The sequence below is a fragment of the Balaenoptera musculus genome, chromosome 10 (genome assembly GCF_009873245.2).
Source record: "Balaenoptera musculus isolate JJ_BM4_2016_0621 chromosome 10, mBalMus1.pri.v3, whole genome shotgun sequence".
In the NCBI taxonomy this organism is placed as follows: Eukaryota; Metazoa; Chordata; class Mammalia; order Artiodactyla; family Balaenopteridae; genus Balaenoptera; species Balaenoptera musculus.
In genome coordinates, this window is record NC_045794.1 from 89,560,404 (window position 1) to 90,713,836 (window position 1,153,433).

At 43.6% G+C, this 1,153,433-nt stretch overlaps 14 protein-coding genes, 1 long non-coding RNA gene and 1 pseudogene across 32 annotated transcripts in view; 7 read left to right on the top strand and 9 right to left on the bottom strand.

The window, feature by feature from the left end:
* The first annotated feature begins 22,270 nt into the window (after positions 1-22,270).
* On the top strand, positions 22,271-43,456 carry PWP1 (PWP1 homolog, endonuclein). Its single transcript, XM_036865464.1, has 15 exons — positions 22,271-22,486; positions 24,547-24,605; positions 24,742-24,926; positions 26,267-26,352; positions 26,453-26,549; positions 29,021-29,131; positions 29,980-30,110; positions 30,744-30,805; positions 36,533-36,629; positions 37,296-37,357; positions 38,573-38,684; positions 40,417-40,507; positions 40,600-40,721; positions 42,168-42,273; positions 43,104-43,456. The coding sequence occupies exons 1-15, from the start codon at positions 22,415-22,417 to the stop codon at positions 43,211-43,213; spliced, it is 1,503 nt and encodes a 500-aa protein (XP_036721359.1). The 5' UTR covers positions 22,271-22,414; the 3' UTR covers positions 43,214-43,456.
* An 18,742-nt stretch (positions 43,457-62,198) lies between these two features.
* Positions 62,199-86,627, bottom strand: PRDM4 (PR/SET domain 4). 9 transcript variants are annotated; one of them, XM_036865827.1, is made up of 12 exons: positions 86,567-86,627; positions 85,974-86,240; positions 82,680-82,813; positions 79,523-79,708; positions 77,325-78,119; positions 74,908-75,057; positions 73,781-73,920; positions 72,734-72,819; positions 71,493-71,620; positions 70,550-70,864; positions 68,823-68,991; positions 63,576-63,917 (listed from the first exon to the last, which is right to left on the bottom strand). In XM_036865827.1, the coding sequence occupies exons 2-12, from the start codon at positions 85,982-85,984 to the stop codon at positions 63,605-63,607; spliced, it is 2,427 nt and encodes an 808-aa protein (XP_036721722.1). In that variant the 5' UTR covers positions 85,985-86,240; positions 86,567-86,627; the 3' UTR covers positions 63,576-63,604. The 9 variants fall into 9 exon arrangements, 8 of the variants coding, with proteins under 8 accessions (XP_036721728.1, XP_036721722.1, XP_036721723.1 ...); XM_036865828.1 differs by having other exon boundaries at positions 73,781-73,899; positions 86,488-86,574; XM_036865826.1 differs by lacking the exon at positions 86,567-86,627 and adding an exon at positions 86,488-86,549.
* Positions 86,628-97,920: 11,293 nt separating this feature from the next.
* Positions 97,921-99,515, top strand: ASCL4 (achaete-scute family bHLH transcription factor 4). Its single transcript, XM_036866468.1, has one exon. The coding sequence runs from the start codon at positions 98,131-98,133 to the stop codon at positions 98,650-98,652; it is 522 nt and encodes a 173-aa protein (XP_036722363.1). The 5' UTR covers positions 97,921-98,130; the 3' UTR covers positions 98,653-99,515.
* Positions 99,516-118,060: 18,545 nt separating this feature from the next.
* Positions 118,061-139,347, bottom strand: RTCB (RNA 2',3'-cyclic phosphate and 5'-OH ligase). The gene is made up of 12 exons (XM_036866129.1): positions 139,153-139,347; positions 135,918-135,996; positions 134,682-134,749; positions 133,458-133,557; positions 131,202-131,358; positions 129,431-129,587; positions 128,255-128,414; positions 126,799-126,974; positions 126,114-126,302; positions 125,314-125,424; positions 123,793-123,912; positions 118,061-120,099 (listed from the first exon to the last, which is right to left on the bottom strand). Exons 1-12 carry the CDS (start codon positions 139,243-139,245, stop codon positions 119,992-119,994), a joined length of 1,518 nt encoding a protein of 505 aa, XP_036722024.1. The 5' UTR covers positions 139,246-139,347; the 3' UTR covers positions 118,061-119,991.
* A 1,324-nt stretch (positions 139,348-140,671) lies between these two features.
* On the bottom strand, positions 140,672-190,575 carry BPIFC (BPI fold containing family C). Of its 6 annotated transcripts, XM_036866511.1 has the most exons (18): positions 190,501-190,575; positions 188,577-188,671; positions 187,765-187,798; positions 181,737-181,860; positions 180,164-180,284; positions 169,758-169,886; positions 168,472-168,627; positions 168,282-168,345; positions 166,032-166,092; positions 163,576-163,667; positions 162,048-162,224; positions 160,796-160,849; positions 159,825-159,995; positions 159,111-159,178; positions 144,796-144,838; positions 142,956-143,019; positions 142,116-142,192; positions 140,672-141,267 (listed from the first exon to the last, which is right to left on the bottom strand). In XM_036866511.1, exons 3-18 carry the CDS (start codon positions 187,765-187,767, stop codon positions 141,145-141,147), a joined length of 1,527 nt encoding a protein of 508 aa, XP_036722406.1. In that variant the 5' UTR covers positions 187,768-187,798; positions 188,577-188,671; positions 190,501-190,575; the 3' UTR covers positions 140,672-141,144. The 6 variants fall into 6 exon arrangements, 5 of the variants coding, with proteins under 5 accessions (XP_036722406.1, XP_036722407.1, XP_036722405.1 ...); XM_036866512.1 differs by lacking the exon at positions 190,501-190,575 and having other exon boundaries at positions 188,577-188,679; XM_036866510.1 differs by lacking the exons at positions 187,765-187,798; positions 188,577-188,671; positions 190,501-190,575 and adding an exon at positions 181,960-181,981.
* Positions 147,811-150,195, bottom strand: LOC118902326 (annotated as a pseudogene).
* A 7,468-nt stretch (positions 190,576-198,043) lies between the features above and the next one.
* LOC118902311 lies at positions 198,044-200,665 on the bottom strand. Of its 2 annotated transcripts, XR_005021546.1 has the most exons (4): positions 200,295-200,665; positions 200,085-200,206; positions 198,366-198,464; positions 198,044-198,259 (listed from the first exon to the last, which is right to left on the bottom strand). It is a non-coding gene; the product is annotated as an uncharacterized LOC118902311 (long non-coding RNA). The 2 variants fall into 2 exon arrangements; XR_005021545.1 differs by having other exon boundaries at positions 200,085-200,665.
* A 211-nt stretch (positions 200,666-200,876) lies between these two features.
* Positions 200,877-220,986, top strand: FBXO7 (F-box protein 7). Its single transcript, XM_036866489.1, is given in 10 exon segments — positions 200,877-201,535; positions 204,930-205,224; positions 210,654-210,881; positions 212,218-212,259; positions 212,261-212,360; positions 214,557-214,640; positions 216,833-216,928; positions 218,743-218,919; positions 219,251-219,288; positions 220,296-220,986. Coding segments are annotated over 10 exon segments (1,572 nt in total). The 5' UTR covers positions 200,877-201,413; the 3' UTR covers positions 220,686-220,986.
* A 2,149-nt stretch (positions 220,987-223,135) lies between these two features.
* Positions 223,136-674,910, bottom strand: SYN3 (synapsin III). The gene is made up of 14 exons (XM_036864745.1): positions 674,785-674,910; positions 638,571-639,028; positions 620,047-620,104; positions 584,900-584,991; positions 529,269-529,425; positions 526,130-526,219; positions 295,773-295,835; positions 249,794-249,936; positions 245,129-245,203; positions 242,158-242,260; positions 237,593-237,727; positions 236,625-236,712; positions 231,340-231,629; positions 223,136-228,141 (listed from the first exon to the last, which is right to left on the bottom strand). Exons 2-13 carry the CDS (start codon positions 638,879-638,881, stop codon positions 231,379-231,381), a joined length of 1,566 nt encoding a protein of 521 aa, XP_036720640.1. The 5' UTR covers positions 638,882-639,028; positions 674,785-674,910; the 3' UTR covers positions 223,136-228,141; positions 231,340-231,378.
* TIMP3 (TIMP metallopeptidase inhibitor 3) lies at positions 467,801-524,248 on the top strand. Its single transcript, XM_036864746.1, has 5 exons — positions 467,801-468,250; positions 511,436-511,518; positions 518,308-518,419; positions 519,112-519,233; positions 520,341-524,248. Exons 1-5 carry the CDS (start codon positions 468,130-468,132, stop codon positions 520,536-520,538), a joined length of 636 nt encoding a protein of 211 aa, XP_036720641.1. The 5' UTR covers positions 467,801-468,129; the 3' UTR covers positions 520,539-524,248.
* Positions 674,911-738,843: 63,933 nt separating the features above from the next.
* On the bottom strand, positions 738,844-741,457 carry LOC118902809 (hibernation-associated plasma protein HP-25-like). Its single transcript, XM_036867469.1, has 2 exons — positions 741,259-741,457; positions 738,844-739,301 (listed from the first exon to the last, which is right to left on the bottom strand). Exons 1-2 carry the CDS (start codon positions 741,455-741,457, stop codon positions 738,844-738,846), a joined length of 657 nt encoding a protein of 218 aa, XP_036723364.1.
* A 7,284-nt stretch (positions 741,458-748,741) lies between these two features.
* Positions 748,742-751,429, top strand: LOC118902810 (hibernation-associated plasma protein HP-20-like). Its single transcript, XM_036867470.1, is given in 2 exon segments — positions 748,742-748,835; positions 750,957-751,429. Coding segments are annotated over 2 exon segments (567 nt in total).
* A 14,049-nt stretch (positions 751,430-765,478) lies between these two features.
* LOC118902811 (protein HP-25 homolog 1-like) lies at positions 765,479-771,073 on the top strand. Its single transcript, XM_036867471.1, is given in 4 exon segments — positions 765,479-765,608; positions 768,900-768,930; positions 768,932-769,029; positions 770,305-771,073. Coding segments are annotated over 4 exon segments (717 nt in total). The 3' UTR covers positions 770,763-771,073.
* A 3,450-nt stretch (positions 771,074-774,523) lies between these two features.
* Positions 774,524-775,858, top strand: LOC118902812 (protein HP-25 homolog 2-like). Its single transcript, XM_036867472.1, has 2 exons — positions 774,524-774,566; positions 774,779-775,858. The coding sequence occupies exons 1-2, from the start codon at positions 774,524-774,526 to the stop codon at positions 775,216-775,218; spliced, it is 483 nt and encodes a 160-aa protein (XP_036723367.1). The 3' UTR covers positions 775,219-775,858.
* A 12,648-nt stretch (positions 775,859-788,506) lies between these two features.
* Positions 788,507-792,933, bottom strand: LOC118902242 (protein HP-20 homolog). Of its 2 annotated transcripts, XM_036866357.1 has the most exons (4): positions 792,806-792,931; positions 791,718-791,983; positions 790,827-790,887; positions 788,507-789,021 (listed from the first exon to the last, which is right to left on the bottom strand). In XM_036866357.1, the coding sequence occupies exons 1-4, from the start codon at positions 792,810-792,812 to the stop codon at positions 788,543-788,545; spliced, it is 813 nt and encodes a 270-aa protein (XP_036722252.1). In that variant the 5' UTR covers positions 792,813-792,931; the 3' UTR covers positions 788,507-788,542. The 2 variants fall into 2 exon arrangements, with proteins under 2 accessions (XP_036722252.1, XP_036722253.1); XM_036866358.1 differs by lacking the exon at positions 791,718-791,983 and having other exon boundaries at positions 790,827-790,937; positions 792,806-792,933.
* An 80,299-nt stretch (positions 792,934-873,232) lies between these two features.
* The window catches only part of LARGE1 (LARGE xylosyl- and glucuronyltransferase 1), a 598,897-nt gene continuing 318,696 nt past the window's right edge, over positions 873,233-1,153,433 (bottom strand). Inside the window, exons 6-15 of one of the 3 annotated variants that reach the window (XM_036864770.1) lie at positions 1,118,065-1,118,236; positions 994,949-995,053; positions 962,660-962,772; positions 960,677-960,802; positions 929,682-929,837; positions 913,052-913,215; positions 903,745-904,023; positions 881,246-881,392; positions 877,229-877,424; positions 873,233-874,828 (exon numbers count right to left, since the gene is read on the bottom strand). In XM_036864770.1, coding sequence (XP_036720665.1) covers positions 874,631-874,828; positions 877,229-877,424; positions 881,246-881,392; positions 903,745-904,023; positions 913,052-913,215; positions 929,682-929,837; positions 960,677-960,802; positions 962,660-962,772; positions 994,949-995,053; positions 1,118,065-1,118,236 — 1,656 coding nt within the window. In that variant the 3' untranslated portion in view covers positions 873,233-874,630. The remainder of the gene's footprint in view (positions 874,829-877,228; positions 877,425-881,245; positions 881,393-903,744; positions 904,024-913,051; positions 913,216-929,681; positions 929,838-960,676; positions 960,803-962,659; positions 962,773-994,948; positions 995,054-1,118,064; positions 1,118,237-1,153,433) is intronic. The other 2 variants (XM_036864769.1, XM_036864771.1) reach the window with 2 other exon arrangements.

Genomic DNA, 1,153,433 nt, shown 5'->3' on the forward strand with positions numbered 1-1,153,433 from the left:
CTCTGAATATGAAAAGTCAATCTGTCCGCGTGAATAGGCAACTAAAAGAGATGCCCTGATGTCACTGATACATTCTTTGGATGTTGCTTTTCAGAGTTAACCTTTGGATGAGTTCTGCATTTTTTTTTTTTTCCATACATATTTCCATACAAATACAAATATAAGATTTTTAGAAATTTCATGTAATGTCTGAAACATTTATATTAACATATTTCCATACAAATAACCCAATGAAAGTTTAGTATTAGTTGTTTTGTTTGTTTTTTTATACTGCAGGTTCTTATTAGGCATCAGTTTCATACACATCAGTGTATACATGTCAATCCCAATTGCCCAATCCAGCACACCACCATCCCCACCTCACCGCAGTTTTCCCCCCTTGGTGTCCATATGACCATTCTCTACATTTGTGTCTCAACTTCTGCCCTGCAAACTGGCTCATCTGTACCATTTTTCTAGGTTCCGCATACATGCATTAATATACGATATTTGTTTTTCTCTTTCTGACTTACTTCACTCTGTATGACAGTCTCTAGATCCATCCATGTCTCAACAAATGACTCAATTTCGTTCCTTTTTATGGCTGAGTAATATTCCATTGTATATATGTACCACAACTTCTTTATCCATTCGTCTGTTGATGGGCATTTAGGTTGCTTCCATGACCTGGCTATTGTAAATAGTGCTGCAATGAACATTCGGGTGCATGTGTCTTTTTGAATTACGGTTTTCTCTGGGTATATGCCCAGTAGTGGGATTGCTGGGTCATATGGTAATTCTATTTTTAGTTTTTTAAGGAACCTCCATACTGTTCTCCATAGTGGCTGTATCAATTTACATTCCCACCAACAGTGCAAGAGGGTTCCCTTTTCTCCACACCCTCTCCAGCATTTGTTGTTTGTAGATTTTCTGATGATGCCCATTCTAACAGGAGTGAGGTGATACCTCATTGTAGTTTTGATTTGCATTTCTCTAATAATTAGTGATGTTGAGCATCTTTTCATGTGCTTCGTGGCCATCTGTATGTCTTCTTTGGAGAAATGTCTATTTAGGTCTTCTGCCCATTTTTGGATTGGGGTGTTTGTTTCTTTGATATTGAGCTGAATGAGCTGTTTATATATTTTGGAGATTAATCCTTTGTCCGTTGATTCATTTGCAAATATTTTCTCCCATTCTGAGGGTTGTCTTTTCGTCTTGTTTATGGTTTCCTTTGCTGTGCAAAAGCTTTGAAGTTTCATTAGGTCCCATTTGTTTATTTTTGTTTTTATTTCCATTACTCTAGGAGGTGGATCAAAAAAGATCTTGCTGTGATTTATGTCAAAGAGTGTTCTTCCTATGTTTTCCTCTAAGAGTTTTATAGTGTCCAGTCTTATATTTAGGTCTCTAATCCATTTTGAGTTTATTTTTGTGTATGGTGTTAGGGAGTATTCTAGTTTCATTCTTTTACATGTAGCTGTCCAGTTTTCCCAGCACCACTTATTGAAGAGACTGTCTTTTCTCCATTGTATATCTTTGCCTCCTTTGTCATAGATTAGTTGACCATAGGTGCGTGGGTTAATCTCTGGGCTTTCTATCTTGTTCCATTGATCTATATTTCTGTTTTTGTGCCAGTACCATACTGTCTTGATTACTGTAGCTTTGTAGTATAGTCTGAAGTCTGGGAGTCTGATTCCTCCAGCTCCATTTTTTTCCCTCAAGACTGCTTTGGCTATTCGGGGTCTTTTGTGTCTCCATACAAATTTTAAGATGATTTGTTCTAGCTCCGTAAAAAATGCCATTGGTAATTTGATAGGGATTGCATTGAATCTGTAGATTGCTTTGGGTAGTATACTCATTTTCACAATGTTGATTCTTCCAATCCAAGAACATGGTATATCTCTCCATCTGTTGGTATCATCTTTAATTTCTTTCATCAGTGTCTTATAGTTTTCTGCATACAGGTCTTTCGTCTCCCTAGGTAGGTTTATTCCTAGGTATTTTATTCTTTTTGTTGCAATGGTAAATGGGAGTGTTTCCATAATTTCTCTTTCAGATTTTTCATCATTAGTGTATAGGAATGCAAGAGATTTCTGTGCATTAATTTTGTATCCTGCAACGTTACCATATTCATTAATCAGCTCTAGCAGTTTTCTGGTGGCAGTTTTAGGATTCTCTATGTATAGTATCATGTCATCCGCAAACAGTGACAGTTTTACTTCTTCTTTTCCAATTTGTATTCCTTTTATTTCTTTTTCTTCTCTGATTGCCATGGCTAGGACTTCCAGAACTATGTTGAATAATAGTGGTGAGAGTGGACATCCTTGTCTCGTTCCTGATCTTAGAGGAAATGCTTTCAGTTTTTCACCATTGAGAATGATGTTTGCTGTGGGTTTGTCATATATGGCCTTTATTATGTTGAGGTAGGTTCCCTCTATGCCCACTTTCTGGAGAGTTTTTATCAGAAATGGGTGTTGAATTTTGTCAAAAGCTTTTTCTGCATCTATTGAGATGATCATATGGTTTTTATTCTTCAATTTGTTAATATGGTGTATCACATTGATTGATTTGCGTATATTGAAGAATCCTTGCATCCCTGGGATAAATCCCACTTGATCGTGGTGTATGATCCTTTTAATGTGTTGCTGGATTCTGTTTGCTAGTATTTTGTTGAGGATTTTTGCATCTATATTCATCAGTGATATTGGTCTGTAATTTTCTTTTTTGTAGTGTCTTTGTCTGGTTTTGGTATCAGGGTGATGGTGGCCTCATAGAATGAGTTTGGGAGTGTTCCTTCCTCTGCAATTTTTTGGAAGAGTTTGAGAAGGATGGGTGTTAGCTCTTCTCTAAATGTTTGATAGAATTCACCTGTGAAGCCATCTGGTCCTGGACTTTTGTTTGTTGGAAGATTTTTAATCACAGTTTCAATTTCATTACTTGTGATTGGTCTGTTCATATTTTCTGTTTCTTCCTGATTCAGTCTGGGAAGGTTATACCTTTCTAAGAATTTGTCCATTTCTTCCAGGTTGTCCATTTTATTGGCATAAAGTTGCTTGTAGTAGTCTCTTAGGATGCTTTGTATTTCTGTGGTGTCTGTTGTAACTTCTCCTTTTTCATTTCTGATTTTATTGATTTGAGTCCTCTCCCTCTTTTTCTTGATGAGTCTGGCTAATGGCTTATCAATTTTGTTTATCTTCTCAAAGAACCAACTTTTAGTTTTATTGATCTTTGCTATTGTTTTCTTTGTTTCTATTTCATTTATTTCTGCTCTGATCTTTATGATTTCTTTCCTTCTGCTAACTTTGGGTTTTGTTTGTTCTTCTTTCTCTAGTTTCTTTAGGTGTAAGGTTAGATTGTTTACTTGAGATTTTTCTTGTTTCTTTAGGTAGGCTTGTATAGCTATAAACTTCCCTCTTAGAACCGCTTTTGCTGCATCCCATAGGTTTTGGGTCGTCGTGTTTTCATTGTCATTTGTCTCTAGGTATTTTTTGATTTCCTCTTTGATTTCTTCAGTGATCTCTTGGTTATTTAGTAACGTATTGTTTAGCCTCCATGTGTTTGTCCTTTTTACGTTTTTTTCCCTGTAATTCATTTCTAATCTCATAGCGTTGTGGTCAGAAAAGATGCTTGATATGATTTCAATTTTCTTAAATTTACTGAGGCTTGATTTGTGACCCAAGATGTGATCTATCCTGGAGAATGTTCCGTGCGCACTTGAGAAGAACGTGTAATCTGCTGTTTTTGGATGGAATGTCCTATATATATCAATTAAATCTATCTGGTCTATTGTGTCATTTAAAGCTTCTGTTTCCTTATTTATTTTCATTTTGGATGATCTGTCCATTGGTGTAAGTGAGGTGTTAAAGTCCCCCACTATTATTGTGTTACTGTCGATTTCCTCTTTTATAGCTGTTAGCAGTTGCCTTATGTATTGAGGTGCTCCTATGTTGGGTGCATATATATTTATAATTGTTATATCTTCTTCTTGGATTGATCCCTGGATCATTATGTAGTGTCCTTCCTTGTCTCTTGTAACATTCTTTATTTTAAAGTCTATTTTATCTGATATGAGTATAGCTACTCCAGCTTTCTTTTGATTTCCATTTGCATGGAATATCTTTTTCCATCCCCTCACTTTCAGTCTGTATGTGTCCCTAGGTCTAAAGTGGGTCTCTTGTAGACAGCATATATATGGGTCTTGTTTTTGTATCCATTCAGCCAGTCTATGTCTTTTGGTTGGGGCATTTAATCCATTCACGTTTAAGGTAATTATCGATATGTATGTTCCTATGACCATTTTCTTAATTGTTTTGGGTTTGTCTTTGTAGGTCCTTTTCTTCTCTTGTGTTTCCCACTTAGAGAAGTTCCTTTAGCATTTGTTGTAGAGCTGGTTTGGTGGTGCTGAATTCTCTTAGCTTTTGCTTGTCTGCAAAGCTTTTGATTTCTCCATCAAATCTAAATGAGATCCTTGCCGGGTAGAGTAATCTTGGTTGTAGGTTCTTCCCTTTCATCACTTTAAGTATATCATGCCACTCCCTTCTGGCTTGCAGAGTTTCTGCTGAGAAATCAGCTGTTAACCTTATGGGAGTTCCCTTGTATGTTATTTGTCGTTTTTCCCTTGCTGCTTTCAATAATTTTTCTTTGTCTTTAATTTTTGCCACTTTGATTACTATGTGTCTCGGCGTGTTTCTCCTTGGGTTTATTCTGTATGGGACTCTCTGCGCTTCCTGGACTTGGGTGGCTATTTCCTTTCCCATGTTAGGGAAGTTTTCGACTATAATCTCTTCAAATATTTTCTCTGGTCCTTTCTCTCTCTCTTCTCCTTCTGGGACCCCTATAATGCGAATGTTGTTGCGTTTAATGTTGTCCCAGAGGTCTCTTAGGCTGTCTTCATTTCTTTTCATTCTTTTTTCTTTAGTCTGTTCTGCAGCAGTGAATTCCACCATTCTGTCTTCCAGGTCACTTATCCGTTCTTCTGCCTCAGTTATTCTGCTATTGATTCCTTCTAGTGTAGTTTTCATTTCAGTTATTGTATTGGTGATCTCTGTTTGTTTGTTCTTTAATTCTTCTAGGTCTTTGTTAATCATTTCTTGCATCTTCTCAATCTTTGCCTCCATTCTTATTCCGAGGTCCTGGATCATCTTCACTATCATTATTCTGAATTCTTTTTCTGGAAGGTTGCCTATCCCCACTTCATTTAGTTGTTTTTCTGGGGTTTTTTCTTGTTCCTTCATCTGGTGCATAGCCTTCTGCCTTTTCATCTTCTCTATCTTTCTGTAACTGTCGAGTTCTGCATTTTAATGCCATCTCAAACCTCTGGGACTAAGCTGCAGGTGGTATAACAGAGGGGCTCTGGGCTGGGTACCACACCTCACCTGTGGGCTCACTGCTGCCATCAGCTACTTGGGTAACCTTGACTGGGCCTCTTCTCCACTCTGGACCCGTTTCCTCAACTCTAAATGGGAGTCCTTGTGAGCTGATATTCTGTCACCTAGACTGGGACATGTCACACACACTCCTGTTACTACATATATATATTATATATTACATATATTAGAATGGTGGTGACGCTGTTTAGTGTGATGGAACATTCTGGATTGCATCCAGGATGACTTCGGAAAAGGGACCTCAGTGTATGATGATGTCTTCGGTAAAACAGGTGGGAAACCAAGTAAAAGCCCTACAACCAGGCTCCAAGGACATTTTACTCTGAGGATGCATCTCACCAGATCATGGCCTCATGACTACCACCTCCTTTTGTTTTGTTTTTCTCACTTTTTGTTTTTAAATAATTATAGATTCACAGGAAGTCACAAAGAGAGTACAGAGAGGTCCTGTGTACCCTTCACCCAGTTTCCCCCAATGGTAACATCTCAAGTATCTCTAGTATAACATCAAGCCAGGAAGTGGACATTGGCACAATGCGAGTTCATAGCTCTATGCCATTTTATGACATGCATAGATCTGTTTAACCACCACCACAATCACTATTCCATGACAACAAAGATCTCCTTCGTGCTACCCCTTTATAGTCACTCCTACCCCCTTCCTCCACACATAACATCCATAAGCCCTAGCAACCACTAATCTGTTTTCCATCTCTATAGTGTTGTCATTTTGAGAATGTTATATAAATGGAACCATACAGTAAGTGGCTTTCTTCACTCAGCACAGTGCCCTTGAGATCCATCCAAGGATGTCACATGTATCAAGAGTCTGTTCCTTTTTTATTGCTGAGTGGTATTCCCCGGTGTCTCATCTCCTTTTTACCTAATGCTCCAGCATGTCAGGAAGTATGGCAGTGAGACAGCTTGGCCCTGGCAGCTGCCTCTCTGGTCAGAGATCCCAGAAAACAATTATGTTTCCTGAGAGCTGGACATGACTACCTCACCCTGCAGCATCGAGGAGAGACTGTCCCATGATGTTAGTCCTACAATTCAGTGTTGGTGATGGATCACGGAGGTCCACTGCTCTCACTTGGACTCACCTGGGTCTTTCAGCTCTGCGGTAAGGTCCTTCTATGATTGAGTGACTTTTCCGAACATCTCACTGATGGTATTGGGAAAGGCTTCTCACACTCACTCTGTATACATATCACTGGGGATCTCGTTGATATGCAGGTTCTGACTCAGTGGGGCTGGGTCGGGCTTGAGAGTCGGCATTTTGAACAAGCATCCAGGTGATGCTGATGCCTCTGGTCCAGGGACCACACTTTGAGTAGCAAAGGTGTAGAGCGTGGAGATTCATCTCAAAGACCTTCTCCTGCCAGACCAATCTGTGGCTTTTGTCCTATCACCTGGCCTTTCTGGAATTTCAATCTTGTGGATTATTATGAGCCTTTCTTTCTGACCCAGACCATGAAGACATTTTAGCACTATATCCGGGGGAATCATTTCAAATTATGTTTTTCTAAGTGGTTCTGAATTATGCCTAAGGAATTATTCGCACAGAACTCCATACTACCCTCACTTTTTCCTGGTCTGCTTTGGGTCTAAATCAAATGTATTTATCGCACAGGTGTTTACTGATGTCGTAAGATGCATAAGGGACCCTCCTCTCTGCCATCAAGTACGCAAACTCTGCCCCTTTTCTTTTCCCTTTTTCCTTCAGGGATGGCAGTAGAAGGAAAGGAGAAAATTCTTGTTTATTTTAAGGCTGTTTTATGAGGCTTCTTTCTGCACTCAAGAGACACCCTGGGAGCATTAGGGACCCAGGAGGATCAAGAAGGGAACAATCAAAGACAGCTGTCCCTTCTATGGTTGCTTGAAAACTCTTTGATAGTGGAGAGGGATGAGTGACGCATCTGGTTCAAATGGCTGCTGGGTGACCTTGAGACTTGACAGCATGTGCTGCAGGGGAAGGAGGGGGTAGGATTTCATCCTTAATTACTCCTCTTTCCTTTCCTTGTCAAGGGAATGAGTGCATGTTTTCAACACTTCAAAGGAATCACTCTTATACACTAAATATTGTGATTGGAGGTGGGGGGAAAGCTCAGACACCGTTTTCTGTTGAACAAGTAGTAAGAAAGTACATAAGCTTCTGTTTTCCTAGAAATTCCTTGGACCAGGGAGTGACTCCCTGCCCTAGAAGTGTGAGGGCTTCAGTTAACCGTTAAATTGAATGTAAGTCAGGTGTGTGATGTGGTCACTTAGAAGAGTTAATTTGGCTATAGGCTACATCAGTCGAAGCAGGATCACTGGAATGATGGTTCTCTCTGATCCAGAGAGATCCCCACTGGAGCTGTGCGTCCAGTTCAGGGCCTGGATGCATCAGGGTTCCCAGCAGCAAGCAACTCTCTGACTAATTTGAGACAAAAGGGGATTTATTCAAAGATATTAGATGATTCATACAATTGTTGAGAGGGCTAGAGAAACCATTTTAAAGGCGGGGTTTTTAGGAATAACATAAACTGTGACACAGAAAAGCCCCGATGAGATCATTGCTGTCACTGCCACCACCAGATACAATGAAGGCAGAAATTAATAATGGCAGGTCTGCAGTTACCAGGAGCTTGATTTCCATGACTGCTACGGCCGTGAGCACCAATACCGTTCCTGCATCAGGAACTCAGCCTGCTCGAGAAGCTCAATGCTTTTACCTCCACCTGTAAGAACAGAGTTTCACCTCAGTGCATCCCACTGGCAGAACCTGGGTCATGTGACTGTGTCAGACACAGAGGAGGCTGGGAATTTCAGTTCTTACTGCTGCATTAGGGAGACAGGACCTACACCATGGGATTTCTACAAATATAGAAAGATGATGGGTAGCCATGAACATGACACATGTCCCCTTCATTTAATGAAGGTCGCAGAGAAACTGCAGCCTCATCAGAAAGTGAAAGAACAGCTGAAGAAAATGGGATGTTTGGCCCGTAGAAGAGAAGACTTGGGTGACCATGATGGTTGCCTTTAAATAGAGGGAGAGATTTCACAGATAAGAGGAATTAGCCTCATTCAGTATGGCCACAGGGATTAGAGCTGTCCCAATGATGGACTCTTCAAGGATTCAGACTTCATCTAAGCATAAACAAGAACTTTTAAAAGTCAGATCAAAGCCTTCCCAAGACTGAATGACTTCTCTCAGGGGATAGTGAGTTCCCCATCACAGGAAGCATTCAAGAAAATGCTGGTCAACCGCAAGCAATAAAGCAGGGTAGAATTTAAAGGTCTGTTACAAGTCAGGGATTTTGTCATTATTAGTTCTCTCCTTCTGATAGTAATCATCCACTTGGCCTCAGAAAAGAAATCAGTGTTGATAGATCTTATGTAGAATTTGTAATGACCTCCCAGCCTTCGCTTTTTGCCAGGGCTGCATTGTATTAAAATCTGCCACCCTATTTATCCTCATCCAGTTAGTGAGGCAGCAGATCTATTCATTATTATTACTTATCTTATACAGAAGGAAGAGAAATGTTCTATAAAACCTCACCAGCTGGCAAGAAAAAAGGTAGCTAGAAGTGATTCAGTCACTGAAAAATGGGACTTCTTTTTATAAAGGGGGAAAAAGTGGATTTCAGTAAAGCAGTCAAGTTAGGGAGGGCCATTTCTGAGAGTAGAAAGAAATCCAAGTATGTGAAATTGCATGTGTCAACACCACCCCCTGTTAATGCGTTTTTAAAGCCAGACTCAACAGAGAAAAACCATGAGTGGTGCATTAGTTTGGCCACAAGTGCCTGGTGAGTGAGTTCCCCTGCCAGCCTCAGTCTTCCCACCTGCAGAATGGGAATGCCACTGCATTGACAAAGCCAGAGGTGGAGAGGCACTCTTGCAGTAGTGGGGGGGAGAGGGGGAGGGGGGTTCTGTCAAAATTGCAGAACGCGGTGTTCACCAAGGGCTGGACAAGCAGAGAGCAGCAAGAGGGAAACTAGGGTTTGTCCCTACCCTGGAGCTGGTTACCTCCAGTCTTATCGCTGATTGGTTAAGTCCACCTCCCCCGCAGCCTCGGGTCCCCAAAGGCCAGCAGTTGCTCTGTCAGCCATCCAGCCCGGGACAGCCTGACAGCCCCCTCTTACTACACTATTGAGTTTGAGGAGTCACCCGCTAGATTCCAGTTTGATTCATGACACCCTCTTGACAGCCTCATTCCCCGGAGTCCCCAGGGACTTCTGCTCTGAGCTCTCAGGTAGGGAATCTTACTCTGAGACTGTGAGCCGCTGTCACATTTCATCCCAGAGGCGATGGAAGCAATACCTGAATATGGTGCCCCTGTGTGCTGCTTCCACGTGACTGAAATATCATTTTCAATGCACAAGAGAGTGGTGTGTTTCCCATTCCTTTATATTTCGCGTTCCTCTTTTATACCTTTGCAGAAATTGGCATGACAGGACAGGGCTGGTTTTAGAGAATGACTTCTTGACAGGTAAAGGACCACCACAGGGCAATCGTATACATTCCTACCATGGAAATATACTCTGCAATGTATATATATATATGAGAACAAGTAAAACCCAGCATTGTTCTGACTTGGACAGAATAGTGAGATCTAACATTTATGGAGCTCTTATCATGTGGCAGATCCTGTACCAAGTACTTTACATGCACTATCTTAGTCCTCACTGTGAATCCTACCTGATAAGGATCTGTATTTCCATTTTACAGATAGGGAAACTGAGGTGCAGAGAGCAAGGCTAAAAGGTAAGTGCAGAGCTGGGCTGTGGATCTGGGCTGGTCTGACTTCTAAGCAAGCCCAGTCCTCTTGGTTTATTGCGCCCTGTAAAGAGAGGTGGGGAAAATATGATGCTTCTCTCTTGTCCACTGCTTGAAAAATGGCCATTCAGATAACTATTCAGAAGAGGAAGATAAAGCCTTATGGGCTAAGACAAAGGTTAATTGTGTGACCTATGGTGAGCTATTAGGCCGAGGTCAGCTGCCTCTGGATGTAGTTTTGTTGTGAGTTTTGTTTGGGGCAGAAAGGATTGTTGAGTGCTGTAAGGGTTCCATTCAGATCAGCCAATATTTAACAGGTATTGATTTCACTGGGGACAGAGATGAGGACGATGCATCCCTCAAAGGTGCTCCCTGACACACAGACACAGCCTAGGTACTGAGTTGCTGCCAGGCTGACTCGGTGCAAAGTGAGGTGGTGGGGGGTTGTCAGACAGCCTCCGAAGACCCACCACCCTGTCCAAGGACCCACCACCCTCCACGCCTCGTTGACAGATGGGTCACCAATTATCATCATTCTCAGCCAGGCCATGGGTCAAACAGGAGACGTGATTGGTCCCCTATGCCTCTGAGCCCGCCCCTTTCCCAACTCAGATTTTTGGCTTTTGTTGGGCCAGGGTCCCACTGACCTGAGTTCTCAGCCTTGTTGACAAATAGAGAAAGCAGTGGGGGAATTTCCCTAAAGGCTGACTTCACCCCCAAACAGTGACTCAGTGATGGGCATCACTTGCCCAGGGGCATACCCCTAAGGGGCATCTCCTGGCCTCCAAGACTCTGCTACCTCGGGGTGCGGGGAGCAGAGTATGGTTGTGTTAACTTAAAGCAGGACGTAGTCCCCTTTCCAGGCACGGGGAACAACCTGAATTTGGGAGGTTTGGGTTTTGACTAAAACCAAACTGTTGTTAGAGCAGAGAAAGACTTCAAAGGCTCAGCTGCTTCTTAGAGTTTTATAAACGAGGAAAGGCGCACAGAGCCAGCACACGAAGGCCCCTTTATTGCCTCTGAGGCTGCAGAAGAAGGCACTCCCTGTGGCCGGTTCCTGCAGCGCAGCAGCCGGGCTGCTTATTTAGACTTCCACGTGGAGGACAAGAGACTTGTTTGCTTTCTGTTGCTGAGACGGCCCTAACCACAAATTTTGCTTTCAGTTGCAGCCTTTCAGAAGCACCTCAAGAATAAGCCACCAGAAACTCCTCACGCTTACACAGGCATTCTAATTTTTTCCTGGTTTTTGTTTGTTTTGTTGGGTTTTTTTTTTTAGTAGATCAGCTTGAGCTGAAACACAGTTCTGTTTCTGCCATTTTCTACTGTACATACAGCATCTTCATCTTCAATACATTCTGTATTCAGGGGAACAAGAGTGGATTGAGAAAGCCCAGGAGGTACTTTTTTCTTTTCTTTTTTTTTTTTTTTTTAAGCAAAATCGGGAAATAAGTAAATAGCTGTGACGTCCAGGCAGTGGAAAATCAGGACATTGAACAGCTTTGGTTCAGCGGTTCAGGGCTGAGCTGTAGGCAGGTGTCCTCAGTGCCAGCCTGGGGTTAGACGGACCGGCCTTTGTTGCTGACTTAGTGTGTAGGGGTCACTTCACCGCTCAGCGCTCGATTGTGTTAAAGGAGGGTAGTGGACGGCAGGCAGGCTACAGCGTGAGCTGAGGATGCGCATCACTGGGTAAAACCCACTAACTGTCCAACGAGGAAACAATCCAGCTGCTGTGCCTTCTGCTGCCGCTTCCGCTTGGAATGAGAAAGACAGCACAGGAGAGACGTGGACACCGCCAGCTCAGGAGCCGACAGCGCCAGCCCCACACTTCACTCACTCTGTTTTTGGCAACTTTGGGCAAGTCATAGACTCTGCTTTACCCCTGCTTCTCCACCTGTGCACGTGTACACAGCTCTCTCTAAAAGAAGTGCTCTACTCCCCTGCTTCTCTGAGTGGGCTCCACAGACAGTAGCATTAGCCTCATTGGAAGTTTGTGGGAAATGTAGAATCCCACCCCCCGACCCCAGACCTACGGCCCTGGACTCTGCATTTTAACTGGAGGCCCAGGTGACTGCTGAGCACACTGGGGTCTGAGATGCCGCTCGGCATCTCCCAAGCTGCTGTGACTGCATCAGGCACCTCGCAAAGGATACCCCAAAACACGCCCGAAAAGACCATCTACAAATGGTCAGAACTTGGGGAGCCGACCAGGGTGGGATGTGGGAGAAGACCTTTAAAATGTTTCATTTGTTCATGGGACTTCCCTGGTTGTCCAGTGGGGAAGACTCTGCGCTCCCAATGCAGGGGGCCCAGGTTCGATCCCTGGTTGGGGAACTAGATCCCACATGCATGCTGCAACTAAAGATTCCACATGCCACAACTAAAGATCCCACATGCCACAACAAAGATCCCGAATGCGGCAATTAAGACCTAGAGCAGGCCTTCCCTGGTGGTGCAGTGGTTAAGAATCCACCTGCCAATGCAGGGGACACGGGTTCGAGCCCTGGTCCGGGAAGGTCCCACATGCTGCAGAGCAACTAAGCCCATGCGCCACAACTACTGAGCCTGCACTCTACAGCCCATGTACCACAACTACTGAGCCCACGTACCACAACTACTGAAGCCCATGCACCTAGAGCCCATACTCCGCAACAAGAGAAGCCACCGCGATGAGAAGCCCACGCACCGCAACGAAGAGTAGCCCCTGCTCGCCACAACTAGAGAAAGCCCGCGTGCAGCAACGAAGACCCAACGCAGGTAAAAATGAAAAAAAAAAATTAAAACAAACAAACACCCCCCCAAAAAAAGACCCAGAGCAGCCAAATAACTAAATAAATATTTTGAAAATTTTTTAATGTTTTATTTGTTCAGCTGTAATAAGTTTTTTTTTAATAAATTTATTCATTTATTTATTTTTGGCTGCATTGGGTCTTTGTTGCTGAGCGCAGGCTTTTCTCTAATTGCGGCGAGCGGGGGTTACTCTTCGTTGCGGAGCACAGGCTCTAGGCACACGGGCTTCAGTAGTTGCGGCGTGTGGGCTCAGTAGTTGTGGCTTGCAGGCTATAGAGCGCAAGCTCAGTAGTTGTTGTGCACGGGCTTAGTTGCTCCGCAGCATGTGGGATCTTACTGGACCAGGGCTTGAGCCCGTGTCCCCTGCATTGGCAAGCGGATTCTTAACCACTGTGCCACCAGGGAAGTCCTGTAATAAGTCATTTTAAGACCTCTGTGTTCTCAGAGACGTTTTCTTTCTTTTTTTGTTTATTGATTTTGGCTGCATTGAGTCTTTGTTGCTGCACACTGGCTTTCTCTAGTTGCAGCGAGCGGGGGCTACTCTTCGTTGCGGTGTGCAGGCTTCTCATTGCGGTGGCTTCTCTTGTTGCGGAGCACGGGCTCTGGGCACGTGGGCTTCAGTAGTTCCGGCATGTGGGCTCAGTAGTTGTGGCTCGCGGGTTCTAGAGTGCAGGTTCAGTAGTTGTGGCACATGGGCTTAGTTGCTCCGCCGCTTGTGGGATCTTCCCTGGCCGGGAATCGAACCCGTGTCCCCTGCATTGGCAGGTGGATTCTTAACCACTGCGCCACCAGGGAAGTCCCTCAGAGATGTTTTCTGATAGTCATTTGTGCATCCTTTTACTGCCAATCACTTCTCCCCTGACTAGAGGTGTGAGATGTTTTTCAAGTCCGCTGCGGAATGTCTGGTAAATTACCTTCCCTGCTGTGTGACTTCTTTCCTGCTGTCTCTCACCAGGGGCACATTGTGAAGAAAGCTTTGGAACACCATATATATAAGCAATCATCCTTTCCAGCCACCTGTTTCTGCTGACAACTTTAGGAATTACCAAGCATTAGGTATAAATCACTCCATTCTGGGGAGCGATGACACAGAAAGCTAAGGGGGTTTTATAAAACCACATATGCATGCTTGAGATTTGCCAAAAGCAGCTTGTGTTCCAGGTGGGACAGACAAGCCACTCAAGGGGCAGGAGCAGAGAAGGGAATTGAAGGGAGGGAAGTGTGATGGCTTGAAAGAAGATGTTTCAGTGGTACATGGGCAGGAGGAGGGGGTGCTGACAATCTGAAACATCTTCCTTAGAAATGTCCTTTGAGAGCATAAAAGTTAAAACAAGAAACTATGATGTTTACAGAATGCCCTAAACTCCTAGAATTTCAGCCTTTAGATTATGTCTCTACATACCTATTAATGAAACATGATCTTTTTGCTTTTTGAAAAATTGTTTTGTAAAACCAATTCTTTTCATCCAGAGGAGATCAAGGCCCTGCCTACAATGCAGCGTAGAGAAGGAGTACTGATTAATTATCCAGATAAGCCACAGCCAACCTCCCCCAGCCCAACTACCTCTGTACACAAACCATCATCATGGACTTTTCCAAAACTATCTGACCAGAGGCACTAACCACGTGATTGGGACTTGGTTTAGCACAGGGGTCCCCAACTCCCGGGGCCGAGGTCCGGTATCAGCCCTCAGTCTGTTAGGAACCGGGCCGCACAGCAGGAGGTGAGCGGGCGGGCGAGCGAGCAAAGCTTCATCTGCCGCTGCCCATCGCTCCCCATCGCTCACATTACCGCCTGAACCATCGCCGCCCGCCCCCGCCCCGTCCGTGGAAAAATTGTCTTCCATGAAACCGGTCCCTGGTGCCAGAAAGGTTGGGGAGCGCTGGTTTAGCAAACTGCCTGCCTTGTGACTCCCTCCATTTACTCTATGCTGGTGGTTCTCAACAAGGGGAGGGGGCTGTGAGGTTACCCCCGGGGCATTTGCCAAGGTCTGGAGACATTTTTGGTGTCACGAGAGAGAGGGTGCTGCTGACATCTAGTGGCAGAGCTGGGAGGCTGCTAAACATTCTGCAATGCACAAGACAGGCTCCACTGCGGAATTATCCGGCCCTGTGGGTCAGTAGCGATGAGGCTGAGAAGCTTTGTTCTGGGGAGGCGGGTTTGAGTCTCCATTCACCGCTCAGCACGGTGGTATTGAAGGAATGTGGGTCAGAACTTCCTCCCCGTAGTTTCTTGGATCACAGGCAAGTCAGCATGAACAGACTCAAGGGATGAGCACAGGTTGCTTCGCACCCCAGGGCCAGGTCCTGGCCACTCAGCTGTGTCACCACACGGCCTCCTTGGAGGGCAGAGCCCCCTCATTTATATTTTAGTCTCCAAAGGGATTTCTGGGGTTTAGCTTCTTCCAACGCTGGTACCTTGGCATAGATCGGGGCCTCTGGGAGGTCAAGAGAAACCCAGGTCATGTCCATTTTAGAAGCTCCAGGTATAAAAATGAAGAAAGGCAAAAACAAGATGACAAAAATATCAATTAATTTTAAATATTTGCATATAAGGAATTAATATTTCTACCCTGGAATAATAGAATGCAATATACTTGTGCTATTAAAACATCTATAAAATTCATATATTATTTCATAGTACCCTACAGACAAGGTTGTCCCGTAATGGGATACGACCTTATAGGTGCACAGTGAAAGTTTTCTTCTCTTCAGTCTTAGTGTGTCTCTGTAGCTATAAATATACTTTACTTGGAAAAATATTAAAGATCTAAATTTACAGCTCTCTGAAGCTATGTCATTAGGAGCAGCAAAAGTTCAAAGGCCGAAAATAATAGTTAAAACATATAAAGACTTACATATGTATATATGCATATGGCTAACTATATATTTATAGTTAAAACATATAAATACTGGGTATCCTGGGTAGTATTCTGAGTTAACTAAGTAATAAATAAATATCCTTCGTTGTTGTCAATCCCATTTTACAGATGGGAAAACTGAAATGGAGTGAAATCAAGTGGTTTGCCAAAGGTCACATACTTTACAAGTAGGTATGTTCATAGAATCAGGTATGTAAGTAAAGTTAGGATTCAAACTGAGGGAGGTTGGCTCCAGGGGCCACACCCATAACTCTTTTGATATACAGCCTCTGAAAAGGAGAGACACAGGTTGAAGAAGATGTGCAGAACCATGGAATGGCTTTAGAAAGCATCAGTGCAATGCCAGCAGTATAGGCACTGGAGTCAGACAGATCTGAATTCAAATCCTGATTCTCACCCTTGTTAGCTGTGAGGCTTTGGGCTCCTCACTTAATCTAAAGCAGATTTCCTCTGCTGTAACATGGGCAAGGTGGTCCCCACATGTCCAGTGAGGCTGTGCCAGGATCTGAAGATTAGCGCAGGGGTACAAGGGGTACACAGCTGTGTGATGATAAAACTGAAGCTCAGAGAGAGCAAGTCAGTTGCCCAAGGCCACACAGCAAACTAGTGACAGTCCTCTGGACACCTGGTCCAGGGTTCTGGGCACAACTTCAGCCCCTCTAAACCATTTCATATAGCTGGTCCCCTCCATCCCCTAACAGCATCTTTCTCAAATTGCTCATTTCAGGGCTGCATATAGGCTCTGCTCACCTGCAGGGCTAGACTGCCATACATGGTGGTCCGTGCCAAACTGGGTGAAGTGGGGACAAGTAATTAGAGAACCTACAGTTCAGGAACAAGTGGGGTCAAAATGTTCAAGCTCCAGGCACAATCCTCAAGTATCCACTAGGTGGAGCCACACTTCTACTGATACATTCAGGGGGTTCTCAAACTGTTTCCAGAGGACAGCATGAATTTGGCCCGTAAGTGAGGGATTGAGGAGGCTCCCTCATTCACTCACTCATCCATTCATTCAATAAATATTTACCGAGCACCTACTCTGTGCTAAGCATGGTGATACAGCAATGAACACTGTACTTACAAACCCTGTAAGGATCTGACGACTCTGCTTCTGGAAGGTCTCATAGCCAGGCAACAACTACATCATTCTACTCACTCCATCCTTAACAGAGGTCCAGAGATATCATTCTTCCATTTCTTATTCAAATATTCATTTGGCATGTATTCTCCACCAAGCTCTGGGAATCCTAAGAGGGAACAGGCACAGTCTGGTGGACAAGAAAAACACGTGCGTTCAGCTTGACCAGTGTGATGACTGATGCTTGCCAAAAGCTGGCCAGAGGAGCCCGGAACTTGACTTGACTTTAAAGGTCTACTGGAGTCTTTAAAGTCAAGTCATTTCTCTGTTGGCACCCTGAAGTGGGGAGAGCAAAACCTTTGCCCCGCCCATCCTTTCTTTGCTTCTTGTGAACAACTGGATCCATTTCCCAATCCCTGTTCTCATGAAAGTGGAAATAAAGTTCTGTCTCCTCAGAAATCTCTGTTAATGCCACTAGGTGGGGCTTGAGATGGCAGGGATGTGACTGATTTCTTTCATCTGGGGCTTTGGTGAAGCTTCGCTCTTCCCCGGGCACACATTTCTGCCTTCTCTTCCAGAAGGGGCTGTGTGGGTGTGGAGGGAGCCACATAAGACTGAAGTTGGAAGACTTAGGCTCTGACCCCCATCTTGACCCATATGTGGTGTGTGGTCTTGGATCAGTCTTATCCTTTTTCTGGGCCTCAGTCTTCTCATCTGTGGTAAATTAAATACAGCCACCAATTCTTTACAGACCCTCCCATCAGGAGATGGGGACTTGCCCCACTTCCCTCCATCCCACAGTCAGCCATGCTCTAGTCCGTGTGGCATCACCTCCCCCTAGATTAGCCATACAGTAATGGTCCTAATGGTTCTCCCCACATTCACTCGGCTTCCCCCCATCACACATTCTACACACAGGAGATCGAATGGCATGAAAACATAAGTTAGATGTGCCCTTTGTCTGTCCTATGCCCCCTACCACAGCCCCCAGCGTCCCTCACCATGAACTGCAAGATTGTCACCATCTGGCTGCCCACCACCTCTCCACCTGTCTCCTCCTTGTTCATTCTGCTCCAGCCTCATGTCTGGGATTGGGACCCCGATACCACACAGCTGGTCACCTGGAGAGAAATTGGAGCAGAAAACCAAGGTAGAACTGGAGTTAGAAACCTTATGGTATTGAAGTTTCAATTTAAGACAAATACTGAAGTGTTACCCAGAACTACTCCTTGAACCTGGGGAAAGGTTTTTTTTCTAAGAGGTGGAGATGGTGGTGGCATAAAGGAGGAAGGGTTTGGGGAAATGCAGAGTTTCTGGTGGAAGCTAAGGGGTCAGAAACCTCAGCTGTCACTTAGCATCTGGACGGGGAACAGGGTGAGTGAGTCAGCCATCAGGTTGCTGCAACCACATGTGCTTGCACATCTTAGTTTTCCCTTGACTTTACACCTCTGGTCCTCTGTTAGAGTATAAACTCCTCTCAGGAGAAGGACTATGGCATATTCATCTGTGTAGCTCCCTGTCTCTCAAACAGAGCTCTGCACAAAGATGGCAGAGAAAACGTTTGATGAATGTCCTGAGCATCGGTTCTTCCTGCCAGCCCACTGATGAGAGCAGCGTCCCAATTCTCTTCTAAAGAACTCTCCTTTCCCCACTCCCTCTCACGTGCGCCATGTGACAGCTGACTGCTTCCCTGGCTCCAGAGCTGGACACATGCTCAGCCCCAGCCAAGCAAAACATCACCTTCTCCTGACCACAGTGACTGCTTCAAGAATGGGCAAGTGACCATTCCAGAACCAAAGAGACAAATAAGGCAGAGAGAGGCAGGGATAAAGGCAAGTGCTTTTCTGCTAGGACTGCAAGTAGTAAGGATACTGCCAGCTGGAAGCTGCTGAAGGCCTGAAATTAGCCAAGGCATTGGAAGATGGAGACAGAAGATGGGAGAGAGGTCAAATCCTGATGCCATGGGTTAAGCCCCTGGATCCAGCTGAGTCTGAAGCCATTTATGTCATTGCATTCTTGAGTCACCCGAGCACATAAATTCCATTTCTTGCCTAAGGCAATTAGAATTGGGTTATCTGTCACTTGCATCCAAAAGAGTCCTGATAGGCAAATGAATGAATGAATGAAAGAATGAATGCATCTACCGGAAAACTTGAGGCATAGAGGAAAGGATTCTGTGCTAAAAGTCAGCACGGTATGTTGCCATTTACTGTGTGACACTAGGCAAGTTGCCCGATGTCTCTGGACTTCAGTTTAGAACTCTGATATCATTAATTTATTCAACAAATATTTACAGTATTTATTGTGCCAGGCACCATGCTAGGTGTTGGCTCTGCTGTACTAACAAAACCCTCATGGTTCCTATTTTCATGAAAATGGAAAAAAAGTTCAGTTCTAGAAAAATAAATGTGATTGTGTCACTGTAAAATCTGTTTGTGGTAGAAGTCTCTAGCACTTAGTAACTGGTAGCTGTCATTATTCCTTCCACTCCTTATCAGCTAATGTTGCAGGATTAGCTATAGGAGGGGCAAGAAATAGAGCCTAGTGTAATGGGGGAGGGAGTACCACACACTTCACTCCCTTCCCTGGCTCAGGGCCAATCTGAAATCATGTTTAGGAGCCTAATTATACCCAGCACTGAGCTAGAGGGTGTAGTGAGAGCCTTGCATGGGCCTGGGTCCAATCCTCTGGGACCTTAAGCTATAAGAATAGCCAACATGCTACCAAGTACATTTTTTCTGGCCTCTGGCAAAGAGACTTTTCTGAGTTAAATATGCTCATCAGTGTGCCTAAGAATCAGGTTTAGAAATGGAACTACTTAAGCTCAATCTCTTTCTATTCTTGTTATAAGGAACTAATGATGCCAACTGCAGTTGGATTTTCAATTCTAAAGGAAATTCACAGCTTGGGTTGAAGTGGCAGAATGTCAGATCTAAGCCCAGTAAAAGAGTGTAAGTTTAGTAGCCCAAAGTAGCCAGAGCCCCGCTGCACCTTCTATTATTTAATTTATTCATCCATTTTAACAAATATTTATCAAGTACCCACTCTGCACCAGGCACCATCATGCGGCAGCAGCTGGCTCTTAAGAAGGCAGCCCCCACAGAAAACAGATCTAGAGGCAAATACTCAAATATGATCCCACTCCTGCGTACCAGGTGTGCACACCTGACTAAGCCCAGCCAGGTGTTAATAAATCAGCCTTTACTAATATATCAGCTCATGTGCTCTGTTCTAAATATAGCCCAGGTTCTTGCCTGTTCCAGGTATTATTGCTGCATTTTAAAATGACCTCAAAATAAAACAAAATTACCTCAAAACTTAGTGGTTTGGTACTTAATGCCACTGACTTATACACTTTAAAATGATTAAAATGGTAAATCTAATCATTAGATTATATTATGTATATTTTACCACAATAAAGAATTATGGAAGGATAAAAAAAACGTAATGGTTTGAAACAACCATTTAACTATGCTCACAGATTTGGGGGGGTCAAAATTGGGGGCAGGGCACAGTGGGGAGGATTCATCTCTGCCCCACAGTGTCTGGGCCTCAGGTGGAAAAACTCAAAGGCTGGGGGTGAGAGATTTAGTGTCTGGTTGCTGGAATCATCTGAAGGCTCTTTCGTTAACGTGTCTGGGTTGACTCAAAAACTAGGACTGTCTACTGGAGCACCCACATGTGGCCTCTCCACGTGGTTTGGCTTCCTCACAATATAGTGGCCTCAGGGTAGTCAAACTTTTTATATGGCAGCTCAGAGTACCAAACATGAGTATTTCAGGGAGGAAAAAAAAGGCAAAACCTGCATCCCATTTATGACCTAACCTTGGAATGTCTGTCATATTCTATATTGGTCAAAACAGTCATAAGCCTATCCAAACTCGAGGTTGGGGGGTGGTTAGAATTACACTCCATGTTTTGATGGGACAGCATCAAGAGCACATTGTGGAAGAACATGTCTGAAGGAAAGATGTTGTTGCAGCCGCTTCTGAAAAATAGAACCCGTCATACCACCTTTCAAAATGGGCCGAAAGCAAAGAAGCTACAGAGGAATCAGTTTAGAGGAACAGAGCCCTGGAAGAGCTGAACACAGTCCGCAACCCTAAGGATTAGCAGTTCACACCTGAGAGGATCCCTTCTCAGGCTGGGCAAGTGCCAAGGGCATCCGTCTGAGTGTACAGAGTTGCCGGTGTCTAGTTGTAGTTCTGGCAGTCCCTAACTGTGTGTGATCTCACAGTAGTAAGGCTTTTCATCCCTGAACTTCCTCACCTTTAAAATGGAGGTAAGGCTTGATCATGTTTCACCAGTATTGTTGCAAGAACCAAGCAAAATATTGTATGTAAGATAAATGTGTTGCGAAAGTGCCCACAAATTGACCCCACAGGTGGGCAGCCCACTTGGACAATGCATCTGGGGCAAACCACATGCTGTGGGTTCACCTTTGCCACCACTCTCTCTCCATAGCAGCCACCCTCCTGTTCTTGCTTGCCTGTCTCAGAGGTAGGAGAGAGAGATGGAAGCTCAGAGAGGGCAAATGACCTGGAAGGGTCACACAGCCAAGAAAAAGATCTAAACCTAGACCTTTATGCAATGCTAAGGCTTTCCATTCTAAAGTCTCCAGCCACTGACATTTTCTAGTAGGTGACTCTGACCTTAGCTGAGAAGCCTGACACAGATTATAGCCAGCATGTAGAGTCACACTGCCTGGGTTCATATCCTAGCTACTTAATAGCTGTGTGACCTTGGGAAAGATAATGTTTCCCCATATGTAAAATGGGAGTAAGACCTCCCACACAGGGTTAAGAAGTAACCAAGGTAATATAAGGCACTTAAAACGCTATCAAGCACTTTGTGTTTGCTACTGCTACAACCACTACTGTATACTCAGTATATAAGTAACATCCAAGAACGTAATGAAACATAAAGGGCGGAAGTATCTCCTTGAAATGATAAATTCATTTCGGGGGAATTCCCTAGTGGTCCTATGGTTAGGACTCAGCGCTTTCACTGCCAGAGCGGGTTCGATCCTCGGTTGGGGAACTAAGATCCCGCAAACCGCGCGGCTCGGCCAGAAAAGAAAAAAAGATAAATTCATTTTGGAGAAAGCTTAAAAAATAAACCTAAAACCTCTACCATTTGTCAGCTTTTAGTCTATGGAGGCAAAATAAAGGTCGGTGGAAATTTGCCTCTGACCCCTACAGTTCCATTTTCACTTATTTAGTCATTGCTTCCACGAAGCCTGCAGACACCGTCACAGGTGTCCTGTAGAGTCCATTCACATCATCCCACACAGCACAGTCTAGCCCACGTGGATTCCTCGCCCAGCTGCTTCACCTTCCAACCCTTTCTCCACCCCTTTCCCGTTTAGGCGCCTTCGAATGACGTCAGAAGCGGGCGCCGACGCCACAGGAACCAGCGCCCCACGCCTGCGCTCTGCCGAGGCGCCTCCTGGAACCGGTCGGGGAGCGTGGGGACCGGAGCGCGGCGGGGCTTCGAGACCCGCTGGGGCCAAGTCTTTAGCTTGAGGCGTTGCTGCGCCGAGGACGATGAACCGCAGCCGCCAGGTGACGTGCGTGGCCTGGGTCCGCTGCGGCGTGGCCAAAGAGACGCCAGACAAGGTGAGGCCTGGTCGCTCCGAGGTAGGGGGAGCGGCCTCTTTGCAGCATCCTGAGTCAGCCCCACCTGGGGACCTGGACCCGGAACGCGCGGCCCTGGCGCGGCTGGTGGGACTGACGGGGTGAGGCCGGCTGTGGCCTGTTTGTCGTGACTACGGCCGCGGCTCCGAGGGTCTGGGACTCCTGGGCCTGGCATCGGGGGCCCCGCCTCCTCACGGTCCTTCCCCCAAGCCCAGCCCCACCCCCAATTCGCACACACGTGGACCTCACGGGCTGGAGGGGGGCGGGCTGTTGCTCGGAAGGGGGGCTCCCCCAGAGCCTTCCTGACGACACCACGTCGTCTCCCACCGCCCCAGTGCGTTTCCAGGCATAACGGGAAGAGGGGGCACATATGTGAAACTCCACTTTCCACTCCTCCGCTCGGCGTTTAGAGGAATAAACTGGATGAAAGCTGTGGTGTAGAAAAGCTGGTGTGGAGACTACGGTGTCGTGAGACTGGGAGTTGAATTAGGAATTTCTCGCAGTAGTCCAAGTGAGATGTTGATGTGGCAGTGGGGATGCGAGGTAAATGCGACACGTCATGAAAGGAAAGCCTACAGGAGTGAGAGACTGAGCCTGTAGTAGAGGAGAAGATTACTTAAGTTATTCAACGGATACTTACGAAGCGCTTTCTCTGTACTAGGCATTGTTCAGGGTCCTGGGATAGGCATGAACAAAACAGGAAAAGTCCCTGCCTTTATGGAGTTGATACGTGCATATATAATACTATGTCAGTGGGAATAAATGCTATGAAAGAAGCAGGGGCGGGGGAGCGTTTGTTTCAATGTTATTGAGCCAATTTCACCAGGGCACAGACTGTTTTATTCACCAGTTTCTCCAGTGTTTGGCTCACAGTAGGCATTCAGTGCAGCATATGTAGAATAGGAACAGGAAACCATCTCATATTAAAAATTATTGAAGGAGGTAAGAGTTGTTGTTTAAAAGGAACATACAGCCTTTCAAATACTTGAAGACTGTGATTTCCAAACGTGTCTACACATTGGAACCACTTGGGGAGCTTAAAAAAATACCATCTCCCAAGTGTTGTGATTTAATTAGCCTGGAGTAGAGCCTGAAATTGTTAAAAGATTCCCCCATGTGATTCTAATGTGCAGACAAATTTGGAACCATTGCTTGAAGAGTTTATAGGAAGAAGAGATTGAATTTATTCTACAAAGTCCCAGAAAGGAAAACTCAAATCAATAAGAGAAATTAGAAAAATAAGTATCTTTTGATTAAACTTAAGAACCTTTGGTTTCTGGAGCTAACAGTAGAATGTCATCACCCAAGAGGATTTCCATATTATTAAAGGCCTTTTAGTACGAACTGCGTGGTTGTTTGATTCATCATCTATCATCAGGTATCTCTACCATGGGCAGAACGCACAGTGACAAGGAGCTTACAGTTTAGCAGTGATAGGGGCGTTTTTAAAAGGTACTGAAGCATTGATTAGGTGAGGGAATGCCAGTTTTTAAGTAAAGAGAATGACTTCAGTTTTGAACAGTATGTCCAAGTGGAGAGTCTTATAGGCAATTGGAAAAATGGAACTACAGTATACAGGGCTAGAGAAGGGAAAGTTTGGAGTAATCTGTTCAGAGATGGTGGTTTTAGTCTTGAGAATGAATGAGATTTGCAAGGAAGTGACAGCGTAATGAGTGAATACTTGGCAGGGATACCAGGGGAAAGAGCAGAGGACCAAGGCAAGGGTGGTTTGTTTTTCCACAGGAAAAATGGGGAGAAGCGGCCAAGGAGTTCGGGTAATTGGAAATGAGATGGGGTTTCATAGAAGCCAGTTTATACAAGTCCGTCTTTTTTGAAAAAGACTGGAGAGGTAGACCGAACATGATTTTTTTAATAGTTTTAGGTGAGAAGGATCTTAATTTGTAAGGACCTGTGAAAACTCCATTTGACTTTTGATGTCTTTTGAAGCTATGTTTTATATTAGTTTGTAAACTTCTTTTTAATTCAAAGGCTTATAATGATTTCCTTAAATATATCATAATGAAATGTTTGGTCTTTTATAGGTAGAGCTTAGTAAAGAAGAAGTGAAACGTCTCATTGCTGAAGCAAAGGAAAAATTACAGTAAGTTTTGGGATGTTGACGCCTGTAGTAAAGTCCAGATGAAATGTAAATCTTAAACGATGGCGACAAGGTGGTCTTGTTATTGAACGGTGCCTTTTCGGTGATCTTTTTACTTTTTATTTTTTCATTGGCATAGAGAAGAAGGTGGCAGTGATGAAGAGGAGACAGGCGATCCTTCAGAAGATGGCATGCAGAGTGCCCGTACCCAGGCCCGACCTCGGGAGCCCCTGGAGGATGGCGACCCAGAGGATGACAGGACGCTGGATGATGATGAGCTGGCCGAGTACGCCTTAGATAAATATGATGAGGAAGGTGACCCAGGTTAGAATTCACCCGCTTCTACTGGTTTTTAATCACAAACTCAATGCGTTAGCTCATGCTTCTAGTGTTCCACCAAAGCTTTACTCTGAGAATCTGTTGTCCTTTATGTCAGTCAAATAATCGGGCTCAAGGAAGACAGCATGTTTCCTAAACTGATTTAAAAAATCAGTTCAACCCTCTAAGATCTAAAAAACAAAAAAAATGTTAGTATTGTATGTTTTATTGCAAGTAGTGGTTATGATAATCTGTAATTCATTTTTCTTTACCTGCAATGAGAGAGGAATGATTACCTCCATTTTACAGAAGAGAAAACAGGCTTACAGAGATGAAATAACTTTGCCAGTATCATGCAGCTGGTGATTAATGGAGCTGAGGTTTGAACATTCTCAGGCTCTAAAGCCTTCATGCTTTTCAGTGTACTTCACTAGATGCAGGGGATAGTTTTTTCCATTGGACTTGGTTGTGGGCCCCTCTGGGTTGGCTTCCATCCTACTAGGACAGAGTGCCATGGGAATACAGAGAAAGAAGAGCTAACCAGCCTGGAAAAAAGCCATTCAGACACTGCTCCCTAATACTCTCTATACCCTGCAGAGTATTGAGTCTGTCTTTCTCATCCAGTAGAAATTCCCATCTCTGTTGCCTGTCAGATGTTTAAGACGTATTAGCCCTGCCTCCTTAAAGTAGCTTCCCCTGAAAATTAAGAGTATCTTCCTTCTCCTGAGTTTTATGTTACTCGGGGTCTACTCTATGTCACCTTTGCGGACATGCCATAAAAGAATGCCATTTTGAGGTAAGTTTGGTGAAAAGGGCGTGTAGTATCCCCCCTTTCAGATTCATTAGGCAAGTTAGCATATCAGTGGTTATGAGACATCTTGCAATAAAGAAACCCATTTAACTTTATGAGACTCATCATTTTTCAATTTTATTTGACCAGGCAACCCTAATTTATTGTGTTGATACCAGTGTTTTAGGGACCTATTTATTTCCAGGTCTGTGAGGCCACCTCTCTGTAGCACTTTTGAATAATGATTACAAGGAGCAAACTAGAGGATCTGAGTAGAGTTCTAATATTTTCTAAAAGGGAGTTTCTTGGTTTGATTTGATTCTTTTAATGGAAGATTGTGTATTCCAAGACTATCAGATGTGCATTCCAGCGCCAAATATAAATGGCTTTTAAACTCCTATTTATTATCATCCACTATTTCCTTTCCCAATTGTGGATGATCCAGTGTTAGTTATGAAATAGATGGTTGGATCTAAGTCTAAAGATGGGGTGCCTTAGGAAAAATGCTTTTGTCCAAATGACTGTTTTATTCATTTTGTTTTATGAATTTTTACAGATACTGAAACTCTTGGTGAATCTCTTTTGGGTCTTACAGTCTATGGGAGTAATGATCAAGATCCTTATGTTACTCTGAAAGATACGGTAAATATCTATATGGCTTTTCTAACTATGCTCCTTAAGTGTTTGAAAAACCTTCCCAAATATGTGATTCTAGTCAATGACTTTTTCTCTCTCCACTTAGGAGCAGTACGAACGTGAAGATTTCTTGATTAAGCCCAATGACAATCTCATAGTTTGTGGCAGAGCTGAACAGGACCAGTGCAATTTAGAGGTACATGGTAAGTGGGATACATCCCTTACTAAAAAGTTTTCTACCTAAGTGATACTAAAATAACCATCATAGTAACTATTATGGATTTCTAAGCACCAGATCCTTCTGTATTTCATTTAAGTTGGTTACCTAGTTAAATCAGACTTCCTGGTTATTGTGCCTGGGCATGTGTAGTCCGATGTGTTAGTTTGGTACTTGACTTTACTTATGGAAATAGGTCACCTGGAAGGTTCTAACTGGGTTTTTTTAATCTTTTGTTAAAACATTTTTGCCAGTTTTTAACTTTTTCCCCTCAATGGAGAAAACCTGGAAGTAAAACTATTTTAAAATGCAAGAAAAAATAATAATCTCATTACCCTGAGGTAACTTTTTACCCTGGCTCTTTACTCCAGTTTGCTTTCTGGCTGCTTTTTCTTTATGTGGCAAAGGTTACTCAATATAATTTATCCTGCTTTTTTTCAGAGTCATTTCAAATAGATCCCCTTTTGCAAAACATTTTATTCTTTTCATAAAAATTCAGCGTAAAGGCCCACATTTTTCTTCAGAGACCAAAACATTTTGGTCACCTTTCTCAGTGCAGAGAATGTTTGCACTAAAGCCAGAGGTGAATACAGTTGAACCTTGAACAACACGGGGTTGAACTGCATAGATCCACTTATATGCAGACTTTTGTTAATAGTAAATACTACAGTACTACACGATGCGAGTTTGGTTGGGATACAGAGGGTGAACTGTAAGTTATACAGGGCTTTTCTACTGTGCAGAGGGTCAGCGTCCCTAACTTCTGCATTGTTCAAGGGTCAGCTGTACTTTGAATCGCAAGTAGGCAATGATTTGAGTTTTTCTTTTTTATTGGAATTCTTAAATCAGATATTTCTTAATGTTGATATTTATTAATTCAACAAACATTAATGACTATTTTCTTAAAATAGACCTTTAAGATGTCTGGAATATTCTGCCTCCATATTTTCCCTTTTTTTTGCCCCTTCCTCTGTGCACACGTCCTCGGACAGGTGCATTTGTGCCCAGATACTCTCCTTCCCCAACACTCTGCTATTCATCTGTCTTAAAATTTTGAAGCTTTAAAGAGATTAATAGGCTAATGCCTTTTCTTATAGGAAACACAGTTACACAGTTTGAAAATTAAAACCCTTGGGTTTAATGTTTTACTCTTACTCCATTTTTTAGCTTGGATTTCTTCACAGTCTTTAAGACTGCCTGCAGGAAGCCTGTCAGTCAGGCCATTTTTATTCCATGGCCCATTGTGATCTATTTATAAAGTCAAAAAAGCTTTAAATAGCAAATACGTCAATATGAAGTTATTCTCCTAATTATCTTTGAACTATTTACATATTTCAAATGTAAACCATGTTGATGGAATTTTTAAAAGACCAATTCTAATTTCAAAAAATTGCAACTATTACGGTTTGTCATCGTTGATTTTTATGCATTCTTATTTGAGAATTTACTGTAGTCATTCCTTTGAATCTCGTGAGCATTAGACAGGAGCTGAGAAGTTGAAGTAAAGCAGTTGTATTCCTGCGTTGTTCTAGGTTAGGTCATTAACGATATATTTTATTTGGATTTGGTGTGAATCTCCAGATTACCTAGTGTATCTCTGTTCAAGAATAATTTCAAAATTGCACTCTAAATCAAATCTGAATAATAATCTGACATGGTTAAAAGAAGATTATTTTAAGGCGTCATCATCATTTTTATTTAAAATGTAAGCTGAGTACATTGACCATAGTTGAGGTTCTTGCAGGGCCACAGCCTAATCATTTTGAACACATTCTTATCATAAAGTGATGTGATAGAGCATTACATGGAATCTGCTGATCCCAAGATCTGTCCCAGATGCAGTGGTCTGAAGAATTTTTTAAAAATCCTTAGCTTATCTTAACATTGCTTCTTTCTAGTAAAAAACATATTGGGGGAAATTTTTGACTACTTGGGTTCTATTTTTGTCAGTGTTTCATTATATAAGTTTTAAAAGACTTCTTATTGATTTTAACAATAAATATTAAAGAAGCAATTTTTGACAGGCATTTAGACTTCTAAATATGAGTTATTTCTCTCCAGTGCTGATTTGTTCTTCTTTACTTATGGCCAGATAGACCTTTAAAAGATAAAATAATAATGAAGTATTTCTTATGGAGACCTCGTTTGTTTTCTGTAATTGGTGAACCAGAAGGTAGGACCATTTTAGCTGGGGAACATGCAGATGGAGTATTCAGGCAGAATCAATTCTCTGTCAGTGTTCTTGCTCCCCTTTGGGGCACACCAGGTGCTGGGAATATATTAGACATGAAAAATTTTTGCCTAGCAGTAAATACTTTGGAATGTCTTTAATGTCATAAAATATGTCTCACTTTAAGCAGGTGTCTCCCATAGGTTTAAAAGGGAGAATCTTTTCTTTTGAGTGGGATATGATTTCTTATTCTGATGTAATAAAGTCTCTTTTCCCAATCTTCTCAGTTTATAATCAAGAAGAAGATTCTTTTTATGTCCACCATGATATCCTGTTGTCTGCATACCCTTTGAGTGTGGAATGGCTGAATTTTGATCCTAGCCCAGATGATTCAACTGGTAATTAGAAAACTTGAGATTGCTCAATGGTTCTACTCCTATGTGTTTTTCCTAGCCACATAAGTTATCTATTTTGTATGAATGTTTTCATAATTATTGATGTTTTATGAAGTTATATAGTTCTCCAAACACAATCACTTGATTGTTTTGGGTCTGTGTGTCTCCAGACTTTGGACAGGCTAAGGAGGTTGCTGCTCCACTGTAGGCAGAAGGACAGGGCCTGGAAGCTTTGGGTCTGCAGAACTGTGTGAAGGTCTCCTGCGAACCCAAACCTGTAAACTGGCACGGTGTGTCTGATGTTACCAGCTAGAGTTTAGTGCATGACCCTTTTCAGAAAACATCAAGGTAAACCAAAATGAAGAAAGAATTGGGCTCTCGTGTTAGTCCCTTTGGCCATAGCTGCACAGTACTAGTTGCCCCTGCATACTTCTTAACAAGGATAAAAACTGTTAATACTCATACCTTACATCTTGTTTGCAAAGCTTGTTCACATTCATGATCTAATCAAATCCTCATCGTCACAACAGTCTACAAAGGTAGGAAGGGTTTTCTCATTACATAAGTGAGGACCCTGGGACGGGGAGACTGAGCCCTTGTTACTCAAATTGTGGTCTGAGGACCGGCAGCACAGCATTGCCATCACCTGGGAGCCAGTTAGAAATGCAGTTGTGGGGCCCCACCCAAGACCTCCTGAAACTGAATCTGCATTTTAACAGCATTCAGGTGGTGTACACACATATGAAAGTTTGAGAGAAACTGCTCTAAGCCACAACTCAGTTAATCGGAAGTGTAATGTATTTCATTAGGAGTTGTATTTTAAATCATAAGTATATCGTTTCCTCCTGTAGGAAATTATATTGCTGTGGGAAACATGACCCCCGTTATTGAAGTGTGGGACCTTGATATAGTGGACTCTTTGGAGCCAGTCTTTACACTTGGAAGTAAGCTATCAAAAAAGAAGAAAAAGAAAGGAAAGAAGGTAAACAAGCTAATAGATATTTAAACTCTGATGGCAAACAGAGAGAGGTTTGTGGGGATGGGGGATGGGAACATGCACTTTTTCAATTAGACACTTTTGGTGAAATAGGACAGGTAATTATGAAGTTACTCTAGTTTCTAGTTTTGAAAAGCCCATCCAAAGAAAAATTGACTTCTGATTATATAAAACCTCCACTGGCACGTTATTCATCCTTACACAAAACAAATTACTCTTAAGGTTATGATCTTCCTTCCTATAGAGTAGCTCTTCACACTAATATGCTATTTTTGAACTTTTAAAATATTTATATTTAGCCTTGAGTTTGTTGAATTCTAAATATCCATGTATTAATTCCTGTAGCTTTTAAAACTGTCAGGTTTTTGGTGGGGGAGAGATGGGTGGGGTGGGGATTGATTTGTAGAATTATAGCACCTAGATTAAGAACTACTATAGTTTCTTCCCTGTAAAGAACATTTATCACGTCTCTCAAGTAAGAGGAGGAAAAGGTGTTTCTTTCCCTAGATATTTGGGCAAGTTTACTTAAAATAAGGTTTAAAGAATCTTTCAAATTAATATACCAATTTTATTTGGGGGTGTACTTTAATACCAAAAGTAATTAAACAATTATTACAGAATTCCTCAGCAGATGGGCATACCGATGCTGTCCTTGACCTTTCTTGGAATAAGCTGATCAGGTAAAAAGAAATACCATTTGCAGGATAGTTAAAGACGGTAACCCTCGTGATTTTACCTCTTGTCTACACTTATCTCTCTACATTGTGAGTTTTGCATCTTTGTGTCCATGTTTTATTTTCTTTTCCTGCAGTACAAGCTGCTGGAAGGCAGGAGCTCTGCTGTCTGTATCCTTGCTCCCCCCCAGCATCACCTGCCAGCTCTTCACTTAGTAGACGCTCATTACATATTTGGGGACCAAGTGCCCTCCTCTCCAACACCACTGGGAAAAAACAGTATGTACTGCAGTGCCAGTGGTGCAGTAGAATTGTTTCTTCCGGGAAGACGTTTTTCTCACTTCATTTAGTTTTCACAACATCTCATCCATGTGTTCTTTATATATATATTTTTTTTTAACTGTGGTAAAATATATGTAACATTACCATTTTAACCACGTTTAGGTGTACAGTTCATTGGACATTTTTGCACGTTGTTGTGCAAAACAGTTACCACCATTCAACTCCAGAACCTTTTCATCTTCCAGAACTGAAACTATATGCCCATTAAACAATAACTCCCCATTTCCTGCTCCCCCCAGGCCCTAGTAACTACCATTCTACTTTCTGTCTCTATGAGTTGACTCCTCCAGGTACCTCTTTTTTTTTTTTTTTAACATCTTTATTGGAGTATAATTGCTTTACAATGGTGTGTTAGTTTCTCTGTATAACAAAGTGAATCAGCTATACATATATCCCCGTATCTCCTCCCTCTTGCGTCTCCCTCTTATAAGTGGAATCATAACAGTATTTGTCCTCTTGTGACTGGCTTACTTCACTTAGCAAAAGTTGTAGTATGTGGCAGTATTTCCTTTCTTTTTAAGGCTGAATAATATTCCATTGTACATATGTGCCATATTTTGTTTATCCATCTGTTGATGGACACCTGGGTTGCTTCCACCTCTTGGCTGTTGTGAATAATGCTGCTGTTATTGACACATATAAATAACATGGGTTTACGTGTATCCGTTAGAGTCCCTGCTTTCAGTTCTTTTGAATATATAGCCAAAAGTGGAATTGCTGGATCTAATGGTAGTTCTATGTTTACCTTTTTGAGGAACCACCATACTGTTTTCTATAGCAATTGCACCATTTACCTCCCCTCCAGCAGTGCACAAGGGTTCCAGTTTTTCCACATCCTCTCCATCACTTGATACCTTCTGTTTTTGTTATTGTTGTTTTCATAATAGCCATCCAAACAGGTGTGATGCGGTATCTCATTGCAGTTTTGATTTGCATTTCCCTAATGATTAGTGCTGTTGATCATCTTTTCCAATATTTATTGGCCATTTTTATATATTCTTTGGAGAAATGTCTATCCAAGTCTTTTTGTCCATTTTTTAATTGGGTTGTTTGGTTTTTTGTTGTTGTGTGAGTTCTTTATATATTCTGAATGTTAATCTCTTATGAGATTTATGATTTGCCAATATTTTCCCATCATTTGATTGGTTGCCTTTAACTCTATTGAAGTGTCCTTTGATGCACAGAAGTTTTTCATTTTGATGTAGTACAGTTCATTTTTACTTTAGTTGCCTGTGCTTTTAGTATTATAGCCAAGAAATCATTGCCAAATCCATTGTCATGAAGATTTTCCCCTAAAAGTTTTATAGTTTTAGCTCTTAAGTTTAACTCTTTGATCCATTTTGAGTTAATTTTTCTATACTGTGTAAGGTAAGGGTTCACCTTAATTCTTTTGCATGTCATCCACATATTTTTCATACTTATCCTTAAACAACAATTACTGCAAAGGGGCCATTTTCCTAATAGTGTAGTTGGTTTGAGGGGCTGCTAAGGCAAGGGAGGTAAGCATTAGGTTGGGTACAGCTTACTTAAGGGGGGTAAGAACAAACTGGATTACCCAGGGCACTTTTTTTTAAAGCATTTCTATTACACTGGACACTTTATAATTGTGAGCATTCTAAGGAAGATCCCAGAGTGCTGGCTTACTGAAGGATATCCTATCTTCTTGTTTGTGTTCAGACCTCTTCAGAGTTACAACTATTTGGGGAAATGGACCTGAGAAAGTTGTTTAGGTTAGTATTTCCCAAACATAGCTGCAAATCAGAAACTTCTGGGTAGCCCTTTAAAGTACAAGTTCCTAGTCTCTAATCCCCCAAGATTGAGTCAGTCGTTCTGGAGCAGGCGCCCAAGAATCTGTTGGTGTTTTTGTTTTTATTTTCAAAGCTTCCCCAGATGAATCTCTTGCTGCCGGGCTACAGGCAGTTGTTCGGGTTTTGCTTGAATTGGCCCTGATCCTGACGAATGGGCAGATAAATAAGAGATCTAATCATGAGTGTACCATGCTTTTAGAAACCCAATTTTATTTATAAATTCTTATATAGCAACTGTTACTTTGAGCAACTGAAAGTTCTTTCTAATGGAACAACCTCTCATCAGTATTCCAACTGACTCATCAATTCCTTTCCCCAGCCACAATTCCCTAGTTCCATTTAGATCCTTATCAGCACCTGTACTCCCCTCCTTCCCCATCTGCACTCACATCTCTTTGACTTCAGTGCCACACGTTTCTTTGCTCCTTCGCTCTCCTTTCTCAATCTTATTTTAGATCTTGGTTCTCCTTTCCCCTTTCTTTACTGAAAAGATACAGCACGCTTTAAAATATGTCCCATACTCTGGTGCACAGAGTTTAGGATTATGGTGAGGAATAACATGTTGACCTTGTTACTGGTGGGGCCCTTGATTTCCAGTAAAATCCTCCCAGGAAAAAAAATGCATGTTCTCTGGTAATTCATACTCTTGTTGGAGTGCTCTTCTTGCGGTTGTAGTGTTCAGAAGTTTTGTTTTTGTTTTTTTAGCCTCATACAATAAGAACTTTAATGAGGGAGGAATCTCAGATATTTTTGGAATGACTGGGATGAAAAATGTACTGTGGAATTTTAACTTTTTGCTATTGGGAGACATAGTATATAAATAAACTAGTTACTGGGAATTTAATATTTAATTTATAAAATGCTAAGGACTTAAAACATTGTGACCTGTATGTGGGACTTAATGGTAGAAAAAAGCTAGCATGACCTGAATATACATGATCCTCCTAAGAGACCTTGCATATATCACTGAAATGTGAGTTACAAAACTGAAAGTAGTTTGTATAATGGAAGTAATTTCCTGAGGAAATAATACCTGAAAACGAGTCCATCAGCATTTTATTTCAACAGTATATTGGTTTTCTGAACAAAAACATTACTATCACTAATGGCCTAATTTTGTGTTGAGCCATGTTAAAGCTGAAACTAAAGTTGAAGAATGAGCTTTCAATTTCAGGAGTATCTGTATTTTTAGGAGGCAGCTAACATTTATCAAGGCCCTGCTATGTCCCAGTTACTCAGCCAGGTTCTTGCATAGCAGCTCTTTGAGGCTGGTTGTTTCATTCTCACTGGCAGGCAAATGGCAGCACCAAGACTCCATTTCAGGTTTTCTGGGCCCTAAAGCCTGTGTTCCGCTGTAGAACTACATTATTAGCGCTTGATCCCTAAGAGGTAGACATATTGGGTTTTTTCTGTTAATAGCATTTAATGCTGTTTTTTAAGGAAGAAAAAAAAAACAGTTGAGATGTAATTCATACTATATGACCTAGCAAGTACACATGTCATAAAATCCACTCTTTTAAAGTATATAATTCAGTAGTTTTCAGTATGTTCACAAAGTTATGCCGCCACTGCCACTGTCTAATTCCATAACATTTTCATCAATCCAAAAACCATGCCATTAGCAGTCACTCCTCGTTCTCCTGTGCCTCCAGCCCCTGGTAGCTACTCATATGCTTTCTGTCTCTGTGGATTTGCCTTTTCTGGACATTTCCTAGAAATGGAATCATATAATACGTGGCCATATGTATCTGGCTTCTGTCACTTAGCATAATGTTTTCAAGGTCCATCCATGTTGCAGCATATATCAGTACATCATTTTCTATTGCTGAATAATATTCTCTTGTATGGATATACCACATTTTGCGTATCCATTCACCAGTTAATGGACATTTAGTTTGTTTTTGCCTATTATGAATAATGCTGCTGTGAACATTCATGAACAAGTTTTTGCATGGACATATGTTTTCATTTTCTTGGATACATACCTAAGAGTTTAATTGCTAGGTCATATGGTAGTGTCTCTACCATTTACATTCCCACCAGCAATGTAGGGGGGTTCCAGTTTCTCTACATCTTGCTAGCCCTTGTCTATCTTTGTCATTATAGCCATCCTGTGAGTATGAGGTGGTATCCCATTTTTTTGATTTTCACTTCCCTAATGACTAATGGTGTTGAGCATCTTTTCAGTGCTCATTGGCCATTTGTATATCTTCTTTGGAGAAATGTCTGTTCAGATCCTTTGCCCATCTTCTGATTGGGTTTGTCTTTTTATTATTTGGTTGAGAGTTTTTTATGTATTCCAGATACAAGCCCTTTATCACATATATGATTTACAAATATTTTCTCCTGTTCTGTGGGTTGTTTTTTCACTTTCTTGGTAGTCTTATTTGCAACACAAAAGTTTTTCATGCTGATGATATCCAGTTTATTTCTTTTGTTGTTTTTGCCTTTGGTGTCATATCTAAGAAACCATTGCCTAACCCATTGTCATGAAGATTTATACCTGGGGTTTTTTGTTGGTTTTTTTTTTGAGCACTTTATAGTTTTAGCTGTTATGTTTAGTAGACCTGTGATCTATTTTGAATCACTTTTTGTGTATAGTGTGAGGTAGGGCTCTATCTTCATTTTTTTGCTGTAGAATATCCGGTTGACCCTGAGTCATTTGTTGAAGATACTGGTTTTTTCCCCATTGAACAAAGAATGAATACTCTTGGCACCCTTGTCAAAAACCAGTGAACATAAGAACATAAATTTGAGGGTTTAATTCTGGACTCTTCTATTCTGTATGTCTGTCCTATGCCAGTACCACATTGTTACGATTACTGTTGTTTTTCAGTCAGTATTGAAATCAGGAACTGTGAACTTTTCAACTTGCTCTCCTTTTTTCAAGATTATTTTGACTAGTCTGGGTCCCTTGCATTTCCATATCAATTTTAAAACCAGCTTTCAGTTTTCTGCAAAAGGGTCAGCTGGGATTGTGGTTGAATCTATAAATCAATCTGTAGTTGGCAATATTTCTTTTTTTTTTTTTTTTTTAAAGGAGTTCCTTTTATTTATTTTTATTTATTTATTTATTTATTTTTGGCTGTGTTGGGTCTTCATTTCTGTGCAAGGGCTTTCTCTAGTTGCGGCAAGCGGGGGCCACTCTTCATCGCGGTGCGTGGGCCTCTCACTGTCGCGGCCTCTCTTGTGGAGCACAAGCTCCAGACGCGCAGGCTCAGTAGTTGTGGCTCACAGGCCCAGTTGCTGTGCAGCATGTGGGATCTTCCCAGACCAGGGCTCGAACCCGTGTCCCCTGCATCGGCAGGCAGATTCTCAACCACTGCGCCACCAGGGAAGCCCAGTATTTCTGTCTTAATGTTAAGCCTTCCAGTCCGTGAACATGAGATGACTTTCCATTAATTTAGATACTCTTTAATTTCTTTCAACAATCTTTTATTGTTTTCAGTATATTAAAAATCTTGCTTTTCTTTTGTTAAATTTATTCCTAAGTATTCTTTTTGATGGTATTGTAAATGGAATTCTTACATGTAATCCTCTTGATTTTTAAAAGATTACCCGATTTGTTTCCTCCCTTTCTCAGAAATGTGCTGGCCAGTGCATCAGCTGATAACACTGTTATTCTGTGGGATATGTCTTTGGGGAAACCAGCAGCCAGCCTTGCCGTACATACAGACAAGGTATGGTGATTTAAGGATAAAAGGGATTCTAAAAAATCTGAGACATATATTGACTACAAATAATCCCAAACATTTATATATGGTTTTTTGTGAATTACAAAGTGCTTAGACATGCTATCTCACTGGCTCCTCACAGAGCCCTTTGTGATAGTTATAATTACCCACCTGAGAGATGCAAAAATGGGTGCAGAAAGGTGAAGTGACTAGGAACATTAGTGCTTTGCAGCATTTTTACAGAGGCTCCTAAAAAGGGATGAAGGGGTATCAGTCACCAAATGGGGTTAAAGAATTTAACAGATGTTACTACAGAACCCAGGGATCTAATGTGCTAATGTACATTGTGAAACTTCCGGAACGTGTGGAGTTGCCCAGTAAGTTTGACAGCTCCCCTTTTTTCTTCTGATTATACTTTAGCATTTGAGGGACATATGTATACTGCCAAGCACAATTTGGGAAATGCTGCATTGTGTCTTTTAAGTGTTAGCCTTTATTCGGAAGTACGTTTTGTCCTTTTGATTATGCAGTACATTTACATTTCTTTAAATAGTACTACATTTCAAAGGGAAAAATCTGTAGAAACTGCCAAATTGAGTCTCACCAAGTATAAGACAGTTTTACCAAAGCAAAACAAACATTGATCTATTCATTTATGTTTCTTCCTTTTAGGTCCAGACTCTCCAGTTTCATCCATTTGAAGCACAGACTCTGATTTCTGGATCATATGATAAGTAAGAAAGCATTTCAGGAATTATTGCTGTCGTTTTTATCCTCTTGAACTAATTCAGAAAGTGTCACTTGATGCTCAGGTAGAATTTATCACTGAGGCTTCTATGTGTTTAAATTTGTAGGAGTACTTATGTCCTTTCAATTTGATCCTTTCAATCTGCAAGGGAATATGGTTCTGTTATAATGTAGTTGCTAACTAGCAACTACTTTGATTTTCTTAGAGGGTGTATGAGTTAGACATTGCTGTGAAATAAGCCATCCCAAAATTCAGTGACTTAAAGCAGTGAACATTTATTTCTTACCCCCTGCAGGGTTGAGCTAATCAAGGCTAGATTCAACTGGTAGCTCTGCTAATCTTGGCTTGTTTAGGCTGGGCCCAGAGACCTGGCTCTCCTCCTCGTGTTTCACATCTTCCTGGGACCAGCGGGCTGGCCCACACGTGTTGCCATAGCAAGGTCAGGAGTACAAGCAGAGACACCAAGGCCTCTTAAGACCTGGGCTCAGACCTAATACATGTCTGTCTTACTCTTGGCCAAAATAGACATCACATGGAGTGGGAAATGAACTCTGCCTTTAGGGGAGGAACTGTCAGATCACTGACAGAGGGCATGGATGTAGGGAGAGGTGAAGAATTGGGACCACTATGGTCAACCACAGGGGGGTTTCCAGTCATGTGTGCTTTTTACAGATTGGGTCTGAAGGTAGGAGAGGTAGCTAGTAGAAACAGAAACCAACTTGCAGTCTTTATTTTGATTCCTTACCCTTTTGAAGAGTCCTATATTTACATTTTTTAGTTGGGATTCATGCAAAAATTACAAAAGTCTATCAGTTCCCCCAACACAGTAGCCTGCTTGTAAAGAGTAAATGTGGCTGAGATGTGAGTTATCTGGCTCTGAGCACTACTGGGGAAGGGGAAATTGTCCCGTTCTTTTGGAAATAGGATTCATCTTGGAAGTAGAGGATTCAGTCTGGGGGAGGTCAAGGCCACTGTGACATCCAGAGCTACCAGTGTCTTCAAGTGACAGGACCAGAGTCCACCAATTAGTAAAAATCAACTCTTCTACTTTTAGATGAGTTGATTTTTCTACTTAAAATAGGCTTTAAATAATTGGATCTTGATTTCATGGTGTTGTTTTATTACCATTTCGTTAAAAATAAACTAAAACACGTAGGAAAATTGAACTCTTAAAACCCTAACTTTGCCTGAACACGTCCAGGTCGGTGGCTTTGTATGACTGCCGAAGTCCAGAGGCAAGCCATCGAATGTGGCGATTCAGTGGGCAGATCGAGGGAGTGACTTGGGATCACTTTTCACCTTGTCATTTTTTGGTAAGAGTGTGCATATTACTGTTCGTTTATCAGGTTATTAATGACTTCTTTTCTTCCATTGTAGAGAGAATCTCTGAAAAGCTTTTTCTGTATTAACAGCGTGAAGTATTTGGGTTTGGGTTTTCTTTAAAAAAAAAAAAAGATATTTTTAATAAGAGAACAATGGATTTGCCACAAAAAAACAGTAAACATGTAAATGATTTTGCTAATTTCCAGTCATTCCAAAGTGTGTCACATTTTATTAGTTGTAATTAGTTGATCATTTTAAAATTACTTTGAAATACTAAGCATGACTAATATTCTTTTTATGTTTTTTAATGGTTAAAGCAGTCCAAAAAAATATTCCTTTATTTATATATTAGTACTTAAATGGAGCTCCAGTGATGCAAATGCTACCCTATTTAATTAATATAGCACTTAATATACCACCATCTCCCAGATAGAAAGTTTTACGATCATTTTGTAAATACCCTTAATATCTGTAGGATAACAGTTTTCCATGTAGGATCCAAAGATGCCACTGACATTTCAATCCATGGAAAAATAAAATCCCAGCTTTTATCCAGAAGGGAAGATTAATTAGAGAAATTGTGATACGTCCATATATTGCCTAATTTTCCTAAAGCAAATATGTAGTGCTTTGTAAAGGAGGAAAAGAATTCTTTAAAAAACAGCTTTCTTAAAATATGTGAACGATTTTAATAAGTTTCCTGCACTTGTGGGAACATTTAATCTCCTCTGCGCGGAGTTGCATGCAGTTCCCAGCTGAGCTCCCTTAAGCCAGATTTCATCTTACAGTTACCAGGAGTGAAGTCCCAGTTATATTTGAATGTTGTACTGTACTTTGGATCTCGGCAGGCAGGCACACATATTTCCTGAGGTTATTTGCTTACAAATGGTTATCAGTACTAAAATCACAAATATTTAGGAAAATGGAAAGTAATCAAAATAAAATGGTTTACCTCTTTCCCTCCAGTCTCAAAGGGATGGGCTCTCCCTCTTCTTCTGTTTTTATGCCCATCCGCAGCTCCACCTTCAAGACTGCATCAGTTGTCCTTTTTTCCCCTCCCTTTTTCCTGTCCTGGCTGTTGCCTTTGGCCTGTATATAGGCTCAAGTTTCTGTCTCCCGTCCTTGACTAGGTCTCTTAATTCCTTCAAAATTTTTTCTTCCTTTCTTGAAAGTGGAACTGTAATCTGCCTTTCAGTCCTTATCTGATTAAATCTCTTTGCCAAAATATTGACAGCATTGTCACTCCTTTCTTTAGAACCCCTCTTTCCTTGGCTTCTTTAACATTCTTTGTTACTCCCTCCTCCCTCTTTGATTCTTAACTTGAGTGAGCTCCTCGACAGCCTCTACCTTAAGTGGCTGTGCTCTCCAGGTCTCTGTCCTCAACACAGTGCTCTTAATTATACACTCCTGGGGTGTATCCCCTCTCTTCTCAACGGATGTAACTTCTACCTCTGTGCTTCCATATCTCTGCAGCCTGTATCACTATCACAGCTTCACACTCATATCCAGCTGCCTAATAGACGTGTCAGCTAAACTAGCCCTTGTAAGAACCAACTCGACTTACCCACAAGTAAATTCTTTATGTCCATGTTAATTTGTAATAAGCTCTTCAGGTAAGTCAGGTAGGTACATAGCTGATTTTCACAATGATATATACGATTTACCCATTGCTAAATTTTATTGTCATGTAACATTACCTTGCCCATCTTTTACTCTTTCCAGGCCAGTACAGATGACGGCTTCGTATATAATTTGGATGCACGTTCAGATAAGCCAATTTTTACACTTAATGCACACAATGATGAAATTTCTGGTGAGCAAGAATACTGTTTCTTTCATCTCTATTAACCTATGATGAAGTAAATTTATTTCAAAGTGAGAGTCTCTGAACTAATCTTCCTCTAGGTCTTGATCTAAGCAGTCAAATCAAGGGCTGTCTTGTGACTGCATCAGCGGACAAGTATGTGAAGATCTGGGACATATTAGGAGATAGGCCAAGCCTAGTTCACTCTAGGGACATGAAAATGGTAAGAATATCCCTGAGCATCTTGGTTTTTTTCTGTTTCTGATCTGTTGTTTGTCTTTCTCTAGGAATCATTGCACTAAAGAATATGGATTTGTTGGGAGGTTAATTTGGGGCTTAGTCAAATTTGTGGAAGTTTTATAACTTAGGACAGTTTGGGGAGAAATCAATGACTAGCTGGTTCCTTTTCCAGCTCACGTGATTAACAGTTGCTGGGGAAGACAAGGATGATGAGGGGGTGGTGTTCAAGGACACAAGTGGAATGGCCACATTTTTTTTTTTAACTTTTTATTTTATATTGGAGTACATTTGAGTAACTGTTAGTTTGAGGTATACAGTAAAGTGATTCAGTTATACATACACATGTATCTGTTCTTTTTCAAATTCTTTTCCCATTTAGGTTGTTACATAATACTGAGCAGAGTTCCCTGTGCTATACAGTAGGTTCTTGTTGGTTATCCATATTAAATATTAGCACTGTGTACATGTCAACCCAAATTCCCTAACTATCCCTCCCCTACCTTCCCCCCAGGTAACCATAAGTTCCACAATTTTTTAACCTTAAAATCAGGACCATCCCAGGAAATCTTGAACCTTTATAGGGCACCATAGTTGTTGAGGTCAGTTTATCACCTACTTCTTTGTATAACTAGTTCTTACTACACTGAAATTGATTACTACATAGTAGCAAGAGTTTTAGAAATAACTGGAATTCAATAATTCATTCATCAAATATTTATTGAGCATATACTGTATGCTAGGCACTAAATTATAAAAATTAAATTGCAGACATAGAACACTGCACACAGCTGTTTAAAATTGTATATATGTATGTATGTATATAAATATTTGTGGAAAGGCAGGTTACAGAGCAGTTTTTATAGCATCATTCCATGCATATATTTAAATACTTAAGTCTTTGAATGCTTATATTTAAATCTAGAAGACCCTGTCCCAAAACATGAACAGCTGGTTATCTCAGAGTGATTTTTATACTTTTTTACATTTTCTATGATGTATGTGTGTTATCTAGTAATAAAGTAAAAAACAAAAAACACAAAAAATTTTAAATGATTGAATAATGACATCTGGTATCAGCATCATTACTTAAAAAGGAGAATTAAAGTTTCTGGGAATATTTAGCAGATTAGCTTAATTAGGAAATCCCTATTAGAATGATAATGGGGATGAGAGACCTGAGTGGTCAGAGCATACACCTGTCCTCACAGAATGTCCATCGTGCTGAATTTGTCCAGCTTTGTATTGTAGAGATAGTCCTTCCAACTTGACTGTGAACTATCTTTGCAAGCACCTTGAAAGAGATTCTGGTGAGTTGGTTTTGAGTAACCATTCCAATCAATCATAGGTTCTTGTAGACAGGAGTAGGGATCGAGATTAGAGCTTTCTGGAAAGACTGAAATCACTGACTGACTTTGTATTCTCTTCTCAGGGAGTTCTCTTCTGTTCTTCCTGTTGCCCTGATTTGCCATTTATTTATGCTTTTGGAGGTCAGAAAGAAGGGCTTCGGGTCTGGGATATAAGCACAATCTCTTCAGGTAAGAATCTTAATTTCCTGCTTTTTCTGGATGAGTTCTCTAAGAGCTAAAGTAGAATGTGTGGCTTGAATACATTAAGGAGATAACGAAGGTGGATCCAGTGTTCATCCTCTAGTACAATCTGCTTAGGAAACAGACAAGATCAAATTGTAATTTGGAAATGTTCATGTTTGCAAATAAGTTTGTCTTCACACTTTAAATGTGGATCATTTTTAAATATCTTTATGACAAAATTTGAATTTTAAAAACGAAAGATTTTATTGGGAAACTGGAAGGATATATAGTGTGGTCTCAAAGAATGGCCCTCGTCTTCCCACTGTGAATAAATTTGCCTTTTTTCAACTACTTCCTAGAAAATCCAGCTTTCCTGAAGGGGCCACTCTGTTCCCTTCTATTAGTTCCTGAATCTTCCCTCCACTGGGGTCCTAAATCCAAAAAAGTTCTATTCTGATCATGATACAGAGAAAGATGAAGGTAGGAAACAATCAGAAGTACAATAAGGGAAGGATAGAGTCACTGTTATGAGGGCTTGGACATTTGTTATCAAGGTGGATTTGATAAATCCAGGACAAGGCAAAGAAAGTAAAGTATTAAAAAAAGGAGGACCAATTTAAAACATAGTTAAAACCTCATTCAGAACATTATCTTGGACTTTTGAGTTGGTTACTTTCCCATTTATAAAGTGCTAAATACATATTTTTCAAAACAAAATCTCCACCACAGGGTAGAGAACCTCATTGCTCATGTCTACATTTTAGTCTCTTTTTATATTATAGGTTCTTAGTTTTCTGATCTGGTAGCTTCTTAACAACCATTTATTTATGTTTTAGTAAATGAAGCATTTGGAAGACGAGAGAGGCTTGTTCTCGGCAATACAAGAAATTCATCTATTAGTGGCCCTTTTGGGAGCAGGAGCTCAGAAACACCAATGGAGTCTTAATGAAGATCATACAATTTCCTGTTTTATTTACCCTAACTCAGTTTTTAAAAGCTGGCCTAAAGATGTTCCCTGCTGCAGCCATCAAAATGACGGAAACAAAATTGCCTGACAGACATTCCTCTCTGCAGCTATGGTGGCAACACAAACAGGGCGGGTCTTTGTGCTAACCTTTCAAGCATGCAGTATATAGGGCTCCACCTGCATTTCTTGAAAGGGATAATAAAAAAGGTTTTTTAAAAATAATTCCTTAAGTATGCCATCTGTCACAGGTAGTCTAGGTTTATAAAATAAGTAGTACTTACCTCATAGAATTTTAAAAGAGGAAAATCCTCTAATCTTAAAAGATGGGTAAACCCAGGCCTGGAAAAGTGGTAATTAGGCCAAGATTGGACAGTAGACCATGAGCAGAGGCAGGTCCCTCTGGGACTACACTTTCCTGACCAGCTGTTCTCCAATTAATGCTCATGACTTAGAAGTGTTCTTAGTGCTACTCTTTCAAAAGTGGCATGCCTTTTTTGTCCATAGCATAGTATTCAGTGTTACCAAACAAAAGAGGCATTACATAATGATAGTCCAACAAGAGGATATAACATTTGTAAATAAATATTTAGGTAACCTTATGTTGCGTGAATAAATAAAGCAAATGGTAAAAGAGCTAAAAGGAGAAGTAGTAATACAATTACTAGTAGGAGACTTTAGTACCCTACTTTCACCAATGGGTAGCTCATTCAGACAGAAAATAAGGAAACATCGGCCTTAAATGACACATTAGACCAGATGGACTCAGCAGACAACATATATAGACTGTTCCACCCAAAGCAAGAGAATGAATACACATTCTTCTCAAGCACACATGGAATATTCTCCAGGATAGATCATACGTTACACCACAAATATGAGTCTGAATAAATTTAAGAAGACTAAAATCATATAAAGCATCTTTCCTGACTACAATGTTATGAAACTAGACATGTTACAAGAAGAAAATTGGAAAATTTCACAAATATGTGAAGATTAAACAACATGCTATTGAACAACTAATGTGTCAAAGAAGAAATCAAAAGAACAATGAAAATGGAAATACAACATACCATAATTTATGGGATGCAGCAAGGGTAGTTCTAAGAGGAAAGTCCTTAGCAATAAATGCCTACCATCAAGAAACAAAGGTTTCAAACAAGCGACCTCACTTTACACCTCAAGGAACTAGAAAAAGAACAAAGCCCAAAATTAGTAGACAAGGAAAAAGATCAGCGTGGAAATAAATGGAATAGAGGCTAAAAAGACAATAGAAAAGATCAATGAAACCAAGAGCTACTTTTTGAAAAGATAAAACTGACAAACCTTTTGCTTGACTCAGTAAGGGAAAAAAGAGAGATGAGGACTTAAAATCAGAACTGAAAGGTGAAATGTTATAATACCTCAATACCCCAAAAATACAAAGGATCATAAGAGACTACTATGAGCACTGTACATCAACAAATTGGACAACTACCAAGACTGAATCATGAAGAAACAGAAAATCTGAACACACTGATTACTAGTTAGAATGTTGAGTCAGTAATCAAAAACCTCCCACTAAAGTCCAGGACCAGATGGCTTCACTGGTGAATTATACCAAAATTAATACCAATCCTCAAACTCTTACAAAAAATATAAGTGGAGGGAATACTTCCAAACTCGTTTTAAAAGGCCAGCATTACCCTGACACCAAAACCAGATAAGGATGCCACAAGAAAATTAAAGGCCAATATCCCTGATTAATATAGATGTGAAAATCCACAAAATATCAATATTAGCAAACTGGATTCAACAGTACCTTAAAAGGATCATACACCATGATCGAGTCAGATTTACCCCAAGGATGCAAGAATGGTTCAACATCTGCAAATCAATATGATACACCACATTAACAAAAAAGATAAAACTCATAGGATCATCTCAGATGCAAAAAAGCACACTTGACATATTCAACATCAATTTATGGTAAAAACAAAGTGGGTATAGAGGGAATGTACCTCAACATAATAAAGGACATATGACAAGCCCACAGCTAACATATTCAGTGGTGAAAAGCTGGAAGCTTTTCCTCTAAGATCAGGAACAAGAAGACAAGGATGCCACCACTCACCACTTTTATTCAACATAGTATTGGAAGCCCTAGCCAGGGCAATTAGGAAAAATAAAAATCCAAATCAGAAAGCAGTAAAATTGTCACTGTTTGTGGATGACATAATATGTATAGAAAACTCTAAAGACTCAAAAAATTTAGAACTAATAGAGTAAAGTCACAGGATACAAAATCAATACATAGAAATCTGTTGCATTTCTATACACCAATAACCAACTATCAGAAAAAGAAGAAAGCAATGCCATTTACAATTGCATCAAAAAGAATAAACTACCTAGGAATAAATTTAACCAAGGAGGTGAAAGACCTATACATTGCAAAGTAAGACATTGATGAGAGAAACTGAAGACACAAATACGTGGAAAGACATTCAGTGCTTGTGGAGTAGATGAATACTATTAAAATGCAGGAACTAACCAAAGCAATCTACATCTTCAGTGCAACCTCTATTAAAATTCAAATGGCATTTTTCACAAAAATTGAATAAATAATCCTGTAATCTGTGGGGAACCACAAGAGATCCTGAATAGCCAAAGAAATCTTGAGAAAGAACAAAGCTAAAAGCACATGCTTCTTGATTTCAAACTATATTACAAAGCTATAGTAATCAAAACAGTATGATACTGGCATAAAAACAGATGCACAGATCAGTGGAATAAAGAGCCCGGAAATAAACCCACACATATGGTTAATTTACAACGCAGGACCAAGAACATACAATGGGAAAAGGGCAGTCTCTCTTCAATAAATGGTGTTGGGAAACTGGACCACTATCTCAGACCATACACAAAAATTAGATTAAAGACTTGACAAATAGACCTGAGACCATAAAACTCTTAGAAGAAAACATACACAGTAATTTCCTTGACTTTGGTCTTAGCAATAATTTTTTTGGATCTGACAGAAAAAGCAAAGGAAACAAAAGTAAAAATAAACAAGTGGGGCTACATCAAACGAAAAAGCACCTACACAGCAAAAGAAACCAACAAAATGAAATGAAGAGGTAATCTACAGAATGGGAGTAAATATTTGCAGATTATGTATCTGATAAGGGGTTAAGATCCAAAATGTATAAAGAACTCATATAACTCAACAGCAAAAACAACCCAGTTTAAATACAGATAGAGGATATGAAAAGACATTTTTCCAAAGAAGACATACAGAAGCCACAGGTACATGAAAAGGTACTCAACATTACTAATCATCAGGCAAATGCAAGTCAAAACTACATCAGATGTCACCTCACACCTGCTGGAATGGCTATTAATCAGAAACACAAGAAATAATGTGTTGGCAAAGATCTGGAAAGAAGGGAACCCTTGTGCACTGTTAGTGGGAGTGTAAATTGGTCCAGCTACTATGGAAAATGGATGGAGGTTCCTCAGAAAATTAAAAACAGCACTAACATATGATCCAGCAGTTCTACTTCTAGGTATTCATTTGAAGGAAATGAAAACACTAACTCAAACAGATACATGAACCACCAGTGTTCATTGCAGCATTACTTAAACAGCCAAGACATGGAAACAACCTAAGTGTCTGTCAATGGATGAATAAAGAAAATGTAGGGACTTCGCTGGTGGCGCAGTGGTTAAGAATCCGCCTGCCAATGCAGGGGACACGGATTCGAGCTCTGGTCTGGGAAGATCCCACATGCCACGGAGCAACTAAGCCCGTGCGCCACAACTACTCAGCCCGTAAGCCACAACTACTGAGCCTGCATGCCACAACTACTGAAGCCCACGTGCCTAGAGCCCATGCTCCGCAACAAGAGAAGCCACCGCAGTGAGAAGCCCACGCACCAAAACGAAGAGTAGCCCCCGCTCACCGCAACTAGAGAAAGACCACGCACAGCAACGAGGACCCAACGCAGCCAAAAATAAAAACAAATAAAAAAAGAAAACGTGGTACACACACACACACACAGACACACGAGTCATAATAAAGAAGGAACTCTTGCCATTTGTGACAGCATGGATATACCTTGAGGGCATTATGCTAAGTAAGTCAGAGAAAGACAAATACTGAACTGTATGATCTCACTTCTGTGTGGAATCCAAAAAAAAAACCCCCTACCACCCAAGCTCATAGCTATAGAGAACAGACTGGTGGTTGCCAGAGGTGGGGAGAGTGGGTGAAATGGGTAAAGGGGGTCAAAAGGTATAAACTTCCAACTATAAAATTAAGTCCTGGGGATGTAATGTATAGCATGGTGACTATAGTTAATAATACTGTATTATGTATTTGAAAGTTGCAAAGAGTAAATTTTTAAAGTTCTCATCACAAAAATTTGTGTGGAGTGATGTTAACTAGACTTATTGTAATCATTTCACAATATATACAAAATCTAGTCATTATGTTGAACACCTGAAACTAATGTTATATGTCAATTATATCTCAATTTTCTAAAAAAAGGAGAGAATGTAAAACAAAAAGTAAAGATGTGCCCCCTCAGGCAAAAGACAAAGACAAAATATATCTTAATTGCCTCTGTCATAGCCAAAGTATATCACATCTGCCAAATGTTCTATTTCTCCTAACACAACTTCCTCTCCTCCAGAATGAGTTAAATATAACAAAAAGAACTATTATGACTATATTAAAAGCAAAGTAGTGACTCATAAATATGGTTTCCTAGAACTCTGTGGTAGGTTAATTGGGAGTACTCTCTGAAACAAGACCTGTAAGGAAAGAGGGATGCAGAATTATGTGGAGGGATAAGTTGAACTGATAGGAACTTTCCACAGATGTCCCATTCAGATCTCTAGCCCTAAAGCTGAAATGACCCTCCACAGAAGTCCTAAACTGAGGCACTGTCACTGAGCCTTTACCTGTACACCAACCAGTCATTTGGTTTAGACTGCCTGCAGGAATGAGCAGGCATTGTCTCCCTGGGCGAGGCAACTGCCATTAAGCTGAGAGCCATCTCCAGAGAAAAATTCAGCTGTGAGCAGTCATAGGCTACCACCTCTGGAAAGAGCTTGTTATTTTTGAAAGGGATTCTAGGTGGTACATCCCAGCATCCACTACACAGTTCAACATCTATTTCCACAAATGCCAGACTAAGAAATACAGATCACAGAAAATCCCAAGGAACTAAGTCACTGAGGAAATATTGCAGCAATAGCCAAGAGAAAACAAAGTTGTACCCGATTTTGGGACTATTTTTTTTCTCGAGGAACATGTGTGGATTACAGAAAGGTAGCTAAAGGCCTGAAAAGCCAAGCATAGATTTTTTTTTTTTCCTTTTTTAACAGTGAAGTGCTAGTGGGAAACAACTGGTATTGAGAGGCATCAAGTAGGTAGGTGGTGCTTGAATAACCTCCCAAGGCTTTGAGTTGACCTAGAAGTAATGACTAACCAGAAACTGTTCCTCCCACAAACAGATTGAAAGCCAGTTTTGAATCATCTGAATTATAATTCATTAATGTAATCCAGGATTGCTAATACCCTTACCTGCCTACCAAAATGACAAATCATTTGGAAGACAGAGGAAGATAGCATCATATTGGGCCACACATTTTCATTATAGTTTGATATGTAATAATCAGGGCATAAAAATAACCAGGTACAGAAGGAAACAAAACATAACTGAAAACTGGAAAAAAAAAACAAACCAGACAATAAAACACACAAGAGATCCAAATAAAGGAGTTATTGGAAACAGATTTTGCAATAACTATCTTTAACATGGTCAAGGAAACTTAAAAATGGAGAATTTTGGCCAAGAACTAGAAATTATATTTAAAATATAGAACCTAGAACTGAAAGACATAATAATAGAAATGACAAACTCCATAAATGACCTTAACAACAGACTAGATGTAACTGAAAAGAGATTCTCTAGAAGTAGAGGAGAAAAAGAAGAGAAAAATGGGACAGAAGCAATATATGCAAAATTATTGGCTAAAAGTTTTCCAAGAATAATTAATGACACCAAATTAATGACTTATCAAATGACAGATTTGAAGGCACCAGTAACCCCATGCAGAATATACCCAAAAAAACTGTATCTAAGCACATTACGGTAAAGTGCTGAAAACTATAGCAAAGGCTAAGGCACAACCATAGTGAGGCAGGGAGGAGAATTTATCTTTAAAGGAGCAACAGCTCACCTTACAGATGAATTCGTAACAAAAATAATGGAAGCTGGAGGATAATAGAAGTAAATAGTCCAGGTACTGAAAGAAAATAGCAGCCAAATCTGAATTCTACACCTAGCAGAATGATTCTTCAAGAACAAAAGTGAAAGTTATTTTCAAATAAAAAACCCAGAGAACTTCCTGTCAGGAGGCCCACACTAGAATAAATGGAAGAGGCAAATATTAAAATACACAAAAGATAAATAATTCTGTGACAAAAAGAAATTGAATCTAAAGAATGAAAGTGCCTGGAAAGTATTGGTCAACATGTTTTTATTATAATTTTTGATATGAATAATCAGGGCATAAAAATAATCAGATAAAGAAACAAAAAAACATAATTGAAAACTGAAAAAAAAATAGGAAGTGCTAAAAGAAGATAGTAGCCAAACTTGAATTCTATACCTAGCAAAAATGTCCTTCAAGAACCGTAAGGTGTTTCCTGATCACTATAACCTAAAATGGGGGTTGGTGAGTTCTCCAAAAAATAGCCAGATAGTAAACATTCTGGATAGTTAGCTAGCTGCGTCTGTCACAACACTCAACTCAGTTGTAGCACAAAAGTAGCCATAGACAATACATAAATGGACATTAAAAAGTGAGAGAGAGAAAAGGGAGACTGTTCCTTCATTTTCAAATACTGAATGCCTATTCTGTATCTAGTGCCATTCAGGCATGGGGAGATTCAGTGTGAATAAGAAGTCTTTGCTCTCCACCTAATGGGACAATTCTAATTACAGATTTTCTTCCTATTAAAAGTGAATTTTAGCAAGCAGTAAAAATTAGTTTGATTTATGAGACCCAATCCTAACTTGATAGAATAAAAGAGCTATCAGTTCATGAACCATTAATATTTCCTGTTTAATTCATGAATATGACTTCAATCATTTTAGTGTGAATCCTGCAGAATATCACTCCAAGTCAGACACTGGTATAAAGGTACAGCAACTTGGGTTCACCAAAATCTCTCTAGAAAGGACAACAGGCTGAAGGATGGAGTAACTATTTTGGTTTTCTTTGTTTTGATTTGGCTTTATTTTTTTTTTTTAAAGGTTGGGGATCCTTTTGCTTTTTTTTAAATTAATTAATTTATTTATTTTTGGCTGTGTTGGGTCTTCGTTTCTGTGCAAGGGCTTTCTCTAGTTGCGGCAAGCGGGGGCCACTCTTCATCGCGGTGCGCGGGCCTCTCACTATCATGGCCTCTCTTGTTGCGGAGCACAGGCTCCAGACGCACAGGCTCAGTAGTTGTGGCTCACGGGCCTAGTTGCTCCGTGGCATGTGGTATCTTCCCAGACCAGGGCTCGAACCCATGTCCCCTACATTGGCAGGCAGATTCTCAGCCACTGCGCCACCAGGGAAGCCCCCAGATCTGCATTTCTAACAAGCTCCCAGGTGATGCTGATGCTGCTGGTCCAGGGACCACACTTTGAGAACCACTGCTGCAGCCATGAGACAGTCACTCTGTGAGTGTTAAGTGAGAGGAGCAGGTAACACCTTTTGCTCATAAGGCATCATCTTTGAAAGCAGAATCCCTTTTTCTGTCCAATATGACACAGCTAGAGAAAGCCCACACGCAGCAATGAAGACCCAACGCAGCCAAAAAAAAAAAAAAGTAAAGAAATTTCACTGTTTTATATAGACATATGGCTCTGCTTAAATATACATATCTCATATTATTATACATATTAATATGTATAAGAATTAATATTTAACACATTTTTGACTGGAGATGTATTACAGCCACAGGCATTAGCTTCTGCAAAAATCCACCAGTCAATAATTTGTTAATACATATAAAAATTTTAAATGGTAAAATAAGGGTGACATTCCTATTTCCAACTTGGAAAGTACTAGGTCTGATGAATGCTAAAGCAAGGAGGTGCATTCAGAGCCAAGAGAATGTGCCTCTGAAGCTATTCCTTAGAGTAGATCTGGACACCTGGGGTCAAAGAACTGGCCTAGGCTTCCAGTTGCTGCCAAAAGCCAGCACAGGCAGTGGGTGAGACATCTGAGCAGACAGGCAACAGAGGCAGTCAAACCCAGGAGACTGGGGAACATGGGGATTCAAAGACAAGTCAGGATTGTAGATTTAAAAGGAAGCTCAACTGTGCCATGTGGACTGAGAAAAGAGTTCCAATTGTTTCCTACCATAGGGATATACCACTCTTAAGTGTGGATAGATCTGAGCCCAAAGATTAGTGGCCTAGAGAGAGTGCCTATCTGGAATGGAAAGTGGGAAAACAAGATGTAGCATTATTTTCATCATTGGTGGTTTGTTGGTGATTGGTGTTTTCATTAGGTAGTATGTGGAAATGCTATGGGGTTGATCCTGTCTGTCAAAGTGAAAAATCAATACTAACTTTAAAAAAAAAAAACCAACCTAGATATAGGTAGGCTCCAGCTAATTATATATCAGAATTCAAATTCACTGAGACCAATTATTTTAAAAGCAGAATCAACTAATTTTGCTGGGGGGACACATTACACAGGAGTAATGATCAGGCCTTAACTGTTCAGGACAACCCCAACAGTACGTTATAAAGTTCATTACATCTTAAAGCTCATGTCATAAACATGACATCTTAAAGGTAGTACACACTTTTTTTTTCTGGTCTTTTCAAGACAAGTAAATTAACAAAACAGAAAAAAATATAATGTCAGAGCAAACATCCAGAATGTGGGTTCAAAAATAACTTTCTATGTTTCCATTTCTAGCTACGACAAATTAGCTTGTTATGCTCTTCCACTGAAAACAAGAAAGGCTGAACAGAATGCATGCAACATCTATTTGAAGTCATTGGAGAGTTTATAAGGCACCCGAGACTTGAGGGGCAAAGATCCTGGGAAAAGAGACCTGTAGAGAAGCAACCTAGGCTGGTTTTCTTCTCACGCATTTACTAATTTTTATGTTGTGTGAGGTGAGAAACTAAAAGGGAAAAAATTGTAGGTGAAAAGTACAGCAGAGCATTCAGCAGTCTCACAATGCTAAAAAAAACAAAAATTGAACTTAAGGACCTCAAGGAGGGAGGTTTCCAAACACTTCATTCAGGCTCTTATTGTGACCCCTAGACTAGAAGTTGAGGTGAACCAGACGCAGAGCCAGCTTTATAAAATCAGAAGCCCAGCCTTGAATAAGATCAGTTTTGACTGGATTGAGATGTTCCTGCTCTAGTTGTTTGATAGAGAATATGGTGAATCCTCTCTGGAAGAGGATAATTTCATCCACAGCTTCCAGTTTTTCATACACAATCTCCAGCATCCCATCAAAAATTACCAAGCATAGGGACTTCCCTGGTAGTCCAGTGGTTAAGTCTCCATGCTTCCACTGCAGGGGGCACAAGTTTGATCCCTGGTCGGGGAACTAACATCCCGCATGCCGCTCAGTGTGGCCAAAAAAATAATAATAACAAGCATACTAGGAAATAGGACCAAAAGAGAAATGGACCTGAAAGGAATTCACACAATTGACTTCTACTGGACATAGACTTTGAAACAGCCAAGATTGATACATCCAAGAAAAGAGAAAACAAGACTATGTCACCAGAAAACTGAAATCTGTAAAGAATTAAATGAGAATTCTAGAACTGATATATTAAATAGGGAATTTTATGTATGGGATTAATGAAAAATTAGACACAGGTGAGGAACGATTAGTGAACTTGAGGGTAGGTCAACAGTAAATATCCAGGCTAAGTACAAAGAGAAAAAAGTATTTTAAAAAAATCATAAGATACATATTGGACATGGTACAAAAGTCTAAACTACATGTAATTGGAATCTGAGAATGAAATGAGAGAGAGTGATATTCAAAGAGATTATAGCTGAGAATTTTTCCCAAACTGATGAAAAGGCATCAAGCCAATAAGCACTTGCGGAAAAATGCTCAACATCACTGGCCATGAGGGAAATACAAAATAAAAACACAGTAAGATACCTCTTCATGCCCACTAGAAAGGCTATAATTAAAAATACAAGTGTTGGGCTTCCCTGGTGGTGCAGTGGTTGAGAATCTGCCTGCCAATGCAGGGGACACGGGTTCGAGCCCTGGTCTGGGAAGATCCCACATGCTGCGGAGCAACTAGGCCCGTGAGCCACAATTACTGAGCCTGCGCGTCTGGAGCCTGTGCTCCGCAACAGGAGAGGCCGCAATAGAGGCCCGAGCACCACGATGAAGAGTGGCCCCCACTTGCCGCAATTAGAGAAAGCCCTCGCACAGAAACGAAGACCCAACACGGCCATAAATAAATAAGTAAATAAAATAAAATAAATAAAAATTTTTTAAAAAAATACAAGCGTTGGTGAGGATATGGAGAAGCTGAAACCTTTATATATAACTAGTAGGAATGTAAAGTGATGCAGCCACTTTGGGAAACAGTTTGGCAGTTTCTTAAAAAGTTAAACATAAATTTACCATGCAAACCTCCTAGGTATATAAAAATATATCTACACAAAGACTTGTATGCAAATGTTCAGCAGCATTATTCATAATAGCCAAAAAGTGGAAATAATCCAAATGTCTATCAACTGGTGAATGAATAGACAAGATGTGGTATATCCGTACAATAGAATTCTATTCTGTGATAAACAAGAATGAACTACTGACACATGCTGCAGCACGAGTGGGCCTTTAAAACACACTAAATGAAAGAAGCCAGACACAAGGGACCACATATTGTATGAATTCCATTTACATTATCAGAAAAGGCAAAGCTACAGAGACAGTGGAATAATGATTTCCTGGGACTAGGGGGTGAGAATGGGAATGACTGCAAATGGACACAATGGATCTTTCTGGGGTGATGGAAATATTTTAAAATGGGATTGTGGCAATGGTTGCACACCTCTGAACATACTAGAAACCATTAAATTGTACATTTTAAATGGATGTATTTTATGGTAAGTAAATTACCCTCAATAAAGCTGTTTTTTAAAAAGATGAAATAAAGACATTTTAAGACAGAATGTCTTAAAACTGGGAAAATTCATTATCTTTAGACCTACATTAAACTTAAAAATGAAAAATGATCTCAGATGGGAACATGGAAATGCAAGAAAGAATAATGATCAATACAGGTAAATTTAAATAAATATTATTTTATAAAACAACAATAATAATCTTGTGTAGAATGTAAGATGTCTGTAAAATTAAAATGCCTGACAAAAACATAAAAGGCTGGAAAGAGACAGAGTAAGGTATTCTACAATACCAACATTCTTTTAAAAGCGATAAAAGTACTCATTGATATTACACTCTAATAAGTTAAAGATGCATGTTGTAATTTCCAGGCTAACTACTAAAAGAATAAAGAACATACAGAGCCAAAAGGGGGGAGGAGGAATGAATAATAAATACTTGGTTAATCCAAAAGAAGGAGAGAAAAAGGAATACAGAATGGAATAAATAGAAAACAAATGGTAAGATGGAAGATTTAAACCCAAATATATCCAGAAGTATAATATATATAAATGGTCTAAGTAATTAAAGACAGATTATCCGAATATGTAAAAAACAAAACATAACTGTATGCCACTTACAAGAGCCACACTTAAACATAAGGATACAGAAAGTCAGGGGCTTCCCTGGTGGTGCAGTGGTTGAGAATCTGCCTGCCAATGCAGGGGACGTGAGTTCGAGCCCTGGTCTGGGAAGATCCCACATGCCACAGAGCAACTAGGCCCGTGAGCCACAACTACTGAGCCTGCGGGTCTGGAGCCTGTGCTCCACAACAAGAGGCCGCGATAGTGAGAGGCCCACGCACCGCAATGAAGAGTGGCCCCCGCTTGCTGCAACTGGAGAAAGCCCTCGCACAGAAACTAAGACCCAACACAGCCATAAATAAATAAATAAATTAATTAATTAATTAATTTTAAAAAAGAAAGTCAAAAGTCCTCAAAGAGTGGAAAAATATACACTATGCAAATATCAAGATTAATGTGATGCAGCTATTTTAATATCAAAATAGACTTTAAGGAAAGCCATTATAAAGACAGTGTCCTTTTTACAATGATAGAAGGATCAATCCAACACAAAAATACATTTCTAAATTTTTAAACATCCAGAAACATAGCTCCAAAATACATAAAGCAAAAATGATGACTAAAAAGAGAAACAGACAAATCTACAATCAAAGTGAAAATGTTTAATATACCTTTCTCAGTAACTGATACAACAAGCAGACAAAAAATTCAGTATGAGGCCTAGTTAACATGATTATCGAGTTGACTTGTTATTCATAGAACACTGTACCCAAGAAAAGCAGAACATACATTCTTTTCATATGGAACATTTTCCAAAATTGACCACATGCAGGGCCCTGAAGCAAGTTTCAACAAATTTTAAAGAACTGAAATTATTCAGTGTGTTCTCTGATCATCATGGAATTAAGCTAGAAATCAATTAGAAAAGATCAACAAAATTCCTGAAAATTTGGAAATTAAGCCATTCAATTATAAATGATCCATGGGTCAAAGGAGAAAGCACAACAGAAATTAGAAAGTATTTTTAACAATGAAAAACAATGAGAGTCTAACATAAATTTTATAGGATGTAACTAAAGCTATATTGAGAAGATGATTTATAGCCTTAAAAGCATATTAGAAAAGAAATAAAATCAGTTATTCAAGCAGCCATCTTAAGAAGAAAAAGAATAGCAATTTAAACCTGAAAATGTGGACAGAAGGAAGTAAGAGTAGGAAGTAATGTCACAGAGACAGACATACAATACAGAAAATCATCAAAGCAAAAAACTGGTTCTTTAGAATACTAGGAAAGCTGATATACCCAGGAGCAATACTGATAACAAAAGACACACACAAGTTATCAACAAAAAAGGGGACATTGTTACAGATCCTAGAGACAAATAGTTAATAAGATGTGAACTTCATGTGACTAAATTTACACATGTATTTAAGATGGAAAACTTCCTAGAAAAACATAACTTACCAGAACTGATACAAGAAAAAAGAGAAAATATGAATACTGAAACACACTTAATATTCATATCCAACTGCCTGATAGACACATAAGCCAAGTCAGAGAACCACGGAGTTATCCCTGACTGCCCTGAAAGAATTCCTTCCCTCTTGTAGCCGTAAGGCTGATACAGTGATAGACCAGAAGCAGTCTGATCCTGCAGGTTACCGACTTAACAACACAGGTTGAATTCATAGCTCCAGCAGATTTCTTAAGTGAAAATTACAGTATTTGGGGGTAAAAGTGCAAAACTGAAAAGCAGAAGGGTAATATTTGAGAGGATTCTAAGAACTCCAATCACCCCCAAACCCCAAAGATTTCCCTGGCCAACAGCAGCAGCTCCTCCTCCACTACCTAATGAGAATGGTTTGGACTTTCTTGAATACCCTGCAATGACCACACCAAAATAAAATTCCAATTCCCCTCATTTACCAGTCCTACTACCTCCTACTGCCTCTAACCTATGACTAAGACAAACCCTCAACTTCTATATAATTCCAAAGACAAACCTTGGAAGAGAAAGCTTATATATTAACAGAATTACAAGAATTTCCTAACTCCTGAGGAAAATGTGTCCAAAGGACTCTGAGGATGCTGGACTGGGAAGGAGAAACATAATTTAGATGAAACTGAATTTACTGCTTCGGGCACATTTCAATGCAAGTGGTCACAGGTGATGATCGAACTCATGTTCCAACCATGGGGGCCAGGTACAATTTTGTACCCATCCTCTAACAGTGGCTGGATCCTCAGTGCCTTGAAACCCAGCTAGGTCAGACAACTAATGCAAGATCCCATTTCCTTGTGGATCTATTTCCTGTAATATTTCTGGATACCAATTACTTGATCAGCATTCTTATTTTCAGAACACAGAATCCCCTCAAGCTAGTTTAAGCAAAAAGAATTTATTATGCAGTATACATAGCTCATAGAATCACTGAAAAGGTTTCAGATGGAGTCCAGGCTGAATTCTAGGAATGACTCCCAATCCCATACCACGGAAGTGAGCTTGCAAGGTACAGTGCTGCTTCTACAATCAAGAAGCTACCTGCCACACCAGAAAGCCTCCATCCACATAGCCACCAGCTCCAAAACCGCATCACCCTTGGTAAGACCCATGCCTGCATAATAAATAGACGCCTCAGGCCCTGCTTCTGTCCCCACATAACTCACTTCTGAATCAAAGTCTCACACAAGTGCATCTGATCAGAGAAACTTTGGTTTTGTTTGGAATCTTAGCTCTAAAGGAGTCTGGGAAGCAGGCATCCTTTTTCATAACATTGTATTGCTTAGTATGAATGTGTCATAATTTATTCAACATTTCCTTTCTGGAAGACACTTAGGTTTCTTCTGTCTTTGCTGTTAAAAACACTGATGTCTACCTTTATCCTAACTACACACCTGTAAGAAAGGACTGTGATCCTGAATATATCTTCTTTCTTTGCATGTGTGTATGCTTCTGGGCTTGAAACTGAATTTCCTGGTCATGAGCCACTGTTTTTCCATCTCCCTCCCCTACACTTTATCTCCCTCCTCGACCCCCCTTAAAGTCTAACATGTTCCTTTCCCAAAGAGAACAAATATATACTGAACGAATGGATCATCCTGCTTTTCTTTTGCCTCAAAATACTACTTGCATTTGGGAATTTCAGATGCAAAATAGCCTGGCTCACTTTCTTTTTGCTACAGCATATCTGGGTCAGGCATCTTGAAAAAGTCCCTAACAGAATATTATGTCATCTCCCACGCTTTTGACTAATTCATTTTTCATAGCTGAGTGCCAGTTGTCTCTAACCAATTAAGAGCAATGGCCCATAATGGTGCTCTCTGCTTATAAAAATGCATTTCACAATCCCAGCACAAATATGCAACTAGTAGAGCTAGCAGTGTCATGCAGCCTGAATGAGGTGTCAGAACAGCAGCATGTGGATTCACATGCAAGAGAACCCTGGAGGGGAAATATTTACATACATTTTAAAATGTGCTTTTTAAAAAGTGCTCCCAGGCAGCAAAGTACTGAATATGGAATGTGCAACATCTTTATTTTTCTGAACTTCATTTTCAATAACCATAAAATGGGGATAAAATCTACTTTTATAATGCTCTACGAGGATTAAACAAATGTTAAACTAAAATATACTACTGCTGTTACAAACGATATCTGCAAATAAATGTGTCACACATGTCCTAGAACATGTTAGCTAAGAAGGGCTGGAAGTTGTCTACTGACCAGTGATAGATCAGTCAAGAAGTAAATTTTCCCAAAGTTAGTACCCTTCTCCCTAAGTGATTTTCTCTCCTCATTCTGGCCATTAACAGATCTCGATGTCTGTCCTACCCCAAAGCCCAGCTCCAGCCTGTGCCTCAGCAAGTAGGCAGCAGCATGACGGGGGTGGAGGGCGGAGAGGGCTGCTGTAGCAGAGGAGAAAACAAAAACCAAAGCGTGCTTTCCACGAGCTCCCTAATTCGCGTATATAAACATGTTTTGTCTAAACGGAATAATTTAAATGTTCTGGGTGACTGCCTTCAAAGACTTGTAGCCTGCCTATATGCCATGGTGAGATCCCAATTTTAGCCAGGCCACTATTGAAGAATCGATAAAGCTCGGCAGGCTAGGCGCAGACTGCCACTTACCAGCCATGTAACTGTGTGCCAATTACTTAACCTCTCTTGCACCTCTGTTTCTTCTTTATACTAGGGATCATCACAAGTCTACTGTGCAGGTTAAATGTGTTATTTAGAAAACATTTAGAACAATGCCTGCCACAAGTAAACACTACCAATGCAATTAAAAATAATCAAAAAGCAGCTGTTGATTTGGTAAACTAGTCACTCTAAAATTTTTAGCCCTGGGACTTCCCTGGTGGTCCAGTGGTTAAGAATTCGCCTTCCTTGGGGACTTCCCTGGCGGTCCAGTGATTAAGACTGTGCTTTCCAATGCAGGGGACGTGGGTTTGATCCCTGGTCGGGGAACTAAAATCCCACATGCTCCGGGTAAACTAAGCCCACGTGCTCTAGAGCCCGCGCGTCACAACTAGAAAGAAGCCTGCATGCCACAACGAAGATCCTGCACGCCCGCAACTAAGACCCAATGCAGCCAAATATTTTTAAAAATAAATAAATAAAAATAAAATTTTTAGCCCTGTTATCTCAAATGTATTGCCCCAGCCTTATTTTACTACACCACAGATCCAGGATTGTTTTATCCACTTTTCTTTACTATCCTTCTCTTAGTATGACATTTTCACTCCTGCTGCTAGATTTTACTACTTCTTGTACCTGTAACACTTGCCATGGTCTGGCTTGCCTTGGGTATAGGTGTCTGCATCTGCATCTCGTGGGGTCTCCAACGTTTAAGACTCCTGTGGACTGCTTCAGGATCACCTGGGGAGCCCAGGAGGCTCATCAGTAGGCCTGAGGCTGACCTGGACACCTGACTTTTCTCATTTCCTCAGGTAATCCAGCTGTGCATTCAGATCTCTGCAAAATTTTGAGTTTCCAGAGGACAAGAGCATAAGTTCTAACATTTTCTGTTCCTTTACAATGCCTTAATCTGTGCCAGCACTCAAATGTTTTGGGGGGTTTTTTGGTTTTGTTTTTTGTTTTTGCCAATAAATGGTTTTTGAAAGAAAGTTGTCCTTGTCTGAGGATGACATAGGCCTGTGGGCTTCATGACTGTCAAGTGTGTATATGCAAGAAACGCAAAGGAACAAAAACATAGCTGAGGAGCAATTCTATCCTTTCAGCAGTCCAGAAATCTGCCAGTGGCAAAACACACCACTACAGATTGTTACTGCCATTATGTTGCTCACGATTTGTAAAACTGAGGTTAAACTGTAATCACTACTCTGGAAGCTGCTCCTCTATGAAGCAATCATCATAAAGATGGTCTATTCGGTTGGACAGTATTTAGTTTGCCAGGGCTGTCACAACAAAGTACCACAGACGGGCGGGGGCGGGGGGCTTAAACAAGAGAAATTAATTTTCTCACAGTTCTGGAGGCCAGAAGTCCGAGCTCAAGGGGTCAGCAGAGTTGTTTCTTCCAAGGCCTCTCTCCTTGGCTTGCAGATAGCAATCTTCTCCCTGGGTCTTCACATGATCTTCCCCCTGGGTCTCTCTGTTCAAATTTCCTGTTCTATAAGGAGACCAGTCACACAGGATTAAGGTATGCCCTCAGGACCTCATTTTAGCTTAATCACTCCTTTGAAGACCTTATCTCCAAACATACTCACATTCTGAGGTACTGGGGTTAGAATTTCAATATATGAATTTTGAAGGAACACAATTCTGCCCATAACAGATGATATCATTTATATACCTGAAGTTATGTTTTTGACTCTAAGATGCAGCTTGGTGATCAGGTAATACAAGTTTACATACTTAATAAAGGGCTGATAGCTCTGGCAATGTTCCTCAAGACACACTAGGAAGTGTGAATATAGGTCAATAGGCTGAAAAGGCTGAAGCAGACTAGATCCTGTCACCTCTTTGCCCTCTGATGTACGGAGGAACTCAGCACACATGCAAGATTGCAACTCGCCTTTTAAGGAAGGAAACAGCAAACATACATATACTGATCTACAAGAAGACTGCAAACTAAATAGTTTCTAGGCTTTGGCCTTGAAAACTCAAGTCGTGCCAGTTTGACTTGTCTTACTAAAATCTAGGACTTCTTGGGTCATGAACAGCCATATTTTAAGGATAGAAATCTGTGCTAGGATAATCTAAAACTAAAGAATATTAGCCAGTGCTCACTGTATGTTGAGCACTGTGCCAGCCCTTTACATGAATTAACATCAAACAATACTATGAAATGGGAACTCTTATTAGTAGTCTCTGCTTACAGTTAAGTAAAAAGAGGCACAGAGAGGTTACATAACTTGACTAAGCTTTCCAAACCATCGTGCAGCAAAGCCCAGATTGGAGAACATTCAGCAGGGCTACAGAGCCCACATTCATAATATCCTGCCTCTGAATGTGACCGTTTACCCAACAGCAGACTGATCCCAGCAGCAGCAACAGATGAGGCCACCTGCAACGGGCAAGGCAGGCTCAGAGTAAAATCTTGTCAAAGGGGCAGCTACTAATTTACTCATCTTGTGAGAATGACTTATAATGTGTCACTTAAGTCTAAGAGGTAAAAAAAAAAAATGGAAGACACAGTTGTAAGCAACAACAGCTACATTTTCACTTTAACTATTTCCCAGAATTCCTCTTCTATTGTTTTACATAAGGTTTAACTATCTTGGGCAGCACTTCAACTAGCACCTGGAAAAGAAGAAATTTAACCCAGCGTGAGCCAGAGTTAAAGGGAGAAAGGGTGCTTGTAGTTCTAGCACCGGTGGTTTCCTGGGGACAGGACGCCTTTACCAGCTCAAAAGGCTGAGCTCAGAGTTGCCTCAGTGCCACCAGAGCTCCCTGATGACGCCTTCACGACCCAGTGTTGACAGCCACCGCTAACCACCATACCTCACCAACTCCCTCAACTGCAGACCTGTAGTTCTCCAAGGAGACAGCAAAGTAAAGGCACTACCTTAGGAAGGAAGAGGGCAGGGATGAGAGCTGGAAACGCAGGGAGCATAGTTTATTTAAGCACTGTTATGCAGAAGCACGCAAAAATATAACTCCAAAGCTACAGTACTTAGGAAATACTTTCTCCACTTCTGACCTTAAGAAAAACTCAAGTTGTACCTCATCTTCCCCTAAAAAGACTCATTCCTCTCCCTCCACAAAATGAGATTACAAGAGGAATCGTATTTTTTAAAAAGTTTTTATTTTAATCCTTCCCAGAGGAATACAGATTTGAATGAAATACATTCATTCCATAAATACATTAGCAGCAAAACCTTCCCACCAAGGTTCTCTCTACTCCAGCCCAGAGGTCGTGCCTTAGAGCAGGAGAGCATGTTCCATCAACCGTCAACTTCAAGATGTGTTTGCTTCTTGCTGAAAGCAGGAGATGCATGAGAGACAAGGTGAAAGATCAGATGGGTAGATGAATTAAGCTGGGACCCTGAAGACACACCCTTGTGGTGACCATTTAACCTTCTGCACTTCCCAAATCCTTTGGCATCCACCGTGCTTAACTGATGAGGTCCTTCATTGCAGACAAGTGGGAAGGCCTAACCTTGCAAATGCACCAACGTGTCATCTGTCATTCTGAGTTGGCAACATTTTAATGGTGTCTTGATCCTTTTCATAGGGTAAGCCAGATAGGATCATTCCCTCCTTCCTTCCATGGGCCAAGGTACCACTTTGCCAGCTGAGTCCACATGTCCTTGTTATCAGGAGACAACGCAGCACGCATTACTTGGCTTGCTACACCCCCAGATCCCCTTTGTCTGGGTGCTGGAGGCTTCACTGGAGACAGAGACATGTCTAAACCTACAAAGACCTCTAAGAAACCACCACCAGATCTCTTACCCCAGCTTCCATCAAAGCTAGTTTCTTGGACAGCGGCCCAGGCATCTCTCCTTTTCTTCTCGCCATCAGTGCCTACTGCCTGGTTGCTCCCTCTTTTATCTGCCCTCTAGGTACCTGCTGGAATCCTGGGAAGCAAGAGCTACCCTAAATTCCCAAGCAGCCAGGAGAGATTAAGGCAGGTGGTGCTTTAAACTTGTTAGCTGCAGTCAAGAGTAACAAGCTTAACGTTGTTATATTCCAATCCATTCTGGGATGAGCTTAAGTCACAAGTCTGCATAAAACAAAACACCAGAACCATAATCAGGACGACTGTAAGGCAGGGACCAAGTTTAGAGTGCTACCAAATCAGTGGGTTGGGAGAAAAATGGAATAATGAAAGAATTTAAAATAAATCTGATTTGTTTGGGCAGAGAGCAGCTCTGACTAAGGCATAAATGTATCACCCAATTATGTAAATAAAGAATAGATCTCAAAAGTTGACACTTTCCTCCCCATATGCCACTTAAAAACAGGATACATGCTCTTTTCTCAATCTTTCTTAAAGTGTTTTCATTAGGATACTCTTCTATAAGTGCTTTATCCGTTCCCATTTAGTCTGTTTTGACTGTTGGCTGGAAGGAAATCAGAAATTATTTTACATAAAAACCACTGTAGTGGATAACTGGTTATGTGTGTTTTTCCCTTTTGTATTTTCCATCCAAAGTAGCTGGCTTCTTTTTCTTTCATTTATGTGTAGACAGAGATTCCTCTGCTGGATACACAGTACTGTTAATCCGACAGTCTTCTGCCCCCACAGAGTCTGCTAGCTCCTCCTCCTCCGAGTCATCTTCCTCCTCCTCCTCCTGTGCTGATGAACTGGAGGTGGGCCCTTTGCAGGTTTTCAGGTGTCGGGTGAGATGATATTTGGTTAGATAAGCCTTTGTACATTTTTCACAGACATAATCCCGTTTTCCTTCATGTGAATTGAGATGCTTCTTTAAGTGATTTGTTCTCAAGAACAGCTTATCACACTTGGGGCACTTGATCTGGCGTTCTCTAAGAGGAACACAAGAAAAAAAACATTTGATTTGGGGTTACAAATGACAACTGAGGCACACACTTATTCTGCACAACCTCAGACCTTTGTCAGAGAAGCTCTACCCAAGTAGAATCAAATTTTTTTTTTACAGGAGATATATCATATAGAAGAGTCATAAAACATTTGTAGTTTAAACACCACAGACTGATTTTGTTTTAGAATTCTATGTAAATGGAATTGTACTGTATGTATCTCTCCTTTGTTTTGCTTCTTTCACTCAATATGATGTTTCTGAATTTCAAGCAAGTTGCTGTATCAGTAGTTCGCTCCCTTCCATGGCTGTAAGCTACTTACAAATATACCACAACTTATCTGTGGCACTGGCTCTGTCTGTTGTTAATGGGTATTCTAGTGGTTTCCAGTTTTTTATCACCACAGGCAAGACTGCTATGAACATTTCTACAGTGGTGTGTGGATTTGCATACGCATCAGTTCCTCTAGGGCAGGGGTCTGCGGCCTGTTAGGAACCGGGCCGCACAGCAGAGGTGAGCAAGAGAAGCTTCATCGGCCGCTCCCCATCGCTTGCATTACCGCCTGAACCATCCCCGTCCCCCATCCGTGGAAAAACCGTCTTCCATGAAACCGGTCCCTGGTGCCAAAAAGGTTGGGGACCGCTGCTCTAGGGCATATACTCAGGAGAGGCATAGCTGGATCAAAGGATATGTACATCTTCAATTTTACTAGATAATGCTAAGCTGTTTTCCAACATGGCTGTATCGATATACACATCCATCAACAGCCATTTGAGAGTTCCCGTTGCCCCACATTCTTACCAATTGGAAAACTCAAATTTGAAAACATTTGCCAATTGACCAATACACAATGGTATCTAACTATGGTGTTACGGTAGCCCCTACAACAAAAAATTATCCGGCTCAAGATGTCACTAGTGTCAAGGGTGGAGTAAACCTGGCCTAGACATTTAGAGCTGAAAAGAAACTTAGGGATCACACAGAGCAGGAATTTTTAAACTTTTTTTTTGAGCAGCTGAAGCCTATGTCTTAATGAAAGTCCAATATGTGAAACAAATAAAAGGGGGTTAAAATCCTTGATGGAGTGTGAGGGTGCAGTGGAAAGTTCTGAAGCCTGGTCTCCTTAGCATTTCTACCACCTTCTCCCAGCAGGACATGGCAGAGAAGAAGTCTGTGGAGCTACACGACAGGGAAAGCTCAGTCCCTGCCTTCATGGAGCTTACATTCTAGTGGAGGACTCACACCATAAACAAATTAAAAATATATAATGTGGTATCAGATAGTAATAAATACTATTAAAAAAAAAAATGAAGCCAGGTAAGAGTGACAGAGTCCTGTTTTAGATAAGATAATCAAGGAAGGCCATTCTGAGGAAATGATGAACTTAAGCAGAAACCTGAATGAAGTGAGGGAGGAAGACAGGGAGATATCCAGAGGGAGAAGTTTCTAGGCAGAGGCAGTACAGTGCGAAGGCCCTGAGACTGTGTTCAGTATGCTGAAGTAGTAGCAAGGGGAGGGCCAATGTGGGTAAAATAGAACAGTATGAGAAAAGCAATAAAAAATGGAGTGGGACACGTAGCCAAGTACCACTACCACATCATGAAGGGACTTCTAGTCAATGAAGAATCACGACTGGAGATGTGCACAATCTGACTTATGTTTTAAATGTATCACTCTGGCCACTATGGACGAATACAGTATGTGTGTGTGACACCTGTGTGTATATCTGTGTTGGGGAATGGATGAGGAGAGAGAAGAGCAGCAGGGAAGTCAGCTGGGACACTACTGAAGTTGTCCATAAAAAAGATGCTGGTGGTTTCAACCAGGCAAGAGCTGAATGAAGGAAAGAATGGAAGACTGAGTTGAGGATGACTCCAAGGTGTTTGGCTTGAGCCACTGGGATGAATGGTGGTATCATTTTCTGAGCCGGTGAACACTGGGGAAAATCAAGTTTGTTGGGTTAATACGAAGAGTTGAGGTTTGGACTTATCAGGTTTGAGCTGCCTAGCGGACATCCAGAACTCAGAGATGCTGAGTGAATGGTTAGTTATATAGGGCTGGAGATATAAATCACAAAGCCACGGGACTAAGATGACGGCCTAGGGAACAAGCACCCCACTCTTGCTCTCAAGTTCCTTTCTTAGAGGAAGGGCAAAGTCCCATGCCTTAAACTCCCAAGGGAACACTGGGAGAGGAACTCCTCCTACATTTGGCTTTAGCGGCTATAGTTCTTCTCTAAGCAGATAAATAGAATGAATTCCAATACTAACATATGCATTTTGAAATGCCTAAAAGTAAAGATACAAACATCTGAAAATTTTACCAATGATCTCTATAGGAAGTCTCATTCAAAAATACTGGTTGGGGAATTCTCCGGCAGTCCAGTGGTTAGGACATTCACTGCCGAGGGCCTGGGTTCAATCCCTGAAAATTTTTATACCATGGGAGTTTGGCAGAGGCTTATTATATTTTGTCATCATGAGAAAGTGTCCAGATTCACATTTAAGAAAATTGCTTTCATTGGTCAATATCTGATAAAGCCAATTTCCAACCCAAAAGGAGATAAACAGTTATGACTAATCTCAAAATAATTTCTATTTCATTATGCTGTGAAATGGCTACCATAAAAGCAAGTACAAATTTAAGTATCACTTGAAAGAATAGAAAGTCAAGGTCAAGGAAGAGAATAACTCCTCTTTATGTATGGTTTTCAAGAAGTAACAATATAGCCACTTGCCCGAGATACTGTGAAACAAGTCTTTCATTTGGATCAACTCAGTAGCACTCAACACTGACTGGACATTAGACTCACTTGGGGAGCTTTTTAAAAATACCAAGGCCAGGGCTCTACCCCTGACCAACTAAATTAGGATCCCTGGAGCTGGGGCCCTGGCACCAATCACTGTTTTTCACATTTCCCAGCTGATTATCACAAGCAGTGTTATCGGTTGGATATTTGTCATCCCCCCACCCCGACTCCTAAATTGGTATGTTGAAGCTCTAACTCATAACGTGATGGTATTTGGAGGTGGGGGCCTGTGGGAGGTAATCAGGTTTAGATGATGTCATAAGGATGGGACCCCCATGATGGGATTAGTGTCCTTATAAGAAGAGGAAGAGAGACCAGAGCTTGCTCGCTCTCTCCACCATGTGAGGACACAAGAAGGCAGCCATGTGCAAGCCAGGAAGAAGGCCCTCATCAAAACCCAACCATGCTGGCAGCCTGATCTCGACTTCCAGCCTCCAGAAGTTTAAGAATATAAATTTCTTTTGTTTAAGCCACCACCCAGTCTATGGTATTTTGTTATGGCAGCTCAAGCTGACTAACATAAGCAGCTAGACAAAATGATCCCAGAGATCTCTTTCAGCTCTAATTATGTACAATCATATCTAATATTTGATAATTAGTGTGTCTAATTTCTAAAATTTCACACTAAAAATGAAACCACTAATGAAGACTTTGTTTTAAAAGGTCATTTTGAGAGTTAGGAATGTAGATCCAGATTCCTTGGATGTTTTAGTGTTTCAGGTTGCACTGTGGCTATGAATCAGATAAAAGAGCTGATATGAAAGCAAAATATTTATCTAAAACCCATAATAAGAATATAAAGTTTCCATTTTTTATGGATTTCTGAATAATAATTCAAGCTAATGTTTTCTCCTTCTTCTAACATTTGCTAAAAGCTCAGAACCACAAAATCTGTTCTCTTCTCTCTACTACTACTGTAACCAACACAGGCTGGGCAATTAATTACACTTGGATCCATGCAATAAAATCCTAATAGGTCTCCCAAAACTTGGCCTTCAACTCCTTCAATCACCCTTTCCTGGCTGCCAGAGTAATCTTTATAAAATGGACATCTCACCATGACATTCTTTCCCTTAAAATCCTTCAATGCCTGTGCAAGAAGGTGAATACACTTAACATTACTGAACTATATACTTAAAAATGGTTAAGACAGTAAAATTTGTGTTTTATGCCATAATTAAAATACACACATGCACGCACACACACAAAGCACGGAATAGTTCCTGGTACATAGGTAGGAAAAATGCTTCGGTGACTCTCCATTATTTCCAGAATGAAATTTAATTTTCTTAGTTGGATAAAAGGCTCTTCATGATTTGGCTGCTGCCTCTCTCTCCCTCGCTCTCACATACACCCAGTGCTCTAACTATAAAGAACCACTAGCAGGACCTCCTTGGTGGTCCAGTGATTACGACTCTGTGCTTCCACTGCAGGAGCACAGGTTCGATCCCTGGTCAAGGAACTAAGATCCTGCATGCCGCACAGCGCAGCCAAAAAAAAAAAAAGAAAAGAACCACTCGCATTTCACAGTCCTTTTCGCATACTCTGTTTCATCTGTCTAGAACACTATTCTCATCCCTTACCCTTCACTGTCTCCCTGAATAACCCTAATTTATCTCCTTTAATACTTGTTCAAACTACCAGGACACTTTCCCAGGACACTGCAGGCTGGGCTGGGGCCTCCTCTCTGGTCTCTCAGGACCCAGCGCTTACCCTGACATCTGCAACACAGTACAGCAATTATTCTTCTGTCTCTTAATGCTCTCCGAGCTCTTTAAATCAAAGGAACATCTCATCTGTGTATTTTCACCACTTAGCACAGTGCTGGGCATCAAGGAGATACTTAGAAATTTGTTAAATTAATGATGTTTTGAAAATATGAAAAAAAAGGAAATACAGAGAGTAGAGGTAAAAAATAAAAAAAACAAACAAGTGAAATCTTCCAGGATAAACCAAAACGTTAGTTTTCCAACCTCTGCTTGGCTACGCGGAACACAGGAGGCACAGACGGGTGCCAAGGCAGGAGACAGATGACAAGCCTCGTCCCCCGCCCGAGGGGCGTCGGGCTGCAGGCGACTCACTGTGTGTGGATGAGCACGTGCTGCTTGAGGTCCTGCCTCCGCATGAACAGCTTGTCACAGTAATCACACTTGAGGTTCTTCTCGCCCGTGTGGATAACCATGTGGGACTCCAGGTGAGCCTTCTGGGTGAAAGACTTGTCACACAAAGTGCACCTGTAGTTCTTCTGACCTGCACATCAACCCGAATTACCACACCGTGAATAAAACTGCCACGAGCATTCTCAGGATGAAGAGGCACATTGTATGGGTATGTGGCAGAGGCAGGAATAAAACAGAATTGACTGTGAACTGGAACTTCACTTTCTGGGACTGTCTACCCAGAGCCACTCAGAGCCACTGAATTTATATTCTGCAACTAAAGCTAGTGAAGCTAACAAATCTGACCTCCTAGGACTGCTTACCTATACACACAGCACACACACACACACACACACACACACACACACACACACACACACACACTTTTCAATGTTTAGAGCTAACACATGATATAAACTCTGGAAAAAAAATCACTTATAACCCCAGTGCCCAACTTAATTCAATTATTTTTTTTAAAAAAACTCATGAAATCTAGTACTTGCCTATAAGCAAACATATTTTTACAACCTACATTTCAGTTTTCTTTTTTAAAACATATAATATGACCTCATAAACCAGGGATGAAATAAAATCCTTTTAAGAATGCAGAAATAGGGACTTCCCTGGTGGCTCAGTGGTTAAGAATCCGCCTGCCAATGCAGGGGACACAGGTTCAAGCCCTGGCCCAGGAAGATCCCACATGCTGCGGAGCAATGAAGTCCGTGCACCACAACTACTGAGCCTGCACTCTAGAGCCCGCGAGCCACAACGACTGAGCCCACGCACCGCAACTACTGAAGCCTGTGCACCTAGAGCCCATGCTCCGCAACAAGAGAAGCCACCGCACCACAACCAAGAGTAGCCCCCGCTCGCCGCAACTAGAGAAAAGCCCACACGCAGCAACGAAGACCCAATGCAGCCAAAAATAAATAAATAAATTTATATTAAAAAAAAAAAGAAATAAAGTTACTCTAAGTCAGGGGTTAGCAAACCTTTCCTTACAGGCCGGTCAGAATCTTAAGCCCTGTGGGCCATATGGTCTCTGCTGCGACTACTCAGTCTTAATGGAAAAGAATGAGGAAGAGTTTTCCTTTCAAAGATTTGGAGAATGAATGACCCAGCCAAGAAAACGAAACTAAAAGTTACTTTATAGTAAAGTAAAAAAGTAAGTGAAAAAAATGAAAAAAATAAGTGCTAAGAGAAAGGGGTTGGTTTGTATGGAGTTTAGAAAATAGAAACTCAACAAATTTTGGCAGTGTTTACTGAGCAATATTCAAAGGAAAGAAACTGGCTGTGGCTGGTGACCAGGGGTGAGCTCTAATGGGAGGCTCAGGCTGTTTCTGTAGAATTCCCTTTAGGTCCAAACACATACATCAACTTCCTGATTATTAACTGCATTTTCCCAGTCACCTTCAAACTATGGTGGGGGCACCTGGAAAGTGAAGCATCTTAATAACTAGAAGTAATACTCTCTGAGGAGGCACAGTTATCCCACCAAGATTTATGACCCAACGAAGTCCTACTGACAGCCAGCTGGATTCATTCTCTAACATCTGATCTCAACTCTACCTGCAAGACTATCTTGCTGCCAAGGCCTTACTAATTTCTAATTTTGCAAAATTCCACTCTGATGGTCCAACACAACTTACCCGTATGTATCTTGAGGTGGGTCCGCAGGTTGCTGGGATCACTAAAAGCCTTGCTACAGAAATCACACTTGTGGGGCTTCATACCCATGTGACCCATAAAGTGAACATGAAGTTTGGAAGGAGAGATAAAAGCTTGGGGGCACATGGAGCACTTCCACTTCCTTTCTTTGCTGTGGCTTGGCCCATGGCTGCTGCTGTGGCCCTGGCTAGGAAGATGGTTATGGATGTGGCTGGTCAGGTGGGCTTTGAACTCTGTATAGGAACTGCACTCCTTGCCACAGTTACAGAGGTGCACATCTGGGTGTTCAGGAACACCTTAAGAGAAAGATTATTCAATGTCTCCTGATACTTAAATTTTAAAACTTGTTGATATTAGTAATTGTTGCTTATAATTCTCCCTTCTACCAAACTTTCCAGCTTGCACACTACCTGTAAAATTAAAACATCTTGTTCAATGCTCTAGTCCCAGCATCTCAAATAGCGTGTCAGGCACATACATAGGGAACACCTGGTAAAAACTGGATTATAAGGCACCTTTCCTAGGCAAAAAACTTAAGATTTTGTAGTATACACAAACTCCTAAACATCACTTGTCATCAGGACACAGTGCAAGAAAAAGCCTATGAAGGTTAAACCAACTCAAGAAGCTTTGCTGTCCCTTATGAAATTAAATTGTAATGGTCCAAAAGGAACTTAGGAACTTCAAATTCCCCAAATGAAAGTCCTAACACAAAAGTTCATACTGCCTGGTCAGTAACAATTAGCTTATGAAGAATCTCACGGATTTTAACACTTTTAACATGGGGTAATATCCTGCTTTTACATACACAAAGGTATGTGATTTGTTTCAGCTTACATGTGAATCATTACCAAAACTTTACTACTGGTCCTTGGTGCTTTTACTATGCTAGATTCATAGCAAACAAGTCTTACATAAACTTACCAATCTGCTGAGCATAATCCCGGCTGTAATAAAAAAGCAGTTCATTTTCAGGAGGGATATCTTGTGAGGTGCAGAAATAGATTTTTCCATCATGGGGGTAAGCCACCAAATTCTGCTCTTCCCGATTCCTAAGTTATCACATTTAACAGATCAAGCATATTAAATTTATTTTATTAATTTAAAAAAATTTGGGCTTCCCTGGTGGCACAGTGGTTGAGAATCTACCTGCTAATGCAGGGGACACGGGTTCGAGCCCTGGTCTGGGAAGATCCCACATGCCGCGGAGCAACTAGGCCCATGAGCCACAACTACTGAGCCTGCGCGTCTGGAGCCTGTGCTCCGCAACGAGAGGCTGCGACAGTGAGAGGCCCGCGCACCGCGATGAAGAGTGGCCCCCGCTTGCCACAACTAGAGAAAGCCCTCGCACAGAAACGAAGACCCAACACAGCCATAAATAAATAAATAAATAAATAAAGTAACAAATATTCAAGTACAATTGGTATCTTTAAAAAAAAAAAAAAAAAAAAAAAATTTTTTTTGGCTGCGCCACACGGCTTGCAGGGTCTCAGTTTCCCGACCAAGGATTAAACCCAGGCCACAGCAATGAAAGCCCAGAATGCTAACCACTAGGTCACCAGGGAACTCCCATCAAGCATATTAATTTTGAAATATATACTAAACACATCATATCCCTACAGCAAAATCCTATATGAAAACTTAGATGTACTATTTCTCTGGGTCATTTCTCTAATTCCCTATACTACCTATCAGGAGTAACTTGCACAGAAACAGAATTCTTACTTCAATATTGCCCTTTGTAGTCAGAAATACTACAGTCCGTTACTGGAAGAAAAATAAATAAAGTCTTAAAACAATATGACAAAGACAAAGAAATAGATACCTGAACAAGAATTAACCACAAAAGCAGCCTAAGGAGTTGACTAATAGCTAATATAAAGAAAAGGTGCCCACTTGCAAGGTCAATGGTAATTGTACCATTCCTTACTGCATTAGTAAGTTGAATAAACTGTTCATAAAAAAAGGATAGTTTCTTATATTTTGATTTATAATAACCCTTAGTCAACAACTACTGGGGTGAAGAAGGTGAAAAGCCTTAGCTTTAAGGTATGTTCAGATATCACTGTCATTTGGATTCTTCGATTCTTCCCTATTTTATTCAAAGCTTCCTACTGAAAAACAGCCGAATCTTAACTATTCCTTTCATCCAAGTCTACTCTTACCTGGCTTTGCGCACAAACATCATCCAATTACATTCATTTTCGTCTGTTGTAATGATGCAGAATTCTAGGACACCACTGTGGTATATCTGCCAACAAAAGGCAAACATACACATCAGATGAACTGACAAGTGATACACAATGCTACTAAGTTTAGTCTAGCAATAATCTCATTTACTTTGCAGTAGGTACCAGCTTTCCTAGTCAGTGTGAAAATATATGGTTGTCTTCTCACATGTTTGTCATTTCACCAGTCTCCCTATTTCCAGCAATACAATAAAGACCACTAGAGACCTACAGTTAGTGCTCAGCATATAGAATCATGTTGCTCTTGATTATTCACATTTTGGCTTGACTGGAAAAGACATAAAAAACACTCTACTTGTCTTCATCACCTACCACATGAATGGACATTAAGGTCAGAGAACCACCTCTTCTCATTATTTCTCCAATGCACATAGCATTCCTCTATGTTTACTTCTGGATACCACAATTAAAGTCCCCAATGCCAGTGGCACTCTACCTTTCCAACTATCACAAGACCCATTTCCCCCTTACGTCAATTTTTGCAGGTATCATTCTCAACCTATGGACTAAGATTCTATATAAACATGTTATAGGAAAAGCTGTTTATATCAAAAACTTAACTTTCTAGCCCCTTCCATTAGAAAACTAGAGAAATAATCTTAGCTTCCAATTCTAGAATTGTTTCCCAAGCTAAATATTTGAGGAATGTTTTAGTTGATTACAAAATAAGACTTTCAACATATAAACAAAGTCCATGGCCTCAGCTGCCACAATAAAAATGAATAATCATTGGGTTATCTAACAAAATGGAGACTAAAACAGTTTATCTTCCATATTCAATACCTGATGTTTTGCTATGTGTAATAAGTTGGCTACCAAGAACAGAAAGAATGTACTGTTAAATGACTGATAAGTGAAAGGCACTGTATGAATCTTGGCTAAGTCTGACTTTTACATTGCTTTTAACTACCTCATTACAGTAAAAGCATCCAAAAGTCACAGAAAAGTTTCATAAACACTGACCTTCCAGATATGATTAACCGCCTTGTCTGTCCATTCTGCTACTTCCATGGAGTGACTTTGCTGGCCAATAAGAGGCCCAAAGCAAGTCCGCACAGGAATGGTTTCTCCAGTCCATACACCTATCAGTGGAAGGACATGAACTACACAATCAATGATTTAAACATCTAATCAGAGAAGAGAGTAGCTTAACTCATGCAAAGAATCTTATTTTCAATGAACCTAAGTACTACTGATATTCTAGCACTCCTGAGAGGTAGATAAGTCTTATGGGTTCTATCCTGTAAATAAGGAAAAAGTAATAAACAGATTAGATAGAGGCTCAGAAGAAATAAGCAGAGTAAGAAGCAGTATCAGAAATTCCTGAACCCATTTTTATACACAAGGAACCAAACCATGTCCCTCCAAATACATTATTTTGGAGTTGATACATAAAAAAGACTAGAGAACATTATTCTATCATAAAAATGTAAAGCAATTACTACAAAATAAATCAAACTTCTAAGATCACTTGTGCTTAAAGCACTGCTCTTTATTATCTAAGCTGTTTAATGTTTTCAATTGACCCATGCCTAAGTTACACCTGAAAGAATAACAAACCTAGTATTGTATTTTCAAAGAAGGGCACAGTGATTCAGATACCATGTGAAATTCCAATATGAATAAGCATACTTTGGCAGTCTACATTTCTTATTACCTTTACCTAAGGAGTATTAGGCAATTTACAAACATCTAATGTAAATATCTTTAGTGATAAAAAAGTTATCAATGGTGAATTTTCAATGTTTTATAAAAGAAACCAAGTTTCAAGGAGTGCTTTGTCATGATTATTGATAGTGGATGATACAGCTGAAAATAAAAGTCAAGTCTTCAAAGACTCAGGCTAGGATTCTCTCCTCTATTCAATTCTGATTCTAAGAAAGGGGAACTTTCCCAATAAAGTTTTCAACTTGATGTACTGCTGTCACCACTGGACAAGACAAATATTCCGTAAAAGGATAAATCTTCAGCTACAAATTGACTTCTGGATCAACCAAATAATCACTAAATTATAACCATCCACTTTTACAACTCTACCCTACAAAGGAAGAAGAACCTCTGATGGGGTTTTATGGTTCCAAGGGTCTTACCAACATCTGCTCCCACAATTGACTGGCGGAGAACAAGCTGTTTTGGGAGAGAAAGCCTCGCTCTGCTCTCTATTGGAGTGTCAGGAACAAAAGTCACTGGTCCGTGATCTGGGCAGTCTGAGGGATAGGCTCGGTCACAGAGAGTGCACCCTGCAGATGGGAAATTTGAGACATAAATGGGGTCAGTTCTAGCAGGCAAATGAATGACCACCTGCTTTTTTATTTAAATACAAATTATTAAAATGTAACCAGTACGAAGCAAGGTTCTAGTAGAAATTCTCTGATCAAAGAACCACTTTCTTACACTAAAATATATATCCACTGTTATCTCTCTCTTCAGCAAGATTTGATATTTTTCTTTTGATCCAACTGGACAAGTTTTCTATTCAGTGCGTAAGAGAAAGACTGATCAAAAAATAACACTACATTACTTCAAGAATCAAGTATATTATTCCTTACATTAAGTAGATAAGTAATACCTTCAGATATGATGTTCTGAAGTCCAAAAGATTCCAATTCTACCAAACTATAAGAGGAAACTGAGTTGAAATGCTGTAGCGATGCAAAGCCAAAACAGAGATGACAACACAGCACAACAGAGTCAGAGCCAGCTGCACCACTGCTCTCTTCTGCTTCACTATTAACAAACTGGCTGATCAGGCTTTGATGACAAGCTCTTAAGACAAAAAAAATATGCAACCTGCTCTTTGGGACAGCAGGTGAATCATATTCTTCCAGACATATTTGCTTAACATTCTTAATTCTTAATTGTTCATGCAGTCTTTTTGCACTGTCAGAAAAAATGCTGAATTCATATACTGTTTTCTGTGCTTACTGTAACTTTACTTTTACAAGCTCAGGAGCGTCCTCCTCTATAAATCTTTTGTTCTATTCTTTTACTTTCCTTTCTCACTGTTACCTTAACAGTAGTATTCATGACCCTATTTAGTCAATGACTGTGTTCAAACTTTCCAAATTCATTCACAAAATAGTTGTAAATACATAAACCTTAGAATCACAACCTTCTAGGTGCCTTTTTCTCCTAAGCAATCCATTAGAAATTACCACTTAAATGGCATAAAATATCAGTAAGTTTTCATATTTAGCCAAAGCAGTAATAATGTATTACTTCTTCGAGTACTACTTGATTAAAAATTCTTTGAATATCAGACTAGAGATCCCCTACACTCTATGAGAACTTATTCTCCAATGCTCTTAATAAGAAACCATGTTAACTCTTCAAACAAAGGAGATTCAGACTTCATACTGCAAAAAATGCTTACAGGTTTCCTTCAAAGATATACAAATGGCCAATAAGTACACGTAAGATGTTCAACATCATTAGTCATTAAGGAAATGCAAATTAAAACCACAATGAGATGCCACTTCACACCCACTACAATGGCCATTTAAAAAAAAAAAAAGTCTTGGCAAACATGTAGAGAAAATGGAACCCTCATACACAGATGCTGGGAATGTAAAATGGTGCAGCCACTTTGGAAAACAGTCTGGCAATTCCTCAAAAAGAGGAATTCCACTCCTAATACATATCCAAGAAAATTAAAAACATATGTTCATACAAAAACTTGTACATGAATGTTCCTACCAGCATTGAATACAATGGTCAAAAAGGAGAAACAACAAAATATTCATAAAAGATAAATGGATAAACAAAATGCGGTATATGCATACAATGGAATATTATTCTTCTAAAAAAGGAATAAAGTACTAATACATGCTATAACATGGATGAGCCATCACAACATTATACTAAGGGAAAGAAGCCAGACACAGCCACATAATGTATGATTCCATTTATATGAAATGTCTAATAGTTGAATCCAGAGAAAGTAGATTAGTGGTTGCCTGAGAATGGGGGGCAGGGGTGAGAGTGACTGCTAATGGGGTTTCTTTATGGGGCGATAAAAATTTTGGAATTACACAGTGGTGATGGTTGTACAACCTTGTCAATATACTAAAAACCACTAAATTGTACACTTTAAAATGCATATGTGAATTATATTACACATGATCTAATAAATTTGTCTTATGTTGAAAAAGCAAATGGCATGTCACACAGAATACCTTACTGAAATTTACTTCTATAATTAACTGTCTGTGAAATCTTGGGAAATACCTTAAGTATTATTAGGCTAAGCTTACCTGTAAAATACAGAAATGACTGTTTCCTTACTTCAGGAAGATGCTATAAGAACCAACAAAATGTCTATATACTGTTTGGCTTACCTGAGGAAAAGGCACCACATTAATACAAAGGACAATACAAAGGCAAATAAAAGTTCCAAAGTCTAGTTATTTTCTATACTCCCTTAACACCTGACTTTGTGACTAAACCTGTTAAGGATGATGGCCCTTTCTATCAATATCTCCAAAAGAAAAAGGCTAAGCACACTCACAAATTGTAAACAAGGTTGCCATATTTTCCTTGTTTGAATTGGAGTCTTCCATTTGCAGTGAAGGTGGTACAAAAGAAAGACTGTCTGAAGACACATCTACATGACCTGTCCCCATAGCAACCTCCTGGGTGATGGAGGAGACAGCCACAGGTTCTAGGCTTAGGCCAACTTCATGGAGGGAAACAGATTCTAGGGAGGCGAGGTTGTGTGAGGTAGAGAGTGCCACGCTTACAGAGTTGGTGCTCATGGCCACGGTGTGGATGGAGTCACTGAGGGCACTGTCAGACATCCCGTTGACCCGACTTGCAATGTGGTCTGTCTCCATGACCACAGGGAGCTCCAGGCCATTCCCATGAATGGGTATCACACCACCATGTCCTACAGTTTCTGCTGCAAGGCTGTTGCTCACAGGATCCACAGACAGAGGTTCATGACTTCTGGAGCCATTTGGGATTTGGGTATGCTCGCCTGCAACACCATCCATGGTAAGCTCTTCTGCCATTCCATCTGTAGAGATCGGGCTGGTGACCCTAGAGACGTTCTCCATAGTGATTGTTGTGTCCAAGGCCACCTCATGGCCATCAGTGGGATGAAGGCTTTGGGCACCATGTGGGTTCACAGAGCGAGAGTCTATTGAAACAATACCTGGTTCTAATCCAACATTTCCATTGGACTGATAGGGATCTAGCGCTGAAGGGTTATTGGTGATAGATAATGCTGTATTACCATCAACATTTATAGAGTTAGGGTGGATATACTGAGGAGGTGGTCTGTCAGCTAAATAAGATAAAATGCCTGAGAAAAGGAAAAGATGAGATATCAGGAATTTTTCAGTATATTGTTAAATATAAAGAATTCCAAATTCCTTACAAATGTAACTAAATTAAAATAATCTCCTACCTATTTCTTTGGTTTGATATCTATATACTTTATAAATAGCAACATACATATACCACAATTCAGTATTTCCTGTGAAACTCAGAAATCATAAAAAATTAACTATGTTCCTTTGAAGTCACTAGAAATTAATCACTTATAAATGCTGCCTTTAATATATACATGGCTGTAGTTCCTGAGTCTTAAGATGCTGAAATCTGCTCTATAAGAGTTAAAAGGTAAAATCATTTAAAAGCAGATTTTCCATGTGAAAAATAAAAATTAAATATAATTTTTAACTTATTAAACTATCATAAAACATTAGGCTCTATTCAAAACAAGTCACAATTATACCTGCTTTATTAAAACAGAAAAAAATATTTGAACACTCGTGCTTATGAGGATGTGGTGAAATGGTACTTGCTGCATTGCCACTAGGAGCCTAAATTTCTAAATCCTCTTTGGAAAGTATCTATAATAATAACCTCAAAAATGTTCATACCCTCTTGCACAAGAAATTCCACTTACGGTAATCTCCCCTAAATACATTTTGTAAATATTATACACAAAGACATTCATGTACGGTAATTAAAAAAACTGGAAAAAACTGTCCAACAATAAAGATTGATATAATAAACCATGGACTATCCACTCAGTAGAATATAATGCGTCATTAAAAAGGATAATTATGAAAACCACATAGCAGTTGGGAAAAATAACTATGTAAAAATAGAGAAAAATATTAAGTAAAAAAAGGGTACACAGTTGTATAGAAAGTACTATATAGTCTTAATTACGAAAAACAGTAAAAACCTATACATAAAAATAAAAGACAGGAAAGAAGTACACCAAAAAGATGGATGATGGGACTATGAATGATTCCTCTTCCTCCTTATTTGCTAAATTTTTTGAAATGAGTATATAATACTTTTAGAATAAAAATTCAATAAACTTTAATTTATAATAAGCAATGACACTGTAAGCAGGACATGTGGTTGATAGGAATTACAACTGCAGAATTATAAAAACTGAACCAAGGAGATGCTAGAGACGAGAAAAACTGTTTATGTGTCATTAAGAAGTTAAGCTTAGTCAAATTGCTATGTTAATATGTTATCTATATGTTCTAAGAGGAAAAGTAAAACATACGTTCATACAAAAACTTGTACATGAATGTTCCTACCAAAGGAACAATTTTTTCCCACATAGATTAATATCTAATAGTGACAAACAGAAAAAAGTGTTATTCAAGTCTTCAAGAACTGAAGTTAAGAGTTGGCTGAATTCTTTCTTCTAAATTCCTGAATAACTATAACACTTACCAGGTAGAATGGTTCTGAAGTAACTGCTCTCAAGGTGGGGGTAAGGTGGTGGAGGTAGGGTGTAGTTTCTTTCAGGTAACCCACACATCACCCCTCGATCCCCAATACCCATTGGGAGCATGAGAGACAAAGCAGAAGGCAGAGAGCTCAGGGAGGGACCCAGGTTTGGAATCGCCACTGGCAGCCCTACAAAAAAAAATTTTTTTTTCTCCATTAAAAGTAAGTATCTTAGGGCTTCCCTAGTGGCGCAGTGGTTAAGAACCCACCTGCCAGTGCAGGGGATATGGGTTCGATCCCTGGTCAGGGAAGATCCCACATGCCACGGGAGCAACTAAGCCCGTGCGCCACAACTACTGAGCCAGCGCTCTAGAGCCCGCGAGCCACAACTACTGAAGCCCGCATGCCTAGAGCCCGTGCTCCGCAACAAAAGAAGCCACTGCAATGAGAAGCCCGCGCACTGCAACGGAGAGTAGCCCCCGCTCTCCGCAACTAGAGAAAGCCCACTCGCAGCAACGAAGACCCAACACAGCCATAAATTAATTAATTAATTAATTCAAAAAAAAAAAGTAAGTACTTTAAAATTCTGTAATCACTAGCTAAACTCTTAGGAAGGTTTTTGCAATGCGCAAAAATCTCACCTAGCAGCCCTTTACATCCCCAGATAGGTAGTGTTGTGCAGACATCCACAAACAAGTCCTAAATTTAGTCAAGTTAGTTTTAAAATGCCAACTTGATCATCCAGTTGTCTATTGCTCTTAAGTATCAAAATATTTAATTACAATTAAAAACCTAGTTTAAATACAATTTAAGAAAACAAATTATTTAGAGATAAAAAGAATGGGAAGAAACATACCGAAGTTCAAAGTTCAGAGTGGTCTCTGAGTAGTGATAGAACAGTTGTTTGTTTGGTTTTTTTAGAATTTTATTTATTTATTTATTTATTTATTTGGGTCTTTGTTGCTGCAGGCAGGGCTTTCTCTAGTTGTGGCGAGCGGGGGTCACGCTTCGTTGCGGTGCGGGGCTTCTCATTGCGGTGGCTTCTCATTGCGGAGCACAGGCTTCAGTAGTTGTAGAATGCAGGCTCAGCAGTTGTGGCGTGCGGGCTCAGTAGTTGTGGCGCAGCACAGGCTTAGCTGCTCCACGGCACGTGGGATCTTCCCGGACCAGGGCTCGAACCCATATCCCCTGCACTGGCAGGCGGATTCTTAACCACTGTGCCACCAGGGAAGTCCCCAGAGTTCTTTATTTTTTCACTTTATTATATTTTCCATTTTATATGGTGAGAACGTTTCACTTAAAAAAAGATATGCTTCTGGGCTTCCCTGGTGATGCAGTGGTTAAGAATCCGCCTGCCAATACAGGGGACACGGGTTAGAACCCCAGTCCGGGAAGATCCCACATGCCACGGAGCAACAAAGCTCATGCGCCACAACTACTGAGCCTGCGCTCTAGAGCCCGCAAGCCACAACTACTGAGCCCACGTGCCACAAGTACTGAAGCCCTTGTGCCTAGAGCCCGTGCTCTGCAATAAGAGAAGCCACTGCAATGAGAAGCCCGTGCACCACAACAAAGAGTAGCCCCCGCTCGCCGCAACTGAAGAAGGCCTAGGCGCAGCAACAAAGACCCAATGCAGCCAAGAAAATAAACTAATTAATTAATTAATTTTTAAAAAATGCTTCTACTTGGAAATTAATGTAAAGCTAAATGTAAAACTGTACATACATATTTTCATATAATCTTTTGTATATATGCTGTACTTCATGATTTTTAAAAATTTACACTTTATATTTACCTTGGACTATATCTATCTGCAAGTGCTAAAGTGACCCTGTGCCTACGTATCATAATGAACAATCACCAACTTGGGCAGTGCTGATTCGCATTATTTTTGCCAGTGGCAGTATTTTTTAATAGGTTTTTCCTCCTCAATAAGAGTGTCCACTAAATTGAATGCCTAAGAGATACTCAAATGAGTTAAGAAGTAATAAATATCTGGGGCTTCCCTGGTGGCACAGTGGCTGAGAATCTGCCTGCCAATGCAGGGGACACGGGTTCGAGCCCTGGTCTGGGAAGACCCCACATGCCGCGGAGCAACTGGGCCCGTGAGCCACAACTACTGAGCCTGCGCGTCTGGAGCCTGTGCTCCGCAAAAAGAGAGGCCACAACAGAGAGAGGCCCGCGCACCGCGATGAAGAGTGGCCCCCCACTCGCCGCAACTAGAGAAAGCCCTCGCACAGAAACGAAGACCCAACACAGCCAAAAATAAAAAATAAATTAATTAATTAATTAAAAAAAAAAAAGAAGTAATAAATTTTTTTAAAACTTTCTTTCGTGGACACTAAAAGAAATGTGAAGAGACACTAGTTTAGACAAACCTTATTTAATGGCTGCATATTAGTAATTAAGCAGGTAATTCTCTATAGAGAACTAAACAACTTATAGATTTAAAATACTCTTAAACATTAAGTCTTACTTTGATAAAATCCAATACATTACAATGTCAAAGACCGAAGAATCACTATCTTGCCAGTGTAAGACTCAATGGCTTACTTGTTTCGTTTCCATTTCAACAGAAAGAAAAAATTGAACTAGCCAGATAAAAAGGTTTTAAAAGTACAGTGATGGGGAAAAATGAGCTTTTCCTATACTATTATTCTGTCCCAGTACTGAGGCTCAGGGGGAGTTCTATGTAGGAGCTCCATCTCTGAAACCTCCTCTTTGACCATAATTCTAGGTCTGGCGTGTTTGCAGTTGTTGCCAGTTTCAGGTATCATAGAAAATAAAGCTGAATTTCCCATGTGTTCTAGGAATAGTTATTACAGTAACTTTGATTCTCTCCTAATAACCCAGGGACAGAATGCCAAGGTGGAAAACAGATGAATGGGTAACGCTAGATAAAATGCCAAATCAACTACAGCTCTAGACAAAAGGCCACTAAACCAAGAAGAGAACAACCAGGAAAAAACCGCTGCTCCTATTCTGTTCACTAGGACTTCAGTACTCTAGAAAAACTGCTGCCACATGTGGAACCACCAATTTAGACCTGCTGGGCTTCTCCCTTCCACTCTTAAAGGGGCTTTGACCCCCCTATAGGCTCCATTTAGAACTGATAATGCAATTAAGTGCTGAAATTCAGTCACTCTCCCTTACCACTCACCTGGGGCCGGGATGGCATTGTGAGTGGGTGAGGCAGCCAACCCCAGGTGACTCCCTGAGACTGGCAAGGCATTGCTCACAGAGGATGAAGTCAGCTGCTCCATCCCCACTGGGCTCAGGTTCATTTCATTCATCCTAAGAAAGAGCAGACACAACCAGTTATGCAAAAAATTACCTCAGTGACTCTGTTTAAGGTACTGAAGAACCTGAAACAATGGAGGTGGGGAAATGGGACTTAACCAACTATGACTTCATTTTTATGTTCACAGCTCCCTGATAACTAGTGTTGTTGGGATTCAGAGATGTTAACTCAGCCGTCATATAGCAGAAACAGGATTAACAGGATTTAACTCAGGTGTGCCTTGCTCCAAACCCTAAGCACACTATCTAAAGCAAAGTTTGCAATCCTTAGAGCACACTGGCAACGAGGGTTTGTTTTTTTTAAATTCATCTAAGTTTTTTCCTTCACAGTATTTAGTTTCTCCGACTGGCTTATTACTTCAAACCAGGAGTTTTATAGACAGTTTGCTTTAACTTACTCAAAGAATTTTTACTAATTCCTTTTACCAGGAGTTAAAGTGATACTGGGTCTGAATTAGATTACCAATCGTGTAAAGAAGCACCATAGCTTCTCCATGGGTCAGCATTTTATTAAAATTCTGTATAGATATCCTAATAATTAATCAATAATTTTAGTAATATCCTCCACATATCAAGGTTCATTAGGTAAGCTTTGCTAGATACTTTATAAAAAATTACTTCATATTTGCTCACCAATTCTTCAAAATAAGGTAACCAAGGAATTAGGCTCAAAGAGGGCTTGTCATATGCCCCAAATCACACAGCAATGAAATGAAAGAACACAGATCATGCTGCAAAATACTGTCAAAAAGTTTTTCAATACACCAAACCTTTTTTATCTAGAGACCATTTTTGGCTGAAGAATCTGAGAATTGCTTTTTCCATAAAATCCATCTTGTAGTGCCATTAACAAAGTCATTAGAATAAGAGTATACTGATTTGAATAAGACACTACTATAGATTGTTATCAGTAAGTATTAGTTCCTGTGTCAGAAATTAGAGACTGCCATATTATAAACAACTTCAAGAGGCCAGCCAACAGGTTATCCAAAGGAGGTCACCAGTGACCTCCAATGCTTATACTGAGTTATCACAGTGATGCAAGTTCGTGTGTGTGCACCTATGTACATGGGAGGGGTGAAGAACAGGAAGGGGAATCAAATCGGTCTACACACTCCTTAGCAGTGAAGGCAAAACTTAATAGGTTTTTAATCTGAAAAATGGCAATGTCAGCTACCAATCAACATGAAAATAATAATAACTAACACTTATTACTCCCTTACTTTAGGTGTTAGGCACTGGGCTACGTGATAACATGTAATTACCTCACCTAATCCTTATAACTACTGTGATGTAGGTATTATTCTTAATCCCATTTTAGAGATGACGAAATTGAGACTCAGGCTAAGAAACTTAACCCAAAATTACATTAACTAGTAAGTGGCAGAGTCGGGATTTAAATCCAGGTCTGCCTAATTTAAGAAACTAGTAAGTCACAGAATTGGCATTTAAGTCCAGGTCTGCCTAATTTAAGAAATCTGAACTCTTAACTATGACTAGAAAAAGACAATTACAATAAAAAAACTTTTTGCCTTTTACAGTTCCAACACTTATGATCTGTGTATTTATATTGTGGAGTACGTTTAAAGTCCCACATAGACCTATTCCTGAATTATTCTCTATCCATAAGCTTCAACCTTACCCCGGGCTAGGTATCTCATAAAACTAGGCTCCCAGACGTTAATAAAGTGTACAAAGCTGAGGGCGATACCCTATATAGAGTAGGCACTCTGAAATATGTATTTGATTTGGATGAAGCAATGCAAACTCATCTTTACTAGAAAGACAACTAGCAACACATGGCAAATGAGGTACACCTTATGAAAGACAGCACATTAATAACAGTAATTATGCGATAAAAGAATGCAAAAATCCTTATAGCCTAAAGTAAAGAAACGATAGCTAACAATTTTGAAGGTTTCTGGGTTTGGGGTGGTTTAAAACAGACTTTTCCTGTGACTTTTTATAGCTACAAACATTAACTAAAACTTCACAACCACTGGAGCAGTAATGACCTACAAAAAACTGGTTACGATAATTTTTTTAAGTACAATTAAAAGTCTGTAGCTTCAAATTCCATGCTGAAAATTTCTGAGTATTAATCTGTGCACCTAATCTCAAGATAAAAATCAAAACGGTGTTTCTAGGTTGACTCTTAGGCCTTCTCAAACCAGTTCAAACCGGAGTTTAATGTGAGAGGCTCAGCAGATTTCTGCTTTGTTGTGAGTCACTAAAATGTGATGATCTCAGCAGCCATAAACCAAAGGTAACTAGTATCCCACAGAGAGAAAGCAGATGAAGGGAATTTACAGTATGAGCCTCAAAAGACTCCCTCATTCCAAAGTGCAATTCTATTCTAGCTCCTTTTCTCATATGGGATGCCAGGAAGCAATCTTGGGGGAAGGGCCAGAATCAAGATACTAACTAAGCTCGCTCTTCTTCCCTATGCATTCATTGTAGAATCATATCCTTCACCTTCTCTAGTTTATGTGACCTATGTATGAACCATTTGTTGATCTTACGACTTTTCCTTAAAATGACATATAAGAAGCTAACTGAAATGCAGCCACTTTGCAAATGCAATGGACAGTTTCAGTAATTTGAATTTTTTTTTATCTTCCTTATCCTCAACATACAGCCTATGAAAGGGCTCATAAAGAATGGCCAAACGTAACTATTTCTCTGGCACACTTCTGTGCTGTAGTGGCATGGTACCACGAAGTACTTTCAACATTAACATGAAGCCTGCAGAATTAATAACTTAATTTCTCTACATTACCAGCCAAGCCAGACGGTAACCACCAAAATTCAAGGTGAAACATGGTGATGAACTAGAAACACACTTCGAAATCCAGATAAAAATATTCTTAAACGCGCAAATAACTCAAAGGCAAGGATAAAGATGTCCAACGAGCCAACAATCGACTTAATGGCTATTCGGAACAACTACTCACATTTGGAGTAAATCAAGTTTAATGAGAGTATATTCAACCCAATACTGGTTTCTGGATGATTTGTTCCCTTTGGGACAAACCCACTTGCCAATCGCACCTGTAACCTGACCAATGGCACCAAAAACAAAGGCACTCTTAAGTCGTATTTGCCAAATGTTTTCCAAAGATGTCACCAACGCTGAGCCCACCAAGCTACTCACCTGTGATGCATCTGCTGGGGGCCAAGTGTCAGAGAAAAGCGCACACGGGTGGCGGAGAACCGGCATCAGGGTTTGCGTTCCAGGGTCACGTGCTACCGCATCTTGCTTACAACCGCTGCACAAACGCGGCCATTCGTCCCCGGGGCCGCCCGGGGCAGCCCAACTTCTCCCGAGGGCCGGCGGCCGCGCACCCCGCCGCGAGATAAGGCATGCCGGGGGACACCCGGGGCCTTTCCTCCAGAAGCTTCGGGAGGGGGGCTACCTAACCTGAGGGGGAGGACAAGGTCGGTCACCAAAACACGGGAAGGATGCAGCCCCCGTCCCCTCGCCGCCAGAGAGCCCGGGCCTGCTGACACTGCCTCCCAAGGGGGGCCAAGTCGCCCGCTCGCCGGCATGGGGCCCGCAGGCCGCCCTCGCCCCGCCCCGGCCGCGCGGGGGGCGCGCAGGTCTGCCCCACCGCTTTGTTCCTCATCCGGGCAAAGCTCGCCTCAGGGCCCTCCCCGCCAGCACGAACCTCCACCCCGGGGGCCGCTCGCCTAATGTTTCCCGCCCGGCCCGGCCCGGCCCAACCCGCAGTGTCCTCAGGGCCGCACCCTCCAAGGCGCGTTTCCGGCTCCTCAGCCACTCTCGGCGCCCGCCGCCCCGCCCCTTGTGCGTGCGCCCCTCCCCGCCGCGGCCCGCAAGCGGCGACCGCGCACCTACTCCCCCTCCCCCAACCCACCCCGTTCCGCGCTTGCGCGGCGCGGGGACCCGGGCCGGAGTGGGCGGGCCGTGAGAGAATCGGCCCGGAACGCCTTGTCTCAGTCCGGCCGGGTCGAGTCGAGCGCCGAGCGATCGATCCCGTTGCTAAGTAACCAGGGCTGACGTGCGCGCAGGGAGTGAGTTCTGAGTCTTATAAATCCACCAGACTTAGGATTTCGGTCTTCCTGGCATTCTCCTAGTAGGAAAGCGTGGGTCCACGCAAGCCCACAAGATTTGAAATAAGGGACTTAACCCAGAGGTGTTGGCGGTGTTGCCCAGAAGGAGTTGAATATCCCGAATATTTGTCGTCATACGTTACATCTGAAGGTTGCTCAGTTTCCTTGCTTGAAGTCATAAAGGGTGGAGTTTGGGATTTTGTACAAATTTCCTTCCCCTTCTCTCTTTGCCGTTCGTCCCCTACTGCATGTCAGGCACCGTGCTAAGCCCTAGGGATACTGAGATGGCTTTAAAGGAAAGTGGTCCAAGTTCATGAGGATTGGACATTGAAACTACAACACACACTACCTAGTAGCTTCCATTCACCAGCAGAACAGCAGAGACCCAGGAATTCCTCCTTTCATTCAGAAGACACTTACTGAATTACATCTCAAACATAGGATACAAAATAACACGCAAGTCTTGACTTTCAACAGCTTGCAGTGTAGTAGGGACCGGTGAGTTTTGAAAGTTCAGTCTCATGTGAAAGAGGCACATACAATGTTTTGGACGAGAGCCTGGAGTGGTGTCAACTCACGTAATGTCTCCCTTCCTTTACTTCTCAGAAGGAGAAAGAACATTCCAAGTTGAGGGAACTATTCACTGAACACTGGCAGGTCACGTTGGTTTTGCTCTCTTGTTGACAACAGATATCAATAGAAACCTAAATCAAGAAAGTCATCATATCACAACTAAGTGAGAAACAATATTGCCTAAAATGTCACATCAAACCTGGGGCCTAGGGAACGATGATGTCTTACAAAGGCTAAATAATTTCATTCTGATTTTCCATGCCTATTCTTTTTGAACAATTTTATTAATTTCAGAAGTGTATGTAAAAATCAGGTCAGATAAATGTAAGAGCTAAAACTATAATACAGAAGAAAATATAGGAGAAAATCTTTGTAATCTTGATAGTATACAAAAATCAGGAACCACTAAAAATTTGACAAATTGAACTTCATCAAAATTAAAACTTTCTGTCTTGAAAAGACACTGTTGACAAAATGAAACGTCAAGCCAGAGATGGGGAGAAAATATTTGCAAAACAAATATCCGACAAAGGACTTTTATTGGAATGTATATAAACCCCTTTAAACTAAATAATAAGAAGGCAAACAACCCAACTTTTTTAAATGGGCAAAATGTTTCAACAGCCACTTCACCAAAGAAGATATATGGATGGCAATTAAGCACACAAATAGATGAGCAATTATTATTGATTAGGGAAATGCAAATCACAACACAATGAGGTAACATTACACACATCCTAGAGTGGCCAAAATTTAAAAGACCAACTACAACAAGTGTTGGTGCAGATACAAAACAACTGGAACCCTCACACTTTGCTGGTGGGAATGCAAAATGCTGTAGCCATTTTAGAAAACAACTTAGCAATTTTTATACCATATGATTCAGTAATTAACACTTCTAGGTGTTTACCCAAGAGAAAATGCAAACATATGTACAAAGACGTGTACACAAATGTGCATAGAAGCTTTATTTATAATAACCTCAAACTGGAAATAACCCAAATGTCAATCCACTGGTGAATGAATAAACAAATTAGAGTATATCTACGTAGCAGAATACTATTCAACAATAAAAAGGAAAAAGCTATTCATAGGTGAATCTCAACAGCATTAAGCTAAGTAAAAGAAATCATACACAAAAGACTACATAATATGTGTATCCATTTATATGAGATTTTTTTTTTTTTTTAAAAGATCAACTTTTTTTTTTTTTTAATTTTATTTATTTATTTATTTGTTTATTTTTGGCTGCGTTGGGTCTTCGTTTCTGTGCGAGGGCTTTCTCTATTTGCGGCAAGTGGGGGCCACTCCTCATCGCGGTGCGCGGGCCTCTCATTATCGCTGCCTCTCTTGTTGCGGAGCACAGGCTCCAGACGCGCAGGCTCAGTAATTGTGGCTCACGGGCCTAGTTGCTCCGTGGCATGTGGGATCTTCCCAGACCAGGGCTCGAACCCGTGTCTCCTGCATTGGCAGGCAGATTCTCAACCACTGCGCCACCAGGGAAGCCCTATATGAGATTTTAAAAAGCAAAACTGTAGTAATAAAAAGCAGGTAAGTGTCGGGAGTTGAGGATGAATGGGAGGAATGAGACTGCCTGCAAAGGGGCATGAGGGGACTTCTAAGGGTGATGTAATTATGTTGATTGTGGGAGTGGGTATATGACTGCATACATTTGTCAAAATTCATCAAATAGTACACTTGAGATTGGTGAGTTTTATTGTATGTAAAAATACCTCGAGGAAACAGTTCTCAGAGCTTTCTGAGATAGATGCTCTTCCTGGGTTATAATCCTCAAATTTGGCTTGAATAAAAGTTTCCATTTCTTTCTTTTAAGAAAAAAACACTCAAAAAGTTGCTTTAAAAAGAAAATGATGTCAGGGTCATCAAAAATTGAAGCATCCTAACCCCATTCCCCAGACCAGATTAGGTCCACCGTATGTTCTCTCACCATCCTTATCTTCATTGTAATTAATTGTTTAATTTTCTGTCTTGCCAAGTAGATTTTAAGTTTTGGGGACAAGACCCATGTCTATCTTACTTAATGCTATATGACATAGCACAATTTTCAGCATATATTAGGTTCTCAATAAATATTTGTTGAATGAATGGAAGTCAAACCAGCATAAATCAAAGCTATGCTTATTGACTCAAATATCTACTTACTTGGAGACCTACAGTAAAATGGATGCCCACAGTTTGTCTAAGGAGCTGATTTAGGGTGACTTACCACTTAGGAGACACTAAGGTGCCACTGAGACAATAAAAACAATAGGAGAATTACTGACCAATTAGACAAGTAGAAATGAAGAGCATAGCTGCTCTTTTGGAACCCAAGTATTAGAAAGACTGTGGAACAAAGATGTAGGGTTGCAATCAAAGGTAAACCTTAGAGATAATTGTGTATAAGACAAACCAGATAGCAAGCATTAATATTTTGCTGGATGGCAAAGACAGAAACAGAGAGCAAATTACTTTTTTTTTTTTTTTTTTGTCTGCGTTGGGTTTTCGTTGCTGTGCGCGGGCTTTTCTCTGGTTGAGGTGAGCAGGGGCTACTGTTCGTTGTGGTGCGCGGGCTTCTCATTGCGGTGGCTTCTCTTGTAGCAGAGCACAGGCTCTGGGCGCGCGGGATTCAGTAGTTGTGCTGCACCGGCTTAGTTGCTCCGCGGCATGTGGGATCTTCCCGGACCAGGGCTCGAACCCGTGTCCCCTGCATTGGCAGGCAGATTCCCAACCACTGCGCCACCAGGGAAGCCGTGCAAATTACCTTTAAACGTTATCTTCTAGCCCTAAAGACAAGGACAGTAATGGATAAATTTGGGCCTGGACTGGGCTTCTTAGGATATCTTTCTTTCAATTAACTCTAATTAAGGTTTCAAATCCTGCTTCTATCGCTCATGTAAGGGAGGGTCTGGAAATACGACTTTTTACGTGGGTAAACCTGTTCTTTGGAATTCTTGGGATTCTCATGCATAAGCCTGATTTATTGTAAATCAATAAACCTGATTTATTGTAAATCAGACTTATGATTTACAATCTGATATAATAAATTATAATTATCAAATATAACTCTAACTGACTTATTTCTTTATTTAGTATTTGCAGAAAGGCATGGAAAGGCTAGAGTTTGTTCAACAAATATGTGTTGAGTGCCCACTATTGCTCTAGGCACTGGGGAGACAACAGTGAACTAAACGGGCAAGAGATACCAGCTTTTATGGAGCTTATATTATAGTGGAGAAAGATAATAAACAAATAATTAAAATATAAAATGCACGAGATAGCAATAAATACCATTAAAAATATGGCAAGGAATATAGATAGTGCTCAGGGATAGGAGCTGCAATTTTAAACAGGGTAGACAGGGAAGTCATCATTGAAAATGTGACATTTGAAACAAATGAGATGAGGGAGTGACCCATGTGCACATCTGGAAGAGTGTTTCACTCAGAGGGAATGGCAAGTGCAAAGGCCTTGAGGCAGGAGAATCCCTGACAGGTTTGAGGAATTGCAAGGAGGCCAGTGACACTAGCAGTGGATGGTCTAATATGGGAGCCACTAGGCACGTGTGGTTATTGAGTCCCTGAAATGTCCCTAGTTCAAATTGTGTAATTATTTTAGAGTGATTGTGTTACTGGCCCCAGTTCTTCACTCCTCTTGTAACCATGCCCTTTACAAGGGGACTTCATAGCTCATCCTAGGAAAAGAAAAAAAAAAGTTTTTTATGCCCCTTGATTCTGAGTTTGCCATGTTAGACATATACTAGAATTCAGCCTAAATCATTGCCCCTCAGGCTCAAGAACTAAATAAATGCTTATTTTCTTAAGCTACTGAGTCTTGGGGTGGTTTATTTGATGGCCATTCTGAGAGGCTGCCTTCCTTTTCTTGGATACCACTGATTTTCTGCTTTGACCTTTGGGAACTGTTACATGGGTATAAAAGATTAACCACTGGTATTTGGAACATTATTTCTCTTGGGTTAAGTTCCAAGTATTTGGTTTAACTTCTCTAAGGGCTGCAGAATGGCTTGTTTTCTAAATGGAGTGTGTATGGGACTAGAACTGGGATAATCTTGTGTGTTCTATGGACTTAAAAAGCAGAAAACATGTGGTGATAAACTAATTCAATTCCTCAGATTTGAAGAGACTACACGAATTTCAGTAGACGATCACCTAGGCTAGAACTGCTGAAGGAACCCTGACTTTGCTCAGACTGGGCAGTATGACCCCTCTATTTGAGACTGAGCAGAATCAGAGACTGGGGGCGAATGATCTGTGGAGTTTAACCAAAGAAATTTTGATGTTGATATCTTTGAATTTAAACCTATAAGGTAAGGTTATTTAAACTTTGGGTTTTAATTTATCCTTAGCAATTTGATAATGGGTGCTTTTTAAAATCTGAAGTACTGGGGACTTCCCTGGTGGTCCAGTGGTTGAGAATCTGCCTTCCAATGCAGGGGATGTGGGTTCGATCTCTGGTCGGGGAACTAAGATCCCACATGCCACAGGGCAACTAAGCTTACATGCCCTGGAGCCCACGTGTGCGCGCCAGAACTAGAGAGAAGCCCGCGCTGCAAAGAAGAGCCCTCACGCCGCAACGAAAGATCCCGCATGCCACAACAAAGATCCCGTGTGCCGCAACTAAGACCGGATGCAGCCAAATAAATAAATAAATATTTTTTAAAAATCTGAAGTATTACTCTACTGATAATTTGATTGCATAATCTCTGGCCAGCTATATTGAAATGGTTTTCATTAGAGAAAGGAAAAGAATGAGTTTTTGGCCAAGGGACCACCAGGCTTTGAGGTTAATTTAACAAATGTATTGTTCTGATCTACTTTAGAGATTTTAATGGGGCAAAAGCTAAACTGGTGCAACATTAGATGCTTTCCCATAAAAAAGTACAAGGATGCTAGTATTGGACTAGAGATCTTAGGCAATGAAATTCAATAAGAAAAAATAAATGAGTTATACTAGAAAAGAAGAAACAAAACTATCATTACTTGTAGACGATCTGATTACAGTTTAAGAAATTGTAGAAAACTATCTTTTAAAAATAACTATTGGGGGACTTCCCTGGTGGTCCAGTGGATAAGACTCTGCACTTCCAAGGCAGGGGGCACAGGTTCGATCCCTGGGGAACTGGGATTCCACATGCTTTGCGGCGCGGCCAAAAAAACAAAAAACAAACAAAAACTATTGGCAATTCCCTGGTGGTCCAGCGGTTAGGGCTCCAAGCTCTCACTGCCGAGGACCCAGGTTCGAACCCTGGTCCGGGAACTAGAATTCCACAAGCTGCACGGTGTGGCCCCGGAAAAACCTATTAGAACTATCTTGAGTGGGGTGTTGTTTCACAAGTGTATACATATATCAAAACTCATTGAATGATGTATTTAATATATGAATGTTTAACTATATGTAGATTTTCTCTCATTTAAAAATCATTAGAACTAGTAAGAGAGATCATGAGATGACTGGATTAAAAATTAACATGAAATAAGTCAATAGCTTTGAAAAAATTCTCTTCACAGCAGCAATCACACCTGTAAAACATCCTGAGATAACCATAACAAGAAGCATGTAAGATCTACATGAAGAAACATATGAAACTTTATTAAAGGGCAAAAAGAAGGCCTGAATAAATGAGTTCTACTATGTTCATATAGGAGAGATTCAATGTTAAAAAAAAAAAAGTAAATTCTCTCCAAATTAATCTGTATATTTAACACAATCCCAATTAGAATCCCAAAGTTTTCCTCTCTCACAGATATTAAAAGTGCATGTTGGGTTTTCCTAGTGGCACAGTGGTTAAGAATCCTCCTGCCAATGCAGGAGACACGGGTTTGAGACACGGGTTTCCTGGTCCGGGAAGATCCCACATGCCGCGAAGCAACTAAGCCCGTGAGCCACAACTACTGAGCCTGTGCTCTAGAGCCCGCGAGCCACAACTACTGAGCCTGCGAGCCACAACTACTGAAGCCCGCGTGCCTAGAGCCCACGCTTTGCAACAAGAGAAGCCACCGCACTGAGAAGCCCGTGCACCGCAACGAAGAGTAGCCCCCGCTTGCCACAACTAGAGAAAAGCCTGCGCCCAGCAACGAAGACCCAATGCAGCCAAAAATGAATGAATAAATAAATAAATTTTTTTAAACGTGCATGTTACTTTCCTCTTCTTTTCCAAATTTGGGCATCCTTGCTCAATAGTTCTTTCAGAGAAGTTGCAAAGTCAGCCATCCATTCTCCAAGCCTTGAATGTGGTACATTTTTCTGATTCACACCAAGATGCCACATAGACAAGGAAAGGCCTTGTAAATGTGTGGTAGGAGAAGGTAGCCTTAAGCAAGAGAGAAAAGACAAAAACCACAAGGGAAGGATTAATGGATGTGACTACATCAAAGTTTTAGATTTCTATTCAATAAAAGACTGCATAGACAAGGTTAAAATGCAAATAGTGTTTGAGAAGTTCAGAAAAAAAAAACAGTAATAAATTGTACCTAAATATTTGTGGTTCTTTAAATCTTGCTGTAAATTATATTATCTTTAAAATAGAATGTAACGGTGTGGGTAAAGGATTAATAAAACTTTTCCTCTTCTTGCACAACAATTTGACCTTCAGTTAACTTGCTGTTATCTGTTTCTCTGAAACCTAACAAAGATCGAATGTCAGCTATGTTGTTAGGCAGCCTGACATATTAAAGCCATTACCTAATTGTTAGATTGCATCTGGGTTGCCACAACTATAGCTGGTGGGGGAGCATAGCTTTGGGCTTTCCTGAGTGTGAAGACTCTAATTGGGCCCGTGGTGAGGTCCCTGGAAGCTATGCCTATGGGGTCTTTACAAGACATACTGGCTCCTGAGGGGTACCAGACTTCTAAGGGCAGCTGCCACACTGGTCTGATGTGAGTGGTCTTGCCTTGCACCTGAGCTGTCACTTGGCCGCAGGTGGGTTAAGGGGGAGCAGCTATGTAGATTTCTGCATAGATTACTGCAAGGACTCCCAGGGAGGTGGAACACCTAATTCTGCCCTGCTCAGAGCTATTGCTCCTGACCTAAATCCTTCCAAATGAATCTGATGCTAAATGTGGCCCATGGTAGTCTTAGTGAATCTTGAAGTTTAGTTGTGCCTGAGAAGACTCCTGGTGAATGCTGCACATGGTAATACAAACAGTTTATACTTGGGCTATATAGAAAAGAACTAATTGGATAGAATTGTGTTAGATCATCAATTTGAGATTTATGTAACTACACCTGTGATAAATCTTACTTGGATCACGAGGTAATATATATGTTTCCCTGGTCCCCCATCAGTGGCAGCTGATACAAATTGCAGGTACGGGGCCAGCGGGTATGCAGCCCTCTGTGCCATGGGCTTAGAATACCAAAATCTACAATGTGATATCAAATACTTCACAAGAAGAGCCAATCTAAGTCTCTTTATCTCACATGTTTCAAGAAAGTGATGAGGGACCTGTCTGAGTTTTAGGGGTGGAAGTTTTCCTTGGCCTTAGAGATACCTTTAAATCTCCTGAGCCTGACCTTTGGTGAATCCCATTCCCCCTTTTATAAGCAGATCTAAGTAAGACTACACAAACCTAGTCCCACACGCTCTTGGCTCTTGGCGGTTTTGCCTATCTGTAACTTGATCTAGCCAGTCTTAAGAAAGACGTCTTTAAAGTTGGCGAGAACATTTGTCTGGATGAAAACTGACTGGGGAGTGATGGGGAGTCAGAATCTCCTCTTTTGATCTCTTATATAAGAAAGAAGGCAGCCCCTCCCCCCATGCCCCCCCCCCCCCCCCCACATACACACTCACGCACATCGTGCAAGTAAAATGATGCTTCTCTCACTGGAAAAACCACTTATTTCCAACGCACATGCACCTTCAAAAAGTGTAAGAAAGAGTATCAGCATTCTTTGTGACCGTATAGATCATGTAGTAATCATAACGTTACTTGGACCCTCTAAAAAGACCACTATAGGATCAGGGTCTGGCCATTGTTGATTGTGGTATTAGTAGTGGGAAAAAAAATCCTGTAGATATTTATTCCTCAGAGACAGAATTTATAAGAAGCCAGAAAACTTGGCCCAAGAACTTTAAATTATAATGATAAATCTGTTTGTTTAGGTCAGACCAGGGTATCATTTGAGTTTTCTATATACTTTTTCTTAGTATTTTAAAGTTCACTAGATCAGAGAAAAGCAAAAGTAATATTTGTTCTTTGTAATACTTTCAATAGTAGAAATATCCATAAAGAAAAGTGAACCACTCCCCCATCCCCAATGCCACCTTTTTTAGGCAACCAATGACAAAAGTTTAGAATGTGTCTTTCTACTTTTTTCTCTGTGCTCATGTAAAGACATCGTGCAGAATAGTTTGTTTTAAGTTCATGCTGCATATGTTACCCCACCATTTGCTTTTTTCCCTTAACGTGTTATGGGCATCTCTGCAAGTTCTTACATATAGATCTAACTCATTATTTTTAATAACACAATATGCTAAAAGGATTAGCCCTTTCCCTATTGATGGACATTCGAGCTATTTCCATTTATTCTATTGTTTTAATCACTACAAACAATGCTGCAATAAATATTATTGTACATATAAATCCATACTGGTGCATTTATTTTTGCAGGATAAAATTGTAGAGAACTCTGGGTCAAAGGATATGTGATGTACACTATTAATTTTAATATTTTCCCAAAAGCTTGTAGCAATTTATGCTTCTGCCCTTCCCCCCAATCCTTGTTAGCAATCTTTTAAATTTTTGCCAGTCTGAGGATGAAAAATGGTATCTTAACTATTCTCTTTTTTGTTCCCCTCCAATCTATTCTGCATTCTGCAGTGATCTTTTAGAAAAACAAATCTTACCACGTCACCTCTCTGCTCAAAACACCTCATTTATTTCCCATCACTCTTAGAGTAATGGCCAACATCTTTGACATGGCCAAAAAGCTCCTTGTGGTCTAATTGTCTGCCTCTCTGGTGGGCTTTTCGCCCAATATGGCTTCCTCCTGATAGGTCTCAACTCTACTGAGAAATCAAGATGACATATGTTTGTTTGCTGGTACAAGCCTCAGAGGGATCTACGCCTTTTAAAATGTGACTAACTTATGCCTGAAAGGAATAATTGTTTCTATTTTATTTGCCTTGATGGAAGTGTTTTTCCAATTGCTTCAGGCAGATCATTAGAGTAAACAGGGAAGCTTAGGACTTGTCAAAAAAAACATGTTAGGGCGACATCTTGGCTCCCGAGGAATAGGCAGAAAGTCTGATTGAAAACATAAGGGGTTTTTGCTTCTCTTGTTTTTAAGTCAGACTTTTAAAGTAGAAGCTGCCTTTAATGTGCTGGTTTGCAGAACAGGAAATCTGATTTTCAGTGTGATAACACATTCTTTGACATTAACCAGTACAGTTGGATTTTTAATGACACTTTCATCTTCAAAGTCCTTCACCAACAAGGTGGATTAATTATTCATTTTTTGGTTGTGTGTTAAAAAGACAAATCTTCAAAGCCATCATCCTTTCTCCTTGGAACTGGGGCTCTCCACCTTTCAAATGTTGCTTTCTTACCCCCAAGGGAGAAAATAAATTACATCTTTTTTTTTAAGACAAAAAGAATACAATAGAAATATACTCTTTACACTATGGAAAGCTGATGTCCTTATATCCTGGGTGGGATCAGAAGAGGTCGGGAAGCAGTGTTTAAGCTGTGTTTACAGCAAGCACTGTGAGAAATAACTCTGGCTAAAAGCGTTTGTTACTGCTCAGTCTTTTGATGTGCTCTTAAAAAGTAGCACAAATACACCACGGCCCCGTGTTCAACATAATAATATGCAGACCCCTATATTTGTTGCTAAAGTATATTTCTTTTCTGTTCCCTTCAAAAAATGTCTACTTGGGTTTTTAAAAGTTTTGGTTTTGGAGAAGAAAACCCTCAAGCCTTCCCTGGGGTCCTCCTTAACTTGACACATTTTATAACCACAAGGGAGCAGTCTTCCCCTTGATGAGGTCTTCTCTCCACCTCTCCAGAAATGAAAGAGCAAGTGTAAGTTTGCAAACAGCCTAAAAGCTCTTTCCATTAGCCCTGGACGCCGGAAACCACAAAGGGCAGTAAAGTCTTGATTTTCAAGGAGAAAGCCTCTGGTAAACTTTCGCTCAGCCGCCAGGAGATCTGTTGGTTCCTGGGAGGAGCTCTTCTGAAACCTTGAGGATTCCTATGTTCATGAAGACACAGAGCGGTGGATTACAGTAACTGAAAAGCTTTGGTGGCTTTGGAAGATTACTATATGTTTGGTGTGCGCTCACATTTCCAGGCTAGGGGACCGAGTAGAGGAACCCCTTTTGTTATCTTTTGAAATAAGATCAGAAGGGAAGACGGGGTTTGAAGTGTGGATTGGGGGGGGCGGGGGAGGTCCTAAATCTTTGCCTATCACCTCCGCCTGGATCATTATAAAAAGATCGAGGAGTACAATGAACTTACGGAATCATGCAACGTTTCCGTGAAGCCTGTTCTGGAACCTAGCTTCCGGATCCAGAAACTTCTCCAGAAGCAGACCAGCTGTGCTAGGCAGTCTGAATGGACCAGCAACTCCGCTTTGAAGATTTATTTTCAGTCTTATCTTCTGCTGAGAGATTCACCTCTGGGGTGATTGGTTAGCTTTTCGGCGGATGATGGAGAAACGTAAACAGGCCGGACTGCTGACCCTGCCGTACCACCTGCTCCCGGGGCCCATGGGCGTGCCTGCGTCCCTGCCCCGCCTTCCCCTGCGGGACCCCTTCAGGGTCTCCTTGCGCCTGGACGCCGCGTGCTGGGAGCGGGAGCGGGGCGGCTGCGCCCCGCGCCGGCCGTACTTGCCCCTGCCGCTGGACGGCGCCTTCGAGCCCGCCTTCCTCCGCAAGCGCAACGAACGCGAGCGGCAGCGGGTGCGCTGCGTGAACGAGGGCTACGCGCGCCTCCGAGCTCACCTGCCCCGCGAGCCGGCGGACAGGCGCCTCAGCAAAGTGGAGACGCTCCGCGCCGCCATCCGTTACATCAAGCACCTCCAGGAGCTGCTGGAGCGCCACGCGCGGGGGCAGGAGGGCGCGGCCGGCGCCGGCCCCTCGCTCAGGGCCGAATGCAACAGCGATGGCGAGTCCAAGTCCTCGTCGGCGCATTCGCCCAGCAGCGAGCCCGAGGAGGGGGCCTGTTAGCGAGCGCTGGGCCGGCCCGGACCCCTCCCGCTGCGCCGCGCGCTTTTGGAGTCTGCTCTAAGGTTCCCTCCGGAGGTGGTTTGCATTTGCAATCTGTTTTTTTTTTTCCTCCAGAACTAAATCTTAGGAAAAAGAAATGAGTGCTTTAGGGGGAAAAAAAGATTTTGACATTCTAGTTGTTTCCACCCCTTCCACCCCCCCTACTGGTTATGTGCCTGCAACTGAAAGATGCTTATGAAACTCTTCCTGTACTTCTCAAAGACAAACTGTACCAGACTCTGAACTCCTCAAAGGGCGAAAACAAGGAGGATCTGCCACAGTCAGCGGGGTGGGTAAATTAGGGACGTAAATACTGAAACAAATCCAACCTTAACCGAAGAAGAACTTTCCAAAACTAGCTAACTAACTAAATAACAGCCCTTAAGATGAGCGGAAGGTTTTTCCTGCATTCCTTCATTTGGGAATCGATGAGAAATGTAATTGACACCGTGCTTTGGAGGAAGGTGGCCCTAAGCTGACACCTGGGAACACGTTTGCCAGAGCGCGCGGCCAGGTCAGCCTGTGCTGTTGACTAAGCGTATGAATGGCGGTGCTAGAAAGGACATTCCATATTGGAAACATCCTGTTTTATCAAAAAAGTGGTCGTGTGGGAACTTCATAGCATCTAGCAGATAGTAACGTGTCAGTGGCAATGATCTTTTTGGAAGAGAACTCAGATTTGTATGAAAACTTACTTTTCCTCTCAGGTGTCTTGTGCGTCGTGTTTTCATTTTCCTTCTCTTTGCACCCCTCACCTCTACCCCCTTGTTCTCACTCCATCTAACTTTCGGTTAAAGTGACACTGTGGCCTTAAAAAAAAAAAAGGAAAGCTTAGATGGTTGAATGGGAGGGATTGAGGTTGGGACATTCTCATACTTTTATCACCTTGAGGGCTTCCAGGTATCCTGAAATTGTCTAGTGACTCTGGAAGTCTTTTTAAAATATTTAATTCTGGTCTTTTTTTTTTTTTTTTCTGAGAAACAATTGTAAATTCAATAGGTAAGTCAAATACTTGCTGACATATGAAGGTAAGCTTCCTATCTCTAAAGTTTTCTAATATGCTGACTTTCCCTTTCCCTGGAGACAGCTTTTCTCTGGGGGTGAGGGGGCTTGGTGGGGGGGCCGGGAAGAGGACAAAGAGAGAAAACTAACAGTGCTGAGCCCTTTCCAGGTATTATTTCATTAAGTCCCACACTGAGGTAGGTTTTATTACCCCCTTTCTGCAGATGTGTGAACAGAGGGAAGCAAATAAACAATAAACATCTTTTATGTGCCAGCAGTTTTGTTGTGTGGTTTTCACATTTTGTCCTATTTATTCTTATAAATCTGTGAAGTGGGTATTACACATATTTGTAGTTAAAAAGAAAAAAAAAAAAAAGAGGCTGGGAGAGGTTACATGCCTTGCCCAGGTTAGTGTTGCTAGAATTAGTTGAGCTGAGATCCAGTCCTAAGTCTGCCTGACCCTGAAGCCCAGGCTTGCTTTCTGCCTGACCGTGCTCTCCCTTGCCCTGTCATTTGCTAGCTAGGTGACCAGCAAATGCTTCTTAACCTCTCTGCAACTCAGTTTCCTCCTCCTCGTCCTACTACTTCACAGAAGCATAGATTACAGACCTTGGTAATCTGCAAACTACAATCAGATGATTAAATTAGTAGTGTTAGTGTTATTGTTTGGAGAAAGTACTATTTATTAGCTCTACGGAGAGTAAGCCTGGTTAAAAATGATGTCTAGATGGACTGAGTGTGATTTCTTCAGTGTTCAAAAGCAGGATGGAGTAAACCACACTTTATTAGGATTCTATCTTCTATTGTAAGGTTCTAGGGGACATGACTGGTGGAATGCTGAATCCATGTTGAAATGTATTACTACTAATATTTATGACAATGAATTATTATGGGGTTCTATTGTTTCTGACTGCTCAGATAAATGCTGTGCAATGATTTACTACCAAACTACTTTTTCTTTAGAAGCAGAGCTTTGTGGTTTGAATGAGCAAGATGGAACAGCTATTTTCTCTTACCCATTACTTAGTTACATTCTGACAAACTCCCATAATGTATCCATTTTTTCTCCAGGCTGGTTCTTATTCCAGTGCCAGTTTCAGTGAAGCAAGTATAAGTAAGATATATTTGCTAATTAGGGGGAAAAAGAAAAGAAAAAAAAAAGGGAAAGCACTCATGTTACCTTCCTGGCTGTGTTGGAGAAGAGGCTAATTAATCAAGTTGTTAACTGGAGAACCTTGAGAGACTTTTTTAGGGGTATTCGTTGGACGGTAATAACACTCCTTATTCCTTTTTTCTGCTCCAGCTAATGGGTGAGAACCTTGACATTCTCTTTTCTAAAGTAGGAATAATAATAAAAGAGTATATTTTGTTTAATCTATACAGGTTATGTGGTTGCTTTTAATGCAGGAAAAAAGAAATAAAGATTTCTTCATTTACTTCTTCAAAATATGTGTATAAAATGTGCGAATAAATATAATATACTTGGCTGACATGAGTGGTTTATAAAGAGAAGGACAAGGGCAGTTTTAAAAGAGAACTTTTTTTCTGGATAAAATTTCTTGAGAGACTTCTAATGAGACTTTTGTTTAAAGTCCTATTGAAAAAAAATTTTTTTAATTAAAAAAAATTAAGTCCTATTGAGAATAAAGCAATGATTTTGAGAAACCTTTTGGAAAAAAAATAATAAAATCCTATCTCAATCATGTAACTTTTTTTAGAGAAAAAAAAAAAATCAGGCAGTTTCTCTGGAACTTTCCTAATGGCTTACAGGAGGAGCACCAATCCAGGAATGAGACCTTTTAAAATGTTCAGTCTTCCCTTTTTCTGTGACTGAACACTTAATTAACCATAGAACAATTTGACTCTCGGGAACTCCTTGGCAGTCCAGTGGTTAGGACTCCATGCTTTCACTGCCGGGGGCTCGGGTTTATTCAGGGAACTAGGATCCCGCAGGCCTCATAGAATCAATGGAGTGGAGAGGAGTTTTATGGAAATGATGCATTCATGAAAGGAGAAACATTGCAAGTCCTTCAAGATCTTCCCTATTTCTTTGGACACTCAGCCCAGACATATCCATTGATTACATTGTATTGCTTTTAGAATATTCATAACACTGATGAATAACTGTGACACCTCACCCCCATCCCTCGGGTGCAAAGAAGGAGGGGCTGTAGAGGGGTGTGGGAGAGTGTGCCCTCGGGCTTGGCTTTTCACTGATCTGGTGACCTTGGGCGAGTCCCTAACTTTAGTGATCTCAGTTCCCTATGCTAGGGCACGTGAAGATTGGACTGCATGATCTTTTAGGCCTTCCAGCTAGAAAATGCCATTCTTCTGACATGTGCGAAGTCCTAGACTAGGGGAAACAAATGGCGGTAAGACATGCCCGCTTCCTGCCACACAGTGTAGTGGCTCTATGCTTCTGTATCATCTCCTCCCTCTAGAAAGATCCAGTCCCAGAGCTGCAGTTTACACTTTGAGTCTAGTTGCTGTTACAATGCTTAATTTTAAAAAAGACAAACTTCATAATCTTTTGTGGAGTGGACTTTGAAGAATCTTACAATCTGGAGGAAAAATGAGCCCATTTCACCTCAATGTGAGGTAAAAAGGTGTAAGTGTTACAACTGGGGTCCAAAATGAAAAATGCTATGAGGATACAGAGAAAGGAGGGATTTGTTCTAACTTCAAGTGAGCAGAGGACTAGGAGGGAAGGCTTTGGGGGATACAGCATTGGGCAGGTGAAAATGGAATGAGAATTACAGGCACAGAATCCAAGGGGAACAATTACAAGCAGAGCATCTAGGGGGGGAATCGACTGGATTCCTACCTAGAAGCAAGGAACTGTTTGGAGAATAGAAGCTGAGTAATAGGAGATTAGAAATGATGGCTGAGACTAGGTTCTAGGAGGCATTGAAAGCCCGGCTAAAATAACTTGAACTTTATTTTTAAGACAATGGGGAACTATTGAATACAAACTTTTTTTTTGGCTTGCAGAGAGGGTGAACTGTTCAGCGCTGTGGCTGAGGATCACTCTGGTGGCAGGAAGCAGCAGACTGATGGGGTATTGCAATAATGAAGGAAGAGGAAGTGAGGGCTTAAATGAAGGCAGTGGCGGTGGGGATGGGAAGGAAGGGATGGATTAGGAGGTGACGTGGGTGTAGCACTAATAGGTCTTGGCTACTCAGAGGATGGGGCTGGGGATGAAGAAGAGGAAGAAGTTAGAGACAACTCTAGTGAGTTCCCACTAACTGAAGTTGGGAATGCAGAAAGAGAAGCAGATTGAAAAGGTACCTGTCTTGATTTGGAGATGCTGGGTTTAAAATATTAATAGGTTACTCCTGTCCACAAGCAGTTGGAAATGCCGACAATGTGGTCAGGAGGGAAGTCAAGGACAGCTGTAGATTGAGAGGCATAAACATATAGGCAGCAGCAGGAGTAGATGAGATCTCCCAGGGAGCGAAGAAAGCCGGGCAGGCCTACACTGAAGGAGTGGCAGAAGAAAAAATGTCTTTGAAGAGGACTGAGGAGTTGGAAGGAGAACCAGGCTGGTGGGAGATCATGACAATTAAATGAAGATGTCATTTTGTAAGAAGGAGGCAGTGGACAGCATCAAGTGAGTCAGAGGTGTCAGGGAGTTTAAGTGTGAGAGGGATGCACTGGATTTAGCCATTGAAAGATCACTAGAGGGACTTCCCTGGTGGCTCAGTGGTTAAGAATTCGCCTGCCAACGCAGGAGACACAGGTTCGAGCCCTGGTCCGGGAAGATCCCACATGCCGTGGAGCAACTAAGCCCGTGCACCACGACTACTGAGCCTGCACTCTAGAGCCTGCGAGCCACAACTACTGAGCCCACATGCCGAAGAGCCCATGCTCCACAACAAGAGAAGCCACCGCAATGAGAAGCCCGCGCACTGCAATGAAGAGTAGCCCCCGCTTACCGCAACTAGAGAAAGCCTGCACGCAGCAACGAAGACCCAACACAGCCAAAAATAAATAAATAAATAAATAAATAAACTAATTAATTAAAAAAAATTCTTCTCACATAGAATAGCATTTACAGAACAACCGGTATAAAGTAACTGCAGTCGGTCAAGGGCTGATGGGAAAGAAGAAAACAGTATCTTATTTTCTTCCCTTTGTGGAATTATTTCTGGAGACAAGAAGAAGAATAAAATAACCTAGGAAAAAGGAACAGGGTTTGGAGGCGAGTAGAATTGAGATGCCCTTCAGTTATCTAGATCTGAAGAGATGGGGTCTGCTCCTTTGGCCTACCCGTTTGTGATTTTTGGGTAACATAACTTCAACTCAGGACACTTGAATTTAACTCTCATCCTCCTGACTCCAGGTGCTATAAGCCTTAATTGACTTTGAGAGCAAAGTCCCATCAGACTGGGGAAGGCGTTTCATAGGATGAGTCAGCGTTACCCGGCTATAGCCAACCACGGTTTCAGATGGTGCATTTCAAAAGCCTTCTGAGCTGTTTCTGCTCAGAAACCTCTGAAGGTTTTTTTCAACGCTCCCAAAGTTATCATTGTCTTCTCCCCAGATGGATAACAATCCCACTTGTCGCCCTGGGAATGAGACTTTTGATGGAAATGTGGCTCAGAGGACTCCTTCTCTGCAGAACGATCACTTCTCCACCCTTCTCTTTCAGCCATCACCGGCCCTTTTATCTCCATGTGAGGCGGACAGGCTGCTGGAAGAGGGCAGAGGGCCTGAAATTGCTTTATATTTTCTTTATTGGTCCATGAAACCATAGAACCATTCCCAGCTCTTTGATTATCATCGCTGAGTTGTGTATGCGTTTTACACGCAGGCTCTCTGGGTGGTGAGATTGGTCTTTAATCCTTTCATAGCTATTTAGCTGCGTCCTTTGCTGAAAACCTGTCAGCGGCCTTTTCATGTTGGGTTACTCACTGTCGTTAACCAAAATGAAACTGCAGTTGCGGCAGAAGGAAGTGCGTCCAGACGATGAAACTCTCCAAACTGGTTTTTGCCTGCAGAGCAAGCCTTGAGGGGGCCACTGCAGAAGACATTTCTCATTTCCCTGACAGTGGAAACATCTCTGAAGAAGGAATCCTATCTCAGAGTCACAGGACTAGAAAGGGCCTTGGGAAATGACCTGATTCAACCCCAGGGGTTTTAGTGAAATGAAGGATTAAACCATGCAGGGCAGAAGCATATCTGCTCTCTCTTAAAAGACCTCTAATGACAGAAATTCTCCACCAGTTGACATTTCCTGAGGGCCTACCAGACAGGAGGCTAGCCCTTCTATGTATTATTCTCATCTGATCTTCACAACCATCCTACAAGGTATGTATATCACTTCCATTTTAAAGATGAGGAAGTGAAGCTGAGAGGGGTTAAGTAGCATATCATACAGATCAGTGGTAGTAAACTGTCTCTGGTTGGTCTTCATCCATCCATCTGTTCATCCATCCATTCATCAATCAGTAAGTATTTACTGGTTGCCTACATGGAGCTTAATTTTAGGAGAGGAAGAAAGTCAGTAAACAAGCATAAATATGCTTCAGGTGGTGATAATGGCCAAGAAAAATAAAGCAAGGATTTTTATAATTCAATTACTTTCACTCTAATTTTCAACCAACATCTCTTCTCCTTCTACTGTTCTAAAGCAGCCCTGTGCAGATTCAAATGACTAGACAACTTTCAATCAGACCAGCGTATCTGAAGACTGACATTAAGTTCCCCTGTAAGCTCTTCTTGTTTGAGAGCCATGGTTACCACACTCAGCTCAATATCCATGTAAAAAAACGAGGGACAAATGGAATAAAGTGGGGTCCTACTTGATAAGGGGATCCCCATCAATCCCCTTTCACATTCACTGCAACCAAAGTTGATTCAGAACATTAGAACATTTCCTGATGTAATTTCAGTTTGACATCTGCAGGTAATCCAAGCGTTCCCCACAGAGGCCCATGACACTAGCTGCACCTTGACGGAGTAGAAAGGACCTGTATTCCAGTCCTGACTTCAGCACTTATTGGTTATGTTTCCTTGGGCAAGTGACATGACTGCTCTGAACCTATTTTTCTCATCTGTAAAATTAAGGATAGTAACTCCTATTCCATCTCACAGGGTTGTGGTAAAGGTGAAATGAGGCTACATAAGTAAAATATCTCTCTAAAAAGTGCTATTATCACTATTAACCCATACGCAAATCAATTCTCCAATGGAAGTTAGGGATCGCTTTGCAGAGAAATACAACTACTCTATCCAATTTGAGGAAAATTCTATTCAGCATAAAGTCAGTTGATATTGATTAAATTCTCAAGTATGAGGATGGAAATAGAAACATACTAGGTTTTCTAATGTGTAAGAAGTCACTCTAAAATTTACAACAGCAATTTATTGTTTCTCACAATTGAGACTGTGCGGGTGGTTCATCTGCTGGTCTCCCTTGAGGAGAAGAGAGGAGAGGAAGATTCTTTTATAAAGGCGAGGGGAAAGTTGGGAGGGGCTGTTATAAACAAAGAATCCTCTGGAGGAAACTGGGAGTTCCAAGTAAAGTAGCTTTTCATTAGCTGTGCCGTGACTGTCTCTCATTGGCTGGACTGTCACCGGGTCGGGAGAAATTCTTCCTTCCTCCTGCTGGGTAGTAAAGTAGTAACCTTCTTGCTGTTGGGTCTGCAATTGATGGCAAGTGGTGGGCGTGAGAGCTCCCTCTTCTGGCCTCCTGACTCCATTTTAAATGAGGTTTCTGTTTTCTTATTTTTTTTTTAACATCTTTATTGGAGTATAATTGCTTTCCAATGTAGTTTCTGCTGTATAACAAAGTGAATTAGCTATATGTATACATATATCCCCTCCCTCTTGCGTCTCCCTCCCACCCCTCTAGGTGGTCACAAAGCACCGAGCTGATCTCCCTGTGCTATGCGGCTGCTTCCCACCAGCTATCTATTTTACATTTGGTAGTGTATATATGTCCATGCCACTCTCTCACTTCGTCCCAGCTTACCCTTCCCCCTCCCCGTGTCCTCAAGCCCATTCTCTACGTCTGTCTGCGTCTTTATTCCTCTCCTGCCCCTAGGTTCTTCAGAACCTTTTTTTTTTTTAGATTCTATATATATGTGTTAGCATAAGGCATTTTTTTTTCCTCTTTCTGACTTACTTCACTCCGTATGACAGAGTCTAGGTCCATCCACCTCACTACAAATAACTCAATTTCGTTTCTTTTTATGGCTGAGTAATATTCCATTGTATATATGTGCCACATCTTCTTTATCCGTTCATCTGTCAGTGGACACTTAGGTTGCTTCCATGTCCTGGCTATTGTAAATAGTGCTGCAGTGAACACTGTGGTACATGCTTCTTTTTGAATTATGGTTTTCTCTGGGCTTTTGCCCAGTAATGGGATTGCTGGGTCATATGGTAGTTCTATTTTTAGTTTTTTAAGGAACCTGCATACTGTTCTCTATAGTGGCTGTATCAATTTACATTCCCACCAACAGTGCGAGAGGGTTCCCTTTTCTCCACACCGTCTCCAGCATTTATTGTTTGTAGATTTTTTGATGATGGCCATTCTGAACGGTGTGAGGTGATACTTCATTGTAGTTTTTTGTTGTTGTTGTTGTTTAATTTTATTTTTATTTATTGGTTGTGCTGGGTCTTCATTGACCCACATGGGCTTTCTCTAGTTGGATTGAGTGGGGGCTACTCTTCGTTGCGGCGTGTGGGCTTCTAATTGCAGTGGTTTCTCTTGTTGCAGAGCTCAGGCTTTAGGCGTGTGGGCTTCAGTAGTTGTGGCACATGGGCTCAGTAGTTGCGGCTCGCAGGCTCTAGAACGCAGGCTCAGTAGTGTGGCGCATGGGCTTAGTTGCTCCGTGGCATGTGGGATCTTCCCGGACCAGGGCTCGACCCCTGTCCCCTGCATTAGCAGGTGGATTCTTAACCACTGCACCACCAGGGAAGTCCCTCTGGAGGGTTTTTATCATAAATGGGTGTTGAATTTTGTTGAAAGCTTTTTCTGCATCTATTGAGATTATCATATGGTTTTTATCCTTCAATTTGTTAATATGTTGTTTCACATTGATTGATTTGTGTATATTGAAGAATCCTTGCATTCCTGGGATAAACCCCACTTGATCATGGTGTATGATCCTTTCAATGTGCTGCTGGATTGTTTGCTAGTATTTTGTTGAGGACTTTTGCATCTATGTTCATCAGTGATATTGGCCTATAGTTTTCTTTTTTTGTGACATCTTCATCTGCTTTTGGTATCAGGATGATGGTGGCCTCATAGAATGAGTTTGGGAGTGTTCCTCCCTATGCTATATTTTGGAAGAGTTTGAGAAGGATAGGTGTTAGCTTTTCTCTAAATGTTTGATAGAATTCACCTGTGAAGCCATCTGGTCCTGGGCTTTTGTTTGTTGGAAGATTTTTAATCACACTTTCAATTTCAGTACTTGTGACTGGTCTGTTTATATTTTCTATTCCTTCATGGTTCAGCCTTGGAATGTTGTGCTTTTCTAAGAATTTGTCCATTTCTTCCAGGTTGTCCATTTTATTGGCATATAGTTGCTTGTAATAATCTCTCCTGATCCTTTGTATTTCTGCAGTGTCAGTTGTTACTTCTCCTTTTTCATTTCTAATTCCGTTGATTTGAGTCTTCTCCCTTTTTTCTTGATGAGTCTGGCTAATGGTTTATCAATTTTGTTTATCTTCTCAAAGAACCAGCTTTTAGTTTTATTGATCTTTGTTATCGTCTCCTTCATTTCTTTTTCATTTATTTCTGATCTGATCTTTACAATTTCTTTCCTTCTGCTAACTTTGGGGTTTTTTTTGTCTTTCTCTAATTGCTGTAGGTGTAAGGTTAGGTTGTTTATTTGAGATTTTTCTTGTTTCTTTTTTTTTTAAATTAATTAATTAATTTATTTTTGGCTGTGTTGGATCTTCGTTTCTGTGTGAGGGCTTTCTCTAGTTGTGGTGAGCGGGGGCCACTCTTCATCGCGGTGCACGAGCCTCTCACTGTTGCGGCCTCTCTTGTTGCGGAGCACAGGCTCCAGACACGCAGGCTCAGTAGTTGTGGCTCACGGGCCCAGTTGCTCCGCGGCATGTGGGAACTTCCCAGACCAGGGCTCGAACCCGTGTCCCCTGCATTGGCAGGCAGATTCTCAACCACTGCGCCACCAGGGAAGCCCCTTTTCTTGTTTCTTGAGGTAGGATTGTATTGCTATAAACTTCCCTCTTAGAACTGCTTTTGCTGCATCCCATAGGTTTTGGGTCGTGTTTTCATTGTCATTTGCTTCTAGGTATTTTTTGATTTCCTCTTTGATTTCTTCAGTAATCAAATTATTTAGTAGTGCATTGTTTAGCTTCCATGTGTTTGTATGCTTTAGTTTTTTTTCCTGTAATTGGTACCTAGTCTCATAGTGCTGTGGTTGGAAAAGATGCTTGATACGATTTCAATTTTCTTAAATTTACCAAGGCTTGATTTGTGACCCAAGATGTGATCTATCCTGGAGAATGTTCCATGAGCACTTGAGAAGAAAGTGTATTCTGTTGTTTTTGGATGGAGTGTCATATAAATATCAATTAAGTCCATCTTGTTTAATGTGTCACTTAAAGCTTGTGTTTCCTTATTTATTTTCATTTTGGATGATCTGTCCATTGGTGAAAGTGGGGTGTTAAAGTCCCCTACTCTGATTGTGTTACTGTCGATTTCCCCTTTTATGGCTGTTAGCATTTGCCTTATGTATTGAGGTGCTCCTATGTTGGGTGCATAAATATTTACAATTGTTATATCTTCTTCTTGGATCGATCCCTTGATCATTATGTAGTGTCTTTCTTTGTCTCTTGTAATAGTCTTTATTTTAAAGTCTATTTTGTCTGATATGAGAATTGCTACTCCAGCTTTCTTTTGATTTCCATTTGCATGGAATATCTTTTTCCATCCCCTCACTTTCAGTCTGTATGTGTCCCTAGGTCTGAAGTGGGTCTCTTGTAGACAGCATATATACAGGTCTTGTTTTTGTATCCATTCAGTCAGTCTATGTCTTTTGGTTGGAGCATTTAATCCACTTACATTTAAGGTAATTATCGAAATGTATGTTCCTCTTACCATTTTCTTAATTGTTTTGGGTTTGTTGTTGTAGGTCTTTTCCTTCTCTTGTGTTTCCTGCCTAGAGAAGTTCCTTTAGCATTTGTTGTAAAGCTGGTTTGGTGGTGCTGAATTCTCTTAGCTTTTGCTTGTCTGTAAAGCTTTTGATTTCTCCATCGAATCTAAATGAGATCCTTGCCGGGTAGAGTAATCTTGGTTGTAGGTTTTTCCCTTTCCTCACTTAAAATATGTCCTGCCACTCCCTTCTGGCTTGCAGAGTTTCTGCTGAAGGATCAGCTGTTAACCTTATGGGGATTCCCTTGTATGTTATTTGTTGCTTTTCCCTTGCTGCTTTTAATATTTTTTCTTTGTATTTAATTTTTGATGGTTTAATTAATATGTGTCTTGGCGTGTTTCTCTTTGGATTTATCCTGTGTGGGACCCTCTGTGCTTCCTGGACTTGATTGACTATTTCCTTTCCCATATTAAGGAAGTTTTTAACTATAATCTCTTCAAATATTTTCTCAAACCCTTTCTTTTTCTCTTCTTCTTCTGGGACCCCTATAATTCGAATGTTGGTGCATTCAATGTTGTCCCAGAGGTTTCTGAGACTGTCCTCAGTTCTTTTCATTCTTTTTTCTTCTGCTCTGCAGTAGTTATTTCCACTATTTTATCTTCCAGGTCACTTATCTGTTCTTCTGCCTCAGTTATTCTGCTATTGATCCCTTCTAGAGAATTTTTAATTTCATTTATTGTGTTGCTCGTCATTGTTTGTTTGCTCTTTAGTTCTTCTAAGTCCTTGTTAAACGTTTCTTATATTTTCTCCATTCTATTTCTAAGATTTTGGATCATCTTTACTATCATTACTCTGAATTCTTTTTCGGGTACACTGCCTATTTTCTCTTCATTTGTTTGGTCTGGTGGGTTTTTACCTTGCTCCTTCACCTGCTGTGTGTTTCTCTGTCTTCTCATTTTGCTTAACTTACTGTGTTTGGGGTCTCCTTTTTGCAGACTGCAGGTTCGTAGTTCCCATTGTTTTTGGTGTCTGCCCCCAGTGGGTAAGGTTGGTTCAGTGGGTTGGGTAGGCTTCCTGGTGGAGGGCACTGGTGCCTGTGTTCTGGTGGATGAGGCTGGATCTTGTCTTTTTGGTGGCAGGACTGCATCCGGTGGTGTGTTTTGGGGTGTCCGTGAACTTATTATGATTTTAGGCAGCCTCTCTGCTAATGGGTGGGGCTTTGTTCCTGTCCTGCTAGCTGTTTGGCGTGGGGTGTCCAGCACTGGGGCTTGCTGGTTGTTGAGTGGAGTTGGGTCTTAGCGTTGAGATGGAGATCTCTGGGAGAGCTCTCGCCGATTGATGTTACGTGGGGCCGGGAGGTCTGTGGTGGTTCAATATCCTGAACTCGGCTCTCCCACCTCAGAGGGTCACGCCTGACACCCAGCCGGAGCACCAAGACCCTGTCAGCCACATGGCTCGGGCAGCCATCCTGTCATGGAGTCACCTGAGGGTCGGACATCCTGTCGGGGGCTCCTCTTCTCGGGCCCCGGAGACTCCTGAGGGGCAGCCTCCTGTCAGGAGCTTCCTGGTCAGGTGCAGTTGCCTGAGGGATGGGCGTTGGGTCTGAGTCATGTGGGGTGTTGGGCACTTGCCTTCTCTGCTCCAGAGTGTAGCGTCGGGGGGTTTGGCCAGCTTCTGAGCGCTGTTAATTTTCATTCACACTCCCAAACAAGGTCGAGGTCTGTGTTTTCCAACACCACCAAGCAATTCTCTAATTCTCAGTGGACACTGGTTGTCCTACAAATATAACTCAATCCTGACACTATGTACCTGGAGACAGCATCAGATCCCACAGGTTAGGGGCTCTGTCCACAGGCCTTCCTCCGCTTCAAATGCCAGTCACAAGTCCGGGTTGTCACCTGTGCTTCTGACCCACTGGCTATAAATCAGATGTTCCCATGACCCCCTTCCTTGGGTTTGATTAATTTACTAGGGTGGTTCACATAACCCAGGAAACCAGTTTACTTACTAGATTACTGGTTTGTTACAAAGAATATTAAAGGGTCCAAATGAACAGCCAGATGAGGAGATACAAAGGGAGAGGTCCAGAAAGGTCCTGAACACAGGAGCTTCTGTCCTCGTGGAGTTTTGGGTGTGCTACCCTATTGGCACATGGATGTGTTCTGTTTCACCAACGTGGAAGCTCTCTGAACCCCTTTTGGGTCTTTATGGAGGCTTCATTACATAGGTATGATTGATTAAACTACTGGCCATTGGTGATTGAAGTCCATCTCCAGCCCCTCACGTTTCCCTGGAGGTCCAGGGTTGGGGCTGAAAGTTCCAACCCTCTAATCACGTGGTTGGCTCCCCTGGCAACCAGCCCCCCTCCTTAGGGGTTTTCCAAAAGTTATCTCATTGATATAAACTCTGATGTGGTTGAAAGGGGCTTGTTATGAATAACAAGGCACCTTTATCACTCATCACTTAGGAAATTCCAAGGGTTTAGGAGCTCTGTGCCAAAAGCCAGGGGTGAAGACCAAATTTATATTAGTTATTATAGATCACAATATCACACAAAGACACCACCCTGCATAACCACTGAATCAAGAAATCAACGTTGGTATATCCCTACTGGCCAGTTTACAGATTTTATTCAAATTTCACCAACTGTCCCAACAATGTCAGTGTTTCCTTTTTGGTCTAGGATCCTATCCAGGAATATACATTGCCCTTAGTTGTTATGTCTTTTCAGACTCCTTCCGTCTGGAACAGTTTGTCAGCCTCTCCCTGTCTTTCATTTCCTTGACAGTTTTGAGTGCATAGGCCTTCGTTCTGTAGGATGACCTTCAACCTGGGTCCTTTCAATGTTTGCTCATGACCAGATTCAGGCCATGCGTTCTCGACAGGAACATCTCAGAGATGGTGCTGTGTTCCTCTCTGCCTCACACCAGATGTGAGTCAGCCCACCATTGGCCATGTTAACCTTGATCAATCTGCCAGGTTTCTCTACCTTAAATTCACCTTTGTAATTCATTAGTCTTTGAGGGAGGGAGAGGTATTCTGATATTATGCCAATATCCTGTTCATCAAACTTCCACCAACTCACCTTCATGTTTATTGACAACTCCTATCTGCATCAGTCACCTCCATAGTGGTTGCCAAATGTTGATTCTCTATCTCCATTAGTCCTTCCATATTTATTAGTTGGCCTTCTCCTATAAGGAAGAGCTTTCCCTACTTTCTCAATTAATTTATTCATTTATTTTAATCAGTATCGACTCATTCAGTAGGTTGTCACCTATTAATATTATTTTTGATAAATACTGTTCCTGAGTGTTCAGTTTGTTTCTAACTTGACTGGGGGTGGAGAAACCCCTTCAAGCTGGTTCCTTTTACATGTCCCCATTATTCATTGAGCTTTTCCTTATTTTCTGGCACAAGGAGATGTTCCAGTCTTTATCCCTCTCTCTCTCGCACACACATCCATGTGATTTAACAAAGATAACCTCGGTAAACCCTGAGTTATATGCAAACTTTTGTGTGATTGATTGTACATTTTTCTGGGGAGAGGTCTAGCTTAGCTTTTATTGGATTCTCAAAGAACGTCCCTGACCTCCACAAGTTTAAGGACCACAACTAACATCTCAAGAAATGCCTATTGAGTCTTTCAGATCTACCATTTTTCAGGTTCCTTATTATTGGACAGCTTGGAGGGGTGTTATTTCCTCTTGCTATCTCAATTACGTCCGTCCTAAAACCATCTCCAGCTTATAGGAAATGCTCAATAAATCTTAGCTATTAAGATTATTAGGGAGGATTCTCATGCTCTGGTGCTAGATTTCCTCAGAGTCTGAGTCCTGAAAAATCTCATTTTCTCTGAAATCTAACAATCCGTTTAGAGTCTCTCGTCTCAGCCCCTGTAATACATCTTCAGTTGCCTCCTCCATGGTCTGAAGCACCTTAAATTCAACGTGTCTAATGCCAAACTCACGACCCTCTTGAAATCAGTTTTCCTCAGCAATCTCTGTTTCTGAGAGGGGAGCCATCCTTCTTTCAGTACCTCAGGTATGAAACTGTGGATTCAGCTGACTCTTCTCTTCCTGCCTACTTCCATCATCACATCACTGTGCCAGCCAGGAATCTTATGGTTGTAAGAAAATTCAACTCAAACTGACCTAAGCAGAAAGGTATACTTTTTTCCTCTCACATAACTGAGAAGTCCAAGGGTATCCTGCTTTTGGGCACAGATAAGTCCAGTTCAAATCTTCTGCTTTTTCAGCTCTGCTTTCCTTTATGTGGGTCCCATTTCTCAGGCAAGTTTGCTCAAATGGCAAGATGACCAGCAAGAGGCCCAGGCCTACATCATATCCTCTTAGCAACACCAGGGGAGAAAGGGCACCTTGCTCTTGGGTAACAGAAAAAACTCCCTGGGCTAGCTTTTATTCTAACTGGATCATGTGCCAATTCCTCAACCAGTTCCTGGGGCTGGGGGCTTGGGGCGGAGGAAGTGATGCAGGTACCCAGGTGTGAGTCTAGGGGTGAAGTCAGTCCACCCAACAAACCACATGAACTCAGAATGGAGGCGGAATGGTTCGCTAAGAAACATATGGGTTCTATTACCGGAAGAAAAGAGGACTTATGCGGGGCAGGCTACCAGCTAATGCATAGTCTCAGAGATGGCAGGTAAGGATCTGAACAGGTAAGTGATGTAGGCACTGAAAATGAAGAGAGGCAAGCATTTTAGAGATAGCCAAGCGTTAGAATTGACAAGACTTGAAAGAAGGTAAGAGAGGTGAGAATCAAAGAAGACACTTATTTCTGTCTTAAGTGATCGGCCGGTGGTAGTGTCTTCCCTGAGACTGGGAACAGATCTTGAAAGAAGGAAAAATGATGAGTTGAATTTACGTGTTGATTTTGAGATGTCTATGGGATCTTTAGGTGGAGCTGTCCAGCAGGTGTGGGTTGGAGAGGTGAACGTGGGGTCACCAGCCATGGGAGTGGGTGACAATGAGCCATGAAGTATATGCACAGTGGGAAAAGGGCCAGGATGTAGCCCAGTGAGAACACTTTTTGTTTTTTTAAAAAATTTAAAAAATTTTTGGCTGTACTGTGGCTTGTGGGATCTTAGTTCCCTAACCAGGGATCAAACCCGTGCCTCCTGCAATGGAAGTGCAGAGTCCTAACCACTGGACTGCCAGGGAATTCACCCAGTGAAAACGTTTTAAGGGAGTGTTCCAAGAGTGATTAATAGTACCAAATACTACACAAGGCAAATACAAACAAAAATTGGTCCATCTAACTAGCAACCACAAGGTAACTGGTGACGTTGGTGAGTAGTTTCCTTGGGGTGGTAAGGGCACAGCCAGGATTAAGAAGAATCAAGGACAGCATGGGAAGTGAGGAAGTGGAGGCTTAGAGCACACACACCCCTCTGAAGTAGCGTGGCTGTGCACAACGATGGGCTGGAATTGTGTCTTTTCCCTACAACACGTATTCTTCACACTTATCAGTCAATGCTTAAATTGCTTTGAGTTGCTTTTGTTTGAAAAGTATGCACACCTGTTCCACATTCTCAACTAGACTCTAAGTTCTTGAAGGTAGAATATGACAATCTTTGCGAACTTCCCTAGGATCTAGCACAGTGCTCTGCTCACAGTTAAGGATAAAACTATTGTTGATTAATAAAATACTGATTTAGAATCTAGAGCAAAGGGGTCTCCTTCCCCCAGTAACTTGGGCAAGTGTCTTGGTGCCTGATTATACACAATTTTTCTCCCATTCTGGGAAAGAAAACATGTAGCAACAGAGGTGAGGCAAACTCCAGAAGTCTTTCTCAAGCTAACACTCTGAAGTGGGGCAAACGTTTACAGGGTCCTGGGGTCCCTGGAGATGCTGTGTTTTGAGGGCTACCTGACATTCACTGATTTATGGGCTAGGACACAAAGCAAAAGGAGAGGCCTGTTTTATACACATTCATCAAGCAGAATAAAACCTTTATAGTTCACACAGAATCCTTAACGGTGGTCAAGATCTCTGACCTGCCTCAACAAGGCCAAGCAAGAAGACTAATCCCATTTAAAAGAAATTTCTGTGAGTGCTCCATGTTAAAAGTTCCAGACTGCTCTTGGCTGGTTCTTGTACTGATTAGAAAAAGCAGCACAAAGTGGTTAAATGAGGCAGTGTGACATCAAGAAAACAGGGGCAATTCCCTCACAGTCCAGTGGTTAAGACTCCGCATTTCCACCGCAGGGGGCACGGGTTTGATCCCTGGTTGGGGAACTAAGATCTCACATGCTGCGTGGTGTGGCCAGAAATTAAAAAAAAAAAAAAAAAAAAAAAAAATTAAACATGGGAGTCAAAACACCTGGCTCTCTATGCCTGGCTTTGTCATTAGTTGGTGCCCTTGGGCAAGCTGTTTGATTTTAAGTTTTATTTATTTTTGGCTGGGTTGGGTCCTCTCTAGTTGCGGCGAGCGGGGGCTACTCTTTGTTGCAGTGTGTGGGCTTCTCATTGTGGTGGCTTCTCCTGTTGCGGAGCACTGGCTCTAGTCATGCAGGCTTCAGTAGTTGTGGCACACGGGCTCAGTAGCTGTGGCGCATGGACTTAGTTGCTCCGTGGCATGTGGGCTCTTCCTGGACCAGGGATCAAACCCGTGTCCCCTGCACTGGCAGGCGGATTCTTAACCACTGCACCACCAGGGAAGTCCCCAAGCTGCTTGATCTTTGAGGCTACATTCTAATTTGTAATGATGCGATAATACCTATCTTGCCAACTTCATTAAATTCCAGTGAATGGCTCACACAATCCTCCCTCCCTCCTTTTAGATAAGAAGTGAACTTTAGATACACATTCCACATACAGAATGCAGTTCGTCTCAAAAGGCGAGAGGCCCTGGAATATGGGGTTGTTAGTTTTTATGGGTTGGGTAATTTCATAGGCTAATGAGTGGGAGGATTATTCCAACTATTTTGGAGAAGGGGCAGAGATTTCCAGAAATTGGGGCACCACTCACTTTTTGACTTTGATGGTCAGCCTAGGAACTGTCATGGCACCTGTGGGTGTCATGTCATTTAGCATATGCTAATGTATTACAATGAGCATATAATGAGGCTCAAGGTCCACTGGAAGTTGAATCTTCCGCCATCTTGGATCTAGTTGGTTCTAACCAGTTTTTGTCATGTCCTATGGCTATGTCATTCTTTTAAAGGTTGTGCCCTGACCCCTCCCCTCCTGTTTCATCCCCCCCTCAGAGATTTTACTCCCACATTCTTATGGGAAGCAGAGGGGCAATGGTCAGTCTTCTGTAACTGCTTCAAGGCTGAGTAGGGGCGTCGACCCTGCCTGTCAGTCCTCCCTCATTTATTAAGGACTAAAACCATATGTAAAAATGTTGGGTAAACTGCAAAGCAGGAATGGTGATTTTTAATGTGTTAAGCACCTACTATATGCTTGGCACTTTGTTCATTTACAACATGTCTGGTCTGCAAGGTACAACTTCAATCACCACTCAGTTCTCTATGACATGTTCCCCTTATAACATTATCTTCTCTTCGGATCACTGGTGTTTCAGATATTAGTTTTAAAGCAAGATCTTTTAAAGATCAGAATCTATCATAACAACTTCGCATACTCCAAGGTGCTTGATTAATAATTAACAGCATCTTCGAACTCAACTGGTCCAGATGGACCCAAATCATGCTCTCTGGACAACATGAAAATCCCACATAGTCAAGCAATGGAGCAGATGTAACAATAAGGACACAGGTGAAAAGTACGGACAGAGAGGCTATGTGAGTTGTGTATTGGAATAGCAGGCACAGAGAGATGCAAACACTTCAGCAATATAGGTGATGCTTAAAAGCAATTTTCAGAAATAGGAGAAAGAAACTTTAAAATGAACATAAGGGGAAAAAAGCAGTCTTATGCAGAACAAAATAGGAAAACCTAAAAAAAACTTCAGTTCCTGAATCTTCAGTTCGTTGTTGCTCCACAAAATATTCACAAAATTAGAAAATTAGTAAATGTTCATATTTTGTTTATATCTCATGAACTGGTTTTCCCAACCATATGCTGATGATAGGAACGATACAGCCCATCATCAATGTGTGAATGGCAGTGCTTTTGAAAATATTAATGATAAACCTACTGACTTTAGAGGCCTGAAAAAGGGACCAATATGTGCATAGTAAGAAGACTCATCTTCATGCCTGAGAAAACCAGACAGTGCCTTATCAAAGAGCTTTCCCAGCTGCGTCCATGTGCCCAGGCATGGGGTTCTTTTACTCAGGGCAATAAAAACAGTCCGTTACATCAGCTTCATTTGAACATTCACTTTTAAGTGGCTTTTTGCCTCAAATGGGAAAATAACATCTTTAGAACAAGGAAAACAATGTTTGTAGTTTTCTTTTTGAACTCAAAATATTAACCATTGCTTTCTAAGGTCATTAATAGGGTCAAGTTTGGCAGAAATGCTACATATAAGAAAAGCTTATAATACAGAAATGCCATGGCACAAACCATCCTTCTCTATCTCTCCTCCTCACCTGCTCCCCTCTTCCCTTCTTCTCCTCCTCACCTGCTCCCCTCTTCCCTTCCCAAAGAGTGACTTTCAAAGCATCCAATAAAACGTAACATATATATTTAAGATGATCTGCAGTATTTCTTGCACTGCCATCAGTTAGTTTTGGGAGAGGACTTTGCTATGAATCAGTTTCAAACAACGTCACTGGGAAAGCCCAGTTAGAGGGCGTCCACTCAGACACTCAGTGTTGCCTCATCTCTAGAGAATCTAGCACTTGCCAGAAGCCTGTTTCTCATCTTTAAATGCCCTCCAGCATTCACAGGTAACCTGCATCCTTAAGTCATCTGTGTACACCAGTTGCTGGTCCAATCTGGAGGCATAACTAATGCATAATTATTGCATTATGATTACTAACTTACTGATCTTTCAAACTCTACCATCAAAACCATTAAAGTTACCGAGTGCTCAAGAGTCAAGACATGCTATTTCATATCATACATTTTTCAGAGGAAGTCTGCTTTTCTCTAGCCTTCCAAACAGCATTTGGAAGACACTCCAATGGGGGGGTTTTATTATAAGTTGAGAGATAACTGTTAGAAAATAATATCTTTTAGGGCGCATCGCTGAAAGCAACCAGGGAGAAAATCAGAAAACAGAAACACTGTCCAAAGTGAATCAAGAAAAAATACTAATTATCCTAAGCCATAAAACATTAAGCACAAAATATAAACAACATATTACAACTTTATTAGATTCTTCTATTTTACTGGCTGTTTAGACTCAACTATGGCCTTAGTAACCTATAACGTTAACATCTTTGGGTGTCACAGTATATAATACCTAATCTGATTAGGTGGCACAAGGACTAGCCAACCTGTCAACACAGAGTAACCATTAACATCAGAGCTGCGGCCATTTGATGCTTTTATAATAATTTGATCATAAATGTAAAGATATCTGTATTATGTGAGGGTTCTCTGCTGCTGCTGTGCAAGTTATTATTCAAGAAAAGTCTGCCAGACTAGGCCTAATTAAAGATACCAGCTGATGCCATTTTTATAGGGAAGTCAAAAGTCTGCCTTATAGTTAGAATGACAAAGGTAGCAAGTCTACGCTGAATTACTTTCTCTTTTGGGTCCCTATCCCTACACCTCCACACATAACCCCTCCATAACGTGTCTCATTATCCATCTAACATCTTGCTATGACCCTTTTATATGCTCCAAGTAAGAATGGTATTTAGGGTTTTGCTCAGTGCAGGGGAAGGGGGTATATGAGTGGCTAAATGGACAAACTGACAGAGGGCAAAAAGAAACATTCCAAAACCTTCCTATTTAATACAATGTTCTTCATGACACCTCTCAGGCTGGAAACAGACGTTGGTGTAAAGAACTTCATTCTGATGATTAAAGACTTGTATGACTAAGTAAGGCAGTTTCTTGACTTATCCCCACCCCCTAACAGATTTTCCTAAAAACCTGTGGGATAATCAGGGAGGAAGCATATACATCCCTTTCCAAATGGAGGCATTGTGACTCCTCCCAGAAGGAAAGTTTACAACATGGGCTCCTGAATCAGGAGCCTCCCCGCCAGCCATTCTGGAACGGGCAGCTACACCTACACACCCTGGAACCTGTCAGGTCTCGAGTCTGACGTCTGAAAAGCGTTTCAGTCTACGTCCACTTCAGTGAGGGTCAGCGGTGTCCGGTGGCTGCGGTCAGGGTTCTATCCTTTGATAACAGCAATCGGTCTCAGTTTAATGGCCTTCTTGCTGATTCCGGCATCATGGCAGGTGTTCACCACATCAGTTACATTCTTATAGGACTCAGGTGCCTGCAGGGGAGGAAAAGTCGACTTAAAATGGAATCTTGAAAAGCATTAATCTTCACTTGTAATTTAAAAAATGCACATTCAAACAGTACTGAGTTGGTTTTGTTTTTTCTTTTTTCTGCCTATCAAATAGGCAAAAGTTTAAAAGATGCTTAAGCTCAGTGTTGGGAAGGCAGTAGTATGATGACACTCTCATCTCGTTTTATATTTTTTCTGTATTTCTCTAAATTTCCCCAAAGAACATATATCACTTGTATAAGTAGGAAAAGCAGTAAATGTAATTGAATAAAGCATATACACTAACACCCAACTGGAAGGAAATGTACCAAATCATCCTGTTAGTGGTAACTGTCTTTGGATGGTGGAGTTACTGGCAATTTTGATTTTCTTTTCTTTTCTTTTTTTTAAACTTTTCTTTCTTTCTTTCTTTCTTTATGGCTGTGTTGGGTCTTCGTTTCTGTGCGAGGGCTTTCTCTAGTTGCGGCAAGTGGGGGCCGCTCTTCATCGCGGTGCGCGGGCCTCTCATTATCGCGGCCTCTCCTGTTGCGGAGCACAGGCTCCAGACGCGCAGGCTCAGTAATTGTGGCTCACGGGCCCAGTTGCTCCGCGGCATGTGGGATCTTCCCAGACCAGGGCTCGAACCCGTGTCCCTTGCATTGGCAGGCAGATTCTCAACCACTGCGCCACCAGGGAAGCCCCCTTGATTTTCTTTTATTATATATTTCTACAGTTGTCAAAATTCCTGGAATGACCATGTATTACCTTCACAATAAGGAAAGGTTACTACATTCATGTATATAACACTATATATGTGTATGCATACATGGGTATACATACACACACATACAATTTATTTCTGTGAGTTTCTAGTAAGACCTCCCCCCTTCCTTCTGTCTTGCCACCATTAGAACAAATCTCACCACACACACCCTTTATCTCCATTCATGTCAACACAGCAAGCTTAGGTCTCTCAGACTGATTCCCGTGGGGCTCTGTACACACCCCTTTCTAGCCCATCTCCTATTCCCTTCCAGTTTCTGAAACATTTCCACTGTGGCCTCTGAACTCCTTCCACTGAGTCAAAGGCAAAGAACTTCTTCCTTTCTTCTTTAAACATTCCCTTCACTTTCTTGTTCTTGCTGAAACATGGACCTCCGCTGAGGATACTACTTCTGCTTCCAACTTTCTGAAGTCGTAGCTGTTTTCTCTCCCAAACTGGGTCATGCCATTAGGTTGAGAGGTGAGACAGGTGTCCTTGCTCTTCATGGTTCCTTCCAGACCATTCTCCCTCCTTTCTCCCAGTTTTGAATGTTGCAGTCACCATTTATACCACCCACTACTCTTCTTGCTGCAAACATCTGCTAGAGTCTGATCCCCATTGTTACTTGAAGTTTTCTAGCTCCTGGGTCACCCTCACCCTCTCCTGCTATAATTCAGAACGATTTCAATATCCAGGAAGAGGATTCTTTCAGTAACTTGGCTTCCTAGTTTCTTGATTCCCACTCCTTCAATGCTTACCTCAGCCATTCACTCCCAGAGTCATCCCCCAGAACTCTTCATTACCAATGATTACAACTCCTCCACAGTCTCAGCTCCCAGCATCCCAGACAGCCTAGGTTTCCACCTCCAACAATCCTTTAACCCCACAAGACCCACAATCCCTTTGCAACACCCTTCAACAACCTTGCTTCTCCTTTACTGTGCTGTACTTGCAACCCTGGTTAAAGGAAACTCAACATCTATTTCATGCCTGCACCTATACAGTTGGATGTAGCTGAAAAACACCCAACCACTGAATTTAAGCTCAAGTGGGCCCTTGACGCTGCTGGCAATCACCCAAAATTTCACTAGGCCAATCACTTTCTTAGATGATGATTTTATACCTTCTCCTGCATCCTCACTCTGTTGCTGGCCCTACTTCCTATTACACTGAAAAAACAGAAACAACCAGAACAGCATCTCCATAAACTCTCTTACCATATCTTCCCTGACTACCAGCATCTGTACCTTCTCTCCTTTTATTAAGGATGAATTACCTAAGCTCCTAGCAAAGACCAACCCCACCAGATCCCACCTCCTTTCATCTACTCAAGGACAGTTCTCTAGTAATTCCCCACTCTTTCCTGCATCATCGATTTCTCTTCTAGATTCTTCTCAACCGCATGCAAACACATCAGTTAGATCATGTTATTCTTCTGCTCAAAATTCTCCCAAGTCTTCCCCTCATCTCACTCAGAGGAAGAGCAAAACTCCATTTGTAAAGGAAAAAACAAGGACCCACACGATCTGGCACCCCTACCTCTCTAACCTCCTCTCCCTCTTGCTCGCTCCAGTCACACTGGCCTCCACACCGTTTCTTGAACCTCCAAGTATGATCTGGCCTCAGAGTTTCTGCACTTGCCATCCTCCCTGCCTGGAAAGCTTACCCCTAGATACCCACATAGCCTATTCCCTTACCCCTCTCAGGTCTTCACTCAAATACCACCTCACTACACCCTATCTAAAACTGCACCCACTCCCAGTCTGTCCCTATCCCCCTTCCCATTTTTACTTTGTAGCACTTACCATCATTCTACACACTATACATTTTACTATTTGGTAAGTTTCACAGGAAAGGATTTATGTTTGTTTTGTTCACTGCAATATCCCTAGCACCTAGAACAGTTCCTAACTATAGCAGATGTTTAATAAGTATTAGCTGGATGAGTGAAAAAAATCATATGTAAAATGTGCAAGTAAAAAGTATACCAAATGTTAATAGTGGTTATCTCTGGTTGGTGGAGTTCTAGATGTTTCCTTCTTTGTATTTTCTAAAACCTCTTAATTAAAATCAGGTGAAAAATTAAGCTGTAAAAAAATAAAGCTTTGTCATACTCTTTAACTCAGTAATTCCGCTTTTGAGATTTCACTCTAATTATTAAAACATCTGGAGGAAAGCTTCATGCATGAAGACTCACAGTACAACTTAATTTAGAGTAGCAAAGATGTGGAAACTACTTGAATATCCACTATGGGCAGAAACTTACGGTACTTAGCTAGTAGAATATTTCTCAATAGTTAAAAAATGACGTAAACAATATTATAATAATGTGTTAAATTTAAAAAAGGACTATAAAATGTTTGTAAACTATGATTATAACCAGTTTAAAAAAGCATTTAGGGAAAAAATGGCAATAAGCATCTTAAAAAAGGAGGTAATAGTTATGTCAAGGCACAGAATTTTTGGATGACAATTTTTCTTTTCTCTTAAACTTTTAAAAGGAAGTTATGTTGCTTCTAATTTAAATATGTACATATGTGTACATATACATACATGTAATTTAAACAAAATCTTTGCTCCCTTATGAATCAAAAAAACCCGTTTTCTCAAACATTTCCCCCCTACCTTTTCAAATTTGCTTTCAAATTTAACTGTTAAGTATACAGTTGTGCAAAAGAAAGGTTAAGATGAGTCAGCTCAAACTAAATTTAAAGCTTTTAATATGTAGACAAAGACTATACATGAATGGTAAAAATCATTCTTATGGACCCAGCTCATAATTAACCTCCAAACAAAAGAGAAGACAATGATAGACTGTAACTGAGGTTATTTTTTAAAAAAACATTTCTATTAGCAATACTAAAAATTGCTGTCTCCGTGTACTGGCATAAATTATAAACAGTTTTATGCTGAATACTTATCAAAATTTCACTTACCTCTTCCATAACCAGCTTGGGTGAAGCAACACGGATTGCAATTCCCATGTCTGCCAATTTGTCTAGGACATCCTGGAAATCTAAATTACGCCTTGACTTTGCTCGGGACAGTGCACGGCCCTAGATTGGGAAAGGAATGAACTTCATTTATAAATTCTGAGCTCCAATTTATGTTCAACCCCAGCAATTATTTAAACCCTTAGGATCATATATGCCTTTTCCTTGACTTCTTTTTAAACTAAAAAAAGAAATAAGAGAGTCTTTTTCTATTTAATCAACCCCGTAATGTGCTTTTTGTTGTAAGACTCATCCTTTTGGAAGACAAATTTACATCTACAAAGCATTTAGCATTTAAAGACTTAGTTTTGTGTATCTAATCACTATTAATTATCAATTACATATAAATATGTTAATTTAAAATTGTAATCAGTATGTCTATCATCACAAAAACTTTGTGCTTTTTGTGGTTTAAAACAGTTTCTCCACCTTAGCACTTACTGACATCTTGGATGAGGGAACTGTTGTGGGGACTGTCCATACGTTATAAGATGCTGAGCGGCATCCTTGCCCTCTACCCACTAGATGCCAACAGCACAATTCCCCTCCCCCACTGCGACAACAGAAAATGCCCTGAGACACTGCTAATGTGTGTGGGGAGATGGTTTTGATCACTGGGTTAAAGTTAGGAGTTGGGAGGCAACTGGAAATGAGAAAGGATCAGAGGAAAAAACGTAGGGTTAATATATATGTGAGGGTCTGTCCTACTGAGAAGATATCATAGACAGTTTCTATTTTCCACTCCATCACCAGCTAAGAACTCTGATGGCTTAGAAGAACAGTTGGAAAACTGGTTTGTGGGCCAAATCTGGCCTACTACCTGTTTTTGTAAATACAGTTTTATTAGCACACAGCAATACCTATTTGTTTATGTATTGTCTACGGCTGCTTTTCTACTAAAATGGCACAATAGAATAGCTGCTACAGAGATCTTACAGCCCCAAAAGCCTAAAATATTTACTGTCTGGTGCTTTATAGAAAGTTTACCAACCCCTGGCTTAGAAGAGGCAATATATTGAAATAGGCGTGCAGTCTACACATGGGTCCTGATTTGCAAAATGGGGCATATCCTCCAAATCTCGAGTGGACCCACCCAGTAAGGAACAAATTATGCTAATGGCTAGGTCTGTGAATCGTTGAGATACATTGTGATGTAAATTTGCATCAGGTAAAGTTTTATCAGTTATGCTAGTGTGACAATTTCTCAATCTGGATTTTGTGGACTCACAGAGTTGAGGAACAGTCCCTGGCCGTACAATGACCCCACTAAGGTCGAGATACTTGGTGACCTCAGTTAGTTCACTAGACAGTATATATTACGGGGATAAATTCAGGTAGAAGACAAGACAAACCCAAACCTCAACTTTGTTAATGCTCAACCAAGTACATTTACCTGTCAAAATGCAAAACAATGACTACATTGAAGAGAACATTTCTAAGTAAGTTTCTGTTTTCATAACTCACCGCTCCATGACAAGTTGTTCCAAAGGTCTCGGTCATGCCCTGCTCAGTGCCAGTGAGAACATAGCTACAGGTTCCCATGGTGCCGCCAATGAGCACTGGTTGTCCAGTGAGCTGAGGAAGCACACAAATCAAACATGTTACAATTTAGAAAAGCAAGAGCTTTCTACGTCTGAGATTTAAATTTCCTCTTGCACTGGAGGACTGTGGAGAAACCAGGGCCTTTAAATGCACTGCTCTCACAACTATATTAAGATATTATTTTGATTCTTTGATAGCTGAGAGGGAAGGGAAGAGGATGGGAGGAAAAATGTGAGGACCAGGAAGGCAGCAGAAGACAGGCTTAAGGTAAGAGCAAAGCAAAACTCAAATGTGTAGTGAAGTGTTTTTAGGAAGAACCATCCTGAGCAAGGCATCTGCCCTCTCAGGCTTGTTTCCTCATCTGTGAAATGGTAGGTTAAGGGTCTTTCTAACTCTATCACAGCCAGACACCAAAAGGATAAGAGGAATGAAACAGACTGAGTTTAATCTTAATCCTGTCTTCTAATCATTCAAAGGCCTTAAAAAGATAATCTTAGTGCATCTTAATGGAGTAGAATATTCTCCATGCAGCACTACAGCACACTGCAAGCACAGATGATGGGGGGGAGTCATGCTTCAGAGAAGACTGGAAATCACTGTTCTCATGGATGACAGACTGTTCTCTTTTCACAATTGCTGCTTTCCTGTTTAAATTCTTACGTATTTAGAACTGTCTAAATCATGCCCCCACTGCTTAAAACCACAAATGGCTCAGTACGTACTTGGTAATCAACCGCAATGAGGGGATGGTGAGGAGGGAAAGCGCGGGTGGATCCCTTCCTGTGTACTAACAGAGTCCGTTCCTTTCCATCCACCACATGCTGTTCTACTTTGGCAATATTGTGAGAAACATCATAGATCACATGTAGGTCCAAGTCATCAGGGGTTGTGTTGAAGACCTTGGCAAAAGCCTAAGAGAAAAAGCTTACGTTAAAAGTGGCAGAACCAGCTCTTCAGAACTTATTGATTTTGGAAGGTCTGTTGGAAGGGAGTGAGGGATTTAAGAGTTCAAAAATAGCAGAATTATTAATCTTCATGTAAAGGACAAAAACTGTCTTTAGACCACAGAGCAAACTCCACTCCATAAATTCCAACTAATCTTGATGGAACCTGTCAGAGGTGCTTCCTCTTCAGCCTTCTGAATCTCAGTGAACGGCACTTCTACCCTCTCCGCTGCTCAAGGCAAATTCCAGGAATAATTCTGGCTTCTCTTCTCCCCTCTCCTGATACCCTGCTGAGTTAGCTGAAGGACACACCAAAAGCTTGGACACTTTGCCAATATTTTGAATATCTATTACATACATTTCCAAAACCAAATTCTACAGGCTTTGATTTGAATACACTATGTTTTAAATTACTTAACTTCATCGTGTATAACTGGGAACAGACAAGCAACCTCAACTGTACCTGACGGGTTAAGAAGGTCATGGAAGAGCGGTTGACCCAGGCATAGTTCCCAGCCGCTGCCATTCCCTTCAGGTAGTCCTGACCCTCTGGGGAAGCGATTCGAGCACAAGCCAACTGACGGTCATTGACTATAATCTTGTCTCTCTTCATGGCTTTTTCCATAGCTACCAGCGCATCTGAAAGGAGAGAGAGCAACAAGTCCAAACCAGCCAGCTTTCCCTTTATAATTCAGATTTACTGCAGAAAGGTGGGCTACATTCAAAACCATTCTACAAAGAAACAAGTAAAATACAATTTTCCCTTTAAAGTGTTTCTGAGCTCATCCATTTATTGGTCAAGATATATTTACCGAGAATCTTCTGTCAGAGCTATGTGACACAATATATGCGGGCTCCAAAGAGAACACCTGCCCTCCAGGACTTGCAAGGGGAATGGAAGGTGGTCTGAGTTACTCCCTTCCTGGCATGCGCATGAATGAGAAGTAATAAAATACATTTTATTGCCATCATGGTTTTTAAAAATAATTTTTAGTGACTTAACCTAAAAGAACTGGAGACAAGTTGCTAGACCTTCTGCATGCAAATCAAATCCATGATAAAGTGTAGAGCAGAACTCAGTAAAAGTTCAGAAATACTAGTCAATGCTCCATATATTTGCTAGACAAAATATTCTAACAGGCCAGGCTGGCACAAATTATTAGATTCCCATAGAACGAAATGTACATACAAGGATGAACCATAATTGCAATTTAGAGTTTACAGTAATTTCCATGTGTCTATATAACTTTTTCTATATTCATAAATCCTTTCACTCATCGTACAAACGGTCCAAAGTGACCTTTCTACTATTTCCCTGCCTCCTGCTTTTGTTCACACTGTCTTCCGGTCATGAATGTTCTGCGTGTGTGATTGTTCAAACTGCATATGTTATATGTCCATGAAGTCATCTCTAAAATCTTTTCCCTAAACACTTTATTTTGTCTCTTCCATAGTATTTTATCAATTACTATACCTTCTGTCTTTACTTTTTCTTCTTAATGAACATGACATTTCTCTCATGAGACAATCTGAGGGTGAAGCCCTTGTTATTTCATCTCTGAATCCACTGTAACACCTAATCTTGCAGTACAGGTAGGTGTCTAAGACATATTCCAGCATATATCATAAACTCTACAATTTAAAGTCTTTATTGCTCTTTCTTGGCCAGACAGTAATAGTAACCTGTAAGAGTAAATATGGTAACTGGAGCCTCTGACAACACCATATGAAATAATTATTATTCCCATTTTTTTCAGACAAGTAAGTTAAGGCCCAGTGAAGTTAATTTCTGCTAGTTAGGAAAACCAGGGTAAAAACCTGCACAGTACAGTTCCAGCACTTTCTCCCTTTAATCTCTATATGGTTCCCCACAAAATGTACGTTTTAGCACCAAGCCAAAAATTAGGTCCAGAATATACCTGTGGCTACTTGGTGGCCCAAGCCTCTGCTTCCACTGTGGATCATCACACACACCTGTCCCTTATGGTCGATACCCATTTTCTTAGCAGCATACTCATTGAAAATCTCATCCACAACCTGGATTTCTGCATAGTGGTTGCCTGCTCCCAGAGTCCCCAACTGCAAATGTGAGAATGTATGATAAAATAGCTGCTATTCAGGTTTGAAAAAATTCATTTGCAAAGCAAATAGGTAAAAAAAACCCAATAAAAACAAAAAGATAACCACACAAATAGTGTAACAAAAAAACTTCTAAGCTTAGAAATGCTTCATTCATTTAAAGTAATATCCCACACAACTAAAATAATGTAGACCAGTTCCTGCAGTTTATTATATAATTATTTGCTTGAGGTACAGCACATTAAAAGCATCATAAACGAAAACTCGAACCACCAAATGGCTCACAGGACAATTTAAACATCATGGAGAGAAGGGTCAAATTTTGGGGTGAACTCTGGTGAATGTTGACTCTTACACAAAGTCCAAGTTCAAATGATTTTTGAAATATCTGTGAGTTCACTGACACCTACCACTATCCATCACTGGAAGAATATATCCCATAACTGGAGCTAACAGATGCTTTACGGACCCAAAGAATGGCAGTGTTGGAACAGTCTTAGAGACTGCCTAGTTTTAACTATCTCAATTTTCGGATGAGAAAATGAGACCCAGACAGGCAAAAGAGACTTGCCCAAGGTCACAGTGAATTTAGTGGCAAAGCCATCACAATTTGCTGTAAATTTCAAACATCTGGTATATTTTTATCTCATGGACACCATGAACCGACAAGGTGTCTGTTGTCATCTTGGATGCTAGAAAACTTTCAGCCAAATCTGTAGATTGTCAAAGTTTGTACATATGCAATTTTGGTATACATTTTAAGCCTTATAATCATATCCCATTTTCCTCCCATCCACTTCTAATTCATGATATCTTGTTTTATTTTATGAACATCTGCAAGCTCCTGATAGCTTTTTAAAAGATTAAGAATGAAGCATAAACAAACAAATTTGTGTTCCTTTTGATGTGAAAAAAGCTGGGGTACATTTACTACATGGAAGTCAGATTTCTTTTTTCCTCCCAACCAAAACAAAATATGAAAAAACTGAACACTTCCCCTCCAAAGCGAGTGTTACCTGGGGCAGGCCTCTCTTCTTAGCCCTGGCAGAGACCTTGTTGGGGTCGGCCTGCAGCATCCTCCCGTACTCCTCACAGTGCTCCTTGTCTTCCGCCCAGGCGTAGCCTTCTCTCAGGGACCAGTCCACGCCCATCTCCAAGGCCTCCTCCAAGTCTCTGAGTGAGTAACAAGGTGCAGATCATTTCACAGCCAAGGCAGATCAAAATCTAAAGATGACCACATCTCAAAGGGCAAAAGAAAGTCCTATACTGACTATTGCCTGTGTATCAGGCATCGTGCTAGATGTAGTTCATGCTCTCAGCAACTCTAGTTTTTTGAGGAAAAGCAGTTACATAAGTAATTGAATATTAAAATTATAAATGCCACATTACAGCTGATTATCGTTCTTGACGTTTACACAGCCCCTACTTTTCAAATCCTATTTCTCTCTCTGATCCTGAGTTCTATGAGGTGGTGATTAAGCAGCCACAGAAAATTTATAACCATCATCAAACATCATTATCTACCACCGACTTTACTACAGCTACACTAACTTTTCATAGTAACTTATGAAAAATTACAACTAACAAACAAAGCTATCTCAATGTCCTCAGGCCACACCGGTTAAATTTTAAGGTCTATTCCCACCTTCACAGAAGTACTACGTCACTTTACTGCACCTGCACTTTGAAGCTGAGGTGCACACACGTTAAACCCTTAGAAGGAAAAAGCTCTGATCTTCACCTAAGGTCTAGCCCTCTTCCAAAACACCACCCGGAGAGATTACAATGATCAATGGGCCCTCACCACAACAGCCCATTTCAAACATTACTTATTAGGACAAAATTCCTATCTAAAATGTTTGTAAAGATGCTTGGAATTTATTTAGATGTTCCAGGTATGCTTTTCAAAGTGGGACTGCATGTCAGGGACCACATAAAAATCACAGAATAAGCATCTTCCAAATGTATCAATTTTACTCCAAGTTTTTTTGTTTTATTTTTTGGCAAAGGGGAGTTGTATAACAGGTAATAGCTAAAAACATTTTAATATTAACGTCTGTACATATATTTGAATAGAATGCAAAATTCACATGAACTTTAAGATAAAACAGAAGATATTAATGATACATACTTATTAAGCACACCCTTCTGCAAAGTGTAAGGTGCACAGCTTTACATGAGCTATGACAGTACATCAACGGCCATGTAAAAGGTCACCGTGCTGTAGCTTTATGCTGAATTTTCTACTTTGGAAATACACAACATCTTAGGTGAAGAACACACTCAGTGCTATCATCCAAAAAGGAAGGTTGTCAATAAATACAGGTTCACTGACAAAGGACAGTGGGGTTCAGAATACAGCCTCTGAAGCCAAAGGATCCTTGGTTTGAATCCTGACTTTACTTACTAGCTTATTTACTATTATCTCTTTAAACTTCAGTCTCCCTTCTTGTGAACTAGGAATAATATTAGGGTTATTATCTACACAAAATGATATACACCTACACTACAGCACAGTGCTCTGCATATAGGAAGTGCTCAGTAAACATCAGTGGATATTATTCTATTATGAATTCTACCATATGTCAAAGGCTGTCATGATGAACATGAATTGACTAATGTCTCTAATGAACGTTATAGACCTCATGCTTAAAAAAACAATTTGTTATCACTTCCTCAACAGTGACTGAACAATCCCCATCTCCGAAGTGTCCTACATTGGAAATGAACGTGAGGGTCATGTGATTATTATCTCTCACTCCCTTTACTGGCAACTTTTGTTCTTACTTGGCATTCATTGGGATGACGCCTTTTGACCCCACCCCAACAGGAATGTGGTCAAACATAGCTTGGGCAAGTTGCTCCTTCACAGGCTGGACATCACTTTCGTCTAAACTGGTTCTTAGCAAGCGGACACCACAGTTGATGTCAAATCCGACACCACCTACAAAATAGGAAAAGTTAGTCAAATATTAGCGAAACCAGGTAGTTAGGCTTTGTTACTTGTGGTTTCCCACTATTAATAAAGGGTTTAAAAGACAGCCACTCTTTTAAAAATAGCTATGTTTTAAAGGAGCCAACAAAGTGGTTCTCTGTGGGTAAAGTCTGATGACAACAAAATTTTAAGTAAATACATACTAAAGGTACTTTGTGGGTCAAGGAGGCAGTAATGAACAACAAGTAACATCTAGACTAGAGATTAAAATTTGAATTACGTGCTTCTCTTTTTTTCTTGATCACTCTTGTCAGGGGTTTATGAATTCTATTAGTCTTTTCAAAGAACCAACTTTTGGCTTTGTTGATTCTTACCACTGTATATTGTTTCATTAATCTTGCTCAATTATTTCCACCTTTCTACATTTTCTGGGTTTAATTAGTTGTTCTTTTTCTAACTTTTGACATGGATGCTTAGATCATTGACACTGCAGCCTTTCTTCTTTTCTAATTTGTGCACTGAAGACTATATACTTCTATCCAAGTATGGCGTTAACAGTAACCCACAATTTTTAAACAGGTATTTTTTAAATTAACGTCAGTTAAAATTATTCTGTAGTTTCCATTACAATTTTTTGTTTTTGACCCATGGGTTATTTAAATGCATATTGCTTAACTCATAAACATGTTTTATTTTTCCCCAAGTTTTTATTGTTATTAGTGATTTCTAACTTAATTCCGCTGTGGTAGGATAGTATCTTCTATATCAGTGGTTCTTAGGTGTGACCCAGGGATTCTTTCAGGCCTTTAGGATTAATTGTATAACAATGCTAAGACATTATTAGCCTTTTAAATGTATTCTCTCTACTGTCTACTGAAACTCAAGTTTTCCAAAGGCTACATGACGTGATAACATGCTTGCTCTGAGGGGTAATGAGACATATCCTTGTGTATTACTGTTTCTAAACTTTCTCAGTTTTAATTTCCAGTAAGGTAAACATTGATAAAAAGCCTTTGAGATCAACCCTCAATAATTTTAAGAATGTAAAGGGGTCTTGAGCCCAAAGTTTGAGAACTGCTGCTGTATGATTTCCATGCTTTGAAATTTGAGACATGCTTTACGGCTCAGTATATGGTCAATTTTGGTAAACATTCTGTGTGCACTTGAAAAGAATGTGTACTCTACAGTTCTTGGATGCACTGTAATGTGGATGCATGCACAACCACACATGTATATGAGAGATCAAGGTGTCAAGTTTGTAACAGGATTGTTCAAATCATCTGTGTTCTTACTGATTGAAATCTGCCTTTTCCTCAAGAGAAAAATAGTGCTAAATGTTGGGCTCACGTATCTGCACTTTTCGTCTAGATCTTAGTCTCACAAATTCTTACTGCCTCTGTAGTTTTTATATGGTTTCAACAGATGTGTTTTTGGCTCTGTTTTAAAAATTTCACGCAGCTTTTCTCATTGTTCTCGGCAAAGGACTGTCTGAAGTGACCTTGTCCACTGCTGCTGGAGGCAGAGCTCTCAAGACACAACTCAAACTTTCATCTTTTTTTCAGCCTCTGAACGCAAAGATATTACTTCTGGTGTGAAACATTTTCAGTGAAAGCACACCACAGCAGAAAAGAAGTATACAACTACAAGTGACTAATAATGATGCTAATGAGAGTAAACACTTATCAAGTACTTCCTATGTGTCCAGCATTGTTGTAAGTATTTTAACACAGCTTAATGAATTTAATCCTCACAATAATGCTATGTAGTAAGTAACATTATTAACTCCAACTTGCCTAAGAGATAACTGGGACACAAAGAAGATGCAAAATTTGCCAGGGAAGTGTTTCAGTTTCTTTTGTAGCCAACGTCTGAATAGTGCCTGGCACACAGTAGGAGCCCAAATAATTTTAAATAAATATATGCTTTACTTGATATTTTAATAGCCTCTGAGTGTCCACAATTAATTCTCTCGGTAAGTGGGGAAAAGATATGATAGAATACGATGAGGCTGACATTCACACACAAAATGCAGCCGTGCTCTATTTTAGAAAGGCTACGATTCTGAGAGAAGCTACACACCTGACAGCAGACATGCACAGTGACCTTACCTGGGGATACCACTGCTTCAGGGTCATTCATATCAAAAGCTGCCATATTCCCAATAGCAAACCCATAACCTGAATGGACATCAGGAAGCCCAATGGATCGCTGAAAGAGAATTAGAAAATAAAATACAGCTATCTCACTGGCACTCTGGCTGCCTGAGAGACCTAACACTAACTCTCAAATAGGCTGGGGGGCTGAAGCCTTCCCTAAATCAAGATTCTGTTTTCATGAAATCTTCTCTATTGGTGGAAATTAGGTGTAAAAATTCCTAATCATAAAGCCAAATATAGCAGGAAAAACTTTTTTACAAAGTCTGACATTAACTAAGAAAACTGAAAAGAGAAAAGCCTTAGTACCACATGATATAGGAGGACCACATACTAACTTTAACGCATTATTACATTTTAAAGATGATTCTTAGACATTGACAGACTGTGGTCATGTCAGGCTGACAGGAGGAAAATACCTGATTTACACAGGTCTTTAGTGTTTAAGCAATCAGAGACAAATGTAATCCATTTGATGGTATGAAAACTGTACAATTTCTACATCTGGGGCCTAGAAAAGGATACTGACCCAGGAAGAATGGAGGTCAAAACATGGTAGGAATACATGCAGACACCTGGACACTTACGAGTTCCTTAAATGCACAAGCCATGTCTTTTCATTTCTCCTCCCAAGTGCCCAGCAGAGAAACCGGCATAAAGACCTCAAAAAATGTCTGTCGAATGGATTTAACATCTACCTCTAATGGGGGAATCTGAATGTAGACTCGGGTGAGGGTCCCACTTGTACCATCCAGTTCTATCCCCACCATCGCCACCACCCTCCTTTTCCAATCATATCCACGACAGCTATATTGCCCTTTGTCCCTCCCCTCAGTCCTAACCCTTACACTTCTTGCCAATCTTTCTCCAATCAACCTCTTGAATGAGGCCACAGTGAAACTTTCACTGGTGGTAAACTGATATAAGAATAATGTGTACAACAAGAAAACAAAATCTACTTCAAAGGTTCTCAAACACTTATAGATTCTGGCTAAAGGCAACCAGAAACAGATGTTACCCAAACTCAGTTATTTCTTTAAATTCCATGGTTATTTCTAGATGTTTGAAGGTCACTGTCTAAATGACACCACTATCAGTTAGGCATGGCCATTCATCCATTCAACAAACTTTCAGACTAAAAAAAAATATGAGTGATTAAAACTGTGAACATAGACTCACATGAACAATCCCAGGCAGGGCGGCCACATTGCCAATTTGTTTCATGGCTGGCAGGAAGCCACCAACACCTGAAAACAAAATTTTAATATTAGAAAAGAGAACATATTTGATTTTTAGCTGAAGTGTATTCATACTTTTCTAGATTGCGTTAATGAAGGGATAGTGGTTAGGACTGCTAAAACAACAAAGCATAAAAGGGTGTTTGAGATGAAGTGGAGAAGAAGGCAGCACATGCACAGGAAGGTAGTGAGGGCAACCAGACTAATTACAAACATGCTGTCAGTATTCTGTGCATACCACGGAGGATTGCTTGCAAATACTGTACAGGGAGATGTGAAACATAATCATTATACCTTATGTTGTCAATATAAAAAAAGGGTTCTTTTTAACTGTTCATAATATATATATAAAAAAAAAGTACTGGTTTTATTCTAAGTGACAAAGAAGGGCAATCTGGAAGAGTTGGGAAAACACTGGATGGAGAGTCAGGGGATCTGGGGTTCTAATCTCAGCTCTGTCACTGGCTGTGTGTCATTTCAGACAAGTCAGCACACCCTGGTTGGGGGGGGGGGCGGTGAGACTTATTTATTTTAGGTTCGTTGACTAAAAAAATAAAAGGGTTAAAACTAGATTTCTATTCCACCATCACCACTAGAATGTTATATTACAGTTTTATATATTTATCTCTAAACCTCCCTGTAGTCTTGCAAGATAGGTGTTATAAACTCTCTTTTACAGATGAGATAACTGAAGTTCAATGAGGCTAATCAGTACACTGACTTTGTAATCAGACACTCCTGGATCTGAATTCTGGTTCTGTCACTGAGAGACTGTGCAACCTTGGACAAATTAAAATGACTTAACTTCACTCAGCCTTGACTTAAACATCTGTAAAATGGAGATATCCTCTTAGAGCTACTTTAAGAATTACATGAGATAATCTATGTAAAGTGCCTGGCACATAGTAAGTGCACAATAAATGGTAGCTCTTGTTATTACTGTCCGAGGTTAGGTGCAAAACCAACCAGGTCCATCCAGCTCCAAGTGCTTTCTACAAGGCCAGGTGGCTAACGATGTGATCACGAATAAGTAACGGGTTTTCGTCTCATTTGAAGTCTTGATCATTCCTTGACAACATTTTTGTATTTTTAAATTATAATTATTTGAGTTACCATTTTTCAGGCCACAAGGTAGACACTACTTGTACTGCCACCTGTCAAACTCTGATTTACTTACCACCACCTCGACAGGCATTCCTTAATTCTTCAAACATTAATTTTTCCAGAGCATCATTCACATAGAAAACTCCTTCAACCTGGTACCAAAGAAAAGGAAGAATTATGTCTGAGCACATGGACCTGATGTATATAAGTACAGGATAGAATACAAACACTGTAGGCAATATTTATTTTGCTTTACTCTTTATAAAACACTTTCACGCTACCTTAAACAAGCAGAAAACTTCCTACAAGATGTTCCCATCTTTAAATATATCTTAAAAGTGTATTTTACAATGTTCACAAATCATTTTGTTTATTCTCCTACTCTCATAGGCCATATTTAAAAGTTCAACAGGTAAAATATTTTGTGTGTATGTGTGAGATAAAGAAACGTCTTCCAACAATGCTCTCACTAAGGCCAAAGGTCTCAGTATTCTTGTGCTTCTAAAATATCAGTAGGTTTTGAAAAAAATAAATGAATCAAAAACTCAGACCTAAACATAAAAATGCAGTCATCTGAGTGAACTGATGAGGATTATAATTTTTGTGACTTTCTGTTTGAATTAAAAAAAAAAAAAATCCCACAGGGACTCAGAGGCAAAGAATATAGAAATCAATTTTCACTGCAAACTAAAGGAGCTGTTACAGTGGAGGATTACTGGACTGAATGTCAATATTATGACATAATATGAGTGTGTTTCGTGTTTGGTAATTGCAATCATTGTTGCTTTTGTTGTGGTCATCCATGTACAATGCTTGGTGTCAGTCTATCTCTTGTAAAAATAAAATACAGTGTGTGTGTATGAAAAAAAAAAAAGACAAAAAAACACATACGCTTAAAAATATAACAGTTTCAGTGTTGACAAGCTTAGAATAAAAGTAAAATGCTGTTATGCCATCTAATTATAGATAAAAAGACAATCCTAAAAAAAAAAAAAAAAAATGCAGTCATCTGACCTAAGTGTACTTTTTCTAGGTCTAAGACAACAGCACACTACACTACACTTTACTGTGTCCTATTCTGATTTACAAATCTGTACTTAGGTAAACAGTGAGTAAAAAAAATGTTAACAGGTAGCTATATAGCTGTGTGCTTAGTTTTACCATCTATGTAATTTTAAGAGAATAAAAAAGCTTGACAATAGAGGCACACAAAGGGCAATGGAAGACATGATTATGTAACACCAATATTAATATTAATCAGAGATCAAATATTATGAAGGATCTGCCTAGCATTGAAGAACCAAAGATTTAACAATCATCTGGACAAGGAAATTTATTTACAGAAAGATGACTTCTGCATCTTACCACTGCATGAATAACAATACCAGTTACGGAAAATGTCTCAATTTTCCAAAGGGCCGCATTTATTAATTCACCAAACATTTGCTGAGGACTCATTATGTGTCAGGCACTGTACTGGGAAGTAGGGGAGACACAGAGAATATGCAAGATCATGATTTTGTGGAACTTCTAGTCTAGCATGAAGCCCAGACTAGAAAATGTAGAGTGCAATGAGGCAAGTGCTGTAATAGAAGCACAGAGTACTACGGAAGAATCTGATGAAGAAGGGGCTCAACAGTCTAGGGAGGCGGTAGCCGGGGCGGGGGTGCGCTTCACAGTTTGTTCATTTTTTGTGAACACTGAGCTGGCTCTTTAAAGACAAGAGAGATTACTGGAGCAGCAGCAACACATTTAGGAGCTGAATGGAAAGATGACATAAAGATGGGAGAGAAGTATTTTTAAGGAACAAAGAGGAATTTTTAGTGCAGCACACGGTTCTTACAGGAGGAATGGAGATTAACCAAGAGAGACAGGGAATTGTAAGTGTGAAGTTCACTACTCTCGTGAGAATGGGAATACAACACAAGCCTAGCATAAAGGTCAGTAACTTTTTAAGAGCAATATATCAAGATTTCAACTCTCCATTCCCAAGGGAGGCGGGGTAGTAAAGTGTTGTCCAAATAGTTAAACCGGAACTGCCTAGCAAAAATCAGACTTGCCCCCAGGCGGAATTAGCAGGAGTGTGTACATCAAAAGTTAAGCCAGAACTGCGGACAGAACATAACAGTGTGTGTTACAATCCTTTTAGGATGATATGTTTTTTATTTTCTACTCCCTGCAGGGAACCGGATTCCATAAAAAGAAACTAGCCAAAGGAAAAAACAGAGCAAAAGGGAGGTTTGGGACTATGGGCTTTTTCTCCGCTCAGCGTCTAGCTAAGTGCTTTGCTCATAGGGGGCGCTCAATAAGTTTTAATATTGAGTAAAAGGGTGGAGTGGCTATCAGGAACTTTTACCAAGACGCAGGATCACAAACCTTCAATACACTTGCAGGGCACCTAAAGGGATTTCAAAAGCCGTCTAACAGCATATGCACCAAAACCTCACAAATGCCTTCTTCTTCACTTTAATGGAAGACCATGAGCACAAATGACAAGGAAGCCCAAGAGATACAGAAACCTGGCTTTCAAACTCTCTGGTATCGGGCTCCCAAGTCTCCATCGGGAATACGTCACCCTGTCAGAGGAAAAAGAAGGGAACTGGACATCACGTCTTAGCTGAGCTTCTACTGGGTGAGCAAAGGAAGCCGTGTAACCGACTCACGCTCAAAGCCCTACTGCGAAGAGCATATTAAAAAAAAAACCAAAAAACTGCCCTGTGAACTTTCTAGGTTGCCACGAGAAGCAAGATCGTTGTATTAAAACCCCGCGCATGTCAATTTAAAAAAAAAAACAACCCAACACGGAGCAGTGAATGCTAGAAACTTGGTTCAGCGAACACAGGTCAGTAAACGTTATATAAATGACCGGCATGACTCAGAAGAGCGGAGTTCAGTCCCAGCAACTGCACCCGGACTGGCTGTGCCACCTAGTAAAAGCCCAATAATGTCTCTAAGGCTCAGGGACGTAACACCTCTCATGGTTCATGAGACTTCTGTGTGAAGACGCTTTGCAAAGGCCAATTTCGTATTTACTGGGATTCCCTGGACACACTCCGCTTTGCTCGTCCTCACGTTCGGGGACCTCTCCATCTGGGAGGTGGGGCCGGCATAGGTTGGGCAGCCCCGGAGGCGGAAGGGGTGGGTGGGGTGGGAGTTGGGGGATGGGAGGAACTCTGCTGGGGGCGGGGGTCTCCCCGGCGCGCGAGGAGTCGGGAGGTCTCGGAGGAAACCGGGCCGGGTGGGTAAAGACACGCCGCGGGCCCCCAGCCGGGAAGGCCCCGGCACCGGGTCCTGCTTCCCCGCCTCACCTGCATGTTGGGCACGAAGCCCTTCTTGATTCTCCAGCAGCTTTTATTGACCTTTTCCAAGAACTGCAGTTCATCGTTATAACTGCGGCTCATGGCGGCGACAAGAGTGGCGAAAACTCCCGGCTTCGCTTTGAAGACCCGCTGCCGCGTTGTCCCGCTAACCGAAACACCACCTTCCGGAACCCAACGCGCAGGCGCGGCCAGCTCCGCGGCAGGATGGGCGACGGCTAGCTCCGAGGCTCAAAACTCGTCGCACCAATCGCTCTTTTTTTTTTTTTTTTCAGTTAGACTGTCCTCTAGCGTTTACCTTTTTGGATGTTAACTAGTCATTTTTTTCTAGGCTAAAGCTAAGCTAAATGCAGTACAGTAGTTTTTAGTATGATCTAGTTATCCTTCGTTTTGGAAGTGTTTTCCAGCACTGAAAAACACACTGAATCCGGATCAGGTCCAGTTGTTCTAAATAATCCGTCTGCTTGGAGTTTACATCCCTAGTAGTGAGGGGGAAGAAATGTCTGCAGCCGAGAAAGAGAAACATGTTTGAATATATACCACAACGGAAATTTTGTAATGTTTCAGAATGAATTTGTGAACACGTTAAATAACTTTTCTTTCAAAAAAGGTCATTCCAAAGAATGAAACGTGACAGTTTATCATTTATTCCAACAACACTGACAGGGCCATCTATTACGGGGGCATCTATTGCTATATTACGAGCAATACGAAGATGAGTAAATGGCAGTCCCTATGGATAGCCAGAGCTTCCCAGTCCAGCCTTCTGTGATGACTAAGTACTCTGTGATTGTGCTTTTATCCAGTGTCGCTTCTTCACAGTAATAAGTGAGCTTTAAGCGCCTTCGGTTTCTAATCCTACTTCATGTAAAGAACAGCGACTCTGAAATCAGAAAGGCTTGGACTGAATTTTTACCTCTGCTGTTTACTGGCTTTGTGTGATTCATCTCTTTTAACCTTTGTTTCCTTATCTATAAAATGGGATCATAATTCTTCACAGAGTGGCTGTGAGGATTAAATGAAATGACACTTGGTAAGCCCTCCAGTAAACAGCTCTCTTCCAGTCCCCCACTGGATTGTCAGCACCACAAATGCAAAGTGTGGTTTCTATTAATTTCCTACATTATCCATACGGGTTCCCCTTTCCTCCTCTTCTGCCCCAATTTCGCCCCATTGATTGGTTGCTTTAACTTAACCTACTGTGATTTATCTAGGTTTAGTACTCTTCAATGCCATTTCATTTAATTTGAAAGGGAAAACAGCCTAAAACTTAAACAAGTGATACAACTTCTAGAGTTTCCTGTGTTCACTCTGTTTCTCTCTGGAAACATCTAAAGAGACAACATATTCCCTTTTTAAATCAAGGATTTAAAATTCTTGAAATTCTTGAATTCTGTACAAGCTCAGTTTGTGTTAACGTTAAGGACACTAAATTTTCTTTTTACCAGTCTTATTTTATTAAAAAAAAAGTCTGGGGCAAGAAAATTTGCAAATAAAAAGGCAAAATTGACATTGATAGAAAACAATTTTAATTAAATACAGGGGACAGTAACGGTAAATATAAAACATAAAATCCAATATGCAGGGAGGGGGGAACCCTAGAGAGCTGAAGGGGCTGAAGGGATCTCCGCTGATAACCACTGATGCAAATCTGTATTTGAGAGTTTCTCATGCACCTCCTTAGAAGTACATGCCTCACTCTTGGCCCCAGAATCTCATAGACACAGGAACACACAACATGCACTCAAACGTGAACACACATTCAAACATATACCCCTCCACACACATGGGAACACACACATCCCGACTGAGCTCTTTCACCCTGTTTGCCTCCCTCTACATCCATGAGGGCTTGAAAAAGAAAACTTCCGGCAATTCGCAAGGGCTTTACAATTCCTGTGTGTACCATCTTCCTGCTCTGGGTTTACATGAGCTGTGGGATTAAGGGCCATTTACTTCCTGGAGTGGACTCCAAACAGGCAATCAAGGGGCTGGCTTCCCCCTCCACTGTCCACTTATCAGGTTCAGAGCTTCCCAACCATGGAAACTTGGCTGCTGCTTTAAGGACGTTTTATACTTCAGGTCGGTGGAAATCAAAACGAAACCCTGAAAAGGATGCAACAATGAAGACGATATCAAACTTGGGGCACCTGGAGCCATAGGATGTCTGGGTTTGCCTGAGGGGTTGGGGAGGCGTGGTTTCTTTACCAGGTCCTACTGTGCAATACCCTTCCTTACCCCTGTCCCCCTTGTGAGTGCCTCAGACACAGGAACAGGCCATTTTGGATTCTTGTCACCTTACATGACTTAAGCAGTTATAGAAAGGGACAGGGGGAGGGAAGAGGGAGTGCAGGGTAGTATATAGGATTGGAGAATTCTGTCAGAATCTTATGATTCCCAGAAAGGAAGAAACAAGGTATTCTGAAGTTTGTTAATAATCATTAATCAGGAAACAGCTCACAACAGATCCCTGAACCCAGAGGAGGGTCTTTGGTTCAGGCAAAAGTTTACTGACTGAGAGAATCAGAAGAGTCAGTCTAGTCTCAAATATGCCCTTTTCCAGCTACACAAGCCACTTCACCTCTCTGAGTCTTACTTTCCTCATCTATAAAATGGGATTAATAATCCCAGCCTTACAAGTTGTCTTGTGGAACAAATGAAATGCAGTGCACTAGTGCATCTTCTTGTAGTGTGGTGTGAATAAACTTGGCTTCAAAGGGAAATCAGACTTGGTCTGATGGGTTTTTTTTTCCACTTTGATCTGATTTTTAAACTCAAGTTTAAGTGCTTTTCATTGTTAATTATGGGCTTTAAGAGCTAAACATCTTATTTATAAAATTCCTCGGGCTGGGAAACAACAAAGCAAAACAAAATAAAACAAAAAGTAAGCAAAATAAGGAGAGGTATATTCTACTATGAAAAGAAATGGGGCAATTAATATTGATAATTCTTACCTCAAGAACTTCAATATCTGAATTGACGAGTGAGATATTTTGTGGGTTGGGCAGAGGAAATCCTTGCTGCAATTTTGCTAAAATATAGAACAAGATGTAAAATAATTGGGCATGGGCATGGAAGATTTAGTAAACTTTTTAGTAAGAGACTAACAAGAAACTTTTTGATAATTTATCTTTCCATTCTTCCTGGGTCTGTGTCTTCATTCTCTCTGATATGTCCCTAGCATTTCCCTGAAAGAATGGTTAATTAATCTGTGCTTAATAAAAATGCACCTGCAACTATGGGCATTTGGATGGCAGAAAAATGCTGGCAACTTGTCCAATTTGTATTTTGAAAATAACTTAACTAGTGGGTCCTGAGGATATTTTGATCTCCAGTACAAAGCATATTTTAACCAAGCCAAACTCAAGATGCTACAGTTTGTGAACAACTGCAGTGTAGGGAGAAGGCCTAGGATTGTCATTCATTAAAACTGTGTCTGTCCGGATGGTGGTCTTTGCATAAGAACCACAGAGACACCTTCTGGGGATCATCATCTCATTTCTGGTTGACCTGAAGGAGACTCTTGACTGCCTAAGGAGAGTGGTTTTAATCTCCTTAACTCAACCAGAGTTAGTCGTTCTTGCTGAGTCTGCAAGTAGAGTTGCTAACAAGGCCTGGACCTGGAATATCTAACTTCAAAACTGTATCGTTGATGGTACAAACTCTGTCAATTCTGGTGCTGGCCTCGATTCATAATAACACATTAGAAGTACAAGCTTCAGGATGGAAAGTCCCAGACAATCCCCAACACTTAGCAAATGTCAGTGTCACATTGTTTCCCAAGAATCCCTTACCGTTGGCCAGTGGGAGGACTCCGAAGTGGAGAATGGAGGACAGAATATTCTCAAACCTCAAGACCTAAAATGAAAGGGGAAACTGAATCAGTTGCCAAATCAGGGCATTTTGAAAGCACCATACCTGGTTTGGACATGTACTCTCCCAGACTTTATCAGGACTGAAAGCAATAATTAGCATCTCCCCATAGAGATATTCTAGCTTTCCAGACACTGAAAGCTATTTTGTGGGAAGCCATTTTACAGGGTTTCCTAATCTTTTTTTTTTTTTTTTTTTTTTATATATATATTTTTTAAACTTTGGGTTTGTTTTATTTATTTATTTATTTATTTATGGCTGTGTTGGGTCTTCGTTTCTGTGCGAGGGCTTTCTCCAGTTGCGGCAAGTGGGGGCCGCTCTTCATCGCGGTGCACAGGCCTCTCATTATCGCGGCCTCTCCCGTTGCGGAGCACAGGCTTCAGACGCGCAGGCGCAGCAATTGTGGCTCACGGGCCTAGCTGCTCCGCGGCATGTGGGATCTTCCCAGACCAGGGCTCGAACCCGTGTCCCCTGCATTGGCAGGCAGATTCTCAACCACTGCGCCACCAGGGAAGCCCGGGTTTCCTAATCTTTTTTCCTCTTTGAGGATGGACTTTTCGGTTCCTCTCTACAGTGGATCATGGTGGCAACAAATGCAGAGGGACCACATGGTGGCAGCAAACATAACAGCTTAGATACTTATCAAGTAAGATAATCTCAAATGACTAATAGATATTCCAATTAGTAGTCTTCCATTAATTTATTGGGAACCCTGGCCACAGAAGCTTCCTTGTATTATGTTATGCTCTATAGTTAATAGTACCACCAGAACATGCAATTTATCTTTAATAAACTATGGTAGTTGTATAATCTTAGCAAACTGCTGGTTCCTGGGAAGATTTAGGTATTAAAAACAAATGCACTATGATGAACACCAGTTCATTCAGTGAATATTTTTTAAGCATCCTATATGCTTAGCAATAATAAGAACCTCTTTGAAGCTTAGCAAAGGTGGCTCTGAAGCAGATATCCTAGGTTTATCTCTTGTTTTTACCACTTTACTGTGTGATGTTGGGAAACATCTCTCTGTGCCTCAATTTCCTCAACTGTAAAATGAAGATAATAGTACTAATCTCAGAGGGTTGTTATCAGGATTAAACAAGTTAATATTATGTAAAATGCCTGGTATATACCATTGTCATTTTTCAGAAATGTCTACAAACATTGCCAAACACCCCTGGAGGGGAAGATTGACCCTAGTTGAGAACCAGTGCTCTAGAACATAAGCGACATGAGGGTAGGGGCACCAATTAGTGACTTGGCTGATCTTCCTGAAGCTTGGGGAGGGGGGTTTCCAAGTCACATGTTGGGATGACCTCTTCCAGTCAGGAGTTCACCAGGCTAGACCCTCCTAAGAGGCATCTACACAACCAGCCTTGACCTAATTTTAGGAGATGGGTAGATATCCTTTGAAGAGCAAACCTAATCATAGCCTAATAATTTATATAGAGCATCATCCTTTGGTAGTCTGAATCTTAAAGTTAACTCTAGAGGATTATTTTATCCAAAAAATGAAATGTCTGTTTTTTCCCCCCAACATTACACAGTCTTAACTGTCTTTTGAGTTCTTTTGAAAGTCTTTTTGAATAGATAAAAGTAAATTGGAGAGTTTAATAGTTAACAGGCTTGGTGGATGAGTAGCTACATAAAGAATTTTAAAGTTAAAACCTACAATCAGAGGCAAAGAAAACAATCATACAGCTACTATATAGGAAAATTCTCATTTTTCCCTGTACGGGGACTCAGAGCTCTGATTCCTACCTCAGTATTGCTGCGACTGGACTCTGGCAAAGAGAGGTAGAAGCTGAAAACAAAACAAAGCAACAAAAACCAATGGGAAAAAGTTAAAGGAGGGAAGACTTAAAAACAACCGTATCGGAAGAAAGAAACAAAAAGGAAAGGGAACTTTTTTTTTCTTTAGTTCAATAAGCCGTTATTTAAAAAACCACACAAACTTGTAAGAACATAGTGTTCTAGTACATCTTTACCCCTATATTTGCTGCTTAAGAAGAAGAGCAGGGGTAACAGAAAGCTTGGATTTGTAACCAGGATGGGTTGCCCAAGTGCATTTGCTATATGCGACTTACTGTTGGCCACTTGGAATGCAGAACATTCTTAAGAAACAGTTTTTAGGTCTTCTTGCTCTGAACTCAACCTTATAACTTCCCTGAGTCAGGCCGGTCCCTTATTAATAAATATGACAATGATGATGATGATGGTGGTAGTGCCACTGTAGGACGTGGACTATTCTAGGAGCTTTGTAAACATTCAAAAATTTAATCTTCATAATGACCCTGTAAGAAATGCTACTATTACTGTCCCTTTGGCAGACAAGAAAACTGATGATCAGAGAGGCAAAGTAAATTTCCCAAGTCACAGAGTCAGCAATTGATAGGTGCAGGTGACAAATCTCACTCTATTTGACTCTAAGTTCTATGCTCAGTCTAGGCCACACCACTCTGAAGGAGGTATTACATGTATAATTTTTTTAGCAGCTCAGTCAGAACACATAAGGGAAACGTTAGCTGTGATGGCTATCTGATGTGAAAGGCAGTATAGTATAATTGTTAAAGAATAGGGACTCTGTAGAACGCCTGAGTTTGAATCCCATTTCTGCCTCTTACTACATAGAATTACTTACTCTCTCTGGGTCTTAGTTTTCTCATCTACAAAATATGAATAAGAATGGTACCTACCTTATAGGACTATAGTGAAGATTGAAGGAAATAATGCACATAAAATGCCTAGAACCGTGCCTAGCATATCCTTAGCACTCTATCAATGCTGTTATTATAACTAGGAGAAATGGTAACAGTTAGGCCAGCACATAATGCCCTTGATATTCTTTGTCAAATACCAACAGAACCTTTGCTATAGGTCCCATTAGCAGGGAGTCCCTCACCTCCCCAACACAGCCTGTCCTGATGCTTGATATTTTGTGATTTTCATGATAAAGCTAAAGGCCAGCATTGCCTCTTTCCCCATTTTTCCAAGGACTGATCCACAGGTGGTCCTCCCAACATACACACTTGATGTTCAATGCCATAGTAATAGTAATATGAAGCAACAGTAATCAATAGTAATAGTAATATGAAGAAATAGTAATCAATAGTAATAGTAAAATGAAGCAATAGTAATCAATAGTAATAGTAATATGAAACAATAGTAATCAACAGAATTGTACTAGGGAGCAATAGTAATCAACAGGGAGGATTCCTTCATTTTACACATGGGAAAACTGAGGTCCAAAGAGGGGAATATTAATGGCAGATTTGGGACTGGAACACAGATCTCTTGATGCCATCCCAAATCTCCCTTCCATTATACGATGTTGACTCATCTTGTTTTCCCCATTTAGCTTCCTAGGGCTCACTTTTGCCCAGGTCTAGAGTCTTACTTCTGCATCATCCCTCCAGTGGAACTCCCTGTCTTCAGTCTTGATTCTCTCCAATCCACCTTCCACACCATCCCCAGAGTGAGCTACATTACACGCATGTCTGACGAGGACATTTTCCTGCTCAACATTCTTTAATGGCTATGATAAAGTCCGAGTGATTCATACAGCACAGGAGGCTTTCTGTACCCTGACTCCCAGCTGCCTCTCTGTTCTCATCTTTCATTCTCTACCTTGAATTTTTTTTAAGGTTAGCAATCATTTAATGTATTAACATTTTCACTTATAAACATACAATTTGCATATACAGGGAAAAATAGGTTCTGAGGACACAACAGAATACTAGAGACAGGCAAGCAATCAGAAAAAAAGATCAACCTAGGGGAAAAAAATGGAACTGCATCCCATGCTGGTGTCTACATAAACTTGGGAAGGAGAAAGATAGATCACACAGTATCACAATTAATGCAGAAAATAAATGTGGGTCATTTTGTCTCAATGGCAGGAACTTCTCCCATGATCCAGATCTTGGGTCCCGGTCTGGCCCGTTCCATGTATGATGATCTGAAACACAACCACGGGTCTCTCCCTTCTCTTTACATCTAAGACCCTGAAGTTAACTCAAGGAATTAAAAGAACAGAGCTAAGAAACAAGTAGACTGGCATGTGTGCAATGTCAAAGGCCAACTAGTTAAAAGTACACATGGAAGTAAAATACTGACTAAACCTGAACAAGTTCCTTCCAATTCACCTAACTTCTTGATTTAGGATTACCTCAGTGTTGGCATCTTTGAGACTTGGGGCCAGGGAGATGAAGTGTCTCAGCCCATCTTTATACCGAGTATGCATTTCCTCTCAGGATCAAGTCACTAGTGACAGTGAACTTCCAGACTCAACTATAGTTGCCCAGTGGGGCTGGCCCCGCTGGGGACAGGGACTGGAGATGTGGGGGCACAGGTGTGCCCAAGCTTCAGTCCACAGCTCTCCCCCTTCTGTCAGAGGGAAGCCAAGGCAACACAGGGAGACCATCTGCTTCAAGGGCATTTCACTGACTTATGTCACACTGAATTATTTCATTATCTGTGGTTCCAGTAACTCCAAGTTCAAAATTAATACCCTGATGTAACATTAAAAACTGAGTTTAGGGGCTTCCCTGGTGGCGCAGTGGTTGGGAATCTGCCTGCCAATGCAGGGGACACGGGTTCGAGCCCTGGTCTGGGAAGATCCCACATGCGGCGGAGCAACTGGGCCTGTGAGCCACAATTACGGAGCCTGCGCGTCTGGAGCTTGTGCTCCGCAACAAGAGAGGCCGCGATAGTGAGAGGCCTGCGCACCGCGATGAAGAGTGGCCCCCACTTGCCACAACTAGAGAAAGCCCTCGCAGAGAAACGAAGATCCAACACAGCCATAAATAAAAATAAATAAATAAATAAATAAATAAAAACCATCTGAACAAAACCATTCTTATTACATATGATGTAAAATAACTAAAGCAACATTTTTAACCATCAAAACCGGTGTTGTCACACATCACATCTGGCAACTTTCCACCATGTCAAACATCCAAAGAGATGACAGCCAAGTATACTTCTTTTCAGCTGGAAACAGACTCTCCAGTGTCAACAAGTGCGACAGAATTGACTGGGAAAACAGACCTGTGGTCACCACAAAGTTCATTTGGCATCTGGTTTCATACGGAGATAGATCTATTTGAGTCTGCCTTAGAGGTGGAGTGCGTTGATCAGTGGAACGAAAGACTATGTATGTAAGTGGCCACATAGAATACAAACAGAATTTGTGCTACTAGGAGCGTATTTTATGGAAAATAGGGCCACATGGAATATAGGGGCAGAGACCTTCAATGTAGCTAAACTGCCTTTGTAAAAGTACATTTTTTTAAAGCATGCAGGACAGAAAACTGGAATAATTGAAGTTTTAAAATTTACATAAATAAAGAAATAAGAAATAACAGAAATGCACAACTCTCAGTTTGCCAGAGCTTCACACATAGTTGGGGCTCAAATTAAATGGTTTAAGCTTCTCTGTAACGTTTGAGTCAAGAATAAAAACAAGGCCGGTGTCCTGATCAGGTGGAGTAATATCTTGAGCAGGTCATTCATGTCCTTAGGCCGCAACTCCCATCTGTAACCTGAGTCTCCCCCACCATGCCACCACCGGGGCTCCACGCACCCCAGTGCTCGGGGACAGCCACAGCGCCCCAGTCCTGCACAGGACAGGAAACGGGCTCTTTAACAGCCTTCAGAAGGGTGGAAAAGAGGATCCTCAGTGCAGCGCCATCTCCCGAAACAGTAACACTGTAACTATGGCTCTCATTCCACTCTCCTCACCATTCTCTTAATATTACTTTCTCAACAAGTAGAAAAATAAGCTATAAGTAGGCTGAAGTGGCAATAAAAACAGTCAAAGTGAACACTAAAAACATGATGCCTCTGAATAAAGCAAATCTACCTCCACGCACTTGTTTGTAATTGTTTTGCTTTGTTCAAGTTTTAAATGATAAAGCCCTAAAACGCTGAGACTCAAGTCTACTCCTAATTTGAGATGTTTTCCAAGGATCACTACCAAAAACAAACTAGTAAAAATAAAATGAAAGAGCATCATTTTAAAGGGGGGGGACCTGCCACCCCGCCCATCATCCTGAGCAGTCAGCTTTGCTGGGAGCCTGCAGAGCCCCAGAGGCTGTGAGCATATCACACCGCCGCCTCAGGAAGGTTCCAGCCTACAACTCTTGAAGTAACGTGCAGCCAGTTCTGGTCTGAGGTTTCAAAGTCTGGCATTAAAACAAAACAGCTGCAGTTCTTCTTGCCCCAATCACTCACTTACTCATACATCACCACGTTACTAGTGTAACACTAAAATAAACTATCCCTTAAGCATTAAGGCCTAACTCTAAAAGGAAAATGGCCTTTCCAAACAGGTGTGTTCAAATAAGGTATTCTGAGAGTGCCATAAAAAACTCCTAGCATGAGCCAGTGCCCCCAGATAGTCCACGTTTTAGCTAAACAGCAGTCCAAAGCCTTCTCTGTGGTACTTATATGGATTAGTTATAAGTATGATGTCACTACTTTCAAAAGAACTACTAAAACTATTATTAAAAACATTTATAACAAACAGAAATGCCCTGCAAAGTATATTATTGCACACAGGGTATCAGAAGCTATGCACCTCCAGGTTCCAAGGACTCTAGAAGACCCAGAACAGAGACCCTAAGGCCATGCCTGTAGCTGCTGCAGCCAGCATGCCCAGCGCCAGGTCACTGTCATTGTCTCGATACCGCTCACGAATGATGACTAGGTTGGCAGGCTGCTGTCCGTAAAGTCCGGCATACGGGTACTGATAGGGTACGGCATAAGCCTGTCCGTTTGCAGCATAGACAACTTGAGTTCCTGGCGGGTGTGCACCACTGTATGGACCATAGCCACATGCTTGCTCAGGGGCTGGTGCAGCATAGGCTGCGTAAGGAGGTGGGGAGGAAGCCACGGCAGTCTCATCATACAGGACTTCTGAGCCAACATAAGCTGTGTCTGTCCTGGCATCCTGAAGTGTAAATTTCCAGGCCAAACAATCATCTGTGCGTTCTGCACAAAGACTGATGGTTTTTCCCATCTCGGCAAACAATCTGCAGCAGTCTTTTGCCTTCCCATCTGGAGGCTGAATATCCTGACATTCATGTCCCATGCGGATGTTGATGCAGTCCACTGGCGTGTGGACCTTATCCTCTACACTCTGCCGAGTTTGGTCATCATAATAGGTCAGGTGACCATCTGACCACTGGTCAAACCAATTCTTCCAGCGCTTCAAAATAGTACTCTGTCTCAGCAACCATCCACTCTTCACAAACGCCGTCTTTTCACCTGCAAAGCCTCTGGCCACAGCGGTGCACCGAAGCAGGGCGGGAGCACAAGGTCACTGCCGGGCTCCGTGGCTCCGACTGCCTCACGCCCTCTACCTTGAATTTTATACTCAGTAACTCCGAACTGCTTAGCGCTATGCTGTCTTTTTCATCAGGTACTATATACCTGAGTTTAAAGTGTACTGGTTTCAAAACGCATACCAAAAAATCCTGAAAAATTAAAATTAATAAATGTCTACAACAAGTAACATTATGGCCACTAGTCACGTTAACTCAACCTGACTCATAGTTAAATATAAATTATATTTGCTGTGGAATGGATTTGAATATGTGCAATATATTTTGAGATGGAGTCTCCAAAAATTAGAGTGGGTTAAGGCCATAAAGATCCTGAAACGACCTTGAGGTGTATGCTTGCATATTCCATGATATTTCTGGCCTCCATGCTTTTTGCTCATGTGGCTCCCTCTTTCTAGAATTGCCCTTCTCCTTTCTCTTTGGCTGGTTAACTCCTTTTACTTGCTTAAGATTTAACTCAGGTGTGGCCTCTTCCGGGAATCTTTCTGTTATTTCATTTAAGGAGCAGATATTCACAGAAGAGGTAAGTTTGCTTATTATCAGCCAATATCATGTTAGCATGAATTAGGTTTTGAGATTTATTCAAAGTGACAGCTAAGAGTAAAAACCAGAAAGACTGTTAATTCTGACAAGGATCAGAAATGGTATCGGAGGCACTGTGGCTCAAATTGATCTTAGTGGAAAGTGAGGACCAGAGTCACTGGGGCATCTTTGAAGGAAGTAAGCTGAGCAGTGGAACAAACATTTGCAGGCACTGCTGGGGAAATGTGGGTGCCTCCCCCTGGTCACCCTGCCTCTTACAATGGGCAAGCTAGAGCAATTTAGAAATTAGGTCTACATAACATGGAACACACTTGTGAGTTTCCTTTCTTTTCTTTCATCACAACCCTAAGCCATGATTGGTTACCTCAGGACCACCTGAGCTTCCCGCAAACCAACTATCGTTTCCTACTAGGGCCATGTGACTTTTATCTATTTACTAGTCTCTAGGCGTATTTACCAGGTTAGTTTACTAGGAGACAAGTCTCACTAACTGCAGAGAAACAGGTGGAGCAAAGAGCAAACTCTTCCTGTCCAGGTTCTGAAAAACACGCAAGCTCAACTCAGACCACTAGGTGGCGAACAACTTCACTCCTTTGACATTTTATCCTTCACCTGGCACCTAACCTGTTACTTAAAGCCCTGCTACTAGCAGCTAATTTTTATTACAGAACCACAGAGTAGCTGGGGAGAAAGGGAGCTCAAAGAGGTCTACCTTGTAGGCATATAGAAGTATAGCTTATTTTTAAAGTTTTGGAGAAGGTTTACTGCTCTGATTGAAAACCAGAGCTAAAGTGCAAACTTTTAAGCATGGCAAAAAGCCCTTCATAATCTGAGTCAATATAGCAACTATGACATAATGAAGGCCAAGTGGACCAAAGCACAGGCATTCACAAGGCCATTCTTCCAACTCTGTGGCCATGGCAGACATTGAAAATCAATCCTTGCACTCAATCCCCTATAATGATTGCTTATCTTTTGCCCTATGACTATAAACTCCTTGTGGGTTGAGATACAGTCTTAATTCCCTCTGTATTCGTGGGACTGAGTACAGAGCATGGCACACTTAGCACTTAGTGTTCATTCGTTCACTCATTGATTCTTCCAGCAGATATCTATTGAATACCCAGTATATATCAGCTCTGGGACAGGTACCAGAGATACAAGTGTGAGAAAAACCAAATACACTCACTGCTCCATGTAGCTTACAGCTTAGTGGGGAGGCAGACGTTAACCAAATAACTGCACTGATGAACAAGGTTAGATCAGTAGTCTGAAGGAAAGAAATACGTTCATTTGTTCATTGAGGCAAATGACAAAGGAATCTGATCTAACTTGGTGGACGCAGGAAGGTTTCCAAGAAAGGGCTGTGTCCTTGAACTGACATATGAAGGATGAGCAGGATTAAAAAGGCAAAATGGGGAAGGAAGAGTGGAGAGGTCTGGGCAGAGGCCAAAGGCCCAGTGGAGGGAACAGAGAGCTAGGGAGAGAGCACAGTGAGACGATGCTAGACAGACAGACAGCGGCTGACCAGGCTGGGTTTCTCAGGTCGTGTTGGGATTTTGATGTTTACCTGAAAAGGAATCTGTGGCAGGTTTCTAAGAAGGGGGGGGATGTCAGTGTTTTGTCAAGATCACTCTGGCTGCAGTATGGAGAAAAGATTGGCAGGCTGAGAGGTTCCCAGGTGCTTCTTCTGTGCTTGGTAATGTGCTAGGCAATGTGAAGAATTTTATTTATATCTATATTTATGAGGGATGGGGAGAAACTTTATGTACAGGAAGCAATTAGAGAACAATACAAAGCAGCCTGTATTCAGGTGCTCTTTTGTGGGTTTACACACTACTTGTTGCAGGAATTCTGAGAAGGTGTGAAAAGGTGATGAGACCAGCGAGGGTTGTGTGTGTGTGTGTGTGTGTGTGTGTGTAATACGGGGGGGAGCAGAAATAAATTGCCCTTTGAGAGAAGCATTCTGTATACTACCATGTACAGGCACCCTACCCCGTCCATTAGCATGTGGTACATATATACAATGGAATATTACTCAGCCACAAAAAGGAATGAAATTGGGTCATTTGTACAGACGTGGATGCACCTAGAGACTGTCATACAGAGTGAAGTAAGTCAGAAAGAGAAAAACAAATATCGTATATTAACACATATATGTGAAATCTAGAAAAATGGCATAGATGATATTATTTGCAAAGCAGAAATAGAGACAAAGACATAGAGAACAAAGTATGGATACCAAGGGGGAAGGGGGGGGTGGAATGAATTGGGAGATTGGGATTGACATATATACACTACTGATACTATGTATAAAATAGATAACTAATGAGAACCTATTGTATAGCACAGGAAACTCTACACAATGCTCTGTGGTGACCTAAATGGGAAGGAAATCCAAAAAAGAGGGGATATATGTATACGTATAGCTGATTCACTTTGCTGTACAGTAGAAACTAACACAACATTGTAAAGCAACTATACTCCAATAAAAATTAATTTAAAAAAGTCTGAGTGTTACCCTCACCAGGCTGTGGACCTGGAAGGTAGAAACCATTGTTCTTCTCTCAACTCTTGGTATCAGGAACAGTGCAGAGCACGTAATAGGTGCTCGATAAATTCTCACTGAATGGATGTATGGATAAACAAGCAGATAAAGGATGGGTGGGAAAGTATCTATTAGAATTGAGTTCACCTTGAGGGTGAAGCACCTAAAGCAAAATGTTCATTTAGGGAGCTATGGGAGGTAAGACTGGCTGGCTGGAAAGGTAGGACCAGACATTGAAGAGCTTGAAAACCCTAGGCTGTAGATTTAATCCAATGATGAAAAGTTTTGAGGGGAGGAATGTGTTGAGCCCACTCCAGAATTAAAGGACCCTCTTGATGAGGCAGAGTTCCCCAGTATTTTAACTCCATTGCCTTCTGCAGTCTAGAAATTCCCCAAGTGAGTCTGGAAGAAAGGTAAGAAGTCATTCGGGGTTCCACCTCCGCTAGGGGCTCCCCACTGTGGCCTTCCTCTACCCTGGCCTCAACAGTAGTTCAGAGGGAGGATGGAGATGGAGATCAGCCCCAGTTGCCAAGCCTGAGCTCTGCTGGCCTGTCCAAGCACCGTTCCAACAGAAACTGAATCCATTCTTCCCAGACTTGTTTTCCTTTCTATTTCTCAACATGGCTCACGCTGGGAAATGTTTATTTGCCCAACTGTGAGAAGTGGAGTTGGGTGGTGATACTATCTGCTTGTAGTCAGCTATATTTTCATTCTCTGACGGTGTTGCATGGGAGGGGTTGCAGGGCAGGTAGATAGGGGTGTGTGTGTGTGTGTGTGTGTGTGTGGTAGTGGGGTGGGGTGCAGTTTGGGGGTATCCAAATCCACAGTCATGGGAATGTAAAAAAAATGTTCCAAGCTCTAAATGGTTGAACAATAATGTGCATTTGATTGCCTTGAGCTTTGCATGCGATTAAGAAAAAGGGTTAGAATTAAGTCATGTGTATGAAGACCATCAAAAGGAAAGTGTTGTTTAATTTGGTCCCTGAATTAGTCTCAAAAATGTCTACACGGACATTTGGATTGAAGTTACCTCCAAATAGACCAACCTGGATTGGAGTTACCTCCAAACAGAACTGTTTGGAACAAAAGCCTCAAATATAGAAAGAGCTGTAAGAATCTGGTTTATGGGCCAACTCCACAGCTTTTAAGACCCTCCTGACTTGTCATGTGTCTTGGGACCAATTTCTCCCTCTTACTTGGCCAAACTTTGATCCTAGAATAAGGAGAGAGAATAAAGTACTACTAGTAGCAGTAACGGATGTTTCTTGAGCACTGATTATGTGCTGGTCACTGTGATTTTCATACATTCTCATCTCTACCAATACAACATTCTACACACGGGCTCTGTTTTGCTGAGGAGGAAACGGATACTTAGAGAGGTTAGTTAACTTGTGCAAGGTCACACAGCTAGCAAATGGCTGAGGTAGAATTCAAAATGAGACATGCTTGACTCCAGAGCCTGTGCTTTTAATTGGACATACACAAAAAGGTCAAGCTTATTACTAGTACTCCCAGCTTTCACTTTCTTTATTCTTTCCTTCACTCAGTTCCTTAATGCAATGAGAAAAGGGCTGTGTGTTTTTTCCATTTCAGGACACACAATGCCAGTGTCTTCTCTTTTTTCTATTAATACTTAACATTGAGAAAGGACATCCTGTTTCACTTTAACCTGACTCCGTGCTTCTGGTTTTCTCCTCTAGGCAAAGGTATTTATTTTATAAGTTGTAGGTCTAAGTCTCATTTTCTAAGACTTAGCTATTCACCACATCAAAGGCAGTACAATGTAGTAAGTAAACAACCACTCATGGCGTTGAAGACTCACTCAGGTTCAAGTTCTAGCTCTGCCATTCAATAGCTCTGTGACTTGCATAAAAAATTACTAATAAATAGAAAGCTCAGTTCAATAGAGTCTGGAGACCAGCAGGGGGAGTTCTCACACCCTGTGACGACAGCAGAGCCCAACAGGAAGAAGGAAGCCTCCTCTTGTTTCCTGGCAAGGACTTAGCTAAAGAAAAGCCATGGACTCTTTGTTTACTACAGCCCTCCCAACTTCCTTTTCCCTCTATAAAAGGGTTCTCCTTCCCTTGCCATGTGGGGACTTGCACAGGGCTCACCATGGTTATAGACCCCAAACTGCAGTTCTCTGCTCATCCTGAATACACACATCTTTGCTGGGGAGAAATATCTGGCAGTCCATTTATTTTGGTCAACACTTTAGTAAGTTATTTGACCTCTACAAGCTGGAAAATGGGGATGATAAGCTATCTCCAGGATTATTCATTCAATCTACATTTATGGAGCGCTGTGCCGGATCCTGGAGATACAGGGCTGTGAGGTTTAAATAAAGTAATATATGTGTGGTGCTTGGTACAGGACCAGCAGATAGTAAAGGCTCGATGATAAAGTGTAGTTATAAATGGTAGAACAAAAGGCAATTTCTCTAATAGCCATCACTGGACAGGAGACAGGGGAGTGAGGTGTTTTCTGAATAGAGCTCTTGGCATGATCTTGTATAATTGAGCCCCTCCTTCCCCTGGCTGAGGCCAGTCCCCATAATTTTAGATAATAGCCATAGCCATCATTTTTTTTCAACACTTAACATGCACTTTACATGTATTAACTCATGTACTCCTCACAACAACTCCCTGAAGTAGGTTTTATTATATCATTTTATAGAGGAGAAAATGTAGGCCCAGAGAGATTAAGAAACTTGCCTGAGATCCCACAGCTAATGATCCGGGCTGGGACCTGCACCAGCTAGTCTGATTCCAAAGCCCATGATCTCCCCACCTCTCTAAACTCACCACCCTGGATTCGCCTCTGATTTCTGCATCTCATGTCTAGGTAACCAGCCCTGAGCAGCTCCAGAGAGAGACGCCCTCAGGCAGGGGACGGTTAGGAAGGCCGCGGTGTTCTGGGGAGATGTATTCGGAGACCCTGTGTTCCCTGGCTCTCCTCAGGGGTGTTTCACCCATCCCCATCCACTTTACACCTCTTCCTGCTGTGTCTCTATGACGCCACTTAAGACCAAACCAGCTCACCCTGAAAAGCAGCTCTGTGGAGCCCAGAAGTGGAGGCATTGGCTGCTGTGGCCCGTGTGGGAGGTGGGGCTACTGCTCTTGCTGCCAAAGGCTAAGGCTGCTCTTTCAGCACAGCCTCTGCTCCTTTGTGGTCTTGCTTCTGGGTTTGACTGCCTGAGGCCTGAGTGATGCCAGGCCCACCTGCTTTGCCCCTAGTCTGCTCGCTGCCTGAGGTTTGCTATAGTACCCGCTGCAGGAGCTCCACTCAGACTCAGTGCAGGTGACCTGCACGTGCTCAGAAGAGCTCTGTGCTCGGTTTAACGCCCTGCTATCTCCATCTTGAAATTCTTCATTATTTTTGAACAGGGGGTCTGCACTTTCATTTTGCACCAAGCCTCACAAATTATGTAGGTGGTCTTGTTCAGACCCTACTAAGGCCTCAGGGCGCAGGAAGCCTACCCAGCACGTGAATCTAAAGGAGATCACAGGGGTGTTTGGAAGAGACTTCAAGCAGGCAGGAGTCCTCCTTTCAGGTTTGTGTTCACAAGGTCAAAGAAGGCTTGTGGACCGCCGGAAGCTGGAGAATGAATTCAAACATTCCTTTGGATGATGTGAATTTAGCAGGTTACCATCAGTTTTCCCAATTACTCCCATAAATAAACGTAATTCCCACTGTACATGCAGTTTCTTACTGGTAGGAATGTTGGAGGTGAGGGTCAACCCCAATTAAGCAGAGAAGCAAACTTGGTCTCTCTGCAACTTAAGATCTTTCCTACCTGCCTGCCACAGCCTGAAGTCCCTTTCTTATTAAATCCTTCCTTCAGATCCTGCCAGTAAACCAGAACCCCACTCAAGTGCAAATGCTTCTACCTTCTCAGAGCTTTCTGCCTCAATTAGCAGCCCTGCCCGCATACTCCCCCATCACTCCAGATTTCCAGCTCCCCTTTCCTAGAGCCCTTTGCTCTCAGTCTTCAGACAGAGGCCTCACAGTCCTGCGGCTCAGGCAAACCACCTTCCAAATTCTCTCCTTTCTCTCGGCCTAGCTCAGATACTGCCAGCTCTTCACCTTTGGTCTTTTCCCTCCTCATCTCCTGCTCTCCGGCTTCCATCCTCTCAACCATTAAAACTGCCATCTCAAGCATCACCCATCAAGGTTCAGAGTTTCATCAGCTTTGATCCTCTAGAAACAGGGCCACATTATGAATTCTGGTAGCCTGAAGCCTTCAGGAGCCCCTCCTCCATAAAAAAACATTAAAAATTATCTTTGAAGACTGTGTTGTTATAAAGATAAGTATAATCCAGTCTGGATTGTATTCATTTTAAAATTCTTATTTTAAAATATATTAAAACATTTTCATGGGTCCCTGAAGTCTCATAGGCTCTGGGCACTGTGCCTTTAGAATTTAATGGAGAAATTAGTCCTTCTTTGAAGGCCTGGGTAAAGTTGAGGAGAAAGCCTTCATGAAGTCTTTTATTTCTGGGAAGCCATATTACTTTTTGCTTTTATTGTTCCTTTTATCAGGAAAACAACATAGTTATAAAGAAAATTTTGAGGAAACAATCGACTCATAATCTCATAGTCTAACACAACCCTTCATTTGTAATTCACTTCCTTATCCAGATGGAAAGCTATTTTATACGGCTGACTGTTGTGTTTATGCAGTTCTGTATTCTGCTTATTCCGTTTCATATTATTTTATTGAAAACATTTTCCATGTTTCTACAATAGTCTTCCTAACCATCAATTTGACTTATGGTGATTGACTTACTTTTTCCCTCTGTTGGTTTCCCAACCTTTTCAGACTAGGATTTCTTTGTCTGTTTTATTGCTTCCTTTTTGTCCTTTTATGGATTTAGTCTGGGCCATCTGATTATTCTGTATATCCTCCCCTGCCTCCCTCCGCCCCAGGTAGTCTGATTCATGGCTTCAACTATGGGCTTTATTGGGCTGAGGAGGACGGGCTTTGCAGGTGGTTCTTCCCAGTGGCAATTAGTGTTCAATGATCTGTGTACATGACCTGCTCAAGCCCTTTCACACTGCATAGTTTGCGTTTGAGAGCCAGCCAGGCCATGGGGCATGGTCTTGTTAAATTCTACACTTTAGTAAAGGGATCAGAGTGTCAGAGCCTGAAGGTAACTCAGAGATGATTCTGTCCAACTTCATTATTTTACAGATAAGGAAACTGAGGTTCAAAGAGGTCAACAGACTTGATCACGGTTCTGGAACCAGGGAGCAGGGATTTGAAACTTCATTCCTTGACCTCAAAGTTTCATGCTCTTTCTTCAATAGCATCCATTCTAAATTTGTTGAAGAGGAACTTTATTTTACACTGCTGTACCATTAGAATGGGAATTTACACTGTGGAATTAAATTTACAATAATTTTGTTGCCAAATTTATCTGAATATTGTCTAATGGGAAGAAAAAAGAAAAACTTCATAACACAATTTTCAGTTAGGTCCATATTTTGAAATTACCTGGACTATTATAGGAGAAATGTTTAAGTGATTCATGTTCCATTGAATGGTAACTTCACCTGTTTTGTTTCTGTTCCCTTGTCTCTAAGGTCTGTTGATTCACTTATTACTACCATCCAACAGTCACATCAACTGAGCTTACCTTTTCAGAGATAAAGAGCAGATCAGTCTTTGTCCCAAAATAGCCAGGGCAACATTGGTACTAGCAACCTGCAGAGAACAAAAGCATACATTAGTAAGATGAGTGAATTTATCCATTTTGGCCATGAATATCATTACCTATAGTAGAAAGATAAACTTCACTTTTACTCTCATCTCAAAAAATATTGGAAAGAAATAGCTCTAAAAATATTGTCTTGCAGGTAGGGAAACTAACTATAAAGACTTTTTGTTTGAAGATCTCCTTTAAATTATTTTTCCTTTTCTTCTAATCTCTCTTTTGCATGTGTGGGGGGCAGGGGGGGGGAGAGAGAGGGAGAGAGAGACATCTCACTAAGGTTCATTGTTCAGTCATTTTCTCTCAGATTGCATTTGGCCTTCATCTACTCAAATAAACTTGAATTCCACCTTGACTGACTTATTTCAAGAAAAAAAGAAATTTGGTTATAAATGTAACTGAAGCAGAGGGAAGGGCACACATCACGTGGAGAAGCGGGGAGAGCTATTTTACAACGTTGGGGGGTATGAGCACTGGCCTCCCATACCTACCCCCACCCCAGCCTCAACTCTGTCCTCTCTCCTAATCGATGGATCACATCCCATCCCTCCAAACATTTAGTAGACTCTGCTGGTCAGTGGTCTACTGCAGGAACAGGACTGGTATCCGTAGGCTGCCCTCCTGTCCCCGCAGACTTACAAAGTCCATGGAAACGATGGTTTTCGCAGTCGAGTTCTTGGACTGGGTGAATATCACAAAGGAGGCAGGGATGTCTAGGGTGAAGTTGCCCGGTAATAAATTGACCACGGGAGGCTCTGTTGCCAAGACCTTTACCATGAAGGGCTGGGACAAGATGTACAGCTCTGCAATCTGCCCACATTCAGGGAAAGAAACAGAGATTGGGAGTCGTGAGTTGAAGAGGGGAAATCACAAATTTGGGGTGGCCTGTGGTGATTAAAACTTACATAATACAGTTAGAACAGAAAAATCTCTTTAATAATTATACCAATAATAACAAGATAATAATAATAACAGCTGGCATTTATTGAACACATACTGTGTGTCAGGCACCATGTCAGGACTTTCAGTATTATCGCATTTAATCTCCACAAACTCCCTCTGAGGCAGGTTCTATTGGAATTCCCATTTCACAACTAAAGAAAGTGAGTCTCAGAGAGGTTAAGTAATTTTCTCAAGGTTCCAGATGAGTAAGTTATAGAACTGGGATTCAAATCTAGGTCTGTCTGACTCAAGATCCTTGCTCTAAACCCAGGATGCTACACGAGCATCTCTCTGTCCTCCAGGGCAAACCTGAGCCTTTCAGTATACTATGTCCAATACTCAGATCCCATGACAGCATGATATTAATAGTTGTTTTACTAAAGTCACAATGTGGCACTACTCCGTCCTTTCCCATTTAAGCTAATTATTTAAAGTGTGGTGGAACCTTATGGAAGGAACAAATGATTTATTCTGTGTACAATGTCTTTCCTAGTAACTTGTACTGTTCAGTTAATATTTGTAGATATCTGATTAAAAGAAAAACTCTAAAGAATGGAAATATGGTGCAAGCTTGGACCAGAAAGGAACATAAAGAACCAAAAAGTCTTCCAGAAGTAATTGCAGTGAAACCAAATACACCATTAAGGAGTCAAACCCTGAGCACTCACCTGGGAGAGCATGCTGCCAAGGCCTTGAGAGTTGCGAATCAAATGGTTGAAAATCTGGAAAATGAAGACCATCATGTCACTGTAAGGTTTTTACCTGCATTGTATTTTCAGGGAAAATGCAGCATTCCCTATAATTTTTATGAATCATGAAGCTGTTGCACCAAAAATGCCTAGTGTTTGAAGGTGACTGATTGTTTTATAGCCCAACCACAGGAAATCTGAGGCCCAGAGAAGTAAAGTGACTTGTCCTAGGTCACACAGGACGTTACACTGCTTTTGAGTAAGGGCCTTTTAACCTTAGGAACACAGTGTATATCATACGGGTATGATCCACGTGTAAACATTTTACAGTGGCTAACAATGTCTTGTGTTATTGTCCTCTTTTTCAGAGGTTACTGAGACATACGATGCATAAGTAATTTACCTTCATAGATGAATGGTTTTCAAGTCTGAAGCTAGAAGTGTCTAAATCTCAGTACTGTATGGCAGCTGGTGTTGCCACCAGCATTTTGAACACAAGATTTATAATTATTTGTATAATTAAGGCCTAGAGAATGAAAAGATACATAAGGGATGCTCAATAAAAGTTGTTAGTTGACTGGTTGGAGAGAGAGTTCTCATTATAAAAGGGAGGGGCGTGACAAAGAGGATCAATGAATATCTGTGCTATTTACTGGTCATTGTAGATGTCAACTGTAATTACTAACAGGAGAAATCTTTATGTTGGCATAACACAAATAATAAAATAATAATAATGATGATGATGATGATGATAATCAACACTTATAGAGCACGTAGTCTGTGCTAGGCATTGGTCTGAATGCTTTACGTATATTTAAACCTCTTTAATGCCCATAACAACCCTATGAGTATGGAACATTATTATTCCCATTTTCCAAATGATGAAAATCTGGCACAGAGAAGATAAGTACATTGAAATTACCAAATTTTCATAGATATTTGTCACAGGTAATAAGTAGTGGAGGGGCTTCTTGGTATTATTGAAGATCAGTCTAGAAGAACAGTGGCCCAGTATCATAAAAAGCTGAAATTAGCAGAACTGGAAACCCAACAACTCCCCAACTAGTATCAACATTCATTCTACAATTCCTTCATTCATTGTCCTGCTAGGAGTGATAGTGTCTACAAAGGCCCAGGAATAGAAACTATGACATAAAAACCCCCATAATGGGATACTTATAACAAGATTAAATGTTGGTGTCGATTGTCATCATCCGTTAACTCTCCTCACCTCTTTTGTGGTGAGAGTGACATTGAAAGCCCCAGCTGTAAAATAAGCATAGGACGCAGATTTAAAGAAATACTCGGAGATTCCAATGTAGATCATAGAGTCACTGTGTTCCGGGAGCACAAAAGGAACTGATGAGAAGGGGGTATCTGTGAGGTTTTCCAGGGGGTAGAATACGCCCTGTGGGGAAACAGAGAGAAAGACCAGTGTTATCAGGGGAAGACTCGAACGTGCAGGACTAAAGAAGGTGGACCCACTCAAGTCAGAATAAGGAATATTCCAGAAACTCAGTAGGGATGAAAAAACCATGAGTCCTCTGACTCCTTGACTGGGGACTATGTTTCAGAGCTCTGATGACTTCTTGAGCATATCTGAGTGTGTCTGTCCACCCTGGGGTGTAATCCAGTGAGAAGTTCCTTGTTAGTCCTCTTCTCAGAGAAGGGAAGGCAGGTGAATGTAGCTGGAGGGGACAGCTCTGAATAGTTCCTGAAGTGTCATGTAGAGATGTCAAACTTTTGACCTTCAAAATCCGTGACTTCTGAGCATCTGGGGCATCACAGAAAGACTCAGAAGGACCCAGGATTCTAAATGGCTCAAAGCATTTTTGTGGCATTTTTACTGCTGCCTTCATAAGCTATAGGCTGTTATTACAAAATGGTGTCTTGTGTAATATTTAACTGATTTGAATGACTCTGATTGAAACATAAGCCAACATACATTTAAAAAAAAAGAACCAATGGGGGCTTCACTGGTGGCGCAGTGGTTAAGAATTTGCCTGCCAATGCAGGAGACACGGGTTTGAGCCCTGGTATGGGAAGATCCCACATGCCGTGGAGCAACTAAGCCTGTGCGCCACAACTACGGAGCCTGTGCTCTAGAGCCTTCGAGCCACAACTACTGAGCCCACGTGCCACAGCTACTGAAGCCCGCGTGCCTAGAGCCCATGCTCCACAACAAGAGAAGCCACCACAACGAGAAGCCCACGCACTCCAACGAAGAGTAGCCCCCCACCAAAAAATAAATAAATAAATAAATAAATTTTTAAAAATTAAAAATAAATTATATTAACTTTGGGACAAAAGCACAGTTAATCACTTTTCCAGGATCAGCAAACACCATTATGATGTGTTAATGGCCCTGACAGAGTTCAGCAGCCCTCAGTTAGATCGACTAACCTGAGAGCTAGGAATAGAACTATCAATATTTACAGTCTACTGATCTGTTGAGCTCTAATAAATGCAGACTATTCTACTTGCTGCCCCTTAGTCTCAAGCCTTACTCCCAGAGGCAGAGACATTACGATACTTTTCTTGAAGAAGGCAGACATATGCTGTGCAATCCAAACAATCATTTACCAGTCAAGAAGAAGTTCAAGAGTCTTTTAAAAGAGCATAAACATGAGAGAACTGCTTGAAAGAAAATTAAACTATTGGAAGAGAATGTAGTTATATTTCCCTCTGAGCATAATATTTGTTCCTTGAATAGTGGTTATTGATAGCCAAGCTTAGGACTCTGATGATGATAAAATTACCTTCAAGTTCAGATCAACGTAATTCTCAGTAATTTCTGGAGAACTGATTAGGGAATAATCCAGCAGAGTATAGTTGTCAATCTTTCTTAAAGCTAAATAACAAAGAAAAAAGAAAATTTACATTTATTAAAGGTATAGTATAACACATGGTTAATATTTATCCAGAACAAATTTTTAATCCTCTGTTATTTAAAACAAAAATTAACCATTACCCTATTTCATAAATAATACTTGCTCACTTTTCAAAACCCAGGAAAAGTCGATAAATCAAAAGAAGAAAGTAAAAACTCTTCTTTATCACATTGCCCTGAGAGAAACATCAGTAAAATTTTGGTCCATAGCCTTTTTTTTTTTTTTTTTTTTTTGGTCCATAGCCTTTTATGCATGCTCCCAGAAGTAGAGAGCTTTGCCCACAGCAATCTAGGACATGGCAATCCTCCACTGGTTCTTTCCTCATCTTTTCTACATCTTCTTTCTCTTCCCCTGCCTCTCCAATCTGTTCTTTTTTATTCATCTATCTGCATCCACTCCTCAATCCATCTGTCCAGCCACCGTCTCCTTGCACCCCTTTATCAAGCTAATATTTATGAACCTAGTGTGAGTTAGGCACCGTGCTCAGCATTGGGGACACAGAGGAGAGTCAACGTCCCTGCCCTCAGTGAACTCACAGTCTGGAGGAGGAGACAGACATATAAACAGGAAATGATAATACAGCGTAATAAGAGCAGATCTGTAACTGAGCTCCAGAGGGCCTACTACAAACGTAGTCTTATAGTCTTCCCCATCTTGGTATCGGTAATTCCACTCTTCCAATTTTCTAGTTGCTCAGAGTAAACTCTGGGCTCATGCCTGACTCCCCTCATGACCCTCATTCAATGTGTCAGCAAATACCACTGTCCCTACCCTCCAGGTACATCCGAAACCTGAACATATCTCACCACCTTCGTCACTCCATCCAGGTCACTGCCTTCCTTGCTCGTATGGGTCACTGCACTAGACTCTTAAGTGCTCTCCCTGCTTCCACCCCTGAATCCTGTCCTATTATTAATAGACAGAAACCAGAGTGATCTCCTTAAAATATAAGTCAGTTCTTGAAAGCTGTGCTCAGAACTCTCCCAAGACTTCCCATCTCAGGCTAAGAGCCAGGCTTTGTAATGACCTACAGAGCCCTGAAGATCTAGCCATCTGCTTTCCGCCTCTCTGACCTCATCTCCTGCTGCTTTCCCCTCGTTCCCTCTGCTCTCGGTATGGACTCCTCATAGTTCCTCCAGCGCACTGGGCACGCTCCCGCATGGGCCTTGGAGCTTGCAGTTCCCTCTGCCTGGAATGTTCTTCATCCAGGTCTAGGAGCGGCTCACTCCCTACTTCATTCAGGTCTTTACTCTAATGCCAGCTGCTCAGTGGTGCCTTTCCTGGCCATGCTATTTTAAACAAAAACCCCTCGTCAGCTCCTTCCCTGCTTTGTTTTTCTTCTTACCACTTATCGCGACAATACCATAGATTTTACTTATTATCTTGCTGGCTGGCTGTCTCCTCTCACTGGCCCCATGAGGGCAGGGATTTCTGTCTCACAGGCTTACTGCTGCATCCCCAGCGCCAAGAACAGCACCCAGCCTATTACAGGGGCTCAGCATACCATGGCGGGGGGCGGTAAGTGGATGGAGTGCAAAGAGAGATCCGTCCAAAGTGTCACGTGAGCATTGAGGAGGCGGGACTTTGGGGTGTGGGCTGTCAGGTAGGATTTCTTGGGAGAAACTATGCCTGAGCTGAGGCTTCAGAGATAAAGAGGAGTGAACAGGACAAGGGATGGCTGCGGGGTAGGGAACAGAAGGGGCTGTATCCCTCGGGGCTTAGCACAGTGCTGGCAAAGAAATAGGTGCTCTGTAAATATCTCTTAAGTGAATAGATGGATGGAGGGGAGGAAGAGAAAGCTCTTCTAGGCAGAGAGGACAGCATGACTGGAGGCAAGGTGCGAGGCGGTAGAAGCAGTTTGATTGCTGGAGCAGATAAAGGTGCAAGATGAAGCCCAGAGAGGTGAGAGGGAGCCAGAGCACGGCAGGTGGGTCTTGTGGTCCATGTTAAGGTATTTGGACTTGATCCTGAAGGCAGCTACAGGAGCCACTGAAGGGGTTAGAACCAGGGGATAACTGGTCAGGATGAGCATTCATCATTCTGAAGAGGACGGATTTAGCGCCAGAGCTGGGATTCAGGCTCACGAGAGTTTAATTCTTTGCCTTGAATCTAGTTTCCTGAAGTCACCCCCACCTGCAGTGAAGCTGGTTAGCAGCAGAAAAGAACGGGCCCTGCACACGGGCAGGTCCTCCCATGCACCTTCCTGCGGTGCTAGTTTGCAGAGGGGAAAGCAGATGGGAGAGCTGGAGCAAAGCACACCTGGAGAGCACCTGCGTGTGAAGGTGGGAGGAGAAACACCCAGAAGAGACGGTTCTGGGACTCACCCTTCAGCATGCTGAGGTTGGCATTCAGTGCCTCCACCTCACTTGTGATAATGGGACAGAGCTGGCCATAAAAGGAATAAAAAAAAAATGCAGGTTATCACATTGTACTGGAAACCACTGTTTAGGGGCCTAGACCCCAACAAAGGCCTTCCAGCGAGGAGACATTCTCCCTTTGGACTTTCCCTTAAATTAGTTGATGCCTATGGGCCTCAAGGTCCGTATGTATGGGTGGCATGCCATTGAATGCTGGCTCAACTTCACAGCAACCGGGACCGCACCCACTCAACCCCATAAAAGAACAAGCCCTTGGCTTTCATCTCTGCAGTGTGACAGGGCATGCGCCCCAGTCCATGTTAGTGCTACGACACCTGGGGAACCTGCTGCCTGCACGGCTGAGCCTCTCCTGACTGCAGGGATACCCCTGCCTGCCACCTCTGCCGTCAGCGTGCCAGGCCCTGCCAGGGAGAGTTAGAGCAGGGCCTTTATTTCCTTGCTGGGCTGCTTGGAGAGCCCATTAGATCAGACATCTATTTAGATCAGAACCCCTTTTGGAATTAGAAAATCAATTTTGAATCAGACCCAAGCACATCTGTAGGAAGCAGGAAGAGTATCAAGATTGATGCCGTGTGCCAGGTGTGTGCTAAGCACTCAGTGTGGTGGTTACTAGCAGAGGCTCAGGAGCCTGGCTGCCTGGGGTTGAACGCCTTGGCAAGTTACTTGTACTCTCTGGCCTCAGTTTCCTCATCTGCAACATGGGGATGATAGCTGTATCTACTGCGTCAGGCTACTGTGAGTAGAAATTGAGGCAATCCACGTAAGATTGCCCAGCTCATAGTAAGTGTTCAGTAAATGTTAGCTGTTGCCAACCTCATTTCATCCTCACTAAAATCCTGAGAGGCAGGCACTACTGGCCCCTATTTACAGATGGAAAACAGAAGCTTGGAGAGGGTAAGCGAGTTGCCAGGAGTTAGATCAGTAGGATTGGAAATCTGGCCTGACATGGCTAGACAGCTGTGGTCTGAGCACCGTTGGCCTTTTCTAGTGGCACAGAGGGAACCCTAGAAGCAAAGTATCTATGATCTCTAAGTCATATACAAGCTCCAGGCAAACTTAACTATTGGCTTCTTGTCGGAGGCCAAAGGACCATGCCTTGTTTTGAACAAAGGAATGATCAAGTGTGGGGTCCCTGAAGGCAACAGCACTATTTCCCAGGCACTCTTTAATATGCACATTCACTGGCACTCAGCACCTTTCAGGTAAGGACGGGGAAAGGCTGCGAAGCTTCAGTGTCCCCTGACCAGCCGGACAACCTTGTTAGACAAGCTGCTTAATGTCTCTGTGTGTTGATTTCCTCACTGACATTCATTATGCACCTACTGCCTTCCAAGTGCTGAACTGAACACAAGGGGGTTGGAGACAGCCAGACACCATCCTTGCCCCGCTTTTCCAGAAAGGAGTCTCCCTTCTTTTCCCGTCCTCCTCACCTCTCTCCTTGTCTCCCCAGAAATGTGGGTAAAGCATTCAGGGAAGATATTGTCAGGAATGGAAACAGGGCACATTGCCAATTCCATCTTTCCCTTCCTCGGACACTGACTTCTGGCATCAAGATACTTGGATGCCATCTTAACTTATACTGTTTCACTTGGCTGGGAATATTCTTCATTCTTCTTTCTCGTTCCTTACTTATTCAATTCCTACCTATATTTGAAGGCTCAGTTCAAGTCCTGCACTCTCCAAAAATATCTCCCAGAATACTCCTAGGCTCTATTTACTTAATTTTTCCAGTTCTCTGAACCCCCTCAGTCCAACCTAATGACCACATAAGTATGTACGAAATTCAAATACTTATTCAGTTGCCGTTTCACAAGTCTGAGTTGGTTTTTCCTAAACAGATAAGTTTATTCCTTTTCCATATCCTCAACAGACTCTAGCCTAGAGTGCTGGGCATGTAGTAGGTACACAATAAACGAACTCTTTTTGATTGTTTGCCCACCCTGGGGCGAGGACTTGAGGGAGGGAATGTTGTATTATTATCTCTGCATCCTAGCATCTACCATTATGTTGGCACATAGTAGGCACTTGAGAAACTATTATTAAGTTGCAAAGGATAATGTGTGTGAAAGTGCCTTGGATGGTGCTTAGCACACTGTAGGTGCTCAGGAAAGTTTTATTGACTAAAAGTTAATCAAAGCATGGCAGAACTGCTGCTGATGGCATGTTACTATGGCTGTATAACGTCTGAAGACTTACCATTTTATTTAAGTTCTTTAAAATGGGTTTCTCCATGGGCTCAGAAAAGGAGTTATATAGGACACTAGGAAAAAAAACATTAAAAAAGGGCTTACACAGGATCATATCTGCCAGTTCATAACTGCCCCTAGGTGCCACGTGAGAATCCAGTTCCAGACTGTCCACTGCCCACCAGAGTGCTCTTGCTCACCTGAGCTCTCCAGAAAATGAGACGTCACTGTGGCTCACTCGGGCACAGCAGTTTTGGAGCTTCAGGATTGGGTGACCAAAGTCATTCCAGGCCAGGACAACTATACCGGTGAAGTAGACCCCAGAGAGAAACAAGTCAGCTCCTCCTGTGTCTTGGCTGTTGAGACAAAAAGAGCAAGGTCACCCAAGCCTGGGCAGGGGTGGAGATGGATCTTGTTTCTCTGATTAACCATAGAATCTAAGCCCCAGGGGGGCAGGAACTTCATCACCTCTGGATTCCTGGCACCTACAACAGGTAGGGGTGAATATTTACTGAACAAATGAAGTAACAAATATGTGAATGGTGACAGCTCTAGGAACCTTGCATTTACTTCATCTTGAGTGCGCTGGCCCCCATAGTGGTTGAGCATATATTAGGCACCATTCATATACGATGCTTGTTTGGAGGAAGAACATAGGGGTCAAGGTGGCCACACCTTATTCAGGGGGGGCATAGATGGGGAGGTGACACTTAGATGTCATCTGTGAGCTCCTTGAGGGAGTGGTGCTATTCATCTCCATGCCCCAGGATTTAGCTCGTGGCCTGACACAGAATAAGCACTCAATCTATGGTTGATGAGTCAGCAAAGAAATGAATAATACATGAATCTATGTTTCTTACAGGGGAACATATTATATCCCTACCGTCTACGAGACTGGAGTTCTTGAGACAGGGATGAATAGTACTCAGTACCATTTATAAATGGATACAGTCAGTAGGTACTCAATAAATGGATATTGAATGACCAAATGGATGAATGAATGTGTCATCCTGGGGCATCAACCAAGGCATCAACCAACTAAACACTGCACCCACACAGTGACTTATACATAGTAGGTGGTTTGTAACCGTACCATGAATTTGATCCTTTCTTTTTATCTTTTTTTCTGGCCGCAGCCCACGGCATGTGGGATCTTAGTTCTCTGACCAGGGATCAAACCCGTGCCCCCTGCAGTGGAAGCGGGGAGTCTTAACCGCTGGACTGCCAGGGAAGTCCCAGGAAATCTTAAATGACATGTTGATCAGTGGCTCTGCCTTTAAGGGAAGGATGCTTTTCCGCCCCCTCCTCCCTGCCCTCAGGAGAGATACTCTGATTTAAATCTCTCCTGGAAAAATGCTCTTGAGAAAGATGGTTAATGGCTGAGGGAAAGAAGCCTAATGTCAAACACATTGGCAACTTTATCTACTTTTGATTTTTTGCTCCGTTTCCCCCAGAACAGCAGTAGACTTTTCAGTGGAATACTCACAAAAGTGGAGACTTGATTTCCCAGTCTGTGCTGATGTTGGCAGTGCCGTGGTTGATCAGGGCCCTGATTCCCACCCCAGGCACAAAGGCTAGTGAAGTATTTGGAAGTGAAAAGGCATTGATTTTTATGCTGTAAAACAGGAAACAGAGGAGTTAGTGCAACTCAGCCAGCACATCTCTAAGTAAGGCAAAATCGGAAATGCAGCTGTAGAACTCCCAAGATGGGCAATTGTGAATTCCTATAGAGCAGGGGTCCCCAACCCCCGGGCCACGGACCGGTACCGGTACACAGCATGTTAGGAACCGGGCCGCACAGCAGCAGGCGAGCGAGCGAAGCTTCATCTGCGGCTCCGCATTGCTCCCCAGGAAACGGGTCCCTTGTGACAAAAAGGTTGCGGACTGCTGCTATAGAGGACGGACCCTTAGGTATGCAGTGCAGCCTCGGGGCACTGCCTTCTAATTCCCCTCACACCCTTGGCAGGAAGACCCTTGTATCTAGCTGAGGGGAGAAACGAGCAAGTTTAGGAAAAGATTTGCAAACAATCAATCGACCTCTTTAGTTTCTTTAAAGACAAAACATCGTCATCATTATTTTTCCCTTCAGCTGTTCCAGTGTTTCTCAATGCGGGAAACATTAACATTTTGGATGGGACAACTATTTTTTTGGAGAGGACTGTTGTACAAATTGCAGGATATTTGGCATATGTACCAACTAAATGCCAATCGTGTCCCTCCCCCCATCCCGAAATCATCAGGACAATAAACAGCATGCCTTCCTCCCAAATGTCCTCTATGTGGACAGTATCTTCCCTAGTTGAGAAACTTATTTTAGAGCATTAACTCCCCCTAGGATTCTCTGAGCTGTCACACAGGTAACTAGAGGCAGTAGGTGGCATGCAACATAAATAGGTAGATGGCCACGTGCATTATGTTAAGTTATTATTATGACCATCTATTGAGCAATTACTACCCGCTAGACACTGGGGTAAGCACTTCACATGTGTTACCTCATTTTAACCCTCACCATAATCCTATGAGGCTGCTGCTGATTTTGCAATCTGCAGTTCAGAGATGAGAAGATTAGAAACTTGGCTGAAGTCATAGATAAGTGGTAGAACCAGACCTGGAAGCCTCCTCAATCTGTCTTCAGGCTTCTTAACCAGGAGGCTATGGTGCGTCATGCATCGTGCAAAGGGCACTCAGCTTGGAGCCAAGTTTTGCGCTAGCTGTACAACCTTGGGCAAGGCACTTAACCTCTTTCAGTCAGTCACTCAAAAGAAGTGTGACTCATGGGAAGGTTGAGAAGACAAAATGAAGCCATCTGTGTATAACTGTTGCATGGGAGAAAGCATTGTTATGAACTAAGATTAGGGAAAATTTTAAAATGTGACAGCCAATAAGAAACGATTATTTGTTATTTCCTCTTTTCTGCATCCTTTCCTACCTATTCTCTGTCAAATATCCTGAGTATCACTGTGAAAAGAGGATGGTAGAGATTAATGTATCTTGGAAATATTTTCATTTTGATACGTATAGGTCTAACTCATTCTTTGTAATTGCTGCAGAGTAATCTAAGCTATGGATTTAAAAAAATCATTGCTTTGTGGGTAGACATCTAGGTTGTTTCCAGTATTTCTGCATTATAAACAGTGCCACAGTGAACACCCTCATATATGCTGTTTGTGTAGCTGTTTCTCTAGAGAGGGTGCTGAGAAATGGAATTGCTGGGTCAAAAAGCATGCCTAAAAAAATCCTTAAAAATCACCTCCAACAGTCCTGGAGGAGGAACCAAGATGGCGGAGTAGAAGGACGTGCTCTCACTCCCTCTTGCGAGAACACCAGAATCACAACTAGTTGCTGGACAATCATTGACAGGAAGATACTGGAACTCACCAAAAAAGATACCCCACATCGAAAGACAAAGGAGAAGCCACAATGAGACGGTAGGAGGGGCGCAATCAGAGTAAAATCAAATCCCATAACTGGTGGGTGGGTGACTCACAGACTGGCAAACACTTATACCACAGAAGTCCGCCCACTAGAGTGAAGGTTCTGAGCCCCACGTCAGGCTTCCCAACCTGGGGGTCCGGCAACGGGAGGAGGAATTCATAGAGAATCAGACTTTGAAGCCCAGTGGGAATTGATTGCAGGACTTCGACAGGACTGGGGGAAACAGAGACCCCACTCTTGGAGGGTGCACACAAAATAGTGTGCGCATCGGGACCCAGGGGAAGGAGCAGTGACCCTGGGGGAGACTGAACCAGACTTACCTGTTAGTGTTGGAAGATCTCCGGCAGAGGCGGGGTGTGGCTCTGTTTCACCGTGGGGACAAGGACATTGGCAGCAGAAGTTCTGGGAAGTACTCCTTGGCGTGAGCCCTCCCAGAGTCTGTCATTAGCCCCACCAAAGAGCCCAGGTAGGCTCCAGTGTTGGGTTGCCTCAGGCCAAACAACCAACAGGGAGGGAACCCAGCCCCACCCATCAACAGTCAAGTGGATTAAAGTTTTACTGAGTTCTGACCACCACAACAACAGTCAGCTCTACCCACCACCAGAGCCTCCCATCAAGCCTCTTAGATAGCCTCAACCACCAGAGGGCAGACAGCAGAAGCAAGAAAAACTATAACCCTGCAGCCTGTGGAACAAAAACCACATTCACAGAAAGAGAGACAAGATGAAAAGGCAGAGGGCTACATACCAGATGAAGGAACAAGATAAAACCCCAGAAAAACAACTAAATGAAGTGGAGATAGGCAACCTTCCAGAGAAAGAATTCAGAATAATGATAGTGAAGCTGATCCAGGACCTCAGAATAAGAATGGAGGCAAAGGTCGAGAAGATGCAAGAAATGTTTAACAAAGACCTAGAAGAATTTAAGAACAAACAAACAGAGATGAACAATACAATAACTGAAATGAAAAGTACACTAGAAGGAATCAATAGCAGAATAACTGAGGCAGAAGAACGGATAAGTGACCTGGAAGACAGAATGGTGGAATTCACTGCTGCGGAACAGACTAAAGAAAAAAGAATGAAAAGAAATGAAGACAGCCTAAGAGACCTCTGGGACAACATTAAACACAACAACATTCACATTATAGGGTCCCAGAAGGAGAAGAGAGAGACAAAGGACCAGAGAAAATATTTGAAGAGATTATAGTCGAAAACTTCCCTAACATGGGAAAGGAAATAGCCACCCAAGTCCAGGAAGCACAGCGAGTCCCATACAGGATAAACCCAAGGAGAAACACACTGAGACACATAGTAATCAAATTGGCAAAAATTAAAGACAAAGACAAATTATTGAAAGCAGCAAGGGAAAAATGATGAATAACATACAAGGGAACTCCCATAAGGTTAACAGCTGATTTCTCAGCAGAAACTCTACAAGCCAGAAGGGAGTGGCATGATATACTTAAAGTGATGAAAGGGAAGAAACTACAACCAAGACTACTCTACCCAGCAAGGATCTCATTCAGATTTGATGGAGAAATCAAAAGCTTTACAGACAAGCAAAAACTAAGAGAATTCAGCACCACCAAACCAGCTCTACAACAAATGCTAAAGGAACTTCTCTAAGTGGGAAACACAAGAGAAGAAAAGGACCTACAAAAACAAACCCAAAACAATTAAGAAAATGGTCATAGGAACACACATATTGATAATTACCTTAAACGTGAATGGATTAAATGCTCCAACCAAAAGACACAGGCTTGCTGAATGGATACAAAGACAAGACCCATATATATGCTGTTTACAAGAGACCCACTTCAGACCTAGGGACACATACAGACTGAAAGTGAGGGGATGGAAAAAGATATTCCATGCAAATGGAAATCAAAAGAAAGCTGGAGTAGCTATACTCATATCAGATAAAATAGACTTTAAAATAAAGAATTTTACAAGAGACAAGGAAGGACACTACATAATGATCAAGGGATCAATCCAAGAAGAAGATATAACAATTATAAATATATATGCACCCAACATAGGAGCACCAGCTATAAAAGAGGAAATTGACAGTAACACAATAATAGTGGGGGACTTTAACACCTCACTTACACCAATGGACAGATCATCCAAAATGAAAATAAATAAGGAAACAGAAGCTTTAAATGACACAGTAGACCAGATAGATTTAATTGATATTTATAGGACATTCCATCCAAAAACAGCAGATTACACTTTCTTCTCAAGTGCGCACGGAACATTCTCCAGGATAGATCACATCTTGGGTCACAAATCAAGCCTCAGTAAATTTAAGAAAATTGAAATCATATCAAGCACCACAACGCTGACCACAACGCTATGAGATCAGAAATCAATTACAGGGAAAAAAACGTAAAAAACACAAACACATGGAGGCTAAACAATACGGTACTAAATAACCAAGAGATCACTGAAGAAATCAAAGAGGAAATCAAAAAATATCTAGAGACAAATGACAATGAAAACACGATGATCCAAAACCTATGGGATGCAGCAAAAGCAGTTCTAAGAGGGAAGTTTATAGCTATACAAGCCTACCTAAAGAAACAAGAAAAATCTCAAGTAAACAATCTAACCTTACACCTAAAGAAACTAGAGCGAGAAGAACAAACAAAACCCAAAGTTAGCAGAAGGAAAGAAATCATAAAGATCAGAGAGGAAATAAATGAAATAGAAACAAAGAAAACAATAGCAAAGATCAATAAAACTAAAAGCTGGTTCTTTGAGAAGATAAACAAAATTGATAAGCCATTAGCCAGACTCATCAAGAAAAAGAGGGAGAGGACTCAAATCAATAAAATTAGAAATGGAAAAGGAGAAGTTACAACAGACACTGCAGAAATACAAGGCATCCTAAGAGACTACTACAAGCAACTCTATGCCAATAAAATGGACATCCTGGAAGAAATGGACAAATTCTTAGAAAGGCATAACCTTCCAAGACTGAACCAGGAAGAAACAGAAAATATGAACAGACCAATCACAAGTAATGAAATTGAAACTGTGATTAAAAATCTTCCAACAAACAAAAGTCCAGGACCAGATGGCTTCACAGGTGAATTCTATCAAACATTTAGAGAAGAGCTAACACCCATCCTTCCCAAACTCTTCCAAAAAATTGCAGAGGAAGGAATACTCCCAAACTCATCCTATGAGGCCACCATCACCCTGACACCAAAACCAGACAAAGATACTACAAAAAAAGAAAATTACAGACCAATATCACTGATGAATATAGATGCAAAAATCCTCAACAAAATACTGGCAAACAGAATCCAACAACACATTAAAAGGATCATACACCACGATCAAGTGGGATTTATCCCAGGGATGCAAGGATTCTTCAATATACGCAAATCAATCACTGTGATACACCATATTAACAAATGGAAGAATAAAAACCATATGATCATCTCAATAGATGCAGACAAAGCTTTTGATAAAATTCAACACCGATTTATGATAAAAACTCTCCAGAAAGTGGGCATAGAGGGAACCTACCTCAACATAATAAAGGCCATATACGACAAACCCACAGCAAACATCATTCTCAATGGTGAAAACCTGGAAGCATTTCCTCTAAGATCAGGAACGAGACAAGGATGTCCACTCTCACCACTATTATTCAACATAGTTCTGGAAGTCCTAGCCACGGCAATCAGAGAAGAAAAAGAAATAAAAGGAATACAAATTGGAAAAGAAGAAGTAAAACTGTCATTGTTTGCAGATGACATGATACTATACATAGAGAATCCTAAAAATGCCACCAGAAAACTACTAGAGCTAATCAATGAATTTGGTAAAGTTGCAGGATACGAAATTAATGCACAGAAATCTCTTGCATTCCTATACACCAATGATGAAAAATCTGAAAGAGAAATTATGGAAACACTCCCATTTACCATTGCAACAAAAAGAATAAAATATCTAGGAATAAACCTACCTAGGGAGACAAAAGACCTGTATGCAGAAAACTATAAGACACTGATGAAAGAAATTAAAGATGATACCAACAAGTGGAGAGATATACCATGTTCTTGGATTGGAAGAATCAATATTGTGAAAATGACTATACTACCCAAAGCAATCTACAGATTCAATGCAATCTCTATCAAATTACCAATGGCATTTTTTACAGAACTAGAACAAATCATCTTAAAATCTGTATGGAGACACAAAAGACCCCGAATAGCCAAAGCAGTCTTGAGGGAAAAAAACGGAGCTGGAGGAATCAGACTCCCTGACTTCAGACTATACTACAAAGCTACAGTAATCAAGACAATATGGTACTGGCACAAAAACAGAAACATAGATCAATGGAACAAGATAGAAAGCCCAGAGATAAACCCACGCACCTGTGGTCAACTAATCTATGACAAAGGAGGCAAAGATATACAATGGAGAAAAGACAGTCTCTTCAATAAGTGGTGCTGGGAAAACTGGACAGCTACATGTAAAAGAATGAAATTAGAACACTCCCTAACACCATACACAAAAATAAACTCAAAATGGATTAGAGACCTAAATGTAAGACCGGACACTATAAAACTCTTAGAGGAAAACATAGGAAGAACACTCTTTGACATCAATCACTGCAAGATCTTTTTTGATCCACCTCCTAGAGTAATGGAAATAAAAACAAAAATAAACAAATGGGACCTAATGAAACTTCAAAGCTTTTGCACAGCAAAGGATACCATAAACAAGATGAAAAGATACCCTCAGAATGGGAGAAAATATTTGCAAACGAATCAACAGACAAAGGATTAATCTCCAAAATATATAAACAGCTCATGCAGCTCAATATTAAAGAAAAAAACAACCCAATCCAAAAATGGGCAGAAGACCTAAATAGACATTTCTCCAAAGAAGACATACAGATGGCCAAGAAGCACATGAAAAGATGCTCAACATCACTAATTATTAGAGAAATGCAAATCAAAACTACGATGAGGTATCACCTCACACCAGTTAGAATGGGCATCATCAGAAAATCTACAAACAACAAATGCTGGAGAGGGTGTGGAGAAAAGGGAACCCTCTTGCACTGTTGGTGGGAATGTAAATTGATACAGCCACTATGGAGAACAGTATGGAGGTTCCTTCAAAAACTGAAAATAGATTTACCATATGATCCAGCAATCCCACTACTGGGCGTATACCCAGGGAAAACCATAATTCAAAAAGACACATGAACTCCAATGTTCATTGCAGCACTACTTACAATAGCCAAGTCATGGAAGCAACCTAAATGCCCATCGACAGATGAATGGTTAAAGAAGATGTGGTACATATATACAATGGAATATTACTCAGCCATAAAAAGGAATGAAATTGAGTCATTTGCTGAGACGTGGATAGATCTAGAGACTGTCATACAGAGTGAAGTAAGTCAGAAAGAGAAAAACAAATATCGTATACTAACACATGTATGTGGAACCTAGAAAAATGGTACAGATGAGCCGGTTTCCAGGGCAGAAGTTGAGACACAGATGTAGAGAACAGACATATGGACACCAAGGGGGGAAAACTGCGGTGGGGTGGGGATGGTGGTGTGCTGAATTGGGTGAGTGGGATTGACATGTATACACTGATGTGTATGAAATTGATGACTAATATGAACCTGCAGTATAAAAGAAACAAACAAACAACCAAAAAAAAAAATCACCTCCTAAAATAGCACTAATAGAAATATAAGGTGATCCATATATGTAATTTAACTATCTAATCACATTAAAAATGGGAAATATTATAATTTGAACATGTAATCAATATAAAAATTATTAATGAGATATTTTATTTTCCTTTTTCAAAAATAAACCTTCAAAATACAGTATGTGTTTTATATTCATGATGTACCTCAATCTAGATATTGCATTTTCATCAGAAATTCTTGACCTGTATTTAGAGTTGATAAAATTTTCAATTGAAAGAGTAAACTTACATACTCAAATTGCTCCAGACTTAAAAGTTCTCCAGTAACTGAATCATGTGAGTTTTTAAATTAAAATTGAAATTAAAAAAATTAAAAATCCAGTACTCAGTTGCACTAATCATACCTCAAGTGCTCAATTGTGACATGAGGCTAGCAGCTCCTGTTTGAACAGCACAGGTCTGAAATTATTGTACCAGTTTATCTGCTCACTAGCAATGCATAGGAATACCTGTTTCTCCTCATCTTTACCTTCACTTTATATTACAGGAATCACCCTGGATTTTTCTGCTGTGGCATTATCAACAGTGTAATTAAATCATTAGATTTGTAAATATATAATGTTTGTCTCTCTCACTGGACACTAAAGGCATATCTGTGTCATTCACTACACTATATCCTATGCCTAGAACAAAGCCTTAGTACACAGTAGGTGTTCAACAAATCCTTGTTGAATGGCTGACTGTATTATAATTAGAGCATCTGTCATATTAGACCATGAGGCAACCGAAGCCAGAGGCCAGAGTTAAGGATGGGGGAACCGAAAAATACAAGACAGTTGTATTCTGATGAAATTGTGGGGCTTCAATAGGATTCTTCAACTGTTTTTTTGGGGGGGGGTATAGTTGCTTTACAATGTAGTGTTAGTTTCTGTTGTACAATGAAGTGACTCAGCTATATGTATACATATACCCCCCGGCTTGAACCTCCCTCCCACTACCCACCCCATCTGTCTCCGCAGAGCACCGAGCTGAGCTCCCTGCGCTATACTGCAGGTTCCCACTAGCGATCTGTTTTACACATGGCAGTGCACATATATCAACCCCAATCTCCCAATTCATCCTCCCCACTGTGTCCACACATCCATTCCCTATGTCTGTGTCTCTATTCCTGTCCTGCAAATAGGTTCATCTGTACGATTTTTCTTCAGAGCTTATTATTCGTGAGACAAAAATGAACCCCTATTTCATCTAAGTCACTCTAATTTTCTGTTATATTCAGCTGAACATTTTTCCTAGTTCGTACCATCACCCCTACATACCCCAGGGAGCTGAAAGATCTCTGCTTTAACCTATTTCTATTCTTGTTCCAAAACACCTGATGTTTGTCAAAGATGTTTATCAGTTACACCTCAAAGGAAACTCTACAGTCGTCCGCCCTGAATCAGTTCCAGCCTAAGTGCAAGAGCAGTGTCTGTGCCAAGGAAACCTAGAAGTGCCCAAAAGTTGCCTTTGCCTCATCACCGTGCTAAGATCTCCGCCCAAAGAGGGGACTTGTACTTTGCTAGGCACAGTGAGTGCCGGGCACAAGGGACTGTGCCTGCAGCACTGTTCCTGGAAATCTCTGCCCTTTTCCCCAGTTTCTGATGATGTACTGGCCTCTTACCCCTTAAACATCTCCCACTTTCCTCCCATGGGGAGAAGGTGTCTTTAGAGCACGAGCTCTCCCTTCTCCATTCCTTGATCAACGAATAAAGTTTCTGCTCTGCTTTGCCGAACCTTGTCTCATTCATCTGGCGTGAGAAGGACCCAGTTGGGGTCCACCCAATCTGAGAGGGTGGGTAACAATATAAATATAATCTCAAAACTCTTGGCTGGGTGAAACAAGGATCTGGATCAATGTGGCAATTCCATTGTTCTTACACTGATGGTCTTATGCTATCACTAAGTATATCAACTAATCCGTGTTCAGCAGCTTCAGTTTTATCAAGTATCTTCACATTTGTTACATGATCTGCTTTTTATTGTTTACAGATTCTGACATTTGATTTTATTGCTGTAACATGGTAGAAAATATTATAGCTGCCACCAGAATTCTTCTTAGGAAGAGAAGTTTATTGGTGGGAAAATTACTTGGAAAAGTATTTAGGATGATCCTTTGGTACCCAGGAGTGGGTGGAACTGCTATGCATGAGACCAGGGGAAGAAACTGACGTTGCTCCAGAGAAGAAGAGGAGGTCTAGATAGCAAGAGGGCAGAAAGCCCTGTGCCTTGTAATCCACTCCTATGACCTCTGAAGTCTTGACTAAACTTTACAAAATAAGACAAGATGTAGTGAGAGCAGATTTGTTTGTGAGACTGGTATTGAACTCTGCATCTAAGTTTATGGGGGCAGAGGTAGCAATGGAATGAACAAGAATTTCATTTAGAATTCTGGGGGCAAGGTGCCCACGGCCGACATCTGCACTGAATTAGAGCTCTCATTTTAGGAGTGAGGAGAGGACACTGAGTCCCTGAGCAGATTCGCCAGGTGCACAACGAGTGTGCAGCAGGGATGTGACTTGGACCCATGCGTTCTGACCCAAACACCACGTGCCAGCTCCATGACCCCTCTTTCCTGGGTGATTTACTTGATAAGCCTTTCACCAAAGGTTGGTTAACTTCTACTCCATCCTGGTGTTACACCAGGACTCACGGTGGCATATCCACAACCCTGAGATTTTAAAGATTAATTTCACTCCTAAAAATGCTCTTCTCTTTTACTTACTTTTTAAAATTGTAGTTCACATAATCAATTTTCAGAAATTCAAGAGATTCAGAACCTTTTAAATCTGGGATGTTTCTTTTCTTGACCATTTGCTCAATCATCTCCATCCCAGCTTGAATGCCTGGGAAGCAACCAAAGAAAATGTTTACTGATAACAAAGATGATGATGGCATAATATCATTAAACACACAAGTTAAATTTATTAAGTAAGCCATGCTCTTAGATTCTGAGAAAACAGGATTCTAACCAGGTGGTTATTATTGTCCCTACTTTGCAGAAGAAAACACTGGTCCTCAGAGAGGCTAGTGAAATTGTCCAAGAACCCAGAGCTAACAGCATGAGAGAATGTTAACACAGGACAGTGTTATAGGAAAAGTACAAAGTATCATCGTTATCCAATTTTACAGATGAAGAAACTGAGCCTCAAAGAGGTTAATTCTTGCCTAAGTCACACAGCTAAGAACTGGGGGAGCCAGTAGTCAAATCTGGGCAGTTTGGCTCCAGAATCTATGCCTGATGGCCAGTTCCAGAAAGTTATTCTACATTGCCCTTTTTCCCACCTAGATTCTTTAAATTCAGGAATTTTGGACTGGAGGTCCATGGACTGTTGGGAACACTTGAACCCCCTGAAATTCTAATAAAAGATTGTGAGTGGGTCACGTGTGTGAGTATCTATCTCATTTTTTAGGGGAAAAATTTTCAGGGTTCACATTTTAATCAGATTCTCAAAGGATCCCAGCACTCCAAAAAGGTTAGCAACCACTGCTTTTGTTTAATCCTGGAATAAACCCATCTTTATATAATAGCACCACAGAACACATTTCTCTGAGCTCGTGGAGAAATAGAGCCCTCTTCCACATTAAAGAGCTTGAGAAAAGTAACTCACACAGTAACGAAGAATGATCTTTTCATTTTTACCTTCTCAAGGAGGAAGTTTTGCTTTTACCCCTTCCTTTACAGCTTAAGCTCACTTCCACTTATCCTATCCTTTTTGGAGATTAAGAAGAGCAGATTTTATCCTCTATAATACTGTGAATACTACTGTAATATGGAGATGTAAAGATAGAATGTAAAGGATGGAACGATGGAACCGAAGGCACTATCAGACAGCTTAGGTTTGAATCCCAACACTCACTTACTAGCTTGTGTGACTCTGCAAGTTACAAAATCTCTCTGTCCTTCACTTTCCTCATCTGTAACATGGGGACATTAGCACCTGTGGAGGTGTCTGTTCACATATGTGAAAATAACAGTAGGTAATATTTGCTGGGCATTTGCTATTGTGAGATTCTGTTCCAAGTACTTTATATGCTCTAAGATGTTCATTGTATATGCATGTGCGGGGGAGAGAGAGAGGGAAAATATGAATCTGTGCCTATGTTTGGATATGCCTATTGTTAAGGTGATTATTTTTTAGACAACACTTTTCCCCCAGCCATCTTAGTAGCTCTGGATCACCCCACTGTAGAGCTTGTCTCAGTCATGAGACAGACCAATCCGAGCTTCTGGATTTGGGTCACAGACTACACCTGAGGGATGAGTACAGCCTGGCTTCTGAAAGCATCCAACTCACCATAGTCCAGAGCCCTCTGAGTAGCCCTCGCCTTGATTCCAGGGTAAATGGTCTGAGCGGATGAGATGTAGAGATTCCACAGGAGGAAACATCCCCAGAGGACTTGGACCATCTTTGTACACATCTGCAATTAGTCAACATTTATAGTCCCTTTATTATTCTTAACTTTTTCATTGGCCAATTCCATCTAGCATGTCTAGGCTTTCTTATTTTCATTGCTTACTTCCAGAACTTGCTCCATCCATCCATCCATCCATCCAGTAATCATTTATTGAACACACCGGCACGTATTCTAGGTGCTGAGGATGTAGAGATGACCTATGTGTGGCCCCTGACCTTTGCTTCCCACAGAATAGTGGGTGAATCAGACATACACACACAGATGATTGTAACACAGTAAGATATAATGCAATGCAATACAAGAGCCTTACAAAAAATATAGCAATTTGGGTATGCCTTGGGAAGGATAATGGGGGTGGGATGGGGGGAATTCTTGAGTTTTAGAACAAATGAGTCAGTAGTTTGGAAAGGTGGCCTCAGTGGATGTGAGGCAACCACTTACCTGCTTAAAGATCCTTGATGACTCTCCTTGGCCCAAAGGACAGACAGGTCTAAGCTCTTAGAATGGCAATCAAGGCCGTTCACAACTGGCTCCAAACTTCTTCCAAGCTCCTATCTCTCCTCCTGTCTAAGTGGTAGTGTTCTGAGCTGGCCACACTGAGCTATTTGCTATTCTTCAATTTGTCAGTTCTCGCATGATTGAGGGCTTTTTCTATAACCCTCCCAATGTAAACACACATGCACATACATCTCTTTCTCTGTCTCTCTGCCTCTGGGTCACATACCCACATCTGTCTGGTGAATGCATCCTCCAGGGCCAGCTCCAATGTTCCCTCTGTGAAAGCTCCCCTTACCAGGCCATTTTGACACACGATGGACTTGGAGGCACGCTCACCTCTTCCACCACTATCCCTCCAACCACTACACCAGCCAGTATCATTTCATGTGGATGTTTACAACTGCCTCCTTACTGGTCTCTCAGGTTCCCCTGCCCCCTTCTGGCTATTCTCCACACCAGAGTGGGCCTTTGAAAATGAAAGTCAGACCTCATCACCCCTACCCCCTTTTCCGTTAAAACCCTCCAGTGGTTCCCCATCTTATGCAGCATAAAAGCCAAAGCCCTTCCACCAACTGCAAGGCCCTGCCCTGCCCACACCTCTACCTCCTCGTTGACCTTCCTTAGCACACACGCCTGGCTCACCTGGCCCCAGCCTCACCGGCTGACTTGATCTTTCCTGTCACTCTAAGCAGCCTGTACCCCAGGTCTTTGCACTTATTGTTCCCTCTGCCTGGCAGAGTCACCCTCCAGATAACCACATGGCTGGGCCTTTCGCTTTCTTCAGGTATCTTGAGTGTTGTCTCAGTGAAGCCTCTCCTAACCACTCTATACGAAACACCCTTCCCCATGACCTCGATATTCCCCATGCTTCCTTTGCTTTACTTTTCTCCAAAGCACTTGTCATCACCTAGTATAGTCTACAGTTCTTATTTATTCTCTGTCTCTCCTACTGGAATTTTTAGGCTTCATGGTGAAGGACTTCATCACTTCAGCACCTTGAACAGCGACTGGCACACAGTAGGCAATGGGTAAATATTTTTTTTAACATCTTTATGTTAGTATAATTTACTAACATAAATTACTTAATTACTATAAGATATAGTATATACTACATCTTTTATGTAGTATAATTAATGGGTAAATATTGATTGATTGATTGAATGAATGAATTAATGTCTCTTCCTTGAAACCATGAAGTGGGCCAGGTATGCCTTCTGAGGTTCCACAGTACTCAGTGCAGTCCTTGATCTTAATATGTACCATCCTGCAATGTGATTGTCTTTACTTGTCTATCTTACTTCTATAACTCCAGAGTCTAGTACAATGCCTGGCACATAGTAGACACATGGAAAAACTTAATAAACATCTTCTCCAAGGAGAAAGACCACATCTTATTCACTGTTATATTCCTAGAACTTGACACAGAGTAAGTGTTCAATGTATACTTATTGAATTAATGGACTTGATGAATTAATGTCACTCCACTTTCTTGATGAATGAAGCAGAGGTACCAACAGCAACAGTGACATAGGTTTCTTTTAACGAGACTCACAGCTGAGTGAGTAATACATTTACAGGCTTTGTTTCTAGTTCTGGAAGTTTACAAGCTGGGTGAGCTATCCTTACTGCATTCACACAGATACCCACGGAGTTAACACACAAACATGAAAGAAATCAGGGAAGCATTTGTGGGTGTGGTCAGGGAAGAGGAAGCTGTAGGAGCTGTGCATTTAGACAGAGCGAGGAGTCAGGCCAGCTGGGCAGGGAAGGATGCATAGAGGGGCTGGGACCCAGGAGCAGTCTAGATGAAGGCAAAGGTCATTGTAAGAGGGGTGTGTGTGTGAGAGAGACACACACACAGAGAGAGAGAGAGAGTGAGGGTCTATGCTTGGCCAAGATAAGCAAGAAGTTCGATAAAGGGGTTTGTGTGTGCTCTCGGGTAAGGCCAGAGAGGTAGGAAAGGGATAATGCAGACGAAGGGGTGTTGCAGAGAATTTATTTGAAAGGAGCAGAGCAGTCTGATCAGGGGAGGGATGTCCGAGTAGGGCTATTGCTAGTCTATCTTGCCCTTTTGTGTGAAATGAGAAAAGGTGCCCTCTGGAGATATACCAGCCTCTGGCACAAAGTGGGGCCAGAAGAAAGTGTTCTAGGAAAATCCCACACTAGTGTATCCAGCTTGGTGGGGAGAGAAAAGGAGGCTCCATTCATCCCTTGTGTTGGCATTTTGCCTAGTGCACAAGCTGCCCCACTCATACAGTGGGCCTATGCTCAGACTGGTGAATGCTCATGAGGGCATTTTGCAAGAGGGCCATGAGGTTGAGAATTAGGGTCTTGACTTGTCTGTTCTGTAGTACATAAATCCATCTTCAGGTGTGAGAAGAGGCTGGCTCAGTTATCCTGTTTACATTTCTCACCTGTTCTCCCAGGAGCCTCCTCCGCATAATTCTGCCCCCCGCCCACCCCTGTCCAGACAAGTCCCCAAACTCACCCCATGTTTCCTGACTAATATCCATGCTTATGCTGTTCCCTTTTACTCAGGCCTGCAGAAACCCTTAAGGTCCATTGTAACCATAGCCTTCTTTCTGAAGCCATTTCTGACTTCCCTAAGCTAATCTCATTTCCTTCTGAGCCCTCGGTCAAAATATATATTTATTCACACATCTATGTTTATTTTTTACTTATTGTCTGTCTCCCCTACCAGAAAGTAAGTGCCATGAGGGCAAAGGCCTCGTCAGGTTTGGAGGTTTTAGAGCCTGGCTTGCTTGGTGTCTTGGACACAGTGAGTGATTGATAAGTACTGGTAGAAGGAATCAATGAATCATAAGTAAAGGAATAGCCCTCATTTCACTCTACATTATATTATGGTTCTTTGCAGAGGTGGTTAGCAAAGCATTTATACACTAGCGGAGCACATTCACCCATCAGAACAGATGTTGGCCACAGTTCTGGAGCAGGATCGGAGAGGTTAGGTACCGGATCACGGGCAGCACAGAGGAAGTCTTGGAGGAGTGGCCAGTGTGGTTGGCGTATGCGGGGGCTTGGGGTGGGGGATTCTGAGTAGTGACTATTTACTATTAGATACTGAGGTATTTCAGTATTTTAAAACTGCTACGGCCTTATGCATTCAGTGTGATGTCTCAGCTCTATGGAGTTGGTTTGGGTAATAAAGGACAATCTACAGGAAGAAGCTGGGCAGCATCAGGGCGAAGACAACACTGAGGAAAGCACGGAGGAATGAGAGTGAGAGCTGAGGGGAAGGAATTCCAGTAGGAGAGGAGGGTCTCTGATCAAGCAACGAGTAATCTGAGGGCTGGAGGAAGTGGGATAAACAAGCGTGAAGTCCTCCACATTCTGGGAGGCAGGGTGGTATCAACAACATCTTATACTCAGAATGGATGCAGAAGTTAGGTCCAGTTGCCATCTGTTCTAGGCCTTCCTTGATCCTTTTTTTTTTTTTTTTTTAGTTTTATTTATTTATTTATTTATTTTTGGCTGTGTTGGGTCTTCGTTTCTGTGCGAGGGCTTTCTCTAGTTGCGGCAAGCGGGGGCCACTCTTCATCGCGGTGCACGGGCCCTTCACTATCGCGGCCTCTCTTGTTGCAGAGCACAGGCTCCAGACGCGCAGGCTCAGTAATTGTGGCTCACGGGCCCAGCCGCTCTGTGGCATGTGGGATCTTCCCAGACCAGGGCTCGAACCCGTGTCCCCTGCATTGGCAGGCAGATTCTCAACCACTGCGCCACCAGGGAAGCCCCCCTTGATCCTTTAGTTGTCCTGGGAGTGGTCCAGGGTCCTTGAGAGGGGGATAGGTAGAGATAGATGGGATTATGGGAGTGAGAGGAACACTCCTGGGGCTTAGATTAGTGGCTATTTACCAACTGGTATAGCAGTATTTCCACGTTTTAACAAATGGTGAGCCATACTGATGTGTAGTCATGCTAATATCACTGTAGGCAAAGAATTGTAAATGGATGTGTCCTGCCTAGGCAGGCATAAGAGAGAAATTTTTTATTGAAGTATAGTTGATTTACCATATTGTGTTAGTTTCAGGTGTACAGCAAAGCGATTCAGTTTATATATATATATATACATATATATATATGTATATGTATATATATATATATATATATATATATATACACACACATATACATATATGATTATTTTCCATTATAGGTTATCACAAGAGGGGGATTTTTTAAAAGAGGAAAACATTTTCAGAGTAGTGGAAAGCAATGGGAAAGAATATTAGACCAAAAAGTCTATATCCATTAGACTGTATGCAAAGTAAGGTAGAAATTATGTCTCTGCCTGGCATATATCAATAAATATTTGCTAACTGACCAACCGACTGGCTTACAAGATTCTGGTGAACTAAGGAAGGTTCTAGAAAATGTTGAAAGAAATGAGAAAACCAAACCATCATATAAATAGCTCTCCATTTCTACAGTGAAAAAGCACAATAAACCAAAGCAGAGGTATTACTTGTGAATGGAAGAACAATTAAAATAATAAGTTTGTATTTCTTCACCATTCACAAAACTCATGACAATACTATCATCCTCCCCCCATTTTAGACATGTGGACACAGAAGCTTAGAGAGTCCAAATGACCTGTCCAAGATCACATAGTAAGTCAGACTCTTGGGAATCAAACCTGTTCTTCTGGCTCCTAATTCTAGTGTTTATGGTTTTCTTTCATTTAATGACTTGATAGTGCTAGATTTTTCATTTTAATCCGGGAATTTTAAATAGGAGTTGCTTGATGCCATCGTATATGTGGAAAAATTCATTAAGCAACTGGAAAATTTCAAGCATCAAAGTGCAAATCCCTTTGTATTTTCTTGGGTACGAATGGAGTTTTAAATTCCCTTCCAGCAGTGAAAAACCTGTTTTCACTTCTTGGTTAAAGGAAGTTTCTGAAGTGGTCTGCTTTGATGGAGATCCAGGAACTCAAAACTGCACATAGAAAACACATATTTTTCCTCTAGAAATTTTATGAGTGAATAAAATTACTGGGCTCTAAAGGGACGGATTGTATGTAACTTTCAGTTGAATTGTTTGGGTAGGATGATAATTTATGGGCAGGGGAGGAATAGAAACTTGTCAAGCCAGGAGATGACTCCTAAAAGGTTAGGTAATTTGGCAGACAAGTAAGGGCAGGGTAAGCTGCCTGTTAAAAGAAGGAATCCAAGATGATTTAAAAACCTGCCAGCAAGTTACCTATTTCGTTGCTTCTGAGGAATTGCTTCTTTCCAATATCCGAAACCTCAGAAGTCACTGCATTGCCATACCAATGTCCAGACAGAATAACACTTCTAAATTAGTTGGCTCTTACTTGAGCCATTCTGATGACCGGAAATAAGAACACTCAAGTACAACTTAGAAAATTCCTGAGACAGATCAACTTACCATTACCACTCATGAAGGACAGCTTTGACAGACTCTGGAAAAATTAAAAAGGAGTGATGAATGAATGCAATGTAGCCTTTAAAATAGAGGCAAAGTTTGAGAAATTAAATTCAATTGGTTTAAAGAAGCCTAGTCTGTAAGAATATTCCAACCTAACAGTTAAGACAAATAATAGCATTGGTGAAAAGTCTATATCAACAGGTATGGAATATGGGCAGAACTGGAGAATATTTCAAGGAATTCAGCACACACATCTGATGTTATACCAAGATCTCTAATGACAAGGGCCTTGAAAATTTACACCAAGTCTTCCCTCACCCCCCAAACTCTATACTTAACACAAACAAGTTAAACAATTCAGGCAGATGGGAAGGTCCTTTGCTTGGCAGGATCTAGGTCACTGATATGGTTTAAGACCTGGTCCCAAAGCACAGAGATCACAGCAGTTCCTTAATCTGAACCACACCAGTTGAGAGACAAGTGCGAATTTTCTGTGCTGGGTGCCCCACTGGAATGGAGGCAAAAATAAGTCCAGACTATTGAGCAACACTTTTAACACTGCTGAAGGATGCAAAACCAAACATGTAGTCCAAACCAACTCTTGTTTCTTTCTTAGAGCTGTTAGTCTTCTGTGTGAGTGACATAAAAAAGAAATAAAACAGAAAAACCTAGGCAGACACAAATAATTCAGGATACGTGACAGGGCACTGTTCAAGGTGTCCTACCAGATCTGGGTCATCTCCAGCAACAGGGTAATTCCTGTTGGGAGACTGTGCACTGGCAGAGACCTGAAGTTTGTTCATGATTCTTACCTCAAGCAGAGGAAGTATCCAAAGCCGGGGAGCACCTTTGATTCCCTCTGCCTTTGAAGTCGATGTGCTTTCCACTTGAGGCTTGAACTCAGCTGCTGCAAAGACAAGGTAATTACGTCTAAATCATCTAGGGGTGGATTTTTTAAAAAGCCTCTTGCAAAATATGATACATAATTGCTTCACTTCAATTACTCAATAACTTGAATGAACACTTCAGTCTCTACCTAGATGAGAAAACAATGCCACCTATGCAATAATTATCTCCCTAACACACACACACACACACACACACACACACACACAACTTGTGAAATTTTTATGGCTACTTCACCAGAATGCTTAAGAATTCCAACGTATTGAAAAAGGTGTTAAATTGTATTGAATTGGAAAAGAAGAACTTTCCTTTCTGGGATAGGAAGCTGGTTTCCCTCGGTCAGGGTGCCTGCAGTTGGTGGTGCCACTACCGCCCAAAATACCTTTTGGACTTTTGGTGGATCAGATTCATTCTGAAAGCATGAGGCTTGATAGCCACGCCGACCTAGTTACCATCTTTATCTTTCAGGGTAGGGCCACAGACGACATCTCTAAGTGTCTGCTCCTTTTCAGGTTATTAATGACTTCCTCTCCCAGAATTCCTTTGAAATCAGTTTAGGTGGGTTCATCAACTATTATGGAACTTGATGTCTTTAGTCTCTAAGCGTCATCCCCACTCCCATCCCCCATGTTTTAGTCATTGAACTTTATTTTTTTTTTTTTTTTTTTTTTTTTTTATATAAATTTATTTATTTATTTATTTATGGCTGTGTTGGGTCTTCGTTTCTGTGCGAGGGCTTTCTCTTGTTGCGGCGAGCGGGGGCCACTCTTCATCGCGGTGCGCGGGCCTCTCACTATCGTGGCCTCTCTTGTTGCGGAGCACAGGCTCCAGATGCGCAGGCTCGGTAGTTTTGGCTCACGGGCCCAGTTGCTCTGCGGCATGTGGGATCTTCCCAGACCAGGGCTCGAACCCGTGTCCCCTGCATTGGCAGGCAGATTCTCAACCACTGCGCCACCAGGGAAGCCCAGTCATTGAACTTTAGATGGCCAGGGATCTGATTACATGAAGTATCTAAGGTCTTAAATCTACAATTTAAGATAGAGTGATCAACTTCCTGGTTTTCCCAGGATGTAGGATTTTCGGTACTAAAACCAGGAGAGTTCGGGGAAACGAGGAAGAACAACAGGCATGTTTGCTTGGCATTGTCCATACTTCAGACAGCTTTTCAGGTTTCTCATCTAGCGTACCTCCAGTTATATGTACCTGTTTAACCTCAGTTTTCTTAAGGGTAAAGTGGGGATAAAATTAGTATCTACCTTGATAGGTGCTGGTGGAAAAAAGATACAGATAACTGTCTTAGTCTGTTTGGGCTGCTATCAAACTATCACAGGCCAGTCTAAACTAAGCTAAATGTATAAGCTAAGACGACATAGCTTATAAACAACAGATTTATTGCTCACTGTTCTGGAAGCTGGGAAGTCCAAGATCAAGGAGCCAGCATGGTCACATCTTGGTTAGGACCCTCGTTCTGATTCATAGCCTGATCCACTGGCTGTGTCCTCACATAGTGGAAGGAGCTAGGGATCTCTCTGGGGCCTCTTTTACAAGGCATTAATCCCCCAAACCCTACCTACTAATACCGTCACCTTTTGGGGTTAAGATTTCAGCATATGAATTTTGAAGGGACACAAACATTCAGACCATAGCAATAACCTAGGAGAATGTGCTTTTAAACTGTAAAGTGCTATAAAATCTTTATTCATTAGTATGTGGCCATATCAATGGTGATAGGAGCCTGAAGACACTCTCCTCATAGAATCATTTATTGTCAGTCATCTCAGTCATCATAGATTAATTCATTCATTAAATCCACAAATATTGGGCACCTACTAAGTACACGTTCCTCTTCGGTAAAAAAGACAGAATTCATATCCACATGGAGTTTATCTTCTAGCAGATAGAGATATAAAATAAACAAACAACAAGACAAACCAAAATGTGTAGATTGTCATGTGCTATGAAGGAAATAAGGGAATGTAGTTGATGGGGTGGTCTTGTAATTGGTAGGGTGATGTAACTGGGGGAGAAGTGCTTCTTCTGTTAGGATGGTCCAGGAAGGCTTCTCTGAGGAGGTATACCTGAGCTGAGATCTGAGCATTAGAAGCCAGGCAGGCAAAGCCCTGAAGGGAATAGGGTGGAGGGAACAGCAAAGGTGGGCCAGTGTGTCTGGAATGTAGCAAGAGCAGAAATAACGATATTAGACATCTAAATGGCTACGTCAGGTGGGTAGTTGGAGTTCCCGGGAGAGATCGTCTGGAAATGTGAATTTCCAAGTCATCACACTAGAGGTAGAATTAAAGCCACAGAAGTGGTGAGATCATCTGAGGCAGTTTCCCATGGTGCTTGTGCTACAGGAGGGGTGCGGGATAATTTCAGGTGCTACACAGATAAACACTTGATGTTGTATTGTGATTATTTTTAATGTATTAGAAAAAAACACCCCAGAACCAGACATGGAAGAAGATGAATGACATGACACAGCACACGGAAAAAGATTCATAAAGTACCTCTAAATATTTCTGTCCTTTCCTCTGAGTCTTCCCTGGGTGGCAGCATCACCTTCTCCCCTCTTCTCTCCCTCTTCTCTCTCTCTGTCTCTGTCTCATCTCTCCTCCCCAGAGCAGCTTCTTACCTCTACCTTCCTCCCCTGCTCCCCCACTTCTCTCCCACCCCCTTTTCTTTTCTCTGTCAGAAATAGCTCTTGCCCAGCCTCCTGTTTGCATCTCATACTCATTAACCAGCTGCATAAGAATCTGCTCGACTTAAAAGGAAGCTGAAAATTGTAAAATAACAGTATTTTTTTCTGATGTAAATATTAATTTTTCTTTTTGGCACAAAAGGTCTGAAAGTCCAACCACATCTTGGTGAAAACCCGTCATTGTTGTGTATCTTGGGACTTTTGGCACAGGATTTCAGGAGAGATCTTGGGAAGGGTGGCCTGGATTAAGGAGAGGGGAGAGGATTTAAAATGGCGGGGGGAACCCCATCCTGCAGTCCTTGAGAGTTCTGGCCTCACATGGACCTGCCCTGTCCACCCCAACTCTGGGATCTTGGGCAATTTACTTCTTTCCTTTGGGTTTCAGAGAATCTTCTGTAAAAGTGGGGATCACATTTACTTTGAAGAGTCATTATAAAAATTAAACTATGTGAACTAGCACATACTAAATTTTTCCTACAGTGTCAATAAATTAGATGCATTATTACTTGTATTTCCCCATTATTATTTTCAATTAATAATTTAAAAGATATTTTAAACAACTTTTATTTTAAAGAAATGTACAAAGTTTAATTTTCATGATATTTACTTTTTACATTTACCCTCTATTTGAAAATTAACAAAAGTTTTCCCTTTATATAGCTTTTCCTTTCAAACAAATTTACATACACTTTAAGATTTGGGTTGACTTATGGCAAAAAATAAATAATTAGTACAGCTCATGTGGGACACGGGATAATTTTGGGAAAAGGTGCTCAGATAATTGAAGTTTAAGAAACAAAGATAGAAGAAGAGATTACAGCTGGTCTGTTTTATTTTATTTGAAAGGGGCCTTAGAAATCAACTCAAGCCTTACTTTCTGTTCAAGGAATTGTTTTCGGGTAAATTTGCCAAATTTGTCATTAAAAACAACAAAAGCCAGCAGCACTATATCCAGTTGCGTTATTTATTTTAGTTTTTCAGATTTAACTAAACATTTGCTGGGAACTCCTACTTATCCAGCCTACCCACGATGACAATCTAGAATGCAAGATTAATTATTTCACTTATTAACGGCTGACAGTACATTAGTCTCTGCAGATCAAGGGGCACCTTTAATTAATACTCCAAAAGAAAAATTATAATCAACTAGCTAAAATCTTCATTAAAGAAAGATGTCAAGATACAGGAACGGAGCATCCTAGTTCTTAGTTTCTAGAATGTCTGGGCTATTCCTGTATAGAAAGAAGCTATCTGAATATAAGACTTTTTCTGAGCTTGGAAACAAATTGTTATTCTTTGTGGGAGACAAAAGTGGGAGGGAACAGGGATTCTGTGTATACGGGGGGATGAGCCAGATAAAGCATTTTAGGGCAAAAGATACTGTGAGTTCCCATCCCTCACCATCCCCCAACATTTTGTGTTGATGAAATCTGGTTAAAAGGAAACCCTAGGGCTTCCCTGGTGGCGCAGTGGTTGAGAGTCTGCCTGCCAATGCAGGGGACACGGGTTCGAGCCCTGGCCTGGGAGGATCCCACATGCCGCGGAGCAACTAGGCCCGTGAGCCACAACTACTGAGCCTGTGCGTCTGGAGCCTGTGCTCCGCAACAAGAGAGGCCACGATAGTGAGAGGCCCGTGCACCGCGATGAAGAGTGGCCCCCGCTTGCCGCAACTAGAGAAAGCCCTCACAGAAACGAAGACCCAACACAGCCAAAAATAAAATAAATAAATTAATTAATTAATTAAAAAAAAAAAAAAAAAAAGGAAACCCTGAAGAGGGATATAAGAGGTAGAGAAAAATAAGAGCTCACATTTATTGAGTGTTGTTATGCTCTGGGCATCATCTGTATTTGAACTCATTAAATCCCCACCAAGACTGTTCGAGGTAATAATATTATCTCCATTTTATAGATAAGGAAACCGAGAGGTTAAGTAATTTTGCCTAAGTTTAGGCATCACAGCTAGTTTGTGGAGCCAGGATTCAGAACCCAGGTGTTCCATTTCTGGGAGTCTAGGAACCACTATGGTTAAGATTACTTTTATGGTTAAATTACTTCTGGGAGGCTCTTAACCACTATGCTAAACTGCCTTTTTTAGGAAGGTCACAAAAGGGCAACCCACAGTCTAGGGGATGTGGAAGGTGAGGAGAGAGAAGGATGCTGTTGCTAGGCAACACATCTGGTTTTCTGAGCTGCTAATTGAATCTGAGTAACATAGATATATGTGTTTGTTTGAAATTGCTAGTTTATTACTGACCAGAGGAAACTGCCTGGAATTAGTGTGGCTCTTGAGAGAGAGGAGTGATTCTACAGTTCACTCTGGAAGCGCTAGGGAGACATCTGGCAGAATCACCCTACTGCCTGGCAGCATATCTCCCTCTCTTCCCTGCTCGGTCCCAGGCCATACTCCCCTGATGTCTGTGTGATGACGTTTCTGGGTGGACACTGATGACTGACTCAGACCATGGCCTCTCCCACCAATCACACTCTGGAATGGTTTATGGCAGTGACTCCCTCCTGGTTTTGAAAAATAAACAACCCCACTTACCCACTGAACCTTCACTTACTGTTGGTTATTTAAAAGGGAGTTACTTTTTATTTTTTGCAGTTCAAAGTGAATTTAAATTCATGCCAAAATTTAAATGTACTTTCATATAAGTTTTATGAGACATAAGAAATATTGTGGAACCAAGCAAACAAGATAGTGTGATACATCTCTGAAATGTCTGAGAATCACTGGTGTGAGCCCAATTCCACTAGACAAGGATTTCCCTACCTTGGCGCTATTGACATTTTGGTCGTATCATTCTTTGATTTAGGGGGCTGTCCTCTGTATTGTAGGATGTTTAGCAGCAGCCCTGGTCTATACCCTGATGTTAGCACCACTCTCTCTTACCCGAATGGTAACAAAAATGTCTCCAGACTATGCCAAATGTCCCTTGATAGGCCTTTATTGAGAACCGAGAAAATAAAGTATATTAAAGTATTGTATCTAGCTCTTGCAGTAGAAAATGTCACTCCTCCTAAGGATCAGATTCTAGTATTCCTAATAATACTACTTTTGTTAATTACCCAATAAATATGTGAATAACATTCTCTTGGTAAAAGATTCAAACAATACTGAAGTTTACAGATCAAACTGTGAAAATCCTTAATGTCCCCCACCCACTTTGTCCCTATCTCCTGTGTGCCTCCTCTTAGTTTGCTTTCCAAGGATATTTTTATTTCTTTCTTTCAATACATTCCAGACATCTTCATTTGGTCCATGGATAGAGTCTTAATCATTTCAACAACTACTGAAGATCTTTTTTTCTAACTTGTATGGTTCTAATTTCAACTCACAACATTTTTAAAAGCCCATTTCAATTTCTCACCAAGCACAGCTACTTCAAAAGTCTTTTCTAAGTGTTAGAAAAACCTAGAACAACCACAGCAAGAACACATGGTATAAACCAGTGGTTCCCAAAGTGTGGTTTCATAGTAGCATCACCTGGAAATCATTAGAAAGGCAAATTCTCAAGCTCCTGTCCAGACTTGCTAAATTAGAAACTCTGGAGGTGGGATTCAGCAATCCGTGTTTTAAAAAGCCCTCCAGGTAATTCTGAGACACCCTAAAGGGCGAGAACTATTGGTATGTAGATTAAAGCTCAAGATTCAAGAAAATGGATTGGATTTGTAAGAAAACACCGAAACTAAGGCCAACCTGACTTTCTCTGGTAGAGACAGAATGAGGATCTTACTTTTCCAAACAGATACATGAAGAACTCAGAGATAAGCATGGGTATCTTTATGTCATTCTGAATCTTGCTTAACCAGCCCTCACATTGGAGCTGGGGGTTGAGTGTTGTTGAAGATGGATAAGACCTGCCTTTTCCCCTTGAGAAACTCGTAACCTAGGATTGGAGAAAGCCTGGTGCACAAATAATTGCACTATGATGGGATGGTTAACATTGAAAAGGATGTTTCAAGTGCTCTCAGAGCAAAAGGAAGGAGCAACACACTCTGCTTAAAGAAGGGTAGGAAAGGTTTCCAGGTAGAAGGATAAGCATGTGTAAAAGCACAGAGGCAAACTGACTTGGTGCAAGAGGATATAAAGGGGAGGGGGAGGGGCTTTTTGGAGTAGTGCAGTGTGAGTAGTCTTCAGGGATCATTGGGCAGATTGAAGAAAGAGATTTCTAGCGAGATTATAAAGGGTTTTTGTCATGCACCGAAATTTGATTTACATTCGGAAAACTAACGGAAACTCAACAATAAGAAAACAAACAGCCTAATTAAAAGTGGGCAGAAGATCTGAACAGATACCTCACCAGAGAAGATATAAAGATGGCATATAAGCATATGAAAAGATGCTTGGCATTGCCATTAGAAATTGCAAATTAAAACAATGACATACAACTATACACCTCTTAGAATGGCTAAATTTTTTTTTAAAAAACTGACAATACAAACTGATGGTGAGGATACAAAGCAGTAGGAGCTCTCATTCATTGCTGATGGGAATGAAAAATGTTTTCCACTTTGGAAAAGTTTGGTACTTTCTTACAAAACTAAACCTAGTCTTACCATATGACATAGCAGTAGTATTCCTAGGTGTTTATTATGAAAACTTAGGTCCACATAAAAATCTGCACAAACACAAATGTTTCTAGCAGCTTTATACATAATTGCCCCCAAATGGAAGCAACCAAGATGTCCTTCAATAGGTGAATGAATAAACTGTGGTACATCCATACAGTGGAATGCTATCTGGCATTAAAAAGAAATGAGCTATGAAGCCACAAAAAGACATGGATTAATTTTACATGCATGTTGCTAAGTGAAAGAAGCATGTCATGAAGCCATAAAATACTACATACATAACTGATTCCAATTATATGATATTCTGGAAAAAGCAAAACTCAAGAGATGGTAAAGAGGTCAGTGATTTCCAGGGGTTGGTGGTGGTCGAGGAGGTTGAAGCACAAAGGGTTTTTTAGGTTGCTGAAAGTATTCTGTCTGATATCATAATGGTGAAACAAGACATTAAGCATTTGTTGAAACCCATAGAACTTTACAGATCAAAGAGTAAACCTTAATATATGTAAAAAATGTATGTGTTGAAAAAATCACTTAGGAGATTGAGGGATCCAGGATGGTATGCAGAATGTGACAATAGAATCTAAATGTAGTACAAATGTGCAAAACAACCTTGCTGAAGGGGGTGGGGGAATAAGGTACTGACCTATGTAACTTCAGGAGTGAATGGAGTCTGTAAGACTAAAGGCAACAGGAACTGTTGTTTAAGCACTGTACCCTAGTTAATAATGTCGTTTCCCACAGGGGTATGGGTTCACAATTCTGAAACCACTATACCGGTCCACTGGAATTGAACAATTAAGTAAATAGGTGGTAGATGGTGGAGGCCAGAGGTTACAGATGAGCAAGGGAGGAGGCCAGAACTGATCCATGTGGTAATGGATTAGAGTTGAAAACATCAGAATGAACTCACGCTTAGCTTAATACAGACATGGACAGTTACGTATAGAAACAGTATACACCGGTATGTATCTCCTTGCTCTGTCAGCTGAGAAGGGCTAGAAGCAACACCACCCCAATAGCAATGGACACACCTGGCCCCAGATCTTGGCTTCTAATACCATTTTCCAATAAAAAGGAACTAGGGTTCCTTGGGAAAATGGCTGGTTCTGGGTTTGGCACAGGATATACACAAAATGATCCTGGAGCATCTTACAGTGCCAGGAAGAAAATGCTCAAAAACGGAACAAAACAAATGAAAAAAAAATCCTCAATGATGTCAAATAGCCAACTGAAAGATCTCCCAATGGCCAAAGCTAGAACAATCTGGCAACAAAATAAATGGAGTAGTGTTGGACTATAAGACAAAGTATAAAATAAATTAAGTCTAAATTGATATAAATAAATGACTGTATAAATAGAGAATAGACAAATCTGTGTAGAAATTAAAGTAATTTATATAGATACTCAGCCCCTAAAGAGGTAGGGTATAACTCCTACTCTTTAAGTGTGGGCTGCACAGAGTGATTTTAATCTAAAGGGTACAACATAAAAAGGAGAAAAAAGGAGAAACTTTACAGGGGAGATGCCAAGTGATCTGGGTTAACATCAAATCTGAGGAGTCACCTTGAGAGCATGCACTATCAGTATGATGTGATGACAACGGCGCTTTACTCAGTGGTCTTCTTCCCAGAAGCACACTACCTCAGTCGTGATATTTTCATGAGAAAACATCAGACAAATCGCAATTGAGGAACACTATATAAAATACCTGACCAGTACTCCTCAAAACTGTCAAGGTCATAAAAAACAAGGAAAGTCTAAGAAACTGTCACAACCAAGAGGAGCCTAGGAGACATGACTACTAAATGTAATGTGACATCCTGGATGGGATCCTGGAACAGAAAGAGGACGCTAGGGAAAACCCGAGAAAATCTCAATAAAGTATGAATTTCAGTTAATAAAGATATCTATATTAATCCATTGATAGTGACAAATGTGTTATACTAATCTAAGATGTTAATAATAGGGAAAATTGGGTATGTGGTATATAAGTCTTCACAATAATTCTGTAAGTCTAAAACTGTTCTAAAATAAAACATTTATTTAAAAAAACCCTAGAATATAAAAAAAGAATGTATATATGTGTATAACTCAGTCGCTTTGCTGTGCAGCAGAGATGGCACAACATTGTAAATCAATTATACTTCAATTAAAAAAAAAAGCCTACAGAGAACCAATGAATGGATTCCCAAGGAAGAGTGACATCACCCCTTTGTAATATTCTATGAAATGGTCCATTAAAAAAAAAAGAAATATAAATTTCTGAACTCTCTGAAAGTTGCAGTGCCTGTTGCTTGCAGACATTAAGGTGACATCCTGCAAAAGAGAAAAACAAATTCTCATGGAGGGAGACAGCTGAGAGAAGGGGTATATAACATTCTCATGGACCTCTGAGGTTTTGAAGGATTGTCCTCCAGAGTACCTTAAATCTTGGCTGTGCCTTGGAGATGCTCTGGTTCTCTTCCAGGACCCTCCTTCACTCCTGTGGTTGGATTACTTCCTCCATCCCAGTGGTTACACTCTATTGGGCAAAGGATTGAGATAAAGATCCCAGGTGGATTAGTTTTCTATTGTTGTCCTAACAAATTACCACAGGCTTAGTAATTTAGAACAAAAACCAAAAGGTATTATCTCACTGAATCTTTACAGAATACTTGCCTGATAATATTAGTTTTTACTATTTCATTTTTACAGGTTTATGTAGTAGTAAGAGGTAGACTGTGGTAGATGGTCTCTAAAGATGGACACCATATTAGCCTTGCACTACTTCCTCCAAGAATATTATTTCAGAGAGAAATAAACTTATATCTTGCTTAGGTCACTGTTATTTCAGATCTCTGTTCAAGTAGCTAAAGCTATATGCTGACACAGCCTCCAAATATAGCCATTTTCCAGGTTCTGTGATTTCTGTCTCTGAAATATCTTCCCTGCCCATCCCATTGTCTCCATTCCCACTGTCATGCCACCAGTGCCTTCTTCTCTCAGTTACCAAAAGAGCCTCCTAACTGGGCTGGTCTCTAATCTAATGGTTTTCAAGGCAATTCTCCTCCTAGGGGATACTTGGCAAAGTCTGGAGACATCTTTGGTTCTCACAACTGAGGGGGTGTGGCTATACTGGCATTTTGCTGATAGACATCGGGGATGGCGCTAAATATCCTACAAGGCACAGAACAGTTCTCCACAGCAAAGACTTGTGAGGCCCAAACGTCAACAGTGCTGAGGTTGAGAAATCCTGACCTAATACATCTCCCATATTCTACCAGTGATAGATTCACACTTCAGATCTGACCCATGCCCCTTGTGGTATACACCTGTCAGACTCATGGCCTCCTATCATCTTTTGAACAGCCTTCCTACATTTGGGGAAATCCGACTATTATAAGTCTCACTTCCTCCAGGAAAGAGTTCAGACCCTAAATTCCAGCCTCCTTTGCAGCCAGGTCTCAGTTTCTTCCCTCAATCAGATGCAGCCCATAAGCCTTTGATTTAGAAGTGAGCAAGGTAAGGAAACAGGCTCTTTTGGAAGCTTGGCATTTTGCTGGTATAAAAACATGTGGCATTTGAAGGTGGCAGCCATTGCTCAGCGGTTCCTGGCAGCGGTGACAGCAGCTTCCTCCAGGGTTGGGTAGGGCGGCAGCAGCAATCCCAGTCATGATCGTTTCCTCATCAGGCCAGTTCTTCAGCGTGCTTCTGAGCGGCACTCCTGGAAGCTTAACTTGGAGTCACTTCCCCAGAATCCCCGAGCTATCCAGTATCCTTTTAATATGCTCTCTTTCTGCTTAGTCAGAGTCAGCCTCTATTGCTCAGAACTAAGACCCCTGATAGATAAAGCCTCCCCTGCTTAAAACTCATCAGTGGCTTCCCATACATTCTAGAATGTGTCCCAAATCCTTTGCTTAGCTCGAGGCTCTTCTTTATCTGGGATCTACCCACTCTGTCCATGTTGAGCCACCGTGTCCACTCTGGCCACATCGAGCCACCCTGGTCCTGTCACCCTTCCTCAATTCCGTATTGCTTTGCCACTCAAGAACCCTCCTGGCACAGCAACCCTTCTCTATGTACCCCAGTCCCCAGGGCTGTTCTTATCTCTATCATAAACAAGATACTTTTTATGCTCTAACACAAGAGTTGATTCACTTACCTGTAAGCTCTGCACGGGTAGGCACCTGTCTTCTCAGCACCTAGGACAATATCTGGCACAACGCAGGTGATCAATACATACTTATTTAATGAATGAAGGTCAATGTGGACACGCACTGCCACCTATTGGGAGAAACTTTATTCAACTCTTTTATGATTTGGAAAATGGTCATCATACAAGGATGAAACTTGATGATACTTTCTTCCTCACCTAAGTAATCATCCTCATCATTATTGCCAGGCCCTCTGTGGTAGCCAGACTCCCAGATGGCCCCCAATGATCCCTGTCTCTTGGTACTCAGCCCTTTGTGTTGATTCTCCCACACTGAAGGCTTGGATTGTGATCAATAGAATGTGAGTGAAGTGATGGTGTGTGACTACTGAGATGAGATCATTAAAGACATTGTGGCTTCTGCCTTGGTCTCCCTGGGATCACTGGCTTTGCGGGAAGTGAGGATGTCACTGGGACACCCAAGTGGCCCGATGGGGAGGTCCATGCAGTGAAAAACCGAGGCTTCCGCCAACAGTCATGTGATTGAGATACTCCAGCCCTGACCTACACCTTGACTGTAATCTCATGAGAGACCACGACAGAACCAAACAGCCAAGCCACGCCCAAACTCCTGCACTGTAGAATCTGTGGGACAATAGATGTTTGTTGTCTTAAGCTGTTAAGCTTTGGGTTGATTGTTATGCAGAGACAGATTACTAATATACTCTTCGACACAGATCACTCACTACAAGCTGTTTTAATTTTGCTGTAACGGGAGAAACTACCAGAGCCTGGTCTCAACCTAAGGTTTCTCAGAGCGTATGGTGCTGGAGCCGGGCGCCAAGGAGGAAATGGGTAAGAACCAGGTACACCTGAGCCTTGCGGAGTGGCGAGTAGTTTTGCCTGTAGCATCCCTTTCAGCGTTAACGTTCTCCAGGCGCAACTGGAAAGAGGTGGTACAGCAACAAGCAGAAGAGCCGCGATCCCCGCGCCTTGCTGCAGTCTGGGCGCCTGCGCAGTGTGCTCCTCGGGCTCCCAGGGGGCGCTGTCGCGCGCCGAGTCACCGATCGCGAGTTCCCGAGCGGCCTGGCTCCACGCAGGCCACCAGCAGCCTGCTCGCGGGGTGGGCTCCAGGGGGCGCCCTCAAGAGAGGGGGTGGGGCGCTCAGTTCCAGAGACCGGCCTGGTGGGGCCTTCACGCCGTTACACCTCAGCATCCCCATAGCTCCGGCAGTCGCCGCTCCGGGGCCGCCGCCGCTTGAGGCGGGAGTTGACCGGCCGCGCCGTCGTCACCCTCGCCGCCTCGGGGTCCCAGCCCCTGGGCCCTCCTGCGGCTGCCATGAAGCTGCGGGTCCGGCTTCAGAAGCGGACCTGGCCGGTGGAGATGCCCCAAGCGGAGCCGACGCTGGGGCAGCTACGCGCGCACCTGAGAGAGGCCCTGCTGCCCACCTGGGGGTACAGGTACGCGAGAGGCGGGGGCGCGCGCGGCGGGTCGGGGAGGAGCGCCGGCTGGCGCGGGCACGCCCCAGGCTGTCACGTGAGGCCGGGCGGCGAGCTGGGCGTCGCGGGGCCCGCGGCCCTGGACTGTGACGCGCCGGCCGGGCGGTGAGCGGGCGCTGGGGCTGCAGCGTGCGGGGTCCCGGCTCCCAGAGGTCATGGCCCGCCGTCTCGGGGGCTCCGATCCCCTCCACGGTGAGCCTTCGCTTCCGTGTTTGCAGTAAAAGAACCTAGGGATAGGCTAGGATGCAAAATTCTCACGTCCTTTGAAATGTAAGGTTGGAAATTATGGGTTTGGCTTGGGTTAAACCTTTCCAGGCTCTCAGGGGTTTAAGTTCACCATCTCCAGCTGTCAGAGTATTTCAGTGAAAAAGTTTGGAAAGTACTAGAAGGAGTTAGAAACCTGCCCTCCATCCGAGGCCACCTGTAACCTGGTACCGCTGCTTTCAGGCTGCAGTCACCTTAAGACTCCGTTAAGTGTTTACGTGCCAGGAGCCGCTGTGGGCACTTTGACTTCCCAGCTGCAGTTTTACAAAGTGCAGTGTGTCGGTCTGTTTTAAATAATAATATTTAACTGGGCAAGATGTTGCTTTTTTTTTTTTTTTTGGATAAAAACTATGGTAAACGTTGGCCTTATGATGACCCTGGAGAGCTTGCAGTTTGGGGGCAGTGACATTGAGAAGTAATGGATCAAATTCTGTTATTTATGGGGCTGCAGATGAGGCTGCTTTGTTTCCAAAAGGGTATCCTGGGGACAGTAATCTGGGAGTAGAGGGACAGACGTAAGGGTGGTCCTCTTCAAATACTGAGCTACCGAATTTGGAATTTGAGTGTGCTGAGAAAAAATAAAAAAGATGTTCTCTGGGGCTTTTTAGATGAATTCTTCAAAAGAAAACCTTTCTATTAATTAAGTGGTTCCTTTCATAAGACTTTTATCAACTTACATTTTATTTTTAGGGAATTCAGTAAAATGAGGCCGTATTATGAATGTCTCACCCTTTCATTTTTCAGGTTAAGACAATACTACATTCAAAGTAAGCCTTTTTTTCTCCAAATTAAAAACATAAATACAGAAAACGAGGTATTGACATAACTCCTTTTAGGCATTATATTAACTGACATGCCTGTTGTTTTTTTCTTGGTGTTAAACCTAAGTGTTTTGTATGCTGGCATCATTACCCCACCACAAATTGTCAAAATTAACTTCTCTTTTTAAAGTATTTTCATATATATGTATATATATTTTATTATTTTTTAATTAGGTGGGACACTCTAGAAAGGATGCGAAACCTAATACTACGCTTTGTTTACCCAAGAGCCCAAGTTAGTTTCTCTTTCAGCTTTGTTTTTACAGTGGAGGCTGGTTAACTGGAAGGAATGTTAAGCTTCAGCTTGTGAAAGTAAATTCATTCTTCTGAAAGTATGTTCATTTTATAATAAATGGGCAGTTTAAAAACAGGATCAATTTTTAACCACTCTCCTGGAAAACCATATATTACTTTAGAAATAGCTCTTCCCTTTTTCTAAAGGGGAGGCCGACATTTTATTAAGCAGACAATTCTTTACCTTTTTTACAAATCGATATTTGAACGAACATTGTGCTAGATACCATTAAAAAAAACAACCTTGTGCTGTGACAAATGATCCATAAAAACATAGTTCATTTGAGGTGTTATTCTTTTTTTCTGCTAAAAATGGGATGTTGTTTTTCTGGGTAGTTGGCAGATTTTCAACATTTATCAAAACATTTGAAAACAGAGGCATAGCTACTTAGTTTCTAATAAGCAGGAGTAGTTCTTAAAGCTTCAGTAATTTCTCTACCAAAGACACTAATTGGTAAGAAAAAATGTATATGTGCAAGAAAAAACATTAATGAATTATGGGGAGCACTTTTGAAAATGTAGCATTTTAAGAACAAATAAACAGAACATGATTTTCGAAAGACTTCATCCTTTGTTAACCTCTCAAAAAGTTAATGAAGTTAGCATTGCTGAGTGTAAATGTCTTATAAAATGTTCTGCAGTGGTTTGTTAATTATTCTTCACCACTATGTAATGAAATGATGATTGTTCTCTCAAGGTCAGATAATCTGCGATGCAGAAAGGATGGGAGTTCCTTGCTTCAGACTAATTTGAGCTCTTAGCTTGTTTAGCACTGGGTTTTTGGATTTGTGTTGTCTTCCATATAAAAGACATTATAACTGGTGCTCAGTAAGAAGGTTGAACTTATCAGTAGGAGGGATGAATTTATACTCAGTCTACATGCACTCATCTGACTTTTTGTGATTATGAATATTCGTTTAGGACATGGGTCTAGTATTTTGGAACCATAAGCTAACTGTCCTGGAAGGATATTGTTAATTAGCCCTGATTTCAGCCTCATCTTGATCTCTCCATCTAATGTTTATTGGTTGCATCCATTCCACAAATACTTCTATTTGCCAAGTGCTGGAGATACAGTTTTGAACTAGACAGACAAGGTACCCATCTCATGAAACTTAAATCCTAGTCGTAGGGGTGGGGAAGAGAGCGGATAAGCAAATAAATATATTTTCAAATAGCAATGTTGTAATAAAAATAAAACAGAAGAATGAAATAGAGTAATGGAGGCAAGTGGAAGGCATCTCTGAAGAGGTGACATTTGGGTTGAGACCTGGATGATGAGAAAGACTCAAGTCATTTGAATAACTGGAAGAGCAGATGCAGAGGCCCAAAGGCTGCAGTGAGGTTGATCTGTTTTTAGGAATGAGTCGAGTGGAGAACAGCTAGTAAGAGGATGGGTGAAAAAAAAAAAAAAAAAAAGAGGATGGGTGAGGTAGGAGAAGTGGGTCAGATGTTGGGCTTTGGAGGGCATGTTAAGGATTCTATTCCAAGGTCAAATAGAAGCCATTGGAGAATTCTCAGCAGAGGAATGATGTAATATAATTTATATTTTAAAGAGGCTATATTTCATTGAATCTCAGTTGCTGTCAATCCTGAGATGCACATTCTTATGTCACACTAAATGAAAAAATGCTGTCCATTAAGCTGTGATATGTCATCGATTGTAAGAAGCATCCTGTTTCAAAGATGACAAAGTATAAAAAGTATATATCTTAGAATTGATGAAAACATGGATTAATGATAGAGAATTACTGATCCTATCCCCCAGGCTAGAATCTATAACCTAAGCATTTGGTGATAAGAATAAATAATTTTGATAGTTTTTCCAAGCTTTGGCTTTCCTCTTATCTTCGTTTTGTTTTGTTTTCATTAGTTCTGCTGGGGTCATACCATGTACCTTATATATGTTTCAAATGTATTATTGTGGGTAATGGTAATAGGTAGCTCTTACTATCCTTATCCATCTTTCTTGGCAGTTCTGATACCCGGTTTGCAATTACATTGAACAACAAGGATGCCCTCACTGGAGATGAAGAGACCTTGGCTTCATATGGGATTGTTTCTGGGGACTTGATATGTTTGATTCTTGAAGATGCCATTGCAGCACCTAACTTACCTTCATCCACAGATTCAGAGCATTCCTCACTCCAGAATAACGACCAACCCTCTTTGGCCGCCAGCTCCAGTCAGTCCAGCATACAGGATGAACAACTGCGTGATTCATTCCAAGGACAGGCAGCCCAATCTGATGTCTGGAATGACGGAAGTATGGTGGGTATTAAAATCAAGACAAGAAATAGAATAGTTGATAAATCATACTGAATAGCTCGATTGAATTCTGTACCAGTCAGGATAATTGTCATCAGTAGACTGCAGATTATAATCTTATAGAAAATTTATTTTTATTTTAATTTATTTATTTTTATTGAAGTATAGTTGGTTTACAATAGTATATTAGTTTCAGGTGTACAACGTAGTGATTCAATTTTTTAATAGATTATACTCCATTTAAAGTTATTACAAAACAATGGCTATATTTCCCTGTGCTCTACAATATATCCTTGTTGCTTATTTATTTTATGCACAGTAGTTCGTATCTAATAATTCCATATCCCTATCTTGCCCCTTCCCCACTGATAACCACTAGTTTGTTGCCTGTATCTGTGAGTCTGTTTCTGTTTTGTTATACGCATTCGTTTGTTTTATTTTTTAGATTCTACCTGTAAGTGATAACATAGAGTATTTGTGTTTCTCTCTCTGACTTATTTCACTAAGCATCCTACCTTCTAGGTCCATCTATGTTGTTGCAAATGGCAGAATTTAATTCTTTTTTATGGCTGAGTAATATTCCTGTGTGTGTGTATTTTAAGTTTTTAAAATTAAAAAAATTGTCACCTCAGACTCTAGATGCTGATGTAAATTTGAAAATATGTGCACTGATGTTTTCTTCCCAAACCAGCTCCTCCTCTGTCAATGGCAGTACTGTTTTCCTGCGCTTAAAACTGTGGAATGATTTTTGACTCCTTATATCCAGCCCCTTAACAAGCCCTGCCTGTTTTTCCTTTCCATTCCAGGCTTCCAGTGTGTGTTCTTCAGTCTGCTTTCTGGGTTCATCTTCTTCTTGCACATTTTTTTTTTTTAATAAATTTATTTTATTTATTTATTTTTGGCTGCATTGGGTCTCGGTTGCTGCGTGCAGGTTTTCTCTAGTTGCGGCAAGCGGGGGCTGCTCTTCGTTGCGGTGCACGTGCTTCTCATTGCGGTGGCTTCTCTTGTTGCGGAGCACGGGCTTTAGGCACGTGGGCTTCAGTAGTTGTGGCTCGCAGGCTCTAGAGCGCAGGCTCAGTAGTTGCGGCGCACGGGCTTAGTTGCTCCGCGGCATGTGGGATCTTCCGGGACCAGGGCTTGAACCCGTGTCCTCTGCATTGGCAGGTGGATTCTTAACCACTGCACCACCAGGGAAGCCCCTTCCTGCACATTTTTGATTATGTTGTTCCCCTGCTCTTAGGTAACTCTGTGTCATAGGTACACCTGGGCTCATAATTTTTGAGCTGAAAAAGTCCAGATGTCTCTAGTTCAACCCTCTCATGTCTCAGATGAGGAAAATGTTGTCTGTCCTCCTGTACCTGGTTTTTAAGGCTTTCTGAGCAGTTGCCCCACAACCTTTGGGGGCTAGTTTCTGTTCCTCCCTCCTGTAAACTGTCATCTGCAGTCAGACTGGACTCCTCCTCCTCACTGTCCCTCTCACAGCCAGCACCTGCACACGCTCACACCTGCGCATGCACGGGCACACACACACACACACACACACACACACACAGCCTAGTGACTGCTTCGCTCTTTGCTCTCGCTGCTCACCCAGCTTGGAACCCCCTCCCTGTCCTCTCTCTCCTGTCCACATCTCTACCCACCTTCCAAGGCCCTGCCAACGGCAGCCCAGTAGTTTTCTTCAGTTTCTTTGTATTGATCATCTTTATTGCCTTGTAAACACCTCATTATTTATTATTCTGCCTTTTGATTTCTTGTATGGCACAAATGATCACTTTATTACTTAATATTTTAATACCAGTACATATGCCATCTTGTTAATTGTTTTGTGTGTGTACATTCATCATGTGAACTTAATTTTTTTTTTGCAGGCTTTAAATATTTGTAAGTATTCATTGTGCCTATCATGTCATCAAGTATAGACAGATATTAAAAAATACTTTTTAGCTGATTGGTAAATTATAAAAATCATCTATGTCTAGATTTTTAGTAATAGTATCCAGAGAGATTAAGTAAGTTTAAAAAGCTTTTATAAAGCTCAAAGTATTTTTATGAATTTTCTTTTCAGAAATTATTGTGTATCTCTGAGATTCTGTCTCATAGAAGTAATCTAGGGAATGAGTAAGAATATTTAGTCAGATATTTAAATTACATTTCTGAATCTTTTTTGATGATAGACTCATTCAGAGATTCTGTAGAAGGATCCATTCCCTTTACTTTTCATAGTGTATATGATAGTTACTTTACTAGTTTCCTTTTGGAAAATTTGGAGACATTAATATTGCCTCATGTTAGTAATTTCAGTTCTAAAAGCATGCTGTTTTGTATTCTACGACTTGTATAGGGTGACTGTAAAATCTTAGTGGGGACTAAGTGGGGACTTAGTGGATGATTTTTATAATTTACCAATCAGCTAAAAAGTATCAGACCCTAATATTAGGGTCTTGTTCCATACTTGTTCCACTCATTTGTGAATGACATATGACAGATGATCTGTTTAGAGAGGTGGTGCTAAACATTTTTTCTCATCTCCACATGCATGAAGAATATGATAAGTACTTATATCATATCAGGATGGCTCAGAGAACGTCAGTGGTTCTCATGGAGTGAGAGTAGAGTTTGATAAGCTCACCAGGGGATTCTGATATCTTCCTCCCATGTCATTATCAGTCTAGGGTAACCTTTTAAAATATTTTTCCCACATATATTCTCTCCCATACGACTGTCAGTAAGTACTAAATGGCCAAAAGTTAGGTATAAGAAGCAAAGAGCATATATACAGGCATACCTCATTTTATTGCACTTAGTTTTAATGTGCTTTGCAGATACTGTGTTTTTTACAAATTGAAGGTTTGCGGCAACCCGGCGTTGAGCAAGTCTATTGGCGCCATTTTTCCAATAGCATTTGCTCACTTCTGCCTCTGTGTCACATTTTGGTAATTCTCACAATAGTTCAAAATTTTTTGTTATTATTATATTTGTTATGATCTGTGATCAGTGATCTTTGATGTTACTATTGCAAAAAGGTTACGACTCACTGAAGGCTCACGTGATGGTTAGCATTTTTTAGCAAAAAAGTATTTTTAAATTAAAGTATGTGCATTGTTTAGACATAATGCTATTGCATACTTAATAACTACGGTACAGTGTAAACATAACTTTTATATGCATTGGGAAACCAAAAAAGTTGTGTGACCTGCTTTATTGTGATATATTCACTTTATTGCAGTGGTCTGGAACCCAACCTGCAATATCTCCAGGTATGCCTGTAATTCATAATTTAGTTAGGTGTTAAGTGGTTTTAATAAGTAGTTTCTCCTTTCTCAAAAATACGATGGAGCCTCGTTTTTAGGTAATATGGATTGTCGTCAACCGCTAGGTTTTTTTTTTTTTTTTTTTTTTTTTTAAAGGCTAAGAGACAGTAACTCTGGGGGGCCTACATAGGAAGCCTTTTTTTTTTTTAATTTTTTATAGCTACTTTATTTATTTATTTTTATTATTTATTTTTGGCTGTGTTGGGTCTTCGGTTCGTGCAAGGGCTTTCTCCAGTTGCGGCAAGCGGGGGCCACTCTTCATGGCGGTGCGCGGGCCTTTCACTATCACGGCCCCTCCCGTTGCGGGGCACAGGCTCTAGACGCGCAGGCTCAGTAGTTGTGGCTCACGGGCCCAGCTGCTCCGTGGCATGTGGGATCTTCCCAGACCAGGGCTCGAACCCGTGTCCCCTGCATTAGCAGGCAGACTCTCAACCACTGCGCCACCAGGGAAGCCCAACCTCTAGGTTTTAACAAATGAATTTGGATCTTTTCCATAAGCCATCAGGGCTCAGGTCCTCAGGGATTTTGAAAGAAACAACCTCTTGTTCCCTTACACTCTTCCACCGTTTCACTCATATTATGTAATTTTAATTTCCTCTGTTCCTTTCCTAATGGAAATACGAACTTAAAAGAAACATGTGCTTTGCATTAAGAGTTGAGCACATACCTAGGAAATAGTCTTTCTGAGCGAAATTAATATAGGTAACTCAGTCTTACGGAAGCAGTGTATTGCGTCTAAAAGCCCTGAACTGTGAGTCTGGAGATCTTTGTTTATTTCAAATTTTTATTAGCTGGTAACCTTGATTATGTTATTTAATCTGAATCAAAATTACAGTACGTATAAAAAGGTGACGTCATCTGTCTTACCTATTTTACAGAATTTTTGTGTGGTGTAAATTAGAAAACAATGAAATCAAAAACATGAAATTGTAAGAATTGTAAGATATTATCCTTCAGCATTTGTTCAACAAGCATTTATTGAGTACCTACTGTGTGCCAGGTACTGTACGGGTGTTAAAAAAATGGGTGACATGTAGTCTGTTCCTTTCTAAGCTTGTGGTTGTGGTAGGATATAGACATGTAATCAGAAAGTTGCAATACAGTGTGATAAAGTGCAATAATTAAGGCCTTTGCAAGGCAGAGAGGTAGTCTATAACCTGAAGAGGTGGGGAATACCAGAATGGGGAGGAAGGAACTGTGGAATGTGAACTTGATACAGAGTCAGGGATCAGGTGATGAAGGGCCCTGTATGCTAAGGAGTTTAGGAGTTTGGACTTTATTTTGTAAGCCTGCATTTCTCAGCATGGCCTCTATGAAAAACTTGTCTTGTGAGATTATAAGTAAGTGTTATGGGGATGCTGAGTGTTAAGGAAGGAGGATAGTGTTTCTTAGTTAAATGTTATGCACACTTTCTGTTAGTATTGGACTTCTCAGAGCTTTATAATGCCAAAGTGTATTTTATGAATATGGAGGGTAAGGTTAGGTGGCTATGACATGCAGATGTCCATACTTATTTGATTGTAGACCTCTTTTTTCCTAAGAACACTTAGGGTCACATTCCAAGGCACAATTTAGGGCAGTGCTGCTGTCTGCGTAGGGGAAGTACTGGCAAGTTTAAGCTGGGACTTGGGACATAATTGGATTCTCAGTTGTCAAAAAACTCTGGCAGCAGTGGGTGGAATGTATTGGAAGACAAGAAAGAGGAGTGAAGGTATACTTGGGGAGGCCGTTGCTGGAGGTTAGGAGATAAATGAGTCTGAAGTACCACTGGAGTAGGAAGGGGCAGATTTTTGGAGATATTTAGGAGATAAGAGTCAGTGGACCTTTGACAGCTAATCATATTGGGGGTGGCACTTAATAAGGTCGAGGGGGAAGTCTAGGATGATTTCCAGGTTTTTGGCATATCAGCCAGAATTAATGGAGATAAGGAATTCAGGATGGAGGAGCAGATTGCAGGCTCATTTGTTTAGGAGGGCTTGCTGAAAATGTGTACCATTTCTGAACCCAGTAATGTGCTTTGGCTCTGAGCGCTAATCTCAGTCCACTTTGAATACAAAATTTACTGTGAAAAAATGAAAGTCTGTTTAATGAATTCATTGTTTTTGTTATCCCTTTCAGTCAGGGCCTAGTCAAAATTTTGAAGCTGAGTCAATTCCAGATGTCGTGGATGTGGAAGAGGGCACAGGTTTCTACCCCTCAGAACCAATGCTCTGCAGCGAATCGGTGGAAGGGCAAGTGCCACATTCATTAGAGACCCTGTATCAGTCAGCTGACTGTTCTAACCCCAGTGATGCCCTGATAGTATCCATACATCTTCTCATGTTGGAGTCGGGTTACATACCTCAGGTAAGCCTACAGAGAGCGAAAGTTTCCCATTAGAAAAGGGGTGGTGTTCTAGATTTCTTTATTAAATGTGTTTGGGTATTAATGTAAAGTGTCGAACACAGTGTTGAGCATACAGTAGGCAGTCAGTAAATGTTGCCTTCCCTCTTTTCCTTCTTTTTTTCTCCTTTATTTCCTCGTCAGCTTTTAGTTAATATTATAGAATTGATGGCAACTATGGTTTAAAAAAACCCAAAAGTTTATATGTGATCGTATGTAGGTAAAATGTGGTCAGTGCGTGTGGATTGGGCATGACTAGATAGATGGCTCACCAGGTTATTTTTTAATGTTAGTGGTTCTATGAATTGCCACTAACTTAGTAAGATTCAGTTAGGAAGAGGGGCGTTTTTCTTGTGCTGTAGTTGCTTACCTTCATTCATTCATTCCTTATCCATTTGATAAATGTCTGCCAGTGTCAGGTGCAGTGCCTTGTCTCTGCTTTCAGGTTGCTTACAGTCCAAGAGTAGGAGAGAGAGACAAGTATACAGACCGTTATACTGTATTGGCTAAATTGTAGGAGAAACGCATACATATATAGGATGCCAGAGATTCACAGAGGAGAACATTTAGAAGTTTTTCAAACTTTAATGTGCTTAAGAATACCTAGGGATCTTGTTAAATGCAGATTGTGATTTAATAAATCTGGGGTGGAGCCTGAGATATTATGTGAGCATACTCTACACGATAGCAATGCTGCTGGTCTGTGGGCCATGTTATGAGTAACAAGTATATAGACTAATTCAGTGATCATTGAACACGTGCACCATGTCATGCCAGGAATTAGAATATAAAGATACTGGGACAGTCCTCATCCTCAAGGAGTCTGTAAGTGGAGGAGAGAAACAAAAAGGAAATTATAACGTATTATAATACAATTAATAACATAATAGAAGTATGTAACAATAGAAATATGAACAGAATGTTAGAGGGTGAGAGAATGGGAATGACAAAAAGGATTTGTTTTGAAAAAGGCTTCACAAAGGAAGTGGTATTTGAACTGGGATCGTGCATAATGATACGGCTTTGCTAGGCAGAGAAGTGAGACTTTGAAGTGAGAAATCAGTCTCTATCTCTGATGTTATTTTATCTATTTGAACAAAAGTTTTGGTGGCAGATAATGTAACTTTTTTTCTATCGAAGTTTTAAATATTAATAGAAATATTAATGAATTGATAAATTTTATTAAAGGGACTGTATGGAATGCTTATTTGTAGACAAGTTAGGGGCCTCTTGGGTTTTTAATCTTTTTGAGAGTAATACGGTTCTTCATTATTTGTTTCCCTTTCATTTCACTCCCCAGGGGACTGAAGCCAAAGCTGTGTCCATGCCGGAGAACTGGAGGTCGGGGGGGCGTGTATAAGCTGCAGTACACGCATCCTCTCTGCGAGGGTGGCTCTGCTGCTCTCACCTGTGTGCCTTTGGGAAACCTCATCGTCATAAATGGTAATTGGATGGCATAGTCATGTTCGTTAGTTTGTGAATCTTTACATGTTTCTCTCCAAAAATTTTATAGCCACTTCAGCGATGGGCTATCATGATGCAGTTAGGAGTCTTTCTCAACTTTGTTTAATCCCGAGCCCACTGATAACATGGGTCTGAAAGGTTATAGAATACAGGGCTGATGTTTATGCTAGCAGCCTTCACTCTAGAGGCAGCTGTACTCTTTTGCTGTCTTAACTGTGTAATTTTTTTGCTCCAGGGGGAGTTGTGATACTAGGAGTAAAATGAGTCTATTACATATGAACTCTTTAAAGAATACTTTTTCTTTATGCCTGTGGATGGCTTTTTAATTTTTGTTTTACTAACCAAGGTCTTGAACTGAGAGATGGTGAAAGGTGAGGTTGAGCTGGGGTCATTTTTTATCTAGTTTGGCATCTCTGAATGCATAGAAGTACCGCTAAGGGTTCTGAGGCCTCAGTATGTGTGTGTTTTATCCCCCTACTACCCACCCTCAAGTAAGTCACTCTGAATAGAGTTTCTTTTTCTAGTTCTCCTCTTTCATACTAAGAAATTTCACTGGATGGCAATACATTCTATTTTTGTATTTCATTTTAGCTCAGATGCCATCCAGAGATCTATACCAGCTACCAGGGGTCTATGGAGTAGTCTCATAATCACACATCCTGGAGATTCATTTGAGTGACTAGACTCTTTTGTTTTTGTCCTGCTTTGATTTTGAGGTTTACCCTTTTAGCTGAGTAAGAGTCTGGTAAGGTTGGAATGACTGCATTTTTTATTTTTCATTACAGCTCATCTTTTGTACAGCAGAGACAGTTGCCTTGATATGTCTTAGCTCAGTGGTTTTCAACATGCTCTGCAGCTGCTAGTTTCTGCTGAGATGGGAGCAAGGAGGTGGCTTGGTAGAGCCACTGTCGCTACTTAAACCTTGAGCAGCAACATGTGTGCCTGTTTAATTTAGTGAGGTCCCTTGTAAGATTTTGTTGGGAAAAGCTTTTTCTGCTAAAATCTATTTGAAAGCCACTGACTTACACTGTGATCTTTGAAATAAAAGATAGTTTTAGGTTCCCTTTATGTAATTTCTTCTATTTCTTTTTAATCACTAGATTCTTTGAAATGTTATTTAAAAGTCTCAAATTTTCAGCTTTAGCAGCTCTAGTGGTATTTCACGTTTGTAGGATGTGACTGATGGCACTAGGACCTAGCAGTGTCTCTTCAACAATTCATCACAGTTAGCAAATGTAACTTTTGGCTGGGCATTCTTATACAAAGAGGGCCAACAGTATCCAGTCATACTGCTATATCACATCATAACTTGCAAGGTTGCAGCTATCAAAGAGTAAATGTGAGGTTGTAATTTTTGCCTCAATTTCTTATAAATCACTTTAATGACACGTGTATATTAACCTTTATTTACTAGTCTTAAGATACTTAACATAGAGAATAGCTGCTAAATGTCTTAGTTTCTGATGCTTTGTTCCTTTAATAATTCTTGGCAAATCATCTACTTGTGGACTTACATGGCAGACAGCCATTCCAGAACCATTCCAGGCCTGGTTCTTTGAAAAGGAGCAGTGTGTCCTTAAATCTTTGCTTCACCCGAGACATCCTGCTCAGTGCACACGTGCACGAGCACGTCACTGGCTCTTTCATGGAATGAGGTGAAGTGCGCCTTTGCATATAGGATTAAAAATGAACCCTCTGGTGATGTCAAGAATATTGATCCTCTGAGTTTAGAGAGAGACGATACTATGAAAACTAGCAGGATTCTTTTAATAAACAAGAGAAGACTCACTGCCAAGGGTTAAATAAAAAATAAATGGAGTTTTTAGTCACCTCATTAGAAATAATGATTGTATTGTGTTTAACTGTCTCCTATTAACCTTGTTGCATATCTTTCAATTATTAATAAGCTGCTGTTGGTAATACTTAGTGGGTTTCATATAAAGGTGCTTAACTGTAGTTTTTAAAAGTGGTGTTTTAGAGTGATTTTACTTAATGTGATGCAGGTTTGCACTTTGGACTTTGCTGTGAGGGAAGGAAATAAGCATAGGGCAGTTTGTTTTTATAATGTGTTTTTCCTATATATGGGGGCAAGGGAATGCAAGTCCATACTAAAAAGTGAAGGCAGTTGATGAAATGGCAAAACTTTTTCATCATCTTTCTTTTGCCTATTTACAGCTACACTAAAAATCAACAATGAGATTAGAAGTGTGAAAAGACTGCAGCTGCTGCCAGAATCTTTTATTTGCAAAGAGGAATCAGGTAATATAACCATGATTGAACTTCTGGTATGAAGCTTTGAGAGGTTCACTTTAAAAAAACAGAAAGGTAATGTTCAAAAGACTTACAGTTTCTAGATGAGATTAAAGCAGATTTAAGACAATGTTGCAGAGTTTTGGTTTCTTTCCTGTTTCTCTTAGGGTCTTGGATACTGAATTATATTTATACATCAAGCACTGTTGATGCTTCATAATTTCTTTCCTTTTTTTTTTTAAAATAAATTTATTTATTTTATTTTTGGCTGCATTGGGTCTTTGTTGCTGCGCAGGGGCTTTCTCTAGTTGTGGTGAGCGGGGGCTACTCTTCATTGTGGTGCCCAGGCTTCTCATTGCGGTGGCTTCTCTTGTTGCAGAGCACGGGCCTAGGCGCGCAGGCTTCAGTAGTTGTGGCACGCGGGCTCAGTAGTTGTGGTGCATGGGCTTAGTTGCTCCGTGGCATGTGGGATCTTCCCGGACCAGGGCTCGAACCCGGGTCCCCTGCATTGGCAGGCGGATTCTTAACCATTGTGCCACCAGGGAAGTCCCGATGCTTCATAATTTCTGAATTACTCTTTGTGGATTTTTCTAGCATTGTATTTAACCAGTATGGAGAGGATCTGTGTTTTGTGGAAACCATACAATGCAACTTCATTATCGACGATTATCGAAGGAAAAACTGCACTAAAAATGTTTGCTTAAACTTATATAAATTTGGTTGCTATTTGATACAGATTGGAACTTTACCAAAAGTTTGCATTCTAGGCATGGTTTTGCTTATGTTCTATAAAATTAATAGATGCAAAGAAGACGAGTTTCCTTTTTTCTTTCAGTTAAACCCAAAGTGTGAGAGGCAGGTAAGTAGTTGAAGGAGAAGAGATGAGGTGGAAGGGGAATTAACATCTTTTAGTACTTGTCTTTTGCTGGACATGGGCCTTTACAGATGTATTTTTCATTTTATCCTCATAGTAAATTTAGGCGGGTTTTAAAATCCACATGGGGAATGGTGTGGTATAGCAGGGAGATGGGACTTACAGCAGGGTCTTTTAAGGGAAGCTACCTAGATCTAGATCTTTGCTTTGAAGGTCTTGAGACTTATTCTTGTTAGTTCCTAGGGGAGATCAGGCCCTGAGAGACTAACTTATATAAACTAAAGCTGATAAGAAAAGGAGACATCAGAATACGTATTTATAATGGTCTCTGAACATTTAATGTCATACTAGGCCAGTGTTTCTCAACCATTTTTTCATTATCAATCCCCTGAGGAGAGTTTGTACACATTTTCCCCCCCAAATCATTCTCCCTCATGAAATTTTAATTTCATAGATATACTGTATACTTATTTGTATACTGTGGCCCTTTGGAGGGTCACAGACCAATGTAATAGCTGGGATTTTTGCCTGGTTGGGGGCAATATTGTTTCTGTTGAGAACACATGAACTAGACTGATAAATCTGTAAAGATGGTCTTACCATTAAGACCAAAAAAACTTGAAATTCCTTGGCTATAACACTTTATATTCATCTCTATACTATGGAGGACCTTGCTGTGGGGAGTAGAAATACTCTACATTCTACAGCAGTAGAGGTTGTTATGCCCATTTTCTAGATCAGGAAACAGGTCTAGAGGAGGTTAAATTACTTCAAGGTCACAGAGCTAATAAATGGTAGAATTTAGGATTGGAATAGATTTGACTCCTGAGACCTATTTTTTAAGAACAATTTTTATAGGAATATAGCTCAGATGATCTTATTTCTGTTAAATAAGGAAAAAGGAAACGAAAAAGGAGGAAGAAGGTTAATACTGTTAGATTACAAGTTTTCGGATTATATTAATTGAATATTTTCAATATGTAATTTTTATGTTGGGTAGGAATATGCTACTCATTTGACAAGTCATTTTAATCAATTTTTACCGTGGCTTATAGTATAGTACCTAGGTACTGTTATTTATCCTTTTATTTATAAGTTCCTAATTACTTTTATAGTAGGGAAAAATTTGTTTAAAGATGATTCAGCTTTCAGAGTTACACATTGTATTACTTCCTCTTCGACCAGAGACTTTGGTTCATTTCTGTTTATGTAGGAATTGTGAAAACTAACTTACCACTTTGATTTGGTTTGGCAGAAGTAGAGAACACCATTTCAAGTTTTTCCACTTGATTGTGTGTTTTGATTTTTCATTTAAAAAATATTCTAGGGGAAAATGTAGCCAAGATATACAAAGATCTTCAGAAGCTCTCTCGCCTCTTCAAGGACCAGCTGGTGTATCCTCTTCTGGCTTTTACCCGACAAGGTGAGAAATGATAAATCATCACAGGTTGAATGGCTAGAAAGAATAGTAAGTTCACATATGTTTAAGGGTGACGTAAACCTTCCCTCTTTTCTTCCCTCTTTTCTCGTCCTAGTGGAAATTCTGCTCTTTTAAGACTAAGCTTAAATGTTAATTCCTTAATTGCTCTTCACATCCTCTTTGTATCTCCACTGCATTTTATATGTATCTTTATTATAGCCCTTTATTCAGTGTATCATAATTTTTGACATGATTTCTCTCCACCTAAGGTTATGAATACCTTGAAAGCAGGGAATATGTCTTTTTCACTTTTGTATTCTCATGGCCTAGCACACGGTCAGGCCTATAATAAGTGTTCAATAAATACATATATAAATAACGTATAGCCTGTAAATTTGGTCTACTTTTTTTTTTTTAAACTATTTACTGGGACTCTGTGCTAGGTACTTTGGATATTTCACATGCATTCTTATTTAATGCTAACAACTTTGAGGTAGATTTTACTCTCATTTTATAGATGGTGAAGCTAATTCAGTGAGGTTTATAATTCACTCAAAATCCTTGTGTTAATCAGCTTTCTCTTTGTGTTGTAGTAAAAAATATTTTAAAATCTTAAGTGAACATTTATGTCTCGCTTGCGTACATGCTGTGTGGGGCTTAGCTTTAGCCGAGGAGTGGTGAGTAGTCCTCATCCAGGACTTGCTCTTCTTGTGGCACAGGGAAGAGAGGACCAGTGGCCTGACCATGTGTTGGTTTTTAAAGCTTTTGTTCAGAAATGATATGCCACTTGCACTCACATTTCACTGGACAAAACAAGTAAAAATGGCCAAACCTGGTGACTGTGGGACGGGGAAGTATAACTATAGGGTAGAAAATGACAGGGTAGAATCGTAATCTACCACATTCTTTTGGCTGGTAAATAATTTCAGGTTTATACAGATAGGTATGTGGCTTTTATCTGCTATTTGTATGTAGAAAAATAATATTTTAGGTCTCAAGTTGCATGGTGCCAAGGCTATTATAATCATAGTTTTCTTCTTTGGCTGGTGGTGAGGGAAAAGAATAATGTGAATTTTAAAACCCCTTACTGGATTTTGATTATCTTTGCTAGTGGAGAATGGTATCCCATATATTCAAAGGAGCTAATAATCAAAAAATAATTTTCATTTGACTTCGGAATATACTATTCTTTTCCTTTCTTGGTTTTGCTTTTGAATTTGTCTACCTCTCTTCTTTTTCAGCTAGATATCGAATAATAGTAATCTAATACTCGAGTGCTAATTATGTGCCAAACATTGTTCTGAGCACTCTGTATGTATTTACACATTTAATTCTCAACTCAATGAGGTAGGTAATATTAGTAACCCATTTTACAGATGAGAAAATTGAGTTAGAGTTTAAATAACTTGTCCAAAGGCACACAGCTAATAAGTAGCAGCATTGGAAACCAATTGTACAAGCCAATTAATTATCCATTTTCTATAGTTGAATAGAGAATTTTTTGTTGTACTGAATATCGCTTGAAACAAAGGGGAGGCCATTGGCTAGTATTTAGAAATTGTCATAGTTATTTATTTGATCTGTATTAAAAAGTAATTTGTTTCTCTACTAAAACATAAAGAGAATAAGGGGCTTGGAGTTAGTAGTAGTTATAGAGTTAACCTGGGGACAAAAGTTTGTTACAGATAACTTATGCTTGGATAATTGAGGATACCATCTAATTTATCATCTCTTTAGAAAGTTGGCAACTTTGGTTGAATATATGGGGAAACTGGATGTTCTTTACTCAGTGATACCTATTCTCTTTTTCCTTTTAGCACTGAACCTACCAGATGTATTTGGGTTGGTAGTCCTCCCATTGGAGCTGAAACTGCGGATCTTCCGACTTTTGGATATTCGTTCTGTCCTGTCTTTGTCTGCAGTTTGTCGTGACCTCTATATTGCTTCGAATGACCAACTTCTGTGGAGGTGTTTATATCTGCGGGATTTTCGAGGTGATTTCCATGATAACATGTTAACAAGAAAAGGGTTCTTTGTTACTGAGGTCTTAATTACTCAGCTTGCCAGAAGTTTTAAGTTGTGGGCTTTTTTTTTTTTAAGAGTAAGAAATAATCATAACATAGCCTTACTGTAAAGAGATTCTAAGCTTCATATACCTTTGCCTATGTCCTGAAAACTCTCCCCATTCATTTTTGTGTTCTCTGCAATACAAACAGTCCATTAGATCAAGTAGACTATTTCAGGATAGAAAATTGAAGTAAGACAGGTTTAATGTTGGATGAATGAAACGGTTTTAAATCTTTGTTTTTTGCTTTTTCTTTGTAGATGGTACTGTCAGAGGTCGAGACACAGATTGGAAAGAAGTAGGTAGTTTTAAATACCAAGGCTAACGTTCATAGCACAGAAATAACTCGTGAATTAATACATTAAGGGCATATTTTCCACTTTTTTATGATATAATGCAATGTTTTAATTAAATTTATTGCTAATTTTTAGTAAATGAAAATGTTTTCAACTTTTACCTTAGACTCAGTCCTTAGTGTCTTGTAATTACACAGGAAAAAGAATCTTTAACACAATGATTGTTTTCACCTTTACTTAATATATTCTTCCTTCTTCTGTTGTTAAAAAAATTGAGTTGTTTTTGTGCTGGAGTAATCTTCAGCTGTTCAGCTAGTTAGAATAGTAAATTATGAAGAGAATAAATTATATTGTTTTATTTGCAGATACCACTGTAAAAAGACATTGATAGGACTCAGAAACTTGGGATGAAGGACTAGAGAATAAAATTCAATGAAAGTCCTCAAATATGTACAAAATACATAGTACTGTTCTTTAGGAATATGTTCCATCCTCTAAAAGAGCATCTTTTTTGTTATTTAAATTGAGGTCCATTAGGGATATAAGTTAGGTGAGAAATTGAACATAAGTGCTGGCCCCCCACCCCCTTCCCTGCCAGTACCTTTTTATATTTTGTGGCATGACATTTTCAACAAATATTTAAATTTTCCACTTTCAAAAAAGGCTGACTTAAAATTGCATATCAGCTTGAGAGCTCTAGATTGCAGTCTTGAGAGTACATGTCACTCAGTTATCCCTCCTTTGGATGTATTGTTACTCCAAATTGGCACAATTGCTCAGTTGCAGTGTGGTTAAAGAATAGAGTTCATTTGGCATTGTGTTCATAGCTACTACCTTATTCATGCAGATAGAAACTGGTAAAAGTTCTCTTCTGTGCACTGTTTTTTTTTTTGCCTGCCTTGATAGTATGGGAAAAGAAAAGTATATATAGATCTATACAATGAAAGCAAACGAACTTTGGGGAAACATCCAACTCACTTACCATATCTTGTCCTTGTTTTTTCTATAGCTGTACAAGAAGAGGCACAAACAAAGAAAAGAAGCTCAGAGAGGGCGGCATGTGATGTTCCTGCCATCGTCACCCCACCCCATTCCATTCTATCCCAACCCCTTGCACCCCAGACCTTTTCCTCCCAGTTCTCTCCTTCCTCCAGGAATTATTGGTGGTGAATACGATGAAAGACTAACCCTTCCTTATGTTGGGGATCCAATCAATTCACTCATCCCTGGGCCTGGGGAGACACCCAGACAGTTCCCTCCACTCAGACCACGTTTTGACCCAATCGGCCCCCTTCCAGGACCTAACCCCATCTTGCCAGGGCGAGGTGGCCCCAATGACAGATTTCCCTTAAGACCTAGCAGGGGTCGGCCAACTGACAACCGGCTACCGTTCATGTGACTGATTTATAATCTCATGCTGGAGCTTGTTTTGGTTTTGTTTTTTTAAAACTACAGACGTCATCTTGTTGGGGTGCTATCTCTAGTGTTTTTTGATTGTGGTGGTGAGAAATGCACTCACAGAAGCCTTTTGGTAGATATATTTAAAGCTCCAGGGGTGGTATAGCCCAAAGGTTACTGCATGACAGGGTTGGCCTTGGGAATAGTTGGTTCCTGACATCCCCTCTTGACTTACCCTCTAGAATGAAGGTTAGACATTGATAATGTTCTACACCAGAATAAAAAAAAAAATTAAGTGTGAATTACATGGCAGTCTTGACTTTTATTACCGAAAGATATGTAATAAATATTCAGAACAGCTTTACAGCATTACTTGGACATTTCAAAATGATCAGAGAACTTATTCAGTGTCATCAGATTGTTGCAGGAGATTATTATTATTTTTTTTGTAGTGGCACTCTTTCTTCACCTGAAATCGTTCACAGAAGCCTGATTTGTGGAATGAATACAAGCAGAGCTGGTTTGGTTGAACTGGACATGGAGTGAGTGCTTTGGACACCTAGCTCAGCCCACCTCCTCCTGCTCTCTGCAGTTGTTCCTCAGGCTCTGTGCTGAAACATCTGGGCTCTGCAGCAGCACTGTTTGGCCACCATTGGGTTGTTAGGGACTCTTGTTTCTGGCTGCTTCTGGAGTGGAGTTATGGTTTCTTTTCCCTTGTGTTTTGAGTACTTGGAGCCTAATCTGTAATCTAAGTAGATGACATTTTAACAACAAAGTTACACTGCTTTGAGTGCTGCTCAGGTACTTGTTCTGCAAAGAAATCCTCTTATTATTTGAAGAACATTTTGCTTTTAAGACTTAAAATACACAGAATTTAAGTTTTATTTTTCCAACAATAAGAAGGCCAAACACAAATGTCTTAGCACATAAACAACTATTGAAACATGCTATAGTGACAGATTAAAATCTGAATCACAACACAGGAATAAAACACTGTTAGTATCTGCAGAAAATAGCAATATTGCCAATGTCTTCCTGCTTTTTAAAAAATCTGTTTTGCATATAAGGAAATGGCTTGGAATGCTATGTGCTGCAAGAATGTTGAGAGTCCTACACATGAATTCGTACACATGAATTTTTTTTCTTTGCTATACATATATGTATTGTCTTTTTTTTCCATCACAGTGAAGAAAATTCAGTCAATACGATTTTCCAGAGGCCATGTCACCTTTAGTAGCTTAATGTATAGGTAAAGGATTAGGGCTGTTGACATTTTTTTTTCCTGTGGTATTTTGTAATATCTGAGCTATAGGACAGCTTTTAAAAAAGTGTCCACCAGAGGCCATATGGCTTTAATTGGGTCTGGGTTGAAAGAGTCACCCTGAAACTTCGATGGGTAAAAACATCCTGGTTCTCTAGTACACCTTTCTGTGGCCTTATAATGTTAGGTTGCGCTGTACGTGGGGTGTGTGTGTGTAGTGGGGATGGAAGGACATAGTGATGACCAGAAGCACCATATACTATAAAACAAACAGTAGTTTTCAAAATGCATTCATTTTCAAGTGGTCCTTGAGAGTTTTGTGAATGGTGTTGGTGTCCTGCACATACAGGTGCTACTTTCCGACCTCACCTCGGACTTACTATCCTACATGACAAATCTTAGTTTAGGATACCAGTGGTGTGTCACACACCTAAATTTGTGGTCCTCTCAATAGTTTATTCTGAATTCTTTAAACCACCATCGAAGCTTTTCTTCTTGACTAGCTTTATAGTCAGAAGCTTGTAAAATCTACATTCTTTTCATTAGACTGAGACTGTTGAGCTTTATGTGTTGCTGGTGTATGATGAGAATGAAGTCATGGTTTGGTCATAGCCTGTTCACTGACACCACTTTGATGTACTGTGATAGAAGATAGTGTAGAGCAGGAGTCCCCAACCCCTGGGCCATGGACCGGTACCAGTCCGTGGCCTGTTAGGAACCAGGCTGCACAGCAGGAGGTGAGCGGCGGGCGAGCAAGCGAAGCTTCATCTGTATTTACAGCCGCTCCCCGTCGCTCGCATTACCACCTGAGCTCCACCTTGTCAGACCAGCGGTGGCATTAGATTCTCATAGGAGCACAAACCCTACTGTGAACAGTGCATGTGAGGGATCTAGGTTGCCCACTCCTTATGAGAATCTAATGCCTGATGATCTGAGGTGGAGATGAGGCAGTGATGCTACAGCTGGGGAGCGGCTGCAAATACAGATTATCATTAGCAGAGAGGTTTGCCTGCACAGAGACCATAATAAGTCAATTGCTTGCAGACTCATATCAAAACCCTATCAGTGAGTGGCAAGTGAAAACAAGCTCAGGGCTCCCACTGAGTCTGCATTATGGTGAGTTGTATAATTATTTCATTATACATTACAATGTAATAATAATAAAGTGCACAATAAATGTAATGGCTTGAATCATCCTGAAACCATCCCCCCTCTCCCCTGGTCTGTGGAAAAATTGTCTTCCATGAAACCGGTCCCTGGCGCTAAAATGGTTGGGGACTGCTGGTGTAGAATGCTGTGTAAGATGCACTCCACATCACTGGCTTGTAGCCTTAGTGATTTTCTCCCCGCCACCCCCTCAATCCCGGCCATTTATAAATGAGAGCTCTGGTTTGGCATAGCTGGAAATCAAATCATGGGAGGTATCCTCTCTTAACAATGTAAGATTTTGTGATTCCCTATGTACAAACAGTTGAAGTCTGTCCTCTCTCACTCTTGCTTGCCTCTCTCCAATTCCTGAGATCACTGTTTAGCTTAGTATCTCTGTAATTCCTACACTCTCCCTCTGCTCCCTATACTTGGGGCCCTGAGCCAAGGCTTGTCTTTCTCCTACCCTGGGCAGTAGCTGCCAAATTACAAAGCCTCAGGGAGGACCCAGGCAGGTCCCAGTTCTCCACTGTGCTGTGAGTGTGGTTAATACTCCTTTGGATAGCCTCCAGTTGACTGTAGAAGATGTGGAGAAGATCAGACACGGGAAGTACTAGTTAGGTCATGTGACATAAGGTTTCCTCTTAACCAACTTAATGGCTCTCTTGGGATTCCCCAATAGGTTATAGCACTTAAGTTTCTGCTATCCCATAGCAAAACAGGTAAAATGTTAATTGAGAGGCAAGGAAATGTTAACTTGCTTCTGCTCTAAACTCAACAAAAGACCATAGAGCAGATACTTAAAATATGGAGAGTTTGGAAATTGGAATTAAAGCGGGAGGACCAAGCAGAATAGAGATAATGAAACGTATTTAGGATTTTAAAGAATTCTCTCTCTTTCATACACACACACACACACACACACACACACACAATTGTAAGAGGAATGTTTAGTTTTACATTGGTTTTATCTTAAAGAAATAATACACTAAAATTTCAAAAAATTTTCCATCTTTTCCTCTTGGCCTCCCAGTTGAGAGGGTTATAAACACAATCTAAAAGTCTCATCTCTTGGGGCTGCATATTTTGTCTGTGGAAACACAAGGGAGCCTCTGTGCCCTTTATGCATTGTGTTTGGTTAATGGACTGGTTTGACTTGTTTGTCACCCAACCTTGCAATTTGTCTCCAACCAAACCAAAAGTGCCACCTTCTATTAGAGTCTAAATATTAGACTGAAATGGAATTTAATCCATGACTGCTCTGGAATCAAGGACAGCTTTTGACACTTAGCGGGGAGAGTAAGCAACCAGCCTGCTTGTTCTCTTGGGTAAAGAAAACCATGCGATGCATGTGCAAGTGCTCTTAGGCTCTGAGCTATTCCTCCAGCATAATTAAGTTACTGCTTGTATCTGCGAGGCTGACTTAACTCGCTTACACTGGGACTCTAACTCGCATCCTTTCACAGATTCTAAACACATAAAACCAAATGAGCCACCGACTTGTTCTATGAAGTTGAACGAGGCACTGGGAGGGGCAGGGTTCTGAAAGAACACTGTGTGCCTGCAGGATGGCTCGAGCTGGGCTCTGCTGTGGTCCGCTGTGTGGTGTGTCGTGTGGATGGGACCCCTGGGTCTTTGCTGGACAAGCTTTCGTATTGTCCTGGTCCGCTCGCTGCACCTCCTGACTGATGCTGACAATGGCACCTGGTCCCTTCAGCGCCCAGCCTCGGTGGCCCTGCAGTCAACTCACCTGTATGGGCCACACTCACCACGGGGGAGGTCTCAGCCCTCTGCTCTGCTTGCTCCTGTAGGTTAAAAAACGGCCACAGATTCTCTTCAGCTTCTTATTAATCTCTCTGTCGGTTTGATTCTCTTCCTGGGCAAGTGACTTCCTTACATTGATAATCTTAGAAAAACAGCCTTTTTCTTCTCTCTTAACGTTTTGTTTACATTTTGTTAATTTCATAGTTTTCTAGGAGGGCCAACCTAACACACATCCTGCACACCATCTGTGTGCCGAACAAGGCGTGCGCTGTGCTGTGCCCACGTAGCTCGTTCACGAGATGCCGGCACCAGCTTGCTTTCCCCTCGAGCTCCTTCCACTGCAAATTCAGATGAGAACTTCCAGAAGGTAGTTGAAGTTCAGGCTCATGGGATTTGCTACTGTATTTGTTACCATGGGAATGAAGGCCTATAACCCCTGAAATTCTGGAATGGTAGAACTGCCCCATCAGCAGGGACTGAACGAGGGGGCAGTGTGCTAATGATGAAGAGGACACAGAGGATTCATGCAAGAGAAAGGATACGTAGATTCCAGTATCCCTCGAAAGCTGATTTGACAATTAGATGACAGTACCCTTTTATCATGCTGTTAGGAGGAAGATCTGGAAGAAGATATTTTCTCCGGCTGGTGGAGGTGTCCACTGAGGCTGCATTTGAAATTCTCTATTCATTGTGCTACATGTCAGCACAAACCAAATGGATCTTTGTCATTTTCACAGCCTCACCAAGTCAGCTTGGAGGGAAAACGCTAGTCTTTCTTTGGGCCGAGGTTGTGAAACAAAGCAAAAAATAACAAACACAACCTTTCAGACTCTCTACAGAGTGACTCCCCTCCCCCTTTCATTTTGTTCTTTCCCATTAAAAAATATCACAATTATTAAAGGTTAAATGTTTGGAGGGAATATGTGCTAGCCTATGTGAGAAAACAGTCCATTTTGGGGATCAACGGTCTCCAAAGGACCATTCTTGGTCTCTATACTCATACACAGACTGATGGGAAAATTTATTTCAATGTGTTGGTTATAAACTTGTCTCATGTCAGGGAATCTTCTGTGCATGGCTATAAAAACAAGGATGCCTGGCCTGAGAAATGAGTTTGATATTCTACTGGAATATCTGGGAAATATGGTTTGAATGTTGGGATGTTTTTAGGGACAAGGGACAGAATATGGGAGAGTGGGAAAATTTAAGCCATGTAATCATTGTTTACGGAGCCACTAGTTTTGCTCACCAAAGGAGTGGGCCCTGGCTGTGATGCTTCCACACCAGTACTGTTTCTCACACAGCAGCTTTCCCACACAGCTCAGGGCAGGGCTGCTGGTCTAACTTCAATGTGCATTCAAAATACTTAGGGAGATTGACAAAGATACAGGTTCTGGGCCTTATGACCAGAAATTCTGAATCCTTTGGTCTGAAATGAAGCTAGCTATGCACATGGCCATGTCCCACGCTTTGAGAAACTTTGTCTAGCCTATCACCACTTTGTTGTGTATTTTGGGCTGTGTTTTATTACTAAGTGAGAATTGGGTGAGATAGTTTGATTTCTTCTTCCAATCTTAATTTCCAGTGTAGAAGAGTGACGATTGCCTCACGTATTTCCTGTGTTCTCAATCTTCTAAAAAACTTGGCTTTGTGGTGTTACATCCTGCCCGACAGTTTTCTGCACTCTTTTATTCAGAATGCAGCTCCAGGCCAAGGACACTTTCATTTTTGCCTCCCTCTCCCCCTTCCCTATGAACAGTGAGGGGAAGACGTGTCTCAAGTTGCAAAGTGGGCTGTAAGGGGATAGCATGGCTATGTTGGATTATCCTCGGCTCTTTGGAACCAGGAGGCTGGTCCGGCACCTACCATGTTTCTAGCACCAGGTGCTTGGAGATTTGGGACACCCCTGCACCCCATCTAATCATGAGAGGAGTCTGATGTAGGAGAAAGCATTGGGAAGGGAGTCAGGGTTACATTTTCCAGCTCTGCAGTTAACTTGTTTAGTCAAATAATTGTGGGTTAAACAAAGTTAAAGCTAATTTCTTTACTGCAGGAATTCCAAGAGCCTTTGATATGTACTATCAATCTCAGAAAACAAACAAACAAAAAACAGTGTTTCCTAAACACGTTTGACCAGTGAACCCTTTTATAACTGAGTAACCTACCAGTGCCTTGCTGTACACTGTCTGCAAAACGCCAAGCTAGAAGTTACCATCATCGCACTTTCTGATCCTGTGTCATCCATCCGCTCGTTGTCTCTGGTTCCTTGTATATCCTTGAGGAGAAAACAACATTCCTGGTGGGAATTCAGAGACCAAATGGTGGTGTAACACAGAATGGGTGGAGAGGCCCTAACCTAACTCCTTCCTTGGGAAGTGGAGGGCATGTTCCCCCTCTGGGAACTAGTGATGATTCCTAAAAGAACCCGTGGTCTGCTCTTGGCTGTCCAATTTAGGATAGCACTCTGGGCACGAGCGGCACTGTAAAGTCTCCCCTCTGTTTCTGTTGTGTTCTGAAAGGCCCCACATGTCACACAGGCCTGATTCTTTCCATGGTCTCAAGATCCACTGGTGGCCGGTGTAATGGGGCCTTTGCCTGTCTGGTGTGCAGGGCCATCTCTTGAGCTTGGATGGGACTTGCAAGGGTAGGTGGGTAGGTTCCCCTGGCTGTGCTTTTCTCCTTTTTGTTTGCAAAACACTGTCAAAAGGTTATTGTCCTCCTACATTGCTGAGGTCTGACTTCAGCGTCTGCATTTGATGGAGGTGGGGCAAGGCTCAGAGGGGGGCCCTTCCCAAAGGCAAGCAAAACACTAACAAGAAATGTCAAAACTAGCCACACACAGACATCTCACTTGGGTTATCTGAGGCAGGGAAGCAGCATCTGGGTAGGAAGGTTGATGTGGATACCTGTCTTTAAGGGCCCGTTTTGAGGAACCTGGAGGCTCTCAAAGGCCCACCCCTCAGTCGGGCAATGCTGGAACGTCATGGCAAAGGAAAGTGGGAACACATGTAGATACTCAGTTCCTGGATCAAAGGCATTTGGAAAGTATATTCTCAGGCCCTCCATTCTATTCCGTCAGGAACCAAGGCTGAGATGGAGGATGGGGCAGGAGAGGAGGGGAGTGTACGGGGCACCTCCCTCCCGGCCTGGACAGGGTTAGTCAGAGAACAGGCTGGCGAAAGACTTCCTCAGTTGCGGATGGTCTCGGCCTTGGCCTCGTCTTCACTGGGGGTCCCACGCTGGGAGGCGTCAGACGTGCTGAGGCTGTTAGTCAGGGACTGGATTGCTGAAACAGAAAGGCAAGGGGTTGGGGGCGACCAGGCTGGACTCCCCAGGGAGTGAGTCCTGGGGCTTGCCTGGAAGCCAGCTGGGTGAGCCCCATCACCACAAGGACAGTGAGACCAGAAGCAAGGCATCCCCGCCCTTACACGACGCTGAGTACACCACACACGCAGTTAACCTGCAAGGCGGCTCCTGGTATCCTTCTTTTTTAGGTACAGAAATTGGGGCTTGCAGCAAGTAACAGGGGAGCATCCAAGGCTCATACTCTTTTCAAAAAACCAGGCTGCTCAGACGGCAGGCGTGACTAAGCGCAGCTTGACCACTCCTCCTGCCTCTGTGTACAACCCACCTGGTAAACCGTAAAGGGCTGTATCAACGGGTTATGGTTGCTCCTCCTATACTTTCTAGTGCTAGTTTGGGAATCAGGAGGTCTGTATTCCAGACCCTCTCTGCCATTTGGCCCCTCCAGCTGTGGGCAAGTAACTCACTGCTCGGGACCTCCGTTCCCTCATCGGCGAAATGGAGGGTCGGTCTAGCCCACCCTCAGGTCTCTTCTAGCTCTGAGACTCCGGGCTTCAATTCCAACTCTTCTTGGAAGCCCTTATTGCCGATTCCAGCCCATTTTGGAATTCTCACGGTGCCTACTGTTTGAACAACAGTGTTTGACCCTGTGTGCCAGCCTAATGCTAGGTGACAGGTTGGAGAGATGAATGAGATTCAGGCCCTGCCCTCAAGGGGCTCACAGTCTAGTGGGGGTGAAAGACATAGGAAGAGATCCCCACTTGGTCTTGTCATCCCATTAAACAAAATCTTCTTCAAAGCAGAGACTATCTTTTACCCCTTGCTTATTCCCCCCGGGGTGTTATCCAGGACTAAGTTCAGAGTAGGCATTTGATAAATACCTGCTGAGTTGAATTGACCCAAATAATACTTTAGAGCAACAACCCAGAGATTTAATGTTTTTAGCCAGATGACTATTGAGGTTAGTGTCCAAACCTGGCTTAAGTCCCAAAGCCCTCGTCTGTCCTGTGATTAGCTGGGCTGTATCTTTTCACGTGTGAGAGGCTGTCACAGATACACCCATATGGAGCCAGCTGCATTCTGGCTGGCTAGAAGCACTAACTGTGCAAAAACTCATTTTAATCCTTACAATAACCCTGTGGTGTGAGTACTATTGTCCCCATTTTGCATGAGAGGAAGTTTAAGCACAGAGAGATTAGGTAACTTTTCTGAGGTCATGCAGCTTTCAAGTGGCAGAGCTGACATTGAACCCAGGTGGTCTGACTCTAAAGTCTGTGCCGTCAACCTCTATGCCTATTGCTGGAGGACCACTTGCTAATTTTATCAAACTAAAAATGCATTTGTCCTTTGATCCAATAATACCATTTCAGGTATTTTCTATACAGCTGATCCTGCATGTAAAAGAAACAGCATGTTTTCAAGGCTATTCACTGCAACCTTCTTTGTAAGAGCATACCACATTTCCATTTAGGGTGGATTAGTTGGATAAATTGTAGTATAACTATATAGTGGAATACTATATAGCTGTGAAAAGGAGAACATGTCAATGAACTGAGTGGAAGAGCTCCAGGATTTACTGTTAAATGTAAAAGCAAGGAGCAAAATTGTGTGGACAGTGAATAATGCTGGTTGTGTAAATAAGTGGGAGGAGGGAATCAGAACATGTATTTCTGTATTTGCATAAGGAAACACTGGAGGAACTAACAAAAATGGTTACCTCTGGGGAGCAGGGGGCAGGAAAGCATTGGAATAGGATGAGATGGGAGTAAGATTTTTTTCAGTAAAAACTATATCTTTGAGATCTTGAACCATGTGAATGTATTACCTATTCAGAAAAATTATGGTTAGCATGACTCATGGGCTGGATGTCCTGTGTTCAATCCTAGCTCTTCTACTTCCTCACAGTGGAAACTTTGGCAATTATTAATCTCTTTCTCTGTTACTCATCTGTAAAATGGGGATAATATTGTTATTACTCCTAAGCTTGTGGGACTCAAAAAACAAACCAACTAGGTAAAGTGCTTGGTACATAGTAAGTAGATAATAGACGCTAGCAGTGAAACGATGATTATTAATATTAGTATTTGGAGTTGAAGGAAGGGAGACGCTTTCCAAAGAAAACACATTTAGGGTCTCTCTTTCTGACCTCAAACCAAGAGACGGGCTTGAGTGGAAACAGGAACGAGGATGTATGTGTGCACTGGGATGGATCTTTACAAAGTGGTGGCAACCCTCCTTCCCGTCCCCATCACCTAGTCTTTCACAATGCGACTCTGCAGGTCCTCCTATCAAGAGTCTACTTCCCCGCCTCTTTAATCTGGGCTTGACCATGTGACTTGTTTTTACCAAAAGCGTGTGATGTGATGAAATGACATTATGCGGCGTCTTCTAAGCCTGGACCTCGAGAGGCCTTGAAGCTCCTACTTTTGCCCTTTTGGAATGTAATCCTACCATGTGAGGAAGCTGGGTCCAGCCTGCTGGAGGATGAGGCCCAAGGGGAGAGAGAGGCTCAGCTGACAGGCAACACCAACAACCAGATGTGTGCAGGAGGCCCTCTTGGACCATCCAGCCCCAGGTAAGCTGCCAGATAACTACAGTCATATGAGTGACCCCAGGAGAGTAGGGTTGCTAGATTTAGTAAGTAAAAATACAGGACACCCAGTTAAATTTGAAATTCAGATTAAAAACAATTACTTTTTGAGTATAAGTATATCCCATGTAACATTTGAGGACATACTTACGCTCAAAATTATTCACTGTTTATCTGAAATTCAAATCTAACTGGGCATCCTATATTTTTTCTGTCAACTCTACAGGAGAGACCAGCAGAAGATCCTCCCAGCTGAGCCAAACTCAGAACAAATTGCTAAACCAAAAAATTATGAACAAAGAAAATGGTTGTTTTCTTAAGCCACTAAGTTTCAGGGTGATTTGTTATGCAGCAGAGATACTGATGCATGTATACATGGAATATCACAGTGGGACCTAATCTATCCTCTCACCTTTCTGGGCCCTGCCTGCCATCCCGGTTCCATCCTCTGGGCTTCCTTCTACCCATTTAAAGTCTGGGTGAGGCCTTGGTGGGTCTTCCTCTGTCTCCGAGTCCCTGACCCTGAGCCAGCCCAGCTCTGTCCACACCCCAAGTCCACCCTATGCCCTTCCCAGTTCCCAAAGCACTTACTTGAGATGGGGGTGGGGTGTTGCTGGTTTCTTGGACTCTTCACCCTGTTGGGAGGTGCTGCGGCCCTGCAGGGGGGGGCCGGGGTTGTGAGGTAAGGGTGGTGCCTGGCTTGACCTGGTTTGGAGAGCTGCCTCCAGATGTGCGGGATAGCTGTGGAGAGCCTGGTGACCTCTGCTGCTGTGGAGATCCAGATGAGGGGCTCAGGGGTTGCTGGCCTTGCGGGGAGAGCCTCTGTTGCGAGGGGCTTCCAGATCTCGGGGGCTGAGGAGACTGAGCTTGGCGAGGGCCCCCTACAGGGAGAAAAAAAATTATTACATTCAATTTTTTTGGGGATAAATATGGCTGTGCACAAGTGTCGCTTCAGGGATGTTCATTACAGTGTTTTTCATTTTTTTTTTAAAGATTTTTTTGATGTGGCCCATTTTTTAAAAGTCTTTATTGAATTTGTGACAATAATTGCTTCTGCTTTATGTTTTGGTTTTTTGGCCACGAGGCATGTGGGATCTTAGTTCCCCGACCAGGGATTGAACCCGCACCCCCTACTTTGAAAGGCGAAGTCTTAACCGCTGGACCACCAGGGAAGTCCCTACAGTGTTTTTCGTAACAGTGAAAAACTGAAAACAATACAAATGCCTAACTGTAGGGGAACTGACTAGGAACATTAAGATAAATTCATATAACGGAATATGCTATGGTCATCACGTATGACGTGGCAGAATAATATTAAATGACATGGGATGTTGTTGATAAGCAGCTTATAAAACAGTATTTGCAGTTTAATTCCATTTTGGCATGTATATATATAAAGTTATGTAAAAAAGAAAGACTGTAAGGTTATACATTAAAACCAGTGTGTCTCAAACTTTAATGGCATATGAATCACCATGCATCTTGTCAAAATAAAGATTCCGATATAGTAGGTCTTGAGCGGTGTTATGAACCGGATTGTGTCCCTTCACAAAATTCATATGGTGGAGTCCTAACCCCTGGTGTGACTGTATTTGGAAATAGGGCCTCAAAGGAGGCAACTATTGTTAAATGATGTCATAAAGGTGGGCCCTAATCCAATAGGACTGGTGTCCTTATGAGAAGAGAGAGAGAGAGAGACCAGGGACCTGCACACACAGAGGAAAGGCCACGTGAAGACACAGTGAGAAGGTGTTGTCTGCAAGCCCTGGGGAGAAGTTTCAACCCTGCTGGCACCTTGATCTTGGACTTCCAGCCTCCAGAACCATGAGAAAATAAAGGTCTGTTGATGAAGCCACTCAGTCTGTGGTATTTTGTTACGGCAACATGAATGGGGTCTACGTTACTAACAAGCTCTCAGGTGATGCTTCTGCTTCCCATGCTTCGAGTAATGAGGCACTGAGCAATGATTTTAAAAGTGGTGGGATGATGAGGGACTTAAATTCTCTTCCTTTTGCTCACTGATGTTTTCCACACTGAAGATGTATTACTTTTGAAACAATGAAAATAATTATCCCTTACTTTTGGATAGCTCTCTAATCTTTTCTAAGAACTTTCAAAAGCAATATATTATTTGATCTAGAGAGAGGCCGGTAGGGAAGATACCATTCTTCTCATCAGGTTGAAGTGGAAACAGCCTCATTAAGGTTTCATAACTAGAAGGGGTAACCACGGAAAGCCCACAGAGGAGCTTGGTTTCACCCTGTTGCTGCACAGAGCATATAGGCTTTCACTTACAAGCGAAAGGACATTTTAGCCTCCCAGAAATGACTTTGAGTGGAATTCCAAGGCTCCAAGCAAGCAAGGTGCACTCTCCTCACCCTTGAACCCAGGTGTCAGGACTGCTGATTGTGAAATGCATCTTGGCAAAGCAGACTAGCTGCCTGCTGCTCTCCATCCCAGGATACAGCGGCTCCTGGGAAGGTGGGATGCACCGCGGTGATTCTCGCCATGCTTTGTTGAGAGGATGGGAGACTGAGAGTTTAAAAAGGGCTGGAGCTCAACTCTGAGCCCTTTCATAATGTGGCTTCCACTTGTGTGAGCTCCCCAGGTCTCTACTGTGTCCTCTCTATCATGTCCCGGTCTTGGGCTAGGCACCCTCGCAGCTTGTGGGTTAGGCATTATTATCACCCCCATGTTACAAAGAAACTCAGTCCCAGATATACTGCGACTTGCTTAAAAAGTGTCACTTCTAGTAAGGGGAAGAGCCTAGACTCAAACCTAGATCTCTCTGACTCAAAGCTCTGTCTTCTTTTGTTTCCCTTTTTTCCTTTCTTTACTGTACCACACAGGGCAGCACCTTTGTGCAAATTAAGAAAAAGGTGCTTTCCCCCAGTGGTGGCCGCTCTGAGCCCGGTGCAAAGGGGGCAAGGACTAGATTTCAGCTGGCCTCCCCCCTCAGACTGTCTCAGCTGGGCCCTGTGTGGAGGGCATGACCTGCATGTCTGGTGGCCCTGACACCATACAGGTACCAGAGCCCCAGGTCCTTGCCATTAACCTGCCATGTGACTGTGGGTGCGTCACTTCTCCTCTCCGGGCCCTTGTTTGGAAATGAGGTCGTTGGACTAGACGTCAAACAACCCTCCACATTTGAACATCTTTGTGAGCTTGTGCAACACTTGTGCAACACTTTCCAGGTTGGACTGAACTGCAGCTCCAGTCTAGCAACTGACTGCACACGGCTTGATTCATGACTATATGTCCCAGTAAATTGGAGCACCCAGTGATCGCAAAACTCAAACACCTATAGGGCCAGGCAGATACATAAATAAATAAAGCAGGAGAGTGTCAGAAAAATCACGTGGCTTTAAAAAGTTTTCCCACTTGAGATACACGGTTCAGAGACTTATCTCTTTAAAAAGGTGCAAGCATAAAGAAAATGGCAATTGACACTGTGTCACTGTGGAAGTGACACTAGCGAGGAAGGAGTAGGGCCTGAGGCAAACGGAGGAGTCCTTGCCCTGTCAGTGGACATTTGCTACGTAGCAAGCAGGCCCACTGTTTCTAGAGCTCCTGCTCTATGAAGAGAAGCTGGAAATCTAGATGTTTATGTAAAAGCTTCTGATTTTTAAATGTTGGTTTACTTTTTTGTTTTTTAAACCCATTGTAGGTCCAAAAAAACATGTTTTCTAGTTTTATCTTAAATCCCCCCCGCCGCCCCACCTTTCCACACTCTGCTCCTCGAGACTGATAATATCTTGGAAAATCTGGATACTCATTCATTCATTTATTAACTATTCGTTCAGTCCCTATTATACAGGTGGGATTCATCAAGAGACACTAATTTCTTTCAGCTTCTCGGCAAAGCAACAAATTTAGTATTTTTTGTTTGAGCACATACAGAAAAAAAATTAAATGTAGAAAGTATTTGCCTTAGCCCAGGATTGGTGCTAAAAGATGATGAGCTTCCTTAAAAGAGACCTTCACTTTTACTGAGTTGAAAGTGAGTAGTGAGTTCAAAAAACAAGTTAATAATGTGATCTTGTTATTTTGGGAACTCAATGAAAGCACTGTTTTAATTAGCCTTGTTATTTTTAATCTGAATGTTAATTCAATGAGCATTTTCTTTAATTATCCTAATTGGTTTTAAATTGATTGTTTTTCAACTCACTAAACGTGTGTTTAGCCTCATGTCGCTTAAAATATCTCTTTATCGAGTGTGTCTCTACTCTGGGCCGGAGAGGAAACCAGAATACAGTAGCTCTCTGTTTTAAAAGTACTCGGTTCAGATGTGGTTGAAAAAGTAAGTCCTGGGGCAGAGTGAGAAAGGCCAGGGTAGGGCAGAGGCACAGTCAGAGCCTGGCAGGGTGATGAATAAGTTGTTTTTGAACATTTATAATTATAGAATTATCACCAGGCAGGAGGGCAGTGGGGCTGCTTTAGTTATAAGGATTGTTATGATAACAACCATTAAGGACAACATGTATATTATAATTGTTAGTAAGACACAAAATATTAATAGTGAGTTTTTAATAGTAAAGGTCATATAAACAGTTATTAACAGTATATTAGTAGTAGTAAGAGCTAGAACCTACTAAGCACTACCTCCACGCCGGGACACCTTGCTAACTGCTTCACCTGCATTATCTCACGGGAAGCTTCCCATTACTAACGGGGCAGCTGTCATTTCCTCCTTTATCACTGGGGAAACTGAGGCTCCGAGAAGTGATGTAACTTGCCTAAGTCTGCCAGGGTACTGAGACATGGAAGTGGATTCAAATAGGTGTTTATCTGCCTGAAGAAGAAGCCAGTGTCCTTTGGCACACAGTTAATGTAAGTCATGCAATTTCCCTTTTCTTAAATGCTTTCTGCTTTTCCAAGAAGAGAAGCACAGACAAGAAAGATGAATGGGGTGTTTTATCTAAGACCTTTTGAAGAAGAAGCCATTTAGTGCCCAAGGCCGATCTTCCCAAGAAGCAATGTATCCGTTACTTTGATAAAAGCGACTGGGAAGGCCACAGTGTGATAGTAATGTTTCTTTCTGATGAGTCTTAAAGCAGATCCTTAAAAGATCGACGTGAAAATGCCTGGCCTGGCTTCTTGGTGCGAAGCGGTCCTGAGGCTCCAAGCTGGCACTAGAGCAGTGAGTGTGCCCGGAAAGCTCTGACTGCGGGAGAGGACATGGGCTGACTTTCTCCCCAGGCCTAAGCGTGAGAACACCAGAGCAGCTGGCAGCCTGAGAGAAGGGTAGTTATTGCCACGATTTCTTTTCATCTTGTCATCAATAGTTCATCCATTCTCTAATAAATGGTGGCATTTACATAGTAATGCTGGGATATTTTTTGAGGAACAATTCCAATCGACAAGGCTCTGTATAACGTTCCGTTTTTCTTTCTTTCTCACTCTAGCTGGTTGGCTCATAAATCTATAATCAGGCACTGCTAGCGGCTAGGAAACAGACAATTTCTAGAAGATCTGAAAGGCCAGACTTGTAAACCTGCCATTTTCTCGTGCTTCCTTGGACGAAGCCTCAACACCCATCTCTGTAAAAAGGAAATACTGTTGTTTTCACTGTTGACAAGTTGGGAGGCTGAAAATGAGAAAACAAATGGGAAAGTCCCTAGCACAGTGCCTGGCACATATTAGGTACTTAATACATTTACTGTCTGTCTTCCTTTCCTCCTTTTCTGACTTTAAGGGGGTGACAAACCTCATGGTCTCTTTCATTCTGCATACAGAGCGAGGGCACATATCTGGGGATAAAGTATTAAGATGGAGTGTTCCAGAGCGCCTCTGGAAGTCACGCGTGGACCCCTCAGTGCATTCCAGCCTGCTTGCTGGACGGTTTCTCTCAGTGCGTGGCTCATCGTGGGCCCTACCTTGTGTGGGGGGCCGTGGCTGAGGCTGTCCGAGCGGAGGCCCAAGCTGGGCTTGCCCGGGGGATTTTGCTGGTTTAGTCTGAGGAGCCTAGAGCAGAAGAGAAAAGAAGCCTGTTGTGACCACCACAGCCATTTACTTCCTGGGTAGGAGGGCAGGGTTTACAAACATCTGTTCACTGCTGAGGTAAAACTTACATAATGTGCACAGTTCTTAAGTGTACAGCACAACGAGTTTTCACAGGTGGATACACCTGTGTAACCACCAAGCAGGTCAAGACAGAACATTTCCAGCAGAGAAGCCTGCTCCGTGCCACCTCCCAGCCAGCAGCCCCCTCGAGTATGACCGTCATTCTGACATCTGTTACCACAGGTTTGTTTTTGTGGGGAAAGGGGGAGCAGGTTTTGAGACTTGCTCTTCTAGAAAGCTGGGGGGCTAGCAAGTTCTTTGGACAATAATCTGGTAGTCCACGGTGAGGACTGCGGAAGGGAGGAGCTCTGAGGGAGCATGTCGAGGCTGGAGGATGAGGAAACGGAAGACACAATAGTCTCTATTGACTGGTGCCCTGGGAGTATACAAAGGGCATGTGTGTACACGGGCACGTGCGTGCACACACACACACACACACACACACACCGCTCCCTGCTCAGGCCCGGGATGGGGGGCACAGAGGGGACAACTGGTTTCTTATGCTAATAATCTCTGCCTACAGACACCCAAAGCCCAGTTGAGACAAGGTTTTTCTCCCCAGGATGGTGAAGGGAGGAAGGGCCTCTCAGAGCCTCCCCAATTCCCCCATCAGGAGCAGGGGTACAAGCTCTGCCCCAATCCCAGCCTCACCCACACCCCATTCCTTTCTCCCCAAGTTGGTTCCTCCCTGGGAGCATCTCCTCTGGATCAGGGCACCCAATCCCAGACAGCCAGGCATTTCTCATGGCTACACAGTCTCCCTTACTTCCGAGGACCTTACCCAAGGCCTCAGGGGCGAGGGCACTGTGCCCCCTGGCATCGGGAGTTGGCTCATTCTGGAGACAACGAGATCGGCCATCAGCTGTTTGTCCTCTTCCACGTGCTCTCCAATCAGGGGCATGGAGCTGTCCATCACCTGCAGGTGATGAGAGAAAGGAGTCCTGAAGGACCCTCAGGCCAGGGTAGCCGGGCAGCGCATCCCGGGAGGCAGGCTCAGAGCTCATGGCAGAAGTGAACACTAGATGGCAATGCTCTCCATGCAAACACCCAGCCCAGCGCCTCCAGCTGGGAACAACCCCCGTGGAGACATCCAGTTTCCTGCAGTTCAGTCTAAATCAACTCCCTGGACTCAGTTCAATTCAGTCGACATTTGCTGGACCTCAGACATGCGACTGAGAGCTGGGAGCCTTTGCTGACCGTTTCTGCTCTTTTCTTTGGGGAGCTGGTCTTTGCCCCTCCTTTCCCACCTTGGCCCCCACCCAGGATTGGGGCTGGCCTCCTGAACTCTGGCCCAAGGTCAAGGTTTTCCACAAAGCCGGAAGCAGTGAAGGTGGGGGGCTCGATTATGACCAAAAAAATAACAAGGGTTAGAGTCGACTCAGGGCTCGGAGAGAAGAGGGAAGAGGCAAGGCCTGTTCTCCAGGGCTCTGGCAGAATAAACTCCTGGAGAGGAACTTCTACGGGGAGCAGGCTGCTTCTCAAAGGAGGCACAGTGCTTACACTGGGAGGGGGCCTGAGAGATCATATTCGTACATCCGCTTTTCTTGCAGATGGGGAAACTGAGGCCCAGAGATGGGAAGGGACTTGCCCGAAGTCATGTAGGCCAACGATCCAGGTGATTCCCCGGGCACGGGCAGCTGTAGATGGTCTCGAAGGGGAGCGAGGCCTTGGTGGGCCCTCTGTCTCCTCCCCAGCTGTAGGGAAATCCAGCCTGTTCACCAACCCCCCCTCCCCCCGCCCCCATCAAACGCACTGTCTCGTTCTCCCTTTTCCCAAGCTGGGGACTCACCAGGTTCTCTCTCTTGTCCAGGTCCTTGTGCATGTCATTCTCTCTGCCCACTCTCTACCTGCCTAACCCCTTCTCATCCGTCAGGGAACATCTAGCTGGCCCTTCCTCTGGCAATCACTTTGGTCGTCCCATTGGAGAGCTTATCCCACAGGGCCATTGTCTCCTGTTGATGTGTGTCTCCCCAACCAGATGGTGAGCCCCTGGGCTGGGGATGGGCCCTGTGTCCTGTTAGACAGGTGTGCCCTCACTAAGTACCTCCTGAATGGAGGAATGAAAGGTCCCTGCAGTAAGTCCCGCTGATAACAATAAGGATACTAATAAGTGCTGTATTTCACTACTACGTGCCAGGCGCTGTTCTAAGCACTGGGTGTGGATGATCTCACACAAATCTCAGCATAGCTCTTCGAGATAGGTACCATTACTATCCTTATCATGATGGGAAAACTGAAGCCAAAGAAGTAGCAAATTCAAGGACAGATGGCTAGCAATCCTTCCGTGTCTCACCGATCCCCGAACAGCTCTCTTGTGGTAAGAACTGGGAACAGGTGACCTGGGTTCCAGGCTTCGGTTCTGCTAGGGACTTGCTGTGTGATCTTGGCATGTCACTTTTCCTCTGTGGGCCTGTTGTTTCCCTCAACTATAAACTGAGGGGTTTGGGCAGCTGCAAAGACCCTTCCAGCTGGGACTTTTAGGAGCCTGTGAGTCTAAAGCACCTACTATGGTGGGGAAGCTGAAAAGCAAACTCAAGGATATGAATGCAGATTCTATTATGGATGGTCCTGAAAACTGTCCTCAAATTGAGCTCTCTGTTAGTTATGCCTGGGTTCTTGGTATCCTGGATCCCAGTGCCCGGCACATGGACAGTCTCTCGTTCAATGTGGGCTGAGTTGAGTTATAACTGTGGAGTCTACGTGCACACAGGCCTGCCCTTTCTCTTCCTGACCCCGCCCACCCCTTTTTGTTCTGGTTTCTGTTTCCTACATTCCCTGCAGTAGAAAACAGCCACCACAAGGAACCTGAGGTCAGAGCATTCTGGAGTCCCCAGGGTGGACACAGCCAGCGGAAGTGGACACTCTGCTCTCCCCAGGGAAACGCTTTTCCAATGAGCAATGTCATTCCCTGTACAGGTCATGGAGGACAAGTTCAAGGGTCTTTCCCCTGAGTATTTCACTGTGAGGATCTTCACAAAACATGTCCCACAAATTTTTTGTTCTCACCACAGAGGTGGCTGAAGAAATCAGTATTTTTGGATCCCTTCTGTCTGTTTTCTTTCCTGACTGGGGAAAAATACCTTTTATCTTTCTGGTAAAAAGCTCCCCATCTCCCTTGACCTCACTCTAAACTGAAAAGCAACGGAAACAACTCTGCAATGTTTCTGAGAGAAAAAAAAATCTGAAAAGCCATTTCCCCCGCCCCCCTGGAATATTTTTGAGAAGTTGTCTTATTGTGTTGTGAAGTCCAAACCCACAAATTTTTTTTTTTTTTCCCAATGTGTAAGGTCTTTCATCCCTGACCCGCTGAATGTCTGGAGGCAGGGAGTCTGGGCCCACGGGTACAAATTTTTGTTTCCTAGGAGTGAAAGCTGGGGAAACTCAGATAGGCAGGAGCTCGGGGAAGGGAGCCAGGAGTCCTTCTTCTGCTGATTGCTGGTCCCCTCTCTGAAAGGAAGCTCTAGGGGCAGGGTCCCTGCTACTGTGTTCACTGCTGCATCTCCATCACTTGGCTGGGGGTCTGGTGCCCGGAATAGGAGCTCAACAGTGAATGAACGAATGGGTGAATGAATCAATGACCACATGTGTGCCAAAGCTGAGTTCATGTGTGGTGGTCCCATGAAGAGATGCAGAGGCAGGAAGGCCAGGAAGGGTCTCAGGAGATGCAGTGCCCTAGGCGTTGGTCTGAAGGTCCCAGGCATCCTCGTTCCTCCAGGGAGCAGCCTGGGTCTGGCTTGGAAGCAAGTGTACAGGGCAGTAGTTTTGCTCCCGGCCCCTTCAATGTCCTCTGAGAAGGGGCTGCTGAGGAGGTTTCAGGAATGGTGGCTGCTGGACTTGAGGAAAGAGCTGTTTTCTAGAGCAGGATTGAACCTGCAAATACAGATGCAACTCATCCTTGGAAGCTACCTGGCCTTCTGGGGGGTGAGTGTGGGCAGAGGGACTGTGTCCACCCTGGACTCCCTCCCCTTCACCTCCAAGCTGGCTACTCCCTGGGCTTGGGTGTGGATGCCCTCCTGGCAATGCTGGAGGAGAAGAGCAGGGCTCCCACGCCTCCAGTCACCGGGCCCTGCCGTGCTGTGGGTCCCGGGAGTGGTGCAGACACTCGGGGCTGGAGGACTGGCTGGCTCTTGCGGTCACCGCAGCCATGTGCTTCCCATTAGCCGCCCACACCCCGGGGAGGGGGCGGCCACACGGCTCTCCCTCACGTGTCTTGGCCTTGTGTCAGCACCGCGCCTCTGCAGTGGCTGGAGAAGGCCACAGAAGGGAAGCACTGGAAGGGGCTCTGGCGGGTGTGAGAGCTAGGATGTGAGGTTGGGGAGAGAAGGGAGAATTCTGAGCCAGAGCAGCATTTTCAGGGGAAGCAATGGAGAACCATGAGCTGTGGCGGGGAGGGAAAGGGAGTTAGGAGGGGAGAGGGGGCTGTGAGGCCAAGAGACTTGGGGAGCCATGGAGGGGGTGAGGGGGACTGTGGGATTGGGGGAGATGGGGGGGAGCCATGGAGAGGGGAGGGGGACCGTGGGATTGGGGTGGACACAGGGAGCCTTGAAGGTGGGAGGGGGACTGTGGGACTGGGAGAAGCATGGAGAGGAAGTCGTGGGGGTAGGGGAGGAGGGTGATGGAAGGACCACGGCGACCTGTAGGCGACAGCTCTGGAGGGCAGCAGGGGTGGTTGGCCTCTGAGAGGCATGGGCTGCAGGAAGGTTGAGGGAGAGATTCTGGGACTCAGAGCCCCTCTGACCTCTCTTACAATTACGTTTCCCTCCATTCACACCCCTTTCCTAACCTTCGGTGCCCTGAAGTTAGTGTACCACCCTTCCCTGCCAGCCTGCACACCCCACGTCTGTCTTGCTCAGAGCTCTGTCCCCAGAGCTACCCCCATGCCAAGCCCATGGGAGCCACTGGGTACATGTTTGCTGATTGAACAGACAATGGAATCTCTGCCTAGTGACCAGGGAAGTGTGTCCTCTTTACACACTGGGACATTGAGAAAATTGAAGAGGCCTGAGGGGACAGAATCTTGCCAACTCTTGGCCCGATGCTTTTCCCCTACTGTTAGGGCCACGGGTTGGGGATATTTGTTTAACCTCATGCCCAGAACTCTTGAGGGCCAGCTCAGAGCCCCTGGGCACAAAGGCTTTAGAGGCAGCCAAGGGTGGGGATGGGGTATGTGAGGGTGGTAGGTGAGAAGCCTCTGGGAGCTGCTTGCTGTGGCTTGGGCTGCATGTGCCCCAGCCATGGGCTAAGACACAGCTGACCACGCTGGAGGCCACACTTGGACTCCTTCCCTCTGGCATGCCTGCTCAGGGGCCTGGACAGCCCAGGAGGATCTCCTGCTCCACCTCTCACCTCAATGATGTAGTCTCTGCCATCCTTGCTGTGGACAGCCTTGACAGCGCAGACGTCCAGGCCACCAAACATCTCCGAGCAGCTGTCCACCCACAGCCTGTACCTGCAGGGAAGGATAGACAGGCAGTGGGCATGAGGGACAGGGAGCAGGGACGGGAGGCAGAGGGAGACAGAGAGACACAGACGGACACATACAGAAAAACAGGCTACGGGACAGACAGTGACACACAGGCAACCATTCAGAGATGGAGAAAGACAGGAGATGCGGCAAGAGAGACAGAAAGGCAGGGAGACAGAGACACAGAGAGAGACAGAGGCAGTGGGAGAGACAGAATGGGTAAAAAGGGAGGCAGAGACATAGATGGACCGTGAGAGAGAGACAGCTGGAGAGCAACTAAAAGGGAGCAAGGGAGGCAGGAGAGAAGCAGGATTGGGGGAGAAGGAATGGGAGCTGGGAGAGATCTCAGAGACCTGACCCCACCCAACCTAGAACTTGACTGGCTCCCTAGTGGTGGGAAGCTTGCCTTGCCCCCATCTGGAGCCATCCTGGACACCCAGCTCCCCCTGAAGTCCTTTTCCCTTGGGAAAGCTGCTCGAAGGTCCCCAGAAATCCCTCCCAGGCCGCTCTCCCAGGCACAGCCTGTGGGGACAATGGGCATATTCTCCTCCTGCCTGGGGAATGCAGGCAGAGGAGCCTGGCAAGCTGCTCTTGCCTGGCCTGGGGGCTTGGCCCTCTGGACCTGCTGCTTTTTTTCCCTTGCCAGCCACTTGATGGCTGCAAGGCCCGTTTGCTTTGCAGGGGAAGATCTCAGTGCTGGACTTTGACCCTGCAACAAGAGCATGGTTGTATCTGGAGAAGTCTTCCTGGCCTTGCACTTGGCTTCCCTCATGGTGGCTGGATTTGGAGTCACAGGGGACTTTGTGTCAAACGTTCTTGCTTCTCTCACCACTCTCCAGGGTCACATGGGGGCACGCCTGCTCTGAGATCTATTTGTGTCTCTGAGCCATAAGGCCTGGAATGAGCTGAAGTGCTCTCAGAACCAGATCTCTCATCTCATCCGCTAATGCCCCTTGAGGCACTGAGGGTACTGCCCATGAATTTGCAGAATGGAAAGTGAATTCCAGGCCTGAGCAGACCCACTCCCATGGTAGGCTCCTGCAGAGATGGCCCATGTGGCCTGGGACTGAGCAGAGCCAGGGAGATAGTGCCCTGCTGGAGACATCTGTGAGTAGCTTGTGAGGCATTGGGGAAGGCTGGCCTCTCATTCTGGAAAGGCCATGAAGAAAAGGGCCAAGACTGTCCTATGAATGCCCACTGGGGGAAGGATGTGACTCCCCAAGACCAGGTGATTCAGTTGTGCCAGGTAATGAGCACAACTCCCTTGAGACTAGTTAGCATAGGTGGGTACCCACCTGGAAGGTAGCAGCTGCCACCTGGGATTGACTGGAAGGGAAGGAAGCCAACATTTACAGTGCCCCTCCCTGCCACGGCAGCACTGGGTTAGGTACTGAACATCCCTCTCTCATTCAGCCCTCTGGCTTGGGTATGTTAACTCCAATTTACAACTGAAGAAGTTCAGGAAGGGTAGTTAACTTACCCTACATAATACAGCTTGGAAGGGGCAGGACCACTGACTTTCATTCATGCCGCTTCCTCAGCTTAGAGCCCTGAACCAGCAGTCCCATGAGGACAGTGACAGTGCTACATCCCTGCCCTAAGTCTCACTCAGTCATCGCTGCGGCAGCAGGTGGACCCACTCCAATCGCTAGGGGCAGAGATGTGACCTAGGCCTATATAATCACAGCATTGCTGCTTTCTGGACCATAGTGATTGGTTCAGGGATGGTCATATGATCTAAGTCAGGCCAATCTGTGAATAAGGCTCTATTCCAGGCTTTGACTGCAATGCTTGGGAAAGACTTCTTCTTTCTGCTGGACTTGACACTGTCAAGATATAAGCCTGGAGTCATTATGGGCCACCATATGAATGAGCTGACCAGAATGAAACCAACATAGAAGCCAACATATTCTATCCAACTTAAGGGGGTAGAATAAGTTCTAAAGTCCTACCTGGAGCTGTACCTCTGGAGTTTTCATTGCCACAAGCCAGTAAATCCCCCCTTTGGCTCAAACCAATCTAATTTGTGTTCTGACACTTGCAACTGATACAGAGTTCTTAAAGGGAAGGAGTGGGTCTTTTCATCTTGGCCTCTTTAGTGCTCAACATACATGGCATGCAGTAGGCACCAATACATGTTCACTGAACAGAGCTTTCTGACCCCAAAGCCCATGCTTTGCCCACTGTCATTGAATGCTTGCAAGCAGAAGTCACTGGGCAATCAAAAAAGGATGCGTGTGTGCTGCTGGCCCCAAGAGCAGGTGACAGGTCCTTCTTCAGGTGAGGATGGCTTACAGGTGTTGTTTAAATAAGGGAGAAAGACCTGAGCGACTTTCAGCCAGAGTGCATCCCTGCCACATTCATGATTCATGGGAAAGCAACCTCTCCCTCTCATATTGAGATAGGAATAAGTCTGAGAGAGGAGTGGACAGTCCAGTAACCCTGGTGCCCTAATAGGGATGCTTCCATGCAGCTGTCAGAGCAGGGAGAGACTGGTGAGGACTTCCTGCTCTCTTCCTATAGCAGCTGGGTAGGGCCGGAAAGACCCCTGGACTTGGAGTCAAGATATTAGGGTTCTACTTTCAGCTCTGTCACTGATTAGCTCTGTGGCCCTGGACAAGTCACTTTCCCCCTCTGAACTTCCTGCCCTATCTGTAAAATGGGGTTATTTATAAAACCTGCCCTGCAGGCTATTATGGGCAGTAAAGGGGATCATGCCTAGGAAAGTACTCTGTGGGTGGAGAGACACTGGCCAAAGTGTGAGATGGCATTCATTACAGGATCCTTATTGTATCCCTATCTATCTCCCACTACGGCTGGTGCCTCTCCCTAAACACCTCCTTTGCCTCTTACCTCTCTGTCATGGCCACCTGCTCCAGCATAGCAGAGCCTGTGTTGGCCTTCCAGTTTCCAGAGATGGAGGTTCTCCTGTATCAGAACAAATAACACAGTGAGGGCATTAGGGACGCTTGTCATTGATCTGCTTTCCTTTTTTGCTTTGACTGTTTGGCGGCTCTGATTCAAATATCTGGCTTACATTCTGACATGTATTCTTAGGTATGCATCCGGTCTTCAGATTTATTTTTCTGTTTTTATTTCCCTTTATGTTGACTGTCTTATTTGTTGGGTCTTATGTATCTTTTCCCAAGCCACCTTTGAAATATAAAAGTTAAATTTAACAAATGCCTACACTATCAGATTAAATCCTGCAAACTTTGGCCTCCTGTTTTTCAGAAGAAGAACTAGGGCAGTATAGCCCCCGGTGACTCTGGAATCTTTTTTGAGAGCCCCAAAATGTAGGAAAAATGATCCATGGAGAGAAGTGATTACTTTTGCATGGTGAAGAGCAGGAAGGCCTTCTGGCTCTGCCTGCCTCACCCTCTTAGTTCCCTTGCCCTTTCTCCAAAGCCCATGGATTTTTCCTGTGTGTAGGCCTCCACACACTTTTTTCCCTTTGCCTGATCCAGTCTTCATCTCCATCTTTGCCTCCCTAAGTCCTACTCATCCTTCAAGTTTCATCTGAAAATGTGACTTCCTGAGAGTACATCTTCCACAGTAAGAACCCCCTATACTACGCCCTATACCAATGTTTTAGTAATGCTCATCTCACTTGCAATGACTACTTTAGTGTGCTGTCTTTCCTGAGGGCAGGGAACATGTTTGACTCATCCCTCTGTACCTCTAGTGTCCAGTGGTCCCTGGCATGTAGTAGGTGCCCAGTAACTACCTACTAGGTAAGGGACTGTGTATGTTGAAGAGCAATCCAGATAAACTATCTCTAATGGCATATCTGGATTCAGCAAAGACTGAATGGCTTTAAGCAAAGTGGCAGAGGTAAAGCAATTTGTTTCATGACCAAGGGAAGGCATGTGATTGAGGTTTAAGGGTGAACCAGGAGAGGAATTGCTATAAAATGTCTTTCTAAAAGAGAAAATAAAACGTATCTGAGCACAGCAGATGCTGAGAATAGATGGTGGCCAATAGGAGACATAATGACTAAGCGTAGCAGTGACATTGATAAGCTTCATGTCAATTAAGGTTAGTTCAGCTCAATGCAATTCAATTCAATTTGGCAAACAATCACCAGGCCTCCCTATGTCCTGGGTACAGGACTAATCTGAGTGTGCAGAGATGACCCCTTCCTCGAGTTGCTCACTACCTTAAAGGGTAGACCAGCCTAAAACCAGAACATAGGCATGGTAGGGTTAGCAGTACACATGAGGCATGAAGCACTCCGGGGAAGCAAAGGAGAAACCAGTCACTTAATATGAACCCCAGAAGGTAGCGATTGAGATGTGCCTGGGAGGATGAGTAGGATTCAATAGAGTGGGATCTGCACAGTAACAAGGGAAGGTAAGAACTGACTTGAGTCAGATGGATGCGAGTTTGAATCTTGGTTCTAGCATTTTCTAGCTGTATAACCATGGACAACATCTCTGAGTCTATTTTCTCATTGGTAAATGGGAATAATTTTAGTACCATGCTTATAGGGCATTGTGTGGATTAAAGGAAAGATTCCCATAAATCTCTTAGTACAATGGGTGCTACTATTACTTTTCAGTGAGCGTAGACAAGAAAAAAAAAGCATTCTAATGCCAGAAGCAGCAGGAACACAAGCCAGATTGGTCTCCTTCCAAGAAGATAATGATAGTGAGAGCTGATATTTAGTGAGTGCTTTCTATGTCTGGACATGGGTTTAGACATGGGTCTAAAAGCTTTATAAGCACTGGCTTATTTCAGTCTCACACAACCTAACGAGATGGACTTATTATTATCAGCATTCCCACTGAATGGCAGAAGCCACCAAACCATATCTGAGAAACTCCGTGCTCTTAACCATGACTCTTCATGGCAGAGCCCATCAAGGTTTGGGGGAGAGAGGTGACCGGCCCTAATGTGATGCAGCTGCTGGAACGTAGGATGGGATGTAGACTGTGACAACAGAATCTATGTTTATGACACACGTATGAAGCTGACCCCCTTGATCAAGGGGCGGGGGTGAGTGGAAAGGTGCTGCCTAAGTCACTTTGGAAATTAGTGGAGACTGTATGACTAAGTACAAAAGAAACTGTATGTAAGTCCTGTACCATAGTTGGTAAAGTTGTTTCTCATGGGACTACGGCTTGACAGTTCTGCAACTGTACACATATTCTGTGGATGAACAAAGAAGTACATGGGTGGGGGATGGTGGGAGTCAGGTTTTCTTCCCTGTTGGAGTGGGAAGTTACAGATAAGCAATCTGGGAAGGCTAAAATGAATCATGTGGTACTGGATGAAAGTCTGACACATCAGTATGAACTCTGTTTAGCTTTAGCTATAGATGGATATGTGTGTGTGTGTGTGTGTGTGTGTGTGTATGTGTATATATATATATATATATATATATATATAATTACAGACGTGTGTATACACAGGTTAAGATACACATATTTATTTCCCAGCTCTGTCTGCTGAGAGGACTTAGAAACAATGACACCCAGTGGCAACAAGCACAAAGGCCCAAGTGCAGGGCAGAAAGTGGGCCAGAAAGGACGCTGAACGGTCATGGGCAGAGAGGGCGTTCTACACCGAGGTGTGACATCAACACTCTCCCTCGGATGTGGGCCAACCCAGGGTCCAGGAAACACCATAACTAATGACAAATTGGAGCTGTCGGGGCAGAAAGGCTCAGCATAAAGAATGCAGCAATGAGGTAATCCTCAAGAAGAGAAATTGGGACAAGGTGTTGTCAATGTCCAGTGGAAACGCTAACAATGAGGAGAGGAGGGAAATGATATCATGAGGGATGGTGGAGGCCTCAGGAATGCACTGGACCATGCCCTGGAATATTCTCCAACTCAGAGAGGTTGGGGGTGGCAGGGGGAGGTGATCTTATCACCCTGAGGGCCTCTGAGAGCAGTGACAGGTCTGGCCTGGCTCATGGGTGGAAGAGAGCGATTGGCAAGACTGGCCAGAAGTATTTCTTGGCTCCATCCCTTTCCTGGGCATATTTCCTTATAGGTCAACTGACTGCATTTTCTCCAGTTTCCCAGGCAATGGCAGAGTGGAGTGGTTGCAACAGAGACTGCGTGACTTGCAAAGCCTAAAATTACCATCTGGCCATTTACAGAAAAAGTTTGCAGACTCCCGGTCTAGGCAATCCAGGTAGTGCAAAAGCAACCCTAGATAATACAGAAGTGGATATGTATGGCTGTGATCAATAAAACCTTATTTACTGAGACAGGTGGAAGCTGGATTTGGCCTGTGGGCTGTGGTTTGCTGACCCTGATCTAGAGCACAGCTCCACCACACAGAAGCAAAGGACTTTCTAACCGTCCAGAGTCAGCTGTTGCAGTCCTCAAAGATGGCACCATGCAATCAGTGTGCCGTATGTGCTTGGAAACCAGGCACCTGTTGCCTCTCTGGGGTCTCATCATTCCAAGTGGAAACAACAATATTCCAAAGTGAGACAGAGAGCACCTGGGGCAGATAAGACCTCTCTAAACACCAAGCCCTCCACCTGGTCAAGAACTCCCACTCATCCTTGTAACCGCAGCTCCAGCGTGAGTCATCCTTTGCCTGAACCACCCCTGGGATGAATGTGTGTTGGATTTTCTGGCATTCATCCCTTTTCTTTTAGTCACACAGTCTCTATTTCCACTGGATAATGACCCTGCCCATATTGCATGCTATCTTGGTGGGACTCTTCATACTGCTCATCTACCTTCCTCTAACTAATAAGCACGTGACCACAGTTGGATTAATCAGCACTGTTTCCACGGAATCATGATCTTGAGTTAAGCCCTGAAAATGATTAGGGCAGATTCACTTTCTAATGGGGTGCCGCAAAGACTGTATATTACTTCTGGCTACCCAGATTCTTGGGGCTGCCCTGGACCCTAATATTTCTGAAATTGATAATTTCCGGTTTTGTTAGTTAGTTCTGATCATTCATCTAATAAATTCCCTTAAAAAAAACTCCACCAAATTAGTCAGGTATGGTTTTTACTAATTGCAGCTGAAGAAACCTGATGTAATCTCCTACCTGAACTTATTTATCTCAGAGAAACCCTTTTGCAGCCCATAGCCCCAGAGCCATCTTTCTACAAATACAGGTCAGATCATGACACTTTTCTGCTCAGAAGGCAAGAGAAGAAAATTCACAACCCTCAGCAAGGCATTCAAGGCCTTCCTTGATTTGTCCCTAAGTCTCTCTTCCACGTATGTCTCCTATGACATACATCAGGTATATACTTGGAAACATGCCAACAGTCTTTCTTTCTCTGGGGGAAACAGGCTACATTTGGGTAGACAGATTTCTACCCTGGGATAAGCCATGATGGAACATCAGCCTTCCGCTGTACTAACCAGAGAAGGAGGGCTGTAAAGGAGACAGAAAGGGAGAATAATGATGTCCCTATGTGGTCTCTGCTCTGGGGCAGAGAAGACAGGGCGTGACATGTATCTTTAATCTCCATTCTTCTCACACTCTGCTCCTACCCTTCCTCCCAGCTCCCCAGCCCCTGCCCAGGGACTCACATGTAAGCTTTGTAGTTGGATCCAATTTTCTGGATGCGGATGTCGTACTTGGAGTCGATGAAGGCCTCGGTGGTGGCATAGGTTTTGGCCATAGCCACCATGCTGGTGATGTCCTGGTAGTCATGCTGGTTTTCTACTTTGATCTGTGTGGGAGGATGAGGGGTTGAGTACCACACACCCAGTGTTCACTGGGCACCTACCCAGTGCTGGGACCCAGGGCTGCACTGTATATAGTAACCTTGAGAAGGTCGCCTGCCTGGCAGGGGAGGCAGACCTAAGGAAACAAGTCACCCCACCACTTCCTGTGGAAGAGAAAGGCAGCATTCCACTTGGGGAGTCAAGGGAATCTTTATAGAAGGGGTGGGCTCTGAACAGGGTTTGGAAGAATGAACGCGATTCTCACATGGACTACGGAGCAGGTGCATTCTCTGGAGAGGATGGAGGATGGACAAGGTAGAGGCAGGAGGAGCCAGTAGGGAGGGGGGATGGGCCAGTAGTTTGGACTGGCCAAGGGGGCAGGAGGGTGGGGGGGAGGCCTGAAGAGGGTCTTCAGGGAATAGACCATGGAGGGCCTCAACAGCTCTGGTAGGGGCTAGGATGCTAGCCTGAAGACTCTGGAAAGCCACTTGACGGAGAAGAGTTTAAACAAGAAAGTAGCCTAATTTGTGTTTTAGAAAAATCACTCAAGCAGCTGTGTAGAGGGTTGGATGGAGGGGTGTGATGTGGGATAGAGAGAGACCAGTTAGAAAGAAGAGAGTATGTATTTGTGTATGTGCATGTGGTGTGCCTGGGCAGGGTGTGTGCATATGGGTTGTGTGTGTGAAGTTTGTGGAGGACGTGTGTGTGGGGTGTGTGGGGTGTGTGTGGTATGTGGGTGGAATGTATATTTTGTGATGTATATGTGTGGTGTTTGCATGTGTGTTGTGCGGGGTGTGTGGTGTTTTTGTGTGTGCAGTCCGTGTGTGCATGTGTGTGTGTGTGGGAGTGTGCACGCACTGGACATGGCTAGCTCTGCTAGTCCAAAGGCCTTGGGGAGAAACTCGCTCACACTGTTTACTGCGCTGAGGCCAGGAACATGCGGTGGTGTCCTGGGGTCAAGGAGAGGTCTTAGGAGAGCTTCCAAGGCCAAGTGCAGGGGCTGAGGCCAAGGCTCTGTGATAGCGATCTCAAGAGATAACAGAGGCTGACTCCCAGCACCTGTGGACAGCTGGATGGGTGTTCCCTCCCCTGTCATCCTCACTCGGACAGCAGAGGGGTTCTGAAGCTGGGCCAGCAGTGGGCAGAGGCCAGATCCACTGGGGGGCTGGGTGGGTGCTGAGCAGCCTGTGTGGGAGGTGGTCCTGTCCTTACAGCCTCTCCTAGTCCTTTTCTGCCCACCCTTCAGGCTCAGCAGTGCCCTGACCACTCCCTCCCTCCATGATGATGCCCACCCACGTCTGCCCCAACTTCACAACTTACATGGCATCTTCACAGCTCTCCTTTGGGACCCGAAACAGGATTGTGAGGCAGGCAGGGTGGCCATTATTATGGCCACTTAACAGATGTGGAAACGGAGATTTTTCTCCTTGGCCAAGGCCATATAGCAGCTAAGCACAGAGCTGGGAATGAAACTCAGGACTCCAAAAGCACAGCTGTTCTTTGAACAATCTCAGGGTATCTACAAGTGCATGCCTGCGGTCCCACCCAACAGATCGTAAACAGCGATGGGGAGGGAGGCTTGGCAAACTTTCTCTCTTCTTGGCTCTTTGTGCAACCCAGCCTCAGTGGCAGGCTGCCTCCTCCCACCGGAGGCCGAAACTACCCTTTGTTCTAGGTCCTCTAAGGCTCTGACTCCCTGCAGTTCCCTCCTCCCTCAGTAATAGGACCCTTAAGTTTTACCTGGGCATCTGGTCTCTCAGCTAAAGATTATTTTGTTCCAGTCTCCTTACAGGTAGATGTGGTCAAGTCTCTAATTCTGGCCACTGAAACTGTGAGTAGATGTGATGCGAGCAACCTCTGGGTGGTGCCTTTAAGACGAAGGGAACCCTCCCTTTCCTTCTCCCTTCTTCTACCTGACTGGGATGTTTACATGATGGTGGGAGCTGGAGCAGCCTTCTTGGACCACAAGATGGAAGCTGCATGTTGAAGATGGCTGACTAATGAGGTGGAAGAAACCTGGATTTCCAACACCGTGGAGTCCCCAGTCAGCCCTTGACTGTGTATGCTCAGACTCTTACATGAGAGCGAAGTAAACCTTAATCTTGTTTACGCTACGGTTATTTTGGTCTTTGTTAAAGCAGCCAAACTATATTTCTGCCATGTAGTTTTCATCTCTTGCTCTTTATTGATTCTTTATCCTTTGGATTAGCATGATCATGGATCCACTAATCTCAAATTGTTCCTGCTTTTCAATACCTCAGTTACCACTGCTCTCTCTGTCTCTACATCCTCATTTCCCACTCACTCCTAAACCAGCTCTCTCTGGATGTCATTCCCCACCTCTCCACCGAAACTGATTTGTCAAAGGTCACCTTTGACCTCCTCATTGGCAAAAACAATAGAGCTCCCTTTGCTCCCTATCCTACTTTGGCACTCTATGGTATCTGAAGCCACTGAACTTTTCAGAATTTGGTTTTCATGCCACTATTTTCTTCCCTTTTTTTCCTGGCAACTTCTTCAAAGTCTATATTGCTTCCTCTTCCTTCAACTGCCCCTTGGGTGGTCATAATGTTTCATTCTCAGCCAACATTTGGGATCCGGTAAACAGAGAGTTACCGAAATGAAAGAATGGGGGTGACAGCTTGCAGGGACAGCTTGTCTAATTCATTTTTTGTCACTGGGTGGATCTGGAAAGGACCAGAGCTCCTTCTGGTTTCCTAGTCAGAACAGCATACACTGCAGGCTGTCTCAGAGATTTCTGGTTGTCCACAACATCCATTCTCTTCTTCTATAGCAGTGAAGCACCGTGGTCTGGGGGCGCATGGCCATCCAGAAGAAATATTACACGTCCGCGTCTCCCTGGCACCTGTGTGGAGTCATGTGATCATGTTTTGGTCAATGAGATGTGAGCAGAAGTGGGGCCTGAACTTCCAGGTCTGCCTTACAAGGGAAGTTTGTGTGGGGGGATGCTTTTCACTTCGCCCTTCGCTTGTCCTGCTGGCTGCAGCGGGCTCCGCTGAAGGCCTTGTGTCTGAAGGGCAGCACCCCAGGAAGGGACGGTCAACAGGAGGCAAGGAGCCTGTTAGGTGAGAGAGAAGGCCCTAGCTTGTTTAAGCCACTTAGGTCTTTGTCACAGCAGCCGAACTTTATCCTTAAGTAAGTATTTGTTGAATGCATCATGCATGCATTCACTTATTCACAGGATAGACAAAAGAGAGCAAAGAGAGAAAGTATAGATGTAGGGGTTTAATTATTAATTCGTTAGTGGTCATCCCAACCTCCTTTTGTGAGCCCTTCCTCTCCTAGAGTAGTCGGGTTGTTTGGGGTGGGGAGCTCATCCTGCCCTCTTCAGGACTGAGCAGGTAACCCAGGTTTCTCATACATGGGCTAGTTATTTTGTTCTCAAATTGTGTGATGTCTGAGCCCCATAAACCCCGGCTCGCCCACTGGCTCCACACGTCTGTCTCCCCATTAGACTGTGAGCTTCCTAAGGACAGACAACATGTCTCGGCCCCAGTTGTAACACCAGTGCCTGGCGTGTTGCAGATCCTCCAGACGTGTTTGCTGGATTGATTTTAAGAAGCCTGGATAAAGATCTGCTTGTAAATTGGGAGGAGGCAAGAGGATGGAAGGAAAAATAAGAGTGCTTGGAAAAAGGCAAAGAAAATGTGTTTCAGGGAAACATGTTTTATAAGGTGAATTTTTCTGTAAATGCTCAGGCTGGATTCCACACTCAGAGGTTTACAGCTTCCTAGTGTAGCGCCAGTGGTGCAATCGGTTAGTGTGAGCCCAGTACTTGTAAGAGGTTTACAGCTTCCATTGTGAGGCTTGAGAACCTGGTGAAGTCAGGGGCCCTGGAGAATGGAGCCGGTGGCCTGCTGGGTGGTGCTGGAGGGGACTCTGGGCTGGTGCTCAGGCCATAAAGGGAGGTGGGGTGAGAAGGTATTGAGGATGGCTAGCCATGGGGATGGTGGAACGGCTGCTGGCCCGGGGAGGGAGTTACTAGCTGGAAACCCCTCCAACTGTTCACAGAGACAAGCTGAAAACAGGAAGCTTGAAATGAGCTGTGATTCAAGATTACCCATTTCCTGCTCTGGGGACCCGTGCCAGGGTGCCACACGAGCTCCTTGACTCTGAAGTCTCACACCCTCACGCTACCTCCCTGTCCCCTCTACGCCCCCTGTCTCTTCTCTCCTCCTTCCTCAGCCTTCCTCGCCTTCCCTCCCTCTCCTCCTCCTGGGCCCCATCCTTCCTCTCTCCCACATCCACTGCCTTCTCCCATCCTTTTCCTCTTACTTTTAGTATCATCTTCCTCCTCTTTGTCCCGTACCCTCTGTGTTTTCCTTTGTCACCTCTTACTTCTCCCGTCTTTCTCCATCTCTCCTTTTCCCCTACTTCTCTACCTCCCTCCGCTTTCCCTGACCCCTTCTCAGTGCCTGTCTCCTTCTTCCTGCTTCCCTTCCATGCCGTCCTCACCCTGCCCCCCATCTCTCCTACCTCCTTTCCCTCACTGTTTCCCTGTTCAGTTTCTCACACTTTCCTCCTCTCCAGCTTTTTGAACTGCTTTACCTCCCCGGTGTGAGTGAGTGGGTGAGTGTGTGTGTGCACACCTGTGCTCCATCAGCAGGGTGAGTGAGGAGGGAGAGTGAAAACAGAGGGAGAGGAACTGGAGAGAGGAGTCAGGGGACAATTCCGAATCTCCTCAGTGGGATTCATCTCAGACGTCTCCTACTCCAAATCCCAGCTGGGAAGGGCAAGTCATCTTCCACAGCCTTGGAAGACTGTGCACTATTTGCTTGAACACCTCTAACAACAGGGAGCTCACTACTGGGCAAGGCAGCTCATACCATCTTAGGGAACTTGTTCTACTGTATATTAGACCAAGAGTGAACGAATGGTTCCAATGGTTGATCATGCAGGGTACATCTCGGCCCTCTGCCTTGTGTCTGCTTTTCATCCATTGGATGAGAGCCACCCAGCTGTGCCTAAGTCACTCTTTTCTTTAACCCATCCCAGTATGAGCTGGTTCCAGACTCTTTACTACCTTAAAATGCTCCCCTTTGATACTCTCTTAAACTATGTGGTGTCCAAAATTACACACATACTCCAGATGTGGTTCTACCAGCTGAGATTGGATAAGACTGTCACCTCACTCTATCTGGAACACATCTGGCCTAATCCTGCCTCAGGGCCTTTGCACTTGCTGTTCCTTGCTTGCATGGCTCACAGCCTCACTTCATTCAGGTCTCTCCTCCAGCCTCACCTTCTCAGAGCTGCCTTCTCTGACCACCATGTGTGAGGTTACTCCTCCCACCCAGCACTCCTCATTCACATTACCCTGCTTAATTTTTCTCCATAGCATTTCCACCACCGCTTCCTTATCTATTTATTTGTTTGTTGTCTTTCTTCCCTACCATTCCACTGGAATATAAGCTCTGCAAGAGCACTGTTGTATTTCAAGCACCTATAACAGCAGGGAAAAATAGGCGCTCAGTAAATTTGTTTTATGATTGAATAAATATATGTAAGTATTTACAAATATGTATTGAGTGCCCATTATATTCAGAGACTAACTGATCATTTTTCCAGATACTATGCTGGGGGCTGGGGATGCAATAGAGAACAAGATTTATGATTCTTATCCAAATGGAGCTTTGTGCCTATTAATTATCTTGCTCCTATTAACGTAGCTAAATAAAATATTAGCATTTCTAAGATCCATGTGGAGCTTGTCCTAAGCTAATGTCTCTAGATCATTTTTAAACACAAGATCCTGAGAATCCACATCTCTCCAAGCTTGGACTTGAGTGGTTTTAATCCCCAGGTAGGAATTTATGTCTACCTTTTCCAGTCTTGGTTGGAATTCAATATTGATTCTGTCGTCTGACCTGTTAACTCTCCCTCTCAGCTCTATGTCATTCAAGATTTTGGTGCACTCTTCCTATACATGTAATCCAGCTCTTTGATCTTACCTAAGTTACTTCTCTGAGCTTTAGTTTCCTTACCTATTAAAGGTGATTATAACAATTACCTTACAGGATTATTATGATTTTTAAATGGAATTATAATGAATGTCAAAGGACCTACCTAGCATAGCGCCTGGCACCTAGTGGGTGCTCAACCAAAGTTGTTTATCTTTAATTAGATAGTTGTTGAGATTCTTTGCTGACCTTGAACCATCAATCAATGCTTTCTTTTTTACAGTTACTTATGCAATTATTCATCCAGTGCCAAAGCTATCTCCTGTATAGTCATCCAAATTGATGAGGAAAAGTTCTTCTTTTTAGATGAGTGCCAGCTAATAAATGCAGAAGAAGTAAGAGAATGAGAATTTCAGCCTTCTGCAACAATTATGTTACTGCAACAACAGATCTAGGCAACAATGCTCAATGCCAAAGACCATTGGGAAAGACTGATGGAGAACTCCCTAATGCGTATATCAGGCAGACAACACCTGAACTCACACATCAGTCTTAAATCCTAAAAGAGAGATAGTCAGACATGATTACATCTACAGATATGCAAGAGAAACACTCACTACCACCTATGAAATATTCTTGCCAAAACCTAGAACTTGAATCAGACCAAGTCTCTATATTCATCCACCAGGTTATAAGAAATGCAGATATTGGAAGAATGCCACAGAGCTGTAATCAGCTGAATTCAGAAGGTAGGAAATTCTGCAGGAAAATGACCTTTTTTTCCCTTCCAACAAATAAATGACAAGAAAAACAAAACAGAAGGAAGGGAACTGTTACAGATCAAAAGAGACTTCCGTCATACCAACTGTGTGAAATACGAAGGCTTTATTTGGATACAATGAAAGAAAATCAATTAACATAGGACTATTGAATACTGACTATTTATTAGATATTAAAGAATTATCACCAAACTTTTAGGTGTAATAATAGTATTTGGCTATGTTAAAAAAGAAGTCCTTATGTATTAGAAATTCATAGTGAAATATTTTTTTAAAAATATTTGTTTATTTATTTATTTGGCTGCATCAGGTCTTAGTTGTGGCATGTGGGCTCCTCGTGGTGTGTGGGCCTCTCTCTAGTTGTGGTGCACAGGCTCTAGAGTGCAGGCTCAGTAGTTGTGGCGCACGGGCTTAGTTGCCCCACAGTATGTGGGATCTTAGTTCCCTGACTAGGGATCGAACCCGCGTCCCCTGCATTGGAAGGCGGATTCTTAACCACTGGACCACCAGGGAAGTCCCCATACTGAAATATTTACAGAGGAAATGATGTGGTATCTGGGATTTGCTTTAGTATAAGCTGGTGATCCACAGAGACAGAAAGTAGATGCGTAGTTGCCAGGAGCTGAGGTAAAAGGTAAAAGGGGAATGGGGAGTGACTGCTAAAGGATATGGGGTGAGGAAAATGCTTTGGAATTATACAGTGGTGATGGTTCCTCCTTGAGGAAGCCACTGAGTTGTACTTTAGAAGACAAATTAGTCACATGAGCCAATTCCTTAAAATAAATCTATCTATCTATGTATACACTTCTTATTGCTTCTGTTTTTTTGGACAACCCTGATGAATGCATTGTCTCAACTAGAGCTGCAGCAAGAAGACAAAGATGTCACCTCCCAAAGTGATCTGTGACAGAGACCACTATGGCCAAGAACTGGTAGATTCACCCATGTTGATATTACAAGGTTGGGTTGCTGGAGATTAGAGATTCTGAGACGGTGATTTCTTAGGAAAAGTTTATGCCAGCCTACCACTCCTCCCTTGTGCTACGTCTGGTAGGAGCTTCAGTGGGACACCCAGCAAGACTGATATGTGTCTGGTGCTGAAGCCTTCCCAGGCCATCTGCAGGTAAGCATCCTGCCTTTGGTTTGTCCAGGCTAAGGATGTACGTGCTTCCTGTGGCCACAGGTGGGTTGTGTGGAGAGAGCAGCGGCTAGAAGGAGAGCGGCATCTCCACTGCCATCATCTTGGTCCAGGCCACATCATCCTTCTTTGGACTGCTGCAATCATCTCTTTTAAAATTCCTCTTGCCTAAGCCAAACCTCAGACTGATTTCCTCAGACTCTCTGGGCGTGGGCCAAGTCATCAGTATTTTTGGAAGCTTCCCAGGCAAATGCGTGCAGCCCAGGTTGAAAAGCTTATATGATCTGGTTCCTGGTCATCTCTCTTTTGCACTCAGCCAAACTTGTCCCTGACTTACTGCTTTTGTACTTGCTATTCCCGCTGGTGGAATAATTTTCCTGAATACCTTCCCATGGCTGGTTTCTTCAGGTCTCAGCCCAGATGACCCCTCAGAGGCTTTTCCAACTACCTGATATCAAGTAGCTACTCCTTCCTGGGAAGTCTGTACTGAATTATCACTATTTTTTCTCACCATCTTTGACTATCTGAAATTACTTATTTGCTAATGTGCTATTGTCTCTCTCCTCCATTAAAATGTAAGCCAAATAAAACCAGAGCCTCCTGTGTCTTGCTAGGAGACAATATAACAGAGTGTTGAAGAATGCAAGCTCAAATCCCAGCTCCATCACTTATTAGCTGCTTGACCTTGGGGAATTTACTTAGCTTCTCTGTGTCTCACTTTCCTTATCAGCAAAATGTGGGTAACTTGTTAATATAAAGAAACTACTCCTGATCAAATGTGGATGACTTGGATTGTTGTTGAGCATTAAATGAGATACATGTAAATAGTTTAGAAGAACTCTTTGTTCATTACAGGTATTCAATAAATGTTAACTATTATTATCGTTCCTTTTTATACCCTTGACACCCAGCATAGTGTTTGGCACACAGCAGATGCTCAATAAATATTTGCTGAAAGAATAAATGAAGGGGCCAGTCATGGGAATAGCTGGGTAAAGAGAATCTAGGCAAAGGGAAAAGGAGGTGCAGTAGCCCTTGGGCTGAGGCTGCTGGTGGAAAAGAGACTCACTCACAAGCATTAGCAGAAAACTGAGCCTTGACATCTTTTTGCGGCAGCTGAGGGCTAATAGGGATTCATGCTTGAGGAAGGGCAATCCCACTTCCTCTTAAAGGTGAACACTGGGAATGGGGTCAAGATCCTTCCTAGAAGAAGGTTTGGAATTAAACTTGATAGACTTGAGCCGTTGAAGTCCATCGCCCTATTTCAATGGCCTAGAAAACATTCCGGGCAAGTGTGACCGGCGGCTCACCCCAGCCACGTCCATCTCCCTCAAGTTCCCACAGAAGGCCCACTCTGGAGCACGCTCCATCTGGTGTGATGGCTGGGACAAGCTTGTTTTTTTCAAAGATAACTATTTGAGGCAATTTACTGAACCAGGTTATCTACGAATAAGCTAAAAGCTACGAGGGGGTCTACCAAAAATAATAACTGTAGCTTCAGAACACTTGCTCTGTGGTCTCTTTCTGGCAATAATTAGCTGGTTGAGCCAGCTGGATATTCAGGCCACTCCTAGTTCGAGATAATGAAACCGGTAACTCTGGCACACAAATGGATGCCTGTTTTTCTGTTTTTATAACAGGAAGGCGTGCTTCCAGCTCATTACAAAGTGGTCTATGCTCATTAAGAAGCTAATTAGATGGAGTGAAGGGGAAGAGTTAAATCTCTGTTTTCCCTCCCAGTAAATGTTTTCCAGTCTTGCCGCACCTAGACTCTCAAGGCAGGACTAAGTGTAGGTTCTGTGCTTACATCATTAACATCAGGCCATGCTTACAGAGTTTAGCTCAGAATCTTTCCTGAGCTCCGCATCAAAAGCTTAAAAGAGAGGGCTTCCCTGGTGGCGCAGTGGTTGAGAGTCTGCCTGCCAATGCAGGGGACACGGGTTCGAGCCCTGGTCTGGGAAGATCCCACATGCCGCAGAGCGGTTGGGCCCGTGAGCCACAACTACTGAGCCTGCGCGTCTGGAGCCTGTGCTCCGCAACAAGAGAGGCCGCGATAGTGAGAGGCCCGCGCACCGTGATGAAGAGTGGCCCCCGCTCACCGCAACTATAGAAAGCCCTCGCACAGAAACGAAGACCCAACACAGCCAAAAATAAATAAGTTAAAAAAAAAAAAAAAAGAGGATTGCCATTTCATTAAAAAAAAAAAAAAAAAAAGCTTAAAAGAGGTAAATGTGAGTTTCAAAGAAGCCAATGCAGAAATTCTGAAACTTTCTGGATTTACGATGCCCATCTCAGGAATGATTTCACGGCATTCCAAGGCCAAAAGAAGTACTAAGCAGCTTCATTTGTTAAGTAGTTAGAGCTAAACAGCTTAATAAATATTTATGTTCTAACAACTTAGTAACTGAAATAAACAATGCACATAATATTTTTATTTCATTCTTAAATAACTACAATTACTTACAAATGGGATGTGTGTGCTTGCTGGGCACTGCACAAATTCCCGAACCTTAGCATCAGAGAGGGTGCTTCACCCGCATTTCCTGTTCCACACTGATTTTCACAGAGCACTTGCCTTTTAGCACAACTACCGCCCAAAACCCAGTTTTGCAAAGATGTGATGTCATCGAAAGGAACATGTTGTGATCTAATGTTGAAACTGTGAACCACCTCGACTAGTAATTTGCATGGTGTCTGACCGTTGCCCAGAACTGCTGTGTTTCCCTTGAAAATTAAAATATACTCTGCTGCCCTAGGGTGCTGGGTGCAGGGTTTGGGAACTGTAGGCCTAATGTTACTACTTTTGGCGCCCTCCCCCCAGCAGTGAATGACACAAGCCTCTGATGCAACACCCCTGGCGAACAGCCTGTCTGCTCTTTATGTGAAACGTAGGTCTGAGAAACCCATGGGGGCGGGATATCCAATAAACCCGTCAGTGCTTTAAACCAGTCCCTATTTTAGGAAAATTACAAGGATATTGCGCTTTTTAAAATGATGTAAATTCTGTTCTAGATTGATTCATCAGGACCAGGCTCTTAGCTCAAATGTGGGTTAGTTAACGAGTGTAAGGAGACTATTTGGACTAGTCCTTGAACGTATCTGAAATAAAATAAAAGGTTGTCTAAGTGCTGTATTAAACAGATAATCAAGGCACAGGCCCTGCCATTGAGGAGTTCATGGTCCATGGGAGAGACAGGTACACGGACAGGCAATTCAACAGAGGGTGATGGATGCTGCGACAGAGGCCAGGTGTGAAGCACAGGGACCCTGATGCACCCTGGGGTGGGTGCCAGTGCCAGGGAAGGTTTCCCAGATGAGGTGATGGATTCTACTCCAACTTTCTTTGTCATGATTATGAAGAAGAGGATGAATTTAAATCCAAAGCTTCTCTTCTCTTTTAAATCACAAAGAAACAGTTTGAAGTGGGTGTTGGCGCGGGGCTTTATATGTATCTCATTATTTTCACATGTATTCTTTTAAGATATCTATTTCTTATTGAGCACTAACTATGTGCCAGGAACTGTACTACACAGTTCACCTATAGTATCTCATTTAATCTTCACAAACAACCCTAAGTGCTTCCAGTCATGATGTACCCACCCGAGCCCTGTCTCTGTAAACAAGTATAAAGCTGGAAAAAATTAACGAGGCAACTGTTTTGAGGCAGCGGGAACAGGCCGTGCAAGGCTGATCCCTGAGACAAAGGACATCAGGAGGTGGGACCCATGTGGGCCCGGCCCCTTTCCCAGCCTCCCCTCAGGCTCCCTGCATGCGGTTGTGACACTGGCACTTCCTCAACTACCCCAGCTCTTTCCTGCCTCTGGGCTTTTGCATGTGCTGTTCTCTTTCTGCAGGGTTCTTCACTCTTGTCCTTGCATGGCCAACTCATTCTCATTCCTCAAGGCTTTGCTCATGTGCCACCACCTCAGAAGTTCCTCCAACAGCTCTGCCATGTTTTTGTCTTTTAACAACCTGTTCTTCTCTGGCCTAGTACTGAGTAAAGTTTACAACTGTATTTCTTTGCTCATTTATACCCTATCTGCTTCTCCCACTAGCCCATGATTTCCAGCGCTAGCACAGCACCTGGCACGCAGTAGGTGCTCAATAAAGAGATGTTGAATGGGGACTTCCCTGGTGGCGCAGTGGTTAAGAATCCTCCTGCCAATGCAGGGGACACGGGTTTGAGCCCTGGTCCGGGAAGATCCCACATGCTACGGAGCAACTAAGCCCGTGCGCCGCAACTACTGAGCCTGTGCTCCAGAGCCCACGAGCCACAACTACTGAGTCCACGTGCCACAACTACTGAAGCCCGCGCGCCTAGAGCCTGTGCTCCGCAACAAGAGAAGCCACCGGCAATGAGAAGCCCCCGCTCACTGCAACTAGAGAAAGCCTGCACGCAGCAATGAAGAACCAACACGGCCAAAAATAAATAAATGAATAAATAAAATAATAAATTCATTAAAAAAAAGAGCTGTTGAATGAATAAAGGAAGGATGTATTAGATTGGTCCCTCCCTTTCCTGTGGGAGGTAGGGGAAATGGGGAGATAGGGAATTCCTCCTCCACTTTTACAAAAGTCACGGAAACTCAGAGACCATATAGGGCAGATCTGAGAAGGCTTTGTGAAAGAGTTGGGACTTGAAGACAACATGACCACTCAGTCAATCCTCCTGGTATCCTTGAGAGGGAGATGTTATCCTCCCCATTTCACAGATGAGCCTCAGAGAAGCGAAGGACATGTCCAAGGTCTCCCAGCTAGTAAGTGGAGGGATAGAGACTCAGATCTGGTCTGGTGAGTTCAGAACCCCATGATCTGTTCATGACATTGCCCTGCTTTGAAAGCAAAGGATCGAGGCAACTCTTCTCCTTCCTATCTTTTTCCTCCCCCCCCGCACCCCATATCCTCACCTGGCTTTTTGCAAACTCTACTGACAGAAGGACTTGAGTTGGCAAAGGGTAGTTCCTGAGAGCACAATGGGGCAGGTGCCCAGTCTCTTCCTGGAAGGACCTGGGGAGGACAAACTCTGCCAGCCAAACTCCACAGCTGAGGTGTCCCCCAGCTGGAATCGTGGCCCTGATGACTCAACCCAAGGGCCCCTTGGCCAAGGCAGCCTATGCCAGGGACCCCGGCATGGCTGAGGCTCAGAGCCGACTCACAGGGCAGGCTGCCACCACCTGAATCACCCACTCCACCTCCGGGTGGAGAGAAGAGGTTGGGGGCTGGGGTGGGGCACCAGGCTGAGACCGCGTGACTCATGCGGTGAATAAATAATAACAATGACTGTAATAACAATAATGATGGACCATGACAGCTACTCTTAATGAGTACTTTTCACGAGTCAGGTGCCATTCTAACAGCTGTATATTAATTCACATAGCCTTCGTAACAATCCTATGTAGTAAGAACTATTATTTCCCTATTTCACACATGAAAAGACTGTGGCCCAGCAAGGTTATGTAATTGGCTGCAGGACCCAGAGCTGGCACGTGGAAGTGCTAAGATTCCAACCAAAGTCTGTCTGACTCCAAAGCCCAGCCATTCATTCAATAAATATTGAGCCCCTGCTATAAGCCAGGCACTGTTGTGGGCACCAGGGATACACTGATGGAGTTGAGAAGTTAGTAAACAAATAAATATATGACATATTAGGTAGAGATGAACATTATGGGGGAGATAAATTAGGCTAAGGGGGTGGGGCTTACAGGGGTTAAGGTGGGGATGTGATTTCATATCGAGGTTGTTGGAGTTCTCCCTAATAAGATGGCATTGAGCAGAGACTTGGAGGAAGTGAAGGAACGAGTGATGGGCCCACCTTAGGAGGGGAAGGATGAATGCCAAGGCCTGAGGTTGACCTTGGATTGCTGAGTGTGTTTGACGAGCAGCAGGGAGGCTGGTGTGGATGCAGATCAGAGCAGTGGGGCAGGGGCACAAGTTATGCGGGGTCCAGAGCCATTGGGAGGATTTCAGCTTTTACTCTGATGCTGGGGCGAGCCAGGGAGGGTTGGGGCAGGGAAATGACACAATCTGACTTAAAATTGAAAAGGATTCCTTTGCTGTGAGAAGACTAAAGCAAGGGCTAAAAAGCAGGGAGACCAGTTGGAAGGCTACTTTAACAACACGGGTAGGAGACATCAGTGGCTTGAACCAGGGCGGCAGATTCTAGAAATATTTTGAAGGTAGAGCTGAAAGGATTTGCTGATGGGTAGGACGTGGGATGTGAGAGAAATGCAGGAGTGAAACATGAGCTCAGGGCTTTTGGTTGGAGCAACTGGCAGGATGGGTCCCCTCTCCCCCCTGCCTCCTTCCCTAACGGGAAAGGCTGTGGAAAGAGCAGGTCTGGGGGGAAAACTAAGTGCTCAGTTGTGTCCATTCTCCGAGGTCCTGGTGGACATTTGGTCATACAAGTCTGGGGTTCAGAAGGGAGGGCTCCCCTGGAGATTTAAATTCATGAGTCAGGGATGTATAGATGGTTCAGAAAGCCATGGAATTGAATGAAATAGCCTATGGACGGGGAGGAGCTAGAGGAGGGGTCAGAAGACTGAGCCTCACGTGCTAGAGTGTAGAGGTTGGGGAGATTAGAGGGAAGCAGCAGAGAGGACAAAGGCACAGCCACGGAGGCAGGAGGAGAACCACAGCTCTCTCTGTGACACCATCCTGTTAAGGAACCAGGTGGGCTGAGGCTTCCCAGAACTCTGGACTTTTCTGTGCAGGAGAATGGATCTGGGTGGTCATTCAGGGGCCACTCGATTGCTCTTCAGCCCTCTTCTCTTCCGCAAGGTGAGTCTAGGTCCTTCCCTCCTATTCTCTCCCCCTCTCTCCTCCCTTCCTTTCTTCTTGCCTGGTTTACAAAGTGCCTTCATGTTCAGTTCCCTCCTGTGGCTGCTCAGGGGAAGCTGGGGGTGTTCAGAGCAGGGCATCATGGGAAGGACTGCCATGTCACCCCAGAGTCCACCTTGGGTTCTCAGCAGAGACAGATACTCTAAGACGGTTCCTGCCTTCTGCAGTGAATCCTGTGGTGTGCCACCCGGATCCCCCCTTAAGGACAGAGGCACCTGTTCCCCGAGCTGCCTGGGGTGGTGGCTGCTGAGGGCTCATGGCTGAGTTTCTCCCCAGGAACCGCCCTCAGCTAAGGCGAGATGCCTTGCCCAAGTTTACACCACATTCCTAGGACAGCCCACATCCAATGACTGACTGCGGCAGGAGTTCAACGGCCCAGTCCCTTGCCATGATTTGGGACAATTCTGAAGGGCCATCTCAGCTCTGGAACTCCTTATGGAGTCAGCTGAGGTCCCTATTGTAACTGCACTGCAGTTCAACTTCTCCTTCTGCCTAATCCTGCCTCCCTCACTTCCCAAGGCAGTGTTCCCAAGTGCAGACCCCAATGCGCATCGTGTAGCAAGTCCCCATCTCAGAGTCTACTCAATATCGATTCCCCGCTTCCTCCATCCTAATAGAACCCCAATTTTGTTTAGGTACCTACCCATCTCCACCCAACCATGGGTTTCAGGGGGAACTGAAGCTACTCCCCATACAAGAGGTGAATCCTGATTATATTCAGTCAATCAGAACACAGCACGCTTCTCTCAATGGCCCAGGGCTGGACTCATGCATGAATAAACTGTCTCAATGAGGCAGAAGAGAACATCTCACTCCATGATGGATGTGAACAGGGAGGCACGAAGCATATAACCCAGAATGCCACTAGCAGCCAGGGTAGGACAGAGGAAGCTGCCCAAGAATGAAGCTGGGCCTGAGGCCAGCCAGCAGAGACGGAATGAGCCTAGGACCTCGGTGACACTGAGACACTAATCCCCAGGCTTTCAGAGTGTTTAAGCCAGTTTGAGGTGGAATTTTCTGTTACTTTCTGGGTCGATTCATTTACTTGCTACTGGCTGTCTAAACCTGCTTTGCTGGCCCATGGGTGTGTCTGCAGGAAGGTGTTCTTGTTGAGGCTCTTGTCTGAGGCACAATTTTTCCCTCCGAAGGGACTTGGGGGCACGGGGTCCTTTTCTTCAGCAGCAGCAGAGTACCTTTAGGTTGGGGGAAAGCTATCAGGGAACTCTCTTATTTCCAAACTCCTGCAGTTTCCTTCCATGTGGCGGGAGTGACACTGCTGGCCCATCTGCCCCTGTCATTCACTCCTCCTCAAAGGGAGTGACAGATTCAGATCAGAGGGTCTGAAGGAGAAATGGGGCACACGTAGGAGCCCAGCCCATTCTCCTCTCCTTTCTCTTTGGGAGCTGTCTTTCCCACAAACAGCATGTAATCTGCTCTGCTTCCCAGATTGTAAGTGTTTTGAGTCAGGCCCAACATGGGGAAGCCTGAGGCAGCCCAGCAATGTCTGAGTTTGATGGGCAAATCTGCTAATTCTAGGGTTTGGTTTTGAGAAGCCATTTGCCTGCACACTTAAGCCACAGTCTTTAATACCTTTATTTGTACTAACGCACTTGATTTTTCAAATTCCTTACTATTACTACACCCCGGCAACTCCCGCAGAGCCTGCAACATGGCTGAGTGGTTGGAAAAGGGTATTGTAGGAGCAAAGTCAAGCATGAGGCTGGTCGATGACCTTTAATGCTTCTTCCAATCCCAGACCCAGTGATTCTATTATCTGACAAAGAGAAGTACCCCAGTTGTGTTGAAGAGACAACCCCCTAACATTTAATTTCAAAAGGCATTCATTCAGTGGTTCCTCATAAGAGACCTTCCACAATGAATAGCAAATAGCACCATTGCTAGTGGTTTTATAAAAGTTGCCGGAATCTTCCCTTGACCCAACTGGAACCTCTCTCCTGCCCTTTCCCACCTTCCTTGCATGACCTCCTGGCTTTGTGGGCTGAACAGAGGGCAGCAGGCTCCTTGCAGAGCTCATTAAGGTCTGCTTTTTACTTGCCTGAAAGCCATGCTTAGTAAATCTCCTCTCTGGGGTCTGAGAACTCGACCTTCAGGCAAGGCACCATCTTGGTCGACTTGGAGGGTTTTGACTCACCGTGAAATGATCGCCCTCTATGTGACAGGCCCTGACTGTGAGCCCGCCTCCCCCATGTCCCTGCCTAGCACCCCCTTTGTCTGGGCTTTCACAGGGAGTGTCTCGACCCTGGACTTGACCGGCTCTGCCTCCCTGTCAGCACTTCTTGGCTAAGCTGCTCCACCCCACTCTCTTTTCTGCCCAACAGGAGAATAAAGGGAGCCTCAGAGCCTCCTAGCCGGATCAGATTCCAGATCGCTGTAACGAAAACACACTAAGCCAAGCAAACAAAGCAGATGCTCCCTCAGCCAGGCTTATTACTTCCACCTCTCTGTGAACATTTCACTGCTTCGGGCCACGTCTGCCTGTGAGCTGCCCAGGGTTCCTCCTTCCCATCGGGGCCATCGGCCTGGGCTTTCATGGCAGGGGCACATGACTAACCAAAACCAAGAAAAAGAACACTGAGAGCCAGGAGGCTGGGAAGGGACCTCACTGGGTGACCTCGGGCAAGTAACCTCCCCTCTCTGAACTCCTGGCTTCAAAATTAACCATGCCAGCTTAGGTTATACAAGTAAATCAAGGGCAGCATTGTCCACAATAGCTAAGATATGGAAACAGCCTGTGTCTGTCAGTGTATGAATGGATAAAAAAATTTACGGGGTGTGTGTGTGTGTGTGTGTATGTGTGTGTGTGTGTAATTGAGCCACGAGAAAGAAGGACATCCTGCCATTTGCAACAACATGGATGGACACTGAGGGCATTATGCTAAGAGAGACAAATCAGGCAGAGAAAGACAAATACTGTGTGATCTCATTTATATGTGGGATCTAAAAAAAGCCAATCTGATAGAAACAGATTGTAGAATGGTGGTTACAGGGGCTGGGGGAGTGGGGGGAATCGGGGAGATATTGTTAAAGGGTGTAAATATGCAACTAGAAGATGAATAAGTTCTGGGTATCTGATGCACAGTGAAGTGACTATAGTCAACAATACTGTATTATATATTTCGAAGTTGCTAAGAGAGTAGACTGTAAACGTTCTTACCACAAAAAAGAAATGATAATTATGTGATGGGATGGAGGTTTTAGTTACGCTAAGGTGGTAATCATATTGCAATACATAAATGTATCAAATCAACATGTTGTACACCTTAAACTTACACAATGTTATGTGTCAATTATATGTTAATTTTAAAATGTAAATTGAGGTTAAGAGTGTGGTCTCTGAAGCCAGACAGCCTGGCTTTGAACTCTGGATCACCAAATGCCAAAAGGGGGTTACTTGACCTCTATCTCCCAGCTCCCTCAACTGTAAAGTGGTAATTAGTACCCAACTCAGGCGCTCTAGGTAAGAGGGGTAAGTTAACTTGTGTCCAGTCCTCAGGCAGTGCTGGCACATAGCACGCTCTCAATAAATCATCACCACCATCATTGTTCCTAAGATGCTCACGGTCTGTAAGGGGAGTCAGGCATGTAGCTGAAAGTGCACCTAGGGTTCCGATGGGGTGGCAGAATTCTGCACAGGCACAGTGCAGGCACAAAGTCGGGGTCACATCCACTGAGGGCTTGGGGAGAAGTTCAGGGAACTCTTGAACTTAAGCTGAGTCTAGTGTTGAAGAGGCTCACACGGTGTGGGATGATCATGGAAGATAAAAGAGGGAGGGAAAGGCAGAGGAGCGTGAAACCATCTGGCATGTTTGGGGACTGGAGAGGGAGTGGGTGTGAGGAGCCCTGGGTGTGCGGAGGCCAGTGCTGAGAGAGGACCCCAGAGGGTTTGGTGGATGCTGGGGGATCTTGCAGGCTTTATTCATGGATAATGTGGAGCTACTGCTGGGTTTTAAGCAGAGGAGGGATGTAGCAGTTCTGGGTTTTAGGACCCCAGTTCAGCAGACACTGTGGAAAATGGATGGGAGGGGCCAGCCAGGAGCCCTGGCGAACATTTAGGCAGTGATTGCTGTAGTTTAGACCAAAAGTGATGCAGAACTGACCTGAGGCAGAGGGAAGAGAAAGGCAGGGAAATGCAGGGAATGCTTGTGGTGGACGTGGGGTCCAGGGAGCCAAGCCGGAGAACCATGTGCCGAGTGCTGACCACACGGTGGCCACTGCCGGGAGCCCTCTACACTGGGACTCTGGCCATGCTGCAGTGAGGCCCAGGGAGGGCGGAGTAGCTCCAAGGTCACACAGCTGGTGAGCAAAGGAGAAGGGTGCCTATCCACAGTCTGGTTTCAGAGCTCCCAGCTGTGACTACCGTGCATGGCTGCCTGTCTACAAGAATGGCTTCTATCCAGTGCCTTGCATGCGCCGGGCATTGCTCTAAGCCCAAGATCACCCAGCTAGTAAGTGGCAGAACTGTGGTTCAAACCCAGACAGCGGAGCTCACGCCTTATCACTATGCTGAATTAGTTTGGGTGTCACCCTGATTCAGGTGAGACCACAGGAGTGGACGCGATTGTCTAAGGCATTGCTGTCCCTAGAGCCACATGTGTAATTCTAAATTTTCTAGTAACCACATTAAAAAAGGTAAAAATAAAAAAAGATGAAATTAAGAACATGTTTTATTTAACTCAATGTCTAAAAATATTTATCATTTCCATGTGTAATCTTTATAAAAATTATGAATGAGATAGGTTCTCTTCTTTGTACCCTAAGTCTTTGAAATTGATGTATACTTACACTCACAGCCCAGCTCAATGGAGCCACATGTCAAGGACTCAGCAGGCATGTGTGGCTGGTGGCCACCAAATAGGACAGCGCAGGCCTGAGGAGTCACCTACAGTGAGAAAGGGTGGGACAAGGATGGGACCTCAGGGCACCTGGACAGAAGGGTGGAAGAGGGGAATGCAAAGGAGGTGAAGAAAGTCTGGCTGGAGAGGAAGGAGGAAAGGTGGGTGAGAGTGGTGTTCCAGAAGACGAGGTAGAACTGCATTCCAGGAGACAGGGCAACCATGACAAATGGCCAAGGAGCAAAACAAGGGGCTTAGGACTTTATCAGGTTTGTCTATCTGGAAGGCATGAACGATCTTTGCCAGAGGAAGTTTCGGGGAGTGATGGGAGCTGATTTAGGAAGCTGGAGAGTGAGTGGAGACAGCAACTGCAGGCTCTTCTTTGAAGAACCTTGGCTGGAAATGCAGGGTAGGAGAGGCACACAGGCTTCACAAAGACATATTTATTCTTTGCAAATCGGAGTGAGATTTGAACATGCTGCAGTGTTGGAAAGATGCCAGTGGAGAAGCAGCACTGAGGACCAGGGGTGAGAAGGAATGGACAGGTAGCCAAGTCTCAGAGGATATGAGTGGAAATGAGAGCCAGAGCTCAGAGGGAACACGAACTCGGAACAGGAGACGCGACAGCACTGAGACAGGGAAGATGGGTGTGGGGGAGGGCAAAGGTGTGGCAAGGTGCACACATGTGAGGGCAGAGGTGATGAGGTGACTCTGCCAGCATCAGTGAGCTCTGTGACAGGGGCGTGGTCCTCTTTTGGGGGGAAGGATGTGGGACTTGCAGAGTGCAGTGAGGTTCTGAAAACACCACCATGGGGATGGGAAAGGCAGCTGACTAGGGAGATGTAAAAGCTTTGCCAAGACAACTGAGGCTCCTAAGGCTAGAGGCCATACATTTGTACTTGCAGCATCAGATCAGTGGTCTTGGTTTAGAAGAGATGAAGGTTCATGGCTGGACTGATCCAAGGTTGGGAGTTCCAGGGCAGGTGTGACAGGAGGACTAGAGAGATTGCTCATTCATTCAGCAAACACGTATTACATGGCTACTCAGTGCCAGGTACTGTTCTAGGTGCTACAGATCATACGCAGTGTCAAACGAGACAAGATTCCTCCCTCCACGGAGCTTATGGGAATGGTTTTCTCTAAACACATAGTAGCCTCCTAACATAGAAGGAAAGAGAAGTGTTCTGTGGTGGGACTCAGTCTGTTTGGCAAACAACTGAGATGGACTGAAGTTTAACATTCCACATGTGGAGTTGACGTGCTCCACTGTCAACTCAGGGGACAGGGGAGAAGGTGGCTGCTCAGGACAGTGGGTACTGATCCTGAAGCCATGGAGACAGGGATTACCACCTCCATGTGCCTGGAGGGGACTGACGAGGCTCAGAGAGGGCCCGAGGCCACACAGCCAGTGAGTGGGAAGATTGTCTGGGCCCAGAGCCTGCTGCTTTTACTTCTCCATAGTCTCAAGTTGATGAAGCCCCAGAAAGAACAGGTTTGTTGAGCCCCTTGTGGACATGGGTTCTCTACCTCTCTCCTTCTTCTCTTGCCAACCCTGGTTTGGGCCAGAGCCATGGCCATTTTATACACAGATGGAGGTGTCAGGGGAAGCTTGCTAATGAGGATGGTCCCCAGCTCCAGAGGGGACTAGACAAAGGTGAGTAAACTCCTCTGGGTGATTCAAGCTCCTAAGGGGAAGGGGAAGGTTGTTAGGGGCTTCCTGGGGTGGCCAGGACAGAAGCACAGTCAGACTTTGCTTCCAGCTGTTCTGAGGCAGCTCTGCCTCAAAGTCCTGGATGATGCCAGCCTGCGCTCTCTGTGCCTTGGCTCTGGTCTCTTTTCTTCCTGGAATGCTCTCCTTGCTCCTCTACCTAACACCTACCATCCATCAAAGCCCTAAAACTCGTTGCCTTCTCCAGGAAGCCTTTCTGGTCCACTCCAGCTCATTAGAGTTCCTCCTCCTCCTCTGAACTCCTGCAGGGCTCTATACTACTTTATTTCACTTTAAGCAAAGTCTTTACTTTCAAGGAAAAAGTGCATTTTCTCATTTTCTGTTCTAGGCATAAACTTTAATTATTTCCAGTGGAAGCAAAACCTCCTGAACCCCTTTCAGTGTCATCTAAAACTTGAACTTCCTCTATCTCTGGGTAAAATATCTGTTCACAAATGAGATGTGCAATTCGATCACACTTTTTGACTTCAAACTTTTCTTTGCCAGAATTAAACAGTACAATACCAACGTTTCCTCTGTAATCTTCATCTATGACACCAGCTCCTACATCTATGAAGTGTTTTGCAGCCAAACCAGAACGCGCAGCTACTCTCCCATAGCACCCAGAAGGAAGAGCTATCTGGATGTCAGTTTTCAGATGCCAAGTAGTACAGTTCAGAGGAGGAGGAGGAACAGGTGTTTACTGTTCACTTAATTATGAGCATGTGTTCATTCACTTAGTCCACAAATATTTATTGAGGGCACTGTGCTAGGCACTGAGAATATGGTAACAAACAAGACAGATGCAAGGGAACGTTCTGGTGGGGGGGAGGTGGAGAATAAATAAGCAGATAGATAAAGAAGTGGTTAGGTAGATGGAAAGATAGGTATAAACAGGTAGGAAACAACTAGTTTGCAAGTGCATTGAAAGACACAAGCAGGAGAGTGAGAGAGAGGATGTACTACTGTGTACTGATAGAATTTTCAGGGACTTCCACAAGCTGATTAATCAGGCCAGGTTTGTAGAATCCCATTTAATAGGATATAGGCTCTACTACATCACACTTTTTTTTTTTCCTCACACAAGTCACAAAGTTGTTAGATAAATCAGATCAAATTCTACAGGCAGCACAGTGAAAGCACAGACTATGGGGTCAGGCTGATCTAGGTTCAAATCCTGACTTAGGCACTTGTAGATGCCATGACCTGGAATGAGTTCTTAAATCTTTCTGGGGCTCAATTTCCTCATGTGTAAAATGGGGATGATAATATTTATACCCATCCTCACAGAACTGGGAGATTAGAAATGATATCTCTGTCTATGTCTGTCTAGCCATCTATCTATCACCTATCTATCTAAACATCTATTTCTCTAAGTGATAGTTATTATTAAATGCATAAGAGGGCTTCCCTGGTGGCGCAGTGGTTGAGAATCTGCCTGCCAATGCAGGGGACACAGGTTCGAGCCCTGGTCTGGGAAGATCCCACATGCCGCGGTGCAACTAGGCCCGTGAGCCACAATTACTGAGCCTGCGCGTCTGGAGCCTGTGCTCCGCAACAAGAGAGGCCGCGATAGTGAGAGGCCCGCGCACCGCGATGAAGAGTGGCCCCCGCTTGCCACAACTAGAGAAAGCCCTCGCACAGAAACGAAGACCCAACACAGCCATAAATTAAAAAAATAAAATGAAACTTTAAAAAAAAAAAAAATGCATAAGAGTTCTAAAAAATACAAAATGACCCACACACATGGAAGGTATTGCTTTGAGCATGGGTTTGGGAATCAGACTTTACTGCTTACTAGCTGTGTGACCTTGGGAAATTTCTCAACTTCTCTAAACCTTGATATTCTCAACTGTAAAATGGGGTTTATAATAGTACACACCTCATAGAGTTACTACAAAGATTTAGTGAGATAAACCATGTAAGCAACTGAATGGTGTCTGGCACAAAACAACGAATGTAAGCTGCTCGTGATTAACTAAAAGAACCTTTACGGATAAGGTATCTAGAGATTTTGTAAAGTCACTATACACAAAGTATAGAGATACACAAGTATCTCTTCTTTTACTTTCCTGGCCCTGGTGGCTTATATTTTCTGGGTGTGGAGGCCTCTCTCCCAGTTGTCTGTAGAGTGGTTTTAATAGGGGCAATGCTGAAGGCATGTTAGGTATAGCAATGCCATACCTAATCTTGCTCGTGGGCAGATTCTGCGGTCGATTAAACGTGGTATTTAACTCCCCTCCCTCCACACACTGCTCTTTTAGGGAGGGTTTGAAAACCTGCTGACTTTCCTGAAGGACTTAGATGTTGTCTGTCTCGGCCAGACAGCGGAGGAGGAGGCTAAGCGTGGCGGTCCTACCAGGGGATGGTTAGACTCCTTGTCTGTCTGGCTCCCTTGTGAAACACTGAGATATTAAAGGCCATTGTAAACATTTTTCAAAAAACAATAGAGAGATTTCCTTTGTGTGGGTTGGGATGTGACTCCCTGGCAAGGGGTATTATTCACTTTACCAAAGTTACGGAAGTTAAGAGAGCTGTGCTGAGCCTGAGGTTTGGAAAAATTGAGGTGTTTTTCTTCTAATTAAAAAACGTAATTTTCATTTTGGGGTTGGATCTGTGCAGGTTTCTCTCCCAGGAGGATATGCCTTGTAGTAAGGAAAGGGGGTGTAACAGGGAGGTGTGGGCAAGCTTTGGTGGGAGGAGAGAGGGCAGGGTGCTGAAAGCTCTGGCCTGGGTATGCGGCCTTCAATAACTACGTTTATTCACTGAACAGCTCAGAACCTCAGAGTGTGGAGGGACCTGAGAGGGCATCTGGTCAACCCTCTCATTTTGCAGATGAGGCAACTGACATATAGGGAGGGGCAGAATCAAGGACTGAGACTGTCTCCAAGTCTGCCAACTTCTCTCTACCAGTGCACCACAATGTGGTGTGCATGGCACTGGCGGTCCAAGGGATGACTTAGAGGGCACGCAAATGAACATTTAACTTTTAACAGTTAGATATTTATTTCAATGTGTATTAGGAAAAACTATCTGGGCCATAAAACTCATAATCTATGATCATGATATAAAATGTCATTGAAAAATACATTTATTTAAGCAAAGACAGAGGGAGCGTGTATGTGTGTGTGTATTGTATGTGTGTATGTGTGTTGTTTTAAAAATGCTGGATAAATAACAGAATAGGTGATCTGTAGGTTTGTTATAAATCATGACTACAGTCCACTCCATCTTTAGGGCTATGGTGCTGCACAGTGAAGACTGGGGAGGCCCTTCTAGGTTCTCCTAGAATTTGGCATTTTCACTCTGAGGAGCAGCAAACCTCTGACTCCTCAACCCCCAGCATCCCCTTTCCTTCACCTCATCCTCTCATTCAACTTTCTTCGCAATTTCTCCCTTCCCTTCCCTTTGTCTTCCTTCTGATCTCCAGTGCCCAAAATAACCAGCAGGCAGTGGGAATAGCTGCTAATTCTGCGATCTCTGGGCTAATCTGTGATCTCTCCTCATCCCAGGATCTGGGATTCACACAGAGCCCTGGCTGCTGGGAGCCAGAGTCGGGGGCCTTTTTCTCATCCTGTCTCCACGAAATTTCAAGCTTACACCATCTATTTGCCTTCTTCCCAGATCTGCCTAAACTGTAAAAAACAAAACAAAACAAAAAACAAACAAACAAAAAACAATAAAACCCCCAAAACCCCAAACAACTCCACCTAAAATATTAATGGTTGACAGTGGATAAATATGTCACCAGCAGCCTCCTCCTACAACCCCTAGTCTATGACAATGGTACATTAATAGGCCTTGGGATATTCCCAAATCATAACTAAAAAACAGAATCAAAAGACTATGACACTACAATGAAACATCATTGTCACCCAAAGTGTACACCATCACAGTATCATAAAGAATACTTCCGCTGCCCTAAAACTCCTCTGTGCTCTGCCTACTAGGCTCCCCTTTTAGCCCCTGGCAAACACTGATCTTTTTTTTTTTAACATCTTTATTGGAGTATAATTGCTTTACAGTGTTGTGTTAGTTTCTGCTGTATAACAAAGTGAATCAGCTATATGTATACATATATCCCCATATCTCTTCCCTCTTGCGTCTCCCTCCCTCCCACCCTCCCTATCCCACCCCTCTAGGTGGTCACAAAGCACCGAGCTGATTTATCTGTGCTATGCGGCTGCTTCCCACTAGCTATCTATTTTACATTTGGTAGTGTATATATGTCCATGCCACTCTCTCACTTCGTCCCAGCTTCCCCTTCCCCCTCCCCGTGTCCTCAAGTCCATTCTCTACATCTGCGTCTTTCTTCCTGTCCTGTCCCTAGGTTCTTCAGAACCATTTTGGTGTCTGCACCCAGTGGGTGGCTGGCATAGGCTTCCTGGTGGAGGGGACTGGTACCTGTGTTCTGGTGGGGGGGCTGGATCTTGTCTTTCTGGTGGGCAGGGCCGTGTCCGGTGGTGTGTTTTGCGGTGTCTGTGAACTTAGTATGATTTTAGGCAGCCTCTCTGCTAATGGGTGGGGTTGTGTTCTTGTCTTGCTAGTTGTTTGGCGTGGGGTGTCCAGCACTGGAGTTTGCTGGCCATTGGGTGGAGCTGGGTCTTAGCGTTGAGATGGAGATCTCTGGGAGAGCTTTTGCTGTTTAATGTTACGTGGGGCCGGGAGGTCTCTGTTGGACCAATGCCCTGAACTTGGCTCTCCCACCTCAGAGGCTCAGGCCTGACACCCGGCTGGAGCACCAAGACCCTGTCAGCCACATGGCTCCAAACTCCGGAACTCCACACTCCGGACGCAGCCCTTTGGACGTGCCAAAACCTACAAATTTTATAAGTTGTGCTTTTAACTTTTTCCTTGCTAAGAGTCTATATGGGGAAATGGCAGGGGGTAGACTGGGGAGAAATATGAAGGGTTAAGTGTCCAAGTTTGAGCAAATTATGTTCCAATTGGTAGGCTGACCTCTTTGCTTATTGTCTTTTCCGCTGGTGGCTTTCAAACTTTATTGACCCAGAAGTGATGAAGCAGGTTCTCTTTGTATTATGTGGTGTCAGCATGACAGTTTCTTCCTCTCAGCTCATTAAATTCTGGATTCCCTCTTTCCTGATCTTTATCTTCAGGAGGGCCATCTCCGTGTAGTCAAATACCGATCTGAGTATCTAGAGAACTGAGCTCTTGTGGAGGCCGTACACTGGGTGTGAATATGGGTGATTTCTCTTTTCTGGGCTTTAGTTTCCGTATCTCTGTAAAACTAGGGCTCAGGTGTTTGGGTCTACTGTCCAGGCCAAGGGAAAAGTTTTTCTACCAGTCTCCAAAACATCACTAAGGGGGAACAGAAAACTGCCAGAGGAATGTGTATTGTTCAGATCAACCCCAAAGAAAGTCTCCTCGAGCCAGGGATCGTCTCAACAGAGGATATCCCTTTGCGGCCTCCTCCTCCAATTCAAGCCTCAAAGGGGCTGACAGTGCTGGCTGTGGCTAGGCAGCCGTTTGAGCCTCACCACTGATCTTTTTATTGTCTTCATAGTTTTCCCTTTAACATATATTTGAAATCACATAATATGAAGCCTTTGCAGAGTGGCTTCTTTCACTCGGTAACATGCATTTACGTTTCCTCCATGTCTTTTCATGGCTTGACAGCTCGCTTCTTCTTAGCACGGAATAAAACTCACCAGTTGCAACAAACGTACCACTCCAGCGGGGGATGTTGATAATGGGGAGGTTGTGCACGTGTGGGGGAAGTGGGCATATGGGAAACCTCTGTACGTTCTGCTCAATTTGGCTGTGAATCTAAAAATGCTCTAAAAAATAACTTCTATTTAGAAAAAAAAAAAAAAGACTATGAAGTGTGGCCATGTTTATGAGTGGGTTCTATGCTAGGGTTAAAATAAAATAAATGAAAGCTCTCATCTCCTAGTCTTCTTAAGAGTAGTGATCATAGGGGACTACGAGACAATAATTTAATATGCATTGAGTGCCTTCTAGAATCAAAATCCTCATGAAGGCAGGGATTTTGATTTGATCTCTACTGTATTATCAGTGGCCAGAACACTGCCTGGCACTTAGTAGGAGCTCAATTAATATTTGTTGAGAAATTAACAAAAATATAAGGCCCTATGCTAGGCGCTAGGGCTCCAACCATAGTTTCTGCTCTTGAGGTCCGGCCCAGAACACTGACAAGCAGATGTAGAACAATAGGACAGTAAGATGGTGCAGTAAGAGGGAGTTGGACTAGGTCCAGAGCTGGCTCAAACGAGGGCAAGAGGATAGAAGGCTTTAAAGGGGAGAAGTTGCTTCAGCTGGGTCTAGAAGGATGAGTCCCAAGGGGGAGACATCCCGGGGTATGATCTGAGGTGTGTAAAGTACAGGTAGGTTTGGGAGGACTTCAGCTTAACGTGGAGTCACCACACCTGTCCCTGGGGTCACACTCTGACCATTTCTGACAACAAACCAGGCCCTGAACTTAAGGACGCCAGCTCCTCTGCTCCCCACTCCATTCTAACTGCCCCTCCCTGGCTCCAGCCCAGAGTCTCAGGGCCTTGTGTGCCACTGCAGGTATCAGTTTTCGGGTGATGGCCTTCAAGGGGGCTCTACCCAGAAACACCAACTATGCATGAGGGCTGGAAGCAGTGGTATCCTGGAGCTGGCTCATATTGACTTATAAGAGGCAACTGTTAAATATTTAGAAAATTTGTGAGCCAGTTATTAAACCATTGTTAGCTTCATGCTGTCCACAGTGGAAGGATTTACACCCTAGAAACTGGCAAACACTACAAATTTGGGCACTTTTTCCCTCCCAGAGAGCCAGTTTGCCAGAACACTATTTGCTGGAAGATAGCTGATGCTGACTGTTTTTCAGTGTTCCATGGAAGGATTTGAAGTATTGCAACAAAAATTTGATTATTGTTTTCTTAAAACAAAATATTTAAGAGCTTGATTTTCGAGCATCCAAAAAGCAGACTCAAATGTTTACTATATATTAACTTGGGCTTCCTGGGCAATCCTTATTTGTTCAGCCCCCAGAGTAAGGTTTCTCCTTCCATTTTGGTTTATTTAGAGAATAACCTCAGATTGCAGAGCAAGTCGGTAAAACACTAGTGATTTTCTCAAAACCATGCTGTGCAAGGACACAAAATATAAAGGGAGGCTGGGTGCTGAGGCTGATACAAGACCAAGTTCATCAGAGGAGTCTCAGTGTTCTCTTGGTGGACTTGACAATAGATGTTGTGAATTAAAAGTTACAGAATGAAATGACGGCTAATACAATACTACATTTACGTCTGTTATAATTTCAAGTTCTGTGTAGTATTTCGTTGGAAAAGAGAGTTTTGATGTCACCCAGTCAACTTATGTTGCAGAAAAGGAATCTAAAGCCCCCTGGAGAGCGACATGGCTACTTTGCTTCTGGTGGTGCAGCTTCTGGAAAGGAAAGGGAAGGGAGGAAACCTGGAAGGAAGGAAAAGGACTTTCTGAAAGTTAGAACTCCTGGCCTCCCCATCCAATGCCATTTCCTGTATGTAGGAGGAATGTGTCCAAATTTCATTACAGATCCTCCTTGACTTAAAATGGGGTCGTGTCCTGATAAACCCATCCTAAGTTGAAAATGTCATTAAGTCGAAAATGCATTTAATGCACCTCACCTACTGAACATCACAGCTTAGCCCAGCCCACCTTACACATGCTCGGAACACTTACACTAGCCTACAGTTGGGCAGAATCATCTGACTACAAAGCCTATTTTATAATCAAGTGTTGACTATCTCATGTAACTTATCGAATACTATACTGAAAGTGGAAGACAGAACGGGCATCTGGGTACAGGACGGTTCTAAGTGTGTCTGTCGTTCACCCTCGTGATCACGTGGTGACTCGGAGCACTGTGGCTCGACGCTGCTTCCCAGCATCATGAAAGAGTATCACACCGCATATCACTAGCCTGGGAAAAGGTCAAAATTAAACATTCTAAGTACGGTTTCTACTGAATGCGTATCACTTTCGCACCATCATAAAGTCAAATAATTGTAAGTCGAGCCATCCTAAGTCAGAGACCATCTGTATTTCAGCAGGGAACAAAATTACCATAGTGGTGGGTGCCCAAAATATCTGAACTTGACCCATGCACACTAGTGTTCCGTAAACATGCACGTACAAGGGCCCACATATCTTGGCCCTCCCTGCTGATCTCTCTGATCTCATTTCCTTCCATCTACCCCCTCATTCTCTCTTTCAGTTCCTAGAATTTGCCAAGCTCAGTGCTGCCTCAGGGCCTTTGCACTCATTCCTTCTGCCAGCAAAGCTCTTGCTGCAGACAGTCTCACAGCTGGTTCCTTATTGTCTTTGTTCCATTGTTCTCTGTCCTCCTCAGAGAGGCCTCTCCTGATCTAATCTAAAGCAGCTCTTTCACTCCCCTATGGCATTCTATGACATCACCCAGTCTCGTGTTCTTTCTTGCACTTATCGTGGTCTCACGTTATCTTATACTTGTCCATACCCCCCACAAGGATATAAGCTCCGTGAGAGCAGGGACTTGTCTGTTAGATTCACTACTATATCCTTTGCTCCTTGTACCTAGTAGGTGTTTGGGATCTATTTTTTTGAATGAATAAATGAACAACAACTGCTGACCATGACCTCTGGGCACTCTTTTGACCTAAGGGAGTGGTTTTCGACCTGGACTCCATGGAGTCTTGAGGTACCTTAGAGAAGCTTGGGGGTTCCTTCTTTGTGGGCATGGACCCATGCAAGGAGACCAGTTGAGTGGAACTCTAGATCTCCTCCCTTCATCTGGAGCTGCTCCACACAGATCTGGTTATATACATTGAGTGTTTTTATTGTTCATTGGGCAGAGGGCTCAGAGACCAAAGAGCAAAGCCAGGTCATTGCTGAGGAAGTGTTGTGGATACCTAGGAGTCCATGAATGGGACACACGTGGAGTAAACATTGATACTGAAGGGTGGTAGCAAGAAGAGCAGGGCCATGGCAGACGTATCATGGGGGCGGGGGGGGGTGTTCTCCAGGTGTGAGGAGAGGGTCTTTGGGGGTGGTGACCTGATTCTAAGTCTTCCTTCCAGCTGCCTCAGCTCTTTGCCCCTGAGTCACTAACTAGTGATGGGCTCGCTGATGCTTTTTGCTGAGGCCACGTGTGAGAAGCTGGCATTTTCTGACCACGACTTTAAACATAATGTTTGCTTCTGCACTCACCAAGTGAGCCACAGCCTTGCTCTCGGTGGCCTCATTAAATGGGATTCTATTTTCATAGCACTCACTTTTAGAACATTCCTATTTGCTGTTCCAAGCTCTTGGAGAGACAGCCCAAGAGGCTCTGCTGATAAAATGACTCTGGGCACGATAGAGATGGGGAGATGCCGAAATGAATAGCAGCTTTGTTTACTTGGCATTGGAACAGTCGAGAGGAGTCATATTTTAAAAAAATAAATAAAGTTTCCCTTCTCTCCACAAGAAAAAAACCTACTCTGGCTGCATGGCCAGCAACACAATTTCCCTCATAGAACAGAACAAATGTGAGTAGACTGAGATTAACTTTGGGAGAAAAATTAAAGAAATAAAATAATTATGGGGTGGGCATGGGGTAGGACTGGAGAATGGGTAAGATCAAGAGGCATTTGAGATGTCTAATTAAAAAGCCAAAAAGAAAAAGCAGCAACAGATGGAGTATGAGTCTAGCGACATATACACACACTAAGGCATTTAAATATACATCTCTATATACTATATACATACATATATACTAAGTATATATACATCTATATAGAAACAGGGCTTCTAAATATGATTGGTTCCCTTCCCTGCAGACTTGGCCTGGGTTTCCTTCCGACGGTGGAGAGAAGATAGTAATAATTAATATTACTGCCATTTTCTGAGCCCTCACCATGTGCCCAGCTCTGCAAAGTGGCATGTGCATACAATAAGTATCATTCTTCTCACTTACCGAGCTTCAGTTTTCCCCTCTGTAAAATGGGGACAGTCAGATTATCTACCTCATAGAGCTGTTGTGACAATTAAGTTATACAATGAATATAAAGCATGGAGTACAGGGCCCAGCACCTAGTAAGTGCTCAATAAATGGCTTGTGATTATTATTATTGTTGTTATTTTCCACTGGTACCTCCAACTCAAAATGTTAAAAACTGAACTCATTATCTTCCCCCTCAAGCCTAGCCTTCTTGATCTCATATTTCAGTGAATGGAATCATTATATTCTCAGTTTTCTTCTCCTGCCCTGAATCCGGGCAGTCCCTAAGTTCTTTCAATTCTGCTTTCCCCATATCTCTTGACTGCATCCTTATCTCATTCCTCACTGCCTTGGTCCTGCCTGGGTGCAAACCTTTATTTCTTCTCTGAACTGATGCAGTGTCTCCCTAATAACTCCCAGGGTTTCTAATCTTCCCCTCCTGGCTCCCACTCCTCTCCTCTCCTCTCACACTGCTGCCAGAGTGCTTTTTCTACCTTATAAATCCAACCATGCCCATTCTTTGCTTAAACCCCACCAGTGGGTCTCTCTCTTACCTAGAAGATAAAGTCCACATTGTAGAGGGCAGCATAAAATGCATCTATGATCTGGCCATGACTCCTGCCCAGTCTCACCTACTCTTCCATGTCTCCCTCCAGCCCAGAGCTCTGAACTACTGGTGTCACATTAGCATCTCCTGGAGATAAAAAAAATCCCAGTGCCTGGGTCCTCCTCCAGCCAATCACTGCAAAGTCTGGGGGTGGGCCCCGGGTAGAAGTATAATTTCAAAGCTTCCTGGGTGCTTCTAACACCCTGCCAGGCTTGAGAGTCACTGTTCCCACTGTACCAACAGCTTGCGATGCTCTCTTGGGCCTTTATGCCTTCGTGTGTGCAGGTCTCATTGCTTGGAATGCTTTTCTCGGCTTTATCAACCTGCATTATATCTCCTCATCCTTTGAGATGCAGCTGAGGTTTCCCATCGTGTGGAATTCTTCTCTGGTCCCCCCAAAGGTGCTCCTGCTTTTCCCTCCGTCATGATGTATTTGCTTGCATGGCCTCTGTCACTATGAGAAAGGGAGCTCCTTGAAGGAGCTTATTTGTTGCCTCAGCACAGTCCCTACACACACTTACAAGACGTGATTTTTGGACAAATTAATAAATCAGTGGAGGTTCCCCCTCCATCATGGTTTAGTTTTATCTGGACCTCCTTCTCAGCGCTTGGCTTGTATCTCTGCTATAGGGTTTATTCATTCTTCTCTGACTGTAGTCAGTTGTCTACCACCTCTCCCCAAATCACCAGCCTTACTTCCATCACTTTTCACCTCAAGCACTCACTCCTGCCCCAGGGCTTTTGTGCATGCTCTCCCCTTTGCTGTCGTGCTCTTCCTCTACGTGTCCACGTGGCTCACTCTCTCCTTCCTTCACATGCCACTTCACAGGAAGGCTTCCCTGATAACCGCCCCACGCCCCTGCCCCCATCATGCTCTCTCCCTCTTATCCTGTTTCTGCCTTCAGAGCCCTTCTCGTCACCTGACATATTGCAGTTTAATTTGTTTATTTTATCGTCTGCCTCCTCCTACAGGATGTATTACTTACTGGGGTTTGCTATACAAATATTTGGAAAAGCATGGCACTAGACCATGGATTGGTGAACTTTTACTGTGAAGAATACAGTGGTAAATATTTTAGGCTTTGCAGGTCATGAAAATGATTCAACTCTGATGCTATAGTGTGGAAGCAGCCATAGACAATATGTACACAAATGGGCAGGGCTGTGTTACAATAAAACTTTATTAACAAAACCAGGTCCGGGACTGGGTTTGGCCTGTGGGAGGTAGTCTGGCAAGCACTGCCCTAGACTGTGGTCTAGTGTGAGCCTGTGTCTTTTGTGGGTAAATTTCCTGCATTCAGGAGCCATGTCTTTTTCATGTCTGGATCTTAACCAAGAGTCCTCCATCCCAGGGTCTAGCCCATTCCTTGCACATAACAAATGTTCATAAACATTTGCCGAGATATTCAATAAACATTTACTGAATCCCTAACTCAGAACAGCTGGGCACCAAATCCATTAATGTTGGTTGAATGAACACAAGAGCCCTGGTCTCAAATTCTCAAAAGCCTTTGCCCCTCCCCCAATCCTTCCAAAGGCTGAGACCCAGAGTCCAACGGATGTCCTCGCCCTGGCTGCCTGGGTCACGTGCTGCCAGGGGTCGGAAGGGGTGGTGGGAAGTGATGGGAACAACGGAGGGTTTGATGGACTGTTTAGGGAACTGCCTAATTATCCTGCTTATCAGTTTGCTGGTTCCTTTCCTTTGCTCTTCCCCTTAATAAATCAAAACTCCTTCTGTTGTTATTGAGCTCTGGGTCACTGATTCTTTTGCCCGTGTGTTTATAGAGTTAAAGTGTGACCGTGAGATTGAATGGAAGGGAAGGGAGGCACCTGACAAGTGTCAGCTCTGAAAGGCAACACCTCAGCTTCCCAGGGCCCTGTACACTGTGCAGGGTGAAGGAGGGGGCTTCCCGCTGTCCAGGGCACTGGCCGGGTCAGGAGGAAAGGTGGACTTAGTGGGTGCAGCTTGTGCACCCAGCGAGTTTATAATCCAGCGGGGGAGGCTGACTGTAGGTTTTTGTGAGGTCCACGGGTTAAGAATAGTTTTTAAATGGCTGGGGAAAAAAAATTGAAAGAAGAACGATAATCCCATGACACGTGAAAATTATATGAAACTCAAATTTCAGCGTCCATAAAGTTATAGTGGAACACGGCCACATGCATTCATTTACCTCTTGTCTAGGGATGTTTTTATACCACAATGGTGGAGTCCAGCAGTTGCAACAGACCATTTGGCCAGAGAGGTTAAGATGTTTACCATCTGGCCCTGTACTGAGAAAGTCTGCTGACCCCTGACTGGCATGACTACCTGACTGGGGCTAGCATCACTGACACTGCCTGGGAGCTTGTGAGAAATGGAGACTTTCAGGCAGGCCCCACCCAGGCCTAGTGAATCAGAATCTGCATTTTAACGAGGTCTCCAGTGATCTGTAAGCACTGGAAAGTAGAGGGAGCATTTAGGCCCTAGAGGAAGTGAATCAACATCTCTAAGTATCCACAGATTTTTAAAGTGCTTTATCTCAGTCAGGCTGCAGGGCAACTCTTCACCCATTAGGGAGACTTATTAGGGCCACTTTACAGATGAGAAAACAAAGACTCCAAGTCAAGTGCTCACCCAAGGCTACAGAATAGACCTGGGAAGTGGCCGAGCTGGGATTTGAACTCCTGGGGCTGTTGCAGAGTCTGTGGCATTAACCATTAGGCTGCATGGCTCCCTGTAAAGAGAGGGTAAGACCACACTGAGTCTAAAGTTGGAGGCACCCAACTGGTGCCCCAGGGCGTTCAGTGGACTACAGATGTGTTTTACTTGGCCTGTACAGCGTTTCAAAAGATTTTAAAATTAGTTTTCAATATGTTAAAATCAGGAGAATTCATATCAGAGACTCAGAGAATCGGCTTATGAAAGACTCCGATGATCAGGTCCACACAGTCTCTCAGGGCTCTGTCCGGCTGGGACTGAGTTGTGTGTGGCTGCCCATGCAGGCTGGCCTGGGCTCTCTGGGTCATCACAGTCCCCACCTGGACTCTTGACTCATTCGGGTAACTATCCTGACCCGGTGAGCATCTGAGTTCACGTCCTCTGGGCGTGTAGAGCAGCACGCGGGTCACTGGGCATCTTGTTAAAATGCAGCATCTGATTCAGCAGGTCGGAGGATATGTCTGTGCTCTGCATTTTTAAGGGGCTCCCAGGTGACGCTGAGACTGCTGGTTCTTCTACAAAGTTCCCACTTTGAAGAGAAGGTTGTCAAGGAGCTCAGGCCTGTCTGACTCAGGGGCTACACTCAACTCGGTTCATCACCCAACGCATCCCAATAGGTGCTCTTGCGGCTGCTCCCTTATCCCTCAGAGTGGGTGGAAGTCCCAGGGTCTTCTCTTCAGCTGCTGGTAGCCCCCTCCATTGACCCACTCAATCCTCAATACAACCATTTTCCACGAGCGTCATGACATGGGAAAGCCTGAACAGCATTCACTGTCCCACGTGGCCTCCCTTGCATCTTATGGCCTCACTACTGGAGGATGGAGTGTTGGTGTGAAGGTTTCTTGGGGCTGGGGGCCAGTAGTCAAGGTGAGAGGACAGGTTCTGTCAATAGTGTTCATCTGTCTGGAGGCTAAGTAGAGGATGCTGGTAACTGTGTGTAAGACGTCTGCTCGCCCTGCCCCCAAACACACACACTCTCTTCTCTCTCCAAAACGCAGTAAGCCCACTGTTTACATCCTTCTCTGGCTTCCTCCCACAAACAACCCTGCTGCTGCCACCTGTTGGCAACAATGCCAGCTGCCTCCAAGTGGATTTATTTCCAAGAAGCCAGAGGTGTGGCTGGTCTCATCTGCAGGAAGCAGGGTGGGAGGCTGGCCTGGGCCGCGGCTGCAGGGAACAGGTGGCACCTGCTTGTTTCAGGACATCACTTCTACTGCCTGCTGATAGTAACAATGGGCTGCGCCTGCACATTTTGGCTGAGGAAGACCTCAGTGGACACACAGGCTGTGTTCCAGGTGGGCTGGCAGAACTCTCTGGAGGCTTCCTTCCTTGGCATGGGTGCCAGGACCAGGGGAAAGAATGTGCAGCCTTCCCAGCACACAATGTGCAACCTTGTGCCAAATCATTTCGCCTCCTCGATCTCTGCTGGTCTCATCTGTTAAATGGGTATCATGATAACCATACCCTCATCAAAAGACTGCTGGAAACTGAGCAGGCTCCCAGTGTGGATGAATTTTGTAAATTGCACGTGACTGTTGAATGTTGGGGGAAAAGTATGGAGCTGGTCATCAAGTTGTGGGAAATTATACAGAGTACCCCCCGACAGGCGATGTGTGCCCCCTCCTCTTTTGGGGAGACTCCTAGGGAATGACTTCTCTGGCCTTTCTTGCATACTATGCCAGGATGGGTCAACAGACGTTGCCAGGAAAAGAGAGAAAAGAAGAAGGAAGTCCTACTGTTTTTCAATGTTTGTCAGCTCAAAAATATTCTGTTTTCCATGGAGGAGTGGTGTGGTCAGTGCACACAAGAGCAGATAATTTATTCTTTCCAGGTGAGTCTCTTCCTGCGTCTCTGTCCCTCTTGACAAAACGGGGCCTGTAAGGGATTGGGGGGTACGCTGTTTTTAAGACATAGTGCCAGGGGGTGATATTCTTCCTTGTCTTCTTCCCATTCTCTTGCACAAGGGTTCTTATTCTTGGCTTCAGGCCTGGGGTGAGATCAGTCCAGCAGACAACAAGAGCAGTTCATACGCAAAGGTCAGTGCTCGTCTCCAAGGTACGGACATGTTTCTTGGGTGGAACCCTGTGAAATTCTTTATAAATCAACTCTCCAATTAAGTTGGCTGGTCGCCTTATGATGGGAAGAGATGATTCCACCAGGGTGTTCCTGAGGGTCCCAGGCAGCAGGAAGAAAAGAGCTGAAGGACCTGACAACCTCAGTTCGAATCCCGCTTCCGTCATTTACCTGTGACTGTAAGCAAAACAACTCTTGGAACCTCTGGAAAGCTGGGATCAGAAATAGCTCTCAGGGGCTTCCCTGGTGGCGCAGTGGTTAAGAATCTACCTGCCGACACAGGGGACACAGGTTCAAGCCCTGGTCTGGGAAGATCCCACATGCCACGGAGCAACTAAGCCCGTGTGCCACAACTACTGAGCCTGCGCTCTAGAGCCCGCGAGCCACAACTACTGAGCCCACGTGCTGCAACTACTGAAGCCCGTGCGCCTAGAGCCCATGTTCCACAACAAGAGAAGCCACTGCAACAAGAAGCCTGCGCACCGCAACGAAGAGTAGCCCCCGCTCGCCACAACCAGAGAAAGCCCATGCGCAGCAACAAAGACCCAACGCAGCCAAAATAAATAAATAAATAAATTTATAAAAAAAAAAAAAAAAAAAAAAAAAAAGAAATAGCTCTCAGGGCACCTCTGAGGGTTAGAGGAGATGTTGAAGGCACTTATCCTGTTGTACCAGGTGGTGTACCTTTGTTCATCCCATCTGATCTGCTTTGAGTTATCCCAGAGAAGGCAAGGAATTTGTACCAGGTCACAATGCTAGCCGATGGCAGAGCCCAGATCAGAACCCAGTGAGGTCTAAGTCCAAAGCCCACACTCTTCTTCGTTTACCTCTCCACCTCACATTCACGTGGCGCTTCATACTTTTTAATGCACTTCTACTCACTAGCTCTTCCAAGTGATTGGTGAGGAGAATCGTGTATATTTGACATATTTGGCACCCTGCACTTATGTGTTTAAATGACTTGCCCAGGTGGATACTGTGGGCCCCAGGGAGTGCAAGGCTGGCGGGAGGACCCAGGTTTCCTGAACCCAGGCCAACCAAGGATGGTGCAAATATGCGGGGATTGGCCGAGTAAGCGTCACCAGTAGAGATCTCGGCCTTAAACCCTCGTAAGGAAAACGAGTTGATGATCCAGGTGATGTCATCTTCAACATGACAGATGTCAGGCTGGACAGAGTCATGAAATAACTGTTTTAGTTTGCTTCTGTTTGTGCTTAGAACTGTGGCATTTTGGCATCCAAAGGAAGAAAGAGGCCCTTAGGACTCTTTACAGAATATGTGTGTTTGTGTGTGTGATATATACATATATGTACACACACACACACAGAGTCCATTCTCATTATTCACAGTAGTTATGTTCTGTAACTTTGCAGCAAACACTGAATTAGCGAATCCTGAACCACTGCTCCTAGGGTTCATTTCCTGCAAGCCTATGGTCACATTTTCATCAACTCATCAATATATAATCTTGTTATGTGTGCTTCCTTTTAAAGACAACTTATTTAATATATATGGTTGATTCATTAACATTGAACTCATAGCATAGCACTCATAGCACAACACCATAACTCATACCTGAATGAAGCTTATCTAACACATACATTTTTTATCATAAGAAACATCACAGCCTGCTTGGGGTTAGCAACATCAGACAGCGCTTCAGCCCTACGCTTGGGAGTCATTTTAAACAATGAAATCACCAACACAAGGGACAAAAATGCAAAAGTGTGGCACTAAATACACCAAGAAGAGGACACTTGTTTACAAGCTGAAACAAGAAGAGTGTTTCCTGGTCGACATCAGTTGGGAAAAGAACACGCAAATTATTCACCGCTCTGCACATGTCTGTGAATGACCACGAAAACCTACGAGAATTGATTCTGGGGTGACGAATATATTCCTAGTGAGTAGGTGAATTCAGAAATACAGAATCCATGAATAATGAGGATCCAGAGTATTTATTGTGCTTACAGAGAGGGCAACTCATGCCAGAGTCTCTGAGAAGCAGGACACAGTGTTTACAATTTTCACTAAGGTGTAAAGGACAGATGGATGTCCCTTAAGGGCCCATTTTGTTCAAGAGAAGCAGAGAGTAAAGGAGGCAGTGGTCATCTGCGGGGGGACTTGGTGGGTGGTGGAGTTGAGAGGGAGGCTGCTGGAGGGAGTGTGTGTCCCTCTCTCCTCTCCTCCTACACAACTTGGCAGCGGCCCGTGAACACTGCTTCCCCGGCACGCCTTGCAGGCTGGAGCCTCTCCCCTGCTCTCACTTGACTCAGCTTCTGCTGAGCATGAAGCACAGAGTGACTTTCCTCCCTGGTGATCTCCCAGGTGCTGGGGAGCACTTGATTTCTTAACTGTTCCCCTGGGTTCCATTCCCCCATTTGCTCATTTTCTAGCCCTTTCTCTCCATTACCGTGTTATCTGGCCACCTACTCCCCCTTTAAAAAGTGGCCAGTGCTGGGAAGTCTTGTTAAGTGAGTCAGCCCGAGGGAAGACAGCAGAGTCCAGGTCGCTGGGAGCTGATGACAGCAGCGGCCCTGGCCAAGCAGGGGTGTGCAAGACGCCGGGGCGGCTGGAAAACAGTGCATTTAGGAGCTGCCACCTCGTCCCCCCAGAACAGACAGGCTGTCTGCCAGGGCGCCTCATCCCTGTCCCTCATTACTCCAGGCTCCTCTTAGTAGAACGACAAACCCTGGCCAAGCCCGCATCTGGGCTTATTAACCTGTGACCATGGCAGTGCCCTTTACCTCTCACTGAACTTAGGAGCCAGAGCCAGACTGCCCAGGGTTGAACCCCATTCCACCCCTTACTCCCTGTGCCTCAGTTTCCTCATCTGAAAAGTGGGGATACCCACAGTATCTTCCTCATAGGGTGGTTATGAGGATAGTAGTCAATGAGTAATTTATAAAGCACTTAGAACAGTGCCTGCACAGAGTAAACTCCATAGAGCATAAGCTTTTATTATTATTCTGGCTATTATTACTACTACTGTTCTTATCTGTAAAGTATGCAATGGGGTTGAATAATCTCAAAGGATTTTCTTTCCCTTCCTGTTCTGTTACTGTGGATGCTTCCTCACTATGCGGCTTTGGGCAAGACCCTTCTCCTCTCTGGGGCCTCAGGTTCTTATCTTTTAAGTGGGGTGCTGGGACTTAAGTCCTGAAAGTCTGTGAATTTATGAAACAAGGATAAGGTGACTCCCAGGGTGGGGTTTGCGTGTTATCTTGGCCTCTCCTGGGAATGCTGGAATCCCGTTTTCCTTACTTTAAGAATTTACCCAGAATTTAATTCTCCTCCCCTTTTTGTCTATTATGAGCCACCGCTTATCTCATCTTAGTTGAGATAAGCAGTTAAGTAATCAGAGTAATAGTTTATGTTTGTAGTGAGTTTTTAAAGCTCTCATTCACTGAGTGTTGACCAGGCACCTTCCTAAGCCTGGGCTGATTGATGCTATCATCATTACAACTCCAGGAGGGAGATTATTGTCCCCATATTAGAGATGAAGAAATTGAGGCACGGAGAGGTTAGGCAACTTGCCCAAGGACACACAACTAGTAAATGGTTAATCCAGATTCAAACCAGAAACACGCTTTCAGATTCTACAAACGCTACCTCCACACTATACTGGCAGTTGGCCTTGAACTTGACTTCTATGATAATAACAGATATGCCACTCCTTTCAATAGACAGCTCATAGTATTGATCAAAACCACAGATTCTTTTCATTGGAAGATACTGTAGCAGTCACCTTCAGGGTATGTTAAACTTTTGGGAGGTGAAAGAAGCTATGGACTCTTTCCCCCCCACCAAAACATTCATATCTCATCCACACATAAACATACGCAGATGCGTCTCAGTTTTACGGGGTTCAAACATCTCAGGCTAAGAATCTCACGTAATGCTTAAATTCCCTTGAAACTCTCCAGTAAGTATTCATCTTTGCTCCAATTCTGCATTGATGAGAACTTCCTACCCAAAGGGGCTCTTCATTCCATTAATATTCACCTCTGATTGTTAGAAAGTTGCTCTTTCAACACAACTCTCATGCATTTCCCCCTGACCTTGGTCCCTTGGTGACCTGCTACATGTTATATAGCAGCAGCCCAGCTTACCTTCCCAGGACAATTCTCCAAGTTTCTGGGGATGGTGGCTACACTGTCTCTAGCCCTCCTAGCCTGGATGTCTCTGCCCTCCATTGCTCAGTTCATCTTCCCCTGGACATACTCATGTGTCAATGGCTCTTTCAAACATCCAGAACTGGTTTACAGCCCAGAACCCAAAACAATGTTCTAGCCATGGAGGAATCAGTGCAGTGCAGGACTCTCACTTTATTTTGGAAATCGTATCTCCATTAATATGTCCTAAACGAGGTTTAAAAAAACTTATTTTATTTTGAAATATAACACACATGGAGAATTGCCCAGTATAAAAATGACAGTTCAATGAGCTGTCAATCACAAAGCAAACATCCACATAACTACTACCCAAGTCAAGAACTAGAACTTGGACCACTCCTGCTGCATCCCAATGGCCACACCTCCCTGCTCCACAAAGGTAACTTCTATTTTTTTATGGCAGTAATTTTCTTGCTTTTCTTAAAAGTTTTATCACCTTAATATGTATTCCACTTAACACTATAGTTTAGTTTCCCTGGTTTTGAATTTTATATAAATGAAATCATATAAATAGGCATCCTTTTGTAGCTGACTTATTTCATTCAATGGTGTATTTGTGAAATTCATGCACGTTGTTGTATATAGTTTTAGTTCATTCATTTTCACTGCTGGAAATTTTCCATTTGTCTGAATATACTGCGATTTATTTATCTATTCTATTTCTAATGGACACATGGACTGTGTCCAGATTTCGGCAGCTATGAACAAGCTGCTATAAACACTGGAGCACACACGCATGCATTTAGGTTGGGTATACCTATAAAAAGAACTTCTGTGTAACTTCAGCTTAGTAGATGATAACAATCTGTATTCCAAAGCAGTTGTATCAATTGACACTTTCACTAGCTCTGTGTTTGTGTTCCAAATGTTCCATGTCCTTGCCAACACTTAGTATTATTAATCTTTTTAGTTTGAGCTAGTCTAGTGGTTATATAGTGGCATCTCATCATAGTTTTCATTTGCATTTCCCTAGTGATGAATGAGGTTGAGCCCATTTTCACCTATTTATTAGGTGTTTATGGATTAGAGCTTTTGGCAACTCCTTACTCATCTGATTCACATTGAACTTGCAGCCAAATGAAATAAAGTCTCTGACAGAGGATGCTGTTTGGTCACATCTCCCCTGTTGACTTCAATTGGATTTTGGGTTCCCAGAGCAGGTCCAAACATTCTTAATAATAATGACAGCTAATATTTATTGAGTGCCTATTGTGTTCCAGGCACTGAACTATGTGTTTGACATGAATAATGTCTCTTAATCTTCACAACCAGCATATTAGGTTGATACTATTAATACCCTCCTTTTACATAAGATGAAACTAGGGCGGGGCAGGGTAAGTAACTTAACCTAAGGTCTCACAACTAACAAGTAGATTCAAATCAACACCCTTAGCCACTATGACAAACTGCCTCCCAAAGATGGAAACATGTGACTACAATTGAAAAACAACCTTTAAAAATGGTTAAATACTGAATAATAAAATGGACATGTAACTGTCAAATGGAGAAAAATCATTGCAAAGTATGACAAAGGATGAATGTTCTTAATGTGCGAAGAGTTTTTACAAATTAAGGAAAGGACATGCATCTCAATTAAAAAATGGTGAAAAGTTTCTTGAGTCAGGTAAACCTGGAAAATTCTGCACAAGTTTTTATGTTCTTGTACCCCTAGGAGGTATATGAGCAAACTTACGACTCTGAGAAGTTCTGCACTAAAAACCTACTTTAACATGGAATTTTCGTATTTGACTAAAATAGTCTTTAGCATAGTCCTTTGGAACAGACTTTGAAACATGTTGAACTCCATAATAACCACTGCTTCCTCTGGTTTCTAATCTGGTAAAACTTTCAACAAAGGAAATGAAATTAGTTTTGTCCAGGGTTTCTTAACCTTGACGCTCTTCACATTTTGGGCTGGATAATTCTTTGTTGTAGGGGGCATTTTAGGGTGTTCAGCAGCATCCTTGGCTCCCACCGGGTAGACGCCAGATGTCCCTAGCACTTCCCTCACCCCCAGTTGTGACAACCAAAACTGCCTCCAGACATGACCAAATGCCCCTGGGGGAAGAACACCACCCTCTTAAATTGGTCTAGCCTTACTGGTTTCTTAGAACTCCTGGTGTGCCCCATGATTACCTCCTTACTATCTAAGTGCTCCCCAAACTGCACAGCGTTTCACTATATTTTGATTTCTGTGCCTTGTGACATCCACTATTCTTTGTTTTAATAAAGAGGGTATTGGTCCATCTCTTGTCTTCGAGTCTTTCTTGTTTGTTAGAATTCCTTAAATCTCCAGGCACACCAAACCACGTAGTTACCCTGACAGGGAACTTCTTTCCATCCCTTAGGTGGAATTAAGCTCCATCCTTCAATCTCCACACTCCCTGCACAGCCTTCTATCAGATCCTCAGTACATCTTATACTTATTTACTTATGTGGTTGTCTCCTCAGTTTCTTGAGAGCAAGGACTGGGTCCTATTCATCCTCCGATTCTTAGCACAGAGTAGGTACGAATTAATATGTGTGAACAGAGAAGCAAAATATAATTGAGGAGGGTCAGGAATTTCAATCATGGGATCCTGGGTGGATTTCCAGTAAGACTGAGTTAATTGACAGCCTCTTCACCAGTTTCCTCCTAGAAATGTTCTCCTTGCTTCTCTCCAGGCAGACAATCTTCCTTCTGGAGAGAAGGTGGAAGTACTGTAGAAGATACCGTTCTGTTTTTCTCCCCCTCAGCCATGAATATGACATCATTTGCTCAGTCGGCATGTCCAGGCCGTTCCTGATGCTTTTCTCATTCCAGACAGAAGGAGAAAAGTCCTTTCCCCTTGATCTCAGCATTTTTGCAAACCTCAGTTTATTCCAGCGGTGACACTTCTTATCCTCGGAGATGTGGCCTCCTTTCCATGTTCGGGGAGTTCCTTTGGGGCTTGAGTTTCTCAGAGGCATCCCCTCCCCCGACATTGCGTCAGTCTCTTTAAGTATTTCTTTCTTTTTATTTCCTGTCTGGGATTATTTTAAGCTTTAGAAACGGAATTTAATTCTTGGGAACCCTCTAACTTTACCAAAGCTGTCCAAGATGGTGACAGTAGGCGGAAAGAAAGGGACAGGTTTGAGAAACATTAACAAAAGGGCAAGTGACAAGACTTGATGACCATCTGGACACAGGGGAGGGGAGATGACTCCCAGATTTCTGTTTCAAGACAATGGAGGGACTGGTGGTTCCTGTTGTAGAGATGGTCCCAGGAAGAGGAGGAGGATAAAGATGCGGAAGGAGGGCGGGCTGTCTGAAAACAAAATGGGCACGGTCTGGGAAGTTTAGCGTCTGAGGTTTCCACGGGGCATGCAGTGGAGGTGTACAGGAGGTAACTGGGTATAAGAGCCTGATGCTCTGCACAGGAAATGTGACTGAGGGGCTGCTGGTGTGTAGATGGGAGCTGAAGCTGAAAGAGCAGACGAGAGCTCAGACAGCGTGTGCTGATGGAACAGATGCGGCTAAAGATGGAGCAGGAAGGAGAGCGCTTGAAGGAGACTGTGACGGAGGGGTCAGAGAGAGAGCAGAGAGACAGGAGAGGGGCATGAGTTTCAGGGCAGAAAGGACGGCCAGCAGGTTTAAATGGTATAGAAAGGTAAATTCAGCTATGGACAGAAGAGTGACAGCTGAATTAGCAGCAGAGGGTCATTGAGGACCACATGTTCTCACACGGTTCTGTTTGAGCCAGGAGCTTGAGAGGTGGTCTGCGGTAGCCCCCGACACTTCCCCATCCCCACTCCCCTTATTTAGGAGTAAATCTCCAGAAGCCCAAGCACTGATCAGTATCCCTCCATGAGATTTTTTCAGAGATGCTGGAAAGAGACAGGGTCTTTCTTCCTCTGGGACGGTGAGCTTAGGGACCAGAATGGGCCACCCACAGCCATCTATCTCGACTATCTGAAGAAACATCAAGTAGAGATAAACAGAGCCAAGAGCTCTGATATCATTTGAGCTACTGGATCCAGCTCTGCCTGAATCTGTCAAGAACTATCCCAGACTTCCTGATCCTTGAACCAATGAATTATCTTTTGCCCCCTAATTTGATTTGCATTTCTACACTTGCAACTGTAAAAATCTGACCAGTATAATTTGTCATAATATGTTGTAACCGAGCAGGACCCTATAAGGTTTTCCCGGGACAGACCCCTCCCCCATATCTTCTGCTGTAGCTCCTCTCTGAAGGACCTAGATGATAGTATCTGATGCACACTTCTTGAGTTGTTTTACAGATGCTAAAACCACCACCAAATGGAAGAAATGAACTATTTGATGATCAGGAGTCCCCAGACCTACTGGTGCCTAAGGATTGATCATGTTAACCACTCTGTTACCTCACCATCAACCAATCAGAGAATTGTGCATGAGCCGATCACATTCCCTGCGACCCCCGCCCTCACCTGGCCTTTAAAAATGCTCTGCTGAAGCCCTTCAGGGGGAGTTCGGGGTTTTAGAGCAGGAGCCACCCGTCCTCCTTGTATTGGCACCTTTACAATAAAATCTGCATTTTCCTTCACCACAACCCAGTGTCAGTAGCTTGGCTTTACTGCACGCGGGTGAGCGGACCCAAGTTTGGTTTGGTAACAGCGTCAACTGTGACTATGTAAAATATGTTATTTACTTTTGTAGAAACTGACTCCAGGGGCTTCCTCCTGGGAGCCATATGCATTTGCTACCTTCTGGGTGCTAACGTTGCAGGTGATAAAGAGATGAGTAAGACATGAGCTTACAAGTAGCTGTGGAGATGATGACAGGAACAGAAGAATCACCATCTGCAAAATGCTTTACATCTATTTCTCTGAATTCACAATGACAGGAAACAATTAGCCAGGTAGGGTTTGGCTAGTATGGCCTGAGCTGGAGAGATGCTCCGTGGGAGCTCAGAGAAAGGTGGGTTGGGGAGGACAGGGAGTGAATTTTGGTCTCCTCTAACACTCTGATCTGGGTGGCTGGGCTCAGGTGGGGGTGATGGGGGATTCAGGGAGAGGAGAACAGGTAGTCTGGGGAAGCCGTGTGAGTATTAACATAAGCGGAAGAGCTGCTTCTCATACCTTTCCCATTCCGGCGTGGGCGTGTCCCAGCTTGACCACCACAGGGAAGTGTGGGGCTGTGAGCTGAAAGAGACAAGAAGAAATTACTCATTAGCATCCCAGAGCATCACCACCAAGACATTGCTCACTGCCTGTCCTGTACAAAGATATGGTCATCCGATATCACCAGCAATCCCCAAAAGAATGCTTGGACAGATGGTCATCCCTCTGTGGCTTAAACACCCTAAATGCCATTGCTTTCAGCTTCCAAAGGAAACCCCGAGCTCCTAAAACCAGCCTGCCCGGGGCATCCACCAACCTGGGGAGAAAGCAGAGCAGAGCAAACTGACTGGCTTCAAATCCTGGCTTTACCACTTGTGCAACCTCAGATAAGCTACCACATGGATCTGTGCGTCAGGGTCCTCATCTGTAAAATGGGGATGATGAGTACCCATCCCACAGGGTTGCTATGAGGACTAAATGAGTTATTACATGTGAAGGCTTCACATTGTAAACACTCAGTGAATGGCGGCTTAAATATTCCTGTCTTGGCTCTGCCTTGCGTGATTCCCGACAACAACCTTCATGTATCTGGAAACTCTCATTCCCTCCCCCAAGCTCTCTCCAGGCCACGCTGTGAGTTTTCTTAATGACAGTGGTCATGCTACAGCACAAGCATTTATGGGCTGCGCTGTGTGGGTGCTGTGCTGAGCAACTGCCCCGGATCATCTCCTTCAGAGAGCAACAGGGCAGCAGCCTGTCCTGGTTGGTTCCCTGTTGCATCCCCAGCAATTAGAACACTGCCTGACCCAGGGAAGGTGCTCGATACGGAATCTGTGCCTTAATCAGTCCTCTGAGCAAGACCTACGAGGCATGCATGCCTCTCCCTATGATACAGAGGAGGAGAGGGGCTCAAATGGTTAGGTGCTCCCCCATGCCCACGCTTACTCAGCTGGCAAGTGAGGGGACCAGGTTTGAACCTAGGCTATGTATTTCCTCCTTATTCTGTTCATATGTTGTTTGAGATGGGTTTGCTTGGTGTCTAGAAGTATATTTGGAGTTGCTTGAGGGCAAGGGTTATCCCTTCTCGCTATTTAGCAATAATACCACTCCTCCGACTTGAGTCAGCCCTAGCCAGAGGTAATCACGTCCCACTCTCTGTGCTGTGCAGTTGTCTCTTCTGGTGCCTGTCACTCTGTCCTGGATTGCCCCCCGACACTCTGGACGCTTTGAGAGGAGGAACCCAGCTCTTCCCTCCTGGTGCCCAGCACCTAGTCTGACACTTAGGAGTGGCTGCAGCTGCGGCAGAAGGGTCTGCTGTGGGTCACAATCCCACTGGATGGACCTCATCTCATTTTACCGCCACAATGGTCCCATGAGGCGAGCAGGGAAGGTATTCTTGTTACCATTTCACAAGCAGAAAATTGAGACTCAAGGAAGTTGCTGGGAAGGGGTGGAGCTGGCTCTTGAACTTAGGTCTGTCAGACTTCAAGCCTGATGTGAATGGTTTCCTCTAAGATCTAGTACAAGGGCTTCCTGCAGTAGATGCTGAATAAAAAATTTCCTCCCTGATTTCAGGCTAAAATTTATCATATCCTGGTGTCTAGAGTTAACAAATGCATCTCTTAAAAAAAAGGCAGTATTTATTTTTGATTCCAAAAGCAATATGTACTCATTATAAAAAGTTTGTAAAATATAATAAAGTTCTATGCTGTTATGTACAAAGAAGACAATAAAAATCACCCTCAAAATTTGAGCAGTTTTGGTGTATTATCTGATAGTCGTTTTTTTATTTTAATCTAAATTTTTTCTTTTGATTTGTTCTGTTCTCACAAAATTGGGAGTACAGTGCATACCCAATTTTGCTCGTTGCTCTTTCCACTTAATGTTATAAGTGGTAAGCAATTCCTGGCAGTAATTACTTGTCAGTTTAAGAGTTATTATGGAATATTTCACATATGAAAGAAGACTCACAAGAGCAATATTGTGGACATTATCTAGCTTAAGAAATAAGCCATTGTCCAAACAGCTGAAGCCCCTGATGTACTTCTTTCTTACCAAATTTCCTTGTATTTATTCATATTTTAACTATTACATATGATTCCCAGTCAATATACATTACACATGTTAAACTTTATGTAAGTGGCATCAAAAGAACCTATTCTTTTTTTTTTTTTAATTTATTTATTTATTTTTGCTGTGTTGGGTCTTCGTTTCTGTGCGAGGGCTTTCTCTAGTTGCGGCAAGTGGGGGCCACTCTTCATCGCGGTGCGCGGGCCTCTCACTATCGTGGCCTCTCTTGTTGCGGAGCACAGGCTCCAGATGTGCAGGCTCAGTAGTTGTGGCTCACGGGCCTAGTTGCTCCGTGGCATGTGGGATCTTCCCAGACCAGGGCTCGAACCCGTGTCCCCTGCATTGGCAGGCAGATTATCAACCACTGCGCCACCAGGGAAGCCCCAAAGAACCTATTCTTATCGGGAGATTGGGATTGACATATATACGCTATTGATACCATGTATAAAATAGATAACTAATGAGAACCTACTATATAGCACAGGGAACTCTACTCAGTACTCTATGGTGACCTAAATGGGAAGGAAATCTAAAAAAGAGGGGATATATGTATACATATAGCTGATTTACTTTGCTGTACAGTAGAAACTAACACAACATTGTAAAGCAACTATACTCCCCTAAAAATTAAAAAAAAAGAATCTGTTCTTTTTTTAAATAACTTAAATTTGACCCTCTACTTTTTAAAAAATCTAAATACATAAGCTTTTTTAAAATATGTATTTTATTTATTTATTTTTGGCTGTGTTGGGTCTTCGTTGCTGCGTGTGGGCTTTCTCTAGTTGCAGCGAGCGGGGGCTACTCTTTTTTGTGGTGCATGGGCTTCTCATTGTGGTGGCTTCTCTTGTTGCGGAGCACGGGCTCTAGGCGCGCGGGCTTCAGCAGTTGTGGCTTGCGGGCTCTAGAGCACAGGCTCAGTAGTGGTGGCACACGGGCTTAGTTGCTCCTCGGCATGTGGGATCTTCCCGGACCAGGGATCGAACCTGTGTCCCCTGCATTGGCAGGCGGATTCTTAACCACTGCGCCACCAGGGAACCCCCCAGCCCCCCCGCCAAAAGAATCTATTCTTTTACAATTTTGGGGTACATTATGTTTGTGAGGCTCATGTAAGTTGATGTATATAGCTCAGATTCATGTTTAACTACTGCAAAGTATTCCACTTTATGAACACTTTGCCATTTGTTCATTTCCTGCTGATGAACATTTAGGTGATTTCTGTTTTTTCCGATTATAAACAATACTAGTAGGGGAATTTCTCCAGGGCACACGCACTGGAGCAGGATTGCTAGGGTTGAGCAATGCTCGTCTCAGCTTTGCTAGATATTGCCAAATTGCTCTCCTAAGTGGTTGTACCCACTTATGCTCTCACGGACAGGAAAAGAGATCCCAACACTTGAGGTTGAAAGACTTAAATTTTACCAACCCAAGGGATATGAAGTGGAATGAATGGGCGCATTTTCACCAAGTGGCTGTTGTTCCCCGGCAGCATCGTCACACCCAGCCATTCACCCACAGACCCTAGATATCGACACCCCCGCCCCCAGCAGTCCATGTACTGCCCAGGTCACTACTGGGGCTTCATCTCCATCCCATTTTAAGGTGAAGCCTGAGCTGAGGGGAAACGTTGTGCGTTCTCTTCCTCTCCATCCCTCCCAGCCTGATCATTTCGCCACACGCTGACAGGTACTGGAAAGAATTGAATGTTGGAGTTAAACTTACTCTCTGTTTGACCTTGACTAGATATTTAACCTCTCTGAGCCTTAGTGCTCTAATCTGCAAAACGGGGACAATAATGACCAACTCACAGGATAACTGGGGGAAGAAGAAATGACAAAGAATGTAAAGCTGCTTAGCACCAAGTGGAGGTTCAAAATCAAAGTGTTAAGTAGAACTGAGAGGAGGAAGGAGATGATTCTGGCTTTGTGGGGCGAAGAGAGAGATAAAGGAAGGCTGGATGATGGAGGAAGGAGAGCAGAGGCTCTAGCTTGGCAGTATTTGATTAATAGCCCGGGAGGGAGTGAAATGAAGTCCAATGAGGGAAAATCAGGGAGCTACACCAGAGCGAGTCATCAGAGGTGATTAAAGCTTGGCAATTTTAATCTGTAAGAACCTTAGTAATCTACTTGCCTATCCCCCATGTTACCATGATGTGGCAGGTAGAATTTCTAGGATTGCTCCCCAAGATGTCCTACCCTAATCTCTGGAGCCTGTGAATGTGATGAGATCATCATACAACGATTGTTCTATTATATGCACAGGTGACCTTAAAATAGGGAGATTATCTTAATCAAATTACAATGAGCCCTTAAAAGCAGAGAACTTTCTCAGGCTGGCAGCGGAAGAAGAAGGCAGAGAGATTCAAAGCATGAGAAAGACTCAACATACCATTCCTGCTCCAGGAGCTGAAGGCAGCCCCTGGCTGACAGCCAGCAAGGAACTGGGGGCCTCAGATCTACAGCTGCAAAGAACTGAATTATGCCAATACCAAGAATGAACTTGGGAGAGCACCTTGAGCTCCCAAGGAAAATACAGCATGCCAGCACCTTGATTTCAGCTGGCTGAGGCCCTAAGCAGAGAACCTTGTCATGCCATCCCAGATGTCTGATATACATAACTGTGAGATAATAAAGAGGTGTTCTTTTAAGCTGCTAAATTTGTTAGAGCAGCAATAGGAAACTAATACATGTGTCCTCTTAGATGCTGAAGCCCAAAGAGTGAAGTGATTGTTTTCATGCCACACAACTGGAGAACTGGTCAAGCTCATGTGTTTTGACTCTTAATCAAGCCCTCTCTCTACCCAGGCACACTTCCCTAGGGATATGCATCTCTGGGATACAATAAATGTTTCTGCCTAATCATAAGAATCAATAAAATAATATTAAATCTAACCAATTCAGTGGGCACTAACTGAATGAGAACTCTGTGGCTGGCTCTGTATTTCATGCTGTGCAGGACACACAGAAGATTGAGACAAGATTTCCTATCTTAGAGAGATGAGCTATGCAATGAAAGAGCAGAACAAGCAGCATGGTGGGTAAGTCTGGGTAGGTGGAGTCATGAACTAGTCTCCATAGGAAAGGAAGACTCAGTGAAGGATTCTGAAGGATGAGTAGTTTGTGGCTGGGTGGAGGGAAGGCTCAGCATTCCTCAAGGGCTGAATCGTGTAGAGTCTTGTGGTCTTCTCATGAAAGGTGTATAGATTCTTCATGAGCTCTAATGAACAAAGACTCATAGGAAGGGAGGATTTATTTTATGATACTTAATATGAGTTTATCATCAGTAAAGTTATTTTGGACATAATTGCTAAGTGGAATGATATATTTGAACTGAGTGCCCTTCTCCAACACTCTTACATGAAATTGGAGGAACATATTAATTGTCAAAAATAGTGGGAGTAGAAATTGCATCTGGATTTACAGGACACAGAAAGTCAATCCAGAAAAATCTGAGAATTTACAGTAAGATATTTCAAAGAAAGCATTTTGAGAATATGTTTAAGGCAATGAATTTTCCTGGTACCAGGGGCGAGTTTTCTTTGCCATGTTTTGCTTTGGTTGAGAAGAGCATTGTCTTTAGAACCAACTGGCAAGGCTCTGGGCTGGTGTTGGGCTGAGGCAGAGGCAATGTGAGGCCACATTACTGGGGGCCTTCTGAAGGGAAGAATTTAGGTTGCTTGAATGGGCTGGGGAAATAGCTCAGTTCTGGGACGCGAGCGTGACCTGTAAGCTGAGGGCAGGTTAAATTGCATCAGGAGAGGCTGAAGGGCCAGAGACCAATTTGGAATTGATTACAACCAACACAAAGTGCCACTGGTTGGGCCTGGACTGGGGTGGGGATGGTGGAGAGAGTGGGGGCACTCCCAAGAGTTTTTCTTTTTTTCAAGTGACACTTTTGAAAAATAGAAATATTTTCTTCAAATGACCTTAGAAATTCAAGACTAGTTTTGTCTACGACTTCATCATCTAGTCAAATCAGTGTTTGCTTTGGCCCACTTTACTTTATAATCCTCATTTAAATGTCCAATTAAAAAAAGGGATATTCTGCAATATTAGAGATAGAATTTGAAGTTTATTCACTTAACATTACACCATAAGTTTTCTCCTATTTTTCCACAATCTTTTTTTTTTTTTTTCTTCTATCCCTCCCCCACTTCCCAGCCCAGGTAACTGATCGCACCTTCTTGGTGATTTCTGCCCAACACTCGTTATGCTCCATCTTTGCAAACGTGTACGCACATATACGGTTGAGGTTGAGGTTTTTTTAGAAATGGCTCTTTTCACTTCACATCACACCATGTGCACCCCCTTCCCCATGTCAGTAGCTACACTCCTGACCCAATAGTTTTAATAACTTCACAATATTCCGCAGGGTACATGGGCTGCAATTCTTTGGCCATTTTCCTATAATAGACATTTGTGTCATTTTCTTTCTCTCTCTCTGCTACTACAAGGAAGACCACTAAATATTTTGTACACATGAGCTTGTAAACTAACATCTTAATATCTAGTGGCCAGGCCAAAAGCTTTTCAAGGGTAGAATCAGCAGAATTTGGAGACATTCTGACAGGTCTCTAAAGTCATTTGTTAGAGCTCAAGAAATGTCCATAGTACTGCACACTGGGTGAGTCTACCCACCACATGCTCTCCCAGGCTAATGACAACTACACTTATTGAGTGTCTCATAAGGGCCAGGGATGGTTCTAGGCACTTTATATATGTGAGCATTCTTCCCTTTCCCCATGTGATAGATAAGGAATCAGAGGCAAGACATCTGTCAAGGTCAGGCAGTTAAGAAATGGTAGAACTTCTCCACTGCCACCCAGGTCTTCTCCCCACTTTTCCCCTTTCCTTCCCCAAGCTGTTCAAATGGGTTTCAAAGGCCACTCTCATTTCCACTCATCTGCAACATGCCAGCCCCTCCCCGAACACAGACAGGTCACGGAGAACAAAAAACATCTTGTCGGCTATTTTCTCTCTTCCCTTCCCAACAATAGCTTTATTTAGTTCCCCTGGGGATGGCGAGGCCTGCACCAGTCTCTCACAGGCTCCCTGTCCCCGCTCACATGCCCCCGGGTGCTCCAGAGTTCAGCACTGCCCAATGGCGTGAGAGACCTGACATCCTGTTAGAAGGGGCAGATCAATTTTTGAAACCAGAGATCCCCACCCTGATAAGGGCCCTATTCAAAAAGTCTCCCAAGAAACCAAAATAAGTGGGGGTGGCCCAGTGCTCATGCTGGGCGTTCTCTTGGGGGGTTGGAGTCGGGGCAGTATGAGCCCGGGAAGTGGAGAGCTGGGACCTGAGTGGCCCGGTGCAGTTTCCCAGTGAAGGAGGCACTTCCCTCTACATTCATGACTCTGGAGATTTAAATACGTAGTGTCTGGTCCTGGCTAAGTGATGGAGAAAGCAAGGCCTGGAAGAGTCTAGAGAAGGAAATCAAGGACCAAAATCAACTGGGGAGATTTCAAGGAGGAGCTGGGCCTCCATTCCATGCATTTAGGCTCTGCCTGATCTAGTTCTTGCCTGCCTCCTCTGCTTCAATCTGTGTTTCTCACTCCTCCCCACCCCAACTTCTGTCTACAAGCTATGTTGCAACCCATAGGCCTTTCAGTTCTTTACCGAACGGGCCACATTCCCTCCAGCCACACGGTCTTTGCACATGCTGCCCCTTTTCTCTGAAAGATTCTACCTAGCACTCTTCTAGGCCACCCCTTTTCATACTTGAGGTCTCAGCTGAAATGCTCTATCCCGAGAGAGTGCTTCCCTGGCCACTGGTCTCAAGTAGGTGCTTCCTGTAGTCTTCTTTATCACACCGTGAACTCTCCCTTCATAGAGATAGCCACTATTTGTAATTGCACGTTTATTTCTTTTGTGTCCATCTCTCAACTCCCCTGTAGGTGCTCTGACAAAACAAGGTGCTTTGCATGTTTTGTTTACCACTGTATCTCCAGGCTCCATCCAAGGCCTGGCATACAGTAGACTGTGTATGCAGTGTATTTGTTGGATGGGTGTTACACAAAGCCTTCCATGACAGGGAGAGATGTCACACACATACAGGCAGAGTCAGACAGAATTTGGGGAAAAGCTGTTGATAAAGTTGCTTTGCGTAGAGGCTTGCTGGGGAAGCAGTGGGAATTAGGGTGAAAATATGGGCAGTGGCAAGCTTGGGGGGCCCTTACACCAGAGGAAGGGATTTAGGATGTATTCTGTGGGCACTGGGCAGCCATTGAGGGTTTGGGTGCAGAGGGTAGACACAGACAAAGCAGGTTCAGGAAGCCTCTTCTGGAGGCTGTGTTAACAACAGTTCCCATTTTTGGAGCACTTACAGTATACCACGCATGGTGCTAAGCACTTTACATATATCGCCTCATTTAAATCTCTTGACACTTCTATGAGGTAGCTCCTATTTTTAGCCCCATTTTATATGCAAGGAAGTGAAGGCTGAGAGAGGTGAGGTTTCTTGCCTAGGATCACTTAGCAAGAAAGGGGAAGAAATAGGATTTGGCCAGAGCCCACTGTCCTGCTGCTGCTTCTGGAAAATCATGTTATCCATCATCGAGGGCTTCCATGTGCCTAGAACTGTGTCTGCTCACTGACTTTGTTGGAGAGGGTAGGTGGAGGCCAGCAGACTCACTAGGACATGACTGGCTACTGTAATAACCAGGCCTCTTGGGACATGGTGAGCAGCACGAGCTGTGGAGCCAGAAAGTCCCCAGATTTCACGTCTAGCTCCGACACCTATGCTTATGAGCCCTTGGGCAGCTCACTGGCCCCTCTGTGACCCAGTTTCCTCATACCCCAAGTAAGATCACTTGATGAATTGACACTATAATAGGTGTCTGTCACTAAATGGTCACTGCCAGTGAAGAGGCTTAAATCAAGTTCGGGGATGTCCAAGGCCTGGCACATAGTAGGACAGCAGTCCATACTAGTTCCCATTCCCTTCATATCTGTGATCTCAGGGGCACAGTGACCAGTGTGGGTAGGGGGATATCAAAGGCTGATGGACAGAACTCAGTCGTTCCTGGGACCCGGGAATGGGAGAGAAGGGGGCTGATGCCATACTGTCAGCAGGGAACACGATGAAGCTTTGACAGAAATGGAGCAGCCCAGAAACAGGGCTTGTTACAGGCATTTAAAAAGATTCATTTAAGAGAGAGAACAGAAACATCCCGACAGCTGCTTGAAAAACCTTAACCTTGATATGTAGTATCTGACAGAATCTCCTTGTTTAAGAGTTTAAGCACTGCACACCAAGAAATTTCTGGCTGGAGGGAAGAGAATGGACAAGATGACCTTTGACAATCCTTTCCAATCCTTTAATATTGTGACATCTATAAAATACCACCTAGGTGACTGAAACATGTCACAACAAAACTCCTGATCACAGCTTACAGGGCTCTGTGATCTGGCTCCAGCCTTTTCCCCCAACCCCGTCTTACCCATGCTCCCCCATCAACCTCTCTATCCCAGCCTTACTGGCTTTCTTTCTGACCCTGATACTAGCTTTGTTCCTTCCAGCCACAGGGTCTTTGCACATGCTGTTCTCATTGCCTGGACCACTCTCTCCGCTCCTCCTTTCCATGCATCAGATCACAGCTCCAATGTCACTTCCCTGAGAAGCTGGCACTCACTTTCCTGCCTAGGTCATGGCCCGCTCACCTCTGTGTCTTTCTTAGCATTTTGCCATTTTAAAGTTATCTGTATGATTGCTGGACAAAAGTCTGACTCTCTCACTAGCCTGTAAGCTCCGTGAGAAGCTGTGGGTCTGTGTCTGCGGTTGCTCATCACTGAACCCTCAGGCCTATCCTGAGTTACAGACCTGCCTCCCGAACCCAGACCCAGATGGTCCCACAGGCACCTCCAACCCAACATTTCCAAGCAACCTCATGAACGTCCCATCAGAAAGGCTCTCTCCTCTTCCTGTATCCCGACCTCAGTCAACGGTCCCACCACCCACCCAGGTGCCTGAGGTGGAGGTCCCGCCTGCCTTCTCCCTTTTTGTATCTGCCCTAGACCCAGGTCTGGCATATAGGAGGGGCCCAGGAAATGTTTGCTGAATGAGGTCTGTGGCCTCACCGCCCAGCTTAATGCTCTCTGCCCTTAGAACCCCACCTCTGAACTCTCTGCATCACCTCCTCCTATTTTAGTGTCTCTTGGAAAAACACTGGTAGCATATTTAGAAAAATTAAACTAAACCTGCCCTACCAAAATACAAACATTCCTTTCTCTTACATTTCCTGTTTCCCTGAGAAATGGAATAGTCAAAAATAAACACACCGATAGGATGGCAATATTTGTCTGAAAATGCACTTTTCTTGTTCTCACCCCTGTGATGTCGATGGCATCGAACACGCTTGGGCTGCCAGCTCTCCCCCCGTGAGGATTCTCCTGGGTGCTGCTCACAGTTCGGACAACATCCCAGCAAAACTGTGGCTCTGGGAAGGGTCTGAATGATCCAAGGTGCTGAAGACCACCCTGCACTCACGGATATACGCAGCCATGTGATTTTAGGTCCCCTAGGTTTTCCATCATAATTTACTTTTATTCGCAATCTTGTTCCAGCTCCATCTCTAGGTGCGGAAAAGCCCCCTTTACAATCAGATGAGCCCTAACATGGGAAATTAATTACTTCAGAAAATAGCTAAATAATAATTGTGCTCCTTCAGTATCTGCATTTCTTTGCTTCAGTTTATGTTCACAGTGTAATGTCTTAAGATTAAAGATAAATGTAACATTTTGGTTAAATCTACCTTTGTTGACGTTGCATAGAACTTGCTTACTGGGGGCTACAAGCAAAGGGACATATCATTTCCTCTGGTTCAGGGAAGGGCTATTCGTGGAATGCCACAGCAGGAGGAGGAAGAGCGAATGTAGGCTTTGAAGCCAGACAGAGGAGTTTAAATACTGCTGTATCACTTCCTATTGGAGCACCTTCGGACAACTCAGTTCTCGGGTGGTTCTTTTGTAAGTGGGAATAGGCATACCAGAAATTAAGGTTATTGTGAAGATTTGAGTTTGTATGTAAAATACATGCTACATATAGCTGGATCTTGGCCAGAAATTCTCTGGGGATAATTTGAACTAACATTCATTTAAAATCAATCTAAAACCCCCAAATTACCACCTGACGTAGTTATGGATTTTTTTTTCTTTTCAAAAATTTTCTTTTTTGTACTATGTATTATAAAAATCTGCTTTGAAGTTATTTTAAAAATTATCATTAAATTGATATAATGGATTGACCTGATATTCCTTATCTATAGAATGACTCTGTACTTATTTTCCTGTGCAGAAATATACTCAAACTCTGATGACTGCATGTTGCCTGGTTTTTTATCCTGTAAACCCTGCATAACATTTTATTTAATACTGTGAGATCTGACCTACCACAGTTGCAGTGATGGTGCCTGACTTGTTTTTTTAAAAAAAAAACAGTTTAATTGAGATAAAATTCATATACCATAAAATTCACCCATTTTAAAGTGTACAATTCAGTGATTGTAGCATATTCACAGAATTGTGCAACCACTATCACTATCTAGTTTCTGAACATTTTCATCGCTCAAAAGAAACCCCATACCCATTACCAGTCACTCCCGCATTTGTCCCTCCTCCCAACCCTTGGCAACCAACGGTCTACTTTCTGTCTCTATCGATTTGCGTATTCTGGAAATTTCATCTGAATGGAGTCATACAATATGTGATCTTTTGTGACTGGCTTCTTTCATTTAGCCTATGTTTTCAAAGTTCCTCCGTGTTGTAGCCTGTATCAGTACTTCATTCTTTTTTATTGCCTAATAATATCCCATTGTATGAATGGTGCCTGACTTTTAAGTACATCTTGGAATGGGCTAGATGTGTATCTCCAGTGACTGCAAACCATGAAGGCAAATGAATGTCTTAGCAAATTTCAATGAACAAGGATAATACTTCGGCAACACCATGGATCTGAAATAAATATAATATCCAGTTGGGCATCTTATGAATTTATAATACTTGGGAAGGAGGAGGATTTTTTACTGGTAAAGTGACACTGGCTTGCAGGGACTTGCATCCTGTGTGTGCCAAACCTTGTCTGCCTCATTCCCCACTGTTTCTTCAGCCCTTACAAGCAGAGGGCCTGAGCCAGATTGTTACTGAATTTGTCATCCTGTGAACAAGTTGATAAAGACAAGGGCTAAGAGACAAAAATGTCTAGGGGCCAAAGAAGGAAGTATCAAGAAATACTGGTATTGGGGACCCATGAGCAGAGTAAGAGAGAGAAAATTATATCTGGTGCTCCCTCCCCCTTACAAGACCACTGCCCCTTCTTGTCTGTACACCACCTTAATTTTCCAAACTGTCATGGCTGACTTTGAAGCCATTCAGAGAGGAAGCTTTGAGGTGTGCATTTTACAATCCTACCAACAAAGCTCAAATTGTGATTGCTCATATACGTTGATTTTCACATTTATTCATTTGAGCTCCATGAGGGCAAGGCTAGTATTTATTTTGTTCATTGTTTGCCGAGTACATAGCAAGTGTTCTGTATTTGTTGACTGAACTTACTGAGCGAATGGAGAAACGCAGTGATAAGAGCTGTATAAATCTTGGGTGCTGTTATTATTACCAACACCATCATTGTTATGTATCTACTGAGCTGCTTTTAGAGGTGCCCTCTCTCCTGTATTGCCATTCTAGGTGACTGGTTTTCTCTTGGTGTCTCTGTCCTTATTTGGGCCCCACTAGAGCACTGCCCTTTCTTTAGCCCCTCCTTCTCATTTCCTTCTATCTATGGAAGAGGCTGCAGAGAATAGTGAGCACTTAAAGGTACAGGTGGCCTGGGCTGAGCACTGGGCTCTACCACTGCTGAGCTGTGTGTCCTTAGGGAAGTTACTTCACTTCTCTGTGCCTCAATTTCTGCATTTATAAACAGGGCTAAAAGTAGTATGTTCCACATAGGTTGTCTCGGGGTTTAAATGACTTAATATACATGAAGCACTTAGCTGGGTACACAGGGAGTGCTAGAATCATGCTGGTTATTGGTATTAGTCATGTTAACACAACGCTATTCTTGCAACTACTGCTTTGTTTCCCTCCCTCGCTGCTCTTGACTTTCCAAGAGGGCACCTGCCGGGAGGAATCTGGGCTTCCATGTTAGAGGCTGGTAGGGGTTTAATGGGTTACCCACGTGGCCATAAATCTGCAGCAGGGGAATGTGTGTTGGCAACAGGGAAGGACATCATGAGGTGAGGACTCTGAGCCCAAAAAGAAAGACGGATGAGGGTCGTTCCAGCTCTTTCCTGGGCTGGGGTCAGGCAGCACTGCTTGGACACAGGGAAGGGATATGATGACCCTCAAGGGTTATCCCGGCCACCAAGACCCTCGTTCTTCTTCATTACCCGATATCAGGGTCTCCTGCCTGACCTGACAGAGAGATGAGCCCTGTCCCATCCAAGGGGGTCTCATGTGGGAAGGGACCCCCAGACCAATCAGCACAGCAGAGCCCCTTCATTGCCTACAGGGGGGAAACCGAGGCTGAGAGGCAGAGACCCTGTGCAGGTCCCGTCTCCAGCTACCATCCTTTATAGATAAGGAAGCCGAGGTGCAGAGAGAAGGCACTTGCCTGAGGCTACAGAACGAAGCTGTGAAACCAAGCCTTCAACTCCGGGGTGAGGGTCCCCTTCTGAATCAGAATTATTTCTGCCCCAGCCCCTGTCTTCTCCACTTAAAAAAATTTCTTTTATGGAACACATGCTGTGCCTGACCCATGGAAGTGGCCCCTGACTCCAAGGAGCCTTTTATTCTGCGAGTTCCAGACAAATGTTGAAAAAAAATTGTTCAGTGAGGAAGAAAGGTTGGAAGCTTAAAAGACACCCCACCCTTTGTCAAGAGCTGATGCTAAGTGCTGATGAGCATTTCTCCTTGGAGCCACGCAACAGCCCTGTGAGATGGACGGATGGGGTCCACACACACACAGTCACGGTGAGAGTCCCTGGCGGAGCCTCGGTTCCATCCCAGCCCTCCTTCCTTCTAGAGGAAGTGAGAACAACCACCAGTGGAAATGCTGCTCTCGTCTGGGGTCCATGCTACAGGGGCGAGTATGCTGTCATAAAGGAAGAATGCTGGTCTTAAAGGCTGCCTGTTACTCAGTTTTAAAGCCAGCTAACGTCGCCTCAGTGTTCACAGAAGACATCAGGCAGTCTTCTTTTTCCCACTTGCCTGCAGGCAGTGGAGAATGGGAAGAGGAGGGCTAATCTGGGCTCACTCTTACCCTCCTTTCTACGCTGCACAGCTGGGCCAGGCCGCAGCACCCCTGGTACTCAGGAGTCGGGGGTGGGGGGAGAAGGGGTGGGTGCCCAGACTGGCCTGGGACAGCATCTCAATGACAAAGCGGGGGGAGCCAACGGGGCTTGGAGTCTCCCTAAGTTGTGGGAGAAGGTGGGGAATGGAGACAGCTGGAAGCAAAGCCACGAGACACACCTGACACCTGGGTCATAACTGACCTTCAAGATAAGACTTTCCGGAAGGGAGGCTTCTGGGGAATGCTGGGTGACAAGAGTTCTGAGCAGTCAGGGGAAGAGGGGAGCACTCTTTGCACCCAGCTGGGAGGGGGAGGGAGGAGTATCTGTGGATGGGACCCTGTGGGAAGGGTGCAGGGTCCCCAGGCTGCTCTCTGGCTTGGGGGAGGCAGAGAGTGAGGGGTGAGCAGGCCCCTGAGGCAGCACTGCAGCAAGCTGGCCCCTAGCTCTCCACTGCAGGGGCTGCAGCCCAGGAGGAGCGGGGGAATTTCCATCATCTCTCACAGAGGGGAAAACTACCAGGACCCGAACAGACCCTGGGGCCTTGTGCCAGAGGGCGAGACATGTCTCCGGATGTAAGGGCCCCTTTAAGGAAGGAATCACACTGAGAGATGATAGAGGCCAGCAGTTATGCAGTGTCTACGTGTGGTGGACTCCACAGCGGCTGAATGGACACATCTCATTTAATCCTCATGTTGTAGTGCTACCATTATGCCTAATTTACAAATGAGAAAACTGAGATTGAATTAAATATCCTGCCCAGGTTGGCCAAGGCCAGAGTACAGGCTCTGGAACCAGACTACCTTTCCCACCAGCCCCAGAGACAAAGAGAAGACCCAGGCCATCCTCAAGGGACTCACAGGCTATTGGGGATGGCAGATCTATAAATGAATGATTTCAACTCAACAATGTAAACATCCAAGAGAATTAAGAAGAAAATGCTGTGGAAGCAAAAAAGAGTCAGTGTCACCTGTGGGAGAGGGGGCGTTTGTTGGAAGAGGCATCATGGACAAGGTGGCATTTGCATTGGGCTTTGACGGTCAAGCAGGAGTTTGCCAAGCAGAGGAAAGGGCCTTCCATGCGCAAGTATCCACAAGGGAAAGGGCACAAAGGAGTGAAATTTCCTGGAGGACTCAGGAAACATCAGAGCCAACCACAGGGGTAGAAGGTCAGTAGAGGGTGATCCTGGGAGAGCAGGGCTGTCAGGGTTTCACATTCAAGGACCTCAAATTTGGGCTCTTTAATGCTCCCTCCAAAGTAAGGATATACACACAGTCATTGTTGTGTGTGTGTGTGTGTGTAAAAAACTATGGTTTGTTAAATGTATAAATTAAAACTGTACCACAAATTTGGTTATCCTGTTTTGGAATTTTAAAAAACAAACCTGGAGTCTCAAAAAAAAGGAACCACTGTCCTCATCTTTCAGAAATACATACTGAAGTATTTTCAGATAAAAAGACATACTGTCTTAGATTTGCTTTAAAATAATCCAATGTGGGGTGGGCATGTAGGGGACAAGATTGCACATGTATTGAAGCTTGGTGGTGGGTACATGGAGGTTCAACATTTTACTCTCTCTGCTTCTATGTATGTTTGAACATTTCTGTAATAAAATAATTTTTTAGAGAGGGCCCCCCTCACTCTGAGTGGTCCTGGGGAGCCCCAGGATGTTCCTTCTGGTGAGAGAGAAGGATGAATGATGGAGAAGGAGGGGACACGGGCTGAAAAGTGAATTGGAGCCAAATTGTAAAAACCCTTGTAAACTCTTCTGAGAGGTTTGGACTTGATCCTGCAAATGATGGGAAGGCCAGGAAAGAATTCTTAGTAGGGGAATGACACCATTAGGTTTGCAACTGGGAAAGAATGCTTCTAGTTGGCGTCTAGAAGACAGTAGGGCTATGTGTGAGTGTTTGAGGAGGAGGGTTGGGGTAAGGTGGAGGGCCCAGCCCAAGGCCTGTAAGTGGTAAACCTGCCTTCCCCTCTACACTGTCCCTAGGCTGTGCCTCCGGGGAGGACCCGACCTAACACAAGGACCCGGGAGCAGAAAGGAAGGATGGATCTGAGCAAGACCTCTTTTATCTTTGTCTTCCCGGCATCACACTCTCTTGTGGTTCTTTGTCACAACAAGTGATTACTTAGCGCAAAATGTCAATAAGGATTACTTACCGACTGTGTCTCTGGCTAGACTAGGTGTAGCCAAACCATGGCTATCTCCCTCCCTCCTTATCCCCTGAGCTGGCCTGATGCCTGGCAATAGTCAGCTGTTGAGTGAATGGATGAATGTATAGCAGGGATTTCCACAATCACTAAATCTTTGCTTCATGAATGAATAAATCCAGCATAGCACCTGACACATAGTAGCCCCTCAATAGATGTCTGTGGGTGGGACTGAACTGATGTGAAATTGCAGGACACTGATACCCAAGGTTCCGATCTCCCTTTAGGAAAAAGCAATTTCCTCTCAGCAAAAGAACTTCCAACAAGGCAGTGGTTTCTAAGCCCAAAGGGGATGGGAAAAAACAAACTGGGTTCAAGGTTTGTCCATTAATATGTCAGCCCTCGAAACTTATGTCTCCATTTCTCTCTTGGCCCCTTGATGAGGTGCTTCCTCCATTTCAGATGGATGGTGTTTTTTTCCCCCTTCTAAAAAAAGCTTCTAGATGCTTTTAAATTAGGCAAATGAGCAAGGGCAATGTTCATTCTTTTCCCCCTTTCATTTTGAAAACGTGTGGCGTGCCAAAAGGCAGTTGGACAGAATGTTCAGAAGCCACATAATAGAACAACAGAGGCTGCCAAGCTCCTAAATCACTAACCAGACGGGACAATCTCAGCCCTCGGGACTTAGGGACCCCCCGGGCCAGCACCACAAGTCCCCAGCAAGTGAAAAGATGACCCACAGCCTGTGGTCCCAGCAGGAAGGGACACCCCTACCTTGAGGAACCGGGAATTCAGAGTGACGCATAGCTCCTTGAGCTCACCTCTCTACGAGCTGCCTAGTGATGAGGAAAGTGGGCCCCTTCTGTAAAATTTCAGGAAGTTGGTCCAATGCCAATGCCTCCTTTCTGAACTTCAGTTTACTCATTGATAAAATGGGTCTCGGTGAAGGACTGCAAAAATAGAGAGACGATCTAAACGCAGGTGTCCACCTACCATCTCCTCTCTAGAATCTGCGAGGTCTAGAGCCGTGATGTTCAGAGCGTGGTTCTAGGATCAGCAGCATCAGTGTCACCTGGGCTCTTGTTAGAAATGCTAAATCTCAAGCCCCACCCAGACCTACTGCTCAGATTCTGCATTTTAACAAGATGCTCGGGGATTTGCGTGTCAGTTACAGTTTGAGAAACACGGGTCTCCCTAACCATATTATCTTGGCTGAGTCACTTTACCTCTCGACTTTAATTTATTCATTTATAAAGTGAAAGGTATTACTTTAAATGGCTTCTAGGTCTGAAGTTCTATAAAATTCAAGGCCTGCTAGTAAATGCCAAACTTTGATCCCAAAATGTACACAGGAGTTCCATCCCTGTTCTGAAATATCAGGTTTTGAACTGGCCAGATAATCACTGAGCATGTCTTCAGGGGAGGTCACTGGGCTGGGCTGTGTTAGGGTGATGTGGAGGTGTAGATATGACCATGCATCCTGGAGTTTCTAACACAGCCCTGTTTGAAAACATTGTGTCATATTATCAACACTTTAGTCCTAAATTTTGTTTTAGACACAGTCCCAATTCCTGGTAGACTGACTGTATTGATGGTCCTTATAAATGGCTTCCCTGCCTCCATGGCCTTTACCATGTGATTTTACAGGTCCTTCCAACAAGAGATGAAGTCCATTCCCCACCCCTTGAATCTGGGATGGCTTTGTGACTTTCTCTGGTCAAGACAGTGCAGCAGAAGCGATGACAGGGTTCTAAGCCTGGAGCCCGTGGGCACAGCAGGAGAGCAGCAGGGACGGCTCCCTTTGCGCAGCCACCTGTGTTAAAGGGTGGGAGCTGCTACTTTAGGAAGGAGAGGCAGCATAGGACCGTCCTGAGGGCCAGGTAAGGCTGGGTTCTCATTACTTTGGTCTTTTTCTGCCTCTTTCTTAGGGCAGGAATGAACCAGAAACTCATTCACACTAAGGTGAAAATGACTTTCTCCAATTTTAACCCTTGTTAGGCATTTAAAAGGGGATCAGAGACTTTGCTAAAAGACTGGAGCTCCAAGAGAAAAAAATCTCAGCCCGAAGGTAGGCAGGATAGTCTGGGTTTTGTGGTGGCTGTTTGCACATAGCTGCATGGGTGGTGGTCTGTAAAAGGGTGCCCGGCTGAGGGGGTGAGAATGGGGACTCAGTCCAGTCCATGCTTCATTTGCTGAGCCATGCATCTGGGGTGGGGACTGCTTTTAGCTTGAAGGGAGTGCTGCCTTTTCCAAATCACACGCCTTGTTGTGGGTCCCTCTTTCCTAATTTGTATATGTTAATCTCTACTCCAGAGAGAAGGACAAAGGGGCTATGGGGTGGCTAAGAGGGGCTTGCCTGCAGCACCTCTTGGGGACCAACTGTGTTGAGCACTGCCTGCAACACTTTTACTTCCATTTCCTCATTATTCTGCCCAGTAAATCTTCAAGTTAGGCCTTATTATGGCCATTTTGTGGATGGAGAAAACTGAGGCTCAGAGAGATTAAGAAGCACACGCAAGATTACCCAGCTCAGAAGTAGGGGAACAGGCATCCTGCCTCAGCTCTCTGTGGTCATCTGATGCCCAGGTGAGACTTGCTAGGGATGAGAGTGATGACAGATAGGAATGAGTCCTGGACTCAGATTCAGCTTCACCTGCCTCACCTTGACATCTCACTGCGTCCCCTACAGACAGGATAAGGTGAGCTCTGGAAGTACAGGCGATGGAGGGTGGGAGGGATGGTGTTTCTGACTCTCCACTAAAGGCCCTCCTGTTTACTTATAGTCTCACAGCTGAGCTGAATTAGTCCAGCTTCGTAAATAGCTTTCAAAAACCAGAAGGCTGGAAAAGTCCAATTTGTCCTGGAGAGGGCACAGAGGCCCCACCCACACTCATCAGGGTTCCCTGCCCGGCATGCTGTGCCTGACCTCTCTATTTTGTGGCCCATCTCCATCTCCTTCTCTGGGCCTCAATGAAAAAAATCTTTTCGCATTTTTCCCACCCCAACCCCTACCTTTGTCAAACTCTTGAAAGACCAAATTGGAAGGAGAAGCAGAGAAGAGGAAATTCCTTTTGGGCTGAGTGGCCTGGATTTCCTTTTGCTTCCCACCTCATTTCCGGGAGGGCTACCTTTATTGACTTGAGGTCTGGGTCTGGAGGAAACTAGGGGCTGTATGTGGGGCCATTAGTGAGGTCCAAACTCCTTCTTTCCTGAGGGGCAGTTGTGGAGGAAGCGGCTCAGAGGAGCGCAGCTGGAATGTGTTTTCTCACAGTCACACTTTGGTTAACATTCCAGAAAGTCAGAGCTGCAGGGAACTTACAGATCGGCAAGTCTAAAAGGCTCTGACTCCGGGCTCCCTCACCGGGCTGCAAAGGGGCTGTGGACCTCCAGACACCGGATGCAAAAGTGTTCCTCTGTGCGTGCAAGGAATTGCATTTTTTTAGGGGAGGTTCCATGGGCTTCTTCTGTTTCTAAAAGGAAGCTGAGACACTTCCCCCTAAAAGTTAAGAACACTGGATACTTCTAGTTTATCTTGCCTTTTTTGTAGGAGGGGAAACGGAGGCCCATAGAGGGGAAGCGTCATGCTCGAGGTTATTGATGTGCTCAAGCTCAGGTTAGAGACCAGAAGAAGTGGTGGTGGGGGAGACTTGTTCCTCCTGAACACATGTTCCCAGAGTGGGGCCTTTTCAACAGGATTTAACCACCAGAGGTTGACCAGATAGCCATTATGAGTAAGATTAAAGACTTTCCCAGTAGCATGAAGGTGAGATTGTGAACCATGGGGAGAAGGCATTTGAAGGTTTTAAATGTATAATACACACCTGCACCAACCAATGGCAGTCCCCTCACCACCCCAACCTGCCCGCCCAGGCCCAGCTGGCAGACCTGGATATGCCCCCGGATCCCTGGAATCCGGGAGACTACTTCCCAATCCATGCTCTTTCCGCCTAGCCATTCATTCAGCCAATATTTATTGATTTCTCAAGTCTGTACCAGATACCTAGACACAGTAATGAACAAAGTCCCTGCCTTCATGGAACTTATTCAAATTGAGGAAACTGGTGACATCTTTATAGTAATAAGAGGAGACTTGGGTCCAGGGTGGAGTGGCACAACTTTGCTGGAAAGGGGCTCCTCCTTGAGCTTTGAGGTGCCCCCTCCTTCCCCAAGAGACGGGGGTTCGGCCAGGAATAGATGATACTAACACTCATTTGTTTCGAATTCGACACCCTCCACCTCAGCAGGGTCCCTGAGGCCTTCCTGGGCCCAAGGGCACTGCAGATCCCAGCTCACAACAAGTGACGTTCGTGAGCACGCCAGCCCTTTCCTTCTATGAGGCAACCCTCAGAGGCCTTTGCCAAGATAAACTGTTTGGCCTTCTGCCTTGAAAGTTGATCCTCTTCTGAGTCTGATTATTGCTTTTCTGAAACACAGGGACAATGACATCATTGCTCCCTCCCTGGCTTGGGGATTTGATGGTCAGCATGAAGTCAGGGTTTGGAATGGTGCCTGCTCTTTGCCAATGCCCAGGGAGGCCTGGGGTGGGGTCCCTGTCGTGAGGCAAGCTTGTGAGGGAGGGGTGGATGCTGTGAGGTCCCCAGGGGCTGGGAGGGGGGATTCGCTTTCCATTCTGTTGCCGGCATCTGGGTCTGCCTTGCTGTACACAGGACAGGCAGCATTATGATGAGGGCTGAGCTGACATTCAGTGGATACACACCTGCCTGGCTATACGAGTTGTTAAAACATTTAAATAACTTCATTCTCATTGGTAATCATTTGCTGGGGTGCCTTCCTGACACCTCAGCTGCCCTGGCCTCTCCCTGGGCCAACATCCCATAATTCCTACCATCCAGCACCTCCAGGGACCAGTCTAGTAGCCCCCTGATAGTCGATGCCTGTGCCATACTGTGGATAAAGTGCGGTTACTACTCCTCACAGAGGGATGTGAGAACTTTGGCTGGCCTGTTGGCCAGACACCTGCAGGAAGGCACTGCCATGTGGGTTAGGGTCAAAGTGTGCTTCTTGGGCTCCCAGGCTTGGGACCTGCCAACAAGAATTCTCTCTTGCCACTGTGGTGCACAGCCCTTGCATAATCAAGGTTTAACACATCCTTTGCCAGAAGCTGGAAGGCACCTCAGAGGTGTTCTAGTCCAGCCCACTCTTTGCACAGAGGAGAACCTGCAGCGCAGAAGAGAAGTCATTTGTTCAAGTCATAGCAAGTTGGTGACCCATCCCCAGCCAAGCCTTCTGACTGTCCTTTAGGTCCTGATATCCAAGGGAACATCTCCCATACTCAAAAGGGCCTGAGCCTAGGGGAAAGATCAGGAATATTGAAGTGATCTCTTTAGTCCATCTAGAGGACAAATTTCCCCCAAAAGTAAAGCAAGGCAGTGTCAGGCTGCACTGAGAAAACTCTGGGCCAGGGTGGCAAACTTGAATGCTCAGAGTCACCAATGAGTGACTGATGCCGGGGCGGGGGGAGGAGGTGAGCAAAGACCATGAAGACATTTGAGACGCTTCTCTTACTCTTGTCGGCTCCCTTTCTGCACCAGGTCAGTTTAGCAGAACAGCCGTCATTTTCTCTAGTTTGAGTGGATTTCAAACTTAGCCCTAGTCAGTCACAGTCACATTACCCAGTAACCTGGTAGGTACCTAAGCAGAGGTCTCGATTTGGCAGTGCGTGGGCTGGATGTGGCCCGCAGAGCTACCTCATTAGGACTGCCCAGCGCTGCTGATCTTTGTAAAATTGAAGAAGTCGCCAACACTTATGAAGTGGGAGATTTCATACAAAAACTTGGACACCGGGATTTTCTTGAATAATTCTTAGGATCTGGCCACCTGTGTACCCGTGTTTCCGTAGGCAGGGCCAGCTCCTGTTAGATGGGGAATGTATTCCTGTTTGCCCCGCCCCCCACCATCTCCCCACTGGCTTCAGTCATTTGCTAGTCCAGGGGCACTTGTTTGTCATCCCTGGCCAGAGTCTTCTTGCTGCATGACCCTGCCTTGCTTTGTGCTTCTGGGAAAAGCTGTGCTCTGGATGCAGTAAGTAGACCACTTCAGCATTCAGGATCTTTCTCCCCAGGTTCAGACCCTTTTGGGTACAGGGGATTTCAGGGTCTCAGGGTTGTCTCAGCCGACCAATGCTGTGATTTCTGAGGCTCCTCCCTTCCTCTCTGCCCACCTCCCTCCCCAGCAGTGTCATTCTTTCCACCCAGGCTACCCAACTCCTGCCATCCTAATGACTGAGAGCTGCACCTGGACCACGACATCGTACAGACATTTGCAGAACACCCACGACGAGATGTTGTGCATGAGGATTCAAGCATGAGAGACACATTTCTGACTTTAAGTTTTAAGGATCTCAGTCATGTTGTGGGGAACAGACGAAGACAGGAATGACTAAAAGCAAAGACCAAATATGCTGCCTCATATGAAAGGTTTCAAAAAAGACGGCTCCCATCCACTGGGGAAGGGATGGGAGGAATCAGGGAGGTTTGATGAAGGAGGAAGTGTTGAGATGGGCCTTGAAGGATGACTAGGAGCTCAAGGGATGGGAACTGGGTGGGGGTGAGGGGAGGAAAGAGTGTTGCAGGCAGGCAGAGGGAAGGGCTTGAGAAGAGGCTGGCGTGGGGAGGGTGTGGGTGCAGCAGGTGTGGCTGGCAAGCAGAAGGTGGTGTAGGACCTCAGGCTGGAGAGGCGGGTGGCGCCATGCTTGGGAGGGCTTTGATTGCCTGGGTAGAGGCTGGAAACCCCATTAAAGTGCAGACAAGGGAGAGGAGTTAGTAATTTATACCTTCAAGTCAAGGAGGACCAACAGCTTATTTTGCAGTTGGAAGAAAGAAAGGGGAGAAAGCAGATGAGCATTTGGGCAGAAGTGGGAGGGGAGTGAACACTGCTGACACGCTCCAACCAGGGAAGGCGGAGAGGGAGGGAAGTATGGGGGCCTGGAGTTACGAAGTTGCCATGCTAAGAATCATGGAATTTCCAATCTGCAAGTGGCTTTGGAAATATCCAGCCCAACCTCCTCCTGTTGCTTTGGAGGACACTGAGAGACCCTGAGTGGGGGGCGGGAGACATAGATCCTGGAGGTGGTAAAGCTGAGTTGTTTTATCTTTCACAGTGTCTAACACATAGTCATTATTCAGAAAATTGTGTTGAAATGGTTAAAATGTTGATTTCTGCCTAGAACAGACCTGGTAAAATGGAAAGTAAGGTTGGTTGGTTGGTAATAATTTCCACGTGAAGGTTTCCTCTCTTGCCTCCCCTCCCATCACGCCCAGGGAGCCCTCCTCTTCGGGGGAAGCCCCCAAATGATACACTTACACCCCCACAAGGGCTCCCAGTTCCCATGTAGGGCCCCAAGTTAGCTCAGGAGTTGGGGTGCAGTGAGCTGGGTGGCTCCCCCTTCCTGCCCACCCTCCTCCCACGCATGTTATGTAAGTGGGTGGTGGTGGCCCGGCAGGCTGGTGGCTTCCTGCAGCAGCGGCAGGGCTGGGCATCCGAGCTGGCACCGTTCAAGTTCAACGCAGCATTCTGAACATTTGGGAACACAGGAAGGGCTGCGTTTTTTAAGCTCCCTTTGTTTTTAAGGAGGGTCTGGAGCCCACAGGCAGGAGGAAAACAAAACCAGGAAAACAGATGACTTCCTTTGCAAGGACAGTGTGTACATTTGCTGCTGCTTCTGTTGAGTCCTAATGTGCCCCTGTCCCTGTACACATATGCACACCTACACATCCAGATACACACATCCTTTGCATGCACCTTCCTCAGGCATGCAGAGATGCACAAGCTGACATTTCTGTGCATACAGATACCACACTGCTAACAACAGAGGGACATCCACACACGCAGATGGCAAACAAAAACATACAACTGGAAACATGGAGATCCCTATGCAGAGACACACACCAGCACTCAGATGCACATCACTACCCCAAAGACATCCAGACACATGGACACACGGAGACACACTCGGAAACTCTGAGACAGCCATTTTCATAAAGATATTCACAGACTGAACCACCCCACTCCGACACACACACACTCACTCATTCCTTTTTCTTACCCCCGGCTTCATTTGTACAAACCCAGGGGAGTATTCCTCCAAGGGGCCAAGGAGCCAGCTGACCCTGGGGTCCCTGCATCTTTAAAAGAGACCTGCAGCTCTCATCCCCATACATCCCTCAGCCTGCTGCCCACTAGGCTCAGGCCCTCAGCCCTTTGGAGAGGGTGGGCAGTCAAGACAAAGGTTCAAAAGGCTCCATGGTGCAGAGGGCAAGTCCTTTTGCCTTTCCACTTTTCCCTGTTTCTAGAATGTTCCACTAAGTGTCGTTTACTTTACAAGTTTGAATTCTTCTTTCACAAAGTAAACTCTTTACAATTAAGGAGAAGTGAGGGGAGAGCGGCAGGGAGAGGCCGAGGAAGAGGCATCTGGGGCTGGTTGGAGCAGTCGTGTCATCTACAGAAATCTGGGGATTTCTGTACGTTTCCAAGTTGGCGCCCAAAAGGGGTTGGAGAAAAGAAGTTGGAAGAGAAGTTCTGGAGGGAGGGGGGGCTCCACAATTCCTCTGACAACAAAACAAGTAAAGAAGATGAGAAGTCACTGGAATCTTTAGCTACCATCTGGGAGAGACCTGATTCTCCCTCCTGTAACCTGTGCTGTCAGTGGGAATGTTTCCTTTGGTGTGTGTTCAACTTCTCTAACTGCAGTGGGAAAGCGGGGGGCCTTTCTCTGGAGGAGAAGCTCATTTCTCTTGAGGAGAGGCCCGGGTAAGCTGTGGGCCCTCTAGGGAGGGACTCAAACCCAGCTGGATCTGGCACCTGGGGTCTGTGGCATTGCTCTGCCTGTTAGACAATCTATAGCTCTCTAAGAAATCTGGGGAGGTTAAGGAGCTTAGAGCCTGAGAGGTGGAAGAGGAAGTCCCCCAGGTGCAACCCTTCCAGTGTGTTCCCCAAATCTTTGGTGAATTCCAGTATAGTCAGTGATTGCTTGGGGTTCGAGTGTGAGGCCTGTGTCAGTGATAGCGGAATAGCAGCCCTGGAAGTAGAAGTGGAGGTTTCCTGGTCTTGCACAGATCTCCCGGGAGATTGTGAAATGGGTGAAGAGCCAAGAAAACTACATCTAGATCTTAGAGAGGCAAGGAGAGAGGCCCCGCTGACATCTGGGCAACATATGTAAAAGTATTTGCAACTCTAAAAGCACTGTTGCAATGCATAGAATCATTTGCTGTACTTGTTATAATATATACAAACCATCATCAAAACATTTGTGTTGAGTGGTTGATAATTACAAACGTAGCTTAAAAAAAAGGCTGACTCCCTGGGTCAGATCCCTTCGACAGCTAGCTTGGGCTTTGTCTAGCAGGCAGCACCAGGTTGGGGGAGGTTGGCCAGCGGGAGTTTCTTCCCCCAAGAGCAGCTAACCTCTCCCTGTTGACCAGGTCCCAACAGCTCCCCCTTCTCTCACTATCTTTTGCGTCGTGCACAGATTTCTTTAAACCCTTTCTAAATGATTTTCTTTATATTTTGCCAGAGCCGACCCCTGGGAGTCTCTGTTGCAATCCTGTCTAGCTCCTCAGTCTAAGTATCTCTTTTGCACATTTGTTCCTCTTCAAAGCTCCTGAAACCACAATGGTGCTGCTGACCAGGAGAGGGAAGCCACATGTGCAGTGGTTAAGAGCATGCACCCTGGAGAGGGTCAGGGCTGGATCATTAGGGCCGGGACTAGGGTAAGGAGAGTGAGGCACTTGCCTCAGATACAAAATTTAAGGGGGTGCCTCAAACTCAGCAATCAAAATACATATTGTAGTGTAATATTTTTTACAATAAAGATCAATGCAAATAAGTTCATGATGAACAACATACCGACATTTAAAATAAAGGCAGATCTGACCCTTCACTTGCATGATCATGCCTGACTTGCCTCACCCTAATCCTGGCCCTTTGTGGATTTGAGTCTTGGCTTTGCCTCTTATTAGCCAGGGCACACTTTTCCCTTTTAAAAAATTGATGTATAGTTTACACACAGTAAAATGAATACCTCTAAAGAGTATGGCTCCATAATTGTTTACAAACGTGTACAGCTGCCAAGTCACCACTTGATTAAAATAGAAGATGTTTCCATCACCCCAGAAAATTCCCTCTTAGGCACCGTTTCTTGCTTAAAATCCTTCGATGGGTTTTTCCTGCTGCCAGAAGAAAGATCAGACCCCTTTGTCCTGGCTCCTTTCTGGGCTGCAGGTGCACCCCCTAATTTTCTATGGGAAGCCAGATACAGGTGTGTTTCACCTGAAAACTCCGGTATGTCTAGCATACCACACTGTCAAGCCTCTTCAGGCCAAACTTGACCCTGAATTAGACAGCAACACTGACCCCAACACTAACACTAACCCTAGACCAAGAGGCATTTTAAGATGCCTTCAAAGGCCAGATGATGTTTGAGGTGTCATTTTTTGCACCTATTGAAATCTTCAGCTCTTCAGGTCCTTAAGTCATCTGAGCACATCTGCACTGCTCTGCTCAAAGCTTATGACTGGGGACCCTGAAGTTCCTTCAGGGGCAAAGAGAAGAGAATCAAAATTCACCTGGAGTCAAATAATTCACAGATCCTTAGAGCAGGAAGGACCTTTGGAAACTACCTGATACAACTCTGGGCTTTCAAAGATGGGCAATAGAGGTGCTGTGTCTTTCCTAAGGTCTCACCAGTAATTACACTTTTTATTGAACAGCTACTATTTGCTAGGCATCAAAGTGCTCTTCATTCATTACCCCATTTAGTCTTCCTACCACCCTATGAGGTGGGCACTGTTAAGATTTTTGCTTAATGGATGAAGACACTGAGGCCCAGAAAGGGTAAGTCACTTGCCCAAGGTTACATAGCAACAAGTGGGGATGTAGTATCTGAACCTGGAGTAATCAGACCCTAGCACCTCTACCCTGAAGTCTGCTTTGCCCAAGCCAGAGCCCTTTTTATGCCACTGAAGGCAGGGAATGAATAGTCTAAGAGGTGAGGAACTTGCTTTTGGCTCTTAATTTTACTTCCTACAAAAACAAGTCAGATAGTGAAGGGCCAGGATCTTGTCACCCCTTCTGTTGGTTTACCAGGCGTCAGAGTGTCGCTGCAGATTGGCAGATGGAGGCTGCCTGGGGCAGATAAAGGTGTTACAGCAACTCTTGGACCAGTGGCTTTGTTGCACAATGCAGGGGTATTGGGGTATATGAATGGGTGTGCTCCCATGTCACCAGGCACATCACAGAACCTTGGGTGTTCCAGCTCTGGCAGCCAGGATGTGGTAGGAGGAGGAGGTGGTGAATTTCCCAGGACACGGGAGGCGGCAGCTTGGTGTTAAGAAAAGAGACTTGAACTGGCAACTTGTACATGGGGTTAATTCTCTCTACTGGGCAATGTGCTATGGCAGTTGGAGCCCTTGCCTGGACGTATGGAATCCCAGATCTGATATCTGATAGCTCTGTGACCTCAGGCAAATTACTTTTCAGGGTCTTGGGGTTTCATCCATAAATGAGACTGTGTTTGTGAGTGTGCAGTATCTGGTAAGTCTTAAATTAATGGGAAATAGCAGTATGACCTTGGGCAAGACATCTTTCCTTTGGGGCCTTAGCCTTCTTATGTGTCAGCTATTAAGAATGGGCCAGATGATCTCCAAAGTTCCTTCCTGCCCTCAGATTTTGTGATTGTGGATCTGTAGCTCTGTGCTCAAGGGTTTGGGGCATGACACTCAGGGCTGGGGTAGAAGCCCTCTAGGCATCTGTTTGGCAAACCCTACTTAACATTCTCCTTCCTATGTATTTTTCAGCTCGGCTCAAGTGTTGATATATTACTGGTACAGAAATAAACCAAAAAGCAGGGGCAATCACTGCTTTCCTGTATTTTCTTAACCTCATTTTCTATTTATGTAATGCACACAAGGTTTGTAAGACCCAGGACTGCCGTGGGTGTCTTTGGCACTCACTTCCATTTGTTCACTGGGTAGTTATGGATAATAATATAATACACGTCATTTGACCAGCACTTGACAGTTTATTCAGTGGTCAACAGTGTTGGCTGTGAAGCTCCAACCCTCAGGTTCTATCCCAGCTCATTCACATAAAGGGGTGTGACTTTAGGCAAATGACTTCTTCCACTCTGTACCTTGGTTTCCTCATCTATAAAATGGAGAAATAACAGCACTTTGCCCCATAGGGCCGTTACAAGGATTAATAGATTTGACATCATGTGCAGCACTTAGTATTAGGCTCAGAGTAATAATTAATGCATCGGCTATTATTTCTGTGGAGCACTTTGTATTCATTTTCTGACTTGACGTACCTATTGGCTCTGTCAGGCTGATATGATTTTGTTACCCCTATTTCTAGCTGAGGAAACAGGCTCAGAGGGGCAAGACACACAGTTAGTAAGTGGCAGTGCCCCTGTTTTCTACCCCAGGATTTCTGAAACCAAGGTGAGGCCATCTTCCACTGTCACCCAAGGACTTGACTTCTCTGTGGAATCATAAGGCAGTATGATGAAGTAACCCCCAAAGCAAGGCGGGTCCCAAGTGCTTAGGCATTAGGAAAAGAGGGGGAATCCTGGTGGCTGGGGAAGGCCTTTAGGCCTTGGGTAGGACCGTGAGGACAATAGGTTTGGACATCTGTGGTGGAAGGAAAAGGAAAGGCATTGCAGTCCTGGAAAAGGACCTTCAGCTAAGATCTAAAATGCATTTCCGACCACTTCTCTGCCTTGTTAAATTCACTAGGTAGCCTCCAGCAATACAAGTGTTTGTGGTTCCCTTTTTACCCCAAGAGATTTTACGGCTTCCTGGGCTTTTGCTTACCTGTTCTCCTTTTACCCTCCTCCTCATCTGACTCCTATTTATCCTTCAAGACTGCCCCCAGGCATTGCCTTCTCCCCAGGAAGCATTCCTTGGTTTCCCAGGTTGGGTCCCTTGGCCCCCTCTGTGCTGTCAGTGAACCCTCTGCCAACCTCTACCTTTTTACCACCCAGGACAGAGATGATGTCCAGCAGGGGCACTCACTCTGTGCTGCTTACTTATCAGTCAGTTATCTGTCTATATCTATCTCCTATCTATCTATCTATCTATCTATCTATCTATCTATCTATCTATCTATCTATCTATCTATCTATCATCTATTAGCTATCTACCTATCTACCTATCTCCTATCTACCTATCTATCATCTATCTATCGCCTATCTATCACCTATCTATCTATATCATATTCACTATCTTCCATCTTTTTTTTTTTCATCTTTTTAATTTTCTTTTTTTAATAGACAATTAAATTATAGAATGTGAAAACTGGAAAGGCTTTTAAATTCTATTTTTATTCTTTTGGCCGCTCTGCGTGGCTTGTGAGATCTTAGTTCCCCGACCAGGGATTGAACCCAGGCCCTCAGCAGTGAAAGCACAGAGTCCTAACCCCTGGACCGCCAGGGAATTTCCCCTATCTTTTTAATTTTCATCTTCAGAATCTGGTACTGTATTTGGCATATATTTGGGGGCTCAGTTGATATTGGTTGAAATAAATGGCTGAGGATTTCCAGTGACTATGATAGAGGGAGACGTTTGTTCATAGCTGATATGGCATCAAGCCACTGACTTCATTTTCTCAACCAAATCAGGGCATATCCATAGACAGTGGGGCCAAATATTTGAAGGAAGGACATTCAGGGAAATCAGAGCAAATGTTTGCCAGAAGCTTTAAAGGCCCCTGGTATAATCCTGGGTTTCAGCTGATAGTGAATTTCCTGGCATCTGGCTCAGTGCCCGGCTCAGAGCAAGTGCTCAGCAGGTATGTGCTGAATGAAGGAACAAGTCACCTTACACAGAAACCCACCGCTTGAGGGCTGTCTTCTAGGAATCTGCTCTCTAAACCAGAGGGAGGCGATGGACTTAAACAGACGCCCAAACAAGTCCAGGAAATTTCCTGAATCTCCCGAACTGAACCCAAAGGTTACTTTTGCTCTAGTTAAGTTAATTTTTTTTTTTTAATTTAAGAAATGAAAATGAAAAAGCCCTACTGACTAGTCGCCTGCTTAAAACCATTAGGCAGCTCCCCATCGCCTCCAGCAATACAAGTGTTTTTGAACTTGAAACTCTACACACGTATTTTTTTCCATAAAAGTCCTATATAGGAGGAAGATATTTCTGAATATCTTCCTAACTAAAATGAGCCATCTTTTCATTCTGAGGGAGCCTGCTGAGACCCCTGGCAAGACCTGTTAGAAAGTTAACATTATTTTGCTGGACCTGGTGTTACAACCTTCCCTAGCCACTGGTGAGAGAGAAGATCCAATATAAAAGTGGCTGTCCCTGTGACAGGCCGTTGCTAAATGATCTTGACACCTTGACCTCCCTTCCTTTGCAGTGAGGTTCAGTAATGGTGAACTTGATCTTGGGCAGGCAACTATGCCCAAATACTCAATATATTTGGAATGGGACAAAAAACTTGGATGAGGATCTTTGATTTCTTTCATCTTTCTTTTCCCTTGGATATCTGGAAGCCCTAAAAAGAGAAATGGGCTCGTTCAATGGGTGTTAGGAAACCTGGATCACAGGCTCAATTCTATCGTTGATTTGCTGTGTGACTCTGGACTAGTTGCTCAATTTTTCTGGGCCTCAACTTCTTTATCTAAAAAATGAGATGGTTTGATCGGACAGGTAGCTTTCCATTTTTTTTAAAGCAGTGGTTCCCTTTTTGAAAAAAATCAAATTGTACCCAGTGTCCCAGTACATAAAACAGATAAAAATGGAGCTGCTCTTCCCTGTCCAGCCTCCAGCATGAGCCTGAGTCACCCCTGCAGAGGTTGAAGTGTGCAGTCAGAGAACACTGAACTAGAAACAACAACAATTACGTTTACTGAACACTGTTTTGTTCTTCCCCAGGGAGTCTGAGGGGCTTTGAGGTTCTAAATCATATCAGAGGTAAAGAGGTTAAAGCACAACCTCTAGAGCCAGACTGCTTGGTTTATGTCCTGATGCTCTTGCTTGCTTTGTCATGTGGCCTGGCACAAGTTTCCTAACCTCTCTGTGCCTCAGGTTCCTCATCTGCAAAGTGAGGATAATGACAGCTCCATTTTCACAGGGATGCTGTGAGAATGTGACCAGCTCTTATATACTGTGTATTTATAAGCAAGCCAAGTACACAGTCTGTGCTGTGGACATGTCAGGCATTATCATTTATCTCCACATTCTCCCTGGCATTTCCTTGGCTTCTTTAATGTCCATGGATCAAGTTCTTTTTATTGGAGAAGGACTGTTACCAGAACTCGTGGTGGTTCTCAGGTGGTATTAGGTCCCACCGCCTTCCCACTCTATCTTGACCCGCCTTTTCAGTCTATGCTCTTTCTGCCTTTCCTCTCTACAAACCATGAGTTCTAGAACCAAAAAACCACTTGCAGAGGTTGAAGTGCACAGCCTGAGAACACTGAACTAGAAACAACAACAACAATTAACATCTATTGAACACTGTTTTGTTCTGACGTTGTGAATCATACCAGAGGTAACACGCAGGCTTCTTCTTGCCTCCTTATCTTCACACCTCCTGGGATCCTGTGCCTGAAATGCCCTCTCCCTCTTCCCTCTTCGTGGTGAAGGACCATTCGGTCTTCAAGTTTCAGCTCAGGCCTCAGCTCTTCCAGGAAGCCTTCCTTGGCACCCGCAGGCCACAGTAGCTGCCTCCTTTGCCCACACTCCCAGCTCTGAACCTCTGGTATCATGCATTTATCATGTGCATTGTCACCTGCCTCCCTGCTAGACTACAGGCCTCTTGGAAGCAGGGACTCTGTTTTGTTGTTGTGTGCCCAGAATCTACCACAGTGCCTGGTACAAGGCAGCTATTTAGAAATATTTGATGAATTAATAAAATGATACTAATCCCACCTAGATTAAAATCTCCTTGAGGGATGACTTACGAGTTCCTAGACCAGTGGTTTTCAAACTGTGTTCCTCAGGCACTAAGGATTCCATTAAGGGGCCACAAGGGCCAATGTGGGAGTGGGGAAGGGGCTGAGCAGGTAGGACTCCAGCCCCCAGCCCCTCACAGTCTCCATAACATGGATTCCTCTTTGATTTAGAAAACAGAGTCAGAAGAGGTATTATGGATAAGCACTGGGCTTCAAGTCAGGAGGCCCTGGTTTGCCCTGAAGCTTACAGCTGGGTGTGCCTGGGCATTGGCTCACCTCTGTCTCTTTGCAGTTACATGGGGAAATCATACTGACCTCTAAGACTGGTTGTGAGGACTAAATGTGGTTCCACGGCACCATATCACACATGAGAAAAGCCTAAATAAATGACGCACAAATGTCAACCAATGGTGATTAAATTATAGGCAGTCGTGCAGGGCTGGCCTCCCTCTAACTGGTGATCTGATATGTGATTAGAATAAGCAGGGGCCCCCTTGAGTCCAGCGGTTCTAATGCTCAAGTGTACTTCAGAATCCCTGGGGAGGGTGTTAAAATGCCTATTCCAGGCCTCCTCCCAGAGGATCTGTAGGCCCAGGAATTTGCATTTTAAACAAGTACCCTTGACCCAGCAATTCCACCCCTAGATGTCTATGTCCACCCCAAAAGCTGTGAAAGTGTTCATAGCAGCCTTATTCATATTAGCCAAAGGTGGAAATAACCCAAATGTCCATTAATGGACAAGTGGATAAACAAAAATATGGTATATCTACATATTATTCAACCATAAAAAGGAATGAAATACTGATACATGTTACAACATCAATGAACCTTGAAAAGATTATGGTAAATGAAAAAAAAAAGCCAGACACACAAGGCCATATATTGTGTGATTCCATTCTTATGAACTGTCCAGAATAGGCACATCTACAGGGACAGAAAACAAATCAATGGTTGCTTAGCGCTGGGGGAGGGGGAGAAGGAAGAAATGAGGAGTGACTTCTTAAAAGGTATGGGGTTTCTTTTTGGGGTAAGGAAAATGTTCTAAAATTGAAGGTGGTAATGGTTGCACAGATCTGTGACTATACTAAAAACCACTGAATTGTACACTTTCAGTGGGTGAAATGTATGATATGTGAATTAAATCTCAATAAAGCTGTTATTAAAAAATCCTAAACAATTCCTCCGAGGGAGGTAGGGGACCCCACTATTTGAGAAAGCCTTTTCTGATTTTCCAAGTTAAACCATGCAGGATTCACGGGACTGCAGCCTGCCCCTCCCAGGCCTCCAAAGATGAGAACCCCCCACTCCCAGAGCACTTCTTCTGGACAGCCTCCCACCGTAAGGATTCGCCTCATATTCCAGAGGTGTCATCTGAGGCACAAAACTGCGAAGGGGGCTTCCCTGGTGGCGCAGTGGTTGAGAATCTGCCTGCCAATGCAGGGGACATGGGTTCGAGCCCTGGTCTGGAAAGATCCCACATGCCGCGGAGCAACTAGGCCCGTGAGCCACAACTACTGAGCCTGCGCGTCTGGAGCCTGTGCTCCGCAACAAGAGAGGCCACGATAGTGAGAGGCCCGCGCACCGCGATGAAGAGTGGCCCCCACTTGCCGCAACTAGAGAAAGCCCTCGCACAGAAACGAAGACCCAACACAGCCAATAAATAAATAAATAAATAAATAAATAAATAAATAATAAAAGCTTAAAAAACAAACAAACAAACAAAAAAACTGCGAAGAGACTTGAACCATGGTCAGTGTCCTATCAAAACATTTGAGGATGCATCTCAATATATGACTAGTTATTTGTGCTTCTTATCTATTTAAAAAATTTACTTGTATGACTATGGATTCACTATGAACAGGATAAAGTACGCACATAATTCGCATTTTAAAAGATTAGCTTTAAAAACAGGAACAGGAAAACCCTCTTTGACGGGTTGAGAGTTGAGCAGAGATCAGCATGAAGTTTATTCTCACACTTTCTTCCTGCCACCGTATCTTATCCCTCAAGGGTCTCCTTACATCCTCTGTTGGAGACCCAGAGAGTTCTTGAAACCACTGAGCTAGGTCTCTCGGAACATGTAGGAGGGGAATTAGAAATGTGTGTGTGGGCAGGCAGAGCGGGCTCATAAAGGGAGGACAAATGAAGAACAGAGGAGGGGTTGGGGGGAGAGAACTGTAGTGGAAAGAGATCAGAAGGACCCATGTTCAAATCCCAATATTTCAAAGCTCCAGTATTTTACTAGCTGGATGAAATTGACCTTGAGCTTCAGCTTCTTATTTGCAAAATGGGGATAACAATGCTTATTTGTTCAGAGCATTAACTAAGAGAATGTGCTTAAAGAAAGAGGTAAGACAGATGGTGGGAGGAAAGAAATATTAAAGGAGGGAGACAGGAGGCAGAGTTCAGGCCCACAGACATATTGAGTACCTACTGTGTGCCCAAACTGTGCTAGGCAGGGGAAACAAAGAGAAATTTGCCTGAGTTGCTACCCTTCAGAGAGCCCACGGTTTACTGGGGAGACAAGAGACATAAAGGGAGGGTCCTACAAACCACACATCCAAAAGGCTAGATACTGACAGTGGAGAGGGCTTGGCAGAGAGAGTGGAGGAGCAGGAGGAGGGGGGAGGTGCTCTCCATCACTCCCAGAAGCTACAACTGAGAATAAAGTTGCTTCTTCTGGGTGCCGGATGGCAGCTGTCTTGCCAGGTGAGTGTCAGGGGCCCTCGGGGTGCCTTTTCAGCAGCTCTGGCTCCATTTAACTCTTCCAAAGGAATCCTTTCCAGCCCAAACAAGCAGGGAGCTCGCTAGGCCTGCAGACAGACACTCACACACACAGACATATGCACAGGAAACAGAGTGAACCGCTGGGCAGATTATTTTTGTTTTCCTCTCCCCACCACCACCGGGGCAATCAATGACATTCCTTCCCCTCCTAAACAAACACGCTTATGTACTGGAGGCTGCCAGGAAGTTGAGAGATCCCCCTTGGAACAGTACAGGCAGCCTCTCTCCACCTCCGGCCTGCTCCCTCCTTCCACTCCCGGGGAGGCTGCATGGGGGCCTCTCAGTGTCAAAGCCTTGATGACTTTCTCCTCTTCCTCTGGCTGTTCCCGGAAAGTGGAGGGAGTGGGGGGAAAACTTGGGTCAGGTCTCTTTTTGGAATCACCGAGCCTCTGTGCCTCCCAAGCCCCTCTCACCTCCCTCCCGTCTCAATTCTTGAGAATGATTTTAAACGGGTTGGTGGGGGCGGGGAGGAGGATGGCGGGAGGTGACGGTGTCGGGGGAGAGGAGCGGTTTCCACAGGTCTGAGAAAATACAGAAGGAGCACAGTCAGGAGAGGGCTCAGAGGTAAGAAGGGGGGTTTTGACAGTGACATTCCTTCCTTCAGAACACTCTTCTTAAAAATTCAGAAGGTATCCAGTATCCTTCCTAAAGCCAAAGAACAGTTAAAAGAGAGCGAAGGGCCTAGGAATGGCAGAAAAATACTTCCTTGTGTCTTAAACTTGGCTGCATTAACTTATTGCTCTAAAAGTAACATGTGCTTTCATGTTTGTTTAATGTTTGTGAGGCTGGATGCTATTTCTGAAAAGTTAACTGGTCATTTTTTTTCACTCTGGCCTGTCCTTTGTCTCTTGAGACCCTCCCCAATTTGAGCCACTTGTCTGTGCTGCGGTCACTGCCTCAGGAAAGGGATGTGATGCTAGAGAGCAGAGAGGAGAGGAAGCACCTCCTGGCTTTTGAGGGTCAAAAACCTAAGTCCTTAGGAAAACCGAAACGACTCTTGGCCTAGTAGGCCACAGATTTGGGAGAAATATGGTGAGTGAGAGCAAGGCTTCTCACCTCAGATGAGAAAAAGGATTTCCCAGTTCGTAGGGAGAGGGGAGACAAGGAGGTAAAACTGTAAAGGCGGATATTTTCACGGGGAGGAGACAGGGAGCTGTACCTTCTTCCAGAGAATGAGCCCTGGGGCAGGTGGCAAACCCCAAGGAGGTTCTCTGGGATGCAGGTGCAGAGGGGACCAGTGCACTCTTTTCTGGCAGAACTATATCACTGGGGAGGGAGCAAGACCCTAGAGAAGAAATGCTACATGAAACGCCAAGATGGGCAGAACCTCCAACAGGATTTCCTGTGCCAAATGAGGTCTGAGAAGAGCAGAAAGATTCCTGTGCATCTGGGAGGGGCACAGATGCAACACAGAGACCTGAAAGGAACCCAGGGACGGAATGGATTGGATTCAACCTGTGTGGACCATCAACTGAAGACCACAGGGCAATGCATATCTCTTGGACCAATGACACTGACGTTGACTCTTGTCTCTCAAACCCTTAGAGCCAACTAAAGCTCCAAAACTTCATTACAACTCTGGGAGAAGGGGAGGGATACACACATTGCTGAGTTTTGTGCATGCTGGTGCTTGAAACAGGAAATAAGTTGAACCATAGAAAAATCTAGCTCCATTTCTTACATCTGAGTCCTCCTGAGATGGTGGTGGACTGAGAGTCCTACTCACCTGCTTGCTTAGTGCTGGCAATTTTAATAGAGATTTACGTCTGAGTTCTAAACATTGCTTGAGTACTTCTCTGCACTAGACCTTTTTGGGATAATAGACGAATAAAGATGGAACAGAATGTACTATAAGAGGTGCTCCAGGAGGGCTGCAAATGCACTGTTACAGAAGCAGGAAGGCCTTGAGAAGGTCTCCCAGGCACTACAGACTCTGGGCAAGGTTTTTTGAGGTATGAGTGAGGGATTGAGGCACTTCTGATGGGACTGCCTTTGTAAGCAGAGTCTGAGAAACAAAGAATTGGTGGGAAGAATGGAGGCAGATATTGTAGGAATACAGGGACAGCACATAACCACGTCCCCTCTCTGGCTCTGTGTTGGAGGAGATATGCTAATGGTGGATATTTCAGGTGGAGCCGTGGGCGTGAGTGGAGACCTGTTGGGTTTGTGGGAGGGATTTCTGGTGGCAATTCTGCACAGACAGTAAGAAGTCATCAGGAAGAAAGATGAGGGCTGACTCCCCTGAAGCTCCCTGTCCTACTTGGCTGGGGAACCAAGTGAACCTCCTTTGGATTGGAATCAGCCCAGGTCTGTATATCTCTATCACTGCCAAAGGCTTGGGGCTGATCTGGTCACCTGTTTGGCGTGTCTGGGTTTTCTCTCTTCTACTTATTCTCTGTGTCACTAGAAAACTGGCCTTTGCCCTTGGAAGACACCATCAAGAATATTCCCCTTCAGGTCTATGAAGACCAAATCCAAGTGGTCAGCAGGGGAGGGATTAAAGGACCTCCAGAAAGGTGCCTTGGTGTTCTTTTCTCAGAACCTACTGAGGGCTCTTCCTCTAAGGCTGCAGACATACGAGGCTGGGCTGAAGTTCCTGTGGCCCCTGAAATGACTTTTGGTGATGCTTGGATTAGCATCAAATAGACAGAAGCACATAGTGAGAAGGTTATTCCCTTTTCAAGTAATTTTCCAGCCTTCAGATTCCATCAAGGGGAGTCTCAGTTTGGTGCTCTTTAAGTGTCCTCCACACCTGCAAACTTGTAACTTTTTCTTGGAGCTCACAGCAGGCAAGAGTATCTGGCATGAATTTCAAGATTTTGCTTTGTTTTTGTAAACCTTTTTGTGGTTACCTTCCTTTGTTTATGGCAGGAGACACTGGTTTTCTGTTTATGGTACTCATACGGAGTTTCTTTCAAAATACATTTATTTAAGTTAAAATGTATCAAATTTAAAGAATAGCCAATAATTAGATGAATTACATAAATTATAGTATAGATAATACATAAATATGGTAAAAATTATAAAGTTGGTGACAGATGAATGAAGTTTGAGGAAACTCAGACTTAAAGTTTTGGTCCCAGTGAGAACCCTGCCCTCAGGGGTTTAATGGAAAGGTGCAATATATCTGCATTTGAGACTTGACTTTGTAAGGCCTCTTTGGGACTTATTAGCTAAATGACCTTGGGCTGATTTCAAAGCTTTGGTTTCTTTAGCCGTAAAATGAGAACGTACTGCTACCTGCCACCTGCCCTGCGGGGCTTCAGTAAGGATTAAATGATATAATACACACAGAGTAGAGGTTGAACACAGAACCTGCTGCACAGTAAACACTAAGGTAGGCAATGATATTTTTTGTTGCTGTTAGAAAAGCACTCTCTAAATGCTGAGATGCTATCTGACAGTCATTGGTCACTTACACAATGTGCGTGAATTTTACACTCTTTCCTCACCGTGAGTTTTAAGAGCATGAAGAGAAACTAAGAGGCCCAGGGTGTGGAGGAAAGTTGGAAATAAGGAAACAAATATTTCCTGACCATCTACTGTACTACTTTGCATCACTGCTCCTAATTCTCCATGCTTCTCTGTACCAGTACCTTTTGGCAGGTAACTTTGTAATTTCTTCCATTAGAGGAGGAGTATACATACCCTGTCCTTAATTTGGGGCTTGGCCATTTGACTTGCTTTGGCCAACAGGATACCGGTAGACATGATGCAAATAGAGGCTTAACGTGAGCTTGTGTGCTTGGGTGTGTCCTCTTGCACCTCTGCGCTTGCCATGCTGAGAATGTGCCCCAGCTAGCTTGCTGGTCCACGTGGAGCCAAGTCCAACCAGGCCCAGTCTAGGTCAGCCGATTCCCACCCAAACAGCGAGAGCAAGATTAATGGTTATTTTTTTAAGCCACTGAGTTTTGGGGTGTTTTGTTAGGCATCATAGTTGTGGCACTAAGATGCTGATGACCTGCTATGTACCAGCTTAGGTGCTTTGACTTAGGTAGGCTGTTTCATTTGATCCTCCAACATCCCCATTTACTAATGAGGAAACTGAGACTTCATAAGCCCTCCAGGTCCAAGATCACAAAGAAAGGAAAGAGTAGAGCTTGGAGGCAGCCCTGTTCTGTCTGACTCCCAGAATGTCCCTTTCCATTACTTCATAAAAGAAAGGGGTGAGGGGGTGTGGAATGCAACATGACTGGTTTCACAGCTGGGCTTCAGGCAGGGCCCGTCTATAGTCATCCCTGAGACCACGCTGGCCAGTATCATAAACTTAGGGTTGTGACATCACGGGATGACTCAGGCAGGAGGTGGCAGGACAGGGAAGCCCTGGTGAAGGGCTGGTCAGTTATAAACCTCAGTCTAAATAGGGACAGGGCGGGAACATTAGTAGACAGGGCTGGGCCACAGAATTGGGTGGTTTGGGTCAAATAATGACTTGAAATTTATTTTGGAAAATATTTTCCAAAGTGTCTCACTGAGCCTTGTGGGAATGAAAAAATCAATTGGGGAAAGCCAAGAGGGAACGATGACAAGGTTGGGAAGGCATGGTCAGCAGGGCTTGATGGCATAAAATTCAGGGCATCAGATGTTCCTGGGGGCAAACTCTGGCTATAGATCTCTTCCTCCAGTTCCCCTGCCCTGTGAGTTGTCCTTGTTATACAGCAGACTCAATCCCACATCTCTCTATTCTTCAGTGATTACAGTAACAGCCAACATGTACTGAGCTTGTAGTAAGTGCCAGACACTGTTCTGAGCACTTTACACCTTTATTTACCCTCTCAATCCTCAGGACATCCTGAAGTGGAAGATATTCCCATTATCCCCATTTTACAAATGAAGGAGAAAACAGAGGCTCCGAGGAGTGAAGTGAAAAATACCCAGACTCACAAAGCTATTAAGAGACAGCACTGGGATTCGAACTCCAGAGAGTACAGTCTGAATCACTTTGCTGTGTGCTTTTTGCACAGCATTGTAAAGATCTGATCCTATCACTAAATGAGATAATTCATGTTAAGCACTTAGCTCATTGCCTAACATTAGAGGACAAACATATTATAATACCAAGTATTACTGCACTGATATGAATCTATTTTATTACTTTATAATGGCTTCTTCCATAGTTCTCCTTAGGGAGGGAGTTTTTGTGGGGAAAATACTTTGGTAACTGATTGGGATAGAAAAGAGCCTCCTAAGGACATGGGTCCAGCTGGAGCCAGGGCCTTATGGGTGGCAGGGAATGCCCGGCAAAGGAAGATGAGAAGAAATGGGAGATTTTGGTGAACTGGGAGGGGGCTGAGGCACGGAGATGGGAGAGCAAGGAAGGCCAACAAGATGGAGGAAGGCTGTGTTTTGTGAGATGAGACTCCTCCCTGGGACCTGACTAAGGAGGTCAGCAAGTCCACTAAGCATACCGTCCTTGGTGGGAGATTATTGTTTGCGATGGGAGCAGGAGAAGCAGCTGAACTTATGCTAGAGTCAATGTGTTGGAAGACGATAGCCATGGGGGAGCCAGTGCTTCAAAGGCTGTGGGTTCTGGAGAAGATGAGGCCGAGGAATTTTCCGTGGCTTCTAAAGGGTCAGGAGGTCTCCAGCTGACAGCTTCTGGGTGAAGTTGTTGCTAGCTGTGCCACTGTTGACATGCCCTTCTCTCTCCATAGAATGCACGCTCTGGGAAGGCAGGGCTGGCTCTGCTCGTTCATCTCGGCTTCCCAGGGCCAGCTCGGTCCTTGGAACTCAGCAGGCTTTTGACACATGGCTCTTGAGCGAATGAATGAAAGTCTCTGAACTAAGGATCACTGGTGCCTGCTCGCATGAATGCCAACTCAGTCATTCTTGATACCTCATCACAAGAAGGTGCTTTGGATGGTTCAGTTTGTTCATATCTGAAGTCATGGAACTGCTTGCCCTGACCTGCTCCGTGCTTCCCTAACTGCCACTGATGCCAACCCAACTCCATCTCTGGGCTCATTTTTTAGGCTTGAATTTGAGCATCATGTTGTATAGGTCTTGTTGCTGCCATTTTCTCCTCCTTCCTTGGACTGACATTAGAGCAGTGGTTCTCACCCGGGGAAAATTTTCCCCTCTAGTAAACATTTGGCGATATCCAGACATATTTGTCACAACTAGGGAGATTGCTACTGGCACCTAGTGGGTAGAGGCCAGGGATGCTTCCAAGCATCCTACAATGCATAGCACAGCCCCCCTTCTTGGTCTGCTTGAGCTGCTCTATAACAAGCTACCATAGACTGGGTGGCTTAAGCAGCAGACATTTATTTCTCACAGTTCTGAAAGCTGGGAAGTCCAAGATCAAATCTGCTGGCAGATTTGATTCCTGAGAGTCTTTTTCCTGGCTTGTAGACAGCCGCCTTCTCACTGGCTGTCTCACTGGTGCTCACGTGGCTATTCCTAGGTGAGTGAGTGCGGAAAGATAGAGAAATCTCTCTCTCTCTCTCTCTCTCTCTCTCTCTCTCTCTCTCTCTCTCTCTCTCTCTCTCTCTCTCTCTCTCTCTCTCTCTCTCTCTCTCTCTCTCTCTCTCTCTCCTCTCTCTCTCTCTCTCTCTCTCTCTCTCTCTCTCTCTCTCTCTCCTCTCTCTCTCTCTCTCTCTCTCTCTCTCTCTCTCTCTCTCTCTCTCTCTCTCTCTCTCTCTCTCGTGCTTCCTCTTCTTATAAGGGCACTAATCCCATCATGAGGGTCCCACCCTCTTGACCTCATCTAAACCTAATTATCTCACAAAGCCCCTACTTTCAAATACCATCATCTTGGAGGTTAGGGCTTCAACATATGAATTTTGGGGAGACACAAACATTCAGCCCATAACACACCCCAAACAAAGAGTTAACCAGTCTAAAGGTTAACGTTGAGGTTGAGAGATTCTGCATTAGAGTATAGTGGTTAAGAGCATACTTATTGGAATGTAAAAGAACTGGTTTGGCTCCTGACTCTGCCACTTACTTTAAGACAGAGATGAAAATTCTACCTTTAGGGTCATCAAGAGGATCAAATTGAGTCTGAGCAACAACTGGCTCCTGCCTTCTCCTTCCCCGAGTCCCCAACCCAACACATACACTCAATGTAGAACAGATAGCCAGATTCTCCATGGCCCAGGGACAGCTCGAATTCAGGTGTTTCAAGGTCCACGTGTTATTAGTTCAGAGGCCAAGCCTAGGGAAGCTAGTTCTCTGTCCTGTGAGCCATGGCATGCTTCAGCCCTTCCATGCACCCAAGTCTGGGATGTGAGCACTTTTGCTGGAAGTGACTTTAACTTAAAAAAGTTATTTTTTCTTTAATTGTCTTACACTCTGGGGGGTTAGTTTACGGAGCATAACAAAAGTGTGAATGCAAATGATTATACGCAACGAGGCAAATGGATATTTATATAAAAAGTTTGGTTTTACTAAAGGAAACACTTTTGGGGTGGGGGTCGTGGGAACAGGCAGCTCTATTCTAAGAAGCAGAAGTTCAGTCTCATAGAATTTATGCTACAAAAATTTATTGCACATTGACAGAATGTCAGAGCAGGAAGTGCCATCAGAGACCATCTTGCCAAACCCCCTCATTTTACATTTGAGAAACTGAGTCCCGAAAGGGAGGAGAAACTTCCTCAGGGTCACACCCAGGTTACCGACAGAGAAGAATTAGAAACGAGGGTTCCTGACACCCTGTCCAGACTGATTCCACCCCACTGTGCTGCCTCTTTCCAAAGGGAGTCCCTATCAGGTTAGATGCCAAGGAATAGATGATTACCCCCTAAGTTTTCAGTTCAAGCTTCACATTAACCAAGAATTTGATTTTCAGAATCTTCTCCTGCAATGGCGCTTTTTTCCCCTCTTGGTCTGGAGGCAATACTGAAGCAATTCCCTCTGTGGGTGCCTTGCTCCACACGTAAACACATGTCTACCATACACACACAGGCACACACATTTGTCATTCCTTCCCAGAATGACTTAATGATTTCCATGTAACCAATATGTTGCAGCTGTTGGTTTCCTTCAGGCTGAAGCACTCAGAAAATCATCAGTTATCAAGTTGCCTTCCCGCCACTGATTTTCCCAGCCCGGATACATTTCCCCCTCTTTCCTTTAAAAAAAAAAAAAAATGTAAGAAAGCAAGTTAAGAAAAAAAATATTGGGACCCTCCTTCCAAACAAACCCAGAGTTAGCATCCCTGGAGGGTCTGCAGGGACCAGGCTGATACTATATTTCGGGGGGAGGCTTCCAATGGGAACAATTTTAGTTTGCCCATAGATGGAAGACGGAAGACAGCTTCCGTATTCATATGTTGAAGCCCTAACCTCCAATATGATGGTATCAAAAAATGATACTGGTTTCATGAACAAGGACACTGAACCATCAGTAGGTTTTTTGAAAGATAATAATGCAGAATGTCCTCTCGTTTGCGTTTCCTTGTGTGGAATCTCCCTGTGACTTGCCCAGCATGTGCTCATCCTGGGGAGGATGAGGAATGTGACAGCAGCAGAATATTTATTGAGCATTTACCATGGGCTGAGCATTAAATCTACATCATCTCATTTAATCCTCTCAAGAGCCTGTGAGGTGGGTTCTATTATGTCCCCATTTTACAGATGAGCAAGCCAGACTTCCTTAGTCTAGAGTCAAAAAACAAGCACATGGAAGTGATAGGGGATCAATATTCAGCTTTTAACATTCAGAGGAATTTCTGAGTCTGTTATAGGATCATAGTATCAAGTAAAAACAGACTTTTCTAAATTCTTTTTGATGTTATTGACAGATGGGGAGTGGGAAGTAGACTTTCTTTTAAGGGATAGAGCGGGTTATGTCTTCTGCTCTTTAGGCTGAACCACGAGGCGAATGCCCATGGGAGGAAGACACGATATTGGGATGTCCATGCCGGAGAGAATGAAGAACCAAGTCACCTTCCCCACCTCAGGGGACTGGGGGAGGAAGACAGGGAGAGAGAGATGCGGAGGGAGGGGCCAGGGAGAAGTGGGGTTTGCCAACACCGCCTCTGAGCTGAAGTGTCGGGACAGGGGACCTTGCTGGGTTGAGGAGAAAGCTGATGAAGAGGGGGGGCTTCTGTCCCATTCTCAGGTGGGATTCTGGGCACAGACCCCCTTGCAGGTGCCCTCCCCCACACTCTGTCAGTCTCAGCCTGAGAGAGCCTGAGTTTGCTCTCTCGAGCCATCCTCAAGTCTCGAGTGACATGGAAAGGAACCAGAGGCTTCTGTGAGTACCAAGCGGGATTTACAAGTTAGTGGAGACTCAGGGCAGGGCTGTTGCTGAGGAAGGTTGCCGCCATCAGGCCAAGTGAGCCTTCGGCCAGCGATCACTCACATGCAGGCTGCCCAGACTGGAAACCACACAAGAGCCCAGGCAGACCTCAGGGGGCTGGAAGCACCAGCGAGAGGGAGGTTGAGCTTGGTCAGCAAGGGTGGCGGGCCATGCTCCCAGGGGCCTTGCCTCTGTTCAGAGGACAGATGGCTGGAGTAATGCTCCAGTGTCACTCATCAGCCGAACACCCAGGACAAGATCAGGCTGACCACTCCTCAGCAGCTGCCAGCCAAACACAGCCAAAGTCAGACCCATAGGCCCCTGGTGGAGACCAGCCAAGAACCACTAGGAGATCAGGAGACCTCCACCCTTCTCTCCTTGCCACCCCCAGTGCCCCAAAGACACAGCTGGCCGCTATAAACCCAGACACCACCTTGGGGAGGAGAAGGGGGGAAGAGTGAAAATTGGAAAGACTGAGTATTTCTCTAAACGGATCAAGTCATCCCAAAGAGACAACTTCACCCAGCTCTGCTAGAGAGTTAGAACTGGGATAGACTGAATTTCTAAACTGAAAAGAGACTGTTCAAACCACAAGAGGCCGAGATATCATTAATTGGTATGTCCAAGTTTCTCCACCAACTGTGGGGTGAGGATGCTTATGAAATTCTAGAAAATAAAAGCAATGACATTTTCTTTGCACATCTGAGTGTAGGTGTAAGCCTGACTCCCTGATACATAATTGTTATAACACGTGCATAATAAATCCCTGTGAACAAATGGATACAAGCATGAATACATGAGAGAATGTAGGATTGATTGAAAGACTGTTTCTTAGTTCCTGCTAAATACCTGTATTATACTATCTTCAGGGTCTTAGAAGCAAAAAACAAAACATACCCAACCAGAATACAAATGATTTGTATTAGGAAACAGAATGCACTAGAACATTAGCCAACATGTAACATGAGATAGTAGACTAATAGTGATATTAAATATGGATTAAGTGCACATTCAGTAATAGATAGGTACTACACTTTGTGGCAGTTTCTGACAACTTCCTCCTTAAGTTCATACTAATTTCAGAGTCCACTCACAGTCCTCTGTGATCCCAAGCAACACAGTTCAACGGGGAAGTAGGAAAAAAGTGTCAGGGTCTCCTTAGAACTTAGTCCTATGTCTGTGTCAGGGACAAGGGTGGGTGTTAGAAACCAGGGTTATGTACAAAGATGAGAGCATCGTTTCCCCTGCAGGAGCCATAAGAGGCAACACAGGGGACATTGAGCTGGACCTTGAAGAATGAGCTGTTGTCCATCTGAGGGAGAAGGTGGAGAAGGTACAGGGAACAGCATGTGCAAAGAGGAGTATGAGGAAGCACAGTGCATTCAGTGATAGTAACACTTGGCGATACCCAGGAGGACAGACCCAACTAATAATGCCAGTTATTACACAAAGAGTGTTCACAAATCATGCGCTTTACCCATTCTATTTTGATTATGACTCTGCAAGGTAGATACTATTATTCCCAGTCTATAGATGAGGAAACTGGGACATGGGAAGTAACCTGTTCAAGGCCACACAGCTAGGCTGTGATGGAACCAGGAATCAAACCTAAGCAGTATGTCACACTATGGTGTCCATCACTCCAAATTACCTTACTTAATCCTTACAGTGATGCTCTCAACTGTAGGTAGTGGTATCATAGAGGCACAGAAAGGTAAGTTAACATGCTGAAGATCACACAGCTTGGAAGTGGAGGAACAGTGATTCTAACTCAGGCAGATTCCAGAGCTCACTCCTAACCCTGTACCCTGCAGCCTCCAGGGCCCTGACGGTACTGTACTGAAATTGCCCGTTTATAGCTGATTCCCCCTTTAGGCCTTGGGCTACTTCAGGGCAGGGATCATGCATAATTGTTTAACCATTGAATCTCCAGCATCAGCACAGTGTCCGGCATAGAGCAAGCGTCCCACCCATAAAGTATTTGCTGTTTTAAGCATTAAGAGACAGTACAGTAAAGTTACCAGGAGCCCAAACTCCAGAGTCAGCCTATCCAGGGTCAAACCCCAGCCCAGCCACTTCCAGCTCTGTAATCTTGGGCAAGTTCCTTCATCTTGGTGTGTCTCGGTTTCTTTATCACTAAAATGGTGATAACAGTACCAACTTCATTGGCTTGCTGTATTAACTGAATTAGTACATGCAAAGCATTTAGATGAAACTTTCATATATAATTCATTATTTTTTTAATTAATTAATTAATTTATTTATTTTTGGCTGGGTTGGGTCTTCATTGCTGCACGCGGGCTTTCTCTAGTTGCGGCGAGCGGGGGCTACCCTTCATTGCGGTGCGCGTGCGTCTCATTGCGGTGGCTTCTTTTGTTGCGGCACATGGGCTCCAAGCACATGGGCTTCAGTAGTTGTGGCTCACAAACTCAGTAGTTGTGGCGCACGGGCTTAGTTGCTCTGTGGCATGTGGGATCTTCCTGGACCAGGGCTCGAACCCGTGTCCCCTGCATTGGCAGGCGGATTCTTAACCACTGCGCCACCAGGGAAGTCCTATAATTCATTTTTTTTAAACATCTTTATTGGAGTATAATTCATTTTTAATAAGTTTTTGTTAGCATTCTTGCCACCACCCAGTCCCTTGAGTCTAACTAAAATGACACACAGATCTGTAGTTCCAACAAGTTTCAGGCTGAAGAATACAGGAGAAATTCAGCAATCTTGGACATATGTGATGGCAGTCAACACAGACAACATCTGGCTTGAAATTGCCTTTAGAATGCTCATTACTGGGTTCTGGATCCCACTTATCTCTGTATTACATGCATCTGTCTTACTGTGACATATGCTGCTTGAGGGTATGGCTTAGGGAAATGATGCAGGTTTAAAATTTTATCTCTGCCATGTAGTAGTGGAGTAACTTCAGGTGAGTTTCCTAATCTCAGCTGTGTCTGCAGTGAAGTAGGGATTACATAACAGAGCCTACGCCAGAGGTGCAAATTCAGGGGAATAACCTAAGTATTTGGCATTGTGCAGGCACAGAGCAGACCCTCAACAAATGTTTGCCCTCCCCTCCCCTCACCAGCTCGGTGTTTGCATCTTATTCATTGCTGAATCTCCCACAATGCCTTGCAGAGAGTAAGTGCTTCACACAGTGCTTGATGAGTGCTTGAAGGAAGGCTTGTTAAATGCCCCGGGATGGATTGAGGACAGTAAAGAGGGCTGCGGGGTCCAGAGGAACAAGGGAGAGTGGGTGGGGAGCCAGGAGGGGACCCTTCCATTTTTACTGTAAACATAGTCCAAGCCAAGGCAGAGGAGGCAGAGAGGAAGGCAGGCTGGGAGGCCCCGAGAGTGCGGGAGAAACCAGAGGAAGGTGGTGGGTGAGGAGTGAGTGGGGGTCCCTGGGCTGGCTGTGCTAAGAGCCAGCTTGTGACTCCCCTGGGCCCTGGCAGGTGGGCAAGGAGCTGAGCTACCAGCGCCTTGGAAGCAAGTGTGGGAGAGCAGGGCTGCAGAGCAAGCTTGCGTGTATGAGCGGGAGGGGGCCCTGGCCTGCTGTAGGCTAGGGCTCCGGGGACAGTTTGGCCCTGCTCTGGCAGGTCAGAAGCCAGGCAGCTGACATCCCTTCTGTAATTACAAAAATACACATGTCTCATGCTTGTCAAGGGCTTTGTAATTCACACAGCCTGCGGGATGACTATGGAGTTGCACGTCTGATCCACGTGGTATCATGATCAACAGATGCCACTACCCCCATGCGAGGAGGTTCAGGGTGACAATGGGACTTCTGATGAACATGCAGGAAGGGTGTGTACAGAGATGAGGGCACAATGAACTTCCCCTGTGGCTACAGGGGACGTTGAGCTGCATCTTGAAGAAAGATGTGCTTATCTGAGGCAGAAGGCAGAGAAGGACATTTCAGGCACAGGGAATAGAATATGCAAAGGGATGGGAGCATGAGGAAGCACGGGGGATTCGGTGATAGTCACAGTAACTATTGCTAACATACTGAGAGCATACACGTGCCAGGCACTGTTCAGAGGGTATCACACGCTGAACTCAACAACACATTCCAGGAAATGCTATTGGGATCTCCATTTTACAGGTAAGAAAACAGGCACAGAAAGTTTAAGTGATTCCCTTAAGGTCACAATGATTATAAGTGGTGGAGCCAGGACTGGAAGACACTCAAGACTGGCAGATAGTGTGATCAAGGTGTGAAGGGCTAGGCAGTTAGGGATGAACCGTATGGCTAGAGAGGTGGAGTGCGGCCAGATGGTAAGGAGGTGAAGGTACTTGGGATTCCATCCTGTGGGCAATGGGGACCCACTGATGGTCTAAGCTGGGGAGTGTGGCACAGGGCAGAGGGTGAACCGGAGAGAATGAGGTCTTTGATAGTGTGCTGTGGAGATGGCCACTTTGTTCTTACATGTGGGCCAGACTGCTCTCCATCTGCATAATCATCACCCATCCTGGAGCTCAAGTTCATCATCAGGACATGGGCTGTACTATTTCACAAGCTTTTCCTGGGAGACAAAAGCTCCACAGGGCCCTATAGCATGCCTGTGGCACCTGCTGCATCACATTCTGTGTGCCCAGTGCCTGCGTTTCAACTCTTTCTATATTCTTTGGATTTCTAGACATTCTTTACTTTTTTATTCAACACGCTAGCTAGGATTCCTTATTTCCCTAGGAGCACAGGCCAGTCTTAGAGGCCTTGAAAAGGTATTTCAGAAATCCTCGGTGGAAAGCTCTTCCACTAGGTATAACTCTAGACAAATGTCCTGCCTTGCTTTGTTCCTCATGTAAGTGTGGGCTGACCCTGCCAGGCAAGCACAGTGGTAAATCAATCGACATGCCCTCGGGTCCCCAGCTGTGTGACCTTAGCCAATTATTGTACCTTTCTGGGATGTACCCAAGAAATAGGAGGCTCTACTAGACAATACAGAAAATATCTATATACTCCTCTCCAGCAAACAATGTTTGCTGTTTCTAGAACTTTAAAGTGTTTGATTTCATTCACTTGTTCAGCATATATTTGTATGGCCAGGCACTGTGCTAGGTGCTAGGGACATATTGGTACAAGACAGAGAGAGCCCTTGCTGTCATTCTGGCTGATTATTTACAGTAACTGATTCCATCTAACATCCATGTGCTGAGCACCTATTACCTGCCTGACCTCCTGGTAGAGCCTATGAGAGACACTGAGAAGGTTAAGATATGGTGCTTGCTCTAAAGGAGCTTTTTATTCAAATCTACCCCCTTAAGGGGAGACTTCAGCCAGCTGATGTGGACAGGAGTTCTTAAAATGTGCTCCTTTTACCCTTCGCCTGTAACTACAATCAGATAAGTAGCCATGCCAGACCCTGTTTCTTTGTAGGATTGCTTCCAGGTCAATCCATCTCTGAGAAATGCCCCAGAGGCACTAGTTGTGAAACGGGCAAGGCTCAGTGCGCCCACAAGGTGGCGGCATTCTAGCACATTCCCAACTGCTGGGGTTATTGGGAAACAGTGCCTTCTGTTGGCAAGGAGGGGAGAGACCACTTCGTCTCTTATAGGGGCTGACAGTGGGTCTCATCTCCAGTGTTCTGTCAAGGTACTGATCTGGAAAGTCTTGAGGCCAGGGATGAGGGGAGAGGGCGATGATGCTGGACAAAGGAAAATGGTGCTAAATGTTGCCTTATCCAATCCAACAAACCTTTCTGGATGCCCTCCCTGAGTTCCCCTGACCCCAAGTCTGTGTCTGAAGATCTTCTTTGGGTCCTTCTACCTGAGCACCTGTCACATTGAATCTGCATCACTGATTTACCATTTCGTACAGCTCGGACCATATCCATTTCCTCTTGGAACCCCTGGTGCCTACACAAAATGTGGCCCAGAGTGAGGATTAAAGTTCTTTGTTGAATGAATGAAGCTTATTCTAAGCAAGAACTTAAAACAGACTCTCACTTGAGTACCGTAAGCCTGGTGAGGGCATCTCAGGCCACTAACAGCCTTGTCTTCAAAGATGGAAATTGCAAGATGGGAGACCAAGAGATGCAGTCCAAGATAACCTAATGGGAGTCGTTGGAGGAATGACCAGGATCCACTTTACATCTACTTCTGCCCAAAAGATGTCAGCATCTCTTGTCCACATCAGCCAGAGAATCAAGGTGGAGAAGATGGAAAATCCAGATCTGGCTGAGTCTGGTGCCCACTGGAGAAAACTTTGGCCTTTAATCTGGGTTTTCACCTCACATCCGTCTCTGACCAGGGAGGGGGCATGAATTTTGGTTCTGTAAGGGCGGGTCCACCAGTTGGAACAAGCAGCTTCAACCTGCTTCCCTGTCTCCTTCCAACCAGGCCTTTCCACCTCTGCGGCTGGAGCTCCAGCAAAGAGGAAAGCAGTCAGAGGCACTCTGAAGGGCCCAACCTCCTTGCATTCCAGCCCTGGCCAAAGCCAGCCCAGGAACAAGTGGAGAGCCTTTCTTGGAGGAAGTGATTCAGAAACCGCGATGGCCTGGCGGCCCGCCGTGACTCACAGCACATCAATGGGGGAATTGTCTGTGGAGGCTGAGAATACCAAAGCTCTTTTCTTTCCTTCCTTTCTCCTTTTTTTTTTTTCTTTTCTTCCCTCCCCTTGGCGGCATTGCGCAACACCAGAGCTGCCCAGAAACATGTGTTTCTCATCACTGGCTCCAATAGCACTGGGGAGAAAACAAGACTGAGAGGGAAGAGACCACAGAGGAACTGCAGCGGTTAAAGTGGGGTGGGGGGCTTCTCTTTCAACGCACCCGAGTCCTATTTCACCTTCCCCATCAACACCAGCATGCTCAAAGAGCATCTGGAATGGCAGAGAATAGAATTTTGGATCTGGGAGAAAACTTAGAGTCTGTCTCTTCTAATATCATTGTCTACAGATGAGGAAACTGAGGCCCCAAGAAGAAAAGTAAGTGGCTTGCCAAATACCCTACAGCCACATTACATCTTGCATTTTGCTGCAGCAACTGCATTTTCCTGTACCCCAAATCAGGAAATGTAGTTTGACAAGGATGATTTTCTTTTTTTTTCATGAATAGTGAAAAATGAGAAGTCGTATAAAGTTTCATTATAAATCTATCAATTGTCCCTTTCCCCTTATATACCAGTCTTGGGAAACTGGTCTGCACAAGGTCACTTGTGAGGTCATCTGCAAGTTCTACAGGCCTTTTTGCAGTCCTCATCTGATTGGCCAACTCTGTAGCATGTGACACTGGTGCCCACTGGCTTCTAGGTAGCAGCCCTTTGTTTTCCCTTCGTACCTCTGCAGCTTCCTCTTTTCAGCATCCTTTGCTTGTCCCCCCCTCAACTGGTTATCAAATGTCCAAGTTGCACAGAGCTCTGTCCTAGGCCCTCTTCTCTTTTTATTCATATCCATGTTCATGGTTTTAGCAACTACCAATTAGCTGATGACTTCCAGATCTTATCTACAGCCTGCTCATATTTTCTTAGCTACAGAGGTGTATATGTAGCTGCGTTCTCAGCACCTTCTTGGTATGCCCCAAACTTATCTCACCATTTTCCCCCAAAGTTCTTTGACTACTTTGATTTTATTGCCAAGCAACTATGGGACCAGTACAGTTAGTGTTTTGAGGCATGAGCTTTGGAATCTGATAGGTCTGGGCTTGACTCGCAGATATGCCACTTAACTAGCTAAGGGGCCTTGGCCGAGTTGCTTAACCTTCCAATTTCCTCATCTGTAAAATGGGCATAATAAAAATACCTACTTCTTAAGGCCGTCATTAAAAGGAAATGAGTTAATAGCGTTAGCACAATGCCTGGCACGTAGTAAATGCTGTTAAGTGTTGAGCTGTTATTTTCATAATGCATCTCAGCATCCTTCCATTGAACCACACTGAATTCTTACCATTTCTGAAAGACAACTGGGCCTTTTATGATTCCAGGCCATTCTCCTGGTTTAGGATGCTCTTTATACTACTCTGCTCTGAGGCAAACTCTGACTCACCCTTCAGACGGAGTCCAACTGTCATTGCCTCTATAGGAAGTTAGCAGCTCCTTCCTTTGTTCTTACAGAGTACTTCGTTTCTACCACTGCCATAGCAATTATTACACAGAGTCCTAATTACCTACGTCTTGCCCCATCTCTCACTGCTTCTCCCATAACACTCTACTCCAATGGCAAACAACTGCCCCAGATAGTCCTGTTCTTGCACATCGTGATGCCTTTCCATATGCTGCTCACTCTGCTTGGAAAGCCTTTCTTTTCAGGGTATGTCATCCTCTAAGAAGATACTTCCGCTGGAAAACTTTCCTGGAAGCCTGAGGCTGGGTTAGCTGTGCTTTCTTTGTGCCTCCATAGTGCCTTCAATGAATTTCCATGACACAACTCACTGTATTCCATTTTTAAGGCCAAATTATCTGTCATCTTCATTACACTTTACTGTGCCTTAGCCGTAACAAATATTCATTGATTATGTGCTATGTACCAGGCACTGTGCTTGGTACTAAATTGCATGAGTGGATGAATGAATTTTCTGTTTCAATGTCTATTCTCCCCCTAGACTGTGAGCTTCTTGGGGGTACACTGAGGATGCTGAATGAATGAATAAAATGAGAGGAGATGGGAACTGTTGAGGGAAAGATCCACCAATGGTCATGGGTTAGGCATTAGAGAATGGCTTGATCTTATAGTAAGTTCATCCCACCTACATTTAATGAGTGCCTACTATATACCACGCACTGTGCTAGGTAATGGAGCTATAACTGAACAAGATTCCTCACAGTCTAATGGGGAAGACAGACAAAGAAAACCAAACCTTATGGGGGAGGTTGGTCACTGCCATGACGGTGTCTGCAGAGGGAGACTGACAGTAGGGCCAGCTTCCTGGGTGTTGGGCCTTGGCAGTGACATAGAGCCTCACACTCAGAATGGTCTCACTTGGTTTAATTCTCTTCTTGTTGCCATCTTGAAATTCTTAACAAGTTGAACTTTTGAACTTGTGTTTTGTAAGTGATGACTGATGGGACAGTGGAGCATGTGTGTGAGGAAAGGAGATATGTGCAATATGCACACCCACTGCTGTCCCTTGCTGTCCCAAATGCAAACAGCCTCCCTGATGCCCCATGAGCACAGAATCCCAGTGGACCTGTGATGTGTGGGAATTCAGTGGGACTCAAAGTGAGCACAGGTAAGTGTGTTACATCTACAGCTAAGTAAGCAGTGAGTGCTGACAGCCCCGAGAGGCCATGCTTTCTGTTTGAACAAGAACTTGACCTGCTTCAAAGGCAGAAAGAAGGCAATGATGTTCTAAGAAAAACAAACAACCAAGAAACCCTCTTATATTCTTTCTCACTAGTCAACAACTTATGCTGAAAATGATGACACAGAGGAAAGGGAAAGATAAGGTAACCCGTAGTTCCTTCTTCTAGTCCTTTCTTACTCACCAGTAAGCCAAAAGTAGAGAATGCATGCATATCAAGAAGTGAAATAAAACAGCTGAGTTAGTTTTCAGCTGCATTTCCACTACTCTTGTAACAAGGAAATACATATGCATGTATGAGCTATGAAATAAGAATTGTGTAATTTCATTGATTCTGCATATGAGTCAAAGTTGCATTTAAAGTTGGCATTATACAGGACTTTCCTGGTGGCACAGTGGTTAAGAATACGCCTGCCAACGCAGGGGACATGGGTTCGAGCCCTAGTCTGCAAAGATCCCACATGCCGCGGAGCAACTAAACCCGTGCACCACAACTACTGAGCCTGCGCTCTAGAGCCCGTGAGCCACAACTACTGAGCCCACGTGCCACAACTACTGAAGCCCGTGCGCCTACAGCCCGTGCTCCGCAACTAGAGAAGCCACCAAGATGAGAAGCCCGTGCACTGCAATGAAGAGTAGCCCAGGCTCGCTGCAACTAGAGAAAGCCCGTGCGCAGCAACAAAGACCCAATACAGCCAAAAATAAAATAAATAAAATAAATACATTTATTAAAAAAAATAAAGTTCTTTAAAAAAAAATAAAGTTGGCATTATACAATATGAAAGTAAATGGTAAGATTCATTCTAATAAAATTGTATTTATTTAATTTTTGTACTTAGAATGATATTAAGTAGCAAATAAAAAACACCGTGACAAGTTGAGGAACAGATGGTAGAAGAAAGGAAAATGCATTCTATTTTAGTACCTATAAGAGCACTCACTTTTTCCCTGCATTTTGTACAAGGGACCCTGCAAATTACGTAGCCGGCCCTCAATGTGAGAGAGCGAAGTGTTTGAATTTTAGACTTGAGTAGCAGAGATGAAAAGTATCTCAGTGGTCCCTTGGCCAAGCCTTCCCTGTTTACCACCTGCCATATTGCATGTGAAGAAGCTGAGAACTAGAGGGGGTCTCAAGGTCACCCAAGACACAAGTGGATAAGCCAGGACTGGAACCCAGGTTGCCTGACCCCATTCCTTCTTAGTCCAGACACATAATACGTGCTCTCCCTTCTGTTAAAAATCCCACTTTAGGATTTGGAAATAAGCTACTCCTTTGCAAGTTAAACCATCCAATCGGTGCATGAGGGATGATATGCAAAGTGATACGGTTTCCATCCAAGGCCAGGGAGGCATGACCAGCACTAGGTTAAAAGTAATACTTTGTATTCAGGGGAAAATCAAGTAGTCAGCTTTTTGGTCCTTATCTTTCTTGACTTAGCAGCAGTATTTAATCTCTTCCTCTTCCTTCAAACACTCGCTTCGCTCGGCCTCCTATGTTCCACCTCCCTTTGTCTCCATTGCAGGTTCCTCCCCACCTTCCTGACTTTGTAACATTCAAGGGCCCCGGGAGTCAGTTCTCCAATCTTTTCTCTTTTTCTGTCCATGCTCATTCCTGTAGTGATCTCATCTAGTCTAATGACCCTTAACAACCATCTACATGCTGATGACTCACCTATTTATATTTCTAGCCCTGACCTCTCCCTGAATTCCTTCCAACATATCCAACTCTCTACTCGACATCTCCACTCTGATGTCTGATAGGAATCACATGTTTAAAATCCAAACCTGAGCCCTTGAATATCCTCCCGACCCCAGCTGCTTCCTGCCTTGATTAATGGCAGCTCAGTCCCTCCAGTTTCTCAGGTCAAAATCTTAGAGTTGTCCTGATTCCTTTTTCTCTTTCACACCGCACATCCAATCCATGGGCAAATCCTAAAAGCTCTGCCTTCAGAATATATCAGAATCTGGTCATTTCCCACCCCATCACTGCCTTGCCTTTGTCCACATCACTGTCATCACTCACCTGGATCATTCTCATAACCTCTAAACTGGTCTCCCCAGTTTGGCTCACATCTCTCTTTGAGCCAGAATGACTTCCTTAAACCGTAAGTCAGACTGTGTCGCCCCTTTGCTCAGAACCTCTCAATGGTTTCTCATCTTCCTCTGCAAAGCAGCGCGCAAACCTTACAAGGACCACACAGCCTTATAGCGTCCAGTCCCGGGCCTCTTGGACCTCAGCTCCCCCTCGTGCCCCTTGCTTGCTTGCTCTGTTCCATCCATGTGGCCTCCCTGCTCTTCCTCCAAGTCTCCAGACACTCTCCTGCCCACCTTAGGGCCTGCTGTCCCCTTCCCAGAACGCTCTTTCCACAGACATCTGCAAGGCTCACTCCCTACAGGCTGTTATTAAATGTCAGCTTCTCATGAGGCCTGCCTTGATCACCTTCTGGAAAACTTCCACCTGCTCCCATTCCCAAGCACATTCTCTGTCCCCTTTCTCTGATTTTTATTCCCTATAACACTTATCACCATCTAACATGCCATATAGTTGATTTTACATTCTGTTGATTGTACATTTTTCCCTATTAGAACGTAATTGCTTGCTTGTCTGTTTTTTGTGCATTTTATTTAAGTGTCTGAACTTGCCATGTTAAGGGTTGGGGCCTACACCACCTTAGGGCCAACAATTTGCCAAGGTATACTGGACCACCTTCCACGCTCAGCCCAAGGAGCCTCTGTGACTTCATATTCCAGCCTCTCTCTGGCAGGTCTTTGCCTGTTACTCTGCCTTGAAAATCATGCCATCCCTCAAGGTCTAGTTTAACAGTGACTTCCTCTTGGATGCCTTCCCTGACTCTCACCTTCCATGACCTTGATTGACCTTCACTCTATCAGAAAATTAAGCAAATACAAGACAGGTAAGACCTTTTCTGTGACTGCTCATGGAAATGAAAATGAATCCACACCAAAGTATACACTGGTATATATTTGGAAGGCAATTTAGCAAATTAAAATGTGCATACCCTTTGACTCAGTAATCCACTACAAGGAACTTGTCCTACCAGAAAACCCAAGCAAGTGTACAAAGGTATGTGTGCCAAGACTTTGTAGTACTTTTGTACTATCAGCAGGAGCTGGTTTAATAAACTTTTAATTCTACAGACTACTCCATGCTGATGGAAAAATGTGTCAAGATGTTAAGCAAAAACTAACTGTCAAATAGTTTGCAAAATATTATCCCACTGGTATTAAAGAAAAAAGTGATAGAAGGATGGTAAGAAGAAAGGAAGGACAAAAGGAGAGAGGGAGGGAGGGAGGAAGGAAGGAAGGAAGGAAGGAAAGAGTTGTATGTTATACTGGAATTTTGGTTCTAAAGTATGAGAATAAGACAAAAAAGAATGCATATGGTAAAAATTACTCTTGAAAACCCCTAATACCACCCATAAAAGACAGTACAAAATTCCACCATTTCTCAATGTTTTCCTCCCATATTGGAACAGATTTCTGGTTTTTCCATGTAGCACTAGATAAAGTAATTACTATGCTTTCCTTCGGGGCCCTACTGCATGAAAAATACCCTCTGTGTCGTACAACACTAGCCTGCCCCTCAGCTGGTTATCAGTTCCTGCGGAAGCGGCAGGTCCACATCTCTCTTCTGGAGCCTCCTCTGGAGAATATGTTCATTGAGGAGAAAGGAGGAAGGAATTTCCTGCACTGTTCAAATTGATTATCTCTATCCCTCCATTATGTCTGTCTTTTCTCCGGGCATATTAAATATGTGTTTGATGTGACTCTACTATGTATATGCACGTGCCACTTGCTTTTTACTTTATACTCCTTTCCAGTGCTTGAATTTTATACGAGTGTGTATTACTTTTATAATGAGTAATGAGATAAATGTTTGAAAAAAATCACCGCAAAAATGTAGAAGTATAAAGTATACATCAAGATTCTTATGTTAATTTTTTTAAGTAACCAATTGTTTAGAAGTGTTAAAAAGAGACTGTGAAGGGGATTGAGGGGTACAAACTACTATGTATAAAATAAATAAGCTATAAGGATATATCGTACAGCACAGGGAATACAGTCCAATACTTTATAATACCTATAAATGAAGAATAATCTATAAAAATTTTGAATCACTATGCTGCACACCTGAAACTAATATGGTAAATCAACTCTACCTCAATAACAGAAAAAGACACTGTGGAAGTTAAATTGTATTGTCTTTTCAACGAAAATGACAATAGGTGTTTTCTCTTCTCCCTCCCTACCGCCCTCCTTCCCTTCCTCCCTCCTTCTTCCATTTCTGTGTGGTTTGTTGTTGTCGTTGGAAGTTGTTAGTTTCAAGAAGGCAAAAAATGATGTGAAGGCACTGACCGGGAACATGGACCATCCACACATAAGGCCCAGTACACAAAATGCTTTAGGTGAGTCTCTGTGGGGATGAGGGTAGGGAAGAGGAAGGGAAGCACGGTTTTTCACTTCCCATGTCCCTCTGCCCTCCAGGATCTCGCTGTCTGCTCCATGAAAGGCCTCAGTGTTCAGATGCTGCTGCTGATCACCCCCACTGCATCTACAGTGGGGCCCAGCTCATGGTTCCCTATGTTTCTAGAAACCACATAATTGCAAGGACTCACTTTTGTACTTCCTACAATCCTGGAACACAGCAGGCCTTAAATTAAAATAGTTGGCATTTATTGACCTCTTACTATTATATGTCAGACCTGGATTACCTGATATAACCTTGCAATAATCCTATGAGGCAGGTAGGTAAATCTATATTTTACAGATAAGGAAACAGAGTCATAGACAGGCGAAGTGATTTCCCCAGGCTTGTAGGTCTGGGATTTGTAATGAGGTTCTTAGAATCTAGGGGCAGTCCTTTTAACCTGCCTCTAAAAACTATGTGTCAAATAAATAAATGAATGATGAGTACATCAGACTTGCCCTTATGAAGGTCCCACCAGAAGATATTTCTGTAATAAAATGGAGGTGGGAGTAGCTGTGTGTAAGAACTGAGTCATTCACACTTTCCAGCTTGTCATCCCTCATGAACTGGTAGGCCAGCTAAGGTTAGGGCCAAAAATCTTTGGGGAACACACAGACTGAATCATGGGTCTGTTCCAGAATTCTCTAACAGATTCACTTGGCCCCAACCTCCAAGTAAGTTTCATTCTACCCTCCCTGGTTCTGCAAACCATTAGTTTGGAGTCATAAATGCAAGGTATGTACAAAGAAGGCAGTGGGAAAAGAGGGTCTGTGAGAAAACCACTTTTTCCACCTGCAAAAGTTGGAGTAATCACTAGAAAGATGGCAGAACTGTTAAAAGAATGATAATGATGGCGGGCACCTTGCTTTCTTGTATCCATTCTCCTCTTCTCCCATGGTTAAAGAACCACTACTTTGTAGTTGTACATATGGCTGCCCAGAGTCAAGGCTATACCTCCCAGGTTCCTTTCAAATTAGATGTGGCCATATGACTATGTTCTGGCAAGTGAGATTTAAGTGGAAGTTTCATATGATAGCTTCTGAGAAACTTCCTTAAGGGGGAGGTGACACATATCTTTCCCCCCTCTTCTTCATCTTTCCTCCTTCCTGCTGGCTGAAATACAGATGTGACGGCAGGGACTAAAGTAGCTATCTTGGGCCATGAGGCATGTATATCAATATCTACCTTTTGCAGATAAGGAAACTAAGAATGGAATGAGGGCAATAAGCTAGAAGGAGCTTGAGTCCTTGAGGTTTTCATGGAGCAGAGCCATCATACTAGTCCTGCACTGCCTTCTTCAGGGCCTCAATGCAAAAGAAAATTAAACTTTCATTATATATAAGGCATATTATTTTGAGTCTCTGTTATACCAATTAGTATACATCATCATGGTTTCTTTGAAGGAGTCTAGAATTGGTAGTAAGAAGACTTGTTTTATTTCTGCTTTTGCCTCTAACTTATTATATGATTCTAAGTTCTCTTACTCCTAATCTAGAAGTTAGAACAAAATATAGTTCCTTCACATACATTGGTTTTTATAGTAAACTATATTTAATAAAAAAGAGAACAGAAATTTGGGAAGTAGATGCCAAAAAAGTTGAGGGGATATGCTTACACTGTTGTTCTTTGGCTTTGGATTACCAAAGGGAAGAGACTCCACTTTAATCAATTAATTTAAGTGCAAAGGAGAGTGTACAAAATCCAAGGGATAAACATTCAAGCTACAGGAAGTCCAGAGATGAAGGTGGGCCCCAGAAAAGGTGGAAACAGGGATTCTCTATGTCTCTTAACTCTACTACTCTGTATTTCATATTCCGTTTTTGTTGCTGTAGACTTTTTTCTAACACAAGGCAAGTTTCACAACTTAACAGCTTTAGCCATTTTAAAGGGATGACTCTCTTTCTTCATTCTATTGTCAATACTCTCAGGGAAGAACTCTGATTGGTCCATCTTGGTTCAACTTCTCTCTCTGCAGACTAGTTAGTCTTTGCCATGAAGCACACTGTGCAAGAGAACGGGTATGTGTGAATTTCATACCATGTGGAGATTGAATGTTATACAATGAGTATGTGTTATTTTCATAATGAATGATGAGATAAATGTTTGAAGTAATGAGATAAGTGTAGGGAGTGGGGAGTAGGAGGGCATAAGGGTGTGGACACACTTTCGAAAATGGTGAGGCTGGACAGCACACCCCTTAGGTGACCCCTGCAGATGTTCAAGAATGGTGAGAACGATTCTATTGGCAATGGAACAAAGTGTGGTGGACAGGGTGGAAGTCAGGAAACCTGCTTTCTAGCCCTGGCAACATAAAGCTATTTGGTACATCTCTTTCTCCAGTGAGTTATAGTTTCCACATCTGTAAAGTAATGAGTTTAAATTAATTTCAATTTGCTCTGTTGTTGTCAAAGTGTTTTTAGTTTACATTAGTGTTTTAGTTTCTTGGGGTATTGGTTAGGGTGTTGGGGATCCCCACTAGATCTTCTTTTCATTCCCTACAAAACACACATACCCGCACCCATACACACACTGACACACTGACACACACACACACATACACACGGTGGATCCTGAATCATGTTTGTCCTTCAGAGTTCTCTGGGTTGGACGATCTCAAGTGTCCCTTACAAATTCCAAATGTCCATGGGTCTATACAAATTGGGAACTGTCTGGGGCTTTGAGCCTTAAATTCGAGAGAACAGAAGCTGATACATAGAAAGGTAATAATTATGAAGGTCCAAACAAATGTCTAGGAATATCTATTCTCCTTTGCTCTTACTCTCCCACCTGCCATAGCCAGTGGTAGGATCTGTTCTTTCACTAGTGGTAGAAGACAAAGTACAATCAGTAGCCCCCTGAGGAGGTGTACTTATGAAAAAAGATGTATACTAGCCCTATTTATACACAACATCTTGCCCATTTATGTGCACATATATCTCTATCTTTAAACATGTGTACATTAAGACGTATGGTATCTTTCGGTTTGGGGCTAATTTCTTCATCAACAGTTACTAAAGTAGAGAAACTCTGATGTGTGGGATTGGAGAGAAATTTTGATTATCTAGAGAAGGCTGGGAATGGCTGTTCCCTGGGTTCAGCTTTTGGCCAGGAGTCCTCTCCCAGAGGGCAGGTGTGTGTCTCCTGTCTGTCTGCTGCTTGGGGCAGGGGCGGCCCTGCCATGCTTGCTGCTCCCTCTGACCCCTCTACAGGACAGAGTCCCCTCTCCCTTGTGAGAAGACACATTCTCCCAAGCACGAAGCTGCACTGTCCGGAGCTGGCACCTTCCCTGTGGGAAATCAAAGTCACTCTCAACAGCCCTTTCTTTCTCTCTGCAGCCTGAGAACTGGGGAGGCGGCCAGCTGGGTGGTTCTCACGTTGAGAAACCGGGTGGGGCCTGGGGAACCCTTCGGCCTTGGTCAAGGAGCCAGACAGGTCCCTCGCTGGGAATTCTATATAATGCAGAGATGGCCAGAGAAAGAGAGCTTTGTGGATATAGTCCCCTCCCATCAGGCCGTAGATGGGTTGGCCTCTGACACTGATGTGGGCTGAGAAACGTGGCTGGCTGTGGTGTGTCAGCGGGGGAAAATGGATCTCCATGAGGAGTCTGATGTGGGTCCCCTTCTGGGTAATGCACTAAAACAAAACAAAAGCCCTAGTTTTTGTTTGTAGAGTAGGTTTAGCAAAACAAACAAAGCTTCTTGGGATTGAGGGTGGGTGGGATGTTCTTTGGCAAAGGCGGGGGGGGGGTCATGCCTTGGAAAGAGGGCTTCTCGGCGGATAGTTAGCTGGGGAGAGAGGAGAGGGGAGAGAGAAGAGGGGAGAGGAGAGGGGAGAGAGAAGAGGGGAGAGAGGAGAGGGGAGAGAGAAGAGGGGAGACAGCCATTCCAAGGGCGCTGTTTCAGAAATGGAGAGGGAGGAGCCAGGTGGCTTCTCCTCCAAAACTGTCCCTTCCTCTTGAATGGGACCCAGCAGCAGAATCAAGAATTGCCCACCCAGGCTTCCCTGGTGGCGCAGTGGTTGAGAATCTGCCTGCCAATGCAGGGGACACGGGTTCGAGCCCTGGTCTGGAAAGACCCCACATGCCGCGGAGCAACTGGGCCCGTGAGCCACAACTACTGAGCCTGCGCGTCTGGAGCCTGTGCTCCGCAACAAGAGAGGCCGCGATAGTGAGAGGCACGCGCACCGCGATGAAGAGTGGCCCCCACTTGCCGCAACTGGAGAAAGCCCTCGCACAGAAACGAAGACCCAACACAGCCATAAATAAACAAATAAATAAATAAATAAATAAATAAAAAGTAACTATTCCATAGAGTTTAAAAAAAAAAAAAAAAAAGAATTGCCCACCCAACATGGCTGAACAGGACCGTCATCACCACAGACCTTGATGCAAAGCACTGGCTTCACATGGATGAAATGACCAAGTCTGTCCTCCATGTTCCAGGCACAATACACGAGAGATTTCCCCTGACCTCAGGGAGCGCTCTGTGTTTTAGGGAAGGCAGATCAGCCAGCAGGTGAACAGGATCCAGTGCCATGACAGAGGCGTGCTGGGTGCTATGGAGCACCCAGCAGGGGAACCTCACCAGGACCTGAGGAGCCAGAGAGGCTTCCTGGAGGAAGTGATGTTCAAGCTGAGAATTCAAGGATGAGTTGGTGCATGTGTGTGGGACGTGTTCAAGACAGAAGGTATTGCACACGCAAAAGACTAGGGGCGAGAGAAAGATGGTGAGCTGCCGGAATTCAATATGGCTGAAGATTTTACTGCATGTAGGTTGAGGAGAGATGAAATGATGCCAGAGAAGTGAGCCTGGGCCTGATCATGCAGGACGGTGCTGAGGAGTCTGAACTTTATCCTGGGCACAAAGGGGTCCCCTGATAAGTACTGAGCTCAAGAGCAGCATGATTAGAAGTGAGCTTTGGAAGCCTTGTTGTGGCTCCTCTATGGACACTGAATCTGGAGGGGATAAGACTAAAGGCTGGAAGCCCACTGCTGAAACCCAGGCAAGAGTTGGTGAAAACGGGAGCTTAGGCAGCGGCAGTGGGAGATGGTCACCGGATGAGGGCAAGCTGGATGTGGGCGGTGAGGGGGAAGGAGAAGGGAGAGGCAAAGGTGATGCCAGGTTTACAGCTTAGCAGAGATTGAGGTTTTCCAAGCTGAGAACTCTTAGAGCTCTACGAAGCCAATTCTGCAGCCCACCTACCTGTCCCTGAGGGAAGTTCTGGAGTTGGGGTCAGGGGTGGGGGGACAGGGTGTTCCAATAAAGAGAGTGGCCCTGATGGAAAGACTAGACCATGGTTTGCATATTTATTGTCTGTCTTTCCCACTAGAATGTTCATGCTATGAGGGTAGAGACTTTTGGTGTTATTTTCTATTGTGCCCCAGTTGCTAGAATAATGCCTGGCACACAGGAGACTCGCAAAAAATATTTGTTGAGTGGAAAAATGATGGAGGATACAGACATAGGATCAGGGGATTTGCCACTCTAATCAGTGGGATGGAATGACTGGACCTTTTTGAGATGTCACAGAAGTGTCTCTGGTTTCATCATTTTCTTTTATCACAGGGTGACCAGGATGGCAGAAATGACCAGGATGGGGAGAAGAAGGATGATGGCATACGTAGGCACATGTGAATATACGAAGTACACACCTAGATAATAGATAAGCAAATACATACCCAGTGATAACTTCATTACAATGGTTTCATTGTCATCCTCAGCATCATTATCATTACAAGTCGGAGACCTTAACATGCACCAGGAACCAAACTCACAGGGGCTTTATATACGTTATCCCACTGAATTGTCACCACGACCTTATGGAGCAGATCCTGCTGTGAACACAGGGCTCTCTGACTCTGAGGCCACCTTCCCCCTCTTCCAGGATCTCATCTCAGGTAAGGAACAAAAGTAGGGTTGAAACACAGACTACGGGCTGAGAGAAAGCTCTGTGATGTCTCAGGAGGCCTCTTGGTTTGTCAGAGTCCGAATGGGCTGAGAACTCCCCCGATCCTGATCTGGCTGGGCCCTCAGAGGGAAGTCGTGTCGTGTTGGTTTGTTTCTTTGTCACCCACCCCCAGGCCTTGTCAAAGAGTTCCCAGACCTGACACAACACCTAACAGAACACTGTCTCCTGCAGAGTCTCTTTCCAAAACCATCCCCAACTCAGTGCTCTGCTGGGGAGAGCCGGGAGCAGGTGCCTGTGATGTCCCCCGCAGGGATCACAGGGTGGACACTTGGAGCTGTTGTCCGGCTGCCTCAGATATGGCAGCTTAGGCTGGGGTGATTTGGGGACCAGGCAATGGCTGGTGTCCTGTGTACTGGGTTGACACTGAAGGTGCTATGAACAGCGTGTTCCATGCAATTCTGTACCCCGACCCCAGCCCCACAGCACTGAATCTCTTCTCTTGCACCCGAGGGCAACCTCTGCAGAGATGAGTCACTGCTTTGGGGGAAGGAGGTTACTATGGAACCTTAAATTGAAGGCACCACATTTATGAGTATTAAGCTAAAAGTCAGCTAAGCTAAGTGCAGGCTGACAGATTTAATTGCCTGCTTGTGTTCTGTTTGTTCTTACTGCAGACTTGGTGAAAACCTCCCTGAGCTAGTGGTGAGGGGGGAGGTGAGGCCATAGATGGACCAACTGAGGGGGCCAGACTGCTACCTCTGTCCTGCGAGGCCCATCAGCCGTGAAGCTGAATCAGTGCTCAGGTGTTGCTGTTCCACGAGGACCACGGGTGGCTTGTCCAGCAAGAACTAATATTTGTCCCCAAGACAAACTGTTCAGCTCTTATTCAGACCGCTATTGTATTAACAATCCCTAACGAGTGGTCCAGGACACTGAGGAAGGGACAGTGGAGTAAAAGGCAAAGAAAAAGGGAAAGTCCCACTGGGATCAACACCGAGCAGGTATCTTAGATGATACCAGCCCAAGATCTCCCCTGAGGACCCTCTCCAACCACTGCCCCAGTTGCACATGTATCAAAAGCAATGTTGAATGCCCTTCATTAAGTCTTCCACCTTCACAGCACAGTGTATTGGCTTGGAGAGAAGTTTTGGGTGATGTCCACAAGGCTTGCCCATCAAGGTATGTCACAGGGAATGGAAGCCAGTCATTTCTACCTGGGAAGGGCTTGGGTATTTAGAAGGATCTGGGTAGAGGCAATAGGTCCCAGACAGCTTGGCACTGGCAAGATTTATCTGGGCATTTGTCAGGGAAATGCCTGCTGGTTCCAGGGAGTTTCCCTATCTGTGAAGCCCAGAGATGCATGGAAGGGGCCCAGGGCCAACGCAAAGTCTCAGTCTAGCCTCCTTGTTCAAGCACATGCCAATCACAATAGCGTCCATCCTTGAACACCACCCTCGTGCCAGGCCTAGCGCTACACGATCTCATTCCATCCTTCCAACAGCATACACAGTTGGGGATTTTTCTCCCCCTTTACACAGATGAGAAAATTAATTTCAGAGGCTAAGTGACACAGTGCATGACAGAACCACGATGATTCAAACTCCAGCCAGTCTGGTTTCAAAGCCCCAGTTCTCTTCAATTCAGTTGAACAAATACCTATTGGACACACACCTTGTGGCAAAGGGGATTCAGAGAGGAAGAGCACAGTCCCAGTCCTCAAAGAGCTTACTGTCTAACAGGCTTCTACTAGAAATTTCGACACATCCCGGAAAATGCTATAGCAGAGATGCAAGCACACAGGACTTGGGGATGTCGGGAGGGATTCACTCCTTCTGGGTAATCAGGGATGCTTTCTTCAGAAGCAGAGATCCTTGAACTGACTTTTAAACTTTTAAGTAGGAGTGTTCCAGGGGAAGAAGAACTTTCCATGCATTGGTATGTAAAACTACATTCTAGAATGTTTCCTGCACGATTGTTCACAGAAGACTTCGGGGCTCATTGGTAGGAGAATGGCTGAATAAACTGTGGTCCATCCACACCAAGAAATATCTTGAAATGATTAAAAGGTATGAATTAGAGTCGTATAAAAATGACACAAGGTTTGTTGAGTGAAAAGCAAGTTGCAGAAAAGTGTTTTGCATGTATGTATGTATGCACACACATACACACACACACACACACACACACACACACACATCCATACATGCTGTGAACTCAGAGAAAGGGATTCCTTGTGAAAGATGCAGCATGGACAAAGTCAAGGAGATGGAAACCACTGTTTGGGGAGCTACCAAGAGCTCAGTTCTGCTGGAGTGTCACAAGGAAGGTGAACCCTCAGAGGGAAGCAGGAGATTCCCAGGGGTTGAAAAGCAGGTTTGGTTGGAGTTTGGAGTGAGGGTTTGGTTTGGCGATTGGATAAGCATCTCTGGGCAGGGGCCTGAGCTGGGGAGACTCAAGCCTGGGTTCCAACAGGGATTTGGTGTTGCAACGGTCACAGCCACACAGAAGGTGTTGGGACTGAATTTGGATCTAGAATGGAGACAGAGGTGGTGAAGGAGGAGAAATGCTGGGAGAGTCCGGACATCTGTGGCCTAGGTCAGTCAAGCACGAGCTCACCGGGGGCTCTTAGAGTCCCTTCCCCTCTCTAGACCTTTCCCATCTACTCCCAACTCTCTCCAAGTGTGGGGTGTCAGATCGCACATGATGTCCTAGTCACACCCCGGCAAGATCCTTTAGCAATCAGCCCAGGCAAGACAATGAGCTCCAACCACCTCTCCTTCCCCACCGCTCCACTGAAAATGCTCTTACTGAGAGTATCAGTGTCACCAAGAGACCTTCTCCTTCTTCTTACTTCTTCCCTCAGAAGTGTTTGATTCAGGGCATCCCTTCCTTCACAAAAATGCTCTTCACTCCTGACTTGTGTGACATGACACTCTCCTGGTTCTTCTTCTCACTTGCAGGGTGCTCTTCTTTGCTGACTTCCCTTTCTTTAGCTGAAATCTTAAAGCTGCCTACTCTAGATGTGATTCTGAGCCCTCTGCCTAGAGGATCTCACCTAGTCTTTTGGGAGGAGGCCCTAATAATATTTCTTCTTTATTCCTCTGTTTCGATGAGGAGAATAACTTCCAGAATATCCTGAGCCTTCTGACATACTCCTTACTTTCTCTGTCCTGCTGAGATGGAGTGGGCTACTTACTTGATGAGTTTGGGAGGGGAACTAAGCCTCCACTGTAGTTTTCTTGGTGCTTACTGCTCTCCAAAATTATCTTGTTTATTTGTCTACATCTTTCCTTTCTGTTTCACCCACTAGAATATAAGCTACATGAGGGCAGGGGCCTAGTCTGTCATGTTTATCACTATATCCCCAGCACCTCAATACCTACACATAATAGGGGTTCAGTAAATATTTTGTTATTGAATGAATGAATTCATGATCCTTGATCCCTATGTCTAAAAGGTCCTTCTTTCCCCAAGGAGATGTTAGGATTACTTACTTTTAAACTACGGTTCCCTGTGGTTCCTCATGTAAATCTCTCTTCTTAGTCAAGTCCTCATGTATTTTTCCTGATTGTCTGTGGCTTAAGCTCAAAAGTAACCTTCTCTGTGCATTCTTCTTTAATTTTTTGTGGAAAAATTATTCACTCCCTTCTGACCACTTTGCCTCTGCATTAATTCTTACAATTATTTAATTCTACATGATAGTAGAGTTTGTTGCTTCTTTGTCTCCGCCATCAGATTGTAATCTCCCTGAGGACAGAGGTCATGCTCTACTTTTCTCTGTATCCCCCCAGCACCTAGCTCAGCATGCCTTACACTTCAGTGTACTTTGTTGAACAGGATGGAATCTAGCTGATGGCACTCTTATAGCATTGCTTGCACAGACTGGCCAGCTGGTTTACCTGCTTTGCCCAACAAAGCCTTCTTAGGTCTAGGTTCACTCCTTGTTCCAGAAAGCAATCCTCTCTACCCAACTTGCCAGATGGGTTTCATCCTTTTGGATTCAGGTTTTCCTACCTGTTCAGAGTTGTAAATTTCAATGGCCAAGCTACAAGTCTAATGCCATTCATTACTTTCTCTCTCATGCTCATGGCATATTTCAAAATTAACATCTCAAGTCAAGAATAAAAGGATTACCAAACTTATTTTTTTCTTCTCTCTTGCAGTTTCTTCCATATGGCTAGGCTATCGCTAATATCAAATATCCCAGTTCTGGAAATGTAGACTGGGCAAAGTTACTCCTTCCATTTACAGAAGAAAGTTGTGAAGTTCAGCAAAATATTGTTCCTTCTCTTCTCCACACATCTTCACTTGTTAAATTCCATGTATCCTTTAGGGCTCAGCACAGTGTAATCCTCTCCATGCTTCACTTATCACTTTTGTCATAATAATCTTAGTTACTGAGCACCTACTATGTGCCTGGCTGTGCCCTAAATGATTTTACCCACACAACCTCTAATATTCTCAACAACCATGGACATACATATTACCCCATTTACCATATGAGAAAACCAACATTCAGAGAGGTAGAGGTACTCGACCACGGATACCCAGCTAGTATGTGACCAGGCAAGACTGGAATCCAGCTCTACCTGACTGGAAAGACTGTATTTTCTCCACTGTATTAAGGTGTCACAGCTGCTGACTCAATCCACCATTCTCAGTGGCACAAGACTTTATTCAACAAATATTTATTAAATACCCCCTAAGTGCCAGGAACTATTCTAAGCACTCAGGATACATTCGTGGGTATAGCAAACAAAAGCTCCTGCCTTCATGGAGGCTATATTCTAGTGGAGGGAGATACACAAAAATGATAAAAAGAATAAAAAACCTATGAAGTACTAGAAAGTAGTAAGTGGTATGGAAAAAACCAGCAGGGTGAGGGGGTAGAGAGTCCTGAGGGCATGAGTGGTAAACGCAGTTCCAAATACGGTTGTTGAGAGCCACATTTAGACAGTGATGTTTGAGCTAAGACTTGAAAGAGGTAGGAGAGTCACATAGCATTGGGGAGACAGTCTGGGGAATATTTTAGGGAAAGAACATCTCGAGTAGGCAGATGGTGGAAAGGCTCTGAGGTGGGAGCTCGCCTGGCAGGATCAAGGAATGGCCAAAAGGCTAATGTAGCTTGGTGGAGTAAGGGGTGAGACGGTATAGGAGTTGATATCACAGAGGTGACAGGGGTTGAGATGGTGTATGGCAGTGGTTCTCAACAAGGGATGATTTTACCCCAGGGGATATCTGTAAATGTCTGGAGACATTTTTGTTTGTCACAACTTTGGGAGGCGGTGCTACTGGCATCTAGTGAATAAAGGCCAAGGATGCTGCTAAACATCCTACAATGCATAGGACAGCCCACGGAAAAAAAAGAATTATCTGGCTCCAAATACCAATAATGTTGAGAGTGAGAAATTCTGTTGTGATTTTGACTTTTGCTTTTGCAAAAGGACTTTGGCTTTTGCTGTGAATAATATGGTACACCTTTGGGGATCCTGAACAGCGGAGTGACATGGCCTGATTTATATTTTGAAAGGAGCCTCTGGCTGCTGTTTTGAGAATAAATAGAATGTGGGGAAGGGGCAAGGGAGGAAGCAGAGAGGCCAGTCTAAAGGTTACTGCCGGAACCCAGGAGTGAGATATAGGGTAACTCATCCATCTGTAGGATGGAAGGTCCTGGAAGCCAGGTAGGGAGGAAAGTAGCACTGCCGAGCACCTAGAGGGTGCCAGACTTCCACACTCATTTTCTTTTTAGACTGTATCTAATCTTTATTAGCCCCAGCACTTAGATTGGAGTTTAGTTACTTAAGTAGTTTGATAACCCTGAATGCAAACAAGGCTTTGAATAGAAAGAAGAGTGTTTTTATTTCATACTTTCTGGTCATTCAGTGTTTTTCTGGGTGATGCTATTTCTACACCAATAGAGCAGATGCCTGGGCATATGTCCTTCTAGAGGCACATGAAGAAACCTCTTAGGGGTGCCCAGGTGGAGTTCTGCTATAGTCTTCTTATGTCATCATTCAGTAAATATGCCCTTGAGAAGCACCTTGATGAGGATGTCTGTTACATATTCTGTTAAGAATAGACTCTTGCACTGGGCACCTGAAACCAGGGTGTTGTCATTTTTACTGGCAGAGCCAAGCCCTTGAAAATGTCTATATTAGGGTCTTTCCTCCAAAGACTGGAAGGTCATCTATTCAAGAGCCAACGAGTAGATGTGAGGGGGGATTGTAGGAGAGCAAGAAGCTGAGCCAATAAAATCCCAGAATGGTGACTTATAGCAAGTAGTGATGAAAAGTGAACCTGTTTCGGTCGTGCCAATGGAGTAATTCATGGCCACATCAATACTGTGGTCCTACTCTGTCTCTGTTGGGGAGAGGATGAGTGTAGTAGATGCTGTTGTTGTACCTTTCCTCCATTTCTACTGCCATCCACATTCCAGGGTAGGTGACCGGGCTGACCAAGCCCTTCCTTCTTGGAAACCTCTCCTCTCAAGGCTTCCATGGCCATACACTTTATCCCATCAACCCTTACTTATACCATTTCTTCTGCCTAGAATGCCTGTATTAATTTCCTAGGGTCACCATGACAGATTGGATGACTTAAAAGAGCAGAAATTTATTGTCTCACAGTTCTGGAGGCTAGAATTCTGAAATCAAAGATTGTCAGGGTCACACTCCCTCTGAAACTTGTAGGGGAATCCTTCTTGGCTTCTTCCTAGCTTCTGATGGTTTGTCAGCAATCTTGGGTGTTCCTTGGCTTGCAGCTGCATCACTCCAATCTCTGCCTTGGTCATCATACGGCAATCTTCCCATGTCTCTGTTTTCACAGGGCCATCTTCTTATAATGATACCAGTCATATTGGATGTGGAGTCCACCCTACTCCAGTAGGACCTCATCCTAACTTAAGTAACTAATCTGCAACAAAATTATTTCCAAATAAGTTCACATTCTAAAGTACTGGGAGTTAGGACTTCAACATATCTTTTTTAGGGGGAACAATTCAACCCCTAATAATGCCCTTCTCCACTTTTTCCTCATGGCTGGAAGTACATGAGCAAGACAAGATAGCATTGCAGACTGGGGAAATTCTTAGGCTCTCTGAATAGATGGGCCTTCACTGAATAGATGGATGCAGATCTCTTACAATTGTTATTTTGTTGCATTAGTGGTCTTGGAAGCTATTACTAACTCCTAAGGGGGAACAACCCCTACCCCACCCCATGTGATCCTAATGCCACATCGAGCGTGATATGAGGGTAGATTCCTTGACAACGGTGGTCAGATTGCTACATGTCCCTGGGCACAATAATTGATCCAGTGGTGGGCACATGACCCAAGAAGGGACAATCAGAGTCCTTCTGTGAAATTTTGAAATATGGTGTCAAGGGGAAGAGTCTCCCTTTCTTTTGAACACAATTAGACCTGGCAGAGGATGTCTTGTCTTCCACATAAAGACTGATGCAAGGACAAGCAGGGAAGAGAGAGGACAGAGTAACAGCACCCTGATGACATAATTTCAGACCCTGAATCCAGCTGTGACCGAAGCCATTGCCCTTGGGTCTCTGAGATACAGGACCCAATGAATTTCCTTTTTCTCTTAACCACTTCTGTTACTTTCAATGGGAAGAGTTTAGTAATTCAGCTGCCTTTCACTATCATCAACTCTTTTCAGAAAGAGCAACCACATCAGCATCAAACATTGCCATTAAGACTAACTCATGCCCTTGACATCTTTTTTTTTTTGGCAAAGGTTATTTATTTAACACACATTGCTATGCATTCATGAAAAAGGGTTCATTATGCAGTAGGGAAAGCTCTAAATTAGGAGTCAGGAAATCCGGGTTCAAATTTCCAGCTTTTCTAATTACTAGCTGCTGGGCTATGAACAAGTTACTTGGTTTCTCTGAGCTTTAATTTCTCTGTGTAAAAGGCACACTCATTCCTGCCCTACCTGCTTCTGAAGATGATAAGGAGGATGGAATGAGATAAAGCAGGGGTTGGCAGACTATGGCCTGAAGGCTAACTCCAGCCCACTGAAGGTTTCTGTAAATACAGTTTCACTGGGACACAGTCATGCCCTTCATTTACATATTGTCCACAGCTGCTTTCTCACCAAAGTTGAGTAGTTGTTACAGAGACTTTATGGTTCAAAAGCAGAAAACTAACATTTTCAGGGGCATTTTCCTATTCTACCTGGTCCTTTCCAGAAGAAATTTGCCAATCCCTGTTCTCAACAAGGCATGGTTTGTATTGACAGAAGGGTTTTCTCATGTACCTCCTATTTCCCACCTGGAAAGTTCCTTGATGGGGTGTTTCTAAAGTGATAACATTCAGTATGGGCAAGATGTGATGGATGATGAAAATGGGAACAAAGTTTCTGGAGGGCAACTTGACAACTCTTTTAAAGCCTTAAAAATACAGTACTCCCTCATTATCCACGGGTTTGCAGCCCTTGTGTTCAAGTAACCCTTATTTTACTTAATAATGGTCCCAAAGCACAAGAGTAGTGATGCTGGCAATTTGGATATGCCAAAGAGAATCTGTAGGACTTCCCTGGTGGCTCAGTGGTTGAGAATCTGCCTGCCAATGCAGGGGACATGGGTTCGATCCCTGGTCCAGGAAGAACCCACATGCCACGGAGCAACTAAGCCCATGCACCACAAGTACTGAGCCTGCACTGCAGAGCCCACGCACCACAACTACTGAAGCCCATGTGCCTAGAGCCCATGCTCTGCAACAAGAGAAGTCACCACGATAAGAAGCATGTGCACCGAACAAAGAGTAGCCCCCGCTCGCCGCAACTAGAGAAAGTCTGCACCCAGCAATGAAGGCTCAACGCAGCCAAAATAAATAAACTTATATATTTATATATATATATATATATATATATATATATATATATATATAAAGAGAATCTGTAAAGTGCTTCCTTTCAGAGAAAAGGTGAAAGTTCTTGATGTAATAAGGAAAGAAAAAAATTGTATGCTGAGATGCTGAGGTTGCTAAGATCCATGGTAAGAAAGAATCTTCTATTCATAAAATTGTGAAGAGGGAAAAAGAAATTTGTGCTAGTTTTGCTGTTGCATCCCAAACTGCAGAAGTTACAGCCACAGTGTGTGATAACTGCTTAGTTAAGATGGAAAAGGCATTAAATTTGTACAATAAGATGTTTTGAGGAAACAAGAGAGACCACATTCATATAACTTTTACTACAGTATATTGTTATAACTGTTCTATTTTATTATCGGTTATTGTTGTTAATCTCTCACTGTGCCTACTTTATAAATTAAACATTATCATAGGTATGTATCATAGTGTGTATATATATATATATATATATATATATGTGTGTGTGTGTGTGTGTGTGTGGTTTGGTACTATCTGCCATTTCAGGCATTTACTAGGGGTCCTGGGACGTATCCCCCATGGATAACGGGGGACTACCATCCCCCTTGACTTTTTTTTTTAAGAAGTTGTCTTAAGAAATACCAGAGTTGAGATACATCTACAAAGTTAAGAAATGATGGTGGAATAATTACCTAAATTATCCATTATATTTTCCATTCAAAATCTTGCTTTCAAAGAATCGTTAATACTATGGCAAAATGCTCCTGTTATGATATAGTAAAAAATAGCATCATAAAGAAATGTTATGTATAGTATGATTCCAATTTTATAAAGCAAGGCTAGCAGGAAGCACACTCAAATTTAATGGTGATTTTTTTTCTGGGTAGTGGAGTCACAAGAGGCTTTTATATTTTTGGTTTCATTTTTCTGTTTCAAAAATTATTTCTTTAATCCGAAAAAATAATTTAGTGTATGGTTACTGGTTATTAATTCAAGTTGGATAAGCTACAGAGATAGCTGATGATTAGAGCTATTCCCTTATCATTGCCTAGAAAAAGGGTGATCCCCTGAACAGGGCCAGGCAGGCAATGCACTTGGGTGGGTGGGGTTCGGTGGGCACTAGGGTGAGAGGCAGAGCTCTCCAAAGCAGCAGCTGCTACTCAGCTCCTGCTAGCCATTGCCATGTGGGGATGTGATTCAGACCCAGTGTTGTGGATCTCCTTTTTTTCAAGAAAAGCCAGAAATCTGGATTGTGATGGGAATTTACCAAAGATTAAACTCTGTGTGGGTCAAATAGAACACTCATGTGTCCTGAATCCAGCCCCCGAGTCACCTGCTTTGAAACGCCTGCTCTAGAACCATGTGACTTTAGGGCTGGAAGGCCAGTTGCAGGTAATCGAGTCTAATCACTACATCTGACTTTGACGTGGTGAAATGACTCGTCTGGGGTCATGCAACTAAATATCAGCAGGGCCAGAACTAGAGCAAAGGGATTCCGACTCTCAAACCGGAACCGTTTTCTGCCATGCCATTGCTGAACTGGGATTTCCCCCACTATCCCTGCCCTCCTCCAGCTTTCCCTATCTTAGGGAACTGGCACCGGCATCCCATCAGGTGCCCAGGCCAGAAGGCTGGGTGTTATCCTTGGCACTGATCAAGCATGAAGACCCATTAAGTCTACCTCCTAAATATATTTTGCATCCCTCCTGTTTCTCCCCCTTTCCATTGCTACCACCTAAGTCCCGCTGCAGTGGCTTCCTAACTACTCTCTGATCTCATCACGGCCCCACCTCCCGCTTTGACCCTGTCTTGTACCTCTCCCCTCCTCACTCTAGCCTTTCAGCTCCTTCAACCTGTCATTTTCCTCTCCTCTAAAGGACTTTGTCCATGCCATTCCACTTGTTTGGAGTTCTCTCTCCACGTCTCTTCTTAGTGTTTATCCTAACTAATCATTGAGGTCTCAGAACAGTGCTGGTCCATCGTAAGTGCTATATAAGTGTTAGCTATTGTGATTTTTATTCTTATCATCTCAGCCCAAATGTCACCTTTTTGAGGAATCCTTCTCAGGTCAGGTCATCCTGTAATTCACCTTCATAGCACCTAGCACAATCCTAGTTCAATAACCAACTGCTTTTATCTGTTTTCTATCTACTGCCTCTGTGAGACTGGAGGGCACTTCCAGAATAAAGACTGTGTCTGTCTTGTTCAACTCTTTATATCCCCAGTGACTGTCAGAGTGCATATTATAGCACTCAATACATATTTGACTGATGCTGAGTAAATGCTTGCTTAGATTTGTATACCTCTATCTATCAGAACATCCAATGAAGCCTTCAACACAACTTCCATGTTGGCCATTTTACAGATGAGGAAACTGAGGGTTAAGTGGGGCAATAAGTGACTCCATAGGTCTGGGGCACATGAGAACATAAGCCCCTATCCTTGAGTCCTTAGCCTGGGGTCCTGTCCTGTGCTTCGGGCTCTGACGGCTGGGTGGATATTTGACTTCTGTTGCTTCCCGATTCAGAACTGGTATTCATATATATTTTTCAGTGGTAGGAAGTCTTGCCTGGGGGAATGCTACTTGGTTAGCATCTGGGGAAAGAGAAATATTTTTCCCTTTGTTAGCCGGCGCTGGGCAGCCTGAAAACTCTTTATCCCCACTGTCTGCTGCTTGGGATGTAATGACCTGCTTTCAATCCTTTTTAATTATGGGATTTCTGACAGGAATTTGGAAAACAACTCCTAAATCCAGAGGCTTGGATGGTAGCCCATGTTTCACCTCCAAGTCTCTGTACCCAGTTTTTCAGAAAGACTTTTTATACCTGGCCCTCAGGCAAAGTCCCATCCTCCATTGCTCCCATTCCTCCCAAATTCCCCACCTGGGGGCTGTCTAGCCATGTTTGTTTCCCGATTTACTCCCTGGATGGAAGCATCCCTTTGCCTCCAGTGCTGGGCTGTGTTTTCAGTCCTGGGGCTGTCCTGAGGCAGCCCTTGGCAGGTAAAATACCTGGGCTGGTGTCCTGTGAGAGGCCGTCTTGGACAACAGCCAGGGAGTGAGCAAAGTCAGCTTTGAATCCTTACTCTTCCAAGTGTTAGCACGGGCCTTGGGCAGCTGACCTAAGCGCCCAAGCCTCAGTCCCCTTAACTGTAAAATGGTAATAATAACATATCTTTTAGGATTAGTGGTGGGAACACCCAGCAAATAATGGGCACTAAGAAAATTATTTTCTTTCCTCCTCTAGCTTTTGGTAGGGCTAGGGGTAGTGGGGATGGGGGTGGAGTACAAGATCATAGAGATGGGTTAGGGAAGGGAGGGTCTCTGCTTAGATTGGCAGCTGAAAAGTCCAGTCTAGGGAAGTGGCCAAAGCACCCTCGTTGGGTGTTAGTATGAGTGTTAGTGGGGGGTTGGGGTGAGGTTGGAAAGTGAACGGCCTCTGGGCGTTGGAGCCAGACAGACCTGGTTCAGATCCCAGTTTTACCACCTAATAGTTGGGTGACTGGGTGACTGAACTACTTGGAGTCTCAGTTGCTGCAGCTGTAAAACAGGAATACTGATTCCCATTTCACAGGACATCATGAGCACCACTGCTAATATATAGGAAGCCATTCATTCTGACTATAACCTTTGCTCTGAGATCTACTCCCACCCCAAAGGCCCAGAGGCCACCTGGTTCTGAGTTTGTTCTGGGGCATCCCCTGGCACAAATAGGAATTGGAATTCATACCTGCTTTCTCTGTTTTCTAAATAACAAAAATTACAGCAGCTACTTTTTATTGAGTACCAACCGTTCTTAGCTCTTTTTTATAGATGAGGGAACTATAGCTCAGAGAACGTCGCTTGCCCAAGGTCACCAAGCAGGTTGATGAGACAGCTGGGCTGTCTGGTCCAGCCTCCTTCCTGACCGCCTTCTCACTGCTCTGGGCTTCCTGGATTCCTGAGGCTCAGACGGACTGGAGACAGCTGTTATGACCTTATTTGGATTCGGGCCACTTACATAGAGTACAGCAGTGTCACCCATTTTCCTGCACTCACGAGCCCCCTTCCAACTCCCAACGCCCTTGATTCACTTTCTGCACTGTCCCCAGCATGTCCAGCAGGAGATACGGCGTGCTGGGAGGGTAATTCTCCACCTGCCCTGCATCCCTCTACCAGGTGAGAGCTCTAGCAGCCAGAAGGCAGATCAGGTACTCCTAGGAAGGCAGGGAGTGAGAAGTTAAAGACTATCAGGGAAGGGCACCAGAGAGAGTTCTGATTTCAGAGTGGAGGCCACTGTGCCTTCGTTTCCTCTGTCCACGTGGGGTGTCGAGGGCTCATGTATTTGCTCCCTCCGAAGAAGACAGAGAGGCCCACAGGTACCACACTCCAGACACAGAAGCTGGACTAGCAGGAAAGAGGTGGTGGCACTGAATGTGAGCCTCCCAGGATGAAGAGGATGTGGGCTCAGGCTGCAGGGGAAGCCAAAATGGTGCTGAAGAGGGAGTGATGCCTTGGTGGAGTAACCCCCTCCTTAAAGCTTTGTTTCTCAGTCATGGCTGCTCACCTCTTGTTTCTCTTCCAGAACTTCCCTTTCCCCTCCTGCAGTCTCACAGAGATGGACCAGTGGGACCTTGCTGGTGGGGGGCCGGGGGGAAGCTCCCACGTCTATGCCCTGGACCCTGTGAAACATCAACATGGCTTGATTCAAAATCAAGATGAAAATGCTTGCCAGGACTGCTGTGCTTATCAGACTGTCCAGGTGGATGCCACCCATGAAAGCTGAGCTGAAGGCAGCTAGTGACCCTCTTGAGCTACCGGTTAACTGTGTGTAAGATCTTCCCTTTGGGGTGAATCCAGGAATGACTGGCCACTGGCACTTGTAATCTCTTCCGGGAGGCTTTAAAAGGAAACCAGGTGCTCGTGTGTCTGGAAAGGTTTAGGCAAGGTCACACTTAACAGAAAATAGATTTTTGTATTCTGGGAAAGTGCGGGCATTTTTACATCTACCCTGACGCAATCCGGGGCATCTCAGTGAAACCAGTGATGGTGGAGGTGGGGATAGGAAGACTTTGCAGGCGCGCTTTCGGCCTGAGGGAAAAGAGGAAAGAAGGTAGTTATGGGGAAGAACGCTTGGCTTAAGCTGCCCCCAGAATGCTGCGAGCCAGCCTCAGGTCTGAGAGGGGAAAGCGGGTGCTAAGTACAAGTGGAGCCTGGGTCAGAGAGAGAGGGACAAAGGGAAGGGACACAGCCACCTGTTACCATGCCCACCAATAGGGGCAGAGTCTACCAGACATCTTTACACCCTTACTACATTCTCCAAAAATTGCCCATCACCTATGTGCATAAAGTGGGCTCCTGGGGCCATATTTCTATTCCCTAGACTTCAGACCCTTGACTAGAGCCAATTGGACCATATTGGACCCTTGACTCATGCTAGCCAATCAGATGGTCTCGCTTGAGAATTTGGAACAAAAACAGCAAAACTAGTGGGATGATTGGCAGCCCTGCAGCAGGGACGTGATGTTACCCTAGAGCTGGAGTGGTCATTTTTTTGCCATTTGGTACAGAAAAGCAAATGAATAAATAAATAAAAATAATAAAAAGCTGGTCTGCAGGGAGAAAAGAACGAAATAGACATGTAACCAAAAAAGTACCAGCCAAACACACAAGCTGGTAGGTCCTTCCATTCAGAAACTGCTGCCAACACCCCCTGCCTGCTCCTGAGGGTGGGGATTGGGGGTGGGCATGGGGGCAGGGAAACCAGGCTGAGCTGAGTGGGAGTGCAGGGGGCCCTGAGAATCCACCTCTGCTTGCCTGCTCTCCTGCTGATGCTCAGGGGATGGCCAGCCTTGGTCCTTCCCCTAGAAACATCCTATCCTTTCTGTTGCATTCTTCTCAGACTTCTGCACGGCTTGTCAATTAGCCTGCATTCAGTCCCAGGGAGGAGTGAACCCAAGCTTCCAGCACGCACATACGCCATGTGCTCCCATCACCCCAGGAATGCTCATCATTTGTGAAAAATACATGTAATTTTCTGCCTCTGTTGCTTCTGCCTTGTCTGCTTGATCTGTACTTCAAAAAACTTCAAAAAATGACAGTCATTCTTTAAGGCTCAGGTCGCATGTCATCTACTTTCTGAAGCCTTTTCTAACTCCTTCAGGCATAATTAGCTCTTCCCTCCTGTGACCTTCCAAAGCCCTTTGTACGTTCTGCCACTATGGCATTTTTCATATTGTATTATACTTCCTTGATATTTAAGTTACATATTAAAATATAGATGTAACACGTTTTCTGTATAACGTGAAGAATAAAATCTCTCTCCTCCTCTAATCTTTCCAGCACCATCCCCCAAAGCTAATCATTATTAGCAATTTCTTTGGAAGGTTTCCAGAAATTTTTATGTATAAGTAAGCATATATGAGGATGTGGGTATGTAGAGTTAGTTCTTTAATCCAAAATGGATTATATAAAGCTATTGTTATGTAATTTGTACTTTTCCCTTGTTGGACATATTTATATCTGTAGAAAAGCACATTGTTTATATTAATGCTCTATCAATGTTTGGCCTAAAATCAGTCATTTTATTTTATTAAAAAAATGTTTACTTCATTTTCTATATTTTGCTATATGGTTCCTTCCTTCCTTCTTCCCTTCCTTCCTCTTCCCTCCCTCCCTCCCTCCCTCTTCCCTTCCCTTGCCTTCCTTTCCCTTCCCTTCCCTTCCTTCTTTCCTCCCTTCCTCCCTCCCTCTCCCTCTTCCTCCCTACCTCCTTCTCTCTCTCTCTCATTTCATTTATGAGGTTTCTTTTCCCCCCACTATATCTTCTTCTAATGGTTTGGAAGGTTTATAGTTTGTTTTTAGTCCTTGAAGTGGTTATTCTTACAGCTTTAAACAGTATACCTAAACATTTATCTCTTGATTTATCAATTTTATTCCATATCCAATTCACAGATTCTCCACCATGTAAGATGTAAAAGTCAAGGCATATATACATCTCCCCACATCCCTTCCTCTGCCATTGTTGTTGGTTAAGTGATTTCTTTTTATACGCGGCTGTGGTTTAGGACATTTACATTCTGTTCTGTAACCATAATCCCCACAGCTGTTTAGTCTTAGTTCTATATTTAAATGAGTATAATGTTTACCACCAACTTATGAATTTCATAGCTTCTCCTTCCCTAAATTGGTAATTTTGATATATCTTTTGGGAGACTAACTTTCATTATCAAGTCCCCTATTCCTCCCACATCCACCATGAACTTATGAGGGCGGTGTCCTATTTTTTCTGAGTCTGTGTGTTGTGAATGTCTTCCCACTACTTTTATACATGAAAGACAACCAGGCTGGCTATCAAATTTGAGAACACACTCATTACCTTCAGAATTTTGTACCCATTGCTACCATGTCTTTTGGCATTAAAGGATAAAGTCGTAGGTCAGCCTGATGTTTTCTTTAGAATATTTCCTGATTTTACTATCTGAATATTGTCCATCAAAGTTCCATAATATATGGAGGCTATTTTTTTTTAAATTCTGTAGATTCAGGCATTTCGTTAATTCAGAAGAAGTTTTCTTCTATATTATTTTTGAATATATTTGCCCCCTTGTTCTGTTCTTTTCTTCAGGAATGCCCAGCATGCATATTTGAATACCCTTTGTATTTCGTAAGTATTGCCTTCTATCTTATTTCATTGTTTTTATTATTTTCCCTTTTCTTCTATTTTTAAGAAAATCTCTACTCTCTATATTACTGGCTCTGCTCTCAACCGAATAAATTTCCACATCTTGCTGATGCTGTTTTTTCACTCTATTAGAGTTTTATTATTATTTTCAATTTTTGTTACTCCATATTAGATCCTGTCTGCATATATGAAGTTTTACTTTGGAAATATTTTACTCTGGTCTGTTATTTTCTGAGGGATGTAATGGGGTGGGATAAGGCAGTAAGCTAGGGCTGCCAGCAGATTCCCCGTGAGTTTCTTGTCTCAGAATCTGTTACCAAATATGCTCTGCCTGGGTTTCCAAGCATTCCCCCAGGGGCGAATTCAGTGTGGGTCACAAGGAAGACCCATAGCTCATTGGCCCTCTGACTGGTCATTTAACATTTATGTGTATCTCTTCTGGTGATTAGCTTCAAGTCTGATTGTTGCTTCCCTCTCTCTTCTACCTCACCTCAAAGACATTTAAGGAATGGGAGTCAAGGCTGAAAAAATAATGCTAGCTACCTACACAGTGCCTCCTTTGGCCCTGTCTCTCTTGCCCTCCCACCTTGTGGAACTGAGTCACTACAAAGAACCTTACTTTTCATTGGCCCACCCACACCTCTACTCCTTTGCTCTCTAGCAAGTTGGAGGAGGAAGAAGAAGAAGAAGAAGAGGAGGAGGGGAAAGGTACACCCATCTCTTAACCACCTTGGCCCAGAAGTGGCCCAGATCACTTCTGTGCATGTTCCAACTATGAGAACTAGTCACATGACTCAGTGATATGCAATGGGGAGGCTGAGAAATGTGGCCCCTGCCTGGGCAGCTGTTCCCTACCTACTCCTCTCTATTGTAGAAAGACAAGAATGAACTCTGGTAAGGAGTTAAATCATCTCAGCCCCATAGTGATTTCCTAGTTTCACTGAAGATGGAATTGTCTTTATTATTTTTATTCTTTGTGTTGTTTTCAGTGGATTTCAGAGAAGGGAGTACAATAAACATCTTTTAACTTGTTTACCTATCTGTCTCTCCTACCAATCTGTGATCTCCTCTAAATGGGGACCATGATTTAACTGTCTGATATTTTCCAGTCCCCAGCATCATGACTGACACAGAGTAGATGCTGAATAAATGCCTCGTGGATGAAAGGATGAATGAATTCCTGTCCTGAGTGGGTGAAAACTGCTCTTCCCACCTTCCTCACTCTCGACTTAATCTTTCTATCTCCTCTCTTTTCTCTCTTAAGGGGAAAGGTAAGGAGAGGGATTGTCAGGCCTGCTCCATTCTCTCTTCTCTACTTCCCCTTCCCATCACGGTTTGGCTTAAGGCTTGTGCCTTCTCTCTCTGCACTGATTCAACCCTCCCCTGGATGAGGTGTGGTTAGAGCCTGGACCATGGCTCAGCAGGCTTCCGGCTGCCAAGCCAACATTTAACGACGTGTCTCCTTGCAGCTTGGCTGTAAGATGTGACACTGGGGAAAGAAAATCTCTGTCTGGGGAAACAAAACTCACTGGTGGGGATGCCAGGTGCACTGCCACTCAAGCTGGTGTTAAAAGCCATGGACATTAAGTGGGACTAGGGTGTGGATCAAACATGTGTGAGGGAGCCTGACCAAGTAGACGACTCTTTCCTGCTTTAAATGCCCTGAACTAAGTGGTCCACTATATTCAAATCCACTTCTAATGGCAAGTTACTTTTCCTGTGACAGTCCCCAGGAAGGGGCATTGATAGAAAAATAGTAGGATAGAGTAGCTAAGAGCTTGATCCTTGGAATTCATCAGACCTGTGTTTAAATCCTGCTCTGCCATTTACTAGCTGTATGACTTTGGACAAATTATTTAAGCAATTTGAGCTTCAGTTTCTTTACCTATAACATTGAGGTAGTAGTATCTACCTTGCTGGATTGTTATGAGGATGAATTGAGTTCAGTCTTAGACATGAAAGAGACAGTCAATATTTGTGGAATGAATAAATACCAAATGTACATAAAGTTCTTACCATGGTACCTGGCACGTTATAAGCAATCAATATAAGATGGTTATACCAGTAATGAAAGGCTAGGATTGCTAGGTTTACTGCAGTAACAAAACCCCCAAATCTCATATCTTAAAACAAAGAAAGCTTATTTCTTGCTTATGCCACATGTCCACAGAGGGTCAGGTGGGGACACTGCTTCTCAGGTAGTCCTCAGGCTGAAAGAACAGCCACCACCTCGAATGCTGTCCATCCCTGTCCATTAACAGGCAAAGTATATTTTCCACTCCTTGATTCTGAGTTTGGTCATCTCATCTGACTTACTCTGGCCAGTGGGATGTTCAGAAAGTTGAAGCAAGTAGAGGCTTGAAGAAGCACTTGCACTTGAGCTCTTATAACTCTGCCATCAACATGAGAACATGCCTGAGCTAGCCTGCTGGAGCAAGAGAGACATGTGGAGCAGAGCCAAGGTGCCCTAGTCACTCAGTCAAGGCCATCCTTAACACCTAGCTGACCCCAGACATGTGAGCAAGAGTAATCAAGATCAGAAGAGCCTCTTCGCTAACCCCAGCTGACCCCAGATTCATAAGCAATAAAGAATTACTATTATATATTGAAGTTTGGGGGTTGTTTGTTACACACCATTATTGTAGCAATGGATATCCTGTCCTGGCCTCATGCTCTCTAGAACATGGGACTTGGCACCTCTTTATATTACTCAGGAAAAAAAAAAAACTGACATGGAAGATTTTACTGAAGACTTCTGGGCGGTAGGAGTCTAAAGGGAATTTGACATCATGTAACCTCATAAATTTCCACTTAACATGGTTTTTCTCCCTGTTTCTTTGGCTGAGTTGCTAACTAGGGCTTCTCACTTACTCTTACTACACAGGACACTATTTTGCCAGCGTGTATGTACTTGTTCCCCATCTCTTCATCCCTTCCCTAATATCTCTCACTCTTTCTTCCATAGAGCAAATCGGTCTTATCCCAGATATTCCAGACGTAAGTACTCAGCAAAGTCCTTCTATCTCTCCTTAGAAGCCAGTGGTTTATAAATAATAGTAATCCTTGTTTGTTTTTCTTCATCATTAAAAGTCCCTTGAAGGCAATGATGGTGCATTGTTAGCTCTGTTATCTTTAGTACTTAGCAAAGCTTCTGGATCATTTTAGGTCATTAGTGAATGGGTTTGGAAATACTCATTGTTATTGGAAGAATTTTAGTGCATCCACACCCTTAATACCACTCTTTAATGGGTGATTGAGAGCCAACTAGAGAGTACATATTATTTATCCTCTCTGTATGTAAGGTAGATATGGGACCTCAGACTTCTGCAAGTACCCAGTACATAAGATGGGAGAAAGTGGATAAGGTGCTCCAAGATGGGGAGGTGACACTGTCTCCATTTTATACACACAGGTCATGAGGCTCCAACAGGTCATCTAGGTCCAAGGTCAGAAAGCCAAAAAGAAGTTGACTGGAGACAAGCATCTGGACCTCATACTTTCTCCACTGAACCAGACGTTGAGCCTTGGCGCTGGACACTCTGAAACTTGGCCTGGCTTCACACAAAGCTTGGCCCAGGGTCTCCCATGGCTCCATTGAGCTTGGCAAGGTACATGGACAGAGTTGGCCCAGAAAGGCTCCAGACAACACCCAAACTCAGCAGTGACCCCACCTAAGAGCACTTGTTTTGGGGGCTTTACTTGACAGAAAACAGTGTGTGGACAGCTCATGGCACGTGGATTGACGTTGGTTCTGACAACCCAGGGCTGCTGGCTTCCCCTGAGCCAAGGCCTGCTGGGCTCAGTTCAGGAGAGAGGCTATTGCCAATGGGCAGGGAGATTTAGCATTCCACCCCTGCTCTTTTAATCCCCTCTGTGCAGGAATGTTCCACTGCAGAGGCAGCAGAGCTTGCAGAGACAGGAGGTGGTGCCAAAGGGGAGAGGGGGTGGTGAAGAAACAGCCTTGTGGGATTCAGGGTGTATGCTGTGGGCAAGGCAGGGTTAGGTTCAACCATGGACTCACTGTATCACCTCGGACAAATCACCTCCCCTCTTGGGACCCCGTTTCCTCAATTTTCAAACGATGACGAAAGACTGAAAATATATATAAGATTCACTTCAGGATAAAGTTCTAAGATTCTAAGAGCTGCTTCAGTTGTGAAGTCCAAGGTGGGATTTTTGTTTTTAATCTACAAGGCCTCTTTAGATTTCTATATAAGCACATTTGCAAGAAATAGAATATCTTAGTGGGATATCAGAAGGACAGTCCACCCTTCACTTCAATTCTAGGATTTTAAGCACCTTGAGATAGGGCCCAGCACATAGAATTCTTTGGGATGTCGTAAATGGAAAGGCACTTACAGGTTATCTAGCCCAATCTGTTTTAGACAGAGAAACTGGAGACCACAGATGGGAAGTTATTTTCTCAACACTGTGCAATGAATCTCAGGCCCAGAACTCAGGTTCTCTGATCCCTAGAATAAGTGATCTTTCTGGCAATTAAAAATTTCTGCCTGAAATGTCATATAAGACCTCTGAATTCCAAGGCTCTCAGATGCTTCACCTTTTAAAAACAGGCTTGGCTCGTCCCTCCTTTGGGCAACTTTCAGGGTTAACTTGGGGACTGACCATGGAGATTATGAGAGTCTTAGGCTTACGTAAAATTTGTGAAATCCAAAGGCATACATGTTCTTTGGGGATCCTGCAGATTTTCCCCAAGCAGCCCAAGCCTTGGACAGCAGCCACCCTGGAAGGGATGTGGTCTAATGCTTAGCTGATCCCAACTCCAGCTTCAGGATAGGACATGAGACTCAAGTTGACATGACACAAGCCCTTTTGTAAATCAACTATACTTCAATTAAAAAAAAATTAAAAATAAATAAATAAAAGCAGCCCGAGAAAAAAGACACCTTAAGTACAGAGGAACAAAGACAAGAATGATAGTGGACTTCTCAAGAGAAACCATATGGGCCAGAAGAAAAATGGAACAATGTTTTTAAAGTGCTGAAACAGAAAAGAGTCAAATTTGGATTCTGTGTTCCCCAAAATATCTTTAAAAAATTAAGGCAAAATTAAGACTTGTACACATCAACAAAAGCTGAGATGATTCACTGCCAGCAGATCTGCATGAAAAGAAATGTTAAAGGGAATTCTTCTGGCAGAAGGGGAAGACCGAGGGGCAGAAAAAAGAGACTAAGGGGAAGAGAGAGGGCAACTGAGGGGCAGATGGAGGATCTGAGGAGGGAGACAAAGAAGGAATTCATCTGCAGCAAATTGATGTTCACTTCATTGATGTAGAGCCCTCTGGTGCTGAGGCCCCCTTTGGCCTCTGACCAGTCTTTCTCATCGGCACCCTGTGTTCTGCTCTTGCCCTTTCTCCAGGAGAGTCCTGCATCTTGTTCCAGACCTGCTCCCTCTTCTCCTCTTTGCTCCAAAATCACTCACCTCCACTCTAATGGCCCCTCACCTTCCTCCCTGGCCCTTGTCATTCCCTGGAGGGCTGGACACTCCTGGCCTCCCTGACTCACTTCTAAGAGACCAGCTTCCTCCTGTTGCCTCCTGTGTCATCCCACCCATATTTGAATGTCACTCTTCCTTTAAGATGATCTCTTTCTGTGACTTTTGATTTTTTCTGTCTTCCCTTCAGCATCTTCTGAATTTTTAACGTGAGCATATATTACTATAATAATACAAATAAAAATATTGATAAAAACTCATGATGGGTAACAAATGAACCAATGAATGACGATTCCCAGCCCCAGCCCCTCTCCAGTGATGCAAGCTTAGAATCAGTGAGCGGACGCGGACACGTTCCTTCGCCTCCCCAGGAGCCATGGGCACTTGCCACACAACTGATCAGGGACTCGTGTTAGCGTAAGTCAGGAAAAACCCAGGCCATATAGAGAATACTTGAGTCATCTCTTCCACCCCTCGACCTCAACTTGGAACCACCAGTGATTCTAAGAAGCATGGGACTCAGCATTCCTTTTCCCAAGCACCCCTTATTCAGAAGCTCAAATCTTCACTCCCTTCCCAGTCAGCTGTGCTGTCAAGCCATTCTTCTGCTCAGGGCCACTTCGAAAAGAGGGAGGTGAGGGGCGTTAGTCTCAAAGTGACCAGCGTTCGCTTTTAGGCTCTGGCTCTTATTTGTCCTTGTGCCTTCAGGTAAGTAAACTTTATCTTCCTGAGATGTGGTGTCCTTTCCTGTGAACTGAGGATAGTACCTGCCTCTAGAGGCTTCTAGGAGGCCTAAATATGATAAGAAGTGGGAGTGCCTAGTATGAATTAGGAGTGTTTCCCTGTCTCCTCTCTCTACCAATGAGCTCCAAGCACTAATGGCTTGGTCTGTTCTCTCCCTCCTGAGAACCTCTGGAGGTAATGCTTTAAGCCTTGGACTGGTGGGGAAGGGGCTTGGAGGCACTGTATCTAACTTTCATAAATGCCCCTGGACACTTTACCTGCCCAAGCCTCTGTCTCCTCATCTGTAAAATGGGCACAATTGTACCTATATTGTAGGGTCAGTGTGAGAATTAGGAGGGAATATGCCTGTCAAAACATTCTGTAAATTGCCAGTACCTGCACACAGATGAGAAACCACATTGTTTCTCATCTGTGTGCAGAGCATCAGATTACGTGTTATCATCACATAACATTTAATAATACAAGAGCAGAATCTATCACTGATGAGTGTACAGTCAGTGGCAGGCAATGGTGTGTCCAGCTCAGGGATGGTTAGAGGGGTCAACATAAATGATGAAGGGTATTTATTACTGACGTTATTTAGAAAAGTTGATGTGTGCAGATCATAAACAATGGATTTTAGTGAACTTTATAATGTTCTTAAAATTATCTACATGTGATGCAGCCCCTTTTAACCTGCACCCCAGGCATATCATTCCTACTGCCCTTAGGACACCTCTGGTGGCAGGCTGTACAGCAGGCAATTTCAGAAAGATTATTTCATTTAATATTCATGACAACCCTGGGAGAGAGGCATGCTTTTCCTCTTCTTGTTCACAAACGAGGAAACTGAGGTACCCACCTAGCGATTTCAGAACACAGCTGTAAAACCATCCCGGCCGAGGCTTAGATGGTCTCTAGGAAAGCATCAGGGAGTAGGGTCCTCCAGGGCTCTTTGGGGACTGTGTCTGGTGGCTGGGGTGAGTGTACTGCCCCAGCTCACTTCACAGAAGCACTTGTCTAAGGCAGGAACTGACCTTCATCATGCTTGCCTCCCTTTCATCTTTACATCTCCTTCACCTTCTCCTTACCAAGTCCTCCACACAGCCAGGGGGCACACCTTTAAAGACATTAAAAAGGAGCAAAATGCATGTTTTGTTGGTGATGAGCTCCGGTCACCACTCACACTGTCCTTAAGCAAGCCATTTTTTGGCATGGCAGCTTTGGCTGAACGATTACCTCATGCTGCAGGAATTCTACCAAGGATTGCACAGACCAAATGAAGCTGCTTTGGGTGACCAGGCCTAGGCCTGGCATGGAAGAGGGAAGCCCCGAAGCCCTGCTGGGCCATGGGGCTGGCCCCTGTCTCATGAGAGCAAGCAGAGGTTAAGAGCTGCAGTGGAGCCAAGGTCCCAGGGCAGTGCTGCTCTGGCCACACCATGGTCAGGGTCAACAGGCCTTCTGGAAATGTCCCAGCTGTGGCTTTGTTCTGTGCCCTGGGGGAATGGATGTTTGCAGGCCCTTCCAGGCTGAGAGACACAGCAATTTTCTGGATAATTCAGGTTCCAAACCTCTCTGCCTTCATTCCAACTATTCAGAGTTATTGTGGGAATTCTGAGGAATGACTTGAACTGCATCAAACCATGAACCAAGAATAGGAACCAACTGCTTAACTGGCCGAATCCTAAACCAAACCCCAATATTAATTTTCTATAAATGTAATTCAGATGGAGTCAACGTTGTTTTTGTTTTTAAACAAAACCAAACCCGAGTGGATCAGCTGGAACCTGAGTCAAACCCTTATGTGTTCTAAAATTAATGGACCAGAACAAAATTGGAAAATAAAAACATCTTTTGAATGAAAACACTATTTCATCAGGTTTGTTGGACCAGGATTTTTTTATGTCTTTAAAAAATGGGAAAAAATCCAAATATGGAAAGACTACTCATTGCAAAACATTGAGAAAAATCAAAACAGTTTAAAGATGAATGTCATCTGCAATCTCACCCTGGGATATTTCCACAACTTTTTTAGATGCACCCCCCCCCCCATTTTACATAAATGCGATTATTCATGTAATAATAAATATTTAGTCACCTCCTTTTCTTGTTAAGAATATCTCATGGCAAAGTTCCACATCAGTATTTACAAGCTACATCATCATTTTTAATGGTGCGAAGTACTCATTGGATACATTCTGGTTTAATTTCACTTATTCTCTACTGGTAGTTATTTAAGTTACTTCCATTATTTCACTTTTACAAATAATGCTTCAATGAATGGCTCTGCCCATGAATCTTTGCACCCTGGGCTGATTATTTTGGTTAAATTATGCAAGTGTTTCTAAGTCAAAGATACACATTTTTTTTTTTTTTTTTACTTTTTATACATATTTCCAGATTTTCCCCCCAGAAAGGTCGTAACAATCTTCTCTCCCACTGTCAGTGGATACAAATGCTGATTTCCCCAAACCCTGACTGCCACTGAGATGCCAAAGGTGTCCGTCACTCCATCAGTCCTTCCAGAACTCCACAGCGAACTGCCCCACCCACAACTATAGGGTGACTAACTTTCCCAGTTTGTCCAGAACTAAGGAGGATCCAGGGACACGAGACTTTCAGTTTTAAAACCTGGAAAGTCCCAGGCACGTGGAATGAGCAGGTCACCCTACACACCCGTGATAGTTGTGCAGCCAGCCAGGATTTTTAAGAAAACCGCACATGCTCCAGTGCTGAGTTTTGCTACAGCTGATTGGCCCAGGAGTGAACACCTGGGCCAAGGATGGCTAATCACTTGGTATGAAGAGATGGTCTGAGCCAATCAGATTTCTTCTTTTGGGAATTTATTTTGGGAACAAGGAAAGAATTTATCAGTGAGCAATGGGAAATAGGTCTAAAGTTCATTAGCTAAAGAGTAGACAAGAGGGGGCAGTTAGCTATGCACCAGCCAGAGTATTATGGGAGAAAAAACCAGGCGTAAGGCAGAGGAGCTGGTTGTAAGAGACAGAGAGAGGAGCAGAGTAACTGTGTTAACAGAGAAGCAAGATTCTTTAGCATCCCTGTACTTCCCAAGGGCTTTCTTGTTCTCCTCTGGATTATTGTGCAAGTGTCCTCAAAACAAATGCTTATGCCCCCTCGCTCTCATTAACTTGCTATCACTTGAATGAATCTCAGTTCCTTGTAAGCCAAGAGGCTTATTCAACACTCCTGGGTATTACCCATAATTTCCCTCTTGCCAGTAAATCTGAATGGCCAAAATGGATGTCTCATGTAATTTTGTTAAAACCTGCATATCTTGAATAAGTATGAACATCTTTTTGGAAATTCAGGCTTCCAGGATTTAGTCTATGGGCAGGGGCAGATGAGTGAGGTACAGGATAAGACTTGCTGGATCCTCTGATGGGGTATCTGATGCCTGCTCTTCAGCATGGCAACCCTTCCAGCATTGACTCTGGCCTGCTAACCTGACTATGGTCATGTGGGCTCCTGCCCTACTTCATGGTCCTTCTGGCTTTTTAACCCCAGTCTGATAATCTTGCCCAGATTAAGCCCATCTCTGTAGCTGAGCAGGAAGGACTTCACCCTGAGCCTCCAGTCAAGGCTGCCTTTGTACTTGCTCTTTCCTCGACCAGGAGCACTCTCTAGTTACCCCATGGTCAGGGGCTTCTTTTCATACAGGCTTCAGATTGAACATCAGCTCCTCAGAGAAGCCTACCCAGACTGTCTCATTTGATGTGGCTTCCTCCTCTCCCCATCTCCCCGCACACTCTTCATAACTTTTATCTTCCATATAGAGCTTATCACAATTTCATATTAAATGATTAATTTTATCGCTTGCTTCCTCCACTAGATGTAAATTCCTTGGGATTTATCTAGCACACATTGCTCACTATTCCCAGAGTTTGGGAATAGAATGCCTTGCATATAAGCAGGTACTGATGGACTGAGTTGATTAATTTATGACAGAGGAAGAAAATTTGTGCAGCAAAGGTACACTGGCCCCCTTATCATGCTCAGCCTGAGGGGGATAGCTGATGAGCTCCCTAGCTTACAAGACTGTGTGATTTGGGGGTCCCAATGTATTTCCCAGGACATCTGGCATGTCAGTCAGCTTGAAAGCCTCCAGCAGCTTCACACTGCGCTTGGAATAATGAGGCCTTCAGGGCCTCGCCTTTGCTGATTGACCCAACATCATCTCCTTCCCTTTGCCCCTTTCTCACTCTGCTTCAGCCCCACTGGCCTTCTTTGAGTTATTTGAGTCAAGCTCTGTTCTGCCTCTGGGCCTTCACATATACTGTTCCCTCTACCTGGAATGTCCTTCCCCTTGTTTTATCTGCAGTCCAGAGAAGCTTTCTGTGATCCTCTCACCAAAATATTCCCCCAGGCTTGGCCTCCATCACTTCCACCTGGGATATTCTGTGCATGGCCGATAATAAGTAGGAAGAAGACAACATGTGGGCCAGTTGAGATTTTGAGTAACTTTTCTTTTCTAGAAGTATCTCTGGCAACTCTAGATGACTAGATTCTAAATACAGCTCATAACCTGTCTACCCATCATTTAACAAACGTGTCTAAAACTATTACCTAAACCTTGTTGCAAATACTGCCCATTAGACATTATAAGCCCTGACTGAGATAGGCTTTGTGCTGCCACTTCCTGGCCATGTGAAATTGGGAAAATTCTTTGATCTTTTGTTTCTTCATTTGTAAAATGTGGGTACTATCTACATCTCTTTCCAGTGTCATTGTGAAAATAAAAATGAAATAATGTACATAAAGCACAAACATCTTGCTGGGCACACGGTAGATGCTCAGTTAATCTAAGTTCCTCTCACTCTTTCCCCTTGGTATTTAGTTAAAGTATCTTTGCATAGGACAACTTTCCCCAAAGGATGTCCTGTGGAATACTACTTCCTTCAAAATACTTCCCAAAAGGTGAGAAAGGAATGTTATGGCCAAATACATTAAGAAAACCTGCATGCCATAGTCTCTTCTTGAAGTGATATTCAGCATGTGCAGGTAAACCAGTTCTTTGAAAAAAGAAAAAAAGAAATCCCAGATTTGTAGTGTTTGCTGATACTACAATACTCTCACTATGTAAATACTCCAACTATGGCCAATTTCAAGTTACCTATGTTGCATGAATGAATGTGAGTTGGGAAGAGATGTGCAGAATCAGCTCTCTTGAGCTGGTCAGAGCTGGCGCCAGCACACTACTAAAGTAATTGTTTGCATGTCATAGTCTCTGATATGTCCTGTAATAAATAAGCCTGTTTGGCTTTACTTAGCTTAGTGCTTCTCAAATACATTAACACTATGGAACCCTCTTTTCTCATAATAACTCTCATAATATTCTATGGAACTGGTGCTCCTGGAAACATACTTTAGGAAGTACTGATGAGAAATATCTCATATATTTATTTTTCTAAAAATTCATCAACATGCCATCATTTAAAAAAGTGGAAGTGTGGTCTGCACAATTAGGGGCAGTGTACAAGGTGAGGCGTGCAGAGAAGAAAAGCCACAACTCCCGTTTTTAAGGAGGAGATGCAAAGCGATTGGTGAACAACAGCTGAGCTAGAACTAAGTAATACACTGAGGCTTTGACGCTCAGTGCAGAGACTGGGGAGGGCTGGAGAAGCAGGGAGAGCCCTCTGCAGGAGGTGGCTGTCAGCCCAGCCTGAGAGCATGGGAGGGTTCATAAGGTTTTGGAAAGGACCAGAGGAGAGAAAGGCTACTGCAAGTGGGCAGAGCCTGAGCCAAGACCTGGACGATATAATGAGCATGCGGTTGGTCACTCCCCCCTCCATCCAGTTTTCTTCAAGGTCTTATCTGGAGCGCCTGGAGCACCCATCTCCAGAGACCAAGGTTCTCTCCTAGATCACCCCTTCTGTAGCCCTTCCTTTCTGCCTCCTTGGGAGTGTTTCTGTGTGTCCTTCTCTTTGATATGTCTGTGTGTCTGTCTATGATTTGGAGGACTCCCCAGGTAACCAGCATCCTTGGTGGAACTCCTGGAGGACTTGAGAATTTAATGCTCTTCAGAGGGAGAAGGTGCTGGAGTCCAGCGTGGAATCTAAACTCCATACTGGAGGAGAAGGCCTTTCCTCCTTCCAGCTGGCCAGGATGCCACGTTTACCCTAGAGCTCTATGAGGAGCTGAAGGTGGCCCCATGAAGTAATAGTAATAGCTGTTACTTTTTAAAAAATTATGGCAGCGTATACATAAAATTTACCATTTTAACCATTTTAAGTGTACAGTTCAGTGGCACTAAGCTGTGTAACCATCACCACCATCTATCTTCAGAGCTTTTCATCTCCCCAGACTGAAGCTCTGGACTCATTAAGTACGAACTCCCCATTCGCCTCTCCTGCTATTACTCACTGACCACTCCTCAGGTCCTAGGCACTGTTCTAAGAAATTTACATGTACCAATTCATTTAATCCTGATATAACCCTAGGATGTAACTATCTCCACTTTACATAATGAGTGACGAGATGAAGAAATGGAGGTTAAGCAACTTGCCCAAGGACGTAGAGCTAAGAGCAGCAGAGCTGGTATGTGAACTCAGCCAGATCTGACCCCTGAGCCCATGATTCCATATCTGCTGTCTACCTCAGGGCCAAAGCTGGACCCATCCCAGACTCAACACGGGGAAAGACACCCTGTGAGGCTGCTTGAGGCTCCCAGGTGCATGAGGGATGGAACCCCTCGGCCTTTGGGGGACCAGGACCCGACCCCATCCATCCCTCCCACACCAGATGATCAGGCCCCCAGCAGAGGAGATCTGGGGTCGCTAGATCACCCTAAGCAGCGAGGGCTACGCATGTGGCTGGGAAGGATTCTGCCTCGCTGAGAATTGTCAGCTAGAAACACCCGAGACAGAGTGTGACCAGGTCTGGCAGTCACAGCCTCAGAAGCGGCTCTTTACTATGGAGGTGTCGATGGGGGGTGAAGGCTGATGTCAGACTTGGGCAAGCTGAGGGCTGGGGCCAAGGAAGTGATTGGCAGAGATGGCTCACTCAGCATTTGAAAACGGCCACCTCTGAGCCTCTGGAAACACACAAGAATAGTCAAGATGGAGAGTGGGGACAGATATGAAGGATTCTTGGCTGTGGAGACAGACTTTTGGAAGATGAGTGACAAGGCCTGTCAAATATTCTCCAGACCTGGGAATCTGACTTGAAATTGAAGCCTTGGTCTCAGTTCATGTGGAGGCGCCTGTATGGTGGCCTCGTCTTAAACCTTCCTGTTTGTGCATGCAAATGTGTGTATGTATTTCTGTGGGTTTAAAACGTCTAATAATGAGGCTCTCTACAGCTATTTCAGACCCAATCACGTCAAGCCCAGACAAAGATCTAACGCAACTAGCTTGTGTTGTTTCCTGTCAAATTCCTTGGCCTTCTTGGAATTAGACTCACAAGGTTACTTTACACAGCCAGGATGTCTTTCCCAGCTGGAGCAGGGTGGAGTGGAAAGTGATTGATGCTGTACTGTTCCCACTCTGGCTAGTAGGCAACTACTACAGAGGGGGCCCAGGCTGGAAAGCCCACACCCGTCACCCACATTCTCCCACCTCCCCTTTCTGAAACCCTCCTTGCTATCCTGCCGTTTCCACCAGAATCTCTCTAGATTCGGCCCCACCAAACAAGCCAATGATGGTGTCTGCTATGTTTCCCATGCTCTCTGGAGGAACACCACCCTGCCCTCAATGCTTTGCCAAGGAAAAGACTCTAGGCTGTTGCTTTGAGCAAGAGATGGTCACTGGTGGACACCTGACCCAAAGGCATCCAAGCATACTAGGAGACAAGACCAAAGGACTGAAAAAACAAAAGAAAATATAGACGATATAAACAGATTCACAGGTGAACCATACAGTGTTGTTATCAGCCACAGACTGAAAAAACTAATATATTCAAGAAAATAGAAGAAAAGCTGGAAAATTTCTACAGAGAAATGAAACTGACAAAAAATCAACTGGAAATTCCAGAACTATAAGAGGAAATAACTCATTTTAAGTACCCATAAGATAGGTCTAACATAGTTTAAGACACAGCTGAAGAAAGGATTAGTGAAGAGGAAGATAGGTGAGTAAGGTACATGTGTGGTTGTGTCATACTCTTACTTAGAGATCTCCTTTGACTCTTCATTACTTACCTGATAGCACCCAGAGTTCCTATTATACTCTCCAGTCTCATCTCTCCCCTACACTCACCCTGTTCTTCACTTACATCGTAATGAGTACTCTGTGTTCCCAAACATGCTGGGCATATTTTTGTTTATTATTTCCAGGAAATCTTTCTCTACATTTCTGTCTGGTGCAAGCTAAGATGTTACCTTCTCTATGAAGCCTTCCTCAGGCTTCTTCTGGTTCTTCCCTCATCTCCTCTTTGAGATACTGGGGGAAATTCCTCCCAAACAGTTCTTAGTACCATATATGAAAGTCACTTTATATGTCCATTTCTCTTTCTAGAATAGGACTTCACCAAAGGCAAAGCACGTGTGTTATTCATCTTTATAATCTCAGTTCCTAGCATAATGCCTGGTACATAATTGGTGTTAAACATTATAATGAATAATGCAAGAACCAAATTATTTTAAGTATCTTACTAATCTTTAATAAACTAATCCCACTGAAACTATGACTTGATGTTCAATATTTTTCCTTGTCCATTCATTCATTCATTCATTCATTTTAATATCTTTATTGGAGTACGATTGCTTTACAATGGTGTGTTAAGTTTCTGCTTTATAACAAAGTGAATCAGTTATACATTTACATATATCCCCATATCTCTTCCCTCTTGTGTCTCCCTCCCTCCCACCCTCCCTATCCCACCCCTCTTGGTGGTCACAAAGCATCGAGCTGATCTCCCTGTGCTATGCACCCGCTTCCCACTAGCTATCTATTCTACATTTGGTAGTGTATATATGTCCATGCCACTCTCTCACTTTGTCCCAGCTTACCCTTCCCCCTCCCCGTGTCCTCAAGTCCATTCTCTAGTAGGTCTGCGTCTTTATTCCTGTCTTGCCCCTAAGTTCTTCATGACCTTTTTTTTTTTTTTTTAGATTCCATATATATGTGTTAGCATACTGTATTTGTTTTTCTCTTTCTGACTTACTTCACTCTGTATAACAGACTCTAGGTCTATCCACCTCACTACAAATAACTCAATTTCATTTCTTTTTATGGCTGAGTAATATCCCATTGTATATATGTGCCACATTTTCTTTATCCATTCATCTGTCGATGGACACGTAGGTTGCTTCCATGTCCTGGCTATTGTAAATAGAGCTGCAATGAACATTGTGGTACATGACTCTTTTTGAATTATGGTTTTCTCAGGGTATATGCCAGGTAATGGGATTGCTGGGTCATATGGTAGTTCTACTTTTAGTTTTTTAAGGAACCTCCATACTATTTTCCATAGTGGCTGTATCAATTTACATTCCCACCAACAGTGCAAGAGGGTTCCCTTTTCTCCACACCCTCTCCAGCATTTTCTGTTTGTAGATTTTTTGATGATGGCCATTCTGACTGGTGTGAGGTGATACCTCATTGTAGCTTTGATTTGCATTTCTCTAATGATTAGTGATGTTGAGCATCCTTTCATGTGTTTGTTGGTAATCTGTATGTCTTCTTTGGAGAAATGTCTATTTAGGTCTTTTGCCCATTTTTGGATTGGGTTGTTTGGTTTTTTGATACTGAGCTGCATGAGCTGCTTGTAAATTTCAGAGATTAATCCTTTATCAGTTACTTCATTTGCAAATATTTTCTCCCATTCTGAGGGTTGTCTTTTCGTCTTGTTTATGGTTTCCTTTGCTGTGCAAAAGCTTTTAAGTTTCATTAGGTCCCATTTGTTTATTTTTGTTTTTATTTCCATTTCTCTAGGAGGTGGGTCAAAGAGGATCTTGCTGTGATTTATGTCATAGAGTGTTCTGCCTATGTTTTCCTCTAAGAGTTTGATAGTGTCTGGCCTTACATTTAGATCTTTAATCCATTTTGAGTTTATTTTTGTGTATGGTTTAGGGAGTGTTCTAATTTCATTCTTCTACATGTAGCTGTCCAGTTTTCCCAGCACCACTTATTGAAGAGGCTGTCTTTTCTCCATTGTAGATTCTTGCCTCCTTTACCAAAGATAAGGTGACCATACATGCATGGGTTTATCTCTGGGCTTTCTATCCTGTTCCATAGATCTATATTTCTGTTTTTGTGCCAGTACCGTACTGTCTTGATTACTGTAGCTTTGTAGTATAGTCTGAAATCAGGGAGCCTGATTCCTCCAGCTCTGTTTTTCTTTCTCAAGATTGCTTTGGCTATTCGGGGTCTTTTGTGTTTCCATACAAATTGTGAAATTTTTTGTTCTAGTTCTGTGAAAAATGCCAGTGGTAGTTTGATAGGGATTGCATTGAATCTGTAGATTGCTGTGGGTAGTAGAGTCATTTTCACAATGTTGATTCTTCCAATCCAAGAACATGGTATATCTCTCCATCTATTTGTATCATCTTTAATTTCTTTCATCAGTGTCGTATAATTTTCTGCGTACAGGTCTTTTGCCTCCTTAGGTAGGTTTATTCCTAGGTATTTTATCCTTTTTGTTGCAATGGTAAATGGGAGTGTTTTCTTAATTTCACTTTCAGATTTTTCATCATTAGTGTATAGGAATGCAAGAGATTTCTGTGTATTAATTTTGTATCCTGCTACTTTACCAAATTCATTGATTATCTCTAGTAGTTTTCTGGTGGAATCTTTAGGATTCTCTATGTATAGTATCATGTCATCTGCAAACAGTGACAGCTTTACTTCTTTTCCAATTTGGATTCCTTTTATTTCTTTTTCTTCTCTGATTGCAGTGGCTAAAACTTCCAAAACTATGTTGAACAATAGTGGTGAGAGTGGGCAACCTTGTCTTGTTCCTGATCTTAGTGGAAATGGTTTCAGTTTTTCACCATTGAGGACGATGTTGGCTGTGGGTTTGTCATATTTGGCCTTTATTATGTTGAGGTAAGTTCCCTCTATGCCTACTTTCTGGAGGGTTTTTATCATAAATGGGTGTTGAATTTTGTCGAAAGCTTTCTCTGCATCTATTGAGATGATCATATGGCTTTTCTCCTTCAATTTGTTAATATGGTGTATCACATTGATTGATTTGCATATATTGAAGAATCCTTGCATTCCTGGGATAAACCCCACTTGATCATGGTGTGTGATCCTTTTAATGTGCTGTTGGATTCTGTTTGCTAGTGTTTTGTTGAGGATTTTTGCATCTATGTTCATCAGTGATATTGGCCTGTAGTTTTCTTTCTTTGTGACATCTTTGTCTGGTTTTGGTATCAGGGTGATGGTGGCCTCGTTGAATGAGTTTGGGAGTGTTCCTCCCTCTGCTATATTTTGGAAGAGTTTGAGAAGGATAGGTGTTAGCTCTTCATTTATTTATTTTATCCTCTACTCCCCCCTCCAGAATATAAGCTCCATGAGGACAGGGATTTTTCTTTTTCTGTTCTGTTCACTGTTGTATAAATGCCCAGCATGTAGTAGGTGTTCAGGAAATGTTTGATGAATGAGGGAAATACTCCTTCTAACACTGTGGAGAGGAAGGACAAAGGGGATCAGCTAGCCATCCAGCTTGGGCACTTTGAGTGCACTGAAGACTGGACACAGGTTGGCCTCCAGCAGGCAGGCAGGCACTCAGAGGAGAGGGGAGGAGGCTACAAGGAGAAGTTTTGAAGAATGGATGAGTGACTTAGCACATCTTCTGGAGTCCAACCTTCTCTGTTTAAGCCCTGGTTCTAACTATTTAAGGAAATCAGTAGTGCTTGCCCCACATGCTTTTTGTGAAGCACAGAACATGGGATACTGCAACCACTCTGCTATTGTTACCTTTACTGTATTGTTTGACCATGGATCCAGCCTGGATTTGTCTTCTGGTTTGGTCACAAACCTTTGGGCAAATCAGGCTCCATCTTTGTCCTCAATACGTACTAAGTGCTAGTAGTTTATGTGTCTCTTTTCATTTAATCCTCTCCCCATGTCCATGAGGTTGATTGTACTGGTGCTGGTTACAGATGAGGAAACAGGTTCTGAGATGACAAGTGACAAACCCAAGTACTACCCACAAAGTGAGAAGAAGAGCCAGGACTTGAAGTTAAGTCTTTTTTGTTATCCAAGGCTCATTGCCCCAGCCTGCACTGCCCAGGGTCACATACCCAGGAGAACCAAAACTAGAACCCAGGTCCTTTGGGCCTCAACTTGGTGTTAGTTTCAGTGCATGATGCACAGCAGTGTTGGGATTCTCAGTGATCACCACCAGTGTGCTCACTGGACAGCTGAGAAGACTGAGGCCCAGAGTCCACAAACCAGGTCTGGTGGCCTCCAAGCCAGTGGCCTTCCCACTGTGCCACCCCACAGCTGGTACTTTGCAGCTCCCAGAACAAGGAAGTTATTGTTCTTATTATTAGGTGTGGCCCGACTTAGCTTCCAGGCCTAAAAAGAAAAGACTCAGCATGATTGCAAGGCCCACAGCTCAGAAGCCCCCCTCCCCAGGGCTCCTCTCAACCACTTATGTGGACTCCGCTCTTGCGTCGCCCCCACCTCTCAACAACCCCTTTTCTCTACGGTCGAGACAGCTCTGTGGCCCCAGAGAGGTTGGGGTGGGGTGCGTGGCAAGGGCCCTGCAGTGCAGATGTTCACATCCAGGTTTCTGGGGGCTTTCCTTTGCCTCTTGGGCTCTCAGAGCTGTGGCCAAAGCCAGAGAATCTGTTTCTCATTAGCTGTACTTTTGCTGTGAAATGAAGTGCTTTTTGAACCTGTGGGAGCAGGAAAGCCATTTACACCCCTGAGAGGACAGGGACGCCAGCCTTGCCAGCACATTCCTTTGGTTCTTTTTATCTCCTGGGTGGAGCTCTTGGTAGGCGGCTGCTGCTGCCATCTCCCTGCTGCGGCCATGAGGAAAGGTGGTCTGTGGGGTGAGCAGGAGACGAAGGAGGGGATCATGCCCATCTCTCAACTGGGGTAGGAGAAGCAAACTCCAACTGGAGTTATCTGCCCTCTTTCCCCATCCCCATCTTCTTCCTGATATTCCTTTATCCTGGATGACTACGATGAAACCTCCAGAAATCATTCGTCTCTCTGTATCTGTTCGTCGGCCCATCCATCCATCCATCTACCCATCCATCATCCATCCATCCATATATCATCCATTCATCCCAGTGACAACTTGTGAGTCCAGAGTCAGAACCAGGAGAGTCCTATGACATTTCTCCATCCCCTTCATTTTACTGATGGAGAAACTGAAGTGAGAGAGTTAACTTATTCCCGGATTCATTTGACAAATATTTATTGAATGCTTTTCATGTGCCAGATCCCCACTCCTACTCCCACTTGAGGTATACTGTGGATTGAGCTGCAAAAACATGCACATGTCTCAGCCTTCATGATCATTCTAGCGATGGGGGAAGATGGTAAACAAGTGAACAAATAAATGAACATGATAATGTCAGATGATGGTAAATGCTCTAACAAAACCAACAGAGGTATCTCTCTAAGAGGAGTGGCTGGGGAGCAGGGAATACATTTAAACAAGGTGGTTGGGGAAGTCTCTCTGAGAAGGTAACATCTGAACTAAAACCTGAGTGATGACAAAGGGCCAGTCAAAGGAACTTGTGAGGTTAGAGCATTTATAGGCAAGGGGACTGCCAGTGCAAAGGTCCTGAGGTGAGAATGAGCTAGGCTTGTCTGAGGAACAGAAAGAAGGCCAGTGTGGCAGGAGCAAAGGAACAAGAAGGGGGAGACTGGTGTGAGATGAGGCCAGATAGTTACGTACCTCTCACAGGGCCTAGAAATCATGTGCGGAGTTTAGTCTTTGTCCACAGGGAAGCCATGGGGGCTTCGAAGCAGGGGGCTGACATGAAGTATTTTGTGTTCTCAAAAGGACTCCTCTGCCTGTGTCAAGAACAGACTTAAGGGATGCAGGGAGTAAGGTGCACACAGAGGGGCTGGCTGGAGGCTACTGGGGTAGACCAAGGATAAGACGATGGTGGTCCTGCCCCCCCCCCCACCTCCCACTGGCCCACGGTGCAGTAGCAAGGGGACAGAAGAGGGAGAATCAGGAAACATTTGGGGAATAGAGTCGATGAGTCAACATAATTTGCTCATGGATTGGATATGGGCTGTGAAGAAAAAAGAGGGATGGAAGGTTTTAGCCTGAGCAACCTGGGTGGCTGGTCATGGCACCTAATGAGATGGGGAAGCCTGAGAGGAGCAGGCTTCAAGAGGGAAATCAAGAGTTCTGTTTGGGTAGATTAAACTGGAGATGGCTCTTAGATACTCAGGCGGTGCCAGGAAGGCAGACGGATACAAGTCTGGAGGCAGCGGGCAAGGCTGGCCAAAGGCGCCCATGCACCCGTGTCTGCACACAAGCTCAGAGGAGTGGCGGAGGCACCCAGCCCTCACAGGGCCATCTGCTCAGACTCAGGGCTGCCAAGAAGGCCCTGCCCCCGCTCCCCACTCCAGGTCAGGGAGGGGCTTTGAAACTGTCAGGATTCCAGCCAGGCCTTCCTCCTGGAGTCCTTCTCTCATAGAAGCAGACCTAGGTGATGGTGGGAGTGGAGGTGGGCGTGGCTAGAAGGTATGGAGATCAGACTTCTGTGGGGATAATAATAATGATAACAACAACAATAATGGTAAAAGCCTCTGTTACGAGACTGTTAATTTTGTTCCTGAGCTTCTTCATGAATAATCATCACCTCAAATTCCCTACAGGCTCTGGGAGATTAGCAGCCTGCGTCCAACAGCCCCATTTTGTAGATGAGAAAACTGAGGCTCCAAGGAATTTAGTTAATGACATCTCCAAGGTCACCAAGATGATGGGGCCAGGACTCCAACCTGGGTTCTCTGAGACCAATTTGACTGTACTCTGCTCAGTATTAAATTGTCTGCCCCCAGGGAGGTCTTATTTTGAGAGAGCTAGCAGGGTGGGTTCTGGAGGCAAACTGTCAGGGTTCGGATGGTGACTTGGCCACTTACAGGTCATGTGACCATGGGCAAAGCAAATGAGTCAGTCTCACTTCTGTTTCCCATCTATAAAATGGGGATATTTCCAGTGTTAAGAGAATTGATATTTATGAAGAGTTTAGAACAGCACAGAAAGTGCTATACATGTGTTAGCTACTACTGTTGAAATTGTCTTAATATGCACTGAGCAGTCTCACCCAGAGACCTGGGAGTGCCTGGAACCTAGAGGGAGGACGCCCTCTTGCAACAGCTGGGGAAACTGAGGCCCTGAGAAGGGAAGCGAGGCAGCCTCTTAGGCAGTTGGGCCCCTGAATCTGGCTGGTGGAGAAACTCTCTACTCCCTGAAAGTCACCACCTGCCAGACTATTATTTCTCCAGGAGACAGACTTCCAAGCTCTCTATACCCTTAATTCATATGGAATTTCTGCTCTGAGCTTGGCTCCCAGGAGGAGCCCCTCCACCCCTTTATGAAAATAGAGTGGAGTCATTCGGCGAAACCTCAACCTAATGCTTTTAAGGAACTGGCAGGTTGAAATAGGAAACTGTTCTAAGTAGAAACCACGGAAACAGCATATGCTTGTGGCTGCCGGCTGCTGCCTGTATCCCTACCGGAGGCCCCGGGGATGGGGAGCTGTTGGTCGCAGCACGTGAAGGGGCCTCAGGAGCCTGGCCCTGGTGCTGCTGACCACCCACAGCCATGTGATGGCAAATGCCACGTCACGTGGGCATGATGTTTTCAGGTCAAAGCAAGGTGAGGTGGCCAGATAGGCTACCAGTGTTAGAAACACAGAAGGCTAGTGTCAGAGCAAACCTGCTCTTTTCTGTGCGAGCCCCTCATATTGTGATTGGTTGAAATGGAAGCCCAGAGAGGGGAACCAACTTTCCTAAGTTACCCAGCACAGAGTGGTGAAGCGGGGAGAAAACCTACATCTTCTAGTACCTAATCCAATGCTCTTTAACAATACTCTCTCACCCCTTCCAGAATAGAAACTGTCCCCGAGCAAGAACTCTAGGTCAGAAGACCAGAGTTCATCCTAGGCTCTGCCTTTTCCTAGCTGGATGATCTTAGGCAAGTTACTCAACCTCCCTGTGTCTCAGTGGGTTTTTTGTTTGTTTGTTTGTTTTTGCTTTTAATAAAATGGAGGATAATAAGACTACTTACCTAATAGGATTGCTATTAGGATTCAAAGTGATAATCCATGTAAAGCTCTTCGTATGGTGCTTGACAAATAGTAAGAGCTCAATAATGTTTTTATTTTTTAATGTATTAAATGCCCAGTAAATGCCAGTCACTTTGCCCCCAAAGAGCTCAGTCAAGTGGGGGAGACAAAAAAGTGAAATTTGATATATTGCTAAAAAATGCTCTGACAGTGGGAAGCAAAGATGCCCTAACCCAGGTGAAGGGCTTGACCCTGGTGAGGAGACAGACACTGAGAGGACTGGGTACGTCAAACACCTATTACGTGTGGAGGTTAGAACCCAGGTCCAAGGGGTTCCTTCCACTGCTTCAGGGTTTTTGTTGCTTTTGAGGACTGACACCAGTAGAACATTCCTTGGTTTCCTAGGAGGGGGGACACACTGCACAGAGCCATCCCCACTCTTTTGCCTGCCACCTGGACTGTCTGGCTAGTGCTGAGATGCCATTTGAGGCCATAAAAGAGAATCTAACTATTTATTATAAAGCTCAACATACAATTTAGCTTCTAATCTCTGTACCTGAAAATCCACTTACTTAGTGTGGTAGACAGAACAATGGCTCCCTCCAAAGATGTCCACATCCTAATCCCTAACACATTCTTACATGCCAACAGGGATTGTGCAGATGTGCTTAAGTTAAAGTTCTTGAGATGGGGAGATTATCTCGGATTATGTTGGTGAGCCCAATGTAATAAGAGTCCTCGTAAGAGGGATGCAGGGACAGAGAAGGAGATGTGATGATGGAAGCTGAGGTTGGAATAATTGGAAGAAGCCAAGGAATGCAGGTGGCCTCCAGAAGCTGGAAAAGACAAGGAAAGGGATTCTCCCCTGGAGCTTTCAGAAGGAACCACCCTGCTGACCCATTTTAGACTTCTCACCTCCAAAACTGCAAGAGTGGCTTAAACTGTGTTAAGCCACCAAGTTTGCTATCATTTGTTACAGCAGCCATGGGAAACTCATACATGTAGTCAATGTTTGGCCCAACTCTGCTTTAATCTGACCATGACCACCTCAGCCCTGTCCTTGGCTATGGGTAGTTTGGGTCTTATTAGCACAACTCGCAAACAGGAACAAGTGCTCCTGAGTGTGACATAAAAGGCTCTGCTTCATCTGGCTCCTTCCTGGCACTAGCCTCCTTTTCACCTCTCTCTCGTCCTAGGACAGGATCTTGGTGAAAATATGAGATCTACAATAAAGTCTGGATTTCCCACAAAAAAACCCAGTGTGGATTCTTTTGGGGGTATTTGGAGGGGTTCTGAATTCTCTATCTATGTCATGCCTACGAGATGTGGCCTTTGCTGTCACATGGCCACGTATGGGCAGCCGTGAAAGCAGAGTGTGTGTGACGCAGGACTTGGAGGAGAGGTAGGTGACACCCCGGTTGACAACATGACACGGCATTGTGGTTTGACTGTTGTTGAACAGCTCACATTTCCCTCCCGCACCATATACGCCTGTATCAGTCTGCATTTCCACATATGGGAGCTTGTGTTTTTCAGGGTGGAGGGTGTTGGGGGGGAGGGCATGGTTAGGAGAACAGAAGATGGCGAGACTACAGAATGGCATCTGGAGTTGTCTGGTCTCTCTCTGGACGAGATCCTCAAAGGAGAGGGGGCGTTAGAGGCAAAACTTGATGTAACTGTTTAAGGGCAACTCTGAGACTTGGGTCACAGCAGAACTAGTGTCTTAAGTGGTTCCCCAGCATCCCACAGCCTCGTCTCAACAAAGCACTCAGAGGGATCTTCTAAAAATGTAAATCAGATGAGGTCCCTCCCCTATTTACCTCCCTCCAATGCTTCTATTAAACTTGGAATGAAATCCAAGCTCCCTCTCCTGGCCTGCCCTTACCTACCTCTCTGACTTCACCCCACTAACTCCTCTCTGTCCCCCTGCTCTGGCCACACCAGCCCTCTCTGTTCCCTGAGCACGCCAGCTCCTTCATGCTTTAGGGCTTTGGCTCCTGCTCCTCCCTTTACCTGGGAAGTCCTCCCCTCCAAATGTTTGCGTCTTGGTTGCTTCACATAATTTGGGTCTCAGCTCAAGCATCACTTTCTCAGCGAGGCCGTCCTTGACCATATACCTCAGTTTGGGTTTCCTCCAGCCAGACACTGAAAGATACTTGGTGTACGTGGCTTATTTGCAAGGTGATCCCCCAGGAAGCACAAGCGAGGGAGTTGGGAAAGTGTTAAAAGAGGTGGGTGTGTTAACAGGGTATGTGACTGAGTTGGTTACATCTGCGGGAAACTGTTCAGTCCTGCTAGGGACCTCTGAGGTATCATGTAGAACATGCCTCAGAACTGTCCCGCCAGAGATGGAGAAGTTGTAGTATTTATCCACTGACTCTTGCCCTCCTAAGTGGACGGTTGGCCTGGGGGTGGTCAATCTCAGAGTGTGGCCAGAGCACACTCCTGTGGCACCAGAGAAAGCCCTCGGAAAGAAAGGTGGAGAGAGGCAGGTGGGATGATGTCTATGTGCCTGGGAACTGACCACTGCAGGTACCAGGGAACTCTAAGGTGGGCCAAGGAGATGTGGGATCGGGCAGCAACTGTGTCTACTGTACCATCCCGTCTAGAGCTTCTTCAGCCAGGCAGTCTTATTTCTTTTCTTTATATTTCTCATCTCCATCTGAAATCTTCTTATTTATTTATTCAGAGACCAACTGTTAATTTTCGAGTCTTCACATCCCACTAGAACATCAGCTATAAGACCAAGGACCTATCAGTCTTGTTCACCATTCTCTCCCCAGGCCTGAGAACGGTGTCTGGCACAAAGTAGACCATCAGTAAATATTAGTTGAATGAATGAATGAATGTTCTGCTTCATGACCCAGGTACAAAAAGCCTGGCCCCAATTTTGTGGGGCATAGACTCCAGGCAGCATGTGGATAATGCGCATAAACAAGTGGAAGACAGAGACAGTGAGAGAGGAAAAGATGACTGATACCCACAAATGATTACAGCTGATAGGCTGTCTCATGGGCAGATGTGAGGCACCTTTGTGGGACCCTCCAAAATAGTGGTGGACTACACCGATGGGTGCTGAGGTCCTAAGACCACATGTTTGGAAACTTTCAAGCCAGCAGTCATTCTATTAGTAAGAACAAAAGTTAGTAAGTGTAAAAACACTTCCTCTTTCAATAAATTAAAGTAGGTTCAAGGTTACCCCTATAATGACATCATTCTCACTGACTCGCAGTCCAACCTACTTTCTTGAGTGGGAGAGAAGGGGTTGAATTTACAGCGTGCACTTCCTCAGTAGGCATGCAAAGCATGATCCACCTTATCTGCGCTGCAGAGGGCCAGGGTGTTGAATGCAATTGGAATCCCTTCTTTTCCACTCACTTGGTGAGTGACCTTGGGCAATTTACACTACCTCTTTGAGTCTCAGTTTCTCCTTCATTCATCTGCAAGTTGAGAGTGAGAACAACTATCCAATAGGGTTATTGTGAGGATGTAATAAGATAATGTCAGCAGTGCCTAACAGCGTGTCCTAAATGTAGGCAGCAGTCCATAGAAAATCACTGCTTTCCATCATACTGCTACTAATGATGCGGATGCTGATGCTGTGGGCAGTGCGCCCAGGCTCTGGTGTATACTCCAGGATGAGCAACAGTTGCCCTGGGAATCGCAGCACATCAGCACCATGAGAGAACTTGGAAGTTATCTAGTCGAGTACCCTTAGAGAGTGACAGTGTCTAAAACAAAGAAGTCATTCTAATAGTGGCTATCATTTACTGAGTGCATATGTCAATTCTTTTCCATCCCAGTAGCCCAGCGGTACCTATTGCAAGGTGGCTGCATCAGGATGTCTTAGTCTGGTACTACTGTTAAACATTCCAGTCAATGGATTTCCTTCGCCCTGATACTTGTAAGACACTTGCTAAACAGCCACCTGAGTATGCTGTGCTTTCTGTGTGTTTCCGCTTTCAGAGAGAGAATGGGATGGACATGCAGATCCCAGGATTTTTGCATTTCAGCTCATTTTCTTGTCATGAATTAATAGTTGGGCATTCTGATCTCAATTCGGTTTCCTACAGATCTTGATGGGAGAAGATGAACTGGCAGTGTCTTCAAGAGAGTTCTGGTCCAAGTATTAATTAACTATAGTTCTCATTTCACTTTTATATTGTACAATAATCTTGTGAGTCTGGTTTACATGTATCCACCACTGAATGATGTATTTGCTCAGGATTTGCTGATAAATTTGGGTTTTGGCGCCTCCTGACCCACAGAAACTGTGATGTAATAAATGGGTGTTGTCTTAAGCTGATAAATTTGTGGTAATTTGTTATGCAGCACAGAAAATGAATATAGAACTCAAAGCCTTCCTCACCCTTGCCTTTGCTTACCCACCAGCCACATCTTTTCCACTCTCCCTTCCATTCTCCCTTTCACTCTTGAACAAGCCCCTCTCCTGCTGCACATGCAGCACCTCTGCCTGGAGCACCCCTTTCTCCCCTTCACCTGAAAAACTCTCCCTCATTTTTGTGTCACTATTACCATTACTTTCTAGGATGGCCTTTTCTGGTCTCCTAGACAAGGTATGTCATGGTCCCAGAGCCCCCTGTGCTTTTCCCTGTATAACATTCATCACAGTTGTGATGACTTGTTAACCAGCTATCTTCCCTGCTGACCTGGGAGCTGTGTAATGGCAGGAACCACACCTGTCTCATCCACTTTGGTATCCCTACTGCCTACTGAGGCACACAGTAGGTGATCAATCAATATCTGTTCAGTGGAAGAATGAATGCAGTGCCGTGCAGTGGAAAGGGTCTTAGAACAAGAATCAAAAACACAGACTTTCTCTCTGACCTTCGCAACCCCTAGCTGTTGACTTGAGGTCTCTGGCCTTTAGTACGTCAGATGACATCTTGGAAGTGGGATTCAGGAAACTGGGTGTTGGAGGCATCTCTGCACCCAACTATCCTGGGCAACCTTGAAAAGGTCACTTCCTCTTTCTGGAGCCTCCCGCTCCACAATCTATAAATCTGGGATGAGGCTGCCAGCCATGGTTTCTGGGGAAGTTGATAGAGGACAAGTGAGGTAATGCCCAGGAAGTTCTCAGAAAGATATAGCTTCATAAAAGCCTATGGTCAGGCTTTTAGATTCGGGACACAACCCAGGCTCTTGGCTTGGCCAGCAGTGATGTAAAGGCTAGTGGTGAGGTAACTGCCAAGGCTGGGAGGCCTCGCTAGTCAATGCCATGGTGCTCTGCTCTCCAGGCCTGCAGCGAGCGCCTGTCTTTACATCTAAAGTAGGTGCAGAATCAAGACCAGGCTTGACTAGATGACGGAGGCTTTTGGGCTAAATTCCCCACACTTAACGATAAAGCCTTTACAAGACTTCCAGATGTTTCTAAATATGTTCCTGAGATACAAGTAACCAGAGGCAGTAGTAAGATGCAGTAGAAGCCATATGGTATGATATTTAGGACTAGAGGCTCTGAAGGCAGACTGCCTAGGTTTGAAAACCAGCTCCACCGTTCAACTGGCTGTTAATTAACATCCAGTTTTCTCCAGGCTTCAGTTCTCTCATGTGTAAAATGGAGATGAATTATGATGCCTACCTGCAATGTTTTGAGGGGATTACAAGAAAATTCATGCAAAGAGCTTAACATAGTTCCTGGCACAGAGAAAATGCGTAACACATGTTAACTGTTATTGTTATTATTATTGTTGTTTTGCTGTTTTTATCAAGTCCCTGTAGAGCAGCAAGCACTTTCACTTGCTTGATACTAATGACAAACCTCTGGGAAGTACTTCTAAGTACATGATCTTATTCTCTCATTAGACAGTAAGGCAGGGACCCACTCCAAGAGCAGCTGATGTCTCTTGCTCAGGGCTCCATCCCCAGTACCTAGGACAGTGCCTGGCACACTGCAGGCTTCCAACAACCATTTGCTGAACCAATGGATCTAAAGGGATCTAAAAAGAACTCTTGAGGCAGAGGTTACTGATTGGTATCATTTTGCAAATGAGGAAACAGAGTGATCTGCCCACAGTCACCATCATTGTGAAGTCAGATTCCAACATACCTGACTCCAAATCTGACCCTCTTTCCACCACCTTCTGCTTCCTAGTGTCTCCTTACACTCAGCTCGGGAAGACGGTGCAGGCAGCAGAGTGAAGTGGCCAGAGCATAGGCTCCGGAGCAAAAAGGGCAGGTTCAAATCCCAGCTGTAGTACTTCCCAGCTCTGTGGCCATGGATGAATCACTCAGTCTCTCTGTGTTTCTTTTTTTTATCAGTGAAGTGGGGATTAACAGTGCCTACACATCCTATGGGGTAGATCTTATTGCTCCATTTAAAGATGGGGCTGTTTTGTACATGTGGGTCTAATCACTCACCTTTATAATAAAGAAGTCCCTATATTTATGATAAAGTTCATAAATTTCTTGCAGGTGGGGACCATGTCCATTTACTTCACCAAATTTGCTTAGAACCTACAGATGGGAACCATATTTATCGAGCATCTATCTAGTAGGTGTCGGGCAAAGTGCTAGGGGCTTTACACATGTTGTTTCATTTAATCCTGACATCAACTCTACAACTTTCTGTAAGTCTTTGTTTACACATTGGACAAAAACAAAACAAAACAAAAACCTGAGGTTCAGAGAGCTTAAGAAAATTGTCCAAGCCTTCACAGCTGGTAAGTGATTCAAACTCAGGGCAGTTAAACTTCAGAGGCTATGCCTCCTCCTCACACCACAATGCCTTTTGACAGAGTCTGTACCAATTCACTTGGTGAACTGGTTGATCCTCTTACACACACGGCGGCAGAAAACGGGGTGAGACTGATGGAAAGGAGCGGCCCCCAGATCTCTGCCCCTTGGGGGGCCAAATCAAGACCCCCGAAGGAAGCTTGACTGACGGCAGCCGCGGCAGCTAAGGCACCAACAGAACTTTATCTTGCCTGGCCAGGATATGTCAAGGGGTGGGGCAGAATGAGGGTAGCCACATTACACAATTATGATGACGCACAGACCTTTCTTGGGCCTAAAATGCTTCCCGAGTCCCGAGGGGAACAGCATGAATACCTCATTGTACCCATGGAGGAGGAACTAACAAAGACTTCTTATCTTCCAGCTTCCTATGTCAGGATCAGAATTATCTCTGACATTCTAGGCTGTCGTGAGTTCCCCTTTGGGTGTCTGGGCCCAGGAGAGCCATTCCTTGTAGCTGGCTCTTGGTTGCGACCCAATATTTAATGTGGCCAGTGCCTGCCTGAGCTCCACCTTGGCCTTATCTATGGTCCCCTTGAAGGCAACGGCCTTATTTTCTTCGCCTCTTTATCCCATTGTCTGGCATAGGACTCAGTGTAGAGTCCAAACTCACAGAATGCTGAACCAAACCCAAGGGTTTGGCCAAGGACAAATGACTAAAGCCCATGTGATGTTCTTGAAGTCTTCAACATGAGCATCTCAGATTGGCCCAGCCAGGCTGCTGGCCAACAAGAGCTGGAGGTTGAGTTTTAAGGCAGGGGGCAATGGCCTTCCTGATGATACTCTGGATAAGGAGGGATACTAGAGGATCACAGGGCCACACTTAGTCAAAGCCTGGTTGAGAGAACAGAGATTTACAGTGTGGAAACCAAGAACTGACAATTAATCTAAAGGGCCAGCAGACAGGACTTCACCAAGCCAAGAGCCAGGACTCTAGAGGAGATGGCATCTGAGTGAGAAAAGGTCCAGAAATAAATGAAGGCTGTCTAGGGCTGGTGGTCCATGGGTGTATAGAGAGTGGCTGAAGCTGCTGCCTTAGGGGGCTGGGCTGGGTGAACAGATGCAATCCCTCATCTGGTGTCTACGTGTCAACAGCTTGTAGGTATCTCTGCACGTGGGGGGAATCTGAAAAATCCCTGAGCCCTGATTAGGCCAGTGATGGTGTGTAGTAGACAGACGTATATAGGATATATCTTGGGAAGTGTTCTTAGTCTATGGACCAACTCCCCACTCCCCACCATCTTAGCTGCCCACCGTTATCTCCAGTGGTGGGGATGAGTGGGGAAAGAGGATGGGCAGCTGCTGTTTTGCACAACATATCCCAGGCTGTCCAGGCCTTCACGCATGTGACCAGGGGTGGGCACCTGACCAAGCTTAACCAGGTCTCTACCTGGGCACTTGCAAGTGGTGGAGGAAAAGAGAAAGAGATTGAAAGGCAGACAGACAGACAGAAAATTACTCTAGGAGGCTGGCCCTGGAAGGGCAGCCATACTTCCTGCTGTGTGGATCTGAGAAGCAGAGGGACCCCAACTTCCAGGGAGGAGAGGGATAACGCAAATGCACAGAGTGAGGTTGAGACCAGTGATGAAGAGGAAGCCTGACGGTATGTCCTGGCTCCAGACCATTCCTAACGCATTGTTGCCTTTGGAGTCCATGAGACAGTTCCCATATGTCTAGGCTAAATCCCTGATTAAGCATGTTACTTGCATTAACTGCTGCTACTGCTTATCCAAGAGTCCCGCCTAATGACCCGAGCACCCACTCCGTGGCCTTTGACTCCTCCAGCTCACAGCTGCTTCTCAGCATAGACACGGTCCTCAGCATACACTCCCCTTTCCTTCTAATGTGCCTACCTGGCTCTGAAAGAATCAGGAAAAGCTAAAATGACTTCATTCCTAGATGTCCCTGGAGCTAGGGCTCCAGGTGCAGTATAGGTTTCCCTGACCAGGTACACCTGTGCAGGATCTGGGAGGGTGAGCAGGGGAAGGGCACACTCCTGCTGCCTCTGCTCCGCTTCTGCCACTGAGTTCTTACACAGAAGTGTTTACAGAGGCCTCGGCTTCTGGCCATTTGCTTTGTGTGTGTTGAGGGTCAGGACGTGAGGCATCTAATCTCTGCAGGCGCTGGCATCAGATGCACCGGGTTCTAGCCCCAGCTCTGCCACTGCAAGCTGTAAGACCTTGGGCAAGTTACTTAACCTCTCTGCACCTTAATCTCCTAATCAACAAAATGAAGATAATGATGGTATCTTGTCACAGAGTACTTATAAGGGCTAGCAGAGGTAATGAATGTAAAGTACTTAGGGATAGTACCCACAGTAAATTCTCAATTAATTCTAGCGGTTATTATCACTATTACTATTATTAGCAGTTCAAACCCATAATGTTGCAGTGGGAAGTAAATGAATCTGTGTAAATCACTTAGCACAAGCTAAAACATCATCTGTCCCCTTTCCAGCCTCCCTCCATAACTAACCCTGGAATTTGGTGGCTCTGGGAGTTCTGATTACCTAAAAGGGGCGGGGGGCATGTCTGAGTTATCCCTGACATAGTTGCTAATAACTAGAAAAAGAAGGCCAGACCCTGAAGCATCACCATCAGCTGACTCCCCTGTTGCCCTCATGCTGGCTTGTGAATCATGGTCAGCAGACTCTAGCGGTCCAGGGGTCACTGTATCCCCCAGCCCAGCGGGGGGCAGGGGGCTGCCAACATTTTCATCCCATCATGAGCTATTAACTGGGGCTCCCCCTCGTGTCTGGGACCTCATACCACTCCAGCCTGCACCCTTATCTTGGTTTACTGACAAAGAAGAGAGCTATAGTTGGCTGGCCTGAGGGCAGAGAATGGGACTAGGATAAGCACAGATGATAAGGCAAAGGCCCAGAGGGAGGGCTGGAGAATAAGGACTCCTGGCCACCAAGTCCTATTTGGTGGACAGAGCAGGCGGCCATACCTGCTAAGGTCTCCTAGAATCAGAGTTAGAACTCATCTAGTCTATCCCTCTAATTTTTTTGTTGTTTTGGTAATTTTTTAAATCTACTTTACTGTAGTATAATTTACATGTGATAAAAGCACTGAATTTAAGTGTTCAGGCCCATGAATATTGACAAATGGATACACTCGTGACCATTCTCATGATCAAGATACAGAACATTTCCATCACCGCCAAATTTCCACTGTGCCCTTTTTACAGTAAGACCCTGTATTAGTCAGGGTTCTCCAGAGAAACAGAACCAAAAGGATATATATGAGGAGATTCATTATCGGAATTGACTCACATACTTAGGGAGACAAGAACTCCCACATTCTTCCATCTGTAAGCCGGAGACTCAGGAAAGCCAGTGATGTAATTCATTCTGAGTCCAAAGGCCTGAGAACCAGGGGAGTTAATGGTGTGAGTCCCAATCTGAGTCCAAAAGTCCAAGAACCAGGAGCACTGATGTCCCAGGGCAGGAGAAGAGAGTAAATTTGTCCTTCCTCTGCCTTTTTGTGCTCTTCAGGCCCTCAGTGGATTGGATGATGACGCCCACTGCATCGGTGAGGGCGATCTTCTCTCCTCTGTCTACAGATTCAAATGCTCATCTCTTTTGGAAACACCCTCACAGACACATGCAGAAAGAATGTTTTACCAGCTACCTGGGCATCTCCAGTCCAGTCAAGTTGACACGTAAAATTAACCACCACATTTACCTGAAACAGTGTAAATCAACTATACTTCAATAAAAAAAAAAAAAAATTAATCATCACAGACCCTTTCACACCAGGCCACAGGCAACCACTTATCTGTTGATCACTGTATTTTAGTTTTTTCTAGAGTTTCATTATATAGTTCCATTATATAGTTTCAATTATATAGAATGTACTTTTGCATCTCGCTTCTTTTGCTCAGCATAGTTTTTGAGATTCATTTCTATTGTTGCTTGTATCAATAGTTTATTCTCTTTTGTTACTGAATAGTATTCCATAGTATAGAATACCCACTTTTATTTTAATAATATTACCCAAAATTATTGGATTCATGTCAGACAAACACAATGCTAATGTTTTGTACAGATTTTCTCCCTGAGTTCCCACAACAATCTCATTAGGTAGGTACTATAAGTGTACCCTTTTCATGGAAAGGGGAAGGCTCAAGAGAGATAATGTAATTGTCCCAAAATACACGATGGGTAAAAATTAGAACCAGTATTTGAACCAAGGCAGTCTGACTCGAGAATCTATATCCTTAAGAATCATGCTCTACTGTTTCCCACTTTACAGAGGGAGAAACAGAGGCACGAACGGACGCAATCTGATTAGCATTATACTGTTAAGTCAGAAGCAGAATATTTAGTATGTTGAGAATCCAGGAGCCCAGATTCCCAAAGTATCATGCAGCCTTCTTTAAAGGGGTCTCAAATACCCTGCCGGCCCCTTCTTTACTTGTTTGAAGCCTATGTATCCCTCCATATCAAACTCAAATCCTACCCCATTGTTTATTCACCAAACATGTACTGACATGACAGGTCCAGGCAATGTGCAAGGCCCTGGTCACACCAGTAAACAAGCAGACACAGCTCTCTGAAAGACAAAAAAAAAAAAAAAAAAAAAAAAGTCCAAAAAACCAGCTATAGAAGCATAAAAAGGGAAGAACTGCAAACAACAGTTCAGGGTTTTGAGCATGTTAAATTCAGTATGTTCAATGATGTTATAAGACCCAATGAGCCAATTTGACTTGAGCTCCTGACCCAAATAATATTTTTATAGAATGGTCCAAATAGGTAAGCCTGTCCTGTGTACTGTCATATTCATCACCCAAAGCTCAAAACAACGCTGTGAGGTAGGTACTCTCAGTATCTCCATTTTGCCAAAGAGAAAACTTAGGATTAGCGGGGCTAAGTAATGTCACTGAATCATTCTTATGAATCTTTTCTATACACGGTCTCATTGTTCCCAAATCTTTTCTGAACTGAAGTGAGGGAGCAAATCTATTCCTACTCACCTAGTATTTGTGGCAGAGATGGTATTAATGACCAAGTACCCCAGTGCTCCCCTACTTCCCTGTCCTCCCCTGGAGTCAGGCTTGGGCTTGTGGGCCAGCTCTGGCCAGTAGACTGTGAGTGCAGGGGTTGGGGCGTCACTTCCAGGAGGCGGCAGTTAAGAGCTGATCTTCCTCTTTCATCTTTCCTGTGGTGACCCTGGAGGCTACGTGACTTAGATGGTGTAGTTACCAGAAGGGGGAGGACTGCCTGACCCACATCAGATGTCACATGAGTAAGAAATTAGTCTTTACTGTGGTAAGCCACCGGGATTTCAAGGGTTTGTGTGTGATAGCAGCTGAGCATTAATTATCCTGAGTAATACACTAATAATAACCACAGTTACTACCTCTTATCAAATGTTTACCCTGTACCAGCCATTGTGTGCTAAGCACTCTACATCTGTCAATTCCTTGAATTTCTGCTTACCTTTCCAGCTTACCTACAGACTTAAGAGATATGTGGCCTCCAATGGGCTCTGGATTTGTCAACGATCTATGAAGGAAAGACCTTCCCTGGGAGGCAGAATTCTCTGGCCTAAGCAACTCCATTACCAGCGATAGTGCAAACAGTTGCACAAGCCTGAAAAATGCCTGCTCCCACGACTGTGGACGCTATGTCGCTAAATAGAATTCACACTTATTTCATCAAGGGGAAGAAACACAGGGCTTAAACGGGAAACAGAAATTGAACAGCTTTTGAATATACTGGATGGGAAAGAAAAGCACATCATAGGTGGACTCCTTCTCCCCCTGCACTCTGGTAGACGCAGAGTGCCAAAATGAAGCTCTCCGTGCATGACGCTGAATAAAATAAACTTCTTCCTGATGTCTGATTTCCTGTAAAAATGAATCCTATCAGGTTATTCTGAATAGCTGACTCCCTCTTGCCTTCAGGATTAAGCGTGACATCCAGAGCCCCCAATTAAGTTCACAGATGGGGTTAGGCTTTGGAGGAGGGGACATGTGAGCCAGTATTAGTAAATGAGAAGGAGTTTGTTAGCCAGAGAAGGAAAGACAGAGTATTCCAGGGAAAAAGAACAGCAGGCGAGGCAGGGGTTATCTGAGAGCTTGGTGTTTAGAAGCTGCCAGAAAGCTCAGTGTGGCTGGAACACAAGGTGTGACAGAGGCGAGCCTGGACACTTAGGTGGTGACTGCACTGTAGGGGAGGCCAATCCTGGCCGGGTACAGCCTTGACTTTGAAGGTGAGTGGAATCCTGGGTTCAATTAGGAGCCCACTCACCTGCAGATACAAGCCAAACCTTCCAACCTAACCTTTCTCAGGTAGTACAGGTGATATTTTCATTCCAATCTGCTCTTTCTTTTTCCTTATTCCTTCATTAGTTCGGAATTTTGTCAGGGAAGAGGGGTGCTCCTTTTGGCGTCCCTTCAAAGGCTCTCACAGTTACTTTCAACGCCATATCAGAAGCTTAGAGCACTGAAATCACTTGAATCTGGTTATATGCAGTGCTCATAGCCACCTGGTACACACAGGTATGGCTGTGCCAGCTGTTAAAATAATCAGACATTTCTGTACTGGTTGCTAATTAGCGACTGTCCTGACTACCTCCTCGCCACTCCCATTCCAGTGACCCTGAAACTAAAGGGATAACCCTAGGCAGAGCAGGAGCTTTCTGAACCTGCTGTAAAGCTATAGTTGACCGGTCAACTCCTGGGCCAGGCCAGTTGTAAAATATTTTTGAGTATCACCCCTGGTTACATGGCTGATGGATACGACTTAGAGTTTGAACCCATGTCCAGCTGGTCTTAATGCCAGTGTTCTGTCCATGTTATGAGCCACTTCATGCCCAGAACAAGTGGGCATGATCTTGTTGCCCCCTGCACATGCCAGGCCACCACAGGGGCTCAAGCTGCAGCTTTGGAAGACATACATTGAGAAGGACAAAAGACCTGGAATTTGTCCAGAGGAGAATGACGGGGCTGAAGGGGCACTTGAAACCACACCGTGTAAGGAAAGGTTGGCAGAACTGGGGATGTTAACTTGGAGAAGAGAGATTTTCAGGAAACATGAAGACTGTCTTCACATATTTGAGGGGCAGTTGTGTGAAGAGGGATGGAATTTGTATCAACGGGTGGAATTACTAGCCACTTTAGTCCTCATGTGTTCACTGGGTAGATACTTCCTGGACACCTACTCTTTGCAGGTGCTAAACTAGGCCTGGGGTGGGGGCACAATGTGGACATTAAGGGTCCACCACCAGTGGAGGAGAGAGACACATAAACACATGATTACAGTGCAAAATGAGAAGTGCTGGAGAAGTTTGGAAAATAGAACACTGAAACCCTGAAACCCTTTGGGGAGGCTCCTGGAGGAGATGGTTTTGATCAGAGTCTTAAAGAATGGGTAGAAGATTGTCAGTCAGAGAAGGGAAGAGAGTGGGAACAGAATATGCAAAATAATGGAGTTGTAAAAGGGTGTACAACATCTAAAAACAGGTACCTGGAGTGTGGCTGGAAGAGAAGGCTTGTGGGGTAGAGGTGCAGCTGGAGGTGACGTGAGGGCTCTTGGGTGTAAGGGGGTCTTAAGAGTCTGCACATAAGCCTAGGGCCAATGAGGAAAGAGCAAGATGTGATGAGCACTTATCACGGGAGGCACTCGAGGGCAGGTGGGAGGGCAGTTTGAAGGGACGTTAGCAAACAGACCTCAGTATTCAAAGTGTGGTCAGATGAGATGACCTTGATGGTCCATTGCAGCCTTGGGCTTTTCTGAGAGCTAAAGATAACAGTCCCATGTCAGAGGTGGGAAGAGGGAGGCAGGCAAAGGGATGGAAGGAGGTTTGGGACCGTTAAAGTGTTCCCATTTGGGCTTCAGATAATTTTATTTCCAGGTGTCTGAGAGCAAGGGAGACCCTGGCTCTCTATCCTGGGCATCAAGAATAGGTTCTAAATATCTTCCACCTAAGCACTGGGGTGGAGAGGAGCGATGCAGAGGTGATGCTCACAGGCTGGTACTTACACAGGAACTGCTCTGAGCATTTTTGCACTGGTTACTCATTCAGTCCCCACACAACCCCATGCAGTGATATCACTGTCCCTATTTTCCAGATGAGAAAACTGAGGAACAGAGAGGTTATGCAATTTGCCGAAAGTGCTGGAGCTGGGATTCAAACCTGAGGATTCTGACTCTTGAGCCCGGTTCTTGACCAATATACTGTATAAATGTGTGCCATTCCTTGTGGTACAGGCTTTAAAAAAATTATTCAACAGAACTCTGAGCATTAGTACAAACCTTTATTTGCCAACAGATAAATTAGCAGAGACAGAATTCACTTTATGGGTAGATTTCTCACAGGGTGTCCCGAAGGTCTGTTACTGACCAGATTATAGCAAGTGTCCTAAGCCAAAGTGCTCCAGACTTGTACTGATAAATGAGATAAAGCACTTAGGAAACTAGTTTTTTAAACCCAGATATTTACCCTTCTAATTCAGAACTTTCCATTTTGCCAGACAGGAAGTTAAAGAACCAGGCACTTGGCCACACAGCTCAGAATGGTTCCTGGCCTTGGCTTGGGCTTTCATGGGGTCTTGCAGAAACTTCTGGAAAAGCAGAGGACAGAAGGGCAGAAGACCTGGCTCAGATCAAAGGTTTGATACTTGCTGACTCGGTAGCCGAGGGAAGAGGAGAAAGGTCTGGAGGGACAGGAAGTAACGTGATAATCACCACCGTGGAAGCTCTTGTCTGAATGCCTACGCTGGGCCAAGAGAGACATGTTCTGTCAGTTTAGAGATGAGGAAACAGAGGCTCAGAGGAGAAAAGCAATTTACCCAAAGCCACCCAGTGTGGAAGCAGGTGAGCTGGGATTTGAATGCAGCTCTGCCTGAGTGCAAAGCCCATTTCCCCTCCTTGGGCTGATTTTCTCATCTGCAAAATGAGCAGTCTTACTTATTGCCAGCTCTCCTACAATGCAACGTGTGCTTTAAGATAGTACATCTACTCATGAGATTAACAGAAACAGTAACAGCAGAAACAGCTAACAGTGACAAATTACCAGGTCCCTGGAACTCTTCTAAGCATTTTATACGTATTAGCTCACTTAATCCTCACCAGGACCCTGTGAAGTGTGAGAACGTCCATTTATAGAGGAGGAAACAGAGACGCTAAGAAACTCACACAAAATAGCACAACGAATTGTCTATTAAATAATAATGAATAATTATAAATAAGTCAAACCCTTTGGACTAATCAAAGACTTCCACAGTTATCAATCAGTTGATCAATATAAGATAACCAGAATTTCTAATGCTGGCTATTTCAGTAACCCCTTACATGAGTATAAAGGTATGATTCACAAGTCGCTTTGGGAAACATAGGAAATTACTAATGGATTCCTAAGGGCTGGTGGAGGGGGTGGGCCCCAGGTGGAAGTCACAGTGGTCTAAGGCCAAATACTCCAGCTCTGATTCTGAACATACAGTGCCTCACCAGGCGAACAGGACTTAAGGAATAATCCTCGGTTGGCCTCCGCAGACTACTCTGAGCCATCCTGGTGCCCTGAGCCCGCGAGCAACCTGCATCTCCTCCTAAGCAGACGTGCAGTGCACAGGGGCAGACTGAAGGCAGAGGAGAGGGAGGGAGCATCAGGGGAAGAGAGGGACAGGGGAGGGAGGTGGATGGCTGAGCCAGCTTTCACGGCTGGCTGTGCCAGCCTGCTTGGGAAGATGTAAGTCTCATGGTTTCCATGAATTTCACCGAAGTGGCTGCATGTTTGAAAATGAAAGCAGCAGAGATAAGCCACTTTCCCACCCCAGGCAGACAGAGTATGCTGTCGGTATCCCTGGGGCTAAGGTGATAAAAGTCTTCAGCTCTTCCTCACTATGGGCTCTCATTAGCACAGGTGAGCCCAGGTCCACCTGGGCTATCAACCTCCGCTGCCGGTGCCATCCCTTCCCTCTTGGAGGCTGGACACCCTGGGGAGGCAGGGAGGTGGCTTTCCTGGGTCCAAGCCTCCTCCTTGGGGCACCTTTTCTACTTGGCGTCATTCAGAGGCAGCCCGGCTCTGGGGTCGGACAGACCTAGGTTGGAATCCCAACTCTGAGCACCTCTAATTGTGTAATCTGGAACACGTGAACTTCTTGGAGAACACAGGATGTACTTTGCCAGCTTGGTGAAGGGATTATTAACGAGGCAACCCATTTCATGCTCTCCCAGGCCACTCCTTGCTCTCACTCGCTCTCCACGGTACAGACCTGCTGTCTGAGAGCGACTGGTACATCACTACCCTACCCTCAGGAGTTAGGGATCAATAAAACCCAGATGGTATCTCCTCTTTGTCTAACTAGAGAAAAAACAATTCCGAACATGTTTATCAGAAGTTTAAGCAGATCTCTTTCCTTCTTTGGGGATTCATCTTTTCCTTCTAAATGTGGAAATGGGTGGCAGACCTATGATTCCTGAAATCCTTCCGAGTCTGAGAGGCTTGACATCCCCAGGAGTCCCTGCCCAAGCGGAACTGTAACAGAAAGTCACCACTGGAAACAACTGATCTGTGACAGTTGTTCCATTCTATAACATCTCGACTTATTGAATGCCTAGCACCTTACCCCCAGTCCTGTGCTAGGTGCTGAGGGCACTAAGATGCCATGTCGTAACGGCTAGAAGTCAGACCTCTGATTCACGGAGGGCTTCACAGTGTGCAAAGCTCATCATATTTAATCTTCAGAATCCAGTCCTGCTCTTATTATCCCCATTTTATAGGTTAAGTCATTGCCGAGGAACACACCTACTAAGTAGAAAAGGTCAAATCCCAGCCTGAGTCAAGCAGACCCTGAAGTCCACGCTTTCACCCGATATTCAATGGTGAACGCCTCCCTTTTATTAGTTTGAGACACTGTCAGCAAGAACCAGTGGCTTGACGTGTCAGCTGGGAGACAGGGGTCAGCAGAAAACAGTCTGAGAACTAACAACAACAGCAATGGCAATAGCAGTAACAATAATGGTGCAGCTATCACCCATGCAGTAAGGTAGCCTGGAGGGAGGACCGATGGGTGGGTAAAGACCAATAAAGGGCTGTAAGGAGCAGAGGGTGGGAAAGCCATGGGAGTTGGGCTTGTCCAGGAAGACTTTCTGGAAGGTGGAGGAAGGGATCAATGTGCATTGCTAACCTCTGTGCCAGGCACTTGAGAGGAGTAACTATTACAGTCACTCTGTGAGGGAAGAATCATGGTTCCCATCTGACAGGTAAGGAATTAGGGGCCAGGGAAGGAAATCCAGTGGTCCAGAGGCACGCTGCTACGAACAGTTGGAGCCAGGACTGGAACCCAGCCAGTGGGGACGAGGGGCACGGTGCGTTTCTACTCCTCTCCCTCTAAAGCCCGAGCTCGCAGCGACCAGCTCCCCGTCCAGAGCAGGTGCAGAGCGTGGACTTGCTTTTCACTAAAGCTGACTCCTGTTTCCCCATCCATGCCCTCTGCTCCCCCTGCTTAGGCCGGCTGTGAAGTCACGCCTGTCTCTCCCACAAGTGCTCCAGCTTCAGGCCACACATCTGGAGGGCGGGACTCCACCCTTCTTCAGACCAGATGTTCAGGGGTGGAGTGTTGGGAGGGGGACTGTCACTGACCAATGTCTCCTGTTTGTCTCTTCAACTCCTCTTTCCTTTCTTGCCAAGGGAATGTGCAGCTTTGGGCAGGGGCCTGGTCAGAGATCTTGGCAGCTCCCCCCTCCCACTGCCCAGGAACTGGAGGCTGGGAACCCAGAGAGTGTGCAGAAGGCAGCCACTGAGCAACCCTGAGCTGGTCACAGCAAAGCTATGTAGCACCTCTGAGCACCTGCACAGCCTTCCTGGGAGGGGGACGGACAGAGAGCAGACAGAAGACAGACAGACACAGACAGATACACACAGGGCAGAGAAAGACAGAGAGAGACAGAGAAGGAGAGAGACAGGCAGGGAGGGAGGAAGAGGGAGAGAGAGAGAAGAGACAGAGAGAAAGGGACAGAGAGACAGAGACAGAAAGAGCCAGAGCGACAGAGAATGGACGGAGGAGAGAAAAGCGCAGGGAGACAGAGAGACAGAGAGGCAGACAGAGACAGAAACACAGAGAGAAAGAGGGACAGCGAGCTGTGAAAAGAGGGGCAAGAAGGATGACAGGCAGAACCAAAAGGCAGAAAAGATAGAGCCAGTCCAAGAGGCCACACTCCAGCCACATGCCAACCAGTAATTCCTGCTTCTTAGAAGGCAATTTTATAAAAGAATAAGAAAGAAGGAGAAAAGAGGAGAGGGCTAGGAAACAGTTACATATTCCCAAGTAATAAAATTGACTTTCCAGTTTGAAGTTGAATCATGATGTTGACTCAGGGCTCCCTAACTTCTGAAATCAATTTCTCAATTTCATAATCACATCTTAAAGATTTTGTCCAGGTTCAGTTTCCTTACCTGTAAGATATGTTAAATGATAGTGACTTCACACGTTGCTGGGAGGACTGAGAGGGATGTGATAGCCTGTGTAAACTATAAAGGGCTGTGCAAGAACAGTGGGCATAAGAAAAGGGAGCTTTAAGAATCCCCCTCGAGCTTTAAGACCAGTTGGTGTCCTTTCCCAAGGAGTTGCTCGGATTGGAAATGGATGCCCAAGAAGAAACACTGATCTTCACATAAAAGTTGCCCGATGTTTCCAGCAGACCTAGCTGGATGACCTGAGAAAGTCACTTCAGCTCTCTGAGCCTTTTTGAAATGACGGCTGGTTGAAATAATAGTTTAAAGCCTCCGCTAGCTTGGAGTGTGGACAAATCTATGACCACTGGCATAAAGAGGTGCTAGCGTGATGAAGACTTCACCATGGGGTTGAAGGCTTTCATATTTGCATGTGACTGGGTAAGGGTTGGCTCCTTTCACACATGCCCTCCTCCAGGCAGCCTCCTCTGATTCTCCCATGCTGTGTACAGTGCCTTCCTCTGGGCTCCCAGTCACAGTACTACCCTATCGTATTGTATTACACTGTCTTTGTCGATGATGTGACTGTTTCCTCACTAGACTATGAGCTTCTGAGGGCAGAGACCATCTAGCTCATCCCCACATTCTCAGTGCCCAGGGCATGGCACAGAGCAGAGGCTCAACTGATGCTGGTGCACTTGAACGGGACTAAAACTGCCAGCCCGCATTCTTTCCCGTTAGGCCAGACATTTTCAGGGAAGAAGGGCTGGGGCCAGGCTGAGATGCCGGAGGCTTTGGAAGCAACCTTTGGACAATTTGTGCTGTGCTCTGAATCCTTTCTGGGAGCTGATTCCAGGGCAGCTGAGAGCCAAAAAAGGTGGGAGGTAGACTTGCTGGCTAGGGAGAGCCTGGGTTGGGTGGGGGACAAGAAAGGGAAACCATCTTAACATGATAGCTAACATTTCTCCAGCATTTTATGCTTTACAAAATATTTCTACATCTACAATTTTGTCCAAGCCTCATGGGAATCCTGGGGGCTAACTAGGGCAGGTTCCAATATCACCACTTTTCTTTTTTAGATGAGTAGGACACAGCCACACTGAACTTGGATCTTTGGACTCCAGGTCCAGTGCTTTTCTTCCAAGAATAGAAAAAGGTCGGTGGTGTCCACGAGGTCTGAATTATTTTCCCCATTCATTGGTGGCTTAATGAATTGATCAATCTTTTTTTTTTTTTTTTTAAACTAAGGAACTACCTTTTTTTTTTTTTATAGTAATCTTTTATTTATTTTTATATTTATTTTTGGCTGTGTTGGGTCTTTGTTTCTGTGCGAGGGCTTTCTCTAGTTGCAGCAAGCGGGGGCCACTCTTCATCGCGGTGCGCGGGCCTCTTCACTATCGCGGCCTCTCTTGTTGCGGAGCACAGGCTCCAGACGCGCAGACTCAGTAGTCAGGCCTAGTTGCTCCGCGGCATGTGGGATCCTCCCAGACCAGGGCTCGAACCCGTGTACCCTGCATTAGCAGGCAGATTCTCAACCACTGCGCCACCAGGGAAGCCCCGATCAATCTTTCTTAACCCACGTGTATTATAAAATGATTACAATTAGGGCTGCCATTGATTGAACACTGGTAAGTGTGTTATTCCAAGCACATGATCAATATTATCTCATTTAATTTGATCTGTGACTTTATGAGATCATATTACTCTATCATTAACCCCAGATGAGGAAAGTGAGGCTCAGAAGAAATGAGGAAATAACTAATCATACAGGCAGTGAGGAGCCTCGATTTGAACCAAGAGCTCAGATTCTAGAGTCTGAGCTCTTGATCAGCCACCACACTGCTAAGATTTACTCCTTGGCACCAAAGCAGGAATCATGCAGTGAGTAGCCTCCAGTGACCAGAGACGAGCCCGTGAGCCACCGTCAGAGGAGAGGCATGTTGTTGGCCTTGTTTCTCGAGACATGGAGATTGACCTGTACTGGCCTGTACTGGCCGCTGATTCCTGTGATTCTTCCCCGGGCCTGGCCTGGGTGAGGGTGCGCTGGCCTCAGTTTGCAGAGCTGGGATAGCAAAAAGCTAATAGGTGCAAGGGAGACGCAAACTGAGGCCTTGCTCTAACAGCCTGTGCCCATCCCCGGAGTCAACCAGCCTGGACACTGCCTCGGATCCTGGGCACTGTAGCACAGTGGAAAGAGCTTTAGGTTGGGGTAAAACTAAGCCTGGTTTCAATCCAGTTCTGAAATTAACAGCTGGCTGACCTTGAGCAAGGTAGGTAACCTTACTGACCCTTGGTTCCCCATTTGTAGAAAAGGATAATATGGGTCTCATAATATGGGGATTAAATAGAACAACCCACCTGAGATGTCTTAGCGCAGTAGTCTGCACTTAATAGATACCCAATCATTTTTCACTCAAGAGAGCATGGCCCAGGAGGAAGAGCATGGGATGTGGGGTTAGGAAGATCTGGTTTCAAATGCTGGTTCTGCCAGCTATAAACTGTATAACTTTGGGCAGATGACATCCCTTCTGAGCTTCAGTTTTCTCATCAATAAAATAAGGCTGACAACAATTACCTGAGGGAGGATTGTAAAAACAAGAACAAATGGGGGTATGATCAGGGTTCAGTGAAGAGTATCTGCACCAACAGTAATAAAGTTGATTTCCCCTCTTTCCTTGGAGGGGGGAATGGGAGTATTCATTCATTCATTCACCCAACATTTAGGAATGCTGTCTAAATTACAGGCCCTGGGCTTTTTCCTGAGAGTACCAAGATGAGTGCCTGGGGCTCACTGCCTTTGGGGAGGAGACTGACTGCCATGCAGATAATCATGATACAAATTGGAAAGTGCTAAGATTGACCTGTATGCAAAGTGCCCTTGCCAAGCTGGGAACAGCAGTCATGGGCAAGCACATCCATCAACTCAGAGGGAACATTAGAATTTGGAAGAGAGTGTGAGAACTTTCCCGAGCGCAGTGAGAATCAATACTCACACGTGGAGTTCAAGGCAATGAGCCAGGCTTGGAAGGGGCGGGGGTGGTGTCAATATCCCAGGTGTATCTTTCACAAATTCATTTTTTAAACACCTACTGTGTGCTGGCCCTGTTCTAGGTGCTGGAGGTACAGTGTTGAATAAGGTAGATGACGTAGGAGACAGACAATTGACATACAAATATGTCATTATACAGTGTCTTAACTGGGATGTGAGCTACAGGGAAAAAAAGGCAGAAGGGGACAGGGAATGCCATGGATTGGGATGGGTTCAAGTTTAAATAGTGTGGCCGGGAAGGCCTTGAGCAAGTGCCGTTTGAGTAAAAAATCTGCACTAGGTAAGAGACAGAGCCATGTGGATACCGGGGAGGAGATCATTCCAGGCAGGGGAGAGTGAAGGCAATGGCTCTGAAGTTACAGCACATCTGCTGTGTTAAACTGCAGCCAGTATCTGGACTTCTTTGCTCTAAATACCTTTCATGTAGTGGTAGGACCTGGCAGTGACTTTGACTCTGAGATGGGAGGCACTGGACAGTTTAGAGCAGTGGAAGGGTGGACGCATATTTTTCAGTCTCATTCTGCTCTGTGAGAATATACTGAGAGTGGGCAGGGGCAGAAGCTGGAAAACCATTTAAAAGGTGACTGCCATAGCCAGGCGAGAGCTAGTCAGATTCTAGATAGATTTTGACAGTAAGGATTATAGATTTGCTGGTGGATGAGATTGGGGGTGAGGAGGGAGAGTTCGAGAAGGAGCTCTCTAGGGAGACTCTAAGGTTTGGGGTGGAAGACAGAGTTGCTTAAGTTAACTTAGGTGGGAAGGCTGAGAGAGAAGCGAGTTTGGGGGGGAAAGATGGGGAGTTCCGATGTTTTGGACATGTGAACTTGAACGTCTATTAGACGTCCTCAGGAGACACTGCCTAGCCATCTTGGATACATGAGTCTGGTGTTCTGGCTTTTAAAACCATGACACTGGGTGAGATCAACACAGGAACAAAGGTGTGGGTATAGGTAGGGAAGAGAAAAGGACAGCACTGAGCCTGACCCCAGACCCCAGCCAGTGTGAAGAGGTAGAGAGATGATCAGGGACAAGAAGAGGAGATGGAGAAAGAACAGCCAGGGAGGCAAGGGGAGGACACGGCGAGTATGGTATCCCAGGAGCCCAGTGAAGAAAGGGTTTCAAGGAGGAGAATGGACCAACTGCAGGTCAAATGAGATAAGCCTGAGCAGCAACCACTGGAGGCCACTGTGACCTTGAGAGAAGCATCTGCAGTGGAGTGGTGAATGACCAGAACCCGGTGGGGGCCATTCAGAATACCCTCTGTCCTGGTGCTGAGAATTTAACTCAGAGTTTCACAGAGAAGGTATATTTTTTAATAAAGGAGGATAAAAAGAAGAAAAAAACCCAAGATATGCTTCTCCAATGTGCCTCTGGGATTGGGGGAGTCCAGACGCTGGTAATTGTGGGAGGGGGGACAGCACTCTGTCAGGTTCTGCCCCCTTGACTTAGCCATTGTCAGCCAGCACATGGGCCTCAAGTGGGCACCCAGCAGAAATGGCCTGGGGGCAGTTTCTGGTGGTGACCTTGACAGAGGGTATTAACAGCAGTGGGATGTCACCACAATGAATCAGAGCTGAAGAGTCAGAACAGGAGGAATAACAGCACTTGTTTGCCAAGAGAACAAATTCTGGAAGCCCATGTGACAGGTCCTCCCAGACAGGGGCCAAAATGCTTAAATAGTGAAAGCCAAGCCAGGGAAATCCTGCTCTGACATCCACAGTGATTATTTAGTCCCAGACTGGTATGGCTAGAGCAAGCTAAAATAATAGGAAACATTTATCGAGCACTTACCATGTTCTAGACAGGCACTGTCTAAGTGCTTTATGTATGTTCTGATTTTTTTAAAGTATAAATAGTCCTTCCCCAAGGAAAAACAATGCATTCTACATATTCTTTAGCTTGTTTCTTTATCAGCTCTCTCTTCCAACAGATGGTAAGCTCCTTGAGGACAAAATGTGTTTACAGTTGTATCCCCTACTCTAGAACAGTGTTTGAAATTTAGTAGGTGCTATAAAGAATTGAGTAAATGGAGAGCTATCCCATTCATGGATAGGAAGACTCAATGCTGTCAAGATGCCAGTTCTTCCCAACTTGACTTATAGATTCAATGCAATCCCAATCAAAATCCCAGCAAGTTATTTTTTGGATATCGACAAACTGATTCTAAAGTTTATACGGAGAGGAAAAAGACCCAAAATAGCCAACACAATATTGAAGGAGAACAATGTTGGAGGACTGATGCTACTTGAGTTCAAGACTTACTACAAAGCTATAGTAATCAAGGCAGTGTGATATTGGTGAAAGAATAGACAAACAGATCACTGGAACAGAATAGAGAGCCCAGAAATAGCTTCCCCACAACATACATAGTCAACTGATCTTTGACAAAGGAGCAAAGTAAATACAGTGGAGCAAAGTTAGTCTCTTCAACAAATGGTGCTAGAAAAACTGGACACCCACATGGAAAAAAACGAATTTAGACACAGACCTTACACCCTTCTCAAAAATGAACACAAAATGGATCACAGACCTAGATGTAAAATGCAGAACTATAAAATCCTAGAAGATACCATAGGAGAAAACCTAGATGACCTTAAGTATAGTGATGACTTTCTAGATATACCACCAAAGGCACAATCCATAAAAGAAATAATCAATAAGCTGGCCTTCATTAAAATTAAAAACTTCTCTTTTGTGAAAGACTCTGTCAAAAGAATAAGACAAGCCACAGACTGGGCGAAAATATTTGCAAAAGATACATCTGATAAAGGACTATCCAAAACATACAAAGAACCCTTAGAACTCAACAATAAGAAAACAAGCAACCTGATTAAAAGATGGGCCAAAGACCTTTACAGACAACTCATCAGAAAAGATAAACAGATGGCAAATAGACATATGAAAAGATGCTCCACATCATCTGTCATCAGGAAAATGCAAATTAAAATGACAATGAGTTACAACTACATACCTATTAGAATGGTCAAATTTGGAACAATGACACCACCAAATGCTGGCGAGGATGTGGCACAACGAGAACTCTCATTCACTGCTGCTGGGAATGCAAAATGGTGCAGCCACTTTGGAAGACAGTTTGGCAGTATTTTACAAAATTAAACATACTCTTACCATACAGTCCAGCAACTGTGCTCCTTGGTTTCTACCCAAAGCTGAAAATGTATGTACACCCAAAAACCTACACAGCAATGTTTATTTATAATTGCCAAAACTTGGAAGCAACTAAGATGTCTGTCAGTAGGCGAATGGATAAGCAAATTGTGGTACATTCAGACAATGGAATATTATTCATTGCTAGAAAGAGATGAGCTAACAGCTCATGAAAAGAAGTGGAGGAACTTTATTTTTTTCCAATTTTTATTAGAGTATAGTTGCTTTGCAATATTGTGTTAGTTTCTACTGTACAGCAAAGTGATTTAGCTATACATATACATATAGCCCCAAAGTGGAGGAACTTTAAATGTATGTTAGTAAGTGAAAGAAGTCAGTCTAAAAAGGCTACATACTGTATGATTCCAACTATGTGACATTCTGGAAAAAGCAAAACTATGGAGACAATAGATAGATCAGTGGTTGCGGGGTGAGGGTGGGATGTGGTGGGGGGGGAGATGAATAGGCAAAGCATAGAGGATTTGTAAAGCGATGAAAGTACTCTGTATGATATTATAATGATGGATATATGCCACTATACATTTGTCCTAACGCACAGAATGTACACCACCAAGAGTGAACCCTAATGTAAGGTATGGACTTTGGGTGGGTGATTATGATGTGTCAATGTAGATTCATCCTTGGTAATACATGTCCCACTCTAGCGGGGGATGTTGATAATGGGGGCAGCTGTCATGTGGGGGCAGGAGTTATATGGAAAATCTCTGTACCTTCCTCCCAACTCTGTTGTGAACCTAAAATGGCTCTAAAAAAATAATAAAGTCTTTAATTTAGAAAGATTAGTAGGTGTTCAATAAATACTTGTTGAATGAGTACATGAATGCAGGTCCCCAGGTATTGGACTTGATGAATCTTTACTGAGGGGAACTCCAGGAGCATCAGTAAGCTTTTATTATGCACTGCCTGTATACCAAGTACCACGCCTATGCTCTCTAAATTCGGGTCCATGTCCCCCAGGCACCCTGGAGCTGCTCTTTTAACATCCTTTTCCCTCCTCCTCACGCGCAGTTGTCCTCCTCACCACCAAAGCCTCGCTCACCTACGAGCTCACCTCCTCCTTGGAGCAGCTTTTGATTGAGCTTGCTGTCTCTAGCCCCAGCCTCCCTCTGGTCCCTTCAGGACAAGGGTGCAGGTCTGAATTGCCGGACTGCAGTTCCTTAGGTTTTTTGTGTGTGTTCCAATATTTTTCTTCCTCTAGTGTCTCTACCTCAGTAAGTTACAAAAAATTCTACTACTAATATTGCTGCTGTTATTGCCAGTACTACTACTACTACTATTAACTACCACCACTGCTACTACTACTACTACTGCTACCACCACTACCGCTACTACTACTACTATTACTACCACCTGCCTTTTTTCTGAGCACTGGCCACGTGCCGGGACACTGCTCTCCCTTTACAAGTCTCATCTCACTGACTCCTCACGGCAATCTTAAGAAGTGCCCTAATATTTGTCTGACGGACAACCAACTTGTCCACGCTGTTGCCCACTAATTTATACCCCTCTGGAGTCCGGATTCCTTTGTCAGTCTCTCCTGCATCCAGGAGAGGCTCTGACATAGAGATGGCCGTGCGGGGCGAGGCTGAAGTGCAGGGAGTGGTGAATGCCCCAGGGATTTGCTGTGGGAGCCACAAGCAGCTTCTCTGACAGAAGGGGTGTGGGAGCAGAGAGATGGAAGGAGGCAAGCCGGAGTCCTAGGACCTTTCAGGGAAGCCTAGGATTCTGGGGAAAGCCCTGGCCTCCTCCAGAGCTAGAACCATGTAAGGCATGAGAAGGGTCAGGGTTTGGCCTGAACAACATGGATTTCCTCCTGGCAGTGAGCCCATCCCAAGAATCTCCAGCCGAGGCCACACTGAGCCTCAGGGCCCCTGAGTAAGACCCAGGTGATGGAGCACTGCCCCACCCCATCTCAGCCTGAGTGCTCCTCTCCTCACAGTGAACCAAATACTAGAGGCTGGCTGGGTCAAGAGGCCTGACTGCATGGAAGAGTCAAAGGTCATGGGTCCTGCGGTACTGTGGATGCTGACCCTGTGACTTCAAGTCAGGCAGGGGCTATTTCCCAGTCCCAGGACCAACCTAAGGGGTTGACATCTAGTCATCTCCAGAAATTCCCAATTTCTGACTCAGGCTGTCTCCAGAGGGGCCTCTGGAAGACCTCTGACTGCCTTGTGACAACAACACGCAGGGAGCTTCCCGGGGAAAGGGTCTCAGAGATGGCTGGCTCCACCACAGGAGGGGCCCAGGCACAATCTGACTCACCAGCAGGGGTTTACACATAGTGACCCAGGGGCTCATCAGAGACCTTCACTGCCCTGCACTGCTTACAGAAAAAGTCTGAATTTCTGGCATCCAAGTCTCCACCACCTTACCATTCTCATCTATAGAACCCCCTGTTCTATGAACCCCATGCTTCTAAAGCATCTTTATTCATGAGCATCTGCTTTGTGCCAGACACTTCACATGCACTGTCCTTCATCCAATCATCCAATCAGCAAACCCAGACCGAGGGATCACCTGGGCCTGGCATTGTTCCAGCCTTGGGCTTACAGAAGCAAACAAGAGACATAGGGTGCCTGCCCTCACAGAGCTTATGTTCTTGTGAGGAATTACCCCCATTTTACAGACGAGAAACTGAGGCTCAGAGAGGGTGATGGGCTGCAGGTGGCAGAGCAGTGATTTGAACATAGGCATGTCTGACTCCAAAGCAGTTCTTTTCATCCCTCTACTTTCCCACAACCACCTGAAGCTCCCAGACAATGGTGGTGGTCCACACCTCTGGGGCTTTGCATGAGCTGCTCCCTCAGCCTGGAATGCCCTCTCACCTCTTCTCCAATTAGCTGATCCCTTTTCTATCTTCAAGATTCTTCTCAAGCCTCACCTCCTCTAGGAAGACTTTCCTGCTCCCCCCCTTCACTCCCAGACACCTCAGGTTCATGTCTCTGGGTGGAGTGGCTCATGCCCCTCTATGACTATCGGTTTTCACGGGGAGGTGGGTCCTTGTGAGAAGGACTGCATCTCCTCAGGTCTGAGTCGCCAGTGTCCAGCACAGTACTGCTCAGGGTGGCCCACAGCCTGTCTGCTCAACCTCCCCTTGTCCTAAGATGCTCAGTGGGCATGGTTGGCAAACCACTCCTCTGCAAGAAAGTTTTGATGCCTGTTGAAACAAGATGACTTCTGGAAGAGCCTGAATCACTCGCACCTCGGTGGGAACAAGGCTTCCAGAGCTGGCTTGGATACCGAGGAGCTTGGGTCCCATAGCCTTGCAGCCGAAGGCTCCCTGTACGGGGTGCTGCGGGAGAAGCTGTCCTGTGGAAGGTGCCTGTGCTTCCTCCTCATTCCCCATACCGTGGTCGTCTACCTGGTCCTCGACTACTGAACATTCCCAAGGCCACTCAGGCCACCCTATGCTGCTGTGGGCCTCCTGCTACCTGAAGATTTGGGCCAAGCAAGGCAAACAGGCTTTTCCATTGGCTCCCCCTGCCCCTCACTGGGATCCTCGTTATGAATTCCAGCGAGTTCTCAAATGCTCCTGAACATACCGTACAGTTTTATACCTTAATGCTGAAAGGGAAGATGAGTCTCCATCTGCCATGGGTCAAGCCCTTGTGCAGAATCTCCAGGCTGAGAAACTGCTTTCCTCTGCTTTTCCCAGTGGGTGAGGCCTGAGGCCAGGGCCAGAGAGGACTCCAGAAATTCTCCCTATCTTAGTCACTTTGCTCCTCATGGACCCCACAGCTGGCCAGAGAAGGAGGTGGAAACTCCCCAGCGTAGGTGGACGTCTAACCTCTGCTCTCTGTCCCAGGACAAGTTGGAGCACGACTCCACTTCCTTCCCTCCCCAGCCTGGCTCTGGGATCAAGGGACAGAGGTCGGGAACTGGTGTGGGGAGTTTGGGGGAGGCAGGGGAGGCTGGAGGAAGAAGAACTTACCTCTGATGTTTATGGAGAATTACTGAGTTCCAGCACTTTTTGCAGATGCTGCCTTGTTAAACCCCAAACGCTACCCTAACCCTATCAAGGTAGGACTGTTCTAATTCCCATTTTGCTGAGGCTAAAACTAAGGCTCAGAGGAAGAAAATGACCTGTCCAAGGTGGCACACCCAGGTTCAAGCCGGACGGATGCTCTTATGGCTTCCACCCTCTTGCCTCCAGACTCACCGCACTGGCTGGTCTAGAAGCACAAGGAATCTTGAGAACACTTGAAGACTGTTCCTAGAACCATGGGATATCACACCTCAAGATCACCTCGTTCTGAGTCAAGGTGCTCTGTTTACCATGTAGCAACAAAGGCCAGGGAAGTTTTGCCTGGTTTCAGTGTCAGGAAGTGGCAGAAACAAGATTCGAATTCACATCTTTTGATGCCAACCTCAGAGCTTTTTCCAATCAGTTATCTACGCTGACAAACCGCTCTTTTGGCCAGGAAATCACACCCCAAGTCTACTCCAAGTCCCATAAGCACAGCTTCCATTCTGTTCTCAGCAGCTCACTGCCCTTCTGCTGCTGGTGACCTTTCCCCTATGGCAGTGACCCCACCCCCACCTTCTCACACCCAGTGCTCCCTTTCGTAACACATATCCTGTAGTGCCCCTTTTACTATGTTGAAATAAAATTCATAATTAACCTACATACACAATTCTAAAAAATTAACAGTGTCCTACATATAATATAAAGAAGAAATCAAATCATTTATAATAAAAAGTAAATAAAAATAATTTATAATAAAATAACATTTTTTCATTTATAAGTACTCGCTCATGACTACACTGGAAGATGTAGTGAAATAGTCTGACGCTTGCACTTATGCACAGAATCGCCATGAACTTAAGTCACAAATGTGGACTAATTCAGATGTTTCATTAGCAACTCAAAGGTCAGGAGTGGGGTTGCCATGCGTGACATGATTTCCTGAAACTACTCTTGGTAAGGTTCAAACAAAATAAAGCGCAGCCTTCCCTTAATTTATATGGTGATTCCCTTTTGGAAGGGAGGTGTGTATTAAAACTGCTCTCCATTCAAATGCTTTGTGTGTGAATTGAATGTGGCATTAGGTTCTTGGTTTGGATAATTATAAACGGGTTTTCACCTCTCTAGTGTCTGGTGGTGGGGGACAGCTCTCAGCCGTGCAGAGTTCTCCCGTGCACAGCCCTGGGTCCCCCGCTAAGCGCTTACAGCACCCAGTGCGTGCGATAACAACCAAAAGTCTTCCCACCAGTTTCCAAACTGCATCCCAAGGGACAGTACTGCTCCCGTGAAGAGCCAGTGGTTGGAATTTTAAGCTTTACTCAAAAAGAATTTTAAGCTTTACTCAAAATTACAGTATTTCAACTTCTCAATATCTAAATTATTCAAGCCCTATATTTATTTGTGGCATCTAGATGGAAGAGGCAGCAATAAGAGGAGGCAGAGAGCTCCAGAATCAGTTGGGAATCCAGGCTACCTTGCTTACTGCTGTATTTCCAGGCCTACCTGGCATATACTAGGTGCTCAACAAATAGCTGTGAAATGAAATTATTAGTGTGGCCTTGGGAAAATGATTTAACCTTCTCAACCCTCAATTCCCTCTCAGCAAAATGATGGTCATATCATGGGGCTCTCGAGAGGATTAAATGAGACTAAATATGGAAAAGCCTGGAACACATAGAATGGACTCAACCAACAGAGTTGACAATGGAAATTGCGATCCCGGGTGATCTGGCTGGGATGAAATTCTGTATCGTGGAAAAGCTAACAGAAGAATGTTTTGAAATCAGCCTCTGACTAGACTACTTGACCTTTCAGAAAGGTGGTTCCTTCCAACCTTGAGACTCGGCAAGTCTGAGGCCCTTGTCTAGACAGAGCTGGTGGTGAGGAGCGATGCTCCCGCCCATGCTTGCCTGCTCACCCGCCCACCACTTGCCAGCGCCTTGCACAGCCCTGACTGAGTCTTACACTAGAGTCTCCACATCCCAGGAGAGAGCTCTCCCGCATGCTGCTCCTCTGCCCTGCTGTTCAGGTGAAGGAGAAGTGTGTGAATGTTTGCTGAACACCTCCTATGTGCCAGGAGCTTTACTTTTCCCTCAACTATGCCAGGTGAGGTGAGGAAATGGGGCTCAGAGACGGCGAGCGCCTTGCCCAGGATCTCAGAGGAAGTGTGGGACTGTGCCTCCCCCAGCTGGCCTTCCTTCCACCACAGCAGGGGAGGCTGACACAGGCACGGGCTGGGCACCCGTGGGCGTGTCCACCCCAGCCCACGGCCCCACAACCAGGCTCCTGGGATTCACCAGGCACAGAGTGTGGTTCCTCTGCTCCCCAACACAGGTTCAGAGGCGTAGGGCTAAGACGGACTGGCAGAGAAGATCGGGAAAACGTCGGAGGCCTCGAATGCCTGGGATACTGGGCGTGGACTGGGCCTGAGGTGACGGAAGGATTTGAGACAGGACAGAGGAGATGCCCTGTGAGATGCTTTTAGAAGACTCTACCCACAGTGATGGACCTGACTTCAAACTGGTCAGGGGGCTGCAAGGGGTCTCCCTGAATGTCTCTCCCAGCCTCCCACTTCCCTGCCCTTTCCCTCTAGTGGGGGAGCTCCCGGGGCGCACGGAGGCTGAGGCACGTGAGGCTCAGCCAGCTCTCCCCTCCACAGGATGGTGGCTGCTGCCAGCCTTTGGAATTCGGGGTCCACAGAATCTCTGTCTTCAATGCTAGCCTTGAAGGCGCCACGTGACCCAGGAGCAGTTGCTGCTGCTATCCTGGCCTCAGCCTCCGTCTCGGCAAGATGAGAGGTTGGACTAGTTGATTGTCTAGAGCTCCGGGTCTTTTTATTTTTATGGAGGGCAGGAGCCCAGAAGAGTAATGGGACATGAATGAGAGGCAAGGGGTAGCTGGTAGAAGCCATGTGCACACGTCACTGAAGTGGGTGGTGACCCCCAAAGGAAGCCCAGTACCTTCACAAGATGTCAGGCCCCAGGGGCAGGTCATTCCTGGTTCTTCTCCTACCTTGGGGGAGGGGAGAACAACAGCAAGGTTGGGCCACCCAGAGCCCGGAGTACACAGTTAACTTGCCCATGAGGGTGGGCAGCCCAGTTTTGAGCACCTTGCAGAGGGCTGGATGGGTTCTTCTCTGGTGGGGTGCCTCAGGATGAACTGAAACAGAGTCCCAGGGAGGTCAGGTCCCGCAGGTTCCTCTGGTGATGACAGCTGCTTTGTTTTACGGGGAGGCAACAGAATTCCTTTTAAGCAAAATTTCCTTCCTCCATTTATTTATTTACTTTTTGCCAAGTGATTCAGCAAAACAACCTCAAAACCAGTCTCCAAAAGGGGAGGCAGGAAGAACCAAACCCTCAAACATCAGCGTCCCTGTGAGGTTTTGCCTTGTGGAACTTTCCTTAAAATAACTGTATCAGGAGATTGTCAGGATGGGGGTGGGGGGAGAGGACCTGGAAGCAGAGTCCTGTGGGGCTTCTGAAGGACACACATAACTGAAGTGAGGACTCAGCAGCTGCCCCAGTGCCTTTTCTCCACAGCGAGGGCCTGAATGGGTGTCTTAGCATCTGTTCCCCCCATGTCAGCATGGGGTGCCACCTTCCTGAGGAAGGAATGAGCCAGGGGTTTGAACTCCATGGTGCGAGAGAAGTGACTGGAGTGACAGGTTCTCTGACTGTAGCTGTGGAATACAGATTGAACCTTCATGCCCCGTGTCCACATGTTCTTCACTCAGGCTGTGATGTATTCCAATTCCTGATGCAATGGCTTTGGTTCCTTTAATTCAGTGGGAAAGACAAACAACAAAGTCTTTCCCTTTGTAATAATGCATCTAAATTGGAAACAGGCCAACAAGATAAAAGGTTGCGGAGGAAACAGTGCCAGACTGGAAATTCAGGAGTCGTGGGTTCTATTTCAGCTTTGGCGTGTTAAGCCGTGGGACCTTGCATAGGTCACTTCCCTAAGGACAGAGAGAGCACCAGGGTCAGGGACCCCGTGTCTAACCAGGAAGTCGGGTAGGATCTGAGAACAGAGTTGGTGATGGGCAGAGCAAGGTAAGGTAGAAGCCCTTGCCTGAGAGTCACATGGGGCATGTCCCAGTTCTACACTTACTGGCTGACCTAGGGCAGGTCAACTCCACCTCTGGAGCCTCAGCTTCCCCATCTGTAAAGTGGAGGAGAATAACAGCCGTCTTAAAGAGCTGTTGTGATAACCGAAATGGAGAGAATGCATGGGAAAGTGCCTGGTAAAATGGAAAGCATGAGTTAAATAGGAGAGATTATCATTATAGGCACACCTTGTTTATTGTGCTTCGAGATATTGTGTCTTTTACAAATTGAAGGTTTGTGGCAACCCTGGGTTGAGCAAGTCTATCAGCCCCATTTTTCCATTTGCTCACTTTGTATTTGTGTCACATTTTGGTAATTCTCACAATATTCATACTTTTTCATTATTATTATATTTGTAATAGTGATCTGTGATCAGTGAGCTTTGATGTTATTATTATAAGTGTTTTGGAATGCTGCAAACTGCAACTATATAAGACGGTGAACTTAATCAATAAATGTTGTGTGTGCTCTGACTGCTCCACTGACTGGTCATTCCCCCATCTCTATCCCTTCCCTTGAACCTCCTTATTCCCTGAGACACAACAATATTGAAATTAGGCCAATTAATAACCCTACAATGGCCTCTTAAGTGTTCAAGTGAAAGAAGAGTCAATTGACGGGGCAGACATCGTTGTGGTCTTATTTTACGAAGCTGCTGCAGCCACTCCGACCTTCAGCATCCACCACCCTGACTGTCAGCAGCATCAACATGGAGGCAAGACCCTCCACCAGCAAAAAGATTATGACTTGCTGAAGGTTGAGATAACGGTTAGCACTTTTCAGTAATAAAGTATTTTTTAAATTAAGTACAGTGTTTTTTAGACATAATGCTATTATTGCACAGCTAATAGTCTACAGTATACTATAAACATAACTTTTATATGTACTGGAAAACCAAAAAATTCATGTGACTTGCTTTATTGCAATAGTCACTTTACTGCCTTGGTCTGGAACAGAACCTGAGCAGGGTTAGTCCTCAGAGGGACCAAAGTTAAATAACAATAGCTACAATAACAACCATAAGTGTCATTACTGAGCACCTACCATGTGCTAGACACTGAGAGTTTTAAATGTATGTACTAATTTAAATGTATGAATTCATTTAATCTTTTTTATGTATAACAGACATACAGTAAATAAATAAAGTGCTCTAACCTTATGAGTACTGTTTGATTAATTTTTACATTGTATAGATCATGTGAACTCATTTGATTTTCAAAAGAGCCCTATACTCTTTACTCCCACTTTACAGACATGGAAACTGTTTTAACTGTTGCAACTCTAATAGATTTTCAAAATGATATGAAACCGCTACATACGTGGTGAAATGTGGCTCCTAGTTCTATTTGTATTGCCGCAGTGTAAAAAGCGTGCTCCTCCCGCTCCATCAAAACAGCAAAGCAGAGAAGAAAACGAAAGCTTTTGTTTGGACATTGGAAAGGATCTTTCACTGGCTGACTCTATCCAACAGTCACATTTTCTTTTACTCTCTCTCTCCCCTCCCCACCCCCATCCTTCTCCCTACATAACCCCCTCCCCCAACCTCCCTCTTCACTCCTTCTGCCACGTGAGTTAACATTTCTGGAAGATTCTGGAATAATTAGGTGGAGTCATAAGACAGAGAAATAGCTGTGTTATGGTGCAAAGTGAGAAATCACGGTAAAAAAAAAAACAAAACAAAACAGGTAGAGCAGGGACTCAGATCCAGACAGTCTGTCCGAATGCTTTTAGCCACGCGGTACTACCTTGGGGATCCAGCACATCAGGAGAAGTGACTGGGGTCACCAGTGGCTGGGAGACCGGGAGGTCCCCATGAAGCCAACGGAAGGCTCTGCCTCAGCGGGAACCTTTTAGAAGACCAGCTCTTAATCAACTTTCCTGATGAACTGGCAGAGACAAGGATTGAGCGGAGAAACAGAATTTCCCCTTTCCCTGTAAGGGCTCACTGCGTCCCGTCTGGCCCACGGCAGGCGGCCGGATCGCTTCCCCACGGACCTCACTTCCTCTCAGGGTTTCTACTTCACCTCCATAAAGAGCAGGCAAAGGCTGCGCTGAGGAAGCAAGTTTGGGAGGGAGGCACCCGATGGCCCCACTGCTGATGGTGACAGAGGACTCAGCAACCTGCTCTCACATGACAAGAAACGGACCAGAACCACAGCTGAAGGCAGCTTGATGTCCGAAGGAACTCTGAGCCGTAGGCCAGGAGGCCCAGGTTCTAGTCTAGGCTCGGTCCAGCTCTGGCTTCACATAACTTCACACTCAGACCAGACCTTGGGGGAGTCATTTCTGTCTCTGGGCCCTGGTTCTCGCCGCTGTGGAGTTACAGGCACGAAGAAGATGACATCTGTCTCTTCCACTTTAAAGCTCTACTTCGTGATTGGAGAACCTAATGAGACTCTGAACTCGGCCGCTCCTGTAGGTATGCTCAGGTTCAGGTGCTGTACAAATATTGGGGGTGCGGGGTGGGAGGGACGGCAGGCACCCACCAATCTGCCTTCATTCACATCCCTGCTCCTTCATCCTCCCTCAGAGGCTCTGAGAAGGCTGGGAGCTCACGACTGATGCCATAAACACCATCTCCTTACTTGGGAGGCAGGAAGTCGCTCCCCACCCCACCCTCTTTTGTCCTTCCAGGATTCCCATCCCACGCCCCCTCTATTCAGTTTCCTGCTTCCTGAGGGTCTCTGAGCTGGTGGGGGGACCTGGGTTACAACTACTCCTCTCTGATTTGAGCGAGAGCCAGAGAGCGCGCGCGCGTGTGGACTGTGTGAGCCAGAGGCTGGAATGAATACGCTGGGCGGAGGGAAAAGGTGGGGGTCGAGGTCACTTAGAACAAGCCAGTCCCAAGAACCTAAAATTAGCTCTGGAATGTTAGGGCTCCAAGGAACCGCAGCTGTGAAAGGAAAGCACAAGACAAGGAAGGAGAATGCACCCGCCACAAACTTTGCCCGCCCACACCATCTGCCCCAGGGTCTCCACAGCTTTTAACCCACCCCCAGAATATCTCTGGCCAAGTCCACAAGGCTGGTCAGTGGGAATCCCCCCTCCCCCGCAATGCTGTCATTTTCCTCTCTGGCAACCGCAGAACAGTGTTACCTAGGATTCCTGATAGTACGCGGTTTAATTGGAAACAGCAAAGCAGAGGACAAATTTGGGTCTGGGGTGGTGACGATAATGAGAAATGACAGGCCTATCCAGGCGAAAGGGTGACAGTGGAGGAGGGTCACGTGGTGAGGAGGGAGGCGGGGAAGGCCCCCTGGGAGTGCCGACACGTGGGAGGGAGCACAGACTTGCTGATGAAGGGAAACAGCTGGGAAAGGGTTTGGGGAATGGGAGCGGGTAACCTGGGGGTTGTGCACCCCTTTGCACAGATACAAAGATCGGGTATAAAAAAAAAAAAATCACACACTACTGAGTGTATGACCTTGTATTTCGAAGCGACTGGAGCTCAACGCACCAAACACAGGCCCGGGAAGAATGTCTTGGAGGGGCGAGGAGCCAAGCCTGAGGCAGGGGACCTGTAGGAAGTGATGATCCCTTACGAGCTGGGCCTGATTCAGGTCCTGGAACCCCGGGGGCTCCAAGCACTAGGCTTCCTCCTTCAGCTTCGTATCCAGATGGGAGAGCTTGGTTTTCAAGGATTTTTGCTGACAACTGAGGAAGGCTGTGCCTTTGTGGTATGGAGGCTACTGGGGGTGTGCGGGGAGCTGCCCAGAGCCACACAGTTCTGCCAGCCACGGGGAGGAAGGCTGGGAAAGCGGGCTAGGTGAGGAGCCTTTGTGGAAGCCGCTTAGGGAAAGGATAGGGTGGAAGTGACATCTATTGAGCACTTCTTGTGCTTTTCATGCCCCAGGCTCTGTGCTTGCAGCTTTTCTTGCTCAACTTCTCACAGTCATCTAGAATGGAAGCTCCAGGAGGGAGAAACACGAATATTTTCTTTACCAAGGAACCCCCAGCCCTGGGAACAAAGCCTGGTACCCAGTGGACCCTCCACAACAACCTGCCGAATGCATGGGATACTCACAGAAGCTCTGCAAGGGCTGTGTTATCATTCTCACTTACAGATGAGGAAGCTGATGCTTAGAGGAGTGGAATCACTTTCTCAGGTCTCACAGTGAACGAGAACCAAGATTTGAGCAGAGATCTCTGCAGCTCAGAAGGCCATGCCCATTGTGCCATGCAGCCGGTCCCACCCTTACGTAATGCTGTTTTGTAAAGTTACCTGATTTTGTCCTGGGTTTCTATCCCTGCCTCCACGGGGCTTTCCCACTTTTGTCATGATGCTTTCCTCCAGGTGCCCGTCTAGGACTTCCAGATATGCTTTAATTCATTCTTCCTCAAAAAAATTATCAGTCTTATCAGACTCCTTCCTTCAGAGGTCTGCTCTAGTTATGTGACAATGGGGAAAAATAGACAGCTCCCAGCCAAATGATGTGCTGACTGCACTATGTTCCCAGATCACAGAATTAAATATACTTACACTAAAGCACATGCTTTAGGTATGTGATTCTGATAGATTTTTGGGTATCTTTAGCAACTATTTTCTTCACCTCCCCCACCCTTTCTTCCTTCTCTCCTTCTAACCAATCCAATATGTTTCCCTTCCTCCTAAATCCAAGCTAGTCAAAGGTCCATGCCTTCTGGAATAGAAGACATCCCTACTGTATGTGGGCTGTCACACATATTTGTACACCTTCCACATTTACAACTCCTTTTCCTTGGTTTACAAACATGCTTGGGTTTTGCTTTTTATAAGTAAAAGTCAGCTCTTCTTTTGATCCCTTAAGTGATCTTCCCTTCCTGTTTTACCTCCATATTTCTTGTTGAGGATTTTTGCATCTATATTCATCAGTGATATTGGTCTGTAATTTTCTTTTTTTGTAGTGTTTTTGTCTGGTTTTGGTATCAGGGTGATGGTGGCCTCATAGAATGAGTTTGGGAGTGTTCCTTCCTCTGCAATTTTTTGGAAGAGTTTGAGAAGGATGGGTGTTAGCTCTTCTCTAAATGTTTGATAGAATTCACCTGTGAAGCCATCTGGTCCTGGACTTTTGTTTGTTGGAAGATTTTTAATCACAGTTTCAATTTCATTACTTGTGAATGGGCTGTTCATATTTTCTGTTTCTTCCTGATTCAGTCTTGGAAGGTTATACCTTTCTAAGAATTTGTCCATTTCTTCCAGGTTGTCCATTTTACTGGCATAGAGTTGCTTGTAGTAATCTCTGAGGATGCTTTGTATTTCTGCAGTGTCTGTTGTAACTTCTCCTTTTTCATTTCTAATTTTATTGATTTGAGTCCTCTCCCTCTTTTTCTTGATGAGTCTGGCTAATGGCTTATTAATTTTGTTTATCTTCTCAAAGAACCAACTTTTAGTTTTATTGATCTTTGCTATTGTTTTCTTTGTTTCTATTTCATTTATTTCTGCTCTAATCTTTATGATTTCTTTCCTTCTGCTAACCTTGGGTTTTGTTTGTTCTTCTTTCTCTAGTTTCTTCAGGTGTAAGGTTAAATTGTTTACTTGAGCTTTTTCTTGTTTCTTTAGGTAGGCTTGTATAGCTATAAACTTCCCTCTTAGAACCGCTTTTGCTGCATCCCATAGGTTTTGGGTCGTCGTGTTTTCATTGTCATTTGTCTCTAGGTATTTTTTTATTTCCTGTTTGATTTCTTCAGTGATCTCTTGGTTATTTAGTAACGTATTGTTTAGCCTCCATGTGTTTGTCTTTTTTATGTTTTTTTCCCTGTAATTCATTTCTAATCTCATAGCGTTGTGGTCAGAAAAGATGCTTGATATGATTTCAATTTTCTTAAATTTACTGAGGCTTGATTTGTGACCCAAGATGTGATCTATCCTGGAGAATGTTCCGTGCGCACTTGAGAAGAACGTGTAATCTGCTGTTTTTGGATGGAATGTCCTATAAATATCAATTAAATCTATCTGGTCTATTGTGTCATTTAAAGCTTCTGTTTCCTTATTTATTTTCATTTTGGATGATCTGTCCATTGGTGTAAGTGAAGTGTTAAAGTCCCCCACTATTATTGTGTTACTGCCGATTTCCTCATTTATAGCTGTTAGCAGTTGCCTTATGTATTGAGGTGCTCCTATGTTGGGTGCATATATATTTATAATTGTTATATCTTCTTCTTGGATTGATCCCTGGATCATTATGTAGTGTCCTTCCTTGTCTCTTGTAACATTCTTTATTTTAAAGTCTATTTTATCTGATATGAGTATAGCTACTCCAGCTTTCTTTTGATTTCCATTTGCATGGAATATCTTTTTCCATCCCCTCACTTTCAGTCTGTATGTGTCCCTAGGTCTAAAGTGGGTCTCTTGTAGACAGCATATATATGGGTCTTGTTTTTGTATCCATTCAGCCAGTCTATGTCTTTTGGTTGGGGCATTTAATCCATTCACGTTTAAGGTAATTATCAATATGTATGTTCCTGTGACCATTTTCTTAATTGTTTTGGGTTTGTTTTTGTAGGTCCTTTTCTTCTCTTGTGTTTCCCACTTAGAGAAGTTCCTTTAGCATTTGTTGTAGAGCTGGTTTGGTGGTGCTGAATTCTCTTAGCTTTTGCTTGTCTGCAAAGCTTTTGATTTCTCCATCAAATCTAAATGAGATCCTTGCCAGGTAGAGTAATCTTGGTTGTAGGTTCTTCCCTTTCATCACTTTAAGTATATCATGCCACTCCCTTCTGGCTTGCAGAGTTTCTGCTGAGAAATCAGCTGTTAACCTTATGGAAGTTCCCTTGTATGTTATTTGTCGTTTTTCCCTTGCTGCTTTCAATACTTTTTCTTTGTCTTTAATTTTTGCCACTTTGATTACTATGTGTCTCGGCGTGTTTCTCCTTGGGTTTATTCTGTATGGGACTCTCTGCGCTTCCTGGACTTGGGTGGCTATTTCCTTTCCCATGTTAGGGAAGTTTTCGACTATAATCTCTTCAAATATTTTCTCTGGTCCTTTCTCTCTCTCTTCTCCTTCTGGGACCCCTATAATGCGAATGTTGTTGCGTTTAATGTTGTCCCAGAGGTCTCTTAGGCTGTCTTCATTTCTTTTCATTCTTTTTTCTTTAGTCTGTTCCACAGCAGTGAATTCCACCATTCTGTCTTCCAGGTCACTTATCCGTTCTTCTGCCTCAGTTATTCTGCTATTGATTCCTTCTAGTGTAGTTTTCATTTCAGTTATTGTATTGTTCATCTCTGTTTGTTTGTTCTTTAATTCTTCTAGGTCTTTGTTAATCATTTCTTGCATCTTCTCAATCTTTGCCTCCATTCTTATTCCGAGGTCCTGGATCATCTTCACTATCATTATTCTGAATTCTTTTTCTGGAAGGTTGCCTATCTCCACTTCATTTAGTTGTTTTTCTGGGGTTTTTTCTTGTTCCTTCATCTGGTACATAGCCCTCTGCCTTTTCATCTTGTCTATCTTTCTGTAACTGTGGTTTTTGGTCCACAGGCTGCAGGATTGTAGTTTTTCTTGCTTCTGTTGTCTGCCCTCTGGTGGTTGAGGCTATCTAAGAGGCTTGATGGGAGGCTCTGGTGGTGGGTAGAGCTGACTGTTGCTGTGGCGGTCAGAGCTCAGTAAAACCTTAATCCACTTGACTGTTGATGGGTGGGGCTGGGTTCCCTCCCTGTTGGTTGCTTTGCCTGAGGCAACCCAACACTGGAGCCTACCCGTGCTCTTTGGTGGGGTTAATGGCAGACTCTGGGAGGGCTCACGCCAAGGTGAACTTCCCAGAACCTCTGCTGCCAGTGTCCTTATCCCCACGGTGAAACAGAGCCACCACTCGCCTCTGCAGGGGACCCCCCAGCACCAGCAGGTAGGTCTGGTTCAGTCTCCCCCAGGGTCACTGCTCCTTCCCCTGGGTCCCGATGCACACATTACTTTGTGTGTGCCCTCCAAGAGTGGAGTCTCTGTTTCCCCCAGTCCTGTCAAAGTCCTGCAATCAATTCCCACTAGGCTTCAAAGTCTGATTCTCTAGGAATTCCTCCTCCCGTAGCCGGACCCCCAGGTTGGGAAGCCTGACATGGGGCTCAGAACCTTCACTCCAGTGGGTGGACTTCTGTGGTATAAGTGTTCGCCAGTCTGTGAGCCACCCACCCAGCAGTTATGGGATTTGATTTTACTCTGATTGCGCCCCTCCTACCGTCTCACTGTGGCTTCTCCTCTGTCCTTGGACGTGGGGTATCCTCCTTGGTGATGTCCAGGGTCTTCCTGTCAATGATTGTCCAGCAGCCAGTTGTGATTCTGGTGCTCTCGCAAGAGGGAGTGAGAGCACGTCCTTCTACTCCGCCATCTTGGTTAATCCCCCCCCTCCATATTTCTTGAAGGAGTATTCTCTGGTTGCTGCTTTCATTTCCCCTGCAATACACTTTCTGCTCCCATTACTTCCCTAGGATAGTTCCCCCAAAGGATTGCTGGTGACTTTCAACACACACACACACACACACACACACACACACACACAAATTTACTTGTATGTTTTGTCTTCCCTCATTTTGAGATCTTTGTTCTGATCAATTTTTCATTTGACTGAAGTAGATCCTTAAGTAATCCCCACAGAAAGAGTATATGGATGGTTTACTTTGAGTCCTTTTATATTAGAGCCCCTCTAATATGCACGGCTGGGTAAGGGAATCCTGGATTACATACATTTCTCTCATTAGTCTGAGAAAATTGTTCCACTGTCTTCGAACTTCCAGTGCTTCAGATGAGTGGTCTGTTGCCAGTCTCTTTCTCTTTTCTTTTCTTCATAAGTAGCCTGTAATCTCTTTCTCTGAAAACTTTTCAGGTTTTTCTTTTTACTCTAGAGCTCAGAATTGTGATCAGATATATATATATATATATATATATATATATATATATATATATATATATGTAATCAACTGCCTCTTGGCCATCTACTGTGTGTATATATATACACATATATACATAGATATATGTGTGTGTGTGTGTGTATATGTATATATATATATGTAATCAACTGCCTCCTGGCCATCTAATCCCACAGGCACTCAAACACACGTTCAGAACTGATCGTGCCTTCCCACTACAAATATCATATTGTTTCACCTTTTTTTGCCCTCAGCTGCAAAGGTGATCAAAACATACCGCATCTGAATACGGCTGGAGAAAAATATGACCATTATTTTCAGGACTCATCTGAAGCTCTGTTATCCTATTACACTTCCTTAATCCATTCACTCTCCCATTCTTTTAGGCAAATATTTAACATTTTATCCTTTATTCTAACACTTTTGATATGTCCTCCTCCTCTAGATTCTCAGTGATAATGACCTTGCTTCATATTTTATTGAAAACATCAGAAGCAATCAAAAGAGATGTGCCCAAGCTCCCACCACCATATTTACCCACCTTCCAGTAACTATTGCCATACACTGTGCCTTCCCTCTCGTTCCTTTGGATGAACTCTGCTCCTAACCATGAGAACCCCTCCACTGTGCTGTAGATATCACTGTTTTTCACCAATTTTAGGATACTGCTCTACCAAATTTTCCTCTCTCTCCTGTATCAACTTCTCTTTTACTATTGGATCATTCCCGTCATCATTCAAACATGTTATTGCAATACCTCCCTTAAAAAAAACACTTTCTTGACTCTATATTATCCTCCAATTACCACTCAATTTTTCTAATCATCTTTATACCAAAAAGTCTACACTTCTGAGCTCTGCTTCTCTTCCATTCTCTCTTGGACTCACTCCCACCCCTCCACTTGTCAAGGTCTTGCATGACCTCCATGTTGCTAAATATAATGATCGGATTTCAGCTCTCACTTCACTTTACCAAACAGCTGCATTTGACATAGTTGATCATGCCACCTCCTTGAAAAGCTTTCCTCATTTGGCATCTGGGACACTACTCTTGATTCTCACCAACGGCTTGATCTCAGTCACCTTTACTGATTCCTCTTCAATGTCCTGACCTTTAAACTTTGAAGCACTCTGGTCTCTGCTCTTCTCTGTCACACTCCCTCCCATGATGATCTCAGTCTCATGACTTTAAACGTCATCTATGTATTGATGACTCTCAAATTTATATCCCCGGACAATCCTCTCCCTCTACCCCAGATTCAATGGCCTCTTCAACATCTCCACTTGGATGCCTAATAGCACTGCTAGTTAAATGGGCTGACAGCCAAACTCTCACTGCTTGATCTGCCGACTTCCCCATCTTAGTTAATGGCAACTCCTTTTATCTGATCAACCCCAAAGTCTTGGTGTCACCCTTGACTTTCCTCTTTCTCTTATACTCCACATCCAGTCCATTGCCAAATTCTGTCACCCACACCTTCATAATAAAATCAGAACTGACCACATTTTACCATGTCTGTTGCTACCCACCTTGGTCCAAGTTACCATCATTTCTCTTCTGGATCACTGCAATCTCCTCCATCTGCTCGTTGTTTCTGCCCTTGCCCCCTTCAGCCTCCTTTCCTTCTTTTCCTCATGGCAGACAAAGTAATTCTTTCAAATGTTAAGTCAAGTTGCACTCTTCTGCTCAGAGTACTGCAATGACTTCCCATGTCACTCTGAACAAAAGCCAAATTCCACGAGCCACAAGGTCCTACACAGTCTGCCCCTCCCCGCCTATCCCATCTCTGACCTCATCTCCTGCCTCCCCCACTGCTCACTGGCTGCTCCCATCCTGGATACATCAAGGATGCTCCCATCTCAGGGCCTTTCCACTCGATATTCCCTTGGTCTAAAAACCCTTCTCCTAGATATCCACATGGCTCTCTCTCTCTTTGCCTTTAATCATGTGTCCACCTCATCGGAGAAACCTTCCCTCATCCATCTGTATACTATAGGAACTTCCTTATTCCTGGCACTCCATTTTCCCCAACTAATAGGTGTGTGGCCCTGAATCAAGGTCCTTAACTGTTCTGTGTCTCAGTTTTCCCTCTGTAAAGTGGCTATAATAAGAAGACTCATAAGGATGCTGTGAGGATTAAATTAATCATTCCGTGTAAAGTACATCAAATAGTGCCTGGCTCATAGTAAGTGCTCAATTAAATGGTAGCCATTAGTATTATTTTTTAAAAATTATTTTATGTAACCAGCCTGGCCCGCTGAAGTTGCCCATGACACAGATGATAAGATAAAATTCTGAAAACTGATTACCAGAGAGAAAAAGTTCACCAACATATTTAGTGACAAAGAGACCAGAACAGTTTCCTAACTCCCAGGCCAGGCTCTTGCTCCCTCCGCTCTGCCTCTGTTACATAGTGGACCTCGCCCAGGCCAGTGGAAACACTAGGTGGGGAATGGGTTCCAGGACCAAGTCTGCCACCTACTATCTTTCTAACAATAGGCCAGTTACCTACCTGACCTTTCTGAACCCCAGTTTCCCTTCTTTATTTTATTTTATTTTATTTGGCCACCCTACGCATCTTATGGAATCTTAGTTCCCTGACCAGGGATTGAACCCAGGCCCTCGGCAATGAGAGCACGGAGTCCTAACCACTGGACTGCCAGGGAATTCCAGTTTCCCGTCTTTAAAATGGAGATAGTAACACTTGTCTGCCTCCCTCACAGGGGAGGATCACATGACATAATGATCCCCAGAACTTTGACGTCCATACTTAGTGCACACGATTGGCCATTTTGAATACCCCACCAAAATATGAACAATATCCCTTGTTCATTTTCAAGCTGTGGACTGTGCAAAAAGATGCACACTCTACATGGAGCGGATTACCTGTGAGTTTGTGTGGTTTCATTCATTCCCACGGCAAATGTTCATTTATCATCATGTTTGTGCTAGTTTTGCCAACGTGGAAACTAACATAGCTCCATTTCTATAATCAAACTTGGAAAGGGGAGGAAGAGTACGTCTCTTAGTGAGCTGCTTGGGGCCAGGTTTGTACAAGGCTTGGGGAGCAGAACAGTTCACCCTGGGAAGGACGGTCCCTGCATGAGACTGGAATAGGATGTCAGGAGAGCAGTTTTAGCCCAGAGAGGATGGGGTAAAACCCTCTTAGGACATCAGGAAAAGCCATCCACCATGCAAAATAAGGTGAAGAAAGGGTCCTACTCTGGAAAACAGAATTTGTCTGCTAAAAATCTCTCATTCTTTTTGTCCCTGAGGACAGTGCTGGGCCATGGGGGAGATAAAAGTGGGACCAGAAGGTCAAGAAATGTTGCAGATGTTGGTGTTATTTCACTATTTTCTTTTTGCAGGGGGAAGGTGGGCAGGGGTGAGGAAAACTATACGCAGTCCTAGGAAGTGTTTAACAAAATGGAGAACCCTGATATGGGCTAGATGTGGATGTAGAGTGAGACGAGGGGCCTCCAGAAGGCAGATTCAGAGGGTGGGGGCTGGCCAGCCTGGGAGTGGCTTCTCTATCCTTCTAGAACAGGGGTCAGAAAACTTTGTAAAAGGCCATTCATGTGATAGGCTTAAAAAATGGCTCCCAAAAGATATCCACATCCTAATTCCTGAAACCTATAAATGTTATCTTAATTGGAAAAAGGATCTTTGCAGATGTGATTAAGCTAAGGATTTTGAGATGGGAAAATTAATCTGGATTATTTAGGTGGGCCCTAAATGTCATCACATGTATCCTTATAGGCAGAGGGAGATTTCACACACACACACACACTCTCACACACACACAGGAGAAGGCCATGTGAAGATGAAAGAAAAGGTCAGAAAGATGTAGCCACAAGCTGAGGAATGCTGGCTGCCACCAGAAACTGGAAGAGGAAAGGAAGGGATTCTCCACTAGAGTCTCCAGAAAATGCACAGCCCTGCTGACACCTTGATTTCGGCCCAGTGACACTGATTTTGGACTTCTGGCCTCCAGAAATGTGAGAGAATAAATTTCTGTTGTTTAAAGCCACCCAAATTGTGATACTTTGTTAAGGCAGCCCTGGGAAACGAATATATCTGCTATCCCACTAAATCCTCAAAATAACCTATGAGATAATAAAATATGATCACTTACTCTGTGCCAGATAATGTTCATTCAATATTCATAACAACAGTATGAGATAGATACTCTTATTGTCCCATTTTACAGATGAGAAAACTGCTGCCCAGAGAAGAGATCTGGCTTTCCTGAGGTTACATAGCTGGCACCTGGTTGAGCTGGACTTTGAACACAGGGGTCTGGATCCAAGTCCCAGGCCCTGGGCCACCCTGAGGTGAGCTCTGCTCCACAGCAGGTATTCTTTCTTCTGAACACATGGCCTGGAGCACTTAGTTACCACCTCCCTCTGCACTACCCTAAGTGGCCCCCTCTGGAATCCCTTGGGGATCAGATGGGACAGAGGACATGAACAGTGTTCAGTAAACTGTAAAGTGCAGTCCTAGGGGGACACGTAAGAATTCCAAGTGGAAGCAAACCTGCTTGCCTTTCCATGGCAGGCATGGAGAGGCTGCCCTCATTGCTCTCACGTAGTGGGGGCCCCAGCAGCAGAAGCCACCCTCTCCCCCGCCAGGCACACACAGGAAAGTTCCTAAAGCTGGAAGTGGCCCCAGGTGACCTCAGAGATGTCACTACCCAGAATGACCCACGATGCTCACCGCACAGATGGTCACCGAACGCCAAGGCGTCAGTTCTTCCAGCCTGAATCCGGCCTTGCACCAGCTCATCAGCACCTCCTCCCCTCTGCCTTTCCTGTGTAGGTTTCAAATTCAGAACCAACCCCTCCCAGAATCACAGAATTTCTTTCACTGTAATGACTTCTTCACCCCTCAGAGAAGGAGACATTAAATGACATATCCGAGGCTACATAGCTAGTGTGTCCTGTCTGAAGTGCCCTAGCTGTGGATTTCAGTATTCTCGGCTCCTCCTTTATTCCAGGCAGCTGGAAATTCCGTCTGGTGGGAAGAATCTGAGAAGGGGGAAGCTAGCTTTTAGGCGCGTTAGCCAGCCCGACCCTCCTTTTACCAATTATTATCATACAGAAACCTGTTTAGGAAGGAAAGTCCTCCCTCAGTACACTGTTGTTCCCAAGACACTTCTGGGAAGACCTCAACCTCAGTGGATTTGTCACAGCGCAAGATGCCAAGCCTGTCTCTCCATTCACTCATCCATTCATCATTTTTGTATCCCACATTCACTGAATATTGAGCTCCTATGTGTGGAGCTCCTTTGTGTCCGGTACTGTGCTAATGCTTGGGATATAAAGAATAAAAAGGCAGTCTCTGTCCTACAGGAACTCACAAATTAATGGGAAGAGAGAGAAGAAAATAAATAATTGCAGCATACCTAAAGCTCACACATTAGCTTTCCACATTCATTTTTGCCATTTTCTCCTAACAGTTTACTATTAATACTTACTAAGTATTTTCTTTGGATTGACTCTTTTTTTTCCTCTTACTGAAGTGTCAGCTTTGGGTTTATCTAAGCTATAATATCCATGAATTCATGGATTTGATTTGCTAGTTATATTTAAAAAATTTTTTTAAATAAAATTTTTATTGTACTAAAAAGTTAACTATTAGATAAAACGTTGATGGGGTTACCACCTAAAACCTGTGAAAAACACCAAATTATTGCTGTAATAGCAGTGTGATGGCTGCCACACCAAGAAGAAAATGCTTTTCTCCTATCACGTCCTGGCTGGTCAAGACACATTAGGGTTAAAGGATTGATAAACAGTGTCTCAAGGCAGGAAGTTTTATGGCAGGAAGCAGATAATTCTGTGCTTAGAAGCATTAACTTTTCAGTGTTCATGTCATCTGAGAGAAAGACAAGGACATTCTCATTTCCAATTTTCTAGACCAGATGCTACAGGCAAAAAGGATCTATGATGTTTAAGACCACATTTTTCAACCTTCTGTTTCCATCAAGACCCAATCACTGAATGACATTCCCGCGGGAGACATTCTCATGGGATTATGATGGGCGGAGGGTAAACCCCAGGGCTTGCATTGAGCTGTAGCCTCACCCAAGAAAGCATATTGAAAAGCAGGCAAAAGAGGATGACATAATTTCGTTTCATTTTTATTTTTTTCAGGGTTTCTTCTTTTTTTAAAACATTAAAGTTTCCTACAGTTTTAAGAATTATTCTGCCATACAATGTTGGACCTTAGATCATTCTGTTTTCCCTTGGTCAGGACCTGGGCTTTCAGGAGGGGAGTCAACTCTTGCTAGAGTGCAGTTGGGCCCCTCTGGGCCCTCCCCAACCAAAATAAAACTCGGAAAGGGAAATAAATCCTTTCATTTGTCCGGCTGTGCCCCGCTCCTGCAAACTACTTCTGTCTCCACTGTCTCAGGAAAGAGACCACAGCCAAGAGGCAGAGAAAACAGGAAAGGCTAAACGTTGACCTTGGCACTTAGCAGGGCCCAGATGATTCGTGAAAGGTTTAGGGGATGTTTCTGACAGTGAGTAGGGTTCAGTTCTGGCTGGGGTAAACTCCAGCCTCCAGGCAGGTGTACCTCACTGGACCGTTTGGTCCTGCCTGGCCCACTTGGGTGGGATTCCAGGCCTTTCTGCTCACTTAGGAAGACGAGGCTCCAACCCTCTTCCCAGGGGCAGCTCTTGAGGCTGGGCTTTGGGGCAAAAGCATGGGGACGAGGTAGGGGCAGACAGCAGGGGGGGACCAGAGCAAAGAGCTGGCCTTTGGAGTGTGCGTTGGCTGGGAAGGGACACCAGGAAGGACACCTGAGCCACCTGACAATGCCAGGGCATCTTCACATGCCTGGAAGTTCCGTTCTTGGCGGCCTGGACCCCGGCTGACCCAATACCTCCCTCTCCTTATCCTTCCCCAGGTGTGGTGTCAGCTATGGGGCTCAAAGCAGGTGTCTGCCTGCCTGGCTCTGTTCGTCAGGTGAATCTGACTAATACAGCAAGGCCCCTGTCACCTGCATCACTGCTTCCGGCAAACCTTCTGTGAATGACGATGACACTATTTTAAAGATAATCTTGAACATGCTTTAATTGTTTCTTAAAAACAAAATAAACTCCAGGACTTTCACTACCAATAACAAAAACCTATTGTAACGCTATCTTTCAAATAAGTGGAATACATCAGCATACTGAGATACTACTCATTTCCTTCATTAATTTACTCCACACATATTCACTGAGCACCTATTGTGGGCCAGGTTTGTCTTAGGCAGTGGGGTTCCAGTGATGGCCCAAGACAGACATAGTTCCTGTCTCCAGAGATGGCTAGTGAGGGAGGCTGATAGTAATCAAATTATCATCCAAATAAATGTAAAATGTGACGTATGCTACAAAGAATTGCTGCATGTGCCGGCTTGCAACAACGGATTCTTATCTGGTCCCAGAGGTCAGAGAAGGCTGCCCTGAGGGAATGACAATGGTGGAGAACTGTGGCTGTAAGAGACTGAATTACTTGTCCCTCCTCATTAAGTTTCTTCCATGAGTCAGGTGCTGTCTCATTTCATCTTCACCGAGACTCTCTCCGTCTCGAAGTGGCATCATTACTCCTACTTCACAGGAGAGGAAACGCTACTGCAGAGAAGTGTAATGACTTACCCAAGCGCACACAGCTGGCTAGTGGCAGAGCTGGGAATCAAACCCAGGTCTGTGTGATTCTCACGCTGTGCTTTTCCCCTCAAGACATACTGTCTCCCCAGGAAATGCATTAATAGGAAAAATGTGATTAGCAGCTGTATGCACTTTGCAGATTACAACTGTGATGCAATCTCTATCAACTCCTTTAATCCTCAGTACCAGCTACGATATAGGTTGGGCAGGTACTGGTGGCTGCATTCTGCAATGGGATAACCAGGGCAGAAAAGCAAAACGTGGCAGAGGGAGCTAGAACCAACAGCTCGCTCTTTGGGTAAGGCTGAGCTGCTGTGTCCTGCCTCCAAGCCCATGAAGGAACCCTGTGCCCTGACTGAGCCCCCTGATGCACACTGCCTTGATTTCTGTGTTCCTTTGCCTACCGGCCTGGACACAAATTAAACAGCTGCCAGCTCATGGGTGTGGGACACTGCATCTGGTTTGTGTTTTGCTGAACTGGGTTGGGATTTCATGCCTGCAGCTGGCCCTGGGGGGACGAGGAAGTAAATGAGATGGGGCTCTCAGGAGTGCGTCCTGGGGAGTAAAATTACAGATGACCAGGGTATAGCTGCTCAAGACTGAGCCGCGCCTGAGTGGACCAGGCCACCACAGGGCCTCTGAGCAGTGCGCCATCGGCTGCCCTCGTTTCTGTTTCACATCTCCGCTTGCCTTGGCATTTTTCACCTCAGTGTTAGCTGAGAATCACTGGCTGAGAACCCTGGAAATTTCTGTCCCCATCTCCACCCTTGGAAACCTTACCACAAAGAGTTTTGTAATCTGCCAAGTACTCTGCATGTGGGAGGGATTACACCTTGACCTCAAACATTTACTGTTTTTGTTACCGACTAAGGGTTTGGGCACTAAAATGACACTGCCTGGTCGGAATCCTGGCTCCCCAACTCACCAGCTACGTGACCTTGAACAAGCTAATGACCTTCCCATGCCTCAGTTTCTTTACCCTTCAAATGGAAGTAGTAATATTAACCATGTCATCGGGTCGTTACTATGAGGATTAAATAATATAATGTGGGTAAAGCACTTAGCAGTACCTGGCAAGATAAACACTTGTTAAGAGCTAGCTGCTATTAAAATTAGTTATTATTGCTTCTATTTCTTTTCTTCCTTCCTCACTGTCTCCCTCTATCTGTCCCTCTGTCTCTCCTTTTCTCCCTCTTTCCATCAACTGTTTTGTAATTGTATAAGGCACTGGAACTACCAAGACCTGAAAGACCCAGTTGCTCACAATCCTGCCCGAGGTCCCGCAGCCAGAAAGTGGACTTAGCCTGGGGAGATTCAACTTTTAGGGTCTTGCTCTTTCCTTATGCCTCCCTCCTTCTCCCTCTCACCCCCCTGGTACCCAGAATGGTGTCTTATCCATGTACCTGCTCAATCAATCCTTGAGGGTCTGAGTAGGTAGTGGTTAAGGGTACTAGAGCAAGACTAGAAGGGTTTGAATCCTGGCTCTGCCTCTGATGGGCTGTGTGACCTTGGCTAAGTTACTTAACCTCTCTGGGGTTCAGTTCCCACCTATTAAATGGGATTATGATAATGTGTTCACCCCACAGGGCTGAGCTGAGGTTTAAAGGAATTAATAATAAAGTACTTATACCAGTGCCTGGTGCATAGTAAATGCTACTTAAGTGTTAACTATTATTATTGTTGTTGATGACTGGCTGAGGCAGGGCCAAGGCACAATTGCTGTTTAAGGGTTTCCCAGATCATTTTTTGATGCATTTTCCTTTCTCCAGGGGCTGCTTTGGGATTCTTAGGCAAAGCACATCCACAGACGAATATGCTTTTCTCCTTACTTTTTCTTTTCATTCTCTTGAAGAATAGCTTTCTTTTAAAAATAGAACAAAAAAGTATCCACAAAGAACTCCTTACCTCACAATGAAGCTTTCCCTCCATGAGTCCTCCCCATCCTATTTTCTCAAAGGGCTGGGATTTTTTTTCCCCCTTCAAAACTATTTCTGAACAAAAATTCCACAGTAAGAAGGAAAACAAATGGGTTTTCATGTCTTGTAGTTCTAATACAAGGAATCTGGCTTTGCTTAGACTATGGATCTGGGCCTCAAAGTAGTTAGTTCATTCTCCAGGATCTCACTGGATCCTCCCAAGGACCAGGGGAACCAGAAACTGCCATTGCCATTATACAGCCAAGGGAGCTAAAGACCCAGGAAGGCGAGGGCCTTGGTCTCAATTCATAGTGGAGGCTGACCTACTTGATACTTGCATCCTTGTCTGTAACTCCCTTGCTACAATTGCTGAGCCTCTCACATGGTCACTAAGGCCCAGCTCCTCCTCTGCTTCCTCCCCTGACCACAGGTTTATACTGCCTGAATGCCTGGCCTAGGAGTTCATGGTGCAGTCTGGGGCCTTGAAAGAGCAGTGTGAGAAACAACCAACCTATGGCCTCAGCTGAAGAGACAATAGGGAGTTGTGGAGACTGTGGTATGCAGGAGCACACTTTCTAGTCCAACCTGGACAGCTGCTCCTCAGCACTTGCTAATTATGCCCTGGCAATGTAGACTCAGAGCTTCTGGTAAGCCTCACATCTACCACCTGGTAGCTTTTACCCTTTGGTCCTTGTATCTTTTAGGGGAAACTCAACCTTGTCTTCTAATGACTGATGGTCCTTGCCAGACATGAACCCTGGAGGCAGACTGCCTGGGTTCAACTCCCAGCGGTACTGCTCAATAGCTGTGTCACCTTGGCATATTACTTGAGCTATCTGTGATCCAGTTTCCTTATCTGTAAAACGAGAATGATAATAGTATCTACCTTATAGGGCTGTATGACAGTTAAGTGAGCTAAGATATGAAAAGTCCTCAGTTAAAGCAATATAGGTGTTTATTATTATCATTTTCCTCTTACCCAGGTTAAATTTTTCAAGTGCTTTCAACTGTTCTCCATACTCCATGCTTTCTGGGGCTTTCAACATTCTGATCACTCTGTTCACTCTGTTTAGAAGGTAAGCCAATGTGGTCCCTTTTATCTGCTCCTCTTGGTATTTACATCCTTGTATAATTCCTTTTCTGAGTGTGGGCAGGACCTATGACATACTTTTCACCAGTAGAATACAGCAAAAGCAGTGGGATGTATATGATTATGTGTATATGATCACTTTACATAGGACTACGGTGCCCATCTGGGGAGAAGACGCTCTTCCCTGCTGACTTTGGAGAAGCAAGTTGCCATATAGTGAGCTGCCTATGGAGAGAGTCACGTGGCAAGGAGCTGAGGGTGAACTCCAGCCCATAGCCAGTGAGAAACTGAGTCCACAGGAAACAGAACATTGCCACAATCACGTGAGCAAGGAAGATGAAGCCGCAGCCCTACTCAACATCTTGACTGTGGCCTTGCAGAGGACCCAGCTAAGCCAGGCCTGGACTCCTGACCCATAGAAACCATGAGATAATAAATGTGTGTTGTTTTAAGCCACTAAGTGTATGGTAATATTGTAATGTAGGAATAGATAACTAATATAGTCAATTAACCACAATGGTAACTCTCCCCCATCCACCCTACTTTGAAAACTCTCTAATGTCAGTGGCCTGCTTTAAACAGGAGTCCTGGAATAGAACAGCATATCACAGCTGGCAATATTGGCACACTGCATGTGGTGTGGCCATAAGCAATGTCATTGCTTTTCTAATAGGCGTAAGAGAATAGCTGCACTTGTCCATATGAGAGCAGGCTTGAGCTCCTACTGTGCACAGGGCACTAGGCTGGATGCTGTGAGGCAGGGGAGTCATTTCTCCCCTTCATGCCCCTCCCAGGCAGACCCACTCTTTGGCTCGTGGTGTGATCCCTTGGTGCAGGTGATACCCACAGCTCATCTGTTTTCCTAATTCTCTTCCCGCTTTGCATTACTTTTCTCCATCAAAGAGGAGGCAGAGGAAGTTAAAAAAATACAGGTGAACTCACCTGTTTCAGCTGGAGGGGATGCGAGGGACCATCCGGTGTCAAGGAGGGTTATACTGAGACTCACGGCTCATAAGCAGCAGAGCCGGGGTTAGAAAAGCACCTCTGACATCTAGCACAACACTCTTTCTTCAAATGAAAACCTGCCGTTTTGTCCTTGAGTAGTAAGAGGCGGACATTGTGATTCCAGATGGATTTTTGGTGCCAGATGCATGCAGAGAATCTTTGACTTTCTCTTTGTTCTTTTGGGCAAATGAACCCGCTTCTCTGAACCTCAGTCTCCCTATCTATAAAATGAGGAGAATGATATCTACTTCACAGGGAGTCCAGGAAGGCTGACAGGATAATATATGTAAAGTGCATGGCTCCAAGCAAGTGGCAGAGAAGTGCTTGCTCCCGTGATTACGTTCTTTTGGGAGGATTTAAACTCTCATGCATCCCACTGTGCACACAATCATGAGAAAAACATTTATTGAGCAATCAAATTGTGCCTGACATGTTCCCAGAAGGCATTTTCTAAGACTGAAAGAATCCAGTAGAACTTTGATCTCATCTGAGAAGTCTTCTCTGGTTACCCTAATCAAAGGAGCCCCCCGCATGCTCCCTGGCTCCAGAGTCCCTTGGTTTTCTCTTCTTCATTGCACTTATGACCCACTGAAATGGCCCATCTATTTGCTTCCATGTCGACTGTCTGTCTCCACCATGCAAACGTAAACTCTAAGGACAGGCACTATGTCTGTCTTGTTTGCTGCTCCATCTCAGTACTCAGAAAAGGGTCAGACCTGGCATCAGTGCTCAATAAATAAGGAGGGAATGAATGAAAGAACCTGTCTAGTTTTTTTCCTATGAGAATTGGCCTAAAGAAGAATAAGGGGAAATCCAAGAAATCAAACCATTTCAAAGAAGAAAAAACCACGGCATTCTAGCAAAACACTCCCATTTACTTATTACGCGCTTTTCATATCCCAGGCACAGTGCCGAGCCCTCAGCATGGGGTATCTCATTTAATTCTCACGCTGGCCCTATGAGGTAGGTGTTCTTAGTGCCCCCAATTTATAGATGAGGAAGCTGAGGTCCAGAGGAGTGAAACCTTCTGCATAAAAGCACACGGTTAGTAAGAGGTAGAGTTGGGGTTTGGAATGCAAACCCCAGGGCCTGAGCTGCTTCACACTGCAGAAGCTGATGGTGGCCTGTATTTGGGAAATGAATACGGAAATATTTAGGGGTAAAGAGGCATCATGTCTGCAGCTGACTCCTAAACAGCTGTGTGTGTGTGTGTGTGTGTGTGTGTGTGTGTGTGTGTGTGTGAGAGAGAGAGAGAGAGAGAGAGAGAGAAAAGGAGGGAAGAGAGAAAATGTAGTAATATGTTAACCTTTTTAACCTTTAGGGCAAAAAGTATCTGGTAATTCTCTGAACTATTCTTTCAACTTTTCTGTAAATAGGAATTACATCAAAATAAAACACTTTTTAAAAAGCCAGTGGTGGGGAGAAGATACAGCTCGCATCATGGTGAGGAAGGGCACAGATCCTGCTTGGCTAGGATGAAGCCTAGAGATGGGGGTGAGGCTGGGACAGACTCTGGGGCCAGAAGGTCAGGCTGAGCAGCCAGGATCTATCAGGGAGGCAATGCACAGGCACAGAAAGGAGCAGTGATGATGTTCATTTAACTAAGTCTGCCCTTCCTCGAGCACCCCAAAAGGCTTTAAAAGCCAACTTGTAAATCTAGCTGCTTATTGCCGAAGATACCCACACAGTCAGGAGAGCACTGCTTCCCTGTGGTGTGGTTCCCACCTAGTGATCCATGCAACATTCCAGCCTCTCCATCTTGGGACAGGAGAGGGTCATGAGAATGCTGGCGCTTCACACACTGTTATATAATTGTCCCTGGGGAGGTGGAAGCAGACAGCCTCTGCACATTTTAAAAAAAATGCCCAGAGAGGGTAATTAACTCATCCAAGGTAGCACAGGTGGCAGAACTTGGATTAGACCACCAGGGTGGTGGGTTCCCATCATGTGTTTACATTCTTCTTTCTTGGTACCACCACCATTACATTACTAAAGCGCTCATAGTTAGCCTTGAGTCCTGATTCCTTCCCTTGAAGTGCAGACACCATCTTTCCATTATTTTCTAAAGTAGCTGTGCATGGGGGAAGGTTATGCATACTCATCCCAAAGCATGGCCTTCAGAGTCAGACAGACCTGGGGACATCGCTTCCTATGGGGTGACCTTGGGCAAGCTATTTAACCTCCCTTCCTCACCTGGAAGATCAGGACAAGGATGTTCAGATTGTTGGGTTGTTGTGAAGATTCATTATCTGGACATATTTATTGACTACTGATCTAGGTGCTGTGGATACACCAGAGAAAAGATAGACAAGGGCCCTGACCTCAAGGAGCTTCTATTTTAGATAGAAAAGACAATGAATAAAAAATAAACAAATAAGTTTTTTTTTCCAGACAGCAATAAGTACTGAAAAGGAAATAAACCTGAAACACAGGGCAATGGGAGGCACAAGTGACTGGGGATGGTTGTCTTACTTCAGCCAGGGCAGATGTCTCTGAGAATGAGAAGGTGACATCTGAGCTGGAAGCTGAATAACAAGAAGGAACTGGCCATGGCAGGACCTGGGAAGGTCAAGGGAGGAGATGGGGCAGTCCTGGAGCAGGAACCGAACTGGGCTTGGTGAAACATGGAAAGGAGGCCAGCATGGTGAGCTCAAGGGAGAGTGGGAGAAGGACAGTGATGGCGGGGACTACGTCATGCTGGGGACGGAAGCGGGAGGCATTTAGAATTCATTTTAAACGCACGAGGGAGCCAGAGAGAGTTTTGAGCAGAAGAGTGATACGGTCTGAGTTTTTTCCTTGAAAAAAGATAACATACATAACGTTATTAGTACAGGACCTGGCACAGGGTAGATAGTTAGTAAGGGAGAGCTATATCATTGTTTACCATTCCTAGGCAGCACCACTGATCACTACAGACTTCCAGAAGGTGGGTGGCCCATGTGGGCCTTCCATCTAGAGGTGGTGCACCTGGATGCACCTGACTAAGGAAGGAGAAGGGCAGTGGGAACTATTCCTGACCTTTGACTTCCTCCCTCCCTCCTGCCGCCGACCCACCCCCACACCAAGGCAGATGCCAGCTGTCTCTGCCAGGCCAAGGGGCAGGATCCCTGGGCCTCCAGCTGGCTCCAGCTCCAGGCCTCTGAGCCGCCTTCACGGCGCTGTAAAAATGCAAAGCATTCCAGCCATTTTAATTACTGGGTGCTGCAGAAGCCAGCAAGCAGCCCATACAAAGGAGCAACAGACAGGAAATGGTTTTTCAACGTGCCTTTGGCCTCTCCCCTCCTTTCTGCCTGAAGTCAGCCTCCAATCACCGGCTCCTAGGCCTTGAAAAGCACTCCAGGTATGTGCAGTCTCTTTAAGAGTTTGTTGACGTGACATCAAGATCTTTTTTCTCTAAATACTTGAGGCAGAGGCAGTTCCAGCTACCTTCAAGCGGTTTGGAAAGTTACTGGTCATATTCTTGACATGCTAAGACTATCACAGGGGCTCCATACTATACACACTGAGAACTCTGTTATAAAAGAGTTCAGTGTGTGGTGGGTCTGTCTGGGCACCAAGTCAGGGGGCTTTTAGTTCCTGAAATTCCAAAATGACCACATTATAAGGTACTCCCAAGGCATGAACCCCAAACACAGTATTCCAGCAGTGCTTGGATGTGGAGAAGAATTTCTTAAAAGTTTGTAATGTGACTAGAGAAACCTCCAAGTTCCCTAATTCTGGTTTTTCAGTAGCTTCGAAACATTTTCCTCACTAACAATCTAATCTAACAGTTTTTTGGGGACCTACTGTGTGTCAGGCATTGGGCTAAGTGCTCAGAAAACTCAATCAGACTTTGTCAACTAGCTCGCCTCCTAAAGAGGGAAAATGACACAGAAAATGACAATCCCAGTGTACTGTCATGAATATCAAGTCACAGACAATCTCTGATGGTGGAACCCAGCTTGGGTGGAAGGAAAGGCTGCTTGTATGAGATGATGACTAATGATAATAATAAGATTGCCTTAATAATAATATTGACAGGGGCCACTCATTGATGGCTGACTCTGTACCAGGAGTTCTGCTAAATCCTTCCCGTGTATCATGTTTATTCCTCACAACTCTGTGAAGTAGGCACTAATGCTGTCCCTATTTTACAGATGAGAAAACTGAGGTACAGAAAGGTTACTTGTCCAAGATCACACAGTTTATAAATGGCAGTGGTGTGCTGGTAAATACTTAACAACTAGCTCTCCAGGACAAAAAGCTTGGTTTGTAGCATCTGCCAATTACTATGGTATAAATACTCCCATCATGGCCAATTTTAAGTTACCAGTGTGATGTCACAGAATGCAGAGTTGGGAAGACTATTTCTGCCATACAGATTCAATAGCTGGAAATAACCTCAAGAGCATAGATTAGAGTATAATGTAATAAAACAATGAAGTGATGAGTTTTAAGTATTCATTACCTGTGTTTTTAATATAATTTGTTTGATTGTAAGTTTATATAATTACATTTTTAATAATAGCTGTGTTTAACAACTGACTGGGAAAATTCCAGAAAATTTAACCATCAGCTCTCATAAGCCAGGGTGAGGCAGCTCCAACACACCACTGGGGGCTCCAGAACCTCACTTTTCACCCCTCTAGACAAGTAAGAGGTAGTCAGGTAAGAGGAGGAAAGGCACTACAGGCCAAGGGAACAGCATGAACAAAGACTTAAGACATGGAAGTAAGAGAATAGACAACAATGACATTTAGTGTTTGCAAAATGTTTTCAACCCATCACTGGAGTGCGGAGAGGTGGTAAGGAGCACAGAACTGGACGCTGAACTTCCAATTCTGGTTCCACGACTTATTAACTGTGTGATCTCGACCAAGTTACTGAACCTCTCTATGCCTCAACTTTCTTTTCTGTAAAGTGGGTATGATAATAACAGCCCCTACATCTTAGAGTTTTGAGAATTAAATACATTTGTACCTGTAAAGTACAAAAACAGGACCTGGTACATAATAAATCCTCAATCAATGTTAGTTATTTATTATTTGATCCTTAAAACTACCTCTGTTAATTAAATGTTTGTCCTCACTTTATGGAGAGTAAATATAAGTTTAGAGAGAAACTCAGTAGATGGAGGAGATGGGACTAGAATAAGTAAGTGTTCTGTTTCTAGCTTCTGTGCTCATCCCAAGGCAGAAATCACCTTGACCCCATGAATATTATTCTTCAGTAGGGCCTGCTGATGTACTCTCTGCCCTACTAAGTGTCCTTCTGATAGGGACCATAGCTGATTCATGTTCCTACACACCTTGATTGATGGGTGCAAGGCATTCTGGGAAGGAAGACCCACCCAGTGACAGACATTGGGCATTGGCCCCTTGTATCCTTGCTATTTTCTGCGTGTTCACCTTCATCCTGAAGAGGCAGGCTGGAAGGGTGGTTAAGAGCATGGACTCTTGGGCCAGACTGCTCTGGATTCAAATCCCAGCACTGCAGCATCCTGCCCATGTAATCCTGAGCAAGTTACATAATCTCTCTGTACCTTTGTTTCTATACCTGAAGAAAAAAGGGATGGTGAGGATAATCTCGTCTACCTCACAGCTTTCATTATAAAGATTAGTATGAATTAATATACACAAAGTGCCTAGAAGAACACCCTGCACTCAGTAGGCACTCTGTAAGAATTAGCTATTACTATCAAGTTTTGGTTTCCTTTGCTGCCTCCTTCCCCCCATCCCTTCTTTGGGTATTATGTACATGGTCAAAGGGAATAGGATATGGGAATATGCTCTTCCTTCATAAACACAGATTGAGAGACAATAGGCTACTTGATGGCGGGGGTCTCATTCTTCTCTATAGCTGTAGGGCCACACCCTGGTCCATACAGGTTCTCAGTGAGAAATTACTATGTGTCAGGACTGTGCCAGTGCCTTATTCACTGTACCTTGTTTGATCCTCATGAAGATCCTATGAATTTCTCTTCCATTTTACCATTAGATATCTGAGGCTCAGAGAGGTTAAGGAACTTGTTCAATGTCACAGTGAAAAAGTGAAGAAGGATCAAAACCCAGGTTTATTAACATCACAAGCCTTGGTCCCTAACCCCCTTGTCAGTCTGCCTTCCAGAATCTTCCATTGGGAAGTTTTGAGAGATCATAAAATCTAAACCCTTGGTTTTACATTTAAAGAAAGGGGGTTTATTGATTTACTCATGGTCACTCAGCTATTGTGTGTGGCAGAACTGAGACAAAAACCTGGTATATTTCCTCAATCGTATGCTTAAAATTTCAGGAGGAAATTAAGCCATCTTCAAAAGCTGTTAAAAAATACTGATCACTATTCTGTCAGCTTGCCTCTAGATTCTGGGCCCTTTTTTGGTAATACAAATGTAATTTTCTGGTGGCACCTGTGCAAATTCAGAGTAATGAAGGACCTAATCTTACCCCCAGATATTGCCTGCCCTATGATTTCTCCTGCCTTTTCTCCACTGCAAACCAGGTCAAACAAGAGATGATGCATTTCACTTGCCTGCTAATAAAAGCTCCCTCACTGGCCCTCCTTGTGGAGGTACCATGTCTCCTTCTGCTTGGTTGCATCATGCAATGATCAAGAGCTCTGACTCCTCAATGGGAACCCAAAAGATGAAGAGGAAGTCACCAGTACTTCATGAACCTATGGGTACAGTGACTTTGTGGTCTCCAGAAAGACTGCTGGTTTGGAAAGAGACCTCTAGGTCTGAATCACAGCTCTGCCACTCCCTTCCTTGTAAGAAATTTAATTTTTGAGCCTCCGTTTTCTTGGCTGTAAAATGGACATAAAATAGTATCTACTTTTTAGGGTTGTGAGGATTGGAGCAAACACTGTATTGAAAGTGCCTGTACATAGCAGGTACTCCACTAATGCAAGTTCCCTTTCCTTTCTCTTGTCTTAGGAATCTTTTCAGTTTATCATCCCAAGGTTGATGAATGTTACAGGACAGGAAAATAATTATTTACTGTATTTCTCTCATGGGCCCAGCACTGAATTAGAGGAGTCTGGAGTGACGGGAAGATGATGAGATACTAAGGGGTCTAATTTCTTGTCTCGCCTTTGCCAGTAATCCTGTGTGACCATATAGAAGCCCACATCTCTGGACCTTCTCCTATATCGGTAAAATGAGGGGGTTGGAGTTGATGACCCACAGTTCTCTCCCACCTCTGGCTCTCTGTCTCACCATAATATGGGTTTCCAAATACCTCCCCATTTCCTGGTAGGGTGGCCCAACATCTCATGGCACACTTGACCCTCCTGTTATAGTTCACACCACCCACTATTGTTTTCATGTCTTTCTCTCCCACTAGACAGGGAACTCCTTGAGGGTAGGTCTGTGCCTTGTTCACTGTTAGATCCTCAGTGCTTATTGTGTATTAGTGGACAACCAGTCAATGTCTAAGGAAATTGGAAGGAAGGAGGGCAGGAAGGAGGGAACCCTGTACTTTCTCTCCAGAGCTGATGAACACACTGTGACATGCAAGCTGTGATGCAAATAGAGACTGTCAGTGGAGCAATGGAAAGAAGGTTTTCTGTCTTCTGAGCACTGAAGCTATAAATTCACACACCATGCATGCGCTTAGCCATCTGTGGCAGTAAATCAAGACACGGTAAGGCGAGAGTTCAAAACCCAAAACCCAAACTTGTTGACCTGAGGGTCATTATTGGAAGGTGACTGTAATCTAAAATATAGAAACCAAATGGATCATGATATTCCTGGTGCAGAAAAAGTCTGGGCAAAAGAAGGGAGGAGCGGCAAGTCTGGAGCAGAAAAACAGAAAGACCAAAGGGGTTAAAGTGGGCAATATGTGTCCGGTCTTGTCACTGACCAGGGAGAGGGACTCTTGCGAGCAGGTGTGGGCATTGTCGTGCCCTTGGCCAAGGATTCCCCTCAGCAAGAAGGAGAATTCCACAGTATCTCAGCTGAAATAACCTTCTGACCTCATTCCCTGTGTTCAGACTCCATACACACCAAAGCAACTTTCTGATGAGAAACTAGCTTCATACGAAGCTCTCTATGATTATCAGGAAAAAATATGAGGGTCATGTTGACATGACATGACATGACAATTAAATCTCTCACTGGAAACAAAGACAATGGAATTTGCTGGTCTCTTTTGAATCCTAGTGTCCCTGGGACTGATTAACTCTGGGAGCTGAATCTAGTTGACTTTCTGGACCCAAGAAGCTGGATTCCAGAAACTCTATTATGGTGAATTTGTGAAGCTTATACACTGACTGTCCCTCTCCCTATTTTCTTTGCCATTCATTGGTTAGTTTATTCTCTCAGTATTTGGTTAAGTGCCTACGATGTACAGATGCTGAGGTAGAGACTGAAAACGCCCCTGTATTTGCTTGCTGTCTAAGGGAGAGAAAGACGTATTAACCACTAGGGGCAACAGAGTGTGGGAGGCACTGTGGAAATCTGGGGGATACTGTGTGGGTGGGAGGGGAGAGAGGAAGGAGAGACCTCGGGGGAGCGGTCAGCTCCGCTGAGGCAGAGAGAGGGTCAGGAAAACATCCATGAGCTGATTCAAGTTGAATCCGGAAAGATAAAGATCCTGACAGATGAGACAGAGGAGGGTCAGGGACATAAAGATGGAAGGTGGATTCCAGGCAAAAAGTGCAGTGTGAACAAGCCTCAGAGGCAGGAAACTGATAGCCAGAACCTAAAAGGTTGGAAGATGGGAACGAGGGCATAGGTTGGAAGAGATAAGCAAGGACAGGACATGCTGTTGTGTAACTGCAGCGGTAGCAATCCCACTGTATTCTACTCGAATGGCCCCCCTCTGTGGGGCCCTGGGAAGAGCCAGATCACAGAGGGCCTTGTATGCTTTTCTTTGGAGTTTAAGACTGTTTAGAAAGCCATGGAGAACAAATGAATCAGTTTTAAGCAAAGGACAGCATGATTTCAGACTTACATTTGAAAAACTTTACACCAGCAGCAGTGCAAAAGTTGAATTTGATAGAGAAAGACTCTGGACAGAGGGAGCAATTATGTGCCTATTGAAATTGTCAGGAAAGACTATCTGGGCCTGACCCAAGGCAGACATGGTGGGAACAGGGAGAAAGGGATGGTTAGAAGAGGTGTGTGGAGTGAGATTCTACTGGGCTTGGTGAATGATGGCGCCACTGGCGGGGATGGGTAACACCAGAGAGGACTGAGAGGAAAAGACAATGAGTTTGGACCCTGAGGGACTGAGGAGGCCATAGGCCCTCCAGGTGAAACTGTCCAGGGGGAAGTTGGATCTAGACAAGAGCTCAGAGGGATACTGCTGCTTACAGTGTCCATTCTAGTGCACAGAGCAGAGTGGTAGGCAGATCCAGGAGAGACGGTGGGATTAGCCAGGGAGAGTGTGGAGGCTAGGAGGGAAGGGAAGGGGAAGGAAGGAAAAGGAAGGGAAGGGAAGGGATGAGAAGGGAGCCAAGGACAGAAAATTTGGAAACACCTACATTTTAGTGGCAGGAAGAGCCGAAAGAGCCTTCTAAGAAGACTGAGAAGGTGCAGTTGGAGAGGCAGAAAGCAAAAACCCAGAGAGAGTAGAGTCTCAGCAGCTGAGTTTAGAGAAGGATGTGATCAACAGCATCAGATGCTCTTTGGGTATCCCCATTGCACAGGATAAGTCAATTTCAATTCCAGCAGGTTCAACCGAAGAGAGCTCAAGCACCTTGACAGAAACAGGATTTGGAGCCCAGTCTGACAGCAGAGCAACCCTATGTCTGTCTGTCCATCCCATTCCCTCCAAAGCCACACAGCACCAGGCAGAGACGCTCATGTGCGTCTTCTGTGCAAAGCTGAGCATGCAACCTTCAAAGCAACCACAAAGGAGCTACTCATTTTTAAAGGAAAAACACACGAACTCCATGGGCATAAGGAAGACATTAAGACAGGGTCGAGGAGGAGAAGTTCTGCCTCTACTGCATATTACCCTTCACAGAAATAATCGACCAACTGAGCACACAGTCACTTAAAAAAAAAAAAAAAAGAGCAAGTGCTGGAATATTAGCTCTGTTTCCCATCTCCCACCACCCCAGAAAGCGGGGCACAAAATGTCTCCACCGTGCACATGTGTTTTCTGGCTTAAAATCTCTGGGAGTAGTTCTCTGTGGAAAGAAATGCGAAAACCCCAGGATTCAGGTGAATTTCAGCCAGAGACTCACACTAAGGGGTCTTCACTTTCCTGGCAGGGCTGGGGGAGAGCCTGGGGCAAGAGACGCCCTGCAATTTTACTGCCATGAAATTGGCTCCAGATGGAAGTGAGGAAAGGTGTTTACTCCCTGCTGGTGCCAGACACAGAGAGAACCTGAAGTACCTACCACCTTAGGTCCATAATTCCCCAGTGCTGGGCAGCAACCCTGCTGAGGATCTGGCCAGGCTCATGGTGATGGGCGGACCAGGGCTGTTCTGTTGCTTGGAAAAGGCTATTTGAATGTAATGACTTTCAGATGGACTGTGGGTATGGGGGAAAGCCACTGAGGCTGGGGTCTGGAAGAGAAGGGGCGGGAAAGAAAAGAGGTGTTTCCCTACACAGCAGCAGGAATGTCTCACATCTTGTCAGTACCTTCACCAGGTTTAATTTCCAGAGGCCAGCTCTGCCCTGGAAGGGTAGGACCGTGGCATCCTCTGTTGTGTTCCCAGATCTCCCCAATCCCCACAAACCCATGATTCACAAGTATGTAGCTTCCTGAGAGCACGGCTCCCCTTGGGTTGACATGTGGCCAGCCTGGGGGTGGAGAAGCTGGGCAGCTGAGGACCCAGACGGGATGCTGACTGAGAGCTTTGTGGCCACTGCAGATGGGAGGGGTTAGCTTCACCCACTCAAAGGCACCCACACCCCACTGACTAGCATGGAACTGTGCCTCTCCCACCTTCTCAGTGAGATTGGCTGAGGATGCAGGCTGAGGGAATGGGTGTTCTCTGGCTTACAGTGCCCCCTAGCACTGGCCAGAGGGATAGGGCTCTGTGAGCTCTCCAAGGAGCTACCACCTGCCTATCTGAATACTGGAAAGGGGCCAGTGGGGCCAAATCAATTCCATTCATTCAACCGATACTTACTGACTTCTTTGTTACCAACACTGGATCTTTATTACCAACACTGTCTTCAAAGGGCTTACAATCCAGGAAGGTAAACAATCACTTTACAGTCAGACAAGTGGTGTGAAAGAAAGAAGCACAGGATAACATGGAAGGGGGTTGATAAAGACTGGGGATGGGAATCATAGAAGGCTTTCTGGAGGAGGTGACATTTAAGCTGTGATCTTAAGGCAGTATAGGAGTTCAATGAATTTTGGAAATAAGGTATGGAGATAACAAAAGGCATATTTCCTGACCTTTTAGTGCTTATGACCCAAGAGGCAAAAAGACAGATAAACAAGTAATTACAGAGGGGCTCTATCAGGAACAAGACCCTCAATCTCTCCTATGCCTTTGCCATCACGATCTTTGTTTTCAGCCTGAGTCTTGGAGGAGAGAGCAGAAAGCAGAATAGAAACTCACTGTTGATTGAGAGACTGATGGACATGCTGCAGTCTCGGTCACGTTTGATTTGTCTCAAATCTGTTTAAATGGCAAGATCTATCTTCCCTTCAGAGACATTCACCTTGCGCTTGAGACTTTTCCATGGATTCTGAGACTTTCCAGCCAGGGGGGATCTTGGAGATCACTGAGTTACATCTTTCATCCAACAAACAGGAAAACTGAGTCTAGACAGGTGAGGTGACTTGCCCACACACACAACTGCTCTGCAGCAACCTTTGGAACAAATCTCAGGTCTTCCGCTTTTTGTTTTTCACCCCAGCCTCTTTTTGTCCCCCAGAAAGAAAATTTTCATGTGTCTCTTTGCAGCAGTAATGTTTGAAATGTTTTCACAAGGTATTAGATAATTTAGAAAGGGAAAAATAAACACAAAAGAGATAAACCGCTGAGGAGTACAGAGTTGTATTCATTATGATTGGCTCAGAGGTGATTATTATCATAACAGAGAACGATTTAGTCAGTGCAGGCAGAATTCTCTACTTCTTGGGCACTGTGCAAAGGGACTCTGAAACTCATCTATAGATCTGAAATGCAGATTCAGGACTGCAAGTGGCTGCAGAAGAGTATAAACATTAGGTCACGTGCTGCAGCTGCGGGGGCTGAGGCCCATGAGTGGGTGGGAGAGAGCCCAGGTAAGGAATCAGGCAGCTGCAGCAAAATCTTGGCTCTGCCACGAGCTAACCGTGAGACTTCGGGCAAATCCCTTCACCTGTCTGAACCTGATTTTCCCCAACTATAAAATGAGGATGGGCAGTCTCTGAGGTCATTTTTCAGGACCTCTAAATGTCTATAAGAGACTTCCATAGGTTCTAGCATCCTGGAACTCGAAATGAAGGGGGGTGGACAAGACAGATTTAGAAATTTCGTCAGTTCTTCTGGGGTTTATAAATCTATCATTGTCCTTAGCTGTCAAAAGAAAGTGGGGAGCCGGTATCTTCATTCTTACCATTAGCCCCAGGCCCACTCCATCCAGCTTCTGAAGTGGCCTTGCAAAAGCAATTCTTACATATTATAGGTCCATGGACACCATGACGTCCGGATTGATGGCTGTGAGGTCTGCTTGCTGGAGGGCCTGACCCCAGCAGTAAGGCTCCCCTCTACAGGGATTCATGAAGCTGGCTTTCTCTTTTCCTCAACGTGAGGACGGAGCCGGCCTCACATGGATGGGCAAAGGGAGTCCCCTCAGGTTAGACATTAGGGAGAACTTCCCAACTAACAGGGAAGCTGAACTCCAAAGACACTGGCCCAGCTTAGGACAGGGAGCGAGAGGAAATAAACCAAAAGGCAATTTTATTACCTTTCAGCTCGGAAAACAATGTTTGCTCTCACACTTACATAATTAAGAAGCTGCCATAATCAAATGCTTCAGATGTTTTCTATACAGAACCTGCTGCTTGAAGTTCAGCGAAAGTTATTTCTGATACTCATATTCTCGGCAAGCCTTCCCTTGGAGAAACTACTGGTAATTTGGACAAAACATTAAAGTGAGAAGAAAAGAGAGAAGAGAGAGCCTCTACACGTAAGATGCTTATCCAAAGTGGATTTGGTCTGGAAAGGCTTATAAAACCTTCCACATGACTGGCACCGTGCAGGGATAAACGAAACTCTAAAATCCGAACAAGTATGCCCTCATTCACCCTGGATCCTTGGAGTGGCATATAGAGCGTCCACTGCTCAAGATTCAATGGGTTGCTGGCCACACCCATATCCATGTCTCCAGGGACCCAACTTTGCACTCTGAGGGCTAAAAAGCAGTGTGGCCAAATATCTCAGGCCTCAAAGTCTTACTAGTGTGGTTGGGGAAATAGTACAACTATATCCCATGAAACAAGGAGCAAAGTTCTAAAGTAAACACCAAGAGAAGGAAAGCCCTCTCTAGGTCGGGCTATAGTTAGAGTTAAGGTGGGAAGGGTCTTAAAAGTTGGGAAGGGGACAAGACAGAAAAATGTGGAAACTAGATTCCCTTCCTCATAGCTAAAATTTTTAAGAGGAAAAAAGGAGCATAAAAAATGTTCTTGGAAATACCATTTCCAGTGAAATTTTCTGATTCTCCCATTCCAATGTCACTTCTCTGAGGTGTAAACAGAGGAGTTTCTGAGAAAGAGGTTGAACTTGTATTTCTGAGCAGTACTTCCTAGTCCTTATTTGTTCCAACTTTTAGCATTTCTATTGCCAAATGATTTAAGTCTCTTTCCAAATGGGATGAGTTGGGAGAGAAAGTGAGAGGGACCCAAGAATAGAACGATAGAAGGCTCCAGCTGCAAAAGGGCATTTGCACAGTTAAAGCTAACTGCTGCTCAAGTCCAAGAAAATAAAAGCCTCTCTTAAGGTGGGAGTGAGGTGAATGAGTTCCTGGCTGGTGCCAAGTAATGTCACTTTTCTGTGCCCAGTTTCCTCATCTGGAAAGTGTGACTAATACCTGGTGTTTTTCCTATCTAAAAGGATACTGTGAGATGTAAGAATGAGGTGAGGTATGGAAAATATAGGGCAGAATCAAGATGTTACTGAATAATAAAAACAGTCATAGTATTAGTTATTAGCAGTTATCCATTTATAGCTCATAGTCTCGGATCCTGGATAGTTCTCCAGGATCTGGTTTTATCCCAGTTTTGGATCAGTTCACCCTCAAGTTCCTTGCTGAAGGATGGAGACCTGTCTGCCCTAGGTGGAGTTACCATTTCCTCCCGCCCTTTCTACTTATTGTTTTTCAAATAGGCTCAGGGACTTCGCACTTGCTGTTCTCTCCTTCCAGACTGCCACATGCTGAGGCTTCTTGTTCACATCTCAGCCAGGATGTCACCTCCTCAGACAGACTTTTCCTTACTATCCCATAGACAGGAGCACCCTCCCCAGTCATTTCTAACCCATTATTCTGTTTTGTTTTCTTCACGGCACTATTACCTTAGAAAATCACCCTATGTACTCATGTATTTACTGATGTATTGCCTTCAAGTTCCAAGGGAGCAAAGAGTTTGTTTTGCTCATCCCAGCATCCAGAACAGTGTTGAATGACTTCACAATTTACTCTGCCTGAGCCCAGGAAACAATCTTTTATTACAGCCAGCTCCAAAAGGCAGATAGCTTCCTCCTGTACAGGAAAGTCAGGGGCGGCGATAAGGGGTGGGAGTGTGTGGGGGATGGTCATCAACCTGCTTCTTTCCCTTCTGACCCTGCTCTCTCCAGAGAAGGTAGAGAGTTAGCCTTCACCTATCCTTTCCACCAGGCGCAGTCAAGGTCTCCAGGGCAGGGCAACCTCTGACCTGCCAAGGGGTTGGTGGTAGTTGATTCCGGTTTGGGTCAGAGGCGTCCAGAGGGCGGGGTGGGCGTGTGGCGAGGGTGCAGGCGGGAAGGGCACGGGGGCGCCGCTCGGAGGGCCCCTCTGCCAGTGCGTCTCGGAGGCACGTCCAGCCCACCCACTCGCGTGCCCACAGCTGCATTATTCCCTATAAGGATCTGAACGGTACGGGCGGCCCCGCCCCGTCGCCCCGCGCCCCCGGCCCCGCCCCTTTTTTGGAGGGCCGATGAGGTAATGCGGCTCTGCCATTGGTCCGAGACGGCGGGCCTCGCGCGCCCGAGAGGGGGTGCCCGGGGGACCCGCGCTATATCACTCGGCCGCCGGGCTACCGCGTAGAGCAGGCAGCGGGCGGACGCTCGGACAGCTTCTCCTCCTCCTGCTCCTCCGGCTCCTGCTGCAGCTCCCGCTGCTTCGCCCGGAGAGATTGCCCACCCGCCCAGTCGTGCACCAGTGCCGAGGCAGCCTCGCCGCACCCCATCCCGTCCCGCTGGGCACTCGGAGGGCGGCGCGCCCGAAGCCAAAGTTGCCCCGCAAGGGAGGGCGGGCGAGCTCAGGCTGCGGCGACCCCGCCGGCGGCGCGCAAGGCAACTTTGGAGAGGCGAGCAGCGGCAGCGGCAGCGGCAATGACTCCCTGGTTCGGGCTCGTCGTGCTCCTGGGCAGCTGGAGTCTGGGGGACTGGGGCGCCGAGGCGTGCACATGCTCGCCCAGCCACCCCCAGGACGCCTTCTGCAACTCTGACATCGGTAAGCGCTCCCGGTGTCCCCGCCGGAGCCCCCGCGGTGCCAACTCGCGCGCTGCAGCCCGGACTTGGGCGCTGCTCCGGGTGGCATGGCGAGCCCCGCTCCTTTTCTCTGCCTGGGCTTGGGACGAGGTGGGGATACTCAGGTTCCTGGGGCAGGGGTTCCGGCATGACCGAGGGGGGAGATGCCCTGCAGAGAAACCCACAGAGGCTGAGTGAACCCCTTGCAGCCATGCTCTTTTAGGGCGTGAGGTCCTTACCGGTCCTTTTGACATCTGGAAAATTTCCCTTTTCACTATCACGGGAGGACGGGCTGAGGGAGAAAGGTGGGGAGAGTGTTTCTAAAACTTGGAATGCCAACTAAAGTGCTGGGATGATGAATAGTTAAAAAAAGAAAGAAAGAAAGAAAGAAAGAAAGTTGCCAGCCATGTGCAGGGAAAGTTGCAGGAGAGAGAAACTTGAAGTTTTCTGAGTTTTCACCATCTCCCCAGTAAGTTCATTCTTTTCACTGAGACCTAACCCCGCCTCACACTCCCTAGGCAAGTGCTAATGGAGCTTCTTGGACTGCCAAGTCTGGGTGGATTTAAGGGGAAAAATGAGAAGAAAGCGGTGGGGTTGACCCTCCCCGGAGGAACTGTATTTGAGAGTGTTGATAGCAAGCAGGAGGTGGCGTGTGTGAGGGATCACTTATCACATAGCTGTGAGAATTCACAGGAAGGCTATTTTTTTTCCTTGAATGTGTGTGGGGAGGGGGAGACTGAGCAGTGGAAAACAGATTTGTCACCAAAAGAAAAAAGATGCCAAGGGTCACATCATGGTGACTATTCCAAATCAGACTTAGTGTCTTGATTAGAGACTCAGTAAGAAGTAGAACCATATCAACAGCCTTGAGAGTGTGCCCTGGGAGAACTTGTTTGGGAGTGTTCGGGACACTTGTGCATGGTTGGCCAGAGGTGGAGTAGCAGCTGGAAAACATCTCTCCTCTCCTTTCCAGCTCATAAGGCATGCAAGTCCAGTGGCCCTTGCTCTGTCTGTGTGTGTGTGTGTGCGTGTGTGTGTGTGTGTACACGGGCTGGGAGGTGTGGTAGGACACAGTCTAGCCACCCTCTGCCTGTGCAGATTCAGAGGTGAAGAATGGAGCGTGTGTGTTTTAAGGACAGTCATAAAGGGGAAAGAAATTTTCCACTGGGTCCTGGTGAGGGCCTCCACAAATGTGCTGCAGGGGAGGAGGGCGGGGAGGCAGGGACCTGGCGGGGAGGGGCGCCGCTGGTGGCCCTGGCGGGCCTAGGAGAAGCAAGGGAGGTAGCTGTGCTGAGCAGGTCAGTCCAGTCGGCAGGCACGGGCGTTTGTGTGGCCTGGGGTCACTCGTGTTAGCGGTTTCCTGGGGCCTGTGTTGTGCACCTTTCCCTCCCCCCCGGGGGAACCTGACTGGCCCCTGGGTTTGTGGATTGCCTGGAAGGACTCTTTGGGGCTGCCTGAGGCCTGGAAGCTTTTCTTTCTCCTCCTCTGACAGCCCTCACCCAAAAACCCCTTGGCCCGTCCCCCCTCACCCCGTGGGTGTCACTCCCGCCGGAGTAACGCTGGGAGCTGCTGGCGGTGGCAGCGGGTTCTGGTCTTGCTCAGGGAAGAGCACATACTCGGGGCCTGGAGCCAGCTGGAGTCAGGGCGTCGTCCCCTGCTTGACAATGGCTTGGGTGTGTTCCCCTGGGTTTTGGTGTGTGGGGAGAGGGAGACCTCATGCCTCCCCCTTGCTCTTGGCTTTTGGGTTTCCACCCTGGAAGTTCACCAGGGAACAGTGGAAACAGGAGCAAGGGGACCGCTTCCAGGGGGGGCACTGCCTGACTCTGTTCACTGCTTAGGTTTCCTGCTGTGTGTCTGGGCTGATACAGAAAGTTTCTTGTAATTTCTCTGGATTTATTTAAGAAATCCTCCCACATCCCCCTCCTCAGTAGACTACCCAGAGAAAAGCAAAGTTACCAGGAAGTACCCAAAGACAAGAACATTATGGTAGCAAAAATAAAAAAGAAACAAAAAAACTTCGATACTGCTGGCACCGATCCAAAACTGTTCTGCCTCGGTTTGGTGCGCTGCACTAGTGGCAGGGATGAGATAATGCTTTTAAAAATGGGAGGTGTGGATGTCGGCTGCCGGCTTGTTGACCTCTGCTGCCTTACAGTACCCTGCTGGTGTCCAGTAGGTGGCTCCCAGTATTCCTAGCTCATAGCCCTTCTGGTTTCCACTCAGTCTGGGTTGATGCCTGCCTGTTCTCTCCCTGAAGAAAATGTGTAGACGTTTCCATTCCCCTTGACCCCTACGACCCCACCAATCCATACTGTAGTCCATGAAAAATGCTTATGCCAGCCCACCAGCTTCCTCTTCCAGGACCTTCCTGGCTCTTTTCTCTTCGTGGCCAGGTGCCATGTTGCTAGGTGAAGGCCCTCTCTAAGGAATCCCCCATGGCCTTCCCTCTCCTTTCTCCTCATCCACAGGTGTCTCTTTTTGCCTTTCTCCCCCAAAGCCCTGGGGATTGGCATTGCCTTCTGGGTGAGGAGGAGTTAAAAGGTGTTGCTATGGCAACTCCAGGCCCTGCACCCTAGCGAAGCGTTTAGAAGAATAAACTACATGCTGGCTTATAAAACATACTGTGGCAGAAAGAAAAGGACTTGGCAGCAGCTACGATGTCTGCGGCCCCCTCCCCACCAGTCGTTGCCCCTGAAACTCTTGACAAAACCTTGACTCTGGAGGAGGGAAGGGAGGGGACTAGGAATGAAGAAGGCAGCCTTGGCCTGCTTTCTGCTCCACAGCTCTGTCCAGCTAAGGAAGGGGTGGGCAGTGCCAAGAGCCTTCTGAAAATTGGGGTATGTGTGCCCGTGCTTGCGTGCGTGCGTGTTTGCATGTGTGTGTGTGTGTCTGTGTGGTTTCTGCAGGGGGCGGGAGCAGTAGAGAGAGAGAATTTTGCTTCAGAATGCCAAGCTCTCCTTTGCACAGAAGCATCGGGCTGTGCGATAGAGTGCTGGGGGCCTGCCCCCTGAGCCTGTTGGGAATTCGAGAGTGAGGCTCAGCTTGGGGGCCCACTGCCAGCTCTGGAGGATGGTCTCTGGATGTCTCCGAATTGTTTTGACAGGGACCAGTGCCAGCAGATTCTTTTGGTATCAGATCTGAGGTTGTGGTTTTAGCAAAGAAGCCATTTTCAAAGAAGCCTGATCTATTCTCTCTCACTCACAAACACGCAATTTCACTTTACACTGGGCTTTGTGACTTAAGGAAAATAAAAAGGATCAGACTTCAGAGAGGAGCCAGTCACTTGGGGAGCGGACCCAGGCTGTCGACATCTTAGTAACTCTGGAAAGAGGAGAGCTGCTGTTTGTAGAAGGACATCTCGCAGACTCCCACTAGGTTCAAGCACCTCTCACATCCCATGTCTTTCATCCACCCAGCATCTTCAAGAGTAGGTATTACACCTATTTTTTTCAAAGGAAAACACTGAGTCTGAGAGAGACTGTGCTTGCTCAAGGTCACCCAGTTACTATATGGTAAGGCTAAAGCCATTCTTAGTTATGCCATTCTTCCAAAACTTTTCAACTTTCAATTACCCTTGATATTCTAAGGCAGACGACGCTTCCTAGGACCAGGATGAAATGGACAGTTAACATTTGAAGAATGCCTTACTTATCTATTTGGGGAGTTTTCCTTAGAAATATGAAGACAGCCAAAATGGCCAGAGGTTTTAATTAAACATCATCTTATGGGACTGAGAACTAATTACCATCATCCTCATCATATTAGGCTATAAATAGAGAAAATTAAAGGAAAATGTCTAATGTTCTTTGGCTATTAGAACTGGAAGAGACCCTCAAAACCACCAAGACAAAGTAAAAAAAAGACTCAATTTGTCTCACTGAGGCCCAGGGAAAAGCAAAGCTAATGGGGACAAGAAATCTTGGCCTTCAATACTCTTACCCTTCTGGGTGGGGACGAATGGGGGCCTCCCAGGGTGAGGTGCCCAGTCTATGCAGACTCCCAGTATGATGGGAGGAAAACCAGAGAGAGTCAGGAGACTGGGTGCTGGGCTGGCTGGAGAAGGTGCCCCTCCCACAGTTCTGTGTCCCTTTCACAATCCCTGGATAGATAAGGCTAGAAAAGTGGCCACAGAAGTGGCTTGGGTGGAGGGACTTTTGTTTGTTTTGCAGGAACAGCAGGAACCATTCAGCTCCGCTGCTGAATGGCACATTCCAAAAGGTTCATTAATTAAAAACAAAAACAACAACACAATTCTCTATTGCATTTAGCTTTTACCATTCCAGCCAGTATGGACAAGGAGGCCCCTTCTTCTAGCCTTTGTCATAGTCAACTCCTGGGTGGCCTGGAGAGGCAGTGTGCGGTGGTAGAAAGGCTGTGGCATGGGCAGAGCTGGGCTTAAATCCTTCCTCTGGGGCTTGTTGGCTGTATGCACTTAAGCATGTTATTGGGCATCTTTAAGCTTTAGTCTCCTCATTTATAAAAGGGGAATAATAATCTGTACGTCCTTGGACCTTTAATTTTTAACCACATTTTAAAAATTACAAGGATAGTATGGATACATTCTATGACTACGTGTGCATGTATCTGTGTGTACATCGATACCCATCCATCTATCCATCCACCCATCATCCATCCATATCCATCTATCTATCTATCTATCATCTATCTATCTAAAATCAGATAAGGGTGAAGTCCTTTTTGATCACTTCCTCTAATTCTAGTCCCTTCCCTATGCATTTACATACATAGGTACTCATAGAAAATTAATAGTAGTTTTTTCCCTTGGAAACATGAGTGGTAGAACACTATAAATAGTGGAATACCAATATAGCATTCTATTGTTTTTCAATGAACAATGTGTTAGGTTGTTCTCAGTTAATATACATATAGATCTACTACATTTTTTTAATGTATAGAATTCCATAGGGTTATACATTTTAAAAACTAATTACGGAGTGATTACTATGTGCCAGGCACCATTCTAAATAATTAACATGAATTAACTCATTTAATTCTCTCAAAAGTCGTATGAGGCAGGTATGCTACTGTTGTCTCCATTTTACAGATGAGGAAATTGAGGCTTAGACAAATTAGGTAACTTGTTCAAGGTTGCTGCAGAGCCTGTATTTAAACCCCTGCAGCCTGGCTCTAAAATATAATCAACTACTATACTATATATTACATTACATTATATATCATATTATATAATATATTGTTATATACCATTTTTTTACTATAATAATATAATAGCCCTATAGGTATAGGTGTATATTTACTTAGCCATTCCCCTACTGATAGATATTTAGGTTTCTAACAGCTTTTCATCCTCACAAAGAGCACTACAACAAGTAGTCATCGTACAATCCTCTTGTTCATATGCATGGGTATTTCTCTATGGCAAATATACAATTTGGAATTATTGGACATAAAGTATGTGTGAACAGTTCCTGACAATTTGCCATCCAGAATGGCTGTGTAACACAGTTCTTTTCAGATACGCAACATGCATAGATGGAGGAACTATTACAGCCCTGTGCTGGAGATACTTTCATGCTTCTTTCAAATGGGAAAACAATTTATGAATTTTATTGACTTCCTGAGTTTTTTTCCCTTTTTGCTTGTCCCTTTATCCCTTTGACAGGGAGCAATATTAAGGCTACTTAGACCAAGTTGATGGGAGCTTTTTTGTAGGGAGAATGGGGCTTACGTGCCAGGAAAGCCATGGCCTTTGACTTGTTGCAGTTTTGGATTAATTCAGTTGCAGATGGTTTTATTTTTATTTTGCTTTAATACGAAGCAATGGGCCTTTCATTATACTAAGCTGCTTGACTTCAGGATTTGACACGAACCCAGGTTCGTGTTTTGAAGACATCTGTGCCGCGCGCAGGGTCTTATTTGCTGGCTCAAAGATGTCCCCTAGTTGAATAGGCCTGGCCAGGCTCATGGTGGCAGCAAGGGGACTCATCCCTTTGTCCCCCTTCTCCCCTTGTCATTCAATATGGATGGCGCTTGGATGAGAGTGGTGGGATGGCCATAGGATGGAGATGGACAGTGGAGAGGGGGCAGGGTGGGTCCTGGCCAAGAAAAGATGCTGGAGTCTCATCTTGATGGGAGCTAGAAGGGCTAGTGTAAGAGAGAATTTCACTGTTGTGATTAAAACCTTTCAGTAGACTCTTGGGATAAAGTGTCATAAAATGGCTCCAACAATGGCCATCTGGCCCCTGCCTACCTTGTCATCATCACTGGCCCTTCCAGCTCCAGCTGTTCCCATTCTCTCTCTGGGTCTTGGCCCATGCCCTCCCCTCGATTCTGAATACCCCTTGTTAACTTCTTATTCTCTGGATCTCACTTGATCCCTTTTCCCTGCCCACTTCCTGGCATTGGTGCAGAATAATCACACCTTGACCAAATTTTAAACATGTCGAAAAACACCACCTTTAGGAAAGAGCAATTCTTCAGAGCTGCTTGGGAAATTCCCAGAGGGGGTTATTCTTGGGTTGACCTAAGGGCTGTGTACTACCCAGAGGGATGCATCTAACCCTCCTAAGAGAGGAGGCATCTGCTGTGTTCTCTGCGTTACTTGATAAGTCCAGCCCCACCTTCTGGACATAATACGCCACCACCCTCCCAAAGAAAAATCTCCTTTTTGGCATATCAGTAACCCTACCAGGTAGAGACTGGCCATCCCAGCTGCCTGGTGAGGCCAGAGAGGTGAAATCACTCGCCCAAGATCACATCACTAAGAAACAGATGAACCAGAACCTACATTTGCTTAGTCTACCTCCAAATCTGTGTCCAAATCAGTATAGACTAACGGCTAGGACTCTTTGGATTTGAGAAGATGCTACTCCTTTTGTAACTTCCCCACATTGGTTTTTTGATTCCCTGCTGTTGGAGTTCTCCTCCACATGCTTCCCTTTGATTTTCTTCCACAGCCAGCCTCTGCAGCCCCTGCCTCCCCTGCCACCCCCAGGTTTATTACAGTACAGCCCTAACAAAACCAAGTCTCGCACCCTATGTCGAATTCCTAACCAAGAACTCTTTCCACTTAATCAGCAGTTCACAGCCTTTTCAACACCACGGACTATTTTTATTAATTTTCCTTCAATGGATTTCATGTTTGGAAAATCACAACTTCATGTCTTGGGTGTTGATTATTTTTCCACTACAAAAACCAGTTAAACTATATCTGTCACTGCTGACCCTAGCCAGTCATTATTCTGATATAATCAGCTAATACAATTAACTGCAGCCCAAAACAAAGAAACTTGGTGTTTGCCTAAGCCTGGGAAGCATTCTCATGGGTTATTGGATGATGGCAGTGTATGATTTGGGCTGGTTCACTGAGGTGCTGAAAAGAGCTCACGGACCCCTTGTAGACTGCTGTTCTTCACCCTCTGGGAATGGCTCTTTTCTTTCACACCAGTTTGCCACCTCCTCCTGTGGGCAGGTCCACACATCTCCCACCCTTGCCAATTTCTAGGTTGCCCACAGCACTGAGAACAGGGCTGGCGGAGGTGGTGGGTAACCAATGTGTCCTGGTTGAGTTGCCTAGCCATTCAGAGGGGGTGACATGGGCTCCTCCTATTTATCTGTTTTCCTGTGTTAATCTCTGACAGGCTGGAGCTGATGAGTACTGACTCTAGCTAAAGGAACTCACTAAACAGCGTTTGACAGGAGGTCACAAGGTGTCTATCCCAGCCGCGGTGGAACTAAGAGGCCTTGTTACTTGGTTGCTAAAAAACTAGTGTCTAGAGGAGGGGAGGGGGCCAGGACAACTTTTCCTGATGCCTTTAGAAGCCATCTGCGAGGCTGGGGTGGTCTGGCTGCCACAGAAGTGACGGTCCATGCTGCCCAGCACTCAGTTATGATTTATGTTCACGTAAAGCCTGTCACCTCATGGTGGCATCCACGGTGCAGGGAGTAGAGACCTGAAGTATTCCCAGGCCTGCAGCCACCTGCTTTTTGTGGGGGTGGGGAAGGGAAGGAAAACTGAAAGGTTGGCTTCAGAGAGCCCAAGGGAAAGTTTAGCGGGTGGAAAAATAGAGTCCTTGGATGACAGAGGGTGGGGAGGGCGGGGAGAGGGGAAATCCAGAAGAGCAGACCAGAGCCATTCCGGAACCAGAGACTTTGAATATTAGTTGGCAGTTATTTATCCCTCCCCCCCACCCCCAGGCCATCTTTGATCCCTCTCAGAATGAGGGTGCCGGGCACCAGGTAGCTCAGTTGCCTGCAGAGAAGCACTGTTCATTCAGAAATCTCAGAGCTCTTGCAATCCCCAGGTTAGAGCATGGGGAAGGTGAGCCTTGTAACCTGGGTCAGGCTTCATGAGGATGTGGTTTCGTGACGTGAAGGCTCATGGTGTTTGGCTAAGGTGCTTGCAGTTCATGAATTAGGATGGATCTCCTTTTGACTTAGACTTGATCATCATGAATAGACTCATAGCCTTTGAGATCTGGAAACACAGTACCTCTTGTGAGCTCTGCTGCTCACCTAGTGTGGTTAAGTTCTCTGGCCTCAGTTTCCTCATCGGCAAAATAGGGGGAATAATAGTATGTACCACTTTGGGTTGGTGATTAAGTGAAGAAATTCAGGGAAAATGTTTAGTACAGAATCTGCCACATACCAAAAGCTCAACAGATGTTAGCTTTTAGTAGTAGTGTTGTTATATTATGTGGCAGAGCGGGTATTCTCACTTTAATACTGGTGAGGAAAATGGGGCTCTGAGAGGAGACAGGATGTTTTCCAGGGTCACATACAGAGAGGTGTGTTTCAAAATCACAGCTTGAGACCCCCTCCCACCCAAGTCTAATGCTTTTCCACTTTGTCCCACTGCCTCCCACAGGACAGAAAAATGAAGTTCCCGCTCTATATTTTCACGACTCTCCACATTTTAGAGTCTTAAGTCTACTTGATCTTATTTGATTATCACAGCATTCCCACTGAGGAAAGCAGGACAGTGAGGGGTCATCGTTCCCATTTAATAGATGTGGACAGTGAGAACTAGTGTGGTTCAGGAGCTTGGCCACACAGCTGATACATGGAATTGGGATTGGAACCACCTTCTTTCAAGGCCAAGTCCTTCCCTCTTTTCCAGGGTCAGGTGCCTCCCATCCCTCTTCAGACTGCTTCAGCACGTTTGCCTCTGGTAGTCAGAGGGGATAGATGCTGGGGTAGTCAATGGGAGGGCCTGGGAAATGGTGATATTGAACTTGAATATCAAGTCCATAGCCCCGTCCCCATCTACCCCAGGGTTGAGAGATGTGCAGTGTCCAGGAGTGAGCACTGGCTGGGAGTCAGGACACCTGGGGTCTAGTTCTAGGTCTCCTGATTCTAGGATCACCTTGGTGATGTCAACCTCCCTGGATTTCAGGCTCTCATCTGTGAAATAGCAGGACTGGCTCTATGTGGCGTGTATGCACTTTTTCCCCACATATATTTATGGTAACTGATATTTTCCTGAATGCCTACTATGTGTCAAGTATTTCTGGCTTTAAGTTCCTTTGGAAGGGGCTCTCTATCTGAATAATTGAGCACCTAAATCCATCAACAACACCTTTTAGGAGGTAAGTTCTTTAGAAATGTGGTCTATAAAGACAAGAGCTAGGATCTCTGTGGTTATGAAAGCAGATGAGGGCTTCGTCTGAACAAAACCGCTAATGAGCCGATGTACTTTATCAGATGACATACTTGACCACCAGACTTCCTGTTGAAGCAGAGCTGATGTGCCAAACAGATAGCAAACTTGCAGACCTAGCTGATGGCTAGAATTAAAAATCAAGGTCACTTCAGTGTCTGTCATTGATCACTGGAGGGCTTGGTAAAAATTCTTTTGAACCCCATTAACACCACTACTGAAGCTGACAGAGAAGAGGTGGGATTGAGACTCAGTGCTCATGGGAACAAGGCCTTCCTGATCCATGGTCTACCGGAGCAGCCCCTTGCTCCAGAAAATTTGATTCAAGGCTTGGCTCAAACATCCCTATCTGAGAAAACTCCCCTCATGGAAGACTGGCTCGTATAAAAACCTGTGATTAAGATGTGTGTCATCTGATGGAACCTGTGTTTAAGTGGATGAGGAGGGGGTTTGGAAGACCCAGATCAAACATGTGCCCTATTGAGCAACTGCAGTGCACTCCCTTCTCCAACAATAGGACAGGGACCCCCAAAGATGTTGCGACTGTGCCTTCCCGATAGAAATACCCAGCAGAAGGACTGAGAGTTGTGAGAGAACCCTAACAACATCCAGGTTGTTAACTGGGATGCAGTTCTGAACAAATGGGTGTGGGTGCAGATTCCAGTTCCTTCCTGATTGCTTCTCTCTTGGCCTGGGTTTCCTCAGCTCTCATCTAGGTCAGATTATAAACCCAAATGCCTACAGACGCCAGTCATTGGAAGCTGCATGTTTGCATGTTAAACATATTGAATTATTACTCACGTCTACCAAAAAACATATATGTGTTTCCCCACTCTCTTGTTTTCCCACTTCAGAGTAATGAATGGGTACTAAATATTATTTCTTTATTATAAGACAAACAACAAAACAGTGGGCAAATAGGATGAAATTAGTGAATTATCTTTGGCTTTGGAGTTGGGGGGAGCGATAGAGAATGGTGACGACTATGGAGAACTGAATAGTTCATGTCCCTTCAGAAGGGCACAGCTGCTGTCCAGCTCCAATCTATCAGAATGTGAGTCCAGTGCTGCCAGATTTCCAGTCTCTTAGGACAAGCTAGAAATCCAAGATTTTAACGTGAAATCTGATTTTTAAATGCTGGCACAATTAAAAAGAAACACACACACGTACACACGCGTGAGCCAAACAAAACATGTCCCTGGGCCAGCTTCAGCCCTATGGATCACCAACTTTGTGACCTTGAGTCCAGATAATCTCCTGAATTTCCTTTGGGTTGTAGGATCTCTGAGTGAATAAGAGCAACTGCTTTCTCAGGCAAAATGATGTACCTGTCCTCTGTGTCCCCAGAGGGTACAAGTGCTCATGCACTTGTTGTCACACTTTCTGTGCTTTCTGAGGTGGTTAAGAGCACAGGTCCTAGAGTTAGACTGCCTGGTTCAAACCTTGGCTCCATTAATTGATAGCTTTACGATCCTGGACAAGTCAATCCTTCTCAGCCTCCTTTTTCTTATCTGTAAAATGGAGGATGCCATAATAGGACTCTTAGGCTCCTAGGGTGGTGGGAGAGTTCATTGAGATGATGGGAGTCACCGGCTTGGCCCATTGCCTGGCATGTAGTGAGAGCTTGATAAACATCAGCCGTCATATTATTACCACTCGGTGCCTCCCCCTAGATGGTGAGCCAGCTGGAGTACAGGGAGTCACACACTACTCTCCATCCATTGCCCAGTGCATAGTAGGCATGCAATAAAAGTATGCTGAATGATGGGCTTCCCTGGTGGCCCAGTGGTTAAGAATCCACCTGCCAATGCAGGGGACACGGGTTCGAGCCCTGATCCGGAAAGATCCCACATGCCACGGAGCAACTAAGCCCGTGCACCACAACTACTGAGCCTGCGCTCTAGAGCCCACGAGCCACAACTACTGAGCCCGTGCACCACAACTACTGAGCCCGCGTGCCTAGAGCCCGTGCTCCGCAACAAGAGAAGCCACTGCAATGAGAAGCCCACGCACCACAACGAAAAGCAGCCCCCTCTCGCCGCAACTAGAGAAAGCCCGTGCACAGCAATGAAGACCCAAAGCAGTCAAAAAAATAAATTAAAAAAAAAAAAAGTATCTTGAATGAATGAGGGCATTCGAGGAAGAGAGCCTTCCAGCCTCTCCAGGCAATGGTGCACTTAGCTTGCGTGTGTGTCAAAGAGAGAGAGAGAGAGACAAAAGGAAAACCAGTTTTGACATGCTGGGCACGACCAGCTTAATGAAAAAATGCTGTTCTAAGCTGCTAAGATAGCAGATAGTGTGCTAAACAGTGGCGGTTGTCTTGGGAAATACGACCGAAGCTATTGCCCATCCTTTTCCAAACAGAGAAGGGACGAGACGTCTGGGAAACCAAAGTGCAGATGTCGAACCTTGGGTGCTTACATCATGGGAGCTTTGGCAGCTTGACAGATTTTATTTATTCAGGGCCTCTTTAAGCCAGAGGAGATTCCTAGAGGCTCTTAAAATTTAATGCCCCACCTGGATAGTTAACATCTGTGTTTTATTTTGTTTAAAAAAGTTAACTCCAAATAGTTCAAATTCCTTTGGTATTCCTGAGAGAAGAGTTTCTTACTGGGCAACGCACAAGCAGGGATGTGGAAAGGGTAAGGCTAGACCTGCACCTTCTGGGAGAAATAATACTGCGAGCCACAAACGTGGGCCATGTATGTAATTTTAAATTTTCTTGTAGCCGCTTTTGAAAAAAGGAAAAAAAAAACCCATGATGTTAATTTTAATACTATTCTTAATCCGATATTCCAAAATATTATCTTTCCAACGTGTCATCGATTTAAAACATTATTAATGGGGTTTCAATTTTTTAAGTTTTTGAAATCCAATATGTATTTTACACTCATAGCACATCTCAGATTGGACTAGTCACATTTCAAGTGCTTAATATCCACCTGTGGTTAATGGCCACCTCATTAAGAGGACAGTGCAAGTCAAGACAGGATATGTGAATGCAAGCCATCTTTTTTCTCTCCTTCTCGTTGTTTTATGAGCTGTGCACAGAGATGTGGGGAAACTGGAGGTACACTGGGGCTACTGACTCAGCTTTGCTACAAGTGACTTTCAGGCCACAGGTCCCTGTGTTGTGATACTGTAGAAGCCATCTGACTCCTGCTCTCACTTGACAGATGGGGAACTGAGATCCAGAAAGGTAGAGGAGGTCGGCGTAAGAGATAGAGCTGGAAATAGAAAAACAGTACTCTTTGATGATATCTAACATTTATTAAATCATTTTTATATTCTAAGACCTTTTCACACATTATCTCCTTAAACTCTCATAACCACCCAATGAGAAGGCAGTGTTATTTCTGTTTTGCAGATGAAACGATCTCGGTTTAGAGGAATTAAATATTAAAGTGGCTAATATTTATTGACAGCTGTTCTAAGAACTTTATATACATATTAATTCTACTATTTAATATAAACTTTCGTATTAGGAATTATTATTATTATGATCACCATCATTCCACTTTACAGATGGGAAAACTGAGGCCGAGAGAGGCTAAGTAACTTGCCTAAGATGCCGCTAGTATGGTGGGGTCAAGATTTGAGCCCAGCCTGCCTGACTCCAGAGTCTGAGCTCTTAATCACAACTTATGCCCAAGGTCACCCAGCCACACAATGGCACAGCTAGTATTTGAGTTGGGATGTCTGTTCCCTGGTTCATGGTCTTTCTTTACCATCCCACTGTACTGACTGGATCACAACCCTGTTGATTCCTAGCACTTTCTGCCTCGCTCTGCTGCCAGTAATGACCAGAACAGGAAGGCTCTGGACTCCAGCACTGATTGAAGGGTCCAGGCAAAACATGCACATCTCCTCTGGCTTGGCTGATCCCAGGCTGCTCTAGCCCACGAAGGCCAAATTCCTGGCCCAGTGGAGAAGGGTGGGAAGAACACTTGTCCTTTCTGCCTTCCCAGTTGGGCGAGGTCAGTGTACCAGGTTGGAAAGTGGTATGTGCCTAATTGCAGGGGGGAGGCTGAGAGGATTAACACTCTTTAAATAGACATCAGGAAACTAAGAATAGCTTTGCTGCCTGGAAATTGATGGGTATTCCTGACCACAGGCCATCCCACTTAGTAGGTGCTCAATAAATGCGGTGAACTACAGGAATAAACAAATACTGAAAATGGGTCATTGGGAGAGCCCTTAGCCAGTAAGACTCTGTGCTCTGTATAAAAAGAAATTTAGACTGAGGTTATTTGAGTCTTCCTGCAGTCTGGAGACCTCTGTTGCCTTTACTTGTCTACTTTTGTAGTCTTGAGGCCAATGTCTTTTTGGCCAGGAGAACAGCAGGTGGTTAGAATGCCAGGGAAAGACAAGTTTTTCCTCTTATTTCTGGCTTGTTGCCTGCTATCCCACCAGGCTGGAAAGATGGGCATTACTTCCTTTTGTCCTATTATCAAGATTTTGGTGTTCCCTAGAGTACTTTGCAGATTCCAGTCCCTTGGAGCCTTAAGGTGGGAACCTCCAAATTTGCCATCAGACCTGGATCTATGCTTTAACACGTAACTCCTGGGTCCTTACTGAAGGTTCTGGCTCCAAAGAATTGAGGTTGCCTTCTTGGCAGAAATTCAGCACTACCACCTCTTGTAATTTATCAGGTGAGCTGTGAGGATAGGGGCAGGGAAGATTTCCTTGGACTGTGGGAAAGCCTAAAGCAGTGTTTCCCAGGGCGTGATTCTCCACGCACCGTCGTTAAGAAATGTTCTTTCAGCCAACACATTTAGGAAAGCTGTTTACTGTATTCTCCCCTGGAGATGCACAATGACCATCAGCAGAGTAAAGGCTCTGAGAAGTCCTGCTGCATGGTAACCTGTTTAGCTCTGCTTAATCCAGTGTTTCCTAAACATATCTAATCCAGGAACCAATTTTTCCCAAGAAGCACCTATGAACCCTGTTGGTGAGACACTGCCCAGCTGAGGATTCTGAAAACCACTTTCGCCCACTTGCCTGCCCTGTGATTGCGGAGTAGGGAAGGAGATAGTAAGAAATATCATCTACGTTGCATAGGGAAGTTGCTCATCTAGGCTTGCCAAACAGAAATGGCTGCATCAGTGTGAGTGGGCACCTTATAGGGGCTGGAAGAGAAAGGAGGAAAGGAGGAGTGACCCTCAAGGCCACACACTGGCCAGATTTAATGTTCATCCTCTGCCCCTGACTTGTTTTATAACCTTAGTTGGCCCAGTTCTGGGCATGCATCAGATTTGTAAACCCTAGTATCTTGCTTATACCATTAGGGGCTTGATGGAAGGAAAACGTGGCCACGTGAGGTATTTATGACTTGAAGGTCTGGGGCACAAGTACTGTGGAGAGAAGGTCATGAGCAGCAGGGGAGACGTACCTGTGTGTCCCCACTCCTGGTCCCCAGGTGGTCTTAGCCTGAGCTCTCACCTCTCTGATCTATACTTCTCTTAGATGAGCATCTTACCATTTTACAGACAGCAGCCTCTTTGAGATTCTGATTAAAGCTATACATACACATTTCTAGAGGTTCAGAAGAGACCTTGCTGAAGACCATCTATAATCATCCCTCCATCCGCCCAATTCAGAACACTTGTCTAGAGAATCACTGAGTTGGTGATGGTGTGTTAAAACAACAAAAAGAATAACCTAACAATGTGAAATTGTCTGAAAGTTAGTGGCTCTGTACATTCAGTGGTTGCTTAGAATGTTTTGGTGAATGAATGGATTGGATATTTTGCCTCAGTCCACACAGGATTTGAGGTGGTCAACTAGGGATCCCATTTCATGGTTTGTGGCTCTGGGCAAAGCAAGGATGGACACTTCCAGCCTTTACAGTGAATCCAGTATGTTCACACTGGTACCCAAAGAGTCTTGACTAGCCAAGGTCCTGGGGGGCAGCATGGGGTGTAGAAAAATGGGCCAGTGCCCCCAAAGGATAGGGCCCCAGGCCTGACTCTGTTCCCTCTGGCTGTGTGATTCTAGGTGAGTCACCTCCCCTTTGGGCGCCCTTGATAAAGTTAATGAGAGGAAGTCTTGGGCCCTAAGCATTGAGCATTCCGACCCCGGCTTTCAAAGTATTTAAATGGGAGAGGAAAGAGCAGGCTGAGGCTAGCAGAGGTAAAAAGCTGGGTGTTTGCTCACCCCGTCCCCAGGGCTGGGCCCCCAGCTCTTGCACCATTAACTCCTGTCACAAAGCCCACGTGACTGTGGCCAGACTGAGGAAAAGCCTGAGGATGACTCAGTTTCCACCTGGGCCTGGGGAAGGGGACAGGGTTGGCAAGAGAGCAGCAGATAGGGCTCTGGGGCCAGGAGGAATGTGGGCTGGGGAGGAATTCCCTGTCCTGGGGCTCTAATGCCACAGGCCAGGCAGGCGGTGGATTCCCAGCCAGTGGGGTCACTTGGCCCCTGCCACTCCTCCTTGCCCCCTCCTTCCTAATTTCCTATTTCCTGCCCCCTTCTCCTCTGACATGTTATAAATAACCTCTGAGGCTGGCCTCTGGGCTTAAGCATAGGTGAGCTGGAGGAAAAGTGGAGGGCACAAAGGTGGAGCTGCATCCTGCACTTGTCCAGGGGGCCATAGGGTTTCAGGTTGCTCAGGAGAATTTGTTTCCTTGTTTTTTCCACTAGGGAGTGAGGTAGTGAAAGAGGAAATAATCTGTGTTGGCTTGAGGTGGCTTGGCCTCCCTTGGGACAGTGCTGGGTTTTATGCCTGCAAGGAGCTGCCGCTCTGCTGGCTGCAGATCCCAGGGCCACGGGGCTGAGAAGCCCAGAGAGAAGGCATCTCAGAATACTCAGAGGGTGGGCACCATGTCGGCAGGACCTGTGGCTTCCTTCCCAAGCCCCGCCTGGTTCCGTGTGGGAGGCTGCACAGGCAAAAGGCTGTGTGTCAATCTCCTTCTTCTTTAACTGCCAGCATGTCATTCATTGAGACCATCAGACATGGGCCTCAATCACCATGACCTCCCAGTCTGGCTGCCTCGGCCCAGCTGAGTACATGGCTTCCACGACTGTGTAAAGGTCCCGCAAATATGTCTGCTATGGACACATTCATTCCTTGAACAAAGATTTATTGAGCATCTGTGTTCCAGGCACTGGACAAGGTGCTGAGGCCACTGGCCATGGCCCCTACCCTCAAGGCCATGGCTCAGCCTGGCCCTCTTTTGGCTGTGGCTCTGCCCTCCCTCCTCCATAATTCCAGCTTGGACAGGTGAATACCTACAGGAAGCACACACAAGGGCCCCCTTTCACACCTCATCTTTTGTTTTCAAAGGTTCAGAAAACCGAAAAGGGGGATTCTGAAGTGGCCAGTGTATTAAATTCCTTGTAGCCCATTCATTGCCTGACTTCCTCTTCTGCCCATGGGCCCACAGAAGTTCTTACAATCATGATGTGATGGTTTTCTGTGGTACCCATCCTACCACATGGCTTCCTTGGAAACCCATTTTTCATTTTTTTCTGGAGCCCAAGAGCATTGGGACCTTTTTCTGTGTGATGTGTGGCTCAGGCTGCCAACATCCAGAGGGGGTGCCTTTTTCTGATTCACATGAAGGCCAATATAGGTATCACTGTATCACTCCTGGTTTGGCAAGGGCAGTGAGTCAGACCTCTTGCCTGGCCAGGCCCTCTCTGAGGCTAGCTCTGCAACCAAGACCACCATCCTCATTCCTTCTGGACATGACCATGGGTCGTTCCCAGCATTCCCTTCTTTTTCTACCATAGGGTGTGTGTGTGTGTCTGTGTCTGTGTGTGTGTTGTCCCTGCTCTGCCTTCTACCCATTCTACTGCAGCTCCTGGCACCACTTGGGGACCTGGAAAAGCTAAGCCTGGGGACAAGGCCTGGAATCAGGAACCAATAGGCACCCATCTCATTGGCATTTTTTTAAACCTCATTTAGGGTGAGGGGCAGTTTTCAGAGTCAGACTGAGATTTTTCCTGACTCATGTTTCAATGGAACATCTTGATTCTGCAACATGCTTGCAGAGATGGGCACAGACCCTGCAGAATTGAAGTCCTGGCATCACCAGGACCTGTTTACTTCCAGATGCCAGGAAGCACCAGAGGGAGGCGGGGAGGGGTTGGGGATCTGGGATACATTCTGGGGTAGAGAATCACAGAAGCTCACTCATATCTATTTGTAATCCAAGTCTATAGATGTTGGTTCTTGGAAGGAGGAAAGGAGACTTACTGGACAAGAAGTACTGCGTGAATGATAAAGAGGCTGAGCAGGTTTTGCCAGACATTGCTAACTAATTCTCTCACTGCTTATTCTATAGATGAGAAAAGTTAGGGAGAGATGTGTTAATCGGCTTCGAGGCCCCTGAGCCAAACATGACCAATCTGAGAAATCCAGGTGACTTCATGCTTTTCCATCTCTCAGACCTGCACTAGAGAATATTTCTGGGCCTGAAGAATCCTTCTGTAGGTCTGATTGGAGAGACAGTGGAGGGTGTTAGAAAGAGATGGAGCTCAGAGTCAAACAGACTTGAGGTTGAATCTCAGCTCTGTCTTTTACTCATGGGGTAAGTCTGACTAAAATGTTGTAAATTCTGAGCCTGTTTCCCCACCGGCAGATGGGAAAGATCTCATTTGTAATGCAGGGCTGATGGGAAGATGGGTGAGATATGCTTGGGGCTCTCAGCGAATGTTGAACTGAAGCTGGATTGAAAAACATGTCTTTTACTTTCCAATGAAGATCTGCTCTCTTCTCTGTCTCTTGCTAACTAACAACTAAGATGTCATCAGTGCTATGATAATAAAAACAGAAGCCAAGAAAACGTTGGTATGGCTCTTCATGGAAGTAGAGTTTATAAAAATGAATATATTGGAGAGACCAAAGAAAGGTAAATGACTTTGAATGGAGGAAGGGTGCCTGGAGATCTGTCTACTCTGGTCTTAAGGCTGGTTCTGGGATCAAAGAATGAAGAATGTCAGATCAGATGGAAAAACAGAGGTCCAGAGAGGGGAAGCCCTTTCCCAGGGTCACACAGCTGGTTGGGGAATAGGAGAGGCAGTGTCCAGTGACTGCACTCCTGGGCCAGGTATTTATCATTGCCCTGTGTTTTGTCACCCTATGACCCCTCAGTGGTGGGAGACACTTTGGAAAGACAAAAGTCACCCTGGCACTCACTACCCCATGCTGCCTGCTTCCGATTTCTCTGAGAGAAGCTGGAGCCCTCCCATCTGTCCTTTCCCCACTGCCAGCAACTAGTTTGTTTCCTGTGCTGATGCCTTTGGGGATTTCCAGATAATGTCCCTGGTCTGGGCGGAGCCGTGCAGAGAATCCTTGCACTTGCATTCCCATCCTCATGGAGTTTGGTCTCTCACCTTCATGGGCTGCTGATGGGAAAGGTGACTGGTGTGGCCTCTCTGGAGCACAGTCTGGCACCAAGAACCAAGAGCCTCAACATACACTTTAACCAGCAATCTCACTTCTAGAAATCTAGTCCAAAGAAATACTTAAGCAATGGGGTCCATGGCTGCATTGTTTATAATTACACACGCAAAGAGGATTAATCTAAATGTCTATCGTGAATAGATTGCTTAAATTTATGGTGTATTCATACAGTGGACTACTGAGTGGCCATATAATGGCTTGAGGTAGCCTCTATTTAATGATATGGAGAGGTTCCCATGATGCACTTCTGAGTAACAGAAACCAGTTTGTTTTAAAAAAATGATATGAATATTTATATGGATGCTTAGAGGACAGTTTTAATACCTATATACCAAAACATCGCTGGTTTGTGAGATTTTAGGTGATTTTAATTTTGACCAGTATATTCTGGAAAATGAAATTTCACAATGGTGACACATTATTTTTACAATCAGATAACAGAACAATGGTGGGAAAGTAAGGACTCAGCAGATCCCCTGGATTTGGGTGTACAGCATTGTGGGAAGGCAGCAGTAGACTGCCTTCTTTGGCTCATCTTTGGCTCCTGGTCAAGCGGCGGAACTCTTGTGTCTTGTGGTGGGTACCCTGGGAGCCCCTATTGCCCATCTATCCTGCTCCTGAGGACCTGAGCTGGATTTTCTCTGTCTCTGAGGGACCCACTCTGGGTGGGACCTGCTGACTTGCCACAGGGGATGTAGGAGGGGGTGTTCTCCTTATGGGCTGTGGGTAGGGTGGGTTTCCTCTGCTTCTCTTCTAAATAGATGAGACAGATTTGCGCCTGGGGGGTTGCCAAAAAGAGTAACCTCTGAGAAACCAGGATGCAGTGGACCCTGTCCCAGCCCAGAAATAACTAGGGTGCTGTGGATCGGCATAGAGCTGGCCAGGCTTGGAGGGATACGGTCTGGAACTGGGTTAGCCAACACCAGTGGGAATAGCAATTGGAGGGAAGGAAAAGTGTTGCCAAGAGAAACTTGGGCACTGAATGCTGGGCTCTGGACACAGCCCAGTGATTGGCTGAGGCCAGAAGAGACTTGGTGGGCTCTCATGGGGGTGGGGAAGAACCTCTGCACCAAGAGTGAAAAGACCTGAGTGGAATCCTCAGTCACCCATGCTGTCTTACGACCTCTTACGACCAAGTCAGACGACCTCAGAGCCCACATCTTCAAACCTATGAAACAGGGTATTCCTACAATCCCTTGCCACGTGGTGATTGTAGGGTAAGAGCGTGTGACAACTATGGATGTAAAGGTAATGGAGTGGCATCTTAGGAAGTCAGCATACAGAAAAGCAAAAAGTCACATTTAGAAAGTCAGAGAGCCCTTAAATGCCATCTCTCAATAACTCCATCTCAGCCAGGTCTTCCTTTAGCATTGGGACAGATCACCATTTCTTCATTGGGCAGCCCCAGGTGGAGCAGCTGGGTTGTTTTTGGAGAGGAGGGGAGGGCACAACCTAAGACAGTCACATGCCGTATCTTTGAACCCCATAGTCATACAGGGACTGAGACAGCAGATCCCTGGCTGAAGCTTACTTGGGAATCAGAGGTGGGAGAAACTGGCCAGACCTTTTAAAATTGAGGAAAAAAAAATATATTTGTAGTAAAATATACATCGGTTTATGCCAAACAGAATCATCACCAAGTTCAGATTGGTTAGAGGTGTATGTGTATGGTGCAAGTTCCCTGTACACATATTATAGAAGGAGGTTACTTTTAGTAGTTGAATAGGTTATTATTATGGGTCTCTTCACAAGAAACCTTCTGGTCTGTTTCCTCTCCTTTCGATGTCATTCTTTTGCTTCAAGACCAGTGTTTGAGGCAAATGCCTTTGACACTGAGCAAAGAGATGGGGAAGGCAGTTTGCGTTCACTCTGACCCAAAGGGATGCTGCCAGCCTGTGCAGCATACTAAAACTGCCCATAGCAAGCGGAGAGCTTTTATAAGTAGAAAGGGGAAGGCAGGGGCAGGAAGGAACCTTGTTTGGGGTGGTGGCCTTAACCACTGACTTTGTAACAGAAAAGACTGGGTTCCTCTTGGCCTTGCCTGTCCTGGGACGTTTACTCAAACCTTGTAAAAACTTTGAAATAGCAGGCTGGGTCCAACAAGGCAGAAGAGGCACGGGACTCAGGCGGTACGGTATCTTTCTGACTTGATTACTGGCTGGCTCAGGTCGGGTAGGGACAGGGGCTGTGGGTGGGAGGATGGGGGGAGGCAGGACTGAGTTGTAGGACCTGAGAAACGGTGCCCGATGCTCCTTAGTTGTGCTCAGTGTGAGGCTTAAGTGTCTGCAGAGCAGCCAGCTTATGAGTAGAAACGGTCTGCTGACTTGGATTCAATTAATATTAAAATGATGGGTTTAAAAAGTGGTGAGAACATCTAGATCCAGAGGAAGTAATCAGGTAAGTATGCTAAGATGTGTGTATGTATATGAATATGTGTTTATATATGTGTATAAACATTTATATGTATATATGTGTATATATATACAAATGTAAACACACAAGGATGTTTATCACAGAATTGTTTATAAAAGTGCTGTATCTACAAAACTGAAAACAATACAGCTCTTCAAAGGGATGAGGCAGAGCCAGATGGACTGATATATCAGGACTGAAAAAAAACCCAGATCACCAGCAAGTGTGTTCTATATGATTCTATTATTGGGGGGGAGGAAACCTCTATCCACAGGCTTATATGAGGAAAAAGACTGAAGGTAACGTCTAAGTAGGAAGCATAGTTATAACTGGGTAGTGGGAGTTCAGGTTATTTTAAAAATTATCTTACAGTTTTCTTTCTGTTTACCTCTTTTTTTCCCCAAATTTTCTTCAGTAAAGTTGTATTACTTATGTAAGAAAGAAAGAATACAAGAAAATAAAAAGCATGGAGAAAGCCCCAGAAAACTTGCAGGTAGTGTGTAGACCAGGAGCTACAGAGGAGAAACAGATACCTTGATCTCATTTTGTCAAATTCCAGCTATGAGGTCTTGGGAAATTTCAGTGTCCCTACTGTACAGATGACAGGCAATTGAGGTCCTGAGATGTTAACATGTAATTTTTTTTAAACTGTATACTCAGTACACGTCATCTTATTAATTACTCTCTTCTCTGAACTCCCTGGCATTTTAGATAGTACATTTTAGCTGGAATACAATTTACTGTGCATCTTCAGATTCCCCAAACATGTACTAAGCACCAGGGTGTCCACCATTCAGCCCCAAGCTTGTCACCCAGAAGGCCCGTGAATGAGTTAGTGAATGAAGGCAGGCACGGAGCCTGGTCTCTTCACGTCTGCTCTCCAACTCGTCCCCATGAAGGCCCCTCTTACTCCACTTGAGGAAACCTAGAGGTGGCGATGGGATTTGAATGCAGAGCTCTGGCTCCCAAGGCAGTGTGCCCAACCCCAGCAGAAGGTAGAGGGCTGGAACCCAGGATGCGTCCAAGCTCTCCTCCTCTAAGCACTGGGACATTCTCTCGGGATGCAGGGGCTTTGCTGATCAGGATCCTTGCAAGGATCCTTACAAGGGCCCACTCTGAAATTAAAAATCCCTAAGTGAATAAACCTCCAGATTTCCTGCTCTTTCCTTCCCAGTCCTGAAAGTGAGGCCAGGAGAGATGAGCTTTTGCCAGGAATTCAGCAAGTGAGTTTGCATGGAGTGTCAGCTTCTCCACATTGCTAGGTGTTAGCTTACCCCTGTCCGGCACCAGCAGCGAAAGCAGAGTCAGGCATGGCTGAGAGCAAAGCTACGGGTTTAAACATGTGAATTCATCTGGGGCTGGACAGCTGCATCGCTCAGGCAGGGCAGAATCTACCGCCCTGGCCTATTTCCTTGAAATCCATACAGGGACACAGTTCCAAGTAGCTGGTGCCAGGCCCTGCAAGCTCCTACTTATAAAAAATGGACTTTAAAACATGTGCAGATACATGCCTCCTCTCATGCCTCTGGACTTCTCTAGGTGTCAGCATGAATCTCATGGGAGCCTAAAGTGACCCTGAGAGGTGGGCAGGGAAGGGGCAGTGACGACTACAATCAATTCCCTTGCTTTCACTCCAGCCCTCTCTCCACTCCACTGTCCATAAAGCAGCCAGAGTGACCTTTTTAAAATGTCATTCAGATCTTGTTAATGCCCTGCTTAAGGGCTTCCATTGGCTTCCCAACTCCTTAATGAGTTCTAGAAGGCTCTATGGGATCTGGCCTCTATCTCCCCTTGCCTTGCTGTGGCTACGTTGGCCTTCTGGCTGTTCCTTGAATGCTCTGGGCTCCAAGTTTGTCCCTGTCTCATGGCCTTTGAACTTGCTGTCCCCTCTTCCTGGAATACAGTGTCCACAGATTTTCAATGGCTGGCTTCTTCTCATCATGAAGGTGTCAACTTGGACGTCACCTTCCCAGAGAGGCCTTGCCTGCCCGCCCTATCTTATAATAGCCACCATCCCTATTCTCTGTCTCCTTTTCTCCTAGCGCCTGACATCTTACTGGGTATTTGTTTATTGTTCTGTCTCCTCCACTGTTATTTAAGCACCAAGACAGCAGAGACCTCATTTTTCTGGTTCACTGCTGAGAACATACTTGCAACCCTGATATTTGTTAAATGCAGGAATGAATGGCCTTTTGATAGACAAGGAAATTGAGGCTCAGACAAGTGAAGAGTCTTGCCCCAGTTTACACAGCTAGCAAGGGGCAAGGCCGGACTCCAATTTAACTCCTGTGCTCCAGCCTAGAGTGGGTGAAACAAAAAGGAGAGTTCTTACAGGGCCACTTAGGCACAGACAGCCTCTCAGGACAACATTCTTTTATGTTGATGTGAGGCAGCAGATCTTTCAGAGTCATAAGCCTCTGGGAGATTCTGCCATCTGTTGGCTGCTGCGTTAGAGCCTCAGAAGAAGGTCAGCAATCCAGCCACTTGCTGACTGGTGTGCGCCCAGGAAGGAAGGACCAGAATTTAAAGAAGCCTTTCCTGCCTGTTTAGATGAACTTTCCAGACCACAGGCAGGGCTGTATGGACTCATAGATTTTTAAGGGCCATTATGCAATATCTTTGCTTCCCAGTTGGGGAAACAGGCGCAGGGATGGGATGGACTTGCCCGTGGCTACCCTGTGGTTAGTGGTCCAGGTGGCTGGCACCGTGGTTTCGCCACTCAGCTGGGACTTCTTGTCTACCCACCACAGACTCGCCAGCCTGGTCCTGGGAGACAGACTGCATCACCCTCCCACACGCATTGCTTCCATGTGTTTGGCTCACTAGCATGCTGCATTGAGCCTTTCCAGATTCACTTCTGGGGCCAGCAGAGGGGAGTGGTATGAGGGCCGAAGAGTCCACTGGCCAAGCTGTGGGAGACAGTCACATGAGGAAATGCACACTCTTCCTATCTTATTAGGATTCCCATGAAGGGGGAGAACAGGACAAAAACAAGGGTCTTGGGGGACCAATCATTCCTTACCTCCCCACTACCCCAGAGGTAGCCTTGGTGGGGTAAGCAGAGACCACTGGCTTGCTCTCTATAGTGGAGTTGAACTTGGCACAAGGGACCAGCCGAAACTGGCAACATTTCCACATGCTAGAGCGTACTGCTGAGTAGGGGCAGGGATAAAAAAGGAACCGCGAAATTCAGCTCAGCGTTCCTCAGCAGGCCCCATGCCCACCACTGCTAACTCCAGTCCCAAGCCAGAGATGCAGGACTTGTGCTGAACATTAAAACTGGTGCCCTCTTCGATCTGGACCTTCCTTTCTTGATCATGCCTGGTGGTTCAAAGAATTGCCCCCAGCATACTATTCCTGGTGGTGCTGAAAGAATACCAGTAATTGTTACCAAACAGCGGATGGAGCGTGGAGACATGTTCCCTTTGCCCAGCTGGCTCCCAACTGGCACTTCATTACAGCAGAGACAGGGGTCAGGGGCACCCTTGGCATTTCTTGTACCCACATCCAGGCATGCCGCTTGACCTGGGGATTGATGGGTGCTAGATGCTCCATCTAGCCAGTGTCCCCTCCACAGCAGGGCCACCCACCTCCTGTTTCATGAAAAATGGGCCTGGTTTCCATCAGACCCTAACTGGACTGCATCTGGCCTTTCCTCTACCATGGCCTCCCCACAGAATGCTGGCTGCTGGCCGGTCCCTCGTCCGGCCAGAACAATGCTGGGCTCTGGCCGCTGACCTTGGCCTGAGCAGGCCTGCCAACTTCATGGCTCTCAGTCCTCACTTTGCACAGCAAGGCTGGCTTCCCACACGCACAGTTTCTGTGCAAGGAAGGTTTGGGGGCTACCCACACACTCTGACAGACCACTTTGGGCCCAGCCAAACTCCTCCAGCCCCCGGGTAGAAAGGGACCCAGATGTGACCCTGAAGGACTTAATTACTCATTAGCATTTCTAGCAATGCTTCCTCTCCCTGCCCCCTGCTGGGCCTCTCTGCACTGCTCTGGGCTGTTCATTCCACTTGGACTGATACCAGTCAATGTGCCTTGCTTCAACCTGACCTGAAATCACAATGCCCCAAACAAGAGTAAGTGGGGCAGCCGACGTTTCACAAGGGGAAGGTTGGCAGCTAGGCTGTAGGCTTACAACGCCCCATGTGGGTCCCAGCTAGTATTCTGCATATTTTTCTCTCTTCTTGCAACTGCTTCATTCTTTCTCCTACCGTCCTCCAGCCTCTTCACCACCTTGGGTCATGAAATAATAATCACCACCACTGTTTATTGAGGTTGCTGCTTGCCAGGCACTGTGCAAAGTTCCTTACGTTCAGTGTCTCACTTCATCCTGACAACCTGACAAGGCTGAGAGGGGTTAAATGACTTGCCCAAGAGTCTGCAGCTTGTAGAAGCTGGAGCTGAGATTCAACCTTAGGTTCTTTGGTGCCCGAGTCCTCACATTCTTGACCACTGCATGACGTGTCCTTCTTTCACAGAAAATGTAGCTTCTGTGAAACCCTGGAACAGACCCTTGGGAAGAAGCTGCCTTTGACTTTTCTTACTGGGTCCCCTCTGCAGCGATCACGCACAGGCAGTTCGGAACAGATATGCAAATTAAAGAAATTCCCAATGGAAAATACCAGAGGGATCTGCAAGCACCCCCCCCAGCTGTGTGTTTGCCCTCCCGAGGGCCTGGAATCCCACAGCCACTTCCTGTACCCCAGCTTCGAGAGCCAGTCGCGTGGAGTGGAGCGTACCTGCCTTGCACTTCTTGGTGGCCTCTGCTCCTCCGAGCGGGTTCTGCAAGGTCTTTCCCGTAGATCTTGCTGACGGTCTTTGCTGGCACGTAAAATCCGCCCAGAACATCACGATCTGTTGGCCTCAGCCTGGGCCGGGCTTTGTTTTTGTTTGGTCTTAAAAAAAAAAAAAAAAACTTCCCTCGTCCCCCACCTCAACCAGGGGCATGAGAGCAGAAGGGAGGAGGACGGAGATGAAGGTAAAAATATTGACAGAGTGAAAAATATTGAATATTCCTTCTGTTTCAAAAGTAGAAACTTCTGGGACTGGGATGCAGCTTGGCTGGGTTCAGGTTGGACCGAGGTTGAAGTTGAGAGCAAGGTGGCAGTTTGGCCTTTATGCCTCAAAGTACGCCCTTCAGGGAGGGGTGGGGGTCCCAGGTTGGGTAGAAGAGAGGCTCCCTCTTATTTTAAGAACAGCTTTTCTGAACAGCTCAAGGAGCATCTGGAATAAGCTATCCAGGGAGGATGGGGGTGGACAGTGCCCCATCCTACTCTATAGGAGAGTTGAAGGGACCCAGAGGAGAGGGGAGTTAAAGTTACTTAGAACATTGGAGTGGGCTGGAGAATCTGCATGTCTATTAGGTCACTGTCTTAGCTATTGTCAAACTAAATCAGCAGGGCAAGGGTGGCTGAATTTTTTATCTTCATGGATGTGGCATATCCCCAGTTAGTACACGTGAGGTCATTAGAGCATAGTCCCCGTGGAGATGCCATCCTGGAGACATTTTCATTACCTCGTATGTTAATATACAATTGGGAGATTAAAGGCAGAAGACTTCTTCTCAGCATTTTTTAGAATTCCTCTGCAGGAAAGATATGGGCACATTCAGAGCAGGAGGCCCTACCTGGCATTAATGTACAGTGCTCCCATAATGACTTTAACCACTGAAATTATCCCAGGTTTGTTTACATTCTTGGAAATAAACTCTTTGCTGGACTGTCAGCCTGGAAAATAGTATGTTACTACAAAAAATAAGACAATGGCTCATAAAGAAAACAGATTGGTGAGGGTGACTCAAATTGTGCAGTTGACGGACCAAGTGGGTGACTTAGGAGCCAATTCTGTCCATGCTGCTATCCCCAGTTTTGGCAACTTCAGATCATCCAGACAGATAACAGGCCAAGAAGGACTTTTCAGACAAGGCCAGAAGAGTCACCTGAAGCATCCTAATTACTTACTCAAGTTTGATCAACTCTTCAGAAATGTGATTCTAGACCCAGTCAATAGGGAGAACATGATGTCCTGGCTCATTACCAATGGAGAGAGTAGGACCCGGGGGAAATGTATAAATTAGAGATATAAGGTGATGGTAAAATAACCTTAGCCCCTTAGGCTGTGAGGAACCCTAGAATACATCCAGTCCAACCCCTTTATTTTGCAGAATAGAAAACTAGTAGGGCTCTGAGAAGAAAGTGAGTTGTCAAACTCGCATAGCAAATGAGTGGAAGAACCAGAAAGAGAATCTGGCTCCCAACTCCTGGCCCAGCGCTCTTTCTACTACTCAATACTTTCTATGTAATAAGACTCCCCCCACCCCAAATTTCTTTACTTCCACACCCAAAAAAGTACAGTTATTTAGTGGAATAGGTAGAGTTACTTATTAAATCATGTCAAAGTTCGGAGACAGAATCTGTTCTGAAAACACTAGGGGTTTTTAATGGATGGTGGTGAAGTTTTAGACTTCATTACCAGCAGTAAAAGCACCCAGAGTGGGGAGGGTGAAGTCTCTCTCAACTTTGTACACTGATCAGCAGCCCTTGGGAAATCTGCATCCACCCTCCACCAACACAAGTAGGGAGCTAAAGGCCCTAAGTGAGACAGAGAAGGAGACTTGGAATCATGTGGAGAAAGGCCATCAAAATCTATGAAAATCCTTATCTTGGAGACGATGTAGGGCACATGACCATGTTCTTCAGATATCTTGTTTTTTTTAAGCCTAAGATGTCAGCTAGTTGGAGGAAGCCACAGGGAGGCAGTATAAAGAAGAATTTTAGAACAGTCAAGAAATGGCTCAACATGGAACAGGCTGGCCTAGGTCAGAGATGTTGCACAGTTGCCAGACTAACCCTGGGATGATAGGACTGTAGAAGAAATTCGAAGGAGGTTCCGTTGAGTGACTGTGAAGGTCCCACCCAACCTAGAATTTGTGGCCTGAGAAGTGCGCCTGTCCCCCTACACTGTGGTCACACGTGTGCTTTTGGAAGGGAGGTATGACCCAGTGGTGGAAGGCAGCGGCTCCAGAGTCAGGCTGCCTGGGCTAGCACGCTGGGTCCACTGCTTCCTACTTAGATGACCTTGGGAAAGTCACTTACTCGCTACGAGCCTCACTTTCTACAAGATGGGGCTAACGACAGCACTTACTTTACAGGGTCTTAAGGAAGCTCAAGTGGGATAATCCAAGCATTGAGCACGGAATGTGTACAGTAAGTGCTTGATGGATGATGGCACCTATTATAATTAATGATGGTACTATAATTAGTGTTATAATGGATGACAGCAGTATTCTTATCAATAGGGAAAGTTGACCATTCTTCTGCTTTTTATGGCAGTGTCTGGCCAAACGTCTTCATCTCTGATACTCCCATTACTTATTCTCCAAAAGCGCTGGCATATCAAGGAAAACGTGTCCCTATTTGCTCTGTGTCATTCTAGTCAGCAACATCTATGGGCATTGGTTGGAGATGTGCTTTAGAGACTATCTCAGCCAACCTTTTGGTATGAGCCGCCCACGGACAGACAGAGTAAGCAGCTCTGGGCGTCATGTTGTGACTGCAAAGCCCTGCCAGACGTGCAGTAGAGGTGGTGGGAGGTCACTGGTACCGGGGGTGCTCCGTGGCCACCCAGCATCCAGCAACAGTGCTAGCTGTGACCTAGCACACGCACTGTTTATCGGGCTAGCCCTCCTTCAGAGAATGCAGCCAGACAGATGATCTGTCAGGAGAGGTGCACTCTGGGTGGTCCACAGAACCAGAAAACATGACTGGGTCTTGGTCCGGTGCAGGGTGCCATTCTGGCGGCTGGATAGGGACCTGCACAAGATCTGGAAAGTGCCTGTGGAGTTATCCATGTTCCTAACACTCATTGGTACCATTTGGTCCATAGGCAACTCTGCTGGGAAGGAATGAGCCTGCATGTTGGGAAGTGATGGGGGTGGGGGGAGGGTAGGAAGAGGGGGATTTGGGTTTGTTCTGGAAAACGTTTGCCAGGTGGCTTCTGTCTTTATTATTTTCCACCCTCACAAATATGCTATTCACCTTTCTTCAGAATGAGGAAACCAAGGCTTGAAGAGTTACATATCTTGCCCAGCTGGGAAGAGTCAGTGGGCAGGGTTCAGAAGTCCCTTCTCCAGGACACCCATAAGCCTGCGTACGGCAAGTGTAAGGGTATCAAGACAGGACTGGGGGGCGGGGGTGGTCAGGGAGCTAAGAACCTGGGCACAGAGAAGCAACATCATTGTCTATAGACCCAGTTTGTGGGCAGTCCTGAGAAGGCCCGCATTCAAGCTCCTGTCACCCAGAGAACCTGACATTTGCTTGGGTTGGAATGAGCTAACGGGCCTCTTCTGCTTCTCCTCAGCCTTCTCTCCAGGCTTCTCTGAAGCCTTTCCAGGGTCTTCATGGTCCCTGAGCCATGTGACTCTGACACTGCAGGCTCAGTTTCACCTCTGTGCCCTTGCTCATGCTGTTCCCCCTGCCTGGAACACCCTCCTTCTTCTTTTTCCATGATCAAAACCAACGTATTCTTGGTCAGCTCCTGGCAGAGGAATTGGCTTTGGAAAGTTACAGCTAGTTACACAGGTGGAATGGCTGCACAGTAGAGGAAGGTTAATGGGAGACTCTCAGGGAGCCAGGAATAGATGCAAGTGCCTATTCACCCAGCAACTATTTACTGAGCACCTACTAGGTTCCAGGCACTGTGTGAGATGTTGGGGATAGAATGGTGAGCAAAACAAGGCATGATCCCAGCACAGTTTAGTGTGTGTGTGTGTGTGGGAGGAGGGGAATGAGACACTATTCAAATGAAGGCACAAACATATACTCACAAACCGGGGACTATGATAAGGGATAACAGGAGTCCTGTTCTAGTCTGATGTCGGGGGAGGGGTCAAGGAAAGCTTCCTCCAAGGAAGTGTCCTTTGAGTTGAAATATAAAAGATGGATAGGAGTTCTAGATAAAGGGAAGCAGAAGGTCTTATGCGGAGGGAATGACATGTACAAAGGCCCCCGAGGACTTGCAGCTGAGCAGGGTTAGACCAGGGCTGCAGATAAGTTGTCCAGAAAAGGTTGCTTGTTCCTCCCCCCCGCCACACACCCCGTCTCCGTGGTCCTCAGGGTGGTGATCCCCTCCCCCAAACCACGAAGCTTTAGGCTGATTACTGGACTTCTCTGTTTTGGGAAGTTAACCCCACCTCGAAGTTCTCAGCATCTTGGTTTATATGAGTCCTTCTCTGATAATTCAGCCTTAAGAATTTTCCTTTTCTCTGAATTTCTGATGCATTCGACTTCCTGGCTGAATGTTCAGGTTTGTGCAATGTCAAGTTGTAGGAAGATGAGTGAGCTTTGCTGTCAGGTGTATGTGGATTTAATTCCTAGCCGTGTAACCTCTGACATGTTTCTCATCTCTCCTGAGTCATGTTTTCTTTATTGACCCAATGGAAATCATGCTACCTATCTTGCAAGTTAGTTTTAAGGATTAGATATAACATTTGTAAGGTTTTGTTTCCTACGTGTTTCTGCCACCTGACACAGTGCCTGGCACATGGTAGTCACTCAAGAGTTACTTACTGAATGAACAAGAGGCTCAGGCACTATGGATTGTATTCAGAAGGTGTTCAAGGGGTAGGTGGTCTTCTTCTTCACTACTGACACCATCACCCAATCACACTGTTAGGCCAGGGCAGGTTGTTCAAAAATACCAAGGATTGACTTTATAAAATTCTGCCATTACTCACTTTGATCAAAGAGGGCAGCAGTTAGCATTCTTTACTTACTTATTTTCTTTAAAACGGAGATTGGCCTCCTTAAAAGGCACTTAGATCTTATCTCCAGCCATCCCTCCACACCCTCAGGGTTAGCTATCCCTGATGACTGGCTTGGAGCTTGAAAACCTGTAGTCTGGCCTTGTTTTTTTTCGTACCTGTTTTGGTCTGAGTGCCCACTACCTGGGTACCGTGGTTGTGAGCTGGCGGGGAGGTTCCGAGTGAGCTGTGACGGGAAAGCACCTGCTTTCAATGGGACCCTCCAAGCTATGTCCATTTGGTGTCCACAGTCTTTCTGGCTGAAGTTAGGGAAGTTGAAGAGAGGAGGGAGAAGCCTTAACTGTTTTACAAGCTACCCAAAGGGTAAGTTATAAACGTACCAGGGTCTTCTTGGTATCTGTACTGTATAATCCCCAGAGACGGAGCAGAGAGCAGACACTGCTGCTTGTTCAAAACACAACAAAGTCTCCCACCCGTCCTTGACGCATTTTGGGAACAGATTCACTGTCTGTCTGCAAAGACCCATCTGCAGGTCTCGTGTGCAAACAAGGGAAGTCCCTTGGCTTAATGGTCCCTTGGCTTTGTGTTCCTGGACCTATCCTGGAGGCCCTCAGCTCTCCTAGCAAACAAATCACAATTAGCAGAAAAGTAAAATAAATGCTATAGACGACTCCTGAGATGTTGCCAGCTGTTCTGGTCTCACAAAATGACCTGACCTGAAAGCTCCAAGTTCTGAGAACCATTCGTCGGCGTGGTATTTTTCTGGGCACTGCTTCAAAGGGGCCGTGGTTGAAGACCAGGATGCTATTCTGGTGGCCTCTTGTGTGGGATAAAGTTTCCCATGGGCCCCCGGGGAGGGCTGGAACTCTCGGACGGGGGGTGTTCTGAGCACCCCTCACCCACATGCCTGCATGACAGTGAGCAGGTCGGCACCTCTGAACTGAGTGGGGTGGAACCTTCCAGAGGCTGGCATGCACTCTGGATTCTGGGACACACTGGAGCTGAGCCAGACAAAACACCCAAGGAACACGGCTGGAAGAGGTTAATGGGCTTGAGAGGAGGGTGTGGGGGAGACTGATTCATTAAATCCTAACTTTGAAGATCATAAATAGGATGTGAACTGGAATGGGATCCCTGGTGAGTCTGATGTCAAGTGGGGCAAACAAGGCCTGGTCTTGTTTCTAAGGGTTTCTTGAGGCCCTGGGCACCTACCCATTTGGGCACATGTTATCCTCAGGGCTGCTGGCAGGGACAAAGAGATAAGTCTTCATCACTGCCCTCAAAGAGTGGCAACCCCCCTGAGAAATAACACTGTCACACGTTGGAGCAAGACCCCCCCCCCCACAAGCCAAGCATCCCTGCCTACCTCTTGGCTTCCACCGTCCCCTGCCCCCTGTCGCACACTCTGCTTTCTGTCACTGTAACGAAGGGTTAGGCTCTCCCACCTCCAGGCCTTTGCCTCTGGTCCCTCCTCTACCTGAAGGCCTTTTGCTTCTCTTTTTCTTGGCTAACTTATAGTGATTTCTCAGATCCCAGCTCAGGCAGGACGTCTCCCCCAGACATGTCCACAGTACCACCAGGGCTGGATTCAAGGCTGACTCACCTGGGGAGTGAGCACCATCTTTGAAGGGGGATGGTGTTTGTGTGATCTGGGTTTCTAGGAGGCCAGTACGGTGACGGCCCCACAGTGTCCACCGAGCATAATCACAATCGCTTTTGCTCTGCAGAGCGTGGTCAGGAGGGGAGTGTCAGCGCCCCAAGCACAGAGTGTGCCTAGCTTGGCAGGGTGTGTCTGCTGCATGCCCCTGTAGCTCTCTGACTAGGACCATCTGGCTTCTCATCTCACAAGACAGAAATAAGCTTCCTTGAGGTAGGGACTCTACCTGCTGACTGCTGAACCCCAAGGCATAGCACAGGACCTGAGGCATGTAGTCCCTCAAACACTTCTGAATGAATAGCACGAGTGAATGAATTAATTCCAAGTACTCATGATAGAGGAGGAGGAGGAGGAGGAGAAAGAGGAGGGAGAGGGAGAAAGAGGAGGGAGAGGGAGAGAAGGAGGAGGAAGGAGAAGGGGTGGGTACCACTGACCTCCTTTAGGATGCTGAGCCTTGGGTTTCTCATCTGTGGGCGGAGTTTGGGTACTGACCCTCTGCAGAGACATGTTAACTGGGGTCTCCTGTAATAGGACCCCGTGACTCACCTCTTTGGATATGAATCTTCAGTATTTGGGGATCAGGGTCCCATTTTGGCTTCTCATGCTTTTCCCTGCCTCCCTCTTCTTTCCTGGGTGACCCTTAGGAGCTAGGGCTCCTGACCTCCACTCCAAGAGCCTAAACATGAAACCATCCCTGTCTCCCTTTATTGTATTACTTTGATTCTCTCCTGCAGCATCATTAATTCCTTTAATCATCCCTTCATTCAACAAGCATTCCTGGGGGACCCCTGCCACATTCTAGGCACTGCACTAGGTGCTGGAGTCCCACATGCAGCCCCTACTGTCTAGTGTCTCAGGCTAGTGAGCACCAAGGAACTGATCATTAAGAAATTAGTATGGCCTGGCAAGGACAGAAAGCTTCCAGGAGGAGGTGGCATTTCAGCTGGGTGGGTCTTACAGGAAGACAGATGCGTGAACAGAGGCACGAGGAGAAAGTCATCCTCACGGAGACGAAGGGCATCACAGGAAAGGTCAGTGTAGTGGGGGGATGCAGTGGGGGTGATGGAGGCTGTGGAGGGTAGGACTTGAGGTGGGGTCCCAGCTCAGGACAGCAGGATATATGTCGCTGAGCTCTTCAGAATAATCCTGTTGATGTTGGGAAAGCAGGGAGGCTTAGGTGGGGATGTGTGTGGATTGTTGCTCCTGTTTGTTCTTGGGAGAATGTGGGGGGTTATGGGAGAAGGACCACCTTTCCCACTTTCTGTGCTCTGGGGTATTGACACTCCCCTGCTGACCATAGTTTGCAGAGCAAAAGCCTCTGTGACTCTAACCATGCTTGGTGAACACTTTGGGGCAGTTGCCTTACTGGCCTCCTAGAAACCCAGATCACACAAACACCGTATCTCTTCAGAGTTGGTCACTGGCCCCAGGTGAGTCAGACCTGAATCCAAGAACCAGCCAGCCCTGGGACTTTGCCCTGTCCTAGGCCAAATGATCCTTATCTTTCCCCCAAATTGGCTGTGGCCACTGGAAGAAATTGAGAGTAGCTGACTTTACAAGTAGTTGGGTTAGAAATGAAATGCATTAATCCCAAGTCTAGGCATGTGCCCAGGTAGTGACTCTTAAATTTTGTCTTTTAAAAGTTTAAAATTGAGGTCACCACTTAAAACATGAAAGCAGGAGTGAGATGTAGATTTTGTTTGTGTTCCCTTTTAAATCATTTCCAAGTTCCAGGCAACTTGACCTTTCTGGGCCTGTGTTCCCTTTCCTCCCTTCTCTGGCCCCTTCATTTCACATACAACAGATGTCAGAGGGGGCCCTTGTGTGTTTCCTGGCCTGCTCAAGCAGAAACCCAGTGCCTACAAGGTGAGGAGAGCTAGGACGCTGCCAGGCCCCTCCTCCCCTTTGCCAGGAGTCCCAGGACAGGGCATTCCTACGACAGTCTTGCCTGGGGGACCCCAGCACACAGGCAGGGACTGAGAAACAAGAGTCTCTGTGCAGAAAGAGGTTTTAATATCCTCTGGGTTTTAATAGCTTTCTCTGAGATGGAAACTTGGGTTGAAATGATTTACAGCTCTCCAGATTTTTCTGACTGTGTGTGTGTATATTTGGGTTTATTTTTAGCTGCAGGGGTTCATTTCTTGCCAAAAAACCTGCTTAAATAAAACCAAAATTAATATTTTTACTTAATGGAAAGAGTTAGTCAGGACAGGCTTTGAACTGGAGACTCCTTATCTTGATTGGGAGTGCATCTTAAGGGTCTGGCTGTGGCTTTGACATCAACAAAAAGGGCCTTTGAAACTGACAGAGAGAAGGGCCCTCAGGGGACCAGAGGAGGATGCAGGAAGAGCCTACTTGCGAGACTTCTCTGAGGAGCATTCTTCCTCACACAGGCTGCCCGCCCGCCCGCACCCCTCAAGTGTTCCAGGGCCATCTTCCCGGAAAGGCGGGATTCTGCTCACTCCCAGCTGTTTTCCTTAGGCTCTCCCCACCAAGTCTGCTCCAGGTTTCTGCTTCCTCTGGATTCAGATAAAGCACACTGAGTCTCTTCTCCAGGATGGGCTAAGACCCAAATCAGCTGCCATCTCCAGGGAGCCCCTGACACCCTTCCCTGGGACAGGCTTCACCCCTCTTTGTGGCATACCAGCCGTGTTTGCCAGACTCGAATGCCATTCACCTGTTTCCTTTCCTGTCTTTTGTAACTCTGGCCCAAGTTCCTTCAGGGCCTCATTTATCTCCAGGTTCCTGTGAGCCTAGTACAATACTCAATGAACGATCATTGGACAGATGCTTATCTGACCCTAAGAACTGGGACCTGCCATTATCCCCTTTCTGATGGAATAAGGCTCAGAAAGACATGGTCATTTGCCAGAACTTGCTCAGAGGAGTTATTTATCTATTTTTTTTAAATTGCCCTCCATGTGGGTGGCAATTTTAGCTTCACGTATTCATCAAATACATATTGGGAGCCTGTCTCTTCTGGTTGCTCGGGCTACAGCAGTTATGGAACAAAGACCCTGCCCGCTCATGAGGCTTACATTCTAGTGGGGAGAGATAATCAATGAACAAACAAGGTCTGTATAATATGGCAGATGGTGGCTGGTGCTTTGAGCACAGTAAGGCTGGCCAGCGGATATAGGGAGTGCTTGGGGGAGGGATGTTGGGGGATCAGGGGAAGCACCCTGACCAGGTGATATTTGAAACCAGGTGAGGGAGGGAGCCCTGTGGCTACTGAAGAAAGAGTGTTCCAGCAGGGGCAGCTGCAAAGGCAAAGGCCCAGAGAGGGTGGGTTGTGTGGGGTGAAGAAAAAGTAGGAAGGAGATGGGGTGCTGGTGTGGAACGAGCTGCCATTTCCTGAGATGGGGCCGATGGGAGGCCTAGGTGTGGATGAGGGCCGTTATTAGGAGCTTGGTTTTAGATGGGTTGAATCTGAGATCTCTTATTAGACTTCCAGGTATAGATGTAGACTAAATGTAGACTGTTGGATATATGAGTCAAAGGTCATGGGAGTTCTGGGTTGGAGGTTGCAAAAATGTGGGAGCTGTCAGTTGTACAGATGGTATGAATGTCACATGCTGGATATGAATAAGAGGAGGACGAAGAACCCACTGCTGACTGGACTGAGCACCATGGAGGTCATGGGTGACCTTGACGAGAGCTGCTTTGGTAGAGTGGAGGAGGGGCATTAGGTCATCATAAGAACCTTTTGAGCTTGGTAATCATCACACCAATTTATAGGCTGGGATGGGAAGTGACTTGCCCAAGGTCACATAGTGACAGGGTAGTGACTTTATCCAGGTCCCATGTGCTGCATGCATGTTCATTTCAGTGTATCATGGCCACTTCCATAGGGGTTTTCTTGATCTGACCTTTGAGCTTCTGAGTTTTTCTAGAGGGGCTTTTGGGGTTTGGGGTGGTGTTAACAAATGGGCTGGCAACCAGAAAGACTCAGTTAGGGCAGGCCCCTCAGGCCTCTGCCCCCCACCCTTAATTCCTAAGGCCCTTTCCTCAAACATGGACATCATCAAAGTGTCATCAAAGTGCCCAGAGAGGCAGCAGATAACTGAGGAAGAGCTCGAAAAGGCCCCTGGAGGTGGATACTAAAGATCTCAGGAAATGCGGAATCGCAAGAACCTTTTGGGTCCCCGGTTGTCCTCCTCTGATTAGTGCATTTGAGAATCTACAAGTACTCACCATCAGCAACACGGTAGGATATTATCTGTTTAGCTTAGGGTTACAAAGTGCCTTTTTACATGTGCACTGTCTCATCTAATTAATCATTCCGATTAACCTCAGACTCATAGTGTTGTGAGAAACCTCATGGATCATCAGGTTTTGTGGTTTCTAAGTTCTTTTTCTTCCACAAAAACCTTACTGGGGAGCACAGGATGCTAAACAGATGATACTCTGTTATACTGCTGATAGTGATTACTTGTGGATTCTTACTACTAATCAGAGAACGTGTGTGAGTGACTGGAAAGGAAAGTGGGTAGTCAAGGAGATATGCGAGTCAGAGGGGGATTATAAGGGGGCCCTCCCTCCTAGGGACAGTCCTCCTCTCTGATGCTTAGTAGCGCTGACAGTGGGGGTGGGGAGGTGCAGAAAGATTATGAACTCTTTTGCAATCAGTACAAATCTCATGGAAAGGTTTTGAGGCAGTCTGCTTTCTTGGGGGGGGGCACCAATTTTCTTTTTCCCTCTGGGATGCAAAACTGCCCTCAGGGTATCTGATCTTCTGTTCCACAGGCGGAAAATGGGGACAATAACAGCCACCTCATAGGGTTGCCACGAGGACAGAGTGAGATAACGTGTACACATTGCTTGGCACATCGGAGGCGTTCAGTGCATGGTAGTTGTTACCAATGCGTTCTAGCTCCTCCCCTCGTCCCTAGACTTACTGATGTGATGCAATGAAAGGCAAGGAGCTGAGGGTGAATTAGTGGGTAAGCAGCTGCAGAAGCAAGAGAGCCTGGCTCTGCCCTCCTTGCAGAGGCTAAAATGCAGGCTGTCCACGGTGCACAGGAAGTGAGAACTGCTTAGTGGCTGAGCCAGGTGGGCTGGGTGATCTCCTTTATTGTGAGTATGCTGGCCTCAGAAAGGAACTTTCCTTTGCCATCCTGTGAGGACGACAACTGGGAAATAAACATCAGGTGACCAGCTTGTCATCAGGTGACAAGCTGGATTGCAGACATCCCTCCTTCCTGATTTCTCGAGTGCTTCCATGGGAGTGGGCATCATTTTAACACTCCCAGACCCCTCCCTTCCTTAACTCCAGGCCTGAAAGACAGGTGAGCTCCGGGTCTAGGCTTTTGTGCCTACCTAGGTCCTGCCTGCTGCTGTCAGAACAGCACCTTCTCTGGGGTTGACACTAACACTGATTTCTGCTTTTGGAGAAATTCATTCTGTCTACTGGCCAGGTGTACCTTAGCTATCCTCACTGTTCTCCTAAAGACCATACCTTAAGCCGGCAAAACCATTCTACAGGGCCTTCGAGAGACAGGTATGGTGCAATGTGTGTGTGTGGTGGGGGGAGAGGTAGTATCTCACCCACTAGATGGCTGAATCAACTCCTACATCATGCAGAGGATCTGTACTGCTCTCGACAGGATGCTAAGATGGGCAGAATCTGGGGTCTTCAGTTGGTATACATTAATTCAGTTAAGGGATCCTTGCTCCCAAACCTAGCCAAACTCAGCCTTCCAGCCCACTGGTAGGAAAGTCCAACAATCAGTTTGGAGTAGAAAGGTCTGGATTTGATTGAAGATAGTTGGACGGGAGGTGGAAGGAGAGGGTGAGCGGCAGGGACCAGCTCATGGGTGTTTCATCCCTCTTTGAATATTCCGATAAACAGCAGAAGTGCAATTTCTGGACACACCAGTAAGCTGCACTGGAAGCAGAATCCTGTTGGCATCAAAATTGGTTTTTGTTCAAAACTTATGCTGCTTGTGGTCTGCATTACCATGGATGGGTGGGGGCAGGCAGCACACAATTATTTCTGGAAGGGATGTGCCTTGTTTTTGCAAGCTCTTATTATTCCTCCCCCAATAAATAAAAAAATTATTGAAAGGAAGGAAAGATAATTCTATAGATCTATACATTTGTACCTGGATCCTAAGGTGTATGATGTATTTAAAAGGGCCCCACATACATTTATATGTCTATGTGCCAATTATATAAGTATACATAGCCTGGTCAGTTTCTTCTTACATGCTTTTAAATTAAAATGTTTCTTTTGACCTCCACACTCAGAAGCCCAGGAGCATAAAAGGCTCCAAGACTGCGATTCAGGCTACACGTCACCCCCACTTCTCTGACCGGCGCTAGCCATGAACTTTTAAACTTTGCCTTCCCGCTAGACTGTACAAGGTGGGAAAGGGGACTTCTGTGTCTTGTCGTCACCTCCAGCAGCACCCGACCATTTTCCCGGACGCCAACCCAGTTCACGCCCACGTAGGTTTACCTGCTGGAGGACACTAGGGAGACAGTGTGGGCGCCGCTCCCCAGCATGGAGGAGAATAAAGAAAACCTGCGTCCAGCTAAGCCCGTCTGTAAAGTGGGCTTCCAGCCACATCAAGGTGGTGGGAACGGCCAGACGTGCTGCCAGCTCCAAGTTTGGAACCGTTTTCTGTTGTTGCTGAACCGTGACCTCCCCGCACCTCCCCTGTTCACTCTGGTCCCTGGGCCAGCGAACGCCTTGGGGGCACCCTGAATGCCAAACAGGAAAGTACAAAATAGCACACATTTGAATTGCAGAGGAAAAACTGAAGCAAATAAAGACATATTAATTCACAGACCAAATAGGCGGATTTGGGGTTGGCCAGCGATTTCACTTGGGAAGGACTTTGCGAATCTCTGTGGGAGAGCAGAATGTTATTTAATTTTAGTTCAGTTTAATGCAGTTTTGTTTTTGTAAGGAAAACACTGGTGTGGCCTCTGCACTGGGTCATCTCTGCTTCAGTCTTTCTGGACCATGACCATGGGATCTTGTTTGGTACTGGCAGGTCACTCTTGGGCTACGTATGGATGATGAGATGGGACAGGTACCTATGATGGAGTGGGTGCTCCAGGCCTAAATAACACCTTGTAAGTTTGTTCTGACAAGTTAATGTGTGCTCCCCCACCTCTCCCTGAAATTTTACAAGACCAGAGTATTTTGATCAGCTTACCTTTCTCCTCATCCTAAGCAGAACCCCCAGGTTTTAGCTTATAGTGCACGTTAGAAGCTTAAAGATACTCAGGATGGACACATAACAGAAGTCATGGTAGTGGTGGTAACATTAATAACAGTGACAGCAAACACATAGGGTTTGGGATGGGCCACACACTGTCCTCAGTGTTTGTGCTACTTAACCCTCACAGCAACTTTATGAGATATTGTCATAGGTTAGGAAACAAAGGCACAAAGAGGCTTAGTAACTTTCCTAAGGTCACACAGCACCAGTGCTGGGATTCAAACCCAGGCAGTCAGGCTCCAGAGACCTGGCTCTTCAATGCTATGTCATGTTGCTGCTCTACTAGTAATAAGTATATCACTTATAAGCCACGTGATGGGCACTGGGCCAAGACAATCAGAGATATTTAGGAGGAAGGCGCTCTGGGGACACAGGGGTTTGCCTGAGGCTGCATGGTAATGGTGGAACTCAAACTCAAATGTGGCTTCCTGATTACAAAAACTTACTCTCTTTTCCCTGAACTATTCTCAGATGAAAAGGTTCCAAGCTCAGACCATTTCAGGGTAAGGAAGGAATTGACTCACTGTGCATGCAGAAGCTTCCAGAAGTACCCAGCTTTATAGGACAGGTCTGCTCATGACATGTTATGTCTAAATGAAGTCAAGCCATTTTTGAGCCAGGAAAGGGTAGACGTTGCTATTTAAAGGAATCCCTTTTGCTTTTTTTCCTCCCAAGGCAAAGACTCACTCCTTCTTTCACCTTCTGTATTAATGAAGAAGCAGAAGATGGAGCCAAATCAATTCAGAAAGAATCAATAGGAAAGTCCTGGCAGACATGCCTTCTGCCCAACAGTTAAGCTGTTACAACCTGCCTGTGGGAGTTAATGTAGAGGAAATAGTCCCTGGGGCCTCTGGGAGGATGGCTCCCTGCCAAGGATGCTGTTTCAAAGTCAGACACAGAGGTGGGGGCAGAATCTTTAGGGAACTTGGCCTGGGATCTTGCCAAGCTCTCGTTTTTACAGCAGACTTGGAAACAGCAACTTGCCTCTTCCCAAATTGAGCTGCCTCTGCTGAATTGCTAACTTTGCCACTGGGCTCCGTGTTTTGCCATCCCTGGCAAGTAAGGTTTGGAGGGGCCATTGATTCATCTGGATCCTGACTTCATGTCTGACTGGGAGAATAGGCTCCAATAGGCTCTGGGGAGAAACAGGATAGGATTCAGCTGGGGTAGGGGAGTTGGTTCCTAGTAAGGAAATTTTTAAGAGATTAGAGACAAGGAATTGAGAAACATGGTGGGACAACCAAAATGGGGAAGGATAATGGAGCTACCAGAATAGGCAGGTAGGTGTGTGTGTGTGTGTGTGTGTAGGGGTGTGTGTGTGTGTGTGTGTGTGTGTAAAGGGTAATCTGTTTGACAAACATTTATTGAGCACCTGCTCTTTTTTGGGCTAAGTGCAACGTGAGGTAAGAAAGAGTGATAAGATCCTAGAGCTGGAAGAGTTCAATTTGTGATTCAAACACGGCTGCTATAAATGCAAAATCCATTCCATTCTGGTCAAGGTCCTAGCATGAGAGCATCCAGCCCCCTTTGATGGAGACACTCACTCTCTGCCCCCATGACAGCACCGCCTCAATCCCCCTGACTCTGTTGCTAGTTCTTGTTATTAGATGACTTGTTCTTTGGCTGAGCCAATGAACGCAACTTCTTTGCAGTTTCTGAGTTCTGTCTTCAAGATCTGTCCATTTGCTGGTTTGACAAATATTTGAAGACAGCTTCTTCACATACAATAGAAAAAGAAGCCTCTTATAATCTCCAAGTCAATCCCTCTCTTCTCTGTGTTCTTACTGCATGTAGTAAATGCCTTTCTTCCAGCCTTTGTCACACTGGGTCTGTCTAATTATTTTTGTATACATAGTCGACTAATATTTACTGAGCAACTCCCTTCTACCAGATGTTGTAGTAAGAAATTTCATAAGGTTTTTTGCTTAATCCTCATTCCAATTCCCTGACATAGGTAGTACATCCTCTTTACAGATAAGAAAATTGAGGCTCAAAATGAGGAAATGGTTTCACTTCTCTGTCAGTTTCCTCATCTGTGTAACGTGGATGCTAATACTGACCTTGTAAGACAGTTGTGAGGAGTAAATAAGTAAAATGTACTCTTGCATATAGTAGGTGTGCAATAAATGGGAGCTATTTTTTCCAGTAACAATCCTTCCATGGGTCAGCCCGTCCCATTTTTGTCAATGATGATGATAATAATGATGATATTAATAACATTAATATACACTCTGTCCAAGACATAGTGCTGAGAGTTTTTCACACGCATTATCTTGCCCAATCCCTTCAATTCAGGTAACTGGTAACGTTATTATCCTGTTCTGTAGAAGAGGAAATTGGAGGCCAGAAACAGTTACTTGCCCACAGTCATAATAGCCATAAAGAACAGGGCTGGGATTGGAAGAATTCAGTTGGCTCCTAAGCCTCTGCTCCCAACTGCTTCTTCCTCTACCACATCCTTACTGAGCTGCTCTCTACTGCATCCCTTGCCATCTAAGTGCTGGGGACCAAGGGCCCCATCAGAGTGCCAACTGGGGCATGGAGGTCAAACTGGGGTACATCACAACCCTGTGGGTGTATTAGGATGCATGCAAAGGCAGAGTCCCAAATGACATAGATCTCAGAAAGCGGTCCTGGTAGAAAGAGAATAGGTCTGGGAGGCCATGGGATTGTCAGAGGTGCAATGGAGTGAGGGCAGGAGGCTCTAACAGGAGTAGATTTTGGATTATGGTGAAACCAGAGAGTCACTCCTCCAGGGGTGAGTACAGCCTTAGAAATTTCCAGACTGCAACTGTGAGCGTTTAGGGAAATTAACTCCAAAGATGTCTGCCTTCTTCCCTTTCTCTTCCACTCCTCCCTGCCCACCCCCATCCCAGTGTCTCTTACCTGAATTCTTGCTCTTATAAACACAATCATCTATTCTAGTTGCTTCAGAGTTACAAAGAAAACAATTCCAGACATACTGGGAGCTGGATGCCCACCCTGAGATGTGGTCCCTAAAGTGGTTCAGGCCTCCCTAACTTCCCTGTCTCTGTCTTGCCTTCTTCTACAGTGATCCGGGCCAAGGTGGTGGGGAAGAAGCTGGTGAAGGAGGGGCCCTTTGGCACACTGGTCTACACCATCAAGCAGATGAAGGTGAGTGACAGCAGCTTGATCCCAGGATTCAGGAGGGTTTGGGGGTTTTTTGTCAGAGTCTTGGCCAATGGAGGCAAGTGGGGTTGGACTTAGGGTGTGTGTTTGCTCAGTGTCTGAGCCCCAGCCCTAGCCCCTCCACCTGGCTGGAGAGGGCATAGATGAGGCAGCAGAAAGCGACAGGTGGTGGTGGTGGTGCTGGCTGCTTCATCCCAGAGCCAGGGCCGGTGGAGTCCCTCAAAGGCAGCTGTTAAGAATCTGTGCTCTGGAACCAGACAGCAGACAGCCCTGTTACCTAGTAACTATGAGACACTGGCCAAGTCACTGCCCCTCTCTGGACCTCAGTCTTCCCGTCTGTAAAATGGGGGGAGGGATGTTGACTAGATCGTCTCTACAGGCTCTTCCGAGGTCTGACGTTTTAGGATTCAACAATGCCTACTGGTTTTATGCAGTCACTGAGGTTACAACTTAGGTTTAACCTCACAAAACTTTACATTAAACTTGTGCTGATCACAGGAACCTCAAGCCAAAGTAGGAACTTCACCCTCTCTCTCTATTTTCCCGGCTTTGTCTTCTTGCATCCCAGTAGTTAGCATCGTTTACTAAGCATGTTCATATAACTGAGCATATTTGTGAGCATGTTAACATTATGAAGCACATTCAGGAAGTATGCCCTAAGAAAAAGCACATCAGATTCAAAAACTAGGGAGCCCGCCTTCTAGTCTCAGCTCCATTCCTTCACTTAGCTCACTTGCCTTAGAATTGTCCCTTTTCCTGGGCTCAGTTTTGCCATATGTCAACAGTGTGAGGTTGGGCTGGGTACCCCTAAGAGCCCTCCTGTCTCAGGCATTTCAGGATTCTAAGTGCCCTGGGACACGGGCTGTGTTACTTCTAAGCAGGAGCTGGTTTGGGTGCCTCAGCACAGAGGACTGGGGCTCGACCCTGAACAACCTGGCAGCTGGTCCATCACTCCACCTTTGTGAGCACCTCCCTACATGCAGCACTCTGTGCCAGGAGCTGTGGAGGCCACGAGGAAGATGAGGCTCCTATGTTTAGGAACTATAGTCAGGCGGGAGAGAAGACACATGTGCATGACTCATCAGGAGTTCGAGATGGGGTGTGCCCAGGTCCCAGTGGACTCAGTGCTCATATCTGCATTCCCGGCAATTAGGGTGGGACCGGCAGGCAACAGGGCCTTGGTAAATGCTTGTCCATCTAATGAGGGAATGAGTGTGAGACGCACTGGCCTGAAACTCCCCAGAGGAGACAATTTATGGGTAGAACTGAGAGGGGGAGTGACACAGCCCATGGGTGGTAACCAGCCATCTCAGAGGCAGACCTCCAGGCCTCGTAATTCCTGCATCCTGAGGCCTGAGGTTAGATGTACCGAGTTTGTGGAACCTGCTGCTTTGGACTCAATTTTGGAAACATCCACAGCATTCTGGTTATGTAATGTCCAGAGTCAGCCCTGGCCAGCTGCCCTTGGCTGCCCAAGCTTGGTCATGGGACCAGCTTATGTCTTCAGATGGCCATGGGGAGAGAAGAGTGGGTGGAGAGGGGACCAACAAGAGCAATAACAACCCAAAAACCCCACTGTGCAACCCCTGGCAGCTGGCAAGCAAATGCAAAAGCAGATTAGACAAAAGCAGAGGTTCAGGAGATGCATTCCCTGCCTGCTCTGGAATAATCCTTCACGTTGTGAGACGCACTATGGTCAGCAGAGAGCTGGGAGGGGAAGAGGCTGGGGGCAGTGGTTCCTAAGTTTGCCTAGCTTCTCTCCTTCCTTCAAGGCCTGGATGCCAGGGTGACCAGAGGCCCTTGCTGTGGGCAGAATGTCCCATTCCCCCCTCACTGGGAACAGCCTCTGAGCAGTGTTTAGAGGCCAAGTAACATTAGCTCACCCATCCACTTCAGAGCACACACACCCACTCCCAAGATGCTGGTCTTTTGTTGTCCACTCACCATCTTTCACCCAGGTCCATGGATCAGAGTGCTGGGCATTAGAGAATAAAATCCCTTGTTTTACTTGTGACAGAGGCTCAAAGGGAAATGAGTTGTCCAGAATCACACATTTAATTAAAGCTAGATCTGGTTCCCAAGCTGAGGTGTCAGGGTTCCTTCCCAATCCTGTGTGCTCTTTACGGTGACTCCCAGAATCTCCCTGCCATCTTACTTTGATTATCAACCACTATCTAGTACATTTTATTAACTCTGCCCTGCTACCAGCCCAATATTAGATAACCCATAGAACTGGTCATTGCCCTTCTATCCAGAGAGGCCACTGGATTCTGCTGGTCTCCAGGTACCAGTCTGCTAATCCAAGAAGGTGCGAGACATAGGAGTAGGAGTAGGACATTCAGTCATCCTCCCTCCCTCCCTCATGTCTTTTCTTCTCTCCCTCCTCCCCACGCTCTCTGTGCTTCTGTGCTTCGCACTGTGCTTTTCTGAGCTGAGGATACGAGGATAATTGTTATAATGAATATAAGACTCCATACAAGTAACAACAAATGAGCATTTACTATGTACCACGCGTTCTGATAAGCCTCTGTGGGGATCAATTCTCACAACAACCCTGTGAAATAGATACACATTATCCTTTATTTTACAGGTGAGATTTGAAAGGGTTAAACAACCGTCAAGATTGTATAGTTAGAAAGTGGCAAACTAGAGCGAAATTAGTTTTTGCCTACAGGGAGATTACAGAGCAGTGGAGCTGCAGGCTGATTTATCATTCCCACCCACTTTGGGGGCTCCCCCCACCCCATTTGTATCTAGTTCCCCTAGGGAACAAAAGGAGGTTAACTTGGGTTTGTGGATTTGTCATCCAGCAGTGTAGCTCTTGACTTGCAAAGGGTGTATGGAAAAATATCTTTGTAGGAGGGAAGGGGGAAGAGGCCAGAGAGGGGAGCCTGCAGGAGTTTTGGCACTGGTCCCTGGGCGCTTTGTTCTAGAGGATTAGAGTCTACCCCAGGGAGTCAGGCGGGGAAAGCAAGGACTCCCTTAGAGGAGGACTAAAGGAACGGGAAAAACGTGAGAATTTGAGCTGCTCTGTCTGACCTCTCTTCTCTCTCAGAGTTCCCACCCCCTCCCCCCAAAACTTCTCACCAGATGAAAGGCAGGCAGACCCTCTCCCATACGCTGATTCCAGAGCCTGTGGTCCTCCTCTCAGGCATCTCTTGAGTGTGCAGTGACCCACAGGTGTGTTTGGGGGCGGGGGAAGGGTGTTAGAATGTTGAGGGAGCTTATTGCAAACCCAAACTTGGAGATTCGCTGGGGCTGAGGTGCTGGGCTGTGGTACAAAGGTGGAAGTTTCCAGAATTGGATGTTCTTATCTTTGGGGATCTTATCTCTTATCAGGACCATGAGAAAGTATCTGCTTTGCCTGTAGCTATAGTTTATGCCATGGAGACATGCTCTCAGGCTGGCTGCAGGGGACAGCATGTGGGGGACATTATGTCCCAGCTGGCCTTGGGAAAGGCCCATGGGGAGGCCCGCTGGTCATGTGCTGTGCATGTCCTGACTCTGGGCAGGACAGATCTGCTGGACAATCGGAATGCTTGGCCCCCGGTGACTTCCTTCCTTCAAGGCTTTGTCTAATCAAATGATTAATAGCAGGGTCTCACCTTTGAAGCTCCAGCTGGAAGCCTCTCTGACTGCCCCAGCCTATGGGGAACTGTTCTCCTCCTCCAGATGCCTGTGACTCTGTTCTCGTGTGCTCTGCCACCCCAGCTAGACAGCCCATTCTGTGAGAGAAAATCCATGTACTTGGTACCTCAGTCAGGTATCTAATGTCTCTGAAACTCGGTTGCTTATAAGAATCAGTTGTGAGTTTAAATGAGTTTATGATATAAAGCAGTATCCAGCACAGTGCTGATCTTCTGTAGGCATGCCAGAAATATCTGACATAGTGGTGACAGTTCATGCTGCAAGTATAAAGACCAGACATTCCATAAGAAATAGGTAAAATTCCCCAAACTCAGAAATTTCTTTCCCACGTTATTTGTCCCTTCACCCCAAGGGAAGTTAACTTCTTAGAACTTGGTGTAGATACTATCACAAAGCGAAGCCAAGCCCAGAGGCTTGTAGAGTCCAATGTGGTGTATATACAATATTGCAATTAAATATTATAATGGAATATTGTTCAGCCTTAAAAAAGGAAATCTTGTCATTTATGACAACAAAGATGAACCTGGAGGACATTATGCTAAGTATAATAAGCCAGACACAGAAAGAAAAATAATGCATGATCTCACATATTTGTAGAATCTAAAAAAGTCGAATTCTTAGAAGCAGAGAGTAGAATGGTGGTTACCAGGGTCTAGGAGGTGGGGGAAATGCGGAGATGTTGGTGAAAGGGTACAAATTTTTAGTACTGCAGGATGCGTAAGTTCTGGGGAGCTAGTGGACAGCATGGGGACTATGGTTACCAACACTGTACTACATAGTAGAAAGTTGCTAAGAGAGTAGATGTTGTGTTCTCACACATAAAAAGGCAACTATATGAGGTGATGGATGTGTTAACTAGCTTCATTGTGGTAATCACAATGTATACATATATCAAAACCTCCCCTTACATTGATACACTTTTTAATCTGTCAATCATACCTCAGTAAAGCTGGGGGAAAAAAGAGCAACCTGTCTACGTCTGAAACTGGCTTTAACTACTTGCACTAAGTGATGAGGCTGGGCAAGACATGTAGGAAGCAGAGGACCAAATCCTTCCCTCTGCTCATTACGAACTTTAGTATAACTGGCTTTAAACTAATTTTTACTAAATGTATGCCAAGTGCTATTCTAAGGCATTTAATTCTCAAAAACACCATATGAAGTAATTGCTTTGCCCCAATTTACAGATGAAGAAACTGAGGCCCAAAGATGGTACGTAACTTTCCAAGAGGCTAATAAGTGGCAGAGACAAGATGCAGACTCTGGCTGTCTGTCCACAGAACCCGAGTTTACCATTAATCTTCCATTGCATCGGCTGGATTAGATTAACACCTTTTCCAATTCTGAGATTCTCAGATTCTCTGATTTCAGGACATTATAAGCCTGTTATAACCCTCCTAAGTTTGTCAAACCAGTTCTAGGTCTCTATGACTACAGACCTAATAATACTTTAGGATCAATATTTAGATCAAGCTGGATTATTATAAAGAAAAGACAACAAAATGAGTAAAACCTGCCTTAACCATACATTTACCATATTGTTATTTTCAGAATTGACCCTGAAAGGCAGCTCTGTATTTGTCAGACTCAGTCATTTATAATGTGTTAAGATTTTGGCTCCACATGCAAGTGCTAGAAACCATGTTAAAATAAAGGGTTCTTCAATTCAAAAGTAGCAGAGATGCCAAGCTGATTTCAACAAGTTGAGTTCTTATTGGGCAGGGGCTTGATTCTTACCCATAAAGCAGAAAAGAGATACAGGGGAACAGACCAACATGGAATAAACTGAGGCTTCAATAGGCTGGCCTGAAAGACCTAGAGAGAGTACTGAGTTGAAACACTTGCCAAAAAGTCACGGGTCATCCACACCAAAATGAGAAGTTGTCGGGCCTGGGAGTGAGTGCAGGGGATGTTCTCCCGAGGCCACACTTGATGGCATGCACGCAGCAGCACCCTTAAGCATGGTTCCTGTTAAAGCCAGAGAGGCACCATCCGTCACTGAGGAAGTGGGGGGTAGGATGTGACACGCCCGTGCTCCCCGACAGCACAGCTGAAAACTGAGAGGACAGCACTTCTCGCTGCTCTTGGCTGCATTTCCTCGTTCATCTGGAGAGCCTCCCGGGAAAAGAGGGTTAAGAAGGGAGGCCAGGTAAATTAAAAGCACCTGCACCGATGGTTGCACACAATTAGAACAGCACTCCCCTTAAAAAGGCAGAGGCTCCCAAACGCTGTCGGTCCAAGAGACCCTTTGTGATGGCAGAGGGCCTCATGGACCACCTACCCTCACCAGCCAGTCGCCACTTAAAAGAAAATGGGGAGAAAGAAAAACAGCCCATTAGACTGAATGGGAGGCACTTAGATGAGACACCAATGAGGTGATGTCTGGCTTTTTATTACCATTAGTAAATTACTTATGCATGCCAGGAACTAAAATAGAGACGTTGTCTTATTGGAAACCCTTGGGATAAGCCTAGAGACCACCAGACATCCAGGGCCTGCGTACTCTGAGAACTGGGGGATAATGGGATTGGGCAACACCTCGGTGCCCCCTCCCACCTCCACCAGCTCACACGGTTAGCAGTTGTCTCAACAGATCCGGGCCTGCATAATGCTCGTGGACTTGACCTGGAATCACCAAGTGGGTTCAGACTTTGTTACGTTCACACCAGTGGCTCTGAGCGCATGCTGACAAAGGAGGCACGATAGCTATAAATGGCATCTGCCTGCATCAGAGGCCCTTAGCCATGAACTTGTGAGGCTGCATTGGGAGACAGCATAGGATAATGGTTAAGAGCAGATTCCCCTGCTTGGATGCCTACCTCTGCTATTCGCCAACCGTGTGGCCTTAGACAAGCCACTTAATCTGCCTGGGCCTCAGGCTCCTCATCTGTAAAATGGAATGGGAGGTGTGACTGGCTGGATGGGAAGGTTTCTCGGGGAAGGCACCACCCATGGCTCAGACAAGAGAGGAGCAGGTGGCCTCGTCTCTAAAGTGAAGACCCTGGGGTAGGTAGGTCGGTGACCGGCCACACAGTGGCCTATTAGGGGAATCCGATCCCACAGCCCAAATGACAGCATGCGTTCTGAGCCCTGGTCCCCCTCTCATGATATTCCTTCTGCCCACAGATGTACCGAGGCTTCACCAAGATGCCCCACGTGCAGTACATCCACACAGAAGCTTCCGAAAGTCTCTGTGGCCTTAAGCTAGAGGTCAACAAGTACCAGTACCTGCTGACAGGTAACGGCCAACTCCAGCATCTAGGCCAGGGTTTGGCCAAGGTCCACTGTTCCTTCACTTTAGAGGATGGAGAAGGAGTGGTAGACCCAGCACTGTTCTCAGGGCTTTGGCGATGAGCCCACTGAATTGTAAGGAGTATCCAGTGTTGAGTCCATCTTGCTTGACCAGTGGTGGGAGCTTGAAGCTCCTACAGTGAGGCTAGATTTTAGTCTAGTGACTCTGGGGAGGAAACCTAGTTTTGCCTGGTTTTGCAATTTCTCAGCTTTACTGTAAATGAAAAGAAATTGCTAGTACCTACTGCTCTCCACATCTTAGGACAACCTATTAGGTCTGTCTTTGAAAGTTATCCACCTTTAGGCAGTCAACGTAGAAAGGAAAAAACAAAAGCAAGATCAAAAAGCCCTTGACACGGGAAGAGAATAGTTGGTCTCTGGCCCCAGCTCCAGTGCTTACTGGGTTTGGGACCTTCTGCAAATCGCTTAACCTCTCTGAACTTAATTTTCTGCATTTGGAAAATGGGAATACAACTCATCCTAAAAGGTGTTGGGGAGGATGAAATAAAACCATGGGACTCAAGAGTACGTGGCACAGTTCCTGGCCTAAGGGGGTTACTCAGTAGATATGAATTCTTTCTCTTCTGGCTGGGTTCTGGACAAAACAACTCCCCCCCTGTTGTCCCTTTCCTCCTCTAGGCCGTGTCTATGATGGCAAGATGTACACAGGACTGTGTAACTTCGTGGAGAGGTGGGACCAGCTCACCCTCTCTCAGCGCAAGGGGTTGAACTATCGATATCATCTGGGTTGTAACTGCAAGGTAAGCCCCAGGGAGAGCAGGCAGGGGAGGTGCTGGCTCGCAGCCCCAGAAACATCAGCTCCTACAGTACAGGGCACTGGGCCGTGAGGCTGGGAAGGGTATGCATGTCAGGCCTGAGCAGAGGGGCAGGTCCGAGAAGGAGTGGTGAGGAATGTTGCACCAGGCTGAGCAGTGAAGAAGGCGAGGGAAGAATGCCTTTCTGCTGTAATCTGTGCTGCCCACTTGGCAGCTGCTGGGGCATGAGGGCTCTTCAGCATCCTTGGCCCCTCCCGTGGCTCAAGGTTGTGGCAGGTACAGGATCCTTACGTTGGCAGGTCCTGCCCAGCAGCCCCAAGTGGGCTCACCTAGGCAGCTGACTCACTGGCGGCCCCCGCCCCAGGTGGGCAAGCTGGCGCAGGACTGCTGATACCACTTGCTGCAGAGGGTCACTCTTCAACCTGGCCCAACTCCTTGACCCAAGCACAGGGTCAGGGCACACAGCCCTGCTGCTGTGGGAGGCAGTTAGGCCATTCTCTCAGTTAATTCTCACAACAACTCGGCAAAATGGGACAATAGTGATTATGACTAGTACAATTTTAATTGTTCCCATTTTGCAGAGGAGGAAACAGAGGCCCAGAGAGCTTAAGTAGCTAGCCCTAAGTCACACAGCTCATTAAGTCTGATTTCTAGCCTAGGGCAGCTGGACTCTACAGTGTATGCTTTAATCTTTCTAATTTCTCAATTCCCTACGACAGCTGAGAGCTCCCGCCTTTGCCTGTTACGATTTGAGAGGGAAAGCACTCCCAAATGTCTAATTCTACCACTTACTGGCTGTGTGACCTGGGGCAAGTTACTTAACCTCTCTGAGGCTCTATTATTTGTAAAAGGGAGATAAATCTGTTATGAGAATTAAAGAGAATAATATAGAAGCACTTAGCAGAATGTCTGGTACACAGTAGGTGCTCAATAAGTACTGGCGAGTGTTATTTACATTATTTTCACTAAGGGAGTGATGTGGCTGGGCTCCACCTGCAGTGGTCCCAAGTTCTGAATCCAGACTCGGGCAAGCATCAGGCCTAGGTCCACCACAGCAGACTCCACCAACCTTCGGTTGTTATCTCACTGCAGATCAAATCCTGCTACTACCTGCCTTGCTTTGTGACCTCCAAGAACGAGTGTCTCTGGACCGACATGCTCTCCAATTTTGGCTACCCTGGCTACCAGTCCAAACACTATGCCTGCATCCGGCAGAAGGGTGGCTACTGCAGCTGGTACCGAGGATGGGCCCCCCCGGACAAAAGCATCATCAATGCCACAGACCCCTGAGTGCCAGACCCTGCCCCACCTCACTTCCCTCCCTTCCCACTGAGCTTCCCTTGGACACTAACTCTTCCCAGATGATGACAATGAAATTAGTGCCTGTTTTCTTGCAAATTTAGCACTTCGAACACTTAAAGGAAAATCTACGCTGTCATATGGAGTTTATTTGGAACCATCCTCCTGGCCCCACCCTTCCCTTTCTTTTTGGTTTTGACATCACCCATTTCCACCTGGAAATTTTTGGTGCCATGCCAGAAAGAATGAGGAATGTATATTCTTCTTTGTGATGATATAATCTATATTTTTTTAGGAAAACAAAAATTGAAAAACTACCCAATTTGGGCATTGTAATACCTACCCCTCTTTCTTCTTCCCCATTTCACCATCTCCCAGACCCTCCTCCCTTTGCCCTTCTCTTCCCCCTTCCCCAGTACATAAAGGACACAGACAAGGAAGCTGCTGAAAAGCCAACTGTTTCAAATCAGCCAAGGGCAGCAAGCAGATAGACTCAAGGTACGCAGAAGATCTTATACACCAAGGAGATGCTACTGCATGTCCCCACCAGACTATGTCTGTCTGTGTCTGCACGTGAGAGGGAGGGAGGGGAGGAAGAAACTGCAAGAGGGTCTGGATGATGCAGTACACACACAATTCCCCAGCCCAACGATGCTTGGGTTGACCAGATGTTTCTGAATCTGGAGCAAGCAGCCAGGCCAGAATAACAGAACTTTCTTAGTTGGTGAAGACTTAAACATCTGCCTGAGGTCAGGAGGCAATTTGCCTGCCTTGGACAAAAGCTCAGGTGAAAGACTGAGATGAATGTCTTTCCTCTCCCAGCCTCCCACAAGATTTCCTCCTGGAAAACTCTTTAGTAGATTTGGCCAGGAGTTGCCTTTATGTAAATTGGAGAGATACAAACACCGTACACTATCCACAGATATAGGACAAGTAGATTTGGGTAGAGAATACTATTTCCAAAGTAGCATTTATCTCACCTAGGGGGATGTGTTTGCATACACATTTGCATATACCCACATGGGGACATAAGCTAATTTTTTACAGGACACAGAATTCTGTTCAATGCTGTTAAATACGCCAATAGTTTAATCTCTTCTATTTTGTTGTTGTTGCTTGTTTAAAGAAAATCATGACATTCCAAGTTGACCTTTTTTTTTTTCATTTTAATTAAAATTTGAAATTCTGAGCACCCTCAGCATCCCTCTAATTGGGGTCATCTGACCTCTGTCCCTCTCCTTTTCTCCTGCTTCATGTTTGGGGCCTTCGTTTAACTGCCTTACTGGCTTGGCTCAGATGGGAGATGAGAGTTAATGTGGGTCAGGGGCCTGGGCACAGGAAGGAAAGCTGCAGTGTCCTGCCTTGGCTAGATAGCCACCTTTCCTGGGTTTGGGGACAACTTGCTCCTCTTCCTCCAGCTTACTGGTGGGTGTATGCCACCTCCTGAGGTCCTCACCTCATAAAGTTAAAATTGGTGGTCATTGGGAAAGCCTTACTCTGCAATCAGCTGTAGGGTTTTTGTTGTGTTTTTTGAAATAAAACTATAATATAAATTCTCTGATTAAATAAAATTATTTTAAGTTTTAGTGTTGAAAGTGAGATGCCAAGAGTAGGTGATAATGTATATTTTACAGAATTGGGGATGGTAGGATGGTTACATTTAACATGATTGCTCTGTTTCTTTTTTCAGATTATGGGTATTTATCCTGTATTAGTATTTGTATCTTCAGTTCATTCCACTTTAGGAAACAGAGCTGCCAACTGAAACAGGAGAAAAAAAAAAAGAAGCAGACAATACATTGTAATGTCTTGCACACAAATGCAAATGCCCAGGCAAGGTGTTTGGCAGGACCCCAGTGCGGGAAGGCAGTACAGGCATCCGGTTTCCTTGGGATTGATTTCATTACCTACCTTTCACCTTGTGGTTGTGACATCTGGCATACAGGAAATGGGGGTGGGGGGGGGCCTTTGCTCTCTCAATGGGGCAGCGTGAGCAGGAGGAGCTGAGGTCAGCAGGCCAGTGGTTTTTAAGGGGTGAGCCCCAGACTTGGTGTTTTAAGATTTTCTTTATTTGAACCTCAAAGTCCTACAAGGTGGATCCCCTAACCCAACCTGCACAAGTGCCCTCCCACAACTGGGCATCAGTGTGACCTCCATGAGGCATCTGGCTATTCTTGGTCCCTGGTGGGGTCATCTCCACTCACACAAGGAGGGGCTTGAGGTGAGGCCTGAGCATGAGTCACCTGAAGTTTCCCTCTGAAAAGTTGGTGGAACCACAGTCCTATCTGCCAGGCCCTGGCAAGGAAAACAGCAGGTCCTGAGCAAAGAAGGGTCCTTTGCAGAGTGATGTCAGAGGGCGGTTTTTGAGCTTTCTATAAGCTATAGCTTTGTTTATTTCACCTGTTCACTTACTGTATAATTTAAAGTCATTTATGTAGCTGAGACACTTCTGTATTTCATTCATATCGTGAACGTTTTATTTTGCTAAATCTTATGTCATGTGTAGGTTGTAATATGTGTACATTGTGTTTAAGAGGAAAAAGAAAAAAAAAAACAAAACCCACACGCCGCCATTTTCCTGAATCAAATTCTACAGTGGAACGGAGGGTAAATACTTCTACTGTGCAGGCAGCTAGACTGGCGAATTGGGGAAACTAGAAGGAATTAGCACTAGAGACTCCTCCAGACTCCTCCCTATCGGCATCCTAGTGGCTTTCTGGACTAGGAGGGAGGAGAGAAAAAATAGCAAGTACATTCACATCCTTGCTCTGAGGCACCTGGCCCTGGGCAATCTGCTGGTCATTCCCGTTCCTTTCTCCCTCTAGTCCGTTTGTCCACCCCATTGGGAAGCCACAATTTCTCCTAAAAATCCAGGGCCGCGGGACCTGTGATTCCAAGCTCTCTTGGCCTCCCCTGGCCATCTCTTCTGTCTCCCTATCCAGAAGCACCACACCCAGGCTCTCACCTTTCAGGCCAGTGCTCCATCTGGCCAGGGTAGATAATACGGGGAGACTCTTGTGCTTTAGCCTTACCCAGCCCCAGACCCTGCATCATGGCAATCAAGCTACAGCCCATGAGCACCATTTTTCATACCATGGTTCTTAAGCAATTAAAGAAACAAATGACTTATTGGAACAGCTGTCTCATAGGAACTGTGGTCCCCAGGAGACAATACCCTCCCCTGCCTCTGCCCTTCATCATATGCTCAATGATCAACAATATGGATTAACCAAAAATGACACCCAAGTGTTTGGCTCCTGGCTGCTAAAGTAAAAATATCACTGAAATAGTTTTACACAAGAAAAACACTTAAATTCTGACAGCAAAAGCAAAACAAAATGGGGGAGTGTTGGGGAGACAGATATCAACAGCTTCCAAATTGGCTCTTGGGAGACACGAGGAGGGCTCATGCTCCAAGGGGAGGGGCTTCGTAAATTCTCCCATGACCCCCACCTTCCTCCTTAGCCGGTCTGCTGTCCTGAAACCCAGAAGTGATGGAGAGAAACCAACCAGAGAAAACCCTGTCTGGAAGGAATGTATTTGTTGCTAAATTTTGTAGCACTGTTTACAGTTTTCCTCCATGTTATTTATGAATTTTATATGCCGTGAATGTATATTGTCTTGTAATGTTGCATAATGTTCACTTTTTATAGTGTGTCCTTTATTCTAAACAGTAAAGTGGTTTTATTTCTATCACACACCTGATAGAGTCTCTTGTCTCCTTGTGTCCTGACTGCCATTGTGGGTTATAGGGATCACAGAGGGCCTTGGAAGCCAGGTCCTGCCTGCTTTGGCTCCTGGCCTGTGCACACTCCCCTCCCTCCACTCACTTCTACAGCGTGGACCCACCCTGCCCCAGCCCTTGCCCCAGTCAGGTGCATTTTCAGGAGCAGCATCCTAGATTTCCTCCTGGCTGCTAATCCATCCCTGACCTTGCTCCCTGATTCTATGGCCAGGGTTCTCCCTAGTTCTATGGAATCTGGATCAATATCTAATTGCCTATTAGTGGTACAGGTATTCCCAGACTGGGGCCCTGACTTGGCCTTCCCTGGTGGGAGGAATCTTCCTAAGAATCTCAACCTGGTGGAAGTCGGCGGGGGAGGCTCAAACAGCAGTCCTTGATGCCAAATGCCTGCCTGAAATTCCGAGTAGGGCTTGGCCTAGTTGGGGATGCCAGGAACTCACTACAGCCAGCCAACACCTCCCAGAACTTACAGCTGGGCCTGTCACCCTCAATGGGCTGGGTTGGTTGCAGACCCCTCACCCAACTTTCATCCCATTGTTGACAGTGTTCCAGGGTATGGCTTTGCCCCTATTTTAAAGCTACTCTATTTTGAGCACCTATCGTATGCCAAGCACAGCACCCTATACACATGATCACATTAAATCTCAACAACCCAATGAGGTAGTTCTACTGTCATCCATGGTTTTTGGCTGAGGAAGCTGAGGCTCACAGAGACCCAAGACCTAGTAAGTAGGCAGAACTGGGATTCAAACTCAGGCTGGTTTGAGGATACACCCTGAATTTTCTCCACGGTGTTCTCACTTAGTTGGAATATGCTGGGTTGCACATGCCCTTCTTATTCCAACCAGCACATCCTGGATTCTATGACTCCTCTCACTGCATCAGATATAAGGGAAAGATAATCAATGAGAAATGTTTCTGCCTGGTTAGACTGTCCCCCACCTGGAGACACCTATCAGTGTCTCCAAACAGGACTGTCAAGCTCAGCAGCCTAAGCTTGGGATTCTACAAGCAGGGCATCATCCTCAGCTGAGATTACTGAATACCCTATTAACTATCTTGTTCCCCAAGACTCACATTCCTTGCAAGGCATGCATGGGGCCATGGCCCCGCATTCCTTTGACCAGTTTAACAAGATCACCGACCATGAAAGCAGGCATGTCACGGGCTATTTCCAGCTGCCCAGAACTCTTGATCCAACTTCTTCTGGCCGCAGGATGGAGAACTCTCCACCTCATCCAAAAAGATGTTCACCTTTCCCACCATCCAAATGGGAGGCTATCCCACATATTCCAAATGGAAGGCTATCCCACATATTCCAAGTTCTCTGGGAAGCTCCAACCACTTCCCAGAGACAACCTTGAGTATATTCAACAGTTGGAATGCGAAGAGGATGCACAAGGAAACTGCCCTTTGACGATCAATGCAAACAAAATATTACTGCTTTTATTAAAATAAGAGTTGAAACCAGGTCCTGCACAGGGCTCAAGGGTTCAAGGTAACATCCTACCTTTGAAACATCTTTCACCTTTATTATCAACCTTTGGTTCCAATATGCCAGCTCAAGTTGTCCCCTGATTTGCTGAAAATTCCCAATGTCCCAAGGAATGCTGTCCATCTTTGTCATTTGCTCTACCGCCTGAAATTTTACCTGGAGACCTGACCCTTCTCCTAGGAAAGCCAGGTATTCCTATAGGATGTCACAGCTCTTCCTTAGAGCCTGGGTGGTCAGGGAGCAGCCCCTGAGCCCACCTCCTCCACTCAAATGGACTGAGTACATGGACAACTGTGTTTATGCCATATCACAAAAATAAGCAGAGTAAAAAAGGGCACTCACCATTGGCTTATGGTTGGGGAAAAACGTTTGCTCCACAAGCGGGAACTTCTCAGGACCCAGGGAATGGAAGATCTTAATGAGTTGAGAGAACTAGGGCAGAATACGAGAGAACATTGGTCAACTGTTGTTACCCAGTATGTACCAATCCCTTCATTCCCGCCAGGTCCACTAAGTTCTGCTCAATCACATTTCATAAGCATTTACTACGCTCTTAGCATTTCACACAAGCACAAGCTGCTGACCTTCATGTCAAGTCCCCTGCCTGCAATGCCCTTCTTTTTTGAGAGGCATTTGTGTAGTAGTTTATGGTGTGGACTCTGGGTTCAGATCCTCTACCACTTACTAGCTGTGTAACCTTGAAAGTCATTTCAGATTTCTGAGCTTCAGTTTCCTCATTTGTAAATGGAGGAAACAAGAGATCCAACCTGACAGGATTGTTGTAAGGATTAAATATACAGTGTATTAAAAGCAAGTCCTGCTCCATAGGTACACCTGAATGTTGGCTATGTTCGTAGTAAGTATTTTCTCTGCTTTTAGAAACCCCACTCATTTCCAACAGCACAAGCTGCATCCCTTCCACACTGTGCTCCCCCTGCTTCAGCACTTCCTTGTTTTGCCATGGAGATAGTTACTGTCTCCAGAGCTAGTGGGTAAGCTCCTGAAAAGCAGACCTCAGACTTATAGTCTCCTCTATCACCCACCCTACTCAGCACCCCTGGGAGCTCATTCTGTGCCCAGCACTGCGCCTTAATATTGGGGCAACACACTGAACACGTAGACCAGGCCTGGAGGAAAGACCGCCTGTGGGCAGATGGTTGGGATAATAATGTCTTGCTGGAGGGAAGCGAGGGGGTTATGGGACCTGGAAGAGGGACAGAGTGGGGGTGAGGACGACTCCCTGGAGCAGATGACATAAGAGAAGGAAGAGGGCACTCCAGATGTGCAGTGAAACAAGTGTGTGCTGGAGACACTCAGTGGCTGCCGTGGCTGTGGCCTTGGGTGCAAGGGACAGTGAGAGAGGAGGCTGGAGAGTGATCCATCACAGACCACCAGGAGCCTTAGAGGCCAGACAAAGAGCTGGGAATTCACCCAGAAGGCAAAGGGGAGCTGCTGGTGAACAAAAGCAGGGAAGAGAAAGGTAGATGCTGATCGTGAAGAAGAAATATGCTGCAATGTGTGGCCTAACGTGGATGCCCAATGGCCAGAAGAGGAGCTAAGTCTTGTGCCAAACTTACTTTGGGGTAACTCAATACTAAGAGCTCACAAAGAAAGAACAGATAACTTAGGAACTTTCTGCATCAGGCCAGGATTGGTCTGTAGATTCTTGAGCTGTAACCTGCAGCTGTGGTGCAACACAGTGTCAGTTTAGTGGGCTCGAGGGACCTCAGAAATACGGGAAATGATGGGAGGGTCTCTCATTCTACAGATAAGGAAACTGAAGTCCAGAGAAGGAGAGTAATTCCATAATCAAGCAGGAGTTTTGGAGATGCCCAGTTTCACTACCTACTACTGGTTGCATGAGCCTCAGTTTCCTCATCTGTACAATGGAGATATTAGAAATACCTACTATCAGGTTGGTTCGAGGATTAAATACAATATGCATGTGAAGGGCTCAGAGTGCAGTTAGTGCTAATAAATGGTAGTTGCTACCATCACCATGACTATGTGGGAAAACAAGGAGGGTGAACTAATACTACCTAAGGACCTTTCTGGGATGTTGCAGGCCTAAAAGCTTGGTTAGGGAAGAATGAGGAGGAGACCAAAGCCATGGTAACAGTGGTTAAAGACTATCTATATCTACTAAATTAATGCATGTATGCATTCAATAAATACTGAGTGCCAGCTCTGCAGAGACCTCGTTCCTAATACTAGGGACAATAATAGTTGTTATCATTTATTGAGTATGTACTTAATGCCACCCACCATTCTAAGTACTTTACATGTATTAACTCATAACCCTACCAGGAGGGCCCTATTTTTATCATCCTTTTACAAACATGGAAAATAAACTCAGAGAGATCAAGCAAGTTGCACAAGGCTAATCAGCTCATAAATGGAGGAGCCTGGACCTAGGCAGTCTGGCTCCAGAGCCCATGTTCTCAACCACTGCCTTACCACCAGGAGACCATGCAGAGAGGCAAGAAAAGAAGAGATGAGATGGCTAAGAGCTTCACAGAGCACATCCTACATACCCCCCAACCTCTACATTTCCTCTTCCCCTTCTCTGCTTTGTTTTCCCCTTGACACTTATCATGTCATATTAAATATTTGGCATGTGTATTAACATACTGCATGTGCCCCTGCTCACTACAATGTAAGATCCGGGGATTTTGGTCTGATTTGCTCACTGCCATGTTCCTAGAACTTAGAACAGTCCCTGGAACATAGTAGGTGCTCTGTTTGTTGCATGAATACATTATTTCAAGTAGGGGAGCTGGATAATACAGATGAATGAATAAATATATCATTCTAGGTGGAGATAAGTATTTGGGGAAAAAATAAAGCAGGGTAAGAAATTTGAGAGTATTTGGGGAGTGATGGGGTGATATTTTAGGAAAAGTCTCTCTTACAGGTAACATTTGGATGGAAAGGCATATCAAATGAATGAATATGAAACTAATGAATAAAAGTGGGAGAGGAATCGAGCATTAGGGATTGGAGAGAGATGAGTCCAAGTTTGGGTTTCACCCCTTCCTGGCTCCATGACCCTGAGGAGTTCTTTAACGGCCCTAAAGCTGATCTTCCTTCTCTGTAAAATAGAGTAATGATGCTCACTTCACATGATAGCAATAGCGTAAGCACCAGGCAGCACAGTTTTCTAGTACATAGTAAGTGGCTCAATAAACAGTGCTGACCTTTAAACAAAAATGATGACATGCTCAAATATTAATAAGAGCAGTAGGGTACCCCCTCTTACCACTAACATTATTATAACATAACACTGTATCATAATATGCTATATAATATCATTGGGTAATAATTACAAGAAGGAGTTTGGGATCTAAGTTGTTTATTCAGTTGCTTTAAAAAGACTCCTTTTATTACTGGGCCTCCATGCTGGGGAATGGGTCCACTTCAGGGCTGGGAGGTCAGCCACTGCCTCCCCATTCCTTCCGGGTCAGCCTGGCCCAGCACCTACCACCCAGGGCTTGCTGCAGAAGTTGTAGACGGAGTAGAGGGAGTTGACGGCAGGCAGCCCTCCATACTGGAGGCCGATGACCAGGCTGCGGTAGTCTTCGCCCAGGGCCATGCTGTAGGCATGCTGGCGGACAAGGATGAAGTCCGGCTTGAAGGATCTGCCAAGAGAGGGGCCGGCAGCAGTGTTACATACCTTGCATTGATGGAACAATCAGGGCAACATGCCACAGCCTGCTGGGGATAGCGCCTCAGTTCAGAATGCAGATGGGGTGTGGGAGTGTGGATGAGGAAGCTCAGATGCAAACACACAGCAACTGCAAAGCAAAAGGACTGAAAACAATTCATACTTCCTTCTATTTCTTTTTAAGGTCGTTTTCTAAATTTTCTATATTGAACAACTATTTCATTTGCAATTGGAAAAAAATGTATCAAACAGTTCAGTGAATATACTGCGATTTTACTAGGCACTACGGTGGATGCACATGTTACTGAGTCGTCACAAGTGCCCTGGGATGTGGGTACTGCTGCCATCAACTCCATCTTACAGATGAGCACCCTGAGGCTCAGGAAGATCAGGTCACTTCCTCAAAAAGACACACTGCAGGTAAGTGGCAGGGCCAGGTCTGTGTAGCCTCACAACCCTGGATCTCAACGATGGTGCAACATGGCTTTCTTCTCGTATATCTCCAACGTGTCTTGCCCCTTTCAAGTAGCAACCTCTGGAAAGCAGCTAGAGTACTGATGTGATGGCCAAGAACATGCCAGGCTCTTTGCCAGGTCCCTCTGGAAATAAGATCCTGATTAATGCTCACAAGCAAACCTGGGTAAGGTTGGGACTATTTCTCCACCTTACAGATGAGAACCTGCAGGTCAGAGAAGTTGTGAACTTCCCCAAGTCACAAAGCTGGGAAGCAGGAGAGCCACGTTTGACCTCAGGTCATCTGGCTCCAAGTCCACATGCTCTTCCCTCCATCACATGGCTCCAGGTGGATTCACACATTGTTTTATTCACACTGCCAAGGATCCACCTGTTTCTGGATTCCTCATTTCTAAGTCACACGAGAAAATCAGACTCATGGTAGGTAGGTGGTTTACACTTAAAATGGTGTGATCCATCTGGCTCATCCAGAGTCAGACACTTAGCTTCAAATAAACTTTAGTTCTTTAAAATAATTCAAATATAAATTAAAATAACTCTCAAAGGGAAAAGACTTGCCCCCAGGGAAGACACTTTTTGAATCACTCTGAGCTTGGGCCTTATGGTGCTTGCCCCCAGGGGCTGGCACCCAGGAGCAGGCGCGTAACAAGGACGTGTTGAAGGAATGAATGATGTACATGAACATCACCTCCTGCTCCCAAAGGAAAGGGCAAGGGTCTCCCCCGTCCTGAGGGCGACCGCGTGGACGGTGACATCTGGGTGTGGGTGGCATCTGCTGATGGAAGCGGTCAGTGATGTCACTGTGGTTAGGGTTGGCGTTGGGCTAGAAGCTTGGAACCTGCTATGCCTACAGTCCTGTTACATTCTTAGAGGTGAACCAGCTCCACCAGTGCATTTTACAGATGCGGAAACTGAGCCCTGTCGCCGGGCAGTGACATGTCCCGGGTCACTCAGCAAAACCGTGGCACAGCAGGAGGTCGCACCCACTTCCCTGCTTTCCGTCTGCTCTCTGCCCTCCACCTTGCAGTGTCTTACAGCAACAGAGATGGAAGGCAGGATGAAGGGGTGTGTGTGTCTCTCACAGGGATCTGAGGACCAAAGGGAGCACTGACTTATAAGACAACCATTTTCTACGTTTATCTGATTTTTAAAATAATATATGTTCATTGTGGAAAAAAAGAAAAAACACCCTTGGAAAACACATAGAAGTAAACAAAATTACCTGTAATTCTCAACTCAGAGAAAATTCTAATAACCTTTCTATGTGTTTCCTTACATGTACATTATGATCCACTAACCTATTTTCATATATATAATATGCATTCATACTCATAATTGACTTCCTGCTTTCTGTTAATTATGATCTTGCTATTTTCCACATATTGCAGTGTATTTTCCCTACCAAAATATCTTCAAAAATATCATTTCTAATGGCTACCTAGTAATAGTGCACCGAATGGATATACCATATTAAGCCAACCAATCATCTATTATTATCAAGTAGCCTCTTTCCAATATTTCACACATGCACATCTTTGCACACAAATCAACCTCTGCATTTAAAACTATTTCCTTAAGATAGAGTCTGTGAAGCGGGATCGTTGGGTTAAAGGGTGTGAACTTTTTTAAAGGCACTCGAAAGAGTATCCCTTTTTAAAGGTGCACAGCACCACTGCACCTGACAGCGAGCTCCTCACCGCAGGCTCACCAGCACAGCAGTCTTTAAAAAATACATTTTTCAATTTATAAACCATTTCCCCCAAAAGATACTCTGCACCCCACTGCTGTTTTAGTTCTCATTTTTCTGATTTTAGTGAGATCGAGTACTTTTATTAACCATATGCATTTTCTTTTCTGTAAAAGTTTGCTCACATTTTTCCCCATTAAAAAAAAAAATGGGGCCTGTTTCCTCATTGACGTGAGCTCTGTTAGGATGCTGCCCTTTATCTGTCACACGCAGTAATGTTTTTACTAGTTGCTTGCCTTTTTTTTTTTATGGCTGTGAATCTTAAGAAAATATGGAAACACATTTTCCATTCCCCCTGAGTCTTTTCCTTTTGATTTCTCTCTCTGCTTTGATGCTCCGAGGGTCCTCCGGGGCCCCACTTCCGACAGCACGATGCCCCCTCTTCCTGGCAGTGTAGTTTCCCTCACAGACAATGGTGCTAGCACACTTGGTGCCTCACTAGGGCAACTGCACTCTGCTCCAGGAGGAAATAAAGTCTTGTGCTGGGCAGCCTCCTAGTTTTTCACTGTTTGTGGAGAACTCATAAGAAGAACACAGCCTGGGGGTGGGGGGGAAATCTGGCTATCTAGAAAAAGGAGGTGCCCTTCCCAGAACACCTTCCAAGAAGAGTATCCGATGGCCTGTCTTGGGATACTCTGACCCCAGCCCCAGGTATTATGGTGCTGTCTTTCCAGGCTGTCTAGAGCTCACCTCTAAATCAGATCTTTCTTACTCTTTGAAATAAAGTAGTGGCCACCTCCTATTTGTCTTCCGGGATTTGGGAATCTATCTCAAGCTTCCACATTCCAAGTGTTCTTTTAAAATTATACATCAACTCCATGCTCAAAACCCTCAGAAGTCTTCCCTCTTTCCGATGACAGATCCTCACCTCCTTACCATGGCTACAAGGTCCCTGCCCACCTCTCCATCCTCATTTCTACTTTATCCCCTCCCTCACCTCCACCGAAACCACACTGACAACTGCTCCTCCCTCTAATTCTCAACCTGGATGCTCTTTTCCCAAATTGTTCGCGGGTGCCTCATTCTTACCACTCACTGGCTCAAATTCATTTCCTGAAAGACAACTGTCCTGTTCGCTCTATTGAAATTTTCCCCAACCCTCATATTGCCCTATTTTCTTTTCTTCACAGCTCTTATGACAATTGTATTTCTCCTGTTTATATGTTAAGTTGTTTATTGTCTGTCTCTCCCCTCTAAAGATGTCAGCTCAATGAGAACAGGGGACCTGCCCATCTTGGACAAAATAGGCCTTATCAATATTTTTAAATGAATGATGAAGTTAATGAATTCATGTACACATGAAAGAATGAATGAACACGAAGTGGAAAAAAGAGTGACCTCTTTCCTTGTGGCCCTAGAGAAAAGAATTAGGACTGATGGCCAAAGTAGCCAGGAGATAACCTGTGGCCCCTCATAACCAGGGGGCTGCCTTACAAGGTAATGACTCCTGTGTTCCTGGAGGTATGTTAGCATCACCAAGAAGGTTTTAACCCCCGAGAATGAAAGTCAGACCCCATGACTGCTTAAGATTCTCAGATACAATATGTGAGAAATAAACACTCTCCATGTGTAATGTATCACAGCAAACCAGGCATGTGTCACAGTTCCAATTCTGCCATTGGTTGCTGCCCAGAATGCACAGTGTCCTTCCAGACAGCCTGGGATACAAGGGATTTGCATGGAAAGCAGAAAAGTTAGTGACTCCAGCACTTAGTTCCTCCCTCCATACCCAGCACCCAAGGTTCTCTATCCAGTCAGGGAACAGCCACAGCCTGCATGTCACCCCAACATCCAAGGATGTGGTCAGTAGCTTCTGGGCCTGACAGTGGACCAAGCATCCCTGTAGAGGCTGGAGATCCTGAGATGACTGGGACACAATCCCTGCTTTCATGAAACTCACAGTCTTAGAGGAGGTGGGTGCAAAGCTAAAGGATAAGGATTTGCTAAAAGAACAAAAGAAAAAGTGAGTGAGTGAAATAACAGAGGCATGTATGAAACACTAAGGTGGCCCTCTGTCTGGGGAGGGTGTGGACGAGTGTGCGCTGGCTGGGTCATGGAAGAAAAGTAGGGCTTTGTCAGGTGGACAGGGTTTTAAAGGTTTCCAGGTAGAGGGAACGGCACCTGCAACTGCATGAACGAACCGCTGAAGTGGCGGGTGTAATGGACTGTGCTGGTTTTGTTTTCTCTTCTCAGTAGCCTTCTTTCTGGGGGGAAACAGACTCCGTGATGAAATCCTCTCCAACCAGAGAACCACATTTCCCTGGGCATTAACTGGTCTAAGGATTGCGTTGCTGACGTCAAATGGGCCCGTCGCAATCCTCTTCTGAGGGGCCAGCTAAGCTGGAGTGATGTCACGTGGGGCTGATGAACACCCTTTTCCTGCTCCATGGAGGGATCCCACCTGTACCAGAAGTGCCACTAGGAACAACACAAGGAGGGAGACAAAAGCCTGTCTGCGTCACTGAGCCCCTGGATCCTGACACCAGAGCCATCTTTATCTTCTGAGTTATGTGAGCTATTAAGTTTTCTCTTTTGCCTACACTAGTTTGAATTGGTTCTGGCGCTTCCCATCACTACTGCTCTGGCTGATACTGGGAAGAAGTGGCAATGTTTGCAATTGGTTGCACGGCTGGAGTATGAGGTCTGATGAGGTGGTGGCAAGAGATGAGGCTAGGTAGAAATTCCCAACAACTCTCATGACCCCCTCCTGCTCTTCTGTCTCCACAGACCCACTGGGCCCACACCCTGTGTCTGTCATGCCTGAGCAAGAAGACCTCCTTCAGTTCCAAACAAGCTGGCACATCCTGGCTGGAGGCTGTACTTGGGTTTTCCTGTTATTTAGACTTAATATGAGCTATATTATTTGGGTTTCTGATCCCAGGTCTTTCTCAAAAGTGGCAGTCGACACTGGAGAGGAAATCAAAGACAACATATAATTAAATGGTAGAGTTGGGACAGGTGATGCATTGCTCGGAGATTATTAGGTGCTCCAGGCAGCGTCAAGAGGTAGGGGGCCAAAGGCTGAGTGACTTTTAACCACTGGAGAAGTGTAATAATTCCCTCAATATGCAGAAGCCTGCGGTGGCAAGAAAAGATTTTTGGCTGGGCTTTGCCTGGGACCTAAGTTAATAAGTAGAAGCCTCATTATTCTCAGCCACTTGACTGCTATTTTTTAATAGTCCCCTGTTCCCGGAGAGCCAGGCTGACTAAGGGTGACAATGTTGCTAATTTTGGTCACATGTTTACCCATCACACTCAGACCTAACCCCAGCCACACCTGGGAAGGCTCTGGACTTCCTGACATCTGCGTCCACCGGCAAAGACTTCGGCTGTCCTTGTAACTTCTCCACATTTCTCACAATCCTTCCCCATTCCCCTCCGCCTCTGAAAATTCAACCTCAGGTACCAAATCTGTGGGAAGGAGACCAAGAGAACTGAGCAACCCAGCAAAAACAGGTGTCCTGAGGACAAGGGGAGGGGGAATGGCCACACTCCCGAAGGCTGAGGGACCATAACCTCCAGCAAGGACAGAACAGAGGAGATGTGCACACTTGGCAGACGGAGGGCTCTGAGTGGGCCATGTGGAAGGACTTTGGGAATTAGCGATGCTCCCCTCCAGCCTGAGGACTGCAACAAATTAGTCCAGGCCGAGAAGAAAGTAGGTGGCAGCCAACCAGGAATCTGGCGAGAAGCAGACAACAGGATGCCGCAGTGAGGTCTGTGGGGCCCGCACAGCGGCTGCCAGCTGCACGGCGTGATGACGGTGGGGAAGGGGCCCGGCAGGGTTTATGAACAGCCAGGCTCTCTGACGGATCCTGGGGCTCTCTATAAACTACTAGGAGGTTAATAAAACACAGACACGAGTTGCTGGAGGAAGTAGGCTTCCTCGTCTCCCTTCTCAGCCTCAGAATCTCTGTCTCTTTACCCTAGTCTCTTCCTTCCCTTTCATTTCAGAGGAGTCCTTGCTCCTCCATCCTCCTCCTCCATCACCCTGGGGATCCCACATGTTATGGGTTGAATTGTGTCCCCCCCAGAAGATACAATGAAGTCCTGAGCCCCATTACGTGTGTGTGTGTGTGTGTGTGTGTGTGTGTGTGTGTGTGAGACCTTAATTGGAAATAGGTGTTTGCAGATTTAATCAAGTTAAGGTGAGTCATACTGGAGTAGGGCAGGCCCTAATCCAATGACTGGAATCTTTATAAGAAGAGGTAAATCTGGACACAGACACAGAGAGGAAGAGGAAAATGCCATGTGACGAAGGAGCCAAAGGTTGGAGTGATGTGTCTACACGTCAAGGAACATCAGATATTGCTGGCAACCAAGAGAAGCCAGGAAGAGACAGGGATGGATCCTCACCTAGATCCTTGAGAGGGAGCATGGCCCTGCTGACACCTTGATCTCAGACTTCCAGCCTCCAGAACCGTGAGAGAATATATTTCTGTTGTGTAAGTCGCCCAGCCTCTGGTACTTAGCTACTACAGCAGCCTCAGGAAACGAATACTCTGCACACCCGCAATACTTCCTCTTTCTAGCAGCTTCCTGGCTTTCTTTGTTCTTGTGTGTATCCATCCACAGTCCCCTCCCCACTTCCCAAAACAACAACCCCGACTCCAACAATAAGAAAACCTGCGCTTCAAGGTTGAAAATGAATGACAGTAATGTTCATATTTACGTAAAAGAGTTAACAAATCAACAAAAAGAATAATGCATGGAGATTTGTTTGGAAGGATGTTCACCACAAATGCTAAGCTGGCTATCTCTGTAGGGTGGGATGGAAAATGGGGGTTTTTACATTCTTCTTCAGACTTTTTGGTACCATCTGCATTTAAAAAAAAGAGCACAAAGCATTTTTACAACTAGGAAAAAACAATGAGGTTTATCTTCATTTTGGAAAAAAGCGATAAATCTAACAATGATGTAACATCATGGAAAATGCTTATGGGACAATTTCATGTGACATAAAACAATAGAAAAGAAAATCTGTGTAATGACTAAAGCACTGTAAAAATGATAGGCCTGGAAGGGGAGCGGGAACATCATTAATTTGTTAAGGTGGCGAGGCTGCAGGTGATTTCTTTCGTTTTGAAAATTTCCTTTTTTGTTATCATGTGGTTTGGGCAATAACCAGAACTTTTGATTGGCATAAATAAATAACTGAATGTAAAACAACCCCTTCACTTGGCCTGGCAACCATAACTAGCTATTCCCCCACTTCCTCCAGTTGCTACTGTCTGTGCCTGCTAGCCCCAATTCCCACATACCCATCTCCATCACCCTCTGCATCTGGCTGCCATTCTCCTTTCCACCCTAGTGAAATCACACTGAGATCATTCCTAAAAGCCAAACTCCAGGATCAAATGGACTCTGCTATGCCCTCCATTTCCTTGATTTCTAATAACAGCTAACGTACAATGAGCCTCTATTCTAAGCCCTCCGCATATCTTCAATCATTTAAGCCCGACTCATTTAAGCAGCTGTTATTTTCATCCCCATTTTCCAGATAAGGAAACTGAGGCACAGAGTGGTTAAGGAACTTGCCGAGGTTACACAGCTGTTGTTGGTGGAACCACGAGTCAAACCTGGAAGCTGTTGGCTCTAGAGAAGGGTTTCTCGCTCTCTGCACTCCTGACCTTTGGACCTGCAGAATTATTCCTTGTGGGGGCTGCCCTGTGCATTGTAGGGTGAGGCACATCCCTGGCCTCCACCCAACAGATGCAGTAGCACCTCCATGCCCAGCTGTGACAAGTAAAAATGTCTCTAGACATTGCCAAGAGTCCTCTGGGGGGCGAATTCACCCTGGTCCTCGTGGCCTCTGTTGCATGATCTTCATTGTCCCCGCCCTGAAGACGCTCTCCCCTTGCTTCCCAGCTGCCTCCTCCCGGCTCCTCACTGTGTCTTCTCCCCTCCTATGGCTCTTCTCCAAGGCCCAGTGTTGGTTCCCTGCCCCGTGAAATCGCCTCCATTCAGTGGGTTCACCCACCTTGTCCTCACAGGCAATAGTGGAACAGAGCACTTCCTCTGCATCAGGAGGCATTTTTAGGCTTTTAATTATGTTATCTTTAATCCTCACAATGACCCTATAGGAGGGAGATTATCAATAGCCTTATTTTTCAAGAAACTAAGGCACCAATAATCCATAAAAATATCGAATCGCTATGTTGTATACCTAAAACTAATATAATATTGTAAGTCAACTATACTTCAATTAAAAATAAATAAATAAAAATAAAAGTAAAGTAAATAAATAAATAATAATTTTTTAAAAAGAAACTAAGGCACCGAGAGATTAAGCACAACAAGAACAAGGTCCACATGAGACCTGAGTGCTTCAAAGCTGATGTACACAGCCAGTGTGCTACCAGCACCATCCTTATCACCTCAGACTCACTGTGCCTGGACCCTAAGTCATCAGCCTCCCCCAGTGTGGATCTCCTGACTTCTGTTAAGGCACCTCCCATGCCCCCAGGAACCCAGGATCTGTTACCCTGAAGTCATCTGCGATTCTTCTGACCCCCTATGTAGGGAGCCGACTCCCCACTCCAGAAGTGTCTAGGGTTTCCCCCTACACTCCCACTCCCCACTCTCACTCTGGTTTTCCCTCCCATTGCCTCATGCCCAGGACATCTCAACACACCCTTAGCTCCTAACCCCTGGTCACAAATCCCTCCTCTTGCTCCTCTGAAGCGCAGAATCCAGACTGCTGAGTGCTGAGTGTGACGTGACCCCCCTGCCTCTGCCCCGGGATTCCCAAGCTACATGCCAACAGGGCCCAAGCAGGTAACATCAGGCTAGGGGAGCGGGCCAGTCTTTTCTAGCAGTGTCCTTGGTGGTCTTTTCTAACACATACTCTCTTTGTTTCCAAATTAAACACGGGAATATTCTTCATTTCCACAATGTTCTCTCCAACCTTTTTTAGGAGCAGGCACGTCCCCTACTCTATCTTTCATTTTCCCACTTTTGATAACGACTTGAGCGCTAGAAACATTTTGTCTTCCTGTAGGAGCACAGCCTCTATGACAGATGGCAGCTAACGCAGGCCTCTGTGGAGAGCTGGGAGAAGCAGGGACTAGTGAAATGGAAAACAGCCTAAGCTCTAGACATTATGGCCTCCTAGGAACGAGGTCCCAGGTGGCCCTAATGCCTTTCTAAAGAAGCCCAAATCTGGATATTTATAAGAAGTTCTCAGTTACTTAAATGCTGATGGCTCATTCAAAAATTTCTAAAAATCACCATGCACCAAAAATAAATAAAGCAGGACTGCTATGGGAAAAACTCTAATGAAACTCAAGTCTACACCTATAGGGGGCAATTGTGACCAACTCCAGCATATGGTGGCCACATGGAAATACTTGGTCCAGTCTTACCAAATCCTCTGATTTTCAAATGAAGCCAGAAACCTGCCTTTTATATGAAATCTTTTTGTGTGAAATCTCTCCTTTTAAAAAAATATGGGACCACATTGTGTGTGCAAACCAAACTTATTTGGACGGGGGGATGTGGCCTGAAAGCGGGCAGTGCGTGTTCTCCAACTTGCGGGGGGAGGTCCCTCTCCCACCGCCACCCTCATCTACATCCCACTCCTGCGCTAATCTTGAAATCCTGCTTCCCTCCTGCCACTCTGCTGTTCAAAATCCTCCAGCAGCCTCACTGCCCACAGGCGGGAGTTCATACTTCTTCCCCTGGGGCTCAGCGCTCCCCAGAAAGTGGCCTGGGGCTCCTCTTAGCTCCAACACCTCTGTGCTCCTAGGACGACCTTCTGCCCAGGTCCATGGTCCTGCTGACCCCACGCTCATTTTCCATCCATTCATACTGCACTCTGTCCACACCACTCCCCATGCTTAGGAAACTGCCCTTCAAAAATTCCAACTCAAATCCCACTTCCTCACAATTTCTTCCCATCCTCCATTCCTGTCACCTTCAGGGTGTCTGGCTCACGTGGAAATTCCTCACACAGCATCTCCTGACAGCTCACGAGTTGTGGTCTCCTACTTAACTTTTCACCTATCCAAGGTTGCCTCCATCTGGGGGCAGGGTTCTTGCCTTGCCTCTCAAGTCTCCTCTCCACGCTGCCCAGAGACATTTTCGTAGGACACACATCTGAGCGTGTTGCTCTCCTGGTTTTGGAGGCTGCCCACTGTGTACAGATTGAAGCCCAACTGCTATAGCATGACACAGAGAATTCTGAGTTTGGTTTGATTTTAAAAGGTCTAATTCTCCAGTTCCACTGTGGTCATCTATGGTCAAAGAGATGATATGCATCCTATACTTCAGCCACACAGGACTCCAGCTATACCCGGAAGCCACGATCTGTCTCACCTTTGTAACTCTATACATACTTGGGGAAAATGGAAAGGACAGCAGACTATTCAGAGAAAGCATTGTGGAAATTAAGAATATTCCTATGTATTTAATATGGTAAAAAGTGAGCCCAGGAATGCTCTTGCTTATCTATCTGCTCTTACTGGTCTTTCAAAGCTCACTCTGAATCAGTCATTCCCTGTAGAATGGGCTGGTATTATTTACTTCCTGGGATAAAACTTAACCAACACACACACACACACACACACACACACACACACACACACACACACACACACACACACACACACACACACACACACACACTCTGAAAACAGTGAAGGTCTCTGAACAACCAGGGGCTGTTGCATATCTGTGTATACCGCGCCCCTGACTGCCTGGCAGGTGTCCGGTCCTAGTAGGTGCTCAGGACGTGCATGTGGAAATGGAGTGTGCTCTGACTTCCCTTCCCAGGGTCCTGGCCCATCTAAAGTCAGCAGCACTTCAACAACTAGCAGGGACGAAGGATCCCAAGACAGCAAAAGAGCATGAGGAACGGTGGGCAAAGCATGGCATAGTCTAGTCCCAGTTCTGCCCCTGACTTGCCGTGGGTCTCTGACACTGCAGCTTCTCCTCTCTGGGCCTCAGTTTTCTCAATGGTAAAAGGACAGTTGGGCTAAGTGACCTCCAAGGGCCCTTCCTAGGATAACTGCTTCCAGTTGCAGACTTGGAACCAAGGCTTTCATCACCAACCTCTCTGTCGTACCTGTCCAAGTTCCCCTGTGACATTCTGTCACGTAGCAGTAGTTTATAAGAATCACGATCACTGACTATTGGGTACTTGCTGAGTGCCAGGCACCCACAAGGGGCTTTTCAAGCCTTATCTTATCGAATCCTCACATAAAGCCCCTGTGAAGTGGGTCCTTGTCTTGGGTTGAGTCCCCTAAACGAGGTGCCCGAAACAGGCTTCCAAAGCCTACGATTCATGGAGGGAGGGTGTGCTCTTGAGGAAAAGCTACAAGAGAAGCAGGACAGGCAGGTGAAGGGGCTGAGGATGGATGTAGCTGTGGGTAAGCTCTAGCCTTGGCTTGATCTACAGAAATTTCTGGAGCATAAATAGCCCCATGGAGTTGTCCCATCTTGAGGAAAGAGAACTGGGCTTTTGTGTCCCCAATATCAGTCAGTTACCAGCTCCCCTGATGGGAGGGGGAATGGTGGCCGAAGGAGATAGCCTTTCGGCTGTCTCAGGGATGCTGTTACCATAAGCCAAAGGCTCTGGAGAAGGCCAGAGGTATAGCCATTACCACAGCACTCACAGTGCGGGGGATGGGTGCACTGGCTGGCAAGGGGGGTCTGAGCAGAGAACCACAGCATCTATACAACACTATCATCAGCCCATTTGGCAAGTGGGAAAAACCAAGACCAGGAGTGGTTAAACATGCTCTCTGGGTCGCAGAACTGTGAAATACAGAGCTCTGTACCATAAGTACAAATCACATCTCCCATAAGCAGTCCCCACCCCTGTGGAGCAGGACTCACGGGCCTCTGTTTTCCCGGCACCCAGGACGGTTACCGCATCCAAAGGGTGCGGAGGTGTACTTGGAATGGCTGGCTTTGCGAGGTGCAGCTCGCCGTGGCTGTGGGGTCTCCGGGCGCCCTGTGTCTGTGAGGCAGGGAGCTCAGCCCTCACCGCGCGCGGGGCCCAGGGGAGCGTCGTGCTCTCGGACAGCTGCCTGGGCTCCAAGCCCTGTCAGCAGCCTGCTCCACGCTGGGGCGGGCCTCCTGCCAGGCTGCCGCTGCGGGGAAGGGGAGCGTTATTCGTCAGGGAGATAAGGCGGCTGATGAGAGATGGGCCTCGGAGCAGCTGTTCCTCAGCAGTGGCTGGAGCGGATGCTGGGGAAGCGGAGGGGAGGGGAAGATGGGGGAAGGCCCATTTTGAGATAAAAAATGATGGTACTGCCGGGGGGTGACGGGAGAGCACATTTCCAGCTGAGACTGGGTGCTAGTATACACTTATACCCAAGGCCTTCCCCACAAATATCTGTGCCTGACGAACCACACGTGTGCCTCTGTCAGATTAACTTGAACAAATCAGGGGTTCTCTCCTCAGCTCACTCAGCAAGAAGTATCCACCTGGAGGGGTGCAGAGTTCCCAGAAAGACGTCTTCCCCAAGCTTACTGTTCACTGAAAGAGACTTGGGGCTAAGGGAGGCTGAGTGCTCCTGGCTGGGCTACAGCCCTAAATCCTCATTTCCTGCCTCCAGGGCACTCGGGCAGCAATGACTTCAGGGGTCCTAAGCCCCCTTCCTGCAGCTCCCCTGGGACTCTCCTCTCAAAGCCAGCCCCTACAGGGTGGAATTTTCCCGACTGAGGAGCAAGTGTGGGTGAGGTTTTTATCTTTTTTTGTTTGTTGGTTTATTTTTTGAAAGGAGCCATCAAAAGGGACCCCAAGGGTTTCCTGGGAGAGAGGAGAGAGTTGGGTGGATCCTCTGTGGTGGGAAACGGGCTCCTGAGGGTCTTCGCTGACGCACCAGGCCCTGTCCTTTTCCTTAGCAGTCAGGACAGGGAGGTGTGCATACAGGGGTCTTTAAGAGCATCTGTGATATTATACTTTTCTTTATAAACTAATCTAAAGCAAATGCTGCAGAATGTTGATTCGACAAGCAGGGTCATGAGCACGTGGATAACCACAGGTAATGTTTATTAAGCACATGGTGCGTGCGAGGAAATTTTGCCTTTTAAAGAGCTTTACCTTAATGAATCCCGGCAATTACCTTTAGAGGCAGGTGGTTTTTTAAAAAAACTTTTAATTTTATATTGGAGTATAGCCGATTAACAATGTTGTGATAGTTTCAGGTGCACAGCAAAGGGACTCAGCCATACGTATGCATGTACCCATTCTCCCCGAAACTTCCCTCCCATCCAGGCTGCCACATAACACTGAGCAGAGTTCCCTGCGCTGTACAGTACATCCTTGTTGCTTACCCATTTTAAATACAGCAGTGTGCAAGTTGTTTTTTTTTTTTAAAATAAGACAGAGGCACAGAGAGGTTAAGGCACCTCTCCAGTGTCCCACTGCAGAGCCAGGTGGCCTGGCCCCTCACCACCTCAATGTATGGGTGTTTGTTATACTATTCTCTGAAAGGCTCCTGTGCTTGAAACAGTTTAGAACTGTTTTCTTTAAAGATCTGAAGTAAGTATGGCAAAATGTTAATATTTGTTAAATTGGTGTGTTCAACTCTGCTTAAAATTATTCCAAACTTTAAAAAATATATATGACTATTTCAAAAGAAAAAGAAAAAAAGCCTCAGTGTTGTTCCTTCTGGAGCCCCCTCCTCACCCCCTCCTCAAAGCTCTCACCTTTCTGTGCTACTCTCCATTCTGACTCTTATCACATCACATTCTAGCTGTTAATTTACTTCTCATTTCTCCTTCTAGGCTGTGAACTACACCAGGGATGATGCTGGATTTATATCTGCATTTCCAGGGCCTGGCCTATTGCAAGGAATCTAGATGCTCAATAAAATCATTAAACTAATGAAGCTACTCCGGGGGCTCCCATGGGTGAGGACTGAAGTGCTGATGGAAGAGAGGCTGCAGGGGGTGAAGGGACAACTGTGGGCCCTGCCGTCCCTGCTGGAGACATATGGCAACAATTTTAGGATGATCACCCAGTCAGGGTTTCCAGCATAAATGCTTCCAGCTGCACCTTCCACTGTGCACAGGAACTTCTTAAGACAGGATTTTGGCTGCTTCCAGCTTGGCTCACAGGCCTAATCTGAGAAGTGGAGGGCAGCTTTCACAGAAGTCATCTGGGTTTTACCCATTGTGTCTCCATCTGTGACCCTTTGCTGGTTTGATGGTTGTCAGGTGAACCCTCTGCAATGTGGCTTTTTTACTCTAGCTTAGGGGTTCTCAATCTTGACTGCACCATGAATCACCTGGGGAGCCCTCAAAACTATTCACACCTACTCCTTCCCCTCTTCTATCACCCCCAGATATTTTGATACGATTGGCCCCAGGCTGGGGATTTTTAGAAGCTCTCCAGGTAACTGTAACAGGACAGCCAAGGCTGAGAATTGCTGTTAGGTGCTCTTTGCTAAAAAGACAGCTGCCACCAGGTGAACTGTGATGACTTCTTCATCAAGAAACATTACTGAGCATCTATTATGTGAAAGGCATTGAGGAAGGAAGGAGTTTGAGATCTCTGGCCCATGGAGCAGCTGTGTCGAGGGGAGGAATTACTTAGCCGGTTTCAGCATGCACAGATCGCACAGCCAGCCTGGGAATGGTAGGGTGCTGGTACCCCCTAAGCCCATGTAGGACATCACTGATTGATCACAGGATAATTTCCTGCTGAGTCCATAGTGGTGGTCAATAAATACCTGTTGGACAAGAAAGCAAGGTGGGAACTACATATACAATACTTAGGTAGCTTTCCTCAAGGTTCAGCTGGCATGGAATTACTATTTCCCTTGCTGGGTGGGACCTCACATATACTCACAACAGCTAAGGAACACATCAACATGTAAAACTAGGTCTGGCTGAAACTGGGCAACATTTCTAAGAATTTAAGTATACTTCTAACAAATGTCTAACATTGCTGATGCATGGACTACTCTTTGGGGACCACTGGTTAAGGCCCACACCGGCTAAGCACACATAACTCATTTAATCCTTTCAATAACCCCAGAAGTCAATTAGTAGATTGTTTAGGACATGGACTTTGGCCCAAGCCCTGGTTCTACCATTTAACAGCTGTATGATCCTGGAATACTAGTTAAAACTCCTGTGCCTCAGTTTGCCCATCTATAAAAAAAGAGGATAACAATGACATGCACCTCATAGTGCTATGAGGACTGAATCTCTGCCAATCCAGATAAAGAGTTGAGGCCAGTGTGTGGCACACAGCAAGCCCGGATAAATGTTAGTTACGCTAGCTAAATATCGATGCTGGTAGAGTTTATTTGTGAGACATGCCAGAGTTTCCATGTATATATATATATTTTAATTTCTTTAGGGACTTCCCTGGTGGTGCAGTGGTTAAGAATCCGCCTGCCAATGCAGGGGATGCAGGTTCGAGCCCTGGTCCGGGAAGATCCCACATGCCACGAAGCAACTAAGCCTGTGCGCAACAACTACTGAGCCTGCGCTCTAGAGCCCACGAGCCGCAACTACTGAAGCCCACGCCTCTATAGCCCATGCTCTGCAACAAGAGAAGCCACCGCAATGGGAAGCCCAAGTGCCGCAATGAAGAGTAGCCCTCACTCGTCACAACTAGAGAAAGCCCGCACGCCGTAACAAAGACCCAACGCAGCCAAAAATAAATTAATTAATTAACTAAAAAAAATTTCTTTAATATCTTGAAAATAGATCATCTCATGTATATGAGACTATACACAGCAGCCCTGCTGCAAACCCACCCAATCCTTGATGCTTCTGCCCCAGTACACTGATCTTGTGAGCCATTTTCATGTTGCTGGTCCACCACCACACCACATAGCTTCTTATAGCCCCACCATCCCTTACTGTCCTCAGTGGGGCTATCTATGGTGAAAGTTCTGTTTAGGGTCTTGCATCCACCTACAAGTTCCTTTCCTGTACCACAACAGTCCTGGCAATGAACTTCAGATGTTTTTCCATGACCATATACTTCAAAGTCTTCTGTATACTGTTCTGACTCATGTTCTTCTACTTAGCATATCTTGAAAATCACTTCATATCAGTACAAATGGAGATGCTTCTTTATTTTTAATTGTGTCTCATTATATGGCTCTACCCTAATTTACCCAACCAATTCCCTACAGATCGACAGTTTTTTCTAATCTTCAGCTATTCACAAGCATTTCTAAGAATGAAACTAATCTCAGCATTCACACAACGCATAACATCAATTGCCTGCCAATTGATGAATGGCAATTTTGAATGTATTGTAGTGCATACAATTGCTTATGAGAATTTTTTGCACCATGGAATTGGGTGCAAAAAATGTATTTGACAGTATCTGCTTATACCTTCTGTATGCAAGATGGTTTTGGCTGCAAATAACAGTGATGACTAAAGCAATAAAGAAAATGTATTACATTACTGAGCTGGGCGGTCACAGGGGTGAGTGAATCAGAGGCTTAGCATCACCCTTAAGGACTTAAATGCTTTGTGTCCTTCTCACTCCTATTCTCAGGGATAGACTTTTGTCCTCACACTGTCCCTCATATCATCAGTGACCCATCCCAACTCCCAAGTTCCCACTCTCATACCTTTCAGAAAAAGTCCCTTCCTTCTTAAAAAAGAAGCTTCGTAGATTTTCCAGAATCCCCTGGCACGTACCTCTCAGGCCTCACTGGTCAGAACTGCATCTCAGGCTCTTTCCTAAACACACCTCTCTCAGTGGAAACAGAGTGATCACAACTAGCTGAAACAAACCAAGATTCATCCCCTGGCACTAGAAGGGGTCTATGTTTCCTTGAAGTATATGGCCAACATCTGGATAAACTCAGGATTTAGGAGGCAAGAAAGAAGGCAAGCAACCAACAGTATATGGCACACCTTCTGAAGGCTTCATCTTCAGACCATACATTGTTCTTTTAAAGAACTGGTTCATAGAATTATGTGTTTTAAGAGAAGAACATTGTTAAGCGTATTTACAATGACACATATGGATAAATTTTAAAATGCAATTATAACTCTTAAAATCTGCTACAAGGCTTTAACAAGGTCTGGCAGACCTAGTGGTACAAAGAACTCTTGACTTGAAATCAAAAAACACAAGATTGAGACTCTCTGCCACTTCTGCGAGGCCTGGGGAATATTTCCTCAGCTTGCCAGGCCGCTGTTTTCTTCTTTGTGAAAGTGGCAGCAGAGGAAGACAGAATGCACTTGCAGTTAGACCTGGCTTAGAATCCTAGCTCCACCAGCTGTGTGGCTATGGGCAAGTTTTGGACCCCAGTTTTCCTCATAGGTAAAATGGCGATAAAAATGTGAAATTCAGAGTATATTTTTTAAAATACTTCAAAAAATATTTAAAGATATACTTCCTAGAAGTATGATTTGCACAAAATAAAATGTACCTATTTAAAATGTACAGTTTGATGAGCTCTGACAAATGTATAAACCCATATAACCATCACACAGATCAAAATATATACCTCTATCACCCCCGAAGTTGCCTTGTGCCCCTCTTACAGTCAACTCCCTGACCCATTCCCTTGGCCCTAGGCAACCACTGATCTTTCAGTGACTATACATTACTTTGCCTGTCCTAGAATTTCATATAAATGGAATTATAATGTATGTAGTCTTTTGTACCTAGCTTCTTTTGCTCAACACAATGTCTTTGAGATTCATCTGTGTTGTGGAGGATGGACTAGGAAGTAACCCACCTGACCCCGACCGACCTCCCGGTGTTCATGCCCTGATATAATCCCCTCCCGAGTGTGGGCAGGACCCGGAACTTGTTTCTACAATATGGCAAAGGTAATGTGACGTCACTCTCATGATCATGTTACAAGTCTCTATCTTGCCAGCAGACGCGCTCTCTTTCTCCCTTGTTTGTTTTGAAGAAGCAAGCTGCCATGCAGTGAGAAGAACTATGGAAAGGTCCAGGTGACAAGAAACTTTGGGAAACCTCCAGGAGCTGAGGGTGGCCTCTGACTGATAACTAGTAAGAAACCAGGGCCCTCAGTCTTACAGACACAAGGAAATGAATTCTGCCTACAACTTGCATGAACTTGGAAGTGGTCCCATTGCCAGTCAAGCCTCCAGATAAGAACCAAGCCCTGGCTGACATCTTGATTGCAGTCTTGCAGAAGATCTGGCTAAGCTGTGCCCAGACTTCTGACTGACAGAAACTGTGAGATAACAAATATGTGTTATGTTATGTCAATAAGTTTGTGGTGGTTTGTTACTCAGCATAGATAAATAATGCATATCTCTCAGTAGTTTATTCCTTTTTATCACTGAGAAGCATTCCATTATGTGGATATACCACATTTTGTTTATCCACTCAATAGCTGATGGACATTTGGGTTGTCTCCAGTTTGGGGCTATTATGAATACAACTGCTATGAAAATTTGTACAAGTCATTCAGTAGACATGTTGTATTTCTCTTGAGAAAAAATGTAGTAGGAGAATAGTTGGATTAAGTGGTACATATATATTAATATTTAACTTTATAAGAATCAGCCAAACTATTTCCCAAAGAGGTAGTACCATTTCACCCTCCCACTGGCAGTGTTTGAGAGTTCCTGTTGCTCCATATCCTTGCCAACAGTTTGCATTGTCAGTCTTTTTAATTTGACATCTCATATGGTTTTTATCTGCATTTTCCTAATGATTAATGATGTGTGGCATTATTTCATGTGCTTATTGGCCATTTTTTGTATCCTTCTTTTGTCAAGTGCCTGTTTAAATCTTAAGATATTGCCATCTCATAGGGTTGTTTTAAGAAAACAATACATATATAACATGACTGGTATTTAATAGACACCAAATAAAAGAGAGTTATTATTATTTATATTATTTTTAAGAGAGAGAGAGTTCTATGATTCTATAAAGAGCCCACAGAATATACTTTAAATAATATACCCTGAATCCTTCTCCTGAAGAAGGGGAGGAGGAGAAAAGAGAGAGAGGTTAAATAACAGAGAAGATGGAGCAGGAATGCAAGAGCCCTCAGGATTTGAGCTGGAAGACTTCAGGGGCAGGAGGTATTGCCTGGTTTAGGGATGATCAGGAGTTTTTCCTTAGAGATACTGAGGTTGAAAGGAAAGCTGGCATCCAAGTGACTTCATTGCAGAGCTTTAAACTAGGGAAAGTGCTAAGGGCCTCGCTCTCCCAGACCTGCCATCCAAAAGGGTGCCAAATACCTCTATTTAAAGCAGCAGAGATTTCAAGCATTTTGTTGCAATCTGAAGTCTATTAGTGCCTGTGTTAGCCCTGCAGTCACTGGGCGGGGGCTGGAGGACAGAGCTAAGCTTGTGCAAGGGGACACTGTAGGAAACCTGGAACAACTCTCTCTCAGAGATGCTAAAATTAGCACATCTCCCTCCTCACGGCTCCTCCTGCCTCACCTCTACTTACTCACCTTTGCCCCAAGATCCATTCCCTGGATCTAAACACCCTTGCTTCAGGGGGCCTTGAAAGCTTGGTTTTCTAAAGCCCCTGAAGAAGGGTAAGGGCAGCAACTGTGTCCAACAAGCTTCTCAGGGCCAAATCCCTCCCCCCGCCAAAGGAAAAAAAAAGTTTTATAGGGATTTTTCTGTTAATTAATGTGACATGTGCTTACTTAGGTAAAGAAAATATCAAACAGCATAGCAACATATAAAGAACATGGTAAAAGAACGCAGTAGTCCCAAAGTTCAGAGACAATGTTTATATTCCAACAATTTCCTCCCATATTTTCAATATGTAAATACACATATACATACATTTCTAAATAAAATGGAAATTATACATCTATGCCATCCCATAATCTTTTTTCAATTACTATTTCAAGGGATCTTTGCATGCCTAAATGTAAACATATAGATCTTTTTATTGATTGTATATTATCTTGGTGCCTATTTAGATTTTTAAAAATTATTACATTCAGTCCTGGGAAGAATGGCTCTATAACTATATCTTTTTGGACTTTTAAACTTTTTCCTTACCGAAAACCTTTAGTAGAGAATGTACAGGGTCAAAGGCTATAAACATTTAAAATTATACTGTCCTCTAGAAAACTCGTATTAACTTCCACTTTTATCAATAGCTTATTGGAAGGCCAGTTTCCTCTACCCTTCACAAACGTGAAGTCAATCTTTTTAACCTTTTTGATTCTGAAAAAAATATCTCCTGGTTTCCTTCATGTTTTCTTTGATAATTATTGAAATTTAGCATCTTTTCACTTAATGTTCACAGGGTATTTCTTCTTTTTAGTGAATTATATTTCTATCTATGCTTATTTTTATATTGGGGTATTCATCTTTATTGATTTATAAGAACTATTTACATATGGGGGGAGTAATCCTTTGCCATAGTTTCAGTATTTTCTCCAAATTTTTCATGTCTCTGAGTAGGCTTTTGTCTACCAAGGGAGCTGTGGTGGCAGCCAGGAAGTGTTCTAACTCTCTTGGCTCTTACTGTCCCACTGGTGTGAGATGTATCAAAGCTTCTTTGTGCTTCCTGGGGTGGAAGGAAGCTAACACAACTTGAAATCCACCCTCTTGCTAGTGTGTGTGTCTTCTTGTCCTGTGGAGGGTGTCTTCTCCTGCTTTTGGACCTGAATTCGAGCTGGAATTTACACCATCAGCTCTCCTGCTTCTCAAGCCTTTGGATCGGGTTGGAACTATACTGTCAGCTTTCCTGGGTCTCCAGCTTGATGACTGCAGATCTTGGACTTCCCAGACTCCATAATCATGTGAGGCAATTCCTTGTTTATATATATATGTATTTATATACGATATATAATATATTTATATATAACAATATTTATAATATATTGTATGTATTAAAAAATAAAATATATTGTATTTAAATATACAATATATTTACAGATTGCTCCTATTGGTTCCGTTTCTCTGGAGATCCCAGACACTGAGGTGTTGAGCCTGAGAACAAAATGCCAATATGCTAAGGATGGGGGACAGAAAGACAAGAAGAGCCTGGATCCTTGACAGCAATTTCTCTTACTGCAACCATTTGGAAACACTTACATCTAGACCCTTATTATGTGAGAAAAAGAAATGTCTTTATTGCCTACGCTGTCACATGTCAGGTTTTCTGTTACACGCAGTGAAAGCATTCCTGACCCCCACCCCCCCAATTATCTCACACCTCTGAGCCTCATTTCCCCAGGTTACACAATGAGAGAGAGAACAGAGAAGGGAATGGCCTTAAATGAAACTCACAAGCATTTCCCAGTGCCTCCTAGATGCAGGGTTCTGAGCACAGGGCTCCAGGTGGGGCAGCAGAGTTAGTGGCTAAGAACGGGGACTCTGGGGCCCGATCACCTGGCTTGGAAGCCCCGCTCTGTGTGTCAGCTTCCTTGTCTGTAAAGTAGGTATCATAAGAGTATGTTTAATAAGAGTTGCTGGGAGGATTAAATGAATTAATCCATGTAAGGCACTTAGAACATTACCTGGCACGTAGAAAAATGCTCAACAAATGCTAAAAATTAGACATGGGTCAGCCCTTCGGAGTTTAGAATCTAGCTTGGAAGTCAAGAAATACATACATACAAATATGACTCTGAAACTTTAAAGATGCACACTCATGATTGAAAAAAAAGGAAGAATCCTTTTACTTCTTTCATTCTAAAGTAAAGTGAGCAGCTTCTTGTCATAAGAGAAAAGAGGCTAAAAAACTTAATTGCCTTCATGGAAGATTTAGATAAATCAGTGCATGACAAAACCATATGTTTTAATATGTTAAAGAAAGAAGTGAGGCATTTTGGGATCACTCCAGGATTTGAATTAATTGTATTAACATGAGATAGCAGAAGATAATACTTTAGGGCATTTTTTTCTTAGTTCCTAAAGCATTTTCATGAATTCGCACAACTTTGTGAGAAAGCGGCAAACACTATGTAAAATTTGTTCTGAACCTGACTTCGTTTTGCTCCTCACCTCATTTATAATGAGCATAATTCTCATTTTACAGATGAGAGCCCACAGGCCTACTGTGCGGCTCACATGAGATGAGGCAAGGCGACACGCTCACTCTCTAACTTTTCTAAAACAGTTTTAAAAACTGCATGAGATTATCACCGTGTGGGGACTCAGAAAACATGTATTCTTCAGTGGTGTCCCACCCCACCCCAGCCCCCTGGAAAGAGCCCCATATTCCTCCTGAGGGCCCTGTTTAACCCACTTCTCTCTCAGGCGCTTGGGCTGTGGGAACCGCCGCTCAGAGAAACCTTTATGGCTCTCTTTGGGTCTCCAAAATCTCCGTCTCTGAGGCCGGGGAGGTTGTGAAGGACCTGCTCCTGACCCCACCCCGGCCACGTCACCTGCCCACCCACAGAGCACGTGGGCCCTTCAGGAATGTGATGAGAGCCTGAACCTGGCTCCAGCCTCTGTGAGACCGAAGGCAGAACGTTGTTCTCCTCTCCTCAGAGGTCCCAGATTCCTGAGGCATGAATCTCCCTCTAATTGTCTGAGATCTCAGCCCCACCCTTGGGAAACACCACTAATTCAGGGAGATGCTTCTTCCCGAGCAGGGCTGCGCTGCAGGATGCTGTTTTAGGGCATTTCTGCCCAGGACAGGGATCTGGCTTTCCTGAAGCAGAGCTCTCAATCACAACAATTACAGTCGCACATCAGGGGGTTCCCAGGATGCCCCAAAGGGCAGGGATTGTGAACCTGCTTCCACCTCTCTCTTCCTGCAGAAATAGCAGCAGGGAAGCCAGTCACACCTGGATTCAAAAGGGTTGAGAACACAGGCTCTGGAGCCAGCCACCCTGGGTTCAAATCCCAACTCAGGCACTTCCTAGCCCTGCAACCTCAGGCAAGTTACTTTCATGCTTTGTGACTCAGGTTCCTTTTGGGAAATAAAGAGAACAACACTACTTACTTCACAGAGTTGTTAAGAGAATTTGAGTTCATGAAAAGTGCCTGGTGTATAGTAAGCACACAATGAATTTCAGCTATTTTTATTATCTACCCTGTGATTTTGAGTAAGTCTTGAACCTATGTGGGCCTCAGTTTCCTCATATATATGATGGGGATACTAACACATGCCCAGAGTCACTCTCTTTTTTCCCTTTGGTAATACTCGTCACACTTGTAGTTACTCATCTGATGTTTGTTCACCTGTCTACACAGCATATGCTTGCAGCAGGGCTTGGTAGAGTACCTGGCACATAGGAGGTGCTCAAAAAGTTTCACTGAATGAAGGAATGGTACTGTTTTCAAGATTGGATGAAACCATAACAGGCAGTTCAGTTTGACTGAAAGAACGCTGAATTTGCTGTGCATGCATTTGTGTGTGTGTGTGTGTCTTTGGGAGGGAGGGATTTGGGCTGTCAAGCAACCAGGGCTGTGTCCCAGCTTAGTCCTTACTATCTGTGTGACCACAGGAAAGTAGCTGACCTCTCTGAGTCTCAGTGTCTTCAGCTGTAAAATGGAGATGGTGGTATTGACCTGGTTAGGAAGGTCAACAAAGTAAGTTATAGTTAAGTATTTAGTCCTGCGCATGGCTCATAGTACGTGGCCCACAAGCAGCAGCTCCCCTCCCCATTTCTCTGATTTCTATGGACTGAGTCAAATGCACAATAAAATGATATTAATGAACATTTATTGAGCACTTACTGTGTGCCATGCACTGTGCCGTATTATGTACAGTGCAATGGTTTTGAAATGGGACTTAGGAGAAGAAATCTTTTTGTAAGCAGGAGTGAGGTTAGGGAATTGAGGCAGCACTTCTATGCACTTCCACAAGACTGAGAAAATGTTAACTGTCTCTATCAAAGAAAGAGTGTATGTATAGGGAGGGGGGAGCTGGTCCATGATGGAGATTATGGGGCCACCACAGGTCCTTCATGAGGCTTTATCCAGGGCAACTGAGTTTATCCATATAAGCTTCTATTTGGGAAAAAAGGGTTCTACTGCTGAAAATAAAAACAAATAAACAAACAAATAAATAAATAAATTGAAATGGCTTTGGAAACCCCTCATATAATGGAAAGAACATAGGCCTAGAGTTAAAAACCTGGCTTCCTGTCCTGACCCTGACACTAACCAGCCCGAGACCTTGGACAAGTTAATTTGCCTATTAAGCCTTAGTCCCTTTATGGGTAAAATGAGGAGGTTAGATGGGACAACCTCTGAGGCCTTTTCCAGCTAAAATATTCTGAGAGAGTGTGCTCTTCTGGCTCTTTCTCCAATGGAACTTTCCAGTGAAAACCCAGAGACCAGCACATAAAGATGGCCTTGAGTCAACAGAGGGTGGAAATGGAACAAATAGATCTTAAGCTGCCATTCAGCCCAGGGCCATCTTCATAGATCCTTGTTCTAAGCAAATCCTCCTCCGTCTTTCAGGCCTGACGGACTCCCTTTCATCCTGGTCACTGCCAAGTTCTAGGCAAATCTCCTCACAAAATTCCATTTGTCTTTCAAAACCCAGTGTAGATGTCATGGTCATTTGTTCATTCAATGACTATTTTTTGAATACCTACTATGTGCCAGGCACTCTTCTAAGGCATATACAGTGAACAAAACAAAATCCACGCCCTACACATTTGAATGGGGACAGCATTTGCTAACCAACCAGTCCTTTGCATAGACTTCCATAATTGTACGATTCTTTTAAATTACATGTCAGCCTCCCTATTAGACTGTAAGCTCTACAAGGGCAATGGCTACAGCCCTACAAGAGAGTAGCCCACCTCTTAGGAGGGCCTAGAGATCCCTATAAGAACTGGGAGGCTGCACAGCCTAGTTTGGGCAGATGACAAGGGAGCTGGGAGCCCTCCAACTCTGTTCCAAACTCCACACCAATGGTAAGGGAATGATGGCACATTCCATGCCATCCCCTGGGTTGTTGCTGTTCCCGACACACATTTATTTTGCAGGGGCATAGGGCTTAGTGCTTGAGATAAATTCTTGGGACATACGCAACCCTTGAGTCCAGGGTGGTTTGGGGACACAAGCAAGGACACAGGGCATTTAAAAACAATATGATGAGTGTAGCTCCTGCAGTTCCCCAAATCCCAGGCTGGGCCAAGTTGAGGGAGAACACAGACAGTGAGGGCTTCTAAACCCAAATGAGTGTTAAGAGGGAGTCAGCAAGATGGTTGAGAGTTGGCCATGCCACCGATATTTTCTGGAGGTGAGGTGGCAAAACAGGTTTTTCAGGCAAGATTGGCCAATACCTCCAAATCACACCATATGGAAAATAGTTATTAGCCCATTTTTTTGATGAGAAAATTAAGGCTCAGGAAGTACCTTAAGTCACCCTGCTAATAAGTGGTAGAGTTGTTCATTCCAAAGCATCTACACCAGGTTCTGGGAAAGAGGCTTTTACAAAACATGCAAATAAAAGGATGATGGAGCTAGTTAGTGGGCAGATTTATAGGCCTAGCTTCCAGCGGAAGATCTGGTACCCTCATCTACTACAGAAAAGTTACTTGAACTTTCTAAGCTCCAATTTCCACATCTGTTGGCATGTGCTACAGGGTCATTTTCACTTCTACTGGCAAATAGAGCATATCTGAATATGCCTCAAGTCAGAGGTTGCAAACTAATAGCCTGGACTAAATATAGCCCTTGGAGGCAAAAAGAGCCAGTGACTTTAGACAAACTTTACAGATGAGGTTTAGAGTAGTTAATAATTTGCCCAAGTTTGCACAGCTAAAATGTAGCAGAGCCAGGACTTATACTATAGTGGTCTGGATCCAGGGTCCAGTCTTAAGCAACACACTCTCTACTGCTCTTCAAGTGCAGAGGAGTGGCAATTGACACTCAGCCTCTTTGTCTGGGAGGCATTAAGGAGTGGCAGGGACTATTATGAACTACAGAGTCCATGCCTTAACTAAGGAATTCTCCTGTGATTGACCTTGGGTAAGGCCAGTGAATATTTTGTGCCTCAATTTTCTTCTCTATAAAACTGGGATAATAATTCTGCCTATCTCATAGGGTTATCGTGAAGACTAAATGAGTTAACGTGCCTAGCACATAGTAAACGTTACCTAAGTATCAGCTGTTAGTATTGTTACTCTCTGAGGAGTGGCTTTTGTCTTAAACATTCATAGTGCTCATCTAAATATGGTATGGTAAGCTGGGCACCCCGCTGAGGAATAAGTTCTGACACTATCTGAGGCCTCTTCCTCCTCCTTCTGAGCACTACTGGGGCTCCTGGAGGGGTCAGGGAGAAACAAGACCTCCAGGCCACACGCCACGAGCTCCAGGCCTCGGCCGCAGCCTCCAGAGCTGGCTACAGTAGCCCATCAGTGAGCTCATGGTTACCGCGGGCCTCTGGGCTGAAAAGAAAGTGAGCCACAATGGGCAGCCTTCCTGGGGCCCAAGAAGGGAGGCCTCATCCTTTCAGGATGTCTCTGGCTTCAGATAAAACCCTTCCTGTGTTCCAGCTCACAGCTGGCAGGGGCCGTCGGCAATGACCGGTTGCAGTGGATGAGCTGTCGAGAAGTTGTGTGTGTGAACCAAATGCCACCTAGATAAGGCAAAGCGTGCATTCAGGATGCTGGGAGGAAGACCATCACCTGCACAATGGTGTGTTTCGTGCCTACTATGTACTTGGCCGTGGGCCAGGTATTCAGGAGATGGTGAAGTTAATAACAGAAGCAGTTCACCTGTATTTTCTCCTTCTGAGCACTCTAACAGCCATGATCTCTCTTATCTTTGGCACAATCCTATGATACAAGCCGGCCTCATTTCCTGCATTTAAAGATGGGTAACAGAAGAGACTTGCTCAAAGTTACAAAGTGTCGCAGAGACTAGATACTTGGCCAAACTTGTTTCCAAGCTTGTTCACCTGAGTACCCTGCTGGACTGTATTTCCCTGCAGCCCTTGTGTTTGGGTGCAGCCACGTGACTGAGTTCTGGCCAATGGAATGAACGAAATGCTGGTAATAATGATGTATGGCTTTGCCAGGCCTAGCCCATAAAAATCTTCCCCATCAGTCCTCTACCTTTTTTTCTCATCAGTTAGCAGATGCAAACAGCCTGCAGAGGATTCTGAGGATCTAGGGATGATGGAGCCACAAGATGGAAGGGGCCTGGCTGGACTCTTGAGTAACTCTGCTGAAGTTCTATCACATCGAACTGTTAAATGAGTGAGAAATAGGCTTCTTTTTGCTAGGTTGCTTTTCCACAATAGTCAGTCTACCTTAAATACACTGAGAAAAACCAGAACTTGGGTTTTAAAGGCATTTTCCTCTACAGCTGGCAGTTTTCCTACCCCCTTCCAAACAAGCAAACAAAGCTCCTTACGGCTGTAGGGTCTCTGGATTTTACCAAGCACTGGGCAAGTAATGGCACAGTTTCTTTCTTCCATACCACTAACCACTGGGCTGTGACTCTCATCCAGTGTGGGAAGCCTTCAGATGGGGTAAGGTGTGTGAGCTAGCCACAGCTCGGCTACTCATTAGCTGAGCCCTTTTCAACTGGTTTGGGGAGAAAATTAAGTCCCAGTGTCCAAAAGCACCCCTTGTATGTAAGGAATAAACTTCTGTCCTGTCCATCTGTAATGGTACAAGTTATATACCATGCCTGGGAGAAATGTGAAAACAGGCACTCACACATCATTTTCTGAGCTCTGTGGTTCAGATGAGGACCCCTAATTGCAAACCACTTCCCCCCTCTGAGCCTCAGTTGTCTCATCTATAAAACCACTGGGTGGAATCAGATGAACTTGGGATTTCTTGCCAGCTATAATTTGCAATAATTTCATTTTAAAAAGCAGTATTTTGGGTCTAGGATGGGTCACATACTTCCCCAGGTTATTCCATTTAGTCATGAAATGAAGAGGGATGTAAAAAAAAGATTTTTTTCTAAATAAAAGAGAAACTGTAATTCCCCACCATTAGTTGCTTTCCACAAAGGTGGTATTCAATAAACATTAGGTGAGTGGCACACACACAGAGTATTATTCTAGCTTGAGACTTCATTGAGCCTACAATCTAGTTGGAAGGATGAGAACCACAACTGCAAAACCAAGAAACATCCTACAGAGTGGGGCATAAGAGTCTAGGTGGTCAGGTAAAGGAGGGGTGAGCCGGCAGGAAGAGATCTACTTATTCCCCAACCCACCTCAAATCCCTGCTTCTCTGCAGACACATTACACTCTGAGCACTTGCTGTATGCCAAACACTGGCTGGGTGCTTTGCCTTCTTATTCCATTTAATTCTCCCAAGAGCTCTGCCAGAATCCAAGAGGCACATAGATATTGAGCCACAATCTAAGACCCCATGGTTTGTGCAGCTACAGAGCCTGCAATCCTTCCCTTTTTGTGCAGCTACAGAGCCTGCAATCCTTCCCTAGAAGCACAGCTCTGTCCCTGGCTTCTAGCTGCCCTTGAAGGAGAGATGCTGGTTGTCCCTCTAAGGGCATCATGCCCTTTGACAGTCAAGAACCACAGAGTCAGATCTCCTAGGGACACCTCAGCTTGCAGAGCGCCCCCAGCAGAGGGGTCCCACATTCAGCTGAGGAGTGTAGCACAGCCCTTGACACACGAGCTGGGAAGTCCCCGAGACAAGAGGGTCAGAGATTTGTACAGCTGGAGGCCCTGGGGAAAGGCCTGGCAGCAGCTGAAACTAACTGACTCCATCTGGAAGCAGAGTCCCTCCAGGGACATGGAGAGAGGAAAGCAGACAGGAAGTGGCTGATCTGCCTGTTCCCGGGAAGCTGCAAGGCCTGAGAGACATTGTTCTCTGGAAACCAAAGATCTGGTGTTTCTCAGCGAGTGCTCCTGGCACCCCTGCATCACACTCACCTGGCATGTTGGAAAAGGGGATTTGGGGGCCACAAACATAATGAATCCAAATCCTGGGAAACAGGAATCTGCATGTTAGACAAGCTTGTCAGACAGTTCTGATGCTCACTAAGGTTTAGGAATAGAAAATTCCACTTTTCTGAAACGGTTCTAGCTAGTTCTTCATTAGATACGCTACTCATTTCTGCCATTTTGCCCATCAGTGACTCTTGACCCCAGGAGAAAAATAATAAAGAGATTAGTGTCTATGGAGTGTCTCATCAAGTGTCCCATATTCTTCTAAACACTTTAGACAGATCAACTCATTTAAAATCCTCACAGCATCCTTATAAGGTAAGTACTATCATTAGCTTCACATTACATATAAGAGAACTGAGGCACAGAGAGGCTAAGAAACTTTTAAAAGTCACACAGTAAATGGCTGGGCTCAAATATGGACTCCAGTGGTCTGACTCCCAAACTTGAGGTCTGAACCCTTGTGACACACAAACACTATGGGAGCTTCTGTTTATTTGAAGAGCCACTTGGTGCCAGACCCTGTGTCCAGGCACTTCATTTATTCAGCAAACATTAACTAAAAGTCTACTATGTACCAGAACTGCTCTAAGCCCTGGCCAGCCTGGGACTAGGATGAGGTGAGTGAAGCTCTCACCTTGGGCACAAAATTTGAAGGAGCGGTGCCCCAAAATTCAGTAATCAAGATAAATAATATTTTAAGGCAGTATTAAAAAAAAAACTAAATTGGTAAGGTGCGGCCCATGGCTGGCCACCTGTTTTTGTAAGTAAGTTTTATTAGGGGGGATAAAGAAAGAACAAAACACTAAAAAACCGATGCCCTAATGGAGCTCACAAAAACGACATCATCTGATCCTTACAATCCAAGGTCCCAAAGGGTAGGTATTAATATCATTGCTCTTTCACATCTACTACTCTCCCTATAGGTAGCTAATGATGATTCAGGCTGACAACATGCCAGACACTGTTTTTTAAGTGCCTTACAAATATTATTTTATTCCTCACAATCTCCCTATAATGGAAGGATCATTATCATCCCCATTTTGCAAATGGTGAAACTAAAGCACAGAGAAGTTTTGTAATTTGTCCAAGGTCAACACAGCCAGCAAAGGGCAGAGTCAGGATTTGAACCCAGGTAGCCACATTCCAGAAGCCATATCCTTAACAAGAAGTTAGCAAACTACAAACCATAGGCCAGATATGGCCAAATCCAGCCTACCACCTAGTTTTGTAAGTAAGGTTTTATCAGCACACGCTTACACTCATTCATGTATTGTGAACGTCCACTTTCATGCCGCAACCACAAAGCTGAGTAGTGGGGACTGAGACCATATGGGCTGCAAAGCTGAAAATATTTGCTACCTGGCCCTTTACAGAAAAAAAAAAAAGCATGTTGGCCCTTGCTTTTAACCACTGTGGAATACCCCGTGATCAGCATGTGAAGTTATGCTCACAGTCAGAAGGAAGCAGAGATGGGATATGAACCCAGGTGTGTCTCTGAAAACAGTAACTTTCCAGCTCTGCATGGCTATGTACACCCTGTACCCCCATGGGTGCCAATACCTCCTGCCTGGCCCAGGGAAGGTGCTCCATTAATGTTCACTGAGTGAACAGTATGAGCATATCATACTGCAGTAAGGCCAGTCAAGCCCAGAGAAACAATTAGGTGGACACTACCGGGGAATGTCAGGTCTTTCTGTGGCACCCATTACAAGATTTTTGGGGTCTCCTTGCCATGATAACTTACCCTAACAGCCTAAATTAAATTGGAGGTTTACAGTGTTTTCAGGATGTCTTAATTACTTTTGTTCCTAGTATGCTGCCCATCCCAAGTTAGAGTATCTCAATGGTCTCCATCAAAATCCAAGGGTTATGATTTCTTCCATTCTGCTAACTTTGGGGTTTTTTTGTTCTTCTCTAATTGCTTTAGGTGTAAGGCTAGGTTGTTTTGAGATTTTTCTTGTTTCTTGAGGTAGCATTGTATTGCTATAAACTTCCCTCTTAGAACTGCTTTTGCTGCATCCCACAACTTTTGGGTTGTCGTGTTTTCATTGTCATTTGTTTCTAAGTATTTTTTGATTTCCTCTTTGATTTCTTCAGTGATCTCTTGGTTATTTAATAGCGTTTTGTTTAGCCTCCATGTTGTTTGTATTTTTTACAGTTTTTTTTCTGTAATTGATTTCTAGTCTCATAGCTTTGTGGTCGGAAAAGATACTTGATATGATTTCAATTTTCTTAAATTTACCGAGGCTTGATTTGTGACCCAAGATATGATCTATCCTGGAGAATGTTCCACAAGTACTTGAGAAGAAAGTGTATTCTGTTAGTTTTGGATGGACAGTTCTATAAATATCAATTAAGTCCATCTTATCTAATGTGTCATTTAAAGCTTGCATTTCCTTATTTTCTGCCTGGATGATCTGTCCATTGGCGAAAGTGGGGTGTTAAAGTCCCCTACTATGATTGTGTTACTGTCAATTTCCCCTTTTATGGCTGTTAGCATTTGCCTTATTTATTGAGGTGCTCCTATGCTGGGTGCTTAAACAATTATAATTCTTATATCTTCTTGGATTGATCCCTTGATCATTATGTACTGTCCTTCCTTGTCTCCCTAATAGTCTTTATTTTAAAGTCTATTTTGTCTGGTATGAGAATTGCTACTCCAGCTTTCTTTTGATTTCCATTTGCATGGAATATCTTTTTCCATCTCCTCACTTTCAGTCTGTATGTGTCCCTAGGTCTGAAGTGGGTCTCTTGTAGACAGCATATACATGGGTCTTGTTTTTGTATCCATTCAGCCAGTCTATGTCTTTTGGTTGGAGCATTTAATCCATTTACATTTAAGGTAATTATTGATATGTATATTCCTATTACCCTTTTCTTAATTGTTTTGGGTTTGTTTTTGTAGGTCTTCTCCTTCTCTTGTGTTTCATGCCTAGAGAAGTTCCTTTAGCATTTGTTGTAAAGCTGGTTTGGTGGTGCTGAATTCTCTTAATTTTTGCTTGTCTGTAAAGGTTTTAATTTCTCCGTCGAATCTGAATGAGATCCTTGCTGGGTAGAGTAATCTTGGTTGCAGGTTTTTCCCTTTCATCACTTTAAATATGTCCTGCCACTCCCTTCTGGCTTGCAGAGTTTCTGCTGAAAGATCAGCTGTTAACCTTATGGGGATTCCCAAAGATCAGATCAGAAATAAATGAAAATGAAATGAAGGAAACAATGGCAAAGATCAATAAAACTAAAAGCTGGTTCTTTGAGAAGATAAACAAAACTGATAAACCATTAGCCAGACTCATCAAGAAAAAAAGGGAGAAGACTCAAATCAACAGAATTAGAAGTGAAAAAGACTCAAATAAACAGAATTAGAAATGAAAAAGGAGAAGTAACAACTGACACTGCAGAAATACAAAGGATATGAGAGATTACTACAGGCAACTATATACCACTAAAATGGACAACCTGGAAGAAGTGGACAAATTCTTAGGAAAGCACAACCTTCCAAGACTGAACCAGGAAGAAATAGAAAATATGAACAGACAAATTACAAGCACTGAAATTGAAACTGTGATTAAAAATCTTCCAACAAACAAAAGCTCAGGACCAGATGGCTTCACAGGTGAATTCTATTGAACATTTAGAGAAGAGCTAACACCTATCCTTATCAAACTCTTCCAAAATATAGCAGAGGGAGGAACACTCCCAAACTCATTCTATGAGGCCACCATCACCCTGATACCAAAACCAAAGATGTCACAAAAAAAGAAAACTATAGGCCAGTATCACTGATGAACACAGATGCAAAAATCCTCAACAAAATACTAGCAAACAGAATCCAACAGCACATAAAAAGGATCATCAGGGCTTCCCTGGTGGCACAGTGGTTGAGAATCTGCCTGCCAATGCAGGGGACACAGGTTTGAGCCCTGGTCTGGGAAGAGCCCACATGCCGTAGAACAGCTAGGCCCGTGAGCCACAATTGCTGAGCCTGCACGTCTGGAGCCTGTGCTCCGCAACAAGACAGGCCGCGATAGTGAGAGGCCCGCACACCGCGATGAAGAGTGGCCCCCGCTTGCCACAACTGGAGAGAGCCCTTGCACAGAAACGAAGACCCAACACAGCCATAAATAAATAAATTAATTAATTTATATTTTTTAAAAAAAGGATCATACACCATGATCAAGTGGGGTTTATCCCAGGAATGCAAGGATTCTTCAATATACACAAATCAGTGTGATACTCCATATTAACAAATTGAAGGATAAAAAGCATATGATCATCTCAATAGATGAAGAAAAAGCTTTTGACAAAATTCAACACCCATTTATGTTAAAAACTGTCCAGAAAGTAGGCATACAGGGAACCTACCTCAACATAATAAAGGCCATATATGACAAACCCACAGCCAACATCATTCTCAATGGTGAAAAACTGAAACCACTTCCTCCAAGATCAGGAACAAGACAAGGTTGCCAACTCTCACCACTATTATTCAACCTAATTTTGGAAGTTTAGCCACAGCAATCAGAGAAGAAAAAGAAATAAAAGGAATCCAAATAGGAGAAGAAGAAGTAAAACTGTCACTGTTTGCAGATGACATGATACTATACATAGAAAATCCTAAAGATGCTACCAGAAAACTACTAGAGGTAATCAATGAATCTGGTAAAGTAGCAGGATACAAAATTAATGCACAGAAATCTCTTGCATTCCTATACATTAATGACAAAAGGTCTGAAAGAGAAATTAAGGAAACACTCCTATTTACCATTGCAACAAAAAGAATAAAATACCTAGGAATAAACCTACTTAAGGAGACAAAAGACCTGTATGCAGAAAACTGTAAGACACTGATGAAAGAAATTAAAGACGATACAAACAGATGGAGAGATATACCATGTTCTTGGATTGGAAGAATCAATATTGTGAAAATGACTGTACTACTCAAAACAATCTACAGATTCAATGCAATCCCTATCAAACTACCAATGGCATTTTTCACATAACTAGAACAAAAAATTTTACAGTTTGTATGCAAACACACAAGACCCCAGATAGCCAAAGCAATCTTGAGAAAGAAAAATGGAGCTGGAGGAATCAGGCTCCCTGACTTCAGACTGCACTACAAAGCTACAGTAATTGGGACAGCATGGTACTGGCACAGAAACGGAAATATAGATCAATGGAACAGGATAGAAAGCTCAGAGATAAACTCACACCCCTATGGTCACCTTATTTTTGATAAAGGAGGCAAGAATATACAATGGAGAAAAGACAGCCTCTTCAATAAGTGGTGCTGGGAAAACTGGACAGCTACATGTAAAAGAATGAAATTAGAACACTTCCTAACACCATACACAAAAATAAACTCAAGATGGATTAAAGACCTAAATGTAAGGCCAGACACTATAAAACTCTTAAAGGAAAACATAGGCAGAACACTCTATGACATAAATCACAGCAAGATCCTTTTTGACCCACCTCCTAGAGAAATGTAAATAAAAACAAAAATAAACAGATGGGACCTAATGAAACTTTTGCACAGCAACGGAAACCATAAACAAGACAAAAAGACAAGCCTCAGAATGGGAGAAAACATTTGCAAACGAAGCAACTGACAAAGGATTAATCTCCAAAATATACAAGCAGCTCATGCAGCTTAATATCAAAAAAAGAACAACACAATCCAAAAATGGGTGGAAGACCTAAACAGACATTTCTCCAAAGAAGATATACAGATTGCCAACAAACACATGAAAGGATGCTCAACATCACTAATCATTAGAAAAATGCAAATCAAAACCACAATGAGGTATCACCTCACACCGGTCAGAATGACCACCATCAAAAAATCTACAAATAATAAATGCTGGAGAGGGTGTGGAGAAAAGGGAACCCTCTTGCACTGTTGGTGGGAATGTAAATTAATACAACCACTATGGAGAACAGTAAGGAGGTTCCTTAAAAAACTAAAAATAGAACTACCATATGAGCCAGCAATCCCACTACTGGGCATATACCTTGAGAAAACCATAATTCAAAAAAGACATGTACCACAATGTTCATTGCAGCTCTATTTACAATAGGCAGGACATGGAAGCAACCTATGTGTCCATCAACAGATGAATAGATAGAGAAGACGTGGCACATATATACAATGGAATATTACTCAGCCATAAAAAGAAACGAAATTGAGTTACTTGTAGTGAGGTGGATGGACCTAGAGTCTGTCATACAGAGTGAAGTAAGTCAGAAAGAGAAAAGCAAATACCGTATGCTAACACATATATATGGAATCTAAAAAAAAAAAATGGTTCTGATGAACCTAGCGGCAGGACAGGACGCAAACGTAGAGAATGGACTTGAGGACACGGGGAGGGGGAAGGGTAAGCTGAGACGAAGTGAGAGAGTAGCACTGACACATATACACTACCAAATGTAAAATAGATAGCTAGTGGGAAGCAGCTGCATAGCACAGGGAGATCAGCTAGGTGCTTTGTGACCACCTAGAGGGGTGGGATAGGGAGGGTGGGAGGGAGACGCAAGAGGGAGGGGATATGGGGATATATGTATATGTACAGCTGATTCACTCTGTTATAAGGCAGAAACTAACACAACATTGTAAAGCAATGATACTCCAATAAAAATACTTAAAAAATAAATAAATTTAAATTTAAATTTAAAAAATAAATAAATACATCCAAGGGTTAGTCTCAACAGCCAGACTAAACTGCTTTGCCCTTGACCCTAGAGGTCAGGGTCCTAAGCCTTAAGACTTAGTCTAAATCAAAAGAATGAGGATTTGGGAGTTGGAGAACCCTGGTTAAATTCTGGCTCCTTCTCCTCCATCAGCTGTGTGACCCTGAGCCCGTTTCTTCACCTCTCTGAACCTCAGCTTCCTAACCTGTGCCATACAGTTTACTGAAGGAAGAAGATCCATACAAAGCTCCCCAGCACACAATAGGCCTCAGTGGATGGCCCCAATTCTTTATTATGATGATGGAGACAGTTTAGGAGAGCTGTCTGCTGAAAGACCCCAAATCCATTATGCATGTTTTATCTTAGTGCTCCCAAGGTCTTGAATAAACAATGTCTTCATCCAGTATTTAAAAGACACTAAATCGGCCTCAGAGTAACCACCCCCTCCCACCCCAGCTGAAACTTGGCTGGCTCTATACTTGGCTGCTGGCCTGAATTTCCAAGCACTGTTGGTTTAGCATTTCTCAAATGTACCCCATTAACACTACGAACCGGTCAGCTCTCCCTCCTCTCTGAGCTCAGGTCTGACCAGCACAGTGAGAGATGGAGCCAGCAGTGTGAGGCCAGACTCCCCGACTTGCCTTTGTGAAGCAGGGTGGTGCTGGGGTCGGTCTGCCTGGGATTGGGGGCACCTGTCAGCATTTGCATGAAGGGGTGCAGCCAGGTCAGATGCAGACATAGGCAGTGTGCTTGGAGACCGGGAGAAAGCGCAATGGAATGAGGGGGTCTGGGAAATGTGAACAAAATATATTCTCCCAGTTGCCTCTTGAGGGGAAAAAACAAGACCTTGAACGAGGCTTAGCAAAAAGCCACTGCTCTGGGAATCAGGAAATAGCTCTGCCCTGGCACGGTCTCCAACTCATTCGCTGTGTGTCTCTGAGCAAGGTACTTGCTCTTTCTGTGGCATATTTATTTAAAGATAAATGGATTAGGCTGGGCCACATTTTAAAACTCTTGCTTGGCAGCAGAATTCTTTCTCAAACAGAATTTTACTTGGAATTTTAATATATAAATAGATGAAAGTGGAACTGATTCTCTGGGTAAAAGGTGGGGGGAGTGGGAAAAGGGGGAGCTGGAATCTTGCCCACTAAGCCCCGCTAACAATCTGAAAGACACCAGGAGGTACCTCTGTGGAAAGGGTTTGAGAACCACATGACATGGCATATGATATATAAAATCTCACGTGCTAGCAGCTTCTGATCCTGGTAGCTGCAGCTGCTACTGCTGATAACAGTAATGGCTTTTATTTGTTGAGCACTTTCTTTGTGCCAGGGCTGGAACTGACTTCTATATGCTTTACTCTGAGAGTCAGTAGCGAGCCCTGATTCAGAGCCCTGTTTCAAATTCCAGCTTCACCAATTTAGCAGCTGTGTGACGGTGGGCAAGTTAGTTAATCTTTCTGTGCCTCAGAGTCTTCATAATGGAAAATAGATTGTTCCGAGGATTAAAGCAATTACTCTCCATAAAAGTGCCTAGAACAGTGGCAGGCACATAGTAAGCAACTGATGTTAGCCACTTTTCTCATGACTGCATAAATTGTTGTATTTAATTTTTATAAGCACTACTCGGTTTCACAGATGAGGGAATTGAAGCTCAGAGAGATGAAGTGAGTGCCCCTAGGTCACACAGTTAGTAGGTGATGGAAGGAAGACCTGAATCCAAGTATGCTCAACTGTGCAGCCTGTGGTCTTAACACTCAGCCAGAACTGCTTTGTTCTTGACCCTAGAGGGTAGGGTCTTGGTCCTAGTAATTTGCTTAAGGAGTTCCAAGCCTAGATGGAAGGGTAGTTAACAATGACTACAGTGATTTATGCTTGCAGGAGTTCTGGGGTCAGCAGGGTCTAGAGTCTGGACATCCTAACGAATGCAAATTCCAAGCAGAGAGAAGGTGTTTGGTCTCCAGAGCCCAGGGCTAACTGATGGTCTCTACTAGAAAAAGGGCAGAAGCAGCCCCAAGCTAGAGCACAGGTGAGCAGAGAACTGGCTGACTTTCAGCCCCCACTTGGAGGGCACCATATATGCCTCTGAGCAGTCCACAAGCTGTACAACCTTACACAACGACCCTTACTCTTCTCCTGCCTCAGCATTTGGTGGGGAGAAGCTCAGGGAGAGAATGAATTTGGCTGCATGAGAAAGACAAAGACTGGTCTCAGCCTTGCCCTGATACCTGTGGAAGCCTGGGATGAGGGGAAGGCGCATGGAGGCTGTGAGGTCAGGAAGCTCTGCATGATCGCCCAAAGCAAGTGCAAGCCACACAGTCACTTTATCTCTTTGTGCTTCTTTCTCTCAGCACGGAGGGTGGCAATAAAAGATGGCTGTATGGCTCTCTCTGGGGAGCTGAATGGGAGCCAAACCATCATATGGTGAACAAATGCTGTGATCGCCCAACTGCAGAGCAGCTGCTGCAAATTATTAAATGGCACCAACCTTTGCCTTGACCACTGACCCCTGGAAACGAGTAGCCACCCACCCACCCACCCACCCAGAAAGCCCCAGTACCCTGCCACCAACAAACGCCCAAACACAGGCTCCAGCATTAAGAAAAATCAGGGGGTGTGGTATAGCTGTAAGAACACAGCTTTAAATTCAGACAGAGCTGTATACAAATGCCAACTCCACCCCTCATGAGCTGTGGGACTTTGGGTAAGATACTGAACTTCTCTGAGCCTCAACTTCCCATCTATAAAATATAGCTTATGTACTGATCATGCAAGGAGGATGTAAGAATTAGAAATAATAAATGTAAAGTATCCAGCACAGTACCTAAGACAAAGTAAGTGCTTAAATAGCTATACACATAGTGCCTTCACTTATTCAATGAAGACAGACTCCAAGCCCACTGACTACAAGGCACAATAAATATCATATGGGAGGGTCAAGTGGTTTCCCTGAGTGACACGAGCTGAGATCTGAAGGACAAGCAGGAGTTTTCTAGGTGAAATGGGGAGGAAAGAACTTTCCAGGCAGATGGAACAGAATAGGTGAGGGTTGAAGAACTGAGCAAGAGTTGATGTGGTTGATGCAGAGACAGCAAGAGGAGGCTGGCAGGGTGGGTGGGGCCAGACCACACAAGCCACAGTAAAGATTTTGGTCTAACAGTACAAAGAACGTATGGAACGGTTCTAACTGATGAAATGACACAATCAAATTAGTGTTTTAAAAAGCTCACTCTAAAAAGAGTATATACTGTATGATTCCAACTTTATGACATTCTAGAAAAGGCAAAACTATAGAAACAGTAAAAAGATTAGTGGTCACCATGGGTTATGGAGGAGGGAGGGATGAATAAGCAGAGCACAGGGGATTATTAGGGCAGTGAAACTGTCCCGTATGATAATATAATGGTGGATACGTGTCATTATATATTTGTCAAAACCCACCGAATGTATGACACCAAGAATGAAGTCTAGCATAAACTATGGACTTTGGGTGATAACGATGTTTCCGTGTAGCTTCATCAATTGTGATACAGGTACCACTCTGGTGGGAGATGTGGATAATGGGGGAGGCCGTGTGTGTCAGAGGACAGGGGGCACATGGGAACTCTGTGTACTTTCCTCTCAGTTTTGCTCTGAACCTAAAACCTCTCTAAAAATATAAAGTCTATTAATTTTAAAAAAAAGAGAGAAAAACAGTCTGGCTGTGGTATAGAGAATAGATTGGAGGCGAGCAGGGGAGAATGCAGAGGACTAGTTAGGTTTTTCTACTGTTTTGCTGGGTTCCTTTGGGACAAATTACATAAGCTCTGAGAGCTTCAGTTTCTCCATCTGTGATATGGGAACAAGAATATAAAGTGAGGCAGGGTATAGGAAGTGCCTCACAGAAAGCCTGGCACAAGGCAGGTGTTCAGTTCACTCTGGCAGAACATGAAAGAATGATCATGATGCTGGGAAGAATGGCAAACAGTGTCAGGATCCAGAGCTTTTTGTGGGGGGATAATGGGCATCCTGCGATGATGTTTTGTAGCAGGTAAAAAGTCTCAGTGTCTATTGGCAGGGGCAAAAGGATTTAGCAGAGTGTATGGCCAAGGGCTAAAGCTGTGTTTCGTGCTTTGGGGGAAAAAAATCATAATAACAGCTAAGACTTATTGACTGCTAACTACACGGCAGGTCCTATCGTAAGTGCCTTTTGTGAATTAGTTCCTTTCATTCTTTCAACCGTACCTCAGGTTAGGAACTATTATTATCTCTACTTTGTATCTGGGGAAACTGAAACACAGAAAGGACCATCAACTTGCCCAGTATAAGTGACAGAGCTGGTTTAAAAGAAAATCAAAGGATACAAACCTGAGTTCACTGAGGAAATAGGTTTTGTAAGCACAGAACCATTGTGAAACGGCACAAAAGAGACGAGCTGTGACCAGGGACCCAATCACGGTGGGAAGAAGTACGGTAGCCCTTAAGGCCATGGGTTTTGAATGAGCCTTCCTGGGTTTAAATCCTGGCTGCTCCACTTTGTGTGTGACCTTAGGCAAGTTATTTAGCTACTCTGTGACTCAGTTTCCGTTTCTGTAATATGGGGATAGTAACAGGCCATACCATTTTTAGTCAATATATGTTTCAGAACAAAGAAGGACAACAGGAACTTCTAAAAGAGCAAGCTTGGGGCTTTAAACAGGGGTGAGGCTCAAACCTGGCACCCAACCCACAGTTATCAAGTACCACACTAGATGCCAGCTTGTTGCAGTGATGAAAACAACATGACCTCTGCCCTCAAGGACCTCCCAGTCTGGGGTGGGGAGATAGGTACAAATGCAGAAAATAAAACAAAAGGCAGGATATAAGAATCAGTCACTTGTTCAACCAAAATGATGCCAGTCACCATTCTAGACACTAGGGATGTAGTGATTGGCAAAACAGACAAGTTCCCTGCCCTCAAAGAGCTTATGTTCTAGTGCTGGAGATAGGCAACAAACACAAACATAGGAGCAGTGATGACTGCTGTTAATTAAAAAATAAAGCAGGGTGAGGGCTTAAGAGAGCCACGTGGGAGGTTATTTCGGATAGGGTGGTCAGAGAAGGAAGTGGTAGCACTTGAGTAAGGCCAAAATGTCATGAGGGGTGAGCTGTGTTCATATCTGGGAGAAAAGTTTCCCACGCTGACGTAATAGCAAGTGCAAAGGCCCTGAGGAGGGGAGAATACACTTGACCTGTTTAAAGAATGGCACAGAATAGGAGGACTGGTGTGGCTGATGGGGACAAAGGTGGAGAGACAGAGGAAGTCTAGACCACAGGGCACCTACCGAGCACGGTCAGGACTGTGAATTCCACTCTAAGAGGGATGGGAAGCCTTTGGCAGGTTTTTTGGGTTTTTTAAAATTTATTTATTTATTTTTGGCTGTGTCGGGTCTTCGTTGCTGCACGCGGGCTTTCTCTAGTTGTGGTGAGCAGGGGGCTACTCTTCGTTGCGGTGCGCGGGCTTATTGCAGTGGCTTCTCTTGTTGCGGAGCACGGGCTCTAGGCGCGGGCTTCAATAGTTGTGGCATGTGGGCTCAGTAGTTGTGGCTCACGGGCTCTGGAGCGCAGGCTCAGTAGTTGTGGCGCGTGGGCTTAGTTGCTCTGCGGCATGTGGGATCTTCCCGGACCAGGGCTTGAACCCGCCCACGTCCCCTGAATTGGCAGGAGGATTCTTAACCACTGCGTCAGCAGGGAAGTCCGCCTTGGCAGGTTTTAAACATGGGCTTGGCATCTGATTTAATTTCGGAAGAATCACTCTGGCTGCTGTGTAGAGAATGGATTGAAATGGGCCATGGTGGACTAACGTGTCTTTGAATTCTTTGCTGCTCCTTTCATTAACAAGTGGGATCTCCTTAAATCTAGTTTTCCCCTGTGCCTGTCTCTGACCACTAGCATGTGGCAGAAGTGATGCTGTGAAACTCCTAACTCTGGCCTTTAAGATATTTACACCTTCTATCCCTCTTGTAACTTGTCCTCTTGAAAACCAGCTGCTGTATGAGAAGTCTCACTATCCTGAGACCACACTGCTGGGAGAAAGTGCAACAGCCACGTGGAGAAAGAGAGACCACGTGGAGGGGCACCAAGGTACCAGAGACATGGACGTGAAGGTGACAGGACCTTCCAGCCCAGCCAAGCCACAAGGCATGCAGCAGAAGAACTGCCTGTCCCAGCCCTCCAGATTCCTGACCCACAGACTGCAAACAAATAAAATGATTGAGATTTTAAGCTATGAGGTTTGGGGGTGGTTTGTTACACAGCAATTGATAACTGAGGCAGAGGCAAGGAGGCCAGTGAGAAGGGTACTGCAGAAATCCAGGTGAAGGAGAAAGGTGATTTTGGTCTACGGTGGGAATGGGGGTGGAGAATCAAAAAAATGCTGATTTGAGAAAAAGTTTTACACACACACATCATCATCATCATCATCATCATCATCGGGAGAAACTCAGGGGTCTGGAGTCCCTGTATCATCTAGGGAGGATGGCACTGGTTCCATCTCTGAGGCTACCTCATTCAATGAAGGGTTGATTGTCCAAGGGTTGACTTCCTTTTCAGAAACTTCACTGCCATCAGGACAAACACTACAGAAGGTAAAGTGATATATTCCAGAATGCCTGAAAATAGGCTTAACAGCACAGAAATACTCTTTATTAGCAAAATGAAGACATCCCAGAGAAAACTGTTCATCTTAATATAACATCTAACATTTATACACTACTTCATAATTTATCAAGTATGCTCATACCTATTAGCTCTTTTGATTCTATCCACTGTCCTATGAAGTTAGAATTGTCATCCTCATGTACAAATGAGGAAACACACTCAGAAAGGAAACACTTACTGTTCTAAAGCCCCGTAGTCAGTAACTAGTAGAGCTAGACTTTGAACCTGTAACTTCTTTAAGCAAGTTCAGTTTTTTTTTGTATATGACTGTTGCTAATATTTCCACACTTACTTTAAAACTACACAGAATAAAATCAAATAATGTATCATTCCATTCTGTGTTTTCGTTGTCTGCCTGCGGCTCTTCTTCATAGGCTAGTTGTGCAATGGATTTTAAAGCAAAGTCCTTGGACTCCTGGTCTTGAAACCTTGTAGGTAGAGTTTGACAACATGCAGATTCCTGGGCCCCACCCAGGAACCAGACTTTCTGGTAATGGGGCCTAAGTACCTGTATTTTAATAAATAGGCCTGGGGGGAGGGGAGGTGTCTTAAATTATTCGCCTTCATGGGAAAGGTTGAAAGTCACTGAACCGGTGGATCAATCAGCCCTTCGGAAGCAGATGGACATGCTTAAATGAAGAGACAGAGTCTGAAAACACTGAGCAAACTGTAAACGGATCACTCCTCCATGTTGCCTGGGGTGAGGAAGGGGCCCTAGACAGTCTCTTCCTTCCCCTCCCCCTGTCCACCAGAATCACTCAGGGGCCAGGAAAGGAAGAGTGTGCAGAAGGAGTTGTGGGGTGGGAGGGCAAGGAAGGGGCAGGCTGAACATTTCAAGAGCAGCCACTATGTTTCAGGCATTAGCAGACTTCCTCTTTCGGCCCTCAAAGTAGGCAACGCTTCCATTTTACAATTGAAGAACATGGGAATCCGGGAATGAGGTTACTTGTGCAGTCACACAAATAGTAAGTGGGGAGTCAAGATTCGAACCCAGGATCACCTAGCACTAATGCTAGTGTTGTTTCTAGCATCAAGCTGTGCCAACCAGGTAGAAGGGAAGTGTGACATGAAGTCATGGGAGTGTGAACCCCACTCCCCTACTCATTCTCTGTATGACCTTGGAACAGGCATTACCCTTCTCAGAAGATGTTCCTTCACTTCTTTCAAAAAGGGGATCAAATTACCTGCCACTGAGAAGTCCCCAGGTACCCGGTAACCTGTTAGTAAAAGGTGATGGCTTCTGAATGAGAAACAGGACGTCAAAATCAAAAGGGTGAAGTAACCATCAGGCAATTTCTCCCACAGTGGATCGTGCCAGGTTGGGAGCAGGTGCCCCGGGATGGCAGAGTGGGACACAGTGCGGGAGCCATTCCTGGGAGTGGCTGCAGCATGTGAGAAGGAAGGTGCGTGTGGGGCGGGCAGGGGCTCTCCGGTGGCCTCTGAGGCTCTCCCGTCCCCAATTTCTATGATCCTGGGAAGCAGGAGCCACACTGTTTTTCTCTGTCAGTGCTCTGCTCCACTCCTGGGGGAGCTGGCAGACCTGCCGCTGGCTTGTTGGCTGGAGACGCATGGGTAGCGGAGCCTGGCATTTCTTTACAGGCTCTCACTGTCTCTTTCTTGTGCTGCTTTCTTCCCGTTCCCACGCTCTACCTCTGCAAGTCCCCAGGGATTCTGCTTTCTCCTGCACTGCTGAGGGCAAAGGCCCTGGGCAAAGAGATAGATCGGGCCTTCCCCCACCAAGGCTGCTCTGCTGGGACCCTCAATGCCTCATTGTCCCTGGCCTCCCAGACCCCGTCCCCTCCCGGGGAGAGAAGGCGGTGGGCGGTGTGCTGGTCAGCAAGTCCACGCCTGGTGCAAGCTGGCTGGGGTCCTCTCAGTTGTGAGCTTTTTACTTTGCAAAGTTGTGGGATTCTTATTCATTTGAAGAGTCAGCCAGTCCTGAATGCCTTCAGCAAAGATTTCGGCACTGAGCCAGGCGCTGGGGGTACAACTTGGAAAAACAGTCCTTAACCCGATCCTCAAGGAAGGTCCAGTCCAGTGGGAGACATGAGAAGTAAATAATGATTACTGCTCTCCTGAATCCATCACAATGCAGGGAGAGCAGTAAGAACAAGAACACAGAGCCATTGGTTAAGGGTTGGTTCATTCCTTCATTCATTGAACAAATAATTATTGAGAAACTGATACATGACAGGCACTGGTCTAGGGGCTGGGAATATGGGGGAGCAAAACAAAGTCCCTGCCTCTTCTAGAAAATAATATAAAAAATAAATGATATAAATGGCGCATCTTATCTATATCTGTAATATAATAATTACATTATATAATCAAAATATAATATAATATACATTGATTATAATGTTAATATTGTTATATTAATGTATTATCTAATCTAATTACATAAAGCATATCATCTGTATATATTAGTTTACATTATACATTATAATAATATTACATTAATATATTTTATTAATGTACCTAATCTATCAGCTATCAATCAATCAGTCAATCAATGAATCATCTATCATCCACCTATTTACCTATCTATAGTTTCAGGCAGTGACGACTGCTTGAAGGAAAAAAATGTACAGTTGGGGCTCGAGTGTGGGGACAGTATGGTCTGGCAAGGTCTCTCCAAGGAGGTGGCATTTGATCAGAAATTTGAAAGGGTGCGACATGGTAACATCTGCGGAGTGTTTCAGGAGGAAGGAAGAGGGGGTGCAAGGACTGTCCCCAGACACCGCTTACCTACTTCATACGTATCATTCTCAGAAGCACGGGTTACTTCTTCCCACTTTACAAATGGGGAAACCAAGAGCTAGGAAGGTGGAAGGACTAATCCAGGGCCTCCCAGCTTGCAGAAGGGAAAGCTGAGACCCACCCCAGGTGGTCTGCTCTGCCCCCTGTAGGTGGGCTTTCAGCCATGAAGCCACGCCACCTACCTGGCAAGTCCTAGATGCTTTTTGGCACAGAGGAGGGGGTGCCAAATTCAACTTTAGGGAAGAAGGTAGAGAAGGGGACATGAGTGCACCAGGCCAAAGGAGGTCTCTGCCTTCCTTCTTTGCCTCTTCTGGCCCCAAAGCTGCCCCTTACCTGTGTGCACATCCACTCAAAGTCAAGAGAGAGAGAGGGAAGCTCCTCTTCCAAGTCCACAGTGCTCACTCTGCTCACATTATTTAGGTTTCTACTCAAGTCACCTCCTCAGAGAAGCCTTCCCTGATCACCCCACCTCGAATACCAGTCACTGTCTATCTCATCTTTTGCTTCAACCTTTTCTCACGACCTGCCATTAGATTGCATATTTGTTTTCTTATTTGTTGTCAGTTTCTGTAGCTTAAATGTCAGCTCCACAAAGGCTATTGTCTATTTTGTTCACTACTATATCCTCTATGTCTGGTACATCTTTAATGAATGAAAGAAAGGAAAGTAGGAAAAGCTCAGTGTGTGTGTAACCACTTAGGAGAATTAAAGGAAGCACTTTTCCAAACAGACACAGGCACCACAAAGGGACAGTAGAATCTGAGCTCTTTGTGATTTGCTGGTGGGTGCCTGGCACTCTGAATTTGCTCAATAAATATCTGTTGAATGAATGAATATCTGGAATTTGAAATTCCAAGTTCAGGAAGCTCAGAAGACTTTGAGCAATTATGTGTGAGATAAACATGATTTTATAATATTCTTTGATGGGATGTTTGAGAGTTCTCAGGATAGATGTTCAGGATTGAGAGCTGATCCTGACACAAAAGCTAACATGTTAGGAGGATTTGGACAAGTCATCTTCCTCCTTGCCACCTGGGGCACAATTTGCCCACCTGTAAAATGAGGACACACAGAAAACTCTAAGAGACTCTGGACATCTAAGATTTTGTAAAATAACTCCTCCTCTGGGACAGGCCCACACATCTCCATCTTGCCCCGAATATCGCCCCTGGAAACAGTAATCCTGGGGTGGGTACCAGGGGTAGTTTTTGAGAGTCTTCAATGCCTTTCCTCAAGGTCTTGTGTTACTTAAGCTTTCTGGCTCCTTCTCTTCAAGCCTCTCTGAGGTCTGACCTTCTAATGAGCGGAGACACATTATCAGCCACTGTGGTTTGAATGGGTGCCTATAATTTAGTGTTGCCTAATGCTGGACACTGAGAGCAGGGCTTGTGTAATTAGGCTGGGACCTCATTAACATCTGCCTCCGTGGGTGTTTTTCATTCTTGGTTTCTCCTGTCTTGTATTTTGAATCCCATCTGGCTGTATGGACACGGCTGCCCTTTTTTATTGCTCCACTGTGAAGCCAGGCTTGAATTTGGGCCCAGAATGGCAACAGCCATCCACAATGCATGAATCTTAACATGTCCTGGAATGGCCCCTGCTCTGCTCTCTAAATAGAATTACACAACTTTACTGAGAACCTGGACTGTCTGAGTTGCTCTTGAGCACCTCGAGTTGGCTGGCAGTCCACCCTTAGTTTGGATGTTTGACAGAAACCAGAGTAAGGGGTGCTATCAGTTTAATTACTACAATTACCCATGATTTAACCAACTCGTGTGTAATACTTTGCCATATACAAAGCACTAGTAGAATCTGGCCTTGAGCAGAGATGTGGACTGTTTTGTTTACCGGTGATTCCTACGAGAGTTATTCTCTTCTGGGGCCCTCCTGCCCCCACCCCATTCTTCTCTGCCCTGCTCTGAGCCCCAGGAGGCTGAACTCTGTGGACAGTACCTATCGGGCTCTCTTGCTCACTGGGCCAAAGTGAGGTCCCAGCAGGAGACTGGAGGGCAGGGGGAGAGGAGGGTGGTGGTACTTCTTCCTAGCGCCCACCCTGCTTCAGTGCAGGACTTTGGAGGTAGCTAAGTTCCTCTACAACTATTGCTTCAACTGCATGGCTCTCCTGCCCAAGTCTAGGTGAAACCTTCTGGATTGAGTCTATTAATTCTACTTCCTCTCCTTGTCCCTTCACCCCTAATGATGATAATGGCTTCTTGCTGTTGTTATTGGATGCCTCATGTTCCCTGAGCCCCACACACCCCTCCGTAAGTGATTCCTTTTTTAAAATTTCTTTATTTCTTTATTTAAACCATTTGGGGATGAATTCTGTTTTCTACCTAGCCCCTGTCTGATACAATTCTTAATATCTGGAATGGAACCTGGAACACAGTAGGCCCTTAATAAACATCTGTGGAATGAATAAACAAACTTTTCACACATGTCTCATTTAACCCTTACAAAAACTATATAAAATAATACAATTACCTTTTACAGATGAAGAAGCTGAGGTTCAGAGAGAGGTAGAATCTCAGGTCTGAGCAACAGATTTCTAAGGGAGAGCAACACACACATCCTGTACCCCACATGAGCCTGAGCCACACTCAGCACCTGGGAGAAATCTCTACTTCCTGCTGCTTCCAGCACAGACCCAGAGTCCACTCATGCTGGCCTGGGGTGGGCTCAACAGGACCAGATGCCATGCAGTGGACAAGGGTAATGTGAGTAAGAGAATAACAAAATTTCTATCCTTCTTTGTCCCTTATTACAGTTTTTTACTTAAAGTCTATTTTGTCTGAAATAAGTATGGCTAACCCTGCTCTGTTTGGTTTCTATTTGCATGGAATATCTTTTTCCAGCCCTTCACTTTCAGCCTATGAGTGTATTTAAAGCTAAAGTGAATCTCTTTTAAGCAGCATATTGTTGGGTCTTTTTTTCTTTCAATTCATTCAGCCACTCTATGTCTTTTAATTGAAAATTTTAATCTATTTACATTTAAAATAGTTATTTAAAGTACTATTGCCATTTTGTTAACTGTTTTCTGGCTGGTTTGTAGTTCCTTTGTCCTTTCTTCCTCTCTTGCTGGGTTCCTTCATGATTTGATGCTTTTCTGTAGGGGTTTGCTTTGAATCCTTTCTTCTGTTTTGTGTATCTCCTATAGGTTTTTGCTTTATGGGTACCATGAGGCTTACATAAAAAATTTTATAGTACAGTCTATTTTAAGCTGATAACAACTTAACTTTAATCACATACAAAAACTACTTTTACTTGCCCCTCCCTATATTTTATGTTTTTGATGCCACAATTTACATCTTTTTATATTGTATATTCATTAATCATTGTAGCTATTGTTATTTTTAATAGTTCTGGTCTTTTAACCTTTTTACTAAAGTTAAAAGTGATTTACACACCACCATTACAGTATTGCCAGAGTATTCTTAATTTGACTAAATAATTACCTTTATCAGTTTCATACTTTCATATGTTTTCATTTTACTAATGAGTGCCCTCTTATTTCACTAAGTTCTCACTGTCTAAATTCAGATTCTTGGATCCCCTCAGTATTTGTCTACCGTCTAATTGTATTTTTTCATACTACTCATAATGAGGAACTTACTGCCTCTTTAAGCAGCTCTAACTATGAAACAATCTTCCCCTTGTTAAAAAGGCAGTCCAGTAAGTGGTGACACAAAGGCTCTGGAGCCAACTACCTAGGCTTGAATCCTAGTTTTGACCCTTACTGGCTGGAGACCTTGATTCCATTACCCAACTTATTGGTGCTTCAATCTTCTCATCTAGAAATGTGGATGATAATAGTATACATTTTATAGGGTTGTTGAAAGGATGAAATGAGTCAATACATGTTAAGTGCTTGGGACAGTGCCTAGCACGTAGGAAATGCTATAAAGTGTTTGTTAAATAAATCAAAATTCATGAATTCTGTGTGTGCAATTCAAGCTGGCTTCATCAAAAAGGATTTTTTTGGCTCCAGCTTGGAGATGAGTCTGGATCCAGGGCCTTGAATAACATCAGCAGGTCATTGACTCTCCTTCTCATCTTGGCTGTGTTTTCCTTTGCCTTGGATTCATTCTCATTAGATCCTTCCCTCTAAGAGAAAGAGCCATGGCCACCAGTAGCTCCAGGAGTTCATCCCACCAGCTCAGCAGCCCCGGCAGAACACATGTGTCTCTCACCCAAGAGTTCCAGCAAAAGCCTCACATGAATTCTCATTGCCCTGGCTTGGGTCCCAGGCTTTTTTTTTTCCCCCAGTGTGACATTCTGATTCTAGGGCTGGTTATTGCTGTCAGCTCTAGACACCACACAGACTGCAAGCTGGGGAAGGGTTGCCCCAATGGAAAATCTAGTTGCTATTCCCCAAAGCAGGAGGAATAGATGCTGGAGAAAACCAGCAGTGGTCTGCTCTACCACCCATCTTGGTCATCTTCCCTGAAGGTGCTCCCCACGAGCAAGACTTTAGAAGATCTCACCTTTGCTCTTATTGAATACTTGGAAGTGCTTAAGGGCATTTTCAATGCAACACCTAAGTCTCTTTGAAAGAATACACTGTGAGGCAAGAGCACTGCTCAACATTCCTGCTTTGGGAGACCACAGCTAGGGCTTGGTATGGCACTACATGCCGGAGGAAGATTCTACTGACTCTTCACCTGCAGGATGCAGTGTGAGTCAGGCTGGGGCTACCTGGTTTGTGTGCACATTCTTGCAGGTCTGGCACCTTGTAACATGTGGCTCGCCGAAATAAGCTGCTGGGCTGAGATTGTAAGCACCATCCTGGGCATGGACAAAATAAATCTTAACAGTTCCATGGATCCTAGAACCCAGGGCTTTGGCTATATTGGCACTGTCCTCACAGCCCTGGCTACTCAAGTAGCCTCACAGCCCTGGCTGCTGATGCTTATGGTCTTCCACCAGAATCATCAACATCATCTGGAAGCCTTTGTGCTCAAATCAAGGTCACAGGACTGACAGCATTGGCTTCATCTGGGAACTTGTAGGAAACTCAGAATCTCAGGTCCTACCTGAAGACCTAATGGATGGGAATGCATTTTAACAAGATCTCTAGGGGGTTTGTATGCACTTTAAAATATGAGAAGCACTACTGTATCAGTTTTCTAGGGCTTCCTTAACAAAGTACCACAAACTGCATGGCTTAAGACAACAGAAATTTATTCTTTCACAGTTCTAGAGGCTCAAAGTCTGAAATCAAGGTGTCAGCAGAGTTGGTTTCTTCTGAGGGCTGAGGGAAAATTTGTTCTATGCCTGTCTCCTAGCTTCTGCTGATGGATGGCAATCCTTGGCATTCCTTGTCTTGTATCACTCTAATTTCTGCTTCCATCATCACATGGTTTTTCCTTGTGTCTCTGTGTCCAAGCTTCCCTCTTCTTATAAGGATACCAATCACATTGGATTAAGGGCCCACCTTACTCCAGTATGGCCTTAACTTATTACATTTGCCATGATCCTACTTCCAAAGAAGATCACATTCTGGGGTACTAGTCTTAGGACTTTAACACATCTTTTCTGGGGAGACACAATTCAAACCATTACAACTATCTTCCAAGCCTGCCATTCTTAAGTGCTGGGAGACTAGCTGATTAAGAATCACCTAGAACAGTTTCGTAAACTTATTTTTGTAAACATTTTAATAAATTTTGGAAGAAGATGGCAGGTCTAGAATGAGGCTTGAGATATCCATTTCTGCAAGGTGATCTTCTTCAGGCAGCACACCCCCAGGATACTCAGCTTTACAGATGGCCCAGCCCCAGTTCAGGGCCAATGTGCAAGCAATCTGGGGAGATTCTCCATCAGGCTGCCCACTGGAATCACCTGGGGAGTTTTAAAGCTACCAATACCTAAGTTCTGCCCTCAGAGAGTCTAGTGTAATTGGTTTTTCCTATTGCCTGGATATCAGGATTTTAAAACATTTCCCAGGTGATTCTAATTTGCAGCCAAATTTGGGGATTAATGGAATAGATGCTCTCATTTCTACATATTACAAAGAAGATGATCCAGTCCCTTTCCCAGACAGGGAAACAAGACATAAGACAAATAATCGCATATATGAACATACACAGATTCCTAAATGTTGAATTTTATGTTTTTTACAGTTTTTATGTGCATAATGAGGCTGCTGTGAGAAGTAAATAAATGTATATATGTAGCACCATTCTCAAAATCTCCCATGATGGCAGACTTGTTCATCTCTCCTTGTAGTTTTGCCAATTTTTGAAGTACATTTTGAGGCACTTTTTTTGAGCCCTATAAATTTAAAATTATTATCTCTTCTTGGTCAATGACTCCTTTATCCTTATGGGTTACTTCCTTTTCCCTGGTAATGCTTTTCACCTGGAAGTCTATTTTTCCCCCTGATATTAATACAACTATATTGGCTAGCTTTCTTTTGCCCAGTTGTTACATGGTGTGTATAAGTACGTATGTATATATATATTTATTTATAACTTATTTAATATTTAACTTATATGTTTATTTAATGTATATATTTATTTCCATCTTTTAACTTTCAAACATTCTATAGCCTTATGTTTTAGATGAATCTCTTGAATGGAATATAGTTGTGTTTTAAAGAAATCTACTCTGGGGGAGTTCCCAGTGGCCTAGTGGTTAGGATTCCGGGCTTTCACTGCCGTGGGCCAGGTTCAATCCCCGGTCGGGGAACTAAGATCTCACAAGCAACACAGCCAAAAACAACAACAACAACAAAAAAACTACTCTGACAATCTTGCTGTAGATGCTCTATGAATTGAGCATTGAGTTCATTTACATTTAATATAATTACTCATATATACTGGTGATAAAAATATTTAGCAACTTGTAGGGTACTTTGAGAAAGCTGCAGTTCTCACAAGTGACCATGAGATGGCAACTCTAGGGGACTCACAGGCAAACAGCCTTGAAGGGACAGAGGGAACCAGGCATTTGCTCTCTGGGGTTCAACTACTGCTTCCAAGGGTGTATCCCCCCTGCAACGTTTGGGCATCCTCTGACCATGGGAGAAACAAGGATATGGGATGGGGGACAGGAGTGTGGTGAACTGGGGGACAAAAGAGTAGTCCAATGGCCATGCCTAACCATGGGGTAAGTAAGGGTGGCTGAAGGCATTCAGTGGGCTCAGGTCAGAGGCTATTTATCAATTTGTATAGAAAAATTTCAATATTTTAATAACCAGTACTGCTGTACACACCATTCAGAATACCAGCCTGTTGATATATATGGATCTAAACCTATCATTCTGTGTTATTTATAACACCTGTTCAACGTTGGTTTTTCTCTCCTTTCTTGTTTTCTTTTATTATTTCTATTTTTCTCTCTGTTTTTTATTTATTTATTTTTAAATTTTTATTTATTTATTTATTTATTTATTTATTTATTTATTTATGGTTGCGCTGGGTCTCCGTTGCTGCGTGTGGGCTTTTTCTAGTTGCGGTGAGCGGGGGCTACTCTTTGTCGCGGTGCGCGGGCTTCTCATTGCGGTGGCTTCTCTTCTTGCGGAGCACGGGCTCTAGGCGCACGGGCTTCAGTAGTTGTGGCACGCGGGCTCTAGAGCACAGGCTCAGTAGTTGCGGCGCCCAGGCTTAGTTGCTCCACGGCACGTGGGATCTTCCCGGACCAGGGCTCGAACCTGTATCCTCTGCATTAGCAGGTGGATTCCTAACCAATGCGCCACCAGGGAAGCCCCGCTCATCGTTTTTAAGTACTACATTCTGTTTCTATTTTTTTAGTAATTATCATAGAGATTACCTTTACTTATTCTTTAATTCTTTAATTTTCATCTTTAATTTTTCAAAGCCTATTATTAATCAATACTTAACTTTCCACCCTGACAATACAAGGGCCTCAGAACATCTTAATTCTATTTAGCCCCAGCCTCTACTCACTTACTGTGGTTTATTTGAATCCTTCATATATTTTAAAAATCCATAAGATGTCATTATGATTATTAATTGTTTTTTGAAGACAATGTTTATTAGCATTTCCACTTTCTTTGCTCTTCATGTATTCTTGCTGCTCTATGTTATTCTGAGATCATTTCCTTTTTGCCTAAAGTACATACTTTACAATTTCCCTTAGTGAGGTCTTATCTTTATAAATGTTTTTATTTTGCCTTCTTTCATAAAATACATTTCCCTGAGGATGACAATTATTTTCTTTCAGCACACTGAAGATATCTTCCCACCCCTGCTGCCTGAGAGCCAACTGTCAGTCTGTTACTCCAATCGAGTAATCTGTCTTTTTCCCTTGGCTACTTTTTATTTTTCTTTATCTTTCTGCACTTAAACTATTGTGTCTTTGTAGAATTCTTTTTAGTAATCCTGCTTTAAATTTGTTGAGCTTCTGATGTTGGTAGTTTGGTTATCTTCCTGAAAGATTCTCAGCTATCATTTCTTATTTTACTGCCTCTGCTCCATTCTCTTTTCCCTCCCTTTATGAAACTCTGGCTAAATGAATGTTAGACCTTCTCAGGAGATCTAACCATCTCTTCTGCATTTCCAGTCTTTTTTCTCTTTGTGCTTCATTTGGGATAATTTCTTTGGCTCTACCTTTCATTTCATTAACACCTTTTCAATGGTGTCTAATATGCCATTAAACACAACACTTTCAATAATTTTGGTTATTGTAGTTTTCATTTCTAGAAGTTCTGTTTGGTTTTAATAAAACTGGTTGTGCCATTTTTTATAGTTTCCTATTCCTTGCAGATATCTTCCAACCTGATTTTTTTCAACTTAATATGTATGATTTTTTTCTTTTAAGAATGTGTGTTTTTGAGGGTATCTTTCTGCTATCTATATTTCCTGTTTCTTCTCATTCATAATGTCTATGCCTGGTTATTTTTGACTATGTGCTAGCTATTATACAAAAAATTATCTGAATAATTATTCGAAGCCTAGGATGAAAGTGCCTTCCACTACACAGGATTTGCTTTTACTTCTGGCATGTCTGGGATTACCATATACTAAATTTAATGCTTGAGGTTCCCTGGAAGGCCAATCAAAGTGCAATTCAAGCTGCAGTGACTTGTGAGGGCTCATCTACCTACAGTTCACATTCACCTTGAGATGTAGTCCTTTGAGGTCTCAGCTTATTTTGGGTAGGGTCTACCATTATACCTTGAGAAAACCTGTGTATTTCTTTCTTTCTCCCTTGCCCCTGCTAGGCTATCAAAACCAATTTTCAAATTTGCTAGACATAGCAATACTCTCAGGAAAAATGAAGCTTTTGTACTCATTTATCTCTCTGGATTTCCATTTCCCTATCATTCTCTTCCTGGTAAGTCCTTACTGTCATGTCAACTCTTTGATGGCTTTGAAGATTATCGTTATTTAAAACCAGTTTTTAAGTTGTTTTCAGATAACCTACAGTTGGTCTACCATTATTGGAAATAGGAAGCCATGTAATGTTTTCATTGGCAAATGGCAGGTACTCAGTAAATGATGGCTGATTTAGTAAAATTATCATAATTTCCCAAACATACTCCTTTTTTAAGCTTGTTGGTTTGTACAAAGACTGTTTCCTATTCTTAAAACACATAGAATGCCCATATTCTACCATCTGACAAGGCTCAGAACAAATGCCACCTTTTCCTCAAATTTCTTCCTGTTGTCTCTACTTCCCCAAATCTGAATTCTATTTCTTCCCCACCTAAACCCTCATAGGACCTAGTCTGTACCATTCTTTGGGTACTTAACTAGATAGGAATATTTTAATATACTATCTACCTCTCCTGCAGATTTATACTTTTTTGACATTTCTGGTCTTCTGAAGAATTCCCTCACTTCCCCTCCAGTTCAGCTGTTTATATTATAAACAGATTTGGGGGGGAAATATTATATCTAGTACTTTTAGGTGTGATGTCCTGGGAGGGGAGTCTCTGAACATTTATTCTGTTCTACTGCGGGAAGCGGGATGCAGCCTATTCTAATAAACTCTTAACATTTGTACAGCACTTTAGAATTAATAGGGTATTCTCACATACATGCCTTCTACTTCCGTGTTCACTATCATCATGCTGCAGATGAGAATCAGAGGGCAAGAGAGACTAAATAATATTCCCGAATAGAGCCATAAAGTCAGAAATGGAACCCAAGTCTTCTTTCTCCAAGCCCAGGGCTCATTCCAGGATACTCAGTTGCTTTCCCATATTGTTTGTGCCACTAGTCATTCCTATGCAATAATACCTAAAACTCTCTGGAAGCAGACATTCCGTACATGAAAGCACGTGTAGTAGAGGAGTTAGGTTGCAGGCAATAGACAAAGGGGTTGGCTAAGGGAGATACCCCATACACACCTCTCAAATGAAGGTTTTCTGTACCTCAGTCCGCCTTACCTCACAACCTTGGTCCCATTTCTCACAACCTGCATGTCCACCATACAGCCCCCAGTAACATAGGCAGCTAGATTCAACTCTGAGAATTCAGCCTGAAAGAGAAAGCAAAACAATAAGGATTCATCAAATACTAGTGATGCCAATAACTTGTAACATTTATTGGGTACTTATATGTGCCAAATACACATTTAAACCTCACCTGAAACATAGGAAATTAGTAATATTTTTTATCTCCCTTTTTGAAAGATGAGGAAGCTGAGGTGCAGAGAGACATAGTGACATGTCCAAAGTTGCATCGCTACTAATTTCTACCTCCTTGAAGGTGGAAGAAGCAACTCTAACTCCAGTGGGGGGGGGGGCGGTGGGGAGAGAGAGATAGGAGGTGGGCATGGAAGAAACTTCATGGTCACCAAGAGAGGGGCAGAGGCAAGAGTATAGGGAGTATTCTTGATGTTTCTGTGCCAGCTACAATCCTGCAGTTGTATTTTATTAGACACTTCTGTATCCTTATAAGTCCATCTTTTTGTTGGCTTATTTGTTTGAGCAAGCTTTAGCAAATCTCTGTTGCTATTCCTGTGGAACATATCCGTCCTACCAGATTATATGCTCCCTGGGAATAGCGATTTGATGTTATAACCGTCTGTTTCCTAGGGTTGCCATAACAAAGTACCACCACTAGGTGGCTTAAACACAGAAAACTCTGTCTTCTCACAGTTGTGGAGGCTAGAAGTCCAAAATCAAGGTGTGGGCAGGGTTGGTTCTTTCTGAGGGCTGTGCAGGAAGGCTCTGTTCCAGGCCCCTCTCCTTGGTTTGCAGATGGCCATCTTCTCCCTATCTCTCATTACAATGTTTTTCCTCTATGTGTGTCTCTGTATCCCTTTTACCAGTCATACTGGATTAGGACCTCACTTTAACTTGATTTCCTCTGTAAATATCCTATCTCCAAATACCTATGTCCAAAAAAGGTCACATTCTGAGGTACTAGGGGTTAGGACTTCAACATAGGAATTTTAGGGAAACACAATTCAACCTGTAACCCCATCCTAGAAAATGCATAGTACTAGACTGACTTACACAGAAGCCAAAAGCTATTTCTTTGAATTTAACGAACAAAAATAACTGCTCACATACATGAAACACTCACTATGTTCCAGGTACTGTCCTAAGCATTTTATACGTATGAATTCATTTAATCCTCATACTTGTCCAGATGAAAAACCGAGGCAGAGAGAGATCAAATAACTTGCACACTGTCACACAGTAGGTAGCAGAGCCAGGATTTAGCCCCAGGAGGTCTGGCTCCAGCCTGTGCTTTTAACTGCTGCACCCCACTGTCCTCACTGTTTAGCTGAATAAGATATCAGGTGGACTACCACTGGGAATTTTAGGGACCTAAAAATAAACCACTTAAAGAGAAAAACAAGTTTACATTGAAGGGAAATATCATTTCATGGTGATTTAACTGTATCCCCTTGGAATCATTTACCAGGAATTATGACCGAAGACCTAGCCATCTCCCCAGATGGCTTTAAAGCAAACCCAGAGTGCTTGTGTTTCTTGCTCTAATTAATAACCTCATTATGCTGTGGCAAGGTGAAAAGCAAAAAGCCCTGTTAATGAGGTCAGGTTGGTTAACAGTCGTAATGACCTAGTTATTAAATCTAATGCCTTAAAAATTCAGTCCCATCATGTTTCAGATACTTCATTTGTGAGATTATGAAGAAGAATTAGCACGAAAAGTTGTTGCTTCTGTGCGTGAAGCAAAAGAAATTAGAAGAAAGTTGCAACACAGAATAGCTGGGCACCAAGTATATGAAAAAAGGGAGTGAATCACAATCTTGGATGGTAGAATTTCTAACTCATAGATGGCAAAGACCCAGGGGCTGTCTTGCTGCCCAAATGGAAGGGCAAATACCTCGACAGAAGACACCCTCAGGCTTGTACATACCAGTCAGTAGTTCGCCTTGTTCAGATCTGGGTGTCTACAGTTGTTTCCTGGTCATGGTTTATGAGTAATTACAGAAGGTAGATGCCTTGGTTATAGGGCAGCAAGCCTCTGCTGGGTCAGGCACAGAGAGTCAGGGTAGCAAAGAAAGTGCACCTCTTGCATTTAACTTTCTAAAAACTTCAACAACCACGGGAATGAACACAGAAGTATCCAACCATCTCTCATTCAGGTTAGCATGATGACTCCCCTGGTAGAATCCCAAAGACCAGCCAATTTTGAAGACCCTGAAAGCTCTCGTAGAAACTGTAGTGGGTTGAATTGTATCCCCTAAAAGATATGTCCAAGTCCCAACCCTTGATACCTGTGAATGTGACCTTGTGTGGAAATAGGGTCTTTGCAAATATAATTAAGGCTCTCAAATGAGATGATCATCCTGGATTAGGGTGAGCCCTAAATATAATGAGATGTCCTTACAAAAGAAGAGAAGGGGTGACAGAGGGCCACAGGAAAGAAGGCTGTGTGAAGACAGAGGCAGAGATTGGAGTCACACTGCCAAAAACCAAGGAACAACAGGAGTAACTAAAAGCTGGAAGAGGAAAGGAAGAATCTTCCCTTAGAGCCTTCAGAAGGAGTGCAGATCTGTTGACACCTTGATTCCAGATTTCTGGCCTCCAGAACGCTGAGAGGATAAATTTCTATTGTTTTAAGCCACCAGGTTTGTGGTAATTTGTCACAACAATCCTAGAAAAGTAATACAATAATTTTGGAAATTGGATCCAACTTTACTATTGCATGCAAAGGCGTCAGGGTTCAAAGAAGGTCAACTGGCTTAGGTAAGGCTCCTTTATCCACTTCACCAAACACATAATTAAATGCATATAAATACACACATGCATTCTCTCTCTCTCTCTCCCCCTCTCTCTCACACACACATACAGTAATACATTGTAAAACACTACTATCAGAGTCACTTAAATTTTCTGCATAAGTTAACCTTTTGACCTCAAAACATTTTGGCCCCAACTATTTTTAATGTAACGTCTCTTTAAATACTACACATTAGGCATTGTGGTATAGATAAATAATTTTCAAAGAAACTACATTTAAATATAACTGTTCAAGATATTAGCTGATGTGTTTGGTCAAGTTACTAACTGCTTTGAATCTCACTTTTGACATCTCTAAAATGGAGGCAATGATATCAGTAGTATCTACCTTTAAATTTTTTGGTAAAGATTCAAGATAGTGTATATGAAGCATCTAGCACAGGGCTGAAACATACACAGGAGGAGGATCTCTGTAAACAGCTATCATTATTATGTTCAAATATTTAATTGTCTTAGTGAGAGTAAACTGAATGCATAAAAAAATGGTATAACCAGAAAAAGAGCAACCCCTTCAAATATTTATAACATAAACAATTTTCAACATATTAAGGCATAAAATATAGAGTAAGGACTTCTGCTTAATGGCCACAATGGAGTAACAGGGATTATATTTACACTCTCATCTTAAACTTAGAAAGCCAGACAAACTATATTAAGTAATAATTTTCAGACATTGAACAACAGGCATTGCAGGACTGTGACCCCTGCAGAAAGGAAACACATGAAATTACCCCTGTGATTGCCCTAGCTGACTGCCTGGAGGCAATTCCCAGGCATGGGAGAATGCAACCAGTGCCCAGAAGTCTCACTAAGAGTCAGAGGTTAGAATTCAGGGATGCTGAGGTGGCTAGAATTTGCAGTGCAGAGCAAAGGAAAGATACAATTGCCCAGAAAAAGACCTCCAGGCAGATCTGTAAGTCTTTGGCTGAGCACTGATCTGAGCATGCATGAAGGAAACTACTCAGGGCCAATGACAGAACTATCAGAAAACAGTAGACTCAACACTCCAGAACACAGACAGGGCTGGAGATAGTTCATGTTCTCACCAGTCAAAGTGTAAAGACCTTGTAATACGAGTAGAGTTCTCAAAAATTTACTAGTAGGGCTAAATTAGCCCTGGACTGAAGCATGCTGTGGATCTAAGATGACAAATTTGTACTAGTTTACTTGGAGCTTTCCCAACTTTAAAACCAAAAGTCCCACTTTTCAGAAGCCCCTTCAGTCTCAGTCTTTAACTGAAAGTTCCATGTCCTGGGAAACTCCTTTGTCCCAGGCAGACTGGGATGATTAATCACTCTATCTAGATCTGTCCTAAGAAAAGTTTTAAAGGCATGCCCTGAAGGGATCAAACTTATGCCAAGTAATTTAACTGCATCCCAAAACAAAGTACAACACTACTTATAGGAATACAACAAAATCCAACACCCAACATGTTAAATATACATTGTAAAATTTATGAAATTCAATCATAAATTACCAGACATGCAAGGAAGCAGGAAAATATGAACCATATTAAGGAGAAATCAAGAAAAGATCCAGAAACGAGAGATGATGGAAAGAGCAGAAATGGAAGTTAAAACAACTATTATAAATATGCTCCACATTCTCAAGAAGGTAGAGGAAAACTTCAACATGATAAAGAGAGAAATGTAAAACTTAAAAATGGAAAAAACAGAAATTTCATAGATTAAAAGTATAATATCTTAAACATAAAATGTACTGTATGGGATTAATATCAGATTAGACTAAACAGAAGAAAATATGAGTGAGCTTGAAGAGAAAGCAATATACACTTGTACAAAATGAAGCCCAGGCACAAAAATACTGGAGAAAAAAAAAAAAAAAGAACCTCAGTGAGCTACAGGACAATATCAAACAGTTTAATATATGTGTAACTGAAGTTCTAGAAGGAAAAAAAGGTAAGATCATAAGGTTTTTAAAGGGTTAGGGTTAGGAAATATTTAAAGAAAAATGGCCAAAATTTTTCCAAATTTGATGAAAACTATAAACCCACAGACCCAAGAAATTCAATGAATCCCAAGCAGAAGAAACATAAAGAAAATCCTACCAAGGCACATAATGATCAGCTTACTAACAAACCAGTGATGAAGAGAAAATCTTCAAAGCAATCAGAGGGGGAAAGTACACTTTATATGAAGAGAAGCAAAGATAAGAAAGACAGCCAATGTCTCGTCAGAAAACATTAAACTAAAAGACAGTGGGGACAGCTTCTTTAAAGTACTGAGAGAAAAAAAAAATTGTCAACCTAGAATTTTATATCCAGCAAAGTACATTTTAAAAAAATCAAGGCATGCTAAAAACTTTTTCAGGCAAATAAAAGTTGAGAGAATTTATTGCAAGTCTAAGAAATGTTAAAGGAAGCTTTTCAGGCAGAAGGAAAATAATACTAGATGGAAATCTGTATTGACACAAAATGAAGAACTCTGCATATGGTAACTAAATGGATAAATATGAAATATTTTTTCTGTTTTAAAATGTCTATAAAAAATAATCAACTTAAAAAAATATTTCTGAAATCAAATTTATTCCAGAGGAAATTATACTCATTTGGACCACTTATACTTTCTTGTTTATATTTCTAACTTCTCTGATGACTTTTTTCTTCAAAGTCTTCTTAATTTGAATTAGGGTCAAGTTGTCACAGTCTGCCATGCCTGTAGGCACCTCACTTTCACTTTACATTCTTCCATAAAAAGTGCATTTGTAAATACTCCAGGACTCAAAAGGAAGTCTGTTCCCTTTGCTTCAGTGTAGTTCTCTGCTTCTGAGGGCACATAATTGACTGCAAAACAATAGTATGTATTATGGGAGTTTATGACACGTGTTGAAGTAGAAAGTGTAACACGAAGAACACAAAGATGGAAATGGAAATGTACTGTTAAAAGGTTCTTACAGTGTATGTAAAGTGGTATAATGTTATTTAAAGATAGATCTTGATAAATTAAAGATATTGTGAACCTTAGAAGAATGCCTCAAAAAAAAAAAGAGGGATAGCTAAATTAAAGTTCACAAATTTTAAGTTTAGAGCTTGATGGATTTTAATCGATTTGTACTTGTATAATCAATATCAAGATGAAGACGGAGAAAATTTCCAGCCTCCCTGGATGCTCCCTCAACCTCATTATAGCTAATCCCAACTCTCGCACCACATGGTGCTACCACTTGAATGTCTTCTATTTCCATAGCTTAGTTCTGCAAGTTCTTGAACTTCATATAAATGAATCTCACAGTATGTACTCTTTGGTATTTGCCTTTTTCACTCATCATTATATCTGTGTGATTCATCCATGATGTTGGGGTTAGATGAAATCATTTTATTTCTGTGTAGTGTTTCATTGTCTGAGTATACAATAATACGTTTACCTGTTCTGCTGATGATGGACACTCGGACTATTTCTAGTCATTGGCTATTAAGAAAAAAGTTGTTTTGCACATTCTTGTACATCTCTTTTGGTGGACATACACACTCATTTCTTTTGGGTATATACCTAGGAGTGAAATTGCTGGGTCATAGGATAGGCATATATTTAGCTTTAGAAAATATCACTGAAGAATTTCCCAAGGTAGTTTCATCAATTTAAACACCTATTAGGATTATGAGAATTACAGTTGTTTCATGTCCTCTTTAACACTTGGTATTGTTAGTGTTTTAAATTTTAGCTATTCTGATGGGTGTTTAGTGGTAGCACATTGTAGTTTTAATTTGCATTTCTCTGATAGTGATATTGAGCACCTTGTCAAGTGCTAATGAGCAATTTAGATAATCTCTTTGATTAAATGCCTGTTCAAATCTTTTGTTCATATTTTTATTTTTTGTTTGCACTTTTCTTATTAGTATGTAAGAGGTATGTAAAATATATTCTGGACACATTCTTTGTTAGATACAACCATTTGCAAATATCTTCTTCTAGTCTGTGGCTCATCTTCTAACTTTCATAATTTTTAAAATGAAGAGTTTATATAAATACAGAAAACAATTTTAATAACTTTTAAGTTAGTGTTCTTATTGTATTTAGTTTAAAAATGTTTTGCTTATCCCAAGGTCATGTGAAGCTTTATTGTTTTATATTTCACATTGAGGTCTATAATCCATCTATAATTAATTTTTTGCATAAGATGTAAGGTAGGTTAAGTTTTTCCATATGGTTATTCAAATAACTTGGCACTATTTATTAAAAAGACCAACCTTCCTTAATAGAATTGCACTGATGCCTTTGCCAAACATCAAGTCACTTCGTATGTGGCAGTCTATTTACAAATTCTCTCTTCTATTCTATTCATCTATTTGTTTATCCTTACATCTGTCTCAAGTTGTTTCAGTTACTGTAGCCTGACAGTGTCTTGACATCAGATAGTATAATATTCTAAGAAGGAAGCAACCCAAATAGTACCCAGTGATAACAGGTCCAAAGACAAGGCAGAATGACCACATACCTCTTATCCCCTCAACTTGCTGATCAGATAAAAAGTCTTCCTACTCACCCACTCCAAGATACACGCAGACACTGGGCAACCAGACAACCTCAAAGGCTCTGTTCTGAATAAACTGATTGGATGTTTCCCTAGTGATGTAACTGACTAGACAGAATATATTCCAGTACTATTCCCTAATTCAGACTTCAACCCACCATTGCAGCCAGACCTCTCAAAGAGTTCCTCAGGGAAAGCCCCACCTCTCTTAAAGGTTAAAAAAAAAAAAAAAGAAAAATCAAGAGCTCAGTCCCCTCAGCTTCCCTGACAGTGAAAACAATTCTCAACAGCTTGTTAGTGTGATCTGCCAGCTGGGAGGATGATAAACAAAGAAGCCAGCACTTCTGTTACTTTGGGTCTCCACCTATACTGCGGAATGGTGACTGTGGCATTCCACCACTGCCATGCTTACCTACACCTACAAATTTTCCTTTGCTTTCTAAATGAACTTGTGAGTTTCAGCACAGTCTTAAACATCCTCTATTATTTTAGCTTCTTTCTACTGTACTTTGTTGAAAGCTTGAGCCCACTATCTTATCTGCATTATTTTTTACCTATTTGTTGTTAGTAGGGAGATTTTAAAGTTATATGAAGGCTGCATATAACTATGATTGTCAAGATTCTGTTTTAGGAAAGAAAATAGCCATGTTGTATGTTTGCAGGATATTACCTCCAGACACCATTAAAGACAGATAGGTTTTCACAAAATCAGGCATATATATGGTCTTTGTATTTTGCTACTCTTGTTAAAACCAGGTGTGGGAGGTTTTCAACATTGATCTCAATGATACCTGAAAGTGCTGGACTATCTGAGTTTTCCTGTTTATGACTTTTAGTAAACATATACATGGAGGAAGGAAAGAATGGTGGAAAAGAAATTGGTCTTGAAGTCTGGGGTCCAGGGAGCTAAATTTTGGATTTAACACTGACCCGTGTATGATCTTAGGCAAACCCCTCATTCTCTCTCCACTTTAATTCTCTTCATCTTCAAAATGAAAGTTATAATCAACTGAGTCAATTATATCTATGGTCCCTTTCATTTTCATCTCTCTTTCTTTCTTAACCAGTGTCTCCTAATGATCACAGAAGGAAAATACTATTATCACAGCATATGAAAAAGAAATGCCAAGCAATCATATTTTTATTAGAAAGTTGTTCATCACTTTATAGCCAGCTCCTGGTACACAGGAGATATTGAAAACATACTTGTAGAATAAAGTGTTTTTATATTTTATAGGTGGGCACCCACACATGCTAAATAACTCTCCTTCTGAAACTCTGTCCATTGCCAGATCCACTAGACCATAGCAATGGGGAGGGTGTTTCCAGGCAGAGAGGAGGAAAAAGGCCCAATCTAAGTTTCCATGAACAAAAGCGCAGGGTTCTCGGGTCAATGGAGTAGTGAGATGTCTTCTGTAGCTGGGGCATGGAGTATATGGAGGAATACAATAGGACAAAGCTAGAAAGGTGGGTGGGAGACCAGTTCTGAGGATTTTGAATTCCCTGTGAAGGAATGTGAATGTCACTCTATAGGGTATTAGTATTCTATTGCTGCCATAACAAATTACCACAAATGTAACAATTTTAGACAACACAAATGTATTATCTCACTGCTGTATACATCAGAAGTCCATGTTAGTTCAGCTGATTTCTGTTCCAGGTTTCACAAAGCCAAAAATCAAGGTATCAGCCATCTGGGCTCTTACTGGGAAGCTTTGGGAAGAAGCTGCTTCCAAGCCTATCAGGTTGTTTGCAGAATTGAGCTCTTTGCAGTTGTAGGACTGAGGTCCTACTTCCTTGCTGATGTCAGCTGGGAGCCTCTCCCAGCTCCTTAAGGCTGTCTGCACTCCTTGTCGCATTGCACTCCCCATCTTCAAATTAGTCATGGCATGTCAAGTCCTTCTCATTCTCCAAAATTTTCTGACTTCCCTTCTGCCACATCTCCCTCTCTAGCCAGAGAAAGTTCTCCGTTTTTAAGGGCTTCTGTGGTTAGACTGGCCCACTTGGATAATCACAGATACTCTTCCTATCTTAAGTCCTTAATTGTAATCACATCTTCAACTCCCTTTGGAGTATCATTTTCACAGGTTCCAGGGATTAGGGTGTAGTCATCTTTGGGAGACCACTGGGAAACACTAAGGGATGCAGAGTAGGGGAGTGGTAGATATTTAGCCACAAATATTTACATGGTACTTTCTAAGTTCCAGGCTCTATTATCAGTGCTAGATATGGTTGGAATCATATCCATTAACAAAATCTCTTCTACAGCACCGTAGATCAGAAGGAAATATAAGCACCTGTTTATAATTAAACACATGTCCAGTTCCAAGAAAAGACGTGCACACACACCTACGAGTGCGCACACACACACACACACACACAAACAAGATGGAACGCATTCAGTTTCCTGTAAGGTCTTTCGCTGATTCTCTCTGGAACTGGCACCTGGCAAGTATGTGATGCCAAGCAGATAATATTACTGAAAGCAAGGGGTATTCATGTTTAGTTACCAATAATTGCATTTGTGATGATAATGATGTTGTTGACAGAGTAGAAAATGGTGATTGCAATGATCATTATTACAATAAGTTGAAGGATGCTATTTCGCCCACAGATCAATGGGAAAGAAACTGAAATTGGGACTTGGAATTGGATGAGTGACTGGAATGTACACAAGAAACCAAAAATGTGTGGGAATGTGGAGGTAGCAGCTATCAGCCTTGACCATGAAGCCTGACTGAAGGAGGGAGGATTTTGACAAAAGAGCTGTTGTCCAGAGTTCCTGAGAAAGACAAGATGCTGGCAGACAGATTGTTCTGGAATTCAAGGGTGGCTGATAAGATACTGGAAATTCCTGTTAGTTAGTGAAGACCTATCTGGTCCAGACTGTACCCTAAAGCCTTTAGAGTGTGCCCCTTTCCATGGCCTTAGACACCCTCTGTAACTTGCAGGAGAGGAAAGAGACAAGAGAGATACACAGATACTGAGCTGATAGCAGAAGGTGGGCAGCCTCCAGTACCTGTCCTAATGCTAGGACAACTTCTCACCCTCTGACCTATTCGCTAACCTTTCTCACTACACCTCATAAAGAGGAACTGTTAACCTAGTGCTCAGGACATCACAATGCTGCATTAAACAGTGGACAGGGTCATTGCTGGGTTGAAAAGCCAGGCAATTGTGTGTGATTCCGGCTTCCACATTCTGCTTCTCTGTAGCTGAGTGCCTGCTGATCTGAGTGGTCATCATGTTAACGTCCTCTCTCCTGCTTTGCAGCTCCTCAGAGAGGCCAACCTCTGCATCCATCTCTCTTTCAGCCACTCTCTCTCCCATGAGTTGGCAGCAGTGAACTCTGATTCCAAAGAGGCCCAGCTGTCCTGCTCTTTCTTTTTATAATTGTGTTTGTTGTACCTCGGAACTAACTAGTAATACATATTTAGTAAGTGACGTCCATAAATGGGATTTTGGCTTTAAAGACAGGCAAGAGGCTGCACTGCTTTGGTCTGGAGGTGATTCAGGCCAGCTTCAGCAAGTGCCCCTGCATGGGCGGGTGGGCCTAGGCCAGCTAACACTTAGTGGTATTTCAACTCTTATTTGCTCTTCCTCCTTGTGTTTTTGTCTGCCTTAGGAACCTGGAAAAGGGCTGGTGGTGGTGATTGTCAAGGTAGGATTAGGGCATTCTCAAGTCCTCTAGCAAGTTTCATCAAAATTCCACCCTAATCCCTAACAGATTGTTATGTTTACTCTTGGGAAGGAAACTGTGTTATTAACAAATTCCTTTTTAAAAAATCAGCATTCTGCATGTACTGTAATCTTCTTCACTTCTTAAGCTCCTTCAGAGTCTCATAGAGTCTAAGAGAATCGTTAAAAGCATAAACACCAGCAATAATAATAAAACAGTACTAAATACAGAAAACCGAAGCTTTACACAGGTCGTGAGATCCTACATAACACTGCCTCCCACCATCCCCTGTCCTCCCCAGTTCGAACTCACTGTGTCATTTCCACGCTGGCCTCCTTTCCATTGTCAAACACACTGAACAACTCCAGCCTCCAATCCCCCAGCCTCTAAGTCTTGCTTCCCAGAGCTGGCAGCACACCTCTGCTCCCTGGCGCCCCCGGTGACACCTCCCCACAAAGCATCTGCTGTGCTCCAAGCTCAGTTTTCTTGCTTAATCTTCCCCCACAGCATTCATCCCCCTCTGACATAAATATTTCCGTCCATCCTAATTAAATATTTAATTGTCCATCTCTCTCACTAGAACAGAAGCTCCAGGGGGCAGGGATTTTGTCTGTTTTGCTCAGAGCTCTATCCCAGCACCTAAACCAGTGTCTGGGGAAACACAACAGGTGCTCTGTAAATATCACTGAATGAACAGATGCTCATTTTGCAGATGCCAAAGGTGAGGCCCAGGGAAGCAGAGTGACTTTGTCCAAAGTTGCAGCCTGAGATCCAAACCCAGGCTGACACCCTTCACGTTGCACCGAGTGGCTCATTCGGGGTGACTCGTGTCCTAAATCGCAGAGCTCTCATTTTTACATCTTCCAGTGTCTTCTCCACGTCAGTATGCAGTGTCTGCTGGGGAAGCCTACAGGCCCCTCCTTCACCGCTTTGCTTCTTCTAACTGCCCTGTTGATGGCAAGTACTTGGCAGGTGGCCCAAGGCCTGCTCTCAGCAAGAACTGCTTCCTGTCGGTTTCCCAGCAGAGGCCGTGTTTTCAGCTCCGAGGGCCTGATGGGCTCAGTGACTTCCTTGGCTGGCATCTCGGGGCTGAGCTCTTTTCCACCAGTACAGACTCACCTTGCAGACTTTGAAAGTCTGCAGACTCATTCAGTGGACACTTCCAGGGGAGGAAATCTTGTGCAGAAGCAGCGCTGGGCATCTCAGCGAAGGTCTTGGTCATTGGGTCAGCGAGTGCTGCCTGGCAGTACTGCCCGCCTCCCATGCCAAACCCCCAGCTACACAGGCAGATGCAAAGGCACCTCCGCTCATCAGAAAATCATAATAGTCCAGTGTGTGTGTGTGTGTGTGTGTGTGTGTGTGTGTGTGTGTGTGTGTGTGTGTGTGTGTGTGTGTGTGTGTGTGTGTGTGTGTGTGTGTGTGTGTGTGTGTGTGTGTGGAGAAGGCAGGGAAGGGAGAGAAAAAACATAAAAACATGTCAAAATATACATTAAAATGAAGAAAAATAAAATGATAAAACCTACATTCCTAAATGTTCAAGTAATGAAATATCCAAAATTAGTTGGAGTTTACCACATTATTTTTAAAAAAATCAACAGCATTGATCTGCAGTTTACGAAGTGTTTGGTATATAACGGTTTTTAGAACTGAACCCCATGAGTTTGAATCTGAGCTTTACCCCTAACTTGCTGTGCAACTTTAGGCAAGTTAGCCTTTCTATGCCTCAGTCCCTCATCTGTAAACGAGGCTAAGAATGGTACCTTCCTAGGGCAGTAGTGAGCATTAGATGAATTAATCCATTTAGGAGCCCTCAGCAAGGCGCCTAAGTGAAAATTAGTGAGTAATCAATGTTAGCTATGATAGTTATAGTCTTTAATTTGATCATTACAATGACCTCTTGATACGAGGGTAGGCATTAACATTCCCATCAGCGGATGAGAAAACTGAGAAACAAAGAGAGCAAATGACTTGGCCAAGTTCACAAAGCTACTGAGCAAGAGAGCTGGAACTTGAACTCAAGTCATCCATTAATTCATTCATTTAACAACTTATTTTTGAGCAACTACTGTGTCTGTTACTTTCTCTGATGACACAGCAGTGAAAGTACCAGACAAAAATCCCTGTTATCATAGAACTTGTATCTAATGGGGGGAGATGGACCATTAACAATAAATAATGTGTCAGGAAAAGAAAAACAGAAGGCAGTCAGGAAAAGTGGCACTTGGTCAGTGATATGAGCAAAATGAGGGAGACCATACCAGTAAGGAGGGTGGTTTTCTAGGCAGAAAGAACAGCAAGCACAAAGGCCCTGAGGCCGGAACAAATGTGCAGAGTTCAAGGAACAGCAAGGAAGCCCTGCCTGGAACAGGGCTAGTGAGGGCATGAGTGGAAGGAGACAAGGTCAGAGAGGGGACGATGGAACAGATCGTGGTAAGGATTTTATTCTGCATGAGACACTAAGATGTTAACACCATCACCATCCTCATCACCAACATCATCTTTACCAATGTCAGTGAACCTAACAATTCATCATCTTCATCATCATTATCATCATCATCACGTTTGGTAATGCAAGAAGTCAAGGAGTTGAGTTTGAGAAAAAGCACCAGTGGTTGTGTCATCCTGATTTTTAAGGAATTTCTTAATGGCCAAGTTTTGTTCTCCAAAGCCTAGATGTACATGTGTTAGGGGTTAAGGTAGGGTTCTGGTGGCTGGCGGCCAGAGGACCCAGGCATGCCCTAATTCTGCCTGGACAGTCACTCCTTCCAGTTCATATTCCCGAGAAGCAACAGAACCTGAGAATCAAAGTAAAACATCCATTGTCATTTTCCCTCTGCCAGGGAAAACTTCAAGGGTAGGGAGAGCTTTTGATAATGTCCTGAGGATAGAAAGAGTGTTCACTGAAGGAGACAGGGAGAGGGAGGAGGAGAGGAGGGGGAGGGGGAGAAAAATGGAGAGAGAGGGTAAGGGGGAAGGAGGGGGAAGAAGGGGGAAGAAGGGGGAAGGGGGAGGAGGGGGGAAGGAGGAGTGTGAGGAGGAGGAAGAAGCTTTAAGGGGGGACAGAGTGGTGGGACCACCAGAGCCTCATCTCTTCTCATCTCTAGAGCTTTTGTAAGGTTGAGAGACCTAGGAACAAATTTTGCCACCTGCAACAAATTTTTGCTATCTCTGACAGATCGGGCAAATGTTCAGAGATTTTAAGACCACGGCTTAGCTACACAGAAAAGGATGATGGGTCATGTCCCCTTGACATCTACTTCTCATTGTTGAGCTGGGTTCCATAGGTTTAAACACCATTCTGCTGAATGATCAGAAAAGTGTGTTTGTTTATAGGATTAAACAAAGCAGGTGTGAACGTCTCCCCACATTTCTCCAGGTGGATGATGGATGGGTTGTAGATTGGGGTGCAGAAGCAGAGTCCACGTTTGGCAGTTGTTTCACAGGTGGGTGCGAAAGTGAAGGTGAGAAGGTGACTGTGGGGCTGGAGCTTAGGGAGGAGTTGCTTGGGGTGGGATGAGGCTAGAGATGCAGCAGGCACGACCTTGTACCACCATAGGAGGGGAGATCCTGAAGGAGCTTAAACAACACTGATGTAATTTAATTTCTGTAGATTTTTTTTTCCAAATTGAAACTTGTAATGTGATGACAAGAACAAATGTTCTAGCCTATCTTAACATGCTTTCCTTTATTTAGTTTTCATTGTACACATCCAACACCATTTTCAGCACTGTAGGAAGGAAAAAAGCATTCAACCTTCCTTTTCTACCTGCTGCAACCCACAGCGTGGGCGTCACCTCCTCTCCCCAGGGCTGCCTCCCAGCTGTCTCCCCTCCCCCCTTCCCTCCACTCAATCCAGTCTGCACATCCAGGGGACCAGGGTAAAGCCCTGCACCAAGATGAGGACTGGCCACTCCCTCTGCTTAGGCCTCAGGAAATCTGGCTGGATTGGAACCCCAGACATGGAGGCCCTGCTGCCCTCCAGCAGCTTGGGCTTGGTGCTGGACACTTTGGAAAGACCTGCAGGGTTAGCACTCAGGGTGCTAAATGCTGTGAAGAAAAATTAAGCAGGTGACATGACACAGAGTGATTGAGAAGTGTGCATGGGGGGGTGCCATGTCAGAGAGGGTGGCCAAGCACCTCTGAGAAGGTGACATTTGTGCGAAGAACCTGAATGAGCCATGTGGATACATCAGGAAAGAGGGTTCCAGGCAAAGAGAAAAGCCCTGAGACAGGGTGTGCTTGCTTGAGTTTTTTAAAGTTTGTCTTCATTGTGGTAAAATACCCACAACGTAAAACTTACCATTTTAACTGTTTTTAAGTGTATAAATCAGTGTCATTAAATACATTCAAACTGTTGTGCAACCACCACCACCATCCATCCATTCCCAGAACGTTTTCATCATCCCCAACAAAACCTTTGTGTCCATGAAATAGTAACTCCTCATCCTCCAGAGCCCCTGGTAACCATTATTGTACTTTCTGTCTCTATGAATCTGACTATTTGAGGTACCTCATATATTGTGGGATCACAATATTTGTCCTTTTATGTCTGGCTTATTTTATTTAGAATAATGTTTTCAATGTTCGTCCATGTTGTAGCCTATGTCAGAATTTCCTTCCTCTTAAAGGCTGAATAATATTCCATTGTATGGATATACCACATTTTGTTTACCCGTTCATTCGCCAATGAACACTTGGGTTACTTCTACCTCTTGGCTCTTGTGAATAATGCTGCTATGAACATGGATTTACAAACATGTTTGAGTGCCTGCTTTCAATTCTTTTGGGCATATACCCAGAAATGGGATTGCTGGGTCATATGGTAATTCTGTTTAACTTTTCGAGGAACCACCATACTGTTTTCTACAGCAGCTATATTATTTTACAATCCTACCAGCAATGTACAAGGGTTCCAATTTCTCCACATCCTCGTCAAGACTTGTTTTCTGTTGCTTGATTTTAAGGAACAGCGCGAGAAGGCCAATGTGGCTGGATCAGAGTAAGCAAGAAAGACAAAGGCAGGAAGAAAGTCAGGGAAGTCTAACCATGAAGCGCCTATAGTCATGGGAAGGACTCTGGCTATTACTCAGAGTGAGATTGGGAGACTTTGGAGAGCCATGAGCTGTGAAGGGTCATAATCCCATTTATAATAAGGAAGTTAAAACCTAATGCTTCCAGCTCCAGAAGCGTGGAGCCTCCAAGGCTAGCACAATACTTTTTTCTCCCAGGCTGCCCAAGGGTTAAGTAAATGCAAACACGGGTAAATGCAGTGAAAGGAGATACTTCCTTCCCCTGGCAGACACACCTGATGTAGGAAGCAGACTCCTGCTCCCTGGGAATGAGAGGCCTGGCCACACTTGTGCTTCAAGAAGAAAATGAACATCGCCTGGACACGAGATGGCTTAGCACTTCCCATGTCAGTTTCTGAGAGCTACTGAACAGCCTAAGGCCCCATCTGTTTTCAATCTTGTTAAAAAGGGCCTCGTGTGCTGGCGCCTATTTAAAATAATGCACACATGGAGTTTCTAAGATGAAGAAGAAAAAAGGGCCAGGCTTTCCCTGCCGGCGCAGCTTATGTGTTTATTTTGGAGCAGGCTTTGGGAGTTCTGAGACAAGACGCAGCTAATTTCTCTTCCCGGGGTTGATTTGCAAGTCCCCATAGGCTTTTGCTCCAAGCATTTAAGGCAGCTTGGTATGAACCGGTCACCCCTTCAAAAGTCCACTGTAAAATATCTCCAAATTAAGGCTGGGCTTGGGAAAGGGGAACCCAAGGCCATTTTCTTTCTTGCAGAAGGGTTGTTTCCCCGATTCTTTTTCCTCAATAGAGACGTTTCTAAAGGCTGAGTTCTCCTTTCTCAGATGCTCATTTTCTTCCCAAGGGGCCACAGTAGTTCCAAGACAGCATGACCCAGATACAGCCAAAGCCAGCATGAACCTAATCCCCAAATGGGGATCGCAAGGGGCAGAGTCAGGGAAGAAGAGGCCCCTGCAGTCAATGCACTCCCATGTAGAGAAGCAAAGGCAAGGAGGTTTTTCTCTGTCCACATTCCAGAGAGCAAACAGCCCCTCTGAGCTGCTGAACCGATGACATTCTTGAGTCATGATGGCACTTGCATGTCCAGTGCCACAAAGAGATATAATGGGTCATTTCTGACCCTGCAGGCTAAGAGAAACCACATCACAAATGTAGAACCACTGCACAAGCTCATCAACAATGGCCCCGCATGCCTGTGACTTTATAACTAACCTCCCCTAAACCTGGAGCAAGGGAAGTGCGAAGAAGATACAAGAGCAACAGGGTGAGCGTGTCCATGGTGGCCCAGCAGTGAGGGCTCCTATCATTTTCTGCTCCTTCACACCAGCTTTGACTCTAAGGACCCAGTTGACATTATTTTCACTTGGTGGTAGCAATGACCAGTGGCAGTGGGGGCAATGGTTATCCCAGTAGGAACAATGGTAGAAACAGCAGCAGTAGAAGCAAAGGTAGGAAAAGCAGTGGTTGTAGTCTTTGGAGAGGTAGAGACAAAAGTAGTGATAGTTCTAAGAGCACGACTAGTAGTAATAGGACTGGTAATTGTATGTGCTGTCTTGGTAGTTCCAGCAGCAATACAGTAATTATAATATAGCATATTTATAATCCAATATCATTAATTATATTTATATTAGGATTACAATTTATAATAGTTTGTTAAGCATTTACTATATGCCAGGTACTGTTCTAAGGGTTTTGCATGTGTTAACTCAGTTCTGACAGTAACCTCATAAAGTAGGTCCTATTATCATTATGCCTAATTTATAGCTGGGAGCACTAAGCCACAATGAGATTAAATATAATTCCCCAAGGTCACACAGCTGGGAGGTGATAGATCAAGAATGCAAACCCAAGTGATCTGGCTCCAGGATCCCTGCTCTTAACTATTCCCCTAGGCTTCTTCCAACCCCGTGGCAGAACCCAAGGCAAGGGGACAAGCAGGATGGAGGTAGTGAGAGAGTTACTCCAGAAGAGGCTGTCTTTGGAGGGGCCTTGGACACTTTCTGGAGGTTCAAAGGTTCAGGGCCTTCCAAGCTCTGCATCAAACAGAGCAGTAATTTTTATTTTTCAATTTGCTTAAATATTGGGTTTCACATAAGATTTAGTTAGAAACAAAAGAGTTCTGTTTTAAAAGACTGTTAAAAAGCAGCAGTGTGGTGAGGCTATGGAGTCAGATAGGTGTATTAACCAAGTCTTCTTTTCTGTATTCTGATGCTTTGACATTTTGGGGCTTCACTGACCCTGGATGGACTGCCTCTCATAGAGTTAGCCAGAAACTAGAGAGAGTAAAAGACTTGCCATAGACAGTGCCTGTCAAATGGAAGACAACCAATCCAGAGCCCACACTGCAACCACCTCCACTACCAGGCTCTCACTCCGGGCCACTATCCCCCTGTCCCCTAACGCCCCGTAGCCAGGTACCAGAAAACCAGGGACAGTCCCTACACCCCAGAGCCTGCTAAAATTATTCAAATTAGCCAACCCTGAACCTGCTTGCCATGCCTTGTCCTTTCCTTTCCGCAAAAACACAGTAAGGCTCTTGCTCACATTTCCCCTTGCTCCCTCTGCTGCCTGACTAGCTACGGTGCCTCCCCTGCGGCCCCCACATCATGGCAGGCTGTGCCCTCTGCTTTAGGGTACTATGAATATAATACACTTCTTCCTTCGTGACAGTCATTTCTGTGTCTGCGTGTCTTACCATACTCAACTAAGACAAACCCCAGGTAACTTTACAACAGTAGGCTTGGTCCAGTCCTTTAGGGTTTCAGCTGACTCTGGGCCTCTGCTGGGCTGCTGGGTGCACAGTCACTTACTGAGGTGGGCTGTGTTGGAAAGATCACTGAGCATGAGGTTCCTATTCCATTCGGAACTTCCTCGCTATGAGATCTTGGGGAAATCAGAGAAACCTCTGCCTTGGCATCTTTGTCTGTAAGAATAAAGAAGAAGGTCCCTGCCCCATCTCTGTCCCAAGGCAACTGTGATGACTAAAAGGGAGAGTGAAGGTGAAGTTTCTTCGGAGTGGTCTGGGAAGCCCACATCATCATAAACTGAAGTACCACCTCCTGTTTTTAGGGTACCTGCACAAAAGGTATACTCTTGGAGCTGTTTCAGTCTAGAACATGGTTCCCCAACCTTGGCACATTGACTTTTGAGCTGGATAATTTACTCATTGCTATGGAAGGCTGACTTGTGTACTGTAAGATGTTTAGCAGCACCCCTGTCCTCTACTCACAGATGTCAGCAGTATCCCCCTGTTGTGACAACCAAAAAGGTTTCCAGGCATTGCTAAATGGCTCCCGGGGGCAAAATCACCCCTGGTTGAGAATTATTGATACAGAAGGAATGAGTTAAGCTCTCTCCCCTCTTCTTTTTTCTCCTCTCCACCTCTCCCTCCTCCTCTTCTGCTTTCCCCTCTTCCTCCTCCTCCTCCTTCTTTCTCTCCCCCCGACTCTTCTTCCAAAGATGATCACAGTTTGCAACCCTAGGTACCCCTGTGGAACAGAGCAGGGCTCTAAGGACATGACTGGAAAACAATTGCTCTAGTGGACAACTCCAGAAATTGCCAGAATAGAATTCAGCATTCTGTTGTCAGTGGGTCTTGGTTTCATCCCCATCATATATTTACCAACTCAGCTCATATGGCGGGATCCAACCACCTTATCCATAATTTACCATCCTTTTTAAGTAAGCTCATAGCAAACCCACAGAATGTGAGAACGGGAAGTTCCTTTGGGGTCACCCAGTGAGTTTCATCTCGCTGCCTGCTGTGTGGAGAATAATGAGGCTGCTCAGCAGTGGTGTCTGTCGTGGCTGGAGGGGAGGACTAGCAGGTAGAAAACACTCCGTGCATCTGCCAGTTCCTCCTTAACAAATGAGTCAACCCAGATCCCAGGTCCTCCCTGATTTAACTAAAATGAACCAAATTCCTACAATGTGCTGAACACAGTAGTACTGCTATTACTATCTTCATTTTGCAAATACAGAAACTGAAGCTGAGAACATTGCGTCACATGCCCAAAGTCCCACAGATAATAAGAGGTAGTGCCAGGATTTGATCCCTTGCTCTTCTGATCCAAGGCACAGCTCTGTCCATCACATCAAACTGTCCTGAAATATCTTTCTTCCGGAGCAACAAAAGATTTTCCTCCATACAAGTAAAACACTATAGAGTGGTAATAAGAATTAGTGAAATGAGCTTGTTTACTTTCAGATGCTTAATGCCATTTCCCAATAAATACATGCAAAGAGCAGTTAAAGTGAGGATTAGAAGAAACCAGAAGCCACACAGAAGGGTGGTAGGGGTAGCAGATGCATAGCCCAGAACGAGGGGTGAGTTAGAAGTGTGAGTCAGGAGAATGTGCTTTATAGAGTATGGGCTGCTTGGGAGCCAAGAGTTCAAATCCTGGCTCCGCCCATTGTAAGCTGCCTTGCTGGATTTCTCTGAACCTTAGTTTCTTCTGTAACAGTAATAGATAACTCCAAAGACTGTGAGGTTAAAGTAAGGTTATATATACTAAAATCTTGGTAGAGCATCAGGTGTGTTAAGTGTGTGTAGCAAGTGCTTAATATTTGGGAGTTATTTATTATTATTATCACTATTATTGGTATTATGAAATACTAAATTTTGTGAAGGTATTTAGGGGAAAGAAGCATGGCTCTAGACTGATTAGAGGACCCCTCCTAAAAAAAAAGGAGTGGGGAGAGAGTTAGGTTTTAGAGAGATGGGTAACTGGACAAACAGGTATATGGATGGATGGAAGAATGGACAGATATTCATAGAAATATTTTTAGAAACGAAGATGCAGAAGGGGGAAAGCCACTATCAATAAGAGACCATCTGAATTAAGCATTAGCACCTCCAAAGACCCTTGGAGGCACCACTGAGCAGAGAGAGGAAGAGAGGTGGTGAGAACACCACGCTGGTGCCTGGTTAGGGAGGGCCTTGGTGCTGCCTAGAGACTTTGGCCTTCATCCCATAGACATCCAGGAGCCGGGGGCATGGAGAGCAAAGGGAGTCAGAGAGAGACCAACGCAGCTGTATAAGAATAAGCCAAGTGAGACGAATGATCAAAACCTCGTTCTGTCCAATGAATGCGGAGTTGGGGGCTCCTGGCACTTGGCTGGCCCAGCCTCAGGAGGTTCAGCCCCTCTGTTTCCCCTGCTTTTCCTGGCAGCCAGAGGGGAGGGCTGCCTGTCTCCTCCCTGTCTGGACAGAATGTAGGCCCTGAGGTGGGGTGGGTGGAGAGGTCATCTGGTCTGGTTCCATCTCAAACAGGGTAAGAACCCACCCAGAAGCTCATGAAGGAAACCTGAGGGAGCAAAGAAAGTTCCAGAAATACAGGTAAAGGGAGGTCAGAAAATCCAGATGGGCTGCCTGTGGTCTCTGAGAAAATCAATCTGAAAAAGTGCTGTAGGCTGAAGGAAGCAAGCCTTTTTTCCAGGCCTGGCTGGGCAGCAGGTGAGTCAAGGGAACTGGGCTTTGGAACCAGGCAGACACAGGTTCCAATCACAATTCTGTCTCTAACCCCACAAATACCTACTTTACCCCTCCCAGCCTCAATTTCATCATCTGAACGATAATAGGACTAAATATAGCAATGTGTGAGAAGCGTTAGAGCCATGAAGGGCACATAACTGACCTTCAATAATAATTTTTCTTCTTTGCTTTAACATGCACGCAGAACCCCCAAAATGCAACTCGATGTCCCTTAATGGGACTCAGTTCCACTTCCCATTTGGCACTGCCCTCTTATCATTGCCAAGTTCTTCCCCTGAGAATTCCCAAAGCCTGACTTGGCAAGAAGGAGACAAGCTTGGCTCTACTGTAACCAGCACCGTGACCTTGGGCAAGGAACACCAGGTAATTAGCCATGGTTCTAGAGAAGATCGAGACAGGCAATAAGATGCAGGGTCAGTTTTATGGGCACCAGGGCTTCTGGAGCATCCACATCTCAGCTCTTCCACCGACCACTGGGTGGCCTTGGGCAGGACACTTAACCTCTCGAGCCTCAGTTCCATCAGTATTTCCTTGGTGGGGTCGTGGTGAGGATTAAATGTATACAGGAAACTCAAGACAGTGGCTGACATGTTGTGTACACCTAATGTCAAGCATTGCTTTACCTGTATCGTTGCTGTCAGATTAGTGCTTTACCTGTGTCATTTAACATGTAAAAGAATATTTGGGTGATGACTCTGTTTCCTGGGAAGTTCTTATAATAGGCCCGATATTTTCTCTGTAGCTTTTTCATTTTCCCCTACTTCAGAAAAGTTACACAAATATTTATTGAGCACAGATTATGTATCTGGGTACTCGAAGCACCTACTAAGTACCTAAATTAAGTGCCCAGTAGTATCATGCTACCATAACACTGTGTATCTTTTACTCATGGCTCCTAATCAGTTTGTAATTATGGTGTGTGCATGTGTGTGTGTGTGTGTATGTGTGTGTGTGTGTGTGTGTGAGAGAGAGAGAGAGAGAGAGAGAGAGAGAAATCAATTATGTGATTAATATCTGTCCCTCTCATTAGATTTTAAGCTCTATCAGGTAGAGACTACGTCTGTTTTTAATTGCCATTTCAGCCCTAGCACTTACCACATAGTAGGCACTCAGTAAATACTTGTAGGTTGAATAAAGATACTGTCCATGTTCTCTGTAAGCCCAGAGTCCAGAGGGAGTGGTAGGCAGGTGAAAGAGTAATTTCAAAGCAATCTGGTAACTGTGATGGTAGAAATATGCATGAGGTATGTGAGAGCACGGTTTAGAGGCACCTTGCCCTGCTTGAATAGAAGCAGCTCAGGGGAAGCAGAATAGAAATAACGCCTGAGCTAAACCTTGAGGAAAGGCAGGCAGGAGCTAACTCGCAGAGGACCATGTAGGCCAAACTTGGGTCCCACGGAGCAAGTCTAATGCACAAGCCAGAGCTTACACAGAAGAGGAAATTCATCACGTCCTTTTCAGGTTTTACTTCTCCAGGATACACCTTCCCAGGTAAAACAGCATCTGGAGTCAAACTGTGAATTCCAGCTCTGCCACTTATAAGCTGTGTGGCCTTGAGTAAGCCACACAACCTCTCTTAGCCTTAGTTTCCTCATCTGGAGAATGGGGGAACTTGCAGCATCTACTCTTCATAGGGTAGTTACGAGGATAAATAAACTAATCTGCAGGAAGTGCTCAGCGTGTGCCTGGCATTTAGTAAGCACATGATTAGACACTGGTTATTTTCACTAATCCCTTCCGAGCCCAGGCTGCACAGCTGTCACATACATGACAACACCATCTGTGGAAATTACCTTATGTCACCCTCTAAACTCCCTGAGAGAAGTGGTCCAAGACAGGTTCAGCTTAGGCTGAATTTTACTCTAAAGGAAGCAGTGCCTTAGGAAAGCTTCTATGTGATGTTAAAGATACACATTGTAGAACATATAAACTCATTCTCAGATACCAGCCTCTCCTTTCTTTCCCAGGGTCTAGAAAAGGCAGCCAGACTGGAGATGATCCAAAAGAAGCCATTTCAAAGCATACATCCTGTTTATGTGTCGGCCACACTCCCCACCTCTAGAGATTCTGGTCAGGGTGGGCTGGGAGATTCCTTAGACAATCTAATAGATTAGTTTCCAGTTTAGCATAACAGCTAGACAGATTTTTGCAGTGAAGTCATCCAAGTCAATTAAAAGGCATTTTTCCCTGCTGTGAGTTCAGAAGTCCCTTTGGTTTATTCCAGCTTTCTGGGATGTTTCATAATACGTTCCACCCTGGGTTAATTAATAACTCTTGATTCCTACTGAAATGCAGAGACCGAAATCCTGTGTGCAAGCACATCCGGGCAGGGGCTGCTGACAGGGCTGGGGTGAGCCCAGCGGGGGCTCCTCTCATCAGGGAATGAGCCAGACCCCAAATAGTGGAGATGACAGCAGAGCTGGCAACAAATGTAAAGAGCGCCTGAGCAAAAGCTGAAGGTCAAAGCTGAAGGTCAAAGCTGGAAAAGTGGTGTGTGGAGGGGCAGAAGGAGGTGGAGGAGGGAGAGCGTAAGCGGTTGAAGGAATCACAAGGCCAGACATTAGGCTGGTTGGGAGAAGGTCGGAATGTGGGCGTGAAGTGGGTCAGAGCACGCGGCCGGGACTAAGCTGGTGAATAAGATGCAGTTGACCGTGTTTTGCTTTCATGCAATGCCAGCTCAAACACATCTTGTGGGTTTGGTTCCATCCTCTCTGTTTATAAGGAAAACAGGTCATCCCTTCTATTCTCAAATACAAGTTACAGGTATGAGAATGAAGCTTAAAGGGCTAAAGAACACATGCATTTTATGAAGTTCTTTCCATGAGCCTCCTTCTCGAGCATGATATTCCAGGATATGATGTTTTTTCACCCAAAATCCAGAGCTGAGTTTCCCTGCCTCCAGTCTCATGCCACCAATCCTACCCAGTCCATCTTCTAAATCCACTATCAGCATGTACATCCTAAAATGAAAACATGATCACATGTTTTCATGTCACGTTGCCATGACCTAAAAAGTTCAATAAATATGTCCCCCCTCCCTCTGGGACACGATTTCTAGCCGCATGCCTTGCCATACATAGCCCACCCCGAATAGAGGCTGTTCTCTATCTTCTTTTCCAGGTTCATCTCCTACCACCCTTTTGCATACTCTGGTCATTTCCCCTATATGTGACAAGTTGAGATTTAAAACACGCTCTTTAGTGGGAAGGCCTGATGTGCACAACTGCACCCTTCCTGGCCTGAGCTAAATCTCATCCCCAAGCTTCTGTGAAGTCTTTCCAAAGAGTGTCCCAAGGCAAGGTTGACAATCCCTCCCTCTTCTGTGCTCCACTATGCTTTGCACGGAACTCTGTGACAGCCCTCACCACAATGTACAATAGTCACCGCCCCCAATGTCTATTTTCCACCAGAAGGAGAACTCTTTGAGAGTGGAGGGCTCTGTCATTAAGGTCACATACAAAGCAGGTTCTCAGTAAGTGTTTCTTGAATGAAGGAGCAGTTAAGATAAGACAAGTTTTGTTTACTTTTTTATTACACACCCCTCAAGAAATTAAAGGGCTTACTGAGTTCTCCTTCAGAACCCTTACTTTCCATTGGAGTCTCATCTATCTATGATACTAACAGGGGGCAGGGCAGATGTTGATGGAGTGGGGTGGCAGTTAGGAAGGGTAAATTACCAAACTTGGCAGGTAGAGGCTAAGGAGCTATGAGCAGCACTTCCCAGGGCAAGAAGATGGACTCACTTTCATGCCCATTGCTCCTTTCTTCTCATTGCTGGTTAAGGTACAGCTACACCAGGAAGGTGGGTCATGAAGGATCATCCAACTGGCAAAGCAGTCCCTGTTGCACTTAGAATCAGCAGGGTTCATCCAACCATGGCCTCAATATCCCCCCCGCTGCACTGTTTAGAGCCCGCCATTGGCTATCAGTGGGGGTGGGCTCCCCCCCCACCCCCACTCTCAAAGAAGAAAACCTCTTGCAGGTAAATGTGGAAAGTATGAACTTCATGACTAGAGAATTAGATTAGTTCAGCTGGTATTAAAACCATCAGAAGGGACAAATAGTCTCTTCAAAGGGGAAGACAAAAGGTAGCATTGGCAAGTGGAGAAATGTAGTAGGAAAAACAGTGACATGGGAGATGGAAACCTGGGTTCTCCACGCTTTGCACTCCAACAATAATTTGATGTGTGTGCTAGGAATAGTCACTTCCCCTCTCTGAACCTCTGGATTAGATGATCTCCAAAGTCCCTTTCTGGCTCCACCCTTCTATGACTGTACCACATCACCCAATCACTCAGACATTCACTCAACATTCACTGAACACCTTGACCAGGACCTGTGCTACCTGCTATGAAGGAAAAGCTAGAAGTTTACACCAGGTGCCAACTGAGTGCCATGTCTCAATGGGAAATAATATTGGTTTTATATATATATATATATATATATATATATATATATATATATATATATGTATCTCAATTGATATATATATATATCTCTCAATAATAAAAACACACATACAAACATGAACTGTTTATATGTCTCATCCCCCAACTACACAGCAAAGTTCTTTACAGAATGGATTATATTCTTTCCATTTCTGAATAATCCCACAGACTGACACCTAGAAACTACTCAGGCAACATGTGATCAATGATGTGAAGGTGACTGTAAAAATAGCTACTAACACTTATGCGGCACTTTCTGGGTACCAGGATCTGCTTTGCGTTCTTCACGTGTGACAACTTATTTCATTCTCACAACAACTCTACAGGTACATATTGTTGTTGTTGTTACTATTATTATTGTTTTCATGTTACATATGAGGAAAATGAGGTGCAGAGAAGTCAAATTACTTGCTTAGGGTCACTCAGGAAGTAGCAGAGCTGAGAGTCAAACCCAGGTGATCTGGCTCCAGAGTCTGAGCTATTAACACTATTCACGTAATCTAAAAATATATAGCTACACTTAAAGACAAACAGTGAACGTTAACTCTTGGGGGAAAACAAAGAATAAACAGACTTGTTAACAGGGGAACTATGCAGCGATAAGCCAGAAACATCAAATGATGAGTCAGAGCCATTAGGATTAGTCAGGAAAGGAGGAGTCTTTTGCTCAAGAACATCTCTTAAGAACTTGTAATTTATCCAGTAGATCAATCGAGTAGGGTGAGACAGGAAGGGATGGTGGAATGATGTGCTCAAAGAACCTAAGCAAAGAGAAGAAAGGCAAAGAACTTGAAGAAGGCAAATTCAAGATCGAACACACATACACTGATAGATCTACTTTGGTTAAGAACTAGGACCCTGGAATTGGCTGAACCTGGGTTCAAATCCCCGGTTCCCCACATTCTTATTAGCTGTGTGACCTTGCCTGGGCAATTTATTTAAGCTCTCTGAGCCTTAGTTTCCTCAGCAACAGGAATGTTGTGCAGGTTAAATGAATTAATGCAGGGGAAGGATGTAACATGGGCCCTAGCATACAGTCCATGCTCAGTAAGTTTGCTACCATCACCATGATTATTGTTTCTCCATTTCCCTATTGTCTTCCTAAGTCAGTGAGCCTAAAGGTAGGCCAAGGATGGTCATAAACCCACATCAATCAATGCCATAGTTAAGGAGAGAAACACTTGCTCCTCTAATGAGTTATGTTTCATCTAATAGTCCTAGAGTCCCACCTGTTTTTTTTTTTTTAATTCCTCCAGCTGGTTCTTCCATTTGAAAAGAAAAAAACCCTCCGTGGAGACCTGCACGCTTTTAAAAATAATACAAAACAGAACGTCTGAGGTCAGGGTAAGCCAAGCCAAACAAATAAATCTTGCAGGATTGTGTTAACAAAACAAGGCTTAGTAGATCAGAGCAGGTAGAACTCTGCCGGATTCAGCCCTGCAGAGAAACACCAAGCTCTGGTGAATTTCAAACACAAGGAGGTCAAATAAGAAGATCAAATTATGGAGCACTTCAGAGTTCAGCATCAATGCTTGGGCTGTAACCAGGAGAGCATTCTGTGCAGGATGGTCTCCAGAACCCATGAGTCGTGTAAAGTCCTAGAAATCCAGACCCAAAGGATCTTATAGATCATCTGCACAACCTCTATGGAGGGTAATTTGTCACTATCTATCAGAATTGTAAATGTCTTGAGAGGCAGACTCTGAAATGAACATCAGCCTGCGAGAGGTTCATTAAGGAGCGCTGGGAATCACCACCACTGGAAGGGAAGAAAAGAGAAGGAAGCAGGACTGGGTAGAGGGAGAAGTTGGGCTGCACTGCCGTCTCAGCAGACGTCTCCGCCAACTCCGCAGGAGCTCTGAAGCTGGGATGGCCCTTCAGAGTTGTCTCAAATTGGGATAAAGGAGCTAGGTCTTTATTCCCTGTGCCAGCCGAGGTCCCAAGAGATGTGCCCTTGGGCAAGGCAGATCTTTTCATCTGAGTGAGGCACTTCAGAATGAGGGCTGACAGCTGAGGGCTGTCTTCCGGTATCAATTCCAGCAGCTGGGGGAAAGTACTTCATTCCTCAAGGTGCATTATAGCATGCACTACCTGCGATACTTTTTATAACCAGTTTTTCTATTCTAGATAGGAATCCTATGGCTATACTAACTGATGCTTCAAATGAAATAGGTTTAGCATTGTTTATAATAGTAAAATTATGGAAAGTAAATTGTGGTATATCCGTATGACAGCACCCTTGGCAATCATTAACAAGAGTGAGACAGCTCTGCACATACTTTCATGGAATAAACTCTAAGATATACTCGCTAGAAGGGTGTGTGTGGATGGACTGTGCCGCTCACCGTCTATTGCTGTCAGCCCCACACCCATCCTGTCCTCTCCTGCACTACGGGGGCTGAAGGCCTAACTCTACACTTCCCAGGTTCTTTCGACACACAGTTCCAGCTAATTTCTACCAATGGGAGGCATTCAGGTAAGAGTTGACGTCAGGAAGATGGTGGCAACTACTGCACTTCTTATGGTAGCAACAGAAGCTTCACAACAGCAACAGCAGTTAAAGCAGGTTGGTGGCAATTCCTGCAGCATCAGTGGGAGTGCAGGCTCATGTTCTCCACTGGCAATAGTGGCAGTTCCAGCAGTGGTAGTGACAACAGTGAGTGTAGGGGACTGCTGTTGCTCTAGGCAATATGATTTCCCCCTTTGACCCATTTGGAATCAATCTTCCTTATTCAATACTCCTCTGAAATACAATGCTTTATGTTTTTCTGATCAACTACCATCTATGAAAAGCAAAGGAAAATAAACATATATGTGTATTTGATTACTGCATTTAAAATTTCTCTGGAAAGCTGCCCAAGGAACAAGTGATAATGGTTAAATGAACTGGCTAATAAATAGTTAAATGATAAGTCAAAGAGAAACACTGGTGGGGGCAGGGTTGGAGGTAGACTTTTCACCAGATGCCATTTTTTACCTTTTTAATTTTTGACTATTTGAATATATTACTTTTATGCAAAAAAATAAATAAAAGAAAAAAATAATAAAAGTTATATCTGATTAGGTACATACATTTCCTGTGAAATATTTCCCAAATTAACCATCCAGTTTCTGCCAGAGCATTTCCAACACAGGGACTCCCTACCTACCAAAGGGATGTGGTCTATTCATCATTACTCAGCACTGCTGAACAGTTTCTGTTTATACCAAGTTGAAATCCATCTTCTTGCATGATGTACCATTAGCCGGAACTCTAATCCCAGTGAAATAATATAGGCTGGTGGTTCAGCACACATGCAGATGAAACCTGGGTTCAAATTCCTCCCCCATCACTCATTTCAAGCAGGATGTTTAACCTTTCTGAGCCTTAGTTTCTTCATCTGCCAAACGGGGAGAGTCATAGTACCGATCTCAAAGGGTTGTGGAAAGGTTGGAGTAAGATTATGCATATAAAGTGATTTAACCAGTACATTTGGTTATTGTTCTTGGTATCTGCAACACCAGCAGAAAAATGCAGTGGATAAGAAGAGGACTCTGAATTCAGACTGCTGGGGTTCAAAAACAAGCTCCTGCCAATTATAAATCAGGCAACCTTTGGAAAACCACTTATTCCCTCTGAGCCTCAGTTTCTGTAAGATGGAGGCAATGATAGTGCCCATACCAAGAGCAAAAAGCATTTATTCTTATCTTGTAAGTACTCAACATATGGTAGCTCTAACTCTTTTCAGCCACTCATGCAGGTGGTGGATAATTGCAGAGAGTAGAGTGGGTCCTACCAAAGGCCTCTCTTCTCTGGACTAAGCATCTCCAGTTCCTTACACTGATCTCCTTTGCTTCTCTCACTCCAGCCACTCCCTTAAGAAGGCATTCCAGGCTGCTACTATTCCCTCCTGGTATGACGGTACAACTGGATCTCTCACTGGAGTCTGGGTAGAATATTGTGTGAGAGAGTTTGTGTGCTATGTGTGTGTGTATGTGTGTCTGCCATCACCTTCCTGGATTCTAAATGCTGTACTTTGATAATGCAGCCTGAAGTGGCATCAGGTTTTGAGGGAGTAACAACTATAACTATAGTTACTGAGCTCTTAATATATGTGCCAGAAACTATACCAAGCATATGACTTACACTGACTTACTCACTCCACACATTAACTCTAGGGGGTAGAAATTATTATCCTCATTTTTCAGATGAAGAAGCTGATGCTTAGAGATGTTATAAGTGAAAGGTCAACCCAGCTAAAATATGGAGCTGAGACTCCATCCCCAGTATATCTTACGCTGGAGTCACAATCTTAATTTCCACATCATATTTCTTCTCACGAATATTAAGAATTTGTTCAACTCAAATTTTAGGTCTTTTTTTTTCTCATGAGATTTTAATATGCTAAGTCTCCCCAGTCCTTCTCCTCTTCAGCTGAGCTTTTGAATAGGACCTTATATTGTATCCTTATTCAGTTTGATCGTATCAAATTTAATCCAGCATACTCTCTCTACCATTAACTTCAACTCATTGGCAAATGTAATTCAATAAATCACAGTTAAGGAGCTGTAGAACAGAGCCAAAGGCAGAACTCTTTGGCAAAGCATTAGATGTATTTCTTTCAAGGTGAATTACTATCAAGTAGTCATTTCCTAATGGGGGTAATGTCCAACCTGTTACCAATCCACAAAACCGAATTAACTAACATCCAACCCCCACTTCTCTATCTCACCGACAATTATGTCTTGAAATATAACATGGCCTTTATAACAATATCTACAGTTAGGGTCCACGCTAAGAAAGGTTGCCCCAGAAAGAATTGTGGATGGTAGGCTGAAGTAGGTATGAAAAATATACACATCATGGTCCTGAGTGTTTAACTTATTTTAAGGGAGAAATTCCACCTTTGCTCCCAGCAGACAATTAAGTTGAGTAAATATATAAAGGGCAGAAGACGAACAGGATTTCAACCAACAGCCTTCCCTGGGATCCATATGCATCTACCTAAACCCATCTCAACTCCAATATCACACAAGGACAGGACTCCAAAGGAGCCACTGGCATTCCTATGTAAATTTGTGGCTTGTCCAGCTTCAGAAGAGAAGGATCTTCACCTTCTCCAGCCTTTCTTTCCATCTGCTGGAGCAAGGCACTGCCATTCCTTATGCTTTGGTACCTCCATTAACATTGAGGAAAGACTGACTATTATAATTTCAGCATTTTTTATTAGACAAGAATGAAGCCCAAGGCTCTACCTCACCAAGCCCTAGTCTGCTAGTCTCAGAACTGTGAGTCTACTTGATATTAATCCATTCATCAACTTCACTGCTGAGTCCCACAGAGGGGTGACTTGCACCTGTGGAGAAAGAGACCCTTTGCCTCAAGTATAAACAGAGGAGAGCTTGACATGCCAACCACCCTGGCCGGAACCTCTCAGGCCCTGCTAGGACACTGCTGTGAGGCCCTGCAGAGCCAGCAGGGCATTCTGGGTAATAGGATGCAACATGAGGCAGTTTCCCCGACTGGCCTCCCCAGGGTTTCTTGATTCCTGGCTCTGCAAAAGCTGAGGCAAACAGTTTTTGAACTGGGGGGGAAGAGGGTGGAGAGAAGGGCCGGAGGCTTCCTCTAGGCTGACCACAACTAACTCATTTGCTCTGTCCAGCAAAACCCAGACAGTGCATTTATCTGGTTAATTTGGTCCTTAGTTGGGAGACAGAATTCCAAAATGTGAGGACAGCTCAGACTAAACAGTGGCTTCCATCCTAAGACTTTTCCTAAGCGCTAGAGGATGCATGTGAGATTCCTAGGGGGTTGCTTATGTGACCCACCCATCGATCCAGATGGGAAAAGACAAACAATTCAGACTCTAAGATGAGTTAAGGGAGGCCTATCTTTCAGGGAAAAATGCCCAAATGACCTGCTAATTGGTCTCTTGGCTAATTTTGCCTTCTGGCTGCCATGGAGGGAGATGACTAGAGATCAAGATGACTGTAAATTAGCCAACTTTTTCCAGCATGACTGTAGCCCTCACAGACTGGCTGAGTGTCACCAGTGTCCTGGGTGAGTTATTCTTAGGGCAATTCTCTCTGATTCTCCTGCTTATAGATTTTACACCCGTAAGTTGGGCCAGAAGAATCGACTTGAGGATATGGGGAGGGGGAAGGGTAAGCTGTGACAAAGTGAGAGAGTGGCATGGACATATATACACTACCAAACGTAAAATAGATAGCTAGTGGGAAGCAGCCGCATAGCACAGGGAGATCAGCTTGGTGCTTTGTGACCACCTAGAGGGGTGGGATAGGGAGGGTGGGAGGGAGGGAGACGCAAGAGGGAAGAGATATGGGAACATATGTATATATATAACTGATTCACTTTGTTATAAAGCAGAAACTAACACACCATTGTAAAGCAATTATACTCCAATAAAGATGTTAAAAAAAAAAAAATGTCCCTGGGGGTTTCACAGATGAGATGAGACAGCTAGCAACTGAGCATTTACCAGATGGTGTATGGAAAACTCAGATTTTTGAGGGAAGATTAAGGAAGAGCAATTTATCTCCGATGGAAACTGACAAGCAGCCTGGAATCTGTGGAATCCATCAGCTAGTCATCCTGCAAATATTTGCTTCCGCTCTAGTATACGCCAGGCCCTGTGTTATTTAACAGAGTGAGATCCAAACAGCTAACGTCCCTACCCTCACGCAAATAATACCACATCTAAATATGTGGTTAAAAACTCAGATAAGGGCTAGGAAGGAAAAGTTGAGGTGCCATGAAAGGGAATAACCAGCTTACCTGATTTAGATTGGGGTGGAACGGCTCAAATAAAGAATCTTTGAGAAAGGAATTTTAAAGCTAACACTTTAAGACTCTAATTTGTTTTTTTAGAAAGATCACTCTAGTTTTAGTACAAAAAATAAATTGGAAGTGGATGAAAAGATGAAGTTAGGAGGCTGTTGATTAGGAAGATTGGATGAGAGCCAATGATGGTTCAGCCAAGGACCTAGGCAATGAGAACGGAGAAAAGTGGGTGGACCAGAGAGACGTGGGACGTGGAGTCCACAGAACCTGGTGAATGGATGTAGTGGTGGAGGGAGAGGGAGGTATCCAGGAGACCATGCAGGTTTCTGGCTAAGGTGCAAGGTAGATGGTAGCACTCCGCACTGAGAGAGAGAATTTGGCAGGATGAGTAGGCTGGGGCCAGGGAAAGACAATGTGTTCACACATCATTCCATACCCTGTACTTCCAGTCTCCTTACCTTTGCTCATGCTGATTCAGTCTCATGCACTCTTCCTGTTGCAATCGCCACTTGTTGAAATACTATCCATCCTTTAAGACCCATTTCAAATACCACCCCCTCCTTGAAGTCACTTCTGACTCCCTCAAATAGTTGTGGCCTCTGGTGCCCACAGCACTAAGTTTGGACCTCTCTTTTCCTGGATTCTACCTGTGTTAGGTTCTGTGAAGAGTCATCTTGCCTCCCTTCCTAGACCACAAGCTCTTCGGGACAGAGCCTCTGCTTCTCTATCCTTGTTCCCCACGTGTTAGCTAGCTAGCATAGCAGACATTTGACAAATATTTGTCAAGTGAACAAAAATAACCTGCTCTTTGCCATGGAAGGAAAACCAGTAGACATTGGACTGACTTGAAAGCCACAGGATCAAATCGAAATTCAAGCTGTAGGTGTTTTAATACTAAGCCAACTCAAATTTGATGCTCAGAAAAGCTTTCTGTTCTTCCAACAGACCAAACTCAAAGAGTGCTGTAAAAGTCACACCTCTCTATTTTTTTATCGTGCTTTTCTGAGTTCCTTTATAGCAGGAACCTTTTCTATCTTATTAATTGTTTGCCTTTGATGATGAGGATGATGATAAATGGGTAACATTTACTAAGTGTTGATATATGCCAGGTGCTGTTCTAAGTACTTTCTTGGACTAACTCATTTGATCCTCTCGGCTACCCTGTGAAGTTGATGCTATGATTACCCCAATTATACGGATGAAGAAACTGAACTTCAGAGAGCTCAAGTATTGTTGAACCAACATCACACAGTTGGGATTGGAACCTAGAGTCTAGCTCCAGAGCCCACGCCCTGATGTGCCCTTCTAAGGCCAAGCACGGTGCTTGGTATTGAGTTAGTCCCCAGCAAGTGTTCACTGAATGAATAGAAGGAGCCCTGGATCTGGAGACCACAAGTTCTGGTCCTAATTCTGTCACTGACTTCCACTGTAGCCATGGGCAAGTCTGTGCTTCTTTCGCTATAAAATGAGGGGTATGGATGTTGATACCAGTGGTAATAACAAGAGCCAGTATTCGAGATTCTAATCTCTTTTGAAGCTTTACATAATTTAATCCCAAGGAAAATGAGACACAGAAAGACTCACTTGCCCAATATCTAGAAAACAAGGGAGCCAGGATTCAAACCCATTGTGCTCCTACATTGTGCTTCCTAGCCCAAGTGGTTCCAAGGAGACACCTCAGGGACCATGGTGGGGAAAGGAGGGAGGTGGAACAGGATGGAGCAGACAGACTTTTGGGCTCCCTATGCCCGTTTCCATCAAAGAAGCTCTACGTGTCTCAATTTGGTAGAATGGGCTCCTACTTGCGATTTCCTTTGAATAAAGGTTCTGCTGTTAAAACAAAAAGGTTGAGGGGCTTCCCTGGTGGCGCAGTGGTTGAGAGTCTGCCTGCTAATGCAGGGGACACAGGTTCGGGCCCTGGTCTGGGAGGATCCCACATGCCGTGGAGCAACTAGGCCCGTGAGCCACAACTACTGAGCCTGCGCGTCTGGAGCCTGTGCTCTGCAACGGGAGAGGCCACAATAGTGAGAGGCCCGCACACCACGATGAAGAGTGGCCCCCGCTTGCCACAACTAGAGAAGGCCCTAGCACAGAAGCGAAGACCCAACATAGCAATCAATCAATCAATAAATCTTTAAAAAAAAAAAGAGACTGGGGAGGGAGGAACTGTTGGTACAGACCATTTAAAAAAAAAAAAAAAGGTTGAAAACCATTGGACTAAATAATTCTGGAATTTAAGAAGTCTCCCAAGTATAAGTCAGGATTTTTCTGGTAATCTTGACTCATTATAGTTATATAAGATGGGGACAAAGGTTGCTCCTGGGAATGGCTCCAGCTATAGAAAAAGTCACGGCGATAGCGCTAAAGCCTCAGCTCCAACCTACCTGTTCCACTCGGATCTCAATCTCTCCATTCACCTTCTTTCCATGGAAATACTTGGCCCTGTGAAGGAGAGGAAGAAATCTACTGAGTAAGGATGCAGACTGCTTCACTCTTTTCTCCCTTCTCCCAAAGGTCTTACCCCCAGAGGTGCATGTCCAGACACATTCCCCGCCTTCCTGCTCTCTCCCACCTAGACAGATGATTTTCTCATTCTTTATATGTATTGTGTGAGAGAGGGGAAAGAGTACAGGATGGGAGGATTGGACACCCAGGTTCCGGTTCTGCCAAGCTGCTTTACCTCCCCGTGTCTCCGTTTTATCCTCTGTAAAAGGGAGATAGTTATACATGCACGATATATTTCTAAACATTATTTTAAGGATCAAAAGAAATAAAGAATCCTACGTAAATAAATAACACAGAATTCTTTTATTGAGTTACACCCTATGTGATCCATAAAGGACGTATTAAATTGCTCTATCCAACTACTCATTTCTTTATTTGTCCATCTGTCCAATGAAGCAGACCTCATCTGTCCCTTGGTCCATCCATCCATCCAACCATCCTTCCATCACCTTTCCTCTACACCCCTGCTTCTGTCTTCCCATTATCAATAAATGGCATCCCATCTACCCATCACTCAAGGCAAAAACCTAGACTTCATTCTTGTTACCTCTTTCTCTCTCCCTATCCCCATGGATTCTACATTCTAATTATATCTCAAATCCATCCACTTGCCCATTTTTCTCTGTAAGCACCCTAATCTTGACCTTAGTCATCTCTTTTCTCATATAAATTCTCTTTTCATACTATACTTTGCTTTCATAGCACTTATTATAATTGAAATTACTTGCAATTAGTAACTGGGTTTCATGCCTGTGTCCAACCAAACTATAACACAATTCCTCCAGGCCAGGAACAATCTACCTTACTCATCATTCTACTCCCTACCAGAATGCTTGACACACAGTAGGAGCTCAATTAATATTTTTTGAAAGAATAAATGACTGAAGAGACAGATGGGGGAAAAAATTGTTGAATACTTACTCTGTGCCAAAAACTGTGCTATATTCTTAGTCTTTCTCATTTAACACAGCTACCACCATGAGGTGGGTATTATTATTTCCATTCCATAAATAAGGAAACTGAAACCCAGAGAGACGAAATACTTTGCCTAAGCAGCTTTAATCCTGGACTTCCATTGCCACATCAATGTTTTTTTCTCAGCCCTGAAAAATAGCAGCAAATGTTGGGGTGCTCCTGGGTTTAGATGCCCTCCCACAAAGCAAAAGTAATACAAGTTTCCATCTGCTCTTTTTGGCTGTTGGTATGATGAAACTAATAGTTCTCAGTGATTTGCTATAATCTGAGCACTGTGTTAAGCATTTCCATAGACTTTCTCTGGGGCACAGACAGCTCTTTGCTCCCAATCCCAATTCTCCTCTTTGCCTACAGTGAGAGTGTTTATAGACTGGCACCAAGAAATGTATATCCCAACTCTCCATTTAGCTAGGTATGACCACATGATTGAGTTCTAATCAGTAATGTTACATCCAAGAATCTTCTGCTTAGTTTCTTCTTCTTTTCCCTGGAACATCGATGTTGCCACCTTTTTTCAACCTTCCAGATTGAACCTTTGCTACAAATTCTCTGACCAAGCTGCAGTCTCTCTGCTTCTGAAGTCTATCCACACTTAGCAGATGCCAGTGGAGTTCATCTCTTTCCAAGACTGCCTGAATCACTGACTGATGGCTCTAATATTAATGCCACTTTTTCTTATAATGTTGACTGGCTTAGATGTCAAGCAGGTAGAACTTTATGGGAACAGGAGTTGTTAGTGTGACTTGAAAGCAAGATTTGTTTTTTTTCTCCCAGGATGGTCTTCAACAAAATGTGTGTGCAGCCAGCCTCATGCAAAGAGAACCTTTTAATGTAGTTTGTGAATTTTATGAATCCTTAAAGGTAGTGCTGGCAAACCCCAGGCCCTGGGATAAGCCCCCCTCTAGTATTTGTAGGGCCTGGGACAAAAGAACAAATGGAAGCCTATGTATCATATGCCTGATATGTAAAATTGATAAAGCTAGCAAACATTTAAATAAAACATGCCTGTCTTCCTTCCTTGACCAACACAACTTCATAATGGCCTGGAAGGGTCAGAATTTAAACTTCTCAGAATTCTTATAGAGATCCACCCAGAACATGGTGGCATGGGGGTTGCCAGCTCTTGGTTTCCATCGTCCTTCCTAATTCTCCTCCCACCCTCCTCTCCTGCATCACTGGGGCTTCTTGTGCATGCTTGTGGATGACCCAGCCCACATGGCCAAGCTTCATCTCCTCACCCACAGCCCCATCAACAGTGCCTTGGCCATGTCTGGGGATGATGGATCAGGGAATTGGCCTACACAGGCCCTGGAATTGGGCCTGGGTCCCTATGGGCAGGGATTTCTACAGGTCTGGGTACCCACTGAATGATCAAAGGGTGCAATTTGCAGGGTCCTCCTTTGCTGTCAGGAGTATAGCTAGTAAGGGCCAGAGTATGACTTAGGGCAGGAGTCCCTGTCGCTTGGGTTTACAAGAAGTACTGGATGATCCTGGGACCTCAGGATGGTAACTAATGAATAACATCACTGGTATACTGGAAAAAGCATGGATCTGGAATCACAGAGGCTTGGGCAATATCTTAGCTCTACAACTCACTGCATGTTCCAAGACAAGGAACTTAACCCCTCCAGGTCATAGTTTTGTCATTTGTTAAGTGCTGATAACATCTGCCAGCCAAGGTGTGGTGAGAAATTCACTTGACCCTGTATGTGAAGGGCAGTAAGTAGAGTGTGTGGGCTCAGAGCCAGACCACCTGGATGCAATCCCAGCGCCACCACTCACTCACTGTATAACCTTGGGTAACTCATTCAACCTCCATGTGCCTCAGTTTCCACATCTGGGAAGCGGGGATAATCACAGTAACTATCCCACAGCGGTGTTGTGAGGATTAAACAAGACACGACGTACAAAGCACTTAGAATGGTTCCTGGCACAGAGTAAGCTCCAAAGTATACAGCCCAGGGCCTGAAACAGAATCAACAATGACAGCAAAGAAACCACCGAGTGTTTACGCTGTGGCTATGGGTGCCGTATGCGGGGACCCACAAACAAACATAATCTTACCCTCATGGGGGTTACAGAACAGAATTACAGTTCATCTCACTTTGATCTGCCCCGTTAGCGCAGTAAGAGATTGGTGATGATGCTGATGACAAACAGGCGGCACTGGTACAGAAGGCCTGCAAGTCCTTCACATCCCTCCTCCTATTGTATTGGCCCCAGTGTCCACCCTGAGGAGCGGCAGGGCCAGGACTAGCCCCCACAGGTTCAAAGTCACACAGAGCCTCTAAGCAGCAATGGTGAGTTAGATCTTGTGCTTAAAGATTTTCAGGATTCAGCTAGATCCTCTGGAACCTTCATGATCTGGACCCTGTTAACCTATGGCCCATTTCTTCTCTGGTTTTCTGCCCACCTACTGCACACACTCAACCTCCTGTGATTCCTATGCTTTTATGACTCTGAGCCTTTGTGTTTGCCGTTCTCTCCTTCTCTGCTTGGTTACCACTTTCTCATGTTCAAGATCCCTGACTACTGTTTCCTTGAAAGCACCCCCCTAACGAGGCTAGGTTAGGTGTCCTTCCTCTGGGTTCCCACGGGGCGCTGTACTTAACAACCATATAACACATATCACTGTGTGTTGGAATGACATGTCCCCTGCCCCCGTACACCTAGTCTGTGAGCTCCTGGAAACCTGAAACCGTGTCTTAATGCTCACTGAATCTCCCGAAAGTGGCACAATGTGCCAGGGCACAGGCACATGTTTAAGGAGTGTTTGCTGACTGGGTAAATGAATAATGTTTCCAGGGATAGGCCATGGGGCATCCAGTGCTCCAGCTGCTCTACTGCCATCTACTGGTGCAATGTTGTAACACACTTACAAATCCATACCCATTACCATGTGGGGTCACCATTCAGTGTCCAACACACACAACCAGCAGCCCTCGACGGGATTCTAACTCTGATTCTAACTCAGAACTCAGAGCACTACACCAATACCACCCAAGCATCTCTGGCCTCCACGGGCCTCACCTTCTCAGGAGAAACACTTGTTTTGCCCATCTCTGGAATGTTTACTACAGGGCCTGCCAGATGGACTCAGGCTGAAGCTGAGGGTCAGGCGGTCCATCCCCCTGCTTGGCCGAGAGTCAGAAGTCTGTCTCCTGACAGGCCACACAGACTGCTGCCTCCTTGCCTGGGGCTCATTCAGGCTTGAGCTGCTTCTGAACAGTTCTGTCTGGCAGAGGAAAGGGTAGGGATGGTCTGGAATTCTAGATGCCCTGGGGGCTGGGGTTGCTGCCTGTGTAATTGCCCGGCTGTTTGACCTCAGGCAAAATGGATGACCCCACTGTGCCTGAGGTCTCTGTCTTCCTAATGCAGACCTCTTCCTAACGCCCTAATATGTTTATCCTCATAATGAGATCCCTGAATCCACAGGCCAATCAGTCAAGTCCTTGGCCTTGGGAAGGGGTTGGGGGAAGCTCTTGATTCTACAAAGCTTCCATCTCTGTGGGTGGTCTCAGATTTTACTGCCACATCAGAGGCACCAGGAAGGAGAATATTATAAAACCAGTGCTGCCTGGGGTGAGAAATCGCTAGTTTGGGGAGGCGGGATGTGGTGAGTGAGCAAGATTAATGGGGAGCGATACCGAGTTCTTTCATGGCTGCAGCAGGGGCAGAAGGAAGAGGAGAATTAGCACAAACAGGATCCACCTGTGTCCAAGCAGCACCCTTCTAATAAATCCCGTCTGGGATGTACAGTCAATGAGGCTAGGCCTTGGCGGTGCCCTTCCTGGGGAGGAGAGGGTCAGGAATGTTCTGTCTCAGAGTAGCTGGAGGAGAACGAAGGCAGGGATCTGGTCCTAGAAACAGATTTTCTTATTTGTGATGTAACATGCCCATTGCTCATTTGTGGCCTGGACAGAAGCTGGGGGAGATGGATGACAGACCACACAGGAGAACCCTGAAGGTGGACACACTCTGGGTTTTCTCAGTTAGCAAGAAGAGGAGGGTCACATGACAGGCTGGATGGATGAAGGTGTGACAAAAGCAGGGCCTTTGAACACAGAGTTCCAACTCAGAGATCCAATTCTAGCTCCATTATCTACTCCTAAGAATAGCTAACCCTCCTGGTCCCCTCCCACTGCCAGAGGGGAGCCTCCAGTGATGGGGCAGCCTCATCGTACCTCTCTGCAACTGGGGGGGCTCCAGTGAGTTAGGACAGGGAGGGACCCTCTGAGAGTGACAAGGCCCCTTGCACCTGTACAGGGATCTGTGAAGGTGAGGAAGTGAGACATACTAGGGCCCCGAGCCACATGATATGATGAATGTCCCCTCGTAGGCTTCCGACAGCAATAGGGAAGGAGAGTTGTGTGTGCAGCTCTGATCACAATTCACATCATTTATTCACTCCCTCATTTAACCACTACTTACTGAGCTTCGGAAGGACTGGGCACCCTACTAGGCATGAGGGGAAAGGCTGATACAGTCCCTGCTCTTGTGGAGCTAGCATGCTCTTGGAAAAGTCAGGAAACTAACCAGCTGAAAAGGAAATGATGAATACAACGAACAAGGTGGTACAGGGTAGGATGTGGGGAGCAGGGAGATCTGACCTGGGGTAGTGAGGGAAGGCTTCTTTGGAAGACATTTAACACACGTGTACTAACCATCCACTGTGTGCTCGAGCCTGCAGACTCTAAGGAAACAGGGATGAAGATAACATCCTCACCCCTGAGTTCTTGGCCTCAGGGGGTTTACTACCTAACAGGAGGGAGAGACCCATAAAGGACAATGACCACACAGGGCATTAGCCCAAAGAGCAGGTCAGCCCACAGAAAGGGACCCAGCCCAGTCTGAGAGCCAGGGGCTACTTCCCTGGTGAAGTGGCCCAGTTCATCCATCCATCCAATGTTTGGTACTTATCCTTTGCCAGGACAAAGGGCTGCAAAGATGAATCTGAGAAGGTCTGATGTGTGTGTATGTGTGTGAAAGGCACAGACAAGGACAAATGAGTTGGACAGGCACTGGTGGCGCTCAGGGGGCTGATGAAGTTTCCTGGGGCATGTCTCCCAATATGCAGGAAAAATGAGCGACAGGCATGGAGCAGAAGACCTAGATTTGAATTTGCAGCTCTGGCACCTGCAAATTTTGAACAAGCCTCTGCTTCCTTATCTATAGGCTGGGGATGGGAAGATCCACCCATAGGGTCATGAGGATAAAATGAGGACGCAGATTTGAAGGCCTCTGGGAACCTGCCAAAAACGTGCCAGCAAGTGGGTTGCTCACTGGTGGGCTGCTGGGGTGGACTTCACCCTCCAGGTAAAGAGGTGGGCAGGCACTGCTAGTGTTAGCAGAGGACAGACCCAGGTCCTCTCCAGCTCTGCTATTTATTTCCTAGTGCTGCCTCAGACAAACATCAACCTTCCTGAGCCCCCGTCTCGTTTGAAAAAGTAAGCACATCACTATGTAACACTATGTCTGCTGCAAGGCCCCATGAATGATATCCCTGACACCTGGCAAGTGTTTACTGTTCATCTCTTTCCCTCCTGTCCTTCAACAAGTGGGCATGTACCTGAGGAAGTGACATATCATTTAGGGGAAGGTGGCAGTATCTTCCTTGCTCTAAATGGAACTCCTGCTTCATGTCTAGCATGATGGAAACCTGCCTTGGCTGCCGTCTGGGAGCTCCTCTTCCTCCCCAGCACCAGCCTTTAGGGTAAAGAAAATCCTCAGCCACCCACTCACTCTGACAGCAGAGATCATGCTAGAATGTTATCTCCCAGTTCCTAGGCCTCTTCTCTCCGAAGACACAACACTGTGTCACCCTCATTCCCACAGAATTCTGAAAATCCACAGCCTTCACACCACCAAGATAGTTCACATTTAGAAGGCTAAGTTGTTCGCTCAGCAAACATTTAATGAGCATCTATTAAGAGCTCAACCTGGGGAAATGCCCATGAAAAGGTTACACACTGAAAGGTAATTCATACCAAGGTGCAAGTGACTTATATCTGATCATCCGTAAAAGGGGTTTAGATGGCATAAGGAGGATGAGAAGAAGGGGACCATGAGAATATTAAGTGTTTGATTTAGAAAGGGGGTGTGAGGCCTGTCAAGGTGAGAAGGGCAGGGCACAGAAGGAGAAGGCTGTGAGAAGTCATTTTCCCTCCTCCTCCCTCCCTCCACATATTCATCCATCTAGCCATCCAATTACCCATCCACTTCCCCATCCATCCATCCACCCATCCATCCATCCACCCATCCATCCATCCATCATCCATCCATCCATCCATCCACCCACCCACCCATCCATCCATCCACCCACCCACTCATCCATCCATCCATCCCTCCATCCCTCCATCCATCCATCCACCCACCCATCCATCCACCCACCCATCCCTCCATCCCTCCCTCCCTCCCTCCATCCATCCACCCACCCACCCATCCGTCCATCCCTCCATCCATCCATCCATCCCTCCACCCCTCCATCCATCCACCCATCCCGCCATCCCTCCACCCATCCACCCACCCACCCACCCATCCATCCTTCCATCCCTCCATCCATCCATCCATCCATCCCTCCATCCATCATCCCTCCATCCATCCCTCCATCCATCCCTCCATCCATCCATCCATCCCTCCATCCAGGGTCTACTATGTGCTTAGCACTGTGCTAGTCCCCAGGAATTATGCTGAACAAAACAGGCCCCTGCCATCCTGGTGCTCCTGGTCTATCCAGGAGACAGGTCCAGATGAGGAATATTTACCCTGACTCCTGTCTTTATCAGAAGTTGCCAACTGGCCAATCTCATGGAGGCCACAGTCTTGTTTTGTTGGACTTAAATTACATACTTTTAATTTTAAAATAGAAAATTCATATAAAGAATTCAGATTTCTGGCTTCCCCTGAAAATCAATAACTGGGCAACACCAGACCTGTATTCCCACATGGCAAAAACTGGCTGAGTGGACGGCAGCTAGTGCCTTCAGAGGGGCATCAGTTCCCACGCTCAACAGTCCCCACTGCTCCCTGTTGTCTCTCTGCAGCCAGAGTCAAGTGGCAGATACATCTGTCATGGAGCTTGCGCTGTTGTTCTCCTTGTAGCAGGGAAATATTCTCTGTGCCGTGCCTTTTCCTAACACCATGCCTCTTCACTCACTGACCACCTTGTCTCCTGTGAGCAACTGCACAGGCACCCCTAATCTAACGAATTCCATTATGAAAATGGCAATTAGCTCAGCGCAAATCCTCAGGAAGCCCACACCCCCACCCCTTCTCCCAACTCAGAGTTGGAGGTCAGGAAAATGGACACAAAGCACCATCCCCGTCTCTGCCGTTACAGACAGCCTCTCTCCTGTCGAGGAAACACGTCCCAGGCAGGCTTCCACAGGACCCAGGAGGAAAGACATTCTGTAATGAGGCTGGCATGCACCCAGTGACCTGCCCCCCGCAGGGCAAGGCTATACCCAGGCAGGTGAGGTCTGGAGGAACAGGAACAGCTACTGCTAGGAGAGCCCATGACATCTGAGGGACTCCTTCGAAAGAGGAGGACCTAGGTGAGAAAACCACATTTTGGAGGGTGAGGGAAGACTCAGAAGTTTAACAGCTGAACTCTTCAGAAAAAAGCAGGGTAACAGCAGGAAAAGTGACTGAGACAAAAAGCCAGAGTGGGGAAAACGAAAAGCTGCAGGTCCGAGACTCCTTTAAGGGCTTGCAGGCTGACTCTTTTAGAGTGTGAGCCTCTTCTGCATTGTTCCTCCCAAATCACCAACCCAGTTGTACTGGAATACCTGCAAGTGACAGGGGACTCACTCCCTCACCGGGAAGCCCACGTGGTCTCTGGATGACTTTACCATTCTGTACACTGAGCTGACATGTCTCCCTGTTTGTCTGCTTCATTGGCCTCAGTTCTACCAGTTTGGAGCCACATGAAACCAGTCCTCTAGCTCAGTGGTTTCTAAACTTGGCTCTTCATCATTTAAAAAAAAAGTTTCCTGAGCTCTCCTCTGGATATTTTAACTCTGTAGTTCTAGGGGTACATCTCAGTGTGGCCTGTCTTGCACCCATTCTGCCTTCTAGTAACAGCACCTCCATCTGCACTTGCATACATGGAACCAAGCCTCTCTCTTGCACACAGTCTTGATGGGACTGTCCTCAGGTGTCCCCAGGACACATTGTGGAACCAGCCAGGTTTGTTCTTGCTCAGGAATTTGATTTTTGAGCAGAGAGGCACAAGGTTGGGAGGAAACAGGAGCTGACGTCTCCAGAGAGTGTCCACAAGTCCCTGCCTCTTAGGTCCTGGCAGAGCCCTGGGTCCTGACCTCTCCTAAACTCGGGTCTTCATGGTTTTTCTTTTCATTCTGTGAGCCTCCCACATATTTTCAATAAACTCCCATTTTGCCGAAGTCAGCCAAAGTAATTTCTTTTTCTTGCAAACAAAGAACTCTATCCAATACAGAAGGTGTAGGGTGGTGCCTGGTAATCTGAATGTCGTTCTGATGGAAACAGTCTTTTGGGGACCGTGATCTTAGTCTATTGTCATTGTTTGACTTATGAAGAAACAGAGGCCCAGAGAGGAAAGTGGCTCCGCTGAGATCTCACAGCATCAGCAGAGAAGGGAGAACTTAGGAAGAAACAGCACATATCAGATTCCTCCCCACATTCCCTTCTGCTCAAAGACACTTCCCCCAGATTTCCTAGCCACAGTCTCAGAGGGTGAAGACTCTACCAGGGCAGGAGACAACTCTTCACTGTTTTCCCCTCTCTCCCTCTCTCCCTGCAAGAGTAGGGTAGGAAGCAGCAGGGGCACCAGGCCTCTGGATTGGATGGTGGGGAGACCTCACGGAGAGAGGTCAGCACTTGAAAAATTCCTCAAGTCAAAGGGCTCGGGGCCTGGGTGCCACACAAGGCCCTCACTGTGTGTGTACATTGTCCTCCTGATAAAAGGGGCCGGGCCTGGGAAAACGGCGCTGGTGTCCAGGCGACGGGGCAGGCTGCTGGGGAATGCCCAAGGCCCCTCCCCGCCCAGGCACCAGGGCGGAGGGAGGGGGAGTGGCAGAGGGTGCCCAGAGTGGAAGGACGAGTCCAGAAGTCCAGCACGACTCCAGGTTGTGTGAGGTGGCCCCTGTGAGTCAGCAGATGAAGGGAGTAGGAGGGTGGCAAGACTCCTCTCATCAAGACTTTCTTAGCTCCCTCTCCCTCCACCTCTGGATTTCCCCACAGGGAACCCGCAGGGCCCGTCCTTGTTCAAGGAGAGTCTTAGGGGTGGGGGAAGTGGTGGAGGGAGGCATAAGGATTTTGTTTCCTAGAGCCAAGTGTCTTCAACAGAGAGGTGTGTATCCCCCATTGAGCCCCCCCAGCCAACTCCAGGAGGAGGGGACCAGCTTGGCCCCCATCTTCCCATCTTCGGAGTAGAGAGTGTGCCAGCCTACCAACATCCAGACACCCCTCCTCCAGGGCTTCTAGGAGACAGCTCTCAATCATATCCAGCTGAACTGAGAAACATGCCAAGTGGCTTCCTTCCCTCTGGCTCCCAGAGCTATTATATTCACTAGCAATTAGTGATTGCAATTAATGGTTAATACCAGTTACCATTTCAGTGCCTGTACGGCAGCTAAGCCCAGTACTAGCCCCACCCATGCCATCATCTCTAACTCTATAGTGACCCCTCGTGAAAGATGTGCCACGATCCGATCCTGCCTTACACCTGAGGAATGTGAGGCTCAGAGGTCAGACTTGCCCAAGGTCACATAAGTGAGTGAGAGAACGGGGGCCCAGGCAGCCTGCCTCGAGACTGTCCACTTGGTTTTGCTCCTGCCCTGCTAGTAACTGAGATTGTTCAGTCCTCATCACAGGCAGGGAAAGCTGCTTCCTGAGCATGGGGTCGACTGGGGGAGCCTGGTTTGGCTCCCCAACCAGAAAGCAAAAATATGCAAAGGCCAGCCTCTCACTGGGCCCACGTTAGCAGGGCTGGGCACTGTCTCTCGTTGCCACCTCCATCAGTAGCGTGGCCAGATGAACTAGTGGACACCCAGTTAAATTTTTTTTTAATATATTTCTTAAAATATTTATTTATTTATTTGGCTGCCCTGGGTCTTAGTTGTGGCATGCGGGATCTACGTTACCGCGTGCGAGATCTTCGTTGCAGCATGTAGGATCTTTTCTTTTTTTAGTTGTGGTATGCGGGATCTAGTTCCCTGACCAGGGATAGAACCCGGGACCGCTGCATTGGGAGCACGGAGTCTTAACCACTGGACCACCAGGGAAGTCCCAACACCCAGTTAAAGTTGAATCCCAGGCAGACAACAGATAATTTTGCAGTATAAATAAGTCTACACCAAATATTGCATGGGACATACTTATACTGATTCATTGCTTATCTAAGTATTAATCGGGCATCCTGTATTTTTATTGGCTAAAACCGACAACTCTACCCAAAACCTCTGCCGTTGATGCCAGTTCTGAGTTAATGCTGCTCCCCCACCCCCCCAGAAGGTGGCACAGTGGGAAGTGGAAAGTCCTGGTCACCCTGGGGCCAATTAGGTCACAGCAAGGCTTCTACAGCTGCCAAGACACCCTGCAGTCCTCGCACCTTCACTCAAGCAGCCTGAAGCAGCTCAGCTCTAAGGTGGAGGCTGGAGCCTTTGAGTTATCAGCTGGGCAGGAAGGAGTAAGGAGCCTGGGGAATAGCATGGAAGTGTCTGTGGTACCCTTCCCGAATTCCAGGGCAGCTGAGTGCTTTCTGAGAAAGGCTCTCCCCCAGGGCATCCTCAATCCTGAACTTTCCCTTAATAATAATAACAGCCTTGGCAAAAGCATTCATTTGCTTGTTAATTATATCCTCCATTTATCCTATTGTACCAAGTTCAAGGCACTGTGCCAGGCTCCGGGGATACGGCGGTTAAACGAGAGGTCTAAACTCTACCTCCTGGAGCTGATGTTCTAGAGCAGAACTGCATCACAGGTGAACAAACCATCACACCGAAAACCGCCCATGGAGGAGAGGGACAGAGTGCTCTCACTGGAGCCTCGTACCTCCCTGTGAACTCAGCGGTATGGTGAAGGGGGTGGCATTATGAGCCCACTTTACACATGATGAAACTGAGGCTCAGAAAGGTAAAGCAGCTTGGCCAAGACCTCACAGCAGGTGAGTGGCAGAGCTGGCACTTCAATCCTGACCTGCCACCTGCCAGCCCTGAGTTCTCTGCATTTTATCTTCTTCCCCATTTTTAACTCTCTTGGGGAATCATGTCAGGCATGTGCTAGGAAATCACACTTTAATATCAAAACACAGGGGAAAGGAACAGAAAAGACCCTGTCGGAGCTCCCTTGGTGCTTTAAAAACAGGAAAATAGTCCAAGGGCCACTTCTGCAAAGGGTCCAACTTCCAAGCTTGAGCTCAAGGTGTCTGGTTGGCTGCAGGAAGCCCCTCTTCCCCTGGCACCTTAACATTCTGGCTGCCCAAAGGCGCTGGTAGGGCAGGGCTGCCTAACTCGAGGTGGGTGCTTTCCTCTGAGGATGAGGTCACCAGGATCCTGTGCTTGGCCACAGTGCTGTAACAAGCAGTCCTGCCCTCAGACACCGAGCATGTGTGGGTGTGTGCACACACGTGAGGCTCCAGAGCCCTGCTCCATGGGCTGACACCCTGTGCTCAGGTGGGAGAGGGAAGAATGGTAAGAGAACAGGGATGCCCAGCCTTGCCAGCTGGATGGCCTGAGCTGATCCAGATGCCACCAGCATCTGCTCTCATTTTGGGCTCAGAGCCTCAGTTTTCCTTATTATTAAAATGAGAATAGTAATAGTACTCCATACAGTTGTTGGGAGGATTAAATCAGAGAATCTATGAAAACCATTTAGCACAAGGTCTGGTCATAGAAAGTGCACAAGTGTTCGCCATATGACCATGATGAGGACATGACCCTATTCCCAAGGAGCTCGTGGTTTATTCTATTCATTTGTGTGTTCATTCATTTTTCAACCAAGATTTTTCAGCATCTACCTCATGCAAAACACTGAAACCCTGGGCAGTGGTCAGCAGGAGGCAGGTCACCATGCGAAATGCCTTTTAAAAAGTTAGTTCCATTCAAGTCCCAGCCTACCACTCTCCTGCTTTGATTCCTCAAGCAGGTGCATGGTCTGTCTGTACTCTGCTTCCTCACCTGTAAAATGCTCCCCAGTAAAATCAGGAAGTGCAACGTGCAGTGGTGTGCTGGCAAATGCTTAAAAACTGGCTCTCTGGGGAGACCTAAATGCCTGGTTTGTAGCACTTGCCAATTTCCGTGGTGTAAATGCTCTCACCATGGCCACTATGACTTTCTGTTGGATTGAGCAGTAAGTGAGAGAGGGAAAAAGAGGGTTGAAGAATGCCACCAAGGTCACTCCTCAATTTCACTGTCACACCTTCACCCTTGTCATTACCAATAACATCACCTTCAAATCACTCATTCAATCAACAGATGTTTCCTAGCACCTATTATCTGCCTGCCCTGTTCTAGGCGCTGGGATACAAAGATAGCAAGTAGGCATGCGTGGGGTGGTGGTCATGGGGACACAAATTATCACACAGCATAAGAACTCTTGGTGAATCTAGACATGCACAAGGTGCTTTAATGAGTATCATTAGCCATCATTTAGTAGAATGGTATAGCCTCACAAACTCCAGGCTGAAAGCATAGTAGCTAAGGGGTGTTTCAAACTAAGAATCCTCTTTTCATTTCCTCAACAAATAAAATAAAAAAGAAATCCTAGGCAAGGGTGGAGAATAAAAGGGAAGGTAACAATAGATAATTGTTGAAAGGGAATAGCAGACATTCCGGGAACAAGGACCACCGGTGAGGCGAGAGGAGAGGAAGGTTCCAGAGGCCACTGGAGGGACGGGTGGAGGCCAAGGCTTAGCTGCTCTATGCCCCCTTCACCCCAACATCCCCTCCCCAAGCCCATTCGGGCTCCTGAGACCTTGCAAGTAAAACTGAGAGCAAGGAAGTACACTCAACCCTGACCTCGTTATGAACAATCTTTCTTGGGGTCATATTCAATGTTCTCCTTTTGAAAAATCAAACCTAGGGTTCCAGTACATTGTTAATAATTTAAAAATTCATCTGTTTATGAATCTCAAATAGCTGCCTTACAGTTATTCTAGCTATGTAATGGAAAATAAAGAGCCAAGACTTCATACACAGGTGAGTAAAACTGGAAACCCCTCAACTGTATGTACTATATTGCTGACTTCTAAAGTAAGGTGAGTTTCAGGCCCCATGATGCCCAATAAAGGTTGTCCTGATTGGACTGTGTTGGGAACAACGACATATGCTAATTGAAAATATACTATGTGTTAAGCACCAGGGATACAAAAAAGAATAAGACATAGACCTTGTTCTTGCAGGAGAAACAGCCACCTAAAGCTAATTATAATACAGTGTCATGTGTGCTGCAGTGACACAATGGAATGTATTTTAAGTTATCAAAGGAGGTAGTTATTAGCACTGTTGGCAGGGTAGGTGTGTCAGGGAAGAATTCAGAGAAGTGACACTTGAGCAGGCTTTTAAGGATGAATGGGGATTGGCCCAGTGAACAAGATAGGGAAGGGTATTCCAGGTAGCAGGGAACAGAATGTGCTAAGGCAGAGGTGTGTTTGAAACTACAAATCATTGCTATTCCTGCGGAATAAGCAGCAAAGCAGGAAGTGGAGTTGGAGGCAGAACTAGAGGGAGGGCAGACCTGCTTATGACTCTGACTTTGAACCTGAGGGCAATGATGCACCACCAAATGGTTATAAAAGGGGATACATGGTGGGGCGTGGGAGCAAACTGATCAGATTTGTATTTTCAGAAAGATGATACTTTGGTGGTAACATGAAAGGTAACCAGGAGGTGAGGTCAAGGCTAGAGGCCTGAGACCAGTGAAACTGCTGGAAAATTCCAGGCAAGTAGGGCTGAAGAAAACCGAGCTTGAAATGCTTTTGTTTTATTTCTCCTTTCCCCTGTGGTTCTCAAGGCTGACTGATCTCCCGTCGTCCCAGAGGACAGCACCAGCTTTAGTTCAGACCTACTACTGAGCCAGACCTTATCGGGGGGTGATCCTGGTCCAAAGCTTCCCAACATCCTTGATGTAGCCAGGCTCACCTCTGGGGCAACCCCAAAAGCTGGTGGGATCTTAAAATGCTCGGCCATGAGTCCTTCTTCCCAGCAAAGGTGGCTTCGGGACCCTCTGTGTCTCCTCAGAAGATGAAAAGTCCTCCCCTCCCCACCTCACGCCCCTTCTCCCGTTCACTGGCCAGGTATCAGATCATCCTTGGGGGGCCCAGGCTGGTTCAGAGAGTATGCAAGCTGGCCTGTCAGGAAGCAAGAGTGGGAGGTTCCTGCAACTCTCTCACCCACGAGGAAACCTGATTCTGCAGCAGGGTCCTGGACCTGGAAAGGGATGACAGAGAGAAGGAACTGGGGCTGACAAGGAAGAAAAGGGAGCCACATTGTTCCTGGTGGATTCAACCTCAGTCCAGATGGTGGATCTTCTCCCCGCTCATTACCATCTCAAAGGAGGAAGAAAGGGGCTGTGTGAGCTGGCTTCTCCCCCTCAACAACTTCCTCCTCTCAGGAAACAGTCTGCACAGTGAAGGAGGGGCTGGGCAGAGGGCTGACCCCAGGCAGCGAGGCTCTGCCAAAGCCACCCAGGGAAAGTGGGGCTGGCCCGCCACCTCCTGGCCACTCCTGGTATCAGGGGGACAGGCATCCTTCGGGAACTCTGCAGGGAAGGACTGGGGTTTAAGGCAGCCGGCATCAATTTGGGAAGCTGGGAATGTATTTGGAAAGGCTTGCAAGTTCTTAAAGGATCTAGGATGGAGTTCTATAGGAGAAGCTGTTACGTGCGGGTAGGAAGTCTCTGTCACAAACATCCAACGAGTGCAGAGCCAACTTCCAGGTGACATAATGAGTCTCAGTTTCTCACCTTTCCACTTTTTTAACCACTGAGAGGCAAGAAAAGGACTGCTGTTCTCAAGACTTAATTAACCTGTGGGCATATGAAGCGTGACTGAAACAGACTGGGAGAAATTCCTCTGGCCAAAAATTGTGTCCCCTACCAGGGTGCACAGCCTAAAATTCACACATTGGTCTTGCCTGTGGATTAGAGAGATTGAAGACCAAAGTCAAAATTTAAATGTTACTTGGCTGAGGCTATTCATGGCATTTCAGTCTCATTCACTGTGCGCCTACACTATACTACACACCATATGGGCACTGTGGGGGACAGAGATTAATTAATGAGACCCAACTTTATCATCTGAGAGCTAGCAGGGAAGAGTGATCATTAGAAAACCTTAGTACAACAGGGCTAAATCCTAACCCACTCTGTCTAATAGTGGGCATAAAGAAATTAAATAGGCATGCCTACAGGAGCTGCTGTCAAGATGATTAATATTGCACAGAAGGTAACAATAGTCTGCAATAATAATATACACTTAAATAGCACTTACTGTCTACTAGACACATCCTAAACACTTCTATAGTAACTCAGATTTTAACCGCACTTACATATATTAACTCTACAGGTAGGTACTATTTTATTACCATTTAGATGCAGTAACGTTCAAAGGTCATATAGCTATTATGGGGTAGAGATTTGAATCCAGACAGCTCTGAAGTCTGAGTTCTTAACCACTGCACCATGCTGCCATTTATTAGGTCAGCCTCCACACAGGGAGCAACTTTTTTGACAAATACCCCCCATCACCATACCCTGTTATCCCTGACTGAACCAGGGATAACACAGTCGGCAGAGAACACTCAAAATCAAGGTCAAATTGGGTTAAAGAGAAACAGAGGACTGCAAAGGCCATGTATGCATTTTGATTACCAAGCAGATAGGCAGCAGGATTGCACAGGCAAGAGCGCATGGAAGCAACACCTCTGCAGAAATCAACCCCTTGGCTCAGAACCTAAATATGATGCTTTACACAAGAGCATAAGCAGAGATGAACAAGGCTTCATACAAGACCCTTCAAGCAAGCAGCACCACTGAAGACGATTCAGGCTGGGTCAGAACAGAGGCCAGGCACATGACTACCCTGGTTAAGATGAAGTGATTTCCTCGCAGGAAAATAACGGCTAATGTCTGAACCTGCTGGACATGCTTTAATGTTAACTGTATTGAATACGTTACAAACTATAAGTATCCCCCACTCCAAAGTATAGGCTCAACCATTCCCAACCTGAGTTAACTTCTCAAGGAATGAATGTGAGTGCACACATCCGTGATAGAATAACAGAGCACCTGGCATGCTCAGGGAACTAAATACATTAATTTATTCATTTAATACATATTTACTGGATGCCTACTTTGTGGCAGCTTTTGGAGATGCGTGCAGAAAACCTTGCCCTCCAGCTCCCATGGCCGTCCACGGGTCCACTGTCAGAATTGCCCTGGATGGTGTGCTTCTTTGTCTCCACATTTGGGTTTACTTCCTGGACTACAAATTCTCTGTCTCCAACTGGAATGATAATATTTATCATATCTTTCTACCAAAAATTTGGAGTAGAGACCTCGTTTCCACCTGCAGTTCCATGTGTGCAGGGCCTGTTCATTACTTACCTGAGTATCTAAGACTGTTATTTGCACTCAGTCAGTGCTCAGTAACTACCTGTAGAACTACTGCTGCAATAACCTTGACACATGTGTCCAGTCTCTGCCCCCCAGGATGCTTACCAGCTATCGGGGCGGGGCATACCTGGGAAGAGACTGGAAGGGTTGTCATTTCTGCCTACCTTTGCTGTTAGGAGGACAGGTTCTGGAACAAGACTGCCAGTACATGAAAGAGTAGGGATGCAAACTCACGCACTCTGTTCCCAAGGGTTTCAGATAAGGACTGTGGGCCTTTGTTGGTTTCTTTTACCCTCATAGCAACCCCATTCAATGAGAGAACATGGCTGAAGCCGAACGGGGTCAAGCAACTTGCCAGAGTTACTGCAGATTTTAAGTTTTCCATTTTTAGAAAAGTAATACAGTGCATATACCATATATTATATAACACTTCCAGTGGGTTCTGGGCAGTACCCCATATCAAATGTATTATGATGTTTGCAGCAAATCATATGAACAAGCACAGTGAGTGGCACAATGAAGAAGACTATTACAGTCTAACTTTCCTTCAGATCAGGTTTTGTTGCCAAATGGGTTATAAACTATTTTCTAGGTTTCAGAGCTTCTTGGATTTTGGATTTGCAGGTGAGAGATTTCAGACCTTAAATACAAAGCCCTTTGGACAGAGTGAGGCACAAAGTAGCTGCCACAGTGCTTGGCATTAGTGGCCTTCCCTCCTGCCAGTCTCTGATGCCACAGAGCCTCTCACAGCTCTTCCCCTCTCTCTCCCCCACGAGTGAGATAAGCCCCATCTCCGCTCCTGCCCCTGGGGAGGGGGCACCTGCAGAGTCCCGCTTACCAGTCTGTGTGGGCATCATCGATCACCAACAGGATCCTGGGCCTTTGAACAACAGGCGTGGAGGGACCTGGAGGCTCCATCAGCCCCAAGGGGGCCTGAGAGGTCTGCTTCATGGCACTGGAGAAGGAGCTAAAAAGGCTGGATCCTGGAGAGGAGAAGGAGGCTGCCAGGGGCTGGGGGTGCCTCCTCTCCATGGCTGGGGATGCAGGGGAGCTGGTGGAGCTGTCTGGGCGCTGCAGGTCTGTCATGTAGCCGTTCGGCAGGTTGGCCACAAAGCTACTGTCCGAGAGGCGTCGCCGGAGGAAATTCATGGCTGTGAATGATGAGATGGCTTGTTCCTACTCAGACTGTCTGGGTGAGGCCCAGAACACAGGCTGCCAGGGAGAGGGAGTGGTAGGGTCTCGGGCAGAAGAGCCAGGGGAGTCCCACGCAAGTCAGCTGCTGCTGTCTTTTTTTACCTGTGGAAACGGGCCAACAAACACATTAGTGGAAATGACCTCAGCCCCTTAAGGGCAAACAGATGATGCCCCTTCCTGCCCTGCTGCTGGGGGCAGTGCAAAGTGGGACATCTTTTTGGCAAGGCATTTGGCGACATCTAATTAGACCATACCCTTTTAACCTGCAATTTCCATTTTCTGGAATTCTATCCCAAGAATGAAATCCAAATTACAGAAAAAGCCTCTTGTACAAACATATTTATCACAGCATTATTTACACTAGCAAAATACTGGCAAGTATCTCAACGTTTGACCACAAGGTAATGAACATGTAAACTGCAGCACAGTCATTCAGCAGAACCTTTTGTGGCTATTAAAAAGAGGTATTTAAAAAGGGATTTTAGTAACATAGAAAAAATTTTATGTTGTAATTTAAAAGATCATGATACAAGATTATAGGTACAGAATGACTACAACCACATAAAAGTTGAAATAATAAAACTTTGGGAAAAAAAAGACATCAGAATGTTAACAGTGACTATATTTGGGTAATGCGACTACAGGGTTTTTTGTTTTTTCTTTTTCTTTCCACTTACCTATGTTTTCCAGATTTTCTAGAATATTTATAGCTGGGAACTGAATTGTGTCCTTCAAATGCATATGCTGAAGCCCTCATCAGCAATGTGCTGGTATTTGGAGAGGTGATAGGGTTAGATGAGGCCGTGAGGGTGGTGCTCTCATGACGGCATTAACGTCCTCATAAAAAGAGGCACCGGAGAGCTTGCTCTGTCTCTACCCACCATGTGAGGACACAGGGGGAACGCAACAGTCTACACGCCAGCAAGAGCGCTCTCGCCAGACGCCAGCCATGCTGGTGCCCTGATCTCAGACTCCCAGCCTCCAGAGCTGTGAGACAATAAATTCTGTTGTTTAAGCCAGTCTGTGGTGTTTTGTTATGCCAGCCCCAGCAGATTAATAAACAAATGCATTCCTTTTCTGAACGGAATACAGTAAGTTTTAAAAAACCAAACTGTTCATGTGAGATCAATATATCTCATTGAGAAAAATGATTGTTTATATCATGCAATTCGACCCCACCTATATTTTTTGTTAAAATTATATTTTTGTTGAGGTAAAATTTACTTAGAGTGAGATGCATAGTCCATAAGTGTACAATTCTTGGAGTTTTAATAAATGTATACACTGGTAGAAGATTTAGTATACTCCAATCACCTCAGGAAATTCTCCTGTGTCCCCTTCTGGTCAATCCACACGTCCTCATAGGCAAACGCTCTGCTGATGTCTGTCATCGTATATTAATTTTAGCTATTCCTGAACTTTATATAAATGTGATTGTGTATTATTCTTTTATGAACAGCTTCTTCCCCTCAACATAATGGTTTCAAGACTCAGCTATGTTGTACGTATCAAGAGTCATTCTGTTTTTTATCACTGAGTAGTGTTCCGCTGGATGAATAAACCACAAATTGTTACTACATTCTCTTGTTGATGGATGTTTGAAATGTTTCCAGTTTGGGAGGTATTCTGAATAGAACTGCTCTTAGGATGTTTTATTTAAGTAATTCTGTGGAGAGAGAGGTGGGGAGAGGGAGGGGCGAGGAGAGAGAGAGACAGAGAGAAAGGTTGATTGAGAGATTCACTTTTTCTTTGGGAAAATACCTAGAAGTTAATTTGTTAGGTCATAGGGCAGGCACATGTTTAATTTTTTAAGAAACTGTCCAAAAGCTTCCCATAGCGGTTGTGCTATTTTGCACCTTTCATCTGAGAGTTCTAGTTGCTCCAAATCCTTACCAACCTTTGGCTGTTGTCCATCTTTTTAATCTTAGCCGTTTAAGGGGGTGTAAAATAGGATCTCACGGTGTTTTTAATTTATTTTCTCTGACACCTAATGAGGATAAGCAACTATTACGGGTTTACTGGCCATCGATATATCTTCTTTGGTGAAGTGTCTGTTCAAGTCTCTGTCCCATTTTGAAAAATGGGTTGTTTACATTTTTAATTTATTTTTAGGAGTTCTTTACACATTCTGGATATAAGTATTTTGTCAGATATGTATATTGTGAACATTTTCTCTCAGTCTTTGGTTTACCATTTCATTTCCTTCATGAGTATAAGTCTGGCAGAATAAAATAACTCTTACAAAAAAGTGAATTGTTACTTGAGATAAAAACATCACAATGGAAAAAAAAATTATACCGTAGGATGAGACCACACTTCCATATTTTCGTTATTAGGAGTATTTTATCTATACATACAAAAAATATGTATATATGTGCATATGTATACACATTTATATGTACATATATGACATCTATTACCTCTATCTGCAGATCTTTTTATAAACAGAAATTTAAAATTTTTATGAAGTCCAGGTTACCAAGTTTTTCTTTTGCATTTAGTCCTTTCTGTGTCTGCTTTTAAAAATCTTTGCGAACCTCATGATCACGATGATATTGTCTTATAATTTCTTATAGAAGCTTTATAGTTTTAGCTTTTCTGTTTAGGTCCACAGTCCATTAAAACTTGATTTTTGAGTGTGAGGAGAAGTTCATTTATCCAGTTTTCCAGCACCATTTATGAAAATATTTTTCCCAAATGAATTATTTTGGTGGCTTTGTTGGCACCAGTTGACTGCATGTTATCTATTTCTGGACTTTTTATTATGCTCCATTGATCTGTTATCCTTACACTGTCTTGGTAACTGTGGCTTTATAGGCGTCTTTAAATCAGGTAAAGTGAGTCCTCCAACCTATATTTGCTTTCACAAGATTGTTTTGAGTATTCTAGGTCCTACTTTTATGTACATTTTAAAGTCAAGTTGTACAAAAACGTCTGTTGGGATATTGTTTGGGATTATGTAGAATCTAGCTCAGTTTGGGTAGAACTGACATCTCAACACTATTGAATTTTCCACCTCATGAACATGTTAGAGCTTTCTACATATTAAATCTTCTTTAGTTTCTCTCAGAAATGTTTTGTGATTTTCAATATAGAGGTATTGCACCCATTTTTTAAAGCTGATTCCTAATAATTTCTTTTGGGCTTTTTTGGATGGTATTATAAATACTCTCTTTTCTAAGTTTTATTATCCATTTGTTTGCTGCCAACATCATATATTTGCCAATTATTATCAGTATAGTGACCTGACAAATTCAATTACTGTCTTTCATGATTGTTTATAGATTCTTAAGATTTCCATTTAAACAATCATGCCATCTACAAATAGAGACATGTTTACTCCCCCATTCCAACCTTTTACTTCTTTTACTTCTCTTATTACAGTTGCTAGTCCCTCCACTACTGAATACAAATAATGAAAGCAGACAACTTATCTTGTTCCCCATTTTAGGGGGAAAATGTTCAATATCTCATGTTAACACAATGTTATTAGCTATGGGTTTTTCATAAATGCATTTTATCAGATTGGGACAGTTCCCTTGTAGTCTTAGTTGGCTGAGAGTTTTTATCATGAATGGATGTTGAATTTGCCAAGTGATTTTCTAAATCAATTGAGAGGATTATGTTTTTAAAAATCATTTATTTGCTTAATGTGGTAAATTACATTAATTGATTTTCAAATGTTAAATCAAACTTGCATTCCTAGGATAAATCCCACTTAGTCATAGTGAATTACCTTTTTAATATAATGCTGGATTCAATCTGAGAATATTTTATTGAGGATTTTTTATGTCCATGTTCATGAGAAATACTGGTCTCTGATTTTCTTTTTTGTCAATGTCTTTGCCAGGTTTTGGTATCAGAATAATATTGACCTCACAAAATATATTGAGAAGTGTTCCCACCTTTTCTATTTTCTGAAAGAGTTTGTGTAATATTGGGTTTTTTCCCTTAAATTATTGGCAGAATTCAACAGTGAAACCATCTGGGGCTGATTTTTTTCTATGTTGGAAAGTTTTTAATAATTATCTCAACCTCTTTTATAAATGTATTCATATTCTCTGTTTCTTGTTATTTCAATGTTGGCAATATGTGATTTCAAGCAATTTGTCCATTTCATCTTAGTTGTAAAATTTATTGGCATAAAGTTGTTCATAATATTTCTTTACTAACCTTTCATTTTCTGCAGGGTCTGTAGTAATTTCCCCTGACATTCCTGATACTAGTAATTTGCTTTTTCTCTCTTTTTGATTAATCCGTGTTAGGCATTTAAAAATTTTATTAATCTTTTAAAGAAACCACTTGCAGCTTTTTCTATTTTCTCTATTATTTGTTTTCTATTTCACCTATATCTGCTTTTTATTACTTCCTCTCTTCTTACTTTGGCTTTAAGGCTTTTTTCTATATTCTTAAGATGGAAATGTAAATCATTAATTTTAAACCTTTCTTCTTTTCTAATATAAGCATTTAAAGCAATGCATTTCCCTCTATGCACTACTTTAGCTGAATGCAGAAATTTGACATGTTGTATTTACACTGTCATTCAACTCAAATTATTCTTATTTCTTTCTAATTCTTTTTGACCTATGTGTTATTTAAACATATCTTTAATTTTCAAACTCCAGTGCTCTTTCAGATATTTTATTGTTATTGCTTTTAATATGATTCTGTTATGATTATTGAACATAGTCTATAATGTTTTAATCCTTCAACATCTTTGACATCCACTGAGATTAATCTTATGGCTCAACATGGTCTATCTTGATGAATGTTTCATTTGCACTTGAAAAGAACATGTATTTTGCAGTTGCTGGGTACAATGCTCTATAACATCAATTAGATCATTGTTAAGTCAAGTTCCCCAGGACGCTGACTCTGCCGGGATGATTTGGAAGCAGAAAGTTTATTGGAGAGTGTCTCCATGATTAACAGCTGTGTGCAAGCGTGAAAAGCACACATGGGCTGAAGGAGGGGTTGAACTGGAAAACAGTTTTCACAGAGGCCTCAGTTGATCTTACTGGGAGCATGGATTTGGGGCATCTCTTCAGATTTCCTCATTTTCCAGCCACTCTATTAGCCTGTACTCTGCTACTTGTCAAAGCAATAAAACTGCAGCTTTCTGCTTTTTGCTTTCAAGGGAAGAGCCACATCAATGTGAATCTCACTTGGCGGGTGCCGCTCCCTTCTTTCAAGGGTTAAATCCCCTCCAGATTCCACCTACTTTCTGTTTCTCTCCAGGAACCTCAAATAGATTCTTTTAAATACTTTACCCAAAGCTATAGTTATCATCTATGAGAGGGTTACTCCAACACAAGCTACTGAGCTATTATTGGATCTGAACCTCTTCCATCTTTCAAATACTGGATAGAAAAGTTAACAAACTGTTAAAGGGACCTTAGAGATTATTTAACAATCCCTTCTTTAGGAACTCTGGTCGACCTTACACTGGTGGGAATTCCCCGCCTTCAGAAGAATCACCTCATTATCTTTTGACCAACTCCAAGGTTCCGCAAAGGCTCCTCCTATAATTTCTCCCACTGCAGGCCCCAGGGGAGCTTACAGTCTGGTAAGGGAAGCAGATAATGGAGAAATACTCACGGACTGGGGCAATACACAGAGCACTTCAACAGAGTTAATACACTTCAATAGAGTTAATCTCTGTTGTAGAGATTAACATGGGGGGAGGGTCAGGGAAGGCCTCTCTGAGGAGGTGACCTTTAAGCTGAGATGTGAGGGTGAGGAGAAAGGGAAGAACACACACAGAGGCCCTGAGGTAGGAAAGAGCTAGGCACATCTGATGAACAGAAGGAAGGCCAGCTCAATCAGAAAATAAGAGGGAAATTTTTTTCTTTTGTAAGAAAATGTTTAGCAAAGTAGAGAGAAGCCAGATCATGAAGGGCCAACCTGAAAATAATTCTGATTTTATTCCAAGTGTGAAAAGTAAGCCATTGGATGGTTATAAGCAAGAGAGAGACGTCATCTGGTCTGCCTGGCCACTGTGCGGAAAACAGACTGTAGAGCAAGTGCGTGGAAGCAGCCAGACAAGTTAGGAAGCTGTTAAATCACTTGGGTCCTTGCGTATAAAAAAAGGGAGTTGGATTATGTGATTTCTAGGGTGTCTTCCTGTCCTGTGAGCCACTGACTTCCTGTGCCACTAGACACTGGACATCTCTTCAATAACAAACTTAATTCGATGGTGGGACAAGGTGAGGATAAGGGGGATTCTGGAAGGAAGGCAGTGGGAACAGAAAGGCAGGAAGACCCTGGGATAGAATCCTTCCGGGATAGAATCCAGCAGGCCAGTTGAGTGCTCAGCCCCATGCTGCCCCACCAACAGCCGCTAGAGGGCAGGAGTGACCACACCAGACAGAACAAACAAACATTTCACAAAGCAGCAACTTTGCAGGCATACTTTTTGGAGGCTGTGGCGGGAAAGAAGACTTTACTGTGAAGAATTAAATAAAGGTTGGAGACTTCTCACTTGTCAATGGAGCCACACAACTGAAGTAAGGTGTAAATCATAGGGATGCAGGTTTTGCATCAAAGCATAAACAACTCCATAGAGTGAGAGCCGCCCCACAGTGGCACCAGCTACTTTGGGAGAAGATGAGCAACTGATCGTGAACTGGACAGGAGAGTGGACATCTCTGCTCAGGTGTCTCACAGACACCCAGACTCACTTCCTTCCTCATCCTCTGATGAATTTTATACCTGGGCCCCCCTCTTCCTCCCGGAAGTGCCACTATCCATCCATTCACTGTGGCCAGAGACTCGAGTCTCATACTTCACTCCTTCTTAGCCCTCAGCGGTTTCAGCCACTCAGGCACCGGGCGCTGTCAACTTTGTCTCCCGAAACATCCTTAATATCATCCTCACCCCTCCCTCACTCCTATCATAGTCTTGGTTCACAGGCTGCTAAATTAAAAAATGGACCAAAGACCTTAACAGAGACCTCACCAAAGATATAGAGATGGCAAGTAAGCACACGAAAAGATGCTCCATGTCATCTGTCAGTGGGGAAATGCAAGTTAAAACAACAAGGAGAGACCATCACATACTTAGCAGAATGGCCCAAATCTGGAACCCTGGCAACACCAAAGGCTGGCGAGGATGTGGAGCAACGGGAACGCTCATTCATTGCCAGTGCCAGTGAGAATACACCCACTTTGGAAGAAAGCTTGGTGATTCCTTATACAACTTAACATACTCTTACCATACTACCCAGCAATCATGTTCCTTGGTATCTACCCGAAGGAGCTGAAAACTGACGTCCACACAAAAAAACCTGCACCAGGAATGTTTACAATAGGATGTCTATTCAGAACTGCCAAGACTTAGAAGAAATCAAGACGTCCTTCAGAAGTGAAGGGATAAACTGTGGTACATCCAGGAAACTGAATATTATTTAGTACTAAAAAGAAACTGTGTCACTGGCAAAACCCGTTAACAATTCCAGGGAAGTAAAAATAGATTCTGGGTAATAAAATAAAATCTAACCTTTTTTTCTCCTTTGTGTTTAGTCTAGTTTCACTTGCTCACAGGAAACCGCCTGCAGAAGCCTGATACTCAGCACTTCAGACCAGAGTTCCCAGTGCAAAATGGCTGCTCCGACACTTCAGCTTGGTGGGCCGCGCGCAGAAGCGCTGCGCACGACGCCTCACTTCAAGATGGCGGCGGCGGGCCCCGTGCAGGAGCGCTGCGCACGGCGCCTCACTTCAAGATGGCGGCGGTGGGCCGCGCGCAGAAGCGCTGCGCACGGCGCCTCACTTCAAGATGGCGGCGGCGGGCCCCGTGCAGGAGCGCTGGGCACGGCGCCTCACTTCAAGATGGCGGCGGCGGGCCGTGCGCAGGAGCGCCACGCCCCACACTGTGATCGGCAGCACAGGGAGCAGCATAGCTGCGCCTGACCAGCAGGAACTCTGCCCCCTCCCTGCTGACAAGAACCCTATAAAGTGGGGGCGGGGGGGGTTTGTTTTGTTCTGTTGGCCGCTCCGCGAGGTTTGCGGAATCTTAGTTCCCCACGAGGGACTGAACCCAGGCCCTCTGCAGTGGAAGCACAGAGTCCCAACCCCTGGACCGCCAGGGAGTTCCCTGGGAGGCGTGGATTCCAGAGAGTGAGCTTGCACCTTTACATCCTTTGATCAAAGGATAAACCTTTCCTTTGCTTCTAAACCAAACTTGGTCCCGCTCTGTTTGCTCGAACAGCACTGAGCAAACAGAACCAACTCGGGAGAATGGTAACAAAACGAGCTGTCAAAACCATGAAAAGACATGGAGGAACCTTAAATGCATGTGACTAAGTGAAAGGAGCCAGTCTGCAAAGGCTGTGGTACTATGTGTGTATGTGATTCCAACTGCTCTAGAAAAGGCAAAATCACGGAGATGGCAAAATGGTCAGTGGCTGCTGGGGATTGTAGCGGGGCGGGGGTGTTTGCAGTGATGGGGAGGATGGAGAGGCAGAGCACAGAGGATCTTCAGAGCAGTGAAATTACTCTGTATGATACCATCATGATGGATACATGTCCTTAATACATTTGTCCAAGCCCATAGAATGTACAACACAAGAGTGAACTCATGTACAGTATGGACTTTGGGCGATTACAACGTGTCGAGTTAGATTAATCAATTATAACAAATGTACCACTTTGGTGGGGATGTTGATAATGGGGGAGCCTGTGCATGTGTTTATGGGTTTTCTCTGCACCTCAAGTTGTTGTGAACCTTACACTCAAAACACAATGCCTTATTGAAAAGAAAAATAGGGATTCTTTAAGTGCAAGACCCCTACCAAACCCAGGCTAAGGATGACCATGGCTTTAGCACTCTGGTGCTGGACACAGCTGGACCGAGCCAGTAAGCCTGAAGCTTAAGCTCACGGACTCTGGAACCCGACTGCCTGCGTCTAATCCCAGCTCTGCGACCCTACTACCTACACAGCCTCTGGTAAGTTTTGTAACTTCCCTGGGCCTCGGTTTGCTCATCTGTAATATGGAGATAGTACCTATGTCATAGGGTTCTTGTGAGAATTAAGTGACTTAATATATGTAAAGTATCTGGAACAGCTCCAGCACACGATGAGCAGTATTCATTAGCTGTTGTGATCACACTGACTGCTTTTTAGACAGTGTGCTTCCCATTGCCAGAAGGTCTGGCAGCGTGGTCAGCTTTAGTTTGCGAGGCAGTGTGGCAGGGACTTCAGTATTCATATGAGAACAGGCTTTGGATGGATCTGACTTTGAGACCCGGTCTGCCTCTTACGGCTGAGTAACATCTTGGCCACAGGCTTTTGATCTGCAAACGGGGATGCTAATCTCTGCCCTCCCTAATCCACAGGTCTTTGAGCAGAACAAAATAAAATGCACTAAACTGCTTCTTTCAAAATGCTTATTTTTTTAAGTTAACACAGGGTAAAACTGACTTTTCTGGTGTACGCATAGAACCACCACCACAACCAGGGTAGAGATTAGTTCCTTCACTCCACGGGAAATAGCTTCTTAATCTTTAAAGTGCTCTGCAAATGTTGATAGCATGGTGTTTCACGGGCTAACACCTGGCTCTCCTACAGTGGGACACCAGATAAGGAATATTCAAGGCCTGGCACGTTTCTTAGAACATTAAAGGAAAAGACAAATTCCAATGTCTGAACTTCCTGATCATCAGCTGCCTTTGCACTGGCTGTTCCTTCACCTGCAACATTCTTTCTGCAGATACCTGCATGGCTCACCCCTCATCTCCTTCAGATCTTTGGTCAAATGTCACCTTCTCAGTGAGGCCTCCCATGACCCCCTAATGTTAAACCATCCGTCACTTTGGATCTCTCTTACTCTGCTCCATTTATTCTTTTTTCCCCAGCATGCATCACCTTCTATAAACTATACAACTGACTTACTTGTTTTTCTTATTGTTGGTTCTCTGCTCCCTCTGATAGAATGTAAGCCCCCCTAGAACAGAGATCTTTGTCTGATTTGTTCCCTAATGTATCCCTAGCACTTAGAAAAGTGCCTAGCACATAACAGGGGCTCGATACATATTTGTTGAGTGAACCTGCTTAAGACAACAGGAATAAAATTAAACTGTCTTTACCTTTTGTTTGCAAAGACTAAATGTGTAATTGTGTAAGAGAAAGCATCCATCCCAGTGGATGCCTATCAGCCTAAGCTGGACCACAGCTGGAATAACGGGAGCGCATATCTGATTTCATTTTTTAGTGACTTCCTTCCCCATGAAAAGACACCAGGACTCATAAGTTTTCTCTCTCCATCTTTGACTCAATGAGTGATGAAAGATCTTCTTTTTCCTCGCCTACTAGCAACCAGCGTTTGGGCAATTAACAACTGCTAAAACCCTTTCTGCCTGGGCAAAAAGTTTAAAAATTCATGGAGATAACATGGGCTGAGCTTCATCCATATATTGATGAGCACAGGCAGTGCGGGTAAGCCTTCGAACCCAGAGAGAATGTGCCACTCAAGTTGCAGAGCTAAGAGATGCTTAACTTCCTGAAAAAAGGTCAAACACGCATCTCCTGAGGGAGCAGCTCCATTTCCACATAAAAGATCTGCCGGGCCTTTCATCCTCCGAGCTATGTTCCAGCCACAGCTACATGAAAGTGTGTGCCGTCTTTGATGAGTTCAAATCACACTCACACAGGCCTTGATCTCCTGTGAGTGGCAACACTCTGGTTCCCACAGGTGGGACACTGTAGGTACCCAGCCAAGAATTTGGGCTTCGGAGGTAGGATTTGTAGGTGAGTGAGCTTTTGCACCAGCAACTCCCTCCCCTTGTTGGAGAACGCCAGCGTGTCAGGAAATTTCATGGGAGAGGGTTTCCTCAAGGTCAAGAGAGGTGAGATTTTTTCCATGTATTAGAAACTACCCTCCCCAACCTGAAATATATCCAAATAGAGAAATGCCAAAAGAGGGTCACAAAAAATATTCATGCACATGAATATTTACATTTAGCAAATTAAAGCTTTTAACCTAAAATTATAAAGCAACTGTAACTGTGTTATCCACAAAATAATCACAGGATATTTACTTACAAACAGAATTTATAGAACTCTCCAAGCAGCCCCAGGTGGGACAGAAGTTTGGCATTATCTGACAATCACACCGGCTTGTCTCTGATTTATCAAGACCTTCCTCTGAAGGTCATTGTCAAACATCTAACCCAAGGCCCTTGATAACCTGTAGTCTGGAGCTAAATGGCCATCTTGGGTCCCTCTCATTGCTGCCCATGATGTGCCCTTCAAAATAAATTAAGGTGATTTCTAGTGACATTAACTTACTGTAAAATAAAATAAAATACAAACCACATGTGGTTTGGGGGATATATTTCACAATATTATTTCTAGGCCTTTTCATCCTAAGCTGGAGCTGGAGAGGTGCCCACCTTGGTGATCATCTGGAACGCTGGCCCCTCTGGGCAGGATCCTGTCCTGAGGGTGAACTGCTCTGCCCCCCTCCCCGCTTTGTATTCCCACCTATCACGCTCAAGCCCGAAGACACCATTTCACTCACAGGCCTCCCTTAGTCTTCTTCCTCTTCTGCTGCTTCTCCGCTGCTCCGTGGATTCTGCCTCTTTAACTGCCTCTGGAATCCAATCCCTCTGGAATCCATCTCTCTCTTCCCCTCACTGCCGGGCCACCCTCAGCTCTCCCAGGTCAAGTGCTATATACCCTGCAGGCCTGCTTCCCCCTCCAGCCCCTTCCCCACACTGCAGCCAGCTGACCTCTCGAGCACTTCAACTGGACATGATCACGTCACTTCCTGCAGCAAACTTTCCCGCACTTGCCCATGGCCTACACCATAAGGCACCATAAGGTCCTTCACAAGTCCTCTCACCTCCAGCTCGGAACAGGCCACTCTTGCCCCAGTCCGGCCTCATCTCCCTTCTTTGGCTAAATCTCACTCATCCGTTGACTCAGTCTTCCCTGAGCTTCCGCTCTACTTATGCCGAACATGGGGCCCCCTGAACCTGTGGGCCCACTCTCAAGGGCAGCTCTCACACATGCAGCGACCTCTGCTTGGCTCAGCCTTGTCCTCCTTCACTGCACGGTTAATTGAAGTCGCCCCCTCCTTCAGAACTCATCGCCTGCATCACTCACTCAGGCTAACCTTCCTCACCACCCCAGCATGCTGCAGGCCGGGTAAGGGGGCGTTTCTTCCCCTCACAGGCTGATGGCTCTGTCGACTTAAAGTCTCAAACTCTAATTATGTACCCATATCTCCTGGGACGCTTTCTAACAATAGAAATTCCCAGGCCTCACCCTCAACAGCTCTGGAAAAGTGGCCCAGAATCTGCATTGAACAAGCTCTCCAAATGACCCAAATGATTTGCTGCAGTTGGTCTACCACATTTTGGGAAACACTTCTCCAGACCAGAGTCTCTAAAGATGAGAAGTGCATCCCCTGGGGATTTCCAAGAGGATACATTGGAGTGCAGGGCAAGAAAATTGTTTGAAATTTTCTTTCAAAATTTTCAATCTCATCCCTAAATTTCTTTTTTGTGTGTACTCTTTATGAACACAATTATTAGCAAAGTAGTCACGATTTATAAATAAATATGCCTATGTTGGGGTGGGCAATTTTGTAGTTTCAATAATCAGCCACAATTCTTCACCCCTCCCAGGATCTACACAGGTTGCCAAGTGACTCAGCAGTTCCTTCCACTAGTAGCTGACTCCCCTGCCCCCTGACCTTGGGCCCAGCTATCAGACTAGTTTTGGCTGATGGAATGAGGGCAGAGCTGACAGTGTAGCAGTTCTGAGCCTGACCTAGTAGGTATCATGATGTGTTTCTACTTGCCCTCTTGCATCTCTGCCATTGCCATAAGAAAATGTTCCATGGGCATGTTCTGTGGGCTGGCCCACGGATCTAAGGAAGAGAGACACGTGGAGAAGACCTGGACTCAAGCTGCATCCCAGAGCCACCCAGACGAGCCTGGCCTACATTAGTCAACTCCCAGTCAACCCGAAGACATGTGAGCAAGACAATGTTTATCATCTATGCCATCTGGAGGCTGTGGTTGTTTATTATAGTAGTGGCTCCTGATACACCGATAATTGGTTTAGATTTTAGGCTCACTGAGGACAGGGTCTGTATTTCAGCTCTGCATCCATTGCAACTTGTAGGCAGTCAGTAAATAACAGAAGAATGAATGAATGAATGAATGGATAGAATCTCTATTTCCTGAGAAAATCCTCATCAATACTCTCTGTGGCCCTGTTTGAAAAGATTTATGATGAACTCACTTTTCCAAAACCAACTACAAAGGCTGGGGCTCTTAGGGCTCCCCAGGGCACCTTTTCTGCCAGTCAGACACAGAGCTTGGTGTCCAAGGGTACTCCAGGCTCTTGTATGATCCTGAGATCAAAATACTGACCCTATTAACCGTAAAATTAAACCTCTGAGTGGTCCAAGGGCTGACCTTGGCCTGCTTCTGTTCTTTTCTTTGACCAATTGGGCTCTTCATTTCACCAGCCCCCACTAATCCAACAAGACCCTAGCATCTAATCTCTGCTTTAAATTCATGACTGCCTGTTGCCTGTGGGAGTCACAACTTCCCATCTCCTAGGACAGCATCTGAGACTCCTAGAACTATGGCTGCCAGGCCCTTCTACTTGTTTGGAAACCTAAGCCCTAGCCACTTCCAGGATCAGGGCTGAGAATGCTCTGCTCCCTCCTTCCCTGTCAAAGAAAACCCAGAAAATCTCTGTGCCCTGATTTTATTGAGAAAACCTGGCTATTGTATACACTGAGAATAATTAGTATCCAAGGAAACATCTGAGTCTCTGTACACATCAGTGCGAGTCTGACTGCGGAACGGCTTACAGATTTCCTTGTGCCGATCACAGGTCCTTCCTTATCAGTGCCAGGCCTAGAAGTCAGCTGTGCAATGCTAATTTCCACCAACTTCCCCAATGCCCAAGTCCCTAGAGAGGGATCTGCCCAAAGGTCCTCTTGCCCACATTTCATTCTGTAGCAACAGACCAGAAAACAGAACATTTGGATTCTCTCTAAATGAAGTCAGGAAATTTTGAGGTTTGGGTATGCCACTAGGATGCAGAGTGTGGCTGGGAGTAGGGGAATGCAGTGGAGGTCCCCTGATGGTGGGCAACTAGGATCTGGAACCTTCCCCCAGCAGAGCTCCCCGTGCCTCATCCTGCATGTGGGGCTGCTCAGAAAATGCAAGTGGGGCAGCATCAACTCCATCATTTTGTTTTTAATCCCATTTTCATCTTTGCTTTCTTTTCTTCCCTCTTCCCTCCATCACTTCTTCCTTCCCTTCCTTCTTTTCCTCCTTCCTGATTCTTTATCTTCCATCCCTCCACTTTTTCAGGAACTAATTTGGAATTTGAAAAAGAGTTGAGAGTTAACACTATTTCTTATTCAATACGGAACTTCCTTCTATAGTGTTTCCAATGTAAAATTAATTGCTATCATTCATTGAACACCTATGAAGTGCCAAACACTCTGCTAGGAGATACAGATATCTCCTCTATATCTATATCTATATCTATAGAGAGATATATAATATCTTTACCTATATTCTAGTTCAGATACTAATCAAAATCCATCATGGAGGTATTTTTGTTTCCTTTAAAAAAACAAAATGAAAACCTCAGGGGGTTAAGTTACTTTTCCAAGACCAAACAGTAGGTCAGTAGCAGAAGCAGAATTCATTTCCACATACTGCAGTGCCTGAAATTCTGAAGTGGAATCTTAAGAGGTTCTAGTGCAACTACCTTATTTTATGAACAAAGAGATAAGAGCCTAGCAAAGAGAAGTGAGTTTCATTTAACTCCGATTCATTTAGTCATAACAACTTTATGAGATATAAACTAGTATTAACATCATCTCTGTTTTAAAGATGTGGAAACTGAGGCACAGGGAGATGAAGTGACTTGCCCAAGGCCTTATGTCTGGTTAAATGGTGGAGCTGGGATTCAAACCTAGGCAGTCTGGGTCTCCCGGGGTCCAGTTTTAGCTACCCTATGCTGCCTTCCTACGATGAAGACTGGATAAGAAAGAGACAGGGACAGAGCACAGGGGGAACCCAACTGTGACACCCAGGAGCCTGCCCTGTCCCCTCCAGTTTAGTCGTTAACAGGGACTGTAGGTGGAAACCAAATTCCACGTGAGTGGAGGGAACAGAGAGTGGAATGGCCTCGGGATTTCCTTGTGCTGATCATAGCTCCATTCTTGTCAGCACTGGGCCCAGAAGTCATGTGTGCAATGCTTATTCGCACAAGCTTCGGGGGGAGCCCTGCTGCTGGCCTTCTGCATGACTTGGGGGAAAGCTGACAACACAGCTGCTAGCATGGCCAGAAGAGCAGCTGAATCACTGCCGCCCAGCAAAAGGCAGATCGTTTTCCAGGGCAACTGTGGCCCAGATTTACAGCACTTAATTTCCAGTCTCTAGGCTGGGTGATCCATGATGCTTGCGGCAGAGGGAGGGCATCAGTGAGCAGGGACTCGGTGCCAGACCAGCCGACATGGAAGTATAACAACAACCATGATAATGGTAGCGCTGGTGCTGCTGGTGGTGGCTACCATTTACTGAGCCTCTGTGGGGAGCCAGGGACTGCACACGGATGGCCTGCAAGCGGTCCCCAAGCCTCACAACAACCCTGCCCAGGAAGTGCAATCACCCCGTTTTACAGAAAAAGAAACTGAGGTCCAGAGATGATAAGTACTTTACTCAACCTGTAAGTAATCATTACAGTTCTGTCAGGTACTGTTCTAAGCACCTGACCCTATTAACTCATGCCATATCCTTCCTCCAGCCTTATGAGGTACGTGTGCTGTTCTTACCTGTACTGTACAGATGTGGACACTGAGGCCCAGAGTTACACTGCTGACGAGGGGCAGAGCTGTGATTCAAACCCAGGCAACCTGGCTCCGGTGGGCATGGCGGTAACCACTGGACAGCACTGCCCCTCCATGGTATCAGGATGCAAACCCAGGTCTGTCTGGGGCCTATCGATTTTCCATCACATCATGGTGCCTTGGGCCTCCGTGAGCCTGGAATCTGTCTTCTTAGGTACCTTAAACTTAGCTCAGTTACACAGATCTGCTTAGGGTTCACCATCCTGTACGCCCTGCACCCCACACAACCGCTTCACATTTCCATTCCCTCTTCCTGGCACGACCTTCCTTTGCTTTCCTACATTCTTCAGCTGGTTACTTCTGACTCAGCTTAACCTCTTCTACTCTGGGGAGGCTTCCCTGACTATTCTCACCAACCAGTTAGGACCAAGAGAGCAGCTCTGTGTCCCTGCGGAGGCCTGCACATGCCCGTCACTGCAGGTTTGGAGAAGTGACCAAGTCTGGCTGCAGACTCACTGAGTTGGAGATGGTGGCAGGCAGAGCCGGGCACCCGGAGTCTAGGAGAGATGCCAGCATTGCCAAGGCCTGGGAACCAGCTGTGGCATTCCTGTCTGCTGGGTCAGAAAACACAGGGAGCCAAATAAGTAACCTTCCCCTAGAGACAAAGGAGATCTTTAGGAGGCTTGCTCAGGTCTGCAACGGACCTGAGGATGCAAAGGAAGGGCTGAAATGAGGGGAAACACCAGTCACTTGGAACACCTGAATGAAGGTATTCACAGGTGAGGAGACAGAGAAACACAGAGATGGAAAGACAGAGAGACAGAGAAACACACACACAAAAACAGAGAGACAAAAAGACACAGAAACAGAGAGACAGGGAGACACAGAGAGGGCACAGGCTGTAAGCAGTGCAGCACTCAATTTCATCACCTTCATTTCCTACAGCCTCTGCCTAAGCTTCCACAGGGCAGATGGCCAGCCTGGCGGTGCTTCTGGTGGCCAGGTGCCACCCTAATGAGGAATTTAGCAAGTTCACTCTGGAGAGCAAAGGCGTGCTATTAGGCATCTTAAATTTATGAGGTCCAAAACAGAACTCCTGTTTTCCTGCCATCTCCCCCACCCATACTGCCCCTTTTCCATCCTCCCCATCTCAGCAGATACCCCATCCAGTGCTTTAAGCTAGAAATGTGAAGAGATGCCAGGATTCCTCCCTCTGGAGCCTCCCACACCCAGGCCATCACCCGCTCTCATCTCCAACACAGCCTCTGAATCCACCTACTTCTTACAACTCCACGGTCACCCCTAGCGTCCGAGCCGCTGTCATCCCTCACCTGGACCAAGCCGGAAGACCTCCTCTGACCTCCCTGCCTCCCCACCTGCTCCCCTGCTCTGATTCCCGCCCTTCAGTGCGGGTGGCATTCAATCTTCTTCTGCAGGCCGACATCGTCTGGGCCCCCTCCCCCTCACTCACTGCCTACAGCCAAACTGGCCTCTTTTCTGTCTCCCGAACAAGCCAGCCTCCTTCCCCAGCACTGCCCTTGCCCTCAGGCCTTTGCACGTGCTGTTCCCCCTGCTCAGAATGTTCTTCCCTGGCTCATCCCCTTGCTGCCTCCTTGTCATCCAGGTCTCAAGTCCAATGCCACTTCCCCAGAGCTCTTCTCCGACCACTCCATTTAATGTTCACCCTAGACCCCCAATCCCACCAACTGTATCTTCTTCCATCCTCCTGAGGCATTTTCTTTATAGCAGGAATGGTTTCACTTCCCGTCGTACCTGACCCCCTCAGTCCTCTATTTCCTGCACCTCACACAGAACCCAGATGCAGGATTGGCACCCTGGGCGCTTGGTAATCATCTGTTGAAGGACTCCAGGACCCCAGGGGGGTGTGGGCTATACCTTGGCAGAAACACAGTTACCTGGAGGGGCTGGACCTGGGGAGGTGGAGGGACACCTGTGAAATCACACAGAACCGTGCAGTGTGGCACCCCCATTCCCACGACTTTGTTGCCTGATGGGGAAACTAGGTACAGACAAGGAAGTGACTTGTCTATGGTCACTTAGCAAAGTAGAGGCCAGGCCAAGCCCAGAACACAGGTCACCCGAGTCTGCAGCCAGTGTTTTTTTTTCTGATTCCACAATTATCACAATTAAAATATAAGATTCTCAGGATATCAGTGCCTACTTGCTAGCCACTCACTTCCCCCTCTCTGGGGAGTACTTTTCTCCTAAATAAAAAAATACTAATAACAACCATGTGGCTGACTGCTTGCTCACGCACTGAGCTAATTTAATTAAGAGCATCATTTCATTAATCCTCAACCCTATGAAGCAAATACAACTACGAGCCCCATTTTACAGATGAGGAAACTGAGGCTCAGGGGCTTCAGCAACTGGCAGGACATCATGTACTGGGCAAGGGGCAAATTTAAATCTTGGCTCTAGATCAGTCTAGTCTATCTCCAGATGTAGCCCTTCAACCACTGTGATACCCTGGTTTGCTGGCCCCCCTCCTCCCAACAACCCGGGCACCAACATCAATGGGGTGCTCCTTGATAGCCTGGCACCTACTAGGCAGCACTCTGGGGCAGACTCTGCGGCAGACTCTGCAGTGACCTTCACCTTGGAGAGTACTGGCTCAGAAAGTTCTGGGAACAGCGGGCTCAGCTGCAGTTATGGGGACACAGTTCCCTCTTGCAGGCTAGAGAAGCTGGCAGGCGGCCTCATGCTCACATAAAGAAGCAGGTGTGGGCAAGGCTAGCATGCAGATTTTTGCTAAAATAGGTAGTAGCTACTGCCACTGGCTCCCTGTGTGACCCTAACAGTAATGAAGATGATGATGATGGTAATGGTAATAATAACAATAATAGTAGCAAATAATAGCAGTAATATTAATAGTAATACAGTAACTGTAATAGTAATGATAGCAACAATATTATAAATATATAATATTTATATAGTGCTTCCTATGTGCCAGGTACTGTTTTAAGCCCTGTTTATATATTCAATCAATTAGTCCTAATAGGAATCCTTCGTTATTATCCGCTTTCCATGCAGAGGACCAGAAAGGTACAGTAACTTGCCCAGTTGTCACTGTGATTCAGTGTGGAGTCAGGATTGGGCCCAGATGACTTGGCTCCTCATCCCACACTATCAGCATCCATCAGCATCCCCCTAGGCAAGTCATTCCATCACCCCTCCACCCAGGGGCTTCTCCCATTGGTAAAAGGAGGAGCTCAGATCTGAAGAACTCAGATGCACATCTTTGATTCTCACTTTCAACAGAAAGAACCAGACACAGAAAAGTGGTTTCTTTCTCTACCTTCCTTTATCCTGATTTCTAATAATATTTGTCAGTCTATATTGATAATAGCAACATGGACAGACTTCCTGCTACATGTCAGACACTCAACTAAGCACTTTACCTGTACCCTCACTCTCTCCTATACTCCTAATAATCCTATGAGGAAGGTTCTAGTATCCTTATTTTAGTGCTGAAGCACCCAAGGCTCAGAAAGGTTCAGTAACTTGCCCAAGGTCACACAGCAGGGAAGGTTCAGAACTCTAATCAGGTTCCCCTGACCTCACAGTCTAGGCCTTTAACCACGGGTTTTGTCTGTTTCTCCTCCTCTCTCCTCCCTCTTTAGGAACAACTGAGCTGGGGAAGTAGCTGGCCTTAGCCAAGCAGCAGTAATGCCCCCTTAGGCCAGGCGCTATGATACCTCATGGTTGATGACATGTGACAGGTGGAGGGAAGCGCCCACGGGAAGCAGAGCTTTCCCATCCCGGCATCAGATTTCCACCCAAACATCCCCAGGCAGCCGCTGCCGACTCCTTCCAGAGTGCGGCCCCCTGGTCCTCTCCAGCTGTCACTTGCAGGCAAGGGGAGGTTTCTGCACAGTCTGCATGGAGATGGCGGCGGGGGGCCTCCAGCTCCTACAGAAAACAGCCGTTTCTGCTGCGCTTGCTGGTCAAACTGCTGAAGATAAGCTGGACTTGCCTTCACGCCCACCAATGCTCTCTTTCACCTCCACTTACTTTTATATTTATTTTTAAAAACTTTTTTATTTTTTTAAATAAACTTATTTATTTATTTATGTTGGCTGCATTGGGTCTTCGTTGCTGCACGCGGGCTTTCTCTAGTTGCGGCGAGCGGGGGCTATTCTTCGTTGCGGTGCGCAACGAAGGGGCTTCTCGTTGCGGTGGCTTCTCTTGTTGCGGAGCACGGGCTCTAGGCACACGGGCTCAGTAGTTGTGGCTCGCGGGCTCTAGAGCGCAGGCTCAGTAGTTGTGGCGCACGGGCTTAGTTGCTCCGCGGCATGTGGGATCTTCCCAGACCAGGGCTCGAACCCGTGTCCCCTGTATTGGCAGGTGGATTCTCAACCACTGCGCCACCAGGGAAGCCCTCCACTTACCTTTTTAAGTCACAGAAAGGTTTTCTCATATCCTTTCCCAGGGGGTCTGGACCTGCCTGGGGACAGGAGCCTTCTCAGGAAAGGCAGAGGCCTTCAAGGGCTTCGGAACGTGGCATGACATCAGCCCCATGGCTCCCCTGCCCCGAGTGCTGCAGCATCTTCTTTTTTGGAGAAGGGGGATTAGGGGTGGAGGGAGGAATCGAGTGATCCCGTAGCCCCCGAGAACTGACCCCACGCAGGAGTCGTCCCATTTTACAGAAGAGTCGACTTAGGAACCTCGACTAGGAGTCAGGCTAGAACTCAGCCTTTCTCCCCTCCCTGGATCGTACTGCGAACAGCCAAGGTGGCGAAGGACCCCTGAGCTGCTGGAGGAAACCCGGGGCTACTCTGGGACCTCTCCTGCCTCTCGGCCCTGGGGCCCCAGGACTCCGTTTTGTAGAGCCCGCAGCAGAAGAGCTCTGGTAGGGCAATCCTGCTCCAAGACTCCCGTTTCACCTCCCAGGGCCCCCTTCCCATAAAGCCTTGGCGACGCCCCACCAGAATCATTCCCGCCATCGTCAATATGAACCATGTAATGAGCATTTTCAGGGCGCCAGGCTCCACGCTGAGCAGTGAGGGTCTCTGTCCAGCCTCATGGCAGTCCTGGGAGATGGGTGTCACCAACCCCATTATATGGATAAACAAATCCATGTTCAAGGAGGTGAGATGACATGTCTAAAGTCACCCAGCCAGTATGGGATGGAGCCAGGATTCAAATTTAGGTCTGTCTGGCCCCAAGGCCCATGCTCAATGCTGCTATAACCACAATGTCTCCAGGCAGGTGTTTCAGCCTCCACATTTGTATATTAATGATAATGTTCCCTTGCCTCCTTTAGCCCTTTAATCAAATACCCTTTTAAAAATTTGCTCCCAACACTCCTTTTCCCCTTCCCTGCTTTAGTTTTCTCTGCAATTACCTATCACCATCCAACATGTTACATACCTTACTTTTGTAGTGTATTGTTTCTCTGCTGCCCCCCAACTTGAATGTGGTCCCCATGAGGTCAAAGATTTGGGTTTTTTTTTTTTTCACTGTTACATCTCCAGCACCCACCAGAAAGGGCTGGCACATGGTAGGCGTTCAAAAGATATTTGTGAGCCAAAGAAACTGAGTGAATCCACCTCTTGTATTGTCAATAGTTTCTTCAATGTCCCTATGTTATAAACGTTTTGAGGACAGGGCTTGTATCGGATTCACCTCCACACAGTCCCATAATAGAGCAAAGGGGTTTGGTCTGGGTGTGGGAATCAATGAAAGGGATGCTTTGCCACTCTCTTCGTCTCCCTCAACTTCTAGTTCAGGCATGCACAATCTCCTTCATGGACCACTGTAAAACCCTCCTTCCTGTCTCCCTGTATCCAATTAGGTCTCCTCCAAATCCATTTCCACAGCATACAGTGTCAGAGACTTTTTTTTAAACAGAAATCTGACCATGTCACTGCCCTGCTTAAACACCACAGTTGCTCCCTGATGTATATCCAAGCTCTTCCATGCAGCTCTGAGACCCTTCCTGCCCGGCCAGCTGAAGCTCCAGCTTCCTCTCCCACCATGGTACCCTTCCACATTACCTCCACTAACTCCTATCTGCTTTCCTCCCACGTGGTCTTATGCCTTTGCCTATGCTTTTTCCACTTCCTGGAATACCATCCTCTTTTATTCTCCTCTAAGCGCCCCCCCCCTCCCCCCAATCCCATGGGGTTAGTGAACTCCATTCATCTTTCAAAATTCAGCTCAGATATTCCTTGCTCAGGAAACTTCAAAACTCTCCCAGAAGATGTAGTTCTCCTTCTGTGTTGTCTGTCAGTCTAGCCTGACTCCTAGTCGAGATTCCTAACTTGACTCTTCTGTAAAATGGGATGACTCCTGCCTGGGGTTGGTTAGGCAGCAAATTCAACCACCCAACTACTATGGACTGAATGTTTGTGTCCCCCCCAAATTCACATATTGAAGCCCTAATCTCCAATGTGATGGTACTAGGAGATGAGGTCTTTAGGAGGTGATTAGGTCATGGGGGTGGAGCCCTCATGATGGGATTGTGCCCTTATTAGAAGAGACACAAGAGAGAGCTTACGTCCTCTCTCCCTGCTTTCCACCCAGTGAGGACACAGCAAGAACATGGCCATCTGCAAAGCAGGAAGCAGCCTCTGACGGAACCCAGCCACACTGATGGTGGACTTCCCAGGTTCCAGAACTGCGAGGAATGATGTCTGTTGTTTAAGCATTAGGTCTATGGTAGTTTGTTATAGCAACCAAAACTCCTAAGACAACAACACAGTTGAAATAAGGGAAGAAAAGGCCCAAGACCCACCAGTTTACAGCACCTTTTTCTATACTTTACAAAAGGAGAAAAGCTCTTCAGTCAGATTATACTGATTCTTCCTTAGGAAACAATGCATGTATATTGGGTAATTTGCCTTCCCTGACTTCAGCCAAACACACACAGCAAATCAGAATTTTGCTGGAGGAAAGTACACTGGCTACTTGAAGCGGAAAGACAGATTTAAAAGAACTCTAGACATAATAATCTATGGTCATCTAGTATAATGGTGAACAGTTTCACATATAACAACAACTTTTAGGGTCATCATGTATTATAACATTTTATGTTGCTCTTTCAAACCTCAAAAAAGATATACCATACTGGTTTTTATTAACCAGACAAGAAAGAATAAAAATGGTAAGTTTTAACCCAAAGGCTAAATCGGAAAAGAAAATCAGAAAAGAAAAATCTTCATAACATGAAACTTTATCATTGAAATAGTCCCTACATGGAATAACCCTAAGAATAACACAATGGTGACACAGTAACTATTGTATGTGTTATTGCTGCTACTACTATTGAATACTTCTCCTTATACTCGGAAGATGCCCTGGAGGGTTTATGCAGCATAATAGTTAAAAGCATGGGTTCTGAAGTCAAAACGACCTGGGTTAATATCCCAGCTCTTCTATTTCCCAGCACTGTGACCTTGGGCCTGTCATTCATCTTTCTGTGTCTCACTTTGCTCATCCTAAAACAAGGATAATAATTCTATCTCATCCACATTGTGAGAATGAAATGGGTTAATCCATGTGAAGTGCTTTGAACGAGGCTTGGCACATAGCGAGTGTGCGATGAATTAGTAGTTAAGCCACAGGAAGATGTGGCTCTGGCATCCTTGGAAAGCAGGCAGGATGATGTATGTGCAGGAAGGAGATGCAGAGTCTGTGAGCTTTGAGGAAGGCCCAGGGGAGGACTGGGTAAAGGGCCTCCTGCCACAAACCTCTGCATACTCCACCCCAGCCAGCTCGTTCACTGTAGCCATAGCTTTCCTCAAAGGCACTGCATCACAGGAGACTTTGAAAGCACAGCAGGCCCTCTGCACACCCCGCTCTTGGACTGCTTGGTACCTTTCACTGTGGCAGGCCCCTTGTTAGTAAAGAGGGAGCTGATGAGTTGTCGCAATCCCTTTAGACTCATTGAGCACAGGACGTCACATGACTCCCACCCATCACTAAACAGACATGTACTGTTTGGTCAACCATCATCATCATCATCACCAACCTACATTTCCTCTTGGCTCCAGCCATTCTCTATCTCTTCCAAGCTTCTGCTTTTGCTTTTCCCTCTGCCTGGTTGCCCTTTCCCCAGCTTTCTCCAAGTCAGAATTCCTGCTAAACACTGACACCTCCCCTCAAACATCACTTTTCTTCTGTGAAGTCACCCCAGCTAGCTCCCCCAAGAGTTTCTCATAGTGTGGTCGGCCAATCACTGACACAGAATGATTTGTGGTGCTTGCTGACCACAGACCTCCTACTTTTGGGGTGGGAACCCAGTCAGCTGCATTGTTACCAACCTCCCAAGCGGACTCTAATACACACTAAAGTTTAGAGAGGCTTCCCAGAGAGCTGGCCTTGCACAACTTACACTTAGCCATTTCTCTGTCACCTGGGCTCCCCCAGGACTTTTCACATGAACTCTGAGAGCACACCTGGTCATATTCCAGGTGAACTGCTTACAATACATCTCCCCTCACCAGACTGTGAGCTACTTGAGGGCAGAGAACATGCCTGAATTATATTTAAATTCTTGGCACCTCCAGCAATGTTGCCATCCTTGAATCCTCTTTTCCCTCACATTCCATCCATCACCAAGTTCAGATGGTTCTACTTTCAAAAGATTTTTTTTTTTTTACCACTTTTTCACCTCTTCTACCCCAATGACCTTAGTCCAAACTACCATCATCTCTGCCCACGGACTACTGCAATGGTCCACCTGCTGATCCTTCCAGTTTGACCCTGGTCCCCTACAACTTTCTTTCCACAAAGCATTCAGAGTGATTCCTTAAAAACAAATCAAACATTTACAAATCACATATTCAAGAAAGCACTGATATCCAGAAAATACAAAGAATACTCAAAACTCTAGAGTAAGAAACACAAAAGTAACTTAAAAAATGGGTAATAGACCTGAACGGACACTTCACCAAAGAGGATATAAGGAAGGCAAAAACACACATGAAAAGATATTCAACATCATTTGCCATTAGGGAAATGCAAATTAAAACCATGGTGAGATACCACTAAATGGCTAAAGTAAAAAATACTGAAAATGCCAAGTGCTGACAAGAACACAGAGCAACTAGAACTTTTATACACTGCTGAAGGGAATGCAAAATGCTACAACCGTGCTGGAAAATAGTTTGGCAGTTTCTTATGAAATTGAATGTAAATTTACCATACGTCCCAGCAATCCAACTCCTAGGTATTTATTTACCCTAGAGAAGCGAAAACGTATGCTCACACAAAAACCTGGACACAAATGTTTATAACAGCTCTATTCATAATTGCCAGAAGCTGGAGAGAACCCAAGTGTCCTTCAAGGGGTGAATGGATAGACAAACTGTGATATGTCTATTCAATGGAACCCTAGCCAGCAATAAGAATGAACAAACTCTTGACACGCCCAACAACATGAATGAATCTTGAAGACATTATGCTGAGGGAAAGAAGCCAGCCTTCAGAAGGTTACATACCGTATGATTCCACTTACATGACATTCTCAAAAGGACAAAACGGTAGTGAAGGAAAGTACAGCTGTAGTTGCCATATGTTAGAAGTGGGGTGTTTGTGGTTACAAGAGGATAGCAGGAAGGAGGTTTTTGAGGAAAGAACTGATCTGTGTCTTCACTGAGGTGTTGGTAGTTCCATGAATCTATACATCTGTCAAAAGTCACAGAACTCTATGCCAAAGCAAAGTCCATTTTATCATATGGCAATTAGAAAAATAAAATGAGTTGAAAGAATAAGTCAAACCATGTAACCGCCTTGTTCGAAACCTCCAACTTAGAATAGAATCCAAACTTCTCTCCACAGCCCATGAGTCCCCACCAGATCTGGTTTCAGGTACCTCTCAGGTCACATCTTCTCAAACTCTCCCTTCTTGTGCCTCTCTACCTACCCCGAGGCTCACTCACTATTTCCTCTGCCTGGAATTCTTTTCCACAGATATTTCCAAAAACCCATTTCTAAACCTCCTTCATGCCTCTGCTCAAATATCAACTTCTCAGAGAGACCTTCTTTAACTGACTTTTCTATAATGGCATTTCCCCTGCCCTTATACTGTTTCATTTCAATTCATGGCACTCATCACTAACTGACATCTCACTGGGTGTGCTTTATGGTTATTTTCTGTTTCCCCACCAGAATCTAAGATCCACGAGGGTAGGAATCTTGTCTGTACTGCTCACCCTCAGCATCTAGGACATTGCCTATCACAAGATAAGAGCTCCATAGATATTTGTTAAATGATTAATGAATAAACCCAAGATATGAATATTCAATGATGGAATTCCCAATGCTTTGAACTTGGAGACGTACTTTGGCTTCTTTGTAGCATCCCTCAAATCACCTGCCCACTTGGCCTCTGAGAAAAGCAGCCCCAGCCCAGAATATTTAGTTAGCTATTGGTGCTTTAAAAATGATTTAAGCTCAACATTGCCCTTCTAAGTGCAGCCTTCTGGGTGCTTGGTTAGGCAACTGGCATGAGGATGAGCTAGGACAGGGCAAGGCTGTAAGCACACTCATTCTTAGAGTAATGCCACATGGGGTTTCCTACGGGCTTGTGAAAAGCCATCTAGAAGTGGGCATCTACTAATGTGGGCAAAGGAGTTGGAGGTGAGATTGAAGAAAGAAAAAATATACCACCTCTCCTCAACACCCTTCCAAGGAGAAGCAATAAATCAGCACTTAGAGGACGCCTACTCTACATGTTCCAGGCACTCTCTAAAGGTTCTTATTTAATCCTCCATCCATCCTGCATGGTGGGGTCTATGGATCCCATTTTCATAAGTGAAAAAACCCAAACGCGGAGAGGTTAAGTAACATGCCCAGTGTCACACATCTATAGGCAATGGCCGGTGCTTTGAACTCAGGTCTGTGTAGCGTCCAACTCATTCTTTTCCCACTTTGAATTTTAGAAGCAATAGTCAGAGGCATGATGGTGAGCACTGTCCAGAGAGCCAAACAGACATGCCAACCTCAAGCAGGAAATGCCAGCCTGGACACAGCTGACCAGGTTCTTCACTAAAACTTTTCAAAGACCAGCATCGGCAAGTCTGCTAAAGCAAGCGGCTGAGTACCTTCCAGTAAAAGTGTACTCAGCGTCTGCTCTGTAACTCAGATCAGGGTACCCACATATATTATCTCATTTAATTTTCATTATCATTTAAAAAGAGTTACATGTATGAAGTATTATAGGCTGTTTACCCAAAACAATGGCATAAACCCTGGAAGCAAACACGAACACCTTGAGAATTCTCTATTCCCCCACTTTATGCCAGTTAGAAATTTTGCAGTTACCTTCAAGACAGAGCAGTATGAAACCCCACAACTGCATATAAATTTCATTTTGTGACTTCTTTTAGTCTTGGTCAGTGTTTTACATACTAGTTGGCATAGGAATTATTGTTCAGAGTTGCATACACAAAAACCACGTATAATGCAATTTTGGGGGCAGTGAAAATATTTTCAAAGGTATTTTGGTTATGAATGATTTCCACCCCACACTATGGCTTTGGAATCTAAATATGAGTAAGAGGCAGCTCTACTCTACCTCTGGCCTCCTCTCATTCACTCCTGCTTGATAGGTAATCAAGAAATCTTAGATCCAGAAAGGAAATTAGAGACTACCAAATGCTACTCTTTGCCAGGGCAGCAATGCCTGAAGGTTACCACCACCCACTTCTGATGACAGTGGTCCTACCCACTGGACCACGGCTACCAACAGCACACTCTTCCTGCACTTACCTGCTGCCTGCTCCCCTCCACATCCACCCATGGCTGCTAGCTTTGCTCTCCAGCCCTGCAGAACAATTATAACCCCTCTTTCCTACGATAATCGTTAAGATATTTGAGGCCTGGTATTAGGATGATTCTTTCTTAACGTTATAGTGATCAAGAAAAGAGTCACGTATCTGCACTGCCCTTTTTAATAACAACTTGATGGTTTTTATTTCTGGGTGTGCATCTCTGCACATCCAAGATACTGACACCCACCTCCCCACAAGGTGGCTCCACTGATTAGGTCCTACCTTTTGGGAGCTGTGCCCTGGAAACACGCAGCCTAGTTGGGAAGAGAAAGAACAGAGATCTCATGTCATGTGGCAAGTGTTCTCACAGTGGTATAAATTAGGTGCCAGCCACATGCGGAGACAAAGGGTCAGGGTTGCAGCCCCTCCACTGCGAAAGATTGCTGACCTGTGAACTAGACGCTCCTGAAACACAGCTTGCATCCTGAGTCTCTCCAGGGAAACCGACCAGGTCTCCCGCTTTGCTTGCGGGATGCTTTGCATCCGTGTCTCAAGACACCTGCCTCAACATCAAGCGCACAGTAGGTGCTCAATGAATCTTACTCCAACCCTCCGGCACTTCAAAAGGGCCTGGAGGTAAGAATAACTAAGTTGAAATGATCCCAAAGTTCTCAAATGAAGGTTTAAACAAACTCTTTACTAATAATACCGCTTCAAACACCTAAGGCAAGGAGTCATCCCTGCCATCTGTTGACTCACTGAGTGATAAAGAACAGGTAACCTAACTTCTCTAGACCTTCATTTTCCCAGATATAAATTGAGGGGCCTGGTCCAAAGGATTGTAAAGTCCCTTTCAGATCCAGGGACCGTCTGCCGTCCCAGACAGTAAACTGGATAATCCACAATAATCTGGCTGAATTAATGGATCTGAAAATCAGTGCGTGATTTCTAGTAGAATGAAGAGCATGCAAAGAAGCAAAGGTAGATAAGGATTCCAGCTCCAGCCCTCCCGTTATTCTGCCATGTACCGCCATCCCAGTATAGTGACCAGCACAAATACCCGTGTCAACATTTACTGAATGATGATCTTGGGTAGCTCACTGAACTCCTTCAACCTTGATTTTCACACCTTTAGATTGTTCATCCCACCTCCTCCCAGGTCTACTGGGAAGGTTACATGAGTTAAAATGTGTGTGAAGCCCCCGCACCCAGAGGACACACGCTACGTGTCCTTTTATGCAAACATCCTTTACCCACACCCAATCCACTTCATCAACAGACTCAGATTCTGAGGCTTTTCATGATCCAGAGCACAGACAGCCAGAGAGGAAGGGCTCTAAAAGTCAGCTAGTCCAACCCCCTCCTACCTCTGTGATTGACAACGAGGGAACTGAGGCTCCGAGAGGCACAGTGACCTGCCCAAGAACCTACACGTCAGGCAAAGCCTGACCCAGAACACAGGGTGGCAGACGCCAGGGGTCATACAAGACACGGAGAGAAACCTTTGCAGGCTCTGCTCTCCCTAAAGAAACTGGGGACACTCCATGTATAACCAAATTCTGAAAAATAAAAACAATGGAACTTTTTATTTACCAGTTTTGGGGAGGGCTGCAAGAGAGACGTAGCGTCATAGTTTATCCATGAAATGCAAGGTTTCCCTGAATTCCCTGTGAAATGAAGGGTAGAGTTTCTTGCTATCAGCCCTTCCCAGTTACTCTGCTCCCGTTTCCCCTCCCCATTTTGACTTTTTTCAGTTTATACACCTTGAGGCAGACGCTGCATTAGGATCCTCTCCGGGCAAGGTGAGAAGTCTCAGGTCAGGGCAGTGACACATGCCCCCTTAAACACAAACAGGAAAATCCTCACAACTGCACTGTCATAGTACAAAAAGAATCCCCTCCCTCCCACCACCCCTAAGAGCTCCAGCATGGGACGATTAGGAACATGCCCAAGTTCACGAAGGCACACCCATAACTCAAGGGTCAGGGATCCAAAGGTCCCCCTAGAAAACACAACCAAAAATCCCTGAGACCATTTAGGTATTTCTGGAGAAACCTCAGCCCAGAGTCCACCAAGGGCCACTCAGCTGAGTGGGAGCACTGAAGAGGAAGCCCAGACAAGATACAGAAGGGCCCGGGTGACAGCTGGCTCAGGGAGACAGTGCTAACCTGACGCCCCCCCCTCCTGCCCCAGACCCCCAGAGAAAAGCTTTTCTCTCCCAGAAGCATTTGGCAGAAAGCTACTTTGAGAGCACGCTTGTGGATAGTGCCTGGCCAGCACACTCCCCACCAGTGTCTCCCTAATCCAAGCCCCACATTGTGTTCTTGAGTAAACAGACACACAGAGGGAGACCGTCCTGACCCAGCTCACACCGCACGTGCGGGCAGCTTCGCATGGAGCGTGTGCCTGTTTCCTCCCACTGCCCCAAGGCTCCTCTCCTCCAGGTCCACTCTTCCTTCCAAAACCCGGGGCTTACCTCCCGGTTCCGAGGATCCCGCCAGGTTGAACAATGCTCAGAAGCAGGTGGCCATTTAGCAATTCATCCAGTGGGACCTCTTCGGGTCAGAGCAGCTGGAGCTGTGCCCATCCCCAGTGGCAAGGAGAGGCTGCGGCCTGGAACTTTGAAAGGGCTCTCTCTTCCCGAGACAATCCTGATCATCCCCGCCTCCTCCTCCCCCTCCGTAGTACTATGGAGACACGTGCTCTGCTTGGGAAGAGGTAAGGAGGAAGGTGCAGCTATTTACCGGAAGAAAGGCAGCGACCAGCTGAGCCATGCTACACACTCACACCTAGCAGAAGAGAAATGGGGAAAAAACAGCTCTGTGTGCTGCCGCGGAAGTATCAACCCTTGGGCTCCAGCTCTACTCCTTACACAGCTGAAGCAAGAGAAACAATACACTTAACCAACAGAGTGCCCGCCAAAGGCATTACATCATCGGTCAGCACCGTCATTGGCTAATAATTCCTAGAAGGCATTATCTGCTTCTAGGTGCTTAACCCTTTCGTGTACATCATAGCAAAGACTCAAGCATTTGGTCTAAGCCAGTGGTTCCTGGATCTTGCTTTTACCAGGATCATCTGGGGTGCTTTCTAAACATACAGATTGCTATGTTCCACCCCAAACCATCTGAATCAGATTCTTCAGAGGATGCATGGATTTCTGTATTTTAAACAGTGGTCAGGGTGTGGAGACCACTGGTCTATTCAGAAAGGCTTCCTCTCCAAAAGATAAATGAGACGACGTTTTTCTGAGCATTTATTATGTGCCCAATACATTACTACATCATCTCATTTACTTCCTGCACTGAGCAGTGGATGTGACTGGCTCAATTTCACAGATATAGAAAGTAAAGTTCAGAGACTAAGTCATTTGCTCAGAGATGGAGCCCGGCTTTGAAAGCCAGGCTGTTTGCACCATACCTTGCTACTCCTTTGAAGCTTCCACTTGAAATCAAACCAAGCTATTTGTCTACTTATTGCCTCCAGGGCTATAGAAAAGATAGACATTCTGGATGAGCTGGAAAATGCCAGCAACATGTGAAGAACTGGGGAGTGAAAAGAATAGGGAATTCCCATAGCAGGTGTTCAGGAATCATGAACCTTCCAGAGAATCATTCTCTTTCTCAGGCTCACTTCTTTTGCTTCTGCTACAAATCTCTGCTTAGCTGTCACTTTCTCTAGGAAGCCTCCTCCCATCCCCAAATCTGGGAGAGACACCCCTGCTCCAGGCTCCTATGGTGTCCTGTATCAGTGGACTGCAGCTGCTTGTTTACTAGGTAAATTCCACAAGATTAGAGCCATTTCTACCTTCACCAACATATGCCCAGCACAGTGCCTGCCACATGTGAGTACTCAATCATGACTGTGGAAGGAAAGAAAGCAAGGAGGGAGGGAGGGAGGGAGGATGGAAGGACAGAGGGAGGAGGGAGGAAGGGAGGGAAGGTCTTTGCTGAAGTTCTAAATAGCATCACGCTGAGGTGGGAAAGGCAAAGGACTGGAAGCCAGGGGAATGACGTGAACAAATTGTCTGACTTTGGGCAAGTCCATTCTTAGGGGGCCTCGGTTTCCTCACCTGAAAATGAGAACACCTCACGGGCACCTTCCTCATAGGCAGTTATGAGGATCAAATTAAAGAATGATCCAGCCTCAGATGTGCTCCTCTACACTCTCTCCCCCTAGATTTCACCTACTTTACTGGCTGACATCTAAGTGCTGACAACTCCCTTATTTATTTCTCCAGTCCAGATGTCCCCCCAGGCTCTGTGTGGATGTCTTCCAGGCCATCTCCAAGAGAGCGTGTGGATTTTCTCCCCTAACCACAGCCTGTTCCGCATCTCCACTCTCTGGTGCTCCCATCCACCAACCTTTTTTTTTTTTTTTTTTGTAACTGGGGTGAAATTCATATAAAGTAAAATTAACCTTTTGAAAGTATACAACTCAGTAGCATTTAGTACATTCACAATATTCTGCAACCACCACCTCTGTCTAGTACCAAAACATTTTCATCACCCTAAAAGGAAACCACTTACCCTTTAAGCAGTCATGCCCCACTTAGCCTTCTTCCCCCTCCGCAAAAGCCCCTGGCAAACACCAACCTGCTTTCTGTCTCTGTGGGTTTGCCTAGTCTGAATACTTCATAGAAATAGAATCATGTAATATGTGACCTTTTGTGTCCGGCTTTTTTCACTTAGCATGTTTTCAAGGGTCATTCACATGGTAGCATGTATCAGTACATCATTCCTTTTTATGGCTGAGTAATATTCCATTGTAAGTATTTACCACATTTTGTTTATCCATTACCCTGTTGATGGATATTTGACATCCACCCAATCTTGAACCATACACCTGGGGGGTCATCCTTGATCCTTCCCTTTCCCATATTCCTGACACCTAACGTATCAGCAAGTCCTGTCCATTTAACACCCCAAATACGGCTCCAATTCTTCTACTTTTCCAACACTATTGCTACCCTGCAGCCAGGACACCAACACCTCTCTCACCAAACTCCCAATTTGTGACAAGATCCCATTCTTCTCCCTACTCCGTTTTTCACCTGGTAGCTGCATAAACCACATCATCCATTCACTTCAGCAATATTTACTGAGCACTTTTCTTCACGGAGCTTGCCTGCCAGAGGCATGACAGACAACAAACAATTATATACTGTATTTATAACACCAGGTCATTACTAGGCTTAAAATCCTTCACTGACTTTTCATTGCACTTGGAGTAAAATCCAAGCTCAGCATGGCCTTCCAAGGCCCCATCTATTTCTCCAAATTCATCTCAGGTTGCTCCCCAATCATGCTGTGCTCCATTCCTCCACCTCATGGTCCTTGAACAAGCTGTTCTCTCTGCCTCTTGACCTTGGCATTGCTGGATCTTCCTCATCCCTTAGATCTCAGTGTAAATATCTCTTATTGGTGATACCACTCTTCGAAGCAGATCTACCCTTCATTCACTTCACTCATTCAATAAATACATGCTGAACACTGTGCTAGGATAAAGTGATGTATGATCTCCTGGAGCCTTTAGTCTAGTGGGGACGACCAATGACAGGGAAGTAAATAAAATGTATGAGCAAGTGTGATGAAGGGGGAGTAAAAGAGAGGGGAACTGCTTTTCACAGGATGGTCCAAAAGGCCTTTTTGAGGTGGCTATATTGAAACTGAAGGGTGAGAAAGAGTCAATTGGGAAGACAGCCTATTACTCTCCATCACACCCTGGCTATGCAATGGTCCATCCTTCAATGTTTGCTTTGGAGGAATCAAAGCATTTAATGTCAGTGTCTCTCTCCCCTAACAGACGGAACTGTATTCCCAGCGCCTAGGACAGTGCCGACCATTTAGGAGATACTCAATGCGCACTGATGACTTAATTATTAATTACTTAATCAATCCACCAATGAAATCACTTCATAGACTGTAACAAGTCATTATCGTTTTTGCTGTTGTTGTTATTGTTATTATTTTGTGGCAAAAGGACACCTACTCTGTTGGGTTTTAGAAAACACTGGGGCAACTGTAAAATGAGAATAAAAGTACCTAAGTTGGAGCATTACTGGGTAGCTAGGAGAGAATGCGTATGCATAACAGACACTCAATAGTAGTCATTGTGGCCATTATCATGGAAGGTTCTTTCCTCACAGAAGCTGATCTACTCAATTCAAACTCCAAAATCCATTTTCAGGCACAGGCAGAAGTTTAAAGGTGAGAAAAGGAACACTTCTTAAATGGCTGCTCTGTACTCCACACCTTCTGTCAGTCACCTCAGCCACTTCCCAAGCCCACCCTGTAAGGTGGCTGCCGGGGTACAGTTCTCAGTCCCCCCCAGACCGAGGCACCTCTTACTCCCTTGTGCCGGCTGCTGGGAGTGTTGGCTATGCATGGCTCCCAGCTGAGTTCCGCTTCAGGAACTGTCCTGCTGAAGGGACAGCCAAAGTTATGCCCCCTTCCCTGGGGGCAGCCTGCCCCCACTGGCTGGTCAACATGGGGTTTCAAAGGCCTGGCCCCATGCCTCAGAAGATCAACTGAGGCCTCTCTTGCTCTGCATCACAGACCAACTTCTCCCTCTGACCCATCCTGCTTCCCTCACCACCCCCTCCCTTGGAGAGTGAGACCATTCCCCAAGAATCCTCCTACACACAATTCTCAGAGCCTCCGAGTCTTTTTCCAGGGAACCCAACCGATGACAGGTGGGGATGATGACTTCCTTTTAAATCAGAAAACTGAGGTTCAGAAAGGCTGACAATGTCCCCAAGACACATGGCTAAAGTGACTTTCGGGTCTGACTCCCCGGCAAGACCTTGCTCTTCACGACAGGCTCTAACAGCTGAGGCTGTGTCTCTGTGAAGCAGAAGGAGGAGCCCAGGGAGAGGGGAAAACCACATCAGAAACGGCAGGCAGAGGTACCCTTCACAATCCTCCAGGGGGCATCCCTGATGACAAGGTCCAGGTCAAAGCCTCCAGAAACAATATAAAAATGACCTGCAGGTTGCAGAGGCAAGCAATCACATGGGCAACATCTCCCTGCCTGAATGATCCCCTGAAAGATCCATGCCTGGAAGTCAGGGAGCAGGGCTCCTTGGCAGATGGGGCTGCCTTTAGGGATTAGAGTATTTGCAGCCCCATCCAAAATATTAACTACAACTTACCAGCTTTCTACTGCTCCAATCTCCATCCATTTTCCACAGAGCTGCCAGAATTCTTCCACTGCCCTTCTTGACCCCAGGACAATATTCTATATAGTCTAAGGCTGCATTTTAAGGTCTGTGCATGTTTTAGCTCCTGCCATGTTAACAGCTCATTTCCTACCCACCTTTTGTGGTCCTATTTGATTCGTTGACACAGGATTATCTGATGTTCTAAGTCAGGATACTGGCCTTTTTCAGTTTCTTTACCTTTGCACAGGAAAATCTATCTGGAATTCCTGCTATCTCATCACACACACACACACACACACACACACACACACCAGTCCACACAGCTTTCAGCCTGTCAAACCCTCCGACTCCTCCAGTCCCCACTCAATAGTCACCTCCTCTTGGACGCCTTCCTGGCTTGCTCATGGTCCTCCCCTCCCCTCCCCTCCTGTAACATCCCCTGTACTACAGCGCACTGTAATTGTTCCTCGTATTGTCCTTCTTAGCCCCAGGAGCTCCTCCAAGGCACTTCTTCCTGACCCTAGGGCTTAGCACAGTGTCTGGCACGCAATAGGAACCCAATAAATGCTGAATAAATAAATACACGGGGCGCTGCATAAAGTGCTAGTCTCTCTGCTCTTAGCTTGGCCAGAAAACCGCTCTGAGATTTTTTCCCTGAGTTCCAGGAGACCTGTAAATAGGAAATGGCATGCCAAATCTGACTCCTAGCCCCGGGGCAACAGGTCAGGAGGCGTCTGAAGACCTAGGCAGAGCGAAGTCCGGCCCCTGCGGTCTCCAGCTACCCGCAAGCTCTTCCCTGGGCCCCAGCGCTGGGTGGAGATTCTCTTGAAGCCACTATCCTGAGACTCTCTGGCTCCCGGGCCCCTCAGGCATCCCCGCACGAGGACCTGTCTATCCCAGGGTCGGCCCCGGGACCGGGCAGCAGCAGCCCGGGGAGGCAGCGTGGCGCGGCGGCTCCTCGCCTCCCTGCCGGGCCCCTCCGCGCGCCGGCATCCCGCGCCACACAGCCGGAGCGCCCGGGGACGCAGCCTGGCGCCAGGACGCCACCAGCAGCCCCAGCGGGAAGTGGCGGGGACTCCCTGCTGCCAGAAACCCCACAAAGTCTACTTCGCTGCGGGCTCTGCTTACCGTGCGAGCCGCCAGGAACCAAGAGCTGGGTGGGTGCCTATGCCGCGGCGTCCGCCTGCTGATCCGCTCGGGTCCCGGAGCTCAACCTCCGCACCCCACTGCGCGCTAGCGTCTCCTCTCGGCCGCGCGGCCTCCCCGCGCCGCAGCGCCCCATTGGCTCGGGCAGCCAGGCCCCGCCCACAGGAGGCTCCGCCCCTGCCGCCCCTCCTGCCTTCTCCCACCCAGCTCCTCGTCTTTTCAAGGCGGAAAAGTGCTTCTAGACTCAGCTCTCACACGGCTCGGGCAGCCGAGAAAGGTAATAATTCCCCATCCCAAGAGCGTCTAGACGCCCCTCGGGGAGTGTGAAGAGTGCAGAATCCCTGGAAGCCAGCTTTGAGAAAGTCACCTGACCTCCCTGGCCCTCAAGAGGCTCCTTCAGAAATCCCACCGCAAATGTCTCAGGCCGTGTGCTAGGCACTTAGCGCCAGGGGTGCATCAGGGAACTAGACAAAGTCTATCGCCCATATGGACTTTGCATGAGGTAGGGGTTGGGGAAGGCTATATGCAAATAAACACATAAAAAGATAATGTCAGATTGTTGTGAGCATTATGGGTGGGGGTGATTAAATAAGAAAGGGGGCCGGGGATGCTATAAATGGGATGGTCCCGGAGGCCACTTTGAACCAGGAGATGGAAGATAAAACGATTCCAGGGCTGGAGGAAGAGCACTGAGGACAGGGAGCAGCAAATGCTCCGTGGTTCTGAGGCTGGAACTGTAGTCTAGGATGGCCCAGTGCAGTGAGCAAGCGGAGAGCGGGCCATGGCCAGAGAGGTGGACGGGAGCTAAGTCACCCAGAGCCGTGTGCGCCAGCGTGAGGAGCTCCAGTTTCGTTGTAAAGACAAAAATAAGCCAGTGAAGGGTTTTGAGCGGGACTGTGACAGTTTTAAAAGACCACTCTGGCTTTTTGTGTGGAGAATGGATTTTAGAAGAGAAAGAATGGAAACAGGGAGACCGGTTAGGAGGTGTCTTAGTCTTATTATGCTTGCGCTGCCATAGCAGAATACTATAGACTGTGTGGCTTAAACAAAGAAAAAATTTTTTTTAATTTTTATTTATTTATTTATTTTTTTTGGCTGTGTTGGGTCTTCGTTTCTGTGCAAGGGCTTTCTCTAGTTGCGGCGAGCGGGGGCCACTCTTCATCGCGGTGCGCGGGCCTCTCACTATCGCGGCCTCTCTTGTTGGGAGCACAGGCTCCAGACGCGCAAGCTCAGTAGTTGTGGCTCACGGGCCTAGTTGCTCTGCGGCACGTGGGATCTTCCCAGACCAGGGCTCATACCCGTGTCCCCTGCATTAGCAGGCAGATTCTCAACCACTGCGCCACCAGGGAAGCCCAACAAAGAAATTTATTTTCTCACAGTTTTGTAAGCTAGAGGTCCAAGATCAAGGCACCAGCAGGGTCAGTTTCTGGTGAGAGCTCTCATGCTGGCTTGTAGACTGTTGCCTTCTCCCTATGTCCTCACATGGTGGGTAGAGACAGAGCAAGCTCTCTGGTGTCTCTCCTTCTAAGAACACTAATCCTATTGTGAGGTCCCCATCCCCATCATCTCATCTAAACCTGATTACTTACCAAAGGCCCCATCTCCAAATACCATCACACTATGGGTTCGGTATGAATGGGGGGTGGGGGGCTGGTACATAATTCAGTGCATAGCAAAGAGGCTATTACAGAAGTCCAGGCAAGCGATGATGGGGGCTTAGACCAAGGTGGTGACAGCAGAGATGGGGAGAGTGGCCTGACTGAAATACATTTTGAGAGTATCATGGAAAGGCTTGATGATGGATTGGATTTAGGGGATGAGGAAAATGGATGAATGAAGAATGACTCCTAGGTGTTTACCTTGAGCTACCCATGGGATAATGGTGCTATTGCCAACATGGGGAAGACTACAGAGGCACAGGCTGGAGGCAGAGGGAAATGAAAGCTCCCTTGTTGACATTCGAGCGACCTGTTAGACGTCCTGTAACAACAATGCCAGGCTCTCTTCAAATGTTTTCACATATGGTAACAATTGTCTGTATAATTCTCATAATAACCATATGGCAGAAAAGTACTCTCACTATCCCCATATTACAGATGAGGAAATGAAGGCACTGAAAGGTTAAGCGACTTGCCCAAGGTGGGTGGCTGGATACACAAGTCCAGAGCACAGGCAAGTGTCTGCGGCTGGAGATGTGCATTGGGTGTGCCCTGACCTGGGCTGTATGGAACCACCTAGAGAGAGCGTGCAGTGTGAGAAGAGAGGAGAAACAAGGGCTGAGCCTTTGCAAGGTTCTCTTCCAACGTCTTCCACTTATTGCATGGTCACCTTTGCTCAGCGACCTCAGTCGATAAGAAGGAGTGACCCAACTTTAGTGACTAAGACAGAATAAGACTAGCTCAAGGGTCGCACACTCTAATACCGATGGGGACAGGCAGTAATGTAGCAAGTGAAGTTGGCAGGGTGTGATACAACAGGGAGGGATGGGGGCTGTGGCACACTGAGGTGTGCCCACCTGTCTAAGGAGCAGTCGTTACTCCGCAACAGCTGGTTTTTGCCATGAGGGAGCATGGACCCTGAGTTGCCAGATGATCTGATTTTTATTAAAGAGCCAGAAATTCAGATTATGTTAAATCTCCAGATTTTTAAATTTGGCAATTAATTTAATTCTAATTTGGCCAGTACTGTTGGGCAAAATCAAACCTATGTACGGGGTAGGATTTGCTCCTTTGGCTACTGCTTATCACTTCTGGATTAGATAATATCTCAGATCCTTCAAGAAACTTCCTGAATGGTTTCTGTCCAGACACAGATGGCGACAATAGTTGGACATAAGAGGACCAAGGAAATCTCAACTCAGGGAGCATAGCATAGTCTTTGATGGCATTTGGCCAGTCTCTGCCTCGACCCACCTGGCATGTCATTTCTAAGCCTCAGTTTCCCCCCCTGTAAAATGAGGAGCTCAGAATAGTGCTCCTCCAAGACTCCTCCCAACTCTAACATTGGGTGTTATATCATAACAATAGTTTTTTTTAATACTGGTTTCCAAATATGCACAGGAAACTTACTTGGGGAAAGATGGAAAGGGTGTTCTTGTCTGGGTCTATAAATTCAAAAGGCCTCACTAGTGTCACTTTTAAACAAAGAAGAAAAGAGGAAACAGGGAGTGAGATAGAGGTTTAGTTGAGAAACCAGGCAAATTTTGGCAAAGAAAATTATTTTTTTATTGTGCTGTAAGAAAAAAAAGCAATTAGATACAGGAATGCTTAAGGGTTTCTATAGAAAACTCAATGTATTGTAGCCAGTTCTCTCTATATATCACCAAGGGTTTTGCAGTAATGAGATTCTCCTGTCATGTATTGAAGGTCAGCTACACTCTAGCATTATTTATTCTTATGTGCTGAGCTTATGTAATGAAAAGAGCCTGAAAACAGATAATTGCTCTCCGTAGCATCAGTCCCTTCTGTCCCCACCTGACATATGGTTTAAAGCTGAAGAAACAGCTTATGATTTTATAAACCACTGGGTTTTGTGTAGCAGAGTGAACGTGGTGTTGAGAGCCAGGAGACCTGACACACAGTCCTTGAATAACCTCTCTGAACCGTCTCCATCAGTAAAATGACTACTGGACAAAGGTGGCTTTCCTAGAAGATATTTGTATTCATATCTCCACATTTCTTTGGAGGGAATTTTTCATTGTATGAGGACCTGGTAATTCCCAGGGCCAGATCCTTCCACAATTCTCCACCTCTCAATCCCCCAGAATTCTTCAGGAAGAGATGTCGTCTAAGTTGGGCCAATTAGATGCTCATTTCTGGGGCTTTGTCTCTCCAGAAAGTAGCAAGGATGGAGAGATAGAGATTGGCCATGAGATTGATCAGAGTGATGCTGGCAGCAGCAGCAGCATCGTGAAGAGGCTGGACCAGTGGTTGCTACTCAGTCATGAATCTTGTTGGCCAACCTCCAGAATTCCCCTGGTTTCTGCCAGTTTTTCACGCCTGTTCTTCCATGCCATTCCTGCCACCCATCCAAATTTAGTTTGTCAATCTCCCATCTCTGCTAAATTTCCTTCTTGTGTTAGCAGTTCAAATTGTTTATCTTGCTTTTAACCAAGACTCCTGATGGATCCAGGAAGGAAAGAAACATATTGCATCATAGGACACTTTCCCCAAGGGGAACAGTTCAGCACAGTAATGTGCATACGTGTGGATGCACACACGGTGACAGGTAAACATTCTCCTACCACTCATTAAGAAATCCAGCTCCACAGGGCGGTGGTAGTGGTGGTTTAAAACGATATATATATTTTTAACACCTTTATTGGAGTATAATTCCTTTACAGTGGTGTGTTAGTTTCTGCTGTATAACAAAGTGAATCAGCCATACATATATATCAGATATACATCCCCATATCTCCTCCCTCTTGCATCTCCCTCCCACCCTCCCTATCCCACCCTTCTAGCTGGTCACAAAGCACCGAGCTGATCTCCCTGTGCTATGCGGCTGCTCCCCACTAGCTATCTATTTTACGTTTGGTAGTGTATATGTGTCCATGCCACTCTCTCACTTCCTCCCAGCTTACCCTTCCCCCTCCCCACGTCCTCAAGTCCATTATCTATGTCTGCATCTTTATTCCTGTCCTGCCCCTACGTTCTTCAGAACCATTTTTAATTTTTTTTTTAGATTCCATATATATATGTTGGCATACAGTATTTGTCTTTCTCTTTCTGACTTACTTCACTCTGTATGACAGACTCTAGGTCCATCCACCTCACTACAAATAACTCAATTTCGTTCCTTTTTATGGCTGAGTAATATTCCATTGTGTATATGTGCCACATCTTCTTTATCCATTCATCTGTCAATGGACACTTAGGTTGCTTCCATGTCCTGGCTATTGTAAATAGAGTTGCAATGAACATTGTGGTACATGACTTTTTTTGAATTATGGTTTTCTCAGGGTATATGCCCAGTAGGGAGATTGCTGGGTCATATGGTAGTTCTCTTTTTAGTTTTTTAAGGAACCTCCATACTGTTCTCCACAGTGGCTGTATCAATTTACATTCCCACCAACAGTGCAAGAGGGTTCCCTTTTCTCCACACCCTCTCGAGCATTTATTGTTTGTAGATTTTTGATGACGGCCATTGTGACTGGTGTGAGGTGATACCTCCTTGTACTTTTGATTTGCATGTCTCTAATGATTAGTCATGTTGAGCATCCTTTCATGTGTTTGTTGGCAATCTGTATATCTTCTTTGGAGAAATGGCTGTTTCGGTCTTCTGCCCATTTTTGGATTGGGTTGTTTGTTTTTTTGATATGGAGCTGCAAGAGCTGCTTGTAAATTTTGGAGATTAATCCTTTTTCAGTTCCTTCATTTGCAAGTATTTTCTACCATTCTAAGGGTTCTCTTTTCGTCTTGTTTATGTTTTCCTTTGCTGTGCAAAAGCTTTTAAGTTTCATTAGATCCCATTTGTTTATTTTTGTTTTTATTTCCATTTCTCTAGGAGATGGGTCAAAAAGGATCTTGCTGTGATTTATGTCATGGAATGTTCTGCCTATGTTTTCCTCTAAGAGTTTTACAGTGTCTGGCCTTCCATTTAGGTCTTTAATCCATTTTGAGTTTATTTTTGTGTATGGTGTTAGGGAGTGTTCTAATTTCATTCTTTTACATGTAGCTGTTCAGTTTTCCCAGCACCACTTCTTGAAGAGGCTGTCTTTTCTCCATTGTATATTCTTGCCTCCTTTATCAAAAATAAGGTGACCATATGTGCGTGGGTTTGTCTCTGGGCTTTCTATCCTGTTCCATTGATCTATATTTCTGTTTTTGTGCCAGTACCATACTGTCTTGATTACTGTAGCTTTGTAGTATAGTCTGAAGTCCTGGAGCCTGATTCCTCCAGCTCTGTTTTTCTTTCTCAAGATTGCTTTGGCTATTCGGAGTCTTTTGTGTTTCCATACAAATTGAGAAATTTTTTGTTCGACTTCTGTGAAAAATGCCAGTGGTAGTTTGATAGGGATTGCACTGAATTTGTAGATTGCTCTGGGTAGTACAGTCATTTTCACAAGGTTGATTCTTCCAATCCAAGAACATGGTATATCTCTCCATCTGTTTGTATCATCTTTAATTTCTTTCATCAGTATCTTAAGTTTTCTGCATACAGGTCTTTGGTCTCCTTAGGTAGGTTTTTTCCTAGGTATTTTATTCTTTTTGTTGCAGTGGTAAATGGGAGTGTTTCCTTAATTTCTCGTTCAGATTTTTCATCATTAGTGTATAGGAATGCAAGAGATTTCTGTGCATTAATTTTGTATCCTGCTACTTTACCAAATTCATTGATTAGCGCTAGTAGCTTTCTGGTAGCATCTTTAGGATTCTCTATGTATAGTATCATGTCATCTGCAAACAGTGACAGCTTTACTTCTTCCTTTCTGATTTGGATTCCTTTTATTTCTATTGCTTCTCTGACTGCTGTGGCTAAAACTTCCAAAACTTTGTTGAATAAAAATGGTGAGAGTGGGTATCCTTGTCTTGTTCCTGATCTTAGAGGAAATGGTTTCAGTTTTTCACCATTGAGAACGATGTTGGCTGTGGGTTTGTCATATACGGCCTTTATTATGTTGAGGTAAGTTCCCTCTATGCCTACTTTCTGGAGGGTTTTTATCATAAATGGGTGTTGAATTTTGTCAAAAGCTTTTTCTGCATCTGTTGAGATGATCATATGGTTTTTCTCCATCAATTTCTTAATATGGTTTATCACATTGATGGATTTGCGTATATTGAAGAATCCTTGCATGCCTGGGATAAACCCCACTTGATCATGGTGTATGGTCCTTTTAATGTGCTGTTGGATTCTGTTTGCTACTATTTTGTTGAGTAGTTTTGCATCTATGTTCATCAGTGATATTGGCTGGTAGTTTTCTTTCATTGTGACATCTTTGTCTGGTTTTGGTATCAGAGTGATGGTGGCCTCGTAGAATGAGTTTGGGAGTGTTCCTCCCTCTGCTAGATTTTGGAAGAGTTTGAGAAGGATAGGTGTTAGCTCTTCTCTAAATGTTCGATAGAATTCACCTGTGAAGCCATCTGGTCCTGGACTTTTCTTAGTTGAAAGATTTTTGATCACAGTCTCAATTTCAGTGCTTGTGATTGGTCTGTTTATATTTTCTATTTCTTCCTGGTTCAGTCTCAGAAGATTGTGCTTTTCTAAGAATTTGTCCATTTCTTTCAAGTTGTCCATTTTATTTGCATATAGTTGCTTGTAGTAATATCTCATGTTCCTTTGTATTTCTGCAGTGTCAGTTGTTACTTCTCCTTTTTCATTTCTAATTCTATTGATTTGAGTCTTCTCCCTTTTTTTCTTGATGAGTCTTGCTAATGGTTTATCAATTTTGTTTATCTACTCAAAGAACCAGCTTTTAGTTTTATTGATCTTTGCTATTGTTTCCTTCATTTCTTTTTCATTTATTTCTGATCTGATCTTTATGATTTCTTTCCTCTGGCTAACTTTGGGGTTTTTTTGTTCTTCTTTCTCTAATTGCTTTAAGTGTAAGGTTAGGTTGTTTATTTGAGCTGTTTCTTGTTTCTTGAGGTAGGTTTGTATTGCTATAAACTTCCCTCTTAGAACTGCTTTTGCTGCATCTCATGGTTTTTGGGTTGTCGTGTTTTCATTGTCATTTGTTTCTAGGTGTATTTTGATTCCCTCTTTAATTTCTTCAGTGATCTCTTGGTTATTTAGTAGTGTATTGTTTAGCCTCCATGTGTTTGTATTTTTTACAGATTTTTTTCCTGTAGTTGGTATCTAGTCTCATAGCGTTGTGGTTGGAAAAGATACTTGATACGATTTCAATTTTCTTAAATTTACCAAGGCTTGATTTGTGACCCAAGATATGATCTATCCTGGAGAATGTTCCATGAGCACTTGAGAAGAAAGTGTATTCTGTTGTTTTTGGATGGAATGTCCTATAAATCTCAATTAAGTCCATCTTGTTTAATGTATCATTTCAAGCTTGTGTTTACGTATTTATTTTCATTTTGGATGATCTGTCCATTAGTGAAAGTGGGGTGTTAAAGTCCCCTACTATGATTGTGTTACTGTTGATTTCCCCTTTTATGGCTGTCAGCATTAGCCTTATGCATTGAGGTGCTCCTATGTTGGGTGCATAAATATTTACAATTGCTATATCTTCTTCTTGGATTGATCCCTTGATCATTATGTAGTGTCCTTCTATGTCTCTTATAATAGTTTTTATTTTAAAGTCTATTTTGTCTGACATGAGAATTGCTACTCCAGCTTTCTTTTTATTTCCATTTGCATGGAATATCTTTTTCCATCCCCTCACTTTCAGTCTGTATGTGTCCCTAGGTCTGAAGTGGGTCTCTCGTAGACAGCATATATACGGGTCTTGTTTTTATATCCATTCAGCCAGTGTATGTCTCTTGGTTGGAGCATTTAATCCATTTACGTTTAAGGTAGTTATCGATATATATGTTCCTATTACCATTTTCTTAATTGTTTTGGGTTTGTTATTGTAGGTCTTTTCCTTCTCTTGTGTTTCCTGCCTAGAGAAGTTCCTTTAGCATTTGTTGTAAAGCTGGTTTGGTGGTGCTGAATTCTCTTAGCTTTTGCTTGTCTGTAAAGATTTTAATTTCTCCATTGAATCTGAATGAGATCCTTGCTGGGTAGAGTAATCTTGGTTGTAGGTTTTTCCCTTTCATCTCTTTAAATATGTCCTGCCACTCCCTTCTGGCTCGCAGAGTTTCTGTTGAAAGATCAGCTGTTAACCTTATGGGGATTCCTTTGTATGTTATTTGTTGGTTTTCCTTTGCTGCTTTTAATATTTTTTCTTTGTATTTAATTTAGGATAGTTTGATTAATATGTGTCTTGGCATGTTTCTCCTTGGATTTATCCTGTATGGGACTGTCTGCGCTTCCTGGACTTGATTGACTATTTCCTTTTCCATTTTAGGGAAGTTTTCAACTATAATCTCTTCAAATTTTTTCTCAGTCCCTTTCTTTTTCTCGTCTTCTTCTGGGACCCCTATAATTTGAATGTTGGTGTGTTTAATGTTGTCCCAGAGGTCTCTGAGACTGTCCTCAATTATTTTCATTCTTTTTTCTTTATTCTGCTCTGCGGTAGTTATTTCCACTATTTTATCTTCCAGGTCACTTATCCGTTCTTCTGCCTCAGTTATTCTGCTTTTGATTCCGTCTAGAGAATTTTTAATTTCATTTATTGTGTTGTTCATTATTGTTTGTTTGCTCTTTAGTTCTTCTATGTCCTTGTTAAATGTTTCCTATATTTTCTCCATTCTATTTCCAAGATTTTGGATCATCTTTACTATCATTACTCTGAATTCTTTTTCAGGTAGACTGCCTATTTCCTCTTCATTTGTTTGGTCTGGTGGGTTTTTACCTTGCTCCTTCATCTGCTGTGTGTTTCTCTGTCTTCTCATTTTGCTTAACTTACTGAGTTTGGGGTCTCCTTTTTTCAGGCTGCAGGTTAGTAGTTCCCATTGCTTTTGGTGTCTGCCCCCAGTGGGTAAGGTTGGTTCAGTGGGTATTGTAGGCTTCCTGGTGGAGGGGACTGGTGCCTGTGTTCTGGTGGATGAGGCTGGATCTTGTCTTTCTGGTGGGCAGGGCCTTGTCCAGTGGTTTGTTTTGGGGTGTCTGTGACCTTATTATGATTTTAGGCAACCTCTCTGCTAATAGGTGGGGTTGTGTTCCTGTCTTGCTAATTGTTTGGCATAGGGTGTCCAGCACTGTAGCTTGCTGGTCGTTGAGTGGAGCTGGGTCTTAGCGTTGAGATGGAGATCTCTGGGAGAGCTTTCACCATTTGATATTACATGGAGCCGGGAGGTCTCTGGTGGACCAATGTCCTGAACTCGGCTCTCCCACCTCAGAGGCACAGGCCTAACACCCAGCTGGAGCACGAAGGCCCTGTCAACCACACAGTTTGATAATTATCAGAGTATTTTGTGCCCTCTGCCTGGCATGAAATCTCTTGGAGCATGTGCGCGGGAGAGCATTCTGAACAGTGGAGCCTCCTTTTCTTCTCCATCAAGGTTCAGCCTTTCCCAATGCGGCAGGTAGAATGCTGCCAGCAACCGGCCAGGCTGCACACACAATCTCTACAACTTACTACTGGTATACTTTTAAACTTCTTAACCACTTTGAGCTTCCATTTTTCCAACGGAGATAATATTACTGAACCAGGTTCGTTTTGCCCGACCAGCAGCAAGCCAAAATGCTGAGATGCCGAGGTTTGCAGCAGAGAGAGGGTTTATTCGCAAGGCAGCTAATCAAGAAGATGGGAGAACTAGTCTCAGATCCACTTCCCTGAAGGCAAGGGGCTTGGGGTATTCATGGGATCAGGATATTTGTTTTTGTTAAGAACTCAGATCTGCTATTCTTAACAGATCTTAAAAAACAAAAAACAAAAAACTGATCAAGCCCTTATAATAACAAAACAACTGCAGAAATAAGCCTTCCTGTATGTAAATTTTGCAGTTTGCAAAATCCTTTCACATAAATCCCCTCATTTTATATACATTCCTGTATGGTAGGCAGATTAGATAGTATTCACGGTTTATAGATTATATTAATAATAGCTATCATTTATTGAACACTTTTTGTGTGCTGGGCACTGAGCTAAATATTTTACATACCCATATAACAAACCCTGTTAAGAAGACTTTATCCCCATTTCATAGGTGAAGAAAATGAGGTTTGTGCAAGGTCATATAGATGATATATTGTTGAAGTGAGGACTCAAACTCAGTTCTGTCTTGACAACAAAGGCCATGTGTGCTTTTAACACACTCAGCTTGGTGTCATGTAATACAGCTAGTGAGAGACATTGCTGTAATTGGAACCCAGGACCTGAGTCCGGAAAGTTTCTACTCCATTTGGGTATGGCTTGTTCAGATTTGTCAACAAGGGCATAGTTGATTTGGTTGTCCATCCATGATGAGATTTTTAAGGTCATAGAAAATTTATTTCCTATTTCCCGCTCTCTACCTATCATGGTACCTAAAATCCTTATTATAATCAAAGATGAATTGCTATGTTTGAAGATTGATCAAGGGACACAAATGCAAATATGCCTGTGAGGAGAAAAATGCTGCTTTATCAGCTGGAGGCGTAAAACGGCTCTGGAGTCTATCCAGAGAGGGCTAAGGTAGTCATCATTTCACTGTGTATATACATATCAAATAATCATGTTGTAACTGCCTCAGGGTTCTTATCTATAGAATATAAAATGGGGATAATAATAACAACAGCAACAGTAATAATACCTTCTGGAGTTGTGGTAAGGACAGAAGCTATTAAAACATAGAAAGTTCTTAGAGCATGCCTGGCATATATTAAATACTCTTCAGGTGTTAAAAAATAAATTAAAAAACAAAAATTTACAAAAAATTAAAAAGGTAAAAGTGGAAAAACTTTTCAATTTCACCTGTTTCCTCTTTGGATTTAAAAATTGTTTTAGAAAGATGGGGAGGTAGGGCATAGAATAAAAACAATCCGAAAATATTAATTTACTCCTATATTCGTTTACTTCATGAAATAAATGAAGCAATTCATTTCATCTCCGAGCCCTAGTAAAATGAAGGGAGTGTTTAAAATGTCCTAACATCTATGGTTCATTTTTAGAATCCCTAAGTAAAGGCTCAAAAGTGACATGGCCTGGTCTGGAGCTGAGGGGGATTCTGAGCTAAAGATTTTGAGGAGATTCTGAGATAAAGATTTTGTGCTTGCTTGTTTATAGTGCAGAGCATTTTTGCTGACGTTGCAAAAGATTGTCATGGCAACCAGGAAAATAAGTTTCCAAGTCCTTGGAATCCCCCTTACAGGGAGGCAGATGTCAGTGGCTGTTCCTTTGTAATTAAGGGCACTTGAAGGTTTTAGCTGATCAGTCACTTTCAAGGTAATGTTCTAATACACCTGCCTTCACAACTCACTAAGAAGCAGCTGCAGAGAGGCAGAAAGAAGACCAGCCTCCATCTAATGGGATAGGCAACAAAAACGCCTAAGCAGTGGTTCTTACTACTGGTTGCACGTTAGAGTCACCTCGGGATATTAAAATGCACCCAAGTCTGGGCCTCTGATGCCCCAACCAAACCAGTTGAGAGGGTATGGGGCCTGGGTATCAGCAGACATTTTTTGTCAGCCTTCCAGGTGACATCATTGTGTAATCAAGGTTGAGAACCACTGAGCTGGAGTTCGTCAGGTCCACAGCTTCCTGTGCGGCTGTGTGGTCTTGGCCCAGTCTCTTCACTTCTCCAAGTTGTGGCTTCTTTATCTATAAAATAAGGTAATATAAATAGCTTTACAGGACTGTTGTGAAGCTTAAACATGAAAGCACCTGGCATATACCATGATCTCAATGTTAGCTGCATTTGAGTTAGAACCAGCATGGGATTGGGAAACCCAGAGCCAAATATTTTTCAATCCCAACCAGTTATCCAACTTAAAATGTATCTTTTCTGTTCCTTATTTCTCTGAGCCAATACTAAAAACTACATTTTATCAAGTATGCACTGTTTGTTAGGTCCTTTCAAAGGCATTTTACATATTTGATTTGATTTGATTTCACAAAACCCTCCAAAGCTGAAGTTATTACTGTTCAGAGAAGTGAACTTGTTTGCTCAAGTTGTTACACCTCTCTGTTGGGTAAACTGATCAATTAATCCATGCTAATGGCTTCAGGTGTCACCCTTCTAAGGTAGGATACTTATATTTTCACAAGAGCTTTCTGGAGACTTAATGCTTTTTCCCAAAGGAGGTCCACTCATGAGAGAACTCTGGGGCACTATTGCAGGCTATGCTTCAGGCTGGGACTCTGAGCACCTTTCCAATAAGGCACCTTTTTCTTACACATCGGCTTATCCCTTCTGTGCATCTCTACTTTCCAGACCCATCTGTTCCTGTGCATGTGGTATTATTTACTCAAGAAAATATTGTATCTTACTTCCTGTTTGGTGTGGAAAGAGTAATTTGGCAGGAGTACCCTTCAAGAGACCAATGTGTATCAGTGGGAAGGATTTGGGGCCACATCAGAATTAAAAATGCTTATATCCCACGATCCAGCTACTTCATCTCTAGGACCCTTCACTAATGACAGGCTCACTCATGTGCAGAAAGAGATGTGTACAATACAAAGATGTCCATCAAGGCATGATGAACCACCTAACTGTTCATCAGTAGGGGAGTGACTAAGCATAAAATAGCATGTCCATATATGTGTGATATTATAAAGTACTAAAAAGAATGAGGTAGATCCATGATAATATGTGCTAATAATGGTCAAGGCAAATTGCTTAGTGAATAAGTAAATTGAAGAAAAGTGTTATAGTATGTTTGTGTCTATCTGTCTATCTAGATATAGTATATATTAGATATAGATAGTATATATATAGGCATTTTACATATTTTATTTTATTTGTGAATATATGCACACTATCTATCTACACACACTATACACACATATATAATGTATACACACACGCATATACTGTAGAAGCACAAAAAAGTTGCTACCAGTGGTTATCTTTAAGGATAGCAAGGAGACAACCTCATTATGTATGTGTTTGTGTGGGTAGGTTTCAAAGGGGTCTTTAGCCTTATCCATAATATTCAAATTTGTATAAGATTATGTTTGCATCGTTATTAATATAATCAAAACGTAATTTAAAAACCCAAACCCTTGCATTTTATTATTTTTCTTAATTTGAACAATACAGTAGATATTTTTAAATGGGAGGTTTTAGAATGGAAACTTGAAAAAGTTTCTATATTTAGTGCTATGCAGAAGGAAGAGCACTAGAATGGGAGTCAGGTTGTCTGGCTGTGTGATCCTGGGGGAATCACCTCCCCTCTCTGGGTCTCTGTTCTTCCTTTGTAGAGTGGGGACGAGTTTGGACCTGGTCAGTGGTTTTCTATGTACTTCCCAGTGTGAGGTAGCTCAGGGGCCATTGCAAACTGTGTGTATGTGGGGGGGGAGGGGTGTGGGGCAGGGCTTGGAGAGAGAGAGAGAGAGACATAGAGAGAGAAGGGTAGGGAGGAGACAGAGAACAAGAGAGGGATGGGGGAGGAGGGGGGGTTGGAGGAGAGAGAGAGAAGGAGGGAGTTAAGGAGGGAGAGAGACTGAGAGAGAGGGAGGGAGGCTTTCTACGATTCCATTCAGCTCAGCTATTCTAAGCAGAAGCAAGTATCAACAGAAGCTAGATGATTGGATCTAAATCCTAGCGTGTGTGTTGGGGAGCCAGCGAAGAGGCTGCTGGCTGGATATCTCTCCCTTGTCATCAGCAAGAACAGATTCAGCCTGGACTCCAGACATCTGGCCACACGGTGGTCCCTCCATGCTGCACTTTGAGTCCTTTATGTTGGTCAGAGCAAACAGAAGAGAGAAGGACCTGCTGAGTGGCCTGGATGCTGAGTTCCATGCCCTTAGTTTGGCTCAATGCACTGGGGGATGGGGTTCCCTCTCCTGGCTTTCAAGCCCCTGGAAGAAGAACAGAGTTTAACTTTCAGAGGCAGACAATTGCTTTTCCCAAAACTATCTCCATCCAGACATCAGAGGAGTCACCAGGATATTAAGAGGATGCATCTGAAAGCACTGCTTGGTCTATAAAATGCTATATGCAAGGTAAAATTTTCATCACCATCACATAGTGGCACATAAATATTTGTTCAAAGAATGCATTCTTATAACTTTTCCTTTCAGAGGAGGTAGGAAGTAATGGCAAAAATTTGCCTGGGTATTACTAGAGATTTGATTTCAAATCCCAGCTTTATACTTAAGTTGTGTGCATGACCCTAAGCAGTAATAATAGCAATAATAATAATAATAATTGTGCACTTATGCACCAGCCTCTGTGTAAGTGTTTAACATCTCTTATCTTACTGCTTTCAATGACACTTTGGGATAGGTGTTAATATCCCCATTTTACAGATGGAGAAACTGACACTCAAAGAAGCTAAGAAACTTACTCAAAGTTGCACACTTTATAAGCGGAAGAGTCAGGAATTGAACCCACATCTACATTATTTCAGAATCACTGCTCTTAACCTTTCTAAAGTTTTCTCTATCTGCTGATTTCAGTTCTGCCTGTTTTGCAGGGTGATCATGGGGATCAGTTGGGCCAATTTATATGACCTGTCCTTTAATTCAGAACCTGGGATGTACATTTAAAAGCAGGTGGAAGAGAGGAAGCAGTAGTTTTGTACATGGAAGAGAGCAGAAGAGCTTTTATTAGTGATACTAAAATATACACTTGTGTTTGTGATTTTTGTAATAGGGTCACCTCCTCGTGGGCAGATAGGATTGTGCACAAGGGATTATGCACAATCCCCCAAGATTGTGCATAAGGGATTTTTGCCACTTCCAGAATGAAGATTCTTTCTCTCCACTCCCCAACCAAATATTCCCCAGTAGGCTGCTCTAGCAGCATGATAGGAAAAGCACATTCAGGACAGGTGGAGTTACAAATTCTGCAATGCTCTGCTCTGGCTATGACCACTGCTCCCAGCATGAATATCTCTGCTCATTCATTTACTACTTCTCTGGGAACTGGCAGTCTCCATCACTGTGTTGCCAGGCAACCAAAACAGCACCTGCATCAGGAGACAAACAAACCAATCAGGACAGTCAGAGGAGGAGCTTTACCTGGTTGGCCTCCAAGCTAGAAAGAAGGCTCTCTGGGTCGACTCAGGACTGTGGCTGCTGGACTCGGCATCAGAGCTGTAGGGAACTCAGGAAACTGAAATCTCTCATTTTGCGAGGCCTGGTTAGGTGGGAGTGAAGTCTTCAAGGTCACACAACAACTCTGAGGCAGAGCCAGGAGGACAAGTCAGATGTGATCTGATCATTTCAAAACTCATGAGTGGGGCACCATCTAGGTATCAGGCCCTCTGTTTGGTGAAAGATGCAGAAAGCATTTAGACACTGTTCCTCAACCATCTAACAGTTACTTATTACTCCTCCCTATTCGAGGCAGTATAGCATGGTAGTTAAGGGCACAATCCCCCACAGTCAGACAGAGCAACTCAGCACTTAGCACTTACGGGAGATTGCAGGTTACTTAACCTTTCTGTGCTTCAAGCTTTCCCAAATGGGTAATTTATAAATTTCCCATTTATAAAATGCTGATAAGGATGAGAATAAAATAAATAGCTTATTGTGTTGTCGTTATGCCTAGCGCAAAGCAAGGTTTGATCGATGTTGTTCATCCTTGGAAATAACATGTGAGGTACTTGAGCTTGGACTGGGCTGCTTGGGTTCAATTCCCGGCACTGCCTTGCACTCACTACATGATCATTGTCAAGTTACCTACCGTTTCTATGATTTAGTTTGCTTACCTGTAAAATGAGTATAATAATAGATCCTCATAGGAGCTAAAGCTATTTAATCTACATAAAGTGTGTAGAACAGTTTCTGGCACATAATAAGTACTCTATAAATTTTAGTTAATATGGTATATCAACAAATATTTATTGAGCACTTAGTATGTATCAGGCATGGTCCTATGAGCTGGGGATATACAAATAAGCAAAATAAGCAAGTCTTCATGGAACTGTGACTATTATTACATTCTTAATAATGTCCGTTTACTTCTCAGTTCCTGTAACTAGATAAATACCTTGAAGAGCATGTGATTGCTCGTAGTTATATTACCTGTGCCTGGCACAGAGCCTGAACTAGTACATGTTCAGTAAATATTTGTTTGATGAATGCCTGGCACTGTGCTAGATGCAGGACACTGGTTCTCAGTGAGGGATGATTTTGTTCCCCAGGGAATATCAAACAATGTCCGGAGACATTGGTTCTTACACCTTGGGGGAGCAGGAGAAAGTGATGGTGGTGCTATAGTCATCTAGTGGGTAGAGGAGAAGGGTGCTGCTAAACATCCTACAGTACCAGGGACAGCCTCCCACAACAAAGAGTTATCCAGCCCCAAATGTCAGTAGTGCCAAGGTTGAGAAACTCCAGTGTCAGAGATCAGAGAGAAACGAAGCCTTGTAAAGACTCCTTCCCTCCAGAAGCTCTTGGTCCAGAGCTTTGATAACCATGATAACAAGGCACACGAGTGCTGTGCAGGTGATGGAGAGAGCGCTGTGAGGCAGAGCGAAGAGGCCCTGGACAGCAGAGGCTTCTGGTGGAGCCAATGGCTGAGCTGGTTCTTCAAGGACGCGTATGCTCTTCAGGCAAATTCTCTGTGTCCTGGGAGAAGTTGTAGGGCTGGGGAATGTGAGGGGAGCGAAGGCTCGGAAGTGGGAAGGGGTGCGGTTTCGTTAAAGTGCAAGGATGAGAGTGGGGGAGCAGAGGCTGGGGAGGAGATCTTGGGGGCCCCAGGGGAGGCATACTATGGAGCTTGGGCATGATGCGGTCAGCTGGAATTTCCCAAAATCTGTTCTCTGAGAACGAATTCTTCAAGGTGTACCAGAAGCGGCCACAGGGAAAGAAGACTGAGAAAGTACTGAATACCACTCCCTCCCCTTTTGGAGATTTACAAGGCTCGTTTGAGAATTCCTACATTAAAGAAACTTGAATTATTTTATTTAATTTATCCCAGAGTCTTCCAAAGTTATTTGACCATGAAACCTTCTTTCCCAGACATCTATCTACATGGAGTCTACAGACGCCTTTTTGGGAAGAGGAGCCATAGAAAACTATTGACTGTCTTGAGGAAATACCGTGGCTGGATTTGGTGTTTTAGAAAAGTCTTCCTGGCTCCTGTGTGCATTGGATTCAGAAGATAAGAAATGTTTATACGTGTTGTTCAAGCACTAGTCATGTTGCTGTGAAACAGACCTCTGGGATGTCTGTCCCACTAGACTTGGTATAGGGAGCATATTTATTAACCACTTCGTCCCAGTGCCTAGCTCAGCCTGGTGGATAGCACTCACCACATTTTTTGAATGCGTGGATGTTGTTTTCAGTCACTGTGTTAGATACTGAGGCAGAAGAAGACAGATGCAATCCCTATTCTCATACGGTGAACAGCCTGGTAGGCACATAGTAGGCAATTTTTACATGTTTATGGACTGACCAAAATGATTAGCATAAATAAGACTGGAGGTGGCAAGGATCAGAAGTGGTGTGGGGCCTGGGAATCTGTATTTTAAACTAGTTCCTTGACTACTTCTGATGTCCAGGGGCCAGCATTTGGGAAGCGCTATATGCCAATCAGAGAGGACATCTCTTTGATTGTCCCACTGAGATCAAGACCCCAACCTTCTTACACTGACTATTCTTGATCCTTGTCTCTTGGGACCTTTAAGTCCCTGGACTCACTGTCCGTGAGCAGTGAGTGACCCTGAATTTCTGACCCTGCTAGGATCCTCTGAATTGACCTTGGAGCAATACAGGTCCTTCATAACCCAAACCCTAAGGGGAATATCTCTACTTGACATTGAGTGAGATGTTTGTTTCTAATTTCAACCTCTCTGCACTCTTCCCAACACTCACGACACCCTCATGGCCATAACACTGCATTCCTGGATCTATAAGAACATCTCTCAAGATCTGCTTGAAGACACCTAGAATGCAAAGTGCATTTATGTTTTAATGTAAGTTGTATACGTGCTAAAGCTCTGTTTGGTGTTTGATGTGAGATTTTTAAAAAAGAAGAAGACTGCATTGTCTTTTAAGACAGGCTATGGAGACTTTTATTCATTTTTTCCTGGAGAGAGTTTACTGTGGAAATGAAAGAAAAAAGTCCCTGATTGACTAGCTTGTGGTGAGTGGAATCAGTTTCTTAATCGATTGGTCGGAAACTGCCTTAACTGGTAGTTCTCAAATTCTGGCTTGGGGGTAAGCTTCACGAGAATCATCTGAGAAGCTTATGAAAAAGTTATGCCCAAGCCTCACATGATATCTTCTGAATCAGGGTCTCCACAGGTAAGGTACAGGAACGTTTATTTCCAAAACTATTCCCTGGAGATTTTTTATTTATTTATTTATTTTTTAAATTTATTTATTTATTATTATTATTAATACATTTTTTTTTGGCTGCGTTAGGTCTTCGTTGCTGTGCACGGGCTTTCTCTAGTTATGGCGAGCGGGGGCTACTCTTCATTGCGGTGCGCAGGCCTCTCATTGCGGTGGCTTCTCTTGTTGTGGAGCATGGGCTCTAGGCGCGTGGGCTTCAGTAGTTGTGGCACCTGGGCTCAGTAGTTGTGGCTTGCAGGCTCTAGAGCACAGGCTCAGTAGTTGTGGCACACGGGCTTAGTTCCTCCGCGGCATGTGAGATCTTCCCGGACCAGGGCTCGAACCTGCATCCCATGCATTGGCAGGTGGATTCTTAACCACTGTGCCACCAGAGAAGTCCCTAGAGATTCTTATATACAGTTCAGATTGGTAGGTGTAGTGGGTGGTGGACCACTTCTCAGCCTGGCCCAGTCTCATCCTCTCATTAAGCCAGCTCTGACTTTTTCTGTCCCAGCTCTAAGTCACAGCATCATCTACCCCAGGCCACAGCAAGTAGCCCCAAGATTCTTTCTCATCAATTCTTGGACCCAGCTCATGACAGCCAAGGCTGTTCAGTCCTGGCTGTCAAACACTGCTCTATGAAACCCCAGGGCTGGCCCCCATTGCAGCTGCACTCCGCCCCCAGTAAATCCTCAGCACAGACATTTCTGGGCAAGGGAGAAAACCAATTTCTCCTGCAGCTCTCTCAAGGGATATAAGTTTCCTATCATTAGAGTTGGTAATTTCCCTGATGATGGGAACATCATGTCAGCGCTTATCCAATTTAAACAGGTCATCTGTTGACTGGCTCTTCTTTCCCATAGGAAATAGGGGCAGGAGAGAAATGCCACCTATTTCTGCTCAGGAAAAGACCAAGGGTTTTCTTCTGTTTCCTTTAAACATTATTCCCAAAGTTTAAATAAACTTTGCTGACATTTTCTCTTTTGCCTTCACCAACAATTCCTTAGGAGAGCAAAGGAACTTGCCTTTAATAGAGTCAAGGGGCTTGCATGTCCCAATCCATGTCTTTAGTGAGTGGGGCTGAAGTTCAAAGTTCAGAGTGCACATACATAACCCTGATTACTGGACCCCAAATCAGTCTCTAAATAAAGTCATATTTTAAGAAGTCCAAACTAGCAATCAAAAGGAGTTTTAAACTGTGCCTGGCTCTCTTGAAGACCAATAAAAGGAGTCTATTTTATAAACTAGAACAACTTTTTAAAATCCCTTTTAGTCTTTCTCTCCACTCTTTCTCATCCCATTTATGCTCCTGAGCGCACCCTCATGAAATCCCTCAGACTCTAACACCCAACCTTTGACGGTTTTATTTTTACTTCCTCTTTCTCTTTCTTTTGGATCTCTAGGCCTGTCTCTCCATTCATTTTCTTCGTATTCTGAATTTCATCACAAAACCCTAATAACTGGACGAACAGGCCAAAACTCTACTAATTGCTGGACAAGTTAAAAAACAAGCTTTAATGGAGGTGGGGTAGAGAATATGCAGGCTGGGAACATAGACACACTAGTAAATCTTGTCTCCTTCACATGTATATTTGGGGTTATCATCTGTCCTGCAGATCATAATCCTGTAAACAGCCACTGTAATAGGATTCCTGTAACCCTCCCACAGCACCAGGAGGGCATTCAGACTTCCTGTCTCTTCTAAGTAGGAGCTTCCTTCCTGGGTCTCATTGCCTTTCTCATCTTAAGCTCTTCCAGCTCCATTATCTGCTCATTCTGGTGATTCATATTCTGTTTCTATGCTCTGAACTGATATCAACAGGAAAGAGGGTGAACTGGCTCAATCAGCAGAGGTCTAGCATTTGTAAACGTTAGGAGGAGAGAGCGTAGCTTGTCTTGTGTCTTCTTCCTCACTCTTCTCTATAGCCTGGTCTCTTGATTCTTCACCGGGACCCACTTTCATCCTTTCTTTCCTTCCACAGAATTCCACTCCTTCATGCATCATTGTAACGTAAATTATCTTTGATGTGATTTCCCCCCCACCATGATCATGATCACAATTTGAGTTATCATCTGAGCAAGGAATAGCCTTAAGAAAAATAAATAAATGAAAAATAAGACATGGTTTCACAATAAGCATCTCTACAGAGAAGAAAGGATTCTCGGTCTTTAGTCCTCTGTCCAGGAAGTATGTAAAGGGAGGTACCTACCACAAAGGCCTGGACTACTTTATATTTGGTCTGGCATGTTTTCCACATATCTGACATTTATTGAGTTTTTATTATGTGCCAGATACTGCCCTACGTGCTTGACACCTATTAACATTTTTAATCATCATTAACATCCTCATAAAACGGTTGTTGATATTATTCCCATTTTAATGGTGACTAAATTCAGGCTCAGAGACATTAAGAAATTGTCCAAAGTCACTTAATTTGTGAGTGGTGGAATCAGAATTTAAACCCAAACCACTGCCAGAGCCTGCACTATTAACCACTATGCAACACTGCTTCTCTACCTTTTAATCCAAGTAGCTAGTTGGATTCTTTACCAAAATATAGTGATAACCATATTCCAGTAAAAGAATTATATTTTTTAGGCTGGAGAAATAAAAGTTTGGGAAGGTGGTTGGTATGATAGCTAATATGTGATAGGGATGGAATTTGAGGTCAGTTCTTACTTCAAATTGCATAGCTTTTTAACGTTTGGGTAGTTGAAGAATTTCATTGGCAGTGAAAAGGAAAATCCTTGTGCCAATCTTTAGGGAGATTTCCTTCATTCTTCTTCTCAAAAAATGTATTTCAGTTCCCTTAGGTGAGTTAGTCAACTGGGCCTCATTTCCTCTTCTTCTGCTTGCCACTATTCTGCACCAGTGGTTGCAAATTATCTCATTATTCCCCATAATGCCCCAATGAGGAGCCATAAGTAAAACAGTCCTCATTATTCAGAAGAGGTGACTGAGACTCAGAGAACTTTAGTAACTTTCCATGATTACATAGCTAGTAGGTAGTAGAACTTGAATAATTGCTGAAAAGATCTTGGAGGAGAACGATTTATAGTGATCCTTATTTATATCTATAGAGACTTCCTTCAAGAACTTTGCACTATTATAATAATTATAGTCTTGAGTGATTAAATCTATAATTCCATATTCCTTCACAGAATCACATTCTCTTTTAGCCTCTCATAGCTGCTTTCACTGGATGGGATTAGAGAAGCACAGTAAATGGAAAGTTTTCCTTTCATGAGCTCTGGGGACTATCTACCTAAAATGTATCTTCCAGACAAGGTGATGTCATCCAGATTAGACGTGTCTTTAGAAACTAACATGCTTCCTGTGAGTGAGTCACCTTCCTTTGGGATGTCAGAATTAGGCAGCGTCAAATCTATAAACATTGATAGGCTGGAAAGAATTCTAATGTACTCAGTGAGGTCACAGAAATGCAGTGTCTAAGGCAGCATCAGTAATAACTTAGATCTGTTTCTCCTCTAATGAACCTTGAAACTTCTTTTCACCTATGCTTTCAAATACATTAGGAAATATACAGGAAATAGGAAATAATAAATAATAATATTAGGAAATAAATCTTCCTAACTGACTAAGTAAGAATACCTCTGGAGCTTAAATCAGAGTACCTGACTTCTTCCTTGATTCCTATTTAGGGAATTGTCACTATACCCCACACCCATGTCACTGAATGTACACACAATTCTTCTGCTTGATGGTGACAGTGCACTTGAGATGGGGTGAATTATAAATATACTGTTTTAGGAATTTAGTTCTTGACTTCAGCTGTGTGGCTCTGTGGATGCAAATTTCCCTCTCTGTTCAAGGTATTTGTGTTTAGTAATTTTTAGGATTCTTCCTAAGATCTTTTTGAATACCTGATTGTGTGTGTGTGTGTGTGTGTGTGTGTGTGTGTGTGTGTGTTCTAAAGTACCAGATCTTCATGAATTTTGAGAGAAAAACTTCAGGTATATTCCTGGTGCCAATAGCTCTTCTCTGCTGTCCCTGGTGCTGAATTGTATAAGCTATTAGGGTTCCAAATGTGGATACTTTCGTCTGGAGAGGAAAAGGTAAAAGAAACAAAACCAAATGTTTAGACTTCATAAAGACCTATAGACCTGGCAAATAGTATTCATCAATATGCCTATGAATGAAATGGACATGGACAAGCTTAAAAGAAACAGTATAACTATATAAATATTTATTAAATATATTAAGTTTTTGTAAGGGGAAGACCTTGTGTCTCTCTTCTTTAGTAATATATCTCAAATGCCAGAATGTTACTTGACCCTGAGTAGATTCTCAAAGAATATTTTTTTAAGCGAATGGCAAATAAGTTCAGTCATAGTGCTCAGAAGAAGTGAATATAGATTTAATGTTTAAGAATGAGGGGCTTCCCTGGTGGCGCAGTGGTTGAGAGTCTGCCTGCCAATGCAGGAGACACGGGTTCGGGCCCTGGTCTGGGAGGATCCCACATGCCGCAGAGCAACTAAGCCCGTGAGCCACTATTACTGATAAATAAATTAAAAAAAAAAAAAAAGAAAAAAAAAAAAAAAAAAGAATGAGAGCTCTGGAATCAGACTATCAGGGTTCACATCATGGTGTGCTACTCACTACTCACTAGCTGTGTGACCCTGGAAAAGTCATTTCACCTCTACCCAGTAGGACTACCTCAAAGGGTTATTATAGTATCAAAGGAGTTAATATACAAAAAAAATGCTAAAAACTGAATCTGTAATATTGAAAGTACTATGTATTATTGTTATTATTACTTCTTTCCATTTTGTTAAGGATATTTATGAATAATATATCCAAGACACATAATAATGATTAAAATGTATTGAGAGCTTATTCTGTATGAGACATATTACCATTCTTTTCTTTTTTTTTAATTTTTATTTATTTATATTTATTTTTGGCTGTGTTGGGTCTTCGTTTCTGTGCAAGGGCTTTCTGTAGTTGCGGCAAGCGGGGGCCACTCTTCATCGCGGTGCGCGGGTCTGTCACTGTCGCGGCCTCTCTTGTTGCGGAGCACAAGCTCCAGACGCGCAGGCTCAGTAGTTGTGGCTCACGGGCCTAGTTGCTCCGCGGCATGTGGGATCTTCCCAGACCAGGGCTCGAACCCGTGTCCCCTGCATTGGCAGGCAGATTCTCAACCACTGCGCCACCAGGGAAGCCCTGTATGAGACATATTAATTTCCTATTTCCTTAGGACAGTACCGTGATCTAGGTACTATTATTATTTCTATTGTAAAGGGAGGAACCTCATAGAGAGCTTAAGTAACCTTCCCAGGGCCACATAGCAGTTTTAGAACTAAGATTTGAAACTAGGTTATCTATAGTCAAAATCTGGACCCTTAAGCGCGACACTTTGCTGCTTCTCAATACTTTTGATTTTCCACTATTGGTGATATAGAAGGCAGGCTGGATATGGAAGGAATATTTTCTGTAGATGAGAAGGTAGTGGCTCAAAGAGAGTTTTATGTTAAAAATCTTCTTCCAATATTGAGCTGTAACAGCCTGACAAAGAACAAGATAAATTTCCAAAATTTTAATCTTTTTCCTTGAGGAGATAGGAAGAGAAGGGATGATTTTTCCTTTCCTTTTCCAATTAGGACACTTAGGATGTAAAGCTTAAACACATGCTATGTATATTTTATCATTAATGCAGAGATCAGAATGTGTTATGCCTTTTGGTTTACTGCCTTCACCTCTGATCTAGTTATTAAAATAATTTTGACAGTCCATTTTGTTTATTGGGTCAATAGTCTAAACTTGAATACTGAATATTCTTCACTTGAAATTCCACTTGCGGTCTGAGTATAATAAACTGTAATTCATGTCCAATCAGAATGGATGTGCTTATACACCACTGTTTTGTTTCCATTTTTTTTCAAAACTAAGCTTCTTTTCAGAGATATCTGAAGTGCATGTACTATTTTCAATTTGCAGTAGGAGACTGGCATATAAAAGAAATAATGAAAGCTGCATTATTATGTTCCCAGAAAATAACTGGTAATGGTGTAATCAGTTTTCTCAGGGTTATTTCTTTTTCCCCATTTTGGACCGCTCAACCTCCATCCATCTGAATGGAAAAAATGTTAAGCAGGTGCTGATTGCTGTTGGGCATGGACTAAATTACTAAAGTACAGCAGCTTTACAGATAAATTGGTTTATACCTCTCAGTCTGCCATGTTATCATCATTTGGCCTAGGTCTTATGAGCTCTTTTCTCATTAGTCAGTGATAGGCATAGCTATAATGCATCTTCAGTGTGAAATGTACCAGGATGCTCAGGAAGGAGGAGCTAACATTTATTAAGTATTTACTATATGTCAGGACCCTGGCTAAGTTCTTTGTTACATCATGTCATTTAATCCATGCAATGACTCAATGAGGTATGTACTGTTTTCATCCCCATTGTATAGATGAGCAAACTGAGGCACATAAAAGTAAATAAACATGCCATGGTCATGCCTGTTAGTTATGAAAGTTGGTGGCTGGGATTTGAAGCCAGGCAGTCTGACTTCAGAGCCAATGCTCGCTTTGTCTATGTTCTGGTGCTTTCTATGTACTCATAGTTTTCAAATCCTTAGATATCAATTCAGTAACACTGAATTAGCCTTTATTTGTGCCAGGGACTGTGTGAGACGCAAAGGATGCTAAGATTATTAGATTATTAAGATGTAGTCTCTTCCCCTAAGGTACTCATGGCTTAGTGTGAAATTCGTTGTTGGGTTTTTTTCTTTCTTTTTTTTTTTTGGCCACACAGCGTGGCTTGGTCTTGCGAAATCTTAGTTCCCCAACCACGGATTGAACCCGTGCCCTCGGCAGTGAAAGCACAGAGTCCTAACCACTGGACCAGCAGGGAAGTCCCTTGAAATTTGCTGTAATAAAGGCAGAGAGGGTCACAGAAGAGAAAGAGAAAGACAAAGGGGAGTGTGGGAGGAGAGGTCAAGGCAATCTCCACAATGAGATGGCCCTGGATCTAAGTTTTAAAAATTCAGAGGAAACAGCATGTGCCAAGGCTTGGAAATGTGGAACTGGTTAGCACAAAATAGATGGGAGACAGTACAGCACAGTGATTGGAAGTACGGACCCAGGAGCCAGACTGCTTGGATTTGAATCCTGGCCCTACCTGGTGGCCAGTGGCAAGTTCCCTGGCTTCTTTGTGCTTCAGTTTCTCATCTATACAATGAGGATGGTCATACTATTAGCTCCCTAATAGTGCAGTGAGGATTAAATGTGAGGGTTAAAGTACACAAATCATTCAGAGCAGGGCCTGGCATATTTATTAACAGCACTCCACAGTAGCTAGTTATCACTCTTATTACCCACAATCTTTATTATTTTGATGCTTATTAATTTCTCATTGTTATATTAGAGATAATACAGATTTGACTGGATCATACACTGTAATTTTCTTGCAAGCCTCGCCAAGCTTTCCTGAGACATCAACACAGTTAACAAACCCAGTTTCTTCACAAAATGAATTGGCAAGAAATGGCCTTTTCCTCCTTTTAAACCTTGAACTGTCTGTCCATTCTGTTGAGAAGAGCCCAGCCATTTAGTGCTGCTTGGAAATTTCCCCTCAAGGCACAATTTTATTCTGGGCCCCAAGGAAAGAAAGAAAGGAAAAGAGGGGCAAGGATGCTCTGCTGAGTGAACGTAGATCATTGCCCTTCTCCCCAGACAATGAAATCATTGGCCAGAGTGACTCTGATCTTGCATGTGTTCAGGAACTTGTTTCAGGAGCAATCATCCCTCCCAGTGCTGGGGATTCTTAGGCATGTGAGGGTGAGGCTTCTGTTTATCTTCTCCCCTCTTCCTCTCAAGTGTTCTTTTGCAGATTTTGGAATAACAAAATGCAGTAAAAATTACATTATAATTATAGCCAGGAAACCTGGGTTCCGGTCCCAACTTTGACATTAACTGAGTAATGATAATTGCAGCCACTTATATAGTGCCTGCTATGTGACAGACACTGTTCTTTACATGACACTTTCAATGACTGATTTAATAATCACAAGAGCATAAGGATTTGGCGTGTGTATTAGTCAGGCTAAGTTAGGTTATGATGTGATAACAAATCACTACCAAATGTCAGTGGTTTGTTTCTCACTCATACTCTATGTTCATTGTGAGTCCGTGGGGATTCTGTAACATACTGTCTTTACCCCAGGATCCAGGCTAATAGAGAAGCCTCCATCTGGAATGTTTCAGATTTCATGTCAGGGAAAAGGAAAAGACATCACACATTGGCTCTTAAAAGCTTCCACATGGAAATGACACAGTCATAGAACTCCCATTTTGTGGCGATACCTAACTTTGAGTGGGCATGGAAGAGATGTCTTATTATCTACCTGCAAGAGGAGAACCAGAATATTGGTGAATAGCTCTAAGGCTTCCATAATATACTATTATTATCAGCATTTTATAGAGGAGGAAACTGAAGAACAGAGAGGTTAAGTAAGTTGCCCAAAGTTACATAGTTTGGAAAGCGGAAAAGCTGGGATTTGAATTCAAGTGGTCAGCTGCAAGAGCTCTTAATCACTGTGCATAAACCTTTTCCAAGGCGCTGAACTTGTCCAAGTTTCAGTTTCCCCATATGTAAAAATGGGGGAAATCTTTTTCTTCCATCCCTCACAAATATACACTTAGACATCCTCAATCCATCCATCCGTCCACTCATCCATCCATCCATCCATCCATCTATCTGTTTATCCACTCTTGCAGTAATTGGCATACATACTATGTGCCAATCATTGTTCTAATCATTGTGAATTAGCAGTGAATAAAACTAAGTCTCTGTGTTCGTGGAGGGTACATTCTTCCATGCCCCATGAAGCATTGGATAAATAATAAAATAAATAAGAGAATAAATCAGTAAGCAAGGTATGGATAAATGCTCTGAGGTCAATAAAATATAGTGGTACTGCTATGGTCTGGACTGTGTCCCCCTAAAATTCATATATTGAAGGCCTAACCTTCAATGTGATGGTATTTGGAGATGGGACCTTTAAGAGATAAGTAGGGTTAGATGAGGTCATGAAGGTGGGGGGCTTCATGATGGGATTAGTGGCTTTATAAGAAGAGGAAGACCAAGAGATCACTATCCTTCCACGATGTGAAGACACAGTAAGAAGACAGTCATCAGCAAACCAAGGGTTCTCACCAGAAACTGAATTGGCCGGCACCATGATTTTGGACTTCCCAGCCTCCAGAACTGTGAGAAATAAATGTCTGTTGTTTAAGCCACCCACTCTATGCAGCAACCTGTAACAGCCGGAGTAGACTAATTACACATATGATAGAAAGTGACTAGGGATGACTGTTTAGATTGGGAGATCAGGGAAAGACCATATGAAGAAGTGACATTTGATCTGAGTTTATCATGTGAAAAGCTAGAGAGCAGAGAGGATGACAAGCAAAACACCTCTGAGGCAGGAATAAGCATGGTGTGTTTGGGAACAGAGAGGGTTAGATTAGCTGTAGTACAATGAATGAGGAGGAAAATGGTAGTTAGTGAAGGTATAGAGGGAGACAGGAACCAGACCATAAAAGAAAGATACAGACCCGTGATCTTTTTACAAGATTTTACAAGTGATAGCCTTGTTTGGGGGTTAAAAAACCCCTTAGGGAATCTGCTGAAAACCATAGCCATGCTTATCAGTAAAGACCCTCATGTCCATACAAACCTCAGGTTGGTAACTTCTGAAAAATACAAAGACATTTCAAATAGTACGAAAAGAGAAGAGAGAAAGTGACATTGTTTGCGAGCTTTCTCTGTGCCAGAAGCTTTGCCAGTTATGAAAAATTATTAACATATTTTTCATAATCCCATTTGATAAATGTTAAAACCAAATATCAGAAAGGCTAAACAATATGCTTTAGGCTAAGTGGGTAGTAAATGATAAAGAACTTGAATTAAGGTTGGCTTCACTCCAGAAATATTATTATTATTAGATGTAGGGTCTGGTTTCATCTTGCCCAGGGTATTTTTATTATTAGGTGAAAGGTCTATATTTTCAAACAGCTGAGGCAGTATCTATTTCCTTTTCATTGGCTCTAGCTGAATAGCAGAGCAGCTCAGATTCTAAGCTTCCATTTCTTTACTGCCGCACTGATTATAACGTCAGCCTTTATTACTCCCAGCAGAGTGGTGAAATATAATCCCTACACCACTACCAATTAAGGCAGCATCAACTCTATTCACATATGCTCCCTCATTGTGGATTCCAGAAGACCTGCTTCAAGACTTTTCCAGTGGTTTAGCATTCTGCTCAAAGGAGTCATTTGCTGAGCACCATCCTTCTTAATTAGGGACCTAATGTATTGCAGCCAATCCTTTGAAAAAGGGGAGGATGGAGACCTAAAAAGGAGGCATGACCATTCATTTCAAGGTAATCAGCTTTGAAGCTGCTTGACAATGGATATTGATTTCCTAGTGCCTGGAAAACCTCCGGAGAGAGGCTTCTGATCTCAGCAGCCTGGGCAATCCACGTGTTACCTTATTCACTCACCATACAAGGCCAGGAAATAGCCTATAATGCAATGAGCAAAGAAACTACCTTCTTTGAAAAACCACATGCAGAGAATGATTACAAGTCTCCTCCTAGACCAAAGTGAGGAGGAAAAGTTGGAAACAGACAAGCAAACCCCATTTTCTTACCTCTTATAACCTTACATAGAAGCTAATACTAGCTATCCTGTATAGCACACACTCTAAATATATTATTGCCAATATCAAAACACTGCTGGTTTTACTGTCCCATTTTAAGGATGAAGAAATTGAGGCTCAGAGATGTGAGTTACTTTGCACAGTGTCACACAGCAAGTGAAAATCTGAGTAGAGAATTGAAATCCATGTTGATCTCAGTATGAAGTCTTTATTCTTCCATTATATTAGGCTGCCTCATTTTCTAGGTATGCATTTTCCTCCCTTGACTTTCCACTTTAATTTTTTTGAGCCAGTTAAGTCAGCATGATTCAGAGGTAATGATGCCATGTTGGTGGAATTTGGCTTCCTTAGGTGTCTTATCTAGGTATCTACAGACTGCAATAGAGCTAGGTTGCAATACTACATGTTACCAGTAGGTGTCACCATCTTATCTAATGTGTTATTTATTCAAAAATATTTACTGAGCACATACTATATGTAAGGCTCTACTGTAGGTGCTAGGGATACAGTCATGAACTAGGCAGAGTCTCTGCTTCATGAAACTTATATTCCAGTGGGGAAATCTGAACTACAAACGAATATATAATATTATAGCAGACAGTAATCAGTGGAATCAATAAATGCTGAAATTTAAAACTTCAGGCTCTGAAATTAATCAGCTGTGTTTGAACTATATTATATGGGAAAGACCTGAATCTAGTGACATGAAACCAGCTGCCATACAATATAAGAGTTCATCTCTCAAGAAAGGTCCATGCAACTAACTCTGTTTATCCAACCAGTGAAAATTATCAGTGATCCCACTTCCCAGTGAAACAGATTAGGAAAGAAAAACTTTTTGGAACTAGAGTTTACAGAGTTTACTGCCTGAGTGTCCAGCTTAATCCATTTGCCATCATCTACAGAATAAGCCCCATGCTAGCATGGTCTACTAGACCTATTGTGATCCAACTACCTCTCCAGCTGATCCCTGACCATACTCTCCTCACAGTTTACACCCTGGAAAACCAGATCTGCTTTTATTCCCTACATGAGCACTCAATTTCACCCCTTCAGGCCTTTGCTGATAATAACCACTCCATTGGAAAGCTATTTTTATTTTTTCTCATTTATTAATCCCTACTTCTCTTTTAAGGCCATATCCTGTTATCACCTCCTCCCAGAAGTCTTCCTTGTTTTCCTCAATCTGAGTTAGATGCTGTCCTTGATACTTCTTCCACATCTTTTAGATTCCATCACTTGACTTCCACACTATTTTACAGTGGGATGTCTGAGCTTAGTTTTCTTCTTGTGGGAAGGAACTAGGTCTTATTCACCTCTCTATCCTCTTTGCCTAACTCAGCATTGTCCAATAGAAATATAATGCAAGCCACACATGTAATTTTAAATTTTACATTCTTTTTATCACACCAAGTCTTCAAATTTGGTAGGTATTTTATGCTTGCAGCACGTCTCAACTCAGAAACCAAAGTTTCATCAGAAGTACTTGATCTACACTTAGAGTTTACAAAATTTCTTCTCAAAATGTATAGTCATATGCTCACACTGTGCTCCAAACATACTTAAAAGTTTTCTAAAATTGGAATTAAATACCAAAAATATCATTTTCCTTTAACATTCAAATTCACATAGGCAAAACTGACCCATTACTTTTAGAACAATTAATTTGGTTGCAAATGAAGCTAAAAGCATATCCATTTCAAAACTATGTCTATTCGTAATAGATTCATTAACTCTTGTGTAAACTCAGTATTAGCATTGGGTGCAAAAGGGTATTGTATAAATTGAAAAGCAACTCTAAATTTACTCCCAAAAAAAGGTCTTCAATTTTTTTCCTGTCATTTTTGCAGCTAAGGTACATAATCCTTTCAATTTCAATTATAATCTTCATATTGATTCCCATTAGAAAAATGTGTAAATTATTATTATTAATCTGTGTAATGGAACTTTTAATTTCAGCAAATTCTCATCCCAATCTTGCTGGGTCACAAATAAGCTTTTTCTTTCTATGAAGCTTCAAGTTTGTCTCATTCATACGTAGTGTGATATTGGCTAGGAAATTGAAAATCTTCCACTTTTTGTAAAAATATCACTTTTAGTAGTTCCCTCATAATTTTCTTTAAGATGTTCATAAGTGAAATAATAATTCATTTTATTATCTATCAAGAAATGGTTCTATGTATGTGTGTGTAAGAATCTAAGTCATTTCACAGCTGGCCAAAATTAAAAGCACAGATTCTGTTAAAAATCTTTAAAATTTTTTATTGATTGTTGTTTAATTCTGATATCAGGTGACTAATTTAGTCAATTATTTTTTGACTGTAGAGAAGGAACTTCTTATCAAATTCATCATATTTGCTGTAAATGTCTCTAATGTTTGTCTGTTATCTTTTTTTTTTTCTAACAAAACAAAAATCTTTGTTTTATTCTGCGGTAAATTGCAATTGCCATTCACTGTAAAGTTTAAAATATTTTTCTTCCAATCTCTTCTTTTCTTTTCTATTCTGATCATAGTATTAGCTTTGCCATCTCCACTCAATCCTGCATCAGTAGTCTGCTTTTGTTTTAAATTTTAAAATTTGTCCATACTTATTTTTATACTAAAAAATAATTTCATTGTATTATAATTAAAATATTAGCAAGTATTTCAAGTTAATTATCAATTAAGATTTACATAGTTGTCACAGTAACTGGAGCTGTCAGAATAAAGTATTCCAAGAAACACCCTACAATGTTGCATGTATAGAAAAATATCATTCAAACTGAATCAATCCATCAACTCCAGCTAGATCAGTGATGTGTTTATGTGTATTAGTGGAAACAATGCATGCATGTAAGTGCATTACTATACAATAGTACTATCTTATGCAATGCAAAAGCTAAAGTGAAATGTACTTCTACCAAAACAGTAAAGCTCTGTTAATAGAAAAATATTTTACGTTTCCATTTAACATTAAAAAAAAGTAATAAAAATTAAATAATAGTAAAAACTTAGTTCCTCAGTGATCCTAGTCCTAAATCAGCTGCTCAAAAGCCACATGTGGCCAGTGGCTACTGCATTGGACAGCAAAGGCCTAACACATTGTATACAATCCTCAAATATCCTTTGAATAAATAGACCCACATAAACATCTTTCACCAACTTTACATTTGAGCCTTGGAAATTAAGACCTAAGCATAGTTGCATCATACTCAGTGCCTCTCTAATCTAAGATCAGTGGTACAGAGACAATATCCAATTTTCAATAGACTAGTGGGGATACTAGAGTTTGGAGTGGTGTAGACAACCATGTGTGGTGAAGGCAGCATGGTGTAATGTGGAAAAGCATCGGACTTTGGACCAGATGACTGGGCTTGGAGTCCCCACTCCATAGCTCATTAGCTGTGTGTGTTAGATTTCTCCTCTTTAAAAGAGATTGCTTATAACATTTCACATATTTGCTGTCAGGATCAAACTAAAATATTTCTATTTATAAGTTTTAAAACACCGTCCAAATGTTCGTGTTTTTGTCTTGTCTGTGCCAGTGGGAAATCTGTCTCAGGCTGAATGCCACTCCATCAGAAAGTATCCATGTTGCAGAAAGCAGGACGACTTTGTTAAGTAGGTGGGGAAGCCCATCTTGCTGGCAGAGTGTGTATAGGTACAGTCGATAGCGGAGAGATGTCTTACTCTCAGCCAATCACAGTAACACACAAAATTCAGAGATTAGAGCTTAATTGTTTATTTTTTCAGGTAGTGGATCTTAATAGCTAAGAGTGCAGGCTCCTGAACCAGACTACCAGGCTTTGAATCCCCGACTGCTAGAGGATTTAAGATTTGGGATTTAGGATTTAGCAGCTGTATGACTTTGGGTACGTTAATTAATTTGCCATGTCTCATTTTTCTCATCTATAAAATGGGAATAATTATAGGGCCTATCTCATAGGGTTGACTAAAGAGAGAGATAGCCATTATAAAGTGTTTAAAAGAGTGCCTGCCATATATTAAGTTCTCAGTAAATGGGTAACGACTGTTATCATCCATTCTGAATGCACTGTGGATGGGCGTCTAGGAATTTCCTCATTTTTCTGATTCCTCTCCATCTACTTCCTCACTAATCCCTCTGTCCTCCATAAGGTACTCTGGTTCTAACTTGAGAAATCACAAGTCCTTAAGATCCAGCTCATCACTGGAGGAGACAATGTCTTCCATTTTCTGTGGAATGGAATGTCTGTTAAAACAACTCTTCCTGCTGACTTTGACCCTATTTCACAGCTGAATGTCGATGTGCTATCATGCTGGGCAGTTTCTGCCTCTTCACTTAGGTTTACCAGACAACCTCCCTTCAAGCAGAAGAGTGTGAATGAAAGGAGACCTCATTCATTTATTCATTATTTCCAAAAATATTTGTTGAGTACTTACCTTGTGTCAGACACTGTGTGCTGTGCTTGGCAGTCAACTGTTAACAAGATGGTCCAAAAAAAAAAAAACTGCCCTGGTGGAGCTTGCATCTTAGTGGCAGGGTGGGGCAGAGATGGGCAATAAATACTAACATAATAAATAAGCAAATTATTCAGTATGTTAGAAAATGATAAACACTATGAAGAAAACTGAGCACACTTAACAGGGGGATTAGAGGTGTGGGATGTAGAGTTGGGAAATAATTTTAAACAGAATTCTCAGGAAGGCTTTTATTGAGAATAGAGCATTTGGGAAACTATGTGAAAGAGCCAGGGAAATAACCACAGGGTTATTTGGGTGAAGATTGTGTTTAGAGAGGGAACAGCCACTGGAAAGGTCCGACGGGGGGAGTGCATCTGGTCTGTTCAAAGCACAGCAAGGAAACCGCTGTGTCTGGAGTAGAATGACAGAGGTGGAGCCATTGCATGTAGGGCCTTGCGGGACAGTGTAAAGACTATGGGTTTTACTGCCAGTGAAGTTATTTAGGGGCACAGAATATAACTATGGGGCTAGAGTTACTAATTGCATAGTTATTTCAAGTCAAATTTGGTCACTGAGGGTATAAATAGACCAGAAAATTGGATTCTCTGAGCCATCAGAGGCCTTTAAGAGAATTGAGTCTTCTTGCTCATCAATCCTTGAATTCCTTCCTCAGCATTGCCATCAGAGAGCCAACTTGCCTGTTCTTGGACACCCTGGTGACAGGGAGCTCTCGTCTTCCCATCTTTCTAGTTCTGCCTGGTGGAAGAGTCTCTCGTGTATTGAACTGACATCTGACTGACTGTCATTGCCATCCATCACCTTTATTTCTACCCCCCTGGAGGCCTTTCAGTATAAGTCTAATCTTGCTTCCTCATGACAGCCCTTCAAATACTTGAAGACAGCTGCCACATCCCCAGAGTGTTCTCTTCCCCAGTTCCTGCTCTCATTCCTCATACGACACATATATCCGGCATCTGTTCTCTGTCCTTGGACTCTGCTCCAGGTCTGCTTATCTGATGCCCAGAAGGGAGCCCAGATGTGCCTGGATGGAGAAGACCAGGCCAGAGCCATCCCATCCTTGGCCTGGGCCAGGTTCCAAGCTCTAGTTGGGTGAAGGGAAAGACTTTGAGAGGCATGGATTCAAATCCCAGGTCTGCCCCTTCAGTGTTGTGTGGCTCTGGGGAGTGGTTGAATGTCTCTGAACGTTTGTTTCTGTGTCCCTGCAGTGAAGGTGGTAACACCAACCTTGGAGATATGCTGTCAGAGTCTAGTGGTTTGATGAGTTGACAGTCGCCTGGCACCTCGTAAAGGTTCAAAGTTGATTTTTTAATCTCTTCTGTTCCTTTGATGTTTTCCTGCCCCTGTCCACTATAGCATTTTATTCCCAGAGCCAAATCTCAGAAAATCTAGTCTCCTGAGTCCCTAGCAGAAATATTCTTTATGCTCTCCTTCTAAATTTTTAATAAGAGAGTTGTAAACAGGGTTTTATCTTTTCTCTTTTCTTCAACAAATGAATAAATACAGAAGTTTCACTGGCCCAAGATCCAGCTTCTCAGGGGCTGTAGAGGTGGTTTGGGGAATCATTCTAGTGGGTCATGGGCAAGTACTATGGGGAACAGCGGATGGAGTGATCTACCTACGTTCTGGCTGCCTAACTTTATAACAAATAGAGTGTTTATTCTAAGCCCGGGAGAGTGGGCTCTTTCTTTGTCATATGGCATAAAGATATAACTAGAACTATTTCAGAGCATCATCAATATAGCTCTGCAATAAAAGTGACTCACAGCTCATCTGAAGCTGAAAGATCAGAGAAGACGCTGTCCCTGAAGGGTTGTAGCTATTCTGATGTGGGAGATGGAGAGTTAGGGAGAAGGCTGTGGCATATCCGGGTCATTATCGGACTGGCTCTTTGGCCAAATCAAGCCTTCCTCTCCACCGTCCTGGTGGAGAGGCTCTTCACGTGCTGTGTGGACTATCGCACTCAGCGGTCTCCCAGCCACTCAGCGGTCTCCCAGCCAGGGCCCTGCTTCCAGTCTCAGCTCCAGTTCTGTCCAGCTGTGATCTGATGATGACATTCCTCTCAAAGCTCCCCCTGGTAATCAGGCTCCTATGGACTTCACACTCCAGTCTCAGTGGAACTTCCCAACCTCACATCCAGCCCACCCTTAGCTGTAATCTTTCAAACTTATTTACCATTCCCCCCAAACACCATTCAGGTCCAAGCCTCAAGTCCTTTGCATGTGCTATCAACTCCGCCTGAAATGCCTTTCTCCACTTTTTTTTGCTTAATGAGCTCTCATCCATTCTTCAAGATCCACTCAGATATCACTTCATTTATGAGAACTTCCCTGTTTTCTTCAGAAAGAGTTTATTACTCCCTCCCCTGTGCTCTTACAACACTTTGCACATACCTCCATTGTATTGTAATTGGCGTGTTGTATTACAATGATCTGTTGATGCATCTGTCTTCCCCAACAGAGGAGAAAGACTCAGCCGGTTACCAGGGCTGCCATAACAAAGTACCACAAACTGGCTTAAAACAACAGGATTTATTCTCTAACAGTCCCAGAAGCTAGAAGTCTGAAATTAAGGTGCCTGCAGGGCCATGCTCCCCATGAGGGCTCTAGAGAAGAACCCTTCCTGGCTCTTCCTAGCTCCTGGTGATTTCGGGCAATCCTTGCTAATCCTTGTCTTGCAAGTTCATCACTCCAATCTCTTTCTCTGTTGTCACATAGCCTTCTCTGTGTCTCTGTGTCCAAATCTCTCTCTCCTTTCTCGTAAGGCACCACTCACAAGATTAGGGCCCACCTTACTGCAATGTGACCTCATTTAAGCTTGATTACATCTACAAAGACCCTATTTCCACATTAGGTCACATTTTCAGGTTGGGGGAGGGATAGGACTTCAAAATACCATATTTGGGGGGGACACAATTCAACCTACAACACTAGGTTTTATATGTTTGTGTACTGTCACTGCCTGGCATCTAAGCGGTGCATAAAAATGCTCATTCAGTGATGAAGGCAGAAATGGTGAGTGAAAGGAAGAATGCGTTATCCCAGTTCACACTCATTCACTGTGTGCTTCCATCTATGTCCGGCCCTGTGTGAGATGTTGAGATTACAGAGGAGAACAAGATGTGGCTCCAGCCATCATTTACTCCCCACGAAGTGCCTGCACGTCCCAGCCGTGTTCTTTTGCAGTCCTCAGCTCACCCCACGTTCTTTAGCTTTAAGTAGACCTACCAATGTGCCTGATGCCAGAGTGCTCATGACTAATTCAGGACCTTCCTGGCAGTGAGTTCAGGGGTGTGGTAGTCCAGCTGGGACCTCCCCATTCCCCAAAGATCACTGGGGCCTGCTCCCACTCAGCAGCTGTGGGAGCTTTACTCTCTGCATCTAGACACAGGATAAATCTGTAGGTTCTTTTGGAACGAGTCCCCACTTTTCCACTCCTGTCCCGCTCTGAGTTTTATTTCCTCACTTGTAAAATGGGGGTAGTATCCGATTTCTCAAGGTTGGTGAGATAGTAGACGTGGAAGTCATTTACTACACTCTTTATTAGTTATTTAGTATTCAAAATGTATTTGAACACACATTTTTTCTGTCTCTGTATTCTCACCTCTTTGCAAGGCAACCTTGCAGCTCCCCCCCATCAAAAGGTGGAGGCAATTCTCTTACTCCTTGACTATAACCTTGACCATGTGATTCGCATTGACCAATGAGAGAGTAGTAAATACGGTGCAAATGCAGGTTGAAAAGCACTTGGATATTGGCACTTGCTCTGTGGCTCTTGGTAGTCTTTAAAAAAATTCCTTAGGACTCTGAAAAGTGCTGGATCCCACTTCCTGCATAGTCTCCGAAGTTCAGACATGACCTTGGAGTCCAGTAACCTCAGGTACTCTGAACCTCATTAGTGTCATATTCACTTAATAATGGGTCTTAGTCCTAATTCTTCAGACTGTGTGCATTATTGAGTAAATAAAAATACTGGCCACAGCTTCTAGGAACACTCTGAGGACAGTCTAAGACCAGGGACACTATGCATAGACAGTCTGCAAAGACAGCCTGAAACAGTGCTGAATATGTACATTAATTATATATATATCAGAATAAGTGTCATGTTTATAAATTGATGCCAACTTAGAAAGGGATTTTAAAATCATATTTCAACTGACCTTCATGACAGTCCTTTGTTCCAGGGTAGAGATGCTATCCCCTCCTATTTATAAGGAATCTGATGCCTAGAGAGGTAACATGACTTTCTCAAGGTCACACAGCTAATCGGTTAGTGTTTGCTGCATAATAACCATCCCAATACTTAGTGGTTTAAAACAACAGTCATTTATTAGCTCATGTTCCTGTGGGTCTGCAAATGTGACTTGAGATCCCTTGGGCAGTTCTTCTGCTGGTCTTGCTTGGGCTTATTCATGCAGCTGCAGTCAGCTGACAGGTCAGTTGAGGACTAGTTTTCTTATAATGATCTTACTCTTATGTCCCATAGTTGGGGCTGGCTGTTACCTGGGGTGATGGAGATTTGGGGGCCATATGTCTTCAGTAGACTAACCTGGGCTTATTCATATAGAAGTTGTCACAGAATTTCCAAGAGCCACAAAGTCAAATACTGATGTTCAAGTACTTTTCAATCTGCACCTGCATCATTTTTATTGTTCTTGTTGGTCAGTGCAAATCACATGGTCAAGGTTATATTCAAGGAGTTAGGGAATTGTCTCACCCTTTTGATGAGAGGAACTGCAAGGTCACCCTAAAAGGGGCAAGAATACAGGGATAGGAATATTTTTGTCTGTTTTTACAATCTACTACAGCTAGTAAGTAGTAAATACGGGACAGGAAGTAAAGAGTATTCAGCACTCCTTGTGCTCTGGCAGGGATCTAAGAATGGGCTCAAATAATTCTCAGTTGATCAGTCTATTTTTTTCTATTGCTCATGAGTTATAATTATGACTCTGCCATATATATATAGTGCATTACAATTTTACAAACAGGTTTATGTCCTAATCCAGAGACAGGCCTATAAATGAGAGGTGATTGTAAAGGGGGAACATGAGAGATACAAGCTGAGAGAAGGTGTCAATGGCTTTTCTACCTCAATTTAAATCGATAAGCTTTTATTGAGCATCTATTATGTGCCAGGCACTGTGTTCAGTTCATGAATACAAAGGTGAATAAGTCCTGGTCCAGTTGCTCAAGAAGCTCTCAGAAATCTACTGAAAGAAATAAACATAGGACAGAAATTAATTATAATGCAGTGGGAAAGGTTCTATGAAAGATGTTTCATATAAAGTGTTTTGGGGCTCATGCAAGGAACAATTAATTCTGTTTCAGAGTGTGGTCAGAGAGAAAGTGCTGGTGACAGGTGCAGTTTTACCTGTGCAAAGGCACAGAGGTATCAACCTGTACGGAATATCCTGGGAACTGCAAAACCACAGGAGCACAGAGAGTTGGGGTGAGGAGCAGTGGAGACCGGAAAAGTTATAAGTGATTTTGAATACCACACTGAAGGATTTGAAATTCATCTCGAGAGTTATGGGGTGACACAGAGACTTTTAAAGTGGTAGGGTGGGGACAGACAGACATAACTTTATAACTGTAATGTAGAATGATTGCAGTTACATTAAGTAAAGAAAAGTTAGAGTGGGAGACTAATTAGGAGGCTATTGCCAAGTAAGACATGATGATAGACCGTGTCAAGAAGCTACAAGTAGGATTGGAGAGGAGAGAATGAATTCTGAAACTATTTTGGAGGAAGGTTTAATGAGTGATTGGGTATGAGGGATGAAAAAGAGGGATGATAAAGAAGGGTGGAGACCCCTAGTTTCCTGGGGTCTCCCAGGAACTAGGTCAGCAGGAGCTGGGACAATGAAGACTGACAAAGAAGCTGGTCTCGGGGAGTAGGGACAGAAGAGGGGAAAGGGCAGGGGAGGATGGATGGCAGATTAACTGGTGCCATGTTCAGCTGAGGGACCTGTGAGGATCTCCAGAGAAGTATCCAGAAAAGTAGCTCATTGAATATCTGAGTCTGAGGCTCAGGAAAGACATTTGGGCAGAAGATACCAAGCTGTAGGTCATCTATCTACATTTAGGTGGAGAATTTGTTAGAACTCATTTGATGGTAATTGATGGAAAGTCTAATTCAAGCTACCTTAAAACAAAATAGTAAAAAAGACAGGGCTTTGAATTCTATTAACAGTATCATTGGAAAGTCCTAGAATAGTTTTGCTTCACATATGGCTGGATCCAAGGAGCCCAATGATGTGATCAAGTCTTTAGCTCATTCTGTCTCTTTGCTCTGCTTCTCTCTGTATGTTGGCTTTATTCCAGGCAAGTTTTTATTTTTTTTTCCTAGGTGGTAGCAGCTTATTCTCAATCAATCACTTACTCGTGATATTTTATCAGTCTGTCCTGACTCAGAAGACATAGTTTCAGGACCTGTGCTGGGCATGGCCAGGGCATCCCCAAAGGAACTCTCCTGACGCTTCTGGACTCAGTTGGTTTGGAGCCTTCTAGAATATCTTTGGGGTTTTGAAAGTATCTGGGTTCATTCAGTGGGATGATTGGCCATATTCAAGTCACAGTTCTTTTTCTGGTGCTAAGTGGCTCTAGTTCTACTCTGGGTAAGGCTAGGCCACCCCCTAAAAATTCTCCAGAAGTTAATGGTACTGGAATTCCAGTATTTCCAACAAAAACAGAAAGAAATAAGAAGTATGTGCTTAAATACTAGTCCTGGGTATCTTATGTCCTTTAGGCCCCTCACCAGGGCCCCCTTACCTTGCCTCCTGAGACACTGGATGGATAAGATGGTCCACGGAGGGAACACAGCACTGGTGGAAGGGACGGCCAAAGATAAACCTTGGGAACATCTACATTTAAGGAGTCGGCAGAGAAAGAAATAACAGAAAAAGAAAATGAGAAAACTCAGCGAGTTTGGAGGAGAATCAGGAGAAAACTACTTCATTTATCCTCTGTCCAGAAGAACACCAGAATTATCAGACATCCTATCTATCTTTTGCTCCTCTGTTCTCTGGAGTGCTCTACACTGGACAGTTAATTTCTTTAGAATGTTAAGTACTTCACAAGTTGCTGTAAACAGCCCCAAGGTGCACATCCAACACCTATCACATAGATTGAACCATTAATATAGAGGAAGGGAGCAGCAGAAGAGATAATCAAGCTTAATGTGATTTTTTTCCAAGAAAAGCATAAGTCAGTGAGGAGTGCTGTATCTAAATAGCCTCTTAAGGCACCTCTATCCAGGAGAATTAGTTCATTTTCTCTAGATCTTAGCATTAGGAGCTCCAATACCTCCTACAAGGACATCTTTTGTTATCCCAATTATTTCTAATATGGCTCTAGCTAACTCAAGAATTAAGAGTTTAGGTCAAGTAAGAGGAAGGTGAATGCACTTATTCTGTCAGTTTCTTCATCTAAAATAGTGAGCATAATACTATACTCTCTCAGGGTTACTGTAAAAATTAAATGACATGATGTTTGTCAACTGCTTCAAGTAGTTCTGGCATAGTGACAAACAATTATATGGTAGCTATTATAGATAACTAGATATATGAAACCCTTGGAATGTATTTTTCATTTTTCTATCCCTAGCACTTAACATTTGCCTTCATAAAGCTTTTGTTGAAGTGAGACCATACACAAATAAGCAAGGAAAATATATAGCATGTGTAGAGGGTCAAAATATCCCTCCCCAAAAATGTCACGTTGACATACAGATTATTTTGTGCTGGAGGCAAATGACAATCAACAGCTGCAGAAAGACTCTTTCCAGGAGCTTCCCATATCCGACTAAGAGCAGAGACTTCTGAGAAATGACTGCCATAAATCCCCTCTCCCAGGGAAGGTTCATAGTCATGAAGAAGACAGAAAGTCAGCAATGAGATGCATCTGCACAAAAAAAGCCTCCTCCATTAGTTCCCCCAAATATTCTATTTCCCTTCCCACACTGTACTGCCCTTGGAAGCCTAAACCTTTTTCTTTGTCTTATCACTTCTCTGCACATTTACTGTTATTTGTTAAGATGCTGTATAAGCCCAAGTTCTAACCGCCCCTTTGAGTTACTCATCACTGGGTTTCTCCCATATGCATACGTGCTGCACGTGTTAACAAAATCTGTTTATTTTTCTCCTATTAATCTGTCTTTTGTCAGTTTAATCTGCAAGGCCTCAGCATGGCCTCCTAGAGAACCTAGGAGAGTAGAGGAAGAGGTTTTTTTTCCTTTCCCACGTGTGACGAATGGGAATAAATGGTATGGAGAAAAATAAGGAGTGTGGAGCAGGAGGGTGGTAATTTAAAATAAAAATGTTAGCAAGGGGTGTTTCCAATGAATAGTTTTTTCTGTTACTTATAGCGGAGGGCATCCTGATGGCTATAGATGTTGCCTAATAATTAGGCTTGGTTTTTGTCTTCGGAGAGCTTGCATTAGGTGGTGAATACAGTTGAGTAACCAGAAGATAATACTATATATGTGACCATAGGAGAATGCACGGACTGTTGAAGAAGTGCATAGGCATGTCAGGCAGGCAGCAGGGTCAGCCAGACCACAGAATGCCTTCTGTGCTATGATTCCTGGCCTTCTTGAATGCTCCAACCCAAGCTGAGAGGAAACACAAAGTCCTCCACTGTGTTCCCTGACGAGACTGTTTTAAGACAAGATTCCCTTAATGAAACTTTGCAAAGGGTGATTGGATCATAGGGAAATAAACACAGGGAACAACAAGTCTAGAATCTGTGCTGTCCATGTAGCTATTTAAATCTAAATTGATCAAAATTACGTAAAATAAGAAATTCACTTCTTCGATCATACTAGCTGCATGTGCTTAATAGCTACATGTGGCTAGTGGTTACTCTATTGAACAGTGCAGATGTAAAACATTTGTATCATTGCAGAAAGCTTTATTGGACTGTGCTGGCTTAGATAATATGACTCAAGCTACCCAAACTCGAATGTGCCTATGAATCACTTGGGGATCTTGTCACAAGCAGATTTGGATTCATTAGGTCTGGAGGTGGTGCCTAATATTCTACATTCCTAATAAGCTCCCTGGTGGCATCAGTGCTGCTTATTTACCAGCCACTCTTTAGTAACAAGGACTTAGAACTTAGGGCATGTTCTCCAGTGCTTGTAGGAAATAGATGGTGCCCAGGGAGCTTCTACATAACTCCTTCCACACCCATCCTGGATCTTATTTCTTTCTTCAAGGAAGAAGACATATAGCATATTAATCCCATTGTCCCTTACAAGAGATTCACAGCTTATGGACAAGTTCATGGGCTAAAATCTCAGAATGCCTGTGTTAAATTCCTGACATTAGAAGTTACTAGCTGTGTAAACTTGAGCAAGTCACTTAACCTCTCTGTACCTTAGTTTCTATCATCAAAACAGGGAAAAAAACCAATATTTTGTAATGTTGTTTGAAATTTTGTAAGTGCTTTATCAATGTTAGCTACTATATTTATTAATCAAATAGGTTTGATTGCAAAGCATATTTTCTCATATATCTACTCTGTGCTAGGGACTAGGAAATATAGATATGATCAAGACAGCCCCTGACCTTGAAGGGCTCCCAGGTAGAATTGTAGATGTCTGGCATTAGTATAGGTCTTTTTGGGAATGAGATGTTATGTAGTTTGTTTGATAAATAAAAAAGATGTCTCATGATGTTAGATGGAACATTTCTATGAGAATCTATGCTGCTCCTTTACCTTGATGCTCAGTATTTCTGCTGACATTATAGGGCAACCCTACTTACAGCTTAACTAGTTATATAGGGTACCTTTATATGCAACTGGAATATATGTCACCAGGTCTGCACAGAGTCATATCCAAGGAAAGGCAGGCCAGTAACTAACATTAGTAACAGCAAATTTATGTTTTTACTGGCTTTTCTTTTTTATTTATTTATTTATTTATTTATTTATTTTTGGCTGCGCTGGGTCTTTGTTGCTGCGTGCGGGCTTTCTCTAGTTGTGGCGAGCGGGTTCGTTGCAGTGCACGGGCTTCTCATTGCAGTGGCTTCTCTTGTTGCAGAGCACAGGCTCTAGGCACATGGCTTCAGTAGTTGTGGCACATGGACTTAGTTGCTCTGTGGCATGTGGGATCTTCCCGGACCAGGGATTGAACCCATGTCCCCTGCATTGGCAGGCGGATTCTTAACCACTGCGCCACCAGGGAAGTCCCGTACTGGCTTCTCTTAAAGAGTGTTCCAGAGGATGCAATTTACAGCTCAAAGCAGTGCTTCTTAAAATCTTTTTTCCCTATTCCTTCAATTCCCTTTCTCATTCTCATTTCCTATCAAATCTTTACTTGAAATAAACCTTGTGATTCTTTCCTGCCTCTTCTCCCAATTTCCCACTCGTGCAGTAGACCCAAACCTTGCCTCTCTCATCTGCCCATCCCTTAATGCATAAACTGTTTCCTATGACTTCCTCTTCCTCCAGTCTTGATGTTCACAGGCCCCACTGCCTTCTAGAAAGCTCATGCTCCTGGCCTGCTCCACATCTTGCCACCTGCTGGGAGAGGAAGTGTAATTCTAGCTCTCACCACTTTGGGGTGGAATCTGTCCAGTTCTCAGATTACAAAAGAGAGTTCAGAAACTGACTCTGAAAGCAAAAATTCTTCCTTCTTAGAGAGAAGCTTGGAGGGTGTGGTAGACAGAATTCTAAGATGTCCCATAGGATCCCCGCCTCCTGGGGTACATGCCCTGAATAACGCCTGGGACTATAAGCGTGCTGTATTTTACTCCTGTGATCAGGTTTTGTTACATGCATACTGACTTTAACAAAGGGAGATCATTCCAGGGGAGCTTGACCTAATCAAGTGAACACTTTAAAAGCTCAGGGTTTTTACAAATATGACATGGGCATAGCTATGGACTGATTTATTTATTGGTCAGGGAATAGAATGTAGCATCCAAAAGTAGGTCCTAGTATATATGGTAATTTAATATTTGACTAAAGTTGTGATTTTACCAAATGAAAAAGGCTGAGTAATTTAATACATGGTGCTGACACTACTAGCTATCCAAATGCAAGAACAAAATTGGATCTTGCTCTTAAATCATTAAAAGAAACCTTCTAGACATATTACACACATAAGTTTGGTAATAATCATTGTCTTATAGTATAATCTAAGAGACTATGAGTACAATCTCAGGCAGGGGAGATCTTAACCAAGATTGGAAACCCAGAAGTTATTAAAAACATGTAAATATATTTGAGCCTTTAAAATTAAAATCTCATGGCAATAAAACCAAAGATAAGTTGAAAAAAAAGTGGTCACATAATGATACTTCAGTGATTAATAGCTACAATAAAAAAATGAACTCTAAAAAGTAGACAAAAAAGATAAATAACCCAAAAGGAAAATGAGTAAAAGATATGAATAGGCAATTTAAATAAGTGCAAATAACCAAGAAACATGTGAAAATAATAAATTTCACAGAAGTATGGAAATGCATATTAAAATAATAATACAGTCACTTTTCTCCAAACAGACTGGAAAAAAATTTTAAACCCTCATCTTTTTTTTTTTTTTTTTGATGGCCAGAAGTTTGTCACCAGTATATCAACAAGTTTTGAAGATGAATAAAATTCAACAATTATCAATAATAACAAATTTTAACCAATGAAATAGGGGGAAAATAGGATAGGCCTTTTTTTTTATAATATCTTTATTGGAGTATAATTGCTTTACAATGTTGTGTTAGTTTCTGCTGTATAACAAAGTGACTCAGCTATACATACACATATATCCCCATATCTCCTCCCTCTTGCATCTCCCTCCCATCCTCCCTATCCCACCCCTCTAGGTGGTCACAAAGCACCGAGCTGGTATCCCTGTGCGATGCAGCTGCTTCCCACTAGCTATCTATTTTACATTTGGTAGTGTATATATGTCCATGCCACTCTCTCACTTCGTCCCACCTTACCCTTCCCCCTCCCCGTGTCCTCAAGTCCATTCTCTGCGTTTGCGTCCTGTCCTGTTCCTCGGTTCATCAGAACCTTTTTTTTTTTTTTAGATTCCATATATATGTGTTAGCATATGGTATTTGCTTTTCTCTTTCTGACTTACTTCACTCTGTATGACAGACTCTATGTCCATCCACCTCACTACAAATAACTCAATTAAAACCCTCATCTTTAATTGTTAGTTTGCATGTGGGGAGAAACATCCTCTCAGATGTTGCTGATGGTATTAGGAATTGCTTTAACTTTTTTAGAAACAAATCATTGAATACCTATTAAAATTAATGTATATATAATTTACAATTTTCAAATTGTAATCTATATAAATGTATAATATGCATTTGTTTATATTTATAATGTGCATTATTTTAAAAAAATAAACCACATGGCAAAGCAAACAAACCAAAACAGACCAAAGCAGAGGGTTTTCTCTTGTTGGTCACTAGGAAGAAGCGAGAGAGGTGTGGTCCTGCTGACCTGGAAGAAGCAAGATGTTGTGAACCATCTATGGGGGCCACGTGGCAAGGAATGTGGGTGACCTCTAGGACCTAAGAGAAACCTTTGATAAGGAAATGGGGACCTCAGTCCCACACCACAGGAACTGATTTTGACCAACAACTTCAATGAGCTTGGAAGTTGATTCTTTCCCCAGAACATCCCAAAAAGGAACAAAGCCTGGCTGACACCTTGATGTCAGCCTTGTGAGACCTTGAGAAGAGACCCCAGCCATGCTGTGGCCGGACATCTGACCTAGAGAATTGTGAGCTAGTAAGTGGGTGCTGTCTTAAACCTCTAAGTTTGCAGTAAATGGTTACCTGCAACTAATATAGAAAACTAACACAGAGGGAAAGGGAGGACAGATAAGATATGAAAGCTCATAGATGAATCATTTTTGTTGCGGTTCTAGATAAAAAGATTACTGGTCACACAGTGCAAAGGCTAAAGGCTGAATGGAGCACTGATGGAAAGTGCTGACGGAGGCCACTCGAGGGACCTGTGGCCTGGGACAGTGGGAAATGGACTACGTGCTGGTGATGGATGGTAGAGTTGGGCAGCTGGAGAGAAAAGGGAAAGCCTTCAGGTAAGAGGATTGATCTAAGGAAAAGTGTGTGGGCAGGAATATGCAAAATGTGAAGGTGTCTTGCAGGAGGAGTAAGGAGGCTGCTGGGGACCCTGCCTGGCTTCCCCCTTCCTTTTCTTCAGCCATTTCCCTGCACTTTCACACCTCCAGGAATTTACACATGCCCCTTCCTCTGTCTGTAATGCCCTTTGCCTTTTCCTCACTTGTCTTTCAAGACCCAGCCCAAAACTCTTCCCCTGCCTACCCCCTAACTTCCCAGTCTCAGTAGGGTTAATCCCAAACCCAAGGTTTTATAGCTCAATAATGGAAGCTGGGAATCCAACAGCCTTACTTGTTCAACTATTCCACATTCATTGAAGAAAGGGAAGAAACTCTTTGCTAGGTCAATAATCAACCTCAAAATTTAATCCTTCTTTTACCTAATTCTCATTTCCAGATGGTGGGTTTTCTTAAAGCAGGGCACACCGTAACCAGGCCAGGCTGGCAGCCCTAATTCAGTAGGAGCCCTTGGCTGTGAGTTTCTAAAGCAGCTGGAGCTGTGAGGTGCTGCCTGAGGCCCCCAGTGAGAATTCCAGGGCCCCAGGCTCTTCCCACAGGATTCTTGATCATGTTCTCATTTCCTCCTCCAGAAACATGGGGCTAAAATAAGCCCAGAGGCTGAGGCAGGGGTGAGTCAGCTCCTAGAGTGGAGCAATCGCTGCATGACTGCTCCTTGTAAGAAACATCCCCCTTGAGTCTGAGTTGTTTATGCCAAGAGCTGCAAGCCTGAAAAATGAGTTCCCCTAAGATAGGTTGGCAGTAGGCTCCTCTTCCTGGAGATGGCATGGTGCTTCATAGCCTGGAGACTTTCTGTGCCAGTGTAAAAGGAGAGGCACACATCCCTCTGAGCAAGGGAAGCCTGGTGACAAAGGAAGAGGTGCTTGGGCTGGAAGCCAGGTGACATGAGGTTTAGTCCCAGCTTAACTGCTTACCAAGTATGTCAGGTCAGGTAACACCCTCCACCACTGTGGGTCTACTTTTTCTCAGTTGCAAAATAAACATGTAAGCCCAGATGATTTTCAAGTTTTCCTCTGGCTTTGGCATTCTTTCGGTTTATCTGAGCAACTCCCCAAGTACCAGGTCTCCAAGCTCATTCTCAGGTCCCAGCTGGCAGGTGTGGGATGTGAAAGATGGAGAAAGAAATTCTGAGGTGGCCCTCAGCAGCCTTTGCTCCACTGAGACAGGCTCCATTGGCACCCACTGATCTGGCACCTCCACTGTGCCAGGCATCTGGGAAACAGCTGGGGATACAGAGGAGAAAGAGACAAGGTCCCTTCAAGGACTCATTGTCTACCACATGAGGGTGTGAAAAGAAGATGTAGACAACGAGAAGATGGCCGGCAGCGCAAACTCTTTTGCTAATCCCTGATTGAATGATACACGCAAGTATTAATAGCTCAGGGTGAGGAATAGACCACAACATTCCAAGTGGGCTTCAGTGGGAATTCAGTTCTGTTACTAGATTTTCCCCACCTCAGTCAAAAGATACAAGCACCCCAATGTTCACTGCAGCACTATTTACAATAGCCAGGACATGGAAGCAACCTAAATGTCCATCAACAGATGAATCGGTAAAGAAGATGTGGTACATATATACAATGGAATATAACTCAGTCACTAAAAAGAATGAAATAATGCCATTTGCAGCAACATAAATGGACCTGGAGATTATCATACTAAGTGAATTAAGTCAGACAGAGAAAGACAAATATCATATGATATCACTTATATGTGGAATCTAATTTTTTAAAAATGATACAAGTGAAATTACTTACAAAACAGAAACACACAGATATAGAAAACAAACTTATGGTTACCAAAGGGGAAATGGCGGTGGGGGGGTAGGGATAAATCAGGAGCTTGGGATGAACATACACGAACTACTATATATAAGACAGTTGACCAACAAGGACCTACTATAGCACAAGGAAACCTACTCAATATTCTGTGATAACCAGTATGAGAAAAGAATCTAAAAAAGAATGAATATATGTATATGTATAACTGAATCACTTTGCTGTACACCTGAAACTAACACAACATTATAAATCAGCTATATGCCAGTAAAATTTTTTTTTAAGTTTTACTGAGAAAGAGATCAGTATGAAATGACCAGAGAGGTTCAAAATTCATTTTCTTCCAATGATTTAACATTTAAACATCCACACAGTTTTCTCCAGACAGCAACAATAATTCAGAATTGGTTACCATCCCGGAGTCTCCCCATAATTGAAAGACAAATAATTCACACACAATGATGGGGGTCACTCAACGAGAAACCACTTCTAATACCAAGAGTAAGATACTGAATAATTCCTAAAGTGAAAATTCTATTTCTGTTGTGCTCATCTTCTCATATATTTACCATAGTCAGCATTTCCAAAATGTCTTTCAACCATTTAAAAAATATTTATGACATTGCATTTTAAACCACATTTAAAGCAAATGTTAAAATTTAGTTACATATTTTAATATTCTCAAGTACCATGAGGCTTCATTTAGTTTTATGATTTTCTCCTTAATAAGATTTTTTGCCTTCAGGCTTTTGTTTTGAAGATTTAAAAACAAAATAAGTAAAAATTAAGATATCACACATACAGAAGTTGAATAAAACATATACATACAGAAGACTGAAGAAAATATATATAATATATTATATAATATTAAAATTTTCTTAAAGCAAATACTATATAACCACCAATCAGATTATGTGGTCCTATAGATTCTTCTCTTTTTCCATCTAAGCTTATCTAAATTGCACATTTGTCATTTGTAACCACAGTCGGTGCTCAGTAGGTACTCATCCTAATTGTGATTCAGTGATTCATTCAACAAACATCCACTTAGTTTGTATCCTGTGCCAGCTCTGTGTCAAGCACTGGAGAAAGGAAGATGGCTGGGACATGATGCCCCATCCCAGGACCAAGGGGGAGGGGGAGTCAGATGTTAAACAGACGAAGCTGAAATTGATTACCATCCATGCCAAAGGAGAGCTCTGCCCAGTGGTTCAGGGATACAGAGGAAGGAGTGATTCATCTGAAGAAGGGAGCATTGTCCAATCAGCATGGTGGGAAGAAAGTGGGTTGTTCCACCACAGGAACCTGATTAGTCAGTTATTGGATTCATCAAACATTATTCACCACCTGAGCCCCTCCTAAGTGTCAGGCACAGTGTTTTGCCATTTCACATGAATTATTTCAGGTACTCTCCACCACAAAATGTGTGTGACTATTCCCATTTTATCAGTGAGGGAGTTGATGCTCAGAGGAGTGGATAACTTGTCCAAGACCACACGATAACTGTCAACTTCCCAGCGTCCACTCCACAACATCTGCAGGGGCAGGGCTTGATGAGTGGAGCTATCCTTGGAAATAGGATGCCCATTTCCAGTTGGAGAACACAGGCTTAAGCCAATCAGTGCAGAGCATTCTGCTGGCTACAGGATTAGTTCAGAAATGAGCACCAATTTTAATCAAAAAGGTGCAAGGGAAAATTTTCTGTGGCTTCTGCAAATATTGTCTTCACTCTTTAGAGAAAGCCTCAGCAGGAGATAATCTCATCCTCTGACATTTCCATGTATGGATTTGGGGTCTGGGGATGCTGCAGCGAGATAATCTCATCCTCTGACATTTCCGTGTATGGATTTGGGGTCTGGGGATGCTGCAGCAAGATAATCTCATCCTCTGACACTTCCGTGTATGGATTTGGGGTCTGGGGATGCTGCAGCGAGATAATCTCATCCTCTGACATTTCCGTGTATGGATTTGGGGTCTGGGGATGCTGCAGCGAGATAATCTCATCCTCTGACATTTCCGTATATGGATTTGGGGTCTGGGGATGCTGCAGCGAGACAATCTCATCCTCTGACATTTCCGTGTATGGATTTGGGGTCTGGGGATGCTGCAGCCACCTGACTATCAGCCTGAGGTGACACTTGTGCAGGGGGTGGGCCTGACCAGGGGAATCGGAGACCACTGGATTAAGTCAATCCTGAAGCTCCCAGTTCTGTGGGCCAATGGATGTCCTTATTGTTCCTAACAGTCTGTGTAAGGATTTCTGCACAGCCAGCAAGGCAGGGAGCTGGGCTCCAAGTCCAAGTCCAAATCGGGGCGACTCCCCAGTCCACGCTTTCCTACAGTGCCTGGCTGCAGACATGGCTCTTCTGCTCAAGTTGTTTACCATCTGGCAGGAGGCTTTTGGCATTCTGCTGTAGTGGCAGGTTTGATCCTCAGTCACAACGCCAAAGGGATGGTGGTTTGAGTCATTGTTTATCTGTTGTTCTAATTCTTTCATAATAAATATGCATTGCTTAGATAATAAAAACAACAAAGGGGAAAATTCCATGTGAGGCAGAGATAAACAAAAAAGCTCTGCTAAGAAAAGAAGGCTTATATAAAGGTAAAGCTGTATGATGTATGTTAGGCATGTTTTTAAAAAAAGCTGAACAGGATCAGGCCAAAGACAGGGGCAAGGCATCCAGCCTTTCATCACACACTAGACACCAGTTCCCTTTGAGACCGGATTATTAATTAGGAGGAGCTGGCTGTAGCTATTATCAAACTTCCCTGATTTCCCCCCACAACAGAGGACCTTACATAGAAATGCCCTAATCATGACAGCTTCTGAGGGCCTGGGTCCACCTAAGAGAGGTCCTAGAACTTTAATAAGAGGTCCTACAAATTCATGTAATTCTCAAGACAGAGAAAGCCAGAGGAAATCTGCTGTACCTTGGAAAGCTGGCTTAACACTGTGTTTTTATGTGGATTTGTTCACCTCCCTGCTTCACAGTGAGGTCTTAGGGACATAGAAGCTCTCTCTCTTTGACAAAGGGAGACCCTAACAATCAGGGGTAGTGAGGTTGTACCATAGAGACAGAGAGTGATAGAGGGATGTTGAAACCACAGAGAGAACAGCCTTCTGAGGAGGTAGAGGGCCCTGCCTAGTTGCCAGTCAGCACCAGCTGCACAGAGGGGAGGAGTCATTTTGGGAAAAGGAAAACTCTGAGTGAAGGTTTACCAGGAAGCAGATGGAATTTGTCTGTTGTGTGGTGCTAGTACAGGCTGCTTTAAGGCCCTCATTAGCTTTAGGCTTTCTCATTTTGGTTCCTCACTCAGACAAGTTAAAATGCCCCCTACATCCCACGATAAATGGAATTTACACATGATAAATTGTAAAAATTATAAGTTGTAAAAAAGTTATAAAAGTTGATATGATGCATTTTGTAGACACACTAAATGAAACACCTATTAACTTAATTTTACTGCTTTCATATTTCAGGGCCAACGATTCTGTATTTGAGATCTCAGAGATTTCCCTAGGCCCTTGGAAAGCTTGTAGGTCTTAGATACTGTTATCACGGAGCTTAATTGCTGAAACAGCCTTAGTGGATGAGAAGGACAGAGTTGTCCGTCTGCTGGGCTGTAGGCAAGGAGCAGATGCTTTGATCTCTGTTTTTCTCGGTGCCTGGCAAATAGCAGGGAATTCAGTGACAGGGAGCTGATTGATGCTCGGGAAGGAGAGGAGGCTGAACTCAGATCAGGGTTGGTCTTTCAGGCAATCAGGTGGGTGTTTAGGCCAAAAGCTATAGGCAAGAGGGGGGCCGTTCTACGCAGGAGTCTCGTGCATTTTTCTTAATTTCATTTTTCTAAGTATAGGGCAGTGACTACAAAGATAACTATAAAAAAATATCTCTATGCGTCAGGCACTGTGTGAGTCCCTGTTACATACAATGGTTTCAATGAAGTCACAAACAACCCTGTGCAGTAGGTAGTACTTTTTTTTTTTAATTATTTTTATTTATTTTTGGGTGTGTTGGGTCTTCGTTTCTGTGCGAGGGCTTTCTCTAGTTGCGGCAAGTGGGGGCCACTCTTCATCGCGGTGCGCGGGCCTCTCACTGTCGTGGCCTCTCTTTTTGCGGAGCACAGTCTCCAGACATGCAGGCTCAGTAGTTGTGGCTCACGGGCCTAATTGCTCCGCGGCATGTGGGATCTTCCCAGACCAGGGCTCGAACCCGTGTCCCCTGCATTGGCAGGCAGATTGTCAACCACTGTGCCACCAGGGAAGCCCCCAGTAGGTAGTACTTTTATTATATTTTACAAATGGTGAAACTGAAGCTGGGTAGATGAAAGGACGTGGAGAAAGTGACACAGCAGAGCAGGAACTCAAAGACTTTTGTCAGACACGAAGAACCAACCCTTCCCTAGTGAGTTTTCAAGTGAGTAGGTGAGTGCTGGGTGGAGAAGGGCTAAGGGAGAGTTGCTGAGAACTCTTTGGAGCCCATTTCTGAAAACCTGGTTTCTTGGGATACCTGTCTCCTTGGCAGATTTCCTTTCTGTTCCCCTGCAAGTGCCCTGCTGAGCCTCCGGCTCTGTAGACCTGACCTCAGCTACCTCTTAGTTGCTAAGGACAGATCGTCTTGCTGGGCTTTGCCAAGGGCATTAATAAAACATTTCCTGTGATTATAGCCACACAAAGGTAGGCAAAGAAATTACTCTGATTCAAAAAACAGAAAACCACTCTCCAGATGGAGCCCAATGACTGACCTTCCTACCCCCAAGGGCATAGGCTAAGATTCCTTTTCTCCCCATTCATTGGATTAATTTCAGCCTCATAGACAATCCCAACCCCCAAGCCACGTTTACCTGCTGTTGTTTTTAACCTCAAACAACATCATAGCAACAAAGCTCAGAGGAAAGATCACAGTGTCTGAAGTCAGACAGACGTGTTCATAACCCAACTCGTCCTCTTGCTAGAACTCGGATTTTGAGCAGGTTGCTTGAGGTCGGCTTGCTCATCTGTGGAGGGTTGGAAAGGAATTAAATGGTGCAATAGAAACCTTATAAATGTATTAAATTACCTGGGAATTCATATGCTTTTGAAGGAAGTGTGAGGCAGTGAAGCAAGAGAGATACCTTTATTTTCTCCCAGGGAATTAAGTGGAGGACAAGGAACAATTTTCAGGCTAAGGGAACAAACAGTGCAAGGCTCAGGGACAAATGAAGTCAGATAGAGCTGGACTGCCAATAAACTACAGGGAAGGGATTGAGGGGAAGTAACTTAAGGCTGGAAACTTCAGGCAAATCCAGATAGTTCAAAGCTCTATAAGGACTTAGCACATGATCATAAAAGAAATGAGGTGTCACTGAAGGGTTTAAGCAAAGAAGTACCATGACTTATGTTTTTATAACTTCATTTTGCCCGGGTAAAGAAAAGATTGCAGAGGGTCAAGGCTAGAGGCAGGCAGCCCAGTTGAGAGGCTGGTAACCCAGTCCAGGGGATAGAGTGGCAGCCTTGATGGGGAGATGGAGGTGGGTATAGAGAAAAGTGGACAATTGTGCCACATGCTCATTCTGTGGCTTTGGGTAACCTCACTAAGCCTCAGCTTTTCTTCAGTTGTTTATGGAAGATAATAACAGTATCCTCGTCCCAGAGTTGCTAGGGGATTAAATGAGATCATGCATGCAGAGTACGGAGCACGGTGACTGCCACACCCTGAGCGCTGGCAGGATGGAAGCGATTGTTATTGTCGCTGGTGGTGGTAGCAGGGGTCCTGGAAACATTACGGGATGCTCTCAGGGAATGTTGCGGTTACAAACGAAACAAACACATGGGCAGTGGGTACCAGAAAAAGCCCTTTTCAAAAATGAAATCCTGGTTAAAAGGTACAAAGGGTCCTGGTGAGGAAGGAAGTAGAGAGGGGAGGAGGGCTGTTGTCTAAAGAGGTCAGTGTGCCTGCTTTGTGAGCTCTCCTGAGAATTAGGACACAAAGAGAACGTGTCCCAAAGGTGGCAGATGGGGTGAGCGGGCTGAAACCCCTTTGAAGAGGGTCGGGAAAGAAAGCTTAAAAAACCTCCAGGTTGGTGAAAAGGCTATTTTTTTTAGTTTGGTATCAGAAGCCCACAAAAGATGTATATACTGTAACCTGAGTGTTCCTTGCCTCCTCCCTCCCTGCCAGGAAAATTAATCATTGAGTCAGGAGCATGGAAGCTGAAGCTGGCTGGAGGAAATAAAAAAATAAAAATCCAAGAGAGAAGGAAAGTTGGTGAGAGAGTGTCTTGCTCTGTTAAATACATTCAAGTCACATGGCTCAGACAAATGGCATGTGAAGATTCATTTCAAAATGGGAATGTTTTTATTGTTTTGTGGGTTTTAAAGGAATGTATGCTCATTATAAACCTCTCAGACTGTTGAGAAGGACTATTTTGAGCACTAACTTTGTAGCAGGAACTTGGCATTGAGCTTCATATGAATTTATGCCATTTAATTATCACCCCACACTTATTGTGTAGGTAGTATTATTTAACCATTTTACAGCTGATGAATTTGAGGCCAAAGAGGATAAGTGACTTGCCCGGAGTCACACAACTATTTCTATGACTTGCTAGTTTGGGAGAGTTACTTAACCTCCCTACACCTTTTTTTTTTTCTCCCAGTTGTTTAGTGGGGATAATAACATAGTGTGCACTCAGACACGAGCTGTACTCTGATTCAAAACCTGATTCTCCATCTTACTAATTTATGTCTTCGGGAAAATCACATAACCATGTGCCTCAGTGCCTCTTCCTTAAAATGGGGGTGTTAATAGTACCTCAGATTATATATCTTAGTCAGTAGAACATGGAACTCTTCATCCCAGGGTCATGAGTTCAAACCCACATACCTTCTTTCTGTTTCTAAAGGAGCAGTGACTACCATCTACCTATCTACCTGCCTATCTATCTGCCTGTCTATCCCTATCTTCCAAATCCTGTGAAAACTCCTCACATTAGCCAACTAGTTGTCAGGGACTCTGGGAGATATAGTTTGCATTCAGTTTCTTGGCCTCTATGACACAGAGAAGCACATAGAAGGGAGAAAAGGCAGCGAGTTGCCAACAGATGGTCTGGTGCAGATCTTCAGAGTAAGAGATGTTGGACAAAGGACACATACAGCACCCTTGGTCGTAGATATTGTACGTAATTTTCTCAGGTTACCCCTATTATTTTTTAACATGTAAGAGTTCACCAGGAGCTTAATTTGTTTAAATAGCTTTAGGGATCTTGGAGGTATGGAGACAATTCCTGGGGATACGGGAGAATGTTTCCATTTTCAAACAGAGGAGGAAAATGGAAGTCATGAAGTATGGTTGATGAGCTTGGTGGAAATTCTGGGAGAGTTTCTAGATAAGAATACCAAGAAGATGGCACGTGAAGACTTGGACGATAAAACAGTGGTTACAAAGAAGGATCGGAGGTTTACTAAGAACAAGCCATACTCACCTTCTTTGTTGGTTTATACATGAATTATTGGGAGGATGACTACAGACATGGGCATGTGGATTTTAGTGTGGCATTTTCCAAAATCTCATTATGTCTTTGTGAACAAATGACCAAATATTGACGGCATTACTGCTGAGTGGTATCAAATCTGAATGGCTGTGTCCTGAGATTGCTGACTAATGGATTAATGACAACCTGGAACAAAGGTCTTTGTCGAGGAGTTCTGGCTTTGGTCTTGTCCAGTTCCACATTTTTATCAATGTTTCATATGAGAGCACTGATGGTCCTCTAATCAAATCTGAGGATGCACCAAGGCTGAGAGGAAGAACAAATGGATTGCATAATAGAATCAGGATTCAGAAAACTATCAATAGCCTGGCATGAAGGGAAGAAAAGAGGCAAGTTGAATTGTGCTAGAAATAAATCTAAAACATTGCCTCTAAACCTTCAGATGCTATAGTGAGGGTAAGTGGGAGGGATGGCTTAATAGCAGGCTCTGAAAAAAAGGCTAAGGTCTTGCCTTTATGGTAAACAACGTTAGACTGTTGGAACATACTGAATTGTCAAAATCATAAAATGACACTTTGGATTGCATTTGTAGAATATTTTTGGATAGAATAATGCCAGGCACGTAGTATGCGCTCAGCAGATACTGTTTAAAATAATGCATGATTTAATGTTTTTTCTGGAACACTGTGTTGAGTTATGCATGCATTCACTCAGCAAATATTTTTTGAGAACTAGAGCCAGGCTCTGGTTAGGTGTTGGGTACACATCAGTGAACAAAATCTCTGAAGAGAACTGAAACATTTGTTGAGCATCCAATATGTACCAGATACTCTGTGAGGTTGTAAAGATGAATATAGTTCCTGCCTTCAAATTCTTTTTAAAGATACGAACATATAATCACAACCCAGGAATGTTACATGCCATTATAGCTTTAGAAAGAGGAGTGGTTCTGAGAAGTGTACAATTAACTCACTGTAAGAGGTGTCTGGGAAAGAGTTGCAGTAGATGGGACATATGTGAGGTTTTTTTGGTGTGTGATGAATAGATATTTGCTCATTCTTGGTCCCATCTTTATGAATGTGTCCAGAATAAGACAACTAGAATTGTGGGTAAACCTCAAACCTGCAACATATAAGGTAATAGAGGAGGAACCTGGATTTTCTTTAAAATCCTGGAAATGAAAAATCCTAATCCTAGGAATCCTAGGAGTAATGGACATGCAATATGTGAGATGTTGTTATATAAAATGAATAGTGGTCTTGTACTGTGTGGACACAAAAGATGCCTTTAGGATACAGCTGGAACAGACTTGGGTTCACACAAGGAAAATCTTTCTGATGGTAGTTTATCAGTGGAAGGATGTATTTGCAAAGTAGGGGATTCCTTCTCTTTGAGGCATTCAAGTAGAAGCTGGAGAGGACGCTTCAACATATGATGAAGATTGACTCATTGATTTGTACTTTGGACTGAATGGCCTCTGAGGTCTGGTTTAGCCCTGAAATTCTATTTTATAAACTTCCATACACGGCATTTAACAATTTGTATCACACATTGCTATTTTGCATTATGTGTGAAAATCATTGCTCCTTAAGTCAATTTTGGACCTCCTGAGAGCCTGAGAAAAGACCTGGATGGTGTATTAGAGAGAACATGGATTTGAAATTTGTTACAATACCAATAGGCTGTGTTCGTTTTGGCCAAGCTTTTTGTCTTCTCTACAACTCAACTTCCACACCTACAAAACAAATGGAATAAAATGTATACTATTGTGTTGCTGCGAGGATAAGTTATAGTGTGTGGGTAAAGCATCGTGAACAAAGTAACACACAAAATGGATGTACATATAACGGTAGTTATATTTATTCCATATATATATATATATTGCGATCCCTTTGGAGCCTGGCATTAAGGAATACATGGATCAGTTCTGTCTCCAAAGATACCTGTTGGGTGAAGGCCAAATGCTAATTGAAATATTGGGGCCCAGCAAGTCAGAGAATCAGTGGTCACTGATTCTTTCCCCAAGGAGAGGAGGATTTTGCTCTGTCCTTTTGTAGCTCTCTCTGCTCCTTCTTTACATTATTCTTTCTCTCTCTGGCTCTCCAGTGTTCTTCACTTTAGGTCCGGAAGCTGCTTGTGGGTAGATTAGTGGATTCTGAGCACCCTCTAGGGACAATAGAGGGATTTGTTCCACTTGAGAGAAGATAGATTTTTCTCATCATTCAGTTGCCGGTGCAGGTGAAATGTGCCAGGAACAAGTGAGATGTGGGCGGAGGGAACAAGCGATGGAGGATCCAGCTTTTCTTAACCCACTCCTCCCTATCAATGCACTTTTCTGGCTGCTTATATATCCAACCCCCAGCGAGATCTGAAGACAAAGAGCCACACAGGATTCAGAAAAAAAAAATCCTTTCTGTTCCTGAGCATGGGTAGTCAGCTGGGAGTACATTCAACGGACAATAACTGAATCTCTAGTGAATTCTGAAGAGGCCAAAGACTCAGGGCCAAGGAACTCACTAAGTATGGTGCCTGAATTACCTTCTTGGACCATCTAGGCAACATATCCTGTTCAGTTATCAGAAGAAGGGAGAGAAGAACTTATCCAAGCGCAGTGAACCACAGAATGCAATTTTAATTATAGAATTTATCTTCAAATATTTAACCTCCAGTTCCTTCTCATACTCAGCTCTTTTAAAGTTCCACATCATTCCCGTCACTAAATAAACCTGAAGAACAACAGATTTCCTGAATGTAGAGGGGAAGAGTGTGAGGGGTCAGAAGACAGGGGAGAGAGGGGATTGTGGTGGGTAATAATGAGGAAGGTGTGATAAGACCCACTTCAGGATCGTTACGTTGGATAATTAGCAAGAGTTATTAACTTACCAGAAATCAGAACACTTATATCCATTTCTGAAAGAAAATGATGAAATAAATCTCTCAGAGTGAGAACGTTAAAACAGTAAAGTTTATCAAAGAAAACGTAGAGGAATTTATTTCTAATTTGAATTAGGCAACTGTTTTAAGTAGGACACAAACCCACTAACTATAAAAGAAGATAAATGAGACTTTCATTTAAATGAAGATCTGTTCAAGATATACCATTAACAGAGTACATAGGTAATCCAGAGAATTAGAGAAGAAATTTAAAATTTATATGTATCTGATAAAACATGTAATAGTAAAACTTAAAGATTTCCTGCAATCAATGAGAAAAAGATAACCCAATTTAAAAATGGGCAAACAGCTCATTTTTAAACAGCTCATGTGGATACCCATGGCCAGGAAGTATAGTAAAAGGTGCTCAAGTAATTACTCTTCAGATAAATGCAAATTAAAACGACAATGATATATCACTTCACACTTACCAAAATGGCCAAGTTTTAAAATATTAATGCCAAATGATGGTGGCAATGTGAAACAACCTGAATTCTCATACATTGCTGGTAGCAGTACAGAATAGTATAACCCCTTTGGAAACTAATTTAGCAAGTACTACTGCAGCTGAATACATGCCCACCCTATGACCCAGTAATTTCACTCTTAGGTATATTATACACAAGAAAGATGAGTACATACAAGATGAGTGCCTGGGTCCACTATGAAAATACACAAATATGTACTTAATAACTTTATTTACAAATAAAAGAAAAAAAATAATGCAAATTTTAGGATAGTAGTTATTTGGATAAAGGGAATGCAGGAAGGGATTATAAGAGGCTTTTGGTGTATGGCAACACTATACTAATTTGCCTTGGGTGGTGAATACATGGCTATTCAGTTAATTATTACTATTATTGACTGATATTTTATGTGTAGTTAATTTAGGGTATTTTCACACTTAAAAAAGATAAATTGTTCTAAAAACTGCTATCTAAATGTGGGAACTCACTTCCTTCTTAAGCCTCAGCCTCTCCATCTGTTAATTTATCAGGATGGAGTGCAATATTCAAGGTGTCTTTCTATTCTTACACACTATTGTCCTGGAACCATTGGGAAGCTAGGCAACACGAAGATGGAAAATAGCCCCAATCGAGATATTATAAAAGATCCCTGATCATCAGTATAAATGGTCATTAATTAGCAGAATTGGATATCTAGACATGTGCCTTAGTACAGAAGCAAAGCCTTCTAACTTGCATGTATCATCTTGCAAGAGACTAGACTTGCAAATAATAAAGGAAATTGGTTAATAATGCGTCTCACTCAGAACCTTGAAAAACAAACAAGTGAGACAAAACAGGGCATTTGAGGAATCACTTACCAGAAGAGCTTCCATTCTCAAGTTGTTTTCCTTGGGGAAGATGGAAGAACTCTCTGCATGTGAATTGTGTATAAGTGCTCTTGTTAATGGCAACGTCTATGCGAGATCCCCAGAAAACCCAGGCTGAGGAAGAACCTTTACGTATGAATAATTTACTGGCGGGTGCAATCTTAGGGCACCAATTGTGCATGAAATTGGAAGTTAGGCAAAAGAAGGAGAGCAAATAGTGGTACATTCCCATGCCCATCAAAGCTTTACAATAACCACAGCTGATGTTAGATTCCACAGGAGCACAAAGGGGCCTTGAAACTACTGCAGCTCAGAACCATCCATTGGAGAGAGAGATGAGAAGAAACATATCTTCCTGGCTTCCCCCTATTTCCTCTTTTTCACTGATTAAGGTCTCTATGAGGGATGGGTAAGCTGAATAATGACCCCGAAAGATAGCCACATCCTAATCACTGGACACATAACAATTTATCATACTAAAGTAAGCGAAAAAAGCTGTTCAAAATCTTGCTCTGAAGATTGCACAGGAAAACGTTCATGAAGGGTTTTGCAACTTTAAAGTTCCTGTAGAAGTTAACTATCATTGAGGGTGGTGTTGGTGCTTAGAAAAAAAATCTGGAAAATATGAAGACAGAATATATGATCTCCGCTATCTCACCTGCTGTATTCATAAAGGGCTCAAAATTTATGGCAAAATGATTCTTTTCTCTTTAAATATTTCTTGCCTTTTTATGGTTCCAATAATATATATTATTTATATATAAATATAAATAAGTGTGTAGATTATAGACTTTTCTCATAAAAGGGGGCAATTTTAAGTGTAAAAGGAACACTAGTCATAATTGCAATGCTGCAATATGAAATTGCATCAGCACAGTATACATAAACTGGGACTGTTCCAAGCCATCTAAGACAAGTCTCCACCTTATGTATAATATAAGTGAATTGTGGCAGTACCAGGAGGCATGTTTGGCATATAAAATATTTGATAAATGTCACTTTATTTCTATTAATGTCTTCTATCTCATTCAGTAAGTTTTATTTACTGAATAAATGAAAGAATAAAGGACCTGAACATGTCAAGTAAGTGAAACCTATGAGTTTAGATGGGTATGAGTATGAGATCAATTTGTAGCAATAAAATTGGCAATAATAATGGCCAATATTCATTTTGTGCTAGTGGATGTGATAAATTCTAATTGTTTCATTCTTTCAAAATGTTATTGAGCCCCTTAATGTCTAATACTGGGCTATGGGATTTAAATGCAGGGCGAAATAAAAGTTGCAGTCTTTCTCTCATGGAAGTTGTAATTTAGAGGTGGAGAGTAACATTAATAATGTTTTAGGAGATATAAATTAAATTGTAATAACATAGGAGAGGAGCATGGTGCATTAAGAATGTAAGAAAGAGGGTTGTCCAACCAAGCCCAATCATCTCTGGCACAGAAAGGCATCCCCTAGGCCCTCTGAGAAGTCATAGATGGTGGTGGAGGTGGTAGAGATGGGAGTGGTGAGGTATGGGTGTCCCAGGCAGTGGGAGAGCATATCCAAAACCATGAAATAGGAGAGAGTACGGCAATGTGTGAAAGTAAAATGTATGTAGCTGAAGTCCAACCACCAAGGGGAGAAGAGGAGGGGAAAGTGGCCAAAAAACTTGAAAAATGGAAAACCGCTGTAGGCGTAAAGGCAAGTGTCAAGGTAATTATAGCTGCATATTTAAAGCTTCCCGTGACTGCCAGGTTGAGAAGTAGTTGGCAGAAGGTCTGGCTATGTGTTGCCCATGAGAATGGAGGATGTATTAGCAGAAGATGGTATTAGTTGTAAACGTGGGAAAAATGAAAAATTGATTTTATAGGAACCTTAGAAGGTAAAATTAATAGGTTTGGATCGGACAAGCATGGTGAGGGAGAAAGAGACTGTTGGCATGTCTGGGTTGAGGGTCTTGGTATTTGTTGGAAGTGGAGTAATGGAAAAAGATGAGATGGGAAAGAAGAGGGAGGTCATGCATTCAGCTCCCACCCATGGAAACTCATTGTTGAGCTTCATCTCATCATTGTTGGATAATTATTTTTTTCCTCTAGAGCTCTCATGAGAGAAAGTTTATATTTATGTATTGTATATTACTTAGTTTAAGTCCTTCATGGGTAGAAACTGAGTTCCGCCAATTCCTATATGCCCAATAACAGAACATTGCTTAGTTCATTGCTGACTTTGAAGAGAGACAAAGCAGGAAAAAGGAAGGGTTGGAGGGAGAAAGTAATAACCCCAGGGGAAAGCAAGTCCACAATTAGTCAGGATTATATTTGACTTTGTATGGCAGAAATTTCACTACAATGGCATAACTAAATGAGAAGTTATATGAGAAGTTTATTTGTCTCACATAATATGTCTAGAAGAAGGAAGTCCAGGGCTGGGTCACCTGCTTAAGTTAATTGTTAAGGAAGCTAATTTTCTCTATATTCATGCCCACCTTGCAAATGGGGGGATATAAGATACTTCTGGTGTATAACAAAATTTCTACTAATTGGCCTGAATGTTAGATACATAGATATTCATTTTATTACTGTTTACACTGTACTGATGTTTTATGTGCAGGTTTTTTTTTAATCAATTAATTTATTTATTTTTGGCTGCATTGGATCTTCGTTGCTGTGCACGGGCTTTCTCTAGTTGCGGCGAGGGGGTGCTACTCTTCATTTGCGGTGCACGGACTTCTCATTGTGGTGGCTTCTCTTGTTGCGGAGCACAGGCTCTAGGCGTGCGGCCTTCAGTAGTGTGGCGCACGGGATCAGTAGTTGTAGCTCGTGGGCTGCAGAGTGCAGGCTCAGTAGTTGTGGCGCATGGGCTTAGTTGCTCCGTGGCATGTGGGATCTTCCCAGACCAGGGCTCACACCCATGTCCCCTGCATTGGTAGGCAGATTCTTAACCACTACGCCACCAGGGAAGCCCTATGTGCAGTTTTAATTTAGGATATGCTCTACTTTTTAAAAAGCATTGAGCTTTAGTTCTCATGATCACAGTATGGCTGCTGCAGCTCCTGCTATTATACCTGTAGACCAAGGAAGAAGAAAAGGGAAGGACAAAGGGCAAAAGCCAAGAGCCAAAGAGTAAATTCAGTTGATCCTTCACTTAAATAGACTTCTCAGAAGCCTTTCTCACTTATCATTGGCAAAGATTGTTTTTATGTTTCTTTGATTGGTGTCAAATTCACTTTTCTTAATTGGGCACTCAATTTTATGGACTTCCCCTCATTCTATGATGTTGTAGGAAATGTGTGAGAGGGGAAATTATGCTCATTAATTTAGACTTACATGAGGAAGGGAGGAGTGCTATTAACACCAAGCCATCTTAATTTCCATAAAGCAAATACCCAAAGAACATAATTTGAGTCGTTCCTTTTTCAGATTCTGCTTCATTCAGCTTGGATTCCAGCCAGACCTTGTCCTCCTTCTCCAGATGCACAATGACAGTTCCCAAAGCATGTTTGTGACTGTCTTTGGCTTGGGCTTGCTTCCATCTGACCTGGATGCCATTCCTCATGAGTCCTATCTTCACAGATCTCTGAAACAGCTCATTGTCAAAGGCAAAATTGTACACACCAGGGGTGGTGCAGCTGAACACTCCAGTGGTCAGATTAAAGTGGTCCTGCTGGTTGTACAGGGCTTCCTTGAAAACAACGGGCTGGAAGGGCTTTGGGAGAGGTTCACTAAGCTTCACGAAAAAGGCAGATTTTGGTGGCAATGGGCACCTCTCAATAGCTCCAGGTGACCCTCTTTGTCCCATTTTTCCTGGATGACCTTGAGGACCTTTACACAAGATATACAGACAAAGGAAGGAGGTAATTCTGAACTCATGCATTTTATGATCAGCGTACTTCTGTCTCCCTCCCTCCCATCCACCTTTTTTACTTATGATCTTAAAGATTCTCTTAAAGTTTCTCTCTCTAGTCTGTGGGAATAGCATCCAGTGCTTACTTTTGTCATAGCTTTTACCACACTGAATTGTAACCCCTTCCTTAAGCACTTGTGTCCTTGACCATACCTGTGCCTCATTAGAGTGCCCAGCTTGTAGTTAGCATTCAAAGTATATTTTCTGAATGCATAAGTGCATGAATTGTTTTTCTTAACTTATCCCAAAGGCAGAACCATATGTTTTCTTTATTATAAACCATATAACTAAGGACCACTTTCTGTAGGAACTGATGCAGAAAAATCCAGAAATCATATTGTGCTATAGCTAAAAGAGCACAGATCAGTTGTACTGAAACCCACATAAGCGTTACAGTCACCCGTGGAGCTCAAAAGGCTCACTGATGCCCTGGCTGCACTCTGCTTCTTCTAAATCTGAATCCCTGGATGTGGAGCTCAGGTTAATGATGTACACAGGTCAATCTGATGGAAATCATTGTCCTCAGGTATCCAAGTGGCAGAGCAATTGTTCAGAGCTGAATGGCGATCTAATCCCCAGCCAGTTGGTATCTTTTCATGATACCACCTTGCCCCTGATTTTGTGCGAATCACCACTGCTTTAGTGTGAAATATGTGCTGCCACACTGCACAGAAATAACAATGATATTAGTAAGAGTACATCTACTTAAGTGCTATTCAAGCTATTTTCTCAAGCTTGTTATCCTGACTGATAACCAACCATATAGGCACCATTGATGTCTTTGTTAGAATACAAAGTTACCTTACTCTCCCAAATACATGACTGAACTTCAAAATTAAAGAACAAACTGAGTATTCATGCATGTTTTGTATGGTATGCTCTCTAAATACACCAGGTTCAACCATTTTCTCTAATCTAGCAAATAAGATTTGTCTCTAAATGTTTTACAAGTGAGTTATTTTTCACATTGCGTTTGCATGTTTGTGGGTGTGTGCATGTGTGCATGTGCATGTGTGTAGCTGAGTGATCTTTCTTACCATGTGAATCAAAATGTATCTCAATTTAGAACTTACTATGTTTTTCCAATTCTAGAGGAAGAGCTAACTAGTGGGAAAACACTGGGTCTCTAGCCAAGAGCTGGAGTATTGGTGTGTAAATTCCCACTGAGCTCCAGCCAAACATTAATTCTTCATTCAGGGAGCACTTCTTGTTGCATAGTTGACTATGTGTCACCTGTCCCATTGCCAATTTCTCTATGTATATTAGATTGAAATATTTACAGTGTCAGTACTTCCCTGATTTTGCCCCACAAAACAGCAATTTTGAATGGTTTAACCTACTGTAAATAGTAGTAGGCAGATGGAATCCCTTTCTTGGAGATCTTTTCAAAGTACAAACCAACTGCCTCAAACCCAGTTTGGTCCTTAGCAAGGTGGTGAGAGCACGGGGATGAATTTGTGCTACAGATATTTTTCCCCATAAGAATTCTCCCACATTTCTTTATACATACACTAAATGAACCTAATATATGTTTTTGTCCTTGCCCCATGGCATGCTGTGTATGAATAGCAACCAGAGTTATAGTTTTGGGTCTCCACTCCAGTGGTATATCAAATATCCTGAGAGCTTTCTAAACATATGGGTAATTTGCATCTATTCCCAAGTTTCTGATTCAGTAACTGTAAGATGAAGTTTTGACATTCTGATGCATAATCAGAGTTGAGAAACAACTCATAGGCCTTGAAAAGAAGAAATGTCTTGCTTCAGCAATCTTACCAGGCCCATTTAGGGGTTTAACTGGGTCTGTGAACATTACAACCAAAGAGAGAAAGGGAAGAACAGTAAAAGCAAAAGAAAACAATCTCTCACCTTAACCAGCTATTCCCAAAGGGCCTGGAGGGCTTGGGGGGCCTGGGGGTCCCCGAGGTTCACAGGGTTCAGAATTTCCTTTGGTCTTGAGATCAGCTGGGGCTGATGTTATGGACAGGACCCAAAGCCAGAAACCTAGAGCAGGAGAGTAACGGGAAAAGTTCACATAGACTGGAAAAGGACGCTGCTGCTCTTGAAGGATCATGTTCCCACCCCGTCAAAGGGATGCAAACCCTCACAGTCCCAAGGAGTGTCCATTACTGTGGGCATCCACCTCAGTGCTGGGACTAGGGTCAGAGATGGCTAGGAACGTTCCAAGGGCGTTATCCCATGTTATTGAACCCTCCCCAGATGGGGCACAGAAGAGACGAAAGGGACCTGCTGATCTTTCCTATTGGAATCCAATGTTGCTTCTTCCAACTTATGCCTCTGCGGCCTAGAAGTAGTCTCTGGCAGTCACATTCAATACTTGGTCTTAGTTGTGATGATTTGGTATCTGAAGTCCACTCACTTAAGCATTAACATTGTGTCTATAGAGAAATTGCCTAGCTTCTTTTTCTCTCAGTTTTCCCACCTATACATTGGGGGATAATTACACCTATCGAAGAGGGTAGCATAGGGTTTGGGGATAATATAATAAAGTATCTAGCACAGTGAAGGCACAAGGCTGACTCCCAGTATAACATTGCCCTGACGTTTGCTCTTCTTTGAATATATCTAGGTTGTAGAAATTTTCCTTGATTGACATCCTTTTATTCCCATTAACAAAGCAAAGCCTGGACATGAACTTAAATCTAAAACAATAGGTCACCAATACATACAAATTCTAGAGGAAATTGTCCCCAGAGACTGAAAGCTCTGTCTGTCCTGATAAATCAACTATTGTAGCAGAGTGGTCCTAAATGTTACCTTACAAGTTTAACTTTTGTATCATCTTAATACTTGCTTTAAAAGACAACTAAGCCACCAGTCATATCCTTGGTAATAAAATTGGCTCTAATTTCTGATCCCATTGATAACTTACAAAATGGTAAGTCAAGTAAGTAAGTATGAAAGTAAGTCAATAAAATCATTATCAGAATAATCTGAGAATTTTTAAAAATATTTATTTATTTTATTATTTTTTATTTTTGGCTGCATCGGGTCTTAGTTGTGGCATGCAGGATCTTTTGTTTCGGGGCGCGGGCTTCTCTCTAGCTGTGGCATGTGGGCTCCAGAGTGCGTGGGCTCTGTAGTTTGCGGCACACAGGCTCTCTAGTTGTGGCGTGCATGCTTAGTTGCCCTGCGGCATGTGGGACCTTAGTTCCCCCACCAGGGATGGAACCCATGTCCCCTGCATTGGAAGGCGATTCTTAACCACTGGACCACCAGGGAAGTCCCAAGAATTTGTTTCTCAAAGTCAGACAAGATTTCACACATCCCAGCTCTGACACTTCCCAACTGTGCAACCTTGGAGAAATTAACTAAACTCTTTTTCAGCCTCAACTATACAGTGGTGCTATGAATTCCAACTTAAGTCACAGAATTTCTTAGAAGTGAGAGTATGATGTAATAAATATGCCTGCCATGATGCATGGTACATCAAACAGTCCCCGTATATTAACTCCTGGCCCCTGGCCCCTACTCTCTACGTTCTAATGAAAACACTGTACATATTTGAGCATCTTTATGACTAGAAATTATTGATGGTTTCTCATATGAAAGCCTTGGGGCATCTTAAAATAATTTTAAGATGGTTATGAGACAATCCCAAGTGTTCAGGCACTTGCATAGCCCTCATTTTATTTTTGTAATTTTCTAGACCCCTCTGTGAGTTTGGGAGAGTTTCAATATTACATTCCTCATTGGAGAGAAGAAAAAATTGAGGTCCAGAAAAATGGAAGTATTTGGACTCCTTTGAGACTGTTTTACAGGATGGAACTTGTTCTGGAATATTCTATTGTTTACTCTTAGGTGATTGTGCTTTCATTTAATTATGGCTGGGATCTCACATGACTGGATATTAGTGGGGAACACCTTGTATGTTCAGAGTCTAAAGTATCCCCACACCCCCTGCCCCCAAATAAACATCCACAGACATATACCCACTCGCCACTCAAACAGAAAGTTCTCACACACACAAAATCATTCAGTACAGGTTGCCTAGTACAACAAAGAGTAAATTTAATAGGTTTTTGTTAGATGTTATAGCACTGTCCTCAGCACATATTGTAATAATACTTCAGCTGACTAGAAAATATAACCACCACTGGAAGGTATTATTAAAGAATCGGTTGACTTATTTCATGCAAAGTTCCTATATGAAATCTTTGGGAATTATTTTTTCTGATCCATATGGCAAATCCCCAAAGGCAATGCATATTTCCCATTATGGACAATGTGAATTATATAAGGGACCTGTTTTCTGTTTTGTTTTGCACCTAGGAAAGTCAGATTCATATTTCCAACTAAAATTTTAAAACTGGGCAGGTGCACACATCTGCACTTTAATTGACCATTTACTGTGGTTTTGCTTTTTGTCTTTTGTCTACTCCTAATTTTTACCTGCTTATATTTTTCTACTTTGTCCTATTAATTTATGTAAGATAACTCAAATATGCTATGGTCTAATGTGAAAGCAGAGATAGAGGAGAGAGAAGGGATAGTGGATAGAGAGATGAAACATATACAATAGCTTTGGCTTTTAAGTTGGATACAATGAATGAAATCAGTAGTAAACTTTAATATCTTACTATTATTAATAAAACAGTAAGGGTGGTAAAGGAGAGCGTGGACATAATACAGTAAGAAAATGTGTGGGAGGGAGAGATAGAAAAGAGACAAAAGATGAATTAAAGGATAAATAAACAAACAAACAAACAAACAAACCCAAGAGGTAGCACAGAAACACTCAGCTGGATAGTGATAAAACATGAACGCCAGAATCAGAGGCAAATATAGAGGAAGGGAAAGAGTCTTGGCAGGTATTGATAGGTCTCATTCTGATGACTTAGACTCTGGGCATCAGAGTATTAAAGTTGAATATATATTTCAAAAGTACATATGTGGGATGTTTCACCACCTGCCATTCTGTCATAAGTCCTCTGTACTAATTTGCATAACTGAGAGTAATTAAATAATAATGACATCATTCACGGTCACTATTTGACTTCCATTCCTACCCACTTTCACCAGTAGTAAGGTGAGAATAAAATCTATACCTTTGACAAAGTTATGAGAATATGGTCTCCCAGGGTAGATATATTTATATAATATTTTCCATGTGAAAGAATGAGGGGTAATGGAAGTAATATAAGAGGTTTAATTCATTATTGTAACTAAGAGTAGGTACACTTACCAAGATTTCCCATGGAGAGAGTGCTTTTTCTTGGTCCAAGCATTCTGATATTATGGAAGGAAACCTACTGAAAATCAGCTTCTCAGCTATCTTGTTTTTGTCTCACTTGGTTTGATTTTCAAATTGAGATTAGATGATTTGCAGAATTGATTTCTCTAAATATTTGGTCTTCTGGTCTCTCCTGAGGCCAATGTCCTGGTTATATTTTTAACCAGAGAGAAGTTGCTGCAGTTGATATTCACAATGAGGCAATACCATCCATATACATCTGGCTGATTTTACTTGGACGGGTCAAGGTTCAGTCTCTGAACATGTGGTCTTTGTCACTGGCGATCCTTGTATGGTCCCTTTCTCAACTCATCAAGTGGGGCCTCTTCACTACAAACATTCTAGTACTGTATCAACAAAATATCAGAGCCAGAGTAGGAACAGAGGGAAACTGTCTCAACTTGATCAAAGACATCTTTATAAAACCTACAACTAGCAATATACTTATTGGTGAGAAACTGGATGCTAAAACAAGAAATGGAAATAAAAGGAATAGAGAATGAGAAGAAAGATATAAAATTGTCATTGTTAGCAGAAGACATGATTGTGTATGTATAACATTTTTTTTAAAAAGTTGTTTTCCCTTGTATCACCAATGAACGTTCAGAACTTGAAATAAAAAAAAAAACACACACACAGTAGAATTTACAGTAGTACCAAAAAAATGAGATACTTAGGTTAAATCTGACAAAATACGTATAATATATATATGAGGAAAACTACAAAACTGCAATGAAAAAAATCAAAGAAGATAAATGGAGAAATATTCCACGTTCATGCATTGGTAGACCCAATATTGTTAAAATGTCAATTCATCCCAACTTGATCTATAATTCAACATAGTTCCAACCCAAATCTCAGTAACCTATCATATGGGTATCAACACACTGATCCAAAGTTTGTAATAGAAGGTGAAAGACATAGATAAACACAATACTGAAGAAGCAAAACAAAGCTGGAGGACTCAGGCCACCCAACTTCAAGGCTTATTATAAAGCTACAATAAACAAGACAGTATGGCTGCATGTGGAGAGGCTTATGTGGTTTGTACCTCCCACTAGCACCAGAGGAAAGGAGCATCTGGACTTTATTATCAGCTTTCCCAGATGTGAAGCAGGAAGAGAAAAGGGAGGAATGAGGCTTAAAAACTATCAGCAAACATTAAAAAATGGAGTCAGACTCCCCCCCTTTTTTTTGGCTGTACCTTGTGGTATGCAGCATCTTAGTTTCCTGACCAGGGATCGAACCCGTGCCCCATGCAGTGGAAGCACAGAGTCCTAACCACTGGACCACCAGGGAATTCCCTCAGACTTCCTTATTATGAATAAGTCATGTGGATAATATGTATCCTTGATAGGATATGATGAAAATGACACTTTACCTTTGTAGTCTTCCTGCCCCGAATCCATAACACTCTCTAATCATGAGGAAAACATTAAACAAATCTCAGTTGAGGAACATTCTACAAAATACTTGATCAGTACTCTTGAAACCTGTCAATGTTGTCAAAAACAAGAGAAGTCTGAGAATCTACCACAGCCAAGAGGAACATAAAGGAGACAGGCAATTAGATGCAATGTGGTATATTGGATGGAGTCCTGGAAAAGAAGAAGGACTCTAGGGAAAAAAAAATAAGGAAATCTGAATAAAGTATGGGCTTTGGTTAATGTAATATAAAATAAAAACCAAACAAAATGAATTCACCACCTTTGGAGGATGAAAGGAAATCAATAAAACTGGCAAATAAAAGAAAAACAGTCAAGCATTTGTTCTGCCTTTCTTATATGAATTATACCCCTGGGTAGCCAAATACTAGATGAAGAGTTGAGTCTCATTATCAAATTATTCCAACTACCAAATGAAAAAGATAATAGACAATCAAAAAGTAGACAAAGAGTTGACTGTCTTTATCAAGTTATTCCAACTAATACATGAAAAAACATATTATAGAACATAGAATAACACTGTTTTGAAACAGCAATGAATTAATGGATCTGGGCACCTAGTATCAGTACCTACTAATATCACAAAAAGAAACATAATACCATCTATAGTGTTGTCAAAAGGGTTGAACCTGAGTCTGGTTGAGACTGTGGATTCGTCCACTAATGTGTAAGTGGTACACAGAGAACAGAGGAATATTGTGACCTGCATGATGAGTGGGTAATCAACAAAAGCCAGGTAAAAAATAGTCATGGTAGTCATGGTATCGTAATGGGGTTTAAAAAGATGATGTATGAGTAATAATAATAGCTAGACAGACATTGTTTTTTCCTATGTGGTGTTCACGTATTAACATTAACGACACTAATTTACGTATACTACACATTGGACTTCAAATAATGGTTGTTTTTGTCCCCAGTGATTAAGTTCTCATGGTTCCCAGTTCTTTGACCTACACAGATTTCTCATCCAGGAGCTTGCTTTCAGTGCCTCCTGATCTGAGATTAGATACAGCAAGAAAGTATTCAAAAAGTAGTCAAGGAGCAAGGAAAATCACACTCTTTGGTTTTACCTGTAGCAGCAGCTATTGCCATAAGAGATATCTCTGATAGAAAATCGCGGGTTGACCAGGTTTCTAACATCTTCCTAGTCCAAACTCTGGAGCTAGTCAGGGTAGGTGACCTCAAATCCTGCTTATGGTTGAACATTAATCTTATTGTGAACCCAGGTTGGATTGCATGAAAATATTTAAATATTGAAGAGGTGGCTTCAAACCTTTAAGAAGTTCTTGCTGCAGTGGAGTGCTAACAGGGGCCCCTGCTTCAGATTTAACAGCTGGAGTAACACAGGGATCCTTCACATTGGGAGAAGCCAGGCCAAGAAGAACTAAGTCTCTTTGTCTGAGAATCACTGGTAGGGACCTGATGCAAGCTGCAGGAAGGGATGGTCCAGTTGCCTGGTCCCTAGGAGAGGGTGGATTAGGAATAACTGGACTTAATAGGGCACTGAAACCTCCAATGTTGATCATGGAATTTTCTACATATTATTTCTAGGGGCTTCTGCTTTGGGGGACAGGAAAAATACATAAATAAAAGACAAACAGTTCAGGCTGCTTTTTGTTATTTGCTTAAATATAAGGCATGTTTACAAAAAAGGATATAAGGGTAAATTTTTTTTTAATATTTTTTTTATTTTATTATTTATTTATTATTTATTTTTGGCTGTGTTGGGTCTTCGTTTCTGTGCGAGGGCTTTCTCTAGTTGCGGCAAGCGGGGGCCACTCTTCATCGCGATGCGCGGGCCTCTCACTATCGCGGCCTCTCTTGTTGCGGAGCACAGGCTCCAGACGCACAGGCTCAGTAGTTGTGGCTCACGGGCCCAGTTGCTCCGCGGCATGTGGGATCTTCCCAGACCAGGGCTCGAACCCGTGTCCCCTGCATTGGCAGGCAGATTCTCGACCACTGCGCCACCAGGGAAGCCCCAGGGTAAATTTTTTTAAAGGATCTAAGGCTGAGCACCTGGGAACGGGAAAGGGCAGGACCATATAGTATAGGCATTCATTCATTTATTAACTCATTCAAATAATGGTCCAGGCTCAGACTAGGATTCAGATCCTACCTCTTTTTCTTTCTGGCTCTCTGGTTTTGGATTGGTCATTATAACTTTCTGAATCTCAATTTTCTTATTTGTAATTGTGGGCCAAGAACTAATCTCTTATATAATTGAAATGGAAATTTGATTTAAAAAATAATGTTTCTAGTATTGTGCCCTGTGCAAAATTAGCAATACCTAGGAGCCTCTGTTAATAGTTCATATAATAGGCCAATGTTATTTATTAAGTGTTCATTACGTTCAGTTGATAAAGAGATGGATAAGAAAGGAGATAAATAATATTGAGTGAAATAACATTTGTAAATGAGTAGTGATTTCAGTCTGGTGGTTCATAACAGAACAGAGGAATTAATAAAGAGCCAGCTAAACTGTAGAGTTTAACATGCTCAATTAGCTGATAAGTGGCACAGCTGTCATTTGGATCCAAGTATGTCTGATTCCAGAGCCAATGTATAATTTTGACAGACCAAGCTTTAATTCTACCCACACAGATTGCATGAGCAAATAACTCCTCTTTGCTTTCTTGTTCTAGGTGTGTGGAGATTCACTATGTCTATTCTGATAGCAGATACTTTCATTGAGTAAATTGGATGCTATGGACCTCCAGGGCCTCCTGGACCTCTGGGGCCTCTTGGAGTTGCAGGTCCTAGAAGTAAGAAAGCCTTTTCTTCTGTCTCTTAATTTCCCCTCCCCCTTTCTCTTTGGGTAAAATGTCATAATCTTCATGGTATTGATAGCAAGTAAGAATAGAAAGAATCTGGGGAAACTTATGGACTGCACAAAGGGCTTCTTTAGCAGAGTGTTCGTTAGCCCAAACCACAGGTCTTATGAAGACTATGGAATCTGACCTAAGTCCAGACCCAGGTTGTTACTTAAGGCAACACTGCTCCGTAAGGGTAAGTCAAGGTAGTGGAGATGTCAAGAAAACTCATAGTTGCAGAGGTGGAATCACGCATCAGGACAGTCTTTCTAGTTAAGAGGGAAAAAAAGGAGCTAGTGGAACCTTATAGCACATAGTACTATATGAGAAGGTGTGCATTTGATCACAAAGACTGTACCAAGTCCAGATATTATGGGAAAGTTGGCACTCAGTAAGCCCTGGGTATGCTTATGCTCTAGATCCTTCTCACTGGTTACACGCAGGGTCCCTGGTGTGCTGCTTGTCTTTGCCGTGTAGGCTCAAAGTGGATGAGTCAGAGTCAAGGTTCTCCAAGTGTTGTCCACAGACCAGCAGCGCCAGCATCACATGAGATATCCTTATAAAATCAAATTTCAGTCTCTACCCCAGATCTAGTCTATGAGAAACTCTGGAGGTGAGCAATCTGTGTTTTGTTTTTTTTTTAAATTTTATTTATTTATTTATTTATTTTTGGCTGTGTTGGGTCTTCGTTTCTGTGCGAGGGCTTTCTCTAGTTGCAGCAAGTGGGGGTCACTCTTCATCGCAGTGCGCGGGCCTCTCACTATCGTGGCCTCTCTTAGTTGCGGAGTACAGGCTCCAGACGCGCAGGCTCAGCAATTGTGGCTCACGGGCCCAGTTGCTCCGCGGCATGTGGGATCCTCCCAGACCAGGGCTCGAACCCGTGTCCCCTGCATTAGCAGGCAGATTCTCAACCACTGCGCCACCAGGGAAGCCCCAATCTGTGTTTTAATAAGGCCTCCATGTGAATCTAATGCATGCCAAAGTTTAAGAACCACTCAGAATGGGGAGGCTTTATAAACTGCTGCTTGCAGCTAAGTCTGAGTCAAAGGCTCCTCCATCCCCCAGAGAATCTCACATATTTTGAAACATTTCTTATAGGGCCATTATTGTCATTAAATATCCATGGGCCCCTATTCTAGGATCAAATGTCTAAGGTTTAGTGATTCAGAGGTTTGTTTTTCCTGAAAATAAGAGACCCAGGCTCTTGGATTCAAGAATAGTGTCATGAAGTAAATTGCAGACCCATAAAGTAAGGGGAAAAGAAAAAGTACAGTAAAATGATTTGACACTGCCTCTTTATTATGACATTATCCTACAATCTTATTAGGAGCATAGATCACAATCCCAAAACTTAGATGCCAGCAGTTATAATCATAAGAGCAAACATAATATTTAATGCTAACTTTTTTCCAGAACAGACCAATGAGAGTATATATCATGACTTGCTTTTGTGGATGATGAAAAAAATGGACCCTTACAAATGTTAAGAAACTTGACCAGGGATGAGATATGACCTGCACTATTTCCTTTATAAGCCAAAGCTCACACTCTTAACCAAGGTAGCATCTTAATCCCCACAGGAAGGCTAATGTAAAATTGACATTCTGATTGATGCATAGCTTGCTCAGATAAAAGTGAAAGAAGTTCCCTGGGGGGCAGGGATGGGGTGGCTAGTGGATAACAAGCTCAAGTTTCCAAGCTCTGAATAAGGATCACCAAATACAGAACTGAAACAGTCCTGAAGTGGTCAGTACTGGCCTAAGTATAGCACAGCGGTCCTCAAGACTTCGCTCCAGGGAAGGTTCAGCATCTGGATCCAGGAATGCCAGACAAAAATAGAGCAAGTATTGCCTTCAACGGGACACTGTATTGAGGACTCTGATAGCACAGGGGGAGCTAGGACAGGAATTGAAACTCTAGATATTAGAGTCTAGACAGAACAACCTGCAGAGCAGTGCATCTCAAGTTCAGTGTGTGAAATCACAACACCACCAGTGCATTCTGGAAGGATACATGCTCCTCTAAGGTATCAGTTTCTCATAGACTGTTCTGTGTTCCTCCTAGGACCTATTGGGTTGAGAGGTGAGCGGAGAGTCCCAGGACCAGCAGGTCAAAATGTAAAATGCCCCTGCGGAGAAAGGTCAGCCTTCACGGTGAAGCTCAGTGGAAGGCTTCCTCCACCTTCCACGCCCGTCATCTTCACAGAGGTCCTGTACAATGCCCAGAGGGACTTAAAGGAGGCCATGGGAGTCTTTACCTGCAGGATTCCTGGAAATTACTATTTCGACTTTGATGTAGAGCTTCGCCATTGCAAGGTGAAGGTTTGGCTAATGACGAACCAAAGCCAAGTTTTGGAAAAGGATCTGATCGCCAAAAAAGAGTATGTTAATATCTCTTTTGCTGTAATTATGCTTCTGAAAAAGGGGGATAAGGTGTGGCTAGAAGCAGAAGTTGAAACTGAGGAACCAAAACAAGCAGAAGTCACTATCTATTTCTCAGGTTTCCTGAATTCATCCCTGAAACTAAGCCTCATATGAGTCTGCAGCCTGAAAAGGAATAAAGCCAGTTTCTAATTTCTGAAATCTTGGATTTCTTTCATTCCCCATTCTGAGAAAAATAATTGCATGAAAAAAAAGGCATTTCTGCTTTCATTAAAGCTGGGGCTTGAAAGATGTTATCAGAATCAGGAAATTAACTTGTTCAAACAACCCTATCCTCAAGACCAAGGCCATTCCTATTTACACCACCCCGACTAGAGTTGTTGCGGAAATATCGGCTTCCCTGTGCACCGATGCCGAACAGAAATACGGAGACAGAGATTTTGGAGGAAAAGAGAGATGGCTTTATTTTTCTGCCAGGCAGAAGGGGGGACACAGCTGAAGAGGTGAAGGTTTATGTTTTGATTTGAGCACGCTAACGCCTAACGTCTAAACTCTGTTACCAACTGCTGGAGCCAAAATGCGAAGCACTTCCTCTAAGGTTCCACCCCAACCTGGGAACCCTTACGGAAAATTTTAAATGACTGGTCGACCAATAGCTATGATCCAATGACAAAGAAAAATGGCCTGAAAATGGGTCTCCTACAATTAGATCTTTATTGCCACAGGATGGGAAAAATGGACTGAGGTTCCCTTATGTTCAGGACTTTATGCCCCTTTTATTATAATCCTGCTCTAGGTGGATCCATAATCAAAAGCCTGAAGAGTCAGAAAAAACAAAAGAAAAACTCTCCTGACATTCTAAATGATCCTCTTCTAACTTCTCCCAACTCTCAGGGGAAGAGGGGAACGAAGCTTCCCCAACTCCTGCAAGTTCCCTCACGCCTTCAGATTCTTCTGACCAAACTAAGACCCCACCTCCCCAGAGGGACAGTCCCTGCTGGGACATTTTATCAGCCAGTCTGCCCCTGTTATCAGAGCCAATTTGATCACTATCTGGTTTAAATTTTAGCTATGAAACCATGACCACAGAAAGAGAAAGATGATTTTTGACAGTATGGCCACAATATTCTTTAGACTCTGGAGAAAACTGCTTAAAATAAAACTGTTCTTAAAATTGCAAAACCAATTCTTTTTGCATGTGCAATTAGAAAAAGCTAGCTTGTTAAAATACTTTTCTTCAAAATTCTGACCCTGAGAGAACAAAAATATGCCTAGGACAAAGCTTGAAGTTAACTCTTATCATGTCCTTGAGCTACAAACATGGCCTGCTTTGCCTGAGACTTCAGCCTTGGGTTAATTAGTAGAACTTCAACCCAAGAAAACAAAAACAAACAAACAAAAAAAACGGCAAAGAGACATTTTAAATCTCAAGTGGAAACTATGAGATCTCTGTCTGTCTGGATATATGTGTATGTCTCAGTTTTTGTCTTTGGATAATGCTGCTGAGGTTAATTTGTAAATGATCTCTATTTAATTGGCTTAAAAGAAAAGTAAGCGCTTACAAATCAAACAATTCTAAATACAAGAAAAATTAAATAAATTTCAGGTTCACGTGAACTGGGAAATAGTCAATATTAAATTAATACCTGGTATTTTTTATTTTTTGTAAATTTATTTATTTATTTATTTATTTTGGCTGTGTTGGGTCTTCGTTGCTGCGCACGGGCTTTCTCTATTTGGGGTGAGCGGGGGCTACTCTTTGTTGTGGTGCTCGGGTTTCCCATTGCAGTGGCTTCTCTTGTTGTGGAGCACGGGCTCTAGGCACGCGGGCTCAGTAGTTGTGGCGCACTGGCTTAGTTGCTCTGCAGCATATGGGATCTTCCTGGACCAGGGCTCAAACCTGTTAAGGTGGGTTCTTAGTCACTGCGCCACCAGGGAAGTCCCTAATACCTGGTATTAATGTTTAAGTTTCTTGATCTAATTAATATAGACTTGTCTTTCGAGCCATCAACATTAAGTATAATACTTTCATTGTGCCTAGGTTTAATATAAAATAAATAAGATCTTATATTTGTTACAAATTTGTCAGCAATGAAAATAACTCGATAAGAAGAAACTTTTAAGAAAAAAATTGCAAATGAGATAAGAGCTTTGGGTGAACTTTTTAGGAATAATTATGTTTTAGGAATATTTACTTAAGAATGATCTCTCCAGATACTCGACAACTTGAAAATTTAGAGTTGTGCTAACTTAAGTTAAAGGATGGAAGTTTATTAAATAACTAAGCCATTTCCAAATAAAATAAGATATTAAAACATTAATTGCTGAACACTGGCTTCCTTTTACAGAGAAACAAAAGGTTTAGAACTATTAAAAAATGTGTTTGGTGCCACACTGAGATATTTTCTATAAGAAAGCACATTCTTCAAAAATTATTATTTGGATGTATGTTTACCAATCTACAGAGTGCTGATATAAAGGACAGTTCATGGTTGCTTAAGGAAAGTAGGATGTATGTTTTTAGTAAAGAAGGTATGAGGAATGGAATTGCAGTTTACTAAGGGAAAAGGAAGTAGGTCTAACTTACAGGTGATTGCTTCTGAATGGGAAAATAAAGTGATGGATACAGAAAGTGATAAAAAAGTTTGTGGAAAGTGGACCCTGAGAAAGGAGTTTCATGCATGGTAAAAATTTTCTTAAGATGTTGAACTGCCTTGGATGACAGATTTTAAGCTTCTTTACCTTTTAAGTGATCAGTTCGATATTTGCCTTTAAAATCTTTTTTTTTAATTAATTTTATTTATTTATTTATTTATGTTTATTTTTGGCTGAGTTGGGTCTTCATTGCTGTGCGCGGGCTTTCTCTAGTTGCGGTGAGGGAGGGCTACTCTTCGTTGCGGTGCATGGGCTTCTCATTCTCGTGGCTTCTCTTGTTGAGGAGCACGGGCTCTAGGCGTGCGAGCTTCAGTAGTTGTGGCATGTGGGCTCAGTAGTTGTGGCTTGCGGGCTCTAGAGCTCAGGCGCCGTAGTTGTGGCGCATGGGCTTAGTTGCTCCGCAGCATGTGGGATCTTCCCAGGCCAGGGCTTGAACCCGTGTCCCTTGCATTGGCAGGCAGATTCTTAACTACTGCCCCTTTTTTTTTTTTTTTTGAAAGGAGAGTAGAGTTTTTAATAGTAATCTTTTTATTTATTTATTTATTTATTGGCTGTGTTGGGTCTTCGTTTCTGTGCGAGGGCTTTCTCTAGTTGCGGCAAGTGGGGGCCACTCTTCATCGCGGTGCACGGGCATCTCACTATCGCGGCCTCTCTTGTTGTGGAGCACAGGCTCCAGACGCGCAGGCTCAGTAGTTGTGGCTCACGGGCCCAGTTGCTCCATGGCATGTGGGATCCTCCCAGACCAGGGCTCGAACCCGCGTCCCCTGCATTAGCAGGCAGACTCTCAACCACTGCGCCACCAGGGAAGCCCCACCTTTTGATTTTTTTGATAAAACTTCCCAAAACAAATTGTAATGAAGTTTCTTTGACCTCTAGCTAACTTTGGGGTGCTTCAAAGGTCCCCTGAAACATCCCAAAGAGAGATATTACATTAATTTGGTTCACTTGGTTATGTTAAAAGTACACGGGAAGTATTGTCAAATGTGTAATAAATCTTCTTAGGTTATATTGTATGGTAATTGTTACTAATATAAATATTCTAGAAATTATATGGAGTTTCAAAAAAAATTCTAATATGTCCTGATAAAATGTTATCAGTCATAATTCTAGTTATTATCTTAAGTGTCATATGTTACAACAGTAACCAAGTTACCTTGTTAATTACATTGTAATCAGATTTTAAACTTGCCTTAAGTCTTTTGTCATTATAGACACTTAAGGTTTCACTACGATGCCTTTGCAAAAATGCTTCCTCTTCAAGATTTATAAAAAGGACTTTTGGATAAATACAAGTTTCTGACTTTCAGACCATAATGCTAAACTGGATATAAAGAAGCTCTTCTCCTCAAGCTACTTATGGTTTACAGCAACTTGGTAATTTACACCTATGGGTAAAATTAAAACATTTATCTTTTCTATCTACTCCATCCAGAGATTGGAAACTCTTAGGTCCCCAGCACCTTTATCAGATAAATTAGGAAGGCTACCTCACTAACAGGTACAGAAATCTCAAGGTATTTTTGGGACCTTGAAAAGGGAGGAATTCACCTAGATCTGGTAAGTGAAATCTGTGACAAGCCCTTAGTGTGACTTTCCTGAGAGGTCTTTTAAAAGTTCAGTCTGAGACTCCTTATAAAAGTTTCAGCAAGCAAAAAGCCTATATGATCAATTACAGTTATATAAGTCATCAGGCCAAGTTTATTTAGACCAGTGTGAAATTTGGTTCTCTCTCTCTGTTAAGAGAACAAAGTTTTCTTGGAATGCTGCTTTAATAACAGACTATGTAAATTTCTTTGCCTTTAAGTGATTTACATTTGCTTTTAAAATCTTTTGTTACTTTGGTAAAGTAAATAAGTATTATTTCACAATGATCTATGAAGATTATGGCACATGTAGGTAAAGTTCATTCTGCTTCTACAAAAATTAACCCCTCAGTGTCAGACTTTTGCCATCCTGATGTCCTTAAAACATGACAACAGTCTACTCCTAAATCAGGGAATGTAAAATGGGTAAACATTAGCTGTCAATCAAACAGGGCTATGGAAAATCCAAGACAGCTGCTTGGCTTTTTCCCACTCCATGACAAACCTCATTGTTTATTTGATGGGATAAAGCCTTCCCTGGCTGCAGGGTTAATGCCCTCACAATGAAGTAAAAAAATTATGTTTTACTGACTATTAAATTCTAGTTTTGTTAATTAAGGTCTGTGTTTACCAAGACTCACTTCCCAGATAGTTCCTTGCTGTTATGTTATATTGCTAAAAAGTTTAATTGAATTATTAAAGGACACTCTAAGTTTGTTTCTAAAGCTTATCTCAGGAATCTATCTTTGGATGAAGATCAGATGGCCCACGACCTACAACCAGGGGATTATACATACTAGAAAAGACATAATTTAAAGGACTATCTCCAAACTGGATGGAAGGACCCTTATCAGGTACTCTTAACTAGCTCATACACAGTAAAACTAAAGGGAATTGGATTAATTTCCACTCACAAAGGGCCCCTGCACTGGACTGGCCTATAGAGAGGATGGGTGACCTCAAAATCACCTTAAAACAATGCTCAAACAGAGGAGAAGCTACACTCACACCAGGATGAGAAAAAGACAACATCAGAAGTAGACAGCTTACCCAAGATTCTGGACCTGACTCATATGCTCATTTATAATGTTTTCTCGACTTCTTGGACCTTTGCATATGAATCAAATGTTTTTCTATCATAGGCATGATCCTATGCTAGTTTTAAAAATCCGTCCAATTGTTGGGTTTGTGACCAATTACCTATGTCTAGTACTTCTGGGTTACTTGAGTGGATTTATCCACTCCAAGGCTCTAATTGGTTGACTCTTAGGAAGTTTATCTTAAAAGGAAAATTATAGTCATGTTCAGGCCACTACTGATATTACTAGATGAGATCCCCTCACCCGACCAATTAACAATACCTGCTCTGACCCTGACCATAAATATGAATTTTCCTCTATTGCTCAAAGTTCAATCAGAGCAATAAGCAAAATTTCAGCCAGGGAATAAAGCCTCCCACAATTATGGGATGGATTTATGTAATTAACAGCAGGCTATGGTAATTTAAGTTTAAAGGGTCCTCTATGCTGGGAACAATTAAATCATACTAAGGATAATCAGTCTAGTAACACTAGGAAACTGGGCTGAGTACCTTATGGACAATGCCAATTATAATTTCCCTGAAGAATAGGGATTGGTACAGAAGAGACTAAGTCAGACAACCTGGGATATACTGGGCTGTACCTAATGGAAGTTCTTGGCTTAATTCTTACTTATGACTTTATTAATACTGCCAACTATGTTATTTGTATTCTGCCTATTTCAAAAAATTATTGTTTCTTATGCTACCAAGTGTGTGACTGAGCCTCTGATAAAATGATTATATATAGTTTCATATGAGATCAATGATTGCAGTAGTCTAACTCTAGATATGAGAAGCAACAAGAGAGAATATTGTCCTGGACCATAAGAGACTAGGAAGACTGGTGGTCCAGAGACTTTTGGATACTAGTAAAGACCTAGTCCAGTAATAGCACATGGAGTGGCCTATCAGCAAAATCTTCACCAGACCTGGGAATGAGCATTCCTAGCACCATGGGACAAAATGGTCATGAAATGCCCCAAACCATGGTTGAAATTATGACCATAAAGGGGCCCTGCTGACTGAAAACTGACACTTGCCATCTACTTCTACAAGGATTAAATCATGAGGTGCTGTAGCTGGTGACCTTCAACACCCACTACAAGGAGTTCAGGGTGGAGATCTGAAATGAGGCCCTCTGTGCTCTGGGAAAAACTGACAAGACAGGCCTTCAGAGAGTTAAATACTTTCAGGAGAAGATTTTATGAGCCCCAATTCTTGCATCTTCTCATACCTAGAGAAACACTGACTTCATTAACGGTGACACTATGGTGTGATTTTAGGCAAGTCCTTTTATTGCTAAGAACTTGAGTTTTCTGAGCTGTGTTAGATTTGGGATGTCACCAGCCATTCTCAAAACAATGTCTGCTGGCAGCTGGTAAGTGCAACCTTACTTCTTAAAGGTCTCCTCTTGTAGCTATTATACTTTTAGACGATAAAATTGCTTTAGATCATTTGTTAACAAAAAGAGAAAACACATGTAGTGACCAATAGCTCCTGTTATTTATATGTTAATACCACATCAAAGGTTAACACCTACTTTGATGAAACTAGATAACCGGCTACCTGGCTACAAGTCTCCCCAAAGTGCCAGGCTTAGACTGGGTTTCAGGCTTATTCTCATAAAAAGAAATGAGATCTATTTTGTCTATTAATGTTTAGGTTGTCACTCCTCCGAATACTTCGAACAGGGTCTGTTACACCTACATCAATCACACTGGGCTAATAGAAGAGGACATAAAATTATATATATGAACACACCAAATGGCTCCATTCCTTTAGACAGGGTAACCCAAGCGCTGACTCTATCTAGATCAGGATCAAAATTACTACCAAACGTAACAGGGCTCTTAATCCTGCCCACAGCTACAATAATTCTTTTACTGATCTTTGGCCTCTGTTTTTTTAAGCTACTTGTTAAATTCTGTCTCTTCCAGATTACAATAGGTTCACATCAAGATAATGGTGATGCAGAGATTCCAGCCATTTCTCAGACCAGATCCTGACTAAACAACAACAGAAGTCACCCTGGGGCCCTTAATAAGACAGGGCAAGAGCTCCATGACCCCAACTAGGTAGGGTCTACGAGCCCCATGCCAGTCTGAAGAAGCTACAGAAGACAGACCATCGTCCCTCATCCTCCCAATAAAGATTTCTTGGGGTTCACGTCTCTTAGGGGGGATTTGAAATAGGAGATAGATGGGCCCCTGGGCCAGACAGCTGATGTTTGTCAAGTGGAGGAACACTGAAGTTTTGTCCTCAGCCAGACAAGAACGACGCCCGTTTCCCTTCCTCCATTGATATGGAGGGAATGAACTAGCAGTGGGGAATTTGTTGCAGCAAAAATAGAAATGTAGTTTTCCCTCTCCTGAGAACAAGGAAAATAAAGGGAACAGTGAACAGGCTAGAGAAGAAACATAACCTGGCCTGAAAGAGTTAATCACTCCCAGTTGTTTTTTTCTTTTTTTTAACTGTTACTAATCTGTAGTGTCTGTAACTAGATTTGCACATCACAAAGCTAACCTATTACTCTTTGGCACTATGTGAATTACATCCTGCGCTCCCTTGTAGCAAATCACCCCTTGTAGCATTTGCATTTCAGAAAAAAGGGTCGGAGGCCGATAACCCAGAGACAAACGGACCCAATTACCAGGCTGCCTGACTGCCAGCTGTGACTGTTTTGAAATAATGCAAGAAGAAGAATGCAAGACCTTCACTACTTCGATCCTTATCATATACCCCAGACTGCAAGCCCCATGTATAAAGTCTTCTCCGATTCCCGAAGGAAGGGGGGACACAGTTCTTGAGGCGCTAGCCTGCTGTGTCTTCCCTTCTGCCTGGCAGAAAAATAAAGCCTTCTCTCTCTTCCTCCAAAATCTCTATCTCCGTATTTCTGTTCAGCATCGGTGCACAGGGAAGCCGATATTTCGGCAACGGAGTTCATTGGACCCCAATTCATCCATTTCGGGAAAATGTGATCAATGTACTCTCTCCACTTGCCTTAGTCACATCCTATCTTTTTTCAGAGTTTTTATGTGCCTGAAGATCTTATTCTCTGTACATTCTTCCATGTAAATAATTTTCTGTTACTCACCCCATAGGCTCTGTCAAGCTTATTTGCACTGCTGAAGGGGGCTGAGGCAAAACTGGAATTTTCCCTTTCCAATAGTAAAGGGTAAGTGATTGTGATCATTCCTGTTCTTGAAACATGAGAATGATTTAAAATATTGTATTAGAAAAAGTGACAATAGCTGCTATAACAGATCCACTTATAAATCTCAGTAGCTGAACACTGCTCACAAAAATTCTGCAAGGGTATTTCTGAAAAAATGGTGAATCTCTTCCAAGTGGTAAGAGAACCAAGGTCCTTCCTTCTTGTGGATGGGCATCTTCTTCTGCATTGCTTCTACGTTCTCCACGTTCAAAGTAGCAGAGGAGAAAAGAAGATGGATGGGAATACATGGGAGAAATCCAGGGACAAGTCTTTCAAGTGGCTCCCATTCTGAGTGCCGATACTGTGTGGGCTGGAAGCCAGTTGTATGGTCCCTACTAACTGCAAGGTGAAGAGAGTTTACATATGAAACCAAGATAAAGGAGAAGCAGTTTGGGTGAACAGCGAGCCAGTCTCTGATATAGAGATAGAGATAGAGATATACATCTATCTATATGTATACATATATTCTATTCACCTTAATAGCATTTCAAAGCTAACACTATGTTAAGGAAGAGACAAGGCTGAGTTTAGAGGGAAAACCTGATCCCAGAGAAGTAAAAGGAAATTAAGACACAGAAGCTGCTTTTTCCCCACAGAAGGCATTTTCCAATGTGTTCATACATGAGCAGGCATTTAGTCACTTTATGGGACAATGAGGACAGAAGTAATGACCCAGGAACTCTCCAAGTTGGGGAGTCTCATGAAAAACCCTCCAGTGACTAAACTCTCCAAGGATTAGACCAAGATAAGAAAGAAACAGAACTAAATCTTCTAACTTTTTCCAACTAGAAGGGAATAGAGGGAATGTGTAAAGGGAATATTGCCTTGGTTTCAAGTGAAGCAAATGCAAATGGAAATACAATGTAACTGCTATGTAAATAGTTGTAAATACAATGTAAATGCAATGTAAATACAGTTGACCCTTGAATAACACCAGTTTGAACTGTGAGGTACACTTACACGCAGATTTTTTTCAATAGTAAATACTGCGGTATTACAGGATCCACAGTTGGTTGAATCCATGGATGTGGAACCATGGATATAGAGGAACTGTGTAAAAGGAAGGCTAACTATAAGTTATACTTGGATGTTTTACTACGCAGAGGGCAGGCGCCCCAACACCTGCACTGTTCAAGCATCAACTGCAGTTGTTAGTTTGTGGCAAATTCAAGTTTTGCTTTCTGGAACTTTCTGGATTTTTTAAAAATATTTTTGATCCATGGATGTGGAACCCGCAGATTAAGAGGGCTGACTATATGTCATTTACATCTCGATAAGCAAAAAAAAAAAAAAAAAAGAGATAGAGAAATGCCACCTACCCATCTAAAGTCCCCACCAATGATCATCCCTACTTCTAATAGCAGAGGTTGTTTTTTTCTATTAAAAAAATACCTTATATAAAAAGTATTCATACGGTACATACTCTTTTGTGTCTGTTTCTTTTCTCTCAACATTACTTTCTTTTATGTTGCTTTACTTAATTTATTCCCAAAGCTATATAGCATTCCATTGTGTGAATACACCTCAATACTTCAATTTATGAATTTAACATATGGTTAATGGACTTTTTGTTTACTACATTTGGGGTTGGTTATGAACAATAATGATATAAAAGCATTTCCGTATGTTTCTTTTGGTGAATATATGTGAATTTTGGGGGGTATTTAATTTGAAATTGCTGTATTCTAAGGCATGTACATGAACAATTTTATTAGATACTATCAAAGACTTTTAGAATTGGTTGTATAAATATGAATTTCCACCATCAATGTATAAGAATTCCAACTGTTCCACATAAATGCCAATATTTGGTATTGTCTGTTTTTATATTTTAACCTATTCTGGTGGGTATCCTTGTTCTTGAGAGACATTAATATATATATTTCTAGATTGGGAATTATTTTCACTAGATTTTAATATATCTTCTACTTATTTTCTCATTTGCTATTTATACTTTTCTGCAAAGCAAGCTGAATTTTTAATGTTTTGTTTTGTTTCTATTGGCTTTATTAACATATTTGGGGGGTTATTTTTCAAATTTGCTCTCACTTATAATGTTCTTTTCAAGATTTTTATTGATTTCTAAATATGGTAAGCATGATTATTTTATATGTGTCTAATAATTCTAAATTCTGAAGTTTATGCAGGTGTTTGTGGCTACTGGTTTTTTGTGTTGGTTCACACATGCAGTGACATGTTTTTGTGAATGCTAAACTACACGTCAGAGAAAAAATTATGTTGGCACTTTTTGAAACCTGAGATGAAGGTACATTCTCCAGAGAACATTTCATTTTCTTCTGTAGGCTCATAGAGGTATCAGTGTATGATCATCTTAAACCAAATTCTCATATAGGCTTCTTGAGCCTGCCTTGACCTGCGTACCTGGGATGCAGCATCTCAGTGTGGATTTTCCTGTGACCATGACTTCTCAGAGATACTTTTTCAATTTCTTCTCCTATTTTATTCATGTAAAAATTGGCTTTCTGGAATTAAATGAGGTGATTTATTTTTTGTTTATTCTTACATTGAGGATGGAATTTGGGGGTCCCATTACATTTAGAGAGGGCATAAAATTTCCCAATTTTGTGGATACTGAGCTTGACTTCTGTCCTCTTTGATCCGTAAAAAAAGCCAAATAGGTACCCAAACTTGACAGAATTGGAATACGTCAAATGGTAAAAGCAGTTTCTGTGCCCTCATACCCAGCTTTTCAAAATGTAGGCTTGTCCTCAGAATTTGACCTGGCAGTTCTCCAAAATCACATTACTTCTTCAAAGCCATTAAAAAGTGTGTGTGTTTACATTTATCGTGGTAGAGATTAGCTTGCTGTTCATCAAAACTCTTTCCTCTTCTACTTGGCATATAGCTGGGCTTCTAATATCAGCTTCAGTTTTCTTCTCCCCTAACAAAGCCCTCAAAATGACCTACCTTGGAAGGTAATACCTGCTCTTTTTTCACCCAACACACATTAGCTCATATACTTACCCTGGATCACATGTTCCAAGCACCATTATGTTTGGCTTGACCCATTTCTGGACCCAAATGGTCACGTCTACAATTGGTTCCTGCTCTGGATTCTGATGCTTTGCATTGTTTTCCTAAGTTCTTCTGATTTGCTACTAACTCCCCTATTCTCCCCCAAGGGTTCTTCTATTTTGCTCCAAACATACCATGCAGTGATCAGGGTGCTAACTCAATACCATCTCTCTGTTGCAGGTTAATTGTAAGAAATTATTGCTTTGTTGGCATAGCATCATTTTTAAGAACATGAGCTTTTGATTTATAAATAAAATAGGTATAAATCATAGGTCCTCACATTCCAGCTGTGTAACCCTGGTCTAGTTAAACTTTCTAAGTCTCTGTTCCCTTGACTACAAAATGGAGGAAATAATATCTTCCCATAGGACTATTATGAGGCTTCAAAAGATAATGAAGATATAACCTATGAAAAATACTTACCACAGTGTCTGGAGGATGGCAACACATAATGAACATAAACTATTATTTTATTTCTGTTGGCTTCTCACTTTTAGATTAGGTTCTGTGTTCCTGGTGGAAGTTTAAAAAAAATGTAACAACGAAGCCATAGAATATTGTTTAGTTTCCTCAGACTTAGATAAATCTAAAATTTATTTAATGATATTGGTCTTCCCGAAGATTCTAAATCCAAAGATCTCAGTCTTTTATCTTTGGAATAAGTGATACTAGAATTCACCAAACCTATAGCCTCTTGAACCAAAGGCAGGACAACACTTGGATATGTAGTGACTATGGTATTAGAGCCAAGGGAGCCTTTACAAAACGTGCAGACTTCTCTGAAAAGCTTTGATCTAGCCTCAGTCAACTACTGGCAGAAGTGAATCAAGCCCCATTCAGTTCTGAGCCAAACTTACAAAGAAAGCAGGACACCCATAGGCCTTCTGACCAGTAGGGGGTGTCGAGGATGTGTCTTGCTGCCATATCTATGTGTTCACTAAGAGTCCATCGTTTCATTGTACTTCGCTTTATTGCACTCTGCGGATATTGTATTCTTTGCAAGTTGAAGGTTTGTGGCAACCCCACATAACAATTCTTTTGGCTCCGTTTTTCCAACAGCATTTGCTCACTTTCATGTCTCTGTGTCACATTTTGATAATTCTCGCGATATTTCAAATTTTTTCATTATTATTGTGTTTGTTATGGTGAACTGTGCTCAGTGATCTTTGATGTTACTATTGTAATTGTTTTGGGGCACCACCAACTAAGCCCACGTGACGGCTAACTTGACCGGTTGTTGAAATGAAAACAAAGGATATAGACTATCAAGTAAACTTAGTTGATAAAGCAGTAGCAGGGTTTGAGAGGGTTGACTTAAATTTTGAAAGAAGTCCTACTGTGGGTAAAATGCTAACAAACAACACTACATGATACAGAAAAATTCTCGGTGAAAGGAAGAGTCAATGGATGCAGCAAACTTCACCGTGGTCTTATTTTAAGAAAGTGCCACGGCCACCCCAGCCTTAAGCATCCCCCACCCTGATCAGTCAGCAGCATCAACATCAAGGCAAGACCCTCCACCAGCAAAAAGATAACTTGATGAAGCTTAGATGATAGTTAGCCCTTTTTAGCAATAAAGTATTTTTTAATTAAAGTAAGTACTTTTTTAGACACAATGCTATTACACACTTAATAGACTACAGTATAGTGTAAACATAACTTTCATATGCACTGGGGAACCAAAAAATTCATGTGTTCAGCCAGGGACAATTGGCTTAGCAATACCAAGCCAAGTCTTTCTGATCTTTCTAAGCTTGAAGGAAGCCCATGCACATGCACGGCTTTCCAGACCCCCATGAATAACTAGGATCTTATTAAAGTCCTTGTTGGCTGTTCCATTCCCCCAACAATCTTTAAAATTTCTGGCTAGTCCATTGCTGGCTGCAACTATTATCAAGATGTCAGACTAGCTGTGATGTTGGGCTTCCCTGATCACTGGATATTTATAACGCTATTATTTTGACAGTGCCCTGGGCATGGACTTTTCCACTTACTGCTCAAAATAAAGTCAACCCCCTGGGCTAACTCTAGTAGAACTTCTGGCCACAGAGCTGGGAGTTAGATGGGAGCAGCCCCTGATGAAGAAACCACAGACTACCACCGTTCTTACTGAGATTCAGTGGACTTTTTTGGATAAATATTTCTTAGTTTGTTTTATACTTTGGTCATTTCCCAAAGTTTTAAATGTTTGTTTTTTGGCAATTGTGTCCAGTTTTATTTTTGCTTTTTTTTAAATTTTTTTTTTATTTTTGCTTTTTAAAGAGAAGATTGCCAAGCTCTTTATTCAGCTATTTCCAAGGTCTCACCCTCAATTAATTTAATCTTTATTAACTTACTTTCACTTTGGCAAGCACAGAGAGCCTGGTTGGCGCATACAAGGACCTCAGTAGATTGATTATTATAGAAAAGCAAGAAGTTCTCAGAAAATATTGATAGTAAGGGAGAGAAGCAGAAGAAAAAAACTCCTGGGCTCTAAATGAGGAGAAAAGCATTGTCCTATATTTAGCCCCAATTTTATCAACTGAATCACTTCCTCCTTGGGCTAATATCACAGTCTGTAAAATTATGGATTTAGACTAGAGGAAATGAAATACTAGTCCCTCTCTCCTATTTCTGTTGTCCTGGAAGAGTTGGAGATGGGTTCACAGGGTGGTATTGAAGAAATGACTAGGAGAGAGGGAATAACCAAAACAAAGTTCATCAGCTTAACAGGCCCAGGCGTGGCCATCACAAGAAGAGATGTCTTCCGGAGATGGGTGGACAGAAGTACTTCCCTTTGAACGTCAATCTGTGAGCTTTCCTAAACATAGTTGAATGTTTAATTGCTCTGGTTAAAAATTAACCTTGACTTCAGCCTCAGGAGACCAGAAAAGCAAATACTGAGAAAAACCAATTTATTAAACCATCTACCATAAAGTTTCAAAAACAAGCAGATAAGCTAGTTATAGGACAGGTGAGGAGGTGGTCAACAAAAGAGCTTCAATGCCTGGGCAAAGGGGAAGAGCTCACTGCATGAGCATTGCATGTAAGTTTTTTTATTAATGTCTATCATAATGAATGTAACCCATTTGCATTGGTAGAGAGCACTTTCTAAAGCACTTTATTCTCCCTGCATGTGATTTCTATTATTTTTTTAAAATTAAAACAACCCTGGAAGGCAATTGCCTATAATGCTGGACAAAAATAAAGACACTTTTTCAAACTTGCCTATTAGATATTGCAAATAAAAGGGAGTAGAAGGGGTAGAAGCCGATGCCGGGGGGGCGGGGGGCAAGACCCTTGATTTTAATATGAAATTAATGTCAAACCATTCAAATTAAATCAAGGTCATTATGACATAAATAAACAAAACAATGGAGAGTGAGAAAATCCATTATATTTTTCAATTATGTATTAAAATTTAAAACTATAATGCTCATAATCAAACCAGTAGTATAATACATTGCTCTACATGTTAAAATTTTCTTTGTCCCTTTACCATTCTTGGTATCTGTCTCCGTTTCTATTTTTCTTTGTCTTGATTTTATCCCCAATTGTGTTTCACTGTGACTATCCCTGTGTTTACTGTTTATTCCCATTGAGACTGTTTTCTGTCCCTTTCTAGATCTCTCTTGACTTATGTCCTTCTTGATATCCTTGTTCATTATCTTCCAACTGATTTTACTTCCCTACCTTCAACAATATCAACTGATATGATATAAGGTATGTTTTTGATAGTATCTATTGTTATTAATTATTAATGTTTGAAATATCCAATCAATGTTTTTAAAGCATTTTAGTTGTTTGCCTCCCCCTGCACACAACTCTTTTATCTCTGTCTCTCAAACTTCCTCTGATTCCACAAAGTATTTGTGGGAGTTTAAATGAACTCACATATTATCATAGGACAATATAAACAAATACAGGAATATAGATTTTTTTTTTAAAAACTTATAGCAAAGCCCAAAACAAGTAGGCTAAAATGAGGACTGAAGGAAATAAGGTGTAGGTATCAAGACAGTTTTTGAAATTTAGATGAAAATTTGTATCCAAGCTTTATGATGAAGAAATACAGAACAAAACATAGTCACTTATGCAAATTATATTAATATTGTTTGTGAAGGTCACGCCTACTTCTTTCTTGAAGGTCTTGATCTTAGGGCAAGAGGAAATCATTTTCCTGGATTTTGATTTATGGACACCAAGTAAGTTAAACCACAAAGTCCTCATCAACTTACCTCATCACAATAAATTCAATGAAAGATTTCCTCTTACAGTCAGTTTATTGTCCTAACATTATATTTTTAGAATAATGCTAGTTTAGCTCAGCAAAATCAACTGAATGTATGATTTTAATTTAATTCTGTGTGGCCTTTGTGTGTTTGTATGTATGTGTGAGTAAGTGTGTGTCTCTATTTTGGGATCAGTAGGAATGGAATGGGGGAGTCAGTGACTGTAAAAAAAAGTTGTTGCCCACTTATATCCACCAAGACATAGACAATCCAACACCATATTTGTGTGAAAGAACAAATCACCCAAGAGCCTGGAGATGTGCATTTCAATCCTGGTTCCATCCTCAAAAACTAAGAGCCTGGAGAAAGTACAGCCATCACCTTTTCTAGGCCTCAGTTTCTCCTTCTCTACGTGATTGCATGTGATACCAAGCCCCTCACGATTTCATGGAGGAGTTTGGGAAATGTGAAGCAATGGAATGTGCCAAAATGTTCAAGATATCCTCACAGCTGTTTTTAAATTGTTTTGAGATATATCCTTAGTTTTCATGTAATAGATTGTCAAAACTCTTTGAATTAACATTCTCTCTGGTTTTAAAATCAGAATAGCACTCTCCTTGTAAGATAGCAAGAAGAATAAAAGTAATAAGGAATAATTTTAAAGATATATATATAAAGATATATAAAGTACCTGCTAGACTCCAGACAAAGAATATGCACATATCTTCTTGAAACTTTAGAACTATTAAACAAGGCAAGCAGATGCTCCCAGCATCCTTCTATAGATGTGGCTGGGAGAGAAGTTAGGTGACTGCCCTAAGGTCGCCCAGTGTGGAGGTAGCAGTGCTAGAATTTGAATCCACATCCTTTGACTTTAAAAATATGCCCATAAATTAGCATATTTCCTTTCATAAGTTAACTTCAGCTTTGGAAGAGCATCTTTTGAATCAGAAATTAAGGCCAAAAAGTGATGACTATCTTACTTGAACTAGAAAGGATATTCTAAAAGTTACGGTTACTGACTGATGATTTAACAATTAGAAACACTCTACTTGCAAGAGTGTATTAATCATGTTAAAGTTGATTGTGTTTCTTGACACAAATTTCTGTAGTTGTTGCATACATTTGTAACCCATAAAAGTTGATTATTGAGAGCAAGTAGAAGATTCAATGTGTCATAAAGGAGAGAATATAACAAGTGCATTAACAGAAGCTAGTATAATGCAAGCATATTGATCTTATTGGCTTGATACTTCAAAGTAGAATGAAGGCTACTGCACTAAGTAAAAGTTTTAGGGTAGTGGGAAGAAATAGTTGGCTAATTCAGTATCTGGCATTTGTCGATTCATTTACCATCAAAGAAAGATTTGTCATATATCTTCTATGTTCCAAGCCCATCCAAGAGATAAAGCAATAAGACAATATAAAATAACACATAGGCAAATCGGGTGCTTATTCATCATCATAAGAAGATTAATCACACCAATTATTTAAAGATCATTGCTAAACAGATGGCAGGAGGTTCAGAGTCCGTGAGAGAGCAACTCTGGGGTTTGCATGAGATCGAAAAAGCAGCATTGGTTTCAAATAGGATGAGTTAGCTGATTTTCTTGGATTTTGCTGTGTTTGACATGAAAGCATCTCAATTCAAAATGCCTCCTAATCTTGTCTGTATGAGTCACAGCATTGATACATGTAGCATTTCATGGAACTAAAGACCAAAATAACATCAATTTCTTGGAACTGTGAACCCTAACTTGACAAAATTTATAGCACAGTCTCTTTAAGAGAGGCTGATCCATCTCCCAAACTATTTGAAACTTCATTCATTTTTCTTCTGCTTCAGGTTTCTGGATTTTAGCTTTATTTGTCCTGTTACGATGTCAAATCTTCAGCAGATTCTCAGCTATGTGAACCTTGTGGACCCCAAGGACCTCCAGGACCCAGGGGTCCTCCAGGGCTACTTGGTTTAGCAGGTGGAAAAAAAATGCAATTGCTCTCTTAGCCTCTCATAGTTTCTCTTTGACTGCAGTGTTCATAGATTCAGTGAAATCTTCCAGGTGATCTGATGAGAATATTGATCATTGAGGTAAGTCATTTCTTGGTAACAAATGACCATGGTCTCTTTTTCTGAACTCTTAAGAGTCATAGGATTCATCTACTAAGACGGCTTCCAACCACCAAGAAATCTGTGTGCTAAAACATCTCTTTAGACACACTGGATGTACAGTCCAAATTGAGACATAGTGTAGAGCACTATGACTCTAGACTAGTGTAGAGCACTCTAGACTAGACTAGACTAGTGTAGACTAGTGTAGAGCACTAGTGTAGAGTTCATCTACACTATCTCTAGACTAGTGTAGAGCACCCATATTGGTGTCATACGGTGTAGGCGTAAGCTGAGGTTCATACAGTGATACCAGAGTCATGTGGGCAGCAGATACATTGACTTCCTGTTCTCTTGTCATCTGCTGAGAGGTATGCTGGGCTAAGCTCCCAGAGAGATCCCATCAGCTTTGAATACTTGTACTGAACCTCTAAAGCAGTGGTTTTGAAATCTGGCTGAGCATCAGAATCACTCAGAGACTTGTTAAACGTGTAGGTTCCTAGTCTCCATCCTCAGAGATTCCTCTAAAGGCCCACAGTGTAGACTGGCCCTGAGTAACTGGGGAACAGGGGTGGGATGGTGTTCCACAACTGGTTCTAATAAACAGGCACATTTGGATACCACTGTTCAAAATTCCCATTTAGTTCTGGCAATAGTATGATCCCTGGATTTGTCTGGGTAACTTCCAGTAGTGATCCTTAATACTCAGCCTTATAGTAAAGACATGGCAGAACATGTCTGAAGATCCATTCATATACTAATTCATTCAATTATTCACTTATTGAACATATTTTGAGTGCTAATTTTATAACTGATACTGAGTATGACATTTAGAAAGAAAATTAAGTAAGATGCCTCGTTCCCAGTATGGATAAGGAGACAGTCACTTAAGGGAGGGATTACAATTCTTTGTGGTAATTCTTTATACCTATGGTAACAATCAGTACCAGATGTGGTACAAGGAGATAGAACTTTTCCAAATCTGGAGGAGACAAGAGAGCCTTCTGGAAGCAGTGATGCTTGAGCTAGGCTCTGACCAGTGAGAAGAAGGGTAGGAAGGAAGAAGCAATTCATGTATTAATACTATGCAAAATACAAAACCTTAAATTCTATCATTCTTTTTTCTGTTTATTTTGGGATCTAGGACCCCCACGTGTAACAGGACCAAGAGGTATACCTGGGGTGCCTGGAGCAGTTGAGAAATGCCCATGTCTACCTCAATCTGCCTTTTCTGTCAAGCTGAGTGGGCATCTCCCAGGACCCTCCCAGCCCATTGTCTTCCAGGAAGTTCTGTACAACCGTCAGGGCCACTTTGACCTGGCCACTGGAGTGTTCACCTGCAGCGTTCCCGGTGTGTACCACTTTGGCTTTGACATTGCATTGTTTCAGAATGCTGTCAAGGTGAGTCTCATGTGGAATGGCATCCAGGTCTGGGACAAATGAGCAGAGGCCAAGGACAGCCGTGAGCAAGCTTCAGGAAGTTCCATCTTGCAGCTGGAGAAAGGGGACAGGGTCTGGCTGGAGTCTAAGCTGGACAAAGAAGAATCTGAAAAAGGAACTACTCACACTGTGTTTTATGGGTTTTTGCTCAGTGGAAATTAGGACAGCTAGGGGTAACTGCATGATTCTCTCCCTCATGTAACACTGAATTTAAGAAAAGAAGCCTTCTACTCTTCTCATTCCACATAGTTCTTCTAGGATGAAGAGCTCACAAAATCAGTAATGACCAAGTTGAACAAAATGAATGTATTACCAATCGCTGAAACCAATGAAGACTCATGGTTCATCAATTTGTCAATAATTTCTTATTTGTGATTCCCAAAATTCAAGATCCTAGGTGGCAAAAATGTGGGGAGGGGCATCCCTGGCAGTTCAGTGGTTAAGACTTCACCTTCCAATGCAGGGGGTGCGGGTTCGATCCCTGGTCGGGGAGCTAAGTTCCCACATGCCTCCTGGCCAAAATGAAAACATAAAACAGAAGCAATATTGGGACAAATTCAATAAGACTTTAAAAAAATGGTCCACATCAAATAAAAAATCTTTTAAAAAATGTGGGGAAAAAAAGAGTGAGGTAGGAAGCTGCCCAGCCATGTTGTTGTTAAATATACCGGGAAAACCCCCATTCAGCTCCTTTTTGAAGCCTGCCCCGCCCCCTCACCCCCAGAGGACAAAAACCTTGCTCAAACTCTCAAATCTATTCTAGAATTAAGGATATAAATATAGAAGTAAATATCTCTGGCAGAGATGTCAAGTTTGCTTAAAAGACCAAATGAAGACGCTCCTCATCAGATGAGTCTCCGAAAGCGTAACTGGATGGGTGATAGAGGTGAGGGAATTTCTGTGGCTTCAGAGTTTTCAGATTAATTATTAATTTACTTCAGGCTGCTACTTACCCAATATCCCTTCTTCTACCAATGTCTATTCTAGCTAAATTCGTTTGCATTGCCTCAACGAACCCAGTTAAAAAATGTAATTTGACCAGCTTCTATAACATTCAGGGTGGCCATAAGAAACACCATCCTTTCTGGTGAGATGTAAGCGCATGGTACTTGCAAGTGTTGTATTTAAAAGGGAAAAGACTCAACTGGCTTATGTCTGTGGCCCTTGGCCTCTGCCCTTTGCTTTCTCCATTTCTGCTCTGAAGAGTGAAGATGCAGGTCTTACAGCTGCAACAGCCATCCTGCGGGCATCAAATCAAAGCCCCATATTCCGTGGTGGAGCAGGAGGATAAAAGTAACCACATTTTTTGTACACTGACATGAGAATCTAAGCCAACTTCATACTACTGATGACCAGACTCCTAAAAAAATATTGGTGGGTTTTGTTTCTTTATTATTGAATTATAACTTAAATATAGTAAAATGCAGAAATCTAAAGTACACAGCTTGATTAATTTTGTATGCATACAGACATGGACCCACCATCCAGATTGATGCATAGAACATTTCTATCATCCCAGAAGTCTCCTTTGTGCCCTTCCAGTCCACAACCACATCTGTAGCATTGAATCTATTATTCTGACTTTCAGCATCATTTATCAGTTATCTTTGCCTATTCCTGTACTTTATATGAGTGATATAATCCAATATAAAATCTTTTGTGTCTAGTCTTTTTTCACTCATCATAATGCCTGTGAAATCCATCCACATTGTGGTAACAGTAGTGAAGTATTTCATTGAATGGAAATGGACAGTATTCCATTATAAATATGCCACCATTTATTTATTTACTCTTCTGCTGATGGATAGTAGCGTGACTTTGTAATTGACCTTTTCACTCAATATAATGAACTTAAGATCCATCTAATAAAGAGAAAAATCACAGACTCAGAATGGTATCACTTGCACTAAAGCCCATGATACCAAACCTAGATTTAATACCTAACCTAATTGTAGTTTCAACCTTCCTCAAAAATGTAATCTTAATCAGCCAGTTTGGAATTTTCTGGTCAGTACCAATGAGGTAACCTGTCACGTTGGCTCTCTCCATCCTCCAAAGGAAGAAGAGTCAATTGGCATGATAACATCCTCACCATTTCCTTCCCCCCAAAAAGATGTCCTGGCCCAAAATAACCCTTTCCATTCCTTTGCTAATGACTTCCTTGCCCCACTCTCCTTTCTAAACCTTCTACTTTGTACCTCTCCTTGGAGCACCCTTCTAATTGCTAGATGGGCTGCTACCCAATTCAGGAATCACCTGACAAAGCCAATTATATCTTCAAATTTACTAGATTGTATTTTTTTTAACACATTGAAGCTGCTCTGAATATCAACAATTTTTTTCTTTTTGGTTGTTCACTAGTATTCCATTATATGATGTATCACAGTTTGTTCCTCCATTCACTCATTGAAGTCCATTTGGTTTGTTTCCAGTTTGGTGCTATAACAAATAAAACTATTAGAAACATTTATGCATAGGTTTTTGCAGAACCATACATTTTCATTTCTCTAGGATAAATACCCAGGAATGGGATTGCTGGTTGTAGTTTTTAGCATACATATCCTATACATGTCTTGTTAGACTTTTACACAAGTATTTCATTTCTTCAGAGCCATAATACATGGTATTGTGTTTTTCATTTCTATTTCCAATGGTTCACTGCTAGTATACAGAAATATGATTGATTTTTGTGTGTGTTGACCTTGTATCCTGTAACCTTGCATAACTCACTGATTAGTGCTAGGAGTTTCTTTTGTAGATTCCTTGAAATTTTTTTTTTTAACATCTATATTGGAGTATAATTGCTCTACAATGGTTGTTAGTTTCTGCTTTATAACAAAATGAATCAGCTATACATATACATATATCCCCATATCTCCTCCCTCTTGCATCTCCTTCCCACCCTCCCTATCCCATTCCTCTAGGTGGACACAAAGCACTGAGCTGATCTCCCTGTGCTATGCGGCTGCTTCCCACTAGCTATCTATTTTACATTTGGTAGTGTGTATATGTCCATACCACTCTCTCACTTCGTCCCAGCTTACCCTTCCCCCTCTCCGTGTCCTCAAGTCCATTCTCTATGTCTGTGTCTTTATTCCTGTCCTGCCCCTAGGTTCTTCAGAACCATATATATATATTTTTTAGATTCCATATATATGTGTTAGCATACGGTATTTGTTTTTCTCTTTCTGACTTACTTCACTCTGTATGACAGATTCTAGGTCCATCCATCTCACTACAAATAACTCAATTTCATTTCTTTCTTTCTCCACAGATAACATTTAAATTGGTATACTCTTTACTGTGGCATAATTACTCTGTGCTCACCCATAATTAACACTGGAATACTGGTGAGTTTCCTGCAAATTCAAGGGCAAAATGGTATCGTAGAAAACAATTTAGAATAAGGTATTAGGAGCTTTTCCCTCAATTCTGAGAACTTATTCTGCCATCTCATCCTCACTGGAAACTATTCACCAATTTGATCCTGCATCAGTGATTCCTCTACCTGATTGTGCATCAAAATCATCTGTGGACGTTGTTTAATTTTCAGGGTCCTGGATTCATCCCCTTGAAATTCCAATTCAGGTGGTCACTGCATTATTAGCTAAGACACTCTCATGCACAGTCCAGCTGGGGAGACATTGCTCTAACAGCCCCTTTTATCTCTGGAATAATACAATTCCTAGATCTCCTTGTGTCATTGTTTCCCAAGAGTAATGGTGTTTGTGATAATAAAGACATGATCACACCTATGAAATGAATTGAAAGGGCAATTCAAACAATTATTTATTCAATCATTGCTTCCAAAAATATACTATGCTTATCAACTCGACACTGGATACCATATAATGGCGCTTTAGGAACAAAATTAAGTAGGGCACTGGCTCTTCATCTAATTAAGGAAACAAAATAGGTACATAATGGGAGAGATTACTATTCAGTGTAGCAAATGCTACAATCAAAGTAAACACTGGATTCTACTACTGTAATGGCAGAGAGGAAAGACTTCCTGGGAAAAGTGATGCATAAGATGATCTTTGAAGGGCAAGTGTTAAGCTAGTAGGGGGGGTAGTGTGGAAAGAAATTTATGGACTGTGAAATGCATGAACTTCAAATCTCCTCTATCCTCCTTCTGTTTACCTTGGCCTTACCCCAAGGCCCTCCAGGACCATGAGGAATTCCTGGGATTCCTGGAGACATTAAGAATTGTTCATCTCCCCCCAAATCTGCCTTTGCAGTGAAGGTGAGTGATCTCCTCCCAGCCCCCTCTCAGCCCATTGTCTTCAAGGAAGCCCTGCATAAGGACCAGGACCGCTTCAATCTTACCACTGGAGTGTTCACCTGCACCGTCCCAGGCGTGTACCACTTTGGCTTTGACATTGAGCTGTTCCAGCATGCTATGAAGTTAGGGCTCATGAAGAGTGGCACCCAAGTCCTGGAGAAGGAAGCCCAGGCCAAGGACAATTATAGGCATGTTTCTGGAAATGTCATCTTGCAGCTGACGATGGGAGACAGAGTCTGGCTGGAATCCAAGCTAGACACAGCAGAGAGTGAGAAAGGACTGATTGAAAGTATGTTCTTTGGGTATTTGCTCTATGGAAATTATACTGGCTAAGGGGTAACAGCACACTTAAATTCCTCAAGTGGTCCTAAATTTCACAGCAAACTTCCCTTCCCCCCTGGATATTTTTCAGTGACCGTTGAATGAATAACATTAAGAATGCCAATTTACCTATGTCAAAGTAACCCTAAAAAACAGTCAAGATTAATTATCCATTAATTAGTCAACAGTTTCTTATTGAAAGCCAATCAAATTTCATGTATTCTGCTATATCCAAGGAACTTCAGGGAGAGCGTATGTCAGGAAATCAGAGCTGGTGGAGGCTGGGGGAACCAGGAAAGTCCTCATGCCTTTTCTTGAGTATGTGTGAACATTTTTCACCAGAGGAAAAAATAGTCTTGATCACAGCCCCCAACACCACTTCAATTTCACAATTTATAGTATAGCTAGGAAAGCAAAAATCCCTGAGAGATGAAGAAAATTTGCTTAAAGTCACACTAAGCAGTGAATACAAACTACCAAGTACATATTTTGCATTTGATGCATAGTGCGTACGTTGATGATGGTTTGATCAAGGAACGAGGGTACGGATTGAGGGAACAATTTCTGCTGCTTAATACTTTGCAGAAAGAGAAAAACAAATATCGTATACTAACGCATACAGGTAGAACCTAGAAAAATGGTACAGATGAACTGGTTTGCAAGGCAGAAATAGAGACACAGATGTAGAGAACAAACGTATGGACACCAAGGGGGGAAAGCGGTTGGAGGTTTGGTGGTGGTGGGATGAATTGGGAGATTGGGATTGACATATATATACTAATATGTATAAAATATATAACTAATAAGAACCTGCTGTATAAAAAATAAATTAAATTAAAAAAAAAAAAACTTTTCAGACCCTGCTAGTTGCCTATGCAGTACCCATTCTACCACTCCTTGTTTAATTTATTTCTAACAGAGCTCAAACTTTGGGCTGTCAATGAACCTAGTTAAGGGCAGGATCTTCAGCCTCTTTGCAAAGCATGGGTGGCATGTGATACCATCTGAAGAATGAAATGTAATCAGGTGGGGCTTCCTGGGTGATTCTTTAAAAGGCAAATCCTCAAGTGACTTGTTTCTTTGTATTTTTATCCTTTGCCCTCTATTCTTCCCTCTTCACCCATCAATCCCCCTCCCCCACCCCAAGAAGATGCAATGCCTGGGGCAGAAGCAGCCATTTTGCAAACTTGAGAACAAAAGACACATATGCTAAGCAGGCTGAGGGAGTAGGATAGAAGCAGATCAGGTCCTTAATAATTTCCTTGCACAGCCACACCAGATCTACATATGAGAATAATAACCACTGAGTTTATTAAGCCAGTGTAGACTGGTTTCTGTTAGATGTAAGCAAATGCAACCCTGATATACTTGTTCTTTTCCTTCACAGACTTGCTCTCTCCTAGAGATTTTGCCTACCCCCCACTCCCCTTACTCTTTCCCCTTTTTCTTCCATCATCTATCAAACATCTATGTTTAATATGCTAAGAAACTATCTTTAACCTTGAAGGTCCCAATCTAGTTCATACACAGACATGAGAGCTAGTCACAGCTCTGTAATGTGTTACCAGAGGAGATCAGAGATCAGTGATACACCCAGAGGCTTCCTCAGGGGTTGCTGTACCAAGGTATCCAAAACTGAGTTCATGGCTGCTTCTTCCTCCAACACCTCATGTATTTCCATTGTTTTCTTTCCCCATGAACAGCATTACCAACCACTGACTGATGCCACCCACCTCCCTCTTGTCACCTCCCCAATCCAATCTGTCACCAAGCCAAATCAATTCACATTTTTACATTCCCACAAGCAATACCATCATCTTCACCTGTCACCGTGCTAACTGATGGACGAGTCCTCCACTCTGTGCCTCTTTGATTGGATTTATCCCATCCCAGCAGCCAATGCTCATTGCACAAAAGAAAATGTTATCATATTAATCCCTGATTAAAATCATTTCATGGTTTCTCATTTTTCTTAGGATAAAAATTAAATAGTTAGTGCATATTTGAAAATTACAAAGAGAGTAAATCCTAAAAGTTCTTGTCACAAGAAAACAAATTCTGTACCTATGTATGATAACAGATGTTAAGTAGACTTATTGTGGTGATCATTTCACAATATATATACAAATATTGAAGCATTATGTTGTACACCTGAACATAATATAATGTCGTATGCCAATTATACCTCAATAAAAAATAAATTATTAATATGGTTTACTTTATACCTCTTCATCTTTTTTTCCTACCACACCTTTCCTTACTGGCTGGTTTCCAGGTACATTGAGTTTTTAGTCCCTCAAATAATGTATGGTCCCTGGACCACACTGCCACAGGGCATTTGCACTGGTTCATCCCTCTGCCTAGGTCACTTATCTCCATAACCACCAATATTTTTTGTGCCCAGTCAGATTTCAGAAATACCTTCTCGAGAAAGGAATGGATAATAAATTAACTGGCCAAGTGCCCCTTTCATGCATTCTTACATTATGACCTTCTTCTTACCTGTTTGTAGCAATGGCCACAGCTTTACTTTTACATTTTAAAAATTATCAGATTAACATCTCTCTCCTCTGCTAAACTGTAAGTTGCATGATATCAAAAACTCTATCTTTTATTTTGGTCTTTACTGTAACCTCAAAATCCCACATATGTCTAGCACATTCTAGGTGCTCAATAATTTTTGAAACAATGACAGCAGAGGAACACTTAGCATAGTTATTAGGACATGGTACGTTTAACCTGCTATAATCAGATTTATTATTTTGTTGTTACTAGAAATTGGCTTTGTTCCAATCATAACCTGTTTTATATGTATTAAGTACTTACTCTGCTCCAAGCACTTCACTTACCTGCTGTGTCTTAATTTACCTGGTGCTTTACAATACCTAGGAATATTCGAAAGGAGCCATATCATTTTGCCAATATTTTTGAGTTATTTATGAAAAATTTCAAGGAAGATAGAAAGAATATATTTAAAAAGTTTTAGTTGTTTCTGAATATGAAATCTCTGCTAATGGTAAAGAACAGCAGGAAGGCACTTTATCCTTCCCAAACTCTTTTTTTTTTTAAATTAATTTATTTATTTTTATATTTATTTTTGGCTGTGTTGGGTCTTCGTTTGCTATGCGAGGGCTTTCTCTAGTTGTGGCAAGGGGGGCCACTCTTCATTGCAGTGCGCGGGCCTCTCACTATCGCGGCCTCTCTTGTTGCGGAGCACAGGCTCCAGACGCACAGGCTCAGTAGTTGTGGCTCACGGGCCCAGTTGCTCTGCGGCATGTGGGATCTTCCCAGACCAGGGCTCGAACCCGTGTCCCCTGCATTGGCAGGCAGATTCTCAACCGCTGAGCCACCAGGGAAGCCCCCCCAACTCTTTTAATATACATTTTCCCACTCAATTTTCCACCATCTTTAGAAGGCATTTTTATTGCTATATAGGTATGAAAAGACACATAAGCGCAAAACTGACTCTTGCTACTTCTGACTTCTATTGTGTGTGTGTGTGTGTGTGTGTGTGTGTGTGCATGCACGCACGCATGTCCACATACACACATGCGTGTGTTTTGTAGCCAAGGCATGAGGGGAGGAATAACCTCTCCCATGAGTGGGAAAGAAACACATATCTACTATGGATTTCTATTTACTAACAATGATGGGAGAGAGAGGAAGGAAAGATTAAACACCACCCAGAATGAATGATCTTTTGTTTAAACACTAACAGGCTTCTAGAGTATGGAAATGTTGACCAGGCCGCACATCTCTGCTAAAAGTTTACTTTCAATGTAATAGAAAGTGTACACATCATTTGTCTCACAAGAAATATGGATGTACATGATTTTAGTGGTCTGGGCAGCTAAGTTTGCTTCACTGTTCCCTGGAGCTGCAGCTGTAGGCCACTTTTGTCCCATTTGGATGAACGGCTGGTGAACCAAGGTGTCAAAAGTTCAGAGGAGGTTTGTTCCTAATCATACTCCTAACCCCTACTTTCAGAAATGTTGCCAGAAAATAGTCCAGTTACACTCTCAACTTTCTAGCACTTACTTTTATACCATCTGTAGTTATTTATCTATCAGTATATTAGAGTTAGCTGTAGTACCTTATAGTTCCAGATTTTAATAACACATATACAAACTAACTGACAAATTGCAACAATCGTACAGAAACATATACATAATCCTAAAACACACACAATGCATGTGAATATATATGTAATAAAATTTTATATACATATATAAAATTTTATATGTAAATAAAATATATATAAATTTTATTTACATATAAAATTTTATTTGTATATAATTTTATTTATATATTTTCTTTATTTATTTAATACTCATAAGCTTTCCTCTTTAGAAATCAATCTTGGGGTACCCCCTAATTAATTTCCAAGTACATAGACTGCTTCAATAAATCCTTAGATGTGAAAAGATAGACTTCCAGCCAAAAAGTAAGTGGGTCTGTATATGACAAAAGAAGGGGAGTTGATCAGTGTAAAACTGTGAAAAGAGAAAGGGTCTGAAACTACAGCAACAACTTTGAAGAACATGGGAGGTTAAGATTTGATTCCACTTAACTTGTTTGATGGGCTATGATGTAAAACTCTTCCATCTAACGTCTTACCGTAAAGTCTGCTACTGTATATAACTTAATTGACTGTCAGGGTAAAAATCAAAGAAAAAGACCTGAAGTTTATGCCATGGGAACTATAAAAACTTGATAAAAATATGAAAATTACACTGGAAAGCATACAAAATAAGACAGTAGATGGAAAAGCATATATGCTCAAAAAACTCGCCCTGGAAAGGGTAGAATTTGCGATTTTGTACCTTTCTGGCCTAGCATGCTCCCCAACCCACCCCCCACCCCAATCTCTAATGGCCAAAAACAGCAGAGGAGTCTATAGACTTACCACCCATGCAAGGTGTCAGGAAAAAAAGTTCAGACCTGGAAAATCACCTGGAAATTTAAAGGAGGAAATGTTAGCAGCTAGAGAGTCTTGGAAGGAGTTAGACCCAAGATCTGAGTATGAACTCTAAGCAAAACCCTGGCTGAGAATTACATATGAATGAGAGGCAACAGAGGGCCTCGTGGAAAAGCAGGCAGAGGCAAGAAAGAAATCTACTCTTGAAAGACACAGTAGCCCAGGACAAGACCTGTGATTTTTCTGCCTTTTAAACTGAATGCATTTCACAATAATGCACAGCTTGGGCAAAAGAACACTGAAGCCTTGTGGCCTTAAGGTGACAGAGGGTAGAGCCAACCATGTAGCTGGAAATCAGGGGGTTATCCCTACAAACAAAATAAGCACAGAGTGGGCCCAATGTCTCTCCATAACGTCTACCTAGATATTTGGCTGATCGCCAAATTACCCAGGCACAGGGGGAATCCCACAGAGGTTGGTTTAAAAAAAAAAAAAAATCAAGAGTTAGAAACTCCAGAAAGAGAGCAGAGATATTAGCCGGGTATATATTTGCAGTTTGAGTTCAGACATGTTAACTGCCTAATAGAACAAAAAATAACAATCCTCAGAACAACTTAATAAAATCCAGAGTCTCAACAATGTATTATCTATGATATCTAATTTTCAAGCAAAAAAATTACAAGAAACAGAAACATGTACCCATTTTCAGAGGAGAAAAAAAGTAGAGATTGACTTCAACCAGGCCCAGACATTGAAATTAACAGACTTAAAACTAACTATCATACATATATTTTTAAAATAAGGGAAGTCTGTTCAAAAATGAAGGAAATACGTGTTTAGAGAGGGAATTGCAATAGAAAAACAAAAATTATAGTCAGAAAGGAAATTTGAGAGCTGAAAAAGAAAATACTGAAACAAAAATTCACTAGATTGGCTCAAAAGCAGATTGGAGCTGGCAGGGGAAAGGATCAGTAAATAAAGATCAACAGAATTACCCAATCCAAAGAACAGAATGAGCAAATATTGAAGGAAAACGAGCAAACCCTCAGTGACCCTTGGAACAATATTATGTGATTCAGCATAAGTGTAGCCCACCAAGCTACTAGGAGTTTGCTTTGAAATGTAAATGGTATAATATTAATTCTTATAAAATGTCTGCTCTATAATATGCATTTCGACAAGTTTTGAGTTTCCATCAGCCTTTCTAGGATGTAGGTTTATTTTTTGAAAGCCCATTTAGCAAAATGGCCAGTCATTAAATAACTCATTTACTGAATTGACTTTTGGAAAATTGACTTCTGGTAAATTAGTCTGCCTAATATTTTTTCACCTGGCTAACCTGTTATGAGGTCACCTGCTGTCTTAATGAAAGGTTGAGCTTGGCTTACAGATACCTACAATGCTTGAGTAAAACATAATCAGGATGGGAAATCTTATTTTTTATATATATCACCATTCCTTATTTGAAAGACAGATTGTATCTTTTTCTATTACACATGGAAAATTAGCTAAGGGGTCGAAACTATTCTCCTCCCATTTCAAAGTACTAGTGTACAGATAAACAGAAGTTGGAGAGAATATTTCAAAAAACTATAAGGAAGTTGCTCCAAAGCACACAAGAAGGGAGCTGATGCAACATTAAGGGCTGCATTGCTCCAAGTCTCTCTTCAACAGTCTTTTAAAATCTCAGTGATCCTGGGTCCCAAGGAAAAAAGAAGATCTTATTCAGTCCCCAATCCAGGGCCTGCTTTGTTTTCTACCCCAACAGTAATTTCTCCCCAGGATGAATATCAGTGGGAATATCCCTTACATTTTAAGGAAAATTCTACCATTAATCAAGCGTGGTATGATCAGTCCCCAAAATCTCAAGAAGGTGTTCACAGTATCTGCATTAATCTATTTCCAAATCTGAATTCTTTGTTCTTAAATAACACTTTTTGTGGGATTCCACTGTTGGCTTTCCTTTTCCTCAGCCCAGTCCCGTTCCCTATAATGTACTTTTTACAGGCATGATGTAAAGATATAATTAGCGCTGCATGTTCAATCCTGGAAAAGAACTCACATATTTCATAAAAATAAATAATAAATTAGTAAGGAGAAGGCTATCTTACTCTGAAAGTACCTAGTTTTGCTAGTACACTAATTTGCCTTGAAAATATTCCCCACCATCAAATTTTGATACATCTTTGGTCATATATTATATCCTTACTGTTAATACCATAAAGGAAATCTCCTGGTTCCTATTTAACTACACCCTATCCACTAGGGTGTTGTATTGCATACTTTCTGAGGTACTCAACTCTTTCCAATATTCTGGATTATAAGGAAGCATTTGTTAACTAAGGAAAGAATGCTCAAGGAAGAGGGAATCGCCCAGTGAGAATTGTCTTAGGGCAGGAGCACATTTTTCACGGTTGAGGAACAGCAAGGGATTCACTGTTTCTGAGGTGGAATCAATGAGGAAGAGAGCAATAGAGGCTGCAGTCAAAGTTAGCATGGAGTTGGGCTGGTGGATGGACATGGACAGATCATATATAGCCTCATAGACAAATGGAAGGTCTTGGACGTTCACTGAAAAAGATGAGAAGCTAGTCAAGTTTAAGTGGAAGAGTGCCATGATCTTAATTCTATTTTTAAATGATCACTCATACCATGATGGACTTAGACTGGGAGGGGGGTTGATATAGAGCCAGGCATACGAATCTGGGGGCTATTGCCATGATTCCATCCAAAAGTAATGGTGGATTACATCAAGCTACTAGGAGTTGAGTTTTTTTGTTTGTTTTTTTTTAAAGTTTGGATTTGGAATATATTTTGAAGGAAAAACTAGCAAGATGCCCTAACAAACTGGATGTGGTGTGTGAAGCAAAAAGAAGATTCCAGAATGGCTGCAAGGTTTTGTGCTAGGAATCTAGAAGGACAAAACTGCCACATGCATCCATGGGAGAACTGTGGGGAAAGTAGATGTGTAGGGTAGGTCAAGAGCTTGGGCTGGGCATGTTAGGTCTGAGATGTTGTGAAGAAAGGATGGGGAGGGATAAATTGGGAGATTGGGACTGCCGTATACACACTACTATATATAAAATAGATAACTAATAAGAACCTCCTGTTTAGCACAGGGAACTCTCCTCAATACTCTGTAATGACCTATATGGGAAAAGAATCTAAAAAAGAGTGGAGATATGTATATGTATAACTGATTCACTTTGCTGTACAGCAGAAACTAACACAACACTGTAAATCAACTATACGCCAATAAAAATTAATTTAAAAAAATAAAAAATAATACAAATAAATGTATATGCAAAACAGAAACAGACTGACATGTAGAAAAACATGTGGTTACCAAAGAGAAGGAAGGGGGGAGGGGCAATTTAGGGGTAAGGGATTAACGGATACAAACTACTCTGAATAAAATAGATAGGCAACAAGGATATATTGTACAGCACAGGGAATTATAGCCACTATCTTGTAACAACTTTTAATGGAGTATAATCTGTAAAAATACTGAAACACTATGCTGTACACCCGAAACTAACATTGCAAGTCAGCTATACTTCAATTTTAAAAGTTTCAAAAATAAAAAGAAAAGATGAATAGTTGGTGTGACATTCGATTCTCACCTTTTTGGGATGCTCAAAGAAATCTGTAAACATAACCAACCAGACCGCCTTCTAAACCTTGACTGATGGAATTTACTAGTTGGAAGATAAATAATAGTCTTGTAGGGAGGTTGCTATTACTGACTAACAATATAAAGAATAACAGTAGCAGGAAAGATCTAATGCTCTTGGATAGTTTATTTTAAATAATCCTGCAACTTATTAATGTAGTGATAAAACATGGAAGATAGTCATGTAATCCTCATGACCAGAAGGACCCAGTGACTCTCAAAGCATAAAACCCTAGAGATCCCAAAACAAAGTGTCTCTCCTGTGCTATCTTGTCGGGCTCACACAGCAACCAGCACTCTGAAACTTGATCTTTTCTCATCTGGGGTGAGAAAAGAGATCCAGTGATCTATGTCTGACAGATTCAGGATCTCCAAAATGTCTATATTGTATTTGTGATAGCTTCTCTGCCATGTCCTTTGCCCACCCTCAATAAAGCGTGTTGCTTGGGTACAGTTTGTATTTCATGGGACTGTGCTTGACCATTCAGCACTATTCGACATCTCAGCTGGAGTCTGACATCCAGGAGGTTGGTCTGGAAAGAGACATTTCTGGAACGGTCAGCGTCTAGAAGTTATTTAAAGGGATGAAATCACAAGTGGGGTAAATGGATATAGAGAAGGAAAAAGAACAGATCTAAAAAATAGGACATGCCAACATGTAGGGGACTGAGAGAAAAATCACTGGGGTTGGAGGAAAATCAGGCAAGGGTGGTGACATAGGAGCCAAATGAAGAAAGTGGCAGCAAGTCAGTGATCAAGTATATCAAGTAACAAGTGGACTGACCGTCTGGAACCAGTGTCAAGGTTATTTGTGACATTGATAACAGCACTTTTGGCGGGACTGTATGGAAAACCTGAGTGAAGTAGGTTGAAGAGAAGGGGAGATTAGGAATTGAAGAGAAGTATAGACAACTGTGTTCGTTTACTAGGGCTTCCATGACAAAGTACCACGGAACTGGGTGGCTTAAACAACAGACGTTTCTCTCTCATGGTTCTGGAGGCTGGAAATTTGAGGTCAAGGTGTTGGCAGTGTTGGTTTCCTCTGAGGCCTCTCTCCTTGGCTTGTAGACAGCCACCTTCTCGCTGTGTCTTCGCATGGTTTTTCCTCTGTACCTTCCTGGGTCTAAATTTCCAGTTCATAATAGGATTAGGATTCCCCCGTCATGACCTGAATCACCTCTTTAAAAATCCTGTAATATTCTGAGGTACTAGGTGTTGGGCCTTCAACATAATCATTTTGTGGGGGGACTTCCCTTGTGGTCCAGTGGGTAAGGCTCTGCGCTCCCAATGCAGGGGGCCCGGGTTCGATCCCTGGTCGGGGAACTAGATCCCGCATGCATGCCGCAACTAAGAAGTCCGCATGCAGCAACTAAGAAGTCCGCATGCCACGAGTGCCGCAACGAAGATCTCGCGTGCCACAACTAAGACCCGGTGCAGCTAAATAAATAAATAAATCTTAAAAAAATCATAATAATAATTTTGTGGGGACATAACCCAGCCCATAACAACTTTCTCAAGAAGATTTTGTGTAAAGAGGATAAATCAGGCAGTAGTTGGAGAAGGCTTTGGTGTCAAGCGAGAATTTTCTCTTTGCAGATGTGAAAACTCAGTGTGATTACATACGAAAGGAATGATCTAGTAGAGAACAAAAAATAGGTGAGAGGGGGAGACTTACTAAAACTATGTCTATGAGGAGTTCAAGAAAACAGGATCAAGTGCACAAGTGGAATTCCTACATAGCAGCGGGGGTGTCAGCCTGTGGGATAAGACGGAAGGCAGAGAATTCAGCAGAGATGCACACCTGGGGGTCGGTGTGATGGAGGGACTTTGGAAAGTTTGCTTCTAATTATTTCTTCTTCTCAGCAAAACAGAACACAAGGTAATAAGCTGAGTGTTGGTGCTAGAGATCTGGAGAGAGAATGAGGGTGCGAAATTGTAAACGGGAATGAAGGACACAGCATGGAGTTGCTAAGCAACAAAAAGGGCCTAATTGTGACCAATGGCCCTGAATTGAGAATGAAATCACTGTGGCTGCATACTGACATTTTTGTAATTGTGAAAAAAGTCCAAATACAGAAAAGTGAAAAGCGTAAATGAACAGTATGATAAGTGACTGAAAAACAACCCCCTGGGCAAAATTCTCTTAAAAGACCCTATGCTCCTTTTAGGCACTTGTTTCCTATTTCTCTTCATCTTAATACATACACATCAATCATTTAAAAATGTAATTTAGGTTTGTATTTTTTTTTAATGTTTCTTTATTAATTTTAGTAGGTTGTTTGTTTTTTTTTTTTGGCCATGCCATGCAGCTTGTGGGATCTCAGTTCCCTGACCAGGGATTGAACCCGGGCCACGGCAGTGAAAGCCCAGAATCCTAACCATTAGTCCACCAGGGAACTCCCAGTTTGGATGCTTTTTAAATTTATAAAAATGGGATATTATTGTAAGTATCCTTTAAATCAGTAGTACTTTTCCTTCACAGCATGTGTAACATAGGTGGGCAACACTCATTTAATTTCATTGTATAGCATTCCATTGCATGAGTGCACCATGAATCCTGTTTCTATTTTACTGTCAAGGTACATCTGTGTTGTTATGCTATTGCAAACACACTTACCTTCTGCTGAGTATGCCTGCCAGCTCTCCAAGGATACACTCTAGGCACATTCCACACAATAGAGCCCCTACACCACCTGTTTTCATCTGACTGGGATTCCATCAATGCTGTCAATCAGTTTGGAGAAAATGCTTACCATATTAAGTTTTACAATCCCTGAACAGGGTTTCTCTTTGTTTCTTTCATTTAAAACCTTTCAATAAAAATTTATACTACTCTTCATAATAGTCTTCACAACTTTGTTATGTTTAGTCCTAGATACATTTGCTTTTTAAAAAAAAAAATAGAGTGCCCTCCCCATACTCCAGGCTTCCCTCCCAGCAGTTGGTGGACACAGTCCCAGGCAGAGGCAGCAGAGGTGGCCACGGGAACCGCTGAGCAGCGGGGATGCAGCTGGATCAACCCATTCCTGCTTCTTCCTGCCAGTTCACTTGGCTGGGGGCATGCCCAGCCCCCTCTTCCCCAGTCCAAGTCGCCTATATTTGCTATTTTCATTGCTAGTTAAATTGTATGGTTTTATTTCATATTCTAATTAATTGATTCTGCTGTAAAAGAACACAATTGATTTCTTAAATTTATATCCAAAATGTTTACTAATTTTCATTAATTTAATAACGTATAAATGTATGTGTTTTTTTGGCTTGAATTCATACACTGGTAATAAATAAACTTTGATTCTTCCTTTCCAATTTTATATGTTTTATATTTTTCCAGCTTACTCCATGGATGAGGATCTCCAGCGCAATACTGAGTAGAGGTGATTGTGGACATATTATTTTAGTTCTCAATCTGCAAGCTTACATTTCCAGGGTGAGATGTTCTGTATGTAACTTTTCGTTAGTCACTATGAGATTAAGAAAATTCCCTTCTATTCTTATTTCCTAACAGATTTTAAAATTATTAATCAGTTCTGATTTTTTTAAGCAAGTGCTTTTATTGCCCTTTTAAATGACTATGTAATCTTCTCACTGAGTTTGTAAATATGATAAAGGGTTCTTCCAGCCAGGAATGTGGGTTTAGGGACAAGAAGAAAGTATGACCTTGGTAGCTATGAGAAGAGTGATGTTTAAGTGAATAGAATCTATTTACCAAAATTCCACAGTTCTGAAGGAGGTAAAGTTAGGGCTGGTCAATGACTGAATTTTTGTCAATGGCATGCAAGCAAAAACCCTGTGACCCATCTCTCGGCCTTGCCCATTAAAAACACCTTTCACGAGACTCTCCAGGATCTTTCCACTTTTGCTGTCTTGACACAAGAATAATGGAGAGCTCATAAGCCACATGTCAAAGATGGCAGAGCCACAAGATGGAAGGAGTCTGAGTCCCAGAATCACTGTTTAGGAGAGATTCATCCCCCAGTACAGAATATCAATATTGGAATTTTAATGAGTGAGAAGTAAACTTCTATTGAGTTAAGCTGTTTTTCCCTGTTTCATTAATTAATGTTCCTTTAAATCATACAATATTTCCCCAAGTTTTTGTTGTTACGGAAGGAGGGTAAATCCTATCATTATCGTAAGCAGAATAATGGCAGTGTGTTTTACTTCAACCCTCTTTAACTGTAAAAATGATCTGACAGAATTTCCAGTGTGAATGACAGAAGAGGAAAGCATTAGAGGGATAAGGAGGGGCACATGGTGAAACTTGTCAATTAGTTGGAGAAGTAGATTGGGGAGAGGGAGGGACCGTGAGCCTGTTTCCCTTGGATAAAAGGTAAGACTTTCTTTTTTTTTTTTAATTTTTTGGCTGTGCCACGCGGCGTGTGGGATCTTATTTCCCCAACCAGGGATTGAACTTGCACCCCCTGCACTGGAAGTGCAGAGTCTTAACCACTGGACTTCCAGGGAAATCCCGTCCCTTGGATAAAAGGATTTCCATCCAGTAATGGGGGTCTGGGGACAAAGAGGCAGAATGGCCTTGGTAAATATTAAAAAGTGATTTAAGTGAAATAATGTCGTGATTTCTGGAACAGAATTCTAAGGCCCAGTTCCACTGTGACAAAATCTACCTGTTCTTTCATATAAATATAGAATGTACAAAAATTCCAAAATGCTAAGGAAAGGAAAGCCCAAGAGGCCAAGATATAGTGCATGTTTATTTATTTGTTTGTTTGCTTTAGACAGCAAAATCATAAGGGATTTGTCTTCGCTATATAGAGAGGCCAGAACCATGTCAGGAAACCAGAGAAATAGACTGTAGCTGTGGCTTGCTCCGGCTCCTCGGTTTCCACTTCTGCTTCTAGCCACACCTTCTTGTCTACGCTCAGTGGCAGGGTCAACATGCCAGAGAGACTCCTGGACTCTTTGGTGGAGACCTGATGCTTTTCTAAGACAGAACTTTTGTTCCTCATCAGCCGAACGATCACCGTGCTGTGCTGGAGCTCCACATCAAAGAGGAAATGGGAATTTCCTGGCACCCTGCATGTGAAGACCCCAGTGTCCTCCTGTAAGTCTCTCTGGGCATTGTACAGGACCTCTTTGAAGGTAACAGGCTTCAAAGGTGAAGGCAGCTTGTCACTGAGCTTCTCAGTGAAGGCGGACGTTCTGTTGCACGGGCATTTTACACTTGGTCCTGGAGGTCCTGGCAATCCTGGTAAACCTGGTATCCCTTGGAAAAATGGAGAAGACCCAGTAAGGAGGTCATAGCATCCAATAAAAAGATGGTACCTCAGTTGATGTATGAAACCACCACTTTTTTGTTATAACATCATGGTTAAGAGATTGATCTTTGGTGTATGATTAAATGGTTACAAGTCACATCTCTGAAATTGACCAGCTTTGTAATCTTGCTAAAGTTAATTAATGTTTCTGGGCTGTATTTCCTCATCTGAAAATAATATTACTGACTTCTCATGTGACTATTGTGAAGTTGTAATGAGACAATGCATTTAAAATACTTGTAGTGCCTACAAAACATTAAGCCTTACAGGAAGACATGTATGGCATGATCTCACTTATAAGTGGACTTTAAAAAGCTGAACTCATAGAAGCGGAGAGTAAAATGGTGATTGCCAGAGACTGGGGGTGGGGGAAAAGGGGAGATGTTGGTCAAAGGATACAATGTTTCAGTTATGTAAGATGAATAAGTTCTGGAGATCTAAGGGATGGCATGGTGACTATAGTTGATCAGATCCGTTGAAAATTCACGATTCTTGGCATAAGGTAGTGAGAATGCAGGCGTTTCTACTCCCAGCTCCTCTCTTCACCCTGCCATGGCTCTATTTCTTCCCTTTTCTTTTACTCAAATACACACAGAGGAGGGAAATGGGGAGATGTTGGTTAAAGGGTACAAAGTGTCCATTATGCAGGATGAGTAATTTCTGGAGAGCTAACGGACAGCATGGCGACTATAGTTAACAATGCTGTATTGTATGCTTGGAATTTACTAAGGGAGAATAGATCTAAAATGTTCTCACCACACACACACACACACACACACACACACACACACACACACACACACACACACCTCATTATTCTGAGGTGATAGATACATTAATTAGCTTGATAATCATTTCACAATGTACATATATATCAAAACATCACCTTAAATATATATAATTTTTGTCAGTTAAAGCAATCAAATGTTAACATATGTTAAGTATTATTAATTCTGTTGGCCTCCAATTGTTTGATAAGACTCTGTACTTCCTGGGATAATTTAAGGAAATGTAACAATAAATGGCAAACAATGTGATTTTCTGATAGTATATGGATGATAATGATCCTATATATCATTTCACCCTGATTTGGGTGGGACTAGTTCTTGCTAATGATTCTAATCTCACTGAGGATGAGGATAAATAAAAAGGCCTGGGTGTCTAAGTCTGGGAACCAGAAACCTTTGGATTACCAAATCTAATCCTTGAGACCATCCCATAAGAGATGACACACAGTTGTGAGCTTTCCTGAGAGTCCCCTCGTGGTCCAGTCTTACTGGCTACAAAGAAGTAACCAGGACAGAATCTAGGAAGAATCTTGCTTCATATTCAGGTGCTCATTGGGCATCATCCTTTTCGTAATAACTAGGTTTGGAGCTCTAAGTGCCCAATGAAATCCAATTCTTTTGATGATACATGATGCCCTGCTACACTTACTAACCCCTACGTTTTTCTTGTTGCTTATCAGACAGTTTAATCCATGATACTAACTGTTACTTAGCACATCCTCCCACTATGACTAACCCACATGGATCACAGCCCCCTGGTACTAAAACTAGGCCAGTCTCTCTTGTGCCCTGTGATTTGGGCTCTGGTCACCCTGCCTTGGGACCCAATCCTACAGCTGATCATTTTCTCTGCATTCTTTTCATCCTTAATGCCTAGTGCTCCTGAGCCTCTGAGGATTATGACTTTCCTACCAAGAATATGAAATGAGAGGGGCAAATAAGAGGCAGAAGGATATATTTCTCACCTCTCAAACCTGGAGGTCCTGGATATCCTGGTGGCCCTGGAGGTCCAGCACATCCTTCTTTCTGAAAGACAGCAGTTTCCATTAGGATGATGTTGACCAATATCTGGATGTCTTGATTAAAGAAACAAACAGAGGTTTTTTTCTGTTCTTTGTTTTTGTTTTGTTTTGTTTTTATGTGAAGGCTGGATAGGTAGAGTTGCAACCTGGTCCAGGAAAGGTATCATCTCTAGAATTAAATTCATGGACTCAAATATCATTCTTACCCATACTAGTAAACTGAGCAGGTTACTCTCTGAACTTCAGCTAGAGTTTGTTAACCCCCCTTCATTATCACTTAATATATAGGAGTAATTTTTCCATTAAAAGTGTTTCTGAATCCTGAATGGTCAACCTGTTTTTTCATCCACCTTTGAATTGATAGCACATAGTAAGCACTTGATAACATTTCTTGAATTAAGAAATGATTTATTCTTATTAGAGCCTGTTATATATTGAGTGCTTATTATGGAAAAGATATTGTGCTAGAAACATCATATCATTAAGTTTTCATGACGTGCCTGGTATTTTTGTTGTAAGCATCTTTGCCACAAACATTATCACCACAAACATTTTTTTGCCACGTAACTAATTGTCCGTAAGGCAATTTTGCCATAAAAGATAAAATAACTGGTTAACAGTTGTTTGGTTTTATTTCTCCACTGACTCAGTACTCCCATTTTTATATTACATAAATCTTAGCCCTCGTCATGGTCCTGATAGTGATGAGTAGACATGGTGGTCTTAAAACACGGGATGATAACAACTACGTATAGAAACTTGAGAGAAAATATGGGGAAAAAATTTACTGGAAGTGTGAAATAAGAGAGTGCAAAGCCAGATTGCATACTATACCGGAAAATGACAACACATCAGTTTGCAAATCCTTGGGTGATTTGAAGGCACGGAGTTGAACCAGCATTTCCCATAGAACTTTGGAACGTCTATCAACGGACGTGTGACACAATGCTGAGAACAACCACCGTGTAGAGGCTTGCACAACGCAATGCAGAACTCAGTTACAAATATGCATCCTAGTGTTTGGAAACTGATACCTCTCTTAATGAAGGAGGAAATTTTAGCAAAAAAGAAAAAGCGTGATGCTGAATGAAGAGACAAATCTGAAAACAAAAAAACACAAAAAAAAGAAAGTATAAAATACTGTGAAAGACTTGGAAGACAAGTGCTTTGGTACAACCTACAAAGTAAAATCAGTTATTTGCATGGTATTGCCATGAATCTGCACACATTTTTAATGTATTCAAATATTCTGTATTTCACAATAAAGTCTTTCGAATTTTGTTATTCATTTCTTATGTTTCATTATGTTCTTTTTAATGTCTCTCTTTTATCTTTCATTATTTTATCTTTTACAGCAAAATTGCCTTATGATAAATTCGTTATGGGGCAAAAACGTTTGTAGTGAAAATGCTTGCGGCCAAGAAGCTGATAGCGAAAGTACCTAGAACCGTTCGTTACATCCCTACAAGGTAAGGTTCCTATTCCATTTTACAGATTAGTAGTTTGAGATTCAAAGAGGTGATCCTACTTATTCTCAACCAGATTGCTAGTTAGTTACAGCCTGAGACAAGATTCTAATTCCAGGCATTCTGAATTAAGAATCAGTGTTCTTAACCGTAAGTGTTTTAAATAAGTTACTTAATTGTTAGCCAGTGCCCCTGCCCTCTCGTTTCTTCAAACCCTCTGCCCTTGGCTTTCACTTTTCTTGTCCAGCCAAGGCTTATAGCACAGCAACCCACAAGAAGCACCTTGAGTTGGATGGCTTTCATCCTCTATGTTTATTCTCTCTCCCCCAGAGAAATCATGTCAGAAAACCCATTTTTGGCACTAGGATAGTCACACCTCTATTAACAAAATGACACCCTCCCTCCACCTCTTGCAAGCACTTGAACCCCTTCCCACAATCCGTGTCCATCTCCTACCAGCCATTCTCAAGACAAAGTCTTTCCTTTGCGGGGGTAGGCTTCTCTCAGATTTCTCTCTGAAATGCCTAGCTGTGTGTCTGAGGCTTGGGCTCCTGTCACTGTCACTCTGTCAAGACCTTAACTAAATGGTCCAAAGTTGCCTATTCAAATATTTACCTCTGGTCCAAACTGGGACAACAAAATTAATGTTTAATGACAAGGTGGATTCAGGCCACCCACTCTCGCTGATTCTGGATCTTAGGCTCGGTAGAGTTGTCAACTACAAGTCCTAGGTCATTTTCAGATTTCCCTTCCAGCAGGTCTATTATGGGAGCAGCTGTCAATACATAAAAGGCCAACGTAAAGAGGCCATTTCTCCTCCTGCTCTGACTTCTTTCTGAAGACTTAATTCCTTATGCTCAACCACACATCTGGAGTCATCACAAACCATTTTCTGGACAGGAAGCCAAATGCAGAGCAGAAAGTCTAGAATTGAGGGCAATTTCCAGTGAGAATAATGTGCAAGGAGAAACCAACATTAAGTGATACATAATTAAATAGTCAAACAAATGTAAAGCATGCAGTGCTAATTAATATTAGTTACTATTTTAATACGCATGGCACCTCTTTTGATATTAATAACAATCTCATAAGGAAAATATCTGTATTATATCATATTTTACACAAATCAAACTATTTATGTAATACCCCATATTTTTTCTTATTAGCCTTATTTTATTTTTTCCCCCTGGAATTCGTATGCCCCTGAGCTTTGATGAACTTATCTAAAGTTTGGGTCAAAAGTCTCCTTTAGTATCTATATCAAATATACAAATGTATGGGAAGAGGACATTTTTATAAGGAGAAGAAATTAGAAGTTAATTCTGAGTTACTGTAGGGGACAACTCAGCATTGAGCATAGCACAGTAGGTGAACTATAATTAAAAGTGAATAATTTCTTGTTATTTTTCGGTAAACCGCCACTTGCCTGAGTACAAGGCCAAATGGCATATCGATGGTTGTCAAAGAGAAGCATAAAATTGCCTGACCTACCAGTGGACTGTAAATGTCCAGGAAACATCCCAGAACATGTAGGTGAATGAAACCTCTGACTTCACTTCCAGAATATTTTTGCAAGTAGATTGTTGAAGAGTTGTCATGACTTTGCTTTTGTATAAGATATGATTGAGACTTGTAAAAAAATCTATGCTGTACTAAGGACCTAGGTAATTGATGATAGAGATTTCCTCCACCAAATAAGGTTAGAACTTGACCTTATATATAATAAGGTGGGGAAACATTTCCTTGTCTTCCCATGTGGCCCTAAAATTCTGTTTGGAGAGAGTACTTCTTGTTGGGGAGAGTCCTTGCTAAGAATATGTGTTTTGATGTGGTTGCAGCTGGAGCCAAGACCACGGGGAAGAGAACTAAATGAACATGCATGTACCAGACATGATTTTCAGACCATAAATATGATGTTAACAATAACTTTTTTGGCAGATGTTCTTTATCAAGTTGAAGAAGTTCCCCTGTATTCCTAGTTTGCTGAGAGTTTTTATTGTGAATGGGTGTTGAATTCTGTCAAATAATTTTTTCTGTATTAATTGATATAATCATATGATTTTCTGCTCTATTTTTTTTTTTTCTTTTAAACTTTGGGGTCATTATTTATTTATTTATTTTTATTTATTTATTTATTTATTTATGGCTGTGTTGGGTCTTCGTTTCTGTGCGAGGGCTTTCTCCAATTGCGGCAAGCGGGGGCCACTCTTCATCGCGGTGCGCGGGCCTCTCACTATCGCGGCCTCTCTTGTTGCGGAGCACAGGCTCCAGACGCACAGGCTCAGCAATTGTGGCTCACGGGCCTAGTTGCTCCGTGGCATGTGGGATCTTCCCAGACCAGGGCTCGAACCCGTGTCCCCTGCATTGGCAGGCAGATTCTCAACCACTGCGCCACCAGGGAAGCCCTTCTGCTCTATTTTTAAGACTTAGTTTATAATGTTAGTGATCAACACACTGTGGTTTTGGCAGAGGGAGATAAGTATACATCAATGGAACATAAAAGAAAGTCTACATATAAATCACACACGACCAACCTATTTTTCACAAAGGTGCAAAACCAATTCAGTGGAGAAAAGATAGAATTTTCAACAAAGAATGTTGGAACAATGGGTAGTCGAAAAAATTAATGTTAACCTAGACCTCATGCCTTATACAAATATTAACTCTAAGTAGATGATAGATCTCAATGTAAAGTGTAAAACTGTAGTACTTTTAGAAGAAAGCATAGGAGAAAATCTTCCCAATCTTGGGCTAGGTAGAATTCTTAGACATGACACCAAAAACATAAATCATAAAAGAAAAAAATCGATAAATGGACTTTTTGGAAAAGAAAAATTGATTAACAATTGTTCAAATCTGCCCTTTGGAACTCAGGGAAAGTTATGGAGGCTGGAGTCTTGCCTACAAAAAACGGGGGACAAAAAAAAGGCTTCCGTGCCCAGGAGCCCACAGGGCCCCCGCACCCTGGTTTCACCCAGACTTCTGACCCATGGAAACTATGAGATAATAAATTGATGCCTTTTGGCTGCTAAATTTGTGGTAATTTCACATCAGCAATCAAGAACCACATAGGACTTGTAGCTTTCATGCTTTTCCCACTGGCATCCTTTAATTCTTTAGCTTCTGTCTTTGTCAATGTCAAGGAGAAAACCCAAGCTCATAAACCCAGTGAACACCTCTGGTCCTATTCTGTAGGTAGGAGGAGGAATAGGGGGAGCTGGGTCCACATTCTGGGGCTGGTATGTGGCTAAAAAAGGAAGAGATCCAGGGTAGAGTCCACTTACCTCAACAGTCAGATCCCAGTCTTCAGCCAACAACTCACTGCCAGAGGTATGTGGAGGGAAGGACCCCCGTTTGAATGTCAATCACACTAAATTCTCTCTGGTTAAAAATTAACCAGTCCATTAACCTCAGGAGAGATAAGAAATCAAACATTTTTTGAAATCAATTGATTTAATCAGCTCTCCTAAACCTTTCTAAATGAAGCTCATGAGATGGGAACAGAGACATTGAGAAGCTTTATGGTTGGTCAAGTTTCTTTTCACAAGTCAGGATGCCTGGGGGTGGCGGTAGAGGGGAACTCTCTTCATGGGAATTACAGGTAAGGGTCCCTCACAAAGACAGCAATGTTAAAGCCCTTTACTTTGTTTCAAGCCTGATTCTAAGTTTTTAATACACTTTATTTCATTCCCATAATATGTAGAATAACTTACCCTAGCACAAAAGAAATAAACATACTTTACTCTAGAGATGGTTATTCAGACAGAAGCTTTAAAAATATGCAAATATTTCATACTGTTATATATAACCTTATCATTTGAGAAATCTCTATTGACTTATAAACAATAGTTTATAAGTTTATAGATAACAACAAAAGTAATAGCTAATATTTATTGTGAATTTATTATGTACTAGGCTTTGCATGATTATTTTACTTAATACACAATGAGCCCATGATATGAGTTACTATTATTATCTTCAATTTATAGAAAATGAAATGGAAGCAAAGTGATGTCTAGTAACTTGTCCAGAAGCCCCTTTGGAACAGGGATTTTGACTCTAAGGTCTACAGTTTTTAACCACTCTGCTCTACTGACCTGTTTCTATTTACCCAATAGCTGCCATGTGCTCTGTTCTGTTTAATCCATTCCTTGTGAAAAGAGAGGGACATTTAGTGAAATCTCTGTCTAAATATGTAATCTATAAATCTATAAATTCTTATGAATTTAAGTTAAAAATTTAATACAGAGAACTCCAATTAAATTGACAATATAATACCTGACTCAAAGCTATCCTTGTTCTGGATTCTCCTTCATATTCTGACTAACTCCCAGCTAGGTGCATTACACCACATTCCTCCCCTGGGCCCATGAATTGTCCACGTGCTGTACCAGGCCACGCCAATTTCCCAATCCTAATCCATGAAAACTCTCCCAACTCCAGTGCTGTGGGTATTTGACAGGATCCATTATTCCAACTTTGGGGGAAGTTATGGAATTCAACAGTGCAGTGGTTGCCTTACCTCTGTCTGATTAATTATCACTCCACCCCTTTTCCATAGAATTCTCTGAACCTAGCAGTACCAGATTGAGTTTTGTAGCAATTCTGCTCATGGATCACACGGGTAGGCAATGACATATGGACTCCATAACTGTAGAAACCAACAAACTTCACAATGTAGTCTCTTGTATTCTCCCTCCACTTTAGTGACGAGGAAATAGCCAAGGTCCCCCCACTCCATTCAGGAACACTGTGCTTCACAGAAATAAATCTCTTGGGAACACTGACATGTAATGCTTTGGTAACCATCAGCAAATGGAATTCCACAATATATTAAAAAGTATACCTTGCCACAGGAAGTAGTTACTTATTTGTGTGAACTAGATGTCCCCAGGCTTGGCTGGATTTAAATTACAACTAAGATAATGCTGCATTTAATATTCAACTTGTTAGGATTTGTTTCTCAAGGAAATCCTTTCCTTCTCCACTCATGGAAGCCAAATTCTGTTTTATGTACTTAGAGGCCCCTAGGGGCCCTAGCTCCCTCAAATAAATCATACATAATTATACTTACATCCTCAATGAAGCAGGAATGTTTGAGATTAGAACTGTGTATAGAGTTGACCTGCCTTCACTGTTTAGATAGGTAAAAATTCTGCTGAAACCCAATCAGTTCTTAGAGCCTACAACAATAAATTTATCCAATGTCCTGACTCCCACCTCTGTGACTCCTTTTGGTAAAAAGAATGAAGTTCTTTCTCTCACAGTATGTATGTCTCAAATACGTATGCTACAAGGCAGCATAACTGAGTGGTTAAACGTTCATGAGTTTCTGTCCACAACCTGTGTGACCTCAGAAAAGTAACTTCATCTTTCAGTGCTTTGAGTTCTTCTTCTATAAAATGGAGATGCTTATAGTACATACTTCCTAGGTTTATTAGAATTAACTGAAAGGTGAAGTATCTTTCCAAGGCTTATACAATCATTGAAGTATGTTCCAAACCAGATTGCCTTCTTCCAGGGCCATTAAAGTATATCATTGCATTATAAACTGCTTCTTTTTGCCTTTTGGATATAAATAAAGATAGAGTGTGGGCTACACATATCATTTTCCTTCCAACAGTTCCTTCAGTTGGAACAGTTCATGCCAAGTCCCTTCAAAAGCCAAAATATATCCTGTTAAACTTTCCCTGTGAGAAATGGATGGATATATGTCGTTGGTACATAACTTATAGGGACAATTCCAAAGATGAGTTGAGTCTCCCTCTCTATACCCATAGATATAACTTTTCAGGACAGGTTTTCTTCTTCTAAAGAAAATTAAGTCCCATCTCCATCTGGAAATCCATTACATATGATTCATACTAAAATAAAGGAAATGCCAGCATTGACCAAGGGTCCATCTCTCTTGCTTCTCAGCTGCAACTAAGACCCGATGCAGTCAAAAAAAATAAAGAAAATAAAAGTTTGCACAACGGAACAGTTGGGGAAATAAGATCTCTTTAATTAATGGCACTGGGTCAGTAGATTATGCATTGAGAAAAAATCTTATATCTTATCTCACCTGGTATACAAAAATCAAATACAGCTGAATATAGATATACATGTGAACAGTAAAATAATGAGGCTTTTTACTAGAATAGATAGGAGAATATCTTCATGCTTTGGCTAGGCAGAATTTTCTTCAACAGGATACTAAAAGCATTACTCTTAAAGGAATAAAATGATAACTTTGAGTTCATTAAACTACTGTATTGGCCATCTCTCACATGCCCAGAAAGGGCGCCAGCCTTTATGCGCTTGTGTATGTGGCGGAAGGAGAGCCGTGGTGAGCTGCAGAAGTCTCAGAGCCAGCCCTGTGTAGAGCTTTAGAGATGCTCAATTACAATGACTCTAAAGCACCTAAAGTGTCCACAAACATGCCCTCCACCATTTAATTCTGGCATCTTTTTTTCCCTCCAGGGGCAAAACCTTTCCCTTTACAATTAAAGACGACCTTGCTGATGCAAATGTCTCTGTGATTGGTGAACAATTGCTTAAATTACAATAAAAATAAAATATGCTAAAGACTCTTTCTCTGAGCCAACTTTGATAAAGGAATGCATGGAGAGGAGAGTAGGGCCCAGAGATACTTTCTGTTGAGTCTTTCTCCTGGTTCACACTAAACAAGTCACATCCTGGTAGTATATGGGAACCCACCAAGTCAACATACAACATTACTATTTTGTGGGTGGCAAGAACTTCTCTACCTTCCTGGTCAATATTTTGCCTCTGCAACACAGGTATGTCCTTCAGAATCCAAACTAAGTAGGTTTATTTTCAAATTTCACCATTAACAAGTAATGTGGGACTTCCCTGGTGGTCCAGTGGTTAAGACTCTGTACTTCCACTGCAGGGGACGCGGGTTCGATCTCTGGTAGGGGAACTAAGCTCCCGCATGCTGCACGGCGCAGCCAAAATAAATAAAGTTCATTAAAAACAACAACAAAAAAACAAGTAATGTGACCATGGGTACATTGCCACATCCTTAAACCATATGAAGTAAAGATGGATTATAGGATTATAGGAGATCTAAGTAGTGTATTTAGGAAAGAATATTTCATCTCTTGGCTGTCCTAGTACACGGTCCAGGAGGCTGTTTCCCCTTCCACTTTGGCAAGGAGCTGGCTCAGCAGAACTGAGTTTGCTAATTGGAGAAACATGAGTTCTCTAATTGATAGCTACAGCGTTGGAATGGAAATTCTCCTAGCTAAGCCCTACACTATAGGGTTATTTCACCAGCCAGGTGAACTGACTGTTTTCTCTTTCTTTCTGAAATTTCCTGTAATTTTGTATGTTTATGGGAGTTAGTGTCCTTCTATTGGAACACTTTCTTTGGTGCTTCCAGGGTGGCCAAGGCTATTTATTGACATACTTCTTAACAATGTTATACTACGTTATGTGTGTGTGTGTGTGTGTGTGTGTGTGTGTGTGTTCCTGACCCTAGCAAAACATGTTGTAGATCAACCACGGCTGGTATCATGGGTCTCAATTCTGCTTGCACTTCAAAATCAATTTGAAAAGACAGGTTCCCTCTTTCTCTTCCCCAAAGTCAGATATTTTTATTTGTCCCATTTCAGAGCAGGTTGCCCAACTGCCTTATATATTGCTCAGGTGGGATGATTAGAGACTTAACTCCTAAGAAAATGATTGCTGAAAAGGGCTTCAAAATGAGCCTTTCCCGCTTAGTGGGTGAACAGCGCCACCCAGTGTTCCAAGGGGGAATTGTTGAGCAACGATCCTTTCCTTTGACGACTCATCTCTCCATTGTTCAATCAACTCCCGGGTGTGCCAACAATATCTCTATTATTTGGCTCTGGTTAGGAAGGCTTCCACAGCTTCCATGCTTTTAACTGGTGTATGAAGAGGCTGTTCATAGCGAGGGGAGAGTTGCATGAGATGAAGCTGAAAAGGCAAGCAGAGGTGATGAAATGTATGCTGAGGTGAGACCCACACAGACCTGCTCACTATTTCCCCCAGCACCTCAAGCACTTTGGATTTCTAAGACTTTGTCCATGCTGCTTCCTTTTCCCAGGATGCTTCCCCCACCCACTCTGCTTGCCGATGGCCACTCTTCCCAGCAGGCTCAGCATCTGTCCCCTTCTCTATGAAGCCCTGCCTCATCACCACCTCCTGCCCTTCCCTGGTAAAACCGACTATGTATTTCTTTCTGCCCCCTTCATGCCCTCTCCCCTATACCTCTAATCCCCCTCTAAGTTGTTCTTCTTTTTTGTTCTGTTTTCTTGTTCTTTTTCCTTGAGGTATAAAGTTGGGTTGTTTTTTTTTGTTGTTTGTTTTTTTGGCTTCACTGCACAGCTTGCAGGATCTTAGTTCCCTGACCAGGGATTGAACCCACGCCCTCAGCAATGAAAGCCCGGAGTCCTAACCACTGGACCACCAGGGAATTCCCTAAAGTTAGGTTGTTAATTTGTGATAGTTATTTTTTTGGTTGGCCCCTAGTCTGGTTGGTTGCCAGGCCCTGCCTTGTACAGATGCTGCTGGTTGCTGGTCCCGGGGTGGCTGGTTGCGGAATCCTAGGGGGCCCTGGGGCTAGTGCTGCCTCCCTGGTGGGCGGAGTTAGGGTCCCAAAGACTCCGGGGCTATTGCCCACCCACTGGCAGGTAAAGCCAGGTCCTAGGGTTAGTGCAAGACTACTGGCAGTCAGAGCTGTTCCTGGGGTGTGGCTGCAGGGCCCAGGGATCCCAGAGCTGGTGTGAGATCATTGCGGGAAGTGGGGGAAGCGGAGGTGCAGGTGTGGACAATTCCTTATACGGTGGGGTATGGGGTCTGGAGTGTCCAGAAGTTTGCATTGCCCTGCTAGTGGGCAGGGCCTCGGCCCAGCTGGCTCCAGGGTAGCATCTGGCCTGCATTGCAGGATGGGATTAATAGTTTTCTTGCTTCTGGTGTCTGCCCCCTGGTGGTTTAGAGACTAATGCAGGCTTCTTGATGGGAGGGGCTGGTGCAGGTCCACTGGTGGGTGGAGCAGGGTCTTGGCTCTCAGGTGGGCCGGCTGTGCCTAGGGGCGTGTCCAAAGGCAGCTGTAAGTTCTTCAGTCTTTAGGCAGCCTGTGTGCTGATAGGTAGGGCTATGTCCTCTCCCAGCTGGTTGTTCAGCCTGAAGCGGCCCAGCACTGGCGTCTGCAGGGTGCTGGCTGGTGCTAGGTCTCGGGGCTAAAGGGGCAAGATATCAGCCGCCACGGCAGCAGTGTTCACGTGGATGAATGTTCCCCAATATGTGTCTACGTACGTCCCCAGGGTGAGCCGCAGCCGCCTCCCGCTTCTCCAGGAGGCTCTCCAAGACCAGCAGGTAGGCCTGGCCCAGGCTCCTATCAAATTACTGCTTTTGCCCTTGGACGCGGTGTGCCTGAGATTTTGTGTATGCCCTTTAGGAGTGAAGACTCTTGTTTTCCCCAGTTCTGTGGGGCTCCTGCAATGAAGCCCTGGAGGCCTTCAAAGCCAAATGCTCCGGGGGCTCCTCTTCCCAGTGCAGGAATCCCCCGCTCTGCCCTGGGCTGCGGAGCCTGATGAGGGGCTCGGAACTCTCACCCCTGTGGGAGAAACTCTGCAATACAATTATTCACCTGTTTGCGGGTCTCCCACCCAGGAGTTACGGGATTTGATTATATCTCTAGTCCACACCCTCCTATACATCTCGTTGTGGTTCCTTCTTTGTCTTTAGTTGTAGAAGATCTTTTCTGGTAGTTTCCCGTCTTTTTCACTGATGGCTGTTCTGCAGATAGTTGTGGTTTTGTTGTGCTTCTGAGAGGATGTGAGCTCAGGGTTGTTCTGCCGCCATCTTGGCCGCTCTCCTAGTTCTTTTTTTTAATGTAAGCATGCACAGCTATAAGATTCCCGCTTGAGGAGACCTTTAAGATGGCGGAGGAGTAAGATGTGGAGATCACCTTCCTCCCCACAAATACATCAGAAATACACCTACATGTGGAACAGCTCCCACAGAACACCTACTGAACGCTGGCAGAAGGCCTCAGACCTCCCAAAAGGCAAGAAACTCCCCACGTACCTGGGTAGGGCAAAAGAAAAAAGAAGCAACAGAGACAAAAGAATAGGGACGGGACCTGCACCAGTGGGAGGGAGCCGTGAAGGAGGAAAGGTTTCCACACACTAGGAGCCCCTTCGCGGGCGGAGACTGCGGGTGGCGGAGGGGGGAAGCTTCGGAGCCACGGAGGAGAGCGCAGCCACAGGGGTGCGGAGGGCAAAGCGGAGAGATTCCCGCACAGAGGCTCGGCACCGAGCAGCGCTCACCAGCCCGAGAGGCTTGTCTGCTCACCCGCCGGGGCGGGCGGGGCTGGGAGCTGAGGCTCGGGCTTCGGTCGGATCGCAGGGAGAGGACTGGGGTTGGCGGCGTGAACACAGCCTGAAGGGGCTACTGCGCCACGGCTAGCCGGGAGGGAGTCCGGGAAAAGGTCTGCAGCTGCCGAAGAGGCAAGAGACTTTTTCTCCCCTCTTTGTTTCCTGGTGCGCGAGGAAAGGGGATTCAGAGCGCCGCCTAAACGAGCTCCAGAGACCGGCGCGAGCCGCGGCCATCAGCGCGGACCCCAGAGACGGGCCTGAGACGCTAAGGCCGCTGCTGCCGCCACCAAGAAGCCTGTGTGCGAGCACAGGTCACTCTCCACACCGCCCCTCCCGGGTGCCAGTGCAGCCCGCCACTGCCAGGGTCCCGTGATCCAGGGACAACTTCCCTGGGAGAACACACGGCGGCCTCAGGCTGGTGCAACTTCCTGCCGGCCTCTGCCGCGCAGGCTCGCCCCGCCTCCTCCGTACCCCTCCCTCCCCGCGGCCTGAGTGAGCCAGAGCCCCCGAAGCAGCTGCTCCTTTAACCCCGTCCTGTCTGGGCGGGGAACGGACGCCCTCAGGCGACCTACATGCAGAGGCGGGTCCAAATCCAAAGCTGAACCCTGGGAGCTTTGTTCTTGCGAACAAAGAAGAGAAAGGGAAATCTCTCCCAGCAGCCTCAGGAGCAGAGGATTAAATCTCCACAATCCACTTGATGTGCCTGCATCTGTTGAATACCTGAATAGACAATGAATCATCCCAAAATTGAGGTGGTGGACTTTGGGAGTAACTGTAGACTTGGGAGCCATGTGGCTGACGGGGTCTTGGTGCTCCGGCCGGGTGTCGGGCCTGTGCCTCTGAGGTGGGAGAGCCGAGTTCAGGGCATTGGTCCACCAGAGACCTCCCACCTCCACATAATATCAAATGGCGAAAGCTCTCCCAGAGTTCTCCATCTCAAAGCTAAGACCCAGCTCCACTCAACGACCAGCAAGCTACAGTGCTGGACACCCCATGCCAAACAACTAGCAAGACAGGAACACAACCCAACCCATTAGCAGAGAGACTGCCTAAAATTATAATAAGGTCACAGACACCCCAAAACACACCAACCAATGTGGTTCTGCCCACCAGAAAGACAAGATCCAGCCTCATCCACCAGAACACAGACACAAGTCCCCTCCACCAGGAAGCCTACACAACCCACTGAACCAACCTTACCAACTGGGGGCAGACACCAAAAACAGCAGGAACTACAAACCTTCAGCCTGCAAAAAGGAGACCCCAAACAGAATAAGTTTAGCAAAATGAGAAGACAGAGAAGCACACAGCAGATGAAGGAGCAAGGTAAACACTCACCAGACCAAACAAATGAAGAGGAAATAGGTAGTCTATCTGAAAAAGAATTCAGAGTAATGATAGTAAAGATGATCCAAAATCTTGGAAATAGAATGGAGAAAATACAAGAAAGTTTTAACGAGGACCTAGAAGAACTAAAGAGCAAACAAACAATGATGAACAACACAATAAATGAAATTTAAAATTCTCTAGAAGGAATCAATAGCAGAATAAATGAGGGAGAAGAACAGATAAGTGACCTGGAAGATAAAATAGTGGAAATAACTACTGCAGAGCAGAATAAAGAAAAAAGAATGAAAAGAATTGAGGACAGTCTCAGAGACCTCTGGGACAACATTAAACACACCAACATTCAAATTATAGGGGTCCCAGGAGGAGAAGAGAAAAAGAAAGGGACTGAGAAAATACTTGAAGAGATTATAGTTGAAAACTTCCCTAATATGGGAAAGGAAATAGTCAAGTCCAGGAAGTGTAGAGAGTCCCGTATAGGATAACTGCAAGGAGAAACATGCCAAGACACATATTAAACTATCAAAAATTAAATACAAAGTAAAAATATTAAAAGCAGCAAGGGAAAAACAACAAATAACATACAAGGGAATCCCCATAAGGTTAACAGCTGATCTTTCAGCAGAAACTCTGCAAGCCAGAAGGGAGTGGCAGGACATATTTAAAGTGAGGAAAGGGAAAAACCTACAACCAAGATTAATCTACCCAGCAAGGATCTCATTCAGATTCGACAGAGAAATTAAAACCTTTACAGACAAGCAAAAGCTAAGAGAATTCAGCACCACCAACCAGCTTTACAACAAATGCTAAAGGAACTTCTCTAGGCAGGAAACACAAGAGAAGGAAAAGACCTACAATAACAAACACAAAACAATTAAGAAAATGGTAATAGGAACACACATATTGATAACTACCTTAAATATAAATGGATTAAATGCTCCAACCAAAAGACAGAGACTGGCTGAATGGATACAAAAACAAGACCCGTATATATGCTGTCTACAAGAGACCCACTTTAGACCTAAGGACACATACAGACTGAAAGTGAGGGGATGGAAAAAGATATTCCATGCAAATGGAAATCAAAAGAAAGCTGGAGTAGCAATTCTCATGTCAGACAAAATAGACTTTAAAATAAAGACTATTACAAGAGACAAAGAAGGACACTACATAATGATCAAGGGATCAATCCAAGAAGAAGATATAACAATTGTAAATATTTATGCACTCACCATAGGAGCACTTCAGTACATAAGGCAAATGCTAACAGCCATAAAAGGGGAAATTGACAGTAACATAATCATAGTAGGGAACTTTAACACCCCACTTTCACCAATGGACAGATCATCCAAAATGAATATAAATAAGGAAACACAAGCTTTAAATGATACTTTAAAGAAGATGGACTTCATTGATATTTATAGGACATTCCATTCCAAAAACAGCAGATTACACTTTCTTCTTAAGTGCTCATGAAACATTCTCCAGGACAGATCATACCTTGGGGCAAAAATCAAGCCTTGGTAAATTTAAGAAAATTGACATCGTATCAAGTATCTTTTCCGACCACAACACTATGAGACCAGATATCAATTACAGGAAAAAATCTGTAAAAAATACAAACACATGGAGGCTAAACAATACGTTAGTAAATAACCAAGAGATCACTGAAGAAATCAAAGAGGAAGTCAAAAAATACCTAGAAACAAATGACAATGAAAACACAATGACCCAAAACCTATGGGATGCACCAAAAGCAGTTCTAAGAGGGAAGTTTATAGCAACAAAGTCCTACCTCAGGAAACAAGACACATCTCAAATAAACGACCTAACCTTACACCTAAAGCAATTAGAGAAAGAACAAACAACCCCCAAAGTTAGCAGAAGGAAAGAAATCATAAACATCAGATCAGAAATAAATGAAAAAGAAATGAAGGAAACAATAGCAAAGATCAATAAAACTAAAAGCTGGTTCTTTGAGAAGATAAACAAAATTGATAAACCATTAGCCAGACTCATCAAGAAAAAAAGGGAGAAGACTCAAGTCAATAGAATTAGAAATGAAAAAGGAGAAGTAACAACTGACACTGCAGATATACAAACGATCATGGGAGATTACTACAAGCAACTATATGCCAATAAAATGGACAACTTGAAAGAAATGGACAAATTCTTAGAAAAGCACAACCTTCCGAGACTGACCCAGGAAGAAATAGAAAATATAAACAGACGAATCACAAGCACTGAAATTGAGACTGTGATTAAAAATCTTTCAACTAACAAAAGCCCAGGACCAGATAGCTTCAGAGGCAAATTCTACCAACATTTAGAGAAGAGCTAACACCTATCCTTCTCAAACTCTTCCAAAATATAGCAGAGGGAGGTACACTCCCAAACTCATTCTACGAGTCCACCATCAGCCTGATACCAAAACCAGACAAAGATGTCACAAAGAAAGAAAACTACAGGCCCAAATCACTGATGAACATAGATGCAAAAATCCTCAGCAAAATAGTAGCAAACAGAATCCAGCAGCACAATTAAAGGATCATACACCATAATCAAGTGGGGTTTATCCCAGGAATGCAAGGATTCTTCAATATATGCAAATCCATCAATGTGATAAACCATATAAACAAATTGAATGGGAAAAACCATATGGTCATCTCAATAGATACAGAAAATTCTTTTGACAAAATTCAACACCCATTTATGATAAAAACCCTACAGAAAGTAGGCATAGAGGGAACTTACCTCAACATAATAAAGGCCATATATGACAAACCCACAGCCAACATCGTTCTCAGTGGTGAAAAACTGAAACCATTTCCTCTAAGATCAGGAACAAGACAAGGATACCCATTCTCACCACTATTAATCAACAAAGTTTTGGAAGTGTTAGCCACAGCAGTCAGAGAAGAAATAGAAATAAAAGGAATCCAAATCAGAAAAGAAGTAAATCTGTCACTGTTTGCAGATGACATGATACTATACATAGAGAATCCTAAAGATGCTACTAGAAAACTACTAGAGCTAATCAATGAATTTGGTAAAGTAGCAGGATATAAAATTAATGCACAGAAATCTCTTGCATTCTTATACACTAATGATGAAAAATCTGAAAGAGAAATTAAGGAAACACTCCCATTTACCATTGCAACAAAAAGAATAAAATACCTAGGAATAAACCTACCTAAGGAAGTAAAAGACCTGTACTCAGAAAACTATAAGACACTGATGAAAGAAATTAACGATGATACAAACAGATGGAGAGATATACCATGTTGTTGGATTGGAAGAATCAACCTTGTGAAAATGATTATACTACCCAAAGCAATCTACAGATTCAATGCAATCCCTATCAAACTACCACTGGCATTTTTCACAGAACTAGAACAAAAAATTTCACAATTTGTATGGAAACACAAAAGACCCTGAATAGCCAAAGCAATCTTGAGAAAGAAAAATGGAGCTGGAGGAATCAGACTCCCTGACTTCAGACTATACAACAAAGCTACAGCAATCAAGACAATATGGTACTGGCACAGAAACAGAAATATAGATCAATGGAAGAGGATAGAAAGCCCAGAGATAAACCCACGCACATATGGTCACCTTATTTTTGATAAAGAAGGCTAGGATATACAATGGAGAAAAGACACCCTCTTCAATAAGTGGTGCTGGGGAAACTGGACAGCTCCATGTAAAAGAATGAAATTAGAACACTCCCTAACAGCATACACAAAAATAAACTCAAAATGGCTTAAAGACCTAAACGTAAGGCCAGACACTATCAAACTCTTAGAGGAAAACATAGGCAGAACACTCTATGACATAAATCACAGCAAGATCCTTTTTGACCCACCTCCTAGAGAAATGGAAATAAAAACAAAAACAAACAAATGGGATCTAATGAAACTTAAACGCTTTTGCACAATAAACACAACGAAAAGACAACCCTCAGAATGGGAGAAAATATTTGCAAATGAAGCAACTGACAAAGGATTAATCTCCAAAATTTACAAGCAGCTCATGCAGCTCAATATCAAAAAAAAAAAAAAAAAAACCCAATCCAAAAATGGGCAGAAGATCTAAATAGACATTTCTCCAAAGAAGACATACAGATGGCCAACAAACACATGACGGATTCTCAACATCACTAATCATTAGAGAAATGCAAATCAAAACTACAATGAGGTATCACCTCACACCAGTCAGAATGGCCATCATCAAAAAATCTGCAAACAAAAAGTGCTGGAGAGGGTGTGGAGAAAAGGGAACCCTCTTGCACTGTTGGTGGGAATGTAAATTGATACAGCCACTATGGAAAATAGTATAGAGGTTCCCTAAAAAACTAGAAATAGAACTACCATACGAGCCAGCAATCCCACTACCTGGCATATACCCTGAGAAAACCATAATTCAAAGAGTCATGTACCCCAATGTTCATTGCAGCTCTGTTTACAATAGCCAGGACATGGAAGCAACCTACGTGTCCATCGACAGATGAATGGATAAAGAAGATGTGGCACATATATACAATGGAATATTACTCAGCCATAAAAAGGAACGAAATTGAGTTATTTGTAGTGAGGTGGATGGACCTAGAGTCTGTCATACAGAGTTAAGTAAGTCAGAAAGAGAAAAACAAATACCGTATGCTAACACATATATATGGAATCTAAAAAAAAAAAAAAAGGTTCTGAAGAACCTAGGGGCAGGACAAGAATGAAAATGCAGATGTAGAGAATGGACTTGAGGACACAGGGAGGGGGAAGAGTAAGCTGGGACGAAGTGAGAGAGTGGCATGGACATATATACACTACCAAATGTAAAATCAATAGCTAGTGGGAAGCAGCCACAAAGCACAGGGAGATCAGCTCAGTGCTTTGTGACCACCTAGAGGGGTGGGATAGGGAGGGTGGGAGGGAGATGCAGGAGGGAGGAGTGATGGGGCTATATGTATGCCTATAGCTTATTCACTTTGTTATAAAGCAGAAACTAATACACCATTGTAAAGAAATTATACTCCAATAAAGATGTTAAAAAAATAAATAAAATGAAATATAATAAAGTAAAATTCCCTCTTAGCCCTGCTTTTACATAGTTTCAAATTATTATGATTCTGATTAAAGGAATAATGTAAAGATATAGCTGTTTCTGTAACAGCCAACGTCTGTACTTTTAATCACTAAAAGCCAGTGTCTCTCATAATGTTGGCAAAGAGCTACCTTTACAGGGATCACCTGAGCTGCCTGTAGTAGAGGTAGACATAGGACCTCACCCCAGGTTTTCTGAATTTAAATCTCTCTAGTACTTTTGACAACAATCTGCATTATTAACAACCTCTCCAGGAGAATTGGGTGCATGCTAAAAGTTGAGAAACTCTTCTCCATGCTATGCTGTCTCCTTCCTAATAGTCAGCATAGTGCTTTGCACCGAATGGGGGTCCAGGAACATTGTGTACATCAGTGAAACAAACGTTTGTGCCAATAGGGCATTTATTTGGAAAGGAACCCCAGACCTTCCATATCTTCCTGATTCCAAATCCAGTGCTGTTTCCATAAACCCATTTGGATAGCACTCTTTAGGATTCCTTCTTAAGTTAGGAAGGCATTAAACCATTGTCAGAAATGGTCCTCTGCTGGGTTTTTTTTTTTTTTTTGGTTTTTGTTTGTTTATTTGTTTTTAATTTAATTTTTATTTTATATTGGGGTATAGCTGATTTACAATGTTGTGTTTCAGGTGTACAGCAAAGGGGTTCAGTTTTACATATACTTATATCCATTCTTTTTCAGATTCTTTTCCCATATAGGTTATTACAGAATATTTAGTAGAGTTCCCTGTGCTATACAGTAGGGCCTTGTTGACTATTTTATATGTAGTTGTGTGTATCTGTTAATCCCAAACTCCTAATTTATCCCTCCCTCAACCTTTCCCCTTTGGTAACTATAAGTTTGTTTTCAAAGTCTGTGAGTCTGTTTCTGTTTTATAAGTTCATTTGTATCATTTTTTAAGATGCCACATATAAGTGATATCATATGATATCTGTCTTTCTCTGACTTACTTCACTTAGTGTGATAATCTCTAGGTCCATGCATGTTGCTGCAAATGGCATTATTTCATTCCTGTTTATGGCTAATATTTCATTGTATATATGTACCACATCTTCTTTATCCATTTCTCTGTCCATGCACATTTAGGTGGCTTTCATGTCTTGGCTATTGTAAATAGTGCTGCAATGGGCCCTCTGGAGGCTGTCTTTCAAGCTGCTAGAACTCAGACCCCATGCCTGCTGGACTTACTGTCAGCCTGCCCACAAAGCAGGTCATTAGCCTGAAGCTAAGAGCAGCAGTTAAGGTCAAACTCCCCCCACTGTCACTGGGGATAGTTTATTCTCAATACCATCCTTCATAAAGGATCCTCCCCCTCAAATAGCCTTAGTCCTGAGAAGAAAAAAAATACTTTGAGATTGCTTTTTGATAAAAGTCCACTATGACCTTGATGTTTGCTGTAGTATTCTACAAGGACTGTTAACGCTAGGATCATCCAACTGATGGTGAATTTGATTCAGTCTTAAATTCCACTACTGTGGGCTCTGGGGAGAACTGCTAACCTCTCTTAATGGAAGGGGACAAAGAAAGGCCATCTTTGGATTTGTGGGGTCACACACAGCTCAGGGAGCATGGAATTTATTGAGTTTGCTGCCAGCTCAAGCCATTTTCTCAAAATGACTGTCTCTCTGGGGAGACAAATTATGCTAATATTGTTAGAAGCTCAGAGGTTAGGTTATAAAACGATATTTGCCTGTTTTGTCAACTTTATGTTTTGTTTTAACAGTTGTTTAAAATGCAGAAAAATCAAGGAAGAAAAAACCCACACACCAAATAAAAAGACTAAAGAAAGAATGGGAGGTGAAGTGGAGAGTCAGTATATAAAAAGAGAGCAAATAGACAGATAAAAGAAAAACTTGGTATAGTGAAAAGGAGAAGAAAATTTAGGTCCTGGCTTCCTCCTTTTTCATTTGAAGTGAGCGTGGGCATAAGATTTCACTTTCCTGAACCCCTGCAAAATTGTTCATGACCCTGTTTTTTCCCCTTTGAGCCTAAAACAGATATTGAAGGATAATCTTAGAAAATTTTCAATTTCCTGAGTGTGGCACTGAGGCTGTCTGTAGACTATTCTGAGTCTGGTGCTGTTTAGCAGAGGATGCAGCCACAGAAAAGGAATCAATCCCTGCATCTTGCACGTTTTAACAGCCCATGCCGGCTGCCCTCTCCCCTCTCCCACCATCTCCTGGAAACCCTTCAGCTGAGTCCTTCACGCTCGTTCTCTTAGAAAGACAGCTGCATGTAATCCCTTGCTATTTGGGGGACAGATTCAGCCTTGCATGGGTAGAGCAAGGCTTCTGGGCTCTGATCTGCACTATTCTTCTCTCTCTCCCATTCCCACAAGAGGGAGACCCTGAAAAATTGGAAGGTCAGGGAGGATTTCTCATGGGGCCCTAGATTTCCACTCCCCACCACATCTTCCCCACCACACACACCTAGAAGCAAAAGTGTAGGAAATCCTCCTACCATTAAGAAAGTTATGAAAATTATAAGGTACCTCTCTCTTCTGCTCAATATTTTGTCCTTATAAAAAAGGGAGAGGGAATAATAAAAATGAATTAATCAAAAAGGCTATTTTGACATACAATTCTGGTTACAAGTATTATGTGGTTTACATCTCTAGAGAGGTCAATTATAAACATCCAGGGAAAGTGGCTGTGCCGTCTCTTCCTACACCTCCTCTCTCTCTCTCCTCTGCTAGCCTTGATAGTCTTCTCTAAGAGGCTACCTGCCCAATGAAGGCCAGGACATAGTTTTGAAGTCTAAACTTGTTTCTTCTTTGTATTAAAAATGCTAAATATAAAAAATGAGTATAGCTTGATGTAGTCCCACTTTTTTATTGTTGCTTTTGTTCCCCTTGTTTTTGGTGTCAAATCCAAAATATCATAGCCAAGACCAATGTCAAGAAGCTTTTATACCTTGTGTTTTCTTCTAGAAGTTTTACAGTTTTTGGTTTTACATTCAAGCCTTTAATCTATTTTGAGTTGACTATTCTGTATAGTGTAAGATAGAGGTCTAGTTTCATTCTTTTGCATGTGGCTGCCTAGTTTCCCCAATACCATTTATTGAAGAGACTATCCTTTCCCCATTGTGTATTCTTGGTGCCTTTTTCATAAATTAATTGATCACACATGTATACATGGGTTTATTTCTGGGCTCTCTATTCTGTTCCATTGATTGAAGTGTCTGTTTTAATACCATACTGGTTTGATTACTACAGCTTTGTCATATAGTTTGAAATCAGGACATGTGAAGACTCCAGCTTTATTCTTTTCTCTCAAGATTCTTTTGGCTATACAGGGTCTTTTGTGATTTCACACAAATTTTAGGATTGTATTTTCTATTTCTGTGAAAAATGCCATTGGAATTTTGATAAAGATTGCATTTAATCTGTAGATCACTTTCGATAGTAGGGATATTTGAGTAACATTCCCAGCCTTTCTCCCCCACAGGAGGCAAAATGACTTATGGAGTTTTCAGACCCTTTCTATTTCCTCCACATTGGATCAGCCTACCTGTATACCTTTTCTCACCTGCTCTCTGCAGTGTTGTAAAGGGCCTGCCCCTGTCGGGGGAGACCTGTGAGTGTGAGAAGTTGAGTCAATATCAGGATGAATGAGCATGTCTTACTCAGGATTAATGAGAAAGACCACTTTACAAAAGATCTGATTCATTTCACTCCAGTCTCATCTGTCAAAAGGGTGATATTTTGATCTCTATCTGCCTGAGTTTTTTGCCCATCTCTCAGGTAGAGAAAATAAACTATTACTTCCTAAAATCTCAAAATAATCAATGCTAACGAGTCATTGCCATGAGCAGAAGATGAACCAATAATATTTTTTCTTTTCCATTATGGTTTATTACAAGATATTGAATATAGGTCCCTGTGCTATACAGTAGAACCTTACTGTTTATCTATTTTATATATAGTAGTTTGTATCTGCTAATCCCAAACTCCTAATTTATCCCTTCCCTCCCCTTCCCCCTTTGGTAACCATAAGTTTGTTTTCTATATCTGTGAGTCTGTTTCTGTTTTGTAAATAAGTTCATTTGTATCATACTTTAGATTCTACACATAAGTTATATCATATGATACTATTGTCTTTCTCTGTCTGGCTTACTTCACTTAGTATGATAATCTCTAGTTCCATCCATGTTGCTAAACATGGCATTATTTCATTCTTTTTTTATAGCTGAGTAATATTCCATTGTATATATATACCACATCTTCTTTATCCATTCATCTGTCGATGGACATTTAGGTTGCTTCCATGTCTTGGCTATTGTAAATAGTGTTGCTATCTTTTTGAAGTAGAGTTTTCTCTGGATATATGCTGAGGAGTGGGATTGCTAGATCATATGGTAACTCTATTTTTAGTTTTTAAGTAACTTCTGTACTGTTTTCCATAGTGGCTGAGCCAATTTACATTCCCACCAACAGTGTAGGAGGGTTCTCTTTTCTCCACACCCTCTCCAGCATTTATTATTTGTAGACTTTTTAATGATGGCCATTCTGACTGGTGTGAGGTGGTACCTCATTGTAGTTTTGATGTGCATTTCTCTAATAATTAGCGATGTTGATCTTTTCATGTGCCTATTGGTCATTTCTTCTTTGGAGAAATGTCAATTTAGGTCTTCTTCAGTTTTTGATTGGGTGGTTTGTTTGTTTTTTGTTATTGAGTTGAATGAGTTGTTTGTATATTTTGGAAACTAGGCCCTTGTGGTTGCATCACTTACAAATGTGTTCTCCCAGTTCATAGACTGTCTTTTCATTTTGTTTATGGTTTCCTTTGCTGTGCAAAAGCTTGTAAGTTTAATTAGGTCCCATTTGTTTATTTTTGCTTTTATTTCTATTGCCTTGGGAGACTGACAATGAAACATTGCTATGATTCATGTCAGAGAATGTTTTGCCTATGTTCTCTTCTAGGAGTTTTATGGTACCATGTCTTCTATTTAAGTCTTTAAGCCATTTTGAGTTTATTTTTGCATATGGTGTGAGGGAGTGTTCCAATGTCATTGATTTACATGCGGCTGTCCAACCTTCCCAGCACCACTTGCTGAAGAGGCTGTCTTCTCCATTGTATATTTTGCCTCTTTTGTTGAAGATTAATTGACCATAGGTGTGTGGGTTTATTTCTGTGAGCCAAGAATATTGATGGTGGGCAAAATCAAGATTAAAAGGAACAAGATGCCCAGTGTGAATCACTTGGGAATTTGCCTAAGGTGCCCCCTCCCCCAAAACATTTCACTTCCATCTACTGGAAAATGGTTATAATATGCTGATTTGGTTGGAACAAGACAGTTTACTATCATCTGCCCAGAAACTGCCACAATTCAGGTGCAAATGGTCAGTTCTTCAGATGGGAATGATGCCCTCCAGGGTGGTGTGGTACCCAATCTGTCCTACAGTCAGAGCCAGGCAATGCTGGTGTCTGACACCATATTAGGGGGAAGGCAGACACCCATACACCAAATTCCTTCTTCCTTCATTCAGTAGAAGCAGCCCTCATGTAAATCAGTCCCTCAAAGTCCAACTACTGGTTTGGCCTCGCCTTGTTTGTGACTCAGTTTGGACTCCAGGAACCATACTTGTTATATCTAAATGAAGATGTCCAAGTTCTGCATGGACCAGCCTCTAACATTACCCGATTTTAGGTCTCTGGTAGCAGACCTTTCTCAGATCTACCAAGCACCTGGCCCTGCAGCTTGCTATCGCTAAATGCTGGTCACCCAATCCCAAAACAATTCACTGATGCTCATGTGGCCCAGCGATGGGTCAGCATCCTTGTACAATCACCACTCCAATACTCCCCATCTCTGCAAAACCCTAGCATAGTGGGTGCTCAAAAAGCTATTGAATGAATGGATAAAAGAATACATTCCCCTTGTATGTACACAGTACAGCTTCCTCCCTGTGTCAAACTTGCTAAAATGTATTTATTCTTATATTACCTTTGTGACTTTTTCTATACCCACGTTCTGCCAGTACTACTATATTGTTGATATTCTTTAAATTGAATCACCTTTTCCCCTTAAATATTTTGAGTAAAAATCCCAATTTAAAGGAATTCTTTAGAGTCTAAATGAAAAACAGTATCTCAGTATCCTTGTATCACAGTAAAGGATACAGGGATCCTTCTACACCTCACACAACCAAAAACCATGTCATGTGTTAACATTGTGAAAGTATCACCCTTTAGGGAACACTGCCCTAGGTTCCGGAGTCCACCATGTCTTGAATTGGGATCCAGCAAACTCCCTGGTGCCAGCTGAATAATGCATCTGATCCCTACCTGCAGGCCTTGTCAAAGGCAGTTCAGATTGTGACACTTGTTAACAACAGGACAGGGAGAGCTGGTGTTTGGAAGAACCAGGAGAGGTAGGTCACAGGCTCCCAGGCTGTCAACCCCTGTCAAACGAAGACAGAGCCGGGCCTGCCAGCCAAAAGAAATGAATCAGAAAAATTATTCAGAGTCATTTGTCTGGAGGAGAAGGGGAAAGAGATTGTTTTCTCCTTTTGCAGGAAATCGTTAGGTGAGCGTGGACCCTGCTGGGCAGGCAAGCTCCTGCTAGATAGCTGGCTGGCAACTGGGATGATTCCATACTCCACACTCCCTGATAAAGTCCCCTCAGCATTTGTTGTCAGGGCTGCCAAATGGCTCATTGAGAAAACTTCTGCTCAGCATCCTGACGGAAGACACTACTTTCCTACATCTGCTTGGTTGTCAGGGAACAGGTGTCCCTAGGTGATGTTGCCCGGGGTGTGATAGGGACCATCCAGGTCAGGCAACTGAGAGTGACTCGCTGAGCAAAGCCACGGAAGATGCTCTGGGCCCAGGAGCAGGGCTGCAGGAAGCTGCCAGCCTTTTGGTCCTAATTCTGGGGTGCCTTGGGTGTACCTTAGTTCGCAAAGGTTTAAAAAAAAATAAGGGGGAGAAAATGATCAACATTTGAGCATCCACAGTGCACTAGGCACCGTGCTGGCTGTTTGAAGGATAGACACTGTATGTCTGTCTTTTACCAAATTTTAGAGTAGGTCTTCCTTTATTTTTAAATAACCAAATAATATAAACACTCATCCTGCAGCTTGCTGGAAGAACAGGGCATCTCTCAGGCATTTCTGAGAGTTCCCAAAGACTGCTTTGTGTTCCAAAAATCCATTTGTGGCTTGTCACCGCTCCCTCCGGGCTGCTTTCTGAACTTAAGTCTGTTTGCGTTGGCTGCCTCAAAATCATGTTTCCATGCTGTCAGCAGCCTCACGGGGCCACTAGGCACATTGCCACACACAGGTCACCACCAGAGTGCATGCAGGACCCTCTTTGAAGTCCCAGGGCACAGCTAATTCAAGGCTGCCACGCTGGATACTTTTGACCAGAGTTTAGAAATTAAACAAGGACACGACACTGCAACTAGACGTCCATTGTCATGGCTTCTAGGACACATCAGCCCTTCCCTTCCCACAAAGCTCCTCCTGTCACTGTGACCCATAGCTGTTGACCTCAGGCTGTGATACGGGAGCTCATTCATCTCCCCAGACAAGAATCCTCTTTTTAAAGTCCTATCATTGCCATTCCAGACCCCTTCTCTTTCTCCTCTTTCTCAGGGCCTCACAAGAGGAAGTACAAAATTAAAAAAAAAAATAAGTAAAAACAATTCACTGGAGATATACCACCTGTAATGAAGATAGCCCTGTAATTATTAAACAGAAAATTAGACAAGCCGGTCTAAAGTATGCGCGTTTGAAACTCACCATTTGCCTTGAGTTCTGAGTGACTAAATTATAAATGTACGTAGGTATGTATTTAGCAGACCCACAAAACACCTACTGAGTGCCAGGTACTGCTGTCCAAATATAAGCTCATGTGATCCTTATAACAACCATATGAGGTAGCATCTACTTTGATCCCCGTTTGACAGATGAGGGCATTGAGGCACAGAGACCCTGGGTAACTTGTCTGGTGTCACACAGCCAGCAAGTAGCAGAGCAGGATTTAACTCATTTGGCTGGGTAGCAGTGCTCTTAACTACTGGACCACGCTTCCCTGCAGTGGTCCCCTACTGCTCGGAAGGAGGCCCAGTCCCAAAGACAATCCCAAGCTTACGCTGTGGGGCCTTAGAGAAGAAATGCTATCAGGTGGGTCCCCTCCTCCTGTCATCAAAGGTTCAGAAATATTGTCGTCTAGATACAGGAGCCCCTCCCCCAATTACATTATCTAAGTTGGTCTTTATAACAACCCTGCTAGTTCCCTCCATTTTACAACTGGGAAAACTGAGGCATAGTAAGTAGTGGTGCTTGGATTTGACCCCGAACCTGTCTGGCTTTTAAAAAATATGCTCTTTCCACCATACAGAGCACTATATCTACATGGTGCTACCAAAGATAATTTTTAAATTTACTTCATTTAATCCTTTTGTCTGTAGTTATAAGGCTTGAAGAGTTTAGAAGGAGAAAAGCTAGATTTCAAAGTAAAGCTTCCTGCAATGATCAGCTGCATAAGTAATGTGCTTGGGGCCATGTGTGGAAGGAAAGAGCAATTTGGAACGTAAACCTCTGGGCTGAGCATATCCCTGCACAGCTTTCTTAACACGCTTCCTTCCTCCTGGTTCCCTTGCTCCTCAGTCATCCATTCAGTCACAGTCAGCGAGGATCTTGCTCAAATGCATTCTTCTTCTCCAAATAAATGATGATGATAGTAATAATAATAACTTCAACATATTCCTATTCATCCAATGGAGTCTATTTAGGTACCCATTAAGGTATTCATCTATCAGAATGGCTAGATTTGAATACTGGCCCCACCTCCTATTAACTACGTGGCCATTGGCAAGTTATTTGACCTCTCCGTTCCTCAGTTCTTTGCTGTAAAAATAAAATGTAATTGTATATGTGAAGTACGTAGAGCAGCGCATGGCACAAAAGTTGGAGTGCAATAAATGTTTGTTGTTGTAGTTATTTTTATCATTCGCCAACTGTAATGACAGGTACCAGTGACACAAGATAAAAGATAAACGTGGTGTGGCTGCAGCTCAGATTAAATCATTATAACTGAGGTGGAAGTGCATCCTTACCATGACTGCTGCATTGTGAAGCAAACATTATACGGGAGTAAATATTTACCCAGCACAGTTGTTCTGTTTCTTGACTAGTGCCTCAAAATCAGAGGGATGTTATGGAGACAACTCAGAGGATAATCCCGTGTATTTTTTGAACATTGGCTCTATCTGAAAACTAAGTCACACTGAGTTAATGTTGCAGGGATTCTTAGTACTACAAATACTGGCTAAATTAAAACGAGAAAAAAATTTAATACAAAGTCCATTAAATATATACACTTTTTCTGTTATACCAGCCATGTGCTTGGCCTTATGATGAGCCCAAAAGTAAGAAAAAGAAATACCTAGTTGCTAGAAACAAAATAAGGAGTTGAGGCAAATGTTAAGTAAGAGATAATGCTGCACAGGGTTACTGGTCTTAGATATAGGTCATAAGAGCTAGGGACTGGCATAGTTATAGCTGTATGAGGGCAAGAGGCTTGGCTTTGGTGGGAGAGAGAGAGAGACTGAGATTTAACAAAGCCCCTTGCACAAGGCTGGGCGCCTTGAAGTGCTGTTCCATCTGTGAAAAGGAGATAAAATTTCATTCTCTAGCTCAGGTAAGTTTCAGTATAGCTGTGGCTGAGAAAACAAAGTCACTATAAGAAATAGAAATATTGAGCCTGAAGCATGCCTGGTAGGTAATCTGAATTCACATTATTACCATAATTTAGAAAACCCCAAATAGGAAATAAAGGCAAAATTTGTTGTGGAATTAGTTGTGGTTTTAGTTGGAATTAGTTGGAATTAGTTGGAATTTGTTGTGGTCACAAGGATCCTAGCAGCTACAAATTCAAAAGCACACTTTGAGGATACCTACAAGATACATGGACCTCCCACAGGAAAAAAAATCATATGAACATGAGTTTCCATCTAAAATTATAAATAACAAAATTATCATGAGAAAAATTCAGCAAATAATAAAGAGAATTAGTATTCACACAATATGGAAAAAAGAAAACCTGAAAAAATATAAAATAATAATATGTAAAATAAAGAGACAAAACAGAAGTCATAAAAAACAAGGAATATGAGTAAAAGAGTACACATATTTGAAAAATAATCAAAATATTGAAGAATAAAGAAAGGTAGTCATTAAAATTGAAAACAGTATGGTGGATTTAAATACAAGATTAGATATAGCTGAAAAAAGAATCAGTAAACAGGAAGATAAACCCAAGAAAAAAAAGTAGGTTGTAGGTTGTGCCACAGGGAAGTAAAACTATGAGATATTTTTAAATGAGGACATAAGAAGGTACAAGGATACATTTCATAGAAATTTCAGAAAGAGAGAATATAAATATCTCAGAAGGAAAGAACAGAAAGAATAGGGGAGGCAATATTTGAAGAGATAACAGTTGCAAAGTTTTCTGAAATGAACAAAGGTGACTTGAAAAGGCACACTAAGTCCTGAGAAGAATAAATAAAATCCAGCCCGAACCTTGACACATCATGGTAAAACTTTTGAACGTCAGACAAAAAGAAAACCTTGAAAGCAACAGGAGACAAAGAAAGACTGCCCTATAAAAGAATTACGATTAGATCGACAGCAGAGTTCTTATGAACAACAATAGAGGCTAGAGAACTGTAGAATGATATCTTCAAAGTTCTTAAGTATAATAACTGCTGTCCTGGAATTTAATGCCAGCTCTCTCATATTCAGTAGAAGTGGTGAAACGCTGCATTGGTGACCACCCTAGATGAATTAGTTCCAAGCCTTACCCTCATAGAGCAGCAGATGAAAAGGACCATGAAATCAGAGTGTAAGACAGTATTTATGGACCTAGAATTTCCTAAAAATAAATTAAAACATCTTTTTCTTTCTAGAAAAAGGAAGGAAGTTCATGGCAGATAAATTTGTGCTAATTTTAAGTTCTTAACCTATTCCAACCTCTGAGTGTAATTCCCTTCTCAGAGACGGGCTAGGCTCATAGTATGGGCAGGTGACTGAACTGACCTGGGAGGTTCTGATGGAAAACACACATAGTTGTCTGGGCTGGTCAGGAGAACATTGAAATTGTCTCAGATCTCAAAGAGCTTACAAGACACTGAATGAAATAAGTAAGTTCATAATCACTATAAAGAATGGATGTACTCTAAAGCAGAAAAGTGTGGTACAATGGCCACCCAGAGAGGAGGTGTCTGTCTCCTCATTGTCTGTAGTTCAGAGTTAGCTTGACATCCTAGGTCTTTCACCATCATGTCCTATCAGATAATCTTTCACTACTCCCCAGACTAACCCTCCCCTCAAAATGGTTGGACTGCTCACTAACCCTTGAAAACAAGTCATATTTTATGAACTATGTTCGTAAATTTGTTTGTTGATTGATTGATTGACTGGTTGAATAGACAAAAGCAATGTATATATCCTTATGTCTTGGCATCTCAGCTGTGCTAAACCACTCTTGATAGATTATAACACCAGTCTGTACATAGAAAGAGAAATCTTGTGTATGATACAAGCCATGTGCCTTACCCTCCAAGTTGTGACGACTTTCATTAATGCAGGATAGTATAGTAAACAGTGTAGGCACAAGTTATGGAGTCACGTTTCCTAGGATCTAATTCTGATTCTACCACTAGCTCCTTGTGACCTTGGGTAAGATATTTAATTTCTTTATGTCTCAACACTGAACTATAGGAATAAAATGAAGACATAGCTTATAGAGTACTTTTAAAAATTTAATGAAACAATATGCATAAAATTGAAATATTCCTGATACATGGCAATGCTCAATATAAGTTAGCATAAATTGCTATTATTTTTATTAACACTTAAATCACACAGAACAAGGAAGAAACATTTGCTATTCAACTTACACGTTATTGCAAGTAAGAGAAGGGTATCTAAATGAAGATTTGGAGAGGACCATAAAATCTTCCAATTTTCTATAATTCTACACTGACTCACAAAATGTTGAGTAACTACCAAGACTAGATATCAGGTCTCTTGATTCTTAATCTAACACTCATTCTATTAACTCTATCACTGGTACAACCCCAGTCTCCTGGATCATAAACAGCAACTCTCATTACTTTACTACTATTGTTACAACAACTGCTATTATTAATACTTACACTATAGCTACTGTTAGTATAGCTGCTATTACTACAACCATAACTAATACTTCTGCTGTGCTATCCTCACTAACTTACTACCAGAAACCATCTAAGCACCAACCATATGCTGGACACTTAAAAAAAGTATTATCTCTAATCATTACAGCAATTCTGCAAGAATTGTATTTATCTCCCCATTTTTACAGATGAGGGAAATGTCTAAAAATTTGCTCACCACTCATAGCCAGTGAGGAGAAGCATTGGGATTCAAACATAGATCCCTCTAGATCCCAAGACCATGCCTTTTCCACTTCACCAGTCTGCAGCTCGACCTAAAATGTATTTGAACACAGTAGAACAGATTTTTACTGGAGTTTTACAGCTGTTTCTCTCAGCCTGCAAAACAGATTGCTCCCAGTTTCTGAGCCTGACAATCGGTACCAATTTGTCATAATGCCAGTGACATATTAATGATTTAGAAAAAGCACAGGACGACAGCTTTTTCTACACCCAGCAGATGCCTGTGTTCCAAGAACTGTAACAGAATCAAAGTGCAGCACACCCACTGACTTGCAATGTTTCCTGCAAATGATAAGTCTGTGGACGTCCTCTGGGGACCAAAGGCAAGGATGAACTCTGTCATGCTCACCTGCAGAAAGAAAGGAAAAAAAAAATAACCAAGATAAAACCACCATGGGGCTGTGAGTCTGGCAGTGGATGGCCTGAAGATTAGTTTAAGATAAGTCCCGTCTTCCTTCTGGTATCTGGAAAGCCTTTGACCCTTCAGCTTTCTCACTTAGGCTCTTCCCTTCCAGCTCTTGGCATGATTATTTTGATGAAGTTCATCCTAGGTGATGGCCTCAATGGAGTCTAATTGACAGAAACACAAAACAGTAAGGGGGAGAAGGAAGCTGTGCAGCATGGAGGCCACAGATAAATGGGGCTACTGGAAAGGTGGGGTGAAAAACGGGACAGTGATGGTAGCCATTTCGCAAGGTGCTTGACATATGGACTCACAAGACTTTTAGGACTTGGCGATTGTGCTTCAAAACAATGGACAAAAATGAGAAAGTGACTGAACACCAAATACAAACCAGCTTTCTGAGAGCAGGAAGCAGGATTCTACCCTCATGCCTTATGTGACATCTCTGTGCACCATTCATCACCTGGGTGGGGGAATTCATAGGCCTTGGAAACTGCTGCAGAGTTTTAAAAGTAGGATGTGCTTTGAATTCTGAGTTATTATTACAACTCATTCAAATTCTCATTTTTCCAAGGGTTGCTAACCCTTATCAGGAGCTGGTTTTCTAAGGCAGGTCCAGACACTGAGCATGCAAGAGAGCAAGAAGGAATTCTGAGTGGCTCTAGTGAGAGAGAACATAATGAAGGTGGAGGAGTAGTAAACTTCCAGGTAGAGGGAGTTGCTTAAGTCAGCTTGTTAGCAGCCTATGTGGTGGTGGTGATGATGACAAAGATGGAGATGATGACGGTGGTGATGGAGATGATGATGATACCGTAATAGCAGCGACCACCTGCAGAGCATTTATTCTATGCCAAACCTATGCTAAGAACCTCCATATAAAACAGGTGTCATGTATTTTCTCCTACCCCCTGTCCTCCCCCTGGCCTCCGTCCTACATCCTATGTTTTTCGTACCCCCCTTTCTTTTTATTTGTTTGGCCTCAGGACTGAAAAGTCTGGGTTGTGAGGGGCCTCAGGCGACAGAGAATGCATGGTCAGATTTCCTTAGCTAGAGGTAGGGTTGCAGATGAGAAAAGAGTTCCCAGACTAGGGTGAAGGCACAGTATCAGAGGGGACACAAAGCTTTGGTCTCTAAGAAAAGAGTCTCATAGTTGGACACCCTCAGATATGGCTGTATTAGTTCTCTAGGGCTGCCCTAACAAGATGCCACAGACCAGATGGCTTAAACAACAGAAACTTATTTTCTCATGATTCTGGAGTTTAAAAGTTCAAGATCAAGATGGAGACAGTGTTGGTTTCTTCTGAGAACCTTCTCCTTGGCTTATGGATATTTGTCTTCTTCCTCTTTCTTTTTTTTTTTTTCCTTTTTTCCAGTCTTTTTATTTTATTTTATTTTTTCACACACACACACTGTATTTTATTTTTACAAGAGATAAATAAACTGACACTAAGCATTGTAAATGGATGACCGAAACAAGAGCAACAATGATTGCAATTACCAAACACGAAACACACTCATACTATGTCATAATATTGACATTCAGTCCAGTAATCCTCCACTGTAACAGCTCCTTTACTTTGCGGGGAAAATTGATTTGTATATTTTTTGCCTCTGAGTCCTTGTGGGATTTTTTTTTTATTATTATTCAAACAGAAAGTCACAAAAATTATAATCATCTTCATCAGTTCACTCAGTCCCATGTAATTAATTTTTTTTTTCATCTTGATCTTTTGTTAGCACTTTTATGAATTCATCAGTTTTCCATTAGAGTTCTGAAAATGCTTATTCATTCAGTTCAGCAGTATAGTCAGTTACCAGAAACCTGTACTTGTCAGAGTCTTTTCCATGAATTCCTTGAAGATGAAACCCTTTTATAGGAACATTTTTGCAAAAGCATCAGAGTACACCCAGAACTGTCTGTAAATGACGAAAGACTTAAAAATGACCATGGTAAAAGCTTTGATGAAAGTTCATAATAATGCAGTTGACAAGGAAATTTAGTTATTTCTGAGAAGAACATATAAGATTTTTAGAAATTTCATGTAAAGTCTGAAACATTTATATTAACATATTTCCATACAAATAACCCAAAGAAAGTTTAGTATTAGTTGCTTTTTTTGCTTGTTTTTTTATACTGCAGGTTCTTATTAGTCATCAATTTTATACACATCAGTGTATATATGTCAATCCCAATCGCCCAATTAAGCACACCACCATCCCCACCCCACTGCGGTTTTCCCCCCTTGGTGTCCATACGTTTGTTCTCTACATCTGTGTCTCAACTTCTGCCCTGCAAACCGGTTCATCTGTACCATTTTTCTAAGTTCCACATACATGCATTAATATACGATAATTCTTTTTCTCTTTCTGACTTACTTCACTCTGTATGACAGTCTCTAGATCCATCCACGTCTCAACAAATGACTCAATTTCATTCCTTTTAACGGCTGAGTAATGTTCCATTGTATATATGTACCACATCTTCTTTATCCATTCATCTGTCGTTGGGCATTTAGGTTGCTTCCATGACCTGGCTATTGTAAATAGTGCTGCAATGAACATTGGGGTGCATGTGTCTTTTTGAATTATGGTTTTCTCTGGGTATATGCCCAGTAGTGGGATTGCTGGATCATATGGTAATTCTATTTTTAGTTTTTTAAGGAACCTCCATACTGTTCTCCATAGTGGCTGTATCAATTTACATTCCCACCAACAGTGCAAGAGGGTTCCCTTTTCTCCACACCCTCTCCAGCATTTGTTGTTTTTAGATTTTCCGATGATGGCCATTCTAACTGGTGTGAGGTGATACCTCATTGTAGTTTTGATTTACATTTCTCTAATAATTAGTGATGTTGAGCAGCTTTTCATGTGCTTCTTGGCCATTTGTATGTCTTCTTTGGAGAAATGTCTATTTAGGTCTTCTGCCCATTTTTGGATTGGGTTGTTTGTTTCTTTAATATTGAGCTGCATGAGCTATTTATATATTTTGGAGATTAATCCTTTGTCCGTTGATTCGTTTGCAAATATTTTCTCCCATTCTGAGTGTTGTCTTTTCGTCTTGTTTATAGTTTCCTTTGCTGTACAAAAGCTTTGAAGTTTCATTAGGTCCCATTTGTTTATTTTTGTTTTTATTTCCATTACTCTAGGAGGTGGATCCAAAAAGATCTTGCTGTGATTTATGTCAAAGAGTGTTCTTCCTATGTTTTCCTCTAAGAGTTTTATAGTGTCCGGTCTTACATTTAGGTCTCAAATCCATTTTGAGTTTATTTTTGTGTATGGTGTTAGGGAGTGTTCTAATTTCTTTCTTTTACATGTAGCTGTCCAGTTTCCCAGCACCACTTATTGAAGAGACTGTCTTTTCTCCATTGTATATCTTTGCCTCCTTTGTCATAGATTAGTTGACCACAGGTGCGTGGGTTTATCTCTGGGCTTTCTATCTTGTTCCATTGATCTATGTTTCTGTTTTTGTGCCAGTACCATATTGTCTTGATTACTGTAGCTTTGGAGTATAGTCTGAAGTCAGGGAGTCTGATTCCTCCAGCTCTGTTTATTTCCCTCAAGACTGCTTTGGCTATTCGGGGTCTTTTGTGTCTCCATACAAATTTTAAGATGATTTGTTCTAGTTCCGTAAAAAATGCCATTGGTAGTTTGATAGGGATTGCATTGAATCTGTAGATTGCTTTGGGTAGTATAGTCATTTTCACAATATTGATTCTTCCAATCCAAGAACATGGTATATCTCTCCATCTGTTTGTATCATTTAAATTTCTTTCATCAGTGTCTTATAGTTTTCTGCATACAGGTCTTTTGTCTCCCTAGGTAGGTTTATTCCTAGGTATTTTACTCTTTTTGTTGCAATGGTAAATGGGAGTGTCTCCATAATTTCTCTTTCAGATTTTTCATCATTAGTGTATAGGAATGCAAGAGATTTCCGTGCATTAATTTTGTATCCTGCAACTTTACCAAATTCATTGGTTAGCTCTAGTAGTTTTCTGGTGGCATTGTTAGGATTCTCTATGTATAGTATCATGTCATCTGCAAACAGTGACAGTTTTACTTCTTCATTTCTAATTTGTATTCCTTTTATTTCTTTTTCTTCTCTGATTGCCGTGGCTAGGACTTCCAAAACAATGTTGACTAACAGTGGTGAGAGTGGACATCCTTGTTGCGTTCCTGATCTTAGAGGAAATGCTTTCAGTTTTTCACCGTTGAGAATGATGTTTCCTGTGAGTTTGTCATATATGGCCTTTATTATGTTGAGGTAGTTTCCCTCTATGCCCACTTTCTGGAGGGTTTTTATCATAAATGGGTGTTGATTTTGTCAAAAGCTTTTTCTGCATCTATTGAGATGATCATATGGTTTTTATTCTTCAATTTGTTAATATTTTGTATCACGTTGATTGTTTTGTGTATATTGAAGAACCCTTGCATCCCTGGGAAAAATCCCACTTGATCATGGTGTATGATCCTTTTAATGTGCTGTTGGATTCTGTTTGCTAGTATTTTGTTGAGGATTTTTGCATCTATATTCATCAGTGATATTGGTCTGTAATCTTCTTTTTTTGTAGTATCTTTGTCTGGTTTTGGTATCAGGGTGATGGTGGCCTCATAGAATGAGTTTGGGAGTGTTCCTTCCTCTGCAATTTTTTGGAAGAGTTTGAGAAGGATGGGTGTTAGCTCTTCTCTAAATGTTTGATAGAATTCACCTGTGAAGCCATCTGGTCCTGGACTTTTGTTTGCTGGAAGATTTTAAATCACAGTTTCAATTTCATTACTTGTGATTGGTCTGTTCATATTTTCTGTTTCTTCCTGGTTCAGTCTTGGAAAGTTATACCTTTCTAAGAATTTGTCCATTTCTTCCAGGCTGTCCATTTTATTGGCATAGAGTTGCTTGTAGTAGTCTCTTAGGATGCTTTGTATTTCTGTGGTGTCTCTTGTAACTTCTCCTTTTTCATTTCTAATTTTATTGATTTGAGTCCTCTCCCTCTTTTTCTTGATGAGTCTGGCTAATGGTTTATCAATTTTGTTTATCTTCTCAAAGAACCAACTTTTAGTTTTATTGATCTTTGCCACTGTTTTCTTTGTTTCTATTTCATTTATTTCTGCTCTGATCTTTATGATTTCTTTCCTTCTGCTAACTTTGGGTTTTGTTTGTTCTTCTTTCTCTAGTTCCTTTAGGTGTAAGGTTAGATTGTTTACTTGAGATTTTTCTTGTTTCTTGAGGTAGGCTTGTATAGCTATAAACTTCCCTCTTAGAACTGCTTTTGGTGCATCCCATAGGTTTTGGATCGTCGTGTTTTCATTGTCATTTGTCTCTAGGTATTTTTTGATATCCTCTTTGATTTCTTCAGTGATCTCTTGGTTATTTAGTAACGTATTGTTTAGCCTCCATGTGTTTGTGGTTTTTACGTTTTTCCCCCTGTAATTCATTTCTAATCTCATAGTGTTGTGGTCAGAAAAGATGTTTGATATGATTTCAATTTTCTTAATTTTACTGAGGCTTGATTTGTGACCCAAGATGTGATCTATCCTGGAGAATGTTCCTTGCACACTTGAGAAGAAAGTGTAATCTGCTGTTTTTGGATGGAATGTCCTGTAAATATCAATCAAATCTATCTGTTCTACTGTGTCATTTAAAGCTTCTGTTTCCTTATTTATTTTCATTTTGGATGATCTGTCCATTGGTGTAAGTGAGGTGTTAAAGTCCCCCACTATTATTGTGTTACTGTTGATTTCCTCTTTTATAGCTGTTAGCAGTTGCCTTATGTATTGAGGTGCTCCTATGTTGGGTGCATATATATTTATAATTGTTATATCTTCTTGGATTGATCCCTTGATCATTATGTAGTGTCTTTCCTTGTCTCTTGTAACATTCTTTATTTTAAAGTCTATTTTATCTGATATGAGTATTGCTACTCCAGCTTTCTTTTGATTTCCATTTGCATGGAATATCTTTTTCCATTCCCTCACTTTCAGTCTGTATGTGTCCTTAGGTCTGAAGTGGGTCTCTTGTAGACAGTATATATATATGGGTCTTGTTTTTATATTCATTCAGCAAGCCTGTGTCTTTTGGTTGGAACATTTAATCCATTCACATTTAAGGTAATTATTGATATGTATGTTCCTATTACTATTAATTGTTTTGGGTTTGTTTTTGTAGATCCTTTTCTTCTCTTGTGTTTCCCACTTAGAGAAGTTCCTTTAGCATTTGTTGTAGAGCTGGTTTGGTGGTGCTGAATTCTCTTAGCTTTTGCTTGTCTGTAAAGCTTTTGATTTCTCCATCGAATCTGAATGAGATCCTTGCTGGGTAGAGTAATCTTGGTTGTAGGTTCTTCCCTTTCATCACTTTAAGTATATCATGCCACTCCCTTCTGGCTTGTAGAGTTTCTGCTGAGAAATCAGCTGTTAACCTTATGGGAGTTCCCTTGTATGTTATTTGTCATTTTTCCCTTGCTGCTTTCAATAAATTTTCTTTGTCTTTAATTTTTGCCAATTTGATTACTACGTGTCTTGGCATATTTCTCCTTGGGTTTATCCTGTATGGGGCTCGCTATGCTTCCTGGACTTGGGTGGCTATTTCCTTTCCCATGTTAGGGAAGGTTTCCACTATAATCTCTTCAAATATTTTCTCTGGTCCTTTGTCTCTCTCTTCTCCTTCTGGGACCCCTATAATGCAAATGTTGTTGCGTTTAATGTTGTCCCAGCGGTCTCTTAAGCTGTCTTCATTTCTTTTCATTCTTTTTTCTTTAGTCTGTTCCACAGCAGTGAATTCCACCATTCTGTCTTCCAGGTCACTTTTCCGTTCTTCTGCCTCAGTTATTCTGCTATTGATTCCTTCTAGTGTAGTTTTCATTTCAGTTATTGTATTGCTCATGTCTGTTTGCTTGTTCTTTAATTCTTCTAGGTCTTTGTTAAACATTTCTTGCATCTTCTCAATCTTTGCCTCCATTCTTTTTCCGAGATCCTGGATCATCTTCACTATCATTATTCTGAATTCTTTTTCTGGAAGTTTGCCTATCTCCTCTTCATTTAGTTGTTTTTCTGGGGTTTTTTCTTGTTCCTTCATCTGGTACATAGCCCTCTGCCTTTTCATCTTGTCTATCTTTCTGTGAATGTGGTTTTTGTTCCACAGGCTGCAGGATTGTAGTTCTTCTTGCTTCTGCTGTCTGCCCTCTGGTGGATGAGGCTATCTAAGAGGCTTGATGGGAGGGACTGGTGGTGGGTAGAGCTGACTGTTGCTCTGGTGGGCAGAGCTCAGTAAAACTTTAATCCACTTGACTCTTTTTAGTTGGGGCTGGGTTCCCTCCCTGTTGGTTTTTTGGCCTGAGGCAACCCAACACTGGAGCCTACCTGGGCTCTTTGGTGGGGCTAATGACAGACTCTGGGAGGGCTCATGCCTAGGGGTACTTCCCAGAACTTCTGCTGTCAGTGTCCTTGTCACCATGGTGAGCCACAGCCCCCCCGCCCCCCGCCTCTGCAGGACACCCTCCAACACTAGCAGGTAGGTCTGGTTCAGTCTCCCCTGGGGTCACTGCTCCTTTCCCTGGGTCCCGATGTGCACAATACTTTGTGTGTGCCCTCCAAGAGTGGAGTCTCTATTTCCCCCAGTCCTGTCAAAGTCCTGCAGTCAATTCCCACTAGGCTTCAAAGTCTGATTCTCTAGGAATTCCTCCTCCCGTTGCCGGACCCCCAGGTTGGGAAGCCTGACGTAGGGCTCAGAACCTTCACTCCAGTGGGTGGACTTCTGTGGTATAAGTGTTCGCCAGTCTGCGAGTCACCCACCCACCTGTTATGGGATTTGATTTTACTGTGATTGCGCCCCTCCTACCGTCTCATTGTGGCTTCTCCTTTGTCTTTGGATGTGGGGTATCTTTTTTGGTGAGTTCCAGTGTCTTCCTGTCGATGACTGTCCAACAGCTAGTTGTGATTCTGGTGTTCTTGCAAGAGGGAGTGAGAGCACGTCCTTCTACTCCGCCATCTTGGTTCCTCCTCCTTCCTCTGTCTTCACATGGTCTTCCTTCTGTGTGTTCTGTTTCTAATCTCTTCTTATAAGGACCCCAGTCATAATGGATTAGAGTCCACCCTAATGACCTCATTTGAATTTAATTACTGCTTTAAAGACCTTATCTTCAAACACAGTCACATTCTGAGGTGCTGGGAATTAGGACTTCAACATAGGAACTTTAGGGGGACACAATTCAGCCCATAACAGTGGCCTAAGGGACAAGGAACACAAGGAGTAGAAGGGGAAACACAGAGGATTTGCCAGATCCTCTTTCCCAAATAAGACCACATGCAGTCCAACAAGACCCCACAGTAGAAATGGCTGTATGTTGTATCCATGCAGGAAAACATGGGCTCACCTCACAAAGTTTGTCAAACCCAGAGTGGCCAAGACCTTTGTACCTAAGAGCAGATCAGACATAGCACAGACAGGTGGAGGACCTAAAACACTGTGTCATCAAGGAAAAAGGAAACAGTGACACAATACCTAAGATCAGACATGAAGAAGGACATCACAGAGAATATAAGCATGTATAGATGTTGATAACCAATACTACCAAACATTTATATAATACTAAGTGCCAGGTACTGTTATAGGTGCTACATTTGAATTAAATCATTTAATTCTATCATCAACCCTATACAATAGCTATTGTTATTACTCCCATTTCACAGATGAGAAAATTGAGCCCTGGAGACTTGCCCTAGGTCATCAGTAAGGAAGTGACATAGCCAGGATTCAATCCATAGGCTAAGCTTATAACTGGAGTTAATATTAATCACTACCCAACAATATGTCAACACTGCTTCTATAAATATCAAAATGCTTCTATAGCTGTTGGCATACAACTGCTGGTCCAAGACTCTTGAATGCCTTCTTCCTGCCCTGTTCACCAAGGTCCCCCCGAGAACCCACAGACCAGAATTCATAAGCTAAGAATTAACTCCTATGTCCTCCAGGCCCATTTCAGCTCTGCAGGTCCCACCATTCAGATTGATAAATGCTTGTGCCACAGTGATTGTTTAAACATTATTTTAACATTTTAAATAACATTTAAAATAACATTTAAAATATTTTAAACATTATTCCTGCCCTATACCCCTGTATTATATTGCATCCCATGGACCAGTGTCCCCACCAATGCCTTGGCTCTAGGGAACACATTGCATTATTCAGTATAGGCTGCAGTAACAGCCTCCACATCCAGTGGATTCATCTACAAAAGTCTCACTCATGCTACATCTCTAATATGTGTCGGCAAGAGTCTCTGCTCATCCTAGTTGCTCAGGGGTCCAGTTGATGAAAGCTTCATCCTAATGTTTGCTTGAACAGTTACCAAGGGAGAATGAGACTGTGGCATATTGAACACTGACTCTTAATGCTTCTACCAGGAAGTGACACATGGCATGTCTGGTTACATTTCAGTGGGCAATGGGCATCATATAGTCACACATATCTTCAACGGGACTAACCCTGCCATGTGTCTGGAGGAAAGAAAGTAGAAATGTTTGGCGAAGAGCCCTGGTGACATCACATGTGCCCAACGCTTAGTTACAATACAAAGGAAGCTGAGAAACCAAATGTTCTGAGATTACGCTTCTTTCTTTCTTTCTTTCTTATTTATTTATTGATTTGGTTGAGCCAGGTCTTAGTTGTGGCTTGCTGGCTCCTTAGTTGTGACATGCAAACTCTTAGTTGTGGCATGCATGTGGGATCTAGTTCCCTGACCAGGGATCAAACCTGGGCCCCCTGCATTGGGAGCACAAAGTCTTATCCACTACGCCACCAGGGAAGTCCCTGAGATTATGCTTCTGACACAAGGGACTTATAATAAGAAAATCAAGTTCCAATAAAATTAAGTAATGGTATTCAAAAAAAAAAACCCCCAAAATCCCTGAATTTCCCAGCTGAGATTTTTACATGTTACACATGAATTATTTCATCAAATAATTAATGAAAATATTTTGAGATGAATATTTTTATTCCTGTTTTATAGATGAGGAAACTGAGCTCAGGAAAGTTAGGTAACTTGCATGAGGACATTAATAAATGCTACAGCTGAGATTTGAACCCCTAGACAGCTTGATTCCAGAACCTTCCAACTTTAAAACACATGTTCTCATTTTTTCATTCATTCAACAGTTATCTATTGAGAGACACTTGTATGTCAGGGACTGTTATGGAGTTGGGAATAGAGCAGTAAACAAGACAGGGCTCTCCTGCATGGAACATACATTCTAGGGGAAGGGGAGGGGATCCAGAATAAAAACCAAGTAAACAACTATGCAAGCAAGAAAATATCAGATGACAACAGTATTATGGGGTTATATGATAGAGTGGCTACTTTGAGGAGGTGACATTTGAGCTCAGACCTGAATGATAGGAAGCATCCACACAAATGAATGCTTGAAGGAAAAGTCATTTGGGAGAAAAAAAGTTAGTTGCAAGGCCTCAATGTCAGGACAAACTGGCACACTTAAGAAATAAAAGGATCTCACATGTAGTTGCAGTCAGATGTTGGAGCTACAGTCATATGAAAGCTCCAGTGGACTGATGTCCAAGATGGTTCACTCATATAACTGGCAGCTGATGATAGCTGTTAGCTAGGAGCTCAACTGGGGCTCCACGTGAGCCCCTCCAGCCTATATATGGCCTCTCTGGGTGGCACGAAATTCTCACAGCTTGATGGTGGCGTTCCAACACGGAATATCCGAGACCAAACATTCCAAGAGTCAGCAAGTGGAAACTAGCTTGAAATGATCACAGAATAACTTCCACAATATTCTACTGATCAAAGCAATGACAGGGCTTGGCCAGGTTCAAGAGGGTTGCACTGGGTTGAATAGTGTTCCCCCAAATTCATTTCCATGCAGAATCTCAGAATGTGACCTTATTTTATAGGGTCTTTGCTGATGTAGTTAGTTAAGTTAAAATGAGGTCATATTGGATTGGGGTGAGCCCTAAATCCAATGACTAGCATCCTTGTAAGAGGCGAGACAGGGGGATAAAGGGAAGAAACTCATGTAGTGACAGAGGCAGAGATTGGAGTGATGCAACTGTAAGCCAAGGAACACTAAGGATTGTCAGCAAACTCCAGAAGCTGGGAAGAGGCAGGGAGGCAGAGAACATCCTCCCTCAGAGCCCCTAGAAGGAACCAACCCAGCTGACACCTTGATTTAGGATATCTGGCCTCCAGAACTGTGAGAAAATTAATTTCTGTTGTTTTAAGCCTCCCAAATTGTGGTAATTTGTTACAGCAGCCCTAGAAAACTAATGTATGAGTGGAAAAATAAACTCCATCTCCTGATGAAAGTGTGTTAAAGTCACACTGCAGAAGAGAAGAATAATGATGGGAGATATTTTCAGGCCCATCTTTGCAAAATACAATTTGCTACTACTGTTCACATCCCCAAACAGTAATAGCCTCAGTAGCTGTCAGCTTGGTTTCCTCTCCCTTTAGTAATTCATGTGTTCTGTTTCTATGTAAGACCCATGATGTGTGTGTTTGTGTGGGTGGGTGGGTGTGTATTCTTTGCTATAAGTCTCAATATTTTCTTTGGAAAGTGCTGGGGTGTGAACAAACCAACAACATTTTCCTCTGGGGTAGGGCTACAGCTTACACCACAACCTTCAAGTTTCACTGTTTTTCTGCCAGACTGAATTTCAAACTTTCTTCTCAGCAGTATGTAACGACAGAGCTAAAGCTTTGACAATTTCTGAGCTCCCACTGTGACTGAGATCAAGGAATCATAATTAATCACCCAGGTGTTGGTGGATACTGCTGCCACTCCTCCCCATAAGGCACCAGGGCCAGTCCAGCCCAAAGCTAGAGGGAGACCAATACCCATGGGTCTGAAAAGATGCATTGTGTCCCAAATACATTCATATAAGAGACAGACTTATACGAGTCTCCTGTGTCTTCTGAACATGCCTCAGGAAGTCCAGCTGTTTACCAGGAATCTGAGATTTAAGCTTTAAGCTTGAAGCTTAAAGACCATCAAATTACTGGCATCTCATTGTCAAATGAGACAGTGGGTATGGACAAGTTTTTAAAAATGTAACAAATATAAGACAGCAGAGATTACCACGGATGATTAGAGTTAGACCATGATGATCTCTAGTCCAACTCTTAACAAATCCTCCCACGACATCCCTCCACTAATAGAGAACTCACTACATATAAACGTGTCACAGATCCAGCCATCAGAGGCAAGGCAGCTTCCTATCCTGTCCAGGTAATTAGTGGCAGGCAAAGGAGGTGGAGAGAAAGTCATCCATGGAATAACAAAATCCCATGCTCTTGCCATGCATGCTCTTGCCATGCAGTAAGAATTAAACTGCCTCTATGATGAGAAGCCCAAGTTGAGAATTGAAAAATAAAATTAGTCCAAGATGATTGAAACTACAGGGTTCAAGAAGACATAAATGTCAACGTACCCTGAAATAACATTTTGACAATACAGTGGTCATAGTTCTCTCCTTCCAGCTCAAAACAAAAAGGAAATGTGAACAAATTCTGCTAACATTGACCTTCCTAGGGAAAAAATTACAAAATACACGAGCAAATGAACTATCATGAGGACATGTGATAATAGGAAAATAATCATCCCCTCACCCAAAGCTGGAACTAACAAATAATTTCAAAAGAGCTGTAAGTATGCTTAAGTAAAGTAATAAGTAATAAAAATAATAATAAATGGGAGACTGAAAAAAACAAGCTGTTTCAATTTTAAAAAAAATAACAAATAGAACTTTAAGAAATAAAAACATAACAACTGGAACTAAAAACTTGGAGGTTAGGTTAAAATCAAATTAGATACAGCTACAGAGAGAATGAGTAAACTGGAAAAATTATCCAGAATGCAACAAAAGGAGATAGAAAATATCAAGTAAAAGTTAGAAACATTGAGGATAGAATGAGAGGGTCCAAAATATATCTCAAAGATGTAAGTGGCTAACCAAAGAACCTCAAAATATGTAAGGCAAAAACTGACATAATTACAAAGAAAAAGTGACAAATCCATAACTATAGAGTTTTTAAGATATCTCTCTCAGAAACCAATAGATTGAGCATACCAAGGATTAGTAGGATTTAGAACATTTAAACAATCTAATAAGTAAACTTGAGCCAATGCACAGATAGAGAAATTCACCCCCAAAAAGAATAAATTTGTGTCCTAGCTCACATGAAACCACTGCAAAAATTGACCACAAAATAGCCCTTAAATAAAACTTAGCAAACACCAAAGAATAAATATTTTGCAGTGCCATAAAATTAGAAATCAATATCAAAAATACAATTTGTTAAAACCACAGTTGGGACTGAAAGTATACATTTTTATGATTCATGGTTTGAAGAAGAAACTGTAATGGGAATTAGAAAATATTAAGAATCATATAACTATGAAACCAGAACATACAGAAGACCTTATGACATTGCTAAAGCAGTGCCTCGTGGGAAATTTATAACTTTAAATTCATATATTGAGAAACAAGGAATACTGAAAATAATTTAGGAAGCTGTTATGATCAAGAAGCTGAAACAGAATAATCCCCAAAGGAAAAAGAATGGAAGAAATGGAAGAGTGGAAAGTCTGGATCATAATATAGATATGCATTAAATTTTATAAGAAACTGACAAACCATTCCCCAAAATGGTTGTATCATTTTACACTCCCACCAGCAATGTGTAAGAGTACCTGTTGCTCTGCATCCTCACCAGCATTTGATTTTGTCTGTCCTTTTAATTTTTGTCATAGTGGGTGTGAAATATTTTCTTGTGGTTTATTTTAAATGTTCCTGAAGACTAATAACATTTGCAAACTGCCCATTCATAAAATTTTTTAAGGTCTTTAAAAAATATTTAAATATTTTTAATAATATTTAAGTGCCTTTTTATTATTGATTTAAAGGACTTCTTTATATTCTTATATTTGGGGCATGAACCTTTTTTCATTTTTTTCCAAAATAATATTCAGTTGTTCTTGCACCATTTATTAAAATACCCCCTATCCTCCTCTGAGTTGACTTGGTGCCTTGGCAAAAAAATCAGTTGACCATGTATGTGTGGGTACACCTCTGGACTGTTAGGTTCCATTGATCTATTTTTTCTCTCCTCATGTCAATGATACTGACTAGATACTGGTAAGTCTTGAAATCAGGTGTGTAAGTCCTACAACTTTTTCCTTAGTTTTCAATATTGTTTGGCTCTTCAAAATTCCTGTGTTTCTTGGTGGGAATGTAAATCGGTACAGGCACTATGGAGAACAGTATGGAGATTCCTCAAAAAACTAAAAATAGAGTTACCATATGATCCAGCAATCCCACTCCTCAGCATATATCCAGAGAAAACCATAATTCGAAAAGATGCATACACCCCAATGATCATAGCAGCACGATTTACAATAGCCAAGACATGGAAGCAACCTATTGAGCTTATAGATCAGTTTGGGGAGGGTGGACATTCAGTATGGAGGTTCCTTAAAAAACTAAAAATAGAACTACCATATGACCTAGCAATCCCACTCTTGGGCATATACCCTGAGAAAACCATAATTCAAAAGATGCATATAACCCAATGTTTATTGCAGCACTATTTACAATAGCCCAGACATGGAAACAGCCTCAGTGACCAACGATAGATGAATGGATAAAGAAGATGTGGTACATATATATAATGCAATATTACTCAGCCATAAAAAGGAATGAAATGGGGTCATTTGTAGAGACGTGGATGGACCTAGAGTCATACAGAGTGAAGTAAGTCAGAAAGAGAAAAACAAATATCGTATATTAACGCATATATGTGGAATCTAGAAAAATGGTACAGATGAACCTATTTGTAGGGCAGGAATAGAGATGTAGACATAGAGAGTGGACATGTGGACATGGGGGGAAGGAGAGGGTGGGGGCAAATTGGGAGATTAGGTTTGACATAAATACACTACTATGTGTAAAATAGATAGCTAGTGGGAACCTGCTGTATAGTACAGGGAGCTCAGCTCGGTGCTCTGTGATGACCTAGATGGGTGGAATGAGGGTGGTGGGAGGGAGGTCCAAGAGGGTGGGGATATAGGTATACATATAGCTGATTCACTTCATTGTACAGCAGAAACTAACACAACACTGTAAAGCAATTTTACTGTAAAAAAAAAAAAGCCATTGACTTTGAAAAAAAAGCCATTGACCCTTTCTTTTCTATTACTAACCCACTCTAGGTTTAGGCACTACTTATCTTCTGTTTGTTCTGTGTCTAGACCCCCTATACTCTTCACTTGGTCATCCAATTAAACTCAGCTTTGTACCAATACTATCTCTTGCTTCGATGCCTTACCTCTCATCTAATTACCAATCCATAAATTATCTCCAAGTTCATGGCTTGTTTCCTTCTTCCTGGGTGAGTTCTGCTCAGACTATCTACTCGGTATTATGATCTCTCTGTCTTGGGAACTAGGCACTCTCATTTCCAGTTTCCATGGGATGCTTTGTACTCCTGGGAAGAGCCACGAGAATAGTCTCCAAACAGCTTAATGTGGTAGACATGGTGGGACCTCTCTAGTTTCCTCACTTAATCTCACTATCTTGTATTTCTGCTTCAGCCATAATGAGCCACTAGTAGTTCCTTGAACGCACATGCTCTCTCTCAGATCTGGACTTTTGCACATCCTATTACTGCTGCCTCAAACAGTTCCCCCAGACACACCCACTCCCCATCCTGTTAGCTTAGAGATTGTTCCTGATTCTTCAAGGGTGGTTAAGACGTTCCATCTGTGAGTGCTCATAACAACAGTTTGCTATTCCTCATAGCACTTACACTGTGCACCTCAAAGGCAGGAACTGGGGTTTTCTCACTGTTAAATTTCCAGCACTTAGCACAGTGTCTGGCACAAAGCTCTCCATCATTATTTGTTAGATGAAAGAATGAATAATAAGTAGATGGATTTCCCTGGCAGTCCAGTGATTAAGACTCTGTGCTTCCACTGCAGGGTGCATGGGTTTGATATCTGGTTAGAGAATTAAGATCCCACATGCTGCGTGGCACAGCCAAAAAAATAATAAAATAAAAAATTTAAAAATCAATTTAAAAAAAGGAGATACTGTCAGTATGTTCATGATATACTCTTAGGGGATAGGAACCCTGACTCACTAAAGACCTTATGGAAGTCGTGTACCTGTGGTGGAGACAGATGACATATTCTGCCCCCAGCACTTGTTAAAAATACCCCTTATCCAAAATCAGTTTACGTGCATCAATCGATCTTCTAATCTTAATGCCCTTCCCAAGTAGATTTCTTAACTGGAACAGAAATGTGTTGGTTGGACGATACATAATAGTAGATAGATTCACACTGTAAATGAGTATTTTGGCCTCTACTTTTAAAAGCAATCTTACATAATTTTGGTTGACATGGATACAATCTCAGAACTCCTTCTGGGAACTGAAAGAACTAAGTTTTTCTTTCCTTTTTTTCATATATACATTCCCCAAGGAGGGCAGCTCTTATTTCTCATGTTTTTCCCTCACAGGATCTAAATTAATGATGATGTTCAATAAGCATAAATTGAATTTAATGATTAACAAAGCTGAACAGTAAACTCAAGTGACATGAATTAGTTTGCTAGGGCTGTTGTAACAAAGAACTGAAAACTGGGTGGCTTATAAACGGAAATACATCATCTCATAATTCTGTAGGCTAGAAGTCTGAGATATTGGTGGAGTTGGTTTTTTCTGAAGGTTGTGAGGGAGAATCTGTTCCATGCCTCTCTTCTAGTTTCTGGTGGTTTGCTGGCAATCTTTGGCAGTCTTATACAAGTGTCATGCTGATTTCTGTCTTCATCTTCAGGTGGCATCCTCCTTGTGTGTATCTCTGTGTCCAAATTTCCCCTTTTTATAAGGACACTAGTCATATTGGATTAGGGGCCCATCTGGCTCTAGTATGACCTCATCTAAATATATCTAATTACACCTGCAATGACCCTATTTTCTAATAGTCACATTCTGAGGTACCTGGCGTTAGGACTTCAGTATATGAATTTGGAGGATATAGCTCTAGATACCTACCACTTGCAGACTATGAGAATTTTAGCATCTCAAAAACTCTGAACCCCAATTTTATTCATTCATTCATTTAACCAATCTTTACAAAGCTCTATTTAAAAAAAAAAAACAAAAAACTAAGCACTGTCTAAGCTACTAGGGATATAACACTGAACAAAACAGACATAGTCACTACCCTCATAAAGCATGTAATCTAGTGGGGAGTAAAGATAATCAAAGAAGCATTAACAAGAAATTAAGATAAGTGTCATGAGGTAAAAATTACAGAATTAAATAGGAGCATAGAACAGGATTATCTAGCCTCGTTTGGGGACTGGGTAGAGAGTTGTGAAGACTTCCCCTGAGAAGTAACTTTTAATGATATATATCATCCAGGTGAGGAAAATGTAGAATCAAGCTTGTGGGGTTATCAGGAAGATTAAATTGGATAAAATCATTTATCTGAATGTTATCTTCATGCTCCCATTTACCCCTGTGAATACACCTCTTTCAGACTCTACTGTCATTTATGGAGCTGCTTATTGTGTGTCAGGCTCTATGCTGGTTTCCCGTATCTTCTCTAATTCCTTTGTGACAACCTCATGAAGACAACAGTTAAAGTGCTATCATCTTTTTAAAAGTGATGACAAGCACTATCCCATTTTGGACTAAATTATGCAAAGTGCAAAATACCATTGACTTAAAAGTAATTCTTTGAAACATAAAAGTAATGAAAATAGTAATGATATTATGAATGTGAATTGTGGAGAGAGCTCCATACAATTCAGGGCAAAGAGAAATTCAAAATAACATTATAGATATAAATTATGGAAAAGTCTCCATATAACACAGAGTGAAGAATAAATCTTTATCCAAAAAGTATAAATATAATATATATTAAGTATCTGAAAATGTATTTTATTGAACTTGCAGTCCATTTGCTTCTGCTGCCTAGGGAACTGTCAGTTTTGAATCCTTGAAAATACTGACAGATAACCATAGAAATGTAGCATTTTCAAATAAAACAGTGACTCTTTGGTAATCCAGTCACATTTTCTCACCCAAGTCCTTGCACCAAATAATGCTTGCTAGTATGATATAAGTGAATTGTCTATCCAAATGTAGAAAAATGTCCAAAACTCCACAGGCATTATTCAAAATATGTACCAATCACACCACTGCTGAAAATCTTATTAAACTAGTCAAAAAGTTAGTGAAAATTTTGCAAAATTCTTTCATCATATAACACTTTTGGATATTACATATTATCAATTGTAAAAAATGTGAAGAGAAATTACTAGGTGTAAATTTCTAGCATATACTTGGTGTACATGTAGCTCAACCTACTGGTATGCAGAACATAAGTCAACTCCTTGAATGTGTGTAATGCATTTGTTACAGAACCAAATTTGGGTCCACCTGCCTGCTCGCAGTAAAGCCAATCTACTGACACCAGGTTGTGGTGAAGGAAAGTGCAGTGTTTATTGCAGGGCATCAAGCAAGGAGTCCAGGCAGCTAGTGCTTAAAAGACCCAGACTCCCTGATGGCTCTCAGAGAAAGGTTTTTAAAGACTGGGTGAGGGAGGGGGATTGTGGGGTGCATGATCAGCTCATAGACATTCTTCTGATTGCTTGCTGGTGAGGTAATCAGGAGTCATCATCAACCTTCTGATTCCAACGGGTCTGGGGTCTGCATGCTTGTGGGTAGCATGCAGTTAACTTCTCCCACCTGGTGGGGGTTTCAGTATCTGCAAAACAGCTCAAAGGACATGGCTCAGAGTATTATCTATAGCCCTTGAGGAGGAACTAAAAGTCCTTGATTTTGTTTAATGGCTAAAGTATTATTATTTTGTCTTGCTTGACTGTTTTTCTTTCTGCATTTTCTCACTTATCTAATTCAATTTATTCTTTGGTACTTGGGGAAGGCCTACGAGGCTAAAGTTTTTCTGCAGACAAGAGGCAGGCAGAGGACATGGGTGGGATGGGACTTGTCCTGGGAAGGCCCCATAGGGTCCTGCTTGGTTACACATACATGACAGAGAAGCATTCAACAACTTTCTATCATTGAAATCCTGTGTCATAAGAAGACTTTTTTCATTTAAATTAAAATGATTTTGTGAGCCATGAGGAGGACAGTACAAATGTACTGGGACTCATACCAGTAGTGCACACATATTTTTTAGAATATTTTATTCCCAGAGGCTAATCAGTAGCCAACAATATGCCTCCCAATCTTGATCCAAAGTTGAAAAAAACTGGAAATTTTTACCATGATGAATGAAAGCCAGTATATGTGCATCTTTTCAGTGTGATGTGTTGAGAAATGGTCGGTGAATACAAAACTATTTTTTTCATACTGACATATAGGAGTTGATAAAAACAAAATGTACTCTTTTTTGTTGAATTTTATTTTATTTTTTATACAGCAGCTTCTTATTAGTTATGTATTTTATACATATTAGTGTGTATATGTCAATTCCAATCTCCCAATTCATCCCACCGCCAGCATCCCCCCATCCCACCCCACTTTCCCCCCTTGGTGTCCATATGTTTGTCCTCTACATCTGTGTCTCTATTTCTGTCTTGCAAACTGGTTCATCTGTACCATTTTTCTAGATTCCACATATATACGTTAATATACAGTATCTGTTTTTCTCTTTCTGACTTACTTCACTCTGTATGAGAGTCTCTAGGTCCATCCATGTCTCTACGAATGACCCAATTTCATTCCTTTTTATGGCTGAATAATATTCCATTGTATATATGTACCACATCTTTATCCATTTGTCTGTCGATGGACATTTAGGTTGCTTCCATGACCTGGTTATTGTAAATAGTGCTGCAATAAACATTGGGGTGCATGTGTCTTTTTGAATTACGGTTTTCTCTGGGTATATGCCCAGTAGTGGGATTGCTGGGTCATATGGTAATTCTCTTTTTAGTTTTTTTAAGGAACCTCCATACTGTTCTCCATAGTGGCTGCATCAATTTACATTCCCACCAACAGTGCAAGAGGGTTCCCTTTTCTCCACACTCCCTCCAGCATTTGTTGTTTGTAGATTTGCTGATGATACCCAATGTAATCTTTTTTTAAAGCTAGGGATAAAAAGAAAACATTTATTTTTGACTTCATTACTTCAATTACTTAGAATGGACTGATATATTTCAAAATGGGAGTCAGTATCTTGAATAAACTGAATCTATCATTTCAGAGCTAAAGGATTATAATTTTTAATGTTTAGGACAAGGTAGTAGAATTTCTTAAGAAGACCAAACTGTAAAGAAACTCTTCAATCATTATGGCTAATAATTTTCTTCCACTGTCAGAGAAAGAAACTAATGATATATTATTGATAATGTTTGAAAAATAACATCAAAATGCTGTCACAAACCATGTAGAAATATTTTCCAGAGATGCATTCAAACCAAGAATGAATTGGTATTCATCTTTTAAGTTGAAAGATTAGTTAAAAATTAAAACTTTGCCTATGATGTGTTCATGTCTAATGAACATGCAAATCAATCTTCAGTGATAAATCTGTTCTTTCTGAGTCAGTGTTTTAGTTGAATACCCAGAATTATCTAAACATCCTTACAATTATGAATTGGGATCTTCCAATTTAGAAGGAATAAAGAGTAAGGAAATCTACTGATTGTGGAAGCTGGACATGTGTCAAGCTGTTCATGATCAAGCTGGTTTAGATAACCTAAAAGTGGTGCCTTGTGTGCAACAAATGCCCATGAAGTGGTGTGCAAATGCTGAGAAATTGAGAAACACTGTGCTAGAAATTCTGACTAGGTTTCTGTCTCCTCAGAAAGCCCCTACCCCTGAAACAGTGAATCACCCCGAATCACAGACTGTTGACTAAGTTAACATCAGTCCTCATTTTGGCCACACCTTTTCCCCCCAAGATTTGTACCCCATCTTTGATTTTTGACCCATGACTCAATCTGATTGCTTACTGTGGCTCACTACTTGGACCCTTGATACTGTACTTCACCCACCATATTGAATATCCTGGAGCCAACTGCTTGAGTTTGGCAGTAAGATAGACTATGATGTTCCGTTGAATATGGACCACGCATGTGCTCCTTCTGGAGCTTGTTGAGAAAGACATGTTTCTTCCTTACTCCTGATGGGTCCTTCCATGTGGAGGTAGCTCAGCTAGTGAAACACACCTGGCCTTAACTATCCTCATTTATGGGATTTATGATTTTTGAAGAAGAAACTGAGCATGAGTAACCCAGTGCCTTCCTCCCGTTTCCTCTTGGGACCATGCCAAACATGGAACAGGGGCTGCACTAACGTGGGCAATCTGGCCAATGTCCCACATGAGCAGTGACAAGGTAGATGAATCTGTCCATTACAGGACTCAGTATTAAGGATTCAGCTGGCCTGTGTGTCATGTTTACCAAGATCACCTTTTCTTGGTAAATAAAGTGGTACTTTTGTTCTCCCTTTGCCCAGTATTTTCCCATCTCCCACCCAATTCAAAGGGTTAGGAGAGGGGTGCTATTACTTAGCTTTGTTCAAATTCCAAACATGGGCTCTGTTGCCAGATCAGTTTCCTCCCCTGCCATCCCACCTTGGTGACGGGAACTTGCACAGCCTTTTTGCCCATTCCTTGTCCCCATCAGCTGGGAAACAATATGCCTGGGCCTCAGAGAAGCTCACTGTGGTAAGACTGACAAGTAGTCAACAGCCTTTGTCTATGGTGAGTTAACCAGTTATGAAAACATTTAACAAATTCCAACCAGTCCATACATCCCCATCTTGTCCATAAACTATTAGGGTCCATTTCGAAGGGCTTGCTGAAATCTAAGTGTATCCCTACCAAACGAGTAAAAGTGTCAAAAAACATAGTGAGGCTGGTTTGTTCTGAATTTTTATTAGAAAATTCTACTAAATTGATGGTATTTTTACAACTTCTGTCCTGGCATATGTGGACGAAAAATGTCGCCTGCCATATTTGTAAACAGATAATGTTGCGGCCAACAAGCCACCAGCCACTGCAGCTGCCCCTACTGTGCACCCTGAGGGGATTCAGGATGGAGAAAAGCAGGATCCTGGTCCTAGATAGTTAAGGTGCATATCAAAGGTATGATTTAAATGAGCCCAGATTCTTGCATCTTCCTATACATAGAAAAGGGCTAAATTCATTAACTTGAGATGTCTGGTTTTCTCTAATTAGCAGTAATCTTTTGATGTTCTGACTACCTGTTTTTTCGGTAAAAACTCCTATATATCCTGGCTCCTCCCATACCTCTTAGGAGCTGTCCCTCAGAACTACTTGAGAGGCTGCCTCCTGAGCTTAAGTCCTCAGCAAGTTCGCCAAATAAAACATAATTCTCAGCTTTTAGGTTGTACATTTTTTTTCAGTTGACACATGTATTACATACTCAATAAATGTTTTGACAAATGAATAATTAATCAAATAAATTTGCTAACTCCTAATAATTATAAGTCATAAATGTGCACAAACCATATTTTTAATGATATTTCCTTCAGTTTTTTTGTTCTGATTTCAAACACATTAATATTTATTCCTAGAAGCCCTATTTTTTATCTTGTTGGTAAAACAGAACATTTACTTTCCCCCAGTCTTCCAGCCTAACTCTCCTTCTCCATCATTTCTTAAAGAGCAGAAATGTCGACTTCATCAACATAGATACATTTTATTAATACATTCTGTGCCCTGAGATGTAATTATTCTGGTCCTCGGAATTTAAAGCATGTTAAATGTTCTTTTATTATCATCTTTTACCTTCAGGGAAGTGTCCTCTTAAGGACAGCTTTCCTACCATTTATTGTTAGAATTATTCCCCTTGGCGGTGAAGCAAAGTAGAAATTGAATCATTTACTTTTCTCTCTTTCATGTGATAACATTCTAATATCTGCCTTAAAGAAGTGAGTCTATACTTTTGTTTCCTTTGTAGTATTATTTACAATTATGCCAGTCTCTGCTATTGCTGGCAAAATTATTTTGGGTTCAATAATTTTTGTTGTTGTTTGGCTTTGAATCCCTTTCTCTGGATTTTATACATAGGCTTCTATTTGAAAAACAGAGCCTAGGAGATGCTTTTTGAGGTCACTCCCTTTCTCTGAGAGTCCATGGCCAGATTTAAGGTTTGTGTGAGGTTGTCATCCCCCTTGACCACAGACTGGACAAAGGATGGACACCTGGGAAATCAGACTCTTTATCCCAGCAATTTGGAGCTGAGAATGAATTGGTATTTTAGTCTGGGCTGGCTACCTGAATGCAGAGATTAGGACCTCGGAAGTTGTGAAATGCAGCATAATTGGACTGTACACAATGAACTGGTGAGAGAGGAAAATGGACAGATGTATTGAATGAAGGAAAGACAGTGAACCAAGGAGATGAGCTCCTGATGACTTTCCAGGTCCTAGCAAATCACGGCAGGATTATTTTTTGAAATTCCAATTTGTGTTCTTGGGTGTCCCTGCTCCCATTATGAGGTGGTAGCTGGATTATCACTGTTCCCTTGACTGTCCATGTTATAGGGTAGAAAACAAGAGCTTCTTAAAGACAACACAGAGAAGCAGTGTGGGGCTATGGATAAGAGCACGTGTTCTTGAGCCAGGCCATCTGGCTTAGAAGATCTTGTGTCACTTCCTGGCTGTGAACCTGGACAAGTGACATACCCACCTGTAGTCCCTTCTGTAAAATAGCGATAACGCTGCCTACCTTGTAGTGTTAGTGTGACAAATTAAGTAAAAATGTAATGTCCTTAGAACAATCATAATCATGTCATAAAGGAACTAATAAATGCAAGTTATTTTTATCATCTCAGTTTTTTTCCAAAGCCCAGAACTAATTGAAGAGCAGTACTACGTACCCCAGAGGGTGAAATGAGGGAGAGGAGCACCCTGGAGGACATGGTGTGTGTCGGGAGGAGCAGACCCGGAAGATAGTAGAGATTAGAATGGCCTGGAAGAGTGTAATTCTTGCAACACTCGGAAGCAGTGTCTGAGGATGGGCTGAGCCTCAGAGGGGAGGGCTGCCTCCCGAGTTTGGGGAAGCAGGACTCTGCTCCAAAGCTTCGCCAGAGGTCCCCATGCTTAGAGGACGGCAGGGATTCCAGACTGCTAGCAGCTTCCCAATTTCCAATCTTTCCTTCTTCTTTAGGAAAAGAAAGCCAAATTTTAGCTGGCCACCCATATAAAAGTGGCCAGATTTCCTTTTTTTAAAAATATATATATATGAGAGAGAAATAGACTTCTATCTTAAGACATTGTTATTTTGTTTTTGTTTTGTATACAGTCGCATCAAATCCTATCTGATTCAGCAAGAAAGTAACAGAGTTTCCAGACCTGAAGTACAGATTAGGACTATGGGGAAAATGACCAGGACAATAGGGAAAAAATAGAACAGGTGGAAACTGTGAACTGCTGACCAAAGCCTGGAGAGCTCTCGCCTGTTCTGTAGTGCCCCTTGGACAAAGGTGGGCAACAATGTCCCCCAAATAACCAAGATTTTATATCCCTCCAGTCTGGCAAAATGGGAGAATCATAACCAGATGTATGTTGACATCAATTTCTTGCATATCTGACTTTATCGTTTGAGATTCAAGACCACTAAAGAGGCTTAGCTGCCCTTGGGTTTTGTGATTTATCCCAGAATCCTTTTAATATATTCCTCTTTATTTGATTTTTCTAAAGTTAATTCAAAGTGATTTGCTACTTGCACCAAAAAGGACGCTACCTAAGACCCAGACCCCACCTGGGCAGCCACATTGATTTCTTAAGGTGTCTCTTTCTTTCATCTCTGGCTAGGAATATTTTAAATTATATTGTCAGATTTCATTTTTACGGTCTTCTATCTTAGGTGTTTTGCTCTTTTGAAGAGTCGGTTTCTGGGATCATGTCCATTTTTTTGCCTCACATTTGACATCTGCCTTATCAAAGTTTAGAGCCCTGGGAGGTGGGTGATGTGGCTTCCTCCCTTTACCCCACGCTGACCTGTTTCTTTCATTTCATTGTCATTGCCAGACAGGCAGTCAGTGGTTCCTTATTGATCTAAATCAAGTCCAGAATGACAGTTCTTGCTGCTTCCTCTTCCAGCTGAGCAGGGAACTAACTATCAGCAAGGCAAGCCAAGAATTTATCAGCTGTAATTCCTCCAGCAGAATTAATCTACCGAGAGATGCGTGGCTCCTTGAATCTTTCAAATGTGGTTTTTACAACATCTGGAGAACATGAGAAGAGATTCTCAGGCATGGTGTGGATAACACCTATGGGGACTGCCCTTGTTATTTAAAACTTTCACAGATCCTAGCGCGTTTGGAAATTGGTTGACTGTAAAACAAACTGAAGCCAAACACTGGAGAGAAATAGCTGGAAAGAACACAGAGAGAAATGGGCACCAGGACTGTGAAACTCAAAACCCCTGCTTTGCCACTCGTTCACTCTGTGATCCCGTGCAAGCCACTCTAACTTGCTGGGCTTTATTCTTTCCATCTATAAAGTGGAGATAATTATCTCTCTTCTGGATAGCTCACAAAATTGTCTGGTACCAGTGTTTAGGAACATAATTAAGTTCTGTTCAAATGTATTGTCATGATCTTAATGTGTCCCAAGCCCCAGCTTCCCATTCCCATTTGAAGAATTGTTCCAGCCATGCAAAAGGAAGGAGAGGAAAGGAAATTAGCATCTTCTGAGCACCACGTATGCACCAAATACTATGCTAAGGATATTACATGTGCACTTCCTTTTTCTTTTTTTTTTTGTTGTAGAGAATACTGGGTAAATATTGTTTAGGTCTTCTTTGTGCATAAATGTAAGTTTAATTATATAATTAAAGTAAGGAAGTGTTGATAGAAAAATGAAATTATAGTTTAAAAAAAATTTTTTTATTAGGGTACAGTTGTTTTACAATGTTGTGTTAGTTTCTACTGTACAGCGAAGTGGAGTTCCCTGTGCTATACAGCAGGTTCTTATTAGTTATCTATTTTATACATATTATTGTATATATGTCAATCCCAATCTCCCAATTCATCCCACCTCCCCCAACCCCTGCTTTCCCACCTGGTGTCCATACATTTGTTCTCTACATCTGTGTCTCTATTTCTGCCTTACAGACCAGTTCATCTGTACCATTTTTCTAGGTTCCACATATATGCGTTAATATACGATATTTGTTTTTCTCTTACTGACTTACTTCACTCTGTATGACAGTCTCTAGATTCATCCACGTCTCTACAAATGACCCAATTTTGTTCCTTTTTATGGTTGAGTAATATTCCATTGTATATATGTACCACATCTTCTTTATCCATTTGTCTGTTGATGGGCATTTAGGTGGCTTCCATGACCTGGCTATTGTAAATAGTGCTGCAATAAACACTGCGGGACATGTGTCTTTTTGAAGTATGGTTTTCTCTGAGTATATGCCCAGTAGTGGGATTTTTGGGTCGCATGGTAATTCTATGTTAATTTTTTTTTTTCACTCTCTCCAGCATTTATTGTTTGTAGATTTTCTGATGATGCCCATTCTAACCAGTGTGAATTGATACCTCATTGTAATTTTGATTTGCATTTCTCTAATAATTTGTGATGTTGAGCAGCTTTTCATGCACCTCTTGGACATTTGTATGTCTTCTTTGGAGAAATGTCTACTTAGGTCTTCCACCCAATTTTGCGTTGGGTTTTTTTTTTTTCATATTGAACTGCATGAGCTGTTTATATATTTTGGAGATTAATCCTTTGTCCGTTGATTCGTTTGCAAATATTTTCTCCCATTCTGAGTGTTGTCTTTTCGTGTTGGTTATAGTTTCCTTTGCTGTACAAAAGCTTTTAAGTTTCATTAGGTCCCATTTGTTTATTTTTGTTTTTACTTCCATTACTCTACGAGGTGGATCCAAAAAGATCTTGGTGTGATTTATGTCAAAGAGTGTTCTACCTAAGTTTTCCTCTAAGAGTTTTATAGTGTCCAGTCTTTTTTTTTAAACATCTTTATTGGAATATAATTGCTTTACAATGGTGTATTAGTTTCTGCTGTATAACAAAGTGAATCAGTTATACATATACATATGTTCCCATATCTCTTCCCTCTTGCGTCTCCCTCCCTCCCACCCTCCCTATCCCACCCCCTAGGTGGTCACAAAGCACCGAGCTGATCTCCCTGTGCTATGCAGCTGCTTCCCACTAGCTATCTATTTTACATTTGGTAGTGTATATATGTCCATGCCACTCTCTCACCCTGTCACATCTTACCCCTCTCCTTCCCCATATCCTCAAGTCCATTCTCTAGTAGGTCTGTGTCTTTATTCCCGTCTTGCCACTAAGTTCTTCATGACCTTTTTTTTTTTCCTTAGATTCCATATATATGTGTTAGCATACTGTATTTGTTTTTCTCTTTCTGACTTACTTCACTCTGTATGACAGACTCTAACTCCATCCACCTCACTACAAATACCTCCCTTTCGTTTCTTTTTATGGCTGAGTAATATTCCATTGTATATATGTGCCACATCTTCTTTATCCATTCATCCGATGATGGACACTTAGGTTGCTTCCATGTCCTGGCTATTGTAAATAGAGCTGCGATGAACATTTTGGTACATGACTGTTTTTGAATTATGGTTTTCTCAGGGTATATGCCCAGTAGTGGGATTGCTGGGTCGTATGGTAGTTCTACTTTTAGTTTTTTAAGGAACCTCCATACTGTTCTCCATAGTGGCTGTATCAATTTACATTCCCACCAACAGTGCAAGAGTGTTCCCTTTTCTCCACACCCTCTCCAGCATTTATTGTTTCTAGATTCTTTGATGATGGCCATTCTGACCGGTGTGAGATGATATCTCATTGTAGTTTTGATTTGCATTTCTCTAATGATTAATGATGTTGAGCATTCTTTCATGTGTCTGTTGGCAATCTGTATATCTTCTTTGGAGAAATGTCTATTTAGGTCTTCTGCCCATTTTTGGATTAGGTTGTTTGTTTTTTTATTGAGCTGCATGAGCTGCTTGTAAATCTTGGAGATTAATCCTTTGTCAGTTGCTTCATTTGCAAATATTTTCTCCCATTCTGAGGGTTGTCTTTTGGTCTTGTTTATGGTTTCCTTTGCTGTGCAAAAGCTTTTAAGTTTCATTAGGTCCCATTTGTTTATATTTCCATTTCTCTAGGAGGTGGGTCAAAAAGGATCTTGCTGTGATTTATGTCATAGAGTGTTCTGCCTATGTTTTCCTCTAAGAGTTTGATAGTGTCTGGCCTTACATTTAGGTCTTTAATCCATTTTGAGTTTATTTTTGTGTATGGTGTCAGGGAGTGTTCTAATTTCAAACTTTTACATGTACCTGTCCAGTTTTCCCAGCACCACTTATTGAAGAGGCTGTCTTTTCTCCACTGTATATGCTTGCCTCCTTTATCAAAGATAAGGTGACCGTATGTGCGTGGGTTTATCTCTGGGCTTTCTATCCTGTTCCATTGATCTATGTTTCTGTTTTTGTGCCAGTACCAAACTGTCTTGATTACTGTAGCTTTGTAATATAGTCTGAAGTCAGGGAGCCTGATTCCTCCAGCTCCATTTTTCGTTCTTAAGATTGCTTTGGCTATTCAGGGTCTTTTGTGTTTCCATACAAATTGTGAAATATTTTGTTCTAGTTCTGTGAAAAATGCCAGTGGTAGTTTGATAGGGATTGCACTGAATCTGTAGATTGCTTTGGGTAGTAGAGTCATTTTCACAATGTTGATTCTTCCAATCCAAGAACATGGTATATCTCTCCATCTATTTGTATCATCTTTAATTTCTTTCATCAGTGTCTTATAATTTTCTGCATACAGGTCTTTTGTCTCCTTAGGTAGGTTTGTTCCTAGATATTTTATTCTTTTTGTAGCAATGGTAAATGGGAGTGTTTTCTTAATTTCACTTTCAGATTTTTCATCATTAGTGTATAGGAATGTAAGAGATTTCTGTGCATTAATTTTGTATCCTGCTACTTTACCAAATTCATTGATTAGCTCTAGTAGTTTTCTAGTAGCATCTTTAGGATTCTCTATGTATAGTATCATGTCATCTGCAAACAGTGACAGCTTTACTTCTTTTCCAATTTGGATTCCTTTTATTTCTTTTTCTTCTCTGATTGCTGTGGCTAACACTTCCAAAACTATGTTGAATAATAATGGTGAGAGTGGGTAACCTTGTCTTGTTTCTGACCTTAGTGGAAATGGTTTCAGTTTTTCACCATTGAGGACAATGTTGGCTGTGGGTTTGTCATATACGGCCTTTATTATGTTGAGGAAAGTTCCCTCTATGCCTACTTTCTGCAGGGCTTTTATCATAAATCGGTGCTGAATTTTGTCGAAAGCTTTCTCTGCATCTATTGAGATGATCATATGGTTTTTCTCCTTCAATTTGTTAATATGATGTATCACGTTGATTGATTTGCGTATATTGAAGAATCCTTGCATTCTTGGAATAAACCCCACTTGATCATGGTGTATGATCCTTTTAATGTGCTGTTGGATTCTGTTTGCTAGTATTTTGTTGAGGATTTTTGCATCTATATTCATCAGTGATATTGGCCTGTAGTTTTCTTTCTTTGTGACATCTTTGTCTGGTTTTGGTATCAGGGTGAGGGTGGCCTCGTAGAATGAGTTTGGGAGTGTTCCTCCCTCTGCTATATTTTGGAAGAGTTTGAAAAGGATAGGTGTTAACTCTTCTCTAAATGTTTGATAGAATTCACCTGTGAAGCCATGTGGTCTTGGGTTTTTGTTTGTTGGAAGATTTTTAATCACAGTCTCAATTTCAGTGCTTGTGATTGGTCTGTTTACATTTTCTATTTCTTCCTGGTTCAGTCTCGGAAGGTTGTGCTTTTCTGAGAATTTGTCCATTTCTTCCAGGTTGTCCATTTTATTGGCATATAGTTGCTTGTAGTAATCTCTCATGATACTTTGTATTTCTGCAGTGTCACTTGTTACTTCTCCTTTTTCATTTCTAATTCTCTTGATTCGAGTCTTTTCCCTTTTTTTCTTGATGAATCTGGCTAATGATTTATCAATTTTTTCTGTCTTCTCAAAGAACCAGCTTTTAGTTTTATTGATCTTTGCTATCATTTCCTTCATTTCTTTTTCATTTATTTCTGATCTGATCTTTATGATTTCTTTCCTTCTGCTAGCTTTGGGGGTTTTTTGTTCATCTTTCTCTAATTGCTTTAGGTGCAAGGTTAGGTTGTGTATTCGAGATGTTTCCTGCTTCTTGATGTAGGCTTGTATTGCTATAAACTTCCCTCTTAGAACTGCTTTTGCCGCATCCCATAGGTTTGGGTCATCATGTCTCCATTGTCATTTGTTTCTAGGTATTTTTTGATTTCCCCTTTGATTTCTTCAGTGATCACTTCGTTATTAAATAGTGTATTGTGTAGCCTCCATGTGTTTGTATTTTTTACAGATCTTTTCCTGTAATTGATATCTAGTCTCATAGCATTGTGGTCGGAAAAGGTACTTGATATGATTTCAATTTTCTTAAATTTACCAAGGCTTGATTTGTGACCCAAGATATGATCTATCCTGGAGAATGTTCCATGAGCACTTGAGAAAAATGTGTATTCTGTTGTTTTTGGGTGGAATGTCCTATAAATCTCAATTAAGTCCATCTTGTTTAATGTATCATTTAAAGCTTGTGTTTCCTTATTTATTTTCATTTTGGATGATCTGTTCATTGGTGAAAGTGGGGTGTTAAAGTCCCCTACTATGATTGTGTTACTGTCGATTTCCCCTTTTATGGCTGTTAGCATTTGCCTTATGTATTGAGGTGCGCCTATGTTGGGTGCATAAATATTTACAATTGTTTTACCTTCTTCTTGGATTGATCCCTTGATCATTATATAGTGTCCTTCTTTGTCTCTTGTAATAGTCTTTATTTTAAAGTCTATTTTGTCTGATATGAGAATTGCTACTCCAGCTTTCTTTTGATTTCCATTTGCATGGAATATCTTTTTCCATCCCCTCACTTTCAGTCTGTTTGTGTCCCTAGGTCTGAAGTGGGTCTCTTGTAGACAGCATACATATGGGTCTTGTTTTTGTATCCATTCAGCCAGTCTGTGTCTTTTGGTGGGAGCATTTAATCCATTTACATTTAAGGTAATTATCGATATGTATGTTCCTATTCCCATTTTCTTAAATGTTTTGGGTTTGTTATTGTAGGTGTTTTCCTTCTCTTGTGTTTCTTGCCTAGAGAAGTTCCTTTAGCATTTGTTGTAAAGCTGGTTTGGTGGTGCTGAACTCTCTCAGCTTTTGCTTGTCTGTAAAGGTTTTAATTTCTCCATCAAACCTGAATGAGATCCTTGCTGGGTAGAGTAATCTTGGTTGTAGCTTTTTCTCCTTCATCACTTTAAGTATATCCTGCCACTCCCTTCTGGCTTGCAGAGTTTCTGCTGAAAGATCAGCTGTTAACCTTATGGGGATTCCCTTGTGTGTTATTTGTTGTTTTTCCCTTGCTGCTTTTAATATGTTTTCTTTATATTTAAGTTTTGATAGTTTGATTAATATGTGTCTTGGCGTGTTTCTCCTTGGATTTATCCTGTATGGGACTCTCTGTGCTTCCAGGACTTGATTAACGATTTCCTTTCCCATATTAGGGAAGTTTTCAACTATAATCTCTTCAAATATTTTCTCAGTCCCTTTCTTTTTCTCTTCTTCTTCTGGGACCCCTATAATTCGAATGTTGGTGCATTTAATGTTGTCCCAGAGGTCTCTGAGACTGTCCTCAGTTCTTTTCATTCTTTTTTCTTTATTCTGCTCTGCGGTAGTTATTTCCACTATTTTATCTTCCAGGTCACTTATCCGTTCTTCCGCCTCAGTTATTCTGCTGTTGATCCCGTCTAGAGTATTTTAAATTTCATTTATTGTGTTTTTCATCGTTGCTTGGTTCCTCTTTAGTTCTTCTATGTCCTTGTTAAATGTTTCTTGCATTTTGTCTATTCTATTTCCAAGATTTTGGATCATCTTTACTATCATTATTCTGAATTCTTTTTCAGGTAGACTGCTTATTTCCTCTTCATTTGTTAGGTCTGGTGTGTTTTGAGCCTGCTCCTTCATCTGCTGTGTGTTTTTCTGTCTTCTCATTTTGCTTAGCTTACTGTGTTTGGGGTCTCCTTTTCACAGGCTGCAGGTTCGTAGTTCCCGTTGTTTTTGGTATCTGTCCCCAGTGGCTAAGGTTGGTTCAGTGGATTGTGTAGGCTTCCTGATGGAGGGGACTAGTGCCTGTGTTCTCGTGGATGAGGGTGGATCTTGTCTTTCTGGTGGGCACGTCCACGTCTGGTGGTGTGTTTTGGGGTGTCTGTGGCCTTATTATGATTTTAGGCAGCCTCTCTGCTAATGGATGGGGCTGTGTTCCTGTCTTGCTAGTTGTTTGGCATAGGGTGTCCAACACTGGAGCTTGCTGGTCGTTGAGTGAAGCTGGGTCTTGATGTTGAGATGGAGATCTCTGAGAGATTTTCGCCGTTTGGTATTACGTGGAGCTGGGAGGTCTCTTGTGGACCAGTGTCCTGAAGTTGGCTCTCCCACATCAGAGGCACAGCCCTGATGCCTGGCTGGAGCACCAAGAACCTTTCATCCACACGACTCAGAATAAAAGGGAGAAAAAATCAAAAGAAAGAAAGAAAGAAGATAAAATAAAATAAAATAAAATAAAGCTATTATAATAAAAAATAAGAAAAAAATTATTAAGAAAAAAAATTTTTTTAATTTTTTAAAATAAATTTATTAATTTTTTATAATAAAAAATAAGGAAAAAATTATTAAGAAAAAACTTATTAAGAAAAAAATTTTTAATTTTTTAAAATAAAAAATAAGGAGAAATTTATTAAGAAAAAATTTATTAAGAAAAAAAATTTTTTTAATTTTTTAAAATAAATTTATTAATTTTTATAATAAAAAATAAGGAAAAAATTATTAAGAAAAAACTTATTAAGAAAAAAATTTTTAATTTTTTAACATAAAAAATAAGGAAAAATTTATTAAGAAAAAATTTATTAAGAAAAAGAATTTTTTAAGTAAAAAAAAAAAAAAAAAAAAAAAAAAAACCGGACGGACCGAACCCTAGGACAAATGGTGAAAGCAAAGCTATACAGACAAAATCTCACCAAGAAGCATACACATACACACTCACAAAAAAAGGAAAAGGGGAAAAATTAATATATCCTGCTCCCAAAGTCCACCTCCTGAATTTGGGGTGATTCGTTGTCTATTCAGGTATTCAACAGATGCAGGTACATCAAGTTGTTTGTGGAGCTTTAATCCGCTGCTCCTGAGGCTGCTGGGAGAAATTTCCCTTTCTCTTCTTTGTTCGTACAGCTCCCAGGGTTCAGCTTTGGATTTGGACCCGCCTCTGCGTGTAGATCACCTGAGGGCGTCTGTTCTTCGCTCACACAGGACGGGGTTAAAGGAGCAGCTGCTTCGGAGGCTGTGGCTCACTCAGGCCGGGGGGAGGGAGGGGTACGGAGGAGGCAGGGCGAACCTGCGGCGGCAGAGGCCGGCGTGATGTTGCAGCAGCCTGAGGCGCGCTGTGCATTCTCCCGGGGAAGTTGCCCCCGGATCATGGGACGCTGGCGGTGGCGGGCTGCACAGGCTCCCAAGAGGGGCGGTGTGGAGAGTGACCTGTGCTTGCACACAGGCTTCTTGGTGGTGGCAGCAGCAGCCTTAGCGTTTCATGCCCATCTCTGGGGTCTGCGCTGATAGCTGCAGCTCGCGCCCGTCTCTGGAGCTCATTTAGGCGGCATTCTGAATCCCCTCTCTTTGCGCACCGTGAAACAAAGAGCCAAGAAAAAGTCTCTTGCCTGTTCGGCAGCTCCAGACCTTTTCCCGGACTCCCTCCCGGCCAGCTGTGGTGCGCTAACCCCTTCAGGCTGTGTTCACGCAGCCAACCCCAGTCCTCTCCCTGGGATCCGACCTCCAAAGCCCGAGCCCCAGCTCCCAGCCCCCGCCCGCCCCTGCGGGGGAGCAGACAAGCCTCTCAGGCTGGTGAGTGCTGCTCGGCGCCGAGCCTCTGTGCGGGAGTCTCTCTGCTTTGCCCTCTGCACCCCTGTGGCTGTGCTCTCCTCCGTGGCTCCGAAGCTTCCCCCCTCTGCCACCCGCAGTCTCTGCCCGCGAAGGGGCTTCCTAGTGTGTGGACACCTTTCCTCCTTCACAGCTCCCTCCCACTGGTGCAGCTCCTGTCCCTATTCTTTTGTCTCTGTTATTTCATTTTTCTTTTGCCCTACCCAAGTACGTGGGGAGTTTCTTGCCTTTTGGGAGGTCTGACGTCTTCTGCCAGCGTTCAGTGGGTGTTCTGTAGGAGCTGTTCCACGTGTAGATGTATTTCTAATGTATCTGTGGGAAGGAAGGTGATCTCCGGGTCTTACTCTTCCACCATCTTGCCCAGACCCCCTAGTGTTCAGTCTTACATTTAGGTCTTTAATCCATTTTGAGTTTATTTTTGTGTATCATGTAAGGGAGTGTTCTAATTTCATTCTTTTACATGTAGCTGTTCAGTTTTCCCAGCACCACTTCTTGAAGAGACTGTCTTTTCTCCATTGTATTTCCTTGCCTCCTTTGTCATAGATTAGTTGACCATAGGTGTGTGGGTTTATCTCTCGGCTTTCTATCCTGTTCCATTGATCTATATTTCTATTTTTGTGCCAGTACCATACTGTCTTGATTACTGTAGCTTCATAGTATAGTCTGAAGTCAGGGAACCTGATTCCTCCAGCGCCCCTTTTCTTTCTCAAGATTGCTTTGGTTATTCGGGGTCTTTTGTTTCCATACAAATTGTAAAATTTTTGTTCTAGTTCTGTGAAAATGCCATTGGTAGTTTGATAGGGATTGCATTGAATCTGTAGATTGCTTTGGGTAGTATAGTCATTTTCACAGTATTGATTCTTCCAATCCAAGAACATGGTATATCTCTCCACCTGTTTGTGTCATCTTTGATTTCTTTCATCAGTGTCTTGCAGTTTTCTGAGTATAGGTCTTTTACCTCCTTAGGTAGGTTTATTCCTAGGTATTTTATTCTTTTTGTTGCAATGGTGAATGGGATTGTTTCCTTAATTTCTCTTTCTGATCTTTCATTGTTAGTGTATAGGAATGCAAGAGATTTTTGTGCATTAATTTTGTATCCTGCAACTTTACCAAATTCATTGATTAGCTCTAGTAGTTTTCTGGTAGTGTCTTCAGGATTCTCTATGTATAGTATCATGTCATCTGCAAACAGTGACAGTTTTGCTTCTTCTTTTCTAATTTGTATTCCTTTTATTTCTTTTTCTTTTCTGATTGCTGTGGCTAGGACTTCCAAAACTATGTTGAATAATAGTGGCAAGAGTGGACATCCTTGTCTTGTTCCTGATCTTAGGGGAAATGCTTTCAGTTTTTCACCATTGAGAATGATGTTTGCTGTGGGTTTGTCGCATATGGCCTTTATTATGTTGAGGTCGGTTCCCTCTATGCCCAATTTCTGGAGAGTTTTTATCATAAATGGGTGTTGAATTTTGTCAAAAGCTTTTTCTGTATCTTTTGAGATGAGCATATGGTTTTTATTCTTCAATTTGTTAATATGGTGTATCACATTGATTTGCGTGTATTAAAGAATCCTTGCATCCCTGGGATAAATCCCACTTGATCATGGTGTATGATCCTTTTAATGTGTTGTTGGATTTTGTTTGCTAGTATTTTGTTGAGGATTTTTGCATCTATATTTATCAGTGATATTGGTCTGTAATTTTCTTTTCTTGTAGTGTCTTTGTCTGGTTTTGGTATCAGGGTGATGGTGGCCTTGTACAATGAGTTTGGGAGCATTCCTTCCTCTGCAATTCTTTGGAAGAGTTTGAGAAGGATGTGTGTTAGCTCTTTTCTAAATGATAGAATTCACCTGTGAAGCCATCTGGTCCTGGACTTTTGTTTGTTGGAAGATATTTAATCACAGTTTCAATTTCATTACTTGTGATTGGTCTGTTCATATTTTCTATTTCTTCCTGGTTCAGTCTTGGAAGGTTGTACTTTTCTAAGAATTTGTCAGTCTCTTCCAGGTTATCCATTTTATTGGCATAGAGTTGCTTGTAGTAATCTCTTAGGATGCTTTGTATTTCTGTGGTGTCCATTGTAACTTCTCCTTTTTCATTTCTAATTCTATTGATCTGAGTCCTCTCTCTCTTTTTCTTGATGGGTTTGGCTAAAGGTTTATCAATTTTGTTTATCTTCTCAAAGAACCAGCTTTTAGTTTTATTGATCTTTGTTATTGTTTTCTGTGTTTCTCTTTCATTTATTTCTGCCTGATCTTTATGATTTCTTTCCTTCTACTAACTTTGGGTTTTGTTTGTTCTTCTTTCTCTAGTTCCTTCAGGTGTAAAGTTAGATTGTTTATATGAGATTTTTCCTGTTTCTTGAGGTAGGCTTGTATTGCTATAAACTTCCCTCTTAGAACTGCTTTTGCTGCATCCCATAGGTTTTGGATTGTTGTGTTTTCATTGTAATTTGTCTCGAGGTATTTTTTTGACTTCCTCTTTGATTTCTTCAGTGATCTCTTGGTTTAGTAACCTATTATTTAGCCTCCATGTGTTTATGTTTTTTACTTTTTTCCCCTGTAATTGGTTTCTAATCTCATAGCGTTGTGGTTGGAAAAGATGCTTGATATGATTTCAATTTTCTTAAATTTACTGAGGCTTGATTTGTGACCCAAGATGTGATCTATCCTGGAGAATGTTCCATGTGCACTTGAGAAGATAGTGTAATCTACTGTTTTTGGATGGAATGTTCTATAAATATCAATTAAATCTATCTGGTCTATTGTATCATTTAAAGCTTGTGTTTCCTTATTAATTTTCTGTCTGGATGATCTGTCCATTGGTGTAAGTGAGGTGTTAAAATCCCCCAATATTATTGTGTTACTGTCAATTTCCTCTTTTATAGCTGTTAGCAGTTGCTTTATGTATTGAGGTGCTCCTATGTTGGGTGCCTGTATATTTATAATTGTTATATCTTCATCTGTGTTTGATCCCTTGATCATTATGTAGTGTCCTTCCTTGTCTCTTGTAACATTCTTTATTTTAAAGTCTATTTTATCTGATATGAGTATGGCTACTCCAGCTTCCTTTTGATTGCCGTTTGCATGGAATATCTTTTTCCATCCCCTCACTTTCAGTCTGTATGTGTCCCTAGGTCTGAAGCAGGTCTCTTGTAGACAGTATATATATGGGTCTTGTTTTTGTATTCATTCAGCGAGCCTGTGTCTTTTGGTTGAAGCATTTAATCCATTCACCTTTACGGTAATTATTGATATGTATGTTCCTATTACTATTTTCTTAATTTTTTTGGGTTTGTTTTTGTAGGTCCTTTTCTTCTCTTGTGTTTCCCACTTAGAGAAGTTCCTTTAGCATTTGTTGTAGAGCTGGTTTGGTGGTGCTGAATTCTCTTAGTTTTTGCTTGTCTGTAAAGCTTTTGATTTCTCCATCGAATCTGAATGACATCCTTTCTGGGTAAAGTAATCTTGGTTGTTGGTTCTTCACTTTCATCCTTTTAAATATATCATGCCACTCCCTTCTGGCTTGTAGAGTTTCTGCTGAGAAATCAGCTGTTAACCTTATGGGAGTTCCCTTGTATGTTATTTGTCATTTTTCCCTTGCTGCTTTCAATAATTTTTCTTTGTCTTTAATTTTTGTCAATTTGATTACTATGTGTCTTGGCATGTTTCTCCTTGGGTTTATCCTGTATGGGACTCTCTGTGCTTCCTGGACTTGGGTGGCTATTTTCTTTCCCATGTTAGGGAAGTTTTTGATTATAATCTCTTCAAATATTTTCTTGGGTCCTTTCTCTCTCTCTTCTCCTTCCAGGACCCGTTTAATGCGAATGTTGTTGCATTTAATGTTGTCCCAGAGGTCTCTTAGGCTGTCTTCATTTCTTTTCATTCTTTTTTCTTCATTCTGTTCTGCAGCAGTGACTTCCACCATTCTGTCTTCCAGGTCACTTATCCATTCTTCTGGCTCAGTTATTCTGCTATTGATTCCTTCTAGTGTATTTTTCATTTCAGTTATTGTATTGTTCATCTCTGTTTGTTTGTTCTTTAATTCTTCCAGGTTTTAGTTAAACGTTTCTTGCATCTTTTCGATCCTTGCCTCCATTCCTCTTCCGAGGTCCTGGATCATCTTCACCATCATTATTATGAATTCTTTTTCTGGAAGGTTGCCTATCTCTACTTCATTTAGTTTTTTTGTGTGTGGGGGGGGGGGGTTTATCTTGTTCCTTTATCTGGGACATAGTCCTCTGCTTTTTAAGTTTTTCTATCTTTCTGTGATTGTGGTTTTCATTCCACAGGCTGCAGGATTGTAGTTCTTCTTGCTTCTGCTGTCTGCCCTTTACATGTGCACTTTCATTTAACTTTCCCATTAGCCCAATGTAGTATATATTAAGGTATATTTCTGTGTTCGTTTTGTAGACAAGGTTCTGGAAATTTAAGTGATTATTTGCTCAAAGTCTCATAGTTGATAACTTTCAGAGACAAAATTCAAGTCCTAGGTTTACTCCAAAGCTGGTGCATGCTTGTTTAGACTATACACTCAGATGCCTTTGGAAAGGGAGGTGAGGAATTAAGTAGTTGGAATTCCAAGGATATCTTTTTTAATGACATATATTGGTGTTTGCTTTCTTCAGTAATTGCAGTATCTTTATGGCATGACATGAATTTATGGACATGGAACGCCAGGCAATTTACACCTGTAGAGAATATAAGCTTAATTTACAGCAGCTAATGTTTTCACTACCATCCAGGAACACAATTAGGTCTTAAATGCATGTCACTCCTCTGCCCAAAGCTCTCCAATGGTTTCGCATCCCACTCTGAGTGAACACCAGTCTCACAATGGCCCCCCAGGCCCTGTGTATTTGTCCTCTCCCACCCTTACTTCCTGGTCCTCATTGCTTGTTACTTTTCCCCAGCCCACTCTGTTCCAGCCCTCCTTGCCTTCTTGCTAATCCTCTAGGCTGCCAAGGATTCTCCTGCCTCAGGGCCTTTGCATGGGCTGTTTCCCACATGTCCCCAATGTCTCACTCACTCACTTCCTTCCTTCAAGTCTCTGAATTTATCAGGGAGGCTTTCTCTGACCACCCTTTAACATTACAAGTATTCTCTCTCCCCACAGCTTTCACAAATCTTAAAGAAGCCCCTTTCTCCTTGCCATGAGGAGAAAATAGACCTTCCTAGGAAAAAGCACTTCTCCTTCTAGGATATAGAAAAACTTAAAACAGCCCTTCACAGCGTAGGACCAGGAACAGCTTTAGAAATTGTTGCAATCAATTCTTCCATTTTTCAGATGAAGAAAGGAAGGCTCAGTGAGGGGGAAATGACTTAGTCAAGAATGAGAAGCTGTGCAGAGATGGGTCTGGGAGGAGAATGCAAGCTCATTCGTGTATGTATTTATTTAACAAATATCTGTTTAGGACGTACTACATGTTAGGATCTTGAATAAAAACATTTTCAGTTCTTACCTACCTCTAGAGCCTACAGCCTTGTCAGCTTTATTGAACAAGTCATTACATAAACGTGAACTTCAGCTGTGACTGGTGTTGCAAGGGAGAAATACTTGGTGCTATGGGAACATAGTTTGGGGGCTTGACAGGGAGCTCAGTGGACACTTTCTTGATGGAATGGTGCTAAAGCTGAGATTGGAAGAATGAGTGACAGGCAGCTGATGGAGGAGCAAAGGGCTTTTTAGGCAGTGGGGTAGAGTGTGTGTGAGAAGAAGTTAGAAATAGAGGTAGACGTTGGAGTCTGCAGCACCCTATAAGCCATGATAAGAAATTTTATCTTTATCCTAAGAAATACTGCAAGATTTATCTGATTCCTGTTTCTATTCCTTGCCTTTAATCGCATTGTCAAATAACGTTAAGGATAAGTAACAGAGGAGGCAGATTCAATTTCTATTTATATCCACGAACCATCCAAAGGGCAAAAAATAAACTTGGAAAAACATTCCTTCAGTCCCTTGCCACATCCTACTTTCCTGGCCACCTAGGCAGTCAAATGCCTTCTGTTTCTCTGCAAGCCGGATTTGTGTGTACACAGTAAACACACACACACATTTTATATGTACTTCTTCATTTTAGCAAACAATGTCTTTTTTTTTATTATGTTGTGCACCTTTTTGTGCGCTTATTAGCTATTTTCTTCTTTTTTTGAAATTTATTTATTTATTTTTTATACAGCAGTTCTTATTAGTTATCTATTTTATACATATTAGTGTATATATGTCAAGCCCAATCTCCCAATTCATCCCCCCACCCCCGCTTTCCCCCCTTGGTGTCCATACAGAAAACAGTGTCTTGACATTCCTGATACAGGGATAACAGAGCTTATTCTGATTCATCTCATTTAATCCCAATTAGTTTATCTACTTGGGTCATTTGATCTGCAATTACTTGCTCTCAGGGTGCTGAAAATAATGCCCATCCTGACTTCTCCAAGTGACGGCAATGCAATCGAGAGGTCTCTCCTGGTGTTCCATTCTCTGGTTCCAGAACATAGAGAAGACCCAGGAGCACCATTATTAGCCACTCTGAAGGTCTGTGATATAAGCTGCTTGCCTGGTTAAACATTGCTCTTCTGTAAGAACCATGTGTTTCCCACATCTGGGGCCCCTCTGGGAGCTAGCCTTCTATATGCAAATCAACTAGTTCAAAGCTCATTCTCCCTGCCACCTCCTTTATCAAGCTCTTATACTCTGAGCCCCTTCTCTGCTCCAATCACCGCAGGGCCAGGTACCAGACAAGAAGAGAAAGCCCTTACCCTAGAACCCACTGAAATTATTCAAACTAGCCAATCCTAAGCCTGCTTACCTTGTCTCACCTGTTGCCTCCCTTGGAAATCACAATAAGGGCTCCTGCCCACATTTTCCTCCTCCTCCTTTTGCCTCCTGACCAATCCTGGTGCTTCCCATGTGGCCCCGCATGGTGTGCTGGCCCCTCCTCTTGCGAACTTTGAGTAACAAACTCTCTTTTCAATGACAGTCATCTCCTGATCTGTTGGCCTCATCATACCTGAATAATAAAACCTCCATTTTAAAACCTCTTCCTCAGACTGTCTTCTTTCACTTCCTTCTGAGAAATCCCATGTGAAATCCCTCTGGTCTCCTCAGGGCTTCTGCTAGTGGAAAGGCAAGGATTCTGGAGCCTGGCAGACCTGAGTTGACCACCCTGCCGCACCCCTTACCAGCTGCAAGACTGTGGGCTTTTGCTTCACCTCCTTGACCCTTACTTCCCATGCACAGAAAGGAGGATCACAGCATCGGTGTCACAAGGCTGGTTGAGGATTAAATGAATAATGCAGGTCCGGCATCCAGCACAGGACCCAGGACATTGTGGCTGCGTGATGCACATTAGTCCTCTCCTCCTGTCAGTCATCTAGAGCTTCCTTTGCTGTCTGCTTTCTGCCTGCCCGTTTTTCGTTGTTGTTCTTGTTGTTCAGTCAACGGGGAACCTTGAAAAAAATCCGTGGATGACTTATTGTGAGCTTTTCAACCTTTGCTTCCTTTATTTGTTAGCCTCCAGCCAACCAGAGCCTTTTATTTTCCCCTTCATAAGCCCCCTGCCAACTCTGATATGTTCTGAGTGTGGGTTTTTGATGAAATGCTTGGACCCAACACTCACTCCAACTGCTTCACTCTTGCGAATGGCTTGTCCAGGAGTTATCCGAAGAGCCTAGGACGTGGAGTCAGGCCTGGGTTCCAGTGTTGACTCTGCTTCTTATGTATGACCTGGGCACTTTGGTTAACCACTTTAAGCTTTATCGGGTTAAAAATGTACATGCTGCCTATATCTCAGGACTGTTTTGAGAGGCAGATGGATGGTGTATATGAGAAGTGTAAAGTGATGTAACACTACGAGGGACTATAATTAAAAATACAAGAGGCAGTTGGGGTTGGACCTCTGTTTTTCCTCTTCTGTGTATCTTGTACTTCCCTCTCTACTTCCTGGTATCCCTATATCCTGCCCCTACCATCCCAGGTCTCTCACTGCTCAACCCTTCTCTTCTCCCTCCCATCCCTACCCCGCTGGTGGCTCTGAGCCCAGACTTTCCTTTCTGGGGGCAGAAAGAATGCTTGTGAGAGGGTCAGAGAAACAGGGAAAGTAAAAGGAGAAGAAAGGATTAACTTTGTGTGTGTGTGTGTGTGTGTGTACGTGTGTGTGTACCCGCTATGTCCCAGTTACTATCTCACATAAACTTCTTAGCCCTGAAAGGTAGGGATCCTTAGTGTCCTCACTTTACAAATGAGGACATGGAGCCTCAGAGAGATGCAATGACTAGTTGGGAAGTAGCCCATCCTTGATTCAAAATGAGATCTTTTTAAAGTCTGAGCTCTTGACTACTATGGTATCTTGCTCCCCAGGCAATACGTATTTATTGAGCATCAACTATGTGAGGGGCACAATGCTAGGTGCTGGAATATTGTTTCTTTCTAAAGAGAAACAACTTCCAAAGGACCACCCTCAGGCTGTATTATAAAAATGATCCCTTTCAGCCAACACAGGAAGGAAACATCTCCCTTGGAGCAAGTATGCTTCCTGGTATTCATTTCTTTTCATACTGGACTCTGACCATTTCTGTGGGTTCATCTTCTGTACTAAACAGTGAGCTTCTTCTCTGTATCTTCTTTCGATGCCCATGGGGCTGAATCCAGCACACACACAGTTACCACTGAATGTTTGTTATTACATTTAATTAAGGAAAAAGGAACGTCTCTACCCACCACAGGAAGAGAAGGAACACAAGGGAACGAGAGAGAAGATGGTGAAGGAAGAACTGGGGGTGTAAAAATGTCTGAGATAGGATGAGAGAGATTTCCCCTTTCAGAAATGTAAGTGTTCTCAAAATGAAATGTTAGTGTCCAATGCATGTTGACACCACACCTGGCATGGCCCAAGCCTGGCATTACCCAAAGTGAGAGCCCTACAGTCTTTGAGACACCTTGGAATTTGCAGCAAATGTGTACTGAGCTCCCCTTTGTGCCAAGGTGCCAGTGATGGGACACAGCAATGCCCCTTTCTCCTGAGGAGTGTCCAGTCTAGCCTGGAGAGAGGAGGGTCATGACGATCACTTGGTCATGCCAACCAGAGGTTCCTCCACAGGATGTTGTCATTGATTCGCTCACAGTTTTTCTTTGATTTTATCTTCTATCTCGATGAAGGTTTTGTAATGTCTAAACTTCCGAGAACAAAGAGAATTGGGACTTTTGGAAATGCTTTGGGGTTCTGTCTTAGACCCTAGACACTTCTTTATCTACTCCTTAGATGATCTCAGACTACTGATGACCGAAGGCATTGGGACCATTTTCCTATGTCCCAAATTCAAATTGTGATTCAGAAGTGGCTCTTAGAGAGTGCATGGAAAAGGTTGTTTCTTTCATAAAAATATGAAAAAGAAAAAAATGAGCCAAGTCAAGACATAGTATAAAACAAAATGAAAGAAGAAAAAAAAAACCCCAAACACCCAACGCTGCAGTTGATTCTCGAATTTTAGTGAGGTGACCGTATATCCAACGTTCTGTCAGTGTGTCCAGGTGTGAAGGAAATGATAAGACTCTGTCTTAGCAGGATGGAGGGAGAGGGTCCCCCGCCGGCTTTGAAGAAGTAAACTGCCATGTTGTGGAGAGGACCACGTGGCAGGAAATGACGGGTATCACCTAAGAGCCGGGGATGGCCTTGGGCCAACAGTCAGCAAGGAAGTAGGGCTCTCAGTCTTACAACCACAAGGAACTAAATTCCTCCAACAGTGAACTTGAAGGAGGACCCCAAGCTCCAGATGAGAAACAAAGCATGGCTGACACCTGACTGCAGCCTGGTGAGACCCTCTGATCAGAGGGCCCAGCTAAGTGACACCTGGACTCCTGACCCATGGAAATGATTAGATAATAAATGTGCTAAGCCACCTAGTTTGTGGTAATTTGTTATACAGCAATAGAAAATGGACACCCCCCCCACGCAAAAGATATTAAATGCATAATGAAGGATCTGTTATAACTGTATGCCATTTCATCCCTGGTCAGGGAAGCAGCAGAGATTAGTGGTCAAGAATGTAAACTCTGGGACCAACCTGCTTGGGTTCAGATTCCAGCTTTGTTACCGACTGTGTGACTTTGGGCAAGTTACTTAACCTCTCTGTGCCTTGATTTGTCCCTTTCTAAGATGGGTCTAGTAATAGTACCTACCTTAGGTTACTAATTAAACTTAGTAATGAACTTACTAAATGTAGAACACTTAGAACTGTGACCGATGCATAGCAAGTACTACTCAAGTGCTTCCTAACATTATTATCAAATCAAAACCAAAACAATCTGTATTCAGAAACACAGAAGATCAACTGCTGTATATTATAGACAGAAACTGAGCTCCAGAGAGAGGAAGTGTTTTGTTCAAGGTCAGAAGAGTAGTTCTAAATTTACAAACTACATTTAATCCTGAAGGTAAAGGCTCAGAGAATCCATAGGCTAAAAATCATATTCTATGTAACCTGTTCATGGGGAAATCCAGCCTAAATCAGGTTCGGGAAAAATGGGGCAGTTTCAGGCCTCTCCATGCTCAGTGGGCCACTTAGATCAGGTTTACCTTCTTGTTCTTCAGGCCAAGGATGTCCTCCTTCAGATGTGACAAAGACTCTCTCCTTGACCAAACATTATTCAGGCTCCTCTGAGCCCTCTCTTCACCTAGGTCCCCATCCTGTCTTTGGCCAGCCCAGCCCAGTCTTAAGCAAAGAACTCTGTCAAATCATTTTAGTAAGAACCATCGCCCCACACCTTTGATATCTGATCACTCTTGATATCTGAGCAAATTCTTCACCCTCTACCTTTTGATGTGTAAGTCCTTGACTTGTCTTGAGCAAGAATCCTGTTAAGTGGATTAAGAATCCCCCTCTTGATGTCTCCTCCTAGTAATTTTCCATACATCGACCTGCCCCCAATTCTGCTTGTTGTCTACAAATCTCCCCTGTACTCAGAGTTGAACCTAATCTCTTCCCCCCTATTGTGATAGTCTTGACACCTACCACAATAGTCCTAAGAAAAATCTTCTGTACTGCTTTTAACAAGTGTCAATCAATACTTTTTCTTTACCAAGTGCCATCTGTCTTGGAAGCCTTCCACGATCCCAGCCTGCAGTGAGCTCCCTTCTGCCAAGCTTCCATCACATCCTGGGCTCCCTCCCCTTTATCTCCCTGTACGATGTTACTATTCATACACCTGTCTGTCTTCCCCACTGAACTGGGGTTCCATGAGGGCAAGAACTATGTCTTATATATCTTTGAATTATTACCACTTGGCACAGTTGCTGAACCCTAGTTAACTGTTTTTTTTTTTCTTTAAGTGAACAAATCAGTTACTTAAGTGGGGTTTCTGCAGGATCTTGTGATGACTGCTGGACATGCTATTAGGGCTTCACAATATTTGGAAATAGCTGATTGATTCTTAAAGGTTGTAGAGACCACATTACGTGCTGTCTATGGACCAGCAGCCTTTGCACCACGTGGGAGTTGCAGAAATGCTGAACTCAGGCTGCATGTCCTGAATCAGATTTTATTAAGATCCTCACAAGTGATTCATTAAAGTTTGAGAAGCACTGGTGCAGGCCAACAACAACAACAAAAAAATACACACACACACACACACACACACACACACACACACACATCCCCAAAGACTACGCTTCTTCTATTAAGTTTCTTTCAACAGCGAAGATTCTATAATCTCATGTTTGTCTGAATCCCTGGGAAACAGTGCAGACAATTAACAATGTCTTGAGCTATGGGGCACGTAGACCTGGGTTCAGTTTTCAGGACTCTTATTTAACCTCTCTGAGTTTCTGTTCCCTTGTCTTTAAAATGGGGATAATACTCACGTCATACTTTCTATTGATGGTTAAATAAAATAATGTATATTGTTCAGCAAATGTTTGTTCCATTCCCTTCCTTCCAAGTTCTGGACTCACTGTTACCTGCATTATTGAGAATGGTTCATGACTACCAAGCAGCTGCAGGAAAGGATTTAGACTTTAAGGAGGGAACCCATGTGTCTCCCCATTGTCTTTGTCTCCATACCCCATACTCATGTCACTTCCATCCACCAAAACTGGAGAGAATAGTCCTTGGAGTCAGAAAAATAGTGTTTGAGATGTGGTTCCCCCAATTACTTCATCTCACTGAGCCTCGGTTTCCTCATCTATGAAAAGAATAATCCTTCCTCTCATGAAATTCCAACAGGCAAGAGAAGCAAAAAAGCGAGCCCATCAGCACGTAAGTGCTCCATAAATGGTGGCTGTGGTTGGCTACAGGTAGCTCTGAACGATGTTAGAATGTGCAAAGCACATCTGTTGTCAGAGGACATGATTAAACTGGGCTCTTCCATTAGCCTTCTCTGCTGGATTAGACATAGGTTTTTATGTTTGCAGGTTTTGTTTTATGTTCTAAATAACTCAGGGTTGATGAAACGCCCAAGCTCAGAATTGCCATTTGTTTTGGAATATATATAGGACACACTAGGCTGCAGAGTGCATCACTTAGGGAGATATTCCTGGGATTTTGGAATCTGAGTGACTAGCCTTGTGTGATGCAGTGAATGTGGACCAGCGAGAAAACAGAGGCGTTTCTGGGATTTCTGAGGGGAGCCCTTTATTTTGAGGCCAGATGGCCAAGCCAGTCTACATAAAGAGGGCTCTTGGCCCTTTTCCTTCAGGGGTGTTGGTTGTTGAGGGGTGAGAGAATTTTCTCTCACCTAGTTTCTAATCCTTTAAAGGTCTGAATACAAAATGTTTGTCATAATATTCATGGGAAGGAAATCAAGTTGCTCACTTGGGGAGAGTGGAAATATTAATGAAATAGCTAATGTGGGATCACAGATAATGAGGTTGGAGGAAGGTCTAGAATTGTTGTTTTCTTGTAGATCTGGGAAGCTGAAAAAACTCAAAAGGTTCACATTTATATCCACACATAACATGCACCCATCTGAACACACAAAGTATTTCAATTAATGGATATATCTTAAAAGTTGCTACAAAACTTTAAGCAGGTAGAACATGATCACTTCTATTGTCAGGTAACAAGACAACAGAGTGGGGTGAGTGATGTGTCCTATGACAGTATGCACTGCCGTAGGGTCCCACCTATGGGACCATCTCAGCAATGCACATGCATACACATTGATGGTGAACCTTCTGAGTCCTGGCTTCTTCAGCACCATCTGCCATAAATGTTTATGTTACATCATACGCTATTTAATATTAATGAGCTCAAAAAGCCACATATGCATATATATCTGTTTTCTGAATTGCCCTGTATATGTGTACCTTTGTCTCATTCAAAGCACTAAGCCAGCAAGACAAGTGTCTGCCCTTCAAAAATGTCCTTGTCATAAGGTGCAAAAGAGGACAAAGGAATTGTTCCTGGTTAGAGACTACGGGCAACTAAGATGTAATATGTCTTGGACTGGATCTTGGGATCAGGAGTGGGGGTGAGGGATAGGAGGGACAGGGGTTACTGATGTTAAGACACTACTAGAACAATCGGCAGACTTTAAATGTGGACTGTATGTTAGATGATAGTACGGTAACAATGTTAAATTTCTGGAATTTGATCACTGCACTGTGGTTATAAAAGGAATGCCCTTGTTTATTTAAAAAAAAATACATCCTAGAATATTCAGATTTAAAGGGGCAGGACATATACAATTCACTCTCAAATGTTTTAGAAAAAAATATTATAGACAGAGAGATATGAAGCATATGTGGCCAAATGTTAACAATTTGTGAACCTAAATGAAGGGCATACAAAAGTTATGTGTATTATTCTTGCCACTTTTCTGCACTGTAAGTTTAAAAATAAACTGTTTACATGAATGTAATATGGTGAGACTTATCTTGGCATTGTCTTTTTACTTTTCAGCAAACTAGACAATTCTACACGACATGAAAATAGACTGTGCCTGGTTCCCTGCTGTATTCACGTGCCCATCACGGAGTAGATGCTCACTTGTGTGGAATACAGAAGAAGTGATGAAGAGCATAATGAAATTATTCTGATGCCACTGCAGCCCTGACTTTGTTCCTTCAAAACCACAGCAGCATAACTTACCCAGGAATCTGTTGAAGACTCTGCTCTGAGCAGGCCCTGTCAATCATTTTGTGACAGCGTCCCGGCCTCATTGACCAGATGGTCTTGGTACCTTGGGAACCAAGTGGGAAACACTTCCCCAGCACTGACTGACATTCTTTCATTCCAGAAGATATTGTCTCTGAAGACTATCGAATGTGTTGGAATAAACCAATGACCAAATCCATCAAGTATTCACAATCAGAAACCCTGTATCTTTGTGGTGCCCCCATTGTCTCCTTTCAGATATCATCATTCATTCCTTGAAATTAGAGAATGCTTACTAAGAACATTTTTGCTAAATGAATGAAAACAAGTCTGGTATCCCCGACACTAGATTCTACAGGTCTGAAACTTCTTAGAATGCATTTGGTAGATAACCGACTTTCCTAAACTTTAGTGGCATTAACTTGGAAAATAAACCCTTAGGATTAAAAAAGCAAGGGGAAAAAAAGCGCATATCATCATGAACTACACGAAGATATGACTGGATAAGCCCGGCAGCCAAGCTGATTTCAGTATCGTATAAGGAGACGGCAGCGTAGGGTGGAGAGACGTGGGTTTCTGATGGTAGTTGGATTTTGGTTCAAATTCCAGCACCTCCATTCACAACCTGTGTGATTCGGGGTAAGTAACGTTAATTTCTCTCAGGACCGGTTCCATTAGCTAAATAATGGGGATAATGATAAATACCTTCCTTATATTATAATGTTGCTATGAGGACCCATCAGTGCCAACGCCCAGAGAAGTCTTGGCTCAGTAAATGGTAGCTCTTGTTATCTTCAGCAAGAGGGTGCGGGAGCCGTGTCTGAGAGGGGATTTTAATCACGTTTCTTCCACTAACACAGAGCTCCCTAAAGGCCTGGTGACCACAAATGAAGCCTTAACTCAAAGACAGTAGAGTCTTTGAAAGGAACAGAATTAAAGTAGGGTCTGTCCTTTCATGATGGGGTACAAAGAAGCTATTAGTCAACTCGGCAAATACGTCCTCTGTAAATCAGCTCAGTGCGTTTGGAGAGCTCACTTGGAAGCAGCATGCTGATGAGGTCCAAAGGGGAGCTTAAAACTTAGTGTCCCTACCTGTGCCATGTAATCTAGGAAATAACCCAGGAGAAGCATTCAGAGAATCAATTACTGCCCTCCTCGTTGATCTCAGCTGTCTAAATATGGTTATAGATTGCCCAGGTCTATTTCAAATGAATTTTTGAGAAAGTCCATGAGCATGGCAAGATCTGGAGCATCTAAGGAGGGGTTGCTGTCTAGGCTGTGTGGTTATTGGATGGATGGTGAAGGAGGACTAGGAATCTCATCCTCTTCCATAGGTTCAAATCCTCTTGTCTGCCAATATTTAGTATGTTTCTTTTCTACTGGGGAAGAGAGCATCATTGCAGATTACGTGGCTTTGGATTTTAAAAAGTAGGCTTGGGTTTAAGTTCTGATTCTGCCGTGTACCGACTATGTGAGTTTGGGGGGCTTACTGAATTTCCCAGAGCTCACTCAGTTTCCTCATCAATCAACAGTAACAGCCACTTTGCTGTTTTGCCGCAAGGCTTCAATGAGCTACTGCATGCCAAAGGTCCTTTCACAGTGGTTACCCAATATATCTCAGCTCTCTCGGACACTGAATATTATGGGGGCTAAATGAGAGAATCCTTTCCTTCCTCCCAACTGAAAGCCAAGATGGTTTTGGCTTATTTAAGCATGAAAACATCAGGGTGCCCCATTTACAAGCGTCTTGTACCCTAGGGAACTGATACGAAGGAATCAGCATCTGTAGCAACTGCCTCTGCCCAAGTGGCTACAGCTCCCCACACATGAGCTGGGGCTGGCAAGGTGCTGCTGCCCTCAATGTAAGTTCTGGGAATTCACGCTGTTGGTGCTGCAGACCTCAGCCTCCACTGGCTTGGCAGCCTCTGTGTGGAACTTGGGAATCAGCCAAGATCTGAGTTCTAGCCTTAAGTGAGACTAGCTTCAGAGTGTCAGGCGCCTGTCTTTGGGGAAATAGGATTTCCTCTCGTTGGTGTGGAGTGTCAGTTTGTGGCTTTAATAAATTCAGCGTACATGAAGCTACACCATCCTCCAATTTATACCTATTGTCCCAAAGTAATTAGCACCTTCCTTCATTCTCAGAGCTGACCCACTTCAGATGATAATAGATTATATGGTCACAACTATACCCACAGAAATGCACGTGAAAAAGCAAGGTGGCTGGGCATGATTCAGGGGCCATGAAAAAATATTTAAAAAATAAAATGCTTTAGGGAATTAAAAATTGATTTTCAACACTGAGGAACTAGAGCCGTCAGCATATGCAAGTTTGAGTGCCTTGTGCATGTGTGTGTGTATGCACAGGGGAGAGGAAAAAGCAGTGGTGTGCGGGTGGATATTTAACAACCGGCTCTCAGGGTGGTAGGGCCCTGATTTGCGATGTTTTCTGATTTCCATGGTGTAAATACTCCAATCACGGATGATTTCACGCTACGAAGGTGATGTCACTGAACACAGGAGTAGGAAAGACATGTGCACAATAAGTTCTCGTGAGCTGGTCTAAGCTGGCTCCCACACACCAATGGAAAAAGGAAACTTTAACATGAACTTTGAATACTTTTGTGATGTTTTCCTTCTTTTTACAGTATTTATGTATAACTTTTGTAATAACAAATACTATATATGTAATTTATGTATGTGAGATATATATATACACACACATATGAGACATATACACACACACCAACTTATGCATATCTGTGTGAGGATTAGTCCTAATAGTTTTCCTAAATTTTTCAGTAAATCTGAGTGAATGCACGTGACTGCGTAACACATTGAGGGCCTCTCATAAATCAGGCTGCTGCTGCGGCGTTTCATGATTAACAGGACAGTTGCCACGATTTACCTTGCTGGCCCACATCTGCTACCTAAAACATCTGGCCTTCAGTATTGAGACAGAAGCTAAATGGAAAATGTGAAAATGCTCTGAGGGTTGGAGCATGAAGTGAGATCTAACCTCAGGCAAAGAGAAAAAAGAGGTTCAAGTTCAAGCAATGAGAGAACACAACGGGAGAACAGAAAGTGTAAAGTTGCTGTTTACCGACTTTGCTCTCTACACGGAAGTGTGTCCAGTAGCTCCTTACAAGGGTGGGAGGGGAGCGGGGAAGAAACAGTCTGTACTTTCGTTTATTGATGCAGCGTTTGCTGGTCACACTGCAACTTGATACAAACAAGCCCGGCAGAGAGTAGGGCCCTGACTCTTGTTCTCATCAATGTAAACACAACATTAACATTGAAGATTCAAGAAAATGGCTAAAAAGTCCAGTGTCCCTTCAATCTGTGTAACGGTAAAGGTGCTGGCCTACCCTTGGATGGGTCCCTAAGGGAGCCTGAGGTCATGACCTCGTCCCAGCTGCAGCGGAGTGGACGTGAACACAGTGGAGCCCAACGCATTCTTCCCGAAGTTCTCCAAACGGGCTTGTGAATCTTCAGCACTGGGCTCGAGTGAATTATGAAAGTTCTTCTAAAGGCCTGAGAGGTTCGTACCTTTCGCGTGCATGGAAACCGTCCCTTTAAAGCCCTGTCCCCATGAATCAGTCACTGCCAATAGAAAACGTGACTGGTTGTGAAACAGCTGGTCTCTGTACTTCCACAGTGCCCATCGTAGCCCCTGGATTCTGGACAGTAGGGAATTCAAGGTCATGGGGCCTCGGTGACCATCCCAAAGAAGGCGACCCACGTAAATATTGGCCGCAGACTCCTGTCCTCCTTGTTGGGCCACTGCTGATTGATAGAGGGATGTCAGCTAAGGCAGCTGTTTTTCCTTCAGAGCCTTAAAGGATCAGGTTTTCTATTTGGGATTCCCAGACCAAAAATAAACAAATAAACAAAATCCCCCAAAACAAGAGTGACCTTGAGGATAAAGAACCAACTAATCCCACGTCTAGGTCCTGCCAAGTACAGTGTCCCCACTGGGTTTTCCCAAACAGTTCCGATCATTGGGGGGCCCTCCTTTTGGATACCCAGTTGAACTGCAGGGTGAAGACGAAAGTCTTCTCTGATGAAGAGACATTTTTTTGCTTTTATTTCCTTGGATGGCTATAACCCCTACACCCTGCCTTCTCTTTTTTTAAAAAAAAAAAAAGCAATGAGAATATCCTGGAGACGTGCCTGGTGGTGTGCCTTTGCGGTAGGATAACCCCCTTGCTCCCTCTCACTCTCTGGGTCCCATTCTTGGAGAGACCACGTAGGTGGGCTGTTTTTCCATGCTCTGGGAGTGATGGGTCATGGGCCAGAGAGGGACCGGCCGGATCCTTGTCCCAGATCTCCGTAGGGAGGGCAGCTTTGTTGGGCCAAAGAGACAAATAAAAACAAACCAAAAACAGCGATGCTCAATTTGAGTTTGAAGGCTGGGCCCCAAACAGCAAGTGGCTCTCCCCCTGCAGAACGTCTCTCCCTTGCGATGGGCTTCTTGGTGCTAGCTGTTGTTCTCGGCCGTGAGATATTTGAGGGCGGCAAAGCCGTAGCGGCGGGACATGTCCTGCTGAAACTCTTCCTTCAGGGTTTTGAGACAGATGCGGTATTGCTTGTTGGACCGGAACTTGGTGATGTCGAAGCTAGGGGCGTGAGGCATGTGGATCATGTACGCGTTGGGCAGCACGATGAATTCATACTCCTGGAAGCAGACAAGAGCAGTGTGAGACCTGCAGAGCCCCCAGTGATGTATGATGAACACCCAAGCGGATGGCCGCCTGACTAAGCGAAGGAGTAAGTGGTGAATGACACCAGTAAGCAGGACAGCACCACCATGTGGAGGGGAGCAGTTCAGGGCTGTCTCCATGACCTTCGACACATTACCTGGCTTCTCTGAGCCTTAGTTTTCCCATGTATAAAGTGAAAGTAATAATACCCACCTTGAGAGATGACCAGTAATGTATGGAGAGTGCTGGGCAGAGCTCATGGCCCATAAAAAATTCCCGATTAAGTGTGAGTACACACCCACATGTTTGCTCTAGAATGACACAAGCCACAGGAGACTCTCTTGCTCGATTAAGTGATGTCTGCTTATGTGACTTCTCATAGGGTCTGATGAGATTTAACAGTCTCGTCAGATTAGTACAAAAGAGGGGACAAAAAAGGAATGAGGAAAAAGATGCTCCACTGGACTGAAGCTCATCAAGAACAAAATTCTCAAAAACAAAACAAAAAAATCCCAACAAAAACCAAACACCAAAATTCTCACCCACACAGCCTTACGACGAGTCATCGTATGGTATTCTCCACTTTGCAGAACATAGATAGGAACTCAGATAAAAAATAAAATGCTTCTAAATAGCCAAAACAGGTGACATAAATTCGGGATGTGTAACTCAAAGGAGAACCAGCACAGCTGCACTCAGAATTACAGTCTCTGACTTTGGACAGAATGTCTGATAAGCTTTGGTCATCTAGTTTCCCAGCCCAGAGCAGATCAGCATAAACTCAAAGGGAAACATCAAGATGGGGAAAGGTGGCTGTTACAGGTGCAGGAATACTGACAGCAGCCAGAAATGACAGTTGATGGTGAGGAAGGAGTGAGAAAAACCATGAAAAGAAAATGCAAGAACTCCCAGGGCTTAGCTGTCTGGGATTTTTCACGTGGGGACAAAGAGCCCTACCAATCCCACCAGCTGGATTACCTGTCAGGTGTGTACTCATTATCTCCCTAAATCACTAGAAAGGGTAAAAATCACTAGAAATGGTAAAATTATGTTTGGCAAAGCAAGGAAAATATGCAACAAATTTTCAAGAGTTCTGTCAAAATTGTCGAAAACAAAGCCCAGGTCTGAGTGCTGGAAAAATTAACTTTATTGAACCAGTTCACCTCACCACACTGCCGGATGCACGAATATTATGACACTCCTCTCAAGCAGAAGCTGAGGCAGACTAAGCATTTCTGTTTGTGAGAAGCACTGGACCACCTCCAAGACTGAAAAAATGGACACTACAGGTCGTGCTCTCCGTTGTTAAATATGGACACTCTTCCATAACCTTCTATCTACATCAGTGCTTTGCAACCCTAAAGGCTTATTCAAATCACCTGGGACTGCTCTCAAACACACCGGAACTGTTGGAAAGTTCTCCAGGTGACTCAGGGCAGCCAGCACTGGGCATCGGTTGCTTTTTCTGAATTCAGGATGCCCCTGTTGAGAAATATTTACACTGCGCTCCGAGAGGAGGTGCCTTGGGGAACAGCATACAGAGAGACCAAAGGGTGGGGTTGAGGGGCCTAAGCATCCTGCTCCTAACTCAACCAGAATAGCTTTGCTTTTGCTTGTTTGACACAGGGGTTGCCAAGCTGTGGTGTGTCTGGCCGGCTGCATGTTCTTTAATAAATAAAGTTTTATTGGAACACAGCCACGTCCATTCTTTAGATACTGTCTACAACTGAACGACAATGGCAGAACTGAGTAGTTGAGAAAGAAGCCTGTAGGTCCCACAAAGCCTCCGAAATTTACTATCTGGTTCTTTGGAGAAAAGCTTTGCAGACCCCTGGTTTAACCTATTAGAATTCTGCAGATTTCTTTTGAAGTAGGTGCTCAGTTAAGTATTAGTTGAATGAATGAAAAGGTGTCATGATTAAATACAGCCTGAAAATCATCCCTCTTTTAGTTACAGGGTAGAATAAATAGCTGCTCCTCAGCTGCGTGCTTTGTGTCATTTATACCGAACTCCTAGAATGCTTTGTGTCAGTTACATGACTCACAGGCTGAGTGATGAATGGTCATCATTTGCTTGTCTTCATCACTGGGTTGAATGAGGATGAGGGGGTGAAATGGTTTGTCACAGGACACTCACATGTGCCTGAGTCCTGGCTGGGAACCCAACTGTCTGTTACTCAAGGGAGAAGAAAGAGAAAAGGTTTGGGAATCAACAGCCCTGAGAGTGAGTACTGTCATCTTCTCACTCTAGATCCCTGAACACGTTGTGTTCCTTCTCTGTTCCCCGCGTCTTATCTCCAAGGCCCTTCCGGCTTTAAGATCCAGGCCTCCCCTTTCCCCACAGCACCGGGTCCATAACGTCCCACTCTTCTCACCTGGGCATCCAGTTCCATGATGTGAGCCACCTTGTTCCAGCCAAAGCCCACAAACCTCCGGTCGTACTCAGGGCAGTCCCGTCTCACGACAACATATGGCTCGAAATCGGCCTCCCACTCAACCCGGTAAGGCGTGGTGGCGGTCCGCCACTTGGCAAAGTTTGTGGGTGCGTGGCCTTTAGTCCAGACGTGGTACCTGGGACACATGGAGAAAAGCCACTGTGTGGAGGGAAGGAAGCTCAGCTTTCCCAATGCTGCTGGTTTGGAGGACGAAGAGCTATGTGCTGATATAGTCCTTGTTGTGGGTTGAATTTTGTCCCCCGCTGCCCCCAAAAGCTATGTTCAACCCCTAGCCCCTAGTACCTGAGAACGTAACCTATTTGGAAAGAAGGTCTTTGCACATGTATCAAGTTAACAAGAGGTCATAGTGGATTACTGCAGGGTCGAATCCAAAGGCTGGTGTCCTTACAAGAGGAAATTTTGGATACGGAGATACACAGGAAGAATGCCATGTGAAGATGAAGGCAGAAATTGAAGTGATACACCTACAAGCCAAGGAACGCCAAGGATTGCTGGCAACCACCAGAAGCTGGAAAGAGGCACGAAAGAAATCTTCCCTAGAGCCTTTGGAGGAAGCCAGGAACTACCATCACCTTGATTTTGGACTTCTGGCTTGCAGAATGGTGAGAATAAGTTTCTGCCACTTTAAGCCACCCAGTTTGTAGTACTGTGTTACAGCAACGAATACAGTCCACTATCTACATCCTTTACTAATGAAGAGGCTATCACTATGAAAGGGTACATGACTTTCTGGAATGCTCTCTGTCATTTATATGGAACTGCATGTTAGTCTGTAATAGGGTCATTCCTACCAGGGACCATTGTGGAAGGCAGAAGATTCTCTTCTGGGTGACCCTGCCCTTGTATAATGTTCTCCCTCTTGAGGCAGAACCTGTGACTATGGTATCACCTCTGTGATTATGCTACATTATATGGCAAAAGGGATTTAGTACATGTAATTATGGTTACTAATCAGTTGACTTTAGATTAATTACAAGGGAGATTATGGGGGGTGGGCCTGACTTAATCACGTGAACCTTTAAATCTGAGTCTGGAAGAAAGCAAAAAGCCATGCGTGAGATGCCTATGGGGGCCACATGGCAGGCCTACAATGACAAGGAAAGGAATTCTGCCAACAACCAGTGAGCCTGGAGGAGAACCACACCCTCTAGGGACAACTGCAGCCTTGCCCACACTTTGATTTCAGCCAAACGAAACCCTAAGCAGAGAATCCAGACATTCCATGCTTGGACCTCTGACCCTCAGAGACTGAGAGATAATAAATTTGTATTGTTTTGAGCTTCAAAACTTGTGGTAATTTGTTATATAGCAGTAAAAATGAAGACAACCATACAAAAATAATGATAATAAGCCAGTATTTAGTAAGCACTTACTCTATACTGGTTATATTGTACATGCTATACCTATAGTTTTAAATTCTTATTACGTGCCCAGTGTCAAGTTACAAATAGCAGTGGCGCAGTTGAGATTCAAACCTAGGCAGCCTGGCTCAAGGGCCAGGACCTTTAACCACTATGCTGGGTTACCTCTCTTATATGTCACTGTCACCACACTCTCTGGCCTATATCTAGAGCAAGTAGTCAATGGCTGTGCACTAAGTTGAACAGATTAATGAATGAATGAGCACTCTAAAAACTTGAGAGGTACCTGAGACAGAAGCCAGTTAGTGGGGCAGGAATGTGCCTCTGGAAGCTACAAAGAGATGGCAGCAGGCTGAGACTCTAGTGAAAGAACAGATGGGGCCCAAGAAAAAGAACATTCTAGAAAGAAAAGCTTCAGAAAATGCCCCAAGAAACCTACTGTCAGACCAGTAGACAGTGGTCTCCAGGACTTGCTTTCTGAGACCATCCTCAGCCTCCAAACACAGTGATGAGAGAGATTTCCTGGGTACACCTTGTGGGATGTTGCTTAGAAGAGACACGGGGCACTCTGCTTTGAGCAGAGGTTCTCCAGCGTGAGTGTGTATCAGAATCCCCTGGAGGACTATTTTCTAACAGATTTCTGGGTTCCACCCCCAGAGTTTCTGATCCAGTAGGTCTGGGGCGGGGCTTGAGACCTGGCGTTTCTAACAAGCTCCCAGGGGACGCTGAGGCTAGTGGTCCAGGGACCACACTCAGAACCGCCGCCCTGGAGGACGGATGTGTAGGTGTGTGGGTGATTTCTCATTCCAGGCGCAGGGCGGAGTAGGTTTCAGCTGCTAGGAGGCTTAAGAGTTCATCGTTTGGAGTGAAGGTGACAAAAGCAATTTCTCGGAGGGAAGGTCTGTCATTTAGCACTTGGCATGGTGGCTTGCAAGCTGTTGGCCAGAGCAGCAATCACGGACACAGCAGGCCAAACCCCAGCTCTCAGGCCCACGGACTTGGCCTTGAAATGAGTTCTTAAATAATCTGGGGATGGAGATGGAAGGAAAGATGTCTTGGAAATTTGCCGGGTGGTCAGCTATCAGGCTATGGCATCTAGAGCCTCTATTTTTGCATGCATCTTCAAATACTGGTAAGAAAATTCAGGACTTGATCAGTGGTCTGACGGTACTTCGGTTAAGGGCACAGGCTCTGTAGTTCCTCAGACCTGGGCTGAATCCGGGCTCTGTCATGTACTGGCTGTGTGGCCTGGCAAGTTATGTAGCCTCTCAGAGCCTCGGTTTCTTTATCTGTAAAATGGGGACAACATATCTGCCTCATGGATTTGTTGCGAGGATTAAAGGAGGTGATCACAGTGCCTGGCTCATGTTAAGCACTCAATAAACGGTAGTTATTGTTTTTTTCCAAAAAGAAAGGAGGATTGGTTGGTGGAGTATTAACTCTTTGAGGCTACTTTCCAGAATTCTGGAGGGAGGAAGAAGGCTGGAGTTTGAGTCCTGGCTCCCCCAGGACCACTCCACTCCTCAATTCCTTTATCTGTATAAAAGGTGAAAAGGCAGCATCTCTGAATCGTTGCATGAATAACCTACCTGATAAAATTATTTCACAAAATAATGTTTGAGAAAACCTTCCAGAAACTTCTAGTGACTTAACAGTGGTATGAAAACCTAAGTTATTATGATCTTTCCAATAAAATTCAGATTGCCTAGAAATGTATGTTCTTTAGCTCAAAGGAAGTGTTGGCCATTCTTACACGGTTCAAAAGGGAGGTCTCTCTTTAAAATGGAAGCAGAAGGAAGGCGCAGCTCTCTCTTTCTTCCAACTGCTCTGTCAAGAGACCGAGCAGGATTCCCACTCCCCCGCCAGGGGCGCGACCCTTAATGCTGTAGCCTGTCCCCTGCAGACAGAAGCCATTGGCGCCTGTGCTATCCTGCAGACTCTGGGCCCTTTGGACAGGCGGAAGGGTAGCTCTTCTGCGATGTTTCTGCAGGACTCAGGGGTCTAGGAAATCAGGGAAATGAAGGGTTTGTTTGAAACTGTCACTCGGGCAACAGGAAAGTCAGCTGCCGCATCTGTTGTGTCCAACCTTGGCGTCACCTTGATGACTTTAGTGGCTGAAGCTACTGCTGCCCACCCCAGGCCCGAGGACCTCGGAGAACAGACCACCCACAAGAAAAAGGGAGACGGCCTCCACGGCACTAACACGACGAAACGCACTTACCAAATGACTGAATGGACAAACTAACCAAGAGAGGAATCAGAGCCGGGAGACAGGAGCGGAACTTAAACTGAGTGAAGTAGGAGAAGAAATAAGCCGACTGCCCTGCCCAGTGTTCCCGTCCTTGCATGTGGACACACAGGTCGATCACACATGTACAAAAAGCGCATGGCACGTGGGAAGAGAAACAACACTCCAAGCACACAGTTTGGGGCCAGCGGTGCTTTCTTTGGCCTTAAAATGGTCTAATGCCAGCGACAACTGTCTGGGCCAGCAGCTCTGGCGCCTGGGTTCCCAGGAGCGAGAAGGGCTTCAGGCTCCCCCCTCCCCCAGGAGGCGGCAGTGAGGGCCACTCACCTGAACGTGAAGAGGGTCCCCATGTCCAGCATCGACAGCAACTCTGCCTTCGACTTGGGGAAGGAGAGCCGGTAGCGCAGCGTCTCGAACGCAGGGACGATCATCACCTTCTTGGTGTTGGCAAGGTCGAGCTGGATGACAGACTTCCTGGAGAGTGGGCAGGAAGAGAGACATGGTCCCTGTGATGCCAGGCAGAGGCCTTCCCCACGGGACGGCATGGAGGTGGTTGGCACAGGGAGGGGTCAGCCTCTCGGGTTAAAGATGGGGGATCCGAGGCCCGGGGAGGCCAGGTGGCTGGTCCAACGCCACTCGGGAGCCCTGCTGTCTCTGGACCAGAGAGCAGAGTCTTCCTGGAGAGTGAACAGAGAGGCTGGGGACCCTCCCTCACTTTCATAGTGTGTGCCCCTGTCAGAGCCAAGTGCAAAAGCCAAGTGTCTGGGATGCACAGGGTTTGGAGATCTGCCTACTTGCTGGGTCCGCTGCGTCGGCCACATGCTCCTAGTGCACCACTGGCCACAGGAGAGTGGGACATAAAGCTAATGAGGTGATCACCAACTTGGGCATTTGTGGGTCCCGTCTCTGTGACTCTTCAATCCTTTCACTCCTTCACATCCCGAGCCTTCAAACTGGCCAGACACACCCCACGCAGCCAGCAACCAATGCGCCAGAGCTCTGCCATCCCTCGTCCTCTCATTCACTCCTGGCCTTTGAGCCTGGCCTTCTGCTTCTCTGAGACCCATGTCCTGCCTTCTGGATTTATCTGCCATGGCCCAGCTCTGTGGCCATCCTTTGAAAGAGAGAAAGGCCCAGAAAGGTCACAGTGCACGAGGCTTGCAATGAACACAGACAGGATTTAAATCCTGGCTCTGCCACTTTAGGAGTCTTGCCATATTGTACAAGTGATTTAGCTTCTCACGACCTCAGGTTCCTCCCTAAAATGGGGCCATAATAACTCGCCCCTGAGCTGCTGTGGAGACCGGACAAGGTAATAGAAATACTAGTACTGTTTGGTACACCTGGCACATGGCAGGCTGGAAGCGACAAATGGTCCCTATTACACGGCAGTGCTGTCCTCTTCCCTGGCTTCACCTTCCAGCATCTCTTCGGCCGTGGCTTTGATACTTCATGCGGGCTTCCTGCTCAGACCACGGACCCTCAGGTCTCAGGCCAGCCTGGGCTGTCTGCTCATTATCTCTGAGACAGAGAAAGCAGTCTCCCTTGGGGTAATGCGAGGCATTGAAGGCACTTTGCAAAAATACTGGAAGCAGCGGCCCTCCAGAGCAATACAATTGCTTGCTGCTTAAAGTCACTTTCACTCAACAGGAGTCTGAGCCTGTGCATACGCAGGCACCGGGGCTGGTCTGCCAAGAGCCACCCTACAAGGAAGGAACATGTTAGCCCTGGCCAGCGTGGGACGAGAACAGAGCGGCGATCCAGGAAGAACGGCAGCAGCGTTTGGAAGCAACAAATGAGGGGGAACCTGGACCAGGTCAGGATAAGGACAGGTCTCGGAAACCACTCTTGGTTAAGGGGTCTCACCAGCTCCCAGTGCAGAGGGGGTGGTTGAGATAGACTGGAAATTGACGTGGGACTCCTCCAAATATCAGCTGCAGTTCACTCTTTATAATTATGCTTAAGTTAACTATATACCGAATAATACATGGCCCTCATGTCACTATTTCAGGGGAGATTTATAAACGATGACACCAAGATAGAATCTGGGTGAGCTATATGTAGCCGGTTGGAGGACCAGAGGTCTGAGTCACCCTGTTCTGGCCTGCATTTCTCTCTTTGTCTTCTCTGAGCAATGACTTCATACAAACACCCGAGGTTTCCTCATTGATGGCCAGGCATTCTCTTTCATATCAACCCTACACTGGACATGGGCAGAGCTGGAGCTCATTACCTTTCCCCCAGGAGAGGTATGTACCTTATTTACAGATATGGGTGTTAGGGATGGGACATATGGGTCTAAAGAATACCCTTGGATCAAGATGGCAAAGCCCCTGGAGGGAGGAGGGAAGATGTCCCAGCACTGATGGGTGGTTGCTATTCATTCAACAATCACCGAGCACCTACTATGTGCCAGGCACTGTGCTTGGCACTTGGAAATACAGAACAAAACATCCAAAGTCTCTTCCCACCTGGTGCTTACATTCTCATCTGAAATGTCTCAGGATACTTAAAGCCCAAGGGCAAGTATCTCTAAATTGGGGCTCGAGATTGCATTTGCAGTTAATTATTTGAAGATATGATTGCTATGGAAATGGAGTGGGAGGCTAGGAGGGCTGAACCATGAAGGGAATGGTGAAGTGTACACACATACACAGTAGGTATAGTGATCTATGAACATGGATGTCTCTATCTATATAAACCCCAAATTACTATTACAGTCAAGGTTATTATAGAAGCCACTTCTTGGAATAGAAGATAATTCCCCCTCTCATGGTCCCGGTACATAGGGGCAGCTCTGAGCTATGCTGACACAGGTGAAGCCCTGGCCAGGGCCGGGTGTTCAGGGGTAGACACTTGGGCTGAGCAAATCAGTTTCTCACTCCTGGAAATCTGAACAGATGCAGAGACTGGAGATCACAGAGCTGACTTGCACTAACATCAGGCAACACTCCAGAGGTTTCTGAACTTCTGCTGCAGAGGGGCCCGGAGCTGCCCAGGGTTAATTATGGTCCCAAGTATTGGTTTTCCAAATCCTACTTTGATTCCATAAGATAAACCATTCAACATTTTCCCCCCTTTGATTTCTTTTCAGTTTAATTAAGTGCCTAGCACTGGTGTCTGTTGCTTGCAACAAACCCACCAATATATTGCAAGGCCCAGAGTAAGCAGACCCAGTCAGCAGCATGCCCTGCAAAACTGAGTCCTAGAAAACCTTATTTCCCTCTGCACAGAGAGCATCAGACTCTCAAGTGTTTTCTGCAAATTCCCTTAAACCTCGCTAAAACACAAAATGCCACGGAGATGGATTTGTCACTAGATAGGTCCGTTTCAGCCTCAGTTCAAGGAGGCTTTGATACCGATGTCCTGAATGGGTCTCATTAGGAAGTTGTTTCAGCAACAAAGTGGTTTCAGGGCACCAACTCTGAGCACATCTGTTCCTTGAGATGGTAATGGCAGCCTGGGCTTCCCTGCACTGTGTCCTGCTAGCACATACTACCTTGGCTGGGCCTGCTGACCACCTGGAGTTGCATGGTCTGTGGCCATGCTCTACCTGGAAAGCGAGTCTAGCAGGGGATGGAGTGTTTCCAGTGCAGAGTCCTCCAGGAGCAGGGGAGGGCAGGATGGCGAGGTGGGAAGGCTGGCCTGGGAGCCAAGAAACCTGCGTTCTGCAGCCAGCTCTGACCAGCCGAGTGGTTCTGGGTCCCATCATTCATCTCTCTGAGACTGGTTAATCTAGAGTATTCAAACTGAAGATTTTGGAAGGCAGTCTGGTGCAGTAGTAACCAGGCAAACTTGGCTTCTAGCTGACTCCACCACTCCTCTTGGGCAAGTCACTTGAACCCTTCTGAGTCTCCAAGTTCATGCATGGGGTAAATACTTTGATGAGAAAAAGCACACGGTGCGTGCAGAAGTGCTGGTGCAGTGCCTGGCACACGCTAGGTGCTGACTACACGATGGCTGCCATTCCTGATGGTTAGTTTTCTGTGTCAGTTAGGCTGGGCTGTGGTGCCCAGCTGGATGGTCAAACAGTCGGTCCCGGCCAGGGCTTCACACGGGGAAGCACAGCTCAGAGCTGCCCCTATGTACAGGGACCATGAGAGAGGGAATTATCTTCTATTCCAAGAAGAGGCTTCTATAATAACCCCATTTTGCCTTAGAAGCAGGTCTAGATGTTGCTGTGAAGGTATTTTGTGGATGTGATTAACATTTAGAATCAGCTGACTTTAAGTAAAGGCCCTTACCCTTGATAAATGTGGGTGGGTCTCCTCCAATCAGTTGAAGGCCTTCAGAGCAAAAACTGAGCTTAACTGGGAAAGAAGGAATTCTGCCCCAAAACTGTCACAGAGAAATCCTGCCTGAGTTTCCAGCCTACCGACATGCTCTGTGGATTTCGAACTCGCCAGTCGTCACAATTCCTTAAAATCACTATCCAGCCATCTAACCATCCTACGGTTCTGTTTCTCTGAAGAATACTGATTGATCCACTTGCCCTTGTCCAGGACCCCTTCAAAAATATTCAAAAACCTACTAGAACGTTTTTGGACTGAAAACTTGTAAAAGACACCCTAGGTATCTACAGAAGTAAATGAGAAACCCGCTGGTATAACAACACGGCAAACACAGTGACTCAGAGGCAGCTGGCACCGGGTTCAGGTCCTGCCTGCCACCCTCCTGTGACCTTGGCGACACTGTAGTCACAGGCTCCCCATCTGTAAAATGGAGGTAACACTCCTCTCTTACCAATCAGAACTGCTGTGAGGATGAAATAATCATTTAGAGCCAAGCATGCGCCTGATTTAGAATAACTGAGTAACAAATGAGCTTGCATCCCCTTTCCCAGCTCAGCTTCCCGGTGGGCCTGGTGCAAGAGAAAGTACGAGGGCAGAGGGTTCAGAAAAGGCCACAAACTGCCCACAACCAGGACAGATTTTCTGGCTTGCCAGCCTGCTTGTCTATGGAGACAGAGTTTATTTGATTTCGGTCTCCAGCCACCTCCCCGAGTCCTCCCTCATGTCAAAAACAATTCAGGTGTTTCTGACAGAGTAAATTCATCCCTTCCAGTCTCGCGGAGCCGACCTGATAGCAAACAACTGTGAGCTGGGTGGTGCCTGTCTTCCAAGTCCCCCATCTCCTCTCCTGTGCATCTTTTCCCCTCAGCCTCTCGTGCTAGTTTACTCAAGTATGCAAATAGTTCATGGCCTTTTTTGCTCCCATTTGGTAAAACTGGTGACCGGGTTTGCGGTGGGGGGGGATGTGAGTAGCAAGGCTTCCTGTGCCAGTTGAGGGGACGGAGATGGGAGGAGACTGCAGGCGTTCATGGGGCTTAGCGCTAAGTTGAAGAAACAGCACGAAAGGGTACACTGTTAGGTAGATGGGCTTCCTGGTGCTTAAAATGACCAAACCTAAGACTGACCCTGGCAGTTGACTGCGTATGCACAAACATGCATGCACACGTACGTGCACACACACACACACACACACACCCCCTCCCTCTCTTCCTCTCTAACTCCATCCTTTGCCCTAGAGGCAGGTCTCTGCCACCAGGAAAACAGCCCAGGTTCCTGGCATGAAGAGATTACGGGAAAGTGTCTCAGAGAAATAAGAAACAGTGATACACTGTGTGGTTCTAATGACGTCACCTCATCAGTGGTGAAGATGAGGGCGCTGAGGCTGCGAGGCTTAGGTTTGCAACCCGGCTGCTTACTTAACCTCTTTGTTCCCCAGTTTCTGTCTATAAAGATGGGGACGGTGATCACAGCATTAATCTCAGAGGGTGTTTGTGAGGACTGAATGAGTTCCTATACATAAAATGCTTAATCCGTGCCTGGCAGGTGACAAGCACTGATGTGCGCTGGCCATCGGCGTGAGTGCCCGCCCCTCTTCTCATGCCAGCCTGACCGTGCTCATAAAGCCTGGCGCCCACCCCGGATTTTCCCACTTTGCTCTTTCATTGGTTCCTCGCTTGTTCCACTCTGTGCCAGGCACTATTGGAGCACTTGGGATACACTGGTAAATAGAACAGGCAGAAATCCCTGCCCTCGTGGGGCTGACATTTTACAGGTGGGGGACAGACGAGAAGAACAAATAGTGAATCACATAGTTTGTTGGAAAGTGAGACCTGCTGAGAGAGAACGGAGCTGGGTGAGGGGTGTTAGGAACGCCGGAGGTGGAGAATGGGTTGTACTTTTTAAATAGGCAGGTGTCATGGAGAAGGGGATATCTAAAACAAATACCTGGAGTAAGTGAGGGAGCATGCCATGTGGTGACCTGGGTTAAGAGCTTTCTGGGTTAAGGAAACAGCCAGTGCAAAGGTCCTAATGACAAGAGCACAGTAAGGAACAGAGAGAGTACCTAGGAAGGGGACCAGAAAGGCCATGGGGGAGGGAGAGGGTGCTGCAGATCATACAGGGCCTTACAGATCACTGAAGGGTGTGGTGGGCAAATGCCTCCCCTGCCTCTCCCCCAGTGATAACCACCTCCTAATCCCAGGAACCTGCAGCTATGTTACCTTACACAGCAAAAGAGACTCCGCAGATGTGACTAAGGATGCTGAGATAGGAAGGAAGGTTATCCCGGATTATTCAGGTGGATGCAGTGTAACAGAGAGGATTCTTCTAAGAGGGAGTTAGGAGGCAGAGGCTGGAGTGACACGGCCACAAGCCCAAGAAGGTGGGTGGTCTCCCAGCAGCAAGAAAACAGATTCTCCCCTAGAGCCTCCAGAGAGCAGCCCTGCTGACACCTGGATTTTAGCCTCCACAGACCCTTTTCAGCATCCTTACAAAAGCAACAGGAAACTAATACAAAGGTCTTGAGATCTTCCTCAGTGAGACGGGGAGCCAGCAGGGAACTTTGAGCTGGGGAGTCACCAGGGAACTTTGAGCTGGGGAGTGAGAGGATCTGTTTTCTGTGTTAGAAGAATCACTCTGCTGCTGTGTTGAGAGCCGACTGTAGGGTTGCCTGGGTAGAAGCTGGGAGGTCAATCACGAGGCCCTTGATGTAATACAGGTGCTACCTTATGGGATGGCCAGATATTCCAATGTTTCAAGAGGAGCCAACTAAAACGGTTTTCAACCCTTGTGGGGAATGGGTCTCTCTCAGGGGCTTCCAGTTCGAAGAGAGGCTGAAGAGTGAGAAAAAGAGCTTGATTTTCCGCATCAGACGATGCAGATTCTATCTCAACACCACTTCACTAATCGTGTTATCATGGGCAATTTTCTTAACTCTGGGCTTTTGTTTCCTTATCTTGATGATAATAAATACTTCACAGGCTTGGTTATTAAGAGAACTAAGATAATATATTCATTAATTAGTGAATATTTATGAAGCCAGACAGAAATATTGAGTCCAGAGCTGGGTGAACAGATATAACCTCTGTCCTGACAGAGCCCAAAGTGGAGGGAGGGAGAGAGGCAGAAGTGTAGGCTCTCTGGTGTGGAACTTCCCATCACTGAGCTGTGTCCTCTTCATTTTTTCATAGAGACAAAAAGTATACTAAAGATTATCAGGCACTGAGCAGAGAGGGAATGGGGAGTTATTGTTTAACGGTTACAGAGTTTCAGTTTTGAAGGCCCAAAGAATTCTGGAGATAGATGATAGTGATGGCTGCAAAACAATGAGAATATTCTTTTAATGCCACTAAACTATAAACTTAATGTATAGATGGGTTAAGATGATATTTTAAAAAATTTTAATTTTATTGGAGTACAGTTTTATAATGTGTTATTTTCAGGTGTACAGCAAAGTGATTCAGTTATACATATACATATATTCATTCATTTTTAGATTCCTTTCTCATATAGGTTATCACAGAGGATTGAGTAGAGTTCCCTGAGCTATACAGTAGGTCCTTGTTGGTTATCTATCTTATACATGGTAGTGTGTGGGTGTTTATCCCAAGCTCCTGATTTATCCCTCCCCCTCCACCTTTCCCCTTTGGTAACCATAGGTTTGTTTTCAATATCTGTAAATCTGTTTTTTTTTTTTTTAAATAAATTTATTTATTTATTTATTTATTTTTGGTTGTGTTGGATCTTCGTTTCTGTGCGAGGGCTTTCTCTAGTTGCGGCGAGCGGGGGTCACTCTTCATCGCGGTGCGCGGGCCTTTTTACTGTCGCGGCCTCTCTTGCTGCGGAGCACAGGCTCCAGACGCGCAGGCTCAGTAGTTGTGGCTCACGGGCCCAGTTGCTCCGCGGCATGTGGGATCCTCCCAGACCAGGGCTCGAACCCGTGTCCCCTGCATTAGCAGGCGGACTCTCAACCACTGCACCACCAGGGAAGCCCTGTAAATCTGTTTTTGTAAATAAGTTCATTTGTATGTTTTTAAAAAAAAGATTCCACATATGAGTGATATCATGTGGTATTTGTCTTTCTCTGACTTCACTTAGTATGATAATCCCTAGGTCCATCCATGTTGCTGCAAATGGCATTGTTTCATTCTTTTTTTTATGGCTGAGTAATATTGATTATATATATATATACCACATCTTCTTTACCCATTCATCTTTGGATGGACTTTTAGGTTGCTTCCATGTCTTGGCTATTGTAAACAGTGCAGCAATGAACATTGGGGTGCATGTATCTTTTTGAATTATGTTTTCTCTGGATATATACCTCAGAGTGGGATTGCTGGATCATATGGTAGTTCTATTGTTAGATTTTTAAGGAAACTCCATATTGTTCTCAGTAGTGGTTGTATCAATTTACATTCCTACCAATAGTGTAAGAGGGTTCCCTTTTCTCCACACCCTCTCCAGCATTTAATATTTGTCAACTTTTTGATGATGGTCATTTTGACTGGTGTGAGGTGATACCTCATTGTAGTTTTGATTTGCATTTCTCTGATAATTACTGATGTTGAGTATTTTTCATGTGTCTATTGGCCATCTGTATGTCTTCTTTGGAGAAATATCTGTTTAGTTCTTCTGCCCATTTTTCATTTGGCTTGTTTGTTTTTTTGACATAGAGCTACATGAGCTGTTTGTATATTTTGGAGATTAATCCCTTGTTGGTCACTTCATTTGCAAATATTTTCTCCCATTCTGTAGGTTGTGTTTTCGTTTTGTTTATAGTTTCCTTTGTTGTGCAGAAGAAGCTTTTAAGTTTAATTAAGTCCCATTTGTTTATTTTTGTTTTTATTTTCGTTACTCTAGAAGGTGGATTAAAAAAGATACCGTTGTGATTTATGTGAAAAAGTGTTCTGCCTATGTTTTCCTCTAAGAGTTTTATAGCGTCCGGCCTTACATTTAGGTCTTTGATCCATTTCGAGTTTATTTTTGTGTATGATGTTAGAGAATGTTCTAATTTCATTTTTTTTTACATGTAGCTGTCCAGTTTTCCCAGCACCACTTATTGAAGAGACTATCTATCTTTTCTCTGTTGTATATTCTTGCCTCCTTTGTCATAGATTAATTGACCATAGGTGCATGAATTTATTTCTGGGCTCTCTATCTTGTTCCATTGATCTATATTTCTGTTTTTGTGCCAGTAACATATTGTCTTGATTACTCTGGCTTTGTAGTATAGTCTGAAGTCAGGGAGTCTGATTCCTCCAGCTCTGTTTTTCTTTCTCAGGATTCCTTTGGCTATTTGGGGTCTTTTATGTTTCCATATAAATTCAAATTTTTTTTGTTCTAGTTCTGTGAAAAATGCCATTGGTTGAGCTGTGTTCTAAAAAGCAGAAGTGGGACTTCCCTGGTGGTGCAGTGGTTAAGAATCCGCCTGCCAATGCAGGGGACACGGGTTCGAGCCCTGGTCCGGAAAGATCCCACATGCCACGGAGCAACTAAGCCCGTGCGCCACAACTACTGAACCTGCGCTCTAGAGCCTGCGAGCCACAACTACTGAAGCCCGCATGCCTAGAGCCCGTGCTCCGCAACGAGAAGCCCCTGCAATGAGAAGCCCGCACATCGCAACAAAGAGTAGCGCCCCCCCCTTGCCTCAACTAGAGAAAGCCCGTGCACAGCAACAAAGACCCAATTCAACCAAAAATAAATAAGTAAAAAAAAAAAAAAAAAAAAAGCAGAAGTTAGCCACTCAGGCGAGGGGGTTCAAGGTATTTGCAAAATTTGGAAATAAGAAAGCATATAGGATTCAGGGGAACTGAATTTCTTAGAACACACCTGGTACATTGTAAGCGGTCAATAAACAGTAATCAAAAGTGCTTGTATTTCTTCAACGTTTCAGTAACAAGCACTGTGCCAGGCACTTTATAGGCATTACTCCTTGAATCATTGCTGATATACTATGACATAAGTACTAGTATTCCCAGTTTACTGAAGAAGACATTCAAACTCTGAGAGGTTAAGTAATTTGCCTTAAAACAACAAATGATGATGATGATAAAATCATCATTGTATGAATTAAGGCTGCACCAGTGTAGAAATAACCTGGAAAGATCAATAATCACAGGATCTATGTGGACCAAGTCTGTTAATGTGGTGACTTTGCAGCTAGAGCAATGAGCTTCTTGGAGCTCATGGATTAAGGCAGTTGGTGGGAGAGGTTAGGAAGGGGACGGAGGGAGAAGGCAGGAGGCTGCAGCCTGCATGGTGATGCTCCTTACATGGCATCCCAATGGTGGATCCCACGTTGTGGCAGCTAACTGGGCAGAGGCCACAACACAGGTAGCGTTTGGAGGTGCAGAGACGGGTGTTGACCTCCTGGCTTACCGAGCCTCCTGCGCTGGGGTTTTTTTTTTTTTTTTCTTTACCATCCACTAGCTTCTTTAACAACTACAGTCTGCCTCTGACTCCTTGGATCAGGCCAAGGTTGGCAATGGCCCCTCATTGTCATATCCAACAGACTTCTCCTTTCTCATCTTTCTTGACTTTTCTCTGCACTTGGTGCTAAAGACCACTCCCGCTGCCCTTAGCTTTAGAACAACGTCCCAGAATTCTGGAGAACATCTTCCCACCCTCTTGGGCTTTGGTCAGGGTAATTGTTTTATGCATTAGCCCTCTTGATGCTGGTTACCATCTGGACACATCTCGTTGCCCCTACTCCCTGGGCAGGGATGGAGATCCTCACTCTCTAGACACGAGAGCTTCCACTCCTATAACAGAAGTGGTTGGGCTGATTTCTTTGTGTTGGTGCAATGAATGGCTGAGGCTGGTGCTGACAGGTGACAAACTGCTCGGAACCATGGGGCCGAAGGCACTGGGGCTGCCGTCAGGATGCCCGGAGAGAATGAGACATCGGCTCTCAGAGCCTCGGATGTCCACAGCATCAAATGTCAGAGAGCCCATTGTTTAATCAACCCTGTGTTGTAAGGAATCCAAGCGATGCTCATACAAGTTCCCAGGACTCACTCACAGGCAAGTTATATTAAAAGGAATGGGAGGAGGGAAAGAAATTTGTGCTGGAGTGCGTGTCTGTTTCTGAAACCCCAGAACAGTATCACGCTTTCTCTTACGGCTTTGTGTGCAGCCAATTAGAGAACTTTGCTTCCCTGCACCTCCCCTGCCCACCTCTGTTGGCCTTGATGTGTCCCCCTTGATGATGGGGCTACATCTTCTTTGGGACTGGTTCGTCCTGGACTTTTCTTTTTAATTTTTATTTTATATTGGAGTACAGTTGTTTTACAATGTTGTGTTAGTTTCAGGTGTACAGCAAAGTGATTCAGTTATACATATACGTGTATCCATTCTTTTTCAGATTCTTTTGCCATATAGGTTATTACAGAATACTGAGTAGAGTTCCCTGTGCTATACAGTAGGTCCTTGTTGATTATCTATTTTATATATAGTAGTGTGAATATGTTAATCCCAAACTCCTAATTTATCCCTCCCCACTTCCTTTCCACTTTGGTAACCATAAGTTTGTTTTTGATGTCTGTCTGTTTCTGTTTTGTAAACAAGTTCATTTGTATCAGTTTTTAAGATTCCACATGTAAGTGATTATCATATGGTATTTGTCTTTCTCTGACTTATTTATTTCACTTAGTATGATGATCTCTAGGTCCATGCATGTTGCTGCAAATGGCATTATTTCATTCTTTTTTATGGCTGAGTAATATTCCATTGTATATATGTGCCACATCTTCTTTATCCATTCCTCTGACCATGGACACTTAGGTTGCTTCCATGTCTTGGCTATTGTAAATAGTGCTGCTATGAACACTGGGGTGCATGTATCTCTTCAAATTATGGTTTTCTCTGGATATATGCCCAGGAGTGGGATTGCTGGATCATATGGTAGTTCTATTTTTAGCCTTTTAAGGAACCTCCATACTGTTCTCCATAATGGTTGTACCAATTTATATTCCCACCAACAGTGTAAGAGGGTTCCCTTTTCTCCACACCCTCTCCAGCATTTATTGCTTGTAGACTTTTTGATGCTGGCCATTCTGACAGGTGTGAGGTGATACCTCATTGTAGTTTTGATTTGCATTTCTCTAATAATTAGGGATGGTGGGCATCGTCCTGGACTTTTTTGCTCACCGAGGATGGCGGGTGGTGGCGGTGGTAATAACACGCGGACTGCCTGCTTATGTACCTATCAGCTCTGCTAGGCTTGAGGTCAAGGATGAGCCTTGTTCATGGTTATGTTTCTAGCTCTGGCACTGTGTCAGGCACACAGCATGCATGCAATAAATACACAGGGAATGAAGGAATCAATTTGCAGTTGTCTTACGTGAGAGAGAGGGTGGTACTGTGAAGAGGGCCCTTTGGAAGCAACAGAGCTGGGTGGCAATTATAGTTCTGCCACTTAAATACATACGACTTTTGATCAAGTTTATCTTTTGCATTTAAAAAATGATAACGTTTGTGATTAAAAAAGATAACATTTGGGGACTTCCCTGGTGGTCCAGTGGTTAAGACTCTGCACTTCCACTGCAGGGGGCGTGGGTTCGATCCCTGGTTAGGGAACTAAGAGCCTGCATGCCAGCAGAGCATGGCCAAAACAAAACAAACAAAAAACCCAAAAAACATTTGTCAAGCACCTAGCACACCACCAGGTGCATGGGGGGGGGGCGGTGTTTGTAAACGTCTCTCTCCCTTCCTCAGCCTGCACAGGCTGCAGGCACCCTCGGGTCCTCCCACGAGGCTCACGAGGCGTAGACGGGCACAGTTGGGGTGATCCCTATTTGAAGAGAAGGCTGAGATTCCCCCGTACCTTTCTGATTTCAGCTTATTCCTGGAACTACGTGGGCGCGGTGCAAACAGAACCAGTGAGCAAGCCGGCAGATGGTGAAGAGCAGCAGGGCTACCGCGGCCACAGATATCAGCCAGTGAGAAGCACAGATAGGTGCATGTGCACGTGTACATGTGTGTCTGTGGCTCTGAGAAGCCCCCTGGTCCCCAGCTTTCCCCCACACCCCTTACATTGCCTACCTTCAAGAGTACCAGATAGAATCATGGCTTCCAACCAGAGCAATGGGAAATCATCTGAATAACACTTTTCAGGACTTAGCAACCTACCTCTGGGCAGAGAGGGCAGAGGGAGCAGAGTTAAGCTGTGCTTATCATCTGCTCAGATAACTGTGGAGGCAGACCTGGGCACAGCCCGTCCCAGGCCTTGCTGCACTCCCCTGCACAGGAGGCCAGGTAATGGGGTTTGCTCAGATTCTATTATAGTTGCCTAGGAAATGAGCTCCCAGCAGACAGGCTTCCAGGAGGTGTGTGGGGACAACAGCAAGGACTTGCAAATGAGGAAGATAAAGCTGCCTACAGGGCGTGGCACCGTGAGACTGACACATCAGGGATGCGGGCAGAGAGGGGCAGAGCCATCTTGAGAGCTGGGGGGGCCCCCAGGGCCAGCAAAACTGGGTGGTTCCTGAATTGATGGCACTAACACATCCAGAGGGAGAAGCTGTCAGGCAGGGAGGGGCAGGAAGGAAAGAGAAGCAAAGAATGAGCTTTTGGGGGCATGTTAATAAAAGAAAAAACTATCGTTGACTGCGCCCGGCTCTGTGCCAGGGACTCTGTAGTCAGAATCTCATGTCCTTCTCAACATCCTTATTCATTCCTATCTAATTAATTACCCCACTGCCCCGTTTGCTCTTAGCAATCACGGCTGAACATCCAGCGGTGCTTTCTGTGTGCTGCCCCGGGTTAGCTGTGAGCTGGAGGTTAACTGGAGGGCCATCAAGAGTTTTGCAGTTCAGAGGGCAGCTCTGGGGCAGCCTGCCCAGATTCAGGCCCTACCTGGACACTCACCTGCTCGTTCTCTCCAGCAAGTTACATCTTTGTGCCACTGTTTTGTCCTCTCTGAGATGGGGATATATCAGGACTTGGGCTGTGGGGTTTTGTACGAAGTAAATGGATTATCTCATGTAGAGCTTAAGACAGTTCTTCAACGCATAGAATGCACTTGATAACTACAACCTGTGAGGATGATCATGGCCATCATGATGATGGTAGAGATCAGCCCATCAGGCGTTTGGATCAATAAACAGGTTAAGCACAACAGCAAACAAATGGCGGGAGAGGGTGTGGAGAAACGGGAACCCCCCCCGCCACATTGTTGGTGGGAATGTAAATTGGTGCAGCCACTGTGGAGAACAGTATGGAGGTTCCTCAAAAAACTAAAATAGACTTGCCATATGATCCAGCAATCCCACTCCTGGGCCTATACCCAGAGAAAACCATAATTCAGAAAGAGTCATGTACCACAATGTTCATTGCAGCACTATTTACAATAGCCAGGACATGGAAGCAACCTAAGTGTCCATCGACAGATGAATGGATAAAGAAGATGTGGTACGTATATACAATGGAATACTACTCAGCCATAAAAAAGAATGAAATAATGCCATTTGCAGCAACATGCGTGGACTTAGAGATTATCATACTAAGTGAAATAAGCCAGAGAAAGACAATTACCATATGATATCCCTTATATGTGGAATCTAAAATATGCCACAAATGAACTTATGTACAAAACAGAAACTCACAGAGCAGACTTGTGGTTGCCCAGGGGGCAAGGGGATGTGGAGGGATGGAGTGGGAGTTTGGGGTTAGCAGATGCAAATTATTATATATAGGATGGATAAACAACAAGGTCCTACTGTATAGCACAGGGAACTATATTCAATATCCTGTGATAAACCAAAATGGAAAAAAATATAAAAATGTAAACATATATGTATAATTGAATCACTTGGCTGTACAGGAGAAATTAACACAACATTGTAAATCAACTATACTTCAATAAAACAAACAAACAAATATTATAAAAACAGTAAGCACAGAACGCCTTTGGATAAGCCAGGATAAGCAAGATGTCTGCTTAGTGATGCTGTGCCCGTGGGCATGTTATTTCACCCAGGCATCCTCATCTGTTAAATGAACTGCGATGAGGTTAAATGACAAAATACATGCTAAAGTGCTTGCGACAGTGCTTGGCCTCTAATACGTGCTCAATAAATGTTAAATGCTACAGTAGAAACAAAATGACGAATGTACACAAGGGAATGCCACCTGGTAATGTCCCTCATCGAGCAGCCAGTCGGCCTCGCCTGGCGCCACCTGTCCTTGGCCTTGTTCACATTTCTGTCCTACATTCAACCAGTGTTTACAAAGCCGCCATCATGTGCCAGGGGACACGTGATGGGGGAGGGCGGTTAGATGTCATCCTGCAGAGAACACAATAAAACTGGAATCTGTCACTCCTGTACACTCTCAGGATATAGTCTCAACCAACGTGGCACGTTTGTCCCCTCGAAAGCGAGGCAACATTTGCAAAGCAAAGCACAGAGATTTAAAGCTTCAAGCACTGAACAAAGGTGAGGATTCTGCTGGGTTAGAGAAAGAGGCGAGAAACCTGCCCCAGTCTCATGGATGTGGGACGTCCCAGCTGACAGAGCTGTCTAGGCCTCTACCATTCTGGAACATTCTTTGAACATGCCAAGATATTTCATGCCTTTATACCTATTACTCCTTAAAGCCTGAACTGAACGATCACCTATTTTCGAGGCCTTCCCAGCCCACCCACACTGGGTCGTCATCTTGTGAGTCTGAGCTCCCGTATCATCTTTTATCTCTGTACCTGTATTGATACTGACAAGAGCAGCAGCAGGGCGTGCAGCTGGAGTGCCCCCTAGAATGTAACCCCATGAGGGCAGGAACCCGGCCTGTGCTGTGCACCGCGAAAGCCCCAGTGCCTAGAACAGAGCCTGGTCATGGCAGATGCACAGTGTATACCCATGGAATGCAGAACATGCCAGGCATGTGCTAGGTGCTTTCCAAGTACTATTCCATTTAACCTTCCCAGAACCTTAAGAGGGAAGAAAGAATATGATCCCCACTTCATAGGTGGAAAGTTTGAGGGTTAAGTACCTTTCCCAAGGTCCAGTAAATGCTGAGTAAGGAGTGCTCAGTGTTGAGAGGCAGGTCGAGCGAATCCAGAGACAGCACTGTCACAATGCAGCACACTGCCTGGCACATAGTAGGTGCTCACTCAATAGTTTTTGGAGTGAGTGAGCATGAGTATATAGTTTCTCATTTCATTAAAAAAAAAAAAAAAAAGAGATGGTTACACGAAGTTACCAAGCTGTACTGAAGGTGGCAGTTCGTAACAGTGGGGGTTATGGGCGGGGGCCTGGCAAAGACGTTCATTTCTGAGTGCTGAGAATGGGCCAAAGCACAGAAAATTAACTTCTGTTGAACACCTACTAGACCCCTGCAAGAAGCTATTACTAGCCCCTATACTAACTGAGGAAGCAGAGGACTGGGGAGACGAAATAAGCAACCCCGAGTCACATCCCTGATAAGCACGGTAGCACCTGCAGGCAAAGGCAGGTCTGCGTGACTTCCGCCATGCCTGCTGAATTTCACTTGACATTTCTGAAATCAGGAGTGAAAGCTGCACATCTCCACCCTCATTTTTTAGAAGACACAGGTGAAGGGGTGGGAGTGATATTTTAGTGAAACTCTGCAGCTATGCCCATGCATATAACCGATTTCATTATTTTCCAGTTGATCTGTTTGTTTTTGCTATGATAATAGCTGGTTGCTAAGCAACTGCTCAGGGAGCTATGATGCTGAACTTTTTTTAGTAACCAAGTAGGCTCCCCAAAAGGGGTGATATGGGTAAGTGTTTGGGGGTCTAATCGAAGGGCTGCCAATCAGCCTGCTCCGGTATCCTGAGTTTTGAGAGGGATCTAGCCCCTTCCGTTAATGAGCAGGCTACTGTAGAGGGGGTGGCCACCTTCCTCCTCTGACACTAAGATTTAACCTCTCTGGGGCCTCAGTTTGGTCACCTGTAATAACACTTACCTCACACAGAAGAAATTTTTCCTTAAGCTAATGGGAAGTCAATATGGTTATCTTCACATGAAAAGGACAGTGCACGCTTATTTGGGACTTCTGATAGAATCGTATTCCTTACCAGTTCTCAAAATTCTAGTTCCTAGAAATGATCAAGGTCAGAGGTCATACCGACAAGGGATTAATCTCCAAAATTTACAAACAGCTCATGCAGCTCTATGTCACAAAAACAAACAACCCAATCAAAAAATGGGCAGAAGGTCTAAACAGACATTTCTCCAAAGAAGACATACAGATGGCCAAAAAGCACATAAGACGATGCTTAACATCACCAATTATCAGAGACACGCAAATCAAAACTACAATGAGTTAGCACCTCATAACGGTCAGAATGGCCATCATCAAAAAGTCTACAAACAATAAATGCTGGAGAGGGTGTGGAGAAAAGGGAACCCTCTTGCAGTGTTGGTGGGAATGTAAATTGGTGCAGCTACTATGGAGAACAGTATGGAGGTTCCTTAAAAAACTAAAAATAGAATTACCATATGATCTGGCAGTCCCACTCCTGGGCAGGGCATATATCTGGAGAAAACCATAGTCCGAAAGGATACATGCACCTTAATGTTCACTGCAGCGCTATTTACAATAGCCAAGACATGGAAGCAACCTAAATGTCCATCGACAGAGGAATGGATAAAGATGTGGTACATATATACAACGGAATATTACTCAGTCATAAAAAAGAATGAAATAATGCCATTTGCAGCAACATGCATGGACCTAGAGATTATCACACTATGTGAAATAAGCCAGAGAAAGACAAATACCATATGTTATCACTTATATGTGGAATCTAATGAAAAAAAGAGATACAAATGAACTTATTTACAAAAGAGAAGCAGACTTACAGACATCAAAAACAAACTTATGGTTACCAAAGGGGAAAGGTGGGGGGAGGATAAATCAGGAGCTTGGGATGAACACACACACACTACTATATCATAAGATAGATGACCAGCAGGGACCTACTGTATAGCACTGGCAACTCTACCCAATATTCTGTGATAACCTATATGAGAAAAGAATCTAAAAAAGAATGAATATATGTATATGTATAACTGAATCACTTTGCTGTATACCAGAAAGTAACACAACATTATAAATCAACTATACTCCAATAAAATTTTTTTAAAAAAGGTCAGAGGTCACAAACTGGTGGTCTCTGGGGACGAGAAGGTTCTATTCATCCTGAAGACATGTTTGGTCTGACTCAACAGTATTTAAACTTTTTAAAAAATTAGTTGTCAATACTAAAAATTAAAACATGAAAATCCAGGTTTCTAGCTCCTCTTGAAAAATATAAAGACCTCAGCCTTGCCCTCTACCTTCTCCAGAGCAATAATTCCACAATCAGAATGCAGAGGTGGCAGCTGCCTGAGATGGGGGCTCCAGTCTCCCTAGTGAATTGTACTCAGCATCCTTGGTTCCTTTAGGCCAAGGTCCTGGCCCCAGCAGGCATGTGTGTTTGTGACTCCTGACATAAGTCCATTTATTCATTTCACAATGAGGAAACAGGTTGAAAAAAACAGAATTGTTGGAAGTCACACGGTTTTTTACGGCACAGAGTGCGAGCTGGAAACAGGGTCGCAGCAGGTGCCTGTCTACCGTGACACTCAGAGTCAATGCCATGATATCCTGCTTAGTCCAGGAAGGACGTGGGCACAGCAGACCAAGAGGGGGCCAGCACGAGACACAGGCCAAAGCAGGCAGGACTTCTAGGTACAGGCTTTTGAAAAGGAAGTCTCAGGTGACAACATTTGAAAGAGGTTCCCTGTTTTGCCTTCCAAAGCCCAGCCACCTTTGCAGACAGTTACTGATTCCAGCTGCGGAATCTCTCTCTGGTCCATCTACCTGTCTCTGCTGCTACTTCTGACCCCTTCGCTAGGCCTCCAACACCTCTCACCAGAATGAACACAAGAGTCCCCTAACTTATCTCCTCTGGCCCTACTGACTGTGAGCCTTCCCTGATGCAACAAGAGTGATCTTCCTTAAATGCACATCTAATCATGCCATTCTCTCAGTGATCTTCCATTACCCCACCCCCACCCCACCTCATAAAGCCCAAACTCCTTAGCGTATTTTATGAGAAGTCCTGAGGGACCCACCCTGGCTTACATTTCTGGCCACTTCATCTCTTGCTGTTCTCCCCATCAGGGCTCTGGCCACCTGCCTCTCCAGAATGGATCTCTCTCTCTACCTGGAACATCGTCCCCTCTCCTGGCCAACTCCAGCTCAGCTTCAGGCCTCCATTTAGATCTAACCTCTCCAGGACATCCTTTCCTATACTGCCTCCCCCCCAGATGAGGCTGATAACCCTGGAAGAGGACACACCTATCACAGTACCCAAGGAGTCTGCGTCTTTGCTCAACTGTCATTCCTGTTGGTCTAAAGCTCTAGGATTCACAGATCCTATCTGTGTGGTTCACAGATATGGGGGCCCCTAAGGTGCCTCGTAAATGGTTACTCACTAAATGAATGGATACTATGGATGGAGAAGAAAGAATCCGGAAAGTCCCACTCTCTTTTCACTCTAGACGGAAGTCGCTTTGCTTCTCTGGTCTGTTTTCACATGTGCAGTAAAAGAGCACTGGGCAAGATCAGTTATTCTCAACTCAGGGTCTCTGCACTCCTATAGGGCCTGTGAAGAAAGGAATGGGGTTTCAGGGGCAATCTGCAATCTTTCAAAATGCGTGAGGGGAACCACACACCTTCTTGTGAGGAGGTGGCTAAAGGCCAACTCAAACTTCAGGTGACTGTGCAGTAAGGAAATGCTAATTAACGGGCAATACCAGTTATCTCACATTGGGTAAGGTCATGATTAGCAGTTATTGATGTCTTTGATCAATAAAACATACGAAGATGACATAAAACGCAGTCTGTTCATGTGTAATGTTTTTCAAATCACGAGGCCCACGAGGCAAAATTATATAGTCTTTGGATGGGGGAGCAGAGACCACAGACTTTTAAGATGGGGCCAGTTCACCTTCAACAAGCTGGAAGGAAGTCTCTGCGGGTGCTCCTGAAGAAGAGCCCCAGAAGGTGGGCTGTGGTCCGATAGCGAAGCCTCTCTCTTGCTGGGGGAGGGCAGCCCTCACCCCTACCGTCTGTTCCCTTGGAAGCCCCACCTGACACACCCAGAGCCTGACATCATCCTGCAAGCTGCAGAGGTTTCACAATTCACAGGAATCAGGGGCTGAAAGTGCTGTCTGGCCACACGGGGGCGCCCTCACTCCACACACTGGGATCCCAAGGCCCAGCTGGAGCTGGAAGACAGCTCCATTCCTGGAGTCCCTGCAGGGTCAGGAGTTAGGGTTCATGGTGCTCCCTACCACAGCCGATGCTTTTTGGGAAGACACCTCTCATCCTCCCCGACAGGGTTATGTTGACTCGGGGTTGCTCACCTGTTGTTGTTTTTTTTAAAAAACATCTTTATTGGAGTATAATTGCTTTACAATGGTGTGTTAGTTTCTGCTTTATGACAAAGTGAATCAGCTGTACGTATACATATATCCCCATATCCCCTCCCTCTTGCGTCTCCCTCCCACCCTCCCTATCCCACCCCTCTAGGTGGTCACAGAGCACTGAGCTGATCTCCCTGTGCTATGCGGCTGCTTCCCACTAGCTACCTATTTTACATTTGGTAGTGTATATATGTCCATGCCACTCTCACTTCGTCCCAGCTTACCCTTGCCCCTCCCCGTGTCCTCAAGTCCATTCTCTACGTCTGCATCTTCGTTCCTGTCCTGCCCCTAGGTTCCTAAGAATCGTTTTTGTTTTTTTTAGATTCCATATATATGCATTAGCATACGGTATTTGTTTTTCTCTTTCTGACTTACTTTGTATGATAGACCCTAGGTCCATCCACCTCATTACAAATAACTCAATTTCATTTTCTTTATGGCTGAGTAATATTCCATTGTATATATGTGCCACATCTTCTTTATCCATTCATCTGTCGATGGACACTCAGGTTGCTTCCATGTCCTGGCTACCGTAAATAGAGCTGCAATGAACACTGTGGTGCATGACTCTTTGAATTACGGTTTTCTCATCACCTGTTGTTCTTAACAAAGACAGTCTGGAAGGGACTCCAGCTGCTCAGAGGGGAGAGACTGATGCTATGGCATCCCAAGATAACCCTGGAAGGAAACCTGACTCAGAAAGTGGACAGAGAATAGTCTGCCTTCCCTTGATCTAGAGAGCAGGGCAGGGAGGGAGCTCGTATCACATCCATGCTCTGGCTTTAGTACCAAAGGTTTAAAGACTCTTGTGGGAGCTCTTTTGAGAGTGAGACAGACAGTTAAGACAGAGACAGACAGAGACAGAGACAGACACACACACACACACACACACACACACACACACACACACACACAGGGAGGGAAGTCGTGGAGGCCAAGAGACCAGGAGAGAGAGAATTCAGACCCTGCTCTGTTTGGGACAGTCATAAACCCCAGAGCAGCCAGACAAGTATGAAGCAGGGCAGGCTGCAGACCTGGGGTCCGACAGACACTCGTTCAAATCCTGGAGCAGCCTAGGTGCACCCGAGCAGGTTACTTTGCTTCTCTGAGCCTCACCGTTCACCACAATAAAAGGGAGGGGGTAACCATGCCTGCCTTTTGGGCTTGATGTGTGGCTCCAGCAGGACAATTAATATATGCAAACCACCCCTCATGGTACCTGGATCAGGTAGGTACTCACTTGGCAGCAGAGATAACTCATGTTGACAAACGACAGTGATAAAGGATTAAAACAAATTTTGACCATTTACATCTTGTGACTTTAGCTTGCTCACGTGGGGACTTTTGGGCTAGGTGAATTCTACAGTCCCTTCCAGTTCAGATGGTTTGTTATTCCATAATAAACGCAACAAGCTGAGAGCTTTCCCCAGCTGCTGGACGCCTGCCCACCCCCGCCCCCCATGGGGAGAGCTGGAAGGAGTCCCAGAGAGTCAGGCCGGCTGACCCCAGCTCCCACTTTACTGTGAGCTCCCCATCTTGCTCCCAGTCTCCCGCTGGGAACATAAAGAATGATAATAGTACCCGTGGCAGTGACTCCGCAAGGGAAGGAAATGAAATCCCACCTGTCATGCATTCAGAACAGTGCCTGGCACTCAGCGAGCACTTCAATAAATGTTAGCCATCACCACCACTTTGATTTGTTTTCCAGAATATGCAGTGATCTTTCTAGAATGGTTAGATGAAGGTTGTCGGATCCAAAATTGGAAGAGGAATGATATGTTTTCATAAAAGCTATAGGAAGAGCATTAGACTGGGAGACAGGAGATGCTTCCTGGACCAAGCTCTGCCATAAACATTTCATGAGGCCAACTGGGGTTCTAGTCTGATCATCGTAAAAATGCAGACACTGGATAGCCTAAGTGCCCCTCCAAACCCGGCAGTCAGGGGCCGTTTATCTATGGGTGGACTTGGGCCGGTGCTGTCCCCTTCTGGGTCTTGGCTGACCCACCGACAGAGGGAACATTGGACTAGACGACGATCCTAAAGGGGGTTCTGGCCCCGGCACTGCCCGCGCCTGAGCCCCATGGGTCCTCACCTGAGGTACTCATAGAGTCCGTACATGGGCAGGAAGTCGATGTCGGACAGGAACATGTAGGGCGTGCCCACGTGCTTCATGGCCACGTTGCGCAGCAGGTTCACGGGGTAGAACTGGCCCTCCTTGTACACGATGTGGTAGGCCACGTTGTGGCGGCCCATGAGCACCTCAGAGCCCTGTGCGTAGCGGAGGAACTGCTGGGCCTCAGCGTCCGACAGGTAGAGGGCCAGGCTGATGGGCCCCTCCCAGTGCTTGCAGATGGCCTCGAGCATCTGGAGCCTGCAAGAGACGGGACACCTGACCCATCCGCGCATGCGCGGGCCTCATCTGCGTATACGGGTGTCATCTGTGTATCCCCGTGTCATCTGTGTATCCCCGCTTCGTCCCGTCCGCTAGCCTGGGGCTGGGGAACTACGTCTCCATCCACCGTTGGTCAGTCAGCGCCAAGTCCAAACCCCTGCTCTAAGTGTTAATCACTGTGTGATGGAGGCCAAGAACCAAACCTCAGTTCCTTTATCTATAAAATGGGCACAAAAACACTCACCTTTTTGTGTCTAGTTTTTGAATGCTTCCAACCAGAGGGGTGATATGGAGAGAGTCACATCCCACAATACTAAGCTTTTTCTTTTCAGACTCCTCTTTTCAATAGTGGGTGGGGAAAAAATACATGAAATGATGTAAAGATCCCTTTCCAGCTTAAAACTCCTATACCTCTCCTTCTCCCTCAGCAAAGGTATACAGCAGCCCCACCGCTCCCCTGAAGCAGCGACCAGCCATAGGAGATTTAGCCAAACTGAGGCCATGAGTTACAAGGAGCATTAAAACAAGCAGTAAAAACAAGAGTAATAATAAACAGAATTACTGACTCATTACTATGCACCAGACACTTCCCAGAATTCTCCCCCAAACCCTGTGCCCCATCTGTCATTTCCCCCGTTTTCCTGATGAAGGAATTGAGGCTCTACATGTCCAGTCAGCTTTGGTTTTTGGACTTGCACCAAATGTGTATGGCTAGGTTTCTGGAAAGGACTTTGAAGACAGTGAGAAGAAAATACTCTTGGGTGTCTGGCAAAAGGCAAGGAAAAAAAACCATGTGAATGTTGGGGACAAAAGCGAGGCTGGGGTGACGGTGTCTTCATTTTTCAGAGCAATTATTGCTCCAGGGCGCCAGGCAATTTTGCAAGGCTACCCGAGAGGCGCTGAGCCAGGGAGAGTGAGGGTGGGGTGGGAACAGAGCCCAGAGGAAAAAATGAAAGATGCTCCCAACCAAGAGGGTTCTGCAAAAATGTCTGAAGAGAAATCTAGAAAAATGTTCCCTCCCCCCACCCCCCAGAAGCATTAGAAGTGCCCGGTACATAAAATCTATGGTTAAGAAACAGCAAAAGCCTATTTCAATTTTTCCCTACCCAGCAAGAGGTACATAATCAGCAGTCTCCTGGTCAGAATGCCCACTTTATTCGGACAATTACCAGGAAATAGATTCCATGCATTTCCATGCTTCTAAGCAAAAGAAAATGGGCACACCTATCTTGTGTCAATGGCTTTCCTGATGGACTTTCAGTTTCCTCCCAGTAATTCCGTGAATTGGTATTGTGTGGATTTGCTTCCTCTTTCACTAAGGAGGATTAAGATATTCATCAGGGTAAAATGCCCTCCATTTCTCATACTTTATAGCACTTGTTAATCAAATTGACCCCAGCCAGTTTTGAAAGAGGCACTACATTCTCCACAGTGCTTGATTTCACTGAAATTTGTGTTCGGCCTCTGCTACAAGGGCCCTGGTTTCTGCTGGTCTCTTGAGAATCTGGGATTTTGAATTATCCCACCTGCACCTCAGTTGCACTGTCTGCAAAATGGGAGGACTCTGCACTTGGATGAGAGAGATGTTTGTACCAATCCTTTAAGATCTGGGGAGTACAGGGCAAGGATAATTTCTACTATGTGGACGTCAGAGCTGCTAAAGGGAGTGGACGCAGGCGGCATGTCTGACCGAGTGTGAAGAGAGACCAGCTTCTGCTGTGGATTCTCCCGCTGCCCTGGTTTTGGACTCTGTGTCTGAGTTTTCCGAGCAGGGAGCAAGCCCTGCCTGGTCCAGCCCCATCTTCCCACCTCTGCGAAAAGTTTAGAGCGAGAACAGAGACACAAAATACTTAGGGTTCTCAGGAGAAAGGGGTTGCTGATGTGACAAACATCATATCCACGCAGACTCCACAGGAAATGGTGCCAGATGTTCCAAAGAAACTGACTGAGTGAAAACGAATCATAGCACAGTCACTTCTGTCTCTCTGCCACTAGCTCCAGTCTCTCTTTTCCCCTTAAAACCAAGCTCTCTGCCAGGACCCGAACAACAGTCAAACAGACAAACTGAGCGAGGTTCATCATAATGACAATGATACATAAAGCGTGATCATGAGACAATACGTCCCTACCATTTATCTGGTGCTCACAGCGTGCCGACACATTTTGGCTGTTGTCATTTGTAACATTTACAGTAATGCTATAAACATAGTGGAGATTCTCATCACTGTTTTACAGGTGAGGAAGCTCCAGGAGGTGAAATGACTTCTTTCAAGTCACAGAGCTACAAAGTGGAGGGGCTGGATCCGCACCCAGGTCTGACCCCAGTGCCAGGGAACCAGACCACTACTCAACATGAACCGGTTTTTGGCTGAGAAAGATGTCCCCAAATATCTTCTCATCACCTGTTTCCCCAAACAGAAACGTGTTCTAACCTTGGTGTCAGCTTCCCTCTATTCCTTCCTCCTCCTCCTTGGTCTCTCTTGGAGTCCAAGATCCCCCAGTCTCTCCATCCTTCTCCTGGTTGTTTCTCCCCACACCTATTCCCTAAGGTCTGTCCCTGTGCAGTTCCTGTTGAGTTTTGTGCCGAGTCTTTCTTTGGTGTCTTATGTAGGAAGACAAAGGATCTGGCACAGCAAGGACTTGGGCCAAGGGAGAGTGTTTCAAGAGCCAAAGATTAATTCAAAAAATGGGTAATTCCTACCCGTTTGGAAAGAATCTTTGAGATTTTTAGTCTGATTATAACATTGTTATGATGAAAGGCCTCGGCCTCAGAGAAGAGCATGACCTGCGGAAGAGCACACCGTGTATGAGAGGAAGGGCTGACACGAGGACCCCCTGTCCTGATGCTCTGTCCCATGCTCTCTCCCCTCCCCCATAGCGCCCGCCATCGCTTCATGCTGGGACGAGGAGGGCAAAGGCTCAGGAATGGCCAGAGATATGTCTGGAAGACCTAGAAAGAAGCAGGGCTTCCCCCAGGGAGTCCTACTGAGACAGGAAGCCCCAGACAGTCTGTGTAGGTGAAGGGGAGCAGGCAGGGAGATGGATGATTCGAAACCAGAAGACTGGGGTTGGAAGGAATTCTAGAATGTCAGTTGGCCAAGCAGCTCAGGCAGGTGGCCACTCAGCCTCTGCTGGAATGGGGAACCCACTCCCTACAAGGCAGACGACTCCAATCTGGTACACAGAGCAAGGCAGGCTGCGGGGTACAGAGGGCAACTGTGGGTTCGGGGCTCAGGCAGAACTGGGTTTGAACTCTGACCTGTGTCAGTATCTCTGGGCAAGTGACAATAGTTCTTTGAGCTTCCATTTCCACATATGCATAGAGGGGATAATAATACCTTTGTCGATGACAAAATGGCTACAAATTCCTCTCCCTCTATCTATCTACACCTTTTGGTAATACCCTCCGCCACACTGATTCTGGGCTGGCCATGGGACATGCTTTGGTCCACGGGGCATTAGCAACGTGACACAAGCAGGGGTGCTGAAAAGTGCTTGTTTGGTGGGGCTTGCCCGGAGCTGCTCTTGGAACCTTGCGAGCGCCGCTGTGTGAACAGCCTGCTTACTTATGACTCTCAAGTGTGTGTCACAGAGCTGGAGGTGCAGCAGGCACTCGTACGTGACAGCTGTGATTTCCTCCTCAGGTTCAACTCCTCCCTTTGAAACACGTGCTCCTCCAACAAATATCCAGCGAGTATCTGCAATGTGCAGGTATTTTCCTGGGCCCCAGAATGAACGAGAAAGACAAGGTTCCTGCACTTCTGGAGAGAAGGAATAAACAAATCAAGGTAAGTTCAGAGTGAACTGAGTGCCAGAGGGGCAACAGAACAGGAAACAGGATAAAGAGTAACGGTGAGGGCAGGCCTGCAGGAGAGGTCAACGTGAGCCCCAGATCATGAGAAGGATTGGCCTTGAGAAAGCCTGGGTGAAAAGCTTTCCAAGAAGAGGGAAGAGCCCTTGGGATACAGAGTTTAGCACGCTCAAGTAAGAAGAAACAGGACCAGTGTGGATGGCACGTAGGCAAGTGAGGGGCAGAAGGAGAGGAGGATTTGGGGGCTGGGCAGGTGCCGGGTCATATGGGGCCTTCAAGGTCACGGTGGACGGCTCTAATACTATTCTAAAGGCAATGAGAAAGCATCATGTGACCAGATTAAGATCGCCCTGGCTGTCACATGGGGAAAGGAGTACCTCTCACTCTCTAGAACGATGCTTTCCAAGCTTCAGCTGGCTCAGGATCACCTGGGAGCCTTATTACAACACAGATCCCTGGGACCCACTGTAGAGATTCCCGTTCGGCAGGCCTGGGATGGGGTCCCTGTATCTGTGTTCTAACAAGCTCCCAGAAGATGCTGTGCTGCCAGCGGAGGGATGGGACCGACAGGATGGGACCCCATTAGCTCAGCTCATGTTCTCCTTCCCCCGCTTGCAGAAAACAGAGAGAAGGCCATCAGCCACATGATTCCCTGGAACTGTAGCTGGTACTTCAAGGACTTCTTCCAAGGAGCAGGAAACAGAGCAAGCGTCTCCCGGCCAGGTGGCAGGGATGCTGCAATCAGCATCCCTCCTAACCAGCCCGCTCCGTCCTTTCAACCATTCTCGTCCGCTGCTGGGATGGGAGGGAAGCTTCCTGAGCGAGCGCCTGGGCGAGGAGCCGCCCTGCCAGCTCCACAGCTGCAGCAGGCAACGTTCATTCTTTCCGAACGGAATTCTAGAGGGAGCTGGGCACGGGAGCCTGCATGCTGGCGCCCCTAATTCGTCGTGGCACTCACGTAGGGCCTACTTCTGACTCAAAGGTTTACAAACACACCCGAAATGTTTCCTCAATTAAAAATCAATCCAACAGGCACCAGTCAGCCTGCTGCATCGTAATTGGATATGCGGGATGGCGGCGTGGAAGGAGGAATTTCTGCCGTCTTCATCCACCTGTGCGGCTGCTTTATAATTTCTGATTATGTCCCGCTAAGTGTCTCTTGCTAGGGTGTGGAATTCCTTGGGTTCTCTGAGGTACTGTCTGGATGGCACTGCTTATCACAGCACGTTAGGGGAATCACACGCCTGCCATGCTGGGGGATGCGTGTGCCCTGAAGGGAAGGCGTCTGAGGTTAGTGTTTGCAGCAGATGTGAGAGGTGCCGGGGCTTTCTTTTAAGCCGGCTGGGAGGGGCGGTCCTGCCGGGTTTCCTGCAGCCCAGGCTGGATGCTTCGGGGTGGCCGCAGAAAGAGGGGCTCTGTCCTGTCTGTATTCTTTTGTTAATAACGAGTGTATACATAAGGATGGATTTGAGTTGTTAATAATTAAAAATTTTTGTCTTCTAATTGTTTGTAAATTCCGGGTAGCAAATGCCATAGCCAGCATAAAGGCGAAAAATATTAAGGAAAGCGTGCTAATATTCGTGGCCCACTTGCTAATCACTGGGCAACTTTCCAGCGTCTTATTTTATAAAACCCAGACAGCAATCTGTGAACTTGACGATATTATTGCCACTTCATAGGTAAGTAGAGTGAGGCTCAAATAGCCTGAATAACTTGCCCAAATTCACACGGTTAGGAAGTGGTGCAACTCGACTTTGAACCCAAGTCTTCCTCTCTTTTTTTCCCCCTACATCACTTTCTCTCTCCTAAATATCTACCACGTGCAGATGCTGTGGTCAGAGAACACAGACCTAGCAAGTACTGACTGAATGTAAATATGTCCCAGGGCTTTCCCAGAGAGTCTCACATTTTCACCTGAGTTTGCAGGTAACCACTGGCTACTGATCTTCATGAGGAATATCTTGGTGACAAACTGAATGTACGAATAGCAGTCGTGAATGTGACCAAGGAAAACCAGGATGCTCTGATGGGAACCTGGGATCACCTGGAACTCTCTCACCTGGCCAGGTCATAGTATCTGGACTTCAGGTGCCTCGTCTGAGGGGACTGAGATACATTTATGCTGCCTGGAGAACAGAAGACCAATCTAGACCATCATGCAGCATGAATATCAAGGATTAGGTTTTGTTTTCATTTTAAACGGCATAGAGGAGAAGGAAAAATAAATGTAAAGAGCGACTGTTATGGCGGGTGACTTGCTGTTGTGCTTGGTGGGGAAGCGCGTGCACACCCAGGCTGATAAGGAAGGGGAGGGGTGACTTGGGACACTGGTCTAGGCCAGTCCCTCATGGAGCTTCACTGGGGAGCTTGGCAGGTTTGAGCTGGAAGGGCTGGCCACCTCTCCCGGTTTCCCCAAGCCCTGCCCACCTGGCCGAGATCTTTTGCTCTCCTCACCCTCACCCTAGGCACAAGCACCTAAGCTCTAACCGTGTGTGCCCCAGAGGGCCCGGCACCCTCTCCATCCTGTGGATATGCGGCACGCTCCACCTGGGGGCTGGCGGGGGGCTCCTTCTCTCCCTACGGGCCTCCCACTGTCAGTCCACGCAGCCTCCCTCGGGGACATACGCTCTCTCTTCCTTCCTCTGCCCCGGCCAGGCTGGGGGCTTCTCCTGCAGCATCTCTCTGTCGTCAGAACCTGTTCCCCGCCTGTGCCAGCCAGAATTCTAGGCTGGCCCCAGGACTCCTGCCCCTGCCCTGCTGTATCACCCTGCAGCACCCCTCCCTTGAGTGCGAGCAGAACCTGGGAATACGATGGGATGTTACTCCTGTGACTATGTCATATAACAGACTGGAGAGATTCTCCTGCTGGCTTTGAAGAAGTAAGCTGCTATGCCGAGAGGGCCACACGGCTGAGACCTGAGGGTGGCCCCTAGGAGCTCAGAAGGACCCCCGCTAACAGCCAGCAAGGAAACGGGGACCTCGGTCCTAGAGCTGAATTCTGCCAGAACCTGAATGAGCCCAGAAGTGCACTCTGACTCCGAGATGAGACTGCAGCCCAGCCAACACCTGGATTTCAGGCCTCAGACCGCAAGCAGAGAACCTGCTAACACATAGCCAGACTCCTGACCCAGATGCTGTCAAATTAAAAAAAAAAAAAAAAAAAGTGTTTCTAAAGCTGCAACATCTGTGGTGATTTATTAAACAACAATAGAAAACGAATACATGGTCTGAACTCTGAATACACTACATATTCCTTGAAGGCAGGAATAGGGTCTTCTTACGTAGTCCCAGCCCCACAGCAGCCTGACACATGACTGTAATAGATGCTTACATAGTATCTGCTGAGCAATCACGTGAATTTTGGAGATGAGAAAACTGAGGCTACGGGAAGGAAAGACCTTTCCTGAGATGACACAGCAGGTCAAGGACCCAGCTGGTGCCAGAAGCTCTGTGCTTGTCCTTTTTATGCCATTGGGTCTTTGTTACCTGTTATGGTTAGCAAGTTCTCTGAGTTTCTGTACAGGTGTCCCGGAGGCTGTGCATCTCCAGGAAACTACTAGCCATGAAGCCATTTAATTCTGTGAGCCGTCATTTGCTAATAAGCAGAGGGACCCACAAAGCAAAAAGGAACCTGCTTCCACAGCCGCTCTCAGCACGCATCATTCCCGGTTGCCTCCGGAGGCAAGGTCGCCCTCGCTCTCCCGAACTCCCAGGCTGCTTACTGGCTGTGAACCTTTTCGTGTCCCAGTGCTGTTCCTTTGTTTGTTCACTCATTCTTCAATCACTCATGACTAATCACAAGTGACATTTATTGAACACTTACTAAGTGTGTCAGGTACTGTCCTCAGCACTTTACAGGCGTTAACTCATTTTAATCCTAAAACGACCCCATGGAATCTCATCCATAGGCTGGACAGGCATCTTCAAAGTGGCTCAAAGACAGAATGAGACCATCAAACTCCCTTCCTAATTGTGGGAGTCGAGGGGGAATGACATGAAGGAAACTGGGGCAAGGGGAGCCACCATGGACATCAGTAAATCAAAGAGGAAGCTGGTTAGCCGAGGTGCACAGAAGGCACATAGGACGGCCAGGTACAGAAAAACTGCAGAGCCCTGAAAGGCTTTGAATCCATTCACCTCCTGGCAGCCAGAGAGATGTTTTCAAAAACCTAAGTTACAGCATAAAACTTTGTGTAAATTTCTACAATAGGTTCTCAACCACGTTTAGAATAAAATCCAAATATTTTATGAGTTTCTAATGTTTATAAACTTAACCTCAGGCAACTTTCCTCTCAAGCCCCCTCTCAAGTGATGCTTCAGTCACACTGGTCTTCTATCAGGTGTCTGAATACACAAGGCCCTTCCTACTGCAGGGCCTTTGCACTTGCTATTTCGTCTGCCTGGAAAACTTTTCTCAGCAACTCACATACCTAACTCCTTTTCTCATCCTCAAGTCTCTGCAGAAATGTCCTCTCCTTAGAAAGACCTCTCCTGACCATGCCACCTAAAGAAGGTCCCTCACTTGGCATTGATAATATGTGTTTCATTCCTTCAAAGCACTTATCACAATTATAATCATTTGACTTAATTATTTACTGTTTTTATACCGCTAGTCCCATTTTCTCAACATTGGCTGCACATGGCAAACTTAAAACAATTCAAGGTCTCCACCCCACAAAGATTCTTACTTATTAACTGGTTTGCAATGGAACCTGACCATGAATTTGTTTTAAAAGTTCCTCAGCTGATTCAATTTGTCCCCAGTCAAGGCTGAGAATCAGTACAATGGACCATGAGCCACATGGGGGCAGGGATCACGTCAGTACTTCCTGATACAGGCTCCACGAATGATGCTTGCATCAACACGCATATAAGGAAAACAAACAGCAATTGCTTTCCAGCAGCAATTGTGGGTCCAGCCCATGTGTTTCCCTATAATACACTCCCCCTTTCCTTGAGGTAATTTGAGTAGAGCTCTATTTTTTTTAGAATCAATTCTTCATCCTCAGAAACAACCAGCACCATCAAGAGACAGGAGCCCCTGGTTTTCAGTGCTGGAGAGGGGATGAGACATAAGCCCTATCTTATCAGGCTTCAATGTTCTCAGCCTGTGAGGCCATCTCTCCCTTCTCCATCCGACCGGGTGCAGGGCGGCGGCGAGGCGACTGTGTGGGGGGTGAGGGCCCGTCTGCTTACCTGTCCATGGAGAGCTGAGCAACCAGGGTGACGTCCGTGTTGTCTGAAGTGGGCTCGTACTCGTAGTGCAAGAAGTACAGGTGGGTTCGGTGGACGGTGAAACGCTCTCGACGGAACTCATAACACAAGTCGTCCTCATCCAGCTCAGAGAGCTGCTTCTGGAGCTGAAAGGTAGGCAAGAGGGCTTGGAAACAAGAAGAAGATCCCCGAGGGGGCCTGCCTGTTTGTTGTGCCCTGTTCTCCCCTGAGTTTGTTACCCATTGGACCTTATTGATGGGCCAATCAGAGAAGGACAGGATCCTGTTGTCATTTTCCTCTGCAATTTAATCTGATTTCAAAGAGGTGATGATAAAGGGCAGCTGCCTCACCCTCTGAGGAATGAGACCTTCTGAGCTAACAGTGATGGTGTTTTGTATAAGGACTTTGTGACAAATGTATAAGCAACCACAAAGTCCTTATACAAAACAAAAAACGTTTTCCTTCATGACCCAGCACAACAATTTCAAATAACAGGGGGAAACTGTCTAAGAACAGAGTAACGGAAACCAAATGGAACAGTACCTTTGTGTGACCTGATGCTTTTCTCTCTCTAGAGCTACAGATTTCAACCTCTGTACCAGGTATTGGAAAGAAAAACAATGCAAACCCATAAACAAAACAAAACACCTTTTCTTTTAATTTCATCCAAGTTTAATCAGTCTCAGTACCCACTCTTTTTCTCCCTCTCTTCTAATGCTCTGATGTCTTTTACTTCATTAATCTGCTTGTAGGAGTTCTTTACTTACCTCTCCTATTCTCCTTCCTACCCAACTAGTGAAAGAGTGAGCTGTCCTAACAGGGAACTAGGAACTTAGCATTTCACATAAGCAGATGCAGATATATACAGGTTTCCAGATCTGCCGATAAGCAGCTGCCCTATACACAATATCCCTCCCAGGCAGGTGTGACTGACTATGCTTGCCTTATAGGTGAAAGATTGCAATGAACAGGTAAAAGAAGTTCGACAGTTACGGGAATTCAGTCAGTGGATGTGCGGTATTAGAATGAATGGGCTGGGAATAGGCAGGAGAGAACTTTTTCGGGTGATGGGAATGTCTTATGTCATGATCAAAGTGATGGTCATTTGGGTGTACACATTTGTGAAAATACACGTACACTTAGAATGGGTGGATTTATCATATGCAAATTGTATTTCAATAAAACTTATTTAAATAATAATTTGCCAAAGGTCACATGGTTGCTCCCAATATTTCTTCTGTTACATGAACCTTGTCCGTCACATGATGACATATAGTTGAATATAGATTAAACTTTACATGACTAGAGTGATTAAGAGCTGAATGCAACAGAATACTTTTCCAAAAAGAAGATATATATATATAAAATCTCTAAAACAACAAGAAAATATATTCACTCACTTCTCTATGACCTATCAATTAAGACCACTGCCTTGAACTAGGTGATATGCTATGATTATTCTTTTGTCTACAGTTCCAATGATTTTACTGTTAAGGTCAAATGGATTATCCTTCTTTATTCTCTACCAGTAGTTCAAAATCATGGTAAATTTTAGTTTGCTTTACATTAGGACCATGCTGATCTTGTAATTTTTGTGTTTGTATTCCTGAAAAAAGACTTAAAAAAAATTTGTTGCAGTGTTTTGTTTTTTTAATAAATTTATTTATTAAAAAAAAAAAAGACCACTGCCTTGACAGGTTAAGCTATGATATTATTTCTCAAGATGTGTGCTCTGACAGCTGACTGCATTAAATGCTCCCGTTTCTTCATTGCCCCCTCCCCCATATCCTTCCCCTTTGTCATGTGACTTTTGGTGCTGCCCACTAGAGAGGCAAAGCCGATTTCTCTAATCCTTGAATCTGGGCTGGACTTGTGACTTGCTTTGGCAGACAGAATGGAGGGGGTAGTACTGATGCCCCAATCCTGAGGCTAGGGCTCAAGAGGAAGTGCCTGCTTCTTGGGAAAATGCCCGGCTAGCCTGCTGGGGGAAGAGAGAGAGCTGGAGCAGAGTGGAGTCTCCCCAGTTGCCTGTCACGTGAGCAAGCCTGGCCAAGATCAGTAGAGCTGCATCCACAAACACTTCTCACCGTACACCACTGAGGTTTTATGGGTTTGGAGCATTAGATAACAGGTAGTGTCACTGGCATTTTGTGTGGGGTACCTTTTCATTGTGTGAGTCTGTCCCACATACCACGGGGCAGTTGGTTTCCAGGGCCCCGGCCCAATAAACGTTCGCAGGGTTCTCCAGACGGCTGTGTACAACTCCAAATGCACCCATATGTTCCCAAAGGCCACTTGGGGAATTGGTTGTGATCAAGTGATCTGTGAGACGTTCTCAGCTATCTTTGACATTTTTAACCTTTAAAAAGGATGCCATCAGGGATACCCTTCAGCTTTTCAAGTCCAATTCGACGTCCTTGCCTATTTGAAGATTCCCTCTATGCCAGCAGGGTAACTACTTGATATGAAGCTAGGAACTGGAACTCTCATTGCACCTAAGATCCTATGAGCCAGGTGACGCCTTCTGGCCTGCAGGACTAAACCCAGGTGTCTTCTGGCCTGCAGGACTAAACCCAAATTCTCACTGACAATCACATACTCTCTCTCTCTCTGACCCATCAATCCCCACACACTCTGCCTTACACCAATGGTCTTCCCTCCGCTCTCCAAACCTGCCTTCCCTCCCACACCTCCGTCACTTGGCCCATCTTCCCTCTCTGCCACGCCCTCCCTCACCTCACCCACTCTTCCCCACCTGGGGACATTCTATTTACCTTCAAGATTCAGCTTAAATGGCACCTTCTCTGTGAAACCTTTATGGGCCCTGCTAGGTAGGGCTAGTCCATTTCTTCTCTGTGCTCTAAGAGCGCTCAACTCATAATTCCACCAAAGCACTTGCTAGTTTGAACTGAAATCGTTTAAGAGCAACTTCCCTGGCGAGACTGTGACACTTCACCATTGTCCCCAGCACCGTGCCCACTGCAGGACAGGTGCTCAATATGCATGTGCTGTGTGCATGAGAAATACCTGCCGCACACAAGAAGGCTGCAGTCACTGAAGTTAAGGTCTGTCCGTGTCATTTCCCTTTTGTATCCTCTAATGTTATGCATAGAGGCTTGTCATTCTTACGCCCATCATTTGCTCCCATATTTGCAGTTTGAGGGTCTGTGACGGCAGAAAAGGTTGTGTCCAGCAAACAAGCGTGTGCCGGGCTCCGTGCAAGGTGCTAGGTGTGCCTGACTTCTTTTCCTTAGAGCCATCCAGTGAGGCACGTGTCAAACCCTCACTTGACAGTTGAGAAAGCTGTTTGGAGATCTTGAGATCACCCAGGGAGGTCAAACTTGGGTCTCTGTCCCTGGACCACCAAACTGCCTCTCCAGAAAAGATGCTTGTTTAGCCTCAGGTCAAGAAACAGACACAGGACAGGGACTGAGGTTACTGCTTCGATCCCAATCCTGTCCGTGAAATCTTGGGAGAGTGGGTGAATCATTTAACCCTTCTGAGCCTCAATTTCCTCACCTGTAAAATGGGGATAATAACAGTAGCTACCTCAGGGGACGGCAGGAGGATTCCAGGAGATGCTGCATATGAAGGGCACAGTGTTTGGAGTGACTCAACAATGTCTCTATTATCGTGGTTGTGATCACAATTAGGAAAGGGAGACTCCTGGGCTCCCGGGGACACCTAGGTGGACGTGTGCTGAAACGTCACCTGAAGGAGATGGCCCGGCAAGGGTCTGGAGGGCAGGGGAAGAGGGGCTGGATGAGGTTGGGTCACCTTCTGTTTCATGAGTGTCAGAGAGAGTCCCGACGTCTTCCTCCTTGAACTCAAATATGCCTGGAAGTGGCAGTGTTGCCTGCCAGGAGGAAACGGAACCAACCGACACCCACCTTCCCTTTCTCACCCACCCTGCTGAAGAAAACAAGCAATTACTGCCCTTTAGAGAATAAATGTCTGTCAAGTTCTTTGCAAAAGCAGGGCTGTTTGGGGGGTATTTGTTTCGTGCTGTATTATTAGTATGCCAATAAGAGTGCATGGCTTCCAGCCCAGTGAAGAGAGAGGGGGAGCGTGTGAGGATGTGTATGCAGGTCCGTGTGTGAGCACGGCTGGACACACGCGTGTGGAGCAAAGGGTCTTTCTTTGATGAGGTTTCGAAAAAGCTGTTTATCCTCATCACAAGAGAAAGGAAATTAGTGACCAGAACATGAGAAATGCATGTGTTACGGGGTTCTCCCTTCTCCCTTAGCCTTATACCGGCAGTACCCTTAAGTTGGGGAAAATGACATTCCAAGGTAAATAGCTCCAAGAGCCATTTTCTGGAAAGTGCCCATAGCGTGGGCTCCTAAAGGCAGGAACCGTATCCCATCCATCTCTGAATCCCCTGAACCCAGAACACCTAGTGCATCTTGAGTGCCCAGCAAGACTCTGTTGGATGCATTCAGAGCCACAGCATGTTAAGAAAGGGAACAGTGACCAATGACAATGCTCCTAGAGCTACCAAAGTATGGCTGCCCTAGCTGGGAGGGTCTACCAGCAGTCCCGGGGGATAAGTAGCCTCCATCTATGAACTTCATGGTACCAATGTGGTTCAATGGCAGCCACATCCCAAGGTCACCTGTGGCCATCACAGGGCTTAACGGATAGGATCTAGGTAACATTGCCATTTACCAACCACACTGGGTACTGTGGAAAGCACAGCAGGTATGAGGTCAGACATAAAACGTCAGAGTCTATTGGACTCTGGACCAAATAGATGCCTTCCTTGAGCTTTAATATTATATTTATTATCAACCTGGTGCTTTGCACCTCTGCTCTAATATAGACTGAGCACCTACTGTGCGCCAGGTGCAGTGCTAAATCAGGTGCATTGCTTTACTAATTTAATCCTTGAGCACAGATCTCCGTTTTACGAAAGAGGAAACTGAGGCTCAGAAGGTGCCCATAATCTTCCAGTTACAGCTAGAGAGCAGTGGTCCGGACTGTGAATCCAGTCTCTGGACCTCACACCAGGGACATCTCACAACACAATTACTTCTCTCCTGGCGGATGGATGTGAGGATCAAATGAGCTGGTGGAAGATACAACGCTGTGTGAACAAAGCAGGCCATAAAGATGCATATGCAGTTATGATTCCAATACAGCAAAAAGACAAACAAACCCCACACAGAAACAGACCAAAGGGAACACGTTACAATGTTAACAAAGCTTTTCTCTGAGTGGTGGATTCACAGATGAATTTTATTGGCTTCTTTATACTTTTCTGTACTTAAGTAATTCCCTGCAATTTTCTCAAATGAGCTAATGCATGTACAAGTGCTTTGTAAACTGTAGAGTGCTACACACACCTCAGCGATGTTATTATGATTGCATTATGTACCTTTTCAAATTCTAATCTAGGACTGCTTATTGCTGACTGCACGGCTGATATTATCCCAAGGGGGAGACTAGAGCAGCTTGAAACCCGCCTCTTTTTCACCCAGGTAATTTCTCCAGGGAGACGCGGAGCTGGAAGGCAGGGCTGGGGTGGCTTTTGTGAACAGGGTCTGAAGGCTACCCCCACTCCACACTCCAGCCACGTGGGGAGCAGGGGCTCCTGACAAGCAAGTCACAGAAACAAAAGACAGATTCCTCCTGAGACAAAATGCATTTGCTAAATTGCTTCCTTGGGCAGCCAGCTGAGGCACAGGGAGATCTGGACTTAAGGGAAAATGACCTTTACGCAGTTTGCATTTATTTCTTCCCATCCTGAAGGGCAGTGGCCTAGACTAACCTCTGAGCTGCCAGAGATGATGGCTGGTCCTGCCTGAGGACTCAGATGGGTGGGAAGTGTGTCCCCGGGCTCCGGCCTAACGGACTTCTGCTCAAAGTCAGGAAAAACTACACGGAGAGATTATGGGGGTAAGTGGACACTGAGGCCTGATTCCTCTGACCCTCATTTTCCACGTGACCTTGAGCAAGTCATTTCTCCCAACAGCAAGACAAAGAGTTCCGGCTTCAAGGATCACGTGCTTGGGCTTCCCTGGTGGCGCAGTGGTTGACAGTCTGCCTGCCAATGCAGGGGACACGGGTTCGAGCCCTGGTCCGGGAAGATCCCACATGCCGCGGAGCAACTAAGCCCGTGAGCCACAACTACTGAGCCTGCCCGTCTGGAGCCTGTGCTCCGCAACAAGAGAGGCAGCGATAGTGAGAGGCCCGCGCACCGCGATGAAGAGTGGCCCCCGCTTGCCGCAAGTAGAGAAAGCCCTCGCACAGAAACGAAGACCCAACACAGCCAAAAATAAATAAATAAACCCAAAGTTTAAAAAAAAAAAAATAGGATCACGTGCTCACTAGGCCAGGTAAGGGCTGAGAGCCCTGCGGGCACTTTCTCACTAACACTCACATGGTCACCGTGGCTTAGAGACCACCAGCAGTCCAGTTCTATAAAGAAAGCCTTAGCCACTTGTTCAAGGTCACACAATGAATGAACAGAGTAGCTGAGATTCACATCCAGGTGTCTTTCCTCCAAGTTCCTGTACATAATCAAGTCACTACAATGCTGTGTTCATCAGTCTCTGGGGATCTTTCTAGTCTAACGACAGATGGTTCTGTGACTGCAGAGGACTGAATCACGTGCTTCCCTCGGTGGCAGAGATCTTCTGCTCTCGGGCTGAGTTTCCAACCTTCCTGCAGTGCAGGGTAAACCATGTAGCCAAGTTCGCGTCAGTGGAATGTGGGCAGATTCTGGCCAGTACAGGCACCGCTTCTAAGACTGTCTCATGCACAATCTTCTCTTTGTCAGCCAGAGCAAGAGCCCCCAGTAGAGGATGTTCCGTGGAGGGCAGAGGCATGAGATGGAAGGAGTCTGGGCCCTGAACCTGGAGAATAGCCGCCTGCCAATCAGGAACACCTGCTTGAACTTCGTGTGAGTCATAAACTTCCAGTCTGCCGAGTCCATTTTACAGTTGCTTGTGTTACCTTAACTAACACACCTAGTTGACCTCTTCCAGCCAGTAAGTGATGAAGACAGTACAGCGGACCAAGTCAGGAGTCTCTGAGGCCACCCTTTCTTCTTTCGATACCTGTCCTTTTGATGCTTTAGGACGATGGGTAGAAATATCTGATGGATAAAATAACACTCAGGAGTGTTGCTTTACACTTTCAGCGGCCTGGATATCCATTTCTTCATCCGTTCCTCCCAGTGTCTATGTGAGACTGGCAGGGCTGCCCTCTTGCCCCCAGTTGATGGATGAGGAAACTGGAGCACCGGGGACGTGCACAGAAAAGCTGGGGCTCTAAGTCACGTCTCCTGGAACCTAACTCAGGGCTCTTCCCTGGGGTTTCCATGAAGTGGTTAAGTTTTGTTAAACCACGTGGACAGGCAGAGAAAAATTACTAGCTCACTGGTTGTCTGCTGTGCATGTTAATCAACAGAGTTCCAGGAACCCAAAACACTGTTTTCCAAGGAAACCAAACCATGGGCCGCTTTCATTCTTTCCTGGGAGGGGAGAAGCCTGGGCCTAGGACCATTCAGTGACGGTTCAGAGGGGGTCTGCTGAGCACTGACTGAGGCTCTGAGAAAACAAGAAGAAGGCATGGTCTGCTCCCTCCCAGCTATCAGCATTAACGTGTGCATCGCACACAATTAATAGTCCCTTATCTTATGCCAAGCCCTGTGCTAGGAATGGGGAACGAACCCATTTCTGCACTGAAATTGTTTATACAGTCTGGGTGGGGAAACAGAGAAGCAAGTTAGCAACTGTAAAACTGTGTATTCATAATGCAAACAAAACTCAAGGTCGGGGGGATGTGCTACGTGCTACACGGACCGAAGCTCCTACCTGTCTTACCTTACTTAGTCTTCATCATACCTACCGGGTAGGAATAGTCCTACCTGAGTCCCATTTACAGGTGAGAAAACTGAGGCACAGAGAGTCTGAGTGGCCTGAAATCCCAAAGGGAGTATTCCTAGCATCTTACGCGAGGCAGTCTTGCTCCGGAGCTGTCCTCTTACCTACCGCACAAGGAGCCAGTTGGGGGAGGAAGATTCAGCCAAAAGCAGAAGAGGGCGGGGGCTGCGACTGACAAAGGCACAGGAGAGTCGAGCACCTGGCAGGTTTGGACAGGTGACAACCAGAGCCTAGGCGTGTGAAGGAAGGATGTATTCCTGTGGCCCAGACACACCCTCTGAGTATCTGGACCATGACTCCCCCCTTTTTCCCCCCTCTCCTGGCCACCCAGGCAAACACTGTGATGCTTCAGGCGCTGGAACCTAACACGCCATGGGAAGTCACTGGAGGCTGGCCTCGGGCAGCCTGTGGTAGGGCTCTGGACGCCATCCACCCTGGGCTCCACTGCCCACTGTGTGATTAAAGAGCTGGTGACATGCGGCTCGCACGTGAGAGCAATAATGCATTCTGGGGTTTCTCTGGGGTACAGCTGTTTCCACAGAGCCATCTGTTCCGTGGTAGATTCTGTTTACATGTGTCTTATTTTTAACTTCTCACTGAGCCACCGTGAGGCCGTTGTCTTTTCTTCTTAGTGAGCTTAGCATCAGGGAATGTGACCCCACAGGCGGCCCATCACCCTTGTGGCACGAGGGGGTTGAACGTGGAAGCCCTCATTTCAGAGGTGAGGCAAGGGGCTGAGAGCAGCTGGATGGGAAGGCATCCAGGACGAGCTTTCTGGCCAATACTCGTAAGGAGACCGCCCGTGGCCTGTAGCCCTTTGCACACCTTAAGCCCTTCAACACACATACCAGCCTGGGCTGGGTTTGTTTACTGACCATTTTACAGGTGGGAAAACTGAGGCTCAGGGAAGGCAAGAGTTATGCTTGAAGGCATAGATCTAGTCCTGGGGCCTGGTTTTCTGATTTTAAGTACGGGGATCTTTCCAGAGTACCACAAATACTTCAAGACAAAGACTTGTAATAGTTCATTGGTTTGACAAAATTTATCGAGCACATAAATTTATCGAGCAGTCTTTCACAGGCATAAAGATATACTGATGAATGAAACAGACAGACATCCTTGCAGTCCCAGAGCTTACATTCTAGTTGGAGAGACAGAACCAACAAAATAAGTAAGTCCAGAATATAATACATCGATGGGTGATAAGTGCTATGGAGAAAAATAAAGGCACGAGCTCTGGGAGATGGGGGTGCTGGGATTGGGGTAAGTATTACAACTTTAGATCATGGAGTGTTTTCAGCAGTTGTAAAAAGACTACTCAGCAAGACTGATACCAGTTCCAGAGCTGCCACCAACCTGTCCTCTGATTTCATATCGCTGAGCCTCCGTTTTCTCCTCTAAAAAATAATAATAACTACTTTGCAGGGTTCGTAAAAGAACACTGTTCGTAAGAACAGTGATATAAAGTAAAAGCAACTAGGAGAATCGCTGAATGACTTGTAGTTCCTCTTATGTTAATTTTAAATAGGGATCTACATCCACTTGAGAAGCATGGCCTCGGTCGGTCTATGGCTTCAAAGTCAGGGCGACCTCGTTTCCAATCATGGCCCCATCATGTAGGAGGTGCTTGATTTTGAGCACGTAACTCATCTCTTCTGAGCTTTGGTTTCCTTCATCTGTGAAATGTGACTCGTAACGCCTCCCTCCCTTGATTGTGGTGAAGATTAAAGTTGCATTTCCCTTTTGCTTTCCCTGCAGGAAATCTCCAATTGTCAAAGGCTAGAAGAAGCAGAGAAAGGTCTTGGAGCAGCACAGAGAGCTCTCCCCATGCAGGAGAGAACAGAATGGTGAAGGCCTAGTGCACGGATGCCCAATAGACTTCCGCATCTCCCGTGTTATCGCTTGGAGACTGTTACTGGTTCTCTGGAGTGCTGTCTTGGTGAGGATCCTGGGGTTGGGGCTGAGCCCAGAGGGACAAATGGGGTCATCAATTAGTGATGTCTGCTGTGGGCATCGGATGAGGGAACTCCAAGTCTGCAGACGCTTGTCTACTGACTTGCAATTACATATAAATGTGAAGACTCATTGGTGTCCAGTCTTTTTGCTTTTTTTCACTTTTTAGGTGTTCGCTATGTTTCATAATTTAACTTCTAACATGACAGTGGATAATTCTTTTACCACTGGACTTTCTGACTTCAATAACATTGGTTTTCCTTTTTTTGGCTGCCATGGGAAGGATGAACAGGGGGTTGAGCCCAGAAAGGGTTGTTCTGAAGCTGATGAAGTGAAAGTGACAGCTGTCAGAAAGGCATCTGCAGAATAGGCAGCAAACAGTCTGAGGCCATTTCCTGCCAGGATAAACAGCATCTTCCCTCCTCTGGCCAATTCCCGCCCCCTCAGCCTACTCAGTGCAACCTTAGTCACTGAAAATTGTAAATCGAGTTTGGTATACTTTGGTTCCAAAGAAGGGCATGTACTTTAGTATGATTCCCATCCAAATTGGAAAACATCTATAATAACATACATTTTAATGGTTTTGCATTTAGAAAGGTGAGTTTCTTTTATCTGGAAAATTCCCTGAGGTGGAGCAAGGCACTCTTGATGATAAAGCAGCCTTCTATAAATACAACGCTTGGGGAGAGTTACATGTTTCTGGATAACACGCTGTATGGAAGCTACACTATCTGCCCGGCTGTTGGGGACCACAGGGGGTGTCCTCATTTTTTACTGCACCCAAGGGCAGGACTCAGATTAATGGATTCTTTCCAGAAGGGGGGATTTCAACTCAACATGAGGAAGAATGGGTTAGCATCTGGAGCTTTCTAACAGTGCACTAAGCTGCTGGAGGTGGTGAGCTCCCTGTCTTTGGGGAGATTCCAGCAGAAACCAGATGTAAGCCTGTTAGAGACACTGTAGAAGGATTTTTGCACGGATTAGGGGTTAGAGAATATCCATGATTATCCAGCCGTGTTCTGTGGAGTCCCAGAGTTTCTTGGCTATGCTTGAGCAGCTGGGCTGCTGAGGAAAGGGGAGAGAAATGCTAATATATAGAATCCTAGCTTCCACTGCGACTTCAATCAAATTATAGTAACTAATGCCAAGTGAATACCTATTGCATTACACAGATTAACTTATTGGCTCCAGGGAGAGATGCCCAGACAAACTATGGGACAGGAGTGGCTATGTCCCATCAGCTACTGTCATTCTACACCGCAGCTGGAGCCCCAGCTCTTCCAAACAAAACCATCTTGTTTTGGAGCAAGTACCCGAAACAAAGGCTGGAAAATGGGGTTTGCTGCTTACTGAAGGGTTGAATCCCCCAACCTCCCGAACTCATGCTCCTTCCTGCCCTCTTTGCCTTCTTCTTTTCTCTCTCCCTCTCTCTTTCTGGCACCAAGACCAACCAAATGGCCTCCTCCTCCCACCCAGAGTCTCCTGTTGGAGGAGAAATCTACCTGGGATTGTCTGATCCAGAGCAAATGTGACAGCCCCTCCCATGCTTTATACACAGATTTCTAAGTGACTCTGTAGGTTCATCTCTCTGCCAGGCCTTCCTAGAAAAAAAATCTTAAAATCCCAAAACCCATTCGTGGAACAACAGAGTATGATCAGACAGGTTGGGCACTGTGGTTTGTGATAAACCCCCTTCTCAATGAACACTGTGTTCTGGGTGTCCTATTTTTGGTGATTTAACATCAATTATCCATGAGACCCTATGACAAAGGCATCACTGTCCCCAGTTATTTATCAGATGGTGAGCCAAGGCTCAGGGCATCCACGTGACCTCTCTGAGGTCCTATGTCCATTAAATGAGTGACCTGGGATGACCGGAGAGCTCACACCCTTATCATCATCATCACCTCCGTGAAGATATAATAATACAAAAATGAACCTGTGCAGCCCTCCATGCGCTCACGCTGGCTTCACTGGAAGCCGGGTATGCCATGCTCGTGTTCACCTCTGGTCTCCACTGCCTGTGCTGCTCCCTCCACTCTCCATACCTTCTCACTCCTCCTTATTCATCCTTCGAATATCACCTCCTCCAGGAAGTCTTCCCTGACATACCTGCTCTCCCCTTCTTGTGTGCTCTCAAAGCATCACACTGTCCCGGCACTTATCACACTGGATGGCAACCCCATGTGCCTGCCTGCATCCTTCACTAGACAAGCTCTGTGAGAGTCAGGCTTCAATCTGCACTTGCTCCCCCAGGATCACTAGCCCTGAGGCTGGTGACCGTTTCAATGACTAATCTGCTGAATGGATGAACGCGTCTTGAGACTCAGACCCTGCCACCAGAGCCCTTTCCCATCTGGGATCTGCAGTCCGATGGAGAGGTCCCTGACTTCCAGTCTTTGAGACGACCACTAACCGTGCGCTTGTCACAGTTCCAATGACCTCCTCCCCAAAGCTGGGAGCGTTCGGCTTTGGGCCAGATACAAGGTCTTACCCTTTTCCCGCTGGCTGTGTTTGCAGATAACACTCAGCATGCTGCAAAGGACCAGGGCTGGAACTCCCCGCGGAGACACGACTCCAGGCTGCGATGTTACAGACTCTCTGCCTGCTCCAGCCCCTGCCGCGCCGCCGCGGGCCTGTCAAGCCAGAGGCATCTGACTGAAGCAGAGCACAGGGACTGGCCGTCTCGGTTTACGTTCCCCTGTTCTCAGCGCCCACAAAACAATCCATCTGTCCTCTCCATCCCCGCGGCTGCCGCCCTTGGTCAGAGCCCCATCACCATCTTTTGGCCTGGGATGCGGCAACGGCCTCTAAGTGGTCTCCCTGCCTCCAGTCTCACCCTTTCCGTTCTATTCTCTACATGGAGAGATTTTTCTCAAATGTAAATGGGACCACGATTAAAGCCCTCTGGGGACTCCTCACTACCGACAGGATTAAGTCTAAACTCCTAAGCACAGCCCAGGCCCTTCGCCCAGCTTCACTCTCTGCCCCTCTCCTGACGCGCCTCTGCTCCAGTACAGAATCTGCCGGCACGTTCTCTCCGAACTCTCTACTTCTTCATCTGTTCTTCCTTTGTGTCTGGTCCTTCATTCTTCTCTCTTATTTGTTCAGTTCATTCCATAAACATTTATTAAGCGCTTGTTATGTGCCTGCTTCCATTCTAGGGGAGGGCACCCCAGAGGTGAACGGTACAGGCAGTGTCTCTTATATTTGGGGGAAAAAAACTAGGAAAAAAATGACATGAATCAAATAATTGTGGATAGTAGGTATGCGCTGATGAAAAGAAAATATGGCACATCACAGAGAGTGATATTAAGGGTTACCCGAGGCTGGGGGGCGGTCAGGGTGTCCCAGGACTTGGGAAGCAAGTACAAAGGCCTTCCCAAGGAGGGTGGGGGGAGCCTGGGGTGTAGGAGCAGCAGAAAGGTGGTGGATGTGGGCTCAGCATCAAGGGGGGTGTTTGGGGGGACAGCTGAGGTGAGCCCCAAAGAAGGCTGCTCTCTCCTTCATGGCCCTCCCTGTACCCGGGCAGACTGTCCTCTTGCCACCTCTGACACTGTTCCATGGCAAGCACCTTCTATAGGGCGTGGGCCAGCCTCTGATTTCAACCACGGTGCCCTGCATAGCGCCTGGCAGGTGGCCGTCTCTCACACGTGCGTGTTAAACAAGTAAATGCAGTCACAGATTCCGAGAGGGACAACCAAAGACTTCTCCCCTCTGATGACCCACCAGGGGAAGCTGGTGTAGGAAAAGCTGGTGAGTCATTTTTAAAGGGAGTTCCACTTTGTAAGGCACTGAGCAGCGCGCCACGGAAACTCACCCATACGGAGATTAACTGATGGCGTCAATCTGCAAGGCTTTTTATTTGAGCCTCTTCCGTGGAGGAAAAAAAAAAAAAGGAGCAGGAGAAGAGTTTATATTTAATGGTTGGGGAAAGAGTGCAGAATGGGCACTCAAACATTGATGATGACAAAAAATCCTGATTTGAGTAAAGAGAACGGAGGGAAAACCCAGAAGAACACAGTGTTTGTCGAGACCTCTAAGGGCTTCCCAGAATCTGAGACAGCAGTCAAGTGCTCAATGGTTTTCCTTCCTCTCTTGCCAGGGGTAAAGAAGGGCGGACGCTGAGGCAGGTAGGGAGGGTGACACGGAGAAGGGCTGGAGCTAGAGGCGACGCCACTGTGACCTGGGGGCCAAGTGACAGAGAGCAGGGGTGGCCGTGTGACCAGTCACCCTGATACAGGGCCAGGTAAGTGTAAGCCCGCAAGAGCTTCCACACACGCCCATCCCTGCCATTGGAGCCTAAAGGAATTCTCCTGACATCCAAGATAAGAATACAAACAACAACAGTAACAAAACAAAATCCTGACTCTTTAACCCACTTCCAGCATCCCTCCAGCCTGCCTCCCGGCTACCTGCCGCTCAGCATCTCCTGTTCTCCTCCTCCCCCAGCAGTCCCGGGCACACAGGCCATCCTTCAGCTCCTCACAGCAAACCTGCCCTACCTCAGGACCTTTGCACCAGCAACTTCCTCCACCTGGAATGTACTTCCTTTGCTGTTCTTTTTCTTTTTTTTTCTTCCAGCTTTACTGCCGTATAGTTGGCACACAAAAAATGACACATAATGAAAACAATCTAGTGAGTTTGGATATATGTATATACTCAGGTTACTATCACCACATTCAAGGTAATAAACATAACCACTGCCTCCAAAAGTGTCTCGGTTTTTTAGTTCGTGTGTGTGTGGTAAGAACACTTAACATGAGAGCTACACTCTTAAATAAATTCTAAGTGCACAATACCCCTTGAACTAAAGCACTAGGATGTAGAGTGGATCTCTGGAACTTACTTATAACTGTACCTTTATAACCAGTGAACACAGCTCCCCATAACGCCCTCTCCCCACCCCCTGGTAGCCACCATTCTGTTGTCACCATCTATGCGTGGGACTATTTTAGATGCCTCGTGTATTTGGACTCATGCATATATTTGTCCTTTTGTGACTGACTTATTTCACGTAGCACAATGTCTTCCAGGTCCATCCATCTTGTCACAAATGGTAAGATTTCCTTCTTTTTCAAGGTGGAATAAGATCCATATATATATATATATATATATATATATATACACACACACACACGCACACACACACACATATATATTTACTATGTATATTTACTACATATATATATGTATATTTACTACATTATCTTTATCCATTCACCTGTTGATGGATACTTAGGTTGTTTCCATAGCTTGGCTATTAAGAATACTGCTGCAGTGAACATGGAAACGCAGATATTGCTTTGTGATCCTGATTTCAATTCTTTAGGACCCAGAATAGCCAGAAGTGGAATCACTGGATCACATGACAGTTCTACTGTTAATTTTTTGAGGCCCCTCCATACTGTTTTCCATAGCAGCTATACCATTTAACATTCCACCAACAGTGTACAAGGTTCCAATTTCTCCACATCCTTGCCAACTCTTAGAATCTTTTGTTTTTTTGATAATAGCCATCCTAACAAGCATAGGGAGATATCTCATTGTGGCTTTGATTTGTATTTCCCTGATCCCTTGCTCTTCCAAGGCTGTCTCTTTCTTGAATTTGGGTCTCAGATGAAATGTCACCTCCTCAGAGAAGTCCTCCCTGACTTCATATGTCACTATGTAGCACCTGCCACTGGCTGGTAATTTTTCCTGATAGTTCGTCTAGTTATTAATTGTGTCTCCCCCACTAGAATATCAATACCATGAGAGCAGGGACCACTGCCCTTATTTACCTATGAATCCTTAGTGCTCAGAATAAGAAGGCCTTCAGTAAATGTTTGTTGACTGAATAAACCAATTACTTCTGTGTCTAATACTAAGGGTCAAGGAAAGGGCAGGGAGCAAATATTTATCAAGCACCTAACATATGGCAGATGCTGAGCTAGGTGCGTTACATGCAGTTTCTCACTTAGTCTCAGAACAGCCCTATAACCGTTTTTTCTTATCTCTATTTGACAGCTGAGGAAACTGAAGCACAGAGAGGTTGAGTAACTTGCCTGAGGTCACACAGGTGGAAATCGGAAGGGATTACAGCCAAACCCAGGTCAGCCTGACCCCACATGCCCTACCTTTTCCACTACAGTGAGCTGCTGCCCCACATCCTGCTCCTCAGAACTTCAAATCAGTCTCAATTTTGCTCCTACATGTCGTGTGACCATGAGCAACCTGCTTAACCTCTCTGTACCTAAATGTCTTCAAGTCTAATTGGGGAAAAAAAAGAGGGTTTCTATGAGCAACAAATGAGATACAACGTACGAAAAAAATTATAAACAGTGAAGAAACTGGACAATATAGTAGATGTCAGCTATGCCTGTGACCATTTGTGAAAATCTTTTGTGCCACCCCAGGCACTGACCCTGATTCCTGGGTCTCCCATGTGGGTGTCACGTCCACAAAGACCTCAGAGTTCCCGGCTGTGGAGAGACCCTTTGTCTGTTGTTTCACTGGTGTTTTTTGCTCACTCTGATTCCTCTGCTTGGCAGCTCCCTTCTGACTTCACCTAGTCTGGGCGAGCGCACCCCCTTCTGCAACCACAGGGACGAGCACAGAAGTGATCTGCTGATATGCCTGTCCCCCTGGCCACCGCCCCGAGGTGGGGATGGTGCCTGGCTCCTCCTGGGCCTGCCCTGAGCCTGGCATGGAGGCTGGCGCCGGAGGTCCTCGGCAGACCAGCAGGGAGGCCACCGCTGCCTGCACGGCCGAGCCCTGGGACCACTCACGTTTTCACTGTTGACGTCAGCCTCACTGGGGCAGCCGAACAGCTCCCGTCGCAGGAGGTTCCCGTCGTACTCCAGGAAGGTCAGGTAGAGGTTGCGGAAAAACTCCACGTGCTTGTTCTTCACCCGCAGCTTCTTGGGGGAGTTCCAGTGGATGACCTGGCAGGTGACAAGGAGGCAGTCAGGCCGGGACGACCTGTGCTTGTGGGAGGCATGGCTGGGCACTGGTCTGAGTACTATCTGGGGGCCTGCCCATTCATTCATTCAAATTCATTCATTCATTCATTCATTCATTCAAATTCATTCATTCATTCAACATTTGTGGTCCAGCGGTTAAGAGCTAGGGTGCTGAGGCCAAACTGCCTGGGGTCAAATCCTGGTTCTGCTCTAGGTAGTGATTTAATCTTAGGCAGATTGCTTCATCTCTCTGTGCCTCAGTTTCCTCATCTGTGAAATGGAATAGTAACAGCTCCTGCCAAGGCCAGTCTTTGAGCTTTCATCTCTTGGCTCCAAACCTGCTTTGTGATGCTGAAGCCAGGACTCTGCCAACCTTACTTCTGCTGTGTCTGCCTGTTCAGCACTGCCAACGGGGGCAGTGAGAGGGAGACAAGGTCTGGAGGGGGAAAAAGGAACTTGCCCCTTCCTGTGTTCCTGTCCCTGCCCCTTTCTCCATGCCAGTGGTGGCACTTCTTTCCTTCAGCAGCAGCTAAGCACACTTTGCAGTTTTTTTCAAAACTCAGATGCAGCATCATGGGCCTTTGTCCCCGCCTGGTGCTGCTCCCTCTGGAGCTGCCTGCTGACCCCAGAGTGTGGCTTCCAGCCCGGAGCTGTAATAATTCCTACCTCTTCCCTCTGTTCCTTCAGCTCCAGGGGTGGGAACTGTTGCCTGCAATTTTCTATTTTCCCTTTTATAGTTAACAAGTGAACACTTTATGTCTAGTTATCATTTTTAAAGATTAAATTCTCTGTTCAAATAATTGGTATGGTTTTTGCCTCCAGCCAGGACTGATGGATGCATGGTCTCCCAGAGCTGCCGTGAAAAAGCAACTCATTAATACAAGTAAAGCATGTAAGTGGTAAGGACACGCGCTCAATACATGCTGGCTCCAACTATTAAGTGCCTACAGCATACGGAGTTGGGAGATGGTCAGAGGCCCCTGCGGGCAGCGCCTGCCCCTGGCTTGCTCACAGTCTGCTGGGGAGTCACGTCCCCGAACAGGTAACAGAAGGCAATCGTGGAGGAGGATCAAGAAGACATGGCTGGGGGTTTTCCCTGGTGGCGCAGTGGTTGAGAATCCGCCTGCCAATGCAGGGAACACGGGTTTGAGCCCTGGTCTGGGAAGATCCCACATGCCACGGAGCAACTGGACCCGTGAGCCACAACTACTGAGCCTGCGTGTCTGGAGCCTGTGCTCCGCAACAAGAGAGGCCGTGATAGTGAGAGGCCCGCGCACCGCGATGAAGAGTGGCCCCCGCTTGCCGCAACTAGAGAAAGCCCTCGCATAGAAACGAAGACCCAACACAGCCATAAAAATAAATAAATAAATTTAAATAGCACTTGGCAAACAAAGAGAGGGAAGAAAAATATAGTTATAAAAAAAAAAAAAAAGCCCTCAGACCTATGATTCTTTAAAAAAAAAAGAAGAAGACATGGCAGCTCCAGAATGCTCCAAGAAGCATCTCTTAGAAGGAGGTACCTGTGCTGGGGCTCGAAGGGCCAGCAGGAGCTTCCTGGGGAGACAGGGCTTGGGCAGGGGGAGGGGGGCAGATGTGGCTGCAGAGGTGACAGGGGAGATCCTGGCCCCGTGGGACCATGTTCTGAACTCAGACTGCATCACTGGAGATTTTTTTTTTTTTTTTTTTTTTTTAATTTATTTTTATTTATTTATGGCTGTGTTGGGTCTTCGTTTCTGTGCTAGGGCTCTCTCCAGTTGTGGCAAGCGGGGGCCACTCTTCATCGCGGTGCACGTGCCTCTCACTATCGCGGCCTCTCCCGTTGCGGAGCACAGGCTCCAGACGCGCAGGCTCAGTAATTGCGGCTCACGGGCCCAGTTGCTCCGCGGCATGTGGGATCTTCCCAGACCAGGGCTCGAACCCGTGTCCCCTGCATTGGCAGGCAGATTCTCAACCGCTGCGCCGCCAGGGAAGCCCATCACTGGAGATTTTTAAGGGGGGCAGGGAATTACTAACTCTGGGTTTTGGGAAGATTACTCTGATTGTAATGGAGGAGATGCGAGGGGCAGGGTGGGAGGGCCCAAAGGGGGACCAGGGACGCTGGTTACGAGTCAGCTGTGAAGCCTGGGGGCATGGCTCACCCCCTGGGCTGGGGAAGCATTTCTGCGTGGAACCCTATGTTGCTCCACATTGTTTCACATCCACTGTCTTCCTTTAATCCTCACAATGACCCTAACAAGGAATGCAAATTTAAAGATGAAGAAACTGGGGACTCTCCCTGGCGGTCCAGTGGTTAAGACTATGCGCTTCCAATGCAGGAGGTGCGGGTTCGATCCCTGGTCAGGGAACAAAGATTTCACATGCCACAGGGCGTGGCCAAAAATAAATAAACAAATACATACACACATAAATCTAAAAAAATCAAAAAATTAAAAAAAAAAAAGATGAAGAAACTATGCACATGTATCTTGCTCAGGGCCACAAAGCTGGTAAATGTTGGAGCTGGGATTCAAACATAAATCTGAATAAATCTGATTCCAAAGTTCTTTACTCTGTGGAGAACAGGAGACGCCAGGTTCTAAAGACTTTCTTTTTCACACTGCATCACATTACAGAAGAGACAACATAGCTCTCCTCTTCCCCCACTGGCCCCCCATGGCCCTCACTCTCTCCTCCCACGGCGGGACGGACAGCCTATCTGACGATCTGAGCTGGGGAAACACTGCTCTGTAAGACCAAGCCCCTCTCTCAAGGTACAGCGAAAACAGGAAACCTGTGTGGTCCAAACCACATCACGGCTCTCCCCTCATCAGCAAAGGTGTAACAACAGAGCAAGAACCGGGGCTGTCAAACCAGCCTAGGTCTGAATCCCAGCCATCCTCTTCACTAGCTGTGCGTGTCCTTGGGCATCTTGTTGCCTTTCCTGGGGCCCCAATTTCCTCATGTGCAAGGAGGGGATCAGTAACCCCAACTTCACAAAGTGGTTGTAAGAGGGTTACACGAATGCCTGGCACAGTGCCTGCATGTCACAGTTGCTCCATATACGTGGGTTCTCTTCCCCCTCAAAGATGGGACCAACCTGCACCACGAGTGCTCTGCCCTCCTTTCCCTCCCGCCAGCAGGAGGTCCACTGCAGCCGTGAGGAGGGAAGCAGGCATCTCGCACTCAGGAGAGGGCAGAAAGGGACAGCAGACCCTCCTTGGAACGAGGCCACTTGGCGGTGTTTGCGTTTCAGGGAAGGATGAGTATACAATGTGCGATTCTCTTCCTGTGCCCTCTGAAGGGTGCGAGAGGGAAGGAGAGGGAAGACTCCCTCGAGAATACACCCAACCCGGGCAGGAGAAGGTCCCGGGCCAGGCATTAAAATAATTGCATGCGAGCTGGTGACACTCATACCCAGTGGGGATCACGTCTCTGCTGTGAAAGATTCTGGTCCTTGCCAAGTGCTGAGCCAGCAGGAAGGCTGATGGATGTGCATCTGACTCAGGAAACCTGGGCTTCTTCAACAGGGAAAAACTTTAACTAAGGGGAAATCAGGGCTGGCCTATGAGTCCCCAGGCAAACAAATCGTCACTTATCATTCACGAATCTACCAGGCACTTTGGAGATACCGTGTCATTAAATGCTCCAAATGAGCCCATTTGAATCCCACTGTGCATTTTACAAAGATGGTACTTGACGTGCCTGTATTTCACAGCTGGTAAGTTGCAGAGCTGAGACACGAACCCAGCTCTGAACCTAAACCCCCAGGTTCCTGACTGCTATCGAGTTCCATGTCAATGGCCGAGCACTTTACAGGTGCGGAGAGGGAGGCCTGCAGAGGAGAGGCGGCTTGCCCAAGATCACGTGGTGAGTTTGGACCAGGCCAGGGCTGGGACGAGGATGCAGGTCTCCTGGTGCTCCCCGCCCTCCCACTCCAGGTCATCTCTTATCCCATCATGTCTCATCCTGTTCTGTGTCTGCCCAGGGATCTGGGTTGGTGTATCATCTACAGGTAAATACTGAGGTTCTATAACAAGCGGCAAAGGTTAAAGGAAGGTAGGGGGAGAAGATGGTGGGTCACTGGCAGGCCAAGGGGGTTTTAAAAAACCCTGTGAACCTAGCTGCCCTGTAATAGGTAAGCCCACTCAAAGTCTATTAAGGTATATTCAGATTTACCTTTCCACCTAGGTTTTTAATCATCAGAACAGAGAATACTCCATTCCCCTGTGCTAGGCTCCAGAGAAGTAAGTAATATCTATTGTTTACCTAATACCCATTATATGCTAGACATAGGCCAGGGCTGTTATTGTTGTTGTTGTTGTTGTGTGTGTGTGTGTGTGTGTGTGTGTGTGTATGTGTGTGTGTATGGTTTCACATTCAATCCTCAAAACAACCTGGTAACGTTGTTTCTATTATCATCCTTATTTTACAGACAATAATCCTGAGGGTTTCTCAGCTAGTAAGTAGCCAATCCTAATACAAAATCAGGCCTGTCTTACCCCCAAATCGTTTTCTTTCTGCCACACCATTCATTCATACAATACTAGAATAAGCACCGACTCTGCGCCAGGCACTGATAGGGGCTGTGATTGCAGAGATGGACACAGAAGATCAAGACTCTCTTTCTGGAACTGACAACTGAGGGGAACACATAACCGCCCGTTTTAAATTACAAGTATGACTCGTGCTTTTAAAGAGAAGCTGTTGGTGATCGTTTCTGGGCTGGGCTACTTCAAGTATAGAGAAACCAAGGCCCAGAGGGAGAAAGTCACTTGTCCAGACTCACAGCAGAGGGAGAAGTGGTGCCCAGCTCTGTCTCCCAGGCCAGCGCTCCTCCCACTAAACCACGCACCTGCCTCGGAAACTCCAACTCAGGATGAGTATTGCTGATAATTCTCATCAGCTCATGTCTGACTACTGAGAAATGTCATTTCCTGGTCCCCTGAGGGACAGAATCACCCATCATCGCTGGCTCAGGGCCAGCAAGCTGGTGGTGTAGATGACATACATTGACAAGCTTTCACACACGAGACAAAGTGGCACTGGGAATGTGCCCAAAATACGTTTTTGCAAGAAGCTGGTAAGTACACCTGAGTCTATGACGCTTGTGAAAACCGATCATAACTTATTCCACTTGCTGGGACACATCAGCACAGTAATAATTATTATTGTTAATATTAGCAGCCAACATATATTGGATGTTTGCTATGTGCCAAGCACTGCTCTGGACATTTCATTTGTCATGGCTCATTTATACTTTACTTAATACTACAAGTATACTCTCATTATCCCATCGTACAGGTAAGGAAAGTTCAGCCAATTGCCCCAGGTTACACAGCTAGAAAGTGGGAGAGTCAGGATTCGAACCCAAAGAGGCAGAGACATGAGGAATCTCTCTTTCTCTTATTTCTCCCATGTCTGTAGTCATCAACTGACTGTTTACAGCAATGAACATGAGATTCTCAGAAGATTACAGGATCAGAAATGAAACCTACTCTCCTCAGAAATGAAACCTACTCTCCCCTCCCAAACACAGGCACGGCACCATCCCTGGGACACGAAGGCTGCTGGGGTGATTTAGGACTTCTCATATACATGGGCTGAACCTCCAGCTTGGGAGGAAGTAGAGAAGGAGGCATCCAGGTTGCATGGCAGGTGGGCTGCAGAAGCTACCAGGCATCAGGGGCCCCAGGGGTGTGATCTGATTGGATCTGAAATGTCTGTAAAGGCTGAGTATATGTACAGACTTGCAGTCAGCCTGCAATGAGCCTGAGAAATTGATGAAAATTGATTACTGTCCAGGAAACTTAAACATCATCCGGGAAGACAGCAAAAGTCAACGTGATTAAAGGGGAAATGAGAGACTCTATCACCTATCAAGGGCGCAGGAAAAAGCATTTCAAAGACAGAAACAAGACCTCAGTACAAGGACAAGGCTACGGAAAGAGTTTAGCCCATACTCCGGCTTCTCAAGTACTTGGAACCCACAGGGCTCATAAAAATAATTCTGATTTCTTGGCAAAAGTGCCAAGATATCAGAACCTGTGTGCAAATGCCACGTGAATAAGAACATGGGGCTTATGTGTTCCAAGTTACTGAGATAAGAGGTATTTGGAAAATGGGTCTCTGTCTCAAGACCTCTACTGACTTTCTTGGCTCACAGAATAACAACTATCCTCCTTAGACTGGCAGTGAAGCCTGTTGCAAACTGGTTCCCACTTACAATTCCAACTCTAACTCCAGGCTAAAAGAACCTCCTGGTATTTCTTGAACCTGTCTTCCATTACTCAGTGCTTTTGCATATTTTCCCCCTCCCTAGAATATCCTTATTTCTTCTCTACCATATTCATGCCTGCTTGTCCTTCATAGCTGAGCTCAAATGCACCTCTTCTGTAACTCTTTCCCTGACCACTCATGCCAGAAGGTTGCCTCCTAATAGTCTTTCTCTCCACTCTATTCTTCATTCCTAAGAGAACATTCATTTTGTTTGTAGTTGCAATGTCCCTAGCCCCTTTGAGTGGCTCATGATCCATTTAAGATCCAAGCAATCATGATGATTCTTCTGATTTCCCAGACTCCCTTGCAGCTAGGGGTGGCCATGTGACACAGGATTGTTCAAAAAGACACGTGGCAAAGCATATATTTGATTTCTTAATCACAAGGTTCAGATAAGGTGCTGTCTTCCTCCCACCCCACTCACCTTCCTGTTGTGAACAGAGATGTGATGACTGGCACTCTGACAGCCATCCTGTGACTGTGAAGTCAACACACTGCTGATCTACAAACCAGTTCTACAGCTGCTTACTCCAGGACTCTTAGGAAAGAAATTCAAACCCCCTATTTTATTTTAAGCCACTACAAATTGGGTTTTCTGATTCTCACTGTAAGCATTCCTAATATAACACCTAAGGCAGTTGCTGGGTCCTTCCTCAGTGCACCACAGGCTCTTGTACTTAACTCTATTAGAGAACTCATTGCATGCTCTGGTAATTATTTATTTACATTCCTGCACCTGGCAGCATTGGAATATGAATTTCTGAGCCAGCAGGGACCATGACTTATTATTCTTCCTGAGTGCTATACTGCCTGGCAGGTAGTTAGTATTCAATAGCTGCCCTTTGGTTCAAGAATGGAAATCATGATGATGACATTCTCAATAATCCTCACATTCTGTCTGTCTATAGCAAATCAGTTATAAAAGCCCTATTCATGTGGGCTTTCGGATGGAGAAACATATTCCCCTTTTCTTCATCTAAGGGCCAAACAGCTTGTCATTTTCTTTTGAAGGAATTGAAGCTCCCTCTGTTCTTCCCTTGTCTGGTATTTCAAGGAGAAGGACAATGGTCTCACGAGTCCCTTTCCTCGTCCTCTTCAGGATTATGATGCATGCTAGAAAAGGATGAGCACATGCACTTGATCCCAGCCCCAGCTCCAGCTCTTATCCGCTAGGCGGCCTGCACACAGTTGCCTAGTATCATGGAGACAGTCCCTCACCTATAAAAGGGACATAACAGCAACTGCCTTGCAGTTTGTGGTCAAGACCAGGACTGATGGATTGATGGGCGTGAAGGCATTTCACACGTGTTCATTAAATTACAAAATACATCTGGTTTTAGACTTCATGAGTCATCCACCTTACCAACGAGGAAGGCTGGATGAAGACAGGAAAGGAAAGAGGAATAAGAAATAAGACTTAAAGGAGGAATTGCAGGTGGAGGCAGCCTGGGGCAGAAGGGCAGGATGGGCACAGACAACACAGCCCAGAGGAGACGCCACGCCAGGGGCCAGGCTCCTCCTGGCTGGACCTCAAGGAGAGGCCCGAAGAGGGTGCTTCCAGAAAGGAAAGCACTAAGGTGGGTTTAACATGCTGGGCAGAGATTGGAGAGTGCTAACAGGCAGGGGAGCGAGGCAAAGGTCACCCTTGCTTCTTCCCAACTCTGTCACCCAAACAGCTTAATGTATCTGAACCTCTATCTTCCAATCTGTTCAAAGGAAACAATAATAATACCTGCTTCAGGGGATCCATGAGACAAGAGATGTAAAGGCGTCCACCACGGAGCCCAGAGCAGGCTGGTGTTCAGCGTGCGTGAGTCTTGGGAACATACGTGGTCCGTTCCCATGGGATCTTCTCTAAAGTGACGCTGTCCCTCCGTCTGTATTTAAACCTAGACTGTTGGTTCCTTGAATGCAAGACCTGTGTTTGTCCAACTCTGCATGCACAGTGCCAGGTCCGGTCAACGTTTGCAGACAGCCATGGAATCCACTCCGGTTCTTTTCTTCCCTCCACCAACTGCTAAAGACTCTATTCCCCCTCTCTCCCTTCTCCTTTCCCATTCCTGACAATTACCAGGTAGTGGCTATTAAATAAAAACAGTGTCCCTGATACTCAAGACTTCAAGCCACAGGTGTTCTGTGACTCTTTGCCTCCTTTTACAAAGGTTCCTGTTGTTCCTTGATTTTTTACAAGTCCCAGAAAAAAAAAAAAATTCTTCCCAGACAAAAACACTACCCAGGAAAGGGGAAGAAAATAGATGAAACTCAGCGATTATTTAGTCCCCTCATCTGGAAAACGTAGACACTTAGGCCAGTGCATGCATCCGAGGCCCTGTCCTATAGCCTATCATTTCTTGTTCTGTCACCTGTAACATTTCTTATTTTTCCCTGCCTGAGGTGCTGGACGTTGTAAAGAGGGAAAAAAATGAGAACAGAAAAATAGATATCTCTGATAACACTCAGGGCTGGGAGGGTCATGAATCCGAGAAGATCCTGCTCTGTTCTCGCATGTTCGTCATGTTTAATGTTTCTGGTTCTTTTGCTATATAATGGGGGTAGCAGTCAATTTGAATTGGATTCTGGCCTGTCTGAAGAATTCCGATGGACCTCTGAGAGCAGGAAGTGGGAAAGCGATGCATTCAGTACAAGGATCCTCCATGGCGTTGCCTGATGCGGCTTCTCTGCAGTCATGTGACCTGTGGAAGGTAACCAGCCCAGTGCGCTCCCTCTCTAAGGCATTAATTGCTAAGACTCTATTCACTTTCACTGAGTCCCCACAGGGTCCTCCGGGGAGTGTCTCTGTTGATTTGAGGACAAGGAGGACAGAGGGAAGTGGGTTTCACCTCTAGAGACAGGCAGGGACCCTTCAGCTGAAGGATTCTACCAAGGTTGGTTGAGAAGCCAATTTGGCAGAATGTCAGTAATGCCCCTGGGGGTGGGCACCCCGTGATTCACCGCTTGGAAACTCCAAGAAGGCAAAACTGGCTTCCAGGATCCCAGCAGGCATCTTCTGTAGTGGCCTGCTGTTGCTTTTCCGTGTGCCCTGCACCCTTCCTTCACAGATCAAGACCCTGCCTTCTTCCGATGATTCTAACAGGGCTGCCGGTCAGGCCTGACCTGCTAGAGCAAAGGGCGTGTGACTCAGGCTGACCAATGAGACATTCCAGACCGTTCGTGGGCATGAGTCCCATGCAGGGTCAACAGAGTTGCTCTGCAGAGTCATGGAGGGAAAGAGGGTCTCTCTTTTCAATACGGGATCATGTGGGCTAGTCACTCTTATGTCCCCTTGCTTTGATTTCTTCATAGCATGTTTTCCTGCCTGAAATGACCAATTTGATCATTTGTTGTCCTGTTTGATATCTGTATTCTGCACTAGAATGTAAGCTGGGGAGAGCAGGGCCTGCATTGTCTGCTTTTCCACGTATAGCCAGTGCTTGGAACAGTGCCTGGTCCACAGCAAGCGTGCAATATGTATTTGTTGAATGACGAGGCTCTACATACTGGCTGGGCAGGCTGCCAGAAGTCACCCTGCCATGACAGAGAAAGCAGAGGCAGAAAGAAAGCAAGATAGAGGGACAGAGAGAGAAGGAGAGGGAGTGGGGTCTTGTGTCATTTGAGCTCCCATATCTAACTGTGTCAATGCAGAGGGCAGGATACTGAGCCCTCGCATACTGAAATGTACTGAGGAATAAACCTGGCTAAGTGTTCTACCAATCATACTATATCTATTTTAGTGCATTTATTAATATTATTTAATGATAACAATAATTTTAACTAAAATAACTCATAAAATGAACAAAGGACTTAAAAAGAGCCCTGCATTATTATTATTATTAACCCAAAGTACAAAATAAATACATGTGAATCCTTGGGGTTATGAATACATGATGTAAGAAATAAATATAATTGGGGGAAAGAGACAAATCTCCCTAGAGAAGAACCCCAGTGATGTACCTGGATTCTACCCCCTCCCAGGAAGTGAAACTTAATCTCCTCACTTCCAGTGTGGGGTAGATAAGTGACTCACTTCCAAAAAAGGAAGAAGGAAAGGGAAACATAGTAACTTTACAATGGAGAAGCCTGAAAAGACCACCTTAGCCAAAGAAAGGTGGTTAGTATCCTTAATAGTAACATGTGTGGCACAGTACATGCCTTGGAAGTATCAAGGTCAGTCATGAAAAAACAAAGACAGACTGAGAAACTGTCAGAGACCAAAGGAGACTAAGGAAGCAGGACATGAATGGAAAAACTGGTGAAATGCAGCTAAAGCCTGACCGTTTAGTAATAGCAATACACCAATGTTGGTGTGTCAGTTTTGACAAGTTCACCATTGTTACATAAGATATTAACATCAGGGGAAACTGGATGGGGCACACGGGACTCTATGTACTACGTTTACAATTTTTCTGCAGGTCTAAAATTCTTCCAAATAAAAGTGTATTATTAAAAACACAGACCAGTTCTACAAAGAAACGAGAGGTTGAGAATACTAGTAACACAAGCTTTTGGGACCAGCAAGAAAACAGCTGAGCTGACACTTCTGCTCCCAATATAAGCTCTTCCTTAGCTACATCTCCAAGTAGAGAAATGCCCATCTAGTTAGATCCGACAAGAAGTTGGTTAAAAAAAATTTAAATCCTCAAGACTATTTCAAAAACCATTTATAACCATGATCGTTAAGGAAGAACTTCACCTCAAGTGTGTATTATGCCTTGAGATATTACTTAATGTTAGTACAGAGATGCATGATGAGCAAGACATTTAAAAACAAAGCATCCAGAATATAAAGACGAGCCTCCATAAATTTTTGATGACGTTTAAAGTCTTGTGATAGTCAGTCTTGAAATTTACAAGGTTCCACTAAACCCCATGAAAAGAGTTCTGCAGTCTCTTTGGAGATTTCATACATCAAAATGAAAGATAATAAAGTCCAATAAGGAAAACACTTGTTTTTCCTGCCTTGGCAAAAATGGCTGGAAAAACACACAGAAGATACTCTGGTAACAAATGAAGTAAATTCCTGGGTCAGCAAATATTATAGGAGGAGTCCTAGAAAACAAATGATGAAAGCCTGGAGAAACTAGTATTAGAACAAATTACATGGGTGATTTGCTATAGAGTTAAATCAAAGTACAGAGGATTCTGACATGGCGTCATCTTATGCTATTTGCAAGACTCTGTTTAGAAAATGAAATACACAAAGAACAACTTTTCAGTGAGCACTAAAGGAAAGATGTCCTGGGGAAGTGATATTCTGAGCAGTGAATTCCTACTTTAATGATGGTAATGTTTTATGGAGCGTGCATATGTGGAATGACTGAAGGTACAGCTGCTTTAACTGGAATAACGAAAGGATACCAAGAAAAGTTACAGAGGGAGTGCCCCATACTGAATTCCTTTACTGTATCACTGATAGGCAAGTTTGCAACAAAACACTGGAAGCCAGTGTGCATTAGTACTATTAGATGTCATTGATTTGGCTAACTTTATAAAGACAAGACTGAAAATATAGAATTTTTACAATACTTTCTAAAGATGTGAGGAATGACAATGAAAATCTTCTGTCCAACATAGAGCTTAGCTGGTTAACTCACGGCAAAGGACTTATAATAAATGGCATACGTAAAGACGATTTATGCATTTCTGTTTTTACGAAAAAATGGTTGTCGGTGCTATGCTATCTCACGCTTTTGGGAAAAAACACACACACCTGAATCCGACCCTTCAATGTAAAGGTGATGAATGGAAAAGTAACTACTTTTACAAAGAACCTGTAATACAGATGGAACTTTTAGAAATAAATATTTGAAATTGTTTTCCTCATTATAGGAATTTTTAGGCAAAAACGTTTTTCCCTACCATAACCCTTATTTCCACATTCCTAGAAACGTCAGTGGTTTGATGTCCATAATTACCAAATACTGCTTAGTGGATGCTCCCCTCTCTCAGAATCCCTTTCCTTCTTAACAGAGCCCAGATTATCCAGGGAAATGTTTCTTACAGTGGGCTTCTGAAGAACCTGTTCCACAAGGCATTCCATGGTCATGGTTCTGGGTGTCGACATAGAATACGTGGGGGAAATGCTGGGGAATCAATAAAATCGATCAGATTTCCTTGCTGCAGGATATCATAATAGGGTATCTGGTACAGTATATGGTACACGGAACTCCTCTCTCCCCACCCCTCCCCAGCTCTCCTGTTAGTGTTTTAAAGAAATCTCACTAACAGTTCTTAGAACTGTTTAGATACGTACTCCACAAAGTGCTATTATTGAAGGGCGAATTCTCCAGAGCCATGGCCTTGCTTCTAGGGATCTTGTTGATGCTTCTAGGAATAAATGCATCTGAACTTCATCAGGTATGCGTAACCAAGCCAGTGACGGATAACTTAAATCAATAACAACCAAAGGAGTTCAGTTCTAAATATTACCACATAAGCCAAGAATGGGTGAGTGTTGAGGCAAAGACAAAAGACTAAAGCTTAAAGCACCCAAAGTCCCCTCCACTGAGTGGGTAGTTCTCCAGCACAGTATCAGGGCACAAGATGACGAGACACACACCAGTGCTTAACCTCGGGCAAGCCGTTTCCCCTCTGTGGGTTCCTGCTTCCGGTCTGTGAAATGTGAGCATTGGAATGGATGAGCAAGAAGATCCTTTGTTTACAGGTTTTGCCTACCAGCTGACTGAAAATTACCCCAAGAGAGTGGGAACAATACTGACAGATTATTAATAATAAGAATTCAAAAAGAGTCATGTACCCCAATGTTCATTGCAGCACTATTTACAATAGCCAGGACATGGGAGCAACCTAAATGCCCATCGACAGACGAATGGATAAAGAAGATGTGGCACACATATACAATGGAATATTACTCAGCCATGAAAAGGAATGAAATTGAGTTATTTGTAATGAGGTGAATGGGCCCAGAGTCTGTTATACAGAGTGAAGTAAGTCAGAAAGAGAAAAACAAATACCACATGCTAATGCACATATATGGAATCTAAAGAAACGGTACTGATGAACCTAGTGGCAGGGCAGGAATAAAGACGCAGCCGTAGAGAATGGACTTGAGGACACAGGGAGGGGGAAGCAGAAGCTGGGACGAAGTGAGAGAGTGGCATGGACATATACACACTACCAAATGTAAAATAGATAGCTAGTGGGAAGCAGCTGCATGGCACAGGGAGATCAGCTCCATGCTTTGTGACCACCTAGAGGGGTGGGATAGGGAGGGTGGGAGGAGGCTCAAGAGGGAGGGGATATGGAGATACATGTATGCATATGGTTGATTCACTTTGTTGTACAGCAGAAACTAACACAACATTGTAAAGCAGTTATACTCCAATAAAGATATAAAAAAAAATAGTAAGAATACTAGGTGTAACAGATACATACTACTGTATATAAAACAGATAAACAACAAGGACCTACTGTATAGCACAGGGGACTATTTATATTCAGTATCTTGTAATAACCTATAATGGAAAAGAATCTGAAAAAGAATATATATATATATTCAGTTTTGCTGTATACCTGAAACTAACACAACACTGTAAATCAACCATACTTTAATTAAAAAAAAAACACAAAAAAACAAACAAAAAGAATACTAGGCTTACTACATGTCTCATAACCCTGTACTAATATATCACCCCTTTTCATCTTTACATCTCCTCTATAGAGTGATTACTGCACCACTTTCTCAGATGACGACAAGGTGAAGAGAGGGTAAGTAGCTCAGCGACAGCCCTGCAGCCTGGCCCACAGTGGGTACTCTGCAGTTTGCTGGGTGAATGGGCGATTCCCAGGTATGAGCCCTAGAGCGATGGTGCCAAAAGACAGACTACTTGGACAGGGGTCAGCTGCCTCATATTTAATCCCAGAACTCCTCGGGCTTACCAGCCGCAGCGGTGCACAGAGACAAGAAAAGACTTAGAGTCCTCGGACTTGGGTCATGCAATGAAATCAAACAGGCACTGGCCCGAAGTAAAGAGAGGTCTGGTTGGAAGGTGGTAATTCTAAATTTCAGATCTTCTTCCCCAAAGCAACTGTTTTCCCTTCCTCAATCCATCCTAATCCTCCAAAATCAACCCTACCATTCATCATTCTTCGCACCCTCTCTCTGCTCTCTGCCTTCCCCTGCCTCACTTCTCACTGCAGCCAGCTTAGCCATGGCAAGCCCAATACACTAATACATGGTGGTCCCCCGTCCTCCTCAAACGACGTGAAATCTGACACCTCTCTAAGCATTATAAAATGTTTTAAAACTTGAGTTATGTGCTACTCCTTTTATGCAAATGTTACAGATTGCCTCTGGAACACACATCATTTCCCCATATGGATGGCATGTTTTCTCTTGGTTTTTCTCCTCTCCTTTAGGGCTTTTCTTTTAAGTGCACGCAGCTCCTAATTCAAAAATTCAGGCTCTGTGCCTGCTGCTTCAGATTCACATGTTCTTTCAAGGAGGGAATGTTATATCAAGGGTCTCTGTTCTGGAGTTAGCCCTCAAAAATGCACTTAATTTAAAGAGGGCTCACACAGAATAATCCTATAGAATCATTATCTCACATAAAATACTTTCCTGGGAAAATACATTCAGGTGGGAACTCAGCCCCAAGTCAGAAGAAAGAACCTTGGACTGAGAGTAAGACAGACACGAGTTCGAATCTCAGCTCTGTCGTATTGAGCTGTGGGATTTGGGGCAAGTAAGTGACTAGTCTGTACGATTCTTAATTTTCTGATTTATAAAACAGACGGAACAATATTCACCCTGTGAGACTTTTGTCAAGATTAAGTGACACCATACTTGGAACACCATTCCCACCCAAATGACCTGGAATATGCCATTTCATCCTTTGGGGTCCTGGTCACAGGACCAGGACCCCAAAGGATGAGATGTGTTTCCTGTCAATCCCAGAAAAGGATCAGTGCATTCTGGGCAGCTGTGTCTGTAGCAATGGCGTGGTCCCTGTTGCTTGCCCACCCAGCATCCGGTTTACTCTTTCTAACTTGCATGTGAATTTCCACTCCCCATTCTCCAGGGCTCTAAGTAGGGGAGGGATGGAGGGAGGACTGGGGAGAGGGCCAGCCAGGGTGTTTGGGGGCTGAAGAGTGATGTGAGGGCAGAAGATGAGGAAGCAGCGGAATTTGGATATCAAGATTCAGCTCAGACCTCCTATAGAGATCCCTCCAAGGTACAGGCTGCGTCCCGCTCCCAACTAGACAGGGCTCCTCCAGCTGCTCTCAGCCCCCTTTACTTCCCTGCTTCACAGCACTTAGCAGGCTGCACTGGGATTTTCTGTTTCCTTACTGGTTAATTCTAAATAGTCTGTGACCTTCCCAAGGGCAGGAACCATGGCTTACTCAGCCCTGGGCTCCAGTAACTCTCACAGACCTGAGGACTGGACTCACTGCTTGCCATTTCCTGGCCATCACCCATTATTTCTGACCAGCGCTTCCTTCTCTAACAAACAGTCTACTAAAGACTCAAGGACTAGACACGATTTCCTGGAATCTCTCGCAATCTCCCGGCTCTAAGCCAGCACACAGCTTCTTTGCTGGTCTCCTGAGTCTGCACTCCTGGTGAAGGAATAAAAAGCTGCTCCTTTGGGTCCCTCTCTTTTAATTTAAGACTCAGCCAGGGAAGGCTGAGTCATCAAGCTTTAGGACTGAAGAGATAAAAATGGAGGTCTTTGAAACACAAAAGACGGAGGTAAGGTCAAGTGCATTTCTACGGAGCACTCAAGGGGCCTGGCTGAGAACGGGGCCAAGAATAATGGTCTCCATTTTATCGAGGATTTTGTAACTGAGCCTGAGAGGTTAAGTGAGTTACTCAAGTCCTTCAGCTGGTAAGAGGTAGAACTGTCATTAGAATTTACAGGATTGCTTGGCTCCAAAAGCCTAGATACTTCTTCTGCCTCCTCAATGAAACCACTCCTCCTCTTAGATGTTCTCTTAACCAACCTATACTCAGCACAAAGTAGTCAGCTGACACCCAGGGCAGGCTAGATGCCAAGGCTGGTAAACTCCTCTCTGGCAGGAAGTGGGAGCCTGTCTGCACCTACACCTGAGCCCTATGTTATCAGGAGGGAGCTGTGTTTGTTACCAAATGTGTTTTTATGCCACTTCAAATGTAATTGGAAATGAAATTAAACATTCTTTGAATTAGGTGAGAGTTGCTATTTCCACGAAAGGCAAGATAAACAGTCTGGAACAACTCGATAAAAAGAAGTTCTTAAAAAAAAAAAAAAATTGGCTGTCGGATTTGGCATGGGTGAGATGACTATATAAGAGTGAGGGAAATGCAAAAGTCCAGGACTGCCCTTCACTTGCTTTGTGAGAGTCCTTAAGTTCTTGCTCAACTTGAAAGGACCCCGAGAACCACATAGGACACAGATGGAGAGTCACTTAAGTGACCTTACAGCACAATCAGCCACAAAAAGACCTGGCCCTGGATTTGCCCAAAAGGACAGTCAAGGTTAATACAGTTTTATGAGTCTTGCTTAAATTGACGTTTTCTATCAGCTGACCCAGCACAGGTCCCTGTGGATCCCACAGGTGAGCTTCTTAGATTGGCTACCCTTTGGGGCAACAGTGTGAGTTGATGGAGAGCAGAGCTCAGGGTACCCTGGATACTCCCCAGGGAGGGACATAATAACTAGCAAACAGGAGGTTCCTTCATAGATGCTGAACACGGTGAAAAAAAGTGGGGGAGGAAGAGAAGAAAGAAAATTAAGAAGAAAGAAAACAACAAAGATACACCTTTCCCAGGAATCTGAGGCCCAGGTTGGCCTGGAGGGACCTACAGACATGCTGTGTTCTTGGACCAGCTCTTCAGGCTCTTCATCAATGTCCAGACCCTGATATGACCCAGAGGGTGGTGCTCAGGCCTTCCAGCCTCTCTCCCTCATCCCCTAATCCTCTCCCCACCTCCAGGGCAGCTCCCCTTTCATATATTGCCTGTATTTCAGGGTTCTGGGTCAGATTGTGTTAGATAAGCTATCAGTGATAAAATGACTTCTGTTTTAGGTTTATCTAAAAAGATATGGGGGGGATTAACCAAGATGGCAGAGTAGAAGGACGTGCTCTCACTCCCTCTTGTGAGAGCACCAGAATCACAACTGGCTGCTGGACAATCATCGACAGGAAGACACTGGAACTCACCAAAAAAGATACCCCACATCCAAGGACAGAGGAGAAGCCACAGTGAAACGGTAGGAGGGGCGCAATCAGAGTAAAATCAAATCCCATAACTGCTGGGTGGGTGACTCACAGACTGGCGAACACTTATACCACAGAAGTCCACCCACTGGAGTGAAGGTTCTGAGCCCCACGTCAGGCTTCCCAACCTGGGGGTCCGGCAATGGGAGGAGGAATTCCTAGAGAATCAGACTTTGAAGCCTAGTGGGAATTGATTGCAGGACTTTGACAGGAATGGGGGAAACAGAGACCCCACTCTTGGAGGGCACACACGGAATAGTGTGTGCATCGGGACCCGGGGGAAGGAGCAGTGACCCTGGGGGAGACTGAACCAGACCTACCTGATAGTGTTGGAGGGTCTCCTGCAGAGGCGGGGGCTGGCTCTGTTTCACCGTGGAGACAAGGACACTGGCAGCAGAGGTTCTGGGAAGTACTCCTTGGCATGAGCCCTCCCAGGGTCTGCCATTAGCCCCACCAAAGAGCCCAGGTAGGCTCCAGTGTTGGGTTGCCTCAGGCAAAACAACCAACAGGGAGGGAACCCAGCCCCACCCATCAACAGTCAAGTAGATTAAAGTTTTACTGAGCTCTGCCCACCAGAGCAACAGTCAGCTCTACCCACCACCAGTCCCTCCCATCATGCCTCTTAGATAGCCTCATCCACCAGAGGGCAGACAGCAGAAGCAAGAAGAACTACAATCCTGCAGCCTGTGGAACAAAAACCACATTCACAGAAAGACAGACAAGATGAAAAGGCAGACGGCTATATACCAGATGAAGAAACAAGAAAAAACCCCAGAAAAACAACTAAATGAAGTGGAGATAGGCAACCTTCCAGAAAAAGAATTCAGAATAATGATAGTGAAGATGATCCAGGACCTCGGAATAAGAATGGAGGCAAAGATTGAGAAGATGCAAGAAATGATTAACAAAGACCTAGAAGAATTAAAGAACAAACAGAGATGACCAATACAATAACTGAAATGAAAACTACACTAGAAGGAATCAATAGCAGAATAACTGAGGCAGAAGAACGGATAAGTGACCTGGAAGACAGAACGGTGGAATTCACTGCTGTGGAACAGAATAAAGAAAAAAGAATGAAAAGAAATGAAGACAGCCTAAGAGACCTCTGGGACAACATTAAATGCAACAACATTCGCATTATAGGGGTCCCAGAAGGAGAAGAGAGAGAGAAAGGACCAGAGAAAATATTTGAAGAGATTATAGTGGAAACCTTCCCTAACATGGGAAAGGAAATAGCCACCCAAGTCCAGGAAGCACAGAGAGTCCCACACAGGATAAACCCAAGGAGAAACACGCCGAGACACATAGTAATCAAAGTGGCAAAAATTAAAGACAAAGAAAAATTATTGAAAGCAGCAAGGGAAAAACGACAAATAACATACAAGGGAACTCCCATAAGGTTAACAGCTGATTTCTCAGCAGAAACTCTACAAGCCAGAAGGGAGTGGCATGATATACTTAAAGTGATGAAAGGGAAGAACGTACAACCAAGATTACTCTACCCGGCAAGGATCTCATTCAGATTTGATGGAGAAATCAAAAGCTTTACAGACAAGCAAAAGCTACGAGAATTCAGCACCACCAAACCAGCTCTACAACAAATGCTAAAGGAACTTCTCTAAGTGGGAAACACAAGAGAAGAAAAGGAAACAAACCCAAAACAATTAAGAAAATGGTCATAGGAACATACATATCGATAATTACCTTAAACGTGAATGGATTAAATGCTCCAACCAAAAGACACAGGCTTGCTGAATGGATACAAAAACAAGACCCATATATATGCTGTCTACAAGAGACCCACTTTAGACCTAGGGACACATACAGACTGAAAGTGAGGGGATGGAAAAAGATATTCCATGCAAATGGAAATCAAGAGAAAGCTGGAGTAGCTATACTCATATCAGATAAAATAGACTTTATAATAAAGAATGTTACAAGAGACAAGGAAGGACACTACATAATGATCAAGGGATCAATCCAAGAAGAAGATATAACAATTATAAATATATATGCAGCCAACATAGGAGCACCTCAATACATAAGGCAACTGCTAACAGCTATAAAAGAGGAAATTGACAGTAACACAATAATAGTGGGGGACTTTAACACCTCACTTACACCAATGGACAGATCATCCAAAATGAAAATAAATATGGAAACAGAAGCTTTAAATGACACAATAGACCAGATAGATTTAATTGATATTTATAGGACATTCCATCCAAAAGCAGCAGATTACATGTTCTTCTCAAGTGCGCACGGAACATTCTCCAGGATAGATCACATCTTGGATCACAAATCAAGCCTCAGTAAATTTAAGAAAATTGAAATCATATGAAGCATCTTTTCTGACCACAACGCTATGAGATTAGAAATGAATTACAGGGAAAAAAACGTAAAAAACACAAACACATGGAGGCTAAACAATACGTTACTAAATAACCAAGAGATCACTGAAGAAATCAAAGAGGACATCAAAAAATACCTAGAGACAAATGACAATGAAAACACAACGACCCAAAACCTATGGGATGCAGCAAAAGCAGTTCTAAGAGGGAAGTTTATAGCTATACAAGCCTACCTCAAGAAACAAGAAAAATCTCAAGTAAACAATCTAACCTTACACCTAAAGAAACTAGAGAAAGAAGAACAAACAAAACCCAAAGTTAGCAGAAGGAAAGAAATCATAAAGATCAGAGCAGAAATAAATGAAATAGAAACAAAGAAAACAATAGCAAAGATCAATAAAACTAAAAGCTGGTTCTTTGAGAAGACAAACAAAATTGATAAGCCATTAGCCAGACTCATCAAGAAAAAGAGGGAGAGGACTCAAATCAATAAAATCAGAAATGAAAAAGGAGAAGTTACAACAGACACCGCAGAAATACAACGCCTCCTAAGAGACTACTACAAGCAACTTTATGCCAATAAAATGGACAACCTGGAAGAAATGGACAAATTCTTAGAAAGGTATAACCTTCCAAGACTGAACCAGGCAAAAGCAGAAAATATGAACAGACCAATCACAAGTAATGAAATTGAAACTGTGATTAAAAATCTTCCAACAAACAAAAGTCCAGGACCAGATGGCTTCACAGGTGAATTCTATCAAACATTTAGAGAAGAGCTAACACCTATCCTTCTCAAACTCTTCCAAAAAATTGCAGAGGAAGGAACACTCCCAAACTCATTCTATGAGGCCACCATCACCCTGATACCAAAACCAGACAAAGATACTACAAAAAAAGAAAATTACAGACCAATATCACTGATGAATATAGATGCAAAAATCCTCAACAAAATACTAGCAAACAGAATCCAACAACACATTAAAAGGATCATACACCACGATTAAGTGGGATTTATCCCAGGGATGCAAGGATTCTTCAATATACGCAAATCAATCAGTGTGATACACCATATTAACAAATTGAAGAATAAAAACCATATGATCATCTCAATAGATGCAGAAAAAGCTTTTGACAAAATTCAACACCCATTTATGATAAAAAACTCTCCAGAAAGTGGGCATAGAGGGAACCTACCTCAACATAATAAAGGCCATATATGACAAACCCACAGCAAACATCATTCTCAATGGTGAAAAACTGAAAGCATTTCCTCTAAGATCAGGAACGAGACAAGGATGTCCACTCTCACCACTATTATTCAACATAGTTCTGGAAGTCCTAGCCACGGCAATCAGAGAAGAAAAAGAAATAAAAGGAATACAAATTGGAAAAGAAGAAGTAAAACTGTCACTGTTTGCGGATGACATGATACTATACATAGAGAATCCTAAAACTGCCACCAGAAAAGTGCTAGAGCTAATTAATGAATATGGTAAAGTTGCAGGATACAAAATTAATGCACAGAAATCTCTTGCATTCCTATACACAAATGATGAAAAATCTGAAAGAGAAATTATGGAAGCACTCCCACTTACCATTGCAACAAAAAGAATAAAATACCTAGGAATAAACCTGCCTAGGGAGACAAAAGACCTGTATGCAGAAAACTATAAGACACTGATGAAAGAAATTAAAGATGATACCAACAGATGGAAAGATACACCATGTTCTTGGATTGGAAGAATCAACATTGTGAAAATGAGTATACTACCCAAAGCAATCTACAGATTCAATGCAATCCCTATCAAATTACCAATGGCATTTTTTACGGAGCTAGAACAAATCATCTTAAAATTTGTATGGAGACACAAAAGACCCCGAATAGCCAAAGCAGTCTTGAGGGAAAAAAATGGAGCTGGAGGAATCAGACTCCCTGACTTCAGACTATACTACAAAGCTACAGTAAGCAAGACAATATGGTACTGGCACAAAAACAGAAACATAGATCAATGGAACAAGATAGAAAGCCCAGAGATAAACCCACACACCTATGGTCAACTAATCTATGACAAAGGAGGCAAGGATATACAATGGAGAAAAGACAGTCTCTTCAATAAGTGGTGCTGGGAAAACTGGACAGCTACATGTACAAGAATGAAATTAGAATACTCCCTAACAGCATACACAAAAATAAACTCAAAATGGATTAGAGACCTAAATGTAAGACTGGACACTATAAAACTCTTAGAGGAAAACATAGGAAGAACACTCTTTGACATAAATCACAGCAAGATCTTTTTGGATCCACCTCCTAGAGTAATGGAAATAAAAACAAAAATAAACAAATGGGACCTAATGAAACTTCAAAGCTTTTGCACAGCAAAGGAAACCATAAACAAGACGGAAAGACAACCCTCAGAATGGGAGAAAATATTTGCAAACGAATCAACGGACAAAGGATTAATCTCCAAAATATATAAACAGCTCATTCAGCTCAATATTAAAGAAACAAACACCCCAATCCAAAAATGGGCAGAAGACCTAAATAGACATTTCTCCAAAGAAGACATACAGATGGCCAAGAAGCACATGAAAAGATGCTCAACATCACTAATTATTAGAGAAATGCAAATCAAAACTACAATGAGGTATCACCTCACACCAGTTAGAATGGGCATCATCAGAAAATCTACAAACAACAAATGCTGGAGAGGGTGTGGAGAAAAGGGAACCCTCTTGCACTGTTGGTGGGAATGTAAATTGATACAGCCACTATGGAGAACAATATGGAGGTTCCTTAAAAAACTAAAAATAGAATTACCATATGACCCAGCAATCCCACTACTGGGCATATACCCAGAGAAAACCGTAATTCAAAAAGACACATGCACCCGAATGTTCATTGCAGCACTATTTACAATAGCCAGGTCATGGAAGCAACCTAAATGCCCATCAACAGACGAATGGATAAAGAAGTTGTGGTACATATATACAATGGAATATTACTCAGCCAGAGGAACGAAACTGAGTCATTTGTTGAGACGTGGCGGGATCTAGAGACTGTCATACAGAGTGAAGTAAGTCAGAAAGAGAAAAACAAATATCGTATATTAACGCATGTATGTGGAACCTAGAAAAATGGTACAGATGAGCTGGTTTGCAGGGCAGAAGTTGAGACACAGATGTAGAGAACAGACATACGGACACCAAGGGGGGAAAACTGCGGTGGGGTGGGGATGGTGTTGTGCTGAATTGGACGATTGGGATTGACATGTATACACTGATGTGTATAAAACTGATGACTAATAAGAACCTGCAGTATAAAAAAACAAACAAAACAACTAATACTAAATTTTCATTGGGTTATTTGTATGGAAATATGTTAATATAAATGTTTCAGACATTACATGAAATTTCTAAAAATCTTATATGTTCTGGTATAATGTTATAAGTCATAATCCTAGTTATTACTTTAAAATGTATATCAGAAATAACTAATTTTCTTGTCAACTGCATTATTATGAACTTTCATCAAATCTTTAACCGTGGTCATTTTTAAGTCTTTTGTCATTTACAGACAGTTCTGGGTGTACTCTGATGCTTTTGCAAATATGTTCCTATAAAAGGGTTTCATCTTCAAGAAATTCATGGAAAAGACTCTGACAAGTACAGGTTTTTGGTAATTGACTGTACTGCTGAACTGAATAAATAAGCATTTTCAGAACTCTAATGAAAAACTGATGAACTCATAAAAGTGCTAACAAAAGATCAAGATGAAAAAAAAATTAATTACATGGGACTGAGTGAACTGATGAGGATGAGTATAATTTTTGTGACTTTCTGTTTGAATTAAAAAAAAGAAATCCCACAAGGACTCAGAGGCAAAGAATATACAAATCAATTTTCACTGCAAAGTAAAGGAGCTGTTACAGTGGAGGATTACTGGACTGAATGTCAATATTATGACATAGTATGAGTGTGTTTCATGTTTGGAAATTGCAATCATTGTTGCTTTTGTTGTGGTCATCCATGTACAATGCTTGGTGTCAGTCTATTTATCGCTTGTAAAAATAAAATACAGCGTGTGTGTGTGGAAAAAAAAAAGATATGGATTAAACTTGGTTTAAATCTATCTTCATGGTTTTGTCATTTAATGGAAACTCCTCTATTCACATATAGAAGAGGCTGCCAAAGGGGGTTCACAAATTATTTCATTTGATAGGTTCAAAGTGACAATAATTAAGCAACACTAAGCAACGCCAAAGAGGCACAGCCATCTGCTACGCCAGCACCTAAGCTCTACGTGACCAATGGCTTTGTCTGTTTCGTTTCCTGTGGCATCACTAGGACCTGTAACAGTACCTGGCATATAGTAATCACTCAATAAATACGGCAGCATGAACACATTGGTATGTATGTGATGGGTAGACGGGACATACACTTGGAGACCAAGCTTTGTTGGCATCTATAAAACATAGAAGTTGAAAGTTTGCAAATGAAGAGTCTCCTCTAATTTATGAAGCTTTTTCTTTTCCTTTTTGTGGCTGCCAATTTAGAGGTGCTCAGAAATCATGCCAAATATACTGGCTTACGACTGGTTTCTTTAATGAAACTCATACTAATCCTCCTAAAAACAATCAGTTTCATAGGACACTTGCCAAGGTCCCTCCACCTCCAGATTTTTTTTTTTAAATTTATTTTATTTTTATTTATTTTTGGCTGTGTTGGGTCTTCGTTGCTGCGCGTGGGCTTTCTCTGGTTGCGGAGAGCGGGGGTTACTCTTCGTTGCAGTGCGCAGGCTTCTCACTGCGGTGGCTTCTCTTGTTGAGAAGTACGGGCTCTAGGGGCGCGGGCTTCAGTAGTTGTGGCTCGCGGGCTCTAGAGCGCAAGCTCAGTAGTTGTGGTGCATGGGCTTAGCTGCTCCGCGGCATGTGGGATCTACCTGGACCAGGGTTCAAACTTGTGTCCCCTGCACTGGCAGGCGGATTCTTAGCCACTGCGCCACCAGGGAAGCCCCAGATTTATTTTTATTGTGGTAAAATATATATACAATTTACCATTTTAACCATTTTTAAGTGTATAGTTCAGTGCCCTTAAGTACATTCACATTGTTGTACAACCATCACCGCTATCCATCTCCAGAACTTTTTCATCATCCCATACTCAAACTCTGTACCCATTAACTCCATATTCTCCCCTCACCCCAGCCCCTAGTAACCTTTATTCTACTTCCTGTGTCTATGAATTTGAGTATTTTAGTTATCTCATATAAGTGGAGTCATACAATATTTGTCCTTTTGTGTTTGGAGTATTTCACTTAGCATGTCTTCAAAGGTCATCCTCGTTGTAGGCTGACAGAATTTCCTTCCTTTTTCAATAAGGCCTGCCAAGGCTTTTAGTTGCACTGATTTTTGTGGAATTTTATTGTTTTTCTTTTTGATATGAAAATAAGACTTGAGCTTTTAACTCTACTGTGCTGCTGCCTAGTCAAACAATGCCATTTATTATGAGGACACATGGCCTGACTTCAATCTGTCACCATTTGCCCGCTGGTAGCTGGCAGAGTGCTTTCTGCAGGAAGTCATCCAAGTCTCAATTTTTGACCAATTACATCCAAGCCCTAGATTGTAAAATAGGTATTACTTCAAGTTTACAGTATGGTGCCAAAGTGTTTTCCCAACTTGGTTGTATACATTTACACTCCCATCGACGGTACAGGAGAGTTCCTGCTGATAAATGAGACTTCATTAGTACCACTTTTTCAATTATTTGTGGTCTTAATTTTCACTTCCCTGATTAACAAAGAGGTTGTACATCTTTTCAAGTGTTTATTGGCCATTTTCTTTGCAATTCTGTGAAATGAATTTATATTTTACACATTCCTCTTAAAAATTAAAAATTTTTGTATACTTTGTTTACTAGTCCTTTGTCAGTTGTGTATGTTGAAACTTTTTTTTCTTTTCTCTTTTTGATGCCACTTTGATGGAGTTATTAATTTCAACGTGGTTGAATTCATTGACCCTTTCATTTATGATATACGCTTTTGGTGTTTTCCCTATTCTAAGGTCATAGGCTAATTTCCTAATTTTTAAAAAATCAACATTTAATTTGGCCTTTCCCTTTGAAGTCTCTAATCCATCGGAGTAAGTTTTGTATATGGTGTGAGACAGGGACCCATTTTCAGTTTTTCCTGATTATTGTACATAATCAGGTGTCTCAACACCATTTACAGAAAATTACATCCTTTCTCCAATGGCCAGCAATGCCACCTTGTCATGTATCAAATTTCCATAAATGTGTGGGTGTTCGTGGGCACCCTATTGTTTTCTTTTAATTATTTAGCAGAACCCTAAGCAAATGCTCAGCAAAAGTTTGCTGTAGGTTTTCAGTAGATTCTGTTCATAAGAGGTTTTGTCACAAATGAATATTTAATTTTATCAAATAATCGTCCTGCATCTATTTAGATAATCAGATGGTATTTCTCCTTTAATCTATTAACATGCTAAATGACACTTGTGGATTTTTTTCAATGTTAGATCCCTCTTGTATTTCCTGGAATAAACCCAACTTGGCCATGATGTATGATCTATTTTATACATGGCTGGATTCAGTCTGCTAATATTTTGTTTAAGATTTTTACATCAGTATTCATGAATGAGACAGGCCTGCAATTTTCCTTTCTTGTAATCTCCTTGTCTGGTTTTGGTATCAAGGATATCCTGGCCTCACTGAATGAGTTAAAAAGTGTTCCTCGGGCTTCCCTGGTGGTGCAGCGGTTGAGAATCCACCTGCCAATGCAGGGGACACGGGTTCGAGCCCTGGTCTGGGAAGATCCCACATGCCGTGGAGCAACTGGGCCTGTGAGCCACAACTACTGAGCCTGCGCGTCTGGAGCCTGTGCTCCGCAACAAGAGAGGCCGCGACAGTGAGAGGCCCGCGCACCACGATGAACAGTGGCCCCCGCTTGCCACAACTAGATTAAGCCCTTGCACAGAAATGAAGACCCAACACAGCCAAAAATAAAAATAAATAAATTAAAAAAAAAAAAGTGTTCCTCTTTTCCTATTCCTTGGAAAAGTTGACTAAAAACTGGAAATACCTTTTGATTAAAAAAAAAATTGGTAAAACATCTTCTTCTCACTATCTGTCTAGGGGTACTATTTTCTTTGTAAGAAAGTGTAATGACTAGAAAATAATCCAGACTTTATATTTTTTTCTTAAGTCCGTTTTGATAAATTATACATTTCTAGGAATATGTTCCTTTCACAGTTTTCAAATTTATTGACATAATTTTGTTCACAGTATTCTCTTGTTATCTCCTATAACTCTGCTTTATCTCCTAGATAGAAAGTTCCACATGTGAGAGGCTTTTGTTTGCTTTAACCTTCGTTGTATTCCTAGAACTCGGAAGAATCACTGGGCTCAAAAACATTAAGAGATTGAGTAAATGAATCTGCATTTATATCTTCTTCTTGGTGAACTTTTTGTTTTTAAGTTGTGACCATCTCTGTACCTACCAATGCTTTGTCTGATATCAAGATAGTCACCCAGTTTTATTTGGGATGATATCTGCCTGATATTCTTTTCCCATAATTTTACTGTCAACCTTCCTGGGTAGTTTTGTATCAGGCATGTCTCTTGTAAATAGCATATGTTGGATATTGTTTCCTAGTCAATCTGACAACCTATCTTCTCCCTGGCAAAATTTGTTTATTTGATTATTGATATATCTGGACTTATTTACATCATTTTGATTTCTTGTTTTCTATTTCCCCCTACTTTTTCTATGCTCTTATTTACTTTTCTTTTCCTTTTTTTTGCATTTTTTTTAAAGGAATTCCTTTATTTTTATTTATTTATTTATTTATTTATTTTTGGCTGTGTTGGGTCTTCGTTTCTGAGCAAGGGCTTTCTCTAGTTGCGGCAAGCGGGGGCCACTCTTCATCGCGGTGCGCGGGCCTCTCACTATCGCGGCCTCTCTTGTTGCGGAGCACAGGCTCCAGACGCGCAGGCTCAGTAGTTGTGGCTCACGGGCCCAGTTGCTCCGCGGCATGTGGAATATTCCCAGACCAGGGCTCGAACCTGTGTCCCCTGCATTAGCAGGCAGATTCTCAACGACTGCACCACCAGGGAAGCCCCACAATCCTTCTTGTATCTATGGATACCTTTTAACAGTTCTGAAAAATTCCCATTCACCACCCCATCCAATGATGCCTCACTTCCAATTTTCTCTTTATCTCCTTCTGAAAATCTAATTAGACATATCCCAATATCTTAACTTCCCTTTATTTTTCTATCTCTTTTTTTCAGTGTGCGTGTTTTGGGTAATTTCCTTAGATATCTCTTCCTGTTCACTAAGTCTCTCTTCAGCTGGGTCTAATCTACTGCTTAACACATTTATTTAATTTATAATTTCAATAATTATATTTTTCACTTCTACAAGTCCTAGTTGATCTGAATAGGCCTATTCATCTTTGAGAATCTCTTGTTCCTCTAATCTACTTTCAATATTCTTTTTAAAATTTTTTATACAATACAAATGCTTATATTATGTTTCATGCCTGATGAGTCTAATACCTGTAGTCTTTGAGGTTTAATTCTATGGTCAGTTTCTGCCCTCTCTCATGGTAGCTTACTTCCTTGTGTGTTCAGTGATAACTGACTGAGAACTCATTTTTCTAGAAACTCCACCTAAAGGATTCTGAAGTCTTGTTTTTGAGAGTATTCTTCAAGATCAGATTTCTGTTTGTTTCTCCCAGGGGTCTGGAAATTTTTCATTTTCTTCTGTGTAGTTCTGCCCCACACATATAATTTTAGCCCCCCAAATAATATGAGCACAGGCTTCAAATTAGGAATTCTCAGGGGAAACATTTCTCTCTTATTCCACCAAAAGCAAAGAATGAAACAGGCAACAATCTCTGTTGTTTCCTCCTATACTATGGGTTTTTAAAGTGTTTATCTACCAAGGCTATCACTCTTCATGGATCCTGACTTTATGTCAGAGTCTTCTAATTGTGTTTTTTTCGTGTTGGGGCCCAAGTTCCCACACATAGCATTTCAACAGAATGGCTATACATATGGGTTGCCTGATTTTGATTTAGGCCTATTATCCCAGTGCAACCCATGGTAGCATTCCCTTGTTTGAACAATAATTATACAGCTACCTACATTTATACCAGACTCCCAGACACCAAGGATAAGCAAATACCCAGCAAATGTCAGATGCAGCTGCTTTTTGCTTATCATTCTGGAGTCACACTTTATCACTGTTTTTTGGCCTCTGCTTACTTCATTTAATTTATGAACTGATCAGCTATGCTTTCAAAACATTAAAAAAATTTTTATGCAGCATTTTTAGGTGTTCTTTATAGGGTTGGTTTTATTTTCCTCCCCTTTGAACTTTTAGTTCATGATATTCTTGGAAATATTCCGGTGCATTTCATCTATTCTCCTTATGTCTAACAAATACATGACATATTGAAGGAATTTCATAAATGCCGATTTAAAGAATGAATAATGCAGGTACTTCTGTTTTAAATATTTTGCAATGAATTTCAAGTGCGTTAAAAAACAGTTCTTTATTTTTGACTCTGTGATTTCACTCCTGAGAAGGTGTGAACTTGGAGCTGTTCAATATTTATATTTGTGAAAGTCTGAAAACAACTAAGGTAACCAGAATGGCTAAGCAATGGAAGAATACAAAATTCCATGTAAATTGTGACTATAAATAAGACATAATATGTACATAATGTGGATATGGACCAGAAACCAATAAGAGAAGGCTGACTTGTTAGAAAAGCAAGGTTTGGGTCTCTTTTTCCTTTTTATAACTTGCAATTATTGTCACCACATCGTCACCTGGGCAATGGGTATAAATTTTAAATGAAACAAACTCTCTACGGATGCATGTATCTAGTTCTTCTGTTACAGCCAGAGGGCAAACACACTTGGTGTCAGACAGGCCTGGGTTCAAATCATTAATCTGTCATTTAATAGCTGAGGTCAGTTCTTCACTCTTTCAACCCTTCACGACTATAGGTAGGGAATTCTGACACACCCCTTAGCTCTGGGCTCAGCCACACAGTTACTTTGGCACATAGGATGTCAGCAAGAAGGACTCGGGTTTCCTTGTGTGCCCTAGGGCTTCCTTTTCCACCTCTGCTTTGCCATGAGAACGAGCTAGACTGGCCTGCTGACAGGACATAGGAGACACTGGAGGAGAACCAAGTTGCCCTAGCCACCAGCCACCCCATCTGAAGCTGACCATAGACATTTGGCTAAGCCAGTGAATATCAGACAACCATCCAGTCAACCTGTGGACTCATCAACTAAATACACGGTTGATGATTTAAGCCCCTATTAGAATAGTTTGTTACGCAGCACTATCTGTGGCAGTAGGTAATTGATACACACCCCCCTTCTTCTTTGTCTATCTCCTGTCAGGCCTTACCACTGTGTTTGGTACTTAGAGACCAATGATAAAGGCTTTCTCTCACTGTCCCTTCTCCCTGCTGGCATCTCACCTCATCCACAACTATCACAGCATCTGTCATATTTCTTTACATTTATTTCCTTACATGTTTCTCTGCTCCTCTCTGCCAAGAATGATTTGAAAGTAGAAAATAAGTTATTCATATCCATATCTACAGCACCTGGCACAAAGTAGGCCCTCAATAAATGTTTTCATTTGAATTAAATGACTGGATTTGGGGAGCCAACATGAGCCAAAACAGCCAGCAGCAGGTAGCAGGAAGAATAACCACACAAGCTGGTTCTTGTGCTGGGAGGCCTGACGCTTTCCAGAAAGCCAAAACAGGGCGGGGTGGGGGGAACAAAACAAAGAATAAAAGCCCATTCTTTTTGCTCTTCTGCACCCTTCTCTCTCTCTCTCACCACACTGCACACAAAGCTCCGAGCCAATCATCCCCCTGAAGGGCGCTGCCCCATCCAGCTTCCCTCTGCCACCGCCCACCAGGGCCTTCCTTACCCTACCTTTAGATCAGACACGTCTCTGTAGCACTGCTCAGAGCGGGTGTGGTCTGACAGCTGCACGTTCCAGAAGCAGGGGAGCTGATACACGAGGAAGGGGTTTTGTTTGATGACAGCGTTGAAAATATCCTAGGGGATAAAAGCCAGAGATACAGTCAGATGGGCTGAGCTTGTGATGCTGGCTCTTGAGGCACCGCATCTCCTGTGCAATCTCTCTTGAGGCCCCTGCTCGGAGCACAGGCTCACTTGCACTGCAGGGCATTTCCCTTGCCTTTTATCTCTAGAAACCAAGCAGTCACGTTTGAATAGAGAGGGGGGAATGCCCCACACTGACTTGAAGCTCACGGGTCCTGCTGGTCTCAGTGAGCACCATCCAGCAAAGGGGGCAGACACGGAGCATCTTTTCCACCCGAGCCAGCATATAATAAATGAAGTCACTTTTCCGCCCCTCTTCTCACCTCACCGAGGAACCCTGTGTCATCCATCCTGAGCCTCCTGGAGAGGAAACTGCGTGATGACAGGTTGCTCTGCTCATTGAGGGGCTGAGACAAATTACAGATCCTGCTTCAGCAGCATCCCTGGGGCGCGGGGCAGACTCGGTGATGGATGCACCTGGGATTCCTGCGGGCCAGGGTGCCTGTGCCCGTGCTCCCCACTTCCAAATCCAACTCTGACTTTTCTAGGGAGGCTTTACTTCTTTCCAGCTCTTCTCCAAGCTCTTGCACCAGGCAGGCCACACATATTAACTAGCTGCTGACAGGTGGTGTCGGGAGGTGAATTCGCAGAAGGAGATGGCTGAATAAACTATCCTCATTGGACATGGACAGGCAATTGCTAGCTTTTGGGGACACACTCAAGTCATTATGACCTGACTTGAAATATGATGATGGAGGACAATTTTCCCCTCAGGTTTAAAACAGCTACCTGGGTAATTTTTAACTCATTCATTATACCATATCTCACGTTTGAAAAAGGAAATTAGTTTCTGGCTGCTTGGGAAATACAGAATAATAACAATGCTAAAAAAAAACAGTAAACTAACACCACAGAGTTTCTTGTTTCCTCCACATTAGAAAACTTTGCAAAAATTCAACAAATCAGACAACTGAATGTTGATCAAAAAAAGGGAGAGTGAGCTTGCTTTCTGGTTAAACAGGAAAGGATAAATGCAGAGAACTCAGAGAAATCATCTTTACATTTCAAGATGAGATGCAGAGAACTCAGAGAAATCATCTTTACATTTCAAGATGGCCATTTATACCATGGGAAACTCATAATCTAGATGTGTGACCCTGGTAGATTCAACGTCAAAGGCTCAGGCCTCTGCATTTCTTAGCCAAAATGAGAAATGGGGTTTTAATGAATTTATGTTAATAGTTTGGTGGAGTTCATGGGCTTCTTCAGATTGCCTGGATTAAAAGCTGGTTTCACCAGCCAAGGAGGTTTGTCCCTTCTATTTAAATGCATTTCTCTTGAGGATGGGGTCATAGTATAGGATCTAAGCAAAAGGCTTTGCTTCAAAAGTTAGATTCTATTTGCCAGAAAGGAAAATGGAATCTTGTCTGGGAAATATGCCTTGGTCTTCTGGAATCTCAGGGGGCAGGCACTGGATATTCTACACCAAGATGAAGACGGTGACCTCCTAACACACCAACTTATCATTTACTTATGACTCTTCTTCAATAAACTGTGAGCTCTCTGAGGCCAAGGACTGTGTCCTTCATGTATCTCTGCAATCCGATTTCTGAACATATTCCCTGGCACGCACCGTGTGCAGGGCAAGTCTGCTGAACGCGCACACGAGCCAACAAGGGGAATGAACTAAGGGGGGTGCTGTTGTCTGAGGCTAGCAAGTACAAGGCAGAGCTATCCAAGTAAGCAGTCATACAGATCTGGAAAAACAATGCAGACTCAGCCACTTGCCAATTTTGAGAAACAGCGCCAGGGAGCTCAGGAGTAACCGTACCTTCTAAGCTGGCTACTCACCTGATCAGCTAAGGATGTGGAGAGCATGCCCATCAACTCCCTCTCTGCGGTCAGCCTCCACATCTGCTCCCACTTCATCTTCCGCAGCTTGTCCAGAAGCAGCAGGATCACCCCTAGACCACAGTACAGGACGGAAGAGAGGAAAAACACGACAGTAAGAGAGACAGCCAGGCACGCGTGTCCACGTGTTCTGGAGATGAACACGCCTGGATTCACCCCAGGCTCTGCCAGGTACTCAGGATGAGACGTAAACAATCTCTCTGAAATATCCTCATTGCGTGGAGAACATTAACACAGACCTAGGAAGCTGTCCCAAGGACTAAGTGAGATGGGCGAAGGAGCCCAGCACGCCCTGGAGACGGATGGTGGTGATGGCTGCACCACAACGTGAATGCACCAAATGCCACTGAACTGCACACTGAAAGATGGTTAAAATGGCATTTTTATGTTATGTTTATTTTACCACCAAAAAAAAAAAAAAAAAAAAAGCCTAGTACTGCACCTGACACATAGTACCTCACCTGTAAGCATAGATTCTCTCCGATGTTTTTCTCCAGATATATGACAACCTACCTAGGGTTAGCTGATGGATGGTGTTTATACAACATATGCCATTTATCTTTACAGAAACAAAGCAGATCCTCTCTGACTTTATCCTGGGTATGTCTTTGCCAATTTGCTTTATACCTACTGATAAGCCATATGAGCTCGTTGCAGTAGTCCTGGTTTCAACAGACTTCTTTGGTCCAACAGAATCAACACAGATGGAAACTATGGTGAAGGCTGTGCTGATGCTGGGTGTTCAAGATGGGGCTCCAAGAGCCTTTGGGTTCATAAGAAACTAATAGTCAGAGGCTGCTTCCTCCTCCTTTCCATCTTCTTTTTTGTGGGGTTAGTTTTCATGGGGAGGGACCTGAATGAAGGGCGGACTGTCTAGGAAGGGAAATTGCCACTGTATATACCTTTGTATTTTTTAAAATGTTAAAAACAACTAAATGTATTATTCAGGTAAAAGTACATTAGTAAAAGTCTAAAAAGAAAAATACATTTTGGCTTAGCTGAATGGCTTAGGAGCAAATGCCTATCACCAGGTCGGTGAGAGCATGCAGAGACAGTACAGAGCACAGAGCACGAACAGCCAAGAGAATGTCCCTGCAGGCCACTGCAGTTACTCTGGTGGATGGAATTGTGGCCCTGATGGCCTCCCAAATCCATCCTCCTCAGGAAGCTTGGCTCAGCAGAACAGTCAGTGGAGAAAACTCCAGGCAGCTGAAAAATGATCTTAGTTGATACCTCGTACATTTTCTAAGATTGTCGGAAAGAAACTGATTCCCCAAATCACACATAAATGTCAACACTGAGACTTTTTTCTACTTATTCCAGTGGCACATACTTGGAGAAAAAGTATATTCACTATTTTTTAAAAAATAAATTTATTTATTTATTTATTTTTAGCTGCAGTGGGTCTTCATTACTGCGAGTGGGCTTTCTCTAGTTGCGGCGAGTGGGCTCCTCATTGTGGTGGCTTCTCTTTTTGCGGAGTACGGGCTCTAGAGCGCAGGTTTAGTAGTTGTGGCGCACGGGCTTAGTTGCTCTGCGGCATGTGGGATCTTCCTGGACCAGGGCTCGAACCCGTGTCCCCTGCATTGGCGGGCGGATTCTTAACCACTGTGCCACCAGGGAAGCCCAAAAGTGTATTCACTATTTAGTGAAAGGTGTTTGTTCAGGTAGAGAGAGTTGAAATAGAATATATGTGGTTATGGGAAGAATGGGATAATACACAGAGATCTGAACTTTTAAGTCAGAAGGGCAAATCATATTTATCGCATATCTCCCTTGTGCTTTGTTAGGTTTTTTGCACATCAATAAGGTAAATATTGTCATCCTTATTTTGCAGGTGGGGAAACTGAGGGGGGCGGGTGGGTCAGACACTTGAACTGTTCACAGTACAACAGCAGCTCTACGAGATCCAAACTCCGATCTGCCTGACTCCAAAGTTGGTGCTTCTTCAGCTACACCACATAGACCAGAGCCCCAGCAATGCCTCTGGGAGTTCTGTGACTCAGGCCAAGACCTTCTCCTTTTCTGACTTTTGGTTTCTACCTGGGTAAAAGGAGGAAAATGCTACTTGCCCTGCAAACTCAGAAAACTGCCACGCCCCCTAGTGGTAGGCTGGTAAATGTTTAACCACCAGCTAGCTCTTCAGGGGAAAAACACCCCAAACCTTGATTTGTAGTGACTGCTGATTGCCATGGTGTAAATACTCTCATTGTGGCCGATTTCAAGCTACTGATGTGATATCATCAAACAAGCAGTTGGGAAGGACTGAGCACAATTGGCCCTCCTGAGCTAGGGGGAGTTAGGTCCAGCACACCACTGAAAGTGTTCCCCAAACACAGGAGGAATTTTAGAAATAGCAAAATTCACCACAAGGGTATTATTTGATTGCTTCTTTGGGGGAGAAAGGAAAGAAAAATTGACAGCGTTACAAAACAAGAGAATGTAGTGATGGATTCAAGAAAATAGATTCCAGTCACACATATGAAAGAGAATTTCACTAAATCTTATTGCAGAAACTAATGCTAATTAGATTTAGAATTAGGGCTAGATGCTCCAATATATAGAAAAAATGAGGAATGCAGAAACTATAAACAATGACGAAAGATACTTATGCACATTTTGAAGCCTCTAGAGGCATCAATGGTAGATCTATCAGTCTCTGGAGACTGAGCTGAGAATTGATGCTTTTAAACGGTGCTAAGACTTAGCAAGTCCTAAGTGGCAGATGTGACTCCATATAGTTTGCCAGGCTAGTTGAAAAGAGGTGGGGGGGTGGTCCAGAACAGAAGACTAAAGGCAGAAATGTAGGGTCCTTCTCCCAGTTACCCAACTTTCTCCTTCGTGTGATTTTAATTTAATTTTTAGAAGCATGAACTATTTCAAACTAACAGAAAAGTATAGAAACTAATATGACAAATACCTACTATCCCGATTTAATAAATGTTAATATACTGCCACATTTGCTGTTTATAATAAAATGTCACAGGTAAATGAGAAGCTCCTCCATCTCACTGTAGCCCTCCCTCCCTTTCCCAAGGGTAACCAGTATCCTGGAGTGACTGGGTTTCATTTCCCTGCATGTTTTTTAAATTTGTATTCTCTATGCATATATTAATAAACAATATACGGTGTTTTCAGTATGTTTCACAGTGCATATTTTCTACTCTAACTTACCTTTTCACCCAATGTTATGGCTTTTAAGAGTTAATCATGGGGCTTCCCTGGTGGCGCAGTGGTTGAGAATCTGCCTGCCAATGCAGGGGACACGGGTTCGAGCCCTGGTCTGGGAAGATCCCACATGCCACGGAGCAACTGGGCCCGTGAGCCACAAATACTGAGCCTGCACGTCTGGAGCCTGTGCTCCGCAACAAGAGAGGCCGCGATGGTGAGAGGCCCGCGCACGGCGATGAAGAGTGGTCCCCACTTGCCACAATTAGAGAAAGCCCTCGCAGAGAAACGAAGACCCAACACAGCCATAAATAAATAAATAAATAAATAAAAGAACGTGAATTTCTTTAAAAAAAAAAAAAAAGAGTTAATCATGTTACGGTTTCAGTATCTAGTTTATTCATTGTAACACTTTATTCATTCCTTGTATAGCTACACCGCAATTTATTTATGCATTCCGCTGCGGAAGGACATTTTGGCTGTTTCCCATGTTTCTGTTCTTATAAACAATGCTGCAATAAACATCCTAATCCCAATTCACTGGGCACACTTCTGAGCGCTCAGCGGGGGTACAGCCTCCCATGTTGTACAAGGATTGCTGTGTTGATGGTGCTATTTGTCTTGAAACATCTTGAATTGCCCCATCTTCCTTTTCTCTTACAATTTAGGCCATCACGGAGACTCATGGAGTCTACATTTAAAGTGCCTTTCACATCTCTTCTTTTACTCACTCATTCAACAGTTATTTACTGAGCACCTACTATGGGCAACCTAACTGAAATTTGTTTTTTAAAAAAATTGATGGGGGTAACATTGGTTTATAACATTATATAAGTTTCATGTGTACAACATTATACACACATAGATACAGAGAATAGAGTCGTGGTTATCAGAGGGGAAGGTGGAGAGGGTGAAATGGATAAAAGGGGTCAACTGTAGGGTGATGGATGGAAACTAAACTTTTGGTGGTGAGCACACTGCAGCGCATAGAGATGCTGAAATACAATGTACACACAATTCACTTTAGAGGTACCTTTTGAGTAACTCCTACAGTTCTATTCACTGGGTTAACTGGGGACTCAGCAGTTTGTAAAACACAGTCCTTGTTCTTGGGGAGCAAGGCCTAACAGGGAAGGGAGATGGGTAACCAAGAAAATGGAAAACAGTGACAGATAGGAGATGTGTGAAGAACCATGGGAGCCGGGGACAGGGGAACTGATTGTGATCTGGGTGTGGGGGGAGCATTAGGGAAAAGCTTCCTGAAATAACTAATGTCGAAACTGAAATCTAAAAGAGGCAGAGGATTACCTGCTGAAGGTCAGGCCAGACAGACTTCTCCCTCCAGGGCTGTGAATGTCAATCAGGCAGTAGATCTTTTCTAACACATTTGAATAGCAGACCTTAAAAGGTAATGACCCATTTCCCTCTCTTCTCTCAAAAAAGACAATTAAAAAGAGGCTGCATAAAGTTGTCTAGCATTTGTCTTTGTTCATAAATCTATAATTAACCACAGGTTATTTGTGTAATAAATATTCCCGTATCCTCACACTGATGCAGTAGAATGAATTCCAGGAACACAGGAATTTTTGCAGCTATCACAGAAGGGAGCTGTATGTAACAGGAAAACTGTGCTGGACTTGGAAACATAAGTCCTGGGTTTGAGTCCTGATATGATCACTTATTGCAATATCTCTTTAAAAAAGTCACTGGGATCCTGAGCCCCAGTTCCTTATTTGTAATAAGGGGACGGACAATCCCACATTAACTCCAAGATGATTATAAGGACTTAAAAATTTTATCTTTCAAAGCATCTGGTATATGCCATGATTTATTATTTCCTATCTTGAGGTAAAGATTCTATGACATCAAAAAAAAAAAAAAAAAAGTACTGAGTACAATAGGAACAGTACTCAATATTGCTGACTTGAGAAATATTCATTGAGAATAAATGTCCATACCCAAAAACTTCTCTATGAGCCTGAACTCACTGGTCTCTCTAAAAATCTCCTTGTGCGTGTAGAATGCACTGGACGCTTAAAAATTGTGACATATTGCCAGGTCCATATTGCTTCTTAGTCTTCTGTCAATCGTCACTTAGGGTGTCACCACCAGCATGACTAAGATGTCCCTTGGGGTTATTGCAAGCGGCCACTAAGGGATACAACCCACAGGAAGAAAAGAAATTGATGGAAAGAAAATCCACCCCAAGAACAATCACGTGAGCAAATTACATTCTTAAGCAGCTAAGCAGTCTGTTTAAGCTGTTAAATATAATCACACGAACATGTACTTATAAAAGAATCTGCCTGTTTCTTCAAAGGTTGGGAGTTTGTACCCAGATTGTACAAGAGCTAAAAAAACAACATTTCTAGGGAAACATAACTCTAACTACTTATTGACCTAACTCCTATGGTGCTGGGGAGATACCCTAATTAACGATTGTGAAGGCCTTTGGAAATATGAAGTGGTACCTAAAAGTTTGTAAATAACAGTTACAGAAACTATACATTTCTTCATTAAGGTTACCTAATTATCACTCATTAAACTTACTTGATTCTCACTAGAATTAATACAAATCATGTGCACACACGCAATGTGGGAACAAGCTTTTTAAGTGAACACTAGTTAAAATGATGAAAATGGCTCCTTCTGAAATTGGACCCTTTCAAGCTGAAACAACACAGCTTTGGCTTTGGAATAAGTGCCCCCAGACAGACGTTGACACTGCTTCCCTGCTGTCAGGGGGACAGGGGTGCCAAAAAGCTTGACTCTGGCCTTTGCTGCTGCGTGATCTGCCCTTTCCATACTTGCCACTGGGGTCTGGGAGCATGGCGCAAGCCCCAGCACTCTGCACAGAGGCAAAAATGCCTTGAATTTGAAAGGCCCTCCCAACGGAGCTGGCTGGGATGCGTGGGGCTCACACAGCCTTACCTTCTCCTGCTGTGCTGGGAGCTTAAGAGACCAACACTAAATAAATAAATGAATAAATAAATTAAAAATCAAAGGCTTCTCCTGTGAACATCTGGTCCAGAGGAAGGGCGTTGTTTCATCTGTGGATCACAGGACAATTTTTTTTCCCAAACTGAATATGTAGTAACATCTCGGTAGCCAATATGGCAGGGAAAGGAAGCTGGACGTGGATGTGGAGAGAGAAAATAATGCTTTTTTAAAAAAATGAGCCAGATATTGATTTTTATCGATGCAACTGTAAAAGGGAGGACAGACTAAAAGCGGTGACAATGCTGATGACTGCCACCTACTACTTATTAAGCAACTGCTGCATCCTAAAGACAAGGTGTGCAACCTAGATGACCTTTGCCTCTTACAACAAGCCTGCTAGGTCGATGGAATTATCCCCATTTTTGAGATGAAGAAACTAAGGCTCGCACTTAGCTAGTGAGTGGCAAAATTAGTCTCACTCTTAGACCTGTGGTCTTTCAGCCACGCCACGCTGCCTCCTGGTGTGCGTGTGTGTCTGTGTACATGCCCATAGTAAATACGGCGAGACTTTGCTGAATCGGTGGCCTAAAACCAAAACAAGTCAGGGAGCTCCTGGAGGAAGAGTAATGTGAATGTTTGGGGGACTCTGAAGACCACAGGCCAGAACCAGACTGCATGTGTCAGAACCCGGGAGAGACCAAGCATACAAGGCCGGGAGAGGCAGGGTGGCCCTGTGTGACTGAAGCTGCTTGCATAGGTGGGTTCTAACCCGGTATAAGGGACCATGGGGTGCAGTCAAGAAATATTTAAATCAGCACACTGCTCCAGAGCTAACTTATATCAACTCTCCCTCCCACACGGCACAGAAATCCTCTTCTTTCTGCATCTGAGTCCACAACCTCTCAGCCTGCGTTGGACCACCTCTTGCAGGCCAGGAGAACGCCTTAAAACCCTTTCAGCGAATGGACAACCTTAAGCTCATGTTATGAAAACCTGCTGTTTAAGAGGAGGTTCTGCCATTGTTTTCTTTCTTTCTTTCCATGGAGCCAGCTTTCATGCTTCAGCCAAGCTAAAGAATATGGCTAGAACTGACTTGGTCAATTCTGATCACACGCTTCCTTAATTCAGAAGAAGAAACTGAGGTCCAAAGTGGCTACCTGATGCTTTCAGACCAGTTCAGAGCAGGTTTCAGATGAAACCTTTTATTCCTCAAGGCAGTGTTTTCCATGGCCTTCTGCAGGATGCTAATAGGTGTTGTGGGAAGCAGGGTTAGCTGTGTTAAATAAGTTTAGGAGATGGTGGGTTAAATAAAGTTAAAGTGTTGGTTTTATCAGTGTGCATGGCGAATCTCAAAGGTGGTTACCACATCCAACATTTCCTAGACTTATTTACCAGGACCTCTTCCCCGCGCCCCTGCTCTCCCCCAGGAAGCTGGTGGAATATTGCTTTTCCCTTCACTTCCACCTGCATTTTCTCAGCTCTCCACCTGCACAGTAAGGGCTGATACACGAAAATGAAGATTTATTCTTTGGTCCTTTAGCATTTCTTGTGGCTTCACTGGCTTGAACCAGAGAAACAAAACTTTAAGTGGGCACTGAGTGGTTGGCTACACAGGAGGCTCTGGGGAAGATGCCGGCCCTCATCCTGGAAATGTTTATGACAATGACCCACATAATTTCGACTTTCCTCTCTTCTGCTTTGAAGCACTAGAGTTCTCTTCTCATGCATGATGACCCCATAGAAGGTGAGTTTATTAAAATTCACTTACTTTAAAATCCCCTGCTGATTTTACCTAGGACTCACTTTTGATCATAAAAAGCGAAAGTAGAACCTTTTAATTTATTAAGTATTTTTTCTTCTCAAAAGCTCTTTATCAGAGAGAGAAAATGGAAATCCTTCCACCTGAAGCCTTCCCTTACTTTGCTGGGATTTCTGAAAGTGTGGATGGATGGAGTATAAAGGGCTGCTCAGACCTTATAAAAGGCTGGTCACTCACTCACTCATTAATTCACTCCATAAATGTCCATCAAGCGACTTCTATGCGCCAGGCACTAGGTACACAGAAATGGAAAACACAGTGGTCCCTGCTCTGAAGCATCTGGAGGTGCTGTGGGCACTGAAATAGAGAGGTGTGTTCTGGGCAAGCAAGGTTGGTTCTTTTAAAAGGAGGTGCGTTCAGATCTCATGTCATGGGGAGCGGTCCTTTAAGAGAACAGAATTGTACCATATCTCTTCCTCTCACTGAACAGAACTGTGATGGGACTGAGAACATAAAGGCTTTGGTGGCTGGCAAATACTTTTTAACCAAGATTTTCATAAGTAAACTTTTTATTGAAGTATAATATACATTCAGAAAAGTACACAGATCCTAAGTACACAATGTGATGAACTTTCAACAAAGTGAAACCACCATTGTAATTAGAACCTGGACCAAGAAACAGAACATCATGAACAGACCAGAATCCCCCTTATATTCACACTTACACCCACTGTCCTGCCATTATCCTGAATTCTTACACCATAGTTCAGTTTTATCAGGTTCTGCATTATATATAAATCAAATCATACAGTATTCACCCTTCTTATAACTGGACTTTTGGCTCGGTATTATTTCTGTGAAGCCCATTTTCATGACTGCATGTTGTTGTAGTCTGTTCATTTAATTCTGTATCGTTACCTACACTATGAATATATCTCACCCTAGTTATCCATTACCTTGCCGATGGACACGTGGGATGCTTCCAGTTTTGAAAGCTGTTATAAACATTCTTGAACATGTCTTTTGGTGTCATTTGTATGCACTTCTGTTGAGTGCAAACCTACTGTAGTTAAGGTAGTTATTAAAGACTCTCCAGCCTGTCTCAGTTTGAAGAAAGTATTTTCTGGATCTGTATAGGGAAAAAATATAGAGTGTCCAAGGTGTTGATCTTAAAATGACCACTGAACAAAACGGAGCATGTTTTGATGCTCAGAAAAGCCAGAGGTAGATGCAAGAGCTGAGCACAGAGCCACAGAACCTGCCTGGGGGTCCACAGCCCCACGGGCTTTCTATCAGGTACTGAAAAATAACTACTCCCTGAACAGAAGTCAGATCTGCTGCCTGGCTTGCTGGAATGGAGATTTTAATTTTTAACAAATAATGAGCCTTCATCTCCCTACTGGCCTGGCTGGATGCTTCACTGCACAAGATGATGTCTCATTTGCTCACCAAGAAGGGTGAGACAGCTCGGATGGCCGGGCAGTGCGGACCCGCTGCATGTGCGCTAGAGCCTGACTGAACGCCGAGCTAATGGACTGTGGAAGGGCAACGAGCATTCCTGCCATTTCCAGCTTAAACAAAGTGAACCCACACGGAAGGGCACACTAAGGATCTTTTCATCATTCAATCGTTCACGCACACGAGGAACAAGCAGGCGCTGAAAGAACATCCGGGGAGGTATGCAGAGCTCGCGACCATCACAGACGGAATCGCCCGGGATCCCTGGTGGCAGATTCCCCGTCGGAAGCATGGCGACAGACTGGAGGGCGGGAGGAAGGAGGGTACCATCCTCCCTGCGCACTCTCGAGTCTGGGCAGTGTTTCCAGCGGGGCGTGTCTCCCCTGCCCTGCAGCTTCCTCTGGGCAGTGTTTCCAGCGGGGCCTGTCTCCCCTGCCCTGCAGCTTCCTCTGGGCAGTGTTTCCAGCGGGGCCTGTCTCCCCTGCCCTGCAGCTTCCCCTGGGAAGCCGCCTCCACGGCTCTAGTTCTCACTGGTGTCTGGCAGCAGCACCTCTTCTTTGTATCTTACTATGGGCTGAACCGTGCCCCCCTCCCCCAATTCATATGTTGGAGTCCTAACCCCCCACCCAGGACCTCAGGATGTGACTATATTTGGAGGTAGGGTCTTTAAAGAGGTGTTAACTTAAAATGAGGTCAGTGGAGGTTCCTAATCCAGTAGGACCAGCATCCTTTTAAGAAGAGGAAACCTGGGCAGACAGGTACAGAGGGACGGCCGTGTGAAAACACAGGGACGAGACAGCCATCTCACGAGGAAAGGCCAGAGGCCTCAGAAGGAACCAACCCTTGATCTTGAACTTCCAGCCTCCAAAATGGTAAGAAGATAAATTCCTGCCGTCTAAGCCACCCAGTTTGTGGTCCTTAGCTATGGCGGCCTTAGGAAACTAACACGTATCTCTTGGCCCAGAGCTGGTAACAGCTGCCGCTTCTGCTGGTCTCTGGTGCCTCAGTCTCCTTGCCGACACCTTCAGTGCTGTCCACCCCATAAACAGTCCCTTCATTAAAATACCTTGAATTACCTGATAAGATGATGGGATCCTGACTACATACATGTATGTTATTTCATTGAATCCCCTGACTGCCCCTGTGAAATTGGGATGGTTACGCTTCTTTTACATGTAAGGAAACTGAGGTTGTACAGCTCATGAGCGGCAGAGTTGAGGTTTCCATCGAGGTCTTTCTGACTCCAATGGCAGCGTGGCTGATTCTGCAGGCTTGCAGCAGGCTGAAAGAAGGGGCTGTCTCTCTGAATCAGAGGCCCGTGCAGTAGGAAGGACCCCTGGACATCATCTAGGGCAATCGCTTCATCTTCCATAAATGGGGAGACCAGGACTCAGAGGAATGAGCTGAATGCCCTAAGGTCGGGACGCTTCTGCAAATGGCAGAATACGGACTTGAATGTAAGTCTTTGGACTCTAGCTTTGGTAGTTTTTGTTGCTTCCTTGACTAGTTTGAGAATGATAGCAAGAAGAGAGTCACTTCCCAAGTCCCATATTAGGATTACGTGGGGATCTGACCACAAAGATTAAAGGTCCCAGCATCAATCCACATGTCAGCTCCGTGCTTACTAGCTGCATGACCTTGGTTAGGTGACCTGATTACTGCTCTGCGGTTCAGTGTACTCTTCTGTAAAATAGGTATAAATAATAACTCATAGAACTGTGATAAGGATGAAAAAAGATAAAGGAGACCCCTCAGCACAGTGACTAACACAAAGGCTAGTTTCAATTAAATAAGTGCTGCTGTTATTACCCGGGGCAGGTTTTTTTAAAACCCAAACTAAGTTCCTATTCACCTGTAGGCACTGAATCCACCACTCATAAGCTGACCAAAAATAAATGATGACACTGATAGCTAACAAAGCTGGCAGCAGCTCACTACTAGGTACCTGCCAGGCCCCAGGCAGGGGCCCCAGGTACCGTGCTAGGGATGCCCATCACCTCTACTCCTTATAACATCCCAGAAATACTAAGTAACTAAGAAGCTAGTAAGTAAGAACCCAGACACAGTTTCATCCGGCTCCCAAGCCCATGCATTTTCTAATGCCGTTGTTGATAAGATGAAGTAGGATGTGACTAGTACAGGAAACCAGGTGCAGAAAAGCACTACGTAACCCAGTCTACGCCGGCGACGTTAAGATGCAGTGAGCGCAGATACGTACAGGTGGCCACGTATCTCACGGCCTCTGTACCCCCAGTTTCCAACACCATCGGCAACACACAGTTGGTCTGCTCAAGATGAGCATAATGACCTACACGTGTGTTGAACTGAAGTGAATTCTTTCCGGGGAGTTGATCTCAATAAGCAAGTGTCCAGAGCAGAGGAGGGGCTGAGATGGCTCTTCTATTAATGCGAATCCCTACTGTACCAAAGCCGACTTCAAGGGGACACTTCAATGGGGTGAGCAGGCAGTTCTGTCTCCTTGTTTCCTAGAACAACCATAGGTCTAGAGAAGGCTTTGGATTTGGTTGAGTGCTGGCCCTAAAGTGTTGTAAAGACTTGGAGGCCCGAGATGAAGATTAATTCTGGATCTGTTACTTATTTTCCATAGAACCTGGGGCCCGTGTGCGAATGTCTGTAGACTTCTTTTTCCTAGCCTGTAAAATGGTTATGGTGATATTACATTTTTTTTTTCCTACTCAGTCGATACCTGTTGAGAGTCTCCTATGTACCAGAACCCATTCTGAAAACAGAAATCCTTATCCTCGTGGAGGCTTTACATGAATAGAAGACAGACAATAAGCAAAGTAAGTAGGTTAAACATACAGAGGATATATGATGATAATGATAGAGCACAGAAAGGCAGGAAGACTCAAGTGGGGGACCTGCTGAAATTTTCAATGGGTGGTTGGCGAAGGTTTCTCTGAGAAGGGGATGTTATTTAAGCAAAGACCTGCGGGAGACGAGGAAGCATGCCACGCTGATAATGGGGCAAGAACTCCGGCAGAATCAGCTGCAAGTGCAAAGGCCCTGAGCGAGCTGATATACTGCAGAACGGTGAGGAGTGCCTGCCTCTTGGGCTGCTGTGAACGTTAAACAAGTAAATAATCCATTTGAAGTATCACATTCATAACAACTGCTCAATAAATGTTAGCTAGCACTAGTAACATTATTCCCGTGGGCACACAAAGGGCCCTATCTACTAAAAAGTGAATCTGGCAGGCAAGGAGGCCGTGGTAACCCTTTGGGGTCTGAACCTTCACGAATGAATGTGCTCTCCGCTCTCTGCCAGCCTGATGTGGCAAACCTACAGGCTGTCCCGTTCATGGGAGAGGATTTCCTCCAAATTGGATTAGCGGGGTGTGCACTGCATGCTGGGAAAAGAGAAGGGAGAACTAAACCCAGCTTTTTTGTGGTGTCAATCATTTCAAAGAACGTGCAAAATGATCCCTGGTTCAAGCTTTTGGGCAAGAGTGATCAGTGCCCTTCCCTTGATGACTTTTCCAGTAACACAGAAAGAAGGAAGGGGGTGGGGGAAAGTGGAACCAAGCCCTTTATCCTTTTAAGGAGCTCTTTAATGCAGGGTGAGATGTCTCCCCAGAAACAAATTTCTGCTTCTGCTAAGTGGGGGAGGGGAAGCGTGGTGAGAGCTGTACCTCCCAGCAATTGTTCCGGGGGACTCTTAGGAATCACGATAACCCAGGAGGATCCCAGATGGATGGACTCTGTATTGGGAGGGGGGGTGGGGGGGGACCAGAAAATAAAGGAGTTTGCTGGCCTCCTGCTGTTGGCTTTTAAGGGCATGCAGTCATCCTAAGCTGTGCTTACTTTTTTTTCCCCCAGCCCTCTTATAACTGGATCTCTTCAGAACAATTATGAATCTCTTTAAAATCATGGAATTATACTTTAAAAACCAACCAACGAACCAACCAACCAAACTCACAGAAAAGGAGATCAGATTTGTGGTTACCAGAGGTGTGGGATATGGGGAGGGGGAATTGGATGAAGGTGGTCAGAAGGTACAAACTTCCAGTTTTAAGATAAATAAGTGCTAGGGATGTAATATACAAGATAAATATACTAACACTGCTGTATGTTACATGCAAAACTTAAGAGGGTAAATCCTAGGAGTTCTCGTCGCAAGGAAAAATATTTTTTCCTTTTTCTTTTGTATCTATGTGAGAGGATGGATGGTCACTAAACTCACCGCGGTGATCACTTCATGATGCATGGAAGTCAAATCATTATGCTCTACACCTTAAACTTATACGGTGCTGTATGTCAATTATAACACTGGAAGAAAAAAAATCATGACATTCTGAGCTCTAACTGAGCTAAATATAATTTGCTCTTTCTCCCTCTTGCCTCCATTTACCCCCTACTCTCTCTGCTCCTCGTCCTTCCCAGCCTTCTCTCTGGATGCCTTCCTGGACCCTGCAGCACAGCTGGCCACGTGTCTCTTCTCCACCCACAAGCTATTCCCTTACACTACCCATCTTGCTGCTCGGGGTCCCCTCGTGAGTTCTCCAGGGCAGGAGAACCCATCCCTATGGCAGGCCTGGCAGACAGACCCAGAGAACGTTTACAACTGAGCTGATAAAATAAATGAATGAGTTCAGAAATAAGACAGAGGACCTGCCCAGAGGTACCTAACAAAAGTTCAATTAATATCTGCTGAATGGCTAATTGTAAAAAGGGCTTTGATACACACAAATAAACTGGTTAAAAACAGAGATCCTAGAGGCTCTGTACAGTGCAGTTAGCTCGTCCTGGATGGGTGGAGCCAGGACAAATCAGGCCAGGAAGTCAAAACACTGTTCTTGTGTTAAATGACTGTCCATCTCCCAATCATAGCCAGAAGTGTCACAAACTTTGCATCAGGAAGTTCTCTCTGGCCCATCTCCTTAGTCCACTTGCTACCTTTGGGCCAAAGCAGAGGGTTTTGCAAAGAGCTAGGTTCTGAAGTCAGACAGACTTGGGACTGAATCTGGTCTCTGACGCTTCCCGGCTGTGTGACACTGGGACTGTCACTTAACTTCTCTGTTCTAATCTGTGAAATGGAGGCAACGATACAGTTCTTTTCTCCAGAGGCAAGTTTCCCTTGGGGAATATTCTACCCTGTGCAGAATTACTCCTGTGGATTTTTTCCTCAAATACAAGCTTTTTACTTTAATTATACAAAGATTTTGAGGTACCTCTTGGTGATAATTCCAAAAAAGGGAGGAAATGGGGGAGTAGTGTGGTAAGATAAAGCAGTAGAAGGTGCTGGAACGGCCATGCTCCACAGTCCAGAGCCATCTGGATTATCCCATCTGTGTGTTGAAGGAGCCATGAGGGGCCAGAGAGAGGGGCGGGGAGATGATGTAGCGATAAATACCTCTCTAGGAAATACTGAATGATAAGTGAAGGCTACTGGAAGTCCCTTTTGCCCTAGCCATCTAAGTCACAGTTGGAACACAGAATTAGGAATGTGTCCCTTGATGTCCTACAATCATATGAACATTTGGAGAGAGGATCAGACATGGGTAGGCAAAGCAAAGCACAGTAATAAATAGCTTACTGAAATGCAAGGGGGGGGGGTCCTGTAAAATTAGTATTGATCGAGGAATGATAAATAGGAATTAATCTTACACTAGTCATTATTACTAATTAGTAATGTACAAAAGATCACTGACGCTCTCAGCTAGGGGCTGTCTTTACCACTGTGTTACAGAACAAACTCCACACTCCAAAGCATCCCATCACGGCCCAGGAAGCTCTTGCTGATTCCCAGTCTCACCTCAAGCTTCTCCTGCCCCTCACCCTGCAGTCAGTTCCAGAACAAGGCAAGCCCGTGCCCCCACTGGGGCTGTTGGGTTCTTGTTTCCAGGCCAGGCCCGTGGCCAGCTCCAATGCGCCCTTCGGGTCTCAGCTAGAACATCTCCTCAAGAGAGGTCTGTCCCTGATATCCTCAACCACAGAATCCTGCTTAATTACTTTAGGGAGTAATCACACCTGTAACTCCTTTCTTTCTTCCCTCCCTCCCCATCTCCCTCATAGGTGGGGAGTAAAGATTTTAACAGATCATATACATACATTAGTTCCATTCCTTTCCCCTTTATCTTTGGAGACGTTTCTCTCCAGTTAAAAGCAGGACTAGATCTCATGCAATTTTGTCCTTTCAGTGCCTAGAAAAGAAATCATATTTGCATAACAACTAAGTTGGGTGAAAGTAACCAATAATTATTGAGCATCTATACTAGTTCTAGATCATTGGGTTCCATGCTATGTTTACAATAGCTTATTTAATCCTCACAACAGCCTATTAAGGACATCTTCTTATTCTCATTTTCCTGATGTGGAAAGCTAAGTGGCACAGGCAAGATCCTGATCCAAGTCTGGATTCCCCAAATTATGTTCTTTCTGCTAAGCTGCAAGCTTTCACTGGTAATCTTTTTCTTAAAGGGCCAGACTATATATTTTTGGCCTTGTGAGCCAAAAAGTCTCTGTTGCAACTACTCAACTTTTGCCAGTTTTAGCCCCAAAGCAGCCACAGACAAAACAAAAATGAATGGTGTGGCTGTGTGTCAATCAATCTTCATTATTGGTCACTGAAATTTGAATTTCATATTTTTATGTGCCACAAAACATACTTGTCTTTTGATTTCTCTTCTCAGTTGTTAAAAAATGTGAAAACCATTCCTCTCTTGAGACAAACAAAAGCAGGTGGTGGGTAAATCTGGCATGAACCAACCCCTGCTGTAAACAGTTAAACATTCCTTAGGAAGATATGAAATCGACTCTGAATGAGATTAAGGGTTAAATGTTTCCTCAGTACATCTGCTGCTGCTGCAACTTGATGCTAGGCTTTTCTTGAAGACAGGAGTCATGTTTTCTACTGCTTTTGTTGTCCCCTTGAGCAGAGCTGACGATAAGCCTGCCTGCACTGCGCTGGGCATTCAGTCTGCGCTGAATACATGTGGGTCCGACCGGCAAAGCCTCTCTGGGAAGGACAGCAACTTGAGCCATTTCTCTCGGATAATTGTCTGAGCTGAGATTCCCTTCCTTACAGCAGGTCCCGCAGGGCTCTGCTAACCAATTCAGGATCGGCCTCGCCATTCTGATTCAGATACCTCTGACCTGCTGTGGAGAAATGTCACATATGCTGTAAGAGGAGATTGGGCAATTGAGGGCCCAGGGCGACAAGGCGGGGGCGGGGGAGGAGGGGATGTCTAAGCATAACGGTGGTTGACAGGAACAGATCTCAAGGAGATGACTAGGAGGCGGCTGCACTCCTTTTCGATGATGTCACTCACATTTTTTTGCCGGGTTCTGTCAGTCCCAGGGAAAGCACATGATGGTAATCCAGACGAGGACAGAGGTGCAAACAAACCACTGCAGGGGAATCCCTGCACCTCCTCGCCCCTACAGGTAGCCCAAGGGCTTTCTCCATCTGGGCACTTATGTATGATAATCCCTTGCAATTGCTCCTCAGTTTTTTTTAAGGTTTGTTTTATTTTAACTTTATTGAGGAATAATTGACACATAACTGTATTATTTAAAGTGTCTAACATGATGATCTGATACACATATATGTTGTAGAATGATTATCAAGATCAAGACATTTAATGCATCCATCGCCTCACACAGGTAACACAGGTAACTCTCCAAAGAAATTGAAATCAGTATTTTGAAGAGATAGCTACACACCACGTTCACTGCAGCATTATAGCCAAGATATGGAAAAACCTACAAGTCCTTTGAGGATGAATGGATAAAGAACAACATGAGATAGATATACATCTATAAAAGAAGATTAAGAAAATGTTTCCTCAGTATATGTATATATAATGTGTATACACACACACACGATGCAATACTATTCAGCCTTAAAAAAAGAAGAGCAATCCTGCCATTTGTGATACCATGGATGAATCTGGAGGGCATTACCCTAGGTCTTTCTTGACAGTAGCCGTCTGAGGCTAGGATTCTGGTGTCACTTAAGCATCCCCAGAGCCTAGTGTGGGGCCTGATATTATTCACAGCTAATACTCAAAATATCTCGAGCTGAATGAATACACACAAATTCAAATAGCTAGGAAGTCTTGGAGTCTGGGGATGGTTAGGAAAACAGGACAAAGGGGATAAAGAGGAAAGGTACTCTTTCCTTTAGTACCCTTCCAAAGAAAGGTAGTAAAGTGCAAATGAGGGTCTTCATAATGCAATACTTGGAAAGATAAGGAAGCATTCCTACCTAGTAGATAGGATATCTGGTAGGTAGGAATCACCTGTATGATTTTATTTTTATTTTTTATTCAAGTATAATTGACTTACAATATTATGTTAGTTTTAGGTGTACACCTGGCATGGTTTTAGAAACTCCTGATGGAGGGGTCCCATATCAGAGGTTCTGATGGTTTAAGGTGAGCCCTAGACTCACGGTTTTTAAATTCTCCCCAGGTGACTTCAATGTGCAGCCATGTTTCTGAAGTATGTTCTAAAGTATGATTTTGAATAATCACGTAAACCTTACATAGAATACAGTGAGAACTGAATGAGACAAAGCATGAAAAGCACTTAGCATAGGCTTGGCACAAAGTAAACGCTCAGTGAATGTTAGCTGGTGATCCGAACACAATACTGGGCCCTCAATTCGTAGATGGCAGCAGGTTACAAGGTGGTCCACAGCTGTCTAGCCCTGTGTATCGGGGAAGGGGCTGGACTAACCCCCTGGGACAGATCTCAACGACTGCTCCACCAGTCTCAAGCACTGAAGCCCTGAGAAGAGACTGAAAGGTAGGCTTAAGCACAGGGCTCTGTTGCTCACTAGCTCTGCTAACTTCTGAAGTCAATTAGCCTCTCTGTGCCACCATCAGCTCCTCTAAAACAGGGATTACGTGAGCGAATGCACATGAATGCGCGAGTCAAATCGAAGAGATGGAGACTGTGAACCTGAGAGACCTCCAGGAAATCAGACGCCTCTTCCCATCATAAATATGCCTTCAAGGAAACCGTGCACTGAATGAATACCCGATTATTTTCTTTACGTCAGGAAGATTCAGGATCCCATGTTCCCTTTCTCTCCCTTGCACCGCAAACTGAACAACACAGGTGTCAGGGCGGCTGGGACCTGAGTGAGTGACACAGAAACCAGTGACCTTGCATAGGATCAGCAGAGTGGGGCAGAAACACTTTCGGGAAATGGCCACCTCTTATGTCCACTAACAGGCCAGGTCAATTCAATTAGCCCCAGAGCTGAAATGCCAGAGCCAGGTAGAGTTACCCACAGCAAGGAAAGGGCTCTGCGTTACTTAGCCACTGGTCCATCACTCATGGCTTCAAAGGCCTAGCTGGATCTTTTAGTCAGAGACCACCTGCCTATGTCAAAAAAAACCCACTGAAATTAGGTTCTGTGTTAGGTGGCTGGAGCTGCTATAGCAAAGTACCATGGACTGTGTAGTTTATGCAACAGAAATTAATTTTCTCGGAGTTCTGGAGGCTGCTCTTATAAAAGAGATCTCACAAAACTCCCTCATGCCTTCCACCAGGAAGACGGCCGTCTGTGAACCAGGAAGTGAGCTCTCACCAGACACAGAATCTGCCGGCACCTCCTGGTCCCCAGAACTGGAATAAATTTCCGTCATTTATAAGCCCCCAGCCTATGGGATTCTGCTACAGCAGCCTGAAAGGACTAAGACAGCATCATTATTCTCAATTCACAGAAGAGGACTGGGGCTTGGAGAGGTGGACTGAGTGCTTTAAGTCCAGATACACAAGCAGTAAGCGACAAGCTCAGGAAGAGCGCCCAGTGTCCTGTTCTGCAGTTTGACAGATGCAGCCATTCTAGTTCACCTGGACAATGGCAGGTGAGGACCAGCTCAGTGGAAAAGTTTTGGTTTTGCTTTTGGTTTCTTTTCATTTTGTTTCCCATTATGCAGCACACAGCAGCCTTGTGATTTACTTATCAAAGAGGAAGAAAAACCACGAGACTACCATCAGAACTACCCAGGAAATAGAAAGAATCATTTATAAGGAAAATAGTTCAGGCGAAAAGGTCTCTCTTAGAGGGTGAGGAGAAGTTGGGGGCAGTCTTCTTGCACTGAAGGTCAGATTCTGGAAGCCTCAAATTAAATACACATTCTCTCCCGTGAGGCCGTGCAAGGGGATGGAGGAAGGAACGACAGAGTAACTCTTCTAGAACAGTGGCTTTGGCTCAGGAGGGCGGGCGATGGGAAAGCTTGCCATCTTTTCAGGATGCTGCTGGGAAAACTCTTTAGCAGCTCAGTATAATTAGAGGTTCCCCCAACCAAGTCCGATAAGCAGCGGGGCTTGCGCTTGGCTGCGTCGTGAGGGTACTTCAGAGGACCAGTACCGCTGAAGGCAATGCGGTGGGTTAAGTGCCCGGGGCCTGCTGATGGGAGCTTCCGCGTAGTGTTTGAACAGGCTGCCCCTCTGCATTAGGAGATGAAAACCTGGCTCAGGGACAAGACATAAATGGAGATAATAAAAAGGGAAGAGGAGGTTGGGTGAGGGTGGTTACTCCCTGGGGCCTGGAGCAAAACTGCATTGTTTAAAACCCCACCAGCCTGCTGGATAAAGCTGAACTGACTCTTTAGCATTCAGACCTCAGACCTACCCAGCTCCCAGCCTCACTGCTCACCCTGCATGGACCTCCCATCTATCTCCACGGCTGGGCCAGGAATCCTAGCTACCCTGTATTGAGTGCTTCCTGTTTGCCAGGTATTTCCATTCACTTAATCTTTCCAGCAATCCTGTGAGTCTGTACTGATGCCCCTATTGTACAGATGAGGAAAGTCGGCCCAAAAACCTCCCAAAATGGAAAAAAGATGAAGGGATATTATGCCCAAGGCCATTCTACTAGAAAGGATGGAGACAGAGTTTGGGCACTTAGGCACTCCCTGTATACTGGGCAGAGTCCACATTGATTAAATTAAATAGACAAACTATGCAATGTTCCCTGACCCTGCCAAGAATTTCCACACTTGCTGCTCTGTTGGCCTGGAAGATGCACTCCACCTTCCCCACTTACAGCCCTCCTGGCTCTGACACTCTTCTCAGTGCATCCAAGCAGGTCTCTACCTTAGCTCTCTGTACCATGGATGTGCCCCTCCATCACAGCAGCCAACCACATGGCATTTAATTGTCCTTAACCTCCTGATCTTTGAGTCTACGGTGGACCACCTGTAGCAGGCAGGGGGCGATGATGGTGCAAGCAGAGACTACATCTTATTTTTAATTTCCACTCCTGGTGCAGGGTCCAATGCCAGGTAGCCAGTACCTGCTGAGAGCTTTGCCTACTGAATGCACAACATGGTAAGAACTGGGAATACAGAATGTTTCCCACCAACAGCTTTCCATGCTCCCTTCCATGCCCAGAAAGGAAGGAGAGTAGAAGGCTGGAATTCACTTACTCATTCAACAAATATTTATTGAGAGCTTTCCATGTCCCAGATGGGGACATAGGAATAAACAAAACAAGATGCTTGCCCTCATGGAACTTGCATTTTTATGGGCAAAGTCAGGGATATGAGTTTCCTCTTGCTGCCATAACAAATTACCTTAGGAGCTTAAAACATATCCATTTATTATTTCACAGTTGTATAGGTCAGAAATCTAGGGGCTGGGCTGGGCTGGGATCTCTGCTTGGACTCTCACAAGGTCAAAATCAAGGTGTCAGCCAGCTTGGATCTTATCTGGAGGCTCTGGGGGGAGAATCTAGTCCAAGCTCATCGCGTTGTTAGCAGAATTCAGTTCCTTGTGGTTGTAGGACAGAGCTCCCCTCTTGTTTGCTGTCAGCTGGGAGACTTTACTGGCTCCTAACGGCTACTTCCATTCCTTGTCACTTTGTCCTCTCTATCTTCAAACTAGTAAAGGCACAGTGAGTCTTCCTCATGCTTCAAATCTGAATTCCCTTCTGCAATATCTGTTCTGCTTCTAGGTAGAGGAAGTTCTCTGCTTTTGAGGACTCCTGTGATTAGACCGGGCCTCTTGGATAATCCAGGATAATCTCCCTATTTTAAGGCCCGTAATTACAGCTACAAAGTCTCTTTTGCCATGTAACATAATATAATCACAGGTTCCAGGGATTAGGGCATGGACTTCTTTGCGGGGGCCATTCTGCCTACCAAATAGGCAGCAGGGGAATAATAAAAATTTTATTTGATTTTTATATTTGATATTTTTATTTGATTTATATATTTTATAATGTTGCTGGAAAGTGCAATGAAGAATAATAAATCTGAGTGAGGGGATCGAGGGTGGTACTTTGGATAAGATGGTCAGGGAAGCCCACCATGAGGAGGTAACATCCAAGTGGACAGAAGAAGGTAATCAGACGAGAAGGGGGGGGTGCAGTGCGGGAGGCTGGCAGAAGAGCAGTCTGGGCAGAGGGCTGAGGCCCAGGGTGGGAATGCACTGGGCAACTGTCAGGAGGCCAGTGGGGCTGAAGGAGTGCCCAAGGAAGAACAGGGGCCACGTGACTGGAGACTTAGCCAAGGCCAACCCAGGAAGACTCTTTTCCCCGATGCTGTGCTTTGCCATGATTCACTCTGGGCTGCTGGTGGTCTTTACAAACTCTAGAGCTAAGGCGGGAAAACAGGACCAGATGCATGGCTCTAAAGCATGTTAATCGAGAGCTCAGAGGGCATGGAAGGCAGAACCAATGGCATTCTGAATCTGAGCACTTGGAGAATCTGATTTGAGCATTACTAGAGTGTAGGCGAGGGGAGCAGGAATGGCCCGGACGTGGGCTAATCGTCTGGGGCTTGGTGAAGGCCTGCTTGATGTCTCTGACCAGGGGATGAGAGGCATGATGATGTGAAAGGAACACACACTTCCAGGTCCACTCCTGCTCGGGGGTCTCTGCACTTGCCCCTCTCTCTCTGCCTGGAATGCTATTATTCTAGATCTTGTAGATCAAGCCATCTTGTAGCATGGCTACGACTTCCAGTCCTCAGGTCTTTAGCTCAAATGTTATTCCCTCAGAGAACCCTTCTGTAAAAGATGGCTCTTTCTAGAAGAATCCAATTCCCTCTATACTTCCCAGCCATCACATTATGTCAGGGTTTCCCAGACTCAGAACTACTGACATTTTGGGCTGGACAATTCTTTGCTGTAGGAGACTCTCCTGTTCACTGCAGGATGTGTGGCAGCCTCCCTGGCCTTTACCCACTAAAGGCCAAGAGCATCTCCCTAGTTGTGACAACTAAAAATGTCTCTGGACATTGCCAATGTCCCCTGGGGCACCAAATCTGCCACCAACGCCCACTGATAACCGCTGTTCTATGTCACTGTCTTCAAAACAGCATCTTCCAAAATTATTTATTTCATTCGACCACAAATACTTATTCAATGTCTAGCATATGCCAGGAATGATTCTAGGTACAGGAGATAAAGCAGGAAAATTAACAGACAGAATTACTACAACCCTTGAGGAACTTATATCCTCATGGAAAGAGACAGATAACTAAGAAGAAAATGGACAGAATGATCATAGGCCAGATGGCAATAAACACCGTGGAGAAGGAGGAGGCAGGGTGGGGGCATGAGGCTGCAGTTTGCAGCTGGAGAGGCTCACAGGGGTCGTGTTCAAGGAACAGAGGGAAGGCAGAACGACTGGCGCTGGGTGGGTGCAGGAGCCCAGGAGGAGATGGCACCAAAGGACACCAGGGCAAGACTGTTTCTCTCCCACAATAACAAACAACCTCCCATGAATAGGGCTCCTTTTTGTCTTGGTCAGTGGCATCCCCAGGCCAAGAAAGGTGTCTGATGAATATCTGCCTAGTGAATAGACAAATGAGTGGTCAGCTCTGGGGAGGGAGAGCTCGGCCCCAGGTGTCTTCACTGGACAAAAGACAGAGTTCCTATCAAAAGATGCTGAAGAGCCACACTTGTGGGGCCCACTTTTTTTTTTTTTTTAATTTGTTTATTTATTTATTTATTTTTGGCTGTGTTGGGTCTTCGTTTCTGTGTGAGGGCTTTCTCTAGTTGCGGCAAGCGGGGGCCACTCTTCATCGCGGTGCGCGGGCCTCTCACTATCGCGGCCTCTCTTGTTGCGGAGCACAGGCTCCAGACGCGCAGGCTCAGTAATTGTGGCTCACGGGCCTAGTTGCTCCGCGGCATGTGGGATCTTCCCAGACCAGGGCTCGAACCCGTGTCCCCTGCATTGGCAGGCAGATTCTCAACCACTGCGCCGCCAGGGAAGCCCTGTGGGGCCCACTTTTGATCCTCAAATAGAAAAGGAAAGGGCAAGTGCTAATCTCTGATAGTTACTGATCCAGACAGTGTCTCAAGCACTTTTCAAATATTATCTCATTTCCTCAGCAAAGCAACCCTGTTAGATGGGAACTCTTCTTGTCCTGACATGATAACTAAAGAAAAGATTGTTAGTTGCCCAGAATCATGAAGGCAGGACTTGAACCCAGGGTCGTTCATCTCCAGAACATAAGCAATACTGTCTTTTAGTAGGAATAATAAAATAGGAGCTCCAGAAGCACAGGGTGACGGTCAGCCGCCCTGCAGTCTCTTTTGCTACCTTTTAAGTGATGACGACATGCACCCACTGCTGCATTTACCGAGCACTGACTACATGCCCAATCTTGTCCTATCATAGTAAATGTACTCTGTCATCTCATTGGCCTACAACAGTCCTTTGTGAGGCAGAAACAACAGCCATGTGAATAAACCCGGGCTCAGAGAACCAGTGCCGTGCAGGGAACCAGGGGTGCTAAGTCCCCAGAAGAGGAGACTGCGATGTATTGTTCACCTTCTCTCCCTCAGATATCTAAGGGGTCATCAGGCGGACGAGGGAGACTTATTCCGTATGAACCCACAAGGCAGCACTAAGGCCAAAGGAGATTCTGGTTCAGGATATGAAGTGGACAAGCTTTGGGTAAAATCACTGAACCAGTTCCCTGTGCTCTACAGTAGGACCTTACTGTTTACCCATTCTATATATAATAGTTTGCACCTACTAATCCCAAACTCCCAATCCATCCCCCCCTCAGCTCCCCCAGGACAGGAAGCACTCTTTATTAGTTGATATCAACCTCCAGAGGGATCTTGGGCACATCACGGCTTTGTGTGTGAGTCAGCCTGTTGAACACCTGCAACGCCTTGGATTCATGACTCTTAATGGGGATAGAACCCCTTTCCAGTACAGGCTGGCACAATGAAGAGTATTCCTGCAACCTGCTTGGGTCCCACTGGACATGCATGTTATACTCGTGTATAACTGTCCTATCTGAGCCTGAAACTAATACTACTTCCAAAACAGAGTGCTTTTCTGGGGCATCATTTAACAGACACTGAACTGGGAATACAAAAATCAAGCAAAGATGGTACTTCCTGCTGCCTGAAGAGTTGTTCACTAGATTGGAAAACTTCTCACAGATGGCAAACCCCGCTCACGGAACCTGGACCGCCAGTCTCCCATTAGAACCATCTTGCTTTGTAGCTGCCACACCGAAGACAGCTCTCTCTCGAGCACAGGCATACAAGCACCTAGTACTTCATTAACTTCATTTTGTCTTTGACTATAGCCAAGCCTGAGCAATTACACATTGCAGTCAGTGTTATTTTATAGTAAATGAATTTCCTTTTTTTTCTTTATATCATAGCTAGGGAACTGTATTGATTTTTTTGACATTATATTTGTAGACCATGTAATATAGGTAATTTTTGGATTTTATTCCAGGATTGTAAAAGAGGCATTCAAGACATTTGTTACAAAAAACGGGGCAAGGCCACTGGCTGAAAGAACAGAGGGCATTTTCATTATTCTTGCAGTTGACCCTAAGTTGAAAACTAAAATGAAGTCAAATAAAAGGACACAAAGATTGGCCTAACTCCGATAACACTCGCCAGAGATAAATATTAAGTCTGTGCTTTAGGCTCAATAAATCTACTACAGGAGTACGGAATTGGGAACCTTTGGCTGAACAGTCATTCATGGAGCTTTTCAGTTGAACTCAAGTTCAACTGGAGCTTGATGTGCAAATGGCCATGAAAGTCTGACCTAGGAGGCTGGTATGCATCAGAACATGTAGGGAGCATGTTTACAATAGTGGTTACCTGGCCTCATCTTTAAAGATTCAGATTCAGTCTCTCCAGGTTAGGGCCTGGGAAGTAACATCTTAAATAGGCATTTTAAGTGATTCAGAAAAGTGGGTGGAAGTGTCCAGGTGGAGGTGTGAGCCTCTGATAGTTTGATAAGAGCCAGAACGTGTCATATGAATTAGAATGTCACCCCTGAAGACAGAAATTGGGGTTATCTAGAGGTGACCCATCAATCAGTATGGTGAAAGGTTTAGAGCCATCTCACACCCCATTCCTTCACATGGAAAGTTCTGGAGGGCTGCTAGCTGGTGACTGGCTTCAGATACGTAACGACACAGAGGATGTTGATTAAGAAGGTACAATTTTATGGTGCCTACGTCCTTAAAGTAGAAAAATGAATGAGAACCTGCAGAACAAAAGACAGTAAACGTTTCTATTAAGTGTGGTGTCAGATGAACCGTTCCTTGAACAGCAAGCATCTTTCATAGGGATTATTCTACAAACTCCTTTTAAATACTTCTACGTCAAGGGCTTGGGATACAGAGCTCAAAAAGTGATCACCTCTGTCCTCCGAGTTCACATAGGTAGGGGCGGTCTTTTCCAAACTTGTTTCCATAGTTCTACGATCAAGTAAGAGTGGGGAATGCTGGTGGGTTTAACAGCTTTACTTCTGGACTTTCCAGCATCTCTAATCTGCCAACATGAAATCTGAATCTCCAAGGGAGGGATGCAATATCTCAACCGTAGCTGTCCACGGTTCACAGTTTCTGAACATGTACTACCATCACCTGCAATATCTCCTAGAATTAGTCTAGAAAATGCTGGTCCAGGGTTATTGCAGGGCTGATGTTCAACTCTGAATCTCAATCAGGCTAGAGGCTCAAGTCACACTGAATTTATTTACAGATAAGCAAACTCTCCTCTACTAGACAATCATCTTTTTTAAAAAAATAAATTTATTTATTTTTTTTGGCTGCGTTGGGTCTTCGTTGCTGTGCATGGGCTTTCTCTAGTTGCGGCGAGTGGGGGCATCTCTTGTTGCGGAGCATGGGCTCTAGGCGCACAAGCTTCAGTAGTTGTGGCACGCGGGCTCAGTAGTTGTGGCTTGCGGGCTCTAGAGTGCAGGCTCAGTAGTTGTGGCGCACGGGCTTAGTTGCTCCATGGCATGTGGGATCTTCCCCGACCAGGGATCGACCCTGTGTCCCCTGCATTGGCAGGAGGATTCTTAACCAGTGGGCCACCAGGGAAGCCCAACTGGTATCACATTTTAAAAAATCATTTTCTGCCCCAAATAACAGACACTCAGTAGCATGTGCTGAAGGAAGAAACTGCATTTAAATCTGGTTTCTCTGGGCGTATTTATTACAGACAGAAATCATCCAACCCCAATATTCCTTCAGAGCATGAAGAGATCTTGGTTCTTGACCCAAGAGACAAAGAGGGCTCAGGGAAATGAAAAGACTTGCCTAGGGCTGCAGAATGCCAGGTGCCAGCGGGAGAGCAGAGGGTAGACGTACACCCCACACTGCCAGCTGTCCCACCAAAGCTATTTCTTTAACAGCTCTTGAGCAAGTTGTCAAATGTTGGCTCCTTTCATCGCCACCATGGAATTCACCACGGTGTCTGACTTTACCGTGAATTTCCTTCCCTTCTTCACAGCCCAAACTTCCAAACTTCTTCACAGCCCAGTTTGCTCCAACCTCAGAGGTGAGTCAGTCCTTGAATGTCCCAATTTTGTTGTTCTGTAGATAAGGATTCCTGGAGAAATTCTTCCTCCCTCCCTGGAGAGCCAGGTCTCCATCTGCCTGTCTCTGGCCTAATTTGGGGACTGAAAGGAACAGGGTACATTTTACTTTTAAATTGTTCCTTAAAGCACATCTTCTGGTTAATATTATATCCTTAATATGTCTCAGGGAGGACACATCCTCTCCGTGAGTAACGTCTAGGATCCTGTGCGGACAAGCCTCCTGTAAACTTGCCATCTTCTTTCTACTGGCCTGCCTTCCCCGGCCCCTTCTCCAATCACCTGCTACTCTGAGCTCTCTTTTCCTTTCTCTTCTTTGCTGGTGTTTGTTTCTAAGATACTCACTCTCAGCATATGAACTGAAGTGGGTTGAATCTTTATGAGACTATCATAATCTTGGTTTTATCTATTTGTTTTTTAAAGTCCTGCAGACAGCTGCTTGCACCTAGGAGATGATGAACTGATAGAATGGTCGGGAATGGACACATCTCTGCACAAGGATACGGGAGTTCTCCTTTATTCCACCTGAATGGCTGTAGCAAGGACCCTGAGCGGCGTCTGTCTGGACATCCACAGCTGCTGTGGTTTAGCAGCTCCCTTAATACGGAATTAAGTTGTAAACCGCTCCAGGAAGAAGGGAGCGGGATGAGTGGGAGAGGTGGGCAGATCTTCCCTCATCTTTTAGGACCCTGGGGGCTTTGTGCAAGCAGACTGGGAAAGAAAAACAAAGAGGAAGGGAAACTGGCTGGCTCTTCGAAGGCGAATGTCTACCATACAAGACAATTCTAGGAATTAACAAAGATGACGCATGGTAAGGTGCCTTGTAGGATGCCTGATGAATGCAGCTGTATCTGATAAATGTGGCTGAACCTGAATTACTTGAAAACAGATACTAGGCTGTGGTCAGGAGGAGAAAGAAAAACAACCACCAACTTCCAAAAGCACTTGTGTTGACCAGCTCCCCTGTAACTATACCACCACCTTGGAGCCTCACAGCGGGCTCTGGGGTAGGACTATCATTCTCAGATCACAGATGAGGAACCCAAGGCTTGGAGAGCTTGAGCAGCTTTCCAAAGGCACAAAGTGGAAAAGCGTCAAGGTCAAGTCTTAAAGGCAGATCTTCCAGCTCCAACATTTTATGCATTTTCTGGGGGTTTTCAAAGTAGAATCGGCTGATATACAAACTAACATTGTCATTTTTTTTTCTAAAATGATATGAAAAGTAAACCTTTTCTAGTTAGTGGAGAGATTAAAAACTGCAAGGTGACTGCATTATATTTGGGGAAAAGCAAGAAAATGTACTGGTTCTTTCTGACCGGAGAGCTTAGGAGACCTTAGCAAACCCTAAGGAACCCAGTAACCACCATTTTTAAAGCAGGTGGATCCCATCCCCTGATGAAATAAGTGGCAGAAAAATACAACAGGACACAGGTTAATTTCATTAAACAAGTTACCTCATTAATCCTCACACGCTAGGTGCTGTTGTTATTTATCCTGTTTTATAAGGGAGAGAACTAAAGGTTCAAGGAGGTGAAGCAACTTGGCCAAGCTCCCGGAGAATAAACGGCTAAATTCCAGCCTAACCAGACCTGTCTTGGTTTCCCAGCACCAAGTTGTGGGCTCAGCATGGGGCTCGGCTGGAGATACCCCGTCTGGAGGCTTGAGATGCGCTGGGATTCAGGGGAGCAGGTTCTCTCCAGTGGAGTCCTGACAATTTCCATTAGAATCTAAGTGTCTGGATGACTCATCCACTGATGTGTGGCACAATCCTCAGTCTTAAAATAACAAATCCCCATCATGAAAGTCAGTGCATTTTGATGTCGCATAAATCCTTTTCTAATGATCACTTGGTGTCACTGGCTTATTTAAATGGACACATCACTTCTAACAGGGCTTTTTCCCATCTGCTCTGCCCTTTTAGAAGCAGCAAGAAGGGAAGCAACTCACTGCCTTGGTATATCAAGTAGGGGCTGCAGAGGGTTTAGGTACCTGTCTGTCTCCTGACCTCACAGTCAGAGACAGATTGGGAGGAGCAGGGGGGGGACATGCCATTTTGGTCATAATCAATTCCCCAGTGTGCTACGCTGTTCTTCCTCCTGCAAACCCAGATTGATGATCGGTGGTTTTTGTTTGATGCAGATAACCATGACCCTGATACTGTGTCCTAGAGGCACTGCAGTTTATCTCCATGTGACATTTTCTATTATTCTATGCTGTGGAAGGCAGGAGCTAACACACCAGGGCTTACCTGAGATGCCCCTTCTCCCACCCGATAAGCATGGGTGTCTCGAGCTTTAGGAAAGCCGGGAGTGAATGTGTGGAAACGCAGGCACAGGAGATCAACGTGAGGTGATCATTTGCTGAGCGAAAGCAGCATGGGGAGCCCTCTCAGTGGCCCACTGTGGGTTCCTAAAGGGTCCAGCCTCAAATGCGCTGAGAAAACAGTTCCTGGGGAAGCTTGCAGGAAGGGGTAATGGGGTGCCACGTTTTATCAGAGCAGACCCTTGGACCTTCTGCTCCAGAAACATCCTGGAGGCTTCCTTTAGGGCAGAATCCTGGACCCCTCCCCAGACCTTTCAAGAGTCTAGGACCCCACATTTTAAAAAAGTGTTCTTGATCCTGAAGCCACTAAAGTTCAAGCTAGGAAGGTTAGCAGTTAACAGCAGGCTCCTTACTTATCAGACTACCTCCTTTCACTCTCTAAGCTTGAGTTTCCCGGGTATAAAATAGAGATAAGAATAGCCGCTGCCTCATGAGGTTAGTGTGAGGATCAGATGAGATGAACACCTAGAACGCACCAGGGACAGCACCTGGTCAATACCTGGCTGGGGTGCAGAGGCTTACCCATTATTAAAACACCGAAATACCTCCACATCAGCTAAGAAAAGCTGCTGCTCTGAGCCCCTCTGGGCCCCCTCCCTGAACCTGGCCCCTCTCAGGGACTCCCCAGAATTTCCCACCATCCAGCAACTCACGGGTGAATGCCCGGCACAGCCTCCAGGATGCAGCCTGGGTCTGTGAAGGGCTGGTGGTTACAATTCTTCCACTGCAACCCCCGCAGGCTGTGACGCTTGGTAGGCGTTACATCCCGTGAGGCAGGCCTGGACCTTCTGGCAAATGGTGGCTAAGGAATGTCCCCCCGGTTCAAAGGACAGCTTGCAACGAAGGCCTCCCTAACCTCTGGCTGCGCAGGACACTGACCCTGGACCTTTCTTTCCTTGTCTTATTCCAGCTTTGACCCCACTCTGACCTGATCTCTGAACTTTCACTTCTGGAAGCTTGACTCTCAGCCTTTTTCCTGCGGCCTCTGGGGCTCCGTGTTTGCATCTGACCTCTCGGGAATCTGACCCTCAGCTCTCAGAGTTGAGTCTGGCTCTTCCCACTACAGACTGACCTTAGTGTCCAGGATAGGCTACCACCTGTCACCTTCAGGTGGCGCCATCCCCAGACCCCTGCCCCAACTCAGTATAGCTGGTCCCAGATGCCAAGTCCCAGCCCTTCTTGGCCTGACCTACCCTACTGCCCCCTGAGCTCCAAGTTCCAGTCCTGACCCAGATCATGGGTCTGCATCCTTTGAGAACAGGGTACCAAAGTAGTGGCAAAGAGGATGGAGGGGAAGAGGCAGAATTCAGAGGCATTTCATAGGTAGACAGTGGCAGGACCTGGGCCTAAGGAGAGGGAGGTTGCTCTAGTTTCATCTTTTATAAGCTCCACGAGGTCATGGGCTGTGTCTGGTGTATTAGCATAGGGCCTAGTGCACAGTAAGCATTAGACAGACAAGAGCTGCACAAAGAATGAATGAAGGAATGAATGATGCTGTTAACAGAGACAGAAAGAAAAGAGGAGGTGCACATTTTGGGTTAGCAACAAGGTAGAAAATGGATTTGATTTCAGACACATGGTGTTTAGGGGCTGTGGTATCCCTAAGTACCAATTACCAAATATTTCTGCCTTTTCTCCTTCCAGGCACATGGTCGGGTTGCACTTGGCCACACTACTTGAAGGTGAGCACGACCACATGATATGCTTTAGCCAATTTCATGTTAGCAGAAATTATGTCATTTCCTCGAAAAGATACAGGCACCCCAATGTTCACTGCGGCACTATTTACAATAGCCGAGACATGGGAGCAACCTAAATGTCCGTTGACAGATGAATGGATAAAGATGTGGTATATATATATACAGTGGAATACTACTCGGCCATAAAAAAGGGATGAAATAATGCCATTTGCAGCAACATGGATGGACCCAGAGATTATCATACTAAGTAAGCCAGACAGAAAAAGACAAATATCATATGACATCACTTATATGTGGAATCTAAAAAAAAAAAAAATGATACAAATGAACTTACGTACAAAACAGAAATAGACCTAGAGACAGAAAACAAACTTACGGTTACCAAAGTGGAAAGGGAGGGGGGAGGGATAAATTAGGAGTTTGGGATTAACATATACACACTACTATATATAAAATAGATAACCAACAAGGACCTACTGTATAGCACAGGGAACGATATTCAATATTTTCTAATAACCCATGAGGGAAAAGTATCTGAAAAAAAAAGATATATATGCACGTATAACTGAATCACTGCTGTACACCTGAAACTAACTCAACACTGTAAATCAACTATACTTCAATTATACAAAAAGAAGGAAAAAACAAAACAAAATAAAACAAACAAAAAAGAAATTATGTCACTTCTGACAAGAAACTTTGAGTCAATACACATCAGCAACTTTGCTCCCCATACAAAGATAAATCTTGAATGCTGAGGCTGCACAGAGACCCTGGGGCCCTAAAGTGGACATGATGATCTCTAGTCTCTATTAACAGAGCCAAGGAACCTACAGGTCACACTCGTAAAGACGTCCCGCTGGATCTGGGGCTGACGGTCAGTCAGGAGAGGGGCTTTTTGGTGAGAATGCCACGGACTGCCACGGCCCAGTAGCGACTTTGCCAGTAGCTGCAGCCCTAAGCAAGAACCAGAAGGCCAACGGCTTATGTTCCGTCCAATGCAGAACTCAGGCAACCAGGTGGCCTTCTCCCGTGCTTTGGCCCACCTCCTGTCCCACCCCCAGCAAGCCACCATCATGATTTACCTGTGTTGTAGCCCCTTCCAAGGGCAGGCCAAGGGCGGTGATTTTTCCACAGGTTTCCGAGGTACCAGTCACTCTGGTTCTCTACCAGGCCCAGGACCTGTTGACCTGTGAAGTACAGAGAATGCAAAGGTCTTAAAAGAAGCCAGGCCACGTGGGACAGTGAGCACTGAACAGCAGATACAACAATGGCAAATCATCGTAACACAGGTTTTGTTACTGGGAGCTTTTATGAGGTGCCAAACTCTTATCTAAGTGCTTCACTGGTATTAATATGTTTAATTCTCACACTTCGGCGGCCCAGCCATTTTCATTATCCCTATTTTATAGAAAAGAAATAGAGGTCGCCCAGAGTACTTAATTAACTTGCCCAAGGTCATCCAGTTAATCTGTGACAAAGCCAGAATCCCAAACTATTCATCCGTCCATCTGTCCATCTATCCCTTAACTCACGTAACACATATTTATTTACTGACGTACTCTTCTTCAAATGTTCCAGTTCACTATTGCCCAATGTATATTAATGTACTGGCTTTTGAGGCAGGAGCTGAGGTAATTTTCTCACTCAGAGAGGAAGAAAGGACCCTTGGTTAATGAGAAGGGAGCCCCCAGAGAAGAGCCACATTCTTGCAGCGTTTTTACTCTCACATCCACTTTGTCTTTTGTCAACAAGCATCATGTCAAGGCAGGCGTGTTTTCTAGAGGAACAATTGCTTCTCTGTCCCCAGAGCTCGGCTTTGACATGGGTCTCGCCCTCTACTGAGGCCAACATCAAAGGCGAGTCAGGTCTCCCAATCAATTTCTTAGCAGCTTTAGCGCCTCAGGTGAGTCTTCCACTCACCCCAATTTCTTAGACTGTTAATGTTTCTGGACTCAGGCCTTCTAGGTGGGGCAGGGAACCATCAGAATCAACTATCTTCTATTAGACAACCCTATCATGCCATGTGCAGAAGGTACTCCCTTGCAACTATTACCAACAGCACTTTACAAACTAGGAAACTGAGGACTGTGATTTGTATAACTTGCATATCCTGGAGCCAGGATATGAATCTATAGTTATCTGACATCCAGATTCTTTCCACTGTCTCTGCATTACTGCTTACCTTTACAACAAACGTTTGAGGTAGAAATTCTAAGTCCACATTTTTACAGGATGAGATACTGAGACTCAGAAATTTAAGTAACGTGCTGAAGGTCACAGGACTAATGGGCACTGTCTTCCACAGCTAACTGATGTCTTCTGGAGCTAAAATCCTTATATTGTTGGCCAGTCTGAGAAATAAGGCCCTTTCCGATCAAATGAAAGCCTAGCAACACGTGAAGAAAACACAACGGTTTTCCTGGAATACCACGCTGGGTGACACAGAACCTCTTTGGTGTGATGACAGCTCCCTGAAATGATGGTGTGTGGGTTTGGTGTAATTTATTTGATCAATTTATCGAGCTCCCATCTAAATCACTGCCCCAGCACAAATACATAAATTAGCGGCATAGGAAAAATACTACCACCCGCTGTGTCATTGTATATAATCACAACCAAAACGTGTAGAATCCCTCAGAAAAACAGATCATCAATTCAGAAAGTGCAAGAGCTAATCAATTCCACACGCAACAAGCTTGGGACGTTCGTGCAAAACAGATCTGAAAGGCGCAGTGCCCTCAGCCGAGAAAGCTGTGTGCTGAGTCTTGATGCTGTAACCTTGTTAGAGAGCCTGTTTAATAACCTCACTCCGAGGCTGGGACTCAAAGGGCATGTGGGGTCCTTGGGGGAGCTGGTTCATTATTACTGATGACCCCTGGTTGGCACCACCATGGTTTTTTTTTTGGCATGATGAAAGAAGGGTGTCATGTGCTCAGAACAGATAAAGGGGAATGATGTTTCACTGAATTTAGGGTGGCCATCTGAATTTCAGGAAAGGTAATCTTCAGCTATTTGAAAGTCCAAATCCCACTTTCGGACATTCCATGAATTGTATTCTGCCTCGACCTACTCCTTCAGATGAATTTTCTAACAGCCACACGAAAATGCATAGTTTTACTGCTTGTGTCTTCATCTCCATGTCTTGCTCATACAGCTCCCGCCAGCCTTGCCCCCTGCCACCCCTACCAGTAATCCTTTCAGGCCCATCTCTAGCAAGAAGCAGTCTGTGAATTCCCGCATTAGATGGGGGACATCTCTGCTTAGCGCTTCCTCCCGGTATTTTTGCCATCGGCTGACTTATGTCAAGGACAGAATGGGTGATATTCAAGCACACACACCTCATCTGAAAATGTCCACCTCTCCATTTGTCCAAGGGCAAGGACTGCATAATATCTAACACACTAATAAGCATGAATAAATGTCTGCTAAATAAATGCCATCTGGTGCGTAAATCTCTCCTGAATGGAGACCACTTATGTTAGTGCATTCGTGTCCCCACATTTCTGAGGTTGCAAAGCATTTCATCCTCTCCCCATTCGCCAACATCAACATATTCTCTCACTCAGCTCTGGGAACTCTGGCATCTTCCTCAGTTGCCCGGAAAACTGCAAAGATGGGGTGGCAGCGCCTGAAAGCATCTTTTATATGGGTTGCTCTACTGGAACCTTCAAATCAAGGGCTCCGTCTTCAGAGCAGGAGTAATTTGCATGGTTAACCTTAAGCCATGTTATCTCAAAGAATAACATCCAAATTCTCCTTCTGTCACTTTGCACCTGGGCTGCATATCCTTTGATGGTGGCAAGCGGCCCTTTCACATATGCCAGTCCTCTTTAAGGTTAAGAAAACAAAATCCTTAATTAGCAACGTGATAGCTGTCATTTTAATATCCACTGGTTGAGAAGGCAAAATAACAAACAGCTACTAAGATTTCATTTTGCTTTTTTAGATGAATTCATTAGCTGCTTCGTCGATGATTAAAGCGACAGCTGGGCTTTGCAAGTGGGCTTGTGAATACCCTGGGCTAACTGCCCTCACCCCTGCAGAGGTCTGTGTCCGTGGACCGGGAACCACGCGCAGCAGTGCAGCCAGAGGGGAAGGCTGGAGCCAGCCTGCCTGGTTCCAATTTCCAGCCCTGCCACTTTTTAGCTGTGTAGCCTCGAGAAAATTACTTAACCTCTCTCTGCCCCAGTATCTAACAGCTGTGACTTCACATGTTTAAATGACTTCATATGTGTTAAGGGCTAACCACAGGGGCTGGGGCATATGAAACACTATATAAGTAATAGCTCTTCTTAAATATCATCATTCAAGCTCATCGGTCAAGCTTCTGAAAGACAGTGAGCCCATCCAAATGGTTTTCTTTTTGAAGGCCATCTAGCACAACAATTAAGTCCTTCTAGAAGTTTGTTTCTTTAAGTGTGGTCTGAGGACCAAGTGCTACAGAAACACCTGGGCTTCTTGTTAAAAGTGCAGATTCCCAGGCCTCAACTGTGACTGGAAGGCTGCTTCCCTCTACATCTTTTGTTTTGTGAAGGAGGGATTTCCTGGCTTCTTACCCCAACCCTTCCTCTTCCCCAAGGGCAGGCAAGGAGTTACCGGACCTGGTGAGTTTCAGAGAGAACCGAGTTCAGGTGGCCTAGCCATTCCTTCACCTTCCTCCCAGGAGCCATCGTGCCAGCAGAGCTCCACCTTGGATCAGTTATGCAGGGCAGGTCCCCTCCGGGTGAGGCTGCAGTCGCCCCACGCTTCCTGTGACAGGGTGGGCGATTCCAGCTCCCGGGTTGGTATTATGAATATCCACCGTAGATGCACATCTAAGTCAAAACCTCCAATTTAACTTTTATCAGCAAAATAAGGTGACATTTTGCTCTCCTTTGTCTTATCTCTCAGGATCTGGGAGTATGGGGGTACTATCACATACTAACTCCCTCATCACATAACACTTCTAAATAAGAACTCTGGCCACCGGGTCTAGTAATCTGCATTAAAAAAAATCCCCAGGTAATCTGGATGCACATTAAAATTTGAGAATTATTGATCAGGGTCTGGGAGCTCTGTCCCGGCTTTGGTCATCAGTGAGGTTCCCTTGCAGGGCCCCTAGCAAACAATAAAACTCACGTGGTGTCTAAATCTAGCGCATCAACCAGCAGAATTCAGTGGCCGCCTCCAGTGCTACACTTCTCGAGTACAGTAAAGTGGTGAAGAAAATGAATGGCAGAGCCAGACTGCCTGGTTTCCAATCCTGGCTCCTCACCCAGGTGCTAGCTGTGTGACTTTAGACAAGTTACTTAACCTCTCTGTGCCTGTTTCTTCATTCATTTATAACATGGCGTTGACAAAAGTACACACCTCAGAATTAAACATTTTTTTTCTCTAGGCACAAGTTAATTTGTGAAAACGAAGCTGTGTTCTTTGCTTATTCAAACATCGCCACTAACAATACCCAGAAAATAGTAAAATGTTCAGTAGTATCTGCTCTTATCATCATACCCAGAATTCCCTGGCCCAATATTCTGCCCCATTGGCCTGGGTTCGGCATCTTCGGTCTCAGCTGTCCCCTCCCTTCCTTAGCTGACACAATCTTTACCCTACCTACACTTTCGTTCAGTTTAATATCGACTGAGGGTTTGCTTTGTGTCAGATACCACACAAAATCCTAAGGAATCAAAGACAGATAAAACATAGTCTGCACCCTAGAGGCAGTTAGAAGGAGACAGGTAAACAATTACGAAGCAGCGCGGTACTTGCAATGACAGAAACGCTGATAGGTAGGAGGAACGGAGGGCAGGGAATAGTGGATTCTACGGGGACTGGGTGATGCCTGTTTCCTGTCTACCGCAGCCCCTGCCACACTGCAGGCCACACCTGCCCCTTCCACACAGACCTCCAAGCTCCCGAGCTCCCCCCAGAGCTTTTCGGGTAGGAGTGCTGTCCTGGAACACTGTTCTGGGCATAGTTCTCCTCAGGCCCCCGGTGACAGCACGTATGAGACAGCTTATTTTCACAGCTCTGGCAATCCCAGCTCACCAGCCAGGTGGCATCTGCAGCCTGGTCTCCAGAGGTCAAAGTCTAAAGCCTTAACCTTGATGATGCAAACCCATCCTGGGCTTGCTATCCCATTAAGAGGTACAATCCCAGGGATTCCTCTTGGGGAGATGACACGGGATGCTGGTGTGCTGCCGCCCTCAGCGTTCCACACCGCCTGTCTCCTCTATAATAGGAGTTATTATAATAAAACACTGTGACGAACAGAAAAGGCTCTGTCATTGTTTTCTGTGCTGGCCCTGTGGTTATGATTAAGTGCGCTGTTTCCCGTCTTCCTTACTCTCGGCACAAGTTAACTTATGAAAATGAAGCTGTCTTCTTTGCTTATTCATACATCACCACTAACAGCCAGGCAAGAGCGAACAAGCTTGCTATTCTGCTGGGGCCCCGGTGTCGGTGTCACCAGCCAGCAGACGGATGGCTCCAGACTGGGAACTCCCCTGGTTCCCTCCTTCCGCAGCTTTTGGCTCAAGGCAGGGCTGCTGCCGTTCAGGAGGTGAGGCCCCAGGGATGCAGGGATTGGTGATGCTTCCACGTGGCACACTGAACGTGCAAAGGGCAGGCGGGGCATTTGCCCACGAGGTATAAATTAGAAAGACAAAGGGTTTTACAACCAGGCAAAACAGAGTTCAAGTTCCAGTTCTGTATGGCTGGACCAAGGCATAACTTCTCTGAGCCTCAAGTTCCTTATCAGTAAAAGGGCAAGAATAGAATCCCCACCCCCTGCCTCCAAGAATGGATGTATTGATAAATAAGATAGTACCGTAAAGTGCCTGGTTCGTGGTAGATGCTCAGCTAAAGGCATCTCCCTTTTCCCCTTTTGTGATGGTCATTGTTCATAAAGTCTAAGTTTTCCGATTCAAGCACTGACCCTAGCTGCATAGGCTGGACTCTGTGAAATTCAGCCAGCTGCGCCCCCAGCTGCCACGCTGCTGGCCCTTCCCCACCCCCCTGGAACTTTTCGAAGCCTTTAGCTTCTATGACACTAGTCTCCTGGCTGTTTTCTTCCCTCTGGACATTCCTTCCCTGCCTCCTTCATGGGGCTCCCCTCCCTCTGCCTCCCGTCAATGCTGGGCTCCCCAACTCCCATCCTTGGCCCCCTCTTTTTGCTCTACGTCGTATCCTTGGATGATGGAATCTATCTCAGCAGCTTCAAATACCACTGAGGGGAAGATCGTCACCCATCTCCATATCAGACTACTTTCCAGCGCTTCTTACTCTTAAATCCAACTATCTTCATTTGGCTCTTTCACAGCGACCTTCAACTCAAACTGATCAAAATCAAATCCACAATTTTCTCTTTGTAAATAACGGTCTGACTCCTGCCTTTTTATGGTTAGTAGCATCAAGGTTTACCTTGTCACTGAAGCTAGGACCTTTGAACCAAGCTTGACACCCCCCTCTCCTCACCCCTCACATCACTGCCATAACCAACTCCTACAGATTTTATCGATTATTTTTCAAACTCATCCCCTTCCTTGCTCTATCCTCATCATCTCTCTTTCCCTGATACCTTAGCAGATTCATACTTGATCACCTTTCCCTCAGGGGTGCCCCTTGCCATTCTGTTTTGCTTTACTCAGCCGTAGAAATATTTTAAAAGTACAAATTTAATGACTTTGCTTCCTTGAGTGAAAAATTTAATGCTCCTGGGGCCTAGTACAGCGTGGATGAATGGCTGGATAGATGAATGAATGAATAAATGAAAAATAAATATTATCTACAACCCACAAACCGAGACCATCCAGAACTGGTGAGCTCTACGTGAATGGCGTGGAAGTGGATGGGTACTAGTTAACCTCTCCAGGTAAACACCAGGAGCAGGTAGCTCTAGCCCTGATGATGGATGCTTCCAGTGCTATCTTCTTCCCACCCCCAGGAAAGCTCCTGGGTGCACAGAAGGAGTCTGCCAATCACTGCTGCACATCAAACCAGCTGTGCTTACAGCAGCAGGGGAATATTAAAATGTTATCACCAGGGGCTGTCCTGAGTATCAGCAGAGAAAACAACAATGCCCTTCCAACCTCATGTTTATTCGACTAAGCTATTTTAAAATAGAAAAGCCTTTAACAGTACCATTCCATGCATGTCTGAGTACAGCATGGCTGTAATAAGGAAAACATAAGAGTATCACATTGCCATTTACTAAACATCTGAAAGAACCGCTTCACAGCCATAGGTGCCCCCGGCTAGTGGGTGTAGAATAATAAAACATCTCCCGAGAAGATGGGACACAAAAGGGTATTTAAACAGCCCTGAAAGGGTTGAAAAGGACTGTTTCGGAACTTGCAGGTTTCACAGCCCCGACTTCTTCCGTTTGGTTGTAGCTAAATGCACTCTGGGAACACAGAGGTTCACATGAGCTGCGGAGGGCTTAATAATTCCTCTGGAACTGCCTAGTTTGACAGACGAGGCCCAGAGAAGGGGATGGAGGTGTTTAGAAACACGCTGTCAACGCAAGATATAGGACTCCACTACCGACTCAACGCTCCCTGTTTTTTTTTTTTTCTATGCTTAAGCTTCTCTAACTTGGCCTCCTCTTCTTTCCTTAAACTTTAATATAATTCTTATCTGGTCCAGATTTCCAGCTCTTGTACGGCTGAACGGTAATCCTGGGCAAATTCTTACTCCTCAGCTTCCTCCTCCGTAAGATGGTAAAGGTTTCTATCTCACGGGGCTGCACTGGGACCCTGAACCAGGTGTGTGTACCCCATGTTTATGTTGCATGTCCTTGAGATGGAATCCATGTGCTCTAGTTAAAAAGGTCCTGTTGTCCATCATTTTGTTTCCTTGGCGCTGCTTGATGAAGCACCCCCGACTCCAGTTTATACCTTGTTCAGCCAACCCTGATTTCATTTGGAGAAAAGTACTTCACCCTTACTGACCTCTATAGCTGAGGGATAATCCCTTCTAAGAGGAATTAGAATCAGTGTCACTCTAGAAGGTAGAAATAGGCTGCATGAGTTAAAATGGAAGGAAGATAGATTTTGCTTCTTGTAAGCAAGACCGTATCACTGGAGTTCACCCAGACAGAAGTGAGCTGCATTTCCAGGGAGAAGTTCCCGAGCACGGCTTCCGAGGCTGCGTGATTCCACCCCCATCCAGCAGGTATTCACCACGTCCCTGCTGTGCACTGGGCCCTGTACCAACTGCTGCAGATACAGCAGTAAGGGAAACACTGCCTTCTGGATTGCGTGATCTCTGCAAAAAGCTTCTCAAATGGTTTGGCTGCTCTGTGCACACCCCACCGGACTCTGACTGAAGCAGATTCTCTCAGGGTGAGGCCAGGGGGTCTCTCTGCAAAGGACAGCTGCAGGAATTCTGATGCAAAGCAGGTTTGGGGACCTTTGGGAGTGGGAGGTCACCCAGCATGCATGCTGTAGGTGGGGGATTACCTGCGCTGAGCAGAACACAAGATTGGATGACCTCAAAGCTCCCTTGCAACCCGACCATGAGATCTCTTTATTCAGGCTAGCAACGCCTTTCTCAACATCCTCCTCGTGCTGGGCCGTCCCCACACGTGTTCTCGCACGTGTGCTGCGCGTGTGCGCGTGGCCACCCCGCGAGCGGGGGCTGTTCTTCTCCGGGCAGCCTCTGCTCGGTGAGCACTTTGCCCGGGCACCGGGATACATGCTTGTCTTGCATCGTCTCAGAGTGCCCTACAACAACCCCGGTGAAGTGGGCGCGGTGCTCATCTCATCTTTCGAAAGGGAAACTGAGGCTAAGAGAGGGAAAGTCACGTGTCAAGGACGTGTGACTAAGGACCACAGAGCTGGGGCTTGTGTTCCGGTCTCTCTGTTGCACAAGTCTATGTTTTACACCTAAATTCACGGTTAGGAACAATCTGCAAGGCATTCCTCTCCCCAGGGGAAGGGCTGCAGCTGGCACAGCTGTGGGCCAAGCTCCAAAGGACCTAGAGAGGATGGGTGGAAAGGCTGGTCGAGGTGTATGTGACTAGCCCTCCCGTTCCTGCCCGTGGTGCCCCCTGGGGCTGCAGGCAGGGGTCCAGGGCTCTGCAGAGTCCTCTGGATCCCATCGGGGCACTCTGAGTCTAATTTCCTTCAGCATTAATCCCAGGGCGCTGAGCTGAGAGCATGTCCTACCCAGGGACATCTAGGAAGAACAGAAAAGGCAGGCCTGAGACTCAGAAAAGAGCCTGCCATCCAATAAAGGTCTAGATAACGATATTCCATCTGCCGAGATGCAAGGCCAAGCTTCCCTATTCCCCAAGTGGGCCCGCATTAACTTAATTTACAGTTTAAAAACTCCTGCTCAGTCTCAAATAATGATTTCTCTCTTCTTCCTTCCGTGATCTTTGGTCTTTGGAAATGGGAAAAATGAAAAAGGGATGCGGAGCCAGCCGCTGGGCTCTCTTCCAAGGCTGCTTTTATCACACAGACTCCCAGGACGCTCGGCTGCCGTCACCTCTCAGACGAGGCCTCAGCTCGGGAAGTAGAGCTGGTCTGCATCCAGCTACCACTGCCATCCACGGGCTTCTTGGGTCGGTCTCTTTTTAAAAACACAATTGGTTGGTATCTTTCAGATCCTTCATTCACAGACTCTCCTTGAATCACTAATAATAGTGCCTAGGAGCAATCCTTTAACTTTTCCCACTGGGGCTGCAGAAAAAGCACTTGCTTGCAGGATTCAAAGGGCAACATTTAAGTTCTGGCTTTTCCAATTATTAACTGTGCAACCCGGGCCCAAACTACTCCATTTTTGAACTTTAGTTTTTATTATTTTGTTATTATTTTCATTTTATAAAAGGGATGATGATAAAATTCACCATCATGCCATCATAAGGTTGTTTTAAGAGTGAAATGAAAGGCTGTAAACTGTAAAATACTATTCAACTTTTAAGTATTATCATTATTACCAAGCCTTTCTGGGTCTTATGTAGCTATTACTTAATTTTTTTTCCCCAATAGCATTTCTGAGATTATAGCATTATTACTCATTGATACTCTACTTATGCAGAGGCCAGATACTGAGCAAACTTTACAGTCTGAAACACAGCCTGGAAGGTGGGAGTTACCAGGAGAGGCCCCTGCGTGGCTGAGAAGCACTCAGGAAGCTTGAGCACAAAATCTCTCTATATTCTTACGGCTGGTCTTTGGGCAGATTATCGAGATGAAGTAATGCTCCTTCAGGGCGGAAAGACAGGCAGGAAATTCAAAACAGAGATACTGAAAGGATAAAGGAACATTGGCCTGGAACCACTCAGTATAGGGTTTATGAAACGTCCATATTTCAAAGATGTCTGTCATTACCTTGAGATAGGTCATTCATCCATTCACCGAATAGTTACTGAATACATATCAGAGCCAAGCACTGTGCTGGGCTTCGGGGATGCAATGATGGGTGAACCCTGAGATGGTCCCTGCCCTCGGTGGAGCTAACATCCTTGTAGTGTGTATTAGTCTGTTAGGGATGCTGTAACAAAGTACCACAGACTGGGTAGCTTAAACAGCGGATATTTATTTTCTCACAGTTCTGGAGGCTAGAAGTTTGAGATCAAGGTTCTGGCAAGTTGTTTCTTCTGAGGTCTATCTCCTGCACCTGTAAATAGTCATCTTCTCTCTGGGTCCTCACGTGGTCATTCCTCTGTGTGTCTGTGTCCTCATCTCCTCTTCTTATAAGAACACTATAATCATATCAGGTCAGGGCCCATCCTAATGACCTCATTTTACCTAATGACCTCTCTAAAGACCCTAAGTCCAAATACAGTCACATTCTGAGACACTGGAGGTTAGGACTTCAACAGATGAACTTTTTGGGACACATAATTCAGCCATCCCATAGGGCAAGGTCACTAGACAATCACACCAACAAATGTGGAACTGTGACTCTGAAAGAACTGGGAGGGAGAGGTCCAGAGTAATGCACAGGGTCTGAAAGAGGAGATGCCAGCCAGGAGGTTGCCTGAAGAAATAAGGATTAAATCAAGATCTGAAGGGAGATGGTTAGAGTGTCAAGGCAAGGTGAACAGTGATTGTTAAAACCTTGCAGTGGGAAGCTTGACCAAGATGAAGGCTGTGGTGTCACAGAAAGATATTTGGTATTTGTCCCTGCTTCCTGGCACAGAGCTCCTACAATCCTTGGAATTTCCTGAGTGATAAGAACATCTTTTGTTCTAATGAGGAAACCCTCGGAAGCCCCTAGATGGCTTCAGGATGGGGACTGCTTGCCAGAAAAGCCAACCCCTGATTAGAAGCTTGGAATATTCAGCTCCACTCCCCAACCTCCGGGTGAGAGGTAGGTGGGGTGGAGACTGCGTTAATCACCAATGGTCAATGATTCACCCACGCCTGCCTGCTGGAACCTCCACACACACCCCTAAACAACAGGCTACAGGCTGAGAGCTTCTGAGTCGGTGAACACACAGGGGTTCTGGGAGGGTGGTGGGCCCGCAGAGGGGATGCTCCTCCCCCCATGCCTTGCCCTGCGCGTCTCTTCCATTTGGCCGTCCCTGAGTTGCATCCTTTATAATAAACCAGTAACAGTAAATAAAGCTCTTCCCTAAGTTCTGTGAGTCATTCTAGCAAATTAGCAAACCCACCTGAGGAGAGGGGGTTTTGGAAACCCCCAACTTTGTAGCCAAATTGGACAGAAGTGTGGGTAACCCGGGGACCCGATACTTGTGACTGGTGTCTGAAGTACAGGTGGTCTTGTGGGTTTGAGCCCTTAACCCGTGGGGTCTGTCGCTAACACTGGGTAGTAGTGTCAGAACTGGAATGAACTGTAGGACACCTACGTGGTGTTTTCAGAGAACTGAAGAATCAGTTGGTGTCGGGAGGAAACACACACGTCTCAGAGGACTCAAGGCCAGTGGGACCGAGACACGCAGACCAAGGAGAGGATGGTGAGCTGACGGTGAGAGAGATGAGGCTGAAGCGGGCAGGACACACCTGTGGGGCCTTGGGGGTCAGGGCACAGAGTAAGGAGGTTGATCCAGGCAGGACAAGCAGGGGGCGAAAGTAAAGGGTCTCAGGCACAACACCAGAGCACCATTTGCAAAGAAGACAATGGGAACAGTGCCCCTTTGGGTGATGCAACGTGGCAGTGCTGTAAGTGAGGGGCCAACGTGATCTGAATGTTCTGAAAAGAATATTCTTGCTGCTGTGTGGGAATGCGTTAGTGGATGATTTGCAGGGTTTTACTTTTTTTCCCAATCTTTTAGAAATATCACATTAGAGACACACAAGCCTAGAGATGCTGGGAGAGTTAAGGGCTGGAAACATACATCACGGTCAACAAGCATCCGAGGGACTTGCACGCAGGCGACATGCTTGGGTTGAGGGCCAGACCAAGAGGCAGAAATGAGAATGCTTCCTCCTCTGCAATCTGGTAAGAGGATGAGCTGTGTGCGGAAAGGGTGTAGACGCCACTGCTCTTGTAACCCCAGGTCTCCCAGGGCTCAGCGTACTGTGGACAGTGTCTAAAGGTTCTGTATCTGTTTGCTGAATGTTCATGTTGGAAAAACAGCAATTTAGCCTGTGTTTGGAGCCAATCAGGCTCCAGGAAAGAGGTGGTAGAGGGGACTTTAAGAAACCATTCTTAAAAAAATTAAAAAAAGAAAAACAAACAAACAAAAAAAAGAAACCATTCTTGTCTGCGTCCTGGGGGATGCAGAAGGGGAGCTGCTGGGTGTGGGTCAGTCACTGGAGCACGTAGACTGTGCCTCTAAAGTAAAAGGCGGGTGCAACTCACCTCAGCACAGGGACGAGGAGGAAGGAAAGCCCAGGCAGAAAGGATGGAAGGAGAGAAGTTCTCAGGCAAGAACACTCACTCATGCATGCTCTGGAGTCAGTGTGGGAAAAGGCGTGGAATAATAATAAGATAAAATAATGTATTCAGCCATGAAGAGGAACGAAGCACTGATACTTGGATGAACCTCGCACACATTATGCTCAGTGAAAGCAGCCAGACACAAAAGGTCATGTATTATATGATTCCTTCGATATGATATATCCAGAACAGGCAAATCCATAAAGACAGAAAGCAGATCAGTGATTAGCAGGGGATGGGGGAGGGAGGAATGTGGAGTGATTATTTGATGAGCACACGGTGTTTTTCTGTGGTGATGAAAAAGTCTTGAAACTAGAGAGAGGAGAGAGCTGCATAATGCCGTAAATAAATAAACACCACTGAACTGCACGTTTAAAAATGGCTATTTATATGAAACCACGTGAATTTCACCTTAGCACGGTAGGAATAACTGCAATAGGCCAATGATATTTTTACACAGTTTATCCTGTCGAATTTTCACTACAAATGCTGGCACGCCCCGGACCCCCTCACCCCCCAGAGCTCTCCTGTTCTCCATCCCTGCCCTGCGTCCTCCATCATCTACTCCAGGCCACCGCTTTAAATGCCACCTATATGTTGATAACTTCAAACTTTGTATCTCCAGTCTAACCTCTACACTGAGTTCCAGAATCATAAATTCAACTGCCCACCTGACACCTCTACTCTGGGCAACTAATGGGCATCTCAGACTTAAATATCCCAAATCAAAATCTTGATTTTTTCGCCTCTGCACCTGCTCTCCCCTCAGCGTCACGCAGGTCAGGAAATAGCAGCTCACTCTCTCCAGCTGCTCAGTTGCTTAGACCAGAAATTATGGAGTCATTCTTTTTTCCCTAAGCTTTATTGAAGAACAATAAAATTCAATAAATTCATCCATTGTAAGTGTAGTTTGACAAATTGTGGTACTTGTGTACAGTCATGGAACCATCATCAGCATCAGGATATAGAACTATTCCAACAGCCTAAGTTTTTCCTGTGGCCCTTTTGCAGTCAATCCACTTCCCCGAACCTCATTCCAGGCAGCCCCTGATCTCCCTCCTGTCACCACAGTTTAACCTTTCCTGGAATTGCACATAAAAAGAATCACAATCACAGAGCATGTAGCTTTGCATGGTTGACTCCCTGTACTTAGCATAATGTTTTTGAAATTCATCCAAGTTGTTACATATATTATTATCACATTTCTTTTCATTGCTGAATGGTATTCCAAAGTACGGATATAGCACAATTTGTGTGCAATCAAGAGTTCTGTTTTTCCTAAGTTACGCCTGAGTTCCAAACCGCAGATTTGGGTCTTCAATGATATTTAAAAACATAATCTCATGGACAGGAGAGGCTAATGGAGAAGAAGACCAAGGTGGAAGGCTGCCCCCCACAGCCAAATATTTAGCTGCTGTTGAACAAAGGAGGAAGAGAAGCCGGAAAAGGAGTCTTCCTAAAAGAGGATGTGCATGTTCCCCCCTGCCCTGCCTCCCCCCAGCAGAAGGCCTCCACCTGGCTGTGTCAAGAAAAGCCAATGGGGATCTAAAGGTAGGGATTCTGGACTGTCACTGTATTAGATCTTTCTAGATCTGAAATTTGCAAGCAAGCAGTCTTGACCCCAAAGCTCATATTTACCACCACTTAATTACAGCTGCCCCACCTCTCCTTCACAAGACGCTCTACCTATGGTGAGACTCGTAATTGACTTCCTCAGCGAAAAACCAAGATCTCTTCCTCTCACCAACTTCAGATGGCAATGCCTGGTACACACGTGTCATGATGCACTTTCTTCCAGGAGAGAAACCAGTGCCAGTCTTTCCCCCTGAAACAATATGCTGGCCAAGCCAGCCCGCTTCTGAAGGAGAGCTGAGCCCCAGCCGCTCATGCAAGGAGACCGTGCCTCTCGTGTTTAGCAAGGCCCCTCTGTGTCGAGGGAAACTCCTGCGTTGAGGGTGAGGCCTTTGTACTTTCGTAAAAAACCCGGCGCAGCATCACAGCACGGGATACCAAAGCTGCAAGGGCCTGGGGGATATTCTGCACCAAACTTTTCATGTGAATGATGAGACAACTAAAGCGGAGCGAGGGCTCGTGACCTAACCAAGGGCACGTGGCAAAGACGCTCTGGTCCCGCATACCGTGCTGTCGCCTTTGCCATCACACAGCGTGAATTGAGCACCGGTTGTTTTCAGGACACCGGGCTGAGAAAGGAGGAGACATTTCAGTAGGTGCCACGAAGCTCCTCGACTGCTAGCATCCTGCAGTCCATCTTGCAGAAGTCAGTTCAGATGTTCCAAGACAGATAGATAATAATAGAGATGTCATACCCTAAGGCGCCTAAAGAACAATTGCCAAGGGTTGGCTGGGAAAGCTCTGTGGGGAAGGGGTGTCTTGAACTAAACCCGGGAGGGAACAACTAAAATTATTTAGTACCTCTTGGGTGCTCTGCTAGAGGCTCCTGTGACCAACCCTGCAAAGTTAGTATTATTATTCTCATTTACAATGAAGAAACCTGACGCTCAAAGATGGAAGGTAACCAGCCCAGTTTCACACAGCTAAGTAGTAAATGATGGAGCTGGGATCCAAGTGTGACCCCAAAGCCTCAGTCTTGTTTTACTGGGATGAAGTTAAAGGAGAAGGAGAAGAGAGGAGATTAAAAGAAGTTTCTGTATCTAAGAGGTGTCAGAGATGGCATGCAAGGGCGATCAGATTCTGAGAACCTATCATGGATGATTTATGAATTTTGCACAAGTTACCTGCCTTTGGGATGTTTCACTGCACAACCAACAGGTAAGCAAATGCAGGGGAAAGGGCTGGGTTGTACTGTTCACCGAACATACGAGTATTGGGCCTTTTGCCAGACTCTGGGTGCCAAATCTATAGATAAGACAGGGTTCTCCCCCTTGTAAAGGCTGCGGCTTCATCAAGGAAACAAAGCACATGACCAAATAGACAGACTGAAATATGTGTTATGGAGGCATGCTAACAACAGGCAAACTTTAAAAGGAAATTTGAACACCACACAAATAGGAGATCTTAATATAGTTAAAAATATTACACCTGGCAAAAACCTTACTGACCATCTAGCCCAACCTTTTCAGGGTATAACAGATGAAACTGAGTTGCAGCGGGGGGAAACGATATTCTCAAGATCACACAGATGAGTAGGGACCAGAACCCTTGTTTCTTAACAAAACTGTGCTTCTCAGCCACTCCACATCAACTTGGAAATGAAGGCTGCTGAAACTATCAGCTAGAACTGGGTGCGTAGATGGACCCCGGCTTCCTTCAGGCCCTGACACAGACTATTCTCACCCAACACCCCCGAAACCTGAGCAGCAAACATGCCACGTGAACCACTGGGGGTTCTGCTAGTGAAGCCACCCTCTATAAGCCTGTTCATTGCTGCCCTCCTGGGAGAGAGTCCTCTCTTAGCAAGCCAAGGACAACATACCCGTAACAGTCAAGCTAATGGTCTTCTCTTGGCATGGCATTAAATCACCAACGATAACAACGCTCAAGACCTTGCCTCTTAATAGTTTCGATATCCTTTCTGATAGAGACTAAATGGAGGCTTCCAAATTCAAGGGAGAAAACAATGTTGTCTGGTAAAGTCATGGAGATGGTTGGGCAGTGGTGGGGGAGAGCAAGAGGGGAGAATGCATGTGTGATGACCACGAAGCAGTCACTTTTCATAAGGAGCCAGAGACTGCATTTCAATCTAAATTCGCCCATCCATCCACCCATCCATCCATCCACCCATCCATCCATCCATCCACTCATTCATCCATCCAAGCACCAATTATGTGCCACGCACTGTTCTGGGTTCTGAGTCATAAACAACAACGTAACAAAGCCAAAACCCCAAAGTCCCCGTCTATTGGCATGTTCGCCTTAGTAGGGGAGCTGGACCACAAATAGATATATGATAAAATGCTGAGTGGTGCTAAGAGACAGCATGAAAGTAAAGTACGTGAAGGGATGGAAAGTGATGGGGGCAGAGCCTCCACTAGAGAAGATGGGGGGCGGGGTTGGGAAAGCAGAGCTGAGCTGACATTTGAGGAGAAAGGACATTTTCCTTGCTCACAGGAATGCCAGGGGAAGCAGAAAGAGTTGAGGATGAACAGGAGGCCTCCAGGAAAGGCCCTGTAGCGGCGGCTCCGGCGGGCCTGTCTCAGGTGAGCTGGCTGCACAAAGAAGCTGTTGTCTCAGGCTTGATCTGGAAAAGGTCACCGATTTTGTAGTGAGTGGCGGATGAAAGTAGGCCTGGGATGACATTTGTTCCTTATTTAGGGCTCAGGGCTGCTTGACAATGAATAGGTCAGGAAGGCATCTGGCTGCATGGTGGATATGTCAGAATAACATTTCAGAGCCACCAAAGGACGGGAAAGATGCCCAGCTCACGTAGAGACCAAAAATTGCAGAAAAATGACACATTCCCTCAGCCCAGAGGTTTAGAAGTTCGAGTGGGACTCCCTTGCAGATGGCTCATCCTTTTTTCTTAGTCAAAATGAGGACCGTTTCAATTAATTTATATTATACTTTACAAAATACTCTTTTTTTTTTTCCTCTACCAAAAATTAACCCTAGATAATCTGCTACGTAGGTCTTCCAAAGGCCCAGCAGAGAGAAGGCCAGTGGGAGAATCACAGAGTCCTGTGTGCCTGACCCACACTGCCCAGGCCTGCGCTGAAGTCCCAGGCCCTTAGGGGAAAGCATGAGGCTGGACACGGAACAGAAGTGCTTTATGAAACTCTCTGTTGCATTTATAGCAGGGGTGCTCTTGAGGACACTGTCTGCCGCAGTGCTAGGTCAGTATTCCTTTTGGGAAATACCAGGTGAGAAATTCCTTTCAAAACTAAACAACATGGGCTTCCCTGGTGGCCCAGTGGTTAAGAATCCGCCTGCCAATGCAGGGGACACGGGTTCGAGCCCTGGCCCGGGAAGATCCGACATGCCGCGGAGCAACTAAGCCTGTGCGCCACAACTACTGAGCCTGAGCTCTAGAGCCCATGTGCCACAACTACTGAGCCCTCGAGCCAAAACTACTGAAGCCCGTGTGCCTAGAGCCTGTGCTCCGCAACAAGAGAAGCCACCGCAATGAGAGGCCCGCGCACCGCAACGAAGAGTAGCTCCCGCTCGCTGCAACCAGAGAAAGCCCGTGCACAGCAACGAAGACCCAACGCAGCCAAAAATAAATAAATAAAATAAATTTAAAAAAACAAACAAAAAAAACAAACAAAAAAAACTAAACAACAGGTTTAACCTGAGTCCACGAGAAATAAATTATATATATTCTTTTGGAGTAAGAATCCTCTAATTGACCAAGTAGACTGCCAAGAAGCTCAGAGTTCAACTTTCAAAATAGAGTCAGATGTGATGATGCTTGTCCATAAATTATGGTAACTTTTCTTATAAGTTGCATAAAACCTTTTGTAAAAGAAAGTAGGCTATAAATGAGTAATAAATAAAACAGAGTGTTTGTACAAACATAGTGCCTGTTAGATTCCTGTTTGTTTAAACGTCTTGCATGGTCTCTGATTGTGACTTGTTGTACATGAATTTTTGAAAACTGTTTCCCATTCTCTGGTTTCTAATAGGGGACCAGGGACCAGCTGACTTCACTGTCACCATATAAAGGTTTGCGACTCTCTTAGAGCTAAGACTTTGAGATGCTGTCCTTTCACAGACAACTCCATATGTTCAGTCTAGTCTCCCAGAGAGCAACTGAAATGACCCCACCCCGGTGGGTGGAGTCTATAAGCTACAGCTGATGTACAGAGAGTCAGTTAACAGTCAAGGAGAGAAGGGTTCACCCATATCACCGAGGGACCAGGCCCTGCACATGAACCTTGACTTGGAGCACATCTGACCAGCAGCCTGCGGCCAATTCCTCCTCATTCTGTCTCTCTCTCTCCTGGATCCTGGTTTTTCCATTGGTTCTAGCTAAACTCATGCAGGAGTAACCCTGTCCTGACCTCCAGTTCCTGTGACCATTTCACTTCCTCTGGCTTCTACTACATGTCTGGGTTCTCTCAAAGTTTTCTCAGAAACCTGAAAAATGAGAAAACCACTCATTTTATCCTTTTCCCATGGCATTTTGAACATACATCAGAGGCTTTCTTCACTGAAGTACATTTAATCTGTGCACTGGATTAAGCAACTGAAATGACATAAAGGGTCAGATCTGCAAGGATCAGAGGTTCTTCCTAGTGTCAAGTAACCACGAGGCATGAGAGAGGCAGAGAGAAGCCAGGACGGCGGTGTCGTGCCACCACTCCTCCCCGCACTGGCAAGTGCTCTGGTCCAGCTGTAACATACGAGGTCTCTGAGCTATGTATTCTGCCATCACTTACACTAAAGGGAGCCATGTTGCCACGAAACATCCCTATTCTATATTCCAACAGATATACCATTTATGTGCTATTGTCCATGGAGCCACGTCCCATAAATCCACTGATGAGATCTGTTTACCATATGCTACAGACTGAACATTCGTGTACCCCCAAAATTCATATGTCAAAACCTAATCCCCAATGTGATGCTATTTGGAGGTGGGGACTTTAGCAGATGACTAGGTCATGAAGGTGGAGCTCTCATGAATGGGATCAGTGTTCTTATAAAGGAGACCCCAGAGAGATCCCCTGCCCCTTTCTCCACCTGAGGACACAGCGAGAAGATGGCCATTCGTCAATCAGGATGCAGGTCCTCACCAGACACCACACCTGTTGGTGCCTTGATCTTGAACTTCCCAGCCTCCAGAACTCTGAGAATGAATATGTGTTGTTTATAAGTCACCCAGTCTACGGTATTCTGTTTCCACAGTCCAAACAGACTAAGACATCATACCAATCCTAGTATCAATACGTGCTGCTAGACGTGATCCACAGATAAGAACTCTCTCCTAGAAAGTACTAAGAGTGTGTCTGAGGGAAGGTCCGTCATTAGTACCTTGATAAGACGACCAGGTCACCTTTCTTTCTTTCCTGGGTCCATAAAGGGAGGGACTGGATTGCACTATGTTGAGGGCCTGCTGTCAATCCTTCCCTCCTTTCCAGGTGTGTTTTTACACTGAGCAATGCTCATGGCACGCAGAACAAAGTTCACGAGGAGCAGCTCTCCAGCACGTGGACCTGTCCCTGTCCCTACACCCATCAGGCTGTGTGCTTACCAAGAGTGAGTTGTGGTTGTTCTCAAACCTGTTTACGCCAGTTCTTGTTGTTGCAATTAAGTATGCTCAGTCAATATTATGTAAATGGATTAATTACGAGTGTGAAAAGACAGTTGTTTCTCTGAAAACTAAATTGAATTCTTGAAAAAGATTTGATAAGGGTGAGTGCTAAAAAAAAAAAAAATGCTATTGTACTAGACAACTCAGAAAGGTAGTTAAGAATCTAGTTGGATTCTGGATTCCAGTGCTTGAGGAATGCCTTTAAATATTAACTCTGCTTTAAATAACTGGAATTGGAAATAACATTATGGGTGTAGGCTGTGTAAGAAAAATGCCACATTACTCTGATCAGTAGACTCTAATTCAAAGAAAAAGCTTGTGGCTCTAAAATACCTTCATTTGGAGCAATTCTCTTATCACACAGTGATGATTTGTTTGTACATTTTCTTCTTATATTATGGCCAGCTTTGTGATAATCTGAGCCATTACTACAGACAGTATTAGAAATAAGCAACGAGAGACCTGAGTTCTAGGCCAGGCCCAGTTGTTCTGAGACCCTGACCTCCACCTTTGTGAAAGATTTCCATAAAATAATCCCAAAGGCCCCGTTGAGTTCTGACTGTCTAGGATTCTACGGCTGTCAATTATTCCATAGCTGCTTAAAACATAGACATAAGCGCTAATCCGTCTGTACCAAAAAATCTCCCATATGATCTAAGAACCCTGACCTACCTTATTTGCTGAATCAATATTCCCCATTTTGAGTATTTTGAATCTTTCTTAGAGAAAGGAAGATTTTAGAAATATCATTGTCTTAACAGTTTTCAAACATAAAGTTTTTGGTTTGCCTGTGACTTTTGCATCTATGCTTAAATCAAAGTGTAGACTAATCCTGAACAACTTATAAAGTCCTTTTTGCCTTTGTGCTTGATGTTTTCCATTTCAATTAACTTTCCGCTGAGGTGTCATTGAATGAAAGGCATCAGAGGAATGGAAGAACCTGTTATAAATGCAACCTTTTAGCCCCCAAGAGATTCTAATTCCACTCCATTTATGCAATTTTTGACAGATGCTGACCCAGGAACTTAGGTGTAAGGCTCCTCATGGTGAATCATTTTAAAGAGCTTGTACATGTGGGCAGCTGCAGCTTTGATCGGAGAGAACTCAACATGCTGTCTGGTCACCTTCTGTAGATTTGGAATAACATGCCAGGTGAGAATTGAGGAGCCAAAGGGGGTCAAAGAGAAAGACGTGGACTGACAACAGGATATTCGATCAAGTCATACTTCTGCAACTTATGTGACTTGGGCAGAGAGAAGCTCCTTTACTTGCATGCCTGCAGTCTGGAAACTTTCGTAAACGAGGGTCAGCATGTGGAGACAGAAGGCTGGTCTTGACCTGTATGCAGGGGTGTGTGCACATCCAATTTGCTGTACAGGAGAAGAACATGAAAATAATCCTTGTCCTATCTATCCCTTAGGGTTTTTAAGAACCATAAGAGCAAAAGCAAAAAATAACAAACAGAAGTGCCCAGTAGACATTGTACAGGACACTTAAGTTTTCTGATCATCTTAGAAGATAGATATTATTACCTTCCATTGAACAGAAATGGAAAGCGAGGCTCAGAAAATTTGAAGTCCCTTGCCTGTGGTCATGCTGCTAGTAAACTATAGAGCTGGGATTCAAAACTCGGTCTTCCTGACTCCAGATAGGGAAGCCTCTCGAATTGTTTAGTATCTCTTTTTAAAGTGGATCTAGGGGTGTGGTCCACTAAATCTACTAGGTGTGAAAGTCTTTACACGGTAGTGAAGAGGAAAGTCAAGCAAAGCTCTATTGACATCATAGGGTTTGGTGCAGCTCGGGATAATGTAAGACTGGGATCTGAACTTCTGAGAGTTATATTCCAGGCAGAATCCTCCTTGCCCAGGCAATGTAGTTGAAATTCTCTTTCATGCTCTACCTGTCAATTCAGACAGCCCACTCCATACCCTCAATAGGACCAGAGAGCAATGCAGGTGGGTTCTTGCTCTGTAAGCTGGACTACTGGTGGTTCTGAGCCCATGCGATGGGCAGACGTGTGGATGGGCATTAGCGAGTGCTGGGGAGTCTTACACCACAAGGTAGGCTAAGTCACATGATCTTGCTACACAGTGAGAAGATAGCTGCCTTGGGACATTCCCCAGGGGCGTTCAGGTACATGGAGTGATGTTGATGTGGGGATGCTTACATACCATAAAGATAACTGCAGCAGTCTGAAGATAAGAGGGAATGTTTACGAAAAAAGGCAATTTCCTCCTCTATAAAACCTTCCCCAACTTTTTTGGCCAAATTTAGCTCTCTTGCTGCACTTCTGTTGCTTCTGGACCATGTCTTCATTATAATAATTATCTCTTGGCAGTGGCAGACATCAGGATCCTCTGGGGAGGTTTTTAAAAAAATATATGTACTTGGCCCCATCTCAGAAGATTCTAATTTGCTAAGTCTGGGTTGGGCCAGGGAATTTGTATTTTTAAAGTGCATCTTAGGTCCATGAGTATCTGACCCTATGGAAGGGAATATATCCTGAAGAATAAAATAAAACCCTGGTAGAGAACATCTAAAAATGCCGGATTAAAAAAGAATTATATGTATGTATAAATGCACGTGTGAATTTATACATACATATAATGTATGTATAAGAAAAAATGAGTAGGCAAGAAAATAATGTAATTCCTCAGAATCATTAAGGAAAACTGGTAAGAAAGCACAAACCCAGAGAGGAAACCAAGCTGAAGGCAGTACGTAAGCTGGGGAACTTGCCCATCACTAGCGTCATGAAGCATTGATTTAAATGAGCCAAATGCAGGAACAGGAGAAGACTAGCACTGTACAAAAGCAGCCTGGAGAACAAAGCATGAATCCAGAATCCCCCAAAAGTCATACCCTTGGTAGGTGAAGTGGTAGAAAGCTGGCCCTGTAGAAGAAGAGGGTAAGAAACTTGTCTTGGTTTTGGGTCTGGGTGAAAGACAATGATAAAGAGGTCTCTACTGGGAATTCTTAACTCTAGGCTCACCCTCGGGTAGTTTGGGGGCCAGAATTCATAGCTATCTTTCTGGTCTGATAGCCACTGTGAAACTTGTTGCTTGGCAGAAGCAAATACAGGGACTTCCCGGGTGGTCCAGTGGTAAAGAATCTGCCTTCCAATGCAGGGGACGCAGGTTCCATCCCTGGTCAAGGAACTAAGATCCCACATGCCACAGGGCAAATAAACCCATGCGCCACATCTACCGAGACTGTGTGCCTCAACCAGAGAGCCCGCGAGCCACAAACCACAGACCCCATGTGCTCTGCAGCCCAAGTGCCGCAACTAGAGAGAGAAGACCCGCACGCCACAACCAGAGAGAAGCACATGTGCCGCAACGAAGAGCCCGTGTGCTGCAAGAGAAAGATCCCGCATGCTGCAATGAAGATCCCGCATGCCACAACAAAGACCCGATGCAGCCAAAAATAATAAAAATTAAAAATAAAGAAGCAAATACAAATTCTTTCTAGAGGACTGTATTTTAAAACCCGGCCTCAATTCCCACAGATAAATACTCAAGGAACATGAACTCACACACACGCACACACACACACACACACCCACGATCACAAAATCTATCAGGAAACAAACCCTGCTGAAGTAACAATGAATTTGACCCCAAAAGACTGATCATTGGAATTAATATATATAGAACACAAGGTAGATCTGTTTACTATATTTAAAAGAAATAACAAGAATTAGGTGGTGGTTTTAAAATATATTCCCAAATTCTTTCATTCTTTTTGCATAAAAAGGTAGAGTCTAATCCCCCTCCTATTGAATGATTCATTTCAGTGACATTTCTGATGAATAGAATGTGACACATGTGATGCCATATGACTCTTGAATTCAGGTGATAAAAAGGATACAACTGCTCCTGGTTCATTATCCTTCTCTATCTGCCTGGTTCATTCATATTCTCTTTCTCTCTCTCGTTGTTTACTCACTTTGAGAGAGGTCAGCCTTCATGTCATGAGGATACTCAAGATGTACTGTGAAGAGCCCCCAAGGAGGGAAAATAAAGCCCCTGGCCTACAGCAATCACCAACTTGCCAGCTATGTAAGTGTATCTTGAGTCAATTATCTAGTCTCTTCAATAAATGGTGTTGGAAAAATTGGATAACCACGTGTAAGAGAATGAAATTAGACCCCTATCTTAACACCATTCACAAAAATTCATTCAAAATGGATTAAGGCCTTAAATATAAGAACTGAAACTATAAAACACCTAGAAGAAAACAGGGAAAAAAGCCCTATGACACTGATCTTGGCAAAGATATTTAGGATATGACACCAAAAACACAGGAAACAAAAGCAAAAATTAATGAGTGGGACTTTCAAGCTAAAAAGCTTCTGCACAGTGAAAGAAACAATCAACAAAATGAAAATGCAACTTATGACATCGGAGAAAATATTTGCAAGTCGTATACCTGATAAGGGGTTAATGTCCAAAATATATAAAGAACTCTTACAGTTCAATAGCAAAAAACCAAACAGTCTGATTAAAAAATGGGCAGAGGACTGAAAAGACATTTTTCCAAAGATATAAAAGGTACACAAAAAGTACATTATCATCACAAATCATCAGGGAAATGCAAATGAAAACCACAATGAGATACCACCTCCCACCTATTAGAATGGCTATCATCAAAAAGATAAGAGTTAATAAGTATTAGCAAGAATGTAGAGAAATGGGAACTCTTGTGCACTGTTGGTGGGAATGTAAATTGGTGCAGCCACTGTGGAAAACAATATGGAGGTTCCTCAAAAAATTAACAACAGAACTATCATATGATCCAGCAATCCCACTTCTTGGTATATATCCAAAAGAATTGAAAACAGGATCTCAAAGAGATATCTACATTCCCATATTCATTGTAGCACTATTCAAAATAGCCAAGACATGGAAAAAACCTAAGTGTACAGGTATGGATGAATGGATAAGGAAAATGTCGTCCCCGCCATCACACACACACACAGAGTGTACTATTATTGAGCCATAAAAAGAGGGAAATCTTGCCATTTGGGACAACATAGATGGACCTTGAGGGCATTATGCTAAATGAAATAAGTCAGAAAGAGAAAGATAAATACTGTGTGATCTCACTTATATGTGGAATCTGTAAAAGCCAAACTCATAGAAACAGAGTAGAATGGTGGTTACTGGGAGCTGGAAGGTGGGGAAAATGGGGAGATGTTGCTCAAAGGGTACAAACTTCCAGTTATAAGATGAATAAGTTCTGAGGAACTAATGTACAACAGCATGGTGATTATAGTTAATAATACCATATTATATACTTGAAAGTTGCTTAGAGCATAGATCTTAAATGTTCTCACTACCAAAAAAAGAAATGGTAATGATGTGACATAATGGAGGTATTTCCTAACACTATGGTGGTGATCATTTTGCAATATATAAGTGTATCAAATCAACATGGTGTAGACCTTAAACTTCTACAATGTTATCAATCATATCTCAATAAAGCTGAAAAAAACCCAAAATACAAACAACCATAACACAATATCATTTTTATGTTAAAAAAAGTCAATTATCCAGCCCAAGCTGACATATAACTGCAACTGCATGAGAGCTGCCAAAAGAGAATAACCTAGCTGAGCCATTCCTGAATTTCTGTCCAACAGAAACTGCAAGACCTGATAAAGTGACTTGTTTGAACTTACTAAGTTTTACTGCAATTTGTTATAGATGAATAGACAACTATACAGACTATAAAAAGTACAACAAAGAACAAGAAAACTGTCAAAAAATGACCTGGAATATTTGAAAATGAAGCAAGTAAAAGGTATACAAATGAAAAATGACTGACAGCTGACTTACCAACAGAAACAACATAAGCCCTAAGAGAGTGGAATAACATCCTTGGTGGGCCAAGAGGAAATAACTGTCAACCTAGAATTATAGATCCAGTGAAAACATCCTTCAGAATGGCAAAATAAAGACATTTTTTCAGAGAATCAAAAACAGATTTTACTAGTAGCAGACACTCACTACAGGAAATTTTAAAAGATATATTTCAGGAAGAAGGAAAATGATCCCAGAAGGAAAGCCTGAAATGTGAGAAAGAATAGTGAGAAAAGAAAATAGCCAATTTATAGATAAAATTTTATAAAGCTAGCAGGTGAAAATCAACAATACCATGTAACGAATGAAAATAGGACAAAAACAAAATAAACATGCATACTTTAAATAACAGGCATATAATTCAGGAGGAGGTGATTATAGATAAAGCATTCTAAAGCTCTCACATTGTTTAGAAGAGGGAAGATATTAATTTCAGACTTTAAGTATTCATGTTAAGATTGCTGCTATGTAACTTTCAATCTAGTAGAGGTTAAAAGTGGAATGAGAAATAAAAATTCATAATCATTCCACAGATGGTAGGAAAGGAGAAATAAAGAAATGTGAGACAAATAGGAAGTGCAAAATCAAATGGCAGAAATAACACGAACCATATTGGTAACAGCCATTTAGGTAAATAAACTAAACTTCCTGGGAGAAAGACAGATATTTAAACAAAAATTTTTAAAACTCCAGCTATGTATCATTGAACAGAAAGAAAATTGAAAATAAAAAGATGAAAAAAATATCCAAAAGGCAAATATGAACTATGCCTATTAATAAAAAGACATTATTAGCGGATGTGTTTACGTTATAAAAAAGTTGAAGTCTATTGATAAATTATTAGAGTAGGTTCTGGATAACAAAAGTTAATTGTCTTTCATATACCAGCAATAGGTAAACAAATACACTAAAATATCATTTGCAATGTCAACAAAATATATCAGGTACCCAGAAATACCACTATCAAAAGATGTGTGAGACTTTTATGGGAAACACTGTAAAATGTTATTGGAAGATATTAAAGAAGAACAAACCAAAAGAATAACAAATCATGATTACAGATAGGAAGACTCATCATCATAAAGATAACAATTCTCATCAAAGTGATTTATGGATATAGAGTCAATAAAGTTCCAATCAAAATCCCATTGTGCATGTGTGTATGTGTGTGTATTTATGTACATACATAGAACTTGACAAACTTATTCTAAAACGTGTATTTGAGAATAGCCAAGACTGTGATAATTCATTGTGCTATATATTCACACATACTATATTTTTGTTACAGTTCAATTTTTTAAAATTTTTAAAAAGGAAGGAGAACAAGTGAGGGTACTAGCACTACCAGCTGTTAAGATTTATTATAAAGGTATAATTATATAATGTGGTACTGACATAGGGATATACGAGCAGACCAATGCAACAGTCATTCATGTGTAGGAACTTGATCTCTGACAGATAAACGAGGGAAAGGTAACCTGAAAAATTATCTTGGAACAAATGGTTACCATACAAAAAATAAACAAACTTTATCCATACTTCACATATGAATCACTCCCAAATGAATGAAGGAATTAAATGATGAGAGGCAAAACTCTAAAAAAAAATAGAATAAAATATGCAGAATATTTTTATAACCCCAGAGTATGGGTTATTTTTTTAAACCAAATACAAAAACATGCAAGCCATAAAGGAAAAGCCTGATAAATTCAACTACACTACAATTAAGAATTTCAGTGTATCAACTGAATTGGCACCATAAAAAAAGTGGAAAGACGTAATAAACCGAGAGATAATATTTGCAGCACATAAAATTGGCAAAGGCTTGGTGTCTAGAACATATAAAGAGTGGCCACAAATCAATAAGGGAAAGATGAGCAACTCAATTGAAAATGCACAAAAGACATGGACAAACATTTCTAAAATAGAAAATTCAACCAGCCAATAAACATACTAAAAATGTGCAGCCTCATCAGTAATAAAAAATGTAAATTAATATGCCATTGACATATCATTCTTCAACCACTAGGTTGGAAAAGATATTTAAAAGGAAAACTAATGAGTAAATACTGTTGAAGATGGATAGCCATGGGAACTGTTAATCCCTAGGATGGGAATGTAAACTGTAACTACCACTTTGCAAAATCATTGATGATCACTAATAAAGTTGAGCATATATACTTTATAACCCACTCCTATGTAACCCCTCAGGAAAACCCCAGGAGACATGTGCCCTAGCAGATATTAAAATAACATTCATAAAGGAATTATTGTGAATAGCCCAAGTGACCTGTGACAAAAGAATTGATAAACTGTGACTTACTCATACATGGTAGTGAAAATGAATGAACTCGATTTACATGCCACGACAATGATACATCCCACTAAGAGAACATGAGCAAAAAGAGGAAGTCATAGACGTGTCTATGCAGAATGCTTCCATTTACGTAAAGTTAAAAAAGGCAAAATAAATAATATATTGTTTGGGAACATGGGAATTCGACTACAAAGAAGAGCATGGAATTGGTAAATCCAAAATCCAGAATAAAGTTTAACTCTGGGCAAAGTGTACACAGGGCTTCAAAGGGTTTGATGAAGGTTGCTTTCTTTAGCTTGATGGTGGATATATGGATGTTGGATTTATTATTCTTTAAACAAAATATAAATATTATACATATTCCTTTCCATGTAGAATATGTATCATATATTTTAAATATATAAGCAAAAGCAAAAATGTAACAATTGCTACAAAACAAATAAAACCAGTAGGGGGGAGAACATGGGGAGAATAAGTCAACTGGGGATTCCGATAAATACCTCCAGTTGCATGCCTGTACATGCAGGTTCTATAACGTTCTATTAAGTGTCTTCCTGTTTCAACTGTGAACCCAGTGAGGGCAGGGACTGTGTTCCACTCACATCCATTTCCTCAGCCCTGGCCTGGTGCAGAGCACAGTGCTGATGGGCCACCAACATTTATTAAGAGGACGACCAGTGGTGACCACACCCTCTTCGTGTTGCTCAAGCCAGAAAGGTGAAAGTCAACCCTGATTCCCCCCTCTCCCTCATCAACCACATCCTAGCATGCAAAACAGCATATCCCCAATGCATCTGAGGTCTAGCCACCTCTCTGCAAATGCTGCTTTGCTAACTGCTTCCATGCTTGGCTCTTCCAATCTATTCTCCAACAGTGCAAACAAGTTAGGCTTTTGGAATGCAAATCAGATCTCACTACAGATCTCAGTCCCCCACTACAAAACTCTGTTTAAACATAAAAAGCAAACTCATTATCATGGCCTCCAGGTCCCTTTAGGAACAAGCTCCTGTCCTGTCTCCTATCCCTCTCAACACTGTCACTCACTACTCCAGCCACAGGGGACTTCCTGTTCCCCCAAGGCCACCAGTTCTTTCCCACCTCAGGCTCCACACAAGCTGGAATGCTCTCCTCCACCTTCTCCCCTACTTTTCTCAGGGTTGGCTCCTCTGCCCTCTTGCAGCTTAAATGCCTCCTCTGCAGAGAAGCCTTCCTTCATGTCTCTCTTTCCGAAGTAGCTCCCTGATCCTTATTCTCTAATTCTCAATCTCTTATGTTTCCTTCAAAGCTCCCATCATGTTTATGCTTTTCTCCTGCCTCTCTTTCATACTTGGACATGAACTTTTTAGCAGTTGAGCTGTTGTTATATATCTAGAGCCCAGTAGTGCCTGGAATATAGTAAGTCCTCAATAAATATTTGTTGAAGGAAAAAAAGAAAAAACGGTAGCCTGGATTAAAATTGAAGGTATTCCCTAGATGAGCCATTAACTGTGATCCTAGATGTTTTTCCTTCTTTCCTGACCCCTCACTTAAACACCTGTTTTCTCAAGGAAAGAACACTTCCTTGTAACAAAAGGGCAGCAGGACAACCAGCCCTTGCCTCACCCTCCCCTGATTATCTTCTGTTCTCCCCACTCTGCCACACACATACCTTAAGAGGTCACTCTCTCACCCCGACCCTATTTTTCATCACTTCTGAAGGAATGACATTATTGTTTTAATAATGTTGTTTCAATTCTCCAAGGGAAAGTGAAGGAGACACCCTCCCTTCCCTTGACCCCGTGGCTATCTCTGAATCTGTACAAATCGTAATACTCAGCTCAGTGTGCTCAGTACTGAGATGATCCTCAGAAGGAAAGAACAATTCAAAGGAAATGGTGTTGGCACACAGGGGACCCGGTGATTAACAGAAAGAGTCCTCTAATCTCATCAACCATTTTCCTAATTAACTAGTCCCTTTTCCCCTTAACTGATGCATATTCCATTTTTTTCATTACAGCTCATTCATAAAGAGGCAGAATCCAAAGAGAAGGCCTTCTGAGTTGTGTTCAAAGGAGTCAAGTTTAAAAGCAAATAAGGTGAAGGATTAACAGAAGGTTCGAGTTTCATTAAGTGGATGTGTTGATGTTCCCAGAAGGTACAGTACAGAGGGCCAAGCCTTTCCGTCCCTGGGAACACAGCGCCGCCCATAATGAATTCTGTGCACCATCGCTTTCAACCCTGCGATATTTCATTCATTGATTTTGTTGTCAAATGTAAAGGCGCTGGTTCCAAGTGGCATTTAGTGAGACAGGCGGGGAGTGACCCAGACTTCATTACTTGGTGCTCGCTCTCCGGATAATTTCAATTTTACATGGGCAGAAAGCAACAGAAGAGCAGGGTCCTCTGATTCCAACATCTGGAATGGCTTTGGTTCAGTCCCAAGCCACCCAAAGCCTCCCTCTTCAGTTCCACCCATCTGTGGAGAAGCCTATCCAGTGTTACGAAGTTCCTGGCTCCAGCTTCTCTCCTGTCATGGTGAGGCTCTGCAGCCCATCTTTTTTTTTTTTTTTAATTTATTTTTTATATTTTTATTTTTTGGCTGTGTTTGGTCTTCGTTGCTGCGCGCGGGCTTCCTCCAGTTGCGGTGAGCGGGGGCTACTCTTCGTTGCAGTGCATGGGCTTCTCATTTTGGTGGCTTCTCTTGCTGCAGAGCACGGGCTCTAGGCGCGCGGGCTTCAGTAGTTGTGGCTCACGGGCTCTAGAGCACAGGCTCAGTAGTTGTGGCTCACGGGCTTAGTTGCTCCGCGGCATGTGGGATCTTCCTGGACCAGCACTTGAGCCCGTGTCCCCTGCACTGGCAGGTGGATTCTTAACCACTGTGCCACCAGGGACGCCCCACCTGCAGCCCATCTTGCTAGCTGTAGCAGAAGGTGAGGAACCTGACAGTAACACCTGGGAAGCATCCTGTCCAAAGGAATTAAACAGCCTGTTTCCTAAAACGTGGCGATGCTGATGAGTGCGCTAAACACAAGGACCCCAGTCTCTGCTCTGATGCTGCCGCCCTTTCATCAGGAAGGTCCTCGTTGCTGAGGACTCTCCACATCAATGTCCTGAGAGCTACTCACTCCTATCAATTCTCTTCTCAGTCCCATGTCACCAACTCCATACCAGAGTCTACCTAGGCTGTCACTCAAATTCAACATGTCAAAAACCCAAAGTCCTAAATTTTCTAACATGGTCAACGTTTTTAGACAACACATCTAGGGCCTTGAACTCAATTAATTATCAAATTTTGATCAAGAATCCCTTTGGAAAAAAAGAAAGACAAAAAGCCATAGCATTTATTGATTATTTCCTAGGAACAGGAACTTCACATGTATTCTCTGCTTTATTTTTCCCCAGTGGCTCTCTGAAGTACGTATCTCAATCCCCATTTTCTTACAGATGAGGAAACTGAGGTTTAGAGCGGAGGCTACTTGTGTAGGGGCAGATGGCTAGACAGTGGCAGAACCAGGATTCAAACACAGGTTTGTGAGACCACAAAGCCCGGTTCTTTCCATTACCCAAAGCTACCTCCTGAAGGGTCTCATGGAATCTCACCTCTTCCCATCTGGACTCCTCATGAGCCCAGACCTGCATCCGGAGGTCCTCTCCGGATGTACCTCTGACTGTACCCTTTCTCCAACTCACAACACTACCAGATTGCTCTTCCTATAATACCACGTTCACTGTTCATCATTCCCCAGGAGGTGTGAGTTTCATTAATTAGAGACCGCAGTATTTAAATGGGCTCGAAAAGGCAGGTAGGTTCTCTCTGGCTGATATCTTCAAGACTAAATGCCTTGGCTTGGCTTCGACCTGCGCATACAACCTTCAAGGGCACATTCATTAGGTACCTGCCCTGCCTGAGGCACCTGTATTCCAAATCCTGGGAATATAAACGTGAATAGACAATCTTTGACCTTAAAGACCTCAGAATCTGTTCCTTTTGTTCCACGTTCCCCTCTCTATCAAAACACACATGAGTGCCTACTGGCCCCATAAGTCTGGCCTCATTATTAAGCCTCCCAGCTCCCTCGCGTGCACCCCTCTCCCTCGCCTCCCAGGAAGAGCCCCTCACTCCCGTCCGAAAATCCTCCCCACAGTTCTAGTCTAGTTTGAGTTTCACTTCTTCCATAAGTGGGGGAGCAGGCCCTGCCATCCCTCTTAGGGTGTAGCCTACACACCTCATGCTTAATGTAGATTCGTTCCACAAGTACCCATTGTGCAAAAAGTAGTGTAGTGTTGTGGAAACCGTATCAGTGGATACGAGCCAATTATTTTCTGGTTGCGGGGCCTTAGCCAAATCACCCACTCTCACTGAGCCTCAGGTTACATGTCTGTAAAATAGGGATAGGAAGCAGGTTGTTGTGAGGACTGCACAGTTGGCCTATATCTGTGGGCTCTACAGCTGTGGATTCAACCAACCCCGGGTAGAAAATATTTGAAAAAAATTCCAGAAAGTTCTGAAAAGCAAAATTTGAATTTGCCATGCACAGGGAACTATTTACATAACATTTACATTGTATTCACAACTATTTACATGGCATTTACATTGTTTTAGGTATTGTAAGTAATCTAGAGATGGTTTAAAGTATATGGAGGATGGGCCCAGGTTATATGCAAATACTACACCATTTTATAGAAGGGACTTGAGCATCTGTGGATTTTGGTATCTGCTGGGAGTCCTGGAACCAATCCCCCACGGATACTAAGGGATGACTGTATATGATAATCTTTCTAAAAGTGACTTATAAATATGGTGAGGTTCAACATTTGAGTCCTTCTTCTAGCAGTGAGACATGGATTTGGGAAAGTCCAAAACCAACCTCATGAAGTATGAAAACAACAATAATTATTATATTTTATTATTTTATATTATTATTGTTGTTATTACTGTTGCTTCTAGAGCAGTACCAAACATCTGCTCACATTCTCACTGTGCTTCTTCCATAATTTCTTTCAGGTCTCTTTTCTCTCTCACCTCTAATTTCTTATGTCTTATACTTCTCATTTCCCACCACTGAACCTCACCTCACTCCAAAAAATGCCAACATGTAACACACTGAATAACTGGTTGGGAGCAAACACAAGACTACCAAGGACACTCTTCCACCCTGGCAGGTGTGGGTCTTAGCTCATTCATTCCCTTCCATTGCCAGGCCAGGGGACAAAAAGAAGCTGGAAACACTGGGCTGATTTTACAACCCATAAATGAGAAGTGGAGGCTCAGCTGAGAGCTGGGAAAGGCATGGGAAGCACACCCCCAAACTATTAGCTGCAGTCGGAGGTGAGCACACATCCCTGAGTTAGTGCTGGGGGTCATTTTACAGCCGATCCTTTGGTCTTACTTATTTATATATTTATTTTTATTGAAGTATGGTTAATTTACAGTGTTGTGTTAGGTTCTGATATACAGCAAAGTGATTCAGTTATATATATATATTCTTTTTCATATTCTTCTCCATTATAGTTTATTATAAGATATTGAATATAGTTCCCTGTGCTATACAGTAGGACCTTGTTGTTTATGTATTTTATGTACAGTAGTGTGTATCTGTTAATCCCAAACTCCTATTTTGTCCCCCCCCCCCCCCGCTTTCCTCTTTGGTAACCATAAGTTTGTTTTCTATGTCAGTGAGTCTGTTTCTGTTTTGTAAATATATTCATTTGTACCATATTTTAGATTCCACATGTAAATGATATCATATGATATTTGTCTTTGTCTGACGGACTTAGTACGATAATCTCTAGGTCCATCCATGTCGCAGAAATTGGCATTATTTCATTATTTTTATGGCTGAGTAATATTCCATTGTCTATAGATACCACATCTTCTTTACCCATTCATCTGCCGATGGACATTCAGGTTGCTTATATGCCCAAGCATACTTTGAGCTGTTTGGGGACAAAAATGGTAGCTATCTGCAGACTTTTCCAAGTACTTTGTAGGATGTTGTACTTAAAGAAAATTTCAACAGTTTATAGTTGATGAAGGAGGAAAAAAAAGAACAAAGAGAAGAGGACAGCAGAAGGATTCAGCTGTACCTTCTCTCTTCTTAAATATTTATTTCTTCTCATATATCTCGTAGAATGGTGTCCAAGGAGGACAAGACTGCCTTCTAGCGGGTATTTTGGAAATCTAAGCAGGTGGTTTTTGTTGTCGCTATGACTGAAGGATGCCATTGGCTAAATGGAGAAGGCGAAGTCAAGGGATGATCAATATTCTGCAGTGTACGGGGCAATTCCACACAACAAAGAACTGTCCCTTGCCTCTCATGGCTTTCAAATACCTCACGAGATATTCATTTAAGTGAAAAATGTCAATAATCATCTTGTATAAAATCCAAGTCGTATTTTACATTCAAACTCCAAGTGTTTCTTCACATGTTAATATATGTTGAATTTTCTAGCAATGCACTGCTGTGGAAATTGAGGGAAGACTGTACTCTGTTTTGTTTGGAATTTTACCAAGAGTTGTTCATCCTTTTGCAAAATAACGACAACAGCAGTGCCACTTGGAGTATCTGAGTCACCAACACAACCACACCTGCATCCTTCTGCATGTGTGGCTGTAACATGCACAGGAATTCTACCTGTTGATGCTTGCATATGATGACCCCATGATTTCTTCTTGCATGGTCATTCTGAGCATAAGGGTGACTAAGGGGATTAGTCCTGAGGGGGTTCCTGGACATAGGACTTTTCACGTTAAATTAGGAAAGTTCCAGGCAAAGTGGGATGAACTGGACACCTTATTAACATGAACATTTGAAAATACACTGTAGGGCTTCCCTGGTGGCGCAGTGGTTAAGAATCCGCCTGCCGATGCAGGGGACACGGGTTCGAGCCCTGGTCCAGGAAGATCCCACACGCCGCGGAGGAACTAAGCCCGCGAGCCACAACTACTGAGCCCATGTGCCACAACTACTGAAGCCTGCGTGCCTAGAGCCCGTGCTCCACAACAAGAGAAACCACCGCAATGAGAAGCCTGCGCACCACAATGAAGAGTAGCCCCAGCTTGCTGCAACTAGAGAAAGCCTGCACGCAGCAATGAAGACCCAAAAATAAAATAAAATAAAAAAAAATAAATAAAATACACTGTACTTTCAAAATCATACCACCTCTTCTTCTTTATGCCCCCATACACAAGTGGCTGCACATGGAAAGTGCTGCAAAAATATCATTAAATTAATGGGAGGCGAGGGAGAAGAAAAGAAAAGGGGAGTGCATTTTCTCAGTTTCCAACATTTTACCCCATATTCATGCTCCTTTCTAGAAATGTGTGGCTGGTATCAAGGCACATCTTCCCACCACCCTGTAACGTGAAGACATCTCATATTCTTATAGTTTAACACAAAGTGGCTCCCCAACACATTTTTGCAGGTTGGCCTGGCGTCTGAAAAGGAATCATAATATCACAGGACCACAGACTTTCAAAGGAACCTCAAAGTCAATCTGGATAGTCTTTTTTACCCAAAGGGTCTCAGACATGTGTTTGTGGCCACTGTGTTTAGCCTGTCCTTTAAAAGGCAATATAACTCGACAGGTGACACACTTAGTTACAATTCCTGAGACATAATACCTACCAACCTGCATTTGGAAAGCTCTGTGTATTGACATTACCTCCCTTCTGCCTGCATACATGTGAGTTTGAGAGCATGCTCTCTGTGACTTGGAGACACAACTACCTTCTATGTTTTTGATACGTGATCCTGAGTCTCATCTTGAACACCCGCTTTGAGATAATAAGCAGTAACTGGAGGACAGTTTTCCGTGAGATTAAGTTGTGGTTACAAGAAGAAGTCAACCAAAGCTTGCGGGACAATAAGGTGGGCAGAACAGGAGCAGGGTGCTGTGCGTGAGCTGATGTCCCCAGAGGAAACTCAGCTGTCAGCAAGATGCACGAGTACCTGCCCCCAAAGCACGGCTGCTCATTTGCAATCTTGAAGCGATTTTGTTCGAGGGAGAATTGGTTGAAAAAGAAGACGGACAAATGGAAGTGAGAAGCCAGGAGCATCTGCTTCTGAAATATCAGGACTTCCCGAGACACCTCATGCCCTCTTGTGTCAAGCCACGCCTCTCTTTACACATACCCACCTGTAGGAACCATAAGGGGTGTGACCAGGGAGGGGCAGAAGACCTAAATTTTGGGATAGGGGATTGGGAGTCAACTCACTGGAATAGAGCTTTGGGGTGTAAAACAGTGCATTTAGAAGAAGTTTTTTTTCTGAAATCTTGCCTGATCCAAAATTGAAGGTGGGTTCTGGGGTTGGACCACCAGGGTTTGAATTCCTGTTTCATCCCTTTCTTCTTCCATAACCCTACTACCAGTCGAGGCCAATCTGCCTATTTCAGAATTGGCTGCCTTATTTGTTTGGTAAGGATGATAATAATAGAATTTACATTATAGAGATCATTCTGAACACAAACTGAGGGAGATAATGCAGAGAAAATGTTTAGTCCAGTTCCTGGTCCATTCAGGATACTCAGTTATCAGTTTCCCATTATTTACCTTTTTTTTTTTTTAACAACTTTATTAAGATATACTTAACACACTGAACAATGAGCCATTCTTTTAAATCATATTACTGTCACCAGTACACCATTTAGAACCCACAGTCTGGATAGGTGCAATTAGAGAAGGTTGTCATTTAAACAAGGTAACATTTCATTCCTGTTCTGTTCCACACCTACACCCCCAGGGAATAACTGAGTATTAATTATGCAGGCCCTCAGTGTATGGCAAGGTCATGAACAAAAAGGGACAGAATCAGAGACCAAAATGGCAGTGTCAGGGTATAGATAACACAGGGTTTTCTTTATCAATGTGTAATAGGGAAGAACCTTTTGTATTCTACTACAAATTAATCACTAAAGGGATATTGCCTATAAGCTTCAATTATACATAATGGCCCATCTCTGGAAACCCTGCTTCCCAGGTAATGAGCATTAGGCTAAAATACCTTTGTTTAAGCTAACAGGAAGCATCCTGACCAGGTCCACCTGTGAATGACTACAGGGAGGAAATTAACACATTCCCTCCAGAGGCTGACCGGAACCAGGAAGTGTTTGACTTTACTCCCTCCCCTTTTAGTATAGAAGGAGCCTGAATTCTAACTCAGGCAAGATGGTTCTTTGGGGAAACGAGCCCACCGTCTTCTCGGTCAGCCGGCTTTCCGAATAAAGTCGTTATTCCTCACCCAACAACTCGTCTCTCGATTACTGGCCTGTTGTGCAGCGAGCAGTACAAGCTTAGACTTAGTAGCAAGTGCATATCAAGCTTCAGTGACATTACTCAGAAATGCATTGCGATGTGCTACCCTGACGTTAGGGACTGAACGTTTGCAATCTTCCAAAATTCTTATGTCGAAGCCCTTACCCCTGTGGGATGGGATTTAGAGAGGGGGCCTCTGGGAGGTAATTCGGATTAGATGAGGTCATGAAGGCAGGCCCTGGTCTGATGGGATTGGTGTCCTTATAATAACCTTATAAGAAGAGACGTCAGAGAGCATGTGCTCCCCGCCCCCGCCATGCACACAAAGAAGAGGTCGCGTGAACCCAGAGCGAGATGGCAGCCACCTATTAAGCCAAGAGAAGAGGCCTCATAATGAAACCTACCGCACTGGCACTTTGATCTTGGACTTCCCAGCCGCCAGAACTGTGAGGAGAAAAATGTCTAAGCCACCTGGTCTATGGTATTTTGTGATGGCATCCTGAGCAGACTAACACACCTGCTACTCCTCAGCCTTTTCTGCTTGAAATGAAGGGCAGTGGGGAGGCTCAGGGCTGCCCAGGACACGAAAAAACTCCTTACAGGGGCTGCCTTATGAGCCTGTCACAAGCTCTCTTTTCTCAGGTCATGCAGAAATAACTTTCTGGAAAAAGTTTTCAAAGAGATGACAGAGAAGAGCTAAGAGCTTTACTGTGACTTACAATTTTCAAAGTGCCACTGGTAACAAGGGTATCGTTAGGAATATTCCGAGAAAAAGTCCCACCTGGGGCTTGAGAAATCCTGACACTTGAGTGATAGATTCTTCCTTCTTCAATGAATCAGGAGGGGATCAACAGAGGGTAATTACAACACTTAAGCAAAAGTGAGGCAAGACCAATGGGTCCCTTCCAAGAAAGCATTTACTCGTCAGTTTTAAGGAAAGGGGATTTTCGCAATCTCTCAAGGGTCCTTTGTTGAAAGTTTCTATTTGATCATTATGCCGTCTAAAGATTCTTTGTCAGAAGTCCCTCTTTGTTTAGAAACCACGCAGGCTTGCTCTTTCGGTTCAACAAAAGATTAGGGAAATTTCTGCCCATCAGTATTCTGAATAAGGTAAAAGAAAGCTGTTTGTCCTCATGGGACCTTGATTTCATGTCCAAGAAAAATCACAAAAGAGTTCAGAACATGCCCGCAAAATCTATCCGTGGTCATGCGCATCTCCCCCAGCCGTGGATGCACCTCACCACCACTACCCGCCCCACCAAATGTCAGTAAACTCCTCCAGTCCTAGGGCTCAGCTGAATTATTCCCCCTTCAAGCAATGGGCTAGAAGCAGTATGGCTATGACCTAGGTAATGCTAAGAATTGCAGTGAATCCGTAATAAATGGAGAATTCAAGCCTTTGACCACCATTTGTCTCTTGAACTCTTGCCAAGTTCCTTTTTCCTTTCATTGCAATAAAAATAGTCCAAATGCCCAGAGAAAGGATCCTAGATTGTCAGAGTCTAAAATACTCACCCTCTGCCTCCCCCAAACCTCTTTCTACATCTCCCCAGCACCCAGCATCTCCATTCGTGCATTTGAGTCACAGGTCCTACGACTTTTTTTCCTGGAAGCCCTCTTCTAAGTCTACAACTATTTCTTCAACCTTCTTCAGGGTCAAGGTCAAGGCCTGTTTCACTCACCCACTCAGACACTAATTTTTTTTTTCCCCACTTTTTTTTTTTTAACATCTTTATTGAAGTATAATTGCTTTACAATGGTGTGTTAGTTTCTGCTTCATAACAAAGTGAATCAGTTATACATATACATATGTTCCCATATCTCTTCCCTCTTGTGTCTCCCTCCCTCCCACCCTCCCTATCCCACCCCTCTAGGTGGTCACAAAGCACCGAGCTGATCTCCCTGTGCTATGCAGCTGCTTCCCACTAGCTATCTATTTTACATTTGGTAGTGTATATATGTCAGTGTCACTCTCTCACTTTGTCCCAGCTTACCCTTCCCCCTCCTCATATCCTCAAGTCCATTCTCTATTAGGTCTGTGTCTTTATTCCCATCTTGCCCCTAGGTTCTTCATGACCTTTTTTTTTTTTTTCCTTAGATTCCATATATATGTGTTAGCATACGGTATTTGTTTTTCTCTTTCTGACTTACTTCACTCTGTATGACAGACTCTAGGTCTATCCACCTCACTACAAATTACTCAATTTCGTTTCTTTTTATGGCTGAGTAATATTCCATTGTATATATGTGCCACATCTTCTTTATCCATTCATCTGTTGATGGACACCTAGGTTGCTTCCATGTCCTGGTTACTGTAAATAGAGCTGCAATGAACATTGTGGTACATGACTCTTTTTGAAACAACCCAATCCAAAAATGGGCAGGAGACCTAAATAGACATTTCTCCAAAGAAGATATACAGATTGCCAACAAACACATGAAAGAATGCTCAACATCATTAATCATTAGAGAAACGCAAATCAAAACTACAATGAGATATCATCTCACACCGGTCAGAATGGCCATCATCAAAAAATCTACAAACAATAAATGCTGGAGAGGGTGTGGAGAAAAGGGAACCCTCTTGCACTGTTGGTGGGAATGTAAATTGATACAGCCACTATGGAGAACGGTATGGAGGTTCCTTAGAAAACTAAAAATAGAACTACCATATGACCCAGCAATCCCACTACTGGGCATATACCCTGAGAAAACTAATTAAGTCTTGACTATGACAAGGCAGTGGGCACGGGGAGAGAGGGAGGAACACAACACAATCTCTGTCTTACAGCCCAGAGGGAGCAAAAGCACAGACCTCAGGTGCCATTCTCAGAGCAGCAGCTTATCAGACGCTTGTTAAGTGAACAATACTTCCCAAACTGGCTTCCACGGGACACTACACCTGCTGCAATTTCTCCTCTGAGCTTCACAATACATGGAGGGGTACAGAAGACATGAAGGAGTTCTCTCTTTAAGCCTGTTTAACTTGGTGTCTCCCCAGTGTATTTAACCACAAACACCTATTAACATCTTGTGTTCTACAAAACAGTCTGGGACACGGTGCTGCACTACAAAGTAGGATGAAATAATTGATGGGAGAGAACTTCAAATAAAGTGCCAAAGGGTACACTCTCCTCCACGCTGCTTTCCTAATTGCAGAAGGATGAAGAGGTCAGACAGTTGCTTGGGAACTCAGTTTAGCAGTTCAATACCTGTGACCTCGGCCAAGTCAATTAACCCCTCTGAACCACAATTTCATCATCCGTGAAAACATAATGAACTGTTTGTCACAGGATTTCTGTGAAAACTAAATGAGATAGCGCATGGAAGCAACCGATACAATGCCTGGGAGGAATCTAACAGGTCCTCGATAAGAGTTTGTTTCTTGCCCCTCTTATTTCACGGAGCTCCTGTCATAGGGACAGTCCGAGTCACTGACTTGGCACTTAAAGGTGTGAGTGAGTACTGCTGGCTATCTTTTCCTCGGAATGCTCCTTGGGGCTCAGACCTTGGGTCTTCTGAGACTTAAATCTTTTAATATTTAACCCCCAGAACGTAGCAGGTGACTCAATGTGTGGGTGACATCAAGGATTTTACCGATTTCCTCAAAGAGCCTTGTTATTTGCATGCTGCAATGCATATGTCAGCAGCTATTTCCTCAAGGAACCTTACTATTCACCAGTGTGGCTTTGGCAGCATGGCGACATCTCTTTACTTCTCAATGCCTGATTTCTGAGCCCCTCCTTTCCGGGCAGAGCAGGCGAGCTACAGTAGCAGAAACTAGATTAAGACAGGTACCTCTGTGGCCAGGAAAGAGGTGAGCTGTAGCTGGTGGAGGGCCCACCACGTGGCCCCCTTGGCACCCTGAAGTTATGCCTGGCATAGGTCTTATGGACAGCCCTGACCTCGTCTCATTTCCCCCACTAAACCCTACGCTCTTTCAGAATAGGAATGGGGTCTTGTTCATTGGTATCCTCCAATGCCTAGCACAGCACCTGGCACGTGATGAACACTCAATAAATGGTAGCTGGACAGAAGGAAGGAAGAATGGGGAAAAGGGAAGAAGAATGTGAAAAAGGGAGGAAGGAAAAGAAGGAACAAAGGCATGAGCTAACCTCAATGCTCCTGTAATATAAACTCCCTAAAAACAGCATCTTTGCCCCTTGTTAGCTGCTTCTGTATCCAACGGGACTTAGAACAGTGCCTGGCGTTAGTAGAAACTAAACAAATGTTTGTTGAATGAAGAGATGAGTGACTGAAAACTAAGCCAAGCTGCCACTGGGAAAACTGGATCTAAAGGACGACTACTCACTAACAGATCAAGCTGCTCTCCGATTGCTTCCTGATCTGTTTATTCTCCCAAATTATTCAGATACCTTAATATTCATATAATCCAAAATGAGGGATAGTAACAAATACGAATGTCTCCTGCGGGCTAAGCAACGTACAACATTCAGGGAACTCAACAAGACAAGGTCTCTGCCCTCCAGGAGCTACAAAGACCTAGAACACTGCCCGAATGGAACACAGTGGGGTGGCAGCAGCATGGGGAGAAGGAATAGCACCCTCAGCGGCTTTAAGGACCGATCGTGGAGCAGGGCCGCGTCATCCCCACTAGAGCGCGCTCTTGATAGCAAGGCAGAGACTGACAGCATCAATTAATCCCTCCGTGATCCCAGTGTCAGAAATGTAAGCCTTTTAGGATGCAGTAAAACAATTTTTATGGGTTTCCCCATTCGTTTCACGTCTTGATGTATCTTTTAATCAAAGAGGATAATCACAAGAAGTCAAGTGGGTATAAATCTCTTGCTCGTTTCTCCGGTTCTCTGCCCCTCCCCCTCTGTCCAGGGAGGAAAGGTGAGCCCCGTAGTGCCCCACACCAGACTTTCCTGTCCTCTCTGGGAGTATTTTCCAGAAAGAAGTCCTATTCGAGTAGTAGAGACCTGGGCTTTGCTTTCGACAATGAACACATTCTCCAAAGGCTGCACATAAATGGAATCTCAGTAAATCAAATCTCATGTTTCCAGTAACTTTAGACATATATTACCTTTATTTCTGATGACAAAACAAAAAAGTGTTCCTTGCATGAAATGTGCAAAGCAGAAAAAAGCATAAACAAGAAAATGAAAATTACTTGCAATCTTATCACCTGGAGGTAATATTAGAATGTAATCTGACTTTTATTCCATGTTTGGATAAACAGACATATATTTTGACAAAAATAGGATAACAGTAGAATTATTATGTAACCCACTTTTACAGTTGATCAATGAATGATCAACATTTACTCATGCCAAAATTCTACATTTTATTTACTAGTTCCATATTATTCTGCTATATGAACACACCAAAATTTAACAAGTCTTTGTTTTCAGAAGTTGGATTTGTTTTAAGTATTTTCTTATCATAAATAATAAGACCTCCATTTTTCATCTCCTATAATTTCCTAGAAATGAAAGTGCTATGCCACATATATGTGTATTTTAAAAATTAGTTACATTTTGTCAAATTGTCCTGCAAAAATGCTTTTGCAATTTCCTCCAGCAAGAAGGGTTTACATTTTTCTCATCTTTACTATCACTGGAACTATGTATATAAAGTACTGCCAGTGCTTAATTCCTGTTTTATTTTTCATTTTTTGATTACTTGTGAGATAGAAGTTTTTACATGTGTCAACTGACTTGTTTTCTTCTTCAGTGAGGAGCATTCATGTCCTTTGGCCATTCTTCTCTTTCTCCCTTATTGATTTGTAGGAACATTTTACATATTGAAATACTGATCCATTATTTTTCATCTGAGATGTATATTTCCCCTAGAGTGGTTTGTTTCAGTATTTTTTTAACGGTGTTTTTCTTCCCTTTCCTCATCCATCCTCCCAATTTTTCATTTGTAGTTTCCTTTTCTCCTTACTTGTCAAATAGTTAGTGGTAAAGCAATACTTAGGCAGGAGAGAAAAAAACACCATCTTTCACTCAAGGTGCATCACTAATTTATGTACTGGATGATCAAAGGAATTTTCTTCAAGGTGGTAAACCATGCCCCTTAGAGCTACCACCAACCCAGGCAGAAGCTGGCAATTCATGTAGAAATTGGTCCTAGAGAAACCATACCAGTACTCTTAGCAAAGTCAGCCAGCGGTAGTCTCAGTTGGGACAATAAAATTTTGAATGACAGACACAGAGGTCATAGACAGGGTTGAGAATCTGGAGTCCCTCAAAGGACTCACAGTTTCTGGATCCGTGAGTCTACTTCCTACATGTTAAAGGAGGGTCCCCCCAGTAGGGAGATGTTAATCAATGGGTCATTTCCCCTAAAGGAAACCTTTTCCTTTAGAAGAGAAAGCTGAGCTAAAGGACCCTTGTCCGACCTTGAGGGTGGGGAAGCAGAATGGGAAACTGGCTCCGCTGTTCTGACAATGGCCATGCCAGGAGCCTGAGCACTGGAGCAGCTCCGGGTGGATGGTGGGTGTGGTGCCCTCTTCACGTGATGCTGGGAAATAAGCAAAGCAGAGCCTGCATGTGAGACAGGACAGAGCCAGGAGGCCTCAAGGCAAACTAACCCCTGCAGCACCAGAAACTTCTCCCTTCTATCTTCTTCCGGTTGTTGTTATGCCTCTTGTGTTCTATTTATGAGTATTGTTTTCCCCCTCCATTCTGACTGCAAAATTTCAATCTTTTTGAAAGTCTTGGCTGGACTGCATTAGAAGTGGGTCACACTTGAGGGTTAAGCGTTCTGTGGTATCATCCAGAGGGCCAGCAACACTATTGCCTGAGTACAGAGAGAAAGGCCCCATAGCAGTAGGTCAAATTCAGAAGGTACCGAACTTTTCTCAGAAAAGAAGGCATTTTTACTTCTAGAATCACCCTGCAGATCCAAGATCTCTTTTAATTAATGAATAATATTAATGTATTTATTTACTGTGTATTAATGGAAATGCTCTCCTGTACGACCAGCAGTCCAGCAAAGCTTGGGGAGACACTGGGAGCTTGGGGAGGAAAGGGTGGATGGGAAGGGGATAAGAACAGTGAAGAGGCAGGATAGAAATTGTGAGATGGAAGCTCTAGGCACTTATTTAAGAGGGAGGTAAGTGAGAGTAGGCAGGGGAGTAGCCACAGGGAACTAAAGAGGAGGGGACCACACCAGGATAATAGATGCTTATGACGATCGCTGATGTTCTTAATTATAACCACGAGGCACTGCAGATCCTGCCTTGTTAAGGAACAATTAAATTATCTTCACTCAGTTAAACAGATGGAGGCAGGGCAGTGGGCCACTGGATTTTAGAATCCTCTTCGGAAACAGGGATGACACGCCAAAGGGTTGCAGATCTGAATAGGGGTAACGCTCTAGGAGAGGCAGGAGTGATGTAACCTATTATAAGGTACATCCACCCCGTTCCTTGTGAATTTTCGTCTACTGCTGGGCATAGCCTGGTGGTGCGTGCACTCATCACGGTGATTTGGCAAAGTGAGACCCACAGCCAAGGGAGCTGCAAGGTTTTCAGATTTTCTGTTAATCCTCAAGCACATCTGAGGAGACAGTGGGTGTAAATAGTGGGAAACAGTGACCTAGGCTGATGATCACTGCCTCCTCCCTACAAATACATTTATCTCTCCAAAGATGCTCTTTGGAGACATCCAAATCTTCAAAGATACTCTTCACCAAATAAAGAAACTGGGACAGTGGACAACTTGGGGAGATTCTGATGTCCCTATGTTTAAAAAACTAGTTAGATAACATTTCCATTGTTCCTTTCACTTTATCAAACACCCTTTTCAAATAAAATCAATATTTATGGGGCTAGGTGCTATGGGTAATACAAAGAAAAATGAGCCACGGTCCCTAATCTTGAAGAGTTTCAACTTATTGACTACTTAAGAGTCTTTTCTCCCCCTAAAACCAATAGCATCATGATTTAAATGCAGGAACAGAACTTAATAAATCTTATTGTGAATCATACTTGGAAAGGGAATAATGTTTCTGGAAAACACAGGATGATAAATTCCTCTTTCCCAATCTTCTCAGAGTTTCTGCATCTAAAGGTGGGAGCAATGTTACAGGGCCTGAGGACTCTCACATCTTAAATGGAGGAGGGAAGGGCAGGCAGGAAGGCTCTTCCAACTGGAGAACACACATAGCAGAGAGGCTGAGGAACTACTCTCCTGCTGACTTTAAGGGTCAACCATAATGGCTGCTCCTTCTTCCCTTCCCTAAATTCTTTTAGCTACACCTGTCAGTAGATGCTGAGCCAGGACTAAAGCCGTGGCCCCATCTGGTCATTCCTGTTCAGTCTCTCTCTTCCCCCCTGCATGCCGGCACCTCTCACTCCCAGCCACCTTGGCTTGTTGCCGCTTCAATGCAGTGAAATCCCCTCACCCATGTAGTCAATGAGACTTTGTGTTTTTTTTTTTCTTTTAATTACAAAAGGAATACGTATTAGGTATAGGAAATTCAGGAAATAAAAAAATACACGAAATAGAAATAATCGCAATCCCATGAATTAGAGATTGGCACTGTGAACATTTTAGTAGATATTCAATGACTTTTTGTCAATGAGATGCTTTAAAAATTTTTTTAAAAAAATCCTGTCCTGATTTCTACCAAATTACTGCTTTGAATTTGGGTTTTAAGTTAGGTCGCCGTCCAAATTCAACAATCAGCTAAGTGCCACATTATCAGCGAGACCTCTCTGACCCACACCTGCCATTTACCATCAAGTCCCCTCCCCGGGCACACTGGCGCTCTCAGCCCCGCTAACTCTGACTTGCTTTTCACCAAGGCAGGTAACACCATGTAACACCTGTCTCTACGCATTTTCCCAGGGGAGAATATGAGCTCCAGGAGGACAGGGATTTTTGTCTGTTTGTTTGCTGCTATATCCCCAGTGCCCAAGGACAGAGGATGCAGAAGGAACAGGTCCAGATTATCTTGGGAACAGCGAATGCTTCTCTTTGCCAACAGTCAAGAGCTGCTAGGAACAAATGATGGTCTTTGCAGATTTGCTCCCTGACACTTCTGCCAGCAGAGGGAAGGGAGGGAGGGACACGAAGAGAACAGGAGACCTGCGGCCAGTGTGGGCTCTGCTGCTAATTTTTGGATTGAGCTTGAGCACGTGGCTTGTCCTCCCTGAGCCCCAGTCTCCTGGTTAATTTAAGTGAGAGGGCTGGGCGTACCCGATGCCCAAAGGCTCTTCCATCTCCCTGTTCTTCAATATTATATGGAGACTCTATGGAGAAAACAACACGAACCCAAAGAAAGCAGGGTTCACTTGCTTTCTTTATGCGTCTAACCTGTGCGTCTAACCTCAACTACCCCATGTCATCCACACCTCCTTCCACTGTCACAGCGCTTGACAGTTTACTAAGTGCTTTCATTTAGATTATCTCATTAATTTACCTATTGGCTAACCAGCCCGAGATTCTCAAACAGAGCATCAAAACCAAGCATGGAGGGCACCCAAGACGCCTTGACAAAGTCAGCTGGACTAAACAGAAGAGACAGGGGGAGACAGCCGAAGAAAGGCCAAGAAAATCCATCCATCAGATTAAATGTAACTTCAGAGAGAGGGAGAAAGAGAGCACCAAAAGGCAGGGGAGCTAATTTTCACACAGTTCATCCAAATCTTATTTAAATACTCCTTATGTAACTGTCACACTGCACTAATCCCACGGGGATTATCCAAACGGGTGCCAATCGAATCCTGACGCCTCTTCCTCCACCCCTCTGATGGGGAACGGGAAACTAGGTGAGCTTCTCCTCCTCCCACTCCCCAAACTTGGCTTGAGGGTTACAGGATCCTCAGAAAGCTGCTGCTAAATCTCCCGTAACTCATTTAGGAGACTATATCTAGATTCCTATCAAATCTAGGAGACTATATCTAGATTCCTATCAAATCTGTTTACTGGGTTATATAACTGTATCTTATTGTAATTCTGTGACTTTTATCAAAATGCTAGATCTGAATTGCAGGCGCAAGTATCCCTTTTCACATTCTCTCTGGATGAGTGACTGCAGTCCAGTCCTTCTAGGTTGCTGTAAGCTTGCAGGAGCAAACACCTTTTTAGAATTTATTTTATTTTATGGAAGAGTGCTTTAGGGCAATAGCAAATTTATGCTCATCAAATGATTCACTCATTCACCTGTTCATCCTTTCACCAGATAGTTATTGAGCATCTCCTACCAACAAAACATTGATCCAGGCAATGGGGATCATTTGGTTTTAAAGGCCTTTCCCTCCAGCTGCCAAGCTGGGCAATCAGAGATCGCAGGGTCGGTATATGGATCGAATAAGGGAGATGGGAGAACGGGCTGCAAAGGATGCAGTGTTTGTGCTGGTGTTGTGAGAGGTGACCTCATTTAGCAGAGTAAGGTGATAAAACGCACTGAAATCTGGAAAACAAGTTTGCTTTTTGGAAAGGAAAACAGAAAGCACAAACAGACTTGGGTAAGGAATCTCTGTTCTGCTACTCACTGGCGGCAGGACCATCTCGGGCACTTGATTTAAAATTTGGTGTTTCAGTTTCCCTTCCTGCAAAATGGAGGTAATGGGATCTCCCCTTAGGGTTACTGCAAGGATTAAGTAAATGCTACCTTTACTGAGAGTTTACTATCAGTCAGACAGTGTGTGAAGCATTTTTACAAATAGAATCTTATTTAACCCCGGTTGTTCTAACTCACGTTAGCCTTGCTGAAGGATTCTGCCATTTCTGTTTCCCAGGAAGAGTGTTTTTCTGGAGCAACCGGGATAGTCCTGGGCTTAAATACTTCAATGGTGCACAGAAGATTTGGTGAAATTTCAGACAGAGCTGATCCAAAAGTCTAGAGTTGTGCTAATAAGGTAGCCACCAGCCACATGTAGCTGCTTAAATTTAGTTTAATCAAAATTAGATCAAATTAAAAGGTACTCCCCTAGTTACAGCTGCCACATCTCAAGTGCTTAATGACCAATATGGTTAGCAACTACCTTACTGAACAGTGCAGGTATAAATTATTTCCACCATTGCAGAAAGTTCTATTGGATAGACTTGGGAGACGGAAAATAAGTTATGAGAGGAGAAATAGAAAAGTCAACAGGAGGCCTTGAGGGTCAGTTCCTCAGAGGCTCGCGAAGTTTCAGCATGTTTTCAATAATCTGTCAGGGCCAACGGGGTAAGGCTGTTCTCATTGGTGGGCTGTCCTGACAAAGTGCTTTTGGGGCATTTAATGGCTTCATAGGACAGCTTTAGTAGCTATGGTTACTAACAGTTCAGCACCATTCAAAGGTTATTACATTTTCAGATCTTTCACTAATTAACAAAAACAAAATAAAGACATTTTTTAAAAAGTCATACAGAATCCACTCCTACAAGCTAAATGGCTCCCCTACCATTTGCCCTGACAATGTTAATTCTGATAATCTAGCACTAAGGAGCCACTCCCCAAATGCAAGGAGTGGTGAGTCTAGGTTTAACCTAGCATATACCAGTGCTCTGACACGCTCCCAGCCTCTCTCAGGCCACACCCAATGCTCCCTGTAAAATGCCCGTGATCACATCACCCAGCTTCAAAATTTCCACAAAGCACTCCATTCCCTAGAGTCTTGGCTTCTGATAGGATCCCCTTCACAGTGGAACTATACAGCTTGCCAAATCTCCCACTATCACTTCTCCACCCCTCTGCCCTCACTGCCCCTTCTCCATCCAATCCCCCAGCAGCTGCCTCATTCAGTCATTCATTCATTCCACAAATATTTATCCAGCATTGCTGTGTGCCAGATATTACGCTAGGTACTAAAGATATGGCGGTGAAGACAACAGAAAACAAGATCAGATCCCTACCCTCACGGAGCTTACATTGTAATAGGAGAGGACAGACAACGGAGAAATAAATATATTAAGATGCATAGAATGTCAAATGGTGATGGTGCTACAGAGGCCAAAAATGGGTGGTGGTGGTGGGGGGTAGTTTTTTTTATATTTAGATGTTACATTAATTAGTTTCTTAAATCCTTTGAAACTGTCATTTATTCATTCATTCACTCAGTAAAGTTTTATTGAACACTTACCATGTGCTGAGAGGTGTTATGTGTACTGGGACCAGAACAAAGAACAGAACAGACGAAAGCTCTGACCTGAGGGAGCTTACATTCTAGTGGCAAAGAGAGACAGTAAACAAAACGATACTGTAAAAGCTCAGGTGAAGGTAAGGAGGATAAGGCAGGTGCAGAAAGATGGGAGCACACAGATGGGGCTGGGGTAGGTGGTGTTCCCACCTACACAGAAGGTCACTGCACCTGGACGTGCAGAGATTATACACCTGCATGGCTTACAGTTGCTGGCATGAACTTTCCCCACCTTGCACACATGGCCACCTCCTCCTCCAAGTCCTGACTGCAACGGTACTTTCTTGGAGCTTGTCTGATCCTCTCTCAACTGGGTCCTCCGTGTACATCGTGAATACCTTGATTTATCTAGTATCACGTGATATTACATTATGTTTTAGGTATATGTTAGTCCTGCTAGGTTCAAGTTCCTGAAGGGCAGGGACTATGTCTTATCCATCCTCATTTATTTATTCCAGACACTTTCATGGAACACCCACTGCAAAGCCTGCCCAGCTTCCCTATCATAGAGAATAAAAGAGGAACCCCACCATGTTGTCTTTATTTGAAAGATTGCTTTTCTTTCCACCTCACTCATCGACAACAAAGGACTCATGTGCCGTTTAAATGAAATAATAGACGGAAAGTGTTTAGAATAGCACCGGAACGTTGAAATTGCTCAGGACATATGAGTGGTTCCCATAATTATTACTAATCTAAATCAATTTTTGTAGATTCACTATAATACACGTACTGTTACCCAGCGTATTATTGAAATGCTTCCGATTCTAGTCTCTGACCAGAGTGAGATGAAACCCACATGCCCCACAGCTGGTGCTACAGTTCTTGGGAATTCTGTACAGCTTACCTGCTCACTAAAGAGATGGTGCAATGCCTTCAAGCATGAGCTGAGTTAGAGGTGGTTACTGACCCTCGACATCACCTCCAACACTTTTCACACTCAAATATGGTGGAGAGGCTCTCTGTCTTCAAAGCTGACACTTCAGGGGCCCTTTACCCGCAAGCCTGAGCTGCAGAACTGCCCTTACTACATAAACCTCCTCTGCTGTTAGCCTCTTCCCACCACTGCTGCCAGCTCCCCGGGGACTCTTCCCCCTTAGTCCCATGTTTCTTGTCTTTTGCGTTGCCTACAGATTGTCCTTTAGAAACTGGAAAGAACCTTAGCAGCTCGCCCAGACAAAACTGAGCCTGGCACCCACATGTCCCACTTAAATGTCCGTGAGACCATCTTGGGCAGATACATCTCTGGGTCTCAGAATGCCCTTGTAAAGAGGGGACAACACTGGCTTTTAAGGCAGGTAAGAGGATGCTCATATCTTCACACGATAGGGCTGGCATACAGTTTCCGGAACGGTCATTAGTACCGTGGTTGTTCTGTGTCTACTTCCAAGCTTAGGGACTTCCAGAAGCGTGAGGACACAAAAATACTCTTACTGAATAGCTGGCCATTTACTACATGTGTATGTAAGATGCAGCTAAAGAATTATTAACTAGGCACAGGCAGGAACTATGTTTTTATATAGAGCTGCATGCGGGTAGGAAGAGACGGAGGTCGCTAGACCTGCATCGCTGGAGGGTCAGACAGAACCGCTGATAAAAGTAGTTAAGAAGATGAATGCATATTCTCAATTGAGCTATCCCAGCCAGCCAGGACTCAATAATTTAAAAGACAATGCCAGGCGCTCATTTCAAGGTGAGAGGAAATTTTGAAGATGAAAGAATCTTCTCAAAACTTCCTTTTAATTAATGTGCTGGTTGGCTGCATTTCCCCTGAGCTTAGCTCTTTGTCTATGAAGAGAAAATCATATAGGGCTTTGCCTATACAATAAGACAGTTAATCTGAAATTGGAACTCCATCACAAGTTTTATAGCCTCATTTCTGTGCCCGGCATTGGGTAGGTTCGAAAAGCTTTTGGATAGTATGAATCCATCCATCTTTTTTGACTATCACTGCCTGCATAGCTGAAACTAAGCAAAACTGTCCAACTGACACAGAGAAGAAGAGGAACTCAAGATGTAGCTGAATTACTATGAAATGCAGACAAGGTCAGAGGCAAAAGCAAAGCATTCCAGAGGCAGCCGTAATGCAAAGTTTCTGCTGAGATGGGGACTGACCCACTGAAGGGGCTGCAGGACTCAACAGATGACAAGAGTTTCACAGAATATTTGAAAACCAGAAAGATGCAAACGTTGCTGAGTTCTGCACAGAGTGGGTGCCAGAAAAGTGCTGCTGAAGTACTAATGGGGCGATGACAGAAAAGAGAAAAAGCAGGCGGATGAATAGGTAACAGCAAGACTGATGGGGACTGGTCGGCCACTGGCAGGTGACAGATAAGCCAATGCGCCACCAAAGGAGATGTGAGGGAAAGGCATCGAGATACTCCAGGCTCCAGACGAAGCCTCTGCAGCTGGGAGACGCAGAGAGCAAGCAGCTTGCGCTGCAGATTGCACGGCCCAGCAACACAGCTGGCCCACCTTGATTCCCCAATGCCAAGTGAAGCCGAAGGAGGGTGGGCGATTATACCGGTGTCAGCCACCTGCTGGGCACTGTGCTCTACCTGTACCTGGGTCATCTCCTTTGACACTGCCCCAAATCGGTCGAAGTGGAAAGCAATATCATCTTGACTCTACAGCAGAGGAAGCAGAGTCTCTGAGTAATACACTGGTTACACAGCAAGCAGGAAGCAGAGCGCGGACTTCGGCTGACCTGTCCAAAGGCACAGGCTGTGAGCTCCCAGAGCTCTGCAGATTCTGTCACTAACAAAATCCCTAAGAGCCCAAATGAGTCTGCTGGTGAGCGAGTGATTTCTCTGAAGTCTCAATTTTTATCTTAATCGTTTGTGAGTATTTTAAAATTCATCTCATACTTGTGTGTGTTTTAATTGGAAAATAATGTTTTAAATTCCTTACCATATAGAAGGGCACACTGACCTTGTCCTGGGGTCTTGGAACAGCGTCTGACATACTAGCGAGTCCCCTTGGGAGGGCAATGGGGGGCGATACGCACTCTGTCTTGAAAGGCAATGTATTCTACCATGGTGCCTGCTAACATCTCATTCTCAGGGCAAAATTAGGAAATATCAGAGTACCCCATCAAAGTCAAAATTATGTTTAATGGCTGGGTAAGTGAGGAGCGTAGGAGGGCTCAGGCGAGTAACGTGTGTGTACTCCCTTGAATTGAGAAAGAACCTATCTCTGCTACCTTCCTGGTAAAAATCATCTCTGTCTAAGTGGATGTCCCTACTGGCATGGTGCTCTTTTTTTACATGCCCACATCTTTAAGTGCCTTCTGTGGAAGTAACACGACTGCTCAGCCTAGTGGAAATGACAGACTGACTCTGAGTGCTGGTCCAGGTACTGGCCAAAGGGCTTTACATGAATTGCCCCCAATTAACCCCCCTCAACAACCCTATGAACTAGGCAGAACTATCATACACATTTTGCAGATGAGGAAACTGAGGACAGAGTAGTTGAACCACTGCCCCAGGGGACCCAAGTGAGGCTATCTTGGGACTGGGATTCACAGTCACGTAATTAGACTCAAAAACATTCATTTTACCCAATGGCCCCAGGGAGCCTATCTCCTTGGTCCACATTTGCGTAGTACAAAGCTAACAAATATCAGTGCCCATTCTCTTGACACAGTTAAGAAGCTCTCCTAACCTATTTGCTGACTAGCGCCCTCCATATTCTGATTGGGGAGCAGTCATAAGGCGCCTTCTGTTTGCAAAGGGCACGGCAATTGCTCAATCCCTTCTAAAGGTTCTCATCTAAAAGATGCTACTCCGAGCATGGTGATGCCCATCTTCAGTTTAACACAGGTACAAGGGTAAATGCCCAAGAGAAGTTTGCTTTTTAACCTTTTCAGCCCAAGGAACTGAGTCTGAGTATTAGATAATTTGTAGATACCAGGTGATGCTTACAGCTATAGAGAACTTTGCAGAGAAGACGCAGTGCTGCATCGCGGTCAGATGATCAGCTTTGAAGACAAACAGCCCTGGGTGTATGTCTGGAATTTTTCCAGTTGCAGGCTGCATGCTTCTGAGCACTGAATCTAACCAACACCTCTCAGTTTTTCGCCCACCTATAAAACAGAGATAGCAATACTTGCCTCTTGGTGCTGTTGTAAAAAGTAATGGAGATGAGCTTCCCTAGGTTAAATGCTATCTGATGGGTTGTGTAAATGACTGGAATGGCTGAGCTGCTACTAAAGATACAACACAGATTAATGCATGTGAAAGTGTTCAGCACAGTGCCTAACACATAGTGAGTGTTCAGTCAATGGTAGATGTTGATGACAATGACAACTGCATCAAAATGTTAGATGCTATGCTGCCATTTATATTTTCAATTGGTCAGATCAATAACATCAATGCCTTGTGAATCTGTATCTTTTCAACTGTTTCAAACTGCTTCCCCACCAGTTATTCCAACGAAGAATCGCAACTCCCCTCGCAGGTAGGTAGCTCAACTAATATACTCATTTTGCAGATGAGAAATGTGAGATTAAAGACCTTGCTTCAAGGCACTACGTTAGTTGGTATCGCTGCTACAGCTAAGACCAGGAATTGGAGTCTCCTTTTTTATCTGCCACTGCTGCATAGAAAACACCTACAGGTTCTGCAAAATTCACAACGAAGAGAGATAATCCACTTCTCCAGGACCACGCAGCAAGTCCACGAGAGGGCAAGAAACTGTTCTGGAGTCTCTATCCTCTTCCTGTGATGCCTCAGGCAGAGGACTGCACCCTGGGGCTCAGAGGGAGAGCCAAACTCCATTCACGGATGCCATTCAAGCCCCAAGTTGAGGAACAGGTGAGGATTTCCTCTCTTCTCTCTGCCCCCTGGCTGCCGTTCATCAGGAAGTCCTCCATGAACTAGCCCCCGACTCCCCCTCCTCCCCCTGCTACCCTTCAGGGACCTTGGCTTCCTTTCTCCTCCTCAAATATCACAAACCCTCGCCTGCTTCTGCACACGGGCCCTTGTCTGCTTAGAGCACCCCTCCTCTTGTAAGTGACGGTGTCTTTTCTTGCCTGAACCTTCTCATCTTTTGTGACTTTAAACAGTAGCCTCCTAGAGCCTCCTACCCCCACCCCTCCATCTCCATCGTGTGGCTCTTCTCTACCGCTCACGGCACTTAACCACCATCCGAGTTATCTTGCTAGTCTATGGTCTGTTTCCCCCAATTAGAAATCTACAAGTCTGGTGTCTGTCTTGTTCACTCATGCAGCTCTCGGAATTTAGTGTAAAAAGAAAGATTCCCACCCCCGCCAGTACCTGCCTAGGAGAGATCAAAACTCAATTTGTACTTCAATACAGCTGCTTTGAAACAGCTGAAGCTGTTAAAAGACCAAGTTAGAGCTTGCCGTGATTGTGGTCTAATGCAATGTCCTCTCCTCTCTCCTGGCCGATGAACAACTTTGTACAAACCTATGAATGCATTCCATCCTACCCAGAACACAGTTTTCAGACTCTATCTCCTATCCTACCTTCCCCTTTTGCACTTAAAAACCCTGAAGTTTTCTCTCTGCCATCTGTTCAGTAAATTTTTTTCATTGGTGTGCCTTCCCCTTGCCTGGAAAGGAAATAAGTAATATATTCAACTGTGTTTTTTGTTTTCTTTTTATGTTTGTTTATTTTTGTTTTTTCCTTTTGTCAATGAAAACAGAGCTCTTTCTGTAGAATTCTGAGATACCTGGAGAAGGACCCAAATCCCAGGCTTAAGAGCAAGACTGCCAAGTTCAGACCCTACTTTTGCTATTTTCTTAGGTAAATGAAGTAACCTCAATAGAAATATAAATAGTTTCCTCAACAGAAACTAAGGATCATGATAAAATGCCTGCCTCATGGTGACTGGCTGAGAGTGAGGGCTATGTAAGAGCCAGCTACCATAAGTATATTCTGCACAGTGTCTAAAAAGAGTCCTGTACTTCGGCAGAGATGATTCATGCAAGATCATTGCCAGAAGCATAGGTCTATATTCTTGTCAGTTTCTCAATGTGATAAAACATAAAAAGTGTCCAGAACCTGCTGAATAAATAAGAGCAACTCTTTTAGAGCAAGGCATGAACATCAATGCAATATATTATTAGTTACTTCTGACTTTTGCCTAATGCTCTGTGTTTCTATAGCACCTCACAGCATCAAGCCTTACAATAATTATGAGATATGTAAACATACAGTACACAATTTTATATCATAAATATACTACATATACATTAAAATACATATATTTACATGAGATAGTATGTAAATCTGCTTATATGTTTCTATTTTCTTCTTTGTGTAAGCTTCTCGGAGTAGAAAGTGGGTCTAATTCACTTCTGAATCCCCGGTGCTTAGCACACGGCTTTGCCAATAGTTAGGTGCTAAGTGGGAGATGCTTCTCTCAAAAGACCATTACATTTAAGCTTTGGAACATCTTTAGGCAGCGAAGGAAGTAGCAAGGCACTTATGTAATCTCAATCTCCCCAAACTCCTAATCTTACCTGTCCAATTATAGGAATAAACACCCTTTGAAAACCATGATGTTGACAATTAAAGGGAGGGAAAAATATTGTTGAAGTGCAGAATCGCCCATGGGAGACCATTCAGATATACAAATTCTAGTGTGTTTTTGTTAAAGAAAAATACGTTCCATCGCTTCTTGGTTTATAAGGTGGTTAAGTGCATGTACTTGCATCACTCTGCCTCATTCAAAGTGCAGAACCTCTCCCTGCTGACTATGTAACTTTGGGCAAGCTACTTGACCTCCCTAAATCTGTGTGTCCTCATCCATAAAGTGGGAATTAAAAAAAAAAGCACCTTTCCTTACATGATTGTTGGGAGATTAAATAATGCCATATGTATGAAGCCGTTAGTCTAATGACCAGCTTTATCAATAAATCGAAGGTCTTACTACTAACGTCATTACTACTATTATTGTTGTTACTTTAGTACTTGCTAACACAGAAGCCAATCCAAGCAAATGGCCTAATGGGAATTCACTGCTAAACTAAAGGAAGAGTTGCCATCCCCAGAAGGAGTGGAGGAGGATCAAGTGTCCTCAGCTCAGATGCGAGCACAGTGGAGAGGGGGCAGGCCATCGTCACTGGATCAGTGAAAGGATGGAGGCTTCCGGGGGCGCCCACAGGAGGCTTCCCGGCCCAGCCCAGGACCCTCCACAGACAGGCTTGGAACATAAAGAGGAACCAAGGGAGTGGGGGACTGTGACACTTCAAAGAAGCTGCAGGGCTGAATTTCAGAGGCACTGGATTGGAAATGATACATTACAGAGCCGGACTCAGAAGGCAAGAGGATTAGAGCCACTCTCCAAGTCGGGGACGAAGCTAATGAAGCTTTTCTTGTCACCATCTGTAAAAGTTTATGACTTATACTTCAAAGGCAGTGAGCAGCAGAGGGGATGGAGAGAGGCACTGTTCCTCCCGAGAACAGGAGCAGGAAACGGAAGACGCTGGCTCGGAGAGAGGGTGGGAGGTCGTCCCTGTGTCTCTGCTACAAAAAGAGCCCAGCCCCGTGGGGCATGAATCTGGATGTGTGCACCTGTGATGACCAGCAGCTGGCAGTGGTCACAGGGAGGGAGGAAGATGAATCAGGGAGAGGATTAATTAACTTTACTGTGGAGTAGGGAGATGGGCTGGCTGCCCTGAAATCGCCCGCCGGCCGCCCTCAGCTCTGATCTCACGCGCTCTGCGGTTCTTCCCTGAAACTGGTAGGAAGTGCTCCAAGTCTTTTTTTTTTTACCTCCACCTTGCTAAACACCTGATTGTCCATCATCGCATGTTCTAATTGAACATGGTGGTCCAGACCGGGTGGCAGGCGGCTTGCACAACGAGGCGGCTTGTTCACTCACCCAGGCATGATGTGGACGATGCCTGCCTTCCAGCTTGAAGCAAGTCACGTTTGACAGTTTGTAATGACAGGGAGAGGAACGGGTATTCATCCCATCATTCGATATTGGTTGAGCACTTACTACGGTGTGCCAGGTACTGGGGATAAGTCAACGAACGATGGCAGTCCAGGCCCTGCCCTCCTGGAGCTTATAGTCTAGTGGGGGATATGGATGTTAGAGAATCATGCAAATGCAGATAAATGTAAACTAACAGCCGTGATAAGTGCTACAAAGGGGGAATGCGTGATGTCTGTGTAGGTATGAGACAGGAGGAACTGATCTGAACACAGGGAAGAAAATTCCACTATGAGGGAGGAGCATGTGTAAAGGTCCTGAGGTAGAAGGGAGAATGATGCACTCCAGAAACACAGAACACCAGTCTTTCTAGAGTGAGCCAGGCAGAGGGAGGTGTGGAGAGGTGAAGATGAAGACAGGGAGGCGTGGACTTTTGCCTGTATTCTCCACTGCTTACCTCTTCGGCTCCTGCTATGTGCTTTGATAACACACAGTAGGAGTTTAAGTACAAATGTTGAGTGAATGAAAGAGTACCTACTGTGGGCTAGGGTCTATGCCAGGCTTTATATCCTGCACCTCACGGGATCCTTCAGTTCACTGATTCTCATCACATCAATTCATTCTGCTGTTAGAGAAAGAACACTTGATAAACCCGAAGTTACGGAAGTGGCACATCCCAAAGTTGAGATCCCAATCAGGTATGCTTCAGAAAGTTTCCTGCTTTGTGTAACACAGTAAAAAATCACCAGGTGAGTTACTAAACTAGACTAATGAGGTGGGGAAGGTCTACCCAGAACACCTAAGATGTGATTCCTGCACTCAAAACAGCAGTCAAGCACGGTGACTAGGAGATGCTGCAGCCACCATGGAAAATGGTGTGGCAGTTCCTCAAAATGCTACATGTGGACTCCCTACGTGACCCAGGAATTCCCCTCCTAGGCGTGTACCAAGAGAAATGAAGACGTAAGTCCATGCAAAAACCTGTACACGAAAATTCAAGGTAGCATTATTCATAATAATCAAAAAGTGGAAACAACCTAAATGGCCATCAATTGATGAATGGATAGACAAAACGTGATATATCCATACCATGGAATACCATGCAGGCATAAAAAGGAATGAAATCCTGACCTTTGTTATAATGTGGATGAACCTTGAAAACATTATGCTAAGTCGAAGAAGCCAGTCACAAAAGGCCATATGTTGTATAAATCCATAGATATGAAAAGTTCAGAACAGGCAAATCCAGAGACAGAAAGTAGGTTAGCAGTTACCTAGGGCTGGAGGGATGGTGGAATGGGGAGTGACTGTTCATGGGGACAGGTTTCCTTTTGGAATGTTGAAAAAATTCTAAAATTAGACTGTGGTGTTGGTCACACAACTCTGAATATACTACAACCACTGAACTGTACTCTATAAATGGGTGGATTTTACAGTATCTGCACTATGTCTAAAAAAAAGAACAGTAAGAGTTCAAATATTAGAGTCCAACAGTTGGGATTTTGAGTCCTAGTTCTACTAATCGCTAAACCATGAGAAATAGGGCAGGTGAATTTTTCTCTCCAAGCTTTAGTTTCCACATCTGTGCAAGATGCATGAACCAACTCATGGTGCTGCTTTGGCTCCAAGACGAAATAGTTCACCTGAAGTGTTAGCATCCCATTTGCCTTAAGATACCCACATCTAAAAGGGAATAGAGCCGTTAACAAAAGTTCATCCCTTACCTAGACGTTGTGATTACTGAAACAACAAATGGAATTCGGAAGCACAGTTAATCATGTTTTCAGGCAGGTGCTGCATTACTCAAGTGTTTCCTGTCTATCCTAGTTTGGACGTGGAGACAAAACTCAGGTGGGTCAGCCCAGGTCAGAAGGTAGGCGGCGGCCGAAGGCGTCAGGGATGAGGAGGCAATGAATGGCTGACCACCAGACAGACTGAGCTGCTCCATTTCTAAAAGCTCAATATTCAACATCGAAAATGCTCAGAACACAGCACATTCCTGAAGCGTTTTTGTTTGTCAGTCTGTTCAGGACTGAGCAGGCACATGGCTTCAGGAGCCCATCTGTGTCCTTTCCTGTCCTCTCCCATGTCCCGAGGTGCACAGAGGAGCTCTGGGCTTGGACAGGGGCTACAATGAAGGGAACAAGCAGCCTGCCCGAGCCACACATCCTTCCCGTGGCCCACCCAGATGCTTCCCTGACTTCCATCCGGAGCTGTTGTAACACTGTCACACAGTGGAGAAGAGAGGATCCAGATGGGCTCCCATCACCCCTTGCCCAGCCTGCACGTCAGCCCCAGCCCTAGAAGGACTGCAGGGACTGAGGATGGTTCCCTGGAAGAAGAAGAGCCTCACCAGGTCCATCAGAGATGCTCCAGATATTGGAAAGGTAATGCTGGGAAGAGGATTTATTCTGTATGGTGATGGGCAAAACCCAAACAAGGGGGGAAGTTACAGGAGGAGATTTGGGGCTGAAGAGGAAGAACTTTCCAAAGCCAGAGCTCTTTAGAGGAGGCACAGTGGGCTGTGGTGAGAGGTAGTGAGTCCCCTGTCATCGGGGGTGTGTGTGCACAGTCTGACTGATGATTCGGGCAAGGCAAGCGGGCATCCTAGGCCTTCAGGACTCCTTGTCATGCTGAGAGTGGGTCATTTTCGGCATCATCTCTTGGTTCCTGTCATTTGGAATCAATTTCCCTTCTCTTCCCTCACTTACCAATGCTTAATAAAAAGAAGGATCTGACAACAACTTTATTCCCAGGGCAACCTGCCCTCTGCTCGACAAAGCACTGGCCACTCTACACTCGATATAATGATCCTGCTGCCCGGGGCTCCCCTAGTCTCTCCTGGCCAGGGGCACCTCTAGTCCCATTCACCTGAAGAGATGAACGTCTGAGTCAGGGCAGTAGCACCCCCTATGTTTTACAGTTACGAACTATTCTCACTCAGTTTTAAGACTCACCGCGATGCATTCTCCCTGACACCTGCCCGACTCTCCTCTGAGGTTAGATCTTCCCTGAAGGGAGAATGGGTCTCCTTGCAAACCTCTTTGCCTCACAGGATACCTTGAACACCATATGTGCTGCATAAAATATATATAATTTTTTAATCAGAGAAAAGAGATATTCTTACTCAGGGCTGGGGAGGCAGCTGCTACTTTTGGAACAATTTTCCATTTAAATCCAGCAATAAGTGGCAATTCTGGACCATGCATAGAAACCACACAGCTCCTGAGGCCAGAGATCAAGCCCGCTGGAGAAGGGATTTAGCATCAGTGGCGTACAACTGCTTATGTGTCCTACAGGAACCCTTCTTCTTTGCCTAGGCTGGATGCCACTTGCAAAATCCCACTCGGGAAGGAGCTGAGATAGTATAATGGAGCTAGATAAAGAATCCATGTGGTCCCAAATGGATCTCCTTCATTAGGAAAAATTCTAGTAGAATTTCTGGGCTTTCTGGCCTGCGATTAGCAAGCTGCTCAGAATTATGTGAACAACAAAGGTTACTAGCGCAGACTGCAGGGCTTTGTGCCAGACATTTGGGAGACACCGGAGCAAGAGTCTCTGCTCTCAGGGTCCTCACTGGCTGCAGGGACCAGGAGCAAGGAGTCATGAAGAGATAAGGGAATTGACAGGCATGATCTATGTAAACAGAGGGCTGAGAGTGCCTAGCCGGTAGTGACACCTGACAGAAGCCTTAAGAATGAGTTGGAATTTAGCAGGTTGATGAGATGAGCCTTGGGCACAGGTATGAGCTTTTGCAAAGGCATAGAGACCTGAGAGCTTGTGAGTCCAGTGAAGCACAAAGAGTTCAGTGTGGCTGAGACAAAGGGTCTGTGTGGTCACCTGGGGCCGGAAGGTAAACCTAGAGAGGAACCTTGAACACTACGGCTAAGGATGCTGACGGTCCTTAAGTACATGCCCAGAGGAATGAAACTGCGATACAGGCTACAGTGTGGCTGGACCCCGAAGACTTTATGCAAAGAGCTGGTCACAAAAGGACAAATACTGAAGGATTCCATTGATAGGAGGTACTCAGAGCAGTCAAATTCATAGAGACAGAAAGTTGAATGGTGGTTGCCAGGGCTGAGGGAAGGGAGGAATGGGAAGTTAGTGCTTAATGGATACAGAGTTTCAGTTTGGGAAGATTAGTGGATGGGGGGGGGGGTGTGATGGTTGCACAACAGTGTGAACGTACTTATTTAATGCCACTGAATTGTACACCTAAATGGTTAACATGCTGATTTTTGTTACGTATGTTTTACCACAATTTTTTTTTTTTAAAAACAAGGAAATGCCCAGGAAGCACGGTGTTCTGATAGACACATGTTCAGCACCACTCTAATCTATGGAAGTTCAGAAATCTCAGCTTGTTTTGTATTGATGCGGTATGGGAATCATATACCTGTGGGAACCGTCCCAGACTCACTGTTTACAAACAATCTAGCAGTTTTAAGTAGCTGTCACCTCCCGAAAGAGGTGAACCTTCCAATCACACAATTTCCCCCTCCTCCCCAAGTTTTTTTTTTTTAAACAAGTGTTCCTAATTTTATACCTTTGGGTTGAGGGAAGAAAGGAGACAGCCGAGACAGCAGGCTTCCCTTTGATAACTTGTTCCCTCTCCTAATTAACAAGACCCTGCACAACTAAACATCTGCCAACTTGAAAAACTTTCACAGTGATGAGCTTTGATCACGGTGGAGCACACAGTATCTATACTGAACAGGAGAATTTCACACAGCCCAAATCAGACACCGTTCACTCCAGCGCCCCTCAACTCAATCCAATCTTCTGAAGACTGTCAGCAAGTAAGATACAGTCACTGTCAACTGGAAGGAATGCCATGGGTTCCAAAGTAGCCTTTCCCCTCTTCCAACACACACCATGTTGATGGACAAGCGGATGGGCGCGTCATGTTAACTCTATCCTTCAACATTTCTTGGAAGAGTTTTCTAAAACCTACATTTGATAGCTCTGTTTTTAGTTTTTTATGAAAACAGAGCTACCATATGATCCTGCAATCCCACTCCTGAGTGTATATCCAAATAAAACCATACTTCAAAAAGACACATGCACCCCAATGTTCACTGCAGCACTATTTACAATAGCTAACACATGGAAGCAATGTAAATGTCCATCGACAGACGAATGGATAAAGAAGATGTGGCCTATACACACACACAAACACACACAATGGAATGTTAGCCATAAAAAAGGATGAAATAATGCCATTTGCAGCAACATGGATGGAACTAGAGATTATCATACTAAGTGAACTAAGTCAGACAGAGACAGACAAATACCATATGATATCGCTTTATGTGGAATCTAAAAAAAAGATACAAATGAACTTATATACAGAACAGAAATAGACCCACAGACATAGAAAACAAACTTATGGTTACCAAAGGGGAAGGGGGGGAGGGATAAATTAGGAGTTTGGGATTAACATATACACACTACTATATATAAAATGGAGAACTAGCAAGGACCTACTGTGCAGAACAGGGAACTATACTCAATATTTTGCAATAACCTATAACGGAAAAGAATCTTTAAAAGAATATATGTATACATAGATATGTATATATGTATATTTATAACTGAATCACTTTGCTGTACACCTGAAATTAACACAACATTGTAAATCAACTATACTTCAATTTTTTTTTTTAAATAAATTTATTTATTTATTTACTTTTGGCTGCATTGGGTCTTCATTGCTGTGCACGGGCTTTCTCTAGCTGCAGCGAGCGGGGGCTACTCTTAGTCGCGGTGCTCCGGCTTCTCATTGTGGTGGCTTCTCTTGTTGCGGAGCACAGGCTCTAGGCACGCGGGCTCTGGTAGTTGTGGCTTGCGGGCTCTAGAGCACAGGCTCAGTAGTTGTGGCGCACGGGCCTAGCTGCTCTGCAGCATGTGGGATCCTCCCGGACCAGGGCTCGAGCCCGTGTCCCCTGCATTGGCAGGCGGACTCCTAACCACTGTGCCACCAGGGAAGCCCCTCAATTTAAAAAAAAAAAAACATACATTTGGTAACTCAACACCAAAGTTTACATATTTGACTTTCTATTTGAAAATTATCCTTTCTTAGTTTCTTTTCCTTCTCTTTGGGTCTAGTCTCCCAAAATTCAGAAAGAACTGTCATTTGGTGAGCTGATCCATCAATTTCTGTCATGCTGATAAATCACTTTCTGCTTCCTGGAGAAGGTTACAATGCACATTCTGACATCTCTATAGTTATTATGCAGGGTGCATCCAAAAGGTTGATTCACAACTTTTGCTTACACCCCAGCTGAATCAGCTCATGCTGGCAAGCATTAAAAAACAGCACCGTGTGTTACTACTTCTCATGGTCTTGTCTCAAGAGAAGCATCCATCCAACTGAGAGGGTGTTTGCATGTAAAAGACAAACATGGCAGGAGAATGTTGAAAAAACTCAGAGTGAATTCAAATGGTGGGATGTCTTTGAACCACAACTGTTTTCCTTTTAGAGTCATTAGTGCTAATTACTAACAACTACCCTGGTGACAAGTGCTGGCAGTTACTTAGCTGCTAATCGGCTTCAATTTACCGCTCTGATTGTGTGGTCACAGGTATATATCCGCTAGGGGAGTGAGGAAAAAGAGTAGGTATATCAGGTCTTAGGCTGGTCTTATAAAAGGGATCACCTGCCTAAAATGTTCAGCCGAACCCAATGGGTCTCAAACTTTCCCATGTGTCAGAATCACTGGGAGGGTTTTTAAAGCACAGACTCTGGGCCCCACCCCCGGAAATTCTGGTTCAGTAGGTCTGGGGTGGAGCCCAAGAACGTGAACACCTAAAAAGTTCCCAAGTGGTGCTGACGCTGCGGGTCCTGGGCCACCTGTTGAGAACCACTGGCCTCACCATTACGCTCCTCCCACCTGCAATGCAGAGGCAGGGCCACAGGAACAACGGCCATGAGGGTCTCAGCAGACATTGCACTGCACGGTGAACAGTGCTATATTTAACAGGGGGACATCTATTGAAAGGTGGGATTTTAAAAAATGAATTATTTGTTTTCTTGTTTGTTTTTTCTTGTTGTTGTTGTTTTGTTTTTTTTTGGCTGCACTGCGCAGCATGTGAGATCTTAGTTCCCCAACCAGGGATCGAACCCAAGCCCCCTGCATTGGAAGTGCAGAGTCTTAACCACTGGACTGCCAGGGAAGTCCCTGTTTATTTGCTTTTTTCCCTTCAAAATCTAACCAGGCATTTTACAATCTCTCTATTCTGTTTTTCACTGGGAAAGAATGAATCACAGAGAGATTAAAGGAAAAGTGAGCAGTGCCTGATTACCTGGGCTTCAGCTACTGAGGACTCAGCAATTAGAAAAAGCACCCTGTGCTTCACTTCTAGGAATCATCCCCAACCCTCTCCTTATGAAAACTTTAGATCCAAAGACCCAGAATGTGTGAATACAACAATAAGATAAAGTGATGACTCTGGCCCCTACCTAAAAGGTTAGAGAATAAACCTGAGGAATTACTCCATTCAACAAGCCACCCGTCAGCAGGCGATGTGCAGAGAGTAAAGGATATAAGCGTGGACGTGGTAATAACCAGTTACGAAGCCCACTGTGCACCAAGTGGCATCATGGTACGAATCCTAGTCCCTGCAGCTCCCTCGGATGGCTGTGGCAGTGCCAGTGACGCCAGCGAACGTGCACACAGCGCCTGCTGGGTCCCACACTCCCTTCGCATGCTTTGCACGTATCTACTTATTTCATCACCATAACAACCCTGTGACTTAGGAACTTTACAGACGAGGAAACTGAGCCACAGAGAGGTTAAGTCACTTGGCTAACGCCACTCTGCTAATAAAAGGTGAAAGGTAAAATGTGTGCCCACATTACCTGGCTCCAGAGGGCCGTACTGACCAAGGACTATGCTATCCACCAGTGTCTCTGCTGGTGAGTGATGTCACCCATGTTTCGATGGATAAGAAAACTGAAACCTGCAAAGGTTAGAAACTGACTTAGCTTTTGATTCTGAAGTCTGTGCTACATGCCCAGGGCCCTCTGATGACAGGCACGTGGTTCCTGCTCTTGAAGGGGGGACAGGCTCATAGACAAATGCACACGACTGAAGGTGGAGGGTGCCATGATAGTACTATGGTGTCAAACCATCCATCACACACAAGGCAACTCTCTTCCTCTTGTACTGATGGGTTATTAAATGACTAACGAGACCAATCTGGGGGAGGCAGATTTTCCTCCCATTTGGACAGATGTTTCCACATGTGGCAGCTGTGCTTGGGTATCTTCACATGCAGTTTTACTGCTACTTCTTCATTATGCTGCCGGTACCACCCGCATGAGCTGTACGTGTGTCTGCACTTCCTTATGCCTTTACGTGGAGAGATCTGGAAGCTTAACACCTTACGTGGTAATATTCGAGTCCCCTTTACACTGTTAAGGAGGCTTGAAGGCTTTGACACAGACAGCACAGGTGGTATTTCCCTGGCATCTAAAGGGGTTTTCTACACGTTATCCATGTTGCTACTACAGAGAGCAAAGCAGGAATCAGCTTTGCATCATAAACCCCAGAGCCTTTCTGGCTCTGTTATCAGAGTTCCCGAATATTCTAAGGATTTAGCTGAACTAAGCAGTTTCACCACTGAGATTAATCCCATAAAGACAGGATGACTCCGGTCTAGGGAATGAACTCCCCCAAAGCTGGGACATTTGCAAGCCCCTATGACAGGGATGGCACGCTTCACCCAGGAGAAGGAATGCGTTTACACGCAGCGTGTCTTCTCACCTCTAACCACCTCCATGGCGTCCTGCATCTCTTGCGAGGCCATTTCTGCCCACTCCATCTCGGTAAGACAAATCTGAGTGATGTCAAGGTTGCTTGTCCCCCATGAAACAGGATGTCATTTTTCTACTTAGTGGCCAGCCTTTCCTCCTTCGACTCCACCGGAAGAGAAGCTTTGGTCAAACTGTCCAACTGTAACGTCCCCCCACACAGGGATGTGACCCATGGTGCATCACCTCATCTGATCTCTTCATTTTACAGGGAGGAAAACTGAAGCCCAGCAAATGGAACCATTTTCTTGTGGGTTGGTGGGCAGGTCATAGAATTAAAATAATTTTTTTGAAAGCCACTATTTTTTTCCTTCTTTTTTTTTAAATCAAAACCACCCTGTTAAAGAAAAATCAAAGTCATGGGCAGAACTTCATTATGAGCAAAAACATTAAATGTACCTCTGCTAGGGCTCTCTCTAACATCATTGGTTGCACTACAAAGCGTCACATGCCTTTTAAGAAGAAAATTAACAATGTAGATTAAGAACCTTAAGAAAATTCAAGTCCTCTGACCCAGAAATCACATTCTGCTAATTTATACTAAATGATGAATCTGAAAGAAGGAATGCCACATGCTAAAGAAATTCAACAAAGTCTTCATTAAATCTACCAAAAATTCAGAAACATCCTAACTGGCCAAAAATAGGAGAATGTCTTAAAATAATAATGATGATAAATCACTAGATGGAACATTACCCAGCCAGTGAAAGAGATAGTTATGAAGATCAATAATGTTAAGTGAAAATAAAAAGCAGGAACCAGAATTGCACACAGAAGAAAGACAACTATCTTTAAAAATATGCAGAAAAATAAATTGGAAGTAACTGATCAAATAATGGCGATCTCTAGGTAGTAGGAGATATATGATTTGTCTCCTCCCTCCAGATTTTCTCTAGTCTCCAACATACTCTGTGATGCATATGCTTTATTCTATAATGAGGAAGCATATTCACTGTTAATTTTATATTATTTTTTAAATGCCTGAGCCAGATGTGTTGTATCACTTTGACCAAGGTTTTTGCAAAAAGAGGTGCTTAATACCCGAGGATCCCAGAAGATGCAAACACTGCATCCAGATGCCTTGGCTGGTGAAACACAGGTAGAAACAGAGGCTGTCAGGATGTGCTCTGGTGTGACCATTAATCAAATGCTCAAATAAAAGTAAGTACTGTAAAAGAAAAGCACTGCAGGAGAGGAGGCTTTCTGCAGAAAAGGAACCATGTGCTGGCTAGGGTAAAAAAGATTTGTAACAAATGCAGCCAGTTAGTAAGATTAATGAAAGGATAAACCACTCTGCACGGTGGTCAATCTTCAATAATTTAAGGGTAATCGAGACTAATTTCAAGGTAATAGGAAAAGCTACCCATGTCTAAATTTTGGCTGAGATTCCTTTGTGTGCTAAATGGGCTAACTCTTCTGAAATCAGAGTAATATTGAGCACAGAGCAATTCAAGCACTTTTTGGTTCCTATTCCAGACTGCTACAGGGCCAGGGTCCTGACTCTCACAAATGGCAGGTGGATGCGGACCAGCCCAAGAAGATGCTTCTGCCCAAGGAAATCTGTAAGTGGTAAGCAGATTGATGAGTAGATCCAGCAGGGAGGGAGAGGCAGCTCTCAAATAAACAGACATAAAACAAACACATGCAAAAGAGGAAAGTAAGCAAGATCTCCCTGAATTACAACAGGAATGATAGAATTCTTGCACTGGAAGGGGCAGGAATTCATTTTTCTGACCTTGGAGCATTCCCACATGCGCAAAAGCAGCATGTTTCAGGTCTAGAATGCTGGCTGAAAGGCTGTAATGAACTGCAGAAAGCTCTGGAGACTTGAAAGCTGGTGTGTGTGTGTGTGTGTGTGTGTGTCTGTGTGTCTGTGTGTACACACACACCAGTGATGATGCATTCACATGCATAGGTATATGTATGCATAGACTTATGTGCACATGTAAAACATATATGTAGAGATATACAGGCATATTCCATTTTATTGCACTTCACAGATACTGTGTTTTTGTTTTTGTTTCCGTTTTTTTTACAAATTGAAGGCTTGTGGCAACCCTGTGTGGAGCAGGTCTGCTAGTGTTATTTTTCCAAGACCATTTGCTCACTTCATGTCTCTGTGTCACATTTTGGTAATTCTCAAAATATTTCAAACTTTTTCATTATTATTAAATTTGTTATGGTGATCTGTGATCTTTGATGTTACTATTACAACTCACTGAAGACTCCGATGATGGTTAGCATTTTTTAGCAATAAAGTATTTTTAATTAAGGCATGTACGTTGTTTTTTTTAGACCTAATGCTATCGCATACTTAATAGACTACAGAGGGGTGTAAGCATAACTTTTATATGCACCGGAAAGCCAAAAATTTGTGTGGCTTGCTTTATGGCGATTTTCACTTTACTGCAGTGGTCTGGAACCCCAGTGCCGTATTTCTGAGGTGTGCCTGGACCTCCATAGAGATTTAGACGTCTCACACAGCCATATTTCAGTCGGCTGGTCTATATTTGGAGGAGAGACAATCATCTACATTCCAATACCATTTAAACTGAGTCTAAAATACAGGCTTATACAGAACTGAGACAAGCACTTCACTTTACAGAAGAAGACAGCAAGGTCCAAAGACAGTGACTTGCCTAACTTGGTTGGGGGTGTGATAACAGGAAGCAACTGACAGCATCACGTGAACAGCAGGAACCAGGCCCTGGGCTCAGTGCTTCATGTGCAGCGTCTCCTTGGTGACGGGTGGTGTTCTGACCCCATTCTCAAGATGAAGACAAAAACAAACCCAAACTGATCTTGAGAAGTTATGCGCTCAAGGTCTCCGCAAGCAGTAGAGCCGAGACTGGACCTGTGTGGAGTGATTTCAGAGCACAAGCTCTTGATCTCGAAGTCGCTCTTGCTGGTGGCGAGGCCTGGACCTTAATCTGGGTCTCCAGACTTGGGGTCCCAGTGCTCCTTCCTTTGCAGCGTTACGAGTGGCTTTGCCAGTGCCAAGTGATCCATCCAGACCTTGACAGACAGCCAACACTTCCCCCGCCAGCCTGCTCATCCAGGACCTCTATGAAAATAAGCTCCAGAAGGTAGAGGTTTGGCTTGCTGGTTTTCACTGCTGTTTTCTGAGGGGCTAGAAGAATCCCTGGCATGTGGTAAGCACTGAACACATACTCGTTGAATAAATGAATTAACTTTGACAGGGATCAGAGAATAGGAAGCCAGGACTGTCTTTTCCAGAATGCTGGAGCTGGACGAGAACTCTGGGCTCACCCAGAACACATTCAATAGTAAAGAGCAGAAAAGCTGCCTTCGTTTTGCAGACTGTAGAACCCAGGAGAGGGAGTGGTAGTCCTTTGACTTAATCTGCCTAGGAGGTAGTGCCGAGGGAGGATGGGAGCCAGCCTCCTGACATGCAGGCCACCAAACCAGGGTGTCCCCATGTATACTTCACAGATCACTGGTGCCCTGCGATGCTTGGTAAAGTAGAGGTTCCCGTGGCCTAATAAGTTGGTGAAACGCAACATGTAGTAGCACACAAAGGGCTCTGAGAATCCTGCAGGCAAGAATCAGGTGACCTTGTCTAACCCACGCTCCCTCAGAGTCCTCCTACACAACAGCTGTTAACACGCCTTGGAAAGTAGGGTGTTTTAGCAGATGCTCAAAAATCAGTGATGAATTCAGCCTCTGTTACACCAAGGCCTTTCCTCTGCTTCATGGTCAGGGTCCTGAATCGTACAAATGGCATCCAGAGGGATGGAGACCAGGAGGAAGAAAATGCTTCTGCCCGAGAAGATCAGTGATAAGCAGGTCAAGAGTCAAGAGCAAACCCTCACCGTTTCCTTGAACCCTCACCCTTGGCTTGCCTTCGTCACCTGGCCCAAAGCATCCCCACTTGTGCACTCCATACACACCTGTGTGCAACATCTGTGTGCCCGGCCCTGTGCCAGCCATAAAGAGGACAGCAGGGGGCAAAGACAACTGAGCCCTAGCCCTCCAGGGGTTCCCACTTCGCTGGGGTAAGGACAGCAATAAATGATAAACGAGGAAATATATAATGAGAGTCGCGTCTTTGCTGAAAAGGATTCAGGGAGAGTGTGAAGGGAGGCTGAGGTATCACCGCTAAATGACATCTGAGCAGAAATCTAGAGGAAAGGAGGGAGCTACAGGGCGATTTGGAGACACAGCCTTCCAGGCAGAGGAACAGCAAGGACGAAGCCGGTAGGCAGGCGTGTGCCTGGCATGATGAAGGCACAGCAAGAAGGCCCATAGGCTGCAGGGAAGTACGGATGGGGGAGAAGCTCCACATTCCAGCATCCCTGCCGCGGCCGGCTTCAGGGTCCTGTGACCTGTGCAGTCACACAGGGCCCTGTGCTGAGAAGGGCTCTGCTTGGTTCAAAGCTCTGCTGTCACCATTTTGGAATTGATAACAATTTCTCTAAAAGGGCCCCACGTTTAATTTTGCACTGGACCCTACAAATTACAAAGTTGGTCCTGCCTGTTGCCATTCCATTCATGGAGGACTGGCCAAGATTACCCTCAAGAACAAGGCTGCCATTAACCAGGGAAAGCACCCAACTTTCTCCTATTTAAGCCTCTTTGTCCCTCGTTTACTAGAGAGTGATGACAAGAATCTCACAGAAAAGCCCATGGGGACACCATCATTTACTTTATATGTTTACTGGAGTCTTAAAAAAAAACACCCCAAACACTCTTGTGTTGGGGTCTGGGCCTCCAAACTGCTGTCAACTCTTTATTACCTACGTTAATAAAGGGAATGGGGAGTGTGAATAATTCAGAAGAACTGATGAGAATCCCCAGCTCTGTTAGGCAGCGTGTGGCTTTCCTTTCTGCATATTCTCCTTAATTGTGAATAAGTCCAGACTGATGATCTTGAGGCCATACAACCTGAGCCATGGGAAAGCGAACTCTAGGTGACTTCAAAAAGCACCTGTAGGATGAAAAATTGCGAAATAGCTACAAGTATATCCTTCCCCATCACCACTCATCAAGTATTAGGGACATACTCTAAGCTCTAGGACGGTTTCCCTCTAAGAAAATGATGACCTCTGTGGGGCAGTTCCACCAAAAATGCACCTAATACACAAAATTTTGTGCACAATTTCTGAGGGGGTCTGAGAATTGCTATAATCTATCCACGGACCCCAGGTAAGAATCCCTGACTCAGGCATGGGAGTGCATGGCCGGGAACTGGCCCAGCCCCTGCCCTACATGTGCATGAGATCGAGGCAGTGTACCCTAAGGAGGAAGGGGTAGATCTAGGTCAATAATAGTGGCTTCTTCTGGAAAAATTAGGCCACAAAGTTGGACCCCAGCGATCAGGGTCTAGACAATATAAATGGAATTAAATGAGACCAAAAGTTTACTTTCCTAGCTGTCTTAGGTAACTCCAACCCCTACAGACTTTTCTGTGGTCTGAGGCTCCCTTTTCCCAAGACAACGGGATCCAGGATGAGCCCTGAAGAAATTCAGCCAGGAAGACAACCACAGGATAACTTTAAGCCTCAAGCTAAGGAGCTAGAATAATGGCAAACAGGAACTGGGTACTCAATGCTAATTGCTGTTCTAAATGCATAACGTACATTCCCTCATATGAGTCTCACGCTAACTCTGTGAGTGAGATACTGGTATTATCATCCCCATTTTACCTATGAGGAAACCAAGGCCCACACAAGTCCAATCACCTGCTCAAAGTCACACAGCTAGTAAGTGGCAAACTCAAGATCTGAACCCAGGCGTATGGGGCCTCTCCACCTGTGTTGATGGTTGCAGTGAACCATATACACTGTCTGCCCAGTGGGGCCTGTCCACGTCACCAGGCCACAGACAGTTCACTAGACTAGGAGCCAATGAGGGAGAAATGAGGCCCGTAGGAAAGAGAGTGCCAGATCTCCCCTGGGGGGACCTGCTGGACGACTGGACAGGGAAAGGCACGTGTTGGTGGCGGTCACCAGTAAAGGTTTAGATTCTGATCACTTGCTGATACACCCAGGAAAAAGCACACAGATATGCAAACAGAAAATCCCATGTAGACAGCTAGTGGTAATGTTTTTTAGAAAAAGGAAAATACAAGGTTTGACTTGCAGCCTGACACCACCGTCAAAGGGAAAGAATCCCATGGGTACGCTGAGGATGGTGAGTGAAAGCCCGAGACTGAAGAACTCCTCACTCAGCAGTGATCTCTGGCAAAACTCGCAGGCCCCTGAGCTGCCCACGTGGGGGGAGGACACAGACACCCCAGAGAGGGGTCCATCCCAAAGGAGATGGAAGACAGGCTATGGCAAGGATCCCACCACCTCAGAGATGGAAAAAAGTGCCACTGGGCTCAGGATTTGCACGTTATACTTTTAAAATCCACTTACGCCAGAAGGGGGCACTGTTACCTCTAAAACCCACCTTATGCTACAGGTCCTGAGGCCGGTTACCTGAGCTGCTGATAAAAATCAAGCAGACCCTGCAGGACCTGATATCCAGGTCCAGTCTCCCCATCTCCCACCCCTGAGGAGTTTACCTCCAAAATTAAAAAAAAAAATTCACACAGTCCTTCCCAGACTTCATCTAAATCACTGCCATTTTTACATCCTCTACAGAAGGAAGTCTGTCATTTAACCAGAAGAAGAAACTTAGTATTTTAGGAGAAAAAGAAAAAAAAAAAAAAGCAAAGGAAAACCAATCTTTTAGAGGCCTGATCTGGATGGTTACATCACCAGCCCACATTCTGTTTTTAATTTGGGGCATAAAAGAGATTACCAAGTCATGTTCTTAAGGAAAGGGGGATCTGTTTCGTCTCGATATTCATTTAAAGAGCACTGTCTTCTCCTTAGGGTTAAAAAGTTGCTCTGGCTGGCCTCCTCTTGTAGAGAGGCTAAGAAACTGTCCATCTACTCCAGCGGTTCTTAAGCTGCTGTGGGTCTGAGATGCACACGCAGAGCTGATAAAACGTCCTTCCCTGGATCCCACAACTGTGCAGAAAGGACCCTCCAGGCTTCTGTTTCCAACAGGCGTCACGGGTAACTCACACCTCCCCCCGCAGAACACAGAACTCGTTTATCTCTAACTCACGCCCCTAACACATGCCTCCACTACCCTCCTGGGCATTGGGCTGAACCAAGGTCCGTTCCCTGACTGCTTCCCAGGTCCACATCTGAATTCTAATCCCAGCCAGGCTCTGCCCGACTTCGTAAAGTTTTCTGCATCTTCCTGTGCTGGTTTCAGGAATACCCTGTGAAACATGGCCTGATAGAAGTTCATGGGATTACTGTGCAAAACACGAGCCTTCGCTTTTTGACTTGTTCAGTTTGGGGTTCTCTTCCCTCAGTTGTAAAAGGTGAGTGTTGAGTTGCTGAGGGTCCTATTTCTCTCCTTGTCAATCTAGGTAAGGCACACCAACCTTCTCATTTTCTTCTCATCATTGCACTTACCAGTGTTTGAGATGTTTCTAGTATCTCCTGCGTTGTTCACATGCGTTGTCCCCCTTTGATGGAGGGTAAAACTCCTTGAATTTGAGGCACCTGACTTTCAGTCCCCAGCAGTTGGCAAAGTGGAATCTTGATAACTTATTTGTTGGTACTGCCTGCCTGACTGAAAAATGAGATATTCCACTGGCTTTGAACTACGAGTTATCTCAGGACATGGTGAAAAGAAAACGTGGAGGGGGCATATGCAGTTCTGAGAAACCCTGTCTCAGAATTAGGACACTGTATCAGTTAACACTGCTGTGTAACAAATCGCCCCAAATGTAGTGGCTTGAAGGTTCAGGTGGGCAGTCTGGCCTGACTCAGCTGGGCTTCTCTGGATCTGGCGGGCTGCGGCTGATCTCTTAGCTGATCTTGCTCAGCATCTGTCGTCAGCTGGTTGATCAGCTGGCGACGGCTACTATATGACAGTCCTCAAAGGACAGTTCAGGCGACAGGGGCTTCTCTCCGCACGGTTCCCCATCCTCTGACAGGTTAGCCCAGGCTTGTTCACATCATGGCAGGAGGCTGGGCAGGCCAGATGCCGGAAGTTAGGAAAGACGCCTCCTCCTGATGGGAGGGGCTGCGAAGTCATGGCACAGGGCATAGGCATAGGGAGGGGAAGAACTTTTGGCCAGCTTTGCAAACACGCACACACATGCACAAGCATACGTACATACTGTTTTTCTAGTCATATCCCACCGGAAAGAACACGCAATATGCCTGGGAAGGGAGCTGGGAAGTGCTTTCCTTATCTGCTTAGCCACTTTCCAGCTGCATCTGTGTTACTGCAGAAGGGGAAAATGAATCTTGGTGAACACGTAGGCATCTCTGTTCCAGGAATTTTGTCTTGACTGCCAAGTATGAGTCTGTAGGGGGCTGTATCCACTTGTGCTGCCGCCAGTAAAGCCTGAGAGGGCCTCAGCATCACCAGCAGAATGTGTTACCAAGTTTATAGATTTTCACTAACCTAAGAGTTAAAAATGGGATCTCGGTATATATATATTTTTGCACTACTCTTTTTTTATTTTTTTTAATTTTGGGGAGGGGAAAGTTGAGTCTCTTTTTATGTTTAAGAACCATTTGTATTTCCTCCTCTGTGAACTATGTATTCATGTTCTTTGACCATGGTTATTGGTCTTTTCCATATTAATTTCTAGGAGTTCTTCGTATATAATTTTGAGATTAGCCCACTGTCTGGTGACATGAATCACAGACATTTTCCTCTTGGGAAATCTTAATGACAGCCCCCACATTAGTCACAGTGTGGCTTCCCTCCTGTTTTAAATGTCACCATTTGTCAGAAGCCTAACAGAGGCTATATCTACTTAGATGCTATGCCATTATTTGTACTGTCCATCATATCATTTACTTTTTTCTGTTTGCATTACTATTTCCTTTTTTTTCCTCCCAGGTTAAACACTTTTTTTTTTTTTACTTTGAAATAATTATAGATGCACAGAAAGTGGCAAAATAGTGCACGTACCCATCACACAGTTTCCTCCAGTGGTGACATCTTAGATAGCTACAGTATACAAACTGGGAAATGGACGTTGGTATCACGTGTATATACCACTTTATCATATGTGTAGATTCATGAAACCATCACAGCAATCAAGATACAGAACTGTTTCATCACCACAAAGATCTCCCTAATTCGACCCTTTAAAAAATCATAGCCACTCCCTTGCACTGTCCCCTCCCCCATCATCCCTAACTCCTGGCAACCACTAATACTATTTCCTTTCTAATCTACTGATTTTTTCTTCATACTCTAGTCATCTTATAAAATCTCTAGTGCTCCAAGTATAGGATTAGATGTAAAATTTGTTTACTTGTGCAGAGCAGACTTCGGACTCAGTCCTGGGACCACATCTCATCCATCCTCACTTTCCTGAGCCACCCCATTCTCTCCAACCACCCCTTTCTAGAATTATCTCAGGTGCCAGACAAATGTCTTCCATCCCAGAGGTCGTAGGGTCAGTCCATCTCTTTTCTCATTCCAATATGGGTGTGAGGAAACGGAAATGGGGTGACCTCTGAAGGTCTGAGAAAGCTCCTTCCCTCTTACTGGTTAGCTGAAATCACTGGTCTACTAAAATTCGCAAGGTAGCGATTTTAAAAAAAGATCCTCAAGTTAAACAGAAGTCATAAGCAGAGCTTAGCCCAGTGAGAGAAGGCACAGTACAGGGGCCCTTTCTCCCCCATGTGTATCTACTAAATTTATCTCTGGTTGGCAGAGGTAGTTTATTCTGGTAAAGAAACCCAGCAAGAGGGACTCCAGAGAATTTGTCTGAAATGCAGCAGGGTTGTTACCTGAGATGGTTAAGCATTTATTAATTTAATACACAGCTCTTATGGTTGAGGAAGCATTTACATGTTTAATCTTGGTTTAGAATCTTTCCATCAGGCAGATATTGTCATAAAGATGGAAGTCCCATCTCAGTTGAGACACATAATCAGGGCAGGGAGGACAGAGGACAAGGGTCAACCCTGACCCCATTCTGGAAGGTCTCATTACACGCTCTGCCATCACGAACAGAGGGATCCCTTGACCTTCTGGCAATAATACGCTCAGCTTGATTCTTTAAGATCTAGGCCCAGAGAAAAGATGTCTTCAATGAAACTGTCTCCTGTGCAAATTCCACCAACACTACAGGGCCATGATATCAGCACAATTTGCAGCCTAGAAGGTGTGACCTCCAATGAGAGATTGGAGGTATTAAGAATCTTGACTGTGACTATTGTGCAAAGGAAAAAAAGAGGCCGAAGCAAGCTGAAAACTGCAAAAAATAGATTCTCAAATAATTCTGTTGCATGCCACTGAAAATAAAGAAAAACAAATGCAAGTGATACATGATATGTAATTAGGATGCAGGCCCCAGACATGGAAATCTACCTCTTAAATAGTATCATGCCTTCATTCGTGGTTAAACAACTTCATCTGTTCCTAGGTGGCCCCTGTACCCAGGATCCTCTGTGTTTTAACCCAGTGCACTGGACCTACTCATCAGGTCTGAATTGGTGCCCAGAGTGGTGGCAGTGATGAGAAGATTCTGCAGTTCTCTGCTCAACATTCATCACTGGTTCCACCTGTCCGATTAGCTGGCATGCAATGAAGATACAAGGCATTGGTGTTCTTAGCACATGAACAGCTAAGTCTAAGATACAGGTTTGCAAATGGTGCAGTCACTTGGGCACAAACAGTTTGGCAGTCCCTCAAAATGTTAAACAGGAGTCACCATATGACTTAGCGATTCCACTTCTAAGTACATTCCCAAGAGAACTGAAAATACATGGCCACACAAAAACTATGTATGCAAATATTCATAGTGGCATCGTTCATAATGGCCAAAAGTGAAACAACCCAAATGTCTATCAGCTGATGAATGCATTTTAAAAAATGTGATACATCCATACGATGAAATATGATTTGACCTTAAAAGGGAATGAAGCACAGACAAATGCTACAACATGGATGAATCTTGAAAACATTATACTAGGTGAAAGGAGCAAGTCACAAAAGGTCACATATTGTATGAGTCAATATATATGAAATATCCAGAACAGGCAAATCCTAGAGACAGATTAGTGGTTACCATGCACTGGTGGGCAGAGAAACGATGGGGAGTGGTTGCTAAAGGGTAAGAGGTATCTATTTCGGGGTGATTAAAATGTTCTAAAATTAGAAAGTAGTGATGGTCGCACAATTCTCTGAATATTTAAATATACTAAAGAAACACTGAATTGCCTACTTTGGAAGAATAAATTTTATAGTATATGAATTATGTCTTAATAAAGCTGCTATTAAAAAAAAGAAATAGGCTTGCCCAATAAAATACCTGAAGAAAGACCCAGTAAATTAACGCCTGCTAAAAAATTAGTATTAGGGAAAAAAAATCAAAGCAAAGTTAACCAATATCCTTATAACTGTGGAAGATGAGCTAAAGTGAGTGGTCTCTATGCTACATGTTATAAATGATAATAAAGAGCCTTCAGCCCACCATTTACTATCTTCCTCCATTCACAGCCTGATGCACTGCTTAATCATTCATTTTCTGAGATTCAAGAAAATCTGAGGCAGGGAGAAGTAGTCAGGTAGTTATGAAGAAGCAGAACTGACATCAGAATGTGGTCACTCCATTATTCATTCATTCCAGAAAGACTTATATGCCTACTATGTACATAGCACTTGAAGTTCTGTCTTCAAGAGCTTCTAGTCTAATGAGGGAGACACACATGAACATATTAAATAACTATAATGCAAAGCTCTTAAAGAGGTCTGTTCTAGAAACAGACGGTGCTTATATGAAGGAGAGATGGACCTTGCTTGGCCTGGAGAGAGAAGAATGGACTTGAGACAGAAGGTGATGCTCACGCCGGACTGGGGTCTTTGGAGGCGTTGATCAGATGAATCCATCTAGTATGGGCATCTGTTTACATTTCAATGAGGTGCCCCAACTGAGGGCTTGGCTTGAGATTAAAATTCTGCAGAGTACAAGATCCAGAGCCTATAGTCTCAGTGTGCATGAAGCAGGACAGTGTCTGTTCCGAGTGGGGTCCCGAGAAGAGCTCACACAGGGAAGCCAAACACAAGTCCTTAAATCACAGAGGCCATTCTGATCTTTCAGGGTAACTTCGATTTATTCTGTTTTCCTTTACTCTTAGGAAGCTAGAACTTTCCATTTCCGGGAGTTTCTTCTGTTCTCTTTGTATACTAATTAATCAAATAACTCAGTTAACTCACCATTCAATTAAAATATATATATATATACCAGGCAAGGTACTGGGAATGCAAAGATAGAATCACAGACTTGCTCCCAAGCAGCTCACGGCTGCATTCTGCGTTTCGCAAAGCGTGGCCCAAAGACCGCAGCCCTGCCACCGAGGGAGTTGGTGAAAAATATGGATCCCAAGGACAAATCCTAGTGGGTCTGGGGAGCTAGACCTGGAAATCTGCTTTCTCAGGGATGCCCCACATGCTTCTGGCCTGTGGTCCTGAAAACAACCTTGAGAAACACAGGTACGAGGACAATGATACTATCACATGGCAGGGTCTCCAAAGGGCCAGCTGGGTGATGTAGTGGGTACAAGAGCAAAGGGCAGTGAGATTTATCCTCCCAGGGGAGATCAATTTTCACATGACTCTTGGCGGGTGGTTCTGGGATGGGGATCAGTTCAGAGACTCCCTCAAAGGTGAGTGCCAACGTTAACCACTACCGTCGTCTTTCTCCATCAAGATGACTTAACATGTCCCTGTATCAGATGCGACACCACCTTCTGACCCAGACTCTAAGGCTCCCGGGCTCCTCTGTGGATGGTGGAATTATCTGGCCAGGTGCTGACCCCATTAAAGGAGGGTGACAAACAAACAGAAAGGGGCTTTAGCCGTTTGGCTAAAAGGAATTACAACAGCAAGAGGGAAAAATAAGAGCAGAGAGCAGGCCCGAGGGGAAGAAGGAAGATGACCTGGTGTTCCTAAAGGACAAATCACACCCTACCCCAGAGCGACACACAGCCAATGGTAGGCAGAGACGGATTCCAGTTTGGAAGAGCAAAACAAACACTAGCGTTGGTGTCAACGAATTTTTGGACTTGAACAAACAGCTTCATCTTTCTGGGTCCCCTATTTCTGCTCTGTAAAATCAGAATATTAATATTAACCTCTCAGGCTCTTGGAGGGGTTAAATATGGGGGAAAAAGTTCTAGCAACAGACCTTTGCACAAAGTATTGTACCTGCTTTCTTCTCCTTCAAACTATGGGTTCTAGAGGGTCAAATCTCACAGGATTTCCAAAATTAATGATAACAATAGATTATTTAATGAGCGTCTACTAAGTGGCAGGCACTGTGCTAAGCATTTTACGTATGTGGAGTCATTTAGTCTTATAGCACTCCTGAGAGGCAGTTATTGTTATTACCCTTATTTTTCAAGGTGGAGAAACGCATCCACTACAATTATTGTACACCCACCACGAACAAGCTGCAATGTTCCACTTCCCTTACCCTACTCCTTAAACATGAAATGGCAATTTTTTTCTCTAATTATTCTCTCTCTCTTTTCCTTCCTTCCTTACCAGTCATGCCTTACCAAAAAAAGAAGTCTCCAGAGGAAGTTCAAAAGTTACCTTGCACATTTTTCAGAAGAGGAAATGGCCATCCCTCTCTAATCCCTGGATCATAGCCATTGAGTGCCATCATGGCCTTTTGCCTTGGCAACCCAACCCCTTTGCTCTCTACCCTCCCCCTGCTATGTGTCCCTCAGGTTGAACCAGCACAGTGAACCAAAAGAAAGGGAGTGTGGTTCACAGCCCACCAAATAGCTGAGTAAACTTAGGTAAACTGCTTACCTGATGTTGGCCTTAATTTTTTCATCTGTGAAATGAGGGCAAGGGATTAGGCCATTTCTAAGGTTTGCTTGAACAGAAGGCATCTCTGGTTTACTACAAGTCTGTGTGGTAAGAGATGCAGGATGGCAAAGTAGGAAGCATATAGGCTTCAAAGCCAAACCTAAATTTGACCACTGACTATCCTTTGCTGTCTGTGTGTCCTTGGGAAAGTTACTTCTCCTTTCTGAGCTTCCCCTTTCTCTCCTGCTAAAAGAACCAAGCTTTTGTGTTTAGGCAGCAGGTGGAAATTCCTGATTTCAAGAAAGGTAGGCCTCTACTTCTTCCTGGGGATGACTAATAATCTGTACAAACCAGTCATGGTAATCCTCTTCCTGACTAGCAGTGATAGGGTCCAGGATTCAGTATGTGACCAATTTCTAAGCCATGAGAGGTAAAGGGAAGTCTGCTGTGGAGGGTCTTATCCTGAATAAAAAGGCAGAGCCTGCTAAGGAGAAAGAATTTTGGCCTTGCTTCTTCTTTCCTGCTTGAGACCCTGGAGTGAAGATAAGATGTCTGGGGTTATGGCAGCCATACTGCAGCCAAGAGGCAAGAATGATGAAGACAAAAAGCTAATGTGCTAAGAATGAAAAAAGATGGAAAGAATCTGGGGTCTTGAAGACACTGTTGAGCTGTTGCAAAGGCACTGGATTCCCTGTCTCCTTATGGCTTAAAACACTGGTACTTGTAGCCAAAAGCTCTCCTAATGGAAATGATATAAATAGCATCTGGCCCAGAACTGGACAAAATAAACATGTACATTTTCTGTTGGGAAAGAATGTTTTGCTGAGGCATGTTTTCAGCTATCAGACAAGCTTCCTAATGACACCAATTTTATACTTTTCTGCTAAACTAAAAATGAAAACAAAACAATCACAGGGAAATCTTCCACCTTCTCCAGGCACTCTGTCTTCTCTGGCCTTACATGATTCAGCTCACTTAAGCATTGAGAAGCTAGGCATATTCACACTCCCGTGACCCCTGAAGACAAATGTACCAGACTCACAAGAGTACAGGCCCCACCCCAGTACCTGCAGAATCTGAATCTCAAGGATGGGGAACAGGATCTGAAAGCTCCCTAGGGGAAAGACTGTGATGCACATTCAAAGCTGAGAAACACCCACCTACATGATAGACTCAGGATTCTGAGGCAATTATTTGGTCATTTTCCTGCTAATGGAAAGAACGTATCTTACTGACTGGCCATTAGTACCATGGTGTACACACCAGGCATTCAGGCACTGCAGAGACTGACCCTCCACCTGGTCATTTAATGGTGACAGGGCACTGATACCTGGTTCTCACTAACAGATGGGCCACTGGGAGACTCGCTTGTCCTGACTGTACTGCAGCCTCGTCATTGATAACCTTAGACCCGACCACATCAAGCCAGTAGCACTGCACTTGTGGACAACTGGGACCCCCCCTTCAAGTACAACACTCTTATGCAAAATTACATCAATTAATCCTCCCATTAGCCAGGGGCTGGACACCATTGTGACATCCACTTCCTTTTGAGGAGTCTAATGGAGATTAATTCACTGGCTCAAGGTCATGCAGCTAGAAAATGGCAGAGTGCAACAGGAATAAGACCCTAATGCTGGTTCTGTGATTGTGTGCTGCAGCCCCCAGGCAAAGGTCCTGGTGAACGTGGAATGCTTTTCCTAGGGGAAGTCAGACTATTTGGCCTAGAGTAGAGAAGCTCCCAGGCAGCTGTGAAAGCAGCCTTTAGTTACCTGAAGGCCAGTCAGAGGAGAAACAATCAACCTTGGCTATAAGGTCTCAAGAACAGAACTCAAACCAGAGAGAGGAAGGAAGGGAGCCACTGGTTTAGGCTTATACAAAGTTTACTCAAGATGCTCAGAAATAGAGAAGACTGTCTTGCCCGATGAGTTTCCTCCCAAAGGATGCATATAACCGAGGCTGCACACATGCAAGGCACGGGTTATAAGCAAGGGCTTGAAGACTGAGGAGCACCAAGAAGATCCAGAAAGCTGTTTTAGCACAATTCTGAAATGAACTTAGAGGCAGCAATGGTATACAACTGTGACATGCTTGGCACTTAGTGGGCATTTAATTAATATTTGCTAAATAAATGAACTGAATATAACAGGGATGAGAAGGACCAGATATAACCCTTATTTTATCTCCATCATGTGCTAATGGTATTAACCTCTATAAATCTTTCTTTTCTTGTACAATGAGATCCATGGGCTTGTTAATCTCTCAATGCCCCATTTTTTCCCCCACCTGTAACACCCTTTATACCTGTCTCCATATCCACAGACTCTAGGATGGGTCTGTGCATGTAAAGGTGAATGCATAGATGTACAAGTCCTGAAAAGGGGGAGACTACGGAACACCCATTTATTGAGCCCTTCTCTTATGCAGGTGCCAATTTGTGTCTTTCCCATGGATGGATTATCTCAAATAATCAAGATACCAAAACTCTACAGCTGAGATCTTTTTTCTTTTTTTTTCTTTCACACACACACTGTATTTTATTTTTACAAGAGATAAATAGACTGACATCAAGCATTGTACATGGATTACGGCTGAGATCTTTCATCCCCAATTTATGGGTATAAAAACTGAAGCTAAGACAACTAGCTGCTGGACAATCATCGACAGGAAGACACTGGAACTCACCAGAAAAGATACCCCACATCCAAAGACAAAGGAGAAGCCACAATGAGACGGTAGGAGGGGCGCAATCACAGTAAAATCAAATCCCATAACTGCTGGGTGGGTGACTCACAGAATGGAGAACACTTATACCACAGAAGTCCACCCACTGGAGTGAAGGTTCTGAGCCCCACGTCAGGCTTCCCAACCTAGGGGTCCGGCAGTGGGAGGAGGAATTCCTAGAGAATCAGATTTTGAAGCCTAGTGGGAATTGACTGCAGGACTTCGACAGGACTGGGGGAAACACAGACTCCACTCTCGGAGGGCACACACAAAGTAGTGTGTGCATCGGGACCCAGGGGAAGGAGCAGTGACCCCAGGGGAGACTGAACCAGACCTACCTGCTAGTGTTGGAGGGTCTCCTGCAGAGGCGGGGGGTAGCTGTGGGTCACCGAGGGGACAAGGACACTGGCAAAAGAAGTTCTGGGAAGTACTCCTTGGCGTGAGCCCTCCCAGAGTCTGTCATGAGCCCCACCAAAGAGCCCAGGTAGGCTCTACTGTTGGGTTGCCTCAGGCCAAGCAACCAACAGGGAGGGAACCCAGCCCCACCCATCAGCAGGCAAGCGGATTAAAGTTTTACTGAGCTCTGCCCACCAGAGCAACAGTCAGCTCTACCCACCACCAGTCCCTCCCATCAGGAAACTTGCACAAGCCTCTTAGATAGCCTCATCCACCAGAGGGCAGACAGCGGAAGCAAGAAGAACTACAATCCTGCAGCCTGTGGAACAAAAACCACATTCACAGAAAGACAGAAATGATGAAAAGGCAGAGGGCTATGTACCAGATGAAGGAACAAGATAAAACCCCAGAAAAATGACTAAATGAAGTGGAGATAGGCAACCTTCCAGAAAAAGAATTCAGAATAATGATAGTGAAGATGATCCAGGACCTCGGAAAAAGAATGGAGGCAAAGATGGAGAAGATGCAAGAAATATTTAACAAAGACCTAGAAGAATTAAAGAACAAACAAACAGAGATGACCAATAAAATAACTGAAATCAAAACTACACTAGAAGGAATCAATAGCAGAATAACTGAGGCAGAAGAACGGATAAGTGACCTGGAAGACAGAATGGTGGAATTCACTGCTGCACAACAGAATAAAGAAAAAAGAATGAAAAGAAATGAAGACAGCCTAAGAGACCTCGGGGACAACATTAAAGGCAACAACATTTGCATTATAGGGGTCCCAGAAGGAGAAGAGAGAGAGAAAGGACCAGAGAAAATATTTGAAGAGATTATAGTCGAAAATTTCCCTAACATGGGAAAGGAAATAGCCACCCAAGACCAGGAAGAGCAGCGAGTCCCATACAGGATAAACTGAAGGAGAAACACTCCGAGACACATAGTAATAAAATTGGCAAAAATTAAAGACAAAAAAAATTATTGAAAGCAGCAAGGGAAAAACGACAAATAACATACAAGGGAACTCCCATAAGGTTAACAGCTGATTTCTCAGCAGAAACTCTACAAGCCAGAAGGGAGTGGCATGATATACTTAAAGTGATGAAAGGGAAGAACCTACAACCAAGATTACTCTACCCGGCAAGGATCTCATTTAGATTTGATGGAGAAATCAAAAGCTTTACAGACAAGCAAAAGCTAAGAGAATTCAGCACCACCAAACCAGCTCTACAACAAATGCTAAAGGAACTTCTCTAAGTGGGAAACAAAGAGAAGAAAAGGACCTACAAAAACAAACCTAAAACAATTAAGAAAATGGTCATAGGAACATACATATCGATAATTACCTCAAAAGTGAATGGATTACATGCTCCAACCAAAAGACACAGGCTTGCTGAATGGATACAAACACAAGACCCATATATATGCTGTCTACAAGAGACCCACTTTAGACCTAGGGACACATACAGACTGAAAGTGAGGGGATGGAAAAAGATATTCCATGCAAATGGAAATCAAAAGAAAGCTGGAGTAGTTATACTCATATCAGATAAAATAGACTTTAAAATAAAGAATGTAACAAGAGACAAGGAAGGACACTACATAACGATCAAGGGATCAATCCAAGAAGAAGATATAACAATTATAAATATATATGCACCCAACATAGGAGCACCTCAATACATAAGGCAACTGCTAACAGCTATAAAAGAGGAAATCGACAGTAACACAATAATAGTGGGGGACTTTAACACCTCACTTACACCAATGGACAGATCAGCCAAAATGAAAAAGAATAAGGAAACAGAAACTTTAAATGACACAATAGACCAGATAGATTTAATTGATATTTATGGGACATTCCATCCAAAAACAGCAGATTACACTTTCTTCTCAAGTGGCACGGAACATTCTCCAGGATAGAGCACATCTTGGGTCACAAATCAAGCCTAAGTAAATTTAAGAAAATTGAAATCATATCAAGCACATTTTCTGACCACAACGCTATGAGATTTGAAATGAATTACAGGGGAAAAAAACGTAAAAAAACACAAACACATGGAGGCTAAACAATACGTTACTAAATAACCAAGAGATCACTGAAGAAATCAAAGAGGAAATCAAAAAATTCCTAGAGACAAATGACAATGAAAACACGATGATCCAAAACTTATGGGATGCAGCAAAAGCAGTTCTAAGAGGGAAGTTTATAGCTATACAAGCCTACCTCAAGAAACAAGAAAAATCTCAAGTAAACAATCTAACCTTACACCTAAAGGAACTAGAGAAAGAAGAACAAACAAAACCCAAAGTTAGCAGAAGGAAAGAAATCATAAAGATCAGAGCAGAAATAAATGAAATAGAAACAAAGAAATCAATAGCAAAGATCAATAAAACTAAAAGCTGGTTCTTTGAGAAGATAAACAAAATTGATAAACCATTAGCCAGGCTCATCAAGAAAAAGAGGGAGAGGACTCAAATCAATAAAACTAGAAATGAAAAAGGAGAAGTTACAACGGACACCGGAGAAATACAGAACATCCTAAGAGACTACTACAAGCAACTCTATGCCAATAAAATGGACAACCTGGAAGAAACGGACAAATTCTTAGAAGGGCATAACCTTCCAAGACTGAACCAGGAGGAAACAGAAAATACGAACAGACCAATCACAAGTAATGAAATTGAAACTGTGATTAAAAACCTTCCAACAAACAAAAGTCCAGGACCAGATGGCTTCACAGGTGAATTCTATCAAACATTTAGAGAAGAGCTAACACCCATCCTTCTCAAACTCTTCCAAAAAATTTCAGACGAAGGAACACTCCCAAACTCATTCTATGAGGCCACTATCATCCTGATACCAAAACCAGACAAAGATACTACAAAAAAAGAAAATTACAGGCCAATATCACTGATGAATATAGATGCAAAAATCCTCAACAAAATACTAGCAAACAGAATCCAACAACACATTCAAAGGATCATACACTATGATCAAGTGGGATTTATCCCAGGGATGCAAAGATTCTTCAATATACACAAATCAATCAATGTGATACACCATATTAACAAAGTGAAGAATAAAAACCATATGATCATCTCAATAGATGCAGAAAAAGCTTTTGACAAAATTCAACACTCATTTATGATAAAAACTCTCCAGAAGGTGGGCACAGACGGAACCTACCTCAACATAATAAAGGCCATATACGACAAGCCCACAGAAAACATTATTCTCAATGCTGAAAAACTGAAAGCATTTCCTCTAAGATCAGGAATGAGACAAGGATGTCCACTCTCACCACTATTATTCAACATAGTTTTGGAAGTCCTAGCCATGGCAATCAGAGAAGAAAAAGAAATAAAAGGAATACAAATTGGAAAAGAAGAAGTAAAACTGTCACTGTTTGCAGATGACATGATACTATACACAGAGAATCCTAAAAATGCTACCAGAAAACTACTAGAGCTAATCAATGAATTTGGTAAAGTTGCAGGATACAAAATTAATGCACAGAAATCTCTTGCGTTCCTATACACTAATGATGAAAAATCTGAACGAGAAATGATGGAAACACTCCCATTTACTACTGCAACAAAAAGAATAAAATATCTAGGTATAAACCTACCTAGGGAGACAAAAGACCTGTATGCAGAAAACTATAAGACACTGACGAAAGAAATTAAAGATGATACCAACAGATGGAGAGAGATACTATGTTCCTGGATTAGAAGAATCAATATTGTGAAAATGACTATACTACCCAAAGCAATCTACAGATTCAATGCAATCCCTATCAAATTACCAATGGCATTTTTTACGGAACTAGAACAAATCATCTTAAAATTTGTATGGAGACACAAAAGACCCCGAATAGCTAAAGCAGTCTTGAGGGAAAAAAAAGGAGCTGGAGGAATCAGACTCCCTGACTTCAGACTACACTACAAAGCTACAGTAATCAAGACAATATGGTACTGGCACAAAAACAGAAACATAGATGAATGGAACAAGAGAGAAAGCCCAGAGATAAACCCACTCACTTATGGTCAACTAATCTATGACAAAGGAGGCAAGGATATACAATGGAGAAAAGAGAGTCTCTTCAGTAAACGGTGAGGGGAAAACTGGACAGCTACATGTAAAAGAATGAAATCAGAACACTCCCTAACAGCATACACAAAAATAAACTCAAAATGCATTCGAGACCTAAATGTAAGACCAGACACTATAAAACTCTTAGAGGAAAACATAGGAAGAACATTCTTTGACATAAATCACAGCAAGATGTTTTTTGATCCACCTCCTAGAGTAATGGAAATGAAAACAAAAATAAACAAATGGGACCTAATGAAACTTCAAAGCTTTTGCACAGCAAAGGAAACCATAAACAAGACGAAAAGACAACCCTCAGAATGGGAGAAAATATTTGCAAACGAATCAACGGACAAAGGATTAATCTCCAAAATATATAAGCAGCTCATGCAGCTCAATATTAAGGAAACAAACAACGCAATCGAAAAATGGGCAGAAGACCTAAATAGACATTTCTTCAAAGAAGACATACAGATGGCCAAGAAACACATGAAAAGCTGCTGAACATCACTAATTATTAGAGAAATGCAAATCAAAACTACAATGAGGTATCACCTCACACCAGTTAGAATGGGCATCATCAGAAAATCTACAAAGAACAAATGCTGGAGAGGGTGTGGAGAAAAGGGAAACCTCTTGCACTGTTGGTGGGAATATAAACTGATACAGCCACTATGGAGAACAGTATGGAGGTTCCTTAAAAAACTAAAAATAGAATTACCATATGACCCAGAAATCCCACTACTGGGCATATACCCAGGGAAAACCACAATTCAGAAAGACACATGAACACAAATGTTCATTGCAGCACTATTTACAACAGCCAGGTCATGGAAGCAACCTAAAGGCCCATCGACAGACAAATGGATAAAGAAGTTGTGGCACATATATACAATGGAATATTACTCAGCCATAAAAAGGAACGAAATTGAGTCATTTGTTGAGACATGGATGGATGTAGAGACTGTCCTACAGAATGAAGTAAGTCAGAAAGAGAAAAACAAATATCGTATATTAACGCATATATGTGGAACCTAGAAAAATGGTACAGAAGATCCGGTTTGCAGGGCAGAAGTTGAGACACAGATGTAGAGAACAAATGTATGGACACCAAGGGGGGAAAACCGTGGTGGGGTGGGGATGGTGGTGTGCTGAATTGGGTGATTGGGATTGACACGTATACACTGATGTGTATAAAATTGATGACTGATAAGAATCTGCAGTACAAACAAACAAACAAACAAAAAACAGCTAATACTAAACTTTCTTTGGGTTATTTGTATGGAAGTATGTTAATATAAATGTTTTAGACATTACATGAAATTTCTAAAAATCTTATATGTTCTGGTATAATGTTATAAGTCATAATTCTAGTTATTACTTTAAAATGCATATCTCAGAAATAACTAAATTTCCTTGTCAATTGCATTATTATGAACTTTCATCAAATCTTTAACTGTGGTCATTTTTAAGTGTTTTGTCATTTACAGACAGTTCTGGGTGTACTCTGATGCTTTTGCAAAAATGTTCCTATAAAAGGGTTTCATCGGGCTTCCCTGGTGGCGCAGTGGTTGAGAATCTGCCTGCCTAATGCAGGGGACACGGGTTCGAGCCCTGGTCTGGGAGGGTCCCACATGCCGTGGAGCAACTAGGCCCGTGAGCCACAACTACTGAGCCTGCGCGTCTGGAGCTTGTGCTCCGCAGCAAGAGAGGCCGCGATAGTGAGAGGCCCGCGCACCGCGATGAAGAGTGGCCCCCCGCTTGCCGCAACTAGAGAAAGCCCTCGCACAGAAACGAAGACCCAGCACAGAAATAAATAAATAGATAAATAAATAAATAAATTTATTAAAAAAAAAAAAAAAAAAAGGGTTTCATCTTCAGGGAATTCATGGAAAAGACTCTGACAAGTGCAGGTCTCTGGTAACTGACTGTACTGCTGAACTGAATGAATAAGCATTTTCAGAACTCTAATGGAAAACTGATGAATTCATTAAAGTGCTAACAAAAGATCAAGATGAAAAAAAAATTAATTACATAGGACTGAGTGAACTGATGAGGATGATTATAATTTTTGTGACTTTCTGTTTGAATAAAAAAAAAAAAAATCCCACAAGGACTCAGAGGCAAAAAATATACCAATCAATTTTGACTGCAAAGTAAAGGAGCTGTTACAGTGGAAGATTACTGGACTGAAAGTCAATATTATGACACAGTATGAGTGTGTTTCGTGTTTGGTAATTGCAATCATTGTTGCTTTTGTTGTGGTCATCCATTTACAATGCTTGGTGTCAGTTTATTTATCTCTTGTAAAAATAAAATACAGTGTGTGTGTGTGCGAAAAAATAAATGAATAAGTAAATAAATAAAGGCTAATATAAAAAAAAAACTGAAGCTAAGAGGGGATGACTATCATTGACTCAAGAGTAGACAGCTAACAGGTGAGCATAGTTCTTGTATGCAAATGATCAGAATCATCACCATGACTAATAGTTGCTTAAGTTCTAGGCTTTTTCCTCCTGGTATTTGTAAGGCATAACATTCAGACTATTCTGATTCATCAGAATGAAAGAAAGTATTCAGTCCTATAACCCTGTTCCTTTATACATACAACAAGTATGTGTTCATTCCTCCCTGGTTGCTAAGCACAGAGTGTTTAAGCACAATTGGCCTGGAAATGGCTGCTAGATAATGTCCAGTTATTGATTCATGAGAAATGGCCACAGAGATGAACTAGTGTACCAAAGGGCTAGCACAGAGCAAGACACGTGGGAGGTTAGAGCTCAAGGCATGCTTGTTGAATCCGAATGCTTGATTTCAAGATCCTTCAGTGGGGGTAATTTAAAAAAAGGTAAAAATATTTAGAACAAAGAAACATCAAGCACATGCATTGACTACAGGGCGCATTTTAGAGAAGGGGGTAAAAACCCAATATATAACTGAGCATCCTAGGAGGAGGGAGCTGCTAAGGTCCAGCCATGAGGTACAGATATCAGTCTTTTGGGAGCTAACAGATGTTCGTTTTATGAGCAAAAGCAAGAGGTGTTCAGCCCTTTTAGGTACCTATAAAAATTCGGATAATTTTGAGCTATTCTAATAGCTGCCTGACAATTTTATTAACGTTGTCAGCGGCTGGGTGGCCCTGTCCATGCCTGAAAGAGCGAGACTTTGCTTGAGACTATTCCCATCAGCTGAGTTCTATTTGGAATACCTTCCTGGTTTTAAATTAGCTAGACAACGAAGAGGCTGTCTGCCCATATGGTCCCTCAGAAACTTTGCGGCAGGCTGCCTCTGCTGGCATGCAATTCCCCTTCTCAGAGGCACAGAGAATAACATGAGCTGCGAAATCAGGCAGTGCTCTCTGAGCCTCAGTTTCTCAATACAACGCACGAAAAACACCCAGACTTTGGGGATTTTTACCAGTAATAAAAGGGATAATATAAAGTGGAGAAAAGTGAACCCGGTGACTGGCACTTGGTTTTCAATAAATGTTAGCTTGTGTTTCTTTCTCATGAGCCCAAAGCCATTTGAAAGAATTATTACCTATTATTATTACTAAAAAGTTTATGCAATACTGTGTCAAGAGCCATGCTAAATGTCTGTGTATATCTTATGATATACATTCACAACAGTTCCATGAGGGACCAAGTACCGTCATCCCCATTTACAGGAAAACAGAAGCCCAAAACTACTTAGTAACTTTCTTAAGACCAAACGTTAATAAGTGCCAGGGTCAGAAATTCCCACCCAAGGATATGCCTTGGTGTTTCTTAATTATTCACTGTGCTGAGCATTTGGTGAGCCCATTCAATCTGGAAATGCATGCTTTAAAAAAGAAAAAATATAAAATAACCAACAAGGACCTACTGTATAGCACAGGGAACTATACTCAATATGTTGCAATAAGCTATAATGGAGAATGTAAGACAATGTAAAACAAAAAGAATGAATATATATATAAAAATATACACACACACACACACACACATATATAAAACTGAATCACTTGCTGTACACCTGAAACTAACACAACATCGTAAATCAACTATATTTCAATAAAAATTTAAAAAAAAAGAAAAAAATCTTTCCTCACCTTCATCTATTAATTAGATGTAGAAAACCCCCAACTGATGCTCTAATTATCTTCTATCTCCTCTTTTCTAGATCTCTGTCTCTTTGTGTTACTTTAAGGAGAACTGCTCAACCTGGTCTTCTAACTTTTGACAATTTTGTAAAACGTCAACTCTCATATCTTTCATCTCCTAGAGTGCTTGTGTTCTGAACAATCCTTTTTTTTAAAAAAAACATGGGGTCTGTTCATGTTTTATGACTGAAATAGCTGCTTTCTCCTCTCTGAGGACACCAATTTCAGCTTTTTTTGAAGTTTCCTGCTCCCCTCTGCCTTATCTGTTTCTCACCCATTCCTTTTTTTAATTTGTCAAAACTGACCTCTGACTTTTCCATTTGCTTTTCCTCCAGTGTCTGCTGACTCTTTACAGTACAGATGAGTGAGGCACTGAAGATGGCTTGGCAGCCTCGAGTCTGTGGGTGAGCTTCTTTTCTACCTTTTTTTAACCCCCAGCTTTATCGCAGTATAATTGACACATACCACTGTGTAGGTTTAAGGTGTACAACGTATTGGTTGAACACATTTATAAACTGCAAAATGATCAGCACCATAGTGTTAGGTAGCCCCTCCGTCCCATCACAGTCACCGTTTCTCTTTTGTGGTAAGAACATTTACAATCTACTCTCTCAGCATCAGTCAAGTATATGAGATGCAGTATCATTAGCTGTAATTACCATGCTGCACATTGGATTCCCAAACTTGTTAATCTTGCAACTGGAAGTTTATACCCTTTGACATTTCATGGGGGTGGGCTTCTTGGTGGTTGGGCTTCATTAAAGGGTGATGAAGCAAGTCATGGGATTTTACTGGGTCCATCCGTCAGGGTCCAGTTAAGAAACAGGAGTTCCACACAGAGAGATGTTACTAAAGACCTGCTAGCCAGGTATGAGAGACTATAAAAGCAAGAAGGGAATACCAAGATACACTATAAATAGCACCTAAGAGTGACAACTGCCATTCCTAGGTCTGGGCCAGTAGCAGGAAGGAGTTAGGATTACCAGGCTTTTGGAGCTTGGAAAGGGGGCCCACAGCACAAAGATCCAGCCTCGGAGAAGGGGGCATCACGATGCAGGGCTGCTGATCGGAATGAACGATGCAACCAGATGAGGAAGCCTGGCTGGGATGGTTCTGCCAAAAACAGAAAGCAAGACAAGCAGAAGCAGGACCCTTCATCCCCTCCAGCCTCAGTTTCCCTCTTGTCCCCGATGTGTAGACCTTCCCAGGAGCCTCTGGCAACACTGAAATGTTAGCAGAGTCCCAGCCTAGTATCACAGAGCGCAGTCCAGAAGGGTGGGTTTGAAACTGAGAGTAATAACTTAAAATTACCTTAAATGAGTCCAGTGGGGTGTGGGTATCCCAAACATCAGTACTGGACTCTTCGGCTGGGTCATTTCCCCAGAGACATCATACAATTTCTTGTCTGGAGGATACAAAACCAGCCTCAGACTTAAGTTCTAAGTAGAGGAGGGGGCTGAGGGGTCTTCCCTTTCTGGATGCAGACTTTCAGGTCGTCTCCCTATTTTCACTCCAGCGCCTTGCCCAGCCCCATCTTGCATGGTGGGCTGTGTCCTGAGCCATGTGGGTACAGTGTGTCCCAAGAGAAAAGCTCTAGCACTGTGGGGTGGGATGGGGGCGGGGGGGAGGAATGGTTGTCTGGCTGCACGGCCTGAAGAAAGGGTTGGGGTTCCACCTGTTTCTATACTCAGACGCATTCCATGCCGCCTTTAGGGTACCTGGAGCCTCTCATGGCTGAGCCTTGTCTGAGGTCAGCAGAGCCAAGCACCTGTTTGCTGTCCTGTTGCCCAATCAGATCGCTGCTCTGAGATGCCAGTCCCCACCCCTCCACCTGCATTCTGGCTCCCAGACTTAGTGACACCCCCTGTCTGCTCTTCTCTTTTCCTATTATCTTTGTCCTTGTGAACTATGTCTTTTCTTTACTCCTTTCCTTCCAATTTAGTGGACTTTGGGAAGGCATAACAATAAGCTCATATGTTCAATCTCTGTTTTATAATTCACATTTTTTAAAAAGTATGTGTGGGTCACTTAAAACACATGTGCAAGCCAAACGTGTCCTCTGGGCCATCGCCTGTAACATCTGCCAGGCACTGCAATACTGCACCCTGAACAAGGGAAAGCCAAAATAATTTGGGTCATTTTGCTTGGAAAGGGAAGGCAGAAGAACAAATTAATGGTAGAGGAGAGACCATTTGAGGACAGTTTGCAGCTGTTCTCTTGCTCGGAGAACATAATGAAAGGGCCTGAGCATTAAAGGGCAACAATGAGGGATTTCAACCAGATACGAAGAAAAGCCGTCTCTCACCTGGATCACTGTGCTGGCCGCATTGGTCTCCCTACCTGCGACCTCTCCGTCTCTAAACGGCTTCTGTGCTGTGCATTTCCCTGCCCTGATTTAGAACCTCTAAATACAACAGAGCACGTGTTCAATCATTTACCAGTTAATTATGGAAAGCGAAACAGGCTGGGGCCTGCGCTAGGCACTGGAAGACAGTGACGACTGGACAGATGTGGTCCCTTCCTCTTGTGCTTCGCCAGAAACAAAGACACATCAACAAGCACTTTCAATAAGATATGAAGCCCATCTCTGATTGCTTCTCTTAGCTCATCTTTATCTGCCTCCTGGCCTTACTATGTGCCAGGTCCTTGGCTAAGCCTCATGTTAAAGTTTACATATGCTATCCTCACCGGAACCCTACGAGGTGGCTAGTTCACTATGATTATTCCCATTTATCCCCATGCTTAAAGCAGGGAGGTCATTTTCAAAAGCTATTTAGGTATTGCGTTAATTTCCTAATTGCTGAGTTACCACAAACTCGGTGGTTTATTTATTTTATTGTTTTTGAATTATATTTTATTTATTTTTTTATACAGCAGGTTCTTATTAGTTATTTATTTTATACATATTAGTGTATATATGTCAATCCCAATCTCAGTGGTTTAAAATCACATTTATTACCTCATGGTTCTAGAGGTCAATACAAAATCTTATTAGGCTAAAGTCAAGGTGTTGGCAGGGCTGTGCCCTTCTGGAGGCTCCGAGGGAGACTGCGACTCCTCGCCCGTCTCAGTTTCTGGGTGCTGCCTGCACCCCTTGGCTCGTGGTCCCTTATTCCGTCCTTAGCATGCATTGCTCCAGCCACTGCTTCTGTCACCACGTGGCTTCTCTCTGCATTCAAATCTCTCTCTCTCCCCCTCCCCTGACGATACTCTTAACTGCTTTTACTTATAACACCTGGGACACCAAATGTGTAAGCGTTTTCCTCACACCAGCCAATTCTCTTTTCTTTTTAAATTAATTTTTATTGGAGTATAGTTGCTTTACAATGTTGTGTTAGTTTCTGCTGTACAGCAAAGTGAATCAACTATATGTATACATATGTCCCCTCTTTTTTGGATTTCCTTCCCATATAGGTCAACACAGAGCATTGAGTTCCCTGTGCTATGCAGTAGGTTCTCATTAGTTATCTATTTTATACATAGTATCAATAGTGTATATATGGCAATCCCAATCTCCCAATTCATCCCACTCCCCCTTTCCCCCTTAGTATCCATATGTTCGTTCTCTACATCTGTGCCTCTATTTCTGCTTTGCAAATAAGATCATCTATACCACAGCCAATTCTCTGTGTGGACATTACCTGCATGTCCTACAACCCAATTCAATTCTGACACTTACTACCCGGACTCGGCACAGACCCCACAGGTTGAAGGGCTCAGTCCTATGAGATGCCCTCACTTTAGGTGCCAGTCACCAGAATCGGGTCCCCAAGGTACCCACAACCCTTGCCTTTCAGGTTCAATAATTTGCTACACTCACAGAACTCAGGAAAGCACTTAACTATTACCAGTTTATTATAAAAGATTCAACTTGGGAACACCCAAATGGAAGAGATGCATAGGGCAGGTATATGGGAAGGGGCACAGAGCATCAGGGCTCTCTCTGGGTGGACCACTCCCCACCCCCGGGCCAGCACCTCCTTGTATTCACCAACCTGGAAGCTCACTGAATCCCGTCATTTAGGGGTTTTTAATGGAGGTTTCAATACATAGAAGGATTGATCAAATCACTGTGATTTGGTGATTAACTCAGTCTCTAGCCCCTCTCCTCTCCCTGGAGGTCGGGGGTGTGCAGCTAAAGGTTCCAAACGTCTAATCATGCCTTGGTCTTTCTGGTGACCAGCCCCATCCTAAAGCTATCTAGGGGTCAAGAGTGGCATCATTCGAATAAAAGACGCTCCTATTACACAGGAAATTCCAAAGAGTCTAGGAACTCTGTGTGAGGAATCGGGGACAAAGACCAAGTATATATATTTTTATTATATCACAGACACTCATTACATTTAGTGCTCACACATACAGTCCTAGATAATCTTCCCATCTTAAGATTCCTAACTAAATCACATCTACAAGGTATCTTTTGCCATAAAGGTTAACTTTCATAGGTTCCAGGGATTAGGATGAAGATATCTTTGGGGGCCATTATTCTTTCTACCACAGGTAGAAAGAGGAAGGCCTGGGATTCAGACCAGAGTCTTGTGCCCGAAAGCCAAGCATCCAACCACCCTGTACACCCACTTCCCCATGAACCTTGAGCTTTAGCCCACCCACGATCACTGTGTCCCACATCTATCCTGCAGGGCCATTCCTCCATGCCTTTTCCAAGGTGTTTCTTTTGTCTGAAGTTCCCTTCTACTTGGCGCCTCACAAACTCCTACTTGGCGCCTCACAAACTCCTACTTGACCTTCAAAGCCCAGCTCAAGTGCTTCTCCTCTGTATCCTTTTTTCCCTGCCACTCCTGAGCAGAACTGGTTCTCCGTTTTCAATGCCCCCGCAGCACTTCGGTAACCTCTCTGTACAAGCAACAACCACATAACTCTGCAGTTATTTCTGCTTCTTCCTTCCCTTTTGCCATTTATATAGGAATTTCCTTTCTTTGTGGATTGTTTAGTATCTTCCATGCCCAATACTGCCTGGCACATAGTAGGTCATTCAATACATGTTCGTGAACTAAAGTGAAACTACTTTAAAAAAAAAATTAAATGAACTGTATGATAAAAGGCAGACTGTGCAGTCTTCCCCAAAGGCTAAGTAAAAACAGAGAATCGAGACACATTTTTTTCATTTTTCCCCATCAATTTACTGAGCCCAATGCTGAGCATTATACCAGCTGCTAGGAATACAGAGATGAATAAAACATGACACCTGCCTGGGAGAAAAGGAAAACAAGATGTACGGAGTCCCCTACTATGTGCCCACCACTGTGTGACACCCCCAAACGCGTTAGCTCATTTAAGTGGAGGTCTGCCAGGTGAGAGGGAAGCAGCCTCAATGAGATCCCCGTGGCCCCTTCCAGCACATGGATTCTAGAAATTGAGTTTATGATTTCTTCTCTGATTATGGGCTGCTTTGCTGAATTTCAGGATGCTTCACATGGATTTAAAAGGTACCTTAAAAGACCTTCCAGTCCAGTGTTTTTTTTTTTTTTTTTTTTCAGTCCAGTGTTTTTGAAACTAGAGTTTGCCACACATTAGGGGGTTGTGAAAATAATTGAGTGGGTCTGACAAGCATTTTAAGAATTAAAATACACCAAATAAATTAGAAAATATAAAAATTCATTGAACATATAGTAAAGTTAAGTACTGTTTTATGAAAATATTGTTTTAGTTGCACGTCTACTAATGTGTCTTTATATATGTATAGATGTGTGCGTACACACATACGCACATATATTTTTTGGATTGTGATGTAAAATGTATTTCTTACTGTGGGATACATTCAGAAATGTATGGAAAGTACTGATGGGCCTACCTCTCTACCTGGATACAAAGAGCAAGCAAGGCCTGGCAAGGGACTCTCGCCAGCTCTTTTAATAAAAGGCCTGTAGGTAAGCTCCCCAAGCCCATGGGCATCTGTACTTCACACTCACTCTACTGCCATCCCTGAGGACTGGGATGCTCTTTTATTAAAGGAGCCAGTGGAGTTCCCATGGGAGCCCAAAGGGGCAAATGACCTGATCAAGTACACCTTGTTCCATTACCTCGGCTGGCCTGAAAAATATATGTGGAAAGTTCCTTTAAATAGACTACATACAATGGGATTTCCTTCTAATTGTCATAATCAAGATCTGATTATCTAGAAATGGTCTAATTAAATCCCCTGAACTCTTGTGATGTGTAGCTTCGAGGAAAAAATGCAGCCTTTGAAGTTCTGTTGACCTGGGACAAAATCCCCATCTCTGCCACTTGGTGGCCGTGTGACTTGGGACCCTCAGCTGCACTGTGGGCCATGGGCTTGGGGTGAGGGAGTCGTCCCTTCAATACCGAGAAGGCCTGCACAGAATACAAACTCAGTAAACATTCACACCTCCCGCCTTCAGCTCCCCTTCTCTTTCTATGAATATTTGCAGAGAAGTTACAAAATAACCACATGCCAACTTCACTAATGAGTCAAAGAGAACCACCACTGAGAAAATGGCATTTCTCCTCCTTCAGTAAAAGCAACAGAGCCACGTGAACCTCCGTTCTGAGGCTGGGGCACCGTGTGTCCAGGCCTGGCACTGCGTGCCGGCTGAAAGTCTGGAGTTGACCCAGGGTCAGCCCAGCACGGCTGTGTGTGCTTGATCCCACCACCAGCCTGGCCCTGACCTTTTCTGGTATTTATGATGTCGGACTGGATTTTGATCACCGTTTGAGCTCTTGACACAAAGTAAACAGGTTGGCATACTTCCCTGGGAGGCACAAGCGTCAGGATTTTAATCCTGTCTCCAAGCACTTCTCCTAAATGCTACCCTGCCCTGCCACCCCCGTGACAAAACAGCCAAGACACAATGTCTCTTTTGTTGCAGTAGCCGGCAGAGCCTGGGTCAGTAACTTTTGGGCAGTGAGTATGGACCCATCTGCACTTGGGTGCATACATAAGGAGCTTGGAAAGTATGGATGTCCAGTGCCCAGACCAGAGATTCTGACTTGGTTGGTACAGGGTAGACCTGGGCATCATTCTTCTTGAGGAGCCTCCCTCCCCCAACCATGATTCTAACCTGCAGCCAGTGTGGAATACAGCTGCCTTTGGGAGGAGTGAAGGGAACACAGAGGTAGAGGACCTGGTCCAATCCTCAGGCCAGTCTCTGTGAACTGGTGGAGAAGGTTTCCAGTTTCATACGAGGAACGTACAGCAGGGAGAGGTTAACTGGCTCATCTAAGATCACATAGACAGTTGGGACCTGGCCGCAGGGCTATCTGACTCTCTTTATAGCCATGACATCACACTGTTGAGCTTAGAGCATCTACAGACGTCTGTATGTGAGCAGCCTCGAGCCATAGCCTTATAATGTTCAAAAGAGACGGCTAGCATTTTGCTCTTTTTTATTGTAGAATACCAAAAACAGTTGAAAACAGCCCAAGAATCCAAGGCTTGAATTTACAAATAACAACACAGCCACACCATGGAATACCAGGAAGCATAACAAATGACATGGTGCATAACATGGGGAAATGGTTGTAATATGTAGTTCAAGAAAAAATATTAATATATAAACATTACTATAATACAATCCCAATTTATATATTAAAAAACAACAATTTTAAATGCACAGAAAAGTGCCTGAAAGGAAATACACTAAAACGTTAATGACATTCAGCTCTAGGTAGTAGGAGTTTTATTTTCTTCTCTGTGTGTCATGGATAGGCACTGTTTTATTCATGACACACATATCAAGGGGATCCGTCTAGTGAACCTTAATGATGCCCGGGACAGAGCAGTCTACTCTTCAAAGCATCCAGTAAATTCTTGTTTCTGCCTCTGGAGATGAAGCCCTTTCACTATTACAATAATGCCCGGAGGCACCTTTATGCTGCCTTCTCCCTGTCCTGTCTGGAATTCTGTTCTTACGGTTCTACAAAGAATACATATCTTCTTCCCCGAAACTAATATATATATATATATATACACACACACACACACAAACATACACAGAGAGAGAGAGCGCACACTGATGTCACAGGCCATCAATGCATCTCTAAAAACCTAAGAGAAACAAACATTTGGGGATGAGCACCTACTGTGTGCCGCTATGAAAAGCATCCAGAGGTATTCAAAAGCCCACCTCCCACTGTAATGGCTTCCTAGCCTGTCTCCAGAGACAGAGGCCGGAACTGAGCATGGGATTGGAAGCCAGATTTATGTTCTGAGATTCTCACTGGGCTGAGCCAGCGGGTCACCACTCACTCTTAGGAGATCTAAATTCTCGTGGAACTCTGTTTGGGGGCTAACTTCATCATTCCCCTGTACTCTGTATCTCCATTCCAGCCTTACATAGTGTTTCTTGCCTGGATAGAACCTCAGTGGTGCAAGCCCCTGGGGTGACTCCAGGGCATCTGGGATTTGCTACTTCATAGGAGCATAAAGGGAAAAAGAGTACTGTAGAACCCAAAGAGTCACAGAGGCTGAAGACCTAATTTTGTTTATTCAGTACAGTAATGCCTCCCTGCCCCCCTTATCCACAGTTTTTGCAGTTTCAGTTACCCATGGTCAACTGTGGTCCAAAAACATTAAATGGAAAATTCCAGAAATAAACAATTCATAAGTTTTAAACTGTGCACTGTCCCTGCTTTGTCCCCCCCTGGCTGTGAAGCATCCTTCCATCCAGCGTATCCTGCCCACCAGTCACTTAATAGCTGCCTCGGTCATCAGATGGGCTGTCAAGGTATCGCGATGCTTGTGTTCAAGTAACTCTCGTTTTACTTAACAATGGCCCCAAAGCCAAGAGTAGTGACGTTGGCAATTAGGATACTCTTTTACTGTGCCTAATTTATAAATGAAAGTTTATCATAGGTAGGTATGTACAGGAAAAAACATGGTATATACAGAGTCTGGTACTATCCACAGTTTCAGGCATCCACTGGGGGTCCTGGAACTCATCCCTGCAGATAAGGGGGGGTTACTGTAACTAGTTTTTTAGCATCACCTAGGCTCGGATTGGGATATACCTTGAAGGCAGAGCCAGCAGGATTTGCTGGCAGATAAATGCAGAGCGTGAGGGCAAGAAAGACATCAAAGGGACTCATACTTTATATGGTTCTGGCTCTGCTTCTGCCAGTGTGAATTTGTATCAGATTCACAGACCTGAAAGGAACACTGAGATCACCCAGTCAAACCTATTTTACAGACTCATTCATCTCCTCACCAGTCATTCAATAAATACTTATTGAACAGCTATCCTTGGATCAGAAAGGTAGAGTGACTTGCCTGAGGCTAGTAATGGTAGAACAGAGACCCGCATCCAAGTTAAGTACTCCTGCAACTGTATCACACAAATCAAAGACCTTCTGGGTCTTTCTTTACCTTTGCAACAAAAAGCCCTGCACTAGTTCACAATCTCTAAGATTCACTCCTTCCAGTAGTATTTTCTCCATGCGTGCATGCCAGCAAAGCCACTCTACAACCTCCCCTGTTTCCTACTGCTTCCATACAAGACTGAAAAGAAAATGTGTCTTTCAACATGTCACCTCTCCGCTTTGACAAACACTGATATATTTTGTAATGGATGTCCCGGGAAGGCTTGAATGATGACAAAAGTAATTAGGCCAAACAAGGAAGAAAGCCCAGGACAGCACCCGAGCTGGAGGCACTACTTACCATGAGCAAGTGGCCCATTTCTCAGGGCAGAGTTAATTTGTAAAAGGAAAGATCAAGGAGATATTCAGCCAGGTCAAACTTTCAATTTAGGTCACATTTGTGGGTAAACAGGCTCCAAAATCTACCTTTCCCATCTAGACAGAATAATCCTCTAAAATGCTAAAGAAAATTTGTTCACGTACCAAAAATTTACAAACGTCGATTATAGGCCCATCGTGGTCATCAAGGAGGTGGTGACGAGGATATGTGGGAAAGGAACCAAAAAAGAAGACTTTATTTAGAATGGGTTCTATTAGCCAGCATTTTCCTTAAGGCTGCAAGTAACAGAAATTTAAACTGACTTAAGAAATAAAAAAAAGGGAAATGTTGCTTCAGGCATGGCTGGAACTAGAGACTGCAACACAGTGTAATCTGGAATCTGTCTCTATTCTCAGGGTCTCAGATTTGTTTTCACTCTCAGACAGAGTGGCTGTGCAGGAAAGAGGTTACACACCCGGCCTGAGACTGTCATCCTTAGAAAGGCATGCTTGCAAAGGTGGCCCTTGGCTGGCACGTGTGAACTTGGGTTCCAGGAAGGTTCCCACCATTCCCTGGTAAGACTGGCCCAATGTGCCTAAAACTGCTTGCGCAAACATTATGGTTTATGATGAATACCTGCTTTCCTTCTGGGATTCTAGAATTTTGTTATGTGCTAGAGGATGCCTATATGACCAGCCCCCACTAAAGATCTTGGGTGCTGAGTTTCTGATGAGCTTTCCTGGTGGACAGCATTTCACGCATGCTGCCACAACTCACTGCTGGAGGAATTAAGTGTGTCCTGTGTGACTCCACTGGGAGAAGATTCTGGAAGCCTGAGCCTTGTTACCTCCACACTTCACCCCATGAACCTTTTTCCTTTATTGATTTTGTCCTATTGATTTTTCCTCTACTGATTATGTCCTTTGCTGTAGTAAGTCATAGCCATGAGTTTGACTCATGCTAAGTCCTATGAGTCCTCCTCATAGACCACTGAATCTAGGGGTGGTCTTGGGGACCTTTGACACAGCGGAAAAATGACCAACGGAAGTTCCAATCACCTTCTCATAGTTTAGCAACTGTAGTAGAAAATCTCTCCCAGAAGTTCCAACAGAAGTCCTTTGCCTACGCTCATTAGTTGTGACTGGCTCAGCTTCGGGTACACAACCACCCTGGACCAATCACCAGAGCCAGGGAGACGGCTGCAGTCCTGCTGCTGGACAGGACTGGGTCATATCCTGCAGCCAGGGATGGAATCACCACCCTTTACGCACACTGAAAACCAATTAAGACAAGGAGAGACATGGTTTTCAAAAGAAAAAGGGACATTCTGCTGATGTTTGTGGAGGTGGGGGGGCATGGATGCTGGGCAGTTAGGACAGAACTTCCATTTGTGAAGCACAAATGTAGTGCATTGTAAGGAAGCATTTGTTCTATCAACATTAACCACCGCCAGCACAAAATCACAGAGCTAAAAGAGCTGAACTTATTTTCTCACCCTAAATCTACGCTTTCTCTTGTATTTCCCACCTAATCTACTAAACTGGGAAAATAGGGACAAATCTTCTCTCTCTTGTACCGCATCTTATCGGGACACCCATTTTTAATTGATTATGTTGCTGCATCTCACCTCCACCTTAGCTCAGGCAATGATCATTTGTTTCTTGGATTATTGACATGGGCGACTAACTGGACTCTGGTTCTGGTTTTGCACCATCCAGCCCATTCCCGCACTGCGGCTCAATCACCTTTCTATGCTGAGGACTGACCAGCCTGATTAGATCACTCTTCTCCTTAGACTGTTGATGGATTCTCACCATCTTCTGGAAAAGCCCAAATTCCCTGGCGTGGCATGCCACACCCCACACCCTCCCTGATCTACCTCCCGCCTACGCTGCAATCTTCCAGCATGTTTCCAATCCATCCTCCCATACGCAATTCTTTGTACAAGATGGTCCAGCTGGAGGGAACCCCCTGAAGTTCAGGCAACATGCCATGCTGTTTCATGCTGTGAGTTTGGTCCACTTTGTTCTCCCTGGTCCCCCTCTGCCGTGTGGAGATCTGCAGCCAACCCACAAGACCCATGTATCTTATGTCGTGAGTGACGACTTTCCCAGTCCCCAAAGTTAATTCCCCCTCCCATGATGGCACCACTGTGCTTGGTACATGCCCCGCATCTCTCACCACAGTCCTTTCTTAGTATTTATTTGCCCTTCTGAATTCTCAACTAGAATTCACCTTCATGAAGGCTGGCGAATCATCATATCCATCCTTAGAGCTCAGTACTGACTACAATGACAAGCAGCAGTGCTTAAAAGCCTGTGAACTGAATCCACAAATGAAAGAGGCTGAGATCGTGGCTCTCCCACTTACCAGTCAGATGATTTGAGTGTGCTGTTCAACCTTTCTAAGCATTGGTTCTCCCTCTTGTAAGATGTGGATTGGACGAGCCGTGTGTCAGGACTGTTGTGAGGATGACAGGAGCTAATGCATGTGGGACACCCAGGCTGCGTGCAGAGTCTGGACTGCACCAGGCATCTCATCAAAGCCAGTTACCCCCCAAATGTACCACCCTAATGCAAGACAGCAATAAGGGAAACTGGGTGCGAGGTATACGGCAACTCCGTACTAACTTCACAATTCTTCTGTAAATCAAAAACTGTTCCAAAATTTTAAAAGTTCACTTTAAAAAAGAAAAACGTGAGTTCCATCCCTACCAACCAACCCTCCCTCCCTTCCTCCTCACCTCCACCCAAAACCGTTCAAGGGATGCCTCTTTTTTTTTGATTTTTCATATCCTAGTATCAGCATCATTTCCTCCCCACCAACACCCCAAAAAAGATTACTGGCTAGATTTGGGAAATCCTCTTTTTAATCTTTTAAGAATTTTTGCCATTATGGGATATGGTCTTTTGATGTCTAAGCAGTAAAGAAGAGAAGCCCCAAACTGCCATACCTTCTTTGTCCTGAGACCCATCAAAAGGTAAACAAGAAAACAGAAACCCAAGCTTCCTTGTCGAATGGAGACGGTTGTTAATAAAAAAAAATATCCTTTGGCTTCTAGGGAAGCTGGTGATTTCACCTGGTCCTATACCAGTTGACAGTGTTCCCTTCAACGGCCCCTCCATCCATCTCAATAAAGAATCAGCACACACAACTCTGTCCACTGCACTCTTCCAGATGGGCAAGCCCAGCGCACCGCACAGAGAAGAGAACAGCTATTTGTCTTCCTTGACAGGCCACGTCCGCCCTTGTCATATATTAGATTCTGCTAATAATCTACGTATATGCGTTTAGGAAAAAAAAAAATTGTGTCCTTGTGATAGTCACAGAACGACACGATTTCCTCTCTTCACGAGTCTGTAGATGGGCAGCACGTTGGATCCTCTTGTAATTTCGAGGGAAGATTGTAAACCCCAGTGGGTCCTACCCCCAAATCTATGGCTATGGACGCATTTGAGTCGGGTCAATTCAATCATACTTTCCCTTGGTATCACGTTTCCTTCCAGGTACAAGGGAATGAGTGCATTTATCTATCTTCTGAAACAGGAAACTTACTACTGGCTATTCAACTATCTGTGGCCCTAGGAGAGGAGAAAATTCATAGCTCAAGCATCTTGGAGGCTAGTGTCGAGTATAAGAAAGAAGGGGAAGGAAGTCTGAAGCACACACGATAGGAGCTTGGGCACAGGGCTGACTCAGAAAGTCATTCAAAAAGGGCACGTGGTTAGGGGGTCTCCAAGATATGAACCAGTAAACAAGCGGTAGGAAGTTCAGATTTCATTTCCTCTTTGGGGCTAGCCACCATCAACCACTTAAACTACCACCACCAGCACCTGACATCCTACACCTTTTGGTCAGTAATGGAGGGCCACTAAGGAAGTGGCTCCCAACAGAGAAGGACTTTGCCCTCAGGGGACATGTGAAGATGCCTGGAGATATGTTTAGTTGTCACAACTGGGGAAGGGGGTGCAACTGGTACCTAGTGAGTAGAGGCTAGGGAAGGACAGGACGGCCCCCTACAATGATGAATTATCCAGCCCCGGATGTCAAGAGCTCTGAGGTGGAGAAACCCTGCATGAAGGCAATGGCTGTCAAAGTACTGGTGCTGTCCAGGCTGTTGGTGGGAGATGGGAGTGGGCCTTGGACTTGCACAATTTGCAAAGACACCACAGGTAATTCTGATACTGAAAGCCACCCTCCACCCCACAACTCAGAAGTACTGCTCACAGAACACAGTTGTAAATGATCATTAGGTTACTGCTTGGCTATCACATGTCTATTAATCCAATTTGATATTTCACTAATAAGACTCGGAGCAGAGCTAACCTTCACGGAAGACCCCTTTGGCCCCAGATACTTTTAGAACAAACAAGGAAAAAAGGCTTCTTTTCTGAGCACATGATTCTAAAGATGGGCTTTGTCTTTGTCTCCATAAATTTATTTGATAAGTATTTGCTTCTCACCTCTTCCCACTACCTGGACTGCACCTGTCTCTCACTGTCACTCCCACTAAGTCTCTTGTGACTTTATTTGGTGCCAACCTGCCCCCTCACCCTTCCTCCCCCAAGGATGACCTAGGACAGCCCTCTCCCCTTCATGCATCCACAATAGCTATGTTCACAATCAAAATCTCCTTGACTCAAGGCAGCTGATATCAGAAAAATAGTAGAAAAGCAATCTGGCTAAGTAATTCACATTAATGGCAAGTAACCCTAAAATGGTTCCAGAAGTATCTGATTTTTTCAAATAAGGATGAGTTAGTCACACGAATGTCTAATGGACCAGGTATTAGAGAGAATAACTTGTGTGGCCGGTACCAAGTAGGTGTTCAGTAAATACTTATGGAGTGTCTGAATGAGTGAGAAAAGACCTTTGGGCAGAGTAACTTCCTGTAGTTTTAGGTTTAATGCTTAAACTTTTCAGTATCTCTCCCTGAAATTTTCAAAAAAATCCCGTGGGCCCATCAGGAGGTGGTAACCATTCCAACATGTGATATACAGGCAAGGTATTTACCAAAAATAACAACAGCACAATGTCCCAGGACCCTGTGGTCATACAATAAAAGGTAATCAAGGAGTAGTCCACTAAGACCCCAAAATCCTTCTCTCTCACTGATTCTAATCAGCCTCCCAATTCAGCTCTTCCTTCTCCAGTCCAGAGCCCTACCCACCATCCGTCTCTCCTCCACCGCTCTAAGATAAAAGGAAAAGCTAGAGAAACAATACTAATAAAAATAATAATGCCATATTTTCTGGCTTCTAAGGGGGCACTGATTGTAGGATATAGCAAAACATTTTCCAGGAGAAAAAGACCATCAGTCAAGTTGCTCTGGTTAAGTCACATCTCAATTTCAGAAACCGTAAAATGTGAAAAACCCTGCATCAAAGAACTGAGATAACAAATCCCTGCAAAGGACCAGGTGAATTACAGATTCTGCTTCTGAAATATCATTCCCTTTAAAACTGAAGTGTAAATTGCTTGGGAGAGCCGGGCCTCCACCCAGGTCCTGGGAGGGTCACACTCTACCATCTCTGATCTCCCCCACTGAGACACACAGCCAGCTCTTTCCAATCAGGACAAAATCCTGACTCTTACTCTCACGTGACCCTCCCAGGCACCCCTCCTCATCTTTTTTTTTTTTTTAATAAGGTGATGTCGTTACACCTGTATTTGTTTTTATTTTATTATTATTTTAAATTTATTTATTTATTTATTTCTATTTTTGGCTGTGTTGGGTCTTCGTTTCTGTGCGAGGGCTTTCTCTAGTTGCGGCAAGCGGGGCCACTCTTCATGGCGGTGCGCGGGCCTCTCACTATCGTGGCCTCTCTTGTTGCGGAGCACAGGCTCCAGGCGCGCAGGCTCAGTAGTTGTGGCTCATGGGCCTAGTTGCTCCGCGGCACGTGGGATCTTCCCAGACCAGGGCTCGAACCCGTGTCCCCTGCATTGGCAGGCAGATTCTCAACCACTGCGCCACCAGGGAAGCCCCCCCTCGTCATCTTGATCGAGGATATTTGGGGAACTTTTCTTACTCATGGAGGACTAATACCATCTCCTCTAAGATGAAGATCCTCCCATTGGAATCTCTTAGGTATGTAGATAGCTGCCTTATTGTGATGACAGTAAAATGATTCTCATATTAGCAACAGCAGCAGCAAAACACTGTTGCCGCTCACTCTCTGTCAGGAACTGCACTGAGACCTTTCTATGTACAATCTCACGTCACCCTCACAGCGTTACCATCTCCATTTTGCCTGTAGGTAATGGAGGTTCAGAGATCTGAGTAGTGCCAAGGTTATAAAGATGATAAGAGGATGGATGGGGGGGCGACCGCAGGAAAGGCCCTGGGCTGCTCTGTCCTATCGCTCCGGGAGTGGACACTTGAGTTGGGTAAGGACTAAGGGAAAGAAATACTTCACAGTCACTTCTAGAAATATCTCTTTCCTCCTCTTCCGTATGGGCCCCACAGTGTTCCTCTAGCTCATTTCACAGAGAGCCTGGATCCCTGTGCATGAAGGGAAGTCACAGAGTGGACACAAGTCCCATTTGCCCCACTGGGGGATCCTGGGGATGTAAAGATCAGAGTGGCTGTCCTGCCCCATTCCGGGAGCTGTGCAGACAGGGACACTCAGGATGTGGCTGGCTTGATGACGCAGTGGCAGTTTGAGGCAGGAGGCGACATTGCTCGCTGGGTATGGGCTGCACGGTCAGGGGCTCCTGACACAATCAGGGTGAGCTCCGTGACCCTTCCTCCGATGCAGTGTGCCCCCCCTCCTCGCTAATCACAGCTCGCCAATCACACCTCGCCCAGCCTTTGGACTTGCGGATCCCCATCTGCCACCGCCCAACAGCCTCCCATTAGATCCAGCAGATCCAGCAAGCCACCCTCCCTTCAGGGCCGGAAGCCACAGCACGGGCACCCCTGGATTCGACACCTGGAAGTCCAGAAAAGGAAACCGTCACAACCCGGTGAGAACATTTTAATACAACAGCTCTACTTCATTCCGATAAGGAAACACCTAAAGATACCTCCAGCCGTCCTCTTTTGTAAGATCCAGACCTGTTCATTCCATCTCCACATGGCCAACACCGAACTCGTCACCCAGGTTCATCCACTCTACTTCCCTGTTCATCTCTCGTCCACGTCCTCTGCTCGCCCCCAAGGGCAATACGCTGCTATAGGCCACTATCGTATCTTGCCTGCACTGCAGCAGTAGCCAGCCTCCTAGGACCTGCTGCCAAAACTTTCTTTCAAGGTACTGGTTTCCTGCTTCCCGCTTTCAGAACATCCCCACACCGCAGCCAAAGGAACCTTTTCAAATCTGAAAACCTGAGCATCCTTTTCTGTACCTGAAACTCCGAACTGTCTTTCAGTTACCTTTGGATAAAACCCAAAGCTGTAATTTACAAAACCCTTCATGGTTCTCTTGCCTTATTTCCCGCTCTGCAAACCGCCTAGAATCACGTGTTTATTTGTTCATTTATTAACTGAGCACCTGCCAGGTATTGTTCTAAGTGCTGAGAACACATCAGGAACAAGACAAAGATCCCTGCCCTCACGGTATTTATGTATTAGCAGGAAAGACACACAATGGCCAGGTAAAGCCAGCCACGTCCCCGGTACCTGGGTCTGTCTTGCTTACTGGGTAGAGCAGAACAGCAATCTTAATAAGTAATCATAAACTAGATTAGAAGATGATGGATGCTATAAAAAACATGAAAAGAACAGGGTGTGAGGGAGGGGATGGTATCCCAGGTTGCAGGATGAAAGGGGCCAAGTGGCAGAAATCTCACTGAGATGCTAAGATCTGAGCAAAGACTTAAAGGGAGTTACGGCAGCAAGACAGGGAGAGATCTGGGGGCCAAGCGTTCCCAGCAGAGGCACAGCAGAGCAAAGGACCAAAGGCAGGGCCCACCTGATCTGTTTGAGGATGAGACCTCGATGTTTCTCTCAGCGTCTGCACCGCTTCTCTCTCCGGACCTCAGGCCTCTGGATAACGGCATTCCCTCTAAGTGGGCCATGAAGGCTGACGTCCTCACGCCTCTTTCCTTCACAAGCCTTCCTGACCCTCCCAACCCTCCTGGCCAGGACTGCTTCCCCCCAAACTGTGATTCTACTTCACCCTGAATTCCGCCTTTCAAGGTACTTTCCACACTTTAACGTAACTGTGTGTTGAGTTGGATCTAGGATCTAGTGGTTAAAAGCGTGGGCTCTGAGGTCAGCCTGGGGGCGGCCTGGCTTCCATCCAGGCTCTGCCACTGCCTCACTGTATGATCTCAGGCGCGACACTTAAGGACTTCTGAGGGCTAAATGAGATAGCCTGGCGCCCGACACAGAAAAAGCAGCTAATAGGAATTAGCACGGGGAGGAGTGGGGGGCAGGTCGGCCTGTCTTATTTACTATTTTATCCCCCAGGCCTAGGCCAGATCCAAGGGCTCAAAAGATAATGAATTAATGAAAGAATGAGTGACTGAAGGAACGTGGAAGGCAGGGAGGCAGCGGGTGGAAGAGGAGGGAGGGAAGCAGGGGGCAGGTACGCAGGGAGAGGGGAGGGAAGCAGGATGGGCAGGGAGGCAGAGGGGGCAGGGAAGCAGGGAAGCTTCTGCTCCCCCAACTCGCAGGAGTTTCGGGTTGAAGAACAAGATGAAAACAAAGATGCAGAAGGAAAGGAAGGGGAAGATAATTTATTAAGTACTGTGTAAGGCAGAGCTATTTGGCGACTTAACCACCAAAATGTAGCCTATGGGGCAGTGACTACCATACCATTCTCCCATGTTTACAGCACAAAAGAGAATCAGGGAAGGTAAAGAATGTTCCTAATAGAGTAAGAGAAGGCAGATCCACTTCACCATTAATCTGAAAAATAATTGAAACCTCTTCCCCCATTTTGCCAGGAATAAAATTCTTGAGGTTCCCCCCATGGTGAGCATCTCAGCTTGCCAAATGCAAGCACCGCGAAGCATGTAAGGAGAAAATCAGAGTGTAGTTCCTGGATTCGGAGTGGAAGGCAGCCGGATAACAGGTGTGAAGAAGGGGGAGGAAAGAGGAATAAAGAGGCCCTGGGGAGTTTCCGAGGGGAAAATCAACCAGGAATTAGAAGGTAAAAAACAGAACCAAACAATGAAAACTGGTGGTGAGGAAGGAGCTCCATCAATACTAGGAGTGCAGGAGAATGTTTAAAACCATGCCCAGATGATAAAGAAATGCCCCAGCCTTTTAGTGGAATACTGTGATTGACAACAAAGACCACACACCCTGAGTGGCTCGCTCCCATTAGAATTCCAGAGCCTTCTGAACTAACAGCATGTCACCCATGCACACACTGGCTGGTGGAGTCATTTTAAACCACTTTATGTGAGGCTTTACATCTTTTAAAGTTTCTGTTTCTCTTCCCTGCGGCAAAGCAGTCTCTCAAGTTTAGAAACTGTCAGGAGCTGATGTGAGATGAACAGGACCCTGACCGCAGAGAGTCTCCTCCCCACAAGATGCTTAAACAGGTTACGTAGTCGTCCTGAAAGGCCTTCTTTGATTCCTTTCACACCAGCTAAAGGGAGGAAGGTTCATTTGGAGGTCAGTGAAGGGGCACAGGGAATAAGAACAAACTTAGACACAGGAGAGAGGAGGAAGGAAAGGAGAAGGGAACTCCTGTGGCCAGAGCATCCACTGGGTACCGGGATCAGTGAATCACCTCCTCGGACCTCACGTCACTATGAGAAAATGTGAGCATTTTCCTTGTACAGGTGCAGAAGCGAGGATGAGAGGTTAAATGAACACCCCACGTCAGCCTGCTGATGAGTAGACCAGCAGGGATTTAAACTTGGTGTCTTCCTTTCAAAGCTTCTCCTACCCAACCAGTTCCACTGAGAAAGGGAGTGAGGGGAGAGAGCAGGGGAAGCGGCAAAGGAGGGAGGGGCAGGTCATGACCAGGTAAGAAGGAAAGACACCTGCGGAAAGGTCCAAGAGTGCCAAAGAGCCCTTCAAGGCAAGTGATTATATAACCACAAAGGCTCTACAAATGTCTTTTCAAAAATAATACTTCCAAAGTTCTTCATATTCAGCTTTTTTACATTATTGTACACTTACAGCCATCCCGTGTCCACCCAATGGTTTTGTGGACAAGGCTGTGAGGTAATGGAGCAGACACCCATTAACGGGATCTGCCATTATCCCATACCTGCCGGCAGGAGTCCTTAGAGAAAATGGAACATGGGAAGAATAATGCACGACATCTTGTGCATTTCTCGCAAGGACCCCGCTGGCATTGTTCCTGGTTCACTGAGGCCCAGAGAAGTCGAGTAACCTGCCTGTGCTCACAGAGTCCCTCGGGGAGCCCTGATTCTGGCTTATTCTACTGGACAATGATGGGTACATGGGGAGAGTTCTTGGGGTGCACAGCTACTTTAAACAGGGTGTCCTGGAATGTCACAAGCTGGGCCAGGATTCCGGAGACTGAGGTTTTATTTCTCAAATCCTAGGAAAACCACACTTTCCTATGCCTCTGATTTTGCCTGACACTCCTGTTCTCTAAATGCCTACATCACCATGGGCCCACCCTCTACAAACTTTACATGGTCACCTAGAGTTCTTTCTTATGTCTAACTCTGGTCTCTCCGAAGAGACTCTAAGACCCACCACCTGCTCTTCCAGGGACAGTAGGGTGAAAGGTAGAGAGTACTGAATTTAGAGTTGGACTCCCTGAGTTCAAATCCCAGCTCTACTTAAGAGCTGAGACTGCGGGTAAGCTACCTTGTCTCCTGAACCATCTGTTCTCAAATCTTTAAAACAGGAACATTAACAGTAATTACTTCAAGGGAGTGTCATGAGGCTTAAATGAGTTTACTCAAAGTTTAACAGAGTGGCGGGAGCAGAATAAATGCTTCAAAATGTTAGCTGTATATTTTAAATGGATAACCAACAAGGACCTACTGTACAGCACAGGGAATACTGATCAATATTCTGTAACAACCTAAATGGGAAAAGAATTTGAAAAAGAATAGATGTATACGTATAATTGATTCACTTTGCTGTACACCTGAAACTAACACAAAATTGTAAATCAACTATACTCCAATAAAAATTAATTTTATTTATTTATTTTTTAAACATCTCTATTGGAGTATAATTGCTTTGCAATGATGTGTTAGTTTCTGATGTATCACAGAGTGAATCACCTATACGTATATACATATCCCCATATCCCCTCCCTCTTGCATCTCCCTCCCACCCTCTCTATCACACCCCTCTAGGTGGGCACAAAGCACCAAGCTGATCTCTCTGTGCTATGCGGCTGCTTCCCACCAGCTACCTATTTTACATTTGGTAGTGTACGTATGTCCATGCCACTCTCTCACTTCGTCCCAGCTTACCCTTCCCCTTCCCCGTTTCCTCAAGTCCATTCTCTATATCTGCATCTTCATTCCTGTCCTGCCCCTAGGTTCTTCAGAAACATTTTTTTTTTTTTTAGATTCCATATATATGTGTTAGCATACGGTATTTGTTTTTCTCTTTCTGACTTACTTCACTCTGTATGACAGTCTCTAGGTTCATCCACCTCACTACAAAAAACTCAATTTCATTTCTTTTTATGGCTGAGTAATATTCCATTGTATATATGTGCCACATCTTTATCCATTCATCTGTCAATGGACACTCAGGTTGCTTCCATGTCCTGGCTATTGTAAACAGAGCTGCAATGAACATTGTGGTGCATGACTCTTTTTGAATTATGGTTTTCTCAGGGTATATGCCCAGTAGTGGGATTGCTGGGTCGTATGGTAGTTCTCTTTTTAGGTTTTTAAGGAACCTCCATACTGTTCCCCATAGTGGCTGTATCAATTTACATTCCCACCAACAGTGCAAGAGGGTTCCCTTTTCTCCACATCCTCCCCAGCATTTATTGTTTGTAGATTTTTTGATGATGGCCATTAACACTGGTGTGAGGTGATACCTCACTGTAGTTTTGACTTGCATTTCTCTAATGATTAGTGATGTTGAGCATCCTTTCATGTGTTTGTTGGCAATCTGTATATCTTCTTTGGAGAAATGTCTATTTAGGTGTTCTGCCCATTTTTGGATTGGGTTGTTTGTTTTTTGATATTGTGCTGCATGAACTGCTTGTATATTTTGGAGATTAATCCTTTATCAGTTGCTTCGTCTGCAAATATTTTCTCCCATTCTGAGGGTTGTCTTTTCGTCTTGTTTATGGTTTCCTTTGCTATGCAAAAGCTTTTAAGTTTCATTACGTCCCATTTGTTTATTTCTGTTTTTATTTCTCTTTATCTAGGAGGTGGGTCAAAAAGGATCTTGCTGTGATTTATGTCATAGAGTGTTCTGCCTATGTTTTCCTCTAAGAGTTTTATAGTGTCTGGCCTTCCATTTAGGTCTTTAATCCATTTTGAGTTTACTTTTGTGTATGGTGTTAGGGAGTGTTCTAATTTCATTCTTTTACATGTAGCTGTCCAGTTTTCCCAGCACCACTTATTGAAGAGGCTGTCTTTTCTCCACTGTATATTCTTGCCTCCTTTATCAAAGATAAGGCAAACATTTGTGCGTGGGTTTATCTCTGGGCTTTCTATCCTGTTCCACTGACCTATATTTCTGTTTTTGTGCCAGTACAATACTGTCTTGATTACTGCAGCTTTGTAGTATAGTCTGAAGTCAGGGAGCCTGATTCCTCCAGCTTTGTTTTTCTTTCTCAAGATTGCTTTGGCTATTTGGGGTCTTTTGTGCTTCCATATAAATTGTGAAATTCGTTGTTCTAGTTATGTGAAAAATGCCATTGGTAGTTTGATAGGGAATGCATTGAATCTGTAGATTGCATTGGGTAGTATAGTCATTTGCACAGTGTTGATTCTTCCAATCCAGAAACATGGTATATCTCTCCATTTGTTTGTATCATCTTTAATACCTTTCATCAGTGTCTTATAGTTTTCTGCATACAGGTCTTTTGTCTCTTTAGGTAGGTTTACTCCTAGGTATTTTATTCTTTTTGTTGCAATGGTAAATGGGAGGGTTTCCTTAATTTCTCTTTCAGATTTTCCATCATTAGTGTATAGGAATGCAAGAGATTTCTGTGCATTAATTCTGTATTCTGCTACTCTACCAAATTCACTGATTAGCTTTACTAGTTTTCTGGTAGCATCTTTAGGATTCTCTATGTATAGTATCATGCCATCTGGAAACAGTGACAGTTTTACTTATTCTTTTCCAATTTGGATTCCTTTTATTTCTTTTTCTTCTCTGATTGCTGTGGATAAAACTTCCAAAACTATGCTGAATAATAGTGGTGTGAGTGGGCAACCTTGTCTTGTTCCTGATCTTAGTGGAAATGGTTTCAGTTTTTCACCATTGAGAATGATGTTGGCTGTGGGTTTGTCATATATGGCCTCTATTGTATTGAGGTTAGTTCCCTCTATGCCTACTTTCCAGAGGGTTTTTAACATAAATGGGTGTTGAATTTTGTCGAAAGCTTTCTCTGCATCGATTGACGTGATCATAAGGTTTTTCTCCTTCAATTTGTTAATATGGTGTATCACATTGACTGATTTGCGTATATTGAAGAATCCTTGCATTCCTGGAATAAACCCCACTTGATCATGGTGTATCATTCTTTTAATGTGCTGTTGGATTCTGTTTGCTAGTATTTTGTTAGGATTTTTGCACCTATGTTCATCAGTGATATTGGCCTGTAGTTTTCTTTCTTTGTGACATCTTTGTCTGGTTTTGGTATCAGGCTGATGGTGGACTCGAAGAATGAGTTTGGGAGTGTTCCTTCCTCTGCTACATTTTGGAAGAGTTTGAGAAGGATAGGTGTTAGCTCTTCTGTAAATGTTTGATAGAATTCGCCTGTGAAGCCATCTGGTCCTGGGCTTTTGTTTGTTGGAAGATTTTTAATCACAGTCTCAATTTCAGTGCTTGTGATTGGTCTGTTTATATTTTCTATTTCTTCCTGGTTCAGTCTCAGAAGGTTCTGCTTTTCTAAGAATTTCTGCATTTCTTCCAGGTTGTACATTTTATTGGCATATAGTTGCTTGTAGTAATCTCTCATGATCCTTTGTATTTCTGCAGTGTCACTTGTTACTTCTCCTTTTTCATTTCTAATTCTCTTGATTCGAGTCTTTTCCCTTTTTTTCTTGATGAGTCTGGCTAATGGTTTATCAATTTTGTCTTCTCAAAGAACCAGTTTTTAGTTTTATTGATATTTGCTATCATTTATTTCTTTTTTGTTTTTTTCTTTTTCACACACACACACTGTATTTTATTTTTACAAGAGATAAATAGACTGGACTGAATGTCAATATTATGACATAGTATGAGTGTGTTTCATGTTTGGTAATTGCAATCATTGTTGCTTTTGTTGTGGTCATCCATGTACAATGCTTGGTGTCAGTCTATTTATCTCATTTCATTTATTTCTGATGTGATCTTTATGATTTCTTTCCTTCTGCTAACTTTGGGGGTTTTTTGTTCTTCTTTCTCTAATTGCTTTAGGGGTAAGGTTAGGTTGTTTATTTGAGATGTTACTTGCTTCTTGAGGTAAGATTGTATTGCTATAAACTTCCCTCTTAGAACTGCTTTTGCTGAATCCCATAGGTTTTGGGTCATCGTGTTTTCATTGCCATTTGTTTCTAGATATTTTTTGATTTCCTCTTTGCTTTCTTCAGTGATATCTTGGTTATTTAGTAGTGTATTGTTTAGCCTCCATGTGTTTGTATTTTTTACAGATTTTTTCCTGTAATCGATATCTAGTCTCATAGCATTGTGGTCGGAAAAGATACTTGATACGATTTCAATTTTCTTAAATTTACCAAGGCTTGATATGTGACCCAAGATATGATCTATCCTGGATAATGTTCCATGGGCACTTGAGAAGAAAGTGTATTCTGTTGGTTTTGGATGGAATGTCCTATAAATATCAATTAAGCCCATCTTGTTTAATGTGTCATTTAAAGCTTGTGTTTCCTTATTTATTTTCATTTTGGATGATCTGTCCATTGGTGCAAGTAGGGTGTTTAAGTCCCCTACTATGATTGTGTTACTGTTGATTTCCCCTTTTATGGCTGTTAGCATTTGCCTTATGTATTGAGGTGCTCCTATGGGGGGTGCATAAATATTTACAATTGTTATAGCTTATTCTTGGATTGATTCCTTGATCATTATGTAGTGTCCTTCTTTGTCTCTTGTAATAGTCTATTTTCAAGTCTATTTTGTTTGATATGAGAATCGTTACTGCAGCTTTCTTTTGATTTCTATTTGCACGGAATAAGTTTTTCCATCCCCTCACTTTCAGTCTGTATGAGTCCCTAGGTCTGAAGTGGGTCTCTTGTAGGCAGCATATATACGGGTCTTGTTTTTGTATCCATTCAGCCAGTGTATGTCTTTTGGTGGGAGCATTTAATCCATTTACATTTAAGGTAATTATCGATATGTTTGCTCCTATTACCATTTTCTTAATTGTTTTGGGTTTGTTTTTGTAGGTCTTTTCCTTCTCTTGTGTTTTCTGCCTAGAGAAGTTCCTTTAGCATTTGTTGTAAAGCTGGTTTGGTGGTGCTGAATTCTCTTAGCTTTTGCTTGTCTGTAAAGGTTTTAATTTCTCGGTCAAATCTGAATGAGATCCTTGCTGGGTACAGTAATCTTGGTTGTAGGTTTTTCCCTTTCATCACTTTAAATATGTCCTGCCACTCCCTCTGGCTTGCAGAGTTTCTGCTGAAAGATCAGCTATTAACTTTATGGGGATTCCCTTGTATGTTATTTGTTGCTTTTCCCTTGCTGCTTTTAATATCTTTTGTTTGTATTTAATTTTTTACAGTTTGATTAATACGTGTCTTGGCGTGTTTCTCCTTGGATTCATCCTGTATGGACTCTCTGAGCTTCCTGGACTTGACTATTTCCTTTCCCATATTAGGGAAGTTTTCAGCTATAATCTCTTAAAATATTTTCTCAGTCCCTTTCTTTTTCTCTTTTTCTTCTGGGACCAATTCGAATGTTGGTGCATTCAATGTTGTCACAGAGATGTCTGAGACTGTCCTCAATTCCTTTCATTCTTTTTTCTTTATTCTGCTCTGTGGTAGTTATTTACACTATTTTATCTTCCAGGTCACTTATCCTTTCTTCTGCCTCAGTTATTCTGCTATTGATTCCTTCTAGAGAATTTTTAATTTCACTTATTGTGTTGTTCATCACTGTTTATTTGCTCTTTAGTTCTTACAGGTCCTTGTTAAATGTTTCTTGTATTTTCTCCATTGTATTTCCAAGATTTTGGGTCATCTTTACTATCATTACTCTGAATTCTTTTTCAGGTAGACTGCCTATTTCCTCTTCATTTGTTTGGTCTGGTGGGTTTTTCCTTGTTCCTTCATCTGCTGTGTGTTTCTCTGTCTTCTAATTTTGCTTAACTTACTGTGTTTGGTGTCTCATTTTGCAGGCTGCAGGTTCGTAGTTCCCATTGTTTTTGGTATCTGCCCCCAGTGGGTAAGGCTGATTCAGTGGGTTGTGTAGGTTTCCTGGTGGGGGGGACTGGTGCCTGTGTTCTGATGGATGAGGCTGGATCTTGTCTTTCTGGTGGGTAGGCCTGCGTCTGGTGGTGTGTTTTGGGGTGTCTGTGAACTTTTTATGATTTTAGGCAGCCTCTCTGCTAATGGGTGGGGTTGTGTTCCTGTCTTGCTAGTTGTTTGGTATGGGGTGTCCAGCACTGGAGCTTCCTGGTCGTTGAGTGGAGCTGGGTCTTAGCATTGAGATGGAGATCTCTGGGAGAGCTCTTGCCGACTGATATTACAAGGGGCCGGGAGGTCTCTGGTGGACCAATGTCCTGAACTCGGCTCTCCCACCTCAGTGGCTCAGGGCTGACACCTGGTCGGAGCACCAAGACCCTGTCAGCCACACGGCTGGGTCATCCTGGAGAAGATGGACTGAAGGCAGGAGAAAGCTAGAGGATAGGAGACCTGTCAGAAGGCTTGTTTGATGAAATCAGGCAAAGGATGGTGACATCTGTACCTAGGCTGTACTTGCAAAGTGGAAAAGGGTGCCTCGGGAAGCCGGAGTGCGCATTTCTGCCTTTTTGCACTGACTGATCTGGAGTGCTGAACAAGCCAGGAAAGTGCCCTTAGCAGATGTCAGATTGGGGCCCCAGGTTCAGCTCCAGAAACCCACTTTGCTGCAAGTCAGCCTTTGGCCTCTTGGATGGCCTCTTGGGCAAGGCACTGCTCCACTCACCATACCTGTTTTGAGGCCAGAACTTGACACTATGGCAATAGGGTCTTCTTAAAGGGAAGGTGTTTGTCCATATGAATACAAATACTAACCTGACTATTCAGCATGGCTTTCTTCCAAAAGCTTTAAATTAAGGCTGCACATTTATTATTTATGCCTTTACAACAACTTCCCCAGATTGCTAGAATCAGATATTATTTCCAAATTTTTATGGAAAACTACGGCACCCAAGGGTCAAGCTGACTCATGATCGGCAGCCACACCTTAACTAAGATGCAGACCCCGCCTCCCAGGTGATGGGCATGCCCTCCTCCATGCCATCAGGAAGCCTGGAGGGGACGCAGCAGGTAGCAGAGAGAGCACAGACTCCAGAGCCAAACAGTTTGGGTTCAGCCATGCTGTGCAATAGCTCTTTGATCATGGGAAGTTATTTAACCTCTCTTGGACCCAGTTTATTTTGATTTTCAAATGTGCAAAGCTTCTAGCTCAGTGCCTGGAACAGAAGAAGTACTTAAGAAACAGTAGTTACTTTCCCTTTGCTTTACAAATACTCATTTTATCCGCCTGCCTCCTTCCCATCTCCACGTGGATGTCCAGTTAGGTATTTCAAATTTAAAAATGCCCCAAACCAAACTCCTGATCATCCCCCATAACCTGTTCTTCTTGCAGCCTTTTCCATCTCACATGTGCCACCTCACCCGTCCAGCTACCTTGGGGCATCCTCCACTCCTGTGCCCCTGCTCCCCACATCCAATCAACAGGATATCCTGACTATCTGACCTTCAAAATGTACCTAATATGATGACGTCTTTCACCCCTACTGCCGCATCCAGGTCTGAGTCCACAACATGGCTCACCTGGACGATTGCAACCATCTCAGAAATCGTTTCCGTGGCCAGGATGATCCACTAAAAATGTAAATCAGATCACCTCACTCCTCTGCTCAAAGCCAGACATCAGCTTCCCATATCTCTGAAGGGAAAGACAACATCCTCCCACTGCCCTACAAAGGTCCCCGTGATCTGACCTCACCAGCCCCCGCCCCTCTGCTGGGCTCACTCTGCTCTGTTCTGAACTCCATCTGAGTCCTCAAATAAGTCAGGCCACATCACTCCTGAAACTTCACACTTGCTGTTCCTTCTGGCTAGGACACTATTCCTACCCTTCCTCTAGACAGCTGGCATGCCTGTCATCTCAACTTCTTCAGATTTTTGCTTAAATGTCACTTTTCATGTAAGATCTTCCATTATGACCCTATTTGCATATTAAAATAATACACGCACACACACACACACACACACACACAGAGGCATCCCTTATCTCCTTTCTCTAATTTCCACCTGAGCACTATTCACCACCTAATACACTATATATTTTATTTATTTTTTTGTTTATCGTCTCTCTCCCCCTATTCACATATACACTCAAATGAATAGGGATTGAACTTGATTTATTCTTGCAACACTCCCAACAGTCAACAAACTATTTGGCAGCTAGTAGGAGCTCAGTAAATGTGACTCCTAATTCTAGCCATCAATGGCATGTCCGATTCTTCCTATTAAGAATCAGAGGCTCTGAAAATCCTCCAGCAGGTGGAGCAGGCTTGATAAGGGTGCAGATGCTGAGGGGGGAGCATCTGCAACTTAGGGGAAGTCAGGGCTCAGGGAGCACGTGCACATCCCCAAGAGGCACACAAAGCTGCCCACGGCAGAGGCTGAGGATGGTCTAAGTCCTCACAAAAAGCTTCTTACTAGGTTCTCCACGTAATGACTTTAGGTAAGGGCGATTTCACAGCATCCTTAAGGAGTCAAGCCTATATGGGACTGAACACAAGAGCCACTGCAGCCCCAGGTAAGTAGCTGTTCCAAACCAGAGAAAAACCAACAAGGCCAAACTGCATCAACATCACTCAAAATGTTTACAGTGAAGATGTCAACTGCGATTGCCTTTATGAGAGGGGAACTCTCCCTCTTGGATCAGAGCATTCTACATTTATGGGTCTGTCCTAAGGGACTTTCTTCCTGTACCATGACGTGGCTTCTAATCATTCCAGTTTAGAAAGAAAGAACCACACACACACACACACACAAAACAAACCCTGTACAAAAGAGTACCGTATGAAAAAGATAAGAGCTTATTTTCTTTTCACTTCCATATTTTCCCAGAAAAGTTAGGGTGGGCATGGGAAAACCTCAGATGTTTTATACTCACTCCTTTGATGGTGATAGATAAAAGCGGAAGACAGTATGCCTTGTTTGTGAGCTCCTTGAAGGCAGGTGTCCTGTTCTAACAACAGCATCTAATATATTCCAGTGGAGGCCTAACTAATGCTAGAAATGGACCAGTGAGAGAATGAACAAATAAACGAAGCCTATTAAATCAACTCCACGCATTCAAATTTCCCCTGCTATGACCTTGACCCATATATTCTGCTCTGCCCCAGAAACTGCCTTGAGTCTCAGAGTCCTCCTCCGAATCCAAATCCCTGGGCCAGCTCTGGGAGCAACAAGAGCCTTGAGAGCCTTCCCTTCCACAGATGATATGGGGCGGGTACGACTTAACACCAGCATTATTACTGTTGTTATGACTGGCGACACAACCCCACCAGCACTGTGGCATGTCCTGGCTGGAACAGAATAAATGTGATTTCCTAGTTACAAGGCTACAATTAGTGGCCACCTGTTCCAGGGATTTTGTTGAGTTACACTTATCCAGGGGAGACTTGCAGTTCTGAATGAATATTTCAGAGTGAGTTTCTTGGGAAGCAGACTCCAGGATGGGAGTGAGCACGCAGGAGGTTAACTTAGGGAGAGCTCTTGGAACAGCACCTATGAAAGGGAAGGAACACCAGCAGGGCTGGGCAGAGGGAGAAATGGAGCTGCCAGGCGGACTCCAGGGAAGGTTACAGTGGATCCTGCAAGATCCCACGTGCATCAGTCGGTCCATGATGTGGGGCGCCCCAGGAAGGGGGCATGGCCCCAGGCGAGGTGACTCTCTTCGCCTAAGGTCATCCCGAAAGGGGGCTGAGAGCTGAGCCCATCTGCAGGCGACGCTCCCAGCAGCTGGAGGAAGAAGCCCTTTATTCCAGAGGGGAATGTGGGCATCCACCGCGCACAACCACTACTCTTATCCGGCAGGACAGACACGATCATCACCACCGCGCACAACCACTACTCTTATCCGGCAGGACAGACACGATCATCACCTCTGCTGTGATACTGTCCCAGCTTTAGCCCCTTCAGGAGAGGTGGTTAACTCTCACTCCCCTTCACTGCTCATCTTACAGCCAGAGCCCACTCCTTACAGCCAGTGACGCCCAGTGGGGACGCAATAAGCGCCTGTTGAATAAATACATCACTGAATACTGAACATCAGCATGAAAACAGGAATAAAATATGGGGTTGGCCAAAAAGTTCGTTTGGGTTTTTCCATAACATCTTATGGAAAAATCCCAAAAGAACTTTTTGGCCAACTCAACCACATAACTATAGAAAAACTGTCCCCAGTGAGTTCAATGTAATCAGAAAAAACCAGCAGACCTGATAGGGGGACTTGAAAAGAGATGCAGAGGGAAGCCAACACACACAGGCATTCTGGTCTCAGCTCCGGGTGGAACCTTGCATCCTACCAAGCTTCTGTTCCTTTACTTGTGAAATAAAGAGACAGATCCAAACATTCTATGAAGAAGAGATCAGAAAGCTGAGACACACTCCATTTCAACAGCTTTGCTAAATGACTAGTAAAACTAGTCCCATTATTGACACGAGTAAGGAAAGTTTTGATCCTGACAAGGAAAAGAGTCCAAGGGTCAGAGTGTTTTCCCCCATGGTGTGCTGAGGACTTTTTTCAATTACCCCAGAGCTGGGAGGCCCCCAGAAGGAAGCAGGCAGAGACTGGAGTGGGTGAGGAATTTACTCTTCTGTCCGTGAACGGAAACAGAAACCAACTGGAATATCCTCTGATTCACGAAAATGCTGTGATTTAAAATCACTAAGCAGTATTTCACCTTCATAGGATAAGGAGCTATAGAAAAGAGGCAGGAGGGATTTTAAACACAGAAGCCAGAGTGCAGAAGCCACAAGAAAAAAAATCTCACCGCCATATTTATCTCTCATGGTATTTGTCTAATACTGAGAATATAAAATTAAAAAATTATGCAGTTTTAAGGAAGACCCCTGGAAGAGGGGTATTAAATAATAGTCCAAGGTTTGTGCTAACTTCCACTTCTCTCATGCATCCACACCAGAGTCATGTACACCCATCGGGCTCACAATTTCCCACCTTATACCCGCACATACCTTGGGGCAGTGACAAGAGCTACAGAAACCAACTAGATTAGAAGGAACATTTTAAAAAGCCAAACTTATATACTTCTTTAAAATGATAAACCACAACATTAATGAAAGCCACAAGGACATTTGCAAACACTCTATAATCAATGCCCATGACCACCACCTCACAGGCTTTCTCGGCAATCAAAGTATCATTTGATAAAAAGAGAAAACTGATAAATGCATGTCTCCACACCAGGAAGTCAACTCAATTATCTGCATACAAAATACACACATTTGATATTTGTCTCTTACCAAGCAATTCAGCAACCTTCAATTGGGTTCTTCCTATGAACACAGACCTTACCTCTTCAATTATTAAAGAAACACAAGCAAATTCCAGTTTCACATGTTTCAAATGGCAGTACTAAAACTGATGCTCAACTCTATTTATAATTCCTTGTCTGTTTCATTAGAATGACCTCATTAAGAGTTGACCTCACACTGGGGAAAAAAAATCACTATTCTTGACATGCTGACACCTTCAAAGATACCAGGAAAAAAATGAGCTACCATTACCTTTGAACTTGTGGAACACAGCCCAGAGCTCTGCAATATCGGTGGCAAAGGTGATGTCTGTGTCAAGGACGATGACCCTCTCCAGGTTGGCAGGAAGAGTCTTGGTGAGGACAAGCTTCATCAGACCGTAAATCCCAGAGTAATGTTTGTTGGGGATCCAGGAAACTTCAGACTAGACAGGGCAGTGAAGAGAGGGAGCAGGAGAAAGGAAAACAAATCACTGCATTAATTTTTTTGTATAACCATTATAAGTAGTGCCTGGTACATAAAAAGCATCAAATAAAAATTTGTTGAGTAAATGAATGAATATTTTCTTAAAGATTTGTTCATGTAACTTCATGGCATATGAAGTTCTTTTGGAATAAAATGTATCCGAATCAAGGGAGAAGGAAAGTACTGTTTATGAAATAACTATCACATGCAAACACTATGTTCAGATTTTTAAAAATAAGATCTTTGTTATTATAGAAATTATATAGGCTCATTGGAGGAAATAAGAATATGCACAAAACAAGAAATAAAGGTTTCAAAAATTGAATCATACTGTATATATTTTTTGCAACCAGTAGCTAATTGTTCCCGGGTAGATATATTTCTTTAAGTCATATTCCATTTCTGTGTCATTAAAAATGACTATTCAATGGTACTGTTATGCTTATCTATTTTGTTAAAGCTGTAAAGGAGCTGGTCATCATCTTAAGATCTGAGGTCTGAGGGCTTCGAGTAATTCCCTCCAGTGGGTTTTATATAACTCTTTTTCATGTAAGCCTTGGCCTTGGGAACTCAGCTCACTTTCCTCTCTCCCCTGAGAATCTGCCTGAACTGAAGCTTGGCAATCATCGGCCCATGCTGCAGAGCCGTGCTATTTAATCAGACCTTTGATTAACTTATTCATCTATTTTGGTTACCATCAAAGCAGGAGAGCTTGGTGAGACTGAACACCAGCACGTTGGGTTAAGCCGTCTAATTAGATGGCTCCAACTCCTGACTTTAATTTTTACACACACGCAAGGCACTCAGATGCATTACAGAACCGTAGGACTACAGGAATAAATTAATCTCAACATGAGCCCAGGCCTGAATGTCACTCCAAGTCCCCGACTTAATACATAATCAATTAAGTTAGAGTGTTCAATTAGAGGTAAAGGAAGCATTTGAATGAGTTTGTATTCAGAAAGAAAATCCCAGAAAGAAAACTAAGGAATCTATAGGAGGAAAGAACGTGTGGTGAGAAGCATATGCATTTGTCATAAATGGCTCCTTCTCTTAGAAGCAGCATGGAACACGCTCTGCCTCTGTCGAAATCCTGCTCTTCCTCCGAGTTCCAACTTAGAAGGTACCCTCCAGCCGCCCCTCCCCGCTGCCCCAGGCTGGGCGAGGGTTCCCAAAGCAAGCTGTTTCCCTTCTTCCAGCACAGCAAGCCATCGTGCTGTGTCTAATTTTCCATGTCTCCCTCCTGCTCTGGACTGGAACTCTTTGAGGCAGGGACAATGTCATTTGTATTATGGTAACAACGTAGTCATTTCTCAAAAAATATCTGACCACGTGCATGACTGCAGAGTTAGCCAGGCCTGGGTTCAAATGCTACCTTTGGCATTTTCCTCAACTAGGAGAAGAGGTATCTGTAATTGCTAGGGTCCAGGTCAGCACAGTACACTGGAAGAGGCACAGCTTGTTGAGACCCATAGCCTGGGCTTTAGCATCAGTTCCACTTCCAATAAGCTGTGAGACCTCAGGCAAGTCATTTAACCTCCATGAGCCTCGGTTTTCTCATCTGCAAAATGGGAGCTTAAGACACTCACATCACAATATTGCTGGGAGGATTACAAAGCATCCAGTATCCATAAAGCCCACTTCCCTTCCCCTAGTGAATGTGTGTCAGCACTACCCAGGCTCAGATGATTCAGGATTTGGAGCGTGATAAGTTATTGTACCTTTGACAGTAAAGAGGAAGTAGGGAATAGAGATAGTTTTGACAGGGAAAATAAATCACCCATCTCTTTTTCCTATATTTCTATATAAAAGATTAGTAAATCACAAACTGGGATCTACTGGGAAACGTGAAGCCCCCTCTGGTGGATCTCCAAATTGGACTGCACATCGTTGGTTTTAGGAGGAAAAAAAAAAGGGGTGAGAGTGGTCACCCATATAACCTTTCGGGGCACTCTCAGTAGCAATCCACACTGCTACTGATCTCACTTCCACCCTACAATAAACTTCGGTCCAACCAGGGACATGAAGTCTTGGGGTCAACGGGGAGAGGTCCATCCTCAGAGGCAAGGTGCAGAAACCTGGAGGGCATCATGCAGACTGACCCCAGAGAACCCTGTAGAAACACCACCGCCTAGCCAAGCAATATCCTAGAGTGTTCTTCATCACTCAGCACGCGAAAGGGTTCATGTAATTAAAACAATAATAAGAATGAAAGTTAGGTTTATGTTAATGGAAAGATTATTATCCTTGCAATGGCTGTTAATAATTCTAAGCAGCATGTTCTGACATTCAATTAGCAAAAAAATCCAACTGTGCTCAAGAATACCACCTAATGCACTTACATAAAGGAACAAAAGCAATCCCAGGTTTTAAGGGTTGCTGTGTAAAGTAGGGGGTGGTGGATGCTGTCAAGGGGAAATTCACCTTCCCAAAGTGGCCACGTCCTTGGGGGCATGGACCCCAAGGGGAGTTTCTGTGAAGTGCTGCAAGCGATTCTAGGGTTCATGTGATGCTGGGTGGTCCAAAGAAAAGTTACTCAGGAAATCTGACCAGAACAGTGACATGAGGATGGAGGTAAAGGGCTGACAGAAGACACATTCCCAAAGGTGCGTGCTTAAAACCCAGGGCATGAAGGAAAGTGATATCTCAGGGGTGAGGCTGGTTTCTGACCTTTGATAAACAAGGGAAAGCAGGGAAAGAGGCTGGTTTTGTCAGGAAATGATCCCTATTTCTTCTTAAAGGCATTGTTTTTAAGGAGGCATTGGGATGCTCCCGTAATGATCCCAACAGAAAATACTATCTAGCATTTGCTGAGTGTTTACTGGGTGTCAGGCATTGTGGGAAGAGCTTTCTATGTGCTACCTTATTTTCATCCCTTCCAACTAGTCTAAAGGTCAGATATTATTATCTCAGTACCTGAAATTTGGGGGATGAGGACTGAGTCCTTCCTCTTATCTCATATTTCAGTCCCCCAGCCCTAGATATTCTACTCTGAAATGATGCCAGTGTTTCTTTCTTCTTCACTCTTCCGGCAGCCCCGGGCCTATTCAGACGTGCTCTCCCCTCCTGGATTAGTTACTGTAGGGCCATAGCCAAGCCCCTGCCTCAACCCAGCCAAATCTATGTCCGTCAAGAAGCAGTTTTTCAAGGCAAGTAGGTACAAAGACTTTGGAGTTGGATACTCCTGGCTTCGAAGTCTCTCTGGGCCTTAATTTCCTCATCTGAAAAATAGGGATAATAGTAGCATATCCTGCTCCTTTCCTAGGGAGTTGCTCTATTTGTAATCTGGAAGCTTTCCTCATTATTCTGGAAATATTTATTACTCACAATACATTTCTTATCCCTACCAACATTTTCCTATGGATTACAAATCACCGCGACCCATTTTTTAAAATTAAAAAGGAAAAACCATCCTAGCCGCAGAATGTCTGAAAAGTCATTTGCCTTTCATGTCGTTTCTGAGTGGTCGTCTTGGCAACCAACCTGTATGTTCAGAACATAACTGTTGAGAAATGGAGGGTGAGGAGCTCGGATGGGGTGGGGACTCCGGAGAGTGCCACGCGGGGTCATGAACTGAGCATAAGCTTGGGAGTCCGAATGGCCAGATTCCCACTGGTAGGCTCATCTCTCTAATCCTCAAACTCCTCACCCATGAAATAGAGAACATAAATACAGATCCCGTGAGTTTTGCAAAAGCATTAAATGAGGCAAGAGAACTAAGGGGCCTGGTTCAGTGTTCGCTATATCATAAGCGCTCAATATTAACTTTTCAATTGGTTAACAGCATGCACTCCAGAGTCTGACTGCCTGGGTTTGAATCCTGGCTCCATCACTCACTGGCTGGGTCACTTTGGGCAAGTAACTAAACCTCAATGTACCTTTGTTTTCTCGTCTGTAAAATGGGCATCCTCAAAGAACATACTCTATAGGCTTTTGAGAATTCTGATGCTGTATATAGGTACTGGCTATTATTTTTAATTGTTAATATTGTTACCAATTATATTTAGAGTGACAGAAAAGATGAGATTCTTACCTACTAGATAAAGTCATCTGCATTTGTATTTACCCTTGCCAGCAAAAATATGCTCCAGTTTAGCTCAGTTGGAATCATTTAAATCAGCATTTACAGAACACTTAATATGGGTCAGGTACCGAGGAGGGGCTAGGGACCAGCATCCACAACGAATAAAACATGGCTGGTGCTTGACGAGTCTATGGTCTAGTGTATATTCATTATCCTTTACTGCATAACAAGTTACCTCAAGGCACAGCAGCTGAAAACGGCGATACTTATTACCTCACACAGTTTCTGGGTTAGGAATTTGGGAGCACATTTGCTGGGTGGCTCTGGCTCAGGATTCCTCATGAGGTTGTAGTAAGGACGTCGGTTGAGCCTACAGACATCTAAATGCTTGGGATCTGCTTCAAGAAGGCTCACTCCTCCATGCCTGGGAGGTGATGCCGGCTGTTAGCAGGAAGCCTCAGTTCTTCGCCACGTGGACCACCCCATAGGGCTGTCTGGGCGCCTTTACAACATGGCAGCTAGCTTCTCCCAGCGTGAGTGATCCAAGAGAGAAAAAGAAAGAAGCTAGGATGTCTTTTATGACTTGGCCTCAGAAGGCCAAGTGTCATTTCTGCCACGTCTTACTGATTATACAGGTCAGCCCTGGGCAACTGGGAAGGGACTAGACAAGAGTGTGAGTACCAGGGGATGGGATTACTGAGGGCTATCTTGGAAAGTGGCTACCACATCTGTGATATTATGATGGTAAGAACCGGACTATGATACCTCCAGGTATATGTACAGCAGTGATCTAGAAGAAGGACAGTCAAGGTCGGGTGGTTGGAAGGGAGGGAGAATAATCAGAGATGTCTGGAAAAGATGAGCCTTACATTTGATCTTGACAAATCAGGTGAAAATTGAGTTTTTCAAATATTGGGAGAAAAGCAGGATGGGAGAGGTATTAGTATCAGTGAAGGCACAGAGATATAAATAAACAGTCGTGTGTGTATAAGTGTGTGTGTGTGTGTGTGTGTGTGTGTAAAATAACTACAATCTGGTATGTCCAGATAAAGCTTGAAGCTGGAAGTGATGGGAAAGGCTGTGGGGAAGGAGGAAAGGGTGAGATGTTAGAGAATACTGTATGAAGTACAGTATATGGAGAATATCTATAAAGAACTCTGGCCAATATCCTAAGGTCAGTGGGAAGCAACAAAAAGGTTTTCATTAGCAAAGACACATAATCTCAACTGTATTTTTGGAATATATTCTAGCAACCCATGGAAGAGAAAGTTTGATGGGCATCAAAACCTTGGAGGACACCTACAGAAAATGCAGATTCCCAGGGTCATACCCAGAGGTGATGATTCATCAGGTCTGGGGTAGGGCCCAGAAATCTGTATTGTTAACCAGATGTCCATGGAATTCCTTTTTTTTTTTTTTTAACTTTTTATTTTATACAGGAGTATAGTTGATTAACAATGTTGTGATAGTTTCAGGTGTACAGCAAAGTGGTTCAGTTATACATTTTCCCATTTAGGTTGTTACATAACATTGAGCAGATTTTCCTTTGCTATATAGTAGGTCCTTGTTGGTTATCCATTTTAGATATAGCAGTGGACTACACCCTAAGAAACAGTAATTTAGGAGATACAGTAGGCACTGTATTTCTCAAGGCCTGTTGGCTGATCATTTATATTGGATCATCAACCAGCTTATTGTTCAGAAACAAGATATGTAACAGCCCTAAACTTAAGAGTCCCACCTGAACTTGACAGGGTTGGATGTATAGGGAGAGAGGATCTTTCTCAAAGACTAACAAAAGAAAGTGTTGGTGGAAGATCGTCATTCTTTAGATGGCCCTATGCTTCATGGCATGAAGGTTTCCTGACTGTTCTACTTTCTAAACTCAGAAATCCCATTTCGGTAAAAGCAGCTCTAGGTCAGCTCCTGTGAAATTCTGAGTAACCGGTACCAACAGGAGAGCTAAGTTACACATTTCACATCTTCCCACAATGGAGTCTTGGAGGAAAACCTTGTAAGAGCCCTAAGTCGGTCTTTACAGGTAACAGCAATCCTACTAGGCGTCGATGAACATTTATTTAGAAAATAAAACCCCACCCAAAGTGAGTTATCTGGCTTTCACCGGAAATGCTCATTATTCAGAAATCTACTGAGCAGCCATCTTCCACAAGCATAATTAATTCGAGAATGGTGACAAAGGCACGGTCAATCAAGAGGAATGTGATCACGAATCTATAAACATGTTCCTCCGCATATCAGTGGCCACAAAACCCCTTCCTCTCTCATGCCTGTCAAGAAGCATCCTCTATTTAGCTCTGTGAAGCCTGGGGGGATTGGTCCCTGGAGCATTTATGGATCGTCTGAACCTCTCTGAGTACTTTACGTTATGAAATGGAGCGTTTCAAAGCACTGGGAGTTCTGATTTGTGAACTGGACTGTTACAGTGGTTTAATTTCCTGAAATATTGCTGCCTTCTTAACTAATAGATTTTTCAATGCACTGAGGAGAAAATTGCATTAGCTCCTGCGTAGCCTGGACTTAATATTTTTAGAAGCTGCAATTCTTCTTATTACAGTGTGTGGTATGTATTTATGTATGTCTACTTAGCACAGTGTCTGACACACAGAGGCACTCAATGAATAGTTTTGAAAAACCAAAACAATACATGTAAACAAGCAATGCTTACTGAGAACCATTCCTTGTGAGGGGAATACACTGGTGGAACTGCTTCATTCATTCATTCAAACATCAGATGAATGCTTGGAGGGGAATACAGTACAATTTGGGGAGAGAGAAAAACAATTTCAAAAAGCATTATTACAGCATTCCCATTAGTGGTTTACCTTGATGGGGGCTGGAGGAGGTAGGGTAATGGAATGTGAAGACATCCAGATATCTTTGATGATACTGTTCTAGTTCTAAGTCAGATGGTATGGTGTTTTATTGGTTTATATCATAACCTCTTTATCTTCAATCTTCAACTGTGCGTATGTGCGTGCATGTACAAATTGACATCATGAGGAGCCAAGGGGCAAGAATGTGATGGAGAATGAACCCAGGAATAAAGCGGACCCAGCTAAAAGTCACAAATACACACACACACACACACACACACTCTCGGCATCTGCTAAGAATGGAGGCAATCATTTTTCTAGTAAATGCAAAGAAAAAAAAAACCACTCTTCTCCTCTTACCATAAACTACTTTTTAGCATTCATTCTTCTTTTTTTTCTTTTTTGATATTCAATTTTTGAGCTTTAATGGACATTAAACATGACATAAACTAAGGATTTAGGTATAAAATACCTATTTTTGCCAGACAAAGATGTCACAAAGAAAGAAAACTACAGGCCAATATCACTGATGAACATAGATGCAAAAATCCTCAACAAAATACTAGCAAACAGAATCCAACAGCACATTAAAAGAATCATACACCATGATCAAGTGGGGTTTATTCCAAGAATGCAAGGATTCTTCAATATACGCAAATCAATCAACGTGATACATCATATTAACAAATTGAAGGAGAAAAACCATATAATCATCTCAATAGATGCAGAGAAAGCTTTCGACAAAATTCAACACCCATTTATGATAAAAGCCCTGCAGAAAATAGGCATAGAGGGAACTTTCTTCAACATAATAAAGGCCATATATGCAAACGCACAGCCAACATTGTCCTCAATGGTGAAAAACTGAAACCACTTCCACTAAGATCAGGAACAAGACAAGGTTGCCCACTCTCACCACTATTATTCAACATAGTTTTGGAAGTGTTAGCCACAGCAACCAGAGAAGAAAAAGAAATAAAAGGAATCCAAATCAGAAAAGAAGAAGTAAAGCTGTCACTGTTTGCAGATGACATGATACTATACATAGAGAATCCTAAAGATGCTACCAGAAAACTACTAGAGCTAATCAATGAATTCGGTAAAGTAGCAGGATACAAAATTAACGCACAGAAATCTCATGCATTCCTATACACTAATGAGGAAAAATCTGAAAGTGAAATTAAGAAAACACTCCCGTTTACCATTGCAACAAAAAGAATAAAATATCTAGGAATAAACGTACCTAAGGAGACAAAAGACCTGTATGCAGAAAATTATAAGACACTGATGAAAGAAATTAAAGATGATACAAATAGATGGAGACATATACCATGTTCTTGGATTGGAAGAATCAACATTGTGAAAATGACTCTACTACCCAAAGCAATCTACAGATTCAATGTAATCCCTATCAAACTACCACTGGCATTTTTCACAGAATTAGAACAAAAAATTTCACAATTTGTATGGAAACACAAAAGTCCCCAAATAGCCAAAGTAATCTTGAGAACGAAAAATGGAGCTGGAGGAATCAGGCTCCCTGACTTCAGACTATATTACAAAGCTACAGTAATCAAGACAGTTTGGTACTGGCACAAAAACAGAAATATAGATCAATGGAACAGGATAGAAAGCCCAGAGATAAACCCACACACATATAGTCACCTTATCTTTGATAAAGGAGGCAAGCATATACAGTGGAGAAAAGACAGCCTCTTCAATAAGTGGTGCTGGGAAAACTGGACAGGTACATGTAAAAGTATAAAATTAGGGGCTTCCCTGGTGGCGCAGTGGTTGAGAGTCTGCCTGCCAATGCAGGGGACACGGGTTCAAGCCCTGGTCTGGGAAGATCCCACATGCCACGGAGCAACTGGGCCCGTGAGCCACGACTACTGAGCCTGCGCGTCTGAAGCCCGTGCTCCGCAACAAGAGAGGCCGCGACAGTGAGAGGCCCGCGCACCACGATGAAGAGTGGCCCCCGCTCGCTGGAAGTGGAGAAAGCCCTCACACAGAAACGAAGACCCAACACACCCAAAAACAAATAAATAAATAAATTTATAAAAAAAAGAAAAAAGTATAAAATTAGAACACTCCCTAACACCATACAGAAAAATAAACTCAAAATGGATTAAAGACCTAAATGTAAGGCCAGACACTATCAAACTCTTAGAGGAAAACATAGGCAGAACATTCTATGACATAAATGACAGCAAGATCCTTTTTGACCCAGCTCCTAGAGAAATGGAAATAAAAACAAAAATAAACAAATGGGACCTAATGAAACTTCAAAGCTTTTGCACAGCAAAGGAAACCATAAACAAGACCAAAAGACAACCCTCAGAATGGGAGAAAATATTTGCAAATGAAGCAACTGACAAAGGATTAATCTCCAAGATTTACAAGCAGCTCATGCAGCTCAATAACAAAAAAAAAAAAAACCCAATCCAAAAAAGGGCAGAAGACCTAAAAAGACATTTCTCCAAAGAAGATATACAGATTGCCAACAAACACATGAAAGAATGCTCAACATCATTAATCATTAGAGAAATGCAAATCAAAACTACAATGAGATATCATCTCACACTGGTCAGAATGGCCATCATCAAAAAATCAAGAAACAATAAATGCTGGAGAGGGTGTGGAGAAAAGGGAAAACTCTTGCACTGTTGGCGGGAATGTAAATTGATACAGCCACTATGGAGAACAGTATGGAGGTTCCTTAAAAAACTAAAAATAGAACTACCATATGATCCAGCAATCACACTACTGGGCATATACCCTGAGAAAACCATAGTTCAAAAAGAGTCATGTACCAAAATGTTCACTGCAGCTCTATTTACAATAGCCAGGACATGGAAGCAACCTAAGTGTCCATCATCGGATGAATGGATAAAGAAGATGTGGCACATATATACAATGGAATATTACTCAGCCATAAAAAGAAACGAAATGGAGGTATTTGTAGTGAGGTGGATGGAGTTAGAGTCTGTCATACAGAGTGAAATAAGTCAGAAAGAGAAAAACAAATACAGTATGCTAACACATATATATGGAATCTAAGTAAAAAAAAAAAAAGGTCATGAAGAACCTAAGTGGCAAGATGGGAATAAAGACACAGACCTACTAGAGAATGGACTTGAGGATATGGGGAGGGGGAAGGGTAAGCTGTGACAGAGAGAGTGGCATGGACATATATACACTACCAAATGTAAAATAGATAGCTAGTGGGAAGCAGCCGCATAGCACAGGGAGATCAGCTCGGTGCTTTGTGACCACCGAGAGGGGTGGGATAGGGAGGGGGGGAGGGAGGGAGATGCAAGAGGGAAGAGATATGGGAACATATGTATATGTATAACTGATTCACTTTGTTATAAAGCAGAAACTAACACACCATTGTAAAGCAATTATACTTCAATAAAGATGTTAAAAAATAAATAAAATACCTATTTTTGGAGGTGCCTTTTAAGATTCTGAAAGGAAGTTCAAGATACCATTTATGTTTCCTTTCACTGTTGTTCTGTTTATCTATTTCTACATTACCACCATTTTATATTGATTCTTTTTTTTAAAATTTAATTTTATTTTTTTATACAGCAGGTTCTTATTAGTCATCCATTTTACACACATCAGTGTATACATGTCAATCCCAGTTGCCCAATTTATCACACCACCATCCCCACCCCCCGCCACTTTCCCCCCTTGGTGTCCATACGTTTGTTCGCTACATCTGTGTCTCAGTTTCTGCCCTGCAAACAGGTTCATCTGTGCCACTTTTCTACGTTCCACATATATGCGTTAATATACGATATTTGCTTTTCTCTTTCTGACTTACTTCACTCTGTATGACAGTCTCTAGATCCATCCATGTCTCTACAAATGACCCAATTTTGTTCATTTTTATGGCTGAGTAATATTCTATCGTATATACGTACCACATCTTCTTTATCCATTCGTCTGTCGATGGGCATGTAGGTTGCTTCCATGACCTGGCTATTGTAAATACTGCTGCAGTGAATATTGCAGGGCATATGTCTTTTTGAATTATGGTTTTCTCTGGGTATATGCTCAGTAGTGGGATTGCTGGATCATATGATAATTCTATTTTTACTTTTTTAAGGAACCTCCATACTGTTCTCCATAGTGGCTGTATCAATTTACATTCCCACCAACAGTGCAAGAGGGTTCCCTTTTCTCCACACCCTCTCCAGCATTTGTTATTTGTAGATTTTCTGATGATATCCATTCTAACTGGTGTGAGGTGATACCTCATTGTAGTTTTGATTTGCATTTCTCTAATAATTAGTGATACGGAGCAGCTTTTCATGTGCTTCTTGGCCATCTGTATGTCTTCTTTGGAGAAATGTCTATTTAGGTCTCCTGCCCATTTTTGGATTCGGTTCTTTGTTTTTTTAATATTGAGCTGCATGAGCTGTTTATATATTTTGGAGATTAATCATTTGTCCATTGATTCGTTTGCAAATATTTTCTCCCATTGTGAGGGCTGTCTTTTCGTCTTGTTTATGGTCTCCTTTGCTGTGCAAAAGCTTTGAAGTTTCATTAGGCCCCATTTGTTTATTTTTGTTTTTATTTCCATTACTCTAGGAGGTGGATCAAAAAACATCTTGCTGTGATTTTGTCAAAAAGTGTTCTTCCTATGTTTTCCTCTAAGAGTTTTATAGTGTCTGGTCTTACATTTAGGTCTTTAATCCATTTTGAGTTTATTTTTGTGTATGGTGTTAGGGAGTGTTCTAATTTCATTCTTTTACATGTAGCTGTCCAGTTTTCCCAGCACCATTTATTGAAGAGACTGTCTTTTCTCCATTGTATATCCTTGCCTCCTTTGTCATAGATTAGTTGACCATAGGTGTGTGGGTTTATCTCTGGGCTTTCTATCTTGTTCCACTGATCTATGTTTCTGTTTTTGTGCCAGTACCATATTGTCTTGATTACTGTAGCTTTGTAGTGTAGTCTGAAGTCAGGGAGTCTGATTCCTCCAGCTCCGTTTTTTTCCCTCAAGACTGCTTTGGCTATTCGGGGTCTTTTGTGTCTCCATACAAATTTTAAGATGATTTGTTCTATTTCCATAAAAAATGCCATTGGTAATTTGATAGGGATTGCATTGAATCTGTAGATTGCTTTGGGTAGTATAGTCATTTTCACAATGTTGACTTTCCCAATCCAAGAACATGGTGTATCTTTCCATCTGTTGGTATCATCTTTAATTGCTTTCGTCAGTGTCTTATAGTTTTCTGCATACAGGTCTTTTGTCTCCCTAGGTAGGTTTATTCCTAGGTATTTTATTCTCTTTGTTGTAATGGTAAATGGGAGTGTTTCCTTAATTTCACTTTCAGATTTTTCATCATTAGTGTATAGGAATGCAAGACATTTCTGTGCATTAATTTTGTAAACTGCAACTTTAGCTGTAGTAGTTCTCTGGTGGCATCTTTAGGATTCTCTATGTACAGTATCATGTCATCTGCAAACAGTGACAGTTTTACTTCTTCTTTTCCAATCTGTATTCCTTTTATTTCTTTTTCTTCTCTGACTGCTGTGGCTAGGACTTCCAAAACTATGTTGAATAATAGTAGTGAGAGTGGAAATCCTTGTCTTGTTCCTGATCTTAGAGGAAATGCTTTCAGTTTTTCACCATTGAGAATGATGTTTGCTGTGGTTTTGTCGTATATGGCCTTTATTACGTTGAGGTATGTTCCCTCTATGCCCACTTTCTGGAGAGTTTTTAACATAAATGGGTGTTGAAATTTGTCAAAAGCTTTTTCTGCATCTATTGAGATGATCATATGGTTTTTATTCTTCAATTTGTTAATATGGTGTATCACATTGATTGATTTGCATATATTGAAGAATCCTTGCATCCCTGGGATAAAGCCCACTTGATCATTGTGTATGATCCTTTTAATGTGTTGTTGGATTCTGTTTGCTAGTATTTTGTTGAGGATTTTTGCATCTATATTCACCTGTGATATTGGTCTGTAATTTTCTTTTTTTGTAGTATCTTTGTCTGGTTTTGGTATCAGCGTGATGGTGGCCTCATAGAATGAGTTTGGGAGTGTTCCTTCCTCTGCAATTTTTTGGAAGAGTTTGAGAAGGATGGGTGTTAGCTCTTCTCTAAATGTTTGATAGAATTCACCTGTGAAGCCATCTGGTCCTGGACTTTTGTTTGTTGGAAGATTTTTAATCCCAGTTTCAATTTCATTACTTGTGATTGGTCTGTTCACATTTTCTATTTCTTCCTGGTTCAGTCTTGGAAGGTTATACCTTCCTAAGAATTTCTCCATTTCTCCCAGGTTGTCCATTTTATTGGCATAGAGTTGCTTATAGTAGTCTCTTAGGATGCTTTGTATTTCTACGGTGTCTATTGTAACTTCTCCTTTTTCTATTCTAATTTTATTGATTTGAGTCCTCTCCCTCTTTTTCTTGATGAGCCTGGCTAATGGTTTATCAATTTTGTTTATCTTCTCAAAGAACCAGCTTTTAGTTTTATTGATCTTTGCTATTGATTTCTTTGTTTCTATTTTATTTATTTCTGCTCTGAGTTTTATGACTTCTTTCCTTCTGTTAACTTTGGGTTTTGTTTGTTCTTCTTTCTCTAGTTTCTTTAGGTGTAAGGTTAGATTGTTTACTTGAGATTTTTCTTGTTTCTTGAGGTAGGCTTGTATAGCTGTAAACTTCCCTCTTAGAACTGCTTTTGCTGCATCCCATAGGTTTTGGATCATCGTGTTTTCATTGTCATTTGTCTCTAGGTGTTTTTTGATTTCCTCTTTGATTTCTTCAGTGATCTCCTGGTTATTTAGTAACGTATTGTTTAGTTTCCATGTGTTTGTGTTTTTTACGTTATTTTCCCTGTAACTGATTTCTAATCTCATAGCGTTGGGGTCAGAAAAGATGCTTGATATGATTTCAATATTCTTAAATTTACTGAGGCTTGATTTGTGACCCGAGATGTGATCTATCCTGGAGAATGTTCTGTGCGTACTTGAGAAGAAAGTGTAATCTGCTGTTTTTGGATGGAATGTCCCATAAATATCAAGTAAATCTATCTGGTCTACTGTGTCATTTAAAGCTTGTGTTTCCTTATTAATTTTCTGTTTGGATGATCTGTCCATTGGTGTAAGTGAGGTGCTGAAGTTCCCCACCATTACTGTGTTACTGTCGATTTCCTCTTTTATAGCTGTTAGCAGTTGCCTTATGTATTGAGGTGCTCCTATGTTGGCTGCATATAGATTTATAATTGTTACATCTTCTTCTTGGATTGATCCCTTCATCATTATGTAGTGCCCTTCCTTGTCTCTTGTAACATTCTTTATTTTAAAATCTGTTTTATCTGCTATGAGTATTGCTACTCCAGCTTTCTTTTGATTTCCATTTGCATGGAATATCTTTTTTCCATCGCCTCACTTTCAGTCTGTATGTGTCCCTGGGTCTGAAGTGGGTCTCTTGTAGACAGCATATATAAGGGTCTTTTTTTTGTATCCATTCAGCGAGCCTGTGTCTTTTGGTTGGATCATTTAATCCATTCACGTTTAAGGTAATTATCGATATGTATGTTCCTATTACCATTTTCTTAATTGTTTTGGGTTTGTTTTTGTAGGTCCTTTTCTTCTCTTGTGTTTCCCACTTAGAGAACTTCCTTTAGCATTTGTTGTAAAGCTGGTTTGGTGGTGCTGAATTCTCTTAGCTTTTGCTTGTTTGTAAAGCTTTTGATTTCTCCATTGAATCTGAATGAGATCCTTGCCAGTTAGAGTAATCTTGGTTGTAGGTTCTTCCCTTTCATCACTTTAAGTATATCATGCCACTGCTTTGTAGCTTGTAGAGTTTCTGCTGAGAAGTCAGCTGTTAACTTTATGGGAGTTCCCTTGTATGTTATTTGTCGTTTTTCCCTTGCTGCTTTCAATAATTTTTCTTTGTCTTTAATTTTTGCCACTTTGATTACTATGTGTCTTGGCGTGTTTCTTCCTGGGTTTATGCTGTATGGGATTCTCTGAGCTTCCTGGACTTGGGTGGCTATTTCCTTTCCCATGTTAGGGAAGTTTTCGACTATGATCTCTTCAAATATTTTCTCGGGTTCTTTCTCTCTCTCTTCTCCTTCTGGGACCCCTATAATGCGAATGTTGTTGCATTTAATGTTGTCCCAGAGGTCTCTTAGGCTGTTTTCATTTCTTTTCATTCTTTTTTTTTATTCTGTTCCGTGGCAGTGAATTCTACCATTCTGTCTTCCAGGTCACTTATCTGTTCTTCTGCTTCAGTTATTCTGCTATTGATTCCTTCTAGTGTAGTTTTCATTTCAGTTATTGTATTGTTCATCTCTGTTTGTTTTTTCTTTAATGTTTCTAGATATTTGTTAATCATTTCTTGCATCTTCTCGATCTTTGCCTCCATTCTTTATCCGAGGTCCTGGCTCATCTTCACTATCATTATTCTGAATTCTTTTTCTGGAAGGTTGCCTATCTCCACTTCATTTAGTTGTTTTTCTGGGGTTTTCTCTTGTTCCTTCATCTGGTACATAGCTCTCTGCCTTTTCATCTTGTCTATCTTTCTGTGAATGTGGTTTTTGTTCCACAGGCTGCAGGATTGTAGTTCTTCTTGTTTCTGCTGTCTGCCCTCTCAGCATTCATTCTTAAAAAATGCAAAATTGTTGCTTCTTGCAACAAAATCAAAAATTGCTTCTTGGGGGGAAAACAAAAAATCTTGGATATTACTGTGATTTGTTATTAAAATGTAATGGGGGGAGTACAATTTAAAAATATATAAAAAGGCTACTGGGGGTAGGTAATAATAAAGTTTTCAAAAGGTTGAAAAACTTCACTCTATAGGATTATATGACACCAAATAAGCCACAAAACACACAAGAAGTGTGCAAAAATAGATAAATAACCCCAAACCTGAGTCCAGACATTTGCATCTGCTGAGTATAGCAGTTCTTCCTGCCTTCCTGAATTTAATCAGAAGGCAGTTTAATCATAAAACATGACAGTGATCTGTTCTCAAGTTCACCTGGAGATTTGAGGACACTTTACCCATTCTCACCCTCTTACCCTCCATTCCTCCTCCTCCACTCTCACCACCTCCTTCACAGGGAACCATCTAAAGGACAGCCTCAGAGGCTGCAATTAATGCGGCCCCATGCTGCTCTGCATTAACGAAGGGCTTTTTGCTTTCAGAGGGCTCTATGATCCTTTGGAGGTGAAGCCTTTGCCGGTGACACTCTCTGTTCCCAGCTCCAGGGATCCACCCTACAGGTCAACTTTACTCAAAATGCAGGGGAGGGCCAACGACAAGCAGGGAAGGAGGGTTAAGGAGGATGAACCAGAGGTGCCACTTAATTAATTTCTGGTTGGTTTAAAAGTTATTTTCTTTTAATGAAACATGGAAGGCAAAACTCTCCTGGTGTAGCAAAAAGATCCAAAAGTAAACCTTGTCAATGACAATCAGAATTTCTCTCAGCTCACAGCCAAAAATGAGCCTCTTCACTGGTCACCCCTGAAAAGATGATGCCTTTACTCAATTCTTGTAATGCATCTAGGAAATATTAAGTAAAGGTTTTATTATAATTTCAAATATTTTAGCCTTGACCTTGAAAGCCTTGTTTCAAGATGACTTAAGACTGTAGTTATATTGGCATTCACCACCCCCCCCCATAACAGGCCCTTACTACTTATATGAAGGGTTGTCAAGGAAACCAGGTATTGAGGATATAGCTGCCTAACTTGTCTAGATTTAGAACTGATCATACGTGAGAATGCAGAAGGGAAAAGAATGTCACCCTTAGAAAGTACTATAGACAATGGTGCGTGCTACAAGATAATTCTATTTAAGCCTTTACTTCCACTTGGGGATTTGGCTACTGATCAAAGGAATTCCTAATGCTTTAAATCCCCCTTCAAAAAAAAAAATCACCTAATTCTGAAAAAGACTCATTTATCTAAACATTCCTTGTGTGTGCAAACTCTGTACTAGATGTTAAGTAAAAAAATAATAAATGTGGAACGTTCCTATTTCCTAGGAGATCACAGTTAAAAGGAAAAGAATATTATTATATTTATGATAATGACAATAATACCACATTTGTTGATTACTCACTTTGTAGTAGACACTATAAGCAATTTACAAATATTATCTTTTAAGTCACTCAATATCCCTAATAAAGTAGACACCAAGGAAGTCACACAATCTTAAAGAATTACAGGAGCTGGAACTGAAAATCTGATTTGCCTCGTTCCAAAAATCTTAATCATTTTGGAAACTGACTCAAATAAGATATTCAAAAGAAAAATAAGATATTCAAATGATCATTAGGCAGTGAAAGCTATAGATAAAGTCTTACTAGGAAGCTTGGGTTGGAGCCCTAACTGCACCTGGAAATGGGAAGTAAAATCAGCAAAGGTGAAGGTGACTCCTATATCGAGCTCATATTTGCAGCACAAATGAACACTGCAACAGAGTGACAGTCAATGCAACTCATATGAGGACTCACCAACCTTCCCAGCACAAATGTTTCTCCAACATCTGCAGGATGGCAAGTGGCCAGTAACATTCTACTAAGAAAACTGTTAATAACATCCAAATAAAAAAAAGCAGAAAGAGAAGCTTGAAAAATAAGTCTAGATCCAGAAAGACCGTTAGAATGGATTCTGTTTTTTTAATTGAAGTATAGTTGATTTACAATGTTGTGTTAGTTTCAGGTGTACAGCACAGTGATTCAATTACACATACATATATATTCTTTTTCAGATTCTTTTCCTTTATGGTTATTACAAAATGTTGAATAGAGTTCCCTGTGCTATACAGTAGGTCCTTGTTGTTTATCTATTTTATATATAGTAGTGTGTATCTGTTAATCCTTAGCACCTCAAGAGGGTGCCAGAGAAAAATCTCGGCCTCTGATGCTTGTCCTTTTTTACATGAGCAATGCTATCTATCAAGGGCCCAGAGCAAAGGTCAACTGGAGTCTGGGTGTCCTTCTCCAGAATGCTGATGAAGACCGACTGGAGCAGTGGTCCAGATTAGAATCACCTGGGCCCACTCCCAGGTCTGCCCAGAAAAACTAATTTGGGATATCTAGTGGTGGGGCCTGGCATTGCTGCTTGTTTTGGATTGATAAAGATCACACAGGAGTGATGCTAATATACAATTAAGGGGAGAGGCTGGCACTGTTTTTCGGGTATTGTTTTGCATTACAAAAGCTACCAAGCGATTCCTTTGTGCAATCAAGCCTGAGGAACCCAACAACTGGGGAAATGAACCAACCAATCAATGCTAACTCCTGGCTGGGACCATCAACACCCAGATTAACGGCCCAGCTCTGTAACTTGCACAGATACCATCAAGTCCCTATCGATAGATGTTTTTTGTTTTTAATTCCCTGGTGTGGGAATACTTAAGCATTCTTGATCTGGAAACAACCTGGAATAATGAAATGAGCCCTGGACTCAGAGTTGGAAAATCCAAGTTGGAGTCTGGTCCATCCCCTGCTCTCTCAGATTCGGTGTCTGAAAAATGGAGACAAAGCCACTTACGTTCGTTCCGGGAGGCTGAAAATGGGATGATGTGTGTGGAAGCAGCTAGCAGAGTGCCTGACAGAATCTGCACTCGCGAGCTGCTAGTTAATTCTGAGTCTAGAATAAGGAATATTTCATTACTAGACAAGCAGAATAAAGGTCTGATCACAGTAAGGGAGCTCGGAACGCTAGTGCCTTACCACAGCTGCCACCGCCCGTGATCTCCCCTCGCTTCTTCATAATGGCTGGTTTTGGAGGGTACGGTGTATGTATTATGTATATATAATGTAAACGCAACAAGCACACTCTGGGAAACAATGTACGTTAAGTAATAACACCATATTAATAACAATAGGGGATGAGAAAGGGGAGTTTCAGCAATGCTATTATGCCTGTGAATAAGATGTTGATCACCGCTTGCTATTTTCTCTTCAAACATCTTATTTAGCCAGTAGTGAGCAGATTTAAAACCCACTGGGGTTCTTGAATTCAGCCCGGCTGAGTGGTTAAATCCAATGAAAATATCCTAGTTAGATAAGTTTTTAGCCAAGGGAGTTGAGTACATAAAAGGATATTTAACAGGTCAGTTTCTAAAGATGTCCATCTTTCAAAAATGATAATAGGAATGATGACAGTAATAATAATCATGGATGCAGGGCATTTGCTAGTTTACAGTGCAGCTTCACATCTTTTATTTCATTTGATTCTTGAAAACATTCCGTGAATTAAGCAAGGAAGGAATTCATATCTCTATTTTACATACAGGAGACTAAAACTTCGAAACATCATTGTTCCAAGTCGCACAGCTAGTAAATGGTAGGGTTGAAACTCACCTCTCCCGACCTTCAGGAAAATCACTTTTCTGAAGCCCAGGGCCTTTTGACGTCCCCATGGAATGCTGTGACTTGATCACGGAAGGCAGACAGAATTTATAGACTGTGAAGTCCCGTCCACTGTTCTTAAGCAAGAAAACTCACACTTTAACACCTATATGCACTTTTGCCCAAATCGAGTTAGTGACATGGTGCAACATGGGGTGAAAATTTTAAATGTTTCCAAGTTTCCTACTCCAAGTTATCCTTGTTTAGAAATAATTCTGGCTTGCTCTCCGTGTTTCAGTCAGGGACCAAACAGGATCTGGCCCCTTGGTGTCGCAAGTGAGGTCAGAGAGTTATGAATGGATATCACCGTGGGGTCCACAGGTCAGGTGTCCAGTAAGGAACGTCTGGATGTTGCTTACGTTTCACGTGACTGGGAATAACACGACATAAATCTGTTTGGCTGGTCTCTGACTTAGTGACTTGAATTTCCCATCTCACTGCCTTCCAGAGCGTCACAGGTCAGTCAGGGCTTGTCTAAACAGTGGAGTCACCCCTAATTTTTTCAGATTCTAATGCAGTGGTTCTCAACCAGGGGCGAATTTCCCCCCTAAAGGGTATTTGGTAAAGCTTGGAGACATTTTTGGTTGTCGCACCACGAGGGGAAGGGTGCTACTGGCATCTAGTGGGTAGATGACAGGGATGATGTCACACATCATCAGACAGGAAGACCCCACAATGAAGAGTCATCTGGCCCAGAACATCAACAGCTGAGGCGCCTTGCCTGGAAGCTTTAGCGAAGACTCAGAAAACTGTGTGTGGATGAACAGCACGACCTTGATTTGATCCTGGTACAAGAGTACACGTTTTGTTTAGTTTTGACCTACTGGAAAGTTCTGCATTATCCAGAGTTAAGGAACTGCCTCTGAAGAAAGAGGTGAGGGTTTAAAGTCGTCAGCATCCTGACTTACAGGAAGAAAAAATGACAACTCCATAAGTAAGAAGGAGAATTAAATGAGGCTTACAAATGAAAGAATACAAAGTTGAGACAAGCAAGTCTGTCCAGGAGTGGATTCAAGGAAAAGTCTCTCTTGGCTGGCAGCAATGAACTCTCAGGGCCCACGGATGCCCTGCTCCCAGCAAGAGGGATTCCACTTTTCCACCAGGCTCAGCGCCTCGTCAGCCAACCAGGTGAGCCTCATCCTAATCTCAACTTCACACTGAACCAAGGACTCTAAGCTCCATGTGCTGGGCACCTGCTGTTGATTAGCAATCTTCTAAATGCTTGCACTGAAGTTCAGGCTCCCCTGTACCGGAACCCCAGATGTTAATGTCACTAGGTCAAGAGCACGCTCATGCTGGCCCTACCCGAAAGGGGGGAGTAGATTCCTTCTGCTGGATCAGAGCCGCAGGATGTCCATAGCTGGATGGACCTAGCTGTCCCCTAACCAGTGCTCACCTTGTAGCAGGACCCCTAGAGAAAGGCACGCTTGTGCATCAGCTAATCCTGCACTATGCAATTATGTAGGGGGCGGGGGAAGTCACATTAAGTATGAGAACGTCTTTATTCTGGACAGCTCCCAGTCCCATCCAGTAAACTCCATACCTACCACCTCTAAGTGGAAGTCTAGATGACAGACAGAACTCTTGCATTTCCCACTGAAGCCTATTGCTTCCTCAGTTTCCCCCAACTTAGACAATACCACCACACACCCACCAGCTTGTTCCAGAATTCTAGGAGTTGAACTTGATCCCTCTCTCCCTCTACTGCTATATCCAACAGGTCCAAATCCTGTCAAGTCTGCTGTTAAAACCTATCTGACTTTCAAGGCAGTCACCTGGAGGGGATGAAGGCAGTCTATGGAGGTAGCTTTTAACAAAAATACTTCTGTGCTTTCTTTTGGGGGAACTGCCATGGCACACAATGGTAAGTCTGGAGCAGATGCGCCAACTCTATTCTTTCCTGATTTTCTACTCATCTGCCAAGACATACTGCCCATATTGTCACTAGGTCTCTGGACCTGAGACCCTTAATATCAGGATCTTGGACTTACTTGTTCATTTCAGCAATGCCCCACGGGGCAAGAGCTGGCTTTCTGTTGCACATTATCTAATAAATAAGAGAAACAGAACCTCAGGCAGGAATTCAAAAAACGCCTATCCCACCCAGCTGCCTCTTCTGCCCTCAGACCCACTGAATAGGGCAGGGAAACTGGTTTTAAAATGGTTTTAAAATGGACTCTGCACACTATAAAATGAAAGTTCAGTTTTCCAAATGTGAGGCCAGTTAGGTCCACACTCATCTGCTACTAAGCATGCTTCTCTCCACCTTATTTACTCTGTGGGTAATACACTCTGGCACACATGTATCTATCTCCTCTATATGGGCATCCTTTGTATCCTCTGTGGTAGGCTCACAGTTTTTACCTCGGAAACTCCCCTAGTGCTTTCCAAGATATTCTGCATACAGTAGACATTCCATTTGCTTTTAATTCAAATGTAGACATATTGACTATTTGGACAGTGAAGACCAGAGGTAAAATAATCCAATTTCCACTCCCCTAGGGCCATCCTGAGCAGCCCTTGCAGACAGTTTAGTACTGGTTTATTAGGTGTTTCTACTATCAAAAGGTGTAGACTTCATAAGTGAAAAATAGAAAGAAGTGCCAGGCAGATAAAAGAAATGCATTTCTTTCTTTTCTGACAGAAAAACTGCAATGATAGGGTATTAAGTTTTACAGCTAAGCTCAGCAGATCATAAGCAGGCAAAGGAGTTCTGCTCGGGGAAAGCTATTCTCTTCTTCAGGCAATGAAAGCTATCATTAATTCATAGGGCAAGATAAAAAGCTCTACACCTGTTTCTGATGATGAGGTACCTAGCACGGGGAATGGAGCCTTTCATTTGTGGAAATCACACTAGCTCCCAAGGCCCAGTGCCAAGTCCCATCTCTCCTGGGAAGCCTTCCCTGCCTATCCACCTGGTAACTGATTGGTATTGCACTGTTCCCTATTTCTTTAGTTTCCACTAAATTCTTGGAAAAGACATTGCCTTTTCTACATCTGAATTCTCCTGGAATACTGTGTATTCAGCAAATCCTTACCTACTGATTGATTTGTACACAGGTACAGACCTGAGTTGTTTCCTCTTAATTAGGTGAGAATTCAGCTACCTATTAATTAGAGTTAGCGTCAGCTTTCCCCAGCCAGCCAGTTGCCCTGTGCTGCTAAGAAAATGGAAACTACTGGCAGTCAATCCACCTTGGTCTTAGAGGGACTGGGAACTTCCATAAGGCACTTACAGACTAAGTGCCTCAGAAAATCCCAACAAAGTTAGCCAACCCGAACTCCAAACTAGTTAACTCAGAAATCACAGATTAAAGAAAGAAAGTAAGGGGAGAGCAACAGACACAGATACACACATAAGACACACAGAAGCCCTCACTTGCCCAGTCTCCTCTGTAGACATGAGGGGGCAAAGGACACGATTGTGGCCAATGCAGCTGAGGAGAAATCTGCTGGGAGATATGGGGGAGAAGATTCCTTCCCTAATAGAGAGGAATAAGGCTTCTCTTTTTCCTTCCCGCTATCCTGTGAGGAGATGGCTACTGGATTGGCTGTGACCATGAGGAGCCCAAGAGAATCCCCGACATGACTACCGACTTGCATGCAACTGACAACCACTGGGCTTCTTGCTATGTGAGAAATGGGTTGTTTAAGTCATCTTTACTGGAGTCTTTTTTTCCCCCCACATGCACCAAAAGCAATCTAACTGATATCAGATCATCATGTCAAAGACTAGGAACCAAAACACTTGTATTTTAACCAAAACACTTCTATACCTTCTCTTTGGGAACTGTCTGTCATGGTCTAAAATGATAAGTCTAGAATAGATGGACCAATGATATTATGACCACACAAATAAAGCAAGTGTCACTGGGGCCGCACAAAAGGCTGTGAGGTGAGTTCCTGATGACCTTTCTCCACATGAGGCTCCGGATCTGTCCCACAAAGACACCTCAAATGTGATCTAAGTGAAAAGGGTGGACTCGCCAATGGACATAAAGCCCTAAGAAACTCTTGGGTGCCCCTCCAGCCAGCTTCTCACCTGCAAGCCCCTCTTGCAAAAATGGGCACACGCCGGACAGTCACGACTCCCACGCAGACAGGCTAGACCCCAGAGTGCGTCTGTTCTTATACCCGTGAACACGCCACGCTGCCATTCACGCTGGGAGAACAAGGCTTCTCTTCCGGTTCCCTATCTGCTTCAGGTCACTATCTTCTCTTTCCTTTTCTCCCTCTTTCCCTCCTTTCTTTCAGAAGGAAAAATGTGTTTTTTAAAAAACTGTGCTACTACACAATTTTGGTAAAATGCAACAACAAAGAGAACTAGATTTCCTGTACCCAGAGGGGACCTATTTAATGTTACCTTATGTTCTTCCTTTTACAATAATTTTATTACATATATAGATGACTTTAAATCTGAGGAGAAGTAGCTTTGCGTCTTTGTTTATTATAACTTAATATCACAACGCAAGTATTTTCCCTTTTCACTTATTCAAGCAACATTCAATAAAAATCTTACTAAAATGAGTAATTTTTGAAAAGCTTCAAATGTGCCATTGTGAGGATGTACTATAACGTCTCCACCCTTCCGCCACCATAGGGATTGAAGTTGTGTCTAACATTTGCTACTGGTAAACAAACAACACCAAAATGAGATTCTTAGACTCTGTTTCTGTATGACCACGAATTTCTGCATCATACAGATCATATATATTCTTATTTAAAATTTAATTAATTTATTTTTTATACAGCAGGTTCTTATTTATTTTATACATATTAGTGTATATATGTCAACCCCGATCTCCCAATTCATCACACCACCACCCTCACCCCAGCTTTCCCCCCTTGGTGTCCATACGTTTGTTCTCTACATCTGTGTCTCTATTTCTGCCTTGAAAACCAGTTCATCTGTACCATTTTTCTAGATTCCACATATATGTGTTAAAATACGATATCTGTTTTTCTCTTTCTGACTTACTTCACTCTGTATGACAGTCTCTAGGTCCATCCACATCTCTACAAATGACCCAATTTCGTTCCTTTTTATGCCCGAGTAATATTCCATTGTATATATGTGCCACATCTTCTTTACCCATTCATCTGTCGATGGGCATTTAGGTTGCTTCCATGACCTGCCTATTGTAAATTGTGCTGCAATGAACATTGGGGTGCATGTCTTTTTCTTTTTAACATCTTTATTGGAGTATAATTGCTTTACAATTTGCATTAGTTTCTGCTGTATAACAAAGTGAATCAGCTATATGTATACATATATCCCCATATCCCCTCCCTTTTGCGTCTCCCTTCCACCCTCCGCATCCCAACCCTCTAGGTGGTCACAAAGCACAGAGCTGATCTCCCTATGCTATGTAGCTGCTTCTCACTAGCTATCTATTTTATTTTATTTTTATGTATTTATTTTTTTAACATCTTTATTGGAGTATAATTGCTTTACAATGGTGTGTTAGTTTCTGCTTTATAATGAAGTGAATCACCTATACATATACATACATCCCCATATCTCCCTCCTCTTGTGTCTCCCTCCCACCCTCCCTATCCCACCCCTCTAGGTGGACACAGAGCACCTAGCTGATCTCCCTGTGCTATGCAGCTGCTTCCCACTAGGTAGCTATTTTACATTTGGTAGTGTATATATGTCCATGCCACTCTCTCACTTCGACCCAGCTTACCTTTCCCCCTCCTCGTGTCCTCAAGTCCATTCTCTACGTCTGTGTCTTAATTCCTGTCCTGCCCCTAGGTTCTTCAGAACCATTTTTTTTTTTTTTTTTAGATTCCATATACATGTGTTAGCGTACAGTATTTGTTTTTCTCTTTCTGATGTACTTCGCTCTGTATGACACACTCTAGGCCCATCCACCTCACTACAAATAACTCAATTTCGTTTCTTTTTATGGCTGAGTAATATTCCATTGGATATATGTGCCACATCTTCTTTATCCATTCACCTGTCTATGGACACTTAGGTTGCTTCCATGTCCTGGCTACTGTAAATAGTGCAGCAATGAACATTGTGGTACATGACTCTTTATGAATTATGGTTTTCTCAGGGTATATGCCCAGTAGCGGGATTGCTGGGTCATATGGTAGTTCTATTTTTAGTTTTTTAAGGAACCTCCATACTGTTCTCCATAGTGGCTGTATCAATTTACATTCCCACCAACAGTGCAAGAGGGTTCCCTTTTCTCCACACCCTCTCCAGCATTTATTGTTTGTAGACTTTTTGATGATGGCCATTCTGACTGGTGTGAGGTGATACTTCATTGTAGTTTTGATTTGCATTTCTCTAATGATTAATGATGTTGTGCATCCTTTCATGTGTTTGTTGGCAACCTGTATATCTTCTATGGAGAAATGTCTATTTAGGTCTTCTGCCCACTTTTGGATTGGGTTGTTTGTTTTTTTGATATTGAGCTGCATGAGCTGCTTAAAATTCTGGAGATTAATCCTCTGTCAGTTGTTTCATTTGCAAATATTTTCTCCCATTCTGAGGGTTGTCTTTTTGTCTTGTTTATGGTTTCCTTTGCTGTGCAAAAGCTTTTAAGTTTCATTAGGTCCCATTTGTTTATTTTTGTTTTTATTTCCATTTCTCTAGGAGGTGGATCAAAAAGGATCTTGCTGTGATTTATGTCATAGAGTGTTCTGCCTATGTTTTCCTCTAAGAGTTTGATAGTGTCTGGCCTTACATTTAGGTTGTTAATCCATTCTGACTTTATTTTTGTGTATGAAATTAGGGAGTGTTCTAATTTCATTCTTTTACATGTAGCTGTCCAGTTTTCCCAGTACCACTTATTGAAGAGGCTGTCTTTTCTCCATTGTATATTCTTGCTTCCTCTTTCAAAGATAAGGTGACCATATGTGCGTGGGTTTATCTCTGGGTTTTCAATCCTGTTCCATTGATCTATATTTCTGTTTTTGTGCCAGTACCATGCTGTCTTAATTAGTATAGCTTTGTAGTATGGTCTGAAGTCAGGGAGCCTGATTCCTCCGGCTCCGTTTTTCTTTCTCAAGAACGCTGTGGCTATTCAGGGTATTTTGTGTTTCCATACATACTGTGAAACTTTTTGTTCTAGTTCTATGAAAAATGCCATTGGTAGTTTGATAGGGATTGCACTGAATCTGAAGATTGCTTTGGGTACTATAGTCATTTTCAGAATGTTGATTCTTTCAATCCAAGGACATGGTATATCTCTCCATCTGTCTGTATCATCTTTAATTTCTTTCATCATTGTCTTATACTTTTCTGCATACAGGTTTCTTGTCTCCTCAGGTAGGTTTATTCCTAGGTATTTTATTCTTTATGTTGCAATGGTAAATGACAGTGTTTCCTTAATTCTCTTTCAGATTTTTCATCATTAGTGTATAGGAATGCAAGAGATTTCTGTGCATTAATTTTGTATCCTTCAACTCTACCAAATTCATTGATTAACTCTAGTAGTTTTCTGGTAACTTCTTTAGGATTCTCTATGTATAGTATCATGTCATCTGCAAACAGTGACAGTTTTACTTCTTTTCTGATTTGGATTCCTTTTATTTCTTTTTCATCTCTGATTGATGTGGTTAAAACTTCCACAACTATGTTGAATAACAATGATGAGAGTGGGCAACCTTGTCTTGTTCCTGATCTTAGTGGAAATGGTTTCAGTTTTTCACCATTGAGAACAATATTGGTTGTGGGTTTGTCATATATGGACTTTATTATGTTGAGGTAAGTTCCCCCTATGCCTACTTTCCAGAGGCATTTTATCATAAATGGGTGTTGAATTTTGTTGAAAGCTTTTTCTGCATCTATTGAGATGATCATATGGTTTTTCTCCTCCAGTATGTTAATATGGTGTATCACATTGATTGATTTGCATATATTGAAGAATCCTTGCATTCCTGGGATAAATCCCACTTGATCATGGTGTATGATCCTTTTAATGTGCTGTTGGATTCTGTTTGCTGGTATTTTGTTGAGGATATTTGCATCTATGTTCATCAGCGATATTGGCTTGTAGTTTTCTTTCTTTGTGACATCTCTGTCTGGTTTTGGTACCAGGGTGATGGTGGCCTCGTAGAATGAGTTTGGGAGTGTTCCTTCCCCTGCTATATTTTGGAAGATTTTGAGAAGGATACGTGTTAGCTCTTCCCTAAATATTTGACAGAATTTGCCTGTGAAGCCATCTGGTCCTGGGCTTTTGTTTGTTGGAAGATTTTTAATCACAGTCTCAATTTCAGTGCTTGTGATTGGTCTGTTTATATTTTCTACTTTTTCCTGGTTCACTCTCAGAAGGTTGTGCTTTTCTAAGAATCTCTGCATTTCTTCCAGGTTGTCCATTTTATTGGCATATAGTTGCGTGTAGTAATCTCTCATGATCCTTTGTATTTCTGCAGTGTCAGTTGTTACTTCTCCTTTTTCATTTCTAATTCTGTTGATTTGAGTCTTTTCCCTTTTTTGCTTGATGAGTCTGGCTAATGGTTTATCAATTTTGTTTATCTTCTCAAAGAACCAGTTTTTAGTTTTATTGATTTTTGCTATGGCTTCCTTCATTTCTTTTTCATTTATTACTGATCTGATTGTTATGATTTTTTTTCCTTCTGCTAAATTTGGGGTTTTTTTGTTCTTCTTTCTCTAATTGCTTTAGGTGTGAAGTTAGGTTGTTTACTAAGATGTTTTTTGTTTCTTGAGGTTGGACTGTATTGCTATAACCTTCTCTCATAGAACCACTTTTGCTGCATCCCATAGGTTTTGGGTCATTGTGTTTTCATTGTCATTTGTGTGTAGGTATTTTTTGATTTCCTCTGACTTTTTCAGTGATCTCTTGGTTATTTAGTAATGTACTGTTTAGCCTCCATGTGGTTGTATTTTTTACAGATTTTTTCCTGTAATTGATATCTAGTTTCATAGTGTTGTGGTCAGAAAAGATACTTGATACAATTTCTATTTTCTTAAATTTACCAAGACTTGACTTGTGACTCAAGATATGATCTATTCTGGAGAAGGTTCCATAAGCACTTGAGAAGAAAGGGTATTCTACTGCTTTTGGATGGAATGTCCTATAAATTTCAATTAAGTCCATCTTGTTTAACGTGTCACTGAAAGCTTGTGTTTCCTTATTTATTTTCATTTTGGATGATCTGTCCATTGGTGAAGGTGGGGTGTTAAAGTCCCGTACTATTATTGTGTTACTGTCGATTTCCCCTTTTATGGCTGTTAGCATTTGCCTTAAGTATTAAGGTGCTCCTATGTTGGGTGCATAAATATTTACAATTGTTATATCTTCTCCTTGGATCGATCCCTTGATCATTATGCAGTGTCCTTCTTTGTCTCTTGTAATAGTCTTTCAAGTCTATTTTGTCTGATATGAAAATTGCTACTCTAGCTTTCTTTTGATTTCCATTTGCATGGAATATCTTTTTCCATCCCCTCACTTTCAGTCTGTGTGTGTCCCTAGGTCTGAAGTGGGTCTCTTGTAGGCAGCATATATACGGGTCTTGTTTTTGTATCCATTCAGCCAGTCTATGTCTTTTGGTTGGAGCATTTAATCCATTTACATTTAAGGTAATTGTCGATATTTTGTTCCTATTACCATTTTCTTAAATGTTTTGGGTTTGTTATTGTAGGTGTTTTCCTTCTCTTGTGTTTCTTGCCTAGAGAAGTTCCTTTAGCATTTGCTGTAAAGCTGGTTTGGTGGTGCTGAATTCTCTTAGCTTTTGCTTCTCTGTAAAGGTTTTAATTTCTCTGTCAAATCTGAATGAGATCCTTGCTGGGTAGAGTAATCTTGGTTGTAGGTTTTTCCCTTTCATCACTTTAAATACTTCCTGCCACTCCCTTCTGGTTTGCAGAGTTTCTGCTGCAAGATCAGCTGTTAACCATATGGGGATTCCCTTGTATGTTATTTGTTGCTTTTCCCTTGCTGCTTTTAATATGTTTTCTTTGTATTTAATTTTTGATAGTTTGATTAATATGTGTCTTGGCGTGTTTCCTCTTGGATTTATCCTGTATGGACTCTCTGAGCTTCCTGGACTTGACTATTCCCTTTCCCATATTATGGAAGTTTTCAACTATAATCTCTTCAAATATTTTCTCAGTCCCTTTCTTTTTCTCTTCTTCTTCTGGGATCCCTATAATTCAAATGTTTGTGCGTTTAATGTTGTCCCAGAGATCTCAGAGACTGTCCTCAATTCCTTTCATTCTTTTTTCTTTATTCTGCTCTGTGGTAGTTATTTCTACTATTTTATCTTCCAGGTCACTTATCCTTTCTTCTGCCTCAGTTATTCTGCTACTGATTCCTTCTAGAGAATTTTTAATTTCATTTATTGTGTTGTTCATCACTGTATTTGCTGTTTAGTTCTTCTAGGTCCTTGTTAAATGTTTCTTTCATTTTCTCCATTCTGTTTCCAAGTTTTTGGATCATCTTTACTATCACTTCTCTGAATTCTTTTTCAGGTAGACTGCCTATTTCCTGTGTATTTGTTTGGTCTTGTTTTTTACTTTGGTTGGTTTTTACTTTGCTCCTTCACCTGCTGCATATTTCTCTGTCTTCTCATTTTGTGTAATCACTTTGTTTGTGATCTCCTTATTGCAGGCTGCAGGTTCGTAGTTCCCGTTGTTTTTGGCGTCTGCCCCCAGTGGGTAAGGCTGGTTCAGTGGGTTGTGTAGGCTTCTTGGTGTAGTGGACTGGTGCCTATGTCCTCGTGGATGAGGCTGGATCTTGTCTTTCTGGTGGACAGGACCATGTCCGGTGGTGTTTTGGAGTGTCTGTGAACTTATGATTTTAGGAAGCCTCTCTGCTAATGTGTGGGGTTGGGTTCCTGTCTTGCTAGCTCTTTGGCATGGGGTGTCCAGCACTGGAGCTTGCTGGTCGTTGAGTGGAGCTGGGTCTTAGTGTTGAGACAGAGATCTCTGGAAGAGCTCTTGCCGAACGATAGTACATGGGGCTGGGAGGTCTCTGGTGGTCCAGTGTTCTGAACTTGGCTCTCCCACCTCAGAGGCTCAGACCTGACACCTGGCCAGAGCACCAAGACCCTGTCAGCCACACAGCAGTTCCTTTGCTTAGGTATGGAGGCAAAAAGAACTTCACAACACCATAGACATGGACAATAATGCCATTCCTAAGCTGATTCAGGGGTGTATATACATAGTGTGTGGCTCGAACCAAAGACATTGATTCTGTAGAAAAATCTCTTACAGACCTAACATAAACATAAACAGTTGATTTGAAGTCCTCAGATGCTTTCAAAAATTAGCAAAGTTTACTATCTCTGTTTGTAGATGAAGATGCTGACAAAACAACAAATCCAGCCACTGCAATGGTGTCCCCTTCATAGAAAACTTTACCACACTCCTTTGCTAATTTTCCAAAAAATAAAACATTGATGGTGGTGATCTCTGAATTTGAGTTTTCTTGTTCTTGCAGTCCAATCTTCAAAACAGCTCTTCTGTTTCCACCATAAGTTAAAGAAGAGATAAGTGAGAGTTCTCCTTTGTACCCACACAATGAACTCCAAACGTACTTGGAAATTGACTCACAGCTTGTATATATTCTTAAAGAATCTGATAAGTACTGCCAAACTATTAAAAAGAAAGACTATTCTGACATTCATTTATAACAGACACTTTCATGAGAGTTGGTCCCAAGGGATACTTGCCAGTATTAGGTGATACATTTTTTAAAGTCTTTGCCATTTATATATAAAAATCTTACTTCCTGTTGCTTTGAATAGTTAGTGATATTGCTGTATTACTCTCTCTCTCTCTCTCTATATATATATTTTAAACCATTTGCTTATTTTATTTTGTGAATTCCTTTATGCTTATCCTTTACCCGTTTTCCATTGGTCTATTTATTTTTCCTATTGATTTGTGAGAGCCCTTTATATATGTTATCTGCTATGTTTGTTTAAAGTATAATTTTCCCAACATATCACTTGCCATTTAATTTTGTTTCAATAGCTGATTGACATTCAGAATTTTTCCCTTTTTTTCCCCATTTTAATTAGTCAAATCTGGTAGACTTTTCCCTTGACAATTTTTTTTCCCATTTCCCTTGGGTATATGCACATTTTCCTCACTCTTAGATGAAAGTGTTCATAGTTTTCTTCCAGTTTTGTTTAATGTTCTGTTTTAAACTTAACTCTTTAATCAATCCAAAATTCATTTTTTGTATCTGACGATACTCTGTCTGATCTTTTCCCAAATTCGCAATCTTCACAATAACACCCTTTGCTGCATAATCTGTTCTTTCTCTATAGGTTGCTAATTCTTCCTCAAGCAAGGGTTGATAAATACCAAAACATAAGACATCACACTTTCCTTTTCATATTCAGAGCAGAGAGAAGTAACGGATGCTGGAACTCTTCCCTGCTGCGTGGAGGAAAAGCCTCAGCAATGCTATCAAGACTCCTTCACCCGAATGTTTACTGAGAGTCAATTCTGCACAAGCACTATGCTAACAACAGGGATGGGGTGGGCAAGACCATCCAGCGAACTTCACATCATAGGGGACGAGTCACACTTATAACCAACACTTAGGCCTTGAAGGTATTTAACACATAATTATATAAGGAAGATGTTTAACAAATAATTATACAATGATGAGCGTTATGACAAAGGAAGCACAGAGTGGCATGACAGCCTAATTAGGAGGGGAACACAAACATTAATAGAATGGTGGGCCAAGAACAGTGTCCTTGAGATTAACCTGAGCTCTAAATGATAGATGGGGAGGGAAGACGTTTCAGGTAACATGGCGAACTAGATAACCCAAAACCCCTTTCAATGGGAGATATGTATACAATTTAATACACAGACATACATGTATTTACATATATATTTTATACAATATATACATATTATATGCATATTATATAGACCTTATCTATACAGTATATATTAAGATCTATATTATAAATATATAATACCTATGCATATACAATTATGTATTTAATACATATAATTATATGTATAGTTTATATATATTATATGAATAAAACATAAGTTGGCATGAAAGCAAAACTACAAACATTAAAAGCAAATAAAAGGGGGCTTCCCTGGTGGCGCAGTGGTTGAGAATCTGCCTGCCAATGCAGGGGACACGGGTTCGAGCCCTGGTCTGGGAAGATCCCACATGCCGTGGAGCGACTGGGCCAGTGAGCCACAATTACTGAGCCTGCGCGTCTGGAGCCTGTGCTCCGCAATAAGAGAGGCCGCGATTGTGAGAGGCCCGCGCACCGCGATGAAGAGTGGTCCCCACTTGCCACAACTAGAGAAAGCCCTCGCACAGAAACGAAGACCCGACACAGCGATGAATAGATAAATAAATAATAAATTAAAAAATTAAAAAAAAACAAAACAGAGGCAACATGATCAAATTAATGTATTAAAAAAAAAAGCAAATAAAAGTTGGAAAATTAGACTATAAGTAATTCCTGACCCCAAGCATTGCCCTGAGGGAAGCAGCCCTTGAACTTCTGCTTTCATTACCATGGGTGGGGTACAGGAGAGAGAAGATAAGGATCATGGTCTGGCTTAATAAGGAGTCAGAGAGAAGACATCTGAACAAAATTAGGACCCCAAATTCTTTACTCTCTGAATAAAGGTAATCTAGAAATAAACTCCACCATCCAGAAGAGAAAAGCCAGGAAATACACTGGTCTTTAGCTTGATGACTAACTGTGGCTGGTTGTGGGAAGGGAATCTTGAGAATTAGTACAATACCTTGAAGCTGGACCATACAATGGTGTGTGCTCTCAACTCAGGCTACCTGTCAGATCTGACAAACCTCAGAGAATTTAATTCAAAGTAATTAGGACTGACAGTGCCTCAGGCGATTGGCAGCAATAAATGCAAACATTATTTCAGGCAAACACAGGATTACACCTCACTGATTTCACAAATCAGCATGGGATTTTACAGTGTTATGTGTAGGGTTAAAACCCAGACCCACAACCAGCTGAAGGGCTTCTTTCCTGTTTCCACCCCTTTCTAACCCAAATGTCCTGGCCAAATTGTCTCTAGTCTCAGGTTCCACATCTGCAAAATGGGATCAAGATAGCACTAGTTTTAAAGGGTCATTGTGAGAATTAAATGAGACAATCCACATTAAATGCTTACAACTGTATCTGGTATGTGATAAATACCAAATAAATGTTGGCTATTATTGCTATTATCATTTTCTATGTGTATTGTTGCATACTATATCTTTACTCTTTAGCTTATTAATATTTTCTCTATTGCTCATTATTAGATTTGCCAGATGTTTGCCATTTTCTTATACACAGAACCAGCTTTCAAAATTTTAATTTTAGTTTTCTGTTTTTCATTTTTCTTACTTCATGGACTTCTGCTGTTAACTTTATTTCCCTTCTGCTTTCCTCAGGTCCACACCACCGTTCTTGTCTAAATTACCAAGTGGAATGTGAGATTCATTTATCATCGTCTTTGTTTTTGAGTAATGAAAGCACTAAAGGCTATTAAAACATCTCCAGTGACAGCTTTGGGCACATGCCATAAACTTTACAGTGAAATGTCCTTCTTTTGCTATTTTCAGAGTAGGCTATAATTTTAGTTTTTACTTCCTTTTGGATTAAATAAGCATTTCGAGAAATTCTTTACCCTCTGCTAATTTCCAAGTATTTTGAACCACCCATTTAAAAGTTTGTTTTTGTTTTTTTAAATTTCTTTAATTGAAGTATACTTGATTTACAATGCTATGCCAATCTCTGCTGTACAGCAAAGTGACTCAGTTATACACATATAGACACTCTTTTTTTTAATATTCTTTTCCATTATGGTTTATCACAGGATATTGAATACAGTTCCCTGTGCTATACAGTAGGACCTTGTTGTTTATCCATCTTATATGTAATAGTTTACATCTGCTAATCCCAAACTCCTAATCCTTCCCTCCTCCAACTCCCTCTCCCTTGGCACAAATGAACCTATCTACAAAACAGAAACAGATTCACAGACATAGAGGATAGGCTTAAAAGTCTGTTTCTGACATGTAGTTTTACTACACTGTGGTAAGAAATGGGGCCTATATAATTTTTATGATTTGAATTTTAATGAGGTTTTCTCTGGCCCTCAATTTACGTAATTTTTTCATGAACACTTGAAAATCCATTTTTATTCCATTTGAAAAATCATTTTTACTCCATTTGATGGATATGAAATTTGATATCTATTGATATGGATTACAATTTTAAAACTATCTTTGTCATTAACAATACAATTTGCATTTTTAGTGGCTGAAACTCTGCCAATATACCCCATATTTCTACCAGTTTTTGCTTTATATATTTGGAAGATATCTACTTGGAAAATAGCTTGGCTAGTACATCCTCTTATGGATATCACACTCATCAATTCAAAATTATTAATTTTATCTAATTAAATGTATTTAATTATATTTGTGTTCATCTGCAATTAACGTATCTTTATTGTATTTGTCTTCGTAAGTCTGAGACACCCTATAAACTTTATTTTTAAACTTTATAATTTATTTTAGGTGTGTTTCTTAAAGATAGTAAGCACACAGTTCAGATATCACCATTTAATCAAGCATCAGTTTTGTCCAACAATAGAAGAGTTTAAAGCATTTATATTTATTAAAAGAAATGATGCTGGTTTTGCATCTGGAATAGTATTTTATGCATTATTTTTCAGCTTTGAGAAAAAATTTAAATACATTACAATCAGCCCTTTTATTTTTATTATTTTTTTAACTTATTTTTATTTTTTGGCCGTTTCACCTGGCATGTGGGATCTTAGTTCCCCAACCAGAGATCGAACCATCACCCCCTGCGGTGGAAGCGTGGAGTCTTAACCACTGGACCGCCAGGGAAGTCCCTACAATCAGCCCTTTTAAATGTACAATTCAACAAAAGTACAGTCTGC

Coding starts and splice junctions, on each gene's coding strand:
- PWP1 (XM_036865464.1), top strand. CDS start 22,415: ATGAACCGCAGCCGCCAGGTGACGTGCGTGGCCTGGGTCCGCTGCGGC. Junction 22,487..24,546: donor CCAAAGAGACGCCAGACAAG/GTGAGGCCTGGT, acceptor GGTCTTTTATAG/GTAGAGCTTAGTAAAGAAGA. Junction 40,508..40,599: donor ACACAATGATGAAATTTCTG/GTGAGCAAGAAT, acceptor ATCTTCCTCTAG/GTCTTGATCTAAGCAGTCAA.
- PRDM4 (XM_036865827.1), bottom strand. Junction 71,621..72,733: donor ATGTTTGTGCGCAAAGCCAG/GTAAGAGTAGAC, acceptor GTGATAACTTAG/GAATCGGGAAGAGCAGAATT. Junction 68,992..70,549: donor CCACCTCAAGATACATACGG/GTAAGTTGTGTT, acceptor GTTGATGTGCAG/GTCAGAAGAACTACAGGTGC.
- ASCL4 (XM_036866468.1), top strand. CDS start 98,131: ATGATGGAGAAACGTAAACAGGCCGGACTGCTGACCCTGCCGTACCAC.
- RTCB (XM_036866129.1), bottom strand. CDS start 139,245: ATGAGCCGCAGTTATAACGATGAACTGCAGTTCTTGGAAAAGGTCAAT. Junction 129,588..131,201: donor GTCATCCCAATGAATGCCAA/GTAAGAACAAAA, acceptor TTACTCACTCAG/AGACTTGGAGGAGGCCTTGG. Junction 125,425..126,113: donor TCATTGCGGTTGATTACCAA/GTACGTACTGAG, acceptor GTGCTTCCTCAG/CTCACTGGACAACCAGTGCT.
- BPIFC (XM_036866510.1), bottom strand. Junction 144,839..159,110: donor TGCTCTTTATCTCTGAAAAG/GTAAGCTCAGTT, acceptor TTTTGTTTTCAG/CTTCTACCTCTCTTTGCCAG. Junction 143,020..144,795: donor CCAGTCGCAGCAATACTGAG/GTAGGAATCAGA, acceptor CTTTCATTTTAG/GTCTTGAGGTTTGAGAATAT.
- TIMP3 (XM_036864746.1), top strand. CDS start 468,130: ATGACTCCCTGGTTCGGGCTCGTCGTGCTCCTGGGCAGCTGGAGTCTG. Junction 511,519..518,307: donor ACACCATCAAGCAGATGAAG/GTGAGTGACAGC, acceptor TTCTGCCCACAG/ATGTACCGAGGCTTCACCAA. Junction 519,234..520,340: donor ATCTGGGTTGTAACTGCAAG/GTAAGCCCCAGG, acceptor ATCTCACTGCAG/ATCAAATCCTGCTACTACCT.
- SYN3 (XM_036864745.1), bottom strand. CDS start 638,881: ATGAATTTCCTCCGGCGACGCCTCTCGGACAGTAGCTTTGTGGCCAAC. Junction 529,426..584,899: donor AATGGGACCAAGGTTGTGAG/GTAAGGCGGACT, acceptor CTCTCTTGGCAG/ATCCTTCAAGCCGGACTTCA. Junction 231,630..236,624: donor GCCACGGCCCCCCACACAAG/GTAGGGCCCACG, acceptor TTCTCCCTGTAG/GGGGCCCTCGCCAAGCTCAG.
- LOC118902809 (XM_036867469.1), bottom strand. CDS start 741,457: ATGATCCTTCAAGAGCAGCAGCGTCCTTTTCCAGTCTATGTGAACTTT. Junction 739,302..741,258: donor AGGCCCTTTGGGAATAGCTG/GTTAAGGTGAGA, acceptor TCTTGTGTAAAG/GTCCTCAAGGTCATCCAGGA.
- LOC118902812 (XM_036867472.1), top strand. CDS start 774,524: ATGGGAGAGATTACTATTCAGTGTAGCAAATGCTACAATCAAA. Junction 774,567..774,778: donor TAGCAAATGCTACAATCAAA/GTAAACACTGGA, acceptor CAGGACCATGAG/GAATTCCTGGGATTCCTGGA.
- LOC118902242 (XM_036866357.1), bottom strand. Junction 790,888..791,717: donor TGATGTGTTGTCATTTTCCG/GTATAGTATGCA, acceptor GCTGTCTTTCAG/AAAGAAGGATGTGCTGGACC. Junction 789,022..790,826: donor AGGACCTCCAGGTTTGAGAG/GTGAGAAATATA, acceptor CATTTTTCCAAG/GGATACCAGGTTTACCAGGA.